We start from the raw sequence: 1,097,092 nt of genomic DNA, 5'->3' as shown, positions 1-1,097,092 counted from the left end.
AACATTGAACGCCCTCAGGTCCTCTTCAACTGCAAAAAGCCATCGTATACGCGGCCTTCCACGAAGCCTACGGCCTCTTCCGGGTTCTCTACTGAATATTATCTTCGCTTGACGTTTTCCGGCAACATGACCAGCGGAACAACATGACCAGCCCAACGTAGTCTGCCGTGTTGTATAAGCTTAATATCCAGCCCTTTATACACCTGGTACATTTCGCGATTCATGCGGCGCCGCCAGATACCGTTCTCCTGTTTACCGCCGAGTATTGTCCGCAGCACCTTATGCTCAAACACTCCGAGAGCTCTCCGATCAGCCTCATTTACGACCATGTTTCATGGCCGTATAAAGCCGCCGGAAGAATCGGAGTAGTATACAGCGCGAGTTTTGTTTTCGTTTGCAGACTACTGGATTTATGCTGGTTACTACGGGACTTATGCTGGTTACGAAGTCCGTAATAAGCCCAATTTGCAGCTGCAATACGCCTTTTTACCTCGCGGGTAACATCATTATCGCACGTCACTAATGTTCCAAGATACACAAATTCTTCTACCACTTCAAATTTTTCACCATCCAGCATCATATTGCTACCACCACTGATGAACCCACGTTGATTGCCATCGACCATGTACTTCGTTTTACTGGTATTGATCATGACTCCAATCCTTGCTGTCTCCCTCTTAAAAGGCATAAAAGCCTTTTCCACGGCACGGCGATTAATCCCGATAATATCGTTATCGTCCGCAAATCCCAGAAGCATATGCGATCTTGTGATAATCGTACCGCTTCTTTGCACACCAGCTTTCCTAATCGCTCCCTCGAGCTCTATATTGAACAGTAGTTTCGAGAGTGGATTGCCCTGCTTTAATCCAGGTAACAAATGACGTCGATATTTCATCCGCAACCCTTACACTTGATTTAGATCCGTCCAACGTTATACGAATCAGCCGTATCAGTTTCGCCGAAAAACCATGTTCAAGCATAATTTGCCATAATTCATTCCGTTTCACTGAATCGTACGCCGCCTTGTAAACCATAAACAGATGATGTGTCTCCCGGAATAGGGGAAAGTGGAGCAAGATGGCCATCCTTAGCGGTAACCCTAGTAAAATAGTATCACTCCTTCAAATTCTGCTGATTTGTCCATGAAACACCTTTATGATGACCCGTCTTTGACATAAGTATCAATAAACGCTGATTAATAACGTTTCAGTATCTTATAAACTGGTTTTAAAAAAGGTGTTTTTATGATGCCTATATTTACCATATGGGGCAATATGACCACCCCCTCGGGGCAAGACGAGCATGGACCAAAAACTATATCAAAAGTGTGCTAAATTTGTTTAAAATAGGGGACACATTTCTTGCACTTCTATGGATTATGTTCAAATGATGCTTCGTTTAAAAATGTCGTATTTCATGTTCCGGAGGCGAGCCAGCCTGGGGCTGCAAGTCTCCTTAATAAAGCCAATAAAAAATAAATAAAAAAAAAGTATTTCATGTTGATTTCTTGACAACTGGCACTACGACAATATCAGAATTTGCCCAAAACAAATTTTTACTGTTAAAACCATATCCTTTGTTTTAAATCATCCCTGATTCACGCAGAAACTATTTTGATCATTTTTTAAATGCATTTAAGGGGTTAGGCAACTCTTAATCCTGGAGATGACCTTGTCCCTATACAGTTGGCAATACCGCCCCAGGCCGACGTATATCCAAAGATTTATATCCTATCGAATCTAATTACTGTGAATCTAATCAAATTATTATTGTATGTAGGCTATACTGCCGTCATACGCATATTTGTCCCATGTTTGCTGGGATTCCCTATATACATGGGACAATTATGCGTATAACGGCAGTATAGTTATATAAAAGCTTCGATAAATATCAATTTGTCCTGAAAAATGAGTAATTTAGGCTTCAATTGTTAAATTTTGTAACTAGAAAATTATAAGAAAATTCGAATTTCAACTAAACCATCTTCAAATCAATATTACAAGAACAAGTGAGATTGTCAAAGTGCATTTTTCAGTTGTATAGCCCTTTTACATTATTGCGAACCATCCCTTGTAATAATAATGTGAATATAATGCTCACTTAAGGGATAATTAACGTTGGCTGCCTTGCCCCATATGGCCATCTTACCCCACTTTCCCCTATATAAACGACTAGTCGACCTGGCAGACGTTGTCCTGCATAGTAGGCGAAAATGCGCTTTGTGAACTGCTTAGGTGAAATTTTCATGCGTTTATTAATTTCAGTATTTCATGGTTTAGTCAATTTAACCAATGATTTTCTGAATAGGGAATATCATATAAACCCGTCGGAAACGATAACGAACATATCTGCTGAAGGAATGAAGAAAATCCATCCAGCCGTTTTCGAGTTATGCGGATACGAACACAGACCATTTCATTTTTATTATATAGAAGATTTGTCTCAGGGTAAACATTTGATCCGTCGTTGATCGGCCCTCACGAAAACCTGCTTGGTATTCGCCGACGAAGGACTCTTCAAGCGGTCTCAATCTGTTGAACAGAATACGGGACATAATTTTGTACGCCGAATTAAGGAGGGTTATTCTTCGGTAATTGGTGCAGTCCAGTCTGTGCCCTTTCTTAAAGAGAGAGCAAATGAGGCCGTCCAACCAGCTAGCAGGAATTTCCTCGTCTTCCCATATTTTCGACATAATATGGTGCAGAACTTCATAAAGCTGCTCACTGCCATGTTTGAGAAGTTTAGCCGGGAGCTGGTTTTTTCCCGCAGCCTTATTGTTTTTCAGCTTTTTTAACCTCATCTAGTGTAGGTGACTCCACAGCTTGTCCATCGTCGCTAATATTTATTCTGTTCACCGATGCACCGTCAATTCCACTATTCATCAAAGTCTCGAAGTGTTGCTTCCACCTGGCAGTCACTTCGGTTTTATCTGTCAACAAATTCCCTTGTTGGTCATTGCACATGACGGGAGATGGCGCTGTCTTTCTCCACACGCCATTGAGAGACTCATAAAACCTCCGCATATCGTTCTGCTCCATTTTTTCCTTCGCTTACTAATAACTTGTTCTTCGTACTCTTTTTTTCTTCCTGCGGTGGGTTCGTTTTTCGGCTGCTCTTGCTTCCATGTGCCGATCTCTATTCGATCGGGTACCCGACACCAACATCCGGCTTCTGGCCACGTTTTTCTCGTCTGTCACTCTCTGATACTCCACATCGAACCAACCCGTCCTGGGTCGCCTCTTTGCAGTGCCTACCACTTATCGTGCTGTTGTGCTCACCGCTCCATGGATCGACTCCTATAGATCGTTGATGTTGTCGCTAACGTTGATTGCACTTATCCGTTCGTCGAGCTTCTGGCGGTACTCAGCCGATACTCCTTCCGCCGACAATCGCTGGATATTGTAACGCATCGTTCGATACAGTTGACAACCGTGATCGAATTTTACTGACAACGAGGTAGTGATCAGAGTCAATGTTCGGACCTCTGAATGTCCGCACATCGATAACATCCGAGAAATGGCGCCCATCCACCAGAACATGGTCTATCTGGTTGCAAGTTTCGCCATTTGGGTGTCTCCAGGTGTGCTTTCGGATGTTCTTTCGTGCAAAGTAGGTGCTACTGATGGCCATCCCTCTGGCAGCAGCAAAATTTACTAGCCGTAGGCCGTTGTCATTGGTAGCGGAGTGAAGGCTCTCCCTACCGATTATGGGACGGAAAAAGTCCTCTCTACCGACCTGAGCGTTAGCGTCTCCGATAACAATTTTCACGTCATGCATTCATAAAACGTGTCCTTCACGTGCCACCATATATGACGCTATTAATCTACTTCGACATGGAACCAGCCCCCCAAAGCCTAGTTGTTCATCATTAACGCCCGTCATACAGCAGCTCGCATCTCAAGCACTTTCACGTGATAAGACAACTATAGGCACCCGGTTTGCCATTCAGTGGAACATCAATGGTTTCAATAATAATTTGGCAGACATCGAACTACTCTACAACCACCTAAAACCTCTCGGCGTCCACGTTGGATTTATGACCAGGCGAACTGGGAAACCTTCCAAACACGAACTGATGCTTCCATCGACGTATTAGAGCCAGTCACTATTTCCCACTTGGTAGATATGGTGTTCGAAGTAGCTTTAGAAACTATTTCAAGAACAAGTTCTAAGCCGGGCCGCAAAGCACTTCACTGGTGGTCCCCTGAATTGAAGAAGATTGTGAAAGCCAGAAGGAAAGCACTCCGGTCTGTTAAACGACTTCCAGACGACCATCCGGAGAAAGAAGAAGCTCTTGTCGTCTACAGAAAAATAAGTAATGATTGCAGACAGGCTATTCGAGATGCAAAGCAACAGGGCTGGTCAAAATTCCTTGACAGCATAAATGATCAATAATCTTCTGCTGAGCTATGGAAAAAGGTAAACACATTAAATGGGAAACGAAGATTTGCTGGCTTGGCTATACGCCATCAAGTCACTTCACGTGATCCAACTACAGTTGCTAACATTCTTGCGGATCACTTCGCTGACATATCCGCCATCCATCAATACGACGATGCATTCATACGAGCCAAAAACGTAACATTGAACTCAATAAGCAGCTTTCAGGTCCCTCCGGATACACAGCATGAGATCAATTTTCCTTTCTCGTTGGAATTCAACATTGCGCTTCAAAATGGCAAAGGTAAATCCGTCGGTATTGATGACATCGGATATCCGATGCTAAGGCGGCTCTCAATTAAAGGCAGACTCTCTCTCCTACGCCTGCTTAATGAAGAATGGTCCAATCACAATTTACCTGCGGACTGGAAACACAGCTTAGTGATTCCCATCCCAAAAACTAAATGCTCCAACGAACCGGAAAACTTTCGACCTATACACTCACCAGCTGCATTTCAAAAGTCCTAGAAAGGATGGTTAATCGCAGATTGATACGCTACCTCGAAGATGGAGAATATCTGGATCATCGCCAACACGCCTTCAGGCCTTGTCACGGAACAGATACCTACTTTGCCACGCTTGGACAAGTTTTAGACGATGCTTTGGCCGCGGGTAATCATATAGAAATAGCAACACTTGATCTTTACTTACTTACTTACTTATGGATCCTGTACACCTCTGGTGGTGCAAAAGGCCGACTTGAAAGATCTCCATCCTGAGCGTTGCCCGGCTATCGTTTTAACCTGTTGCCAGGTTAGATTTCGGTCGACTTCTTTTATTTCTTTATTGAGGCTTCGCCGCCATCAGCCTCTGGGTCTACTTCTGCTGCGAAGTCCCGCTGAGTCCCAGTCTAATGCTTGTTTACAGATTTCGTTTCCGCCCCTACGTAGAGTGTGGCCGACCCAGCCCCACTTCCGATCCCGAATTTCTTTTGCTATCGACCTCTGGTGACAACGACGATGGAGCTCGTTGTTTGAGATTCAGTTGTGAGGCCACCAGGCCCGAATTATATACCGCAGGCATCTGTTAATGAACACCTACAGCCGTTGAATGTTCTCCACTGATACACACCATGTTTCGCTAGCGTATAACAGCACAGATTTCACGTTATAGTTGAAAATTCGTTTTTTGGTGCGTTCACTTATCTGCCTGTTTTTCCAGATATTTATTAAACTCGCAAAGGCAGCCCTTGCTTTATTGATCCGTGCGTCTATGTCGATCTTGGTACCGTCGTCTGACGCCATTTGGCTACCAAGATATTGGAAGCTTTCAACATTCTCCACTGGTTGCCCGGCTACTGTGAAACTGGAAGGAGTCACCGTGTTTACATCCAACGATTTGGTTTTGTTGACGTTGATGACTGAACCTGCCGAGGAGGAGCGCTCGGCAAGGTCGTTGAGCTTACTCTGCATATCAGAGCGTCGTTGCGCAAGGAGTGCAACGTCATCAGCCAATTCGAAGTCGTTTAGGTGCTCCATGGTTATAGGCTGCCATAACATCCCGCGGTTTGGTTCACGGTCCATCGCATCTACCAGAATCTCATCGATTACGATGAGGAACAGTAACGGTGATAGAATATATGCTTGCCTCACACCAGCTACGACCCGGATAGGGTCGGACAGGACCCCATTGTGTAGCACTCTACACGAAAAGGCCTCGTACTGTGCTTCGATGAGGCCGATGATTTTCTCAGGAACCCCCTTGCAGGCCTGGTAGCGAGTCACTTTTTAGTGACTTGGTCACTATTTTGAGTCTAGTCACTAAAAAGTCACTATTTGCATCCAAAAGTCTCTAAAGTCACTATTTTTCGGAAAATGGTCACTAAAGTCACTATTTTTGCACCACCTGTTGAAAAAAAAAGTTCAAAATAAAAATCATTTGTACCTACTTTTATTATCAACCGAATCGAAAGTATATTTTTTATACAAAATGATCAACAAAGTTTGTGAGATGATAAACTGTCGGGTCTGGGTCGGGTACTAGTTTGAGAAATAAAGTATTGAATATTTTTTTATTCGCTTCTGGTCATTTTCATGCTTGTTCGTTGTTTGGGTCTATACACTTTCAAATGTTAAGAGAAATATAAAATATCTAGTTTGAGTTTTCCGCCAAAAAAAAATAGTTCGGGTCTAGATCGGGTTTAAGACTGCAAAAACTGTCGGGTACGGGTCGGGTTCGGGTTTGATAAGATTTTTCATTCCGGGTTTGGGTCGGGTCCGGGTTTGAAGGGAATTTCTAAACCGGATTCGGGTCGAGTTCGGGTTTACAAAATGTAAAACCCGACCATCTCTAACAGCTATAGCTGCATCCCATTAATCATTTTTGAGTTTACCTACACTGTTTACCAAACTGTTTTAGGTTTACACACAAAAGACTTTGAAGTATGCTCTTTTGACTTTAAAGTATTCAATTATGACTTCAAAGTACGCTCTTTCGTGGGAGAATGGGACTACACACTAAAAGGAATAAATATTATGCACAATTATGACTATCTTTTATTTACAAATGATTAACATTTATGCATAAAAACCCTGATTAATCCACCTAGCGGTGATGGTGCCTTTCTCGTGCATTATAAGAATAGTATTTTGGCCATTACTCTTGAGCCCATAGTTCGATTTGGGAAATAGGAATTTTAATAGGAAACAATGGGAGAGTATTCTGCGTCGAATGCAACTTGTTGCGAGTAAATCGGTTAAGGATAAGTGCCTGAAATAAGAGTGACATTTTTTTTGGGTTGGTGCGCACAGACACACACACAGACATCACCTCAATTCGTTGAACTGAGTCGATTAGTATATAACACTATGGGTCTCCGGGTCTCCTATAAAAAATTCATTTTTGGAGCGAACATATAGCCTTTACATATACTTTGTATACGAGAAAGGCAAAACAGAAAAAGTGTGTAAAACTTATCCTTTTTATGCATCAAATTTTACTCCTTTTGTGGGTAGTCCCATTCTTCCGCAAAAGAGTGTATTTCTGCTCAAAAGAGCATACTTTCAGCTGTGCGTGTAAGGATTAGTGTTTATTTCTAATATACTTCCCTACTTCTATAAATTATAACTTTTTTTACAAAAATCTCAATTGTATTGATAATATCCACATTTCAAAAAATGGTAAAATGTGGATATTATGTGAAATGTGGTGCTTGAGGCAAAACACCTTTTAGCTGGCAGATTCGCTTCGTCAAATCAGCATTCTGGTATTTTGGTATATCTGGTAAAATCGGATTTTAAAATCATTTGTATGAAAAAAATTTACATGGGGGGTGGGGGATCGAAAAATTGCTTACGTAATATGTGTACGACCCCATTAGATCATTCTTTACCATTGTTTTACAGTTTCACGGAAAACATTATTACCACAATGCTGTAGAACTTGCTTCAAATCGTTGCTTAAATTTTAAACTTGTAACTCACTACCTGTGACGCCGGGTATATACTTTTTTGTAGTGTGACTAAATATGATTTATCATGGTTACATTGCTAGCTTCTGGCTGAACCAACAAATACCTTCCCCAATATCAAACTCCGTGGTTGCTAAGTCGCTGGCCTCTTGCTAAGTTCCATCCTTTTCCTAATTACCGTGAAAATAGGCGTATCCTATAATATAACGTTCTAGATAAGGATTAAGGATAAACATGAGGATCCCAACATAGTTTTTTTTTTGTGTTTTTAGTCTACGAATTACACCGTAGCAATGCTAATGCAACTTGTAGCTCGCTATCTGGCTATAAACTTCATACAAAAGTCACTATTTGGTCACTTTTCCTTCAACTGAAAGTCACTATTTGGTCACTTTTTTGGTCATCGTTGGTCACTAAGTCACTATTTTGAATGGCATTCATCGCTACCAGGCCTGCCCTTGCGTCTCAGGGTGCTCCACATATTCTCGTGATTGAGACAGTTGAAAGCTTTTTTGTAGTCAATGAATACCAAGTAAAGGGACTCTTGGAATTCGTTGACCTGCTCCAGAATTATGCGGAGCGTGACAATATGGTCCACACAGGATCTTCCGGCACGGAATCCGGCCTGCTGCCGCCGGAGAGTCGCATCGATCTTCTCCTGAATCCGGGCTAGGTACACAGCAACATAATGCCTCGCCAGTTATCGAATACAGTCAGGTCACCCTTTTTGGGCACCTTCACTAAGATACCTTGCATCCAGTCGACCGGGAAAGTTGCGGTGTCCCAGATATTACGAAATAAACGATGCAGTAGTTGAGCGGATGTCATGGGGTCAGCTTTGAGCATCTCGGCTGATATGCAGTCGACCCCTGGGGCTTTATTCGATTCCATGCTTTGGATGGATGTTTGAATCTCTAGTAGTGATATAGGAAGCCATTATCGGATTCTCGAACAACTTGATGTTTCAGGAACAGTAGGTTGTTGGCCCAAGGTTCCCTAACCACCGGGATGGGGCTGCCATCTTAGGTATAGCTTCCGGGGAATAGCATTCCATACTCAGCCGCTGCGGTCGCTTTGAGGGCCTGCTTGGGGACACATGCAGCTTTTTATAGAAGTTCAACAGAGCCCACTGTCGAACCCCACCACATCCTAGGCAGACCCACAGGACGCACTCTCACTCTAGCTGATGTCAAAAGGACAACAGTACCCAGGCTGCACTACCAGCTAAGTACGCAATCCTTAGCTGGCAGTCAATTGTCATCGGAAGACCCGTGGAAGCGTGAGTATTGGAACTTGTGAGGACCAGAGCTATGTTAGGCGCCCCTTCCCGGATATAAACTCACCATTTCGCAGCCCCTTGACACTTCGCAGTCCCGCAACACTTGATCTTTCCAAGGCCTATAATCGCGCTTGGATGCCTGCTGTTCTTAAACAATTATCAACATCGGGCCTTTCCGGAAATTTATTACACTTGCTCAAAAATTTCCTGACTGGTTGAACATTTCAAGTACTCATCGGCGATTACAAATCAAAATTGAACGAAGAACAGACAGGAGTTCCGCAAGGATCATTCATTGCGGTAACATTGTTTTTAGTTGCAATGAACGGAGTATTCCGATCCCTACCGAAAGATATTTATATAGGGGAAATGTTCCGATCTCCATCTCACTGTACATATATCCATCCCATCGCTAAACAAAGAAATACGGCACCAAATTCGTCACTTCTTTTTGTCAACATGCGTGCTCACTGCTGAAAAAAATCACAAAAATAATAAACAAACCAAATTCCTTTCCATTGCTTTGTTTTTGATGGCATGGAAATAGGAGCTATGAGATGAAGTGGCGAACCGTTCCCCTATTCGTTTACGCAGACGATATTGTGCCCATAGCTGATGGAAAGCATCCGGTGGCAATTAGACGAAAACAGTTAATGCTGTTAAGAAGTGAGCAGATCCAGTCGGCTTTGAGTTATCTGCCGAAAAAAGCGCCAGGTCTCATATATGCTCCAATAATCACCGTCCACCAAAAAAGCCGTTACGGTTCACTGTATTCCCATACCTTTCAAAAAATCACTACGAATCCTCGGGCTACGAGTAGATCGCCAACTTTCTTTTAACCCTCATTGCGATGACGTAAGACAGGAGACTGGCCCAAAATGCATGAAATCCTGAATTTCAAACCTTGCACCCTTAAATGACAGTTTGGGGGTCCCAGAAGCTCCCCTGAAAATTTCAGCTCATTCGGTCCAGTGCTTGGCGTGCGCAAATGGCTCAAAGTTTGTATGGGAAAAGTGATCCAAATGTATGGGGAAACGCAACCGTTTCAGTTTTTTTATTCTAGGTGGCGCTGTAGTCGACGGATTCCTGTTGTGGACAAAATGTAGAACCTTTTTTTATATAAGGAACCGACTGGTGAAAACCGGATGTAAATCCCTTTGAAATTGGCCTTATAAGCATCCAAAGTCGAGGGTTTCGAGCGTTTCCCCCAGGGGTGTTTAAAATGAGAGCAACGTACCACCGACCATTGCGGCGAAATTAAATGCACAATTAGTGGCCAATTAGTAAAAAAACACATCCGGGATATTGTTCGATGTTTAATCTCGCAATTTTATGGCGTCGTTTTATCTTCGAGCTAACACGCTAAAAAAATTACTCAAAATTGACATAAATTGAAGAACTCAAAATTTGGTCAAGTTTGGTTTATGCTATGGTTTAGAGTTCAATTTTCGAAGCGTGAATGTAAATACACGAAATAAATTAAGTACTTCTGCCATTTATTTTGTTAGCCTCAAATAAAAATAGGGAGTGAGTTTACTAACTTCAATCGCTTCGCAAGAGTAAGACTCATGACAAATTGTCATTCTGCAGCACTAGATGACAAGCAACAGATATCAGCATCGCGTTTCGTACATAACACATGGTAAAATATTCATTTTTACTACTAAAATATGTATTTTAAAATTATGTAGCCAGGTTGCCTATTATGGCCACCCCCGGGTCCATAATACGCAACATCGAGTTTGTTTACATACGTATTATGGTCCCCCCATTTGATTTACATGTTCCATTTCCACATGTTCCTGTTGCCTATTATGGACCCCCTCTTCTGTGCTAGTAATGGACCCTCTAGCGCGTTTACATTCATAAATTAGTTAATATAACTGAATTTCAGTCTCCCAGTGCAAAACAATTGTATGGAACGACTACCCTGATAAGTGAAGCAATTTTATCCTATGGAAGTTTGCAGGAAATTGTAGATTCCAGCGTTACCTTTTGGTTTTTATCCAGGGGGTCCATTACTAGCACTCACTCCCTATACAGTCATCCAGTTCCAACATTATTGATATGATCCCTCAAAATTACCTTATATTTGGTAGGATCGTTCCTTATAGAACAATATTGGACCCATTTTATTATTTCCCCTTTATAATGACCAATTTCAATATTGGGTATTCAGAAAAATCAAATAAAAGCTCTTTATTTCTACAGGTATACCTCAATATAACGTAACTAATTTTTCACTCTTCAAATCTCCAAAACCACTGGTCCTGCAAGAAAAATGTGCTTCTTGCTTTTGTGAAGTGATATTTGATCGTGCAAGTGGAATACATAAAATGGATTCAAAATCTAAGGAAGAATTAAGTATGGAACTTGTTGTCCCAATTGAAAGTTTTAAAGGTGTAAAGTTGCCTTCAAACGGTGATGTGCTTGGTCGGATGCGTTTTATAATGAAAAATCAACACTTGAGTATAAAACCAGCTGCTAAAACTGTAGTAATTGAACTTTAATTTTTTTTGGGAGAAATATAGAATTCCTCTAATGCAACACTACAATGCTGTTGTTAAGCTCCTAAAATTATTTAACAAAATGCGAGCAATTAACAAAATTCTTCTCACGCGGGAGATAAACAGAAAGAGCAAGAGTCTAGTTTCATTAATAATTTGGATCGATTGTTTGACATTGCTCGACGAAATGCATTAAATTTGATTAAAACGATAAGGATAAACAGTTCCTTATTCTGCAAAGGGAAGTTGGAAGGCCTGGATCTGCCTTTGCGAGAGTTAAAAAAGGCAAAATCGAAGAAGAACCAACAACGGAACCAGAGCCTTCCTTGGAATCTCAATCAGCTACCAGCGTTTTTACTATTGATAGAGGAGGTAAGAATATAATCAAATAAGATGGTAATTTCTACTATATGTGCTGTTTGTAACATATTTTTAACTTTTTTTTAAAAGAATCTATCTGATTTTTTGTTTCTTTTCTAAATAATTAATATAGGTATAAGTGTTGTTTGTTGATAACTTTGTAGTTTTATACAGTTAATAAATTATGCTATAAACATTAAAACTGTTGTTTGAAAAATTAATAACTTATATAATATCCCAGGTGGGGCCCTCCTTAGCCGTGCGGTAAGACGCGCGGCTACAAAGCAAGACCATGCTGAGGGTGGCTGGGTTCGATTCCCGGTGCCGGTCTAGGCAATTGGAAATTGTCTCGACTTCCCTGGGCATAAAAGTATCATCGTGTTAGCCTCATGATATACGAATGCAAAAATGGTAACTTGGCTTAGAAACCTCGCAGTTAATAACTGTGGAAGTGCTTAATGAACACTAAGCTGCGAGGCGGCTCTGTCCCCCAGGGTGGGGATGTAATGCCAATAAGAAGAAGAAGAATATCCCAGGTCTCTCTGTCTTTCTATCCTTCTGTCCCTCTGTCTGTAACGATTATATCATATCGTTCTAAAATTGATGCAACGGGCATCACAATGTCCGAAAACAACTCGTTACAAATATTTCATGAATTTTGTCTCCCCTTAAAAACTTCAGCTCGTTGGCTTCAGTGGTAAGTCACCCCCTCCCTCTCTAGCTACACTACTGTACAGAGCACGGAAAGTATTTACCAATCGGATAAAAATTCGCGAGATTGCGTGATAATCATGCATTTAATTTCGCCGGCACCGAATACGCCTGCATCGCGGCCGCAATGGTCGGTGGTACGTTGCTCTCATTTTAAACACCTCTGGGGGACACGCTCGAAACCCTCGACTTTAGATGCTTATAACTTGGTCAATTTCAAAAGGATTTACATCCGGTTTTCACCAGTCACTCCCTTATATAAAAAAGGTTCTACATTTTGTCCACAACAGGAATCCGTCGACTACAGCGCCACCTAGAAGCAAAAAACTGAAACGGTTGCGTTTCCCCATACATTTGGATCACTTTTCCCATACAAACTTTGAGCCATTTGCGCACGCCAACCACTGGACCGAATGAGCTGAAATTTTCAGGGGAGCTTCTGGGACCCCCAAACTGTCATTTAAGGGTGCAAGGTTTGAAATTCTAGACTTTTCACTTTTTTCATATAAGCTTGGGCCACTCTAGTGAGACAGGAGTGCCATACAAGACCTCCTTAATAAGGCCGTTCTTCTTCTTCTTCTTATTGGCATTACATCCCCACAGTGGGACAGAGCCGCCTCGCAGCTTAGTGTTAGTCAGCACTTCCACAGTAGACTGGCCCAGCTTAGTATGGGGAGAAAAAAATGTTGTCGAATTCCACGGGGCACCCCCCAAAATTGTGTCTTTGGGTGAGAAAATCAATCTCTGAAAATTTCAGCTCAATCGCTTGTTGCATAAGCTGGCGCATTTGAATTGAAGTTTGTATGGGGATTTCAGCCAAAATGTATAGGAAAATACACCTCCGTCACTCATTTAATCTAGAAATTGGTTCTGATTGCTCGATTGACCTCAGAATTGCAAAAACGGCAGTTGGTATGGTACAGAACAATTTCACAGAACATTGTATGATGATTAAATGAACTTTTATATAGTTTTCGGCTGATTTATTAGGAGCTGAATTGTGTATTTTTGGATTTATTGATCGAATCGTATCAGTCGAAACCTATATAAAAGTTCATTTAATCATCATACAATGTTCTGTGAAATTGTTCTGTAGCATACCAACTGCCGTTTTTGCAATTCTGAGGTCAATCGAGCAATCAGAACCAATTTCAAGATCGAATTAGTGACGGAGGTGTATTTTCCTATACATTTTGGCTGAAATCCCCATACAAACTTCAATTCAAATGCGCCAGCTTATGCAACAAGCGATTTAGCTGAAATTTTCAGAGATTGATTTTCTCACCCAAAGACACAATCCTGGGGGGTGCCCCGTGGAATTAGACAACTTTTTGTTTCCTGGGCCAGTCTATTCCACAGTTATTAACTGCAAGGTTTCTAAGCCAAGTTACCATTTTTGCATTCGTATATCATGAGGGTAGCACGATGATACTTTTATGCCCAGGGAAGTCGAGACAATTTCCAATCCGAAAATTGCCTAGACCGGCACCGGGAATCGAACCCAGCCACCCTCAGCATGGTCTTGCTTTGTAGCCGCGTGTCTCACCGCACGGCTAAGGAGGCCCCCAAAGCTATAATAATAACGCTCGGGCAAGATGAGCACCTCATATTTTTTCCGCTATTATGCTTTTTTCTCCTAATGTCTCCGAGTACTGTTCAACAAAAGACTTGCGCTTGTTCTCGAGAATTGTCGATTTTGACCAGTTTCACGCGAGACGACCGTGTATTTGAATGGGAGGTATTAAGGCAGAATAAATAAATCTAAAATACAGATGGTTCTATAACACCAACCCGAATGTCACTGCCCCATGTCACTACCGACTACCCCGAAAGGCCACTACCCTGAATATTCCAATACCCCGAATACCCCATTACCCCGTTCTAATAATATTACTTTTGCCGGGAGCGCTTGGGATAATGCGAAAGAGCGAACGCCAGAGACCAGCGGAGAGAATAAAAGCAAATCTGGCTTCACGACCTTCGCACCTCATATCTTTTTGTCAAATCTTGCCGTTTCGCGGTAGGGGGCTTTACTGGCCTTATTGATTTCTTTTTTTTGCAGTGAGAAAAAGATAAAGCTCGTCTCTATATCGCCCTTTTCGGGGACCACCGTGTTTACCTGGCACGCTATATCGCTCAGCATTACAGCTATTCGATAATCATGCATTTGTTTTTATTTTGATTTGGGATATGTCTTAGTTATAAACTACCATTGATCAATCGTCATACTTCATAGATATTTTCATCCGAATTTTATTTTTTATTCTTCATTTTTTTCTTCGTTTTAAATAATATTCTCGGTTGGTGCAGATTTCCCGACGCCATTCCCTAATATTGTTAGTACTATACACACACTTGTTTGCTTTTCGGGAAAACCATTCTGCACGGTAAATGTGAGGTGGTGAGACAAAATAAACTCTAATAAAACGGTGCACCTAAACTTCAAGAATCAATAAAGAAAAACAATTGCAATTAACTAAATTAAGGAGGAAAGAAAAAAACATCCATCAATTTGAATTAATCTATCAATTTGTTTAACATTATTATCAAACCTAGTCTTATTTTATTTCACTTTATTCGCTACATTTGTATGCATTTCTTTAGTCTTTCCTAGAGATTATTTGCATTTGTTTGTTTGTCTAATTTTACATTACATATACAGCGTGATTTCAAACTCTCGATATTTTTGTAAAGTAATATTAATTACTGTTCGATAGAATATGGGTAAAATTTTACACGACCCTACAATATGCTAGAATATGTTTTTTCGCTCTGCGTGTTCCTAAAAATCAATCCTAATTAATTGGACTAACTATATCAGGGCTGGATTATATTACCATATTTGTTTTAAGCTTTCCGATATCCAGCCTTTTTTATATTCTGAACTCAATTTTAATATTGTTGTCTTGTATCTACACACCCGATTATCAACATTTTGAGATATACTTGACCGGCGTATTTTATGCAGGACGAAAGGGAACGCAATTTGGCAGAAACACTGTCACTTACTTCCAGGTTCCGAGTTTGTTTACTAGTGTTGCCTATTCATATAAGTATAATAATTGTACTTAATATTTACAATGACTGCTCAACCTACCTGGTATTTTGGAAACGACGACAGTAACCATGTTTGTTATAAGATTCACAATCACACGTACAAAACTAACGTCTGTAAATTTAATTTAACTACTCATTCACACGCTGCGCAGTTACTACCATCCAATTGAATGTAGAGGAAACAATACTTAACTTAGCAATAGAAAAAAAATAACAAAACAGAGTCAACTGAAAATCAATAGATGATTGTGATCAACTACAGCGCGTTTCGTACCTTGCGCTCAGTTGTGGTGTTTTATGCTGTATGTTCCATTTTCAGCTATTGGCGCTTTGCTGATATGGATTCACTTCTAAGGCATCTCTTCCCTTTTCTCAAAAAGGCTTACGTTTGAGTGCTTATTCGTATTTTTTTTTTTGACATTTCTATTAGAGAGTTTTTACATATTTTCTTTCTAGTCTATGTGATTTCCTGCTGCTTTCGTGTTGTTTTTTTAATTTTAATTTCCGTTGGTCTACACTATCAGTATAAAGGGTGTAATTATTGGATGATATTTTTGCTGAGGTGCCAATATGAGTGATTATATGATAATAAATAAAACGGGGATTGCGCACAGTACGGTAGATGATTATTTGCTACTTTCACGAGTGAAGCTTGGCAGTTCAATGAAATGCTAGATTGATGAGCAGATTAGTTCAGTTTATTGAATCGGAGTACAAAATTGATCCCAAAGCGCTCTGGTTCCAAGTTCCGAGACGGTATTTAATAGTGGTGGTTTAATTTTTTTTTCATTTGTATTTATGAAGACAAAGTATTTTGTTTTTTTGTAGTCTTATAGCCTGTTCAGCTATCAAGGCAATAAAGATTCAAATTTATTTTACGAATTTTCAGAAGGCTCATAAAGACGTAGAGTCTGCTCGAATCAACAATTATGTTACCGCGCTTTGTTTTGAAAATTTATGCCTAATTTTTAGAATATTGAATTGTTTACGGAGTAACTAAGTACTCAGATAGGCTTATGTTCCTGATATTTATCCAAGGTGCAAGGTGCAAAACCGTGCCATAAACCTCGTAAATCAACGGGACCCCAACGAAAGGTGGAAACATGGAAGGCGGAATTACAAAATGCAGAATCTTGAAAGGCAGACCTCGTATCACTCGTTAAAATAGGAAGCTTCATTCTCGCTAATTTGCTGAAGGGGACTATGTTATTTTGGCATAGCTGTATAAAACAAGTTTAAATGCACCACCTCGACGAATTCAGGTGATGTCTATTATGTGTGTTTGTATGCTTGCAAAATTTTGTAGACACACTTTTTGGAGCTTAGCATTAGTCGAATTACTCGCGACAGGTTCCATCCGACTGTTCCATTGTTTGCTATTAAAAAATTTGCCAGATCGGACTATAGGCTCAGAAGTTATGACCAAAATATGATTAATTCACAAAAAAAAAAACACGAGAAAGGCAGCAACACCGCTATGTGGATTAATCAGGGTTTTTTCAAGTCAGAACACGTAAAACAGCCATCAGGAATCAATTTTGTCATAAATCATGGCCAAGGAATCGATTCGTGGAGATATTCGTGACGCTTGTTGACAGAGCACTTCATAACGGCGATCAACAGACTACCGGATTCAAAAACGAAGTTGGAAAAAAGTTACGCTGATTGAAACCGTGTTTGTTGCAATAAATCTGCCTCAAACCTGACAACACCACGAACCACTTTTTTTCACCACTTTACAAATGAGCTGCTTTCAGACTTGATTAAAAAGGGGTAAAATTTGTAGTTCAGTCTGTTGCATTTATTCAACTACTAAAATGTCTTTCTCTCTATGTGTGTGTGTTTTAAGTTAATTTATCTGCAGTGTTGCAGTTTCTATGCTTCATTCGTCCGTTAACAAATCTCTAATAAGTGCACTTGATGTTTCTGTTTATTTCTTGTTTTTTTCATACATATGTACTATTATTCTTATCAATTTGCTTCTAGGAGATCGATCAATCCATGGAAAATGAAAGTTTTATCGTAAAATGAGAAAAATATAGTACACAAAAGATATCGTTTTATCTCTATAAAGACTCAAATGTCCTTCGAAGGAAAATAGGAAAATATTTAACAAACGTCATAGCAAAAAACATTCCTAATTTAAAACACATAATTTACGCACGACCGCATCCTTTTGGAGCGCCTGAAACCGAGGTCAATTTCCATTCGCCGTTTGCGGATCTTGGTTATCGATTTGATCCTGAACGTAAGGATGATCGGCTTGCCGCCCAAATCTGTGGTTTCGTCAAAACCACGGAAAATAGGCTCAACATCTCCAGACGTGTAGCCAAATTCGCGTACCTCTGTATCGATCGAATCTCGCCATCCGTAAACAACAGCTTCGCTCGAGCACGAAGACAAGCGATCCTCGATCGACGGTTGAGCCGGTTCAACAGCAGCGGGTTGAGCTAATTCCTCTTCACTTTCCTCTTCCGCATCATCCGACGGTTTTTCTTGTACGACCTCCTGAGGAGCTTGCGTTTGATTATGCACCTCATTCTCAAGCTCCAGTGGAACAGTAGTACTGCTTGTGTCACTCTCGCATGACTCTTCCCGTCTTCGTACCTGCTTTTCCGGCTCATCCTGGACCTCGGTTGATCCCTTTTGCTGCTCCAGCTGTTGCATCTCAGCTTTGTGCTCCTCGACAATTTCGTCGAAATCTGCCAACAAATCATCAAACTCCTGATCGTCTTCTTCTGGTTCGTCTTCCACCACACTTTCCGGTTCTGCCTTCTCCGTTTTATTCAGGTCATTATTATTGCTTTCGCTAGATTCTTTAGTTTGGTCCTTTTGGGTCTTTTCAGGCTGTGATTCATGGTCGCTTTCACCTTCGTCTACAAGCACCACCTCGGAATTATTGGTCGAGACGCTTATCGTTCGGTGTCCATTGTTCTCCGAAATAGAACTACTCTTACTTGATTTGCTTCGTCCAATACCGCTAGAAGTACTCTCTTCCATTGAACTGCTGTACTGACTTTCAGTCGACTTCTTGGATTTGGCCCCATTGGTACGCTTCTGATTTGCAACTGTACGATTAACCTCCCGCAATCGGAAACCTTCCTCTTCTGCTCGCTTAAATGCGTCGTATGTATTTTTCACATTGGATTCCAGTTGTTGTATGCTCTGATTTGGGTAGGTCGTCTTCAGTTGACGTCGAACACCGGCCGTTCGGTTCAAATCTAACCACTCGTGGACCAATAGCTGTTCCATGGTTATCCGTCTATCCGGATCGACCGTCAATAAACGCTTCACTAAGTCTTTGGCCTCTTCACTAACATTCTCCCACGCAGACGCCGCTAAATCGAATGAACCGCGCCGAATTTTGTCCATAATGATCTCCATCTGTTTCGCCGAAGATGCTAAATTCGTGTGACCGAAAAATTGTCGCGGCGTAAACGGAGCCTGACCGCATAGCATCGTGTACAATATCACGCCCAGAGACCACAGATCACTCGATTCCAGCGCATAGGATCGACCCTCGAACACTTCCGGTGCCGAATAGCCTAACGTACCAGCGATTGGCGACGACACCAGACAGTTATTGTTTTCTATGCTTTTGGCGAAACTGAAATCTATCAGTTTCAGATGCTCTGAAGAGGGCCCCTCGAAAAGCACATTCTCCGGCTTGAGATCGCAGTGAGCGAAACCTTTCTGATGCATATAGGCGACCGCTTGGACCATCTGGCGGAAGTAGTGCCGAGCTTGACTATCGGTGAAACTACTGCTCTTGTTTATTCGATGCAACAGTTCGCCGCCGCCCAGCAGTTCCAGTACGATGTAGATGTGATGCGAATCTTTCAAAACTTCTACAAATTTTACAATGTTGGGCTGACCTTGACACGCTTTCAGCGCTTCGACCTCCCGCCTCGCATACTCTGCCGGTTCTGAGTGGTTGAACAGCACTTTCACGGCGTAGTATTTGCTACTACTGTTACTGGAGCTGTTCCTACTACTGTTATGGTTCATACTGGAGGACGATGATGATAGCCGGCGGCATTTGAGGCAGGTTGAGAACAAACCATCTCCAATCGCGCGATCCGGTATTAATTCGTACTTTTTGTAGAACGGAGAACTCTGTAAATGGAAAATAAAAAATCGATTAGTTTTTTGCTAGTAATGCTAATATGAAACTTTTTTTTTATTTCGGGACGCCATTTGTTAATGGTATAGTCATTCTCCAGAAAGAGATTCCCATTTCCCCTGAATACACCACTCCATACAAAACCATTCCCCAGAAAACCTGGAAAATCCTCATGAACGATTCAAATCAATCAAAGTTAATCCCAACTCGGCACCTAAAAACTCATTGCTGAGTTGAATCATCCATTTGAATCATTTTATAGGTTTGTTTTGTTCTCCTTTGTTAAAAATAGTAAATTGATGTTTGTCGCATAGCACAATGGATACTCTTTTGTGTGAAATCAATAAATTGTCCCCAAATTGAATTTAAATGCACGCGTTCTTTCAAATTTGCATATGAGTTTGCTCGCTTAGGAGGGTCCGAAGATTGAAATTTGTAAACGATTGTAGGGTTAGGCGGTGCAAAATGGGTCACGGGATAAGATGGGTCAGGGTCGTTTTTGAGCATCGTTTACATTTTAATGTGGAGATTATGACTTTGTAGAAGGGATAATTTGGGTCCACTTTATTGTCAGTCACTCGATTTGATGATAAAATTTCATTTTGGTAGAGTATGGCAAGGTAAAATATTTTCAGCATTGTGAAATTTAAACATTTTTAGTAATATAATGAAAGTAACATAAGTAATGGAGGTGGTTTTGTACTAACTGCGTTGAAATAAATAAATTTGATCGAAAATGCAAATAAGGAAAAATGGGTCAGCACATACTGAGCGGCATAGTTCGTATTCAAAACATATTTTCCATTGCTGCTTTACTCGTTTTAAGGTTACTTTTGAGCATAATGGTGTTAATTTGTCTATTAAAAATGTATAATTTTTGTCTTCAAGAAAGCAATACACGGACATGATCCGTAATGCTGGGTAGACACCTTTACGTGGTGTATTACGGGGTAAGATCTACCACGGTTACATTGCCAGCTACAGGCAAATCCTGACCCAACGAATACCTTCCTCATTATCCAACTCCGTGGTACTTATGAGGGTGTCGTTAAGTCGATGGCCCTTCTTAAGTAAGTATCCCTTTATCATTTTCTTCTTCTCCCTAGTTACGGTACAGATGGGCGTGGACATGAGTAGTAATCCTCATGTTTTTGTTATTTTGACTGGAATTAAGGACCCTTCTTGATTTCTGATAGCATTCTAGATATAGTTTTTAAAAGAAAAACACGAGTATCATAAGTGTCCAATCTACGAATTCCACCGTAATAATGCTAATGCTAATGCTTATCAAGAAAGCAATACACGGACAACATGTTTTCATAAGAAATGGCAGACATTTTTAAATGTAGAGCCATTTCTTCATACAAAGCTTAAAAATCCTTTTTTATTCAATAACATAATTGGCATTCTATCTGTGTGTTATTTAATATTCTTGTTATTCTTGTTATACTCAACGTATCCCCGGGCCGTGGCCAATCTACGTTGTATGACATTAGGCAATACGTTTACACTGCTGGCTTAAATTTTCAACGTGACGATTAATTTATAGAACTCATGAAATCAATGTGAACTCGACTCGTGGAAAACTTATTCCAGGTTATCCGAGGCTTGTGACAGACCCTTTAGCACAACGGACCTTTCTATCCACTGACTGGTAGGCTGGAACGTCCCGTCCTCTGCTTCAGACCCATAAGGGGTCCGAAGCAGTTCAGTTTCAGGGTAGTAAACTTGTGAGATAATAGAAGATAGAAGAGGAGAGTATGGAGCGGCTTGTTTACCGCTTCCGGCTCTAGCGACTGCTATGGAACCTTTTTATTAGAGAAATGTTTGTAGAGATAGAAACGGTTGTGTTTATGTTTATAATAGATGATTAGACAGTTCGGGATCGCTACGATAGAGTTTATTATAGCTTAGATGATTTATACTTATGGTAGAAGGGAAATGATTGAAATCCGTTTTCTGGTGATTGTCGCTTCTTGTATGTAGATTCGTATGTAGATTGATATGATGGAGGTACGCTGCCGCGATTCGCATAAGAGTCCCATGTTGATTTTTGACGATTTTGATTTTCTTCCATAAATAAGCTTAAAATGACCTCATCTTCAAGGAAAACTGATAAAATAAAATGCTTCTAGAAATTTGAAATCAAAACCCACTTGAGTTGTCCCATCTGATTATTTATTCGCATAACAATCACATTCCAGTTTTTGATACACTCTCGCACAAAACATCAATGTAATTATGGTCCATTTAATTGTTCCATAGCAATGTATACAAATAAAGAATATTATGCCAAATTTTCAGAAAGATTGCTGGTTTTATCGATTTATTAGATTTTATTTTATTTCTCCATGTAAAACGGGTTTGAAAAAGTCAACAGCATATTTCTCAAGTTGAAGAAAACTGACATGGGACGCTTATGCGAATAGGGGCAGTACGTGCAGTTTGGGATTAGTGTGATCACGTTGGTTTAAGTTTGGAAACATAAAATAGAAAAGGAGGAAGCAGGAGGGGTGGGGGAACAAATACCTAACCATTTGACGCAGAAAGATTAAAATAATTAAACTGAATTAAAATAAATCAATTAAATTTTACAATTTTGGTCGAACTTAAGTAAAAAATGTGTTCCAAGCGTGCCCACCGAATTAAGTATATTAGGAGTACTGATAACCTATTATTATTTATTTATTCAGACTAAGGCCGAAGTGGCCTGTGCGGTATATAAGAGTCTTCTCCATTCGGCTCGGTCCATGGCTACACGTCGCCAACCACGCAGTCTACGGAGGGTCCGCAAGTCATCTTCCACCTGATCGATCCACCTTGCCCGCTGCGCACCTCGCCTTCTTGTGCCCGTCGGATCGTTGTCGAGAACCATTTTCACCGGGTTACTGTCCGACATTCTGGCTACGTGCCCGGCCCATCGCAGTCGTCCGATTTTCGCGGTGTGAACGATGGATGGTTCTCCCAACAGCTGATGCAACTCGTGGTTCATTCGCCTCCTCCACGTACCGTCCGCCATCTGCACCCCACCATAGATGGTACGCAGCACTTTCCTTTCGAAAACTCCAAGTGCGCGTTGGTCCTCCACGAGCATCGTCCAGGTCTCGTGTCCGTAGAGGACTACCGGTCTAATTAGCGTTTTGTAGATTGTCAAGTTGGTACGGCGGCGAACTCTATTCGATCGGAGCGTCTTGAGGAGTCCAAAGTACGTACGATTTCCAGCCACTATGCGTCTCCGAATTTCTCTGCTGGTGTCATTTTCGGCAGTCACCAGTGAGCCCAAGTACACAAATTCTTCTACCACCTCGATTTCGTCACCACCGATGCAAACTCGCGGTGGGTGGCTCACATTGTCTTCTCTTGAACCTCTGCCTATCATGTACTTCGTCTTCGACGTGTTGATGACTAGTCCGATCCGCTTAGCTTCCCTCTTCAGTCTGATGTAGGCTTCCTCCATCTACTCAATGTTACGTGCCATAATGTCTATGTCGTCGGCGAAACCAAATAGCTGGACGGACTTATTGAAAATTGTACCACTCGTGTTAATCCCTGCCCTTCGTATTACCCCTTCCAAAGCGATGTTGAATAGCAAATACGAAAGACCATCACCTTGCCGTAAACCTCTGCGGGTTTCGAAGGGACTCGAGAATGCCCCTGAAACTCGAACTACGCACATCACCCGATCCATCGTCGCTTTGATCAATCGTGTCAGTTTATCCGGAAAACCGTGTTCGTGCATTAGCTGCCATAGCTGGTCCCGATCGATTGTATCATATGCGGCTTTGAAGTCGATGAATAGATGATGTGTGGGCACGTTGTATTCGCGGCATTTCTGCAGTACTTGGCGAATGGCGAACATCTGGTCCGTGGTGGAGCGTTCGCCCATAAAACCCGCCTGGTACTGCCCCACGAACTCCCTTGCAGTTGGTGCTAGTCGACGGCATAAAATTTGGGAGAGTACCTTGTAGGCGGCGTTCAGCAATGTGATTGCGCGGTAGTTGCTACAATCCAGCTTATCGCCCTTTTTGTAGATGGGACACACGACACCTTCCATCCACTCCTGCGGCAAAACTTCCTCCTCCCAAATCTTGAGCAGACAATCAATGCAGTTAGATTGCCAGGTAATACGTGCACATCGTAGCACTGGTGATGCATCACAATCGTATATATACAGGAGTATATGAGTTAACGAACAGGACACACGGACTCCAACACCCTTTCCCACGGGACGAAGCTGCAGACGATAGCAGTAATAGAACACGACACCATGGATGCATCGTGAAGCACCCAGACAGCTGACGCAGCACGGACAGCAACGACGACCAACGGACTTCGGACCCCGATCACCTGATCTGGGCCACAGGGCAAATTGCTGAGTAGGTTTGATAGGTTTCTTCAAATTGAATAGAGGAAAATAAAGTTAGTCTTATCGCACGGTGCCCCCAGAAGCGAATATTATCGCACTTTCATGAACCTCCGTGGTTTTCTCACGAAAAGAAAGCTTTGAGCACCAGGAAAAGGATACGGGGAGTTTTAAAATCTTTCATCGGTGAAATTTTGAATACGCCCTATTTTAAAATTGTATGGTTTTCCCCATATACAATGTATATTATACATACATGTTAGGCAAAATATAAATATATAGTGCTTTACTTTTCAATAGTAAATAAATCAAGTATTGTTGAAATGCCAGTAGCAATACAAATAAATGAATGTTTTTCGACATTCGGGTAATGTGTCCAGCCCAAGTGAGTTTGTCATACAATAAAACTGGTCGAACTATGAATGTGATGGAACAACAGTGCTGACCTCGTAAGTTTTTGCTCTCAATTGCAAAGTTTACTCTCCAGATTAGACAATCCAATGTTTTCAAGGTAATAAACCCATATGTCAAGACATATTATAATATTGAGTAGGTGATATGTTCCTAATGATCATGAAGATCGAAGCGCCGCAACTTAGTTTACGCTCTGTGTTTGGAAAGGAAATCCTGATAAAAGATGTGAGCAACGGCCAATTCACTACTGCATTATCACGAAAAATTTAACGAATTTTTTTTGAATAATATGTATTGTTAGAAAAGTGTCACATGTAAACATAATAAATTAAAACAATCATAAAATATTCGCTTTCCTAATGCAGTAATTGTCTGAGCACAGAGATGTAAAATTCAATGATTAAAACAAGAACAAATCACTGGTTACAAAAACTTACAAGGACAGATAAATCAACCCAAAACATGAGTTCAAAAAACCTACTGAAGAGAACATCGCAACAAAATTTACCCAAAATTTGGGTAGTTTTTCCTGTCTTTGATTCTGATAGAATAAGAGCAAGATGCAAGCACCTCACTGGGGTAGTTCGGCCCAATAACCCAAATTTGAGTAAATTTAATATTCTCAGTTTTCTGTGTATCCAAGTTTACTTTGGGTAAATTAAATTTAGTTTTCAGTAATTTTTTTACATGTGATTCAAGGCAAACTACCTAGTGCTAGAAAAGTAATTTTATTTAAAATTGGGTTATTGGCCAAAAGTACGGATTTGACTGAAGACCACCCACTTTCGGGTAGCTTTGGTTTTCCGTGTAGCAAAAGACTCAATACTTATGCAATCTTTAAAAGAACAGCTAAGCAAGTATTTTCCATCCAAATTACTTGATTTTTAAAACATGGCTAGTTTCATTCACTTAAATTAATAGATCCTTTTACTTTCCCAAAATGGGTCAATTCCCCAGCAGAAGGAAAGAGATAGCAAACAAAAGTACCCATCAATGGGTAAACATTGGCATTTGCACACATCTTTTATTAGGATTGGCTTTCCAAACACAGAACGCAAACTAATTGCGGCGCTTTTCATGCTCGATCTTCATAACTATTGGGAACATATCACTTACTCAATATTATAACATGTCTTGACATATTGTTTTATTACCTTGAAAACATTGGATTGTCTAATCTGGAGAGTAAACCGTGTAATTAAGAGCAAAAACTTACTCGTTCAGCACCGTTGTACCATCAAATTCATAGTTCTACCATTCTTAATGTATGACAGACTCACTTGGGCTGAACATATTACCCGAATGTAGAAGAATATTCATTTATTTGGAAGATTTCGTATTGCTACTGGCATTTCAACAATACTTGATCTAATTACTATTGAAAAGGAAAGCCCTATATATTTATATTTTGCAGCTAACATGTATGTATATGGGGAAAATCACAAAATTTTAAAATAGGGCGTATTCAAAATTCCACCGATGAAAGATTTTAAAATACCCCGTAACCTTTTCCTGGTGCTCTAAGCTTTCTTTTCGTGAGAAAACCACGGAGGTTCATGAAAGTATGATAATATTCGCTTCTGGGAGCACCGTATATCGTAACCTTTTTTAAAAACGGTCTTTCATTGAGAAAGCCCTTAATTTATGCACTACCCCTGGCTTGCAGATTAAGAGCTATTTTCATATATCCTCGTTGAAAAATTGAATTAAAAGGTTCCTGTTTTGAGGCATTCATGGTTCGCCATCTTGCCTCATTCAACCCTACTCGTAGTTTTTGATAGGAATGTTGCTTTGTTTTGAAATCTAAATTTCTAAGGATCTGTCTCATTTGGAGAATTAAACTTAAAAGTGACAGTTCGAAAATTAGCAAATAACCCGGTAATAAGAATGGCTGGTGCTGCCCAGCAATTCCAATAAGACATCGATGCAAAATGATTCGATATCTGTCAAAAGTAATCTTGCTCTGCGAGCAGGGTTATTTGATAATTATTGAAATGTCACTTTTAAGTTTAATTTCAGTTTAATTCTCCAAATGAGACAGACCTTAAATAATTTCAATATATGTGTGCAAAAAAAAAAAACTATGAAACAATGATTATATTGTTGCTGATTATCGAGTTAGTAGTTAAGAAATAATAATAAAACCGACGCAGCAGAGACAGTTTGTTTACAAATGCGCGGATGTTTACGGACGCGCTTTCATGTAATAAAAATCCGTGGAAAATTAGCGAAATTCCTTTCATTGTTTCATATTTTCTATGAGAGCGGGAGAAATAAATATCGAGTTACTTCTCCCAATGAAAATGAAAATCTCAATACTGAATCATACACACTTTTTCACAAACCGAGCAAATGTATGCATGATATCCTATTTTGACTTATTTCAAGGGTTATGTGCTTTCACAATACCCTTTTTTCGGAACAGTTTGCAGTAGCCATCAAACAAGCAAGTACAGTGCGTGTTTTAGTCGTCGCGAAATTAATAAATTATCTATCTGGTGTTCGATGACTCATGCGCATGCATTGCGCTTCGCTCCAGTAGAAACAAGCGCGATCTTCAATAGTTTGCAGTAGCCATCGAGCTATCGAATCAGTCTTCGGCAAAATACATTAGACACGCATTGCTTTTCGTTTCTGTATCATCATGAATATGGCGTCGTTCAAAAGAAATAATTAGTCGCTTACCAAGGCGATTTCCAATAAATTTCCTTCCCGACTATCATACTATTTCTGCGCTCATGGAGATGCAGAGGATTCCTCGGTCTCTTGTAGCAATGACTGTCGAACTAATTTGACGCCACAATACACGAGTCGAGGCCGCAACTCTCCATCCTCGAATGCGCCCCACGCTCGCCAAGTCGTTTTGCACCTGGTCTGCACACCTCGCTCGCTGTGCTCCACGCCGTCTCGTTCCTGCCGGATCGGAAGCGAATACTGGGTACTGGGTTCGCCGTAGAGCTGGGCCGTAGGGCTGGGCTGAGCTCGTGGTTCATTCTTCGCCGCCACACACCGTCTTCTTGCACACCGCCAAAGATAATCCTAAGCACCCGTCTCTCGAATACTCCGAAGGCTTGCAAGTCCTTCTCGACCATTGTCCATGTTTCATGTCTATAGAGGACTACCGGTCGTCTATCAGCGTCTTGTACATGAAACATTTGGTGCGGTGATGAATCTTTTTTGACCGCAGTTTTTTCTGAAGTTCGTAGTAGACCCGACTTCCACAGATGATGCGCCTTCGTATTTCACGACTAACATTGTTATCAGCCGTCAGCAAGGATCCAAGGTAAACGAATTCCTCGACCACCTCGAAGGTATCCCCGTCTATCGTACCACTGCTTCCCGGCAGGCCCTGTCGCGCTCGGTTCCGCCTACAAGCATGTACTTTGGCTTCGATGCATTCACCACCAGTCCAACTTTTGTTGCTGGTTCTTCAACAGTTCTTCCACGTTTGCAATGTCCATGTCATCCGCGAAACAAATAAATTGACAGGATCTGTTGAAAAACGTACCTCGGCTGTTACAGCCGGCTCTCCGCATCACACCTTCTAGCGGAATGGAACAACAGGCACGACAGTCCATCATCTTGCCTTAGTCTGTGGCGCGATTCAAACGAACTGGAGTGTTCGCCCGAAATCTTTACACAGTTATGCACACCATCCACTGTTGCTTTGATCAGTCTGGTAAGCTTCCCAGGGAAGCTGTTCTCGTCCATAATTTTCCGTAGCTCTACGCGGTCTATACTGTCGTATGCCGCCTAAAAATCAATGAACAGATGGTGCTTGGGACCTGATATTCACGACATTTTTAAAGGATTTGCCGTACCGTAAAGATCTGTCGAGCGGCCGTCAACGAAACCGGCATAACTTCCCACGAATTCATTCACTAATGGTGACAGACGACGGAAGATGATCTGGGATATCACTTTGTAGGCATTATTAAGGATGGAGATCGCTCGAACGTTCTCACACTCCAGCCTGTCGTCTTTCTTGTAGATGGGGCATATAACCCCTTCCTTCTACTCCTCCGGTTTAGTTTCCCAGATACTGACTATCAGTTTGTGCAGGCAAGTGGCCAGCTTTTCCGGGCCCATGTTGATGAGCTCAGCTCCGATACCATCCTTACCGGAGCTGCTTTATTGGTCTTTAGCAGTTGGATGGCATCCTTAACTTCCTTCAAAGTGGGGGCTGGCTTCCATCGTCCACTGAACTGACGTAGTCATCTCCTCCGCTGCCTTGACCTTCACTGCCTGTACTCTCAGCGCCATTTAAATGTTCCCCGGAAGGCTGTGTTGGAAGTAGGTGCTGCGAATGGCCATATTCTAGGAGGGGGGCGAAATCAATTAGTCGTAGGCCGTTTTCGTTCGTCAGCCGGTGAGCGCTCTGATGATTTTGACGTCGTGGCTTGTCGTACTCACGTTCCAGCTGCGCGTAGAATGCGTCCTTATCATCATCAGTGTTTCCGAAGTGTGGGCTATGGACGTTGATTATGCTGAAGTTGAAGATTCCGGCGTTTGATCATCAACCTGCATATTCTCTCATTGATCGGTCACCACCCGATCACGCGCCTTTGCATATCGCCAATCACTATGAAAGCCCAGCAAACCAGCAATCGTATAAGAATGTACAAATTAAATTATATATATTCACAGATCAGATCGTAATCATATATAGATCCAGCAGAAGTTGTGAAAAATTGTAGAAAGGTTACATATAATGCAAATGTACAATCTAATTACAATCTATGACATAAGTTGTAAATATGTAAATTTAAACTCAAAACGGAATCATATATCGCAAATATTTGAAAAATTGCATATATGTGCATCTGAAGTTACAATGTCGTTAAGAATTGATTGTAAAGTCCTCTGTTATAATGATTTCAAATATACTTACAACAACTCTGTTGATCCTTGAATGTTCAATAAAATATTCTTTTTCAAGAATATTAAAAAGAACACATTTGTCATTGTCATTAAATACAATTCGAAGACAAATATCAAAAGCGGTAGTTGTTTTATACAAATACATTCCTCAACATTAAACAATCGGTAATCACCCAGTCAATGTCTGAAATAGAACTACATGAACATGATCATTCAGTTATTTCTGTACTATTGGTCAGAATTCTAAGGGAACCTTTTCGCACCCATTCTCCATGAACTGTGGGTTTTCCGTACATCTGTACTAGCTATGTATAACTAAACCTTCAAAGGTATATTCTTAATAAATACTTACTGTTATTTGTTATTAGGCATAGTAAACAGCCTGGTGTTGTTTTTAAGTACTCACTAAATCAATAGAAATTTAGCAACCAGAAAGAGAGTACTATTAGTCGTTTTATTCCATATTTTGTTCTCAACAATAAATTCACAACATCACTGCGATCTATAGAACACTTAAGAAATACAATAAACACGATTTTAGGGAAAACAAACTTTGAGGGCAATTTTGTTATATTGACAACGTTGTATTTCTCCTCTTAGAGATGATAATATTATGATGATATTATACACGTCAATATGAAATTATATATGTGTTCAATTAAATCGCATATACTGGTTTATGCAATCATTGTCGACAATGTTGTATAAGATGTAATGGAATGTCTTTTCCAGATTGTATTCGCAGACGCAATATTATCATTAGGTATAAATGATAGCTTAACAACTGCGTACACATGGAGGAACCAGGTAGCTTCTGGAATATGAACTAGAAGGTCAAAGGATCGAAACTGGAAGCTGGAGGCTAAATTTACTAACTAACAGCATGTCAAATAATGATTACGTTTCGACCTAAGAAATATTTTTGTTGCAAATACAATATGTTTTTTATGATAATATAATGTATGTATTATGATGTATGTTTGAACTGTTTTTTACTATTCTAGATTTAAAGTTGTAACAGTCCAATTATGCAACTTTATAACTGAACATATGCGATCTCTGATAAAAACCAACATGATTGTATATTGATTAAATTGAAATCGGAATACGTCGTATATCTTGTTATGCCATAACACTGATTTGTACGTATATGGCCTCCACTTTTGTTCACATAGAAGGAATCTATGCATTTTATATAATCAAATTACATCATATAAGAGTACATTAAACAGAACTGAAAGTTAGTTATGTGAATCAATTAGTTGGCTGGGAGCTGTTCCCAGCTCGCGTGTGTTGACGCATCTCTTGTAGATTGTATGATACCTCTAAACGTTCGCACCATTGATCCCTTCCAACAAACCTCCTGCAGCGCGATGCCGAATCCACGGTCCTTGAGAACATCGGCGAGTAAGCGTCTGCTCCCGATGAAGTTGAGAGATTTGCAGTTCCACGAACTGAGTTTCCAATCGCTAGTCCCTTGCGTAAGTTTTTTTTAAAGGCTGGCTTGCAGGGCCTGACACCAAACCCCCTAAATTTCCGGAGGACCATTCCTCTTTATTCCCGGTAGACCATGATGCACAGTTTCACTTAGAGTCCCTCGCTGGCACTCGGACGATGATCAGCCGCTCCTAACATGGAGAACAGACGCGAAGTAAGTTTTGCACCTCCGGAGAGGTCAGCATACGACCATAGATCCCACCGGGGTTGGTTATCCGATCTTCACTAAGGTTGCTCGTATCCCGGCCAGCGCCATGAGGAGGTAGGGATCCCGACCAGCACAAGTCAGACAAAACTGATTGTGACTAAATTTGGTCCCATTTGAGTTGCAGTAACCTATGTGGAGTGCTGCTAGGGATAGGAGTTGCCGACATCGTTATTGGTCTTGAATTATAGAAACTCCGAAGGATATACAGTAAGAATAGCTTTCTAGACTTGAGAAAACTATTCAATTTGTGATCTGTGCATTATTTGTTGTTTCTCGGCCAATCACGATTAGTAACTACGATGTGTACAGTCAGTCATGCTGAGCCGGCTGGATGCAAGGCATCGTCGTGAAGGTCCTCAAAAAAGGAGATCTAACTGTATGCGACAATTGGCGATGCCATCAAAAATCGATACCAATAGAAATTAGTGGTTCAGTATTATCTGGGGATTGGGATTGTGATTTTCTGGGGAATGGTTTTCTAACGACTGGTGCATTTAAAAGACTTGATTTCTGACGAATCAATATCTGGCAATGAGTGTCTGGGTCATGACATACAATCATTTAGAGGCATTTACTGCTTCAAAAAGTTCAATCTAGGAGGTACCGTGACCTGCCCTAATGCCGCGCATCGCCTAATACCGTGGTTTTCATATAAAATCAGAACCTGACTGTCATGGACATCACATTATTTGGTGAAATGTTCAAACATAATATGTTTGAACATTTCACCAAATAATACAATTTCCAGGTTCTGATTTTTGATGAAAACCACGATATTAGACGATGCGCGGAATGTGGGCAAGTCACGGTAGTTGTTATTCCCAACATTACCCAATCCGCTCACTTTTAAATATGTAATATAGGATTAAAGTCACTCTGCCGTCACTTACCTTAGTAACAAATCTTCGGATAGAAGCCTCATTCGGTCGAACATTGATATTTCTCATGTACTTGTTTCTATCGACGATTTTACTCGATAGTAAACTAGGCGAAACGTACGAGTAACCTGAAAAGTTATTACAAGATATATTCACATCCAACCCTTTCAACCAATTCAAATCTATCTCACCTCTAAACAATCGTTCGGAGTTTGGCGGGGCTGAGGCAGGCGAATCGACTGGTGTTTGCCGCGTAAACTCGTCGCTAAAATTGTTCGTATCCAGCTCGTCCTCGATGACCGGTCGGAATGGGGCGGCAATTTTCTTCTCTGCCAGCTGTCGCCAGTTGACCGACTTGAAGAAGGTGTGCGACTTGAGTTCGGAGGCATCTGCCGTTCCACCTCCCAGCCGCCGCCGAGGGTCCTTCACCAGCAGTTTCCGGATGAAATCTTTGGCTTCGCGGGAAAGATGATCAGGAATGACTGCTTCGGTGTTTGTGATTTTCTTCGAAATTTCTGTCTGCGTGGCGGGTTCTTCGGAGCTGAACGGCGAACTGCCGGTGAGCAGTTCGAACGTGAGTACCCCAACCGACCACCAATCGACGGATGCGTCGTGGCCGTTTTGGTTGGATTTCACGATCTCCGGTGCCATGTACTCGATGGTACCGCAGAAACTATGCGCTCGTTCATTTTCGTACACAAGTTCGCGGGAGAGTCCAAAATCCGTCAGTACGATGTGGCCTTCCGAGTCGATAAGGATATTCTCTAGTTTGATGTCGCGGTAAATGATTCCCAACTGAAATTTGAAGGACCGTTTGTGAAAATACCAATTTGAGTGAGTAATCGTTCCTACCTTATGAAGCTGCTCCAGAGCAACGATAATTTCGGCGATATAGATCCGCACCTCGTCTTCAGTAAAATGTTCCTTGTTGTACAGATGAGTGAACAGTTCCCCACCACTCACATAGTCCAAAATTATGTGAAGTTTCGAGTCTGTTTGAAAGGCGTAGTGCATCGTTACAAGAAAAGGCGACCGCTTAATGGATTCCAGCACCTAAAAATAGTAAAATAGTGTTTTTTTTTATTTTATTATTTAATAAATAATAAAAAGGGGGGATTTCTTGTCTTCTACTAATATGTACAATTGACACACATCTAATGTATATTTTGTATGGAGATTCAACAAACTCAGCGAAGAATTTTCACAAAATCTAAGTTTAGAGAACGAAAATGCCCACAAAAGCGATATACATTACAATATTTGTGCTTATGCACAGCATGTGAGACTCAGTTCCAAAAATGTATTGAAGGTAACCAATCTCTTTTAGTGGAATTTGAATCCATGACAGTAGGCTAGACTTCTGCTATATCCAACTAAGCTACAAAAGACTTTCGTCGGCTTTCGCCATTTAGCTTCGACAACAGATATCAATAGAGGGACTTGAACATGATGGCATCAAAAGTGTACTGAGATCTATTGTCTTGGCCCATAATTCCACCCCACTTTTTTTTCTAACAGTTTTAAAGAAAAAACTAAAGAAAACACTAACCTGTCGTTCAGTTTTTGTGTGTTCGGCTGTCTTTTTCTTTTGGCAGATGGTAGCCTTCTTCAGGACCTTCATTGCGTACAGTTTGTCGTTGTCTACACCGCCGATTTTTCGCACCAAAAATACCTTTCCGTATGCTGAAAGTAATGCCAAAATTGTAACTACTAATCTACTCGGAATGTTTCTATGCTTAGAACTTACCGCCAGTTCCCAAAACTTTCAACAGCTTAAAGTCATCCATACTGACTTTATCGTCCTCGCAGAGTTTAACTGTAATCAAAGAGAGAAAATAGAATAAGATGAAAATTAGGCCATAGTAATAAATAATCAACAGTACATTTTTATTATTAGGTATGAAGGGAATGCATCTTGCGCATGCGATAGTGATCGCTCACGTAAGGGGTCCCCCCTCAGACGAAATGTACGCCGTCCGCCGGTTTAACGGTTCTGATCGAGATTCTCCATGGTTTGTTTTGGTTTTTTTCATTCGGATTTAAACTTGTTGAAGGCAATGGCACTACCACCTATAGCACACCTGCGAGCGATTGTTGAAATTCATGCTTCTCATGGTGTTGTGGTATGCGCGACGTTTCATTGTGGATATCTTGAAGTTAAGTAAGCCGAAGTTGAAGTCACGTACCTTTTCCTATGTAGTACGGAAAAGACCCTGGGCGCGATAACGGTGAAATAGTTGTGGTATCCAAGAGAGAAAGTCGCAATAAAACCGCGGATGGGTAGTGGAATAAAAAGCAACAGTAAAACACTGTTTTCGTTTTCCTTTTCGCGGTTCCGCAAAGCGGTTTTAGCATTACGTCACTATATGGGTTGCATTATACTTGGAGATGATTTTCAAAATGTTTTTGCATATATCCGGGATTTTTAATACAATTTTGCGACATTACACGAATGTATTATAAAGGGTAAAGTGGGGTAAGATAGCCATATGGGGCAAGACAGCCAACGTTAATTATGCCTTGAGTGAGCATTATATTCACATTATTATTACAAGGGATGGTTCACAATAATGTAAAAGGGCTATACAACTGAAAAATGCACTTTGACAACCTCACTTGTTCTTGTAATATTGATTTGAAGATGGTTTAGTTGAAATTCGAATTTTCTTATAATTTTCTAGTTACATAATTTAACAATTAAAGCCTAAATTACTAATTTTTCAGGACAAATTGATATTTACCAATGCTTTTATATAACTATAGCCTATATACAATAATAATTTGAGGAGATTCACAGTAATTAGGTCCGATAGGATATAAATCTTTGGATATACGTCGGCTTAAGGCGGTATTGCCAGCTGTATAGGAACAAGGTCATCTCCAGGATTAAAACTTGCCTAACCCTTAAATGAATTTAAAAAATGATCAAAATAGTTTCTGCGTAAATCAGAGATGATTTAAAACAAACGATATGGTTTTAACAGTAGAAATTAGTTTTAGACAAATTCTGATATTGTCGTAGTGCAAGTTGTCAAGAAATCAACATGAAATACGACATTTTTAAACGAAGCATCATTTGAACATAATCCATAGAAGTGCAAGAAATGTGTCCCCTATTCTAAATAAATTCAGCACACTTTTGATATAGTTTTTGGTCCATGCTCGTCTTGCCCCGAGGGGGTGGTCATATTGCCCCATATGGTAAATATAGGCATCATAAAAACAGCTTTTTTTAAAACCAGTTTATAAGATACTGAAACTTTATTAATCAGTGTTTATTGATACTTATGTCAGACGGGTCATCATAAAGGTGTTTCATGGACAAATCAACAGAATTTGAAGGAGTGTCACTATTTTACAAGGGTTACCGCTTAGGATGGCCATCTTGCCCCACTTTCCCCTAAATATAATCTCGCATGCGTTTTTATTCTTAGGGGAGCTTTTTGCTGATTTTATTGGAGAATCAATTAAAATGTGTTTCAATTGGCATTTACTAAAATTTCAACTCGGCAAAATTTAGGAACACAATAGGATGGTTACACTGCAAACAGTTACACTATTTTCAATAATTTAGAAAACCCTTCCAGCTTATCATGTTTTTGAAAATCGAAAATCGGATGAATTATTTATACGTGTAGCAGTTAGAAATGTAAAGTTGCTATGTAGGGAAGCTTCGATGTCACCCAGGCATAGCAAACCTGCAATAGGGTCAGCATCCGATCCAGAGGTTAATCCAGAATTCTTAAGCTGTTTGTTCTAGGAACACCGTGGTAGAGGAGAATGTCAACTTCACTTGTTAGGAATTGTTAAGTGGACGAGCGAGCATTGATAGAAAACTTCGAAGCAACTCTAAATTCCTTGGTGGTGTCGTATGCCTTTGCAGATCCAGTAAGGTTGGTTTGAGCATTTCGAGCAACTTCTTCAAGTTTCTACGCCCGACCAATCATCAACATCTTAACATGAACCACCAAGGTTGGGACGCATTACTCGCGTCAACTCCGAAGCCCAATCATTGCAGGAGATTGGAGAAGCCATCCGAAGCATGAAATCCTACAATGCTCCCGGGATCGATCGCATATCAACAAAGATGTTCATAGCTGACCCCATGCTACCAGCACTGGTCGTCTGGATGGAGGTCATAAAAAGGGATCTGATTATGTGCGACAAATTTCTGTGCAAAGATATCCTAAATCGGATAAAGGAGCTTGAGCTTGATTGACTGCTCGTAGTTGCTACTCCATTATGACCAGATCAGCTGTTCTTGCACAGGGAACCAACAGATCTTCAATGTACAAGCAGTGTTGTAAAATGTCATTTTCATTCGTTTGCATAACTTTCCCAGAACTTTTTTCAGTAGTTAGCTATCAAATATCAAGTATAACGAACTTGTAGCGCTTAAATGTGGCTAAAGCTTTGTCTAACGAGACATTGCTGTAAATATGTAATCTGGGGCGTGGGAGGCAAAATGTCATTCAAATGACATTATGTCAAATGACACGTGACATTTTGGAGAGATTTCACTCCCTAGCCTCAGATGTTATATTTAGAGCAATGTACCTTTGGACAAAAATATAGCACTACTCAAGCATTATGCGTGCATCTAAAATTTGAAAGTAAATTTGGATTCTGAAGAAAGTTATGAACAAATTAGTCAAATGACATGCAGATGACATTTTACAAGCATGTGTACAAGTACTGGTGATCTCATTTGTTAGGTTATACTGGCGCTTGCCACGTCAGAATGCAAGTCAATGTAGGGAAGGGGAGGAAATGATGATGCAATCACTCGCCCACTGCAAGCCGAATATACCTCTGCACTTGCCACGAGTTCATGCGGAATTTGTTGGAATTTTTGGGTTAGGTTCGAGAGGCAGAGGTCCGTCTTGGTTAACGAGCTGCCAATGTGATAGATAGGAGAAGGCAACTGATGGAATTTCTAATTGGATGTAGGAAACGAGCTCTATAGTTCATTTCCAATTCTAGCAGATTAGAGTTAGAATACTCAAGTTGAAGGTATAGGAATAGTAATGGAAACGGTATGGAAGTTCATTTCCAGTTCTAGCGATTGCTAGAACATGATAAATATAGAGAAAGATACAAAGTAGGAGAATGGAACGGACCTGGATTTGAACCCACGACCTCCTGCGTATGAGGCAGAAGCAGTAGCCATATGACTACCAAGCCCGCTTATATCCTAAATCGGATACAGGAAAAGACAAACACGGCTCTCCGATGGCAACAGGTCGCATTCCGCCCGGGAGATCATTGTGGACCATATTGTTATGCTCCGTACTATCCTGGAGCAGGTCAACGAATTCCAAGACTCCCTATATTCAGTACCGTCGTTCGGGGTGACATTGGGCCTACGGGGTAAGATTGGGCCAAAAACGAAAAATGTTTCAACTCCGAATATCTCAGAAACTGTTACGAATTTTGATGAAAACTTCAAACGGTTCGAAATAATGTTAAAATTTACGTCTAGGAAATCACAAAACAAATTCCAAGAACTAATTGTGCTCGTACGATAAGGGATCGTTCAAAAATTACGTCCATCGTTTTTCGGCATTTTCAACCCCCCTCCCCCCCTCCTGTCACAAACTGTCACAAATAATTGACCCCCCCCTCCCCCTGTACGTACATGTCTCATTTATATTTTAGCGATTACTGTGGTTTATCTTTTTCGTACACTATTTTGACAATAACATAGTGAGTTATGTCCCTTACTAACAGTTTGAATGTTTTTAAAATGCAAGTTGTTTCTAAAATGCTTTCAGTATTTTTTTCTTGTGGACGGACGTCACATAAGACGAACCCCCCTCCCTCCCCCTGTCACAAACTGTCACAAAACTCTGACCCCCCTCCCCCCCTCAAACCTTGGACGTAATTTTTGAACGGCCCCTAATGCTTGGAATTTGAATGTAAAACTATTGATCGAATGGACCCGTATTAAAATAGTGTCAGTAATGCTCCACAAATCTATTACATAACTAGTTTTTAGATCGATGGATGCCTGGTTATCATGTTACGATAATCTGTTGTTTTATCGAATTTTAATAATATTTTTATAACGGTTTTGGTTTTTCGTAGAAACGAGCAATGCACGCAAAAAAGGGGTGAGATTGGGCCAAGCCTTCAGTTGATTTCCCTTACATAGTTGGTAAGAGCCGTAATTTAGGCAATTATTTTGAATGAACGATTGAATCGTTTCATCGTCACCGCTGAACTATTTCATTTGGCCCAATGTCACCCCCTTTGCGGGGTGAGAATGGGCCAATTTTGAACAACATATAACTTTGAAGAATTCCCATAATTCATAATTTTTTCCCCACACAGCGGTAAATTTATTATTCAAGCTTGTACCAAACTAATTAAAACTTGATTCCAATGTTAACTACTAGAGCTTTGTAACATTTACTTAGAGCATGACACATTTTGGCCCAATGACACCCCCGTTGGCGGTATTTATTGACTCGTTGATCGACTGAGCCACAAAAATCTGTAGTGCGCCCTCTAGACGTAAGAGAGTTCCGGACAAAATTGTCGGCTTCACCAAAGCGTAGTACGTGCAGAGTCCTGCATATCGAAGCTTTGTTTGGCCCCATCCGGGTAGTCACTGGAGTGAGTTAATGATGTCATGTTGGGTTCGAATGATCGTGTAAAAAACCTATTACCATGAAGACACTTAACGACTTCGATTTTGCTGATGTTATTGCTCTGCTAGCGCAACAGCGCTCTGATATGTATAGTAAGCTGAGCGACCTGGTCGAACGCTCATCTAAGATTATCGTCAGCAATACCAAATATCTTGGCAGTTAGATAGCGTCGGAAGGCGGAACCAGATTGACATACGAGCCAAGTAGACTGTGGCTGCTTTTGCGAGTTTACCAAACCCGGAGACGAAATCTGTAAGTAAAGTCTTAACTGGAATCTGGCAGGGCATTTAGCGGTTTTTACGCAACTTTTCCAATGCGTTTTTTTTTTTGGAATTTACGCGGATTTTTCAAAAAGTTTTCTTACGCGGAAGTCATATATCCCCCGAAACGGTCTTGGTTGTTATATGGCTCAGAAAAATTATTTAAGCACTTTTAGTGGAATGTCTTTAACTGTCTTAGACGAGTTTAGTAATTTCCATTTAATTCTACTACGTTTTGTTATCTTTACAGATACGTACATATTTCGTCCTTAACCGGCCTGCTTCAGTGTCTCGTACTTGACTCGACTTGTTGTATGGCTACCGTTTCATACGCAGGAGGTCTTGGGTTCAATCCAAGACTCGTTCCAGTTATATTTCTCATGTTTCGCTAGAACTGGAAAATGAACTTCCATACCGTTTTCGTACCCTTAACTTGACTATTATAGCAGCAACTGCTAAAATTGGAAATGATCAATAGGCTCGTTCTCTACAACAATTTATAAAAAAAATGGGAATTAGTTCGTTAACCAAGACGAACCTCAGCCTCTTGAACCTAATCCAAACATTTAGACCCTTCACAGAGAATAATCTCATTGAAAACGCGCCCTTATCAATCCTTTCTTGAGAAAACAGAACAGTAATACTGTTATTCGTGCGGTAAGACGCGCGTCTACAAAGCAAGACCATGCTGAGGGTGGCTGAGTTCGATTACCGGTGCCGGTCTAGGCAATTTTCGGATTGAAAATTGTCTCGACTTCCCAGGGCATAAAAGTATCATCGTGCTAGCCTCATGATATACGAATGCAAAAATGGTAACTTGGCTTAGAAACCTCGCAGTTAATAACTGTGGAAGTGCTTAATGAACACTAAGCTGCGAGGCGGCTCTGTCCCAGTGTGGGGATGTAATGCCAATAAGAAGTAGAAATACTGTTATTCGGCAATGCATCGGAGCCCTAGCCACATCCTTGCCTTGTTTCTAGAATATCACCAGTAAAGCTACAAACCCGGGACTTATCTCTATCTACAAAACCATTTCTAGCTAAATAATTTGTTTAGTAACAAAAAATTTCGAGGGGAATTCGAGTCTATCAACCATCTGCAGGGTAAAGACAATTTAGTTATAATTCAGAGACTGCAATTTGTAGCGAGGACTAAATAGGGGTAACGGCTCAAACCTTGGCCCATTATGCTACGGCTAAGCACATTTATCGCTATAAATCTTCATATATTGCATTTCCAACCAGAATTATTCCACCAGCCGGCTTGCTTACATTTGGTATTGATGCCAAATAGCAAAAAACGACGATGAATGTCCGCAATATCTCATTTAAACCAGCGAAAGTCTCGAGAGAAATGGACAAAGCTTCGGCATCCTTGTCCCTATCATGTGGATAAATTTTCAGCCCACTTGGGACGCGTGATTGTTGATTTCGAACATACGAAAGATAAAGATGGGTTGCTGTTTATAGTACCAGTCATTTTGCTTGCGTTGAATAAAGGCAGCATGCAAACAAATAGAGAAAATCAAATCATCTTATTGAGCGTGAATTCTAATTGGTTGCATGTAAAATACTACCACACTGATTGTGAGAGTGCGTTTTAGATTCCCCCAATAGCACGATTACCAAGGACATGCTAACGAAAATACTATTATATGTATCATTTATTTCCCAAATATTTGCCATATTTGCAAGTGAAGAAGTTTAGAAAAATGAAAACTGTATTAAAAACTGCAATTGCAAAAAGGCTACATGTTCTAGCCCTCATGTTGTGCCTTCAAACAAATTACATACGTTAATTATTGACTGCCGCATAATTTTGAGATTTACTGCTAGTTGAAACCATGGCAGTTGTGTTGCTCTCGCTCTCGCGATACTCTCAAAGAAACTTTTTTCCAAAACGTAAACAATGCTTTAGGTGGGGATGATGCATAACGCACTACTGAAGAAAGCCAATTGTAAAACTTATTCTAGGCAATTCCTTGCTTTGTACTGTGCATAAACAGTTATAACTGTGCCAACTACCTGATATTATTACACAATTATTCATAAATACAATTATTGGATGCTTGTTTTTAACTCTGCCTGCATTGAAGTTTCATGATTGGTACGTGCGTTTGATTCTACTCCTCTACATATCGATCAGCTGTTGTGAATCCTCTCAAAACTCTCACGTGTTTCAACTTCCCGAGTTGAAAGAATACTTTTTCGGTATCATTTTACAGATCAAAATACTTTTTGCAAGCAATAATAAATCTAAATTATGATGAAGGTATTTGTCAAGTAATTTGACTTGAAATTATTCACATGAAATAACGTTGAAAGTTTATCTAATGAAACATACGATCCATTGTATTTTTTCATTATTAAGTGAGAAAATGTCTGTAGGATTCGTGCGAAAGATGATAAAACTAAATATTCATACACTAATTGAATCATTTATTTGCGAAATTATGAAGAAAACGGTGTATCGAACCACGAAAGGTTGATGCTTGAATCGCTTTTGCTTGAATCGTGTTTGGAAGCCGTAAGGTAGGCAATTATTTTTGGTATGTTCTGCGAATAAAAGCGATTATATCGTGATTCGAGAAAAGCATCATGAGGGCCCATTCACTACATGAACATGACGTTTTAGGTTGTGGGAGGGTACTTGTCTACGGGCTGGGTGTGGGTTGATAATAGTTTAGCGTTATGTAATTTGCGGAAGAAACTTTACGGTTGAGTGGATTAACCTGTTTTTACATAAATTCTCAGCAACCTAATCGCAAGCATCGGATATTCTATCTGCAGCTTTCGGTTATTTTCTCCAGTACGGATTATTGGTGAGAATGTTTTGATTTTAGAGTTTCACCTATACTAACGTAGTGCTACAAATCGAAAGCGCATGCCACCATTTGGCTACGGGTGCCCCCAGTATTGTCCAAAAAAGTTTTAGTTTATTATGTCGCTATACTAATGGAAATTGTGAAATAAAAATGATAGCTGACATAATGTGGTTGTTATCCATTCATCTGATGTGCGAAAGCAGGTATGTTCATTCAGAAAACTCTTTTATTTGGCAAATGAAAAACTCTAGCACAGCCAGCCTGCATAAGTCAACGAAACATGGCTGCTAAAAAACCGAGTGAAAGTGATTTTTCACGCAAGATAATTGCTTTTAATAGTTTAAGAAGTGTTTAAATCTAGAGTTATGAAGCAGATATATGCTTGATACACTTTTCTAAAGAAGCAATGGTTAATATCTCCCTACAAATCGACGTATTATCGCTGAAATGTTGATTTATTTGCGTGATGAGCCAATGTTACATCCAGGGCCAACATTACCGCCGGTTACCCTACGATGAATCCTTAATTTGTGAATGAAACCACAACTTATTGCCCTAGCTCGAAGAATGGATTGAACTAGGGCTCAGTTTGGTAGATCTTACTCCGTAACACACGTAAAATTGATCTACCAGTATTACGGAACAGACCGTGTTATTAGTTATATAGTTTTTTGTAACAGGCTCTGTTATAAAATGTAGTTACAATAACAGAACATTATAACAAAACAAAAAATGGAAAAATACCCCGTAATAAAAGAGGGGGTCAAACGCAAAGGGGTGTAAGTGACAAAAGGACCGGAAATCGAACCCAGCCGCCTTCAAAATGATCTTCCTTTGTAGCAGCGCATCTTACCGCATGGCTAAGGACGCCGATTCGGCCCATATACGTCATGTAATATCGTCGAATAGCATGCAATTTAAACAGATTGATAATAAAGAAACGTAAAGTGTTATACACGCCTGAGCCTACCAAATAAACTAACTTGAAAAAAAAAAACAGATTGGAAATTAGAGCAAACATTCGTAGAATTGAATGTTTCCTTCAAGAATATTGAGAAATTTCTACAGGTAAACTATCTTACTCCACTTGCTTTTACCCTTATGTAGTTTATCTTCAAAATTTGGCACCAGACTTCTCATAAAAGAATGTACGAATTCAGCGTTCTGTGCAAAGGCGACGATTTTAAATTCTGACACGACAAGAAGCTCTGCAATTGTATCAAGTTGCTATAGAAGGAATTGATCAATTCTTGTCGTAGATTTACTTTTTGGAAATCAGTAAAGTTCATATTGATTTAAAAAATCATTATAATAAATAACAAAAAAATATATTTTTTGGAAAATTGAATGCAGGAATGTATATCATCTACTGAATATGGCGTAACTTAGTTGTAAAATATACCGTCTAAAATTGCAAGACTAAAGATCTCCAAAAGCTCGCCTCCATATATGTAAGAGCAGATTGTATCACTAGTAGCCTTTCGAACACAACTAGAGCTACAGGTGTCTCCTAAATAAAGCTATGGCGGGAGCTACTTCCACCCTACAAACGACTGAGAATGGAAACAACATACGATAATGAAAAATATCGGAATGCGCCCCACGAGAAAGTGCAGTTATATAAAACGACCAGCGTACTCAATGTTCGTTTGAATCGTGATTTTATGCTGCCTGCACCACCACAAACAGGCGTACCACCCCAACAACGATTCTCCTCCAAACCAACAACACATTTCCTTGACTACAGAGAAGGCCTATTTTTCCGGCAATAAAAGAGTCATATGTTACACTGCGTTACGTTTTTGAAGCAGCACTAACACCGTGTCATGGGACCGGTGAATACATTGACTGCGCAGTTCTCTGTGTTTCCGTGGTATTAGTTATGGACCAGGCCTTCGACTACCACAGCTACAGCACCCACTACATCGCAACTGAATAAACTACTGATAGCAGGATTGCGGTTTTCACTACCCTCCAACCGAAAATAGTGGGCACGATTGGACGAAGGTAAACATATGTTCTTGGTTGGCCTGTCCCGCTCGCGAAGGTGGTAAGACGGGCGCCGGCATACGGGTAGCGGATGCCTTCGCTTGTAAATAAGGTTCATTACAGTAGCGCATAAGCAGAGGCCCGACAGCAAGATGGGTTGTTATTGTAGACATTGCAGTGGCTGGCAGACTACCTTCGCACTTTATCTGTGCTGCAGAGAGCCGAGCGTTAAGTTAGACTGTATGAGGGTATTATCTGTTGGTTGGGCTTATTACTTTGGATTTTTTTTAGTACGAGAGTGGCCCAAAGTAGGTCAACTCGTTAGGTTCTGTCTGTGTCTGTTTGTTGATCTCGCCTGTTCCGTTCTATGTACATGGGGAGCGCCAGCCGCAGCCAGCAGAAGCGTGGCAATATTTTGATGAACTCAATTCGTGACACAGATTTGGTGTGAGCGATGCGATGTGCTGGCGACGAGGTGAGAATTAGTATGACGATTGCTTGTAAATTGAGGCTAAAATGTAACTGAATGGATTGACGCCAGTACCTGATTCATCGTTTGTGAATGGTTTAGAATAATATTGACTACATTTTGAAGGAACCCTAACAAACGCGATAATTTTATTATTTTTCTTTGTAGTATAGCAGTGTTACAGTATAATTTGAACGTATACGATTGAATACTAGAGATAGAGATAATCATGTTCATTTTAATCTCTATCCAGAATACTTTCAAAAATTAAGATTGGTGCAATTCCTTGATTTTGATTTGAGGCAAAAATATCAAAAGTATGAGGATTACTACTCCTAGCCACGCCCATTTATACCGTAATTAGGAAGGGAACGGAACTGATGATGTAGTACTTCTTGCTTAACAAGAGGTCCCTGACTCAGCGACATCCTCATAAGTAGCACGAAGCTGAATGTTGGGAAGAATTTGCTGTACATAGCTGACAATGTTACCATAGTAGATCTTTGAAACACATCACGTAAAGGTGTCTAGCGTTACGGGCTGATTTATTTTCATTTTCAGTAGTCCATGAAATAAACGGAATACACTACAGTCGACTCTCTACATCTCGATGTTCTATATATCGATATCTCTCCCTTTGTCGATGGTTTCCTTGGTCCCTTCAATTTACATACATTTGTGCATCCTACATCTCGATAACCTCCCTATCTCGATTTATCTCTATCTCGATGTGTTCTGATCGATGCTGGGTCATTAGGCCGAATACCGTTAGGCAGAAGGTCACTAGGCCGAAGGCCATTAGGCCGAATGGTCACTAGGCCGAATGGTCACTAGGCCGAACGGTCATTAGGCTGAATGGCCATTAGCCCGAATGAGAACTGGGGGGTTAGAAGTGAGTAGTGCGCAATAAGGAAGAAATAGAAAGGAAGAAGGAAAATGGAGGAAGAAGTAAAAAGTGAGAAGGAAGAAGGAAGAAATAAAAAGGAAGAAGGAAGAGGAAGAAGGAAGAAGAAGAAAGAAAGAAAAAAGAAGGAAGAAGAAGAAAGAAAGAAAAAAGAAAAAGGAAGAAGGAAGAAGAAATAAGAAAGAATTAGGCAGGAGGAAGAAGGAAGAAAGAAGAAAAGAAGGAAGAAAACACAAGAAAGAAGGAAGAAGGAAGAAAATGGAAGAAAGAAGAAATAATAAAGAAGCTAGAAGGGATAGAAAAGAAGGTAGAAGGAAGAAGGAAGAAAGAAGAAGGAAGAAGTGAAAAGTAAGAAAGAAGAAGGAAAAAGTGAAAAGTAAGAAGGAAGAAGGAAAAGGAAGGAAAAAAAGAAGAAAGAAGAAGGAAAAAGGAAGAAAGAAGAAGAAAGAAGGAAGAAGGATAAAAGAAGAATGAAGAAAGAAGAAGGAAGCAGAAAGAAGGAAGAAGGACGACGGAAGTAAGAAGAAGGAAGAAGTAAGAAGGAAGAAGGTAGAAGGATGAAGGAAGAAATAAGAAGGAAGAAGGGAGAAGGAAGAAGGAAGTAGGAAGAAGGAAGTTCGAAGAAAGAAGAAGGAAAAAGAAAGAAGGAAGAAGAAGAAAGAAGAAAAAAAGAAAAAGGAAGAAGGCAGAAGGAAGAAGAAATAAGAAAGAATGAGTCAGGAGGAAGAAGGAAGAAAGAAGAAAGAAGGAAGAAGGAAGAAAGAAGGAAGAAAACCCAAGAAAGAAAAAATAATAAAGAAGAAGGAATAATAAAGAAGGTAGAAGCAAGAGGGAAGAAGAAAGAAGATACAGTCGACTCTCTGCATCTCGATGTTCTATATCTCGATATCTCTCCCTATGTCGATGATTTCCTCAGTCCCTTCAATCTACATACATTTGAGCTTTCTACATCTCGATAACCTCCCTATCTCGATATCCCTCTATCTCGATGTGTTCTGATCATATTTTGTTTAGGATTTACTCTCCTTATGTCGATATGTTCAAATTTTTAGGCTACTAGACCATCTTTGGACAATAACAAACACATCAACAACAGGAAACGACATTTTGTTTTGTTGTCGTTTTTCATAGCAACGAGCTTTTTTAGATCTAGTGCACATTTCAATTTTCCTTCCATTCCTCGATCTCTCCCTATCTCGATGGTCTCTTCAATATCGAGATGTGGAGAGGCGACTGTAGAAGGAAAAAGGAAAAAAAGAAGAAGGAAGAAGGAAGAAGAAAGGAGGAAAAAGGAAGAAGGAAGAACGAGTAAGAAGAAGGAAGGGGGAAGAACGAAGAAGGAAGAAAGAAGAAGAAAGATGCAAGAAAAGAGAAAGAAGAAGGGGTAAGGTGAAGAAAAAACTTCTCATTTTGCACTTCTTGCTTCTTTTTGCTAATTCGGCCTAATGACCGTTCGGCCTAATGACCGTTCGGCCTAATGGCCATTCGGCCTAATGACCTTCGGCCAAATGGCTTTCGGCCTAATGGCCTGACACCGTTCTGATCATATTTTGTTCTGGATTCACTCTCCTTATGTCGATATGCTCAAGATCATCTCTGAACAATAGCAAGTACATCAACAATATTAAATGACATTTGTTTTGTTGTCGTTTTTCACAGCAACAATCTTTTTTGGATCTAGTACCCAACGAAATGGTTGGTTTGATGAGGAGTGCCAGAAAACCACCGCAGAAAAAAGGCAACACGAAGAGAGTGTGATAGCTGATGCTCAGGAGAACATGGATCGAAACAGTATGCGGAGGTTTTACGCAACTGTCAATGGCGCGCGGGATAAGACTGCGCCAGTGTCCGCCATGTGCATTTACCGAGAGGGGGATTTACTGGCAGATTTGGTGGCAGCCAGGTGGAAGGAGCACTTCGAAGATTTATTGAACGACGAAAATGAAGGTGTATTGTGTAGCAGGATGGACATAGTCGGCAACGGTCAAGTTGTGGAGCCACCAACGCTGGACGAGGTGAGAAAGGTTCTAAACGAGCCTAAAAACAGTGAAGCTGCTGGGAAGGACGAGATCGCGGTCGAGCCTCTTAAACACGGAAGTGAGCTGCTGCATCAATCAATCCACCACAATATATCCAGAAAATATGGGATGATGAAGAACTGCCTGCCGGCTGGTCGGATGGCCTCATATGCCCAATCTATAAGAAAGGGCACAGACTACAGTGTGCCAATTACAGAGGGATCACCCTACAAAATGTACAAAATCCTGTTTAACAGACTGAGACCGCTTGATGAGTCCTTCGTCGGTGAATACCAGGCAGGTTTTCGTGAGGGCCGATCAACGACGGATGTTTGACCTGCGGATGATCCTTGATAAATTCCGGGAGTACAACTTGCAGATTCACTATTTGTTCATTGATTTCAAAGCAGCGTACGATTCAGTGAAGAGAAATGAGATGTGGCAGATAATGTTCAAACATGGTTTTCCGGCGAAACTGATTTTGCTGATACGTGCAACGCTGGATAGCTCGAAATCAAGCATTCGGATTGCAGACGAAGTGTCAACCTCGTTTGTGACCTTAGACGGATTGAAGCAGGGTGATGCACTTTCGAATTTATTGTTCAAAATTGCACTCGAAGGCGCTATTAGGAGATCTGGCGTGCAGAGGAACGGCACTATCATCAAACGGTCGCATATGCTCCTGGGCTTTGCGGACGACATCGACCTTATTAGAATCGATCGCAGAGCAGTAGTGGAGGCTTTTGTCCCACTGAAGAGGGAGACAGCGAGGATAGGCTTAACTATTAACTCTACCAAGCCAATGTACATCGTAGCAGGTAGAGATAGAGGAAGATCTAGTGGTGCTGATGCAGAGGTAGTGCTTGATGGGGATGTGTTTGATGTTGTTGAAGAATTTGTCACTTTGGAACGCTTGGGACATGTGACAAAGACGTTTCCCGTGAAGTGAAAAGACATATCGCTGCTGCGAATAGGGCCTTCTACAGATTACGTAACTAGTTTAAGTCCCGCAACATGCAGACGGAAACGAAAATTGCTAAATAAAAAAAACTTTGATTCTACTAGTGACCCTTTATGGACTAGAAGCATGGACGGTAAAAGAGGCGGACCGGAGAGCTTTCGGGGTTTTCGAGCGAAAAGTGCTGCGTACAATACTCGGAGGGAAACTAGAAAATTGTGTATGGCGCAGACGCATGAATCAAGAGCTGTATCAAGTATACACAGAAAAACTCAAATTTATCCACCAGTGGGATGATGCCTTTTCGATTTATTATGTTGAATTCGAATTAATGTTGTAAATCCAGTGCTTATTACCTACATTTTGGCGGTTAAAAGACTTGGAGAAATTCTAGTACGCTGCTTAAAAATAACTCAATTATGAGGGTAATGGGTTGCGCCACGGCTAAAATAATTAATGATTCAATGTGTGAATGCAAACAGTGTTTTTGTAGATTAAAAAACAAAAGTGTACAACTAGGAAATTTGCTCCGTCGAATGAAACCAGTTGCACTCGAATCTGCCAAGTCCTTCTATATGAAACGCGTTTAACAAAATATGGGCTACACACATACACACTTTTGGAGTGAAATTATAGCCTTCTGGTACAACTTTGTTGTACGAGAAAGGCAAACAATATTGTGAATCGTATAAAATACGGCAGACTTCAGTGGACTGGTCACTTAGTGCGAATGTCGGAAGAAAGAATAGCGAAAAGAAAACAATATTCAACCTCACCAGATAAGAGCCGGTGACTTCGTGGAAGGCCACGAACACGCTGGCTGCACGCGGTGGAATCGGACCTGGGGACCCTGAACGTTCGAATTTTGTTGTTTGTCGTCGTATATTTAGTCTAACTTGAATAGTTTATTCAAGTTAGACTATACACACGACGGCAAACAACCGATGTTGGTTAAATCATTCACAAATCTCAATCATCGGACCCTCCCGCGCGAGTAAACTCGTTTGCGAATTTGAGGCAATGCATCACGCCTGAGTTTTTTTATGCTGAAACGCATCGTTTCACTCATTTGCCGAAAAATGATTTCAATCCAAAAAGCGTTTAAAATCAACTCGTTTTTTGTTACACACGCTAGGATATCCATTTTTGACGAAGGTGAATTCACTATTCGTAACGAAAAAGAATAAAAGAAAACATACGATGGTTCTCATGGAAGTGAATAATGAAAAGTTAAAACTAAGAAGTGATAAATGAGATGGTCAAAACCAATACATAGTAGTGAGGAATGAGTACTGAGCAATGGAAGTGAGTACTGAGTAGTGAGATGTGTGCGATAACAGGTGAGAAGTGAGTAGCAGGAAGTGAGAAATGAGAAGGGGGAAGTGAGATATGAGAAGTGAGAAGTAAAAAATAGGAGTAGTGAGAAAAACAAAATCAAGAGGTGAGAAGCGAGATGCTGAGAAGTGAGCAGTGAGATATTAGTCACAAAGAAGATGGAAAAAGGAAGAAGGAAGATATGAATAACGAAGAAGGAAGAAGGCGAAAGGAAGAATAAAGAACGAAGAAGCATTAAATAATATAGAAGAGGCAAGAAAGAAAAATGAAAAGAAAAAGGAAGAAGAAAGTAGAAAGGAATTAGGGTCAATTTTACATTTTTCTATTCTCACATCTTTTTTTACAGTTCTCACTTCTTACGCCCAAGTTAATTGAACATCGGATGTTACGAAGGGTTCGTGGCTTGTTGGTCTTCCATTTATTCTCCCGTCAAACGAGTTTTTACATCAGCGAGCCTAAAATCAATCTTATTAATTTCGTTACCATCTATTATAAATCAGATGACAGGGTGGCTTACATCTTCTTCAGGGTGGCTTGAACAACTTCTAATAATGTATTTTGCTTTCGCCGTTGATGGTCAGCCTGATTCACTAAACTTATGTTTGAAACTTTAAAGTTAGCTTCTTCCTTCTTTTCCAAAGCTTTGTGTCAAGCCGGGTTCTGCTTTTTGTAAATATTACATTTTTCAAAGTCATGTGGAACAGCAGACACATGATTGTAAGATAATTGTGTCTCTCTTTTATTATCTTTCATAGTAAATTGAGCGCGGTTTTTGCATCTCCTACATTTCATGATTTATAATAAAATAATCTATTATTATTCTTTCCTAGGCATTATTAATATGTTTGTGACTGAAAATTTTACGTTAAATCAATAAAGTACAATTACATTCAAATTCCCTTGATAGACCAAAAACATTCAATTATAAAATTTAATTTATTGTCACAAAATGATTTATCATTGAGTAACTATATAAATGCTACGATATAAATGCCGAAGACGCACTTATTGTTCCACATTCGGTCGTCGAAAAAACTTCGAGATCAAAAAAGCAATACCTACTTCATGAACACACCTCCACGCAAAGATGAAGTTGCGCCGAAATGAAAGTAAAAGTAGTTTCGTCTCTTGTGTGATTTTTGCACGATTACGCAGTGTCGGCGAAACTGTTTCGCTTTTTTTTTCGGAGAAAGTTTTTCAGCAGTGTTGTGGCGAGTGTTGCGTATTCTGTACGAATGCGAATTCAGATTATAGAGAAACTGTAGGAGAAGATAGATATACTTGTCCACCGTGTTATATCGAGACTTTATTATTGTTATTTCATTCATTTTGCGGGAAACCGTTAAAAATGCACTGCGAAATTCAACAACAACTTAAATCAATTATTACGCACACCTGGACAGTAGAGCAATATGCACAGAAGTTTTTTTTAAAGAATCAATAGCACCTTCTTACTTTTTCCATACATGTTCTTGTAGAGTAATTAATTTCTCCCAAATATCTTCAAATAAGTTTTCTAACATGTCAACATGTCAAATCGTTTTAGGGCAAATGTTTACAACAACATCCAGAAATTCGAGTACTTGCAAACATATTTTATATGTTTCCCAGAGTATCTGTGACGAATCGGCTTCAATTTAGTACTTTTAAACAAGATGTGTTAGAAAACAGACAAGGGTGTCAAGTCTCCTTAGTATCACCTACAACATATGATGTCCAAAGTCTAAATTTCAGCTTATCCGGATTTACGATTTTTATCCGTTATTGAAACCTATAAGAGAGGCTAGATTTGCTTTGAAGCGGAAATGATTCATCACAATGAAGAAACGAAAACTGTTCGCCCATCGTTGGGGGCCAGCGCAGAAAAATATATTCGTGACTAACCAATTTCGACATTGACTGCAGAAAATAATACGAAGTCAATTTATGGAATTCCCCTCCATAAACGCCATCGCCACACTGTTTCGCAATGAAGGGGTATTGCTTATCCCAATTCCACAAATCCGAAATGAGCACGAACGACTTTATTCTGGTTTGTTAGACATGCATCGTTTGTGCACGCGCTGCATCGTATGGTAATGAATGTATTGGACGCCTCGTATGCCCATTTGCCGTTCTCAAAAGTAAGTAATCTATTAGAGACAGAGAGCGAGAAAGAAGGAATTCTTCAGTAACCAGAGAATAGTTGAGGTTTATAATTATCACAACTAAGGTACGACTATGTTGATAAGTTAGTTCAAGCTTTAGTTGCGTGGTACTGAACTTCCTTAACGGAAAAAAAAATCTTATGTAATGTTTATGATTTAGGACTATTTTTAAGCTTTAAGACATGTATAGTGATAATGTGTATAGAAAAATATGAAATACAACTGATCAAGGATTGCACCCTAGATCTTCTGAACATTAGTTAGACACCATTGTCATTTTACCACCCAAAGAAAAGTATATCGAATAACATTGACAGCACTACGAGACCCCTCATTTCCCGTATAGATCGTAAGAAAATGATAACTAGTCCTTCTTTCTAAAGCCTTACGTTATTAGTGTATGAGACCCTATTGGCATTGGAATTCAAATTCAAATATTACAACCATCCATCGAAAAAAAATTGAATTTTTCAATCGTGTATTTTTTTTTGTGGTCAGCACTGTAAGCAAGTGCATTCCGTCCGACGTTCCGTTGCTGTTGTTATTGATACGCCAGCCACTTGTCTTTGCTCTCAGTTGCTACCGATATCATAGACAGATTCACGTCTGTTTTAGTGTCCACTGAAGTTTCAACTCGCGGGAAAACCACCAACACTAGGAAAAAACCGTTGCCTTGAGCATGCCTTTTTTCTAGCAGCACCATATCATATGATGAACTGAAAACTCGTGTGTTCAATTTTAAGGGGAAACGGTTATCGATTTCCATATAATCTAATCATTTCTTGGTAAACGATCGTAACAATAAGAAATAAGATTCAAATTAATTTTAAGCCAGCGAAATAAAAAAAACTTGAAACCACGAATCATGATTGCGGTTAATAGCACATATGTTGGTTATTAGCTTATTTGAGCCTAAGTGGCACCATGGAAATATTCATCACATCACATGAAACATATGCGCGCACACAGCATGTATTTGTCAAGATTTTCCGCGTTTGCGGTTAGCATTGCACCCGTATACCGATAATCGAAAACAATCATTGATATTAAATGGGAAGCAATTTATGTGAATAATTTATCTTAGAGAGAAGGGAACACAAGGAAATAAAGATGCACTTCATTTGAAACTGTTGCGACGACGGTCGGCGTGCCGTGAGAAGCAAAACCGACTGAAAGTGAAAGTTTTCCAACCATACATCCGGTGAATTTCACCGGTCGGCCCATTCGGTGGGGAACCGTTGCGAGGGCGGTTGCACGACAATAAGCCTAACCCCAGTCGTCAGCCAGACGGTTTCAAGCGACGAGTTTGACCGGTGGTTGTATTTGTGGACGACAGTGCAAGCGAGTGTTAACATTTTTCGAATGCATTGAATACCATTCGAGTGCAGGTGTTTTGTGTACTTACTGTGCGCATGTTACATAATTTTGAGGAATTTTTCAGGGGAGCTGGGGAATTTTTATGCATACTCCTTGGTTTTGCGGATGACGTCGACCTCATTGGTGTAGATACCAATGCAGTAGTAAAGGCCTTCATGCCTTTCTGATCGTAAACTCTATCAAAATTAGACTATAAATTAGAAAAATAACTTGAAGTTTAATACATTAATTCAAAGAAATTACTATTTCAATATTAGATTCTATGGCTGCCTCATAACACCATATGTATGATATATGTCACACGAAAGTAATACTGTAATATACCGATTTTATCACCCCCCTGGTGAATTTTGGGGTGATAAAATATGGTAAATTAAAATGTGACAAAACCGAAAAAAAAATTCGATTTTTGAATTCACTTCTCAAATACTAATCAGTTTATGCCTTGGAAAGGCAGAATGCGTAAACGATATCCGTTATTTTTTGTTGAAAATGTTTACAAAATCCTTCACAGGTACTATGAAGTCATTTATGGTTTATTATGGCGGTAAAAGTTGTTTTATCAAAATCGTTGTTGATTGCGGTAATATTTACGAAAATAAAAATAACGACTAAAATTTTCAAAATTTTTGGGTGTGACAAAATCGGGACGTGATAAAATCTTGTCGTAAACATGCTAAAATCGGGGGTAAACAAAAACGGGGAGTGAAAAAATCGGTTGAACACTGTACTGCCCTTCTACGCATAATTGTCCCATGTTACCCTTGATGAAAAATCTCAAACTCGAGTCAATTTGTCCCACTGAAAAAATGAAGTTGTTGTCTGATGATAATAGAGGCTGAAAACCGTTTAAATTAGTAGGAATTCGTTTTATGTCCTGGAAAAGTGTTGCCTACGCTCATAACATCCCAAAAATATTTTGTTAAATTTGAAGATCGAATCGATTCTTAAATTGGTGGGACAAATTGACTCGAGTTTGAATTTTTTCATTAAAGGTAACATGGGACAATTATGCGTAGAACGGCAGTGTATCAAAATGATCTTATCTAGTTACAACACAAACTTTACACAAGATTTACTTAATTTTTGTACCTCACATGTACTTCAAACCTTTTTATTTTAAATGCGACTCAGTAATAAACATTGAAGAGTAAATCCTTTTTTTATCAGCTTCATTAAAAACTTTGAAGAATATTGAATGGAACTTGACGAAAATTTATTTTTTCCCAATACTTGTCCTAAATTCCAGTTTTCCCGACTTCAATTTCCCGGTGACTTCAATTTCCCGCTTTTCCGGGTTCAGTGGCCAGTCCAAATAGTTATGGTTCTGAGGTGGAAATGGATGGTATGCATTTTGGGGTTAAAGACGAGTTAATATATCACATGTAATAATAATGTTGACCGCGGAGTTAAAAGGCGTTTTGCGATGGCGAATCGGGCTTTCTACCATTTGTATAGCCAGCTAAAGTATTGCAGCTTACAGATATAACTAGTTCTGGGTCGGTCATTTAGCAGAAAGTTTATGTGACATAACAGTTGTGTAATCAACAATCTTTTTGTCTCTGGGTCAGAAACAAGATTGCCTTTAAGATGCTACAAAAAATGGAAACATTTTTTAAAACGAAAAAGACAATAAAATTCAATGAAATAAATTCTTCAGGAGTTAGAGACATATTTTTCAAACATATTTCGTCCTGTGCTAAGGATGCTTTTTCCCGGCACATTTTCCCGAGAATGACTTCATATTTTATTTTAACTAGCATTGTAGTTCATCCCTTCGATTACTTTCTTCAATTGATGCATTTTCTTGGTTTAAGGCAAGGGAAGATGAGATTCTTTCTTTCAAGCAATGCATCTCCACGGCAGAAAGCAAAAGATACGGTTTCTTCAATCAATCCAGGCATTTGCTCGGTTTAAGGAAAGGGAATATATGATTCCTTTTTTCGATGGATGTATTTGCTCGGTTTAGGGCAAGGGGAGATATGATCCCTTTTTTCATAGGATGCATTTGTCCGGCAGAAGGCAAGACAGGTCAATTTTTTAAATTTATGCGTTTGCACTGTTAAGGGCAAGAGGAGAAATTATCCCTTCTTTGAGGGTTGAATTTGCCCTGCAGGAGGCAAGAGAGGTTATAATTTCTTTTTCAATCCAAGAATTTGACCGGTTTAAGGCAAGGGGAGATATGGTCCGGGTTCTGATGAACCACACCAAGCGGTTTTTGACTGTCTTGTGATACTTTACTCGTAAAAAGAAAGCAAAACAATATACATGTCTATTTGAGCACTCATTTGATAAAAAATATCCTTGATTACTGAGTCGAGATGTGTTTGGTACGGTTTGTTGATAGTGAGAATCGCTACTCGTTAGTTAGTGAGTAAAATTGAGCAGGGTTTGAATCCAAAAAATAATGAGAAAATCTCTCACTTATCATGTCCGTATACACTCTCGATTGGAAACATACCGTAAGAGACGTTTTTCGGTAGCTGTTACAATAATCAGTCTTCAAGGTGCAACATGTGTGCGATGTTCACCTAGGTTTGTGCACCCAATCAAACATTGCTTGCTATGTTCGAACTTGCACATAGCAATCTGAACACGAGCCTGAACTCCGATACACCCAGGCGCAATGTACAATGTTCAAAGGGCTGACAATCGTCATCGTCATAGCACGAAATGCCACAGTAGCGACGAGTTGCATTGTCTTCATTGCTACTCTACACATCGTCAATGACGCGCACGACGTTAGCTTTCGTCGTGTAACCAAATCGTCCTGACGATATCGAAGAACGAAGACTTCATACCGTTATTCTTCAAGCGGCAGCTGCCATGCGAAGATTTTTACTAATTCTTTGTAATAATGAATTTGAAGCAACGTATGAAAGCGTTATGAATGTTATCGATACATTTATGTTACCAAATTTCCTACTATTTGTTTATTTGAGACGCTTCTATGTTTTTAACCAGTCCGTCTATAATGACGTGCAATCAATTGTGTGAAGATGTGACGACGAAAATCGTCATGACTTTTGGTTGCGCGACTATCGTCGTGGTACGCATGCGGCGCGAAGAAAACGAATAGGTGTTGCGTCGTGCAATGTTATGACGAAGACTAAATTTTTTTCGCTTTCTTCATACGACGAGAATGACTATTGTCAGCCCTGGTTCAAACATCGAGTTTGAACTTGGGTTCAAACATGTGCGCTTGCACACGAGAATGCTACGCTTGGGTAAATGAACGGGTTGCTAGGGACACTATTGTTGATTCTTCACGTTTCCAAGCCTTGTTATTCATATTTCGAATAAGAGAATTTAACCAAACTTCAATGAAGGTATGATTGAAAAATTAAAACATGTTGTGCACATTTTTCGCACTTGCATAACAAAGCGTTTATAGAGGTGAGGTCTAGATTCAGGCCTTTCATTCAGGGCGTCTTAGGTTCGAATCTGCTCTGAGCGGAGCTTTTTGTTCCATTTTCGAGGTTCTGAAAGCAATTCTTCTAAGGATTTCGGGATTCTGCAACCACCAAAAAACTGATTAGTAGTTCATATTACTAAAATTTTGGGATAAGATTTTTCTGACACGTTTATATGGGGATAATTCATCCTACTTACTTTGCGATGGTACTTGATAAATATACCGAGAATCTGAAGCGAAATTCTGGGTTGCATAGAGATTTCTTTATTCCAGGGAGAGAGGGTTTTCGACCTTTTTGAAGAACCTTATGATCGACGGGGCTTAAATTCCAGTTTCCTAATTTTCTAGATTGTCATAATTGGAGATTTTATCTTTTATTAGCTCCATCGTTTGTGAATTTTCTTTGTATTGCATAATGTCATCGGCGTATTATTTATACATAGCAATTAGAATACATCATGAACAGATCCCCTACTATCTTTTTAAATTTCTATCAATTTGAATTTTTGGTTAACAAACTCCCTCCCCCACTAAAAGTGTGTCTCAGAACTTTTTGGAATCAACATCTATATTTTATTCACGATATGCAAATCCCATCGTATCTAACAAAACAAAATACATACTTGCATATGTAACGGATATAAAATAATTAGGGGCTACATTTTAGACAGACGAACAGAGACTTATGTATTTTACCTAGTTTAGACCATAAACGCAAGGACACTTTGAATAATCATTGCATTGGAGGCTGCCGGTTGTCTTACCGGGAAGATGCACATAATATTCAGTTGTTATGAACATTAAAAATAATATCTGAAGATTGTATGCAAAATAAACAAATTGTTGTGATATTGAGATATCGGACCAAGCGCAAACCACCTGACAAGGGCTGAAAAGTGGCATTTATAAAACTAAAACTATTCATGTGCCATTCCTAAAAAAATCCAAAGACAAGGATTCAAACACTAGTGCCCTGAGTGAACGCCAAACGAGTTACCACTAGGCCATCACCGCTACTCAAGAAGAGAAACCACTTGCCCAATATGAACAGATGCACAGCGCATGCTGTGTGTAAACTGATGTTTAAACTTTCATGTTCAAACCCGTGTGTTTGAACTTGGGCGCACACTCGTGTTCAAACCGGGTGCGATTTTGGTTCGGTTTATGATGAACTCGGTTTGGATCTAGTATGCATGTTTGAGTGCGAACTTGCACACGGGAAAACTGCACTTGTTTAAACGCGGTTCATGTTTTCGTGAAGACTGAATAATGAATTGATTTGGGGGGGATACATCCCATGATAAACTTCTTTAAATAAGCGCCAATTGCGGGGGGCACCGGTTCTGATGATGCATTTTCAAACTTGTTTTACACAGCTGTGTGAAAAAAAAAATGTCCCCAACATAAAATGAGCGAGAGCAAAACGTTTTATCAAACTCCATCGGTGGCGGTGGGGGCCGCCTATTTGAATCAGTTTTTTTTTCCAACTTGTATATACAAGTGCGATAGTTTTGTTTTCATGGCTTGTTATGATTCGAAGAGGTTTTTACCTCTCTTTTATCGTTGTTCGTTATCTATTGACAGCGTTTTCTGCATACCCTGCACAAGGGCATAATGTGTCAATTTATTTTTAAATAATTAGCATGATTTTTTTTCGGATGTGATCAAAAATATGTCATTTGGACCAATTTCTTCACCTTCTTCACCTTCTTCAACCTGGGTAGCACCGTTTAAGCGTTCGAAGCTAAAAATGAACTACTCAAAATTAAGTCGAATCCTACTCATTTTCATTAAAAACGGGACGACTCAAAATTTGAGTAAAAGACACTACTCTAAGAAAATGATGATTTCACTTGAACTAGGAATCTGTTTGCCGTAAAATTCGCTCAGATAGATAGATAAACTTGTTTCCCATTTGTCGTATCATGATGGAAGGCTATGCTTAACTTTCACGAAATCATCATTTTATTAAGTAGTATCTCTTACTCACATTTTGAGTTGTTCCGTTTTTAATGAAAATGAGTCGGATTCGACTCAATTTTGAGTAGTTCATTTTTAGCGTGTAAGTTTAGGTGGAGAAAATGAAAATGGCCCTCAGAGTTGCTAACAGCCTTCTCCATTCCATGAGTATAATTAATTTATTTTTATTTTATTAACTTTTAATTGCAACTCAATTGAAATAATTTGGTTCATGTTTTAATTTCGAAACTTTAAATGGCAGAAATATAACCAACAATAATGTTCTCAACAACTATGGCCTCTCGTTTCAGTTCAATTTGATTACCATGCATCATCATTTATTGCAGGAAAGCATATTTTTGCCAAAGCTATAAAACCACAAAATCTTCAACATCAATCATGTTTTGTTCATCTCACAACAGTAGGGATTCCCCCAAATTGAATTCTTTTAGGTCCCTTGGAGTACATATGAACCAACCAACGAACATACGCACATTCGTTCATCGATGCTCGCTAACACTTCGACAATTTCATGTTTGGAGAAACATTCGATCGCCCTGTAAAGTAATAACATAAGCGGCGTGCGATTATAGTATTGTACATATGAGGCACGTACGCCACGGCGAAGCGATTAAGCTAGAAAACCCTGTCCGTCCGGCGCGACCAAGTTCAAGGTAGTTTATTCAGCTGGGCACGACTGATAAGAGCGGGGAAGCACTTACCGTTGCCTTCTGGCTATTAGCGTCGCCACCACTACCAGCCGAACGAGCACAAGCGTGAACCGTTTGAAACAGAACGTGCTGTGGTAGGTAAAACATCATACACACTTCTCGGTGTTGTTACCTTCGTCATACACGGATATATACACATGTTCTGAAAGACCATAAATAAATATCCAATGTGAAATTTAACTTTTTTTGTGGCAGTGAATGACACGTGTTCAACAACTCGAAGGCTTCAATCGCTAAGTAAGGACAAACTTCAAACGTGTATACGTAATTGCGGCGTTCGGTTACGGATCTAGACCATGCGGAAGGTCGCTGGGATTAAATGCCTGTCTGCCTAGCAAATTTATCTCAAATTTCGAAAAATAGTGTAGAACATGTGACCATCATTGAATTAGAAACCTTGCAGTGAATAACTAAGGAACTAGTAGCTTGCTCAGAAGGAGGATGTCATCCATTCTCGAGATAAAGAAAAACAGTTGGTTGGAACTGTTCACGGCCAGACCGACCAATCGATGATTGTTTTGTTTTGGTTCCATAACAGTCGACCACAACCGTAGTTCACACCTTGCATGTGTGCACCGTACCGTGCTGTAGCAGAGAGAAAGTGTGATGCAGCACAAGTGCGGTGGAAACGACCTTCGAGCGTTTGTAAACAAAACCACTGGCGCCGAAGTTGGCGCGTTCGTTGTTTATCGCTTCGAGCACAATGAAAACTGCAACGAATGGAAGCGCCTACCTGTGCGTCTAGGCGGGACGACGGGGAATGATTCCAGTAATTGCATATACACTTTACACATACGTGCAGCTATGTTCATTGAGCTAGCCCTAGCCACGTGCCCAAGCTTATGTGAACATACATACCCCCTTGAAGCTCGAATGTAATTAGTGACGAACCAACAGGTAACAGTTTGTTATTTTTTATGCACCTATTCAAGGTTAATTTTTTTTACGTTTTACAGAAACAGAATTGGACTGAATCTTCCTTGTACTCATTCTACTTTTTTATAATTTTTTAATGGTCCACCAACTATCCCCATACCAAAGAGCTTAGTCGAGCCCCTGGCAATGGACTCAAAAAAAGTAAAAATATTGGCAAAGTAACAAGGACGGTAGAAGGTGACACTCAATTTAATTTCAAACTAAAATGATTCCAGTGGATAAATAATCCTTTGAAGGAACTTTTAGAGAAAAAAAAACATAAAAATATGAACAATTCAATACATTAATATATAGAAGAAATACAAAAGATAAACGAAATACTAGGTTGGCATTGTACAAATAATACATGAGAGTTAATTCTGAAAATAGATTGCGGTTACGTGCCTGGTGTTGGGAACTTGGTTTCATCAGTAGCCCGCCAGAAAATAGTTTGATTTTTTGGGTTAGACATTTGATTTACTTTTAGATTACCGGCACGAAAGTTGAATTATTTTGATTAAAAAAACATGTATTTTTCAAAAACTAGAACCCTACGTATTTGAAAGTTTTCAGTATATCATTAATAAAAACATTTTAAAATCATTTTAAAATATACTTTCTATCTCCGCCATGTCGAAATACAGTGATTTAACGCACACGTCCATCTCCACTAGGTGGCAGCAGCGCGGCTATTTCAATTCGAATTAATAACCACTCCGGGTGGCTCAATACCCGGAATATAAGCAATTAACTTGGGCGCCCTCCAAAACATCTCGTTGAAACTCTGAGCTGAAAGTATTTTTCATGAAAATGATTTCCTTGACAATTCCATAAAATATCCCGCTGCAATTTCAAGATGCTTCCATAAAAACCGAAACCCATCTGGCCGAAAATCTGGTGGCCGAAATGGTCATTCGGCAGAAACGGCCATTAGCATAGCCTAGTTACGGTGTACGTCGTAGATAGGACACTATTGATACTCATGTTTTTCTTTTGAAATCCCTATCCAGATTGCTATCAGAAATCAAGGTCCTTGATTTAAATCTAGGACATAAATCACAAAAGCATGATGATTACTACTCCTGGCCATGCCCATCTTCACCGTAACTTGGGGGGGGGGGAGGAAGAGTTTTTGTAGTACTTACTTAATGAGAGGCTCCCGATTCAGCGACACCCTTATAAGTACCACGGAGTTGGATTTCGGGGAAGGTTTTCGTTGGGTTAGGACTTGCCTGTAGCTTACAAAGTGACCATGATAGATCTCACACCGTAACGCATTACGCAAAGGTGTCTACCCAGCCCAGTATAACGGGGTGGAGGGATGTGGGGTCGTTCGGCAGAAACAGTCATTTGGCAAAAATGTCATTTGGAAGAATGTACATGCGACCAAACAGTTATTAACTGCGAGGAATCAAGTTACCATATTTGCATTTGTATATCATGAGGCTAACACGATGATAATTTTGTTATGCCCTGGGAAGTCGAAAAAATTTCCAACCCGAAAACCGGCAACCAGAAATCAAACCCAGCCACCTTCCGGTTAAGACAGGCCTGGAAATCTGAAAGAAAAAAAGCTGCAAGGCCGAAAATTCTTTAGCCGAATATGTCATTTGGTCGAAAATGGACATATAGCCGGAAAGGTCATTTTGCCGAAATGGTCATTTGGCAGTTGGGCTGCGAAATGGTGAATTGACATCCGGGAAGGGGCGCCTAACATAGCTCTGGTCCTCACAAGTTCCAATACTCACGCTTCCACGGGTCTTCCGATGACAATTGACCGCCAGCTAAGGGTTGCGTACTTAGCTGGTAGTGCAGCCTGGGCACTGTTGTCCTTCTGACATCAGCTAGAGTGAGAGGGTGCGTACTGTGAGGTCTGCCTAGGATGTGGTGGGGTTCGACAGTGGGCTCTGTTGAACTTCTATAAAATGCTGCATGTGTCCCCAAGCAGGCCCTATCAAAGCGACCGTGTGCCGCTCAAAGCGCACTAGCCTAGCCCTGGTGTTGGGTGGGACTTTAAACAAATTTGACCCGACTGATCGAGCGTCTGTCCACCAAGGAGGTGCGGCTCCAACAGCGTCTGTTCTGGCATCCAGCGGCTGAGTATGAAATGCTATTCCCCGGAAGCTATACCTAAGATGGCAGCCCCATCCCGGTGGATAGGGAACCTTGGGCCAACAACCTACTGTTCCCGAAACATCAATTTGTTCGAGAATCCGATAATGAAAGAATACGGACTGATTTTACGGCGACGACTCTTAGCGCGAATCAACGGACACGAATAGGAACATGGAACGTTTTAACCCTAGCCCAGCAGGGTAAATTGGCGCAACTTGCCAATGAGGCACGCCGCATGAAGCTTGAGATCCTGGGACTGAGTGAAGTCCGTTGGCCAAACTTTGGAGAACACAGAACGCCGTCGGGACAAGTTCTGCTATACTCTGGTTTACGAGGTGAACACGCTCCCCGGCATCGCGGAGTTGGCTTCCTACTAAGCGCTCAGGCACACTCTGCGCTTATGAAGTGGGAACCTATAAGTGAAAGGATAATCATTGCCCGATTTAGAACACGGGTCCGAAACCTTACTATAATCCAATGTTATGCGCCAACCGATGCTGCCGATCTGCAAGACAAAGAGAACTTCTACAGTCAACTCAATGCCGTCGTAGATAGAATTCCGAAGGGTGATATCAAGATCTGTTTGGGCGACTTCAATGCGTTCGGATCCGACAACTCGAACCATGAGCGCATTATGGGACGCCATGGTCTCGGAGAAATAAGCGAAAACGGAGAGCTGTTCGCAGAATTTTGTGGTAATAACGACATGGTGATCGGTGGATCGCTCTTCCCTCATCGACCGGTTCACAAGATCACGTGGGTCTCCCGTGACGGCTTTACAGAAAATCAAATCGACCACATCTGCATCAGCCGAAAATGGAAACGGAGCCTTCTTGATGTACGGAATAAACGTAGTGCCGATATCGCGTCTGATCATCACCTCCTCATCGGCGAAATACGCCTGCGCATTGCGCGGATTCGTCGGCAGGAGGAAAGAGTTGGACGACGATTCAACACACGCCGACTGGAAGATGCCACGGTGAAACGGTCCTTCGTTGAAGAACTGGAGACGCGTGCTGCAGATATTCCGGAAGGTGGCAGCGTGGAAGACCAATGGACCGCCATCAAGAATGCCTTCATCGCCACCAGCGAGAACAATCTGGGCGAACTACGCACCCAGAGAAAACAATGGATCACCGATGAGACCTGGAGGAAGATAGAGGAGCGAAGAGAAGCCAAAGCCGCGATAGAGCGATCGAAAACCAGAGGAGCCAAAGTCTTAGCCCGTCAGCGATACACGGCTCTTGAGAAGGAAGTAAAACGCTCATGTCGACGGGACAAGCGAGCGTGGTCAGACTCTCTGGCCGACGAAGGAGAGAGAGCCGCCTCAACCGGGGACATTCGCCTTCTCTACGATATCTCACGACGCTTAAGCGGGGCGAAGATGAATGCAACGATGCCTGTGAAAGACGCGAATGATCGGTTATTAACCGACCCAACTGACCAGCTGAAACGCTGGTTCGAGCACTTCGAACAACTTTTTCAAGTGCCAACCAGGCCATCACCACCTCGGCATGATCTGCCTAGGATCCGACGTATAACACGTGTCAATACCGAAGCTCCATCACTGCTAGAGATTCAAACAGCCATCCAAAGCATGAAATCGAATAAAGCCCTAGGGGTCGACCGCATATCAGCCGAGATGCTCAAAGCTGACCCCATGACATCCGCTCAACTACTGCGTCGTTTATTTCGTAATATCTGGGACACCGCAACTTTCCCGGTCGACTGGATGCAAGGTATCTTAGTGAAGGTGCCCAAAAAGAGTGACCTGACTGTATGCGATAACTGGCGAGGCATTATGTTGCTGTGTACCGTTCTCAAAGTTCTGTGCAAAATTATCCTAGCCCGGATTCAGGAGAAGATCGATGTGACTCTCCGGCGGCAGCAAGCCGGATTCCGTGCCGGAAGATCCTGTGTGGACCATATTGTCACGCTCCGCATCATTTTGGAGCAGGTCAACGAATTCCAAGAGTCCCTTTACTTGGTATTCATTGACTACGAAAAAGCTTTCGACCGTCTCAATCACGAGAATATGTGGGGCGCCCTGAGACGCAAGGGGGTTCCTGAGAAAATCATCGGCCTCATCGCAGCACAGTACGAGGCCTTTTCGTGTAGAGTGCTGCACAATGGGGTCCTGTCCGACCCTATCCGGGTCGTAGCTGGTGTGAGGCAAGGATGTATTCTATCACCGTTACTGTTCCTCATCGTAATCGATGAGATTCTGGTAGATGCGATTGACCGTGAACCAAACCGCGGGCTGTTATGGCAGCTTATAACCATGGAGCACCTAAACGACTTCGAATTGGCGGATGACGTTGCACTACTCGCGCAACGGCGCTCTGATATGCAGAGTAAGCTCAACGACCTTGCCGATCGCTCCTCCTCGGCAGGTTTAGTCATCAACGTCAACAAAACCAAATCGTTGGATGTAAACACGATGACTCCTTCCAGTTTCACAGTAGCCGGGCAACCAGTGGAGAATGTTGAAAGCTTCCAATATCTTGGTAGCCAAAATGGCGTCAGACGGCGGTACCAAGATCGACATAGGCGCACGGATCAAGAAAGCAAGGGCTGCCTTTGCGAGTTTAAGAAATATCTGGAAAAACAGGCAGATAAGTGAACGCACCAAAATACGAATTTTCAACTCTAACGTGAAATCTGTGCTGTTATACGCTAGCGAAACATGGTGTGTATCAGTGGAGAACACTCAACGGCTGCAGGTGTTCATCAACAGATGCCTGCGGTATATAATTCGGGCCTGGTGGCCTCACAACTGGATCTCAAACAACGAGCTCCATCGTCGTTGTCACCAGAGGCCGATAACAACAGAAATTCGGGATCGGAAGTGGGGCTGGGTCGGCCACACTCTACGTAGGGGCGGAAACGAAATCTGTAAGCTAGCATTAGACTGGAACCCAGCGGGACATCGCAGCAGAGGCAGACCCAGAGGCTCATGGCGGCGAAGCCTCAATAAAGAAATAAAAGAAGTCGACCGAAATCTAACCTGGCAACAGGTTAAAGCGATAGCCGGGCATCGCTCAGGATGGAGATCTTTCAAGTCGGCCCTTTGCACCACCGGAGGTGTACAGGATCCATAAGTAAAGGTCATTTGGCAGAAAGGTTATTTGGTCGAAAATGTCATTCAGCCGATCGAATCGACATTTTTGGCCATAATACTCGTTCAGCAAATAACTCAAAAAATTACGATAGAATCCAGACAAAAATCTTCAACGAAAGTAATAAAAAAATCACCACGTTGATTCACGCCGTTGATTGGCTTACGGCGTGATGCCTAAAAAGGTCCTCGCCAACGACCAAAATATATGCATACCTCTAATTTGGAGGTAAGCTAATTTGCCCAATGTTTTGAACATTCTTACCCCATGAATCAGAAAAAAAAATCTTCAAGAGCTTCTTCTTCTTCTTATTGACATTACATCCCCACACTGGGACAGAGCCGCCTCGCAGCTTAGTGTTCATTAAGCACTTCCACAGTTATTAACTGCGAGGTTTCTAAGCCAGGTTACCATTTTTGCATTCGTATATCATGAGGCTAGCACGATGATACTTTATGCCCAGGGAAGTCGAGACAATTTCCCATCCGAAAATTGCCTAGACCGGCACCGGGAATCGAACCCATCCACCTTCAGCATGGTCTTGCTTTGTAGCTGCGCGTCTTACCACACGGCTAAGGAGGGCCCCAAGAGCTCAAAATAAATAATTCGTTATTCAAATATTATTACGGTGACTTTTAATGATTATACTAGTTTGTCTCTCATTTTCTTAACATATCCGTTGAAAACAATTTTGATGGATATTTTTCAAAAACTTGATTTTTTTACTTGATATTTCATCTTAGTTGACCCATCTTGCCTCGCCTTACCCTAGATAGTTATCTGCAGTGATCTTGTGCGTGCCGGATGATCCACATTGGACTAGCCACTGTTACGCATTCCCCGCAAATGCTCTCCCAAAACGAGTTCATCTTCGCTTGAGACGATACTTTTTTACTAGACCGCATCTGATCGACGCTGGCGCGATAATTAACGAATCATAGCATCCAGCAGTCGCAGCCCCTGAAGGAAATTAAGCAGCAATCACTAATCGGAAGATTTCTGCGTCAGCAGCAGTGGGGAAGCCACGATGGCGCAACCAAAACATAATACCCATTACCAATACAAACTAGCGCTAAGCGGTAAACATTCAATGCGCGTGTGGAAGCGGCTGATCGAACCTCGCAACAACAGCCCAATCCCCACGATGATATGCGCGAATGGGAAAGGGGCATTTATAAATATAACAGTTATTTTCATTTTGAATTTACACGCGGAAATGGTTTTTTGGTTGCTACCGCGAGCGAACAGCACTAACAGCAGCATAGGATGGATATCTCCGGGTGCAGTTTTGAGGTTTCACGATTGAAAAAAAGTGATGAATGATTGCATAAACCGAAGAATGCGGTCTCATGTGATTTTCCTTTTTTTTATTATTCGTCATTGAGAGCAGCCTGCAGCACTGTTGTTATCAAACAGTCAAATTATATGAATATTACACATACATCAAAACTGTCAAGCAGCGCACCAGAAGCATGATATGAATATGACAATGCTGCTCAGTAAGTACACGGGTAGATTAAATAACTTTAGTTGTTTTTGGATCAACTGTTACTTATATTATATTCAACCCGGTTTTGGAAGTTGACGGTTGACGAAAAAAAGAAACTACCTAACGATAGCAGTTCGACTGCGGAATCCCAATTTAGAATAAGTGCAAACAACTTTTTACACGAGATCAAATGGAAACTATTGGGATCCTTAAAATTTTCTTATCAACAGTCCAGATTCAGTGGATTGAAATTAATATTTAGTTATTTCCATATTATTTAATCAGCAAAAATTGATCTTCCGGATATCACGGTTTACAAAACCGAAACCAAATCCGCTTGCAGATGCAAAAATCAAAACGAAACTAGACTGCATTGCCACACTACGCGGTTTTGTCAAGCGGAGGCATTGTCATTCAACTTTGGTCGTCTGTGTGCGGTAACCAGTGCCAGTAGAGTGAATAGCAACTTTCGTTTGTGAGACTCCACAATTACTTTGAGTCTTGCAAAGAAAATGATCAAGACTTCACCGGAAACCTAACGAAATGTACCAACGCTAGGTAATTAATATACTATAGATATAAAAATGACTCACCTTTGGTGTTGATGGTGGAGATTTTGATCATCTCCAGACCTTCTTTGTCGACTATCGTACCATTGTAAATCACACTGCTGCTGCTCTTCTCGTTACGCTTCTTGGGCGTATCCTGCGCCTGCTTCTGCTGCTGCACCTGTTCTTCCTCCTCCTCATCATCTTCATCGTCTTCTTCTTCTCCCTCGGCGGCACGGGCCTTGCCACCACCATTTCCTTGTTTTTGATTATGGTGCTGCTGCTGATGTTGCAGTTGTTGATGATGATTATGATGATGTTGATGCAATCGATGCGAGTGCCCCTCCCCATCGCTACCACTCTCATTTCCACTAGCGGCCCCGTTGTCGGAATCTTCCGAATCAATTATGACGGGCGCCTCACGCACCTGATGGTAGTTGCTACTACTACCACCACTGCTGCTACTAACGAGCGCGTGCTGTTCCTGTTGCTGCTGTTGTTTCTTCCGTGCTGCAGCCTGCTGCAGCAGGATCTTTTTTTGCTGATCGGCCACGATTTGGTTGATCAGATCCGGTGGCTCAATCGAATCGCAAGCGCCCTTGCGTTTCGTTTCCGATTGCTGTTGGTAATACTTCTTGCAGAATGCTTGGTAATCCGATTTCACCGGACGAGCCGGTTGGTGATGATGGTGGTGGTGATAGTGCCGGGATGACGAGGACGTGGATTGGGTTTTGCCGCTTCCGGATGAACCTTTAAAATCCTTCGATGCCAGTCCGTACGATAGGGAGGAAGATGACGAGGAGTACTCTTCGTAGAAGCCACTTTCGTGTTGCTTCTTGCTGGAGGAACTGTTAGTACCCCCTTTAGTACGATTGCGACTCATGTTTTATTTTTTAATCGCTTACTAGGCACAAATACACTCAATATTTCTTCACACTGTTAACACTTTTTGAATTTTCTGTAGATGGTATTTTTTTAATTCCCCACCGAACCGTTAAATGGTTGCGGAAACACTTATTTTCTCACAATGCACTTCCATTGTTGACCACAACTTCGGTGGTCAGAGGTTTGTATAACTGATAGCACTAATATTTTGTTTGCCTTTTACGAAATTTTCTTCCGCTTTATAAGTTGCTGTTACACCACAGCGGGTTCTTCTGTTGTGGAGAATAAATGTATCCAAATCACAAAAAAAAAAACAATCTGAAAAGAGATTGATAATAAAATAGTGTATCATTAGTATTATTGGCAAGTTGAAAAGTATTGGTAATATGTAGTAAGGGAATCATTATGTTCAACGTTCAAACTATAAAAAACCCAACTTAATTCACCGAGTAGTGATAATGCCTTTCTCGTATTTAGTCAATACACCAACCTTAGATGGCGCTTATATGGCTCGGTTCGATGTACCATTTTCTTTATAACTTCCAAACGCAACGGTCGATCGTTTTCAAATTCAATAGTGATCAACTAGGCTTTGCCTTCTGTTGAATAAAACTTGTTGCGAGAAAAGGATTAAGGATTATTATATGAAAAGTTGTCTAATGTTTTTCTCAGCTTTTGTGCACACACATACATACATACATACACACGGATAGACAGACATGTGCTCAGTTCTTTGAGCTGAGTCGATTGGTTTATTACACTATGAGTCTCTTGGAGTGAAATGATAGCCTTTCGGTACAACTTTGTTGTACAAGAAAGGCAAATGCATTGTCAATTATAATAATAAAACTTAAATTTTGTTTCAATAGATTTTGATGTACCTTTAGATGTTTCAGCCCCCATTAAATATATATGGTTGACTATTTGCTTTGAGTTTTTGTTGCTTGAAATATCATAAAGGTGCCATATCAACGATTCACAGAAGTAGGATTTTTGATAATATACTAAACAGTCCCATAAACACAAACCCTGATAGTTCATAATCATAAAATTAGTAACAAGTTCTTCATGGTTGAAACAGATTCCCATCACATCGCTGTGATTTGGCAAACAACAGCAGTGTGCACCTCATCGGTAAACGATAACTTTCGCTGTTGTTAGTTTGAAAAATCCTTCGAAAATTGTTCAGAACAATAAAAAAACCAGACAACAAAAGCTAGGAAGCATCGGTACCCATTCGGCACCAGACATATCTATCAGAAGTACACATAACAACAACGGTAGACTAGTTCTCACAAGGCTGATCAAGACAAGAAAACAAAACAAATGTTATGTACCAAAGCAGCACTAGTTGTTCATCGGTCGGAATGAGGTTGTCTGTTTCTTGGCTCCCCCTGGTGCGGTATAGCTTTGGTTGTCTTAATAATGTTGCTCGAAGAAAATTAGGACATCATCACCAGTCCCCAAGTCCACCTCGTTCTCTTCTTCGCGCTTTTTCTCCGCATACTTAAAAGTCACGCGAATATGTGTGCGCAACAAGGCGCGCGAGTGGCGATGCGATACAGTTATACGAATTGAACGTCTACTAACTCCCAGCAGTTGGTCTGTGTTACTAGGGTGGGGTTTATTTTGTCGATACCACTAACGGAAAGAGTTTTTCACCTTTATTGCAAACTATTTTTTTGACATATTTTGGTTTTTTATATTACAGTAATATCCCGATTTTATCACCCCCCTGGTGAATTTTGGGGTGATAAAACAGGGTATGTGACAAAATTGGAAAAAAAAATATTTCCAATTTTTTAATTCATTCCACAAATATGAATCATTTTATGTCTTGGAAAGGCCAAATGCGTGAACGGTACCCATTATTTCTTGTCGAAATTGCTTACAAAATGTTTCCCAGGTACTCAGAAGTTGTTCGTAATAAACTACAGGCGGTGAAAGTTATTTCATGAAAATCAATGTTGTTTGTGGTATCATTTAAGAAAATAAAAAGAATGACAAAATTTTTTGGGGTGACAAAATCGGGTCGAAAACGTGACAAAATCGGGACGTGATAAAATCGGGTCGAAAACGTGATAAAATCGGGGGTAGACAAAATCGGGTCAACACTGTATTTCATTAAAATGGAATAGTTATTACTTTCACAAATTACGTAACGCTATATTTGATGGCTTTGGACACCCACCCTCCCTCGTAACACTTTTTGTATGGAAGGTTTTTTTTTTGTATAGATCGTAACGCTCGGCATAACCCTCCTCCTCTCCCTACAGCGTTACGTAATTTGTGAAAAGCCCCTAACATGCTCTTACAAATAATTTCAGATTACTATAATCACATAGGTCTCCAGTAAGCCTTGCGAGCAAAGGCGTAGTTGCATATCCGATAAAGACGAAACATACACATTTCATGGGCATAGTGTGTATCCATTGTACTTGCCACCCAAGATACTTACTCATGCAATGGCGGGCATAGAAAATCTTTCAATTATAATAACTGAGGAAATGCTAATAGAATACTAAGTTGAAAAGCAGGCCATGTTCCAGTTAGAAGGTAGAGCCATTGAAGAAAAAGAGGAAGAAATCCCGAAATACGCATAAAAAACGACTTCACCGGATTTCGGGATTTACTCGGTTTTAACGCTTAGCTTAGTAAGTATTCCCCACGTATAAACAGAGGAAAAACGAGATTAACTTTTACATTTTTCTACGTCGGTTTCGGGGTCTTATTTTTTACGAGAATTTTAATATTTCGTTTCCCTTGAAAAAAAAAACTCTTTTTCTATGATTTTTTTCTCATCGGTTTAGGGCTCTGGCCGTTTTTTACAAATACTATGGGATTTGGCAAAAATAAAAGTTAAAAAAATTGTTTTGTCGAAATCAAATGGGGTCTGTATTTCCTTTATGTTTTGTTTAGGTTTTCGAAAACTCTAGAGCCTCTTTTTAAAAGACGTGTAACAATGTACGGAGGTTATTTCGTTTTGATTTCAAAACGGTTGGGAGATTTTGATGGAATTCTTGGAGATTCTCAAATATGTTTTTCAAGAGTTTTTTGCCTTTCTCGTATACAAAGTATACGTAAAGGCTATAGGATCACTGCAAAACCGAACTTTTGATAGAAGGCTCGGAGACCCATAGTGTTATATATCAATCGACTCAGTTCGACGAATTGAGGTGATGTCTGTATGTGTGTATGTATGTGTGTGTGTGTGTACAAAAATGTGAGACACACTTTTTGGTACTTAGCATTATTTGATTTGCTCGCAACAAGTTGCAGTCGACGCGGATTGCGGTCTAGTTGTTTCCTATTGAAAATTGGCCCGATCGGTCATTGCGTTCCAAAGTTATTGAAAAAACATTGTTTTTCTGCCAAGGGTCCCCCCTTGGGAATTTTTTTTTCAAAAACGAAAAAAAAATTTTTTTTCAAAGATTGCAGCAAAGCATTCAAATGACCGCAAATACATATGAATTGATGGGAAAAGTAAAATCTATCCCCCTAAAGTGCTATTTCGACCTCTCTTATGTGTTTTTCTTATTATTTTAATGCGCGAGAAAGGCACCACCAACGCTAGGTGGATTGATCTGGGTTTTTTCAATTAGTTTTACAAACTTGCATCTCTATGCTGAGTATAAACTGAACTGTGAAGGTAATAACTGATAAATAAATAAATAAACTAAATAGATTTTACTTAAAAAAAAATAAACCTAGTTTTTTTATTTTATCTGTTGAAGAGCTCCATGACGATGACGAACGAGTACTACTCGTTAACATCATTTGGTGGAAAATGGAGTATACGTCATTTTTTTTTCAGATTGTGACCAGCTATGACCAGTATCAGTGTTGTCCTACACTTAAGGCAAAAAAATCTGCACTTTGATTTTACTCCTTCTAAAAGATTTTATAGTATTAATTTACTGAGTAAGTTTAACTAATAGAGGAATTTTCTAAATTTCAAGTCAAACTGTAAAAAAATGCACGCAAGAGCCACAGAAGCACACGTACTGAAAATAAATTGGAGTGAATCTGAATCTACTCAATGACTAATAAGCAGGGCTCGTACTTTTCGTTTCAATGAATCGAAATCAAGCGATTTTCGGGGCGAAGGAGAATCTTTTTTCGACAGGGCTTGATTTGTGAATATACTCTATGATAATTTTCGTAGTTTGTGGTGAAAACATCTTTCCCTCACACCTCTTTCCTCTAGAACGAACCGTGTCTACTTGATCAAATTATGTTTTCGTTTCATCATTTCTATGCATCATTCGCTTTTCGCGTTAATTTTCGGGAACCAATGTTAGGGCCGGAACGGGATTCGAACTTAGACCATCGACAAAAATGGCGTTATGATGCGGTTATTCTAGTCATACCACCACGCCGACTGCATGTAGAAGTTAGATTGTTTATTCCATAGAGGCTATTCTTTTTGCAATTGGTGTTGGTACGGAAAGAATGAATGAAGTGAGAAAACAAGAAAATAAACTTTTCGGCATGGGTTATCTCTCATCAAACCTTTTTTTCTTTCCCGCAAATCGATTTCTCTGCGAAAATCCACGTGAGTGAGGATTCTCTGCTCGTGATAATGAATGAGGAATACGATCCTTGCTAATAAGTTTAACCTTCCCTCTTATTTTCTTCAACAGTTTTTCTACTCATTTACAGAAAAAAAAAGCCTGATTGATCCACCAAGCGGCGTTTGTGCCTTTCGTATATTAGATATACTAAAAAAATGAGTGAGAATTTCTTAACGTGTTTTTGTATATAAATCTTATTTTGGTCGTAACTTTTGATACCACAGTCCGGTCTGGCCGATTTTCAATAGGAAACGGGACGGGATTCCCCGTCGAATGCAACTTATTGCAAACAAATCGGATCAAGATAAGTGCTTAAAAGATGAGTGAGCTTTATTTTGCGCACATACATACACACAGACAGACAGCATCTCAATTCGTCGAGCTGAGTCGATTGGTATATAACACTATGGGTCTCCGGACCTTCTATCACAAAATCGTCTTGGAAGTGAATATATAGCCTTTTCGTTACACCTAGGTGTACGAGAAAGGCAAAAAGGTGTTAAATGAGCCAAAAAGGGAGGTAGGAAAAACCTACTCAGTAACTGAGTCGATTCAGTTCTCGTATGAGTTAAACTTCAACTAACAAAAATACAGTGTTGACCCGATTTTGTCACTCCATGATTTGTCTACCGCCGATTTTATCACGTTTTCGACCCGACTTTGTCAGCCCAAAAAAAAATTAATCTTAATCATTCTTTTTATTTTCGTAAATAATACAGCAATCAACAACGATTTCCATGAAATATATTTCACCGCCAGTGGTTTATTATGAATTATTTCTGAGTACCTGTCTAGGATTTTGTAAAGCTTTCCGACAATAAATAACAGGCGCTGTAAGAAAAACACAATGGTGGTGAAATTAGCACTTTAGGGGGATAGATTTTACTGTTTCCATTACTTTATATCTATTTTTGAATGCATTGCAGCAGTTCCTGTGATTTTTTTCCAAGGGGCAAAAAATAATGTTTATTTAAATAACTCTGGAACGCAATCGGGCTAATTTTCAACAGAAAACAACCAGGCTAGATGTACCAGTCGTGGCTATAGCACCAGTTGTCGCACTAGTGCAGTGGTCCCAATTTGGCCAATCCCATAAGAAAACAATGGGATTTTCCAAATAAGGAACCAAAATTAACTAACTAAATTGCCACAACTAGTACATGCGTTCCTATTATGGATTAATCAATTTTGAGGATTATATCAAATTTTATTGTGGTTTTCACAGCTGTTCTAAGGAGCAGGAAGTAAAACCTTTCGCTTGATATATAAAGTCCACCCAGATGCCTTTTATTTACTTTTTAAAAAATAGTTGTTTTTATGTATCAAATATTTTTTCATTGGTTTGTTTTCCGTGGGATGGATATCGGAGCTATGAGATGAAGTCCAGGAGCAGTAACCCTATAACATTAGTAGTCACAATAATAAAGAAAAATCGCACCTTGATGAAACCCGAAAAGATGCTCCGGTTTTGTTTCACCCTACTGTGCACTTAACACAACACTCGCACTCACTGTTGCCTTGGCAAAAGTTTCTACTTTGGTATGAAGTGGAATATTAAAAAACTATCGAAATGTAAAAAGTGCTGCCATTAATAAAATCATTGTAGTAGTATTATTTCTACATAGATAAATAAAAAATGGTTTCGATTTTATAATTTCACAAAATTGTCTTAAAGAACCCATCGGAACGATTCAAATATGACGTCCATCACTATTCGGGATTCCCCATCTGTAAGTATTGTATCTCTAGTCCATTAAACCTTATGTTTGAATGAGTCCCTGTATTAAATGTCGTCTAAATTCTCATTAACTCATATAACTTTTTACTAGTTGTGAGTCTTATTTAATTTTCTTCTTGTAGGTACATTATTCATCCGGATTACACTCATTTAACACTTGTGGGAGGCCAAATCAAACACATTAATCGAACCTACCTTCAAATCACTCAAAACTGATCACATTTTCCTGATGACACTCAACTCAATTCCTCAAAGTATTTCCACCGAATATGGATCATTCATTCACCAGAGCCGTACAGTTGAGACCTCCCAGCGAAGGGAACCACCGAAAAGGGTGTGAAAAATGAGGAAAACCGCGCGCGTGGCACTTGAAAATTATCCTACCCAAACTAACTGTATGGGGAACGGCACAAACGGTACACGACGACCAACCGATGCGAAGACGACCGTCTCAGGGTACGACGAAAATCCGAGTAAAAGTGGTGGATTCCACTTGTTCCGCTTCTTCTCGAGTGATGGACTTGGCGGTGGTGGTCTGATGGTGTGCGTGTGGGAAACTGACATAAACAGATACACCAATAAATCTCGGGAACTTTTTCAAATCGGCGTATGTAACATTTTAATCAAGCTGAGAAAATGAGCTTGAAAGTTTTCAGATTTCATTTTTATTCCTATTTAGAAACTAATCATTTTTATTGCAATTGAATACACCTCAACGATACATTATGAAAAGGTTCATCGTCACAGACCTTGAAATCTGCACTGCGTGTGAACATTTCAGTTATTTTGATAAAAATATATGTTACAACGTTCTGCAGCAGATAAATCACATACGTCGTTTTGATACGTCAGTATGACCTAGGTCATGCTACTTTCGTCGAAATGTTACGCTGCTCCGTACGCTGCATTGTTGATACGTCGAAATGTTGCGTCAAGTTGAAACGTTTCACGCACATGCGACAAAAAAATTGCAACACTTACAACACGACGTAACAACATTTGCTGCCAGAAAAACAACGTAAAATGTTTTTCTTAACGAAAATCAGAATATTTAAGCGACATGCTTAATTTTGAAATCAGTGATGAAAAAGTACAAGCAGATGCACGTTTTAAACTATTTAGTTGTTCGATAAAACTTTTTAAAGTACATTTTCTGCTAAGCGGTGTATGTGCAATATTTTCAACAATGATGTTACACCGTTTTGCAAAATATTGATTTACATTTTAAAAACACATTTTCATGTAGCTTTGAAGATATACACATTTTTAGATGAATTTGATGCCATATGCTGTTGAAAACGGGTTTGTTTACAATTTGCGACATACGTCGTTTTGAAAAAGTACCCGAGAAATATCGCCGATGGTTGCTGAAAGCAGGTCTCCCCCTCTCTACGATGGAGTTGTGAGAGAATCAGAGAATAAGTTGTGATGGTAGTAACGCGCTTTTCCGACTTGTTTGTATAGTTGATTGTCTGTAATTATTATTCCCTGTTGTTAGTATACCTAGCACTTTAATATAAGGTCGTCTACATGATGGTCTGTATTCTTCTTTAGTATTTTTATTAATGAGAGCAACAGTCTTGAATTACAAGAATGAGAACATCCATTAGGTATGTTCGGAAACAAGATATTAAAAAACTCATCAACTCGGTAATACATACATATGTACATACATATTTTTCATAATATTCCAATTAAGTTGTTTAACATAAACATATACTAAATTATAGCACTGTTTTCTGATTTCCATCCAACGTACTTCACTGCTGTACTGCCATCATACTTCAGCTTTGACTATAGGTACATTTCGTTAGGTTTCACCTTAATATTTATTAAGGACATTCACGACAAAGTCCAAATATGTCTATTTCACAATGGCTGGTATAGCCCTAACCTCGCGTTTTTGGGTACACACATCTCAATTATTAATTTATCAACACATCTGAATATCATAAACAACAATTGGAGACGGTGTTAACTTTGACAGATCCTACAGCACAGCATAGGAAGATCATTTTAAAATGCTTATAATAAATTCTAGACAAATTGTAATTAAAATCTGATTGATGTACGATACGGAAAAAGTTCTGAATTATATATTTAGAAGCTTATCTCAATTTTTTGTATATTTTCCAAAAATGTATCTATTATACAGTTCGGAACTTTTTCCGTACCATACATCAATCAGATTTTAATTACATTTTGTCTAGAATTTATTATAAGCATTTTAAAATGATCTTCCTATGCTGTGCTGTAGCATCTGTCAAAGTTAACACCGTCGAGTGTCTTCTTCTTATTTTTACTTGGATTCGTCTATATTGTGTAGAGTTGCGCAAAGAGTGAAGTTAAATCTACTTATCGAATTGTCAAATCGTCTACCTATTAGGCAAAGTAAACAAATGCTTCTTGGTTGTAATTTCCTGATAATTATTATGACTAATACTAGGCTAGGAGAAATGTAAAAAATACGAGAAAGGCAAAAAAAAAGTATTTAGAATCACGAACAAATTTCCACAGCGAGATATGAGATGCAATTCCCTAAACAATTTGAAAAAAAAATTAAAATAATTTGAAGCACAGGGTTAGACTTTTGATTATCTGCATTGTGCATATATTTATTTGATTGTTCATGATAATAAATGTTATTCTCGAATTGATCCCGGAAAGGTACTGTTTTAAATGTTTATTGTTTATAGAATATCTAATCTCGTGCAATAAACCATTAGAAAAAAAAAATCAGCTCGTATTTTTCAAAATTATTAATTCCGTTGGCTATACTGCCGTTCTACGCATGCTTATATTTATCACCAAATTCAAAAAACGACAAATGAGAAAATGGCATTTGAAATTGAATCCTAATTTTCATTACTGACGTATAACCTGAATGAAATATAAGATTATTACATCACAGAATCATTCAGAAGACTTAATTTCATTAAAATCATTCTTATTTTTCACCCACAAATAGAATTTGCGACAACAATCATGAAAATAGTTTGGCGGGACAGTTATGTCGAGAAATATAGAGCACTTGTTTTGTGGTTTCTACGCATATCGGCCCCGTTCAGTGCATGATTTCGTGAATGACTACTGCGATTGACTTAACTTATGTCTCCACATGTTTTATCTATAGAAGTGAACCATCCACGTGGTTGAAGTGATTATGTCGCTTAGAAAGAGTATTGCACAAATTTCCCTCTATTAACCAGTGGGACAGGCTAATATCGAATTCGTTTTTAAACCTGGGTCAGTGCCAACCCGAACCCTGAATAAAAAAACATTTTCAGTTCCATCTGTCATTGGATATGTTGGTGTGCGTAGCATCGTGTTTGTTTTGATTCGAAACATATGATCCAGATGATCGCGGACATCCAGTGCACTGGCAGTGCGTTGGCCTTGACTAATCAGATCATGATAAATAAATAAATATGTTCAAGTGCGTGAACTGATTTTTGCGGATAGTGGAATTAACTTTTGGGCGGATATAAATAGGGGAACTGGGGATGTAATCACATAACATAAGTGGATCTTCGAACAAAATCCAATCCAAAAGTTGACCCCCTTTTGATGAGCCAAAACTGTTATAATTGGGAACGGGAACATCGTTCTGTCATTTTCAAGTGTAAACAAATACCATATGATCAGAAAATTATCACACTTTTTTCCAAGACTACAAAGAGCAAGATCTGTAGCCAAAGTGTAATGATATTTATTTTTCTATCATCAATTTTTTACATTGTTTTTAAAAATGACGAATTGCATCCAAAAGAAGATCTCTCCTATGCTGTTACTAACCAATTTATATTTGATGAAATCTAATTTGATTTATTTGTAGGGTAACTTCTATTTTTAGGCGATTTTTGATGAAATGTTCATCTTTTATCCATTTTAACATATTTATCATACGAAAATAAAATTCCTCTAAAATTGATATAATATTTTCGAGTCAGCTTGGTAAAAATCTAGATTTTATTCAACATGTGTAGAAAAGTATATTCCTTAGAACTGTTCTACATTGGAAACGAATCTTTATATACGCAGTCTTCGGTTTTTTCGAAAGGATGACGAGGGATACACCAATGTTTGTCTACGATGCGCAACAATCACAAAATAGATAAATTAGAAGCAACATTATAAATTATCAATCGTACGAAAGCAAACTCGCTTATCAGAATGCAGGAGAGCATCGCAACTGTGAGGTATTTCCAATTTGGATATCATATTGAATGAAAATGTGATGATTCAACATTGAAATCATGATAATCTTTATCATTTATCATTGCTTTTGGGTTGATAGTATTCCGAATACTCTTTACCAAAAGTAGAGCAATTTCAACGACATGTAAAAGGAAACAGAAAACACCAAAACTGTGCATTGAACATTTAACTGAGGGTAAATCTAGGTGAGGCATCACCTTTTTAAAAATCGATATTTCTTCAAAATAATCCGATAAATGAAACTCTACTTGTTGTTATTGATAGTTTAAGGAAACATAGTGTAGAAGACTTTTGAAAGACAAAAAGTCGGTAACATACATGTTAGAAAAAAAGTCAAATTCGGGTGCGATGCCACACTACTGGGAGAGACGCCACACATGGGAAATGTTTGAGAAATGCGGTTAATAAATATGCTCATAGCAATGAATGAGCATTTGATATGCTTTTCGAATAAAACATAATATTTCAACCAAACACCAAACAAATTCATCGTTTACTGGTTAAGAGCCCGTGCGCGGCGTACGAATGGATTTTGTTCGAGTTTGTCGAATCAATATCAATACAATATTAAATCAGTTACATACCTTAAACTCATTTCTTTAGTACTTTAATATTGTTCACCCCAATCTGCAATTCATTATAAAAAAACAATTTCAGCTCCTAAACACCCAACACCATTAGGGAAAATACTTTTGTATAATTCTAACGCGAATCGTATTCAGATATACAATATTAGTCGCGTGACCCCTTGTTAGATCAAATACTGTTATACTATCTTCTGACGTTTCGATGTTCCGTATAACAAATAAAAAGTGTTATAAGGGTATAACTTTTGCTACCCGAGTTACACATATGTTATGTGCACCCACCCACGTGGTTTTGACAGTTGAAGTGCATTTGTATTGGTGAACCCGGTGCGAAACTGTGAAACAACACAGTGCGAACCCGACAGCTTTGGGGTTGGAACTAGTGCGAACCTAGTTCCAACCTGAGCGAATAAAAAAACACTTTGACAGCACTTAGGTTGGAACTGGTTCCAACCTAGGTTGGAACTTTTTAAAAACGAATTCGACATAAGATTGGAAGATCTAAACAGAAAATGCTATTTCAATGTGTGATGCTCCATAAAATAACAGAGTCCGCCATAATGATGAATTTAATCACCGCGAGACAATTATGCGCAGAAATTAAGCAATGGGACAAATAGCCTTGTTGTTGTTTTCAATGATTTTCCGAACAAAGTTCGAAATCTGTTAGAATTTTTTAAAAGTATACATAAAAATAGACTGCTTTGTGGTGAAAAGTCAAATCCACAAAAACTAACATGGGACAATTATGCGTAGAGGGGCAGTATAGCTTGCTGTGGTAAAATTTCGTGATTCTTTTTCTCTGATGACAGCATTTATACGGTTCTCCTAGCCCATTAAAATGCAAAATCTAAAATTTATGAGATTTTTTTAGAAAAACCTAATAAAACACTTAAATTCACCTTCCAATAAATTAGCAACCAGAAACTCATTTTTTTATGATTTGTGAATAATTTAGATAGCGGATTGAAATGGCTTTGAAATAAACACTCACATGAAGTCACTTGAAGGGTCGATCAAAAAAGAAAGTTGACAAAATAATAACATGTGTATCGAACGGAATCAGTGTTAACAAATCATAAACTTTGATCTGGGTCTCTTAAAGCGTGAAGTAGTTTTGGAATTGGATTCCGACTCGTTTAATCTTAATAAAATTATATTTTTGGAAATAATAAAATAATTAATTAAATAGGAAATTTCCCACAATTTCAATAATCAGGAATCGTAATTCTCTTTCATTCTCACGAGCAGATTTTCGCATAGAAATCGTTTTGCACTATATAAAAGAAGGTCTGTAGGGTGATAAACATTTCGTTGATGTCGTAGGTTCGAATCCCGTTCCGGTCATGAAATATTTATAATTGGTTCCCGAAAGCGAGTAAACACAATTTTATCAAGTAGGCACGATTTTCGTTTATCCTCCAAATTCATTCTAGAGAAAAGATGTGTGAGTAAAAGATGTTTTTTACCACAAACCACAAAAAAAAATTCTCCTTCGGAAAAAAAATTCTCTCATCGAAACAAAAAATAGGAACCCTGGCAGTAGGTAAGCTTAGTAAATTACTGTTGTCTGTTACTGACAAGTGTTGTCGATCGTTTACTTTACCTGTCTGAACACGACTGTTATGTAAATGTGGAGAATCGTCCTCCTTCATAGGATGATTCTTTCGAGTCTTCATCCTTATTTTGACAGACATGCTCCTATATTAATAACATTCGCAAAACGGACAATTTCGGCTCAATTGTTTAGTTTTATTTTAATACGGATTACTGTCAAAATTGTAATTGATTTGGGTACATGTTATGAATTCAAGGAGGAGTAACCCTACGATGAATCCCGGCATTACCACAACTTATTGCCCTACCTCCAAAAATATTTTAGGCTAGAACTCTGTTTTGTAGACCGTGATCTACGGGTAGAAATGTGATGTAACGGCCTAACGGGTCGAAATTTCAAATTTACTCTGATAGAAGCGCAAACGAAAATTTTTAACTCCTTTTTGCCTTTAGACGCGGAATCAACCATTGCATTCCAGCGTTATCATAAACATTTTTTAAACTTCTGCAATGCATGCGAATGAATGCAAATAAATGTGAATTGATGGAAATAACTGAATCTATCTCCCTAAAGTGCAATTTTGACCTCTCTTATGTGAATTTCTCGTAACATTTAAAAATACACGAGAAAGGCACCATCAGCACTAGGTGGATTATTCTGTTTTTTTTTTTTTTTATCGAAAAATCTAATCCCATTTAAATGTACGTGACAATATTATTTTCACCTATGCAAGCAAAAAATTGCTTGTGTTGCACTAGTTAGCAAGTGCATTTATTCTCTTGCGAGTTACAAGTTTTGACAGTTTAGAAGGCGCACAATGCAAGCGAACGTTTGCTTGTGAATCAATGAGAATAGATACTAGCGTCCTAGCGTGAAGAAGAAGACTTAATACAAGAGTATTAGTGGATGATGGAAAATGTAAACAAAAAATGATGACATACACAATTGCACGGCTTCTAATGCGAGCACATTCGAATGTAGTAGTACACGGTGTCTTTGTCCGAAGAGGCTTATTTTCAAAAAATCAGTATCTATAAAACACCCACTACACGAATGTTAAGGCATTCCTCTTTCACGTAGGTGCATTTTTAAAAATGTCCTATCGGGGGTCATTTTTCCATACATTTTTGGGGGATTAAATCGGCTATAATTTGAGATATCTATGGAGTTTGCACCGAAAATAGTGAAAAAAATATAGGGTAAAGTGCCCAATAGTGTACCCTCAACCAATGGTGGACCCTCCAGCCATTTTTGCATTATTACAGCACAATGCAAACATTTTGCTATGAAATTCCATCGGGAGAACCTACCTTACAGTTCTATGATTTGACTGCAAGCATTGGAAATGCTATGGAAAGTAAAATTAGATGATTTTTTACAATTTTATAAAAATTAAACACGAGAGTGTCCATTATAGGAATATTTTGGGGGGGTCCATAATAGGGAAGAAGAACGTCCCGAAACGGAACATAAAAATCAAATGAAGTGTCGACTATAGGGAAGCAATTTCCTATTAAGGACCCCCAAGGGATCTACTATAGGGCTATTTCAGTCAGACTTTAAAATGTTGATTTGAACGAATAACGTCGAGTATTTGAGTGTTTTATGTATGTATCGTAAAAAGGAAATGCAGAGCTTGATATTAGATATCACGCAAAATTAATATGTTGAAAATTTCCACTCCTTATGCCAGGAAGAGCAAAATTTCGCTACTAGGGGGTCCACTATTGGGCATTTTACCCTACTTTCGCATGGTGGGTGTTTCAGAGGTACTGAATTTAAAAAAATAATATTTCCTCATAGAGACACCGTGAGTAGGCTGTAGCGCCATGCACGAATGTCATGTACAAATAATATGAATTTCCTCACATTACTATCTATTCTCATTGCTTGTGAGTTATATATTTTGAACTAAATCTTTCACATGTGCGTATGCACAATAGAAGTCCTCCAAGAATAATTATTTTTATTGTGTGCACAATTCCTTTTTCAAACATTGTAAAAAAATCAACTCCGGGTTATCGATGCCCGATAATTAGGCAATACGCTTTGAATAAACGTATATTTTTTAAGTGATAAACTTCTCCCTGCAAAAAATCACTCTTCAAGAATGCTAAGTAAAGTTTTTAAGGGTGCGCGTTTCATCGCAGCTTTTTAAACCTGTAGAAGCTTCGTGGCGTTATGTTTCCTAACTTGCATGCTGTCAAAGCGTGTATCTCATTTTGTTGTATTAAAGTTGTTTACTAAATCGAGTAGAATAGCTTGCATGGGTCTACAAGGCATTTTATAACGTGTCATGACTTAATCACTATGTTTCATAACTATTTTCATATTTGAAATTTTTCGGAATGCACAATCGAGCTGAGTCGATCGGTAGGGGAAGAAAATTGTAAGGGGAAGGGGAAGTCGATCGGTAGGGGTCTTTGATCCATAACTTTGGCCCTAGTTGATCTTATGCCAACAATTGTATACCAATGGAAAGCTAGACTAATAACCTTACTACTAGCAAAAAAAATAGTTTGATTTCATCGGTTTGAAAAAAAATGACAATTTTTCAAATTGGACATTTTTGGACAATTCAATTTTGTGGTTCGGTTGTAGGCACCCAAGAGAACTCGGCTAAAAATAAAGAAGCATGAATAGAAACCACCCAGATTTAAAGAAAAGCAATAATTTATTCATTGTAATAGCCAGGAGGCAATTAAAAATAAGATCAATCCACTTAACAGTGATGTAGCCTCCATCGGTTCCTTAGGAAGGATATTAAAAAAAAGACACATAAGAAAAGTCTAAAATAGCACTTTAGGTCAATAGGTTTCAATTTTTCATTGATTTACGTTTTATTGATAAAAATCACAGTCAAAAAATCCTTATTAATCACCCTAGCGGTAATAGCACCTTTCCCGTTCATTAAAAAAAATTGGCCATAAATGTTGATCCCATAGTCCAATCTGACCAATTTTCAATAGTAAACAATGGAGCAGTATTCCCCGTCGAATGCAACTTATTGCAAGCAAATCAGTCAACGATTTGTTCCAAAAAGTGTGGATATAATAACTAGACATACCCATAGAACAAAAATATGAATTAAACTCATTATTTCGATCAATTATGTCTACATAATTATTAAAACTGCATAAAAACGTCATTTGAAATAAGTTAGGGGACAACTAAAACGATATTGAATGATTTGTCAATAAAATAAGGGTGCCCATAACCGAACCAATAAAGGTGCCCACAACCGAATTTCGCAGCCTTTTTGGAAAATGAAGAAAACAAATTTCGCGCTAAAATTTTAATGGCAATCGTCATTGAGCCTCAAAATAGATTAAATTTACTGTATAAATATGCATTGGAACTCACTTTTTGAATTAAATCACTTCAATTTATGACACTTTGAAAAAGGCCAAAAAAACTTTCGTGTTGTTTTTTTGTAAAAAAAATTGATTTGTTCCTAGTTCAAAGTAGAGATCCCCATCCGGTTTGATATTGAGCACAAAACATCATGTTACAAAAGCAAACTAATAACGGTTGTCAGAATGACAGCATTTGTTATCTGTCAAAAGATACGTAGGGGTGGCCACAACCGAACCTCCTCTCCTATATAACCGAAACAACCGAACAACCGAAACAACCGAACAACCGAACCTCCTCCCCTATATAACACCATGGGTCTCTGAGCCTTCTATGAAAAGTTCGTTTTTGGAGCGGAATGATAGCCTTTCGATATAACTTTATTGTATGAGAAAGACAAAAATTGGACGTAAAAGCTGGGTAAAGGTAGCCTCACACCTCGGGAATTTGGTTTGCGGATTTTTTCCCCATGCATTTTTACATATGCGATGTTTTCGGGATTTGGGCACGGAAAATCAAAATCCCGGCCCCATTTAAAATACACGGGGGCAAAAATCCGGCGGAAAATTTTCCCGAGGTGTAAGGCAGCCTTTAAGGTAGCCTCACACCTCGGGAATTTGGTTCGCGGATTTTTTCCCCATGCATTTTTGCATATGCGATGTTTTCGGAATTTGGACACGGAAAATCAAAATCCCGGCCCCATTTAAAATACACGGGGCTCAAAATCCGCTGGAAAATTTTCCCGAGGTGTGAGGCAGCCTTAAGGTAGCCTCACACCTCGGGAATTTGGTCCGCGGAATTTTTCCCCATGTATTTTTGCATATGCGATGTTTTCGGGATTTGAGCACGGAAAATCAAAATCCCGGCCCCATTTAAAATGCACGGGGATCAAAATCCGGCGGAAAATTTTCCCGAGGTGTAAGGTGGCCTTAAGGTGGCCTTAAATGGGGCCGGGATTTTGATTTTCCGTGCCCAAATCCCGAAAACATCGCATATGCAAAAATGCATGGAAAAATTTGTGGACCAAAAATTAAAGCTTTAAAAATTGCTTGGCATTATGTGTTGTTTACATTAAGTCCGTTCTTCGATATTGTTCCGATTTTAGAGGCCGTACATTGACTTCAGGCCGCATTCGGTAAATAAATTTTAATTTTCCAAAACGACCGGACTGACCCCAAAATCCAGTGAACGAAGATTCGACCTATATGAAGAACCTGTCCAGATCACCCGGTGCGGACATCAGAGATGGAAGAGAGACACATTTTCCCCTGCAATTTCCTGCATCCTCTGTTTGGCGTTATCGGGACGCTTAGTTCTTCCTCGACGGACGACGAGGCAAGCGTTCGACGAATAGCAGCGAACTAATCAACCATGACAATGCAGTTAGAACTTCGGACGCTGTGTGTACTAGTGGGTTACCAAGGTAGGTACCAATAACCGGCATTTCGTTTTCGTATCGATCGGGATTCTTCGGGATATCCCATTTGACGTAATGCAGTTCAGCAAAGACTTGCCAGTCGTTGAAGTCTGTCTTTGAGGTAGTATTCCTATTAGTGTGGTAAATGTCAACCTCCCCGGTGGAGCGCTTCCCAATATCAAACAAAATGGTGAGTGACATCATGATTCATCACTCATCAGTGAGGCGGCAGATCTACAATAATGGTTACTTCACATTTTTCATGACCGGTCATTGCGTTCAAAAGTTATGGAGATATAGTGTGTTGAACCATAATAAGGTTGGTTGGTTGATTCGCTATTATACAGCGTTTACAAGAGCCGTATGGTAGGCCATTTGTCAGGCAAAACCAAACGATAGAATCGAGAAAGACATCGTCACCACTAGGTGGATTAATCTGCTCTCGAATAATAAACAAGGTGTGCTCGATTGATTGTGGATATACAACAGTAAAACACATGTGAAGATTGGACAAATCAAGCATCCGAAAGATATTCAATTTGAAAAAAAGAAGAAGGTTGTATCAAAGATACGACCGCAATGAACGTAGAATAACGTATAGTGCGATAACGGATACGAAATTTGATCGTCAACATTTTATGCATGTTCATACCGGATGGCAAATAGCCGAAATGTAGGCAATTTACTGTTAAAGTGCAATTTTAACATTGGTTGGCGAAATTAAATTTTTCAATAGTTAAATGCATTGAATCAATTGTTTACAATAGTTGTATAGAATCTTATAGAGTTTACTGATCGATTCATACTAAAATCTCCGGAATCCGTTGAAAAACGTCTGAGTTATTAGCTCAATGACAATTAGCTGGAATGACCCCCCTATCTTACCGTATTTCTACGTCAAAAAGAGCTAACCGCAGTGAAGGTTGGTACTCGGATTCTGATGGCTTATCCGCAAACATGACCTTTAACTGGTCTTGTTGTGTAGGGTTATCACGCCTATCTAGAAAGTAGGAGGTTGAGGGTTCGAGTCCCTCCAGGACACGTGGATTCCTTTTCGCAAAATTTCATATCAATTTGTCCATTTCGAAACATATTCTGTGCATATGAATAGCCAAGATATTTAACAAAAAAATGATTTTCGTACGGCCGAGTTGCCGAATAATATGCAATTAAATTAATTGTAATTAATTGGATTATTCTGTTTTTGGGAAAGTTTTTTAAGAATCGAATCAAATCGAGAGAAACAGATAATCGTACACAATAAAATTACAATATTAATATTATTTTTATGTGAAAAGTTAATACCTATTTTGAGTGACTTACTTTATGGATATTTCCTGATAGATGAACCTGAGAATGTTGAGCATCCCAGTTTTTGCACAAATTTTTACATTGACAACTTAAAGATGCAATGGATGAAGCCAGAGTAGACGCGACAGTGCATTTTGGGAGTTCATTAATAATAATTGTTATTCCTTTGCGAGAGTCGTGTCGCGTCGCATTGATGCGTCCAAAAACTCAAGCAGTTAGCAGACACAAGCGTCAGTATGTCATCGGCCTAAGACAAATTTTGTAAATATAGCGACATAACCTAACTTATTGCTTAACCCTTCCGATGGTGCAATTTCCTGAACTCTGCACAACTTCCGAATAATCACTCCGTATAGAACGGAGGTCTTACATACCAAACTTACCTCGAAATAATAACAGCCGCTTCTAGTTGTTTTCCTCTGCGGATTTCACTACCAACGCACCAAAAATCCCACTTTTCAATGTCCAAAAATGGCGATTGGCTTCGCCTTCTACAGGAATAATGGTTCACTTATTCCCTTTCTGCAAAAACACAACGGAAACAGAATCTACGAGGAAAAGGAGCTGAACGGATTACACCCGAGGCGAGGGATCTCTTCCGGTTCGATAAACCAATAAAATCCTCGACCCAAAATATTTTTATCCAAGCAAACTTCAAACTTCCTCGCTAATCCGATGGCACTCACTCTCCATTCAAAACACTACGGTCAAAACGGGAAGAGAACTGAACCGTTTTTTCGACACGTTCGAGGAGCTCCCACACAATGAAAACACTCTGAATTTTGAAACACTATGCACTTTTCTACGGCTTCTTCCGTTCGGACAACCAGCTATTTATGGTCCCGATTTTTTTTATGAGGATGTCCAGTCAGCCAAGATACAAATTTACTGCAGTTTGTCCCCTACGATGCAAAGCAAATTTTCCGCAAGCCAAAAACGTCTTCAGAAAGATTGCTCCGACGATTCACAAGAATCAAGATGGCGCACTGATTTGACAGTTCGAGATGCGCATGTGTTGGTGTTGTTTACGGCTTCTGCGAACGATTGTTTCGATAGGGCAGCAGTAGATTCCAGAATCAAAATATGTTTGCTAAAACACAATCTTAGTTTAAAAATTGTACAATTTGTAGCACTTGAACACTTTGATCACTACGATAATTCGTCTAACTGTAAACTACTATTTAAATCCGATGAACCACAAGATAAACAGGTAAGTCACATCCGTATGCAAATTGAATTTTTTTTTCCACACGAGCGTTCAACGCGTTCAACTCCAGTACCCAACATTGACTGATCAAGTTTTCGTTGAAGGACATCAGTGATGCCAAAGGAGCTAATTCACGCAGAATTAAAGATTTAAAAAAAAAATGCTAAATAAGATGCTGTTCTCAGAGGCCTTGATATTGAGGCCTCTGCTGTCTACAAATCACGCGTAGACCAATTCAAGCTCTATCTGGTAAAAAGGCGAATGTCGCAAGAGAGGATTCTCTTCGTCGACTTCCCCTCTTTTAAATAAAAGTGACAAGCAGAGGATTTCATCGCGGTTTATCGCGTCATAATGCAAGTTTTCATTGATTTCTTTCGCTCTGAGGGGAAAACCGCAACGAAATCATCTGCTTGTCACTTTAATTTAAAAGAGGGGAAGTCGGCGAAGAGAATTCTCTCTTGCGACATTCGCCCTTATTCCAGATAGAGCTTGAATTTTTCACATTTTTTTAATTTCCCTCCCCCTCAGTAGACTTTTCTGAAACACCTCCCCCCTCTTGCAGTAGACTTTCTCAAATTTTACAAAATATATGTTCTGTGCATTTTGAAATAATTAATGGAGATCAATCACGTGTTAACTACCTATTATTAATTATTATTATTGAAATCCATTGGCACTTTGATGTTGCATGAAGAAGAAGAAGCAGAAAGATGGTAATCGAAAAAAATCTCCACGGGAAAGCATACGAAGAAGTTTTGAAACTCTTCTCAAAAATTCTATAAGCTATTTAATTATATAAACGGTAAGCAGTACGGGGTTGGACTTTTCTTATACTGTGCATTAAAATGTAATATCACAAAGTAAAATTTCGAATGGAAATATTGTGTTTATTATACAGTAGAAGAAAAGTCCAACCCCGTACTGCTAACCGTTTTAATTACATTGCTTTTAGAATTTTTGAGAAGAGTTTTTTTCTATTATCATCTTTCTGCTTCTTCTTCTTCTTCTTCATGCAACATCAAAGCGCCAATATTCTATTATGAAACCCAACTTAATTCACATACTGCCTTTCTCGCACCAACCTTACATGGCGTTGATATTCGTTCGATGTACTATTTTTTTTATAACTTTCGAACACAACGGTCGATCGCTTTAAAATTCAATAGTGATCAACAAGGCTTTGCTCCCTGTCGATGAAACTTGTTGTTGTCTAATGTTTTTCTTAGCTTTTGTGCGCACAGATACACACACATACATACGCACGACAAGCACGACAAGGATGTTAACGATCATTCAGTAATTTGTGTTCGATCATTAGTAGTTTGTCAATAACACATTCCAGAAGCTGAATTTCAAAATATGTTGTATGGTGGACTTCTAGTGCGAAGGTTTTTCTACAACTTTGCCCAATGGTTCGTTATTAGAATTCAACTAATAACGGAGTTAGAGCGCTAGTTTCAGTAACATAGACTAAATGATTGGAATTTTGTTATCATTTAGTCTAAGTTACTTCTAAAAAACAGCTCGTTTTTAGAGTGAAATGATAGCCTTTCGGTACAACTTTGTTGTACGAGAAAGGCAAAACATTACAATAAAAATAACAAAATCCAACAAAACAAAAATCAAATTGGAACTAAATCATATTTCGTTTCGTATGCGACCGCCACCGCGGTGAATTTCTGAAGAATATTCCGAATTTCGTTCGAAATTCCAAAAATTTTCTAGAAAATGACACAACTTTTTTAATTTTAGCGAACATTTCAAAATATTTCTCGTGAAATTCTAGAATTATTTCCATGGAAAATTTTCAAGATTACCTTCACAAATTTTAAGCAATTTTCTAAGGAAAATACAAGAAGGATTTGCAGTAGAAATTTCAATACATTGCTAGTGGACATCGCGGATAAATTTCTATGAAAACTACATACCTATGCTTTCTGACGAAAATTGCGAAGATTTTTTAATGGAAACACGAAGAATTTTTGGTTCAAAATACAAATAATTTCCCGTGGAAAGGTTCAACAGTCAATCATTTAGAAATTTCGAAGATTTTCCATTGATAATTCCAAAGAAATTTCATTAGCAATCCCGAAGACATTTCCGTTGAAATTCCGAAGAAATTCTAGTGAAAATAACGAAGTTTTTTCCAAGGACATTCTGAAGAAATTCCCGTCAATGTCCAAAGGATTACTCGAGGAAATTCCTAAAATTCCAAGGGTTTCTCGCGAAGAACTCCAATTTTCAAAGCATAACTAAATTCCATAAATCTTCCAAGAATTGAACCGCTGTCAGAAAAAGTGGTTACATAAACCATTTTAGTCAATTTTAGTTTTTTACATCACGGTCTCTATGCGGAAATATTATTTTTCAAAAATGAGTATTGACGAATCCAAGAGATAAAAAGAAGAAGACATGCGATGGTGAGAAACAACAAAATCGTTCATGGCGAAGTATACGGCGGCGATTTTAAAATGCTCGTATAAAATTCTAAAGGTATTCTAATTAAAAACTAATGAATGTTAAGTGCGAGAAAAATGAAAAGCTAGATTTAGAACACATTATTCCAAAAAAAAATTTTTTTTCGTGTAATGCGCCTAAAATATAGATTTCCATTTTTCTCGCACTTTACATTGATTAGTTTTTAATTAGAATTGGTTTTTAATTTTATACGGACATTTTAAAATCGCCGTCGTATACTTCGCCATGAACGATTTTGTTGTTTCTCCCCATCGCATGTCTTCTTCTTTTTATCTCTTGGATTTGTCAATCTCTGAAACACTCACCAGGTGAAAGAATATGCTCTCCCCTCCATGTCGTGGGTAAACTAAAATGTGCTATTGGGTGATTTAGAATAATTTTTATTAAGGTTAAAAGACTATTCTTCCATTTACTTCCACTATTAACTTTTTTATGTAGGTATCAACAAGCAGATACGTATTTCGTTTCCTACTTGGAAACTTCTTCAGTGTTTGTTATCGACTAGTCGATAACGAATTTCCTCGAGTAAAATATTTTTTGAAATTCATGAACGTCATATTCCTCAACGCAGCTAACGTAGGGTGAAGGATGTATTTTGGACCAACCTTGCGGGGGCTCTTATTTTGAACCACCAAGAGGAATTTGCACTCAGTGGTCCAAAATATGAGCCGTTGAACTGGTGGTCCAAAATACCTCCCTTACCCTATAACAATATGAATGGGTCTAATAACACTATTCGTTTAAGGAGTGGAATGATCATATAACAGCCTTTCGGTATACAAATTTGTTGTACGAGAAACGCAAAAAAAAAACATGTTAGTTATCGAAGAAAACTTACTGTTAAGGATTATTAAATCCAGTTTATTTTACTACCTAATGCCATCCTTAAAATTCTATAGAAATTTACAAAAAATGTATCAATATTTAACTAAAATTTCTTCAACCGGTTTACGCTGCAAGTCCGGAACGGTACAATCGTCAGCCGCATAACCCACTGGAAGTAGTACCAATAGTTTTTCGTTAACCGGTCGCCCCAGCAAATTTCGCAGCGCCGGTCCACAGTTCAGTGGGGTGGTGATTAACGAATTCAGCCCAGCAGCCTGCAGAGCACACAATAAAATCCCCGTGGCAATCGACGTTGATATTTCATTGTAGTAATGCTGCTTTTTGGCACCATCGTCCTTGAATCCGTACGTTTGCTTAAATATCAGAATCAGGTAGGGCGCTTCAGTGAGATACTCCTTCACGTGGTTTGTCTTTAACGGACGCAAATCTGTAGTCCACTGCTTGGACATCCGTGTCTGGTAATTTACCAACTCTTCGGCTTCGATGATTTCGCGGATTTGGGACTTAACGTCGGCGTCCATTATTAGACAGAATGTCCATGGCTCCGTATGCGCGCCACTAGGGCTTGTGCCGGCTGCGTGGATACATTTTTGAACGATTTCCAAACTGACCGGTTTGGAGCTGAACCTGCGAACGCTCCGGCGATCGTTGACGATTTCGTAGAATTTATTGGCTGCCTTGAGGGGGTCCTTGTCGAGGGTAACAGAGGCACCAATGAAAGAAACATGTTCTTTGTCCTCCAGCACTGGCGTGGGGTCGAATTCGACCGAGTCGATTTCTAGAAGAGATGATTCAATGGATTAATGATAAATATTTTGAAATGTTCCATGAGCTCGAGTGCTGATAGATTTGTTTATTTCTTTGTGATTCGTGAAACCTTTAATAGATTTCAATTTAATTGGTTTTGATTAGGTTTTGTAATGAATTTGAACATAATTTATACCTATACAATTAGATTATTGATCGTATTTGGTTTATTTGAAGTAAAAATTCAAAATGGATTTGAATTAAATTTTAAATAATGTTGTATAATTAGATTTAATCCGAACTAAGATTTAATTGATACGTACAAATGCATATTAATTATTGATCATATTATGATTGTAATTGAAATAAAATTAGATTTGAATTACGTCAGGTGAGAGCCAAAAAATAAAACAAACTTTACTATATAAAAGCATATTGTATACCTATTGTAAGTTAATGTATTTTACTCTTATTAAGCAAAAAACCAAAGAAGAAGCGTTACACAGAAATAATATAAATCTATTAAACTATGATCCTCGTAATAACAATAATAACGAATATAACAAACAACCTATTCAAATGACTCACCTCCCACATATTCTATGCCATCCAGTTTCTCCTTGACCGTATTCGATGATGGTGCAGTTGAACCGTCTTTTGCCTTCTTACCACCGTACCGATGCTTATCATAGAGAAATATGATCAAATATAGCACCACCAACACTGGGAAAACATACTTCCAGCAACTGAAGATCAACGATCGATCAAAAGCTCCATACAATTCGTCCAAGATACCCATTTCCTTCGTATTCAGAACCGTGACACTCGGCGACTGATGATGCTTTTTAAATACTTGAATAGGTACTAAGGTGTCGGCCTCCCATTAGTCTGGAGCGGTGCTGCTGCGTCACGTTTTTAACGAGAACTGAGAACTTACATTTCGTTAGTGCAATTCGCTGGTACGAAAAATTTGTCCGGTACTAGTAGTATTGTATTTACATCGCACAAGTACTCTCAGCGTTCCATTGACATTATTTTTTTGCAGCTAACCCTAGTCACTTCATTAACTTGGCTGTACACAAAAGCGATTAGAAAAGTGCTATAAGCATAAGACTAGCAGGTCCAGCAGTAAACCAAAGACAAGCACGCACGCTCTAAAGGTTGACCTCCCATATAAATATATTTTTTGCTGTTTGCACTAAGTCTCTCTTTCTAAGCTCACTGAAGCTGCTTATCTCAAGTTCGAAATCGTGCAAACGTTCGTGTGATAAGAGGTTATTTTTGCCTTGCATTTTATTCATTATCTGCTGCTAGGGTTATTTGTATATGGAACATGTGAACCCTTTGGAGCATGGTGGTTGAAAATTGAAATACTTTTGAGGATAAACTAGAAGCAAGAATGAGAATGCGAAAAAACATAGGCAGTTTAATTCACAACCCAAGTATTAACCTAAAGTTCCTTTAAGACTACGATTTTCACTTAAGCAGCTCAGTTTCGCGCGCGCCCTAACTACGTGTATCTTAAAATTATTTTTTTTTTTTCAATTTTTAAGTACCAGTCATTTAGTCAAAATTGAAAAAAAAACAAGAGGATTACAAAATATTATTGTTGTTGAGTATTTTTCACGAAAGAATTTGAAAAACGAACTTGGTTTAGTACACCAAAAAAAATATTTCAATTTGGTCCTCCCATCCACCGCCATATTTGCTTGTGCTTAGCACATGAAAAAAAATTCCTCAATAAACGTTAATCGAGGGCGATAACTGTCTCTATATTAGCCCTATTCTGGCATGCGGATGTATGTGTGGTTAATAAAAGTTCAAAAGATATTTTTTTCCGAATTAAAGATTAGAATTATAGTCAATCGGGTATGATTGAAGTATGTCACATAAAAGTTAATTAAATTCGTATCAAGTTTTGTTTTTACAGTCTAGAGGACTATTTTTCGCTATTCAATACATATAATAAGATCTATCTTGTAGCTGCACAGATATGCCTGTTTCATCCTTAAGTAAAGTTGTGGATTGAGAAAGAACAGTTCTTTTGTAGATTAGATTAATTGATATTTCCCATCAAAACTTATGTCTCGTTCGTCGATTCTTTGACTTACTTAGCGCCAACTTTTCCAAAGAATCCATATTTACTATGTCTTTAACTAATTTTAAAACAAAAAACCGAAATGCTGCACTTTAATTTTGACCTAACATTCGCTCGATTTTGACCAATATCAGTCCATTTATTCATACCGATTCATACTGCTATGCGTAATCACAGGAATTTGGAATTCTAACTAAAACTAACTAAACCAGAAAATCTCCTGGGGTCTCAGGTTTCTTTGAGAAATTTCAAACTTTAACCATTTAACACTTTAGGAATCCCCTACAATAAGTTTCTCAAAAACCTCAAAATCTGTTTGAATTATAAAAAACAAAAAATGACGAAAACCTATACAGAATCTCAAAAACTATAGTGCAAATAATATTAAAATTATCTAAGCTTAAACACAAAGATTGCATTTGAGATCTATTGTTAGGATCTCTACAATGTCAACAAATCATATTTTAATGAAGTTTTAAAAAATTTTCGGCTACATACAAAGATAAATAAGCCCCCACCCCCCTGGTCCAGGTTTCAGTCTAATGCTTATTTACAGATTTCGTTTCCGCCCCTACGTAAAGTGTCGCCGACCCAGCCTCATTTCCGATCCCAAATTTCTGTTGCTATCGGCCTCTAGTGACAAGGACGATGGAGCTCGTTGTTTGAGATCCAGTTGTGAGGCTACCAGGCATCTGTTGATGAACACCTCCACTGATACACACCATGTTTTGCTAGCGTATAACAGCACAGATTTCACGTTAGAGTTGAGAATTCGTATTTTGGTGCGTTTACTTATCTGCCAGTTTTTCCAGATATTTTTTAAACTCGCAAAGGCAGCATTTGATTTCTTAATCCATGCGCCTATGTCGATCTTAGTACCGCCGTCTGACGCCATTTGGCTACCAAGATATTGGAAGCTTTCAACATTCTCCACTGATTGCCTGGCTACTGTGAAACTGGAAGGGGTCATCGTGTTTACATCCAACGATTTGGTTTTGTTGACGTTGATGACTAAACCTGCCGAAGAGGAGCGCTCGACAAGGTCGTTGAGCTTACTCTGCATATCAAAGCGCCGTAGAGCGAGGAGTGCAACGTCATCAGCCAATTCGAAGTCGTTTAGGTTCTCCATGGTTATAGGCTGCCATAACAGCCCGCGGTTTGGTTCACGGTCAATACTCAATCGCATCTACCAGAATCTCGTCGATTACGATGAGGAACAGTAACGATACCAGCTACGACCCGTATAGGATCGGGCAAGACCCCATTATACAGCACTGTACACGAAAAGGCCTCGTACTGTGCTTCGATGAGGCCGATGATTTTCTTAGGAACCCCCTTGCGGCTCAGGGCGCCCCACATATTTTCGTTATTGAGACGGTCGGAAGCTTTTTCGTAGTCAATGAATACCAAGTAAAGGGACTCTTGGAGTTCGTTGACCTGCTCCAGAATGATAAGGAGCGTGACCATATGGTCCACACAGGATCTTCCGGCACGGAATCCGGCCTGCTGCCGCCAAGGAGTCGCATCGATCTTCTCTTGAATCCGGGCAAGGATAACTTTTAAAACGATACACAGCAACATAATGCCTCGCCAGTTATCGCCTACAGGCAGGTCACCCTTTTTGGGAACCTTCTCTAAGATGCAATGCATACAGTCGAGCGAGAAAGTTGCGGTGTTCTAGATATTACGAAATAAACGATGCAGCAGTTGAGCGGATGTCATGGGGTCGGCTTTGAGCATCTCGGCTGATATGCGATCGACCCCTAGGGCTTTATTCGATTCCATGCTTTGGATGACTGTTTGAATCTCTAGCAATGATGGAGCTTCGGTATTGACGCGTATTATACGTTGGCTTCTAGGCAGATCATGCCGAGGTGGTACAGTAGCCGTTCGATAACTGCAAAATGTTTACTTTTCAGTTAACGAATGCCGTTAGATAACTGCAACGCATTCTAGACGTCAAACGGTTGTCAATCGACGTCAGATGCAATAAAAGTGCATCTAAATGTGCAGCGCAATGAAGCTGTCATTGCGTTTGACATCAGTTTGAAAGTTAGCGGTCCGATAAGTGCAAAACTGTTGCAACTATCGAATTGCAGTTAAATGACTTGCAGTTATTGAACGTCTACTGTAGTGGCCTGGCTGGCACTGGAAAAAGTTGTTTGAAGTGCTCGAGCCAGCGTTTCAGCTGGTCAGTTGGGTCGGTCAATAACTAGAGGTGATCCGATGAGCATGGCATCCGTGCTCGCCAGAGTTTGTTGCTGATATGGGTTCTTGGCGCTGGTTCGGCGATGTGTTCTTCTGCTCGTTGCGCAGCAATTCGTGATGCTTGAACTCGCAGCCATTCTTCCCACACAATTTGGCTTGGCATCCACCTTTATGTTGGCGTAGACACCGGCGACAGAGGCCTAGATCTCGAATCGTCGCCCAACGAGAATCGCGAGAGAACTCCAGGAAACGTTTGCCTTTGTCGATCGATTTGCAGCTTCCTTTGCAAACTAGGCAGCTATCAGCTGCACTTTTCGCGTTGGATAGCGCTACGAAGCGATAGCCTTTTGATACTTCCTCGGTGTGATCATTGACGAAGGAGTTATTCTTCTTGGCTGTGCGTGAGTCGTTGTGGTGTTCGGAATGGTAACAGCGCTAACAGCTTTTGCTAGGGAGTAGAGTCAGCTGCGGTAAATTGATAGTAGGCAGCGATAATCGGTGCTGCGCCCAATTTAACTTGATCGATGGTGGAAGCCAAGATGAATACACAGCTAGGTGTTACAATCTACCAAGTTTATGGAAGAGAAGAAGGCGGGGGTGAAAAATTCATTTTCAGTGCAAAATGAAAACAAACCCGCTGGCTCTCCCATACTAAAATCCAGCTTGTTGGCGAGTTGGTGAAGGAAGGTCATATTGTAGAAGTATTGTTCCAATCTACATTCTAGACACTATAGGTTCCATAGACGAGCTGAGGCGAAGGCGAGTGTAGCCAAACGAACTGTCAGTTAGTGTAGCCAAACGAGCATGACGTCACTATTGCAACCCAAGCAATGCAGCGTGTGACGTCAAATTCGCGTGGTACACTGTGAAAAAGTGGAAAAACACACTTAATCGAAATAACCCAACCGTGCCTGCGCTCGTCTATGGAACCTATAGTGTCTATAATCTACATGCGTCAACGGTTGCGCAGAAGTTTTCAACGCTGACGGTAATATCTACGATGGTTTCTAATTTGTCCTCCCTCAATGCAGGAAGGGAGTTGATTTTCGACATCATGGAATGGAAAATCACCTCCGGTTGCCCAAAAACATTTTGAGCGTCAACATAACCCCGCTGACGTTCAATGGATGTAGCAGCCCGCTTTTGACTGCTTCATGCGCTTGACCCTTCAAGCTTCGCTGCAAGCGGACGATATTTTCCTCTTTCAGGTTCCCCCAAACACACGCGACGCGACAGTCACGACGCGATTCTATCGCTTGGCGACAGCGATTCTGTCGCCGTTGGTATGGAAGCGTAAATAGAACATTGCCTGCAGCGACCCAACGATAGAATCGCGGCGACTAGTTGTCGCCGTCGCGGCGATGAAATCACTTAGGTCTGGGGGAGCCTTTCATGAATCCACACAGAGCGGTGGTGCTTTTGAAGGTAGATAGGAACAGAGGCCACTCTTCTGGATTTCCAGAAAAGCTTGGAAGATACTTTGAAATAGCTTGTCGGGCGGCCAACTGCTGGCGAGAGATCGAATACGGTTCAGCTAATTCCTCTTGATCTTGGTTGTAGAATTGGTGACCTCGCAACGTAGATGAATGAGGAAGATTTTGCTGATGACGGTTCGAGTCTGGGATAAATCGTTGATACACTGGAACCGGTAGGTTACGTGGGATTCGATACGATGGATCCACTTCCAAGTCTTGGAAGGCGGTAGATGCACCCACTCTACCTGATCGAGGCAACTGTGCCATGGAAACCCGACGAGAAGGTTCAACCCTTGGGATTGGTTGATACTGTTCCGGTAACGGAGCTTGACTTGTTGAGCCGAGAGCTAACTGCTGCATTCCGACGCTCAATGCCGGTGGATCTACGTTATAGCTCAGCATGGACTCCGGTGCTGGGAATGGATCAGGAGGGTTGGGCTCTGGTAGCGATGAGCGAGAGTTATCAATTCTTGCAACTGCTGGGTTCCATAGTTGCATCTTACCAGCATGCATGTTCGGTTCGATGTGTTCCTCGACATTTGATGCAATCAGCTCACTACGGTTTGCATTCGTAGATGCCATTCAGTTCTGAACAAAGAACCATCATTAGATGAGCCATATTCGCTCATAGCTTGCTACAGCAGTTGATATTTTTGCTTTAGGAACAGTACTGAGATTTTCATTTTCATTGAGAGAGGTCACGCGATATTTACATTTTATTCTATCCCGCTTTCATAGAAAACATAAACAATGAAAGGAATTCTGCTAAATTTTCACGGATTTTTATTTCATGAAAGCGCATCAAACTATTGTAAACAACCTTTTTCTTCTTCAATAATGTTACTTCTAACTCTAAAATCAAAAACAATACAATCATTTTATCGACTAGTCATCGTTATTTGCATAGATCTATTAAAACTATTTGGAAATTTAGATTTCAAAACAAAGCAACATTCCCATCATGACTGCTTGTAATGTGACAGGTGACCGGGAGACGACTGCATTTTCATTTGGGCTCTTGAAAATGAAAATGCAATGTTTTCGCTTTCACATGACAGTCACGAAAACTACCAGCACTGTTTAGGAATGCTTTTTCCTTTTTAGCTTCCTCCGCTGCTATTGCTTGTTGTCGCTCTGCTTCACACCGCTCGAAGTTCCGCATCTTCTTCTTCTTATTGGCATTACATCCCCACACTGGGACAGAGCCGCCTCGCAGCTTAGTTTTCATTAAGCACTTCCACAGTTATTAACTGCGAGGTTTCTAAGTCAGGTTACCACTTTTGCATGCGTATATCATGAGGCTAGCACGATGATACTTTTATGTGAAGTCGAGACAATTTCCAATCCGAAAATTGCCTAGACCGGCACCGGGAATCGAACCCAGCCACACTCAGCATGGTCTTGTTTTGTAGCGGCGCGCCTTACCGCACGACTAAGGAGGGCCCCGGCGTTCCGCATATCCTCCAGCATTTGAAGCTTTAGCCTAGCGAGGGCTTGTGAAGAACAACTTGATGATATCGATGGGGCGTTTCGAGACCGAGACACAACCCACTGCAGCGAGATAACGAACGATGCTTGATCTGCTCCCTTGTGTCGGATTGACTCGTTCGTGGCAAGCGATAATCCTAGTTGACTAGCGGTTATCTCGGATTGCTGCGGCTGATGTTGTTACTGTGGCTGGTGCATCTTGGTCCACCTCTGGCTTGAAGAACAGCCGCAGTAGAGCTGTTTGCCCGGACACCTTTCGCTGACTCGCATTTGTCACACATGTCGCATTGCACCATTTCAATGGAATCCAGCTCACGACACACCTGGCATGTTCGTCCGGGACTCCGGTTCTGCCGTGACGCCCGTGACCACGACTTGCACCGAAATTTGAACTATTTGACTCACCAACCAATCTTCCCGACCGCAGAGTTCTACTCGACATGACCGATTCGGATTTGACGCGAAATTCGTTTTCGTATGTAAACAGAATAATAAATTGTTGGAAATTGCCAACAGGGGAAGTTTTCCAAAATAATAACCCCGGAATAAAACGACCGTTGCTTGGAGGGATTACGGTAAGGGGATTATTATTTTCCTTCATTACATTATTGTGGAGTAATTAAAAAATATTATTACTTCACAAGGTATGTCTTAGTCTAGGGGAAAGTGGGGCAAAATGGCCACCCTAAGCGGTAACCCTTGTAAAATAGTGACACTCTTTCAAAATCTGCTGATTTGTCCATGAAACACCTTCATGATGACCCTTCTTTGACATAAGTATCAATATACACTGATTAATGACGTTTCAGTATCTTAAAAAATGGTTTTAAAAAAGGTGTTTTTATGATGCCTATATTTACCATATGGGGCGATATGATCACCCCCTCGGGGCAAGACGAGCAAGGCCTAAAAATTTAAAAAAAAAATCGCTGAATTTATTTAGAACAGGGGACTCTTTTCCTGCACTTCTATAGATTATGTACAAATGCTGTTCCGCTTGAAAATATCGAATTCCATGTTAATTTGTTGACTACTGGCTCTACGATAATATCAAAATTTGCCAAAACCTGATTTTTACGATTAAAACTGTATTCGTTATTCTAAATCATCTCTGATTCAGGCAGAAACTCTTTTGATCATTATTAAAATGCATTTAAGGGTTAGGCGACTCTTAATCCTGGAGATGACCTTGTTTCTAATACAGTTGGCAATACCGCCCCAAGCCGACATATATACAAAGATTTATATCCTATCGATCATTATGACTGTGAATCTCCTCAAATTATTATTGTAGATAGGCTATAGTTATATAAAAGCCTTGGTAAATACCAATTTGTGCTAAAAAATCAGTAATTAAGGCTTCAATCCTTGAATAATGTAACCACAAAATTATAAGAAAAATCGAATTTCAACTAAACCATCTTTAAATCAATATTACTAGAACAAGTGAGGTTGTCAAAGCGCGTTTTTCAGTTGTATAGCCCTTTTACATTATTGTTAATCACCCCTCGTAATAATAAAGTGAATATAATGCTTACTTAAGTCATACTTAACGTTGGCTGTCTTGCCCATATGGCGATCTTACCCCACTTTCCTCTATGTGTCTGACTTACGTTTAGTCCCTTTGTTGTATCGAGTCTACCAGTCTATCAGTCTGTCTGCACCAGTCTAATGTTGGTTGAATTCAGTTATAGGATTTGCTAATTACTTATGTGCTTGATAATCCAAACTCATCGAATCGTACTTTCAACCCGTACTGCAAATAGGCTAAGTTTAAACATTTTTGCATGATTTTAGTAGTTATTCTAATTATTCACCGTTTAGTTGATAGATTTTCACTAACAATTTAGGTTAAGATACGATGATGTTCTGCAGTATATATATCTGATAAGCTACATAATTCACTTTTATGTTTGCATGTTGCATTACCTCTCTTGTACTGTGTGTTAGAGCACAAACTAACGAGCGCCAATATATGCTTTTAGAAAATAACTAGCTTTATGTACCCGGCCTTGCTCGGAGTTGCCAGTTTAATTCGCAGTTTTTTTCACCATCGGAATTGGAATAGGTCAAAAGGATAATTGTGTTTTCTTATTGATATTTCATCATTTGATTAAAAGAAGGTAGATTACATTTGAAAACATTGACTGATTTTGAAAATGGGATCAAACCCAAAATCGCTTTATTCCGGGCAAACGTCTATTTCTAAAGAAGGAAAAACATACACCGATGCCTTATTCCGGAAAAACGTCTATTTTTAAAGAAATGATCACATTTACCGTCCAGAAGGAAACACTTTAATCATTGCTTTTCTCTGGGCAAACCATGATTTCGATGAAGTGTTGAGTTGATCGATCCTGTCATCTTCGCCTTCTTAAGAAAAAAAGAATGTTTGTTCCAAATTTGGTTGAAATCGGGCAAGGGGTACAGAAGTTATGCTGGAACATTGGATCATTGCATACCTTGCTTTTATTTATTAATCTTGAATCATTATCATATAATTATCATACCTTTTAAAATTTGGAATAAAGGTTACTCGATTATGGATCACTATGCAATTTGATCATTCATAATCATCAATCATTAATCATATCGATCGTTAATCATTAACCATACACATAGTGTGTCAACATTTAATCACGATCGGTAATCGTTAATCATAATCCAACGGTTTTTTCATCTATTATTCATAATCGTTAATTATTGTCAAAAATGAATTTAATCATTAATCATTATCAGTCATCATTTTCAAAAATTATAATTCATTAATCATAATCTTTTAATCATAGAGTTGAATGATTTAATCATTTAATCTGCTTAGAATTGGTCCTGGGGTCAGGAGTTACACTGAATTGCCCGTTTTCTAAAGACAACCGCTTTCCCTTTACCCTTCCTCTTTTCTCAACGGCCATTTCACCCCTTTGTTATCTTCTCCTAGGGATAGAAAATGTGTACCAAATTTGGTTGAAATCGGTACAGGGGTTCAGAAGTTACACTAAATTGCCCGTTTTCTGAACAATACCTCCCTTCAGACCCCTACCCCTTATCCAAATTTCCCTCCCGTACGATCGGCTCCTCATAGTGAATATGTGTACAAAATTTGATTGAAATCGGTCCTGGGGTTGGGAGTTACACTGAGTTGCTCGTTTTCCAAAGACAACACCTCCCCTATACCCTCCCTTTTTCCAATGACCATCCCATCCCCTTTGTTATCTTTTCCTTATGATGTAGAATGTGTGTACCAAATTTGGTTGAAATCGGTACAGGGGTTCATGATTTACTTTGAATTGCCCGTTTTCTAAACAAAACCCCTCCTCCAGACCCTCCCCTTTCCCAAATCCCTCCCATATGATTACCTCCTCGTAGTGAATATGTGTACAGAATTTGGTTGAAATCGGTCCTGGGAGTTGAAAGGTACACAGAATTGTTCGTTTTCTGAACAAAACTCCGCCCACCACCCTCCCCTTTTCTACATGACCATCCCACCCCTTCGTTAACTTCCTCTGAGGGTAGAGAATGTCTGTACCAAATTTGGTTGAAATCGGTCCTGGGAGTTGAAAGTTACACAGAATTGTTCGTTTTCTGAACAAAACCCTCCCACCACCCCTCCCCTTTTCTACATGACCATCCCACCCCTTTGTTAACTTCCTCTGAGGATAGAGAATGTCTGTACCAAATTTGGTTGAAATCGGTCCTGGGAGTTGAAAGTTACACAGAATTGTTCGTTTTCTGAACAAACCCTCCCACCACCCTCCCCTTTTCTACATGACCATCCCACCCCTTTGTTAACTTCCTCTGAGGATAGAGAATGTCTGTACCAAATTTGGTTGAAATCGGCCAAGTGGTTCAGAAGTAGTTAGCGAACATACATACATAGATTGGTTTTTATATATATAGAAGAAGAAGAAGATAACTATAATACTCTGCGAAATCACATGCCAGTTGGGTGTAGCTTTCGTTTTGGTATTTATCATTATCAACATTATCAATCGTTATCAATCTTTCTCTTATTACTCTGTCTGCCATCCCGTAACGTGCCTGTTCAATTCTACCTATTGCCAAATAGGTTATCGTCATAACCCTTGTTGAGGCGCAACGGTAGCTATTACGTGACTCCAGGCAAGTATAAAGAGTATCTTTGCGAAGCTTTTTATGATCCAAATAGGTTTGCTCACTTATAGATACCATGCTCGTAGAGGCTCGCTGGCGTAGATTCGCCAACACTCTCCTTCGTCGACATGAGCGTTTTACTTCCTTCTCCAGAGTCGAGTATCGTTGACGGGCTAAGACTTTGGCTCCTCTGGTGTTTGATCGCTCTATCGCGGCTTTGGCTTATCTTCGCTCCTCTATCTTCCTCCAGGTCTCATCGGTGGCCCATAGTTTTCTCTGGGTGCGCAGTTCGCCCAGATTATTCTCGCTGGTGGCGATGAAGGCATTCTTGATAGCGTATTTGGCCCATGAGGAGGTGATGATCAGACGTGATATCGGCACTACGTTCATTCCGTACATCAAGAAGGCTCCATTTCCATTTTCGGCTGATGCAGATGTGGCCGAGAGAAAATTTCCCAAATTTTCAAAACAAACTAGAGCAGCACCGGGAATAGGAATCAAACCCAGCTACCCTCAGGTCTTGCTTTATAGCCGCGCATCTTGCCGTTAGGCTAAGGAGAGAGATGTCGGTGATCGTTCCGATTTCAATCCAATCGATATCATATCGTCACAACCCTTGTTTAGGCGCAACGATAGCTATTACGTGACTCCAGGCAAGTATAAAGAGTATCTTTACAAAGCTTTTTGTGTTCTAAATCCGATCTATAGGGTCGGTGAACCAACCCAGGTCCAGCATTGTACACCAAGGGTTGGAGGCGAACTCATACTCAGCGAAGCGATTGTTGCTTTGACGTCATCTTTTGAGGAATGGGCGTTCGGTATGCTTCTTCCTTCCGCTTCAAACTAGGTACATGGTATAAGACCTATTTTAAGCTATCGGTTCTTTTGCAACAGCAATTATAATCTAACATATATACGTACATAAATTCAACAGCTTTCCTTACACCTATTTTTTACTGGAGGACCCAGCTTTGCCGCTCCGGCTTGATTTACCCGGTTTTTGCTTCTTTGTACTGCTACTACCTTCCTCTTCGCTATCTTTTTCATCGTCGGAACTCTTTAGTAGCTCCGCCAGATTTACGCCAACCAACTTATCGGATTTAGCCTGCGCTTGGGTGAGGAACAGTTCCTTCAAAAATTTCAGCTCCTTCGTTTGATTCTGGATTTTATCCTCCAGAATTTGATTCTTGATCCGCAGCTCATTGACTTTAACCTGGGTTTCCTCGGTGCGTTGTTTGGATTTTACACGACTCTTTTTCACTGCCTAAGAAACGAAAAAATAACGTTCAGAGAATTTAAACGAATTAAAAAACCCAGATTGATCCACCTAGCAGTGATTGTGCCTTTCTCGTGCATTATTAAAAAAAAAACCCAAACAATCCAATGCATTATCGGGAAATTCGTTGAAATGCTGAATAATTTGTGATATTAATTTTACAATCACTAAGAGTAAAATCAGCAGTGATTCAAATCGTTCGGGCCTGTCAGTTTGAATATGAATCTGAAACATTAATTTTTCCAGCAGCTGTTCTAGATTAATTTTTTATACCAGTCAACTGTCAAAAAATTAAAACTGGTACCATAACGATCAGTTCTATTTTCCGCAGATTTGAACCACGATTGAATCACGAGATTCAAATATTTTTCAATTGTTTTGGTGTATGAATGCGTCATTTTATCTACGGATCAATCCACTTTGCAATTACAGCGCCTTTCATGGCAGCAACATAATGATTTCATTTAATTGAAAATTTGAAAAACATGAATAGAACACTGCTGGGGAAACCAGTGAGTTTGTTCTATTTTGCTCCAGATTCAAACTAGAATAGTGGTCGAAAATTTGGAATGAAACTGAATCACTCCTGATTTCACTCTAAGTAAAGTATTAAGCGTGCGCGTTTTATGCGAGCTTTTTTATTATACCAGAAAGCTGCAGAAACGTTATGGCGTTATGCGTCGTAACTTGCATGCAATCAAAGCTTGCGTTGCAATTGTTGTACTAGAGTCGTGTACAAAATCGAATAGAAGAGCTTGCATGGGTTGATACTTCAAGGCATTTTATGGCATGGTATAAGTTAATTACTATGTTCCATAACTACCTTAATATTAGGATTTTTTGGAATGCGCAATCGTTATAAAATTCAATAGTGATCAACTAGAGTTTGTACCCTGTCGAATGCAACTCGTTGCGAGAAAATCGGTTAAAAATTACTATATGAAAAAGTGGCTAATGTTTTTCGGTTTTCGTGTGCGCACACACACACACACATACAGACATTTGTTCAGTTTAACGAGCTGAGTCGATTGGTATATAACATCATGGGTCTCCGAGACGTCTATAAAAAAAACTCGAAGGTGCAGCCCAATTGGGTTGTACGCAAAGGTGACGTTGAACTACGTAGCTGTATGTAATGTACAGGTTGTCGCCTTGAACCTTGTGGTTTTCCGTTAGCCTTGCAAACAAAGGAGCAGAATCCGAAAATGGCGAGATAGATTCTCGTTCCGATCTAGGATGTTTTCGGGTTGGAAACTTTCTATAACTATAGTTTATATATTGTATTTGCCACACAAGATACATACTAATGCAATGGCGGGCATAGAAAGCTTTGTTGGGCAAAATCGAACAGTAAGTTAATAAAAAACGAGAATTCACTAAGAGCGTATTTATTATGATCTGTAGTTCGTTTTTGTACAGTCGCGAATGATCGATAAAGGAAACGGAAATACATTTATAAAGGCGAAAAAAGGTACACGGTTGATTTCTCTCGCAGCGTCAAGTGAAGTTGTCGTTAATGATGGGACGTACTCTATCGGCAGGTGGTGTAATCTAACACTCCTCCTCATCAAATGCCGGTAGATAGTCCAAGTAAACCGGATAGCTGTCTAAGTTTAGATGTTCCTAACGGTTTTGTTAACAGGTCAGCTGCCATTGTTTCGGTGGGACAATACTCCATCCGGATAACGTTTTGGTCGCACAGCTCACGTACATATCTCTCCTTCGTCTCTATGTGCTTCGAGCGACGGTTAATTCGATCAGACTGTACGAACTGTATGCATCCTTGGTTATCCTCCATAATGCATGTCGGTTCGTTCGGAGTTTCACCCATATCGCCAAACAATCTTCTCAACCATATCACTTCTTGGGCTGCTTCTCCTAATGCCACGTACTCGGATTCCATTGAACTAAGTGTAACACAATGTTGGAGTCTGCTTCCCCAAGAAATGGCTCCCCCAGCATACATGAAGACAAATCCAGTAGTTGAGCGACGAGTAGTTATGTCACCCGCCCAATCGGCGTCAGAAAAACCAATAAGACCGGTTTCTTTTCTGTATTCCAATCGAATATCCTTGGTTGATTTTAAGTAACGAAGCACTCTTTTCGCTGCGTTCCAGTCACTTTCTGTTGGTGAACACACCTTTCTGCCAAGAATTGATGCACTGACACTAACATCCGGTCGAGCACACACCGCAATGTATAATAGGGCACCCACGAGACTCCGGTAAGCAGAATTGTCAACAAATGGCGCACTATTATCCGAAGTCGAAACAAACCCTGTGTCCATTGGGCATTTGGTCGGTTTTGCATCCTGTAGTCCGAAGTATGTTGCGATCTTATCAATGTAACTTTCTAAAGAGATACTGTATTTTCCTTCGAGGCGTTTGATCTCTAGTCCAAGAAAGTAGCCCGGTTCTCCCAAGTCGGTGATGTCAAACTGCGTGTTCAACGCTTTTTGCTATTTTATCGATTTCAATTGCACTCTGACAGGCGACGAGTAAGTCGTCAACATACACAAGCAGAAAGATTCGCTGGCCTCCAACGACTTTGGTATAAAGACATTGATCAGTATCACTTCGTCTAAAACCCAGCTGCTGCAACACTGTATGAAGGCGTTGGTTCCAGCATCTGGCCGACTGCTTCAAGCCGTAGATGCTCCGTCGAAGCTTACAGACGAGATGTTCCTTTCCCTCAGTTATGAAACCCGGTGGCTGTTTCATATACAGTTCCTCATTTAGATTACCGAAAAGATATGCGGTTTTAACATCTAAATGGCGAAGAATAAGGTTACGTTGGGATGCGACAGCTAACAATGTTCGCAGCGTTGTTTGTTTGATGACGGGAGCAAATGTTTCCTCAAAATCTATTCCGTACCTCTGAGTGTAGCCTTGAGCTACTAAACGAGCCTTATGTTTTACGATCTCGTTCGATGCGCCACGTTTCACTTTGTAGATCCACCTACAACCAACCGCTTTACGTCCCTTTGGTAATTCTGATAGCTCCCATGTTCCATTTTTGATGTGGGACTCGATCTCCTCCTCCATGGCGGCACGCCACTCTGCTTCGTCGGGACATGACAGAGCTTCTTGCAAAGTATGTGGTTCCTCGTCACCGGCAGCACGAACTTGAAAAATTTCTTCCAGGAGACGCCGTGGAGGAATACCTTTATTGATACGCGACGAACGACGAAGTTGTCCTACTTCTGCTGAATTGTTGATATCCGGATCGTTGTCATCCATTTCATTCTCCGGATTCGAATCTACTTCCGGTAAATTCACGCTTTGTTCTTCAACATTTTCTTCTTCTTCAGACACAGGCAGCTGAATATGCTTCACTTTTCCAGTTTCAGAGTCATTAGGCTTGTCACAATCCTCACTACAACCACTCGTATACTCAAGGAATTTTGCATCCCTACTCACGGTAATACGGTTTGTTGCGAGGTCAAGGAAGCGATACGCTTTCCTTCCTTCGGCATATCCGACAAATATCATTTTTCTTGCTTTGGGGTCTAGCTTTTGTCGTTTTACATCTGGTATATGCACGTACGCTTCGGCTCCGAACACTTGAAGGATCGAATAGTTTGGTTTCTTACCCCACCAGCGTTCGAACGGCGTCACATCAATCGCAGCAGTCGGTGACATATTCAGAAGAAAATTTGCAGTTGTCACAGCTTCTCCCCAATACTGTTTTGGCAAACGGGCTTCCGACAAAAGACATCGCATCATTTCCTGCAAAGTGCGATTTTTCCGTTCCGCAGTACCATTTTGTTGAGGGCTGTAAGGCGCAGTCTGTTCCAACAAAATTCCATTGTCAGCCAAGAATTTCTTCAGAGAAGTACCAGAATATTCACCTCCTCCATCCGAGCGTAAAATCTTGGGCAGCCGTCCGAACTGATTTTGCAGCATTTTTGCATATTCTACTATTTTTCCAGCAGCCTCCGATTTATTAGTCAGCAGGTACACAACACAATACCGGCTGTAATCATCCACCATAGTCATCAGATAACGATTCCCGCGTGGCGTTGCCACCTCCAAGGGTCCACATAAATCAGTATGGACGAGATCTCCCACAGCATTCGATATTGATCCAGACTTCTTAGGAAACGGTGCTCGAGCCATTTTATTTTCGTAGCACACAACGCACTCGGATTTAACCAAACACTTTTCTAATTTCAGTCCAATCCCCAGGTCATTCCGAACGATTTTCTCAATCGCGTGTTCATCTCGATGACCGAGACGACGATGCCATGCATGGATGCAATCATTATTGTGACCCACAGCCGCCGAATATGCCTTCTGTGCTGATGTCTTCAGGCGATACAAGTTACCACATCTTTCAGCACGGAGTATGATGTTACCTTCCTTTACTATTTCACAGTCAGTTTGACTAAACTTCACGGAACAACCTTCATCGGTCAGCCTACTTACCGACAGTAGATTACCGATCAACGCCGGTACATGGTAAACCTGCTTGATTGCCACAGGAACAGTCTTACCACATCCATCCAGCGAACGGAACCGGCTCAAACCTACTCCCACTGCAGCGATCTTATTTCCATTAGCGAGGCCAATCGTTGTGCTAATTTGCTTGACATTTTCCAGGAGCGATGCGTCACTGGTCATATGCGATGTTGCCCCCGAGTCAAGGCAAGGCACCACACCACGTCGCCAGATTCTCCACCGGGTAACCCCGTGGCCAGACACCCCTCATCAGCTTCTTCTTCGTCAATCACTACGTTTGCCTTCTGGCCACATGCACTTTCCTTCTCTTTCTTCTTCCGATCATATACCAATTTCCGGCACACTTTTTCTTTCTTCTTTTTTTTCTTGTTTGTATACACTCACTTCCATCTTCATTGCTTGTTCGTTCCCAACACCGGCATTTTCGCACGACTTTTCCATCCGCTTTCTCCACTCATCCAGCAATTTTCCTTTCACGAACTCCAATTGCAAGTCAGCTTCTGGTCTGCTTTCTAGTGCTGTGATCAAGCCGTCGTAAGATTCGTTCAGACTCGACAGGATGATAGCTACCAGCCAATAATCCTTCAGGGGATCTCCCATATTGGACAATCTGTTTGCCAGCTGAGTAATTTTAGCCAAGTGATCCGCCATGCTCCCATTATCCGGTAAATGCATCCGAAATAATTTTCGCAGAACGTGTATTTTTGTAGCAAGCGATGATCGAGCATGATAATTTTTCAATGACAGCCACATTTCATGTGCAGTTGAAGCATGTAAAACATGGCATGTTTGGCTGTCATCAATTGATAGTCCGATTAGAGCACGAGCCTTGCCATCCTTATACTGCCAAGAGGAAGTTGGCGCTTGCGGCGGAAGCTCATCGATTACATTTTTCAATCCTTCTTTCAGCAGGACAAGCTCCATGCGGAACTTCCAGAGCTCGTAGTTAAAGTCGTTCAACTTATCTACGCCCAAGCTTATGTTCGCCGACATGTTGCTTTGCATTGAAAAAACGATGACACGCCGAAGAAACAATTTTTTTCGCGATGCACTTCTACCCGATTTCTACTCCAAACCGTCCGCGATACTCATACGTGCACTCGCGACGCTGGGCCCATAACCTGTTGGGCAAAATCGAACAGTAAGTTAATAAAAAACGAGAATTCACTAAGAGCGTATTTATTATGATCTGTAGTTCGTTTTTGTACAGTCGCGAATGATCGATAAAGGAAACGGAAATACATTTATAAAGGCGAAAAAAGGTACACGGTTGATTTCTCTCGCAGCGTCAAGTGAAGTTGTCGTTAATGATGGGACGTACTCTATCGGCAGGTGGTGTAATCTAACAAGCTTTCAATTAATAACTCAAGACAAAATTTTCAAAATGACTTATCTGCTTTTGTAAACAAAGATTCAAACGACGATTTGACAAATCTGATAACTGTCGCACGCAAACCAACACCATCAACAGATAGCGGAAACCTTCACCTACCTATTGGTGGTGTTGGTTTGCGTGGGAGAGCTATCAGATTCGTCAAATCGTCGTTTGAATCTTTGTTTACAAAAGCAGATAAGTCGTTTTGAAAATTTTGTCTTGAACTAAAGAAATTTTAAATGAAGATCCATTAATTTCGTAACGCAAAAAAATGCCATTTTCAACCCCCTCCCCTATGTCACATTTTTTGTATGAACCATTGAAAATTTTTGTATGGATTATCACACTTCGGTCAACCCTTTCTTCCCCTCTGAGCGTTACGTAATTTGTGGATGCTCCCTAATAGAAGTTGAAAAGCAGGCCAAGTTCCAGTTGGAATGTAGTGCTATGGAAGAAGAAGCTTGCGATGCACTTACGAGATTGACTGATTCAACGAAACCGATTGCTAAACTGTTTTCAATAGTAAATATTATCATACATAAATATTGCAACACACTGAAGTGGGTTTTTACGCGGAGGATATGGGCCACGTAAATTAAAACAACGTTAAAAACCGCCCAAATCCCAAAATATGTCTGAATAAATCGCGGAAATCCCGAAATTCGGGTGAAAAAAAATCGCATAATAAGCAATTCGTGTAAAAACAAACCGCGTAAAAACTACTTCAGTGTAGATCGTGTATGAAGCGTTGATTCTTCCTTGATCGAATGATCCAAGAAAATTGAAAATCCATCGAGAAACGGCTGAAATATTAACGATCAAAGCCTATCATATTTTCGTGATGTTTTTCGTTTTTTTGCAATCGTAAAGTGTACCCCAATATAGAAAAGACAGACGTAGTTCTACGTCAAAAGTCCGATTTTAGAGTGAAATGATAGCCTTTCGGTAAATACAACTTTGTTGTACGAGAGAGGCAAAATCGATAGTGTTCTTCGATGAAATGAAATCACCTTTCGGATGGTGAAATAATAATCTACGCACCTGATTGTTTCGGTCCCGCTTCTTGCGATACTCGTCGTCATCCTCGTCCGTTGTAGGTGCTTTCCGTTTCGGTGGCATCTTGCGGAATTTCTGTAGTTTCAAATAATTTTTATTGTATGATATGACGAGAAATTCAAAAATATTACAGACGTTGTCACAACAAATCTTCCGCGTTCGCAAGGTGAAAGCAAAAAACAAAACCTCAAGCGTCAAAAGGCTCGCAAAGCAAAACACACGCAGGGTTGGAGTTGAAAGAATGCTAAATATAACAAATTATGTTTTTTGCTATTGGGTGGTCTGGGTGATGACAGCTCGCCGAAGTTGTATTTCAACAGGACAGACTAGCCGAATTCGTTTCCAATAAATACAGTACACTGAGGAAAATGGACGTACGATTTTCAATAAAACGCCTTATGGAAATTTGCCACAAGGAATCGGTATGAATTTCAATATGTTGCCTTATGAATGATGATTTTCATTTAAAAAAAAGTGAAGTGCGGCAGACTCGAGGGGCGATTCACTTGTGTATTTTTGATTCAGCCCGACGAATTGAATGATGTATTGATGTATTTTCCGTGTATTTCAACGTATTGGATGAAATAATGCACTAAATTGAATTAATGTAATTATTTGTTCAATAAAGTATTATTAACGAATTTTTTCACAAATACGGATTGAAATCGAATATTTGAATATTTTGATCGCAATTTTGACGTTTCAGTATTTACGTTTGATGTTAAATTTGAAGCCGAAAAAATCCAATTGTATGGCGTAGTTTTTCTCGGAGTTTTCATCAGTCCCTATCTGCATTTCTTTCGCATTTTTTCTGGCATTTTATGATAAAATCAATATTCAAATACAAGTGGGATGTGTGGAATGATACTATGGAGATGAAACTTACATGTTAGGAAATTGATTTATGTTGGATGTATTATTATGGAAGGTAGATTCACGCATCGGAAATCATGTGGTCGAATTTTCCGAAGGATTTTCATTCCATAAATATTAATGGAGCGGGATTGGCGGGAATGCGACAAGTAAAATTTAAAATCGTGGTCAATTTAAAATACAACCGGGACCAGTCTGGTGGAAATAATACCTTCCTGCAAACCATAATTCAAGACAAAATTTTCAAAACGACTTATCTGCTTTTATAAACAAAGATTCAAACGACGATTTGGCGAATCTGATGGCTCTTCCACGCAAACCAGCACCATCAACAGGTAGCGGAAACCTTCACCTACCTATTGATGGTGTTGGTTCGCGTGGGAGAGCTATCAGATTCGTCAAATCGTCGTTGGAATCTTTGTTTACAAAAGCAGATAAGTCGTTTTGAAAATTTTGTCTTGAATTTTACTCGTGCAGAATTATAGCAGATCAAGAGAAAGTGGCATATTCCTATGCTCGGTGGCATGTTTGATTTCAGATATGGCTATTGAACATGAATTATTAAAATAAATGATAATATCAGTGTGAAACAATCGATGAATACAATAAAGCCATTATTTTCGATGCTTTTGAAACATCTCTTCATTCATATACCAAATAAAACAAGTTTTAAAAATACTCCAACAACCTTGCCAATAACTGAATCAATATGAAAAACATATATTTCTTCCTGCGATATTTTTGTAAACACACAATTTACTGCGGATATTCCATGGATTTCAGGTCTCTGCTGTCAAACTTAATCAATATATGTTTAGCATAATTATCGAAGGTCTTACATGTTTCTGAAACGTACTTCGAAGTTTTATATACACACTTAGTTTTTATTTCTGCAGCTCGGCAAAAATCCGCACAGCCGTGCGCCAGCAAAATAAAAAACTGATATTCCGGCAAAAATGATGTTTGTTAGCTGATTTTCGGCAAATTATTTGCTGATTTTCAGCAATTTTGACAGAAATCTCGGCAAAAAACATGTTTGCTGGGGCACGGTTGTGCGAATCTCGGTAAAAGTTGACCATTTTGCTGAGATCCCGGTAAAAAATATTAAGTGTGTAGAGGATTATATATCCTTTCTCGTTAACTGCGGAAAGCAGCTGCCATCCTTCATGATGTTGTTTTGTTTCCTTCGTCGTGTGTATTTTGCCGCTTTTTACAGTACATGTATATTTAAATCCGAATAGACATTAAATGTTTTCTTTTTATAAATGGCAATTTTCTTGCGTAATAATAGAAATGAACGATTTTACCCATATTTCTGTGCATTAAAATATTTCTTTGCACTATTTGCATTAAAATGTGGTTTTCGTGTAATAATATATTTCCGTGCATTATTTGTATTTTGTGCAATATTTGTATTTTTGTGTAATATTTGTATTTATTTTATTTATGTATTTTTGATTCATCATTCGATAACAGTGAATCGCCCCTCGGGCAGACTGGGTTCGAACCATGGACCGAGCCATGGACGTCGGGATCGGGAGGCCGGTATGTATACTACACGCCCATCGACGCTTGGGTATTCGAGGTGGTAACTGCGTATAAGAAGCACTGTTGATGGAGTAATCAGTCGAATATTCATAAGGAGCCAGTTATGAATTTCGATAGTTCAGTTCGCTGAGTGTAGACGTTCGGGGCAAGCCAGAGTAAACGCGACGTGCGATGCGACGCGACGCGACTCACGTAAAAGAATAACAATCATTATCAACAGGGTGTCAAATTGCACTGTCGCGTCGCGTCGCATCGCACGTCGCGTTTACTCTGGCGGGCACCTTCGATAACTGCAATGCTTTTCAACTGCAATTCGGATAGAAATACTAGAATAAGAGATCAGCAAAGACGCCATCTTGTTTCCAATTGAACCGTCAAAAGCGGTTCCAATTCGACTTGTTTACTTTTTGCATCCATAAGAAGCAAGCAAAAGTTCAAGTGCTGCCAGTATTATTTTCACGATTTCATGCATTTTCATACGTTGCCAATTCCTCGGCCAATTTTTTTTTCTCGGACAGTTTTTCAATCCGCCGGTCTCTGGTTATAGGGTTGCTAGTAGCGGAAACCTTCACCTACCTATTGATGGTGTTGGTTTGGTAAGTGAATTGAGCAGTCGCTTGAATCGAACGCGAATTGAACGTGTGTGAACACCTTAATTCAATTCACTTGAAGGAAAAGAAAGTTGACAGGGCAAGTGAGTTGAACAACTCAATTGGATTTAATTGCCTTGTCAAAAGATGAGCTTGTTTAACTTTCTTTTCGTTCAAGTGAGTTGAATGTAGACGGATAGGAAGGCGTCGGTTAGTTGTAGTTGCTCTTCGGTAGATTAAGGAAGTTTGTTGCATATATTTGGGTCCCCTAAAATATGTGTGCGACCAATATTTCAATACAAGATTTTCAAAACGACTTATCTGCTTTTGTAAACAAAGATTCAAACGTCGATTTGACGAATCTGATAGCACTCCTACGCAAACCAATACCATAAATCAAGACAAAATTTTCAAAACGACTTATCTGCTTTTGTAAACAAAGATTCAAACGACGATTTGACAACAGGTAGCGGAAACCTTCACCTAGCTATAGACGAATCCAAGTAAAAATAAGAAGAAGACAAACGACGGTGTTAACTTTGACAGATCCTACAGGACAGCATAGGGGGATCATTTTAAAATGCTTATAATAAATTCTAGACAAAATTTAATTAAAATCTGATTGATGTACGGTACGGAAAAAGTTCTGAATTACATATCTGGAAGCTTATCTCAATTTTTTGAATATTTTCCAAAAATGTATCTATCATACAGTAGGGTGGTTCAAAAAATCGATTTTGCTCCACAGTGCTCATCTGATTCATTACCATGTACTGAGTGTCCTCTGAAAATTTGAGCTCATTTGGATTAAAACTGATTTAGCACAAGCCGTTTCAAGTTTGCATGCAAATTAGTATGGGGAAATTTATTTTTTCATTATACTGTTAATGACGCTTCCCCATTATGCGCAGGTTAAAAGAAAACCTACATAGCTTGAAGGAATACTCAACAGCTTCCACCCAACGAAAACTGCATGTTGATTAATCGCCCCAATAATTAGTAATCGATTTTAAGACAGGTTACGAATCTTTAGTCATGATCGTTAAACTTCTTTGAGGGCATCACTGAAATGTGCAGTGCAACATAGTAGCCTGAATTTGTGTGTGCTATCTTTCGCGCCACGAGCAGTAATGTTGCCTGTTGATGAGTTATGCAATTAGCTCCAGAAAACCACGGTATAGCGAGGGGCTGTCAACTCATGTATTTACGATTCATCTGCCTGAATTGAAAAGGCGTATTGAGGAATTATTTTGAATTTCTGTATTTTTTTAGCGTATTGACGTATTTTTGTGTATTTTTGTATTGTAGTGTATTAAATTCATCATTAATTGAATTTTACGTGTATTTTTCATTATGAATTGAATTTTTCTCGTCTTGTTGACGGTATTTTTTTTCATTCGCGAAGTCGAGGCAAAGTTCTGGAATGGCAGCTATGTTTCATTCAAACTCTGACAGATAGCAATGGGATTTAAGAAGAGCAAGGGAGCAATGGGAGGAGGGAAGAGATTTTTGCTTCGACCTCGTGAAATTGCATTATTATCGTGCTCATATTTGCCAAAACCATCAAATTCTTTTCAAAACAAAGACAAGAAGATTACATGTTTCAATATATTTTGATCTTGAATGAAATGAAAACTTTTTCGATAATGATGTATTTATGCTGAGAACTATTTTTGCTACGTTAGCATCGAGATTAATATTTAGAAAGCTGGTAAAAATGATTGAAAGGTTCAAAAATGTTTTGGATCACGTTATGGTCACTCATTGCCATTTATTTTGATTTGAAATCTAAACACCCTGAAATCAAAATTATTGATGATTTCACAGCATATTCGAGTGCTTATTTTACTATTGAGATCAATTCACGAAGACTTAGAGAAAAAACTGACACTGAATGATAGGAAAGATGTTCAAAAATCAATTTCTTGCCGAAAAAGTCATTTTGGTTTTACCGCAATATTTTATATAAAATTCAAGGTATATCTGAGCTCTGCCGGCCAGTGTAGTTTCTAATGTCCTGGGACAACCCGGAAATCATGTGGATTGCGATAAAAGCTGTGAACGTTTTCGGATGATTTTTCAAATATCGTTATAGTTATAACTATTCACCAACAAAACATTCCAGCTCTACCTTGAAACTCGCTTTGAACACATCCGAAATTGTCTTAAATACGTTGATGCGAGCAAATCCCGCAGGGGGATTCGCTGGGTGATTGGATCCCCAAGGATATCCTCCACAATATTCCAAAAGTGATTTTTTCATCTCGATTGTGTCCATCCTACTTGGTGCAGGTACCGCTGATCGAGTCGGTAGTAATGGAATGGAGATTACATGCCTACACAAGTTGTGCCTCAGATTTTCTTTTTCAAAACAATAATTCCATTTCCATATCTGTCAAAATAAACAGATTGGTATTGACATGTATTGACGTATTTTTGGTGAATCGGCGTATTAATCAGGTATTAAAATTGTACTTTATGTCGTATTGACGGATTGTCGGTGTATTAATGAATTATTTCGAATTAAGGTTCCAAGAAGAATTTTTGTATTTTTCAAGTATTTTTTCATGTATTTTTAGATGCACGTATTTACAATTCAACTGATTTAACGAGTTGATCGCCCCTCGCGGTATAGATTAAATTCGATTACTAATTATTGGAACGATTAATTGAGATGCGGTTTTCACTGAGTGACAGCTGTTGAGTATTCCTTTTAGCTATTAAGGTTTTCTTTTAACCTACGCTTGATGGGGAAGCGTCATTAACAGTATATTAAAAAATAAATTTCCCCATACTAATTTACATGCAAACTTGAAACGGCTTGTGCTAAATCAGTTTTAATCCAAATGAGCTCAAATTTTTAGAGGATACTCAGAACATGGTAAAGAATCAGTTGAGCACTGTGGAGCAAAATCGATTTTTTGAACCACCCTAATCATACAGTTCGGAACTTTTTCCGTACCATACATCAATCAGATTTTAATTAAATTTTGTCTAGAATTTATTATAAGCATTTTAAAATGATCTCCCTATGCTGTCCTGTAGGATCTGTCAAAGTTAACACCGTCGTTTGTCTTCTTCTTATTTTTACTTGGATTCGTCTATTGGTGGTGTTGGTTTGCGTGGGAGAGCTATCAGATTCGTCAAATCGTTGTTTGAATCTTTGTTTACAAAAGCAGATAAATCGTTTTGAAAATTTTGTCTTGAAATGCGAAGGTGAAGGTTTCTGCTACCTGCGGATGGCGTCGGTTTCCGTGGGATTGCTTTCATATTCGTCAAATCGTCGTTTGTATCGTTGTTTACAAAAGCAGATAAGTTGTTTTGAAAATTTGGTATTGATTTATATTCAATATGAAGAATTTTCTCAATGACTTTCAAAATAAAAACTTTTTTACCAAACAGGGATACCTGAATTAGGTGTGTAACGTGCATAATGACTGATTGCAGCCCTGTTTTTAAACATAACCTCGTTTATATGAGAATCAAAACAGAACGACAGAATGTCAAAACAAAACGGTGAACGGTGGATCGACAACGCACATTTTTCGAACGGTCAATAATCGTGCACATGCTGTCAAAAATTTATTTTATTTTCATAAAATTGTTCAAATAGTGTGAATTTTGTGCGTGAAAGTAATTTAAATATTCATTTCGGTGTGGCTGTGAAATAGTGTGATAAAAATGTCCATCAAACAAACGAAAAAGCAAGACAAAAAAGACAATTTGGACGAGAACAAACAGCAACCGAAACAGTCGAGAAAAGGCAAGAAAAAAATCATCTTCGGAGAGGATGGCGAACAGCAGGAAGTTCCGGTGGATTCGATAGAGAATCCGATTACCCCGAACATTGAAAGTGGGGATGGTGGTGGACCTAAAGGAAAGAAGCACCATCAGAAAAAGCCAATGTCGGTCCAAGGGGATGACGGTGCGGACACAATTGAGCGCCGTTGGTACGAGCATTTCGATGGGTACAATACGGTCGGCGAGCTGGTAGAACTGAAAGATGCGGAAATCGCCGAGCTCAGGAAGCTTTGTCGTGTGGCTTTCGAGGCGGAAAATCGTACGCTGATGAAGAACAATCCGTCCGATGCGAAGTGGTTGTTAACGGCGCTGGAGAAGGGTACTTCTCGGGATAGGGCCAACGCTGGAGCACTGTTGGTGCAAACGAATCCACTTTGTAACTTGCAGGTGAGGGGCAAACCGATACCGTTTTGACTCATGTTTCGAACCTTAGCGGGCTTAAACTTTGATGGACTTCCGTGCAAATTATCAAGATTTTTAAAATTATTGTCTTTATTCAAGAGACTTGTAAACCTAGGCTGGCTCATCTCTGATTAATAATCAAGATTGCTAACGAATTCAAGATTCTAGTAAGGGATTTGAGTCAAAATGTTAACAAACATCAGATGTTTGAAATGCATACTATTAAGATTTCTCTCTGGTTCTATGATTTAAATACTAAATTGTGTGCTTGTGTGAACAAATATATTTGCAGGCGCTGGAGACTGTGGTGGCCATGGTTAAACTTTCCAACAAAGGACACTTGGATGTAGTGGAAGTTCTGTCCGAATTGATGCTGAATTCTGTAATGCCGATGGACCGCAAGTTGGTTTCTATTCCATTGAGAGGTGCGGATTGGAAAAATGTTAAGAAGCAGGAGTTGGAAAAGGGCTTGCGAGATAGGATATATGCGTATTGGCATTTTGAGGATGCATTGAGAGATGTATATTTCACATATCTGAACAATTTATCGGCGGTTATCCAAACCGGGCAGGATAACAGCAAAATGAAGGTGATTCAGTATGCATCCAAATTGTTCACCATGATCCCTGAGAAAGAAGCCTATCTGCTGTCGATGTTAGTCAATAAGTTGGGAGACCCGAGCAAGAAGGTAGCTGTGAAAGCGTTGTATCACTTAACGGAAGTCGCAAAGAAACACTCGGCTATGTGTCCGGTGATTGTGACGGAGACCGAGAAGCTACTCTTCAGGAATAACATCTCACCAAGTGCGCAGCATTACGCGCTGACATTCTTGGCAGCAATAAGCAACCATGGCGATTTCAGTTCATGCGAAAAGATGATCAACATTTGTTTCTCGTTTTTCAAGATTTTAACAGACAAAGGAGAAGTGAACAGTCGGACGATGCAAGCAATATTGGCCTGTCTCAGGAAAGCGATCGGAAATGTTAAACGCAATGTAGATATAGCGAATTTCGTGAAACCTGAGGTATTGAACACTGTCTATCGTATGATCCATTTGGCGGATATATCGATCGCCTGTCAAGGTCTCTCGCTTATGCTGGAAATCACTGAATCCCGAGGAGTGGAACAAAATCGGTTCTACAATGCCTTGTATCGCAAGTTGCTTGATTCACGGTTGGCCACCGTAGGCCCACGTATTTCGAATATTTTCTTTTATATCATCCATCGTGCAATTCAGAACGATCCCATTCCAGAACGCGCTATGGCCTTTATCAAACGATTGCTCCAGGTTGCCTTCCAGTTTCCGCCAACTAAGGTTTGCGGGGTGTTGATCATCGTCAGCAAGATTTTGCGGAAACGTAGGCAGTTACATATGGATGGATACACTGCGGCACAAAACGAAACGAAAGGTAAACAGATTTCGGTACAGGAGGACGTTGATGTGGAGCAAGACGGAGAGGATAACAAAGTGGCCATCAAAAAGGAAAGCAACCGTAAAGTGACGAACTATGATCCGTTTCATAGAGCTTCGGAATTCGCTGGGGCGGAGTACACGGTGCGTTATGAGCTGGCACGGTATCTAGAATACTTCCACCCAACGGTCAAGTCATTCGCCAACAGCATCATAAACAGTGAGTATAAAGTACATTTACAAAAACTCAAACAATTCAAATTAAGCCCCGGACTCATAGATAAATATTGTTTGTATTATGGGGTACCTAATGTTTAAAACAGTAAAGCAAATTAACTCAGGTTTCTGATAACAGGAGAAAATCTTGGATGTGAAAAGAATAAAGGGTCCATTCTACGATATGGTAATTTCTCATTCGAATATTCAGCATCAATTATTACTCAATACCGTTTTAATGATTAATTAAGGGCTTAGCAGTTTGATACTAGAATAAAATTACACAAATTTATATATTTATTCACAAATTTATAAAATTTACAAACTTGAATTCAATTCATTTTCTATATATTTAGGGAAAACAAGTTTGAGATCTAATGATTCGATAACTATTTAACTATTCTTCCTCCAGATTCCACGCTTAGCTACTACGGTGATCCGCTGCGAGACTTCTCGCTGGGACACTTCCTAGATCGGTTTGCCTTCAAGAATCCCAAAAAGCCCAAAACGGAGGAAAACGCCGATGGGGAACAGGTCCCTAAGAAGAAAATTCTGGGCGTGGCGCAGCGAAAGGGTGACTACGTCCCTAGCGGATCACGTGGGATCTCCGTTCATTCGCTCACTAAAGATCATTGCACCGAGGACGAAAAATACATTTTCCAGTACGTGTTGATCGAGTTATTTATTCTTTAACTAAATATTAATTTGAAAATATTCAATCAGTTTTCTGGAGCAAAAACGGGAACGGCTACGCGAGGCCAAGGAGGAAGCCAAAGCCAAGAAGGATGCAAAAGGAATTGTGGACGATGACGATGATCTGTCGGATGCGGAATCGTTGGACGATGATGAGTTCGATTCGTATCTGGACCGTCTGGGAGTGCCGGGCGCGGATGATGATGGTGCGGACATCGATCAGGAGGTGGACTTTATGAACGAGTTCGAGCAGGATTTGGCCAAGAAAGCTGACAAAAAGAAGAAAAAGAAGCAAACGGAAGAGGAAGAAGATGATGATTTTGGCGATTGGGATGAATCACAGGATATTGATGATGACGATGAAGATGGTGAAGACGATGATGAGGATGATGAACGAGCACCATTTGACGTAGAGGATGATGAATTCAGTGATGGTGGAAGTATTTCGTTAGACGAGGACGATTTGGATGATGAGGATGAAGATGATGACGAAGAAGAGGACGAAGATGAGGATGATGAGGAAGACGAACCAAAATTCAAAAAGAAACGACGAGAGGGTGGTTTGAGCGATCGCGAGTTCCAGAAGAAGCTGAAGACGGGAGATTTCAATTCGCTGTTTGCTGCAGCAGATGATTTCTCGGAAATGCTGGAGAAGAATGTCGGTTCGAAGGAAAGCAAATCGCACGGCACGCTGGGTGAAATTTTCAATAAGGATAATGCCCCTATGAAGCAGATGGAATGGGAACAAGCCCGGTTCAGTGGTAAAAGCAGAATGCAGAGTGGCAAAAAGCGTTTCATCAGTAAAAAGCATGGTTCATCGTCTGGAGGAATGGGAGGCAACAAGAAGTTCAAAGGCGGTAGGGTGGAAAAAAGGCAATCGAAAACGTTCGGAAAAGGTAAAAAGGGCGGAGTAAAAGCGGGAGGTAAGCGAAGAAAGTAGTTCTTTGATTAAACTTTGTACTAGAAGTAAGTGCTAGTAAACGCCTAAAAAATGTTGAGTTACAGACGATGTAATTAAGAGCAGTTTAGAACAGTGGCGTTTCCCTAACCTCAATCTACCTGTGCACTGAGTTTAAATTTAAGGAATTGGTGTGCGGAAATGCCTAGAATAACTAGATTTTGATTAATATAAACGACTCTGATAATTTTCTTTTCCATCTGGGCTGTCAAAATATCAAAATTTTCACTTACCCACACAGGAAAAAAGTGAGGTTACGCGACGCCACTGGTTTAGAATGTTGTCTTCAATTGTCCGAAGTCCTTATCTATAGTTTTTACTCAGAACAACTTGTCATAAGATGAGTTAGTCAAGGAGTTAGCACTATTCCATTTTACCACTGTGCATTATATATTTGTAATATTTGCATTTTTGTTGATTTTTTTAATCGTCTGGTACAGTACATCACTTGGACTTGTATCATCTCAACAAAATCGAATAATATAAACTTAGCACAGACAAGTGCCTATTTTACAGCCCTGGACCTTTTTTAGTAAGGGGGTCTGTTCACAAATTACGTAACGCAAAAATCCGAGTTTTTGACCCCCTCCCGCCCCCTCGTAACAAAAAGTAACATTTTGGGTACCCCCTCCCTCCTCCATGTAACGGGTAACTGTGAAAATTTTAAAGGCAGATTTTTTTTTCTTTGCTGAGGCATTTGGGTTTTGGTATTTTTTACACACTGTTAGGGACGGCACATGATCAAAAATCAAGGATTTTAAGAATGCAGCTAGTAGAAACGAAAATAGAATTTGCGATCATAATCAATTACATAGATTAGCGGTGGTGTCGATACAATATTCGCTTGGTATTTTTACGCATATCAGTCTTGCTATGTCAGCATGCTTGATTTCGATAATGACTAATGTTCGATAACGATAAACAACAATTACTTCAATCAATGATTGACAAAACATTGACAAGACATTCAAATAAATTTTTATTCGCGTTATGCGTAACATTTGGTAGTACCCACCCCCTCCCCCACCTTTTAGTGTAACAAAGTATAACGCAAGTTGGACCACCCCCTCCCCCCAAAAGCGTTACGTAATTTGTGAACAGACCCTTAAACGGTTGAGAGAGGCAACTCAGGAAAACCAGGTATGGGTATCATATACAATTACAAAAGCCTCATTATTGCACTAGTCTTGATCTCCCTGGCCAGAGACTATCAAAAATACTCAGATAATATTGCGGCAGAGCGGTTTGTTGCTTACCACCATGTTCCGTTTAGGTATGGAGATCCGTTGGAATTTCCGACATTTGTAGAGTAGATGATCTTCTTGGCATTTTACACAGTGCCAATGTTGCATTTGAACAGTGGTGTTGCTCGAGTGGCGAAACGGGGCTTTTTTTTTTTGGTAGAGTAAGCGGAGGATTTAGGTGGTAGAGCAGCAAGGACCTTTATTGTACGCTGCAGGAATTCGGTCAGATCCATAATAGTATCCTTCTCCCTCGTCCAAGAAATCTCCTCCCAGCTTCTCCTAGTTTACAAAGTTCTGAAAACTCAGATGTGAATATGTACATTATGTGGAAGATTTTGATTTGAAAAACATATTGGAGGTAACCATACTTTCCATTTATTTTCCACGCCAACACCACCATCTATTTCCCACGCCAACACTTCCAAGTGTGGAAAGCAGAGGCGTGGCGTGATGAAAATGCTCACCTGTGCACTAATATAATTTGTTCTATGTTTAAGAAGTTTTCAAATTATCATCAAGCTCTTTATATAATGATGTGCCAATTAACTGCCAATTAACCTTCCCACAATTTTTTCAATGATTTCAACAGGAAGGAATCATTTTCAAAAAAATGGTATGGGAAATCGGAAAATATGCGGGAATTCAAAGTCCATGAGAGAAATGTGGGAAAAAGTCGTGAATTTCTTGAAATTATACAAAAAAGTCATCAGTTGTTCCTTTCTGTTTCCATAAAAAAAAAATTATTCTTTTAAATGCATATGTTTTTCCACGCGACGTTAGAAACTATTTGAAGTATCCGGCTTAGTCAATTGTATAATGATAAGCCAGAATTCTTTAATGTTGAGTCTAGAGCTCTTCTCGGTAGTTATGATGGGAAGCAACATACCACCTACGCTTCAGCAAGTTTCTAAGCCCAAGGATATCTCCGAGAGTCCATGAAAAAGCTAATTAGCAGTTATTTGCAGCTTGTGGATTCCTGAAGAAGATGCGAAGATTGTGGATTCCTGAAGAAGAGTTTGTCTGGAGACTTGTCGACAGAAGTCTAGTATATCCAATTATGTTCAATTCCACACATCTTAAGAATCTCTGGCCATTCGTTGTTAATATCTTAATTTTGTCACATGGTAACGTTGTACAGAAGAAGTGTGTTACATTGTGTTACATAGAGTGGGGCAAGAATACGCACTTAGTTTTCAATCGATCATGTGGCCCTTATGAAGCAAGCTTCTGCATATCAAATCAGTGTCGATGATTTATATACTCTTCCTTTATGTTACCCAGTGGAAAAAATATTGAAATTATTGAGATTCGTTTCAGTTTTTAGTAGAACCCTTATTGCAAGACAAGTGAAAAACGCACTCTTACCCCACCGGTGGGGTAAAAGTGCGCATCGGGTGGGGTAAGAGTACGCATTTATCCAATCATGTGCTTTGAGTATATATTAACACAAATAAGAATTAATATCATTTAATTGATGTGCAATGAGCATATATTAGGGAATGTTTATTATTACGTAACTCTTAAAGGGGGAGGGGGTCCTAAAAATGTGCGCTTTCATTCAAAAAACGATTGTTTTTTTTATATATACAAAAAACTACAGAGGTAAAAATATATATCAGGTTTCGCGTGGCGTATACAAAGGCATTTCCCTAAAGAAAGTCCACCAATCACGTAACGTAAAATTTGGCTATTTCATCACCCCTTCCCCCTATATTACACTATTTGTATGAATCCTCTAAAAATTATATGGATCGTCACACATCTCGCAACCCCTCCCAGCTAAACGTTGCGTAATTTATGAATGTTTCTTTTGATTAAATGAAATTATTATTTAGAAAAAAATGTTTTTTCGTACTATGTTTAGTTGTACAACAAGTCCTAATACAATTTCATTATTTCGCTTCAGTGCTTTGTTCGCAAAGTTCTTTCTAACACCGAATTACTTCAACTTATCCTAAAAACTTGTGATAATTTCGAATTCTGTCCCTTTTTTCTTAGTTGTGAATCTTTACACTTTGGAAGAAGTCTTATTTCGGCCGGAGATACGGGTTTGACATCATAACTTGAAGATTCATATGCGTACTCTTGCCCCATCGGTTCCTGCGTACTTTTACCCCACAGTCCCAAAAATTATTCAAGTAATGGTTTTGACTTCTCGGAAAACCAACCGGATTGGTGTTTTGTACCATAAAGTACTCTATACAATAGGTTATCGAAATGGTATAATGTTCACCTGATTGAACGTATATATGGTAATGAAATACTAGTTGCGGAAACCCAATTATTTTTAGCAAAATGACCAAAAAGTTATCTAACTCCATATCTCCCTTGTTGTTTATTCAAATCGTTTAAAATTACACATGATAATAGTAGGCCAGAATACCTGTCAAACTGATGCAGTGCGGCTAGTTTATCTTTTTTTATTACTTCAAAAAATCGAAAACGTACTCTTACCCCACGCACACTCTTGCCCCACTCTACTCTACATGTTTTTTTTAGTTGGGGCGTAGAACCACTGCGTCCATTGAGTTGAACTTTTGTGGTATACCCCTAATTACTATTAACTATGTGTTCGCATCTTCTAGGTTGATCGCCAATTGTCATGTAAACAACATAAGAAAAAAGTTCAAGTGCTGCGAGTATTATTTTCACGATTTCATGCATTTTCATACGTTGCCATTTCGACGGTCTCTGCCGGTCTCTGGTTATAGGGTTGCTAATAAAACCCACTACCTTTCCAGGATTTGCAGTCACTCCAAATATCTCCTCTTGTTCCATGTTACAGAAACGACAAATATCATAGCTAAAATAAAATATAGCTCTCTTGCTGAGCTCCAAGAGCTTTTCAGTTACTTTAACATTAGTGTAGGGATTGAGAGGGGTATGAGTAAATATATTGACTAAATAAGAGGTCATATAGTCATGAGCACTAGATGCGACAGGTGACAGTTCAACGAAGTGAGCATTCAGTTCAGTTTTGTGATGTATTTCGCGGGAAGCAGTTGTGCTTCGGAGCTGCTGCGAATCGAGCAGCAGCTGGAGACGGCTGATTCGGATGCAGCTGTCTCCTAAGGACACGACAATGGCCAAGTCGGTACGTTATGATCAGTGGCGCTCCCGAAATTATACGCTCGGTCGCAAGTGCAGAAAAAATCGGAATCGCGAGTGCTTGTTTTGTTTGAATGAAAAGTACACGGTAACGCAAAAAAAATGAAATTTCGTTTGTGACAATTATGACACTGGAAAAAAATGTGTTTGCAAAAATAGAATGTGTGACACCATAAAAAATATTTTTCTTAAAAAGGTAAATTTCTCATTCGAGACAACCAGAAATTTTATTTGGTTATATATTATTTGCTGAGATGAGATAAGACATCTCACTGTCCCTTTTTGAAACCATTTTCCTGTCAGAAAAGACCAATTTTCATTGGGCGATTTGACAGTCGCCGGCAAGCACCGCGTTGCTTTATTTTGCAGTCGGGTGCTTTGTTATTACTTTTGCGGTGTTGCTAGTAGTCGGGGTTTTTTAAACTTCATTTTCGAAAGTTGCAAGTAAACACGAATTAACTTTTCTATTGCTAATTTGAACGCGAAATGGAGTGAAAAAATATGTTTTCATCGTAGCGAGAATTGCATGCAGGGAATACAGAGCAACATTCGGTAATTATTGGTAGAACTGGGTGCGCCTAGTTAAATTTCAGTAAGTTAAAACAAGATGGTCACACTGGAACTGCCCGTCGGGTGAATCGTGGATAAGTTGTGCGAGGGCATTCAGCTCAGAGTTGTCTTATCTCATCTCAGATTATTTGTATATCGCATGGAAGATATTTATGTGTGCGCTGATAAACAAACAAAGTGGATTAAATCTATATAGATTTCAAAGTGTGGATTATTAGTAGTGTGAACTAGACAATAATTTTCCGAAAGGTAATCCCTGATAGGGTAAGCAATCATTCCCCCGAGAGGATATCCCTGATAGAGTAAACAATCATTCCCCCGAGAGGGTATCCCTCACGGATACAAATTTCATCCATTTGCTTCAAAAATATACATGTTTACTTCCAAAATGGTAAAATGTTTGAATCAAACATATTTATTTTTAAAACCAAATTAAATCCCTGTTTGTTTTATACGAACACTAGTGGGCAGCCCCTCGCTCGCTCTTGCAAAAGTAAACAAAAACTCGAGTTCGGATCGGATCCGATCGGAGGTCAACAGAGGAGCAGGAGCAAGCGTGGAATAATATGTTTTCTTGCTTCCAAATTGATGATAAGGATGTTTTTCAGGTACAGAAAGGTAAGTAAATGAAATATGAACGATTAGAATTGTGAAATCTGGTAGTCAAATGCTACCAGAATATGAAAATTGGTAGGATTGATAAGAAAATATTATGAATGGCCGAACCAAAACAATAATATCCATGTTTGCTTCAAACATTTAGCTGGTTGAAACAACTTGAAACGCACATTTGATTCAAAAAAAAGTTTTCGTTCGCTTCAAATACAATAATATGTTTGATCCAAACATATTTATTTTTGATGCCAGAACAAACTGAATTATTGTTTGGATTTACCTAGAATATGTTTGTTTTTAACGTAGTTTTTTCTGCGTGCTGATAGGGTAAACAATCATTCCCCTGAGAGGGTAAACAATTATTCCCCCGAGAGGGTACCAATGTATGAATATGTAAGCAAATAGTTGCGTATAATATTGTTGATGATTTGTTTTTGATTTAGATGCAAGATTGAAGTTCTAGATCCTAGTAGATTCTATCCGTCACTGCATTCCGAGATCAGTGGTTGATTTGAGTTAAGTGTTAGAAAATGTAAACAAAGAGTAAGAACATGTAAGCAAAGACTGGCGTAGAATATTGTTAATGATTTGTTTCTGATTTTGATGCAAGATTGATGTTCTAGAGCCTTGACTTGAGTTCAGTGTTAGAAAATGTAAACAAAGAGAGAAACATGTAAGCAATGAGTTGCGTAGAATATTGTTGATGATTTATTTCTGATTTTGATGCAAGATTGATGTTCTAGAGCATGGTAAGTTCTATCCATGACTGCATTCCGAGATCAGTAGTTGATTTGAGTTCAGTGTTAGAAAATGTAAACAAAGAGAGAATCATGTAAGCAATGACTACGTAGAATATTGTTGGCGATTTGTTTCTGATTTTGATGCAAGATTGATGTTCTAGAGCCTGGTAAGTTCTATCCATGACTGCATTCCGAGATCAGTGGTTGATTTGAGTTCAGTGTTAGAAAATGTAAACAAAGAGAGAAACATGTAAGCAATGAGTTACGTAGAATATTGTTGATGATTTATTTCTGATTTTGATGCAAGATTGATGTTCTAGAGCCTGGTAAGTTCTATCCATGACTGCATTCCGAGATCAGTAGTTGATTTGAGTTCAGTGTTAGAAAATGTAAACAAAGAGAGAATCATGTAAGCAATGACTACGTAGAATATTGTTGGCGATTTGTTTCTGATTTTGATGCAAGATTGATGTTCTAGAGCCTGGTAAGTTCTATCCATGACTGCATTCCGAGATCAGTAGTTGATTTGAGTTCAGTGTTAGAAAATGTAAACAAAGAGAGAATCATGTAAGCTATGAGTAACGTAGAATATTGTTGACTATTTGTTTCTGACTATGATGCAAGATTGATGTTCTAGAGCCTGGTAAGTTCTATCCATGACTGCATTCCGAGATCAGTAGTTGAGTTGAGTTCAGTGTTAGAAAATGTAAACAAAGAGAGAAACATGTAAGCAATGAGTTACGTAGAATATTGTTGGCGATTTGCTTCTGATTTTGATGCAAGATTGATATTATTTGTGATGTTATAGAGCCTGGTAAGTTCTATCCATGACATCATTCCGAGATCAGTGGTTGACTTGAGTTCAGTGTTGAAAAATGGAAATAATGAGAAACATGTAGAGTAGAGTGGGGCAAGAGTGCGCGTGGGGTAAGAGTACGTTTTCGATTTTTTGAAGTTATAAAAAAAGATAAACTAGCAGCACTGCATCAGTTTGACAGGTATTCTGGCCAACCATTATCATGTGTAATTGTGAACGATTTGAATAAACAACAAGGGAGATATGGAGTTAGATAACTTTTTGGCCATTTTGCTAAAAATAATTGGATTTCCGCAACTAGTATTTCATTACCATATATACGTTCAATCAGGTGAACATTATACCATTTCGATAACCTATTATATAGAGTACTTTATGGTACAGAACACCAATCCGGTTGGTTTTCCAAGAAGTCTAAACCATTACTTGAATAATTTTTGGGACTGTGGGGTAAAAGTACGCAGGAACCGGTGGGGCAAGAGTACGCATATGGATCTTCAAGTTATGATGTCAAACCCGTATCTCCGGCCGAAATAAGACTTCTTCCAAAGTGTAAAGATTCACAACTAAGAAAAAAGGGACAGAATTCGAAATTATCACAAGTTTTTAGGATAAGTTGAAGTAGTTCGGTGTTAGAAAGGACTTAGCGAACAAAGCACTGAAGCGAAATAATGAAATTGTATTAGGACTTGTTGTACACCTAAACATAGTACGAAAACACAGCTTCATCTAAATAATAATTTCATTTAAGGCTCAAGACTCCGTAACTCTGTTTTGAAAATTAATGACGTTATTGCTTGTTAGTATTGGTGAGGCAACTTGTACGAAAAAGTGACGAAAATTTGAGGTGGGTGGAAATGGGGTGGTAAAAGCTTGTTAGCTGCTACATAATGTTGCCAGATGCAACAAAATGTTTATTTTTGAGCATTTATGAAATATTTATTATATGGAAACTTATTTTAAATTTCTTCGTACACCACTGGGCTTTCAACATTCAGTGTTGGGGAAAGTACAGTAAAACATTTTGATTCTCCGAATATTTACATTTTATCCGGTAAAATTTCGTGCACTGAGCAGTCGAGCACACTGAGACAGTTTCCCAAATAAATGTAAGACGAAATTAAGTCTTTTTTATTCTTCACCCGCAGACTGTTTGTTTGCTGCTGCGTGAGTCTCGTGCCATCCATCCACACTTTCTTGTGCGCAGTGCAAATAGAACAGAATCGAGTTGAATTAGGCTGTGGCACACAGCCTTGAAAGAGTGCTAGCCACAGATATTGATTTATTAGTTCTAATCTGTAAAATGAGTAAGGAATAACGAAATATTTGCCACCAAAACCGGCTATACGTTGAGAAATTATTCTACGAAAACATTGACTGTGGGGGGAGAAAATAGTAAAAGTATGTGCTGTCGTCTGTTTGGTCGTGGCTGCTGCTGCGGCTGCCGTAGTTGTTTTTTTTTATTGCATGGTAGGATGAATGGTACGGTAAAATTAAATGTCAACCATTATCCACCCTGCCAACAGAAGCTTGCATAATCTTTTCTTTTTTTCTGGTTGATTTGATTAATTCGACAAACCGCAGTAATTATTTGATCAAATAAATCTGGCAACGATGAAATGATGATTCTTTTCTTGTATATGCATAAAGTTGTTTGCGTGTCGACTAGCATATTCGATGTATTGTTTTGATATTTCTAAGTTGCTTTGCCGAGATTTTGAGCGCACTATTTCACCTAATGCGGTAGTGAATTTGGGTGTTCCGAATTTTGCAACATTCACAATACGGCCGTCAAATTTGTCTCTCACTTCAAATTTTTTAAAGCAGTTTTCGTTGGTTTTTCGACATGAAGTGAAGAAATTGGTGTTCAACATCAAAGAAAAAAGTGAAAGTTAGGTAGTGAATTATGTTTAGTTGTGATAAAATCAAGAAAACGGCGAGAAAAGAACAAGTGAAAAACTGAGTGCATGTTTATGTGTGTGTCTCGATCGTTCGGAGTTGGTGTGTGTATAATTAGCATACGAAAATTTGTCTAGGAAAAAAGCAGTTTTAAGCGCTTTTTAGTCAATTAATTGATAATTAATTAGCTAGGTGAGTAAAAAATTCATATGAAAATACCATGAATATACGTTGACAGAGGTAAGTTGGTGAATAGCAGTGAAATATTGAATTTTGGCTAAAATTGCATTAGTATTAGTGCGAATGAGAACAAAATCATCTTCATCATCAAATTGATTACGGTTTATAGAGCCTTAATCAAAAGAAACATTCATAAATTACGCAACGTTTAGCTGGGAGGGGTTGCGAGATGTGTGACGATCCATATAATTTTTAGAGGATTCATACAAATAGTGTAAGATAGGGGAGGGGGAGGTGTGATGAAATAGCCAAAATTTACGTTACGTGATTGGTGGACTTTCTTTAAGGAAAATCCCTTTGTATACGCCACGCGAAACCTGATATATATATTTTTACCTCTGTAGTTTTTTGTATATATAAAAAACAATGGTTTTTCGTATGAAAGTGCACAATTTTAGGACCCCCTCCATCTTTAAGAGTTACGTAATCTTTAAACATTCCCTAATATATGCTCATTAAACATCAATTAAATGTTATTAACTCTTATTTGTGTTAATATATACTTAAAGCACATGATTGGATAAATGCGTACTCTTACCCCATCCGATGCGCACTTTTACCCTACCGGTGGGGTAAGAGTGCATTTTTCACTTGTCTTGCAATAAAGGTTCTACTAAAACGAATCTCAATAATTCCAATATTTTTTTCACTGGGTAACATAAAGGAAGAGTATATAAATCATCGACACTGATTTGATATGCAGAAGCTTGCTTCATAAGGGCCACATGATCGATTGAAAACTAAGTGCGTACTCTTGCCCCACTCTACTCTAAGCAATGAGTTACGTAGAATATTGTTGATGATTTATTTCTGATTTTGATGCAAGATTGATGTTCTAGAGCCTGGTAAGTTCTATCCATGACTGCATTCCGAGATCAGTGGTTGATTTGAGTTCAGTGTTAGAAAATGTAAACAAAGAGAGAAACATGTAAGCAATGAGTTACGTAGAATATTGTTGGCGATTTGTTTCTGATTTTGATGCAAGATTGATGTTCTAGAGCCTGGTAAGTTCTATCCATGACTGCATTCCGAGATCAGTGGTTGACTTGAGTTCAGTGTTAGAAAATGTAAACAAAGAGAGAAACATGTAAGCAATGAGTTGCGTAGAATATTGTTGATGATATTTATTTCTGATTTAATGCAAGATTGGTGTTCTAGAGCCTGGTAAGTTCTATCCATGACTGCATTCCGAGATCAGTAGTTGATTTGAGTTCAGTGTTAGAAAATGTAAACAAAGAGAGAAACATGTAAGCAATGAGTTGCGTAGAATATTGTTGACGATTTGTTTCTGATTTTGATGCAAGATTGATATTATTTGTGATGTTATAGAGCCTGGTAAGTTCTATCCATGACAGCATTCCGAGATCAGTGGTTGACTTGAGTTCAGTGTTGAAAAATGGAAATAATGAGAAACATGTAAGCAATGAGTTACGTAGAATATTGTTGATGATTTATTTCTGATTTTGATGCAAGATTGATGTTCTAGAGCCTGGTAAGTTCTATCCATGACTGCATTCCGAGATCAGTGGTTGATTTGAGTTCAGTGTTAGAAAATGTAAACAAAGAGAGAAACATGTAAGCAATGAGTTACGTAGAATATTGTTGGCGATTTGTTTCTGATTTTGATGCAATATTGATGTTCTAGAGCCTGGTAAGTTCTATCCATGACTGCATTCCGAGATCAGTGGTTGACTTGAGTTCAGTGTTAGAAAATGTAAACAAAGAGAGAAACATGTAAGCAATGAGTTGCGTAGAATATTGTTGATGATATTTATTTCTGATTTGATGCAAGATTGATGTTCTAGAGCCTGGTAAGTTCTATCCATGACTGCATTCCGAGATCAGTAGTTGATTTGAGTTCAGTGTTAGAAAATGTAAACAAAGAGAGAATCATGTAAGCCATGAGTAACGTAGAATATTGTTGACGATTTGTTTCTGACTTTGATGCAAGATTGATGTTCTAGAGCCTGGTAAGTTCTATCCATGACTGCATTCCGAGATCAGTAGTTGAGTTGAGTTCAGTGTTAGAAAATGTAAACAAAGAGAGAAACATGTAAGCAATGAGTTGCGTAGAATATTGTTGATGATATTTATTTCTGATTTGATGCAAGATTGATGTTCTAGAGCCTGGTAAGTTCTATCCATGACTGCATTCCGAGATCAGTAGTTGATTTGAGTTCAGTGTTGGAAAATGTAAACAAAGAGTGAGAACATGAAAGTAAATAGTTCCGTAGAATGTTTTTGATGATTTATTTCTGATTTTGATGCAAGAATGATGTTATAGAGCCTGGTAAGTTCTATCCATGACTGCATTCCGAGATCAGTGGTTGACTTGAGTTCAGTGTTAGAAAATGTAAACAAAGAGAGAAACATATAAGCAATGAGTTACGTAGAATAATGTTGATGATTTATTTCTGATTTTGATGCAAGATTGATGTTCTACAGCCTGGTAAGTTCTATCCATGACTGCATTCCGAGATCAGTTATTGACTTGTGTTCAGTGTTAGAAAATGTAAACAAAGAGTGAGAACATGAAAGTAAATAGTTCCGTAGAATGTTTTTGATGATTTGTTTCTGATTTTGATGCAAGAATGACGTTATAAAGCCTGGTAAGTTCTATCCATGACTGCATTCCGGGATCAGTGGTTGACTTGAGTTCAGTGTTAGAAAATGTAAACAAAGAGTGAGAACAAAGTCAGCAAAGACTGGGGTGGAATATTGTTGATCATTTGTTCTTGATTTTGATGCAAGATTGATGTTCTAGAGCCTGGTAAACTCTATCCATGACTGCATTTTGAAATCGCCGAAATCAGTGGTTTACTTGAGTTTAGTATTAGAAAATGTAAACAGATAGTAAGAACTTGTAAGCAAGGATTTGCCTAGAATATCGTTGATTTTTTTCTTCTGTATTTGGTGTAAGATTGATGTTCTTGGGCATTATAAAGCAGATCAAAATAATAATAATAAAATTGTAAAAGAGTAGAGCAGGAGGAAGATGTAGGGATTGAGAGGGGTATGAGTAAATATATTGACTAAATAAGAGGGCATATAGTCATGAGCACTAGATGCGACAGGTGACAGTTCAACGAAGTGAGCATTCAGTTTTGTGATGTATTTCGCGGGAAGCAGTTGTGCTTCGGAGCTGCTGCGAGTCGAGCAGCAGCTGGAGACGGCTGATTCGGATGCAGCTGTCTCCTAAGGACACGACAATGAGGAATTATAAATCTCTTTGATTAAGCACACTTTTCGGCAACCAACCAGTTGGTCATCAACCTTTGTGCTTCCCAGGATTTCAATTCCATTTTTATGGTACAATATGATATATTGCAGAAAGTTTCTGGGCCAATAACTGTGTGTTTGAACCTCCCCAGGAAACCATTAAGCACTTTAATAAGCCTTATTTAAACCATATAACAACATTTCAGTGCCTATAAGCTGTATATATAATTTTCAAGTGCTAATTAGCCGTATAAACTTCAAGCAGTAAAAGAAACCGTATATCGGGGCCCTCCTTAGCCGTGCGGTAAGACGCGCGGTTACAAAGCAAGACCATGCTGAGGGTGGCTGGGTTCGATTCCCTGTGCCGGTCTAGGCAATTTTCGGATTGGAAACTGTCTCGACTTCTCTGGGCATAAAAGTATCATCGTGTTAGCCTCATGATATACGAATGCAGAAATGGTAATTTGGCTTAGAAACCTCTCAGTTAATAACTGTGGAAGTGCTTAATAAACATTAAGCTGCGAGGCGACTCTGTCCCAGTATGGGGATGTAATGCCAATAAGAAGAAGAAGAATATCGGTATATACCGCTTCGATATAAGGCTCACTAGCCCTATGACCCAACTAACAATTTTGGTGCTAAAAGCTTTAACTTCTAGCATTTGGCTGTATAAAGCTATGTCCATTTAGAATCCGGAATCATTTATTGTATTGCAGCGGCAGGGAAAGTGACCGCTGCAAGAATTCTTTTACAGCGGTTTGTCTACCTAGGCGCCCACTTGCTGTGGTATAAATTTCACGAAGTTTCGTGCAGCGTGTCAAAAATTATTCCGGATGGAAGCCAAAGGAGAGAAAAAAGTCTGCACACCTACGTGATAATCCTGCTTATCGACGATGGAACCTACGCCAAAATGGATTTCGGACAGCTTCCTAGCCAAAAATTCTACATGGTGACGGCACGAGGAGTAGTTCCTGCGAAGTTTAAGTTTGATTTTTGGACAACATGCAAAAAAAAACGGATGATTTTGGCAAGGGATATGCAACTATGGGGCAAAGACCTAAGTGTTTGTGACGAATAGGACGATGGACTCGAAGCTGTACAAGGAGGAATGTCTCAAAAACCGCGGTCTACCTTCCATATAGCCCATAAAGGTCCCGTGAAGTTTTGACCAGATTTGGCGAATTGCCACTACAGCCGGGAAGTCATCCAGTGGTACCGCGATAATAACGAAGATTTCATCGATAAAAACATAAATCCACGCAATTGCCCACAGCTCCGGCCCATCGAGACATTTTGGGCAGTAATGAAGCGGAAGCTTAAGAAAAGTGGAAAAATAGCTCGGGTCGCGACTCAGATGACCAAATTGTGGAACAAATGTGCCAAGGAAGTTGACTCCGGAGGTGTGCAACTTTTGATGAGAGTAATAAAGAAGAAGGTGCGAATTTTCACTATAAACAAGAAGAAATTATTTGTATCAATAATTTTTCCGTAAAGTACAGTGAATTACCCTTGTTTTGATGTATTCACCTTATTTGTACGTCAATCCGTTACCGAGATACAGATGATTTTATTATTCCGGATTCTAAATGGACATAGCTTTAAATTGCGATGTGGCAGACGAAAATGGCGGTGTGGTGATGAACCTGGGAGAACGCGCGCAAGACATAATTAAATTTTAACCGGCTCCAGATCTCCAGGAAATCCAGGAGATCCCGGCTGAAGAACAACAAAGCCCCTGGGGTTGACCAACTACCAGGAGAGCTATTTCAACACGATGGTGAGGCACTGGCTAGAGCGCTGCACTGGGTATTTACCAAGGAAGGAGGAGGAAGTTTTGCCGCAGGAGTGGATGGAAGGTGTCGTGACACAGTGTCGCATCTACAAAAAGGGTGATACGCTGGATTGTAGCAACTACCGCGCATTCATTTATTTAGTTTACATTTAAACAGATAACACTGAATCAACAATTTGACGCCACAATGCACGGTTCGAGGCCGCTTCTCTCCATCCTCGGATACGCCCCACGCTCGCCAAATCGTTTTGCACCTGGTCTGCCCATCTCGCTTGCTGCGCTCCACGCCGTCTCGTACCTGCCGGATCGGAAGCGAACACCATCTTTGCAGGGTTGCTGTTCGGCATTCTTGCAACATGTCCTGCCCATCGTACCCTTCCGGCGTTAGCTACCTTCTGGAAACTGGGTTCGCCGTAGAGTTGGGCGAGCTCATGGTTCATTCTTCGCCGCCACATACCGTCTTCTTGCACACCGCCAAGTGCTTGCAAGTGCTTGCAAGTCCTCCTCGAGCATTGTCCATGTTTCATGTCCGTAGAGGACAACCGGTCTTATAAGCGTCTTGTACATGATACATTTGGTGCGGTGGCGAATCTTTTTGGACCGCAGTTTCTTCTGGAGCCCGTAGTAGGCCCGACTTCCACAGATGATGCACCTTCGTATTTCACGACTAACGTTGTTGTCAGCCGTTAGCAAGGATCCGAGGTAGACGAATTCCTCGACCACCTCGAAGGTATCCCCGTCTATCGTAACACTGCTTCCCAGGCGGGCCCTGTCTACCTACCTACTACCGCGCAATCACGTTCAAAAAATAAGAAAATTAATTGACTTCAACGCTTCCATAAAACACGAATACCCTTTGTTTAATCAATTTTAATTAGATGCTATTTCTTATTCTAATTGAACAAGTACAAATTAGATCTACCACCATCGTATATCGTAGATAACAAAAGTATTAAAATGTTGTCACTGGACAATGGGCCAGGTGAAATAAAAGATATTTTAGTTACCAGATAAAGATTGTCGCTTCGATTCCCTTTGTTATGCTGTCCGAAACATGTGTGGTACCTACCCAACTAACAATTTTGGTGCTAAAAGCTTCAACTTCAAGCCTTTGGCTGTATAATATTTGAATAAAAGCAGCCAATGCTGAATAAAAGAAACACCTCCGCAAATAATCCCTTATACTTCAACTCGACTATTACCCAAATATCTATCAGCTAGTCAGTTTGTGCCGGATATATTTAATCTTTTATCGTTTATGCAGCTTCCATATAGTCATAAAACAGCTCTGTCTGAATTAGCAACAAAGCTTATCGGTTAAGAGCTCATGTATGTAATTGAGTGGCTTGTTAGCAACTTCCCATATTACGGTGAGTAGAATTCACAATGAAAACGTTTTCGCTGTTGTTATAGCACTAACAATATAGCGTAATGGCGCTATAAATGAACTAACGAAGCTTTTAGGCAACTTCTGTAACTTTAAAGATTACACAACGTTTAAGTAAACCTTTTACTGCTTCTTTTAATAGCTTATCAGTATGGAACGTCAAAACCGCAATGTTTACATTTGATTTTTGTTGCCGGAGCTGTGTATGAGCTATTGATTTCTGTAATGCAGCTACAAAGGTATTCACCTGCTCTTATAGCAATTGATAAAGCGCTGTCTTTAATATTAGCAGATAGTGTAAGAAAACAAAGCCATTTAGAATTCATATTTCTGTTGAAGACTACTGTTAAACGATTAGCAGCAGAGTAGCATCTATACAGTTCGAGAAAATGTTGCCTAAAAACAATTTCAGATATTGGTGATGCATACAAGTTAACCAACAGAACTTGCTGATAGATGTTTGAATAATGGTTGAAATAATGCTGAAAGCATAATTTGTAAGCTGATGTGCTGGAAGCAGCATGTAGGCCTCTTTCTAACGTTTAGGTATACAGCATGAATCTGAAAATAGCGTTAGTAAAACAACCTATAGCGTATGCGAAGAAGCAGATCCATAATTTTCTTTGTTATTTACATATGTGAAAGTGACGGTGATGACAGAGCGGCGGCCATCAGGAGATCAGGAGTTCGAATCTAGGTTAGCAATAAAATTGATATTTGAGTTTTCACAAAAAAAACATTAAATAAACTCCGAAATAATAATCTCTCAAATAATATTTCATCAAATTGAATTCAGTGGCTGTATAAAACTTATTCAACAGATTCAAAAAATCTGAATAAAAGGCTCCATTGAAGCGAATTATATTACTAAATAGTTTAGTAAAGATTGAGAAAAAATTGTGTAACATGCTGTAAAGTAGTTGTGTGCAGGCACGTCAAAAACAGCTGAATAGATTCGCCAGATTTGCTGGTAAAAGCATTGAATAGAAGTTCTTGATCATATTTATGTATAGCACACAATTCAGCTTGAAGCCGTATAGACGAGTTGAAATAACATTTACATTGACATTAAATGTTAGTTGGGTACCTGTCAAATTGTATGTATTTTTCCTTCATTGACATTTAGCGTCTAGAACGTTTTCTAGTAAAAGTACGATGTACATCATTTCGGATAACACGAAAAATCAAACACCATCCGTTTCATTATTATACTTTTTCATTTTTATTGATTTTTGTTTTCATATATAACCTTCATACTTGATACTGGAACGTGGTATGTGTATTTTACGCGGGTCATTACAATCCATCGTTTAAGGTTCTAGTTTTTTCTTCCTTTTTGCTGTATCCTGTATTGTATTTGGGTGTAGTAAGCGGGACGATAACGACTGTGGCGTAGTTTTTATGTAAGTCGTCGGATTGTGTTCTGTTTTCGATTAAATTAGTGTTGTATTCGGAATTTTGTTCTTTTCGAGAATATGTCTATGCTTGTTTGTGTGTGTGCTACCATGTGGGGTTTTATTCATACTTTATTTGCTTTGAAGTTAGTTCAATGTTCGCCCACCAGGGAACGTTGCTGTAAGGGCTATCAATGGGCGAGATGGTCATCTATTGCAATCAGTTTCCATGTTCAGCTTCGTCGTTTGTTTTTTTGGTTTTGATTAGTTTGATTTTGACGTTCTGCTCTGTGCTGCTTTGATTTCTCTTTGCTTCTTCTATTTTTTGTTTGATTAGTTGGTTTGAGTTTAGTGTGTAATATATTTACTTATGCGGCCGATATAATAAGTGTAGTGCATTGCAGTATATTGTTTGCATTACGCATGCTTGTGTTTGTGTGGACTGTTGGGAACTTAAAATGCCATTCCGTTCTATTGCAAATGCAAAGTGCTAATAATTGTTTGAAGATTTTTTAGAAATATTTTATTGAACGTTCATTTTTTTCATCAATTTCAACAGCACTACGTTTAGATTTCTGTTCCTGTTTCGTCACGATCCGCTAATATATGTATAGCTAAGTAAGATTAATTCGATTGATTTCTTTTTCATATAGTAGTTATATACTTGCATAAGTATTTGATTCATTATTCAATATATTAGACTAGAAAATAGTATTTTTAAATTGTGTGTTTTTATCATTCTCATGTATGAAAACTCTGTAAACGTTACGCGTTTATTTTGCTTGATTTTCTTCGTTAGTGATTTTCTAATTTACCTAAAAACATTAAAGTGTTGTCAATAGTAATACAAGCATATTATAATTCTTGGAACAGTTTTCAAAAGGATGTTGATTTTATCTTTGACTTTGAACAATGAAAATGTGCACTATAGTGAGACCACCTAGTTCAACTGATCTGGGTCTTATATTTTGTTGAACTGTTTTGATTATAGTTCTGATTACAAGATTTCCATTTTAAATTTCAAAGTTAAAATCAATATCAAACTTTTTAAACTCACTAGAATTTGTTTTAGATGATGTATACAGAATTATGAATGCCTTATTGGAAGTAATTGTCTTAGGAAAATGAGAGACGAATTAAGTCGTTTTTTTCGATTGAAATATGATTCTCGCGTAGGAAAATTTCATGTATTTTTTTAAGCATTTGATCTCATTCCGCTGTTTCAAATCTACAAAAAATGAACTCATGCAGAGCCGCAGAGACCGACTTACATATACAAGGGGCTCATTGAATGATTGCATCAGGCAAATCCTGATCCAACGAATGTCTTCCCCAATATCCAACTCCCTAGTACTTATGAGAGTATCGATAAATCACCAATTGTGTACTATATCAACTTATTTTTTGCCTTCCACTTCTTAGATAATTACTGGCCGCAAATAGTAGTGCTGTCCTGTCGAGCTGCTCATTGGACAGCACTAGTGATCCTCATGCGTTTGTCATTTTTATTTATGTAGACTAGGCGAACATGTCAATCATTTAGTTGATTGCATCGTCGCACTCTAGATCGATTTCTGTTTGAAACCGTTGCATTTTGACGATTTTAATACTTTTTTCGTCAAATTCATCAGCAACACAGCTGATCCCAAGACGAACCGATCAGTGAGTAAATCTTGGAAATTGGTCCATCCGTTCGGGAGTTATATTGCCTCAAAGAAACTCATTTTTATATATAGAGAGTAGAGAAACCTGCCCGATCTCGATCGGGTTGTGTTTTTTCTCGGTCAAACTGTCACTCGTTTTGTTGATTACAGCGTCGCACTCTAGATCGATTTCAGTTTGAGCTTGATGGCTTTCTTAAGAACTCATGAAATCGTTGCATTTTGACGATTTTAATACTTTCCTCGTCAAATTGATCAACTCTCAGTATGTACAAACACAGCTGAGCCCAAGACGAATCGATTAGGGAGGAAATCTTGCAAATCGTTCCATCCATTCGTGAGTTTTATTGCCTCAAAGGAAATGCAAACTCATTTTTATATAATAGAGAAGAAGACTAGCTGATCAGACCCTGCCCACCCTGCCTTAACCGGATTCGGCAGTTGATTTTCGAGGTTAAAATGTCAATTGCAAGGTTGTTTGAAGTGTCGTACTCTAGATCGATTTTAAATTAAAATAGCTTGATAGCTTTCTTCAGGAGCTACTTCGAGCTGCTCATTGGACAGCACTATTATGTGAACGACTCGTGGTCGTGGAAGATTTAGCGATTGTCTCCACGGTACATCTTTTAGAGCAATGCGGATGAATCTGCGTTGAACGTGTTCAATCCTGGCGATATACGATAGATGTTAAGGAGGAGGGAGGAGGGGTCTCCAGTAGCCTTGCGAGCAAAGACATAGGATAGGACACAGGACACATCAGCTGAGATGATTTACTCAAGAAGGGACTTGAATTTCCGCAAATTGACACACGTTTTAAAAGAAGATATGCTCGAAATTACGAGACAGTGTTGAAACATTTTTTTTTTATATAGACGGAGATAATAGTCCTGTCTAATGAGAGCTTGAAGTAGATTGCAATCTCTTTCGAGTTAGGTGTGCCGTCCATTCATCATTCCAACCTACTTCGAGTTGTGTTTGTCCATTCAGTCTACTGCGAGTCGGTCGAAAAAGATTGGATGTTGAATAAGGATTGACAATAAACTCGAAGAAGTCGGAGCAACTTCAAGTTAATTCGAGCTAAGTCATTGGACAGCACTAGTGCTTTTTTGTAAGAAGTTTTCTAGATTTCAATAATAGGGCCGATGCAAATATAAAATAAAATATGTCTCTCCTCCCCTCGGATTTGTTTTTGCCCAAAAATAATACTTTGAGAGGACAGTGATAATATTTCCCAAAAAATTTAGAAGATTTTTAAAACATTTTTTAACAAAACTGAGTTTTTTGTACAGTCAAACCTCCATGAGTCGATGTTCTATGACTCGATATCGACACATGGAAGCAAATTATGCCATATTCAAAAATATTTTCTGGGTTACTGTGATGGTCCCTTCAAACAGTTTTCCAAAGATTTGCTATTCCTCATCTCGGTATTTCCATAAGTGGTCCCTGGTCCCATCAATATCGACTCATGGATGTTTGACTGTATTTGTTAAAATTCAAATATTTTTTTATTATCCCCCCTTAACCTTTCGTAGACCAGTAGGACATATTTTTTATTAAATATTTGTAACGGCCTAATTATAGACGATATAAAATATGCATCCCATGAGCAGATTGTTTTCAAGAATCCATAGAAAGTATTTTACGGGAAAGGTCATTTATTGTTCAACACGAGAATCATAATTTCAATTCAATGTTTCGTCAAGGTTCAACTGACATTGTCATATTATGTGTGTGTTTTGTACGCGTCTCCCAAACTGAAGCTCAATCGATTTGTACAATAATTTTCCATTTGTTCTTTTGATAAAAAATCTACCTTTGTGTTTTCAACGAAGATTCCAAAACACAAATCATAAATCATTCCAAATAGGGTTAAACATACGATTCCTTTTCAAAATCTAGCAAACTTACCACTTGTTCTAATGCCAATCGTTCAACACAAAAGCAGGATGTTTTTGGCTTGTTAATTGTGAAAACGCTTGTAATGAATTCTATTCGACTTCGGGGTTCGCTACGGTGGATGTTTTTAAGTTTGATTCAACTGTTGTGTGTAGTCTTAAAGTTTATATCAATTGTTTGATTCATAGTTGTTAATCTCCCTGTCTTCGCTTTTCAGACGCCTTTCACTGTTTTCCACTAGATCTGTGTTAAAACTTGCTTTCTTTGGTTTCTTCTATTAATTTGTGTGTGTGTTCTTCTAGTAACGTGAATTTCGGTTCTTCAAAATTTGATTGACATGATTTGCTTTTGAAAAAACAGGGCGGGGTTGTTTTGATTTGATTCGGTAGTTTACTTTATTATTTCTTCGTCGTAGCACTACAGGGGTCATATGGACTACAGTTGCATGCATTTCGTTATTCTGCGTTCTTGGTTATTAGAATTAACGTTCGATTTGAATATTCCTACTGACTACTGGCTATGCGAAACACCCTATGCGCTAGTTTTTATTAATCACTTTTGACTTAAATCAATTCACTTCGTAAGTTTGGTTCCACGAGTTCCGAATTATTTCATTTGAATCCCACGTTCTAGTCGTAGCGGGGGGCTACGCTGCTTTTTATTCGAAATATCGGCTAAACTTCAGCTTATTGTTTAAATAAAAAACAACTTTAGCCGGAACTCGAACATCGACTGATGCTTGATCTTTCCTATTTCTTCTCTGATTGCGTACAGCCGAAAGTACGCCTTTCAAACCATTCTAAAGCGTCCTGGTTTTGAAGAATATCTGTAATTATATTCCATCGGCAGCAGTTGGTCCCCCACTAGCCACCCTTAGGCTAGTTGCATTTTCTTACAGTTGCACAGCCATTTGATGATACGGGCGTTCCGTTCGATTATCGATGGTGGCTCACTGGGCCGGTACAAGGCAGGATTGTTCAGACTATTCAGCGGTCCTGCTCCGGCCAGCTGTCCAGGAGCGCTCTGCGGTTGTTCGTTGCTCGTTTCCGTACTGTCCGGTAGCCGCGTGGAGTCGATCGTACTCACATCCGAGAAGAAGACAGCACTAGATTCATCCGAATCTCCAGTGTTCTCCGGCGATAGTCGATGGATGTCACTACCGGAATTGGACTTGAAATTAGGAGGTTTACGGCCCTTGGGAGCGATGTGCCGCTCATAAGTCTCATCGTTCAGACCCAATCTATCAAAGAAATGCTCCAGCTGCGTTAGACTATCCGAGCGCGATCGCTGCTTCTCAAGTAGCTTTTGCTGTTCTCGTTCCCTGTCACGATCACGCTCACGGTTGCTTCTTTCCGAAAGGCGATTCCAATAACGATCACTTATGTCACTCTTTGAGCGTAGAATAGGTCTACGGTCGTCGTCTCCGCCAGAGCTTCCTCGACCATCTCCGCAACGAGAGTTCGGATTGCTGATAGCGGACTGACGGCCGCGGTTCTTGAAACGAAGGCATTTCTGTCGCTTGAAGGTTCCCAGAGGAGGGCTCAGGTCGAGCTGCTGATCTTGGGGTGATAGCGGCGATACTGGGGACAGTGGCGACATTGGTCCAGGGTTTTTGTAGTATTTTCGAGCAGCGGATCCACGATCTCTCGGGTCGTCGTAATACTTCTGTTTCTGCTTTTCGCTGTAGTTGTCTTGGAAAGCTTCCGGGACTTCAGGTGTAGTGAAGTTCAGCAGACAGTCTGCTTCTTCTCGAATCTTTGCACGGCATTCGATACAATCGTACCGCAGCGGGGGAATTCCATAAGCGTAGTAGGAGTTACCGCTATGTTGGGTAGATGACCCACTGTCACGGCGATAGTCTGGGCCTCCACCCATTACCAGGGCATCCTTTTGTTGTTGTTGTTGCTGTTGTTGCTGCTGCTGTTGTTTGCAACAGGGTTCGCTGTGGTGAGTGTAGTGTCCCGACGATCCTCCAGAATCGCGATTGAAGGAGCTTCCGGAGCGATTGGATCGATTACCCCGACTGCAGCAACTCAAAGCCTCGGAGTGTGGGGAGTGACGGCTGATTTGGGAGTGTAAATCCGGGAGTGATTTGTGACTGTTGATGTTGTATGACTGCGTTGGCGAATAATCGGATTCGTCCTGGTGCGCTACGGCTTGGGAATGGGAGTACGATCGTTGGTAGTTGTAACGGCTAGAACGATATGGTCTATTATTAGATAGCTAGAATGCCTTTTTGAAGTGGACGTTCAGTACTCACCTATGGCTGCTACTGTGCTTCTCAGGCGAAGCATTATTTTCGGCGTATTCCGCCGGTGGACTGATTGCGCGGTAGTCATCCGTGAGCACCAGACTATCATGCACACTGTACAAGTAGAGATCATCGTCACCCACCGGATGCGGAGGCAGAGACTGAGGCGATAGGAACGCACTGGGAAAGAAAACCGAAACATCGCTCGGCTGTTCGGGATGAACGGTCAGTTGCTGCTGGTAGTTCTTCGGAGGCTGAATGTAGCCGAGACAGTCACTGCTGGACATGCCTGCTCCGCTGATGTAAGTCGTTTCCAGTGTTTGAGGACCGTATTTAGAATTGAGGGCCATATCCGAGGGTATTATTGTCTCTTTGCTGTCGGCGGTGTTGAGTAGTTTGCGTAGCTTAGTTTGCAGCAGGTCGGAACCGGACGAGGCGCTTCGTCGACTGGCGGGTCTCTGCTGTTGCTGGGACTGCGGATGATGCGAGGTTGGCTGCATTTGAGAGCTAGATTGTGGGAGCGTACGGGACGGCGAAAGCATGTCTGAAAAACAAGAAGAGATAACGTGCATTAGCATTTTTTTTCGTGGCTCTTGTTTCCAAACTAGAAACACGTATTATTTCCAAATATCAGTGTTGGTAAAACCGAAAATACATTCGTTTTGTCATGATGAAGACAAGAGTTTTTATTTTAACTATCTTTGAAACAGACAGTTTGCCTCATCTTCAGATAGTTTAAGTATAGTCACAAACGATTTAAAAGCCTTGAAATTCCTCCGAAACTATTGGAATCGTTTCGTTCGATATAGCTCGAAAATTGCGGCCTTAAGCCAGTGGTTGTACACAATATTGCTCGTCACGACAAGGCGAGGAGCTATCGCAACCAGCTTTACCTGGTCCATCTGGAACACGGCTCCACCACTTGGAAGGACCTGGTCGGCGTTATAAATTGGACTGTCGTTGATTGGGAGCGATATAAGCTAGTCCACTGAGACATCACGAAGTGCAACAACTGCTTCAACTTCGAGCATGACACCGGGAGTGGCACTGCCGAATAATGCCGCGCTGTAACAAGTGTGGCGAATCCCATACGACAAAATGCAGTTGGCCGATTCCAAGTGCGCTAACTGTGGCGACAAACAAGGTACGTTCAAAGCGAGCGGAGTTCCTGGAAATCCGAAACAATGCTTCCACCAGGAACTTGTCGAATAAAAACCGTGTTCCTGCATTCAACGAGGTGAACTATCCAGCCATCGCGGCTCCCCGAAGAGCAGGGATTGCAGAAATCGCTCTCAATAGATAACGAACAACGATAAAAGAGAGGCTTAAACCTCTTCGAATCATAACAAGCAATGAAACAAAAATATCGCACTTGTATACAAGTTGGAAAAAAATCAATTCGGATAGGCGGCCCTCACCGATGGGGTTTGATAAAACGCTTTGTTCTCGCTCATTTTATGTTGGGGATCATATTTTTTCACACAGCTGTGTGAAACAAGTTGTAATACATCATCAGAACTGGCGCCCCACGCAATTGGGGCTTATTAAAAGAAATTTATCATGGGTTGTAGCTCTCCGAATCAGTTCATTATCGTAACAGCTACCGAAAAACGTCTCTCACAGTATACTATCTATCGAGAGTGTATACAGACATGATAAGTGAGAGATTTTCTCATTCTCCTTTGGATTCAAACCCTGCTGAAGAGCGATTCCAATCATTTCACCCTTACAATCGTACAAGCGACTGGCAGTCGGTTTGACAAGTTCTCAACTCTTGGCATGATTATTATCAAAAATGGCTGCTAGGATGGGCCTGGTCAACTAAAACACTTGCTCGCTTAAGAGCAAATCCATTCGAGCTGAAGGCCACTACCCGATCCTAGCTCGGATTCTCCCACTCGGCTTAATCGGTTCGGCGTCCATTCGACAAGAAACTTGTACATCAAAAACAGCAACGACATCTCGACGCCGGTCGTAGCTCAGCTCAGATCATTACCCGGTGGGGGCGGAAGTGGGCTCCTCGGTAGATCGGCATCGGCAGCTCCGGCGTAACTATCATCGACCACACCTGAAGAAATCAACGAGCAGCTCCACGCCATCCAAGAGGCGCTTTCCCTGCCAGGTAAGTAACACCCTCACCAAATATTTGATCCGTCTACGAAATGTCACTCGATGGCAGTACCAGCGTACTAGGCTGCCTACCCTTAAGACACGATTCAATCGCTTGACGAAAATCATCCAGGCCAGAATAGTGGACTTCAGAAATAGTGATACGTCCAATATGATCATTGCTCTCCCAGCCTGTACTGAGGCGTTCTGAAAAATATCCAAAGCTCAAAAATCCAAGCTTCGACCCATTTCACCTTCAACCCAGTAGACAACAATGGCTCTAAGGATCGCTTGATACCTCCTGCAGAGAAGGTCACCGAAATAAGTCGTCACCCCGTCAGCTCGCACAATCTTGAACACAACATCAACGAGCATGCTAACGACATCCATTCGACTCCTGACTTCCCGAAGGAGTTGGAGATCTCACTTGGATCTCAGTGTCTCCGTCTTAGCTACTTTCCATCGTTATCGAAGTCAGCGAAAGTGATTCCCATCCGAAAGCCTGGGAAGCATCCTTCTAATTCAAAAAATGATCGTCCCATTAGCCTTCTCTCAGGATTATCCAAGCTATTTGAAAAGGCAATTCACAGCCGGCTCAGTTTGGTTTCCGATGCGGTCGATCCACCGGGCACCAACTGACCGGAGTTGCTAACGTCTTCAGATGGAACAAGTCTGTCTCTAAAACATCTGTCATGGCCTTACTCGACGTCGGAAAGGCGTTCGACAATGTATGGCATGATGGCCTGGTGTACAAGCTACAACGCTACAATCTTCCCAGCTACCTGATGAAAATCACCAACAAAGTTTTTACCAACACTGCTACCTGTCAGCAAAGACATTCCGGGTCTGAATCGCGAGTTCCAATGCGATATTGTCGCAGGCGTCTCCCAAGTCAGAATCCTCGGGCCTGTTCACCTCGGGCCTGATGCCCAGACCTTTTTTCAGTAGGTAGCTATCAACTATCAAGTATGACGAACTTATAGCGCTTAAATGTGGCTACAACTTTGTCTAACAAGATATTACTGTAAATATGTAATCTAGGGCGTGGGAGGCAAAATGTCATTCAAATGACATTATGTCAAATGACACGTGACATTTTGGAGAGATTTCACTCTCTAGCCTCAGATGTTATATTTAGAGCAATGTACCCTTAGAGAAAATATAGCACTACTCAAGTAAGTCGAGTCAAGTACGAGACACTGAAGACGGCCTTTTGAGGTCGAAATACGTATCTGTCTAGATACAATTAAGTGGTGGAATTCAATGGGATTGAATAAACTCGTCTTATGACAGGTGACTACTCAAGCGTTAAGCGTACATCTGAAATTTTGAAGTAAATTTGGCTTCTGAAGAAATTTATGAACAAATTAGTCAAATGACATGCAGATGACATTTTACAACACAACATTTTACATTTTACAATTTTACATTTCTGTCTAGCAGCACACATGCTTCATATAGGTTAGTGCAACTCATATATGACCAGATTCAGTCACAATGAAGATGCTGTAACCAGTTACGTCTAATTTGTGCAGTACTTCACCAGCTGGAAGATCTGTATCAATGCGGCGAAGACCCTGGTCCCCCACTCTAATTCTCTAAACATATTCCGTACGAGAACTGTAAAATCATCCACAATTGAACCGTTTGTTTGAGAAACTGCATATGTAACATTTTTGGCCAAAATGAGATTTTTATATATTCTGAATCCTCGTCCAAAAATACGTATTCTGGCAAAAAATACGAAAAAAAAAATTTTGTTCAGGAATGTATGAAAACAATTTCGTTTGTTTGAGAAACTACATATGTCCACGTACTTTGAAGAGCAATTGTGGCGTACTGCTTACATTTTTTGCACTGAAAGTGCCCCAGGGTGTTGAGTTTTGCCAAAAACTATTGATCTGTATCGAAGAAATCAAAATATTCGGTGCAAGTTTGTTCAAAAACAGTTTTTTGTTGTTTTCTCGAAATAATGTAAAATGGACTTATGCAGTTTCTCAAACAAATGATTCAATTGTACAACGGTGGAATGGGCTAATGAGGCCGAATATCTTGGCTTGATCCTCGACCTCGACCTCAATCTTATTTTTCGCCAATAGGTTGACAAGACGGTGGCAAAGTGTAACATTTTGCTATTTTTTATTTCTGTGAATTTTAAAATGACTTCAGTTTTTCACTTACAACAACGTTTTGTTGAAACTAATGTACCCTTTGATCAACCGCCGGTCGTTATTGTCTCGGAGAAATAAGTTTCCTGCGCAAAAGTCATCATCTGAAACTGCAACGAGTGAAAAATAAATTCATGCGGATGATTGTGGGTGTGTACAGGACAAGAACATCTGAGGTTCATCGTCTTGGCCGGGATGAAAACATTACATGAACGCTTTGGTGAGTGTAAAGAGAAATTTAGGGTTCGTTGCTCCAATTTAGGGTTCGCTGTAAGCATCAATTAGGGCGCTAGTACCAAATTAGGTTATCAAATTCGTTTGTAAATAATAGTGTATAAAGTGTTGGGAAAAAATTTAAATTCTCCAATCTCATCCACGATTCAAATCAAGCGTGAGTCAAAACGCATCCGACTTGTGGCCCAGAGAATTGTTCATGATTTGACTCGCGATTTGCATCATTGAATGATTCATACGTTGTCTTCTTCGTTAAATTCATCGAACTCACTTTCTTTGTTTAAAACAATGGATTATAAATCCATACGTAAACATAAAATACGCATGGATTGGGTTTTGACGCGAAGTCATTTCTCGGGCAATGAGCCAAGCGGTAAGATTCTGTGAAAAACTCAAGCGCGATGTTCTCCCTGCAGAATTACGAGATTTCTGTTAAGTCTGTATCGAATTCTAGTATGAATATGATTTAACTCATTTCTTTTGGCTGAAAATCACTGAAATTTCGAATTATTCATCAGACATTCGTTATGAAAAATAAGGAAGCTCTCCGGAATCCCAAACTTTACTTTATTTAGAAGGAAAGTCACTTACGGGTCCTTGAAATTGTGTAAGTGTGGTTTTTGTTTCAGTGAATCCTGACTGCTGATTATTCAATTTCTTTCATTCCCTTTAACCCCGGTTACAAACCTCCCATCTAACACCCGTTGTCAACCAAAAAATATCACACAAATTCATTAACCCCCTACATCGGATCCTCTTTAAGTAATCCGACTCAGCGGTACTTGGCACACGTCGACGATAACGTCGTCAGCATTTTCCTCATAAACTATACCGCCTTGATATAGCCACGCCGCAATTGCAAAGCACTAATGGTAACAGACGTGCGCAAAATGAAACCCCTTCTTCCGGTTTCAATTGATGTCGTCGTCACTGCTGCTGACGTCGAAAAAGAGGATATTGCATTTCGCCTGTCTGGAATCAGGTGCAAGCCTCCCGGTAATGGGACCGATGCGATGGCGCGGTCTAACATGCCGCAAATTTAATCATTTTTCCCTTTTTAATTAATTCGTCCGCATCAGCTGGTTTCACCGACGACGACGGCGGCGGTGTTGGCAATTCCGGCACGCTCCAATGAATTGGAAGCGAAAGGAGCCGGTGTACTCGTTTAAGAAAGTTTCAGATTTAACATTTGAATATGGGATATATTTCTTCAGTAGGATCAATGCAACGATGTAATTTTTCAGTAAATCGATGCCAAATCAGGTGACCATCATCAGAATTGAAAATTCGAAGAACAATCCGTACGGTTCAATCTATATGGTTCAAGTTAGGTAAAGTTTCTGTCTTTTATTGGTAATTAATTTTTAATGTTAGACACAAGCATCGGTGGTTCAGTGGTAGAATGCTCGCCTGCCACGCGGGCGGCCCGGGTTCGATTCCCGGCCGATGCAAATCTCCTTTTGTTCCTGCCGTAAATACATTTTATATTTAATATTTTTTTGCCTTGCATTCATACATAATTGTTTACATAAAATTTAGAAAGAAAAGAAACATCATTTAGTAGGCGATATTCAGTAGTTGTTGAAGAGCATCCGTAACTAGTTGTCCAATTGGGCGATTGCATTCTTAAACACATATTGTTATGTTTCCCGCTATTACTTGCATTTTCATTTTTAATCTCTGCCCAGTTCTCACTTTACGGAACGAGAGACACGTGCAACACGTAAAACTGTAGCTTGGCAGTGCATGATGCATAATACATGCATAAACATAATGGAGAGCGAGCAACGAGGCAAAAACTTCATGTTATCTCCCGTAAACACAAATAACATAAAGGCGCTGCGAGAGAGTGAGCTTTTACGCGGTTGGAAAAGCTCTTGCCACCGGTTGTTTTCTCGTTTCTCTTTGGGTTTATATTTAGATCATGCGACCACCACAGTTGTATCTATGCTATAATAAAACTGACTTTCAGCGTTTCAGCAATATATTGAGGGAGAGAAATCGTGTATCTGATGCTTATATAAATGTGTTGATTTTGTTGTTTTTTGAACGACGTTTGTCCTCTATGCCTCCAACTGTTTCCGTGGTGTAGTGGTTATCACATCCGCCTAACACGCGGAAGGCCCCCGGTTCGATCCCGGGCGGAAACAGATAATTTTTTTTTGAAATTCTATCAATTATACTTTTGAACGAATCAGATATTCCCCATTTGATTTTTCTGGCGTAAACGAGAATGCGCAGTATCTTTCGTTCAAAAGAGCGTTCGAACGCAAATAAGAATAGAATTCTTATTTTTCTAGAATTATACTAAATTCATTGTAATAGAATTAAGAAAATAAATCTAGAAAATTTATTTATGTGCTTTCTTCGATGGTAATCCAGATAAATTTGGTTTGTTCTGTGCTGCCCATGATCGCATATTTGTAACATTTGCATTTTGGTTGATTTTGTAAATCGTTTGTCAATCCTCCCCACAAAAACAATCATTTCCAGTTACCACAGATAAGCAAGATAGTAAAGCCTATTTTACTGTTGTGGGATTAGATGCACTAAATGGAGCTTTCAGGACGATTCGCGGGCTTTTTACATGATGAACAAAAAAGTGAGTGATACAAATATGCGATCATGGGCAGTGTAGAGCTCTGATGATCAGTGTGTCAAAGATAAGCTCAACTATCTGCTAATTTAGCAGCTTAGCTTGTGGTTACATGACTGAAGCTAACACATCGATCAATACCGCATTAGTAGTATGTAAAATAATCTTCGTTAGTTGAAAAATGAAAGTTAGTCAACCCATTGGTGATATCGCCTTTTCGCTTGAAAGTATAATATGGTAGGGTAACTGATCCAAGCAGTTTGATTTGTGTTCAGTGATGAACTCTTTTATATGAAACATCACTTAAATAAAGATTGAAAAAAAGTTTAATTTGTTTCTTGTTTTCGTGATTTTTCAGCAGTGAGCACACATTTTAGCAAAAAAATCGAGAAAAATGGTAATCTATTTTTTATTTTTGTGATGAGATGAATTTGGAAACAGTGAGATGAAAATAGGAGCAGTTCCCCTATTTCGGACTTAGGGTCTGGACACAAATACAGTAATAGCCTATTCAGATTACGCCATTAATGACATAATAATTGGAGTTTCAGGGTAAATACGCTTTATGATGTCATTATTTACGTAATATTCCATACATTTTGCGCTGTCAAAAGATACCCGCTAAAAAGAGTCATGAAGAATTTATTACGAACAATTATTACGAGAGAGCTTTCGAGCAGGGAGAAATTCAACAAAACAAAACTGACAAGCGTCACGCTCTCTTTGCCAGAGAGAAAATTCTCTCTGTTTTCATTTCGTTTCGTAGTTGACAGTCATGCTCTTTCTGTCGCAGCAGGGTCGAATGCATGTTCGATGGAAATCTTCTGAGCGCTGAAGAATAACTCGGATTGTGATGGTTTTGTGGAAAGCATTTTATATGATGAAAAATAATGATGATAATTATTTATTCTCCACTTATTCAACATGAATTGTTTAAAAAACAGATGCTCTCTAGAATTAACATGAAGTATTTAACTTAAACCTAGATTTAATAGAACAAATCGAATGAATTTTCAAAGTTCAAGGGCCAATGCGGAAGACAATTTAAAACGTAGGAATGGTTGTAAAACGAATATATTTGATGAATAAACATGATTTCATAAATTGTTTCAATTCTGCTCCTTGAATGGCTTAATATACTTAGGATTTCAACATTTTTCACGTGGGTCAACTGTACGATTTGAATGGAATGTATATATAAAGTAGAATAACCTTAAATAAAACATGGATTGGCAATGCATTAATTCATCCAAAATCCAGTTTAAATTATATCACATTCACACGATTCGATTTTGTTAGAAGCTGTATCATTGATTGTCGAGTAGAACGCAATGGTTCAGTTTCCATTTTTGAAAAAAAATTTAATTGCTGAGTTGCTCTTCATACATGGAGATACTGGTGGAAATACATTTTAGTTCGATAATATTTCTTGAAAATTGGTCCAATCGTCCTTTTTTATTTATTTGTGAGAATTCCCAAAAGTTTCTAAATTTTTCTATCAAATCTCCGTTCGATCATAGTACAGAATCAAAATACTTATAAATACTTAAAAATAAATTGAGGAATAGTCTGATTCCCCGAAGAACGGCGCACCCAACTAATGAATGTAGCTTCGCTCATTATCCTTAATGAGAGCTTCAAATATTCTTCGAAAATCCCTTTTCATTTTTTTTATATTTTTTTTCGTAGAAACTTTGTTCAGAAAAAAATGTTCGATTGTCGCCACACAAATGCTTGATTTCGCAAATTAAATTTTAAAACCCTCCTTGAATTCAACCCTGTATTAGCGTGCAAATGAGGAAACATGGAAACGTCAAGATATATTATCTTGCTGCAGTCTGAACACCTCGTAATAATTGGATACCCTCTCACTTAACAAAGTCATAAATAGCCCAATCTGAATAGGCTATAACGCGTTTCAATGGTTATTTTTTCTGTAATTAAAAATAACAATGCTCCGGTGCATGGCTGCAACAAGACAGTAGACTAGTCCTAGTCTAAGCACAGCAGCTGGAAATGGCACTTCCAACGGAAGAGCAGCTAGGCGCAGCGTCTCTTGAAGATGGCTAGTGAGATATTCGATCCGCCATTGCCCCCGGATCAGAGAAACGACTGGTGTGACGGCGAATGTAAGCAGTTAGTGGAGGAGAAGAATGCAGTATGGGCGAGATTGCTGCAACACACCACGAGGGCGAACGAGGCACGATACAAACGGGAGCGGAACAGACAAAACACAACCAGCAGGAGAATCGAGACCGTGAAGAGACGGTGCAACTGTACCGCGCTAATAACACACGGAAGTTCTATAAGAAGTTGAACCGTTCACATAAGGGCCACCCCAATAAACATTGGAGGTGGGTTAGGCGCTTATATAGTCAAAAATAGGATATCCAGGAAATCCAGGAGGAGATTGGCACTGGCTAGAGCGGGGGGAGAGAATGGGGTTCTGCCGTAGGAGTAAACGAAATGTTTCGCGCTTCCTTTCTACAAAAAAGGCGATTAGCTGGATTGTAGCAACTAGCACGCAATCACATTGCTGGACGCCGTCTACAAGGTATTCTCCAAATTTTATGCCGCCTACTAATATCATTTGCAAGAGAGTTCGTGGGGCAGTACCAGGCGAGATAAATGGGCGAACGCCCTACCACAGACCAGGTGTTCGCCGTATTCCGGGAAATTGCAGAAATGCCGCGAATACAACGTGTCCACACATCATCTATTCATTGACATCAAAGCCGCATATCATACAATCGATCGAGATCAGCTATGGCAACTAATGCAGGAACACGGACTTCCGGATAAACTGATATGGTTGGTAAAGGCAACGATGAATCGAATAATGTGCGTAATTCGAGTTTCAGAGGCATTCTCGAGTACCATTGAAACGTTAAGAGGGTTACGGCAAGGTGATGGTCTTTCGTGCCTGCTATTCAACATCGTTTTGGAGGGAGAATACGAAAAGCAGGGGTTGACACGAGTGGTACGATTTTCACGAATTCCGTTCAGCTATTTGGTTACGCCGACGACATTGATATTATGGCACGTAACTTTGAGAGGATGGAGAAAGCCTACATCAGACTGAAAAAGGAAGCTAAACGGTTTGGACTAGTTCAACACGTCGAAGATAAAGTACATGATAGGAAGCAGTTCAAGGGAAGACAACGTGAGCTACCCACCATGAGTTTCTATCGGTGGTAACGCAATCGAGGTGGTCTAAAAATTTGTGTACATACTTGAGCTTACTGATGGTGACCTCCGATAACGATACCAGCAGAGAAATGCGGGGACGCACCTGGCCTTTGGATTCTTCAAGACGTTCCGATCGAATGCAGTTCGCTGCTGGCCGAATCGACTATCTTCAAAACGCTCATTGGACTGCCAGCTCTCTACGGACACAAGACCTGGACGATGCTCGTTGAGAAGCAACGCGCACTTGAACTTTGCTGTAGAAAAATGCTGCGTACCATCTATAGCCCTCTGTACACCTCCCGTGAACATGAACATGAACAAGAGGTGAGAAAGAGCGATAATTTCACAGTGAACATCGTTGTGGACAATCGAGTCTAGTTGGAAGTGTTGAATTATTGCCCACGAATGCAGGCAGCAAGTAAGTGTGCAGTAGTAAACGAAGAAAATAAAAATGAAACATATTGTCGCATATATGTATATGAATTATTTGAGTGGGTAATCTACGGAACGATGTTGATCAAGTTGTTTAATTTTAATGATCTTTTCGTTTAAATGTTCGGGAATTTTGTTATGAAAAGCCAGTAGGTACATATACTTAATGATTTCTGAATGGAAAATTTTCAACTGTGCTACCAAATGTATACATTTGGCACCGTTCAAAGCTGAATTAACAAGTTCGATCAATTGACCTGAATCCAAATATTATCTTTCGACTGGTTCGCATCAAAGAAGTTCTGGCAAAACTACCCACGAAGCATGTAATTCACTTGATTCATTCTATTCCACACATTAATACAATTATGTTCAATTATGCAATTATAGTTAAGAAAATACGAATTTACGAAAAGAGAAGAAATTTCTTCTAATTTTCTAGTGACTTCTATCCCATTTGAACGATTGATTTTGACATGTAGTAACAAGTTTAATTTAATGAGAAGCTATTTAATTTTTTCTTACTTTTGCTAGATATAATTTTTGACTTTCTCTTTTGGCTTACATTTGTTTAATACTTTTCTTCATCTCATTTTTTTTAAATTTATTATTCATTTGTTCGAATAGTGTTAATTAATGTTTGAATATTTTACCAGTTCGCCAATAAAAAATCCCAATTTTCGCTCAAGTTTTCGTGTATAAAATTCAATTGATCACGTATCGTATATTCGTACCGTATTTAATTGTTGTGTTTACTATTGAAAGTCTTAATATGTATTCAATAATTTTTGCTGTACTAAGATTTTGTTGATAGTCATTATCCAAATTATGTAAATTACTCACATAAACTGTTTCAAATAAACAACTTTATTGAATAAACTCATATAGGTATACCTAATCACAAACATTCTGAATAATAATTATTATTAATATCTGTACCTCGTGGATGGTCATAACGCAAAGAGCATACGAGCATGTGTGTACCAAAAAAAAAACAAGGGCAGACAGACAGGCAGGATGAAAACGATAGAGAGGCATTCTCGCTTAACTTTTCAAAAGGACCTAAGTAACATTTTTTTCATGAATTAATTTGAGTACTGCAATCAAAAGCTTACATGTTTTTCTGTTGATTGCGCTATTCAAATTAAATCATGAAAAATATGTTACTTAGGTCCTTTTGAAAAGTTAAGCGAGCATTCTACACATCTTGTTAGATTCTTCATTCTCCCTGTATTGCTGTGGTGCATATATGGCGTATATGGTGTATATATATCAAAGAGGAGAGAAGCTTTCTCTGGTAAATCAGGTAAAAAATTCCACGGAGCTCGTTCACGTTCGAATGGCAAAAGCATTCTGAAAATCTGTTCACCGTGAACGACAGAGACGATGCACAAGCATATCGGAAGCATATCAAATGATTCAGTAGTAGCAAAGCAGAAAAAGTATGCCAAACATTTATAACTAATGTAGCTAAGACTTTGAATAAACAAAAGAATAAATAAATAAATAAATGACTTCAAATTAATGGGTTGATAAATTAAAAAATGAACAATCGATTAAATTACAAAATTATTGATTTGAAAAACTAATAAATGGATAATTTTTTAGATTAATAAATTCAGAAATGAATGAATTTATAAATTATTGAATAAAAAAAAATAAATATAATCACTCAAAAATCTAATATATCAACAACAAAAAATAATAAATCAATAAATTTATTTTGAAACCTAGTAAATCAGTGACTCAATAAATAAGCAAATGAACAAATTATAATTAATGAATTTTTAATGAATGTTTTAATGATTTGGCTTTGCATTAACACAGATTTAAATTGAAGATATTGGCGACGATTTTAAAGGTGCATCAAAAGTGATCGACGCGATTTGTTACCAACGAAACTGAAAATACTATTAATTTAAATGATATTTGCCAATGATATAATGAAAATAACAAATAATCATATATTTCATTGAATGTATTGAACTATAGGGGACATTGGGGTCATACAAGTCTAAAAGCTCATTAAATATATATATTTTTTTTACAAAATAGGATAACTTTTTTCACGGACGACAGAGGAGAATGAGAGCTTATTCAAAAAAAAAATTTCAAAGAAATTCAGTGGGTGATTTTTTATAGACGCGGGATACTACTGTATGTAGTTATTGAGCTCGTTTTACTCCAATGTCCCATAAATCAATTTTTTTTCATATTTTTCGTTGGCGACGTGTAGCCATGGACCGAGCCGAATGGAGGAGACTCTTATATACCGCACAGGCCACTTCGGCCTTAGTCTGAATAAATAAATAAATAATCATATTTTTCGTCCTTTTATCTTTAAAATATTGTACTAAAATTGTGTTTTCCTCTTCATTGTGGATCCTCAAAAAGCACTATACATATTTTGTTGGCAAAAGTTGAAAATGAAAGTGTTTTCGGGGTAAAATAATCATCAAAGCGCATTTTTGTGAATTTATTTTTAATATAAAATAAGCTTCTGAGCTTGTTGACCTCAAAAACCCCTCGAATCATTTTTTTCAATGCAATATACGAGTATTTGTTATTTTCATAGTATAATTGACAAATTATCATTAAATTAATATTACCCCATCATCTATTAACTCACCATTATTGAGCTTTATAATTGCATAGAGGAATTTGGGCGAAAAGGCATGAGAAAATAATATTTCCGATCTCATCCTATCTATTGTCACATCGACTCTCAAATAATATGATAACTCTTGTCTAGTTGTGTGATCGAGTATGGTTTGGAAATGTTCGGCATCGGCTATATCAAGAAGTATTTAAAAATCGTGTTTTATCCAATAAACAACATTTTTAGACAATAATATCAACAATTATCTGTAAATATTATTTATTTTTACGGAATAAATGAAAAATTCACATAAAATGCACTTTGATGCCTATTTGACCCCTAAATCCCTTAAATTTCTAATTATTACCATATTTAGTGCACCTCTATGGATCCTCAGAGAAGAGATTAACACAATTTTAGAGAAATTTCCTAAAGATAAAATATAGAAAAAATATAAAACTAGTGATAGTGGGGCTAGTGGGGCTAGTGGGGCAAAACATGCTCAATATCTACATACAGAAGTGTTCCACGTCCAATGAAACAGCACACACAGAATTTTCTTGGAAAATTCTCTTTCGAATAAGCCCTTGATTTCTTTTGTAAATAGCTCGTAAAGAAAGTTAAAAAAAATTTCTTCTTCGAAATCGGATTTTCCCATTGTGCATTGGCTCTACATTCCACTGAAACTTGGCTTACCTTCTAGAGTAATAATTTGAAAGCTGTCAATCGCATAAGTATGTATCTTGTGTGGCAAGTAAAATAGATACACTGGAAGGGAGCCGATAATGTTTCCAAACGCAAACATTCTAGGCCGGACCGAGAATCGAACTCGCAATTTGTGTTGGGAATCCTACGCCTTTGCTCGCAAGGCTTACTGGAGACCCGTATAAATTAATATAATTTAATAAAAATAAAACACCAATAAAAAAACAAATCTTCCAGTCGTATTTCTTTTGTATATAAATTAACTATTACATCAAATATGAATCATAAATAAAAAAAAATTATGAATAAATACAATGGTTTCTAGTTACACGGACAGATAAATCAACCCAAACTTTGAGTTCAATATACGCACTATAGAGAATATAGCAGAAAAAATTTACCCAAATTTGGGTAGTTTTCCCTTTCTTTCCCATGATTGCTATCAAAACTAGAGCAAGATGCAAACACCTCACCGAGGTTGCTAAGCCCAATAACCCAAATTTGAGTAAATTCAATATTCTCTATTTTGGGTTGATCGAGGTCCGCTTTGGATAAATTAAACTCAGCTTTGGGTAAATTGTTTACACGGGATTAAAGGCAAACTACCTAGTGCCAGAAAAGTCATTTTACTCAAATTTGGGTTATTGGCCCAAAGCACGGTTTTGAGTGCAAACAACCCACTTTTGGGTAGTTTTGGTTTTCAGTGTAGCCTTGTCGGCAAAGGCGGAGTATTCTTGATTTTCGTTGCGGTCTAAAAGATTTTTTTCGGGTTTTCGGCAATCTCGACTCACTGGCCATAGAGTATCTAAGACACATATCCATGCAATAGACGGGTACAGAATAGAAACATCAAATAATAACTGTGGAAATGTTAATGGAATATTGAGTAAAGAAGCAGGCCAAGATTCAGTGGTAATATAGAGCCATTGAAGAGGAAGAAGAAGAAAAAGAATGAATTATTTTTTTTATGAATGAAGTAATCTATCTATGAAAATATAAATTTTTCGATTGAATATACGAATGATTGAAGTATTAAAATAAAAAATATTTTTAAAAAGAAAAAATAATATTACCGAATAATGAAAAAGAAATACAATTCATTTATGAGAAACTACTGAGTTAGTTTCCTTCCGACCAAACCGATACGAGTATTAAAATGAGCGACAGCGACACACAAAGCAGGAACCCACCGAAACCGATTCAACGAGAACAGTAAACACTCTCGGTCGGTGTGAACTCCCAATCCAAATCAATATTATTCTCCTTGTATTTTTCAATTCACCACAGCTCCACGTTCATGTTCATCGTCGCGTTTACACTTGCGATGAGTTCACCGCAGATACGATTTCACGATGATTTCACAGGCATGACCGTGGAATGCTCATAAATCTGATATTATTGATGTTTTTCATGTTTTTATGCATCTCACTCCTAAATGCAGCATCTGTCTTTCATTTGAACATGATTCCCTCACGATTTGAGTATGTATCAAGAAGTTATTATCGAAAAACAGTTTGTTCACGTTCACGTTCACGGGAGGTGTAAAATGCGCTTATGATGGGGTACAGATGGAGAACGGTACGTATGGAGGAAGCGTATGAACCACGAGTTGCATCTGCTGTAGGGACCATCCATCGTTCACACTAGAGATGGGCAAAACGGATCACTTTGATGAACGAATCAGATCTGGGTCATTCATTGTAAAATAGTATGCAAAATAGTTAAATGTTCGTCATTTAGGCTCGCCAACAACGCAACTTAGACAACTCGACAGACAACACAACTTAGACTAACAACAATTTCATCCTTTCTTATTTACAAGGATATGGATTACAAACAATGAACTTTTAATTTTATTATTTCCTGGTCAAATAATTTGCTGATCTGGTGAACCGGATCTTTTATTAAATGATCCATGAATCATCCACTCACTTTAGAGATCCGGATCATTTTAACGGTTTCGGATCTGAATGCCCATCTCTAGTTCACACCGCGAAAATCGGACAACTGCGGTGGGCCGGGCACGTAGCCAGAGTAAAAATATTTCTCGACAACACTCCGACGGAAACAAGAAGACGAGGTGCGCATCGATCAGGTGGACGGCGATTTGTGGACCCTCCGAAGACTGCATTGTTAGGGATGTGCAGTAGACCTCTTTATTTTTTTTAAAACGTATCGGAAATTCAACCGGTCAGCCCAGAATCACAATTCTTATGCTAAAATAAGCCTCCTGTCAAATTTTCAGCTAATTCGGATAAAATTTCGAGGTGGCTCAAGTCATTTTAGTGTTTTTGGGCTATTTTCAATTTTGATAAAAATCTAACAAGAAATATAAACGCCGAAAACTATCACAACAACCTCTGTAGCTTTTGGTGTGCTCTACTAGTCATGTGAACATTGCGATTCGTTCTGTTCACGTTTTGACCATGGTAAAGTGATTTTTGGGCTCTTGAGTTCATAAAACCACTGTTTCCCCTAAAAGTTGTTGTTCTACAAAATTCTTGAATTTATGGCAAATCATTGCTATTTTTTATATGAATATTTCCTCCTCTTCTCCTGGACATTTGAGTAATATAATTGCCAATGTGCGATATACCGTTAAATTCTTAAAAATCAGAAGCTGACCATTTGTCAATAATTTGCACGCTAGGATTTCTTCAAATAAATTATTCGAACAAAACATAAATCAAATCATATGATATTTGATTCTTACAACAAACGACTTTCAAATTTGGTTCATTTAACTATATGTCTGTATGTTTTTACCATTGTGTACATCGTAGTAACAAGTGAAATCAAAGCTTCTTTGTTCGAACAACTTGTTTGAAGAAATCCTAACGTGCAAATTTATGACAAATGTTCAGTTTCTGATTTTTAAGAATTTAACGGTAAATCGCACATTGACAATTATAATACTCAAATGTCCAGGGAAAGGAGAGGAATAATGATATAATAAATCAGTAATACTTTTCCATAGGTTCAAGAATTTTGTAGAAAAACGACTTTTTGGGGAAACAGTGTTTTTATGCACTTAAAAGCCCAAAAATCACTTGAACATGGTCAAAGCGTGGACGGAACGAATCGCAATGTTCACATGACTGGTAGAGCAACAAAAGTACAAGTACAAGAGTACAAAAAGCATCCGTATAGAGATTGTTGCGATAGTTTTCGGCGTTTATATCTCTTGTTAGTCTTGTCTTGTTAGTGAGTTCAGTGCGATATTTCTCTTGTTTCGGACAGCAGAACGATGGCGCGATCGGCCGAAATATTGTGTTCTGCTTTGCGCGGCCGGTAATAAAAAGCAGTTCAGTGCGATATTTCTCTTGTTTCGGACAGCAGAACGATGGCGCGATCGGCCGAAATATTGTGTTCTGCTTTGCGCGGCCGGTAATAAAAAGCAGTTCAGTGCGATATTTCTCTTGTTTCGGACAGCAGAACGATCACGCGATCGGCCGAAATATTGTGTTCTGCTTTGCGCGGCCGGTAATAAAAATCAGTTCAGTGCGAGATATCTCTTGTTTCGGACAGCAGAACGATGGCGCGATCGGCCGAAATATTGTGTTCTGCTTTGCGCGTCCGGTAATAAAAATCAGTTCAGAGCGAGATTTCTCTTGTTTCGGACAGCAGAACGATGGCGCGATCGGCCGAAATATTGTGTTCTGCTTTGCGCGGCCGGTAATAAAAAGCAGTTCAGTGCGATATTTCTCTTGTTTCGGACAGCAGAACGATGGCGCGATCGGCCGAAATATTGTGTTCTGCTTTGCGCGGCCGGTAATAAAAATCAGTTCAGTGCGAGATTTCTCTTGTTTCGGACAGCAGAACGATGGCGCGATCGGCCGAAATATTGCGCATAAGCCCCAAAATTTTATTCCCACCTTTGGGTTTCCGCGCCGAGCACTCAGCGCCAGACTCGGCGACAAGGAGATAGTCGTCAAGTTGGTACTCCTGATTTTTTGACAACTGATGTCGATTGGTTGTGTGAGTGCACCGGTGTCAAAAAATAGAGCTTTTAGCTGAAAATTTAATTGTCAAATGCACATTTTGACAATAATATAGATGTATGAGTGAATAAAATGTGTAAATGCTCTATCGCGGAAGCAGTCGCTGAAGACAAGTGTCAATGATTTCAGTGACGAAACGAAAAGTTTCAATGCAAAAAGCAATATTGTGTTCTGCTTTGCGCGGCCGGTAATAAAAATCAGTTCAGTGCGAGATATCTCTTGTTTCGGACAGCAGAACGATGGCGCGATCGGCCGAAATATTGTGTTCTGCATTGCGCGCCCGGTAGGCCAGTAGTTAGTTTATACTACTTTTCGCGCCCGATTCATGGCTAAGTAAAATCACTGTGTATAAAGAATGGCATGGTCGTATCGCTTATCAGAGTGAATCCAGATCCAACGATGCCTACCAATTAACTGATAATCCTTCCTGTGGTTTTTGTGGAGACGCAGAGGTAAACACGGTCTTCAAATAGCAAAAACCACCTACTAATATTCCTTCCTTCTTCCTAACTGACTACAAGGACGTGGCCGGCGCCGTTATTGATCATTTGAATTTTAGAGTCACTGAAACTTGCACACTGAGAATGCTTGAACAATCCCAGTCAATCATTCAGTTGATTCTTTGTGCAATTTCACTGATTCTGGTCAATCACGGAGTAGCAACCATAGATATGTGTAGTCAGTCAAAGCTAAGCTAAGCTTAGTCTTGTCTTGTTAGTGTTTTCAAAATTGAAAATAGCCCAAAAACACTAACTCGACTTGAGCCACCTCGAATTTTTATCCGAACTAGCTGAAAATTTGACAGGAGGCTTATTTTAGCATAAGAATTGAGATTCTGACCGGTTGAATTTTCGATACTTTTTGAAAACATGAAGAGGTCTAATGTGCATCCTTGGACCGAGCTGAATGAAAAAGAATTTTATGCACTGCACGGCCACTCTGACTTTAGTCCGAGAAAATATTAAATAACGAAAAAATGCTGCAAACATATTAACGCCATTTGTCTTGTATGGTCTACGCCTCATATGAAAAGGTTTTAAAAAGATATTGATTCTGTATAGTTTTTGCAGTCTTCTACTGTGTCGTAGCTACATTTGAATGGACATTGCTCATCATCAACACCATCATCATAGATACTTCTTGACTCAATATTGTATTTAATCACATTGGACATTCATGGAAATATGGATCAGGGATCCTACATTCATTCGAGCTATGTATATACCGATGATAAGGAAAAAAGTTCTCAATGATCTGGTGGATACCTTAGGCTGAGCTTCGAAACGTTTTGGAGAATATTGAACATCTAGACATTGGACATTGATAACTGGCTTTGTGTACAGAATGACTCAACTAAACTGAATGTTTAGAATTTTCATACAATGTGTTAGAGAACATGCTCTCAAACATGAAATCATACCAAGGTTTTGGATATCTGGGCCTTCAAGATATTATCAAACTTACCCTTCAATTTTTCCTGTAAAGTCAACATCATGATGAACAGTTTTGCTTTTACATTTTAACTCGATCTCGACGTGCCAAAAAATCCAACAACCTATATGCATTCTACAATGCTCTTCATATGAACTTCCAACTTTATTCTCAAAGTTAAAATCCGAAATTTAGCTTTGCAGAGCAGAGAACCCAATTTCTATCTATTTGGAATCTGGGGGGTAGGTTCTGTGGCAGAGGTTCGCTAGGTTAACGGGTTCCCAGCCAATGTAATAGGAATGAAAGGGTGGTGTGTACATCTAATCGAACAATGAGCTTTTATTTTTTTTTTGCTCATTTCAAATTCTAACAGTTACCTGCTAGAACTAACCAAGTTGTAGGTATAGGAATAGAAGAGAGAAACTGTACGAAAGCCCATTTCCAGTTTTAGCGAGAAATACCTATAGTCGACTCTCTACATCTCGATGTTCTATATCTCGATATCTCTCCCTATGTCGATGGTTTCCTCAGTTCTTTTCAATAAACTTACATTTTGGCTTTCTACGTCTCGATCAAGATGAATACAGTACTAGGTGCTCCAATCTGCCAAGTTTGTGGAAAAGAAGAAGGCGGGGGTGAAAAATTCATTTTCGGTGCAAAACAAAAACAAACCGGCTGGCTCTTCCATACTGAAATCCAAGATGGCTGAATCGTGAATTTGGCAGATTGGAACACCTAGTGGTGTATTCATCTTGGTCTCGATAACCTCCCTATCTCGATGTGTTTTGATCATATTTTGTTCAGGATTCACTCGTCTTATGTCCATATGTTCAAATTGTTAGCCTACTAAGACCATCTTTGGATAATAACAAACACATCAACAACAAGAGATGACATTTGTTTTGTTGTCGTTTTTCATAGCAACAAGCTTTTTTGGATCTAGTACCCATTTTAATTTTCCTCCCATTCCTCGATTCTAGCCACCCTATACTCAGAGACCGGCGGAGTGAAAAACTGTCGAAATGGCAACGTATGAAAATGCATAAATCGTGAAAATAGGTGAAAATAATACTGACATCACTTGAACTTTTTGCTTGCTTCTTATGGATGGAAAAAGTAAACAAGTCGAATTGGAACCGCTTTTGACGGTTCGATTGGAAACAAGATGGCGTCTTCGCCGATTTCTAAATCTGAATATGTATCTGAAGTCAGCTTAAAAAAAATCTATCGAGTACATTGAAAATGTTTGCAGGGAGTTCAATTTTGTTGGATACATCGGACTAAAATAAAAACTACCACTAAAAATTAGAAATTTTTCATAAAAAATTAGAAAATTGCCATTAAAGAAATCAGAGTATGAGCAATAAATAAATATAAAATTTCCACGAATAATGCAAAATTTCCATAAACAATTGAGAATTTTTCAAAAAACAAAAAGAAATTAACACTTAAGCAAAAATTGCAATTATAAAAGATGAATTTTCATAAAGAAATCGGAATGTTCCACAGAAAAAATACAAATAAGCAAAAAAAAATCCACAAAATAGATATTTTTATTATATTTAAAGCAATAAAAAAATATGAAAATTTCCACAAAGAAATATAAAAAAGCAATAAAACTGAGCATTTTTCCATAGATGGCTCCTTCTTGAAAATAGTGTAAATTTCATGGAACATTTTATCAATTTTATTGTTTTTTTGTATTTCTCATGGAAATTTGATTATTTTTTATTGCTCTTTAATTATTAATTATTTTGTGGAAAATTTTCATTTTTTTTGGAAATCATGTGGAAAATTGTCTAATTGTTTATTTCTAATATTGATTTATTTATGGAAATTTTGTATTTTTTTCGTGGAACATTTTGATTTCTTTTTGGTAAATTCCTAATTGTTTATGGAAATTTTGCATTATTTGTGAAAATTATATATTTATTTATTGCTCATACCCTATATACTCATATCATTTCTTTATTGGTGATTTCCTAATTTTTTATCGAAAATTTATAATTCTTCATGGACATTTTATTTTGCTACCCTGTTATAATAGAATCTGAGTAGCAGCCACCACCAAAAGTTATGTTGAAATGCCTTGTTTTCGAACATTTTGCGTTGGGCTAAAGTGACCAGATATTTTGTGACAGCGCGGGACAATACATTTAAATTCTTGTTTATTTTTGGAAACATGCTCAACACAAAAATGTGTTGTAATTCCCTTTTCTAACTTTTGAAGGGAGCGAATTTTCGATTTATGCAAATAGGCACACGGCTCAAATCTACTTAAAACTCCTCTAACTTGCTTCAGATATTTTTTTTCAACAAAAATCAACGTTGAGCTATTTCTAGTTTCTTTTCTCATGAGATGCAACTCAGCTATTTTTACTTTTCCTCGCGAACAGACAGATGATTTATTATTATTTTAAAAAAGCTTGAGACAAAAGAAAACGAGCTACTTCAAACTCATCGAACTTGCGCAACTGAAATAATAACGATAAAAGAACACAATAATTGGTTGAAAGAACGTCATAAACCAGTTCCGAGACGAATGCAATTTGACAGCTTTCAAATCCCTTCCAATTAAATATTGGAAACATTTTTGTTTTGAATTTTAACCGTATCAGATATAAAATCTTTTTAATAGAAAAAAATAATTGGTTTAGGATTTTGAAGAGTTTATTCGGGTTAAACAAAATGTCTCTTAATTTCAACGTTTCTGCTTCAAAGCCAGAATATAGGCTTTCAAACGCATGCAATTAATCGATATAATAAATGATCAAAACCTAATAAGTTCTTTAGGAATGTTTACTTAAAGACTACTACTAATTTATGTTTTCTGTTTTTCGCGGGACATTTTCTTAAAATAAGTGAAATGCGTTTCCCGGGACACTTTTTGGCGCGGAACAAATAGTGAAAATGCGGGACTCGACTGTCCCGGACTTCTGGTCACTTTACGGTTGGGCACAATCACAAACAAGTTAGAAACATCATCAGAAATAAATCGTTCCGGATTTGAAGATGTTTTAGGCAGTTATTTTATATAATTATTGTGGCAGTTTATTACTAGTAATTTGTGCAATAACTTGCAAATAGATTATTTTTTAAGCAGGAGGCTTTCAGTAGCTTGATGAGTTGTATAAATACTCCGAGTGCAAACACAACACATTTCTTTGCAAATCCTGATCATATTATCTGGTTTGCAGTTCGTATTTGTGTGATAAACGGCCTACTTCTCCATATCAATGAAATGGGTGCTTCAATGACCATTATGCAATTCAAATGAGTTGCATAAAATCCATTATAACATGCATTTGGGTGCTATAATGAAAAACTAACATTAGAACAGTAGTTACGACTACATTTTAATGAATCAGCTTGGGTAAGTGTTCAAATATTATATTCTCTGCGTGGGGTGGGGTACACAGTATAAAAATGTTACAGCGTAACAAAAAGGCTCCGTTCGATTCGACTCAATTTTCCATCATTCGGAAAGCCTCGATGGATAAACGTACAACTCGTCCTGACAAATCGTCTTTTTGCAACTAGTTGCAAAGTACTATTTTGTACTTAGGAAAAATCTTCAATATGGTAAATCGAAATCAAAATAAAACAATATTCCGCGGCTTCATTATTTTTACGCTCAATATAGGCTTTCTCCGTCATCGCTTAGCAAAGATGAATAATACACTACATATTCGGCGTCATGATTTCAATAAAAAATATTGTTTCATCGATATTATTTTCTCTTAACTGTCTCAAACGAAACATTAATGCTTTTACGTGCCAAACTCCCACATCGAATCGATAGAAATAAAGTAATGTAACCCGAAACGTCTATAGCTGAATACTCACACGATCCAGACACCGGTCCGGAATTTCCGCCCCGCATATTGAGCTGCTGCTGCCGATCCAGCACCATTTCCGATTTGACGTAGAACGGTTTGCTCTCCGCGAGCAGCTCCACCGCCGACTTCCGTTTCGAATTGCGCATATTGTGGTAGTGCACTGCCTGCTGGTGCTGCTGCTGCTGCTGTAGATAGTAGGTCGTCTGCTGGTGCGACGAAGACGATATCGTTGTCGTCGACGTGGACAGATACGACGTCGGCGGGGTGATGATCTGCTGAGACAGGGCCGCCGCGGCGGCCGCTGCTGCCGTCATCGAGGAAGCAGCCACGTGGTGGTGCGATGGCAGTGAATGGTGCTGCTGCGGCTGGTGTTGGTGATAGGGCGAGTGAGGTGACACTCCACCGAGATGACTCTGTCCCGGGCCCGGATGATGGTGGCGGCTGCTGTGCCGCGGGCTATTGCCGTACACCACAGCTGCCATGATGGTCGGTGTACTTTTTTTTCCTTTGCTATTTATATGACACGTCGGGTCGCTTTCTTGTACAAACTATAAACTGTTCTTTCTGCTAATCCGTCAATTCGATGATAATCGCTGGAGTCTTTTTCGCATTGCATTAAACATTTAAGTAGTGTTCCACAGCCGATGAATCTTTTAAGTATATGGTTTTGTCACATATTACGCCTGATGGTTTCCATTGATGGTATGCCTGTAATAAAATGAGATGAATAATAAAAAGTTAATGATCAACTCTCGATAATAAAGTACATTCAAATAAGTAGGAAATCCACGTTGTGGATCTCTGTTTTGAAGCTGACTTCTACATAAAAAAATCCTGATTGATAATACATATTCTAAACAAGTGGTTATGCTAGTAACTGTCATCCTAAGCTGATAGTTCAAATCATCATTATGTGTTATTGAGAATAAAAATCAAATTGAAATTTGAAAACCGCCTTCGAATATGTATTCATTTTTTTTTCTGTCGGACAAACTTCCATTTGTGTTACTGTTAAAAATTTACAAAAAGTCATTTCGTACTCCTGAAGGCTATTACTTGTGTCAACGTCACTCAACGCCCGACTAGTAAATCAAAGAGTGTACGAAAACTTTTCAACTACGCTCGTTAATTACCTCTTCTAGTTGGAAACTGAACTGACCCTGGCTTTGAAGGATCGCTTGACCTACGGCGCACTGCCGAGTGTTTAACTACCCATTATTGTGCATTCTCTGGCCTAAATTTTGTTTCATTTTTTGTTCGAGAAGCTTCCGCCAAGTCGTATAGTATTTTATTTCACGAACTCGCTTGTCATGCCCGATTTGCACAGGTGCAACGAAACATGTCTGGGTGAGCAGTTTTACCGCCCCGGTAACTATAGACGTAAGGTTCGTGCTGAAGTCAAACATTGTCGTCCGTGGAAAAATTGTTCCAAAATATACGGATGTTTGTTTAATTTTGGGGGCTCGTTTTTCGCCAGGCGTAGCTGTGAGCTAACTGTGTCGTCAGCGATGCGACATCGTATGACCATCGTCCGATCAAATGATGGACATGTGGTAGAAGGTTGTTGAAACTCTGTCCTAAATGTTTTCAACAATATGAAATTAATACACGGAAGGCTTGCTTTAACGTAAACTTGCGTCATGCTTTGTAGAATCAGCTTCTGGCTAAAATTTACAAATAAAGCATTTAAATAGATTGAATAAACTACTGGTTCAACTTTCGAAATTTTCATGATTTATTTTTAGTTTTTTAGAAGAAAAAATGTATCGATAAAGATTCAAATTCCTATTGTAGAACAAACTAATTTATCTTCGTCTTTTTTTCACGAGAATCATAAGATATTTGTTATTGCTGTGAATATCATAAAAATCTTCAATAATGATAATTCTAGGCTCAAATATATCAAAATTTATTAAGAGTAGGTCTACAGCTTCAAGCAATATAATAATTTTATTACATTACATTAAACAACTTATGAATTATTAACTAAATATTACTTACATTCTAGTATTTTCTAATATTCCGAACACAAAAAGCCTTCTGTGGATTTCTACTTTTTCAATGTTATTTATTTCAATGAATTTTTGTTTTAACCAGTCCTCCAATATAGAAACTTTGACCAGATTCAATAGTTGTTCTTCAACGAATAAACAGTTTTAATTGAGTTTTAAGCAAATGTGGGATAGTCATGCATCGATTGGCAGCACGTGATCCACCAAATCGAACATTTTCCAGAAATTTAATTAAATATGCCAAAAGTGCTTTAAAAACTGATTTTCCTATAATTTATTAGGGTTATTTCCGAAAGATTTTTTGGATAAATCTTGTAATTTCTTTGGAAACTCTGATAGGTATTTCTTCGAAAATTCTATTGCAAATTCTTTCGTAAATTCCTGTAATAAATTCGGAAATAATTTCAGCAATTTCTTTACAAAATCTTTCTGAAATCTTTAAGGTTTGGTTTGGGAAATTTGTTTGAGGATTCATTCTTCGATAATTTCTTTTGAAAATCCTTCAGAAATGCTATCCACTCCAGGAATTTCCTCCAGGAATAATTTAGAAAATTACGCCAATAACTCCTTTAGTCATTGATCCAGGGATTCCTTCGGCCAGAAGAGGCTTTTGTTATTTCATTCGGATATTCCTTCGGAACTTCCTCTTGCTTAATGAAATAGAAAACACTGAAGGAATTTCTAGATGAAATTTCCGACGGAACGCTTAAAGTAATTTCTGAATGATTCATAAAAGAATGTCTGAATAAATTTCTGATTTGCAAAATAATTTCTAAAGAAACATTCGAAAGCCTTAAGGGGTTTTTAATTAAATTTCCGGAGGAATTTTAAATTAATTTTCTCAAGAATTGCTGGGTGAAATTATGAAGATATACCTAAAAGGAATTTCGAAGGAATTCCACGCATTTCTTCCAAGGGTCTCGGAAGTGATTTCAAGGAATTACTGAAAGATTTTTTTGAGAAAATCTGGAATAATTGCTGATGAAAATTATTTAAAAAATCGAAGGAATTCCTTAGTTTGGACTTTCCTAAAAACAATATCCGAAGGTATTCCTAAAACAATTTCCGTAGGTATTCCTGATGGAATTCCCAAAGGATTTTCCATAGGTATTTCCGAAGAATTTTCCAAAGCGGTTTCTAAAAGAATTTGTAAAGGAAATAAATTTTAAGAACTATGCCAGTACTTTCTTAAGGAATCCATTTGGGAACTCTAAGAAGAAATTCTTTTAGGTAGTTCTTCGGTTATTCCTTTGGATTTATTTAGCAATTCTTACAGAAATTTCTTTAGACCTTCGGAGCTTCCTTCGTAATTTCCTTCGCGCATTCTTCAGGGAATCTCTTTAGAATTTCTTTTAAGAATCCTTCGTGAATTTCATTTCAAAATTATCTTAGGAATTTCTTCGAGAATTCTTTAGAAATCCTTCGAAATTTCCGTTAGAAACTCCTCCAAAAATCCTTTTGGATTCTATTTAATTTTTCTATAATTTTCCGGATAAGTTTTTTCAACAAAATTTCTGGAATAATTCCTGCATAAATTTTGGAAGGAATCTTACATTGGCATTTATGGAGAAATTTACAAAAGCCTCTTGGGAAGTTTTACGAAAGAATCCCTAGACGAATATCCAAATGAACTACAGGGGTAATTTTATTCCTGGAGGAGTTCCCGAAAGAATTTTTGGAGGATTTGCTGGAGACATTTTAGAAGAAATTCCTGGAGGCATTTTCAAATGTATTTCAGGAAAAATTTTCTAAGCGAATTTCTGAAAGAATTATTGAAGGATTTTCCTATGGAATTATTAACCCTTTTGTTACCGACAGGGTACCCGGGCACCTTTTTCGTTTTCAAGTGAATTTTTTTTAGGGTTCTGAACATCGCAGGAAATTGAAACTCCGTGACATCTTCAAACTCGGCAAAATTAAGGTTTGGGTGGTACGAATATGAAAATCCAGTAAGGGGGGGCTTGGGGAGGGGCTTCTGAATATTTTTACCCCGTAACGTACCGACAGGGTACCCGGGTACCCACGTTTTGGTATGACCATAACTTCGTCAGTTTTCAACCGATTTGAACGATTCCGTTTGCTATGGATTAAGAAATTCATCCTCTATCCGTTCCATGTCACATAGGACCGATCCGGATTACCTGGTTACCGGAGTTCCGGATTTGCTAGACCATGTCTCAAAAATGGAGAAGTTGATCTTATAGAATCCAAATGATGATTTCTTGTACCCTGAGCTACCAGTTTCGCAGAAATTTCGAGGATTATGACTTCCCAACGTATTAGGACCACGTGATCATATGGACTCGGAACGGACATCCCGGAATAGGTTCCCGTGGGCCCTATAGTGGCCGCAAATTCATTCCTGGCAATATGGGTATCAAAATTCTTGGAATTGTTCCGAAAACATGTTTTCCATGTAGTTGAGACCATAGGATGGATATGAACCGGAATGGTCATTCTGGAACAGGTTCCCGGAGGGCCCGAAAGGCCCGTAGTGGCCAAAAACTCATTTAGAATAAACCCTGGCAATATGGGTATCAAAATTCTTGGAATTGTTCCGGAAACATAATTTCCATGTAGTTGAGACCATAGGATGGATATGAACCGGAACGGTCATTTTGGAACAGGTTCCCGGAGGGTCCGTAGGGGCCAAAAACTCATTTAGAATGAACCCTAGCAATATGGGTATCAAAATTCTTGGAATTGTTCCGCAAACATAATTTTCATGTAGTTGCGACCATAGGATGGATATGAACCGGAACGGTCATTCTGGAACAGGTTCCCGGAGGGCCCGTAGTGGCCAAAACCTCATTTAGAATAAACCCTAACAATATGGGTATCAAAACTCTTGGAATTGTTCCGGAAACATAATTTCCATGTAGTTGAGACCATAGGATGGATATGAACCGGAACGGTCATTCTGGAACAGGTTCCCGGAGGGCCCGTAGTGGCCAAAACACATTTAGAATAAACCCTGGCAATATGAGTATCAAAATTCTTGGAATTTTTCCGGAAACATGTTGTTCATGTAGTTCAGACCATAGGATGGATATGAACCGGAACGGTCATTCTATAACAGGTTCCCGGAGGGCCCGTAGGGGCCAAAAACTCATTTAGAATAAACCCTAACAATATGGGTATCAAAATTCTTGGAATTGTTCTGGAAACATATTTTCCATGTAGTTAAGACCATAGGATGGATATCAACCGGAAAGGTCATTCTGGAATAGGTTCCCCGAGGGTCCGCAGGGGCCAAACACTCATTTAGAATAAACCCTGGCAATATGGGTATCAAAATTTTTGGAATTGTTCCGGAAACATGTTTTCCATGTAGTTGAGACCGTAGATTGGATATGACCCGGAACGGTCAGTCTGGAACAGGTTCCCGGAGGGGAGGGCCTAAAGTGATCATTAATTCATTTGGTAGAATCCCTGGCAATATGGGTATCAATATTCTTGGAATTGTTCCGGAAACATGTTTTCCATGTAGTTGAGACCATAGGATGGATATCAACCGGAATGGTCATTTTGGAACAGGTTCCCGGAGGGCCTACAGTGACCATAAATTCATTTGGTAGAATCCCTGGCAATATGGGTATCAAAATTCTTGTAATTGTTCCGGAAACACGTTTCCATGTAGTTGAGACCATAGGATGGATATCAACCGGAACGGTCATTCTGGAACAAGTTCCCGGAAGGCCAGCAGGGGCCAAAAACTCATTTAGAATAAACCCTGGCAATATGGGTATCAAAATTCTTGGTATTTTCGGAAACATGTTTTTCCAAGAAGATGGGACTGATGTTGGGTCATCAGGCTGAATGGCTGTTAGGCCGAATGGTTATTGGGTCGAATGAGAAGTGAGGAGTGAATAGTGAGAAGTGAGCAGTGAAAAATTGAAAGTAAAAAGTGAAAAATGAAATGAGGGAAATGAGAAGAAAGAAGTGAAAAGTTACACAGTGTTGACCCTATTTTGTCACTCTCCGATTTTGTCTACCTCTGATTTTATTACATTTGCAATCCGATTTCATCACATCCCGCTTTTGTCATGTTTTTGACCCATTTTGCACCCATAATTTTTTTTGAAAATTTCAGTCGTTCTTTTTATTTTTGTAAATTATTCAGCAAACACCAATGATACTTACAGCGTCTGTGGTTCATTATAAATCATTTCTGGGTACCTGTCAAGAATTTTTAAGTCTTTTTGACAAGAAATAACGGGAAGAGAAGAGAGCAAGTGTTTCTTCTAAATGAGGGTCCCCTCGGAAACCTGTTTGAGAATGACTGGTCCATTGTCAAACCATCTCATGGCCTAATAAGCCAAAAGATCATGCTTCCTGAAACAATTTCATGAATTTTGATACCCATATTGCCAGGGTTTCTTCAGAATGAGTTTGTGGCCACTTTAGGCCCCACGAGAACCTGTTCCAGGATGACCGGTCCGTTGTCAATCCATCCTATGGTCCAATTACTTATCGGATCATGCTTCCGATACAATTTCATGAATTTTGATACCCATATTGCCAGGGTTTCTTCAGAACGAGTTTGTGGCCACTTTAGGCCCCACGGGAACCTGTTACAGGATGACCGGTCCGTTGTCAAACCATCCAATGGTTCAATTACTTATCAGATCATGCTTCCGATACAATTTCATGAATTTTGATACCCATATTGCCAGGGTTTCTTCAGAATGAGTTTGTGGCCACTTTAGGCCCCACGGGAACCTGTTCCAGGATGACCGGTCCGTTGTCAATCCATCATATGGTCCAATTACTTATCGGATCATGCTTCCGATACAATTTCATGAATTTTGATACCCATATTGCCAGGGTTTCTTCAAAACGAGTTTGTGGCCACTTTAGGCCCCACGGGAACCTGTTCCAGGATGACCGGTCCGTTGTCAAACCATCCACTGGTCCAATTACTTATCAGATCATGCTTCCGAAACAATTTCATGAATTTTGATACCCATATTGCCAGGGTTTCTTCAGAATGAGTTTGTGGCCACTTTAGGCCCCACGGGAACCTGTTACAGGATGACCGGTCCGTTGTCAAACCATCCAATGGTTCAATTACTTATCAGATCATGCTTCCGAAACAATTTCATGAATTTTGATACCCATATTGCCAGGGTTTCTTCAGAATGAGTTTGTGGCCACTTTAGGCCCCACGGGAACCTGTTCCAGGATGACCGGTCCGTTGTCAATCCATCATATGGTCCAATTACTTATCGGATCATGCTTCCGATACAATTTCATGAATTTTGATACCCATATTGCCAGGGTTTCTTCAGAACGAGTTTGTGGCCACTTTAGGCCCCACGGGAACCTGTTACAGGATGACCGGTCCGTTGTCAAACCATCCAATGGTTCAATTACTTATCAGATCATGCTTCCGATACAATTTCATGAATTTTGATACCCATATTGCCAGGGTTTCTTCAAAACGAGTTTGTGGCCACTTTAGGCCCCACGAGAACCTGTTCCAGGATGACCGGTCCGTTGTCAAACCATCCACTGGTCCAATTACTTATCAGATCATGCTTCCGAAACAATTTCATGAATTTTGATACCCATATTGCCAGGGTTTCTTCAGAATGAGTTTGTGGCCACTTTAGGCCCCACGGGAACCTGTTACAGGATGACCGGTCCGTTGTCAAACCATCCAATGGTTCATTTACATATCAGATCATGCTTCCGAAACAATTTCATGAATTTTGATACCCATATTGCCAGGGTTTCTTCAGAATGAGTTTGTGGCCACTTTAGGCCCCACGGGAACCTGTTACAGGATGACCGGTCCGTTGTCAAACCATCCAATGGTTCAATTACTTATCAGATCATGCTTCCGAAACAATTTCATGAATTTTGATACCCATATTGCCAGGGTTTCTTCAGAATAAGTTTGTGGCCACTTTAGGCCCGACGGGAACCTGTTTCCGGAATAACCGTTCCGGGATTAATTCATAAAATGGTCCTGTAACGTAGTTAAGTTATATTCTTTAAATTTCCAACGAAGTTTATTAGATCATCACGCAAGAAATCTCCATTTGGTTGAATATATATCTTCAATTCACACATACTTTGGGACTTGGCCCAGTTAATCCGGAATTCCGGTTACCAGGTAATCCGAATCGGTTCTCTGTAACATGTATCGAATAGCGGGTAAGTTCCTGCATCCGTAGCAACCAAAATCGTCTAAATCGGTGAAAAACTGACTATGTTATGATCATTTTAAGTCCGTGGGTACCCGGGTACCCTGTCGGTAACGTAAAGGTGTTTTTTTTTGTCGGTAACAAAAGGGTTAAAAGAATCCTCGGAAGAATTTCCAATGGACTTTCCAAACAAATTCCTAATGGAGTTTTCATATAAATTTTAAGATTTCTACAAGAATTCCATCTGAAACGTTTGAAGGATTTTTTTCCGGAATTCTGCCAGGAACTTCTCTGGGAAGTACTTTGAAAATTTGGACAGCAGTGAAACACCCGAGCAACACAAGTCAGCCAAAAATGGTTGCAGCAACTTGATTGTGACAAAATCTGGTCACATATGAGTTGCTGTAACCTACGTGAAGCATGTGTGCTACTAGGGCATGTTTTAAATCTGGAATTTACACTTGCCAAAAAAAACAAAAATATAGGGATTTCAGTCGATCCATCATCATACTTCTTCGGATATTCTCGAGAATTCCTTAGGAAGTTACTTCGGTTAGACACCCAGAAATTCTTTCAGGTATACCTCCAAAAATTCATTCAGGAATTTCATCGTGAATTTCTTCTCTCCTGAAGGAATTTCTTCAAAATCCTTCGTAAATAAATTCAGTAATATCTTCTAAATTTTCTTAAGAGATTCTTTCGAAAATTCCTTTAAAAAATTTGTCTAAGAATTATTTTATAAACCCCTCCGGATTTTAGTTCATGAATTCCTTACCGGTGAAAATAGTAAATTTTCTGAATAATCGACGCTGTGTTTCTTATAATATTTCTAAAAATCATGGCGTAGTGAAACAAATTCTAAATCCATCTATGATTCCATGCAGCCCTATGAGTCAAGGAAAAACATGTTTTGGAATTCTTCCACTTAGCGGCGTCTTCTACAAAGTTGTTCGAGGATTGGAAACCAATATGTTGAGAAACTGTTAAGTTCAGAATTCAGCCGTAAGGCGGCGCTAATGTATATGAGTTATTAGTTTGGTTGGATATCTCGGGATCTGTGGGATTTAGACAGTTGCCGTCTTTTAGAAAGTTGTTCGAGGAATGGCAACCAATATATTGAGAAACAGATTAGTTTAGAATTCATCCGCAAGATGGTACTACTGTTTATGAGAGATCGGTTGGTTAAAAAATTGCCGTCTTCTACAAAGTTGTTTGGGGTTTGTAAACAAATATGTGGATAAATTGTTCAAGTCATCCACCGAGTAGTGATGCGCATGTGAGACTATCAGACTATCATATCCCAAGCAACCAAAAGTTCGGATAAGAGGGGATGTTTTGGCTTAATCAGCTCGCATTTTAAGTAATTTTTTGTATGGTGGGAGCGCAAAAATGAACTTTGAAGTTCCGTTAAGTTGCTTGGAACTCAATGTGAACCAAAAGTGAACCAATTGGTTCGGATTGGAGCAAATTTAAGTAAAATCTGAACTTTCGGTTGCTTGGGATATCCCCGTATCTGTGATATTAAAGAGTGGCACATCCACGCTGTTCGAGGATGAAAACCAATATATGTAATCAAAAACTGTTTAGTTTGGATTACATCCGCTAGGTGGTGATATATGGGACAACCAGTTTTGTTAGATATATCAGGATATGTGGGATTTAAAAGTGCCGACTTTTACAGTAGTTTCTGCCTCATACACAGTAGAGCGTGGGTTCGATCTTAGGCCCATTTTATGCACCTACTTTGCATCTTTTTCTATATTTCTCATGTTCCAGCAATGGCTAGAAATGGAAATGGATTTCCGTTCCGTTTCCATTTCAATCCTGTAGCTTCAACTTGACTAGTCTAGCAGTAACTGTTAGAACACTTTACGGACGTTCCGAATTATCCGCAAGTCCGTCTGGTGGCCATCTGCGGTTATAGCTGAGTAGACTTTGACATATTCCCAAGATCACCGTCTGAAATGGTTTAGAAAAAATGGCGCTGCTCTAGGACGAACCTCCCAAAATGACCATTTTTACGGACGTTCCGGATTATCTGGAAGGCCGTCTGGTGGCCACCTGTGGTCATAGGTTAACCTTTTCTTCGATTTTTTTTTTTAGAATTTTCGTTCGAATAATTGCTTTGAAAATTTGGTCGGAATTCCTACGAAAAATTCTTTGGAAATATTGCTTCAGGAAAATCTTTCGAAATTCCCTTAGGAGAATTCCTTGCGAAATCAGGGGGTGTCGTGGAGTAGTTGGTCGCACGTTCGCATGGTCATGGGTTCGATAATTTGATCGGAGCAGCTAGAGCAGCCGAAACCGGTTTATCTGGTTTATCTGTTGCTCATAGAGTAACTAGAAGCTCAAATTTAAAATCAACCACTTTGATATGAATGAAATACCGTTCAAATTATCGAAGGTTCGCCGGTACGACCTTACCACAGTTGCTGCAATCTTGATTTATTCGAAGTCTTATTAGGCCCTTTTGTTTGTCAGTACTTGAAATTTATCATTAAATTAAAATTGTATTTACCTAAAAAAAGTCACCAAACCAACGCCAAAAAAATGTCCATACACTAAATGCTTTTTAGAAAGTTCAGTAAACAATGATCTGTCAGTTTATTAAAATCTAGCGTATTCAGTGGTTTGTAGGGGATTCTTATCTAGTAACTACAAGTGTTGTAAAATAGAAAATTTGATTAATTTTTAGCACCAATGTTTTGTAGAATAATGGATTGTCCACATTGAAAATTTCCGATATTAACAGGAAAATTGATCAGGATTGGTGGCAGAGTTTTTTTTTTCGAAATAGTCAGTATTAGAAATCAGTCGCGATCGTTGATAAAGCTGTGCTTATTTTACGTCTCGAGAGTTATCGATTTCGACTATTTTCGAGTGAGACGACTGAGGAAGTGTAATTCAAATATGGGAGGTATCGACAATTCTTATTTCATTCGCTCATTTGAGATGCAGAATGAGCACTAGAGTGATTCAAATTTTGACTTTTTCGCCCCCGTATGCTGAAACGATGATATTTGCTGTTTTTTTGCCTCTCAAAGTTTATTTAGCTTATTCGGAAGAAATTTGACTGAGCACGAGCAGTTTGAAGTTCATATGAAAATTGCTATGAAAACAGTAATTTTTGTGGAAAACCGTTCCACAACGTTGCTGATTTAGCTTTAAAAATATATGAGTACATTGGCAACAATTTTATAAGTGAACAGATCGTCCTTGTTGCAAAACGATTTGATGCTTGCAAGAAAAGTTATTAAGTAAATTAGTCGACCCGACAGACGTTGTCCTGCATAGTAGGCGAAAATGCGCGTTGTTAACTGCCCATGCGAAATTTCCATACGAATCTAAATTTTATTTTTTCACGATTTACTCAATTTCACTCAAGATTTTCACATGAGGAAATATTGCAGGTTGCAGTTGAATGTCAAAATAAAAGATATTTTAGTTACTAGATAAAGATTGTCGCTTCGGTTCCCTTTGTTCTGCTGTCCGAAACATGTGTGGTACATACCTGTCAAATCGTATGGATTTTCCTTCTTTGACATTTAGCTCCCCTATCCTCGCCAGCAAAAGATGTTTCGGACAGCGACGACAGCGACAATCTTTATCTAGTAACTAAAATATCTTTTGTCAAAATGCATGGAATCTGGTTAGCAAATGTTGAGGATCGCCTGAAAATCTTGCAACCAGTGTTGTTGGCAATAAAAATAGAAAGGTTTTGGTACCTCACAAAAACTTTTTTTACAGTCTTAGAGGAGCCAAATAAAATCTTTGGTTTTCAGCCAGACTGTATTTCAAGAAATATCCAATTTTCAAAACAGTAAAATATTTGGTAAAACACGACAAATTTCACTTCAAAAACATATTTTTTGATTGTTTCTAATCTATATATATAAAAACCAATCTATGTATGTATGTTCGCTAACTACTTCTGAACCACTTGGCCGATTTCAACCAAATTTGGTACAGACATTCTCTATCCTCAGAGGAAGTTAACAAAGGGGTGGGATGGTCATGTAGAAAAGGGGAGGGGTGGTGGGAGGGTTTTGTTCAGAAAACGAACAATTCTGTGTAACTTTCAACTCCCAGGACCGATTTCAACCAAATTTGGTTCAGACATTCTCTATCCTCAGAGGAAGTTAACAAAGGGGTGGGATGGTCATGTAGAAAAGGGGAGGGTGGTGGGAGGGTTTTGTTCAGAAAACGAACAATTCTGTGTAACTTTCAACTCCCAGGACCGATTTCAACCAAATTTGGTACAGACATTCTCTATCCTCAGAGGAAGTTAACAAAGGGTGGGATGGTCATGTAGAAAAGGGAGAGGGGTGGTGGGAGGGGTTTTGTTCAGAAAACGAACAATTCTGTGTAACTTTCAACTCCCAGGACCGATTTCAACCAAATTTTATACACATATTCACTACGAGGAGGTGATCATATGGGAGATGATTTGGGAAAGGAGGAGGGGTCTGGAGGGAGGGGTTTTGTTTAGAAAACGGGCAATTCAAAGTAAATCATGAACCCCTGTACCGATTTCAACCAAATTTGGTACACACATTCTACATCATAAGGAAAAAGATAACAAAGGGGATGGGATGGTCATTGGAAAAAGGAGGGTATAGGGGAGGTGTTGTCTTTGGAAAACGAGCAACTCAGTGTAACTCCCAACCCCAGGACCGATTTCAATCAAATTTTGTACACATATTCACTATGAGGAGCCGATCGTACGGGAGGGAAATTTGGATAAGGGGGTAGGGGTCTGAAGGGAGGGTATTGTTCAGAAAACGGGCAATTTAGTGTAACTTCTGAACCCCTGTACCGATTTCAACCAAATTTGGTACACACATTTTCTATCCCTAGGAGAAGATAACAAAGGGGTGAAATGGCCGTTGAGAAAAGAGGAAGGGTAAAGGAAAGCGGTTGTCTTTAGAAAACGGGCAATTCAGTGTAACTCCTGACCCCAGGACCAATTCTAAGCAGATTAAATGATTAAATCATTCAACTCTATGATTAAAGATTATGATTAATGAATTATAATTTTTGAAAATGATGACTGATAATGATTAATGATTAAATTCATTTTGACAATAATTAACGATTATGAATAATAGATGAAAAAACCGTTGGATTATGATTAACGATTACCGATCGTGATTAAATGTTGACACACTATGTGTATGGTTAATGATTAACGATCGATATGATTAATGATTGATGATTATGAATGATCAAATTGCATAGTGATCCATAATCGAGTAACCTTTATTCCAAATTTTAAAAGGTATGATAATTATATGATAATGATTCAAGATTAATAAATAAAAGCAAGGTATGCAATGATCCAATGTTCCAGTGTAACTTCTAAAATTCTTGCCCGATTTCAACCAAATTTGGAACAAACATTCTTTTTCTTAAGAAGGCGAAGATGACAGGGATCGATCAACTCAACACTTCATCGAAATCATGGTTTGCCCAGAGAAAAGCAATGATTAAAGTGTTTCCTTCTGGACGGTAAATGTGATCATTTCTTTAAAAATAGACGTTTTTCCGGAATAAGGCATCGGTGTATGTTTTTCCTTCTTTAGAAATAGACGTTTGCCCGGAATAAAGCGATTTTGGGTTTGATCCCATTTTCAAAATCAGTCAATGTTTTCAAATGTAATCTACCTTCTTTTAATCAAATGATGAAATATCAATAAGAAAACACAATTATCCTTTTGACCTATTCCAATTCCGATGGTGAAAAAAACTGCGAATTAAACTGGCAACTCCGAGCAAGGCCGGGTACATAAAGCTAGTTATACAATAAAAGTCATTCCTGAAAGTCTGGCATCACTGTTTTTGGCGCGCTTAAAAAAAATAGCTCGTCGAAAACAAACGGACAGCTTTCAGCTGACTTCTAATCGCCCTTCTCTTTCAAGCTCATAGGAAGGGTATGATTTGACACCAAAAAGTTGACAGCTCGCTGCTTGCATTTTGGTTGGAAACTTCTTGCAAGATCTTTGCATTTCGCGTTTTGGAAGAAATTTGCAATATTATATAAACCCGTCACAAACTATAACGAATGTAACTGCTGAAGGAATGAAGAAAATCCATTCAGCCGTTTTCGAGTTATGATACGAACACAGACCATTTCATTTTTATTATATAGGGCGCTGCACAGAAGAATCTCTTTCTCTTTCGTTCTTCATGAAATTTGACGTTTACTGGCTTGTTGTTTTCTAATTTCTTTGCAGCGAAAAAGAGAAAAAGCAGTTCGTGCAGTGCCCTATAGACGATGTTGAATGGCAAGAAATTCAATTTAACATGTAAAAGAATAACATCAATATCCATAATGATCATTTTTGTTTTATTTATAACTTGCAAAAGCCAGATTGCTTCGTAACAACAACTGTCTTCTAGCATACTGCTTCCGGAGTGGACTGTAAGTCGAAGTTTACTGACCGTTACAACCGCATTGTTCTCCACGAAATTAGGCAAACTTCTAAGGTTATTGCCCCTAAACTTGCTGATAACTTTGTCACAGTGTGCGAACGCCAAGATCAGTCCACAAACAGTTCGGAACGTTATCGGATATCGTTCTCGCAATTGGCGGAAGAAGCCGTTCCTAGATGATGAGAAGAATGTGGAGAAGCGACAAAAATGTGTAGCTATAGTCGCAAAAAATTTGGCAGTATGTCATAATCACGAACGATAGTAAATTTTACTTTTCCGGGGCGGTCTGAATCTCTGATCCAATCTCCTCATAGAATGACTGGTATACAATATAAAATCAGCGCTCGCGAATCCTTCTCAATCTCCAGACCTTAACCATATAAAAAATCTGTAAAATCCTTGAACAGAAAGTCCGAGATTGCACGATTACGATACAAAACTTAAATCAATTGAAGAAAGTTTTCATGAAAAAGTAACTAAAGATCTAACAGAAAGCAACCCGAAAACTGGAAAAATCAAAGGAAAAACGTCTTCAGAGGGTAATTGTAGCAAAATATGGGCATACGGAGAGTTTATATTTCATCAAGAAATTTATTTTAATCTTCTCACATTTTTTTAAAATTCCTATGGGAAAATATTCTGACTTTCTCCAAGAAATTCTTCTAAATGAATTCTTCTTTTCAACTTTCTCTACCTTTTCCCCAAAATAGTTTTTTTTTTTAATTTCCCTCAGAATCGAACATTATTTCTGGGAAAAATTCTTCTAAACATCTAAGGAAAAATCTTATTTTCACTTTTTCAAAGGAAATTGATCTTAATCAATTCCTTATAGAAACTCTTTTGTACTTGCAAGGGAAATTTTGAGCTTCCAAGGGAATTTCTTCTAAATCGGCTTTCTTGATGATTTTTTCTTCCGTTCCTTCATTTTCACTACTCATTCACTATCCGCGAAAATTTGTGGTAAGCAATTTTAATAAATTGTGTTCTGACGGGAAAAATTAAAAAACGCTTCCAAGCACGGAAAATGTGGAGATGTTGTAAGTAAAAATTTGGTATAATTTTCAGCATTCGATGGATTAGTTAACTATGTAGACTATGTTTGTCTATGTTTGTCTCTTTTAAATGTATAAAAAGTATGTTTGTTCATTTGAAATTTTTTTATGATAATCTATTTTTTTTTATACATTTGCTCATGTTATTATGTGTGATACTGCTCTCCGTCTATTTATTTCATCTTTTCAGAAATCAAGAAGACTATTTTTCGATCCTTGAGCCAGAATGAAGCATATTCCCCGAATTAAACCAGGAACTATTGGTTTTCCATCTCTGATGACAGCATAAATCTAAAACTACCTGTTGTTGAAGAAAGGTCATCCAGGACAAACGAATTGAAACTTGGTGAGAGAATTCCATCATATATTTTTACCAAATTATATTGCAACTATATGATTATAAACTTAAAAAAAGCCATCAGGGCACCCGATTGAAGCGATTTGGATAGGAAGAGTGGAATCGCCAACTTCCTATTGTTAACATCTCGTGGATAAAGGGCGGGCTCTTCTCCCCATCTATTGGGTCAATCTGGGAAACGAGGGCTAGATTATATTATTGTATGTAAGAACTTTCTTCTGGAAGGAGATTCTCTATTCATCCCGTGGATTCGCATAAGTGTATCTGCTTATGGAACCACCCCACCCATTTTTGGCCCTTCATACAGGAGTTTGATGAAATACAAACAATAGCATAATCATGATCAAATCGTTTATCAGATATGGCCAGTGCTATCGGCAGGTGCCTTGCTACAATAGATGGTAGTATCATCATCATCATCATTCATACAGAAGTTTGACGAAATACAAACAATAATATAATCATGATCAAATCGTTTGTCAGATATGGCCAGTGCTATCGGCAGGTGCCTTGCTACAATAGATGGTAGTATCATCATCATCATCATCATCCAAGGGAATTTCTTCTAAATTTCAAAGCAAATCTTTGCGAGATTTCAATGGAAATTCTTTAAAATTTTCAAGAAAAAAACATTTCTGAACTTCAAATGTATTTTTTTTTAATTTCGAAAAGAAATCTAATGTCAGAATAGCTGTGTTAGACTAAAATTAAAATGTACCTATACTAAAAAGTAAAACCCACCACACAGTCACAGTGGTCTCAATTTACTAACACAAGCATCGGTGGTTCAGTGGTAGAATGCTCGCCTGCCACGCGGGCGGCCCGGGTTCGATTCCCGGCCGATGCATCCTATTTTTTTGTGTACTCAACACATTTTTCATATTTTATTATATACCTAGCTCACAAGACGCGACCATGACCCTACAAAGCAGACCATGCTATCTGGTTGGTTCAGAGCATATAATATGCGATGCTAGTCATAATATGCGAATGCGCAAATAGTAACGATCACTAAGCCGCAAGGTAATGTCTTCGTTGGGTGATATAATCCAAAGAAGAAGAAGCTTACTTAGACTTGCCACTATTGGTACAGTTGCAACACTTAAGGAAAATCATTGTTTTCAATAGTTTTTCGTTTGAAATCTTAGGATAAGTTGTAGTTGACAGGGTATTTAAAGTACGACGCATCAACTGAAACCAAACCAGCATAATTATGAAAAATCTCATAAAAACCCCACTACCTCCACTATTGGTGCTACCTCCACTAAGGGTACGGTTACCCTATTGGCATCTAGCCTAGTGAAGTATTCACGCACTAAATTTATCAATTACCACATTCGAGCTACACTGCCCGGAAGCCTTAGCTGATTAGATGGAGTCGATGTTTTATTAATAACTAGCCAATAATTGCTATTTAAAATCTTTTTAAATCTAAATCTCCTGGTTTTGTCTGGAGCTGTTTTGGTGCGGGCTGTATTTTTATTGCGTGCACTGACCACTCCCAAGAACCGTTCATTTCGATTACACAATGCTTTACTTCCACCTAACTCGCCACTAGCAAATTAATTCCTGTTGTGAATGATCCTGCGATCGTAGAGTAGAAGTAAAGCGCATTTAGACCCAGTGGCTCAAAGCTTATTATTTTTTAAATCGAATGCAAAATCTAGTTTCTAATGTGGCTTGAAGAACGAGTAGAGCGGTTTTGAATGCGTGTATTTAGCTAATTGAGTGCTTTGGTTTAAAAGAAAATACAACAATATTAATTTCAAAATACAAAAAAACATGGACCATTTGTTACATTTTTCTTGACAAATAGATTAGGCTTCCTTCTTGACAAAACAAAACACATTTGTCAAGTAAAATCGCCTACTAAAGATGATACTAGATTTGGACTTCCTATTCCCAACGGATGAGTTACGTACGCTTGCTGGAGTTGAGCGTATAGACGACTGGTTTCAAAGACTGGTACCGAAGTTCCACCAAAGCTGTTCCTCCTCTACAAATCCATACCTACAAGAGATGGCCGAAATGTGATACTTAGAATTAAGCTTTTTTTTCTCCTAAATAATTTTGTTTTCTTTTTTAATTCTAAATCCACGACCACTGTGACCAGACGACTGCAAGAGTTGTTGCGTGGCCGGTGGCACCCAAAACAAACTGGTGACGATGGCGACGGACGGTGGCGATGCCGCACCGAACCCGAACAGACCCCGTAAGTTCGAAAGGTGAAGGTTACGCGTGTACCTACGCTGGCACGTGGCAACCGTGCGCAACAACCGAAAAAAAAGTGACACAGCCTTGTACCGTGTCAATGGGCAGTTTTCCGGCTTTTCTTCGCCGAATGTTATTGTTCGTAGATTGGTTGTTGGTACTAGACGGATGCTCACGCAAGAACACGCTGCTCTGTCCGTGGAACCGTGTAGGTTCCATAAATTATAATTTCTCTTTGGGGGCTTTTTTGCTTTGTCAATTCTGTGTGATGGGAATCGTGGACTTTTCCGAATGTGCTTCTCCTTTATTAATCAAATTAGTGTTCGGAATTGTAAGTAATTGTAACTCTTCGTTATATGTAGGTCCTTGAACCTAAACAGCTAGTCGTTGAGATCCAATGCCCTCGGGTTGATTAATTGATATACATAGTCAATATGTAGACCTGTTTGCAAAGTAGTGAGTTGTCTAATCGTAAGTAGCCCATAACATAATTCACGCCAATCTAACGACTGTTATTATCGACATCTTAGTGATATACTTTTTTTCGAAGGTTTGTATTAATCTCAATAAATTGCTTGTAAGATACTGAAAATACAAATACGACGAGCAAATCATTGAGTAGTTGAGAGCTTTCAATGCATTTGTGGTGTGAATAGAAGCACTTCTGTAATTTTACTGTCATTATCTTTTTCAAGAATTTCCAAAGGATCTATTATATGTAGATCCTATACAAAAGATTTCACACCATTGCTGCCACTTAAGTCACTCCGTGAAGATATTAAATAAAATATTAAATTAAATTAGGTAAGGTTTAAAATATGAGAATGGTCACAAGAAAAGCATACCAGGGGGTGGTCGTAAAAAAATATTATTTAGCTTTACATAATTTGCGATACTTAATAATTGTACATACTAAAAGAATAATTGAAAAAAAAAACTAGAGTGATTGTCCGATTGACATACTGAATACCACCGCTTTTGTTTCTAGTGGGGTACAGTAACCTCTATCACTTCCCGTCGTAAGCGTGATATGAATTATTAATCGATTCTGTCTCCATCCAGTCGAGCGTACGGTCCAATTTGTGTGGGGCGAAGGAAGCTTTCAACACATATTTATTGATGAGTGCAATAGTAGAATGGGTCTTGCAAGATTCTTCGGAAATGGGTTGGAAAATGGTCTGTGAAGATTGCCTCAATTTTGTTTGTAGCAAAACTATCTAGAGATAACATTGATGTTAAAATTAAGTAATTTTTTTAAATGAAAATTGACGTTCAACATAACTAAATATGAAAAAATTGTGTCATATTTCAAAAGTTTGCATAATTTCATGATCTCATATTTATTGACAAAATTATTTGCCCCATCATTTTCTGTTTGTTTTTCACAAATGCCATCCTCCTTCACCACAAAAATGCTAAAGACGCAATCGACCTTTTTATTCAGAAGAACTTTCAGCATTCGTCAATACAATGACCGGTTGGTATCTTGGTAGGAGGTCAGTATGTGTAAACAATAGATTTAACGGTCCGATGGTGACCACTGACTGAAAACGGATTTGGAAGAATGGAAAGTTGAGTAGCAAAAACCACCACCTTCATTCTTCACCGTCCCAAATGAAACGAATAGCTCCAAAATAGCGAACATGGTTGAATGGGCGGATGAGTGGATGGTCAACGATTGAATTGAATTGAAAAGGCGTTCGCTGCTAAATCGAAATATTGCATGTTTTTTTCTGTGATCGAAAATACGCGGTCACCTCGTCCTATATGCCACGATTACTCATGTTTCTTAGCATTAGCTGTTTCTGACTTTATCTAGCAACGAATATAATTTAATATGCTTTCTCCGGCATTTATGTCACAGGATTCCAATCGTTTCCAATTCAACAACAGACCGGCTTTGAAGAGGTTTCGTGACCGCGACAAAGTTTCTATGGCATCTTCTGATCTGATGATTGAATTTCGGGAGTTTGTAGAAACTAGCTCCAGAGTCCGAGTCAGAGAATCGACCCTGGTGCACCGAACAGACTAGAAGTTTCTCAACATCGGCCATCAACATTAGAACAGATCCAGCAAATAACAGCTTTCACGAATTCGATTCAAGTCCCTCCGTTCCCTGCGATTGTCTCAGACACTCCAACCTCGGTTGCAGTGCCCTGCCCTCATCGGAACTGTATCGATCAGCTTCTTTTCCACTGAGAGTGTAGTACTAGAACGTTCGTGGTTTGAGGACGAAAACGAATACTCTGCTTCTGTCGTTACTTGTTTGCGATCTTGACATAGTTGTTCTGACAGAAACATAGCTGTCAAATCCGAACTGCAGTGTATTTCGGTGAACCTCGTCGATTGTGATTGCCTAGAACAAGCCACCGATCGCATTATTCTAACTCAATTCTCGCTTTAAGTAAGCTGCATCTACAATCACCCAAACAGTTGCCCTATACGAAACACGCGGATTCTATTAGTCAGATACTGAATCATGCCGGTATTTGTGACGCTATCGTTTGCCTTGGAGATTATAATCTACCGAATCTAGTCTGGCAATTCGATGAAGTGAACGGGCCCTGCCCATCAACGCGTTAACTGAGCAGGAGCCAGAGATGCATCTGAACACGAGAACGCGTGTTCGTGTTCAAAAAGTTCTGAACACTGCACACTGTTTTAGAGCACTGACCTAAATTAGCAACTTGTATCCTAGGAAAACAAATTTGAGCGACGGCATGCTACACATTTTTCGGCGAGTAACGGAACACGTGGGCATGGGCATCTAACAGATAGAAATCAAGCATGCTAGTATGTTTTTGCATAGTTACAAATCTAAGAAATCTAAGTTACCATGATCGTTTTGCTTGCGTACCAACCCAGTGCACACTGAACAATGTTCAGAGTTCAAAACTAAGAACACCAAGGCACGCTCTTGGCTCATGTTCTGTTCAGGATGCATCTTTGGCAGGAGCTTGCCCTATCTGAGTCCTTGTTATCCTCTGGATTGCATCAGATCAATGAACTTCTGAACGCGAACGGTAAACTTCTTGACTTGGTGTTTGTAAGTGATCCATGTATCATTGATCTCTTCGAGTCTCCATCTGCTCTTCTAAAAATTGACCTTCATCACAAGCCATCAGTTTTAACCGTCGACGTCCGTTCTCGCGATGAAAGAACTGTTCCCACATCTAGCGTTGACTACGACTTCAACAGAAGTGATTACCAAATCGTCAATGCACGGACTGCGGCCCTGGACTGGAATCAGGTTATGAATCATGACTTAATCGATGATTCTGTTACCGCGTTCTATCGCACTATCAAACAGATCATCCGAGAAAACGTGCCGGTCAAAATTTGTCGCCCATCATAGCAGTTCAATCAACCTTGGTGTGCGCCACAGATTCGAAATCTTCGCAATCGTTTGCGGAAATGCAGGAAGAAGTTCTTCCGAAATAGGACTCGAGTGAACGCGATTATTCAGCATTGTCGATTCCGTGAGTATTTTCAAAGTTTTCAAGCAAATTTAAAAAATGATCCTTCATCGGATAAACGGAAGGAATCGAACAATATCCCTGTTCTGCCGTAAACTGACAAAGTGACGTATGCGCCAAATTACAACATGCATGTTTTCTATTTTTCTGTTAAAGAACTCGATGAATACTACTCGTTAACATCATTTTTGGAAAATGGCGTATACGTCACTTTTTCAGATTGCGGTAGTGTTGACGTCACCTATCGCACGATTTTCTCCCGATCACCTGTCGCAACAGCAAATTTGTTTGCCAGCTTTTTCCGCTCAGTACATGACGACAATCCTGCTCCATTGGATGAAAGCTACATTGAAAGTCTCCCGTCATATTGCGTCCGGATTCCTCAAGTCACTTTCAGCAATGCGGATATTTTTGAAGCTCTCAGTTCGGTCGACACATCGTAAGGTCCGGAATCCGATCGCTTACCGCCCATGCTTCATCACTGACATTGCCCGTTGCTTCAATTTTCAATCGATCTTAAAGCGATTGTGTTTTCCCGGATGGAAACTTGCTTCAATTGTTCCCGTTTACAAATCCGGCAACATACATAGTGTAGAGAACTACCGTCCGATATCCATCTTGAGCTGTTTTGCTAAAGTTTTGGAAAGTCTTTTGCATGGCGTGTACAGTCCATCATTTCCGAACATCAACATGGGTTGATGAAAAAGCGCTCGACGACATCCTACCTAATGATGTTTATTCACACAGTTCTGATGCTATTTACTTAGACTTTTCAAAAGCATTTGACAAGGTGCCATCCTCAAAAATGTCAAAAAAGGAAAAATAAGCCGAATCGGAAGCGGCGCGAAATCAAACGCAAATATGGAAAAGTGAAAGGAAGTTCAAGAATTTATTACAAACAGTCCTTTTCAGGACTAACACTATTTATCCAGGAAGAGCTATTGGCCGTTGGAAAAAATCATCACCCAGTCAAACAGGCTATTCGGTTTAAGTATTCGAAATTTCTCCGATTAAGCGAATTTTCAATAATGTGCCTTTTCGAACACTAACAGCAGATGAACGAAATTTTCAACTAAGGCAGCGCCTTCAACAACTTGGCTGTTTCTGGAAAAAATCTTTGATTTTGTTTCTGTTAATGATTGAAAATTTAATCGATTTTTTCCGAGCCACCATTTTATGCAAAGTAGTTTGATCGGAGATGAATTTTACTCAAAGTGCAAAACCTTGAGTTGAAAAACTGGTGTCACTGGTGCTGCTGTGTCCGCTCCGCCGCGTCTGCTGTGCGTGAAATCTTGTGAGATCGCCCTTAGCGGAATCTCGATCAAAATGGCTCGCACCAGAAAACAGCTTTCTTGTATTCAATAAATTAAGCCCGTTAGCCCTGCCCCTAAGTGATCTGATATGGGTGTAAATATAATGTGCACTCATAACGATTAATCAAGGGGCGGGGCTAATGGGATTATTTCATTAGATAAAAGAAAGCTTATATGATACAAGGATTCCGTAAAGAGCGGACCAATTCTGAATATGGTTATGAAATGTTAGTTATTAAAAATGCGTATTATCAGAAATTTGACCCAAGACGAAGTTTCTTCAATTACAAAATATTATCGCTTGGCTTCTGGTCCAAACGACGGTCGCCGATGGGTGATTGTTGGAAACAATTTTCACTAAGGTGGCGTCTTCATTGATTTGACTGTCGTCGGCGGAAAGGAAGTTGCTTGATTTTGATGTCTGTGCTTGCGATGCTTGTACGTGATTTTACGTGTATTATTATCTCTAAAGAACAGGGTGATATAGAGATATTTGATGTCGCGTCCGTTTGAGTAGTTCTCGAAAATTTTAGTATTTAGAATTTAGATGCAGAATCATGGTGAAGTTGGCTGGGTTAAATTTCCTGCTCCGTCTAGAATATTTTCTCGACTTCCCTAGGAATAAAAGTTTTACCGTGATAGTAATGCGCAAAAATAACTAGCTTTGAAAAAAAAACTATAAAAATTTAAGGAGGATTTCGAAATTTTGAACTATTTTTTAATTCAAGAAAATATTTTGGAAAAATAGAATCCTAATAACTACTTTGACCTTGATCGAAATTCCAGAAATAGAAAGAATATTACCAGTTTTTGAGAAATTGGGTTTCCTGTTATCAGAAATATGATAGAAGTTACTGATAGAACTGATAGAGAAATGAGCATCTTGGAATTTTGATTGAGAAACAGAGATTATAATTCTGTGATGTGCATCCTGGTTTTCCATAGCTCAGCGAAATTATACATTGCTACAAAGCAAATCATTCTTAAAAAGTGACTGGTTTTGGGACGCGAACCGGTTTGGGCTAGTCATTTTTTATGCCTAGAGAAGTCAAGGATATATCGGCTCCAACAATTCAAAAGGGCTTTCGCAAACAAGAGCTTCTCATGCTCGCTGATGGGCTGATTTGAGCCCACCACGCAATCCAACACCACAGATGAAAGCGGCGAATCCTCTTCTATCATTGAAGCCAAATCTCTATACATTTATCAGCACAAAGGGATTAGCTTCTGTTTATTGATGTCTTTTAGTTCTGAATATGTACAAGAAGTCGAACAAATGCACAACAAGTGGATATAAAAATACAAAATAATGTACCTTAATTGAACTTATTTGTCGGTTAAGCTTCTTACAGCTCTCTACGTCTAAATCAGCCTAAACAGAAGTTACCGCAAAATGATTACTGGCCGACGTTCATAGTGCGGCTAATCTAAGTGTTTTTTTTTCGTTTGCTCAGTCTCTTCCTCTACCAATCCGACTTCTTTTCTAGCTTCAAGTGAAAACAAGTCGAGTATAAATGGAAAACGTAACGTACCGAATCTTTCAGGCGTATACAATCCGTTTCGATGGGACGGGTTCTACGGACCGTACAACCGGCCTCGACCGGAAAATGCACCAGCTACAACAGCTACTAATAGTGGGCCCGCGAAAAGCGCAGAGCAAAGTGAAACATAATCCGAACCCGAACGAAGTAAATCGAAATTGCTAGGAGAAAGCAGCTCAAAATGCACAGGAAGAATGGCTCAATTTGTTCTTGAATTACCAGAATAAAATATAAGGGCGAAGTTTTTTTTAATGTTTAATGATGGAAATATTACTCAAATTATTATTTGTAAGTTTTGTACTCAAATTTGATTTATTATTAGTTCATAACATAAAAGTGAAAGGATGTTCCCCTTTTGAGCAATTCTCCCAAGATATTTAGGTAATTACGGAACGGACCTAGCGGCAGTTTTTTTCCGCAACGAAATTTGATGATCTAGTTTTCACCTCAATAGTGTTGAGGCAGAAAAAAAATAGATAGAACTTGCCACATATTTCAATAATAAATGTAGCAACTGATATATTTGTAGATCATTGCTTGCATTAGAATGTTATGTTACTTTTCTCCTCGAGCTGATATGATGTGAACGAAGCGCAAGTGCAGTGTACCTAACCTAAAGGGAATGGAAATGAATAAATCGAAAAAGCAAAAGTGAAAAGCATTTTCCGCTTGTTGCCCATCGGGAGCAACAATAGCGGTAGAGACGTTTTTATTTTATTTGTGGCACTTGGCCGCAAAGCATGATGATAACCCCGGCCAGAAGAGCACATATGGAGACCTTATCACGGCAGAGCTATGATATTACGTGACTCTCGCGGGACCAAGCTATTATGGGCCTTTCGTCACGGCTGTAACTCGAAGGGTATGATCATGTGATGGAATTATGGTATAAAATGTAGGTTGTTCGATTGAAATTGTGTACAGTTCGAAAACGGATTACTGAACAGAAATATTATATCACTTTTTAATCAATGTTTGTCCTTCTAAAACCTTAATATGTTGAAAATTCAGTGATTAAGGAACGATCGCAGTTCAATTCGAGCAAAATTTAAAACATTTAGAATGAATATCATTCATAACTTGCCCTTTAATTTTATATGAAATTCGTGTTCAAAGCTAGCAACTTGTTTGGATATAAATCATTACGTCCTTCTATTTCTAAATAAAAATACAATCAAGTTCCAATTTCAGTGTTCAGTTCCAGCTACAGTTCTGTATAAGAACCTTGTTGAATCTGTATAAAATTTTGGCTTATACGAATTCGGAAGATTTTTATACAATCAATAGCAGATCTGTCGAACTTCGTTTAGCCCAAAATTAATTACGGTGCCCCGCAGTTATGGGACGCACATAGTTATGGAATACTTTTGTATTTCAAGCTGGATGACTAACCGAAAATAAATTGTTTATCTCTTCATACATTTTTGTAATAATATTTCATCGTTTTTCTATCATCTGTTGCTGTCAGCTAAGTTTCTAATAAAAAACGAATGCTGTTTTTGTGCAAATGATATTTTTTTTTAATTTGGAGATGTCGTTTTTCGACAGAAGTGTAAGAAGTGCTTCCGACGATCATTGGTTAAAATAGTGATAACATTCTTTGCCTCTAATCGAAAAAAGGCAAGGAAGTCATCATCAAGGTTCGTTATTTATGATTAAGTCAAGTTTCACTCAGATTTTGTGATAAATTACTGAAAATTATTCATTTATATCGAGCGCTAAAATTTTCACTCGTCGCCAAATATGTATAGTAGACCTCTTCATGTTTTCAAAAAGTATCAAAAATTCATCCGGTCAGCTGAGAATCACATTTCTTATGCTAAAATAAGGCTCCTGTCAAATTTACAGCTGATTCGGATAAAATTTTGAGGTGGCTCAAGTCGATTTAGTGTTTTTGGGCTATTTTCAATTTAAAAAAAAAACCTAACGAGATATATAAATGCCGAAAACTATCGCACCAACCTCTATACGGAATAATAATATAATAAATTAGCAATGATTTGTCATGAATTCAAGAATTTCATAGAACAACGACTTTTAGAGGAAACAGTGTTTTTATGCACTTAAAAGCTCGAAAATCACTTTAACATGGTCAAAACATGAACGAAACGAATTGCATTGTTCACAAGACTTGTAGAGCACACCTAAAGCTTCCATAGAGAGGTTGTTGTGATAGTTTTCTGCATTTATATCTTTCGTTAGATTTTTTCAAAATTGAAAATAGCCCAAAAACACTAAATCGACTTGAGCCACCTCGAAATGTTATCCGAATTAGCTGAAAATTTGACAGGAGGCTTATTTTAGCATAAGAATTGTGATTCTGGGCTGACTGGTTGAATTTTGGATACTTTTTGAAAACATGAAGAGGTCTAATGTATAGTATAGTAACAAAGACGACGGTTGGATACAGAATGATATTTATTCCTCAGTTCAATGTAACTAACATTATTTTATGCTAACTAGAACCTACAACTGCTTTGATTGAAATCCTAAACATGATATAAACCTCAATAAGTGATGTTCAAGTGGTATAATTCTAATCTTTTCTATGGTTTCCAGTTGGGACGATCTTAAGGATGAACTATTATTTCGATTAGCCATGAAATAAAGATGTAATTTGGGTGGAAACAAATCAAAAGCTGTCGAAATACATACTAGGCTTAAGCATCAAATAAAATTCGAACCCAGTAGTAGACTATGCTATGCAGAACTATCTCATGTAAAACTGTGCAATATAAAATTCTATGAGAGAAAAGTATTACGAGCTTGTGCCACATAACATTCATGTTATCTTTGTGCTAATTTACCCGCACAATTTTACATTGATGATTCCAAATTGCACAACTCTATCTTACCTACTTGCGATGCAGCTGCGTACAATTACAAGTTAGCATCTGCGGAGACGACCGGAGTCAGGTATGACGTCGATGATGAAAAGTGAAACCCTACTAGAAAAAATGTTTACATGCATGCATACCAACCACTAGTAGCATAATCGATGGCATCGGTCGTGATGATGCGAGCAATGAGAGTATTTTTTGCGTAGACTTACAGCAGCGCTTCATGTGCACAGTGCACCTTATGTTATGCATTACGCATGAGATCGATGCTAATAGTGCGAGATAAGCTGACGGTTGTTTTTGAACGGTTGTACACGAACGCGTGTGTAATCTGGTTATGCACAAAACACATCTTCGATTAACGCACTTGCAGCGAACTACCAGCCAGATGAATAAGTGATAGCGCAGCCATTAACCATAGTCATCAATAAATCAGGATTGAGGATGCGACTTCCATTTGTGGAAATTTGCATCTGCAAATAAAGTTTCCCATCTCCGGGAAGTATCGTGTTACCATCAGTCTTTGTGCGTTTGTCCCAGGTTAACGAACCGGGAAAGGATTATTACAGTTACTCTGCCGCCTTCTTCGGTGACAGGAAACATACACGGAATTTTCTCGATACTAGTTACGGTTCCATCTTTACCTGCGGAGGAGCGCGTGTTCTTGCATGTTTCTCATCATGCATTCTTGAACGGCAGATGTCTGTAATTCTGTCACACAATCGCTACAGTCAGCCAGTGACAAGAAACAGCAGCAGAGGAGAAAGAGAACCAGATCAAGCACCCTATCGTCCATATATAGTAGCACACACTCATGCCAAGATGTTTACATCTCAGTCGTGACCAAGACTAAAGCCAGCTTATTATCTCTACTGCTGGGTTGCAGCGATGAACGACGATAAAGTGTCATAAAAAAGGAATTAATTTCAATGGGCACCATTCGGTGGAGAAGATGAAAACCTCGCTACAATTGGGGTGAAGTGTCTACCACTATAACCCTTTTTAGACTCAAGGTGATGAATTTCTAAATACATTACCAAACTTGTTTATGGATGGAACGATCCATCCTATTTGTCTAAACATGCATGCAATCCGACAAGTAATAACTGCACGAGGCAAGAACGACGGTGTGATTCCTAGTGACTTTGAACTAATCAAGTTTTGAAAACAATGATCAATTTGTTGCATTTTCACTAACATCATAACAGTAAGTGGGTAATTAATAATGATTTTAATTGACCTGGACATAGAAATCAACCGCAATATCTTATGAGCGTTAAGCTTCCGCTCATTCCGTCTATTTCCGTTTCTATTAGTTTTTACCGCGTGCCAATACCTGCATTTAACTGCACAAACTGGTTGGTCAGCATTTGATACGCGCTGAGTAGCTATACCGGTCGTGTTGTTTAGATATCTGGGGACCTCAGTCAGTGTGTAAAACAAGTAGTGCACCGTGTCAGTGCCAGTGAAACTGCAACCTTCATTGAGCAGGGCCATCGCTTTCGAAGAGTATGAATGATACCGTTTCTAGGCTTTCTTCTCACAGCTTCTTCTTCATTGGCATTACATCCCCCACTGGGACATTGTCGTCTCGCAGCTTAGTGTTCATTAAGCACTTCCACAGTTATTAACTGCAAGGTTTCTAAGCCAAGTTACCATTAAAACACTTTATTTTTTTCCAAGAAAACTTTAATGCGTTTTCTTTATTTTCACGGAAAACTGTTTGAAATTTCAACAGGCAAATTTTGATCGTTTGGTAGAAAGGGTCATTTGGCCGAAAATGTCTTCCCGTCGTTTGGCCGAAAGTCATTCGGTGGAAAGCCTGAATGCCACTCGACCGAATAGCACGTTCAGCCCAAAAGTCATCTAGCCGAATTCCATTGGCCCGAGTTGAACGTTTGGCTGGAATGGCTATTTGGTTCAAAATAGTGTGGCCGAAAATGTCATTTGATGAACGACCCCTTTCCGTCATTTTGGTCAAAAGGCATTTTCGGCTAAATGTCCTTTTCGGCAAAATAACCGTATCTTCATTTCGGCCGAAAGTAGTTTTCGGTCAAATGGCACTTGGCCAAATGATTTTTTTGGCAGAACGTATTTTGACCTTCTTAGCCGTGCGGTAAGACGCGCGGCTACAAAGCAAGACCATGCTGAGGGTGGCTGGGTTCGATTCCCGGTGCCGGTCTAGGCAATTTTCGGATTGGAAATTGTCTCGACTTCCTTGGGCATAAAAGTATCATCGTGTTAGCCTCATGATATACGAATGCAGAAATGGTAACTTGGCTTAGAAACCTCGCAGTTAATAACTGTGGAAGTGCTAATTGAACACTAAGCTGCGAGGCGGCAATGTCCCAGTGGGGAATGTAATGCCAATGAAGAGTATTTTGACCGGCCAGATGGGTTTTGGCCTAATGGTTTGTTTAGTCATACTAAACCAAACAACTTGTGCCCTAGTGGTCTTCGGCTTAATGGTCGATCGATTGTCTTTCAGCCCAACGGACCTTCCCTGTTCAAAAATTTGATTCCGACGATTCAATTTCCATGGGAAATTCTTCAAAAAATTCCACACGATATTCTGCGGAACTTCCATAGAAAATTCGACTAGTTGAGTCAAGTACGAGACACTGAAGACGGCTTTACTGTTGAGGTCCAAATACGTATCTGTCAAAGGTACAATCAATTGGTGGAATTAAATGGAATTGTACGAACTCGTGTCATGACAAGTGCTCAAAATAATATTCTCAAAATAATATTCTTAACAGGGTTAAAACAAAGGGAAATCATACCATATCATAGATAGATGTCTTGTAATATGGAATAGAAATTTGAAATGGTTGTTCATAAATCGCCTAAGAATTCAACTTTCTGTAATGCATTTTTTTTTCATACTCGACAGCGTAAAATATTTTGGTCCGCGAAATGTACATATTTTAGACACTCCAAAATAAATCAAAATAAAAATTTCGCATGGGCATTTCACAACGTGCATCCTCGCCCACTATGCAGAACAACGTCTACCGGGTCACCTAGTTCTTAGTAGATTTTTTAAATTGGATTTTAAGGTCCATGCGATAGTTTCCGCCCAGAGTGGCGGCTCATAAAACCAGCAAGTTGCGCCTAGGTTAGACAAAGTTCAATAATCTTTTAAGCGTGACATGTTCATAAAAATATCCAAATTTTGCTAGCAAACTAGTCCCATGACACTTCCCAAAATTGGACAGAAGTATTGCGAAATCAAAAATTCAATTCTAAGCCCAATTCAAATCATCGCAGAAACATATTTTTTAAGCACTCGTAGCATTTATCTGACTCGGCAAGCCTCGTTGGATACTCATCTGTGGTGCAACGTTGCATAAATAACTATATCACTAAGATCACAGCATCTTATTATTCTTAAAGTTTGATGGTTAATGGGGTTGATTAGTGAAAAGGTGTCCCGTTCGAAAGCAAGATTACCTCGAAGGAGGATAGGTTTAATAGAAAGGTGCGCATTACGCAATGCGTACCTTTCCAATAAACCTATTCACCTTTGATACTAGTGTCCAGTGGAATCTCATGGATGCCAGGTGTAGCCAATGTGAATAGGAATAGTTGTAAAGTTTGAAAATAGCAAAGAGAGAAAGATGTCTTGAAGGATAAATGAAAAGTCACAGGAAACCGTGTGTAGGTAATCCGAGTCCAGTTCAAATCCTTTCTTTTCCAAATTCAATCTTAAACCAATCCAAAATTTAAATCTAAATCCAATCCAAATCCAGTTCAAAAACAATCCACATTCAATTCAAATCCATTCCAAACCCAGTCCAACATAAATGACACTCCAGTTCAAATTCAATTTAAAATATATCCGAATCAATCCAAAATCCAATCCGAATTCAAACCAAATTCAATTCAAATCCAATCTGAATCGAATTCAAATTCAGTCCAAATCCAATCCATTCCAATCCACTCATAATCTAATCCCAATTCAATCCAAATCTTATTCAAAACCAATCTAAATCAAAATCCAATTCAAATCGGATCCTAAACCAATCCAAATTCAATCAGAATCTAATCCAAATCCAATTCCGAACAAATCTAAATCCAAATCCAATCCAAATACAATCCAAATCTAATCCATATCCAATTCAAATCCAATCCACATCCATTCCAAATCCTTTCCAAATTTAATGCAACTCCAATCTAATTCCAACTAAAAACCAACAGAATCAAATCCAACCCAAATCCAATCGAAAATCAATCCGAACAATCCAAATCCAATCCGAATCTAATCCAAGTACAATCCAAATCCAATACAAATTGAATCCGAATTCAATCCGAATCCAATCCGAATCCAAATTCGATCCCAATTTAAAACAAATCCAATTCAGAAACAATCTAAATTAAAATCCAATTCAAGTCTGAACCAATCTAAATGCAAATCCAATCCAGGTCCAATCTAAATTCAATCCAAAACCAATTCAAAGCCAATTTGGAACCAATCTGAATCCGAAAATCCAGTCCCAATCCAATCCAAATCCGATCCAAATCCGATCCAAATCCGATCCAAATCCGTTTCAACTTCAGTCGAAATTTAATGCAACTCCAATCTAAATGCAATTCAAAACCAACTGAATCAAATCCAAATCCAATCCGAAATCAATCTGAACCCAATGCAGATTCAGTCCGAAACTAATCTGCGTCCAATCTTAATCTAATCCAAATTCAAATTGAATTTGTTCGCATCAAATTCGATTTAAATCCAATCCAAATAAATAAAAATAAAAATTTCATTTTCATTATTTATTGGTTTCTCGGGAATGATAATATATGTATCAGTTTAATTTACGAACGAATCGCTGCTGGTCTACCTGTTCACAATACGATTTAATAAATATTAAGGCGTTGATGCTTGAATCCGAGACTAGATAGCTGTGTGGTGTCGGCAGCCGGTTGTCTGGCTAAGAATGACGCTACGGATTGCCTGTTCCATTTGTAAAAGTCCACCATACAGAGACCCCTAATTCTTGGTGTGATGCGGCTTTAAGCTTACCGTGCCTATGAATGAATCGTTAGGGGGGTCTAAAAAGAACCTAACCTAACCTAACGGAGCCTGTGAAGCACCAGGGCGCACTTCACTGTATTGAGCTCTTACTACGCTAACCGGAGCTATGGCGTAGTTGACTTTTTGCTTCTCCGAAATAATCGGCTACTCTTATTCAATCTCCCTGAGGTTAAATAAGGGTGGGATTATGAGTATGCTTTTATTTAGTTTTTCATCTAATTGTCACCTATATGGATTCGCTTTATGCGTTTTTCACAGTTTACTCTGTGTTTCGTCTTTGACGTTCTTGATACGATACCGACTTGGTTTCATCTTTGCTGTTCACATAAATGTTAAAGTTGTGGAGTGTTTTATCGTAATTCGCAATGGCTACAGTTAGGATAGCTCAAATCAATCTTCGGCACAAAAAAAAAAACAAAATGGCAAATCCTAAGTGATTTTGGTGCAGGAACCCTATTTTCGCAAGGGTAGCTTCTACCTAAGTAACCTAGTGAGCCCGGTTTTTGCTGCTTTTAGTAATGAAATGGCAAACTCTCGATCAATGCCGCCTGCGTGTGTACTTGTTAACAACGCTATCGTTGCTACACTTATCTCTGAACTAACAACCAGAGATGTATGATCTATCACAACTGATGCAACTGGCGGATCCCCCGTCAGGAAATACGTCTATTGTTCGGTTTATTTACTACATGATGAACCATCCCCTACGGATGCTTTCAAACAAATTGTCATTTATTGCACGTCAAAAGGCCTTCCGCTAATTGTCGGCAGTGATGTTAATGCTCATCACATCATCTGGGGTAGCTCGGATATCAATCTGAGAGGCTCCAGCTTGATGGAATACTTAAGTAGTACCGAACTTGGTTTACCTAACATAGGCAATCGCCCAACCTTTATGGTATCTAATAGAGCAGAAGTGTTAGACATAACTCTCTGCCCCAATAGAATAATAGAATCAGTCACGAGTTGACGAATTGGCATGTGTCAAATGAGGAATCCATATCTGACCATCATCGCTACATCTATTTTGATCAGTTGAATGTTTCTTCACAGACCTTGCGTTTTAGAAATCCCCGTTCAACCAACAGGGATCTCTAAACAGAGTTGCTCTCGACAAAATTTCATGGATACCTATTATCCATTGAAACTCCTACCGACTTGGATGATGCCGTTGATACTACAACGTTGCATATCGTGGAAGCTTTTGAAGAAGCTTGCCCCTTGCGTTCTGTGAAAACCTCAAGAGGAATCCCGTGGTAGAATTCCGATTTGGCTAAGCTCAGGAAGCAGTGTAGAAGAAGTTGGAACAGACGCCATTCAGCAGGGACGGATTCTTTCAAGTTGGCTCGAAAAGCTTACAAGAAGGCTCTACGATCGGCTGAACGATCCGGCTGGAAAAACCTTTGTGCAAATGTTTCCAATTTGAGTGAAGTCAGTCGATTGAATAAAATTCTTCTTCTTGAGATCCAAGGATTTCTAAGCTGGCGAAATTCGCAAGCCAAATGGCGACTACACTTCTTCTGATGAAGAATCGTTAGAGCACTTATTTGAAACGTACTTCCCTGGATGTGTCGATATAACATCTTCGGATGATCCTGATTTCTTTTCATTAAGGATCAAGCACTTGGGAGGAGCATCACAAGCCTTTTTTGGTCCTGAGCCAGCTCTTCCAATATCTAAGTGTTGGGTGAATATATATCTAAGTGTTGGTTTGATTGGCTCTTGGGCTTCCAATCTGATACCTGATACCTGACATTCTGGCTACGTGCCCGGCCCACCGCAGTCTTCCGATTTTCGCGGTGTGAACGATGGATGGTTCTCCCAACAGCTAATGTAACTCGTGGTTCATTCACCTACTCCACGTACCGTCCGCCATCTGCATCCCACCATAGATGACACGCAGCACTTTCTTTTCGAAAACTCCCAGTGCGCGTTGGTGCTTCACGAGCAACATCCAGGACTCGGGTCCGTAGAGACCGTTCTAATAAGCATTTTGTAGATAGACAGTTTGGTACGGCGGCGAACTCCATTCGATCGGAGCGTTTTGAGGAGTCCAAAGTACGTACGGTTTCCTGCCATGAAGTGTCTCCGATTTTCTCTGCTGGTATCGTTATCGGAGGTCACCATTGTGCGTTCCACGTCCAACAGATGTAGGCAGCTTGAAAAAATAAATTCAATTCTACCGGCTGTGTCATTGTCGTGACCAGAACGAGGTTTCTAAGCTAAGCACGTCCCAATATTAGTCCTGTCTAATGAACATCTGAAGTAGCTCAAAGTCAATCTGCTCCCGCTCATGTTCATTTGCTTACACAAAGGAACGAGGACGACGGGAGATACTTCTTTTCTTATTAAACAGCACAATAATGTAATCGTTTATAATCAAAAGATGACGGAATCCATTAACCTTAAGGATTAATTGGCTTGCTTTTCAACTTAGTATTAGCATTTTTTCCGTTAATAATTGAAAGCTTTTCTATTATTGCCATTGCATGAGTATGCATTTTGCGTGGAAATTTATGCTTAGGGAGTTGAGAATGTTTCACACCCGAATACTTCCTGGACAGAACTGGGAAGCGAACTCGCCATTTGGATGTCAATATTTTACCTGAAATGAATCCCCCAACTTTTGGTACACTGTTCCTATAGTTGCGATAACTTTTTATTCATGTGCCTATTGTTGCAAATCGCATGGTTTTCATATGGAGATCGAATTTAATTATATTTACCTATTATGAATAAATTCCATTTCTGCTATTTGTTGTTTTGTGTTATGAGTTATGATTGATAAATCGATCAACATAGCAGCACGCAGGTTGCTGCGTTCAATCCGTTTTTTTGTAAGTTACACTACCGCAACTACAGGTACACTCACAATTATCGTTTACTCTACCTCATTTTTTGAAACAAAACATTGATTGTTTCGAATGAAAAAAATAAATAGTGCTTTTCATTGATATTTCATCCTCAGAAAGTAAAAGAAATTTGAGCTCAATAAATTAGATGGTCGGTATGAGGATTTTTTTAACCTTGAAAAATTATCATTAATTCCCAGCTTATATTTATATTCTGAATTCAATGAATTCAACATTACAATTTGAACTTAACATAAGCAAATATCTCAATTTAGCCCATTCCGATTTATTTCAGGTCAACTCAATCAAATCTTTTCATGTTTGCTACTACAATTCACCGTATGCAGAGGTCTTTATGTAACTAAACACATTAGTACAAGTCCATTAAAAATTTGAGATCGTCTTGTTTCACATAAACACAACATCAATCAACGAACTCGCACCGCGGACAGTGGTAAAAGTTTCCCTTGCAGCTTGTAGAAACAAATTGAAACGCGTTCACTGTTTTTCGCATACTTTTTTATACGAAATAGTTTCGCATTAGGGGCCAGTGCCCCAGTCGGTGCGGCAGTACAGTGTGATTCTTCCGCATTCACGAATCCATTGTGCGTTCCACGTCCAGTCACAGTGTAATACTGGTTGTTTATACCAGTCCATAGACCATATTGCAACGGCATGGTTCGCATTAATGCTGATTTCATTCTATATCTATTCATAAATTATTCAGATTCACCCGTCATCCACTAGCATCAACAACATTAATGATTCGTGCGAAATAGTGGCGGCACATGGACTTGAAGGCGTCCTCGTCGACATCGTGCTCACTATCAGACACGTGTAGAAAATATACACGAGTTGATGGGTACAGTGACGGTGATGCGGGTGTGCCTCTGATTATGGACAGGGGGAACGAACTGGAAAGCGTGCGTGAAAGTGAAAACTGTGTCACTGTACTACGGCAACAAAACAACAGTGAGTTTGGCTTGAGAACAACTGTTCGCTCCATGATTTTGCAGCTACTACATATGTACGTACCGAGGTTAGACGAGCGATACGGAAAGCGCGAGAACGGAATATTTCACACAAAAGAAACAATATGCCACACTACATCTGAAACGCCAGATAGTTACAAGCCGGTATGCGGGAGTCGAAGCGTGAAATATCACACTCATTGAAAAAGGGAAAGTGCTTTTGCAATTTTTTAATACATTAAAAAAATGTGTTGGATTGAAACAATATTGCTAAAAGAATTTAATGATGTAAATTGTATAACTAATGGAACCTAAGAATATCGAGAGAAAATATTTTTAGAGTAGCTGTTTCTACCTTAGCTTAAAAATAGATTACGGATAATTGAATTCGTGGCTTATCATCTGTTGATCATAAAGCCCTTACTGAGTTTTCAAATTAATTTCGATCTTCGCTCTCTTGCGTACTTCCCTCTTTTACACTTTCGTATAATTTGCGTTAGCGATCGCTCATAGCCAGCTCTCAAGGAGCTTATTTTAAATTAATGAAGCTATTTTGATTAATTGTTAATAGCTAAATCTGACAAGTCTTGTGCGTCATTTGGGTACACATTCCAGAAGACCATATTATCACTTCAACATCAACTGTAAAACCAGGTATTATGATATGAAATTGTAAAAATTTCATTAAAATCATTTGATTCTTGAGACCATAAAAATATTGGTATAAGATGTATTGACTAAGCTGTAAAAGTAATTATATATCTAGTGAAATGCAGCAGTGTACACATGAATAAACATTTAAAAACAGAAGACATGGACATGGGCGAGAAATCTAAAAGCCTGTTCCAAATATTCCCCGAATGCTAATTTATCTCAGCCTTTACACCTTTCGAGATCGCTCAAGATCATTAGCCTACACTATTTTAAAATAGGTGTAACACGCGGAAACAGGCTCAAACAGATATCAATCTTTTCGTGGGAGTTTCCAGCACCAACCAACCGAGTGACGACCGCGACGGCTAACTGGCAACCAAATTTAGGCCATCCCATGTAGGCGGTTCCTGGTGCGAAGCGTTTGACATCTCTTCTAGCAACCCCCATAGAAAGTTCCCCGTCGCTATAATGAATGGGGCCTAACACTTTATTTTTTCCAATCTCACGATTTTTGCCCTCACTTTGATCTTCTACTTCTTCAGCTTCGTCGCATCACCTCTCAACCCTGGTCCAGGTGAATTTCAAGAGATTGCTGAATCTGGTTGAAAAACCAATATCCGTATGACAACAGTCCCAACAACAACAACAGCAACTAATCCCATGATCGCCTCCCCATGGGTCTGTTCCACTTGAGCGAGCTCCAAAGCAATCCGATTGATACCACGCCGCCAGTTGCGATTTGTTTTGGACACCGCACACGGCCGACCACGGCGAAATCTACGATCGGGCGCAGTTTCTCGGTTTGTTAATGAAAGTTGCACAGTCTCAACGCAGCGCGCCTCGTTCGGGATCAGCTGGAACCGGTTCCCTGTCATGTGTTGTGTATGTAGGTACATACATAGGTACATGTATTATTGACTTTTGAGAAACGCAGCCAGCTTCAACAGCGCAGTGGCAGGTTCCCGGTAAAAGCGGGATGAAACCTAGAAATAATGCTTGCATTATTGAGTGCCGCAAGCGAGGTTTCAACCTTTTAACGATGACTGAATTCTGGTTGATTCAATTTTTGAACAACAAACTGAGATTGCAGTCAGTGATCGGCGTCTGTTAGGAGCCTCCACCAAATGAGCGACGTGCATAAACCTTCAACGACAGAACTTGCAAGCCAAACAGAAAACACCCAGAAACAGGTTCCCCACTTATGGACCCATATCTGGCCGTCATCGTCTCCCGTCCACAGAGTGGAGACCCCACGCGCCCGTTAAACACATGCAGGTACTGCAAACTCACAACCGAGTGATGGTCGAGGCCAGCTCATTACATATGATCCCGTTTATTTATTAAGCATGTCGCATTTCTTTGAATGGTGCGGTTTCAAGATATCTTGTTCTGATTGAGGGTTTTGTTCGCCGATTACAAACATGTTTACAGTTTGCTTTTTCATCTTTTTGACATACCATCACAGAAGATCCACGGTTGGTGATCTACATTGGTCGATATTGACACTAACCCTTACACACAATTAGTTTAATCATAGTCATTGTTGAAAGACGCAAATAGTGAATAACAAAAAAAAGGTTATACATTAGATCATTCAGGCTAAATCCAATGAATATTGAAAGAACCAAGGTGTGTAAATACTGATACTGATATCCCCCTCCCCACTCTTCTTTAAAAAATGGTTATTACTACTTATTTTTTAATTTTATTTATTTAAATCTACATTGCTAGTCTTCCTTTAAACTGGATTCAAATTGCGAAACATTATTTTATACAAAGTTCCACAGAAAACTTTTTTATCTTCGTACGGTGTTCTCCTTAGCCTAGCGGTAAGATGCGCGGCTATAAAGCAAGACCATGCTGAGGATGGCTGGGCTCGATTCCTGGTGCCGGTCTAGACACTTTTCGGTTTGGAAATTGTCTCAACTTCCCTGGGCATAAAAGTATCATCGTGTTAGCCTCATGATATACGAATGCAAAAATGGTAACTTGGCTTTGAAACCTCGCGGTTAATAACTGTGGAAGTGCTGAATGAACACTAAGCAGCGAGGCGGCAATGTCCCAGTAGGGGATGTAATGCCAATAAGAAAAAGAAGAAGACAGTGTTCTATAAGTAACTGGAACTAAACTGTTTGGGACTTGTTGAATTGGTTTCCAATGAATATGCGACCATATATCAATTATTTTTCGTGACAACCAGCTCACGGTGCCTCCAAACGTGAATATTATCGAACTTTCATAAGGTTTGATTGTAAAATTGATGAATTTTAAATTTCCTCTGTGCATTATTAAACTAATCGAAGATTATTTATCAGATCGCTCATTGCAGGTAAGGTAAACTATCAGAATTCTAAATCTGATAGATTACCTGTAACAGCTGGCGTTCCACAAGGCAGCATACTGGGGCCCGTATTGTATAACATGTTTACCTCTGATTTACCTGATTTACCAACAGGGTGTCAAAAATCTTTGTTTACAGATGACACGGGGCTCACAGCCAAAAGGCGAAGCTTTCGTGTCATTTGTAGTAGATTGCAAAAAAGTTTGGATATTTTCTCCACTTACTTGCAAAAATGGAAAATTTCGCCGAATGCTTCCAAAACTCAGCTTATAATTTTCCCACATAAGCCAAGAGCTTCTTATTTTGAAGCCTTCTAGCAGACATATTGTCACTATGAATGGAGTTCCAATTAATTGGTCTAGCGAAGCTAAACATTTAGGACTTCTGCTGGATCAAAAATTAACTTTTAAAAATCACATTGAAGGCATTCAAGCCAAATGTAACAAATATATTAAGTGTACATAGATACTTAAAAAAGAAAATTAAAGCTTTGTCTTCAAAACAAATTTTTGATTTACAAACAAATTTTTGGACCAGCCATGTTGTATGCTGTGCCAATATGGACTAGTTGCTGCAATACTGGAAAGAAGGCACTTCAGAGGATTCAAAGAAATTGACAACAAATGTCCAATGAAATAATTTCCAATTTGAGACAAAGATCGTTGCAATCTTCTATTGCAACGATTAGCTCCTTGTACCACGGAGAAATAACCATCGAACTTAAGGTGGTTATACAACAAAGCCACAAATCAGCCATCTTGGAAACCACGTGCTTTTTCTAGTGATTTTTCAAGAGCACGGATTGAAAGAACCACAACTGGGGATGAACTGGGGATGAACAATCGACTTTAATTTCAGCATTGTGCGAAAATTATTACGCTAGATTTTAGCTTTTGATAGCAGGAGTTGGAAACCGTGTGGTGAATTTGAAATTCACCACATGGCTTGATTGTATAATCACCTTAACTAAAAAAAAATACTAAAAGTTAAACGAATCGGTGGAATGGTTCACAGCCTTAGTTTAAATTAGGTTAAGTTTCAAACATTTTAATTCCTACATGGTTCAAAATTCAACCAGAGGAAAAATCCTAAGTGTCAGAGGAAAGTGAAATGTATTATTGATATCTAAAAATGTATCACAGAAAATTAGGTTTCCGAACCACTTTAAAGGGGGCTGGCTGAAAATAGAATTTCGAGCCCTTCGAAAGGAGGTTTCCGAGCCTAATGAAAGGGGTCTTTCAAGCCTCTTGAAAGGAGGCTTTGACTATCTTAAAATGACGTTGCTGAGCCTTTTGAAAGTAGGCTTCCAAGCTTCTTGAAAGAAGAATTTCGAAATCCACGATAAGGTTTCCGAGCCACTTGAAATGGAGCTTCCGAGCCTCTTGAATGAAAGCTTCCTATCTTTTTGAAAGGGGGCTTCCGAATCTCTTGAAAGGGGGCTTCTAACCCTCTTGGAAAGGATGCTTCCGACTCTTTTGAAAAGAGGCTTCCGAACCACTTCAAAGGGGGCTTGCTGAAAGAAGAATTCCGAGCCCCTCGAAAGGAGGTTTCCGAACCTCTTAAAAGGGTGCTTCCGAGCAGCATGAAAGAGGTATTTCGAGCCTCTTGAAGGGAGTCATTGATCATCTAGAAATGACGTTGTTGAGCCGTTTGAAAGACTTCCGAGCCACTAGAAAGAAAGTTTGCTAGCCATTTGAAATGGGCTTTCGAGTCTCTTGAAAGGGGGCTTCCAACTCTCTTGAAAAGGGAGCTTCCGAGCCTCCTGAAACTGGGCTTCTGACCCTTTTGAAAATAGGCTTCCGAGCCACTTGTGAGGGTTGGCTGAAAGAATTCCGAGCCCTTCGAAAGGAAGTTTCCGAGCCTTATAAAGGGAGGCTTTCGAGCCTCATGAAAGGGGTCTTTCGAGCCTCGAAAGAAAGTTTCAAGCCTCATAAAAGGGGGCTTCCGTCCCTTTTGAAAAGAGGCTTCCAAACCACTTAAAAAGGCTGGTTGATAGTAGAATTCTGAGCACCTCTAAAGGAGGTTTTCAAGCATCTTAAAAGGGGATTTGAAAGGAGGCTTTCGAACCGCTTTGGAAAAAAGCTTTTATGCCTAAAGAAATGATATTTTAGTTACTAGATAAACATTGTCGCTTCGGTTCCCTTTGTTCTGCTGTCCGGAACATGTTGGGTACCAAGCTGTCAAATTGTATGGATTTTCCTTCTTTGACATTTAGCTCCCCTATCTTCGCCAGCAAAAGATGTTCCGGACATCGACGACAGCGACAATATTTATCTGGTAACTAAAATAGCTTTTGCCTCAAGGCTTCTGAACCTTCAAATTCAATATTTTAGTTAAGAAGTATATTCTTAACATATTTCATAATCAAGTAGATTGCTTTTGAAGATTTTTTTTTTGATCTTTTGTCCCACAGCCCTTCATACACTGTGTTGGCTGTGCTGAACATGATTCGATATGTTTTGATTTACTGATTCGATATGTTTTGATATGCATATTATGTACAATACAAAGTCTTGCAATATAAATTTCTACAATCATTAAGACCTTACCAATAACTTTTTTATTGGAATTGTAATACGTCATTACGCCATTACGCATTTTCGTCCGAGGTACCCCCTGGGGTCAGCGAAGGTACCCCCGGGGGTACATGTACCCCAGGTTGAGAACCGCTGCACTAGATAATAAGCAAATAAAATTAGTCAAACGAAATTGAACTTTCATGAACCTCCGTGGTTTTGCCATGAAAAGAAAGCTTAGAACACAAGGAAAAGGATACAGGGTATTTTAAAATCTTTCGTCGGTGAAATTTTGGATACGCCCTATTTTAAAATTGTAGGATTTTCCCATACAAATACATGTTAGCTATAAAATAGAATTATTATTAATGTTTTCATTTTCAATAGTAATTGATTCAAGTATTTTGAAAATGCCAGTAGCAATACGGGATTTTATAATTGAATGAATGTTCTTTGACATTCGGATAATGTGTCCAGCCTACGTAGGCCTGTCATATTTCGCGATTCGTCTAGATATATATCTGATGAAACAACAGTTCCAAACGAGAAAATTTTCGATTTTTATTGCACAGTTTACTCTCCTGGTCTCCGAAAGATCAAGGGGGGATGATAAAAAATAAATATTAAAATGAAAAAAAAAAAATAAAAAAACTCCTCGGATTTATTAAAGAATGTTTTGAAAATCCTCAAAATTATCCAAATTTTATTTTGTTGCCCCCTCAATTTTTTGGCAAAAAAAATCCGAGGGGGGGAGACAAAATAGTTTTTAAATATTTGTATCAGCCTAATAAGCTATTGGATAAAAAAAGGAAATTTTCGAATAAGGCGTATTCAAAATTTCATCAATTAAAGATTTTTAAACACCCCGTATCTTTTTCCTGAAGTTCTATGCTTTCTGTTCGTGAGAAAATCACGGAGGTTTATGAATGTTAACACATTCGCGTCTGGGGGTACCGTGCTTTTTTTTGAGAACAATCTTTTACATTTTCACTATTTTTTTTGCCTTTCTCGTATACTAAGTACAGTGTTGATCTGATTTTGTCACTTCCTGATATTGTAGACCCCCGATTTTATCACGTTTTCGACCCGATTTTGTCACCTCAAAATTGACAAGAAATAATGGGTACGGTTCACGCATTATGCCTTTCCATAATGCATAAACTGATTCATACTTTTTAAATGTGCCTTATTAATCACCCTAAAATTCACCAGGGGTGATGAAATCGGGATATCACTGTATACGTAAATGCTATAGGATTACTCCACAACCGAACTTTGGATAAAAGGCTCGGAGACCCATCGTGTTAAAGGTCGTTCAAATGACTAACTAATGTAAATACATATTGATCTAGGGGGAATGACGGCTTTGGCAGATTTTGTTCTATTATTGGCAGGGGGTTTTTTATGTCTGACTATGCTCAAATTTGGCCTAAACATTCTTTACTTATCAAAGAGCATTGTGGCCAAATTTCATAAAATTTGGTCGACAAAAACCCCCCTGCCAATAATAGAACAAAACCTGCCAAAGCCGTCTTTCCCCCTACATTTCAATTGATATTATTTTAAAAAGTTGTTTATAACAGCGATTTAAAATTAAATGCGTATGGTGCAGTAATGAAAAGAAATCAAAATGACCAGTTTCGTAGGTGACAAGCTTAATGGTAAATGAGGTTAAAATGGATCACAAAAATACAACACTAGAGAACGGGTTGAGCAAAAAACCTAAAAAAATGGGTTTGATCCCACGTTCCCAGTACGCTAGACAGGTGCTTTCCCTAGTAAGCTACGAAGGATTTCGGTCGTCTTCCGCAGCTCATCAGGTACTGATGAGACCAAATTCCCAATATCAGGTATCATCTCACAATCTATTTTTAAAGCCAACTCTTTCACAAGTATTGTTTTATGCAATGTCAACCGAAAACTGTCTTCAGTGCCTCGTACTTCCCGAACACCCGTAATCCAGCCGAAAGCGAGATTTCTGGTAACTGATTTTTACGTCGTTTTTGTTATTACGTCGAAAATGTTACGTCGCAAATTGCATTATTTTGAGAAGAAAATTCCAAGTACGTCACTTTTTGTAACACAACACTGATGTAATATCACATACGATTTGCGACGGCGATGATGTGCATCAAATCTGATGTGATTATTTTTTTTTGCTGTGTAGACTTACAAGAAGCTAAAGTCTCATGTCCGTTGAGGACAACAGGTCTTACGAGCGTTTTGTATATGATACATTTGGAGCGATTGTGAATATTTTTAGTTCCTTTGAAATTTTCTCCAGAAGTTCCTTCCAAAATTCTAGGACGAATTTCTAGGAATTTACTAAATTCAAATAATCCTTTGAAAATTTACCTATCTGGTCAACAAAATTATTCACTCAATTTAAAACAAAGTTTGGCATCTTTTCGTAAACTCCTTGAGGTATTTTTAATTCTTTTGGGTATTCTCCTTAAAATTCCTTTGGCAATTATCTCAGGAATATAAAAAATCTTCAGATATTCTTTCGGACATCCCGTATTTTTTTCCGGTAATTTCTCCAGCAATTTTTTAAGTAATTCCTTTGGAAACTTCGTTGCATTTCATCAAAATTTCCCACAGGAATTCCTTCAGAACTCCTTGAGGAATGCCTTTGGAAGATTCTTTAGGAAATCCTCCAGACGTTTCTTCGAAAATCCCTCTAGCAACCCTTCCGGAAATTCGTTTAGACCTCTGGAAATTGCTCTAGAAATTTATTTAGGATTTCTTTCGAAAATTTCTTCAAAAAGTCATTCAAAAATTCTTTTCGATCTCCATCGGAAACTGTTTCATTCTTTAATATGTTTACGAAAGAATTCACTTAACAAAATTTTCTGAGAAGAACTCCAGCAGAATTCCAAAGGACCTTCTGGAATTGGTAAGGATTTTCAATAGGAAACTTCGAGAAAATATCTGGGGTAATTTTCAAAGACAGTCCTAGATGATTTTCCGTAAGAATCCATGTAGTGTTCAACGGAATTCCTGGAGGAATTTAATAATTTTTTACTGGGAGGAGTTCCTGGAAAGGTTCCCGAAAGTATTTCTGGAGGTTTTTTGGGACGAATTTTTGAAGGAAAACCTGAAGAAACTTTCGGTAAGAATTTCTTAAGATATTTCCCTGAGAATTCCTAAAAGAATTCCAGGAAATGTTTCCGAAGGAATTCCCAATGAAAATCTCAAATATTCAGAGGAATTTTCAAAAAAAAAAAAATACGGAAAAAATTTCCGAAGGAACTGTTGTTTCCCGAAGTTTTTTTTTCAAATGGAACTAATTGGATTTTCCGAGGAATTCTTTAAAGAGTTTCTCCTCCGAAATTTATTAAAAATGGCAGAAAATCAGTTTATTTTCAAAAATAATTTTGTCGTTTGTACCTAAATTTCAAGAATAAAAATTCTATTGTGTTACGTGTTCCATCGTGACTCAGTTTAGCTCCACTTGTGATGTAAACTGAAGAAAACAGTAGAAAAATTTATCTGAATGATTAATTCAAACTCTAGTTTTTTTTTGTTGGGGAGTTAGAACTACTGCGTCCAATTGTAGTAGAATTAGATTTGATACAATTGTAATAGAAGTCCCTACACAAATGTTTATGACAATTGATATAATTATTGTGGAAAAAACTAACTGAATCATAAATATTTTTTAAAGTGTCCGTTATATCGGGGAAAAATGTAGTGAGAAAACAGATTGAGAAAAAAAAATCTTTACTTTTACGCAAAGTGCTAGGAAGTAAAGGGGATTCTTTGAAATACATTGTTTTCTTATAATAAAACTTTTTAGTCCAGAGTTTTTTAACTAGTGGTTTGATTTATTAAAACTTGAATGAACCAAAATAAAATATAGTTAACTTACCCACTCTTTTGTTATCTGACAATTGAAGCAACGTTGTTTGGTAAAAACTAGACTATTACGTAGTTCATTTAGGTTCATAACATGTAGTTCTTCCCCTGTAAAAACTCCATTTATCCAGAACGAAATAAATATCACAATTTAGTTAATTGAACGCCACCAATTGACTTTAGTTGCTCGCTGATAGCTGGCCGGTTTGTAACCTACACTTTGGCCGCTGGCCGTACGAGACACAATCACCGATGACATAAAATAGCGAACTTTGCGATGCACATCACACGCGTCGCGAACAAATTAATTCCACTTCGGCGAAATGAAACAACGAACTTGCACTGCTGCACCCGATGTTGCTGATAGATGACCGTCGTTCGACGACACTCTGTAACTTCTAAGAAACCACACGGCCAACCACAGTAGGGAAACTCAATACCACCTGCGCACACATATCCGATGCTTTCAAATTTAATTAACCATAATTGGATTTGGATTCAAACACTATGGGCACCACAAACCGGGCAGAACGAACTGAAGCAACAACTCTTTCATCGCCGGTCGGTATCTTTCAAACGCCAACAACTGCTCCTACGATTTCTTCTTGTTGTTATGCCTAGAATTTGTTGCACTACAGTACAGACAGACCACATCACAGGTTGGGCCGTGAGAAAAAGATTTCATAACTCCCGAGGGCCCCGTGTTCTGCTAGGTGCGATCCTCACTTCTGCACTTTTGCTGCGGTTAGCTCAGCGCTCAACACATATCCATCCATATACCTACTTCGTCTACATCTTCTTCTCCATTTGCTCTTTTCAACGAGTGTAATGATTTACCTCACGTTTTATTAGCACTAAACTTCTAAACATAAAACAGTCGAAACAAAAAATCCATTAGAACTGGTTTTCTGTTTGTAGCACGACCGCCTTCGCCGAACATTTGAACGCCGCGTCCTCGATATCTATGAAAAGGAGGCGCTCTACAGGCGCCCCGTCTTTGGCATCCATTCAGTTTCAGAGTTCCCAAGATCCAGCAGTGTACCTCCTCCCAGTGCCACCCGGTATTTATATTTCAATTCGATTAGGGTCGCGCATTGAAAGATCACTCCCGCCACGATCTTTGCCGCAACTCCGCAACTTCAGGTTCGATAGTTTTGCGCTCCAATAAATTCACCTTCTGTTGCCGCCGGCTCAAGGTACTGCACCAGCAGCAGCCGCAGCCGGAGATTCCCATGAAAACATCTCGCGCATGTTGTTCTCATTTGCAGTTGTCCTCCAAGTGCAAAAAGTACCTCTTACTAAACTGGACTCCCCTCTAGTAGTGAACTGTCGCGTGAACGGGCACGCTCAAACGTTGCACGCGAGACGACACCGATCCTAACCGGTCGACCAGTGACGATCAACTGCTGACTAGCGGTGGAGGGCCAAGGCTTCGAAGCGAGTGTGGTTGGTTGGACTGCACACAAAAGCTAATAACAGAGGGCCGCGAGGAAATGAGAATGATGCAAGTTTTGTTATGCTTTGGTGTCGGGAGAGCGTGGTCGATTGCACTGTGAGCGGGTATGTTCTGTTCTAGACGTTAGGGATGCTCGTGGAACTCGGTTTCAATTCGCGATTGTAAGTTTTAATACCTTTCTAATATAATCCGGAAATGATTTTTTTCTCTCTTCTGTGCAAAAATATGATTACCTAGCTCATTTTTTCGCGGTTGAAATATTCCCTGGTTAACCTAAAACTGTTACAACTTATCTAATGCCACTTGAATTTGCTATAATTTTTTGTGAGTTTTTTCTTGTTAACTTTTGTGCCATTGCAGTTGACTAAAAAATCAACTAAAATCAAATCGCGTAAAATAAACCTAGATGTATATGATTAGGTACTTGAAATTTTTCAATTTAAAATAGTGCTTAAAAATGTCACCAAAGAGATGTTGACCTCCCGGTTGATATTTCTTCTCAATATTGCATACTGTTCGGGTGTTTGATCAATTTGGGTGAAAGAAATTTCAAATGGAAATCAGGCATTCGTTAGATTCGGGCATTCATCATTGAATCGAGATCCGATAAAATTGATAAAAAGTGGTATATGATAAAAGTCATTGATTGGCCGAGAAACAACAAATATGCAAAGGTGACCAAATGAATAGCCTTCTTAGGATTAGAAATCTAGTCTCACTGCACATGTTTTGAAGTTTCATTAATTCAAGACCAATAATGATATCTATAAGGAAGGGCACAGACTAGATTTTACAATTATGCAAATTACAGAGGGATCTCCCTTTTGAATTCAGCGTACAAAATCCTGTCGCGTATTCCGTTTAATAGACTGAGACCGGTTGAGGAGTCCTTCGTTGGCGAATACCAGGCAGGTTTTCGTGAGGGCTGATCAACGACGGAATAAATGTTTAGCTTGCGGATGATTCTTGATAAATTCCGGGAGTACAACTTACAGACTCACCATATGTTCATTGATCTCAAAGCTGTGTACGATTCAGTGAAAAGAAATGAGCGGTGGCAGATAATGTCCGAACTTGGTTTTCCGGCGAAATTGATTAGACTGGTACGTGCAACGCTGGATGGCTCGAAATCAAGTATTCGGATCGCAGACAAAGTGTCAAACTCGTTTGTGACCTTAGACGGGTTGAACCAGGGTGATGCACTTTCGAATTTATTGTTCAACATTGCACTCGAAGGCGGTATTAGGAGATCTGGCGTGCAGAGGAACGGCACTATTATCACGCATTCGCATATGCTCTTGGACTTTGCGGATGACATCGACTTCATTAGAATCGATCGCAGATCAGTAGTGGAGGCTTTTGTCCCACTGAAGAGGGAGACGGTGAGGATAGGCTTAACCATTAACTCTACAAAGACAAAGTACATGGTGGCAGGTAGAGATAGAGGAAGACCTACCCAAGTAACAATTACCATGCTGGTTGGATTTATTTAATTCTTATAGTGGTTTTATGACAGCAACCGACATGGCTAGTTTCTCAGTTTTATTGGCGCTCTTATTACTATCACTATAACCACTCATAAATCTGCTGGAAAAGCTTCAAACGTCAAATTCCGATTGATCTTATGAGCAACTCTACGGTCGTGCTGAAGAGCTTAATAAGCCATATTTTCAAAGTTCGATCAAAGCCACAATTTTTAGTCATAATGTGGTCAAATGAATAACCCCAATAAGAATATTTGCATTGCAAAGAGTTTATAACGGTGTAAAATAAGAGCAACATTTTTCTGCTCGGAATGCATGATGGCCATATTGGAAAAGGAGAAGTATTTTCAAGTCGGTGAAATTTATCGCTGAAATCCATAAATAAATGATATTTTCATCGCGTAGAACACTTTTCTTGCTAAATGATTGGAATTGGGTGAAACATTAACAGATTAGGAGGATATTTACGATGTTGATGTTTTAGGTATTTTCAATTTAAAGCACTAAACTACATTATTTTGCCGGCGCGTGGTATACAATCTTATTTTTACCAAGCTTTCACCATAAAATCGAAAGCGCAGCTTATTTCATAAAAAGCATATTGAAAAACAAACCTGATAAATATTATTTTGTTGACATCCTCATCATGAATTTCATCATCAGTCATTTTGTTATTATTTTCCGCAATGTTTTTTTCCCTTTTTAAAGCAAAATTTTTGACAGCTGCCGCAGCCAAATTCCCTTTTTTGCGGGTGGTTCAAAAAGGGTTTTTAAAATACTCTTATAAGAGGTTTATAGTGGTTATCTAGAGAGGGCCACTTGGCCATATTTTATTCTTATAGTGGTCATCAGAAAGTTGTCGTGTAGTTATGAGTTTTATTGTTAGTTCTTATAATTTGATCTTGAAAACCATTCCAAGAGTGGAATAAAACTTGAAATGTTACTTGGGTAGTGGTGTTGGTGCTGAGGTAGAGTTTGAAGGGGATGTGTTTGAAGTTGTTGAAGAATTTGTTTACCTTGGAACGCTTGTGCCAATGACGTTTCCCGTGAAGTGAAAAGACGTATTGTGGCTGCGAATAGTGCCTTTTACGGATTACTTAACTAGCTTAGTTCCCGCAACATGCAGACGGAAACGAAATTTGCTCTATACAAAACTCTGATTCTACCACTTTATGGACATGAAGCACGGACGATAAAAGAGGCGAACCGGAGAGCTTCCGAGGTTTTCGAGCGAAAAGTGCTGCGAAAAGACGCATGAATCATGAGCTGTATCAAGTATACAAAGAAGAAAATATTGTGAATCGTATAAAATACGGCAGACTTTAGTGGGCTAGTCACTTACTGCGAGTCTCAGAAGAAAGAATAGCGAAGACAATATTTAACAGTGAACCAGATAGAGGCAGGCGACTTCGTGGAAGGCCACGAACACGCTGGCTGCACGCGGTGGAATCGGACCTGGGGACCCTAAACGTTCGGGGAAACTGGAGGAACATCGCCCAAGACCGACGATTATGGAGCTCTACAATACGCCAGTCAAACAGACACCTGAAATTATCACTCAGGGAGTGGGGTGGACGGAACGCCAGACCCACTAAACCCACCCAAACAACGGAAGGTTACTTGAGTTACCCTCTCTACTAATACCCTGGTTCCCCAAGGAACTGCCTCCCAGCATTACTTCTGGGAGATAGGCAGCACTTAATGTACTCGCTCATTCACACTCACACACGCACTCATCCCGTATGAGTCTTACTTGGGTGCTCTCTCTAATATATCCTCTGACACACCCTGACACTCTTTTTGACGCACCTTGAGTCTTACTTGGATGCTCACCACTGACATACCATGTGAGTCTAACTTGGGTGCTCACCCTTTACGCACCATGTGAGACTATCTTGGATGCTCACCCTACCACCTGATTCACGCTCTAGCACACAAATCTGAGACTTATTTGGGTGCTCACTCTAGCACACTCTGCCACTCCTCTTGACACACGCTCTGACACACCATGTGGGTCTTACTTAGGTTCTCACTTCTGACATGCCATGCGAGGCTGACTTGGGTGCTCGCCTCTAACAGGCCACGCGAGGTTGACTTGGATGCTCACTCTACTCTCCTCTGCCATGCCTCGAGGTGTCGATAGCGATAGGTACCAACAGCTCTACGCTACGGCATGTGCAGTCCATACTAACACATATGCGCTCAATCTTCTGCCATGCCTCGTGGTGGCGACTGCGGTTACCACCCGCTGCGACACTCATACCTCGACATGTGCAAACCTCTCATTCACTTCCCCGCGCTCAGCCTGTTTTCACTCTAACTAACCAATCACAAGTTAGTCATGCTTGTCGACTGCTGCTCGGCGCGCCAGATTCTCTGCAAGCTGCAGGCAATCTGAGTGGTTGCAGTCGAAACTGCGTTCCATTTCTCCACCGCTTGGCACATCCTCTGGATAAGGGTATCCGAGGTTGTGTCCCGACCGCAAACGTCTAGCATAGCTCTTCTTTCGACGTCGAAACGAGGACATACGAACAGTATGTGCTCTGCAGTTTCGTCAACACCTGGGAAGTCAGGGCAGACGGGGCTCTTTGCGTGCTCAAACCTGTGGAGGTACTGCCGGAAGCAGCCATGGTCTGACAAGAATTGTGTCAGGTGGAAGTGAACTTCCCCATGGGGTCTGACCACCCAGCTCGATATTATTGGTATCAGCCGGTGGGTCCACATACCTTTAGAAGAGTTATCCTACTCGCGCTGACATCTGGCAACCGAAGTCACCCTGATGCGTTCGCGGGCTCCTCTAGTGCCACGTAGCTCGAAACACTCCTCGTCTTCCCGGATGACCAGCCCGACTGGCATCATGCTCGCAATCACGCAGGCTGCATCGTGTGATATCGTGTGGTAGGCAGATATCACTCTGAGACATATTAAGCGGTACGTGCCTTCCAGCTTCCGCAGGTAACTGGTTACCCCCAGAGCTCTCGCTCAGGACGGGCTGCCGTACCTAAGAATAGAGTATAGACGGCAACGCCTGCCAGTAGCCTACGTATAATGGCACACACCTTGAATCTGTTGGACATCATCCTTGATAATGCCGCAACAGCAGTCGAAGCCCTCTTGCACGCATAGTCGCTTTGATGCGATCGCGACTTCATCCACGTGAATCACTGCATGTTGAACCGACTTGCGGTTGTTGACGATAACCACCTCCGTCTTATGTTGAGCGAGCTGCAGCCCTTTAGAGCTCATCCAATCCTCCACCGTGTTAATCGCGTGTGCTGCGGTCAGTTCTACCTTGGGAATTGACTCCGCGTAGACCTCCAAGGTTGCGTCATCTGCGAAGCCGACGATCTTAACACCAAGAAGAACCTTTAGCTTCAGAACCCCCCCCAAGTAGCACACGCAACATCTTCCTGAAAGCACCTTGTTTCTATTCAGTTTCATTAAAGGCATTGGAATAACATCAAAGCACGAAAAAGTTGCATCAAGATGTCAAAAACGTTCGAATTATGATCAATGTTTCATTAAAATTGCAATGCAATGCGTGTTTGACATTTGGAAACAAACAAACAAAAAATACTGCACTTCATGTTGCAAACACGAAACGAAATCATTAAGTTGCATATTTTTCACCATGTACCTTCAATGCGTCTTTGAAAATTGAATTGTTTGTTTAAATTAAGTTGCAGATAAGTTGAATGTATCTTCATGTTTAATTTAGCATCATTCAACGTTTTGACAACTCACGTTTTTTTTTCCTGTGATGATGCAATCAAGTAACATTAAACCCGAGTGCAAAACTTCATAATCGTATGGTTTTTATTGTGAGTCAACATGCAATCCCTTCGAAGTGTTGAATGGTGCTGTGGTAGAGTGAAGGACTATCAATCACGAGATTCATAAATCGAATCCAGTTTTATACTTTTATTTTATTTGTTTTTAGCTGTAGTATTTTGCATCATTATTGCAATTTTACTGCAATCGAAGGATGTTTCCGTAGGCTCCACCTCTTGCGCTTTTTAGATTGCAAGAGAATTATATTTGATGGCACATACGCAAAGATTGTTTCTTTCCGAATAGTTGCAACACAGTGAAATGTTCAGTAGTGAAACAATTTGTGCTGCTTGGGCCGTCATACATAAGGTTCCATAGTACCGGGCTCAGCATTGAACCTTGCGGACCTCCTGCGGTAATAGGTACGCTTCTCTAACCGGCATCGGTCTCTAATAGTACACGGTTCTGGAAATAGCTTTCCAAAATCCGGTACAGGCCCTCCGGCTGGCTAAGCCGGCGGAACGAGAGCGCTTTGGTATCCCAGCTTGCACTGTTGAATGTATTCTTCACATCAAGTGCCACTAGCGCATAGTATCGAATACCCCGCCTTTTCTGGTGGATCGCTATCTCGGCGGTCTTTACCACCGAGTTAAGAGCGTCCAACGTGGACTTACCCTTGCGAAACCCGAACTGGTTGCTAGACAGGCCGTTCGTACCTTCTGAGTACGGGGTCAGCCTGTTGAGGATGATCCTCTCTAGCAACTTGCCCGTCGTGTCTATAGGGCAGATTGGTCTATGCGCCGATGGGTCACCCGGCGGCTTTCCGACCAGTTTCTGTCTTTTCCATCTTTCGAAGAATCAACACTCATCTAGGCATATTTGCATAGCTAGCATGAACATGTACGGGTTCGCTATGATTGCTACCTTGGAAGCGCTGTTCGGAACTCCATCAGGCCCTGGAGCTTTGTTCGTTACCAGGGATTTGACCACCGCGAGTAACTCTCCGTTCGTCACCATTTCGGCCGCACCCATATTGCCTTGCGGTGCAGGAGGCCAGGGAGTAGTGGCTCGGGACGGGAGGAGTACCTCGATAATCCTCGCCAACATATCCGGGACCGGTCGGGGGGTGAAGAGCTCCCTTTGGTCTTGGCCATCACTATCCTGTAGGCGTCACCCCACGGATTCGCGTTGTCGAAACACGCCTGACCCCTTGGGCCAGCTTCCTGTAGTCAGTCCCACTAGCCTGCACTCCGCGCTCAGATCATTTCACCGGTCTTGGTGCGCCTGATCCAGCGCCGAAAGCTTTTCGGCCGCTCGCATCGATTTAAGGACTTCAGCGTACTTTGCCTTATCAGTTTTCACCAACAAGGCCTCGCCTTTGTCCTTAGTTTTCTTTGCGGGTCGAGATGCGTTCGACTTCCGCTTTGCCCTACTGACAAGCTGCCAGGGATTTTCGGTCCCTTGTGCCGATAGCAGAGGCTGGCTGGTACCCTCTTGCGGCCCGGCGACTTGCGCCTGGTTGGTGCCTTTCGCCTTTTTGGACCGAAAAGTCACCTTCTCGGGTCGACGCCCTTCGGGCTCCTCTTCACCCTGATCTGCTCCGTCCAGACGACGTTTGGCCTATATGGTTGCACGTAGGTTGGCTTTGCTCTGAGTGCCTTCGCCGGATTGGCCGTCAAAAATTAATTGCGAAATTAATCGCCTCTTGTGTCATGGTTGCTCCTCCAAGGAAGGAGAAGGTATCGGTGTATTGCAGGGAGTATTGCAGGGAGTATTGCAGGGAGGCTATGCAAGGGTTGACACTTACGTGTTCAGAGCCAGATCAGCGCAAGTCAGGAAAGGGCATCCGAGCCTACTCCCACCCAGCAGGCAAAGCTTGGTGGCAGGATTGGACAGCGTGCTACAAGGCCCACAACGGTTTTAGGGGACGGAAGACAGCCTAGCCATTAGCCCACTCGCCGTTTCAAGTCAGTGTCACCCGGCTCTACTAAGAGAGCAGAATGTCAGACTGCCAGCCCTCGCTTTCACAATATTACTATATCCAAAACAAGGTCCGTTAAAACGCGGCCAGAATGCCATAATCAGGATCTCGCTGGCATTGATCCTGATGTGTAATTGCATCTCCTTGGGCTTGTGCGGTTTGAGCGGCAAACGGTCGCTTTGATAGGGCCTGCTTGCGGACACATGCAGCTTTTTGTAGAGGTTTAACAGAGCCCGCTGCCAAGCCCCACCACGTCATAGGCAAGCTTTCGTAGCAGTCCACAAAATCCGAATTTGGCCAAACAATAAAAACAGTTATAGCAAATTCATTTTGGGGTCAGTATGACCCTAGAGTCCAGACAACGTAAGTTTTTTGATAAAAGTACACTTTAGAGCTTATTTTCAAGATTTAACGAGCAAATTTGCAGATTTCGGCAAGTTTTACCAAACTACCAAGAATTAGGAGAATCGGTTGAAAACTAAAAAAATGGAAGACTTTCCAAGTGGCCTGGGGTCATAATGACCCCAGAGCACAGACAAAAAGCTAAACAATGTCACGAAATATCTTGTTAATAATGGCAGTCAACATAAAATTGGGTCTCAGTTCACCAATATCAGATTTAGAGCAATGTTTTGTGAGACAAAGTTATAGGATTATTCAAACGTTTTTATTTCACCGAATTGGAAATAACATTCGAGAAAAGTTCTTAGCAAATTAGTCCCAGGCACTGAAATGGCATTCTCGACACTGAATCCTATCAGAAGCCGAATCAAATTATCATTTTACTACAAGATAAATTACTGGTTTTCTTACAAGCCGCATAAATTAGCAAATTTATTAAGTATCATAATTTATAAATCGGAATTACCGTGGATAATCAAAATTCGGTCACACTCAAACTTCGGACGCTTCAATTCGTATGGGAAATTTTCTGAAATATTTCATCGAAATGTTTCGTGAAGCTGGATCGGAAAGACTTATAGTTTTCGCTTGTTTTAGTATAGTTACATTTTAATAAGACATGTTAAAATAATGCGATGAAATGATTAAAAGACAGTCTGAACTGTGCAGTGAAAATTATTCTTCCCGGTACGGTGTAATCAGCTGTCCGAAGTTTGAATCTTTGTGTCCGAAATATGAATACAACCCCGCCGGTCCCAGTCAACACAAGATCGTATATGATGTCACATAATATGCTAAAGTGGAGGCCATATAGGTACTTCCCCATACAATATGTAGGGGAAACTGGACACACATGATCCCCGGGGACACATGATCCCCCCCTGTTTTCTCGAAAACTAATCACATTTTTATACCAGTGATATGTGCAAACGAATCTGTTAGATAGATTATTGAATCTGAGTAACATTTGATATTAGTTACTTTATGTATATGGGTTTTACATAGGTTTTATTATTTAAGCATTCTCAATCCTTTTTTTCTTCAAAGGAGAAAAGTTTAATAACTTTGAATATGTCCAACCAAAACGTACCAAATTTTTACTGGACAAAGTTTTATTATTGTAGAATTGAATAAATTCATTCAAATAACTATTGCTTATGTTCCATTGAATAAAAAAACAAAACAAGATAAATACTCAACATGGACACACTTGATCCCCCATAGTTTGGACACACTTGATCCCGATATTGCATATATTATGTCGTTTGTTGTATACCGTCGCATATTATTGTATTGTATTTAACTAATTGATCTGTTTATTTTCTAGTTATTTTCTAGTTACAAAGTATAAATAAATGTTATTTCTCTTTAATTTTGTTAATCAGTTAATACACGCGCAATTTGAATTTCTCAATAAAATTAATTCATTAACCAGAACAAAGTGTAGTTGAACATACTTAGTTTTGATTAGTTTTATTAAATGCATTTTACATTATTTTCAATGAGGAAGAGTGTGAATTAAGCTTTGAAAATATTCAACAAATCACAGGGCTTAAAATCAGTATTGTTCGATCATTCGATTTTTTTCGATCTATTCGATTAATTTTTTTTCCCGTTTGAACGAGGAGAAGTTTGCTTACAATCACCTTTTATTTGTAAATCTTCTTAAAGAATTTTTAATAATAGGCTCATTCAACATCTTTTGGTAAGTCGTTTAAGAGAAATCGCATTTGTGTAATAATAACACTCACTACAAAAATGATGATACGTGATACTACCATATTGATGTATAAAGTCATCATCCTGGTATGATCACGGTTGTGGTATTGGTAGTAGTCTGGCGATCTCGATGTACCGTTGTCGGGGGAGGCAATGGGTCAAATAGGGGTGAGAATGAGTCACTGTTTCAGCTACCTAGAATGATTGTAAAATAGATTGAATGCATCTGAGGGCAAGAAGATCAAAATATAAGAGACCTTTTTGAACAATTTAAAAGAATAATTAGATTCTAAAATTACAAAGATATATTTATGTATCGATCAACAATTTTTGGTATCATAACTGTATCAATCATAAAGAGAGATCCTGTCTTTTAGTGGAGTGAATGGTTTGCAGATAAATCATCATCACCATGTCAATTTTGTTGCTATAGCAGACATTCTATCTATCACTATTACTCTATTCGAGAACTAAAATACTTGCCTTGCTTAATACCCACAATATTTTATTTTCGCACGACTGATATTACGGCAGACTATGAAGAATTATTAGGATTTAAGGCTAGACCAATTCAACCTTTCATTAGACTTGGAAGAACCTAAACATGTTCAGCTCATAAAGGGATCAATTTCCCTATATGGGGATTAAGTCTCCTGCAAGTTTTGAAAATGCCAAATTTTCTATCTTTCGGCAAAATCGATATTTTGGTAATTTTCATGGACAAATAATTGCTTCCAATGACGTTTATGAATAGTTCATTAAATTCTTTATCAAGTCCATCAAGAAGCGTACAAATCGGTCCATGTTACATCGAGAAATATCCTAAACAAAAAGTGGGGATCATGTGTGTCCAGTTTCCCCTACGTATATCGCCTCCACTTTAGCATCTTATGTTGCATCATATACGATTTTGTGTTGACTGGGGTGTCCGAGGTTTGAATCAAACAGAAGCTGGACATTGTCATAAATTGCAGACATTTTTCGCAATATCTTGCACATTTTAAATACGTAGTTCAAAGATAAATACTATACTTAGTGATTGCAATGGTGATTTAAACGGTGTGATTTAAAATGTGAGTTAACAGGATGATTATACATCAGAAAGTGCTTAAGCGTCCGAAGTTTGAGTTTGCACGGTAGATCTGCTCGAAATATATTGGATAATACATCCATTCGATATATGTACCACTCTTTTGTATGTGTGTGACTGGACATTGAAAAGCTCCAATGCAACTTTTCTCGCATAACATAACAGAGTATCTAGCGCGGAAAATTAAAAATATACCACTTTTTGTGAAATGGATGTTAGTGCGAGCAAACATCTGTTTTAAATCATCTCATTCGTTCAACCTTCGTACCCTCGCAATAATTAATTACATAAGATTCAACAAACACCTAATAATTAGAGTTAACTTATTCAACTTATAACGATTTGAAAACGAATGATCAGGGCAGATCATAGCCGATTTAAGGCGCTGGTTTACAAACCCACTAAAGTATCCAATAACGGCATTACAGTTGATGGAAAAAAAAGTAAAACGCCCGGAACAGTTTTAATGTTCCTGCCCATAACATCGACAGTAGCATAATAATAGCTACTGGAACATAAAATTACACAATTTCATCATTCCACAACGAATCGCTCAAGTTATAACGTTTCGCGGGTGTGCTGTGGTGCTCTCCCCGTTGCGTTGTTGCCTCAGGTGGTGTGACTACGAGGTATTTGCTTCTACAAAAGCTCAAAGCCAGGAAAGTTCATTGAAAGCAATTAATGTGCAAAATGTACACAAGCTCGAGCAATCATCACGCGCATCACGGGGCCTGGTAGGTATGTGTCGGCAATGGCTGTAATGACGACGAAAGAGGGTGGTGGCATGTGTGTAGTCCAAAAGGTTCTCCTCAAGCATATTCCGGATTTATTTACTACTCGAAACATATTTCTAACTGATAATAAAATATGTGTGTATTGTGGAATCGATTCAAAATGGGTCCATGCAATATTGCGTCACTGATACGTTTTAGACTGGTTCCCCCTAATGAAAGTGAATTTACCAGACACATGAGGGGTGAGAAGTGTCTTTTCGGAAGAAATGGTCGAGTCGGCACTCATTGCGTGAACGGAAGATGCAGTTCGCGCACGCGGAAAAAAAGATGCAAATTTAATTAAACTGATGCCTACGTGGTCGCGTCGTGGGCCTGAACGGATGAAGCTCATTTAGTGGAACGAGATGTAAGATTGCGAACATCTTCATTGTTGCCCAGACGAGTGAGTGGATGAACTAATTTCAGATTGCTAGGTATAAAAGACAGCGTGGTGTGTAATTGCTGCTGCAATTGTCTCCAAATTACGATGAAACGGTGTTTCGTTTCATCTTTTTATACACCAAGTTCTTGATTTTATAATTTGTTACCTCTTTATGGAAGAGAAGCAGTCCTCGCACTGTTATACGGCTTAGTTAATTTTTTTGTGCAGTTTAAACCACAAAGAGATCGCGTGTTTTGTATTAATGTATTAATGCATTAAAGCTTTTTTAAAGCGGAATTTATTTTTAAAGATACTTTTGACAAAAATGGAAAATTTGATTGGGCTTTGCAGAGTATACCCTCTACAATACCCTTCCCCTTCTTATCCAAGATGCGCGGGTACAAAGCAAATCCATGCTGAGGGTGAGTGAGTTCGATTCCCGGTTCGGTCTAGAAAAATTTTGGGTTGGAAACTTCCCTGGACATAAAAGTATCATCGTATTAGCTTCATGCTATACGAATGCGAAAATGGTAACTTGGCTTAGAAACCTAGCAAATAATAACTGTGAAAATCCTTAATGAATACTAAGCTGCGAGGCGGCTATGTCCCAGTGGGGGATGTAATGCCACTGAAGAAGAAAAAGACTATAATATAAAGATACAACACATTGAGTAAAAGTGAGGTATCACAAAACTAGTCCTGTTTTCTCTTGAGAAGACGAACACAGTGATTCAATAGAAGGCTCGGATAAATATGATAAAAAAAGACTCAGGGTGGTCAGGGAAAAATAATAAATTATTTACTGATTGATTCAGCAATTCATCCTTAGATAGCGCGATTCGTTCTAAATCATTACTAACAGTGCAGTGACTGGAGAGTAAATTCACAGTTCTTACTCTTACTTTCTAAATCATTTCTGATAGTTAATTCACAGATTTTACTCAACTATGACCACAAGAAAGCCCCCCGAAACATCCGGTACGTCAGTAAAAAATGTGATTTAGTTAAGTTCGTTTTTCAACAGCGCGATTTTTTCTGAATCAATTCTGATAGAGACCTTGGAGTTAACCCGGGCAAAAATTTGTTTTTATATTTTTATTCTTATATTATTCTACCGAAACTGCAGCAACACAATCAACCACCGAGCAAAAAAGTATTCTCCGTTGCCGATCATCCATTTGAATTTTCTTAGGTTTCCCTTTTTTCTCCTTCGCTAAAAACAATGAATTGACGTTCGTCGCATAGCATTATTGCGTATGTAAACAATAAATTGACGGCAAATTGATTTTAAACGCTTTGCGCAGCTAAATTTTTTTTTGTTAAATTAGTGATACGATGCGATTTATCATGAAAAACTCAAGCGTGATGCATTCCATAAAATTCGCAAACCTCCCAATACCGGACGCTTCTCAAAACGACACTTGCAGAGGTCCCTCTACCATAAATATTATGTAATACAGAGAAAGCTAATTAGGCTATCCATGAGGACATTCAGCGATGGGACTGACAATCGAAAACAAAACAAAGTGTGTATGCAGTTGAAGGGAATTCACTGCTGGTGTTAATCACGCTTAACATATTCTATTGAATTGTTCTGTCAGTAGGGTCAGAATCTGTCAAAAAATCAAGATAAACAAAAATCGTCAGCTGATCGCAGCTGTCTTATGGATTGCCTTATAGACCAGTGCATGATGACGTAGGTTGACAGTTCACAGAGCTTTTACTCCGGGACTTAGCCTCCGGCACAGCTTCCGATAAAATTATTTCGTCATTTTATTCGCACGTAGATGTCCTTTGCGATTGATTTCATGCTGAATGCAAGGAATAACACTAAAATATTCGAATCACAGCAATTTTGAACTAAAAATATGAATTTTAATTTTCCCTTCATCAATTTTTCTTCTAACACCTTATAAACAAGCTCTGTGAACTGTCAAAATAAGTGAGGTTAAGTTAGAGTTTGCATTGGTCTATAAAGAGCCCCGCACATAGCATACGTTTGCGTTGCGTTTGACAGTTTTCCCATGGGAAATGTGTCAAACGCAACGCAAACGTATCCTATGTGCAGGGGTCTTAGAAGTCCTTTACCTGCATGGAACATCAGATCCTCATGTTGTAAATCTTGTACAAAATTTGAAATTGAACAAAAATGGCAAACATTTTCATGTTTCGCCTTACTTTAGAAGGTAGAATCGACAATATTTAAGTCAATCGAATGCATTCTGATTATGTGGAGATGGTCAATATTAGCCGAAAGAAAAACCATCATGATTTGTTAGATCCTACATAATGTAACTGTGGTGAAAAATCAATTTCTGTATCCGGGTGCTTTCCGGACAGTGAGATTTTTCATGTGATCAAATAGCCTTTTTCACACCATTTTTTTTTAAATTACTTGAATTCAATTGTTTCTTCTTGCTAAGATATCAGAAAGCCACAGAAATAAGCAAAAACAAAAATTGAAGATGTCATTGAAAAAGGTAGAACTGTGCGTCGATTGAAATTTTATCGGCGTCGGCGTGATAGATCATTTTTATCCAGCGGTGGCGTCGTCACGCCGTTGGTAATCGGCGTGGCGGCGTGAGTCGGCGTGAACTATTTTCAAGCGTCAATTTTTTCCGGATTTTTTTTCGGAAGTTCCTCAACAAATTCTTCAGGGAATTCATCAACGAATTCTTTGGAAAGTTCTTCAAGACATTCCTTCTCCAGATATTCATCTGGAAGTTGCCCCAGGAATTACTTCGGAAGTTCCTCCAAGAATTCCTCCGGAAACTCCTGTAATAGTTCCTCCAGGAATTCCTCCGGAAGTTCCTCCAGGAATTCCACCAGAAGTTCCTCCAAGAATTCCTCCAGAAGTTCCTCCAGGAATACCTCCGGAAGTTTCTCCATGAATACCTCCGGAAGTTCCTCCAGGAATACCTCCGGAAGTTCCTTCAGGAATACCTCCGGAAGTTCCTCCAGGAATACCTCCGGAAGTTCCTCCAGGAATACTTCCGGAAGTTCCTCCAGGAATTCCTCCGGAAGTTCCTCCAGGAATTCCTCCGGAAGTTCCACCAGGAAATCCACCGGCTGTTCTTCCAGATTTCTGTTCAGAGGTATCACCAGAAATTAGTTGGGATGCTCCTCCACGAATTCCTCGGAAAGGTCCTACATGAATTCTTCCCGGAATTCCTACAAAAGTTCCACAAAAATTCCTCCAGGAATTCATCAGGAGGTTTCTTCAATAATTGCTTTGGAATTTTCTTCAGGAATTCCTTTCGAAGCCCCTCAGGGAGTTCATCTGGAAGTCCTTCAGATAATTCCTCCGGAGATTCATGCAGAAATTCTTTCTGACGTTCCTGAAGCATTTCCTTCAAATTTCCTTTGATTTTTTTTTTCAGAGATCTAAAAGTTCCATAGCAGCTATTACGAAAATTCCCCGTTGACAGGGTTTGCAGAAATCGCTCTCAATAGATAAAGAACGACAAAATAAAGACAAAAACTGTTCCGAATCATAATAAACCATGATAACAAATTTATCAAACTTGTATACAAGTGAGAAGAAATAGAATCGAATAGGCAGTCCCACAATGCAGTGATGATGCTCGCTTATTTTGTGTTGGGGACTGCACAGCTGTGTACAACAAGTTGAAATGCATCATCAGAACCAGTGATCCCCGCGTTTGGAGCTTTTTAACAGCTTTAGTCTCCCGATTCCGTTCTTTATCATGACAACTTGGGAAAAAAGTCTCTCGCGGTATGCTACATATCGTAAATGTATACAGAGATGATAAATGAGAGACTTCTTTATTCTCTTTTGGATTCAATCCCTGCTCATGGATTATTTATATTTTTATGGATGGTCCCCTTGTACGTCCATCAGTTTTTCCTCAAGGATTTTCTCCTGAAGTTCTCCCTGAGGTTCATCTGGAATGAAGCTTGTCTAAAATGAAGTTAACTCAGAAATTTACACTCAATTCCTTTCGAATCTCACAAAATTTCTAAACCAACTACACCACATCTCCGGAAATTCTTCCAGAAATATTTCCAGGAATTTTTCTAGGAATACTCATGGAAACTTTTTTTGTCTTTATTTGAGAGGTTTTCAGCCCTAGGCTAGCTCACCTCTGGTTAAGGAAATTAATTTATGAATTCCTGCAGAAAACTCAGATAATCCATTGATTCCTCCACAAATCTCTATGGAAATTATATATTTTTAATCCTATTACTGCCACCACTCCTGGAAAATCTTTCTCCTACCTTCTGTTCCTCGAGTCTCCCCAGCAGTTTCCGCGGAAACTTCTTTAAGAATACTTTTATAAATCTCTCTATAGGAACTCCCCAGCTTCCCTCTTGAAGGTATAATTCTAAAATAATGTGAGCATGACCGTGAGCATCTTGACCGCACAATTCAGAGTTGCTGAACTTGCGAAATTGTAGGTACTGAGAACCCAATAAATGGGGCTTGGGATGAGCTACCCATTCTCAATGTACACGTGTCGGGAGCTCAAGTATTTAAAGTCAATAATGGCACCGGCCACGTCCTTACGGTCATATAGGAATGAAATGATTGTTAGTTCAACTCTCGTTGCTACTAGAGACCTAGAACACCTCTGCATCTCCACGATTGTATTGGGATGTGGTATTGTGTTAGTTGTATAGAGGGTATTCCAGCTGGATTCGCTTTGGTAAGTGATGCGATCTATGGGATGAGGAATTATACTAATTCACTGTCTCGCCACGAGAAAAACAGTTAAACCATGCACGCCCGGTGGCATATGAAAACTGAGGAGAATCGTGTTTTGGACGACCGAACGGACGTGCGACACTCTGTATTCACTTGCTCGATGTCTACTGCAAACTATTGAAGAGCGCTCTTGATTCGACCGGAGCAAAGCGCAATATATGCGCATGAACCACCGAACACCAAATAAATATTTTATTATTTTCCCGACGAATAAAACACGCACTTGATCGATGGCTATTCTTCAAGTTAATATTAAGATAATTTCTAAATAAATTCCAAGAGAAATTCAAGAAGGTCAAGTTTGTTTGAGAAGAGAATAAATCAGGTTTTGGTCAGTTTCAGATACTCCCTCCCCCAGCGTGGACATTTTCAAATATAACCGTAGTAATTCGTCACATGAACCCCTACCCCTAAATTGTCCACATGCACAGCAAATAATTTTGAAAATTCAACGACGTGTAAAGTTAAAGGCCATCGCATCAAACGAATTAACATTCGATATTCAATTGAATTTGATTGAATTTTACAAGCAAGCACCGTTTAAATTTATTTTGATTTAAAAGAATAGTGAGATCGGTTGAATGTTACGTGTATTTGCATGCTCCAAATATGTGCATGAAAATACATTTAAAATCACAACATATTTTTATCTGTGAGATATATGGATAGCCCCAAATGAAATTCTGAAATAACTTCAGACCTAAACTCCAAAGGAATTCTAATAGGAGTAAGGTGGTCTAACCGGTAGTACCGAAACCGGTAATACCGATATTACCGGCCAATTTTGGATACCGAAAATACCGGTTTTTGAGAAGGAAAATACCTGTATTTTCGGTATTTCAAATTTTGCTGTCAGAATAAAAAAATTTCGAATAGTTTCCCCCTGCATATGTCAGCTAAACTGCCTATAATCGCATATCTGTCCCATAAAAAGAAGAAATCAATCATATATGGGAGAAGTATTCTGTTACAAGCAGAAAATACTCATCGTGCTAAAAACACAACAATTTAATGTGGATGAATGCACGAATGCAAGCTATGCAATAGTAAGCATCAATGACGACGTTCACCTACAACAAACACCTACATCGAGTTCTTATTACTAGAGTTCATCACTGAGCCAGAGTAGTTCATCTCCGGAGATCACTTGTGAAAAACGATTTGTTGTTAAAATATATCCGTTCTGGATTCGGAAAAGAATTTGAATTAATGGCTGACCCCAAAGCACGCTGGAATAGCATGGTATCTATGCTCAAACGAATCAATGAGTTAAAGCTTCAATCCGAATTAATAAAAAAAATTTAAACCTGGGGGGAAAAATTTAAACCTGTTCAAGCCGCTGTGGAACACTTTACTGTGAGTTCTGCACGATCTTTTGCTTTCTTGAATAATTCTGTCGTAAAGAAATTGATTAGAAACGATTTTCTTCAAGACATGCAAAACTACACTGCCGTAATCTGGAAAAGTGATGTAACCGCCATTTTACAACATGCAAATTTTCCATTTTTCTGTTAAAGACCTCGATGAGTAGTACTCGTTTACACCTTTTTTGAAAATGGCGTATACGCCACTTTTTCAGATTACAGCAGTACATTGATTGTGCAAGCGGACGAGATGTTGAAGCGTCTAATCATTCCTGATGCGATTGTTGTTGAAACTGAGACAACGACCATTCCTGACGATCGGTACCAAGAAGATGCCTCTGAAGGGATTAAGGGTAAATACTTGGCACTGATTTTCGACGAAATTGGAGCCATTCGTCCAACTTCGGTTGAACCAGAGAGGGGATTCCAATAGTTGGCAATATTGCCAACAAAAACCAATGCGGATTGGGAGATGAGTCGCTCAGTATGTTATGTCTACTTATGTTTCGCTTTGCCCAGCTCAACAAACAATGATTTTAACATTTGAAGTTTGTTAAAAAATATTGTTTTCTATCTAAATGTCCAAATCAAAAAATTTCCAGTAAATACAAAACCGGTATTTCACCGGTTTTACCGGTATTGACTCCACCAAATACCGGATACCGGTATTTGTCTAACATGGCCAATACCGACCACACAATAGGAGTTTCTTGAAATTTTCTAGGAGGAATTCCTTGAATTCCTAAAAACAACTGGTTTCTTGGGCTGTGTCTCATTTCCTGATATAAAAGTAAATGAAACTTGAAAGTGATAGTTCGATAATAAAAAACCACCCGGTCTTAAGAATCGCTGGTGCTTTTCAGAATAGAATTGTTTTTTGACCAATAAAAAACAATTCTATGTCGGTCAAAAGTAATTTTGTTTGGTATGCGGAAACTGTTCAACTGTTTGCTAGTTACGGTTGTAGGTAGGTCGCCATCAAATAATTTGTGCGAACTTGGAAGTAGATAAATATAATATGAGCTTGACTCAAAATATGTATGGAGGACTATTTCCAATAGCCGTCGGCGTGGCAAAAAATATTCGGCGGCGTGAAAAGTTTTCATACAGCGGTGTGCCGATTCAATTTGATGGCGGTGGCGTGGCGCGGTGGCGCACAGGTCAGAAAATAGGTAGGATGTAAGAAAAATTAGTTGGAGAGGCAACTAAGCAAATATAACACATTTTAATATCTGAAACTTAAAGCTAATGAAATATATTACTTTTCTAAATGTAGACTATACTCATGTATCAGGAATTTAGTCATATATGAACATGAAGTGTACCGTTGAATTTTACCCCGAATTTCATCATCCAAAATATATCGTCAAAAAAGTGTTAAAATGATCAAAATAAAGTTCTTATGAATCGTAAATGATCATATTTTATGTGTGTGGTATACAAATAAACTGATTCCGAGTAATTAGAGAGTTTTAAGATGAATTGCTTATGTGTCCGGCACTGGGAGATCGCTCCCTATTCTCTTATGTGTTACCCAGCAGTAAACATGTTAAAATTATTGAAATTCGATTGAACTTGAAGGTTCGCATGCGTACTCTTGCCCCATCTATTTCTGCATACTTTTACCCCACGGTTCCAAAATATATTCAGTTAATGACCTTGACCTTTTGGAAAGACCAACCGATGTTTTTCACCATTAACACTCGAGGACTCGCACCATTGTACAACATTAGCGGAAAAAGCACGCTTGTCGTACATAACGGAGGCGAAACTACATGAATGCTTCAGAACTAAGCGAGTCCTGGAGCTTTATTATAGGTCATCGAAATGGTCCATTCGTCCAGCCGGAAGTAAATCATTTTTTCCAACATCTTCCGAAGGCAGGACAGCATCACGATGACGATACGAATGACAATCCGACGCGGGTTTTCTGGGCTTCTGGATGGCCTCACTTGCTTTCGATCATGTTTGCGAGGTTTTCGAGCAAAATGAACCTGATTCTATCCAAATCTGGAGCTGAATTGTTACACGAAAGAAATGGAAAACGATAATTTGATCATCAACTGAGATATACTGAGAACTCATACTCTTCCCGTGGGGAAGTGCTTACATTGACTGTACCCCATCGATCATACGAGGTCATACGAGGGATCGATAAATGCGGATTGATTATGGAAATTAAAACTTTGATTGGCATATGGTCATCTTCGACCACGATCCAAGCACAGTCCAACGATGATGAGCTCGAACAAACTGTATTACAATCTGTCGTCATTTGGTTGGGAGTATGAATTTTTTGTGCTATGTATTATTATTTTATGTTTATGTGTTTTCCATTATGTCAAGCAAGTCTTTTTACCTAGGTCACTTTTGGACATCGTCGTTTTCTTCGAGTCGATCACAAAATACGTTATAATCGAGGTTATAATCCATTTTCTTTTAAAACTTTTGATTAAATTGTTTGTTGCGTTGGTAACGTCTTTGCTTATTTTACTTCATAGCTCCAATCCAAGTGCTTTTATGGAGCTTCTTAGAAAACAACCATGCGCGCTCATGACTTGCTGCGATCTCCGTCAAAAGTGTACTAGATTGGTAAATGAGAAGAAATCTCCTCACAATCATTGGTTTTTCATTGGATGATTCTGACTTTAAATGATGATAACCTATCCTAATGAAGTTTTTGTCTTTTTATACACTAAGAGTATGGAAAGACTATCGTCATGGTGCACGAAAAAGATAGATACAATTTAATGAAGATTTAAAAAAATAAAATCAACAAATTACAGTAGTTCCAATAACTACATTTAAAATTAAAAGGAGAACATAGCGTTACGTAGTTAATGAATCTTCCCATTTTAAAATAATTTTCAACGCCGGAAATCCTTTCCTTCCCATTTTCGTCACATAGTTTACAGTCATACATTTATTATAAAGAATGGATTGCAGGTGCCGGGGAGCGCCCGTACAGCCTTCTCGAGCATTATTGCAAATATCTTCCAGCCTTTCTTGAACTATATTCCTCTTCAAAGTCATACGGGTGTGACTTGACTCGATATGGTTCAAAAAAGCCATAACCAGATCACACATCTTGACACGCTCTGAATGGCACAAGCTGGGTGACATATGGTACGCTGTTAATAGCAATATAGTTCCTCCTGCTACTTGTACTTTCGTTATACATGCAGGCCAATATGAGTGACTGCCTCGTGCACGCCTTGGCCTTCTTCATCCATCGGCACGAACGGTGCCGTCATCATCGACATCCAGCCAGTAACGTGGTCGCTGTATAGTCGTTTCGCATGTTTGGCTTCTATTTTTCGTTTAGTTATTGGGATACTGTCTCTTCACGTCCATCAGTGTTTTTTATGCTGCCTACATTGTAGCCATGTGCATATTTCTTGTTTACTCGGTGTTGTATGAACCACAGACCAGGCCTGGTTGGTAGACCCACATGGATGTTGTATGTCACAGCAGGAAAACACTTTCCTAGCTCACGAGCGCATCCTTGAACCACGTGAGCTGCCTTTCCCAGAAAAAGCATAATGAACAAGGATGGCTCATTGGCTATGGATCTGCCCCTCAAATTGCACGCAGTCTATATCGAGACCCGGAAAAGTTAATTATGACAACATTTCACTCCACGGGTGATAATTTTTGTCGCAATTTGAGTCCCATACTACGCCGATATATTGGCTTCTTCCTTCGTCAGTAGAGACACGCCATGTTGCTACCGAAAGAAAGTGAGAAAAATTGGAAACGAATATCAGTATAGGCTGGGAATTGGACCAGCGGTTACCAAATTGTAGTCATTCACTTGAAAGTCTCCATACTTGATTAAGCGTCCGAGGGAGTGATTTAATGCCGGTCGACAATATCAGTCCGTTCTCTCCTGTGTTTTTTTTTTGAAAATGTTGATTTTGGCATTTTGTTCTATTTGGCTTGTTTTACTTACTCAAACTACCAAGTAGAATCAAGTTGCAGCATGACTTATAATAATTTAAAGCATGGTTTCCCAAACTGTGGGTCCCGACCCCCAGGGGGGTCGCGAGCGGATTGTTGGTGGGTCGCGCTGAACAAATATTAATTGCAGCTCGAATGCCGAACCTTTTGATCATTTTTTGGGAACATTATTTCAAGTTCAAACCGCATTTTATTTTAAAAATCCATCACCACGCTATTTTATTTAAACATTCATGCCTAAAAGCTGTCCCCTTAACATTTTGACAAACAATACCATGTTCGTTATTTCTTGCATTTGTACATGTGAATATTTTTTTATGTGGAAGAAGCCGAAACAGATGACATTCTGATTCAATTAATGCTTAATACTATTTGGTAAAATGCATTTTTCATAGGTGGGTCATGAGACATATAGAATTTTGCTAGGTGGGTCGCATACCCAAAGGTTTGGGAAGCTCAAAGAACAATATTGTTTGTTACTATCGAGAGTATTCAACTGTGTCAAGACACGATCAACTCATTAATTTATCTTATAAATATTCATTTGGTTACCTTAGAAAATGTGAATGTGACCCGCATATTCGAATTGGATGACGATCACTGCGCGAAACTAATATCGCATCATTGAAGTGTCCACATATGGAACCGAAAAGCAAACAATTCAGAACAAAATTTTATCTTAAGTCAACAGTTTAAATTTTAAACTTTAAGTAGGTAGAATTTTTTTTTGTCTGAGGATAACACGGTTCTCATCAGAGTAGACGATCCACCCCGGCGAGAAAATAAAGTATCGAATTTGGATCTCTCTTCGAGCTGGCATCGAAATTGTGCGCGGTTTTGTTTGTTTTTATGACCTACTTTCGGTGACCGCTCATTCTTGTCATACTGCTGCTGGAGGACTGCACACCAGACCAGAGACCAACAGGCGGAGGTAGGCGCAGCAACGACTAAAATTTCTACGTTCCATCATGAAGTAGTTATTCTCCAATAATTATATGGCTTATGATTAGTTTCGACATTTTATAAATTGACTAAGCTCGATGCACATTGCACATGCACCCGCATGTGATTTAATTCGAAAAATACATTAGAGACATCCCCTATCCTTCGCTTGATAAGAACATGTGAAATTGGGAGAATCGAGTTTCTACTTTATTTTGGAGCATAATTCGAACTACTTGCGGCACCACAAGGCGTACAGCCCAGAGAAAAAACTGGATGAGGATCGTCGGTTCACACGGTTTTCGATTTGGAAGTTGTTTCGCTTGGGATTGGAACGGTCGGATTCCAAATTGTAGCATCGCCAACCAATCGAACCATTGAAGGTAGCCTTCAAAAGACGAATTGAATAAAAGAGTACTGATTTTGTCATAAAAACAATAATAACGAAATTGCAAGGACAACGTCAGCCACTGAAAAATTGCCTCCATAAAAGAGTAAGATAATAAACAATGAGAAATTTACAAAATGCTTAAACGCTTCACAGCTGGCAGTAGCCGGTTAGTGGTAGCAAAACAATGTTTACTGTCGCTGAGTCGGGATAGCTCTAAATGAGGTCGATCGAAGCATAACCAACCATAGCAGAACTGATGTATTAGCATGCTGCTCGGCGGTGGGTAACATAAACAAACGATCATCGTCGACTTTGGCGGAAACTATCGTTTAGTGTTGTTACAAGTGCGTAAACATGTCATTTTATGACGGTATGCTTCTTTGCGCCAAAGGCTCGTATTACTCGTACTGTCTTGTGCAACTATTAGAAGTTAAAGTATGGGTGGGTATATACCTACGATGAAATGATTGCGTTATTGTCAGATGAAAAAGAGTGTCCACATTTATAAACATTACGTCACTTGAACATTTCAACATTTATTAGTCTCTCGATCAATTGTCAAGGAAAATTGAAATGCAATATGTAGGCTTCGTGTATGTGTAAATATTTCACTTTTATTCTTTTTACCACATCCGAATGGTTGAACTTTCTTTTTAGATGCACTTATAAAATTTTTAAAACCAACGTTGTTCTATTTTCAATCTTTCCCGTCAAAATATTCGTCGTATACAGAGTTGGCTGACTTCAAATCATCTTTCTATCAAAAGTGATCTAAAATAAATATCCATGATAATCGAAAATGTTGACGTTAGAGTTAAAATGAGTAAAATCCCTGGATTCATATTCAACCAGAGCCGTAGCGTGGACTCCCAGCGCCCTTGGCGAAACATTTATTAGGCGCCCCTTACTCAGATGTAAAAAAACGTGCTATGAGCAGGGAGACCCATTTTTGTTGCGAGGAGGGTCTAATAAATTTTTGCTTCATGAATTTCTAAAGCCTTTATCTATAACCTGCATATGTTCCAATAGGTAGTAAGGGTTATTAAAAGACCAGAACATTTCTAGAAATCCGCTGAAGTTTAAAGATTTTCTGAAATATTTAATAAACTAATTCAAGTAAAAAAAAAATAGATCCAGCAGTGTGTGGATTCACGACAAAAAAAGGATTTAATTAAGAAAATAAAATAGCTCTCAATTCTTGCTATTCGATTTTGATTACTATCGAACCTAGTCAAACCCAGAAGAACCCTTATATGAAGTGGATGACCATCGGAATCGCCATTAGCCCTTTCGATGACGAAAAATTCAATTTTGGAGTTGCTTGGTTTGCAAAAACTACTGATCTTTCAATGAACTTCAAATTTGGAGTGAATTGGTTCATTGTGAGAATAGCGATTGGTCCATGTCGTATCAAGAACAAAGCAATTCCGGAGTGGGTTGTTGGATGGCCAGAATAACCAACAGGCCCTATTCAGATCAAGGTATATGAGTTTTTGGAGTGGGTCTGACGGTAGTTTGGTGGCACTGTTTGTTTTGGATGAATCAATAAATGTCTACTTTAAATAAAGTCAGTTACTGACCTCCCTCCCTCTTCATAATCTAATTTAGCCGTCGTTACTGAAATCCTCGATGCAGATTCTGATATTCAGCATGCCGTCATTTCAAATACTCTTTCTCGTTAAAAGCTTTACCAGTTTATAAAGATTAGACTGGATCAAATGCGATCGCATAGTTTGATGGCATAAAATTAGCGAATTTATCTCAAATTCACACAAATTTCTTATCAGTACTTCCGTACATCTATTATTAGATAACGGTTTGCATTTTTAAGTCGCGAACAAAAACTATATGTATTTGATTTACGCTTCGCCTTTGGCTTATTGACGTCCTTATCTGGGGCACCTTCCCCTGAAGCTTGTTTCATACTCCTTTTCATTTGCATTTCCTGTTCCTTCCACTTTCTTTCCATCAAGTAAATAATGAAAAAGACATTCCCAAATTAGGGGAGCATGCCGAAGTTCTGATACATTGAAATGTTATGACCCCGGGAGTTCCCAGAAAGGGACTAGCCTAGACCCCAAGCTGCTGGTCTGACCAACGGCAGCTTCCGGGGTGGGCGTAACATGCCTCCTTTCTCCCAGGTCCCAAGGACTTTATTCTTTACACTTTACCTTTATGGTTATGGGCGGCGATGAGATACAGTGGCAATGGCTTGGTCAGTTAGTGGCAATGGCTTGGTCACTATCGCAGATGGCGTTAGGTACTGGCGCGACGTGTAGCTTGATGGTCGTTGGTCAGATGGTCGTCGAATGACCCGGCGGCATCCACGAGGTGTTGCTTCTCGACGATCTTATGGCCGAGGTAAATTCCGGATTTTCATCCGTTGACGGAAGCCGATAACACGGCGTTAGTTGGCACGGTACGTGAGAAAAGCTGGGACGAATAATAGCTGTCGTTATCAGGACTCCGTATGAAAAAATGGCGTCCGTGGCGTGTTACCGCCCGTCGGTCCGGGCGAGAAAGTACCTTCAGGAATACGAGAAGTCCCGACACCTCTGGGCAAAATGTTAGCAACCTCACCACACATGCACGTAGCTGGATTCCCACTTAGTTCGTTCCCGAACGTCAAACTATCGGACTGACTATTTGGGCTGATTTACCATATATCATCAAATTCAGAGTTTCACGAGGAATGGAATAAACTTCAAAGATGCGAGTTGGCTGTAGGTTCTTAGTATATCGTACCTCGACTGATCGCTTTATTCCTTTCTTCATCGAAGACTCTGGAGCACATATTTTTGATAACCGTATTCATTTGCCACCCACTTTGCCCGTTTTAAAATTACGATTAGACACTAACTTGACAAATTATTTCCCTGCATGCCAACACCATACACAAAGTGATACCATTCGGTAACAACCTGTATCAGTTATTGACGGAACAGGGCCTTCTGGAAATACGTCAAATGATTGATTATGTATGTAGTCCTCGAGAGAATCGTAATAAAAGGTTAAATTTGTATCACTTTGAACCAGTGAATTTTCGAATAATTTGTCATCATTTCCTATAGCGCAATTCTGGATTTTGGCGCCCCCCTAAGGCCAGGCGCCCTTGGCGGGGGCCAACCCGGCCAACCACACGCTACGGCGCTGTATTCAACCAAATTGGACGATTTCCAATTCTTCCACCTCACCCGTGAGATTGTCGTTCAATCGATTAAGAAAAACAAACAATCATGCGTTCACCATTATTTTACATGAAATTGAGTCATTTCACACCACCATTCGGGTGTTTATCCCGGTTTTTTAAAACATATTTCAAATGCGTTAAAAAGTAATGGAAACTTTGTTGTTTTGAATAGGAGATCATTGTGAAATGTAGCTGGTTTTGTGAATTTTGCATCTTACACATTGAATTGGTGAAAACATCGAATAATCTTATGGGGTGCATTTTGGACTGTTCTCCCCTACAGCTGACCTGTGAATAACGGAGTAGCAACCGTGGGCGGTCAATCATGCTCATGTCATCTACCAGAACATGGTCTATCTGGTTGCAAGTTTTGTTTCAACATTGATGTGTCTCCAGGTGCTATTCTTCTTCTTCTTCTTCAATGGCTCTACGTTCCAACTGAAACTTGGCCTGCTTTTCAACTTGTGTGTTCTATTAGCATTTCCACAGATATTAATTGAAAGCTTTCTTGTCATCTTGTTTGGCAAGAAAAATGGATACACTATGCCCAGGGAGCCAATAATGTTTACAACTCGAAAACATCCTAGGCCGGACCGAGAATCGAACTCGCCATCTCCGGATTGGAAATCCTTTACTTGCCTTTACTTGTAAGGCTGACTGGAAACCCGTGTCTCCATGTGTGCTGGATATGCATTCTTCCGTGCAAAGTAAGTACTATACTAAAGTGACCATATTTTTCTTGAGCCAATCCGGTACACGTTATGCATTATATAATTTGAAACATATCAAATCCTTTCAAAAGAGATTTCTCTCCTGTTGACCTATAACGCCCAGTATGATGCTTACTATTCGATTTTATAGAAACAATTACATACACTAAAGTCCTTGAATAAAAAAAATGAAATGTTTCACAATCTAGACCTCAGCTGACTCAGATTCTGTCGGCCGGCATGACCTAAGCTCTTCAGAATATGTATCTTCAAATATTTTTGAATCCGAAGATCTTATAAATCCTCTCTACACGAAATGAGGCAAACGAGATATCCCGAATTATCGCGGAATTTCCTTTTTATGTGCCTGTTCAATGCTGCACAAAAAAAAATACAGAAGTCACTGTTTCCCTGCTGTAAAAACTACATCGATGCCGGTTTTACCCATTTTTAACTTCTCAAATGGAAATCACCTAATCAAGTAACGGAAAACCAAATCGACCACGTTCTCATCGACGGCAAATTCTTCTCCGACATCACGAACGTACGCACTTACCGCAGTGCGAATATTGAATCCGACCACTACCTAGTTGCAGTATGTCTGCGCTCAAAACTCTCGACGGTGATCAACACGCGTCGGAGTCGTCCGCCGCGGCTAAACATTGGGCGGCTACAAGACGGTAGACTAGCCCAAGACTACGCGCAGCAGCTGGAAGTGGCACTCCCAACGGAAGAGCAGCTAGGCGCAGCATCTCTTGAAGATGGCTGGAGAGATATTCGATCCGCCATTGGAAGCACCGCAACCACTACACTAGGCACGGTGGCTCCGGATCAGAGAAACGACTGGTATGACGGCGAATGTGAGCAGTTAGTGGAGGAGAAGAATGCAGCATGGGCGAGATTGATGCAACACCGCACAAGGGCGAACGAGGCACGATACAAACGGGCGCGGAACAGACAAAACTCGATTTTTCGGAGGAAAAAGCGCCAGCAGGAAGATCGAGACCGTGAAGAGACGGAGGAACTGTACCGCGCTAATAACGCACGAAAGTTCTATGAGAAGTTGAACCGTTCACGTAAGGGCCACGTGTCACAGCCCGATATGTGTAAGGACATAAACGGGAACCTTCTTACAAACGAGCGTGAGGTGATCCAAAGGTGGCGGCAGCACTACGAAGAGCACCTGAATGGCGATATGGCAGACAACGGTGGCGGTATGGTAATGAACCTATGAGCACGCGCGCAGGACATGCGACTTCCGGCTCCGAATCTCCATGAAATCCAGGAGGAGATCGGCCGGCTGAAAAACAACAAAGCCCCTGGAGTTGACCAACTACCAGGAGAGCTGTTTAAACACGGTGGTGAGGCACTAGCTAGAGTGCTGCACTGGGTGATTGCCAAGGTTTGGGAGGATGAGGTTCTGCCGCAGGAGTGGATGGAAGGTGTCGTGTGTCCCATCTACAAAAAGGGCGATAAGCTGGATTGTAGTAACTACCGCGCAATCACATTGCTGAACGCCGCCTACAAGGTACTCTCCCAAATTTTATGCCGCCGACTAACACCAATTGCAAGAGAGTTCGTGGGGCAGTACCAGGCGGGATTTATGGGTGAACGCTCTACCACGGACCAGGTGTTCGCCATACGTCAGGTATTGCAGAAATGCCGCGAATACAACGTGTCCACACATCATCTATTTATCGACTTCAAAGCCACATATGATACAATCGATCAGGACCAGCTATGGCAGCTAATGCACGAAAACGGATTTCCGGATAAACTGATACGGTTGATCAAGGCGACGATGGATCGGGTGATGTGCGTAGTTCGAGTTTCAGGGGCATTCTCGAGTCCCTTCGAAATGGTCTTTCGTGTCTGCTATTCAACATCGCTTTGGAGGGAGGAATACGAAGGGCAGGGATTGACACGAGTGGTACGATTTTTACGAAGTCCGTCCAGTTATTTGGTTTCGCCGACGACATTGATATCATGGCACGCAACTTTGAGAGGATGGAGGAAGCCTACATCAGACTGAGAAGCGAAGCTAAACGGATTGGACTCAGGGTTGCCACATATACAGATTATTCTGTATTTTACAGATATTTGGGGTAGAGCGGTGACCAAGAATCTGTATATACAGATATACAGATTTTTAACAAAATTACAGATTTTACAGATTTCTTGAAGAGTACAGTACTGAAAATTACAATAAAAATAATATAAATAGTTTAATAAGTAAATACATGTTTTCAATAAGATTTGAGGCTTATAAAATTATATTCTTCACCAAACTAATCTTACTAAAGGACATTTTCAAATTAGCAAAATCTTAATTTGAAAAGACAGATAATGTTGGCTCTGGCAAATTTTACTTTTTATAAAAGTTTATGCAAATCAACGATTTTGAAACCTGATTATGTTAAGTTCAGACTCTATTTAAATACAGGGGTCTCAGAAAAATCTCAAGTTATAATAAAAGAGAATCAGATCTATCCTTTTTTCCAGAAACAAATAATCAATAGTTCTGTTTAGTGGGTTTAGTGTGACTGAGCAATGTGGTTGGTTCACTAAAGTTGTTGAGTACATGGCTACAATAGAGCCGGACTCTCGACAGATTTCATTCACAAATTATCAAATTTACATCTTTTTCAAATCAAAGTTTGTTCAAAAAGCATTTTGATTGGGTTTAGATGGATACAGATTTTCAATACAGATTTTTTGACTTGAGTTACAGATATGAAGATTTCCTGAAGAAAAAATACAGATTTAAATGTGGCAACCCTGATTGGACTAGTCATCAATACGTCGACAAAGTACATGATAGGAATAGGCTCAAGAGAGGTCAATGTAAGCCACCCACCACGAGTTTCTATCGGTGGTGACGAAATCGAGGTGGTAGAAGAATTTGTGTACTTGGGCTCACTGGTGACCGCCGATAACGATACCAGTAGAGAAATTCGGAGGCGCATAGTGGCTGGAAATCGTACGTACTTTGGACTCCGTAGGACGCTCCGATCGAATAGAGTTCACCGCCGTACCAAACTGACTATCTACAAAACGCTTATAAGACCGGTAGTTCTCTACGGGCACGAGACCTGGACGATGCTCGTGGAGGACCAACGCGCACTGGGAGTTTTTGAAAGGAAAGTGTTGCGTACCATCTATGGTGGGGTGCAAATGGCGGACGGTACGTGGAGGAGGCGAATGAACCACGAGTTGCATCAGCTGTTGGGAGAACCATCCATCGTTCACTCCCCGATAATCGGAAGACTGCGGTGGGCCGGGCACGTAGCCAGAATGTCGGACAGTAATCCGGTGAAAATGGTTCTCGACAACGATCCGACGGGAACAAGAAGGCGAGGTGCACAGCGGGCAAGGTGGATCGATCAGGTGGAGGACGATTTGCGGACCCTCCGCAGACTGCGTGGTTGCAACCAACCGGTTGGCGAAGTGCAGCCATGGACCGAGCTGAATGGAGAAGACTTTTATGTGCAGCACAGGCCACTCCGGCGTTAGTCTGATAATAAAATAAAATAAAACTTCTCAAATGGACTCGGGGTGTATATGAAGCTGATAGCGGGATTGATGCTGAGTATATGGATCTGAAGGCGACATTCGATATAGTGAACCATGCTATCCTCGCTGAACTGGAGAAACTCGGCGTTTCATCAGTTAGTTTCGAGTTAAGATAGGATCGTCAGAGTCATAAATATTCTGCAAAACTTTTAACAGTTCGGGAATTCCGCAGCGCAGTAACCTTGCTCCACTGCTTTTCTCGATTTTTATAAACGATGTCTCGCTGTGTGCAGATTTTACAGAAATTTATAAAACATTAAAATACGACAGAACTGCTTGGAGCTCCAAAATATGGTGCGTACCTTCGCGGATTGGTGTTCGCCTAATTTGTTGTGCCTCAGTGTCGAAAAATGCAACATCATTCATACCAGTATAAGAACAAGCCGATCATCTTCGACTATATCCTTTCCGGACAATGAGTTACTTTCCGAGTTCTCTACAATGACATCATCCCCAGAGCCAATCGACAATTGGGCTTCATTATGTCTCAGAATCCTCTACTGTTCGGAAAGTTTTGGAGTCGAATGCTGTCATATGGAGCTCATTCCTTGCCAGTTAGATTGCCTGAATAGGAACCATTTGAAGAATGTTCGTAAGATATGCACTTCATGCACATATGGCGCGACCCGATGAACAAGCCACCGCACGTAGAATGTTGCTGCCTTCTGAAAATAGAACCATTTCACTTAGCTTAGAGGAGGGAGGAGGGTCTCCTGAAGTGTGACGAGCCATACACAATTTTCAGATGATTCATACAAAAAAAAGTGACATAGGGGGAGGGGGGTTGAAAATGGCCAAATTTTGCGTCACGTTATTAATGGCTCTTATGGGTTTCTCATTAAGGGCTGTCCACAAACCACGTAGACCGAAATTTCTCATTTTCAACCCCCCCCCCTGCCCCATAGTAGACTTTCGTAGACTTTTCCAAAACACCTCCCTTCCCCCCTTGAAGTCTACGTAGACTTTTCCAAATTTCACAAAACAAAATATGTGATTGGAAAATATGGAAATTAACTACGTTTTAACTAATTCAGCTATTCATGGATTTCAGTATGTGAACATTACAATAATATTCGAATTTTAAACATAACAAAATCGAACTGAACAAAATCCAACAAAACAAAAATGAAATTAAACAAAATCAAATTTGATCCTCTGTCCACAGCTCTTGAAACCAAATTTCAAAGCCAATGAAATAAATATCTGTTGAATTCGATTCCTCCTAGAGGTGTGTGCCTGACCTATAATTCTCCAGGCCGGTTCAAATTTATAGAAAACCGAAGAATTTTCAGAATGTCGAAAAATTTCGAGTTGAAATTCTAAGAATGTCAAGTCTCCAAGTTTTTCGTGGAATTTGCGTAGAATTTCCCGAATGATAAGCTTCAAGGTCACTCCTGACAGGATCCAAGTTTCAAAGTGCTCGCGTTTTCGGGGGCACACCACTCGATACGGAGGCGGCGGACAACTGTCATTTTTGTTGATTCAGCTTTGCTGCGTCGCAGCATGCGTGAAAAAATAAAAATGACAGTTGTGCATTGCATTCGTATCGAGTGGTGTGCCCCCGAAAACACGAGCACTTTGAAACTTGGATTCTGTCAGGGGTAACCTTAAAGCTTCCCGGTAATACTGCAAAGAACTCTCCTTGAAAATTCCGATGCTTTTCTTGAAAATTCCATGCTATATCGCATTCCATGCTCATCCATTGAAATCCCAAGAAATCAATTCTAAATTTCAGAAGTCTTCCCGTTAGTACTCCGGTTAATTTTCCGTAACAATTTAGAATTATTTCCCGAGGTAATTTTAAGTTTAAATGAGCATCTCGAAATATTTCCCGAGGATTTGTATAAGGGGTCGTACACTCCCGACGAGACAGGAGGTTTGCGCAGGCCCAATAAGCCGCCTTTAAAAACAACCATTACGAACGACATAGAAGATAATACGACTCGATACAATCGGCAACGACCTAGGCGACGAATAAAGGATCACGATTGGAAGCTTGGAACATGGAACTGCAAGTCGCTAGGCTTCGCAAATTGCGACAGGATAATCTACGATGAATTACATCCCCGCAACTTCGACATCGTAGCGCTGCAGGAAATCTGCTGGACAGGACAGAAAGTGTGGAAAAGCGGGCATCGAGCGGCTACCTTCTTCCAAAGCTGTGGCACCACCAACGAGATGAGAACCGGCTTCATAGTGCTGGGAAAGATGCGCCAACGCGTGATTGGGTGGCAGCCAATCAAGGCAAGGATGTGCAAGCTGATTTTATCTTCAGCTTGCACATCCTTGCCTTGATTGGCTGCCACCCAACTATAGTATCATCAACGTGCACTGCCCATACGAAGGGAGACCCGACGACGAGAAAAAAGCGTTCTACGCACAGCTGGAGCAGACATACGATGGATACCCACTGCGGGACGTCAAAATCGTCATCGGTGACATGAACGCTCAGGTATGAAGGGAGGAAATGTACAGATCGGTCATCGGACCGGATAGTCTGCATACCGTATCGAACGACAACGGCCAACGATGCATCAACTTTGCAGCATCCCGCGGAATGGTAGTCCGAAGCACTTTCTTCCCCCGCAAGAATATCCACAAGGCCACATGGAAATCACCTAATCAAGTAACGGAAAACCAAATCGACCACGTTCTAATCGACAGTAAATTATTCGCCGACATCACGAACGTACGCACTTACCGCAGTGCGAATATTGAATCCGACCACTACCTCGTTGCAGTGTGTCTGCGCTCAAAACTCTCGACGGTGCACAACAGGCGTCGGAGTCGTCCGCCGCGGCTAAACATTGGGCGGCTACAAGACGGTAGACTAGCCCAAGACTACGCGCAGCAGCTGGAAGTGGCACTCCCAACGGAAGAGCAGCTAGGCGCAGCATCTCTTGAAGATGGCTGGAGAGATATTCGATCCGCCATTGGAAGCACCGCAACCACTACACTAGGCACGGTGGCTCCGGATCAGAGAAACGACTGGTATGACGGCGAATGTGAGCAGTTAGTGGAGGAGAAGAATGCAGCATGGGCGAGATTGATGCAACACCGCACAAGGGCGAACGAGGCACGATACAAACGGGCGCGGAACAGACAAAACTCGATTTTTCGGAGGAAAAAGCGCCAGCAGGAAGATCGAGACCGTGAAGAGACGGAGGAACTGTACCGCGCTAATAACGCACGAAAGTTCTATGAGAAGTTGAACCGTTCACGTAAGGGCCACGTGTCACAGCCCGATATGTGTAAGGACATAAACGGGAACCTTCTTACAAACGAGCGTGAGGTGATCCAAAGGTGGCGGCAGCACTACGAAGAGCACCTGAATGGCGATATGGCAGACACCGGTGGCGGAATGGTAATGAACCTAGGAGCACGCGCGCAGGACATACGACTTCCGGCTCCGAATCTCCAGGAAATCCAGGAGGAGATCAGCCGGCTGAAAAACAACAAAGCCCCTGGAGTTGACCAACTACCAGGAGAGCTGTTTAAACACGGTGATGAGGCACTGGCTAGAGCGCTGCACTGGGTGATCTGCCGCAGGAGTGGATGGAAGGTGTCGTGTGTCCCATCTACAAAAAGGGCGATAAGCTGGATTGTAGCAACTACCGCGCAATCACATTGCTGAACGCCTACAAGGTACTCTCCCAAATTTTATGCCGCCGACTAATACCAATTGCAAGAGAGTTCGAGTTGGGGCCCTCCTTAGCCGTGCGGTAAGACGCGCGGATACAAAGCAAGACCATGCTGAGGGTGGCTGGGTTCGATTCCCGGTGCCGGTCTAAGCAATTTTCGGATTGGAAATTGTCTCGACTTCCCTGGGCATCAAAGTATCATCGTGCTAGAGGCTGATATACGAATGCAAAAATGGTAACCTGGCTTAGAAACCTCGCAGTTAATAACTGTGGAAGTGCTTAATGAACACTAAGCTGCGAGGCGGCTCTGTCCCAGTGTGGGAATGTAATGCCAATAAGAAGAAGAAGAAGAAGAGAGTTCGTGGGGCAGTACCAGGCGGGATTTATGGGTGACCACAGACCACAGACCACTCGAGCAGCACAAGTCAGACGAAAATGGTTTCAGCAACTTGACTTGACAACTACTGAATCCGATCACATATGAGTTGCAGTAACCTATGTGGAATATGTGTGCTGCTAGGGCAGGTGTTCGCCATACGTCAGGTATTCCAGAAATGCCGCGAATACGACGTGCCCACACATCATCTATTTATCGACTTCAAAGCCGCATGTGATACAATCGATCGAGACCAGCTATGGCAGCTAATGCACGAAAACGGATTTGCGGATAAACTGACACGGTTGATCAAGGCGACGATGGATCGGGTAATGTGCGTATTTCAAGTTTCAGGGGCATTCTCGAGTCCCTTCGAAACGCGTAGAGGGTTACGACAAGGTGATGGGCTTTCGTGTCTGCTATGCAACATCGCTTTGGAGGGTGTAAGAGGAGGGGTAGGGATTGACACGAGTGGTACGATTTTCACGAAGTCCGTCCAGCTATTTGGTTTCGCCAACGACATTGATATCATGGCACGTAACTTTGAGAGGATGGAGGAAGCCTACATCAGACTGAAAAGCGAAGCTAAACGGATTGGACTAGTCATCAACACGTCGAAGACGAAGTACATGATAGGAATAGGCTCAAAAGAGGTCAATGTAAGCCACCCACCACGAGTTTCTATCGGTGCTCACGAAATCGTGGTTGTTGAAGAATTCGTTTACTTGGGCTCACTGGTGACTGCCGATAACGATGCCAGTAGAGAAATTAATGATACCAGGAGAGACGCATAGTGGCTGGAAATCGTACGTACTTTGGACTCCGCAAGACGCTCCGATCGAATAGAGTTCGCTGCCGAACCAAACTGACTATCTACAAAACGCTTATAAGACCGGCAGTTCTCTACGGACACGAGACTTAGACGATGCTCGTTGAGGACCAACGAAAAGGGAAAGTGCTGCGGTGGAATGGTGGGGTGCAGATGGCGGACGGTACGTGGAGGAGGCGAATGAACCACGAGTTGCATGAGCTGTTGGGAGAATCATCCATCGTTCACACCGCGAAAATCGGAAGACTGCGGTGGGCCGGGCACGTAGCCAGAATGTCGGACAGTAATCCGGTGAAAATGGTTCTCGACAACGATCCGACGGGAACAAAAAGGCGAGGTGCACAGCGGGCAAGGTGGATCGATCAGGTGGAGGACGATTTGCGGACCCTCCGCAGACTGCGTGGTTGGCGAAGTGCAGCCATGGACCGAGCTGAATGGAGAAGACTTTTATGTGCAGCACAGGCCACTCCGGCCTTAGTCTGGTAAAAAATAATAAAATTATGTGTATGGGTATAATCTTACATGTGGGGAGGGGGGTTTGAAAAACCCAGAAAAAATGCTTAAATAATTAGTGTACGGCCCCTAATGGTTATGTAAATTCGGAGCAATTTCCCAAAAAAAATCTATTTACATTTTAAAGATTTTTCTGAATAATTTGCGGTTGAAATTATGGAGAATTTTCAGTTGAAAATTCTCGTTAAAATTTCGAATAAAATTTCATGAAAATTACAAAGGCTTTCTCACAATTTTTTGTGTGGAAACTCAGAGTTTTTGGAGAGAATTTCAAATTATTTCTAGTGAAAATTTTCGACATTTTTTTAAAAGAAATTCCGAAAGTTTTACACCGATAATTTCAAAGAATTTGCATTAGTGCTCCCGAAGAAATTACCGTAAAATTTACGAAGAATTTCCCATGGACATTTCGAAGAATTTGATAAATGTGTCTAAAGAATTCCTCGCGAAAATTCCGAATAATTTACGAAATTAAAAAAAAATTTCTGGGGACTTCATAGAAAATGGAAATTCTTAACGGTTTCTCTCGGTAAAAAAACCAAAAAAATCCCGTGAAAATTGTAGTTTGCAAAGAAATCGCTGCCAAAAATCAAAAGATATTGTAGTAGAATCTGTAATAAAATCCGAAAGTTTTTATAGAATAGAAAGTTTTTATAGAATACTTTGGCTAATTTTCCTGCTCAACAGAATTTCCTGGCGATATCCATAAAAGTTTCAAGCCGTAGTTCAGACTACTACTTTAGTAAAATTCATTAGATTTTTTTGGAGAAATTCAAGAGATTATTCCGGTAAAGTGTTGCAAAAAAAATCTTGGAAAATCCTAAAAAAATGAAACAAGTGAACATTGCATTGGTTAATTGCTTCCCAAAAAATAAAAAATAAAATAAAAAGTCTACGTAGACTTTTGGTATACCCCCTTCGTAGACTAACGTAGACTTTGTCGAAACCCCTCCTTCCCTTCAACAGTCTACGTGGTTTATGGACAGCCCCTTAGCGAACGGATCTCATTATTCGTTTCATCTGCCTACCCATAACTACGAAATGAACTCCATGTTCTTCTTTTTCGTCGCCTCTGCAGTAATAGATGTTATATTTGAATGCAGTGTTGGCCGTCGGACTCACGACTCTGAATTCACGTTCTCCGGATCCAGGCCACAGGAATTCTTGTGCAGCGACCACGTTTACTTCAACCTTCTACAGTTTACGAGCCAGAAGGCTCACTTCTTCAGGTTCAGTTAAGGTCCTGACTTTTCAGGTACCGAGTTTCCAATCCAATGTTCGACACTATTCGTTGCATTCATATGTTAGTGAGAAAGAGGAGGGAGAGATCCGCTAGCGGATGGGTGCCATACCCCCTTGAATTTGCGAACGATTTCGATACTGTCCGAATTGACTGCCGTGCAGTGGAAAACGCTTTTGCGCCTTTTAAGAGCGAGAATAGGACTCACGATCAAAAGCACGTTAAAAGTTTGTATGCCGGAAGAACGTCAAGCGAAGATAATATTCAATAGAGAACTCGAAAGAAGTCGTAGGCGTACAAGACGGAATTTTCAGGTAGAAGAGGACATCAGTTATCTTCGGTATTTTTTAACAGAAACAAATGTGAATTTCAGTATGCCACAGTTCTGGGGGGCTTCCGTTACTCAGCGGTTAGATGTGAGGCCGCTAAGCAAAACCATAGCAAAGTCTCAATGCCTGGTTCTTTATTATAGAGCTGCTTTTTAATGAGCTGCGAGGCAGCACTGTTCCAGTATTGGATGTAATCCCAAATTCCCAACAATAGAAGAAGAATACTTAACTGATTTATCAGAAATTGTCGCGTAGCGCAGCTCGAGGCGAGTAATTGAAAACAAGACATCAACCCAATCTGGAAACCCATCAAACAGAGAAAATAATCAATTCTCAGACAATAAACAGTTAGCCATAAAATTGTCTGTTGCAACCCGTCAACGGCCAACTCTCGATTGCTGTGTTGCTCCATCGAAACCTGAAGATGCAGTTCGCTTCGATTCCAGTCGCTTAGAACTTCCCACCCTGGTTACATAAGAACAAGCAAATGGATGTGGTACATTATTCTACCCACCTTCTTTCCACTGGAGAAACACGAAGCCATAAATCCACTTGAGGGGGGAAATGTCACGACATCCACCTATCTTCCAGCGCGCACGTTGGCACCGGCAGCGTATATCGAAGCACTACGATCGAAGTGGCGATGTTTTCTTGCAGACATGGGATCCCTGTGGGGGTAATATTTGCACATTTTTTTTTTACACTTTTCTTTTATTTTTCACTTGCGCTCGCTATTTGCCTGAAGAATCATCACAAACGGATCGAAAACGATGATGACGGCACGCGGGCTGGCTGCTGGTGGTAGCCAAACATTATTACCATATTATTGCTGGCTGGGATGACGTCGTCACCCGGCCTAACCACCAGATTGGTCTGAAAATACACGAAATCAAGCAAATGGTGGTCGGTTAGTAAGAGTCGTTAGCGAAGGAATTGATTTTTGCCATAAATAACTGCGGCAACTATGAGTGAGGGCATGGCCTTAAAGGAGGGGGGAGAGGGGTGCTTCTGTGGAAGGATTTTTATGGGCTCGTATGTAAGTCAGTCAGTCGCCGCCTAGCCGACACACATTATATTTGCATGACTTTGGGGCAGTACACATTGGTGCCCATGGGTTTGTTGCTTCAGCTATATAACTTCTATATTTGCAAACGACACAGAGGAATAAGGTACAGAATGTGTATTCCTGTTTTCATGCAAAAGTCTATTAGATAATAATTGAGGAGCTATGAACAAATTAGATTGTTTGATATATTGAATAATTAACTATTCATAGCTTTTAGTGGAATGTATTGTGGGAGAACTTGTCAAAAGACGATTACGTTCTATCATATTCAATGCCATCACTTGTTTTTAACTTTACAGATACGTTTTATGACCTCAACAGTAAGGCTCAACTCGACTTGACCTAAATGAGCGTTATGTTCAATTTTCCCGGTTGCTTTTGCTTGACTGGTGTAGCGAAGTCGATAGGCATTCGAATGCATCAGGTCAATCAGCCACTAGATTGTGTGTGTTGAATAACAGGTTACGGTTAGGGAAGGGGAGCCCCAAAGGTGCCTGTGCAATTCCTTTTTTATGCTTTGAACTCATGTCTTCAGGTTCGTGCAATAGGTGTACCTTCGTGAATGCACATGATCGCAAATTGTTAGTCGTTTGCCCTCCGTATTCCTAAGAAACGACACGATTTCCAATTCCAAGTTCCAACCTGTTGTGGTAGGTTAGGGGGATGAATGAAATAAATGATACAATTGCATGCTATTGGATGTATTTAGCACTAATTTGGTTACTTATATTTGTGCTAGAATTACATAATCTAGTGCTGATAGAGAAGGAAAAATGCCGATACAAGCAAGTTATGTACATACTCTATTGAGAGCGAAACATTTGAAAATAATGTTTATTTCAGGAGAAGAACATGGTGGTGAGATTCATACCAGGCTCCACCCCTACTTGGACTACCGTCCTGATCTTAATACAGTTACATAATCTAACAGGTACGCCTGAAAAATAATCCAAAATAGTTTGAATTAAGAGCACAATCGCCGTCAAAAATCAAGGTCAGAATCAATACGCCCATTTGAAAAAAGCTCCTAGCATTGATTTGTGCAATTTTAATAGGATGTTAAGTATGATGCCTTCCTTATCCATTTAATACAGTGTGCAGAGTATTTGCCGTCATCATTATCATCATAATCCCCAACGCACAAGTATAGTACGCGTGGTGTTCTGTTATTTACCCATCGAAAAGAAGTGTTTATTTTACTTCTGGAGAATTTATGCAGTTCACATCTTTCCCTCCATGTACCATCATTCCAAATAGAGCCAAAACGCTACCATAGACCATTCAACTGTTTTTATTACCCACAGTCAGTGCGCTCAAGTTAGCTCACGCGTGATTATAATTTCTAGAGCAGAGCTCCTGCCACTTCCAATCACCGCAGTTGACGCGTCGAGATGTATTTAGACTAGAGAAAAGCGAGGTAAACGTTCAACCGGTATCAAGAAACCGCAGAGTACGTCAACAACTAATCGAATAAAAAAACGATCATCACGCCCTGCTCTACTCTACACAAATGGAGTTGGTCTGGCGCTCCTTTCCATTCAATAGTGTTGTTCTGAGTGACAGACTAAACCGGCGCATGGGATTTAATTTCTCCAGAAGATCCAGAAGGAAACTTTATGGCTCAACCGCTTTGGATGCGTTCCCAAAATGATCTATTTTACGACGTACTTTGTCGGTTCAGGTCATTTACTCTCGCTTCTTGCACTTCGAACGAAACCCTGAACAGTCCGCGTACGACATTCGGTGAAAGATGTGCGCTTATGGAAGTGAATGAAAGGCAATCAATAAGACAACGGACGTTGACGCGATGGACGATCTCGTGCTACTGGCAAAGCCAAGATCGTTTAGCCCTTGGAACGTGTTGAATTGCTGAATAAACAGATTTTTCGGTGGAATCAATTAGTAGTAAGTGCTCCCCCGAAATTAGAATGTTTGCTCCGAATTCTGAGGTTTATGGAACGGGAGTGGTTTTGATGGTGCTTTTGACTGCGCCGTCGGCGTATGTGTTGAGAGATTTTACTGATCGGTGAAAGATTGTTATGATCAACCTTATTTATTGATATTTGAAGGTGGTGGTAACGAAATTGAGCCAAGGCAATGTTTTAATAGCAAAAGATGGTATTTATAGTTTGCGTGAGGGAGCTGGGAAGCGTATGTATCTGGAAAATAGAGAACTTTTCTTCCTTATGTTGCAAAAAGAATTCCAATACTATTTATTTCTTAAAAACATGGGAGAAAGGGAATCGAATTCTTATCACAATAGAATTCACTTTTATTGCTACTTCAATAGGAAGTTGCATGCGCCGATATTGAATACAAATGAATCATTTGTTTGAGATACTGCATATATCAATTTTACACAATTTCGAGAAAACATAAAAAAAAACTGTTTTTGAACAAATTGGCACCGAATCTTTCGATTTCTTCGATACAGATCAATAACTTTTGGCAAAACTCATCGTTCTGGGGTACTTCAAGTGCAAAAACTATAAGCAGCACACCATAATTACTCTTCAAAGTGCGTGCCCATATGTAGTTTCTCAACAAACAAAAAAATTTCATACATTCCAGAAAAAAATCGTATTTTTTGCCAGAATACGTATTTTTGGACGAGGATTCAGAATAGGGTAAGACGCCCCACCTGGCCAAAATGCCCCTCTTGATTTTTAGAAAACTATAACTAATTAAGAGTCAAAATCAGTTGGTACCTATAAATATTTGTAAAACTATCATACTATGTGAATGTGGAAATATTTTTGTATTACATAATGAAAATATTTGCAAAATACAGTTTTGATGTAACTTTCAATGTTTGTTTGCTCAACAATCTATAGCTCGCTTAACTTTTCAAAAGGACCTAAGTAACATTTTTTCATGAATTAATTTGAGTACTGCAATCAAAAGCTTTCATGTTGATCTGTTGATTGCGCTATTCAAATTAATTCATGAAAAAAATGTTACTTACGTCCTTTTGAAAAGTTAAGCGAGATAGCGTCGCTAACATACTGTCCGCAAAACTTAATAACTATAACTAACTAAGGGTCGAATTCAGTTGGTACCTATAAATATTTGTAAAACCATCATCCTATGTGAATATGGGAGGATTTTTGTTTATGTAATACAAAAAAATATTTGCAAAATACAAAAAGTCACAGTTTTGATGTAACTTTTAATTTTTGTTTTCTCAACATTCTGGAGCGACGCTAGCATACTGACCGCAAAACTGGTACTGGAACACTTAGTTGGGCAACAAAATAACTTTTCTCAGTGGTTATTATAATATAAAATTGCTTCCATCTTCAAAAATGTAACGTTTTCCAAAAACATGTTTCACTGGTCAAAACGCCCCAGTGTAGGCAGGACAATATGCCCTTACCAACTGGACACAAGCGCGGCGAGCTTGCATCAGTTGCTTCCAAATTATATGGAAACTATTGAAATGTAATTCCAACCTGCTTAAATGGACTTATGTTGGTTTTTTATTGTCAAGCACATAAGAATTTGTAACCTTTTTATTATGTGATTGATAAAATACTAATGAAGGGCTATGAAACGTCTTTGGTTAAGGTATTGCCCAGGCACTTTTTGAAATCCATTTTTTACGAGTTTTCAAAAAAGTTTTATTACGTGTTATCTGTCATATTTTTATATGACTACTCACGGGCAATGCATTTGCGACTTCCTGGACTACCAAATAACACAAAGTTTGCATAAATTGCATTGAAATGTAAAAAGTTATCGAGAAGTTGCCTTAGGGGGGCATATTATACCGTCTTACCCTACAAAAAAACAGAGTGAGGAAAAGCAAACTAAAAACACATGTGAGTGAGGCGTCGGGCGAAAGAGCACTCATTGAGACTCGGGAGCGACGCTTTGTATGTGAGAAAAATCTTGGAGGCTGTTTTGAGTGTGAGTGTAAGTGAGTGGCGCACCAAAAGAAAAAGATGAACAGATGGACTCGCTCTTGTTTTGCGACGCACAAGCTCGGAATTAATGATGCACAATGTTGTGAGTTTTGATGCTTATTTCTGCTCCTCAAAAAAACTCTTGCTCTTGCTCATTTTCTACTCGATGAGGAGTTTTTGGCAAGCATCATCCCCACACTGGGACAGAGCCGCCTCGCAGCTTAGTGTTCATTAAGCACTTCCACAGTTATTAACCGCGAGGTTTCTAAGCCAGGTTACCATTTTTGCATTCGTATATCATGAGGCTAGCACGATGATACTTTTATGCCTAGGAAAGTCGAGACAATTTCCAATCCGAAAATTGCCTAGACCGGCACCGGGAATCGAACCCAGCCACCCTCAGCATGGTCTTGCTTTGTAGCCGCGCGTCTTACCACAGAGCTAAGGAGGGCCCAACTAGTCTTCTATATAATAAAAATGAAATGGTCTGTGTTCGTATCCGCATAACTCGAAAACGGCTGGATGGATTTTCTTCAATCAATATATTCAGCCTTCAATATATTCAGTCAGAGGAAACTCGGCGGTATTGATATTCACTAGTGAATGAAATTTTGCATTTCGACCCAACCCTCACCATCCACCTTTCTAGATTTCATCATTGTTCCATAATAAAAACAAAAAAAGTGACTTGTGGTCTTCTTTATGTTCAAAATCATAGCAAAACGACCCTGTAGATTCCAAACCCAGAGTTCCTTAGGTGGAAAAATCAATGAGCGGCTCTTGCGATAATTTTGCTCTCACATTGCTAGAATAAGTGATTAAAAAAAATCGCTGCTTCCTAGGTCAAATTTCAAGAGTTGGCCACTTTTTCGAATATTCACTTCCGAAAGACCACTTCCACTATCCGGGGTGAATGAGCGGTCCTTGCAATGGTTTTAATCAATAGAAACCATAGAAGAAGATTGTTACTGCGAATCCCTTTGTTCTCGGTCCCAAACATGTTGGATACACAACTGTTGAAACGTACTGATTTTTCCTTCGCCCTATCCTCGCCAGCAAAAGATGTTTCGCCAGTGACGACAGCAACAATCTTCCTCTAAAGTTTCTAGCTGACCCAGCAAACAGTGTCTCGCTAAAAGTTGCTTTTCTGATACATTTTATTGGCGTGCACATTTTATCTAAAAATCAAATCAGTTCTTCAGAATTATTTTTTTACAGTTTTATCATAACATATTTTTCTATTACAATGAACGCTCCCTTACTCGATATTGAAGGGACCATCGAGTTGGGGAGATTGGGGATTTGGGGATACTGAACACATTTGTTTTTTCAAAATTCTTATCATATGAAAATATGAGTAATTTGACCGAAAAGGATATTTGGCCGAATAGTTCACATTTGAGTAACAAGTGAGATGTAAGTAGTGGTCTCGACTCACTTCTAACTTTTTATTTCTCACTTCTCACTTGTCATTTCTCACTTGCTTTGCTCACTCACTTTTCATTACTCGCTACTCACTTTTCACTTCTCCCTTTTTACTCTTTTCTCACTTCGTACTTCTTATTTTTCATTTCTATTTTCTCACTTCTTCTCATTTTTCACATCCTTACTTCTTATTTTTCATTTCTCACTTTTCATTACTCACTTCTCACTTTGCACTTCTCCTTCCTCACTTTTCATTTCTCTTTTCTCACTTTCGACTTTTCAATATCCACTTCTTACTTCTCATTTCGCACTTCTCAAATCTCACTACCCACTTTTAACCAGACATCATGTACGCGTACAAAAAAAGATGAGATTGAGCAACGACTGCTACGCGCACATAAAATTTAGCGCGCGCGAGTCTCACGAAGCTTGTGTACCTCACATTATCGTTGGTGAGTCGCATTGAGACATCTTAATGCGATCAGCTCATGGGCTGTTTGCCATGGAAAACCTTTGCAAACAACAACGAAGGCACGTAAAACAGCTTGGGCGGAAAATTTTCATTCAATAATATCGTCGCCTAAGTAACGCCAGCTATGCATTCCTAGCGCATGATATGAGTCTCATGAGACGTACATTTAGACACGCTCACTCAGTTATTTTATGCGCGCTAGTTTCTCTCTTCGCACTGAATCGATGCTACGTGAGCTTTTGTAGCTCATGGCACACTGTCTCATCCGTGAATACACGAGAATTAGGACACTCTGCTTTTAATTTTTCACTTCTCACTTCTTTCTTCTTACTTATTTCTTCTCTTCTCTCACTTTTAACTTCGCATTTCGCACTTCTCACTTCTTTCTTCTGTCTGCTCATTTCTCACTTCTTATTTCGCATTTCTCCCTTCTCACTTTTCACTCCTTACTTCTTACTTCCCACTTCTGACTTTTCACTTCTCATTTCGCACTTTTTACTTTTCACTTTTCACTTCTTATTTCTCACTTTCCGCTTGGCACTTACACTTCTCACTGTTTACTTATTATTTCTTAATTAACTTCCTATTTTGCACGTCTTATTTCTTATAGGATGTGAGAAATGTCTCATTCATGAAATGTCCACTTCATGTAATTCTCACTACTCGCTTTTCATTACTCACTTTTCACTTTTCACATTTCGCAATTTAAGTTTTTTCTAAATATTCGACCAAACGGTATTCGGCCACATGACCCGGTTCGCCAAACGACATTTGACTAAATGGCGTTCGGCCAATCGATATTCGGTCAAATGGCCCAACACCGTGCATATCATTCATATGAACTACTTCTAACAACATGGCCCAGAATATCCCAAAACAATCTTACGATATCTATTGATCTCTTGAGGACTACTGGAATACAGTTAAAGCAGCCATCAACGACGCAGCGGAGAACCCGACGATGGGACGAAGTCGACGGAACGATTGGTTTGACGAAGAGTGCAGACAGATTCTGGGGGAATGCGGTTGCGCTGCAGCAAGGTACCCGGCAGAACGTGGAACGTTATAGACGGAAACGGAGACAGCAGACCCGCCTTTTTCAGGAGAAGGAACGCCGCCTGGAAGAAGCGGAGTGCGAGGAAATAGAACAGCTGTGCCGTTCCAAGAAACACGCAAGTTCTATCAGAAGCTCAACGCATCCCGCAAAGGCTTCGTGCCGCGAGCCGAAATGTGCCGATGGGAGGATGGGAGCATCTTGACGGACGAACGTGTGGTGATCGAAAGATGAAAGCACCACTACGAGGAACAACACAGACCAATAAAGCAGCTGGTAAGGATGGTATCGGAGCTGAGCTCATTAAGATGGGCCCGGAAAAGCTAGCCACTTGCCTGCACAAATTGATAGTCAGAATCTGGGAAACTGATGGGGTTATATGCCCCATCTACAAGAAAGGCGACAAGCTAGAGTGTGAGAACTTTCGAGCGATCACCATCCTTAATGCCGCCTACAAAGTGATATCCCAGATCATCTTCCGTCGTCTGTCACCATTAGTGAATGAGTTCGTGAGAAGTTATCAAGCCGGCTTCGTTGACAGCCGCTCGACAACGGACCAGATCTTTACTGTATGGCAAATCATTCAAAAATGCCGTGAATACCAGGTCCCAACGTTCGTTGATTTCAAGGCGGCATACGACAGTATAGACCGCGTAGAGCTGTGGAAAATTATGGACGAGAACAGCTTCCCTGGGAAGCTTACCAGACTGATCAAAGCAACGGTCCACCGTGCAAAACGGTCCGTAGTGTGCAAGTCTGTGTGAAGATTTCGGGCGAACACTCCAGTTTGTTCGAATCGCGCCGCGGACTAAGACAAGGTGATGGACTTTCGTGCCTATAGTTCAACATTGCGCTAGAAGGTGTCATGCGGAGAGCCGGGTGTAACAGCCGTGGTACGATTTTCAACAGATCCAGTCAATTTATTTGATTCGCGGATGACATTGACATTGTCGGCCGAACATTTGCAAAGGTGGCAGAACTGTACACCCGCCTGAAACGTGAAGCAACAAAAGTTGGACTGGTGGTGAATACGTCGAAGACAAAGTACATGCTTATGGGCGAAACTGAGCGCGACAGGGCCTGCCTGGGAAGCAGTGTTACGATAGACGGGGATACCTTCGAGGTGGTCGAGGAATTCGTCTACCTCGGATCCTTGCTAACGGCTGATAACAATGTCAGTCGTCAAATACGAAGGCGCATCATCTGTGGAAGTCGGGCCTACAACGGGCTCCAGAAAAAACTGCGGTCAAAAAAGATTCGCCACCGCTCCAAATGTGTCATGTACAAGACGTTAATAAGACTGGTAGTCCTCTACGAACATGAAACATGGACAATGCTCGAGGAGGACTTGCAAGCACTCGGGTATTCGAGAGACGGGTGCTTAGGACCATCTTTGGCGGTGTGCAAGAAGACGGTGTATGGCGGCGAAGAATGAACCACGATCTCGCCCAACTCTACGGCGAACCCAGTATCCAGAAGGTAGCTAAAGCCGGAAGGGTACGATGGGTAGGGCATGTTGCAAGAATGTCGGACAGCAACCCTGCAAAGATGGTGTTCGCTTGGCCGACCTGGCAGGTACGAGACGGCGTGAAGCGCAGCGAGCGAGATGGGCAGACCAGGTGCAAAACGACTTGGCGAGCGTGGGGCATATTCGAGGATGGACAGATGTGGCCTCGAACCGTGTATTGTGGCGTCAAATTGTTGATTCAGTGTTATCTGTTTAGATGTAGACTAAATAAATGAAATGAATCTATTGATTTCCCAGGAAATGTAATGAATACAGTTGAATGCATATTGAAGCTATAAGTACCAAAAATAGCTTCTAACTTGTTGTAATACCGATCTCAAGGACTGGATGACCCAGAATATCTCAAATTATTTTACGATATCCGTTGATCTCCTCCAGGAGGTGTACTGGATATAATTGAATGCATATTGAAGCTTTGAGTACTAAAAAAATATTTTCTTGCTGAATATCCCAGAACTACCTTGCCGTATTTTTGTCACCTACTATTAAATGTAATGAACATATTTGAATACTCAAATAAACTTTGAGTAACAGAAAAGGCTTTTTTGAGCTGGAGATTTCAAGTCTCGAACTCAAGGATAGTTTGGATGGCCTAGGTCGTCCAAGGACGACTAAAAATAGTATATTGTAAATCACGGTAACGCTACGGATATGTTTGAATAATTTTTTTAAACAGTACAATCCGGGGGGTCCCGTAGCGTAGTTGGCTACACGTTCGCCTTACAAGCGGATGGTAATGAGTTCGATTCCCAGCCTCTCCACCAAACCCTCATCAGTCGCCGGATGCGCAGCCCATGTGGTAGCGTATTGGGGAACGCGTCATACCGTAAGGCTGCCTGATGACGACTGACAAATTGTTCTTCTCGGAGGCATTCCTCCAACGAACCCGGCTTAATGGCAACCGAACAATGCAACGACCATTGGATGCACGACATGGACAAACGGACACAATGGACTCACGATGAGATAGACTGGCAACGACAACAATAATGAGTAATGGAAATCTAAAAATAGATTCTGTGTGGATTCTCTGTACGGCAGAATACCACAGTAGATCTTGGCACAGTAGCGGTTAAGTAACACAGAGTGCCTAACAAATAAAGGAAGGAATAAAAAAAAGTACAATCCACTGCCCAGGGATGTCCTACACAGTTGGCAAAAAATCTACTCTTTTATTTTTTACAATTTTAAACAATAAAATAAAATACATTTAGTGAGTGCAACTAATAGATGGATATTTAAGCTTTCGAAATGCCTCTTTAAAAATGGTGCACGTCAAATACACGCGGGCGCGCGCACAGTAAATTCACTGGCGTGTATTACAGGCCGGTGCGCGCCCGCGTGGCCCCGGCGTGTATTTTTTTGACAGATCAAAGTGACATTTCGAAAGCTGAAATATCCATCTGTTGCACTCACTGAATGAATATTATTTGATTGTTAAAAATTGTGAAAAATAAAAGAGGAGATTTTTTGCCAACTGTGTAGGACATCTCTGCCGCTGCCAATGTACTTAATATTTTCTTGGGTTGGGGTGAATATCAGAATTTAAGAAAAAAGCATCTAACCATAAAAGGGGCCCTCTTTAGCCGTGCAGTAAGATGTGCGGCTGCAAAGCAAGACTGTAGGTGGCTAGGTTGGATTCCCGGTCCGGTTTAAAAAAATTCGGGATGGAAATTGGGCATTAAAATATCATTGCCTCATGATATACGAATGTAAAAATGGTAACTTGCTTAGAAACCTCGCAGTTAACAACTGTGGAAGTGCTTAATGACCACTAAGCTTCGAGGGGGTAATGTTTCAGTGGGAGATCTAATGCCAATGAAGATGAAGAAGAAGAACCAAAAAAGAGAGAAATGAAAAAAATGTCTAGACTTGACGGGTAGATGAGTGTTTCGCCTGTGAAATTATTTTTCTAGCATAATAAAGAGGTCAAAGGTCGAAACTATGAAGGGAAGTACGGCAGCAACTTCAAATATTTACTTGCTTAGAAACATAAGTATATTCATCAATAGATATTGATCCTATCCATGCCTATCCAAAACCTTTAAAAAAAGCCTTTTATCCATGTCAAAGTAGTTGAGAAACTGATAGAAAGCGAAATGTTGGAATAATCAAGAGTTAACTGTTTACTGTTCATAAAAGCAACTGCTCACAATAGAGTTATATTAGTGATAAACTCTTTAAAATTATTGAAAAATCGTTCTGATAGAGATATATAAAAAAACAATAGAGTTATGAAATCAAGCCAGTAATTATTTCTTCTTTCGGGAAAATATATTTGCCAAACTATAGAAAGATAAACATTAATTTAAATTATGTATTGATAACTAAAAGTGTTAAGTGATGAGCTTTGTTAAAAACTTAAAAATCACTCTAATAATGTTTAAAAAAAACTAAAAGTGTTATTGAGCTAAAAGTTTAGATGTGAGCTAAATAAATGAAATTAATTGATAACCAACAACCTTTATGAGTACAAACTACTCGCGTCAACCGCCTATTCAACTACACGATATTTGATACAAACATCTACTGTTCCATCGACCTTTGTCAAATCTACCCCGAACGAACGTCTGGAAGCTGCGACTCAACAACGAATGACTCATTTCCCGCTCGGGTATTGTAATTATAAACATTGGAAACCACTTCACTCTCTTTATCTTCTGTGTTCGTCCCAGGGGGGTAATATGCGGTGCATCGCGCCTCCTCTGCATGTAGTATGAAACAAATGTAAATAAACAATCCCACAATTTTTTTGTTAGTCAGCAGTAGTGTAGGTTAACCAATATCCTACAAGATTCCAGTTCGAAAAATGTTACACTTGCCAAGCGGGGTGGCCCAGGGTGGCCCGCCTTTTCCAAGCGGCGAGGCCCGGATAATACATCTTTGGTAGGCTTGATTTGTTCGTGGATGACAGGCTTACTCCCCCCCTGGTTCGTCCTCCCACACCGGCCAACCATCATCGTCGTCAAGGGCGTGGAAGGCAAGTGGTCTAAAATATTGGTTGACGTTGGTTAGTCCAACCAACCATGTTAGATTTCCCTACAATTCTGTATAAAAATATAATTACTAGATTGTTATACAAAACATGTAAGACTTTTTGTAAGTTAAAACATGTAAGTGTATATATATTTTAACAAAAACTAGCTAATTTGTAAGGAATTATAAACTATGTGTATTAGGGTGGCTCAAATTAGTATGGGAAAAACTTTGTTCAATTTTTTTGATGGGCCGCCCTCTTATTCGGTTCTATTTGATGCCCTGATGCTCTGGACAAAATTTCAGCCAAATCGGTCAACGTTTGGGCAGTGCTAAACTCGTTGGAAGTTTATATGGAAAAATGTATGCAGAAACATCCAAAAATAGTCAATTGCAGCTGGACTACACAACTTACGATGAAGAACTATGATACTCATTCAGATCTTGGAGAATTTAATACAGAATGTTATGCAGAAAACCGCGAGAAGATTCGAGTTTGCCCGGCTAAGTTATTAGCATTTCTCTGCAGTGGGGTTTGGGCAAATTTCGTTTCTTTTACCTTTGAAAAGAAATAAATTCACCCCTACAACACTCCAGTAAAATGCTAATATCTTTGCGTAATAAACTCTAATCTTCTCGCGGTTTTCAGCATAACATTCTGTATTTTATTTTACAAGAACTGAATGAGTATTATGGTTCTTGATCTTAAATTGTGCCGTCCAACTGCAAATCACTGTTTTTGAATGTTTCTGCATACATTTTTCCATATAAACTTCCAACGAGTTTAGCACTGCCCAAACGTTGACCGATTTGGCTGAAATTTTGTCCAGAGCAACAGGGCATCAAATAGAACCGAATAAGAGGGCGGCCCATCAAAAAATTTGAAAAAGTGTTTTTTGAGCCACCCTAATGTGTATATATATTTTACTGGACATAACCTGAATTCAGTGATGAACTTAATTCGAATTTAAAAAATCACTCGAATAAAGACTTTAAAAAAATTGTTGAACTCTTTCACTCATATTCTTCTAAGGATATTGTTAGATGCTTAAACAGAATTGAAGAAAATCTACCAAACTGTGATTGGCTATATATTCAATTAGAATAATCATCAATTGCTTTCCCATCACATCTGGCAGCAACCCGTTAACCAAAATGAGCTTATGCCATAGAATCTAACTTCAAATTCCAATAAAATTCGGCATGGAATCGTGCAGTCGTGGCAAGTGCAGGAGTGCTCTTAGCTTGCAGCGGGGGCGATATTGACTGTATGGCAGTAAGACCTAACAATTGAGATGAGTGTTGATTCCCTTATGTGTACGAACAGCTGATATGGTCATGTACTACGTGCGGTCAATTACTGTTTTTCTATTGAAATGAAAGGATGAGAAAATTTCGTGACCTTTTGAAAGCGGTTCCAGGCTTTTCCCTGCCTCGTATAAAGAAATAAAGAAATGCACATGAATATAATAATTAGTCACATGAAAATGTTGATAATTTCAAATCATTGCCATCGTTTCGATCTGGTCACACGATGGGCCAACACGTCAATAAACAGGTTGATTTATCTCGAGCCCTGATGAAGATCCAAGCCCCCGGATCGAAACGTTGGCAATGATTTTAAAATTATCAACATTGCCGAAAAACCTAATTATTAGCATCTAATACAGTCGCAATCCCCAAAAACCACATTAATATAGTTGGTGGAGCATATCAGATCATGCTCTCCTATTTTATGTGTAAAACGCCACTTCTAGCCTGTGGCGGAGTTCAATGCAATCGTTTTTGAAGCTGATTATGCACTTCAGTAATCGCATGCTTCATCCATCCGTTCGCTGTCCTTCCCCGTATCCGCACTTTATGGAGATCTCGCTTGTGGTGAATTGTGAGCTGTCGAAATTCGATGTCAAGAAGTTCACGTACCTTCCTATACCACAGAGAACAGACGTTGAAGCTGAACTCGCTATGTTGTGATAATTTTTTACTGTTCATTTTGAATAACTTTGGAATGTCGACGTTATCCCGTACATAATTACGCGCTAGCGTCAACAAAAAATGCCACTGTGCGCTAGTGTCGTTATGCATGCAAGAGCATACCAGCGCCATCGTGTTGTCAAAATGAGATTGTGAGTTGCAATGTCGACGTCGGTGGCGTTGAGGTTCGGTGTGTTTGTTTTCACATGTTTTGCAAGAAATTTTGTTCGAGCCTCCATGTCTGTTCTCTGTGCCTATACCATGCTGAGAGAAGAGTAAGTGAACGCCTTGTCACACACGTGCTCTCTCAGGGGGAAAAGTGGATAGCTTCTATGATTACAAGACGGGAAGCGATAATCAGCGCGTGAGATGTGCAGTTTGTAATTGAAGAAAACCGGTACCCGGTCCTGTTTCAACCGCAAACCATGTGGAACCATGTGACTTACGGTTTGTGTTGTTCATTCTTGGATTCAGCACGTTTAGCAGACCATGTATTTGTGTCGGGTAGGTTCTCGTTCTACATTGTGTTTGAACAAAATTGCGTTCATGTTGACAATGTTTAGCAACATATTGAAGCTTTCCTACACGTGTAAGAGCCCTAATATCGAGAATGCATCTTCTGTATAATAATTTATTAATCAACGCAGAAAATTAGGAGTGTACTACAAACGTTTTCGGAATAAGCGGTATTTTTTCTTTGTTGAAAATGTATAATCGGTAATTGCTTTCCGGAGTAAGGACCAAATAATAGTGATTTCCCAGTGCACTATATCCTGGGTCTGTTATAGCCTAGCGGTGGATTCTGCAGGCCGAAGGGTATCATTCTGCAGGCCGAAGGGACGAGAAACGGGATCAGCGAGGGAGATTGAAACAGACGCAATCACTGTTAACATAAATCTCGAATTCTTTATTCACCTTTCACCCTATTTATGATATCTTACGTTCTAGATTTTTTTTTCTTTTTTTTTTTTTTTTTTTAACTAATTTTATTTGCTAATTTTCTAATACATGCATTCATCTCTTAGACTAGGTGTTCCGTGTTTTCTTAACACTATCATCCTTATTTGCTATGTTACGCTTTTAGTTATTATTAATACATTTCAATTGCCTCTGGCAGTTAGAATTTTTTCCTCTGGTTGAATTGAACCATGTAGGAATTACAATGTTTTCTACTTAAACTAAACTTAACCTAATTTGTACTAAGGGTACAAGGAGCTTATCGTTGCAATTGAAGATTGCAACGATTTTTGTCTAAAATTGGAAATTATTTTGTTGGACATTTGTTGCAATGTCTCAATATTAGAAATTCTATGAAGTTCATTGGTACTATACCAAGGAGGCAACTCCAACATCATTTTCAAAATTTTATTTTGAATCCTCTGAATTGCCTTCTTTCTGGTATTGCAGCAACTAGTCCATATTGGCACAGCATACAACATGGCAGGTCTAAAAATTTGTTTGTAAATCAAAAGTTTGTTCTTAAGACAAAGTTTTGATTTTCTGTTTATAAGTGGATATAGGCACTTAATATATTTGTTACATTTGGCTTGAAGGCCTTCAATGTGATTTTTAAAAGTTAATTTTTGATCTAGCAGAAGTCCTAAATATTTAGCTTCGCTAGACCAATTAATTGGAACCCCATTCATAGTGACAATATGTCTGCTAGAAGGTTTCAAATAAGAAGCTCTCGGCTTATGTGGGAAAATTATAAGCTGAGTTTTGGAAGCATTCGGGGAAATTTTCCATCTTTGCAAGTAAGTGGAGAAAATATCCAAACTTTTTGCAATCTACTACAAATGACACGAAGGCTTCGCCCTTTGGCTGAAAGGCCCGTGTCATCTGCAAACAAAGATTTTTGACACCCTGGTGGTAAATCAGGTAAGTCAGAAGTAAAAATGTTATACAATATGGGCCCCAGTATGCTGCCTTGGGGGACACCAGCCCTTACAGGTAATCTATCAGATTTAGTATTCTGGTAGCTTACCTGCAGTGAGCGATCTGATAAATAATTTTGGATCAATTTAATGATGTACAGAGGAAAATTCCCTGGGCTTTGGATTATAATTCTCCACAAATATTGATATATTTTAGGAGAACTGTAATCTGTGCTGGTAGGAGTCTACGAACTGGGGGTTGGAATCTATTTGAATACACATGAAGAAAGTGATATAGATTTTGGGAATTGAATTGTAAGTTCGTATACTACTATTCGGTTTCCTCAATGACCGACAGGGTGCGTGCTACATGTCGCGGATAGAAGCTAATGGAGGTGTGGTACAATTCGACTGAATTTATTGAATAAAGAGCCTTTTAATAGTCAGTCAATTGTGCTTAGCCTCCTATTGTGTTGTAACTGAATAATGTCAAAATAGATAATCGATACAGACACCTCCTTTCACAACAATCTATAATTCATTTGAATGTATTCAACATTGGCTACGTAGTTTAATAGCCTATGCAACATAGTTTTGAAGATACTATTTAGCTTATCCAAGTCTAGCATCCTGTACTAGAGAGTTACTTTAGAAGAGACTTCTCATAATTTTATCGTAGTCAACGTTTATTTAAAAATAAGTTATAAAATAGAGTGCTCATTATTTCCTGCTAGATCAGTTACAATACAACGTGGACCACATTGAGGAAAAATTATTCAATAAATCGATATTATCGTCGAAAGGCCCAGCTATGCTGTAACCAAATTAATCACTTATTATATAAATCTTTAATAGAAATTAGAAAAAAAAAACAAGCTACTTAATTAAATCCGACTGATATTAAATATAACACTACACTAATTTGAGAATCCCATTAATCCCAAATAATAAAATGACATTTACTAATATCCATTCTTTTCATTATTTTCCTCACTATCTAACCCGATCTCAACTATAATAAATTATGATGGAGCTTCGAAATTAACAAGATTCCGAGCCAACACCAAATGCAGCATGATCCTACTAATATCGTCAGGAATCGGAAGAATCTGGAACGTTAAACACTTATTAATGCTAATAAGTGGTAAGTAAATAAAAATAATACATACATGGTAAGTGCAAATAACTTATAACTTTATCATATTTTTATACCATTGCCTAAATGTATATATCTTAATTGTTTACTTTGTAAATGATAACCATACTTTGTTATATAAACAAAAAAATGTATATGTGTTTCTGTGAGTGTGTGTGTATATTATATCAAAACAATAACCTAAAATTGATTTAGGAAATAGGTGGAAAATTATGCTGAAGTGTTGGTTAGGATGTTTACTGAGAAGTGCAAAATAAAGTTGATGAAGAAATTGATGTAGCGGTGTTAGATGGTGTTGGCAGTCATGGGTCTACATTAAGTGAATCGACTCATCATTAAACACACGACTGCAATTTATGTTCAACAAAATCGTGAGCAGTGACTTATATACTTATTAATACTATGTTTGCACTACGGCCTGAATAACATGTTATTCAAATTATCGACAAAAGAAAGCTCATCAAGATAGCCGAATAACATGGTACAAGGCCCTAGTGTAAACATAGTATAAATCGTGACGTGAATTTGGAAAAGTTGAACGGAATTATGAACAAATATGGTTCCGACGATTTAGTTATTTGGTTTTGACGGTTTGGTTATTTTTCGGTGACTCGTTTCTGAGGCTGGTTTCCTGCTTAAGGGAGTTAAGATAGTGGAGGAGTTGTGAATGTGAAGAAAGAACGCTACGGTGATAGTGACCGCAATAATTTTTAATGATCATGATGACTATGTGAAAATTAACGTAATGATAGTAGGTGAATATTATGCGTGATTTCATTGCTTATACTGAGTGAAATTATTCGTAGTGGCAGAAAAACTTATATAGTTTTGTAAATGTAAAGAAGATGAAAAGAGTGATGTTGATGTTAGTGATGGTAGTTTGACAATACTAAGTGCTTATAATGATGGGGGTGGGTTGTTATACAAATCCTTGTTTTCATCAACACGGCCCATAACAGTGACCACATGAGCAACATCGCTTAGGAACGTCTGTGTGATGATGAAAAACGGGAGGCTCATAGAAGCCAATATGGGCGGGGTACAGTGTAGATTAATAGCAAGGGACAGCTGCCATTGTAACCACCACAAAAAAAAAAAAAAATTTAATGATGTACAGAGGAAAATTAAAATTCATCAATTTTACAATCAAACCTTCATGCCAAACACTGTCAAATGCTTTCTCTATATCAAGAAGAGCAACTCCAGTCGAATATCCTTCAGATTTGTTGAGCCGAATTAAGTTCGTAACTCTTAATAACTGATGAGTGGTTGAATGCCCATGGCGAAAACCAAATTGCTCATCAGCAAAAATAGAATTGTCATTAATATGAACCATCATTCTATTTAAAATAATCTTTTCAAACAGTTTGCTTATTGAAGAAAGCAAACTGATTGGGCGATAACTAGAAGCCTCAGCTGGATTTTTGTCCGGCTTCAAAATTGGAACAACTTTGGCGTTTTCCATTTATCTGGAAAGTATGCCAATTGAAAACATTTGTTAAATAAATTAACCAAAAAGGATAAAGAGCTCTCAGGAAGTTTTTGATAAGTATGTAGAAAACACCATCATCACCCAGGGGCCTTCATATTTTTAAATTTTCTAGTAATAGATCTCACTTCATCCAAATTGGTTCCCAACGAAGGGTCAAAAACATTCTCTTGATTGAGAATGTCTTCGAAGCTCCGTGTAACCTGATCCTCAATTGGACTAGTGAGACCTAGACTAAAATTATGGGCACTCTCGAACTGCTGAGCAAGTTTTTGAGCCTTTTCGCCATTTGTTAATAAAATTTTATTTCCCTCTTTAAGCGCTGGAATTGGCTTTTGAGGCTTTTTAAGAATTTTTGTTAATTTCCAAAAGGGTTTCGAACTGGGATCTAACTTCGAGACATTATTCTCAAAGTTGGTATTTCTCAGAATAGCGAAACGTTTTTTAATTTCATTTTGCAAATCTCGCCAAATAACTTTCAACGCGGGATCGCGAGTTCTTTGGTATTGCCTTCTTCTCACATTTTTAAGACGGATCAGTAGCTGAAGATCGTCGTCAATAATAATGGAGTTGAATTTAATTTCACATTTCGGAATTGCAATGCCTCTGGCTTCGACAATTAAATTTGTCAAAGATACGAGAGCATTATCAATATCACTTTTGGTATCGAGAGGAATATCAACATCAAAATTCCTATCCATATACGTCTTATATAAATCCCAATCAGCTCTATGATAATTAAAAGTAGAGCTGATTGGATTATAAATGGCTTCTTGTGAGATTTCAAATGTCACAGGAAGGTGATCAGAGTCAAAGTCAGCATGAGTTACCAATTGGCCACACAGCTGACTTGAATCCGTTAAAACTAAATCAATTGTAGAAGGATTTCGACTGGAAGAAAAACAAGTTGGTCCATTGGGATATTGAATAGTATAATATCCCGCAGAACAATCTTCAAATAAAATTTTACCATTGGAATTGCTTTGAGCATTATTCCATGAACGGTGTTTGGCATTGAAGTCACCAATTACGAAGAATTTTGATTTGTTGCGAGTCAGAATTTGAAGATCAGCTTTCAACAAATTCTTTTGCTGCCCATTGCATTGAAAAGGCAAGTAGGCTGCAATGAAGGAAAATTGTCCAAAATTTGTTTCAACAGAAACTCCCAAGGTTTCAAACGAAGAAAATAATTTATGTTTGATACGTCTATTAATGACAATGGCGACCCCACCATAGGCGCTGTCAAGACGATCATTTCTGTAGATAAAATAGTTTGGATCTCTTTTAATGGACAGTCCTGGTTTTAAATACGTTTCAGTTATAATGGCAATATGCACATTATGAACTGAAAGGAAGTTGAATAATTCATCTTCCTTACCCTTTAGAGAGCGGGCATTCCAATTTAGAACTTTCACACAATTATTTGGATCCATTGAAACGGAGTCCGATAACAATTTTTTGTGTGTACTTTATACCAACCTGAACAGCTTCAGGAATGGTATTTGCTTTGAACATTGCATCAATCATGTGATGCAATTGTTCAGTTAAAAAATCAAAATCGGAAACAGTCATGCTACCTGAATCGGCAACATGACCGTTATTTTCCGTTGGGACATGGGTATAAACCTCATTTTGAGAAGAGAAATTTGGTCTACCAGCAGCGATGTTTGCATACGTAGGTACCGTGCAAACTCAAACTTCGGACGCTTAAGCACTTTCTGATATACAATCATCCTGTTTACTAACATTTTAAATCACACCGTTTAAATCACCATTGCAATCACTAAGTATAGTATTCATCTTTAAACTACGTGTTTAATATGTGCAAGATATTGCGAAGAATGTTTGCAATTTATGAAAATGTCCGGCTTCTGTTTGATTCAAACCTCGGACAGCGGCTGGGTTGGATTCATATTTCGGACACAAAGATTCAAACTTCGGACACCTGATTACACAGTACTGGGAAGAATAATTGTACATAATTTGCACTGCACAGCTCAGACTGTCTTTTAATCATTTCGTCGCGTTGTGTTAACATGTCTTTTTAGAATGTAACTATACTAAAACAAGTTAAAACTATTAGTCGTTCCAATCCAGCTAGATGAAACATTTCGATTAAATATTTCAGAAAATTTCCCATACGAATTGAAGCGTCCGAAGTTTGAGTATGTCCGAAATTTGATTATCCACGGTACATTGGAAAAATTGGAATTTACTGAAGTGCTTGCTACCCGTTGACGAGCGGCAAAATTTGTTTGTGAATTGTGGTGGGTATGAATTGCTCGACCGGTAACCGGTTTCGAAATTTGAGCGTTTGAAAAATTTCTACCCGTCGAATCTGGGATCCGATTGGAATTTCCCGTCATCAATTTTGCACGGGAATTCAAAACTTTTTTGCGTGAAGGGCATTCCCAGAAATTTGATTTATGATTGCCCCCACAGTTTGCGCACTTAAATTTATTGGAATCTTCTCTCACAGGACATGCGTCCTTGGCGTGAGAGGTTCCACCACAAATCATGCATTTAGCATCCATGTGACAATGTTTGGTTCCATGACCCCACTTTTGGCACTTACGGCACTGGGTAGGGTTTGGAAATTTCCCCAGGCCTGCGGAAATGTTCCCATGTAACACGGACATGGGACATAATACAGAGCCTTTTCCAAACTTTCATATTATTTAGTTCACTTTTGTTAAAATGAACTAAATAAAATTCTTGAGAAATGCCCCTCTGGGAAGTACCAGAATGGGATTTCTTTTTCATCTTAATTACTTGGACTGGTGAAAATCCAAGTAATTGAGAAATTTCAATTTTAATCTCATCCAGTGATTTGTCATCACTGGGGAGACCTTTCAAGACGACTTTGAACAATCGCTCAGTTTTGTCATCGTATGCGAAGAATTTATGGCGCTTCTCAGTTAAATAGTGAAGAAGACGTTTGCGATCGTCAAAGGATCCCGGCAAAACGCGGCAGTCACCCTTCCTAGCAATCTGAAATGAAACCTTGATCCCCTGAAGGTTACTCAAGATTTCATTCCGAAAACCAGAAAACTCGGCAACAGATACCACAATTGGCGGAATCCTTTGTTTCTTCGCATGAATCGAATCACCTGGGCTAAAGGTAGATTCGATTTGCTCAATTTCATCATTAATCAAATCGAACTGATTGCTCAGTTCGATAGGAGAAGAAACAATGTCAACATTAGATTTAGAAGGAATATCTGAAGTCTCCAGCTTCCTTCTATTTTTTCCGCGCTTGGGCAGGACGGTCTTGAAACCTTGTTTCTTTGAAGGAAGTGGAGAATTCAGAGACTCCCCTTCCTCTTGTTTTTATTAATGCTCATTGCTGAGCGTGGAGACGTGACCTTCTAAGAGGTTTTTCCCAGAACGGTGTCCCTGCAGGATTACCACCGCTTGTCGGAATTTTACTTCCGCAAACGGGTCCAACGTAAAACGAAGGCACGGGTCCTTGCAAAGATCGTAACGGGATCAGTGGGTTCAAATAGCGCTAAGAAGCACCGTTGAAATTAAAATAGCTTCGGGTAGTATTAAAAACTTCCTTCCGCAAAGAGAGAAAGAACCGCACAGCACGAAAGCACGATGCGGTCTGATTACGTTCTAGATTGATTTTCATTTTTGTTCACTCGTGTCAAGCGTAATGGTTTCGTGGGATCGAACCCCATCGAAGGAAGTAATTACCCTTTAATACATTTTTCGAACTAAATCTATCACATGTTGTGCATATGCATAAATCGAGTTTCAGACATAGTAATTAATAACCACTCCGGGTGGCTCAATACCAGGAATATAGCCAATAAACTTTGCATGAACTTAGAAACCTTGTAAGTATGTAATAATTGCAGTAGTGCTTAATAAGTACTAAGCAGCATGTTTCAGAAAACAATTATGCGTAGAACACCAGCACTGCCCGTCTTGTTAAGTAAAAAGCGAACGATAATGAAACTTAACAAAATGTCAACTAAATAAAGCAATGACGTCAGCTTCACATGGTATCGGATACATCAGACAAGGAAAGTGTTGTACCCGCTATCAAATGAGTGCTGGCGTGCAGAAGCGATTCAATTACTGGTGCACTTTCGCTTCTGCCACTGCACATGCACTGAAAATGCATATCATCAACCTCGTTTGTAGTCTCTTCGCTATGCGGCAACAACAAACTGGTACACTATATGCCATTATGATGATGTGCATGCTTTGCTCACTGGGAACTTTGGCCGGCTCCCAGGCGGCCACAATCCTCACTATCGAACCTTTCGCCATAGAGAGAAACATCGCATCCATCGTGTTTCGTTGGTTGTCTCGGTCCGTTCGAGCCTTTTTTCCAGCATCTCATGTGGTACTATGGCATTGGCAAACGACATTCGGCGGCGGTGCACACTATCATCATTATTCGCCTATTATCGTCATTTTCCTCTCCAGTGGCCAACTCGCCCTGGCATGACAGGAGCGCCAAACGCCGCTCAGAGTCACAGTGCAGAAATTATGCAAAAATGAAACAGAAATTGCACATGTAACATATTTCTTCGTCGAGATCGCGCAAGCCTGTAGCTTGCAGCAGATCGCCGTCACCCGCTGAGCAGCACAGTGTTTTCGATTGCGACAAATGTGATGTGAAAGCAGATCATGAGATTGGATTATGTACTTTTCTATTTAAATTCACTAAATATGTAGTTGAAACACAACAATGAGGTTTTACAATTAAAGTTGACACCCCTAGTAACATTTTGGTTTTATGCGGGTTTTATCACACTCTTGTTTATGTTATGCTAAAAAGATTGGTGTACCGCTATTTAAAAACCACTGTGCACTCGACAGATGAAAGTGAAAAATTGTTCCCGAGGCAGAAATTCTGAACATCGAACGCAAAGAGCTGCGGAAAGTTTGTCAGACAAGCTGCTGCAGGTAGGAAATATGGCCTAAAACGCATCTATAGGACAAAGTGGAGCTTGACCCCTGGAAAGTCCGAACCAGCAGAATATACAAATACCAGGTAAAGTGAAGGTTTTCTGGACGATAATTGTTAATGCTGGGGCCTTCCTTAGGCCTATGGTAAGATGCGCTGCTACAAAGAAAGACAATGTTGAAGGTATCTGGAAACTTTTAGGGCACGAGGGTAAAAATTGTTACTTGGCTTAGGAACCTCGCAGTTAATAACTGTGGAGGAAGTGCTGAATGAACACCAAGTCGCGAAGCGGCAATGTTCATGTGGGGGATGTAATGCCAATAAGAGAAAATAATATTGAGTTGGTGGTAAATGCGTCAAGAAAAAAAAACGAAATAGACCATAGTCCCCATTGGATCGATACAATTTCTTATATTATTTTATTATAAGTGATGAGATGCTGAATAACTTATCGCATACAAAAACTACGTGAAGTACGTAAATATTCATCATTCAAACTATTTACTGACCTGGTTTTATTTTTCCATTCATGGGCACTAGCGCAGACATGGTCAATTGAATAATTTCCAATCATTCTAATGTGGCGGGGAATCCTGCCATGATGGGTAGCAGTAAATAAGCAACATTGATGCTTGACCCAGATTACAATTACTACATACTTATCATTATCACTTGATTCACTATCTGAGTTAGCGGAATGCGATTTCAAAACTCAAGTAACACAAAAAGTTCAAGGTTTACGTTTTAAAAATATACAGACATGTTGGGATATTTCTATAGTATACTTTTTGAAAATTATTCTATTTATAACAATTGATAGTTTGTCATTTATGTTTACCTTTACATGATCTTAGTTATACAAAATTTCCATTATTTTTAATTTACCGTTAGATTATGGAGATAATAGGTATGATTAACATGAATGATCAAATTTGGTGGATTTAACAAATCAGAGTTGCTAGATATTTTACAGGGATAAGGATGGGAGCATCTTGACAGACGAACGTGTGGTGATCGAAAGGTGGAAGCAGCACTACGAGGAACATTTGAATGGCGCTGAGAGTACAGGCAGTGAAAGTCAATGCAGCGGAGGAGATGACTACGTCAGTTCAGCGGACGATGGAAGCCAACCAGCCCCCACCTTGAGGGAAGTTAAGGATGCCATCCAACAGCTAAAGACCAATAAAGCAGCTGGTAAGGATGGTATCGGAGCTGAGCTCATCAAGATGGGCCCGGAAAAGCTAGTAACTTGCCTGCACAAACTGCTGGTCAGAATCTGGGAAACTGAACAGCTACCGGAGGAGTGGAAGGAAGTGGTTATATGCCCCATTAGACTGATTCAAATTTTGACTTTTTCGCTCCCCTGTGCTTAAACGATTGTTTTTGCTAGTTTAATAGTCCTCCCAATTTTTTAGCTGATTTGGATGTAATTTGGTTGTGCACGTGCCGTTTGAAGGTTATATGAAAATTACTATGAGAATTGCCACTTATGTAAAGGATCGTTTCGTGAAGCAGCCCAGAATCTATTTGAATATATTTAACGCATCGCCATCATAGAATAGATCCTAAGCCGAAAGCCAGTTGTTGTTGCGAAGCAATCTGACTTTTGTGAGCAAAATTATAAAGAAAACAGAAAGGCTCATTATTGATATTGATGTTATTCTTTTACGTGTTAAATTGAATTTCCCACAATTCAGTATTTCCCTAATAACTTTTGTTGCCAGCATCAAATCGTTTAGCAACAACGACGATATTTTCCCTTGTTAAATTTCCCATGTTGCTAACGTATTCATACATTTTTAGAGTTTAATGGGCAATGATGAGGAACGGTTTTTCGCAAAAGTTACTGTTTTCATAGTAATTTTCATACAAGCTTCAAACTGCTTGTGCTCAGTCAAATTACATCCAAATTAGCTAAAAATTTAGGACGATTATTAAAATGGCAAATGCCATCGTTTAAGCATAGGGGAGCAAAAAAGTCAAAATTTGAATCACTCTAATGCCCTATCTACAAGAAAGGCGACAAGCTGGAGTGTGAGAACTTTCGAGCGATCACCATCCTTAATGCCGCCTAAAAAGTGATATCCCAGATCATCTTCCGGCGTGATCCTTGCTAACGACTGATAACAATGTTAGCCGTGAAATACGAATGCGCATCATCTGTGGAAGTCGGACCTACTATGGGCTCCAGAAGAAACTATGGTCAAAAAAGATTCGCCACCTCACCAAATGTGTCATATACAAGACGCTGATAAGACCGGTAGTCCTCTACGGACATGAAACATGGACAATGCTTGAGGAGGACTTGCAAGCACTCGGAGTATTCGAGAGACGGGTGCTTAGAACCATCTTTGTGTGTAAGAAGACAGTGTGTAGCGGCGAAGAATGAACCACGAGCTCGCCGAGCTCCGCATCGAACCCATTATCCAGAAGGTAGCTAAGCCCGGAAGGGTACGATGGGCAGGGCATGTTGCAAGAATGCCAGACAGCAACCCTGCAAAGATGGTGTTCGCTTTCGATCCGGCAGGTACGAGACGGCGTGGAGCGCAGCGAGCGAGGTGGGCAGACCAGGTGCAAAACGACTTGGCGAGCGTGGGGCGCATTCGAGGATGCAAAGATGCGGCCTCGAACTGTGTATTGTGGCGTCAAATTATTGATTCAGTGTTATCTGTTTAGATGTAAACTAAATAAATGAAATGAAAAATGAAATGAGATATTCTTACAATTTTGTATAAGAATCTCACAAAATCTTTGTTATACATAGTCCTGGAAAGTATGGATGCATTCAATTTGTAAAAATAAAAATTGGTATACCCGCATTTCGTTACGGTCGCCAGTTAGCATTGCAAGCAAAGGTGTAGGATTGCCAATCCGGAGATTGTGAGTTCGATTCTCGCTCTGGTTTACGATGTTTTCATATGGGAAATTTTCTCGAATTCCTGGTTGTTAGTGTGAGCATTTTTTTAGTCTGATACTCCCAGAAGCTACTGTAACAAATCAGCCAGATGCCTCAAATTTGAAGTTTTGATAGATGTGCAGTTTGATCTGCAGATGTGCAAATGGGGAAGTGGATAATATTCTAATCACGCAAATTTTTCCTTACCTCCAGGGTTCATTTCGATAGCCGCGAATCTTAATATGTTCCTTCTTTAATACCATTGTGATTTCAGGGGTGATTGGACTAATATCAATAAGAAAACGTCTGATTAATCCGCCTATCGTTATTGATGCCTTTCACATGTTTTACATATAAAAAAAATGAATAAGAAAGATAATAATAGCACTGAATATATGGTATAGGTAAATATATGCCATAATTCACATTCATTTATATTAATAACAAGTTACGCCGTTGAATGTAATTTATTTTACTAACAAATTGGTTAAGAACAAGTGGTTAAAAATAGGTGATAATTTTGTACGTGTTTTACGCACACACATACATACAAACACGCACATACTGACATCATCTCAATCCTTTGAACTCAGTTGATTAGTTTATAGCCCTGTAAGCCCCATTTTTCCTTTAATAAGTTCATCTTTGGGCGAACATATAAATTTTACGTACACAGTGTTCGAGAAGGCAAAACCAGCCCTCCACCAGTTACTATGAGAATTCCTTGAGGACCTATTCCGTTAAGCTGATGAAATTATTCAGCAAAAGATACTCAATGCAATAATCGTTTTGATTATAGTTATATGTAACCACACATCACAAATGAAGGTCAAGGTAATATGGGTTTTGCTGGAGAGTGTCCGAGTCGATTGATATATAAATCATCAAAATCCATCGAAAGATAAAGGCGCTAGTAACGTTAAAAATCTTCCCTTTCAGCGTAGCGCTCTCGATTTCCAAAGAAATAAATGACACCTAGTAAAGAAAATAGAGTTGTGCTGTGAGTGCTATGACGAAAAACAGGCTTCAATGTAATGAATCAGGGCCGAAATAGTCCTGTCTGGTTTACTTCGCATCTGAGACTTCGCATGATCGTTCTTGCCAAAAACTGAGGTTGGTGCAGAAAACGATTTACCACGAAGCCTCCAACCCGTGAAACGATAGTTGAACCACTCTCCTCCAATAAATAGATTCCATAGCAGTTGCTAGAGCCGGAAGCGGACAGTTCACCGCTCCAAACTCTCCTCATCTATTCTCTATTCTCTCATAAGTTTAATACCTGGTAACTGAGCTGTTTCAACCCCTATGGGTCAGACGAAGAGGAAGGAACGCTCGCGCCTACCGGTCAGTGGATGGAAAGGTCCGTTATGATAAAGGGACTTTCACAAAGCCCGGAATAAGTCGACGAGTTCGGTGGTCTAATGGCTACCGGTTCTGCCTTATAAGCAGGAGGTCGAAGGATCAATTCCAGACTCGTCCATTTCCTACTTTGTATTTCTATCTTAGTTCTTTCTGTGTTTCACGTTCTATCAAACCGATTCCTACTGTTATAACCTTCCACACAATCCCAAAACCTTTCGTGGAACCTATCAGAGATTGTAGAGTTCTCTGCATCTTTCTTAAGTAGGTGTCCAACTAACCATCCTTCCTCATCCTCAGCATTCGCAAGAACGTGGCCAGGACAGATCTCGACTATTAGAGAGTGCATTGCTTCCATCTAAGAGATAGTGATTAGACCCAAATCAATATCTGTGGTAACGGATGAAAGTGATGCTACTATCATAAAATAGTCTTGGCTTGTACCACCTACGAATTTGTGCGAATTGCTCAATGCTAATGCTGATGCTAATGCTATCACAAAGCCCGGAATAAGACTTCCACAAGTCGAGTTTACACTAGCCACCCTGTAACCAGAGACCGGCGGAGTGAAAAACTGTCGAAATGGCAACGTATGAAAATGCATGAAATCGTGAAAATAATACCGGCATCACTTGAACTTTTTGCTTGCTTCTTATGGATGCAAAAAGTAAACAAGTAGAATTGGAACCGCTTTTGATGGTTCGATTGGAAACAAGATGGCGTCTTCGCCGATCTCTTATTGTAGTATTTCTAGTTTACACTGATTTTATTAGTATGATACTCGTCACGTTGAAAGTTTAAGCCAGCTGTGTAAACGTATTGCCTAGTTCAATCAAAGTTAATTGCCGGGTTGGACATTAATTTACAATATCTTGAAAACTCAAATGTGAATATGTATATTATGTGGAAGATTTTGATTTTAAAACTGTACTTTCCTATGTTGCGAAGGCCGACGGATGTCCTTCGTAGCTCAGTTGATTAGAAGCACCAGTCTAGCGTACTGAGGGTCGTGGGTTCGAGTCCCATCGTAGGAAAGTGGTAACCTCCAATACATTTTTCAAATCAAAATCTTCCACATAATGTACATATTTACACCTGAGTTTTCAGAACATTGTAAATATTGCCTAGTGTTATTCTATCAAATTGGCCACAGCCCGGACATGCGTTGAGTACAACAAGAACAAGAATACAAGCATAGGTTCTTAATCATTTAAGAAATTCTTGGAATAAGGCCTATAGGTCGACATGCGTAACCAAAGATTAATTGCACTGTTTTGAATATGATACATGCTCTCTATGATGCGTAGAATTTAATGTGTCCTCTGCATGTTTATTAAATATAAAAAAGCAAGAAATAAGGCCTTAAGGTCTACAAGATCTTAAGATCTATCGGACTGTTTCAAATATGGTACATGCCCTTTATGATGCAAATAATAGAATGTGTTCGCAACATAAGTTCTTCGTCACCAGGAAATCCGTGGAGTAAGACTTTAAGGTCTACATGTGTAACCAAAAATCATTCGGATTGTTTCAAACATGGCCCTTATAGCCTTTAGGACATTATAGCCCTCATGTATCACAACTTTGTGATACATAAAGGCTATAAGTCTACACACGGATTTCATGAAAGTCGTACTACGCGTGTCAATCCCTACTCTTCGTATTACCCCCTCCAGAGCGATATTAAATAGAAAAATCACATGATAATGAATAAGAGTTAAACATTCAGATGAGAAAATGTAAATCGTGTGAAAACAGAATCCAGTGTATTTATGTATCGGAAAGTGCTTAAGCGTCCAAAGTACGAGTTTGCACGGTACCCGATTTTATTTACCCCAAATTGTATCATATGTTCGACCCAAAATTATTTTATTAACCTTTCCACAAAATTCACACGATGCTGTTCTCACAATAAGTGCTGCATCTCCTCTTCATAATACATACATAAAACCCCTCTAATACACGACATTATTCGTTGAAATTAACATGTTTAGGTCTGACTGAATTTGTCCTACAGTAGACCCCCTGGGGGTCCATTAAAGAAAATCGCTTCCCTATAGTCGACACTTCATTTGATTCTCATGTTCCATTTGTGGACGTTCTCTTCCTTATTCTGGACCCCCTCGTTCCTATAATGGACACTCTCGTGCTTATTTTTTATAGAATTGTAAAAAATCATCTAATTTTACTATCTATACCATTTCCAATGCTGTGTAATCAAATCATAGGACTGTAAGGTAGGTTCCCCCGATGGAAATTCATAGCAAAATGTTTACATTGTGCTGTAATGATGCAAAAATGGCTGACACTATTGGTTGGGGGTTCACTATTGGGCACTTTGCCCTAATTTGAATACTGTAAAACAAAAATCGTTCATAGTTCGAGTTCAAGTGATGTTTCAGAGCTAATTTTATCATCTGAATGAAATTTGTTAGCATTGCTTAATCCATAAGACTCTACCTACACGCTTTATTCCAAAGAATAGTATTCACTTAAACATATTCAACTTATCGATAGTTCATTGAATTCTAGAAGGCTTCTATTAATAGAAACAATATCTGAACATTTGCACAATTATCTTGAATCCTGTGTGTGTTTGGGAAATTGGCCCATGTAATTACATCATTTCCTGTATTCTACGTATCGGCGTTTCTCAGTTTGGTTTGAAGAAAAGGCACAGCAAAGCGATCTGCGCAGATTTACCGGCCAAGCCTCCACAATCCAGGAGAAACGATTATTGCTCGCTCTAATGATTCGATAATTGTAAACAAATTTGGTTTTCAATCCCCCGATCGAAACGCAATCTTGCGAACAGGCCGGGTTAAAAATGAAAACCTACGCCAACAACCATAAGGGATCACTAATGGAATTGGTGAAAGAGCATTTTAGATTAGATGCAGCGCCGCAATTCCAATCGAGAGAGATTTGTTGCCGGTCGAATGGTTCGGGGATCCAAAATATGTTCAGATACCTATAGGCCCATATGCGATTCGGAGTTGGAGCATTTGGCGGTGGGTTTTTCGTTTCGGTTTTGAAGTGCTCTGGTTGGTAATTGCCTCAAGCCGGGCTGGCCTGACTCGGGGCTTCTGCTAGATACCAATATAGCGATTGCGCGCTCTTCACGCGACCGCAAACGCTCGAGCAGCGAGTGTCGAAATGGGGATCAATGAAAACTTAATGATAGCATTCGAAACCTCGATTCGATTTTGATCGGTGTGAAGAATCTCACCACCAGCCGACCGGAGCGAGGCTTACGGCGGCGTGGAGCAGACAACTGCAGTGCCACGATCCGTAGGAGTCAACTCTCGTTGCGGTCTTGATAGGGCGATTATTTTATGTTTTGGGTGTGTTGCTTCTTGTGGCTTCGTGATCTTGTTGTTACGTAAAATTGCATGTCTATCATTAGCACCAATGAACTTTGCAGAAATTGTTACTGGAAACCATCCTACGCAAGCCCTGCATCAATTTAGAAATGCTCGAGAAATTGAAGTAATCAACAGTGGCAAAATCCGAATAACAAATTAAGATTCATGAGCTCTTTATTTGTTTTACTTATATACCATAATACAAATGTAATTGCAATTTAATGAGCCAAGTCAGATCAAAACTGTGTCAAACAATTTTTGATTTCATTGCTTCATTATAAAATATAATTATATTTTTTTTATATATTTGCAAATAAACGAAAATGTTTAGACTGTTAGGGAGACCGCCCTGGTTAGCCGAAGCGGCAGGTTGGCTGAGTGGCTTTTGTGATAATGCTTTAAGGCGCATTAAGACTCCCCTGAACCTACAGTGGGTCCAAAAAGTATTCGTCTAGCTGCATATTGTTTAGTCAAATGTAAAACTTGGGCGTGATAGAAGTGAAATCAAAAAACTTTCTTCTAAATTTGGTAGATAACTTATCAACACATGATTATTATTCAAAAATAAATAGAAATTTCAATTACTTTTTCTGGTATGTAGAGAATATCTAAATTTCGTCAATTTCGCTCGCTCAAAAAGTATTCGTCTATTCAGAAAATAATCGAGTGAAACACGAATATAATAGTTTTATTCGCATGTAGTTACACTAACACACTCTAGTGATGTCTAGCAACATTTTTGTCAATATTCAATGACAGATCAAATAATGTTTTTGTTTTGTTTGAGCTTGGCGCGGAAAATAGAAGCACCATGGGTGGGAATAGTAAAAAGATGAGTCAAAATGAAAAAAAAACTTATTCTACGCCTGCATAACTAGTCCAAGTTGACTTATGACTTTGCAAGAAATGTAGGTAGGCCAAGGGTAGCAAGAATTCAACCATTTAATTGGTGATTGATCGCATCAGGGCCACAAAAATCTATCGAAACAAATAACAGAGTGGTCGTCAGCGATGGGAAACTGATAACGATGAGCGATTTATTGTGCGGAAAATTAAAAAAATCCCTAAAAACGAGTTCACCCATATAGGCAAGTGAGTTGGAGAGAAGAAGTGCTCAGATACGAACCAATACGAACAGAAATACTTGTGAAAAGTATGGGTATAAAGAGTGAGTATCACGGAAGAAAATTCAAGTGAGCCATCAAATTATCAAAAACAGCTCGATTTCAACTAAAAATATCGCTGGAAGAAGGATGACTTTCGGAATCAAGTCATGTTATCTGACGAAAGCAAGTACAGCATATTTGGATCAAATGGCCGATGAATGGTATGGCGGAAAATGAATATTGAGATACAGCCGCAGAATCTCTTTTGGGCAGTAAAGCATGGTGGGGGCTCTATCATGGTCTCTGAGGTGCTTGAGCGCAACCGGTGCGGGAAAATTTTACATTATTGAAGGAATTATGTATCACAAAATGTTCATCCGCATTTTGAAAGAAAATTTGAACGCCAGTGCTGGGAAATTGGGCTTACAGGGAACATACATCTTACGGGGTGATAATTATCTCAAGCACACAGCCCAAAGTACTAAGCTGTAGCTACTCTATAATACCCCAATCAACTCAAAACGTCTCCTCAGATCCCAGATATGAATCCAATTTAACTCCATTGGAAGGTTCTGGACGACAAACTTTTCGTGAAATTCGTGAAAGTCATATTTCCAACAACAACGAATTGAAATTAGTGTTGAAAGAAAAATGGAAGAATATTCCGTCCCCCATTACGGCTAATTTGGTCAGTTCCATGCCACAAGAACTACAGCCCGTCATAGATACACAGGGGAATCCAACGAAATATTGAATTCCATTCTACAACTCCTGTTTTCGTTTCAAAAGCGCGCTAAACCTGACTAGACGAATACTTTTTGAGCCCGTATTTAATGAATTTTTATGTTTTGTTACCTGTGTTTTTGTTATTGTTTTATTTTTCTGTTTGATTTTTAACAATAAAGATGAATTGATTAATTTACTACTTAATGTAATCGATAGTTTTATTTTTTTGAGCTTACTAGATTCTATTTTTGACATTTTCTAGAAAACACACAGCTAGACGAATACTTTTTGACTCACTGTAAGCTATTTCATCGCCGTGACGGCGACAGCTAGTCTCCGCGATTCTATCGTTGGGTCGAGGCAGGCAATATTCCACTTACCACTGACCAAATGCGACAGAATCGCGTCACGCGTGTTTGTGGGGGAACCTTTTGACGTAGAACTACGTCTGTCTTTTCTATATTGGGGTACACTTTACGATTGCAAAAAAATGAAAAACGTCACGAATATATGATAGACGTTGATCGTTAATATCTCAGCCGTTTCTCAATTGATTTTCAACTTTCTTGGACCATTCGATCGAGGAAGAGTCAACGCTTCATACCCGATCGTTTTTCACGCGGTTTATTTACACTAATCACTTTTCATGCGATTTTTTTTCACTCGAATTTCAGGATTTCCGCGGTTTATTCAGACATATTTTGAGATTTACGCGGCTGTGGCAAATCCAATGGATACACTATGCCCAGAATGTCAAGAATGTCTTCCACCCGAAAACATCCTAGATCGGATCAAGAATCGATCTAGTCATCTCCAGATTCTGCGCCTTTTTTTCGCAAGGCTAACACGAGACCTCAAGCCACCATAGACGTCAAATTAATGCAACTTACAAGGCTTTTAGCTGGTGTAGTTCATTTTACTAACTTACACGCACGTTTTCCCCCGAAAGCTTGGGGGCGTTTGACGGCAGCTTCTCGCTTGCGTCTATTGATGCCGGTAGAGGGGCTCGGAATATTTTTCACTGCTGCAGTGGATGCGTTCTGGTAAACTTTTTTCGGCTCGTTTTTGCTGATTCCTAGGTGTCTGTTGGAGTAAACGCAAAGTCCGACGCAACTCACGTGAAGGAATGATAATCATTATTCATATCAAACTTCTTTGTCGCGTGTACTCTGACTTCCTCCTTGGGATGACCACCAAACGCCGTTGATAGCCCAGCAGGGCTTTTCTGTAAGATCCATCGGGGGTTTAGTCTGAATTAATTGCGGGTGCTTAGTCTCTACTCCAGTTTGCATCGGTGACAGTTGCAGCGGTACACTATCAGCTAGGGTTGTGCTGAATCATTCTCATACGGTAATTATTGGAATTATTTGCTAAGGCCGATGCAAATATTTAAAAAAAACTCAAAGGTGCAGCCCAATCGGGTTGTACGCAAAGGTGACGTTGAACTACGTAGCTGTATGTAATATACAGGTTTTCGACTTTTCTGTTCGATGAGACCAAAGCAAGCGTGTTTCAAGCCCAGGGTGAATCTGTTTTCGCTGTTTATCCTGCTCTCCTGAGATTGAGTGAGATTGTAGACAAACATTTAAAAAGGATGATAAAAATATTTTTTTCAAATAAACGAGGATAAATAACACTCTCAAGCGATCACATATCCAAATTATCAATTAATAAAAACTCACTAGAGAGTAAGAATCGTTCGATAATTGTATCTTGATTCGAAGCATTATTGGTGAATGCTACTTTTGAACTTTTTTCCCTACATAACACCAAAACACAATGCCAAACATTCGATTGAGCTTCATTGTTTACATTAAATTGGTATTAGATTAGTTTGGTTTACATTAAAATAATAATTTTGTGATTTGAAAAGTTATCGCCGATAACAACTCGCCTACTTTTCACACCTGCGAAGTTATCAAATGATATTTCCAAAAATCTGGCTGATAGTGTACCGCTGCGCTGCCTTGGCCGCTGCTTGACAGTTTGAAAGTTTATTGATTATAATTATCATTCCTTCACGTGAGGAGTCGGATTTTGCATTTCCTCCAGCAGACACCAAGAGCCGAAGAAAGATTACCAGAACGCATTTACTGCAGCAGCGAAAAAGATTCCGAGCCTCTCTACTGGCATCGTAAGACGTAAGCGAGCAGCTGTCGTCAAGCGCCCTCATGCTTTACAGAGAAAACGCGCGTGTAAGTTAGCAGAAACGAGTTAAAAGTCCTGTAAGTTGCATTGACGTCTATGTCGGCTTGAGGTTCCCAGTTAGCCTTGAGAACAAAGGCGCAGAATCCGGAGATGGCGAGATCGATTCTCGATCCGATCTAGGATGTTTCGGGTGGGAAACATTCTCACACCCTGGGCATAGTGTATCCATTGTATTTACCACACAAGATACATACTAATGCAATGGCGGGCAAGGAAAGCTTTTAATCAGTAACTAAAAAAATACTAATAGATAGTTGGAAAGCAGGCCAAGTTCCAGTTGGAATGTATTGCTATGGAAGAAGAAGCTTGCAATGCACTTATGAGATTGACTGATTCACCGAAACCAATTCCTAAACTGTTAGCAAGTTTCAGTACTAAATATTATCATACGTATATATTGTAATACACTGAGGTCATTTTTTATGCGGACGTGAATTAAAACAAAGTTAAACCCAGCGTAAATTCCAAAGTATGTCTGAATAAACCGCAGAAATCCCGAAATTCGAGTGAAAAAAAATCGCATTAAAAGCAATTCGTGTAAAAAACAACCGCGTAAAAAACGACTTCAGTGTACATCGGGAATGAAGCATTGACTCTTCCTTGATCGAATGGTCCAAGAAAATTTAAAATCCATCGACAAGTGGCTGAGATATTAACGATCAAAGTCTATCATATTTTCGTGACGTTTTTCGATTTTTTGCAATTTTAAAGTGTACCCCAATATAGAAAAGACAGACGTAGTTCTACGTCAAAAAAACAATTATGATCCCCTCCCCCCTCGGATTTTTTTGCCCAGAAATGATATTTTGAGGGGGCAACAAAAAAAATTCGGGTAATTTTGAGGATTTTCAAAACATTCTTTAACAAATCCGAGTAGTTTTTTGTATTTTTTTTATTTCATTATTTATTTTTTATTATCCCCTCCCCCTCACCTTCCGAAGACCAGTAGGGCATAATTTAAATTAAATATTTGTAACGGCCTAACTTCTCAGGTGTGAAAAGTAGGCGAGTTTTCATCGGTGATAACTTTTCAAATCTTGTAATCGAGGGCCCTCCTTAGCCGTGCGGTAAGACGCGCGGCTACAAGCAAGACCATGCTGAGGGTGGCTGGGTTCGATTCCCGGTGCCGGTCTAGACAATTTTCGGATTGAAAATTGTCTCGACTTCCCTGGGCATAAAAGTATCATCGTGTTAGCCTCATGATATACGAATGCAAAAATGGTATCCTGGCTTAGAAACCTCGCAGTTAAGAACTGTGGAAGTGCTTAATGAACACTAAGCTGCGAGGCGGCTCTTTCCCAGTGTGGGGATGTAATGCCAATAAGAAGAAGAAGAATCGATTAATAATAAACACAAAATAATCATTTTAATTTAAACCTTACTAATACCAATTTAATGTCAACAATGAAGTTCGATAGGATGTTTAGCATTGTATTTTAGTGTTATGTAGGAAAATAAGTTCAAAAGTAGCATTTACCAATGCTTCGTATTGAGTTACAATTGGTCGGGGTTCAGCCAAAACGCACCAAGCGGCTTTTTGACTGACTTGTGATATTTTGTTAGTACAAGGACAACGGAAATCGTTTCATATCAATTCAAGCGTACATTAGCAATAGGATATCCTTATTTATTGGATTGAGGGATATCCGATACAATTTGCGATCAATTAAGTCTGCTAAACTAAAGTTTGGACAGAAAAAAAATTCGTTGGCGCTTGGTGCGTTTTGTCTGAACCCCGACCAATTATCGAACGATTTTTACTCTCTAGCGAGTTTTTATCAATTGATAACTTGCATATGTGTTCATTCTCGATTATTTGAAAATTTTATTTTTATCGTACCTTTCAAATGTTGGTCCAAAAATTATAAACATCACAAGGGTTCGTAATGCTCACTCAATCTCAGTAGCACAGGATAAACAACGAGAACAGATTCACCCTGGGCTTAAAAACGCTTTGATCTCATAAATGCTTGCGTTGGTCTCATCAAACATAAAAGTCTTAAACCTGTACATTACATACAGTTACGTAGATCAACGTCACCTTCGCGTACAACCCGATTGGGCTGCACCTTTGAGTTTTTGATTTTGGTGGGGTGTTAGGTCGCTCATGTACGGAATCATGAATTTCAGGCATTGTTGTGTTTTCGTTTGTGCAGGACAATGTATTTTGCTATTTTGTCGATAAAAAAACACTGAAGAAGTTTTCAAGTGGAAACCAAAAGATCAACCCCTACCCATCCAATTCTGAAAATAGAACGAGAGCGTATTAAAATATTGTATGGGAAATTGAATATCACAAATTTAAAGTGTTACAATTTGCATTTAAAATTAGCTAAACAATTTCCAACAGAATTCCCCTCTTTTTTAACGCAGGACTACGTTTTTTTGCTATTGTGGTGCTAGTGATTAAATATATGTTACGGTAAAGTCATATTTGTAACACGAATCAATATTTATCCGATTTCCAAAAACATGGTACGCTGGAAAGAGTTTTCAAAATCCTACAAAATGGTACAAACTTTTCCAGGGTAACCTTAACTGGGGTTGTTAAGAAAATTATTTTGAGTTTTTTAGTGGAATGTCTTCACTTGTCATAAGACGAGTTTGTACAATCTTATTTAATTTCACCACTTAATTGTATCTTGACAGATACGTATTTCGACCTCAACAGTAAGGCCGTCTTCAGTGTTTCGTACTTGACTCGACTTCTCGACACGTACTTGACTCGACTTGACGAGACACTGAAGACGGCCTTAAAAAAACAAACAGTGATTCCTGGGGTTGGTTTTATCCGAATTTTGTGTAGGCTGTTTGGCCGAGTTAACAATTTAGTAAATTCCAATTGATACACATTTTTACCGATTCTCCAATAAAAACAGCATTGAAGGAAGAGAAAATGATAACAAATGTTAGTATACTCTGGCGGAGAAAAAGAAGGTAGCGAGTTGTAGTTGATAAAAGTTCACTAAAAATATTGAAAAAGACTAAAAACTAAAGGGTTGAGATTTTTTACGTGCCTAAATATTACAAAATTATAAACACTATTTTTTTCCCACTAAGCATGTTCCACTAATTCATTTGGTTGGTTGGCGGAATTTTTCCGCCGCTTTCGTTTGTTTATAACTTTTTCCTCAATTTGTTTTCATCGATAAAAATATGTCACAGATGTGCCCAAGACTTGTATATTTATGACAATGAAAACCGTTTTTAGTCAAGTCTATCCAGAATGAGTACAGACATTTCGAAAGCAAAACTTGGCCAACCTCTCCTACTGATTTCAGCAGAATTTTCTATGAACGTCGTTGAATCAAATTTAAATGTTGGAATTTTCCTAATCGGTTATGACTTGAAAAACATTTCGAAACTATGAATTGGGGGGTTGGATCGCAGTAGTCATTGCAATAAAGTCGTGTTTTGTTTCTTCCCCATCACATTTCCTTCGGATTCAAATTTCGGCCGATTTTAACATTTTTACACGTATGAAAAAATGGTCATCGTAATGTCACCTCCAAACCCAGCCAGTAGACGACGTCCTCTACAGGGTCCAGTTCCAACAGAAACTTTTCTTCGGGAAAACCGTTCTCATGCTGCAAAACTGCCTCCTCGATTTTGATCTGACGCCCTAGCAGGCGGAGGTATCGTGTATCGTGTATTGTAGGCATCGTGAAAGAAAATCTCTTTGCGCATAATTGCGAGCTGACTAGAATGACCGGGATCCTGTTGAAACGACCCCAGCCATTCCAAATCATGAAGTAACATAGGACGACAAATTTGATTCATTTTCAAGAAACACATTTGGAATGAATTGCTGTTTCGGGTGGAAATCTCATGTGCTCAAGTTCAGGTATTTATTTAGTACCAATTTTGTTAATAACAATTTCACAGAACATTGTACGATGATTAAATAAACTTTTATATAGTTTTCGGCTGATTCGATTCGATCAATAAATCAGTAAAAGTTCATTTAATCCTCGTACAATGTTCTGTAACAGCCCAACTCCCTTTTTTGCAATTCTGAGCTCAATCGACCCAATTTCCAGATCGAATGAGTGACGGAGGTGTATTTTCCTATATATTTTGGCTGAAATCCACATACAAATTTCAAATCAAATGCGCCAGCTTATACAACATGCGATTGAGCTGAAATTTTTAGAGATTGATTTTCTCACCCAAAGACACAATCGTGGGGGGCCCCGTGGAATTCGACAACATTTTTTTCTCTTCATACTAAGCTGGGCCAGTCTAAGGGGCAAGCCAGAGTAAACGCGACGTGCGATGCGACGCGACAGTGCAATTTGACAGCCTGTTGATAATGATTATTATTCTTTTACGTGAGTCGCGTCATGGCAAACCATTTCATTTCTATTATTCCGTGTATGGCAGAAAATCGGAAATTTGTTTTAAATTAAAATATCTGCAGTTATCAGACGTCGCAACTCATTTAAATTAGTGCGCATGATAGTACATCCATGCGTGCATGATGCGCACTACAAATAACATAATTCGAATTGTCGCGACTCGTGTCGCGGCGCTAGTGCTGAATCTCGCGGTCCGGTTTAGTGGCGGCCCGACTATACACTCGTCACTCCTCATCTTGATATTGATACCTACTAGATCCAAAAAAGCTTGTTGCCATGAAAAACGACAACAAAACAAATGTCATTCCTTGCTGTTGATATGATTGTTATTGTCCAAAGATGGTCTAGTAGCCTAAAAATTTGAACTTATCGACATAAAGATAGTGAATCCAGCACAATATATCATCAAAACACATCGAGATAGAGAGATATCGAGATAGGGAGGTTATCGAGATGTAGAATGCCTGAATGTATGTAGATTGAACGAACCGAGGGAACCATCGAGATAGGGAGAGATATCAAGATACAGAACATCTAGATGTAGAGAGTCGACTGCATTTATTATTTTATTATAATTTTTGCTTCTCTTCTTCGCGATTCATACATAAAACACTCAAATACTCGACGTTATTCATTGAAATCAACATTTCAAATTTTGACTGAATTTGTCATATAGGGGGTCCACATTCTAACAACATTTTGGTTTTGAAGTTTGTTTTATTCCTGTCTTATTGACATTATTCATTGGATGTTCAGATGTCTCTCTCACAATCAATTTTGCTTCCTTGTGGATCCTACGTCAATGGTTTCTTGTAGAGGCCTGAATATTTCAGTCTCTAGGAATAATTCAGGCCTCTAGTTTCTTGTTGCATCCGAAGAGAACTCGATAAAGGAACACTCACAGGCTTTTCATTTCGCTCGAATGCAACATGTTTTCAATGGACATTCCTGGATATATTTCAGTTTTTGCGTTCGAATTATCGAAAAATGAAACGATTTCAATTCTTTATTAGTGTGTAAGTAATCTCCAAAATCTCCAATAAACTCCAAAATCCAAAGTACTTTCTTGATTAGCAAGTAACGGAAATATTCTTAAATTTGTTCCTATTTTCAGGTTATGTATTTCCATTGAATACGGAGTACACCTCTGATTTATTTCAAAAGATAAACAGCACAATTATATTTTTTTTCAATAATGGCTTGTTGATCTGGAGTGGCATTGCGCATTTCGAATTGAATCACTCGATTCGTACGTTTTTGCATTCGTTTCGAAAAAAATGCGGCATTATGCATTTCGTTCGACTTCATTCAGTCGCAGTACAAGATTTCGAATGGTGCTGTACTAGCTCAATCGAGTATGTTCTGTCAAACGAAATGTAAACAGAGAGAATAAGAGATAGCTGTCTCCGTGTTTAGTATGCCGCCCGCTGGAGAGACAACCTTCAGCACATGGCGAATGTTAGTAAACAGAAAGAAATGTGGTATGCTTGAGATACCTTCTTGATTATAGGGACTCGAAAAGAATTTATTTTCAGCAACTAACCGAATATGAAAATGTTCGCATTAACGATTGCGCCCTAACACTGGTTCTAAGCTTCGATGCAGAGTACACGAGCTTTGTTCGCCAGTGACAGGCGTGTGGGGCCCTTGGTTGGGAAGGCATACTTCAGGGCATGAATTGGCAGTTAATTTATAAAGAAGCAAATATGCTCAGTGACAATACAAATCAATATTATTTATTGAGCAGTTGAAATCGGTTTAAAAATTATGCCGATACGATACGTTTTGTAAATTGAGATACACAATCACGCAAAAAAAAGCGTTCATAAATTCGTGAACTTACGAGTTCACGGTATATTTTTTCGTGAACAACAGTCACGGATTCGGGAATACAGTCACGTTTTCTGGAACGTTCTGGAAAACGTGACTGGTGTTCCCGAATCCATGAATTAAATCACGGTGTATTTTTGCTGGTTCACGAATTCGGGAACGCTTTTTTTTGCGTGAAACTTTTTGCTTTATGTTTATTCGAGTTTAAGCCACAGATCCAATTATGAGCTAAATAATTTAAAGTTAAAGAAAGATTCGATAATAAATTACTTTGATGTTTCCATATGTTTTTGCCAAATGTACTTGGGTCATCTCATGCACGTTTTTTAATTTAATTAACTTAACTATTTTTACGTAGATTGTGGAATCTACACCTTTTTACGCAGATTTTCCGCATTGATTAATGAAGAATCGATATTCGATTTTCTTTCAGGAAACGATGAAGTTAATCACCCTCAACGCGTCAGTTTTTGCTTTGACTCAAAATCGAAAGGAAGATTGTTTAATTTGAAATTTGAAAATAGTTGAAAACTGCTTCCTCGACATTTTCGGTCTTGTTTGACGTACGGAATAATAAGATTCAAACGCACAAGCGAAACACCGCAGGGCACTTGACTCAACTTTTGATAGTGAATTTATGGGCCTGACGTTTGGGACTGATGGTTGATTCATTCTGAAATGTTGCACAGCCCAAAATTTGCCTCAAAATGTCTTAACCACAAAAATATTATTTTCACTGATTTAGACTTTTACCTGAATTTATTTAAATATCGGTTCAAGTATTCTTGACCGATGCACTATCGTTTGCAACCGTAAACGAGGTAGGGTTTTAGGACCCAATAACTGATCACACAATAAACTTGCGTATAGAGATTAAAGAAGTAGACAATGCAACTTTGTTTCTTAAAACTTTTGTAAAACTATTATTTGAATTCGTATCAAGGAACATATAAAACAAAATCTAACATAGTTTTTCATGTTCCGTAGATTTGGGAGTTTTCTGAGTTCATATTCCTACAGAATTTCCAGAGAATTTTTTTCATAATTTATGCAGATATTTATTTGTAAATTTGGCATAATAATTTGTGTAAACTCCAGCGAAAATTAATTCTAAATTTGAGCAGTAAGTCCTCTTACAATTATTGTAAGTTTCGTTAGGAGTTCATACAGAAATTCCGACAACATTTTTATCCGCAATTTTCCGACCGTTCGATTTTAGCTAAATTCTCCGAGAACATTGTCGAAAAATTGTCCGAGAGTTCCTGTGGAAATTTATCATTGCTACTGGAATTTCTGAAGTAGCACAATGTGAATTCTCTCGAAATTTTTTCTGGGATTCTCTTTAAAAAGTCCGGGAATACTTCCAAAAGATTCCAGTCGAAATCGCTCTGGAAATTTCTGCTGACATTTGGTGATTTCCTGCGGACAACCTTCCGGGATTTTTTTTCGTAAATTCAAGGCAGTATTCTTGCGGATTTTTTTACAGCAATTCCTGCGCTCACTGATTTAAAAATTTTAAGGGAAATTCCATCAATAATTTTCTAATACTTTTTCGGATTTTAGATGCGACTGAAATCCTCTTGAGGGTGTGGAAATTTATTTATTGAATTTGACCCGTAACGCTGGTAGCCACCTTTACGTGGTGTGTTACGGGGTAAGATCTACCACGGTTGTCAGCTACAGGCAAATCCTGACCCAACGATTACCTTCCTCAATATCCAACTCCGTGGCACTTAAGAGGGTGTAGCTAAGTCGGTGGGCTCTCGTTAAGTAAGACCCACATCAACACTTCCTTCCTCTCCTTAGTTACGGTGGAGATAGGCGTGGCCAGGAGTAGTTCCGCATGCTTTTGCTAATTTTGTTTAAGACTGGAATCAAGGACCACTTCCCTTCTTGATTTCTGATAGCATTCTAGATAAGGATCTCAAAATTGAATATGAGTATCCCTAGTGTCCAATCTACGAATTACACCGTAACAATGCTAATGCTAACAATGCTTATTCTAATGGAAATTTATTTATTGAATTCCTCATAGAAGAATCCTTGTAGAAACTTCTTCTGGGGGTTTCTTCGTAATTTTTCTGTTGGTATTCCTGTAAAATACCATCGGAGTTATCTGAAATTATCGCAAAAAAACCCTCTTGAAATGACTATTGTTTTTTTTTTCATAAATAGCTTTTGAGGCCTTGGGGCCCTCCTTAGCCGTGCGGTAAGATGCACGACTACAAAGCAAGACCATGCTGAGGGTGGCTGGGTTCGATTCCCGGTGCCGGTCTAGACAATTTTCGGATTGGAAATTGTCTCGACTTCCCTGGGCATAAAAGTATCATCGTGTTAGCCTCATGATATACGAATGCAGAAATGGTAACTTGGCTTAGAAACCTCGCAGTTAATAACTGTGGAAGTGCTTAATGAACACTAAGCTGCGAGGCGGCAATGTCCCAGTGGGGGATGTAATGCCAATGAAGAAGAAGAAGAAGAAGAAGAAGAAGAAGAAGCTTTTGAGAATCATCTTTTAATCTTTGAACAAATTTGTGCATCAAACTAAGGAACATTTTTGTGTTTTCAATTGTTGCATAAACTCTTATTCGTTTTAAAATCTAGATGAATGCTTTGAAAGCAATATAAATGGTTTTCTGACGAAAAAACTTTCGAAAAATGATATAATATATCAATTATCAAACGGTAACTGACAATGAATTATGAAGAAATTGACAGGATAAAAATGGATGTTCATGTCCTTCAATAGACATGTTTTATATGCATGACAATAGACATGTTTCAGAATGGATGAAAAATGACAACAAATGGCGCCCCTCTCCTCAAAACATTTGTTCAGCCCTTTCACGACCTTTTTTTACCTAGATTGAACGTACGGATTTGCGATTTTTCGCTGGATTTTGCCAAAACAAGTAAATAATAAACTAAAAAGATTTTGAAATATTTTTTTCGGGTGTCCTAGGTCATCCAAACTGTTCTGGAGTATATATCCTCGAATGTATTAGAAAATATGTCAAGAAACAATATGTCATAAGTTGAGATATACGCCCAAAAATAACATAAGACATGAAATCGTATTTGGAATAGACGTAAACTATGTCAGGATCTCTAAAACGTTCTGGAGTTCAGAACACGCGTGTAACCGGGTGCTACTTCTGATCCTGTTGAGGGGTACCTTCGTATTATTGGCCTTATTGGCCTATTTTCACGCTTTAAAGTGTCCACCGTGTACTTTTCCCAGGATCTTTGTTCACTTGAAAGAATTGTACAATGTACCAGCAACAAAAGAGCTCTCCTTAGTCGTACGGTAAGATGCGCGGCTACAAAGCATGACCATGCCGAGGGTGGCTGAGTTCGATTCCCAGTGCCAGTTTAGGCAATTTTCGGTTAGGAAATTGTCTCGACTTCCCTGGGCATAAAAGTATCATCGTGTTAGCCTCATGATATACGAATGCAGAAATGGTAACTTGGCTTTGTAACCTTGCAGTTAATAACTGTAGAAGTACTTAATGAACACTAAGCTGCGAGGCGTCAACGTCCCAATGAAGAAGAAGAACCAACCACAAAAAGACATTTTTGTCGTCAGGATGGAATTCGAATGAAAAATTAATGGAATTCTCAGAAATCAAAGTTAGCAGTAGTAATGAGTAGAAAGGTTTATTCGGATAGGGAGCCATCACCTATTTGTTCGGAATTCAATATAGACTTTTTTTTCAAAAAAAAATATTTTTTTGAATTTTAAATCGTCCTTCAACCATTATTTCTGTAAACTGCTGGCATACTGAAGAAACAATTCATTACATGATCACAATTACCCACATAACGTCTAACTGCATCACGCGTACGGGCCACATACGAGGTCACAGTTCAGGCTTACTATTGAAGCGGAACACTTTTATTTACTACCCGATAAGGCCCACATCATCACAATTATTGCCGTTTGGAAAATGGTTCATGTTGTTAGCTGTCGGAATATGATGGCTGCTCTCTCCCAAGCAACCGCGAATGACCACTCTATCTCCCGCTTTTGATAGGCAGTGGAACAAGCATACTACTATGAATAATTAGCGGTTAATTGTTATTGACCAATTATCTAATCATAATAAAAGAAAAAAACCCGACCATACTAAAGCCGCTGCGCTTCGCACTAGCAGCCGGATAGGGTCGAAAAGCAACAGCACGGAGACCCGTTGGAAGCGGTTCGACAATCATATTTTGTTTTTTTTTTTAGTAGCCATCTAAGGGCCCCACCGATCCTAAGCAGCAGCTCCAACCGATCGCGTGTCCGCGTCGCGAGGCTAATGAAGGGGTTTTCGATGAAAGGAACAAGCACTGAGCTGCTGGGCGAAGAAATTGCTTTCCCGATACGGTTGAAGGGATCGCTAATGAATGGGTGCATCGACGGTCGTTGTTTTTGTGTGTTTCTGTGCGCTGCGGTAGACCGGAGTGGACTATCTGTGGCATGCGAAGGCGAAGTCAGTAGCAGACATTCTGTCTACTCACGTAATACATAACAGCAGGATTTAGTTTTAATTTATTTTATAGGTAAGACGGTAATGCAAGCTTGATGCGAGTCGTTGATCGCAAAATTTATTGACGGTTTCTCAATAGCGAATCGCTTATTACTTAGATGGCAAAACAATGGTGTATTGTAACGATCAGATAGTACGGATTAAGATTATTTCGATATTTGTCAAGTACATAATTGTAGATAATAAGAATTAAGATATTTGGTGCATAAGTGTCAACTCGAAAAAATGTTGGCATCCTCTTATTAGATTTCAATGAGACTTTCTGGATATGTAGTCCTAGGGACGTTCCGATACTTCCGATATATCGAAATATCGATATTTTTGTTTCGATACCCGATATTTTTGTATCGATATTTTGCTTTCAATATATCGGTCATATCGATATTTTTGATATCGATATATTGAATCAGAACAAAGTAACAAAGAACAAAAATAACAATTGCAATGTATTTTCTGAAAAAAACATACTTAAAAATGATGATGGCTATGACAATTTTTCTCGGTAGTGTGAGGTGTGCGCTGCCATCACAAATAGTTTTGGCAACTTGACACTTTGCATGGACCGCCGTTGTGCAACATCTGATCCTTGAATCCTTACGTGAATTCAATTAAATATTTGAGGTGTTCCTATGATAAATTAGATAAATTACCTTTAGAAATTAGGAACAGATCTGTAAAAATGAGAATTTCAAAGAATTTGAAAACAGGAAAATTTTCTTCCGTTATTCAAAAGAATGCCCCGTAGGAATTAAAGAGAATTTCTTTAAAATATTTCTACGGAATTTCTGATGAAATTTTTGATTTTTTTCTGATTGAAATTTTTGCGTAAATTTTGAAGAATGTCCATAAAAATCGTAGAGTATTTCCTGCCAAAAATCCAGGGAATTTCATGTGAAACAACGATTAAAATAATTTTCTTTTTAAGTTAAGAATATTCCAATGGATTTTTCCGTGAATATTCTGAATTTTCTTTAAAAACTAAAATAAAAAAAAACCGTGGAAATTCTGAAGAAAGAATTTTCTGTTGTTAAGAATCAGAATAACCCGAGGAGAAATGCAGAAAACTTGTCAATGGAATTTAAGCAAATTTGTCAATACTTCAGTTGATTTTTCCGAGCGAACGAAAAATAGCGAGTATCATGCCGAAAATGCTGCCGCTACCGGTTAAAACTACGACGAACGCCACCGCCGATGATTGTTAGACTGCTACACTCTAGAAGCAGATTGGATCAAGTAATAGAAAAAAAAGTAATTTCCAATCATTATTGTAAAGGATACGGTAATACGATAGTAATTGAATAACTACAAAAAATAAATTCCAAATATTCTCATTTCTGAAATATCATATGATTTTCCGATATATCGATATTTTCATTCCAATATATCGGTGATATCGATACTTTGATTCGATTATCGTATCGAATCAAATATCGATATTTTGAAGTATCGGAACGTCCCTATGTAGTCCTGGGTTGATAATAACAAAATTATGTATAAGAAGGCTTCTGCATGTGTTATTTACATTGGGTGAGTTTCATTGCGAAATTTCCAGTAATTTGGAAATTACCTTCGAAGGAACAGGACACGTACAGCACAGATAATCTTGTGCTATGATAAGATGCTAAATAGTAATCCAATTTTGTGCCAATTTGCGTTGCGTTGTAACGGAGTGTTTCGTAGATTGCATACTAATAGCTGTCATGTATATTCTTTAAATTTCTTACTCCAACTGCTTCTTCTTCTTCTTCTTCTTCTTATTGGCATTACATCCCCACACTGGGACAGAGCCGCCTCGCAGCTTAGTGTTCATTAAGCACTTCCACCGTTATTAACTGCGAGGTTTCTAGGCCAAGTTACCATTTCTGCATTCGTATATCATGAAGCCAACACGATGATACTTTTATGCCCAGGGAAGTCGAGACAATTTCCAATCCGAAAATTGCCTAGACCGGCACCGGGAATCGAACCCAGCCACCCTCAGCATGGTCTTGCTTTGTAGCCGCGCGTCTTACCGCACGGCTAAGGAGGGTCCCCAACTGCTTATGGATTACTATTTGGGAATTAATAGCAACCCAATTGGAGGTCCAAAATGATAAAGCATGAAAACTACCATTGCCGGCCACGCCCATCTTCTCCGTTACTAGGGAAGGGAAGGAAATGATGATATGACATCTACTTAGTGAGAGGCCAGCGACTCACCGACGCCCTCATAGATGTCAAGGAGTTGGATGGTTGGTAGGAAATTTAGTTTTGGAATATCATCATAAGCAAATGATATGATAAGTTTATTCGAACGTTGGGAGTGACCATGCTAAAGAATTTATGTCACTCCGTTTTCCTAGATGTTTAACTTCCTGGGATGGGACAAGGTATTAGACTTGCCCTGGCTAATAAGCCTAGGTTTAAGCGCCATTGCTCGCTCTCTGAAACGAGAAGAGAAGAATCATATATGGAAAACCCCTCCCCGCATTGCTAATGTCAAATTCAAACTAAAAGTATTTATGTCAAGGATTGAGTGTACTTATTGCCCCTCTTTGAAAACATTATTCGCTCTTGTCTAGGTATATATAAATGATATTATGTACATCCACAGACATTAATACGTGCTACGTTCTTGAATTTCCTAACGCTTGAAAAACTATAATTTGATTGTATCTTTTCTATAAACACCCGCGTGGATAATAAAATTTGTCTGGTAGGGTATCCAAGCACTAGTGCAAAAGCGTACCATGGCTTGAACCGTTTTCAAGAAATTAGCATCTCATTGGTAAGAAATTAGTCTTAAAAGTATGAATGGCATATTTAGATATACTGAAAGTGATATATTTCATTTAAACATTCAATCATATTGTTTAAGGAATAAAATTAAATTAACCATTTTTCGCTCTCTGAAACGAGACAGATAGTAAAAAAGCCTCATTCATATCACAGTATTGCCGTAAAGCTGTCCAACACTCTTACTCGACCCTGGCCAGATGAAATATTTTCTTACACATGAATGCGTTGTATTTGACAGCATGTTTAATATCGGATGATTCATATGCGGAAAATATGGTCAACATGGTTTATAGCAGGTGTTTAGAATTATTTAACCGTTCGTTCTACAGTAAGTTGAAGGGATTTTTGCTTACCTGGTTGATACTGTTCAATATACGAGGTACTTTACTTTCGTTACCGAACAGAATTGCTACACTTGACAAACGAGCATCCAAGTCCAAATTCATGTTCAAGTAACTTACCAACTTTCATAATCTCCGTCGTGATTAGGGAGCCTAGGAATCCACGGAGTAGACAGGTGCCAGCCATCCAATCAACATGTAGGTACGTTTCCAAGCTTCTCAAAGTATCGTTGAAAGACGTTGTAGAACAATTTTAAAGTTCTAATTCCCTGTACTTTTGATACATTTTACAATCACAAAACCACAACCACAATCACTAATACTGATATCTATCCTAAAACCTATAAAATGAAATAAATTGAAAACCGTCGAAAATTATTCAAATATTGAACACCGGGAAAAAAGTGACGGATGAAACTTTGTTTACGCCCTATTCCTTTGGTGACCTACTTCGATCTCAGTAATCCAATTTTGTGCCAATGACCCCAAAATCACACGAGTTTCGAAGGCATCCAAAACTTTACATTATGGAACATAGAATGCTGAATTTGCCTCTCGCGGCAACATTTTTTATTGGCATATAATACTAACGTCAACATTTTGGATTGTTTGACTAATTTCAGGTCAATTTCCCGAAAAGCCCAACTGTTTTGTTAAAAAACAAAATCTGATATGTAATTTTGGACTGATATTTACACATTTTAAGAGAGCATCAATCTCATTGTTCAGACCGGTTCAAACTGCAACACTTTTTTGATTTTTTGTTTTCGATTTTTGTCAAAAATATGTGTTCTTTGGGAAAGTGGACCTTAATTAAGTGAAACAATCGACTGAGACAATAAAATGAGTTAATTTGCTTGTTGAGAAAGATTGCAAGCAGAAAAATATTGGTTAAGGACTTGTACAAAATCTTACGAGTTAGTTCAAGAAAAAAGCTCTAGTATTTGAATCTATAAAAGAATGAATGTTAAATAACTATGCGTATACCAAGCTTACATATTGTATTTCAGTCCCTGACAATTTCACGACATTCGGTTGATAGACTCATTTTTGGCGAATAGTGATGCAATTTGATTCCATACACTCTATAGTGACCAACAGGAATCATTTTGATAAGAACGATAAGAATGTAGACAATATCATCATCACTCGGGGCTTCGAAAAATCTAGATAACATCAGGTGGTGTTTAAAAATTTGTGAAAATTGAGGTATTCAAGTTTTTTTTCACCGTTTATTATTACAATTTATAATATAAACATAAAGTGTTGGTGAGATGGCATAATTAGAATAACCTGGATATTATAACCAAGCGGCATTTTAACCTTTCCGACGCTAATGCTCAGGTAGAAAACTATCTTGCGCCTCCATGAATTGGGTTGACTCCAGAGCATGCACGCTAGCCTCTGCATAAAATAAGATATTTCGTAACTGATCGCAAAAATGTTCTAAATAAATTCAGTAATTCTGATTTCGATTTTTTTTTCATTCCAATACAACAAAACCCATTTCAAACTTCAGTTTATGCAGTGCTTTATTGGCGAAAAAGGAAAACTTTTTATATTATTGGCATCATCCTTGTCTACACTACACAATGTATTGAATCGGAGATATTACGGAGAAATAGGAAATACCGTTTTGACTCATATTCCGAACACTCGCTTTTAACCCTTATGTTACTGACAGGGTACCCGGGTTCCTTTTTCGTTTTCAAGTGATTTTTTTTAGGGTTCTAAGCATCGCAGGAACTTGAAACTCCGTGACATCTTCAAACTCGGCAAAATTTAGGTTTTGGTGATATCAAAATGAAAATCCAGTAAGGGGGAGACCTCGGGGAGGGGCTTCTGAATATTTTTACCCCGTAACGTACCGACAGGGTACCCGGGTGCCCACGTTCTTGGTATGATCATAACTTCGTCAGTTCAATCAAAGTTAATTGCCTATTTCCGGGGATTGAACCACCCGACTTGGATGTTAATTTACAATGTTATGAAAACTCATATGTGAATATGTACGTTATGTGGAAGATATTGATTTGGAAAATGTATTGGAGGTAACCACTTTCCCTTCGATGGGACTCGAACCCATGACCCTACAGTACGCTAGACTGGTGCTTTAACCAACTAAGCTACGAAAGACCTCCGTCGGCCTTCGCAACGAGCGAACGAGCTCGAGATTCCCAAATTGGACGCATAGTCAAATCACTCGCAATGTGATTAGTGATTACCTCCAATACATTTTCCAAATCAATATCTTCCACATAACGTACATATTCACATATGAGTTTTCATAACATTGTAAAATAACTTCGTCAGTTTTCAACCGATTTGGATGATTCTGTTAGCTATGAATTCAGAAATTCGTCCTTTATTTTATTTTTTTTATTTCTTTATTAACGTGATTTTTTAAGGTTTGACATAAGTTCATCACGGTATTCGTCCTTTATCTGATCTATGCCACATTGAACCAATTCGGATCACCTGGTTACCGGAATTCCGGATTTGCTAGACCCTTTCTTAAAAATGGATATGCTGATGTAATAGAAACCAAATGATGATGTCTTGTATCCTGAGTTACCAGATTCGTAGAAAATTCGAGGATTATGACTTCAAAACGTTTGAGGACCACCTGATCATTTAATCTCGGAATAGACATCCCGGAATAGGTTCCCGTCATTTAGAAAATCATTTAGAAGAAACCCTGGCAGTATGGGTATAAAAAATCTTGGAATTGTTTCGGAAACATGCTTTCCATATAGTTGTGACCATAGGATAGATATCAACTGGAACGTTCATCCTGGAACACGTGTCCGGAGGGCCTGAAGTGGCCACAAACTCATTTAGAAGAAACCCTGACAACATGGGTATCAAAATTCTTGGAATTGTTTCGGAAACATGTTTTCAAGTAGTTTAGACCATAGGGGGCTGCGAAATGGTGAGTTGACATCCGGGAAGGGGCGTAACATAGCTCTGGTCCTCACAAGTTCCAATACTCACGCTTCCGCGGGTCTTCCGATGACAATTGATCGCCAGCTAAGGGTTGCGTACTTAGCTGGTAGTGCAGCCTGGGCACTCCAACAGCGTCTGTTCTGGCATCCAGCGGCTGAGTATGAAATGCTATTGTCCGGAAGCTATACCTAAGATGGCAGCCCCTTCCCGGTGGATAGGGAACCTTGTACCAACAACCTACTGTTCCCGAAACATCAATTTGTTCGAGAATCCGATAATGAAAGAATACGGTCTGATTTTACGGCGACGACTCTTAGCGCGAACCAACGGACACGAATAGGAACATGGAACGTTTTAACCCTAGCCCAGCAGGGTAAATTGGCACAACTTGCCAATGAGGCACGCCGCATGAAGCTTAAGATCCTGGGACTGAGTGAAGTCCGTTGGCCAAACTTTAGAGAACACAGAACGCCGTCGGGACAAGTTCTGCTATACTCTGGTTTACGAGGTGAACACGCTCCCTGGCATCGCGGAGTTGGCTTCCTACTAAGCGCTCAGGCACACTCTGCGCTTATGAAGTGGGACCCTATAAGTGAAAGGATATCGTTGCCAGATTTAGAACACGGGTCCGAAACCTTACTATAATCCAATGTTATGCGCCAACCGATGCTGCCGATCTGCAAGACAAAGAGAACTTCTACAGTCAACTCAATACCGTCGTAGATAGAATTCCGAAGGGTGATATCAAGATCTGTTTGGGCGACTTCAATGCGAAGATCGGATCCGACAACTCGAACCATGAGCGCATTATGGGATGCCATGGTCTCGGAGAAATAAGCGAAAACGGAGAGCTGTTCGCAGAATTTTGTGGTAATAACGACATGGTGATCGGGAGATCGCTCTTCCCTCATCGACCGGTTCACAAGGTCACGTGGGTCTCCCGTGACGGCTTTACAGAAAATCAAATCGACCACATCTGTTTCAGCCGAAAATGGAAACGGAGCCTTCTTGATGTACGGAATAAACGTAGTGCCGATATCGCGTCTGATCATCACCTCCTCATCGGCGAAATACGCCTGCGCATTGCGCGGATTCGTCGGCAGGAGGAAAGAGTTGGACGACGATTCAACACACGCCGACTGGAAGATGTCACGGTGAAACGGTCCTTCGTTGAAGAACTGGAGACGCGTGCTGCAGATATTCCGGAAGGTGGCAGCGTGGAAGACCAATGGACCGCCATCAAGAATGCCTCCATCGCCACCAGCGAGAACAATCTGGGCGAACTACGCACCCAGAGAAAACAATGGATCACCGATGAGACCTGGAGGAAGATAGAGGAGCGAAGAGAAGCCAAAGCCGCGATAGAGCGATCGAAAACCAGAGGAGCCAAAGTCTTAGCCCATGAACGATACGCGGCTCTTAAAAAAGGAAGTAAAACGCTCATGTCGACGGGACAAGCGAGCGTGGGCAGACTCTTCTTCTTCTTCTTCTTCTTCTTCATAGCCGCCTCGCAGCTTAGTGTTCATTAAGCACTTCCACAGTTCTAACTGCGAGGTTTCTAAGCCAGGTTACCATTTTTGCATTCGTATATCATGAGGCTAGCACGATGATACTTTTATGCCCAGGGAAGTCGAGACAATTTCCAATCCGAAAATTGGCTTGACTGGCACCGGGAATCGAACCCAGCCACCCTCAGCATGGTCTTGCTTTGTAGCCGCGCGTCTTACCGCACGGCTAAGGAGGGCCCCTCGGAGGGTAAGGAGGGCTAAGGAGGGCAGACTCTCTGGCCGACGAAGGAGAGAGAGCCGCCGCAACCGGGGACATTCGCCTCTTCTACGATATCTCACGACGCTTAAGCGGGGCGAAGATGCATGCAACGATGCCTGTGAAAGACGCGAATGATCAGTTATTGACCTACCCAACTGACCAGCTGAAACGCTGGTTCGAGCACTTCAAACAACTTCGGCATGATCTGCCTAGGATCCGACGTATAACACGCGTCAATACCGAAGCTCCATCACTGCTAGACATTCAAACAGCCATCCAAAGCATGAAATCGAATAAAGCCCCAGGGGTCGACCGCATATCAGCCGAGATGCTCAAAGCTGACCCCATGACATCCGCTCAACTACTGCATCGTTTATTTGGTAATATCTGGGACACCGCAACTTTCCCGGTCGACTGGATGCAAGGTATCTTAGTGAAGGTGCCCAAAAAGAGTGACCTGACTGTATGCGATAACTGGCGAGGCATTATGTTGCTGTGTACCTAGCCCGGATTCAGGAGAAGATCGATGCGACTCTCCGGCGGCAGCAAGCCGGATTCCGTGCCGGAAGATCCTGTGTGGACCATATTGTCACGCTCCGCATCATTCTGGAGCAGGTCAACAAATTCCAAGAGTCCCTTTACTTGGTATTCATTGACTACGAAAAAGCTTTCGACCGTCTCAACCACGAGAATATGTGGGGCGCCCTGAGACGCAAGGGGGTTCCTGAGAAGATCATCGGCCTCATCGAAGCACAGTACGAGGCATTTTCGTGTAGAGTGCTGCACAATGGGGTCCTGTCCGACCCTATCCGGATCGTAGCTGGTGTGAGGCAAGGATGTATTCTATCACCGTTACTGTTCCTCATCGTAATCGATAAGATTCTGGTAGATGCGATTGACCGTTAACCAAACCGTGGGCTGTTATGGCAGCCTATAACCATGAAGCACCTAAACGACTTCGAATTGGCTGATGACGTTGCATTCCTCGCGCAACGGCGCTCTGATATGCAGAGTAAGCTCAACGACCTTGCCGAGCGCTCCTCCTCGGCAGGTTTAGTCATCAACGTCAACAAAACCAAATCATTGGATGTAAACACGGTGACTCCTTCCAGTTTCACAGTAGCCGGGCAACCAGTGGAGAATGTTGAAAGCTCCCAATATCTCGGTACGAAAATTATTTTGAGCTTTTTAATGGAATGTCTTCACTTGTCATAAGACGAGTTTATACAATCCCATTGAATTCCACCACTTAATTGTATCTTTACAGATACGTATTTCGACCTCAACAGTAAGGCCGTCTTCAGTGTCTTGTACTTGGCTCGACTGACAATTAAGTGGTGGAATTCAATGGGATTGTATAAACTCGTGTTATGACAAGTGAATATCTTGGTAGCCAAATGGCGTCAGACGGCGGTACCAAGATCGACATAGGCGCACGGATCAAGAAAGCAAGGGTCTGCCTTTGCGAGTTTAAGAAATATCTGGAAAAACAGGCAGATAAGTGAACGCACCAAACATCGCACAGAGGCAGACCCAGAGGCTCATGGCGGCGAAGCCTCAATAAAGAAATAAAAGAAGTCGACCGACATCTAACCTGGCAACAGGTTAAAGCGATAGCCGGGCAACGCTCAGGATGGAGATCTTTCATGTCGGCCTTTTGCACCACCGGAGGTGTACAGGATCCATATGTAAGTAAGTTAGACCATAGGCTCGATGGCAATCGGAACGGCCATCCTGGAACAGGTTCCCGGAGGCCCTGAAGTATATGGTTATCAAAACTCTAAGAATTGTTTCAAAAACATATCCAGAAAAAATATTTTAAGCTCTTTTTAGTGGAATGTATTCAACCATCTAAGACCATCAATTATTGGTGGAATTAAATGGAGGTTACTTAACTCGTCTTAGATGGTTCAAAAAATATGTTTTCAAGAAGGTGAGACCGATGCTGGGTCATTGGGCCGAACGGTCATTAGGTCGAATGACAAGTTAGGAGTGAATAGTGTGAAGTGAGAAGTGAGTGAGTGAGAAGTAAAAAGTGGAGAGAAAAAAGTGAAAAGTGAAATGATATAAATGAGAAAAGAAAAGGGAGAAGTAAGAAGTGAGAAGTGAAGAGTGAGAAGTTATATGCGAGAAGTGAGAAGAGAGTAGGGAAGAAAAAAGAAGTGAGAAGGAGCAATCTGAGCAATGCAGCAAATAGGAAAGTGTAGATCTATTGCATCCACAGCTTCTTATTTACTACATTCTTTAGAAAGCTCAGAACAGTGGGTGCGGTTGACCTTCAGAGAAACGTCCAGAGTCCAGAAACTATCCAGAGTCAAGCTGGGGATCGTTATCGCTCGGGAAAACTGGATAAGTATCAACATTTCTGAAATTATTCTGGAAGCATGAATTTATAAGCTGATAGGCCTTCAAGAAGGTTTGCCATCGAAACGGTAAACCAGTAAGTGATTAAAAATAGTCGAGCATAAAGATGTTACCTCTCTTACTCTATATCTTCAATATCGAATAAGGACGAGCCCGCATTGAGCTAAAGAACACTAGTGGTTACAGAATAGCGAATCTAGAAAATTAAGGTTCCACGGTTTCGTTCTTGTGGGAAAACATACGATTGCCCTACTACTTGTGGAAACATGTTTCCGAAGTTATCCTTGTGAGCATAAGCGTAGGATTACCAATCCGCAGATGCCAAGTTCGATTCTCTATCTAAGATGCTTCCGAGTGAGAAATGTGCTCAACTCTCTTATCATAGTGTATCCTTTGTGCTCACCACACAAGACACATAGTTATGCAATTGATCGACATAAAAAAGCTTTCAATTGTTTTACTGTGGACATACTAACAGAATTGTTGAAAATCAGGTTCCATTGGTCATGTAAAGGCACTGGAGAAATTGAAGGTTGCCAGGGTTTCTTCTTAATGAGCGTCCCCATTGGGCCCCACGGAAACTTGTTTAAGGATGACCGGTTCGTTGTCAAACCATCGAATGTCCTAATTACTCATCAGATCATGCTTCCGAAACAATTTCATGAATTTTGATACCCATATTGCCAGGGTTTCTTCATACAGTAAAACCTCCATGAGTCGATATTGAAGGGACCATCGACTCATGGAAATATCGAGATGTGGAATAGAAAACTTTTGGAAAGCTGTTTGAAGGAACCATCACAGCAACCCAAAAAAAAAATGTGTATGGCATAATTTGCTTCCATGGAGGTTTGACTGTAATGAGTTTGTGGCCACTTTAGGCCCCACGGTAACCTGTTCCAGGATTACCAGTCCGTTGTCAAACCATTCTATGGTTCAATTACTCATCAGATCATGCTTACAAAACAATTTCATGAACTTTGATACCCATATTGCCAGGGTTTCTTCAGAATAAGGTCATGGCCACTTTATGCCCCACGGGAACCTGTTCCAGGATGAGCAGTCCGGGATCAAATCATAAGTTGGGCCTGTAACGCAGTTAAGTTAAATTCTTTTGATTTCCAACGAAGTTTATTAGTCATGACGCAAGAAATCTTTATTTGGTTGACTATACTGCCCATGATCGCATATTTGTAACATCTGCATTTTGGTTGATTTTGTAAATCGTTTGTCAATCCTCACCAAAAACTCAATCATTTCCAGCTTACTACAGATAAGCAAGATAGTAAAGCATATTTTATTGTTGCGGGATTAGCTGCAGCAAATTGAGTTTTCTGAACGATTCCTAGGCTTTTTACGAAATTAATAAAAATGCGAGTGTTACAAATATGCGATCATGGGCAGTATATATCTTCACCTGTCATAAGACTAGTTTATACAATCCCATCGAATTCCACTTGACTCAACTCAAGTACGTGACACTGAAGACGGCCTTACTGTTGAGGTCGAAATACGTATCTGTCAAGATACAATTAAGTGGTGGAATTCAATGGGATTGTATAAACTCGTCTTATGACAGGTGAAAACATTCCACTAAAAAGCTCAAAATAATTTTCTTATATATCTTCAATTAACACAAATTTTGGGACTTCCGGTAACCAGGTAATCCGAGTCGGTTCTATATAACGTGTATCGAATAGCGGGTAAGTTCCTGAATCCGTAGCACCTAAAATCGACAAAATTGGTAAAAAAAACCCAGATTAATCCACCTAGCGGTGATGGTGCCTTTCTCGTTTCTTTCGAGTGAGTAATTTCTACGCACTTTTGGTGAAAAAAAAAGTATTTTGACCATAACTTCTGAGCCTATAGTCCGATCTAGAGGCCTGAATAAGAGAAACGCGGATAGAAAATTTGACTCTGCCAACACTGTATTCAATCTTCTTCATCAAAGGACAACACATGAAAAGGAAGAAATGATTTATGTAGATAAATGTGTCCACGTCACATAACAATAGAATCCAATTAACAATGGAATTTCATTTCATAATCTATTTATAACTTGCATATATTATTGAAAACTAATGTAAAATACATTCAATTTTGTTTATTGAAAAATGGCACAAAATCGAATTTTGCCGTTTTCAGTATTTGAGCCAACATTTTGGCTGCTTGACAGGTCTCCTGCTCGATTGGCTGCTGTTTTTTGACGGTTCGATTGGCGGCACATACCTATCCGCGTTTCTCTTATTCAGGCCTCTAGTCCGATCCGGCAAGGAAACAATGGGACCGGATTCTGCATCGAATGCAACTTCTTGCGAGCAAATCGGCTGAGGATACATATGTGGCTAAAATGGCCATAACTCCATAGTCCGATTCCGCCAATTTTAAATACGAAACAATGGGACAAGATTCCGCGTCGAATGCAACTTGTTGCGAGAAAATCCGTTAAAGATAAGTGCCTGATAAATGAGTGAGAATTTTGTACGTGTGTCTTACGTAAAAAACATAATTTTAGCCATAACTTCGAAACCCATAGTCCGATTGGGCCAATTTTCAATACGAAACAATTGGGCAAGATTCTACGTCGAATGAAACTTGTTGCGAGTAAATCAGCTAAGAGTAAGTGCCTAAAACGTGAGTGAGAATTTTTCTTATACATAAATATATTTTGGCCATAATTCCGAATCCCATAGTCCGATTGGGCCAATTTTCAATACGAAACAATGAGACAAGATTCTACGTCGAATGAAACTTGTTGCGAGTAAATCAGCTAAGAGTAAGTGTCTAAAAAGTGAGTGAGATTTTTTGTTGTAAAAAAAATATATTTTGGCCATAACCCCGAAGCCCATAGTCCGATTCGACCAATTTTTAATACGAGACAATGGGACAAGATTTTGCGTCGAATGCAACTTGTTGCGAGCAAATCGGTTAAGCATAAGTGCCTAAAAAATGAGTGAGAATTTTGTACGTGTTTCTCATGTGAAAAAGTGGATTTTGGCCATAACTTCGAAACCCATAGTCCGATCTGTCCAATTTTCAATACGAAACAATGGGACATGATTCTGCGTTGAATGAAACTTGTTGCGAGTAAATCAGCTAAGAGTAAGTGTCTAAAAAGTGAGTGAGAATTTTTGTTGTAAAAAAATATATTTTGGCCAATTTTCAATACGAAACAATGGGACAAGATTCCGCGTCGAATGCAACTTGTTGCGAGCAAATCGGTTAATGATAAGTGCCTGAAAAATGAGTGAGATTATTTTGCGCACACACATACACACACACATACACACACACATACACACACACACACATACACACATACACACACACATACACACAGACATCACTTCAATTCGTCGAGCTGAGTCGATCGGTATATAACACTATGGGTCTCCGGGACTCCTATAAAAAGTTCGTTTTTGAAGCGAACATATAGCCTTTACGTATACTTTGTATACGAGAAAGGCAAAAAAGTGAGCGAGACTTTTTTACGCGCTTTTTTATGAGAAAAAGTATTTTGGCCATAACTCCCAAGCCCATAGTCCGATCCGGCCAATTTTCAATAGGAAACAATGGGGCAGAATACTGCGTCAAATGCAACCTGTTGCGAAGAAATCGGTCAACGGTAAGTACAAAAAAAGTGAGCGAGACTTTTTTACGCGCTTTTTTATGAGAAAAAGTATTTTGGCCATAACTTCCAAGCCCATTGTCCGATCCGGCCAATTTTCAATAAGAAACAATGAGGCAGAATACTGCGTCGAATGCAACCTGTTGCAAAGAAATCGGTCAAGGGTAAGTACAAAAAAAAAGTGAGCGAGACTTTTTTACGCGCTTTTTTATGAGAAAAAGTATTTTGGCCATAACTCCCAAGCCCATAGTCCGATCCGACCAATTTTCAATAGAAAACAATGGGGCAGAATACTGCGTCAAATGCAACCTGTTGTACAAAAGTGGTAAGTACAAAAAAAGTGAGCGAGACTTTTTTACGCGCTTTTTTTATGAGAAAAAGTATTTTGGCCATAACTTCCAAGCCCATTGTCCGATCCGGCCAATTTTCAATAAGAAACAATGAGGCAGAATACTGCGTTAAAAGCAACCTGTTGCAAAGAAATCGGTCAAGGGTAAGTACAAAAAAAGTGAGCGGGAGTTTTTTACGCGCTTTTTTATGAGAAAAAGTATTTTGGCCATAACTCCCAAGCCCATAGTCCGATCCGACCAATTTTCAATAGAAAACAATGGGGCAGAATACTGCGTCAAATGCAACCTGTTGCGAAGAAATCGGTCAACGGTAAGTACAAAAAAAGTGAGCGAGACTTTTTTACGCGCTTTTTTATGAGAAAAAGTATTTTGGCCATAACTCCCAAGCCCATAGTCAGATCCAGCCAATTTTCAATAGGAAACAATGGGGCAGAATACTGCGTCAAATGCAACCTGTTGCGAAGAAATCGGTCAACGGTAAGTACAAAAAAAGTGAGCGAGACTTTTTTACGCGCTTTTTTATGAGAAAAAGTATTTTGGCCATAACTCCCAAGCCCATAGTCCGATCCGGCCAATTTTCAATAGGAAACAATGGGGCAGAATACTGCGTCAAATGCAACCTGTTGCGAAGAAATCGGTCAACGGTAAGTACAAAAAAAGTGAGCGAGACTTTTTAGGCGCTTTTATATGAGAAAAAGTATTTTGACCATAACTCCCAAGCCCATAGTCCGATCCGGCCAATTTTCGATAGGAAACAATGGGGCAGAATACTGCGTCAAATGCAACCTGTTGCGAAGAAATCGGTCAAGGGTAAGTACAAAAAAAAGTGAGCGAGACTTTTTTACGCGCTTTTTTATGAGAAAAAGTATTTTGGCCATAACTCCCAAGCCCATAGTCCGATCCAGCCAATTTTCAATAGGAAACAATGGGGCAGAATACTGCGTCAAATGCAACCTGTTGCGAAGAAATCGGTCAAGGGTAAGTACAAAAAAAGTGAGCGAGACTTTTTTACGCGCTTTTTTATGAGAAAAAGTATTTTGGCCATAACTCCCAAGCCCATAGTCCGAACCGGCCAATTTTCAATAGGAAACAATGGGGCAGAATTCTGCGTCAAATGCAACCTGTTGCGAAGAAATCGGTCAAGGGTAAGTACAAAAAAAGTGAGCGAGACTTTTTGCTCTTTTGGTGCGCACATACACACACACACACACGCACACACACACAGACATCACCTCAATTCGTCGAGCTGAGTCGATTGGTATATAACACTATGGGTCTCCGAGCCTTCTATAAAAAGTTTGTTTTTGGAGTGAACATATAGCCTTTACGTATACTTAGTGTACGAGAAAGGCAAAAATGACAATGTTATGATCATTTTGAATCCGTGGGTACCTGTCGGTAACGTAATGATGTTTTCAGCTTAATTTTCGTAATTCTTTCCATAGGATCTTAAATTCGTTTGTAATCTTGATCCTCAGCACGGAAAACCGACGAAAAACTTAAGTTTTAGGGCACTAAAACGCCAATGTTCGGAATATGAGGCATGTTAGGAATTTGAGTCAAAACGGTAACGCGCAGAGAAAAATCTCTGCATAGAACAAATCATGCACAGTATGTTGTAGTATTGTGGACTTTCGTTGTCACCATGAAAAGTAGATCTTCGTTACGCCACGATGCAGAAAGGATGGTGTGATCACTTATCACATTTGAAGATCGGGTTAGCACTTGGTCCGAACTGGGTCCAAAGACCAAAACTGAACTGATTTATTTTGGCTGGACCTTATTGATCCGCGATCCAGACCTTAAAAATACTTAGCATACAAAGTATTAGTATAGAACCTAATGGAAGGTTTTGGGAGTTACTTTTGTTTAGACCAGCATATGATAGTTATTAATTGAACCGTAGTTCGAGCCGTACGTTTTACATCGTTGCAATCGATTTGCGAACGGGATGTGAACGACTGCACTTTGTCGCGATTCTAGAATTGGCGCGTCTTTTGCATTACAATGCGTTGAATTGAGTTCAATCATTCAAACAAGTGAACTGTCCAATAATTTGAATGGCGTGAACCTGCATACTCGACCAGTAGATAGTAACAGATTAATATCAGAACTTGTTATTCTGTACAGCAGTTTTTTTTATAACAGCAGTTGTTATAGTACATGTACCATTAGTAGTTGAAATAATAAAAATTGTAACAAAATCTCTTTTCGATTGAATCGTTCGAAAGCATCCATTGTTGCTACACTGATAGGGTTTCTTACCCCATTCCCGGCCTAACATGCGTACGACTGCATTATTTAATTGATATTTATGACAAGGAGCAACTTTTCTTGAATTTTGTGGGCCGTGTAATACTGCAATGGGGTTCACCTTTGTTGGAAAAATACCTATTCTTGCTAAACATCGATTGAAAAAGCTTTTATTTGATTTAAATTAACAAGGTGCAGCACTCATTTCAGTCTCATCGAATGGCTTTTCCGGCATACCCAAAATCTCATCGGCATACGCAATATTTTACTCATTCTCTCAGCATCTTACTCTCATTCTCTCTCCGGGACGGTAGGAAATGCGATGTAAACAAAAATATGCGCCTTCCACGACAACGTGATGCCAGATGGTATTATTCATAATAATTTTTATTTGTTTAAGAAGATATCAAAATTCATCCGAAACACTTAAATAAATATTTATTTCACTTTTTGAAATCGAGATAATAATAAATAATATGACAGCGTCAACGTATTAGACAGTTTTCCTATTAACGATGAAGGATTATTTTCATATTAAAAAAAGGCCCCTGGCCTTTTGGCAGCACTGTGCGGCTGTGTTTTCTTGGGCCGAGGTGATTTTTTGTTCGGTTTGAGGATGCATTTTAAAATTTATTCTAATATGTTTAAATAAGTTCTAGTGGAACTAACAAATAGGTAGAATTGAAGTGCGTTCGATTAGAATTATGGTGTGGTGATTAACAGCTTCAAGCAATGGTAGTATCCAGCACTGTGACGATTTTCAGGTAGGTGTTTATTCGATGATACCGTTTTGTAAAAGTGGAAAGAATCACTCCGGCTCAGTGGTGTTGTAACGAAGAGCGAAAGTTTAAAATCTACATTTTTATTTTTTATAATTAGACCAATTAGGAGTAAAACAAATTGTTGAAAAATATTGAGTATTGTGCGAGATAAGTAGGAGACATTTTTATAATTATCAATCATAATCTTACGGCTTCCACACAGTATAGATCATAAGTTTTATGAGCAGTGAGCCGGGAACCGGGTCCATATGCCCAAGTAGTGATTTACCCTATCGATGTTGAAGTCGGCGATTCATAGAAAAGTGAAAACAAACCGAAATATGTGGAAAATGTATATCGCATAATAATTAATCTCCCCCTGATGAAGTAAAAATATAATTGGTCTGTTCAATGGCGGCGAGCCCTCTCAATGAAACCGATAGCCAACACTGCGTGTGAAATTGGAAAACTTGAATTTCATCAGCGGTTTTTTTTCGAAACATTAACTGTCGGTCAGGCGAAGTAAAAAAATTGACCCAAATTGTTTTGTCTGATTATCAATAAAGGATCGAAACAGCTTCAGTGCCCGCACAAAGATCGAATCATTTTAAAACATTCATCTAAAATACATTCAAATAAAAAAGAAGTGAGTAACGAGTAAAATGAACACGTGTGGGTGTAAATATACGCACATTGCGAAAAAAATCCGAGCATAATAAGGTTCGACAAAATCAGAAAAAGAAAGTTTTTGTTCGCGATGCTCATGTGTTGTATATGTTGCTTTCGACCTCTAAAATCTACTCGACCTCTAAAATCTACGACCTCTAAATCTACTAAAATCTACTCTACGACCTCCAAAATCTACGTTTTTTTCCGGCAAAAAAGGGCCTCCGAGGAGGAACGATAGATAGGGATATTGAAAACTGTTCAGGAGCATATAAGCATAAAAGCATATGGAGACGCATGATACTTTTGTGCGATAACTCGTCTTGTGACTAAACTTTGAATGCAAATTTCATCACATTCGTTTTATTAAATAAATATTAAATAGGGGAAGGGGGGCAATATGCCCTAGCTAAGCAAACACTGCTTTATTGTCTTATTTGTAACGCTATTCATGGGTATTTTTACATTATGCAACAGTTAAACAAGATACCTAGTTGATGCCATTCAAAAATTGACAAAAATCTCAATCATATTGATAATATTCACATTTCAACAAAATAGTGATATTTTGTTGCCGGAAAACTCATGAGGCAAGACGCCTTTTAAGGTTCCCCCAAACACACGCGATGCGACAGTTGCGACGCGATTCTATCGCTTGGCGACAGCGATTCTGTCCTCGGTAATATGGAAGCGTAAATACCAAATTGCTTGCAGCGACCCAACGATAGAATCGCGGCGACTAGTTGTCGTCGTCGCGGCGATGAAATCGCGTAGGCCTGGGGGAGCCTTTAGATGACAGCTCCTAGGGAACAGAGCACCACGCGTCGGCGAATCAGCATTCTGGTACAGGATAGTGCGTGGAGACGCAAGTACATTGTAGGTTAGTGCCACTAGGGCGTTTTGTCTCGCCGTTCGTTTTGTTCGACCCTCCCATACACTACTTTGAAACTTTTTTCGCCTAACCTACATAATTTTAGATCTAGTTTTTTACGGCCATCATAATGACGGTAAATATGAGGGAAACCACAAAAGGCGTTTTGCCTCGTGGGGAGGAGGCGTTTTGGGGCCTCTTCCCCTACAAGTTTGCAAGCATTTTTATGGAACTTATGTTAAGAGACAACTGAACCTAATTACATGTTGGGAAGTACATGTTCTTGGTTAACATGGAGAATATTGCAAGAAATCTCGCTTAGCTTTTCAAAAGGTCCTAAGTAACATTTTTTTCATGATTTAATTTGAATATTGCAATCAACATATTTCATGTTAATCTGTTGATTGCAATATTCAAATTAAATCATGAAAAAAGTGTTACTTAGGACCTTTTGAAAAGTTAAGCGAGAAATCCTTAGAATCCTGATTTTAAACAGCAGACGTCTTCTAAGCGATTTTCACAATTCTGTCACGGTTGTCTTATTTACCTCATATAGATTCCTGTAGTTTGCTAGTTTGTTATGTTTCTAGGCATCCTTATTTTTTGATAGATCGATAGCTTTTTGATAGATCTATTTTTATTTCGAATATGAGTAAAATTTACCGATTCAGAACTTCATTTACCGATTCAGAAGTTCATAACTTCTACCCAGCTTATGTGCATCCCAAATTAGTTTGATGCAGATGCTCTAGGTCAGTGATCCTCAAAATCCTTTTCTGCGGCTTCAGAAAATATACTACATGTGGCCCATTGATCAGCCATAATACATAATCGAGTTTATTGCTCCGGGTTATGATAATAGAATATATGTATTTTTTCTAAAATCTAAGCTTGTTTGAAGGGGCGTTTCAGGTAAAAATAATGTTATCATTTGGTTCTCCGCTAGGATAGGATGTGCCAATTAGTCATAAAATCGTTCCAGTTGCTGATTGGGTGAAAATGACAATCGATTACTTCGATCGGCGGTATCACATTTTCAAAAGGGCAGCTTGTTGTTACCTTGTTGCTGGGTAATTAATTTAAAATTTATGACAAAATTCAAAATTTTGTTTTTTTTTTAATTTTTTGTGCGAAATGAATTTATGCTTGACTGCAAATGATGTATGCATGATTTTCAATGGCTATACCAATTTAAAACATTCGAAATGCTTTAAAATGCTTTAATTTTAGCCAACTTTTTACCCATTTCACTGTAAAACTCATCTTATCCCATGTAAATTTTTTTTTCTGATGGTACGAAGGATTTTTTTACGAAGAATGGAAGAAATAAACGAGAAAACATGATTTTTTTTCATATATTTTTTGGCGGAATTGATAAAAAATATATTTGGAAGCACTGGCCACCAACTCGACGAAGGAACCGACTGAAGAAACAACAAGGCAGTTGTAATTCTATTGTCACAACCTATCCTGGGTTCTCCGCAGTGTTGTGCTGAATCATTATCAGGCGATAATGATTGCAATTTTCATGTGAAAACTTTTCACGTGAAAACAGTAGGCGAGTTGTCGCCAGCGATTTCATGGTAGTAAGGAAAAAGAGTTCAAAATTTTCAAACGATTCTTAATCGCTGGCGAGTTTTTATCACTTGATAATTTAAAAGTAAGATCGCAGGTGAGTTTTGATCACCCTCGATTTTTTAAAAATTTGATTTTTCCCATCCCTACTTCTCCGTACCTGGAATGTTCTCAATCTTTGATATAAGTTGGGATTGGGGGAACATTAAACTGATAAATTGCTGAATGATCAACACCAAAAAAACGTTGACATGAAAACACGGTAAATAGTTTGGAGAGCAGATTTACACAATTTCAATAGTTTCAAAAACACATATGAAACATGTAGTCGTTTTTCTTGACACTACAAGTTATAGTGATCAACAATCCTCGTGCGTTAAATTATAAAGTCATAATCTTAAAATCGGTACATACTGATCTAATGTTTCTGTTGCTGCATAAAGAATTTTCTTTTCTTACGTCTGCTACCACAAAGCAACTAAAAGTCAGCTACGCGATGAAATTTGTAGAATAAAATGTCTTTTCAAGTATGTTATTCGTAAAAGATTGACAAAAATAAAAGATTTTTTGTCAAATACAAAACAAATTTGAAAACCTTGATGAAAACCCAAAATTCAATAAAGGGGACTTCCTGAGCCGTGCGGATAGTTGCGCGGCTATAAAGCAAGACCATGCTGAAGGTGGCTGGATTCGATTCCCGGTCCGATCTACGAAATGTTTAAGGTTGGAAATTTTGGGTTGGTTTTGGTTTGATGCCAGGTGGATTTGACCTGTACCCTAATTGATCTAAAGTCCAGAACAATTAGGAGAGTCTAGAACATCTGCATTGAAATAATTTGAACTGCACATAATACGCTAGGACTCAAGGGACTTGAAGGGGCATGCTGGGTTGATTCCGAATGGATATTGTTGACCTAAAGATCTGAAATCCAGGACAATTTGGAGAGCCTAGAACATCTGCATCAATCTAATTTGGATTGCACATAACATGCAAGGGCTTCAGGGGCTCGCAGGAACAAGCTGGTGTTCCGTTATGGATCCGGATGGATCCGTTATGAAGTTCTTCCGAATTGCTAAATTTTACTCACATAGTATACAAATGTTACAGCATATATGATGTGACAAAAAAGGCTCCGTTCAATTTGACTCACTTTTTCGTAACTTACAGGTTGTCATTACTAAGGAGCTTGCGTACAATATTGCGTACCAGAAAAAGTTGAAAGTAAAATTAGATGCTATCGAACACAAAAATCTGAGTTCAAATATTTCCACATCGTGTAAACTCCAGAAATTTAAGCTGTGCATATGGATTTTGGTAAATCGAAATTTTCTACGTTTTTAATGAAAGCATCTATTACAAAATGAGGATCCCTAGAAACATAACAAACTAGCAAACTACAGGAATCTAGATCAGGTAAATAAGACAACCGTGGAAGAATTGTGAAAATCGCTTATAAGACGCGTGCTATTTGAAATCATGATTTAAAGGATTTCTTGATTACAATATTCGACATGATAACCATGAACATGTACTTCCCAACATGCAATTAGGTCTAGGTTTTCCATAATACAAGTTCCATACAAATGCTTGCACACTTGTTTATTTATTTAATAAAACGGATGTGATGAAATTTGCATAAAAAGTTTAGTTACAAGATGAGTTATCGCACGAAAGTACCATGCGTCTCTATATGCTTTTATGATTATATGGCTGGGGTTCTGCCGAATCGCACCAAGCGCAACCGGAAAATTACCCATTTTTCTGGCCAAGCTTTCACTTAGCAGAATTAGCAGGTTCCTAATTTGTGACCATATCATCTCAGAATTTTCCCAATCAACCAACAAACGGCAGTAATCAGTCGATTTATGAAGTCTAGAACTACAAATGCAACATAAAAGCATCGTCAATACAAATTTAGACTCTAGATTTTGTAAAACCAGAATTGTTACTCGGGTTCTTTTTGAGCAGATTTCTGTTGAGATCCTTGAGGATAAAAGATATTGAATTTGATGATTTCTGTTTCTGAAGCTTGAATCTTCTTCTTCTTATTGACATTACATCCCCCACTGGGACATTGCCGGCTTATAGTTTGGTGTTTATTCAGCACTTCCACAGTATTTAACTGTGAGGTTTCTATGCCGAGTTGCAATTTTTGCATTCGTTGATCTTGAGGCTAGCACGATGATACATTAATGCCGGGAAGTCGAGAAAATTTCCAACCCGTAAATTTCCGAGACAGGAAATCAAACCCAACCACCTCCAGCATGGTCTTGATTTGTGTCAGCGTAATTTACCACACGGCTAAGGAAGGTTTGAAAACTGTACATCAATGGATTTTCATCAATGGATTAGTATAAAGGAAAATTAGAAAAATAATGTTAGGCAATGACTACTACCTATACCCAGCTGATAGCGATATTACTTTACCAAAAATCAAAACTTCACCGCAGTCCTTGGTGCTCACTCGAGAACTTGTTGAAATATTTTAGAGGGGTGTGTCGAAGCGCAAAGGTAAGCCGGAAATACCTGCTGTACCGTCATGTGCAAAATAATCGATATTTGGCGTGGAAAACATTTTGTAAAATGTCTTCTCAGGTCAAAATTTATACCCAACGAATATTTTTTTAAATTTATTGTCCCAAATTATTATTGTAATATAGATTAGATAGCAGTATTCTTTCCAGGTAAGTGCAAGCCGCATGGCAGAAGCTAAACAAAAAGCCTTTTTCCTTGAAAGCCATCGTCATACCATCCAGGTACAAGGGTTATCATCTCTCTATCGAGGGTAAAAATCAAGCCTCTTTTCTGTACTGACAGACATGCCCCCCCATCAAGGTGGGGCCACTTGACTGCTCTTTCATTACACAGTTGCCGTAGGTACAGGACATGAAAATTCCTTATTGTGTTACCTGTGATCACTTCGCTGATATATTATTTCCCTCTGCTCGCATGCCGCTACTCCTGGACACTATGACACTCACACACTGATACGATCCGTTTGGTCTGACACTGCCAAACAGCTTGGGTTTTCCGAGTGATGTACGTTTTGGGGGGTGGTGGTGGCGACCCCTTCGAGTGAACTCCACGCATCAAAAGCGCAATACAGCCAGCAACCCAGACTAAGTTGCACACTATCACGTCCTATATTAAGGCATGCTTGCCATCGTACGCTATGCTTCGTCTTTGAACCTCTTCTGCTCTCTTTGCATTTTCTTACACGCTTTTCCTTTTTGACGGCGCCCTCTCAATTGTTCCGTGTTGCAGTTTATCGGAAGCTTTTCCTGGGAGCGAAAAGCTCAAAAGCGTTCTCTCCACGAATCATTTTCCTCGCCACTCTTCCTTCGCTCTTCTCTTTCTCCATGGTGTTATGCGTGAGTGGAGCCTCAAATTGACAGTTGCATTTACATCGTAGTTCAGCTCAATTGGGGAGCAGCCAACGCTTACCAACATCAGAATTAAAATGAAGATGGAACAAAGTGCTTGGAGATGATGGGGATGCTGGGGAGCATTGAAGTTGCCACTCTCATTGTAATTTTCTCATCTTCTCTCAACACTGTATCTTCTTTCTTCTGTACAAACGCACCGTCACGAATGTGTATCCACCTCACAGATGTCAAACTAACGAACAGTAAAAGGAAAAAAAACATACAATAAATCGATACAGCTGAAAATTCAGATTTGCACTAAAGACCTTTGCGATGTATTTTGAACTTCAATGATAATCCCGACCGATAGAAAAAACTCAAAATAATTTTCAAAATAGCTTCCCGTGGGCCACTAAACTTCTCTAAACGAAAATTGCACTCAGATGAAGAACATTCTTGCGTTGGCCGATCACAAAGCGACGAAACAATTATCCTTCACAAATTCGAACCAGACGGATGAAAATCATCTGGTCCATCCTGCCAACTTGGTACTTTATTAATTTTCTCAAATTTATTCCTACAAAAGCATCAATCATGGAAGTAAGGAAATAAATAGCACTGCACCAAACACCAGGATTTGAGGAGAAAAAATTGCATCAGGATGGCAGTACCACTACTAACCGAACGGTCTTCGTCTCGCGGGTGCCACTTGGCTACATCTTTCCATAACGGCGAATCGATGGAGACTAGTCTGTCAAGGAAAATCTCTTGTACATCTTCATCCAGAGGGGAGATTGGACCTCAACGTGAGACCACCTCCCGCCAGCCAGCAGTCCGCAGCGCTGTTGGCGCTGCTGGCTGGCAGTCCTAGACACATCGAAGCTTTCAGGCTGTTGGAGATTTATCTCGTTTTCGCTCCTTCTCTCCCTCTTGCTCTCGTGTGGCGCCTCTCTCACGGTTGGTCGTCAAATGCAATCAGTAGTGGCGAGGCGATACATCTTTGATGGGGCGTATTGGGGATGCGTTGGGTGGCACCCAAAGCTTTTGCCGATTGCAGTTGACTGAGTCGACTATCGTCTAAATTAGTCTACTTTATTACATCGCAGGATATTGTGCTTCTAATTAAGCTGATTAGAAAAAATGTTGCAAATAGGAAGGGAAATTGCGTAGACAGAATTGCACGATGGGAATGTTTGAAGTCTGCAAAGTATAATATACTATACTATTATTATTATATTACTATTATTTTATATATATTATTTGCTTTATAAGTCCAAACACCTGCATTTCAAAATAGCGTCAAATTCATTTCAATAACGATTTCATCGAACTATTGAATATATTCAAGTAAATGGGATATCATTTCCATTATAATAATATAATATGAAAGACGGGTGGTGTTCAATTGGCGATTTGGCGTTGCAGGAAAAAGAAGAAGCAGAATGTCGCGCATTCGAAAAATTAGCACGGAAAAGGATAGGAAGAACAAGAACATTCTCAAAAATTCAAGAAGTCATTCAATTAATGTATAATGTATAATTTAGATTTCAAAATTTTATTTTTGATGTTTCGTTTTATTCACAGTATTTAACATTTCCAACCCCGTGCTGATAACCGTTTTTAAATAATTTACTCATAGAATTTTTGAGAAGTCTTTTAAAATATTCTTCCTATCCTTTCCCGTGCTAATTTTTGAATGCAAGACATTCTACTTCTTCTTTTTCTTGCAACGCCAAATCGCCAATACCAGCAGATCAGGAAAATTCCGCACGGTGCTTCCAATCACGAATATTGTCGAATTTACTATTTTTTAGATTTCCTCGAATAAGATCAAGATATTTATATGAATTACAATTTACAAATTCGTGCAATTCATGTAATCGAAAGTTATGAAACAAAAATAAGCGATTATAAGACAATTCCCCGAATGTAAAGTTCCCAGATTGTTTTCCGCCATGCATGCTTCTATAGTACATGCAAGCAGGTATAACCCAAACATTTAGTCATTTTGGCATAAGGTCACTAGGTAAAAACGGTCATTTGGCATAATTTTGAGCTGCGACGTTGATGACCATGTAGCAAAACTAACATTTGGCTTAATTTTAAACCTTGAAAACGGAATTTGTTTTCATGAAAGAATATTTATGTTTATGTTTATTGTATAGATTCATCTGACATTTAGTGGTCTTAATGAATACAGTAAATTTAAACAAGTATACATTAAACGCACCCTCCCCACCCTCTTTGACCTTATGGAGATCAATAAGACATACTTTTATTTAAATGTTTAAATCGCCCAAGTCCTGGTGTTAGGTGGGACGCTAAACAGCCCTGACACGACGGCTCTCCGACGAGACAGGAGGTTTGCGCAGGCCCAATAAGCCGCCTTTAAGGTGGTTATACAACAAAGCCACAAATCGGGCATCTTGGAAACCACGTGCTTTTTCTAGTGATTTTTCCAGAGCACGAATTGAGAGAACCACAATGCCCATGGGGATGAAACATCCGTAAATCGTTAGCTTACTCATGCTTAACAATCGACTTCAATTTCAGCATTGTACGAAAATTATTACGCTAGGTTTGAACTTTTGATAATAGGAGTAGAAAACCGTGTGGTGAATTTGAAATTCACCACATGGCTTGATTGTATAATCACCTTAAGGTGATTATACAATCAAGCCAAGTGGTGAATTTTAAATTCACCACACGGTTTTCTACTCCTATTATCAAAAGTTCAAATCTAGCGTAATAATTTTCGTACAATGCTGAAATTCAAGTCGATTGTTCAGCATAAGTAAGTAAATGATCTACGGATGTTTTTATCCCCATGGGCATTGTGGTTCTCTCAATTCGTGCTCTTGAAAAATCACTAGAAAAAGCACGTGGTTTCCAAGATGGCCGATTTGTGGCTTTGTTGTATAACCACCTTAAAAACAACCATTACGAACGACATAGAAGATAATACGACTCGATACAATCGGCAACGACCTAGGCGACGAATAAAGGATCATGATTGGAAGCTTGGAACATGGAACTGCAAGTCGCTAGGCTTCGCAGGTTGCGACAGGATAATCTACGATGAATTACATCCCCGCAACTTCGATGTCGCAGCGCTGCAGGAAATCTGCTGAACAGGACAGAAAGTGTGGAAAAGCGGGCATCAAGCGGCTACCTTCTACCAAAGCTGTGGCACCACCAACGAGCTGGGAACCGGCTTCATAGTGCTGGGAAAGATGCGCCAACGCGTGATTGGGTGACAGCCAATCAACGCAAGGATGTGCAAGCTGAAGATAAAAGGCCGTTTTTTCAGAGGTGAACCAGCCAAGAGCTGAAAGCCTCTTTAATAAAGAAGAAAAAAATAAATAAAAGGCCGTTTCTTCAACTATAGCATCATCAACGTGCACTGCCCACACGAAGGGAGATCCGACGACGAGAATGGGAGTCGATCCATGGAGCGGTGAGCACAACAGCACGAGAAGTGGTAGACACTGCACAAAGGCGACCCAGGACGGGTTGGTTCGATGTGGAGTGTCAGAGATTGATAGACGAGAAGAACGTTGGCAGAAGCCGTTGGTGTCGGCTACCCGATCGAATAGAGATCGGTACAAGGAAGCAAGAGCAGTCGAAAACGAACCCACCGCAGGAAGAAAAAAGAGTACGAAGAACCGTTCTCGCTTAACTTTTCAAAAGGACCTAAGTAACATTTTTATCATGAATTAATTTGAGTACTGCAATCGAAAGCTTTTATGTTTTTATGTTGATTGCGCTATTCAAATTGATTCATGAAAAAAATGTTACTTAGGTCCTTTTGAAAAGTTAAGCGAGAATTTATTAGTGAGGCGCAGGGAAAAATGGAGCAGAACGATATGCGGAGGTTTTATGAGTCTGTCAACGGCGTGCGGAGAAATACAGCAACATCTCCCGTCGTATGCAACGACCAACAAGGGAATTTGCTGACAGATAAAACCGAAGTGGCTGCCAGGTGGAAGCAACACTTCGAGACTTTGTTGAATAGAGGAAGTGGCGGTGCATCGGTGAACAGAATAAATATTAGCGGCGATTGACAAGCTGTGGAGTCACCTACACTAGATGAGGTTAAAAAAGTTGTTAAAGTGCTGAAAAACAATAAGGCTGCGGGGAAGGACCAACTCCCGGCTGAACTTCTCAAACATGGCATTGAATTATGTCCCGTATTCTGTTCAACAGATTGAGACCGCTTGAAGAGCCCTTCGTCGGCGAATACCAAGCAGGTTTTCGTGAGGGCCGATCAACGACGGATCAAATGTTTACCTTGAGATAAATCCTTGATAAATTCCGGGAGTACAACTTGCAGACACATCATCTGTTTATTGATTTCAAGGCGGCGTACGATTCAGTGAAACGGAATAAATTATGGCAAATTATGCTTGAACATGGTTTTCCGGCGAAATTGATACGGCCGATTCGTATAACGTTGGATGGATCGAAACCAAGTGTAAGGGCTGCGGATGAAATATCGACGTCATTTGTAATCTTAGATGGATTAAAGCAGAGTGATGCACTCACGAATCTACTGTTCAATATAGCGCTCGAGGGAGCGATTAGGAGAGCTGGTGTGCAAAGAAGCAGTACCATTATCACAAGATCGCATATGCTCCTGGGATTTGCGAACGATATCGATATTATCTGGATTGATCGTCATGCCGTGGAAGAGGCTTTTGTGCCTTTTAAGAGGGAGACAGCGAGGATTGGACTCACGATCAATACCAGTAAAACGAAGTACATGGTCGCTGGCAATCAACGTGGGTTCATTAGTGGTGGTGGTAGCGAAAAGGTGCTGGATGGTGAATAATTTGAAGTGGTAGAAGAATTTGTGTATCTTGGAACATTAGTGACGTGCGATAATTATGTTACCCGCGAGGTGAAAAGGCGTATTGCAGCTACAAATAGGACTCATTACGGACTTCGTAACCAGCTTAAGTCCCGTAGTCTGCAAACGAAGACAAAATTCGTGCTGTATACTACTCTGATTCTACCGGTGGCTTTATACGGCCATGAAACATGGACGTTGAAGGAGGCTGATCGGAGAGCTTTCGGAGTGTTTGAGCATAAGGTGCTGCGGACAATACTCGGCGGTAAACAGGAGAACGGTATCTGGTGGCGTCACATGAATCGCGAGTTGTACCAGGTGTATAATGGGCTGGATATTATTAAGCTTATACAACACGGCAGACTACGGTGGGATGGACACGTTGTTCGTATGCCAGAAGAACGTCAAGCGAAGATAATATTTAGTAGAGAAACCGGAAGAGGCTGCAGGCTTTGTGGAAGGCGGCGTATACGACCCAAGCCACCAAAAGTTCGGTTAAGAGGGAATATTTTGGCTTAATCAGCTCGCATTTTAAGTAATTTTTTTGCATGGTGGGAGCGCAAAAGTTCCGTTAAGGTGCTTGGAACTGAATGTGAACCAATTGGTTCGGTTAAGAACAAATTTAAGTAAAATCTGAACTTTTGGTTGCTTGGGGATGGCTTTTTGCAGTTGAAGAGAACATGAGGGCGCTCAATGTTCAGGGCGACTGGAAGCGATTGGCCCAGGATCGAGTCCAGTGGAGAAGGATACTCCATTCGGTGTAGGTTCATCGAAGAGCTGTAGGCCATCAAGTATCAAGTAAGTATCCCACACGAAGTTTCTCAACAAGTTTTTTCAGTGTGCTATTAATGGCGTTGATGTTTGTGGATGCTGCTTTTCTTGAAAACAAGGGAATTTTAGCTCAGACAATTGAGTTATTTTTTGTTTTGTTTAGGTCTCCCCCTTCTTACCAGTATCTCTAACCACCTCTGGTTGTGTTCCATTGTTCGACTCGGTTTCGTTGCTGACTATTACCCCATTGCTATCTGAGCCTTCGGATGAACTGGTAATTGGTCGTTTCCGTAGTTTCCTGTCCCGCTCGCTGGTCTCGTCTTCCATTTGATCGACTTGACCAGCCCCGTGAACAGCAGCAACTAGCTTCGGACAGTTTGATTTTTCATGACCCTCAGCTTTGCAGTAGAAACACTTATTTTTTAACCGTCATAAAATATGCGAGTTCGGAAATGTCCAACATAGAGATGAGATGGAATCTCCATGTGGACCCCACGCATACCAGTAAAAATGTTACCGTATTGTCCTACAATACATATTGTATTTACGATCTTCGAAAAATACGGCACGCTTGATCAACTGCCACTTAAGTTGCGGAGCGGAGCCATCATCATATCGAAAACTGTAACGTTCGTCAGCACCCGCAATAATAGCGCAGAATGTTGGTTCATCGATCAGCTTCACATAAAATTGTCCGCCATTTTCGTCCTTGTAAATATAATGGATATCTGCTGCTGTTAACTTAAGATTGTCGAATGAGAACTTGAGCAGTCCAGGAGGACTATTGCTTTATAATATTCTTCAGGAGCTAACTAGCACGTATATATCGGCCAAAATGGGCCACTGTTCAGAACCATTTACCAAAAAACCATCAAAAATGTTCAACCTGCAATTTTAGCAACTACATATTTTGAAGCTTGTTCCAAGAAAACGCCGAATACTATCTTTGTGGACATATGACGGCACTCCATAGCATCGGCATTATCTCCGAACTAGATTCAGTAAGTAATGTTTCAAAAACATTTCGTGAGCTTCCTTTTAATGATGGGCTGAGGAATGTTAATGAAACTTTCATATGGTCTATTCTCATGTACTCAAGACGAGGAAATGCCTGCTAGCTGGTTGGACGGCCTCATTTGCCCTCTCTTTAAGAAAGGGCACAGACTGGAGTGCGCCAATTACCGAGGAATAACCCTCCTTAATTCGGCGTACAAAATTATGTCCCGTATTCTGTTCAACAGATTGAGACCGCTTGAAGAGTCCTTCGTCGGCGAATACCAAGCAGGTTTTCGTGAGGGCCGATCAACGACGGATCAAATGTTTACCCTGAGACAAATCCTTGATAAATTCCGGGAGTACAACTTGCAGACACATCATCTGTTTATTGATTTCAAGGCGGCGTACGATTCAGTGAAACGGAATGAATCATGGCAAATTATGCTTGAACATGGTTTTCCGGCGAAACTGATACGGCTGATTCGTATAACGTTGGACGGATCGAAATCAAGTGTAAGGGTTGCGGATGAAATATCGACGTCATTTGTTACCTTAGATGGATTAAAGCAGGGTGATGCACTCTCGAACCTACTGTTCAATATAGCGCTCGAGGGAGCGATTAGGAGAGCTGGTGTGCAAAGAAGCGGTACCATTATCACAAAATCGCATATGCTCCTGGGATTTGCGGACGATATAGATATTATCGGAATTGATCGCCGCGCCGTGGAAGAGGCTTTGCGCCTTTTAAGAGGGGAGACAGCGAGGATTGGACTCACGATCAATACCAGCAAAACGAAGTACATGGTCGCTGGCAATCAACGTGGGTTCATTAGTGGTGGTGGTAGCGAAATAGTGCTGGATGGTGAAAAATTTGAAGTGGTAGAAGAATTTGTGTATCTTGGAACATTAGTGACGTGCGATAATGATGTTACCCGCGAGGTGAAAAGGCGTATTGCAGCTGCAAATAGGGCTTATTACGGACTTCGTAACCAGCTTAAGTCCCGTAGTCTGCAAACGAAAACAAAACTCGCGCTGTATACTACTCTGATTCTTCCGGTGGCTTTATACGGCCATGAGACATGGACGTTAAAGGAGGCTAATCGGAGAGCTCTCGGAGTGTTTGAGCGTAAGGTGCTGCGGACAATACTCGGCGGTAAACAGGAGAACGGTATCTGGCGGCGTCGCATGAATCACGAATTGTACCAGGTGTATAAAGGGCTGGATATTATTGCTTATACAACACGGCAGACTACGGTGGGCTGGTCACGTTGTTCGTATGCCGGAAGAACGACAAGCGAAGATAATATTTAGTAGAGAACCCGGAAGAGGCCGCAGGCTTCGTGGAAGGCCGCGTACACGATGGCTTTTTGCAGTTGAAGAGGACCTGAGGGCGCTCAATGTTCAGGGCGACTGGAAGCGATTGGCCCAGGATCGAGTCCAGTGGAGAAGGATACTCCATTCGGCGTAGGTTCATCGAAGAGCTGTAGCCCATCAAGTATCAAGTAAGTATTCTCATGTACGATGGTGGCTAAGGTCTCAATTAAATGCAATTCTGTCTCTTGTCTTTCCGTCCACCGGTGGTCATGTGTTCATTTCCTATCAGCCATTTACTGTGTTATAACTATAAAGTAGTAAACTTATTTTAATTGTCTTTTATAACACATTTAGTCACATCCTTTATGTCCTTCAATATCTCTCTACGTACAGTATGTTTCATCTTTGCATAACCTAATAGAATGATGAGAGAAAAAGTTTATACGTTGATCCATGCAGCCAAAGGAGGAGTGAAATGGCAAAGACTACTGAGAAGTAACAGATACATTCAGCGCATCAATGCTAAATTAGTAAATCTACAATATCTACTTTTACTACTCATTCATGATTCCGCGATAGTTTTGATCTTTTTTTGTACCGTTTTTAATCAAATCAATAGGTGCAAAGCCCTAGTGATCGAATATGAGAAGGTGCAGTTTATACAAAAGTGGGATATCGGGGATATCTGATCGAGGAAGCGGACGGATTCGGAAAGATTTGCGGCCAACGGTTGGATTTCGACTGGGACGTTACAGGCGAAACCTACGGAGTTCTTTATCACGGGAAGTGTCAAGCGCAAAAGAGTTTTTGTGGTAGGCTGCATTGACGACAGTCATTCGGATGGGATTGTAAGTTTTTCAAGAGATTGGGATTTTGGGGTGGATGGGCCAGGCCTGGGGTCGGGATGATTTATGGGTGTCTTACCCTACTCTGTCATTGTTTTATTCATTCATCTTGTGCTATTCATTTATAAACTTTGATTCGTACAACAGGTCAACTTTGCATTTACGGTTGCGATTGCGATTGCATTTACGGTCAATGAGGTACCATTTATGAATATTACAGTTAGTGCGCTCTTTGGATGTCTGGGCTCTGTAGAAGATATTCTGTCCAGCCTTATTTCCGTAGATCCTGATTTGATCTATTTTTGAAGTGGGGTAACCAATGGGCGTGGGTGACAGGAGTTTTAAATTAGTAGTGTGAAAAAAAAAACTTTCGAGTGTCGAACCAGGTTCGCAGTGTGCCGCGCGCGAGTATTGACGTTGAGATATTTGCTCCCGTGAATTTTTCTTCGTTCGGACCACTTGGCGGTTTTTGTGCTGTTTCTTTCTGTAAGTGAACAAAATGCCCCATTCCAGCACTCTAATCATTTTTGGATTGTAGGATATACCTAATCTAATCTAATCGAACACAAACGCAGCCAGTACAAAGAAAGCATCCTGGAAAATCATTGAGTTAGATGACGCCCAATAATTTTTCTTGTCAATATTGAGGCTCACAGCATACCAGTGGTATGACATAAACTTCAAAGCGGCCAGGCCCACTGCGTTGTGTTTGCCGCAGAGATGATTCTACGAGATGTATCGTGTTCAAGTAGTCACTTCAACATGATACATATCACGAATCTACAGGGGTTGAAGGATGCGTGGACATACCGTACCATACGCACCGCGTTCTTTTTAAGTTCTTATTTTGGTAGTTGTATATAAATATGTAGTGAAATGAATAACATAATAATAAGAAATTATATCAAATTTTATATATATTTTTAGAATATAACATCAACTAGGAGCCGAGGTTTACTCGGGATGTACATCTCTTGTAGAAAAAGCTGGAAATTGTAATGAATTTAATTATTATTTAGAATGTTATGAGTATCAGATAGCAGGTCATGTGCCAGGACGTCGTCTGCATAAAGGTTACATGGCAGGTTGTGAAGCTTTCATGCCTGGGATGTTTTGTAGTGTACTATGAAAATGTTAAATCATGAAAATATGAAGGTACATAATACAATAATAAAAATATATAAAAGCATGAAAATATGAAAAATATGAAAATAAGAAACATAAAAATATAATGTAATAAGAGAATAAAATTGAAAAAAGAAATTGAAAAATGAAGATATGAAAATATAGAAATATGTAAATATGCAAATTATATATGAAAATACAAAATATATGAAATATATGAAAATAAAAAAGATTAAAATATGGAATTTGAAATTTAAAAATACAAAAGTATAAAAATATGATCATATACAAGAATAATAAATTTGAAGCATGAAAATATAAAAATATAAAAGCATCATAATGTGAGCATATAAAAGTATAAAAATAGGAAAAATATAAGAATATGGAACACATAAAAATATTATAATATGAAAGTGTAATAACATAAAATTATAAAAATATGACAATACAAAAATACAAAATATAAAAGTTTTAAAATATTAAAACATTAAATATCAAATAAGAAGGTGTTATGTTAATTTTGAAGAAATATGAAAATATGATAATATAAAACATAATAATATAAAAAATTAAATACACAAAAATAATATACATAAAAGTGCAAGATTAGGAAGGTATAAAATACGTAACTAAAAAAATATACAATGTAAAAAATATAAAATTATAAAAATATGGAAACATAAAAAATTAAAATGTAAAAATATGAAAAATAAATAGAGTGAAATATGAAAAATAAGTATAATGAAATATGGAAAATAAATAAATTACTATAAATTATTTCGTGGACTGGAAACTAGTGATACTCATGTTTCCTTTGAAATCTCTGTCCAGATTGCTATCAGAAATCAAGGTGGGTGTAGTCCTTAATTTCAATCTATGACAAAAATGACAAAAGCATTAGAATAACTATTCCTGGCCACGCTTATCTGTACCGTCACTAGCAGGCTTCCCAAATGTACAGCCTTCCCGCTGCAGTCAGTTTGGAAGAGCACTAACTGTCGCATTGCATGCTATCAGTCGCTCCATGCTGCTTACTTCTCATTCAACCCGAAGTGTCGTAGCGACGGCATGCACGAATGCACGATGGTCGCTGTTTCCAAACTTTCGGCATCACAGCAGCTAGTTCGACATTGTAGCGCCGTGGATGTAGTGAGTCGGATGGGCTGTTCATTGTAAATGTCGTCTTTTGTGCTTTGACGCTCATTCGTCGTCATGAAGACAGCCGGCATTACTCGAAGAGATTCTTCGTTTTTTTCGTATGAACTGTCAATAAAACAGTTTGCTCGCGGCTGTCATGGGGTGCCTATCTAATGTGTGTTAATAGAGCTGATTTGACGCTCCAGCTAAATTTGGTACATCCTACTCTTAACCATCCTCAATTTTCTTTTCTGCTTATTTCTGTGGTTTTCTGATACCAAGAGAAACAATTAAATTGATTTCACAAAACAGCTGTAAAAATGGCTATTTGCTCACATAACCCGTTCAGCACGCACGCGGTTCTGGAACGCTCATACAGGCTCGCTCAAGCTGTGTATCACGAGCGATGTTTTCTTGTTAAATAGTGTTGTACAAAATACGCGCGTGCTCGAGTGTTAAAATTCTAACTGTCCGGATGTGGGGTACAGCGGCTGGATTCCGAAATTGATTTTACATTACAATTTAACGATATATCCAGCAAAGTTAATTAAAATATGGTTCATTTTTACCATCTCCACATAATCATAATGCGTCCAATCAATTTTAATATTTTTGATTCAAACCTGCTTGTTTATAACATGTGGATCAGATATTCCATAAAGGCAAAGGACTTTGTAATAGCTTTCTTTTGTTCTGAAGGGATTTCGGCAAGTATTGTTTTAAGAAGTGTCCCGGTATTAGGAGGTGTCCGGCGTGCGCTGGGCGATCTCCCCCTATATGTTCATGCTTTGTCCGATAAAAAGTATTTAATGTTGTGCTTCTGAGTCACATATAAAAGTGAAAGACAAATTTGAAATGCTACTTAATACCTATTGAATTACTACGCAAACTCATTTTTCACCTTTTATAAATGATAAATTTTTAATTATTTTAAAACAGTTCACGATTATGTAATATTGATTCTAGATAGAAATGGTTTTCTAATTTGATTTCCCTTCTCTCCCTTTAGAGTTTTTCGGAATTGTGTCATTGGTGGAGGAAGGACGTTTTTGAATGGTTTAATATTACTATTTTTTTTTTGAAAAGTCTCATTTGATTTTCCATAAGATTTCTTAAAGAATTTGATAAGATCTTTCTCGTAGAATTTCTAAAGGAATTACCAAAAAATCGACCCGGAAATAAATTTTCTGTGGCTTTTCCATAGCAATTTCTTGTAGAGTTCTTTACATAGGATTTTTGTGGATTTTCTGGAAGTGTTTTCTGTGCAACTTGTTTAACAGGGTGGCCACTGAAATTCGCTTTTTAAATTCCTGGTTTTTTCGCTTTTCCCGATAAATTTCGTCAAATTTTCAGGGTTTTTATTTTACTTGAAAAGAAATCAGGGTAAGAGTTTATGAACTGTAACTTGGTATTTTTATTTGTGACAAAACCGGAGGTCAATACTTTTTAGTTTTCGATACGGATGCAGGGTACACTTCTCAAGTTTGAAAAACGAGCGCTTCACGAAAAATGATAGATTTTCGTAGCTAATAAGACATTCACATTCCAATCGAATTTCCACAGCAATTTGTAAGCATCATTTTTTTTTATTCATCTTTAATTTGGAAGGCTAATTTGCCGTGAAGCATTATGGAGCCGAACACATGTTTTTTAATACAATATTTCAAGATTCCATTACAATATTGGTAGTTTTGGGGAACCGAAAGACTTGCGGTTTTTTCAAGGTGGTAACAATAAATTCCTCCAATTATTTGAAGGTACGAATATGTTGGATATTCCATTAGTTTAGGCCACACATTTTATAGTAGTTTCGTATTCTACTTCTACACTGCCGTAATCTGAAAAAGTGACGTATACGCCATTTTCCAAAAATGGTGTTAACGAGTACTACTCATCGAGCTCTTTAACAGAAAATGAAAAACATACATGTTGTAAAATGGCTGTTACGTCACTTTTCCAGATTACGGCAGTACAGTTTGTACAGTCAATTATAGGGCGAACCTTTGAATTAGATACAATAAATTAGCAACAACGTTATATGCGAAATGCTTTGATCATCAGGCACACTGAAGTTGAGTGCTTCATGGCCATGTAATTAGTGTCAACCAGCATTTGCTCAATATGGTAGTACTACATTAGCACGTAATTACAATGGTCTTCTCTTAATTGCAAATCTTTTCTTAATTGCAAAACTTTCGTAAGTTCATATGTCACAGGCAATAGACATTGCATGACTTTCTAGTGTGATTCTTCCTTTCTAGAGCATAATGTTCACAGAAAATTTTAGTGATGAACTTATTGTTATATAAAAAATCACTTTAATAAAAACCAAAAAAAAAAAAATATTCACAGAAAACAGTGAAACGTAGAGTATCTTATAGTATAGCCAAAATATTGTTTATGTTTAGCTCTTGGTTTGATCTTACTCAGCAGACTATTTAAGAATACCTTCCTGACTAGCTGAAGTTTTTCAAATTATCGCAAAATTATGTGAAGAAAGACACAATTATTTTTGATACTGTAAATCAAATTAAATCCACTTAAATCGATGTTTTGAACAGAATTTAGGAATGAAATAAGTTAAGCAGTGTATAACCGAATCGTAGTAAATGGTATTGCTTTTCTAAAAATCAAAAAAAAAATATAAAGCAACTAATTTGAACAAATTTAACCCGAAGACCTAAGTCTTTGTTTCCGATCAAAATCATTATTTTGTTTTCGAAATTGAATCTAAATCTAGCAATCCGATGCGTAGATTATTAATCAATAATTTTTGTGTTTCTAGAATTTTGTTTTATTTTTTTTTAGTTTTCTATCCATTCGAATCAATATTATTCAAAAGTTTGAACGTTTCCTTCCGTAACAAGTTGAAAAATAAAATAGAGTATATGTTTCACCATCAAAACCTAAAAAAAAATCTAGTGACAACACAAACTGAATTTGAGAAAAAAAATATATTTAATTTTTGTACCTCATACACACTATGTACTAAAACCAAATAATTCAGTTAAAATGCGTCTGAGTAATAAACATAAAAGAGTTTTTTTTCCTGAAATCAACTTCATTAAAAACTATGAAACGTTTTGAATGTAACTTGACGAAACATTATTTTCCCGGTACTTGTTCACATTGCCGGTTTTCCCGCTTTTTCCCAATGACTCCAATTTCCCGTTTTTCCCGGTTCGTTGGCCACCCTGAAGAAAAGACGTGGTTAATTAGGTTGACAATTCGATTCCGATTTGTTTAAAAGTCAAAAAAAGTCTACGCAAGTCTAGTAGGGGGGAGGGGGATTTGAAAATGTGAAAATTTGGTCTACGCGATTCATGGACAACCCCAAATAGAAAGAATGAAATATTGGAATGTTTTTATTTTCACTTTTTGAACTCATTTCACAAATTTAAAGTTAACACTGTAAAATGTATGAACGGTACGCTCTTTTGTTAGTCTTCCAGGTCTCCAAAACCACATTCATAATCAGCCGCAAATGATCATTGAGTGGTTTGCAGTTTTTCTCAAGTATGAAAATCTGAAGAAATTGGGAGGTGAAAATATCGGGTAGAAAACTTGATAAAATCGTGATTTGATAAAATCGGATCATCAATATGTATGTCAGATGAATAGAAATCATTTGCGGAAATGCCATATGAGTATATCCACAAAACTGGATTTTTGCCTCTCTCGTATACAAATTATACGTAAAGACTATATGTTCGCTCCAAAAGCAAACTTTTTATAAAACGCCCGGAGACCCATAGTGCTATATACCAATCGATTCAAATTGCACTATGGATCCGAAGTTATGGCCAATTTGTTACAGAAAAAACTCATTTTTTGTCACTTATCTCTAACAGCTCGCAACAAAATGCATTCAACACAGAATCCTGTCCCATTGTTTCCTATTTAAAATTGGCCAGTTCGCACTATGACCTCGGAAGTTATGGCCAAAATACATTTTATTTACAGAAAAATCACCTAACAAAATATTACTCATTTTTTTGGCCCTTATCGTTCACCGATTTGCTCACAACAAGTTTCGCTCATTCCTATTGAAAATTGGCCAGATCGAACTATGGGCTCCAAAGTTATGGACAAAATTTAGTTTTTTACTCAAGAAATGCGTAAATAATCCTCAATTTTTCAAATAGTATTATCCATTACTCTTGTTGAATTACAGTTATTAAAAGCTTAATACCTTGAAATATCATTCCAACAGTGACTTGTTTGATGCTGATTGCATAGGTCATACTTGGGTTTCTAAAATGTAATGAAAGTATATTCAGATTAATGCTCGTAACATGCCATAAATAATCAACTATCCAACTGAATAGGCACTCAAAATAGTTTTATATGCACTCTCAATATTTTGAAAGTACTGTGGATTTTAAGCAGATTTTGGAAATTATATATTAACTTAAATTTTTCATTATTTTACTTCTTTTTTTAATTATCAACACATTCAGGCTTTTGATTGATTATTTTTTGCACAATTCAACTTAATAAAATGTTATTTTCAATATGTTGCAACGTTATTACAAACAATTTACAAACAAATATGTACAAGAAACAGTAATGACACGATTTCTGACATGTCCAAGTTTTGACTGCCGCTGGAATGAATTTTAAAAGTTTATAGAGAAAAAATTGGAAATTATATTTTTTTTTAGAAGTTTATATTACAATCACAAACATGTGTCCGGAACAACGTACCGTATATACACTTTCAGCTCTAAGCCATTAATTGATTTTTGTGCTGTTTAGACCACCCTAATGATCTTTTCTCGTTACATATTATAATGAACGAGAAAGGCATCAACACCAATAGGTGGGATAATCTGTTTTTTTAATTCGTTTCTTTTATCTTACAGCTCAGGCGAAAAAATTAACTTTAATACATAATATTTTGTAATGTCAAGAAACCAGAAGCGATGACTAAAAGATCGATGGAAAACTGAGAGATTCGATTAAAAAATCACGGAGATAATGAAAATTTAGTTACACTTTTTTCTACACGAATGTATCCGTATTAGTTTTTTTAGCGGATGTATCCTAGTGTTAACCGATCTCTAATTAAATGTTATGAAGACCTTAAATTGTTTAACATTTCGTCTTTTGAAATATATTAGCATCCCAAGTTCAGTCGGGCAATAGAACATTCTAGCGTATCGGATAAACCTGTCGTTAGCTTTACGGCTACAAAGGAAATGCAAACTCAATTTTGTATATACGTATTAACCTTAAAATAATTATTTACTCTAAGTAGGTACTGAAATAATATGTTAAAATATTCAATACATGTTCGTTAGGTGAATTGATCAATTAATTCGAACTCTTTAGTGTTAATATTTTCATAGCCATACTTCCCATAAACAATTTTAAGACACTCCTCAGGAAACTAAAAGCATGGAAGTGATTCAAGTGCAAGGCAATATTTAACGAATACTTAATTGATACTCTGTTTCGGAATCGAATTACGAACTAATTACGTTCGAAGATGCTAATTACTTTTTTCTGTATTAATATAAACATCTTCATTTTTTAAATTATTTAACCCGCGAACAAATGACTCACATCTGTCGGTCTACGCAACCGCAGTACGGTGCGATGGAGTACCTAGTACCTTATAACTGGGAATTATCCATACATATCAGCACTACTGCATCGGCCACGGATGGATTCGCAATGAACGAAAAGCAGTCAGCGAGGCAACAGTTACCTCTTTACTGCAGTAGTCAACATCCGTAGCAGCAAACGAAACGCATGTTAAACGCACGAAAAATGTGCCGAACGAACAGACGCTGCTGTCGGGAATAACGAACGACCTGAAAGCAAATGAATGAAACTGTCTTACAACGTCACCCGAGAGCAACGTTACCTCTCGTATGATTGCGTGTATGCGACTGTCGCATATGAACCGATAGCACGGCTGTCATGGTTAAACAAAGGCGACAATCATTGGTGGGCTGTAATGATGCGGTACATTTGGAAAGCCTGGTCACTAGGGAGAGAAGGAATAAGTACCACGGAGTTGGATATTGGGAAGGTATTCGTTGGGTCAGGATGTGCCTGTAGCTGGCAATGTTACCATGGTAGAACTTACCCCGTAACACACCACGAAGAGGTATCTACCCAGCGTTACGGGTAATTTTTGGATTGTAGGATATACGGCGTTTTTTTCGGTTGATTTTCGCATTGCGTGACGTTCTCTCGCGATCCGTACGAAAGTTGACCAGTGGAAACCGACCTGATCTAGCCACGGGAGCCGGAGTTTGAACCGTTTTCCTTCCTTCCCGGTCAGGCATTAGTGCGGTGAACATTTCTTATCACTTTTCGTTCGTACTAGTAAAAAGTATTATTGTGAAACGAATAATACTTTCTACGGTGTGACGCGTTTTCCGGTGCGGTGGAGGAGTGTTTATTTTGTTTGTTGAAGAAAGTTATACCGGTTGATACGCGTTGAGTTTGTTTCATCCTAAAATTCCTACATTTGTGTCCATCTTTTTCTCGCATTTTGTACCACAACCTGATAGTGTAGACGCTGTGGATTCCTTGGACGAGCGGAGACACAGTTGAGTCATTTCGATTTACTGTGTTTTTCTGTTTTTTCACAGTGTACCACGCGAATATGACGTCCGTGGCTTAAATTGCGCTCGTTACCACATGCTCGTTTGGCTACACTAACTGACAGTTTATTTGGCTACTCTTACCTTCGCCTCGGCTCGTCTATGGAGTGTATAGTGTCTATAATTGATAGTGACTATGCGTATACGTGTTCCGGATTCGACAGTGGGACCGTCTTCAGTGTGTCGTACTTGATTCGATTAAATGCAAGTCAGATATAAGGCACTAAGAACTTCATGTTTTTGTTAAGGTCGAGATTAGGGTGATCTAACCGGTAGTACCGAAACCGGTATTACCGGCCAATTATGGGTACCGAAAATACCGGTATTAGAGACGGAAAAAACCGAAATTTTCGGTATTTAAATTTTTGCTGTCAGTATAAAAAATCTAACTTTTTCTTCCATGAACATTGTTGATATCGTCCAGAATTTTCCCGCAATGTATGAAATTGTGAAAACGGTACGAGCCGTAGTAGTTCTTTTCCGTAGATCACCTGTGAAAAACGATTCTCTGCAAAATTATGTTCGTTCTGAATTCGGAAAAGAATTTGAATTAGTGGCTGATGCCAAGGCACGGTGAAATAATTCAAGCCCTCGAACCTGTTCAAGCTGTTGTGGAACTACTGTGAGTTCTGCAGTCTATATGAAGCCGACGTCTATATGCAGTCTATATGAAGCACGGCAAATGCTGGGTAAAGCGTACCATTGGTACTTCGCGTACCTGAAGGAATAAAATAGACCCCATCTCGCGGTCCTTAGCCTCTTACCCAGCAACTCCTATCCCTACCTCCCCGCGGTGCTGGCCGGGATACGAGCAACCTTAGGGAAGATCGGGTAACCAACCCCGGTGGGAACTATGGTCGTATGCTGACAGGGAAGGGGGGGGTTTGCTCCTCTTCGGAGGTGCAAATCTTATTGAGCGTCTGTCTCCATGTAAGGATCGGCTCACAACAGCGTCTGTTCTCCATGTTAGGGGCGGCTGATCATCGTCCGAGTGCCAGCGAGGGACTCTAAGTGAAACTGTGCACCATGGTCCACCGGAAATAAGGAGGAATGGTCCTCCGGAAATTTAGGGGGTTTGGTGTCAGGCCCTGCAAGCCAGCCTTTAAAAAATCATAAGCAACGAACAATCAACAAGAGAGTACGGACCGGAACCATCGGCGAAGACCACTGCGACGAAAAGGGACTAGCGATTGGAAACTCGGTTCGTGGAACTGCAAATCTCTCAACTTCATCGGGAGCACACGCATACTCGCCGATGTGCTCAAGGACCGTGGATTCGGCATCGTAGCGCTGCAGGAGGTTTGTTGGAAGGGATCAATGGTGCGAACGTTTAGAGGTAATCATACCATCTACCAGAGCTGCGGCAACACACACGAGCTGGGAACAGCTTTCATAGTGATGGGCGATATGCAAAGGCGCGTGATCGGGTGGTGGCCGATCAATGAAAGAATGTGCAGGTTGAGGATCAAAGGCCGGTTCTTCAACTTCAGCATAATCAACGTCCATAGCCCACACTCCGGAAGCACTGATGATGATAAGGACGCATTCTACGCGCAGCTGGAACGTGAGTACGACAGCTGCCCAAGCCACGACGTCAAAATCATCATAGGCGATGTGAACGCTCAGGTTGGCCAAGAGGAGGAGTTTAGACCGACTATTGGAAAGTTCAGCGCTCACCGGCTGACGAACGAAAACGGCCTACGACTAATTGATTTCGCCGCCTCCAAGAATATGGCCATTCGTAGCACCTACTTCCAACACAGCCTCCCGTATCGGTACACCTGGAGATCACCACTGCAGACAGAATCACAAATCGACCAGGACATCGTCAGGACATATCGTGGCGCTAACATCGACTCTGATCACTATCTGGTGATGGTTAAACTGCGCCCAAGACTATCCGTCATCAACAATGTTCGGTACCGACGACCGCCGCGGTACGACCTAGAGCGACTGAAGCAGCCTGATGTCGCCACTGCATACGCGCAGCATCTCGAGGCAGCGTTGCCGGAAGAGGGTGAGCTCGATGGGGCCCCTCTTGAGAACTGCTGGAATACAGTCAAAGCAGCCATTAACGACGCAGCGGAGAACAACGTCGGGTATATGGGTCGAAGTCGACGGAACGATTGGTTCGACGAAGAGTGCAGACAGATTCTGGAGGAGAAGGACGCAGCGCGGGCGGTCGCGCTGCAGCAAGGTACCCGGCAGAACGTGGAACGTTATAGACGGAAGCGGAGACAGCAGACCCGCCTTTTCAGGAGAAGAAACGCCGCCTGGAAGAAGCGGAGTGCGAGGAGATGGAACAGCTGTGCCGTTCTCAAGATACACGCAAGTTCTACCAGAAGCTCAACGCATCCCGCAAAGGCTTCGTGCCGCGAGCCGAAATGTGCCGGGATAAGGATGGGAGCATCTTGACGGACGAACGTGTGGTGATCGAAAGGTGGAAGCAGCACTACGAGGAACATCTGAATGGCGCTGAGAGTACAGGCAGTGAAAGTCAAGGCAGCGGAGGAGATGACTACGTCAGTTCAGCAGACGATGGAAGCCAACCAGCCCCCACCTTGAGGGAAGTTAAGGATGCCATTCAACAGCTAAAGACCAATAAAGCAGCTGGTAAGGATGGTATCGGAGCTGAGCTCATCAAGATGGGCCCGGAAAAGCTGGCCACTTTCCTGCACATACTGATAGTCAGAATCTGGGAAACCGAACAGCTACCGGAGGAGTGGAAGGAAGGGGTTATATGCCCCATCTACAAGAAAGGCGACAAACTAGAGTGTGAGAACTTTCGAGCGATCACCATCCTTAATGCCGCCTACAAAGTGATATCCCAGATCATCTTCCGTCGTCTGTCACCATTAGTGAATGAGTTCGTGGGATGTTATCAAGCCGGCTTCGTTGACGGCCGCTCGACAACGGACCAGATCTTTACTGTACGGCAAATCCTTCAAAAATGCCGTGAATACCAGGTCCCAACGCACCATCTGTTCATTGATTTTAAGGCGGCATACGACAGTATAGACCGCGTAGAGCTATGAAAAATTATGAACGAGAACAGCTTCCCTGGAAAGCTTACCAGACTGATCAAAGTAACGGTGGATGGTGAGCAAAACTGTGTGAAGATTTTGGGCGAACACTCTAGTTCGTTCAAATCGCCCCAGGGACTAAGACAATGTGATGGAGTTTCGAGCCTGTTGTTCAATATTGCGCTAGAAGGTGTCATGCGAAGAGCCGGGTGTTACACTGTAACAGCCGGGGTACGATTTTCAACAGATTCAGTCAATTTATTTGGTTCGATGTTATTTGTGGTCGCTTTCGACGGCGTGGAGCGCAGCGAGCGAGGTGGGCTGACCAGGTACAAAATGACTCCGAGGATGGAAAGATGCGGCCTCAAATCGTGTATTGTGGCATCAAATTGTTGATTCAGTGTTATCTGTTTAGATGTAAACTAAATAAATGATAAATTAATATTTTCACTATTTTTGGCTTCTGATGGATTTTATTTCACAATTTAAGTTTAAATAAATGTTATTTTAATTAGTATGTAAAATATGTAATTGTTATAGCATCATTCCATATATAAATATGTGCAAGATATAGTAATGACCCGATTTTTTTACATGTACAAATTTTGACTGCCTCTGAAATTAATTCCAAAAGTCTAGGAGTGGGTGCTAGTAATGGATCGCCTGAACAAATCCCCAAATTAAGCGCTGGAATCGACTATTTTTTGCAAACTTCCGTTGGGTGGAATTGTTTCATTTAACAGAACAGCAGTTCCATATATTTGTTATGGACAGGGAAACCGGAATTTAGTTACCGCCATCGGGGTGACAATGGGTCTGGGGGTGAGAATGGGCAGTCTGGAGGTCGGAAAACAAAATCGTTCAAAAAGGTCTCTTATATTTTAGTCTTCTTGCCCTCAGATACATTCAATACATTCTACAAGCATTCTGAGTACTTGAAACAGTGACCCATTCTCACCCCCATTTGACCCATTGTCACCCCCGACGACGGTATATAAACAAATTTGTAAATGTTAAGGTGATTATAGAATGAAGCCAGGAATCGGCCATTTTGTAAACCACGTGATTTTCAAATATTTGTTTCAAGAGCACGAGATGAAAGAACCATAACGCGTATGGGGCTGGAATAATGGTAGATCGTTTGCTTAGTTATGCTGAACAATCATAATTTGAGTTTCGGCACTGTACGAAAACTATTACGCCAGATTTGGGCTTTTGGAAATTTATGTAGATAAACGTGTGGTGAATTTGAAATTCACCACGGGCTTCATTCTATAATCACCTTAATATGCTAAAGAATTCATTACTAGCACAGAAGGGGGTGTCCATAATAGGTACAAGGAACATGTGGGAATGGAACATGTAAATCAAATGGGGGACCATAATACGTATATAAACAAACTCGACCTTGCGTATTATAGGGCCGGGGTGGCCATAATTGGCATGCTAGCTACATCATTTTAAAATGCTTGCTTTAGTAGTAAAACTGAATGTTTTCGCTAGTTTTATGTACGAAACACGATGCTGATACCTGTAGCTTGCCATCTGGTGCAGCAGAACTACAATTTGTCAAAAGGCTCGCTCTAGTGGAGCGACTGAAATAAATTTCAGTCGTTAATGGGTCGGTCGTCTATTTTCAGGATGATCCCATCGTTGGATCGTTATCGAGAATCATTTACAACGGGTTTTTGTCCGACATTATGTATGACTATGAGGTTGTCCTATACAGAAAAATGGACAGATATGATGATGAAAAGCCATTAAGCTGCAATATGTTAGGTAAGCTGCTACGCTGGTGTCCTGTCGTCGTGGAGTAGTGTGGAAGCAGCGGCGATTAAGCATTCACAAGGTTTACAAGGCTTGATTTCCAAACCGTCAAAAAAAAATGACAATAATAGAACAAAACCTGCCAAAGCCGTCAATCCCCCTAGTCGTTTTTTGTTCAGATATTTTCTAAAGCTTAATGTAAGGCCTCTTTAATCTAAGTTACCGCTACCGTGGAGGCATTATATTTGACGCAGTTAAGAAAATTTTAAAAAGAATCATTATTTAAAAAATAATTCCAATATGGATTCGCTTAATATTCTGCATAACGAGCTTACTACTATTATCCAGCTTTCCACGTTCGCCATAATGGCGGATGCAATAAAAAGTTTGACATTAACTGCTTCCCGACACTGAACTGGAATTTTAGTCTGAGCAAGCTTTGATTTTCTTCGTCACTATTGACATCCCACAGTTTGTTATTTTCTATCAACAAGGACATCACTACAATTTAAACTCTCTAAGAGTGAAATCAGGAGTGATTCAGTTTCATTCCAAATTTTCGACCACTATTCTAGTTTGAATCTGGAGCCAAATAGAACAAACTCGCTGGTTTCCCCAGCAGTGTTCTATTCATGTTTTTCAAATTTTCAATTAAATGAAACCATCATGTTGGCGACAAGAAAGGCGCCGTAATTGCAAAGGGGATTGATCCGTAGATAAAATGACGCATTCATACACCAAAACAATTGGAAAATATTTGAATCTCGTGATTCAATCGTGGTTCAAATCTGCAGAAAATAGAACGGAGCGTTATACCAGTTTTATTTTTTTGACATTTGACTGGTATAAAAAATGAATCTAGAACAGCTGCTGGGAAAATGAATGTTTCAGATTCATATTCAAACTGACAGCCCCGAACGATTTGAATCACTGCTGATTTCACCCTTACCTACCATTCGAATTTAGTTTCAAATCAATTTCAATTAATATGATATTTATTTCAGATAACATGTTGCTTCGAAAGTCACAGCTTTGGGAAACCTCCATGATGGTCTTTGGAGTGAAGCATGCTTCCAGCAGCTTTCTGATGTTTCAAATTCTGTTTCTGGATACTCCAATATGACGCAAGAAGTATCACTGGTTACTAGCAGCTAATGTGGAGAACACCTTCTGGCAAAACTAATTTTATTAAAGAATATGTACTTTTCTCAATTGACAGAGAATTTAGTTGTTAATCGTTATCAAGGCCGATTATTTGATCTACGCGTCTTTGTTCAACTGAATTCAAATTAAACCAAAGGGGGAAAATTCTTGTCTCTGTATGGTCTGTACTGTAAGCGGGTGTTCAGTAGATGGAATATTATTTCTCCATTTCTCATGACTGACTTATTTTATTATTATTTTTTAATTGTTACAATCTTAACTCGTTGTTTGAACCACAACCTTGTAAAGCCTATCCCCCAAGTTTCCATTTTAAGTGTTCGCAATGAAATTTCTCATATGATTGCCTATCAATTGGACCTTGGCCCAATCAACAGAAGCCCAACTAAAAAGTGGCATATGTATTGCAATCCGAACCAGCGAATCTCGACCATATTTCCAACAAAGTACGAAAGGTAGTGTGATCAAAATTTCTAATTTTTATGAATTATCATCCAAATAATTTAACAATCAAATAATTTTCAATTCCATGATTATTTCCCAAATTTTTTGGCAGTTCTGAATAAGTACCAGAAGTGCTGAAGGCATAGAGCAAACTTTCTGCAAACGATTACAATTACAATTCTTCTGGTAGGTTTATGACGTTTCCTCTGGAGCGTCTAACCAGAGGAACCAGTAGCTTCAACCGGATAACAAATCTATTTAAGAAGCAAATAGCTTGATAAAGGTTGCTTTCACTATATTTATGCTAAATGGTCCAGAAGCAGTCGAATAGAACTATAGAGTATTGGTGAGCATGCGGAAGCTTCCGTTCCTAACAAACCGACGAGTGCTTCAGTAGTACATTTGTACTTAGAATTGGCTTCAATGTATCTGAAATAAAACATTAAATAATTATTCAAAAGGAACGGTGAAACTGATTAAACTCAATCCTTCAGTAAATTATGTTGTTGATAGAAAAATAACAAGTTTTACCAAACGACCAAACTGGCACAACCTCACACAACCCTACTTCATTGAGCGCCGTTGCTGATGAAGCAAGTGTGTAGGAGCCGGACAATACTAAATACTCATCCTACTTGGTTGACATTGTGTACAAAAATACATTTGAGAGAGTTAGTTCTGAAAATGTATTGCGAGAGATCGGCTGGTACCTGGTGCTGGGAATTTGGTTTCATCAGTACCCGCTAAGCTGCGGTGGACGACGGAGGTCCTTCGTAGCTTAGTAGGGAAAGCACCTGTCATGCGAACTGGGGTCGTTAAGATCAAACCCCACCGAAGGGGCGGTTACCCTCCAATACCTTTTCCGAACTAAATCTATCACATGTTGTACATATGCATAATCAAGTTTCAGACATAGTATCAAGTTTTAGTTGTCGTTAGCAACGAAACACAGCAATGTTTGCTAGACGAAAATTTCAGTTCAGTGTCGGGAAGCAGTTAATGTCAAACTTTTTATTGCATCCGCCATTATGACGATCGTGGAAAGCTGGATAGAATGTGTAGAAATAATGAAACTTTGAAATATAAGTTTATTTCTTAGTTTTTTAATCTGTTTTTATGTAGTACTTGAGGTGCCGAACTTGACGCACTAATTTTACTATGTTCCTTATTTGACGCAAAGTTGTTCCTTATTTGACGCACTTTAAAACTATGTTAAAACTCAATCAATTAAATGCCTTATTTTTTTATTATATAAAGACAGTGACAGACAGTGTAATAGAACTTGGTACGATATAAAATAAAAAGTTAATTAATTATACAAGAGGCATTTTTTTTTTAATTGTTCAGTTGTTCTGCAAGTTATATGGTCTGTGGCAAGTAAGTGTTTTGTTAGTTTCATGAACCCTGCACATCATTCAAAATGCTTCTTATTTAGGTGTTAGAATCATGTAAAAAAAAAAAAAAAATTGCGGGAAAATTAACCTTTACATTTCATTACATAACCAGCCTACCATGGTCTGTTGTATTTGTAATAAAAACATAACTTTCTTTGGTAATCTGCAATTTTGAATCTATAAACTGAGAAGTTCATATAGCTTCTGTCTAAACTGAGAAGGATACAGAAAACGCAACTTGTATATGAACGCTTTTAGAACCACATTGAAGCTACTAATCTGCAAGTGTTACGTGACCGGCAGATATATCTAAAAACATATGAGCTGCCCATCTATATACATTTTTTCAATAAACTATTAACATAAACTGAAGCTTATATGAGAAAGGCAGCCATATTTTTGTTTGATTTCATATTCAGGGTTGCACGACTAGTAGCGACAGGAAAGCGACAGAGTAACAAATTGAAAATGTATTCATTGTTTTGGTTTGTTAGAATTTCGTACAAAGAAAGTAAATTGAATTATATGATACTAATTTATATTAAAATATTGTTTTTCCGCAAGAATTCTAGCACTAGCATATAAAAACAGCATAATTACCAAATACATGTGAGAAACGCGTCAAATAAACGCATCAAAATCGAAGGCAGCATAAGGCATACTATCATGGGCTGGACACTTAGTGGAATGATCCAATGTTGACTAATATTTAAAGTAGTTGAGAGTTAGTTAAAACTTAATGAATACATATTGCTTTTCCTAATACTATTATTGAGGTTTATTAGCACTGCCTTGTCTATTCGTATAAGATTAATTAGGAACATCACAATGCATGGTGAGCCTAATTTGACGCAGAACATTTTGGGTCGAAAAATGTGTTCGAATGGTGCAATGCTCAGCTTAAAAGGGAAAGCCAACTCATAATTTTCAGCTGTTTGTAGGTAGGAATCGAAGATTCTCACAAAAGTCATTTCGCACGAAAAATGATCATTCAATCCTAAGCATTGTGGCTAAAAGCGAAAACTTGACGCATTATGAGTATGACATCCATATATTATATTCGGGTACGTTGATTCTTCATCAATAATATGCTTTTTATGCCATATATGCAAAGAAGAAGAGCAAATAAAGCCATCTAGCTTGATTCGTTGATATATTTTTGGCGAAAATAGGTTTTCTGCATCATTTGATTTGAGAGTGCGCCAAGTTTGGACCTGCGTCAAATATGGTGCTTCCACGGTATTACCCTTTGAGAAATGGCTTATACCAACTCTCAAAGGCGCGTCCCTCTGAATCTCACCCTTTACACAGAGTTCTAATCAGTCAGACGGTTCAGCAGATTCACCAAATTCGTATCCGCTTTTTTCCTAAAATTAATCAGCGCTCTGGAGCTTAAAGATTCATGTCGTCGGCTTCGAAACCAGCCTAAGATTGAGTTACGTTTATATAATTTACTCCATTGACTCCATCTAAAAAGAGGAAAAGATGGGTCATCTAAAAGCAAATTATAGTCGTTCCACACTCTTCCGACCATCACTCATAGGTAATTAATAAGAATAGTAAAAACTAGAGCACAGTGTGGTAAATCTTACTCTGTAATGCACCACGAAAAAGTGCATACCTAGCATTAAAGACTCCGTTAACTGCCTGGCTAATTGTTTCACCCCCCAGGCCATTCATGCCTTCAACACTTAACGACTGAACGTATGAAGATTTTTTGTTTAAAAAAAACAGCATTAAACACATAAGCTTCTATTGTTCTTAAAAACGTGGTTTCTCAAACTATTAGCTAATTGGATAAATGAGCAGTAACATTGTTGTACCATTGAAAATCATGAGTACCGTCATTGCATTTTCTACTGGTTTTTGTTTTTTTTTTAAATATACCAAAAAATCAATATCTGTTATCACGCGTCCCTAGTTTACATTTGTATTTGTTGTGCGTTTTAATAACAATAATCCAGGGAATGTCTGACGGTGCACATCTTTCTTAAACCATAACAACGAGTTTTTAAACCGATTGTCTGAAAATATCAAACGATCCGTTATAATCGTAGAACAACCAGAATGAGGGGGATGGGGGTCTTCCTCAACTAAAGCCCCTACATTAACAGCGTCGAAGAATGACCCCCAGAATAAAAAAATACTAAGATTAAGATGATTTAAAACAAACAACACACAATAAGCATAAGCACTAAGGTGACTTGTTACACACATCACTTTGATATTATTTTCATAGTTTTAGTATTGTTATATACTGAATACTAAATATACGTCTAATCTCCATTATGAGAAAGCATTAAAAGTATCATATACTAGAAGAATGAATAAATCCTTTTATTTTAGAATTATGGAGAGAGAAATATGAAAAGTGTTGCAAGTCACCACGTTTGGCGGTATATAAAATGCAGCACTTAGTAAAAGTCGTGGTTTTTTGTTATATTTAAAATATATTTCTAGCATATAATTCGTTTTGTAATTGAATATTTGTAGAACATTTTACTATATTGAGTAGGTATGTATTATAAGTAAACCAGAATTGTTAATAAATTTACTAGAATATTAAAAACACTGCGATCGGAACAAGAGCAGCTGCTGTCGCAATGAATCGTTGCTTTATTAGCCTAGAATCTAGATTGATTGTAATATCTACTTACCATTGGGAGTCAAAATCTTTAAAAACCGCCCTAATTTAGTATTACGGGTCTACAATACATTTACCATCACATTTCAAAAAAGGTCACATAATTGGTACATGCTCAGATACATTACTTATCTAATGGATTGTAGTTTACTGGTACCGGGTTAGTGTTTTCTAATTCTAACGACCACATTTGTCCATCGTACGATGACTTGCGTAACACCTATTTTTATTTCAATCCGTTTCGCTAGCGAATATTCGATTATAGCAGATCACTTGAAAATACTATTTTTCCGAAGTTGTAGTAGCATGCTCGATGACGATGATGATGGTGATTATTAGTATTTTTAGTAGGAAAACAGTCTCCATACTGAAAGAAGAAAAAAATACGATCAGAAACGTTTCCCATATGAAGTTATGTATTCTTGCGAGCAGAGAAATGAACGCTTTACACTTTTAAATTGATCGATGATGTTTGTTTGGAGTAGTATTAATGGACAATGATGACCATGAGATCACGAGCGCGCGCATCGAGCGAGGACTTCAAATGGTTAAATTTAGCTGCGGTCGTATTGCATGCAGCGACATTTTGTTCTAGAGCACAAATCAAAATTTTGTGGAATTTAATATGTTTCAACATCATGTTTATAGAATGCGTTGTCGCCGAAGTTAATTTGGTCGAATAGCACACCATTATTCAATGAAAATTTATATCGAATAATATCAAGTTTTTAGGGAGCTTTAAACTGACACAAAAATGAATTAAAACACATGATTCAAATTTCCCAAATGGAAAGTATTTTGTCCACGAATGTTCAGTTTGTCGTTACATTGTCAAATTATGGTTTAATGAGTGCCTTCAATGAGATTGAAAATTCATTCTTTGTTTTCATTTTCGCTCAGATTTTGAATTAAACCTGCGCGCACACGTAATTGCTATCCTGGGATGAATTTTTGTGGTGATCGTGTCATATGGCGAGAAAGGTAAAGTAACAAAGAATAGATAGTGAAAGGTGGAATAGAGCTACCGGAACGGGACTGGGAGTCTTGCCAATTATAAAACTTCGGGGGATATGGGAAGTGGTTTCTTTTACGGGAAGAATAAATGTATTTACTAATAGATTTTCTCTAGTATTTTTTTATTATTTTCATCTTTTATTAATTTACTCAATAATAATAGTAATATTTTATACTCATTAAAAATGTTATATCAATAAATTTTTCCATCTTCTTTTGTCTCTAAAGCGACAGGTTTATACTTTTCACTTTGTTAAAACATCTAGGGGCCGAATCGGAATTTTGATATTCTGTTGGCGGAAGAATCTTCAGCTTCTCCAAACTGTTTTCCAAAATGTTCTCAAATTTTGTTATCTTTATGCGACATTCGTTCTACGTTGATTATTCGGAGAAGCAAAACATATAGTGGTTGACTATGTTCAAAGTGTTGAAAATAATGTTCTCGTACTACTGAAAACCAACAGTTTGCTAGCGACAAACAAAAGGAAAAAAACTCTCATGTTACAACATTTAATCAATTTATTATTACAGTAACGTATATGCTATTGTTTGCTTTACTTGGTTTCGTTTTGTGTTTCTGGTTACGGTTTTCCTTTTCTTATTATGCGGTTTTCGTTTTGAATATTTTTTCCCATTTCAGTTTACCGCTTCTTCAATAAATGGGTTGCTTCAGCAGTAGAAAAACTACTTTTTCCACTAGACAAGTAATTTATTTTTATGTGTACGTAATAATACATTCATTATACATTTTGTTATAAAATTTTCGCTACCGAAACTTTTATTTTTCGCATCGAAAAATCAAAATCCGCATTTTAGTTTTTTTTACACCAGCCTTACTACTCTAAATTCTTAGTAAAGAAAAACACTAAATAAATCAGTTATAAACTAAACGTTTTAACTTTTGTTACTTCAAAAGCACAAAAAGATTAATAAACAGAATAAACATCTCATTTATATCTTAATCCAGTATCGGGGCTTTAAACGACCTTCTGCATTCTCGCTCTCAAATTTAGAGTTGTAGTTGTTTGTGTTTGTTCTTTTGATTTTATGCCACTTACAATAGCAAAAAGGGACTTTTTCTTTTATCAAACTCTACAATCCGGTTGAATGTGTGTGAATGTTGTTCTGTTGGCAGCAAACAGAAATTGCATGATCATTGAACAATAGTTAGCTTTACTTTTGGTAAGAAGGAAGGTTTAGTTCCGAGAGCAGCAACAGCGGAACAGTGGTAAAGCATGATTAGATTATGCTTTATATGACACTCCCATGTTTTTCTGTATGTGGTTTTGGTTTGTATTTGGGTGAGCCATCGGTGTAATGGTGAATCTGTAAAAAGACAAGAAATGAAGAATAATTAGAAATTACATTCACCATAATTTGTTAAAAAATTAGTAAGGTTAGATTGGAATTTCTTCCTTTGTTCTATTGGTCTTTGGATAATGAAGGGGGTGGCAAATAGAAAATGAATGAAAAAAATGATAAAATTATAAAACTCATTAGTTAAATAAAAGAATTGTGTACATAAGTTCAATTTTTGTTCTTGTTTATAAAACTTTAAAATCCCCCCTAAAATAATTAAATTTGGCCACACAATATCGAGGAGGGAAATGACAGAAGAAGAAAATAAAATTTGTTTCCGCCTTATACGCGAAACAATAATTGTTAGGCATACAATTTAATAGGAGGTGCCCCATATAAGAAAGCCAAGATTAATCCACCTACAGTGAGATTTTGACCCTTCCGTAAGGAAATATTGTCAGACTCCCGCATTTAAAACGAAATAAAAGTACTCAGCTTCCCACGGTATTTGGACGTATAAAGGGCAGGGTTCGTACTTTTCGTTTCGATGAGAAGAAATCAAGCGATTTTCGGGTTGGAAGAGAGGCTTTTTTTGGATTTTGTAGTGAAAAACATCTCTCTCCAACCCCTCTTTTCTCTAGAGCGAACCAAGAAGATAAGCGAACATCGTGCCTACTTGATGAATTTCTATTTTCGTTTCATCACTTTTACGCCTCACTCACTTTTCGCGAAAATTTTCGGTAAGCAATTACAAACATTTTATGACCGCAACGGAATTCGAACCTAGAACATCAACCAAAATGACAATAGGATGCGGTCACTATAGCCATACCATCACATTGACTGCGTATAGAGCTTAGGTTGTTTGTTCTATAAAGGCTACTCTTTTTGCAATTGGAGATGGCACGAAAAGGAATAAAGGAGTGAGAAAACGAGCAAATCAGCTTTTCGCAGCACTGTTAGTGAGGGAGAAATGGTTATCTCTCATCACACCTTTTTTATTTTCTCGCAAACCGATTTCTCAGCAAAAATCAGCGTAAGGGAGCATTCTCTGCTCGCGAGAATGAGTGAGAATAACGATCCCTGATAAAGGGATTATAAATTAGTTGCCTATTGCTGTGTGTGTGCTCTAACAGTGTGCCCTCGAAAACGCGAGCACTTTGAAACTTGGATTCCGTGAGGAGTGACCTTAACAGTTGCATTCGATAATACTATGATTAATATGACCGTTATAGATTCTAGTTCGAAAACGACGAAAATTCATATGGGACTGATATGCAATCATAAGCAATATAATCCGCCTTTCATCTGCGCTGTTGCGATCACTTTTCTTGCTTTCTTTAGTACCTCTGTTGGTCCTGAAAACACCACATGCACACTTGCATTGGAAAGCTTTTTGACCGACATGAGGTTGTCACATAATTACGGAACCAAAAGAGGTTCCTCCATGCGGAATGGCGTTCCTAAAGTACTCAATTCAGTAATAGAATTCTTTAGTTTCTTGTACGTTGCACATACGTCTCGATTGTTCATCAAATTTATTGTCAATCAAATTAGTTTCCGTTACTAACCGTTACCGCCTTCGGGGAATATAGAAGTTTAGTGAGAATCAAGTGAGCAACTAAGTGAAAGACTCGAAGACTAAGAAGACTCGAAATAGAGTCGAAACGTCGGGAAAAATCTAAAACATTCGTTATGATAATCCAAGACTGTTTGGAAGAGAGAAACGACTGCATCAGTGGTCTTCAATTGCAACACCATTTTGCTCTGGGGTGTATGGGCAACTAGTTTGATGTGTAACACCATCGCGGTGCATGCTTCTCCGCATTCTTGAATTGACATATTCTGTTCCATTATCAGTGCGATGAACTTTCAACCTTCTGTTCGTTTGAAACTCTACTAGCGACTTGAACTGCTCATATACTTCGGCCACTTGATGTTTAGACTCCACACAGTACACAAATACTTTCTTGCTTGCATCGTCGATAAAGGTGACAAAGAATCGACTTTTTCCCAGTTATGGAACCGCATACATACACGCTTAAAATCAATAACACAGAGATGTGTTTGCATCACACAAAACGGACCTAATGCGGAACATCCCCTAGATGAGCGATAGTTACACAGCCACAAAAATAGCTCGTGTGGTTTAATTGAAGCTTGGATTTCAATATTTTCAACAGTATTTGGTTCCTCATGAAACAAGGAATCTGTACAAACGTTTACATGTTGAAAAGGACCGTTATCACGACCGTACGTGGCATTTTTGTGCCTGTGTAACTGTCGCTCATCTAGGGGATGTTCCACATTAGGTCCGTTTTGTGTGATGCAAACACATCTCTGTGTTATTGATTTTAAGCATGTACATCCGAATGCACCATGTCCAGTAAACCTTCCGCTCTTGTAGTGCTATTATAGAAAGTGTCTTAAGTATGCTTGCCGCGTAACAAGCAACGCAATCTGGAATAGCTTCCTCCTTCAAACTTATTCTGTCAGCTATTGATAACAGTTTCATCATGCTTTGCTGATTTAGATGTCCTAATCGCTTGTGCCAGATGTTTGAATCTATTGCTCGGCCTTCTTAAGGTTCAATCTATACAAACCGCCTTTCTCTGTGTCTGATGCAATGATACCATCTTCATTATCCACAACTTCGCATTTTGGCGCCGTGAAAACTATTTTTATCGCTTTCTTGCTAATTTTGCTAATAATTGATAATAAATTAGTAACCGAGTCAAGAACCAGTAACACGTTTTGAATTTCGACACTTCTTTCTTTGATATCCATAGTTCGAAGAGCCCTTTCGCGAGTGATTTGATGGACTGATTATTTGCGGTGTCTATGGAGTTGACAATACGCTCTTGTTTCTTGAAACCTTCTTCGCTTTTGGTCATATGACTGTTTGCAGCCGAGTCAAAACACCATTCTTCTTCTTTTCCTCTGCTCACGGCCAACATTGCGCACGCCTTTCCCTTGTTTCGTTTTTGCTTTTGGGGACAGTTACACTGCGTAATGACCTGATTTCTTACAGTGTCTTCGTTTCTGCTCGGTATACGATCCCTCCGGTTAAAAATATTTCAGTGGCCACTTCACATCTTGAAGAACTTTCGCCTTGACAGTTACAGCAGTTAGCTCAATGCCAAAAGCTTTCGGACCCATAATCATCGAGTTATAATACTCCGACAATCCTTTCAGTAACAACGATGCCAAAATAATGATCATTCATTTCAAATTCGATCTCACTCAGGTTTTGTGCCGTTGTAACTAGTACATCTACGTTTTCTTCGACGAAGCCATGTTCTACATTCGTTACCAGGCTATAATCGGTCTTTTCCAAACTTAAGCAGATGGCTGCCAACGCTCGATCACTGATTTCTCTTACCAGTACTGAAAAAGGTCGTGATCGTCATAAGACAGAGAGCAAAAGCGCCTTTTTCTATTTCAGGCGTCCAAATGAAAGAATCATGGGTTCTTTGCTCAATTTCGCATGAAAAGCAGTCATTAAAGGATGTTATGCTTTATTTCAAAATTAAAATTGCTAGATTATTTCAATAGATATATGCGAAGAATAGTGACTAGTCGATAAATTATTCATACTCCTTTAATTAACCGAGTTGAAAATGGCAATAAACACAACAAGAAAGCAGATATTGCACACTTTCATGCCCTGTCACGGCACAAATAGTTTTTGAGATTTATATAGCATGGCATTCATCCTTCGCGTTTCTATAGATATTGAAAGGGGCAGATATGTAAACATTGTGTGACATCGCTCATTGCTCTTGACCTTCTATCGGTATCGGGGCAGTGCGCGCTAGGAACCTTCTCTTATCAGCGTTATTTTCATTGCGAATGCTCATGAGTATAATTATCACGTCTGCGCAGCTTCTCCATACTCCAGAGATTCACAGGGTTTATAAAACCCAAGCGAATAAAACCTCCAAGCGGCCAGCTATCACCACCAGCTGGTAATCCTGTGCTGCTATTTGTCGTCCTTGTTCTTCTGCTTCTTCCAGCAATACTCTCATTATCGATGGTCATTTCATTTTCATTTATTTAGTCTACATCTAAACAGATAACACTGAATCAACAATTTGACGCCACAAAGACGGTTCGAGGCCGCATCTCTCCGACTTTAGCTACCTTCTGGATACTGGGTTCGACGTAGAGCTGGGCGAGCTCATGATTCATTCTTCGCCGCCACACACCGTCTTCTTGCACACCGCCAAAGATGGTCCTAAGCACCCGTCTCTCGAATACTCCGAGTGCTTGCAAGTCCTCCTCGAGCATTGTCCATGTTTCATGTCCGTAGAGGACAACCGGTCTTATTAGCGTCTTGTACATGACACATTTGGTGCGGTGGCGAATCTTTTTTGACCGCATTTTCTTCTGGAGCCCGTAGTAGGCCCGACTTCCACAGATGATGCGCCTTCGTATTTTACGACTGACATTGTTATCAGCCGTTAGCAAGGATCCGAGGTAGACGAATTCCTCGACCACCTCGAAGGTATCCCCGTCTATCGTAACACTGCTTCCCAGGCGGGCCCTGTCGCGCTCGGTTCCGCCCACAAGCATGTACTTTGTCTTTGACGCATTCACCACCAGTCCAACTTTTGTTGCTTCACGTTTCAGGCGGGTGTACAGTTCTGCCACCTTTGCAAATGTTCGGCCGACAATGTCCATGTCATCCGCGAAGCAAATAAATTGACTGGATCTGTTGAAAATCGTACCCCGTCTGTTACACCCGGCTCTCCGCATGACACCTTCTAGCGCAATGTTGAACAACAGGCACGAATGTCCATCACCTTGTCTTAGTCCCCGGCGTGATTCGAACGAACTGGAGTGTTCGCCCGAAATCTTCACACAGTTTTGCACACCATCCACCGTTGCTTTGGTCAGTCTGGTAAGCCTCCCAGGGAAGCTGTTCTCGTCCATAATTTTCCATAGCTCTACGCGGTCCATACTGTCGTATGCCGCCTTGAAATCAAAGAACAGATGATGCGTTGGGACCTGGACCTGCCGTGAATCATTTTTGAAAGATTTGCCGTACAGTAAAGATCTGATCCGTTGTCGAGCGGCCGTCAACGAAGCCGGCTTGATAACTTCCCACGAACTCATTCACTAATGGTGACAGACGTCGGAAGATGATCTGAGATATCACTTTGTAGGCGGCATTGAGGATGGTGATCGCTCGAAAGTTCTCACACTCCAGCTTGTCGCCTTTCTTGTAGATGGGGCATATACCCCCTTCCTTCCACTCCTCCGGTAGCTGTTCAGTTTCCCAGATTCTGACTATCAATTTGTGCAGGCAAGTGGCTAGCTTTTCCGGGCCCATCCTGATGAGCTCAGCTCCGATACCATCCTTACCAGCTGCTGTATTGGTCTTTAGCTGTTGGATGGCATCCTTAACTTCCCTCAAAGTGGGGACTGGTTGGCTTCCATTGTCCGCTGAACTGACGTAGTCATCTCCTCTGCTGCCTTGACTTTCACTGCCTGTACTCTCAGCGCCATTCAAATGTTCCTCGTAGTGCTGCTTCCACCTTTCGATCACCACACGTTCGTCCGTCAAGATGCTCCCATCCTTATCCCGGCACATTTCGGCTCGCGGCACGAAGCCTTTGCGGGATGCGTTGAGCTTGTGGTAGAACTTGCGTTTTTCTTGAGAACGGCACAGCTGTTCCATCTCCTCGCACTCCGCTTCTTCCAGGCGGCGTTTCTTCTCCTGAAAAAGGCGGGCCTGCTGTCTCCGCTTCCGTCTATAACGTTCCACGTTCTGCCGGGTACCTTGCTGCAGCGCGACCGCCCGCGCTGCGTCCTTCTCCTCCAGAATCTGTCTGCACTCTTCGTCGAACCAATCGTTCCGTCGACTTCGTCCCATATACCCGACGTTGTTCTCCACTGCGTCGTTAATGGCTGCTTTAACTGTATTCCAGCAGTCCTCAAGAGGGGCCCCATCGAGCTCACCCTCTTCCGGCAACGCTGCCTCGAGATGCTGCGCGTATGCAGTGGCGACATCAGGTTGCTTCAGTCGCTCTAGGTCGTACCGTGTTATCGATGGTACATCTCGGAATTATGGCTTATCGTTGTTTTCAGGCTAAAACCAACTCTGGACCTGGTATGTGTATAAAATTTTGTGGACAAACTTTTTGGAACTTAGTATTGGCCAAATTACTCGCAACAAGTTCCATTCGACGGAGAATGCTGTCCCATGTTTGCTATTGAAAATTGACCAGATTGGACTATGGGATCAGAAGTTATGCTCAAAATACTATTTTCTATGCGCAAAACACGCTAAAAACACTCACTCATATTTTTTTAGTATTTTTTGCACGAGATAGGCAGCAACACCGCTAAGTTGAATAAACAGGAAGCCTGGCCTATAATCAAATTTCCGGGAATATGCCCACTGCCCATAATTTATTATTGTTTATTTATTGGAAAAACTTCTGTACTAGTCGAGGTCTGTGTAATATTCGGTCAAATTGTCTAAACCCATTTCGAACATACTCGGATAGAAAGCCGATGATTCAAATTAAAGAGAGAAACTGTATGTGAGAAATTATAAGTTTCATATGAATAAACGTTCGAGGCACGCTGTCTCTCAAGTCAAGACATATTAGTCTCGTTAGGAATAAATAACAACATCGTGTTGACAAAGGTTTAGCTTAAAAATCGAGTGCTTGCTACGTGGGTTTGCTAAAAATAATCTCCATACAGTTAGTTGATTGTGATCTGAGATATAGTAATGTTTCGCCTGGTAATTTTTATCAGCACCTGAAATAAGATGACGATGTGCTTTGTGCCATGAATGTGAGCAGCTCTAATTTGCACCTAAATGCATGAACAATATAGATATATACTATAAAATCATATCGCTTGACATGGATTATGACAACAATCGTACTTACGTAAAATGAGAATGATTAGATAATATTTTATGCTTGCATACCGGAAATCGATAGAGAAATTATTTTCTAATTATATCAACTTCTCATCGTAGTGAAAGCAAATAAAATCCCACATCAATTAAACTCCAATTAAAAAATCATGCACCTTTCAACACAACAGAGAATAGCATTGTGAACGAAAAACTTTTCCACCTATTTCACATTAGTTTATACCCCTGCCACCACAAAGCATAGATCACAATAAGAAACTGCTTACCTTTCCATTAAATCAACCTCGTTTCAACGCCGACCTCGTCTTCCCCATCGAGGGGCGCTCTCTTTCTCTCTCGATCTCGTCCATCCTTCGACTTGTTTTTGAATAGGTGTTTCTGTTGACGTTGTTTGGGTCCAGCCGCTGTTCAATCCAACCTGCCCTACAGTCGCTTTCACTAGCTTCTTGAATGGATGGGAAGTTTAATATGCTCGAGGCTTTACAATTAGAACACTAGAAGACACACACACACTATTTGCGCAGTATGGGGCTAATTTGTTGCTTCGCGGTTTGATTTGACTTTCTATGCACAATTATTCAACAAAAATGCGAAGAAATGCCGTTTGCACTGTTGAGTTCTGGCTATTTTGAATATTCTTGGTTATGGGTAATGATGGAAGGAAGGGAACAAATTTGGATAATGACTTCAGGATTCCAGGACTGTTTTGGCTTTAGCTTTGATTTGCTTTACGGGAGGAAGATTTCGAACCGGTTTTTTGTGTGTGCGGGTACATGCAACGGAATCAATTTACAGAATTGAACATTTACGTTTGTTTTTCACCGGAATGATGGGACAAAGCACTGCTCGGATCGCTTCGTCGAATACGGTTTTGAGGCCCTTCTGGGTAAGGGCGGAGCATTCCAAATATTTAACGGCACCGATTTCCTTGGCCATAGCCAGTCCCTGGGGATAGGTGATCGGCGAGAGCTTCTTATCGCGTAACTTATCCACTGTCTGCTTATCATCTCTCAGATCGAGTTTGGTTCCTACCAAAATTATCGGTATGTTAGGGCAATGGTGGCGCACCTCCGGGTACCACTTTGCCCGGACGTTCTCGAACGAGGCCGGATTGACCAATGAGAAGCATATGAGGAACACGTCCGTTTGCGGATAGGACAGTGGCCGCAGGCGATCGTAATCTTCCTGTCCGGCCGTATCCCACAGTCCCAGGTTGATTGGCTTTCCGTCGACCATCACATTGGCAGAGTAGTTGTCGAACACGGTCGGAATGTATTCCCCCGGGAAGGCATTGGTCGTGTAACTGATCAGGAGACAAGTCTTACCGACGGCACCATCGCCCACCACGACGCACTTGATGGCCTGCATTCTCGTTCAATTCCTTTGTATTTTCTTGTAGGTGTTTCGACTAGCTCGGTTCCCGTGGATCACTGAAATAATGGAAGAATTAAAATTAGACTTAGGAACAACTTGTGAAACATACGAAATGATTTAGCCAAGGGCTGAAAATCTCGAAAATAAAGACAAAAAAAGGAAAAATGTCATTTGAATCTCAAGCAAGATACTCAAATGGTGAGTTTTAACGCAATTGCCAAAAACCAGAATAAGCCCTTCGTCAACCACAATTTCAATAAGTGTCATCGTCAATGATTTCAGGAAGGCTATTGTTTCAAATCACCTACCCCGCACACCTATAACGAAAGGAACACTTGAAACCAAAAATATCCACACGGTAGCAAGCGAAGTTCCAGTTTGTCTCAACGGTGTCAGCATCAAGCTCCAGAATGATTCTACGTCCGACATCGCCGTCATCTCGGAGCAAGCATGGCACAGACACAGCTTTCGGTGACAGTCTCAACCTCAAGGGTTCTGGGCAGACATCACAATTGGTAACGTTGCCAAAATTGAAGGAATATTCGTTGCAGACTATTTATTTATTTATCATCAGACTAAGGCCGGAGTGGCCTGTGCTGCACATAAAAGACTTCTCCATTCAGCTCGGTTCATGGCTGCACTTCGCCAACCACGCAGTCTGCGGAGGGTCTGCAAGTCGTCCTCCACCTGATCGATCCACCTTGCCCGCTGTGCACCTCGCCTTCTTGTTCCCGTCGGATCGTTGTCGAGAACCATTTTCACCGGATTACTGTCCGACATTCTGGCTACGTGCCCGGCCCACTGCAGTCTTCCGATTTTCGCGGTGTGAACGATGGATGGTTCTCCCAACAGCTGATGCAACTCGTGGTTCATTCGCCTCCTCCACGTACCGTCCGCCATCTGCACCCCATCATAGATGGTACGCAACACTTTCCTTTCGAAAACTCCCAGTGCGCGTTGGTCCTCCACGAGCATCGTCCAGGTCTCGTGTCCGTAGAGGACTACCGGTCTTATAAGCGTTTTGTAGATAGTCAGTTTGGTACGGCGGCGAACTCTATTCGATCGGAGCGTCTTGCGGAGTCCAAAGTACGTACGATTTCCAGCCACTATGCGCCTCCGAATTTCTCTGCTGGTATCGTTATCGGCGGTCACCAGTGAGCCCAAGTACACGAAATCTTCAACCACCTCGTTGCAGACTCTCCGGCATAAAAACTATGAACCTGTTCGAGCTTTGGTACATACCAATAAGCAGCCTCGTAGTGTGGTTCACAATTGACCCAACGAAACTGTGGAGCGATTCAAGCAATAATTTCCTGAAGTGTTGCAGAGCACCTTCTAAGCTCCAAATTTTGTTCGAGTATCCATGTCTGTTCTCTGTGGTTGTACGTCAAACCTGAAGCATGCTCAGCCGTGGCCTACGACTTCTACGAAGCAAGCCGTTACCCGAAAGTAGAAGCGGAACTTTAATGACTACAAGACATCGGCAAAATTTCTCCTGTTCGGAAAAACGACTGGGCTGTGCCGATAGTCGTCGTACGGAAAGGTGACAATGTCTCGGTTTGCATTTGCAGCTCTGAATGAAGCGCTCCACTCAGATCATCACCCGTTACCACATCTCGGCGATATGTTTGCCACTTCGCATTCCTCGATTTGTTATACCCTTTCCTGCAAGCCGAGGTTGGTGAGATTTCAAGGAAATTTCTGACGGTAAATACTCATCGAGGACTCTTCCAGTATAATCGTTTGCCACCTGGAGTCAATCGCTTGTCGAAAAAGAGAAGAACACGACCGAACTCTTCAAGCAGGTATAGAACGAGTGCGTGGGTATTATTTTCACATGAAGTTCTAAAAGTACCGTTTTGCCTTGTCCCCTAGCGTCTTTAGAGTCTTTAGAGAAAAGGAATGAAATTCTCTTCCAGCTTACCGAACGCGGTAGTATTATAGAATTCGTTGCGGATTTAGTTGACAAAGTGTCGAAATGGTTGACAGCCCATCCATCAGGAAGAATGACCGAAAGGAAATCAGCAGGTGAGCCATGCATCTCTGTTACCATAATAAAGCCTGTCCACGTTAAATTTCAGACACCCATCATCCAATGCGATTTTTAAAAATTTTCACAAACCACTAGAAGATCAATTTACATGACAACTAAATAGCTCCGCTTTGCGTGATGTTTCCAGCATGTTTTTAATCTTATCCTAAAATGACAAAAAATTAATTGGATATTGTCTAAGTGTCTGAAATTTAACGTGGACACGCTTTAGTTCCTTTGGCTCCGACTCCCCAAATCAAAATAGCTTTTCCATCATATTCTATGCAAGAAGCGGTCTTCGTATCAGCAGTCGCAGCAGAAAAACAACCTACAAGTACAGCGCCTGCTCGGAATTCAGCTCCATCAGCTACCGTCGATAATTTATTTGGTCTGTCTGCAATAACTATGTTCGCACAGCATGAACAAAAGCCTCTACGAGACGTTCGTTCGGTTACGGTCAGAGAATCTTTCCAACTATTTTTTGTATCAGCTTCGCATCCTTTCTACGATTCCTACCCCCACCAGGTTGGCATCGTGCCAACAAGAGCCGTCATGGAGCAAACCCATGCAACATATTCCCCGCATGTCATTCAGGACCACGGATCATCGGAATACTTCGGCCAATCCGCGTTTCCAATATCAGGATCCTCTTCCGGAATACGGCCATCTCATCGCTAGTACAAATCCGGGTCAATTGATAGATCACTTTGGTGGACGCTACGAAGAGAATTCGCTTTCATCAAGGGAGCAGCTAGGGGTTCTTAACATACAGCAGATAGCGGCCCGACAGGTTGTTGGAAATATTCTACCCATGTTAAACGGAAATCCAACAGATTGACCAATGCTCATCAATAGTTTTGAACAGTTCACCATTGCGTGCGGATATTTGAACGCGAAAAATATGCCTCACAGGGCATGCTCGGGAGGCAATGCGTAGCCGAGTTCTTCTTCCTGCAAATTTACCGCAGGTTGTCAACGCCCTCCGGATCCTCTAGGAGCACCTTGAGCTGCTAATTAAGTATCTTCACGAAAGGATAAGGAGCACTCCGGGTCCTAGACAAGATAGGCCTGAAACAATTCTTGAATATGGACCGGCAGTCCAAAATTTTGTCAACCACCTGCAAGCAGCACATCAACAGGAGCATCTTTCAAACCCGATGCTAATGCAAGAGCTGGTAGAGAAGTCAGCGAGTTTATGTCGAAGCTCGTGAGCGCGGTCAGAGATGTCGTAAAATCCTGAATTATCGATTAGTAACTAATCGATTACTTTCGATTCTTGTCGATTATAGAATCGATTAATCGTTGGGTAGAAATCGGTCATTAATCGATTATCACAATGATGAATCGATTAATCGAAGTAATCGACATCCTTATGTTGTCGTAAAATCCAGATTAATAGATTAGAAACTAATCGATTTCTCTCGATTCTTCGTGATTATTGAATCGATCAATCAATGGGTAGTAATCGATTCAAAATTAATCGATTATCATAATGATGAATCGATTAATCGAAGTAATCGATTAATTTGCGACATCTCTAAGCGCGGCTAGTGAAATAAGTTTTGAGCTACCTGGGCTTCTAAAAAGCCAAAACGGCAGGAAGCAACAGCGTTCAGCAAAAATGCAGGAAAGGGCGCGAATCCAGACGCATTCCACTGCGGAGCATCCTCGTGTCCAGCATAGAGATGTCGCAAATTAATCGATTATTTCGATTAATCAATTAATCGTTGTGATAATCGATTAATTTTGAATCGATTATTACGCAACGACTAATCGATTCAATAATCGAGAAGAATCAACAGTAATCGATTAGTTACTAATCGATTAATCGGGATTTTACGACATCATAAGGATGTCGCAAATAAAGCGATTACTCCGATTAATCGATTCATCGTTGTGATAATCGATTAATTTTTAATCGATTACTACCCAACGATTAATCGGTTCAATAATCGATAAGAATCGAGAGTAATCGATTAGTTACTAATCGATTAATCGAGATTTTACGACATCTCTAGTCCAGCAAACGAGTGCAAACACACTAAAATTTCCCAAACCTTGAGCTGTTTGCGACCGCGAAGGGCATAGAGTAGCTGAATGTTCGAAGTTTAGGCAGCTGAGCGTAGATGAACTTTGGAAGACAATACAATTCAAAGGCGTACGTTAGCAGCACACATATTCCACATAGGTTACTGCAACTCATATGGGACCAGATTCAGTCACAATCAAGTTGCTGCAACCAGTTTTGCCTGACTTGTGCTCCTGCGGGGTTTGTGCAGGACGTGTCTAAACAACCATGGAAAGTGGCTACATACACAAGATTAGCAGATTGGGCTACCATCGATCAACGGAGAGCCTGGTTTCTTCCTTTGGTAGTTGTCACAACATCAAAAAACCGGGTAAAATCAGATTGATTTAGGACGCCGCAGTTAAAGTTGAAGGCATTTTATTCAACTCTTATTTGTCGAAAGGGCTCGATCTCCTGACACCTCTGTCGAGGGATCTCAGCGGCTATCGACTATTTCCAGTAGCTGTTTCTGGGGATATAAGGGAGATGTTTCTCCAAATTAGGCTGCAGTCGGCGGACAGAAATGCACAATTGTTCCTGTCCCTGTCCCTAGACGAAGCGGTGCAGACCTACGCAATTCACGTCACGATGTTTGGATCGACGTGCTCCTCATCCTCGCCGCAATACGTCAAAAACGTGAATGCCTAACAGTTACTATCCTCGAGCTACAGTCGCCATCAGAGAGCACCATTATGTCGACGACTATCTTGATAGCTTTAGAACAGTCAACGAGGCGGTACAGATGGTAAACGACGTCAAGTACGTTCACTCTAGAGACGGCTTCAAGATACGAAACTTCTTATCCAACAGAACCGAAGGTACTGAGACGAACTGGGAAGATCGAACCAGGACCGTCCAAAGGACTTCGCTCTCGTGCGAGCAGAAATCATCGAATCTGTACTAGGAATGAGATGGCTGCCAGAGGAAGATGTTTTCACCTACACGTTCCCCCGAAACGAGTAGTTCTCAAAATGGTCATGAGCTTGTTCGTCCCTTTGGGCTTTGTGTCATCCTTTCTAGTGCAAGGTAAGGTGTTGATGTAAGATGTTTGGGCATCAGGTATCGCTTGGGATGGAAAAATTGAAACCATCGCCAATGAAATGCGCCAACGATTCGAAATAGCGAAGCTCCGAGCATTGATCCAAAAGGTCACCAAAACCTGTAGAATATGCAATGTGAGGAACGCTTTCCGTGGCCTTTCCGTAGGAGCCAGGTAAAAAGATGGGTAGCCCTGTTTACTTATCTCACCATCAGGGCGGTACACTTGAAGGTGCACAGCACTTCAACGGAGTCATGCATAACAGCAGTCCGACCCTTCGTGTCACGTCTCGGATTGCCTGCGGAGTTCTATACGGATAACGAAACGTGTTTTCAAGGCGAGAGCAATATACTGCAGAAGGAGGAAGTGGAAGCACACAACCAAGTACTGGTCGCCACATTTAAGACTGCTAGTACACAGTGGCGTTTCAATCCACCTGCTGCCCCTCATATGGATGGCGCTTGGGAACGGCTGGTCAAGTCGGTCAAGGTGGCCATGAGTTTGGTTGCGGAAGCATCACGCACACCAGACGATGGGCTCCTGGAGACGGTACTGCACGAGGTGAAGGCCCTAATCAACGCTCAGGATCTCATCTAGAATCCACTTGAATCCGCATACCAGGAGGCTCTCACCCCTAACCATTTCATCTGAAGTCATTCAACGGAGATAAGATTCAACCGTTTGGACCAATCGCAAATCCGGCTGTGTTGCGTAGTGGTCGAGACTAGCGCAGTCCATCACGGAAGAGTTCTGGGCTAGGTGGTTAAAGGATGATATTCCAGTGATCATCCGACGAGGAAAATGGTTCGAAGAAGTGAAAGCTATCGCGGTAGAGGATTTGGTACTGGTCGTGAGCGGAACGGCGAGGGACTAGTGGATTATAAGATAAGTAGAAGCAGTAGCACCGGGGAGTGATGGGATAATTCGGCAAGCATACGTACGGACATCATCTGGGGTTCTACGGCGGCCCGCAGTGAAGCTGGCGGTACTCGACGTGCGCGAAATCGGTGATCTTCCGTCAGGAGCTCCTTAGGACCAAACGTAGTAGAAATTGTAGTTAGAATAACTATTCAGTAACTTTAACTTTTAATGCTTCTACAGTGCTATCCTCGAAGATACATTGCGAAACCTACCAGTAACGATCAACATGATAGCAGCTGAAGCACAGAAGGATGTCCCGATCAAAAAAATTGCTGGGTTCCTTCTCAACGGTTCGCCGCTACGAAATGTTGAGGTGCGGAACACAATTCTTCTGCAAGGATTTCGACGCAAAGGATCCGTGAACTACAAAGTGCCCACACCAGCCTCAATGTGCTATTTTGCCTACTTTGAATACTCGCATTTGCCATCATTGGTGTATTAGATATCAGAAAGAAATACATTCTTTGTACGATTATTTTAATAAACCAGATATTCAGCGACGCTAATTCTCTTTTTGTACGGTTCATGTTCAATATGAATATTTAGATGTCATAGGGAAAGCAAAATTGCAGCCTATGCAGAATAGTAGACTTCCAATCTGGCTGAACTCGTACTATATGTAGCAGGATTTAAATAAATGGACAGCCGAAATATCTGTTATTCTGTTAAATATTATATGAACAGCCGAAACGTCGAAACCGAATTCACTTAAAGACTTCGTGTGTTTCAAGCTAATAAAGGTTTCGAAAAGCTCTTTGAAGCCAATGACGTGGGAGATATGTCATAAATCTGATATTTAGGAACATAGTCATTCCATAGGTGAAATTTATTTGGTTGTTGACATTCCTGGCCCATAAAGTATTGAAATCTATTCCTGACTGATTATGTTTGTCATATTTTTTTTGTATTCTCTTGTGCACCTAACATAGCACATAGACTCAACATCCTTATTCATTATTGGATTCGTTTTTGATTTTACTTTGCCTTCAAAACAAGAATTAGTATTCTAAGCCCACAACTACCTACTCTGAAACCATTGAAACACGTAAAATAATTAAACAAGACAAAAACATATCAAAAGGTATCCACTGCAGACTCCATCACTATCAGTGTTCTATACAATATTCACCTATCGCTGTGGGAGGTCAGTGAAGGAAAAAAAATCACTCGTAACACGCCCGGACCTATTTAGCAATTTTTAGGACGGATGCAAGTCAAAACAAACATCCCCAACAAGGTCCAGTGCCCCGATTCTATATCCCGCACGCAAATGTACGCTGTCTGAACGGTCGACCGACCGACGCGAAATGATGATGATTCATCATCCATCATCAATCAAAAGCGAGACGGAACACTTTTTTTTCCGCGGGGGTCGTCAGCCAACTTTTTATTCGTTTTTCCTTCACGCAAAGAAAATTTTTCGATCTTGACTCCCCCCGAAACTTACCCCAAATTTTCGGTTGCCGTTGAAGTGCAACGAATCTGGAATACACTGCGTTCGAAGAGGCGGCAACACCCACGATTATTTCACTGTGGCAATTGGCAAATCAGAGGTGAAAACCTTGAGAAAAATTCATATACGATGATCAAACACACTCCTCGCCTTATTTTTATTAAGCCACCTTTAGTTACTGGCTAATCTCACTCACTAGTCACTACGCCTGATGAATCTGCTTGTGACACAAACTGGATGGATAAGGTGCTGAACGCACACCATCAAATCACGAGCGAAAAAGGGTATAAATTTGACGTTTCGTCGGCTTTTTGTCAAAATTGTACTAAAATGGGTTTTAACATTCGATTAACTCGCCGAATTTAAGGCCGGAGCACAATGGATACGTTGCGTTTGCGTTTGAGTTTGCGTTTTGTAATCCGTTTGATACGTTTTGTACTAAAATACAAAACGTACGCAAAACGGATAAGCAACCCACAATGCATACGGTTTTTGACAGATGAGCAGTTAATTGTCTTTTCGCTTTTGTGTATCAAATAAGTTATTACGGAATGGATATATGTATCTCTGGCGCTCGAGATTTTGAGCTTATATTTATTTAGACAAGTTATTAAAGTAGGGGAACTGTACCGGCTTTGGCCATGTTACTAATTTGGCCAATTTTGCAAATAACTCCAAAAATAAAGCAATTCGCAAGGGTTTTATTAGTTCCAACAAGAGATATATCCCTCACGCTTCAACGCTTCTTTCAACTTATCGATTATTTTGGAAAAATATGTATTTTTCAGGGTTGGCCAAATTAGGCACTAAGTTGGCCAAAACCGGTGCAGTTCCCCTATTCCGAAAATTTGAAGGAGAATTAAAACTGAATTTTTGGACATTGGAGGATGGAAATTAATTTAAAATCGTGATTGATTCAGGTGTATCCTAGGCAAGTTACCCACAAGTCAATCCAGGAGAACCTCCGAAAATTCCTCCGCAGCTCCTCCAGGAATTCCTTCATAAAATCCTCCTAGACTTCATCCGAAAGTACCTCAAGATATTCGTCTGAAGCTTTCTCCAGAAATTCCTTCGGAAGTTTCTCCAGGAGATTCTGCACAAAATCCTCCAGAAATTCCTACGAGAGTTTATCCAGAAGTTTCTCCGTAAATTCTTCTAGAATTTCCTCTAAGAATTACTCTGGAAGTGCCTCCAGGAATTCCTCAAAATTTCCTCCGGAAGTTTCTACAGGATATCCTTCAGAAATTTCCACATAAGTTATAAATAGTTCATTTAAAAATTTCTTCGGAAATTCCTTCAAGAATACCTCGGGAAGTTTCTCCAAGAATTCCTCCGGAAGTTCCTTCAGGAATTTTTCCAATAATTACTCAACAAAAATCCTTTTGAAGTTTCTATAAGGAGTCGTCTTCAAATTTCTACTGGAATTCCTTCGGAAGATATTACAAAAAAATCCACTAAGAATTCCTCAGGAAGTTCTTCCAGAAACTCCAGAATTACCCCCAGGAAATTTTCCGGAAGATCCTCTAAAAATTTCTATAAAAAATCATTCGGAAAATGCTCTGAAAATTTCTCTAGGAATTCATCCGGAAGTTCCATCAGGAATTCCTCCAGAAATACCTTATGGAATTTTTTCCGAAAATTCCTCCAGGATTTCCTCCGGAAGTTCCTCCAGAAATTTCTCCTGAAGTTTCTACAGGAATTCCTCCGAAAGTTCCTCCAAGAATTCCTCCCGGAAGTTCCACCAGGAATTCCTCCCGGAAGTTCCTACAGGAATTCGTCCCGGAAGATCGTTCTGGAAATCCTTGGCAAGTTCCTTCAGGAATTCCTCCGGAAAATCTTTCAAAAATTTGCGCTTAACTTTTCAAAAGGACCTAAGTAACATTTTTTCCATGAATTAATTATAATAGCGCAATCAACAGAACAACATGAAAGCTATTGATGGCAGTATTCAAATTAATTCATGAAAAAATGTTACTTGGGTCCTTTTGAAAAGTTAAGCGAGAATTCTTCCGGAAGTTTCTTGAGGAATTCCTCCGGAAGTTCCTTCAGGAACTCCTCCGAAAGTTCTTCAGGAAGATCCTCCAAGAATTCATCTGAAAGTTCCTCCAGGAATTGCTACAGACTTTTCTTCAGGAATTTCTTCGTAATTTCCTCCAGGAGTTCCTTCGGAAGTTTTCCAGAAATTCCCCGGGAAACTTCTTCAGGAATTCTTCCGGAAGTACCTCCAGGAATTCTTTCTGAAGTTCCTCCAGGAATTCCTCCTAAAATTCCTCCAGGAATTCCTCCAAGATTTTTTCCTGAACTTCCTCCAGGAATTCCTCCTGAAGCTCCTCTAGGAATACCCCCTGAAGTTCCTCCAGGAATTCCTCCGGAAGTTCCTCCAGGAATTCCTCCGGAAGTTCCTCCAGGAATTCCTCCGGAAGCACATCCAGGAATTCCTCCGGAAGTTCCTCCAGGAATTCCTAAGGAAGTTCCTTCAGGAAACCCTCCGTAAGTTCCTTCAGGAATTCCTCCAAAAGTTCCTCAGGAAGATCCTCCAAGAATTCCTCGGAATTTCCTCCAGGAAGTTCTCCGGACTTTCCTTCAGGAATTTCTTCGGAAATTCCTCCAGGAGTTCCTTCGGAAGCTTTCCAGGAATTCCCCGGGTAGTTCCTTCAGGAGTTTCTCTGGAGGTTCCTTCATGAGTTTCTCCGGAAGTTCCTCCATGAGTTCCTTCGGATATTTCTTCGGGAAGTTCATTCAGGAATTCTTCCGGTAGTTCCTCCAGGAATTCCTCCGAAAGTCCATTCAGACATTCCTCCGGCAGTTCCTTCAGGAAATCCTCTGCAAGTAACTTCAGGAATTGCTCTGGAAGTTCTTTCAATAATTCTTCCGGAAGTTCCTTGAGGAATTCTTCCTGATATTCCTTGAGGAATTTCTGGAGAGATTTCTGGAGAAATTCCTGGAGGAATTCCATGAGGAGCTTTCGGAGGAATTACCGGGTGAACTTCCGGAGGAACTCCTGGAGGAACTCCTGGAGGAATTTCCGGGAGGAATTCCTGGAGAAACTTCCGGAGGAATTCCTGGAGGAACTTCCGGAGGAATTCCTGGAGGAACTGCCGGAGGAATTGCTGGAGGAACTTCCGGAGGAATTCCTGGAGGAACTTCCGGAGGAATTCCTGGAGGAACTTCCGGAGGAATTCCAGGAGGAACTTCCGGAGGAATTCCAGGAGGAACTTCCGGAGGAATTCCAGGAGGAACTTCCGGAGGAATTCCAGGAGGAACTTCAGGAGGAATTCCAGGAGGAACTTCAGGAGGAATTCCTGGAGGAACTTCCGGAGGAATTCCTGGAGGAACTTCCGGAGGAATTCCTGGAGGAACTTCCGGAGGAATTCCTGGAGGAACTTCCGGAGGAATTCCTGAAGGAACTTCCGGAGGAATTCCTGAAGGAACTTCCGGAGGAATTCCTGAAGGAACTTCCGGAGGAATTCCTGAAGGAACTTCCGGAGGAATTCCTGGAGCAACTTCCGGAGGAATTCCTGGAGGAACTTCCGGAGGAATTCCTGGAGGAACTTCTGGAAGAATTCCTTGTGGAACTTCCGGTGGAATTGCTGGAGGAACTTAGAGGAACTCTTGGAGGCATTTCCGGAGAAATTCTATGGGGAGCTTTCGGAGGAATTACCGGGGGAACTTCCGGAGGAATTCCTGGAGGATTTTCCGGGAGTAACTCCAGGAGGAACTTCCGGGAGGAACTCCTGGGAGAAATTCCTGGAGGAACTTCTGGGAGGAATTTCTGGAGGAACTTCTTGACGAATTCCTGTTGGATCTTTCGGAGGCATTCCTGGAGGAACTTCTGGAGGAATTCCTGGAGAAATTTGCTTAGGAATTCCTGGAGAAAGTTCTGGAGGAATTTCTGGAGAACTGCCGGAGGAATTCCTGGAGAACTTCCGAGGGAATTCCTGGAGGAACTTGGATGCATTTCTGGAGGAATGTCCGCGGGAACTTCCGGTGGAATTACCGTAGGAAATCCTGAATGAACTTCCGGGGGATTTTTCGGAGGATTTTCCAAAGGATTTTTTATAGAAACTTCCGAAGGAATTCCTGTAGAATTTTTTGGAGGATCCCCTATAGAGACACCATTAAGAAATTTTTAAGGATTTTTTGGAAGAATTCTTTGAGGAACTTCCGGTGCAATTCATGTAGAATCTTATAGGGAAAATCCTGGAGGATCTTTAGGGGGAGCTCCTGGGAGAACTTACGAATGAATTTTCTGGAAGCACTTCCCGAGGAGTTCCTGGAGGAACTTCAGGAATAATTCTTTGATGAAGTTCTGGAGGAATTCTTGAAGGAACCCCGGGGTAATTCATCAAGGTACTTTCAGAGGAATTCCTGGAGGAATTACCGGAGGAACTCCTGGTGGAATTTTTTGAGGATTAATCGAAGGGTTTTTTTGTAGAAGTAATTCCTGAACAGATTTCTGGAGGATTCCCTGTAGAAACTTCCGAAGGACATTTTTTTAGGGGTTTTGGAGGAACTTCCGGGGGAATTCCTGAAGGAACTTACAGGGAATTTCCTGGATGATCTTCGGGCGGAACTCCTGGAGGAACTTCCGGAGGAATTCCTGGAGGAATTTCCAGAATAATTCTTGGAGGACCTTCTGGAAGAATTTGCGGAGAAACTTTTAGACGAATTTTCTGAAAAACTTCCGGAGAAATTCTTGGAAGCACTTCCGTAGGAATTCGTAAATCACTTGCTATTTCCAATGGGAACCTAATAAAATGTCTTGTGAAACTTCCTTAGAATTTCCGTTGAAATATATTTCAATTTTCAATGGACATTCGTTTAAATTTCCAATTGAAATTTCTTACAATTTCTTATGAAAATTCCTCACGATTTCCCATGCAAACCCCTACTGTGTCCCATTAGAAACGGCAAAAGTTTCTCATAGTAATTTCTTGTAATTCCTTTTGGAAATTTGTCACAATATCCCATTGATGTTCTTAATAATTTTCCATGAAATTTCCTAACAGTTTCTTATTGAATTTTCTTACAATTACGTTCAATAGAGATCACTCATAATTTGCCATTAGTATTATTTAAATAATTTCTATGGAAATTTCATACAATTTCCTATGGAAATTCCTAACAATTTTCGATGGAAATCCCTATCAGATGCTAATGGAAATTTCTTATAAATGCCCGAAGAAATTTCTTCCATTTCCCGTTTAAATTCCTCGCAATTTCGCATGGAAGTTCCTTACAATTTCCCCTGAAAAATTCATACAATATTTTCCACGAACATTTCTTACAATTTCCCAGGAAATTTCCTTAAAGTTTTCCGACGATATTCTTTTGAATTACCCGTTCCATCTCTTTATAATTTCATACTTACATTATCCCATAGAAATTCAACATATTTATTTAAGTTTTATCTCCTTAAAATTTTCAATGGAAATTCCTTGAAATTTCCAGTGGAAGTAAAAATAAATCATCATTTTCTTGTGATTTGTTTATTTTTTGACGCAAACCTGTCCGCAAAGTTTGAGATTGTTCAAATGGTGCGGACAGGTTTGCGGTTTACTTTGCGTTTAGTACAATCCGCAAACTCATTCCGGATGCATTGTGCGTTGCTACGTTTGACTGCATGTATTCAAACTAGCTGTCAAATTTCCGGATTGTCTTCCGGATCCATTGTGCGCCGGCCTTTAGGCTGTCTCATTTTCACAAAATTTTATTTAATTTAATAAAACTCAAATTAAAATGACACTTCAATTAAAAAAAAACGAACAGTGGGTAATATCTGTGACATAACCGCTAAGTGGACGTAGGACTTGACTTGACCATGCCTTTAAGATACATAATATGTCCAAATTTCTCACATCAGCTATTTTGGATAAATAATCGGCGTTGCATACCCGTATAAAAATGTACCATATAGCTTATCGAACAAACAATACATGTTCGATTTATTCTATGGTAAACAATAAATTCAATGGTATGCGTATTGTTTCGGAATTCAGTATCAAAATTGTATTACTGTTTTACAGTGTGTATATAGTACAATATATGGTAACAATTTATACTAATGTATTTCTAATGTATTGTAACAGATTTGCTTGGTATCTAATTTTGATGTTTTTAATTTAGTCTGATGGTGTTACTAAAGAAAACTAGATCCAATATGTATTCCCGGTGAAGGCCGTTTAGTATATAATCCAAGCACAGATCCCCGCACAGAATAGTAATGAGATCAATATTATTACCATGTTTAAGTTATTCAAAAACTTTGGAAAATCTTTCTGTCGAATTTTGGTGTATTTTAAATAAGAGATTTTATTGCCTGATTTTCTCAAAATTGCACGCGGCGAACCCTTCATGAAAGGTACCGCCGCGCTTTCTGCGCCCCGTTTACTTGATTCTTATGGGTGAAAAGCATTGCGGTGTATGGTTAGGCGCGGCCGTACCTTTCGACAGTCATTCGCCGCGTGAAGTTTTGTGCAAGTACCCATTTGGGAACATTACAAACGCCGCGCAGTGTATCATATCCAGAAAATCTGACAATAATAATCATCCTTCCTCCCTCCCCGCGCATTGAAAGTTCATAGGAATATTTTCAGTATCTTAACATGTAATAGCGCGACTCGTTTTGGCTTTAGATCGTTTGTGCTTTAGAAAATTTCACACAGTTGCTATTTCTTTTTGAAATAATAACATCATCCGAAGCTATCATCGGAAAATGATATTTAAAATAAGCTATTATCCCACCCAACTCATAATTATTTTACAAGATCCAAAGTAATAGCGTGAATATTATCATGTTATCATTGTACCTAACATTTGTAAAAACGACATGCATTCCCTTCAGGCTCTTCAAATCCTTCTACAGAATATTATTGATTAGCTTTGTGCAAGCGCAATGATAAAGTTTTCTTCGAAATAGCATTGCAATAATTGGTTTTATGCTGAGAATAAGAGTCCCTGCCGGGAATTGCCAATCGTTATCATTCGGTAGTGGTACCTATTCTCAAAGTATTATATGATGGAATAACTATGTCGTTATCTTGGCCGTCATCCTTAGAGTTTTTACTCATAATACACATAATAAAAAAACACACCTTTACAGTAGAATTTTCGGAATCGTAAATCCACCTGACGGTTCTTCATCATTTGGCCATCAGGGAAATAGTGATGGAATTAACCGAATTAACATCCTACAATCGATTAAACATAATTTAATATTTTTATCCCTGACGCTAGATTGGGCAAGTGAATTGAACAAGTTATTTGACTTGTACGTGAATTTAACATCTGAAACACTCTATAATTCACTTCAATTGAACCAATATTAAAAACGTTCAACTTGGCTACTCAATTGAATTCAACAGAGCTATTCAAATCACTTGCCCATTCTAAAACATTACATACCTGAAAAACATCTTCGCTGCCAACCAGGACCGGATTTAGCCGGAAGGGGGCCCCGGGGCCGACGGTATGTGGGGGCCCCAAAATGTACAAAAAAGGTTGGTTTTGGTACATAAGATTTGTGGGGGCCCGGGGCCACGGCCCCCCCGGCCCCCCCATAAATCCGGCCCTGCTGCCAACTCAATCCCCTCTAACGATCTCACATGGACCAGTGAGGAAAGGCACAGGGAAACACTACAACACTACAAACCATCATTGGTTCAAAACGCAAAATTTAAATAAATGCAAAAATAATAAAGAATGTAAACATGTCAAAATATTATTTTTGGCGATATCAACTTTTAGTTCTGCTTTACCGACCTCGCATCCAACAATGGAAGAAAAATGTGAAATATGTCACACATTTTTTTCCAGCTTGTAATATTTCATACAATAGAAAAACATTATAGTCTATAGTTTTTTTAATTAAAAATGTATGGAAAAATCCTAAATTTTGTATTGTTACGATGCTTAACCACCCGTATATTCTATTACGAAAACTTCGATTACGATTCATTGAATGGTTCATTACAATAAATCTTATTGTGATTCTACAGTTATGCCAACATTAAAATTTAATGGAAACCTATTGTTTTCAATAGTAATGTTACATTACGTTAATACGTTATATAGTTTTTGTATTATATTTTTTATTCGGGTACCATTCCTTGGCAAAATCTTCTCATCAAACCGACACAGAAATCAAATCTACCTCGAACAAGAATCATCAAAAACAATTCAGGAAGTATCTGTCCGGTCACGGAATATTAGCCTCGACAGTGGCAACCTTCCCACTGAAGGACTGCCTGAAATAAGCCACAAGTTGGCCCAGCAGGGGATGTAGGGCCTCCTAATCCGTGCGATAGCGACTGAAGGAGAACATTATTTTTAACTCTTAGAGCCTTGAAAAAGGCTGTTTGCTTCGGCTAAGTCCAAAATGTAAGAAAACAATCTTTTCAAATAACCGCGAATTTTTAGTGGTGGTATAAAAAAGACTGAATGCTCTGCGAGCGAATGCACTTTTCTTTTATACCTTATTTTGAATCTTCTCTGCTTCCCAATTGGTGGGCCAATCAGCCAGTGTCTTGTATCCCGCTTCTTTGTCAGCCAAAGCGTCATCATCATCAACGCGTTCGAGAAGGACTTCTTCTTTTTTACGCTTGTTGCTCGCTGCTGGCGTCTATTTCCTAACGGGACTTTTCGCTTGATACAGGCCAATAAGCCGGGCAAGCGAGCTTAGAATTGCAGTTCAGGTGAGAAGTACGTGTTCTTTTCTGAGACAACATTGTTAGTAGTAGATGGAAGGAAACACCCGGACATGGGTTTTCGGGTGATAAGATTTAGAATTGGTAACATGGGACGATCATTCAGTCACGTTTGCTTTGTGTGCGGTCAGTATCAAACAATGTTTATCTAAATATTTCTTGATCAATGCCAAAAAATCCAACATTTCGGCACCAACATTTCAAAAGGGCGTAACTGCTTTTGTAAACAAGAGCTTCTCACGTCGCTGGTGGGTTAATTTGAGCCCACCCACGCAATCCAACACCACTGATGGAAGCATCGAATCCTCTTCTTTCATTTAATGGTGCTGGATTGCGTGGGTGAGCACAAATAAGCCTACCAGAGACGTAAGAAGCTTTTGTTTACAAAAGCAGTTTCGCCCTTTTGAAATGTTGGTACCGATTTGATGAAAAATTGATTGATAGTTTATTAATGTTTGAGTTGTTTTTTTTAATCCAAATATCCAAATATTATGTGAGAGATGCTTTTTTTAGGCATGGTCAAGCGAAGTCGCTATTTATGAAAATCACGCATAAAATTTTATCACTAGAATATTGGAGTACAATTTCTATCCCGAAGGATATTGAAAGCTTTGATATTGATCTCTATTATTGGTTCTCTGAAGAACCGTTTGTTTTTTGGACATACATGCTGCATCATGTGGCTTTTCTTCAGCCTGTCTCGGCTCATCACCGATGTAGAGATGTCGCAAATTAATCGTTTACTTCGATTAATCGATTCATCGTTGTGATAATCGATTAATTTTGAATCGATTATTACCCAACGATTAATCGATTCAATAATCGAGATGAATCGTGAGTAATCGATTAGTTACTAATCGATTAATCAGAATTTTACAACATCATAAGGATGTCGAAAATTAATTGATTATTTCGATTAATCGATTCATCGTTGTGATAATCGATTAATTTTGAATCGATTACTATACAATGATTAATCGATTCAATAATCGACAAGAATCAAGAGTAATCGATTAGTAACTAATCGATTAATCGGGATTTTACGACATCTCTACATCGATGCCGGCCGGTCTCGGCTCGACTCTGCTGCTGCTGCCGGTATCTGCTCAGCATTGCTGCTTTGTGGGGTCTGTAGGGTGGACTGCTGCTGTACTGGCTAGGTTTCGGCTGATGATGGTGGCTTCGATGGTGTCGAGCCGAAAAAGCGGTCGGTGCAGACTTCATTCCCTGGTGTGAGTGCTGTTCAATCGATGATGTGGTTGCTTCGCTTGTCCCGGTCAGAATGAAAGGAAAAAATCGTGTTGCGCTATTTTATGGCTTCTCGGCAGACCCAGCGGCTGCTCATTCGCTGGTGTCTGTACCAATCAGAACGTGGTAATGGAATGATGCAAGAATTATGCGGTACCCATATTTATAGGTTCCCTTGATCTCAATGTTTTTCATTGAAAACAATTTCATGCCTATTGAAACAAGTTTTTCGGGTCTTATCAAGCATGGACATGAAAGGCATACTTGAAATCTGTCGATTGAGGGGCTTACCGCAGAAATTCGTCCACTGAGACGAACGCTATTAACGTTTAAAATCTTTCAACACTGCGTAGCGCGGTCGATTTGAATATTTTGAAATGACACCCGGTATAGTAAAGAGAGACGTAAGTCCTACGTCAAAACATCTTTTTTCAAATTATCGCGTCGTTTTTTGCTCCTTGTCTGTCAAATCTCCGATGTAAAAGAAAGAGAAGTCCGAAGGATTTGTCAGTTTTGACAAATTTTACTATGAAAATGGGTGTGAAGGTAAAAACGGCGATTTGAAGGACTGTTCAAGGAGTGACTATTTTGAACGGTCGGGTCCAATAGGCGAATTCGAGAAGGTTCCAGTGGTAGAGTGCGCTGCGAGAGTTTGGGAGAAAAGTCGTCAGAAGCCATTATTTACATTCAAAACCAAAATTTCTCCATAAAATTTACCTCACACTTACCTCATTTCACCGTATTCGGTAAATTTTACCAAAATCTCAACAGCAGAACTGTTCGGTAATTTATTTTACAGATTTTTGTAATTTTTTCCATTGCTCAACTGTCAAAATCACCGAAAATCAGTTAAATTATTTACCGAACAGTTCTGCTGTTGAGATTTCGGTAAAATTTTACCGAATTCGGCGATTTATTTTAAGTGTGTTCACTTTTTGGTATATTGTCACATGTTTTCCACTGGCAATGGCTTCTTACATTCTTTAAGCAGCTATTAAAGACAAATCCCACCCAAATAAGCCGCGAATTAAAAATCCGGGAATTCATAACCAAGATAGTGCGGTGGAGGCACTGCAAGAGATGTGCTATTTAATCGGAAAAATCATATGCACGCACCTACCGGATGAAAGCTCATCCCAAAGAAAACAAAATTTTCTTCCAATTTGCGACTATTTCAGCTTTCATAAATGTTTGTATTAACCAGAAAACGCGAAAATCGTTCTCCAATGCACTTTTTTGGCCAACGACACTTTTTTCGTGGTTCTTGTGACGACCACCAGATGTCGAAATGATCGATGAGCTTTACTCAAATTCGCCTATAGGGAAATCCGCGTACAATAGAAACTCAATTTCTCAAATCTCATCCACGATTCAAATCAAGCGCGAGGCAAACCTCACCCGATTCAGGGAACAGAGAATCGTTCATGATTCGACTCGCGATTCACATCATTGCATGATTCTTGCGTGTTCTTCTTCGTTAAATTAATCGGAATCACTTTCTTTACCTAAAACAATAAATGGATACGTAAACATAAAATACGCTTCGATTGGTATGTGACACTTTCTGGGGCGAAATCATTTTTCGGCGAATGAGCAAAACGATGTGATTCTGCGTGAAAAACTCATGCGTGATGCTCTCCCTGCAGAATGGTAAGCGAGTCAGCTCGCACATGAGGCTTCGGGGAGTGAGATTTGAGCATGATTCTACCAACACTGGTTTTGAGACCACCATCAGGTTCGAATTATATATCGCAGGCATCTGTTGATAATAACCTGCAGCCGTTGAGTGTTCTCCATTGATACACACCATGTTTTGCTGGCGTACGGCAGCACAGACTTCATGTTAGAATTTAAAAAATCGGATTTTGACGGTTGTGGTTTACAGCCATTCATCAACAATTAATTGTTACCCGAATAGAACAAAACCTCAAGTTTCATTGTGTAAACTATACAGAAACAATAAAATTTATGGGTAACAATTAAAACTGTTGTTCTTGTATTGTACGATTTCTAACTCAAATAAAACAATCTATTGTATTTACAATAAAATTACAATAAATGGTATTTCTCCAATTACAAACAAAAACAAAGTGACAAAAAATGGCGATTTCAATGTAGTGTTTAGATTCCGTTCAAATTTGCATCGAATAACATTCGTTTTCAGTAAGTTTATTTGGTACTTATACATATAGATAATGGGATATATAGAAAATCTTCGATCAAATTAGTTTTTCTTTATTTTCTTGCAGGTTGGCTGTCGCCTAACTGAACGTTTCAGTTCGCCAGAATGTTGACCATTGATTCGGCGTAACAGCCGTCAACCCCTTTTTCCAGAACCAATGACTGATTGTCGCAGTGCTCGACAACCGCAACATATACGACAACTCTGGCGCACCATCGCATCGTTAATCGTTGAATTCCGGAGGTCATCATGTTAGTCTATTCGGCAGACGAGACACAGAGGACGAGCGGTGGCTCAAGGAACTGCATCTATACTTATGATGCGAGCATTTCATCGATCGGTGATCAGGCCAAGTTCTTCAAGGAGTGATTCAATATGTTGCACGAATTCAATCTGCTGTAGAACGGGATTTTCAATGCTGACGACGGCGGTTGCATACTGGTCGGGCTCATCGGAGGAGCGAGCACTCCGATGGTGTGATGCGAAAGCAGGAATAGTGCGACCCATGCAGCCGGATTTCGAAACGCTTTTTACGTTCGTCTGTAAGTCGGTAAACAACAATCTCAACAGTTAATATTGTTCAGCACGCACGTGGCCCAGGATCGCTCATGTAGACTTTTTCAGCACGCGTTTCGCGAGAAATGTTCAGTGTTGAAATTCTCGGGACGGTGTCTCATGGGAGACAGTGAGCTGTTGATTCTATTACACGGGTGAGTGTTTTATTTGCAATTGTTCTTAGTTAATTAGAAAACAACTTTGTAGACAATTGTCTGAATTTAGAATATTCCTAAAATGGATATGACCCACATGATATATGAATCCATAAATGGTAGCTTTGCATAAACATCACAAAGCTAATTATTGTGGAAGTGCTCTATCGACACTTAGCTGTGAACCGTTATTATTCTTTAAAAGAATAAATGCAAATAAAGAAGAAGTAATAAGTTTAACATTAATATCCAGAAAGTCTACAAAATGCACCATATCACCGTTCTGTAAAACTTCGCACCGACGTATGATGTATACGATTATAAAGAGCACGATGATCTTAACTTACCGTTGTAAAAAATACAACACCTTTGAAAAAAGCTTGCTTGTTGTTCACAAGAGAGGCGGTGTCAATGATGTCACTAGGAACTCAGTTTAACAGCCTATTCAAACAACAAGCTTTCAACAAACTGTGTTTCTTGGGTCAATTACTTTTTAAAGAGTATTTTGTTTTTAAAGCTTACACAAATCACTTTTATTTAAAAATGACATCAATTAATATAGCTCGTAATCTGAAAAGACCATAAGTATGTTAACAAGCTTTTATTACTTGTCATAAGACGAGTTTGTACAATTGCATTTAATTCCACAATTACAATACAATCAAATATTGTACCTTTGACAGATACGTATTTTGACCTCAATAGTAGGGCCGTCTTCAGTGTCTCGTACTTGACTCGACTCGACAAGTGTTATATTTTTTCGTTGAAGGTGCTTAATTTTGAAACATTAGATGCTGTTCGCCATACTGATTTAAGAAAGTTAACTCCTAGTGTGCCGCTGTAAGCACGCTCAAAGTGGGCGATTCACTGAAAGCTTTTCTATCCCCGCCATTGCATGAGTATTATGTGCCATTCAGACGACGAGCTATATCATTAACGCGTGCGTGCTAAACGTTAGATGGATGAAAAACTCTTTTCAAAATATATATAGCGTCTATTCTTTTTCTCGTTTACGATTAGGGCAACAAGATTAAATGTAATGAAATACTATTGCTGCTGATAATTCACTCGGACGAAGCAATTAGTGTAGCAGTGTTTCGATTTTATGTACCGGCCAGACGAGCTATATCACTTGATATTGGATATAAAGAGTTTTAGTTTAAATTAGGACTTTATATTTGTTACAGTGATTATAATGAAGACAATATGTTTATTTGAGGAAATAAAATAATTGTAACAGTATAAATTAAATCTTTGTTTCATTGTAATGTAATTGATTGACATAAAGCTCTATTATCTTATAGTAGAAAATAACAAATTTACTTTAATTCTACTATACTGCCCATTATCGCATGTCAATCCCATATTTGCTGGTTTTCCTATTCATATTCCCGAGCATATTCCTATTCAAATATGCGATTGTGGGCAGTATAATGTCTTAAAAACCCAAATTAAATATAATAGAATCACAATGATTTATTCGAATTGGAAAAACAATTGTTTTACAACACATTTTATTGTTTAGTTCAAAAAATTTCAACAATATAAGAACAATAGAAATCATTGTTTTGTGTTCCAGAATATATGAGAAAAAAAGGATTTTCTTACTGTTACGGTAGCTAACAACCCTGCTTTTCTATTGTAAAAGTCCCAATAACAATAAGTTTTATGGTTCAATACAATATATTGTATTGTATTTTTATTGTTAAATTTACAATTCTTTTTGTTGTACTTTTAATGTATTCTTTCTAATTGTAACATAAAAAAATACTGTTTTTTTATTGTACTTTTTATTCGGGTACCCATTTCAAATTTCTATTTAATAAATGATGTCGCCAGACTCGAATATTTATTTAAAGAGTATTTAATCAAATTAGAAAATAAAAAAAAACAAGTTACATGGTTAAAAAAAAGTACCTAATATTAGGTACTTTTCACTGAAATCGGGGGTTCAGTGTGGGAACCCAAAATTAAGTATTTTTTTTCTTGAAATTAAGTAAAATTCACTTAAAATTAAGTAAAATATACTTAATTTTATATAGAAACTATATATAGTGAAATATATAGATGAGCGAAGATAAATCCTCTGTCTCCAAACGAACTGTCAAACGTGTCTCCAAACGAGCATGACGTCACGATTTCAATGGAAACGTTAAGGGCTGTGACGTCATATGCGCGTGTGCACGGGCAAAAAAATCGACTCAGCCATGCTTTCGCTCATCTATAGATTCTAATATCTATAATAGAAACTAACCAAAAGTTAGGCAAATTTCACTCAACTTTTGTAAACATGAGATTATTCAACGTTGGGTTCCCATACTTTAATGCCCTTGTTGAGTGATTTTGCTCTTCAGTTTATGACAACAAAGGAAAGAGGGAGGGAGATGCAAGAGAAAAAAAGTACCTAAAATTAGGTACTTTTTTCTAACCGTGTATGTGATTTCCGCTTGGATCAAACGTATCATTTGATGAATATAAGCAGATTCGGCGAGTTAGGATTTAAAAATAATTCATACTCTCTGAAGTTCAGCCCTGGTTGTTCTAAGAAATCTCATATGTACTAAAACTATTATTTTGACAGTTCCTAACAAAAAAAGTTTATGTTTTTATTTGCTTCATCTTTAATGTTTATCTTCGCGTGCGTAACGGATAGTCCTGTTCCGAGTGAAAAAGAGTCCCTGAAAATCTTTGCAAATAGAGTGCGTTTCCAGCGACAATGGCCAAACCGCGTCCTTGTGTGGTGCCCTGTTGTCAGGGAGAAAAGTTCGAACTAGTGCACAAGTTTCCAACGGATCGAGAGCGTGCCCAGCTATGGAAGACGATACTGGCCATACCGGAGTTGGCACCGCTCGACGTGGACATTATTCGGGGAAGGTATTTTGTATGCAGTAGACATTTCCGTATTGCCGATTATAAAAACAAGTTGTCGAGAAGTTTGAACGTCACCGCCAATCCATCACTGAATTTGAGATCGTTGTGCGATGTGGAGGGACTGCATCGGCCCATTCCTCCGATGGGACGTCCTCCGTTAGAGGTGCTGGGCTCGAATGTAACGACGGTAAGCTTGGAAGTACAATCTTACACACCGACGGAAGAAGCAGTGGAAAGTGAGTCCAACGAGAAATTCATGGCAGAATACGCTTTGGATCCGTTGGAAGTAACAGAGTCTGAGGAGGTGGAGCATCTTGCACCAGAAGTCGTTCCTCACAGTCAAATGTTGGAAATCGTTCCAATGCCTCAGACGGCAAATATTACAGCAGGCCAGAAACGTGTTTTGGAGTCCTGCATGGCTGCCGGTAGCACACCGGCGAAGATTTTCCGATTCCGAAAAAAGTTAAGCCAGATAAAGTTGGAAGAGGCGACCTCGGACAGCGAGCACGTGCATAATGTGCAAAACGATTCGCTTATTCTTAAAAAGGTCAAGATAATGTCGCCACAGAAAAAGATTCTTAAAATTTGTTCTATTCCTGGACAAAAGAAAATGGGCGTATCAGTGGAAACGCAAACGGATGATGTGCAGCCAAAAGTAACGTCGGATGTGGCTGTTGAGAACGAGGTAGAACCGGAAGACAACGAAGACAATGATTCACAGGGGAAGGTCACAAAAGTTTTGGCATTGTTGGAGTGCACACCGGAGAATTTGCAAACGTTGAAAAAGAAAATGAGCGCTGGAGCTGTTGTGTTCGATGAGAAGTTATTCAAAAATGTAGAGGAAGAAGAAAGCAATGGTGAGGTTTTTTCCTGCTATTTAAAGAGTTGATAAGAAGCTGCATAATCATCATTGCGGAGATGATGTAGCAGAGTGGCATCTGCTATCGTACGGCTGAGATTATTTTAAGTCGTGTGTGGTTACTCACTCAAGCTATTGAATTGAAAAATGATTTAATCTGAGTATCTCCTTTAGTTAATCCCCTTGTTACGCTACTGGTAATTTGCGATAATACAAGCTACAGCTCCGGCTAGGATGGCATCATCTTATCACACTTATTTTATTCTATAAAAAGCTTATTTTAAATTTCACTCTCGTTAGTGGACCACGTTTTTAACCCTCGTTGTGGCATTTTTTCTATTCCAGCCATGCAGAAACCGGCTATCGACGAACGGTTTTTCCTCTCACTCAAGCGAACGGAATCGGATGAACCGATTTGGGTGAGTTACATCTGGCTAAGGGATCACTGTCGCTGTAACAAATGCTACAACCACGAAACGTTTCAAAGGTCACTGTCGATATTGGATGTACCGGATGATGTTAGTCCTTTGAGCTACGAAATACAAGATGGGGCACTTAACGTATTATGTAAGTAGCTAAGACTTGGGAAGCCATCGCTCTTGATTAATTGAGCTTTACCTTCTACTTAATGATTGCATAATTTGTATCTGTTAATCAGGACATAATTATTTCTAATTCTTCCCAAAATTTTCGATAATATAATATTAATTATATTTGTTTCGTAGGGAAGGATAATCACGCATCCTCCTACGATTTGGATTTCATCTTCAGCGCACAATTCGGTCTCTACAAAGAAACTCTTCTGCAGGAGCAATCACAACCGGCTCTTTGGGACCGTGCAATAATCAGTCTTTCCCCGGATTATTGTCGAGTTAGCCTAAACGAGTTGCTCTGCGACGATGAAATCGTCAAAAAACTGGTCAACAGTCTGTTCATGTACGGTGTAGCCTTCATCGAAAAGGTCCCAGCGAATGCACACAGCACGGAGATGGCCGTGCGACGAATTTTCCCCATCCACAAAACGTTGTTTGGTGAGATGTGGACCTTCAGCGACTCTATGGACCATAGCGATACGGCTTACACCAAAGACTACTTGGGTCCTCACACAGACAACACCTATTTTAGTGATGCCGCCGGTTTACAAATTCTTCACTGCATTCAGTTCAAAGGTACCGGGGGTCAAACTCTCTTGATCGACGGATTCAAAGCGGCTGAGCAGTTGCGTCTCAAGAAACCGGAGGTTTTTGAACGACTTTGCAATTATCCGATAACCGCCGAGTATCTGGAAGAGGGCAAGCATCATACGTATTGCGCACCGATTATCAAACGGAACATAATCACCGGAAAGGTGGAACAGCTAAGGTTCAATATCTACGACCGAGCCATCATGAAGACGATCCCACAGGAGCAGATACCGCAGTTTTATGCGGATTTCAAAGAACTGGGGGCGGAGATCAACGACGAATCAATGGCGTGGCAGTTTCAGTTGACGCCCGGAACTGTGATGATCTTCGATAATTGGAGAGTGCTGCATGGACGATTGGCATACAGCGGCAAACGCGTGATGAGTGGGTGCTATGTCGCGAGGACAGACTATCAGAGCGTGGCCCGCACACTGGGAGTTATTTCGTGATCGCAACGTGGTAGCGACAGCCTGACTGTAAGTACGTTTGTTTTGTAGTTGTCTGTCGGAATAATTTGGAACGATGGTTTTCAAACATATTTGATTATCTAAGAGTAGTTACTGCGAGATGAATTGAAAGAATATCCTTTCCAAGTATGATCAGTTTATAGATTTAACGATGTGGTTTAAAAATTCACGGAAAACACCACAGTTGTCTCGATTTAGCTCGGACCGTAGCTGCATGTCGGCAACCTCGCAGTCTACGGAGCTCGTCTCTCACCTTGCACACGGTGCACCTCGCTTTCTTGTGTCCGTCGGATCCAGCTGGTGGACTTATGGTTTCCTAGGTATTGTTCATATTGTCGGGAGTGTCACCTGCTACTTCTAGCATTACGTCATCCGCGAAGCCTTCAATCTTCACACCGGCCGGGAGACTTAAGCGTAATACTCCGTCGTACATAATATTCCACAGAACCGGTCCGATGATCGATCCCTGTGGAACACCCGCAGACACTACGATCGACTTTTGACCAGCATCCGTGTTGTATATCAGCACCCTGTTCTGAAAAAAACATCAGTATCCTGCACAGGTAATCCGGAACTCTCAATCGGTGCAGGGAGTCAGCAATTGCTGCCCAGCTAGCATTGTTAAACGCGTTTTTTACATCAAGTGTAATCAATGCGCAGTACCTAATACCTCGTCTGTTTAAACCTCGTTATCTTGGCCGTATCCGTTTCCGATCGAATTGCTTCGATGGTAGAACGGCCCTTACGGAAACCATACTGGTTGCCGGAAAAGCCACCAGAACACTCTGTATAAGCCGACAATCTATTCAAGATGACCCTCTCTTGAAGCTTCCCAGCTGTGTCGAGTAGGCAAATTGGTCTGTATGCCGAAGGGTCCCCCGACTGTTTGCCAGGCTTCGGTAATAGCACCAATTTCTGCCGTTTCCATCGACCTGGGAAGTTTCCTTCGTCCATGCATCTCTGGAGGCAGCTCCTGAACATATCTGGATCAGCAAGTATGGCGTGTTTGAGGGCCATGTTTAGAATACCATCCGGGCCTGGCGCCTTATTGAGCTTACGTTTTCTTGCGGCTACGATAAGCTCTTCGTTAGTCACTAGCGGTACCACGTCAACTGACTCGTACGGTGTAGCAGGCCAGTCCGATGGTTCATGTCTCAGAAACAATTCCTCTACTATTCCGGCTAACATCTTTGGGGATCTCTCAAGAGGTGTGGCACTGTGCTGTTCGTCCTAGACATCGCTATCCTGTACGCATCTCCCCATGGGATGTCATTCGCCACCCTGCACAGCTGTTCAGAGCAGGCTCGCTTGCTACATTTAATTTCGTAGTTCAGAGCTCTGCTCGCTGTCTGGAATACCCCTCGTCTATCGACTCGCTCAGCGTCTGTTCTAGCACGTCGCAACCTTCTTTTAGCTCTAAGACAGGTTCTACGAAGATCTGCGATCGTGTAAGACCACCAGTACACTGGTTGTCGATTGCCTGGGGGCTGGGTCTTCAATTCATTACCGCTCAGTCCTGAAGTCGGACTTTCCCAGCGTTCCTGATTGAACTGTGAGGTGCACCATCCAGGATCAGTTGCACCGCCTCGTCTTGTCGTACTTTTCCGGGTATACTCGACCATAAAACGTACCTTCTGATGGTCGCTAGAAGTATGATCCATCCTGGTTCATCCGTCCATCCTGCGCTGCAGAAGGTGACGTCGTTACATGAATCACCGCTCGGTCCTCTAAAGGTTGGCACTTGACCTTCGTTCAGCAGAACTACGTTCAATACCGCTAGTGACTCTAGCAGGATATGACCTCTAGCGTTAGTAAACCGGGAACCCCAGTCCACTGCCCACGCATTGAAGTCACCTGCTACAACTACTGGTTTTAGGCCAGTTAGTTTTGCCGCAATGATATCAACTACCCTAGTGCACTGCTCTATACTCCGTTTACCTTTGCTATGACAAAACCCTCATCGTCGGGAGAAGATATTATCTTCTGGATGGGGTATCGCCCACTAGTCCAAATTTCCACCATACCGGACTTGTCCGCAATCCAACTGCCGTTCCCAGCAGGGATGCGGTATGGGTCGGACAACAAGGCAACATCAGCTTTACACTCGATAACCGACTGTTGTAGCAGCAGTTGAGCTGCCTCGCAGTGGTTCAAGTTTAGCTGTGTTACTTGTATGTCTGGACCCTTCTAGAGGCCGTACAGGTCTGAGCACCGGTGAGATGCCTGTTGTCTGCTCCCGACGGACAGATCAGATATCTTGGTGCAGCCTGGCAGGTGCGAGCCTGGTGGTTTTCGGCTCCGCACCTACGGCACAGCTTACTACGGTCAGGTCCCTTACAGTCATAGGACTTATGACCGTGGCCAAGGCACCTGTAACAGGCCTGACTGGGTTGGCTTGTGCTCAACGAGCACACCGACCAGCCCACCTTCAGTTTTACCTTATCCAGCACCTTCTTGGCCTCGGCCATAGGTACTTGAAATTAGGAAACCTGCATTCCCGCAAAGCCTTTGCGTAACCGAATCGCGGATTCCTGGATCTCTATATGCACGGATCCCTCAGTGCGTCTACCAGGTCTCCGGCTTCGGTTATCTCATCCATGCCCTTGCACTGGATGTTCAAGACTGGGCACAGGGCTCTAACTTGAACCCCGTCACCCAGGACCTCCTCTGTCAACTTTTTATACTCGGAACTCTTCCGAGCAGCATTCCGCTTCAAGACGAGAATCATCTCGCCTTTGCCCGTTCTTCGGATGCAGTTGACATCCCCTTCTAGACTAGAGAGCTTCTCGTTGCCTCTCATAGTCTTTAAGACATCGCACACTGGTTCAAAAGCCCCCAAAACGTGCGTTTTTTAGTTTTCGACCTGAAAACTACATTTTATACTAATGACACACTGGTGGTATTCGTACCATGGTACAAGAATCTTGAAATGAGTGCCATACCTATTATTATCTTCATTAAAGATAGATAAACAAATAACAGAGGTGTGTCCTTAGTATTAGAGCCATGATGTCTTCAGAAGAGTTGAAGGATATTTCTTGGGCTTTCTTTTGATAAGAAAACATCAATGATCTATCCACCTTAAAGGGCGGTGTGAAATAAAAAAATTACGCAGATGTACAAAAGCAGTGGTTGTCTTCTGCAATGTTATAAAGAATGTGAATTGGAACATCTTTTCTGAAGACACCATATTGGAATAACGGTTTTGTAACGAGTTACAGCACGTTTTGTATGAATGACCCCCAAAAATCATATTTTGAGCATAACTTTTTTGAAAATGATTTTAGCAGTATGGTTTGTTCTAGAAAGTTGTGCATAATGTCGAAAAACATGTTTGTCTAGAAGACTACTTTGATCTATCTTGAAACCTGTCAAAGTTATTGAGGAATCTTGAGGAAAAATAGTCAATTTTCACATCAAAACACCATAAAAAGCGGCAACAGTTGGCAAGTCAAACAGCCACCATCTGAAAGATTATTTTGAATAAACTTAAAAAAGTCCTTAATGTACGTTTTCCAGTACAGTTGTTACGTACATTGTAAGAAAAAAGTACCTAATATTAGGTACTTTTTACTCAAATCGGGGGTTCATGAACTTATGCATCTTATGTACGAAAACGTTTCAGAAACAATTGCAAGTATTGTTACATTAGAGAAATATGTTGATGTATTGCAGCGGTTCTCAACCTGGGGTACATGTACCCCTGGGGGTACCTTCGCTGGTCCCAGGGGGTACTTCGCACTCAAAAGCGTAATGGCGGGTGTAGAACAAATTCAATAAAAACTTATTGGTAAAGTTTAGATAATTTTTTATACTAAAACTAAGACATTTGAATCCTGCCAGCACAGTACATGAAGGGGATAAAAGATCAAAAAGACAAAATTTCAAATGATCAAATTCGTCAAATCGTCGATGTAATCTACTGTATCAAGACAAAATGATGAGTAAGATTTTAGGAATACGCTTCTGAACTAAAATCTACAATCCAAAGGCTCGAAAGCCTCCTTTCAAGAGGCTCGAAAGCCTCCTTTCAAGAGGCTCGAAAGCCTCCTTTCAAGAGGCTCGGAAGCCTCCTTTCAAGAGGCTCAAAGCCTCCTTTCAAGAGGCTCAAAGCCTCCTTTCAAGAGGCTCAAAGCCTCCTTTCAAGAGGCTCGAAAGCCTCCTTTCAAGAGGCTCGAAAGCCTCCTTTCAAGAGGCTCAAAGCCTCCTTTCAAGAGGCTCGAAAGCCTCCTTTCAAGAGGCTCGAAAGCCTCCTTTCAAGAGGCTCGAAAGCCTCCTTTCAAGAAGCTTGGAAGCCTCCTTTCAAGAGGCTCGAAAGCCTCCTTTCAAGAGGCTCGGAAGCCTCCTTTCAAAAGGCTCGAGAGCCTCCTTTCAAGAGGCTCGAAAGCCTCCTTTCAAGAGGCTCGAAAGCAGTGTTGAGAAATGAGTGAGCAGTGTTTGAAACCTACTCACTCACTCACGAGTTTGAGTATTCAGTTTCAAACTCACTGCGAGTATACTCACGCGTGAGTTTGGATTTCAATACTCAAACTCACGAGTGAGTATGACCAATTACATTACTCACTCGTGAGTTATTTTTACTCATACGACATAATATTTTAAATGAATGTAAGCTAGTTGCGTTAGTTATAACGAATAGTATCGAAGGTTTATAAAATATTGAAACACTAAAGGTTGTTGTTTTGATGAATCAGCAATGTGGAGCATTCCTAATAAATTAATGATGAGAAAATTATTTATGCTTATGTCTTGTTGTTTTGTTTTGAAGACAAAAAAACTGTAGTAAAAAGGTGTGACGCTGTTTAGTGTATAAAGTGTTACCAGAACAACATACTGTTTGTCAAAAGCTTTGAAACTAGCCGTAGTGCTAGTCATAATTGTAATTAGAATATCTAACAGATAATTCCTTATACATCAGCACATCCCATTAATTGACAGGTTTTTATTATTTTTTATTATATTAATTTTTGGTTTTTACAACTCGAGTAATTTTATGGAAGAATTCTCTAAAACTTATATGTTTGAGATATCTACCTCATTAAGTCGTCGCACATACGCTAGCGCCCCCAAACTATGAATTCCTAACTATTCTGATCTCCACCTTGAAAGCCTGAATGTCCTGAACAACTTCGCTGAAGATTGTAAAATTAAAATAATTGAAAATAAAAACAAATTAAAATAAATTAAAATTAAATTAAGTTTTAACCAGTTCAATATTAAGTAAATTTATTCAAATGCAGATGCTGGATAGTATGTTTGTCCACTTGATTGCAACTTTACAGATACGTATATGTATCTGTAAAGTTGCAATCAAGGAGTCAAATTAAATGGAATAAAACTCGATCGACTTGTCATAGACGAGTTTGGTACTGTTCCATATGACTCCATCACGTTGTAGTCTTGAAATGTATTTCGACCTCAACCGTAGGGCCGTCTTCAGTATCTAGTACTTGACACGACCAAGTCGAGCTAAATACGAGACACTGAAGGCCGTCTGTTGGGGTTAGAATACGAATCAAGATGGTGGAGTTAAATGATATACATAGTACTAAACTCGTCTTATCACAGTAGAAAACATTCCACTAAAAGTTATTTTCTTACTCGATTCGAATCAAGTACGATGCACAGAAATCGACTTTATTATTATTTTGGCAATATACCTGCCATTATGTTTGTTTAAATAATCGAAATCTGTAAACTCAATTTAATTCAAATAATTCCTACATTTTAATCAATTTAGTCAGGCAAAGTATTTGGGGCATTGTTTACTTATAGACTGCAAATACTCACCCGTAAACTATTTGGATTTTTCATACGTTTTTCGGACCCTGAATGCAGCTGACGATACGACAACAGCTCCAACACCGGCCAGAGATTCAAGCAAATAGCCGCTGTAGACCGCAAAGCCGTACTCGTAGCAAGGGCAAGGAGTTGGAATTCCTCCGACGAAATAACGGCGATTGTACATTGAATCCGAAGATCGTTCGACAGGAGGGTAATCGCAATCGTACCAACTGAACAATATTTAGAAATGTTTTAGTCTAGCAATTGAAAACAACAGTAAGCAAAACAAGCTTACCCGTGACCATTTGTCATCTCGAATACCAAAGACCACCATCATCCCGCACGAGTGGCCGACGCAATCGAGGACGCCAAGGCAGATCACTTGCCTAGGGAAACCACCTTTTTTACAGTTTCTCACTGGACGGACGGTGGCACGTAAAAAACGGAACAAACACCAATGACAGCTCTCGCGCACTCTTAAAAATTGACGAAAAGGCCTTTTCATGTGATACTGCCGGGACCTCGGCCGGGACTGCACTTGTTGCACTGAGCAAACCGTTCAAATCCGACGCTGTCACTTTCATAGAAAAACTGTCAATTGACGGTAAAATTAGCTGTTTTCAAACGTCTCGTGAAAAGGCCCATTCGAGAAGAAAAAAAGAAGAAGACATACGATGGTGAGTGTCTATGGATCAACGATTAAATAAATCGATGCACCCCTCGTTGCAAACGAGCTCGGCTAAAGGAATGCAACAAAGGTCGAAGGCGATTGCAGTTAACCCCAGACGAAGTCAAAAGTAGTGCTAAGTTGGATAGGTTGCCTATAGGATCAGACGGAGTCTGAGCCCAAGTATTTTACGGAAACTTGACCTAAAATATATGTTTAGTTAGTAGAAATAAATGTAGTTCCTGTAATAAAGTGTAGTCATTCAGTAGTAAAATGTAATGTGTAATGGACTTGTTGAATAAATTGTGCTGAATGTAATAGTAACGTTGTGGAAAAACCGACGAAGTAACCCACCGAAATACCCTGGAATAAAGGAATCAATAAACACCCAAATACAGTCCACGTCTGAAGGAAGATAATGACCAGCTCCCAAACAGTGAGAAACAACAAAATCGTGCATGGCAAATACGGCGGTAATTTTAAAATGTCCGTAAACAATTTAAAACTAATTCTAATTAAAAACTAATCAATGAAAAGTGCGAGAAAAAGGCAAAACTATATTTTGGGTGCATTAAACGGAAATATTTTTTTTTCGGAATAATGTGTTCTAAATGTAGCTTTTCATTTTTCTCGCAATTTACATTGATTAGTTTTTAATTAGAATACGTTTTGAATTTTTTACGCCGCCGTATACTTTGCCATGAACGATTTTGTTGTTCCTCACCATCGCATGTCTTCTTCTTTTTTCCTTTCGAATTCGTCAATATAAAAGATATTTTAGTTACTAGATAAAGATTGTCGCTTCGGTTCCCTTTGTTCTGCTGCCCGGAACATGTTGAGTACCAAGCTGTCAAATCGTATGGATTTTCCTTCTTTGACATTTAGCTCCCCTATCCACGCCAGCAAAAGATGTTTCGGACAGCGACGACAGCGACAATCTTTATCTGGTAACTAAAATATCTTTTGTTAATATCCATGCATTTTTTAGCTGTTTTTACCCAGAGTCTATTATATAGAGTTGCGCAAAGAGGATCTTCTAAGAGCAAGATTACCGGTCGCGAGTATTAGCCGTTTGGCAGCGCAGTATCATTACTTGACACTTTACCGGTCGCTAATAAACGTGCTGCTATAACAATAGCGCGACTGACAGGTGACCAAATTTGGTAGCGCGATAAGAGCGCTGCTATTTGATGAACTGTCAACTGTCAAACGTCACCGGTACGGAATACAGCAACCAAATTGAGAGCCGAAAATAGTGACCGATACGGAAACGAGTGACGAAGCTAAAATGAAAGCGCTGCACGGGTGATTAAAATGCTCGCGACCGATAATGATGCTCTTACACTTATAAGCCATTTTACGAGACAGTTTCGATCAGCTGATCGAGACTTCACCATCAATTGAGTGGACGGCTCGGCGTTTTGTTTTGGTAAATTTGCATGGCAACCATCATCATTTCGTATAAAAAGTAAATATTAGTGTTAGGTCTCCTGTCATTTCACCCGTTTCGTAAAACAGCTTATTCTGAATGATCTTCAGGTTATTGTGTTTGCAACTCTCATTTTTGTTCAACCCTTAAAGTGACTTCACGGGAGTCTTCACTGCTAAAGCTTTTTAATTCGATAACCAAGTCACCCATAGAGTGTAAACACGTAAGTTTCTTGTTGCTGGGGCTGTATTGAAGTTGTTTGAAGCTGTTTCTAGAACAAATCTAATACAATTCAATTCATACGTTTTAATTCGCCATAATAATCATTAGGCAATAACAATACTTCCGCCTTACCAACAAGCATTTGTTTTCTTTGCTCGATAGGTAGACGGTTTGACAGCTCAATAGCTAGATTTGGCTTCACTCTTTGCGTAACTCTATATATAATAGACTCTGTTTTTACCCAACTCAAACTTTTGTGCCAATAAAGCTACACTATTGAAAATCCACACATTAATTTACATTACATCCCCCACTGGGATATTGCCGCCTCGCAGCTTAGTGTTCATTAAGCACTTCCACAGTTAGAGCATCATTACCGGGCGCGAGTATTTTCATCACCCGCAGTGCGCTGTCATTTTAGTTTAGTTACTCTTTTCCGTACCACCACTGTTTTCGGCTATCAATTTGGTTGCTGTATTCCGCACCGGTGACGTTTGACAGTTCATTAAATAGCAGCGCTCTTACCACGCTAACAAATTTGGTCACCTGTCAGTTGCGCTATAGGTGTAACAGCGCGTTCAGTAGCGACCGGTAAAGTGTCAAGTAACGATACTGCGCTGCCAAACGGCTTATACTCACCACCTCTCACCACTGGTAATCTTGCTCTTATAAACTGCTAGGTTTCTAAGCCAATTTTACCATTTTTGCATTCTTATATCATGAGGTTAAAAAAATGATACTTTTATGCCCAGAGAAATCTTCCATATCGAAAATTTTCTAAACAGGACCGGGAATCGACCTCAGCCACCTTCAGCATTGGCTTGGTTTGTAACATCTACGACATAAATAAAGCTGTCGATTGGCAAATATCTCGGCAAATATCAATATGTAATACAAAATTATGGAACAAAAGATATTTTAGTTACAAGATAAAAATTGTCGCTTCGGTTCCCTTTGTTCTGCTGTCCGAAACATGTTGGGTACCGAACTGTCAAATCGAATGTATTTTTCCTTCATTGACATTTGGCACCCTATCCTCGCCAACAAAAGACGTACCGGACAGCGACAATCTTTATCTTGTAACTAAAATATTTTGTAATGGAACAAACATGGTATATGAATGATAATGATAAACATCGTTTAATTAACTTGCATTTCGCATGCATTTTTTTTCCTTTGGCTACACGCTTCTTAGGAAGATCCATTAATTACGAAAAGCAAAAATTGAGCTTCTTCAACCCCCCTCTCCCCTATGTCACACTTTTTGTATGAAACATCTGAAAATTTTGTATGGATCGTCACACTTCGCTCAAAAGCGTTACGTAATTTGTTGGCACTCTTTTACCATACTCCCCAAAAGTACTTTTACTCACTCACGTCTGAGTTTCACAGTCTATACTCACAAGTGAGTTACTCACTGCGTGAGTAATACTCGCAGTGAGTTTGGTGTCCTACTCACTGCATGAGTATGAGTTTTTAGTGAGTAGCTCACGGCCTGAGTATTACTCACAAAATGAGTAAAGAGTGAGTATTTGTTTACTCGCGAGTAAGAGTTTCGCAACACTGCTTGAAAGCCTCCTTTCAAGAGGCTCGAAAGCCTCCTTTCAAGAGGCTTGAAAGCCTCCTTTCAAGAGGCTCGAAAGCCTCCTTTCAAGAGGCTCGAAAGCCTTCTTCCAAGAGGCACGGCAGTTTCATTTCAAGAGGTTCGGAAGCTTCCTTTCAAGAGGCTCTAAAGCCTTTTTTCAAGAGGCTTGGAAGTCTTATTTCAAGATACTCAGAAGCCTCCGATTGAGAGGCTCGTCAAAAGCCTTTTTTCAACATGTTCAGAAACTTCCTTTCAAGATGCTCGGAAGCCTATTTTCATTTTATTATTTCAAGAAGATTAGAAGCTTTCTTTCAAGAGACTGAGACGATTCCTTCCAAGATGCTCAGAAACCTTCTTTTAAGAGGCTTGGAAGCCTTCATTCAAGAGGCTCAGAAGTCTCCAAAAGTTCTTAAAGTCTTGTAGGAAGCTTGATATATAAACTTAATTTTAATTGGAAAGTTTCACGGAATAACGATCATTTCAGACAACTTTTTGAAGAGACATATATCTCGTTAGTTTCCACACCCGTTTTTCATTTATCTTGATAGTTACGCTTATTTTAATTAACATCGAAAAAAATTGGGGGTACCTATATAAATGCAATAGTTTGAAGGGGTACTTCGCAATTAAAAGGTTGAGAACCGCTGATGTACAGTATCCTCAGTGTTGATACAATCTGTGCAACCATCAAGAAACAATGTATCCTATTGTATACCGTACATTGTATGGTAATTCAATTATTTACACTATTGAACCAATAGTCCATTTTTATTCGGGCAGTGTTTTTTTTACTTACTTATGGATCCTGTACACCTCCGGTGGTGCAAAGGGCCGACTTGAAAGATCTCCATCCTGAGCGATGCCCGGCTATCGCTTTAACCTGTTGCCAGGTTAGATTTCGGTCGACTTCTTTTATTTCTTTATTGAGGCTTCGCCGCCATGAGCCTCTGGGTCTGCCTCTGCTGCGATGTCCCGCTGGGTTCCAGTCTTCCCCTACGTAGAGTGTGGCCGACCCAGCTCCACTTCCGATCCCGAATTTCTGTTGCTATCGGCCTTTGGTGACAACGACGATGGAGCTCGTTGTTTGAGATCCAGTTTTGAGGCCACCAGGCCCGAATTATATACCCCAGGCATCTGTTAATGAACACCAGCAGCCGTTGAGTGTTATCCACTGATACACACCATGTTTCGCTAGCGTATAACAGCACAGATTTCACGTTAGAGTTGAAGTGTAGGAACCCAAAATTAAGTAAATTTTTCTCGAAATTAAGTAGAATTCACTTAATATTAAGTAAAATATACTTAATTTTAAATAGAAACTAACCAAAAGTTAGGTGAATTTTACTCAACTTTTGTAAACATGAGATTACTTAACGTTGGGTTCCCACACTTTACTGCCCTTGTTGAGTGGTTTTGCTCTTCATTTTATGACAACAAAGGGAAGAGGGAGGAAGATGCAAGAGAAAAAAAGTACCTAAAATTAGGTACTTTTTTCTTACCGTGTATAGTAACAATCTCCATCCTAGCAAAGTAATAATCTCCATGAAGACGAAACAGCCACATTTAAGACGAATGATTTTCATTTGTCGAGATTGTAACCTTGCAATAAATAACTAATCATGTTAGCCACTTTTTAATTGTTTATGTAACAATAATACTGAAAAACGTACATTAAGGACTATTTTAAGTTGATACTAAATAATAGTGGAACACGGCGGAACAAAACAAAACATTGTGCATTCGGTAGTTTGAAACCGAATCTTACAGTAAAAGACACTGGGTTGATACCGCGGCAGAGGACATCATGGAAGCCTTGGTTGATTCGATAGACCATTTTGCTCAAACTCCAGGGCAATTTGGAGATCTTACAACAACTCAAATGTCTGGATTTGAAGGACGGAAGCCTTGGTTGATTCGATAGACCATTTTACTCAAACTCCAGGACAATTAGGAGATCTTGCAACAACTAAAATGCCTGGATTTGAGACGCAAGTGAAATACAAATACTCGGAGGACATAGTAGGGTTTATACTAAGGCAGAGGACATCATGGAAGCCTTAGTTTCGATAGACCATTTTACTCAAACTCCAGGACAATTTGGAGATTTTACAACATCTCAAATGCCTGGATTTGAGACGCAAGTGAAAGATAAATACTCGGAGGCCAAAATTGGGTTGACACCGCGGCAGAGGACATCATGGATGCCTTGGTTGATTCGATAGACCATTTGTTTCAAATTCCAGTACAGTTCGGAGATCCTAGAACATCATAATTTATTATCACATATGCTTCGTATATAGTTTACATTTATTTTAACAAGTTCAAAGTAGACAACATGCTTAAAAACATTTTCTGAAGTTTCATACATTTTGTAGTGTAAAGTGGTTCCTAAAGGTACCGAATTATCATCGTATGCATAGTAGGGATGCTCAAAATGTGTTCTTATGTTCCAGGTGATGTCTTTTATGTGTTATTTCAATATTTCCATCATCACTATATGAATAGATATCATTTTTGGTAATAAAATATGAGTATATCTCCAAAATCGCATTTTTCTAAATCCGTTGCTTTACTCCCACAGCTCTAGTGAAAAATTGAACACCCCTAGATACAATATTTTGCAATGTCCAGAAACTAGAAGAGATGGCTAAGAGGTTGGTGAAAAAACTGAGAAAATCGGTTGAAAAACCACTGAGATATAGCCATTTGCAAATTTAGTTACAACGATTTTCTGAACGAATGAAACCTAGTGTTAATTTATTGATTTCTCCTGAGGTGGACGGATTTCGGTCCCCCATGGTATATGACGAGTTTGAGGGTTTCGTAAGAGCATTTTTTTTTGAATTTCAAATGACTAATAGATTGAGAACCTCACTCACAACCAGGGTAGAAATATTTCACAGTCAATGCAGTGAAAAACATGGATCTCAGTATAATCTGCAGTCGCCTTCATCGCCGCCGTGGTGAGTGCGACTGGGTGCAGCCGAAAAATCACTTCCAACACCGACAGTTCAATTTCGCATTCAGCCACTCACAAGTCGCTCTGACAGGCTGCTCAGTTCGCGCCGTACCGTATGACTGTGAGTGGCCCATTTAAACGCGTGGTGAATTTTTTCAATTTGGTGGGTGAATGTGTACATTTTGCTGTGGTAAATTTCATCTTCGCGGCGCAGTGGGTGATGTGAGTTCTGTTGTTTACTTTTCTGCCTCTCCGGGAATGTGAGGTTGATTTCAAAGCAGGAAGAAAATAAAAACATGATATAACCATGACACCTTCATCCAGTGCTGCCGAAAATTTACAACCCTGCTCACAACAGATGAGGAACCGAGATGATAATTCCGCGAAACGATTTGTCAGCGGCAGTACTCCCGCAAGTACTTCCAAACTCATTGTATGAGTCGAATTCATACAACCTATCGCGAGACAGAAGCACTGAACCTGTTGTAGCTACAGCATGTCTGTCTTATCGGATTGAAAACGTAATGGACGACAAGACATATGTGAAGCCGGACTTCAACCAGATTCCAGAAAACCTGTAAGTGACACCCAAGGAAAAATGTGATGTTCCCCGAGAATCTCTTAATTTGGAATGATGTTGATTTCGTGACGAAAGATCTGAACCGCCTTTCGGCAATAGAAAAATACTGGCATCAGGCTTGTAAAATGTCATTTGCATGTCATTTGACTAATTTGTTCATAACTTTCTTCGGAAGCCAAATTTAATTCAAAATTTTAGATGGGTATTTCCCATGGGAAAACTGTCAAAACGCACGCAAACGTATCCATTGTATTTGGCCCATAACAGTTCGCTAACTGGGCGCTTTTTAACTGGACTGCCCAAGTAACAAGTAGCAATCGCTAGAACTGGAAATGGGCTTCTACACCGTTTCTGTTTCTCTATCCTAAACCTTCAAATTGACTATTCCAGCAGTAACTACGCCCAGGTTTTTTACACGGTTTTTTGCGTGGTTCTTTACAAGGTTTTTCACATGGATTTTCGAATTAACGCGGAATGCAGCTAAAATATTTCTAAGTCTTTTTGAATTGAAAACACTTTGAATAATTTTATGGATGAGGAATCGATCGTTTTGCAGAGTACCAAACTCCATACAATCTGGGTATTGTCGGAATGGGCTCGATGAGTAGAAGTCGCATTTTGGCGCCATTTTTGAATTCAATATGGCAGACTTCCGCTTTGATAAAACCACCGGAAACCCATGCAGTATGTTTATTGCCAGAATATGCTCGATGAGTAGTAGCCAGAAATCAATGTTTGGCGCCAGTTTGTCCAAGAATTCCTCCGGAAGTTCCTCCAATAATTCCTCCGGAAGTTCCTCCAGAAATCCCTCTGGAAGTTTTTCCAGAAATCCCTCCGGAAATTTCTCCAAGAATCCCTCCGGAAATTTCTCCAAGAATCCCTCCGGAAATTCTTCCAGGAATCCCTCCAGAAGTTCCTCCAAGAATTCCTCTAAGAGTTCCTCCAGAAGTTCCTTCAGAAATTCCTTCATGAAGTTCCTCAAGAATTGTCGTAGTTTGGTCGCGATTGGCCGAGAAACAACAAATAAAGCTTGATCCACATAGAATTTGGCCGCACGAAATTAGACATTTCTTTGCCGAAAAAGTTCATAAAACGGTGGGTCAAGTTTTATTATACAGGGAATTTAATAAACTTTGAAGGAAAAAATATCGAAAAATGATTCATTGGCATTTCGGATGAAATCTCGGCCTTTTCTTTCTATACCACTCGTTATTTTTTGCACAGTAGAACGGTCAACTTAATCTGTCATTTTTTCACACCACTTCTACATATAAGATGGTTTTCTGATTGTTTTGCACCATTTCTCAATTTTCCCTATGATAATTGCCTAATATTTTTCGTTGGAACGAAAATTTTAGCATTTTAGTGGGTTGATAGTTTTTTCAATAACGTCATTATCATTCGGTTCATACCATTCCATCACATCCCGTCTGTAATGGCAGCTTGTTAAGTCAGGCCAAAGCAATACTGGCCATTCGTGTGATTGAATTGATGGCAAAAATCGCTTCTGAAGACACTCCTCCTTGTATATTTGCCCATTTATGGTCGCTCCAGTGATGAAAACTTTAGTTTTCTTTCCACAACTGCAGATGCTTTGACATACCATCAATTTGTGGGCAATCTTGCCTGCATATACATATTTGAATTTTCCTTCCGTTTGGCAAGGTAAAACTTGTGTCCCGGGAATTAAAGGTCAATTTTAATATTAATTTCATTCTTGCGCGATGTTTGGCAACCAGGTTCTGTTACAGGGTCCTGTTGGGACGCTTATTGACATCATACGACTTGAAACCTTCACGCCGACAGATTATTTGAGCTGTGCTGTACGGCGCAGTGAACTTTTTCGCTAAATCATGCAAGGAAATCCCAAAATGGTTCCGAACTGCTCTGCAGACTTTCACTTGTTGTTTCTGATGGTATGTTCCATTTCTTCGATTGTTTTGTGCTACGCGATTCAGCAATAGTGTTTCCCGATAGCGTTTGACAGTCAATTTCGCAAATTTTAGATACTTTGAAATAATTCCTCCTGACCATGTTGGGTTTCCAACGTGAGTGTGCAAAATTTGTTCCCATCTCTCGCGTTCCATTTTCGATAGCTTTTGAACTTGAGCATTAGACTGGCCCAGGAAACAAAATGTTGTCGAATTCCACGGGGCACCCCCCAGGATTGTGTCTTTTGGTGAGAAAATCAATCTCTGAAAATTTCAGCTTAATCGTTTGTTGCATAAGCTGGCGCAATTGATTTGAAGTGTGTATGGGGATTTCAGTCAAAATATATAGGAAAATACACCTCCGTCACTAATTCGATCTGAAAATTGTTTCTGATCGTTCGATTGAGCTCAGAATCGCAAAAAGGGCAGTTGGTATGTTACAGAACAATTTCACAGAACATTGTATGATGATTGAATGAACTTTTATATAGTTTTCGGCTGATGCGATTCGATCAATAAATCCAAAATTGCACTATCCAGCTCTCAATACATCAGCCGAAAGCTAAGTAAAAGTTCATTTAATCATAGTACAATGTTCTGTGGAATTCAGGGTGGAATTGTTCTGTAACATACCAACTGCCCTTTTTGTAATTCTGAGCTGAATCGAACGATCAGAAACAATTTTCAGATCGAATGAGTGACGAAGGTGTATTTTCATATGTATTTTGACTGAAATCCCCATACAAACTTCAAATCAATTGCGCCAGCTTATGCAACAACCGATTGAGCTGAAATTTTCAGAGATTGATTTTCTCACCAAAAGACAAAATCCTGGGGGGTGCCCCGTGGAATTCGACAACATTTTTTCTCCCCATACTAAGCTGGGCCAGTCTACTGAGCATCAATACTGATGAAACTTTCACCATAAATTAAACAAACCTTCCGCAACGATGTGATGTATTTTACTTCTCGGTACGGCCACCAGAGGCGCCGCAGTAATTGGAAAGAAACGGCCAAATACTAAGTGGATCGAGCTTTAATGCACAGCTCATCAATTGAATAGTTTTCTCGGGACTAGAAAGCTATTCTCACTGTACATGCTTCGGAGGTTCTTTAATTCAAGACCAATAACGGCTACGTCCTCACAGTCAAGGATAAGGGGAGGGAAATTAGTTCGACACTCATTGCTACAAGAGACCGAGGAATCCTCTGCATCTCCATGAGCGCACTGGAAAGGAATAGTATATTTTCCCAGAAGAACCTGCTCTAAATAAACCGTGTCTAGCTCATATAGATTTACCATCTTATTTCGAAGGTCAGTGACATCTCATTACATATTTTATTTCCATGTTTTGCTTATCCTAACGACTTTTACACTTAACGACTAGAATTGATCCGACTAACAATATTTTCCAACTGAATGAAGCCAACCTTGATCTGAAGCTTACTGCACTGGATGTCAAGTCGAAGAACTGCACCTGCACAAAAACTGGCACCCGAATATCCTCGTCTAAAGCAAACTGCAAATTCACCCTTGGTCCGAACACTATTTCCGCTTCCCGTAACACATGCTGCCGCGGTACATTTCGTACCGTCGTATGCGCGTGGAAGAACTGGTACCGTACGTTGATCAGCATGTTGTTGCAGTTGAAATCCGTCTTGTCCGAAGACAAAACACCACTCACATTCTCGTTGATGACGTTCACCGTTCGAAATTGGATCCAATCCGAGCTTCGGTTGACCGGATTGCCGTATATTGATGCGAACCAGTTGACCAACTCGAAGTTACCTTCTTGTAATTGTGGACGAATGCCGGGAAGAATGATGTCATTGATTTCCGTTTGCAGTACGTTGCAGACTTCCGTAAAGTTGGACTCGATTGTCACATTTAGTTGTGGATGAAAGTTACACCTGTTCCATGAGTTCTCCCCAAAGAGAATCAAACTTCGATCATCCATCACGCATTTGTTTTGTTTACTCTTAGGTAGGCTCATGCGAAACGATTCATCTGGAAGTCTCGTCCCGTTGGTGAAGTAACTCAACATGTACTTTGCGCTTCGTTTGGTTTCGACTGTGTCGTTCTCTGGAATTTGCAGGTTTGACACGATCAACGGTTTTCCTTTGAGATAACCCAAATTACCGCTGAGGCGTCGTGAGTATTTGTCCTCGTTTGGTCGAGCAAATTTAACATCTAATTTTGTCCAAATCTTATCTCCCCCCATTTCAATGAATTGCAACTGGCCACAGAGAAATTTAATGATCAACCCCTCCAGATGGGTGTAATTGTGATGAAATTCCAACCTGATTTCTGGGCAGTACCAAGTTTCCTCGTCGGAATCGTCATCCACGCCTTCAGATTTGTTAGTTTTCCGACAGTCAAGTCCGGTAAGGTTGCAGAATTGTATTGTGCTATTGAAGCAATCATCTTCCAAACAGTGCTCCATGATATCCGTTTTGGGCAGTCTAAGATAACGCGAGTTTGATTGCTGTTCAATAAATGCGGTAATGAAGGTTTCCAGCTCGTCCAAGGAGGCACGCTGGCACTCGTTGATTTGGTCCTGGAGGAAGCGAATTGGTTGCATAATCTGGCATTCGGAGTTGGTGAGGGACCGGGGAAGATCTAAGGGTGAATGATTGTTAGACTTGAAGAATAATTATTTGAAGTGGTTGCAGTATACTTACTAACGGTTTCAACCTTCTCACTGGTTTCGTTGTACAATTTGATAATGTCGTTCACACGATAGAATGAGGTCGTTCTATCTTTTGGGTAGGTATCGACAGGAAATATGTCGTTCCATCTTCGTTTGAATGCGATGTCTTTGAGATTTGGGTCGTAGAACTGTAACAAAGAGTTAAAACAGTAAATATATGTCATATTATTTGTAATTTAAATTAGATTTGGTTATGTCCTGTTAATGAAGGATTGTTTAATATCACTCGTTACAAAGATCCACGCGATGATCATAGGCTGAAGGTGGTAAGAACAGATTCTTAAGGTAAACTCTTTTCATAATCTTTTCACAATTATAGAAGAAGGATTTTTTTGAATACTGGGCAATATGTCTACCATTAGACGTTTATTATAGACCTCTGTACTAAACCCCTTAGCACAGCATGAACTATGGTAGACAGGTAGTTCACAATGCACAGTAGGCATCTGCACATATCGAGTTTAACATAGTAAAGGCCACCTTAAGGTAGCCTCACACCTTGGGAATTTAGTCCGCGGATTTTTTCCCCATGCATTTTTGCATATGCGATGTTTTCGGGACAGCCTTTAAGGTTGCCTTACACCTCGGGAAAATTTTCCGCTGGATTTTTTCCCCCGTGTATTTTGAATGGTGTCGGAATTTTGATTTTCCGTGCCCAAATCCCGAAAACATCGCATATGTAAAAATGCATGGGGAAAAATTCCGCGAACCAAATTCCCGAGGTGTGAGGCTAACTTTAAGGCTACCTTACACCTCGGGAAAAATTTCCGCCGGATTTTGAATCCCGTGCATTTTAATTTGGGCCGGGATTTTGATTTTTCGTGGCCAAATCCTGAAAACATCGCATATGTAATATGTCTTTAAGGCTACCTTACACCTCGGGAAAATTATCCGGCGGATTTTGGTCTCCGTGGATTTTAAATGGGGCCGGGATTTTGATTTTCCGTGCCCAAATCCTGAAAACATCGCATATGCAAAAACACATGGGGAAAAAATCTGCCGACCAAATTCCCGAGGATTGAGGCTACCTTAAAGGTAGCCTTACACCTCGGGAATTTGGCCCGCGGATTTTTTCCCCATATGTTTTTACATGTGCGATATTTTCGGGATTTGGGCACGGAAAATCAAAATCCCGGCCCCATCTAAAATGCACGGGGACCAAAATCCGCCGGACAATTTTCCCGAGGTGTAAGGTAGCCTTAAAGGCTGGTTTATAGTTCGGAAAACGTGTCCGCGGGATTTGTTACGCAATTCTGCTCCGGGTTTTGTCAGGGAAAATTTTCCGCCGATAAGTCTATCTACACTATCAAAACATTTTCCGTGATTGGGTTTACACTTCAGGACTTTGCTTCGGGTTTTGAGAATCTGCGTATCCCCGCCCGTGCTTAGGCTTACACTTCTGGGTTTTGGTTCGGATTTCTTCATACAAACACACACGAGCGACAAGAGGGGAAGATAACGAGAAGAGTGAAAAATAGCGAGAGAAAGGGAGATAGTGAGTGAGAGAGAATGTGTGGGAGAAAGAGGAAATGAGTGAGCGAGTGAGTGAGAGTGATTGAGGGTGACTGATTGAGACAGTGAGTGAGTAAGTCAAAGTGAGGGTGAGAGTTAGTATGAGTGAGTGAGAGTGAATAAGTGAGTGAGTGAACAAGTGATTGAGTAAAAGTGAGTGAAGGAGAATAAGTGTGTGTGTGAGAGTGCGTGAGTGAGAGAAAGTGAGTGAGTGAGTGATAGTGAGTGAGTGAACGAGTTAGTGAAAGTGAGTGAGCGAGCCAGAGTTAGTGAGTGTGAGTGAGTGAGAGCGAGTGAATGAGTGAGTGAAAGTTAAAGAGTGAGTGAGTTGAGTGTCTGTGAAAGATTGAGTGAGTGAGAGAGAGTGAATGAGTGATAGTAAGCGAGTGAGTGAGAGTTAGTGAGTGAGTGAGAATAAGTGAGTGATAGTGCGTAAGTGAGTGAGAGTGATAGAGTGTGAGTGAGTGAGAGAGAATGAGTAAGTGCAAAAGAGTGGGTGAGAGAGGATGAGTAAGCGAGTGAGTGAATGAGAAAGAAAGGAAGAAAGAAAGGCCGTCTCACTAATCACTATTTCTCACTTCTCGTTCAAACTTCTCAATTTCTACTGCTCACTTCGTACAAATTTCTCACTTCTCATTAGTCACTTTTCACTTTTCTTTTCTCACTCCTTTTAACTCACTTCACACTTTTCACTTCTCGCGTCTCATTATCACTACCCACTACACTACTCATTTCTCATTTCTCATTACTCAACTCTCACTTCTCACTTCTAGTTTTACACTTCTTACTTCTTATTCTCACTGCTCGCTTCTCATTACTCATTTCTACCTGTTCACTTCTCAATTTTCATTTTTGCTTCTCATTACACAGTGCTCTTTACACTTCTCACGTTTCTCACTTTTCACAACCCATTTTACTAAGTTCTTTCCATAATAAAATTTCGTCAGAGATTACGCATTTCCCGTGCGGAATAAATTCAAACCGAATTGATTCCCCGCGGAATTAGCATGTGTAGAGATGAGATTTTTAAACGTACACTTTTCCCGCGAATGGGTTTACAATTCTGGAAATTATTTTTTCGTGTAGACTTCTTCTCTTGTCACGGGAAACGCAAATCTCGCCCCCATTTAAATTACATGGAAGACCAAATCCCGGGACACGTCTTCTGAACTGTAAATCAGCCTTGAAGGTAGCATCACACCTCGCGAGTTTGTTCCGCGGATTTTTTCCCCATGTGTTTTTACATATGCGATGTTTTCGTGATCCGGGAACGGAAAATCAAAATCCCGGCCCCATTTGAAATGCACGGGGACCAAAATCTGGCGGAAAATTTTCCCGATGTGTAAAGTAGTCTTTAATGCCTGAATTAATTAAATATAAAACAGCTTGGGTGTTAACATCCATGCAATGTACAAATAATTGCTGAGTGATAAAAATTCCCGTCATCAGTGTTTGTATTGATCATTAATCTTTTGTCGCAACTATCGTTTTACTGAATAAATCCAGTCCAGCCTTACCGTTGCTCCATCCTTGGCGTTGGTTCTTTCACCAACCAAACAAAACAATCCTCCTTGGACCTCACATGATTGTAAGCCATCCTGGTGAAGGTACTCATCTATATCTAACTGTTCCTCATTGCAAGCAAATGTTCTTAGAATTTTATCGCTGCAATCGATATCACAGCAGCAGTTCACATCGCAGATATTTATCTGAAATCGAGTCAAATTAAATATGAGTTGATTTGTATTTTAAAATTGATCAGTCACCTTCAGGTCACATTTACAGTAATACCCCGATGGAACTTTTTTGATGAGACGCCCTTCTTTTGGCGGTTCAAACGATGATATTTCGGTGGTAGTCGTAAGCTGGCTTCCAGTTGTTGTGGTCATCATCGTAGTTGTCGTCGGCGAAGGTGTAGTTACGTTTTCCTCCTTTGGGCTCACAGCTAATGTAGACTGAGATGTTCCCGTCGTTGTAACCTCCTCGGTTTGATTCCCTGGGCTTACAGTTGTTGTGTCGTTATTTTGTTTCTGATTCACTTTGGAAACGTCGATTTTCACCATTCTTGCCAAACGGAGATCACGATCACATGTGACCACATAAGTCATCATAACCAGAAGCAATCCTACCCTACCGCAACTCAACGCCATTTTCAGCAAAGTTTTTGAAAATCAACATCAATTCCAATTCCACACAGCCTGCCGACTTGGTTAGTAACTTGTACCGTTCAATCCCGGAAAACACAATATCACTTTTGGCCACCGCAAATCCTCCGGTGTGAAATTTCTCCCGAACCGTGTCCACCAACCTAGCCGAAGACACTTTCCACGTTGCCACCCGAACCCGTTGCTGCCCCGGTTGAGTGGGCAAATAAGCGAACCCGTACCCCACGGGCCAGTAATTCCCGAACGAGTTCACCGTGTACACTTCGATGTGAAACTTTGGCCAACCCTGAATGCCCCGGCAAGCCAAATGCAGATCGATCGGGGTGCTGAAGTGGGACTTCCGCTCAATGCGGGCCGTGCTGGCACAGGTTTGCCCTTCCGAGTGTCCCTCGATCACTTTCCAGCACGAACCAAACTGGACACTCCACCGGCAGAATAGGTTCGGTTCTTCAAAGTCGGACGCGTGACACAGTTCTCCGAGGATGTGTAGCTCAGCCATTGAACTTCATTTTCAAGGCGAATTTGGAGGAAGATTCTGTAGATGGTGATAAATATCGTCTTCGCTTTCCGTTTTTTGTTGTAATTTATCGTAGGAGCGATTTCAAACAAAGTAACCAAACATACGGTTACCATGGAAACGTGTAAGGGTACATGAGGAATATTAAACTACTTCGCATGTGCCGCTTGGGTAAAAGCACGTGGAATTCACGATGGTGGATATTTTTGATTCAGTGTTGTTACTTTTTTATAGCATTGAGTAGCCATTAATTAATCATGGTTTATTGAGGAGGGAGGAAAAAGAACGAATAATAACAGCGAAAGGGGCAAAGTGTCTAAAAATCGCAAAAATATCAATGCAATCCATGGATGAATCATTATTATAATGATTGATGGATTTTTTATTGGAATTATATTTTGAATTTAAATATCTTGGTTTCCAAGAGGGAAGATCCATTAATTACGTAACGCAAAAAATGAAAATTTTCAACCCCCCTTTCCATATGTCACACTTTTTGTATGAAGTACACTAAACATTTTGTCAGTCGAGTTCAATTAGCCGGTGTACTCGGACGTGCAAGTTCAACGGAGAGGTATATTTAATTTTCGCCACCCAGTCTGTAAGACGATCCCCACCGATGTGTATCCAAATGAGTGTCTAATATAGGAACGAAATGCGTTCATATTTTATTTATGCACTTGTTCTCGCACCGGTTGTTTCCATCAAGGTTGTTGAAGTGCAATCATGCTTCGCACCGGTGGTGAATATCCGGTTGCTATTGAGGCAAACACGGAAATAAATAAAATCAGGAAAAAAATATTATTTATTTTCAAATCTTTCAGAACGCGCCCCATCTTTTGTAATATAAATATGTACGTAATACATTTTGTGATTATCAGATTAGCTAGACACACATCTGCTAGGTGGCGCTAGCTTATATGCAATAATTAAGTGAGGTGGATATCTCGAGATCTATAAGACTTAGAAAGATTTTGTCTTCTACAAAGTTGTTCGGGTAGCCATAACATTTATGATGGAGACTAGTTTTGTTTGGAATTCATACGCATATCGGCGCTAGTATATGAGAAATAACCTGTTAGGTTAAATATTTCTAAATCCGTTAGAGTAAGAAAGTGGCCATCTTCTACAAAGTTATCCGAATTATCTGTTAGGTTGGTTATTATGTAAGATTTAAAAGGGTAGTCAAAACCAGAAGTTTAGTTTGAAACCGCAATACTCGTTAGCGCTCGAGTTGAGTCGAATCGAATCAAGTACGAGACACTGAAGATGGTCTTACCGTCTTACTGTAGTATCTGTCAAAGGTACAACCAAGTGGTGGAATTAGGGTAAAATGCCCAATAGTGAACCCTCTAGTAGCGGAATTTTGCTGTTCCTGTCATAAGGCTTAGAAATTTTCAACATATTAACTCTGTTTGATATCTAACAACAAGCACTGTATCCCCTCTTCACGATACATACATAAAACGCCCAAATACACGACGTTATTCGTTGAAATTAACATTTTAAAGTCTAACTGAATTTGCCCTATAGTAGACCCCCTGGGGGTCCATAATGGGGAATTGCTTCCCTGTAGTCGACACTTCATTTGATTTTCATGTCCCGTTTCGGGACGTTCTGCTTCCCTATTATGGACCCCCAAAATATTCCTATAATGGACACTCTCGTGTTTATTTTTTATAGAATTGTAAAAAATCATCTAATTTTAATTTCCATAGCATTTCCAATGCATGTAATCAAATCATAGGACTGTAAGGTAGGTTCTCCCGATAGAATTTCATTGCAAAATTTTGACATTGTGCAGTAATAATGCAAAAATGGCTGGAGGGTCCACTATTGGGCACTTTACCCTAAATGGAATTGTACGAACTCGTCTTATGGTAAGTTACTTTGTAGAATACGGCAATATTCTGAAAATTCCAGATTTTGAGATATTTAACCTATCAGTTTATTTCTTATACACTAGCGCCGCTAAGCGATTGTGTTTAAAACTAAACTTGCTCGCATCATGACGGTTTTCACCACCCGAACAACTTTGTGGAATACTACAATATTCTAAAAATTTCAGTTTTCGAAATATCTAACCTAGCAGGTTATTTCTTATACACTAGCGCCACCAAGCGTTTATATCTTAATCTAAACCTGCGTTGATCGTAATGGTTTTGACCACCCGAACAACTTTGTAGAAGGCGGCAATATTCTAAAAATTACATATTTTGAGATACCTGACCTATCAGGTTATTTCCAATACACTAGCGCCGCCAAGCGGTTGTATTATTAACTAAACTTGCTTTCATCATGATGGTTTTAATCATTCGAACAATTTTGTAGAAGACGGCAATATTATCAAGATTTCAACTATCGAAATATCTAACCTTTTAGGTTATTTCCAATTCACTAGCGCCGCCAAGCGGTTGTATTTCAAATTAAATTTGTTTTCGTCATGATGGTTTTGACCACCCGAACAACTTTGTAGAAGACGCCAATATTCTAAAAAATCCAGATTTCGAGATATCTAACCTATCAGGTTATTTCATATGCACTAGCGCCGCCAATCAGTTGAAATCCAAACTAAACTGACCTCCATCACAATGGTTTTGATGATGAGTACCCGAACAATTTTTCAGCAGATGGCAGATTTTTTATTTATGGGTTACTTTATATTTCCGTGTGATGGTTTGGCAACGGTTGGAACGGGTCGCCAAATTTGCCAACTCGCTATTCACCGAAGGTTGCGTTTACATTTCCCAAACCCGTTTACCAACGACCGGTGCGAGTTCGCGTCATGATAGAGGTTGCTATTATGGCTTTATTTACGCACTGGTGGGGATCGTCTAATCAGAAATGAGTTGTGACGTCTGATAACTGTAGATATTTCATTTTATTGAAAACAAATTTTCGATTTTCTACTATACACGGAATAAAAAACCGCAATAAGCTAGTGCATTGAGCACAGGGTGGCCAGACCTACCGATTTCTCGGTACCGATTCACAGACGAAAGATCGAAAACTACAGATTTTTCAAAATTCCTACCGAGAACTACCGATTTCCAATCCGCCAAACAAATGCTCGGTCAACATAGTAATCTTTCTCATAAACGATGATTTTAGCTAATTCCCAGGCAATTTATTATCAGAACAGCATGTCGCATATACCTTAATTTTGTCTTATCTGTTATGATTACATTTTGCATCAAATCCATATCCACATAAGTAAGATAAGGTCTGGACCAGATAGGACCAAAGTGTTCAATAATTATCTAGTCATTTGCGACATTACATTATACTGCACTTTGATAAACGTAGCGTAGAAACAAGTGTAATATTTCTCAACCAAACCCAAATGTAATGATACAACTATTCTTGAATTAAGGAGAAGACACAGAGAAACAGACGTCTCACTCAACACATGTTCCATCGTTCACCTTTTTAACGGTGGATTCAAATTTTTGTAGGTGGTCAATCGGCCACCGATAGCACTTCCATCGGATTTGCTTGTGGTTGACGTTTGCACACTACCGCCATCTGGTTGCCGTTTGGCCACACACACTGCATTTAGCACTGGGCAATAATGCTTCCGTGACGATGATTTTGATTGCATTTTGTTCTAAGTGAGACGTCTGTTTCTCTGTGGAGAAGAGATTTTACGGTTTATTCTACAGTGGTTCCAAATTGCATCCTTTCAAGAGTAACGAAGTTCATAGAATATTCTTTTTTGCAAGTATTAACGATTATTAATAGAACAGCTGACGGCTTTCTATCGCCGAAAAGGCATATTCTAGTCTGCATATTTGGGATCACATTTGATAGAGATCTCCTTTCGTCGGTAACGTATAATGCTACCAAGCTAACCATGTTGTGCGGCTAGATTTGAATAATGGTCCGGTCTGAAGTTCGTCAATATTTTTTTTAATTCTATCATGAACTTGAACATGTACGTCGTCTAAGTTTGGAAGAGGATATTAGCATTTCTATATCATTGTAAACTTTTTAAATGTTTAGAGTAAACCAGCAGTCATTCAGGTTGTTTTGCGATATTTATTTTGAATCTGAGAATTTTTGAGCCATTTTAGATTAATTTTATATCAATTGAGATACTTGAAGTACTTGAAGCTGTCATACCGCTTAGTTCTATTTTCTGCGGATTTGAACCTCAAATGAATCGGAAGATTTATTTGGTTGCAAATGCTGGTGTTCAAAAAAGTTCCTCGCATGTAAAGGGGATTGGTATGATTGTCAACCAATTCACTTTACAAATGTAAATTTTTTCTGAACAGCAACATAGATTATAATTAAATTCAAATAGGTCTTATACATAAAAAGAACACTGCTGGTAAACCACGAACTTTGTAATTTAATTTAGGTTCAAATTCAAACTATAGAAGAGTTTTAGAAAATTTTATATTAATCTGAACTTAATCGATATTTATTTTATTTCTGATATGCAAAAAAAAACCATTGGAAAGTACATATAAACAATAAACTATGGTTCTCAAGGATGAACTTTTCAATCGTAAGGTTTACATATTTTGAAATACGCCTCAAATATACATTTGTATATGATTTGGTACTTTTTTCCGGCCTACCGATAACTACCGATTTTTCTACAGTCAAGCTACCGATTTATCAAAATATAATCTGGCCACCCTGATTGAGCAATAAATCACGAACGCACTCCCTATAGGAGAACTGTTATCACAATGCCGCCCCCCAGCGGCATAGTATACTATATATAGTATATATACTCCATTCGCTCTACTGGGTTTCTCACCCAGGGAAGGGAAGGCCCCATTCCCGCCGCTGGGGGGCGGCATTGTGATAACAGTTCTCCTATAGGGAGTGCGTTCGTGATTTATTGCTCAATCAAAAATTATATTTTGATAAATCAACAATTGATGCAAAATTAAAAATTTCAATGATCTAGTTTGATATTGCAAACGATGTAATCGAAAATGTCGAACAAATTGAAATGTTTAACTTATTGCAATTTCTATAGTCGTCACTGCACTTTATGTTCGCGATGCGTAATTTGATTGCTTAGACGATCCCCACCAGTGCGTAAATAAAGCCATAATAGCAACCTCTATCGGTAGTTATCGGTAGGCCGGAAAAAAGTACCAAATCATATAAAAATGTATATTTGAGGCGTATTTCAAAATATGTAAACCTTACGATTGAAAAGTTCATCCTTGAGAGCCATAGTTTATTGTTTATATGTACTTTCCAATGTTTTTTTTTTGCATATGGTGATTCAGTGCAAAACGGAGGAGATGAATCTTTTGAAGGCATCTCCAATCCTTGTGGACAAAACTGTGAAAGCAATGTGTGGAGAAGTACAATCTATTAAGAAAACAAATGACGTAAAGATCTTAGTTCTAACCAGGCTTGCCAAAAACTCCTCGCCGAGTAGAAAATGAGCAAGAGCAAGAGTTTATTTGAGGAGCAGAAATGAGCATCAAAACTCACAACAATGTGCATCATCAACCCGAGCTTGTGCATCGCAAAACAAGAGCGTGTCTATCTGTTCATCTTTTTCTTGTGGTACGTCTCTCACTTACACTCACACTCAAAACAGCCTCCAAGATTTTTCTCACATACAAAGCGTCGCTCCGGAGGCTCAATGAATGCTCTTTCATCCGACGCCTCACTCACATGTGTTTTTATTTTGCTTTTCCTCACTCTGCGTTTCTGTACCTCTGCTTTTTTACGCTTCCACTCAATTGTGAGAATGCGAAGGCAGCATTTTGCTGATGATGATTTTATTTGACTCTAGTGATGGTGAGGAGTTTTGTCAAGCCTGGTTCTAACTAAGAATGAAAAGCAAGTGAAACTCCTTAGCAAAGTGAACAAATTTGGAAATTATGAAGTTTGCGTACACTGTGCCACCAAAGTACTCTTTAATGGGTAAAAAAGCACCCATTATGAAGTTAACTAGTTCAACTCATTAAAAGAGTAAACACCGTTTACTCATTAATGGGTATACGACCTGTACGTCAGTTTCAGGTGTAGTTTTTACTCATTATTCGCGAAACTTTTTTCTCAGTAATGGGTGAATTTTACGCCTTATTCCTCTAAGAAATCATTTGATAATTTGAAATTTATTCTAAAATAAGCATGCAATTTCATACTGGGGTATATATAAAGCAAAATAATACTCATCTATATAATCTTTATTAGATAAACATACAAGGTGGAAACATATATTACATATATTACATATTATATATATTACTATAGATTACATTTGTTAATTCTTCCTTTTGAAGCATTATCCATATGTACTTAAAATTTAATGTTCTCGTCTACGTGCTCGCTTTTAAAGTTTCTCCTATACTTTCCGACAGCAGCTGTTGAAGATTTCCAGTTGCCCTGTCCCGGAACGGCTTGGTCTTGCGAGATGCGGTACCCATTGTGGTTCTCATATGCAACAGGCGAAATGGCAAACAAAGCCACTTCCAGCTTCTGACTGTTGAGGATGTACCACCATCTCCGAAACTCTGAAGTGCTGGCAGATTTCGGATGTCAGTAAAATTCGGCTTTTCGGCGTCTTCCGAAAATACCGGACTGCGAGGACTGCGTAGATTAATTAGCAACAGCTTATTTAGCAGCAGCTGTTGACTAAAAACAAACAACTGTTAGAAGATATAAAGATTTTAAAAGAAAAATACTTACGCGTTACTTTTACTTATTCAATTTTTATCTCCGAAGAAGGGTTGATCTTTGATAGTGGAAGACCAAGGAATTTTTCACCCATTAATGTGTAGTCTCTCGGAACTTAGAAATGAGCAAAAAACACTCATTATCAGAAAAATTAAAACACCCATTATTTTGACAGTTTCATATGTTGTTAAATAATGAGTGTTTTTCACTCTTTAATGAGTAATGCCAGGTTTACAGTGTAACGGAACACAAAACACTAAACGTATGCCGCGTAGTGATTTCTGATAGGGACTTGCTGCATGAAGAAGACGAAGAAATTGAAAAAGAGCTGAAGTCTCAAGGAGTGGTGAAAGTTGAAAGAATCATGAGGAGAAGAGGATCTGAGATCCAAAAAACCTCATCATTCATTGTGCACGTGAAATCGACGAACCCTCCTTCTCGCCTCAAAATCGGATATATCTCAGTGCTGACTAGGCCCTACTACCCAAGGCCCCTACGATGTTTTAATTGCTTGCAGTTCGGACACGTCGGAAGAGAATGCAAAGCAAAAAAATCTTGCAGAAAATGTGGAGAAGAGTACCACGGTGATGTATGCGAAAATGAAGAAAATTGTGTATTATCCATCTCGAGATAAAATAGAATACTGCGGCTTCCTGCTGGTTGCTTTTCAGGTAATCGCTGAGCAATGAGTGCGAAAAATTTAAAATGCAAGTGAAAATTACAAAAATGAAAGTGGACAAGAATATCAGTTTCTGGGAAGCAAAGAAGCTAATTGAATCCGAACAAACGAAAAGTTACGCTGATCAAGTAAAAAATGCGACTGCCGAGTTCTACGAAAAAGCTGCCCTGCAAAGAGAAACCGAATTCAAGGAAACTATTAAAGAATATGAAAAACATATTAAAAACTTGGAAGCTAAGTTAGAGAAAACTAACGAAAATTACCAGAAGGCCACAAAAATTATGACAGAAGAAAGAATGGCTCGGAAGCGCGTCGAAAAAGAATACGACGAACTCTCGAACTGGATTAAAGAAAGGAGAGAAGCGCATGCCACAAAACAAACCCCAAGTACATCAGCAACAAAGCATCCAAGATTAGGAATCGATCACCTAACCTCTCCAATAAGAAAAAAATCATGCACCAAGGTAAACAAAGATACAATGGAGATAGAGTCTGAAGATTCGACAAACGGAGAATGATAGCCTCTCACACCAATCACACATGACTTCAAACAAACCCAATCAACCCGACCAAGCTAATATAACAGAAATACTACAATGGAACTGCAACGGAATAGGAAGCCAATTTGAAGAACTTTTGTTACTAATAAACAAATATAATCCAAACATTATTACACTTCAGGAAACTAGAACAAACCCATCACGGAACATAAACATCGCTAGGTATGAAATATTACTCCGACACCGACCGTCTGGTCAAGGCGGAGTAGCTATTGTAGTTAAGTCAGGAATCAATTACAAAACAGTGCAACTGAACACGACACTTAAAGCTATAGCGGTGGAGGTCAATATACCGCGAAAAATGACTGTCTGCAGCATATATCTCTCACCTAGCCAGCAAATTAATAACACCGAATTGGAAACCCTTTTAGACACACTACCGCCTTCTGGTAATCTATTCATTATATCTGGCGATTTTAATGCACACCACAACCGATGGGGATCAGAAAAAGATGATGTCAGAGGAAAAATGGTCGAATCTATAGTAAACGATCGAATCCTAACAATCCTAAATGACGGAACCCCTACATTCATACACTCTGCTAACTATATCAATATTACGAGCCCCGCTTCGTGCATCGATCTTACCATTTGCTCCACTGATATAGCCGGCAAACTAAATTGGACAACGGTAGATGACCAACACGGAAGTGACCACTTCCCAATCATCATAGGCTCCGCAAATCAGAGCAGAAACCGCACAGCTAGTTGGAAAATTGAAGACGCTGACTGGAGCTCCTATGAAACCGAACTTGTGAAACTTATTCTCCCAAACGTAGTTTACTCAATAGAACAAATAACATAAGCGATACAAACAGCAGCTTCCAAATCTATACCCAAAACGTCCACAAGGGTCCACCCAAAGGCTGTACGCTGGTGGAACAAAACCGTTGCAGATGCAATCAAGAGAAGAAGAATAGCTTTAAGAAAAAAACAAAAATCTAAGCCAGATGATCCAGCATATCAATCAATTCACGATGAATTCTTACTTGCCAGAAACGAATGCAGAAAAATCATTAAAGAAGAAAAACGGAAAACCTGGGAAAATTTTGCCTCGTCAATCAACGAAAACACACCAACTAAAGAAATTTGGAACCGCATCAGATCCATATCCAAGAAAGGGTCATCAACAAGAACATGGGCTATTTCCACGAACGACGAAGCTATTACGAAACCTCGGGATATTGCAAACCATATAGCTGATCACTTCTACAGAGAATCGTCCGATGAAATCTACTCTCCCAAATTCATAACTAAAAAACGGAAAGAAGAAACTCTCCCAATTCACTTTAAAAGCAACTGAAATTCAGAGCTCTGCATAACGTACTCGATGCATGAGCTTCTCGTCCAGCTTGATAAACTTACAGGAACTTCGCCAGGTCCAGATGAAATACACAACGCTATGCTAAAGCATCTACCATTCTACATTAAAAGGATTTTACTAGTAGCACTCAACAATGTCTGGACATGTGAAAATTTTCCAGAATCTTAGAGAAAATCGTTACTCATACCAATACCAAAGCCGGGAAAATGTCCAAATACAGCAAACAACCTCAGGCCAATATGTCTATCAAGTTGCATTCTTAAACTATTCGAGCGAATGGTAAACAAACGCCTAATGGAGCATATAGAATCAAATAACATATTTGGAAATTCGCAATATAGATTTCGAAAAGGACATCAAACAACAGACGTCATTACTTACATCGACAACTTTCGAAAAGAATCCATAAACAACAAGAAACACGCTGAAATTATATTTTTGGACCTATCCAAGGCATATGATCGAACATGGCGACGTCTAATTTTGCAAAAACTTGCCAAAATAGGGATATCCGGAAACATGGCTAGATTCTGCAATTTTTTTCTAGATCGCAGAGAATTCCAAGTGAGATACGAAGACCAATTATCAGACGTCAACATTCAAATGAACGGAGTCCCACAAGGATCAGTGCTTGCAGTTACGTTCTTTCTACTTGCCGTTGACAGCATCAGAGATTTTCTTCCGAAAGATACATTTATTAAAATGTATGCAGATGACATAACCATGCAAAAGTCCAGAAAATCCTAGACTCTATTCAAAAATGGAGCGACGCAACTGGTTTTCAAATTTCAGCCTCAAAATCAGCTGTAATGCATACTGGAAGAAGAAGAAAAGTGCATAATCAACCAAGCCCAACATTGAACAACGAAGTAATTCCACTCACTTTTCATCAAAAGCTACTAGGCGTCTGGGTGGACAAAAACTTCAACTATAATTCCCACCTTAAAACAACACGGGACGAAGTTAAAAAACCCAAATTTATCCCCAAGTGGTGATTATGCCTTTCTCGATTCGATATGTTGGATTCGAATGAATTATTGGCAGTGGCTGATTTTCTACCCGCCGCTGTCGCATCCAGGCGCTATAGTATATGCGCAAAATAGCCAGCATGAGTTAACCACCAGAAATTTGTATGGCGAAAGACATCTAACGCGGGTTTTCTCACCAGTAGGAACTTTTCGTGAAAAACTATTTGGTACCAGTTATGTAGGAAGGTGTCCGCTACTACGCCTACCAAATATTTTTTCGATTAGTGTGCCTATTTTCGAGATATTAACCATTAGATGCCTTTCGCCATACTGATTTCCAAAAGATAACTCCTAGTGTGCCGCTGTAAGCACGCTCAAAGCAGGCGATTCATTAATGTTGTACATGCTGTGCTAATGAATCGACTGCTTTGAGCGTCGTTACAGCGGCACACTAGGAGTTAACTTTCTGAAATCAGTATGGCGAAAGGCATCTAAGGTTCGATTTCTCAAAATTAAGCACTTTAATCGAAAAAATATTTGGTAGGCGTAGTAGCGGACACCATCCCTCATAACCGGTACCAAATAGTTTTTCATTAAAAGTTCCTAATTTTGAGAAAACCAGCGTTAGATGTCTTTCGCCATACAAATTTCGGGCGGTTAACTCTTGCTGGCTATTTTGTGCATATACTATAGCGCCTGGATGTGGCTGCGGCGAGTAGAAAATCAGCCACTGCCAATAATTCATTGCCTACATCTTGGCGGTTAAAATATTTGATGCAACTCTATCACGCTGCTTATAAATTACTCAATAATTGAGTAATTTTTAAGCAATTGTTATGAGAGTAATGGATTGCGTCATGGCTAAATTGATTAATGACTTAAAGTGTGCATGTAAACAGCGTATTTGTTAAAAGAAAAATAGAAATATTATTCAAATCGAATGAGTTATTAGCAAACAAAAACAATAGTGTCCAACTAGGAAAGTTTCTCCGTCGAATGAAACTAGTCGCACTCGAATCGGTCAAGTCCTTCTATATGAAACGTGTTTAACAATAAAAAATTCCCGGGGCTACACACACACACACACACACACACACACACAGTCAGACATGTGCTCAGTTTTTCGAGCTGAGTCGATTGGTATATAACACTATGGGTCTCCGAGCCTTCTATCAAAATTTGGCTTTTGGAGTGAAATTATAGCCTTCTGGTACAACTTTGTTGTACGAGAAAGGCAAAACATCTTAATATAATGAGATGTCTCAGCAAATCGAGCTTCGGGGCCGACAGAAAAAGGCTCCTACACATTCTACAAATGGTCATTTTACCAAAACTTTTATACGGAGCCACCGGAACAACGCGTGCCAACAAAAACAACATACTCAAAATGGATCCTCTATACCACCAGGGAATTCGTCTAGTCACCGGCGCTTTTAACTCCAGCCCTATAGACAGTATCCTTTCAGAAAGTGGTCAACCCCCATTACATCTCATAATGTCTGGGAAAATAATAAATTATACCATGAGACAACTATCAAGAGGAATTTTAACTCCAGAACTTCACATCGTAGAAGAAACAAGAAATTTAATGACGAAATACTCAATACCTCACATTGAAATTGAAAACGAACATCTTTCAAACCTATTAACTTGGAAAAAAACAATCAAGCCTAGTGAACACGGGCATTCCTGACAAACTCCCACCAAAAGCAAAACAAACTCAATTCAAGGAACTTTGCAACACCACAACCACATATACACAGATGGATCAAAAACCTTATGTGGGGGCGTTGGATGTGGAATTTATTCTAAAAATATCAACACAGCCATCTGTCTACCACCACACCTGTCAATCTTCAGCGCGGAAGCCTTCGCCATTATAACAGCCTTAGGCCACTGTAATTCACACCTGAATGTCATCATCCATGGATAGCTAGGATCACAACAATCTTAGAAGAAAAACAAGGAAACACCACGCTGTGCTGGATTCCAGCTCATGTTAACATAACTGGAAACGAGAAAGCAGATCTTCTGGCTAAACAAGGAGCATCTATCAAAACTCCTATTGACATAAAAACCCCATACGAAGACTTCAAACGACTAACAAATGCACGTATAACATCTGCCTGGTGCAACACATGGAACGATAACACTAGTAAACTAAGGCATATTAAAAACACACCTTTCGAATGGGCTTCTTTCTTCAATAGTGATAGATTCATTGGCCGAGTCATCACTAGACTAAGGATTGGACACAGCAAACTCACGCACGGACACTTCGCAAAGAAAGAAGATCTGCCCTTCTTGTGGCACTAGAATCACAGTAGAGCACATCCTAATAGATTGCCGAATTTACGAAAAAGAAAGACAAAAACACAAACTCGGATCCTCATTACATTTGTTACTAGGAGATGATGCCAAAGCTCTTAAAGCAACTATTGATTTCATAAAGGATGTAAAACTGCAAAAAATGCTCTAACCAAACCAGAACCAGCAGCTCTAGAAAAAAACCGTGCACCCCAATCATCAGTAGAACCAACTCAAAGAACTCAAAAGGAAAAACTCGAAACGAAGACCAGGACGTCCCAATCGCAAGAAGTACACACCAGATTTAACGAATCATGCTTAATAATATCATCGTTGAGATACAACCCTACACCACCATGATGAACAAAACCAAGAAGCAGATGAAGAAATCAGTAACAGTGATAAAATAAATTAATAACTCTGTAATCCTATTCCTTTTTCTTTTGTTTTTAACGGACCCGAATAACCAATACGGTTCAAATGTCTATAATAAAGAACCAAACCAAACCAAACTAAACATTTTGTATGAATTGACCTTTCAGGCAACACCCATATAAGCGTTAGGTAATTAGTGCATGTTTCTTTAATCGAAAATGCTTGCCAATTACTTTTGATAAAAAATACAGAACATAAGTTATTTGGCATAGCCGAAATTAGCGGAAAACAAAAAAATGTAAACCAATACTGCCCATTTTGGCACAATTGTTAATTTAAGCAGTATAATAAAACTAGGATGATGTTGAATTAAAGCTAATTGTCTATATTCCGGGTATAAGCCATCCGGTGTGTAGATTGATTACTATGTCTGAAACTCGATTTGTTCAACATGTGAGAGATTTAGTTTGAAAAACGTATTGGAAGGAAACCAGCGACAGAGTGTTACGGTGTGTTGAGGTGTTCAAGTAGTTCGACTACCTTGGATCCTAAAGGCTGAAAATAATGTAAGTCGTGAAATACGAAGACGCATCATCTGTGGAAGTTGGGTCTACTACAGGCTCTAGAAGAAACGAGTGCTTAGTACCATCTGAGGCGGTGTGTAAGACGACGATGTGTGGCATCGAAGGGTGAACTACGAGCTCAACCAATGCTACGGCGAACACATTTCCAGAAAGTAGCTAAAACTGGAAGGGTACGATGGGCAGGGCTTGTTTCAATAATGCCGGACAGCAACTCTGCGGACAGTTGCAAAACGATTTGGCGAGCGTGGGGCACAGCCAAAGATGGAGGGATGTGGCCCTCGAACGGTGTATTGTGGCGTCAAATTGTTGATTCAGTGATGTTTAGATGTAAGCTAAATGAATGAAATAAATCAATAAGTGTTGGTTTGCACCGGCGGGCAGCAGGGACTATGTCCAAGGGCTTGACGATCCCTCCCCAGGCCATCTGCGAGTTGTGGGGCTTGCCTAGGATGTGGTGGGGTTTGACAGTGGGCCCTGTTAAACCTCTATAAAAAGCTGCATGTATTCGCAAGTAGGCCCCACCAAAGCGACCGTGTGCCGCTCAAAGCGCACTAGCCCAAGTCCTGGTGTTAGGTGGGACGCTAAACAGCCCTGACACGACGGCCCTCCGACGAGACAGGAGGTTTGCGCAGGCCCAATAAGCCGCCTGGAAAACTAATCATTACGAACAATTTAAGAGATAATGCGACTCGATATAATCGGCAAAGACCTAGGCGACGAATACAGGATCACGATTGGAAGCTTGGAACATGGAATTGCAAGTCGCTAGGTTTCGCAGGTTGTGACAGGATGATCTACGATGAATTACATCCCCGCAACTTCGACGTCGTGGCGCTGCAGGAGATTTGCTGGAAAGTGTGGAAAAGCGGGCATCGAGCGGCTACCTTCTACCAAAGCTGTGGCACCACCAACGAGCTGGGAACCGGCTTCATAGTGCTGGGTAAGATGCGCCAACGCGTGATTGGGTGGCAGCCAATCAACGCAAGGATGTGCAAGCTGAGGATTAAAGGCCGTTTCTTCAACTATAGCATCATTAACGTGCACTGCCCACACGAAGGGAGACCCGACGACGAGAAAAAAGCGTTCTATGCACAGCTGGAGCAGACATACGATGGATGCCCACTGCAGGACGTCAAAATCGTCATCGGTGACATGAAGGTTCAGGTAGGAATGGAGGAAATGTATAGACCGGTCATCGGACCGGATGGTCTGCACACCGTATCGAATGACAACGGCCAACGATGCATAAACTTCGCAGCCTCCCGCGGAATGGTAGTCCGAAGCACCTTCTTTCCCCGCAAAAATATCCACAAGGCCACATGGAGATCACCTAACCAAGAAACGGAAAACCAAATCGACCACGTTCTAATCGACGGTAAATTCTTCTCCGACATCACGAACGTCCGCACTTACCGCAGTGCGAATATTGAATCCGACCACAACCTCGTTGCAGTATGCCTGCGCTCAAAACTCTCGACGGTGTACAACACGCGTCGAAGTCGGACGCCGCGGCTTAACATTGGGCGGCTACAAGACGGTAGACTAGCCCAAGATTACGCGCAGCAGCTGGAAGTGGCACTTCCAACGGAAGAGCAGCTAGGCGCAGCGTCTCTTGAAGATGGCTGGAGAGATATTCGATCCGCCATTGGTAGCACCGCAACCGCTGCACTTGGCACGGTGCCCCCGGATCAGAGAAACGATTGGTATGACGGCGAATGTGAGCAGTTAGTGGAAGAGAAGAATGCAGCATGGGCGAGATTGCTGCAACACCGCACGAGGGCGAACGAGGCACGATATAAACAGGCGCGCAACAGACAAAACTCGATTTGCCGGAGGAAAAAGCGCCAGCAGGAAGATCGAGACCGTGAAGAGATGGAGCAACTGTACCGCGCTAATAACACACGAAAGTTCTATGAGAAGTTGAACCGTTCACGTAAGGGCCAAGTGCCACAGCCCGATATGTGTAAGGACATAAACGGGAACCTTCTTACGAACGAGCGTGAGGTGATCCAAAGGTGGCGGCAGCACTACGAAGAACACCTGAATGGCGATGTGGCAGACGAAGATGGCGGTATGGTGATGGACCTGGGAGAACGCGCGCAGGACATAATTTTTCCGGCTCCGGATCTCCAGGAAATTCAGGAGGAGATTGGCCGGCTGAAGAACAACAAAGCCCCTGGGGTTGACCAAATACCAGGAGAGCTATTTAAACACGGTGGTGAGGCACTGGCTAGAGCGCTGCACTGGGTCATTACCAAGATTTGGGAGGATGAAGTTTTGCCGCAGGAGTGGATGGAAGGTGTCGTGTGTCCTATCTACAAAAAGGGCGATAAGCTAGATTGTAGCAACTACCGCGCAATCACATTGCTGAACGCCGCCGAGTACGCCGAGTACAAGGTACTCTCCCAAATTTTATGCCGTCGACTAGCACCAATTGCAAGGGAGTTCGTGGGGCAGTACCAGGCGGGTTTTATGGGCGAACGCTCCATCACGGACCAGGTGTTCGCCATTCGCCAAGTACTGCAGAAATGCCGCGAATACAACGTGCCCACACATCATCTATTCATCGACTTCAAAGCCGCATATGATACAATCGATGGGGACCAGCTATGACAGCTAATGCACGAACACGGTTTTCCGGATAAACTGACACGGTTGATCAAAGCGACGATGGATCGGGTGATGTGCGTAGTTCGAGTTTCAGGGGCATTCTCGAGTCCCTTCGAAACCCGCAGAGGGTTACGGCAAGGTGATGGTCTTTCGTGTCTGCTATTTAACATCGCTTCGGAAGGGGTAATACGAAGAGCAGGGATTAACACGAGTGGTACAATTTTCAATAAGTCCGTCCAGCCAAGGATGTTAATGATCATTCAATATTTGCGTTCGATCATTTAGTAGTTTGTCAATAACTCATTCCAGAAGCTGAATTTCAAAACGTGTTGTATGGTAGACTTCTAGTGGGAAAGTATTCCTTCAACTCTGCCAAATGATTCGTTGTTTGAATTCCACTAATAACGGAGTTATAGCTATAGTTTCCGTAGCTTAGACTAAATGATAACAAAATTCCAATCATTTAGTCTAAGTTACTGCAACTAGCGTTATAACCCCGTTATTAGTTGAATTCTAATAACGAACCATTAGGCAAAGTTGTAGAAAAACCTTCGCACTAGAAGTCCACCATACAACATATTTTGAAATTCAGCTTCTGGAATGTGTTATTGACAAACTACTAAATGATCGAACGCAAATTACTGAATGATCGTTAACATCCTTGCGTCCAGCTATTGGCTTCGCCGACGACATAGATATTATGGCACGTAACTTTGAAAAGATGGAGGAAGCCTACATCAGACTGAAGAGGGAAGCTAAGCGGATCGGACTAGTCATCAACACGTCGAAGACGAAGTACATGATAGGAAGAGGTTCAAGAGAAGACAATGTGAGCCACCCACCGCGAGTTTGCACCGGTGGTGACGAAATCGAGGTGGTAGAAGAATTTGTGTACTTGGGCTCACTGGTGACTGCCGAAAATGACACCAGCAGAGAAATTCGGAGACGCATAGTGGCTGGAAATCGTACGTACTTTGGACTCCGCAAGACGCTTGGATCGAATAGAGTTTGCCGCCGTACCAAAATGACAATCTACAAAACGCTCATTAGACCGGTAGTCCTCTACGGACATGAGACCTGGACGATGCTCGTGGAGGACCAACGCGCACTTGGAGTTTTCGAAAGGAAAGTGCTGCGTACCATCTATGGTGGGGTGCAGATGGCAGACGGTACGTGGAGGAGGCGAATGAACCACGAGTTGCATCAGCTGTTGGGAGAACCATCCATCGTTCACACCGCGAAAATCGGACGACTGCACAGGCCACTTCGGCCTTAGTCTGAATAAATAAATAATAATAATGGTTTGCACCGTTTCTAGCCCCCTCATGACAAGGAATGTGATAACAACAGGCCAACAAATGTACATTCTATGGTTTTCAATTGTTTATTCACATCTTCAAACTGTGCCACCTTGTTTCTCAATACCGTTTTTTACTTTTACTTAGATAACTAACGATTTGTTCTGCCGACGACTTACTCTTATTTCCATCGGCAGTATGATTCGACCGTTCATAATTCTGATCGCCAACTTCTGCTACATTTAATCCCTTCTGACCTGTGTGTCTGTTTAGCTTCACCGCAAGAATGTTACTTCGATTCCTTCTCGGAAAGTCTGATACAACGTGGCTCTTTTTGTTTTGAATTTGTTTTTAACATTGAAACAGGTGCTTCAATGATGCGCGCTTTGTGACGTTGCGAATGGCCGTGGGGCGGTGTTGGTGGAGTAAACTATGCTCTGATCAGGGGTGGGTAAACGGTTTTGATACTTTCTACTGTTTAAACGTGGACTGGTCAAAAAATTATGTGAGATCGTAATGCTGTGATGGTTTCATTCGGATGATGGAGATGATGGTTCGACAGGACATATTTCACTAACATTGTGTCACTAACAGGATTTAGATTGTTCTACAGCTGTTAATAGTTGTTAGTTCATTTTTGGTATAGTTGCTGTAGTGTATAAAAATACGTGTTAATCTTTTTAACTGGAACTGTAGATTTACTTTTAGCTGTCGACATTTTGGTTCCAACTTCTGATTTTTATGTTTGTTGTGACACGTTGCACAATTCACTCTCATTTCCATGTGTGATTCTCGTTTGATTGCATTGGTTTATTTTTTCACCTTTTTTCATCTTCACATTTTGATAATTAGTGCTCCGTTTCAGTTTCAGTTAGGATTCGCGCTCAGAACGATTCGTTTTATTTGCATCTCCAGATTTAGAATATGTACAGTTTCTACTAGTTTACAGATGTGGTTTCATTCGTTTATTTTTTGTCCTTCATAAATGTTTCGGTTTGCATGAGTTGATTGATTGGTTTAAGTTCGATATTGAAACCAAATTTAATGTAAAAATTGGTATTGGTTTTTCGGTAAAAAGTTGAATAGCTGTTCTGGATGATATTGCTTGTGTAGCTTAATTTTGTGTGTAAAAGTTTGTTCCAGCTGGAAGTGACTTCTAATATTTTTATTGAATCCGAAGATTTTAAAAATGTGTGTTTGTATCTGTTGTGCTGAATGTTAAATCGAGATTTGCTTTCAGGAAATTGAATTGTTTTTTTTTTTGCAATGAACTGTAGATTAACCTTAATGTAAAAGTGTTTTGTCTGAACAAAAGCCTCTTTTATGATTAACTTAAGCATTTTTTTCTAACTAAAATGGCGTAATTAGATACTAAAATCTCCTGAATTACTAACCGGTATTACCTATAAATTGTTTTCGTGATTTCTAATGCTGTTAGTTGCGCTTGAAATAATTGAGATTTTTGTTTTTTTTTAACAAAAGAAAATCGAGTTGATTTTTATGATATGGTATCGATTGAGAAACTGGATGTTATTGCCTAATGTTTGCCACTGGCTAAATTTCTAGAGGTTTTCGGTACCTAGCCAAGATGCATTGGCCTCAGGAAAGACAAAATTTTCATAAAGACATGATTTTCAACGGTTTGTACGATAAATGAATACGACAGGCCCATCGCCTTCGACAAATATGGTGATTGTACACACTGAGCAGATAACTAGATAACATATCTAGGCATTAGACAACGGATAGTATCTGGGTTTGAAACACTGGGTCACGTTGCGTTACGGGCAAAACCTGTTACGCCGCTAAATGATGATCTTCCTGTACCAAAAAAACACTAAAATCACTGACGGAGCTAAGCTGGGGCACGATATGGCACGTGACCTAACAAATAGAATATTTTTTCCTGGAATTTAATTATATACGCCAAAATTGTTCAAATTGAATTTATTCTGAAATTTCTCCGAGAGTTTCTTCGAAATCTCCTTCAATTTTTCTTAAATTTTTTCAACTCCAGGAATTCTTTACACTCTAAAGGAATAATTTATAAAATTACTCCATTAATTCCTTTTGACATCCCTCTAGGGATTCCTTCGAAAAGTCCTCTGAAAAGACCTTTGTTAATTCATCCGAAAAATCCTTTGGGAACTTCTTTTTGCTTTTAGTAAAACCATACAAAACTTCTTCCGACATTCCTGTAATTATTCAGGAAATTTTGTTGAGAAACTTTCTCCGGAAATATGATTCGACCGGAAATTATTCAAACACACACTAGCGCCTCCTGAAGGCCGTCATGATACATTATATTTAAAAAATTAAGTAACAACATAAAAAATATTAATAATACTAATAATTGAAATTGAAGTTGGACGGCCTAGCCGGCCGATCACTGTACATGTTTAAAAATAATTGTAGAACAAAAAATGTTTAACTAAAGAAACATTTTTCTACTACTACTACCGGAAATTATTTCGGAGATAAATCTATAAATTTCTTTGGAAATTCCTCATAAAAATTCTTCGAAAATTCAAACAAGGAATTATGAGAAATTTTCGAAAATTCCTTCTTTTAGATTTTTTTAAATACCTACAACACCTACGGAAATTGTTATAGAAATACTTTTGGAAATTCCTTTTGAAATTTTCGGAATACATTTTTCAGATTCCTGTTTGCCCATGATCGCATTTTTGTTCATTTTGTAGAAAGCTTGTGAATCCTTGTGAAAGTTTTTTTTACTGCATCTAGTTCCACAATAGTAAAATAGGCTTTACCATCTTACTTATCTGTGGTAAGCTAAAAATGATTGAGCTTATGGGGAGGATTGACAAACGATTAACAAAATCAACTAAAATGCAAATGTTACAAATATGCGATCATGGGCAGTGTCTGTACTTTCTCAAGAAATCCTAAAGGAATTCAATTCTCAGGAAATTACTTTGGAGATAGATCCAGAAATTCTTTTGGAAATTTATAAAGATATTCCTTACTTGTCATAAGACGAGTTCATACTATTTGAATGAATGAAATAATTTTCTTATCAAGATATTTGTTTGAAAAACAGAATGAAATGGGAAATCCTGAGGAAATTTCGACGGGTTTGTAACGGAAATGTCAAAGAAATTTACAGATTTGATTTCCGAAGAATCTCTTGCAGTAATTTCTGAATGAATTTCTAAAAGAATTTCTGAATGAAATTCTGATTTCCGAAAAAAATCTAAAGAAATCTCGCTTAACTTTTCAAAAGGACCTAAGTAACATTTTTTTCATGAATTAATTTGAGTACTGCAATCAAAAGCTTTTATGTTGTTCCGTTGATTGCGCTATTTAAATTAATTCACGAAAAAAATGTTACTTAGGTGCTTTTGAAAAGTTAAGCGAGAAATATCCGAAGCTCTTAGGGTTCTTTTTTAAATTATGTAACGCTAAATTTGGTGATTTTGGACCTACACCTTCCCTCTCGTAACACTTTTTACATGGAAAGTTTATTTTTTGTATGGATCGAAATGATTGGCCCTCTCTCTTCAGCGTTACGTAATTTGTGAAAGGCTCCTTAAGGAATTTGTAATTAAGTTTCCGGATGAATGTCCGAACGAATTTCTGAAGGATTTTTCGAAAGAATTCTTGGATGAATTCTCAAAGAATAACTGGATGAATTAGTTTAAGAAAATCCTGAAATAACTGTTGATGCAAATCTTAAAAAAAATTAAGGTCGTTCCTAAATAAATTTCAGCAGGAATTCCTAAGGAATTCATAAAGAAATTCATAAAAAGAATTCTCTTAAAGAAATTTTGGGAGGTTTCCTGAAACAATTTTCGTAGGAAAAGAATTTCTGATGGTTTTCCGTAAAAATCCCAAATAAATTTTCAATAGAATTTACAAAGGAATTCCTAAGGGATTTTCCGACGGTTTTTTAAAAGAATGTCGGAAGAAATTCGTAAAATAATTTGTAAAGCAATTTTTGAAGTAATTTTGATAGGTATTTCCAAAAATAATTTAGACTTTCCAAAGAATTCCCAAAGAATTTTCCAAAGGATTTCTCCTAAAACAATTTTCGACGGTCTTCCTGAAATAATTTCCTAGTTATTCCTGAATGTATTTCCTAAGAATTTTCCAAAAGAATGCTTAAGGAAGTTTTCAAAGGAATTAAAAAAAAATGGTGAAGGTTTTTTCGAACGGAATTTATAAATTAGACCCTGAATTTCGACATTCTTAAATTTCTGCAAGAATTTCTTTTGAAGTTCCTTCAAGAATTCTTTCGAAGGTTCTTTGGATTTCTTTTGAAAATCCTTCGGAAATTATTTCGGAGATAAATCCAGAAAATTCTTTGGGAATTCCTCATAATATGCCTTCGAAAATCCTTTATGGATTTTTTAGTACCTATAACACCTACGGAAATTTGTTGTAGAAATACCTTTGAAAATTCCTTTAGAAATTCGCGGAGTAAATTTTTTAAACTCTTACCTGTGCTTTCTCAAAAAATCCCTTTGGAAATTCTAGGAAGAAATTTCTTGGAATTCCTTCGAAATTTCCCTCAGGAATTTCTTCAGAACTTCCTCCAGGAATTCTTTCGAAAATTCTTCTAGGTGTTCCTTCGATACCTCCGATTTGTTTTACAGAAATCCCTTGTGACCTTTTGAAATTTCCTTTGAGCATTATTTTGGTAATCGCTTCACAAAATCCTTTAGAAATTCTTTCATATATCCTTCGTAAATTTCATTTGCAAATTATGTTGGGAATTCCATCGAGAATTCTTTGGAAATGTCTTACAAAATTCCTTCAGGAAATTCTTTCAAATTTCCGTTAGAAACTACTCCGAAAATTCCTTAAGGATAGCCCTATTTCATTCTTCCATAGATTCCCGGAAGAATTATTTTAACAAAATTTCCGGAATAATTCCTGCAGGAATTTTGAAAGAAATTTTTCATTGTCTTACTAAAGGAATTTCTGGAGAAATTTACAAAGGCCTTTCGGGAGGTTTTACGAAAGAATCCCTGAAGGAATATTCAAATGAACTACAGGGAGAATTTTATAAATTATTACTGAAGGAGTTGCCGAAAGAATTTCTGGAGGATTTAATGGAGAAATAAAAAAATGTGGAAAATGAATTTCAGGAGGAAATTCCGAAGAACAATTTAAATAGATTTTGGACAAGAGGTTCTAAACGAATGCTTGAAGGAATTGTTGAAGGAATTTCCTGAAGAATTATAAAAAGAATCCACGAAAGAATTTCCAATCGAATTTCCAAAAAATATCAATTGGAATTTTCATATATATATTTTTAGATTTCTAAAATAATTCTCCGGACAGTAGTAAAACAAAACCTTGTTTTGAATCTGGAATTAAGACTAGCAAAAAAAATCGCCAAAAATATCGGGATTGTAGTCGATCCATCATCGTACTTAGGATATTTTCGAGAATTCATTGGGATTTTTTTCCGCTGTCGTTGCATGCTTCGAAGCTTTATATATTTCCAGAAAAGAGCTGATTAGCATGGACATCGATTTTTTCTGGAAAACTGTATCGTTGCTAAGCTTCTTCAAAGCAGTTTTCACTGTTTTCACAGCATTTCTGCGGCACCATTCGAGCACGGGCTGTATGGCGCGGTTCGTAAATGATTGATTTCTCTTGATTTGAAAAACTCTTGAAATTCTTCCGACGTGAATGCAGTCACCAAACCTTGAAATATGTTTACAAACTTTCTCAATTGTTTCTTTGGACGTCAATGTGCGAACTGGAAAGGATTCAACCCATTTGCTGTAGCCATCAACCATCACAAAGAAATCCGATCCACGAAACGAAAAATGATCCATGTGAGACAGAGTCTCCTGGTGCAGACGTTAATCGCCAAGGCGAAAGAAAATCACTTCTTTTTGATCGTTGCTGAATACACAGTTCACATGTTTTTCCTAAGGTCTCGATGTCACTATCCAAGTTTGGCCACTAGAAGTAAGATCGGGCCATACTTTTCATTTTTACGATTTCCAAATGTACAAATGTGAAGTTCATCCAGCAACATCTTTCTCAACTTGGTGGGAACAACTTTACGATGGCCCCAAAGTAAAACACATTCTTCTACGCTCAATTCATCAGGTTTTTGATAGAATGTTTTCATTTCATCTTCTTGTATAATTTTTGCCCACCCAGATTGAACGTAATCGACAACTCGGCCGATAAACTTGTCTCTTCGGCTTTTCTACAGCAATCTGAACGTGTTTCACCTTCAATGAAATCTTGAAAGAAAATCAGCTGGGACATTCTGCACATCCTTCACATGACGGATCTCATAATCGTATTTCGCCAGGAATGCCCCATCGTTGTAACTGTCCTTTGGATTAAACAACCCAATCAACGGCTTATGGTCGGTCATGAGCTCAAAGTGACGGCCAAACAGATAGTTGCTAAACTTGATGATGCCATAGTAGATCGCCAATGCTTCTCGATCAATGACGGAATATCCGGCCTCATGTTTTTTGAAAATCCGAGACGCAAATGAAATCGGGCGTTCAGATTTATCTGGGAAAACGTTAGTTATCACGGCTCCAATTCCTTCGTTAGATGCGTCACAGTATAACCTAACAGGAAGATTGGGATTATAGTGTGCTAAAACGGTATCTTCGGAAAGAGGCTTCTTCGCTTTCTCAAATGCTTTTTGTTGGTTGTTGGCCCAGGAGAATTTCACACCGTCCTTCAACAGTTCATACAAGGGCTTCAAACACTGCGCCAAGCTTGGACAAAATTTCGCCTAGAAGTTTGCCAGTTAGAATTCGTTCAAACGTGCCTTGAAAAATTGAACATGCTGGTTTTGTGCCAAATGGTAGACGACTCAGCCTATAAACTACACAAAGGGTGCTCCACGCTAAAATCCTCTTCGTTTCATCATCAACTTCGAGCAGCAAAAATATCTTCTATAACAGGAAACGAGTGGCGGTCATCCAATAGAAACGAATTCACCGTGACACGATATTCGGCGCACAAACGTAATGAAGAGTCTTTCTTCAGAACTGGTACTAATGGTGTACCCTATTCCGCTTCAGATGAAGGGGCCTTTGAAATGATATTGGAGCTCGCCAGCCTGTTGAGTTCTGCTTCAACTTTTTCTTTAAACGCCAACGGAATTTTTCTTGGTTTACAAAATTTTGGAACAGCGTCCTCCTTTAAAGCCAAATGGATCTTGTTGTGATTGAATAGGCCTAACTCTTCTTCAAATACCGATGCATGTTTTTTCAACATAGGTTCCAAAAACTTTTTACAATCCTTTTCGTATGTTGATAAAAAGTGAATTTCAAGCTCCAATTCCTCATTGTTGACATCCGAATAAGGGTTGACGGGATGCTTCAAAAACAAATACTTCTTCCATCGATTCATGTTCCTTGTACTTCATACTTGCTTTAAACGTCCCTACAGCATGGAAACCAGAAACATTATAGGGCAAATGATCCGATAGTCGTGGGTGTTCCTATAGTTGCGGTAGTACAGTATGCGGAAAATCTAAGAATCAAACGCAGCAACCCACTACGTTCAATAATAAATTGATATGTCAGAATACAAACAGAGTGAAAACAGCATCGATTATCTTGATAAACTGGTAAATATCTTCAAAATACCTTACTAAATTTTTGCCTTTGCTCCAATAGTTGTGGTAGTGTTCCTGGAGTTACGAGTCCCGCAAGAAAACAATGGGATTCGCAACCATAGGAACACGAATTAAAAAATACCGCAACTATTGGAGCAGTGTACCAATAATTGGAGTTGTCATTTTAGGGCGGAAAACATGGAATGCATGCGACGGAAGCATATTTCCATTAAAATAGATGGGGAAAACTATTGAATATATATCCAAGGTAAGCGAAATAAGAATTGGAATAATTCTGGGAAAATTAATAGTGTTGGAACGTGCTAAGTTCCTCCACTATTGGAGCATTTACCCTAGTACAGAAGTTCTTCAGTAGAATTGGTCTTCAACGGGACGTCTTGAAATAATCGATCGTACATGCTCTTGGAATTAGCGTTCACAGGACTTCCGGTATCGACTTCGAAGTTGACCGGGTGTTTATTCACACAAACTTGCATTTCTACCGGCGGAGATACATCGAGTGTGTTGATTCGCAAATGTTTCACTTTCGAACTACGCTTCTCTCTTGATTGCTTTTTATCTTTCGATGGACAAACCTTCGCCAAATGGCCCATGTTGTCACAATTGCGGCAGATATAACTTTTATATTGTCATTTCTTGAAATCATGATCTCCCTAAATGTAAAATATCGAGGGAACTAATGAAGGCTTCAAACATACAACTATTTTATTTGAGAGTTGGTAATTGAATGAAACTAATACACGATTATAACAAATGGATTGCCTAGATGATTTCCGGTCGGTTGTTTATTATGCTTAGCAACTTCCGAATACCAAATATGGCTGGCTATGCCACAACATCCAATGGTCGAAACGTCGGGCATAGTAAAACGCTAATTGTTGACCCTTTTGGGACGGATTGGTCATATATGCCCAGCATTTTAGATTGGATGTGTAAAATCACAGAAGAGGGCTAGGTCCCCACTTTCTTCAGCAAAGTTGTTCATCAGGATGCTGGCCTTATAGGAAAAATATCGATGGTCAAGTGTGGCTAAACCCTGAAGACCCAGATATCCGAAACCTTGAGCAGATTTCGCCTCTGAGAGCAACTGAACTGCAACTGAATATAACATTTTTGAATGCTATACCAATTCTGAACACTCAAGCAAGTTTAGTCATCCTGAACGCCAAACCAGTGATCAATTTTCGGCAATACGAGCTGCTCAAGATTCTCCAAATGTTTGTGATCTCGGTATCTACCAGATAAACCAAAGCGTTTGCAAAGTCCTCATCCTTGGTATATACCCAATCCGGTTCAATAAGCATATGTGCGTAATGAAGAACCCAATTTTCATGAATACGAGATGTTCAAGGTGCTCCAGAACATTCTCGAGTTCAGTCCATGTTATCTCCCGGGCAAACCAAAGCTTTTGCAATGTCCCCTTCGTCGGTTTATGCCCAATCCGGTTTAATAAGCATATGCTCATCGTGTTAAGCCATTTTTTTAAAATACGAGATGTTCGAGGTACTCCAAAACATTCTCGAGCTCAGCCCACGGTATCTAACAGATCAATTAGGTTTCGGGAATGTCCCAATCATCGGTATACACTCAATCCAGTTCAATAAGCATATTATTCAAATTTCCTTGAATATGAGATATGCAAGGTCTTCAAAAATGAGTTTATCTGATGCACAATGTTTACGGAGGTGTTTGTGTCGAGCAAAGTCGATTCGAATGTAGCCACGAACTTTGTTTGTAGGGGCGCAGAAGTTTCTTGGAAAACTGTTCATCTTCGACGAGTTGACATCAAGTCTTAGGACATCTACTAATGAGGGATCTGCTGCGGCTTGTAAAAGTAATGAGTGCAATCCTATCTGGACCTGTAGCGATGTTTAGCGATGCACGAATACATCGTTCATGACTTTGTTGATCAAGTAGATCACATGTTCTGAACTCCAGGACGTTTTTGATACTCTGAAATAGTTTACATTTATTTAAAACTCAATTAGTATATGTATTATGATCACATGGATATTTTTGGACATACATGTCAGCAGCAGAATATTTTATTTCCTGACATATTTTCTCATACATTCGAGGATATGTACTCCAGAACAGTTTGGAAGGCCTAGGACGTCCGAAAAAAAATTCAATGTGCTTTCAGTTCTTTCTATACTAGTTTTGGTAGGATCCAGTGAAAAAACCCAAATTTGTACGTTGAATCGAAGTTAAAAAAGTCGTCCTGAAACGGTTGAACTGAGATAGCCGAAATCTCTACATAAAAACTATTTCCATTGGTCTAAAATGCCATTTCATTAGAACTTCATCCTGGAATTCAATTTTCAATTTTTTTTAATTTAAATATTTTGAGAACTTCGGATATTCCTTTAAAATGTTTTTCAAAAATCACTTCTCAAATTCATTCAAAAATTATTTTAGGAATCATTCGGAATTTATGTTAGGAGTTTTTCGTAAATTTTACCTGGAAATTACTTTAAAATTTTCTTTAGAAACTCCTCCGAAAATTCGTTTAGTATTTTCTATTTCTATCTTTCTAAATTCTCGGAAAAAATCTTCCAACTAAATTTCCGGAATAGTTCCTGCAGGCAGAGATGTCCTACAGTTGGCAAAAAATCTGCTCTTTTATTTTTCACAATTTTTAACAATCAAATAAAAATCATTCAGTGAATGCGATTGTTAAAAATTTAAAAAAATAAAAGAGCAGATTTTTTGCCAACTATGTAGGATCTCTGCAGGAATTTCGGAAGAAATTTTATATAGTTTTACTAAAAGAATTACCGAAGGATTTCCTGGAAGAAGTTTCTAGGTAATTTCCAGCAGGAGTTCTCAAAAGAATTTCTGAAGGATTTCCAAACAAAAGGTAAAATTCCGAACAATTTATGTAGGTATTCCTGAAGAATATCCAAAGGGCTCCTTAGCTACTCCCGAAAAAAAATTAAAGGGTTTTCCAAAAGAAATTTTTAAAAGATTTTCAGAAGACATTCCTAGAAGAATTCGTAAAGAAATTTCCGAAGAAATTTTTTGATAATTATTATTTTGAATTATCAATAGAATGTCTTAAGATATTTCTGGATTTATCTCCGAAGTAATTTGCAGAAGATTTTCTGGAGAAATCTCTAGATGAAATTCCGAAAAATTACTTGGAAGAATGTGTAAAGAAATTCAGGATTTTCATTAACACTTCCGTTAGCAATTCGTGCGGAAACTCCTGAGGGCAAGCCAGAGTAAACGCGACGTGCGATGCGACAGTGCAATTTGACTGGGGTGGTGCCCCACCATTACCAGAGCTCTGGGGCCACCAGTGACTATAATAATGAAGAAAAAAAACCTGTCACGCCGCTGATCTACAATTCGTTACGTCAATTCAATCGTCGGCGTTGGCTCAAAATATTTCCCGAGGAAGTTTCAAAGAATTTCACGACCAATTTTCAATGCGTTTCCCAAAGATTTTTCGAAGAGTTTCTTTAGGAAATTTTGACGTCACCATTCTATGAGAGAACTTCGAAGCGTTCAAGAGGACATTTCGAAGCGTTTCCCGATGAAATCCCGAAGAGTTTTCCAAAGAAATTTCTAAGCCAAGGAAACTCCATAGCGTATCTTGAGGAAATTTCAAAGCGTTTCCTGAAGAAATATCGAAGCGTTTCCCAAGAAAATTCCGAAGCATTCCCTGAAATCTCGAAGCGTTAACCCAAGGAAATTCCGAAGGTATTTCCTAGGAAATTTGGAAGCGTTTCCCGTGAAGATTCCAAAGCGTTTCCCGAAAAAAAAAATTCGACGCGATTTTTGAATAAATTCCAAAGAGCTTCCCAAAGTAAATTTCTAAGCGTTTTCCGAAGAAATTTCAGAGCATTTCCAGAGGAAATTACGAAGAGATTTCCGAGGAAATTCCAAAGCGTGTTCTGAGAAAATTTCAAAGCGTATCCTCAGAAAATGTCGAAGAAATTCCCGAAGAAATTCCGACTGGTTTCCCGAGGAAATGTCAAAGCGTTTCCAAAGGAAACTTCGAAGCGTTTACGGGGGAAATTCTGAAAAATTTTCCGAGGAAATTTCGCTTGGAGTTTCCGGGGCGATTTCTGAGGTAATTTCAAAGCGTGTGCTTAGGAAATTTTGAAGCGTTTCCCGAACAAATTCCAAAGCGTTTCCTGAGGAAATTTTGAGTTCTACAAAGAATTTTGGAAGATTTTCTCGAGGAACTTTATGAGCGTTTCACGAGGAAATTGCGAACAGTTTTTCAAAGATATTCCAAAGAATTTGCCGATTAAGTTTCGGAAAATTTCCCGAATCCGGAAAGGAGTTTGAAAGCGTTTCACGAGGAAATTTCCAATTTCAATGATTATCTTGAGGAAATTACAAAAAGTTTCCTGAAGAATTTCCACAGCGTTTTGCAAAGAGATTACAGAAATTTTCTTGAGAAAATTTTGAAGATTTTCTGTGAGAAAAAAAATCAATAACTGCATATTAGAGACCGCATATAAATTTCATTTCTCCGGAAAACTTTATTATTTTTTTTTCCGAGAAGTCCGGAAAATCGTATTTTTACCGGGTTTCAATCTAACAAGGATGTTGTCGATCATCTAGTAATCTGCGTTCGATCATTTGGTAGTTTGTCAATAACTCATTTCAGAGGCCTAAATTCAAAATTTATTGTATGGTGGACTTTTAGTGCGAAGGTTTTTCTACAACTCTTCTTAACAGGCCGATGGTCGAATTCCACTATTAAAGGAGTTACGGTGCTAGTTGCTATACTCATACTAAATGATAACAAAATATGTAATCATTTAGTCTAAGTTACTGCTACTAGCGATATAGCTCCGTTATTAGTGAAATACAAACAACGAACTGTTAGGAAGAGTTGTAGATAAACCATTGCACTAGAAGTCCACCATACAACACATTTTGAAATTTAGCCTCTGGAATGAGCTATTGACAAACTACTGAATGATCGAAGGCAGATTACTAAATGATCGATAACATCCTTGCAATCTAATAAAAAATGTCGGGCCGATTCACTCTGCCTTCACCGCCGCTGATGATTGCGAGATCGGTGCACACCTCTACTCAAGGTGATATTAACATAGGGGAAATGTTCCGATCTCCATCTCACTGTACATATTTCCATCTCATCGCTAAACGAAGAAATACGGCACCAAATTCGTCGCTTCTTTTTGTCAACATGCGTGCTCACTGCTGAAAAAAATCACAAAAATAATAAACAAACCAAATTCCTTTCCATTGCTTTGTTTTTGATGGGATTGAAATAGGAGCTATGAGATGAAGTGGCGAACCGTTCCCCTATCAGATTGTCGAAAAATCTTAGTATTTTAACATAAATGAACAAGAAACTTGCATATTGCCACATATGACTTTAACGTCGTAGGAAATTCGAAAGCGATGAAACCCTCCTATTTTGTGACCAAATTATCTCGGATTTTTTTCATTCAATCTACTAGCACCAGTCACCAGTCGATTTCTGAGATCGTGAACCGCAAATGCGCATGAGCATCCCGAATAATTGAAAATTTTCTGATTTATTCACTCAGTGTTAATTGAGAGCGAATTCCACCAACTCTGATCCTGATCTCGATTCACTGAAGAATGGTCTTATTTTCCTCAATTTCAACAATGATACCATATAACAAAACAACTCGAATAAAAATTAACGGAAACCCGTGCTTGAAGTCTGCTTCTGATCGTGATTATTCTACTCTATTCGATACACCTCGCATTTGCTTTGAGTATACTTTCCCCTAATAATAAGTCTATACAGAGTTTTACTTCATTATACTTCTGATAAATTCAATTAGCTGCTAGTAAGGAACTAAAACAAAGCTTCACTTCTCACAAGATGCTTATATATGTAGATGCGCTGTTTTTAGGTGTGTTGTATATAATATATATGTACCTCTGCAGTCATCATCACACACTAACTATTTACACCGAAAACACCGAAAGATGCTACAGAAACTGTTTCTGTTCTCCTCCCTCCACTGCTATGAACTGCAATTTATTGCTATAGATGATTGTTTTCAACTACTATTTTTTAGTACTATCAAACAAGCGCTCTCTCGCTTCTTCTTCCACACTACCATCGCACACATCTCGCTCTACCTACATAGAAAATAAATTAGACTCCGAAGAACCACGCAGCTCTCATCCATTGCTTCTTCCCGCCCGTCTACCAGTCTATTTCGTTTCTGTTGGCCGCTAGGCGACCGTTTCCTTATAATTTCCTTACACGTGTGATATTTATTGCGTTTTTTTTATCGAAGCCTTCAACCCCCGCCTCCGCTTTTACTGACAAACTCGTGCAGAATGTCGCACGCCATCTCGATGTTGTTACGGGAAATGCCCAGCGCCGTGATGACGTTCTCCTTCGAGTAGCCCTCCTGCATCAACCGGGCGATGTACTCCAGGTTGATGTTTTCGTAGGGAACGTTCGTATTGTTGTTGTTGGCTGCGCCACTGCCGGCTGCAGCCATTGCCGCAGCCACGGCACTGCTGCTCAGGTGGTTGTTGTTGCTGGTGGTGCTGGACCCGTTGCAATCCGCTACGCTGGCGGCCACCGAACTGAGGTTGACGTTCTCGTAGAGAAGCGGATTGGTGCAGCCGGTTTTGGCGGCGGCTGCGGCTAGGGCCGCTGACAACTGGGAGGTGGTGATCGACTTGGATGGTGGCTGCGGAGTAACCTTGGCGTTGATTGTGGCGTTGTTCGCCGGTAGCGATTGATGCCGTTGGTGTTGCGGGTTGGGGCTTTGGGTGGTCCCGCAGGATTGGGCCTGCTGTTGATGTCTCGGCTGAGGCTGCGGCTGCTTTGGGGTATGGAACAGCTGCGGGTGGATGGGCTGGGCTGTTTGAAAAATTGTTACCTCATTGGTAAGAATTCCGTTGATGTTGGTACTGATTGAGGTCGGCTTGAACTGATACACGTTACTGGTACTCGTGAGGACTAGATTGTGATCAGTTTTGTCATCTACCTTGAGGATGATGGGCTGACGGGCTTCCAGTGGTCGAGTGTCAATGATTCCGACTATGGTTTCAGCAGGGCCAACAATTACCTTGTCCAGATCTTCTTGGCTAAAGGGATCGGGTTCAGGTGGTTTGGGAGCAGCGGTGGTGTTACCGCAAGGGCAGGGGTCGATGGGAGTTTGGTGCTTTGGGACAGGGGGAGGATTGGTTTTAGGAACGTGATTATCGATACGGGTAGCACTCGAAAGGTTCTCTGAGCTCCGACTGAGGTTAAGGCTTGTGGCGACCTGATTGGACAGGTTGCATAGACTAGATGCTGAATTTATTTGGTTCTGAGTATTGCGTGCTGCCAGCAGCTGCGATGACTGGCACCGTGGATTAGACGTTTTTAGTCGGTTGGATTCGGATGATGGTGCGGAGGAGAGGATTCCTGGAGAGGATTTTCTAGGGGGTAGAGGAGGAGGTACAGGCTGATAGATTGACTCCATAGAACTTGACGACTGGCTTTCTGAGGAGAGTGCTTTGCTGAGTGCTCGGTACATTAAATAGCTGCTGGGATTGGTACCGCTAGTTGACACTGCAGATGAACTTGCCGGCGCGCTTAGTCGATTTTGTTGCAGTTGCTGCGAGTGTGCACTGACCGCCGTGACGACGTTGGTTTGTGTCTGCGGTAGGAAAGACGAAGATGAGGACTTGTTACATTTGACAAGGTTATGACTTGGGGTCCCGCTAGTTCCGTTGTTACCACCACCAGCTGTGCACATATTACTACAGTGACTGTTATTGTTCAAGGAGATGTTAGTGTGCGTGACAAGATTCCCGTTGACTGTATGCGTTGCGGTGGCGGCAATTGGTGGGGCCGATGCGGCTGCGGCTGCTGCTATCGCGGCCGGTGTCGTCACCAGTGCTGTCATCTGTTGTCCGTTACCGCTGTTGCTACCACTACCACCACAACCACTGGTAGATGAACTGGATGAGGTTGACGCGTAACTACAGCTGCTGGACTGGGACTGGAGGGAGGGACCGCCTGCGTAAATATCGTTACTTGTTAGCACCGGTGCGGTGGGGTTGGGTTGGCGCCGAGGCAACCGCGGTGAAGAGTGGGGGCTTTGCTTTTCATTACGTGCCAGTGTCATACTATTGCTCAGCGCGTGAAGTGACGAAGTGGCAATATTAAAATCGTCCTACGTTGGTGCAGTTTGAAGATGAAAAGAGAGAGAAAATATTACAATTTAACAATGGCATCAACAATGTGTGATTTTGGAAGCATATTTTTGTTTTCAATATCTACCTTCAGGCAAACGAAACACGATTAAGCATGCCGGAACACAATTGCACAACATATCAAACATATAAAACGCTCACAAAAGACAAGCAAAACAACAATGGTATGAATTTAATCGTAACGTTAGAATTTAATTTATATTTAACCCAATAAGGAACATATGGATGTATTAAATAGTTTTTCTTCATTCCTCGCTCTAAAAATCATGTTGCTTACTGTTACTCACCTAATTTGTTCCATTTTGTCATACCTGCCTTGATTTATTTCATTCAATGCTCTTTCAAATATCCTTTTTAATTTTACAACGCCATCGTCTATTGTTGAACACTCCATAAAATGTAAACGGAGTAATGAATATTTGCCGAGGATTTAATTCATATCATCGTCAGTCAAGTCCATGAGTTAAGTGGCTTTTTAGTTACGTGAAACGTTCCACTTAAATCATATCTAAATCCCGCCAGTTAATGCCAACATGTTTTAAATTTGTTTAAATATATTCGGGTATAAGTTCAAATTCTAACGAATTTATTACGAGTTTCACTTGGATTTTCCGCATGTGTATTAACCTATTAGACATCATTCGGTTTTGCTAAATTAACTTACAATGTATCACGCGCCTCCACGTCGTATTCACATATGTAAAAAAAAATACTGAAGGATTACGGATTACGTGATGCTTTCTTCACTACGCTCTACTTTCATAAGTTTACCGGAAGCAAACATAATTCCTTCTATTTCTTTGTTGGAATTTCATCTACTGGGACATTTCCGCCTCGACGCTTAGTATTATCATGAATGAAATAATGTACCCTTGCCGTTTATTGCCAACCTCCCCCTATATGCAAATTGAATATCGAAAAATATGCGTAGGTGCTGGAAAGGGGTCCATCAGGAGAAAGGCAAATTCGACGAGCCCACGAAAGCACGATGACGAGGCACTTGTGAATCGATTTGTGCGACCGAAAAGTCAATCTCTTCTGCGTGTGGGTTTCGGTTGGCATTGGATATTCTTAAAGCTTCCAATTTTCGGTGCACTTCAACTGCTTCTACAACTGCTATTAAACACGGTTGAATCCCGTAATCCCCATCACAGCCCTTTTAAATTGATTGACTGTGATTATGCCGGCTAGCACGGTAGTAGTGGGAGCGTAGAAGGATGGCAGCTATCAATTCGGTTAGGGAGTATTTTAGATTTGCATAACATATTCATTTGATGTTATTGAAAATTAATCCAGTGCGAGTATACCATCGTATACCAACCACCTCCCCCTACCCAAAGTGCCACAGGGTGGCTCAAAATAGTATGGGAAAAACTTTTTTCAATTTTTTTATGGACCGCCCTCTTATTCACTTCTGTGCGATGCCCTGATGCATTGCATATTAATTTTTGGTTTTATTCCTTTGGTATTTTACCTCTTATGCAAGGCTAGTTCATAACAGAGTATGGTATCAATAACAGAATGAGATATTATTGAGTTAATTTCTCCTGCTCGAGTATTGTCACGCTCCGTATCATTCTGGAGCAGGTCCACGAATTCCAAGAGTCCCTTTGCTTGGTATTCATTGAAAATGCGTTCGACCGTCTCAATCACGAGAACGTGTGGGGCGCCCAGAGACGCAAGGGTGACCTTTTCGTGTAGAGTGCTGCACATATTGTCCGACCCTATCCGTGTCGTAGCTGGTGCGAGGCAAGGATGTATTCTATCATCACTACTGTTCCTCATCGTAATTGACGAGATTCTGGTAGGTGCGATTAACCGTGAACCAAACCGCGGTCTGCTATGGCAGCCTATAACCATGGAGCACCTAAACGACTTCGAATTGGCAGATTGGATTGTACTCCTTGCTCAACGGACCTCTGATATGCAGACTAAGGTCAACGACCTTGCCGAGCGTTCCGTCAGGTTTAGTCATCAACGTCAACAAAACCAAATCGTTGGATGTAAACATGGCGACCATTTCCAGTTTTACAGTAGCTGGCAAGTAGTGGAGAATGTTGAAAGCTTCCAATATGTTGGTAGCCAAATAACGTCAGACTGCGGTTCCAAGAAAGAAAGCTGCATTTGCGAGTTTAAGAAATATCTGGAATAACAGGCAGATAAGTGAACGCACCAAAATCCGAATCTTTCACTCTAACGTGAAATCTGAACTATTATACGCTAGCGAAACATGGTTTGTATCAATGGGGAACACTCAAAGGTAGCAGGTGTGCATCAACAGATGCCTGCGGTACATTATTCGGGCATGATGGCCTCCCAACTGAATCTCAAACAACGAGCTCCATTGTCGTTGTCACCAGAGGCCGATAGCAACAGAAATTTGGGATCGGAAGTGGGGGTAGGTCGGCAACAGCTTACGTAGGGGCGGGAACGAAATCTGTAAACAAGCATTAGACTGGAACCAAGCGGGACATTGCAGCAGAAGCAGACCCAGCCTCAATTAAGCAATAAAAGATGTTGAACCAAATCGAACCTGGCAACAGGTTAAAGCGATAGCTGGACATTGCTCAAGATGAAGATCTTTCAAGCGGCCCTTTGCATCACCGGGGATGTACACTGCCCATGATCGCAAATTTGTAACATTTGCATTTTGATTGATTTTGTAAATACTTTATCAATTCTCCCCACAAACCTAATTATTTCCAGCTTACCACAGATAAGTAAGATAATAAAGCCTATTTTACTGTTGCGGGATTGGATGCAGTTGATTTCTTGAGCTTTCTGAACGATTCGCAATGAACAACAATGCGAGTGTTACAATGATGCGATCATGGGCAGTACAGGACCCATAAGAAAGTAAAAAAAAACTACGGGCGGTCAATCAAGCTCAAGCTATGGTTTGCGAAAATCCTCTTTGGCTATTTGACTAGTTCTGTACGGAGGTCTATAAAGTGTATCACAAAGAGGGTGTAGGTGGAGGAGTTTTTGAAAATTTCTGGAAAATGAACCCACGCAAGTAGAGATGTCGTAAAATCCCGATTAATCGATTAGTTACTAATCGATTACTCTTGATTCTTGTCGATTATTGAATCGATTAATCATTGTATAGTAATCGATTCAAAATTAATCGATTATCACAACGATGAATCGATTAATCGAAATAATCAATTAATTTTCGACATCCTTATGATGTCGTAAAATTCTGATTAATCGATTAGTAACTAATCGATTACTCACGATTCATCTCGATTATTGAATCGATTAATCGTTGGGTAATAATCGATTCAAAATTAATCGATTATCACAACGATGAATCGATTAATCGAAATAATCGATTAATTTGCGACATCTCTACACGCAAGTACGAAAAAATCGGGTCGCTCGTTGGTTCGCTGCTGAACCTATAGTTAGGTGAATATAGTAAAACTCTGAAGTTTGTTGGTCGTTGGTAGGAACCGCTGTTGGATAGGATGGTCGCATTAGGGAAAATTGAACTGTGGAGTGGGTTTGTTCGATGATCGACTTAATCTTATTTTAGAATTGGTCTATCGAGACAGAAAAGAAATCTCAATGCGTTCTGCAAACCTTGGCTACTCCGGTCAATTTCTTCCAACTAATTTCAAAATGTTACTTCTATAACTCGATATTCACAATGGTTCATTCAATATCCGGTAAAGAAGTGTTTACTGTGGTTTGAAGGAACTTCTGGATTTAGTTAGATCTCTCGATTCAGATACTCGTATTTGATTAGCCTTCCAAGTGCATTGTGGTCTATTTTGACCCAGAGACTATTTAAAAACGTTGTAGTTTTGTAACGAAATGAGATTTCTGACTTTTTCACATGTTTGGAAACAAAAAATTGTGGGTGGTGACCAGAATTCAGCGACCTCTAGGAACGCCACAACAATAAAAGTGACACATTGTGCATTGGGTCAAAAACGACCCCAACTTCAATTCGGTCCCAAAAGTTCATTTTCGAACCAATTTTCAATCTTTTTTAATCAAATTGAAGTATGGATATCGCGGATTTCGTTACGGACTGATTGTTGAAATTTGGTAATTCTGGTTTTCAGTAATCAGTTTTGAATAAACATACCTAGATTCTGAGGCCAATTTTTGACGTGATTTTTTGCCTTGCTAAGGGTAATTTTGGGAATGCTCACAATTTTTTTTGGGTATCCAGCTGGAGCTACATGGTAGCTTAAATTGTCAAGACTGGACCCGAACAACAATTTTGCCTCTACTAGGACCAATACTTAGAAGAACTAGTCTATGTTGACCGCTTGAACACTTATTTGTTTGAGTATTGTAGAAGCTAGTAGAATCTCAAAATTTCTGTTTTTGTATAGATTTCCCTTTTTCCTTCAGACTATTTATCGTCAACCTGTCAATAATTAACCAAACAAATAACGGAAGCTCTAAAGACACAAGAAATTTGTAGAGAATTTAAATATAAAATTGTGTTTAGAGTTTCTTGGAGCCGACATTTAATATCTAATAGCAGTCTATGTTGACAACGGGTGATACTATTGCCACCTCCAAGTAACACTTAAATTGGGGATATTATTCTGATGGTGTTTATACAAGTTATGTTATAATGAATCGAAATATTAATCTAAGAGCTTCCCTTGTCTTGATGCGGTTAAAGAAGTAGTTTGGAGAATTGTACCTACCGTTATGTCTTCTACAAATTGCAGTGATGTCTGATATTACAAGTTTTAATAGTCAAATAGTAAGTTTACTTCTAATTTTGTCTAATATTTCGTAAGATGTCATTTTGTTTTAACTTGTTTAATTCACCTATCACATTGTCTTTCTTAGTTTTTTGTGTTCTCTACGTAATTCAGTTTAAGTCGATACTCAATGTAGATTATGTTGCGTCGTTCCTTCATTTTATTTGTCTAATACTAATCTCCCAGGGCCGTTTCCACATAAACGAAAAACCTAATCTAAAGGTTTTAAAAAGAATCGCTTAAAAGTTGAGCGAAGATAATAAAATTTGCCCTACCGTTTCTAATTGTCTTAAATCCTTACAAGCAAGTGTAAAATAACTATCATTATATAAGTCGTGGTCAGCTATAGGATTCATTTTTCGGTGGCAAAATAAATCTTCATCACGCCTATTCCCTATCTGTTAATAAAATTTATCGAGAGTGAAGCCATTATTAGATTGTTTGTATACCATATATGTTATGTGTGGTATTTTATATTATGCCTCTTTAATTTGAGACTTAACAAAATGAGAGAGACGCCACGCTCCTAGTTTTGAACAAAAAAAACTTGTACTCAGTGAATCCTATTAAGGTGGTTATACAACAAAGCCACAAATCAGCCATCTTGGAAACCACGTGTTTTTTCTAGTGATTTTTCAAGAGCATGAATTGAGAGAACCACAACGCCCATGGAGATGAAACATCCGTAGATCGTTTGTGTACTAATGCTAAACAATCGACTTTAATTTCAGCTTTGTACGAAAAATATTACGCCAGATTTGAACTTTTCATTACAGGAGTAGAAACCGAGTGGTGAATTTGAAATTCACCATTTGGCTTGATTGTATAATCACTTTAATGTCAATTTCCTATTAATGTCGATAAACTTGATTACATTTTCTCTATATAAACCTATTTAGCTAGATTCAAGGGTAGCTACGACTCATCATAATCAAAAAACACATCAGAAAAGTATTGCAAAAAAGGGGGAGATCTCACTTCAATATTACTGAGGAAAGAGGCCCACCTCACTGCATTACTATCGCAAGCTCCAAGACACGATGTCCGTTGGTTCACATGGACATCCGTAAAATCAGTGCGTCAATGCAAAATTGTGACGAGGCATTGAACAAAAATAATCAACATGTGATACCACGTCTTTGGTTGCCATATCAGTGCTAATGGCGTAAGCCCACCCATCGCGGCAAGATCACATATCCGAGGGAAGGGAAATGCTCACAATTTTTTGTAGCAAAAATCCCAATAAAATGGACCCATTGTCTATTTACATGGATCATCACAATTCCTGGTTATTCCTTGGTCTAGTGTCTCTCCAAAGAGCTGGAACGTCCATAAAAGTGTTCAATTCATGAAATTAATCATATAATTATTGTGGTGACCCATATTAGTGGACCTGTGTCCTCCGGAAGATCCAGAACATCTGGAACATCCGTAAAAGTGATAAATTGATGAAACTCATCTTAAAAAAGCCCGGTTTTTTCAAAAGCTATTGATTATCGTACGAGTAACATTCTAATGGACCTGAGTGGCCACTGGAGGTTCTCTGGAAGATCCGGAACACCCGTAAAAATAATCAATCAGTGAAAAACATCATGAAAGAGCGCGGTTTTTCAAAGCTTTTCATTATTGCATTCTGAGCAATAAATGATGGTGGTGATCCTCCATAAGATCCGGAACATCCGTGAAAATGGTCGATTCGGGAAACCCATAAAAGAAGAGTGCGGTTAATTACTAAGCTGTCTTTTATCGAACTCTGAGTAACAAATGATTTTGGTCACCCTTTTTTATGGGCCCATGTGCCGGAAAATCCGGAATATCCGTAAAAGTGGTGAATTCATGAAACTAATTATAGAAAAGCACGTTTTTTAAAGCTACAGTTCAACCTCCATGAGTCGATATTGAAGGGACTGTCGACTTATGGAAATATCGAGATGTGGAATAGAAAATCCTTGAGTAGCTGTAACCCTGAAAATATGTTTTATTATGGCATCATTTGCTTGAGCTTGAGTCAATATCGCATCATAGACTCATGGAGGTTTGACTGTATCGATTATCGTACAACTGAATAACTTAATTAAAAGATCCATTCAGGATATTAGGCCGGATCTCATAAAGCCTTTTTGCCTTTCTCGTACAACAAAGTTGCACCGAAAGGCTATCATTTCACTCCGAAAACGCACTTTTTATAGAAGCCTCTGAGACCCATAGTGTTATATACCAATCGACTCAGCTCGACGAACTGAGCACATGTCTGTCTGTCCGTGTGTATGTATGTGTGTATGTGTGTGTGTATGTGTGTGCACAAAATCTGAAGAAAACATTAGACAACTTTTCGTATAGTAATCCTTAACCGATTTTCTCGCAACAAGTTTTATTCGACAGAGGACAAAGCCTTGTTGATCACTATTGAATTTGATAACGATCGGTCATTGCGTTTAAAAGTTATGAAGAAAATGGTACACCGAACCATATAGGCCCCATATAAGGTTGGTGTCTTAACTAATTGCGAGAAAGGCATCACCAACGCAAGGTGGATTAATCTGTTTTTTAAGGATGTCCCAGATATTTCGGAGGACCACCGAAGGAGGAGGCCATTCAAGTCCATACGTATGGATCAAGACAATCAGTTCTTGCTTAAAATACGAAAATTAAAAATGGAAATCGGCATGCTTCTAAAATGCGTTTCATGAATGGATCACTTTTTCCGCTGGTTACTAAGGTCCACGAGAATTATTTTTTGCTCAGAGTACGATAACAAGAAATTTTGAAAACAAATCGTTCTACTAGAATGGCTTCCATAAAATCAACACTTTTACTTATGCTTCGGATCTTCTGAAGGACCTTCGGTGTCCACTCAGGTTCGTGAGAATGGGTCACGTCAATGATTCCTTGCTTAGAACACGACAACAAAATTTTGTAAAAATCGCGTTTTCCTATAATGAATTTCATGAATTGAACAATTTAACAGTTATTCCGGCTTTTCCGGATGATCTCCGGCCACAACAATTATTTGTAACTCAGAACACGATCATAATTTTTTCATAGAAAAATGCCTGCGTTTAAGATGAGTGCCATTATTTGAATACATTTATGGTTATTCTGGATCTTCCGGAGCACCTCCATTGGCATCTCTGGTACATGAGGCTGGGTCACGACAATTATTTCTTGCTCAAAGCACACCAAAAAGTTTTTAAAAATGCATCCTTTAGTGTCAAGAAATCACCACTTTAAAGGACATTTCTTATCTTCCGGAGTACCGTAATCCGTAACCGCAAACCTTCATAAGACGATATTTAAGGGACTATCGATTCATGGCAATATCGAGAAGTGGAATAGAAAATCTTTGGAAAGCTATCCAAGTGTCCATTACAGAACCCAGAAAATATTTTTCAATATTATATAATTTGCTTCCATGAGTCAATATCGAGTCATGGAACCTCAATTCATGGAGGTTTGACTGTGTGATGACCATGAATTGATCACTTTTACGAAGATTCCTTCGGTGAATCTCTGATGGCTACTCATGTCCATGGAAATGGGTCACCGTAGTCATTCGTAACTCAGAAAACAATAAGGAAAAGCCTTGGAAACAACACGCTCTTCTATGATGAGCCTCATATGTTGACCACTTTTACGCATGTTCCGGATCTTCCGGGGGAATACCAGTGGCCACTAAAGTCCATCAAAGTTGGTCACGACAACCGTTTGTTGCTCATAGTACGATAATCAAAAGCTGTGAAAAAATAACGCACTCTTCTATAATGAGTTTCAGTTTCACTTTCACGGATGTTCCGGATCCTCCGAGGGATCTCCGGTGGCCATTAAAGTCCATCAAAATAGGTTATGACAAACGTTTGTTACTCAGGGTACGATAATCAAAAACTTTGAAAAACTGTACTCTTTAAGAGCCCGAATTTTTCGGAGGAGCCCATCTTGCTCGAATAAAGATTCTTTTTGCGACCCCCTCAGCTGAACTAGGCGTGGTTCACTGAGGGGGTGGAACTTAAATCCGAAGAATGCCCGTTCGCCTCGGCAGAGGGCCTTGTTCCCGAAGAAAAATCTTCGGGTGTTGGGGATTTGATTATACAGCCCAGCGTCCTTCAAAGAGGAGAAAAGAGCTGCCACTTTGTCTTCATCGTCGGCTAGAGCGTCCGGAATACTAACAGGGATTCTATAGAGTTCCCTAGGATACTCATATTTGGGACATCTGCAGATGAAGTGTGAGAGACCTTTGTTTGGCCGGTCCGTAATCTGAAAACGACATCTACATTACCCCTGATGCCAAAATATCCAGGGATCTAGACGAAGCTGGTATTTGGCGCCATGCCAGTGAGAATTCCTTGGATCCATGGATGTTTGGGAGTGTTACTCTGGAAGGCGGCGATGACACTGGCTGGCAATCGGCTTGTTAGCCGGGACCGTAGCGGTGGCAAAAATGGCGGCGGCTTCATCCGAGACGATGTTGCACTGACTGACTAGATTCTCTGATCTATTTAGACCGGGTCCAGAGACTCCAAAACCGACCCCGCGGCTGGAGACAAGTCCGTCGTTGTACCGGATCTTATGATTCCGGAGCCGTGTTCCTAACAGTTCTAGAACAGATATTCTTAACTCGTCAGTGTTTTCTCAACTTTTGAACCGGGTGGCAATGTTGTGGTAGATCCTGGCAGGAGACATTAGCCAGCTTCTCGCTTTGTGCCAGTGGACCCGCGCCACTGGGGAGAGATCGGTTCTGGCAACATTTTTTAGGATTCGGTCAGTTTCGTCGAAGACAGAGATCCTGAATTCTCCTAAAGTGGTAACCGCAATAGAGGCGGCTTTGCGGCAAATAGCCATCAGAACCCGATGTCAGAAGGGGAGAATGCCAACGTCAACGTATGCAGCCGGACCGGGCGAGTGTTGACGAAATTTCGGTAAGCAAGACACGTTAGCTCGAGACCATAAAGCAAGCGGGTGTCGATAATAGCTTGTCCAGTTTTTAGTCTGGTGGTTCTGTTCACGGTGTTTTTTCGCAAGTGGAAGAAGGGAAAAAATAAAGGGTATATCTAGAAGAGAATCAATGATAGGGGAAACCGCCAAATGTTGAACGACTATTTTTTTTTCGCTTTTGTTGAACTCCCATAAGAAATGCACATGCGTTCAACAGTAGGCGACAAAATTAGCCGTTCAACATTTGGCGAATTATCTAAATGTCAAAACCTTCTTCAACTTCATTTGGAGCAGAGTCTATTATATATTGACGGCGTAGCACCAAGTTAGAATTCGGAAGTCGGGACTTTCGAACCGAACTTTCTTCCGAAGTTTTATTTGTCAAACTAATTAATGCGTTGTTAAGCGCATCTTTAGGCGAATCCAGCGCACTACTTCCGAAGTTGGGAAAGTTGCCTGTATCTGGAGAAAAATCCAACTTCGGAACAAATGCTTGTTGGTAAGGCGGAAGTATTGTTACCGCCTTATGATTATTATGGCGAATTGAAACACAAGAATTGGAGACGAGTCAGCCTAGGGCTGAAAATTTCCTTAACCCTTATGCGGCCGACGGGGTACCCGTGTTCCTTTTTCAACTTCAAGTGGTGATATTTCAATGAATTTTTATAGCTGAAAGCTGAAACTCGGTGACATCTAAGAACTCCATAAAATGTAGCATCTGTGAATCACGTTGATACAGTGAGGAGGGACGTGGGGAGGGGCATTTAATTTTTTTTTACCACGTGGATGGCCGACAGGGTACCCGTGTTCTCATAAATTGATATTCTCTTAACTTCAACAATTTTCAGCCGATTTGGATAATTTTGACAGTTTTGGAATCAGAAACTCATATACTTTTTGCCCATTGTCAAGGTTTACAGGTTTTGTCCATGGTTATACAAGAAATCTTTGAAGTAAGGCTTAAGAGTCTACACACGTAACCGAAGGACTATCAACCAGTTTCAAATATATTACATGCTCATTGCGCTTCTTAGAATAGTCGGTGTTCACAGTATATATTCTGGGTCTCCAAAAACCCCTGGAGTAAGGCCTAAGTCATCCAAAAAATCCCTTGAATAAGATCTTATGGTCTGCTTACGTTACTAAAGTTCTATCGTGGAAATTCAAAAACGGTACATGCTCTTTATGGTGCTTAGCATATAATGCTTTCACAGTATATGTTCCGGGTCATCCAATGATCTTTTCTCAAAACATGTTTGCATTCCAAGTAGTTCTTGTTGCTGTTATTGATTCCAGGTAGTCTACGAACTCCATACAGTCAAGGTCTTCGGATCAATATCCGTAATGGAGGCAGTTATCGAAGAATAAACAAGTTGCGTGACCCTTTTCTTGGTATATGTTTGTATTCCAAGTAGTTATTGTTGTTGTCGTGGCTCCAGGTAGTCTACGAACTCCATAGAGTCAAGATCTGTGGATCAACCTCAGTAACGGAGGCAGTTACTGAAGACTAAACAAGTTTTGTGACCCCTTCTTGGTATTTGATTGTATTCCAAGTAATTCTTGTTGTTGTCATTGGTTTCAGGTAGTCTACAAACTCCATAAATTCAAGGTCTTCGGATCAATCTCCGTAATGGAGGCAGTTATCGGAGAATAAACAAGTTGCATGACCCCTTCTTGGTGTATGTTTGTATTCCAAGTAGTTCCTATTGTTGTCGTGAGTTCCAGGTAGTCTACGAACTCCATACAGTCAAGGTCTTCGAATCAATCTCCGTAATGGAGGCAGTTATCGAAGAATAAACAAGTTTTGTGACCCCTTCTTGGCATATGTTTGTATTCCAAGTAATTCTTGTTGTTGTCGTGGGCTCTAGGTAGTCTACGAACTCCATAGATTCAAGGTCGGTGGATCAACCTCCGTAATGGAGGCAGTTATTGAAGAATAAACAAGTTTTGTGACCCCTTCTTGGTATATGTTTGTATTTCATGTAGTTCTTGTTGTTGTCGTGAGTTCCAGGTAGTCTACGAGCTACATACAGTCAAGGTCTTCGGATCAATCTCTGTAATGGAGGCGTTTATCGAAGAATAAACAAGTTGTGTGACCCCTTCTTGGTATATGTTTGTATTTCATGTAGTTCTTGTTGTTGTCGTGAGTTTCAGGTAGTCTACAAACTTCATACTGTCAAGATCTTCGGATCAATCTCCGTAATGGAGGCAGTTATCGGAGAATAAACAAGTTGCATGACCCCTTCTTGGTATTCCAAGTAGTTCCTGTTGTTGTCATGAGTTCCAGGTAGTCTACGAACTCCATACTGTCAAGGTCTTCGAATCAATCTCCCTAATGGAGGCAGTTATCGAAGAATAAACAAGTTTTGTGACCCCTTCCAAGTAATTCTTGTTGTTGTCGTGGGCTCTAGGCAGTCTACGAACTCCATAGATTCAAGGTCGGTGGATCAACCTCCGTAATGGAGGCAGTTATTGAAGAATAGACAAGTTTTGTGACCCTTTCTTGATATATGTTTGTATTTCATGTAGTTCTTTTTGTTGTTGTGAGTTCCAGGTAGTCTACGAACTCCATACAGTCAAGATCTTCGGATCAATCTCCGCAAAGGAGGCAGTTATCGAAGAATAAACAAGTTGCGTGACCCCTTCTTGGTATATGTGTGTATTCCAAGTAGTTCTTCTTGTTGTCGAAGACTCCAGGTAGTCTACGAACTCCATAGAGTCAAGGTATGGGGTTCGACCTTGGTAACGGAGGCAAATATTGAAGAATAAACAAGTTGTGTGACGCCTTCATGGTATTTGTTTGTATTCTAAGTAGTTCTTGTTGTCATTGGTTCCAGGTAGTCTACGAACTCCATAGAGTCAAGGTCTGTGAATCAATCTTCGTAATGGAGGCAGTTATCGAAAAATAAACAAGTTTTGTGACCCCTTCTTGGTATATGTTTGTATTCCAAGTAGTTCTTGTTGTCGTGGGCTCCAGGTAGTCTACGAACTCCATAGATTCAAGGTCTGTGGATCAACCAGTGAAAGTTATTTCATGAAAATCATTGTTGTTTGCGGCAAATTGGGTCGATAAAATCGGGTTAGGTAAAATCAGGGGTAGACAAAATCTGGGAGTGACAAAATCGAGTCAACCTCATCTGAGTGAATGTACGCATTCCTAGTAGTTTTTGTTTTTGCCATGGTATTAGGTAGTCTATGAACTCCATATATGAATGATCTACAGATCAACCCACGAACGGAAGGCTAGTGGTATATGTTTGCATTTCAAGTAGTTCAAGTTGTTGTCATTCGCTCTGGGCAGTTATTGAATGATAAACAAGATGTGAAACCTCATCTTGATATATTAGCATTCCAAGTAGTTATTGTTGTCTTGTTGTTGTTGTTGGTTCCAGGTAGTATACAAACTTTATTCATATCTCTAATATGAAGTTGTTTTTTTCTTGGGAAATGCAAAATGTGAATGAATTGGAACGATACAACTTCACGCCGAGAAAGTGAGGGAAAAAACGGGAAAAAAGATCATGTACCATATTAAAATTAGATTAAGGACACTCCTCACAGAATCCAAGTTTCAAAGTGCTCGCGTTTTCGGGGGCACACCAATCGATACGGAGGCGGCGCACAATTGTCATTTTTGTTGATTAAGCTTTGCTGCATGCGTGAAATAATAAAAATGACAGTTGTGCGTTGCTTCCGTATCGAGTGGTGTACCCCCGAAAACGCGAGCACTTTGAAACTTGGATTCCGTAGGAAGTGACCTTTAAGACCTTCTAGATATTCGTGTAAGCCTAGAAGTCTTACTCCATAAATTTTTAGGATGACCATTAGCATATGCCATGAACGCATTTTATTTATGGACCCCAAAAGCAGGAACTAGTAACCTGCCAAAATATCCTGCCAAAAGCATGTATCAAATTTAAAACAGGCTGATATATCTCTGGTGTATATCCTAATGCCTTACTTCAGGGTTTTCTTGGATGACCATGAACATTTAAAATGGGTGCATTCTATTCTACGTACCATAAAGGGCATGTATAACTATTCAAATAGGCCGAAAGAACTCTGGTTACGCGTGAAGTTCTTGAGTGTTGTTCAAGTGTTCTCTTGGATAATCATGAACATATGCAATGAAAGCGGTATATTCTATGTACCACAAAGAGCGTATGCCACTTTTGAAACAATCCGAAAGGTATCTGGTCACCTGTGAAGATCCTGAGGCCTATTGTAGCATTTTCTTGGAAGACCATAAACATATGCAATGGACGCAATCTATTCTATATACTACAAAGGGCATGTAACACTTTTGATAAAATCTGAAGGATCTTTGGTTACGCGTGTAGATCTTAAGGCCTTTTCCAGGGTTTTCTTGGATGACCATGAACTTAGGCAATAAAGGCGTTCTAATCTATGTACCACAAAGGGCATGTACCAGTTTTGAAATAATCTAAAAGATCTCTGGTTACGCGTGTAGACCTGGCCTTTTCCAGGGTTTTCTTGGATGACCATGAACATATGCAATGAATGCGCCAGAGGACTTATCCGAGAGATTTCTTCGATAGCGCAGAACATATGTAATGATCACATTTGATTTCATGATACACAAAGAGCATGTACCACTTTTGAGACAGGTCCATAGACCCATGGTTACGAGTGTAGACCTTAAGGCCTTACTCAATAGATTTCTTGGATGACTCGGAACATATACTGTGAACGCATTCTATGCTAAGTACCACAAAGAGCATGTATTGTATTTGAATTTGCATAATAGGCCTTTGGTTACGTGAGTAGATCTTTAGGTTTTACTCCAGAGATTTCTCGGATGACTAAGACCTCATTTCAGGGATTTTTGCATTACCCGAAGCATATACTGTGAACACCTTCAATTCTAAGAAGTTCAAAGAGCTTGTAGCATATTTGAAACTGGTTGAATGGCCTTTGGTTACGCGTGTAGACTCTTAAGCCTTACTTCAAAGATTTCCTGTATAACCATGGCAGGGATTGAACTTATCATTTCTCGCTTAACTTTTCAAAAGGACCTAAGTAACATTTTTTTCATGAATTAATTTGAGTACTGCAATCAAAAGCTTTCATGTTTTTCTGCTGATTGCGCTATTCAAATTAATTCATGAAAAAAAGGTTACTTAGGTCCTTTTGAAAAGTTACGCGAGATTTCATTATCATTTAGTATTCAGCCAATAACTCATTCCAATGATGGAATTCCAAAAAGTGTTGTATGGCGGACTTCTAGCACTATTTCCCCTCTACAACTTTGTCTGAGGGTACATTGCTCTATGTCTAATATATACAGCGTGAAACGCTAGTATCACTTAATATACTAAATGATAATAAGTGTTATTATCATTTAGTATATTGTGTGATATTAGCGTTTCACTCAGTAAATATTAGACATAGAGCAATGTACCCTCAGACAAAGTTGTAGAGGGGAAATAGCGCTAGAAGTCCGCCATACAACACTTTTTGGAATTCCATCATTGGAATGAGTTATTGGCTGAATACTAAATGATAATGAAATGATAAGTTCAATCCCTGAACCATGGGCATAAGCTGTAAACCTTGATGATGGGCAAAAAGTATATGAGTTTCTGTTTCCAAAACTGTCAAAATTATCCAAATCGGTTGAAAATTGTTGAAGTTATGAGAATATCAATTTATGGGAACACGGGTACCCTGACGGCCATCCACGTGTGTTTTTTTTTTGTTGGCCGCATAAGGGTTAATAAAGACAAAAAAAAAAGAAAAACGCAAGAATTGATTTTTTTAGATTTGAGGACAGCTTCAAAGCTCTTCAATACACCCTCTCAATAAAGTAACAACGAGAAACTCACGTGTTTGCACTCTGTGGGTGACTTGGTTATCGAATTAAAAAGCTTTAGAAGTGAACACTCCCGTCAAGTCACGTCAAGAAGGGTTGAACATAAATGAAAGTTGCCGATATAATAACATAAGCATCATTCAGAATCAGTGTAAGCAAAAGATATTTTAGTTACCAGATAAAGATTGTCGCTGTCCGGAACATCTTTTGCTGGCGAGGATAGGGGAGCTAAATGTCAAAGAAGGAAAATCCATACGATTTGACAGCGACAGCGACTCACGTAAAAGAATAACAACTATTATCAATGAACTGTCAAATTGCACTCTCACGTCGCATCACACCGTCGCGTTTACTCTGGCTTCACCCGAAAGCCCCAGAGCACTGCGAAAATTGATATAAGTAAAAGACTAACGAAAAATGAACTCCTCTAAGGCTCTGTCTCATTTGGAGAATGAAACTTAAAAGTGACAGTTCGAAAATTATCAAATAACTCGCTCATAAGAATAGCTGGTGCTACCCAGCAATCCCAAAAAGACATCGATGCAAAATGATTCAAAAGTCAAAAGTAATCTTGCTCTGCGAGCAGGGTTATTTGATATTTATTGAAATGTTACTTTTAAGTTTAATTTCAGTTTAATTCTCCAAATAAGACAGACCCTAAGAAGTTCTGACGTTTGAGCGGGCGTATAATGAACACAAAATGAACTTTAGTTCAAGTGAATACCCCTCTTAAATGTCCAAATCCACTAGGTAAGTGAATTTGATAAACTCCTGCCTGCACAGGTCTATTAGGTAAGTAATTTAATGAACCCCTGCACAGGCCAATGCTTTGATTGGTCCAACTGCGGGGTAAATCAAATGAACAAAATTACACTTATCCAATCGATTCTGACTATTTAGTGGGGCGTACATTTATTTTGACTCTTTCTTATCTTAACTAAGAGATGCCATTTCAGTTTGTTTTATGCACCACCTATGAATGCACGACTGTATTTAGAGACACTTGAGGAGAATTGAAATTATCATAAAGGCTCCTGATAGTCCAAGCATTTTAAATCTAAACACTTTTTAATTTGAGCCTCGTAATCTACACATTTTTCATATCACTGTCACAAAAATAGAGGTAATAAACCATAGAGGAAGATTGTCGCTCTCGTAACTGGGCGAAACATCAATACGTTTTGACAGTTATTTACCCACCATGTTTGAGAATGAGAACAAAGGAAACAGCAGCGACACCTCTATGATTTATTACCTCTATTGTTACAAATCATGCAATCCCGTGATTTAGATTAGGACCCGTAATGAGAAGAGTGATGCAAGCTTGGTGGTAGTGATGGTCATAATGGAAATAAAATAAAACGCAAAAATTGCACTGTTTCACAGATTTTTCATTTCGTTGTATATTTTTCCTCGGTTGTGTTTTTTTCTAACACTTCAATACGTCACTAATACTAGGCATTGTGAATCGCTCATTGCTCTGTTCACGGATGGGAAGGGAAAAGGGGAAAATACAATGTGATCTATTGTTGAGTACAGGAATAAATATCTTATGGGGTAATTCATTTGAATATTATGTTTATTACTTTCGCTAATTATTTTTGAACTAATCTGTTCGTACTATGGATTAAGAAGTCTTTTCGGGAATGAGTTACTACACCTAGTATTTGTTAAAAGCAAAAAAAAAACAAGGGATATCGTTTCATGTGTGTTCTTTGCTTAAGCCGTGATTTGAGTATGAAATTTGCAGGGTGATATGATTGGTCCGGAAAACTGAATGTTTATGATTCGATGTTTCAATCCCTCGTATGACTATCCTACGTAACGCGAATGCATGCACAAAATGGCTATTTTTTGTTTTATTTTTTCATACAGACATGCATACTTTGCTAACATTTTTTTAAGTGCACCCTTTGATATTTTTATACATTAAAAATCTACAAAAGCATCTAACTAGAAACATTATCTCCCTATCTTCTCGATCACATTATTTAGAATTTTAGCCTAGAATTTTACAAATTATTCAGTTTTTCTTTACTGATTTAGATGCTTTTTCTCATAATCGTGCAAAACTGTTAGCCTCTCATCATCTCGTCCGATGATGATTTTTTTAGATTTTTTTATGAACTAAAGCCAGGCTTATTGGAAGAATATAGTAAATTGATTTTGTCACAGATAATTTGGCAACACATGAGAATTTGAAGAATGAAAATGAATATTAGCATGGGACAGAGCATAAAATGAACTTTTCTTTCAATTTAATTGGTGTACTGATCCATAAGGTTTTACAGCATCTGTGTTTCACCACACAACGGATAATCGAGTAGTACTGCTGTTTCAATAGTTTTTTTTTTCCTTTCCAAGTAGGACTTTGTATGAGTTCATTTGACATTTGAATGGTGTTAAACTTCATTAACAACAAAAACAAACAAAACTTCAACGACATAAAGAAAATATTTCTTTTCGGCACTCAAGCCCCATAAGACAAGTTCATTATTTAACGTTCGAGTTGGACCGAAATTGATTTGAAATTATAGAAAAAGAGTTTTTTTATAAACAGGCTTAACATCAAATAGAAAACTCATCTTTAATCCCATAACAAGCATGGGAATTTTGTATGCCCGAAAAAAATGTATTGGAAATTGCACAAAATGAACCAAATTATAATTTGTACTTCTCAACGGTACTGAAATGTATTCATCACTTGTCATAAGACGAGTATTTACCTTTGACAGACACGTATTTCGACCTCAACAGTAAGGCCTTCTCCAGTGTCTCGTACTTGACTCGACTTGTCGACTTGTCGAGTCAAGTACGATACACTGAAGATGGCCTTACTGTTGTGGTCGAAATACGTATCTGTCAAAGGTATAATAAAGTAGTGGAATTAAATGGAATAGATCGCGTTAATTTTAAACAATTTTCGGCATCGTTTAAGTCAAACCTCCGTGCAGTTGATTTGTTGTGCTGCCCTGAGGGGCTGAACGCGAGTCTTTTATTTGATGTTTGAGCGGTACCGGAGTTTATTTGAAATGAGTTTCGATGCATCTCAAACATCATATAATGAACCTATGCATAGACCCCAAACGTTCATTTGAGTTCATTTGATGGTGATTGAACTTTGCGGGACAGGGGAACAAATGAACTACACTAAAGTTTTGACGTCTGAATGCTAAATAATTTTTTTGTAGCGAACTCGCTTAGAAAGAAGAGACACTTCTTACATCGGTTTAATTTCAATGGGGAGGTGCATCGAATGAACACAATGACGTTTGAGCGGTGCGCTGTTCACTAAAAATGAACACTCTTGCATACATCGAGTTCATTCAAAATAAATTTCGGTACCGCTCAAAAGTCAAATAATGAACCTATGCACTGCCCCATAGGTCAGTGCACTGAATGAACTTAACAAAGGATTTGTCGTTTGGGAGGTACCAAAATGAACCCTTCTCCCTACATTGAGTTTATTTCAAACTAGCGAAAAAAAACCCAAATTTGCCCGGGTGTTGCAAATGTCACAATAAACTATTTGCAGCACCGCAATCTAGATCAATTTCCGTGTGTTTGTTTTGATTTCCTCAATAGCTGACTCAAAATTGTATTCTAATGATTTTATTTTACATTTTCCCGTTAAATTCAATAACTTTTTGTATATACAAACCTTGCGGATCCCAAAACGAATCGATTAGGAAAACACCTAAGATGATAAAGATGAAGATGAATTTTGGCATCTCCCAAACGTCAAAACCTTTGGAAAGTTTATTCGATGCACTTTCTCACCTCATGGCACCTCTCGGACATCAAACCTTTCGTTGAGTTTATTCGATGAAACGCTTCATGCCGTAGAAACTATGTGCGAAAATAATCAATAGGGAAAGGTGGTCGGTTGTCAGTACCCTTTTGTTCTTGGTTCATAAGAATCGCCCAATAGGGGAGGAGAAAACCGCCAGCTGTCATCGAGAGAAAAAGTAGAATCATTGAAATTTCATACGGTGTGGTATAGAAAATGAAGTATATTTTTGTCAGACCGCATCGTGCTTTCGTGCTGTGCGGTTCTTTCTCTCTTTGCGGAAGGAAGTTTTTAATACTCAACGGTGCTTCTTAGCGCTATTTGTACCCACTGATCCCGTTACGATCTTTGCAAGGACCCGTGCCTTCGTTTTACGTTGGACCCGTTTGCGGAAGGAAAATTCCGACAAGCGGTGGTAATCCTGCAGGGACACCGTTCTGGGAAAAAACCTCTTAGAAGGTCACGTCTCCACGCTCAGCAATGAGTATTAACAAAAACAAGAGGAAGGGGGAGTCTCTGAATTCTCCACTTCCTTCAAAGAAACAAGGTTTCAAGACCGTCCTGCCCAAGCGCGGAAAAATAGAAGGAAGCTGGAGACTTCAGATATTCCTTCTAAATCTAATGTTGACATTGTTTCTTCTCCTATCGAACTGAGCAATCAGTTCGATTTGATTAATGATGAAATTGAGCAAATCGAATCTACCTTTAGCCCAGGTGATTCGATTCATGCGAAGAAACAAAGGATTCCGCCAATTGTGGTATCTGTTGCCGAGTTTTCTGGCTTTCGGAATGAAATCTTGAGTAACCTTCAGGGGATCAAGGTTTCATTTCAGATTGCTAGGAAGGGTGACTGCCGCGTTTTGCCGGGATCCTTTGACGATCGCAAACGTCTTCTTCACTATTTGACTGAGAAGCGCCATAAATTCTTCACATACGACGACAAAACTGAGCGATTGTTCAAAGTCGTCTTGAAAGGTCTCCCCAGTGATGACAAATCACTGGATGAGATTAAAATTGAAATTTCTCAATTACTTGGATTTTCACCAGTCCAAGTAATTAAGATGAAAACAGAAATCCCATTCTGGTACTTCCCGAGGGCATTTCTCAAGAATTTTATTTAGTTCATTTTAACAAAAGTGAACTAAATAATATGAAAAGTTTGGAAAAAGGCCTGTATTATGTCTCATGTCCGTGTTACATGGAACATTTCCGCAGGCCTGGAAATTTCCAAAACCCTACCCAGTGCCGTAAGTGCCAAAAGTGGGGTCATGGAACCAAACATTGTCACATGGATGCTAAATGCATGATTTGTGGTGGAACCTCTCACGCCAAGGACGCATGTCCTGTGAGAGAAGATTCCAATAAATTTAAGTGCGCAAACTGTGGGGCAATCATAAATCCAATTTCTGGGAATGCCCTTCACGCAAAAAGTTTTGAATTCCGTGCAAAATTGATGACGGAAATTCCAATCGGATCCCAGATTCGACGGGTAGAAATTTTCAAACGCTCAAATTTCGAAACCGGTTACCGGTCGAGCAATTCATACCCACCACAATTCACAAACAAATTTTGCCGCTCGTCAACGGGTAGCAAGCACTTCAGTAAATTCCAATTTTTCCAATGTACCTACGTATGCAAACATCGCTGCTGGTAGACAAAATTTCTCTTCTCAAAATGAGGTTTATACCCATGTCCCAACGGAAAATGAAGGTCATGTTGCCGATTCAGGTAGCATGAGTGCTTCCGATTTTGATTTTTTAACTGAACAATTGCATCACATGATTGATGCAATGTTCAAAGCAAATACCATTCCTGAAGCTGTTCAGGTTGGTATAAAGTACACACAAAAAAATGTTATCGGACTCCGTTTCAATGGATCCAAATAATTGTGTGAAAGTTCTAAATTGAAATGCCCGCTCTCTAAAGGGTAAGGAAGATGAATTATTCAACTTCCTTTCAGTTCATAATGTGCATATTGCCATTATAACTGAAACGTATTTAAAACCAGGACTCTCCATTAAAAGAGATCCAAACTATTTTATCTACAGAAATGATCGTCTTGACAGCGCCTGTGGTGGGGTCGCCATTGTCATTAATAGACGTATCAAACATAAATTATTTTCTTCGTTTGAAACCAAAGTTTTTGAAACCTTGGGAGTTTCTGTTGAAACAAATTTTGGACAATTTTCCTTCATTGCAGCCTACTTGCCTTTTCAATGCAATGGGCAGCAAAAGAATTTGTTGAAAGCTGATCTTAAATTTCTGACTCGCAACAAATCAAAATTCTTCGTAATTGGTGACTTCAATGCCAAACACCGTTCATGGAATAATGCTCAAAGCAATTCCAACGGCAACATTTTATTTGAAGATTGTTCTGCGGGATATTATACTATTCAATATCCCAATGGCCCTACTTGTTTTTCTTCCAGTCGAAATCCTTCTACAATTGATTTAGTTTTAACGGATTCAAGTCAGCTGTGTGGCCAATTGGTAACTCATGCTGACTTTGACTCTGATCACCTTCCTGTGACATTTGAAATCTCACAAGAAGCCATTTACAATCCAATCAGCTCTACTTTTAATTATCATAGAGCTGATTGGGATTTATATAAAACATATATCGATAGGAATTTTGATGTTAATATTCCTTTGGATACCAAAAGTGATATTGACAATGCGCTCGTATCTTTGACAAATTTAATTGTCGAAGCCAGAGGCATTGCAATTCCGAAATGTGAAGTTAAATTCAACTCCATTATTATTGACGACGATCTTCAGCTACTGATCCGTCTTAAAAATGTGAGAAGAAGGCAATACCAAAGAACTCGCGATCCCGCGTTGAAAGTTATTTGGCGAGATTTGCAAAATGAAATTAAAAACGTTTCGCTATTCTGAGAAATACCAACTTTGAGAATAATGTCTCGAAGTTGGATCCCAGTTCGAAACCCTTTTGGAAATTAACGAAAATTCTTAAAAAACCTCAAAAGCCAATTCCAGCGCTTAAAGAGGGAAATAAAATTATATTAACAAATGGCGAAAAGGCTCAAAAACTTGCTCAGCAGTTCGAGAGTGCCCATAATTTTAGTCTAGGTCTCACTAGTCCAATTGAGGATCAGGTTACACGGAGCTTCGAAGACATTCTCAATCAAGAGAATGTTTTTGACCCTTCGTTAGGAACCAATTTGGATGAAGTGAGATCTATTACTAGAAAATTTAAAAATATGAAAGCCCCGGGTGATGATGGTATTTTCTACATACTTATCAAAAAACTTCCTGAGAACTCTTTATCCTTTTTGGTTAATTTATTTAACAAATGTTTTCAATTGGCATACTTTCCAGATAAATGGAAAAACGCCAAAGTTGTTCCAATTTTGAAGCCGGACAAAAATCCAGCTGAGACTTCTAGTTATCATTCAATCAGTTTGCTTTCTTCAATAAGCAAACTGTTTGAAAAGATTATTTTAAATAGAATGATGGTTCATATTAATGATAATTCTATTTTTGCTGATGAGCAATTTGGTTTTCGCCATGGGCATTCAACCACTCATCAGTTATTAAGAGTTACGAACTTAATTCGGCTCAACAAATCTGAAGGATATTCGACTGGAGTTGCTCTTCTTGATATAGAGAAAGCATTTGACAGTGTTTGGCATGAAGGTTTGATTGTAAAATTGATGAATTTTAATTTTCCTCTATACATCATTAAACTGATCCAAAATTATTTATCAGATCGCTCACTGCAGGTAAACTATCAGAATTCTAAATCTGATAGATTACCTGTAAGGGCTGGTGTCCCCCAAGGCAGCACACTGGGGCCCATATTGTATAACATTTTTACTTCTGACATACCTGATTTACCACCAGGGTGTCAAAAATCTTTGTTTGCAGATGACACGGGCCTTTCAGCCAAAGGGCGAAGCCTTCGTGTCATTTGTAGTAGATTGCAAAAAAGTTTGGATATTTTCTCCACTTACTTGCAAAAAAAGAAAATTTCCCCGAATGCCTCCAAAACTCAGCTGATATTTTCCCCACATACGCCGAGAGCTTCTTATTTGAAACCTTCTAGCAGACATATTGTCACTATGAATGGGGTTTCAATTAAGTGGTCTATGAAGCTAAATATTTAGGACTTCTGCTAGATCAAAATTAACTTTTAAAAATCACATTGAAGGCCTTCAAGCCAAATGTAACAAATATATTAAGTGCCTATATCCACTTATAAACAGAAAATCAAAACTTTGTCTTAAGAACAAACTTTTGATTTACAAACAAATTTTTAGACCTGCCATGTTGTATGCTGTGCCAATATGGGCTAGTTGCTGCAATACCAGAAAGAAGGCACTCCAGAGGATTCAAAATAAAATTTTGAAAATGATTCTGAAGTTGCCTCCGTGGTATAGTACCAATGAACTTCATAGAATTTCTAATATTGAGACATTGCAACAAATGTCCAACAAAATAATTTCCAATTTTAGACAAAAATCGTTGCAATCTTCTATTGCAACGATTAACTCCTTGTACCCTTAGTATAAAATAGGTTTAGTTTAAGTTGAAAAAAGTATATTTTTGTTATAAAACAAAAATTAGAGATGGTTTTCAAAAATTCTTGGTTCAAGGGGTTAGAATTTTGAAAGTACGCAAAATAGAATTGATATCTCGTTTTTTATATTTTTTCGAATAAGCAGTTAATGCCTAAGATTGTTGAAGTTCTAACCTCACAAACTAAACATTGTATGACTAAAAAAAATAACATTCTAGAGGCATTTTAAACCTCATTTCCTATATCATGCCATGTCAAATTTTCGTGATTATACTTTTTCTCGAAACTTTTCCAGGTGGCAGCACTGACGAAAGAACCGCCCCCATTGAACAAAGTGGTGATATTTGCCTATAGCCTATAGACATAAGCTAATAACTGGTAAAGAAATTTGATTTATTTTATCTTTTAGAAATTTGTAAATAATAATTTTGTTAGGTGCTGGTTTTATGCCGTTTAGAAAAAGGTGGTTGTCGGCACTCCAATTAAAACATTAAAAACGAAAAAATATTAACTGAAGGCGTTCTGACTGAAAATAGGGGAAATGTTCCGATCTCCATCTCAGTGTACGTACCGTGAGAACTTTGGAGATCTAGATCTCGATTGCGTGTGAACCAATTTTGCTGAAAATTTAACCAGAGCTCAGATATAACTTTTACCAAACTTGAGTTTCGGCCATATTGATTCATAGCGTAAAAAATTATCGCGGTAATACCAAAACGATTTTTTTTGGCAAAAAATTGATTTTATAAGACACTAGTCGACCCGGCAGACGTTGTCCTGCATAGTAGGCGAAAATGTGCGTTTTCAACTGCCCATGCAAAGATTCCCATACAAAATCATGTTTTAGTTTTTCACGATTTACTCAACCTAATTCGTAAATTTCGCATGAGGAAATATAATATAAACCCGTCGGAAACTATAACGAATGTTTCTGCTGAAGAAATGAAAAACATCCATCCAGCCGTTTTCGAGTTATGCGGATACGAACACAGACCATTTCATTTTTATATATAAGAAGATTGAAAACTACAACTTGTAGTGTACAAGTATATTCCGCAAACTTTTTTGTATTGCCAAAATACACGTTTTTGCTGAATAAGTCATCAGTTTACAATCTATAGAATTCTAGATATTTAAAAAATAAATTTTTGTCAAAAAATTCATCTTGGTATTACCGCCCCGTAACGCTGGGTAGACACCTTTGCGTGGTGTGTTACGGTGTAAGATCTACCACGGTCATATTGCCAGCTACAGGCAAATCCTGACCCAACGAATACCTTCCCCAATATCCAACTCCGTGGTACTTATGAGGGTGTCGCTGAGTCGGGGGCCTCTCGTTAAGTAAGTACTACATCAACACTTCCTTCCCCTCCCAAGTTACGGTGAAGATGGGCGTGGCCAGGAGTAGTAATTCTCATGCTTTTGTGATTTTTATCCTAGATTGAGAACGGAGGACCACGCCCACCGTGATTTCTGATAGCAATCTGGATAAGGATTTCAAAAGAAAAACATGAGTATCACTAGTGTCCAATCTACGAAGTACACCGTAACTACGCTATGCTATGCTATTCTATGCTAAATTCATCTTGGTATTACCGCAATAATTTTTTACCCTATGAATCAATATGGTCGAAACTCAGGTGTGGTAAAATTCAAGTTATATCTGAGCTCTGATCAAATTTTCAGCAAAATTGGTTCAAATGCAATCGAGATCTAGATCTCCAAAGTTGACCATTTTGTATGAAAATCGGCGAGTGGGCTTTTTATTATGCCGGTCACTGTATATCCATCTCATCGCTAAACAAAGAAATACGGCACCAAATTCGTCGCTTCCTTTTGTCAACATGTGTGCTCACTGCTGAAAAAAATCACAATAATAATAAACAAAACAAATTCATTTCCATTGCTTTGTTTGTGATGGGATGGAAACAGGAGCTATGAGATAAAGTGGCGAACCGTTCCCCTATCATGATTTTTTTTTGTGTAAATTAATTACGTTTAAGGTTTAAGGACAAGCCTGTCGACGCACCAAAGCTGGAATAATTAAAATGACAGTTTCGCGTTGCTTCTGTATCAAGTGTTGTGTTTAAGTACATTATATTGTGCCTTGCAACAAAATGTCAATTTTCGTAATTATTTTCCAAAGCACGTGCTATCAAAGCATTATCACGATCAACCACGCGGTGGTCAAATTTTCAAAAATATCAAAGTAGCTTTTTCTTTGGGGGTAGATTTTTCTTAGGCGACAATCTGGATTTTTGCTTGCGACGAAAAATAAGCTGAGGAGTTGATTTTTTTATGAGCTGTACAAACTGAAATTAGGCAATTGTCTTGATACCCTTGTAAAATGGGGTGCAGAAAACCGACCATGTTTGGATGCCGGCAACCGAAATTAGTGACCATTTTGAAAAGTGAAAACAAAAGATTAATTGTAAACGCTAAAATTTCGAATTATAGAATAGAGTAAATTTACTTTGCAAATACAAAATAAATTTACCTTTTCGATTGTTTTACTAAGCAAATGTTGGAAAAAAGAAAAACTTTTTAATGACTTTTTGCGAAAAAAAAAATCAGTTTAGATTTTTAGATTTGATAATAATCCATAATCCATCCATCCAACCGACCACCTTCCCCTACATTAAACATTAAAATTGTTGTTTTGATAAAATTTCAGTAAAAATTATAAAACTTCAATAGAAAATGTGAAGTTCTTCAACATTTTTCGAGAAATCCATTTCAAAATTATTTTGTTTTCTCACCTGTGAATCGAACAGCACTAGCACAAGATTTCAAAATAATATTTGTTACAGCCAAATGAACTCATACAAAGTCTTATGGATGCATTGGACTATAGTTAGTGAAAATGAAAACTAATTTTAAATAAAACGATCGGGTTTGGTATTCAGAATCTCTATACTTTGTGCTCAAAATCAGCTGTTATTTCTATAAACCTTTTTTTACTATATTATTTTATTCCTCAATTACAAATTATCCAAACTAGAATGTTTGCGCTAAATTAAATAGGAAGTGACTTTAATTGATGACAAATTCATTTAAAACTATTATTCACCGTAAAAAAGTGATAGGAATCTTATTTCGGGAATATTTCAGATTCATAAACTACTGTGGAAACATATATGGCAGTTTTTGATTGAAAATTATGAATTGACTTTTTTTTCTAAAGATGTAAGTATTTGACATTATTTCTGTCATATCCTTTTCAAGATATGTATAGAGATTTAGGGTCACCAAAACATAATCTTGTGAAAATTGAAAATTGTCTTTATTTTCACTAACTACTGATTTATCAAAGAATCAAGCCCTATGCACTGGAATCAGTTTATTTTTTAAAGTTATAACTGGGGTTTCGTTTTGAAACTAGAAAATATCATCCAGCAGCGGTTGCCCTCAGCAGTAAACGAACTGAAGGTGACGAATAAATAATTGTTTTTATTTTAAGTATCTATCTAGTCGGATGTATAAAAACATAAAACTAAAAACTATCGGTGTATAAAACACATCTCACAATTCGACAACGTAATACACATGTTCAGCTTTATATTGCTAAAACTCTAGAATATACATACAGTCATTAGATGGAAATGGTCGGAAATGAAGGTAAAGCTACTGAAACTATAACGACAGTCTAATGAGAAAATGCTACTCTAATGCCAACGTTAGGTGAGTTTCCCGTGCTTTTGAACTAGCGATGGAGTTGCCCCATTAATGGGTTGTGTTACATTGGACTGGGAAAACAAAATCACAATTTGCAATGTCGAATGCAAGGGTCGCAGTGATGGGTCTTTCTCGCGTTTCTAATCTAGAGGAGTAAAACTTGCAACAAGCACAAAGAGCAGCCAAAATAGTGAACATAGGAAGGTATAGATAGCAAATTTAGGCGAGCAAAAACAGACAAATAGGGTGGTTAAATGCTGTGGATTTCGGAGGCTGGGTAGAATGCAGATAGAGGATGACGGGGTTTTGCTGGTTTGTGTACATTATTGGGCGTGGGGTGCGTGCGTTCACAGTACCTCAATGTCGTCGTCGTGGTCGTCGTTCTGTAGCTGCTGCCGCCCGTTGGCCGAGTTGCGATTGTGCTGCCGCCTGGGGTCGAATGCGTCCACCACAATTTGCTCGGTGCCCTTGATTTCCGCCCGGCAGAACGGACAGCCCTGTGAATAGACAGAATATTTGGTATTACATATGGAAATAAATAATTTAAGATACTATATTAAACTTTATACTGAGATACAAATAAACCCACAATAAAATATAGGCAGGACTTTTTAAAATAATTTGCCATGAGCTCATGGAACAAAAGGCTTCGTTACAATGGCTTCCATTCCTCGATCTCTTCCTTCATCGATAGGCCCTTCAATATAGAGCTTTGAAGTGTCGTTGCTTATGACAGGGAGCAAAGCCTCATTGATCACTATTGAATATGATAACGATCGGTCATTGTATTCAACATTTATGAAGAAAATAGTGCTTTGCATCAAAATTAATGGTTGGTGTCTTAGCTAAATGCGAGAAAGGTAGTTACATTGCATGCGGATCTACCAGATCAGTAGAAACATAAGTACTAGAACGCTGATGGCGCTGTAGCTATTTTAAGTATTTTGCCAAAATATGCTTTGAAGAACTTGACTTTACCGTGTATTATACATCATATTGAAGTTTATGCCTTTCCTTGGGAAATTCCTTTGAATTTCCTTGGGAAATTCCTTCGAATTTCCTTGGGAAATTCCTTCGAATTTCTTTGGGAAATTCCTTCGAATTTCCTTGGGAAATTCCTTCGAATTTCCTTGGGAAATTCCTTCGAATTTCCTTGGGAAATTCCTTCGAATTTCCTTGGGAAATTCCTTCGAATTTCCTTGGGAAATTCCTTCGAATTTCCTTGGGAAATTCCTTCGAATTTTCTTGGGAAATTCCTTCGAATTTCCTTGGAAAATTCCTTTGAAATTCCTTGGGAAATTCCTTCAAAATTTTCTTGGGAAATTCCTTCGAATTTCCTTGGGAAATTCGTTTGAAATTCCTTGGGAAATTCCTTTAAAATTTTCTTGGGAAATTCCTTCGAATTTTCTTGGGAAATTCCTTCAAAATTTTCTTGGGAAACTCCTTCGAATTTCCTTGGGAAATTCCTTCGAATTTCCTTGGGAAATTCCTTCGAAATTTCCTTGGGAAATTCTTTCGAAATTTCCTTGGGATATTCCTTCGAAATTTCCTTGGGAAATTCCTTCGAAATTTCCTTGGGAAATTCCTTCAAAATTTTCTTGGGAAATTCCTCGAATTTCCTTGGGAAATTCCTTCGAATTTCCTTGAAATTCCTTCGAATTTCCTTGGGAAATTCCTTCAAATTTCCTTGGAAAATTCCTTTCTTCGAATTTCCTTGGGAAATTTCTTCGAGTTTCCTTGGGAAATTTCTTCGAATTTCCTTGGAAATTCCTTCGAATTTCCTTGGGAAATTCCTTCGAATTTCCTTGGGAAATTCCTTCGAATTTCCTTGGAAATTCCTTCGAATTTCCTTGGGAAATTCCTTCGAATTTCCTTGGGAAATTCCTTCGAATTTCCTTGGGAAATTCCTTCGAATTTCCTTGGGAAATTCCTTCGAATTTCTTGGGAAATTCCTTCGAATTTCCTTGGAAATTCCTTCGAATTTCCTTGGGAAATTCCTTCGAATTTCCTTGGGAAATTCCTTCGAATTTCTTGGGAAATTCCTTCGAATTTCCTTGAAATTCCTTCGAATTTCCTTGGGAAATTCCTTCGAATTTCCTTGGGAAATTCCTTTGAATTTCTTGGGAAATTCTTCGAATTTCCTTGGGAAATTCCTTCGAATTTCCTTGGGAAATTCCTTCGAATTTCCTTGGGAAATTCCTTCGAATATCCTTGGGAAATTCATTCGAATTTCTTTGTGAAATTCCTTCGAATTTCCTTGGGAAATTCCTTCGAATTTCCGAAGGGAAATCCCTTCAAATTTCCTTGGGAAATTCCTTCAAATTTCCTTGGGAAATTCCTTCGAATTTCCTTGGGAACTTCTTTCGAATTTCTTCGGGAACTTCTTTCGAATTTCATTTGGAAATTCCTTCGAATTTCCTTGGGAAATTCATTCGAATTTTCTTGGTAAATTCCTTCAAATTTCCTTGGGAAATTCTTTCAAATTTCCTTGGGAAATTCCTTCGAATTTTCTTGGGAAATTTCATTCGAATTTCCTTGGGAAATTCCTTCGAATTTCCTTGGGAAATTCCTTCGAATTTCCTTGGGAAATTCCTTCGAATTTCTTGGGAATTTCCTTCGAATTTCCTCGGGAGATTCCTTCGAATTTCCTTGGGAAATTCCTTCGAATTTCCTTGGGAAATTCCTTCGAATTTCCTTGGGAAATTTCTTCGGATTTCCTTGGGAAATTTCTTCGGATTTCCTTGGGAAATTCCTTCGGATTTTCTTGAAAAATTCCTTCGGATTTCCTTGGGAAATCCTTTCAAATTTCCTTGCAAATTTTTTTCGAATTTCCTTGGGAAATTCCTTTGAAATTACTTGGGAAATTCCTTCGAATTTCCTTGGGAAATTCCTTCGAATTTCCTTGGGAAATTCCTTCGAATTTCCTTGGGAAATTCCTTCGAATTTCCTTGGGAAATTCCTTCGAATTTCCTTGGGAAATTCCTTCGAATTTCCTTGAGAAATTCCTACGAATTTCCTTGGGGAATTCCTTCGAATTTCCTTGGGAAATTCCTTCGAATTTCCTTTGAAATTCCTTCTAATTTCCTTGGGAAATTCCTTCAAATTTCCTTGGAAATTCCTTCGAATTTCCTTGGAAATTCCTTCGAATTTCCTTGGGAAATTCCTTCGAATTTCATGGAAATTCCTTCGAATTTCTTGGAACTTCCTTCGAATTTCCTTGGAAAATTGCTTCGAATTTTATTGGGAAATTCCTTCGATTTATCTTGGCAAATTCCTTCGATTTTTCTTGTGAAATTCCTTCGAATTTCCTTGGGAAATTCCTTCGAATTCCTTTGGGAAATTCCTTCGAATTTCCTTGGGAAATTCCTTCGAATTTCCTTGGGAAATTCCTTCGAATTTCCTTGGGAAATTCCTTCGAATTTCCTTGGGAAATTCCTTCGAATTTCCTTGGGAAATTCCTTCGAATTTCCTTGGGAAATTCCTTCGAATTTCCTTGGAAATTCCTTCGAATTTCCTTGGGAAATTCCTTCGAATTTCCTTGGGAAATTCCTTCGAATTTCCTTGGGAAATTCCTTCGAATTTCCTTGGGAAATTCCTTCGAATTTCCTTGGGAAATTCCTTCGAATTTCCTTGGGAAATTCTTCGAATTTCCTTGGGAAATTCCTTCGAATTTCCTTGGGAAATTCCTTCGAATTTCCTTGGGAAATTCCTTCGAATTTCCGTTGGAAATTCCTTCGAATTTCCTTGGGAAATTCCTTCGAATTTCCTTGGGAAATTCCTTCGAATTTCCTTGGGAAATTCCTTCGAATTTCCTTGGGAAATTCCTTCGAATTTCCTTGGGAAATTCCTTCGAATTTCCTTGGGAAATTCCTTCGAATTTCCTTGGAAATTCCTTCGAATTTCCTTGGGAAATTCCTTCGAATTTCCTTGGGAAATTCCTTCGAATTTCCTTGGGAAATTCCTTCGAATTTCCTTGGGAAATTCCTTCGAATTTCCTTGGGAAATTCCTTCGAATTTCCTTGGGAAATTCCTTCGAAATTCCTTGGGAAATTCCTTCGAAATTTCCTTGGGAAATTCCTTCGAAATTTCCTTGGGAAATTCCTTCGAAATTTCCTTGGGAAATTCCTTCGAATTTCCTTGGGAAATTCCTTCGAATTTCCTTGGGAAATTCCTTCGAATTTCCTTGGGAAATTCCTTCGAATTTCCTTGGGAAATTCCTTCGAATTTCCTTGGGAAATTCCTTCGAATTTCCTTGGGAAATTCCTTCGAATTTCCTTGGGAAATTCCTTCGAATTTCCTTGGGAAATTCCTTCGAATTTCCTTGGGAAATTCCTTCGAATTTCCTTGGGAAATTCCTTCGAATTTCCTTGGAAATTCCTTCGAATTTGCTTGGGAAATTCCTTCGAATTTCCTTGGGAAATTCCTTCGAATTTCCTTGGGAAATTCCTTCGAATTTCCTTGGAAATTCCTTCGAATTTCCTTGGGAAATTCCTTCGACTTTCCTTCGGAAATTCCTTCGAATTTCCTTGGGACATTCCTTCGAATTTCCTTGGGAACTTCCTTCGAATTTCCTTGGGAAATTCCTTCAATTCCTTGGGAAATTCCTTCAATTTCCTTGGAAATTCCTTCAATTTCCTTGGGAAATTCCTTCGAATTCCTTGGAAATTCCTTCAATTTCCTTGGGAAATTCCTTCGAATTTCCTTGGGAAATTCTTCGAATTTCCTTGGGAAATTCCTTCGAATTTCCTTGGGAAATTCCTTCGAATTTCCTTGGGAAATTCCTTCGAATTTCCTTGGAAATTCCTTCGAATTTCCTTGGGAAATTCCTTCCAATTTCCTTGGGAAATTCCTTCCAATTTCCTTGGGAAATTCCTTCCAATTTCCTTGGGAAATTCCTTCGAATTTCCTTGGGAAATTCCTTCGAATTTTCTTGGGAAAGTCCTTCGAATTTCCTTGGGAAAGTCCTTCGAATTTCCTTGGGAAATTCCTTCGAATTTCCTTGGGAAATTCCTTCGAATTTCCTCGGGAAATTCCTTCGAACTTCCTTGGGAAATTCCTTCGAACTTCCTTGGGAAATTCGTTCGAATTTCCTTGGGAAATTCCTTCGAATTTCCTTGGGAAATTCCTTCGAATTTGCTTGGAAATTCCTTCGAAATTCCTTGGGAAATTCCTTCGAACTTCCTTGGGAAATTCCTTCGAACTTCCTTGGGAAATTCGTTCGAATTTCCTTGGGAAATTCCTTCGAATTTCCTTGGGAAATTCCTTCGAATTTGCTTGGAAATTCCTTCGAAATTCCTTGGGAAATTCCTTTGAATTTCCTCGGGAAATTCCTTCGAATTTCCTTGGGAAATTCCTTCGAATTTCCTTGGGAAATTCCTTCGAATTTCCTTGGAAATTCCTTCGAATTTCCTTGGGAAATTCCTTCGAATTTCCTTGGGAAATTCCTTCGAATTTCCTTGGAAATTCCTTCGAATTTCCTTGGGAAATTCCTTCGAATTTCTTGGGAAATTCCTTCGAATTTCCTTGGGAAATTCCTTCGAATTTCCTTGGGAAATTCCTTCGAATTTCCTTGGGAAATTCCTTCGAATTTCTTGGGAAATTCCTTCGAATTTCCTTGGGAAATTCCTTCGAATTTCCTTGGGAAATTCCTTCGAATTTCCTTGGGAAATTCCTTCGAATTTCCTTGGGAAATTCCTTCGAATTTCCTTGGGAAATTCCTTCGAATTTCGATGGGAAATTCCTTCGAATTTCGATGGGAAGTTCCTTCGAATTTCCTTGGGAAATTCCTTCGAATTTCCTTGGGAAATTCCTTCGAATTTCCTTGGGAAATTCCTTTGAATTTCCTTGGGAAATTCCTTCGAATTTCCTTGGGAAATTTCTTCGAATTTCCTTGGGAATTTCCTTCGAATTTCCTTGGGAAATTCTTTTGAATTTCCTTGGGAAATTCTTTTGAATTTCCTTGGGAAATTCCTTCGAATTTTCTTGGGAAATTCCTTCGAATTTGCTTGGAAATATTTTCCGAATTTGCTTGGGAAATTCCTTCAAAGTTCCTTGGGAAATTCTTTCGAATTTTCTTGGGAGATTCTTTCGAATTTCTTTGGGGAACACCATCGAATTTCCTTGAGAATTTCCTTCGAATTTCCTCGGGAAATTTCTTCGAATTTTCTTGGGAATTTCTTTCGAATGTCCTTGGAAAATTTCTTCGAAGTTGCTTGGGAATGGCTTGGAAAATTGAATTTCTTTGGGATATTCTTCCGAAATTCTTTTCGAAAATTCTTTCAAATTTTCTAAGGAAACTGTTCTAAATTTTCTTGGCAAATTCTTCCTTATTTCCTTTGGAAGTTCTTCCGAGTTTGCTCAGAATTTTTTCCTTGAAATATTTTCCTTAGGAAATTCTTCCGAATTATGCAACATAATTAAATTAAGATAAGTTAAGATTCTTTTTTTCACTCCATGCATTTTGTTTTTGTTTTGAAGTGGATTTCAATCGATTTTCTTCAAATTTTTGTTCCAGCCAAGAACTAGAGGGGACGATTACACGATATATTTGCAACAGAAGCCTTCTATGCTGAGTACTAAGTGCAAATAGAATGAAAACTGAAACCTCAATTATCGATCTTTTTAAGATAATTATTCAAATATTCGACGCATAATTAAAACCAGAATCCATTATATAACATGTTTCGCCGTTATTCAATCCTTGTACGAAAAGCACTCACCTGTCCTTCCGAGTCGACCTGCCACGCCGTCAGGCAAGGCGTACACAGCAAATGCCCGCAAGGTTCAATCCTGATGTCCTTGTCGTTTTCGGCACAAATTTTACACAGCTGGAAGGTGCTCCCTGTGCGAAACAAACAAATTCTCATTTTCAGACCCTTGATTCATGGCGGTTCGTTTTGTTTTACGAGTCGGCTCGAACTTACCCATCTCACAGTACAGCTCGTACTGCTCCTGCGTCACCGTTATGTGATCCTCCAGGGGACTCTGCACGGCAAACGAGAGATCGGGATTTTGCGGCTTTCCGTCCGGGTAGAGGTAGAAACCTTCCCTGTTTGGGTAAGATTTCGAATGAATTTAGTAAAGTTTAGGATTTTTCAAACTTAAAAATGATGACGACTGATGCACTTACCTATGACCATCTAGTAAAGCTTGACATAATGACTTGTTTTGGGGAATTGTTTGGAGGATGTCGCCTTCCACCGTTACGTAACCTATCGCCCACTGACCTAGTCGTGTGCAGGATAATCTGTGCGTGGTTCAAAAGAAAGCAGTGTTAGATTTGATTACTCATGAGCTACGACAGCTGACATTCTTACCTGAAAACATAACTACCAGCCTTATTGATATACTTTTGTAAGCGTGCCTTGACTTCGTCGTACGTTAGGAAGGCGACGTAGCCCGGGTGCGTCACAGCTAGGATTTGCCAATTTCTCAGCAACGTATTCCACGGTTGAAACAGCCTATTTTGAAGTGGAATTCCGGTTAGAATGTGTGTTACGCAATGTTGCGGTTCCGCAGCCACTTACCTAGTAAACACATCGAATTCAAAATTCGATATATAATCATTGCACGTTAAGTCTATGGTGGTTTTGAGTGCCATCGCTTCCAGCCCGGAGGAGATGGGATGCACCTGTGAGAGCTCCTGCCGGAACAACTTCCACGGAACGAGCGTGCTGTGGAGGAGAGGAGAAGGCAGACCGTATATGAGAATCTCAACAAGTTATGTTTCCGTTGCTTTGGGCTAATTGGTGAAGTGTAATTAATTAAATGCATGCCGTGCCAAGGAATTTAAACGATGAAATATATGTGGTTGAGCAAGTTTAGCGTGAATAAGTTTGTCGAACAAATATGTAACTGTAACATTGCTGCCACGCAGTTTAGTGTTCTGTTCCAGAATTCCAGAAATTCAGAATATCACAATATTTGTAGCTTTGATATACTTTTAAGTCATATTAGAAAAAGTTTTCTCTAGCTCCAAACTTTTACTCAGATTAAATAATCAGATGAAATCTGTTCCACGAAAATCCTATAGGTTTTCAACGATTGTCTGTCTGTTATGTTGGCTAGGTTATGGAAAGATCAAAAGCAGTTTTATGCATCCGTAGAAACCATAATAACTGAAGGAATGGTTTCGTGCTAAATTAGATTGCGATTTGCATCAGTTGAGATTATCGAATTAATTCGTAGAACTGTGGCTTCTGTCTTCTACTTAATGTGAAGGGCTATAAGTACCGTCCCGCTAATCAATTAAAACAAATCCTATCTGAAGTTTCTGGCGAAATCAATTTGTGTTAATCAATCAGCTAGATTAATTTCACAGTTGACCGGCAACATTGCACGTCTGATATTGAAGGTGCAATGTTGCAATTTGTGGTTGATAGCCAATTATGCTAATGATATTGTGTTGTTTATCGCCCGAACACCTCTGGACATTCGGCTAAATCAATTAATTCCAGCCGAACGACAGTAGGCACAATAGAAAAATTTCCGTTGAAAGAGTGATGAACTTTCACTTCTCCACTGACTGTTGAGCGCTTCCAGCAGTTGCGCTCAATCCATTTGATATCTGCATCACCCCGACGACGGCAGGGAGCAGAAAAAAAAATCCCCGTCCAATTCAAATAAAAGCGGATTGTCGTCGTTGGTCGTCTCTCGGGATGACTTCCGGCGAACATGGATTGAGCAGTCTGAGCATCCGAACGGCGATGATGATGACGACGACGCTGGGTAACGACACAATTCGCACGATACGAAAGGGCTTTCTCCGTATGGCAGCTGCATCCTGTAACGAACATATCCGTAGGGAAGCTTAGCCTGATTCGATGGAGAGCACCGACCAATGTTGGGTTCTATAGAAAAGTTGAATTCGCAACTGTTCTATAGTGTAGGGAGTCTTGCTATACATGTCAGCGTATAGACAGCGAAGGAAAAGTTTCGAAAAATAATTACAAAAAACAGACAACAACGCGGTACAGTGCCAGCAGCCAACAGTTCATTTTGTTCTGGTTTGGCGTTCTGGTGGGGGAGTTAAATGTGGTTTTTATTGAAAATGGGGTGTCTCGGCGATCTGCACAGTTTTTCAGAATAAATGGAAGCTCTGGGAATTGTGTATAAGGATAATGAGATTAAAACTGAAAAGTTGTTTCGAATTGAGAGATAGACGTGTGGGTATGAATGTGGTGTCGATGATTTTTGAGAATGATTATTTTGATCATAGTAAACTCGTGTTCGGAGAATGTTTTAAACATTCATTTTTTTAAATCCCAATTACGATTTCCATTGATAATGTGTCTTCGAATTGATAACATACATTTTTACGCGGGTCGTATTTCACGTGACTGCAGTGAGCTCTTCCTTACTCGATATTGAAGGGACCATCGAGATATGGAATTTTTTTTCCAAAATATCAAATTCTTTTCATAACATATTGAAATATGATTTGGGGTTATTTGGTCGGGGTTCTGCGGAGACGCCCCAAGCGCCTTTTTGACTGGCTTATGATATTTTGTTCATAATATTGAAACGGAAATAAATCCATATGAATTTAGGAATATAATATCCGATACGATGTGTGATCAATTGGATCTGCTACACGAAAACTTGTGCAAGCAAATGGGTGATTTTCCATTTTCGCTTTGTGCGGTTTGGAAGAACCCCGACCATAGTCGATTGTCATTTGGCCGGATAATTTAAATTTGTTTCCTGAAATAAGTGAAATGAGAACTGAGATGCTATAAGTAAATACTGAACACCTAGAACTGAGAAGTGAATAATGAGTACCGGATAGTAAGATGTGTGCAGTGATAAGTAAGAAGTGAATAGTCAGAAGAGAGAAATGAAAAGTGAGTAGTGAGTAAAATAGAAGCAAGGGTGAGAAGTAAGAGAAGATTTTTAGGAAGTTAGAGGCGAGATGTTGAGAAGTTAGAAGTGAGTGGTAAGATATAAGACAGTAGAAGGGAGAAAGGAGAAAGAAGAAGGAATAATGAGGAAGGAAGAAGAACGAAGGAGGAAGTAAGAAGGAAAAAGGAAGAATGAAGATGGAAGGAGGAAAAAAGGAGAAAGAAGAAAGAAATAAGAAGTAGGAAGAAAAAGGGAGGAAGAAAAAAGTAGGAAGAAGGGAAAAAGTATAAGGAATAAGAAAGAAGGAAGGAGAAATAAGGAAGAGGGTAGTAGAAAATAGGAGGAAAAGGATAGACAGATTTCCATAAACAATTAAGAGCTTTCCACAAAACAAAAATAAATTGACACTTTTAAAAGCAAAAATTACAATTATAAAAAGATTTTTCCATAAAGAAATCAAAATACTACACGAAAAAAAACTTCCATAAAAAATCAATATTGCCAATAAACAATTACAAAATTTTCCACAAAATATTTTTTTTCACAAAAAATTAATAAATTTCCACGAAAAAATCAATATATCAATATAAAAATCAGGGTTTGCAGAAATCGCTCTCAACAGATAACGAACAATGGTAAAAGAGAGGCAAAAACTGTTCCGAATCATATTAAGGCTCAAGACTCCATCACAATGTTTTGAAAATTGATGACTGTATCACTTGTTTGTAATAGTGATGCAATTGGTACGGAAAAATGCAGCAGCGATAAATAAAATGTTGTTTACAACTGAGGTGGGTGGAAATGGGGTGGTAAAAATATGTCAGCTGATGCATAATGTTGCCAGACTTGACGAATTGTTTATTTTATATCATAAGACATGTTCATGGTGTATCAAATATATGGGTATTTATCGGTTTAATTTTTTTATACACCACTTGGAATGTAATAGAAGCTTACATAACATCTTTAAATATTTATTTTTGGTTTTATTGTTCAGTCCGACAAACAGCAATGATTTTTTCCAATAAATAAATCTGGCAACTGTGAAGAGATGATTATTTTCTTGTGTATGCACATCTTTGTTTGCGTGTTGGCTGGCGTATACGTTGTATTGTTCGGATTGAATGAAGTCGCATCGCGTAGATTTTGTACTCACCATTTCACTTATTGCGCTAGTGAATTTGAGTCTTCCGCATTTTATTGCATTCACAATACGGTCGTCAAATTTGTCTCTCACTTCGATTTTTGCAAAGCAGTTTTCAACAGTTTTTGAGCGTGAAGTGAATTAATTGGTAGTCAAGGTTGACGAAAAATCTGAAACTCAGTTAGTGAATATGTTTTAGGAGTGATAAAATCGAAGAAACAATGGGAAAAGATCCAGTGAAAAATCAAGTGAGTGTGTATGTGTTCGATCCGAACGTTCGAATGTTAGTATGCGTTCGATGAACATACGAATATCGGCCTTGAAAAAACGCAGTTTTCAGCGTTTTTCCAGCAATTCCTCAGTAATTGCTAGTTTTGATAAGTGAAAAATTAATATGGAAATGCCATGAATATATTATGATGGAGAGTAAGTCCGTAAATAGACCCAAAATATTGAATTTGGTTCAACATTTTGTTAGTATTAGTGCGGATTCGAATATAGTCATCGTCATTATTGGATTGATTACGATTTATAGAGCCTTAATCGTTTGCAAATTTGAAGTTTATTGGGGGATGAGGAATTTTCGGAGGAACTACTGGAGGATCTTCCGAAGGAACTATTGAAGGATGTCTGTTTTGTAAGAATTCTTGGAGGTACTCCGGATAAACCTTTTTTGGAGCTACGGAAGAAATCCTCGAGGAATTTCCGAATAGATTCTTAAAGGAATTTCTTAAGAAACTGCGGAGAAATTTCTTGAAGAACTTCTGGAGTAATTACTTTAAGGAAGATTCGAGGGAATTCCCTTGAGGATCTTCCGGAGGAACTTCCTGATGAGTTCCTTTGAGGAACTTTCGGACAAATTCATTTGTGAAACTTCCCAAGAAATTTCTTCGTATACCTTGCGAAGGAATTCCTTTGAAGAACTTCCGGAGGAATTCCTTTGAGAAACTTCCGGAGGAATTCCTTCGAGGAACTTCTGGAGGAATTTCTTTGAGGAACACCCGGAGTAAATTACGGAAGAACTAACAGAGAGATTTCTGAAGGAACTTCCGGAGAAATTTGTGGAGGAGCTTTCGGAGGAGCTTATGGAGGAATTCCTTAAGGAACTTTCAGAGGATTTTCTGAAGGAAATTTTGGAGGATTTTCTGGAGTAATTTCCAAAGGATTTCCTGGAAAAACCTTTTTCTATCTTTATTAAAAAAAATTTCAGCCCACGGATGGCTCATCTCTGGACTTCCAGAGGATTTCCTGAAGGAATTTCTGGAGGATTTCCTAGAGGATATTCTGGAGGAACTTCTGGAGGTTTTCCTTGAGGAAATCCTGAAAAAACTTCCGGAGGAATTGCTGGAGGAACTTCCGGAAGAATTCCTGGAGGAACTTGAGGAACTTCTGGAGGATTTCTGGAGGCTTTTCTGAAGTAACTTCCGGAGGTTTTCCAGGAGGAATTTCCAGAGGATTTTTTGGAGGAACTTTCGGAGGAATTCCTGAAGGAACTTCCGGAGGAAGTCTTGGAGGAACTTCCGGAGGAGTTCCTGGAGGAACTTCTGGACGAATTCGTGTAGGAACTTCCGAAGGAATTCCTGGAGGAACTTCCGAAGGAATTCCTGGAGGAACTTCCGGAGCAATTTGTTGGGGGACTTCCGGAGGAATTCGTGGAGGGACTTCCGGAGGAATTCCTGGAGGAGCTTCCGGAGGAATTCCTGAAGGAACTTTCGGAGGAGTGGAGGAACTTCCAGAGGAACTTCAGGAACGTCGGGAGGAATACCTTTTAGGAACTTGCAGAGGAATTCCTACTAGGAACTCATGGATGAATTTATTTGAGGAACTTCTGGAGGAATTTCTTTTAGGAACACACGGAGTAATTTCTGGAGCGACTCCCGGAAGAATTCTTGGAATGTTTTTTGGCCTTGGTGCGTTTTGAACTCTGAACATTTGGATCATGATAAATAAGATCGTTTGGATCATGGTAAATAAGATTCCTTAGAGTTGGAACTATGCAAAAAAATACGAGCATGCTTGATTTCTATCCGTTAGATGCCTACGTGTTCCATTACTAGCCGAAAAATGTGTTGCATGCCGTCGCTTGAATTTGTTTTCCTAGGATACAAGTTGCTAAGTTAGGTCAGCGCTCTTGAACAGCGTGCAGTGTTCAGGACGTTTTGAACACGAACACGCGTGCTCGTGTTCAGATGCATCTCTGATTGAAAAGATTTCCGGTCGTTTTATCAAACCGGAAGTCGTTCATCTTGAATTCCAAAACAGCGCCAAACATCGATTTTCGTATTCCACTCATCGAGCCCATTCCGGCAATACCCATGTTGTATGGAGTTTGCTACTTTGTAAAACGATCATTCCCACATCTATAAAATTATAAAAAGTGTTTTGCATTTCAGCTGAAAAACTGTCTTTTATAATTTCAAACCACATATTTTCTATAGCTACGGCATACCGTGCTCTGTGTAGCAAGAGAAGGTAGCCGTCAAAAAGTGTAGGCTTAGGGATCAACTGGCTCCACTCTACCACCCCATCATTAATGTTCAAATTTTATCAAACCAACTCCGCATGCAGCTGTGCGGTAATCATAAATTATTGAACAACTTTTCGCTTTCTTCTAGAAATTTGCACAACTGAAATCGAAGTTTCCAAGTTCGAAAGAACTGTTGACATTAGGGCGACCGCCTGGAAACCACCTCCGCCACTCGTTCTTCGAACGTACTTAAATAATTGCTTTCAATTTCAACAGCAGTTCCCATTGTCATCGTCGCTTCGCCATCGTTGTCGTCGTCACTTGGTGTTTCAAAGTTTGCACGTGTTTCTTTCGCTACTCCTACGGTTGATACTACAAAGCGAATCCTACAACAAGAAATGGCATCGTGACGATGATGGCCCCCCTCCCTAATGGAAACGTTGACGGCGATATAAGTAATAAGGGCGACGACAATGATGCTTTAATTAAACTTTAGAAGAAAATCACGGTGGCTGGTAAAGGTAAATGTTTGCACCCGATGGCGACCGATGATGACGATGATGGGCGTTGAAGTGGCCTTCAAGAAGGGCACAAATGTGTCGCAAAGCAGCAGCTGTTCCTTGCAAGGAAGCGCTAGCATAAAGTAAGTTCCCCTTAAAGTGGAAGGGTTGATGTAACAGACCCATGCATTGTATTTTTTTATATAATGAATAGCTTGATTCCAACTTAATTAATTGTCGTCGTGGCACATTTTGTGACGTCAAATCACGGTTTTTATTTCAAATCAATTCTTGGAGGTAAAATAGAAATGTTTGTTTTGTTGTCACAGAGTTGCCGTTTCATCAACACCGAAAAATGGAAGCTTATCTGAAATCAAATCATAACTGAAATGTTTGCCGGGATCAATACCTATATGGCTTCAATTTGTTCCTACTATTTGCTCGGAAATGCTCGGAATGGGTGTTTTCCACAGGAACTCGTGGGTTGTTAGAAATTTGTGGAATATGCATCAATAGCATTTCGAACCATATTGACTGCAATGCTTCATTCATTCATTCTTGTTTACATCAGTATGAAACATGGTGTACTTTTCATCACGTGTGGGAATCTATTGAATGTAAGTTTTAATTAATTGTATCGATGGATTAATTGTATCGAAAGAATCACTAAAGCAGTAGGTTAATAGTAAAATTAATAATTGTATTCCAATCGGAAATATGTCCATATAATTATTATCTACTTACAATTATACAGCATTTATTCTCATTTCTGATAAAGTCTATTGATTTAAATTATTGAATGGCCACCTACCCTTAACCCTCTAAGACCCGGGACGAACGGATTTTTTTCAAATGGCTCGCATTCAGCACCTGATCGTCGGAATTCCTCGCGGTTTCGTGTGTGCTCAATGGGAATAGCTATATTTTTGCCGAGGTCCGAGTTATTGCTAAAAATAAGTGTGCGCGGGGGTGTTTTTTCTATAATTCAAACATCTTTTCAATATTCTGGACGTGTTCATGCCCAAAATTTATCAAATCACCCATCAAACCAACCCAAAAAGATATTTGTAAAGATTTTTAGTCGATTCCGATGTTTTCACCATTTGAGTAGGGCAGGATTGACTGAATTCAGGGCCGCATTCAGGGGTTACAATGGTAGAGTATGGGCTAAAATTCAATTACAATGAAATTTGCATGAGCATGCGGCTGCACAAATTTAAAAATCAGGAGTTTTAAATATTTAATTTTCAATTGAAAATGAGATTCTGAAATTCTTATCAGGGCCGGATTTAGGGGTCGAAATGGGGGTGACCAGGGGCCATATCACCAATTGCAATGAAACTGGGCATGCGACTGCTCAAACTTCATGAAAACACATCAGGAGGTCAAAGAACTCTGTTTGAATTTGAAATTGACCTTCTGTAATTTTGACCAGGGCCGGCTTCAGGGGTCCAAATGGGGAGGGCAAGGGCCATATCACCAAAAGCAATGAAACTGGGCATGCGACTGCTCAAACACCATGGAAACACATCAGGAGCTCAAAGAAATCTGTTTCAAATGGAAATTGATCTTCTGAAATTTCAACCAGGGCCGGATTTAGGAGTGAAAATGGGGAGGGCAGGGGCCATATCACCAATTGCAATGAAACAGGGCATGCGACTGCTCAAACTTCATGAAAACACATCAGGTGCTCAAAGAACTCTGTTTGAATTTGAAATTGACCTTCTAAAATTTTGACCAGGGCCGGATTCAGGGGTCTAAATGGGGAGAGCAAGGGCCATATCACCAATTGCAATGAAACTGGGCATGCGACTGCTCAAACTTCTTGAAAACACATCAGGAGCACAAAGAACTCTGTTTGAATTTGAAATTGACCTTCTGAAATCTGTTCAAATGGAAATTGATCTTCTGAAATTTCAACCAGGGCCGGATTTAGGAGTGAATATGGGGAGGGCAGGGGCCATATCACCAATTGCAATGAAACTGGGCATGCGACTGCTCAAACTTCATGAAAACACATCAGGAGCACAAAGAACTCTGTTTGAATTTGAAATTGACCTTCTGTAATTTTGACCAGGACCGGCTTCAGGGGTCCAAATGGGGAGAGCAAGGGCCATATCACCAAAAGCAATGAAACTGGGCATGCGACTGCTCAAACACCATGGAAACACATCGGGAGCACAAAGAACTCTGTTTGAATTTGAAATTGACCTTCTGTAATTTTGACCAGGGCCGGCTTCAGGGGTCCAAATGGGGAGGACAAGGGCCATATCACCAAAAGCAATGAAACTGGGCATGCGACTGCTCAAACACCATGGAAACACATCAGGAGCTCAAAGAAATCTGTTTCAAATGGAAATTGATCTTCTGAAATTTCAACCAGGGCTGGATTTAGGAGTGAAAATGGGGAAGGCAGTGCCATATCACCAATTGCAATGAAACAGGACATGCGACTGCTCAAACTTCATGAAAACACATCAGGAGCTCAAAGAATTCTGCTCGAACTTCAAATTGTCTTTCCGAAATTTTGACCACCACCGCCACCACCACCGACCGAAAAAAATTCATCCGCATCACCACCGCTGAGACAGCCGTTGTCACTGGGACCGCTTCTGGACGCCCTGGTCCGCTCGCCGTGACATCCAGAATGAAAATGACGCGCGCACGCGAAACACGGGGCTTTTTATACACAGGGAAAACGAAGCAGTGGATCAAAAGGCCCGTACCTTACTGCAATCTGATGTCCGTGTTGGGGAATTATGAACGGAATTGAATTTTTCACCCGGTTTGGAAAGAAACAACATTTTCAATAGTTTAACGTTGATAATCAATAGTATCAATATAATTGGCAAATTGCTGGAGAGCTTCTGAATCGATTGATAAGCAAATGTCGAAAATCCATCGAAAGATAAAGACGCTATTAGCGTTTGAAATCTATCCTAATTTCGTGACGGTCTCGAATTTGGAAATTTCGGTTTTACACCCTGTATCTGAGTCTTCCCCTTAGACGTAGTTTACGTCAAAATATTGTTAGTGACAGAAATAAATTTACCCGTAGGACCTACTTACCACTTCAAACGGCGCAAGTGGGACCTATTCTAATTTGAGGAATGTAGATTTAATAATTTACCCATTGCTCGTTTTCAAATTTTCACGAATATTTAGAGAAAACTTGTAACTACTTCCAGTTTTTTCAAATTTTTTTCATCGAGAAAGAGATTATAATATCACCAGATATGAAAACAAGCCAACAACCGATTTACTGTTTGATCGACTGTTGTCTTGTTTTCAATTAGCTTTATTTTGTACCAAATGTTTTATGTGGAAAAGATAAGAAAATCTTCATTCATTTTTCGTATGAATATTTCTCTGTATAGAATACAAATTATTACTTAAATCAAGGGTAACGTTTACTTAAGCGATGCGCATTTTTGTACATTTGTAATAGAACGCAATAGTCAATTTATGTGTTAAGCACTTTAATTATCTGAAAATCTATAATTCTGATGCGAGGTTTGAAATTAACAAAACACATGACGAAACCTATTGCAGAATAAATAGATGGTTTGCGCTGTGAACGAACAAATATTACATAGTTATAATAACCATTGCTCTTTTCAGAGTGTAAAATACACATTTGTTAAATTGTAACTCTCGATGACGTCCACACGTCTGGAAAGTGGACGTTAGAGTGATTCAAATTTTGACTTTTTCGCTCCCCTATGCTTAAACGATTGTTTTTGCTATTTTAATAGTCCTCCCAAATTTTTAGCTGATTTGGATGTAATTTGGTTGTGCACGTGCCGTTTGAAGGTTATATGAAAATTACTATGAGACTCGCCACTTATGTAAAGGATCGTTTCGTGAAGCAGCCAAGGATATATTTGAATATATTTAATGCATCGTCATCATAGAATAAATCCTAAGCTGAAAGTCAGTTGTTGTTGCGAAGCAATCTGACTTTTGTGAGCAAAATAATAAAGAAAACAGAAATGTTCATTATTGATATTGATGTTATTCTTTTACGTGTTAAATTGAATTGCCCACAATTCAGTATTTCCATAATAACTTTTGTTGCCAGCATGAAATCGTTTAGCAACAACGACGATATTTTCCCTTGTTAAATTTCCTATGTTGCTAACGTATTCATACATTTTTAGAGCTTAATGGGCAATGATGGTGAACGGGTTTTCACAAAAGTTACTGTTTTTATAGTAATTTTCATACAAGCTTCAAACTGCTTGTGCTCAGTCAAATTACATCCAAATTAGCTAAAAATTTAGGACGATTATTAAAATGGAAAATGCCATCGTTTAAGCATAGGCTTCAGGGGTCCAAATGGGGAGAGCAAAGGCCATATCACCAATAGAAATAAAACTGGACAGTGGGCATGCGACTGCTCAAACTTCATGAAAACACATCAGGATCTCAAAGAACTCTGTTTGAATTTGAAATTGACCTTCTGAAATTTCAACCAGGGCCGGATTCAGGGGTGAAAATATGGAGAGCGGGCTGCTCAAACATCATGAAAACACATAAGGAGCTCAAAGTATTCTGATTGAACTTGAAACTGCTCTGATACAAATTTCAGGAATTTCTCCGGAAAATACTCCAGGAATTCCTCCAGGAATTCCTCCGGAAGTTCCTCCAGGAATTCCTCCGGAAGTTCCTCCAGGAATTCCTCCGGAAGTTCCTCCAGGAATTCCTCCGGAAGTTCCTCCAGGTATTCCTCCGGAAGTTCCTCCAGGAATTCCTCCGGAAGTTCCTCCAGGAATTCCTCTGGAAGTTCCTCCAGAAATTCCTCCGGAAAATCCTCCAGGAATTCCTCCGGAAGTTCCTCCAGGAATTCCTCCGGAAGTTCCTCCAGGAATTCCTCCGGAAGTTCCTCCAGGAATTCCTCCGGAAGTTCCTCCAGGAATTCCTCCGGAAGTTCCTCCAGGAATTCCTCCGGAAGTTCCTCCAGTAATTCCTCGAAGTTCCTCCAGGAATTCCTCCGGAAGTTCCTCCAGGAATTCCTCCGGAAGTTCCTCCAGGAAGTTCCTCCAAGAATTCCCCCGGAAGTTCCTCCAGGAATTTCTCCGGAAGTTCCTTCGGCAACTTCGGCAGGATTCTGGAGGATTTTCCGGAGGAATTCCTGAAAGAACTTCCGAAGAAATTCCTGGAGGAACTTCCGAAGAAATTCCTGGAGGAACTTCCGAAGGAATTCCTGGTGGAACTTCCGAAGGAATTCCTGGAGGAACTTCCGGAGGAATTCCTGGAGGAACTTCCGGAGGAATTCCTGGAGGAACTTCCGGAGGAATTCCTGGAGGAACTTCCGGAGGAATTCCTGGAGGAACTTCCGGGGGAATTCTTGGAGGAACTTCCTGGAGGAACTTCCGGAGGAATTCCTGGAGGAACTTCCGGAGAAATTCCTGGAGGAACTTTTGGAGGAATTCCCGGAGGAACTTCTGGACGAATTCCTGGAGTGTTTTCCGGAGAAATTCCTGAAATTTGTATCAGAGCAGTTTCAAGTTCAATCAGAATACTTTGAGCTCCTGATGTGTTTTCATGATGTATAAGCAGTCCACTCTCCATATTTTCACCCCTGAATCCGGCCCTGGTTGAAATTTCAGAAGGTCAATTTCAAATTCAAACAGAGTTCTTTGAGATCCTGATGTGTTTTCATGAAGTTTGAGCAGTCGCATGCCCACTGCCCAGTTTTATTTCTATTGGTATATGGCCTTTGTTTCCCCAGTTGGACCCCTGAAGCCGGTCCTGGTCAAAATTTCGGAAAGACAATTTGAAGTTCGAGCAGAATTCTTTGAGCTCCTGATGTGTTTTCATGAAGTTTGAGCAGTCGCATGCCCTGTTTCATTGCAATTGGTGATATGGCCCTGCCCTCCCCATTTCCACTCCTAAATCCGGCCCTGGTTGAAATTTCAGAAGATCAATTTCCATTTGAAACAGATTTCTTTTAGCTCCTGATGTGTTTCCATGGTGTTTGAGCAGTCGCAAGCCCAGTTTCATTGCTTTTGGTGATATGGTCCTTGCTCTTCCCATTTGGACCCCTGAATCCGGCCCTGATCAAAATTTCAGAAGGTCAATTTCAAATTCAAACAGAGTTCTTTGTGCTCCTGATGTGTTTTCATGAAGTTTGAGCAGTCGCATGCCCTGTTTCATTGCAATTGGTGATATGGCCCCTGCCCTCCCCATTTTCACTCCTGAATCCGGCCCTGGTTGAAATTTCAGAAGATCAATTTCCATTTGAAACAAATTTCTTTGAGCTCCTGATGTATTTCCATGGTGTTTGAGCAGTCGCATGCCCAGTTCCATTGCTTTTGGTGATATGGCCCTTGCTCTCCCCATTTGGACCCCTCAAGCTGGCCCTGGTCAAAATTACAGAAGGTCAATTTCAAATTCAAACAGAATTCTTCGAGCTCCTGATGTGTTTTCATGAAGTTTGAGCAGTCGCATGCCCAGTTTCATTGCAATTGGTGATATGGCCCCTGGTCACCCCATTTCGACCCCTAAATCCGGCCCTGATAAGAATTTCAGAAAGTCAATTTCAATTGAAAATTAAATATTTAAAACTCCTGATTTTTAAATTTGTGCAGCCGCATGCTCATGCAAATTTCATTGTAATTGAATTTTTAGCCCATACTCTACCATTGTAACCCCTGAATGCGGCCCTGAATTCAGTCAATCCTGCCCTACTCAAATGGTGAAAACATCGGAATCGACTAAAAATCTTTACAAATATCTTTTGGGCATGAACACGTCCAGAATATTGAAGAGATGTTTGAATTATAGAAAAAACACCCCCGCGCACACTTATTTTTAGCAATAACTCGGACCTGAACAAAAAATTTTATTTGAAAATGTATCAGAGCAAAAATATAGCTATTCCCATTGAGCACAAACGAAACCGCGAGGAATTCCAACGATCAGGTGCTGAATGCGAGCCATTTGAAAAAAATCCGTTCGTCCCGGGTCTTAGAGGGTTAACTGCAACTAGCATGGAGTTGATTTTTAATTAAATAGTGCGAAAAACGTCATTAGAAAATGCTTTTGTTATGCCAACTTGGCCAAATAACCAAAAACAAACCGCGTAAAAGTTGCTCCACTGTACATATGTATGTGTTTTCATAAAAGCTAATATTTAACGTGTTTGCACCAAATTTCCACGGGAAATTCGGTTGAATCCATCATCCGTTTTATTGAACACAGTTTAAGTCCATAAAGGCAAAGTAGGGCACGTAGAAGGCACAACAAAAGTTCAATGGTTTTGGTCTGGGAAATAAAGCGCTTACCTAAAATCATGGTACTTTGCCGTTTCGCTCAGTTGACCGATTCACCTTAGTATCGCAACATGGTAAATAATTACTTAAAACACAGATAATAGACATCTCATTCTGCTTTGAAAAGTGTAAGAGTAATGGGGGGTGAGATTAGGTCATCGCTGTCATTGATGCAATCATGTCGGATAACTAAATCTTTCAAAAAGGTTTGTTTAGTTTTATTGTCCTCAGAAATATCCAGTGTGGTCACTCATTTTTTGACCCATCGCCACGGTGACGATGACGGTTATTAACATTAAGTTATTATCAGTGAAACTAATTAACGATTAACTCAGCTATTCAATAATGCATACTAGCTTGGATGTCTGTTTTCTGTGCCTAAAAGGATTACACGACACCGTTGTCCACTCCTGCTGCTGCTGCACTAAAGGTATCGCACGGGAATAGGATTTAACAGGTGAACAACAGCGAACCGTCAAGTGTGGGGTGAACAGGGTGAGAACAATTTATTTTTAATTAGCTTTAGTGCCAACGCGTTTCGCGGCACGTGCAGCAGCAGGAGTTTGTAGAAAGTTTCGCTTGGAATAATTCCTTGTGTTTTGTTTAGTCTGCTGTAAGCCGGATTCGCTGGAATATTTTGTACCCACATACTTTATCCAACGAAGCGGTTTAACACTAATTCCTGTGCAGTTGGTATTTTTCACAACCTTTGGTTTTATTTGTACTTATGTATTATCATGTACTATCTTGGTTACATGAAGCAACAGTACTATCAATTTGATTAAATATATCGCGGTGAATCAAGCACTTAGTATTTAAGTACGATATAAAACATTACGTATGTACTTTATGTTTACAGTACCATGGAAGTTCTTCATCTGGGTGTGTTACATTTTTTCTTATTTAGGACAACTATGCTGCCTATGCCCGAATATCAGTCCCATTTTTGCAGGATTTCCAACTCATACGGGACAAATATGCAATTATGGGCAGGTTAGCCGATTTTATGCCGTGATATGAATGTATTTCCACGGTTATTAACTCAGAGCTTTCGATGCCAGCCACTAATTTATGAATTTGTATATTGAGTGGCTAACAAACAATGATTATCTACGCCCAGAGAAGCCAAGGATCTCTCCAATGACAGTTGACATTTAGCTTTTATAGTGTGAAGACGTTATTGATATTATTGCCAAGTGAAAACAATCACCATTACATTTTTCCGTCGGCCAACAACGTGCTGCCGCAATCCACGTCCCCGTGGCCGTTGGCCAATACATCCTCAAGATGAATGATCATCGTAAGGATTCCCTATATCTAGACTTCAGCACCATGCCAGCCCGCCCCAAGCTAGAAAAAGTTTTCGAGCTCATCAGCCAGAAAATCAACCCAACCTAATAAGTTGATAACCCTGAACAACTTGCAACAATCAATCGTATCAAAGGACACATGCTTCGACATCAACGAAAGTTTTCAACTAGCTTCCGTAGAATTAACGAAACTTTTCTGGCTGGGGAATCCACAACTCTTTTCCATGTTGCTCAAATCAATAGTAAAAGATCTAAAACTACAATAAAATCGCTACATATCGAAGATGGCAGTGAAATCGATGATCAGAATCAGATTAAAAATCATGTTAAGTCATATTTTGAGACCTTGTACACGTCGGTCGAGACCAACGACTCTCTGAATATGCCAGCCAGATCCATTGCTGAAAACACTCGTGCAAATGAAAATCTCATGCAAGCGATAACGCAAGACAAAGTTCTCGATGCAATCAAGGGTAGTAGTTGGTACGGACGGCCTACCAAAAGAGTTCTTTCTAAAAACGTGGGAGATCATTCGCTTTGAATTCACGAATGTGATCAATGATGCTCTTCAAGGAAACGCTATGAAACATTTTTTTGACGGAATCATAATTCTTGTAAAGAAGAAAGGAAGAGACAAAAGTGCTGAAGAATATCGTCCAATATCGCCATTGAACTACGACTATAAAGTTCTTGCAAGGGTTCTCAAGCAGAGAATGCAGAGTTTACTTCCTTTGGAAGTGTTCCAACGGAAAAAGGAATATTTGCGAAGCTATGACAAAATTGCACAACTGAAATACCATCGGCGAAACTCCCTTCTAGTATTTTTCGACCTCGACCATGCGTTCGATAGAGTGGACTACCGATTCCTCAAGAAGACAATGATACGAATGAACTTCAATCCACAGTTTGTAAACCTTCTCGATTCGATTTGGAGCCAATTATTTTCAAAGATACTAGTGAATGGACATTTAACCCCTGAACTCAAAATAGGTCACTCTGTTAGACAGGGTGACCCACTGTCTATGCACTTATTTGTGATATATCTCCAACCGTTACTAGATACTTTTGAAAGGCTTTTCCCACGCACTATATTTAATGCATATGCTGACGGTATCTCTATGTTTTTCGACAATGAAATCAGTCTCACGCAAGTAGTCGCAATCTTCAATGACTTTGGATCAACTTCTGGTGCAATATTAAATAAACAGAAAACAGTTGCTGTGATGATAGGCAACCTCAACCTAACAGCAGAGACGGAGTGGCTGCGCATCGAAAACATAGTCCACATTCTTGGAGTTCGTTATGGAGACAACATCAAGCAAGCACATAAGCAAAACTGGGAAGCTGTATTGAATGGGTTACGAACTCGATTGTGGTTTCATCATCCGAGGAAACTAGATTTGATTCAAAAAACTATTCTTCTAAACAACTTTGTAAATTCGAAACTTTGGTACATGGCATCAAACATACCACTAACTAAAGGATTTGCGACCAAAATTAGGACTGAAATAGGAAAATTTGCTTGGCATGGCCAAAGACTACAACATACTACAACTACGTGTAGCATTTTCCAATATAACTTTGCTAAAAAACAGTCTTCCCACGAACATGTGTGAAGTTCAACTCAAGTACATTTTCATCAACTCGTGTTGAACACTGAACGTGAATTATTGCCGTACTCGAGTACAACGCGATACCCAGTACCTGCCTAAGCAAACTTGTACTTAAGTACAAAACACATGTACAAACTTGCTTTCAGGTCCGAGCGGGCCGTGAGTCGATCGAGTAAGAGACGAAGAGAAAGGACAAAATGGAATTCGGAAACTGTACACGCTGATATGAAGATGCGCAGTGATGGGGGAATCTGAAAGGTTTTTTATTCGAATATTTTTCTAATGGAGCAAAACTTTTTCATGGCGTTAATGACCAATTGATATGGGTTTTCAACATTACGTAAGAATAATTAAGAGAACAGAAGATGTTGATAAATTTAACCTCGATTCAAATCCCACTATACAACTATTTTTGAGCGTGTACATTCCACAGAGAAGGAATAGAAAGCGCATAATTATAAATACTATGTATACTCATAGATCAGCGGAACAATTTCTCGATTCTCCGTTAAAGTTTTCGTAATAAAACTAAATTGTCTATTGTCTATCGGAAGAGAGCATTTCTCGATGCGCTATGGTGCCGCTCACAAATTACGTAACAAAAAATCGGGCGTATGCAGGCCCTCCTTTGTAGCACATTGTGTATGGATAATTTAAATCTTTTGTCTGAGTCATAACGCTTGACGCTAAGCCCTTCCACCCTCTATAGCGTCACGTAATTCATGAACACCCCTCATGGATGCACCGCATTATATTGTCAAAAACCGGCATCGTGTTAGAAACTACCATACATAACATATTAGGCACGTAATAGCGCTCTATTACTCAATAAAGAGTATAGGTTGATATCAAAGATCACACACCTCATTTCCTTTTAAAATTACAGTCAAACCTCCATGAGTCGATATTGAAGGGACCATCGGCTAATGGAAATATCGAGATGTGGAACAGAAAATCCCTGGGAAGCTGTTTGAAGGGACCATCACAGTAGCCCAGAAAATATTTTTCAACATAGCAAAATTTGCTTCCATGAGTCGATATCGAGTCATAGAACATCGACTCATGCAGGTTTGACTGTATATGAAACTAATCGAACTTGCCCGATCTTGCTCGGGATGTTTTTTATTTACATAACTGTCAATCATTTAATTGATTGCAGCGCCGTACTCTAGATCGGTTTCAGTTCAAGTTTGATGGTTTTCTTCGGAACTTTTGAAACCGTTGCATTTTGACAATTTTTCATCTTCCCCCCTCTAATTAATCAACTCTTATTATATACAAACACAGATGATCCCAAAACGAATCTATTAGTGAGAAAATTTTGCCAATCGGTCCATTCGTTCGTGAGTTTTATTGCCTCAAAGGAAATGAAAACTCATTTTAAATATAGAAGAAGAAAGATGACTATATTCGTAATCTGCACATGCCATAACCAAGGAATGTAGAAAGTGCAACAAAATAGGACAAGAATTTATTGGTTGTCAAAATGTTGACAAAAAATAGCCATCTGTTTTGCTTTTGAGATATACAAATAATCGCAGTTTGATAAGTTCGCAACAAGTACCGTATTTAAGGACAGGGGGTGAAAGTGAAGAGGGCAACACTTGATAGATATAAACTTAATTTTTGCATGAACACTTCACTGAGCGTTCTACAGTAGCAATCCTCATGAAAATATTGAGAACCCAAATATTCTTGTATCCGCACATCTATGATTTTGTTCACTGTCTACATTTGTTTTGTTCGAGAAGCTTCTGGAATTCTATTCAACAGCCAATTTTACAGCCAGATTTTACAAGTGTGCTGTACAGATGTACAGTACATATGTACAGTACATATGTACAAAATGAAACTCGAACGCAAGTTCGGGTACAAGTATACTTTTCGTGCATATGCGTACAAACACGAAGCAAGGGTACAGATGGAGTATACGAACAGCTGTACTTAGCGTGTTTGATGTTCGTTTGGGAAGACTGAAAAAATCGTGGTGGCAAATCGTGGCAATCGCCGATTAATAAGCCTAAATCAGCAACTTCCGTTTCAAAGCAGCATCATGGAGAACCCAAATACTCCCATACCAGCCATGTTCAGTCACATAATCCTTTTGAGGTCAGAACTACGTCATCTTCCGGATCAATTGAAGAACACTCCAACATCTGCTGGAATCTATCAACACTTTTCGACCCTCAAGCCGGATCCTGGTTTTGTTTCAGCAGATCATCGTGAATGGAAATCGATATTTAAACACCTTCACAGCAAATGCTTAACTTCATCTCAACGATCAGCGTGGCATATGATAATGCATAAGAAAATCAAGCATCAAGAGTTACTGTTTCAACGATGCGTCGTAGATGATCTATTCTGCGAGGCTTGTCCAGGAGAATCAGAAACTGTGGTACACAAATTTTTCCGATGTGAACTTGTCAGGAATATCTGGAGCTATCAACGGAGGCAAATTATAGGACAAGAGGCTGCTTTACAAAGACTTGAACCAGAAGATTTTGTGTATCCTTTTTTTTTATATCTTTATTATAGAGGTTTGCAGCCCTAGGCTGGCTCACCTCTAGGTTTGTGTATCCTAATTTTAGAACCTTAAGGCGCACTTCTCAAACATTTGTAATTGAAGCACTAGGGAAATACTTCAGTTATGTAACAGAAACACATCCAGAAAATCTAGGGTTAGAAAATTTTATATTTTACCTCAATGTAAATCACTAACTTAACGATAGAATAAAAAGTTTTACAAAAAAAAAAATCGAAAGACCGGACCGGAAATTGAACCTCAGGTTTAGTGATGCCGTGTTTCAACCGGTTATGCTGCCTAAGGTCTCAAATGATATTTAGAAGCTCTGTTAGTTGCACTTTTTGTATTACGATTATACAGTCATTCTTATGTTGCAAAGAGCAGATGTTTTCACAAAAAGTGTTGGACAGCTAAAGTGTGTCCCAATCTGGCAGAAACATTGGAATTTCGATGGGATATTTGAAATTCTGGTGAAACTATTCTCATTTATCATAGCTGTGGAATATAATTATTTCAATTTTTAATCGGATTATGTAATGGTATGATGAATGTTTGTATACAAAGTATACGTAAAGGCTATAGGATCACTTCAAAACCGAGCTTTTGATAGAAGGCTCGGAGACCCATAGTGTTATATACCAATCGACTCAGCTCGACGAATTGAGGTGATGTCTGTATGTATGGGTGTGTGTGTACAAAAATGTAAGACACACTTTTTGGTACTTAGCATTATTCGATTTGCTTGCAAGTTGCAGTCGACGCGGACTGCGGTCTAGTTGTTTCCTTTTGAAAATTGGCCCGTTCGGTCATTGCGTTCCAAAGTTATTGAAAAAACCTTGTTTTTCTGCCAAGGGTCCCCCCTTGGGATTTTTTTTTAAAAACGAGAAATTTTTTTTTAGGATTGCAGCAATGCATTCAAATGACCGCAAATGCATATGAATTGATGGAAAAAGTAAAATCTATCCCCCTAAAGTTCTATTTCGACCTCTCTTATGTGTTTTTCTTATTTTTTTTTAATATGCGAGAAAGGCACCACCAACGCTAGGTGGATTGATCTGGTTTTTTTTTTCTCGCAGATGGTGTTGTCGGCGAATTGTCAGTGGAACACTGCCACAACACTAACAGTTTGGAAGTAGGCATCCATCTTTCATTGTTGTGCAGCTCTGAGTATTTAATCCTCTGCCATTTGGGAGTTCGGTTTGGGAACATTCTCCCCTGTTCATAAAAACCTGTTGATTAAATTCTCTAAATTACTAAATATTTCTACAATGGCGAAAGCTTCCTTAATTCATTGCATTATTTGGCAGAAAGTCCAAACAATTTCAGAGATTTGTTTGGAAAATATTTAAAAAAACGATTGCTGCATAATTTTTCGTACAATGTAAAAATCCACCAAGAATGTATTCATTACGGGAGCGGGACATTTGGTATAACGGTAATTTAGCATAATGGACGTTTGGCATAATTGTGAACAGCGTCAAAAGTGAGAATTATTTGAATAACGGACATTTGTTTTTTTTTGTTTTCACTAAATTAGATGCTTGACTAACTGGTGCTAGAAAAATTGGAATAGGATGTTCACCACTGAGCGATAATAATAATTAAACATAATTTCATAGAAAGCATGCATTAGCCGACTATAAAGCAATGGTAATTGTCATGCATCCAAGTAATGTTTATTGTGTTTTCTTCTTAAAAAATAGCGCATCTATCGGGATGCAATAGCCCGGGTTAAGGCAATGGTGGATGTGACTTCTTCTTTAAAGATAGGCGTTCGCTCGGAATAAGGCAACGGTCGATGTGATTCTTACTTTACAATTAGGCACATGCCCGCATTAAGGTAATGGTGGATATGATCCCTTCCTTAAAAGTAAGCTCCTGTACGAATTAAGGAAATGGCGGATGCGATTTTTTCTTTAAAAGTGGGCACTTGTCCAGATTAAGGCAGTACTTGATGTGATCTCTTCTTTAAAAGTAGATGCTTACCCGGATTAAGGTAATGGTGGATGGGATTCCTTCTTTAAGGAAGGCGTTTGCTCGGGATAAGGCAATGGTGCATGTGATCCCTTCTTTTAAAGTAGGCACTTGCCTGGATTAAGGCAATGGGGTATTTGATTCCTTCTTCAAAAGTGAACGTTTTCCCGGAATCACCATTGCACATATAAATATGACTAGTCCTTTAAAAGTAGGCGCTTGCCCAGATTAAGGCAATGATGTGATTCCTTCTTTCAAAGTAGGTACTTGCCCAGAACAAGACAGTGGTAGATTTGATCCCTTCATTAAAGGTGCGTGTTTTCCGGGAATTAGGCTATAGTGGATGTGATCCCATATTTAAAAGAAGGAACTTGCCTGGATTAAGGTAATGCTGGATGTGATCCCTTCTTTCAAAGTAGGCCTTTGCTCGGATCAAGAAAATGGTGGATGCGATCCAATCATTATACGTAGGCGATTGCCCAGATTAAGACAATGGTGGATGTGATCCCTTCTTTCAAAGTTAAGCACTTGCCCAGAATAAGGCAGTAGCAGATTTGATCCCTTCTGTAAAGGTGAGCGATTGCCCGGAAATTGGCAGTAGTGGATGTGATCCCATCTTTGAAAGTAGGCGCTTTCCCGGATTGTGGCTATGGTGGATGTGTTTCCTTCTTTGAAAGTAGGCAACGGTACCAAGTAACGAGAATAGACTTGTCAGACTTTATACCATTTCCCGTGATTTGTCATCAAAACGTCGAAAACAAAAATTTGTGAGTTGTACCAGTATTGCACAAAACCGTGAATTGTTTTGAATTTCTACACAACTATATGAATTTGTATAATTTTCAGATTAGGTATTAGGTGAATTCCTTTAAAGAATCACATTTATGTTGTTTAATTGTGGTTCTGAAAAGAACCGATTTACTTTTAACCATGCGTCTTTTCAGCCACAGCGACAGTCCGAATGATGCGAGAAGTTTATCAGTTGAGTGCTGCTGCTGTCGGCACCATCTATGCAAATAAAATTGCTTCACCAACCACCGGCAACGCTGTTGCTGATCAAAGAGCTATCGCTGCCATCGTTAAGGTTAGAGGATCTGCACCAACCAGCCCGACGACCACCACCAATGCATTGGTTTTCCATTGAGACGTGTTAAGGTTAACGGACGTGTTAAGGTTCCCCCAAACACGCGCGACGCGACAATTTCATCGCGATTCTATCGCTTGGTGACGGCGATTCAGTCGCCGATGGTATGGAAGCGTAAATGGCGATGAAATCTCTTAGGTCTAGGGAAGCCTTTATTTGCTGCTCTCGTGCTCTTTCGTATGTTTTATTTCGTATCGTTTTCGTTCGCAATTCCGCGCTCCCGTGTGACCTCTCGCCGTCGTTTGCTAGCCTACTCGAGGTAGCAAGGCAGAAAGCGTCGCTGTCTCGACCGTTTGCTGGCAACACGAAATCGGCGACATCGGTTGATGATGAGCAACCGAGTGGCTCCAAGCGGCCACGTCCCGACGATACCGAATCGTCGTTAATGAACGCAAGCATTCGCCATGGTGAAGATTCCAGCGCTTTTTATCTCATCTAAGGATGTCACCATACTCCGCACAAAGCTCGGAAAGAAGTAGATGTTTCCTCTGTTTAAGCTATAGTCACCGCAATGTGCTGTACCTGGTGCATTTAGAGGAGGGCTCCACCATATGGCGGATCTTCCGAAAGTAAAAGACACTCTTCCACATAATTGTGGAGTGGGAGTGATACCGCTAAAAAAAACGTGACGTAACGCAGTGTGAAAACTGTCTTGCGTTCGGCCACGGAACCAGGAACTGCCATATGTAACAAGTGCGCCGAAGCGCATCAAACTTCAACGTGCCAGCTGATGGAGCAAGCCGCTGTAGTCAAGTGTGCCAATTGCGGTGCTAATCACGAGGGCACCAGTCGTTCCTTCCCCAAACGTGCCAAGTTCATTGGCAACCTCATAATATATCAAAGAAGCAACCAGGACGTAGGCGGGAACCACTATGGTGCACCACCGCCGCCGCTGAATGAACAGCAATTTCCGCCACTGCGGTACACTGTTCCGAACCTCCCGCCACTCCAGCCAAACCAACAGAAGGCAACCCGTGTCCCGTACCCCTCTGTCAACGCCTCGCGGCTGCCGCCGATAATCCGCTCGTCATTACGGAATCCTCACCCATCCGCCTGCGGTGTTGAACTTAATCTAGAATTAAAAAAACAACTAAATAAAGATTGAAAAAAAAAAACATCTGTCCGATGCTCCCACAGACCAGCAGCCCGAAAACCTCTACTCCCCGTAGGAAATTACGGAGCTCACCCTGAGCCTGTTCCACCGGCTGCGAAGCTGTCGGATATGACCTTTCTCGCCAAATATGGGCCCTGAAGGTTCCATTAAAAATCTTTAAATGCAACGCTTGTTCAATCCAGAACAAAAGTAGAGAAAAGGACATCGACATCGCAGTCATGACCGAGACACACCTCAAGCCAGAAGTGAATGTCTTCATTCCCGACTTTCGACTTGTGAGACTTGATCGACCTGGCCCTGGGGGAGGAGTGGAAATTGTCGAAGTCATACGGGTTGAGGTAACTATTACTGTCAGCCTGATCATCATCATTGCGGCATACTGCCCCAAAAAAGCAAAGTTGCGGGATGGCTCCGCTGTGGCCCTGAGACAAGATATTATCAAGCTAACCCGGCGGCGTGGGCGGTATGTCATCGCTGGCAACCTCAACGCGAAGCACCAAGTCTGGGGGAACAGCAGGCTTAACCAAAACGGCACCATCCATCGAAGGGCACTACACCATATTGAGCCCGGAAACGAAAATCCGCGGAATTTGAGTATGGCGAAATCTGATTTTCTGATTTCGTTTCGTACCGTTTAATTTAAAAAATTTCGACAGAAAAATCATATTTTTAACGAAATCTAACGAAATTTCGCGGAATTTAGAAAACGGTTGTTAATAATTCCAATTTGCATTTCATTTCAGCGGCTGTGCCGCTAAATGAAACCTTTCAAACTATATTTCAGAATATTTCTAAAATTTTATACACATAAATTCCTTTTCTAAATCTTACTATGTAATACAATTCTGTATCTTCAACAGAAACGCATTTAGCTTTCCACTTAAATGTTCTTTTTCAATGTTTTGTTGAAAGTGTTCAAGTATAAAACGTAATGCATATCTGTTGATTTAAATAATATTGTTCAGTGAAGTAAAAATAATTTGTAGATCTCATCGTTTTGGTATGCTCTATTTTTATTTAAGTTGACTGAGTTGTGTATGTAATGTATTATGAGGCGATTGTTCGATTTGTCCTCTAGTTGTGGAAACTCTTCGATAAGCGAAATATTCCTCGCTGGTGTAGATAATGAGTATTGTCCGTTTTCCGTTATCTTTTGAAAGTATATTCAGTTTGAACAACTATTGTTTGAAAACAGCGAAAGGAGATGGTGATGTTTCAGAAGTTTTTTTGATATAGCAGATTTTTAGATCTTTGCAAATTTAAGAAAGCATGGGGCATTCTCTGGAATCTCATTTATTTCAGATTCTGGAACTGATTCAGATCCTTTCGATTGAGATCATTGTTATGACCTAAACTTTTACCTTCAAATGTTTGCTTCCTTATATCATGGAAATCAAAAATTTTCTCACATTTTCTAGATCCTGCAGATCTAGGTTATTTAAATGCTTCAAAATTGTATCGATTTTCTGTCACAATTGTGCCGGTGCGGCGCGTTTTCCGTAGGGCAGTTTGTTGTTTGTTTGGACGTACTGCTGGTTTCAATATTTAGCAATACCCGAGCAGGAGCGACGACCTCGATAACAGAAATTGGTATGATTTAGCCTTGCATAAGAGGTAAAATACCAGAAAATAATACCAAAAACTTATATGCAGAATACTTGAGGCATACCATGCTTAGGTATTTCAATACCAAACGAATATTAATTGGTTATGCATTTGGTATTGAAATTCAATTTAATAACTGAGTTTGTTATGGCTTGAATATTGTGCATATTAGTTTTTGGTATTATTCCTTTGGTATTTTACCTCTTATGCAGGGCTAGTTCATAACAGAGTATGGTATCAATAACAGAATTAAGTATTATTGAGCCAATTTCTCCTGCTCGGGTAAACGTAAATGCCTGCGTTGGAGTTTGTTGGCATAACATTAGTTTAAGGCTTATACATTATTCTCTAGGTCTATGAAGATTTATAACTGTTGATTTTAAGTATTAGGGGGAATGACAGGTTTGGCAGGTTTTGTTCTATTATTGTCAGGGGGGGTTTTATGACTGATTATGCTCAAATTTGGCCTAAACATTCTTTGCATATCAAAGAATATTGTGGCCAAATTTCATAAAATTTGGTCGACAAAACCCCCCTGACAATAATAGAACAAAACCTGCCAAAGCCGTCTTTCCCCCTTTATTCATTTTTGTCATTGTAATTTTTTGAAATTGAAATCTTTTTTTTGAATCTTTCATTTCTCTTATATAAATAATGGATAGGATGGAAGATATACAGCGAGTTTTGAAAGATATTGTTTGGAAGATTCTGTTCCAAATTCATTTTGTTACTTTGGTCATAGCTATCGACTGAATAGTAACAAGGCAGTCTCGATTGAATTGTCACATCATGTCCCAGCTTTCAGCAAACACGTATTTTGCCGATAATTACGATGCTTTATTGCTAAAACACAGTGAATAGTTTAATGGAAATCAGCAGATAACCATACTTTTTACGGAATCTGTTTTTTGTTTTTGCGAGCGGCAGAAATAAAAACTGACTGTGTATTCTTTCATATTGCAAAATCCTACAACTTCAGTAGGCTCAAGTTCCCTTAATTATTCAGATCTGTTACAGATTTCTTTACATTCCATTTCCAATGGATTGAATCTCCAGGCTTTACAGATTCATTATGGAATGCGGAACGTTTTCCGGGGCGCCAGGCAATGCCAGGCAAGTAGGGTGAACCCGGGACTGCCCCGCGTAATCCGGCACATTTGGCCACTGGAACGTAATGCCTACATGCAGATAGCGTGATGGTGTTGCTAGAGTAAGCGCATCTCATGGCTATTATTGTTAAGGTTCGTCTCCCACCGCAGTCCACCACAGAATTTTTCTAATTGTTCTCACAAAAAGTGAGTGAGAGGTGAAGTGACGAAAAAATGTTTTCATCTAGCAGTCACGATTTTCGTTTATCTTCCAAGGCCAACTCTATTGAAAAAAAAAGTATTTGATGAAAAATGCTTAAATACTTAACTCGTCTTAGACGGTTGAATACATTCCACTAAAAAGAGCTTAAAATATGTTTTCTTACAATATTTAGCTATAAAAATAATAAACCATATTAATTTTCCTCCAAGAATTTTTTTTATTCGTTTTTTGGCATTATGTATATAATGCAAAAAAAAACTATGCAATAAAAATTCCGCGGAAAAAAAATTAAATTTCGTTTCGTTTTGTAAAATTTCTGTTCGAAGTCTCGGAAGTAAATCTGAATTTCGTTTCGTTTCGATTCGAACCAACAATAGCATTTCTAATTTCTTTTCGTTTCTTCAGGAAAAAATGTGTTGGCGCTTACCCTTATCCAGTAGTGCTGGAGGTAAGATCCTCGGCAAATCAACACCATTTTACCCATCGTTCCAGCAGTGCGTGGATGGCAACACCAACTACGAAGAGCACTCCAAGACGACAGCTGGATTCTATCGAGGAGGTGGGATCAACACGTCCGGTGATCAGTCAAGTAAGCAATGCAGTGGCGTAGCCAGAAAATTGGGAGAGCCGTTTTCGGAACACTTGTCATGATTTTCAATCAGTGCTTACCGGTGCTAACCGTCAGCCAAAGTGATCCCTATCAGGAATCCTGGCCCTGGGAAAGACCCAACCTCCACTGAAAACTATCGACCCATTAGCCTTCTCTTAGCGTTATCTAAGCTTCTTGAAAAACCGAATTATCGCCGGCTTTTTCTTTTTAAAACTGGAAAAAGCCTCCGACAACGTCTGGTACGATGGACTGGTTAAAATCTTCCCAGCTTTCTAGTGAAAACCATCAAATATTATCTGTCAGCGAGGACATTCCGGGTCTCCATCGGCGGAAAAAACTTCTGATACGCACCGCATCATCGCAGGCGTCCCCCAGGACAGTATCCTCGGTCCCCTGTTATTTATTCTGTTTACCTCCGACAAGCCAGCACTCCCAGGAGGCGACACTATGTCTCTGTTTGCAGACGACACTTTCATCATCTACAATGATAGAGTCGAAGCTCCAACGGGGCCTGGATGTCCTGACAGAATTCTTCGCCAGCTGGAAGATCTGCATCAACGCGACAAAGGCACAGATCATCATCTTCTCTCACTCTCGATCCCCAAGAATTGTTCCGGCTGCGGATTGTAAAATCATCTTGAATCATCGGTGGAATGGGCTGATACTGCTGATTACATTGACCTAACACTAGACAAAACCAAGTGCAGCATTTTGCTAAAGTTGCTATCTACAAACAAAGCATCTTCCCGGTTGTACTAAAACCCATCATCTTAAGCTCCAAAGGGTGCAAAATAGGTTTTTTCGCATGATCCTTGACACCCCGAGGGGCATACAAGCTTCTAAGGTCCATCATCTGGCTGAGATTGAAATGCTGAATGACCGCAGGTGTTGACTCGATACAGGACACCAGATTGTGCTCGATCTAACACTAGGAATATTTTGAAATTTTGGATAGATAGATAGGATTTTTAAATTTTTCTTTCGAATTAAATAGAGCTCAAAAACTGATGAGATATTAACGACTTTTATATCATCGTGGCGGTATCCGATTTTCGCCATCGCAATGTGTACCCAAATATAGAAAACACAGACGTAGTCTTACGTCAAAAACCCAATCATGATGCTATCCAAAAGCAAAAACTTTGTATAGAAATCAAACTGACAAACGCGTGGAGTTAAATTCAGTTTATAAAAATCATAATTTTTCTTGATTGATGACTTGTGAGGGAAGTCAGATTTTTTTTTTCTTTTTTTTGGAAAAGATGCTCAATTTTGATACACATAGTTTGCCATTTTAGGGTGTTTTTAAGAGATATTGCGAAAAAAGATTCGGCTGCCGGTGGGACTTGAACCCACACTATTCCATTTAGTACACGGACGTATTACTAATTATACAACAGCTGCCCTTGCGAGAAGTTGTTCCATAACCAGCTAATAACGATGGGATATCAGTCAATTCCCCGTATCTATCGAATCTGCTTTGGCAACATTTCACACCCTGTTCTCTCTACCCAACTATGTGTATCAGAATTGAACAACAGTCGGTTCAGAAAAATATAGAAAAGTCGAGTCAAGTACAAGACACTGAAGACGACCACACAGTTGTGGTTGAAATACGTATCTGCAAAGATAACGAAAATTAACTGGTGGAATTAAATGGACAGTACTTAATTCGTCTTAGACGGTTTAACAGTCGGTTGCTGAAGTCCATCTTTGAACCGTTGTTGGAATATGTTCAAGCCCTAATTGTAGTAAAACTTAGAGTTTGCTAGATACCTAATGCTTGAGTGACAACATCATTTTTTCTTGGGTTTGACACCTTTCTCGAGATTCCGCAATGATTATCAAGTTTTTGATTGAGTCGCATCTTAATTAAGGACAAACCGCTCAAAATGGTACATATTAGAGCAACTATAAAGATTTTATAGAATTAAGAACTTTGCTTGGAGTCAGAGGCCATATTATTAAGGCGATATGATTTGATTTTGAAGTTTCTTTTCCTGGGTATTCCAGGATTTTCGGGATTCAAAAAATATTTCTCGGGACTCGATTAATCCCGAAATTTAGTAAATCCCGGGATTTTTCGTCCCTGGAAGTCCTGGGATGGACTTCTATTTTTAAGGATTCTATACGATTTCTTTGATAATTCTTTTAGGCTCAATTTAGGATTCCAACCGTTCCGTATCCTTACAGAATTTTATTAAAAATTTTGTGGATTCGATCTAAATACATTAGGAACATGATCCGGATTTTTTTAGAATCGCTTCTTAGTCTTTCAGAATTCCAATCGAATCATTCGAGGATTTTATTCGATTTTTTGGATGATTCCAACCGAATCCATAGAAGATTTAGAATCTCTTCAGGATGTCATGCATATACTCTCTTAAACTTTGCATCTCAGTTCTTTAATGGCTCAATCCGAAACCATTGAAAAGTTTATTTAAATCTTTTGAGGATTCCATCCGAATTCTCTATGAATTGCATCTGAGTCGGTAAGAAACTGTATTTGATTCCTTTGAGTGTATTTTTCATGTAATGGCAGACATATAATTAACTTAACTAATAGCTGTAGCAATGCGAATAAGAAACTGAATTGTATAGCTGACTAAGATCTAGTAAGGAACGTTGGGTCACGAAAGAACCAAATAAATTGTTTTTCTCAGTTTTGTTTTCAGGTACTACTTTCGGTACGTGAGTAGCTCTTTTTTTCAGCACTACGGATCACATATCGTAATTGTCGCAAAACCTTATTCCCTTCTACTCCACATATCACCAGCACTTTCCCAAATTCTTCGTTTGAAATTCTCATCTATAAGTTACATATTTCCAATTCGTTTAAAATCGATTTAAATTTAACTCTACATATGGACGTTTTTCAATATCGTGTTGGTTTTATTTTATGTGGTCTAAACGTACCGCACTAGCCAAATCCTTGGTATACCATGAAGGCTTCTGTTGCGGTATACGGCGGTCATGATTACAATCGCGTGCAAAAAATGCATTTGGTGTGTCAGACGATCAATTTCAAAAGCTATAATTAAGCAGCAACACCTATATGCCACCTGCTACACCGGCAGGCGGAACGACGGGAAACTTTCCGTCGAACGTGCGAAGGTCTATGCCCACTTTCCCATCCATTGATAAAATCTATCCAATATGTTGTGTAGCTAATAACGGTTCCACTAGTAGTCACAAGACACGCAGAATTGTTCCAAGAAAAAATGTTTTGCCGCTACCACCCACCGAATCGGGTCATCTCATCTCATGTGTGCTCGAAGAACAATGGATATGTTTTTCCACCTTTCAACACCCAATAGACAGGCACTTCTCGTCGGTGGATGCCACGCCGTATCGGTCGGGAGACGGAGGGTGCAAAACACGGGCTGGTACTTCTACAGAATGCTTGCCACAACCGTATCAATTTGTGCAACAATAAGAGCCATTGCTCTCGGGGTGATGATTCATGGTTGATACCATCCATTCAATTCATTCGCCAGCTATGATGGGACTGTCTACTTATATGTTGGTATCATATTGACGCTATCAGCAGCGTACTAGTAGCAAATATAGTTTGTCCCGTACGATGTGTTTTATCAATGATTGAGCTGCACGGTAGGAAAAAAGAATAGCAGAATGTATCATTTGAATGGATTATTTTTATTTCCATTATAAGTAATCTCATTTTTATATAATCTTAAATGTAATTTCTACATATTTCTCCGCTCTGAAGATTGAAGATTTTCCCTCCGTGCATATAGCACCATCCAATCAGCAGGCGTCGTCGTCGCCTGCGGAAGTGCTCTTCCGGCCGACGGTACATTTGCTGCTTGTTACTGAATGAAAACGGCACGTATGTGTGCCATGAGTAACCGGCCGAAGAGCGGGCGGGCTTGGATTCCCCAAGAGCATCAGCAGAGGTGATAACAGCAGCGGCGAGTGTCAGACGCAATACTTATTGGTTGTACTTCAAGTGAATTGGAGTTTCGAGTGTACATGGCACCTTAAAACGACTTCAAAAGCAACAGGGAACCATACCTGTCGCGAAATATTATCACTTCAAAATTCCATTAAATTTACTCACTGATACTGGCGTTCTTCAACATTATTTGCATTTCCCATTTTTTTTTCTCATGTACGTGTCTACAGCAGAGGAAGTTCGTTATGGCAACAACGCTGTAGGCAGAACGGGTGGGCGATAACGAAGCAGGAAATTTGAAGCCTCGTTTTACGTTGAAATGGTTGTGGCAATTAAATTATTACATCGTGAATTTTGGTACGCAATCGTACGGTCTGGAAGCCTGGAGCTGACAATGAGAGAAGTTAATCAAACGAATTACCACAACAATGTGATGTTAATTAAACATTGAACTTGAACTTATTGTGGGGTGATTACTGGTTAAGATACATCTATTTTTTTATACGTTCAGAATTGTTCTATAAAAAATGGGAAATATTTTATAAACAAAATAACAAACGAATTTGATCTTCTTCTAATTATCATTACATCCTCCACTGGGACAGTGCCGCCTCGCAGCTTAGTGTTCATTAAGCACTGCCACGGTTATTAACTGCGTGGTTTCTGAGTCAAGGTACCAATGAAAATAACTTCACTGTTAAGAGATCAGGATTATTTTTTTGGTTGGGTAATTTGAGCTGTAAAATAAACTTATTAAAAGTCTGGATACATTTGAAGTAATTGAGTTGTGTTTATGAGATTTCTTTTTAGAGAGAAAATTATGCATTGGTCCCTTTGAAATATTTCTAACATTCTGGAGTTGCACCATGAGGCATCACTAGATTCGTCGTCCCATAAAAAGGCAGGAGATCTTTAGCTTGAGCTTGATTGACTGCTCGTAGTTGCTACTCCATTATGACCAGATCAGCTGTTCTTGCACAGGGAACCAACAGATATTTGCTTGGGACTAGCACATATCTGCAATGTACAAGTACTGGTGTTCTCATCTGTTAGGTCATACTGGCGCCTGCCACGTCAGAATGCAAGTCAATGTAGGGAAGGGGGAGGAAATGATGATGCAATCACTCGCCCACTGCAAGCCGAATATACCTCTGCACTTGCCACGAGTTCATGCGGAATTTGTTGGAACTTTTGGGTTTGGTTCGAGAGGCACAGGTCCGTCTTGGTTAACGAGCTGCCAATGTGATAAGATAGGAGAAGGCAACTGATGGAATTTCTAATTGGATGTAGGAAACGAGCTCTATAATAGTTCATTTCCAATTCTAGCAGATTATTGTTAGAATACTCAAGTTGAAGGTATAGAAATAGTAATGGAAACGGTATGGAAGTCCATTTCCAGTTTTAGCGATTGCTAGAACATGAGAAATATAGAGAAAGATACAAAGTAGGAGAATGGAACGGACCTGGGATTGAACCCATGACCTCCTGCGTATGAGGCAGAAGCAGTAGCCATATGACTACTAAGCCTGATAGTCGTCCCATAAAATGGCAGGAGATCTTTCAGAAATACGAGTAGAAAGGATTGGTTTCGTTTAAGACTAATACAGTTCGTCGACATGTCCGTGAGCGAATCTATAGTGTATTATTCGTTAGGATTTACAATGTCGTGTAGATGATAAACCGGTTTTGAAACTATACATAGGAAGGCATACCAATCAACATGGTTCGTCGAATCATTCAGAAAACCCTTCTAAAGCCCATCCTGGCTTCGAAAAAGTAACTACATTGCATTGGTAGGTAGATGATACAAGGCTTCGATGCGGAGAATTTCTTCTTCAATGAATCTACCATTTGAAGGAACGTAAAACAAAAGAATTGCACAGGCAAAATGCTGCATCTTAAGTGTGCAGCCAAAAAATTCTACCGCACCAGGTTTAACTAGAGGATGGAACCGAATTGCTACACCGTGGCGAACGCCACCGAATGGCTGATCATGTTCTTCACAAAAAATAAGGTAAATTAGCGTCTGTTAACCACGTTTCGCTAATACAAATAATGTCGACGTCGAAATCGGAGAGCATGGCATGAGAGCCTTCGGGGGTTCCAGTGAATAATTTACAAACAACCCTTAGAGCGATGACATACTGACGCGTCGAGTGATGCGGCGCGCGTCCAAGCACTCGTAAAGCAGAAATTCTTTCGCTTGGACGCATTCGCACACGCACACGTGTGAGTATGTGGAATCGAGCCCAGCCACTCTCAGCATGGTCTTGCTTTGTAGCCGCGCATCTTACCGCACGGCTAAGGAGGGCCCCAAGATTGAAATACAAGGTAGGAAAGGGACGAGCCTGGTATTGAACCCGCGACCTCCAGTTTATAAGGTATAAGGGGTAGCCACTTGACCTGCGGTTCCCAACCGTTTCAGTGTCGCGACCCCCATAAAGATCAGTACAGTGGCCCACGACCCCCTAATATGTTAAACTGAAATCAAGAACAAACATAGTAATTTTAGTTCAATATCGTTTTTCATTCCAACATAAAATTTTCCAGCCGTAATTCTTTCAGAGTGGTTTTTGTACTTGTATTTGTTATACCAGCTTACAAGGTTTCGTATCTGATACAGTTATTATCAAGTCGGCCTCAATGTTCAATATGTTTCTCCCTGTGGTCTTCTTCTGGAGATATGTTGAAAATTCATTTTCGCATAGGTATGTAGAAGCAAACGGTGTTCAAATCTTCAAAGCTTGTCAAGCAACTTTGGAATACGATTCGAATATTGCACACCAATACTGGCTCAAGCGTGTTTCACCAAATATCTCACGAGACGATGAACATTCAGCATGTCCAAATATTCATTCAGAATTTTATTGGGAAGGCTAACCACAGCCACGTAACGTACACGAAAACGAATTACGAACTAATGAATCATCTTTTTGAGCCATCTCAAGAAAATAACAAGCAAATGAAGTTGAACCATAATTCCCGTTTTGAGATCTATATGAATGCTTACAAATTGTCTTTGGACTGAATACAATTGGTTTTCCTGTCCTGTAACTACTTTCAATGATCAAAACTGCCTGATAAGTAAGCGAGATTTGTCTAATATCTGTCTTCATTGAGATTGGGAAGCACATCATTTTTACCCTAAAAGAAAATTTTATTATCATCCCTAAGTTCAAAACATTACATTTTGCCAACCAAAGTACGGCAGTTTTGAAAAGAAGTTCTTCGTGATCTGCATTTATTTCTTGGAGAGTTATTTGAACAAACGTGTGATGAGAGCTCCAGAATTGATTTAGGTCAGGATTCTGATAACAGTTTCTAACTCTGTTTGCAATGGTTATGGTAGGGTTTTACAAACAAGGGGACAACGGTAAATCATGCAATGAACAAACTAGGCCTTTACGCTTCTCTGAAATCCTGATTCCGACACAAACATTGCTGGTACACCGTCAGTACAAATTTCTCAAACTATTTTCCACTGCAAGCCACTAGATTCAAAGAGCTATTATAGTCATGTCATGATGTCGTCGCTTTTGGTAGTAACTTCCAAATCATTACAGAATTCAAGGGCTTCGTGGCCGTGTGGTTAACGACGTCAGTCGTCAGTCAGTCAGTTGTATAGACGTATGTGTTGTGGAGTGTGGAGATTTCCGCCCTGGTACGTAGAAGACTTTTTGCAAAGCGGAGAATTCTCCACTGGTCCACTGAACGTAGTGTAATGTCAACTGTTCAGTCTGTGCGACCTCTGTTCGAAGATGGTGATTTTGTTTATTTAAAAATAAACATTTCTTTCAGACCACAAAAAGGGTTAATTCTTTGCAAAGGTCTTATGGCCCCCTTGGTATGGTCTCGCGGCCCCCAGAGGTCGCGGACCACCGGTTGGGAAACACTGCACTAGACCATCGAGCTCGTCTGATGTATTTCCAGAATCTTCAATGCAATTTATTAGGAACAAGCTGCTATTTGAAAAATGTTGCTCGTGCTACTTGGGACACGAACAAGAATCCACAGAAAAAAGTTTAATGTGTATAAAACTAAGTAAACAGCCTCAACCCTTAACTCACAATAAGATAGTTTTCAGACTCTTTTTGTCTCTTGATTGACGTTAAGTAGTAAGGAACTGTCCATGCGAGATATCTGTACAAATCTTAACAACATTTCAAAAGGGCTAAACTTGTTTTAGTAAACAAGAGCTTTTCACGTCGATGGTGGGCTAATTTGTGCCTACCCATGCAATCCAGCGCCATTTAATGAAAGACGAGAATTCGCCCCTTCTATCAGTGGTGCAGTTTCTCCCTTTTGAAATGTTGGTGCCGATTTGGTAGAATGACGTTTGGTCGTCGTATATATGAATCAGGGTTTGAAATATATTTGAATCTACACCATTTCGTCGAATGAAATTTGGTCGAAAGGACATTACGTCGAATGCACATTAGGTCGAAAGTTCGTTAGAATGAAGATTTCATTTGGTCGGAAACGGATTTAATTTTGAACGATTAATCTTGGTACATTTTATCGAACGACGTTTCGTCATACGAATATTTGAAAAAAGAACCAAAGTTAAAAAATAATTCAAAACTAAATGATTTATTGCGATGTTTCAGTCACATAATTATTGCTCCAATATTGTTCAAAGAATGATGGGTTCATAAAAAATAATAATAATAGGAAAACGGTAAATATCCCCGCCATAAATCATTAATGGCTGACCGAAAACTTATTTCTGACCAAATGGTTATATGACCTAATGCCTATTTGACGAAATGTCTTTTCGACTATGTGTCATTTGACGATTCATTATTCGACTTATTCATTAGTCTTTTGAGTTTTGACCAGGTGGTATAGATTGATCGTAGTCGGTTAGAATGGTTCGCAAAAATCATTTAGGTTTTAATTATCATTGACTAAAGGTCTCTTTTTCAAACATCCATGCGACGGAACGTCGTTCAACTAAATGTACCAACTACCAAGACTATTCATTCGAAAATCCGCTTCCGACAAAATGAAAATTATTTATTTTAAAATCTGCTTCCAACCAAATATACATTCGACCAAATATCCATTAGATGAAGTGTCCTTTCGACCTACGTCCCTAGTCTAAATAAAAATTCATTTTCGACGAAACGTCCATTCGACCAAATGTCCATTCGACCGCAGTGTTGGTAAAATCTCAAATGCTGATATCTCATCGGGGATTCAAATCATGTGTGAGTCAAATTGTAACGAGTTACAGAATAATCGATAAAAAGGAAAAATAATAATTATAAAAAAAAAAAAACAATAATTAAAATCGGTATCGGTTTTTTTTTTCGTTTTGAATTTAGTATAGGCTCTGGACTTGGGTGCCTTTTCTACGGACTGGAACCAACTTCACCCTGTAATTGTATCTCATATTTTGTTCATTTAAGATTGCTCATTCTGTAGTTAGACGGTTGAAGGTTTCGGTTGTGGAATGAAGTTTGGGATTTTGGAACTCGCCTTTGAAGTTTCACCGCCGGGCACGGGATAAAAAAGAAGTATCGAGCAGCTTCACGGCAAGTAATACATGCTTGCCTGGCGCTAAAGTGGAGTTGTATGCAAACCAATCCTAATTTATCGTCTACTCCCGTTTCAAAATCCTATCAGGATTATGGGCCAGAGAATCGCTAATGATTCGAATCGCGATTTGCATCATTGCATGATTTATACGTGCTCTTTAATGTTAAATGAATTGAATTAAATTTTTTTGCGTAAAACATTGGCAAATAAATCCATATGTCAACAAAACATACACCTCGATTGCCTTTTCACGCTTTTTAGAGTGAAATCATTTTTCGGCGAGTGAGCGAAACGATGCGATTCTGTCCGTGAAACCCAAGCGCTATGCTCTCCCTAAAGAATCGCAAGCGAGTTAACTCGTGCATGAAGCCTCGATGATTGAGATTTTAGTATGATTCTACCAACACTGATTCGACGAAATGTCCTTCCGACTAAATTGTGGAGTTCATCCTGACTGACGGCAAGCGGGAGCCACTTCGTCTTATCGCACTGTTTGTTCACTGAATGTGACGGACGACACATTCCCCGATTGCTATGATTGCTGATGATGTGACTCTAGGTTCTCATCAGGCCTACTTCGATGGTTTCAAAGCAATTGAATATATGATTCATGTAGTAAACGGCAAGTACTGTTTCACTGCCACACATAAATGTAATTCGACTAAATGTTATTCGACTAAATGTCATTCGACGAAATGTCTCTCGACGAAATGGTATAGATTCGCCATTGACAATAAAATGACAAAAATGGCTTAAGTCCATTCCAAGTAAATCTTACATTCAAAACGGATTTGGGACAGTTCGTCGAATAACATTTAGTCGAATGACATTTCATACCAAATTTTCAAAACGACTTATCTGTTTTTATAAACAAAGATTTATACGTCGATTTGACGAATCTGATAGGGACATTTGGTCGAATGAACATTTGGTCTAATGGTCGAGTGGATATTTATTCGAATTGACATTTATTCGTATGGACACGTAGTTGAATGAACATTTAGTCGAGAAGACATTTAGTCAAAAGGGCATTTAGTCGAATGAATAAGTCGGTCAGCATAATAAGTCGATAATAGAAAATTTAGTAAAATGGACAATTAGTCAATCGATTTTTGGTTAAATTTTATTAAATAATTCACAAGATACATGGATGCACTGATTGGAGGAACTCAGTGGACGTGAGGAAGTTCAATCAGCAGCGGAAGAAGTTCATACGGAGCCAAATGACAATTTTACGCCTGGGCAAACGGAAACCTTTGGAGACCTACAGATATAGCAAAATATTAAGTACCGATGATGAAATACCCTTTACTCTAATTTTTGTTTTGCAAAACAAATGATCAAAATCAGTGATATCAATGTTATCGTAGTCGGCTTTGGGACTTTTCGTTGATTGACATATACTGTCGTGAATCGCATATTTGTCTCATATGAATAGGAAACCCAGCAAAGATGGGACAGATATGCTTTTCACTTCAGTATAGTACAATGATATTTGGTCAAATGACATATCGTCGAAAGGACGTTTAGTCGATGGGACATTTGATCGAATGGGCATTTAAGGTGAATCGCGTTGGAGCCCAATTTCAAATCTACATAGCACTTTTGAGGGCACATAACTTGAAAAGTAAACGACAGACAAAAGCAAAAAGTAGTTTTTCACTTTTGCTCACTTGCAGCATACATGAAAAATGGTTTCCAGATGTGCTAACCGCCTAAATATTCACATGTGGGCGAGCAAAAACGCGAGGTGAGAGATAGCACGGCCATTGTGGCTGCCATTTTTGGACGCCGCCGTAACTCACCTTAATCAAAAGTGCAGCATAAGTTTTCTTATTCTTTTCATGATTATTCTTTCTTTTACTTAATACTTATACAATAATTAATTCAGTATAAAATACACATCCAACCATAGTTTGGTAATAAGTGGCCGAAAACATAATTTCGCTCAAATGGTCATATGACCCAATGTTTATTCGACATAGTCTTTCCGACCAAGTGTCATTCAACGAAACGATTTTTCGACTAAATGTCTTTTGGCCAGATGGTATATATTCATCGTAGATGGATAGAGAGATTCGTCAAAGTCAATATCCTGTCGGAGAAAATTACCGTTTCCTATTATTTATTCTTTTTATGAACCTATCATTCGTTGGACAATATCGGAGCATTAATTATGTGACTTTTTGAAACGCCGCAATAATTCATTTAGTTTTTTTTTATTATTACAGTAGGTATCCGATTTTGTCACTCACCGATTTTGTCTACCCCTGAATTTGTAAGATTTTTCGACATGAAGTTATGGGTTCCGTTCACGTACTTTGCCTTCCCAAGGCATAAATTGATTCGTATTTGTGAAAAAAATTAAAAGATCGAAAATAAAAAAAATCACTTTTGTCACCTTTTCTATTTTATCAGTCCAAAATTCACCATTTGCTCAGCTTAACTTGATTGACTGTACCCCTGTACTGTTGCTAGTCGTGATTGGCCGACAAAGTACAAATAATGGAAAGCTCACCAATTGAATAGTTTTCTCAGGACTAGAAAGCTATTCTCACTGTACATTAGAGTGATTCAAATTTTGACTTTTTTGCTCCTCTATGCTTAAACGATGGCATTCACTATTTTATGATTCCTCCTAAATTTTTAGCTGATTTGGATGTAACTAGACTGAGCACGCACTGTTTTAAGTTTGTATTAAAATTACTGTGAAAACAGTCACTTTTGTGGGAAACCGTCCCGCAACGTTGCTCATTAAGCTCTAAAAACATACGACTACGTTGGCTATATAGAAAATTTAGCAATGAAACTGATCGTCTTTGTTGCGAAATGATTCTATGCTTGTAAGATAAGTTATTTGGGAAATACTCAAAAAAGGTAATTTCAATTTAACACGTAAAATAAATAACATCAATATCAATATTAAGCACTTTTGTTTCCTTTATAACTTTGTTTCCAAAAGTCAGATCGCTTCGCAACAACAACTGTCCTCAAGCTTAGGAAGTATTCCATGAAGTCATCGGGTCGTTTACATTTGAATAGTCAATGGCTCGCAATACGGAACAGTCTTTCACTTAAGTAGCGGTTTCGATTGTAATTTCCATACAAACTTAAGACGCCATATTCATAATGATACAAAAACGGAAAAACGTGTCTTACGTATTCTCCCGAGGACTAATTCGATAGCTTAATTACTTCGCGACGATTAAAACACACACTGCACAACGCTTGTTCGATGGCTACTCCGAAAAAACACGCACTGAACTGATTAACTTTATTACCGGCCGCGCAATGCAGAACATAATATTTCGGCAGATCGCGTGATCGTTCTGCTGCATCAGTCCAAAATTCACTATTTGGGTGATAAAATCGCGATATTACTATATTGACTAAAGTTTCTTTCTTTCTAATATCTGTTCCACGAAACGTCATTCGACGAAATGTACCAAGATTATTCATTCAAAAATCTGCTTTCGACTAAATACCCATTCGACCAAATGTGCTTTCCACAGAATCTACGAGGATTCTTCATTCAAAATTGGCTTTCGACTAAATGTCCATTAGACGTCGTGTCCTTACGACCAAATGTCCTACGTCTCTAGTCTTAAGCAACTAAAAATCCTTCTTCGACTGAAGGTCCATCCTTCCGACCAAATGTCATACAACAAAATGTCATTCAACGAAATGGTATATATGCAATCAAAACTGATCTGAAGCCAGTACAAATCATAAAAAAAATGAAAAATCCATTTTAATCTGAAGCCAATTTGTATTGCATTCATATTTAATCCCAAATGCGAACAAATTTCAATCCTAATTGAATCAGGGGCCTTCCTTAGCCGTGGTGGGAAGATGCGCTGCTACAAAGCAAGACCATGCTGAAGGTGGCTGGGTTCGATTCCCGGTCCAGTTTAGGTTCCTGGGCATAAAAGTATCTTCGTGCTAGCCTCATGATATACGAATGCAAACATGATAAATTCTCGTAATTATTAACTGTCCTGAATGAACACTATGTTGCGAGACGGCAATGTCCCAGTGGGGAATGTAATGCCAATGAGAAGAAGAAAAATGCATCAAAATTAAAACTTCAACCAATTCACATCCAATTCAAATCTGATTGAAGTCTATTTTGAGCTTTGATACATAACGATTAAATTTCAATTTTAAATTAATAAAAGCTCAATACTGATTCAAATAAGTTCGTTTCATATCAAATTTCTGGAAATCGAACTACAAAATTCACAGTCGTAATCCAACCATAATTTATTATGTATTTACAAAGTAAGAAATAGAGTGATTCCGTTATTCATATTAAATGCTACCGTAGCGTTTGCAATTAATCCTTTATTTTCACTTTTCAAAATAGTTGCTGATTTCGGTTGTCGACATTCCGTTTTCCCATAGAAATATCAAGATAAATTAAAGTTAATTGCATAATTTCAGGTTACAATTAGCCACGTTGTGAGCGAAAACAACAATGTTTGAAAGCTAATGAATTATGTATAATGTTTGTTGGATAATTAATTCATTTTCTTTGCGAACCACTGTATCAATACGCACTAGATGCGAATTGGTCAATGGCCAGTGGTTTGTTTCTCATCGTTTGCCACACGATAGCCTCTCTCGACCAAAGGCCTACAGAGATGATGCTCGCAGCATCCCGGTAGTAGGTAGATGTAGGGAGTATATTTTTAGTTCTATCTCGACCGCCGGTGATACCGATCGTCGGCAGTGCGCCGCGTGTTCGTTATAGTGAATACAGTCCACAAAACTTTAAATAAACAGTTGTCGTTTTTGCCTAGGAGTGCGTAATTTATTCATTTGTGACCGTATCACATCGGTGGTTTCGCGCTTGATCCGACAAGTTGATTCGCGGGTGCTTTCGCTGAAGTGCGAACCGGGAGTATCCCACATTTTGGTCCTGGCGATCCGGATTTGCCAGACCCGTGAAGACCTTTGTTCGGATAATCGCGCGTCGCTTGGGTTCGATAGGTCATCGAACAAGTGTATAATAGACCAGTGCGGTCTGATTGTTCGTCACTGTAATGGCGCAGTGAATAATAGGCGCAAGTTCAATTAATCGTTTTTGACCGGCTTGGTAAACGCCGGATAATAAAGTGACTGGCTCGGGCTAGTGCTTCTCCGCGGATGAAAAGTGTTTCGGTTTCGGAAAGAACAACGACAATCCGTTGAATAATCGCGGGAAAAAACGATTAAACACACGCTGTGGGAAGTGCTTAGTGATTTGCTGGTGTAGTGAATATTTCTGTTGGCAGGGTTTCGTTGCTGCACAAGTGGTGCAGTTACCAACGTTTGGTGCGTCGAAGGATTTCGGTCATCTGCTGTATACGTTACCATCGAGTTTCGATTCCCTAGGACACCAGGAGGTCATCGCCGGAAAGCAAGCTAAGTACAGTGTGTGTGTGTGAGAAATTGTGTGGTCGAGGTGGATTGGATCGGTTTGTGCATTGTGCCGGCCATTCCTGAAGCTCTACGAACGGTAGAGAAAAATTTCAGCTCTGATTGAGATTTATTTGCATTGTACTCATCAGTAGCATTCTGTGGAGAAGGTGTTTGAGATTCTCCGGTTTGTTGATTTATTGCCTTGGGTGCACTTTGAGATTGCATAAATTTGATTTTACAATTTTGTCTGTCTTTTGTCAATCGTTCGGTCGCTTGAGATCTCGAGAGTGAATAGTGGTTTGTGATTCACAGTGTTTGGTCAGTGATTCTTCAAAGATGCCGGTACCGGATCTGAGACAGCTGGTGAAGCAGGAGCGCCATGCTAGAATTTCGCTCGATAATATAGAGGAGTTTCTGTTGTCGTACCAAGAAGATCGTGATAGAGGTGCCGTGGATCTCAGAGTGAAAAAGTTGGACGAAATTTATGAGAAATACTGTGAAGTGAGAGTTAGTATAGAGGTGTTAACCGATGACCTGGATGTTGGTGAAGGACCATCTGGCGACGGCGAAGAGGATGCTTCGAGACTATCTGCCATGGCCGAAGCTCGCCAAAGAGAGAATGAGGAGATTTTCAAAGAATTTGAAAACAAGTATTTTCGTCTGAAGCAGGCGCTTCTTTCGAAGGTTAGTATACCTACCGAAGTAGGTGTTGAGCGGAAAGCGGAAGTGTCCCAGTCGTCACGAACACGATTTCCGGAATTGAAGCTTCCAACGTTCTCTGGAAGATTGTCGGAATGGATTAACTTTCGTGACAATTTCACTTCTTTGATTCACGACAACGCCCAACTCAGTACGATAGATAAGTTCAACTATCTGCGTGCTTCCCTGAAGGATGAGGCTCTTCTTCAGGTAAACCAGATCCAGGTCACTAGTTCCAACTATACTATCGCTTGGGGAGTTCTGGAGTCAAAGTTCGAGAATCACAAACTCATCGCACAGGAACATTTGAAAGCACTGTTCGCTGTTGCTCCGATGAAGACTGAGAGTTTTCAAGCACTTAATCATATCTTGATGACGTTCAAGATAAATCTTCAACAGTTGGAGAAACTGGGTGAAGACACCGAGCAATGGAGTACACTGTTAGCTTTCATGCTATCCCAGAAGCTGGACGATGATATTCTTCGCCAATGGGAAACGCATCATAGCTCCAAGAATATTCCATCGTACAAGGCGATGGTGGAGTTCCTAGAGAACCATTGTGCTATTCTACAATCAACATCGTCACGTAAGAGTAGTGAGTTCAAGAAATCGTACAAAACCCCAGTTGTTCATGCTGCTGTATCGACTGGAAGTTGCATAGTGTGCAATGGTGGATCACATTCCGTGGAACAGTGTACGAGTTTCGGGAAAATGAAAGTTGTGGACAGAAAAATGCTTGCCAGGAAACTTGGATTGTGCCTGAATTGTTTACATTCCGGGCATTTCGTTGCGGAGTGTTCGAGGTCTACATGTCGTAAATGTGGACAACGTCACCATACGATGCTCCATCCGTATGTCAACCTTGCAGGTCAAGGGCAGAATGTGAATCAGTCATCCTCTCAGAAGAACAACAGAGGACCTCAAGCCGCGAACAGTCAGTTTCAGCAATCGAATCAGGCCCAAACCCGGAACAACTCTCAACACCTACAGACTACACCAATCCCAAGCACATCTTCGCAATATGCACGTCCACCACCTCCCACCAATCCTTCCACTGTACACCACACTGCTACACAACCCAAAACACACCACCACTCAAAAACTGCACTACTGTCAACTGCTATTGTGAAGCTCGGTGATCGTCACGGAAATACCGTTCTTGCACGCGCTTTGTTGGACAGCGGGTCTCAAATATCACTAATAACAGAGAACCTGTCTCAACGTTTAAATTTCCGTCGACTTCGTGAGAATTTGCCTGTTAAAGGAGTGGGTGGTTCTCTATCTGTTGCTAAACAATCAGTTCTAGCAACAATACTGTCCTGCAACTCTGAGTACAAGTCTTGCGAGGTACAGTTCTATGTACTGTCGAATATCACGTCTAGTCTGCCGTAATAGCACATCGATATTTCGTCTTGGAATCTTCCTACAGGAGTTTGCCTGGTGGATCCGAATTCCAATGACCCTGAAGCTACTGATGTCATCTTGGATGTCACAGTTTTTTACGACCTGCTTCTGAGTGCACAGCTGAAGTTCTCCAACTCTGGATCGATTCTACATGATACTGAACTTGGGTGGATCGTCGCAGGTGAGTTACCTGAAACCGCTTGCGTTAGCTACAGTACAGTAGCATTGTCTACAGTAACCACGGAGAAAGTTTTTGAAGAACTCTCGATGTTTTGGGAGTTGGAATACTGTCACACGAAGAGCTGCTTATCTATCGAGGAATCTGCTTATGAAGCCTTTTTAGAGGAAACAACTGCAAGGAGCCGAAATGGGATGTTTCGAGTTCAGTTACCGAAGAAAAAAACACGTTCTGGAGAAGTTAGGGAGTTCAAGGGCGATAGCGAAGAAACGCTTCATCTCTATGGAGAGACGGCTGGATGCCAATTTGCAATTGAAAGCTATGTACACGGCATTCATGCATGAGTACGTTCAGATGGGACACATGAAAGAGGTACAGGCGGACGACGAGGACTCGACTCCGGAATACTTCATTCCCCATCACTGTGTGCTGAAACCAGACAGCACCACAACCAAACTTAGGGTGGTTTTTGATGCATCTTGTCCAACGGATACGGGTGTGTCCTTGAACGATGTATTGATGGTTGGGCCGGTCGTTCAAGATGATCTGCGAAGCATCTTACTGCGGTTCCGGATGCATAGGTACGCGGTCGTTGGAGATGCAGAAAAAATGTACCGAATGGTATGGCATCAAGCATCGGATCAGTTGCTGCACAAGATTTTCTGGAGGGATTCAAGTCAGGAGCCACTAAAAACGTATAAGCTCACCACAGTCACCTATGGCACATCATCTGCGCCTTATCTTGCTACTAGGTGCCTGAATAAGTGCGCGGACGAGGGTGCGGAGCGCTATCCTGCAGCAGCAGCTGTCGTTAAAAAGTGTTTTTATGTAGATGATATGCTGGCAGGATCACACACAATAGAAGAAGGGAAGCAGCTATGCAAAGACGTGCTAGAGCTTCTGAAAGAGTATGGGTTCAACCTCAGAAAGTGGAATACAAACAATCCTGCGATTTTGGCTGAAATTCCTCCCGATCTAAGAGACGAGCGCGAAGTTCTTGATCTGGACGAAAAGGCTACCGTGAAGACACTGGGTCTCACATGGGAACCGGCAGCAGATAAGTTTTGGATCAAGGTTCCCTACTGGAAGCCTGAAGGGCATGTTACCCATCGGATTGTGTTGTCCGAAATAGCACGCCTGTTCGACCCTTACGGACTAGTGGGTCCTGTACAAGGAAAAATATTCCTGCAAGATCTTTGGAAGGCTAAATACACATGGGATGAATTGCTGTGCGCCGATCTACATTCACGTTGGTTAGAGTTCAGAAGCAATCTAGCCGACTTAGACGCGGTGTCAGTTCCACGATGGATTGGCTTTGGTAAAGACGTGATCACTTGTGAATTCCATGGGTTCAGCGATGCTAGCGACAAGGCCTACGGAGCTGTCGTCTACTTACGCTGTGTGAACTTGGACGGAAGAGTAACGGTCAATTTGATGATGGCCAAGTCAAAGGTTGCGCCATTGGAAGATCTCAGCCGCAGGAAGAAGAAACAATCCACACCTCGCCTGGAATTGTCGGCTGCGTTACTGTTGGCTCATCTGTACGAGAACGTCAAAGGCAGTCTGGAGATTTCAGCGCCTGCTTTCTTTTGGACGGATTCAACGATCGTCAAGTATTGGATCTCGTCACACCCATCGAGGTGGCAAGTCTTCGTGAGCAATCGTGTGTCGGAGATTCAGCATGCCACGAAAGGTGGCGTCTGGAATCACGTTCCGGGAATTGAAAATCCGGCCGATATCATATCGCGAGGAGCTACACCGGCGCAGCTAGTGAGTAATGCCCTATGGTGGCATGGACCGGATTGGCTTAGAAAGGATGTTAGCAATTGGCCTAAAAATATACTGGTCCCCGAGCAGCAGTTCGACTCGGTAACTCTGGAGGAGAGGCCACTTGTGTCCGCAGCTCTTCAAGCTCTTCCTCCAAGTAATGTATTTACACTTCGTTCTTCTTTGTTGAACCTTGTTCGACTGACCGCCTGGATACGTCGATTTTCTACCAATTGTCAACAAGGAAACAGCCAACAACGGAGGACTGGATCACTGAGTGCTGAGGAACACAACTTGGCGCTGCTAGCGTTGGTGAAGCTAGCCCAATCGGAATGCTTTCCACTAGAATTGGCGGATATTGTAGCTAAAAATGAAGTAAGACCAACTTCAAAACTACACAATCTTCACCCTGTTATGATTGATGGGATAATCTGTGTTGGTGGCCGGCTCGGAAATGCTCCGATCTCACCAGGTCGCAGACATCCAATGATCTTGGATAGCCATCACCCGTTAACTAAACTAATTCTGATTGATTATCATCATCGACTACTTCATGGAGGACCTCTATTGATGATAGCGTGCGTTCGTGAAAGATTTTGGCCGCTGAGCGTCCGGAATCTCGCCAGGAGGGTCCTACACGAGTGCATTAGGTGCTTCAGAGCAAGGCCACGCGTGCATGAGCAGTTGATGGGAGACCTTCCGCTCGAACGAGTGGCACCAGCGCCTGCATTCCAGCGAGTTGGCATAGATTATTGCGGTCCGTTCGAGCTTCAACCGGCAACTCGGAAAGGGGCACCGATCAAGTGCTACCTTTGTCTATTCGTATGTTTAGCCTGCAAGGCCGTGCATATAGAGGTCGTTATGGATCTCACCAGCGATGCTTTCATAGCCGCACTCAGGAGGTTCACCGCAAGACGCGGAAGGCCAGTCCTTATACTTTGCGACAACGCTACCAACTTTGTTGGAGCACGAAGACAATTGTACGAGCTACACAACATTTTTCGGCAAGATCAGTTCCAGGATCGAGTTTCAACGGAAGCGGCTCTAGACTCAATTGAGTTTAAGTTCATTCCCGCCAGATCTCCCAATTTCGGCGGCTTGTGGGAAGCCGCAGTGAAGTCGGTGAAAGGACATATGCGGAGAGTGATCGGAAACAGAATGCTGAAGTGCGATGAAATGCAAACGGTTGTCGCACAGATTGAAGCTTGCCTTAATTCGAGGCCGTTAACTCCAATGAGCAACGATCCCACGGATTTGGAGGTTTTAACGCCGGGGCACTTCCTCATCCAGCGACCGCTCACTGCAGTGCCTGAACTGAGTCTCAGCGAGCTGCCAGAGAATAGGCTCAGCAGATGGCAGCGGGTTCAGCAATACAGCCAGGTGATCTGGAGACGGTGGTCGACGGATTACTTATCAAGTCTACAGAGTCGTAATAGATGGACGAGAAGCAGGGATAACCTCACTGTTGGTACAATGGTACTGTTAAAAGAAGACAACGTTCCACCGCTGAAAAGGAGGTTGGGACGAGTCACGGAGGTTCATCCAAGTGCTGACGGGAACGTGAGAGTCGTCACGGTTCGTACGAAAGATGGATCATATCGCAGAGCAGTGTCGAAGATTTGTATTCTTCCTATTCGAGATGGCCAGCCGGCCGCAGAAGGACAGTAGGTCCTGAACAAATAAGTATTATCGCCCCCGTTGGGGCACTTTGGCATCTTGCGGTGTTACCCGCCGCTATCGCCAGGGGGCTAACCCCAAGTTACGTATATTCTCTTCTGTGTCGTTAGAAACAAACTGATCTGCTCTCCTTCGATAGTCGCTGTCTGCTGCACGTATGCTTGGACAACCCAACATTCATCCGTCTACAACAAAGCAGAATAAGTATTTCCTGCCCCCATTTGGGGCAACCGTTGGCAATCTCGTGGCTAGCCAGTCACATCTGCCGAGGGGGCCGATACCCGAGTTACGTTTCTCCATGTTAAAATGCATATTCCGGATCCAAAGCGTTGTTATTCTTCAACAGATTTGGACCCATCCCTAGCACACCGTTATGAAGTCATCATGATCAGTGAAGATCAACCCTAGCCGTCAACAATCGTCGTTCGTCTCCAAGAATCTACTGCAGAAAATAAGGCTAAGTATGGCCCCATTAGGGGCACAATTGGCAGCTGACGGCATTTCATGCCGCATTCGCCAGGGGCCGCGCTTAAAGTTATGTTCTCCAACACCCCATGGTTTTCCGGATCCCAATCGGTTTTCTATTTAACAGAAAACTTCGTCGAAGACTTCAACGTTACTTTGCCGTACCACAGCCACTCCAGCACTGCGTTACATGCCCCCATCGGGGCAAACTTTGGCAGAATGGAGATCTCGTCCATTATCGCCAGGGGGCGATCGATAAGTTATGTCATTCCATTTGTTGTTATGTCTCGGATTCAAGTCGTCTCGTTCTTTGGCAGTATTCGAGTCAGGACCTTACGGTTGCAACACCACGGCAGGAGTATGAGTATCCAGAAGTCATCGAGAAGTAAGCGGTGATCATCTAGGAAACCGGACGGACAGAATTTGGATCCCAAGGAGATCGACGTCGACGAAAGTGTTGAAACTAATAGAATTAAGGTTTTGAAATGTTAGTTAGTAGAATTGAGTGAACTCAAGGTGGCCGGTATGTTGGATAATTAATTCATTTTCTTTGCGAACCACTGTATCAATACGCACTAGATGCGAATTGGTCAATGGCCAGTGGTTTGTTTCTCATCGTTTGCCACACGATAGCCTCTCTCGACCAAAGGCCTACAGAGATGATGCTCGCAGCATCCCGGTAGTAGGTAGATGTAGGGAGTATATTTTTAGTTCTATCTCGACCGCCGGTGATACCGATCGTCGGCAGTGCGCCGCGTGTTCGTTATAGTGAATACAGTCCACAAAACTTTAAATAAACAGTTGTCGTTTTTGCCTAGGAGTGCGTAATTTATTCATTTGTGACCGTATCACATCGGTGGTTTTGCGCTTGATCCGACAAGTTGATTCGCGGGTGCTTTCGCTGAAGTGCGAACCGGGAGTATCCCACAATGTTCTTAAATATCATTGCCATTTACATAATAAATCTTGATATTTTTAGCCATGACGCGATCAGATCATATTTTTCGATTTTTGATAGTTTTTAGGGGTGCAGTCAACCGAACACGTTTTTCTAAATGGCATAAAATCAACACCTAACAAAATTATTTAAAAAAAATATCTAATAGATAAAATAAAACAAATTTCGTCACCAGTTATTAGCTTATGCCTATAGCACAGCGAAGCAGACGTCTCACAAAGAACGTGCCTATAGGCTTCCATTGGTTTGCAAATATCACCACTTTGTTCAATTGGGCGAAAGTTATGAGTTAAGATTTAAAGGGTGCCGACAACCGACCACTTTCCCCTATGTAATAAGCAGTAAACATCTAATAAAGATTTGATGTAAACAATGCATTCACCAAGCTTTTTACATCATGGCTGCAATCGAACTTTGTTCCTTGTCGAGTACACCTTGTAGTCGTCAAAACGGTTTAGAATTACTACAAGAAGTTGTCTAATGTTTTTGTTATAACAAACAGACACACTGGTAGTTGCTTAAATCGTTGGTTAGCGTTGATTGGTATGAATCACTATGGGTCTCTGGACCCCAAAAAAATTGTTTTTAAAGCGAAACGTAGCCAACCGAGAACCAACCAAAATGCAAATTTTCGCATTTTATGCATAAGTTAACCGTATCATAAAACCGTGTAGTATGCGGTACCTAGAATCAGCATTCAGTAGTAATACCCACATATGACGTTGTATTTTGTTTCACAGGATGGACGACGGTCCTGAAAGAAGACACTACGCATTACATAGAAGAGTCGTACCAATGGAGGAGGATGGCCTAAAATTTCATGGTTTACAAATTGATCATACTCAAAACAAATTAACTTATGGGACCACAGTCACAATATTAGTTGTTAAGCCTTGTGAATAGAAAGAAGAGCAGTGTCAAAAACAAAACGGCGAATTTTTAAATATCTGTAAAAAACGGAGAAATTTCCTTGATGTTATCACAGATTTTCGACAACTAAAAGGTTGGATTGATATTGACGAATTTGCACAACATTTTAATATGAATGTTGTATGAGCTGAGCACCTTTATGTGTTGCCCTACGGATGCTTTTTAGTCCATTCTCCCACACATGCTGGGTACTGTCCTCGGTTCGGTGGATGTGTATTTAGGCACCATGAGGAAGATCCATCATCGCCGCCGTATTCCACACAGCAACGCAACGGTGCCGTTTCGCAGAGAGAGCCCAAGAGGAAATGATGGAAAACTGCTCACTTTTTTTGTGCAACTAATGCTGGGCCGACAGCCATCGTAACCGGACTAAATGTAAAAAAGCAATGTGCAAATGTGGGTCCTTCTGGTTGACAACGATAGTGAAGTTTTTGGTGTAGGCATGCACGTCTGTGGGACATGCGAACTTTACCATTAATCATCGCTTTGCGGAACCATTTTTTTGCAGTGTGATTTGTTTTACTGTCGTGCCACTGACTGTACATTTGATGGGATCCCGTGAATTTATGATTTTTTAGGTCCCACTGTTCCGTACATGCGGATGAATAACATTAGTGCTGTAAAAAAGGGATGACTCACTAACGGATCCTAATGCATTTTTAAGATATGATAGAATAACTTAACTATAATAACAAATAAAAAATCCCCATAATGAATAGAATGACGAAAAATTCGTGACATGGTTCAATACGTTTTCCACGTGATCCAAATGTTTACGGGTGAAGGTACCGAGATGTGAAATAGAGGACCTTCCCCAAATTGGATAGCCCAGGTGCGATTTATGGCATTTGTTTGTTTTCGTGCTGGTGTGACTTCTGAGAGTGAAAAGGGTATCCTCGCTCGAGTAATCCAACGACCATTGTTCGACACACGCTCGTTTACGGGGGACAAATCCTACCTGGACACGAGATGATAACCCATATGATGATTTGTTACGTCCTGAATATTTGATGGACGTTACCTGTAATGGAAGAGAGAAAAATCCGCTGTCAGTGTTATTTCGAAGTTGAATATTGAATGTGACACAGATTTGATAAAAGCATCTCAGTGGAAAAGATCTGATTGGGGTGGAAATCCTGTTTCTTTTTATTTTCATAGCTGTTAGCCCTGGTGGAGCACGCACTTTCAATGAGTGCCAGCAGTTTCACATTGACAACAGATAGATAGATATATGATGCCACAAGGTTGTTTGAGCATGTGTGATTGGAATCGTTTATCTGCGCTTGACATTGGAGAGCTGAACCGTGTCGTTCTGGTAGCCATCCAGTGAGTTTGACTGAAGTTTGATGTTCTGTATGCCTGAGTGTAGGATGTTGGAGGATTACCAAGTATTCCTCAAAGGTTGTCTGTGTTTGTACAAATATCCAATTGTCGGGAATTCACTGGGGCAGTGTGTAGGCCGAAACGGTACTAAAATGGAGAACTCCGGATAGCAAAAGGTGATCCGTTGCTAACGGGGCATATATGAGGACTAATCTCTGTGTGATGGAAGCCACTACTGGTTCTGCGCTATGACTGACGATGGAAGAGTACGAAAGCTCCAAAGCTCAATAGGCTCAATATAGTACACATTTGCATAACATTGGTTTGGGATGACTTCATATTCGCAGAAGGGTACAGATTTTCGGTCAGAGTCAATATTGAACTAGGGGGATATTTTACGTAACTGACTCAAAGTGATTACCAGTGATTGTCGGAAGTTTTCATAATATGATTCTGCTGTAGGTCGTGGATGTGAGGGTTCTGGCTTCTGGTTTTTAAACAAGAGGAAAAGCTTGAAAATTGACGTCAATACTGCCGTAATCTGAAAAAAAAAATAAATGTGTGTGCTAAAATGCAACACTGCAAAATTAACTGCAAAATTTTTATTAATGTTAATATTAAATCAAGTGAACTCAAATCCAGAGCCCAATATCAAATTCATCATAAATTTATTCCCAATTCATCAAAAGTGGCCATGATCTGTTTTTCATCTTGATAATGCAAAGATTGGGGACAAAAATAACCGAGCAAGAAAATGTGTGTGTGGAACCGATTTGTGGTGAATATGGACAAATTGAAACGTTTTATCGAATAGCCCGCAACTAATTTCTCCACTGGACTGGAGAGGAGATTGATGGAGAAATTCTCTTCCAGCCGAAAGATCGCTGAACCGGAAGCAAAACAAGACTTGGTTAAAAACTCGTTTATTCGAGTGCAGTCCAGTCGGGCCCTTGAACCAGGCTCAGCAAGCCGGCATCGTCGGTACGACGGGAATTGCTGGAGCAGTGAATCTGACATTGACAAATTACGAAGTTTTGCTCACACCGCACCAGCACGCCACGGTTTGTAATACATCCCTTAATACTTCAAAGCATATTGGAGCAATAGCTCAAGCTCACGCGACGGAGTAGACGCTCGTCAGCCGCCGTGTTTTGGGGGTGTGTAAGCCGGTCATATTGCATGGCAAGTAAAATCCATGTAATGCCGGCAGGTAGAGGCTTACGATGTGAGAGAGCTTAACAGCTTTTTCCCTTTTGATGAAGATTTTCAAAGGTAGCACGGTGCTGCCGTTGCCTAAGGATCAGGGTGGACCCATCGTTCCAAGTTCGATAGGAAATGTTAAAAATTGCATTGAAGGCCCACCACCGCACCAGCGTACAGCAAACCGGAAGCACAGTTTCGCAAATCTCGGCAACTGACACGATGTGTTTGTGTTTCATGCATCAACGCCGCACCCGCATCTGATTCTCTTGGGGCCGAGCAGCAGCAGCAGCAGTGCATATAGTGACGGATACGGGTAGAGTGAGGTTGAGGATACTTCTCACATGTTTCGCCCATTGGAAGAACGCCGCAAAAACTTTTCCGGGGCTTGCGCTGCCATCATCAGAGTAACACTAACATCCTGCGAATTCAAAGAATTGATATGGTTATACTTTTACTCTCTTGGGCGCATTGGTGCTGGAGTTGTGGGGGTCATTATAGGTTTGCATTAAACCTAGTGGTTATGATTTTAATTCGAATAATTAAACCAATTGAATCACAACTTTAAGCGCGAAGCTTAATTAAATGAATGCAATTAAGTCCTTTGCCTTTGCAAAGATTAGAATTTGTGTACATTTTCATGAATCCTTCTGAAAACTACTATGTGGTATATCCCATCTGAAGCTATATTATGTGCTATAATTCCAGTAGTGGTTTTAGGAATAAATAGAAACAAAAACAATGATCATTGAAGGAAGCACCATACTGGCCCACGGTGTAGCTAGCAACGTCATCAGAGCATGAGCATGAGCATTATGACCGTACTAGTACACTCCGTGATTGGCCAGAATTTGCGAAATTGCACAGAGAACCAAATAAATGGAATAAATAAATTTGCTATCGATTTTCAATGTACACGATATTTTTACTCAATAACGACGCCGGCCAGGTCCTTACGATATGACTGACCGGAAGAGAAGGATTGTATGTCCGCTCTCGTTGCTACTAGAGACCGCGAGTTGTGGGGTTTGAGTAAAATGCCTTCAGCGTCTCAGTCGGCGAGCAGCAAGCCATGACTTTTCCTCGTCTAATCGGACCTCCGCGGCGTGCACACGCATCCACGGAGAGTCGCTGTCATAACCTCGTTCCGGCTATTTAGGGCCACACATTTCGGCGATCCTGCCAGCCTATTTTTTGGATCCTGTCGCTGATTTCATGTGGTGAGTTAAAATCAAGTGGTTAAATTGTGACGAGTGATATATTTCAGTTTGCAAAATCACAAGGCGACGCGAAAATAGTTTGTGGTTTGCTAAATCACAAGACGCCTCTCGAAGACCGTCGGAAAGTGGTTTGTGGATTGCCAAAGAACAAGACGCGTCTCGAAGACCGTCGGAAAATGGTTCGTGGTTTGCTAAATCACAAAACGCGTCTCGAAGACCGTCGGAAAATGGTTTGTGGTTTGCAAAATCACAAGACGCGTCTCGAAGACCGTCGGAAAATGGTGTGTGGTTTGCAAAATCACAAGGCGCGTCTCGAAGACCGTCGGAAAATGGTTTGTGGTTTGCTAAATCACAAGACGCGTTTCGAAGACCGTCGGAAAATGGTTTGTGGATTGCCAAATCACAAGAAGCGTCTCGAAGACCGTCAGAAAATGGTTTGTAGTTTGCAAAATCACAAGACGCATCTCGAAGACCGTCGGAAAATGGTTTGCGGTTTGCTAAATCACAAGACGCGTCTCGAAGACCGTTGGAAAATGGTTTGTGGATTGCCAAATAACAAGACGCGTCTTGAAGACCGTCGGAAAATGGTTCGTGGTTTGCTAAATCACAAGACGCGTCTCGAAGACCATCGGAAAATGGTTTGTGGTTTGCAAAATCACAAGACGCGCCTCGAAGACCGTCGGAAAATGGTTTGTGGATTGCCAAATCACAAGAAGCGTCTCGAAGACCGTCAGAAAATGGTTTGTAGTTTGCAAAATCACAAGACGCATCTCGAAGACCGTCGGAAATGGTGTGCGGTTTGCTAAATCACAAAAGGCGTCTCGAAGACCACGGAAAATGGTTTGTGGATTGCTAAATCACAAGACGTGTCTCGAAGACCGTCGGAAAATGGTTTGTGGTTTGCAAAATCACAAGACGCGTCTCGAAGACCGTTGAAAAATGATTTGTGGTTTGAAGAACATCAAAGCCAAGCCTGGAAGTCCTTAAGAAATTGGTTTGTGGTTTGCAAAATTACAATGCGCGTCTAGAAGATCGGTGCAAATGGTTTGTGGTTTAGAAAACTACTAGGCGTGTCTGAAAGGCGCCCGAATTTTTTTTTTGGAGTTTGTGAAACTACAAGGTGCGTATGGAAGACCAACGGAAAATGGTTTACTATTTACGGTAAGTCCTGCGAGCATTGATTTTGATTAAAACAAATTTAGATTTCATGAAGCCACTTGGCGACGTACATGAGACTACCAGTTGGGCTATGATATAACGAAAGCCGAGAGAAATGGAGAAATATTCAATGATTACTTCTTTTTAGAGTGTCTTAGGGGAAATGCTACAAGGTTAAAAGACTATTATTCTTCCATTTACTTCCACTATTAACTTTTTTATGTATCAACAAGCAGATACGTATTTCGTTTCATAGTTGGAAACTTCTTCAGTGTTTGTTATCGACTAGTCGAAACTAGTTGGAAACTTCTTCAGTGTTTGTTATCGACTAGTCGATAACAAACACTGAAGAAGTTTCCAAGTAGGAAACGAAATACGTATCTGCTTGTTGATACATAAAAAAGTTAATAGTGGAAGTAAATGGAAGAACAATAGTCTTTTAAATATTCAATGCTGTACTTTTCGAAACTGTTCGGAAAGCCAAATATATTATCTTGAAATTTATCTTCGAATGTACTGACTTAGTAGCCATTGGGATTACTTGTAGTATCAGATATCTTGGACTTTGAAAAATTAATAAAGTTGCCGGATTTTACAAAGCTATTCGGAAGTTCGAATTTATTATGCAAAAGATTAGTTTGGAGCTATTGGCTAACAGTACTAGTTGATGCCAAATCCAATCCAAATTCAATCCAAATTCAATCCAAATTCAATCCAAATTCAATCCAAATTCAATCCAAATTCGTACCAAACCACCACCATGGTACACCATGGTGTAAAATATGCGAAACTAAAAGTTGGATTGAATGTAAGAATTTGGATTGGATTTGGATTGGCTTTGTATTGCATTGGATTTGGTTTGAATTTGGATTGGATTTCAATTGGATTTGGATTTGGATTGAATTTGGATTGGATTTGGATTGGATTTGGATTGGATTTGGATTGGATTTGGATTGGATTTGAATAGGATTTGGATTGGATTTGGATTGAATTTGGATTGAATTCGTATTGGATTTGGAATGGATTTGGATTTTATTTGGATTGGATTTGAATTGTATTTGGATTTGGATTGGATTTGGATTGAATTTGGATTGGATTTGGAATGGATTTGGATTAGATTTGGATTGGATTTGGATTGGATTTGGATTGGATTTGGATTGGATTTGGATTGGATTTGGATTGGATTTGGATTGGATTTGGATTAGATTTGGATTGGATTTGGATTGGATTTGGATTGGATTTGGATTGGATTTGGACTGGATTTGGATTGGATTTGGATTGGATTTGGATTGGATTTGGATTGGATTTGGATTGGATTTGGACTGGATTTGGATGGGATTTGGATTAAATTTGGATTTGGATTTGGATTGGATTTGGATTGGATTTAGATTGGAATTGGATTGAATTTGGAATGGAATTGGATTAGATTTGGAATGCATTTAGATTTGGATTGGATTTGGAATGGATTTGGATTGGATTCGGATTGGATTTGGATCGGATTTGGATTGGATTTGGATTTGGATTGGATTTGGAATGGATTTGGATTGGATTCGGATTGGATTTGAATTGGATTCGGATTTGGATTGGATTTGAATTAGATTTGGATTTGGGTTTGGATTGGATTTGGATTGGATTTGGATTTGATTTGGATGGGATCTGGATTGGATTTGGATTGGATTTGGATTGGCTTTGGATTGGATTTGGATTTAATTTGGATTTGGATTGGATTTGGAATGGATTTGGATTGGATTTGGATTGGATTTGGATTGGATTTGGATTGGATTTGGATTGGATTCGGATTGGATTTGGATTGGATTTGGATTGGATTTGGAATGGATTTGGAATGGATTTGGATTGGATTTGGATAGGATTGGATTTGGATTGGATTTGAATTGGATTTGGATTGGATTTGAATTGGATTTGGATTGGATTTTGATTGGATTTGGATTGAATTTGGATTGGATTTGGATTGGATTTGGATTGGATTTGGATTGGATTTGGATTCGATTTGGATTCGATTTGGATTGGATTTGATTTGGATTTGGATTGGAATTGGATTTAGATTGGATTTGAATTTGCATTGAATTTGATTTGAATTGAATTTGGATTAGCATGGTTTTATCATCTTTATAAGGTTGTTCTTATGAAGATGAGAAAAGTAATAATGAAGTTCAACACCGCTTAGCTTTGGATTGCATTTCGGTAAGATTTGGAATGGTTTTTGAAAGAAATTGTCATTGTATTTAATAAACAAAAGAAGGCCATTGGCATCGTAAATGCTGTTCGGTAATCACCCAACGAAAGTATGAATCACGTTTTATCTTTCGCGACCCACGGTTTTTTTTCGTTTTAAATAAGGGAAGAAGGAAAATGTGGGGTTTGAGTAAAATGCCTTCAGCGTGTGTTAATAGATTCACACATCGGACCTCCGGGGCGTGCACACGCATCCACGGAGAGTCGCTGTCATAACTTCGTTCCGGCCATTTAGGGCCACACACGAGTATACCTCTGCATCTCCACGATTGTCTTGGGATAGTATATTGTGTTAGTTATAAAGGATTACTATTGATGCAGGATCGACTGTAACTTTTATATTTATTTTACGGCTACGCAGTCTTTATTTGCAGAAACGAGTTTATTCGTTTCGACACGGGGATTGTGTCTTCCTCAAGGGGTAATTATTTGTGTCGTTTCGATAGACGTGAAACGACACAAATAATTACCCCCTGAGGAAGACACAATTCCCGCGTCGAAACGTTGGGCAACGAATAAACTCGTTTCTACAGATAAAGACTGCGTAGCCGTAAAATAAATTGTTTTAAAGGATATTATATCTAGATTCACTTCGGTGAGCGATGCGATCTATGGGATGGGATTTAAATATGCGTATTGACAATATTCTACTCACGTTTCTACTTATTGAACCGGCGTGTAATTTAAAATATGACCAAACGCGCACTAGGGAATAAAGTTAACGGGCGCATATAGCAGAAGAAATTACTTCGAATGGCAGCATGAAATATAGAACACACACTAATTAATTCATTTGCCGGTCGCACAAAGCAGAACATATTTCGGATCATTACGCGATCGTTCTGCATCCTTCATGAAAGCACGCAATCTTTATCTATTTATTCAACGACCGCACATACCGTAGGGCATCAAAATTCATACTCCTCCATAGCTCCTAAGTATGTGAAAAGGGTCTGGAAAATTGAAATGAATAATTCATTTAATAATAATAATAATAATAATAATAATAATAATAATAATAATAATAATAATAATAATAACTTGAACCTAGCTATTTAGCACTGTAAAGAATTAAATAACTTTACAGAACCCGTAGCTTCCGGGAATGAAAGCACACCCAAATATGGAGTTACGCTCAAGAAGAATACTACCCATGCGATTGCCCGAGGAGGGAGCCCCTACTGGAGCTGGTCCTGGAACGGGGGACAGAGCGAGCGGCCAGCGGCTAGAGGAAGGAGAGGTGCAACAGCGACCCTCTAGTCATCGGGCTCAGCCCGTGCCGACAAGGCAAAACAGAAACGGCAGCAGAAGAAATCACCAAGGCAATGCTGCACCTGCTGATGTTGCTGTGGTTGATCGACGTCAATCACTCACGTTAGCGGGCCGCCGACGGCAACGGATCATGTGGACAAGGGAGATGAATCAGTACGTGATCCGTTGCTACTACGTTTGCACCAGGATGGAGACGGATATGTCCGGCAGACCGGCGATGCTGGAGATGTTCAATGAGAGGTTCCCTCGGTTTGCACCCCAACTTGACCAGAACAAGTTGTACACACGCCAGAGAGCTATTATGTCACATAATATGCTGACTCCAGAAGACGTAGAGTACATCAAGCGGGAAGTGCAGAGGGAATTAGGAGAGGAGGAGGAGGCAAGATCGAGCGATACGTCGAGAAGGAGTTCTGTTGGGTTGGATGCATCAATCGCAAGTAACCGTCGCGATTCGATTGCACCCGCCGCTCCAGGACCAACAGTGGAATTGCAACGACAGCAATTGAAGGACGAACTAGCTAATCATATGGGCACAGCAGTTACACAGTTCCGTGGGACAGACCCCATGTCCCGACACCGGATACCCAAGTTGCAGTACTCCTATCGGTTGACGAGTACAGTAAGCATCCTTAACCAGGATATTTTGCCACAGTACTTGGAAACCGTGGAGAACCTTGAGGAGCTGCAATTTATCGTGTATTCGGCTGCAGTGGCTGTTGTAAGAACGTTGGGATTGCGAACGCGCCCACAAGGTGAGAGTGATGGACGCGCACGCCCCAAAGCACGAAAACCCGCGTGGATGCGACGTCTGGAGACCCGCATCGCCACACTGCGGTCAAAGGTTGGTCGATTAACACAGTACAAGCTAGTTCGGAATGTTGCTGAAATTGTGAAACCCACAGAACTCCGTGATCTCACCGAGGCGAACATAACTGAGATCCTCGACACCCATGTACAGCGGTTGAGTGCTCTTGCTAAACGACTGCGACGTTATGGAGAATGTTCGAAGAGGAAGGAGCAAAATCGAATGTTCAACATCAACGAAAGGGAGTTCTACAACCACATCCGAAACGACAAAGCCGACTTTGGCGAGGGCCTTCCGGAGATTGGAGAAGTCACGCAGTTTTGGTCCAATCTATGGGAGAACCCCGTCATACACAACGGCGATGGGGTGTGGATGGCAGAAGAAGAGCAATATTGTGGTGGAATTGGAGACATGACCGCTATCAACGTGACCGCCCAAGACATACGTGAGGCTACTCGGTATACCAGGAATTGGGCTGCACCAGGACCCGATTTTGTGCATAATTTCTGTTAAAAAAACTCAAAACGGTCCACGGGCGGATGGCGGAATGCTTCAACACGGTACTAGATAACCCCGGGCAGCTACCGGAATTCATCACTAGGGGTGTCACTTATCTTCTGCCGAAGGATCGGAACACTTTGAACCCAGCCAAGTACAGACCAATAACGTGCCTTTCGAGTCTGTACAAAGTGCTGTCATCGGTAATAGCGAGGAGGGTGCAGAACCATTGCGACGTCAACAACCTGATGACCGAGGAACAAAAGGTTGTCGACGTAACACACGAGGCTGCAAGGATCAGGTCATCATTGATGCAGTCGTTGTTGGGCAGGCCACCCACAAGCAAAGAAACCTGAGCATGGCGTATATCGACTATAAAAGGCATACGACTCAGTACCTCACTCGTACCTTCTTAAGGTACTGCAGTTGTATAAGATAGACGGTAACGTCATCAGGCTAATGCAGCACGCTATGGGGATGTGGAGCACATCCCTACACATTACCGACGGAGAAAAGGTGTTACGGTCCAGGACTCTCAGCATCAGGAGGGGCATATTCCAAGGCGATACCTTTAGTCCTCTATGGTTTTGCCTTGCCATGAACCCTCTTAGCAGAGCACTCAACCAACACAACTATGGCTATCATTTGAAGAGTGGGGAAAGGAGTACAAACATTACCCACACCTTCTTTATGGACGACTTGAAGCTGTTTGCGGAATCTGTGGAGAAGCTGCACCATTTTCTGCGGCTTGTAACGGTATTCAGCAACGACATCCGGATGGAGTTTGGTATCGATAAATGTCGATCCATACATCTACACCGGGGTCACCTGGTGGATGCCGACAGTTTCCGCGTCAACGAACAGGAGGAGATTCGAAACATGGTTGAAGGCGAAACGTACAAGTTCCTAGGTTTCCTGCAACTGAAAGGAATTCGCCATACGACAATCAAGAAAGAGCTGCAGGAAAAGTTCTTGCATCGTGTCAATGGTATTTTGAAGAGCCTCTTGTCGGCCGGCAACAAGGTGAAGGCGATAAACACGTTTGCTGTGCCATTGTTGACATACAGTTTCGGGGTGGTGAAGTGGACCAAGACTGACTTGGAGGCGTTAGAACGAGCAGTACGAGTGGCGTTCACTAAGCATCGCATGCGCCATCCAAAATCGTCCATTGAGAGAGTCACCCTGCCACGTACAGTAGGAGGAAGAGGCGTCACCGATATACAAACACTATGTGTTTCCCAGATCCAGCAGTTGCGAAGATACTTCGTGGAAAGCCAGAACCGCCACGAAATCTATCGCGCTGTGTGTGAAGCTGACCACGGATTCAGTGCCCTGCATCTGGCGCAGGAGGACTATCAGCTGAATTGCGACATCAAATCTGTCGACGAGATGATCGCATCGTGGAAGCAGAAGGAGTTACATGGGACGCACCCCCATCAACTGGAGCTGGAATATATCGACAAAGCGGCGTCGAATACGTGGCTGGTGCGGGGTGAACTCTTCTCGGAAACAGAAGGATTCATGGTAGCCATCCAGGGCCGGGTAATTGCGACGAAGAACTATCGGCACTATATATTGCACGAAAACGTGGAGGACCGCTGCGGGAAGTGCAATTCAGTAGGAGAGACGTGTTCGGGTGTTCAGCCTTAGCTGATTCAGCCTATCTCGGTCGTCATAACGAAGTAGCCAAGATTGTGCACCAACAGCTTGCTTTAAAGCACAACTTGGTTAACCAGTTTATCGCCTACTACAAATATGTGCCTGTCCCGGTTCTGGAAAATAGTTTCGTGAAGCTGTACTGGGATCGCGAGATCATAACGGATGTCCTCATTCGTGCCAATCGGCCCGATATTGTGGTCTACGACAAAAGGATGAAGCGGGTAACCCTCATCGATATTGCTGTACCGCTAGACCATAATGTCCAAACAACATTCTCCAACAAGATAACGAAGTACCACGACTTGGCGGAGGAGTTGAAGCAGATGTGGCACCTGGAGGACGTGCGTATAATTCCAGTTGTTATCTCAGCAACCGGAATCGTCCCGAAATCTCTTCTGAGATCCTTAGGAGAGCTGGAACTATCTCATAACCTCCATAGCATCCAAAAGACAGTGGTTCTTGGAACTTGCAGCATCGTAAGAAGATTCCTGAACCACCATAACTAATACATCCGGTGCAAACGTTTATTATAGGATTTTAAGTCAACCGGCGAATGAGATCCACAGAGCCTAATCCCCTTTGGCATTCAGATTGCCCGGGGTAGGTGAAAATTCCCAGCACGCTTGCTGAGGAAGTGCCAAAACTCTATAATAATAATAATAATAATTATTATTATTATTTACCGTTGATACAGGAGCAAGAAGGCCTTTATTTTCAAAGTGTTGTGTATTTACGCATTAGAAATTACAAAAATGTGATTAAATAATGAATTAAAGCAACACCTCTTGAACCGAAGTCTAAACTACTACTGTAAATAGTTAAATACGAACCTTGAGGAGCGATGCCTTTCATTTGTATTCCGCTTATCGTACTTTATTAATCGCAATTTGCAATTATTCTGCACTTAATTTTGATGCTATTATGTTCTACACGCAGAAAAATGGCGCCAGAAACTATGTGTTTGGTGGGGGCGATTTGCCTTTGATTTGTGTTGTTTAAATTTCTTTTTTTAACCAATTAACTTTTTAACTAATTAAATCACGCGGATTTGGCGCGGATTCAGTTTTAGACGAAAATTTAGCAATTAAATGCTAGATTCGAGGACGATTACTGAAAAAAATGTCTATCTAGATTGGTTTTATTTTCGTTCGCAAATATTGTTGAGAACAAAATTCACTTTTAAAGTCAATTACTCACATGTAGAAACCGTTCTCAAAAGATAACGAATAACGATAAAAGAAGGGCAAAAACTGTTCCGAATCATAACAAGCCATGATAACAAATTTATCAAACTTGTATACAAGTGCGAAAAAACAGAATCGGATAGGCAGCCCCCACAGAGAAGTGATGATTCTCGTTTTGTTCTCGCTCATTTTGTGTTGGGGACTGCACAGCTGTGTAGAACAAGTTGAAATGCATCATCAGAACCATCAGAACCCCCGCGTTTGTAGCTTTTTAAAATAAATGTATCGTGGGGTATAGCCTCCCGAATCAGATTTTTATAACGACAGCCCAAAAGTAATCATATAAGAAGGTACTCTTAGAAACCCTAAGAACCATCTCCCTATCTTACTAGTTTAAAAATAAAATGAAATGGATTGCACATATTACAATAAACCGTGGCTCCGTAAAGTGTTATACACGCTTGAGCCTACCAAATAAACGAACAAAATGGTTCATGCCCTATATGATCCATTAAAGCTAATTGAATATGCCTTCAATAACTGTTCCGTTTCAGGTAATCCAAGAATTCACTGAAGTTACGGCCTTAAGATCTACACGCGCAATCAAAGAGCTGTTATCTCTTAAAAAAAAAGGTTCATGTCCTATTTGATCCAACCAACCAAATTGGACAATTATGCTTTCAAAAGTTGTTCCATTTTAAGTCTTCCAAGATTTCTCTGGAGTATAGGCCTTGAGTTCTACACGCGTAACCAAAGGGCTGTTATCTCTTTTAAAAAATGGTTCATGTCCTAGTTGATCTAGTTAACCACATTGGATACGCCATAAATAGTTGTTCCATTTCAGGTCATTCAAGAATTCTCTGGAGAATAGGCCTTGAGGTCTACACGCATAACCAAAGGGTTGATATGTTTTTTTTAATAGTTCATGCCCTATTTGATGCAGGAAACCAAATTGGATTCACTTTCAATAAGTGTTCCGTTTGAGGTCATCCAAGAATTCACTGGAGTACAGGCCTTAAGATCTACACGCGCAATCAAAGGGCTGTTATCTCTTTTTGAAAATGGTTCAGTTCTTATTTGATCCAATAAACCAAATTGGATATGCCTTCAATAGCTGTTCCGTTTCAAGTCTTTCAAGATTTCCCTGGAGTATAGGCCTTGAGTTCTACTTGCGTAACTAAAGGGGCTGATATCTTTTTTTAAATTGGTTTATGCCCTATTTGATATAGTCAACCAAATTGGATACGCCATCAATAGCTTTTCTTTTCCAGGTCATCCAAAAATTCCCTGGCTTTAAGGCCTATTAAGGTCTACACTGCTCTATTTGATCCATGACATTAAATTGGAAACGCCTTCAATAACCTTGCGTTTAAGGACATCCAAGTATTCCCTGGAATAATGGCCTTGAAACCCACACACGTGACCAAAGGTTTGTTATCTCTTTTTGAAAATGGCTCATGCCCTATTGGATCTATTAGACCAAATTAAATACGCCTCCAATAACTGTTACTCTCCAGGTGCTCCAAGAATTACTGGAATATACCCCTCGTATCTAGACATCATCCTTAAAGTCTTAGGTGTTCACGCGTAGCAAAAGGATAGTTTTCTCTTTCGACAATAGTTTGTGTTCTTTTTGATTCAAAAAGTCATCGAAGAATTCCCTGGAGCACAAGAATCAAGTTCTACACGCAAAACCAGAAGTCTCTAATAACTTTTTACCCTCTACAACCCAAATTTTGTTTTCGCTCAAAATCACTATTTTGCTTTTTAAAAACGATGCAATAAAAAATTTTAGTTCGTGATTTCATCAATTTCACATTTGGATTTTTTAGAATTTTGTTTTTTGAGTTTTACATCCAATGAAAGAATTTCTTGAATCTATCTGAAATTTTCAGTGTTATTATTTTATTTTTTGTGTGAGAAGTTGGAAAAATATTTTAGAGTGTGTTACCGAACGGTAACATTCACTTGCTGTACGGCTGGTGTGGGAATTTAGGGAAACGATTGTAAATTTAGCAACCGTCATTTCAAACGAGCGAGCGATGCATGAACGGTGTATCTCTGCACGGTGGGTGACAGCTGAATTCGGCTACCAAAAGCAAGCTACCCCGGCGATGCGGAAATATTCGCCGTTAACCCACACTGCGGGATCCAGGCTACTGAGTATAGTGAGAAAAGGAAAAAGACGGAAAACGGCGATCATTCGGCAGACGACGCACAACCAATTTGGAAGTGGTTAGTCCGAAAGTTTTGAAGCAAAGATTCGTGATTTTTATAATCTGGCTTGGGATAAAATCAGTTATTCCCAACTTAAGTGCGAATGTCGCGTTGAGAAACCGAGACCCGAAAAAGTCATCGCGAGTACTTCGAGTGAGAGAAATTGTGCTACGGCAACAACTCGCCACCTAACCTTCAGCTCGGAAAGCTTTAGCATCTACGGGCATTTTCCCGACGATCGAACGTGTGCAGCCCTAGTGCCAGCCGGCGGCCTGCGACCGGATCAGTTTCCGGACGATGAAAGTGACTGTATAGCTCTACGCGTCCAACCTCCCGCTTCTAGTGCACCGGCACGTTTCTACCCGACTCTCCACCGTGCAACGCCGTGACCGGCGCTCCGTTACCAGCTCCAGGTTACTGCTTGCGAAATATTATTCATGCATCTCCGTGTCCAACTTCCCGCCTAGAGTGCACCGAAATCAACTCGGTTCTGCCGGGCGCACTGTCGAGCGACGCCGCTACAGGTTCTCGTTTTCCCACCTTGTCAAACATCCGATGGAGCTCCCACCAAGTGAGGTGAACGTGCGACCGCCATCTTATCATCGTCATCCTGCAACCTCGTGTGAGCCACTTTCTCCGTCACTCCAACTATTGACCCTTCCGATCTAGCGGTTCGGCCATACTCGTCGAGTAACACCAAGGACGTCTTCGAACTGGCAGTGTCCAGAACCGCCCAGTCCAGCTTTCTGTCGATATACGTGCAGCCAGTGCTGTCGGTGTGGAAGAGAAATTTTGACCACCACCGACCACCAGTGTAAATCCTCGCCCGCTCGGATAGCGTAATAAAACTCTAAGGTAAAGTACCGTGTTTTAGGTAGGATCCCCACCATTCGAAAATTCCCCACGCTCACACGCCCTGAGACCCGGGATAAAAGAGGCCTTCTGCGCCCAACCCGGAAGCTGCCGTTGGTCAGACCAGCAGCTTGGGGTCTAGGCTAGTTCCCTTCCGGGACAGCAAGAAATCCCGGGGTCATAACGTTTCAAGTGTGTTTTTCTCCGCTATAGGCTTCTATTCAATAAGGTTAGATGTGGAAAAATACTAAATTATAAATATTTCACTCTTCAAAGGTATACTAGCGAAAACACAGAGGAACAAAAAAATACCCAATTTCAAATAATTTTTAATTAATGCGTAGAATTTTGAAAATTTATTTTAAACCACATTTAAACATGCATTGAAGTTTATTTTATTGATCGACATCAAAAACTTTTCGAAATCAGAACAATTGAAAATTACAAATAATAATCAATGTACTTGGGCGGTAGAGAGTTAAGAATGGTTGATACCCTTGTGATCCATTTTGCAACCCAGTTCAACCAATAATTCATTGTATCAAATATGGACTTTCAGCTCCTTGAGAGCTATTTGCTTTGCTATTTTGATCGTTATTATGTTTATACTGATTGTGATCCATGGAATTGAATTGGATGAGCGTTCAACAATTGTTGTTTTTCAGTACATTCAAAAATTCACTGGAGTTTAGGCCTTGATGTCGTGACGCGTACTCAAAGGTCTGTTATCATTCTCGACACCCTGTCATAAGTGTGTCCATTATATTTGGCAGATACATACTCATGCAATGGCGGGCATAGAAAAGCTTTCAATTATTAACTGAGGAAATGCTAATAGAATACTAAGCTTAAGGTGATTATAGAATGAAGCCAGTGGTGAATTTCAAATTCACCACACATTTATTTACATACATTTCCTAAAGCCCAAATCTGGCGTAATAGTTTTCGTACAGTGCCGAAACTCAAAATATGATTGTTCAGCATAACTAAGCAAACGATCTACCATTATTTCAGCCCCATTCGCGTTATGGACCTTTTATCTCGTGCTCTTGAAAAAAACATTGGAAAAGCACGTGGTTTACAAAATGGCCGATTTCTGGCTTAATTGTATAATCACCTTAATAGCAGGAAAATTTCCAGTTGGAATGTAGAGTCATTGAAGAAGAAGAAGAAGATCACTTAGAGCATGTTGCATTTCTGAGGCCTGTACTCCAGTTCTTGGAATTCTTGGATGGCCTGGAATAAAACACATATTGAAGACATGTTCAATGTTGATTAAAGATTCGCTAGGAATATTAATCCAAACCGCTGGAAGCATGTACCATATCAAAAATATCTATAGATGTTAGTTTATGCGTTAAGGCATGGGAGCTTTGGAAGGACCTAGAACATGCGATAATAACATGGGTCTTTGGATTGCTATGATTAATTGAGTATTTAAAATTATCCAAAGATCAATGAATAAAGTGGGAAAATAGTAATTTAAGCAAAACTCGATTTACGACCCAATAAGTGACGCCAAAAGCTAAGCTAAAGCTAAGCGGTTGAGTGTGAAAAGCATCAGAGAAATATAAATTGGGACTAGTAAGATGTAGAGGTTATATTATTTTCATCAATTTTCATTTGTTGCTTTGATTTATATACATTTGATTTCTTTAAGGAACATAATACAAAATAAAAATGACAATAAAAGAAGTTTCTTTGCTCCCAATTCTACAAACTTCTAACCACGCCAATGCCAATCTTTCCACCAGCATTGCACATCTTCTGGCAAAGACGACGGCAGAAGAAGTTGTTTAAATGCATTTTCTGCACATCTTTCAAGACATTCAACGTTACCATGTTTTTCCCGCCATCATGCATGCGGGCTACAGAGAAAGGGTTCGCACACGGACCACACAGTTGAATCTTAATGGGGTGCGAGAAATGCAACTTAATACACTCGATCGTGACATCGCATCTTAGTCTTGATGGAGGTGTCGTCGGGGCGGTGGATATATCCTTCCGCAGTGGGGCCAGGCAGCGTGAACCAAACCCGCACGATGAATGATGCTTGCTGTTCAATGGAACTTCATCAGGTAACAAAAAGGACACCTAGATAGGGAAGGCACTAACACATCGCATCGCAATGCCTCGTGTAGGTTGTGTCATGTGAAATCGTTTGGCATATGCCGATGACAAATCCATCACCATCATCCGGGATGGGGGCGACGGCCGTTCTCCCCGCAGTTTCCATTGATAAGAGAACCTGCCATTCATTCATGCTTCAACTCGACCAGCTACCGTCGCCCTATCAAGGCATTCGATTCGACACGACGACGCGTGGGAAGGGCTCGCTAGATTGGAAAAGTTTCAATAGGAGACCCTTCCACGACCGAAGAATGATGGAAGGTGATGAAGGAAATACTCGTGATACTTTCCTCTTCAATGGGATGCTAGAGTCCTCGGACTTGTTTTTATAACCCTTGGATGGAAGGAGCTGCACTGAAATGCGGAAGCTGTTTGTATAATTAAACTCCCGAACGCCATAAAAAGTAGAGAAGAAACTTTTATTAAAATCGGCCATTCTCAATCGATGGTTTCTACACAGCGTTGAATTGTGAACAACGAATGCGGGTTCCAAGTGAGCAGAAGTGGAGGAAAGTTTTTAATCTCTGGAAAGCTACTACTAACAATCATAGCACAGTTCCAGTGACGTTATTGCTTGGAAGGTTTAACTGTAAAAAGTCGAGTTTAATGAGGCAAATATGAGGTATCATCAAAATTCGCCAGGAAAATTGTAATGCCATATTAAAAATTAAATGTTCTCTATTAACAGATAACATAACTTAGGATCTGATCACTTATTTAGGCCCCATGGATTACAACACTTACATAATGTACCTTTGTTGTAGTACACCTTACTGGCTCAAATCTGCACAATTCAACAGCTCAAATTATCCACCTGGAGGACAGCAATACATTGTCTTCTGCGCTAAGCAAATACCCACTTTCTCATTTGAGGTGTGAAAATCAACATCAGCCGGGTGGTAAACCGTAGCCCGAACGGCTTAGTCGCAAATTAATGCTAATGATTTATGCTAAGAAGTAATTGTATGCCTAATTAGGCACGCAATTAGGACGCGAGCTGAACAAAAACCAACACCCTGAGCCATTGCGGCGCATCCGGCCAACGTGAGTCACGTGTTTGTGTTCTTCCGCGTGCTTCCTAGCGTCCTTCATTTGCAGAATGAAGCCAGTTAGTTAGCTAGATTAGGACTTGTAACTTCCTGCGGGTTCGTTAAGAGAAAAGACAAAGATTATGATTTACGGTTGTCACCGGTTTTGCTTTTGCATGACCTATGAAGTATGAAGGAAAGTGGGCGGAAAATTTTCCTCCTCTAGATTATGGAACTTTGCAAAAGTTTTGTGATTCGTGGTCAGGTGGACTATGAATACTTTTTATTTCTTTATGCCGCTTTAAGCTCGTGGTTGAATCACCTCAAAAACTTTGCGTTCTGACTTGTCCAGCTGGACTGCTGATCACAGATATAGGATTGGTAACCTGAGTTCGATTCTTGAGTGAATCCTTGAATTTTTCAATTGGTTTCGATGAATGGTATCGATTTTTCTGTGCAGCTGAACAAGCTGAATCAACTAGAAGAAAATACCTATTGTTAGCAGTTTAATGCATTCGCCAAATCGAAAGATAAAATAATGGATAATTACCCTAAAACATCGGTACAGTAGGGTGTCCCAAAAAACACTATGTTTGAAAAGTCATGGTGCTCAAATCTTATTTGAATGATTTTCGCATCTGGAGCATTTCTGTAGAACAACCCAGAATTCTAAAAAATAGATTAGAGGTTCCGACAGAGCGATTCTGTTTTTTCGAAAAATCTGTTTTCCACTTATTGCCATATATTGGCTGTATTCGCCACATTTTAATCACCTTTTTCATCGTTAAATATTTTTTGATTTTTCTGTGGACCATAATGAGTATCGTACATGGTAATTCAGTTGGTATTATGCAATTATATGGCCTCTAGAACCATTTCAATATCATAAAAATGCATTTTTCGGCAATTTTCGCAGAAATTTACCTCGAAAATTTTGTTTGGACTTTGTCCACTATTATTCAAGAAATATTTTTTATTTCGAAAGTTTTCATAAAAAGTTTTCGTTTTGTTTCGTTTCGAAAAGTTTTCGTGTTGTGAAAATATTATAACGGTGCTGAGATATTAAAGATTTAGTAAACCGTTGAAACCATGATTTTATAGGATTTACTAAAACTTCAATATCTTAGTCCTGTTATATTTTTTTTTCGAGTTTTATGGACATGACATCAAAATTTTCCAAAGGCAAGTCCTTCTATTGCTTCATGGCTTGTCGAGCTATGCAATGTGGATGCTGGGTCATTAGGCCGAATGGTCAATACGCCAAATGGTCATTAGGCCGAATGGCCATTAGGCCGAATGAGAAGTGAGTAGTGCGAAGTGAGGAATAAGTAGAACGGAAGAAGGAAAAAGGCGGAAGAAGTTAGAAGGAAGAAGGAAGAAGGAAGAAGGAAGAAGGAAGAAGGAAGAAGAAAGAAGGAAGAAAGAAGAAGAAAGAAGAAAGTCATGGGCTGCAGATCCGGGGCAGCAGGGACTATGTCCAAGGGTTTGACGACCCGTCTCCAGCTGTCTGCGAGTCAGGGAGAACTGCCTAGGACGTGGTGGGATTTAGCAGTGGGCTCAGTTAAATCCCTCCCGAAAAACCACAAGTGTCCGTAAGTAGACTCTATCAAAGCGACTGTTTGGCGCTTCAAAAGCACAAGCCCAGGGAGTGCCACTGGCACATCAGAGTTGATACCAGTAAGACCCTGATTATGGTATACTGGTTGCGTGTTATTGGACTTTGTATCTGGGTATTGAAATATTGTGAAAGCGAGGGCTGGTAGTCTGGTAGCACCGACCCAAACGAGCTAACGGCCAGGCTGTCTTTCGTACCCTAAAACCGTGGCGGGCCTTGTCGCACGCGGTAAAATCTTGACGCTCAGCTGGCAGCTGAGTGGGAGTGGGCTCAGAAGCTCTTTCCTGATTAGCACTGATCTGGCTCTGAACACGAAAGTTTCAACCCTCGCATGGCTTCCCTGCATGCCGCAAGGTATGTATAGATAACCATGGGATCGCGAAGACGACTACACCAGCAGGATTCGACAGCAGCCGCAAGGGGGACCCACTAGAAATGAATTCAGCGAAACCAACAAAAACTGCAATCATGTCGTTCCTGGACAACCGTCACAGAAAAAAATAATGAAAACTAATCGGCGTGTAAAAAATACAGGCGTGGAGAATTACACTATTCTGAGCATACATGAATCTTTTCCATCAATGCATACATTCAAGCGAAAATAACGGTTAATATTACGCTCTTTTTGGCATTCCCTTTATGTGCATTACTTTCGTGTAAATTTCAACAACTTTTTCTATCTGTGAGGTTAATTACAGCAAGGACCTGAAACTTGCTGTGCAGGCGCTCTGTGCCCTAGTAGTAGAGGCCAAGTCGGAATGGAGGTCCCTACTAGAGGCCAGCAAGAATGCGGAGAGAACTCCGCAAACTTGTTAAGGAGCGGAAGCAGGCGGAAAAAGAAAAAGAGAAGGCGGGATCGAAGATTCGCCTCCTGTCTGAAGGTAAACGGTTGGTGGAGAGCCAGATCGAGGAACTCCGCAGAAGGATGGCCGTGACAAGGGTGACTCCGAAGCTGAGTAAGGTTACGCAGGAGGCGAACCTGAAAACAACTGTGGTGGAGGTGGAGCGATGCGCACCACTGTTAAGAAGGATAGAGCCCAGGAGAAGACGGATGCGCCTTCCAATGGCAGTGGTAAGCGTAAAGACAGAGGCGAGGCGATTATTCTCAGTACTGACGATAAAAGCTACACGCCGAAGTCTTGAAGGCCAAGAGAGTTAACGACAAACTCTCTGGCCTAGGAGGGGATGTCAACTGTATCCGAAGGACGCGGAAAGGCGAGATGATTCACGTCTTGAAGCGGGATGCTGCTCAGAAAAGTTCTGAGTACAAAAAGTTGACGGAGGAGGTCCTGGGTGATGGGGTTCAAGTAAGAGCCTTTTGCCCAGTTTCGAACATCAAGTGCAAGGGCCTGGATGAAGTAACCGAGGCCAGAGACCTGGTCGACCCACTGAGAGATCAGTGCAATGTCGAGATCCAGGAATCGGCGGTTCGGTTACGCAAAAGCTACGCGGGAATGCAGGTTGCCTTATTCCAAGTTTCTTACGCTCTTATGGTCAGGTCAAATTCCACATATCTCAGGTGTTGTCTGAACATGGTTGCTTTACAAATCCTACACAGGTTTGGCTTGGGAAGGGTGGGCACACAAGTCAGACCCATAGGAGCGTTAGCGTGTGTGCAAGCATGGAGTGCATGAGCATGAATCAAGGGTTTGGGTGGGCATACAAGTTAGACCCACATGGCATGAGAAGGGTGGGCACACAAGCTAGACCCACACGGCATGACAGAGGTGCAACAGAGTATGTAGGGTGTGTTTGAGGGTGCGATAGAGCGAGCACCCAAGTCAGTCTCGCATGGGACGGGTGCCTGTGTGAGCGAGAATGAGCGAGTACGTTTAGTACTGCCATCCCCCAGAAGTAGTACTGGGAGGTAGTTCCTGGGGGAAACGATGGTGGAGCCCAAGGGAGTTTAATCGGTATTACCGGTATGGTCGAGTCCGACACTCCAGTACACTTCCGTGTGGTAGTTTGGCAACTACAATGCACGTGTACTGGGTTAGTGTGTAAATGCATTCTCCCTTGTAAAAAAAAAAAACAGGTTTGGCTTCGCAGACTCTGCGGAGTGTTCAGAATGTGTAGGTGAGGTAGAGTCGGCATAGCATGTGATGTTCGCATGCCCGTGATTCGACGTAGAACGCAATGCCATGCTTCTTGTCAGCGGTATGGATACAACCCCGGACAACCTCGTCGAGAGGATGTGCCGGGAGCAAGTTATATGGAATGCGGTGAACACTGCATCTCAACAGATTATGTTGAAACTGCAGCAGAGGTGGCGTCTTGAACAAAACCAACGAATGCAGTAAGGGCATCTGTGATGCAGTGAACACTTTGTTCACCCCGACAACCAACATGTCGCGGGTGGGCTGCGAGGGCCTCCGTATGTAGATAAAGAGGTCATTGCGGTTCATGCACGGTGGTTGTTGCCGGGGTGCTCGTCTCCAACGTGAGATTATGATACGGATCGCTAGGTTACTATCATAGCTTGCGATCGACGGGTGGTGAGGTTACCACTCTTGAAGTCGATGTTGTGTGTATTAACGTCAAGAGCGTTAGCATAGGCGTGAGCGTTCTCAATAGTCCCCCCCCTGGTGTATTGCTTAATTGCGGGCCGGGCGTACAGACTGACGAAAGGGTTTTGGTTTTAGTGGGTCGGGTAAGAGTTACATGACATACCCATCCACACACTACCTGGGTTAACCTCCTCAGGTGTCTGGATGCAGATTTCCGTTTACCCTTGCTCAAGGGAAAAAAGGGCCTGCAGATCAAGAGGTTTACGATTCGATGCGCCGGTTAGATAAAGATTTTATTTTATCAAGTCACGCTGGCTGTTTGGAATTTTGTTACTTGTAAATGTTCGCTATGCTGCGTCCAACTATTTTCTACAATCTCCAATTACTTAGTGTCAAAGCGTCGAACAGCAAATGGTTAAATGGCAAAGCATCTGTAGGGGAAATATTCGTTCAACTCGAGTCAATTTAATCCTCATAGAATAATGTACTCGATAAAGAGAAGTACTTACAGCACTCCTAGTATTCGAACATCGATTGATTAAGCAATCTACCGCGAGCTTTCGGTCTATACAATCAAAGTTAAACTTAGGAAGATAAGTACTTGATAGATGGGGTTTGTAAAGAGAATTCTAAAAACACGCATACAAAGATGAATAGAAGATTTAAAATATTGCGAGAATAATTTTCGAAGGCCGAACATTTCATCTCCTTTCATATAAAATTAATTCAGAATCCGAAAACAAGTTGCTTCATAATTCATATGTATTATTTTGAAAAGAATAGGCATGTTACACAAGCAACGTACCATATCGATGCCTGTTCGTACATCGGGGGATGCTATCACTTCTTTACCAAACAGGCCTCCGTGTCGGTTTGAGATGCCATACTTTTACTGAAGCGGAGCACTTATGGAACTACCATACCTGTAATGGCATACTTTTGCAACAGGCGGTCGTTGCAACGCTCTCACGTTCATATATGTACATAAATAATGCATAAATATTTTCCCATAAATAAATGATGGCGCCTTCCATCGTCGTCGAATCGGTCCACATCTTACATGAAACAAAGGAAAACAACCCGCGATGGATGGCGACGACGACGACGACAACGATGATGATAACGTCTATACTGGGCTGTGATAATAATGGAAATGGGATCTAGGCATTGCGTGTCGCATTAATTTGAGAAAAGTAAATGAAAACATGTGGGATCGTTGTTGTTGTGTCATTGTTGGGAAGGGTTCCGACTGCTCCATTTCCGTTGGCCATTCGTGCGTGCGTGGTGAATCACCATTATTGATGGTAATTGTTTTAAAAACATCAGAGGTCATGCATTATCCATGTATTTGTAGGATTATTGGCTTCTCCTTGTAATAGTTACAATATCCGTTGAAATCCGACCCTCCAGAAACAACCATTAAATTCGATAGCCTTTTCCCAAGATCAATTAAGCGGACTTTCACTTCTATGCTTACTAAAAACAATGTTTGTATTACTGGGATGGTCCCTCTCAATCGATCAACATGAATTTCAAATTCAACATATCGATATTTCCATATTTCCATGGTGGTTTCGTCAACATTTACTCATGACGAAGGGTCAACATGTAACAGATCAGATTATCAGAGATTAGACCCGGAAATTAATTCTGAAGCTCCGAAGAATCCTACGAGCAATTCAACAAGCTCTGTAGGATAAACTTTCATCTAATTTAAACATGTTTTGAAACTAACAGCAAAACAAATGTTCATATTGTAGGTGAATCAGTTCCACTAGAATGAATCTACATTACCGTGCCGGATCGAAATCTGTACATGTAAGCATATAAAAATATCAAGGAGTCATATCGAAAAATCAAGTTGTTCATTAAAATCTGGTTGATTAATTATTGTAGTTAAATAGAGTCAAGTTAACCATGACTAAATTGCAGCTTTAAAGAAAAATAAATAAATTCGACTTCAAGCATTGAACGTTTATGCTTGTTTAAGTTCATTCTTCATGGATTCTTCTAAGAACCATTGGCTGAACTGCTTCAGGCGCCAAATAGATCCCACACGGTAGAAAACTTTCTCTTCTTCCCCCATAAAGAAACCACCCATTCTTGCTGTGGATAAATGTTTGTGGGAGTACGTCCGCCTGTCTGCTACAAATCGCCCCCCCCCTTTCACATGGAAGGTTTCTTCTGTACTACGTAGTTGCAATATGAAAACGAACAACGAGCTTGTAGTGTAGCGATGTCCATTGGAGAGATAGTCCAACCACCCAGAAGTGTTGTTTTGAGGGGAAATATCCTTCGGATGTTTTCTGGTGGTCCCGAGCAGTATGCAAGACTAGCGCTAGTTGCTCGGTTTGCTTCCACTCCAACCCATTGTGGACCCTCCCGCGCGTGATTGGAAGGAAGATACCTACTGGGAGGAAAAGCAAATTGATGTTATAAACCGTTTCGGAACAAACCGACTTCCTACATATGTATGCTGAACATGGCCGAGCCTTTTTGCTAATAAAAGCCACTTGATGGTATTTAGATTGGGTGTTCTTTTGTACAGATTGTTTTTATGCTTGTGAGTGGCAAAGGCCGGGCTTCTGTTTCGATAGAAATAATGGTTTTGTAAAAGAGAAAGAGAATTAGATGTTCTTGGATGATATATAAGAATAAATGATCCACAACGTTATTCTCAAATGAATATTGCTTACCCATTCAATTCAAAGCTTCGTGGAAATATGTTGATTGATGAATTCTTACCTGAAAAAGAGGAAAAAGCAGGCATTAGTAAAACTAAAACCGAATATAAACGATATCAAAACTTGTTAAACAATCAACAGCTGGGGTTTCTCTTGTGTATTGAGCTACCGTAATGAATTTTCCCAGAATTTTTATTGGATTAAGATTTTATTGTATTTGGTCTTTGAATGAGAGTTGAATGTAGATTGGATTTACTGGACGACAGGGTATAGAAGGAAAGTAGATCAGCAAGTACTTGTAAAATTTTTTGATTTTTTTTATTAAATTTAACCAAAATCCCAAATGAAACCAAAAATCAAGACAAATGGAACCACAACTCGAGTTACATCCAGATTGCATTATAATTGCGATCGTCTTAAATTATTGGTTTGGATTAGATTAGGATTGAAATTGAATTTAGGTCGAATTTAGATGTGCTTTGAAAATAATTGGAAATGTATTTTTGATTAAAATAAATCCCATTGGAACTAAAATTGGATTTTTTTTTTAATCAAATTTTGGTGTGTATTTGATTTCGATAACATTCAAAATGGTTTAGGGTCATTTGGGCGGAAGGTTGAAGTTTGATTTCATATGAAGGGTGAAAAATGAGAAATAAGCAGTGTGAAGTGAAACGCGAGATGTTCTAAGTAAGAAGTGAGTAGTGAAAAGAGTGAAGTGAGAAGTTAGAAATGAGTAGTGAGAAGTGAGTACTGTGAAATAAAAAGTGAGATGTTGAAAATGAAAAGTTTAAAAAAAATGCTTAGAAATGAGAAGTGAGCTTTGAGAAGTTAGATTTAACAGGTGAGAAATGAGAGTAATCGTAATCGATGAGAAGTAAGATGTGAGTACTGAGAAAATATGAAATTAAAGATGATAATTGTGAAGTAAGAAGCAAGATTTGAGAAGTCAGAAGTAAAACAGAGATTAACCCAGAAGAAGGAAGAAGCCAAAGGAAAGAAGGAAGATGGGAAAAGAAAAAAGGGGAATAAAAAAGGGAGAAGGAATAAGATGGGAGGAAAATAGTATGAAGGAAGGAGAAAGAAGGAAGGAGGAAGAAGGAAAAAGGAAGAAGGGAGAAGGAAGAAGGGGAAGGAACAAGGAAGAAAGAAGCAGGGAAAAGGAAGAAAGAAGCATGAAGAAGGAAGATGGAAGAACGAAGAAGAAAGAAGGAAGAAGGAAGAAGGAAGAAGGAAGAAGGAAGAAGGAAGAAGAAAAAAAGGAATAGAGAAGAAAGAATATGGAAGAAGAAGTAAAGAAGAAGAAAGAAAGACGAAGAAAAGAAAGAAGAATAAAGAAGGAAGAACAAAGAAGAAACATGAAAGGAGATAGAAGGAAGAAGAAAGAAGGAAGAAGGAAGAATCAAAAAGGAAGAAGGAAGAAGGGAGAAGGAAGAAAGGAGAAGGACGAAGGGAGAAGGAAGAAGGAAGAAAGAAGCAGGAAAAAGGAAGAAAGAAGCAGGAAGAAGAAAGAAGGAAGATTGAAGAAGAAAGAAGGAAGATTGAAAAAGGAAGAGGGAAGAAGGAAGAAGGAAGAAGGAAGAAGGAAGAAGGAAGAAGGAAGAAGGAAGAAGGAAGAAGGAAGGAGAAAGAAGGAAGAAGAAAGAAGGAATAAGAAAGAAGACAAGAAGGAAGAGAGAAGGAAGAATATGGAAGAAGGAATAAAGAATAAGGAATAAAGAAGAAGGAAGAAAGATGAAGAAAAGAATGAAGAATAAGGAAAGAAGAACAAAGAAGAAAAATTAAAGGATATAGAAGGAAGAAGGAAGAAGGAAAAAAATAGAAGGAAAAAGAAAGGAGGAAGAAGGATGAAGGAAGAAGGAAAAAGAAAGTAGGAAGAAAGAAGAAGGAAGATGGAAGAAGGAACAAAGAAAAAGAAAAAAAAGAAAAAGGAAAAAAGAAAAAGGAAAAAAGGATAAAAGAAAAAGGAAGAACGAGAATGAAGATGATGATGATGATGATGGTCCCGCCACATACCCCTACAAAGGTTTGAGTTTAAATTAATTTGATATAATAACAATTTAATCAGATTTGCAAAAAACAAAAACGATCTGATTACCATCACAGATATGAATTACATAACTTTTCATTACTATCCAGCAAAAAATGTAAATTAAAAAAAAACTGTTGTTTTCATCTACAGATTCTCATAAGCATCGGTAGTGATACTTCGAGCTTATACTTAAATGCAAAACTTGTGATACCTCTCGCACAGATTTCAAAAGTTCCACCAAGAATCGCGTTTCATGTTTATACAAGACCACGTTTATCACTCGTAAGCATCAATAAAATTAATAATCTAAGTCGTCAACAAAACTAAAACTTGTGTTACCGCTCCGTCGATATAAAAAGTTTCGGTATCAACCACAGCAACAAAACTCTACCAGATTGCCCATTACTAATCCGAAAAATCATTCAAACAGTTGAAAATGCGCAAGTCTGTACATAAATTTTAAAAATCATCGATATCTGCTTTGCGCGCGCGAGACTCAAACTTTTGTAGACTACACAAAAAGATCAGATTACAATTATGTCAATATATATAAAATCCATCATCATCATCGAGGCGAACAAAACAGTTTATCAGGGCCTCAATAAATAAAAAATACAATTGTCCAAACAAACAATCCGTAGGTCAAACTTCGTCAAGATACAAAATTTATTGAATTATAAAAAGTCAACTAAGTAGCTGCTTAAAAGGCAGCTTTTACGTGTGAAACACAAAGTTTCTTAAACTGTGATAATGTCGTTGCACGTTTGATATGTGTAGGCATCGAATTGAAATAATTGATACCTTTAAAAACAAATAATTTTGTGAAGCTCCATGCAAAAAGTATGGTGTTCTTATATCTTCCGCGTTTCTAGTGTTATATCTATGAATGTCACTTCCTCTTTCAATTCGATCACACAAATATCGAGGCAGAAATCCGTTAATTACTTTAAAAATGAACACCATTGTCAAATACACAATTCTTGGCTTCGCCGAGAGCCACAGCAAAGCATACAACAAACAAGTTGAGGAAGTGAATCTGTTACATCTCAAAATCAAACGCATAATCTTATTCTGCAAACGCTGTAATCTCGAGATTTGTGTCTGATTTGCTAAAAACAAAATGGAAGGACAAAAGTCCAAGTGAGGAGAGATGATTGATTTGTACAACTGTATTTTGCTAGCAATATTTAATTCGTTTTTCAGTCGACAGAGGATTCCATACTTCTTGGCTATTTTCTTGATGACATTGTCAATATGTTGGTCAAATTTCAATTTATCATCAATAATCACGCCAAGATATTTAATTTCCCGTACGCGATCAAGTGTCTCTTCATCAATTTTCACCGAGACATTATCAATTGAACGATTTCGCGAAATAATCATGTACTTTGTTTTACTAATGTTCAATTTCAACTGTTTGTACTTCAACCATCTACTTAAAGAATGCAAATCTTCATTCAAGCGTTCAATCGCATCTTTTAAGTCTTTAGCTGCAATGAATAACACAGTATCATCTGCGAATAAGTTTATATCACAAAAACGTAAAACCCGTCGCATGTCATTTATATACATAACTAGTTGACCCGGCAGACGTTGTCCTGCATAGTAGGCGAGAATGTGCGTTCCGAACTGCCCATGCAAAGTTCGCTAAGGAATCACAATTTTAGTTTTTCACGATTTGCTCAACTTTACTCGTAATTTTCGCATTAGGAAATATCATATAAACCCGTCGGAAACTATAACGAATGTTTCTGCTGAAGAAATGAAAAAAAATCCATCCAGCCGTTTTTGAGTTATGCGGATACGAACACAGACCATTTCATTTTTATATATAAGAAAGAAGATAAACAAAAGGGGCCCCAATACACTTCTCTGTGGCACTCCGAGGGTGTTCTCCACGGGATTAGATACAGAATCATTAAAAGCAGTCCCTTGAGTTCTGTCAGACAAATAGCTTTTAAACCAATTGTATGCAGAACCTGAAATTCCAAAGCGCTCCAAAGTTTTCAACAACAAGGGCCTAGAAATTGTCTCAAAAGCGCGTTTAAGATCCAAGAACACAGCAACAATCGTATCTTTATGCTCTATGCTTTCTTTCCATTTAGCTAATACCAAGTTCAAAGCGGTTTCGCAGGAGTGACCCTCCCGGTATCCCGATTGTTCCGGTATTAACAAGTTATTACTATTTAAATACATAAGAAGGAAGAAGGATAAATGAATAAAGAAGGAAATTCTCATTTCTCACTTCTTACTTTCCTTTTCTCTGTTTAATTCTCATTTATCATTTCTTCCTTCTTCATTATTCTTTCCTCTTCTTTCTTCCTTTTTTTGTCTTACTGCTCCCTTTTTCCTTGTCCTCTATAAATGTGAAAACTTTTCTTTTTCCTCTACAAATGTGAAAACCGCATTAAAATTCGTGATAGTATCCAAAATTGCTTAACCCATAATAGGAACCTATTATGGTAACTCCCAACCTATTATGGTTCCTATTATGGTAACTCCCATTGTTTTCTCATGGGATTGGCCAAATTGGGACCACTAGTGCGACAACTGGTGCAAATGACGACAAAAATTAAGCAAAATCATTTTTACAATTATGGTTTGTTTGAATTGGAGGAGATTAAAGGTGCGTCATATGAATATGGTTCACTGATCAGAAAACGCTTTGTGGTGATGTGATGCGACAACTGGTGCCATAGCCACGACTAGTACATCTAGCCTAATTGGTAATACGTCCGTGTACTTAATGGAATAGTGTGGGTTCAAGTCCCATCGGTAGCCGAATCTTTTTTCGCAAAATCTCATAAAAAACACCATAAATGGCAAACTTGTGTATCAAAATTAAACAGCTTTTCCAAAAAATAAAAATCTGACTTCCCTAACTAATAAAACTTGACTAATAAAAAAATCGTTCTTACTTCTACGTTTTTTCCCTTTTTTCTTCTCCCTCTTGTCTTTTTCCACTTTCTCTCTTCCTTATTTTTTCCTTCCTCTTATTCCTCCCTCCTTTGTAATTCGTTTTTATTCCTTCTCACTTCTCTCTTCGCATTTGATTTTCATTTCTCATTTCTAACTTATCACTTCGCGCTTCTTATTCCTCACTTCTCACTGTACACTTCACACTTTTCACTCCTCACTTCTCATTTCTCTATACTCACTGCCCACTACTCATTTCTCTCTTCTCGCTTCTCACTTATCACTCCTCATTTCTCATTTATCACTTCTAACTTCATACTTCTCAGTTCTCACATCTTCCTTTTCACTCATAACTTATCATTTCTTACTATTTACTGCTCACTTCTCACACATTTTACACTTTTTACTCCTCATTTGGCCTAATGACTATTTAGCGAGCTTGTTATTCATTGGTCACCGATGAGAAAATCATACTTATCATACATGTCTACTATGAAGCAAATTTTACTGAAATTACAACTATAGGTAGTTTAATTTAGATTTTTTTCAGGGGCAACATTATGAGCACCGGTCATAATATGAGCTATGATGCTGTTCCGTTTAGTTCCACCCCGTTGTAATCTTTTCGCATGCGTGTTTCGGACTCAGCTGTTTGGCTGACTTCGGTGTCTCGTGTTTGACGGAAAATAAATTCAAGCGGAGGACGACTTTACCGTTGTGATCGGGATTCGTAACTGGGGATTTCAGCGCGGTGGAGTTGCTCAATAAATGCAATAAATGTTGCTCATGGTTTGTATAATTAATTACAAATGCATTAATGGAATCCATTAAGGGTATAAATGTTTGAAACAAAATCTAAATAAAAACATGCTCATAACCCATACACAAAACATGTAAACGACAATTAAATTAAAAATCAAAATAAACGTGAGTATTCAAAATATTTCTAGCTGTGCATCTTATTTAACCTCAACTTGAGATTCAATAAGGGTTGCTGATTGACTGAACAATGTAAAACAACAACTGAACAATTGAACAGACGTTATTTTCCCCTTTTTGCCTTTCTCGTACAACTTAGTTGTACCGAAAGGCTATCATTTCACTCCGAAAACGAACTTTTTATAGAAGCCTCTGAGACCCATAGTATTATACACCAATCGACTCAGCTCGACGAGCTGAGCACATGTCTGTCTGTCCGTGTGTATGTATGTGTGTGTGTGTATGTGTGTGCACGAAGGCTATAAAAAACATTAGACAACTTTTCGTATAGTAATCCTTAACCGATTTTCTCGCATTCGACAGGAGACAAAGCCTTGTTGATCACTATTGAATTTTATAACGATCAGTAATTGCGTTTAAAAGTTATGAAGAAAATGGTATATCGAACCATATAAACCCCATATAAGGTTGGTGTCTTAACTAAATGCGAGAAAGGCATCACCTAGGATTAGCTAGGTGGATTAATCTGGGTTTTTATTTTCATGCCCGTTCTTTTTGTACTTTTCTCGCGTTGAAGAAATAATATTGCGGGCGGTCGACTCAAAACTCAAAACACAATCGATCACTTTGAGCGATTGATTGTTTATTCTCGCGAAGGATGAACAATTAAACATAGTAATGCTAATATTCAAAATATACGAACTAATAAGTAGAATAGAAGTTGCATAGGTCACATCACTTTCCATGGTGCATCCCGATCTATGTTTCTGATTACCCTACCCAACCAACAAAACTTCCTTCCCGTGGTAATTGTGGAGATGCAGAGGTATTCTCGGTCTCTAGTAGCAACAATTACTACACACTACATTCCCTTCCTTTCCCAACTGACTGTAAGGACTTGGCCGGCGCCGTTATTGATCAACATGTGTGAGCTGCTGAAACGTGCACTTCGAGAATAGATGGTAAACCCCAACTACTATTCATTTGGATCGAAGTGCAATTTGCACCAGCTCCGATCAATCACGGAGTAGCAACCATTGATATGTACAGTCAGTCTAAGCTAAGCTAAGCTAAGCTCATTTGGCCTAATGACTATTCGAACTAATGACCAAAGCAAGTAATATCTCACTCTTAATTTCTCACTTCACACTCTCATTGTCAACCCCTCGCAATCTGAGGAATTTTGTTCAACTATTCGGCCAAACGACCCTTTTGGCCAAACAAATTGACACTTTAGAATTGATTGAGATTGGATTGAAATTGAAAGAAATTTGAATTAGATGTGGATTGCATTGGGGATTGGACTTGCGTTAGTTTTGGACAAATGTATTTCAATAAGAATTAGATTTGATTATGATAAAAATTTAATTGAATTTTGGTTTAGATTTTGATGGGGATTGGAATTTAGATTGTATTTTGATTTCATTTGATTTTTAAATTTTACTGCAAATTAAATAGTATTTTGGTTGAAATGTATTTGATTGGGATTTTGTTTGGATAGTCACATTCAACTTGTTTTTAATTTGGCCTAAATTTGATGTAACATTAGACTTGAGTTTGATTAAATTTTGATCAATATTTGTTTTCGTTTATCTTGGATTTTGGAAACGTAATACAATTGATTACTACAGAATTTAGGTTACATTTGAGTTGCAGTAAGCTTTTATAAAAAAATATTTTGGATTAGATTCAAACTGTTTTAGATGGACTTCAAATTCAATTAGATTTTGTATTTCATTTAGATTTGAGTTGGATTTCTGTCATTCTCGTATACTAAGTATACGTAAAGGCTATATGATCACTCCATAACCAAACTTTTGATAGAAGGCTCGGTGTGTATGTGTACAAAATTTTGTAGACACACTTTTTGTAACTTAGCATTGGTCGAGCTGCTCGTAACATGTTCCACTCGACGGGGAATCCTGTCCTTTGGTTTGCTTTCAAAAATTGGTCAGATGGGACTATGGGATCAGTAGTAATGGCCAATATACTGTTTCTTACGAGCAAAACACGCTAAAAAGCACTCACTCATATATTTTTTGTATTTTTTTGACAGGAAAGGAACCAACACCGCTAGGTGGAGTAATCAGGGTTTTCTATAATCCTGTTCAGGTATGTCATTGCGACCAGCTATATTGTATTGGAGTTCGATTTAATTCTGATTGGTTTTAGGACTGTATTTAGCATTGTAGTAGATTTAGCTTGAACTTGGTGGCCAAATAATTTTGTAACAATTAGATATTTGTACATAATAAGGTGTAATGGTAAAATTATCAAACTTTATTGAACTCAAATCAAAGTACACAGGATTCTGTTTTTACACGAATTTTTTTTTCGCTCGTGTTTTTGATCTAAGCCACTAAAATCTCTGCAACATGTTTATTTTTTTAATAATTAGAAAAAAATCAAAAAAAGCCAAAAAAATTGACTATCCAAACAAAATACCAATCAAATACATTTCAACCAAAATACTATTTAATTTGTAGTAAAATTTAAAAATCAAATGAAATCAAAATACAATCTAAATTCCAATCCCCATCAAAATCTAAACCAAAATTAAATTAAGCTTTTGTCATGATCAAATCTAATTCTTATTGAAATACATTTGTCCAAAACTAACGCAAGTCCAATCCCAAATGCAATCCACATCTAATTCAAATTTCTTTCAATTTCAATCCAATCTCAGTCAATTCTAAAGTGTCAATTTGTTTGGCCGAATAGTTGAAAAACATCCCTCAGATTGCGAGGGGTTGAAAATGAGAATTGAGAGTGTGAAGTGAGAAATTAAGAGTAAGATATTGCTTGCTTTTAATCATTGAACATTAAGGATAACTGAAAATTGACAAAATGTAAATCGTGTTAAAACAGAATCCTGTGTATAAAAAAGGTCAAATGTAGTGAGCATGGAGGACATTCCAATTTATGTGTTTGCTTCTTTTACAATTATTTTATAATTTTTAAGTGCTGCCTTCCTCGTACAACAAAGTTCTGTTAAAAGACTATAGTTTCCCTCCAAAACACAAATTTTATTAAAAAAATATGAATAGTATACCAATCCATTAGCTCTAAACATTGATTAAATGTCTGTGCGTTATGAATTCAACGTAGAACCTCAACCTCTGTTTTTGGTATCTATATGAACGCAACTAGCGATGAACGTTTTGAGTTACGAAACAATGCAGAGCTTTTTTTTGCAACTTGTCGCATTCATCCAATTGGTTAAACATGTCGTTAACTAGTTTGTTTGAATACACAACTATTATAGTTTGGCGTTTTTTTTAACAATTTGTTTCGAAAATACTACCATTTCTAAACATTTATGCTTAGAAAAGGAGAATAAAAAATGTATTCGATTTGCCCAAACCACTTCATCAGATTAAAAAAAATACTCACATTTTTTGCGAGAACGCGAAAGCGTAATCTTGGGCACAATAATTAAATGGTTTATTTTCCGCTCCGTACATCCTGTGATCTATTTACTTTCACTTACTTTGTTTTCACGTGAATTTTGTATCTGAAAAAGCTCGGACCAAGCACAACAAACAGAATAAACTTATCGTGCCTTCTCAGATATAGATGTTTGAGCCCCTTACCGGGTTGTTAAACCAAAATCTTTCCTAAAATTAGACTTTCTTTGATGTTTCATCTAGATCCACTGCTATCACATCCTCTTATTTTTCCCAGTCACCCTTCGTTCCATCATCCCATCCGCGAACCCAAAAGCTCATTTACTGCCTATTAGTGCATAATTCATTGAATTTATAAATTGCGTTAGGCTAATTCTTTCCGACTGGAAACATAAGCCCTCGTGCCATTACCGTCGTCGGTGTCTTCGCTCTCAAAGACGCGAACAGGAAACATAATTTTGTGCCAAATTTAATTTCCTCTGCGACGCACAGGGAGGCACTGCTCTCACGCCCACTTTCCAGCAATTTCCCTTTTCTTTGATGCCAAGGATGATTGTTGTATTTTGGAAGACACCTTCGCGCACGAACGGACGCACGCGGGCGGCGACAACGCCATGCAAGGAGGAATTCCCATCAATGAAAATGCGCGCCTCCATAAGTGCTGGTCGTTGTTGTAAGCAATTTGGTGTCATGTAAAATCCAGTTTCTTATCTCTCATCGCAGATTGCTTTTTCGAGCCGGCGACAACGACGACGACGACGAAGACTCCTCCACGGCTCCCACGAGTGTGCCGGTAATGGACCGAACTGCAGCATCCGAGAAAACCTTAGAATAATTGTTATTGTTCGAGTGCTCGATTTAATAGTCAATTATGTTATCCAGCGCTTGACTACCGTCATTGTGCAGATGTTGTGGGAGTCATTTTGGACTGAGTATGAAATGCCATTCCGAATCTGATTCTTGATCCGATATCGACAACTGCGAAAAATGATTAATACTTACCATTTTTTCAAAACGACTCCTCCCCATTAAAAGTGAAAGTAAAGTGAAATCAAGTTAGAACTCAATACTAACTCGTGGGCCCTCCTTAGCTGTGCGGTAAGACGCGCGGCTACAAAGCAAGACCATGCTGAGGGTGACTGGGTTCGATTCCCGGTGCCGGTCTAGGCAATTTTCGGATTGGAAATTGTCTCAACTTCCCTGGGCATAAAAGTATCATCGTGTTAGCCTCATGATATACGAATGCAAAAATGGTAACCTGGCTTAGAAACCTCGCAGTTAATAACTGTGGAAGTGCTTAATGAACACTAAGCTGCGAGGCGGCTCTGTCCCAGTGTGGGGATGTAATGCCAATAAGAATAAGACGAAGAAGAAGAAGAAGAAGAAGTTTGAACGGTAGTCATTATAGGAAAACATATATTTTTGGGGTTTCAATTTATCGTAAAACAAGTCACTCGGTGCGTTAAAGTATAACCTAAAGAATGCCGAAAAACTTTGCTGAAGAATACGTGATGCTAGAAGTTGGGCATGTAGTTATAACGGTTCCAAGATCAAAATTGATTGAATAATATGAACAAAAAATAAAAAAAATCCAGCACTGCTGAACTATCTGCAAGCACAATTTACCCGGATCGTATTTTAATTATGGTCGGTCGGTATGTTACATGAAGTAATTCAGAATTATTTCTCAAAGCAAATATCCTGATGAGAAATCAGAAGGGCTATGTTCTCCTCCAGTCAAAAATGCTGGTAGTGCTGACAAGAACTTTTTTTGCATGTTGTTCAATCAATCATCGTTTGTAGGCGTTCCAGAACCGAGGCTGGTGGTGGTCGGTGTGTAGTGACAGCCAGCAGGAAAAAATGAAAGGAAGGAAGCTGCCTTCTAAATTCAACTGTGAACACTTCAAACCGTTAGTCCACGTCTACATGAATGGTTTGCCAGCCCTCATGGTACGAACCACCATATTATGTCGTAACATAAAATAACGCAACTGTATTCTGGTTTCGTGGCTCTCATCGTGACATGTGATTTTGCCGAGACTGTTGAAGTCTCCAACAAGAACCACTAGTTCTTTATCGGAGCAGCTTCCATAAAAGCCTCCCAGCTGACCCAAATTTGTCAAGTTGGCCTTATTAAGTGCATGGACGTTTACACGGAGTGCAGTGTAGTATAAGTCGTTCATCTTCGGCGAGTAAAGAGAAAAGCATCAACGGCTTTTAAATTAAGGTAGGCCAACAACATTTGGATCTACAAGCAAATAAAAGTTCTTAGTAATATTAGCAAGATGATTACTCATGTACCAGAATGTGAGTCTGAGGTGAAACTGGAGAACTTCACAATAACTGCAAATAAGGCAGTAGCCGCTGTGTCATCTGAGGACATCTGATGGAGAAATGATGTATGTGGCAAGCTCGGAATATCAACTAACCCCTCAGACCTTTGATAATTAATGCGAGCGAAGAGCATAACGCTGCCATAAGGCGCACCGGTGTAATACACGGCAATCTTTCTGGCAGATACTCTATGAAGCGTGCCGTGCCAGTTTTCACCGCCCCAGAATCCTTCTTGAGACAACAATTCCAGATATTTCCAAACACGATCATAAACATCGGCGAAATCCTGCTTCACGAAATCCTCAGCAAATTGGACCAGATAAGCTCAATATTGAAAAAAAAATTGTTTCGCAGAAACAATCGATGCTCGCATCAACGACACCTCAGCAGAAAAGCTGAACTCTCAGGATGAATTCCTATTATCTGCTGAACGAGGTTCCTAAATAAACAGTTACCATCAGCAGGAATGCGCTACAGCCGAAGATTAAAATTGCCGATCTGGCGGTTTAGGTTTAGAAGCCGAAAACAAGTCATGTCATATCCCCATGATTTAATTGTGAAATCAAGTTCAGAATTGATTCTCACAGGTATTTTCAACAACGCTGCACAGTAGGCCTGGCCGCTTTTATGTTTGAACTACTTTGTGATGTGCTTCGAATATAAATATTAACAAGAAAAGTGATAGGTATACACACTAACTTTTTCTATTTCGAGCTCGGCAAAATTGGGCACCGCTGTAGCTCAGTAAATTTCAAAACTGAACTTCGGCAGAAAATTTCGTTTATTACTGATTCTCAGCCAAATATTTGCTGTATCTCAGCAACCGAAACGTCACTTTTACTGAAATCTCGGCAAAAATCATGTTTGCTGAAACTCGGCGGTGCCCACCTCGGGAAAATAAACAAAAAATGCTGAGATCTCGGCGAAAAAAATTAAGTGTGTAGTCAAATCTTTCACTTTCCAGGATTCTTTCACGAACTGGGTGTAAGTGTAGACTAGACTAGCTAGAATAGAAGCCGAAAACAAGTCATCTTCTCAGTGTAGGCAACAACCACGTACGGCGAAAACTTAAACGAGTCAGAGAAATAGATACTTTTATTAACTGAGTGTTTTTATCAAATATACACTCAGGGAACTAAACTAGCGAAAATAATTACTGATGCCTTATGAATCTGTGATTATTTACAGGTATACCTCGATTGTATGGATTTTTTCGATGCAAAAAGTCCATTTAATCGAAATTTTCATATAATCGAAGCATTTTTTTCTCAGAATATGTGGTAAACGATGAAATTGAGCCTTAAGCAAAACAAAAATGGCTATTTTTTGTCCTACAGTCTATTCTATATGTTTTGATGATTTTGTAGATGTTAAGTTTCTTTAAGAACGTAACCTTTTTCAGTAGCTTGCACGCCGTTCAAAAATTACGTTAGTAATGAAGACTTTGCCAAGCTTAATATGGATACAATAATATACTAACTACAGTGCCTGCCTATTTTAGTAACAAAGTAAACACTATGCGTACGAGAAAGCTATTATGTTCGCTTCAAAAATAAACTTTATATAAATGGACGATTCGATGGCAGCAAATTGAACTCAACAGAGAATTCAGTCACATTGTCTCTTATTGGAAATTGCCTGGATCGGACTATGAACTGAGAAGCTATGGCCAATTTTTTTTGTGCAAAAAATACGTAGAAACTGTCTTTCTTTACTAACACTTACCTTTTACCGATCTGCTTGCAATAAGTTGCATTTGATATGGATTCTTACAACGAATTATAATGAATGTAAATAAGGGGACCTATCCATCTATCAGGGTATTTTTTTCTAGTGCCGATTACACCTATACCTGTTAGGTGGTGTAGGGTTTGAGTAAGTTACCATCAGTGTGTGATTATACATTAACACCTCAGCGTGTCGATCAGTGCGCAGCAAGTCATGACTAGGCCTCATCTGGTCAGACCTCTGTGGCGACCACACACACCCACGGAGAGCTGCTGTCATAACATTTCGCTCCGGCCATTTGGGGCCACACATTTTGGCGATCCTGCCAGGTTATTTGTTGGATCCTGACGCTGATTTCAAAAAGTGAGTTGAATTCAATTTGTTAATGAGCTAATATGTTAAAATATTTGATGATTAACAAAGACACAAGGAAATGGGTTTGTATTGCTACAAAGCGCGTCTGAAAGAACGCTGCAAAATGGATTGTGGTTTGAAAATCATAAAGAGGGTGTTTCAAGACAGCTGCAAAATGGATTGTGGTTTGGAAAATCACAAAGCGCTGGAAAATGGATTGTGGTTTAGAAAATCACAAAGCGCGTCTGGAAGACCGCTGGAAAACGGATTGTGGTTTGAAAAATCACAAAGCGCGTCTGGAAGGCCGCTGGAAAACGGATTGTGGTTTGGAAAATCACAAAGCAGGCCTGGAAGAGCTGGAAAATGGTTTGTGCATTGAAAAATCACAATGCGCGGAAGACCGCTGGAAAATGGTTTGTGGTTTGGAATACCATAAGCCGCGTCTGGGAGACTTCCGAGAAAAGGGTTGACAACCTAAAAAATCCCAAAATGGGTCATGGAAGCATTGATTTTGGTTAAAATAAATTTAGTTTGAAATGTATAACTTAACGACTTTACTGCCGCTAACCGCAAGTCGAGCACATCTGTATATAGAGGCCCATTAACAGATGTGCTCGACTTGCGGTTAGCGGCAGTTTAGTGTACATGAGACTACCAGTTAAGCAAGTTCTAACGAAATCTGAGAGATATGGAGATCTATCGTATGCTACAAAGTTGTTTGGAAGGCTCAATATATTACCTTGAAGTTTATTTTGAAATTTACTGACTTAGTAGTCGTAGTAGAATTACCCGTTGGATGAGATATCCAACATTTACGAAGCTCAAAAACGTTGCCATAATTCACAAAGTCATAAGTTTGGAGTTATTGGTTAATAGTACTGGTTAACATAAGTCTAAAATTTAGGTATATACTTATGCTATCTTATTTAAGTATGATATCTCTGTGAGATTTTAAATGAATATCATATCCTAGGCCAGATGTTCCCAAACTACTTGTACATGCGATCGCATATTGCTTGTACCAAAATCGCATATTGCTTTCGACCCTCCCACATTGGCTTTTAAATTTAGGATAAAAATGAGTTCGCGTTAGATTGAACAAACTATTATGAATTGCTTCATATCCCATCATTATATTACTCGGATTGGAAATGATTTGGAATTTGAACGGATTTAGATAGGATTTGGATTAGAGTTTGGCTGGATTTGGACTTGATTGGAATGGATTTGAATTGAATTTGGATTGAATTTGGAATGGATTTGAAACGGATTTGGATTGGATTTCGAGTTTAGTTTTCAAAGGAAATTATCGATTTCTCAAAAGCAATATGTTCATTCGTCTCGCGTACATAACTTTAAAACAAATCATTGCGTTCTATGCTAGAGTTTTTTGCCTATTTTTAATGAGAGAAGAAGGGAAATGTGGGGTTTGAGTAAGTTACCATCAGCGTGTGATTATACATTAACACCTCAGCGTGTCGATCAGTGCGCAGCAAGTCATGACTCGGCCTCTTCTGGCCAGACCTCTGTGGCGTGGAATAATCAATGTTTATTTAACTGTTGCGAATATTTTGGACTATGTTCGTAAGTTAAAGCAGGATTGCATTTTTTTATTGCTTTTATTTTCCGTCGGCCCATTTCCTCATAAAGACGACCAGCGATGCAAGGAAGCCGACTAGTTTTTAAGCTAAAGAAGACTATTTTTTTTTTGAATAAGCGCTCTATCAGCTTCCAATGCTTGTTGGACTACACTCAATTCCAATTGCCAAATACAGAAAAAGGTAGGAAGCAAAGATCTAAGAGTGAAATCAGTAGTGATTCAGTTTCATTCTAAATTTTCGACTACTATTCTAGTTTGAATCTGGAGCAAAATGGAACAAACTCACTGGTTTCCCCAGGAATGCTCTATTCATGTTTTTCAAATTTTCAATTAAATGAAATCATTATGTTGCTGCCAAGAAAGGCGCCGTAACTGCAAAGTGAATTGATCCGTAGATAAAATGACACGTTCATACACCAAAACAATTGAAAAATATTTGAATCTCGTGATTCATTCGTGGTTCAAATCTGCAGAAAATAGAACGGAGCGTTATACCAGTTTTATTTTTTTGACAGTTGACTGGTATAAAAAATGAATCTAGAACAGCTGCTGGAAAAATTATTGTTTCAGATTCATATTCAAACTGACAGACCCGAACGATTTGAATCACTGCTGATTTTACTCTAACAGCTATATTCGGAAATCTCATCACTTGCTTCTCATACTGTCAGATCACACCTATTTGTGAAGACAAGGCCGTGGTTGTTGTTGATTAATGAAATACATAAATACAATGGAATTTGCAACGTGAAATAGGTTAATCAATAGTCAGCCGATTCGATTTTATCATATACAACTTCGAAAACATGCCTTACTTGCCTTAAGGACAAGCATCACAGAATCCAGAACTCAATTCACTCACGTTTTCAAAGGCACACCACTTAATACGGAGGCAGTGAACAACTTTTGTTTTATTTTCAAAAATGACAGTTATGTGATACTTTCATATTGAGTGATGTGCCCTTGAACATGCGAATGAATTTTGTTTTGTAGTCCGTGATGCTTGTCCTTAATGTACCTTAATAAATATAGAACCAACGTAAAATTTGACGCAGAATTTTCACAGATTTTCAAAACCCCAAAACAAGTTTATCGATTTTATCCTTTATTTTATTATTTTTATACAATTTTATCCTTTCAAGAGGCTCGGAAGCCTCCTTTCAAGAGGCTCGGAAGCCTCCTTTCAAGAGGCTCGGAAGCCTCCTTTCAAGAGGCTCGGAAGCCTCCTTTCAAGAGGCTCGGAAGCCTCCTTTCAAGAGGCTCGGAAGCCTCCTTTCAAGAGGCTCTGAAGCCTCCTTTCAAGAGGCTCGGAAGCCTCCTTTCAAGAGGCTCGGAAGCCTCCTTTCAAGAGGCTCGGAAGCCTCCTTTCAAGAGGCTCGGAAGCCTCCTTTCAAGAGGCTCGGAAGCCTCCTTTCAAGAGGCTCGGAAGCCTCCTTTCGAGAGGCTCGGAAGAATCCTTTCAAGAGGCTCGGAAGCCTCCTTTCAAGAGGCTCGGAAGCCTCCTATCAAGAGGCTCGGATGATGACTATCATGCCAAAAAAAAAACATCTGCCAGTAAAGCAGCAATGTTCACTGCAGAAGTCAAGCTCTCTGCACAAGCTCATACATATGCTGGATTAAACTTAATTTTTGCTTAGAGACAGCTGCACTGGAACAACTCACGTCTTGCCTTTGACCTCCAGAATCCTGTCACACAACCACGAAAACATCACATGGTGTTTTTTCTAAATCGTGGACTATAGGAAGTACCTTCACTGCAATGTCGACATTTGCTAATGAATTTAATTTTTTTTATTAGAAACTATCTATCTATCTATCTAACTATGTGTCCTTGAAAATTTTTACTTAATATGAGGATTTCGTTGAGTAAGGCATTCATCATTCGACTCCAAGTTCAGTGGGAAAGTCATTTTTCGTACTTCTCAACTGATTTTCTTGCGATAAATCAACCGATTTTTATCGGCGAACTGCTTCCATTTTGCCGCGGGTTACGATAATTAATATTATTGCCTGAACTTTGTGCTTTCAGAAGGACGATGAAACCCGACGGCATCTGAAGTTGAGAACAATACCATTATTTCCAACATCTTCAAGTTGTTTCGTTAATTCATCTCATCAGCCTTTCGTGTTTATCTTTGCTAATGAACTTCCCCGAAAGAAAGCAACTGGCAAACAATATCAAACAGACTGCTAGCGAAATCAGTTGCGATGGATCGGACTCCATGGGTAGAAGCGGCCAGAACTTATCGGCAAGGGCATCTTACGTTGAAAGTAAAAGGATATTCTCATGAATAATTGAGAGGGAAAATCGTGTCTAGCTGGCTCCTCACACAAGCTGGAAAATGTCTACAAGATATATCTCTATTAGAAAGCCAGTCGGGGTTCTGCTTATAAATAAGCAGGAGAATTCTATAAAGCAAGGTGGGGCACAAATTGGACGTTAGAAAATAATTCATACAGTAAATATGAAATGGTCATCGATCCACCTAACGAGCGAGTCACTTTATTTCAGTTCAATTTTAAAAACACAAAACACACATTTTACCCCACTCTTCTCTTCAGATCGCTATCAACAGGATGTTCCAACAAAAGGACCGCATGTCAAGCTCCGAGAACTCCGCCCACAAATGTCTGGCAGTGACATTGAATAGCCGGAAGGAACATCCATCCTGCGCTGATTTAGGCAAAGGTCAACCCAATCAATAAATCTAAGCTCCTGTAGAGCTTGTCGTCGTTTGTCGTTCGTCTGCCTGATTGTATTCCGTCAGGTGAGGATATGCAATCTTTTAACCGTAGCAAATCGAAAAATCTCTGCTACCAAATCCACTAAACTCCCGGGGAAAATGAGTAATGGTGTTTACTATTTGTTCGCGCTAAATCTAACGACTGAGGAAACTCATTAATCAATTCATCTGGCGTGAGGATTAGGAAATCGAGCTCAATGGTTGACTAGCCTTTGTCTAACCGCTTTTCCTGCTATTGGATGCGAAAAACTGATTTATTGGGATGGGATACTCCACCGAGCTTCCACTCGGTGGAAATGTCGGTATCCATCGGACTGTTTAATATTCCACGCGCCTCGACGAGAAAATTGTAGCCACTTATGAGCCCATTAATCGGAGAATATAATAACGGGCTTGAGGAGGAAGAAGCTTAAGGAAGCAGTTTCCCAGATGAATTGAAGTAAATAGCTATTAAATGATGCTGTGCTCCACATTAAATGCTTATGTATCGGATTATTATAGGCTTTCGGTTGATTATACTTTAACGTTATCGAAAGTGGAAGTACGTTTTGAACATCGTTGAAAATCGATCTCCGATTGTAATCAAACGTGGCGTTACGTTCCTACCGAAGTTTGACATGCTTATCAACTTATAAGATATTATGTAAACTACTGATGAGTTCTGATAATCCATAACTCGGTATTTTTTTCTATCTTTGGTTCTTTCGCTAACGCTAATGCTTAGTTTTAACGTTAATGAAGTTTATTAGTAAAAGTCGACGTTTTGCATGATCATTACCTATATAAATAGGAACCTAGTTTTCAGAGAGCCTCGCAATTCTAAAAACATGAACCTGGAACAGTAAATTAAATTATTTTCACCATGTTCACAGACGGTAGTTGGTATGCCCCACCGTTCCGCAAACGCTCTCTGTTGAGAGTGATGTCAAAATGTTGATGAAATTTTTTATCGTGAGATTTCCACTCGTTAGCCTACCTACAAGTTGGCCATGACAACGCCTTCAAAAGTTTTTCTACGTTGGCATTGCCGTTGATCAACGTAGGCGTTGACGTGAAACGTGCTTTTCTACGTCAGCGTTGATTCTACGAAAATTCATCGTAACTTTGAATCTATAGAAAGTTAAGATCAACGTCGTTTATTGTTGATTAACGTAAACAACCTTTATAGAGACCGAAAGCAAAGCATCATCATAGTTACATAAGTAATTGGTAAGAAAAACTTGGTAAACGAGAAAGTGAAATTTTCAATGAACAAGCATTTTTTTAAATTTATTCGAGAAAACTCAGAAAAGTTGTTTATTGTTTTCAATAAAATTTTAATTAAAAAAATGCGTTACTGATGGGGATTATCAATGAGCAAACTAATCATTTTCGGTCTTTATATAATTTTTACTATAACCGTAAGTGTTATGTCGCAGTGTGTACAGGGGAAAATCATTGGCTGGCCGGCGTCTGGTATAAAGAGGCGCAGGGTCGGTATACCGCTGACAGGCTGCCGAAAATTTTCGGAAGAAAAATCGTGATGCATTCCAGAAAACTACATTGTTAATTTAATAGCATTTTCTTATGTGTTAACAACATTTAAAAATACTTCAAAACTTTTAAAATTGCATGGAAAACAAAAAAAAAACAGGAAAATGTTTCACCGTTAATTAAAAAAAATCAAAATTTCAAAATTGAAAAAAAAAATTATCAACTTTACTGAAAAAATAAGATCAAGCTTTATGAAGTCTCAAAAATTTATCATTGAAACATCAGAAACCCTTAAATTGACATTCACTGTAAATTCCTTTAACAAAAACATCGAAAAATTTCAAAAATATCTTTGGAATATTAGAAACATTGAATTAAAACATTCCTTTAAACTTTCAACAGTATAAAATTTTATCTTTGGAAGATGTGTTCTAGGAAATTGAAGAAATCTGAAAAGTAAAACCTTTAAAGTTTTTCTCCAAAAAGTTTCAACGTTTCCAAGAATTTTTAAAAATTTTCAAAGGATTTTTTTGAAGATTACAATAATTTTGACGTAAACTACGTCTAAGGGGAAGACTCGGATACAGGGTGACAAATGAAAATTTCCAAATTCGAGACCGTCACGAAATCATGTAAGATTTTGAACTTTAATAGCGTTTTTATCTTCCGATGGATTTTTGAGATTTATATATCAATCGACTCGGAAATTCTCTACCAATTTGTCAATTATATTGAAACTTTGGGTTATGAACGGTAAAATAGGGTATCGGATAATTTTGGCAGCACACTCTTTTCTTGTCCACAAGAGTCTCGTTTCGGCCTTCGTAGAACAATGGAGCCGGACCAGTGACCTCGGTCGAAACAAATTGTTACATGCGTAATGTAGCGTAATGTAGTGCATGGTGTATAAAAAGTGATGCAGATAGGGGCATGTTTGTGCAGGCATGAGACGATCAATTGTTATCAATGCCAATGCTCTTGCTAGTAATGCATGTTTATATTTAATGTTTATATTTAAAAACGACTATGGAAAAATGTTTTTTTGCAAACTGAAAACTAATAAGGCCGTTACACATATTTATTGAAAATTATGGTCTAGGCAAGGTCAAGGTCTACTGGTCTCCGCAAAGTCAAGGGGGAGGGGGTAATCTTCTTCTTTTTCTACTGAATCGAGCGGCGTGGAAATTTGAATGCAGAGGTTTTCGGGGCCGGGAAAGGTTCGAGACCCCTCTCCTCTGTGAATCCTGGCTCCTATACAAATGAAACACCAATTTCATCATAACTCGACATCAAGCAAATGGAACCAAATCTGGCGTGTGGGGGTTTTGTTTCTATGATGGTTTGCAACGCCTCCCCCTTCTGGAAAGAAGGGCTCCCATACAAATGAACCAAAAATTTCTGCATAACTCGAGAACTAATCAGAGAATAAATCAATTTTAGTCGTAAGACGTAAGTTCTGCTAGTAAAAATAAATATTAAAATGTTAATTTTTTTTTTTAAACTCCTCGGGTTTGTTAAAGATGTTTTGAAAATTCTCAAAATTTACCTGAATTTTTTTTTGTTCCCCCTCAAATTGTTATTTTTGAGCAAAACAATCCGAAGGAGGGGGGGGGAGACTTATTTTAAAAGATATTTATATCGGCCTAATAATATTTTGTCCAATGCGTGCCTGAATCCAAATATACTATATTAACAATATGATTCACTCTCACGAAATTTTGGCGACACCACATGTGGCGCCAACTCGCGTCCAAAAGGATCGATACACACGTAAATCGAACTACCCAAAATATGACGATCGTTTTACACACTTCAAAATGTCATCATGAAAAAATAGGGATGCTTGACATTTTTTGCAAACTTAATCGATTATGTTCAATCGAATGCAAACGGAAAATCAAATGTTGTAGCAGAAGTGTGGTAGGCATATTTTTGTGGAAATGTATAATAAATTTGATATAGCTCGTTGAACTGTATCCGGCGGGACCATGCCGGTGCACCATATCGAAATTGACGCACGCTGAAGCAGTTGGAGAGCTAGACGAGGTTGCTGTGGAAGTTTACATTCTTCTAGCATTGTACCTACTCGCTCTCTGTTTCGCACACCATGTTGCTGTTTGCTCATTTGACTGCAACACTTTTATCAAATATACTATTGTCGCGCTAATCTTTTTCTAGAATGCTGCGGCGGTCTTACACTCGCAGGCTCGACTGCGAAGGTAAACGTCAAGATAGCCGCCGTGGTAAAAGATAGGCAGAATTGTCCCGCTCAAAACAAAACCACGTGCTTTTCGCGAAATGACAGCAGTGTTCGATTGTATTAGTGAGAGGCAACCGGAGTCACTGAGTACATGGAGAGTGTTTATCATGGAAAGTACATACAGTGGGTGAGATTTTCATTGATACTGTTGTGTTTAGTGACTGTTGCGATTACCTGAGAAGCAACCAGCAAGAAGCCGCAGTATTCTATTTTATCTCGAGATGCATAATATATAAATTCTGGCGACCCCACATGTGGCGCCAACTCGCGTCCAAAAAGTTCGATACACGTTATAATTAAACTACCCAACATATGACGATCGTTATACACACACACTTACGGAGCCGAATTTATTGAATTCAACATTTGGCTAGCCAACATTACCGCTAGGCAATGGTTAAACTCACTGGTATTTTTCAACAGCAAAGAAGTGACCCTGATCGAGCGGGCTTGGTAGTCATATGGCTACTGCTTCTGCCTCATACGCAGGAGGTCATGGGTTCAATCCCAGGTCCGTTCCATTCTCCTACTTTGTATCTTTCTCTATATTTCTCATGTTCTAGCAATCGCTAGAACTGGAAATGGACTTCCATACCGTTTCCATCTCAATTCCTATACCTAAAATTTGAATATTCTAACAGTAATCTGCTAGAATTGGAAATTAACAATAGAGCGCGTTTCCAAACATCCAATTAGAAATTCCATCAGTTGCTTTCTCCTATCTATCACATTGGCAGCTCGTTAACCAAGACGGACCTCTGCCTCTCGAACCTAACCCAAAAATTCCAACAAATTCCGCATGAACTCGTGGCAAGTGCAGAGGTATGCAGTGGGCGAGTGATTGCATCATCATTTCCTCCCCCTTCCCTACATTGACTTGCATTCTGACGTGGCAGGCGCCAGTATGACCTAACAAATGAGATCACCAGTACTTGTACATTGAAGATGTGAGCTAGTCCCAAGCAAACATCTGTTGGTTCCATGTGCAAGAACAGCTGATCTGGTCATAATGGAGCAGTCAATCAAGCTCAAGCTCAAGCAAGGAAGTGACCCTGATCAATTTACTTATGTTTTGTTACACTTTTTGAATTTAAATGTAAATTAACAAAATTCGTAGAGATTTATAGATTCATGATTTATAGATATATAGATGCATAAGAGTTTACAAAATGATTGTTTGAGCTCGAAAAACGATGGAATTCCGACATACAAGATATAAGGATTTTTGAAAACGTGACGATTTTTATCACATTTTCAAGGATGATATGATCAAAATATTTGACCTGATTAATTATTTTAGAGCGTCTTAGAGGAAATGCTACAAGGTTAAAGACTATTATTCTTCCATTCTTCCAGTTAATAGTGGAAGTAAATGGAAGAATAATATATTTTACCTACTTGTGAGATGAGCATTAGGGTGGTTCAAAAAATTGATTTTGCTCCACAGTGCTCATCTGATTCTTTACCATGTTCTGAGTCTCCTCTGAAAATTTGAGCTCATTTGGATTAAAACTGATTTAGCACAAGCCGTTTCAAGTTTGCATGCAAATTAGTATGGGGAAAATTATTTTTTCGTTGTACTGGTAATGACGCTTCCCCATCAAGCGCAGGTTAAAAGAAAACCTACATAGCTAAAAGGAATACTCAACAGCTTTCACTCAGTGATCTCAGTGAACCGCATCTCAATTAATCGTTCCAATAATTCATGATTAGACAATGTTTTCACCACGTTAAACACTTTTTTGGTAGTTGATTTGCATTATAAATATTCATTCATTTCATTTATTTAGTCTACATCTATACAGATAACACTGAATCAACAATTTGACGCCACAATACATGGTTCGAGGCCGCATCTCTCCATCCTCGAATACGCCCCACGCTCGCCAAGTCGTTCTGCACCTGGTCTGCCCATCTCGCTCGCTGCGCTTCACGTTGTCTCGTACCTGGCAGATCGGAAGCGAACACCATCTTTGCAGGGTTGCTGTCCGGCATTCTTGCAACATGCCCTGCCCATCGTACCCTTCCGGCTTTAGCTACCTTCTGGATACTGGGTTCGCCGTAGAGCTGGGCGAGCTCATGGTTCATTCTTCGCCGCCACACACCGTCTTCTTGTACACCGCCAAAGATGGTCCTAAGCACCCGTCTCTCGAATACTCCGAGTGCTTGCAAGTCCTCCTCGAGCATTGTCCATGTTTCATGTCCGTAGAGGACTACCGGTCTTATTAACGTCTTGTACATGACACATTTGGTGCGGTGGCGAATCTTTTACGACCGCAGTTTCTTCTGGAGCCCGTAGTAGGCCCGACTTCCACAGATGATGCGCCTTCGTATTTCACGACTAACGTTGTTGTCAGCCGTTAGCAAGGATCCGAGGTAGACGAATTCCTCGACCACCTCGAAGGTATCCCCGTCTATCGTAACACTGCTTCCCAGGCGGGCCCTGTCGCGCTCGGTTCCACCCACAAGCATGTACTTTGTCTTTGACGCATTTATCACCAGTCCAACTTTTGTTGCTTCACGTTTCAGGCGGGTGTACAGTTCTGCCACCTTTGCAAATGTTCGGCCGACAATGTCCATGTCATCCGCGAAGCAAATAAATTGACTGGATCTGTTGAAAATCGTACCCCGGCTGTTACACCCGGCTCTCCGCATGACACATTCTAGCGCAATGTTGAACAACAGGCACGAAAGTCCATCACCTTGTCTTAGTCCCCGGCGCGATTCGAACGAACTGGAGTGTTCGCCCGAAATCTTCACACAGTTTTGCACACCATGCACCGTTGCTTTCATCAGTCTGGTAAGCTTCCCAGGGAAGCTGTTCTCGTCCATAATTTTCGATAGTTCTACGCGGTCTATACTGTCGTATGCCGCCTTGAAATCAACGAACAGATGGTGCGTTGGGACCTGATATTCACGGCATTTTTGAAGGATTTGCCGTACAGTAAAGATCTGGTCCGTTGTCGAGCGGCCGTCAACGAAGCCGGCTTGATAACTTCCCACGAACTCGTTCACTAATGGTGACAGACGACGGAAGATGATCTGGGATATCACTTTGTAGGCGGCATTAAGGATGGTGATCGCTCGAAAGTTCTCACACTCCAGTTTGTCGCCTTTCTTGTAGATGGGGCATATAACCCCTTCCTTCCACTCCTCCGGTAGCTGTTCGTTTTCCCAGATTCTGACTATCAGTTTGTGCAGGCAAGTGGCCAGCTTTTCCGGGCCCATCTTGATGAGCTCAGCTCCGATACCATCCTTACCAGCTGCTTTATTGGTCTTTAGCTGTTGAATGGCATCCTTAACTTCCCTCAAGGTGGGGGCTGGTTGGCTTCCATCGTCCGCTGAACTGACGTAGTCATCTCCTCCGCTGCCTTGACTTTCATTGCCTGTACTCTCAGCGCCATTCAGATGTTCCTCGTAGTGCTGCTTCCACCTTTCGATCACCACACGTTCGTCCGTCAAGATGCCCCATCCTTATCCCGGCACATTTCGGCTCGCGGCACGAAGCCTTTGCGGGATGCGTTGAGCTTCTGATAGAACTTGCGTGTATCTTGAGAACGGCACAGCTGTTCCATCTCCTCGCACTCCGCTTCTTCCAGGCGGCGTTTCTTCTCCTGAAAAGGCGGGTCTGTTGTCTCCGCTTCCGTCTATAACGTTCCACGTTCTGCCGGGTACCTTGCTGCAGCGCGACCGCCCGCGCTGCGTCCTTCTCCTCCAGAATCTGTCTGCACTCTTCGTCGAACCAATCGTTCCGTCGACTTCGACCCATATACCCGACGTTGTTCTCCGCTGCGTCGTTAATGGCTGCTTTGACTGTATTCCAGCAGTCCTCAAGAGGGGCCCCATCGAGCTCACCCTCTTCCGGCAACGCTGCCTCGAGATGCTGCGCGTATGCAGTGGCGACATCAGGTTGCTTCAGTCGCTCTAGGTCGTACCGCGGCGGTCGTCGGTACCGAACATTGTTGATGACGGATAGTTTTGGCCGCAGTTTAACCATCACCAGATAGTGGTCAGAGTCGATGTTAGCGCCACGATATGTCCTGACGTCCATAATGTCGGAGAAGTGCCGTCCATCAATCAGAACGTGGTCGATTTGTGATTCTGTCTGCAGTGGCGATCTCCAGGTGTACCGATACGGGAGACTGTGTTGGAAGTAGGTGCTGCGAATGGCCATATTCTTGGAGGCGGCGAAATCAATTAGTCGTAGGCCGTTTTCGTTCGTCAGCCGGTGAGCGCTGAACTTTCCAATAGTCGGTCTAAACTCCTCCTCTTGGCCAACCTGAGCGTTCAAATCTCCTATGATGATTTTGACGTCGTGGCTTGGGCAGCTGTCGTACTCACGTTCCAGCTGCGCGTAGCATGCGTCCTTATCATCATCAGTGCTTCCGGAGTGTGGGCTATGGACGTTGATTATGCTGAAGTTGAAGAACCGGCTTTTGATCCTCAACCTGCACATTCTCTCGTTGATCGGCCACCACCCGATCACGCGCCTTTGCATGTCGCCCATCACTATGAAAGCTGTTCCCAGCTCGTGCAGCTGCCGCAGCTCTGGTAGATGGTATGATTACCTCTAAACGTTCGCACCATTGATCCCTTCCAACAAACCTCCTGCAGCGCTACGATGCCGAATCCACGGTCCTTGAGCACATCGGCGAGTATGCGTGTGCTCCCGATGAAGTTGAGAGATTTGCAGTTCCACGAACCGAGTTTCCAATCGTTAGTCCCTTTTCGTCGCAGTGGTCTTCGCCGATGGTTCCGGTCCGTACTCTCTTGTTGATTGTTCGTTGCTTATGTTTTTTTAAAGGCTGGCTTGCAGGGCCTGACACCAAACCCCCTAAATTTCCGGAGGACCATTCCTCCTTATTTCCGGTGGACCATGGTGCACAGTTTCACTTAGAGTCCCTCGCTGGCACTCGGACGATGATCAGCTGCCCCTAACCTGGAGAACATGCGCTGTTGTGAGCCGATCCTGACATGGAGAACAGACGCTCAGTAAGATTTGCACCTCCGGAGAGGAGCAAACTTCCCTTCCATGTCAGCATACGACCATAGTTCCCACCGGGGTTGGTTACCCGATCTTCCCTAAGGTTGCTCGTATCCCGGCCAGCACCACGGGGAGGTAGGGATAGGAGTTGCTGGGTAAGAGGCTAAGGACCGCAAGATGGGGTCTATTTTATTCCTTCAGGTACGCGAAGTACCAATGGTACGCTTTACCTAGCATTTGCCGTGCCGCATTATAAATATATTAGGGAGAAATATCAATATATTCAAGGGAGATCAGGGATATTGCTGTTACAATTATTTTAAATTGAATGCTCAAAATTACATTATTTTGAGAGTGCGTAATGTTAATTTTTTTTTCAAAGCTTTTTTTGACAGCTACGGCAGCCAAATTCCCTTTTTTCCCTAAATACTCTTATAATAGGTTTATAGTGGTTATCTAGAGAGGGCCACTTGGCCATATTTTACACTTATAGTGGTCATCGGGAAGTTGTCGTGTAATATTGGGTTTTATTATTAGATCTTATAAATTGATCTTGAAAACCATCCCTAGAACGGAATAAAACTTGTAATGTTGCTTGGGATATCACCGCATGGCTGAGGAAGGCTTTTATATTACTATGGTAGATTATTGTTTAGCATGATCAATCGTTTTGAATAATTTTATGACACCAGTTAAACTTATTCATTCGCATAACAAGTTTCAATTTTGCAGGTGTTGAGAAAGAATTGGGTATATAGTTAAAAAAGATATCGAACCAGTGCATAATCTTCATCCAAGCGTTTCTCAGCTATTTTCAGAGGATTACATACATTTATCGAGTTTGGCTTCGTTATGCTCTTTAACGCTTGAGCTTCAATAAACAAGTTATTTAGACTATAACTTGGTAATAATCGATTCCTCCCTAATTCTGTATATGATGATTGGAAGAAAAAAATCAAGGAAACTCATTTAGTAGTGACGTGGTAAATAATTGACTGTTTTACAACTAAAAGGTTCCGTTAAAGGGAGAAAAAAAGTTGTTTGGGACTCCTCGGTAGATTGTTTTCAAATAGTCACGAAATGAAAGGTTAAAGGGTCAAACACAATGTTTTCCCATGGGAAAACTGAATGAACTCAACAATTGACAGTAAGAATGCAAAATATAGTCGACTCTGTAAATCTCGATGTTCTATATCTCGATATCTCTCCCTATGTCGATGGTTCCCTCGGTCCCTTCAATCTACATACATTTTGGCTTTCTACATCTCGATAACTTCCCTATCTCGAAATCTTTTCTATCCCGATGTGTTGTAATCGTATTTTGTTCTGGATTCACTATCCTTATGTCGATATGTTCAAATTTTTAGGCTACTAGACCATATTTGGACGATAACAATACAGATAAACAATAAGTAATGATATTTGTTTTGTAGTCGTTTTTCATAGCAACAAGCTGTTTTGGATCTAGTACCCATTTAAATTTTCCTTCCATTCCTCGATCTCTCCCTATCTCGATGGTCCCTTCAATATCGAGATGTGGAGTATAATCACCGACGAACCGACGTGTCACTGGCGCTCTCTGATTGTCTCACACTTTTTAACGGTCATTCGCTTTTGCGGGCGATCGCTCCTGTCAAATGAGCTAAGACACAACTCCGCTGCAATGTTAATACACGTAGGTTGGTGGCTGAGCTACGAAAACTTCGCGAGCCATTATGAGGGTGGCGGTAGTGTTCAATGATTTTTCATCATGGCGTCGTAGGCAGCAAATTTGAATTATTTTCCATTAGGTGACACGTCGGTTCGTCGGTGGTATAATCCCGAGCAAGGTCAGATACGTTCAACTAGTTTTTCTTGCGAAAGTATCGAAAAATAATCTATTAAATCCCAAAAAATATCTTAAATTGGATACGAAATCGAGAAAGCACAATAAAATAGGCGTAATTAAGTTTAGCCGAAATATCTCACCGTAATGCTACGTTTTGAAAGGGTAAGTGAATTGAACCGCTTAGTTTAATGCAATTTATTTGCCAAGAGTTGAACATGTTCAACTTACTGTCCGTTCAAGTGAGTTGAGCGAAGGTGTTTGGACGCGTTTAATCCAAGCGACTTGTTCAATTCACTTTCCATGTCTAAATGTAACAAAATAATCATACCTATTATGATAAGCGCAACATAACAAAACGCAATCGGATGAGTGTCATCTTCATGGCTTTCCACTCAAGATACATATTCATTCAATCAATGGTGGGCAGCAAAAAGTTTTCAATTCATAATAAGCCATTTTATGAGACAGAATTGAAAAGCTGATCGAAATTTTGAGTGAACGGCTCGGTCTTTGTTTTGGTAAATTTGCATGCAAACCATCATCATTTCGTCATCATCATCATCATTTCATTCCATTTTCGCAAATGTTCCTTGTAAAATGTAAATATTATTGTTAGGTCTCCTGTCATTTGAGCTTTCTATAAAATGGCTTATAAGTTGAAACGCAGATGTTAAGTTCCAGTAGGAATTTAGGACACCGAAGAGGAAGAAGAATGATGCATTGGAATGATATCGATAATATTCAGAAAGAATTAATCAAATTTCTTGCTGAAGAAAATGATAGAAATGTTTACAGTGGAACAATCATTTTAATGTTTGCGGAACGGCTTTCACAGTTTGAACGATTGAAGCAAAGGTGTAGTTTGTCTGCTTTGCACTGCTACATCGAAATATTTACAGTAGTGTTTGCATTTAACAAAGTCGATATTCCGGTAATCGATTTATTGAAAAATGTATGGACATCCCCACACTGTAAAATGTCATCGAATAACTGTATGACTACTCACCGGAAGATGGCAGGAGGGTTTTCCAGCACAAGCTAGAAAAAAACATGTTTAGATTCCTCTTTGCTCGCTAGATGATGTTGTTATCACCGGAAAATTATTCGCCATTTCGTTGTATGGGAAAACTCGAAGTGAACCATATTGTTAATATAATATATTTGCTGAATCTGAAGGATTTAACTTTGATTCAGGAAGTGTGAATGCACTTAAGATATTTTTATAATACGTGGGTGCAATCATGCGGTACTTATTGTACACGACAAAAGCTTCGGAACGCATACGTTCTTGAAACGGGCTATATGAGTTACAATAGAGTTATCACCTTCTTGATCCCTGATTCAAAAGTCTTGCAATGATATTAATAAAATGGTTGCACGAATATTTTACCCATAGTGACACTCAGTGTTGGTAGAATCATACTTGAATCTGAATCATCGAGGTTTCATGCACGAGCTAACTCGCCTGCGATTCTGTAGGGGGAGCATAGCGCTTGAGTTTCTCGGCCAAAACCGCTTCACTCAGTCACCGAAAAATGATTTCTTTCTAAAAAGCGTCAACACGCAATCGAGGCGTATGTTTTGTTTATATATGCAATTATAAGCCATTGTTTTAGACGAACAACAGTTAATTCAATGCATTCAACAATAAAGAACACGTAAATATGATGCAATGATGCAAGTTGCGATTCGAATCATGAGCAAACCTCTGGGCCATGATTCTGATGGGATTTGACTCACGCATGGTTTGAATCGCCGATGAGATTGGAGATTTTGAGATTTTACCAACACTGGTGACACTGCCAGACAGTGGGAGTTAGATTGTAATAACACGCACACCCTCTTTTCCCGTCCGCAACGTTTACTACTCGCGCGCATCACAACCAAATTAATTGGGTTTTGGTACATGATTGACATTTTATGATTTCTAGTGATGCACGAAAAACCAGATATGCCTATGATTGGAATGTTTCTGAATAATAAATGTTGCAAACGGAAAAGAGGATGCTCCCCTAGAGCTTCTTCTATTGAAATAGCTCATCAAATGTTTCAAAACCCAAATGTAGGCAATTCGGATCCAAGAAAGGCGTCATTACCACTGAGGAATAAATTTGGGTTTTTATAGTAAATGTTTTAAACAATTGTGGTATCCAACAATTTTCATATCTTAAGAACCGCTAGTTTTGTTCGAAACCAGTGACATAAGTAATTAAATGAATTTTCTAAAAATATTCATGCATGATGGCACTACAATCCTCAATGAACATAACTGCCTTACGTAGTTTACGTTGGGCGGTTGTGTCTTGTACATAACCCTTCTGATTTTTCCTTAATTTTTTAATTTTTTGAGTCCAAGAATGCCTGAAAGCAGGGAAAAAATATAAGCGATTCAAAACATATGCTTGAAAGTTGAAAACTTGGATATTTCTTTGATTTGATTTGATTAGATTTGATAATTAATTGGATATAATACTTTTATAAAAATTTCAATATTTTTCACCATTTTGTCGAAAAACTCCAAACATGTTTTTGAAAATTCAATAAGGCCGATACAAATATTTAAAAACAATTATGTCTCCCCCCTCGGATTTTTTTGCCCAAAAAAAAAACTATTTTGAGGGGGCAACAAAAAAATCGGGCAATTTTTAAGATTTTCAAAACATTCTCAAATTCGGGGAGTTTTTTTGATTTTTTCCATTTTAATATCTATTTTTTATTGTGACCCCCTTGACCTTTCGAAGACCAGTGGGACATAATTTAAATTAAATATTTGTAACGGCCTAAAATTGAAATAAAATCGCAGATGATTTCAAAATAAATTATGTGAATATCCGAAAATTGGTTAAAATGTTACCGAACTGCTTCAAGCAGAACGGATATTAAGGTCTGAGGGAAGCTCTCTCGTGGTAGAGCGCTATTTTCGTACTAAAATGTCTATAACTCGGAATTGGGAACGAATGTCGCTTATCCCAACTGTCAATCTCTTTGAAATTTATCAAGGAATGTTCCTACAAAATCTCGTGGACCTCCTTTTTCCCAAATTTGAATTCAACTCTAAATACTGAAGTATTGTACAACTGAAATTTTCGCTTCTCAGTACCTCTCTCAGATGATTTGAGGCACAAAGGAACCGAATTTCGCAAAACCCAACTGACAAAAGTTTTGAATTTTTCCAATGATCATTTTGATGTAATAAAAAGTATATGTCACCGCAATAAATTTTGAAGGAAGCTCTTTTTACTTCAACCAAGTTTTTTAAATTCCATACAGAAGTTACCATTTCGGGAGAGCAGTCAACAGCATATTTTCTTGTGGGGCACGACAGGAAAGGAGCGATGAGAGCGATAGAAAGTCCGTCAACTTTGTATCTAGCAGGGTTGGAAAAAATCAAATTTTCGAAAAATCGAGAATGATCAAACTTACCCGCGATTTTACTTTTAAATTATCAAGTGATTAAAACTCGCCAGCGATTAAGAATCGTTCGAAAATCGTATCTTGATTTGAAGCATTTACCGTTACATTTTGAACTCTTTTTCCTCAATAGCATGAAGCTAGAACGCCAAATAAAAGATATAACGGGACTGTTAACAATTAGCTATTATTAGTGCAGATTAATGATTGAATGAAAATTCTGTGTTTATTATCGTTTGAGTACAAAATTTGAGAAGTTGTCGCCGGTGACAACTCGCCTACTGTTTTCACGTGAGAAGTTTTCACATGAAAATTGCAATCATGATCGTCTGATAATGATTAAGCACAACACTGGTATCTAGCGTGACACTAGAAAAAAGCGTATTCCTATTTGTGAACACGAGGATACCAAATATATAAATTGAAATAAAATATAGGAATGAGATGAGATAAACAATTGAAAATCAATAAGACAAATAAAACAAATAATCCAAATAAAACAAATAAAACAAATAAGACAAATAAAGCAAATAAGACAAATAAGACAAACTCCTTCGGAAGTTCCTCCAGGAATTCCTTCGAAAGCTCCTCCTGGAATTCCTAAGGAAGATCCTCCAGGAATTTCTCCGGAAGTTTATCGAGAAAATTGTTCGGAAGTTTCTCCAGGAATTTCTTCGGAAGTTCCTCCAAGAATTCCTTCGGAAGTTCCTCCAAGAATTCCTTCGGAAGTTCCTCCAGGAATTCCTTCGGAAGTTCCTCCAGAAATTCCTTCGAAAGTTCCTCCAGGAATCCCTTCGGAATGTTCTTCCAGGAGTTCCTTCGGAAGTTCCTCCAGGAATTCCTTCGGAAGTTCCTCCAGGAATTCCTCCGGAAGTTCCTCCAGGAATTCCTCCGGAAGTTCCTCCAGGAATTCCTCCGGAAGTTCCTCCAGGAATTCTTTCGGAAGTTCCTTCTGAAGTTCCTCCAGCAATTCCTTCTGAAGTTCCTCCAGCAGTTCCTTCTGAAGTTCCTCCAGGAGTTCCTTCGGAAGTTCCTCCAGGAGTTCCTTCGGAAGTTCCTCCAGGAATTCCTTCGGAAGTTCCTCCAGGAATTCCTTCGGAAGTTCCTCCAGGAATTCCTTCGGTAGTTCCTCCAGGAATTCCTTCGGAAGTTCCTCCAGAAATTCCTTCGGAAGTTCCTCCAGGAATTCCTTCGGAAGTTCCTCCAGGAATTCCTTCGGAAGTTCCTCCAGGAATTCCTTCGGAAGTTCCTCCAGGAATTCCTTCGGAAGTTCCTCCAGGAATTCCTTCGGAAGTTCCTCCAGGAATTCCTTCGGAAGTTCCTCCAGGAATTCCTTCGGAAGTTCCTCCAGAAATTCCTGCGGAAGTTCCTCCAGGAATTCCTTCGGAAGTTCCTCCAGGAATTCCTTCGGAAGTTCCTCCAGGAATCGGAATCGGAAGTTCCTCCAGCAATCGGAATCGGAAGTTCCTCCAGGAATTCCTTCGGAAGTTCTTCCAGGAATTCCTTCGGAAGTTTCTCCAGGAATCGGAATCGGAAGTTCCTCCAGGAATTCCTTCGGAAGTTCTTCTAGGAATTCCTTCGGAAGTTTCTCCAGGAATTCCTTCGAAAGCTCCTCCAGGAATTGCTTCGGAAGTTTCTCCAGGAATTCCTTCGGAAGTTCCTTCAGGAATTCCTTGGGAAGTTCCTCCAGGAATTCCTTCGAAAGTTCCTCCAGGAACTCCTTCGGAAGTTCCTCCCGGAATTCCTTCGAAAGTTTATCAAGAAATTCCTTCGGAAGTTTATTCAGAAATTCTTCCGGAAGTTCCTCCAGAAACTTCCAGAGGAATTCCCGCAGGAACTTCCGGAGGAACACCCAGAGGAACTTCCGGAGGAATTCCCGGAGGAACTTCCGGAGGAATTCCCGGAGGAACTTCCGGAGGAATTCCCGGAGGAACTTCCGGAGGAATTCCCGCAGGATTTTTCGGAGGAATTCCTGAAGGAACTTCCGAAGGAATTCCTGGAGTAACTTTCGAAGGAATTGCTGGAGTAACTTCCGAAGGAATACCTGGAGGAACTTCCGAAGGAATTCCTGGAGTAACTTCCGAAGGAATTCCTGGAGGATCTTCCGAAGCAATTCCTGGAGGAATACCTGGAGGAACTTCCGAAGGAATTCCTGGATGAACTTCCGAAGAAATTCCTGGAGGAACTTCCGAAGGAATTCCTGGAGGAACTTCCGAAGGAATTCCTGGAGGAACTTTCGAAGGAATTCCTGGAGGAACTTCCGAAGGAATTCCTGGAGGAACTACCGAAGGAATTCCTGGAGGAACTTCCGAAGGAATTCCTGGAGGAACTTTCGAAGGAATTCCTGGAGGAACTTCCGAAGGAATTCCTGGAGGAACTTCCGAAGGAATTGCTGGAGGAACTTCCGAACGAATTCCTGGAGGAACTTCCGAAGGAATTCCTGGAGGAACTTCCGAAGGAATTCCTGGACGAACTTCCGAAGGAATTCTTTTAGGAACTTACTTCATTTTTCTTCTTAGTCTTATCTATCTTATTTGTATTCTTTGTCTTATTTGTCTTACTTACACCAGCACCACTGTTATCACCCAAATACTTTTCATAGCTTGTGTGGAAACCTTGTACAAAAATCCTCTCCGATATTTTCTAATATTGTTCCAGAAACAGCTCATGTTTTCATTTTCCAAAACCAGCTGGAGTTTGTTTATTTTGATTTCCTCATTGCGTGATTGGTCGGCACTGTTGCTGTTCTCTCGCCGAACCACTGCATGAGTGATAAATTTCTTCCCCATTGTTGCCAATTCCTTTTGTTCTCCGTTTACGGCAAATTCTGAAGCAACTGTAAACTGCATAATGATGAAATAATTTTGGCGACACTGACAGCGTCATTCTGGCGGGCTGAATTGGGCAATTTTCTCTCTCAGAGAGTGCTACCACGTGCTTTTTTAACGGAAAACCCTTCCCTCAGACCTTAAGAGAAATCGCTAATAAATCGTATTTTTTCAAACATATTTTTTTTTCGATGGTTATTGGCTTTAAAGCTTTAAATTTTATTACAATGTTTGAAAGTAAAGTGTAAAGTGTAAAGTATGTAAAAGATTTAATTCCAAATCATATCGGAGATACTTTCCTACGAACCGACGACCCTCATTATGCTAGACTACCACCCAAGCTACAGAATACAGATATCTTCCGCCAGTTTCGCAACTTAGCGGCTACTGAATGAGCCCAAAACTCCCGAACCGGATGGATGATCGAAGCATTCACAATCTATTTCCCGAAAAAATGCTTCCCCACATATGGGAACGGGTCGTTTGGCCGAAAGTTATTCGGCAAAAGATGGATAAAGGCCATTTGGCCGATACCACTCGGCTATTTTATTTGGCCGTATTGAACTTTTGGTCTAAACGGTTATTAGGCCAAAAACGGTTTGGCTGAAAATGTCATTTGACCGAAATAGTCGTTTGGCAGAAAAGGTCGTACTTTTTATGTAGTCTGAGTTATCGGTCGATCGAACAGATCAAACGGGGTTAAACGACTGTAAATGTCTCACTTCACACTCCATACCCGAGCAGCCCAAGTCAGACAAAAATGGTTGCAGCAACTTTATTGTGACTGAATCCGGTCACATATGAGTTACAGCAACGTATGTGAAACTTCTGTGCTGCTAGGGTATTTCATTACCATTTCTTACCTCTCACTTCCCACTTCTCACCCGTCACTTATTTATCAATTTTCACTTCTCATTTCATTTCTCGTGTTTCATTAAACACCTTTGTTCGCCCAGTTGGTCCGTTAGGTGAACGACATGTACGTGCAGATGGCTCGTTCGGCTAAATGACATTTTCGAACAAATGGCCCTTTTTGTGAGATGGTCATTTCGGCCAAATGGCGTTCCAATTCGGAAGAAATACATTTTCGGCCGTATGTCTATTTTTGCCAGGTGACATTTTGTGTCAAATGATTTTCTTACTACCGATCTTCGGCTAAATGGCCTTCAGCAGAATGACTTTCAATCTTACGACGTAATAAGTTCTTCTTTGGTTCGTTGGTTAGAGCACCTGTCTAACGTACTGTCGTGCGTAGGTCGTGGGTTCATATCTCATCGAAGGAAAGTGGTTACATCAAATGTAATTTCCGTATTGAATCTTTCACATATTGTACATAGCATATCGAGTTTATGAACAAAATATCACAAGTCAGTCAAAAAGCCGCTTGGTGCGTTTTGGCAGAACCCCAAACATACATATAAGAATATGAAATAGGAAATAAGAAATGTCATATTCGTAAAGTATTTTCAAATGCATGAAGTCTGATACCCACACCTGGGGTTGGACTGAATCCATCTTTGGCTACTATCTCGAACTCTCCCAGGATCCACCGGGACCGGTTGCTAAGTGGCCAGTTGAATCGTCAAATAAACCAAAACGCCATATTCGCGAAGTCTTTTGGAACCAGAATGCTTCCATTTTTGGCAGCTTCCCTCGGGAGATACATCCGTAATCAACCGATCGTGCACAATACAATCCAGAAGCACTCTTCTGCTCTGATACATGGATGTAGCGTCAAGCCCCCAGTGTGAAGTTGAGGTTTTTTTCGTTTCAACCAACAAATCTCTCCTAAAAATGGGCAATTCGACAGCATTCGTCCCTGTGACAGTCCGGGACAACTCCGGTCGCATGGAGATCTCCGATTCTAACAAAATGCTTCCGAACACTAAAAACCTGTACGAGTCTAATACTGAAAAAATGAAGCAAATCCGCAGAGCATTTGATAAGGAGTGGCACTTTTAATTTGACCCTCTTCACTTGGGCCTATATTGGTTAACGAAGCGCTGAACCGGAGGAATTTTAGTTCCCAAGTATTATAGCAGAACCTTCAGATTTCTGACGGTGAGGTTTCTAATCATTTGCTAGGGCAAAAATGTATCATAATTCTAACCATGTTATAATCAGACAAAATTGTCAACTCATTTTTTGGAAATTACTCTAAAACAGCATTTATAGTATAGTATGCGATTTATAAAGGTCCCGAATTTGCATCAGTTTTCCTCCAACATCAGCACAATTTTAAAAAAGCCCATAGAGGAATCATTTCATGACACAGGAATAAGATGAATGTCTCATAAGAAAGATATTTTTACCAAGAATCACAAAAACTACCGGGAAAATGTCGCTTAAAACAACTCTGTGTATTCCATGTTACGTTCCTATGTTTATTTATCTACCTTAGTCATATTTGTATTGCATGTTCTATTTTCTATTTCGAGGAAGGAAAGGATTGTTTACCATTGTAGAACCGAAATGTGTAATAGAACTAGAGCTACTGAAGCAGTGGTATTAAAATTAAGCGTTTGTCTGATGCTGAAGTTATAACTAATTGATTTGAAATAGCCCTAGGATGCCAGTTATAGCAACTTCCGGCGTTTATGTAATCTTACTGAATAGCGAGTAAAGTAACATCGTTAATGTTAACGGTGGAAAAACATCATTATCATTTGCAGTAGAAAGCACCATCAGCAATAACATCGCCGGCTAAAACATGCCAACAGCTAGTGTAAAAAAATCTGAATAATCCACTTACCAATTAGGAGACTTTTCTGGAAGATTTCTAGATTTTTATATGTCGTTCCTAACAAATATATGAAAGCTCTTCTACACTAATCACATCTTTGCCATAAGCATAAAAATGAAAGGAGATCTTTTTAGTACGAAAACATAACTTTTCGGTTCACGTTTACAATCTGGTAAAGCGATATCAGATACACGGTTAAAGTCGTCCTTAGCCGCCCATGTTGCCTTGAATGACATCCAAGTTGACTAGGTCGTTACTGCCGCCTCGGTTTGTTCCTTCGTCGAATTTGCTCCCTCCATCAGAGCTCCGCTCCGCCCACGCTCATTTAACACGTACGTCCCCAACCCCCATTTTACGCCAAAACTCAAAATTCAAAACCATGCAGCTCAGTCAATTTCTAACGGATTTTCAAGCAATCTTCTGGAATCGATCACAAAATTCCTATAGTTTTAGGAACTGAGGTCAATTTTTGTGCAATGGCCATGGTTCCGGATATATTCCGGGGAGTACTGGGGTTACCTCCCTCCCGGAAAAAATGGTCACTGGCAGATCGGCTTCGATATCCATCGTGCGACATGTCAAACTTCATGATTTTGCAAAACAAGTACACTGGAGGACATTTCGACGATTTTCGATCGAATTGGCCACCCTCCGGGTACTTCCAGGGCCTGGTTCCCTTGGGGAAGTGGCCAATTTTCATTCGCTCTTGGAACCCATCTTGCGACATATCAAACTTCATGATTTTGCAAAACAAGTACACTGGAGTGCATTTCGGCGATTTTCGATCGAATTGGCCACCCTCCGGGTACTTCCAGGGCCTGGTTCCCTTGGGGAAGTGGCCAATTTTCGTTCAATCTTGGAACCCATCTTGCGACATGTCAAACTTCATGATTTTGCAAAACAAGTACACTGGAGTCCATTTCGGTGATTTTCGATCGAATTGGCCACCCTCCGGGTACTTCCAGGTAGGCCTGTGCGCTGATTGAAATTTTACCGGCAGTGGCGTGATAGATCATTTTCAGGCAGCGGCGGCGGCGTCACGCCGTTGGTGATCAGCGGTGGCGTGGATCGGCGTGAACCAGTTTCAAGCGCCAAAATTTCTTCAAAAGTTCGTCAAGGAATTCTTCCAGAAGTTCCTCCACTAGATTTTTGAAAGATCGTCAAGAAATTCCTTTGGACATTCCTCCGTAAGTGCCTCTGGGAAGTTCCTCCAGAAATTGCTCCCGGATTTCGCCTGGAGGTTCCTTCAAGAATTCCTCCAGGAATTTATCTGGAAGTTCCTCCAGGAATTCCTCCGGAGGCTCCTCCGGGAATTCCTCCGGAAGTTCCTCCAGGAATTCCCTCGGTCGGAACTTCCTGGAGGAACTTCCGGAGGAATTCCTGGAGGAGCTTCCGGAGGAATTCCTGGAGGAACTTCCGGAGGAATTCCTGGAGGAACTTCCGGAGGAATTCCTGGAGGAACTTCCGGAGGAATTCCTGGAGGAACTTCCGGAGGAATTCCTGGAGGAACTTCCGGAGGAATTCCTGGAGGAACTTCGGAGGAATTCCTGGAGGAACTTCCGGAGGAATTCCTGGAGGAACTTCCGGAGGAATTCCTGGAGGAACTTCCGGAGGAATTCCTGGAGGAACTTCGGAGGAATTCCTGGAGGAACTTCCGGAGGAATTCCTGGAGGAACTTCCGGAGGAATTCCTGGAGGAACTTCCGGAGGAATTCCTGGAGGAACTTCGGAGGAATTCCTGGAGGAACTTCCGGAGGAATTCCTGGAGGAACTTCCGGAGGAATTCCTGGAGGAACTTCCGGAGGAATTCCTGGAGGAACTTCCGGAGGAATTCCTGGAGGAACTTCCGAGGAATTCCTGGAGGAACTTCGGAGGAATTCCTGGAGGAACTTCCGGAGGAATTCCTGGAGGAACTTCCGGAGGAATTCCTGGAGGAACTTCCGGAGGAATTCCTGGAGGAACTTCCGGAGGAATTCCTGGAGGAACTTCCGAGGAATTCCTGGAGGAACTTCGGAGGAATTCCTGGAGGAACTTCCGGAGGAATTCCTGGAGGAACTTCCGGAGGAATTCCTGGAGGAACTTCCGGAGGAATTCCTGGAGGAACTTCCGGAGGAATTCCTGGAGGAACTTCGGAGGAATTCCTGGAGGAATTTCCGGAGGAATTTCTGGAGGAAACTTCGGAGGAGGAATTCCTGGAGGAACTTCCGGAGGAATTCCTGGAGGAACTTCCGGAGGAATTCCTGGAGGAACTTCCGGGGGAATTCCTGGAGGAACTTCGAAATTGGCCACTCCCCAAGGGAACCAGGCCCTGGATGTACCCGGAGGGTGGCCGATCGAAAATCACCGAAATGTACTCCAGTGTACTTGTTTTGAAAAATCATGAAGTTTGACATGTCGCAAGATGGGTTCCAAGATTGAACGAAAATTGGCCACTTCCCCAAGGGAACCAGGCCCTGGATGTACCCGGAGGGTGGCCAATTCGATCGAAAATCGCCGAAATGTACTCCAGTGTACTTGTTTTGCAAAATCATGAAGTTTGATATGTCGCAAGATGAGTTCCAAGATTGAACGAAAATTGGCCACTTTCCCAAGGGAACCAGGCCCTGGAAGTACCTGGAGGGTGGTCAATTCGATCGAAAATCGCCGAAATGTACTCCAGTGTACTTGTTTTGCAAAATCATGAAGTTTGACATGTCGCAAGATGAGTTCCAAGATTGAATGAAAATTGGCCACTTTCCCAAGGGAACCAGGCCCTGGAAGTACCCGGAGGGTGGCCAATTCGATCGAAAATCAACGAAATGGACTCCAGTGTACTTGTTTTGCAAAATTATGAAGTTTGACATGCCGCAAGGTGGATTCCAAGAGTAAACGAAAATTGGCCACTTCCCCAAGGGAACCAGCCCTGCTTCCTTCAGGTACTTCCCGGAGGGTGGTCAAATCGATCGAAAATCGCCGAAACTTACTCCAGTGCACTTGTTTTGCAAAATCATGAAGTTTGACATGTCGCAAGATGGGTTCCAAGATTAAACGAAAATTGGCCACTTCCCCAAGGGAACCAGGCCCTGGATGTACCCGGAGGGTGACCAATTCGATCGAAAATCGCCGAAATGTACTCCAGTGTATTTGTTTTGAAAAATCATGAAGTTTGACATGTCGCAAGATGGGTTCCAAGATTGAACGAAAATTGGCCACTTTCCCAAGGGCCAAGCCCTGGAAGTACCCGCAGGGTGGCCAATTCGATCGAAAATCGCCTAAATATACTCAAGTGTACTTGTTTTGCAAAATCATGAAGTTTGATATGTCGCAAGATGGGTTCCAAGAGCGAATGAAAATTGGCCACTTCCCCAAGGGAACCAGGCCCTGGAAGTACCCGGAGGGTGGCCAATTCGATCGAAAATCGCCGAAATGTACTCCAGTGTACTTGTTTTGCAAAATCATGAAGTTTGACATGTCGCACGATGGATTTCGAAGCCGATCTGCCAGTGACCATTTTTTCCGGGAGGTAACCCCAGTACTCCCCGGAATATATCCGGAACCATGGCCATTGGACAAACATTGACTTCGGTTCCTAAAACTATAGGAATTTTGTGATAGATTCCAGAAGATTGCTCGAAAATCCGTTAGAAATTGGCTGAGCTGCGTGGTTTTGAATTTTGAGTTTTGTCGTAAAATGGGGGTTGGGGACGTACGTGTTAAGGACGTTGCCTCACAGATAAACGAAGGATGGTAATTGGACAGAGTTTTATCGCTTTCGTTTCGACATCGATGGCGCGTCCCTCCGGCTAAGAAGAAAACACTTTGGGCGTTGCTCATTTGTCAACGCATAACTCGCTTATTTTGGAACCGGGAGAAGCAATAAAAGGGAGACATTTTGCTTATTATATTAATTTAATTATGATGTTCTTGGGAGAGTGATTGAGGAAAAAGAAAACGAAGAACGCTTCTTCATTAAATCACCATTTGACGGAAATAGGTGGAAAATTGTTGTTTCTATTGCCGTTGTTGAAACTGATTTGGAAAATTTTGTTTTTCAAAATGGAAACTATAATCGATCAAAGACAATAACTTTCCAGTTTCGATTATAATCCGAAGTGATTCCCTTGGGTCAGCTTTTCTCAACCTTTCGTTAAGTGATACTGCTTTAGTAATTGACATTCCCTGTTGTTCTCTCCTCCAGTATTTTCGATACAAATTTAGGCTCTTTACTTAAGATAAGTGGAAATGTACCTGGGAGGTCACAGAGCAAAGTGGTTGTAAGCTTTCCAAAATCACCGTCTTCGACGAGGGACTGAAAACTTATTACAAAGAATTAGGCAACGGACAGCACAGTTACACAACACTCATTGGGCCGGTGGAGAGTTTTCCGCTTTTCGAAATTTTAATCCTTACTAGGACGGGAACCGAATACACACTTCACAACACGTAAATGCACCCACGCAATTGACGCTGCTAACCCCACTACAATGAAACCCGTTTTCACTTGGATGCTATCGAACTGTTAATTACTTTAAGAAATTTTTTAATTCTTATTTAATCTCAGGCTTCCGATGAAGCTTTAAGAATTTCTTTATTTCAATAGAGCGTTTAAAATTGTAGGTGTCCGGATTTTTTTTTAATTTTTGAAATTTTTGGTCCTCCAATGCTTTTTTTTCTCTGGAATTTTAACTATTAAGGTTCTGCATCAACCCCAAAAAGTGGGAAGAAAGGAATAGGATAAGTGCTGTACAGCACCGAAATCCGTCCACCTAATGAAATATCTATTGAATTGAAGGTACCGTCGTCGGGGGTGACAATGGGTCACTGTTTCAACTACTTAGAATGCTTGTAGAATGGATTGAATGCATCTGAGGGCAAGAAGACTAAAATATAAGAGACCTTTTGAACGATTTTGGTTTACGACCTCCAGGCTGCCGGTGAGAGCGATGACCCATTCTCACCCCCAGACCCATTGTCACCCCCGATGATGGCGGTAATTATTTAATTAATAAATTATCTTATCCTGTTCATGGACTTGACAGAAGGAGAGGCTGGGTAGACTTGATCCCCTTTCTCATTTCCGATGTATTACAGTCAAAAATAAATGAATTCACGCGATTTGAGCACAAACTTTCTGAGAAACATATACAGTGACCGGTACAATAAAAAAGCCATTTGCCGTTTTTAATACAAAACGATCAACTTTGGAGATCTAGATCTCAGTTGATTCACGAATTAAATTAATCTTAATAACTGATGGGTGGTTGAATGCCCATGGCGAAAACCAAATTGCTCATCAGCAAAGATAGAATTGTCAATAATATGAACCATCATTCTATTTAAAATAATCTTTTCAAACAGTTTGCTTATTGAAGAAAGCAATCTGATTGGGCGATAACTAGAAGTCTCAGCTGGATTTTTGTCCGGCTTCAAAATTGGAACAACTTTGGCGTTTTTCCATTTTCTGGGAAGTATGCCAATTGAAAACATTTGTTGAATTAATTAACCAAAAAGGATAATAAGCGCTCAGGAAGTTTTTTGATAAGCATGTAGAAAATACCATAATCACCCGGGGCTTATTAAATTTTCTAGCAAGGGCGTAGCCAGAGGGAGGCAGGGGTGGCCGTCGCCCCCCCCCTCAAATTGTGGAAAGATTAAACGGGTACTGAAATGAATTCCCTCAAACATGTGCACTTTACGATCCAATCATATACAGAAATAGGTGGTTGAAATTCAAAAGATTCCCAAAACTTATTAGGGCATCCAGGATCCATAATATATGAAAGTTCAAAACAACTCGAAACATTTCGGGCTCAAAATTCTCCTTGAAATCCTTCTAGAAGCTCCCCTGGGAACTTCTGAATTCCTCCGGAAAGTTATCCACAAATTCCTCTGAAAATCGTTCGAAAATCCTTCTCATGTAATTGTAATTCCTTCTTATCTAGAAACTCCCCAATAAATTTTTTTTAGGAAATTCACGAGGAAATTCCTTGGAGATTTCTTTTCTTCTCTCCAAGATTTAATTCTTATATATAAAAATGAAATGGTCTGTGTTCGTATCCGCATAACTCGAAAACGGCTGGATGGATTTTTTTCATTTCTTCAGCAGAAACATTCGTTATAGTTTCCGACGGGTTTATATGATATTTTCTAATGCGCAAACTACGAGTAAAGTTGAGCAAATCGTGAAAAACTAAAATTGGGATTCCTATGCGAACTTTGCATGGGCAGTTCGGAACGCACATTCTCGCCTACTATGCAGGACAACGTCTGCCGGGTCAACTAGTTCTAGATATTTCTTCGACTATTCTCTCTTCAGGAAGAATCCGGCATTTCCTTCAGGCATGCATCCGAGAGTTCCGTCAAGAATACATACGGAATTTCTTCCCAAAATTCTACCAGAAGTTTCTTAAAAAAATTATGACGGAAATCCTCCGATTTAGCTCCATAATTTCGCTTGTAAATCTATAAGAAATTCCTTCGAAAATCCTTCTAGGAACTTCTCCGGGCATTCCTCTCGGAACTCTTCCTTTAATTCCTCCGGGATTACTTCCAGGAAATTTTCCGGGAATACCTCCAAACATACAATAGCGAAATCATCTAGCATTCCAATCTGGAATTCTTTTCTCAATTACTTCAGAATATCCTTCCAGAAATCCTCTAGAAATATCTTCATGAATTCGTCCAAGTATTTCCTCAGAAATTCTTACAGGTATTTTTTCGGGAGTTTCTTCAGGTACTTCTCCAGGAATCCCTTCAGGAATTTTCTGCGGAAGTGTACTAGAATTCCTTCCGGACTTCACTCGGAATTTACTCGGATATCTGCCAAGAGAAGAAATTTCTTCGGAACAATCCGCAGGGATTTTCTTCAGCAATTCATCTGGGAATACTTTCAGGATTTCATCTGGGAATTTCTGCATTAATTCCTCCTGGTTTTTTTTCTGGGAATTCCTTCAGATATTTTTTCGGAAATTCCTTTAGGAACTTCTCTAAGAATTATTTCAGGACTTCCATGTGGGAATTCCTCCGGAAGTGCTTGTGGGAGTTCCTCCGGGAGTTCTTCTAGGAGTTTTTCCAAGAAATTCTCCGGTAATACCTCTAGGAACTTCACAGGGAATTCCTGGACGATATTTGGCAGGAATTTCACGGGAAATGGGATTTCGAAAGTTCCTTCAGAAATATTTTTTCTCTTCCTCTAGGGTATTCCACCGTAGTTCCACCAGTAGTTCCTTCGGGAATTCAATCAGGCTTTCTTCCAGGAATTCATTTAGCATTTCTTTAGGTATTTATCTACAAATTCCACCAGAAGTTCCTCGGAGAATTTCTCTGGGAGTTCTTACGGGAATTCCTCCGGGAGGTTCTTTTAAGAATTCTTCCAGGAGATCCTCCTGGAAGAATTCCTAGAGGACCTCCCGGAAGAGCTCCCAGAGAAACTATCGGAAGAACTTAGGGATTGAATTTCCAGCTTAATTTCTGAAGAAAACCTAAATGATTTCCTGAAAAAAGCCTGAATAATTTCCTGGAATAGCTTCTGGTGGAACTCCCGGAGGAATTTCCGGAGAAACTCCCGGATGAATTGCTGGTGGAATTCCCAGAGGAACTCTCGAAGGAATTTTCTGGAAGAATTTCTGAAGAAACTCCCGGTAGAATTTTCAAAGGAACCCCGGGGAAACTACCAGAAGCATTCTCGGAAACAAGAGAATTCATCTTATAGACAAATCTCGTCTAGCTGAAACCTTTGTTGGGGTTTGTAGCTGGACCATCGTCATCATCAGAGGACCTCCCGGAGAATTCCCTGAGGAGCTCGCAGAGAAATTCTCGGAGGAGCTTCTGGTGAAAAATCTATATAAATTCCTGAAGAAGCCTAAATAAATTCCAATTCTGCCGAAATTCCCGGAAGAATTTTCAGAGGAACTGCCGATAGAACTACCGGAATAATTCTCAAAGGAAATCCTAGAGAAATTCTTGGTGGAAATGCCGGTGGAACTCCTGGAAGAATTCCAGGAGGAATTTTCGGAGAAACTCCTGGAGGATCTCCCAGTGGAAATCTTGAAGTTTTTCATTGCGAATTAATCTAGGAACTCCTCCGAAAATTCCATTGTTGATTTCATTTTCGGTATAATTTCTGTATAAATTTCCGGAGGAATTCCTGGAGAAATTCTTTGAAATTTTCACAAGAAATTATTCGAAACAATTCACGGAAAATTTTATGGAATTTACACAAGAAATTCGAAGATTTTTCGTGAAATTCTCAGGAATGTTTACTGGCAATTCTGCGGAATTTCCACGGAATATTCTTATTCTTTAAAATTATGGGAAACAGCACGAAATTATTTGAATTATTGCAGGGAATTCCGCAGAACTTATAAAGAAGTTCGTGAAGATTTTCTTGGAGTAAATAATGGTGGAATTTTCGGATCAATTCCCGGCAAAATTTATGGTGGAATTCCTAAAGAAACTGCCGAAGAAGTTGCTGGAGGCATTCCTAAAGAATCCCTGATAGAATTTCGAGCAATTGTCGAAGGAATTCCTGGAAGCTTGCATATTGATTTTTCTATTTTATAATAAATATTATTTCAGAGAGGATTTGTTTAGAAATTCAGATGTATGGTTCTAGTTTTCTTAAAACTTATGGAAGAATGCAGGATTTTTATAATAATTGTTGTAGCCGATTTTATATTCTTTCTGAATACAAAGTTCGTTAATATTTTTCTCACTTTATTTAAAAATATCTGATGAGCAATAAATCAAGCATTTTAAATCCATTATTGTTTTAATCATTATTGTTTCGATTTGGTTTGGATTTGGTTTCATGTGTTAACTACGATTTAGAAGACCAAAAAAGTTGCCCCCCCCTTCTCGAAATCCTGGCTACGCCCATGTTTTCTAGTAATAGATCACACTTCATCCAAATTAGTTCCCAACGAAGGGTCAAAAATATTCTCTAGATTGAGAATTTCTTCGAAGCTCCGTTTAACCTGATCCTCTATTGGCTAATGAGACCTAGACTAAAATTATGGGCACTCTCGAACTGCTGAGCTGAGTTTTTGAGCCTTCTCGCCTTTTGTTAATAAAATTTTATTTCCCTCTTTAAGCGCTGGAATTGGCTTTTAAGGTTTTTTTTAAAGAATTGTCGTTAATATTCAAAAGGGTGTCGAACTGGGATCCAACTTTTAGACACAGAGCCGTAGCGTGGACTCCCTGCGCCCTTGGCGAATCTGTTATTGAGCACCCCTTACTTTTATGCATGGAATATTTTTGAAATTTTTTAGCTTTTTTGCGTGGTGCATTTGCTAAATGTTTGCTTTATGAATTCCTTAAGCCGCATATATTCCAATAAAAAGGTAGTAAAGATTATTAAAAAAAAATCTAAAAATTTTGACGATTTTGTGGAAGATTAAATAAACCTACGCAAATAAAAAAAAATAGATCCAATAGTGCGTGTGTCGCCGACAAAAAAATTAGACTTATACTTATTGTGAATTCATGCATTAGTGGATCAAGCTAGGCCAATTAACCTCCATCGCTTAAGTTGCCGGTCAGTGGATGGGTCACTATCGGATGTAGTCGCATCAAGAAGAACCCTACTTTGGAGTGCATTGAATAACCTTCGGAATCACCATTAGACCATGAATCGTCATTATTAATGAAGAAAAAACCAAATCTATAGTGACTTGGTCGGTGGTGGTTTGAAAGGCCTTTGAATGAAATTCAACTTTGGTAGAAGGTAGAATTGGTAGAAGGTAGGAATAGTGATTGGACCAAGTCGTATCAAGAAAACGCCTTACATTTTCGGATCAAGATATATTAATTCCTGCGCTATCGGTAACTTGGTGCATTGGTTGACGTGGTAAGGTCAATAAATTTCAACTTTGAAGTTGATCAGTTGCTATCATTACAGAAATACCTTGATGCAGATTCTCGTATACAGTTTGTCTTCAGATAAGTGCCTCGTTTGAAGCTTTACCAGATTTTAAAGACCTAAAAAATGAATTCAAAATTTCATCGAATTTTCAGCGACTTTTCTTGTTTGTTCATAAGTGTATAGTTTGAAGGTATCGAATATGTCACTGGATCACATGCCATCGTTAAGGTCCGTGTTTGAACCTCAAATAGTTTGCCTGCATACAATGAGATAATGTATCTCAAATTTATACAAACTCCGTATCACTACTTCGTAGTATCTAGTATTGAAAACGGCTTAGATTTCTTAGTCAAGAACAAAAAATATACGCGTTTTTTACAGTCTGCTCTGTGTTTCGCTTTTGGCGTATTGAAGTCCTCATCTAGGGCTTCTTCCCCAGAAGCTTGTTCCATTCTTCTTTTCTCTATTTCCTGTTCCTTTTTTTTTCACTTCCTTTTCCATCAGTGAGGATGCTTCCTGATCCAACGTTCTGATATCTATATCAGTTAATAACGGAAAAGAATCTGAAAATCTTTGAACCGGTGAATTTGAGAATAGTTTTGAGTAAATAGTTTTTTTGCATGGTTTGATGTTAGCCGGTTGAGATCTTCAGCATTAATAAACAAAGAGTTATCACCCCAAAAAATCAAATAAAATTCAAGTGGTATCCAACCGCGTAAAAAACGTTGATGCGATTTGTCATCATTCTGGTTTTCGGCGCCCCCCCTGAAGAATGGCGCCCTTGGCGGGGGCCAACCTGGCCAACCACACGCTACGGCGCTGTCGAGACATTATTCTCAAATTTGGTATTTCTCAGAATAGCGAAACGTTTTGCCTTTCTCGTATACTAAGTAGGGGAACGGTTCGCCACTTAATCTTATAGCTCCTATTTCCATCCCATCAAAAACAAAGGAATGGAAAGCAATTTGGTTTGTTTATTATTTTTGTGATTTTTTTTCAGCAGTGAGCACGCATGTTGACAAAAAGAAGCGACGAATTTGGTGCCGTATTTCTTTGTTCAGCGATGGGATGGATATATGTACAGTAAGATGGAGATCGGAACATTTCCCCTATACGTAAAGGCTATATGTTCGCTCCAAAAATGAACTTTTTATAGGAGGCCCGGAGACCCATAGTGTTATATACCAATCAACTCAGCTCGACGAATTGAGGTGATGTCTGTGTGTGTGCGTGTGTGTGTGTATGTGTGTGTGTGTGTGTGCGCACCAAAAGAGCAAAAAGTTTAGCTCACTTTTTTTGCACTTACCCTCAACCAATTTGCACAGGTTGCATTCGACGCAGTATACTGCCCCATTGTTTCCTATTGAAAATTGGCCGGATCGGACTAAGGGCTTGGAAGTTATGGCCAAAATACTTTTTCTCATACAAAAGCGCGTAAAAAATCTAGCTCACTTTTAATGCACTTACCCTGAACCGATTTCCTCGCAACAGGTTGCATTCGACGCAGAATCTTGTCTCATTATTTCCTATTGAAAATTTGCCCGATCGGACGATTTGCTCAGATGCCCAAAATACTATTTTTTACGGCACGAGAAAGGCATCATCACCGCTAGGTGGATTAATCTGGGGTTTTTAATTTCATTTTGCAAATCTCGCCAAATAACTTTCAACGCGGGATCGCGAGTTCTTTGGTATTGCCTTCGCCTCACATTTTTAAGACGGATCTGAAGATCGTCGTCAATAATAATGGAGTTGAATTTTATTTCACATTTAAGAATTGCAATGCCTCTGGCTTCGACAATTAAATTTGTCAAAGATACGGAAGCATTGTCAATATCACTTTTGGTATCGAGAGGAATATCAACGTCAAAATTCCTATCGATATACGTTTTATATAAATCCCAATCAGCTCTATGATAATTAAAAGTAGAGCTGATTGGATTATTAATGGCTTCCTGTGAGATTTCAAACGTCACAGGAAGGTGATCAGAGTCAAAGTCAGCATGAGTTATCAATTGGCCACACAGCTGACTTAAATCCGTTAAAACTTAATAAATTGTAGAAGGATTTCGACTGGAAGAAAAACAAGTTGTGTCCATTGGGATATTGAATAGTATAATATCCCGCAGAACAATCTTCAAATAAAATTTTACTATTTGAATTGCTTTGAGCATTATTCCATGAACGGTGTTTGGCATTGAAGTCACCAATTATGAAAAATTTGGATTTGTCGCGAGTTAGAATTTGAAGATCAGCTCTCTACAAATTCCTTCGCTGCCCATTGCACTGAAAAGGCAAGTAGGCAGCAATAAAAGAGAATTGTCCAAAATTTGTTCCAACAGAAACTCCCAAGGTTTCGAAAACTTTGGTTTCAAACGAAGAATATAATTTATGTTTGATACGTCTATTAATGACAATGGTGACCCCACCCCAGGCGCTGACAAGACGATCATTTCGGTAAATAAAATAATTTGGATCTCTTTTCATGAAATGACTAGGTTTTGAATATGGTTCAGTTATTATTGCAATGTGCACATTATGAACTGATAGGAAGTTGAATAATTCATCTTCCTTGCCCTTTAAGGAGCGGGCATTCAAATTTAAAACTTTCAAGGAATTATTTGGATCCATTAAAACGATGTCCAATAACACTTGTTTGCGTAAATTAGATACCAACCTGAACAGCTTCAGTTTTGGTATTTGCTTTGAACATTGCATCAATCATGTGATGGAATTGTTCATTTAGAAAATCAAAGTCGGAAGCAGACATACTACCTGAGTCGTCAGAACGAACGTTATTTTCCGTTGAAGAAAGGGTATGAAAAATTTTCATATAATATTTTATATTTCATCATATTTCATTTTCATATAATCATTCATCGTCGGCAAATTTTCAGGAATGAAATTTTGCCTGCCTGCAGCGCAGCGAGGCTTGCATAGCTGGGCGTGTTTGAAAAATTAGAATTCGACGAACTGCTTGTTACCCGTTGAGAGGTAGGGGCAAAATTTGTTCGTTGATTGTGGTGGGTATGAATTACTCGATCGGCAAATTATTTCGGATTTTGAGCGTTTGAAATATGTTTACCCGGCGAATCTGGGATCCCGTCATCAATTTTTCACGGGAATTCAAAACTTTTTTGCGTGAAGGGCATTCTCAGAAATTGGATTTATGATTGCCCCCACAATTGGCACATTTAAATTTATTGGAATCTTCTCTCACAGCATGTAGCAATGTTTAGTTCCGTGACCCCACTTTTTGCACTTACGGCACTGAGTGGGGTTTTGAAAATTTCCCCCAGGCCTGCGGAAATGTTCCCATGTAACACGGACATGAGACATAATACAGGTCTTTTGTAATTTTTTCATATTATTTAGTTCACTTTTGTTGAAGTGAACTAAATAAAATTCTTGAGAAATGCCCCTCTGGGAAGTACCAGAGCGAGATTTCTTTTCATCTTAATTACTTGGACTGGTGAGAATCCAAGTCATTGAGAAATTTCAATTTTAATTTCATCCAGTGATTCGTCGTACGTGAAGGCATTTATTGCGCTTCTCATTTAAATACTGAAGAAGACGTTTGCGCGGCAGTCACCCTTCCTGGCAATCTGGAATAAAACCAAGATCCCCTGAAGGTTACTCAAAATCTCATTCCTAAAACCAGAAAACTCGGCAACAGATACAAAGTATTTGGGTCCATGTGGCCAAGTAGCGATTTACCCTATAAGAGTTCATCATTAAGCATCGAGAAGGCTTATCTGCTTCCATTTTGTCTATTGGGTTAAAAATCATTTTGTTTGGTCAGGAAAAAACCTTAAAACTGATATATGTTTTGTTTTATTGCATAGGGGAACCATTTTGCGTGGCAATCCACCTTCGCGTTTCTGAACTACGACGAACCATGCGCCTCCACCCACACGCTTCCATTCATGTTAACGAGAAAAAAAGCAAAACGTGATTCGTTGTCAAGCAAGAGCTGCCAACGAACAGGCGTTTTGTTTCCACGAGTGTAGCCTGCATATTGCGGCTACAGAATATATTTTAATGTAGGTAGCGAAATCTTCCGATATGAAATGAACAATTGAATTGCTGTAGTGCTCATAAAAACATAACTGTTCCACGTTTGCTTGAATTTCTAATTCTATGGGACAGACATGCTTTTATGAGTAGTGCTTGTTAGTTCCTTACACACGGAAACACATTTTCCAATTTTTTTTCCAAGGTTCAGTAAATTCGAAAAGTGAATTTCAAAAATTGCTTCACGTCAATTACTTTTTATGAAATGATTTTTTCACTATAATGTAACATAGAGCTTTCCAGAGATTGATTTTACAATATTTGAATACTTAAACGGATGTCACACTAACAATCCTATCCTTTCCTCGATGTGAGTTTTTTTAATTTCTACTCTAGTCAGTTTCTAAATTCAGCAACCTATACGCCACTAATCCACTAATCAAATCAGGTTTTCGCATGACTACGAGTGTATTCTTTCCATTGTAATGGGATCATCCACTACCATCCTATCAGGCACCATATCGGCTGTGAGTGCGACCATCCAATCAATGTGCAATTTTAAATTGCAAGGATGAGAGCGAGCGTGAGTCAAGGATACCCCCACCATACATCAATTCTGATACGTGCGGTACAACAAATAGGGGGAAAGCAATCACCAAGAGTATCGTACATCAGGATAGGTGGCTCAAGGTCAGCCGAGCATGATATGATGGTGCACTTCGCAAAGTGGTGGTGGCAGATTGGATGCGAATCTCTTCGCTTTCATACCATTTTGTAAGTCCTGGTCGTAACGTGTTTACTGTGGGCTTCGGAAGTGTAATCATTTTATCGCTGCAATAGCGTTGAAGTTGGTGTGGGAAGGAGCTGAGGGATTTGTGGGTTTCAATTAGATGGAACAGCATTAGCAGCTGCTCGGTGCTGGATCAGATCAGATTATCATCGTCTTTAGCATGGTGTGAAATCGATCCACTCGAGCCGCAACACGGGCTAAATTGAGGAGACAATGGATGGGAGACACTATTTTTTACTCAATAATGGTTTAAGGTTTAGGGATGTGGGTCATTAAAATTCCTTAATAAGCTTACGTAAACACAGTCATTTGTTCAAATAGTTCAATTTGTATTTCAGGAAATCTGAACTGAATCCGGGGTTCAATCACACGTCCCCAATGCTGCATTATTAACTTGATAGCGCCCATAAAATGTGATACTCTCTGCACGGGAAGCAACGCAATTTACGAGCAAATCCCAGAGGTTGGATGTTACACATCCGAGAAGTGTGCTCCACGCGGAGGTGGCTTCTACATACAGATAAAGTGTATTAGTTGCACTGGAAGTGACAACTTTTTGCAACGACTTGGACCGTCAGAGAGCTGTCTGTTTCATCGGTTGCCACATCTATCTCCACGATGCGGTGTGATGACCATAAACCGGCCATCCGAACACAACATAGTTGCACTTGACATTACACGGCGATGACGCGCAATAGGTCGGTTGGACAGACAGAAGCCAAGCAAAACCATCACCCACCATCATCGTCAGCCTTCTAACGACAGCGACGACAACGATATTCCATTCGAAGCAATCTATCGGCAAGCCGCAGGGCTAAAGCTTTCCATCGTATCGCTCACACAAAGTAATTTATGGGCCATTCACACATTTCTGTGTGCGCACAGTAATCGGCCACGACGAGCCTCCTCCTAGTCCTCATCTAACAGGCGATCGATTGTCTGAGGTGTTGGAAATGCGTTTTTCCTTTCACCCGAGATGAGGTGCTGAAGACCTTGAATGGATTTACTGTTGATTGGAATCTTGGAACGCAATCGATTTGTGTTGCTCACTCGAGCTCCCTCGGAAGCGTAGTTTTTGTTGGAACCATGTTCCAATAGTAGAACATTCAATCATTTGAAGCAGTGCCGGACGATTAATACACGTAATGCGAATCATTGTAGACAAGGTACAAGAGTTAGATAATCAATGAATAAAAAAAAATCACGATCAAATCTGTCATTTTTTGTTTCGTCACTTTTCGAATGAATTCTTAAAAAAAATTCACGTAGAAATTCCTAAAGAAACTCTCGGAGGAGTTCTCAAACGAATTCACGAAAGAATTCCTGAAGAATTCCAGCGGGAATAACCGGAAAAATTTTCAAATGAGTTGGCGAAGGAAGAGAATATCTAGAGGAATTTCCGGAAAAAAAATCAGAAAATGAATTCCCGGAGAAATTTTCAAAAGATTTTCCGGATAGATTCCCAATGAATTTCCTAGAAGAATTTTCCGAAGGAATTTCCGAAGAAATTCGAAAACTCTCAGGATGATTTTCCATAAAAACTACTTGTATAACTCCCAAAAGAGTTCACAGGGAAATATCGAATAAAATTACAGAGGAATTCCTGTAGATAATTTTGAAGGATTTTTAGGATGATTTCTCGAAGAAACTCATGTAAGAATTCCTTCAGCCATTTCTCCGGGAACTCTTCAGGGAAGTCCTTCGGAAATTCCGTCAGGAATTCCATCAAAAATTCATTCGGGAATTTCTTGAGTAGTTTTACCGGGAATTCCAACGTCAATTCCTCTGGGAATTCTTTCACAAACTCTTCCGTAAATTTCTTCGGGAACTCTTCCAGATCTTTTGAGATCTCCTCCGGGAAATCCTCCAGGAACTAATTCCGAAATTTTCGGGAATTTCTTTCGGCAATTCCTTTCAAAAACTTTTTAGGAATTCCGAAAATTCGCTCGAAATACCTCCAGAAAACACTTTGTTCTTCGGAAATTTCTCCTGAATTTTTTCCGGGAATTCCTTCTGGAAATTCTCCAAGGAATCCATCCGGACATTCTTCCAGAAAGTACTTCGGGAATATTATTTTGGGAATTCCTTTGGAAGCTCATCCAGGGACTCTTTCGTGAATTCCTTTGGGATTTCTGCTGAGAAGTCGTTCAGGAATTGCTAAGGGAATTAAGTTGGGTTTTTCTTCGGGAAATTCCATCAGGATTCGTGAATTCCTTCGACAATTTTCCGGATATTAATTCAAGACTTCTTCATAGAAGTCCTTCGGGTCTTCCTTAGTGAATTCCTCCGTGAAATCCTTTGAGAATTCCTCTGCGACTTCCTTTGAGAATTTCTTTGTTGGTTCCTTTGTGAATTCCTCCGGAAAATTCTCCAAAAATATCTTCAAGAATACGCTTTGTAACGTGAATACCCTGGAGCATAGTTTCCCAAAGTGGTGGGTCGCGACCCCCCAGCCTGTTTAAATATTATGGAAGGGGTCGCGATTTTCTTTGGAATCCGTCCGCAAATTCCTTTTTGAACTCCACTGCGTATACCTTTTGGAATCCCTTTAAGATTTCCTCTGGATTTACCATTCAGGGCTGGTAGCGGTCAATGCCGCTAAAAATAGTGACTTTAGTAACTGGCGAAAAAAGGACCAAATAGTGACTTTCAGCTGCAGAAAAAGTGACCAAATAGTGACTTTTAATTTCATTTGCAGTGACAAAATTTAATTTTATATAAAGTTAATAGGGCCGAGACTAATAATATTCAAAAATTATGTCTCCCTCTAATATCTTTTGGCAGAAAATTCTAATTTGAAGGAGCAACAAATTCCGCCAAAATTATGAATTGCCAAAATATTATTCAACAAATCCGATGAAAAGAAAATTTTATGCTTATTTGGTGAAATGTCTTCACTTGTTATGAATTATTTAATTCCATTACGTTGCATTCTTTACACCTATAAGTATTTCGACCTCAACAGTAATGACGGTAGTCAATCAAGTCGAGTCAAGTATGAGACACTAATGGTATTAAATGGAATAGTTCGTCTTATGACAAATGAAATCTGATGAGTTTGTTTTATTTTATTCTTTTTAATGTTATGTTTTGTATTTTCCGCCCCTTTCACCACTGGAAAAAAACACAATTTGCGGCAAGTCATTTAAGGTGAAATAATGTTTAATATGGGTTCGAACTTTTTCGGAAAATCTTCCCTTTGTGTGAAAATGGCTTTTTTTATGATAAAAATTGAGTTAAATAATTTTTCGACATAGATTTAATTTGACTCACAAAGTTTACAAATGAAATCCAAGAATCTTTTCGAAACCTAAAGGATTTTGTTCAGAATTTCGAAAAGCCTAAACAAGAAGTTCGAGCTACCAACCGGTGAGTCAAACTCAGGATAATAAAAATCTTAAAATCACGATTTTTCTTTATGGAATATCCAAAGTTTATGGAGTTTCGAATGTCTAAATTGTCATCAGAATATATTTTGGAAAGTTCTTAAGTAGTTATCGGAGCAGATGTCGTGAGATCATTTTTTTTGCTTTTTATGAAAAAATCTTTCTATGAGAGATTCCCTACGGCCTACGTAATAAATGTTCCACTCTCAAAGTTTACAGCCATTAAAGTTGACTTAAAGTTGAAAAAGGCCGCTTTATGACCGAAATAATGCTTCATTACTTTGACAGGTTGAAATAACACATAAGTAATGCATCGCTGCATTCGTAATGCCGAATTACTGTATGCTTGTCAGTTGATTAATGAATGCATCTTTACATCGTTAAATCTGATCTAATGCAATAAGCATTGAATATGCTGATCTGTGATTGATTACATGTACTAATTAATGCTTGGTGGTTACATGGGTAATAACAACACCGAGAATCAGATCGAACAGAATTTGCGAACACCTTTCGGGCCAAAAATGACTTAGTGGTATTTTTTTTCTAAATCCGTCATTTTATGTCAGTCATGAATAAAGCATCTTTCAATGGATAAAACTTCAAATATTTCAACATTTTTTTTTTTCATTCCGCGACGATGCTCTTAACGAAACCGAGTCAACAGTTTCAAAATAGTTGAAAATAGTGATTTTTTCCGAGAAAAAGCGAATTTAGTGACTTGGGGTCGAAAAAAGAGACTTTCTAGTGACTAAAAAGTGACCCGCTACCAGGCCTGCCATTAGGAATACCCCCGGGAATTCCTGTGGAAATTCTTCCGAAAGTTCATCAATGAAATCTTACGGAAACTCCTCTAGGATGTCCTCCGGAAGTTCCTCCGAGAATTCCTTCGGAAGTTCCTCCGAGAATTCCTTCGGAAATTCCTTCGAAAGTTTCTCAAGTAATTCCTCCGGAAGATCCTCAAGGAATTCCTCCAGAAGTTCCTTCAGCATCTCCTCCGATTCTTTCGGTGCTCAAAAGTTTCATCTCATCGAAAAAAGTCTCTATGCAAAATTTCAGCTCAATCGGACTTCGTTAAGTGTTTGACCAAAGTGGTCAAAGTGATGTGGGGTTTAAGTAAAATGCCTTCAGCATGTGTTAATAGATTCCCATATCAGCGTGTCAATCGACGAGCAGCAAGCCATGACTTTTCCTCTTCTAGTCAGACCTCCGCGGCGTGCACACTAGGCTGCGGCTTATTTTTCGAATGTTTCCGAAACCTGGAATTCGTGTGCTTAAATGCTTTTTTATGGCAAAAAAAGAGTAGCCTCAGAATTTCAGGCCAAAATATTGAAGTTTAGAGGTGATTTTTTGACTATCAAGCTTAGACTTTCATAAAAATAATCAAAACTTTGGCAATTTTCATCCGATTTACAATCTATTGTAATTAATCTCTTCAGTATTAAATTTATGAAAACTTTGTGGAACATCATCAGAGAAATCAAAGAGAAATCTATATTCTAATTTTTCTTAGAATATACTGAGCTTCTAAAAGTATTATTTGGCAATGTTTTAGACCAAATTCGGCAAACCAATTTTTCTATTGAACAAAGATGCTCCATAATAGGCCATAATTTTATTATTTTTATAGCACATTTTGAACTTTATAGTTTCATTTCATATGAAATTATACCGTTGTCGTATAGTAAATTTAATAGAAACTGCATTACCTGTAAGAATTTCATTATGTATTATTGTTTTGACGTATTAACAATGTTATGCCATAATGAAAAGCTGTTTAGAATGAGAGCTTATCAGCAGTATAATTTACCGTTCTTCAATCAGTTAAAAATTAGTAGAACTGTTTACTATTTTCAAGTATTCCAGATTCAAAGTGTCACCCCTCCATTTTAATGGGCAGCTTGAAAGAAATCTCGCGAACAATTTTTAGCCAATTCCATGAAGATTTAAAGGTGCATTAAATGAGATTTGTGGTTTTTTAGACTTTCAAGTTCTTCGAACACCTACATGTTTCGTCGATTACATTTACATTATTAAATGAGGATAACTCATTATTAACGGTCTTATAATTATAGAATTCTTCCTATAAAATATATGTCAAAATTACTTTTTCAAACGGAGAACATTCTTAACAAACCGTTGATCATACAGTCCGGTCTATTAAAACCATAGTTACTATGGTCAAAACATTGCCGAACTACATTGCAGTTGAGTAAACATTTTTGATTAAGGTACAACTATCAGAATCTACTGTCCCGGATTTACCATGAGTAAATCGAGCTTTCCAGCATAATTATTTACCGTTCTTCGTACAGCTACAAATATAATGTGAATATGATTGATACTGTTACCTATTAACACTAAGTTCTTCAAACAATACAAATTTAAGGAAAACTCTTGCATTAATCTAAACCAATGAGGTTTACGGTCTTCGCAACATAATCAATATAATATAAAAATCCTTCTTCCAAAAATGTATAAAGAAAATCAGACTACAGCGTGATTATAATTCAATACCATTATGATTATGGTATAATGTGGAATGTAAACCATTTCTATCATAGTTCGGCTATCGATTTGAATTGCGAGCTTACGACCTTTATGAAATAAAGTCTTCCAATAAAGGCTATTTGTTGATTTTAATTCAAATGATAAGTAGATTTAGGTACTTCAAAAGATTTATAGAAAAATAGTTCGTCACCAATTTAATAAGTGTTTATATAATTACAATTGTAGAGTGCTTTGAGAATAGGTCGTATGTGCAAAAGAGAGCCTCTCTTCGGTTACATTCTCTTTCGATTATTACAAAGCTATACACAAATTTGTGTTGGATTTTTTGGCAGATATCTAAAGACAATAACTTTGTCTAGCGTGCTAAACTGAAAATGTAGCAGAAAATGCTAAACTTACCGATCTATTAGCGAAAGAGAGCGTGAACAAAGAGAATCTCTCTTTTGCACATACGACCTATTCTCAAAGCAATCTAGAATTCAAAATTTCACTCTTGCTATAATCATGATTGTAAACAACATATCATTATATCATATAACATTGTAAAAACTTCACAACAGTAAAGCATAATGAAATTCTTACAGTTTTCTGCTAATTCACTGTACTTAATCAGTTCTATACGACTACGGTATAATTCCATATGAAATGGAATTATTATATTCAAAATGTACTATAAAAATAATAAAATTATGGCCTACTATGTGACGTCCTTGTTCAATATAAAAATTGTTTTGCAGTATTTGGTCTAAAACATTGACAAATAATGGTTTTAGAAACTCAATTTGTTCTAAGAAAAATTAGAATACAAATTTCTTTTTGATTTTATATAAAAATATCCGGATTCAGCTGATATTTTACAAAGTTAGAGCGTCTGTAAAACTGATTTTCTTTAAAAAAAGAAGAATTTATTTATCAAAATCTGCATATTACCAACATTTGAAGCTGATTTCAAGGAATATGATGATCCACGAATTTTTCATAAATATAATACTGAAGAAATTAATTACAATAGATTGTAAATCGGATGAAAATTGCCAAAGTTATGATTATTTTTATGAATGTCTAAACTTGATGGTCAAAAATCACTTTAAAGGCCTTTGCGCGACCTCTAAACTTCAATATGTTGGCCTGAAATTCTGAGGCTACTCTTTTTTTGCCATAAAAAAGCGTTTGGGCACACGAATTCCAGGTTTCGAAAACATTCGAAAAATAAGCCGCACCCTAGTCACACGCATCCACGGAGAGTCGCTGTCATAGCTGCGTTTCGGCCATTTAGGGCCACACATTTTAGCGATCCTGCCAATCTATTTTTTGGATCCTGCGGCTGATTTGGTTTGTCGGGAAATGATTTGTGATTTGCAAAATCACAAGACGCGTCTCGAAGACCGTCGGAAAATGGTTTGTGGTTTGCTAAATCACAAGACGCGTCTCGAAGACCGTCGGAAATTGGTTTGTGATTTGCTAAATCACAAGACGTGTCTCGAAGACCGTCGGAAAATTATTTGTGGTTTGCAAAAACACAAAACGCGTCTCGAAGACCGTCGGAAAATGGTTTGTGGTTCGAAGAACATCAAAACCTCACCTGGAAGACCGTAAGAAATTGGTTTGTGGTTTGCAAAATTACAATGCGCGTCTTGAAGATCGGTGGAAATGGTTTATGGATTAGAAAACTATAAGGCGTGTCTGAAAGGTGGTATTGTAGTTTGTGAATCTACAAGGTGCGTATGGAAGACCAACGGAAAATGGTTTACGATTTAGAAAATTTCAAAGTCCTGCGAGATTTAGATTTAGATTTCATGAAGCCACTTGGCGATGTACATGAGACTACCAGTTCAGCTATGATATAACGATATTTGAGAGAAATGGAGAAATATTCAATGCTGTACTGTTCGAAACTGTTCGGAAAGACAAATATAATATCTTGAAATTTACCTTTGAATTAACTGACTTAGTAGCCATAGCGGGAGTAGGATGAGGAGCAGATATCATGGAATTTGGAAAATTAATAAGACTGCCAGGTTTTACAAAGCTATTCGGAAGTTCGAATTTATTATGCGTAAGATTAGTTTGGAGTTATTAGCAGTTCCGGCCATTTAGGAAAATCTGAAAAATCCGAAACCGATTTTTTTTTTATTCCAAGTGTGACTTCAAAAAAAAGTTCATCAATGAAATCTTACAGAAATTCCTCTAGGATGTCCTCCGGAAGTTCCTCCAGGATTTCCTCCTGAAGTTCCTTCAGGAATTCCTCCAGAAGATCCTCCAGGAATTCCTCCAGAAGTTCCTCCAGAAGTTGCTCCAGGAATTCCTCCGGAAGTTCCTCCAGGAATTCCTCCAGAAACTCATCCAGGAATTCCTCCAGAAGTTCCTCCAGGAATTCCTTCGGAAGTTTCTCCAGAAATTCCTCCGAAAGTTCCTCCAGTAATTCCTTCGGAAGTTCCTCAAAGAATTTCTCCAGAAGAATCCTCTGGGAATTCCTCCAGGGGGTTACTTCGGGAATACCTTTGTGAATTCTTTAAGAGATTTCCCCGGGACATGTCTGCGGCAATTCCTCCGAGAATTCCTTCGATTTTTTTTCAAGTAATTCCTCCGGAAGATCCTCAAGGAATTCCTCCTGAAGTTCCTTTACGAATTCCTCCAGAAGTTCCTTCAGCATCTCCTCCGATTCTTTCGGTGCTCAAAAGTTCTCTCTCATCGAAAAAAGTCCCTATGCAAAATTTCAGCTCAATCGGACTTCGTTAAGTGTTTGACCAAAGCGGTCAAAGTTTTGTGGGGTTTAAGAAAATGCCTTCAGAGTGTGTTAATAGATTCACACATCAGCGTGTCAATCGGCGAGCAGCAAGCCATGACTTTTCCTCTTCTAGTCAGTCCTCCGCGGCGTGCACACGCATCCTCGGAGAGTCACTGTCATAGCTGCGTTTCGGCCATTTAGGGTCACACATTTTGGCGATCCTGCCAATCTATTTTTGGGATCCTGTCGCTGATTTGGTTTGTCGGAAAATGGTTTGTGGTTTACTAAATCACAAGATGCGTCTCGAAGACCGTCGAAAAATGGTTTGTGGTTTGAAGAACATCGCCTAGAAGACCGTAAGAAATTGGATATGGTTTGCAAAATTACAATGCGCCTCTGGAAGATCGGTGGAAATGGTTTGTAGTTTAGAAAACTATAAGGGGTGTCTGAAAGGTGGTATTGTAGTTTGTGAATCTACAAGGTGCGTATGGAAGACCAACGGAAAATGGTTTACGATCTAGAAAATTTTAAAGTCCTGCGAGATTTAGATTTAGATTTCATGACGACACTTGGCGATGTACATGAGACTAGCAGTGTAGCTATGATATAACGATATTTGAGAGAAATGGAGAAATATTCAATGCTGTACTGTACGAAACTGTTCGGAAAGACAAATATATTATCTTGAAATTTATCTTTGAATTAACTGACTTAGTAGCCATAGCGGGAGTAGGATTAGGAGCAGATATCATGGAATTTGGAAAATTAAAAAGGCTGCCAGGTTTTACAAACCTATTCGGAAGTTCGAATTTATTATGCGTAAGATTAGTTTGGAGTTATTAGCAGTTCCGGCCATTTAGGAAAATCCGAAAAATCCGAAACCGATTTTTTTTATTCCAAGTGTGACTTCAAAAATTTTTGGAACTTATAAAACTTTTAGAAATTAAAAACAATATTTTTGATGCCAAATGTCTCAAAAATGCATGAAACGTCAAGATGTGGTGTTATCTCGAAAAAAAAAACTTTATGGCAATTTTTTTTTAAATCGACTTTTTTTATACCAAATGTCTAACAAATGCATGTAACGTCGAGTCAACACCAAATCTCGATGTTTCCAGCATTTCTAAAACACTTGGCATAAAAAAAATCGCGAAAATTATCAAAGTCCCAAAAAGTCAGTTTTTCAAAAAACTTTTTTCCGAGATAACATCAGATCTCGACGTTTCATGCATTTTTGAGACATTTGGTATTTTTAATTTCAAACAATTTTCAAGTTCCAAAAAGTAATTTTTTTCAAAAAAATTTTTATCAAGGATTTTTTTATTTTTTTTTATTTTTTTTGAGATAGCACTAGATTTGGACGCTTCATGCATTTTAAGACATCTAGCATAAAAAAATCGATTTCGGGTCTTTTCCTGTGTTTTAAATTACTCTCCAGCAGCCTCGGTGTCGAGAATGGCAACAAAGCGTCGGCCTTAGCAGCGCACCGTTATATACGGGAGAACAGTGCATAACGCACCCCACAGCAAAATGGCCTCACTCATATAATCTGTGTTAGGACATTTATGAAGGAATTACCATAACAATTAATAAGTTGGACAAAATGAGCAAAATTCCTTCTTATTCACTCAAATTTAACGATTTTTTTTCCAATTTTGTTTATTTGGCAGGCTCAGGCGTGTATAACACTTTACGGAGCCATTGTTCTTTGTGATATATACAATCAATATCATTTTATTATACGGTTAGTAAGAGGGGGGAAATTTAACGATTTGCGATTATTCCACCTCACCCGTTAGATTGTAGTTCAATCCATCCAGTAAGAAAAAACAAACAACCATGCGTTCACCATTATTTTACATGTAATTGAGTAATTTTGCACCACCATTCGGGAGTTTTGCCTCAGGCCTATTTTAAACCATTTTTTAAATGCGTTAGAAAGTCATGAAAACCTTATTGTTTTGAATAGGAGATCACTGTGAAATGCAGCTGGTTAATTTTGCATCTACACGTTGAAATGGTTCGGTATCGATGTTTACATTGGTGAACACATCGAAAAAGCTTAAGAGTCTGAAGTCCCGCCGTCAGATTCCGTCACCAAAATGGAAACGACATTTCGCCACTGGTCACTAACGCCTGCCGCAAGAGGAAAACTATGCTTCTGATGCCACTATCCGCCATCTTTATCGGCATCTGCTGAACTGACTCATCGTAGCCCAGCCAACCACACATCGCATAAGAATGCACGATTAAAATCGTTTACCGATCCAAATTTCATCAAAATCACATTGTGGTGCGAAGCTCATCCGTTTGTTTATAAATTTTCCCGCACAGTAGGCTATTTTACGAGTTTATTCCAGCTTCATTTGTTGACATCGCATATGCCTGCAAGCAAACTCAAATGAAATCGGATTATCTGTCAAACGGAGTTTGTTATCACAAACTACATCGCAATGTATAACGAACAAACTCGCATAAAATTCGTGCACTTCGCATACACTACCGTGCAACGTCGGATAAGAAATACACATATATCGCCTCCACTTTTGTACGTAAAAAGCGTTTTCGCGACTGGTGTGCGATGAAAATAGTGCGCATAGGCATCGCATAACAGAAAAACAATTCTATTATGCATGCATTCTGGTTGTCTGGGAGTTCCATTCTCCCAGTTACCATCAGGCCTCGCCTTTCTAGGAACCACCCCATCCCTTTAGATTTCAATGTTGTTCGTGTTAGCTACAACTATGAGCATCACTTAATGAAACACCATTGGGTAAGGTATTTAGTATTGTGCTCCTGCTGGATATGACAGTCCTCAGTTAAGAATTTGAGAGACAGTCCGCATAAAACGACCCCGAGATTCACAATCCCTGAGCAGGCAAGTTTCAAGGTCATAATTCCGAAACAGTCCTTTGGCCGAAACAGTTGTTTGGCCGAATAGGGCCAAATGCATTTGGTTCAAAATATCACCGTTAAAGATGCTTGGCCAAATAGTTTCAAAAGTGTGAAGTGAAGAATAATAATTGAGAGGTTCCAAGTGAGAAATGAGATGTACGAAGTGATAAGAACGGAGTAAGAAGTGAGGAATGACAAAATAAGTGAGAAGTGGGTCGTCTCATTTATCATTTATCACTGCTCATTTCTCACTGCTCACTTCACACCTCTTACTTTCACAGTGTGGAGATAAGAAGTAAGACGTCTCCCTTGTCACTTCTCACTGCTCATTTCTCGCTTCTCATTTGTTACCTCCCTGTTCTCACTTTTCACAGTGAGAAAGGATAAGTACGAAGCAACAAGTGAGACATGAGGATTGAGGAGTGAGAAGTGAGACGTCTCACTTCTCATTTATCATTTCTCTCTTCTGACTATGAAAAGTGAGAAGATCGAAGTAAAAAGTAAGAAAAAAAGGGGAGCGAATAAGCAGTGTTAAATGAAACGTTTCACTTTAGACCGAATTGTACTCTTGTACTGGGCGCTTCTATTTTCGCATGACTGAAGTTTTAATATAGCCAAAACTATTTTAATTTTAACAGTACTTCTCCGTCCTATTTGATCCTACTGATCCCATTACGATCTTGCAACAGGTTGCATTTGACGTGGAATGCGGCATAGTTATTCGCTATTGAAAATTGGGTTGATCGGCCTTCGCCTATCAAAGTTATTAATAAAATATTTATTTTGCTTTGGAAAAAAAAAATCAAAATCGTTATTTTTCCAGAAAACGTATGCAAATGGATGTAAATTAAAGGAAGAATTGGAATCTATGGAATTATATCGCAATATAATTATTACCTTAGAATTGTGCGTTTTTTGTCATGAAACTTTGACCACGTGAAATAAATTTTGATTCCAAATACCAACCTGAAAAGAGATGAAAGAAAGAAAAGTGTTAATTATATGAACATTCCTAAAAAATACATAAATAAGTTTAAAATAAGAGATTCTTCAAGTCTCATGCCTATGCCCGTCACTGTAAATCAAATGTTAGGCGTCCATTTACTGCCTCCATTGGCAGTAATGTTCCATCCCCAGAAATACTTATACTGATTCGTTCTTAACACCCCGCCCACAGCCTAAACACCGCAACTCTCAATAAATGGGCATCGTGGTCGTCAGCGTCTGCGGTCGTCTCCAGTATGTCTATCAGAACCTTGTGCGTGCAGGGTACGGTACATTGCACAGCATTGAGCGGCATTGAGCCTGGTTGTGTTAGCCGGTTTATCGGTTGATGGCAGAAGAACAGCAGCAGCAGCAGCTGCTTCGTTCGGTATTCAACACGCAGCTTCTTTTATGCAACCCACTCCGCCTAATCGTTGCTTGGGGGATTCAACGCAGCAGTCAGTGGTGCCGACCTTCATTGTTGTGATTATTGTCCCCGTTTTGGGCATGACCTTCCTCGGTTACGGTCTAAGAGCCATCGAGTTTGTTATGCTTAGAATATTAATTGAGTGCGCCGGGCCCGGGAGGATTTTGGAAATAAATACGACACGACACGGTGTCCGAAGATGTTGGAAAATTTTCTATCGGATTCCAGGTACTTGTTATTGCATGATGCTATGTTACAGGTGGAAAATTTTCGAAGAGAAATAACAACTTTGGATAATTATCTGTCTGCTCCTATCATAATGGCTCTAATGCAATCCAATATGGATCTGGTCCTGGATCGAATTAAAATCCAAGCTGAATCTAAATTTACATCCATTTCATTCCAAAACAAATCCATCAATTATGTGGATTAGATTTTATTCGTAAACTGTTAACTAAAACGATATGATATGAGGCAGCCATTCCTACATTTCCTTGTAACTTGCTTATTTCGAGCATGAGCTTGTAACTGCAACCATGGGAATCGGATTTGCGGCGTTGGTTCTACGGCGTAGGATGTGTTTTACTCAGACGACCTTGCGTTGGCGTGGCATCCTACAGGTGGGTACTGATGATACAAGTTCTCCAGCTCCGCTTACCATCATAATCATGAATCCAAATTAGTATTTTGATGGAGAAATATTGTTTTAGTTTTCAGTTGGCGGCAGTAAAGCCTTCCCTCCTCAGGGGTAGTGCGGGTGTATGGGATTTCAATTTTGTTCCGAGAAACAAGGGAGGAGAATCTCCCATGTGGGAATCAAATCAACATAATATGTTCCACAAATCTCAACAGAGTGAAAAGTCCACCCTTCTCCTTCTGCGCTACCGAAGAAGCGTCGCAACGTAGGATGTGACGACACTTGTTTACCCTTTTTTCCACATCGGCAAATCCGCCCACTCGCCAGATCGTGCCTGTTTGGCGGCAATGAAACTCGTCATAATTAACCTTCATTGGGGAAAATTCACACGAACGTGCTCGGAAATAGGTGGCATTGAACCTTCACAGAGCCAGATATCGTCCGGCACACATTCGTTCGGAGGCAGGCATGTATAACTACAGTGAAGTGACTAAAGGTAGAACACGTTGTTCGCTGCCCACGCACGCTCGCCTATTTCCCGTGCACCATGGTGGAGTGTTTCGAATCGCATAGAGAGTCGTGTGTAGGTAAATTGTTGCTCTTTCGTCATCCCATCAAGCGTCCGCATCCGGTTTTGACGGATTTACGATTCGTTTGGGGTTTGGGTGCCTTGCTGCAACTGATTTCGGGTTCAACCTTCTCCGATAGGGGGTGTTTAACAAATATTGTTACAGTGTAAGCTGTTGTTTCCAATTGAAGAGAACATTGATTTCCCTCACAATTGAGAAAAAAAAAAACAACAGCGTGGTGAAGATTCTGTTATGGCATGTTTATAGATAACTCTCATGAATATTTGGTAGCATCAGATTCATTCTGTGAGAACTGATTATAATCACACCATTTAAGTAGCTTTGACTTAATACCCAATGATTTTTCGTGCGATATTGGACAAATCATCAAACAATCTGAAAGTCAGTTTTGCATTAGCAACTTTTTTGGCTAGCTTTAGTGTTTATGTGTTCTTATTCCTGAAGTTCAATTTGTAATAGTTACGATTTCAAAATTCATATTTTTTGTTGAAATAATCAGATTATATCGGTTTATTAACGAAGATTAATCAAGCGTACAGAGCCGCCTGTGAAAATATGTTTTTAGAAAACTTTTTTAAGGTATCGGGAGGTATTTTCGGCAGGCTATTGCGCGCTCCTCTAAAGTTACGTTTTGGAAAAATAATCTTTCTATCTTTGGTTTTGAGCTTGTGATGGGAACTGACCCCTGTCGAGATTGCATACCGTAACCCTAAAGACAGACTAATTATAGCAAAGTAGAGCAAATTGATGGATTAATTGACGAAATAATCGAAATGGGCAAAACAGACATGTTATACAAATGGGACAAACCTAAACGATTTAGTATTTAATAGTATTAAATGGAACAACTGTATTAAAATAGACAGATTGATCGATTCGAAGAGGTGAAACAGGCTTGGACTTACCGCCTCTAAAAAATATCGCAGCATATGCTTCATGATATTTTATACCCATGCTTTCAAACGGTTAAGCAACTTAAATTTAAATGTGTGTCATGAGCCTCTCTGGGCATATCGGTAACAAGAACAAAACTTTCAGCAAGCGTCATCTTTCTAAGCACTGAGCTGCGTTTTAGTTAGAAGCAGTGGCTAAAATCGTGTTTTAGCGCGTTTATTTAATAGTACCTTTATTATGTGATTTAGCGTAATGGCGTCTTCGAGACATTTTATCAAAAAGTCGATGCGCTTATTTGGAGGTATACAGCCTTATGATCAATTCCCCTAAAAGTGAGATGAAACAATATTTTTTCTACTTTAGGACATGCAAGGTATATGTCTTCGCAAGAATTGTAGCAAAAGTTCTCCTAAAAAACTTTGTCAAAGACACCAAGCTCGTCATATCATTACTTTTGGAGATTTATTGCTTTTTATAACTGTTATTAATTAACTACTAGAAAAATTTTCGCATCAAGGATCTGGCTTTCCCAATCTCTGGGTTGATCAGAACGGCCATATTTTGAATAGCCTGACGTTTCTGCCTTTATCAAGGAAAAATTATCAATCAACCGTTTTTGTTTTAAAAGATATATCTGTTTCATGATTTTGAGCTTCTTGTATGCACCACAATTTTGGACATTAAAAATAATGAATTAATTAACAAAACGAAAAAAACACTGCCCACTAAACAATACTCAACGACTATTTTAAATTGCGTATACACTCACTTCCTAGCAATGAGAACTGAAAATGCCTAGCAGAAACGATCAAAGATCAAGTAAACAAAAGACCTCTTTTCGCACACGCAGTCCACAGTAACATTCCATTCAATTCTCTCGTTGGTGCATGAAAGTGAGAGCTCTATATAAATGCATGGTGAATACTATCACTTGAAAGAAAAAAAAAAAATAGGAAAATTGTTGCGAATGATTAATAGCCTATTCCTGCTTTGACTTTGTGACTGAATGGCATTCTCGTAGCCTCCTAGGCAGAGAGGAGCAGAGAAAAATACAAAACCAAAGAATTGCAGTTAGGAGGAGTCGGTAAAGAATGCACAACTCAGGTAAGACGCGCAATTGAATTTTCAGATTAATAAGGGTTGGCTCAAACTTTTAGAATTAAATTTAAACAATAATTTTATTTTTTTCGTCCTTTTGAACCCTTTGATCGATTTACATCTTTTGAACATATATTCTCTGTCCTAAGGAGACATTCATTTTGATGGTGAGAGGATCATTGGAAGAGAAGGAGGGTTTGGCCGAAACCCATTCGTACTACTAGGCCGAACAAACCATTAGGCCGAAACCCATCTGGTCGAAAGTCATTTAGCGGAATAGGACATTTGACCGAACATGTAATTTGAAAAGCGAAAAATGAGGAGTGAGTAGTGAGACGTCTCACTACTCACTTCGCGTATCTCACTTTTTGCAGTAAGAAGTTAGAAAAGAGGAGTGAGTCACTACCCATTTCGTACAACTCACTTTTCACAGTGAGAAATGAGAAATGAGGAGTGAGAAGTAAGGCGTCTCACTAATCACCTCTGGTTTCTCACTGCTCACTGTAAAAAATGAGTTGTGCGAAGTGGGTAGTGAGACGTCTCACTTCACGCTTCTCTCTATATTTACATTGAGTAGAGAGAAATGAAGAGTGAGAAGTGAGACGTCTCACTTTTCATACCCTATTTCTTACTTTTCAAATGACCTATTCGGCCAAATGTCCTATTTGGCCAAATGTCTTATTCATCTAAATGACCTTTTCGACCAAATGATCCTTTCAACGAAATGACCCTTTCAGCCAAATGACCCTTTTGGTCAAAAAACCCTTTCGGCCAAATGACCCTTCCGACCAAATGACTTTCGGCATAATGGTCTGTTCGCCCTGATGGCCTGTTCGGCCAAATGGTATATTTGGCCAGACAACTTTCGGCTTAGTGGCCTTCGGCCAAATGGCCTTTCCTTTTTTTATGCATGGGTCGATTTTTTCAGTTTGGTGCACGGGAACTATTTAAAATCAATTTCGAAAAATCTAACAATTTCACGCATTAAACACCCCTAATTTGATTTTATTATGGGCCGAGCTGTAAACCTGTGAGCTAACTAACTAGCAGTCGAATTTCCTAAAACTTTTTAAATGGAGTTTAAACACCAAATCGTGGGAAAAAAATGTTGTGTAGCTCAGAAAAAGGTGTTTTATCGAATGAATAATGCAAATCAACATGTTTTTCAACATTATAAAAAAGAAGCCCAATACCCGTAAACCAATGGATCTTTCTCATCAAAAATTTGGCATGAGGGCATTTGCCATAATTGTGAACAATGTCAAAAGTGATAACCCAAATAACATTTTTGGTTTTATAACGGTCTTCAAAACCATAATGTGTTCTTCATGACTTCCATAAAACCATCATAAAACCAAAATGTTACTAGGGAATCGTTGTGTTAGCGAAACCAGTTATTTCTCTTAGCGATGCTGGCATAAAGCTGCGATAGTGAAAATAGCTCCGGTCGGTAATAATACTAAAAAGACATAATCCTTTAGTACAGCGGTTCTCAACCTTTTTGTTGAGAGGTACCCCTTCAAATTTTCATATTCATTAAGGTGCCCCCTATTTTTTCGCTGTGAATGCAAATGAGCATAACTCATGAGATAGGGATTTGAAAACTAACGAGATGTATGGCTCTTCAAAAAGTTGTCTGAATTTCAAATTTCACTTTCGAATTCAAGTTTACCTATCCAGCTTTCCACGTTGGCCATAATGGCGAATGATATAAAAAAATGACATTATCTGCTTCCCGACACTGAACTGGAATTTTCATCAAACCAAACATTGATTCCACCGTTACCAAAAACAGCCAATTTTTTGTTTGATTTTCATCAACAAATAAGCTTGTACAGAAATTTGGAATTCTTAACAACTGATGAACTTCATTGATGTCTAATTTTCATTTAATTACAGATTACTACCGAGAGAAATAAGTAACAACTAAGAGCTTAACGGTCAACTTGCGTGGATAGTAAGCGTACACCGGAGTGGACATAATGGTCAATTCCAACTTTTCTCGCGTAAATCGTCATGTAACTATTTCAATTGAGCACACTTTCATCTCATTAGAGTGGTCCAACACCACTGTACTTGTAGAATGATCTCAAAAGTGGCACTTACCGTAAATCGAGCACATCTTTGGCGGATTTCTCTTTTAGAAAATTTCTCTTGCGGTTAGGAGCTGAGGCTAGATTTTGTTTTTTTAATTGTTTTATTTTGACCTAATAAATACAATAAAGTGTTTTTTTTTATTTGAAATTTTGCATTGGGTGTACTTTTAATAATTTCAAACTCCTTTCAAAGCTCTCGTGTTAGTAGATGAGCTTTGGGCCTCTACAAAGTAAGCCTGGGAGCCTTTTGAAAGAAGGCTTCCGAGCTTCTTGAAAGGAGGCTTCCGAGCTTCTTGAAAGAAGGCTTCCGAGCCTCTTGAAAAAAGGCTTCCGAGCCTCTTGAAAGGAGGCTTCCGAGCCTCTTGAAAGGAGGCTTCCGAGCCTCTTGAAAGGAGGCTTCCGAGCCTCTTGAAAGGAGGCTTCCGAGCCTCTTGAAAGGAGGCTTCCAAGCCTCTTGAAAGGAGGCCTGAGGCCTCTTGAAAGGAGGCTTGAGTCTCTTGAAAGGGAGGCTTCTGAGCCTCTTGAAAGGAGGCTTCTGAGCCTCTTGAAAGGAGGCTTATGAGCCTTGAAAGAAGGCTTCTGTGCCTCCTGAAAGGAGGCTTCTGGGCTCTTGAAAGGAGGCTCTGAGCCTCTTGAAAGGAAGCTTCCTAGCCTTTTTGAATGGAGGCTTCTGAGCTCTAGAAAGGAGGCTCTGAGCTCTCTTGAAAGGAGGCTTCCGAGCCTCTGGAGAAGGAGGCTTCCGAACCTCTTGAAAGGAGGCTTCCCAGCCTCTTGAAAGGAGGCTTCCCAGCCTCTTGAAAGGAGGCTTCCCAGCCTCTTGAAAGGAGGCTTCCGAGCCTCTTGAAAGGAGGCTTCCCAGCCTCTTGAAAGGAGGCCTCTCAGCCTCTTGGAAAAAGGCCTCCCAGCCTCTTCAAAGGAGGCCTCCCAAACTCTTAAGATGAGGCTTCCGAGCCTTTTGAAAGGAGGCTTCCGAGCCTCTTGAAAGGAGGCTTCAGAACTTCTTGAAAAGAGGCTTCCGAGCCTCTTGAAAGGAGGCTTCCGAGACTCTTGAGAGGAGGCTTCCGAGCCTTATAAAAGAAGGCTTCCGAGCTTCTTGAAAAGAGGCTCCCGAGCCTATTGAATGAAGGGTACTGAGCTTCTGGAGAGGAGGCTTCCGAGCCTTTTGAAAGAAGGCTTCCGAGCTTCTTGAAAAGAGGCATGAGCATTTAGAAAGGACGTTTCTGAGTCTCTTCTAAGTAGGCTTCCAAGCCCCTTTGTAGAAAATTCCCGAAGAAAGTTTCCGAGCCTTTAGAAAAAAGCTTCCGAGCTTCTTGGAGGATGGCTTTTGGGCCTCTACAAAGGAAGCCTGGTAGCCTTTTGAAAGCAGGTTTCCGAGCTTCTTTAACTTCTTCCGGTTCTCGTAAAATCAGGTTTCTCAGCATCTTGAAAAAACGCTTCTGAGCATTTTAAAATGAGGCTTCCGAGCTTCTTGAAAGGAGGCTTCCGAGCCTCTTGAAAGGAGGCTTCCGAGCCTCTTGAAAGGAGGCTTCCGAGCCTCTTGAAAGGAGGCTTCCGAGCCTCTTGAAAGGAGGCTTCCGAGCCTCTTGAAAGAAGGCTTCCGAGCTTCTTGAAAGGCGGCTTCCGAGCCTCTTGAAAGAAGGCTTTCGAGCCTCTTGAAAGGAGGCTTCTGTGCCTCTTGAGAGGAGGCTTCCGAGCCTCTTGAAAGGAGGCTTTCGAGCCTCGTGAAAGGAGGCCTGAGCCTCTTGAAAGGAGGCTTCCTGAGCCTCTTGAAAGGAGGCTCTGAGCCTCTTAAAAGAAGGCTCTTGAAAGGAGGTTTCTGAGCCTCTTGAAAGGAGGCTTGAACTTGTTGAAAGGAGGCTTCCTGAGCCTCTTGAAAGGAGGCTCTGAGCCTCTTGAAAGGGAGGCCTGAGCCTCTTGAAAAAGGCTTCTGAGCCTCCTGATAGGGTGCTTCCTGAGCCTCTTGAAAGGAGGCCTGAGCCTCTTGAAAGGAGGCTCTGAGCTTCTTGAAAGGAGGCCTGAGCCTCTTAAAAGGAGGCTTGAGTCTCTTGAAAGGAAGGTTCCGAACCTCTTGAAAGGAGGCTTCCAAGCCACTTGAAAGGAGGCTTCAGAGCCTCTTGAAAGGAGGCTCCCGAGCCTCTTGAAAGGAGGCTTTCGAGCCTCTTGAAAGGAGGCTTTCGAGCCTCTTGAAAGGAGGCTTCCGAGCCTCTTAAAAGAAGGCTCTTGAAAGGAGGCTTCCGAGCCTCTTGAAAGGAGGCTTCCGAGCTTGTTGAAAGGAGGCTTCCGAGCCTCTTGAAAGGAGGCTTCCGAGCTTGATGAAAGGAGGCTTCCGAGCCTCTTGAAAGGAGGCTTGAGGCCTCTTGAAAGGCTTCCTGAGCCTCCTGAAAGGAGGCCTGAGCCTCTTGAAAGGAGGCTTCTGAGCTTCTTGAAAGGAGGCTTCTGAGCTCTCTTAAAAGGAGGCTCTGAGCCTCTTGAAAGGAAGGTTCTGAACCTCTTGGAAAGGAGGCTTCAAGCCACTTGAAAGGAGGCTTCTGAGCCTCTTGAAAGGAGGCCTGAGCCTCTTGAAAAAAGGCTTCTGAACCTCTTGAAAGTAGGCTTCCTGAGCCTCTTGAAAGTAGGCTTCCTGAGCCTCTTGAAAGGAGGTGCCTGAACCTCTTGAAAGAAGGCTTTTGAGCCTCTTGAAAGGAGGCTTCTGAGCCTCTTGAAAGGAGGCCTGAGCCTCTTGAAAGGAGGCTTCTGAGCCTCTTGAAAGGAGGCCTGGAGCCTCTTGAAAGGGAGGCTTCCTAGCCTTTGAAAGGAGGCTTCTGAGCCTCTTGAAAGGAGGCTTCTGAGCCTCTTGAAAGGAGGCTCTGAGCCTCTTGAAAGGAGGCTTCTGAGCCTCTTGAAAGGAGGCTTCCTGAGCCTCTTGAAAGGAGGCTTGAGCCTCTTGAAAGGAGGCTTCTGAGCCTCTTGAAAGGAGGCTCTGAGCCTCTTGAAAGGAGGCTTCTGAGCCTCTTGAAAGGAGGCTCTGAGCCTCTTGAAAGGAGGCCTGAGCCTCTTGAAAGGAGGCTTCTGAGCCTCTTGAAAGGAGGCTCTGAGCCTCTTGAAAGGAGGCTCTGAGCCTCTTGAAAGGAGGCTCTGAGCCTCTTGAAAGGAGCCTCTGAGCCTCTTGAAAGGAGGCTTCTGAGCCTCTTGAAAGGAGGCTCTGAGCCTCTTGAAAAGAGGCTTCCTGAGCCTCTTGAAAGGAGGCTCTGAGCCTCTTGGAAAGGAGGCTTCTGAGCCTCTTGAAAGGAGGCTTCTGAGCTCTTGAAAGGAGGCTTCTGAGCCTCTTGAAGGGAGGCTCTGAGCCTCTTGAAAGGAGGCCTGAGCCTCTTGGAAGGAGGCTCTGAGACTCTTGGAAGGAGGCTCTGAGACTCTTGAAAGGAGGCTTCTGAGACTCTTGAAAGGAGGCTTCTGAGACTCTTGAAAGGAGGCCTGAGCCTCTTGAAAGGAGGCTTCTGAGCCTCTTGAAAGGAGGCGTCTGAGCCTCTTGAAAGGAGGCGTCTGAGCCTCTTGAAAGGAGGCTTCTGGAGCTGCTTGAAAGGAGGCTTCTGAGCCTCTTGAAAGGAGGCTTCTGAGCCTCTTGAAAGGAGGCTTCTGAGCCTCTTGAAAGGAGGCTTCTGAGCCTCTTGAAAGGAGGCCTGAGGCCTCTTGAAAGGAGGTTTCTGGAGCCTCTTGAAAGGAGGTTCTGAGCCTCTTGAAAGGAGGCCTGAGCCTCTTGAAAGGAGGCCCGAGCCTCTTGAAAGGAGGCTTCCGAGCCTCTTGAAAGGAGGCTTCCGAGCCTCTTGAAAGAAGGCTTCCGAGCCTCTTGAAAGGAGGCTTCCGAGCCTCTTGAAAGGAGGCTTCCGAGCCTCTTGAAAGGAGACTTCCGAGCCTCTTGAAAGGAGGCTTCCGAGCCTCTTGAAAAGAGGCTTCCGTCTTCTTGGAAGGAATTTTATGATCTACTGGGGTTATCGGAAAAAGCCTTCATGCCTCTTAAATGGAGGCTTCCGAACCCGTACATTTGAGTCGCTCGACGCTTTGCCCTTTTGATATTTTGTCCCACAGTCCTACAGACACTGTGCTGGTTGTAGTGTGCAGGATTCAATAGGCTTAAATATACTGACCATCATACATATTATGTGCAATACAAAGTTTATGAATCAAAAATCATATAATTGTAAACACTTCATAATAAGTTTAATTGGAATTGTGATACAACCGCCATTACGCATGCTGCTTTAGTAGAAATCATGCATTAGCTGGGTATAAAGCAGTGATGACTGTTCTCCCTCCATTGGAATCACGGTTTGCTCAGTGAAAAGCAATGATTATTGTGTTTCCTTCTGGATGGTGGATGTAGTTCCTTCTTCAGATGATATTTGCGCAGAATAAGGATGGATGTGATTTTTTTCATTTGAATTTTCACGAAAATCAATTTGAATTTTCAGAAGCAATGCTTTCGAATTCATCCGAATTTTCAAAATAATAAATCCAAATTTCCACGATGAATTTATGCGAATTTTCACGGGAAGTTCATCCGTGTTTCTACGGAAATTTATACAAGTTTACTCAAAAACACTCATTCGAATTTTCACGGTAATTCATCCGCATGGGAGACTCATTCATACGAACTTCCACAGAAAATTCATTCAAATTTAAATGGGAAATTAATTATATTTTTCCATGGGAAATTCATCCGAATTTCGACGAAAAATAATAAAAGATTTCAAGGGGAAAACATTCGAGTTGCAGCGTAAAATGCTTTGTATTTTCTAAAGCAAACTCTTCCGGATTCCATCGAGAATTTAATTCGATTTCCCACGAGAAAATCATCTGTTTTCGTCGGGTAATTGATCTTGATTCCCAAGGGAAGTTCATCCATATACAACGGGAAATTAATTCGAAATTCCTCGGAGAGTGCATTCGAATTTTCAAGAGAGTTTATTCTGATTTTCATGGGAAATTCTTTCTATTCCCTAAAGCAAATTCTTCACATCTTCACGAGAGATTCATCCAAATTTTCACTGAAGATATATCCTCGGAAATTCATCCCTTTTCGTTCAAGAAATTCATCTGATTTTGCCGGAAAAATAATCAAAATTTCTACGAGAGATTATTCCAAATTTCCAAGTGAACTGCAACGGAAAATTCATTCGAATTTCCATTTAAAATTCATTCAATTTTCTATGGAAAAATCATCCAAATTCCAACGGGAAATTATTTTGAATTTCCAAGGAAAATACATTCGAATTGCCATGGAAAATTCATTCTATTTTCCACGGGATATTCGTTCAATTTACCACGGAAAAATCTTTCTCTTTTTCAAATATATAATTGGTCGCTATTTAATATCTAACGGTTTCTTTTAAGTAAACCCTTTAAACGTCTTTCGAATTTGCAACGCATTAATGCATAATGTCTTACACAACTGTGAAAAAGTATTTTTTTAGAATAGTGTACTATTTCGTACATTTGTCTATTATTCTTAGCACAATTTTCGTCAGACATACAAAAATAAGACTAATACTTAAATGACTAATATTATCATTACTTCATAACTTCAATCTGTAATAACGTGATCATATCTATATCTACCCATGTATCTCTTTCATATTTGAAGGCAGATTTTCCATTGACCATGACAGAACCTTCCCCTCGTCATGTCAATTCAATTTAAATCCAATTTATCGGCTCAACCCCGTCTGAAACTCACACAACAAAAATCAATCTTCTGTATCCACTCTATCCCACCCACATGTGAAGACAATTTTCTCAATCTTTAACGGGAAAAAATCAGAAGCTCCACAACACTAGGAGTCCCCCGTATTAGCTACCAAAGTTTCGCAGTCTGTTCCGTTTTGCGAGTTGTAGCCTTCGCAGTGGATATGCCCATTGATTGGTTCATGATTCCAACTCTGCCAATCGGTTTGCCTTTATCATCGTCATCCATCACAATCACGCCGGGCAATGAATGTCACATCGGAAACAGATAAAATAAAATAAATATCTAGAAAGCTATCAACCGATAGGCTTTGTCAACCCTCAAGCGGTTGCGCTGAGTTTACCCAGCGGAATAACCATTTCATTCAACAGTTTGAATTTAAAATAACTTCGTCCAAACTTGTCCTTGTCGGGGCTAACAAAGACGGACTTTAGCCATGACTAAGAGGATAGTTCAATGTTTGAACTTTGTACACACTAAACCGGCTAAGTAGGCACACTGAGTCAGCTCAAAGATAAACACACGGACCCCATCGTCCACATAACCTCGGCCTCTGTATCGATGTCGACACCGCGCGCATTTTTTACTTTCGTTTCCGATTGAACCGCTGACTGCCGGCTGGTAAAGGTCACCCCCAGACAATGATGCCTCCAATTCGATAGGATAGTCCAATCATCGAGAAGAAAGTAGGTATCCGACGGACGTCGACTCAAATGGGCTGAAGCGAGCAATATCTTCTTCCTTCACACGTTTTAACGATAATTTGATGGGTAAATATTTGCTTCCCATCAGGCAGGGCTGATCACGGAGCAGAGACCAACCAACCAACCAACCGGGCGACCGAGCGACCATCGACGTTACAGTGCGGAGAGTGATAAAAAAAAATCAACCAACAAACTGCTCGTTTCCCGTTTTGGGTTATCACATGCGTCCATCGCATCGCCTGTTTACGTCCTAGCCGAGTAGCATAGTAAAGCTATGAAATGCTGTTTTGTGAGCTTTGACGATGCCGATGATTATTTTGATTTGTTAGAGCTTTCTTCTTTGTTGAACGAAAATCCAATTAGGGGCCCACCACGGTCGTTTGGGGGGAAAATAGGTTTCTTGTGAAGGTGACGATTCTGTTTTACCGGAAATTGCTGCCAACAAACATATTGGTAGCAGCAGGTGTAGGTATTACACGCTTTTTCATCAAAATTAAGTCTAGTGTGGATGGCACCCGTTGCAACATCCTAAACTGTACCACAAACTGTCATTCTATTCACACTGTCGTAAACCGCCCACAAGGGGTGCTATCCCAATAACCATACCGTTGACAAACTATTGCAAAAAAGCTTGTTTGCGTTTCATGGGCGAACATTTTATTTTACCATGGACGAGGCGTTCGCAAAAACAGAATCGATCTAGATCGAGGTAATCGTTTGGTGGAGGCGACAATAGATCGATGAGAAAAGCAGTTCAAATTGTAGTTACGTTATTGGCATCTTATAGGTTGTAGCACAATATATTTTTGGACGGTCTATTCAGCTAATTGTAATCTACTCATCACTAGTTTCCTTAGGTGTTGAACTACTTTGGAGTCTGCCCGACACTTCAATCGCCGTCGATTGAGGTCGACTACTTTATGAGCAAAAAGTATAGTTGTCATTTTGTACTGGGTCAATTATTATTGCATTTAAAAAAAATGTTATTCACCTATCGGCTGAGGTAGATCCTGCTTAGCGCGCAACCTTTGTTATCAGTTTGCCCCCAGAAAAAAGTATTAGCAATTTAATCATTTATTTACTACATATTACGCAATCATAGCTGAGCCAACACAACCATTCATTCGGCTTGAGATTTTTCATTCACAAAGTGCGCAACATGTGAGACTACTCGAAGTTGTTACTACGGCACCTTCGTCACAAGTCTATGGGTTGCTAAACATATTCCAATCATTCCCACTCTCTCCTCTACCCATCGTCTTCGACGTTACTCTGTAGTCTGTGTATTACTACAAACAAGAGTATTTAAAACGCCCATCTCGACTTCCCATTGACGTAGCTAAAGATTTCTAAGGGGTTATCACGAATTCTGTCTTTTACACAAATAAACTGGGCATGCTTCCTATGCATGTCGCTTTGGCGTTTTTTTGGTAAGAAATGTGGTTAATCCATATTTTTGTGGTAGGTTCAAAAGCAAACCAGAAGCAAACAGGAAAGCACTGTCAATCCTCACAGTAGGCGAATTCTTTCCTGAGTCACGCCCATGCTACTTGTTTTGAAAGGGAAGATGTGAACGCTAGACGAGCTTGAACTCATGCCCCACACTTACAAAACTACTTCACAGAACCGCACAAACGATGAACGGGAGGCGATAGGCGACTGATGCGGTGGGTTGTGGTGAATGATTTGTACTCTATAATACTTTTTTTCATTCACTCAACCAAAGTCGCTAGCCATTCATTAGTGGCCTTTCAAGCAAAAACCTATCTCATAGTGTGGCAGGGAGGAGACAGCTCGACAAGACGAAAGGCGCCCGCAGCGGCCTCTAAAAGCTTATTTATATACTCGATGTAAACAAGTGTTGTGTTGTTTACCACAAAGTTGCTTGACACCGCGTTATATTTTGTTGTGCCTCGCCGAAGCGAAACATTAAGCGAAATTTGTTTGCGTTGACAACGTTGTGTTCAAAGTTAAATCCAAATTCGATTGACGATTCGTTGAAAACCGTCCTGCCAGCAGCAGCAGCAGCCCTGTAGGTAACTTTTTAATTAATCACGACAACAAAGAGATTAACTTTGCCGGGCCTCGCAACAATCACAGCAACCCAATCGCTCAAACGTGTCATCGATCAGCTGTGCGGGGTGCAAAGCTGAAGTGCTGAAAACTTTTTGCTGGAGAAATTTTCCGATTACCGTGTGGGACCGAGTTCCACCTAGTGGTGAAAAATAAGCTTGATTTCTTGGGCTCGATGCTCACGTGGAGTCTTTTCAACGCTGCGTCCATACGGCGTTAAAATAAGTTAGGTGGGCATCGCGAAATAGCAGTAGCGCAACGTCGCCGTAATGATGCATACCTTCGATACTTTCCGCTGCGTGCACGTGACGTTAAAAAAACGCTGCGTGGGAATAGGGTCTTTAATTTAAAATAAGTGGGTTAAGGTCAGGGTTAAGGAGTATCCGTTTTCACATATTCCAAATCTGCAGGAAAAACTGGTCTGAAACCTATTTTTCCTGAATTTTTAATGCCATGGAACTATTTGAATCATTTGTTTGAGAAACTGCATAAGTCCATTTTACACTATTTCGAGAAAACAACAAAAAACTGTTTTTGAACAAATTTGCACAAAATCTTTCGATTTCTTCGATACAGATCAATAGTTTTTGGCAAATTGTAAGGGACTGCACTATTTTTATTGGGCTCCTTCCAAGAGGCTCGGAAGCCTCCTTCCAAGAGGCTCGGAAGCCTCCTTTCAAGAGGCTCGGAAGCCTCCTTCCAAGAGGCTCGGAAGCCTCCTTCCAAGAGGCTCGGAAGCCTCCTTCCAAGAGGCTCGGAAGCCTCCTTCCAAGAGGCTCGGAAGCCTCCTTCCAAGAGGCTCGGAAGCCTCCTCCCAGAGGCCTGGAAGCCTCCTTCCAAGAGGCTCCGGAAGCCTCCTTCCAAGAGGCTCGGAAGCCTCATTTCAAGAGGCCTCAGAAGCCTCCTTTCAAGAGGCTCAGCCTCCTTTCAAGAGGCTGGAAGCCTCCTTCAAGAGGCCTTGGAAGCCTCCTTTCAAGAGGCCTGGAAGCCTCCTTTCAAGAGGCTCAGGAAGCCTCCTTTCAAGAGGCTCAGAAGCCTCCTTTCAAGAGGCCCAGAGCCTCCTTTCAAGAGGCCTGGAAGCCTCCTTTCAAGAGGCCTCGGAAGCCTCCTTTCAAGAGGCTCGGAAGCCTCCTTTCAAGAGGCTCAGAAGCCTCCTTTCAAGAGGCCTGGAAGCCTCCTTCAAGAGGCTCAGGCCTCCTTTCAAGAGGCTCAAGCCTCCTTTCAAGAGGCCTGGAAGCCTCCTTTCAAGAGGCTCGGAAGCCTCCTTCAAGAGGCCCAGCCTCCTTTCAAGAGGCCCGGAAGCCTCCTTTCAAGAGGCCTCGGAAGCCTCCCTTCAAGAGGCCTGGAAGCCTCCTTTCAAGAGGCTCAGGCCTCCTTTCAAGAGGCCTGGAAGCCTCCTTTCAAGAGGCCTGGAAGCCTCCTCTCAAGAGGCTCAGGCCTCCCTTCAAGAGGCCTGGAAGCCTCCTTCAAGAGGCCTGGAAGCCTCCTTCAAGAGGCTCAGAGCCTCCTTTCAAGAGGCCTGGAAGCCTCCTTTCAAGAGGCCTGGAAGCCTCCTTCAAGAGGCTCAAGCCTCCCTTCAAGAGGCCTGGAAGCCTCCTTCAAGAGGCCTGGAAGCCTCCTTCAAGAGGCTCAGAAGCCTCCTTTCAAGAGGCCCAGCCTCCCTTCAAGAGGCCCGGAAGCCTCCTTTCAAGAGGCCCGGAAGCCTCCTTCAAGAGGCTCGGAAGCCTCCTTTCAAGAGGGCCTGGAAGCCTCCTTTCAAGAGGCCTGGAAGCCTCCTTCAAGAGGCTCTGGAAGCCTCTTCAAGAGGCCCGGAAGCCTCCTTCAAGAGGCTCGGAAGCCTCCTTCAAGAGGCTCAGAAGCCTCCTTTCAAGAGGCCTGGAAGCCTCCTTTCAAGAGGCTCAGGAAGCCTCCTTCAAGAGGCCTCAAGCCTCCTTTCAAGAGGCCCGGAAGCCTCCTTTCAAGAGGCCTGGAAGCCTCCTTTCAAGAGGCCCGGAAGCCTCCTTTCAAGAGGCCTGGAAGCCTCCTTTCAAGAGGCTCGAAGCCTCCTTTCAAGAGGCCTGGAAGCCTCCTTTCAAGAGGCTCAGGAAGCCTCCTTTCAAGAGGCCTGGAAGCCTCCTTCAAGAGGCCTGGAAGCCTCCTTTCAAGAGGCCCAGAAGCCTCCTTTCAAGAGGCTCAGAAGCCTCCTTTCAAGAGCTCAGAAGCCTCCCTTTCAAGAGGCCTGGAAGCCTCCTTTCAAGAGGCCCGGAAGCCTCCTTTCAAGAGGCCCGGAAGCCTCCTTTCAAGAGGCCCGGAAGCCTCCTTTCAAGAGGCTCAGGCCTCCTTTCAAGAGAGCTCAGGCCTCACTTTCAAGAGGCTCAGGCCTCCTTCAAGAGGCCTGGAAGCCTCCTTTCAAGAGGCCCGGAAGCCTCCTTTCAAGAGGCCCAGCCTCCTTTCAAGAGGCCCGGAAGCCTCCTTTCAAGAGGCCCGGCTCAAGCCTCCTTTCAAGAGGCTCAGAAGCCTCCTTTCAAGAGGCTCAGCCTCCTTCAAGAGGCTCAGGAAGCCTCCTTCAAGAGGCTCGAAGCCTCCTTTCAAGAGGCCTGGAAGCCTCCTTTCAAGAGGCTCAAGCCTCCTTCAAGAGGCCTGGAAGCCTCCTTCAAGAGGCCTGGAAGCCTCCTTTCAAGAGGCTCAAGCCTCCTTTCAAGAGGCCTGGAAGCCTCCTTCAAGAGGCTCAGCCTCCTTTTAAGAGGTCCGGAAGCCTCCTTTCAAAAGGCCCGGAAGCCTCCTTCAAGAGGCTCGGAAGCCTCCTTTCAAGAGGCCTGGAAGCCTCCTTTCAAGAGGCTCAGAAGCCTCCTTTCAAGAGCTCCGGAAGCCTCCTTTCAAGAGGGCCGGACGCCTCCTTTCAAGAGGCCTCGGAAGCCTCCTTCAAGAGGCTCAGGAAGCCTCCTTTCAAGAGGCTCAGAGCCTCCTTTCAAGAGGCCTGGAAGCCTCCTTTCAAGAGGCTCAAGCCTCCTTCAAGAGGCTCTGGAAGCCTCCTTCAAGAGGCCCGGAAGCCTCCTTTCAAGAGGCTCGGAAGCCTCCTTTCAAGAGGCTCAGGAAGCCTCCTTTCAAGAGGCTCCGGAAGCCTCCTTTCAAGAGGCCAGGAAGCCTCCTTCAAGAGGCCTCGGAAGCCTCCTTTCAAGAGGCTCAGAGCCTCCTTTCAAGAGGCTCGGAAGCCTCCTTCAAGAGGCTCAGAAGCCTCCTTCAAGAGGCCCGGAAGCCCTTCAAGAGGCCTGGAAGCCTCCTTTCAAGAGGCCCGGAAGCCTCCTTCAAGAGGCCCGGAAGCCTCCTTTCAAGAGGCCCAGCCTCCTTTCAAGAGGCCTGGAAGCCTCCTTTCAAGAGGCTCAGAGCCTCCTTCAAGAGGCCTCGGAAGCCTCCTTTCAAGAGGCCCGGAAGCCTCCTTTCAAGAGGCCTGGAAGCCTCCTTTCAAGAGGCTCAGAAGCCTCCTTTCAAGAGGCTCGGAAGCCTCCTTTCAAGAGGCCTGGAAGCCTCCTTTCAAGAGGCTCGGAAGCCTCCTTTCAAGAGGCTCAAGCCTCCTTTCAAGAGGCCTGGAAGCCTCCTTCAAGAGGCCTGGAAGCCTCCTTCAAGAGGCTCAGAAGCCTCCTTTCAAGAGGCTCAGAAGCCTCCTTTCAAGAGGCTCAGAGCCTCCTTTCAAGAGGCCTGGAAGCCTCCTTTCAAGAGGCCTGGAAGCCTCCTTCAAGAGGCCTGGAAGCCTCCTTTCAAGAGGCTCAGAAGCCTCCTTCAAGAGGCTCGGAAGCCTCCTTTCAAGAGGCTCGGAAGCCTCCTTTCAAGACGCTCGGAAGCCTCCTTTCAAGAGGCTCGGAAGCCTCCTTTCAAGAGGCTCGGAAGCCTCCTTTCAAGAGGCTCGGAAGCCTCCTTTCAAGAGGCTCGGAAGCCTCCTTCAACAAAGCCTACTTTCAAGAGGCCTGGAAGCCTCCTTCAAGAGGCCTGGAAGCCTCCTTTCAAGAGGCCCGGAAGCCTCCTTCAAGAGGCCTGGAAGCCCTTCAAGAGGCTCAGAAGCCTCCTTTCAAGAGGCCTGGAAGCCTCCTTTCAAGAGGCCTCGGAAGCCTCCTTCAAGAGGCTCAGAAGCCTCCTTTCAAGAGGCCTGGAAGCCTCCTTTCAAGAGGCCCGGAAGCCTCCTTCAAGAGGCCTGGAAGCCTCCTTTCAAGAGGCCTCGGAAGCCTCCTTTCAAGAGGCCTGGAAGCCTCCCTTCAAGAGGCCTGGAAGCCTCCTTCAAGAGGCCTGGAAGCCTCCTTTCAAGCCGGCCTGGAAGCCTCCTTTCAAGAGGCTCGGAAGCCTCCTTTCAAGAGGCTCGGAAGCCTCCTTTCAAGAGGCTCGGAAGCCTCCTTTCAAGCGGCCTGGAAGCCTCCTTTCGAAAGGTCCGGAAGCCTCCTTTCAAGAGGCCCGGAAGTCTCCTTTCAAGAGGCTCGGAAGCCTCCTTTCAAGAGGCTCGGAAGCCTCCTTTCAAGAGGCTCGGAAGCCTCCTTTCAAGAGGCTCGGGCCTCCTTCAAGAGGCTGGAAGCCTCCTTTCAAGAGGCCCGGAAGCCTCCTTTCAAGAGCTCAGAAGCCTCCTTTCAAGGAGGCTCAGGCCTCCTTTCAAGAGCTCAGAAGCCTCCTTTCAAGAGGCCTGGAAGCCTCCTTCAAGAGGCCCGGAAGCCTCCTTTCAAGAGGCCCAGCCTCCTTTCAAGAGGCTCGGAAGCCTCCTTTCAAGAGGCCTGGAAGCCTCCTTTCAAGAGGCCCGGAAGCCTCCTTTCAAGAGGCTCAGCCTCCTTCAAGAGGCCCCAGCCTCCCTTCAAGAGGCCTGGAAGCCTCCTTCAAGAGGCCCGGAAGCCTCCTTTCAAGAGGCCTGGAAGCCTCCTTTCAAGAGGCCCGGAAGCCTCCTTCAAGAGGCCCGGAAGCCTCCTTCAAGAGGCCTGGAAGCCTCCTTTCAAGAGGCTCAAGCCTCCTTTCAAGAGGCTCAGGAAGCCTCCTTTCAAGAGGCTCTGGAAGCCTCCTTTCAAGAGGCTCAGAAGCCTCCTTCAAGAGGGCCTGGAAGCCTCCTTCAAGAGGCTCTGGAAGCCTCCCTTCAAGTGGCCCGGAAACCTCCTTTCAAAAGGATCGGATGCCTCCTTTCAAGAGGCCGGGAAGCCTCCTTCAAAGAGGCCCAGAAGCCTCCTTTCAAGAGGCCTGGAAGCCTCCTTTCAAGAGGCCTGGAAGTCCTGCTTTCAAGAGGCCTGGAAGTCTCTGCTCAAGAGGCTCGGAAGTCCTGTTTCAAGAGGCCTGAAAGTCTCCTTTCAAGAGGCTCGGAAGCCTGCTTTCAAGAGGCCTGGAAGCCTCCTTTCAAGAGGCCCGGAAGCCTCCTTTCAAGAGGCTCGGAAGCCTCCTTTCAAGAGGCCCGGAAGCCTCCTTTCAAGAGGCTCGGAAGCCTCCTTTCAAGAGGCCTGGAAGCCTCCTTTCAAGAGGCCCGGAAGCCTCCTTTCAAGAGGCCTGGAAGCCTCCTTTCAAGAGGCCCGGAAGCCTCCTTTCAAGAGGCTCGGAAGCCTCCTTTCAAGAGGCTCGGAAGCCTCCTTTCAAGAGGCTCGGAAGTCTCCTTTCAAGAGGCTTGAAACTTTTTTTTCAAGAGGCTTGAAACCTTTCTTTCAAGAGGTTCGGAACCACCTTTATTCCCGCGGACACCCCGCCCCCTCCCGAACTTCCTGTTGAACCTACCTTTCTCAGCAGGTGAGTCTCGTAGTCCCCATTCCTAAAGCAACGTAGCGGGTCGGCATCCCACCAAAAACAGGCCAGTTTCCATCTCCTCTTGTGCCTACAAGACCATGGAATGAAGGATAAATCGCCGGTTCCGTGAGAAGCTGGAGGCAGAAGGTCAGTTTGGCTATCAACAACACGCTTCTTGCCCAGCGAATGACACTAGTATCTACTTCACCAACCTGGGCAGCGTGCTTCAGAGCGCATACAACGAAGGCAAGCATGTTGACCTGGTCTCTTTAGACATCGCCAAAGCTTTTAGCAGGAGCTGGGCACCCCTGGTCCTCAACAAACTTCATGAATGGGGGCGGTGATCAACATGCTTGCCCTTATCAAAAACATTCTCACCGGACGGAACTTTACGGTTTTAATTGGCGGAACTGCATCCGGAAAATTCGTCGAGGAAACTGGCGTCCTCAAAGGGTTGGTTCATGCAGTAACTCAATTTTTGATTGCAATGAATGCGATCTTCGGCGTCCTACCAACGGGCATGAACGCCGGAAAGTGCATTCGGGGCCACGTCTGCTATGGCCGTCACCAACTCGTAGGCCCATCCATCAAGTTCGCTCGTGATCCCATTCCAAACTGAAAAATTGTCCGTGTTCTCCGATCAGTGGATTAGCTTGATGAAGACCTTGGCCCATAAAAAAACACCGTACGAACAACAGACACACTAACCTGCTCCAAACGGACAAACTTAATAAACGTTTTATCCACCGTCTTTAACAATTACGTTCGAATGGCTTCTGGACTCCTCCCGTCATCACAGCAATTGGTCGTAAGGCTGCTTCCTTTGCCGCTGTGACCGCAAGAAAGCACCAGGATCCCTCACCTCGACCGGATCCTAAGGAACGTGGCCGGTGCCGGTCTCCCCCAGATGGCGCGGATCCACTGGCATGAAGCAAGTAGCTGACCAATACCTCCCGCTAGTATCGACCACACCATCGTCACCCGATTCAAAAGAAAAGACAACACGGAAGAGCTAAGGAGATCAGTTCTAGAACTAATAGCAACACGGTTCCTCAACCATGAGGTCCAATATACGGATGGTTCGGCTTTGGATTTTCCGGACCCAACCTAATAAAATCCGAGAGCTTAGCCTGCCAATGCGATGCCTTTTCAGTCGAAGCCGCTCACGTCCATGTTGCTTCCACACACCCAGCCGATAAGCCGATCGTCGTATTCACTAACAAAGCAAGTATTGTCGCCGCCCTCCAGGGTGACCATCCCAAGCACCCGTGGATCCAAGGAATCCTTTCCGGGATGATCCTCGGTACTACGTTCGCTTGGATCCCTGGCCATTGTGGTGTCAGGAGAAACAACACTGCTGATTTTCTTGCTGGTACTGGACACCCAGGGCTACGTTACACTAACTCCGTCCCGCTGGCCGACGTGCAAAACTGGACAAAGAATGTCGTCGTCGGTCAGGACTGGGCTTCGCGACTGAGCTCCAGGAACTCAATCTTCCGACGAAAATTCAAGGGCTCCCCAGGTCCTTGGAGTGACTTGGCATACTGAAAGGAACAAATCGTTATTTACAGGCCCCAATCCAAATACACCAGGGTCTCCCTCAATTTCGTCGGAGGCCCATTCCAGTCCCATTGCGATATCTGTGACGTAGTCAATAGTGTTGAACACTTCGTTTTGCGTTGTCCCAATTACGTCCCATCCCAGGGAATTATACGGCATCCCGGTCAGTATTAGGGGCGCACTTGCTGACGACGAAGATGCGACCGCAGCCCTCATCTGCTTCCTGAATGACGCAGGATTATATTTCGAAATTTAGTTCCCTCCTCGGCCACCCCGAACACCTTGTTTTGGGGATGAGGCCTATTGCTAGAAGGCCCTAAGAATATATGTACCCCCACCCACAGTGATTGCTTGCCTGCGTTCAGCTGGGCGGGGGTTTCAGCCCTCAAACACCAGCCATACACGCCATAAAATATGCTGCCATGTCGTAGACGTGTTTTCGAATCCTTTAGATTTTAGAATAAGGATGACTAAAAAATTCCTCTCGAGCAAACCAGGCTCCTTCCGACTTTCAGAATTCTGGAATTCTGCTTATCTTACCCTAATTAGCGATCTGATCCTTTCATAAAAGGAAGGTCGAATGATCCAAAAGGATTTTCTGTCAGCAGCCAAATTATGGCTAGTGAACCTTAATTATTGGCTTGTTTGATCTAAACCTTCAGACGCAGATTTTTTTACCACCGGAGAACAACGCACCTAGGAGCCAGAAAAAAACAGCAGATATCAAGAGCAGCACAGCACTCACTGCTCCGTGTGAGAGTCATGTTGCGGGAGCGGGGAAGGGCTGTTTGGCCTAAACACATTCGGACGAATGCCACTAGGCCGAAACCCATCTGGCCGAAAGTCATTTGACCGAACGGGTCATCCAGCCGCATAGGTGATTTGGTTGAATAGGTCATATGGCCGAAAAGGTCATTTGGCCGAATAGAACATTTTGTCAAATAGGACATTTGGCCAAATAGAACATTTGGCCGAATAGGACATTTGACCGAACATGTCATTTGTCCGAATAGGTCATTCGAAAATTGAGTAATAAGGTGAAGTGAGACGACTCACTCCTCACTTCTTACTGTGAAAAGTGAGTAGTGCGAAGTACGAAGTTGGACGTCTCACTTCTCACTCCTCATTTCTCACTTATCACTTCGCACTGCGTAAAGTGAGAAAAGCAAAGTGAGAAGGGAGACGCCTCTCTTCTCACTCATCACTTTTAACATTTTATTTCTCACTTTTAGCAGTGAGAAGTGAGATTTGAGACATCAAATGACACATTCGGCCGAACGACCCATTCAGCCAAATGACCTGTTCGGCCAAATGACCTTTTCCTCAAATGACCTTTTCGGCCAAATGACTTATTTGGACAAATGACCAATTTGGCCAAATGACCTATTCGGCCAAATGATCTATTCGGCCAAATGACATATTCGACCAAATGACCTATTCGGCCAAAGAACCTATTCGGCGAATAGCTTTTCGGCCAAATGATCTTTTCGGCTAAATGTTTTTTTCAGCCAAATGGCCTATTCCGCCAAATGACCTATTAGGCCAAATGACTCATTCTTCCAAATGGTCTATTCGGCCAAATGACCTATTCGGCTCTATGACATTTTCGGCCAAATGACTTTCTGCCTAATGGTCAGTCAAATGGTATATTTGGCTAAACAACTTTCGGCCAAATGGCATTTAACCGAACGGTATTCGCCCAAACGGCCCTTCCCCGTCATCATACCACTTTGAACGTTTTTAGTGTTTTGTGTAATTCTGCTTTTAAGTTCATTTTATTACAACAACCACCAAGCAAATTTGTGTTAATTAAATCTTAAGTTTAAATTAATCGAGAAGCCCTTGGTTGGCTCGCAAGGCGGCCCCTCCGCATAACCTTTCTTCATAAGTTGTAATTACTTTGCTCCTGGCGGGACCCAAGGTTGACCCGCAAAGTGAATACTTGCGATTCCCTTCCTTATGGTGTCACACTTAATTTTAAGATTGAAAAAACATCTTAATTAAAATTTAAAAAAATGACCCTTTAATTTTTATGATAATTATTTTTGAACCTTAAAATAGATTATATTTACTGCAATATTTACTATATATTTACTGATTATATTTACTATATATTTACTGCATTTATTCATAAATTACTTTAATTTACGACACTTTGAAAACGATTAAGAATCTTTCGTGTTGTTTTTCTTGTTAAAAAATGATTTGTTCTTAGTTCAAAGTAGAGATGTCTATTTGGTTTGATACTGAGCACAAAACATGATTTCACTATAGCAAATAAATGATGGTTATCAAATGACAGCCTCTGTTATTAGTCAAAAAATGGGGTGCCCAGCTCATAACCGAATGGTACCCACAATTGAACATTTTCTCCTATAATTGAGGGGATCAAACGCAAAAGGGTGTAAGTGATAAAAAATTAGTTTTGAGAAAAATGGGTGCAACTTCAATATTTTTTCTTTTCATACAGGTTCAAAAAATTACAAATTTTCTGTGAATTTTCACATTTATTACAAATATCGTACAAACTGTATCAGCATATTGTCGCAAAGCTCTAGAACCAAAGAATTTTTGCTAAAGTCAACTCAGTTTTGACAAAAAAATGCACTTGCACCCCTCTGCTTCTAACCCCCTCAATTGCTATAAGGGTCAGACAGATAGAAATCTATTTTTCTGTATATAGAAGAAGAATATAGAAGTAGATATATCGATTGGTTCAAATACCTACAGATATCGAATCCTATTCAACAAAGCGACAAAATAGTTTCCAAAAGCAAACATCATGGAACGATGCAAACGGACGAGTCAAATAACGCACTATTTGTTGATCGTTAATTTAGGAGAATTTTAACACGATCTTGCCAGTCACCAGTGGTGTGCGGTTTCCCGGCCACTACGGTACGAAAATTTTCCATTAATGGAAATGGTTCCCATTCGCACGACTCGGGTGAAGCGTGCCGGTGAGGCAGGGAGGGGTCCCAAAAAAGGTTTTTCCAAGCTCATTAAATTAGAATATCATGGACGCAGGCAGCCTTATGGAGGAACTTTGCTCATCAAATTTCCATTCGCATCCCGAACAACGAGGATACAAGCGGTGGTGGTGGGGAAGTTGAAAATGATTGATTGGGTTTTAACAACGAAGTTTGTTCGTATTTTGCTAGACAAAAGTAATAATGTGTGGGAGGCAAATGGACGCCACGATGGAACGCAAAACACACTTAAAAACAAATTTGCCGAGATTTCAGCAGTTGAGGCGATGACAAATTAGACTTTGGTTGATATTGTTGATGCTGATATTTGTGCATTTTTTTTCTCGAGCAATAATGTTCTATAAAACGGCTGTACCATTTCGCTTCAAAACGGATCTTTTGATAGGTGGCTCAATTTTTTGTAATTAGTTGCATTTGACGCTGATTCATACACATTTTTTCCAGGAATTCAGCAAAATGTTAAACTTTTACCGATATTCGCACAGCCGTGCCCCAGCAAACATGTTTTTGCCGAGATTTTTGTTAAAGTTGCTGAAAATCAGCAAATAATTTGCCGAAAATCAGCTAACAAACGTCATTTTTGTGGAATATCAGTTTTTATTTTTATTTTGGTGGTGCACGGCTGCGCTGCAGAAATAAAATCTAAGTGTGTAGTCAAGTAGTAGTATTGAAATTGATTACGAGTTACTATTTCCTGAAATAATTCTTCCAAAAATAACAAACAGGAATCTTCTATATTTTTCTCCAAAATTTTAGCCGCTTTTTCTGGGAGTTGTCCGAGTTCTCTTTGGCCGAGAACTCCGACCTCCCGACTCATCGCGCAAAATGATGTGGGCACATCTTGATTTTTTTCTTAAGCTTCAGCCGCACCTTATGGTCGTGCAGCACTACTAAACAGCTTCCGTTTGATGCTCAATGCTCACGCTTCCTCCTCATTTAACACTCTCACTCATAGTTTCATGCAATCTCTTGGCAAGCGATTTGTCTGTACCGAGTTCGGGAATAAAAAGCAAGCTTAGAAAGCCTATAACATCGTGACAGTAAACAGCATTCCATCTGAAACAGGGGGCATATCATCGTTCCATCTAGTTTTAAATTGATTTATTCGCTTATTGAGTTATGATTTCGGAGCAAGGCTTTCATCTTCTCAGAATTGAAGTATTGTGAAAAGAGGCGAGGTGCTTCAAAGAAAACGGTTTGACCTTTTTGTTCGTTGTTGTGAAGTAGGTCAAAGATGAAAGAAAATTCAAGATGACGTTTTCTTGGGAAAATGCTTTTGATTGTCAGTTCAACATTCAAAATACCGTAAGTCAGAGGATCAAATAAATCAGGAGAGAGCTGATTACTCTTATGACAGGTCATAATATCAATTTAAAATCCGTTTTGATTTAATATGTGAGCTATTTAAAGGCTAATTATCGTTCAATTGTAATTTGAACTCTCTAAGAACTTCCTCTGTAACTGTAAATCTTTATGATACATGAGACCTCGTAAATGATTAATTGGACTAAATATCACACAATCAGCATATCTCATATCTCAGAAAGTCAAGAAAAATATTAATAGTTATGTAGATTCGAGATGGCGGCAATAGCCTTGAAGGAAAATGGTAATCAATCCTCCCGTATTGGAGGATGATAGCATCATAGCGCTTCCTGGAGGCAAATCGCTTTTTCATTATTCCAAGCATTAATTACGCGAGGGCTTAGATGGAGACGCATTGTCTTACGCTCCATATAAAAAGTGGTAAAAGGCTTACTATATAGGAGGACGGTTGGATGGAAAGCACCAATTGAGTTAGTGTATTGTGTGTGAAGCAAAGCACATTCACGACTACCTAGAAAAGCGGACGCGTGGTGTGTTGTTAATTCCGAGTAACAACCATTTTCCTTTTATGAGTTTTCCGGCAACAGGATGCCACAAAATCCAGCGTAGTTTTCGATACAAATGAAGCAATGTCATCGTCCTCAAGGGAATTATAAGCCAAATCAACTGTCCAACCTTCCGTGATTAAACTAATTAGGTTGAAACATTTCCAAGTCGCTAAAATCAACTGCTCATCTCCATTAAGAAGTTTACTACCGGGCCGTCACAGCCATTATACGAGTATCCAGAAAGTAATTTTATAGGCATACCGCTTTTAACTGGGAAGGGGTTGCAAAAACATCGACATTAGTCCCATTAGATAGCACTAAAGTTACTCCTTCCTTTGACACCTAAAACCCAACGCTAGGCTTGCTTGACACAACAACCACAACAGACGAGGGTTCCCCACGTGATACTTTTAGCTTGAATTCGTGATGACTCTTTATTAGAGCAAACCGGTTTCTACAGTCACGAACTAATAGTTTTCTTCGCCGAAAAGGTATTGTTGGAATGAGAATGCAGGTTTGTTCGTGTCACAAAAATAACACAATGTTACGTGTCAAGCGATTGAGTGACGCACCGCCGACCGTACCGTGTCATAAGGTCATTAACTTATTAGACCGACTGGGCAACAAGAGGCAGTTCCGAAGTAATGAGAAATTCCACTGAGGGTGCAAAGTTATTGTTGAGTTAGCGTCCGGTTTAAATTAATCAAAAGACAATAGTGAATAGATCAGAAACTGTTTAAAAAATAATAATTGTGTCCAAAAAATTTATTACACAATTGTTTGCTGTTTGAAGAGTTCACTTTTGATTTTGTGCTTTTGATTCGCCAAAATGCGAGATTCAATTTCCACAGAAACAAATCACCAAGTAGAAGACTGACAATTTCGTGGAAATTATTTTACTCGGAAACTCCCGCCGGCATTCTTTCGGAATGAATCCATTTATCACAGGTTTAAAGGTAAAGACTGTGTGTATTGTTTTGTATGTCCCAGCGACAGTGACAGTGAAAGGAGGAACCCTTTGAAGTGCGTGGATGATGATGTCTATAACGACAACGGCCTCCACGTCAAGAGAATCCATTTCCGATCTCGAATTGGCATGGAAACGTCGGCTCAGTGGGAAAGCAAATCGGGTAGAATAATTTCGTCGGCGGAAACCCTACACCCACTGCGTGATTGCATTTTCAATGTTCGAGATAAGTACCTACCAGGATTTGACAGACGATTGATTTCTTGCAAATTTTTCATTTATAATAAACATTTAACATAGATTGACGAAGGACTACGTATTTGTTTTCAATATAGACATGGGGTTATAACAAATTGGAATGTCATGAATGTCGTATATTTTCTAATAGAATTTTAAATTGCTATAATCGATTTGCCGGTCACATGCGTTTTTCGCTTGCATGCATGTATGGTGGGGCCCTCCTTAGCCGTGCGGTAAGATATGTGGCAACAAAGCAAGACCATGCTGAGGGTGGCTGGGTTCGATTCCCGGTGCCGGTCTAGGCAATTTTCGGATTGGAAATTGTCTCGACTTCCCTGGGCATAAAAGTATCATCGTGCTAGCCTCATGATATACGAATGCAAAAATGGTAACCTGGCTTAGAAACCTCGCAGTTAATAACTGTGGAAGTGCTTGATGAACACTAAGCTGCGAGGCGGCTCAGTTCCAGTGTGGGGATGTAATGCCAATAAAAAGAAGAAGAAGAAGAAGCATGTGTGGTTTAGGAAAATTTCTGCAAAGTTTGCATAATATTTGGATTTGTTGAAATCTTTTATCAACATTTCGACCGTTAATTTTGAGTTTTTTAGTTTACAAGATTTATTAGAATATTCCTATATTTTCGTCTGAATAAGCAAAGTTTTCCAACAATTTCTTAACAATTGTCCAACGGTATTATTTCATCGTTCTATTTTTAAGCGGTTGTAGGACAAAATGCCAAAGATCTAAAGGTCGAAGGACAAAACGTCGAAGGTCAAAAGATCGAAAGGACAAAAGGTCGAACTGTCAAAAGGTCGAAGGGACAGAAGGTCAAAACAAAACAAAATAGCCAAAATGTCGAAATGACAAAAGGTTGAAATGAAAAATCTGAGTCAAAAGGTCGAAGCGTCAAAAGGTCGAAGGGACAAAAGGTCGAAACTAAAAATCTGAGTCAAAATGTCGAAGGACAAAAAATCGAAAGAACTAACCTAAACTTAAGATAGAATGATCATTGAAAATGAGTAAACTAGTTTCAGGATTTTAAATTTAAGTGAATAAAGCCTAGCAACACTTTGATGAAAATGTTGATTTGATAATATACCTCGGAAGAATACCTTTTGTTTGAACAAAGTGAAAATTCTAGAATGAAATATTATCAGGTGAAACACAAATTAATCTAAATATGCGAAACTCGAAATACTGATTTTGAGCGAAAACAAAAATTTGGGTGTTTGAGGGTTAAGTAAACTCTAAAGAATAGCGTTTGTTTAAAATATATGGAATAACTTGTAAGAACAGTCAAATTAATAGAATGAAACCGACTATTTCTTCTGTCGACCCTCTGTTTTTTCGATCTTCTATCCTTTCGACCTTTTGATCCAGTTATTTTTACGAATCTGTAACAAGAGGTCGTTAGTACAAAAGGTCAAAAGACAAAACGTTGAAAAGACAAAACGTCGAAAGTAACAGTGAGTCGAAAGGCCAAAATGTCGAAAGGGACAAAAGGTCGAATGGGGAAAAGGTCGAAAAGGACAAAACGTCGATCAACAACAAGTTGCGTTTATTTAAAAAAATTGGTTAAATGCATTCAACTTCAAGCAGAAGTAATACAATCATCTCAACAATCAAAATTGAAGAATGAGAAATGACGGAGTAATTACAATGGAACAATATTATGAATATCTAGATAGTTCTGTTAGGGTAAGAGTACCGGTTCTGGCCACCTTGGTACCTAAGGTCAACCCTGAAAATGCATATTTCTTAAAAACTGTCGATCAGTTTCAACAGCGAAGAAGTATAAGGGATATTAGACTGGCCCAGGAAACAAAAAGTTGTCGAATTCCACGGGGCACCCCCCAGGATTGTGTCTTTTGGTGAGAAAATCAATCTTTCAAAATTTCAGCTCAATCGCTTGTTCCATAAGCTGGCGCATTTGATTTGAAGTTTGTATGGGAATTTCAGTCAAAATATATAGGAAAATGCACCTCCGATACTCATTCGATCTGGAAATTGATTCTGATTGCTCGATTGAGCTCATATCAAGTGTACAGTGATTTAAGAATTCCAAATAAACAAAAAATCATCAGAATGTTTGTTTCTTTTTGTTTTTGTTTCTGAACAAATATAAAATAGTAATAAAAAATCATATTAATATGAATATATCAATAATGATAAAACACAAAGCTGTTGAGTGTAAATTGCTTTGTTACACATTTCGTGATTTTTGAATTTTCATAAAGAATTCGCAAGATAGTAATTGAGGGGGTTAGAAGAGTGTAAGTGACTTTTTTTTTCAAAATTGAGTTGATTACAGCAAAAAATGCTAAAGCACTAATTATGGCAACATATTGATATGGTTTGTACGTTATTTGTATAAAAATGTGAAAATTTACCAAAAATTGTAATTTTTTGAACTTCCATACCATTTGCATGGAACGAAAAAATATTGAAAAACTTCACACCCATTTTTCTCAAAACCAAGGTTTTGTCACTTACTCCCCTTTGCATTTGACCCCCTGAATTAAAAATAGCACAAATTAGAACGATATCGTCATTTTTGCAAATATTATTAATATAGGAGCATATCATTATCGACGGAACGAACACCCTACTTCGCGTGCAGATTATGAAAAAAATCGGACGAGAATCATATATAAATCTATTGCAAAAAATGTGTTGGTGTTTTGCAGTGTACACATTCTACAAAAGAATAATATGCAAGTGAAAATATTTCCAATCAAGTTTCCAAAGCAGTAATGCATATGCAGGGGGTCTCCAGTAGCCTCGGGTAGTAATAATACAATCACGAATACAATCAGTTAGACGGGTACAAAAAAGAAGAATCATTACATCTCGTTCACGAATAAAATGATTGAAGTAGCCTTCCTACAACACGCAGGATTTAACTTTATACTAAATAAATACCTACATCTAAAAAGTTAAAAATCCGAGTGCAAGTTTGTTCGTATTTTGTGTTGGACGCAGAACGATCGCGCGGTAATCGAAATGCCCGGTTCTGCTGTGCGGGCGAGTATATTAATATAAAAGTGAAACATCAGTGCATGTTTGTTCGTGTTTTGTATTGGACGTAGAACGATCGGAGACATATTTCGTCAGTAAGCAGAACGATCGGCTGGTATTCGAAATTTTGTTTTGCTTTGTGCGGTGAGCAAAACGATCAGCTGGTCATCGAAGTTTTGTTCTGCTATGTGCGGGTGAGTAAATTAATTAGAAGTAAAAGTTTAGATCGCGTCCAGGCATGTTTTCTTCTGTGAGCAGAACGATCGGCCGGTCATCACAACTTTGTTCTGCTTTGTGCGGTGAGCAGAACGATCGGCCGGTTAGCGAAATTTTGTTCTGCTTTGTGCGGCCTTTAATATAAAATTATTAGTTTCGTTTTCATCGATTAAACTACACGCTATACACGGCAAACCGTTTACCAAAACGAACCCTGCCACACTTCCTAACCCATATATCCAACATCCCAGTGATTTCTCGTGGAAGTGCAGATGACTCGTCGGCTTCTATCCAAGCGAGTATCATGTCAACATTGTCCTACCCATTCCTTAATTGACCTGCATTCGGACATGGCCGGCGCTGGTATTGCTTATTTTTGGGTCACCAGTTCTTACACATTGAAGATGATGTTAATCCCAAACTTCATCTTTTGGTTCTCTGTGTAATCACAGCTGACCTGGCAATAACGGAGTAGCAACCGTGGGCGGTCAATCATGCTCATGCTCATGCTCATGTTTTCCCGTTTCAGCGGACCGAGCTTTAAAATGTAAGAAAATTATTTTGAGCTTTTTAGTGGAATGTTTTCACCTGTCATAAGACGAGTTTATACAATCCCATTGAATTCCACCACTTAATTGTATCTTGACAGATACGTATTTCGACCTCAACGGTAAGGCCATCTTCAGTGTCTCGTACTTCGAGTCGAGTCAAGTACGAGACACTGAAGACGGCCTTACCGTTGAGGTCGAAATACGTATCTGTCAAGATACAATTAAGTGGTGCAATGCAATGGGATTGTATAAACTCGTCTTATGACAGGTTAAAATGTAAATTAAAAATAGTTCCGGGGCACCAAAAATTCTGAAAAATTGGGGTTAGGCTAAGTTTTTCCTGTAGATTCAGAATATGTAAAAACATCGATACCCCTAAACAACTCAATTGAGCAATTCGCTTGAATCGAACGCGAATTGAACGTGTAAACACCTTAATTCAATTCACTTGAACGAAAAGAAAGTTGAACATGTTCAACTTTTGGCAAGTCAATTGAATTCAACTGAGTTGTTCAATTCACTTGTCCTGTCAAAACGTAGCAAAACATTCTGATGGTTGCTTCAAAGTTGATTCTTTTTCCACATGTATAAATGTTTTGTTTTTAAACCATGTTTTCCCATTTCAGCGGACCGAGCTCTCTACTCATAATTTTCAATTAACTCATCAAATTGGCCCACCCACTGCTCACACTCTATGATGATGACCGTAGAATAAACCACGTTTCACACCGAACGCGACTCAAAAAGATATTCCGGTTTCATTCAATTTATTAATTTCCTCTGTCCCAAATTCAAACCCACCCAAACTGCTCGCTCACCAACGCCGAATCAATCCGAACCGACCGACTGCCAACGACCTTTCAGCCTACCGACCAGAGGCCCATCGCAGTAGGAATCGCCCCCTCGCCATCCGTCGTCGACCGACGACGACGACGGCTTCGACGACAATCAACGACCTTCCCTGTTGTGCGCGCTCTTGCCTTCGTCGTGGAGCCACGTCTCGCTCGTCCACCCCCACTACAACACAGCATCCGCATCGTGCATACAACGAGCAGGAGGAGGTGGAGACGTCCACACGGACCGGACCGGACGAAGGGTTGGGTGGCGAAAGTAGTTTTTTTTCTCCCTCCTCCCGTGTATAAAAATTTCGGTCAGTTGAGCAGAAAAACAACTTGAAGCGCGTAAAATTCATTCATTTTTAAAAATAGCAACTTCTGCAAACCACCGCAGCACGGCAGCAAACTGACTGACCGAGCGAGCGCGGCCAACGATGACGACGGCAACGTCAGCGAAAGTTGATACGTTTCTTGCGATGCGTTGCGGGGATCACCTTCCCCGGTGCCCTGCCACAATGGGCCACGAATGGAGCTTTAGCGATGGATTTATTCCACGGAATTAATAATTAGTGTCGCTTATCATTTCGAATTTACTGTGAGGACTTTCTCTTTTGTTTGATAATAATTGTTTCTCAATACTCAAACATAATAATAATTTTTTTGCAAAATAGATTTTCAATCATAAGTTGGAGTAAGTAACGAATGGGGCCAAAACACCGGAAAAGTTCTCTAATGGCATTCTCTGGTAAGTTAGATTCTGCTCAATGAAGTTTGTTTATCCCCAGAGTGAAAAAAAAAACGATCCATATTTCATAGTGGCTATTCATTCAAACTTATACTGAACACATGGAAAGCTGCTTCGACGAAATGTTCGGACCAATATTAGATTTGTAATGTTTGCCTAACCTGGGCGAAAAATCATCACACACAAATCAAGTACATAAACTCCAATCAACCCAAACATCAAATCGATTGATAACCGACTCCAGTGTGTGTGTGTGTCAAAGTCAAAGGATCTGAAAGTCAGCGTCAAGACTCAAGAGCGTAAATCAAGAAATATGATTTATCTCTGCACGGTCCCATCTCGGGGAGGAATGACTTTGATGGGGGTCCTACGCACGCAACCACGCCACCACGAAGCTAATGAGCAATCGTTGATATATGAGCCGGCGATGGTGATGGGATCAGCACCGGTGGAAACTGCCTTCAAGCGTATCAAATTCTAATATGGTGTGATTTTTACTTTCTCTCTCTCGCACCCGCGGCTTTCGGAAGACCTTCATCTGTGCATCATTTTCGGTTTTGGTTATTTGGGGTTGGGGAGCTCCAACCAGCAGCAGTACAGACACTGCTGGTGCTATATCGCACAAGGTTAACGAAGAGCTAACGAACGAAAATTGAACAATTTTGACCGAAATCATGATTCGGGAGTGGAAGAAGCCCGGCAATTTCGACGGAGCGAAACATCGACTCGCCGGCTTTGAAAATTTGCGGAAATGATTGTTTGAGTAATTTTCAGATAAAATCATCAGTGCCAGTCGGAATGGAGGAACACCGGCATCCGAGGATGACTTTGTAATTATGTTCATGCGAAAAAATATTTCGGTGTCGCAAAAAAAATTACTTTAACTCAATAATTGTTATTAAATTATAACAATTTTCTGATGGCATGCACATCAATTTCAAAAACAATACAGGACAGGTGTTTGTATTTGGGACTTGAAGTAATGTTCCATGGATTTTAGATCTGCAAATTCGTCGACATTTAAATACTTTGAAAAGTGAAGTTTCTATGACAAATGACCATGTATTTTAGGGTTTTGTATGCACAATGTAGTACTGCCTTATTTATGGAATCCAATCCTTTTAACAAATTTAACTATGTGTACAATAAATGTTCAATATGTTTACAATTATTTTCTATGTTCGCATTTTTGAAATTATGGTTTTACCACAATTTCAAAAATGCGAATAATGAATATAATTGTACTCATATTAAACGTGCTAACTATTAACGTGTTGAAAGGATTGGTTCCTAGAAATAACCCGACTAGAAGGTCATATCAAAATTATATCAACCTATGTTATCATGTTATACTAATTTTTTATAACAAAATTTGTTAGAAACAAGGTGCAGGATTTTGTTAAATTATCTAAATTTCTATCAAAAATTACACAACTGGAAACAAAAAAAATATCAAATTTTGTTACAATTTTATCATAAAAATAACATATTTTGTTAAAATTTATAGCAGAATTAAATACAAAGTATATTGTTTCTGTGCAGTTGCAAATTTTTACAGTTCGTGATAGGTCTCCAGATTGTGATCAACAATCAGAAATTTTTGTTTTTGTCTGAACAAGAATATTTTCCGAGAAATTGAAACTAACAAGATTACAAATAAGGGAATCTTTTCAAATTATACCAGCGTTATGATGTCTATATGGCTGGGTAACTTTGCTATATCTATTTTAATTGCCTACTGTTGGACAATTCGGTGTTGAGCATTTTTAAATCATATTATGATAAAATTCTGTTACAACATTTGAAAGATGATGGCTACTAAGAACAAAATTGTATCAAAATAAGTTATAAATATCACAATATGTTAATATTGTGTTCAGTTTCTGTTATGCTCTTCTAGTCGGGAAAGCAGTAGTTTTATATCCTTTTATTATCATATATCTACCAATCAAAGACTTCGAACAATTAGGAGATGTAAATTTACATGCTCTTAAATTTCCAAGAATGAATTAAATATTGCCATAAGTCAGCTGACGTTTCCGTAAACCATTGTAATGCAATGTTAAGGATGTTCACTACACTGGAAGCATCTCTTGCCACGGGGTTGGGGGTTGGTCAAACCTGTCACTACTATACATGTTTGAAAAAAAGTACCTAATATTAGGTATTCATCACTCAAACCAAGGGTTTTTATTTACCCAACCGTTAAAAAGTATTTTTTTCCCAGGATTAGGTAAAAATTAGCCAATATTGAGTAAAATATACTCAATTTTTATCAGAAGTTGAACAGAAGCTAGGTGAATTTTACTTAGCGGAAGAGGCCACAAAACGCCTCCCATATTTACCGTGTTTGATATGGCCGTAACAAAACTACACTTAAAATTATGTATTTTAGGCGAAAAAAGTGTCAAAATAATAGATAGGAAGGTAGGAATAATCAAGATTTTCTACATTTTGTTGAAACATGTAACATTTCGACGAGGCAAAACGCCCTACTGTGACTAACCCACAATGTACTATGCGTCTCCACGCAATTGTTAACCAACATATTACATTAACAGCGTCCTCATTCTAGCATAGAAACAACCAATTTTCAGCTTTGGAGCAGTTCTCGGTTAACTTTTTAACTTTTCAAATCTCGCTTAACTTTTCAAAAGGACCTAAGTAACATTTTTTCATGAATTAATTTGAGTACTGCAATCAAAAGCTTTCATGTTGTTCTGTTGATTGCGCTATTCAAATTAATTCATGAAAAAAATGTTACTTAGGTCCTTTTGAAAAGTTAAACGAGAAATCACCGCACTAACCTCCGGAAAGTAAACAAAAAATAGGTTTTAATACATGATACCAGATCGTTCCGAATCTTTCCTGAAAAAAGTTTAGACAAATTTTCTTTTGCCATACAAATTTGTTCGGGAGATCCTTCACAGCATTAACTTCAACAAGCACCAAAAAATGAATTTACAAGCTACAATCATCAAGTTTTGGAATCAGTGCGAGCTTCGCGAAAAGAAAGATTTTTTTTTGGGTTTTGTCCTGGATTACGACATTGTACAACAGCTAGATTTCGGCTTGGCCAAACATGTCAATAATGAACTTTAAAAACAACGAAAAAATAAAATCTGCAGCATAAAGCATTCTCCCAGAAATTCATGAATTTTGATATGTCGCAAAAATCGAAAGTTATCAGACTTGTACAAACTATTTTGGAATTTCATTTATAGGGCTTGTCTGTAAAAACCATGCAATTGATATGTTATAAGATGGGCTTCGGTGCTTTTCGAAAACTATCTACAGCACGGCGGCAGTCGAAGTGAGTAAAAAATGGTTTTAACTCTTCAGGGAGGGAGCATCCTGTGCTCCTGAGATTGAGTGAACTCTCCTCTCAATGAATAATGAACAATGTTAAAAGATAAGCAAAAACTTTTTGGGATCATTATAAACCATGCAAACAAGTCGATCGAACCTGTATACAAGTGAGAAAAAAACAAAACACACCGAGAAAGGATGATAAAACGCATTGTTCTCGCTCATTCTGTGTTGGGTTCCATATGTATTCGCACAGCTGCGCCGATGCTTTAATCACGCTGTTGAATCAAGTGTAAAAGGAAGAAAATGTTGTGAATCATAACAAAATATGGCACACTTTAGTGGGTTGGTCATTTAATGCGAATTCCGGAAGAAATAATAGCGAAAATGATATTCAACAGCGAACCGGATAGAGGCCGGTGACTTCAGCCACGAACACGCTGGCTGCACGCGCCGGAATCGTCCTGAGGACCTGTGGACTGTAAACGTTCAGAGAAACTGGAAGAACATCGCCCAATACCGACGATTATGGAGCTCTACAATACGCCAGGCATAGGTGTAACGACGCTGTAGCCAAACAGGTACCCAGGTAAAGTATTTTCATCTTTTTCGTAGAACTCAACTGTACTGTTTTATGCAAATATTGCTAGTGCTGCATTATCGGTTGGCGAGTTTAAAGCAAACGAGTAATTCTAAGCTTTACTCCCGCTAACCGCAAGTCGAGCACATATGTATATGGATGCCATAAACAGATGTGCTCGACTTGCGGTTAGCGGTTGTTTATATAATACTTAAATAATACTTTTGGTGAAGCCCATCGGCCTGCTTTGTCACCCTCACTTCGTAACATATCCATATTTGGCTGAACACTGTCAATTTCCGATTGAATATCAGTCAGTCGCCTCGCCACATCTCGATATTGAAGGGACCATCGAGATAGGGATATATTGCGGAATAGAAAGAAAATTGAAATGGGTAGTAGATCCAAAAAAGCTCGTTGCTATGAAAAACGACAGCAAAACAAATGTTGTTTCCTGTTCTGCCGTAATCTGACAAAGTGACGTATACGCCATTTTCCAAAAATGGTATTAACGTACTAATCGAGCTCTTTAACAGAAAAATGGAGAAAATATATGTAATTTGGCGACATATACGTCACTTTGGCGTATACGTCACTTTTTCACATGGTCTAGTAGCCTAGAAATTTGAACATATCGACATAAGTTAATGCTGAACAAAATATGGTACCGTAAGATAGCGGTTCTCAACCTTTTCCTCCAATGGTACCCCTCTTGATCTATGCATAGTATAGGGTGGTTCAAAATATCAATTTTGCTCCCCAACGCTCATTTCATTCTGTATCACGTTTTGAGTGTCCTCCGAAAATTTAAGCTCATTTGGATTAAAACTGATTTAGCACAAGCTGGTTCAAGTTTGCATGTAAATTAGTATGGGGAACTTAATTTTTTCATTATATATTCAAGTCGAGTCGAGTAAAGTCGAGTCAAGTACGAGACACTGATGACGGCCTTACTGTTGAGGTCGAAATACGTATCTGTCAAGATACAATTAAGTGGTGGAATTCAATGGGATTGTACAAACTCGTCTTATGACAAGTGAAGACATTCCACTAAAAAGCTCAAAATAATTTTCTTAACATTATTTTTCATTTTATGCTTAACATTTCTCCCCAGATTAAAATGTTATTCTGCTCGATTTCCGGTTTTTTTTAGATCAATCTACTTCCAATGACCACACGTAATCTGTTATCATGTTGCAATTATGTTGTGCTTTGTACCGTTGTGGAGGAAGTGGATCTTTAGCGATTTGAACACCATCTTAAATGCGCAGATTGTATAGCTGATTGGTTGTCTTTATTCTACACGAAAAAATAGAAGAAGCTTTCTAAATTTTGATGCCCTGGTAGAATATAGTGCGAACATCATGATCCAGAAAGTTCCTTTCTTTTAATCAACAAAACTAGTGAACTTTTTTCCGTTTCACTGTCATAAGCTGACCACAGATAAACGAAAATGCATTAGGATTATTGCATCATACATGCAGCATTTTTCTAAGCATATGCGGTATTTCGAAAAATTTCGTTTCAGGTGGTTCGAAACGAAATTCCGCGGAATTTCGCGGAATTTTAGCATGGCGAAAACTGATTTCTTGACTTCGTTTCGTTTCTTAAAAATTACAAAAATTTCGCTAGAAAAAACTACCCCTAAACGAAATTTAACGGAATTCCGCGGAATTTCGAAACAAATTTAAACTTAAACCATACTGCCTCGTACGGTCGTGTATTATCAAAAATTTTGGCTGCGCCGCTGAACAAAATAATAAAGCTGTTTTCAAAACTTACTATATAATCTTATTCTTAGTCGACAAATACGTAATTAATTTTCTTCTATAAAACGTCTCCAGTGTTTTGTTAGAAATGTCTAACAGAAAACGAAAAGCATCTCTAAGCATTCTATCCTATTTTTTCAAAAGTGATCCGACTCAATATTTAAGACGGCAGGCTCAAAGTCTAAATGTAATGAGATATGACTCAGATCATTATGACTTTGTTAAAACCCTGATCAATCCACCTAACGGTGATGGTGCCCTTCACGTGCAAATAAAAACATGTATTTTGTCCATAGCTTCCGAGCCCATAGTCCGATCTAGCCAATTTTGAATGGGAAACAATGGGACAAAGTTCTGCGTTGAATGCAACTTGTTGCAAGCAAATCGGTTAAAGATAAGTGCCTGAAAAATGAGTGACAATTTTTTTGATTTATTTTTTTTGTGAATAATTTTTTTTGTGTCTTTATTAAGGAGACTTTCAGCCCTAGGCTGGCTTGTCTCCGAACTTGTAAATAATGGTATATTGACCATAGCTTCCGAGCCCATAGTCCGATCTGAACAATTTTCATTAGGAAACAATGGGACAGGATTCTGCGTCGAATGCAACTTGCTGCGATGGGTTGAGGGTAAGTACCCGAAAAATGAGTGACACTTTTGCTACATTTTGGTACGTGGGTGCGCACAGACACACACCTATTCACACACACATATACACAGACATCACCTCAATTCGTCGAACTGAGTCTATCGGTATAATAACACTATGGGTCTCCGGGTCTTCTATAAAAAGTTCGTTTTTGGAGCGATCATATAGCCTTTACGTATACTTAGTATACGAGAAAGTCAAAAAGGCGAAGCCATGGCGCGGACTCCTACGGCTCTTGTGAGGTTTTTTTAGAGCGCCCTTTTTCTCATTGATTTTGCGTTGGATTTATTTGAAACACGGTTTTCGTTTTCGAGTTTTCAAAATAACTTTGCTAACAATAAACATTTAGTCGCTTATCAAGGTGGCTTCAGTGTTATCTGTTCAGCTAACCAACGATTCCTTTCCCGTGGTGATCATGGAGATGCAGAGCATCCCTCGGTCTCTTATAACTATGAGTGTCAAACTAATTTTTCTCTTCTAATAGCAGTTCGTCGAGCTAATCGTATAAAAGACTGTGGGTCTTCAAGCCTAATATAAAAATGTTGAATTTGGAAGGAAATGATAGCCTTTTGGTGCAATGTTTTGTATGAGAAAGGAAAAGATATTTCTTCATACATGGCAAACTGCTGCCATAAAAATTTTGCGATCACATTTCTGAAAAACAATCTGAAATACATATCTTTGTGCATGAGATACAGAGTATTATTATAGAGAGCAAATGTATGCTATTTACAATTCTCTATCTGCGTGTTTACGCCTGGCAGATGTGGATATATAAATAAGTATCCCACTAGATAAAAAACAAAATCTTTGCAATCATTTACATAGTAGTTTGGTAAGACAATATGAAGTACGCTTCAGCATAATTACATAACTCTTAAGTAAAATAAGTTTTTTTTACAGAGTTTGAATCCAAACATAAAAAAATCTCACAATTTCTATATTTATAAACTGATTTGAAACTGATGTAAAACTGAACTGATATAAAATTGATTAGATTAGGGGGCACACACTCCACGATGAATGGGGTATTACCTTATCACCAATGGTATATTAACAGGAATGCTGCATTTTATCATGGACTGCTTCTTCTGTTTCTATAACTCTATTGGTCGCAAAGAAGTTATTTGACTTCGAAAAAATTAAATTAAATTGCGTACATAATGTAAAACCAGTTCAATAAAAAATCTGCGGAAAAAAATAAAATTTCGTTTCGTTTCGTAAAATTTAGAATTAAATAGACCTTGATTTCGTATCGTTCCGAAGTCTCGAAAGTAAATCTATGTTTCGTTTCAATTCGTTTCGAATCAACATTGACATTTTGAATTTCGTTTCGTTTCGTTCCGTCAGGAAAAAGTGTGTTATCGCATACCCTTACATTTTTCACGCGAAACAAATAAAAAGTCCCCCACGCGCAAGTAGTTCAGGTTTTCCGCAACGTAGCCGTCGCTTCAGCTTGTATGCAATCATACACAAGGACGATCGAATGCAACTTATCGATTCATTGATTGATTTTGCTGAGGGATAGTTTTTCCACCCAAATATTGTATTGGAATATTGTAATGATCATAAATAGCAGGAAAAATCAAAATATATAGAACTGCGTACAGTTCTCGTGATTGCTTTATTCGAATATAAAAATAATAAAGGAGCTTCAATTGGCAGTAAATACACCATATCACATTATTGACAATTTGTCGTGCCAGAGTACAACACCATATTTTACTTCAATGAAAACATATTATTTATTTGCTTGGACACACTTTTATATTGAATTCTTGTTTCTTTCCACTCAAAACCGTTCACATAAAATAATCAGGCTTGTATACAAGTCTTCGAAGGTGGCTTGCATAAAACATATTTTTAAATAACTTTCACTTACTTAAATTGAAGATAAATCACTCTTATTATGTTTAATTTGGTCAAAATTCACCATATTTCGAAAGATTAGATGTACATATGTGGTCTATTTTGGACCTTGATTAACTAGTAATTCTTTTTGTAGGGCTAACAATGACCATTCCAAACTGCTCAAAATCATGATTAAATCATTTACGGCATTTATTGAGGAATATCTCAAAATCTCGACGTGTTAGAGCAAATCTTTCAGGATTCAGGATTCAGCGAACTATCTATTAGGGTGTGGTGTTAGGGACAAAATCTTGTTGAGCTGTGTAATCGTTCCAAACATTAGTATAATCGAATTTAATCTATACCGTGGTTTTCTGGAGCTATAACTTCCTCTTGGATTCGGACAATATACTCACGGAAGGAAGCAGAGACGTAGCTGTTATATTCCGCTTCAAGTTCGCGAAGGGACACCCTGTTTCATTCGGAACGATGACTCAGAAAGCGGCGGCGCGCCTTTACGAAGGACATTACATGTGTGTCGCAGTTCAGTATTCCACCATGGTTGGGTATTTGACCGGAGTGGACGTGTTCGGTGGAGAGACGGGTGTCTGCTTATCGTATATTACATTGTAGAATTTATGAACTACATGAGCGAGACAACTTCACATTACAGGTTTTGTTATTGTTTGTTATTGTGTCTGTTTTTATAAGATGTTGTAAATTTCTTTTTAAGGATTTTAAGGAAAATCTGGCATACCGCGGCTCCGTGATTGATCAGCACTACAAAAAACGGTAATTTAAGCCTAGTGGAAACTTTCAACTGCAATATATAACATTGGCAATCTAATAACTTTAGATAGGGGAAGATGCCTTACAATTAGAGGTATGCGCCGCCACCGAAAATTTTGCACCGGCGCGCCGCCGTTTAAAATTTGTCAAGCCGCTAATCTACAATTTTCCACGCCGATTCAATATTGAAGAAGTCCGTTAAATATCCTGTTTGATCTCTTCAACATCCCGTTGAAACACCAGATAATTTTTCGAAGAGAATACCAATGATTATATTGAAAGTTTGGTACAATTTCTTATTGAAATTTCTAAAAATTCTCTGTGAAAACTAAGAAAAAACTCGCGTTAAGTTCCGAGATTTTTTTTTAATTTGAAGTTTCGAGAATTCTTTGGAATTACCAAGTGGAGCTCTTTGGATTTCCCAACGGAAATTGTTTGGAATTTCAGCATAAAGTTCTTCAGATTTTACATGAGAATCTCATCAGGATATTGTTGTTGAAGTCAGAAATTGTTCCGAATTTCTACAGAAAAATATTATGAATATCCGCGGAAAGTTTTTGTTGAGTTTCTTTTGAGTACTCTTCAAAATTTACACAAAATATGTTTCTTGTGATTGGAAGATGCTTTAACGTTGATTTTCTCAATCTAGATTAATGAAGATGACCAGTTTGGTTTGGCATAGCCAACATTAAAACAGAAAATTCTTCGGAATATCCGCGGAAGATTCCCTGGAATTTTCAAAAAATCTTCAAATCTTCCGCGGAAAATTATTCAAAATGTAAATAAAAAAAATGGAAAACTCAACGGAAAATTGCTCGAACTTTTTTAAGGATTTTCTTTGGATTTCTACAAAAAATTCTTTGCATTGTCCATAAGAAAATCTTGGGAAATTCGATTGGCCGAAAGCGCCAGACGTAGGGTGGTCTAACCGGTAGTACCGAAACCGGTAATACTGGTATTACCGTCCAATTTGGCGTACCGAAAATACCGGTATCAGAGACGGGAAATACCGGTATTTTCGGTATTTCAAATTTTGCTGACAGTATAAAAAATCTTGAATAGTTTTCACCTACATATATCGGCTAAACTGCCTGTAATCGCATATCTGTCCATATAAATAGGAAATCCAACATAGATGGGACAAATATTCGGTTACAAGCAGTAAATATTTATCGTACAAAAATCCACTTTGCCCAAGTAAGCATCATTGACGACGTTCACGTTACAAAAAAAAATCGATCATCATCGTCATTTATCATCCGTGTTGCTTCATTCTCTTAGACTCTGCTAAATTGCAAATGAACATTGTTGACATCGTCGAGAATTTTCCCGCAATACACGAAATTGTGAAAAAGGTACGTGACGTAGTAGTTCTTTCCCGGAGATCACTTGTAACAAACTATTTTCTGCAAAAATATGTCCATTATGAATTCGGAAAAGAATTTGAATTGGTGGCTGATGCCAAGGCACGCTGGAATAGCATGTTATTTATGCTCATACGGATTTATAAGTTGAAACTTTAATCCAAATTCAACTTCAGTGATGATTGTTGGTGAAATAATTCAAGTCCTTGAACCTGTTCAATCTGCTGTGGAACTACTCTGCTGTGAGTTCTGTAGTCTATATGAAGCCGACGTGGGGTTCCTATTTATGTTGGAATAATTTATTATCAAATCAAGCCACAGAAACTTCCGCCACTTATTCGATGCTTTTAAGGAATGAATCCAAGAAACACGATCAGAATACGCCGATCTTTTTGCTTTTTTGTATAATTCTGCCATGAAGCAATTGATCAGAAATGATTTTGGCATTTTATTCAGGACATCCAGAGCTACTTTGATTAAGCAAGCGGACGGAATCTTGAAGCATCTAATCATTCCTGATGCGATCGTTGAAACTGAGAAAAAGACCATACCTGACGATCGGTACGAGGAAGATGCCTTTATAAATATTTTTGCCGTATCCTAACGGAACTATCAATTCTATACTTTCGCCTCTAATGCTATCATGAACATGTACGTCCAAGTTTGGAAGATGATATTAGCATTTCCATATCATTCCATATCATTTTTTCTGGTTTATTGGTTGAAGAACAACTTGTGAAGAGACTGTAGCAGAACAAAACACTTGCGCTACTGGTGGGAAATACGTTGACGCCAGGATCCCTGCATGCAATCCGTATGGAATTCTCGTAATACGAATCTGTAGGTATTAAGGCCAAGTACTTGACCCTGATTTTCTAGGAACCATTCGTCAACGACATTCTCAGCAATTTGCAACATTACCAAGAAAATCTAATGCAGATTGGGAGATGTTATGTCTACTTAAGTTTCGTTTTGCCCAACTCAACAAGCAATGATTTTAACATTTGAAGTTTGTCAACCAATAGTCACAATCAAAAGTTTTTCTTTTAATACCTGAAATTTTCACAAAAACCGGTATTCTACCGGTCAAAAATTGCAAATACCGACCACCCTAGCCAGACGGCCGAACTGGTAATTTTCCTGAAAAAGCCGTTTGCCCTAGCAAGTCGTCTGATCGTTTGGCCACAGAAGTCATTAGTCAAATTTGGTAAGAATTAAATTTTATAAGAAGTCGTTTGGCCGATTAGGTCAATTGACGGAAAATTCCGTTTGGCCAAAAGGGTTGTTTTGCAGAAAGGACATTTTCGGGCCAAATGGCTCTTTCTGCCAAATGACCATTCCTACCAAAAGGCATATTTTTGGTCAATTCTAGGAACTTTTTTCAAATACACCCGATTCTGTTTTTACACGGCCGTGTAAAAAAATCCCATACAAATTTTTTTCAAATCCCCCGTGTAAAAAATGAATCGGGTGTAAGCGTAAAAGGCCCCCACGCAATACAGCGGAACAGCGACGGAAACGGCAGATTTGACAGTTAGCCCATATATTTTCTGTCAAATTTTACGCTTCCGTCGACGTTCCGCTGAATTGCGTTTGGGGCTTAACTGCATTTGACCATAAAATTTGAAAGGACGCATACTCTCTCTATTCTCCATATTTCGTTCAATTGACATTACTACCTGATAGATCGCAATCTATTCTTTCTGTTCGGTGTATTAGTTGTGCAAAATAGTTTGAATTCAGAGCACAATCGCCATTTCAAAAATCATGGACAGAATTAATTAGGCCTATTTGAAAAAGTTCCTAGAAATGTATTATTAGGTGTAACGATTTTTTCGGTCAAACTACTCTGAATTTCCCTTTCAGTCATATGTCGTTTTCGACCAAACAACATTTACGGACAAACCATTTTTGACCTAATTGCAGTACGGATATACGTTCAATGCGATTTGGTTAGATTTTTTTTGGCTTAAATCAGCTTACAAAGTAGAGAGGTTGCGAAATTTCGGTCAATGATCTTTTGACAATAAGGCCATTTCGCCGTAAATATCATTTGGCCAAATGGGTGGACATTTTTGACCATATTATCCGTTCAGTAATTGACATTTGGCCATGTGACTAGTTGGGCCAAACAACATTTTCGGCTAAACTCCCTATTCTGTCAAAGGACCATTTCGTCGAAACGGCATTTCGGGCTGATGGCCTATTCGGCCAAATGACCATTTCGACCAAACGATCTGTTAGGGAAAACGACTTTTTTGGTCAAATTACCAGTTCGGTCGTATTTTGCTTTCACCCTATGGAATTTCCCAAGAATTTCTTATGGATAATACACTAGTCGTTAAATAACTGCAACATGTTTACGTTTCAGTTAGCGAATGTCGTTCGATAACTGCAACGCATTCTAGACATCAAACGGTTGTCAGTCGCCGTCAGATGCAATAGAAGTGCACCTGATTGTGCAGCACAATGCAGCTATCATCGATTTTGTTTGAAATCGTTTTGAAGTTCAGAGGTCCGATAACTGCAAAACTGTTGCAACTATCGAATTGCAGTCGAAAAGACTTGGAATTATCGAACGTCTGCTGTGCAATGAAGTTTCCTTGGAAATCCAACGAAATTCCTTAAAAACTCTGAGCAATTTTCCGTTGAAATCCAGATATTTTATTACAGGCCGGACTTGATTATCCGGAGGCTCGATTATCCGGGGCTCGATTAACCGGAGAAAATGGCTCGATTATCCGGAGTAATATTTTTACCCATCTTACAAAAATAGAAATATTATCTTTGTGTATCTATAACGTATCCAATATGTGCAAGACATGATAGTGACTTTCTCGCTTTCCTGAGGGATCATCCATAAATTACGTAACGCTAAGAGGGGGAGGAGGTTTGCCCGAAGTGTGACGATCCATACAAAAATTTGCAATGATTAATACAAAAAGTGTGACATATGGGGAGGGGGGTTGAAAATGACCAATTTTTGCGTTACGTAATTAATGGATCTGGACTGTTCACAATTTACGTAACGCTTCAGGGGAAATAAGGAAATAAAATGTCAAATGGTGCTATGCGATGAAATTCATTATTTTTTGTTTTATTTCATGAATGTTCCGGAATTTTCGGAAGGCCACGACATGTATAAGCCACAACATCAAGTGCATCTGAAAAATCTTGGTGCTTAACGATAAAATTTAGAAGCTTTCTTTTTTGGGATCCTCCACACGGTGGCTAGAGGTGTGCGCCGTCCCCGCCAACAGTTTATGGCAATCCCGTAGAAACTCCAGAGGATTTCTCGTGAAAAAAAGCTATTTTTCGTTGAAGAATTTCCTTCGATATCTCGAAAATACTAAAATCTAAGTAATTTTCCTTAAAAATTTGGAAATCTTTTTGTAGAATTCAAAAGAAAGTAAGACAAGATCACCGTCTTTGACCAGAGGTCGCACAGACTGAATACTTAACACTTAGCATTAGACAACGGACAGGACATTCACACAGTACCCAGTGAGCCAGCAAAGCGTTTTCCGCTTCACGAAATGTTTTCTCCTTACTAGGGCGGGAATCAAACTCACACTCTATTTCGACGACAAGGCCTATTCGTCAAAACGACCTGTTAGAGCATATGGCTTTTTCAGCCAAATGACCAGTTTGGTCGTACCGTCAAACCGTTTTCCACATAATAACCGTATCGAACAAATGGAATTCAGCTAGATAGCTTTCGGCTTAACGTATTATTCGTCCAAGTGGTACATGCCCGGTGGCATAGGCAAACTTCTAAACAATTTCCCGTGAAAATCTCAAAGAAATTCCGGTGAAACTTTAGAGCATTTCCTGTTGAAAATTCGAAAAACTTTAAAAAATCTCCTAGGACACTTCATTAGATTTTTTTCGGCGAAATAAAAAGATTCTCCCGTTAATGTCTTAAAAATAATTTTACGTTACGAACGTAATAAATAAATCGCGAATCCTTCGTCGACCACAAACGCCGCCGCCGACGATTTTCGGATCGGCGCTGACCTCTAACGGTAGTCAGAACCCATGAAAGGACCAACGGGATATTTTATTAGATTTTATATAACTAGAGAAAAGATTATTTGAGCAAAAGTTAAATTTTCAGCGACAACAAAAAATGGCTCGATTTTCCGGAGGGTTCGACTATCCAGAGTGAAATTTTTTTCAACACTCCGGATAATCGAGTCCGGCCTGTATTGAAATCTACATTTTGAACAACTTTGCGCGGAAATTTTAAAGAATTTTCCATTCAAATTCCGGAGAATTTCTCGTGAAATTTCAGAGAATTTCCTATGAAAACTCCAGAGTCCCCCGCGGATATTCTGAAGAATTTTCTGTTTTAACGATGGCAATGCCAAATTCGCCGCCTCATTTTTCTAGACTGTGCGTCCTAACGTTAAAACACACATTCTACTAGCCGCACTCTTCTACAATTATGAAGAATTTTCCGAGTGAATTTCGAAAAATATTCAACAGAAACTCAACAGGAACTTTCCGCAGATAATCCGAACATTTTCCTGTAGTAATTTGGAACAATTTCTTATGTTAACTCCAAAGAATCTCCTGCTGAAATTCAAAAAAAATTTCATGAAATGAAATTCAAAACAATTTAGATTACCAAAGAGCTTCTGTTGGTAATTCCGAAAAAATCTCTAAACTTCAAAGTATTTTCCGTGAACAATCCGAAATTAATTTCCAAATGAATATTTTGGAAAAACTTAAAGAATTTTTTGAAGAAGTTCATCAGATTTTTCAGGCGAAATTCGAAAGATTGTTCCGTTAATGTCTTGAAAATATGTTCCCGAAAAAAAGCAAAAAAAAAAAAAAAAACTCAAAATCGTAAAAAATAATCCTAAAAAAATAAAAAAAATCGTCACGCCGATTCACGCCGCCGCCGCCGCCACCGGCTAAAATGGCTTTTGGCGTGACGCCGAAAACGCCGCCGACCAAAATTCGGACCAACGCCGCCGCCGCTGAATATCGGACCGGCGCACACCTCTACTTACAATACCACAATACTGTATTTGCGATAAAATGTTTAAATCCCGTGTGATATTCGAAATTTCTGAAGTGATACCATTTACCATATGGGTATGAGTGTAAACTAAGAACAGGCAAGATTTCATTTGGGATGTTACAACTGGAATTTAATAAAATGGTTAATATGCTTGCTCATTCTGATTCATTTGAACTAAATTAGCTCAAATGATAAGCTGATATGTAACATCGTTTAAGCCATGTCCGGCAATCAAATCAATTGTAGAAACTTGCCTCGAGGGCCGGATATACAGAAAAAAAAATAAAAATTATAAGGTCAATAATTTCAAAGCAATTTCCCTTATTCATCACGAAGTTTGCTATCATTATTAAATTAATAAAATACTCATAGACTATAGGCAATACGAGCGAAATATGCATGCTAAGTGATGCATCCTAAGGAAAACGAAATTTGCCGTTGATTATGACATGCCTTCAATTTTTACCCCTAATTTTCAAGTTTTTAGAACAGATCACATTCCGTGTTTGACTACGATCGAGTTAAGTCGCATCGGCGCAATCGGTCGATCGCAGTTAATTCATTGAGAGGTGTCCAATTACGCCCCCGGTCTTTCGGGTAAAAGTGATTACTCACTAAATCGGTAACGCGAATAAGCAACGCAAGTGTCTACCAAGAGTGCAAATTAAAAACCAACCAACGAGCAGAGCTTATTTGATGAACAGTTCTAATTTCCCCCGTATGGGGGAAAACCCCGGCGGTGTAGCCGGGGAAAAAATATTTGTAACAGTAAGGAATGAAAGTCAGGCCAAAAACCTGGCTAAAATTGAAAAACTAGTGGACGGAATTACGGTGAAGGTTTATGAACGTAAATCATTGAACTCCTGCAAAGTGGTAGTGTTCTGCCGAGATGTGAAAAACGATACGGTCTACGCAATTCGAGACATGTTGTCAGATCAAGGCGTGTTAAATGTAAAGCAAATTACGAAGGGCACGGAGGACAATAAAATTCCTACCGGCATTTTCGTGATAAGCGTGAAAGGAACCAGGCCACCTAAAGAATTTAAATTGGGTTACCTCCTCTTGCAGACAAGACCATGGTACCCTAACCCGCTAAGGTGTTTCAAGTGTCTCAAGTTTGGTCATACTACTATTAGCTGCCCGGTCAAGGATAAGAAGTGCAGTAGGTGCAGTGAAGTCTACCATGAAGAATGTGGCAACGTAGCAAAATGTATTAATTGTGGTGGTGGGCATGGTGCATTTTCCAAAGAGTGCCCAGTTCTGCAAAAAGAAAAATCTATTACGAAAGTGAAAGTGGACAGAACCATTTCGTTTTGGGAAGCCAGAAACATTGTTGAATCAGAGAGCAAAACAGCTTACTCAGATACAGTGATATCATCAGTTGAAGAAGATGTTAAAAAACTTACTAATGAAAACAAAGCCTACGTAGCTAAAATCAACGAGCTAAATGAAGAGAAGAAAATGTATGCTGACACCTTGAAAGCTAAAATGGAAGTACAATTCGAGACAAAGCTCATGCAATACAAAGAAGAATTGATCAAATGTTGCCAGGAAAATGAAAAAAAAAGTGACGGAAATGCAAACAAAAATTGAGGAAATGCAGGAGACGTTAGACTCAGTTCACAAAGCATACAAGGAAGAAAAACATAGAAGAAAAATTGCAGAAAAAGAGGCGGAAAAACTCAAAGAAGATTGCAACAAGCTCGAAAACCTATTGAAATCATACCAACAAAAAACAGCCCCCAAACACACAAGGAGTCTGGATAACACCTTGCTCTCACCACCTAGGAAGAAAAAAGGAAACACATCAATGCAACCATGTGAACAGATGGAGTTTGTTGAATCGGATTCAGAACAATCCATAGGATCTACCCACCACGACGATAATATGTAGTAAGAATATTTAACAGCTTAAACGAGACCACAACACCATACCCAAGATTAACAAGTAGTCAAAACAATCCCAAATAATATAAAAATAGCACAAAATAATAACAGTCCAGCAAACAACGAAAATTTTGCGGTCTCATGGAATGTCAGAGGATTAAGGAAAAGAAGAACCGACTTAAAACTATTAATGGCTTCCATCAACCCATTGGTAGTATGTCTACAGGAAACAATGTGCCAAAAAGAACAGCAAGCTAACATCAGTAAGTATAAAATATACCACCGTCAAAGACCTGGTGGAGCCAGATCAGCTGGTGGAGTGATAACGGCAGTAAAAGAGGACATAGACAGCAAGAGTATTGACCTAAATACAAATTTGGAAGCAGTAGCCGTAAAAGTAGGTGCACCAATAAATGCTAACATACTAAACGTATACCTCCCTCCCGGAACCCAAATCCAAAAGGATGATATTTCTGAATTACTCGCTCAAATTCCTAAACCTATGATAGTGATGGGTGATTTTAATGCACATCACCCACTATGGGGTTCAGACGAAATCAGTTGCCGAGGAAAAATTATAGAGTCAATCATTGACGAAGAAAACCTTGTAGTGCTCAACAATGGTGAAAACACATATGTAAATAGTGCTACAGGAATTGGATCCTGCATCAATATATGTTGTTGTTCAGATGTACTAGCTGGTACTCTGGAACTTACCGTCTCAGATGACTCCTATGGAAGTGACCACATACCTCTAATTATATTGATGCCGCAAATACTACAGGAAACACAACGTCTCTCTAAGTGGAAAATTGATGAAGCAGATTGGGAAAAATACCAAAATACGATTGAAATCACTTACATAGATAACGTTGTTGACCAAGTCGAAGAAATAACAAGGCAGATAAACAGAGCTGCTGACCAATCGATCCCAAAAACAAAAGGAACCATCACAGGTAAACAGGTGCCATGGTGGAATAAAGAAGTTGCAGCAGCCATTAAAGCAAGAAGAAAGGCTCTTAGAAGCTTGCAAAGAAACAAAAAGGGAACTCTACATCCACAACATACCCAAGAATTCCGAGATGCAAATATCAAAGCACAAGAGACCATCGTAAAAGCCAAGAAGAAATCTTGGGAAGACTGCCCAAACATTCAACGTTCACACGCCTGCCAAGGAGATGTGGAAAAACTTCAGCAAAATTCAAGGAAAATTTAAAAGCCCACGTATCCGAGAAATCAAATTCAATAATGAAAAAACAACTAACAACAAAGGAATTGCTGATAGTCTTGCTGCACACTTCGGACAAATATCCAGTGATAGGGAATACTCTCCAGCATTTCTGGCATATAAAAATAACATCGAACAATCCCCGATACTTATAAACCAGGAAGAAGAAGCCGGATATAACTCAGTATTTTCCCGAAACGAGCTTGAAGAAGCAATGGAAGGACTTAAAGGATCTTCTCCAGGCCCAGATGGCATCCACTATGCCATGATCACCAAACTGCCAATAGAGTACAAACATCTGCTCCTTAACACATATAACCGATTGTGGGAAGGCTCCGTATACCCAGAAAGCTGGGCCAAATCCATAGTGGTTCCTATATACAAGGCAAAAGGAGAAATAAGTTCTCGCTTAACTTTTCAAAAGGTCCTAAGTAACATTTTTTTCATGAATTAATTTGAATACAGCAATCAATAGCTTTCATGTTGTTCTGTTGATTGCGCTATTCAAATTAATTCATGAAAAAAATGTTACTTAGGTCCTTTTGAAAAGTTAAGCGAGAGTTGTTCAGGAAACTACAGACCAATCTACCTAAATAGTTGCCTTGGTAAGATCCTCGAGAGAATGGTGAATAACCGTCTAATGCACCTAATTGAAGAACGTAGGCTACTTAACGACCACCAATTTGCATTCCGTAAAGGGAAATCTACATCGGACTATCTAGCACACTTTGACACCGCAGCTATGCATAAAAAGATCTTTACACAAGCAATCTTTCTCGACATTAGAAAGGCTTACGACACCACTTGGCGTAGGCTGGTACTAAACAAAATCTGTGAGTGGAAAATAGGAGGCAATCTTGTTAAATACATCCAAAAAATCCTGGAACGAAGGACCTTCAAAGTTAAAGCCAACAATACTCTGTCACAGGAAACAATAATGGAAAATGGCCTATGTCAAGGATCAGTGATAAGTGTTACGCTATTCCTAATTGCAATCGACACCATATGCGCAGAGCTTCCTGCCGAAGTTAATGCACTCCTCTTTGCCGACGATGTAGTTCTTTTCGCCTCCGATGGTAACAGGAAAATCTCACAAAAAATTACAATCAGCGCTTAAATCGGTTGAATCATGGGAACAACGCACCGGCTTCAAAATCTCTACCGAAAATGTGTAACTATAGCGTTCAAACACCCGAGATCTAGAAAACAAACAAGTCAAAGACTTATATTGAACAATGTCCCTATACCAGAAAAATCATGCCACAAATGCCTAGGAGTAACATTAGATCAACACCTCACCTACAAAACACACATCGAGGAAACAAGAGCAGTATGCTCCCAGAGAGTCCAGTTTATAAGATCCATCGCATCCAGATCATGGGGTGGAGACCGCCAATCCCTGATAAAAATCTATAAAGCAACCGTACTTGAAAAAATACTATATGCAGCCCCGATCATATCTTCAATTAGCGACACGGTAATCAAACGATTCGAAAGTTTACACAACAGCGCTGTACGAATTATCATAGGAGCATTTCATACAGCATTCCATACCAGCCCAATAATAAGCATTCAGGCCGAAGCAGGCATCCCAAGCATCAGATTTCTTTTGAACCAAAAACTAGCGATATTTGCAGCAAAGGTAGACAACAATGCTCGTCAACCATCAAACAGCGAAACAGAAGAACACAGTATCAACAGTTCAGGGGAACTTTGGAATCAAGGACCAACTACTGAACCAAACACCATACAAATTAGAAGTAGACGAATCATCGAAGAACTAGAAACGAACATCCCAGCAAGCAAGCCTTTCTAAATACCATCTAACCCCACCATGAAAAAGAAAATAAATACTTGTCGATAATACAGTCCTACACGTGAGCAAGACCGGAAAGAATCATCTAGATTTAAGACAACAATTTGAATTTGCTCAACGAAAGCATTCTGAATACAGATTCCATACATTTTTAAACACTTGCGGGTCAAAAACAGACTCTAGAACTGGCTTCAGTGTAATTGTAAAAGGAAACAATACGTAAAAGAACCCATAACTCACTAAGCATCTACAGCGTCGAAAGCATGGCAGTAATTGAAGCTCTGAAGTGGATATCAAACCAAAATAGAGTAGGTGTCTTTATCATATGAACTGACTCTCTGAGTGTGATAGCAACTATCGAAAAGAGAAAGATAAAATCTTCCTCAAAGATGAAATAACCACACTGTACAATGACATATCCGATAAGGAACATACATTACCTTCTGTTGGATCCCAAGCCACATCGGCATTCCTGGGAATGAAAAGGCCGATACTGAAGCCAAACGATCCCTCGAGCTTAACACCATTATGCAAAAAATAGTTGATCACAAGGAAATTAAAACCATCATTTAAAGAAATATGATTAACAAATGGCAATTGGAATGGGAATCAACCAGAAATAACAAATTAAGAGAATGCAAAAATACCACTACACCATTTAGAGAGACAACAGGAAATCGTAGAGAGGACGTTACACTTACAAGATTACGAATTGGCCATACGCAATTAACGCATGCCTATCTACTAGAAAAAACAGATCCACCCAATTGCACAAAATGTAACCAAATTCTTACTGTCAAACACATTATAGTCAACTGTCCAGGATATGATGATGCTCGGGGAAAAATTGGGCTCCAACCAAACATGAGAGAGGTATTGGTCGATGACAGCCGCCAAGCAAAAAAAAGTGCTATCGTTCCTCAAAGAAATCGCGCTTCCACCAGTTTTACCAGTAACCACCTCACTGAAAATAGGATACTTCTAATCAAAGGAAGACAGCGTTAAGCACATTGACGATCGGCTGGCCACCGTAATCGAGAACTAGGCACCAGTCCCCAAGGCGTCAAATCTCACCAAAATAGGATGGATGTTCTGCCAGCGGACCGGATGAGACCAGTGAATGAAATATACATTATCTAGATCCTAAGTTACTCAAACTCTGTGAATTGAACAACCAAGACTCGAATAATATTTAAAGAGTCTTTAATAAACATAAAAAAAAGAACAGATCATTATTAACATTTGATTAAAGGGTTTCAAGTCTAAGAATCGTCCCCAGCAGGGATAACTCTAGAAACACTAAGTTCATATTATGAATAAAGTCGATTAACAATTTAAGTGTCAGGCATTTCTAAGCAAAACGGTAGTTTTCGTTTGTCAATAACAAATTATTTAAGGCCGGGTTAAAGTAGAAGATGTAATACGTATAAGTTGATACGAGCCCATACTGAAAAGTGGATGTTAAAAGAAGGAAATTAATATATCTCATACTTCCTTCATTGGTTTTAAAGATCGTACTGGAAACAGAACGCTCGCAGGGAGGAGAGCTAGGGATCTTTATCCTCTTTCTAACCTCTGTCAGAAATAGGATCCCTGGCGGGAATTCCTATCTTAACCCTGTCTACTACATTTATACTTTGAGTAATGGAATGGCCTCGAACAAATATATGTCGTCTCATTGTAGAAGAATATGATCTAAACGCAGTCTCGTGGTCGAACGTATATGCCACAAATTTGGGCAAATCATTGAAGCACCATTTATTTAGCTTACATCTAGACAGATAACACTTAATTCGTTGTCATATCCTACTTATTATATTTTCATACAATTTGTATAATTTAACAACCAGCATGGCAACTGCTGCTATCTTTTCACAAATAAATGTGATTCTGCTCCCCTTGATGTGCCGTTCTGCTACAGTCTTATTCTTAAAACACATTTTAAATGCGTTAAGCAATCATCGTAACATGTTTGTTATGTGTTAATCTAGTAAATTTTGTTTATTCATTTTATGGTTTGGTATTTGGGTTTATATTTAGGAAAACATCAAAAAACCTCAAGAGGTGCATTTAGGACTATTCTACATCGAATGTTCAGCTGCACGGCTCAAGCTTGAAAATGTTTATCATACCTTTGGCGGCTGGCAACATCACACCGAAACAACCCTTACCGAACTCATAATTCAACATCTGACAAGGGTCAGAATCCACACCTGCCAGAAAGCAGCATGCCGGAACCCTTTGTACCGAAAACCGCTGTCCGAGAAATAATTTGTCAAAACATAACTCTGTTGGTGCTGCGGCTCCCAGCGGTATCCGCCGCGCTGCCAACGGAAATCCAGAAGCTTTTTTTATGCAACCGCAATTAACTCGTCACTTTCGAATGCACCTTCTCTGATCCGCGAATAAAAGCTGAAAATGTAATTGCAAATGCATTCTCCACAAGGCGCGACTGTTGCCGACGACGACGACGACGCAATTTGCAAGGGTAATGCAGTATTTTTTTTATGGATGGCGTAGTCAGCACCATCTGCCTACCTGAGCCGGCAATAGGAACTCGCGGGGTGACACTGACCCACTAAGGGGCGAATGACCAAAAAAGGGGCTTTCGTCAACTTGGGCGAATCAACTGACGACACGAGGCAACGCGTCACGCCGGGCCGGACGTTGAATGTCGCTACTGCGGCATTCGGCATGAGTCAGTCGAAGGTTGAGCCTTCAATGGGTGTGCGGATTAATCAATGAGAATTATATGTACGCTTCAAGAAAGCACGTAATATAGGGTTACTGTCCCAGTTCTTCATGCTATAGAATAATATTGATCATATTGAAAAGAAATACATTTGGCCTTTTTAATGAATTATTTAAATTATGAATGAGAGAGGGAAATGAAACAGTGTTCCCAAGAAATATGTAAATGAATGCAATTTTGCTGCAAACCTTTTTTCATTCATTGAATCCGCTTTTAATTATTTAGGTTTCGCTACAAAATGAGTCGGGGAGGTGCTTCATATTATTCCGGCCAACACTTTGGAATACATATTTTGAAAATACCACCCGATGCATCGGAATGTAATTTGTCCTGTGATACATAACCAAGTATCTCAAGCAGCAGGAATTTGCGTTGAATGAGACCTACGCTATTTTGAAATGTTATAAACCATGACAGTGATTTGTTGAACGATTTACCTCATCAATCGAAGTTCTGCCATTCTGAGAAAACCCCTCGAAACATTCCAATGAATTTTGCTTCATTACAATTTCATACCAAATTGTGTTGACATTCATATCAAAAAGATCCCGACCGCCATTCAGTAACGTGACCCTCAGCCGGTGCTGGTGCGGTTGGCTTAGTATTGGCATTAGCATAGCATCATCACATATCGCCGGTTTCGCATATATACTTACATGTGCGATTTGGCGGAGTGTTTGATTGCGATTCCATGTACGAATGACAATTGTCAGATTTTCAACATTTTTCGTCGCACATGTGTTGCTCGTGTGGTGTGAATGTGCGTCCTACATATGTACGATCGCATAAGCCTCAAAACACCGAACGAGTCGTGACACGGAAAGGGGGCACTTACCAGACGCAAAAAAAGCATCCGGGATTATCTAATCATAACGTTTTATGTAAAATAGCAACCAACCGTCAGAGGAGTAACATTATTCCATTCCAACACATCCCGACTCCCGACTTACTCATAGGTAGGGGAACTATGGGTGGAATAAACAAAGTCCTATAAGTTGTCAAATTGTTTCAACCCATCTCATATATAATTATTTTACGTATATAGTAGACAATCAAATCAAGAGAACAAATTATTGAAAGCTGAAACGTCAATTTTTAATTGAAATCGGGTCAACAAAATTTCGCATTTAAGTCTCCATCTCACCCCACTTCCTCGGCAAAAGGTACGTGCTCATGACAATCCCATCTCTCGCGTTCATGCTCGCAGGGGCAGAATAAAAGTGCGCGCTAACATGGATTATTATTTCGATCCAGCAACGATGATGACGCGATGTTGCCGGTCGCCGCGGTTGGCTTTGAGCTGCGGAATTGTGTGGAAGCCACGTTCTCCACGGCAACTAAATCGCTTCCCGTTATTATCATTCACCGCCCGGGCGCTCCACACTCTGGCTGCAGTCTCCAGGCTTTCTGGTTGACCGGATGGCAAGTCGAGCCGCGTGATGGTGGTGGTACGCTGCGGCATTATTTCTGTGTCACACGTGTCAAAAGTCAATAGTCACTGCTCCTCCCGGTCGTCGATCGTATTAGAATCGAGACGGTTTCTCGACCAAAGGATCTGATGCGAAAAAGGAGACGGGAGTGTCCACTAAGCGAAAATATATTCCGGCCTGTTATCAGGTGTAATCAGAGTTTGATTCCAGAAACTATGAAAAAGGCTTCCAAGTGGTCGGTTCTGGTCATTTCAGAAATAAAAACCCAGATTAATCCACCTAGCGGTGTTGCAGCCTTTCTCGTGTGTTATAAAAATAATATTTTGGACTTAACTTTTGAGCCCATAGTCCGAATTTTCAATAGGAAATAATGAGACAGGATTTTGCGTCGAATGCAACTTGTTGCCTCAATTCGTCGAGTTCATTTTTCGAGCAATCTTATAGCCTTTACGTATACTTTGCATACGAGAAAGGCAAAAAAGCTTTTAATTTGGACTTTTGTCTTAGCACATGCACAGCCAATATTGAAAGCATCCTGGAAATGTCGGTTGTATTTCCGGCCAGGTACACCGTGTAGGCTTGAATTTGGGAGACAATCCATAACTCCCCGGCAATCAGATTATTTAGTAATAAATAACATGATCAACGAAGAGTTTTGAATCTACGAAAGGAAGAAACGGAGAGAGCCGTATCAACCGTTTCACATTCAGGAGAAAGATGATTGACGAATCGTTGGGAGTGACTTTGCTAAGAAGATTAATGTACACTCCTTGAGTCCTCGAAGTCTTGGGGTGGGACACTGTTTTAAGTCTAGTGCCCTGGCTTATACTTTTAATTTGGACTTTTGGGTAAAAAACAATATTCAAATTTGAAAACACTTGGACATAACATAACTCTCAATTCGCTCCGGATTTTGTTGGAAATGTTGCCAGCTGCTGAGAATGCCCTCTCTGGTTCAATCGAGGTTGGACAAATGGTTCTAAGAGCTTGAGCTTGAGCTTGAGCTTGATTGACTGCTCGTAGTTGCTACTCCATTATGACCAGATCAGCTGTTCTTGCACAGGGAACCAACAAATGTTTGCTTGGGTCTAGCACACATCTTCAATGTACAAGTACTGGTGATCTCATTTGTTAGGTCATACTGGCGCCTGCCACGTCAGAATGCAAGTCAATGTAGGGAAGGGGAAGGAAATGATGATGCAATCACTCGCCCACTGCAAGCCGAATATACCTCTGCACTTGCCACGAGTTCATTCGGAATTTGTTGGAATTTCTGGGTTAGGTTGGAGAGGCAGAGGTCCGTCTTGGTTAACGAGCTGCCAATGTGATAGATAGGAGAAGGTAACTGATGGAATTTCTAATTGGATGTAGGAAACGAGCTCTATTGTTCATTTCCAATTCTAGCAGATTATTATTAGAATACTCAAGTTGAAGGTATAGGAATAGTAATGGAAACGGTATGGAAGTCCATTTCCAGTTCTAGCGATTGCTAGAACTGGAAATGGACTTGGAATTGGACTTGCGAAATAAAGAGAAAGATACAAAGCAGGAAAATGGAACGGACCTGGGATTGAACCCACGACCTCCTGCGTATGAGGCAGAAGCAGTAGCCATATGACTACCAAGCCCGCTTCTAAACAAGAGAGATCACGCACTGAACTGATTATTTTATTACCGGCCGCGCAATGCAGAACACAATAATTCGTCCGACCGCGCGATCGTTCTGCTGTCCGAAACATGAGAGATCACGCACTGCGGTTGGGCAAATGGTTCTAAGAGCATCGAAAAACAGTGCCAAGTACTTGCTCTTAATCCTTTATTTAGTAAAAGAATTCTCTGTGGATTGCTTGCGAGGAACCTGGCGTCAATGTAGTTGCCACCGGCAACACAAGTGTTTTACTCTGCTGCAGTCTCTTTACGAGTTATTCTTTAACCAATAAACCAGAAAAATCATCCATAGAAGCATTTTCTTCATACCGATCAGGTGTGGTCGTTGTTTCGGCTTCAACGATCGGATTAGCCGCAGTATTTAGTCAACAATGATTAGCCGTTCAAGGTCTCATCCGCTTGCTTGACCTTCCGCAACACGCTTCAACTTTCATAACACGAGAACTGTTGTAAAAAGTACAACAGTCTGAAAATCCGATATTGGAGCCAATTGAAATTATATCAACGTGATTTTTCCGCGAAAATACAGTCGACTCTCTGCATATCGATGTTCCATATCTCGATATCTCTCCCTATGTCGATGGTTTCCTCAGTCCCTTCAATCTACATAAATTTGGGCTTTCTACATCTCGATAACCTCCTTATCCCGATATCTCTATGACAAGACTTAAATACTGGCCACTGTTCCTGCTCGTCCAGTCTGGCAGTCAGAAACTGATTGAGGTAAGGTAGCATCGTGGCTACTTGGATGATTACGAAAAGTCTAAAGGTAGGGGAAGGTGAGGAGACATGATCCCCGGGGAGACTTGATTACCCCCTGTTTTATCGAGAACTAAAGTGGTTTTGTTCTAGGGTATTTTTTAGTATAGATCCTCTAGACAAATGACATTTATGTGGTGAGTTATTTTTTGCATTGACAACCTTGTTTTTTCTATAGGGCGCTTTGTGTGTTTTGACCTTTCTAAAGATTTTTTTATTGGCCACGCAAAATTTGAACAACTTTTCATAACAATGACCAAAAGCTTTCGTTTTTTCACAGCACAAAGCCATAAATATGCTTAATGATCCGTACTGATAAAAATGTCAACATTCCATAAAAGTTTTAGGATATTTGGATTTGAAGTTATTGCCTCAATATGGGGACACTTGATTCCCCATTAGTCACTCATACAAAAATTTGGTGAAAAAATTCCAAAAAATATAAATTTGTTCTCAGATTTCTAATTTTTCTAGATTTGACAGATTTGATGAAGGGTTGACAGTAACAAATATTTATTACGTAGATATCAAAGAAAGGGGATCAAGTCTCCCCAAATTTTAAAATTGCAATTGCAAAACAAAAATTGTTCATGTACACGCCCAGAAATTCGAAAATTCCGCGTATTTTGAAGGAAAAATATTTTTAAAAAATCTGAGGGCACCTTTCTAATTTTGTATAAGCAAGTTCTTGGAGAAGGATCAAATTTCCCCGAATATTTCGATTTTTGACAGCACTCCAAAAAAAATCAATTGTGTAACAATAACAACAATAGTGCTGTCCAATGAGAGCTTGAAGTAGCTCGAAGTTTCTCCCTGTCCTGCTCATGCCCATTTGTTGACAAAAAAGAACGAGCAGGACGGGAACAATTTCGAGCTACTTCGAGCTGCTCATTGGACAGCATTAATAATTTAAGGACTGTCATACATATGTAAAGTAAAATACTATATTTCTTAGAGACTCTGTGTGGAAATCGCGTATGTTTATTTATTTTTGGCTGTGATACATCGGACATCAGAAAAGGGGATCAAGTCTCCCCAGTCTCCCCTAAGTATATGCATGGTGGTTTATCATGTCATATTTAGCACACGTTACCTAGGGTGACCATATGGTATCCTAAAGGAGGACATGTCCTCCTTTTTCATTAAAAATCAGATGTCCTCCTTTTGCGCTAAAATGTCCTCCTTTTGGATATTTGAGAAAACAGTAGCATGAATATTTTTTCTGAAGCTAAAGTGATCGATATGTTCAAATTTTTAGGTTACTAGACCATCTTTGGACAATAACAAACACATCAACAACAGGAAACGACATTTGTTTTGTTTTCGTTTTTCATAGCAACGAGCTTTTTTGGATCTAGCACCCATTTCCATTTTTCTTTCCATTCCTCGATCTCTCCCTATCTCGATGGTTTCTTAAATATCGAGATGAACCTACCAGTTTGGTTCGATATCTCGAGATCTATGGGATTTAGGAAGTTTCCGTCTTCTACAAAGTTGTTTGAGGATTGGAAGCCAATATGTTGAAAATAAGTTTCAGAATTCAGTTTCAGAATTCAGCCGTAAGGCGGCGCTAGTGTATATGAGTTATTAGTTTGGTTCGATATCTCGGGATCTGTGGAATTTAGAAAGTTCCCGTTTTCTATAAAGTTGTTCGAGGATTGGAAACCAATATGTCGAGAAACTGTTTAGTTTAGAATTCATCCGCAAGGTGGCGCTACTATATATGAGAGATCAGTTTAGTTTGATATCTCGGGATCTATGGGACTTACGAAAGTTCCGTCTTCTACTAAGTTGTTCAGGGATTGGAAACCAATATGTTGAGAAACCGTTTAATTTAGAATTTATCCGCAAGGCAGTGCTACTGTCTATGAGAGATCAATTTTGTTAGATATCATTGGATTTAAAAAAAATACCGTCTTCTACTAAGTTGTTCAGGGATTGGAAACCAATATGTTGAGTAATTGTTAAGTTCAAAATTCATCCGTAGAGTAGTACTAGTGCATGTGAGACCACCAGTTTGGTTATATATCCCCGGATCTGTGATATTAGATAGTGGCCGTCTTCTACACAGCTGTTCGAGGATGGAAACCAATATACTTAAAAACTGTTTAGTTTTTATTACATTCGCTGGGTGTTGATACGTGGGACAACTAATTTTGTTAAATATCTTAGGATATGTGGGATTTAAAAGTGCCATCATTTACAGTTATTGGGATTTGAAAACCAATGTGTTCAGGAAAGTGTGCTTGGTGTTTCTGCTTCATTTTTTTTTGTTCGGGATGAACCACTGTGTCCATTTCATTGAACTTTTGTATACCCGTGTCATTTGTTTAGTGCATGTCTTTCTGCTCCATTTCTATTGAGAAGAAATGAAGTAGTCGTTTTTTATTCATATATTTCTCAAGCTTAATGTAAGGCCTCTTTAGATTAAGGTACCGCTATTTGTACCCTTCGAAAAATGGCTTACACCAACTCTCAAAGGCGCGCCCCTCAATCAGTTTCGGCTCAACAATAAGTGGGATAATACTGATTTTGACCATGCATTCGGAATTCCGAATTCGTTTTTGTGCAGAGATCTGATTTCACATCTGATCTCTAAAGAAGCAAAAATATGTTTAAACTTCAGTATCGATGCATGGTCAAAATCAGTACTATCCCACTTATTGTTGAGCCGAAACTGATTGAGGGGCGCGCCTTTGAGAGTTGGTGTAAGCCATTTTTCGATGGGTCTAATCAGTCAGAGGGTTCAGCAATCCACCAAATTCGTATCCGCTTCTTTCCTAATTAATCAGCGCTCTGGAGCTTGGAGATTCATGTCGTCGGCTTCGAAACCAGCCTAAGATTGAGTTACGTTTTTATAATTTACTCCATTGACTCCATCCAAAAGGTGCAAAAGATGGGTCATCTAAAAGCAAATTATAGTCGTTCCATACTCTTCCGATCATCACTCATAAGTATTAACAAGAATAGTAAGAACTAGAGCACAGTGTGGTAGATCTTACTCCGTAATGCAACACGAAGAGTGTCTACCCAGCATTACAGGCTCCGTTAACTGCCTGGCTAATTGTTTCACCCCCCAGGCCATTCATCCCCTCAGCACGGGTCGCCTGACACCTTGGGCTTCGGGGTTAGGGACGTCATATTGTCAGCTTCAGTGTTGTACCGAGCCTGGCGATATGACCGGATTTAAACCGTTACGCACTACTTCAGAGTATCCATATCCCAGCGTAACGGGACTTCTGCTTCATACACAGGATGCCGTGGATTCGATCTCATCTTATTGGTTCTCTAAAATAAATACATTTTTATTTTCAAAATAATAATTAGATTAGAAAATTATTTAGAGCTCCTTAGAAGAATGTCTTTTCATGTCATAAAACGAGTTAGGACTATACCTTATAATTCCACCACTTTATTGTAACTTTTTCGACCTCAACAGTACGGCCGTCATCATTGTCTCGTACTTAACTCATCTTTCCGCTAATCGTGTCAAGAATGAGGCACTGAAGACGACCTTACTGTTGAGGTCGAAATACGTATCAAAATTTAAAGAGTTTATAAGTTTCTACACACATAAGCACACGCACATTTTCTTTTGAGCATGGATTTGAACACAAAAATATTGACAATAAGTGAGATTGCCAAGCTGGAGTCGATTCCTCCAGTTCAAGAAACATCAACCATGTTCTTTTAATTCTCAAACACTGTTGAAATTTTTATTGTATTTTATCGTCTAGAACAGCGGTTCTCAACCTTTTTCTTGAGAGGACCCCTTCGTGTTTTTGTATTTATTGAGGTACCTCCTATTTTAATATGCGTAACTTATAAAATTATCTTGAAAGAGCGCCTTCGAACCTATTTAAAAGAGACTTTTGAGCATCTTGAAATGGCGTTTCTGAGCCTTTTGAAAGTAGACTCCTAGACTTCTCGAAGGAAAAATTCCGAGCCCTCCAAAAGAAGTTTTCGAGCCACTTGAAATGGGGCTTCCGAGTCTCTTGAAAGTGAGCTTCTGAGCCTCTTGAAAGGAGGCTTCCGACCTTTTCAAAAAGAGGCTTCCAAACTAATTGGCTGAAAGAAGAATTCCAAGCCCCTTCGAAATGTGGCTTCCGAGCCTGATTAAAGGGGTCTTTCGAGGCTCTTGAAAGGAGACATTAACCCTCTTAAAATGACTTTGTTGAGACTTTGGAAATAGGCTTCCAAGCTTCTTGAATGAAGAATTCCGAGCCCCTCGATTGGGTTTCCGAGCCACTTGAAAGTGGGCTTCCGGGTCTTTTGAAAGAGGGCTTCAAACCCTCTGGAAAAGGGGGCTTGTGACCCTCTTAAAAAGGGGCATCTGAGCCTCTTGAATGAGGGCTTCCGAAAAGAGGCTTGCGAACCACTTCAAAGGGGGCTGACTGAAAGAAAAATTCCGAACCCCTCGAAAGGAGGTTTCCAGGCCTCTTAAAAAGGTTCTTCCGAGACACTTGAAAGGGAGTTTTATCTATTAATAAATTATAATCTCAATATACATGTGCATGATTTACAATCTAGTTTCACTTCAATTCACTAATCCCAGGCTCCATCGCCACTCTAAATCACTAATCTGATATTATTGAACCACCAGTGTTGCCAGTTTCACTCAACTTATTAAACTCCTCTCAACACTGGGTTTCCTACCCTTTTGAAAATTGGCTTCCGAACCACAAAATTCAGATCCCCTCGAAAGGAGGTTTCCGAGCTTCTTAGAAGAAAGCTTTCATGAAATGGGATTTTCGAGCCTCTTGAAATGACGCTGCTAAGCCTTATAAAAATAGGCTTCCAAGCTTCTCGAAGGTAGAACTCGGACCCCTTTAAAGGAAGTTTCCGAGCCACTTGAAAAGGAGGCTTCTGAGCCTTTTGAAAAGGGGCTTCCGCGTCTTTTGAATGGGGGGCTTTCGAGTATTTTGAAAGGGGAGCTTCCGAGTCTCCTGAAAGGGTGTTTCCGTCCCTTTCGAAAAAAGGCTTCCGAACCACTTGAAAGGAGGCTGGTTGAAAGAAGATTTCTGAGCCCCTCGAAAGGAGGTTTCCAAGTCTCTTGAAGGGGTCTTGGAAGGAGGCTTTTGAACCACGTCGAAGAAGGCTTCCAAGAGTTTTCCTTTTTTGGGAAAAAAGCCTTTATGCTTCAAGGCTTCTGAACCTTCAAATTTAATATTTTAGGTAAGAATTATACTCTTAAGGGGTCGTGCACATATTACGTAAGCAATTCTTCTGTTTTTTTCGAACCCCCCTCCCCCCTTGTAAGATTTTTTTCAGATTTTTCATTTATATGGAGCGTAAGATATTGACCGACCCCCCTTCCCCCAAAAGCGCTTACGTAATATGTTTACGGCCCCTAACATATTTCACAATTTTGTTTCGAATAAATAGATTGATTTTGAAGATTTTTTTTTGTTTTTGGCTGTGGTGGACATGCTTCGATATGTTTTGATTTACTAATTGCTATGCATATTATCTAAGAAACAAAGTCTTGCAATATAAATTTATACAATTATTAAAACTTATCCAATAGTTTTTTTTATAGGAATTGTAATATGTCCACCATTACGCATTTTCGTCCGAGGTACCTCCTGGAGTCAGCGAAGGTACCCCCGGGGGTACATGTACCCCAGGTTGAGAACCACTGGTCTGGAAGATGTTTAGTAATATACTTTTCTAGCCATGCAGCCCTAAATTCATATTCAAACCAGGATTTTACTACTGTTCGGGACAGTATCGAACAAAACCCTTTTTGACTCTGAAATCAGTCTTAATTGCCATCAAAAACTTGTAGTCGATCCATCATCATATTTTCGGAAAATTTTCCAGATATTTATTCGTAAATACCTTGAATAATCTTTTTGTCAATACCTAAATTGATTCGTTAGGCCATCCAGAAATTTCTTCAGACATTCCTTGAGGAATTCCATCGATGATTCATTCTAAAAATCCTCCAGAAATTTCTTCAAAAAATCCTCCGTAAATTAATCTTGAAATTCCTTCGTAAAATTCCTCCAGGATTTTTTTTGGATTTCTTTCGGGATATTCTCCGGAACTTCTTTCATTTGTTGTTTCGAACATTTTTTTAGGAAAACACTGGGAAATTTCTGAAAGATTCTGAAAAATCACATTCATAAAATCCTGGCGAAATTTATCGAATTATTCCTGAAGGAGGTCCCAAAAAAATCTGAAGGACTTTGTTTAGAAATTTTCGAAAAAATACCTGGAATGAATTTCAGGAGAAATTTTTGAATGAACTCTTGAAGAAATTTCCGAAGGAGAGCCTCAAAGGATTGCTGGAAAAAAAAATCTGGTAGAATTTTCTATAGATTTTTTATAGAATTCCCGATAAAATTCTATGAAATCTTCAGCATTTCCTTTGGAAATTTCTTTAGAAACTTCTTTTGAACGTAAAAATAGTATTGAATCATCAATAAATATTATTAAATCAATCGTAGAGCTGTTGAATCGTTCAAACGTATTTTTGGATCAACATTATTTATTGTCAGTTCAATCAATGATATGTTTAACTCAATGGGTAATATTATTGGTCCTCTGTCAACAATAATTATTGTTGAGTTTTCGGCGCATGAATACAAAACCTTATCGCGCCCTCGCGCCCGCCCAATTAATTACTGCGCGGTTGATTGTGAATACGCTGTTTATCGTATTTATGAGTGTTCATATTAGTGTTTGATAAGCTCAGAAGGTCACATTACTCATAATTGTGAATCCAGACCCAACGATACCTACCCATTAGCAAATGTTATTTCCTGTTTTTGGATACGCAGAGGTAAACACTGTCTCTAAATAGTGAGTTTCTAATTTCTACCACAGTAACGTCTATGACGCTTTGTCATACAATAAAAAGGTTTATTCGATATTTAAACAAGTTCTTTAAAAATATCGAACAACCATTTGAGCTGGCGCCTCTTTCATATGTAAATTATTGTAGTATCTTTAAGCACCAATTTTACTATATTTGTTTCAATTGCCAAATAAACGACATCACAAACGCCCTATATATCAGCGCCCCTTCTAAAAATAAGCGACTAACTGGCTTCAATTTTACAACTTCTTCTTCTATTCCTTCTTTTTCTTCTTCTTCTTTAATAGCCCTACATTCCAACTGGAACTTGGCCTACTTTTCAACATTCTAGGCGCATTTCCTCTTTTATTAATTGAAAGCATTTCCATATGCCGCCATTCAGAGCCGTAGCGTGGTCTCCTTGCGCCCTTGGCGAAACCTTCATTGGGCGCCCCTTATTTTATTGCAGATGTTAAGAACAAAACCGCTACGGCTTAAATGAATAATGATTCAATGTGTGGATGTAAACAGTGTTTTTGTTGATTGAAATCGAATCGATCAAGTCCTTCTATATGAAACGTGTTTAACAAAAAAATCATGGGGTTACACACATACACACACACAGACAGATAGACATGTGCTCAGTTTTTCGAGCTGAGTCGATTGTTATAATATATTACTATGTGTCTCTGCCTAATTTGTGCCTCACTTCAAATTTTGTCTTTTGGAGTGAAATTATAGCTTTCTGGTACAATTTTGTTGTACGAGAAAGACAAAAGTACTAACCCCCTCTAGTTTTTATTATGCTGGTTAATACTTATAAGTGATGGTCGGAAAAGTATGCAGTGACTACAATTTGCTTTTAGATTACCCACGTTTTGCACCTTTATGATGTAGTCAATGGAGTAAATTATAAAAACGTAACTCAATCTCTGGCTGGTTTCGAAACCGACGACATGAATCTCCATGCTTAAGAGCGCGGATTAATTAGGAAAGAAGCGGCTAGAATTTGGTGTAATCTGTGTAAGAGTGAGATTCCGAAATGCCAAACGCAATGAAAACAGATTTCTGTACAAAAACGAATTCGGAATTTATAAGAAGAAGCAAAAATATGTTTAAAGTAAAGTGGGTGTAATACAGAAAGTTATGTTTTTACCACCAATACTAAAGGAACAGTGTACCCATTAGTGATACAAGCATTTTTTGATAGTATTTGATGTTAAATAGCCAGAAACTATTTTGTTAGCAAATTTATTATTTTATCTATTGTGAGGATCGAAGTAGGGTCGAAGGGGGTCTCCAGTAGCCTTGCGAGCAAAGGCGTAGGATTGCCAATCCGAAGATGACGAGTTCGATTCTCGGTCCGGTCTAGGATGTTTTCGGGTTGGAAACTTTCTCGACACCCTGGGCATAGTGTATCCGTCGCACTTGCCACACAAGATACATACTCATGCAATGGTGGGCATAGAAAAGCTTTCAATTACTAACTGAGGAAATGCTAATAGAATACTAAGTTGAAAAGCAGGCCAAGTTCCAGTTGGAATGTAGAGCCATTGAAGAAGAAGAAGAAGAAGAAGAAGAAGAGGATTGAAGTAGGTCGCGATGGGAATTGGACGCGAAAATGTTTCATCCGGTGTTTCAAATGTCATAATTTACAAAAATGAAAATGCAAAAGAGTAAAGAAATGTTGAGTTTTGTCATAATGGAAATAGTGCAACATGGTGAGACGGGATTGGTAGTCATATGGCTACTGCTTCTGCCTCATACGCAGGAGGTCGTGGGTTCAATCCCAGGCCCGTTCCATTCTCCTACTTTGAATCTTTCTCTATATTCCCCATGTTCTAGAACAGGAAATGGACTTCCATATCGTTTCCATTTATATCCTATACCTTCAACTTGACTATTCTAGTAGCAGCTGCTAGAATTTGAAATTAACTAAAAAAAGCTCGGTTCCTACATGTCCACGAACCTCTGCCTCTCGAACCTCGAAATTCTCGAATTCCTTGAACCAAAAAATTCAAATGAACTTCGTGGCAAGAGCAGAGGTATATTCGGCTTGCAGTGGGCGAGTGATTACATAATCACTTGAGTTCCTATACTCAATGATATTTTTTTGAAAACCCTGATTCATCCATCTAGCGGTGTTTGTGCCTTTCTCGTGCATTATATTAGCATTAGCATTGATTTCGCACAAATTCGTAGGTGGTACAAGCCAAGACTATTTTATGAGAGTAGCATCACTTTATCCGTTACCACAGATATTGATTTGGGACTAATCACTATCTCTTAGATGGATGCAATGCACTCTCCAATAGTCGAGATCTGTCCTGACCACGTCCTTGCGAATGCTGGGGAAGGAGGGGAAGGATGGTTAGTTGGATACCTACTTAAGAAAAATGCAGAGAACTCTACGACCTCTCATAGGTGTCACAGGAGGTTTTGGGATTGTGTGGAAGATTATAACAGTAGGAATCGTTTTGACAGAACGTGAAACACAGAAAGAACAAAGATAGAAATACAAAGTAGGAAAGGGAATGAGCCTGGAATTGAACCCACGACCTCCTGCTTATAAGGCAGAAGCGGTAGCAACTAGACCACCGAGCTCGTTGTGCCTTTCTCGTGCATTATATATACAAAAAAGACTTGAGTGAGATTTTCTTAGATTCTTGAGTGAGATTTTCAATAGGGAACAATGGGACAGAATTCCCCGTCGAATGCAACTTATTGCATTGCAACTTGTTGCAACGGATCAGGATAAGTGCCTAAAAGAAAAGTTCAATTCAAACAGCGAGAGATCAGTTTTTTCAAGTTAAAGTGAAAATTAACATTTTTTATAATTATTCGGAATGCTGATGAAAATCAAAATGCGGTGACATTGCAGTTGCACATAGAGGTGTGCACCGCCACGCCACGCCGCCGCCGCCGACAGTTTTTGGCACGCCGCCGCCGCCGACATTTTTGCATTGGCCCGCCGCTGTTTCAAATTTAACACGCCGCTGATCTATAATTTTCCACGCCGATTCAAATTTTCAGTGGAAACTCCAAAGATTCAGTGCATTTTCCATATAATTTCCTGATAGATCTCTAAAACATCACGTTGAAACTCCAGAGAATTTTTCGTGAAGATACCAATTATTTCCATGAATATTCCGTACAATATCTTGTTGAAATTTGGAAAAGCTCTCCGTTAGAGATGGTCGGGTTTCGGGTTTTCAAACCCGAAACCCGACCCGAACCCGAACCCGACGGGTTCGGGTCGGGTTCGGGTTTGGAAAATTAGAACAATGTCGGGTTCGGGTCGGGTACGGGTTTGTGAGATGATAAATTGTCGGGTCTGGGTCGGGTACGAGTTTGAAAAATAAAGTATTGAATATTTTTTTATTCGTTTCTGGTAATTTTAAGGCTTGTTCGTTGTTTGGGCCTATTCCCTTTTGGGTGTAAAGAGAAATATAGAATATCTAGTTTGAGTTTTCCGCCAAAAAATTAGTTCGGGTCCAGCTCGGGTTTAAGACTGCAAAAATTGTCGGGTACGGGTCGGGTTCGGGTTTGATAAGAGTTTTCATTCCGGGTTCGGGTCGGGTCCGGGTTTGAAAAGGATTTCTAAATCGGGTTCGGGTCGGGTTCGGGTTTACAAAATGTGAAACCCGACCATCTCTACTCTCCGTAAAAACTAAACGTGGAAATTGCGAAGGAGTTCCCGTTGAAATTCATAAAAATCTAATTGAAATTGAATTTTTGAACAGAAAAGAGTCGTTTGGCAGAAAGCCACAAGGCTGAAAGATGTTGGGCCGAATATGTCGTTCAACCGAAAAGACTATTTGTTAGAAGCCTTCCCGAGCAAATCGATAACTTTTTTTAATGTTATCATCGATTATGTTTACGTAATTTGATATAATGGTCGTTTTAACGGTTAATGAGAAGAAGAGTAGGCCTCGTGCAGGAAAGACGTTTTTTTCAACGCTTGACAGATTTTCTCTCTATTTTCAGGGTGAAAATTTTCAAACTAAAAAAAAAAGAAAATTAAGATGTTTTCAAGTTTTTTGGAATAGACGCTTAAACCGGAAAGAGTCTCTCCCGGAAATGTCACCACAATTTAAGAAAATGAGCGACTCAAAAACGTCTTAATTCATGTCCCATTCGTGTTGTCCAGCGAATCCATCGGGCAGCTTCGGTGGGTTGAAGGAAGCTTTAAAGGTAACCATTTGCGAAGGACCCGTTCGGTAAGTTATTTTATTATTCCTCACATGAAGACCCATATTTACATGAGCTGTTGTGATAATGTGTGGCAGCCAGTTTGATTAAGATAATTTAATAACATTTCGATCGTTCAATTTTATAGAAGATTTGAGGGTTCTAGCTACCGTATGTCTTCCGTTGAATTTTTTTTGGCAGTATTTCGACCAAATTGGTGAAGAATTGTGTTTGTATGGTGGTTTGTGTGGGAGGGATTTAGGATTTATGTTGACCTTAAATCTCCATACGATTGCCGGATCGTGTTAGATTCGGTTGTGCACGCAATCCTGGCTACCGTGTCTATGGGCGGAGCATGCGGATGACTCATTACCATTACTGTTGAGTTGATTTAGCGATGTAATTGGCATTGCTTATAGCTTGAGCTTGATTGACTGCTCGTAGTTGCTACTCCATTATGACCAGATCAGCTGTTCTTGCACAGGGAACCAACAGATGTTTGCTTGGGACTAGCACACATCTTCAATGTACAAGTACTGGTGATCTCATTTGTTAGGTCATACTGGCGCCTGCCACGTCAGAATGCAAGTCAATGTAGGGAATGGGGAGGAAATGATGATGCAATCACTCGCCCACTGCAAGCCGAATATACCTCTGCACTTGCCACGAGTTCATGCGGAATTTGTTGGAATTTCTAGGTTAGGTTGGAGAGGCAGGGATCCGTCTTGGTTAACGAGCTGCCAATGTGATAGATAGGAGAAGGTAACTGATGGAATTTCTAATTGGATGTAGGAAACGAGCTCTATTGTTCATTTCCAATTCTAGCAGATTACTGTTAGAATACTCAAGTCGAAGGTATAGGAATAGTAATGGAAACGGTATGGAAGTCCATTTCCAGTTCTAGCGATTGCTAGAACATAATAAATAAAGAGAAAGATAAAAAGTAGGAGAATGGAACGGACCTGGGATTGAACCCATGACCTCCTGCGTATGAGGCAGAAGCAGTAGCCATATGACTACCAAAACCGCTTCGAAACAAGAGAGATCACGCACTGAACTGATTAATTTTATTACCGGCCGCGCAATGCAGAACACAATAATTCGGCCGACCGCGCGATCGTTCTGCTGTCCGAAACATGAGAGATCACGCACTGAACTGATTAATTTTATTACCGGCCGCGCAATGCAGAACACAATAATTCGGCCGACCGCGCGATCGGATTTAGCGATGTAATTGGCATTGCTTATATGAGATAAATAGAGAATTTGGTGCAGTTAGCGTCAACTGATTTACTATCAGAATCAACGCACGATGAGTTAGTTGGTCTGTGGTTTTATTTGGAAAACGGAACTGGTGTTGTGAGCGTATGTGTTTGTGATTACTAATATACGAAATTTGTTAGTTTCTCATTTCATGTATCAATGAGATTCTTGCCCATACATAATAAGAAGGTTGAGTACATTTTCTTCAATATACTGTATATTTATATATTGTGAAAATGTTGTGGGGTGTTCAATTTGTAGGGTGGATATTTCTCAATTATGTATTAAAAATAGGTGTCACATTTTTTTCAGCCAGATGTCAGATAGAGTGTAGAGGAATCTAGCAATTTCTCATATGCCCAGTTGTAATGATTTTTATGGGTTATTGTACAGGATTGTGAGATAAAACATACAAAACACGTCTGGTGGCTTCCGCTCGTGAATACATTCCACAGAAAAGCCCAATATAATTTTTTAGAGAGAGTTTACATTTTTGTCTCTTGAATCCCCCCGCGTCGAAGAAATGAGTTTCTTTGAAAATAAATGTAGGTTTTGCAACTGCAAAACAACTTTGCAACTAATTGCTCATTTATAGGTTGTAGTTTATAGGTAGCAGATTATCGCGGACAGTTAAAAGATAAATTTACATTAGCTCTACCGGAGCGATTGATTGTCTGCCCTTTCGTTGGGTGAACAAGAACACAACAAAATACGTCGTAACTTTGTTCTCGCGTCAACATTAACATGCTAGTTACTTGGATTACATCACTTACCAAGGTGAATCCTGATCTAAGTAATGACACTTCCTCTCCCTACTTACAATACTCCTTCCCGTAACAACCGTAGAGATGCAGACGATTCGTCGGTCTCTAAAACAACGGTTGTTACACTAACATTCCTTCCCTTCCCTAGATGATCGTAAGGACGTGGCCGGCGCCGTTATTGACCCATTGAAAGTTGAGCTTTCAGAACTTGCACATTGAGGATGGAGTGCTAATCCCAAGTCCCATCTGTTGGTTCTCTGTGCAATTCCGCTAGTTCTGGTCAATCACGGAGTAGCAACTACGAATTGTACGGTCATCTCATGCTCTCATGCTCTATAATGGTCGTTTTAACGGTTAATATAACAAAACGTAATAGCAGAAATATCTTACTGTGACATTCAATCATAAACTATTCCTGCTGTCGATGAGAGCAAATCGAAAACTAATTTTGATATTGGTTTCCGATAACAAAATAAAACACAGTTTGATCATACAATTCAGTAATCTACGGCAAAATAAGATCAAAATATATAATCAATTAAAATGTTTTATACATATTTAAAAACGAATTATGACTCAATTTGATGTAAAAACCAAAATATGTTTTCTATATGATCTCATTATGTTCGACTTCGGTAAGATATCTAGCCTAAAGTTATTTGTCATTTGGTCGAACAGTTCCTTTGGCTAAAAAAATCGTGAATATGTTCTTCGACCGAAATAGTCGTTTGATCGAAAGGACTTTCGGTCGAAAGTGTCGTTCGGCTGAATTGGTCATTTTGGATATTTTCAAGACATAAACGGGAGAATCTTTTGATTTTCGCATCAAAATTTTAACGAAAGATTTACAGTTTTTCCAGAATAGTTATTCGAAAATTATTTTCAGATTTTCCACGGAAACTACTTTCAAGTATCGAAAACTCTCTGGAATTACCAAGAAGAGCTATTTGGTTTTACCGAGGAAAGTTGTTTGGGAACATGAATTCAGATTTTTCACGAGAAGTTGTTCCAAATTTCTAAAGTGTTGTTCGGCTGAATTGATCATTTTGCCAAAAAGACGTTTATCCGAATATCAATTCGGCTTAATGGGATTTGGTTAGATGGCTTTTGGCTTAAAGGCCAGTATCAACTTAAAAAGTAGAGAGGTTACGAAATTTCGTCCAAGGGTCGTTCGACAATTAGCCTCTTCAACGTAAATGTTATTAAGCCAAATGGATGGATATTTTGGATTAAATTACCCGTTCAGTTATTGACATTTGACCGTATAACCTGTTAGCCTAAACTATATTTTCGGACAAATATTCCATTCTGCCAAACGACCATTTCGGCCAAACAGCATTTTTGGACTGATGACCTTTTCGGCCAAACGACCTGTTAGGGCAAACGTTGAACAATCCTCCGCGGAAATAGTAAAGAAGTTTCCGTTAAACTTACGGACAATTTCTTGTGAACCTTCCAGAGATTTTTTCTTGAAAACTCTTTAGTCTCCCGCGGAAATTCTTTTAAATTCACTGTTTGTTGCTGTTGTAGCACACTGTTGTAGCCATGCCAAGCTACCCGTCTTCATTATTCTAGACTGAGAAAGCCAATGGTTAAACACCCATTCTACCAACCGCACTCTCCTACAATTATCAAGAATTTTCCGTGAAAATTTCGAAGAATACTCAACAGAAATTCAACAGGAACTTTTCGTAAATTTCTGAAGTTTTTCCTGTAGAAGTTAAGAACATATTTTTGAAAATTCTGAAGTTTCTCATGCAATTTTTATTTGGGAATTACAAAGACCTTCTCTTGGTATTCCAAAGATTGCTCGAAAATATTTTCCAAATTATGGAAACACTTATAGATTTTTCATTAGATTCATTAGATTTCTATGCGAAATTCAAAAGATTTTTCTCAATTTCTTGAAAATATCCCGAAAAATGCAAAAAAAAAATCTTAGAAAATCTTAATGAAAAAATCGCCACGCCGATTCACGCCGCCGCCGCCGCTGGCTAAAACGGCTTCCGGCGTGACGCCGAAAACGCCGCCGCCGCCGGCCAAAATTTTGACAAACGCCGCCGCCGACGAATATCGGACCGGCGCACACCTCTAGTTGCACATTTTATAGGATTGAGAATAGCTAATTCCGCGAATCCAGACAAAAAGGAAAACATCTTTTACTCATCATGTCAGTACAAAATTCCTTTTTCCGAAAAATCTTTTTATTTTTTTATAGGAGTATTCTGAGGTTTCCTTAGTTAATTATTTGGGAGAAGTAGAAAAGTTTCTCCTAGAATTTATACATTTTTTTCCTAAAGCCTGGGAAAGTTTCTCCTAGATCTCCTGCATAGACTAGACCAGAAAATTTCATAAAATCTCCTCAAGTATATCCTTCGAGAATTCCTCCGCGAAGTTCTAAACTTTCTCTTGAAGTTTTGATAAAATAATCTTGGAATTTTCACGCAAATTTCTATGGAAATTTTGTCTATCTTAACCTTTTGTCTAATTCCTGTATTCTGAGTTTATTAAGGAAATATCCACAAATATTTCTCCGAGAATTCTTGCGACAGTTCTTTCGAGACTTCCTGGGAAAACTTCTACAAGAATTCCTAAGGTAGTTCCTCCTGTAATTCTGCGGTGTTCTGCTTCATTTATCTAGGAAGATCTCCAGAAAATTATCCGGAAATCCCTGCGGATAGTCTTTCGGGAATTACCGCGAGAACTACTCTGGGAAATTCAACCGTAATACTTTCGAGAATTTGTACAACATTTTCCTCGCAATTTACTGCGGTGATTCATCTAAGAATTCCATGCGTTATTTCCTCCGGTAATTCCTGCGAAAACTAGTATGGGAATTGCTCTGCAAAAAATGTTCCAGAATTTCTGTGGAAATTTCTCCGGAAATTGATGCATAGTTTTGTCTGATAGTTCTATTGGAAATTCTTTCAGGAACTTCCAGGAACATTAACACCTACGAAAATTCTTGCAGTAATTCCTCAAAGAATTCATGAAAAACGGAAATCTTTGAAAAATTCCGCTGAAACTTTTTCGAAAATTTCTACGGGTTTTCGTCATAGAATTCCTGATAGCTGACGAGTTATCTTACCAAGCGACATTTTTGAATTTCTCTTACAACAAAGTTGTACCAAAAGGCTATCATTCCACTTCAAAAGCGGACTTCTCATATGTGATTCGGAGACCTAGACAGTGTAATATATTAACTGCCTCAGTTTGACTAACTGAGCAAATATCTGTCCGTCCATGTGCACATGTGTCCACAAAAGATAAGAAAAACATTGGCTAACTTTTCATATAGTAATTCTCAATCGATATTTTTGCAACGAGTTGCATTCGCTGGGTACATTATTGAATTTTATCACGATTGGCTATTGCGTTGGCTGATTACGAGAAAAGAAGCATTAATATTTAGTGCATTAGTTTCTGGTTCTGGTTTTATAACGATCTTGAAGACCATGATTTGCCCTTCAAGGCAGCTGTAAGAATCCACGAGAGTGTGCCAGAGACGTTGGTGGGCAAAACTATATTTCCTTATCTCTTATTTCGTCAATCAGCAAATTGCTGGTTCCAGTCGTGTCAATTGTCCGCAGTCACCCCGTCTCCCATCATCATGCATAATCATTCACTTGCCTGTTTCCGAAGCGAGACTTCCAAAAATCCGCCGCATCCGCTTTCGTGATACGGAACTGGTCCCCGGCGAACAGCCCATTCGGGAATATCGCCTTCAGCTCGCTCAGCATGTGCGAAAACACTAAGCTCAGCTTGGTGAGATTCCTTCGGTAGTGGGAGTTCTCGTCGAACATCTTCTCTTTGCCCTCCTTGAACAGTTTGATGGCTTGTTTGCACTTTCTCATCAGATTGTTAATGAAGATGTTAAAGTGCTCGTTCCCGTGCAGGAGGTGCATCTGGTCTTCGTATTTTGAGTAGATCAGATGCAACCGCTGATACGTATCCGGCAGGATGTCCAGTATGAAGGGGGGCGAGTTTTTTAGATTCATCTTGGACTGCTGGCAAAGCTTGACGACTTTGTCCATCAGTTTCCAGGTCTTCTCCAGGGTCTTTTTGTCCGTTAGGAACTTCTGCTGGGCGCAGGCATCTGAGATTTTGCCCTGGATCTTCGAGAAGAACGAGATGTTAGTTCTCGGCTGTGGACGAGCTCTGTTAGTCGCCGCCATCTTGACATTTATCAACCACAACAACACATATATGGCCCTTCTCCCTGATGTTCGGGGGCTCTGGCCGCACTGAATCGCACTTCACTCCCCGAAAATATAAAATATCACTCTCGGATCACTCTTCTTCGTCCTCCTGCGAGGTGGACCACTTGAAACCCCCACTCGGCTAGGATAGGGATTCTTCGATCCCACGGCTTTCACTTCCGGCGAACACTTGCCGTCGCGTCTTCACCAATCATCAAACATTTTGCGACAGATCTTCCCAACGCAAACAAAATATTTCATGGCGAGAAACTGAACAAAATACGCGACACAACTTCTTCCTCTCACTTGTCAGAGGATATATACAGAGAACAAACTTCGGAGGCTACAAACACCAGCGCACCGATCCGTCAGACACGCTTCACTGTATTCTATCGTACCGACAGCCGCTGCTTCTGCTGATATTCTTCCTCTCTTGTCACTGTACTCCGCGCTATCTTCACGTTTCCTTCTCCTGCCTGTACTCTCACTCTCTTGTTTGACGTCTACCACTGCTTCTGCTGCCGCCTCCGCTCTTCACCTACTCACTTCCTCGTTTGACAATTATTTTGACCAACACAATCACTCCACCCACCAACACATGCTCCAGCTTCGCTCATAGCTGCATATGATGTTCACAACAATCTCCCAGTAGTTGACAGAAGTCGTCTTCGTCGAGCCTTCTTGTGTCACTTCCAGCACTGACTGCCTTTCTGCCTGATCCTTCTCCCTTGGACGTCCTCCCAAGTGCGAAGGTGCAAGCGAAAGCGACAAAATAACTGTTTTGTGCACTGCTTGCACTTACCTGACGGCACTGCTCTGGATGCTATCGTTTTTTTTAGGACAGTGCACTTTCTGATTGGGAAATATTGCAACCGACTGGTAACACCACTTTGCGTTCGCCTGAGCCACTGTTGCGACTGCACTTGTGCAGTGTCCCAATTCCCTTAAGACGATTGCCACCGCACGCAAGAGTTACGCGTGCTGTTCTCGACACCGAGCGTATGATTTCACAACCAATCGGACACGGTACGGTACGGTTCGAACGACGAAATCGACTACACCAGCGGCCCGGATTGATTTAGTGCAGATGAAGATGTAGATAGCAGCCGCGAGAACCGATATGATGCTGTTATCCAACTGCGACGATCCATCGTGAAAGCTCGAAACAGACTGGAGAAGAGTGTGCCTTTTGCGTGATGGCTCGCTCAGTTGGGTTGTTTGCAGCGAGGTAGACTCGTGTGAGTTTCATATTTGCAAGGGAATCGTGATAAAGGTAAGTAAAACGGAAGATTATGTGAGTGACATCTATCATAGTCTTGTGAGAGCTCTACACGAATACACGAACGATTTCCAATAAGAGACGCAGATATAATATGACGTTATGTTTATATTTTAATTTTTTTCTCGCTCATACATCGCAATCTTGATTTCTTTGTTACCTTATTATATGAGATTGAATGTAGAATAGTGTAGACTTTCAGTGTTTTTAGGTTGGCAGCTGATTTGTGAAGAACGAGGGATCTCAGCTGTTTGACAATTACAATTGCATTTAGTCCAGGCGGGTTCAATCATTTCCAATTAGAAACAAATCCAAAATTAGTTCCATCCATTCCAATCCAAGATTAGTTCGGGTGCTATGTGTGTTATTATAAATAATACCTTTTTTTTTCTATTCTTTTCAGGAGAAGGATGAATGAAGAAATTCTGAAAACCGATGAAGTAAATAGAAGTCGCCAGCTATTGAATCTTACACTGTCTTCTACTGTCTACACACTTAAATCCAGAATTACAGCTCGGTAATATTTTTTACTGATTTCATCCTGTAAAAGTAAATTTAAACCGACAGATCAGTAAAGTATGAAGAATTAACCGCTGTCCGTAAACATTTTTGCCGACCTCTCAGCATCATAAAATGAAATACAGTAATTCGGTAGAATAATTTACCGATCTACTCCTTATTATGAAAATCTTACAGACTTACCGATCGAATATACCGATCGGTCAGTAAAAAATATTCGAGCTACTGAGTGCTCGGTAAGCTTTTTACCGAGCTCTCTGTTTTCGGCCAACAAGCGTGAAGCTTGATGTGACGCCATGTTTCTTTCCAATCAGAAGCGGCTGACTTCGGTACTGTTTGATTTTAAGGATACATGTAGGGTAAGACGGTATAATGCGCCCCACTTGGCCAAAACGCCCCCCTTTGATTTCTAGAAAACTATAACTAATTAAGGGCCAAAATCAGTTGGTACCTATAAGTATTTATAAACCCATCATACTATGTGAATGTGGAAGTATTTTTGTATTACACAATGAAAATAATAGCAAAATACAAAAAGTTACAGTTTTGATGTAACTTTTCATGTTTGTTTGCTCAACATTTGGAGCGACTCTGGCATACTGTCCTCAAAACTTGCACTGAAACACTCAGTTGGGCAACAAAATAACTTTTCTCAGTGGTTAATAAGATATAAAATTGCTTCCATCTTCAAAAATGTAACGATTTTCGAAGACATGTTTCACTGGCCAAAACGCCCCAGTGTAGGCAGGACGATATGCCCTTACCAACTGGACACAAGCGCAGCGAGCCTGCAGCAGTTGCTTCCAAATTGTATGGAAAATATTGAAATGTAATTCATAACTGCTTGAATGGACCTATGTTGGTTTTTTAATGTCAAGCGCATAAGGATTTGTAGCCTTTTTATTATGGGATTGATAAAATACTAAAGAAGGGCTATGAAACGTCTTTGGTTGAGATGGGGCGTATTGCCCAGGCACTTTTTAAAATTCATTTTTTCACGACTTTTCAAAAAAGCTTTATTACGTGTTATCTGTAATATTTTAATATGACTACTCACGGGCAATGCATTTGCGACTTCTTGGACTACCAAATAACACAATTTGCATAAATTGCGTTGAAATGTAAAAAGTTATCAAGGAGTTTCCTTAGGGGGGGCATATTATACCGTCTTACCCTAAGTGAAAGCGATACCCAACAAACATTCACTAGTTGAACTAACATCAGTGTGATGATTTAATTCAGCGCTGTGTTGAATAATGTCTGTACTATTTCTTATCACAACTTCTGTTCAAGCTTTGTTCACACAATTTTGGCGAAGTTATACAACTACAACATGTCATTTTGAAAAACAACTTTATTAACTGATTCGTTAAACCTTTAATAAGAATTTTACTAAGCCTCAATTCAGCTACATGTGAATTTTTCGAAAATAATAACGCATAGAAGGTAACATCAGTAAGATCTCCAATGAACGTATTTTGAAGCAATTGCTATTTTCATATATGTAATCATTTTAAAATTTTCCTAAATCGGGTCTCGAACTGCTGTGATTTGATCATCCGCCGGTAACGTTGTCATCCGCGCCATCCTTGATTTGTTAGATATGGCTCACTCAGTGCATAACATAAATAATCTTATTGCTGAATATGAATCATAATTGGACTCTTATTCAATAAGTCGATCTGTCAAACTACAGTTTGTTAATAACTGTACAAGATTTTTATTTCAACCATTGTTCAGCCAGTCATAACCATCGCACACTAGGAAAAATACGTAAAGATAATGTCGATAAACGATAAAATAAAGTCCGTCCCTAATGCTATTTATGGATTTATGAAAATAAAGTCAATGTATATTCGGCCTTCCTCAGAATCTCTTGATAATCGGTTGCGATATGATTGTCAAATACTAAAATTATTCCAATTTCGCAGCAATAAAGATCAACATCCATGCGATAATATTGGGATTCCACACATCAAAGATTCAATAATTTTCCGATGTTATTCAACGGCGTGTCCGGCTTTTAGTAAATTTAGTTTCGCATGAATTCATGATTTTTTTTATTGCTCCAGCAGTTTCGATCGTTATAATCTCCGACAGTTTAATAAATCACGATAATAAAAGCATGTCTTGAAAATAAATCATTATTTTCTATAAATTAAAAGATCTAGAATCCAGATTTTCTCTCAAACTGAAAAAGCATGTTTTTTCTCACTGTGCGATAGATCAGATAAATGTGAAATCCAATGGTTAAGAAGGACAAAGGTAAAGAAGGATGTCTAATGCCTGCTTATTAACTTACTATTCAAACTCAATTCGACCACCCTTTCAGAGCATCACATCATAGTCGAATTTCCGGGCAGCAGGGACTATGTCCAAGGGCTTGACGATCCCTCCCCAGGCCATCTGCGAGTTGTGGGGCTTGCCTAGGATGTGGTGGGGTTTGACAGTGGGCCCTGTTAAACCTCTATAAAAAGCTGCATGTATCCGCAAGTAGGCCCCACCAAAGCGACCGTGTGCCGCTCAAAGCGCACAAGCCCAAGTCCTGGTGTTAGGTGGGACGCTAAACAGCCCTGACACGACGGCCCTCCGACGAGACAGGAGGTTTGCGCAGGCCCAATAAGCCGCCTAGAAAACCAATCATTACGAACAATATAAGAGATAATGCGACTCGATATAATCGGCAAAGACCTAGGCGACGAATACAGGATCACGATTGGACGCTTGGAACATGGAATTGCAAGTCGCTAGGTTTCGCAGGTTGCGACAGGATGATCTACGATGAATTACATCCCCGCAACTTCGACGTCGTGGCGCTGCAGGAGATTTGCTGGACAGGACAGAAAGTGTGGAAAAGCGGGCATCGAGCGGCTACCTTCTACCAAAGCTGTGGCACCACCAACGAGCTGGGAACCGGCTTCATAGTGCTGGGTAAGATGCGCCAACGCGTGATTGGGTGGCAGCCAATCAACGCAAGGATGTGCAAGCTGAGGATTAAAGGCCGTTTCTTCAACTATAGCATCATCAACGTGCACTGCCCACACGAAGGGAGACCTGACGACGAGAAAGAAGCGTTCTACGCACAGCTGGAGCAGACATACGATGGATGCCCACTGCGGGACGTTAAAATCGTCATCGGTGACATGAACGCACAGGTAGGAAGGAGGAATGTATAGACCGGTCATCGGACCGGATAGTCTGCACACCGTATCGAATGACAACGGCCAACGATGCATAAACTTCGCAGCCTCCCGCGGAATGGTAGTCCGAAGCACCTTCTTTCCCCGCAAAAATATCCACAAGGCCACATGGAGATCACCTAACCAAGAAACGGAAAACCAAATCGACCACGTCCTAATCGACGGTAAATTCTTCTCCGACAACACGAACGTCCGCACTTACCGCAGTGCGAATATTGAATTCGATCACTACCTCGTTGCAGTATCGTCGAAGTCGGACGCCGCGGCTTAACATTAGGCGGCTTCAAGACGGTAGACTAGCCCAAGAAAACGCGCAGCAGCTGAAAGTGGCACTCCCAACGGAAGAGCAGCTAGGCGCAGCGTCTCTTGAAGATGGCTGGAGAGATATTCGATCCGCCATTGGTAGCACCGCAACCGCTGCACTTGGCACGGTGCCCCCGGATCAGAGAAACGACTGGTATGACGGCGAATGTGAGCAGTTAGTGGAAGAGAAGAATGCAGCATGGGCGAGATTGCTGCAACACCGCACGAGGGCGAACGAGGCACGATATAAACAGGCGCGGAACAGACAAAACTCGATTTTCCGGAGGAAAACGCGCCAGTAGGAAGATCGAAACCATGAAGAGACGGAGCAACTGTACCGCTTCAATACCACATGGAAGTTCTATGAAAAGGTAATCCGTTCACATAAAGGCCACGTGCCACAGCCTGATATGTGTAAGGACATAAACGGGAACCTTCTTACGAACGAGCGTGAGGTGATCCAAAGGTGGCGGCAGCACTACGAAGAACACCTGAATGGCGATGTGGCAGACGAAGATGGCGGTATGGTGATGGACCTGGGAGAACGCGCGCAGGACATAATTCTACCGGCTCCGGATCTCCAGGAAATCCAGGAGGAGATTGGCCGGCTGAAGAACAACAAAGCCCCTGGGGTTGACCAACTACCAGGAGAGCTATTTAAACACGGTGGTGAGGCACTGGCTAGAGCGCTGCACTGGGTCATTACCAAGATTTGGGAGGAGGAAGTTTTGCCGCAGGAGTGGATGGAAGGTGTCGTGTCCCATCTACAAAAGGGCGATAAGCTGGATTGTAGCAACTACCGCGCAATCACATTGCTGAACGCCGCCTACAAGGTACTCTCCCAAATTTTATGCCGTCGACTAGCACCAACTGCAAGGGAGTTCGTGGGGCAGTACCAGGCGGGTTTTATGGGCGAACGCTCCACCACGGACCAGGTGTTCGCCATTCGCCAAGTACTGCAGAAATGCCGCGAATACAACGTGCCCACACATCATCTATTCATCGACTTCAAAGCCGCATATGATACAATCGATCGGGACCAGCTATGGCAGCTAATGCACGAACACGGTTTTCCGGATAAACTGACACGGTTGATCAAAGCGACGATGGATCGGGTGATGTGCGTAGTTCGAGTTTCGAGTTTCGAGTTCAGCATTCTCGAGTCCCTTCGAAACCCGCAGAGGGTTACGGCAAGGTGATGGTCTTTCGTGTTTGTTATTCAACATCGCTTTGGAAGGGATAATACGAAGAGCAGGGATTAACACGAGTGGTACAATTTTCAATAAGTCCGTCCAGCTATTTGGTTTCGCCGACGACATAGATATTATGGCACGTAACTTTGAGAAGATGGAGGAAGCCTACATCAGACTGAAGAGGGAAGCTAAGCGGATCGGACTAGCCATCAACACGTCGAAGACGAAGTACATGATAGGAAGAGGTTCAAGAGAAGACAATGTGAGCCACCCACCGCGAGTTTGCATCGGTGGTGACGAAATCGAGGTGGTAGAAGAATTTGTGTACTTGGGCTCACTGGTGACTGCCGAAAATGACACCAGCAGAGAAATTCGGAGACGCATAGTGGCTGGAAATCGTACGTACTTTGGACTCCGCAAGACGCTCCGATCGAATAGAGTTCGCCGACGTACCAAACTGACAATCTACAAAACGCTAATTAGACCGGTAGTCCTCTACGGACACGAGACCTGGACGATGCTCGTGGAGGACCAACGCGCACTTGGAGTTTTCGAAAGGAAAGTGCTGCGTACCATCTATGGTGGGGTGCAGATGGCGGACGGTACGTGGAGGAGGCGAATGAACCACGAATTGCATCAGCGGTTGGGAGAACCATCCATCGTTCACACCGCGAAAATCGGACGACTGCGATGGGCCGGGCACGTAGCCAGAATGTCGGACAGTAACCCGGTGAAAATGGTTCTCGACAACGATCCGACGGGCACAAGAAGGCGAGGTGCGCAGCGGGCAAGGTGGATCGATCAGGTGGAAGATGACTTGCGGACCCTCCGTAGACTGCGTGGTTGGCGACGTGTAGCCATGGACCGAGCCGAATGGAGAAGACTCTTATACACCGCACAGGCCACTTCGGCCTTAGTCTGATTAAATAAAATAATCATAGTCGAACAGAGAACTTTAAAAATCATTAGTTCAGTACATTGTTAAACTTCCCCAATGTGCTGAAATGTGATTAAACGAAAACGTAAGTTCGACTTCAAATAAAGGTAGTAAACAAATAAATAGGCCATGTCGAATATTAGTTAGATTAAATACTGAAATGAAATCTGTCTAGCAAATTATTCAGCATCCATTTTATTCAGCTACAAAGATCACAAATAAACAATAATTCAACCTAGATGCTTGTTTGTAGCTTGTCGTTGTTTGTTGGGAAGGTCTTCAAATCACAAAACTGTTGAAGGACGACCAATTCAATTGCTTTCAAAGGAGTATGCTCCGGATTCTTGGGAAATCTGAGAACTACCGTCTGATTATAAACGAGCTTCTGAAAGCTTCGATGCGCTGCAATATGTCGCTAAAGACCCACTTCCTTCATTCTCGCCTGACTTTTTCCCCGATAATCTTGGAGATATCAGTGATGAACAACATGGATAAAGGTTCCACCAGGATCTAAAAATATTTGAGAAACTACCAAGGACAACACAATTCTAACATGCTGGCAGATTACGTGTGGTCTTTGAAAGTGGATTCATCGGAAGCATACAACAGGGAATCGAACAGGAAAACATTTTGAGAAATGTGAGTCGTATGGTGGAAAAAAGTAGAAAATAGAATGAAAAAGAATATTGTATTGAAAGTTCAATTAAACATGTATAAAACGATTAGCATATATTTACTTTTATATGACATATCACAATTCCTCTGACGGCACGCTGTTGATTTCTTATTAGTTCCAGTCTGCTGGTGATAACGCTTGCATGCAAATTTTTGAAACAGGCTTGTATGCAACATTTTTAAAGTTTAATTTACTTAACTTCAAATAAAAAGAAACAAACAAAACACAATTACAATACGCATATCTGATGATAAATCATTTGATCAAGTGTGCTTATACCGTTTCGGGTATTGATTGATTTAAAATTTCATTTATATACAAAATGGCAGCCCTCGGAAAAATGTCTATTTCTCTAAATAAGTGTTGTTTATCTAGCCATATCTAAGAATCTGGACGTGTTAGAGCATATCTGAGGGCATATTCGGATTCAGCGGGCCGAAATCTATTGCATAAACATAATTTAGTTCTAGGGACACGCAAAAGGTAAAATATTGTTCCCCTGAGTTATCATGGCAATTGCAGACTCATCATCTATTTGTGGACTTTAAACGAGCGCATTGTGGAATATAATGCTGGAACATGGCTTTCCAGCGAAGCTTATTAGGCTGATTCAGGTGACGCTGGATGGATCCAAATCGAGCGTCAGAACACCTGGTGATCCGATTCATTCGTGACGTTAGATGGATTGAAGCAGGGCGATACACTCTCTTATCTGTTGTTCAGCATATTTCTGGAAGGTTCTGGAAAGAAATTCGATGATCTGGAGGGCAAAGAATCGGAACAATCATCAACAAGTCTTACATGCTCTTTGGTTTCCGGATGACATCGACATCATTGGCGTAGATCGCAAAGCAGTGGAAGAGGCTTTTGTACCTTACAAACGGAATGAAAGAATAGGGTTGATCATAAACGATCATCAAAGAGAACACTGAAGTTCAAACGGTGTTGTCTCAGATTGTTTGTTCACGGGCTAAAATCAACACGCTCAATTTAATTGTTCAATCTATTGAATGTCCAACTTTTTAATCACTATGATTCAAAATTCTAACTCTATGTATTTAAAAGTTTTCAACATATCACTGTTAATAACATTTTAAACCCATTTTAACCATGTTGAAAAACAATGATTCCACGCACACGTCCGTCACCACTAGATGGCCGTTCCGTTATATTTCTGTTTTTTTTTTCATTCACCGTGAACTCGAGTATGAACCCACTAGCTTCTGGTACTGGCCGTTAGGTTGCAATTAACGAGCGATGAGCTTAAAGCTTCAAAGCTAGTGCTGGTGTAGCTTTAGAGCTAAATGCGAAACTTGTTCCTATCTAAAGGAACATCGAGCTTCAACTAAATCATAGTAGGGTATAATGGCCAATAGTGGACCCTTTGGGCATGAATATATCATTGCAGCACAGTATTTCCGTATGAATTCCATCGGAAGAACTTAACTTCAATTCGATATTATTATGATCATAAGAAAGCAATGGGATTAGCTATAATAGGAACCGAAATTAAGAATAGTGTCATAACTGGTACATACGTTCCTATTATGGATTAAGCAACTTTGGGTACTTTCACGAATTTTAATGTGGGTTTCACATTTCTTCTTAGGGGCAGGAAGGGAAACCTTCCGCTTGACATATCAACACCATTCATAGGGTAAAATGCCCAATAGTGGACCCCCTAGTAGCAGAATTTTGCTTTTTTAGTCATAAGGAGTAGAAATTTTCAACATATTAATTCTGCTTGACATCTAATACCAAATTCTACATCTCTTCACGATACATACATAAAACACTCAAATACACGACGTTAATCGTTGAAATCAACATTTTAAATTCTGATTGAATTCGCCCTATAGTAGACCCCCTGGGGGTCCATAATAGGAATTTGCTTCCCTATAGTCGACACTTCATTTGATTTTTATGTTCCGTTTCGGGACGTTCTTCTTCCCTATTATGGACCCCCCAAAATATTCCTATAATGGACACTCTCGTGTTTATTTTTTATAGAATTGTAAAAAATCATTTAATTTTACTTTCCATAGCATTTCCAATGCATGTAATCAAATCATAGGACTGTAAGGTAGGTTCTCCCGATGGAATTTTATAGCAAAATGTTTACATTGTGCTGTAATAATGCAAAAATGGCTGGAGGGTCCACTATTGGGCACTTTACCCTATATCTTATATTTATATTTAAAAAAATAGTTCTATGTAACGATTGCTACACCCACCCTACATGGTTTGGAAATGCCATATAATGTAAAAAGAAATTTATAAATCAAGTCTCCCAGGGGGGCAATCATAGGGCAAATTCAGTCAGACCTTCAAATGTTGATTTCAACGAATAAAAAATTCTTCTTCTAGAGGGTCTAATATTGGTCATTTCACCCTATCAAGTATAAAAGTACAAATTGAGGTGATGAGAAATAAGAGATGTTAAATATTTTTGCCGATTGATAATAAACAGCATTTTTTACATTAGGATAGGAAATTACGAACTTGGTGTCTTCGACAAAGTTTTCAAGGAGAACTTTTGCTACAACTCTCGCGAAGACATATACCTTCCATGTTGTAAAGTGGAAAAAATAATTTTTCATCTCACTTTTAGGGGGATTGATCATAAGGCTGAATACCTCCAAAAAAGAGCGTCGACTTACTGATAAAATGCCTCGAAGACGCCATTACGTTAAATCACATAATAAAGGTACTATTAATTAAACGCGCTAAAACACGATTTTAGCCACTGTGCACTGGTACAATTATCTTATTTGTATATGTAAAGTTACAAAGTTGTGTAGTTTAATGGAATACGTATAACAAGAAATGCAATCATATGAATACCTTTTTATATGAATACCAACTTCATTTTTATAGTGTGGAATGGAATAAGTTTCACAAATAGAAAAGCTCAATTTCAGATTTTAGTTTTTGTTTATTTGTTATTTCAGAAAATTTAATAACACTACGTCAGAAAAAGCAAACTCGCTCTCCTCTCGCAGTCGTCTCCTACGATCTTTACCATCGAATCCTGGCGCAATGGTTTGTCAGCATTTGTAGCATCACTTCGCATCTTCGTAACACTTTCAGTACTAATTATATTCTTTTAAACATTAAAGATAGGATATGTGTGCTATCCTATAGTTATTCTTTGTAAAATGATTTTATTTCTCAATAAGTTATGCCGTTCGTTCGAGCGAGTATCCCACCGAAGTTGTGGATCTTCTGACTTTCGAAGCTGTGCGTGATTTCTTCTTTCGTTTTTTTCTCGCCGATAATAAATTACAGTTCAATAATTTAGTCGTCCTCGGGGGACGTTTCGTTTGACTACATGCTGAATAAGTTAAAAACAATAAATGATTCGATTTGTTTTTGTTTTTAGAACCTCTTCTATACATGAATAACCTAAACTAAATCTTACTCATTTGAACTAATTACTAACTAAAAGGGCGGTGTAACTTCCGCTCTTTCGGTGATTTTGCTCATTTGCTTGTCTAAAATTTGTTCGTTAAAAATAGTCTACTAGAAGAAGAAAGTAAAAAATTAGACTTTTGATAGGAAAAGTTTAAATTTTACCAGAAAATGTGCGTCGAAAATTGGTGGTTCAAGTCTTGTTTTTCTCAGTACTTTTCAATTTGAAATATTCTGGCAGTCATATTCTTCTTCGTAGGTCAAACCAATTGACCGCCTGTCCTAAAACTTTAGTACAATACGGTAAGTTTCGATTAATAACTACTTTCTAAACAGCCTTAACTCTACAGACATAAGATAAGGACAGCTCGTGGCAATGAACAAGAGAAGAAAAGGCGGGATTGGGAAAAGTGGGCTTAGAAACTGATTTGTTGGCATTTGTTTCGGTATTTAGTACAAGTAGTTATGCGACGGCTCTTCGGGCCTTCCGCATGGCCCATCGTGTTTCTTGTGAACCAGAGATCGCGATCGACAGCTTTCAATGCTGAGGAAGCAATCGTTGGAGTAGGTTTTGCCGTCAGTGCCGCACACTGGTTCGAACTCCTGCGGACACATTCGCGAACAGCCCTTGAATGTGAAGGCCGCCAAACAGCGCTTAATTGGTACGACGAACATGTGCTTGCCGCAATTCTCCTTTCGCATGTAGCATTCGTTCGGATAGAGCTTATTATCAGAGCCGCAGATGTAGCTGGTGGCTTCGGTTTCACAGTTTGCTTCACAGTGAGCAGTGGTGGCACAATTCTTGAGGGAAACTGGCACAACTCGGAGACCGCAGGTCTTCTGTTTCAGTTCGCAGCTTGATCGGTAGGTGTTTCCGTCGGAGCCGCAAATGGGACCAATCTGATCCTCTTCGTAGGTGCAGCTCGAGCAATCGACCAGATCTGTCTTAGTCTTCAACTGTGTGCAGGCTCCAATGTGAGCGAGTTGGACTCCACGTCTGAAAGAAATTAAAGTGTTTACCATGGATTCATTTAAAAAAGAAACTTAAACTTACAGGCAAGTAGCTCTCGCCAGTTCGCATTCGTTGTTGTAAGTCCGTGAATCAGTACCGCACAGCAGATCCTTCTGATCGCCAAAAATCGAGGCACTGTTCTTATTGTGGTGCTTGCAGGCTGGGATGGACTTGCAGCGGCTCAACTTCTGCTTGCACCGTTCGATACCGACGACCTGGATCTTTTTCCGTTGTCTGAAATTATGGATTATTAATAACTGTTTCTGTTACAATAGCCCAACATTAGAATTCTCACCCGCAGTTCAACATCTTTAGTTCGCACATCGAGGTGTACACGTTTCCATCACTTCCGCAGATCATTTGCTGAGCTTCCCGAGCGCAATCCGTTGGGCAATCTTCGATCTTATTGGTAGCAGCTGCTGAGCTTCCGCCGGTACGTTCCTGGGCCATACAGAACGAGATTGGAACTTCGAAGACGTGCTTGCCGCAGTTGGATGATCGCATTTTACAAGCGCTGGCATACAAACGGCCATCGGATCCACAAGTTGGTCGGGCAACTCGCCAGCACGATTCTCGACAGTTGCGAGTGCTCTGGCAATGCTTGCGGCTAGTTCGTACCTAAAAAACGGAATATCGAGTACAGTGATCTTTTTGCATACAGTAATTCATGAACTTACGACACCCTGTCCACATGTGATCAACTTCATCTGGCACGTGGAGTTGTATACATTACCATCTGATGCGCAAACTGGTCCATCTTGAGGGGCACTAAAAATTAAAACCCATAATTAGTCATATTGTTAAGCCCCTAAATTCAACTCCGAAATATGCCTATTGCAATCGACTGGACATGATTCCCGAATGATGCTTCCGTTTGCGCAAGGTCCAACGTGAGCCAACGACACCGCAGCAGTTCCCACTCGACAGGCTTGCACTCGCAGCATACAGCGATTCAGATATGTTCGGCCATCGGTTCCGCACACCAGATCCTTCTCCGTTGGACAGCGATGACTGCACTGAGACCCCTGGGCCCTTTCGCAGCCCACCTTATCCTCGGTAACACTGTTCGGTGCGTTTTTGGTACAGGTTTTCTTCTTCATTTCGCATATGTTGGCGTAGATAAGCCCATCCGATCCACAGACCGGATCTGCTGGTGTTGCTGCCGGGGGACATGACCGGGGACAATGCGTCGATACGGCTTTACTTTGTCGGGCGGAGGCTTCTGTATCCACCAGAGCGGGTATGGCCTCTGAAAATGAATCGAACGAAAATAAAGTAAATCAGTAAATCACCTTTGGTAATTGAAATTCAAACAGCTTTCGCTCAGTACAAATATCAACCTCGATTAGCTTTCCGATCCCATAGTCGCTAAAGAGACCGACGTGACCTGATTAATGGTGAGCAGTTTCGCTGAGTTTATTGAACCACTCTTTCGACCCAATGTCGCTTTGATCTTGCACCGCGTCACCACATTAGGACCATTGAATTGCAAACGACCCGATTAAAGCCATCGCTTAGGACAACAAACTATTCAGTGAAATGCCGTGCAATGATCGTACCAATCGTACACCCACCCACGATCTCCAATCCCATTTCTCAGGTCGGATCGGATTCTGATTGTTCATCATTGTGTACCGAATGCAGTGCGCTGTGCTGTGCCCACGACGACCGGCGAGACAAGTCAGCCTACACAAAAGCTGTCACATCAGCAGCTCTCTTCGTGCTCGAGCAGCCCGAAGGAACTTTGTACGGGTAAAGCCATGTTTTGTTTCGTCCGCGTTCCATTCTTTTGCAGAAGGCCAATGTCACTCCACTGACCTGGAACTGTTGGTGCGCCAGTTGACAGGACCCCTTCGGCAATCGGGCGTTGTCACGTGGTCGCTTGGAACAGCGAACGGAAATGCGGTGATCTAGTAGCCTAGATTTATCTTGCATATAGATCTTTGGGTGCTTTTCTGGCAGGTTCGTTATAATGTAGGGAAAACTGTCCGATAATTGAGAGTGCACCTTTAATGGCGGCACTACAATTTATATAAAAACAACGAATCGATCATTACATTGCCAATCGTAATATAAATTAATCGTCATTAGTTTGGTAAATATAATTGTAGTTCCTTGATATTCGAATGCCTTTTCTACACAAACTTGTGGTAGTGTTCTCACGTTTTAGTGACCCTTATGAAAACAATGGTAATGCAACTATTGGAACACAAATTTCAAATAAAACACATTACAAACTTTGGCCCTCCTTAGCCGTGCGGTAAAACGCGCGGCTACAAAGCAAGACCATGCTGAGGGTGGCTGGGTTCGATTCCCGGTGCCGGTCTAGGCAATTTTCGGACTGGAAATTGTCTCGACTTCCCTGGACATAAAAGTATCATCGTGCTAGCCTCATGATATACGAATGCAAAAATGGTAATCTTTCTTAGAAACCTCGCAGTTAATAACTTTAGAAGTGCTTAATGAACACTAAGCTGCGAGGCGGCTCTGTCCCAGTGTGGGGATGTAATGCCATTAAGAAGAATAAGAAGAACATTACAAACTTTGGTACAATGTCTTAATATTTTGAGGATGTATTTTAGACTAAATTCCAGGCATTATTGGTAACAATGAAGGTTTTTTCCCTTCTCATTGCCAGCTTTTGTCAGCCTTGAAATAAAAAATCAATTTGGGAAGAATGGAAGAATTGTAGTAGGGGAACTGTTCCGTTTTCCATCTCACTGAACATATATCCAGTATTTTGCGCTCGACAATGGCGAGTTCCTTTTTGACATTCTAGACATTTAGACAAGAGGTAGAAAATATTTACCCTTTTTAATCAATGTAGGCCTTGAATCATTGAAAAACATTGGCACTCATCCGGTATCTATAAACAAACAAAATGTCAAAATATTTTCCGTTGCGTGTTGCAAGAGTTTGGTAGTTTTCACAAGCATTTTCAATAATTATGTATTTTATTTTCTAGGAATATAAAAGCCACAAAATAAGGACAAATCTATAATGCATTGCGTTTTTAATGGTAAAAGAAATCTGCAACCAGGCACCTGGATGCGGGGATACCCAGATACCAGATAGTGTACGGTTGGGTTCATTACGCTCGACGCACTGAAATTCCTCGAAACAAAGTTTTTTTTACACTTTCTGATTCCCTCCGGTAATAATTCAAGAGTGACTGTACGCATCGACGTCTGTTGTTCTTTTTTTTTGTCTTTATTGTCGAGACTTTCAGCCCAAGGCTGGCTCGTCTCGCCGTTGGACTTCCCATGTGCGCAAAAGCATTCCGACATCAACTCCTCTACCAAGGCAGCTGGAGTGGCCGCAGGCAACGGGCAGGTTCGAGGGCAGGTTAACTTACCGGACTAAAGGTATCTTACTACAATAAACTCTCTTTTTACGGAAGTTTTTTATACGTTACTTCGTTTTACGGCCTCCTTTTTACGGCACGTGACGTAAAAAGAATGTGAAACATTATTGACGCGGTTTCATCCCAAATATGTCCTACGAATATTTGTCTTTCACTTGCGGCTTAAATGTAAGCATATGAGTTGTTCTAAGATCTCCAAATTGTCCAAGAGTACCGAATCAAACAAGGCCTTCATGATGTCACCAGCTGCAGTATCAACTCAATTATGTCCTCCGAGTATTTTTTGTTCACCTGTGTCAAATCCAGACATATTAAATGTTGTAAGATCTCCAAATCGTCCTGGAGTTTGAATCAAATGGTCTGCTGAATCACCCAAGGCTTCCATGATGTCCCCAGCCGAGGTAACAAACCAATTATGTTCTTCGACTATCTATCATTCTTTTGCGTCTTAATTCTGAGCATATGAAATGTTTTAAGGTCTCCAACTTTTCCTGGAGTTTGAATCAAATGGTCTACCGGATCAACCAAGGCTTCCATGATGTTCCCAAACGCGGTAACAACTCAATTATGCCCGACTATCTATCCTTGTTTTGCGTCTAAAATCTGGGCATATGAGTTGATCTAAGATCTCCAAATCATCCTGGAGTTTGTATCAAATGGTCTGCTGAATCAACCAAGTCTTTCATGTTGTCCCCAGCCGCGGTATCAACCCAATTATGTCCTCTGAGTATTTTTCCTTCACTTGCGTCTCAAATCACACATCACACGTCACACATATGAGATGTTGAAGAATCTCCAAATCGTCCTCCAAAGAAATTCAGCACCAATCTCGTCGCTTCTTTTTGCTAAAAAGCTTTTATTACTGGTGAAAAAAATCCCAAAAATAAGTAACAAATCAAATTCCTTTTCATTGCTTTGTTTTTGATGGGATGGAAATAAGAGCTATGGGATGAAGTGCCGAACCATTCCACTACATCAGCGGTTCTCAAACTGTTTCTTGAGAGGTAGCCCTTTGAACTTTTGCATTAATTGAGATACCCCCTATGTTTTTTCTGCTGTAAATGAAAATAATCGTAACTCTTCAAGTATATGAGAAATGAACCTGAAAACTAACGGAATATATGGCTCTCCATAAACTTTTCCGATTTTCATTTTTTTTAAACTTCCCAATTAAAATTAAGTTCTTACATCGAGGGACTGACTGTAGGGACTGTTTTTACTATTGAAGGCTTCCAAGCATGTTGAAAGGAGGCTTTCGAGCCTTTTGGAAGTAGGATTCCGCGCCTCTTCCGAGAGAACCTTCCAAGCCTCTTGAAGATAGGCTTCCGAGTCTCTTGAAAGGCGGCTTTCGAGCCACTTAAAAGGAGGCGTCCGAGCATCTTGAAAGGAAGCCTCTGAGCTGCTTGAAAAAAGAATTACGAGCCTTTTGAAGAGAGGGTTCCGAGCCTCTCGAAAGAAGGCTCCATCAAGGGAGGCTTCCGAGCGTCTTGAAAGTAGGCTTTCGAGCCTCTTGAAAGGAGGCTTTCGAGCCTTTTGAAAGGAGGCTTCCGAACCTCTTGAAAGGAGGCTTTCGAGCCTCTTGAAAGGAGGCTTCCGAGCCTCTTGAAAAAAGGCTTCCGAGCCTCTTGAAAGGTGGCTTCCGCGCCTCTTAAAAGGAGGCTTCCGCGCCTCTTGAAAGAAGGCTTCAGAGCCTGATGAATGGAGGCTTCCGAGCCTCTTGAAAGGAGGCTTCCGAGCCTCTTGAAAGGAGGCTTCCGAGCCTCTTGAAAGGAGGCTTCCGAGCCACTTGAAAGAAGGCTTCCTAGCCTCTTGAAAGGAGGCTTCCTAGCCTCTTGAAAGGAGGATTCCGAGCCTTTTGAAAAAAGCTTCCGAGTCTCTTGAAAGGTAGCCTCCGCGTCTCTTGAAAGAAGGCTTCCGAGCCTCTTGAAAAAGGATTCCGAGCCTCTTAAAAGAAGGCTTCCGAGCTTCTTGAAAGGAGGCTTCCGAGCTTCTTGAAAGACCTTACGAGCCATTTTATGGAAGGCTTCCGAGTCTCTTGAAAGGACGCATCTGAGCCTCTTAAGAATACGCATTCAAATCTCTTGAAAAAATAATTCCGTGCATCTTGATGGGACGTTTTCGAGTTCTTGAAAGGAGGCTTCCAAGCCTCTTAAAAAGAGTCTTCCGAGCCTATTGAATGGCGGCGTTTGAGACCCCTGAAGGGGGCTTCGGAGTATTTTGAATAAACACTTTTGAGCCTCCCGAGCCTCTTGAATGGTGGCTTTTTAGCCACTTAAAATGAGGCATTGGAGTATCTTGAGTGGACGCTTCCAAGCTTCTTGAAGGAAAAAATCCGAGCCTCCCAGAGCGAAACACTCAAAAGGAGGCTTCTGAGCCTTAAAAGAGTCGTCCGAGCCTTTTAAAGGAAGGCTTTCAAGCCTCTTGAAAGGAGACTTTCGAGCTTTTAAAAAGTCCCGAGTAGCACACTTGTCATACACGAGTTTCTGTAACTCATACAGTACCAAATCGAGTCACATAAGTGCTGTGGCAACCAAAGCAGTAAGATTTGTGCAACTAGGTAGTCTTCCAGGCCTTAAAAAGGCGGAAAAGGCTTGAATAGGCGCTTCCAAGCCTCTTGAGAAAAGAATTCCGAGCATATCAAAGGAAGGCTTCGAGCCTTTTGATAGAAGGTATCGAGCCTTTTGAAAGAAAAAGCAGAAAAAAAAGTTTATAGAAAAAGAGCTTGGCTTCCGGGCCTCTTAAAAGATAGTTTTCGAACCTCTTAAAATGAGGCTTCCGGGTCACTTGTAAGGAGGCTTCCGAGAAGCGTAGAAGGATGCTTCCAATTCTCGTGCAACGAAGCAACTGAGCTTTTCGGGAAAAAATCTTTATGACTCTCAAATGGAGGCTTTCAAATCTGTAGACTCTAGAGTTCATTCTGTTTTGGCCTGATAGATTGCATAGAAATTTTTCAATATTTGTTTATTCGAGGTTTTGCCCTTTTGATATTTTGTCTCACAGCCCTTCATCCATTGTACTGGTTGTGGAGGTCAGGATTCAATAGGCCATGATTCACTGATCGCCATGCATATTATGTACAAGACAAAGTTTAGAAATAAAAAAAAAATATAAATTGTCAAAACATTATCAATAAGTTTTGATTAAAATTGTAATTCATCCGCCATTAAGCATTTTGTTCGAGGTACCACTTGGGCTCGGCAAAGGTAACCCCAGGGGTACATGTACCCCAGGTTGGGAACCGCTGCCCTACATAGTTGTAGCCAATTAGAATAAAATACACTGCAAAGTTAAGGCATAGATCCACGATGTAGAAGAAGAAATCCAATAGAAAGCGAATTGGCTCTACTAATCGTATGACTTAGAAGGTTTTAAACCAAAACACTCTTTTTATTGTTTTGATAAATAACAGCATTGCACGGTTAGCAAAAGTACCTAATTTTCCCGATGGTCTAGCGTTTCAAAACATAAAAGACGCCCCACAACCTAAATCCACTCCCCTTTCAATAAGGAGCCCTCTGCAAACAGCTCTGAATTCCCCGATAAAATACAAAACTCCGATGACTATCATTCCTCCACTGGTACCAACCACAACTTTACACACCTCCACACGATTGCCGACAATAAGCAAAGCACTCTGAACCCCAATCATCTAGCCTCCCAATCGAACAATGTTCAACCCAAGAAACCAAACAAATAATCAATTTTCCTCCAACCAATCGCCAGCTTTAACCTGCCTAGCTTTACAGTAGAATTTATTTGGACTAAGAGGAAGGCTCCCAGAATTACAAATGCTCATCTCTCAATATGATCCTATTGCATTAGCGCTACAGGAATCTACAATTTTACCCGATTACATTAAAAACTATAAGTTATACCTTTGCGAAAACCTTGTTCACTCTAATAGAAATGGAACAGCTATAGCCATTCAATCTGATATCCCCCATCGCCGAATTGATCTAGCAATAGCCATCGAAATAGAATTCCCCACAATTCATATTCCTCCCAATCATCCCTCTAACCAAGTCTTTCAAAAATTATGGATAAAATATCTTCCCCGGCTCTTTTGATCGGCGATTTTACCGGGCATTCTACTCTTTGGGGACACACCTCCAACAATATCCGAGGACGGCTACTCGAACAGTTCATCGACGAATGTGGTCTGACTCTTCTGAACGATGGTAGTCACGCCAGACTTTGCCCCTCTCCTGGGAAGTCATCCGCACTTGATCTATCCCTATGTACCCAGTATCCCAGTTGTCCTGGCGTGTTCACGACGACTGCTGTGGTAGTGACCACATCCTTCTTATCATCTCCTTGAACAGAGCCCCACCAGTTACTTCCTGCCGTCCAAGATGGCTACCTATATGAGTTGGCCGACTGGACGAACTACCAGAACGATGTCTTCGAATGCTTCACCAAAAATCCCCCTTCCTCTTTGGACGAATTGTTGAACAACTATTTACTATTGCTAATCGTCACATTCCGAGAACAAAAGGCTCTCCGGGAGAAAATCGGTTCCATGGTGGAATCCGGAAGTTCGTTCAGTCATTAAACTCCGTCGTAAAAAAATACGTGCTCTTCAAAGAGTGGCAAGAGGTGAACGGAAATGTTCTGCAGCCTATAATAAGTTTGAAGCTGCTCGAAATGCAGCCAAGGTTGCTACCAAGCAGGCAAAACAGAACAGCTGGGATAAATTCATCGACTCGATAAACCCCAATAGGAAAGAACTGTGGGACAAAACCCACCGACTGAACGGAACTAAAAGCCGAAAACCCATCAAACTACTGATGATCCCTCCATTACCACAGAACACCTTGCAGATTATTTCTCCACCTTTTCTTCTTCCTACAACTATTCTGAACCCTTTTTATCCCACAAAGCCGAGCTCGAAGCATCTACCCATAGTTTTCAAAGCGACAGTAATGCCGAATGGGCCCTAAATAAAGTCCAAGATTCGTTAGCTGACCCCGACGAAGCTTCAAGAATCTTCCTCTTGATCCTAACCATCTATAACGGAATTTGGAGCAAAGGTGATTGTAGAGAATTGACAATTGATGTCTTTTCGAACCAAGATTAGACCAATAACTGATTTCAATCTAGAGCTTTCAAACAAACCTTTTCTACACGCCTGATTATTTATAATTGCTTTTATTTATAGAGGTGCATAATTTCTTTTATTATTATTATCGGGATATCGTTGTTATAGAGATTTTTTAAGCTAATGAATGGGTCTTCTCTTATTCCTCAGATTACCCTACATGTCTACTCCTATTTATTATTTTTTAAAATAATGCGATTATTTATTCTTATAAATGTTGTTATAATTCAATAATGTTAAGACAGATTTAACAATCAAGTTGTAAGTTCCCGTGTAATTATTCATATATAGTGTACAGCAGCATGTCCTTGAATTTTGCCGGTTTCTTCATTTCACGTTTTGATTTTCTTTGTGTGTCGTCATCGCATACATCCATCATTTGATCTTCCCCTACAAGTGATTCTGGTGTAATCGGCTCATGAGCATCAGATATCCTCTTTGCATCTTGTACATTGCGCGAAAACTGGACCCCACGATCTCTACGCACTACGATTTTAGCTCCATCACGTGCAATCACCGTATATTTCTCCGCTCCGAAGATAGGATCGCTCTTGCAACGCTTTATTTTCGTTATCACGACCATATCGCCGACTGCAATATCTGATGGCTTTGCTCCTCGTCTCTTGTCAGCATACTGAGAATTTTTCGATTCCCCATACAATAGCCAAGGCCTCTTTATGCGTATGGGGGTATCTTTGCTCTGTCTCAGTAAGGGCTTTTGATGAACATGCAATGATCCTTGCTTTGGAAGAGTTATCGTACTGCACTAGGACAGCGCCCAGAGCATATGGCGATGCGTCGACGAACAATTCAGTGACATCGTCTCGGGAGAAGTAACCCAAAACTTCCACTGCTTTTAACGCTTGATCTTTAAGATAGTTGAACTCGATTTCCAAATCGGCATTCCAATGAAACTGGTTGGATTTTGCTAAATCCCTTAGATTTTTAGTTTTATCTGCTCGGTGATATATGAATTCTCGCTTAAGTTTTCAAAAGGTCCTAAGTAACATTTTTTTCACGAATTAATTTGACTAGCGCAATCAACAGAACAACATGCAAGCTTTTGATTGCAGTACTCAAATTAGTTCATGATAAAAATGTTACTTAGGTCCTTTTGAAAAGTTAAGCAAGAATTTCTCGACAAATGTGATCAGACCTAAGAAACTCTTGACTTCCGCCAAAGAATGTGGTCTTCGAAAGTTCTTAATTGCACTCACTTTTTCGGACTCTATGCTCCACCCATCTTCAGACAACGTGAAACCCAAAAAATCCACCGAAGATTTTGAAATCCTACATTTCTTCTGATTAATCTCGACGTTATGGTTCTCAAATCGACGCATCACTATAATAAATTAACTACTATGAACAAAATAGGCCTCAAATTAAAAAATAATGCATAAATTACCTTCTTTTAGATTCGCATCATGTTCTTCTTGAGTAGCGCCGAACACAAGCACATCGTCTAAATAATTAACAGTTCCTTCACAGCCAGCTAGGATACCTGTTTGCATTATCTCCTGGAAGATATCCGGAGCGTTACATAACCCGAAAGGAAGGCGACAATACCGGTACATTGTATCTCCAGAGAAAAAGTTTGTCAAATGACGAGAACCTTCATCTAGTGGTACATGATGAAAAGCGCTTGAGAGGTCGATTGTCGAGAAATATTTGGCACCATGAAGGTCCATTAGGATTGATTCAAAAGTTGGCATTTGAAATGGCGTTCTGAATATACACTTGTTAGGGCCTCGTAATGATTGACTTACGAATATCGTCCTTTCCCTTTGGAACAACCAGTAAAGATGAACAGAAGGATCTATCCATTGAATCTGTCACCTTCTCGATGATTCCGGCAGATAGAAGCTCTTGCAGCATTTGCTTCATTTTATCTTTGTACGCCGGAGAAATGTATGTGAATACATTCCGAGCTGGAGCGATATCTTTGTTATAGCTTAGACTGACAGGAGCTATATTGAACGTAGGGAACTTTTTGGTTGACAACAAAAGAATACGAGGGTTAGCTAGTTCACATGGCCATGAGACCTCTTCCGCATCCATAATTGGAACGTTAAGTCCAACAGCTAGCACACTGTACCTCGAAGCGGTATTGAAACCTAGTAGCGATCTGACTTCATCAACAACGTAAAACTTCTCAAACATTGACGGCCGGTCCTCTGAAATATACAGATTGGCACTGAAGGTTGCAATAACTTTTATTTCGTCGCTTGAAGCGTATGCTCGCAGAGGTTTGTCGGCCGAATATCGTAGATCATATATTTCCTTAGAGCTTGACAGAATATCATTGAAAGAATTCTTCGTGACAGTATTCACTTGTGCACCGGAGTCGATAAAGAAAAAAATTCCACATTTGCAACCTTAGCTCTAATCAGCGCATCTTTTTCAGTTAGTACCACGTTGGAAGACTGTCCTAACGTATCTATCTCAAACGTACTTGTTTTTATACTATTGGTGTCAATTTTCAGTAGCTTCGAATTTAAACTGTGCTTAGCTTCAGACTGTCTTCTATTCGCTTCTTGACAACCCTGTAAACCAATAGCAAGCGTGTTAATTTACCACACAGAATAGTTGCTAGATTGCATTTAAGAATATCAAAAACATTGCGGTTTTGATGATCTGTTCTTGCGCTGAAACTCTTCCTCGTTCATCTTCTCAATCTCGCTGTCTCGAACCATATCGATGAGGTCTTTCATCGATCCTTGCTTGATCCAATTACGGTGTGCTAGAGAGCGAACGACGCTGTCTGTGGTTCCTTTTGTGATTGTTCTTGCAATCGCTTCCATTTCCTCTTCACTGCTGTATTCACATAACTTGGCAGCCACGCCAACACGACGAACGAACTGTATGTTGTCCTCTTTCGATGATTGACTCATGTTCATCAGTTTGCTCCGCTGTGACATCAAATATGCTCGTGACCCGTAGTAGCCATCCAGACGAGCGATAGCATTCGAATACGGAAACGTGAGTTGATCCGGCATGCCCGTGGCCGTGATTGTGCTTTGGAAGATCTCCAGCAGACTAGCTCCGGCCTTTATCTTAAAGATCCCCATTTTCGTTCGCTCATCGGTCGTACTTATCAAATTGAGAGAGGTTTCCAGGATTTCCTTCCAGCGTAGGTAGGCTTCCCAAGTAACATTTTGAGTTTTATGAATTGCTACAGGAGTATTTGAATTCTACGACAATAAAACCCTAGCCAAGGCATTTGCCTCTCGATCGCTTACACCAAAACCTCTTGAAGAGTAGTATCTGCCTAGTTGGCCCACTCTTGCAATGGTTTTTAAGTGTAAATGTAAGACGAAATTCAAGATCAGAAACTGACAAAACCTGAACAAAAAATTGGCACCAAAAACCTTTCGAAATCCATGTGCAAACTGCTATAAAAGAAAGTTGGCATTAGTTAAAACCTTTTCTAAGCTACTTAATCTTGATGCCTGCGGAATTCTCTAGATCTAGTTTTATTCAAACAATCACATGAAATAATAAAATACGTTCAGTCTCAACAAAATAAATTAAAATTTATTTTGTATGAAACCATAAGATGCCATAATCAAATATGTAAATGAAATATTCTGAACTAAACCATAGATAAAAATAATTGAAGCAGAGTTGCTGCATGGTGCATAAAATGTTGGTGCCGATTCAGATTTATTGTGTCATATAGCGCAAAACATTGATATAACTGATGCGCTCTCAGTAAGCTTCAATTTAATAACTTTTTTTTAAAAAGCTAATTGTTCGATAAACAAAAAAAAAAGTTTTTCTGCATTTATTATTTATTGCATTAATATTTATTGATTTTTGATTGTTCGTAGCTTATTCGTTTATAAAATAGGATGAATGAAATGCAGTATAAATACATATTTGAATTCAAAGTGTCTGCTGATGCTAAGTGAAAAAAATATGGCGATGGCATCCGAGATGATTTTTCGTGATCAATTTGTTCAAATTGCTTTGCTTCGATGAAATCAACTTTAAAATCACAATGTTTAAATGTGACAATAAAAAAGCTTTTTTCCATGCGTAATTGCTTATGTACTATATACATTAGCTATTACAAATGCCGATTGGTCATTTTTCAACATTAATGATCACCATAATAAGAGAGAATTTGACAGTTCAAGTTTTCCAAATAAAAATAAACAAACCGCATGGATGTAAGTTTTCGGAACATTCCGGATTCCGAATTGATCAATTATACACAGAGGAGCGACATCCAATTTTTTCACTATGGATTTTGACAGGTTTGCCTGTTCGTTCTTTTTTGGGGGATAAATTTATCCCCCAGTGTCAAATTACCCCAATACTGATTTATTTTGCAATAGTATGTGCGTGAATTTTGAATGTTTACGTTTTTACAGGAGAATATGATGCAAAACGCCCATACCACTCAATAATGCAACATGATACAATCTTGGGAAAATAGAGAAAAATTAAACTTATTATCAATTAAAACAATTTTACACTCTATTCCATGCTTCAAACTTAAGAATGTTCAACTTATTTGCTCAATTCTCCATAATGCTACTTGCACAAGGTACTGTCTATGCCTTTGTTCGTTTTATATCATTTTCACCATCGGAATTGTTTATGTTGCATTGGTGACTCAGAAAAGATGTGACAAAGATAGCGTAGCTTGCCATCCCCGTGATTATACACGTAAGTAAAAAATAAAATACTACACTAGTTGTCGCTTGTGACGGCACTCTTACTCTTCCAGAAATAAAAATGCATCCCGTGCTTTACCGTACCATCGTCAAAGAAAATGTGAAACGTTTGATATGGATGGGGCAGGTACGCACACCATGTTATTTCTTCTATCGTTAGTGTCTTTCCACCTCGCGATTTTGGAAACGCAAATTTCGGCATCGAGATAATTTATGTAACTGAAAATGGCTCAGCATGCATATTGTGAGTAAGCACGCATCTTAGTAATTTTTAAAGATTATATTTGATGTAAGAATGAAGTTTTTAGCTACTACTCGCCTTCACTTCGCAATTATCGTTTTTTTTCAATCGATCAGAAATGCAATGTTTACAGCATTCATAAATGCCAATACATCTCATGTAAAGTCAATTGTTTTGAAAGTAACATTTATAGTCACAAAACGACTTTAAAAAGTATTTCATAGTACCAATTAAAACAAACATCACAAAGCTTTATTATTACTTTACATATGGGTTTAACCAAGGCAAGAAGTGCCTCAATAAATTCATATTTAAATTTTCATAGTATCCGGAATATATAACCTGCTTCAAAAGGTTTTTAAAACAACCTATAGAAGGATCATAATTCACGCATGGTAAATGCTTTCTGTAAGCTGAAGAGCATGACTATTGCCTAAATAAAACCGCAATAAATAACACCGAATGCCAAAGAGCTGTGTGAATGTTAGTTGGGTTGTTTGTCAACTTCGAGTTCTCCATCCGACGGCTTGCACTCCGGAATATTCAGTGTACTCAGCGACAAATGTGTCATGGACGCCATCATAACCGATTCACTTGCTGTATTCGGCCGTTCCATACGAATTTCACTGGATTGTGCTTGCGGGAGTTGTTCATCGAGCTCTGATACTAACAACATACTACTGCGGTTTTCGTTACTAGTAATCTCATGAAGTTTTGCTCTTAGGGTTTCAATTTCAGCTCGCGACGCCTCTAGTTCTTTCTGGAGCCTTTTTTTAGACGCTGGTTTCTCAGCAGTATCTGCAGCTCCTTTTGAAGTAGTTTGCTATAGCAACCTTAGCAACGTCAACAACTTTTAGCACTAAGTTATTTTTTTTTCTCGGAATCGAGCTGCATAAATGTTTGATTATCAAAATATAATTGACTCAATCTGCATTTTCAACAAAAAAACATAATATTTATATATATACATATATATATTTTTTTTATCTCTGCCCATGCCTGTCAGAGTCTAATTTTGATCCGGTTATCTGTCTTTGTCCATCAGAAACCGTAACACTTCATCTCCGCCTATGTCCATCAGAGACTACTCGCAATTTCATTTTTAGGATCTCTGCCCATGTCCGTCAGAGTCCAATTCTTTTTTTTTTTTTTTGGTTGTCTGCCATCAGAAACCATTTCTTATTGGTCTAGTCTTTGTTCATAATACGACAAATTAAATTGATTCAAACCTTCTACCGACGACGCCATTGTAGAGAATTGACAATTGATGTCTTTTCGAACCAAGATTAGACCAATAACTGATTTCAATCTAGAGCTTTCAAACAAACCTTTTCTACACGCCTGCTTATTTATAATTGCTTTTATTTATAGAGGTGCATAATTTCTTTTATTATTATTATCGGGATATCGTTTTTATAGAGATTTTTTAAGCTAATGAATGGGTCTTCTCTTATTCCTCACAGTAATATACCTGATTCTTGAAAAGAAGGCCTAAGGGATCGTCCACAAATAACGTAACGCTTTGAGGGGGGGTTGGCCAAAGTGTGACGATCCATACAAAATTTTCAGACATTTCATACAAAAAGTGTGACATAGGGGGGAGGGGGGGTTGAAAATGCCCAATTTTTGCGTTACGTAATTAATGGATCTTCCCTAATAGTCCCCATCCCTAAACCTGACACGGACTGTCAGAGGGCCGACAGTTTCCGTTCCATAACTCTCCTTAACTCAGTTCAATCAAAGTTAATTGCCTATTTCCGGGGATTAAACCACCCGACTTGGACGTTAATTTACAATGTTATGGAAACCCATATGTGAATATGTACGTTATGTGGAAGATATTGATTTGAAAAATGTATTGGAGGTAACCACTTTCCCTTCGATGGGACTCGAACCCATGACCCTACAGTACGCTAGACTGGTGCTTTAACCAACTAAGCTACGAAGGACCTCCGTCGGCCTTCGCAACCTAGCGGCTACTGAACGAGCTCGAGATTCCCAAATTGGACGCATAGTCAAATCACTCGCAATCCATTTCTCAAGCCAATACTTCCACATGTGTATTGTACACGTCCACATTAGAGGAGCGTGAGTATTTAGAATGTCTGGCGGCTATACACATTCTTCATCAGCAACGGTACTGATCAAGTGAGGTTGTGTAAGCATTTGCCAGTCGGTCGTCAAGCTCAGACCCGACCGCATTGCGTAGGCAAGAGCACGCAACTCAGGTTCAGTTCAATCAAAGTTAATTGCCTATTTCCGGGGATTAAACCACCCGACTTGGACGTTAATTTACAATGTTATGGAAACTCATATGTGAATATGTACGTTATGTGGAAGATATTGATTTGGAAAATGTATTGGAGGTAACCACTTTCCCTTCGATGGGACTCGAACCCATGACCCAATTTGGGAATCTCGAGCTCGTTCAGTAGCCGCTAGGTTGCGAAGGCCGACGGAGGTCCTTCGTAGCTTAGTTGGTTAAAGCACCAGCGTACTGTAGGGTCATGGGTTCGAGTCCCATCGAAGGAAAGTGGTTACCTCCAATACATTTTCCAAATCAATATCTTCCACATAACGTACATATTCACATATGAGTTTCCATCTCCTTAACTGCATCGGGAAGATTCTTGAAAAGATGGTTAACAGACGGCTCATTTCTCTCTTGGAATCTCTTGGACCTATCGAAAGCCTACTACCGTGCGTGGCGTTTTCCCATCCTCAAATCTCTTGAGGAATGGGGAATCAAAGGTCCCATGGGTCGCTATGTACAATGCTTTCTGGGGGACAGAAGATTCAGGGTCGCTATAGGCAACAACCGCTCCGAGGTAAGGAGTCAAGAGAATGGAATTCCTCAAGGTTTTGTTATAGCACCCACCCTCTTTCTCATCTGCATGCAATCACTATTTAAAAACATTCCTCCTAATGTCCATATTCTGGTTTATGCTGACGACATTGTCATCCTAACCTTTCATAATTTCAAATCCCTCGCCAGAAAACGAATACAATCCGCTGTAAATTCTGTCTCGGAATGGGCAGACCATCACGGTTTCTCTATTTCCCCCGATAAATCACAACTTCTTCATATCAGCACTAACAGAAAAAAAAAAGTTAAGCAAATTACCTGACCTCACCCTGAATCACACTGTTGTTAAATCTAAGCAATCCCTCAAAATCCTTGGCGCCCACCTTGAAAGCGACATTCGTATTAGCCTAATCTGGCTCATAGGCTCCAAAATACGCAGCGCACACAGAACAACAGTTATTCGCGTAATTAAACCCTGGCTTCTCTTTAAAATGTTCTACGGAATTGGATTCTTTGATAGAGGTGGTACAATGATCGGCAAACGGTTTATCACCAGTCCAATCTCTGCTATTATTACCGAATGCGGTCCACTTTTGCGGTCCTTTCTCTTTTAAAATAGGTTAAAGCTGGTGACCCTCCATCTAAAATTCAGGCTTGTTTCCATGAACTCATTTCCAACAAGTACTCTAGACATAAACATACCTATACAGATGGCTCAGTGTTTAATGCAACGTACACACCAGTCAAGCAGTTTGACGAACATTGACTCCGCCCCCAAGAAAACGCTTCGGTTGCTGTGTGACCGTGACCGTGTGTGAAGGTGTTCGAACAATCATTTGACGGTTGGCAACTCGGTTGGAAAAAATCAAAACGGAGTGATTTTGGTTTGAGTTGTCGGGGGTGGAGCCAAGGTTCGCTGAACATGTTTGAGCATTTAAAGTGAAGTTACACAAACCCGCATATATTTTTTGATGGTTGATGCTCAAGTTGGCGCTTCAGTCGTTCGTGTGTGATATTGTTGGTCGAATAAATTGATTGTTCGTGCCGCTGTTGGTAAAACTTAATGGATGTTTGAATAAACGAGAGGTGGAGTCAATGTTGGTCAAACTGCTTGACCGTGTGTACGTTCCATAATGCAATGTACACACCAATCAAGCAGTTAAACGAACATTGACTCCGCCCCCCAGAAAACGCTTCGATTGCTGTTTTGTTTGAACGTGTGTGAAATAGGGTTTCTTATGGAACGTACACACGGTCAAGCAGTTTGACCAACATTGACTCCACCTCTCGTTTATTCAAACATCCCTCAAGTTTTACCAACAGCGGCACGAACAATCAATTTATTCGACTAACAATATCACACACGAACGACCGAAGCGCCAACTTGAGCACCAACCATCAAAAAATATATGGCGGTTTATGCAACTTCACTACAAATGCTCAAACATGTTCGGCGAACCTTGACAACTCAAACCAAAATCAAACCGTTTAAATTTTTCCCACCCGAGCCGCCAACTGTCAAATGGTTGTTCGAACAACTTCACACACGCTCAAACAAAGCAGCAACCGAAGCGTTTTCTTGGGGGCGGAGTCAATGTTCGTCAAACTGCTTGACTGGTGTGTACGTTGCATTACCCCATTCCAGGCCTAACATGCATACGACTGCATTATTTAATTGATATTTATGACAGGAATCAACTTTTCCTGAATTTCGTGGGCCGTGCAATACCGCAAAGGGGTTCACTTCTGCTAAAAAATAGCTTTTCTTGGTAAACATCGTTTGAAAAAGCTTTCATTTGATTTAAATTAACGATGTGCAGCACTCATTTCAGTCATAGCGATTGCATATCCGGCCCACTTCCAAACCAGTTCCCGGCCTAAGCAAAATTTCGCTCAATCTCTCAACATCTTACTCTCATTCTCTCTCGGGACGGTAGAAAATGCGACGTAAACAAAAATATGCACGTTCAACGCCGACATGATGCCAGATGGTATTATTTATAATAATTTTTATTTGGTTGAAAAGATATATTCACTCATCCAAATTACTTCCAAACGCTTAAAAACTATGTTTTTACTATTTGCAATCGAGAGAATTATAAATAACATGATAGCGTCAACTAATTAGATAGTTTTCCTATGAACGATGAAGGATTTTTTTCATACTAAAAAAGACTCCTGGCCTTCTGGCAGCACGGTGCGGCTAGAAGTTCTTAGGCCGAGGTGAATTTTTGTTCGGTTTGAGGATACATTTTTAAATGTATTCTGATATGTTTATATGTATTAGTTCTAGTGAAACGAACAAATAGAAAAGATTAAAGTGCGTGAGTTTAGAATTATTGTGTGGTGATTAACAGATTGAAGCAGTGATTGTATTGAGAACTGTGACGATTTTCAGGTAGGTGTTTATATGTAAATACCGTTTTGTATAAGTGGAAAGATTCACTCCGGCTCAGTGGTGTAGCAACGGTGAGCGAATGTTCGGAATCTACATTTTTATTTTCTATAATTGGACCAATTAGGAGTGAAATAAATAGTTGGAAAATATTAAGTATTGTGCTAAAAAAATGGGAAACTTTGTTGAAATTATCAATCATAAACCTACGGCTTCCAAAAAGTATAAATCCTTAGTTTTCTGTGCAGTGAGCCGGGAATCGGATTCATAGGAACAAGTAGTGATTCACCTTATTTTTTGATGGTTGGTGCTCAAGTTGGCGCTTCGGTCGTTCGTGTGTGATATTGTTGGTCGAATAAGTTGAATGTTCGTGCCGCTGTTGGTAAAACTTGATGGATGTTTGAATAAACGAGAGGTGGAGTCAATGTTGGTCAAACTGCTTGACCATGTGTACGTTCCATAATGGAAAAGTCGGATATGGTGTTGTGATTGTGAACGATTCAACAAATATCACCCTTCCCCCAACCTGCTCCATTTTCAGAGGCCTATGCCTTGATGATATCCTCTATCCCAAACCCCTCTCAAAACAATAGACCCACTGTTATTTTTAGTGACTCTGCATCCATGACAATGAGAAAGCAGATTTCCTGGCCGGCATTGGCCGGAATGCTCCCCGGGAGGATGTTCCTATTCCATCCGTAGATGCTGTTAGATGAATCAAGGAGAAAACCCGGGATAGTTGGAACCTTTGCTGGTTCTTAAAAAGAGACACTGCACTCCGGAGAATAAAACCTTCCTTGATTGATAATAGTAACTTTAAATACCGTAGAGCCCTCTCCCGATTACGAATTGTCCACAACCGTCTCACCCATATTTACCGGATCACAAATTACCAATCTGCACCACTTGTGGGATCCCCCTGAGTCACAATCAACCACGTCAGGCACACTTGAAGAGATTTTGTCACCTCCATGTGAAGAAAAGTTGATCCAATTTTTGGTCGGAACTAAACTGCTACACCAACTTTGAACGACACCATCGGGGATGAATGATCCAAAGGATTCAAATCCCGTTCACAAAAACAACAACAATAACAGCTCGCGCTTCATTTCTGTACGATGGAGAGTGCATAGAACGATAGCGTTAGTAGAGGTCCTAGCATCGATGGCGGTGGTTTTTGCATCGGTAGCGGTTTAGTGGCAAACTATCGAGTGGCTTTTGTCGGAGTCAGCGGCACTCCATTGAAATTTTCTTGCATGGTTTTGGATCTGGTTTTGTTGCAGGAACAAAAAAACTGGTTCTTTTCAGGACCACCATCTTATACAAGGGAAGGTTGTTGTGTAAAGAATTTAGTTCAGAGTGCAAATTAACCGCATTGCGACGCCAGAGAGTTGCCGTCCATAGCAGAATTACGAGGAAGAGGCGCGTCGCAGGGAGATGCTAAAAATATTTATTCGCATGGATGGCATTATTGGCAGCCAAGTGAAATTTTCTCATGATTCTTATTTGGTAGGTATTGAAAAATAAATCGGTTCTTATGATCACAATTTTGTGGAAGCGAAGGTTTAGCCGAGACGAATTTTGTTTGAAAATCACTCCAAGAACGAAATTTTAATAGGAGACCCATAGTGCTATATACCAATTGACTCAGCTTGACGAACTGAGGTGATGTCTGCATGTGTGTATGTATGTGTTTGTGCAAATTTGATGACTTTTTGGAACTTAGCATTGAAAATTGGCCAGAACGGACTATGCGATCAGAAGTTATGACCAAAACATTATTTTCTATCCACAAAACACGCTAAAAAACTCTCATTCATATTTTTCAGTCTTTTTGCACGAGAAAGGCATCAACAGCGAGGTGGATTATTCAGGGTTTTTAGTTGAGTCGATTGGAAATTAATTTACTTGTTAGATACCTTAGCTGTGCATATGCACAGCACATGTTTCGGAATGGACAAGTTGATATGAAATTTGCGAAAAAGAATCCACGTGTCTTGGAGGGACTCGAACCCTCAACCTCCTACCCTCTAGATAGGACCCCTACACAACAAGACCACTTAAAGTTCCCGTTTGCGGAAAAGCCATCAGAATCCGAGTACCAACATCCACCGCGGTTACAGTCAAGCGAGCTCATATTGTTTATAAGCGAGAACATCACACTCTATGATCCCAACAACGGGCTGGGCGGATTTGTATAGAGTGTGAATGAATCACACTCTGCTGTGCCAAATACTTGCTTGGCTAAAGCATTTGATGAGCGTGACTGCTCTACGCATGCGGTCGCGTGTACTCAAATGATTTATGTTCATATGAGTCCTCTGTTAAAAATAAAGTTTCGAAGTGGAATTATAGCCTTCAAGCACAACTCATGTAAGAAAGGCAGAACGCGATTATCGCATGAAACATCTTGACAATTGTTAGTTTTAGCACATTTCTTCCAAACAAACCAAAACAAATAAAACTCAAACATTCTGCAATCCCGCTCTGCTACATTGGAAAGCAATAAATCTCACAACCATACTTTTTTTTGCATTCGGCTTGTTTAAATTTGAGAAATTGTCCAAAGAAGTAAGCGTATTCTGCTCACGGCCGTGAAATTCGCAAAATCGCAATTAGCATGATAGCCATGTTTGACTTACACTCCTCCTCTTCCGTTGTCTATGGTCGCGCCTGTTGGGCATATTTTTCCGCCGAGCCGAAGTCATTGGCCTTGCCTCGTTTGGCTGGGCAACGGCTAACTCCGAACCCCTTTCTGAGAACATCCTCGCCGTCACCGTCCGCTGCCACGCCTTACACCGATAAATGTCGCAATAAAACTAATTCGCACTTTCTCTAATGACTATTGCCCCATCGACGGCGACAACGACTGCGAACATTGTCGTCGTTTTATCGGGTGAGGAGAAAGAACCGAGATGCTGTGGATACCACTTACTGCATACCATAATTAAGTAAGACCTCCGAGTCGCACAGACGACGATGCCGATGCAAGGGCTGAAATGCAAATTAAATGACCCCCATCACCCTGCTAATGCAGGGCAATAATGCACTGTGGAGACGATCGTTGAGCGATTCTCTTGCCTTGACTGAACTGCATAAGGAACTGTTTATAGTCGTTTGCTCATGGTATAAACAATCAAAGGAAGAAAAAGAAAAAAATATCTATTTTTTTATTTTTGCTTTGATTTATTTTATAATGCGTTTTGATTGATTATTTATCAGTCGAATTAGTTTCAAGTCACTATTGTTCCATTGCAAGTGATGGTGGCATTTTTTGTTGATAAACAAGCCTTATTTCATGGTACAAATTACATTCTTGACCACAGTGCTTCAATGGCTTCAATTCGTCGCACTGTTTGACACTTGCCTTTCTTCGTTTAGCTCTAATCAGTAATACCCGGTAGCAAAAGGAAAGAAATCGTTGGACATTTGGTAAATGATATGCTGCTGTCCCTTACTTGATCCCGAACGTTAACGACAGTCATGGTTGAATCAAGCAATTGACGTGCGAAAAACGCTTATTGATGCACATATTCGTTCAACCCTGCGGTCGGTCATTTGCCCATTTGCCACGAGCCGTTCCACATTTTTGCCAGTTTCGCCTTTGCGCGACTAAACGGTGTGAAATTGCACCCATTTCACCGAGTCTTTCACCTACTAAGCAATGAACCACATGAGCGACATAGTCGCCGCCTTTAGCTTAGTTAGCGACCATAAACGCTGTCCACCTGTGTGATGACTGCTCGTACAAAGTATGCAGCATGTAAGGCGAAGCTGAATTCCTTTTTAACTGCGGACGACATGGGTCGTTTCGAGGAATTTCCACCGATTATCGGACATCATCTCCAGCACCGTAAAACCAGCTGGCCGCCTCGTACTCAGATAATCCTACACGAGACGGCAGATATCTTTTAAATGCTAATGGTCTTACCACGGGACGGGTGCCGTTGCACTGTCACCAAACAGAATCAGAAGCAGGGTCAAGCGAACCAAGGCCCACACACTTTCGCCTAAGTCCACTGGTCGGTGATGGCCACTGGAAACGAAACCGTTTTCTTTTGGACTATTGCGTAAAAGCAGGGACAGAAAACACGGACCAAGACGACATCTGAAATGTGGTCGTGAACCCTTTTATGAATGTCAGATGTAGTAATTATCTTTTCGGTTCGGATTAACGAGATGGACTTTCACTCTTATCTTCGAGATTATTACATCTGCTGACTAGTGTTGAGGGAATGTTAACATGCGACTTACGAGAGAGTGTTTTAGATAAAGCCACGGGATGTTAGGCTTCTCTAGGATGCGATGTTGCCCTATCACGCTTAACTGAAACTGAATTAATGATTTAGCAATATATATGGTGGGAAAAGTTCGGCATTGACTTCAAAAATATGACACATATCGTTTTGAAATCATTCCTGATAAAATTTTTCATCTTTCTTCCAATAACCATAATAAAACACGCGTGAAAATTTACGTCATAATATTTTGTCGTGCTACATTTCGAAATTAGAATAAATCAGTTGTCAGATGTGCTTTCGATTTTTCCCAATACAATTTAGGGATTAAGGGATTTGAAAAAGTTCCGGTGTAAGCTGCACACCGCCATCTTTGAAGGGCACCTTGCTGCCTGTGAATTTTAGGCGCACCGATAAAATGTTGTGTTTTACAAAAGCTGCTGTAGAAAGTGTAGAAAGATACGTCAAGTTAACGAGCTCAGAATTACTCTTCCCGGAATTATAGAGAATCTCTTCGCAAGAAGTTCTAAGGAATTCCTTATTAAATTTTGAAAAATTCTTTGTATTAGAAAATTTGGCGTTCTGTTTCGGGAACTCGGGGAAATTCCTTCACCAGGTACTCTGGGAATCTTTTTATCCAAGGATTCTGTGAAGTTCTTGCTCCAAATTTTTCTGGAAAATATTCTTCCTCCAGAAACGCTGGAAAATTCTTCCTGCAAGAAACCTAGAAAAACTTTTTCTTAGAAATTCCTAGACATTCCTCAGTTGATTCTCCTGAATTTTTGCTTGAGATGCTCTCAGAATTCTTGGTTGATAAAATGCTTTGAATTGTCGAACTATTTTTTTTGAAAATCTCATGTAATTATTGTGTGATGGTTAGGGCAGTTCACATTTTAAAGATGTTCGTGTATTCCAACTCCCATATGTCTATTAGCATCATTTTGATAATACAGGAGTTCTAGAAAGATCGTTTTTCACCAAACCCCGTTTTAGTGTTATGTCAACGTCATGCGCGTCTAAACACAATAAAAATCGAGTCATAAGACGAGTTTATACAATCCCATTGAATTCCACCACTTAATTGTATCTTGACAGATACGTATTTCGACCTCAAAAGTAAGGCCGTCTTCAGTGTCTCGTACTTGACTCGACTTGAAGAAAATGATCGCAGCTTACACTATTTATACTATGCGTATAATAATTTATCTAGGTACTTATCTTACTACGGTGCTTATTTCTACTTCAAGTGCGCTGAAATAAGTAGAAATAAGACACCGTAGTAAGATATACTGAATAAATCTGTCAAGATACAATATAAAGTGGGTGAATTCAATGGGATTGTATCTGTCTTAATTATGACAGTGAATAAACATTCCACTAAAACTCAAAATAATTTTCTTATCAAAAATCGAGTGATTCGGAAGAGCCAGCCCCCTGAAACGGCTGTCATCTGCATACAATATGATTGAAGCCGAAAACTTGGTGCTAAACTTGGTGCTAGCTGTCAAGGTGTGGCTTTAAGCACGGAACACAGTGACGCATGCGACAAAATCGCTCGAGGAAAGATTTAATTCAAATAAAAAATAGATAAAAAGTATTTTTTAAATTTTGGGCTCGATTTTAGGCTGTTTTTAAAAGAAAAAGCGCACCATCTAAAATATGTTTCATAAATTTATTGCAATTATCTCTATAGCTTATTCGTTCATTTCAGATACACATGTTGAGCTATAGCGCAAAAGTTATCAGCTCTGTATTTGTCACAATAACAAATACCAAATTATTAATATTAACAAATTTGTCAAGTCTGCCTGATACCCATGTCGATATCTAAACAGTTTGATATATGTCTGAGGGAATTTGACAAATATTTGGCATTGTGATAAAGAGTGGACATTTAATTTCTAATGCATCGTTCTGTTAAAAAAACAAATTTTTTCAAGTGGAAAAAATAAGACTGCAAACCAATTAACTGATTGATCAGCAGTGATTTATTTTTCCTCCAAACAATAGAACACTATTCTCGTTGGAATCTGAAGCAAAATAATGTTCATGATTGAATTTTGTTTGAATAAATAAAATAATTATTTATTTTGCTGCTCAGAAATGCGGCGTAATTGCAAAGTACATTGATCCGAATTCCATAGTTAAAATAACGCGTTCAATCGCCAAAACATACAAAATTTTAATCTCGTGATTCAATTTGCAGAAAATAGAACAAAGCTGTACAACAGTCAGTCAGCTAAAACGGTGCAGTTTAATGCAAAATTTTATCCACAATGCGACATCCAGTTCCAGTTGGATCGAATCAAATGTAAAGAAAAAAGGTTCCAATAGTGTTTCATAAAACACCTGTCGATAACACGTACAATGACTAAGTAGATTAATTTATCTTAGTTTTGACGCCCACATTCCCAAGTAACATTTTGAATTCTATTTGGATTTATTCAAGTTTTATTGCAGTTTTATCAAGGGTTCGCATAAACTGTAGAGTTTTATCATAGTTTTCATCTAGTCCAAGTTACCTGAAAGCTAAATTCTCTTATAATAGTTTTATGATATGCTCCAGGTCCATCTTAAGCTGTTTATTTTGATAAATTATGCAGCAAGAGCACTCTATCCCAATTGAAACCAAATAGTTTTGAGAAAGTTTTATGGTACTCTTCATTAAGAAAGAACGATCTTGAAAATGCCCTTATAAAACTTCCTTAAAACTATGTGGTTTTGATTGGGAGAAATTGCTCTTGTTGAAGAATATATCAAAACAAACAAAGCATAATGTCAAATTGGACGCAAACAAGTGTATAAATTAAAAACAAGTGGATCAAAGGCAAAAATAATGTAAATTTATCCCATATACGTCCCATATCCCATATACGTCCCATATACGTCCCATATACGTCCCATATACGTCATACGTCCTATTTGCGCAAGCATCTGTTTTTCTTCTATCGGATCATCAGCTGCAGTTTTCTTTCTATCGGATCAAATTTACCACCAGCTGTCTTGATCTTCCAATACCGACCGATCAATTTTCCTCAAAGTACATTTTCTCGATTTTTTGGGCATTCGTAATCATAACCAACTGGGTACAATACACAGGCGAATTTCTCCAGTTTTCAACGGACGATTGAGCTACGCATACTGGCAAATTAAGTATTTATACGATAGATTTTTGAAATCTTTAACATATTGTTGCAAAATCGCGACCAAAAATCATTATCGAACTATCAACTCTACTCGTATTTCGAAGCTGGTTTATTTTTAATAAAGAAGTATTAACTATTTACTTTTTGACTAAAAATAACCCTATAGATGTTTAACTAACAGGTAAACAAATAAGTTATATGAATTTCTTTTTCAGTTGAATTGCATGTTATTATATGACAATATTCGCAAAATGGATGATCTCAATATGTGTCGTTTTTTTATTGCAATCATACGTGCCCACTACTGAAAACCATCACAAACATGGAAATCAAAACATTTTGCGCTCCAATTCTTTGTTCTCGATTGTTATTGATATAGATAGATAGATATTATGAACCCGAGGAGCAGTAACCCTATTGAGTTTTAATTAAATTCAGCATTTTGTGCAGATATTCAGTTTAGTAAATATTTAACGGCGAACTCTTTCCAAATGAACGACTTGTTTTCAATGGATATGTAAACAACATGTTATAATGAAAGCACCAAACTTATAACGCTCTTCAATAAAACTTCTTAGTTTTGACCAGTACTAGTTAGTTTTATTCAAGACAAACTAAGCTTCGTCAAGATTGCGATAAATCTAGTTCAATTTATCATGCTCCTGCATAAACCTAACAGGTTTTGTATGAGATAAAGTGGTTTTAATCCAACCTTATGATGGTTTTCGATAAAACTATTGAAATCATGGCGGATTATCGTCTGCGTCAAATTTCTTGATGGAAGCCATTTTTATATGAACGCTGAAGACCTTGCTGAAAACTATTTGTTTTCATTTTACATGTATGAGTCATTTAATAGATTGGGGCATAAAACAATTATTGTTACATCTGCGAAATAAAAAGTAGAGCAAAATTTATGTTTTTGGGTATGTATAATTTTTTAAATAAAAATCGTTTTTCAAAATAATACTTTATCTGGCAATATAAATAAGGCGCATTCAATATTTGTTACATTTATTCGGAAAACCATCGACAAAGTGGTTGTGGCATGTGAAATTACACGATCACAATGCAATTAAGTTTAAATTTTTCTACGCATCCATAATAATGTTCATCATTATGAGATACTGTTCGATTTTGTTCAGAAAAAATTCAATATAAACAAGTATAAACATCAGCGCATCTAGATAACGAAAACACATGCTGTCAAATTCCTTAGTAATCCTAACAGGGTTTTATGCTGATCTTTCAAGCCATCATAAGCTCACTTTGATAAAACTAACAAGTTTTAAGCGAACCTTGAAAAATGGTCTTGAACACCATCTCAAGAGTGGGCCTCTTTCGTCTTATAGTGGTTTTATGGCTGTCTTGGAGCAAGCTTGTAGGACAATTGGCTTTAAATGTGGTTTTAAGGCACAAGTCTAGAAGTGTGCTTCAAGTGCATCATAAAATTAATTTTGCTACTTGGGTATAGGAAGCTAAAGTTTGTAACCAAAGAGTTAATGCGTCTAGATCCAATAGATGAATTGAGTTCGTCACTAAAAAGTGGGTGTGTTGTCTCATCCCTAGTAACATTTTGGTTTTATACTGGTTTTATAATACTCTTGTAGAGTAAACTGTGGTCTTCAAGAACGTTATAAAATTTAAAATGTTACTTTGGAAATCTCATAGTGGCAGTTCAACAATTAACGAATAACCCTGCTTGCAGACCAAGATTACTTTTGATAGATTTACGTTTTAATGGTTTTGGTGCACCAGCCTTTTTTAAGACTGGGTATTTTTTTAATCTTCGAACTGGCACTTTCAAGTTTAGGGTAAATGTTCCATTTTGGACCCCTAGAGGAAGCCAATATACGCTTATATCCGAAATCACATAATTTCATATATGAATATGAATATTATTTATGGAAAGGAAATTTGAAATGGGCATCGGATGTTTATCAATCGCTGAGATTTTCAACTATCTGAAATGAAAATATTCTTCGTTTTGGACAGTGCAACAAAATGTGTTGCACCCCCAAATGTACACATTTTGGACCTTTTAGTCTGTTCAAAAATGAATTTTCAATTTGGACAGGTCATTTGAGCTAAAGCAAAGTCTTATCTTTCGATTTACATGCATCAATGAGAAGATTTCAGTGATTTAAATTTGCAATGTCAACATGAACTGACTGTGTTCGTTCGGGGATATTAAATGATGTATGCTTTGAAGCGTAACGCATTGTAACGCTTGCCTTATTGAAAAAAATGATTTAATTAACATTTCATTCAAATTTCAAAACACATTTGTAGCAATCTTTTTTGCATAAAGACCATGCGGGATTCAGCAGCGGCATTGAGTTTAGTTCAGATATCAAGAAAATGTCGACAGAAGGGTCCAAAATATGTAGGGCTCCAAATCAAGTTGGTTACCCTAATTTTTTGGTAAATGAGATGGACCTTGATGTTTATTTTCATTCGGATTCTGATAAACTTATTTCTCGAAGGACCTTAGCCGGCCTTGTAAACATACTGTGAAACAATATAAAATTTCCGGTTCAGGCATCCCTAAATTGTCAAAATCGGATGATAATTGACAGAATTACAATGTATTTATTTAATTCCTCTCAAAATTTGCTTAACCCAGTTAATGTGGTCATGTACTGCATCTTACGAGCGCTAATGGTCGCTTATTTTAAGCTCTTTTACTAGAATGTGTAGAAGTAATTTGATCAAAAACGGAAAGCAGTACGGGGTTGGACTTTTCTCATACTGTGTATCAAGTGTGATATCACAAAATAAAATTTGAAATAAAAAATTGCGTTTATTATACACTAGAAGGAATGTCTAGCCACGTACTGCTAACCGTTTTTAATTAAATTGCTACTAAAATTTTTGAGATAAGTTTTAAAAAAACTTTCCGTATGTTTTCCCCGTAAAAATCAAATATAATCCTTCGACTTCTTCTTCTTCGTGCAACCTTTATTCGCCAATAATGATAAATTCATTAGGATGATAATGATCGCTGCGATGACAAACGATACAAGATAAACGTGAAATATATTGCACCTTATCAGAACATGTTAAATTGTGGCGGCTATGGAAATTGTTTTGTTTTTTTTCGGTGATAATTTCGGCTGATTTTGATGATAATTATATTGTGGCAGCTATTACATGTAACATGCTGGATAAATGACGAAAACAGAACAATATAACTTAAGTTATTGAAATTTAAAATTTTCAGATCGAAAATCATTTTGCGATACATAATTAAATACCCGCGCGAAATGTACGGTACAAAATGAACGGAGCTTTAAACATCAAGAACAGCACTAGCGCCACACCAACAAACGGTGGCTTTAAGAACAAGTGCTTGTTTCACGGGGTTGGGTAGAGCAGTTCAGAAGAATTTATGTTTGTTTCAATCGTCATTAGCCTGTGTTTTTGTTGTGCATTAGCTGCTCTTGTCCGGGCTTGATGCCCGCGGGGATGGATGTAATAATAGTAAGTCCTGTGAATCACCCTCTGTGAATACCCCAACATTTGCAAGTGTGGTTCGTTCATCTATGGTTTCGCATATTCGAAGCAAACGCAAAGCGCAAGATAATTCGGGTAATATTTCATCCATACGTGATCCAGTCATTTCCGTTCTGGGCGGTCAGGTAAGCGACGCAATAAAATTCCCAACATAGACAAGACTTCAGTGGTCCTTCGGCCGCCTGCTGAACCAAGATGAATACTAGGTGTTTCAACCTGCCCAATTTATGGACGAGAAGAAGGCGGTGCAAAACATAAACAAACCGGCTGGCCTCCCATACTAAAATCCAAGATGGCTGAATCGTGAATTTGGCAGATTGGAACACCTAGTGGTGTATTCATCTTGTGCTGAACCTTCAGCTCCTGTCACACCACAACGCAAGTCTAACACAGTCATGAAAATAGAACAAACGGTTCTTTTCAAGTCAAAAAAGGAGCAGCCCGCAGTATCTACAAAAGCTGACATCAGAGTCTATTATATAGAGTTGCGCAAAGAGGATCTTCTTATTCGTATTCTGAATGACGCTCTTGTTATTATGTTGAAAACTTTCATTTTTGTTCAACCCTTCAAGTGACTTCACGCGAGTGATCACTTCTAAAGCTTTTTAATTCGATAACCAAAGTCACCTACAGAGTGCAAACACGTGAGTTTCTTGTTGCAACTTTATTGGGGGGGTGTATTGAAGTTTTTTGAAGCTGCTTCTAGAACAAATCTAATACATTTCAATTCATGAGTTTTAATTCGCCATAATAATCATCAGGCGATAACAATACTTCCGCTTTACTAACAATCATTTGTTTACTTTGCTCGATAGGTAGACGGTTTGACAGTTCAATAGGTAGATTTGGCTTCACTCTTTGTGTAACTCTATATACAATAGACTCTGGCTGACATCTGCTCGAAACTTGATCCAGTGCAACATTTAGTGTAGGACGTATGTTTGAGGGATCATGGTGAAGTTTCTGTGAGGTGTGAGTCGAGGGAACACGCGTTGAAGCTAGCCAGTGCTGCATCTGAAGTTTTCAAGACGAAGTACGACGTTGAAATACAAAAGCCGTTAAGACCAAGAATCATGATAATCGGTTTTTGTTTGGATATGAATGCGGACGAAAAACAGAACCACGGAATGGATAACCATGATCTAAAACTAATCCGAATCAACAAAAACGACGAGCGATCGATGTCAGCTACATTGGAGACCGATGCCCGTGGATTTGAAGATCTCATCAACAGACAACGAGTGAATATTGGTTGGGAACGCTGTAGAGTGATCGAAGCAACTGATGTCATGCGTTGCTTCAATTGTTCCGAGTACCGATACAAAGCTGTTCATTGCAAGAAAACCGTATGCTGTCCGAAATGTGCTGAGGGTCATCAAGTTACTGAATGTGATTCTGATTTCGTAAAATGTATCAATTGCCACCTGCTGAATACTAGTCGCACCTCACCATACGATGAACTAATCGACGTGTGTTACTCTTCCTGGAGTATCGACTATCAAATCTTCGTCAAGCGCCAACGCATAGATTTTTCAACATAGCAATCAGTTGAAACTGTTAACTTGACATCTGACTTCGCCACGCTTTACACCGATCACGAACTGCAGTCTTCACGAAAACATGAGCGGCGCTGAGCTTGAGTGCAGTTTTTGCAAGTTCATGTTCATCCCGAGCGCGCGTTCTCCTTCAAGCTCGTGTTCACCACCAGCATCGAACATGGGTGCGAAAAATGAACGCGGTGCGGCTCAGCTCAGGCTCGAGCTCAAGTTCAAAACTTGGGCTGTGTGTTCAGGCTGTGTGCTCATCCAGCATGCTGTGTGCTCAGACTGTGTGCTTAGGCTGATAACTGAAGCTGTGAGAATAGGTTTTGGGCCGAGCGCGATGCTTTACGATTATGCGGCACGTTTCGAATTCGCCATAGTTGAGCGGCATAGCAAAAAAAAGATGAATCGGAGTTGGTAGGGGAACTAGGTTTAAAATGCGCCAGTCAGCTAATACGCGCCATTGCATTTTCTGGGTTAATATGCTAAATTAAGTTACAAAACCGATGGCAGCTGGCGCCTAAACATGTTTTTAGATCAACAAATTAAAAATAATAGTCAAGACATTTATAATAAAATTTTGAAAAATAAATTTGTTTTTTTTTCGCTTTTTGATAAAATTTAAGCTTCCGTTCCCTTAAGGATTTTCCACTAGATAAAAACATTTTTTCAATAATCTTTGCACATGTCTGGAAAAACAAATTAGTAAAGATTATGCCAAGTTACTAAAAAGTTAACTTTACTACATTTTTCATAGAAAAACACACATTTTATTAAAAACTCTGCATGCAGGATAAAACGCGCCCATCTAATGTGCTTGACTATGGATGTCATAGTTTGAGAAGGGCGTGTGCCGATGATAATTTATTTTTAAAATATTATCAATTAAAAAGTAAAAAAGTAAAAATTGAAAAGTGATAAAATAAAAGTGAAAAGTGATGAGTGAGAAGTTATGAGTGATGAGAAGTGAGAAACAAGTGAGAAGTAGGAATTCAGAATTCGACTAAAAAGTCCTAAATAGTTTTATAATCAATCGTGAATTGTAAGCTGGATTTGGGATATGAGAACTGAGGAGTGAGGTAGGAGAAGCAAGAAAAAAGAATGAGAATTGAGAAGGGAGAAGCGAAAGGCAAGCCGTAAAAAGTGCGAAATAAGATGTGATCAGTGAAAAGCGAGAAGCAAGTAGTAGAAGGGGAGAAGTAGTAAGCGAGATATTTTGTGTCAGAAATGAGTAAAAAAGCATGAAGAGGAATATGACAATTGATAAATGGGATGTGAGAAGTGAGAAACGAGACGTGAGAGGTACAAGGTACAAGGAGTGAAATTGAAGAATAGAGAAAAAAAAGCAAGAATAGATGCGAAGGGAGAGAAGTAAATAGTGTGGAGACAACTCAGAATAGAGTTTTTTTCAGCATAGATTTTTGGGCATCCAATAAATCTTTTTGGATGTGTAGATGTAGAATATTATAAGTCAACGGCAGAGGTTTTCGGTCATCCAAGAAATCCATGGAGTTAGGTCCTCAGAATTACAAGCGTAACTAAAGATCAATCGGACTGTTTTAAATGTGGTACATGCCCTTTTGGATGTGAAGAATAGAATAAGTCAACGGCAGAGGTTTTCGGTCACCCAAGAAATCCCTGGAGTTAGGTCCTCTGATCTACACGCGTAACAAAAGTTCAGTTGGACTGTTTAAATTATGGCACATGTCCTTTTGGATGGTTAGAATAGAATGAGCCATCGTAAGAGATTCTGGGTCATTCAAGAAACCCCTGGAGTTAGGCCTTAAGATCTACACCCGTCACTTTAAGATTTATCGGACTATTTTAAATCTAGTACTGCAAAAACTCTTTTTGCGCCCAAAACGGGGGAGCGTAAATTGAATCAGAGCGTAAAAAGAGGGAGCGTTATTTGTAATTTTGAGCGTAAAAGGAGGGAGCGCTATTTGGAATTTGGAGCGTAAAAAAAGTTTGCAATCTTTAAGGTAAGCAAAGTTTGATATTTAACACACTTTTAGTCTTAAGATGTGTCATTTATCTATTTCGGTATTAGGGTCGTCCAAATTGTTTTCGTTATCATGGTCGTGGTCGTTTGAGTGCTGAGGCCTTAAGATGTTCTTGGTACGCCAAGAAATCAAGAAGTCATAAGTGGTAAAGATCCTTGATGACGCACAGTAAGACGTTCATTATCATTTTCAAGGCTTTAAAGTTTTTCGAGAACCTCCTGGAGCTTGGACCTTTGTTTTGTGATACATTGGATAGAATGCAACCATTGCATATGTTCATGGTCATCCAAGAAAACTCTGGAAAAGGCCTTAAGATCTACACGCGTAACCAGAGCTCTTTCGGCTTGTTTCAAAAGTGGTACATCCCCTTTGTGGTACATAGAATAGAATGCGTCCATTGCATAGGTTCACGGTGATCCAAGAAAACTCTGAAAAAGGACTTAAGATCTACACGCGTAACCAGAGATCTTTCGTCTTGTGTAGAAAGTGGTACAACCCCTTTGTGGTACATAGAATGGAATGCGTCCATTGCATAGGTTCATGGTCATCCAAGAAAACCCTGGAATAGGCCTTAAGAGCTACACGCGTAGCCAGATCTCTTTCGGCTTGTTTCAAAAGTGGTACAACTCCTTTGTGGTACATAGAATAGAATGCGTCCATTGCATAGATTCGCAGTGATCCAAGAAAACTCTGGAATAGGCCTTAAAATCTACACGCGTAACCAGAGACCTTTCGTCTTGTGTAGAAAGTGGTACAACCCCTTTGTGGTACATATAATGAATGCGTCTATTGCATAGGTTCATAGTCACCCAAGAAAACTTTGGAATAGGCCTTAAGATCTACACGCGTAACCAGAGCTCTTTCGGCTTGTTTCAAAAGTGGTACAACTCCTTTGTGGTACATAGAATGGAATGCGTCCATTGCATAGGTTCACGGTGATCCAGGAAAACTCTGGAATAGACCCTAAGATCTACCCGCGTAACCAGAGCTCTTTCGGCTTGTTTCAAAATTGGTACAACCCCTTTGTGGCACATAGAATAGAATGCGTCCATTGCATAGGTTCATAGTCACCCAAGAAAACTTTGGAATAGGCCTTGAGATCTACACGCGTAACCAGAGCTCTTTCGACTTGTTTCAAAAGTGGTACAACCCCTTTGTGGTACATAGAATGGAACGCGTCCATTGCATAGGTTCATGGTGATCCAAAAAAACTCTGAAGTAGACCTTTAGATTTACACGCGTAACCAGAGCTCTTTCGGCTTGTTTCAAAATTGGTACAACCCCTTTGTGGCACATAGAATAGAATGCGTCTATTGCATAGGTTCATAGTCATCCAAGAAAACTCTGGAATACGCCTTAAGATCTACACGCGTAACCAGAGCTCTTTCGGCTTGGTGGTACAACTCCTTTGCGGTACATAGAATGGAATGCGTCCATTGCATAGGTTCACAGTGATCCAGGAAAACTCTGGAATAGACCCTAAGATCTACCCGCGTAACCAGAGCTCTTTCGGCTTGTTTCAAAATTGGTACAACCCCTTTGTGGCACATAGAATAGAATGCGTCCATTGCATAGGTTCATAGTCACCCAAGAAAACTTAGGAATAGGCCTTGAGATCTACATGCGTAACCAGAGATCTTTCGACTTGTTTCAAAAGTGGTACAACCCTTTTATGGTACATATAATGGAATGCGTCCATTGCATAGGTACACGGTGATCCAAGAAAACTCTGGAATAGACCTTCAGATCTACACGCGTAATCAGAACTCTTTCGGCTTGTTTCAAAAGGGATACAACCCCTTTGTGGCACATGGAATAGAATGCGTCTATTGCATAGGTTCATAGTCATCAAAGAAAACTCTGGAATACGTCTTAAGATCTACACGCGTAACCAGAGTTTCGGCTTGTTTTAAAAGTGGTACAACCCCTTTGTGGCACATAGAACAGAATACGTCCATTGCATAGGTTCATAGTCTCCCATAAAAACTCTGGAATAGACTTTAAGATCTACACGCGTAACCAGAGATCTTTCGGATTGCTCAACAAGTGGTACAAGCCCTTTGTGGTAGGGGCCCTCCTTAGCCGTGCGGTAAGACGCGCGGCTACAAAGTAATACCATGCTGAGGGTGGCTGGGTTCGATTCCCGGTGCTGGTCTACGCAGTTTTCGGATTGGAAATTGTCTCGACTTCCCTGGGCCTTCCCTAGCCTCATTGATATACGAATGCAAAAATGGTAACTTGGCTTAGAAACCTCGCAGTTAATAACTGTGGAAGTCCTGTCTCGTCGATGGGCCGTCGTGTCAGGGCTGTTTAGCGTCCCACCTAACACCAGGACTTGGGCTTGTGCGATTTGAGCGGCACACGGTCGCTTTGGCGGAGCCTACTTGCGGATTCATGCAGCTTTTTATAGAGGTTTAACACTGTTTAACACACACCACTGTCAAACCCCACCACATCCTAGGCAGGCGCCACAACTCGCAGATGGCCTGGGGAGGGATAACCTGGGGAGGGCCTTTTAGACCTGGGGAGGGCCTTTTAGATCTACACGCGTAATCAGAGATCTTTTGGCTTGTTTCAAAAACGGTAAATGCTCTTTGTGGTATACAGAATAAAAAGCGTCTATTGCATAGATTGATGGTCATCCAAGAAAATCCTGGAAAAGGCCTGCACGCTTAACTAGAGATCTTTTGGCCTGTTTGAAAAATTGAACATGCCCTTTATGGTACGTAGAATAGAATGCGTTATTTCAAATTTTCATGGTCATCCAGGAAAACCCGGAAGTAAGACGTTAGGATCTACATGCTTAACCAGAGATATATCAACCTGTTTTAAATGTGGTACTTTTCCTTTGTGGTCCATAGAATAAAATGCGTGCATGGCATATGCTAATGGCCATCCTAGAAATTTATGGAGTAAGGCTTCTAGGCTTACACGAATATCTATAATAACACGGTACATGATCTAATATAGCGCCGTTTTTTCCTTACGTTTTTATCGTGAAGTTATCTCGTTCCAATTTATTCACATTTTGCATTTCCAAGGAATAAACAGTTTCGTACGTGATATGAATGAAGTTAGTATACTACCTGGAACCCATGACAACAAGAGCTACTTGGAATGCGAATATATCAAAATGAGGTTGCACACCTTGTCAATAACTGCCTAGAGCTAATGACAACAACTTGAACTATTTGGAATGCAAACATATACCAACAGCCTCCCGTTCGGGGTTAATCTGCAAATCATAACTGCATCGAGTTCATACATACTTCTTACTACCATGGAAACAACAAAAGCTACTTGGAATGCATACATTCACTCAGATGAGGTTGCACAGCTTGTTATTTTTTCGATAAATGGCTTTATCACGGAGGTTAATCAGCAGGCCCTAACTCTACGAATTTCGTAGATTACTTCGAACCCATGACAATAACATGCACCACATGGAATGCGAGCATATACAGTATTTACCCGATTTTGTCATTCTCCGATTTTGTCTACCCTGATTTTGTCGACCCCGATTTTACCACGTTTTCGACCCGATTTTATCACCACAAAAGTTTTTAATTTTTTTTGTCGTTTCTATTGTTTTCAAATAATACCGAAAACAACAATAAATTTCATGAAATAACTTTCACCGCCTGTGGTTTATTATGGATCATTACAGAGAATTTGTCAAGAATTTTGTAAGCCTGTTCGACAAGAAATTACGGGTTCCTTTCACGTATTTTGCCTTTTTCTATTTCATCCCCCCAAAATTTACTAGGATTGAAAAAATCGGGATAATACTGTACAAAAAAGGGGTCACAAAAAGTGTTTAATGCTCAATAACTACGTCCATTACGGAGCCCACGACAACAAAAAAAACTACTTTAAAGACGAGCATATACCAAGAAGGGGCCACACAACTTATTTGTTTTCAAATAACTGCCTCCATTAAAGAGGTTGATCCACCGACCTTGATTCTATGGAGTAGACTACCTGGAAATCACGACAACAACAAGAACTACTCGAAATACAAACATGTATCAGGAAGAAGTCACACAATTTGTTTATTCTTCAATAACTGCCTCCGTTTTGGAAGGTGATCCACAGACCTTGACTCTATGGAGTTTGAAGACTACCTGGAGCCCACGACAACAACAAGAACTACTTGGAATACTAACATTTACCAAGAAGGGGTTACACAACTTGTTTATTTTTCAATAAATAACAATAAATAACTGCCTCCGTTACGGAGGTTGATCCTTAGGCCTTGACTCAATGAAGTTCGTAGACTACCTGACACCAATGACAAAAACAAGAACTACTTGGAGTACAAACATATACCAAAAAGGGGTCACACAACTTGTTTATTCTTCAATAGCTGCCTCCATTACGGAGGTTGACCCATGGACCTTGATTCTATGGAGTTCGTAGACTACCTGAAGCCCACGACAACATCAAGAACTACTTGGAATACAAACATATACCAAGAAGGGGTCACACAACTTGTTTATTCTCCAATAGCTGCCTCCATTTCGGAGGTTGATCTACAAACCTTGACTCTATGGAGTTCGTACACTACCTGGAGCCCACGACAACAACAAGAACTACTCAGAATACAAACATGTACTAACTAGGAGTCACACAACTTGTTTATTCTCAAATAGCTGCCTCCATTACGGAGGTTGATCCACGGACCTTGAAACTATGGAGTTCGTAGACTACCTGGAGCCCACGACAACAACAAGAACTACTTGGAATACAAACATATACCAAGAAGAGGTCACACAACTTGTTTATTCTCCGATAATTGCCTACATTACGTAGGTTGACCCATAGACCTTTACTTTCTGGAGTTCGTAGACTACCTGGCACCAATGACAAAAGCAAAAACTTACTTAGAATACAAACATATACCAAGAAGGGGTCACACAACTTGTTTATTCTCCAATAGCTGCCTCCATTACGGAGATTGATCTATAGACCTTGACTCTATGGAGTTCGTAGAAATCTGGAGCCCCAGGCAAATTGGCGTTATTCGTGAAAAATTCGTGGCGTGAAAAATTCCAATAAGTAACGCCAATTTGCAGGAATATCTGAAAAATGCCAATGATCGCTAGAACTGTCTCCGAACGCCGAACAACATATGAGCAGGTTGAAATCGCTGTTATTTTGCCTGTCTTGGTAAGATAGTTCACACGCTATCAGCCAAGCCGTTCCTGGGTGGACGTTAGGTAAAATAACAGCGATTTCAATTTCGTGTTGTTCTTCAATGGCAGAGGGCCGTTTCAACGTTTCAACTTCTATTCAATTTTCATACTTGTCGCTCGCTTGCGATAACTTTCAATTCTGTGCTTCATCGTGCTTTACAAACATGCTCCCTTCCACTTTGAGCTTAGGTAGTTCGATCTCACCGATAAAAGCCAATGAAAATCAATCAATAAGTTTCTCGCGGTGATGAAACCTCATAAACAAGAATTCTCAATATTTCGAAGATACGATTTTTGTTTCAGATCTTGGAACATGTGTAATTTGAATAGTTCTCTATTTTTGGTTTTAATTCTTTCAAAAATGGACGCATTCAGGCTTTTGATTGATTATTTCTTACAATTTAACTTCATAAAAAAATATTTTGCAATTTCTGATCATAATACCTGGTTTACAGCATTTGAGTGATAAAACGGCCTTTCCATACCAATGACATATATGGGTGCTTTAATGAACATTATGCAACTATGGGTTGCATAAAATCCATTATTTTCCATTATAGCAAATGCTGGTTTTCCAAGTAGCACTCATTTGGGTGCTATAATGGAAAACCAGCATTAGAACAATAGTTACATGGCCACATTTGGCTCAATTGGCTTGGGTGGGTGTTCAAACAGTGTATTCTCTGTGTCACGTAATAAATAAAATAATTTGGTGAGCATGACATCAAATTCTCCAAAGGCAGGTTTATTTATCGTTCTATGGTCTGTCGAGCACCTAATGTGGCACGATAACATGGAATCTATTTGTTTTCTGCAGCAACACGATTTTTTGGCAAGATTGATCATGTGAAGTAAATAAAATTGTACCATTTTGGTACAGATTTATCATACTCGTGCTGAAAAAATCATCTTTTTGCAACTAGTTGCACAAACTACTATTTTCAATTCTTTGCAATGAAACTGCCATAGCATCATCCCATGAATAAATATGTACAAGATACAGCGATTACTCGATTTTTAGCATGCTAAAATTTTTCTGCCCCTGATTTCGATTACAACCGGTTTTATGACGGTTTTGATATGGTTTCTCCACGAGTCAAAATTAATTGCTTTATATTTGTTCTATTTGACCTCTCTAAAGAATTTTTCTCGACACATTTTATAAAGAGCGAGAAAGGCATCATCACCGCTAGGTGGATTAAAATGGGTTTTTTCGGAATATTGGTTTTTCGTCCAAATTTTTATTCCGTATCATAGATGATAAGTTAAATTAGTGGTTAACATATTGGAAGTACATAATTTCGACCATTATCATCGTTAAATTCGAAGATTTGCTTAGGAGGCGCATATTGAACGTCCCTCCCCTAGATGAAAACAAGTTGTGCTTTCAGCATTTGCATTTGCGTGGGTCAAAACGGGAAAACAGTCAAAACGTTCGCAAAAGTACCCATTCCGCGTGGCCCTTTAGTATGTGAAAAGCAAGCGTGTTATGTTTTATTGTTGAAAATAATTCAAGACGTGAAGCAAACTAACTTTAACATGTAAATTTAGCGTGTTAGCAAAGAGGGTACATAACAATATTGTTTCTATCCAGCTTCATTAAAAGAATGAAACTCAATTGGTAAAACAAATGAAATATAAAATCTACCTAAAAAAACAAAAACATAAAAAGTGTACAATAAACGGATTAGTTAATTGATTGCCTGTATCATGTTTGGGTCCAGTCTAGAGTGTTTTCGTGAGGGAAACATTTTCGACGCCCTGGGCATAGTATATTCATTGTGTTTGCTACATAAGATACACAAAACACATGTATACAATGGCAGGCATAGAAAAGCCTTAATTATAACGGTTTGCTTTCAATGCTACTAGGGAACACTTAGTTCAAAACAAGTCAAGTTGCTTTTGAAATGTTGACCCATTGAAGAAGGAAATGTTTCGATATTGTAAACTGTATGTCAACAACAGTAAATTGCAGCTGGACTACACAACTTACCATGAAAAACAATGATACTCATTCAGATCTTGGAGAATTTAATACAGAATGTTATGCAGAAAACCGCGAGAAGATTCGAGTTTGCCCGGCTAAGTTATTAGCATTTCTCTGCAGTGGGGTTTGAGCAAATTTCGTTTCTTTTACCTTTGAAAAGAAATAAATTCACCCTACAACACTCCAGTAAAATGCTAATATCTTTGCGTAATAAACTCTAATCTTCTCGCGGTTTTCAGCATAACATTCTGTATTTTATTTTACAAGAACTGAATGAGTATCATGGTTCTTGATCGTAAATTGTGCCGTCCAACTGCAAATCACTGTTTTTGGATGTTTCTGCATACATTTTTCCATATAAACTTCCAACGAGTTTAGCACTGCCCAAACGTTGACCGATTTGGCTGAAATTTTGTCCAGAGCATCAGGACATCAAATAGAACCGAAAAAGAGGGCGGCCCATCAAAAAATTTGAAAAAGTGTTTTTTGAGCCACCCTAATATCCATTCATAGGACAATTTTTCACTTGTGTAGAGATAAGTCAGTGCAAGTAGTGCGACTTTTAAAAGAAATTATATAAAACTTAGGGGAGACTGGGTAGACTTGATCCCCTTTTCTGATTTCCGATGTATCACAACCAAAAATAAATAAACATACGCTATTTCCACACAGACTTTTTAAGAAATATGGTATTTAACTTTACTGATGTATGACAGTCCTTAAATTATTGACTTTGAAAATATTCGGGGGAAATTGATCCCTCTCCAAGAACTTGCTTTGATAAAAGTAGAAAGGTGCCCTCAGATTTTTTAAATATTTTCCCTTCAAAATACGTGGAATTATCGAATTGCTGTGCGTATACATGAACGATTTTTGATATTGAATTCGACAGCACATGTAATTTTAAAATTTGGGGAGACTTGATCCCCTTTCTATGAGATCTACGCAATAAATCATTTTTCCTGCCAACCCTTTATCAAATCCGTTAAATCTACAAAAAATTAGAAGTCTAAGAACAGATTTATATTTTTTGAATTTTTTCGCATAATTTTTGTATGGGTGACTAACGGGGGATCAAGTGTCCCCATATTGAGGCAATAACTTCAAATCCAAATATCCTAAAACTTTGATGGAATGTTGACATTTTAATCAGTACAGATCAATAAGCATATTTATGGCTTGTTGCTGTGAAAAAACGAAAGACTTTGGTCATTGTTATGAAAAGTTGTTCAAATTTTGCGTGGCCAATAAAAAAATCTTTAGGAAGGTCAAAACATACAAACCACCCTGCAGAATAAATAAGGTTGTCAATCCAAAAAATAACTCACCACATAAAGGTCATTTGTCTAGAGGATTTATACTAAAAAATACGCTAGAACAAAACTATTTTAGTTCTCGATAAAACAGGGGGTGATCAAGTCTCCCCGGGGATCAAGTCTACCCACCTTCCCCTACACGTGCTGATGTGCCTGCGGGTTGCAAGCGCATAACGCACTATATCTTATGAGGCGGTGTGCGTCATTGCTAAGATGATGGCGATAGACATACTTCTGGAGGAAGATGTGGAGTGCTTCAGCGACAGGGACTCGGTGCAAGTGCGACGTGTCAAGAGAGCAGCTTCGTTGCTCAAATGGCAAAGAGCATGGGACCCTGCAGTCAGGTCGTCGGACCCACAGACTGATTCCGGAGGTGTCGAATTGGATTAGTAGGAAGCATGGTCAGGTCAGTTTTCACCTATCACAGGTGTTGTCTGAACATGGCTGCTTCAAAACGTTCCTGCATAGGTTCCGGTTCGCAGATTCTGCAGAGTGCGCGGAATGTGCAGGTGAGGTAGAATTGGCAGAGCATGTGATGTTTGCATGCCCGCGATTCGATGTTGAACGCAATGCCATGCTGCTTGTCAGCGGCATGGATACAATTCCGGACATCGATCGAATAGAGTTCACCGCCGTACCAAACTGACTATCTACAAAACCCTTGAAAATTGGAAGACTGCGGTGGGCCGGGCACGTTTTCTTCTTTTTTAAGTAAAATCAGTTTTAAAAACGCTGCAAATAAACATCCAGCACATCTTGTAGCTTCATTAAACAATGCCAGGTCATTCGTAATTTTCAACAAACACGTCTCCATATGACGACCTGTTGATCAACTGTAAGACCGTAACCGTCGAAATTGAATGCCTGTCGATCATCATCATCATTGGTCAAGAGTGTGACGAATGCTTACATCGAAGAGTCGAAATGACACGAAGAATGTGAGAATAATTTCACTTTCACACAATAGGCAGGCAGATGTAATTGAACTGGGCTTGTCTGTCCATAGTACAGTTTAATGGCGAGCCTATATGCATTCGCCGCGGTCGCAGGTCAACACGTTTCAATAAAACAGCCACCGGAATGCATGTTGGCCAGCCGGTCTTGGATGGTGTAGGCCTCTTTCATCATCGTCGTCGTCGTCGTCGTCTACCGCTTGATGAGAGCATGGCACGAGATTGAAAACGAAAGTGTTTCTGATTGCTGCTTTTCTTTGGTATTTGATGTAAGCCGGTAAGAGGTAGATGGGTTCAAGTCACTCTGTTCCAGCAATTGCTGCAATGCTTATATCATTTGATTACGATTTTTTACTGATTTTTTTTGTCGGTGACAAGTGGTCAGTTTTGGAACGAGTAATGTATGCTCACCATCATGAATTGGCTGTATGCAAACACAAAAGTAAGGCATGTACTCTTCCTTAAAATTAATAATTATAATCAAGATGAAGAGTTGTCATGTTGTTTGGTGAATTAAACAATGAAGTCGGCCTTACTGCATAATGCGTGAATAAGTATTGAGCCCATTGCTCAATCAAACACAAATAGAATCATCATTGACAGAAAAGATCCTAGTCTCTGGACTAGGATGAATAAGATTCTACCAAAGATATAGACGGAGGCTATCGTGTTTTCCACTCATATAAAATAGCTTATATTATAACGTATTAATATAGACCTTCGAAGGTATTTTTTAACCAAAACTTACTTTAAAGCTAATAATAAAAAATATAAAATAATAATAAAAAAATAAAGTCGTTTATATACATACATACATACATAACCCGTGTGTAGTATTGGGTAAACCGTGTTTAACTGGATCACCTGCAAATAGAGAACAGAGAGGACTAATTTTTATTTACTTTAGGTAGAATCAGAAATATGAAGATATGGTAGTAAATAAACAAATGAAATGAATGAATTGCAGCAAAATATTAATAAATGTTCAATGCAATTTATAATTCAAAAATGTATAAATATGTATATAGAAAAATATGGATACGAATACAAAGATAATTTAGGCTATTTGGATATTTGGCTAACCAATTTTGGCTGGTAGTTAGAAAGATCTATTTGGGATCATATTGATCGGTGATAACCTCATCGTATCAAAATTTCACATTGTCGAATATGTTCCGGTTATTTCTTCAACTACAGAATGATCTAGACAGGCAAAATTTGATCAAAATGGCAATATCTCAGGTGTTTGTTGCACGATCTGCAGCATCAATATATTAATAAACTTAGAAACAGCATTTTGATGCCTACTTGGCGTGGAAAGATATTGCAGATCACGAAGGAAAATTCAAGTCCCTGATGCTATTCGGAGGACCGGGCGTTCGCAAGATAATTTCAAAAATCCAGGCTGATGAGTAACATGATCTCGGAAACCGGTACCATGCGGCGATGCAGCTCCTAGATCAGTGGTCCCCAGCAAGCTTACTATCAAGGGCCACACAGAAGTTTTGAGCTGTTGAAGCGGGCCGCAGTATATTTGCATTATTTGTTTTCAGGTCATATTGCGTATTACAGAATATTATACATTTGAACAAAATATTTTATTCCTGTGAATCTTTTTCAAATAAAATATGTACTCATAAGTACATTCTACAGGTTTTATCGCGGTAGCTGAGAACACGAGAAATTGTTTTTTTTTTGCTATAGCTCCGTTGACAGAAAACATTCTAAGCTTTTTTTTTTCAAATGATCACATGCTCGAGCTTTATTGTTCACTATAACTTGTCGTAGCAATAATAACGAAGAGGTGCTGAGAAAAACCTTATTGGGATTGTGAGCAAAACTCGAACGTTACAAACAGAATCCTTCGGGAATTCTGAACAGAATCCGTTTGGGATTCTAAACAGAATCTGTTAGGGATGCTGAACAGAATCCGTTTGGAATTTTAAATAGATTCCGTTTTGGATTTGAAAGAGAATCCGTTCAAGATTCTGAACAGAATTTTGTTGTTTCAAATTTTGAAGAAGTCCATTTATTATTCTGTTTGAAGGTTCTGAACAGAATCTGTTTGCAATTCTGAAAAGAATTCAAATGGTATTACACCCAGGTTTTTTTTACACGGTTTGGTTTTAGTCGTTTAAGACCTTCAGCGTCAATGAAACAATGAGTTAGCCCCACGAAAAAATTCACAAAAAATCAAAGAAAATTCAGGTGGTATTTAGAAAGTTGTGAAAGTTCGGGTAAACCTAGAAATTAATGAATTCCAACCGTGTAAAAAAAAACCTGGGTGTATAAACAGAATTCATAATCAAGGTAATAATCCAGCAAAACTTCAGTTAATTGTTGTTGATCACTGTTGATCTTGTTGATCACTATAACACAATTATTCACAAAGCTAAAAATATGCTAAGCTTTATCAAGCGCTTCTGTTTCAACTTTCAGGATCCCTACACAATCAAAACACTATATATTTCATATGTACGATCCATACTGGAGTATTGTAGCATTGTATGGTCGCCTTACTTAACCACACATGAAGAAAATATAGAATCAGTACAAAAACATTTTCTACTATACGTTCTTCGTAAATTAGGTTGGACGTCATTTCCTCTTCCATCTTATGAATCACGTTGCATGCTTATAAACATACAAACATTGAAACAGCGTCGAGAGTTTGCAACGGTTTCATTTGTTAACGATATAGTATCTCAACGTGTTGACTCAACTGAAATTTTGTCGAAATAAAATTTTTACATACCTTCTCGGCTACTTCGACATAGGACATTATTTTTCACTAACCACCGCCGAACAAATTATGCCAAATTTGGACCTCTTAACCGAATGATGGCTGTTTATAATCAACACTGCGAAGCTATTGACTAAACAATGTCTCGGCATAACATAAAACAATATTTTCAAAAAACAAACATAAGAAATTCAGCAATTCATAATTCTATACAACCAACCAAAAAAAATTTTTTTAATGTTTTTTATTGTCTTTCATAATCTACTATAGCATTACGAAAGAAAAAAAACATGTATATGTATTTGTACTAGTCTACGTCGGTTGACGAAATAAATAAATAAATTTCGCCAAAACCTAACTCATTTAAAAAAAAAAGCGGAGCAGTGTAAGACAAAATTATTTACACCTATGGTTCAACCTTCAGTACCTTTAAATTTGCTTCATTATTTGCTTTCATTATTTTATCCAAATTTGCCACTCTGCATAATATACTTTGATAACATAAAAGTACCTTCGCTGTCGGCCTACAAAATATCTATAAAGTTATGAATTTCATGAATAATAATGATAAAACTATTCACGATATATAAATCGTGTTGAAACATAATAATGAAAGAACTTGGCAGGCTACCGAGTACGCCCAAATGTTGGAAATGGTAAAAAGCTTTTCCTGTCATATAATGCTTATCTTTGGGGTACATGTAGACTACATAATGTAGTGTGTTCTCAGAAATCCTTCGCGGGTCGCAGGAAAAGGCTTAGAGGGCTGCACTTTGGGGATCACTGTCCTAGATGAATATTTCATTCCTTGGGTTTCAGAAGCATATGAAAGACAGAAGTTTCGTCAGATGGAGAATAAGTGCCCAAAAATGAGTGAGAATTTTTTTAAAAATTTATTTTGGTCATAACTCTGAAGCCCATAGTCCGATCCCGTTAATTTTCGATAGGAAACAATGAGACAGGATTCTCCGTCAAATGCAACTTGTCGCAACAACTCGCAAGCAAATCGGTACCCTAAATATGAGAGAGCTTTTTGCACAGTTTTGCGTAGGTGGTGAGAGATAAAATTCTTAGGCGATATAGAGCACTGCATGCACGGGCTGCCAAGGGTTTTTTATGCCTTTGTCGCTTTTTTTTTCTTGTTGTTAACATCACTTTATATGCGAAAAATTATATTGATTTCTAGAAATGGTGTGATTTAGTTAATACGTGTCTATTTTTCATATTCATTGTACTAATTATAGATAAATGTGTGGTGAGGATTCTGAATCGCGATGTACTTCATTCGTATTTTTATTAATTATGCACAAGGTTTTTTTTAATCAGCTTTGTAGTTTCTGGATCCCTTTTCTTACGTTTGTATGATATGCAGAAAACTTCGAAAACATTTAAATAAAGGGGTCGTACTTTCTTCCCAACTTATGATATTCCGATTTTTAAGAGCACTTTGATGTGCTAAAGGGCCCATAGAGGTTTAACTATAAAAAGCTGCATGTATCCGCAAGTAGGCCCACCAAAGCGATCGTGTGCCGCTCAAAGCGCACAAGCCCAAGTCCTGGTGTTAGGTGGGACGCTAAACAGCCCTGACACGACGGCCCTCCGACGAGACAGGAGGTTTGCGCAGGCCCAATAAGCCGCCTGGAAAACCAATCATTACGAACAATATAAGAGATAATGCGACTCGATATAATCGGCAAAGACCTAGGCGACGAATACGGAATTGCAAGTCGCTAGGTTTCGCAGGTTGCGACAGGATGATCTACGATGAATTACATCCCCGCAACTTCGACGTCGTGGCGCTGCAGGACATTTGTTGGACAGGACAGAAAGTGTGGAAAAGCGGGCATCGACCGGCTATCTTCTACCAAAGCTGTGGCACCACCAACGAGCTGGGAACCGGCTCCATAGTGCTTTGCAAGGTGCGCCAACGTGTGATTGGGTGGCAGCCAATCAACGCAAGGATGTGCAAGCTGAGGATTAAAGGCCGTTTCTTCAACCATAGCATCATCAACGTGTACTGCCCACACGAAGGGAGACCCGACGACGAGAAAGAAGCGTTCTATGCACAGCTGGAGCAGACATACGATATATGCTCACTGCGGGACGTTAACATCGTCATCGGTGACATAAACGCACAGGTAGGAAGGGAGGAAATGTATAGACCGGTCATCGGACCGGATAGTCTGCACACCGTATCGAATGACAACGGCCAACGATGCATAAACTTCGCAGCCTCCCGCGGAATGGTAGTCCGAAGCACCTTCTTTCCCCGCAAAAATATCCACAAGGCCACATGGAGATCACCTAACCAAGAAACGGAAAACCAAATCGACCACGTTCTAATCGACGGTAAATTCTTCTCCGACATCACGAACGTCCGCACTTACCGCAGTGCGAATATTGAATCCGACCACTACCTCGTTGCAGTATGCCTGCTCTCAAAACTCTCGACGGTGTACAACACGCGTCGAAGTCGGACGCCGCCGCGGCTTAACATTAGGTGGCTAGAAGACGGCTAGCCCAAGAATACGCGCAGCAGCTGGAAGTGGCACTCCCAACAGAAGAGCAGCTAGACGCAGCGTCTCTTGAAAATGGCTGGAGAGATATTCGATCCGCCATTGTTAACACCGCAACCGCTGCACTTGGCAGGATGCCCCCGGATCAGAGAAACGACTGGTATGCCGGCGAATGTGAGCAGTTAGTGGAAGAGAAGAATGCAGCATGGGCGAGATTGCTGCAACACCGCACGAGGGCGAACGAGGCACGATATAAACAGGCGCGGAACAGACAAAACTCGATTTTCCGGAGGAAAAAGCGCCAGCAGGAAGATCGAGACCGTGAAGAGACGGAGCAACTGTACCGCGCTAATAACACACGAAAGTTCTATGAGAAGTTAAACCGTTCACGTAAGGGCCACGTGCCACAGCCCGATATGTGTAAGGACATAAACGGGAACCTTCTTACGAACGAGCGTGAGTTGATCCAAAGGTGGCGGCAGCACTACGAAGAACACCTGAATGGCGATGTGGCAGACGAAGATTGCGGTAGGTGATGGACCTGGGAGAACGCGCGCAGAACATAATTTTACCGGCTCCGGATCTCCAGGAAATCCAGGAGGAGATTGGCCGGCTGAAGAACAACAAAGCCCCTGGGGTTGACCAACTACCAGGAGAGCTATTTAAACACGGTGGTGACGCACTGGCTAGAGCGCTGCACTGGGTCATTACCAAGATTTGGGAGGAGGAGGTATTTCCGCAGGAGTGGATGGATGGTGCCGTGTGTCCCATCTACAAAAAGGGCGATAAGCTAGATTGTAGCAACTACCGCGCAATCACATTGCTGAACGCCGTCTACAAGGTACTCTCCCAAATTTTATGTCGTCGACTAGCACCAACTGCAAGGGAGTTCTTGGGGCAGTACCATGCGGGTTTTATGTGTGAAGGCTCCACCACGGACCAGGTGTTTGCCATTCGCCAAGTACTGCAGAAATGCCGCGAATACAACGTGCCCACACATCATCTAACCATCGACTTCAAAGCCGCATATGATACAATCGATCGGAACCAACTATGGCAGCTAATGCACGAACACGGTTTTCCGGATAAACTGACACGGTTGATCAAAGCGACGATGGATCGGGTGATGTGCGTAGTTCGAGTTTCAGGGGCATTCTCGAGTCCCTTCGAAACCCGCAGAGGGTTACGGCAAGGTGATGGTCTTTCGTGTCTGCTATTCAACATCGCTTTGGAAGGGGTAGTACGAAGAACAGGGATTAACACGAGTGGTACAATTTTCAATAAGTCCGTCCAGCTATTTGGCTTCGCCGACGACATAGATATTATGGCACGTAACTTTGAGAAGATGGAGGAAGCCTACATCAGACTGAAGAGGGAAGCTAAGCGGATCGGACTAGTCATCAACACGTCGAAGACAAAGTACATGATAGGAAGAGGTTCAAGAGACGACAATGTGAGCCATCCACCGCGAGTTTGCATCGGTGGTGACGAAATCGAGGTGGTAGAAGAATTTGTGTACTTGAGCTCACTGGTGACTGCCGAAAATGACACCAGCAGAGAAATTCGGAGACGCATAGTGGCTGGAAATCGTACGTACTTTGGACTTCGCAAGACGCTCCAATCGAATAGAGTTCGCCGCCGTACCAAACTGACAATCTACAAAACGCTCATTAGACCGGTAGTCCTCTACGGACACGAGACCTGGACGATGTTCGTGGAGGACCAACGCGCACTTGGAGTTTTCGAAAGGAAAGTGCTGCGTACCATCTATGGTGGGGTGCAGATGGCGAACGGTACGTGAAGGAGGCGAATGAACCACGAGTTGCATCAGCTGTTGGGAGAACCATCCATCGTTCACACCGCGAAAATCGGACGACTGCGGTGGGCCGGGCACGTAGCCAGAATGTCGGACAGTAACCCGGTGAAAATGTTTCTCGACAACGATCCGACGGGCACAAGAAGGCGAGGTGCGCAGCGGGCAAGGTGGATCGATCAGGTGGAAGATGACTTGCGGACCCTCCGTAGACTGCGTGGTTGGCGACGTGTAGCCATGGACCGAGCCGAATGGAGAAGACTCTTCGGCCTTAGTCTGAATAAATAATAATAATGATGTGCTAAAGGGCTAATGGGAAAAGGAGGAGGAGATCGCTTATTTTCTCACGCTCTATATACATGAAAAAACTGTGAGACGGTGAGTTTGAAAGCTCAGGAAAATCCCTCACTTAATAAAAGTAGGAACGAATATGATTTGTTCAGTTCAATCAAAGGTTGGACTTGGACGTTAATTTACAATGTTATGAAAACTCATATGTGAATATGTACGTTATGTGGAAGATATTGATTATGTGGAAGATATTGAGATATTGATTTGTTGATATTTAATAAAATTTCAATACAATCTCCATCATTATGAGGGTGTCAGGCCATTAGGCCGAAGGCCGTTAGGCCGATGGTCATTGATTAGGCCGAATGGCCATTAAGCCGAATTAGCAAAAAGAAGCAAGAAGTGAAAAATGAGAAGTTCTTTCTTCACCTTACCCCTTCTTCCTTCTCCCTTCTTGCATCTTCCTTCTTCATTCTTCCTTCATCTTTCTTCCTTCTTCCTTCTTTATTCTTCCTTATTCCTTCTTCCTTTTCCCTTCTTCCTTCTTAATTTTTCCTTCTTCTTCTTTCTTCTTCCCTCTTCCTTCTACCTTCTTTCTTCTTCTTTCTTCTTTATTCTTTCTTCTTTCTTCCTTCTTCCTTCTTCCTTCTTCCTTCTTCCTTGTTCCTTCTTCCTTCTTCCCTCTTCCTTCTTCCTTCTTATTTTTACATTCTTCCTCTTTCTTCTTTCTTCTTCCCTCTTCCTTCTACCTTCTTTATTCTTCCTTCTTCCTTCTACCTTCTTTCTTCTTCTCTCTTCCTTCTACTTTCTTTTTTCTTCCTTCTTCTTTATTCTTTCTTCTTTCTTTTTTTCTCCCTTCTTCCTTCTTGTTTCATTCTTCCTTCTTCCATCTTACTTCTGTCTTCTTTCTTCTTTCTTCTTCCTTCTTCCTTCTTTCTTCTTCCTTCTTTCTTCTTTCTTCTTCCTCCTTCCCTCATCCTTTTTCCTTCTTCTTTCTTCTTTCTCCCCTCTTCCTCCTTCTTTCTTTCTTCTTCCTTCTTCCTTCTTCCCTCTTCTTCCTGCCTTCTCCCTTCATCCGTCTTCCTTCTTCCATCTTCCTTCTTCATTCTTTCTTCTTCCCTCTTCCTTCTTCCTTTTCCATCTTCTTTCTCAATTTTTTCTTCTTTTTACTTCCTTTTTCTTTCCTCCTTCTTCCTTCTTCTTTCTTCCTTCTCCCTTCTTCCTTCTTCTTTCTTAATTATTTATTCTTCTTTCTTACTTCTTCGTTCTTCCTTCACCTTTCTTCTTCTTCTTTCTCCCTTCATCACTCTTCCTTCATCCTCCATCCTTCATTTTTCATCCTTCTTCCTTCTTCCTTCTTCCTCCTTCTTTCTACCTTCTTCCTTCTTCATTCTTCCTTCTTCCTTCTTCCTTTTTCCTTCTTCCTTCTTCTTTCATCCTACTCCCTCCTTCTTCCTTTCTACTCCTTCCTCATTGCGCACTACTCACTTCTCACTCCCCAGTTCTCATTCGGCCTAATGGCCATTCGGCCTAATGACCATTCGGCCTAATGACCGTTCGGCCTAATGGCCTTCGGCCTAATGACCCTGCATCCATTGTGAGAGTTTGCACTATTTGCTATATTGCACTACTATATTTGCACTACTTTTTGAGATATTGTTTGATTTTTGTTTGTTCTACAATTCTGGAAATATTTTAAGGATTTATGAAAAAATGCTTGAGATCCAGAAGATGTTATTTAAGGTATGGGAGCAATAATATACGTAGACAGTCACATTTATAGTTTTTTTTTAAATTCTGGTCGAATAATGTTCCAGCTTCGTTTAAATCTTACCGTAGTTGAATGTCAGAACAGAGAGGTATAATTTTTAAACAATCTTGTTTTTTTACTTGGTATAATCAATAAACGCTTTGCAAACACTTAATTAATTAATGTCAATAGAAGCGATTGGCATTAAATATCTGAAAATTCTATATTAGTTGGACTTAACATTTTACAACGACAAGTTTGATACTGTGCCGATAAATTTATCAAAGACATACTATGCAATGCGGAGAGAGGAAATATTTGTGTGGTAGATAAAAATTTACTATTGTTGGATTCCTTTTTCAAATTTTCTGGGAAGGGGGGGCACAAGTGGGTCTGGGGAGGGCCAGGCTCCCCCTCGCCAACCCTTATTTACGCCAATGCTTAGGTGGGAACATTATACCGTCTCCAGTAGCCTTGCGAGTAAAGGCATAGGATAACCAAATCCGGAGATGGCGAGTTCGATTCTCGGTCCGGTCTAGAATAGAAACATTCTCGACACCCTAGGCATAATGTATCCATTGCACTTGCCACACAAAACACATACTTAGATTGACTGAGTGAATGACTGAGAATGTGATTGAGTGAAAAAGTGTCTTTGAATGAAAAAGTGTAAGAGGTTAGTAGGTGAGTAGGTTAGAGTAGGTGAGAAAAAAACCCAAATTAATCCCCCTAGCGTTGGTGGTGCATGGCTACCAGTCAAAAGTGGTTTTGCTGAATGAGTTTTACGGAAACAGAACATCGCAACTTTTTTAAAATGTGAAAACATATTACCAATATGATTAAGATTTTCTACAATTTAAAAATGGCATTAGCAAAATTTTAGAAAATGTTGTTCTGTCCATGTCTAATGTGTGTGAACATAAAAATCAAGAATCAATCGAGATTTCGCAACAGTTTGCATCCGACTGTAAACAATGCTTCGTCGATTTTACACTTATTACACACATTCGACACTAACCAATGCATGAATTTGTATATTGTATGCTAAGCAAAATGGTATTTAACCAACGCCTAAAAAAGCCGAGAAAGTTACCAATTCGAAAGATTTTTTCGATCGGAAAACGAATTCATTGCCTCAAGCTTGGTTTTATCGTGTCTTTTTGATTAGTCTGATTGCTTTCAAAGATATTTCTTGTACGTTTCACTAAACATCTAAAAAATGAATTAAAGGTCTATCAACCTTTGGTTTAGTACGACTATTTGATGAATGAGAAAGGCGCATAAATTTCTCACATTAAGTATCAGTGCAACTGTGCTCTCCAGAAGATTTTATAGTTTGGCGTGATAAAGAATTACATCTTGCACCAGAAGCAATAACCACGACTGTAACTTCGGGCCCATTTAAGTTATTAACGGAGCATAAAATCGATGAAAATAAATCGAATAATGCTGTTACTTCCTTGTGATGCTAAATTATTTGATTTAATTTATATTGTATCATTTTTTGGAGAAAACCTTTTCAAAATAATTACTCTAATGATCGTAAGGTTCTAAAACCTTTCGAAAGGAACATTTCCTCTTGAGTGCAATTTAGTTGATAAAACTATCAGCGAGCTATATATATCACATATTCCCACTCACTGCAGTTCAGTTTAACGATCCATTGCCACTGCAGTGAAATCTGAATTTATTTCATCTTCAATTTACTCTGACTTATTAGACCTTTTGTGCGCATACATCAAAGTGTCAGACCGTCGCACAAATTTGTCACTTATTACTTTGCCAAGCGATGTCGACGACGACGTCAGCGTTCTCTTGTACTTTTCAAGCCACATACATAACTACTTCGCACATCACCCAGCAGTGCAATTTGCAGTGAGAAGTAGTTCGAAAAAAAAAAGTTGGCTGCTCAGTCAAGTGGATGGATTTAATGATTTTTTGGTGCACTGATGTTTTTCGGTCATTTCCATCCCAGACTGACATGTCGGTCCGACGTTCCGTACCTTCACACATATTACGCGATGTACTTCCAAAATAATCAGTTAGGAAAGGAAAAAAATAACTATAAAATGGAATAATAAGACGGTCTCGGGAAGTCAGTCAAAGTACCGTTTACTCCGCATGGTTAACATAATCAACGTTGTACATGTTCTCAAGAGGATTGACGTAAAAGCCACGGTTTTTGGGGGAAATGGCAAAAGTCAGTGGGATGAACGTTTCAGGGAAGTTCAGTAGCATTGGGAGCGACAGCACCTGCACTGGATGCAGGTTAAATTGCCTCAGCTTCGTAAAACGGTGATGGGAATTGGCGCACCTTTGGAACGGAGCATGTGTATTTGGTGTAATGCGAAGTGCATACTAAACCCATATTCGTGGTAATTAGTTTCAATTAACGTCAAGGGTGTTCCGTTGCAACCGAATTTTGAATAGTTCACATGTCTAAAAATGGATCCATCAACATCTCTTTACATACGCATATTGCTACCTCAAGCAAATTTTTAGTGTTTTGTACTTGAATTGATGTTAGATGCGAGACATAGAAAACTATTCCACGGTGGAAATGTCGAACGGATCTAAAAATAGATAATTTTTATTCCATTAAATTGAATTGCAATGTTTCAAAATACAACATGTGCAGATTTAATTCGAAAAATATAATGGAAGTACCCTTTTTCTAAGATGGGATTTAAGACCAATGAGACCCCAGTATGTTTTTTTTTTTTTTTTCTTTTTTTTTTTTTTTATTAAAGAACATATTTATTATCAATAATATCTACAAAGAAATATACATGGTTACTATTTATAATAAATACATAAAACGTTTGAAATGTTTGGCATACAATGTTTTGTTATTCCATCGTTTTACACTTATTATGCTTTTTAATTGAGCTATCGTTCCGTCCGTGGGGTTATTTAAACAATATTTCAACGTTTCAACTGTTAACCAAATTGCTGCTTTATATTTATAATTATAATCTCCTATTCTCAATGTTAGCAAATCCTGAGCATCTTTTATATTTATTCTAAACCTTGCTTTTATTATGTTATTCAGCCACTTCCAAATCTCTGATGATCCTGTGCAATATTTGATTCTATGATCAACAGAATCGATTCTTCCACAAGAATCGCATGTTGGAGAATCCGAGCCTCTTACTTGATGTCGAAACAGTTTGGATTTGCATGGCACTAAATCTCGTAGCACCATGAAAAGTGTAGATCTTGAGTCTGTAGTCAAAAACGTTTGATTAGAGTTTTCAAAAATGTTCTCCCATTCTAAATGGGGTTTCTTCTCTTGCTGTTTAATTTTGATATCCATTGTAGTAATCAAGTAATCATAAAACTGTTTACTAGTGATTAGATTTTTATCTTTAAGATCTAACGCCGAACAAATCCATTCACGAGTGTTTCTACTCAGGTTTCTGTTGGTGTTCTGCCTTATCATAAAATTGTCAATTAAACCGCTTTTTCGACTACATAATGTATTCTTGATAAAAAGTGCCTTTGATTTTGACTCGATGTCAATCAATGCGAGTCCTCCCTTATGCTCCGGTGCATACAGTTCCGTTCGTTCCGTTTTGTAGAAAAATCCTTTCCAAATGAAGCTTCCACAATGTTTCCGCAGAATGGCGATATGACTGTTTTCAGGGGGAAACAATTGTGCCACGTACCATAGCTTAGAGAGAATATACGTATTCAATAGCCAGATTTTTTGAATTATGTTCAGTCGCCTATTGAACTGTAGCGTGAGACTAAAGTTAATATTTTTGATTATAGCGTTATAGTTTAAATTAATCATCTTTTTATAATTCTCGCTAAAATAAACACCAAGGATTTTAACACAGTCAGATTCTTTAACAAGCTGTGGTCCCAATGAACAGTTGTTCAGTCTGAGAAATTGCGATTTGAAAATATTGATTTTGATTTTAGAATAAATACTGTAGTAATTAATCAGTTCCAAAGCTATACTAAATTCTTCATCATTTCTGATGAAGATATTCAAATCGTCTGCGTAGGCTATAACTCTCACAAAATCGTCATTGACAAGAACGCCTCGTAAATTACTTTTAATATTCCTTAAAAGTGGTTCAAGGTATAATCCAAACAAGGCCATGCTCAGCGGACATCCTTGTCTCACTGAGCATCCAATGGAAAACGATTGTGTCAGGAATCCGTTGAATAGAACTTTGGATGTTGCATTTTTATAAAGTTTTTTCAAGCAGTTAGTGAAATTGTTTGGGAAATCAAACTTCTCCAGAATTTTCCATAGAAACTCATGGTCTACTCTATCAAATGCCTTTTCCAGGTCAATAGATAATATAATTCCTTTGAACTTTCTACTAGAGTTAGCCTTGATGATTATGTTGCGTAATAGTGTTAAATTGTCTATACACGAGCTATTATCCTTGCACGCTGACTGCCCGGATATTAGGAGTTTTTGCAAAATAGGCTTTACTCGGTTGAACAACATTTTTGTAAAAAGCTTATAGTCAGTATTCAACATGCTAATAGGTCTTTTGTTGTCTAAATCAAATATGTTACCTTTTTTGGAATCAATGTAATAATTCCCGAAGAAAAAAATGCCGGAGGATATTCGTTACTTGTGAGATAAACATTAAAAAGATTAAGCATGTCATTTTTAATTAAATCAAAGAATGTTGAATAGAATTCGTAGTAAATACCATCTAGACCTGGGCAGCTGTTGTTCGATGATTCTAGTAGCGCGTTTTTGATTTCTTCTACTCTGAACGGTTCAATCAACGATAATTTATCATCTTCTGTTAATTGCTGGTAAATGTAATCTAGAGTCTCTCCACAACCATCATTTCGTTCAGATTTTTTCTGGAATTTGTTTGAAAAGTGGCTGAATATTTCTTGTTTTAGAACCGACGGATTTGAAGTGACTTCCCCATTAACTTTTAGTTTTAGTAGTCTAGAGTGAGTAGATCGATTTAAGAAAGACGTGACCTGAAGAAACGATAGCTTTTCGTCAGTGTATAAAGAATGAACCTTAAATCTACTTCGTATCCTATTGAGCCTGTTTTGCTCCAAGTCCATTAATTTTGTTTTTGCAAATTTTAGCTCATCGCTGACATCAATATTTGACGTTTGGTACTGAACTGCTTCTTGGAAACATTTGTAGTAAAAACTTTTATGTCTGGAAAGCTGTTGGTTTAAGTTAAATGATTCACTCTTAAAAAACCTTTTAATACTATTTTTTAAATCAGTATTCCACCAATAACTTATGTTATGATAAGCGTTTCTTGTTTTTAACTGTTCGTACATATTTCTGAATTTTTCTTTTGTTTCTTTTTGCATCGTCGGTCAAAAGGTTTGGATTCATCTTCCAGTATCCTCGACCATAAAGATTAAGCTTCCTAGCATCATGAACATCTAATGTTAAGATTACACTATAATGGTCTGAAAAAGGTACCGCCAATGTTTCAACTTTCTTCACTTGCTCAACAAACACGCTAGATCCGTAAACTCGATCTATTCTAGAGCTGGATACCCCTCTCACGAAGGTAAAACTTCGCTTATCACTTTTAAGCAATCCAACATCCTTTAGATCCAACTCGCTAACCATTCTTTTTAAACCATTGCATATGTTTTTAACCGAACCTAAGGAATCGTTCTTGTCAATTATGCAATTAAAATCACCGAGCACCACATTTTCTTTGAATTCTCCCAAGTGAATCAAAATATCATTTGTAAACAGCAAATCTCTCTCTTTTCTGTGTTGAGTTCCAGAATGTGCATACACATTCACAAAGTTCACTCCGTCTATCACCAGGGATATAATACGACCATTTGTGTTCATAATCAAATTCGAATATTCAATGTTCGATCTCACTAGAATCCCCGTTCCTTTCCCATCCTCACTGATATTTATTAAAGCTTTATGTGTCGATATGAAAGAAAAATTTTCGAATGCCACTTCTTGTACGAAAATAACGTCCAGGTCATTATTCCATACAAACTCTTTGAAAAGATGTTGTTTAACGCGTGTACTTATTGCATTCAAATTGATAGTAGCTATCTTCCGCGTGAATGTTATGTTCATTTCAAAGCTATTATAGCGAGTATACCGATATTAACACTCTTCAACTTTCACGAGACGAAACTTGGGACAAATTTCCACTTTTTACGAGTTTACTCGACGTGAGTTACTCCGACGCGAGTTACTTCGAGATCGACTACCGGGCTTCTCCGTTAAAGGTTTTTTCTTTCTGCCTCGTCCCCTACTTCCTCCAAACTCCATATCAGAGCTGTCATTTTCGGATATTGGTAGTGGTGGTCGTTTCAAGCTCTCCTTACCTACTCCCGATGTACCACCCGTCTCCATTGAATGTTGCAGTTCCATGTGTTTCGTGGTGTTAGTCAGGAGCTCTGGAGTCTCGCTCTGCTCTGCTGTAGCCATTGCATTATTGGCGTTCTCTCCCCTGTTTGCCTCCTCTGACGCCATACTTTGCTTTGCTTTGGAACTTGTAGGACCGTCATCGTTGTAGACGCTGCGCTCACATCATCACTGCGTCCCGTCGCAATCCGAAGGTTAGCTGCTACTTGACTGTATAACCTGCTGTTGACTGAACCCGGCGCCCCTTGTTCCCTGTTGCTCGCCAGCTTTGGACAGTCTGCTTTATTATGCCCCTCCGCTTTGCAGAAAAAGCACCTATTCTTCAGCCCCTCATAATAGAGTCTCGCACGGAAGTGTCCGATGTACAGGTTCGCAGGTATTTCTTTATCTATTTCCATGTGCACTCCCCTTACACCACTGAAAACCGGGTATCCATAATCTGTTGGGTACTTTTCACGCACGTGTTGACGGATTCGACCAAATTGTCCTAGAGCTGTAGCTATATCCTTATCTTCCGTTTCAGGAGGCAAGTTGAAGATCCGTATGTATTTAAACTGTCTACTAGCCATCTCGAGCTGCACACGTGTTTTCTCGCCATCTGCATACTGGAACCAATAATGATCCTCCATTGTGCCACTAAATCTGTTGAAGCTCATTTCGTCGATGAATTTCACGTAGAATCGCTGGTCGTTTTCGTCCTTGTACACTGAGTGCACCTCAGTTGCTGGAATCTTCAGCACCCGCATCATAAACCGTAACACATCCAGATGAATCGGCATTCTAGCAGCCGGCGTAAAAGCCAACCGCATTGTATTCTTCCTGGTTTCCATTTTATCTATTCAATGAATAGATTCCGCTTGTTTGATACAAAAAAAAATCACACAAAGTGTGAGCAACCGTTTACTACTTGATCAGCACTATCGAGTATGTGTTCACTCTACGGCGTCCGAGTATAAACTGATGTTAAACAGGTGCTATCCCTATTAAGTTATTGAGTATCGCAGCATAGCGGCTACTGATAAATTCGGATTCTCAACCAAATACAAAATCATTAGGTGGCTTAAACTATTATAAAAAAAATATCTCTTTTTTTTTTGTGCGTCGCCCTCTTTTTTTTTATTACCAGACTAAGCCTCTGATCAGGGGCATTCTCGAGTCCCTTCGAAACGCGTAGAGGGTTACGGCAAGGTGATGGTCTTTCAAGGATGGAGGAAGCCTACATCGGACTGAAAAGCGAAGCTAAACGGGTTGGACTAGTCATCAACACGTCGAAGACGAAGTACATTATAGGAAGAGGCTCAAGAGAGGTCAATGTAAGCCACCCACCACGAGTTTCTATCGGTGGTTACGAAATCGAGGTGGTTGAATAATTCGTCTACTTGGGCTCACTGGTGACCGCCGATAACGATACCAGCAGAGACATTCGAAGACGCATAGTGGCTGGAAATCGCAGTGGGAGTTTTCGAAAGGAAAGTGTTGCGTACCATCTATGGTGGGGTGCAGATGGCGGACGGTACGTGGAGGAGGCGAATAAACCACGAGTTGCATCAGCTGTTGGGAAAACCATCCATCGTTCACACCGCGAAAATCGGAAGGCTGCGGTGGGCCGGACACGTAGCCAGAATGTCGGACAGTAATCCGGTGAAAATGGTTCACGACAACGATCCGACAGGAACAAGAAGGCGAGGTGCACAGTGGGCAAGGTGGATCGATCAAGTGGAGGACGATTTGTGGACCCTCCGCAGACTGCGTGGTTGGCGAAGTGCAGCCATGGACTGAGCTGAATTGAGAAGACTTTTATGTGCAGCACAGACCACTCCGGCCTTAGTCTGATAATCAAATAAAAAAAAAGAAACTCGTCTTATGACAAGTGAAGACATTCCATTAAGGCTGTGAACCATTCCAGCGGTTCGTTTAACTTTTAGTTAAAGTTTGACAGTTCGATGGTTATTTTCCCATCGTGGGTAAAATTTTAACCCGAAGCCGACCCATTTGAGTTTTGACAGATTGATAGTTATTTGGAATAAAATAGATTTGGCGCCAATTTTCTCGCGAACAAAGTTTAACTATCGAACTGTCAAATCTAACCATGCTCCGGAGCAGGTTTATTTTTAACCACAGAGAAATAACCATTGAACTGTCAAATTTTAACTAAAAGTTAAACGAATCGGTGGAATGGTTCACAGCCTAAAAAGCTCAAAATGATATGGAAATGCTAATATTATCTTAACTTAGACGTACATGTTCATGATAGAATTAGAGGCGAAAATTATAGTTCCGTTAGGATACGGCAGGCATGAAGAATGTTTTTTTAAGCTCAAAATAATAACTTCTTAAGAAGTTTCAAAAGTGTAAAGATCGTCTTGAGGAAGCCTTAAAAAAGCTCCTTGATGGTCAACAAAGGCAGCAGATGTTTCGTGATAATCGGAAACGGAATGAAATGGAGCTTGAGGAGCATTTGCCTTCAAAAGCATTAAAGCTCAACAACTGTCCCGAAAGGATGATAAAGCAGATATAATGTATACAATCATTGATATCGTTCAGTACGGCTCATCTACACAAGAGTGGCGAAGATTTGAACAGCTCCTCGAACGGTCAAAGCTTTGGATGACTTAGTAGAACGTCTGCTAAAGTGTCATAATTATGTACTTCTTGCACCCTGTGCCAGCATAAACGACTCAGACTCATAGTATTTAAAATTATTAATATTTCTCATGAAGATTTTAATGCCTGTATAGACCCAGCAAATATCGAACTAGTGATAGTAGACATAAGATATCTCCCTTTTCAAGTGGAAAAATTCTAATTTTAGAACAACAGTAATTGCAGTTTACTGCAGCTGAAAACATCAGGAAATGTCAATTGCTTACAAAGACACAATCCACGCACTTCTACACCAAGGGACCAAAATTTCAAACTAAAAATTAGGATCCAATATCTGTAGGACAGGAAAACATACATATTGAATTACAAGAAAAACATTTCTTCCACTGAAAAATGTTTTCGGAACATTGTTTAATAGCCAATCAAAGTAGCAGACTTTTAGTATAAAAAAAAAGACTCCCTAATCATTTTTTTATAAATGTGCTCTATCGCACCTATTTGGGTGAAAATGTATTGATGAGTATGTAATTAAATACAGTTTCTAATGATCTTTTTGTGTGCACATTGTATTGCTTCGAAAATTTTAGTTTACATGAAATATTTGTACTTTAAAAACAGTGACATTGAAATGGTGTCGCGTTACGAAAATAGTCGTATAATTGATACTAGACAAAAGGTACAAACATTGGAATAGTAATATTTCGGATTCTCTTAGTACTCGTCAAGAGCTTTCTTTTCGTGTATTAAGATCCAAAATCGGACCATTTTCCATGAAGTTACACTAGGTACAAAAATATGGTGTCGCGTTACGCGAATTGAATGTGCTTCTGTAATAAGGGATAAAATGCTTTCAGTTTATTGATACAGTATCACAATGGTTTCTTTCAAGTAATTTAGGGCTTGTACATGAATAGCGTAACAAAATTGGGGGTGTAACGGGGTGTGTCATTTGGTAACTCCCAATACTACAAAAAATAGGTTACGATACAAAAATGTTTCGGAGTGGTGGGTGTTTGGTGACCCCTTTGGGGTCGTCCGTTAATAAGTCACGTGAAACTGAGTTTTTTTTTTCGATTAAATTGTGAGGCTTTTTTAATCCTCTCTCTTTTCCACGCAATATCACCATGCCACTCATATCAGTAAACGTAACTAACAGTTTGGAGCACGGTTTCCTTGTACCATGTCACGATCCGTCAAACTTGTTTGTGGATGCCAAGTATGATTATATTTTTTCAATGGTTCGTTTATTTGAAAGGCTCATCTGACGTGAAGCATTACGAAGCCGCAGTTATGTTTTTTAATACAAGTTTTATCTTGATTTTTGAGTTAATTTTCCTTTCGTTCGCTCTCACTAGCTCGGCATTTTTTATTCTTTGACCAAGATCGTCATAGCCGAGTACGTCAGCGCTCAAAGAAGATGCCGTGAACATACGTCAATTTAGTCGATATTTCATCTTAAGAACTTTAGCAGAGATTTTCACAGTCAATATCGGTGAAATAATTTAAGAGTGTTGGTCACCGGTAGTCGAAAATATAATGAATAGCGTCAGGCAAAAAACTTCACCAAACCAATGCAAGAATAAGGGCCTATCGAAAAAGGTTAACAGAGAGTTGCCGAGTGATAAATTGAAAAAAAAAAATATTTCCATTTTATGTTAATCGAGATGAACCAGCATTGGGCTGGTTCGTTAATAAAGACATATTATATCAGGCATCCTAATGAACTTCGCTTTGACCTGAATGAATATACAATAATAAGACAATTATTTTACACCAGGATATAAACACTATTTTCAAAATTGAGTATTTATTTTCTGAGTAGTGTTGATGATAGCGTAAAGATTGAAAATGTAGTTAAAAGTAGTGCACTCAAGGCACGACGCATACGTTCTTGTGATAAACATTGGTTGAGACATGAAACGTATTCCAATCGGTAATAAATAAAAAGTTGAAAACAGACAACGTTCCAGTAGAAACGTAGAATAAAAAACGACAGAAATATTCCTCTTCAACATTGCTGAGGTTCTTGAGCCATCATCACCTTTCAAAATGGTTAACGTAGAAGAAAGGCAATATAGAACTTTTCAGTGTAAAAAAACTCACTTCTAGGGGGATCGATCGTCTGACCACGTACTTAAAAATCGATCCAGGTCATACTTGGGTGTGTCTAATATAAAAATAGGAAAAACCCATTACCATTTAATTTGTTTCTAAAACTGAATATGTGATACGAATGGAATTGGTTTAGTTCTAAATTTGTGCCGGTTAGTCCCTCAAACTTTAATAACTGAAACTCCAGATCGTAACCACCAACTCGAACTACATTCAACGATAGATAATGTAATAATATTCTGTGTCGAAAATAACATGTCGCATCGAAATCGGCTGAAAATACGTATTCTATCAACGATAAACACGTTTGCGTAACGCGACACCATTTGCAGGAGACTGTTTGTCGATCAGCGTAACGCGGCGCTGTTCATATCAATTCAGTTATTTTCATTATAATTTCAGTTTTTTCCTGTGATTTTAATTCACAGCCTCATTTCCAAACCGTATACCAGAGCTGAAAAACGCAATTGCATTTCAAAATGCGAAAAAGTGCAATTCAGCGATGGTGTCGCGTTACGAAATGCAGCGCGCTATATTTATCATATTCAAAGTGAAAAATCACAAAATGAATATACTATCAGAAAGGAAATTTAGTGAGGATAATTTTACATCTGTTTAATCATATGTCCCCGAGGCTAATTTTCGAATGCAGACCTAATTTCTCGCTGAAAGTCGGCTCCTCATGGTGTCGCGTTACGCTGGAATGTGTCAAAGCATAAATATTTCAGTTAGTAAAGCTCGAGTACCCTTGACAATAACAACTGCATCTCATCAGTGGCCAATCTTGATGCACATGGAATACAGAGTACGATTACCGAACCACAGCTGGGTTATTGGTGAAGAGCACAAATTAATCCCACCTATTTATACAGGTCAGTGATCTAAAACAATTGTACTTGACCCACTTTAAAATACTTGGTACTTTGCTGCTTTAGAAATACGAAGAAATGGATTTGCGGATCCTAGTTTTGCAACAGCTTCTGGTCCCACATATATATAGCGATTCGCTCAAAGTTGACCGTTTTTGCCCATGCATTTGATTTTGAAAAAATGATGAACCAACCAAATTTTATTTCGACGTTGAAGTGCACAGATGGAAAGATGAAACCATTTCTAATAATGACTGTTGATGGCGAATCCGATGAGAATCCTCGAGCGTCGATGGCATCTGTAAGTCGTGAACTAGCAGAACTTATTCTCCCGCATGACGCTTATGGTTCCCATCATACTTAACACACAAAGGAGACTTTTGACGTAGAAATTGAAAAGAAAAATTTGAGACCCATCGATGGATTCGACGTGTAAGCGGAATACATTCCACCAGAAAAATCAGAACTGCAAAAGTCTGCAATTGTTCAAATGGGCGAGTTGTGGAAGGCAGCGCATGTACGGACTACACAATACTGCTTGCACGTTGTCACAGCTTGCTGCAATCCTTTTCAAAAGAATAAAGCTGAGGTATAAAGTGCTTGTTACGCGCGCGAATTGCCTCCCTGTGCGAAGGTCCAGGCTAAACGAGACTTTTCTCCACGCGCAACGGAATATTAGCAAAAGACTTGTGTCGAAGCGGATCACCTCTAATAGATTTCACTCGGGATTCTCGATCCTTGCTAGTTGCCTTGCTCTGAAAGCCTATGCGATGGAATCAAGAAGAGAGTTTCATTTACTCGAGACTGAGCTACCGTGTGGATATACTTTCCTTCCTAATCTTCCCTCTAGTATACTTTGCTTATTCTACATTTTTACAATTTTTGGTTATTGCCGTTCTGCCCGCGCCCATCGAGCCGCCGTATGGACTCGATGCGCGCGTTCAGAACGTGGTGCTGCTGAGTCTAGCACAAACAAATCGAACTGACCTATGCTGGTAGTGCTCTGCACTGAGGCGCACTCGTAATCAATTATGTGCGGATGCGTCACTGTATGAATCATTTTCATTGTTTTGGGTACAGCGCGCCAGCGTCGTTCGTTTGGGATCTGATTTCTGTTGTGATTGTCGCGTCGGAAACAGTACTAATCTGCCCATGATCGCATATTTGTAACATTTGCATTTTTGGCGATTTTGAGTTAAGCTTAGTTGCCGTAATCTGAAAAAGTGACGTATACGTATTTCGCCGTTTGTTAGCGAGTAGTACTCATAGAGTTTTTGACAGAAAAATGGAAGTCATATTTGTTGTAATTTGGAGCTTTCTCAGATTACGTTAGCTTGTTCTAGAAAACCCGAAAAAAAACTACCAAGTTGTTTTGTAACATTGAGTGAAGTGACAGTAATACTGGAAAATTTTATCGTCGGTATGCCGAGTTCCCAGGGCCGGATTTATGGGGCTCCGGGCCCCCACAAATCTTGTGTACCAAAACCAACCTTTTTTGTACATTTTGGGGCCCCCACATACCGTCGGCCCCGGGGCCCCCTTCCGGCTAAATCCGGCCCTGCGAGTTCCTCGAACAAAAAAAAATTGCAATTAATTTGTACTTACATTGCGAATATTTTTTTTTGCGGTGGGTCGGTACCGGGCATTTTTTTTTCAGTCATCATGAGATTGTGCTTTGTTGTGTGCAGAAAGGTCTTCTCCATTAAGCTTTGTTTTGTACATAATAGTGATCCTTAACAGGACCGACAAATTTCCAAAAATACTACTTCTCAGTTACCAACAGCAGCAAAACAAGTTTGCGAGAAAATTTCACTTAATCGTTAAATTTATATACGACAAAAAACCTTCTTGCAAGTAAATGGTGTTCCTTAATTGGGCCGATTTATTTGAATAATGTGCCTTTGCAATCACTAACAGCGTGCGAGAAAATGTCGCTGCTGGTCGATCACATGATGATTTCCTGCTAAACAGCATCAAACGCCATTGTTGAATTTGATCTCCCAGCAGCAAAAAAAAAAAAGGATCAAGATCGGACAGGTTCGACCAACTAAAGAATTGTTCTAGATCAACATTTAAAAAAGGCATAACAGCCAAAATGTATTCCTTCTGATTCTTCGTCTATATATGTAGACGAAGAATGGGAAGAAATACATTTAGGCAGTTACGCCCTATTTATATGTTGGTCTAGAAATCCAGAAGCCCCTACAGGAACTCTTATGAAAATAATCTAAAAAATTCCTTCGGATACCATCTGAAACTCCATTCCCTCTGATATTTCTCTATTAATTTCTCCGAAATTTCCTCCTAGAATTCTTTCCACAATTTCCAACGAAATTTTCAATGGAACCCCAGAAGGAATTTCCGACATTCTTAAATTTCTCCAAGCATTTCCTTGGACATTCCTCCAAGAACTCTTTCCAAATTTTCTCCAGGAATATCTCCAAAAAATCAATCGAAAATTACTTCGGCATTAAATCCAGTTATTAAGACATTTAATTATTTAAGACATGTTATTGAAAACTTAAAGAAGGGATTTAAAGAAAATTTAGAAAATCTCTTCGGAAATTCCTTTTCAACTTCTTTTAGGAATATCTTCAGAAATTCTTTTGTGAATTCCCCAGAAAATTTTGTCGGAAATTCCTATGTAAAATGCTTCTGAAATTCTTTCAGGAATACCTAAAGAGTCGGCATTAGGGATACCACCGGAAATTCCTTTAGGAGAAATAGTTCGGAAATTTGTTTAGGAATTCATTCGGAAATTTATTTGGAATTTAGTTGAACTATGTTTTATGAAACCAGTCAGAAATTCTTTGGTATCTCCTCCAAGAATTTATTCTAGGAAAAACCTAAAAAATAATAATTAAGGAATTCGTAAGGCGTAAGGAATTCCTTTCGACATTCATCCAAGGACTACTTTGGAAAATTGTATGGAAAAGCCATTGTTAATTTCCTTCAGAAAATTCTTCAGAAATCCTTTCAGTAAAACAATACAAAATTCCTGCAGAAACTATTCCGGAATTTTTGTTGGAAGATTTTTTTTGGAAACCTATTAAAGAATGAAATAGAAAATACTAGAGGAGTTTTCAGAAGAATTTCCAACCTAAATTCCAAAGAAATTTCCGAAAAAACTTTTTAAGTAATTTCCGAATGACGCCTAAAAAAACTTCTGAAATAACTCCCGAAAAAAAAACTTAATGAAATATTCAAAGGCCTTACGAAATTCCTAATTAAATTTCCGGAGGAATGCCCGAAGGAATTCCTAAAAAAAATCCTTGGAATAATACTGAAGGATTTGAATGAATTCCTTCTTTGAATTTCGGAAGGAATATTATTTACAAAAGAATGTTTGGTTCTGTTTCCAAAGTATTTTCCGAAAAATATTCCAAAAGAATTCCTGGAGAAAATTCTGAAGCAATTCTTGGAGGGATGATCAGAAAAATCGAAGAATGTCGAAATTCCTTAAGAAGTCCTTTGGAAATTCCTTTAGGAATTGTTTCTGAAATTCCAGAGAAATCACGGGAGCCGAGAGAATGAAATTTCTGCTGGAACACCCGGGAGAAATCCAAAAAATTCCAAAAGATTTCCTCAAAAAGTTTCTGAAGGTCTAGCTTAATATGCGGAGGATTTTTGGAGAAATTCCTTAAGGAATTTTGTAATGAATCACTGGTGGAATTTCCAATTTCAAAACGATTTTTTTTTTTAAGTGTGCTATGGAGTTCATGGCACGGCAAATGCTGGGTAAAGCGTACCATTGGTACTTCGCGTACCTGAAGGAATAAAATAGACCCCATCTCGCGGTCCTTAGCCTCTTACCCAGCAACTCCTATCCCTACCTCCCCGCGGTGCTGGCCGGGATACGAGCAACCTTAGGGAAAATCGGGTAACCAACCCCGGTGGGAACTATGGTCGTATGCTGACAGGGAAGGGGGCGTCTGTTCTCCATGTCAGGATCGGCTCACAACAGCGTCTGTTCTCCATGTTAGGGGCGGCTGATCATCGTCCGAGTGCCAGCGAGGGACTCTAAGTGAAACTGTGCACCATGGTCCACCGGAAATAAGGAGGAATGGTCCTCCGGAAATTTAGGGGGTTTGGTATCAGGCCCTGCAAGCCAACCTTTAAAAAAATCATAAGCAACGAATAATCAACAAGAGAGTACGGACCGGAACCATCGGCGAAGACCACTGCGACGAAAAGTGACTGCGACTAGCGATTGGAAACTCGGTTCGTAGAACTGCAAATCTCTCAACTTCATCGGGAGCACACGCATACTCGCCGATGTGCTCAAGGACCGTGGATTCGGCATCGTAGCGTTGCAGGAGGTTTGTTGGAAGGGATCAATGGTGCGAACGTTTAGAGGTAATCATACCATCTACCAGAGCTGCGGCAACACACACGAGCTGGGAACAGCTTTCATAGTGATGGGCGATATGCAAAGGCGCGTGATCGGGTGGTGGCCGATCAATGAAAGAATGTGCAGGTTGAGGATCAAAGGCCGGTTCTTCAACTTCAGCATAATCAACGTCCATAGCCCACACTCCGGAAGCACTGATGATGATAAGGACGCATTCTACGCGCAGCTGGAACGTGAGTAAGACAGCTGCCCAAGCCACGACGTCAAAATCATCATAGGAGATTTGAACGCTCAGGTTGGCCAAGAGGAGGAGTTTAGACCGACTATTGGAAAGTTCAGCGCTCACCGGCTGACGAACGAAAACGGCCTACGACTAATTGATTTCGCCGCCTCCAAGAATATGGCCATTCGCAGCACCTACTTCCAACACAGCCTCCCGTATCGGTACACCTGGAGATCGCCACTGCAGACAGAATCACAAATCGACCACGTTCTGATTGATGGACGGCACTTCTCCGACATTATCGACGTCAGGACATATCGTGGCGCTAACATCGACTCTGACCACTATCTGGTGATGGTTAAACTGTGCCCAAAACTATCCGTCATCAACAATGTTCGGTACCGACGACCGCCGCGGTACGACCTAGAGCGACTGAAGCAACCTGATGTCGCCACTGCATACGCGCAGCATCTCGAGGCAGCGTTGCCGGAAGAGGGTGAGCTCGATGGGGCCCCTCTTGAGGACTGCTGGAGTACAGTTAAAGCAGCCATTAACGACGCAGCGGAGAACAACGTCGGGTATATGGGTCGAAGTCGACGGAACGATTGGTTCGACGAAGAGTGCAGACAGATTCTGGAGGAGAAGGACGCAGCGCGGGCGGTCGCGCTGCAGCAAGGTACCCGGCAGAACGTGGAACGTTATAGACGGAAGCGGAGACAGCAGACCCGCCTTTTTCAGGAGAAGAAACGCCGCCTGGAAGAAGCGGAGTGCGAGGAGATGGAACAGCTGTGCCGTTCTCAAGATACACGCAAGTTCTATCAGAAGCTCAACGCATCCCGCAAAGGCTTCGTGCCGCGAGCCGAAATGTGCCGGGATAAGGATGGGAGCATCTTGACGGACGAACGTGTGGTGATCGAAAGGTGGAAGCAGCACTACGAGGAACATCTGAATGGCGCTGAGAGTACAGGCAATGAAAGTCAAGGCAGCGGAGGAGATGACTACGTCAGTTCAGCGGACGATGGAAGCCAACCAGCCCCCACCTTGAGGGAAGTTAAGGATGCCATTCAACAGCTAAAGACCAATAAAGCAGCTGGTAAGGATGGTATCGGAGCTGAGCTCATCAAGATGGGCCCGGAAAAGCTGGCCACTTGCCTGCACAAACTGATAGTCAGAATCTGGGAAAACGAACAGCTACCGGAGGAGTGGAAGGAAGGGGTTATATGCCCCATCTACAAGAGAGGCGACAAACTGGAGTGTGAGAACTTTCGAGCGATCACCATCCTTAATGCCGCCTACAAAGTGATATCCCAGATCATCTTTCGTCGTCTGTCACCACTAGTGAACGAGTTCGTGGGAAGTTATCAAGCCGGCTTCGTTGACGGCCGCTCGACAACGGACCAGATCTTTACTGTACGGCAAATCCTTCAAAAATGCCGTGAATACCAGGTCCCAACGCACCATCTGTTCGTTGATTTCAAGGCGGCATACGACAGTATAGACCGCGTAGAGCTATGGAAAATTATGGACGAGAACAGCTTCCCTGGAAAGCTTACCAGACTGATCAAAGCAACGGTGGATGGTGTGCAAAACTGTGTGAAGATCTCGGGCGAACACTCCAGTTCGTTCGAGTCGCGCCGGGGACTAAGACAAGGTGATGGACTTTCGTGCCTGTTGTTCAACATTGCGCTAGAAGGTGTCATGCGGAGAGCCGGGTGTAACAGCCGGGGTACGATTTTCAACAGATCCAGTCAATTTATTTGCTTCGCGGATGACATGGACATTGTCGGCCGAACATTTGCAAAGGTGGCAGAACTGTACACCCGCCTGAAACGTGAAGCAACAAAAGTTGGACTGGTGGTGAATGCGTCAAAGACAAAGTACATGCTTGTGGGCGGAACCGAGCGCGACAGGGTCCGCCTGGGAAGCAGTGTTACGATAGACGGGGATACCTTCGAGGTGGTCGAGGAATTCGTCTACCTCGGATCCTTGCTAACGGCTGACAACAACGTTAGTCGTGAAATACGAAGGCGCATCATCTGTGGAAGTCGGGCCTACTACGGGCTCCAGAAGAAACTGCGGTCGTTCGCCACCGCACCAAATGTGTCATGTACAAGACGTTAATAAGACCGGTAGTCCTCTACGGACATGAAACATGGACAATGCTCGAAGAGGACTTGCAAGCACTCGGAGTATTCGAGAGACGGGTGCTTAGGACCATCTTTGGCGGTGTACAAGAAGACGGTGTGTGGCGGCGAAGAATGAACCATGAGCTCGCCCAGCTCTACGGCGAACCCAGTATCCAGAAGGTAGCTAAAGCCGGAAGGGTACGATGGGCAGGGCATGTTGCAAGAATGCCGGACAGCAACCCTGCAAAGATGGTGTTCGCTTCCGATCCGGCAGGTACGAGACGACGTGGAGCGCAGCGAGCGAGATGGGCAGACCAGGTGCAGAACGACTTGGCGAGCGTGGGGCGTATTCGAGGATGGAGAGATGCGGCCTCGAACCGTGTATTGTGGCGTCAAATTGTTGATTCAGTGTTATCTGTATAGATGTAGACTAAATAAATGAAAATGAATGAATGGAGTTCATGGAAAATTATTTGAAGATATTTCGGAAATTTATTTAAAAATTCGAATAGGGGGAATGACGGCTTTGGCAGGTTTTGTTCTATTATTGGCAGGGGGTTTTTTTATGACTGATTAGGCTCAAATTTGGCTCAATCATTATTTGCATATCAAAGAATATTGTGGCCAAATTTCATAAAATTTGGACGACAAAAACCCCCCTGCCAATAATAGAACAAAACCTGCCAAAGCCGTCTTTCCCCCTAGATATTTGTTTGGAAATTCCATCATTTTTTTTTCAATCTATTCAGCTTGTTCTTTGGAAATTCCATCAAGAATTCATTGGGAAAATCCACCTTCAACACATTTGCAAACAGCTTCAGGATTTTTTATATAAAATAACTCCAGAAATTCTTCCACAAATTCTTTCGAGAATAATTTAAAAATCTCACCAGCAGTTACTTTGAACATTATTGTAGGGATTCATTCGGAAATCCCCCCAAAAAAGCCTTTGTAAAGTTCTCTAGAAATTCCTTAAGTATAACCATATAAAATTCCTTTCAAAATTCTTGCAGGAAATATTACGAAAATATTGTTGAAAGCATTCTTCCGGAAAAATTTGAAAAAACGAAAATTTCAAAGCAGGTATGTACTGAAAGAATTTTGAAAAGGTTTTCCAAATGAAGTCCTAAATTAAATTTCCTAAGGAATAGAATTCCGAAATTCTAAAGAGATTCCCGAAAGAATGCTCAAGGGAGATTGAGAAGGAAATTCAAAAGGAATCTCTGCAATATTTCGAAGAAATTTCTAAATGAATATTCAATAGCATTCCAAAATAGCTTCCAAACTGCTTCTGTAAGATCACCCAAAAAAATTTATGAAGAAACTCCTAGAAGAAGTAATTTCGGAATGATTTTTTAGAAAATTTATCATTATTCATTATTTTAGTTTTGAAAGAACTATCTTGGGGTATAGGGCTGAAAATCTCGTAAATAGAGATAATTCAATTCAATTCAATCTTGGGGAGTTTCCGAATGAATTTCTGAATTTACCGTCGAAGTAATTTCGGAAAAAAATCTTGGAGGAACGTCCAAAGAAATTCTTGAAAAAAATTGAGAATGTTGGAAATTCCTCCAGGATTTAAAGAGGAAGTTCCGTTCGTAAACTCCTTCGTGATTTTTTGCTTATGAATTTATCGGAAAATTCCTTTGGAAATACCAATGGAAAATACCTTCAGAAAATCCTTTAGGAACACCCACGGAAATTGTTTTCAGAACACCCTCGGATATGCCTTTAGGTGAAATCCTTTAGAAATTTCTTAGGGGAGTCCTTTGGAAAACCTCCCAACAATATTTCTGGAATAAATCCTGCAGAAATTTCAGAAGGATTATTGTATGATGTTATTGAAAGGAATATGAAGTTCCAAAACAATTTCCGGATAATTTTATAAAGGTCTTTCCAGAGCAATGTCAAAAGGAATTACTGATGTAACTTTCTAAATTATTCATGGAAGGAATTTTGGAAAGATTTTCTGAAGGATTTGCTTTCCATAGGAAGCGTGAAAGATTTTCCTAAAGGAATAATTGAAGAAATCGCCAAAAGAATTTCCGAAGAATTTTTTACATGAATTTACAAAATTGTAGAGAATTATTTTTTTTCAGAACAATTTTCTTCTTCATCTTCTTCTTATTACATCTCCCACTTGGACATTGCCGCCTCGCTGTTTAGTGTTCATTCAGCACTTCCACAGTTATCAACCGCGAGGTTTCTAAGTCAAGTTACCATTTTTCCATTCGTAATACATATGGCTAACACGATGATACTTTTATGATCAGGGAATAAAAGCCTCGCATCTAACAATTTTGGCATATATAATTAAATTTCAGAGAAAATATTCAATTTGGTGGGTCACGTGCCCCACAGTGACCCAGCTTAACTCGGCCAATAAATGAAATATATGCATACCGTTAACAACAGCCTTGCAAAATGTGTCCCAGAAAAAAATGAAAAATTGCTGATACAACTACGAGATACAAACTTACGAAAAAGGCAAAAAGTGACGAGTAACTCAGTTAACAATTCAAAACTTTAATGATCACTATCACAAAATATTAATTACCTTCTCATCTATGACGTCTATTGCAAAGTGCGAAATTGCGTGTCAATTACTGCATCCATAAACCTCACTCAGCAATCGGATTTATCAACGGATTTATCTTGGTACGAACCTGAAAAAACACAAGAAAAGAAAAGATTAAATATGTTAACGTTTGTCTTGAAATTTTAGCGCTAAACGTGTGGCAATTAAAGTGGCGGATAGACACTTGGAAGGCAATAAAACAGTTGAAATAACATGAGCAGCAGAATGGCGAACACGCAAGTGTCTCGATCTCGGCGCATATATTCTTTAGTGGAGTCGAGCATTTCGCCAATTCAAAACCCCCGCCGCGCCGGTTTGGATCCGAATCACGCTAATCAGTTAATGTGTGGATGGTTTTATGAGCTTTGATGCAATCTTTCTTTTTGCAAACATAATAATGTTACTGCCGTGCGAAACGTGATGGCATTCAGCGATGCTTGACTATCCTGTACTAATTGACCATGCATAACAATTCACAAACGCTGGAATAAAATTAGGTGGAAGATAGAGGTAGAACTATTAATAGGAAGCAACATTCATATATTGCACCTGAGTACACGAGGAATAACGTGTTGAAATTAAAATACTTTAGTCAATGCGATAGTTGAACTGCAGGTAGATCCACATAAAACGTGAAGCAGCAAAAGATAAACTGATGGTGAATGTGAATAAATCGAAAACAAAGAACCTACACGTTGAAAGTAGGGACTGAACGTGACAGGACTGCCTAGGAAGCAGTATTACGATGCATGGGGATTTACATTGCATATTGTGTGGGAACCGTGCCGTGCGGTAAGATGCGCGGCTACAAAGCAAGACCATGCTGAGGGTGGCTGGGTTCGATTCCCGGTGCCGGTCTAGGCAATTTTCGGATTGGAAATTGTCTCGACTTCCCTGGGCATAAAGTATCATCGTGTTAGCCTCATGATATACGAATGCAGAAATGGTAACTTGGCTTAGAAACCTCGCAGTTAATAACTGTGGAAGTGCTAAACGAACACTAAGCTGCGAGGCGGCAATGTCCCAGTGAGGGATGTAATGCCAATGAAGAAGAAGAAGATTGTGTGGGAACAACGAGAGTATAACACCGACATCCATCATCTTTATGACTTGTGGTGGTTGCATTGCAATTAATAAGCAGTAGATCGCCAATCGATGGATACCTTGCAGTACCGGACACTTCTTAAAAGAAGTATATCTTCTGCTGTTTCTAGCTGCTCTTCTAAAAACGACTCACATGCAAGTATAATTAATCTCTGAGCTACATAGGCGTCATGGTTTGTACCGTCTTTTCAATTCCTGGAAGTTTCTTATTGTCCGAAATAAACGCGTTCGAGCCACTACCGCCAGCGACCTGCAGCTGTTCTGGTACTGCGTCTGAGTTTGGAGATGAGATCTTCCAAAATCTTCAGGCAAGAATGGGTGTGATAGAACCACCTGACTTTCCACCAAATTACAATCCGACGACCATCAAAATCGCTTTCAACGCATCCATGATTCATACTGTTGATACAAACGAATGCATATTAGGGTGCCAATGGAATGTATGTCCTGTGCTAAAATTCGATGAACAAAAATTTCATCATCTGAAAAAATCGATTTTTTTTTTCAATTTTTTTTAAAATAAGGCCGATACAAATATTTAGGAACTATTTTGTCTCCCTCCCCTCGGATTTTTTTCCCCCTTGGGAAAATTTTCATGGGTTAAAATTTCAAAACTTTGATGAATTTTAGGCACCCCTAAATCATGTCCGATTGAGCTAAAATTTTGCATGGGGTCATATTTTGGGGAAATGAAACTTGTGAGCAATGTCTTTTTTTTAAATTCGAAAATATCATTTTCATTGGCACCCTAATGCATATTCAACATATTTACCATACCATCCACAGGCGGTAACATGGGCGCAGCCAGAATTTTTCTAATCGGGGGGGGGGGGGCAAAACAAAAATAATGGATTTAAAAATGCCTGATATATTGCTTATCAGATATCTTTAAACAAAGTGAGAAAATTATTAACGAACTTAATATTCAGAAAGAATATAAAATCGGCTTTAAGAATTATTATAATCCTGCAGTCTTTCATAAGATTTAGAAAACTAGAACCATACATCTGAATTTCTAAACAAATCCTCTCTGAAATATTATTTATTATAAAATAGGCAGAAAAAACAATATGCAAGCTTTTCCCCAGGAATTCCTTCGACAATTGCGTCAGGCATTCTATCCGGAATTCTATCAGGGATTCTTTAGAAATGCCTGCAGCAACTTCTTCGGCAATGTCTTCAGGAATTCCACCATAAATTTCGCCGGTAATTGATCCGAAAGTTCCACCATTATTTACCCCAAGAAAATCTCTACGAACTCCTTAATAAGTTCTGCAGGGAATTCTTCAGATAATTCTTTCGTGCTGTTACTCATAAAAAATTCTGAAAAATTGATCCGTGGAATTCCCAAGAATATTCCGTGGAAATTCCGCAGAAATGCCAGTAAACATTCCTGAGAATTTCGCGAAAAATCTTCGAGTTTCTTGTGTAAATTCCATTAAATTTTCCGTTTCCGAAAGTTTCGAATAGTTTCTTGTGAAAATTTCAAAGAATTTCTCCAGTAATTTCATCGAAAACTTATACATAAATTATACTGAAAATGAAATCAGCAATGGAATTTAAGGAAGAATTCCTAAATAAATTCCCAAAGAAATCCTAAAGGCATTCCTTCAAGGTTTCCACTGGGAGATCCTCCAGGAGTTTATCCGGAAATTCCTCCGGGAATTCTTCCAGGAGTTCTACCGGCAGTTCCTTCAGGATTTCCTCCAATAATTCTGTAGATAGAACGGCAGTTCCTACGGGGGTTCATTTGAAAATTCTTCCGGGAATTCCTCCAGAATTTCCCCCGGGAATTCATTCAGGCTTTCTTTCTGGAATTCATTTTGGCTTCTTCCGGAATTTATATAGAAATTCCTCCAGAAGCTCCTCTGAGAGTTTCTATGGGAGCTTCCCAGGGAATTCTCCGGGAGGTCCTCTGATGATGATGATGGTCCAGCTACATAACCCTACAAAGGTTTCAGCTAGACGAAATTTGGCTAGAAAATGAATTATCCAATATTATAGGGGGGTTTGCAATCAGGCGGTTTGATAAAGAAAATCTGTGTTATTTGCCAGTGTCATCTATGTTCAAAATATGTGTTTCCAAAATAATGTACCATAAATTTCCAAACTTGACAGTTATTGTAAGACTAAACATTAGACAAGGAACAAACATCATATTTTTTCCCTGATGAAGACACCAACCCCGTGTCGAAACGTTGGACAAATATAAATCATGTTTTAATCCTTAAAGACTGTGTAGCCGTTTTAAGTTAAAATATTTTTTTCCGAGAATTCTTCTGGTAGTTTCGATGGCAGTTCCTCCGGGGGTTCCTTTGACAATTCTCCCGGGAGTTTCTTCAGAAATTTCTCCGGGAGTTCCTTCGAAAATTCATCCGAGAGTTCCTCCGGTAATTCCACCGGCAATTCATCCGGGAGTTTCTCCGGGAATTCCTCCGGGAGTTACAACAGTTACAACAACTTCCAGGAAATCATTTAGTTTTTTTTTTAAGAAATGATTTAGGCTTTTTTCAGAAATTTAGCTACAAATTCCTTCCGGAGTTCTTCCGATAGTTTCTCTGGGAGTTTTTCCGGGAGGTCGTCTTGGAATTCTTCTAGGACTTCCTCGTCAAATACCTCCGGGAGTTCCTACGGGAGCAATTCCTTGGTGAATTCCTCCGGCAGTCTCTACGAGAATTCCTCCGGGAGAAATTATCAGAGGAATTCTCGGAGGAACTGCCGGTGAAACTTCTGGAGGAATTTCTGGAGGAACTCTCGTAAGGACTCCTGGATGAAATCCCAAATGAAGTTCCGTAAGAATTCCAGGAGGAACTCCTGGAAGAATTCTTAAAGGACCTCCCGGAGGAATTTCCGGAGGAACTCCCAGAGAAATTCTCCGAGGAACTTCTGGAGGAATTTTTAGATAAATTCCTAACGAAAGCCTCAATGAATTGCTGAAAGAAAGCCTGAATGAATTCCCGGAAGAACTACTGGTGGAGCTCCCGGAGGACTTTTCAGAGGAACAGCCGGTGGAATACCTGGAGTTGAATTTCTAGAGGAATTTCCGAAATCTCATTTCCCGTAAAATACCATCCACCAGAAATTCCCTGTGAAGTTCCTGGAGGAATTCCCGGCGAATCTCTTGGAAATTCCCATATGAAATCCTGCAAGTATTCCCAGATGAATTGCTGAAGAAATTACCGGATAAATTCCCGGAGGTTTGTTCTGAAGAAATTCCTGGAAGAACTCTTGGAAGATATCTTGGAGGAACTCTCAAATTAATTTCCGAATGAAATTCTGGAGTAAATTCCAAGTGAAGTCTGAAAAGAATTCTAGGACAATTCCGCGGAAAAATTCCTGAAGGAATTCCTGGAGACGTACCTGAAGAAATTCCCGAAAAAATATCTGGAAGATTTTGCGGGTAAATGCTTGGACGCATTCCTGGATAAATTCCTAAAGAAATTTTTAGAGAAATTCTTAAAGGATTCTGAAGTTATTGCGAAAAGAATTACAAAATTAAATCCTAGAGGATTTCGCTATTGAATTTATGGAGGTATTCCCGAAAACATTACTGGATGATATCCTGGAGGAATTTAAGGAAAAGTTCCTGGAGGAATGCCCGGAAAATTCCTAGAAGAATTTCCGAAGGAATTTCTGATAGATTTACAAGTGAAGTTATGGAGCGAATTCGGAGGATTTCCGTCATAAATTTCTGAAGAAACTTCTGGTGGTATTTCGGGAGGAAATTCCGTATGTATTTTTGAAGATACTCTCAAACTTGACAAAATCAAAACACTGTTATTTAATCTTGTCCTTGGACAAGATCAAATAACAGTGTTTTGATTTTGTCAAGACTGAAAAGCCATCTCCGAATCATTAAACTACAGTCGAAATTAATAGATACTCTCAAATACATTCCTGAAGGAAATGCCGGAGATTTTTTTGGAAAAATAGCCGAATAAATGTCTAGAAGTAAATTTTTAAGAAATTTTCTCATGATTTTCCTAAAAAATTAGTGACGGTTTTCTAGATAAGAAGGAATAACAATTACATGGAACGATTTTCAGAGGAATTTGTGGATAACTTTCCGGAGAAATTTAGAAGTTCCTAAGGGAGCTACTAGAAGAATTGCAAGGAGAATTCTTGAGCCCGAAATGTTTCGAGTTTCATATATTAGGGATCCCGAATACCCTAATAAGTTTTTGGGAATCTTTTAAATTTCAACTACTTATATCTGAATATGAATTCATTTTAGTGCCCGTTCAATCTTTCCACAAATTAGGGGGAGGCGACGCCCCCTCCCCTGCCCCCCTCTGGCTACGCCCTTGGGCGGTAACATCCAACCCGAGCAGCCCGCTGCTACATTACATCTAATGCTTAAAAGCATTAGAACGAGATACGCCGATATCAACTGTATCCAGTATCACATGAACTTTATGAGTTTTTTTAGAATAAGTAGAAGAGCCACTTTCCTAATGAGCGTAATCTTTCAGCATGCGAAGCCAGTTTTGGGTCGATACACTTCAAAACCTAACCAATTTTTTGGCATGTTTATCGGATTTGCTTGCAACTGGTTGCATTAAATGGGAAATCCGACGCAATGATCGCCTGCTTTGAGCGTGCTTACAGCGGCACACTAGGAGTTAACTTTATGAAATCAGTATGGCGAAAGGCATCTAAGGTTCGATTTCTCAAAATTAAGCAACTTAATCGAAAAAATATTTGGTAGGCGTAGTAGCGAACACCATCCTTCATAACCGGTACCAAATAGTTTTTCATGAAAAGCTCCAAATTTGGAGAAAACCCGCATTAGATGTCTTTCGCCATACAAATTTCTGGCGGTTAACTCATGCTGGCTATTTTGCGCATATACTATAGCGCCTGGATGTGGCAGCGGCGGGTAGAAAATCAGCCACTGCCAATAATTCATTATATCGCTTGGTGAATGCAATCCTGTCGCCTTTGGTATGAAAGCGTAAATGGAACATCGCTGGCAGCGGCACAAAGAAAGAATCGCGGCCACTAGTTGTCGCCATTGGGGCAATGAAATCGCGTGAGTCTGAGGGAGCCTTTATTTATTTATTACCAGACTAAGGCCGGAGTGGCCTCTGCAATACATAAAATTCTTCTCCATTCAGCTCGGTCCATGGCTGCACGTTGCCAAACAGGCAGTCTGCGGAGGGTCCGCAAATCGTCTTCTACCTGATCGATCCACCTTGCCCGCTGTGCACCTCGCCTTGCTCCCGTCAGATCGTTGTCGAGAACCATTTTCACCAGATTACTGTCCGACATTCTGGCTACGTGCCCGGCCCAACGCAGTCTTTCGATTTTCGCGGTGTGAACGATGGATGGTTCTCCCAACAGCTGGCGCAACTCGTGGTTCATTCGACTCCTCCACGTACAGTCCGCCATTTGCATCCCGCCATAGATGGTACGAAGCACTTTTCTTTCGTAAACTCCCAGTGCGCGTTGGTCCTCCACGAGCAGTGTCCAGGTCTTGTGTCCGTAGAGAACTACCGGTCTAATAAGCGTTTTGTAGATAGTCAGTTTGGTACGGTGGATAATTCGATCGGAGCATTTTGCGGAGTCCAAAGTACGTACGATTTCCTGTCATGATGCGTCTCCGAATTTCTCTGCTGGTATCTTTGTCGGATGTTACCAGTGAGTCCAAGTACACGAATTCTTCAACCATCTCGATTTCGTAACCACCAATAAAAACTCGTGGTGGGTGGCTTACGTTGTCCTCTCTTGAGCCTTTTCCTATCATGTACTTCGCCTTCGACGTGTTGATGGCTAGTTCAATCCGTTTAGCTTCGCTTTTCAGTCAGATGTAGGCTTCCTCCATCCTCCAAATAACAATTCTGTGACCGTTGGGTTTTATACGAATTTTAATAAGGTTTTATTGCGGGAATAATTAAAGCCTATTGTTTTATGGTGGTCATCAACAATGCTATCGAACAAAGGTTTTATATCACTCTTGAGATATCCATAAAACTCTTATAAACCATGTTTTAAAACTAAACTTTTTGCTTGCTTTGAAGTTTTGATAATAGTTTTATTATTGCTTTCAAATGTGTCATGAACCCAGTTTGGATCACTGCTTTAAAACAACTCAACGTAGCTCGATCTATTTGCCATGTTGAATTTGGAAAGCAGTGTTGCTGTATAACGTATACCTGAATCATGCAATTTTTACCGACATAATGTGAGTGACATGTGTTTCTGATAAACTTAAGATGCTTCTCATTTCCCAAATTAAAAAAAAATAACTGAAAAGCGACGGGTAAAAAATCCCCTGGTCCTAAGAATCTCCGGTGTTATCCAATAATACCAATAAAGGTTTTCAAAAACAATTCGATTTCTGTCAATATTAATTATGTTCTATGAGCAGGATTATTTGAAAATTATTCAACTGTAACTCTTATGTTTTGATATTGATTTGAGAAATGAGACACATACATATGAAATGCTGTTAAATATATGCACTTAATTCGTTTGCGGCTTTTCATGAAAAGCCGATACGATGAACAATCATTTTAATTCACGATGATTTCGAGATTCCGGTTTCTAAAAACGGAAGAAAACACGAATGAGTAATATTTCATATATTCGTAGATTCACTAATTTCAGGAAATTACTAGCATTCGTGGATTTCTTATACGGATCCGCAAATCCACCGAGAGCTTTTATTTCCACAGATTTGGCATCGTTGCCCGTAGGATGAAAAAGTGCTTCCCGCCTCAGCCACTAGGCTGCATGTTATCGAACCGAAGGCCATCTGTTGTAGGGAAGTGTAATCATGACAACGTTTTATTGATTGATTGATTGAAAAAAATACATCAATTTCGATCAAATAGACTAATCTATAGTGGAATTAAATTATTTTTGAGGTTTTTTGATAGAAGCATGATTACTTTATTACAAACTATTTGAAATTGAAATATTTTGAGTAGTTTGGAAAATTATTTTATTTCCTGTTTTCATGTGATTATTCGATAATTTCGAAGCGCGTTGATTTTAAGCTTCTACAAACTCAATATTCACGATAAATTTGGTTGCGCATGTCATTCTGCTGTATGAACTACTTAAATAATGCTACATTTTCAACATCAAATCAGAAACATTATTTTCCACACATCAGATTTACATAGGGGACATTGTTATCTATTGAAAATAAAAACAAAGGCAATCAATAAATAAAATCCATGATATGAAATTGAAACAGTTTTATTGTTACTCTTATGATGGTCACGACAACCTCTCATAGAGTATCAACAAATTCAATACAATGTTTTATTGTAGTTTTATTACTACTCTTAATAAGGTTTTAATAACTTCTTCTAGGTTGGTCCATTAGGCCGGAAGGCTATCTTAATGATGTCATGAAGAGGTTTTGGTGGAGTTATAAGTTTTATTAGCAACTGGTCATGAAAACCTCCTATAGAGCATGATAAATCTTAAAATGTTACTTGGGTGTATCACCTCACGCTCGTTTGTTAGAAGGTTCTCGTTTATGTCCTTACACACATCAATCATCTGGCATGTGGCCCTTTCGTGAACGGTTCAACTTCTCAGAGATTGTTATTAGCGCGATACAATTGCTCAACATCTTCACGGTCTCGACCTTCCAGCTGGCGTTTTGGGACGTTTTGGCGTTTTTTCCTCCGAAAAATCGAGTTTTGCCGATCCTCGCCCGTTTGTATCGTGCCTCGTTCGCCCTCGTGCGGTGTTGCAGCAACCTCGCCCATGCTGCATTCTTCTCCTCAACTAACTGCTCACATTCGCCGTCATACCGTGCCTAGTGCAGCGGTTGCGGTGTTTCTAATGGCGGATCGAATATCTCTCCAGCCATCAAGAGACGCTGCGCCTAGCTGCTCTTCCGTTGGGATGACCACTTCCAGCTGCTGCGCGTAGTCTTGGGCTAGTCAACCGTTTTGTAGGCGTCCAATGTTAAGCCGCGGCGGATGACTCCGACGCGTGTTGTATACCGTCGAGAGTTTTGAGCGCAGACATACTACAACGAGGTAGTGGTCGGATTCAATATTCGCACTGCGATAAGTGCGTACGTTCGTGATGTCGGAGAAGAATTTACCGTCGATTAGTACAAGGTCGATTTGGTTTTCCATTCCTTGATTAGGTGATTTCCATGTGGCCTTGTGAATATTTTTGCGGAGAAGAAAGTGCTTCGGAGTACCATTCCGCGGGAGGCTGTAAAGTTTATGCATCGTTGGCCGTTGTCGTTCGATACGGTATGCAAACTATCCGGTCCGATGACCGGTCTATACATTTCCTTTCTTCCGACCTGAGCGTTCATGTCACCGATGAGGATTTTATCGTCCCGCAGTGGGCATCCATCGTATGTCTCCTCCAGTTGTGCTAGAACGCTTTTTTCTCGTCGTCGGGTCTCCCTTCGTGTGGGCAGTGCACGTTGATGATGCTATAGTTGAAGAAACGGCCTTTTATCCTCAGCTTGCACTTCCTTGCGTTGATTGGCTGCCATCCAATCACGCGTTGGCTTATCTTTCCCAGAACTATGAAGCCGGTTCCCAGCTTGTAGGTGGTGCAACAGCTTTTCCACACTTTCTGTCCTGTCCAGTAGATTTCCTGCAGCGCTACGACGTCGAAGTTGCGGGGATGTAATTCATCGTAGATTATCCTGTCGCAACCTGTGAAGCCTAGCGACTTGCAGTTCCATGTTCCAAGCTTCCAATCGTGATCCTTTATTCGTCGCCTAGGTCGTTGCCGATTGTATCGAGTCGTATTATCTTCTATGTCGTTCGTAATAGTTGTTTTTAAAGGCCGCTTATTGGGCCTGCGCAAACCTCCTGTCTCGTCGGAGGGCCGTCGTGTCAGGGAGCCTACTTGCGGATTCATGCAGCTTTAACAGGGCCCACTGTCAAACCCCACCACATCCTAGGCAGGCGCTACAACTCGCAGATGGCCTGGGGACGGATCTTCAAGCCCTTGGACATAGTCCCTGCTGCCCCTTTTTATACCGTGACAGTGCATGAAAGTGTGCAATATCTGCTTTATTATTGTGTTTATTTCCTTTACAGACTCGGTGTATCGTAGTGATATGATTATTTATCGACTAGACATTATTCGTTGCATATACTGTCGCTAACCGCAAGTCGAGTACATCTGTATATGGAGGCCCATATACAGATGTGCTCGACTTGCGGTTAGCGGCAGTATAGAACCCACGATATTTTTATTTGGTCACCTGAGATAGTTTAATCACAGAGAACAGACGTTGAAGCTGCACTCGCAATGTTGTGATAACTTTTTATTGGTCATTTTGAAATAATTTGGAATGTTGCAGTAACGGGTGAACATTTTTAACCATAATATTCATTCAGTAATTGACATTGGGCCAATCGACCTGTTAGGACAAACGGCTTTTTCGGCAAAAATTACCAGTTCGGACGTATGACGCTTTGGACAAATGAAAATTTTGACTAGTCCGTTTTCGATATGCATACACTCCCGGCCAAAAGTTTGGGTTCACGCTTGAAAAATATAGGCAAAAGCTTTTGGCCGTACACTCAACCCTCTTGTTACGGCAGTTTTTTATACGTCACTTCGTTTTACGGCCTCCTTTTTACGGCACGTGACGTAAAAAGAATTTGAAACATTATTTTCATCCAAAAGTAAGCCTATAAGAAGGCACTCCAAACCAAATTCCGTTCCAGGTCATACCGATGGGCTGTTATCTCTTTAAAATGGTAAGATCTCCAAATCGTCCTGGAGTTTGAATCAAATATTCTGCCGAATCAACCAAAGCTTTCATGATGTCCCCAGCCGCGGTATCAACCCAATTACGTCCTTCGAGAATTTGTCTTTCACTTGCGTCTCAAGAGTTGTTCTAAGATCTCCAAACTGTCCTGGAGTTCAAATGGTCTACCGAATCCACAATGGCTTCCATGCTGTCCCCAGCCGTGGTATCAACCCAATTATGTCCTCCGAGTATTTCTATTTCACTTGCGTCTCAAATCCAGACATATGAGATGTTGTAAGATCTCCAAATTGTCCAGGAGTTTAAATCAAATGGTCTACCGGATGTTGATCCGGTATCAGTTGGTATGTTGCCGTGGTATCAGCTCAATTAATTTTCCAGGGGATTTGTCTTTCACTTGCGTTTCAATTCCAGGCATATGAGTTGTTTCCTGGCATATGAGTTGTTTCCTCCTCCAAATTGTCCTGGAGCTTGAATCAAATGGTCTGCCGAATCAACCAAGGCCTTAATGATGTCCCCAGCCGCGGTAACAACCCGAGCAGCACAAGTCAGACAAACATCCCAAGTATTATTTTCAGTTTTATAACAGTCATGTAAACCATTATTTGCTCTACATGACTTCTGTAAAAGGGGCCCTCCTTGGCGCGCGGCTACAAAGCAAGATCATGCTGAGGGTGGCTGGGTTCGATTCCCGGTGCCGGTCTAGGCAATTTTCGGATTGGAAATTGTCTCGACTTCCCTGGGCATACAAGTACCTCGTGTTAGCCTCATGATATACGAATGCAGAAATGGTAACTTGGCTTAGAAACCTCGCCGTTAATAACTGTGGAAGTGAACACTAAGCTGCGAGGCGGCTCTGTCCCAGTGTGGGGATGTAATTCCAATAAGAAGAAGAAGAAGAAGACTTCAGTAAAATCAGCCCAGAGTGTAAAATAATCGAAATTTTTTAGTGAAGTCCATTATTCTTCATTTGTCAGTTCACTTCCGACACATTCATAGTCGGCTCTGGACAGTCAATATTCAGTTGAATATTAGTCATTGAATATTTATGCACATTTTACCAATTGATAAATTATCTGAAATCTGAACACGTTTCAAATGAGTAAAGTGATTTATCACACAGGACTGAATCCGATTTTCATCCGCGAGGCACTTTCAGCGGTAAACATCTACATAAACAATGATAATTATGTTTTTTTCTGAACATAGGAAACACATTCAGTGACAGTCGAATGAATGAGTTCGTGGAGTAGTTGTCTGACTATGTCATTCTATGTTTGAATATTCATGCGATGTTTGTCAAAATTCGGACCGAAGTTGAAGATGAATATTTTAAGCTCTGAATCAGCCTAAAACTAAAATGTTTGTAGGGATGGTTGTAGCAATTTGATTGTGACTAAATTCGGTGAATTCATATGGGCCATGCCCTTTTGATCCAAAGAACCAAAGTGAATACAGCTTCAACTATTGTTCCATTGCAGATCATCCATGAATATCTTACATCTCTGAAATAAAAGGCTGCTATCTCTTAAAAAAAATTCTCATACCAGTTTTGATCCATAGGCAATTGGATATCTCTTCAACTATTGTTCCATTCTAGGTAATTTAAGAAAGTCATGGAGTACAGGTCTTTGATCTACAGGATTATTATTTTCAAATGGTTCATCCCAGTTTGATCCATAGATCCATATTAGATACGCATTCAACAATTATTCCATTCCAGGTCATCGAAGAAAACTCTGAAGTCTAGACTTCGTGGCTGGGTAAATATTGGAAGCCTTGATTGATTCAGTAGACCACTTCATTCAATCTCTAGAACAATTGGGAGATCGTACAACATGTTGAGATGAGTGAAACACTCGGGGAATATATAACAACATCTTACATGCTAAAAGTTGTGACTCAAGTGAAAGACTAATAATCAGAAGACAAAATTGGGTTGACACCGCGGCTGAGAACATCGTGAAAGCCTTGTTTGATTCGGCAGAACATTTGATTAAAGCTCCAGAACAATTTGAAGATTTTAAAACATATCATATGTCTGGATTTGATACGTAAAAGATAGACAAATAATCGGAGGACATAATTGGGTTGATACCGCGACTGAGGGCACCATGGAAGCCTTGGTTGATTCATTACACCATTTTATTCAAACTCCAGAACAATTTGGAGATCTTAAAACATCTTATATGCCTGGATTTGATACGTAAGTGAAAGACAAATAATCGGAGGACATAATTTTGTTGTTATCCGCGGCTCTGGAAATCGTGGAAGCCTTGGTTGATCCTGTAGACCATTTGATTCAAACTCCAGGACAATTTGGAGATCTTAAAACATCTCATCTACATGGACTTCAGACGCAAGTGAAAGACAAATATTTGGAGGGCATGATTGAAATGATACCGCGGCTGGGGGCACCATAGAAGCCTTGGTTGATTCATTTCACCATTTGATTTAAACTCAAAGGCAATTTGGAGATCTTAAAACATCTCATATGCCTGGATTTTAAACGTAAGTGAAAGACAAATAATCGGAGGACATAATTGGGTTTTGATACTGCGGCTGGGAGCACCATTGAAGCCTTGGTTGATTCATTAGACTATTTGATTCAAACTCCAGGACAATTTGTGAAAGACAAATACTCGGAAGGCATGATTGGGATGATACCGCCGCTGAGGACATCATGGAAGCCTCAGTAGGTTCGGTAGACCATTTGATTCAAACTCCAGGACAATTTGGAGATCTTACAACACCTCATATGCTTTGTTTTCAGACGCAAGTGAAAGACAAATAATCGGAGGACAAAATTAGGTTAACACCGAGACTGGGGACATCATGGAAGCCTTGGTTGATTCGGCAGACCATTTGATTCAAACTCCAAGACGATTTGGAGATCTTATAACATCTCATATGCCTGGATTTGGAGAGATCTTACAATACCTCATGCAAGACGCAAGTGAATGTATTTGAAAGTATCCTCACGATCAATGAATTAAGTGAAATACTAGAAATTTTAGCAAAAATTCTTTTTACGTCACATTCGTTTTACGTCCCCCCAATAAGTGACGTAAAAAGAGGGTTGAGTGTATTTTCGCCATCTTACATCCGATTTCGGGTATTGTTAGCTCAATACAAATAATATGAGTAGATCTTGCATCGTAGATAATTTAAAGTAAAAAATTGTTTTTTATGTGCTAAAATATGACATTAAGATACACATTTTTCTTAAATTCATGTGGTAAAAATATGTTAATTTTTCTCAAAAACTGAACCCAATTTTAATCATCCTTGAGATGCATTGATGAAATTTCTGCAAAAATGTTTTTTTTTTTAATTCAAAATGTTTATTCAAGTGCGTGGAATGCATCGGCTAAAAGTTTGGGTTCACTCTCCGGATATGCGATTTAATTCAATTTCCGCCAAATATTGTCTGGAGTACAGTTCTTGACGTTTTGTTTGGAAACTAACTTTCGTCAATGTATATTTTGCCCAAATTTAAACTGAAAAAACGGTGAACGCAAACTTTTGGCCGATGCATACCATGCACTTGAGTAAACATTTTGATTGTTAAAAATAAAACAAGATTTTTTCGCATAAATTTCATTAATGCATCTCAAAGATGATTCAAATTGGGTTCCGTTCCATTTTTTTTCGAAATTTTGTTGGCTCAATTTCGAGAAAAATCAACATATTTTTACCACATAAATTTATGAAAAATGTGTATCCTAATGTAATATTTTAGCACATCAAAAATAAAAATTGTTACTTTGAATTACCTACGATGCAAGATCTACTCATATTCTTTGTATTGAGCTAACAATACCCGAAATCGGATGTAAGTTGGCGAAAATACGGCCTAAAACTTTTGCCTATATTTTTCAAGGATGAACCCAAACTTTTGGCCGGAAGTGTATGACCGTTTCGCGTAAATGTTCATTTTGGCTAAAATGCAATTAGGCTAGATTGCTTTCAAGTTAACGCGCTAACATAAGCTCAACAGGAACCTTCCGCAGATATTTGGAACATTTTCCTGTAGAAATTTGAAACAATTTCTTGAGGAAATTCTGAAGAATTTCTTTTGTAAATTGCGAAGAATTTTTCGCGGAAATTCTGAGCATTTTTCCTTGGGAAATCCAATACAAATACTATGAGTAGATCTTGCATCGTAGGTAATTCAAAGTAAAAAAAAAAATTATGTGCTAAAATATTACATTAAGATACACATTTTTCTTAATTTCATGTGGTAAAAATATGTTGATTTTTCTCAAAAACTGAACCCAATTTTAATCATCCTTGAGATGCATTGATGAAATTTCTGCGAAAATTGTTTTTTTTTTTATTCAAAATGTTTATTCAAGTGCATGGAATGCATCGGCTAAAAGTTTGGGTTCACTCTCCGGATATGCGATTTAATTCAATTTTCGCCAAATATTGTCTGGAGTCGAAACTCAAAACTTCAAGTTCGAGGAAAATCCGAAAATAATTTTCAAATTAATATTTTGAAAAAACTTGGAGAATTTGGTTTTCATATTCCGCCGGGAGGATCATCACATTCATCCGGCGAAATATAAAAGATTCTTGTTAGTATCTTGAAAATATCCTGAAAAAAGCAAAAAAAAAACTCAAATAAACAAATTTAATAGAAAATCGTCATGCCGATTCACGTCGCCGCGGCCACCGACTAAAATTGCTTTCGGTGTGACGCCGAAAACGCCGCCGTCGACGACCAAAATTCTGACAAACGTTGCAGCCGCCGCCAATTTTCGGACCGGCGCACACCTCTATCTGCTTTCTGAAAGCTGGGGCCTATATCGTCACATCTAGACACAACTTTTCTTCGGCTGTCCCGAGTAATATCGGTATTCGAGAAGCATGGTCACTCCTTGGCTTCATCCAAGGTTGTAAGTCCTATCCCCCCAGTGATCGGGCAGCCCGGGAACTCCAACCCGGGCCTTAAGTCCCTTTGCGTTTCTTCAACACTGCATTATTTCTAAAAGATCAGCTGGGCTCCCCCAAAATTAATCATCGTCTGCAATATTTCACCCCTCTCCGTATTTTCTGGTCATACCTCATCAGTTAACCAAGTTCCTCGAGTTGTTTATCAGAATACCCAAAAGACTATCGGTGAAGTACAGCGTCCTGATTAGATTCCAACTTTGATACGCATATCATCTTGCCAAACAGGCGAACTGAATAAAATTTTGCGTCGGATTTATTTTCCGTTCTGAATTATTTTCATTGACCAGTGGACAGCGGGCTGAATTCTGACGATTTTGGGGTCCTGCCGTCACATCAAACAAGAATAATCATCTCCGGAGAGCAGCGCAGCAAGTACAATAAGATACCGACTACAATAAGATACCGACTACCGAAATATCGATTTCCCCTGGTTTTGACGATTACCTTTTAAATACTTTTCTTCTGTCCCGTTCGTGTTTCGGAGAGTTTTACCAATGGACCAATTTTTTTTTTCAATTTCAATGTTTTAGTATTAATACTATCTGTTGTTCGTTTTTAATTTGTAACTGTTGTTAATTTAAAAAGCGTGCTTACGGAGGGTTCCTGGGTTGGACCAGAGGGTGGCTACTTTGGCTCCCTCCCCTTAAGCTGAGTCTCCTTCCGGCCTCGGCATCACCATGACAAGTGAAGAACTGACTATCAAAGTCAAAACTCACATTAATAAAGAGGGAAAAATGCTTCGTCATTCCGTGTTACTGTATGTATCGTGCCAAGTAAAATGACTTATCATAAAGCTGTCTAAGAACCTGCTTACACATGCAGTCTTGGACCGCCCATGCAGGATAGTTCTTGTGGTGTACCGAAAGCAATGTTCGAGTGTTAATAACATGCAAATTAGTCGAGACATCCTTAAATTTGTTGAAAACATTATTTTAATTGTTTCGAAAATGATGGATTTTTCACCGAAATTTCACCTCCATATCTAAACACAGAGTGAAGAATTTGATTAAAATGTTACCGCACTCATAGATTTTCCACCGAAGTACAGCACATTGGTTGTATGAAGCCTATCGATCAAAGTAAAACCAAAGAGCATAAATTTTCCTTTTTGAACATTGAACTTGCTCGTTCAAACAGGGTAGCAATGAGAACTAGCGTGCTGCGGAACTAAACTTTCTCCACATGGTTGCATCGATATGCTTCCCCTCAGCGATTTTTATATCTAAAACGCTATTAGTCCTTCACTAGAAGGTACAACGCGATAATTAAACAACAACCAGCTTCAAGGGAAAACTAAAACAACCATAAATGTTCGAGCCATTCATGTAGCTTGTACATTGCACCGGGTCATTTTTACATTCCGGCTTTGAACTCAGCCCAATGGTCGGTTTGCGTTCACACTAGTTCGTGTGTCAAATTAAAAACATTTTTGCATTGCATTCGGTGCTGTAAGAATGCTTAAAAGAACTTGCTTTGCACTGGATTCGAGTTTATTTGCTTTTGTATCAGTTCAGTCAGTAGTGGCCAAGAATGAGTTCAAGAAGTGATATGTGGATAGTGCTCTTATGTTTATTTTCAATCATTGTCGCACATCCTCACTTAGATCAAGACCTTAGGAAACATTTTTACGGTGCTACCAGTGATGAGAAAGTGATACAAAACGAAGAAGATTTCGATACGCGACATAAGCGTCTGGTGGAAGATGTCTTCACGGTTAATGGTTTAAATCCGGACTTGGCAAAGCGTTTCTATGTGGATGAGAAGGCGTGTCAATGTGAAGACGTGACAACGGAAGTGGTGGCGACGACACAGAAACCTAAAAAGAAGAAACCCATACCAACATGCTGTTCAACAACAGCAGAAGAACTAACTACAAGTTTTGCAGCAACGATTATCAGTACTTCAACTGTGGGTAGTACTTCTATGCTACCTACGACATTTACATCTACCAAAGCTCCTATAACCACAACAGCTTTAGTGAATAGTTCTATAAGTGAAACTGAATCGCATCCATTGACGCCGACAACAATCTCCACTTCAAGTTCTTCTTTGGTCATCGCAGCTAACACAACTAGTTCTTACACCGCCACGGATGAGCCTTTAACATTTCACTTTGAAAAATCCCGTCCAGCCCTGTTACCGGGACGTCCGTTGGTCCAGTTTCTCTCGGCGTTTCCAATCGTCCACAACATAACCTCTGCTTCTCTGGACAGCTCCGGAAACAGCTCAGCGGCTTCTGGGCGATATCTCCGACCGTCTAGTAACCTCCGCCCCGATTGCACCGACGTGGAAAGCTGTGCTCAGCATCACGAGGCTCTCAAACGAATCCTCCGCAAGCTGAACCGACTGGTAATGAGAACTGAACGAAGATTGAAGATATCCACGTTGACCGATGATGAGGACATCTCCGACCAATCACAGGATGGTGTGTCACGTCAGCGACCAGTGGCTCCGGCAGCGACGAGTTGTGATCGGCCAAGGAATGTCAGGGAGGATTCGAGTCCCCGGAAATGTCGAAGTCCCGAAAAAGACCGGAGGTGTGTGCGATTCATGCGGAGTTTAGTATGGGAAGTGAAACGAAGTTTACGAATCCGAAGGCGAGAGCTTCCACTGTGTGAGGAAGAGGACTCAGATGAAGATTGAAAACATTGTTGATATGTGTGAATAGGGGCCGAATGGAATGTTATGTTTTTATCAAGTTATCTCGTATTGGAAGTGGATGAGTGGAATTGAATGAACTGGAGCATCTTCACTGTTGTACGTAACCTACTAAATAGTTACGAATAAGTGAAAAAAGGCGAGGATAAGCAAAACAATTATAGAAAAGTGAAAACTTTTGGAACTGTGACAATTAGAGCTGCCATTTAGTAAGATAAAAACAATCGAAGTAAATGAACATGATTTGACAAATGGAATGAATGATGTAAAAACAATTGTTAATAAAATGTGTTATCGGAATAGTTTTATTTTTTGAATATTTTTTGTATTTTTCAGTTTAGTGAAGTATTTGACATAATTCCAATCGATACTTTCCCAAGCCAAATTAGATTGAAACTGTGTCTATAATGTGTCCTCACTCAGTGATTCAGGTTTTTCTTCTGGATAACTTTTTTGTAAACATTGTTCTTTGTTCGGAATTTTCTTCAAATGATAATGATTGAAATTTTAAGTCCTTTTTTCGTAGGGATGAACCACTGCATCCATTAAGCGGGCTTGGTAGTCATATGGCTACTGCTTCTGCCTCATACGCAGGAGGTCGTGGGTTCAATCCCAGGTCCGTTCCATTCTCCTACTTTGTATCTTTCTCTTTATCTCTCATGTTCTAGCAATCGCTAGAACTGGAAATGGACTTCCATACCGTTTCCATTACTATTCCTATACCTTCAACTTGAGTATTCTATCAGTAATCTGCTAGAATTGGAAATGAACTATAGAGCTCGTTTCCTACATCCAATTAGAAATTCCATCAGTTACCTTCTCCTATCTATCACATTGGCAGCTCGTTAACCAAGACGGACCTCTGCCTCTCCAACCTAACCCAAAAATTCCAACAAATTCCGCATGAACTCGTGGCAAGTGCAGAGGTATATTCGGCTTGCAGTGGGCGAGTGATTGCATCATCATTTCCTCCCCCTTCCCTACATTGACTTGCATTCTGACTTGGCAGGCACCTAACAAATGAGATCACCAGTACTTGTACATTGAAGATGTGTGCTAGTCCCAAGCAAACATCTGTTGGTTCCCTGTGCAAGAACAGCTGATCTGGTCATAATGGAGTAGCAACTACGAGCAGTCAATCAAGCTCAAGCTCAAGCTCAAGGGATGAACCACTGCGTCCATTAAATTGAACTTTTGTAGTATACCCGTGTCATTTGTTTGGTGCATGTCTCTCTGCTCCATTTCTATTGAGAAGAAATTAAGTAGTTGTTTATTCAGATATTTCTCAAACTTAATGTGAGGCGTCTTTAGATTGAGGTATGTACCGCTATTTATACCCTTCGAGAAATGGCTTATACAAACTCTCAAAGGCGCGCCCCTCAATCAGTTCCGGCTTCAACAATAAGTGGGATAATACTGATTTTGACCAAGCATCTGTGCTGAAGTTCAAACATATTTCAGCTTATTCTTATGAGTTCTGAGTTCGTGTTTGTACTGAGATCTGATTTCATTGCGTTTAACATTTCGGAATCTCACCTTTACTTCTTCTTCTTATTGGCATTACATCCCCCATTGGGACATTGCCGCCTCGCTGCTTAGTGTTCATTCACCACTTCCACAGTTATTAAGCGCGGGGTTTCTAAGCCAAGTTACCATTTTTGCATTCGTATATCATCGTGATGCTAACACGGTGATACGCCCAGGGAAGTCGAGACAATTTCCAATCCGAAAATTGCCTACACCGGCACCGAAAATCGAACCCAGCCACCCTCAGCATGGTCTTGCTTTGTAGCCGCGCATCTTAACGCTAGGCTAAGGAGGGCCCCATCTCACCTTTACAATCAGTCTAATCAGTCAGCGGATTAGCAGATCCACCAAATGTGTATCCGCTTCTTTCATAATTAATCAGCGCTCAGGATTTTGGAGATTCATGTCGTCTCATCTAAAAGTAAAATCCAACCATGAGCGCATCATGGGACGCCATGGTCTCGGAGAAATGAACGAAAACGGAGCTATTCGCAAAATTATGTGATAACAACGGCATGGTGATCGGGGGATCGCTCTTCCCCCATTGACCCCATTAACAAGGTCACAAGGTCAAGCCAAAATGGAAACAAAGCTTCACTTATGTATGGATGAAAAGTAGTGCCGATATCGCGTCTTACCATTAGGGGAGACTGGGGACACTTGATCCCCTTTTCTGATTTCCGATATATCACAGCCAAAAATAAATAAACATACGCGATTTCCACAGACTCTCTAAGAAATATAGTATTCAACTTTACTGATGCATGACAGTATTAATTTATTGTTGTTATTGATGCACAATCGATTTTTTGGAGTGCTGTCAAAAATCGATTTTTCAAATATTTTTCTATGATATCTACCCAATAAATAATTTTTCCTGCCAACCCTTCATCAAATCTGGCAAATCTACATAAAAATAGTAACCTGAGAACTAATTTATCAGTTCAATCAAAGTTAATTACCTATTTCCGGGGATTAAACCATCCGACTTGAACATTAATTTACAATGTTGTGAAAACTCATATGTGAATATGTACATTATGTGTATTGGAGGTAACCACTTTCCCTTCGGTGGGACTCGAACCCGCGACCCTACAGTACGTGGAAGTGTTGGTTTGATAAATGGATTGTGAGTGATCTGACTATGCGTTCAATTTGGGAATCTCGAGCTCATTCAGTAGCCTCTAGGTTGCGTAGGCCGACGGAGATCCTTCGTAGCTTGGTTGGTTAAAGCACTAGTCTAGGGTACTGTAGGGTCGTGGGTTCGAGTCCTACCGAAGGGAAAAAGTGGTTACCTCCAATACATTTTTCAAATCATTATCTTCCACATAATGTACATATTCACATACGAGTTTTCACAACTAATTTACTTTTTTTTAGAATTTGTTCGTCAGTTTTTTTAGGGGTGAGTAATGGGGGCAAGTATCCCCATATTGAGGCAATAACTTTAAATCCAAATATCCTAAAACTTTGATTGAATGTTGACATTTTCATCAGTACAGATCATCAAGCATATTTATGGCTTTGTGTTGTGAAAAAAAAATGAAAGCATTTAGTCATTGTTATGAAAAGTTGTTCAATATTTGCGTGGCCAAAAAAAAAATCTTTATGAAGGTCAAAACATGCAAACCGCTCAGCAGAATAAATAAGGTTGTCAATCCAAAAAAATAATTCACCACGTAAAGGTCATTTCTCTAGAGGATCTATACTAAAAAATACGCTAGAACAAAACTACTTTAGTTCTTGGTAAAACAGGGGGTGATCAAGTCTCCCCGGGGATCAAGTCTCCCCACCTTCCCCTATCCTCATCAGCGAACTACGCTTGCGCTTTGCGCAGGTTCGTCGGCAGGAGGAGAGTTGGACAACGGAGACTCGAGCTGTAGATATTCCGGAAATTGACAGCGTGGAAGAGCAATGGACCGCTATCAAGGACGCTTTCATAGCCACCAACGAGAATAATCTGGGTGAGCTGCACATCCAGAGAAAACAATGGATTACCAATGAGATCTGGAGAAAGATGAAGGGCGAAGAAAAGCCAAAGCCACGATAGAACGAACCAGAGGTGCCAGAGTCTTAGTCCATCAACGGCACTCGACTCTAGAATGAAGGAAGTGAAACGCTCATGTCAACTGGACCATAACATCCGCTCAACTTCTGCATCGTTTATTCCGTAATATCTGAGATACCGTAATTTTCCCGGTCGAGTGGATATAGGTTATTTTAGTGAAGGTGCCCAAAAAGGGTGACTTGACTGTATGCGATAACTAGCGAGGCATTATGTTGCACCGTTCACAAAGTTCTATGCAAAGCAAATGTATCCTAACCCGGATTTAGGAGAAGATCGATGCGACTCGCCGACGTCCCATTGTCACGCTCCGTATCATTCTGGACCAGGACAACGAATATCAAGAGTCCCTTTACTTGGTATTAATCGACTACGAAAAGGCTTTCGACTGCCTCAATCAATAAAATATGTGGGGCGCTCTGAACGCAACGGGGTTTCTGAGAAATCCATCGGCTTCATCGAAGCACAGTACGAGGCCTTCTCATGTACGGTTCTGCTGGTTCGGTTCTGTTCTGGTTTTATCACCGCTACTGTTCCTCATCGTAATCGACGAGATTCTGGTTGCACTCCTAGTTTCAAGACGCTCTGATATGCAGAGTAAGCTTAACGATCTTGATGAGCGCTAGTCTTCGGCAGGTTTAGTCATCAACGTCAACAATACCAAATCGTTGGATGTGAAAACAGCGATTTCAGCTTTACAGTAGCTGGTCAATCAGTGGAGAATGTTGAACGCCAAATGGCGTCAGACGGCGGTACCAAGAACGATTCAAGCGCATGAATCAAGAAAGCAAGGGTTGCCTTTACGAGTTTTTGAAATATCTGGAAAAACTGGTAGATAAATGAACGCATCAAAATGCTAATTTTTAACTCTAACATGAAACCTATACTGTTATATGCTAGCGAAGCGTGGTGTGTATCAGTGGAGAACACTCAACGGCTGCACTGCCGTCATACGCATATTTGTCCCATGTTTGCTGGGATTTGCTATATACATGGGACAGTTATGCGTATAAAGGCAGTGCCGGTGTTCATCAACAGATGCCTGCGTACATAATTTGTGCCTTGTGACCTTACAACTGGAACTCAGGCAACGAGCTTCGTCGTCGTTGTCAGCAAAGGCCGATAGTAACTGAAATTCTGATCGAAAATGCGACTGGGTCGGCCACACCTTACGTCGGAAACGAAATCTGTGAACAAGCACTAGGCTGGAACTCAGCTGGACATCGCAGATGTACAGGACCCTGAAGTAAAATAAGTGCGGTCCTCACATGATTTTCCAGGCTGAATCCTGTCTGCAGCCTCCGGAGAATCGTATTCATCTCCCTCTGTATCCAAATTAGGATCACTTTGCACCGATCTTTGATAATGTATAAAGGTAGTATGGTAGTATAATAACTATATAATTTAAGGTGCTGTGACACTGATATATACGAGCGTCACTTTTGACGTAAAATTAGGTTGTAGGGGAGGAGGTTCGGTTGTGGGCACCGTTCGGTTATGGGCACCCCTTCGTATCTTTTGACAGATAACAGATGCTGTCATTCTGACAACCGTTATTAGTTTGCTATTGTAACATGGTGTTTTGTGCTCAATATCAAACCGGATGGGGATCTCTACTTTGAACTAGGGACAAATCATTTTTTTTTACAAAAAAAAACAACGCGAAAGTTTTTTTTTTGGCCTTTTTTAAAGTGTCATAAATTAAAGTGATTTAATTCAAAAAGTGAGTTCCAATGCATATTTATACAGTAAATTTAATCTATTTTGAGGCTTATTGACGATTGCCAATGCAATTTTAGCGCGAAATGTCTTTTCTTCTCATTCCAAAAAGGCTGCGAAATTCGGTTGTGGGCACCTTTATTGGTTTGGTTATGGGCAACCTTATTTTATTGATAAATCATTCAATATCGTTTTAGTTGTCCCCTAACTTATTTCAAATGACGTTTTTATGCAGCTTTTATAATTATTTAGACACAATTGATTGAAATAATGAGTTTAATTCAAATTTTATATCTTTGGGTATGTCTAGTAATTATATCCACACTTTTTGGAACAAATCTTTGACTGATTTGCTTGCAACAAGTTGCATTCGACGGGGAATCTCGTCCTATTGAAAAATTGGTTAGATCGGACTATGGGATCAAAATTTATTGCCAAATTATTAATTTTTGTAATGAACGAGAAAGGCACTACTACCGCTAGGGTGATTAATCACGATTTTTTTTACTGTTAGGTATAACAATAAAACGTAAATCAATGAAAAATTGAAACCCATTTACCTAAAGTGCTATTTTAGACTTTTCTTATGTGATTTTTTTCAATATCCTCCCTAATGCACCGATGGAAACATCATCACTGCTAGGTGGATTGATTCGATTTTTTAGTGCCTCCTGACTATAAGAATGAATAAATTATTCCTTTTCTTTAAATCTGGGTGGTTTCTATTCATGCTTCTTTATTTTTAGCTGAGTTTTCAAAGGTGCCCACAACCGAACCACAAAATTGAAATGTCCAAAAATGTCAAATTTGCAAAATTGTCAGTATTTTTTTCAAACCGATGATATCAAACTATTTGTTTCTCTAGTAGTAAGGTTATTAGTCTAGCTTTTCATTGGTATACAAATGTCGGCATAAGATCAACTAGGGCCAAAGTTATGGATCAAAGACGAAAGGGTGTCCACAATCGAACCTCTTCCATTACTTTAATTTTACATCACAACTTCATTGACAAAAAAAACTAAAGGATTAGAACGGGAATAGAACATTAGCCCGCTGAGTGAGACCCCAACACGTTACTACTCAGCTATATTCGTTTCTTGAAATATGCGTGATCGAAATAAAACAAGTTCCAAGATTTGCGCTGAACAAGTATTTTACTGCATCAAGTCATCGACTGCTTGTGCGTTAGGTGCGTCGCACCGGATGCTGAAAAATTCTGAAATTTACATACTACGGAAATATTTGAACCCAGAATTTAGTGTTCTTCTTCTTCTTCTTCTTATTGGCATTACATCCCCATACTGGGACAGAGCCGCCTCGCAGCTTAGTGTTCATTAAGCACTTCCACAGTTATTAACTGCGAGGTTTCTAAGCCAGGTTACCATTTTTGCATTCGTATATCATGAGGCTAACACGATGATACTTTTATGCCCAGGGAAGTCGAGACAATTTCTAATCCGAAAATTGCCTAGACCGGCACCGGGAATCGAACCCAGCCACCCCAGCATGGTCTTGCTTTGTAGCCGCGCGTATTACCGCACGGCTAAGGAGGGCCCCAATTTAGTGTTCAATAACATTTAATTTTACATCCAACTTTTTATTGTATACAATATTGTACACAAGATCTATAGTAAATGACAACCAATTTTAAAAAGTGATAGAAAAATGAGTCAAATCGAACGGAGCCTTTTTTGTTTAGGTTCCGTGACATGTAATTTTAAATCATCTGATATTGAAAAATATACAAATCAGTTTATGTCATGTGGTTTTGTGTCATTTTATTGAAATACGTCACCTGTAATATTCATATTTTTTTGGTGTGCAGTTATTTGTCTAAGTCTAAGATATTTGCGTGGATAGCATGGGGTCGGGTTTGATCATCTCTGCTGATATGCGGAGGCCCTATTGGATTTTGTGCTTCTGATTACTGCTTCAATATCTTGCAGTTATGATGCTACGAAATTGATGCGGGTAATGGTGATGATGGTTGGTCGGGCTTAAAAACTTGAAGAAGTGCTGTAAGAGAAATCATTCGCAAATTTCTTTAGTAATTTCTTTGGAAATTCCCTTAGGAATTTGTTCGGAAATTGATTTAGGAATTTCTTCGGGATATGTTTTAGGAAATCTTTCAGAAATTATTTTGAGAACTCCTCCAGCAACTAATTCCAGAAATAATTATGAAAATTACGGAATTAATTTTGACATTCGTCCAGGAATTCCTTCTGCAACTTCTCTTGAAACGCCTTTGTAAATTTTTCCGAAAATTCATAAGAAATTCCGAAATTCCTGCAGTTATCATTCTGGAAATTTTGTTGGAAGAATTTTTCAGGAAATTTATTGAAGAATGAAAAAGGGAACACTGAAGTAATTTTTAGAATAATTTTTAACGGAGCTTTCAAATGAGTTTCCAGATGAAATTATCGAAAGTACTCTTGTAATTATTTTCGAATTATTCATAAAAGAATTTCTGAAGTGATGTGCGAAAAAATTCAGAGGAATATCCAAAGTTTTGAGACTAATTAAATTTCCCGAGAAATGCCCGAAGAAAATAAAAGAAATAAAAATTGAGAGAATTCCTGGACGTTGTTCTAACATTTTTTTTTAAAGTTCGAGGGAATTCCTATACCAATTTCCGCAGGGAATTTTAGAGCAATTTACGAAAGAAATTTCTGAAGGATTTTCGGAAGGTTTCCCTGATACAATTTCCGTAGGTATTTCCGAAGAATTTCCCGTTAAAGATTTTTCGAAGAAGCTCTCAAGACGGAAGTATTACTTAACGATTTTTTAAGGTTTCCCCATAGGAATTTTTGAAGGAATATCTTGATGCATTTCCAAAAGAATTTCTGGATCTATCTCCCAAGTAATTTCCTGATACTTTGCCGCAAGAATCACTGCAGGAGATTCTGAAGGAAATCTTGGAGGAATGTACAGAGAAATTCAAAAATTAAGATTATTCGTTCGGAAATTCCTGAATGGAATTTTTGAGTTTTTCTTTTTGGCATGAAGCCTTAGTTCCTGATTCGCAACAGTGTTTCGTCTTACTACTGTCTGAATTTTGAAAGGAATTCCCTAGAAGAATTCTCGACTGGATTGCTTCAGATATTCCTGCTGGAGTTTCTGAAGAAATTTCCGAATGAATTCCTGTAGAAATCTGAAAAAATATATAAAAATTTCAATAGGTATTTGCTTGAAAATTCCAGTAATTTTTTTTGTGGAATCCTATAATAATTACTCAGGAAATATATTCAAGAAATTCTTTTCGAAAACCTTTTCAGGTTGTTCTTTGGAAGTTTTTTCGGGAATTTATTCGGCAATACCTCCAGAAATATTTTTTGAAATTCTTCCAAGAATATCTTCTAAAATTGTTCCAGAAAATCGTCGAGATTTTCTTTCGAGAACTTCTCTGGGGATAATGTATTAAATTTCCCCAGGACCTCTTTTGAATAATCCTCCATGGATTCTTTCGTAAAAAAGAAGTGATGAACTTTGTTATAAACTTAAAAAATCACTCTAATAAATAAATTTCATTTCACAAACATCTTCCGTAAATCCTCCCAGAAGGCCTCTGTAATCTTTTTTCAGAAATTTCTTTAGTAGCACAATGAAATATTCCTTAAAAAAATCCTGCAGTTAGTATTCCGCAAAGATTGTTGATATAATTCCTACGAAAAAAATATTGAAGTATGAAATAGGAAATCGTAAAGGAATTTCCGGAGAAGTTTTGAATGGAAATTTAAAAGGATTTTCTGATGCAATTTCGTAAGATATTTCTAAAAATTACTTTAAGGAATTCTCAAAAGGATTTCTGAATTAAATTTCTGAAGGATTCCTGAAAGAATTTTTGAAAAAAATTCTGAAGGGATTTCCGAAATAATGCTCGAAAAGAATTCCGAATAAATTTTTAAAAGGAATCTCCGAATGTCTAAAGTTATTCCTGAAAAGGCTCGGACAGACTCGGCTGGTTTGGACGGTAGTAATCCAAAAACCGTTTAAATGTACTGATTGAAGATCGGCGACAGATTATGGATCAGGCTACGGTACGTTGCAGGTTGTAGAGTACACTACCAATGATAATCTGGCCAAACCGTAGCCGGAGCGTTCATGATCTTGAGTTATAGAATGAATTTATTGGGAATTCTTATCCCTTCAAACCAAATGTAACAAATATGGATACTTCATTGAGATTGATTAATTCCGGACGAGGCTTGGATTCCCTGCAATGCAACAAACATAAAAATGGATCATTGTCTTTATAAATTCGCAAGTATGATATTTTAAAATTGAGTTTCTTCAGCCGAGAATCTTGCGTACCGAGGTGTTTGATCTGGATCGATGTTGCAGGCACCAAACAACCCACCGGTTGACAGGTCTGGCCGAGATGTAGACGAGCTCGAGCATGCACAGTTAAACCTGAGCCGCCATGGGCTTCTACAGTATTGGTCTTGAAATCAAGGACTGCTGTAGCCTTGCTGTCCGATCCATATAACATAACTGCCGAGAACGGCTGTTGGATTAGAGATATGTCCAGAATGGTGACAATGAGGACTTGCTGTCGGTTAACTATCCAGGTTATTATAGTGCTTCCTGATGGCATTGACTTCGTCATAGTAAAAATCAAAAAGTGTATATTTCTGCATCTGCCATTATCTTTCAAGGTACTATCCAAGTATAGGCTGATATTCGATAGTGCGAAGAGGGCAGCTGGTGCCGGATCCTCGTCAATGTCGATTGAGTAAACCCAATTACTCATGTGTGAAGAACAACGGCGGTCAATCTCCCGCCGTGTCTGCGCTTGCGGCAATCTTTGCGGTATTTAGGTCGATTCCAGTGTCAATAAAACCTGTCCATCGCCATCGGTAGTGACCGAACGCCCAGAAAGTGATTGCTACTGAAACTTTCGAAGACAGTCTTGATCATGCTACATTGAGATACGATCCTCCCACTCTTTAATGTCTGCATTCGAACACAAATATCAAACCATGTTGTGCTCAACTACCATCGCCAGGACACCGGAGCGTGCGCTTCTCAGCAAGGAAGCCGTATCGAGTGCATTCGCCATCATGGGGACGGCCAGCTCATCAAATCGCCGGTTAACTCACCGGCTAGCCCCTTGCTTTGCTCGTTATCGTCCACCACGTGTATTCTAAATAAAGGTAATTAAAGTTTTTATTCTTTCCTAACAAGAACCTCTCCCCGAAAACATCCCCATGCTTTCGTGAACACGCCCTGGGTTCCGTGAACAAAAGAGGCCTTTGGGTCCCACCTCATGGACGTTTTCCCCTTTATATAAGAAAGCTCGTTTTGTTGATTACATACCGTGGTTTTCTCAGAAATGCTTACACATTAGAAGGAATTTGCTTTCTCATGTTTGTTTACACAGCAATATGTAGGTACGTCAAAATCGCAAAATGGTCTCGAAGTGTCTGCTGTTCCATGCCCAGAAAGTATAATGCGAAAAACTGCATTGAATTGAGTATTGCTTTTATCACTGTGGGTTCTTCTTTTACCAGCATTTATTTGGGTAGAGCTTTAATCATTATAATGAAAAATTGAACATCCCTATATGTATGTATGTATGTAGTTAGCCACCATCCTGGCTAGAGTCTTGCTCTGCATGCGGTTCCACTTGACAGGAAGGTCAAATTTCAATATGATTTTGAATTCAACATACTGCTGTATGAAGGGCCAAAAATGGGGGTGGTGGACCTGTAAGCAGAGACACTTACACGAAACCCACGGGAAAATGAGAGTCTCCTTCCAGCAGAATGATCTAACAAAAAGAACAATGAAATTTGCAATACTTGTCAAGCTTTCCACGGGATGGTTTGTTTGAAGAAGGGCGCGTCAACTGGTTAACAACTGTTGGAGACAAAAGTAATAGACGCGAACGACTAATACTTTCCTTCCTTGACTCCGATTGGCTACCACTTCATTGTCCAGTTGTAACTTCATTGATGCCCTGATGCACCCTTCCAACCCCATATCATATATAGACAATCAAATCAGTAATATTGTAAAGGAAATTCAGGCAATATATGAAATAGTGATCTGGCAGATAATCCTGGAAAGCTACTGTGCTCCGATACTTTACTCTGAAACATCAATTTCAGGTTATAAATAACTACTACTAACTACTACTACTATAAATAACCTGCAAGCACAACGTAACACGGTGGTGTTTCGGTTGTCGAATACCGCTATCACTGGACCTGGATCCTGGGCCTGGATCTGAAAAATTAAAGGGGCTATAAATTCACCAAAATGTCGCAATAGAATATAATAGAATTTTTTAAAATAGGTCATGGCTGTAATCAAGAAAAATGTTTCGCTTAAGGCATATGCTACATATGACTCTTCTATTCATGATTGTGAGTTACTTTGAAAACATCAACTAATGAAGAGTGCACAGTAATAAATACTATGAATACATATTATGAATGTATCATTATGAAAATCATTGTGAGGCTTAGTATCATCAGTCCATTGTGCTGAGTTTGTTCTTAGCTCGGTCCAGGGTACCTAAATAAATAGGGAGATTATCGAGTTATGGAAATAAAATATTAACAAATTTATGAAGAAACCAATCAGATTGGCATCGAGTTACCAGAAAGTTGAGAAAAAGTTTATTTTAATGAAAAAAAAAAAATATTGGCAGTTTAACGGTACACTTCGTAGATGGGACAGTTGTCCATGTTACTTTTATTCCTGAAAGAAATTATGGTAGGGATTATTCCATATCTCCTACCTAATGAAAAAAAAACTAAAATGTGAGGCCTAGATCTTTCATGGCCTAATACAAAAGATATTTTAGTTACTAGACAAAGATTGTCGCTGTCGTCGCTGTCCGGAACATCTTTTGCTGGCGAGGATAGGGGAGCTAAATGTCAAAGAAGGAAAATCCATACGATTTGACAGGTATGTACCACATATGTTTCGGACAGCAGAACAAAGGGAACCGAAGCGACAATCTTTATCTAGTAATTAAAATATCTTTTCCTAATACGCTCTCAAACATAATCCGGACGATTATTTGTTATAAGTCAAATTACGGTTTTCAATCAAATAGTTCATAACAAAATAAATCATAAGCCTTTCCTTTTTCTACGATGAGCCATGTGATACATTAATAAACATTAACACATTTTTGCTGGCGAGTTCAACAGTAATTACACACCTTGCAACTTGATAGTCTCAATCGTATGGATACGATGACACACTTGAAAATAAACACGTCTGGAACAAACAAAAATCGGAAATAATAAGTCAGCTGATGAGAATGTAAATCCAACGCCCATATTGAAGTGTTTGCAATCGTATATAAACTGACTATGATTGATCTCTATGGTACAACTAAATATGTGTTTAACAAAATTCCTATTATCTACCTTTGAAAGTGATCTATTTTGAACTAAAAAAACTCCATTTTAACTAAAAAAACTTGTTGTAAAACATATTAGGAACGACGTAAAATACCCTCCCAACAAATATGAAGTGTATAGGGGTGGATAACAATAGCTTAATAGTTGAGACTCGGTATTGTTATAAGAAGAACAATATTAATCCATAAGTAATAAGCAATATTTGCCAATAATTCATCAGAAATACGCAATATTTAATGCTTAAAATGACAACTGATAACCTACAGGTAAAGGTCTAAAACAGAATAGAATGTTTCAATGCTCAATGAAGTCAACCTTAATCTGCCCAGAGCAGAGCAATAGCCTATTCAATTAAAACGATATCTGTTAAGAAAAAAAGGGTTAAAAGACATATTCATATAATTATGAAACTAAACCAATGTGTAGTAAAATATCAAAATAATTTGTAATAATAAATAAATAAATAAATATTATTCAACCTCTGGATATATAGAATTAAGAACTGAGTAGAACGCAATGTTATATAGATTAAAACCAGCACTTGAGAGCGTTGCACTCCCGGAAAATGTGTGTGTATGATTGTCGTCAATGCATATAATTAAGTATAATTAAATTTATAAAGAGTAGAATTTTGGAATAATGTATGAATAATTAGGTAATTTGGTTTGATCTCACCGAACTTCTGCATTAGTGGCCATTCTGCATTCCAAAATCTACCCGGTGTTAACGACTGCAGCGACATTCATTGTAAATTACGCCGCAATACACTTTTGTCTGTCCATGATACATACGCACCAAATGTCCCACTTTTTGATAGCACAAGCTTAGTTTTCCATTAAACCACTTTATTATCACATACATATCTGAATTAATTGGCATCAAGCCTCTGTGAGAATATTTTGAAAAAACTGACGCTGCGAAGAAAAACACTTCTGTTTTCAGTCATGGCACACTGCAACTGATGAAAAATTGAACATCCCTATTTTCATAAAAAAAATAAATGGCTTGTGCTAAGCAAGTTTTTAACCAAATCAGCTTAAATTTTCGGAGGGCACATCTTCTTCTTCTTCTTATTGGCATTACATTCCCACACTGGGACAGAGCCGCCTCGCAGCTTAGTGTTCATTGAGCACTTCCACAGTTATTAACTGCGAGGTTTCTAAGCCAGGTTACCATTTTGCATTCGTATATCATGAGGGCTAGCACGATGATACTTTATGCCCAGGAAGTCGAGACAATTTCCAATCCGAAAATTGCCTAGACCGGCACCGGGAATCGAACCCAGCCACCCTCAGCATGGTCTTGCTTTGTAGCCGCGCGTCTTACCACACGGCTAAGGAGGGCCCCAAGGGCACATAGAACATGAGAATACTCGGTTTTGAGCTGAATACGAAATATTTTCTGTGCAATTTAAAATCTCTTACCATTCTTTTGAAATCTTTTGCTTTTCAAACACCATAAAATAGACTCAAGACCATCGATCATCGGCACATATCAATCAAACACAAGTAACGATGTCATCACGCTACTGAAAACATGGAACAGCCAATCGATTTCCCCTTTCAACACCTTTCTTCCGCAGACACATTTAAGCCCATCGACGATAATCGATCGCTTCGTTTCCTCATCATCATCATGATCCGTCGACGGTCGTCGCGTCAGCCAATTGAAGCGATTCACGGAGGAGATCGCATCGATTCGCCCCGGAGGCAAACATCTGGACAGACACGCGCTCGCACACGACACGATGATCCTCCTGGTGCCTTCTTTCTCCCGGTCAGCAGCCACTCAGGCAAGGAAGGGCAGCAAGTGGGTTCGTACTCGCACACGCCGCCGCTGCTGTCTGGAGCGGTTGAACGGCATTGTTATCCGGGCGCGTACAGAAGACAAACAGCGGCGTTCCGCCCCGGCGAAAACACGGGTCGTAAAGCAGCGAAAGTGACGATGGATCGCGTGTTGGACCTGAGACATGGGAGCAAGAGACTATACACAAAGCGCGCTCAACAATGCTTTTCATGACGCGAGTACGGTCGGATTCAACGTGCGTGAGCGATCGCGGCGAGCAAAGGAATCGAATTTCTGCTTCCATTGTGGACCAGGTCGAATCGCGGTTTTGATTCAGTGATGAGAAAAAGGGTAGGTCATGGGAAAGGGTTTGATTTATGACTGTATATGTCTAGACTAAAGGAAATACGAAACAGATTAATATCTATAAATGGTCAATCGATTTGCGTTATGTTGCAAATTTGCGCAAATTTAATGATGAATGCTTTGAGAAGGTTCGATTTGATGAAAAAAGTGGGATTTTTGAGTGGGATTTTGGGACACAATTGTTAATACCCAAAAGTACAAGCTGTACAGGAAGTTAAATCTCGACCAACATTTGAAAAGGGCGTGTTAAATCACTGGAGTGGACTGTATTTTCGGATTCACACGCGACTGGTTAGTTTAACTGAAACACTTTATTGCGAATCGAAACAACTGAACTGTTCGGACACTGCTTTATTGTTCGCTTTGCCGGTGGACGACCGGACAGAATTGCCTTCTGCGCGCGCGGTTCGTATGGTACTAATGTTTTTCTATTTATTGCTGCGTATGGATTATCGGTTTGGGAGAGTGAGTGACTATTAGAGTGTGATGGGTGTTTGGTGATTACATGAATGGATTATTGTATGAATGTGAAATTATGAACTAGGGAGACTAGTGAGTTTCAAAATAAATACTAACAGTCATTGGCAAAGCAGAGTGCGATTGATTCGCATTCTATACCAGTCCGCCCAGCCTGTTGTTGGGGGCATGGAGTGCGATCCTCTCGTTTAATAAACAATGTGTACTAGCTTGACTGTGGATATACAACAGTAAAGCACATGTGGAGATTGGACAAATCAAGCATCCGAAAGATATTCAATTTGCAAAAAAGAGCGCTAACCGCGGTGGAGGTTGGTACTCGGATTCTGATGGCTTTTCCGCAAACGTGACCTTTAAGTAGGCTTGTTGTGCAGGGGTTATCACGTCTATCTAGAGAGTAGGAGGTTGAGGGTTCGAGTCCCTCCAAGACACGTGGATTCTTTTTCGCAAATTTCATATCAATTTGTCCATTTCGAAAGTTGTGCTGTGCATATGCACAGCCAAGATATTTAACAAAAAAAAGTCAAATTTTATTTTTTCTGATTTCTCGTCCACATATGTAGACTAAGAATAAGAAAGAGTAAATCTAAGCTGTTACGACCTTTTCAAATGTTGGTCTAGAAATTTTGAAATGGAAAATAACATAACTCTGTTCGCTTTCAACTGATTAATGTGAAATGCTGAGACAAGGTTCAGTTATTATTTTAGTTACGATTCCAAATCGAGTGGTTTTCAGATTCCGTATGGTACCGAAATAATTACAGATTCCATTGAGGTACCTACGCCTACGATATGGCATTTGGAGTCTTTTGAAGTTTTTTTTTTTCATGAGGTACTCTTCACTAACATTCTCACTACACTAAATACGGTTGTTTCTCTCTACGATGTCCTCAAATGACCTAGGGGAAGCTGTAGAAGCGGTCATCCGGTCATTTTAGATTTTAGCCCAAAACATGTCTTTCTTCGTGATTTAGCACATATAAGCTAGTAAGTCTGTGAAGTGTCAAAGACTTTATTGGCCAAAACGTGGCATGACTCTCACTTCAAGGTTTCTCAAAAATAATCTTCTGCTGAACCTAAAAGCGCAATAGATCTGTTTGTCGTTGTGTTTATTTTTGATGGTGATACTTCGGGCGACGAATGTAGGCAACTGCTGCTTGACTTGACGGTTGAATAATTGCCTCCGAGAGGCAGTCTGCCTGCTCGGAGGTTATTATTGCGAACACTGTACATTGCATGGATAAGAGTCGCCTTTTATAGGTGATTCTTAATACGGCTAACAAGATACAATATTTTGGAGACGTGCGCAAAACCATTTGAATTTAAATCTAATTGGACTAGGCTAGATGTACCAGTTGTAGCTATAGCACCAGTTGTCGCACTAGTGCTTTATATGCCAAATGGTCAATCAAATCACCGCAAACCAAGTTCATATCGATAAAGCATATTCATATGATACGATAACACCTTTGATTTCCACCCAAACAAGCAAAGCATAATTGTAAAAATTGATTTTGCTTAATTATTGACGTCCTTTGCACCAGTTGTCGCACTAGTGGTCCCAATTTGGCCAGTCCCATAAGAAAACAATAGGATTTGCCAAATAAGGAACCAACATTAAGAATAGTGCCACAACTGGTGCATGCGTTCCTATTATGGATTAATCAATTTTGAGGATAATAACAAATTTTATTTTGGATTTCACAGCACAACGTCTCGCTTGATACATAAAACCACCGACATGCCTTTTACTTATTTAAAAAAAAAAATAGTTGTTCTTATTTATGGCGACAATTGGTACACCCACCCTATCTGCGCGCCATACGCTCGCTTTGCGATCAGTGTTGGCGCGCAGGTTGAAACTAGGGATCCTATATTAAGAGATGTGCGAATACTTTTCCAGACGATTTTGCAACGCTGTTACTTTTGTAAACAAACGCTGCCAGCACTTGCCGTGGCGCAAAATGTTGTTGCTCGATCATGACTTTGCGCATAATGGTATTTTCAGATTTCGTTATCTAACGTCCAACAGTGCATTATCACTAAAATAAAAGTGCAATACAAATGAACAAAGTACCATGCATAAACTAGACTACTAGAACTTGCCAATGTAAAACAAATTGTTTATTCGACAAAACTTTTCGTAAAATCTTTTTCATTACAATCGCAATACCTTTCAATCCGCAAAAATAACAATGTTCATTTGGCTCAGATTCTGACAGCTCTCAATGCTCGATTGGCCGCTTTCGCATATCTCTGAATGTAGGATCCCTAGAACAGAACAGAAAATGAACAAAACAATGCACACTGCTCTGTTTGGCGCGTTCTTCTCCACAGTCAGCAACACACAACATCACGAAGTGTCCCGGGAACATTTAGAAGGTTACATTACTTTTACATACACTTTTAATGGCTTTGACATGGTTATAACTATAGATAGTGGAATATATAGATGAGCGAAGATAAATCCACTGTCTCCAAACGAACTGTCAAACGTGTCTCCAAACGAGCATGACGTCACGAATTCAATGGAAACGTTAAGGGCTGTGACGTCATACGCGCGTGTGCACGGGCAAAAAAATCGACTCAGCCATGCTTTCGCTCATCTATAGATTCAACTATCTATAGTTATAACAGATTCATCAGAAGTGTTTTCGTGGGTTGACAGCCGCTTTTGTCAGACGACGGACGTTTTTCATTTCCCGTTTTGATTAGGTTCCACTCTTCATAATGAGTATTGCGCGCAAAAATACGGTTGTGATTGATTTTAACATTCTGCCGGAAAGGCCCAATGCAGTGAAAGTCCACCAGTTCCTGGAGAAAGAAATTCAACTCCAACTGGCGGAGACTGAAAATATTCAACTACACAATATTAGGAAGAGGAAGAGAAAAAATATTTCTGAAGGAACTTCCGAAATCCCATTTCCCGTGAAATTTCTGCCAAATATCGTCCAGGAATTCCCTGTAAAGTTCCTGGAGGTATTACCGGAGAATTTCTTGGAAAAACTCTTGGAAGAACTCCCGGAGGAACTTCCACAAGCACTTCCGGAGGAATTCCCACATGGAAGTCCTGAAATAATTCTTAGAGAAGTTCCTAAAGGAATTTCCGAAAAATTATCTTAAGGAATTCCCAGAAAATACCAGAAGGAATTAATGCGGAAATTCCCAGATGAAATCCTGAAAGTATTCCCTAATGAATTGTTGAAGAAAATCCCTGCGGATTGTTCCGAAGAAATTTCTGGAAGTACACTTGGCAGATATCCGAGTAAATTCCGAGTCCGGAAGGAATTCTAGTACACTTCCGCGGAAAATCTCCCGGAGAAATTCCTGAAGGAATTCCTGGAGAAGTACCCGAAGAAACTCCCGAAAAAATACCTGTAAGAATTTCTGGGGAAATACTTGGACGAATTCCAGGAGAAATTCATGAAGATATTTCTAGTGGATTTCTTGAAGGATATTCTGAAGTAATTGCGAAAAAAAATCCAGATTGGAATGCTACACAATTTCGCTATTGAATGTTTGGAGGTATTCCCGGAAAATTTCCTGGAAGTAATCCCGGAGGAATTAAAGGAAGAGTTCGAGAGGAATGCCCGGAGAAGTTCCTAGAAGAATTTCCGAAGGAATTTCTTATAGATTTACAAGTGAAATTATGGAGCTAAATCGGATGATTTCCGTCATAAATTTTTGAAGAAACTTCTGGTAGAATTTTGGGAAAAAATTCCGTATGTATTCTTGACGGAACTCTCGAATGCATGCCTGAAGGAAATGCCGGATTCTTCCTGAAGAGAGAATAGTCGAAGAAATATCTAGAAGTAAATCTTGGAGAAGAAAAGAAATCTTCAAGAAATTTCCTCGTGAATTTCCTAAATAAAAAAAAATTAGTGGGGGGTGTCTAGATAAGGAGGAATTACAATTACATGAGAAGGATTTTCGAACGATTTTCAGAGGAATTTGTGGATAACTTTCCGGAGGAATTCAGAAGTTCTCGGAGGCTTCTAGGGCTTCTAGCTTCTAGAAGGATTTCAAGGAGAATTTTTGAGTCCGAAATGTTTCGAGTGCCCTAATAAGTGCCCTAATAAGTTTTGGGAATCTTTTGAATTTCAACCACCTATTCCTGTATATGATTGGATCGTAAAGTGCACATGTTTGAGGGAATTCATTTCAGTACCCGTTCAATCTTTCCACAATTTAGGGGGGGGGGCCGTCGCGAGGCTTCCGAGGGAATAAAAGCAATTCTGGCTTCACGGTTAGCAGACAAAAATATCCTGTCGATTGGCAACATAAAAATGTGTGAGAACTTGAAGTGACTTTCAGTATGAGCAGTTATTTCGTTTGCTCCAACCATATATCCTGCATCGTTCAGCACCATTGCCATATAATAGAACGACAAATATGATGAAATGCAATAATAAACTTGGTATGAGAATTCAAAAAACGGCTTAATTTACTTAACTCTTAAAACTTTTTCATATTTTCTATGATGTTGATTACAATAATAATCTTGCATTTAGCACCAATTGGTAATGTTTGTTTACTTAGCTCGTTTGGTACCGCGTTTGACTGTTCGTTTGGTACTTTCGGCTTCACTTTGCGCGGGTCTCTATCTATAAACAACGTCTCTGCTTTGACCCTACTTACTCAATTTAGGCTTTCCGTACGGATGTTCGAGGTTGGGTGAATTAACCTCACTATTGGGTAGTTTATTTCTTCCGTGTATATATAACTACGAGTGTGGCAACCTAGAGTCCTATAAGAAGCGTAACGCCATGTGGCACGTTTCCCAAATAAAATTTTAAGTTTTATAACGCTCTTGAAGAGCATAATTTACTCTTCAAGATTGTTATAAAACCAGTATAAAACCAAAATGTTACTAGGGTTGACAGGTCTCCTGCTCGTTTGGAACGCGCATTCGTATGGAACTGACAGACGATTCTGTTCCAATTCTGACACTTGACGACACTGTTATTCATTCATTCATTTTTCATTTATTTAGTTAACATCTAAACAGATAACACTGAATCAACAATTTGACGCCACAATGCACGGTTCGAGGCCGCATCTCTCCATCCTCGGATACGCCCCACGCTCGCCAAGTCGTTCTGCACCTGGTCTGCCCATCTCGCTCGCTGCGCTCCACGCCGTCTCGTACCTGCCGGATCGGAAGCGAACACCATCTTTGCAGGGTTGCTGTCCGGCATTCTCATGTCCTGCCCATCGTACCATTCCGGCTTTAGCTACCTTCTGGATACTGGGTTCGCCGTAGAGTTGGGCGAGCTCATGGTTCATTCTTCGCCGCCACACACCGTCTTCTTGCACACCGCCAAAGATGGTCCTAAGCACCCGTCTCTCGAATACTCCGAGTGCTTGGAAGTCCTCCTCGAGCATTGTCCATGTTTCATGTCCGTAGAGGACTACCGGTCTTATTAACGTCTTGTACATGACACATTTGGTGCGGTGGCGAATCTTTTTCGACCGCAGTTTCTTCTGGAGCCCGTAGTAGGCCCGACTTCCACAGATGATGCGCCTTCGTATTTCGACTAACGTTGTTGTCAGCCGTTAGCAAGGATCCGAGGTAGACGAATTCCTCGACCACCTCGAAGGTATCCCCGTCTATCGTAACACTGCTTCCCCAGGCGGGCCCTGTCGCGCTCGGTTCCGCCCACAAGCATGTACTTTGTCTTTGACGCATTCACCACCAGTCCAACTTTTGTTGCTTCACGTTTCAGGCGGGTGTACAGTTCTGCCACCTTTGCAAATGTTCGGCCGACAATGTCCATGTCATCCGCGAAGCAAATAAATTGACTGGATCTGTTGAAAATCGTACCCCGGCTGTTACACCCGGCTCTCCGCATGACACCTTCTAGCGCAATGTTGAACAACAGGCACGAAAGTCCATCACCTTGTCTTAGTCCCCGGCGCGATTCGAACGAACTGGAGTGTTCGCCGAAATCTTCACACAGTTTTGTACACCATCCACCGTTGCTTTGATCAGTCTGGTAAGCTTCCCAGGGAAGCTGTTCTCGTCCATAATTTTCCATAGCTCTACGCGGTCTATACTGTCGTATGCCGCCTTGAAATCAACGAACAGATGGTGCGTTGGGACCTGGTATTCACGGCATTTTTGAAGGATTTGCCGTACAGTAAAGATCTGGTCCGTTGTCGAGCGGGCGTCAACGAAGCCGATAACTTCCCACGAACTCGTTCACTAATGGTGACAGACGACGGAAGATGATCTGGGATATCACTTTGTAGGCGGCATTAAGGATGGTGATCGCTCGAAAGTTCTCACACTCCAGTTTGTCGCCTTTCTTGTAGATGGGGCATATAACCCCTTCCTTCCACTCCTCCGGTAGCTGTTCGGTTTCCCAGATTCTGACTATCAGTTTGTGCAGGCAAGTGGCCAGCTTTTCCGGGCCCATCTTGATGAGCTCAGCTCCGATACCATCCTTACCAGCTGATTTATTGGTCTTTAGCTGTTGAATGGCATCCTTAACTTCCCTCAAGGTGGGGGCTGGTTGGCTTCCATCGTCCGCTGAACTGACGTAGTCATCTCCTCCGCTGCCTTGACTTTCACTGCCTGTACTCTCAGCGCCATTCAGATGTTCCTCGTAGTGCTGCTTCCACCTTTCGATCACCACACGTTCGTCCGTCAAGATGCTCCCATCCTTATCCCGGCACATTTCGGCTCGCGGCACGAAGCCTTTGCGGGATGCGTTGAGCTTCTGATAGAACTTGCGTGTATCTTGAGAACAGCACAGCTGTTCCATCTCCTCGCCTCCGCTTCTTCCAGGCGGCGTTTCTTCTCCTGAAAAAGGCGGGTCTGCTGTCTCCGCTTCCGTCTATAACGTTCCACGTTCTGCCGGGTACCTTGCTGCAGCGCAACCGCCCGCGCTGCGTCCTTCTCCTCCAGAATCTGTCTGCACTCTTCGTCGAACCAATCGTTCCGTCGACTTCGACCCATATACCCGACGTTGTTCTCCGCTGCGTCGTTAATGGCTGCTTTAACTGTACTCCAGCAGTCCTCAAGAGGGGCCCCATCGAGCTCACCCTCTTCCGGCAACGCTGCCTCGAGATGCTGCGCGTATGCAGTGGCGACATCAGGTTGCTTCAGTCGCTCTAGGTCGTACCGCGGCGGTCGTCGGTACCGAACATTGTTGATGACGGATAGTTTTGGGCGCAGTTTAACCATCACCAGATAGTGGTCAGAGTCGATGTTAGCGCCACGATATGTCCTGACGTCGATAATGTCGGAGAAGTGCCGTCCATCAATCAGAACGTGGTCGATTTGTGATTCTGTCTGCAGTGGTGATCTCCAGGTGTACCGATACGGGAGGCTGTGTTGGAAGTAGGTGCTACGAATGGCCATATTCTTGGAGGCGGCGAAATCAATTAGTCGTAGGCCGTTTTCGTTCGTCAGCCGGTGAGCGCTGAACTTTCCAATAGTCGGTCTAAACTCCTCCTCTTGGCCAACCTGAGCGTTCAAATCTCCTATGATGATTTTGACGTCGTGTCTTGGGCAGCTGTCGTACTCACGTTCCAGCTGCGCGTAGAATGCGTCCTTATCATCATCAGTGCTTCCGGAGTGTGGGCTATGGACGTTGATTATGCTGAAGTTGAAGAACCGGCCTTTGATCCTCAACCTGCACATTCTTTCATTGATCGGCCACCACCCGATCACGCGCCTTTGCATATCGCCCATCACTATGAAAGCTGTTCCCAGCTCGTGTGTGTTGCCGCAGCTCTGGTAGATGGTATGATTACCTCTAAACGTTCGCACCATTGATCCCTTCCAACAAACCTCCTGCAGCGCTACGATGCCGAATCCACGGTCTCTTGAGCACATCGGCGAGTATGCGTGTGCTCCCGATGAAGTTGAGAGATTTGCAGTTCCACGAACCGAGTTTCCAATCGCTAGTCCCTTTTCGTCGCAGTGGTCTTCGCCGATGGTTCCGGTCCGTACTCTCTTGTTGATTGTTCGTTGCTTATGATTTTTTAAAGGCTGGCTTGCAGGGCCTGACACCAAACCCCTAAATTTCCGGAGGACCATTCCTCCTTATTTCCGGTGGACCATGGTGCACAGTTTCACTTAGAGTCCCTCGCTGGCACTCGGACGATGATCAGCCGCCCCTAACATGGAGAACAGACGCTGTTGTGAGCCGATCCTGACATGGAGAACAGACGCTCAATAAGATTTGCACCTCCGGAAGGAGCAAACCCCCCTTCCCTGTCAGCATACGACCATAGTTCCCACCGGGGTTGGTTACCCGATCTTCCCTAAGGTTGCTCGTATCCCGGCCAGCACCGCGGGGAGGTAGGGATAGGAGTTGCTGGGTAAGAGGCTAAGGACCGCGAGATGGGGTCTATTTTATTCCTTCAGGTACGCGAAGTACCAATGGTACGCTTTACCCAGCATTTGCGACACTGTTATTATAGTCACTGTATGGCAACCATGCCTTTAATGACAGTTCCAATAATAAGGAACAGAAGGAGGAGAGAAGAGAGAAAGAGAGAGAGAAGAGAAGAAGGAAAGAGTGAGGAAGGAAGAAAACGGGAGAGCTGACTGGAGGAAAACGAAAAGAGGGCAGAAAGTGTCTGATCCTCGACGGTTACGGTGTTCGATCCGGATTATAGAAAAGGAAAGAGAAGTATATTTTCTGGTTTATTGATTTTTATCACCGATCAAAGTTTTACGGTGACCGAAACCCCACCAAAGGAAAGAGAAGTGGTTCGCAAGTTTGGAAGCTTAAAATGGGACTCGCTTCGAGGCAAACGTACAGCGAAAAAGTGTGATAGCCAGAATTCTCGGCGAACCGCGAGAGTGTTCCGGTGAAGAGAAAACCGGTTGGTGAAAAAGACGGTCCTCGAGAAAGCCATTACCGCGTGATAGTTTCCATTCGGTGGGATTGGCCAGTTGGCGAAGAAGGTGGAACTCGACAAAGCCGGGAAGAAAAGCGTGGTAGTGTCCCTTCGGTGGAGATTGCCAGTTGGCGAAGAAGACGGAATTTCCAAACGCCGGCCAGGAACCGTTGTGGAGCGGATGTCATCAGCCACCATTCTCTAAAATCCGTCATTGGGAAGGTCGGCGAGCTCAGTACGGGTGATCAGTGAGTAACGCTATCGCTGAATCACACGCCACGAGGGTACGGTGGCGAACGTTTTGGCGGTGAGGGCGACGGTGAGGTCCGAGGGCATGCCCCACTTGCCGCCTGTCAACATCCTATGGGTCACCACCCCGTCTGCGGGCGCTGAGACGTCGACCAAGGTTCATCAAGCTCCGAAAACCAACATCCCTCCGCAAATCGACAGCAGAACACCCTGTTACGAACAACCAAGGAACTCGGAACAGCCGATAGTCAACAATGATCCAGAGGGATTACCCGAAGTCCGACTGCCCACGACGGAGTGCTTTGAGGTGCGATTGTGGACCAGATGTGTGAAGCAGACCGCCTTCTCTCTCAATATGCACGTGCACGGCCGCAACGATTCTTTTTTTTCTTACCATATATGGATTACTTTTATAAATAAATATGTTTAAGCCTAATTTCTTGTATTGTACCGTTTAGTCTTCTTATGACCGCCTTGATTTCCCTTTCAGTGGGTCAGCCTTTCTTTTGTATTGTCTACCTCAGTTTCGTTGGGTAAGGTAAGTGTGTTCATCCGAAGCAAGCAGTCGCCGACTCTGAGAATCCCTTCTGGCGTGCGGACGTCCACTGCCCAGGCGTAGGGACGTCACTGGCAGTATCAGCATGTAGACAAAAATAAGCAATGAAATTTGTGCTGTATTTCTTCGTTTCGTCATGAGACGAATATATGTTCAGTGAGATGGAGATCGGGAGTTCTATTATCACAGCGGCGATGAAAAAGCAGAGCATGGAGTTGGTTTCGTAAAGGATAGGGCCGTTTGGCCGAATATCGTTTGGGCAAATGCAATTTGTCCGAAGGCCACTAGGCCGAAAGTTGTTTGGCCGAATATACCATTTGGTCGAGCAGACCATTAGGCTGAAAGGGTCATACAGCCGAATAGGTCATTTGACCGAATAAGGCATTTGGCCGAATAGGTTATTAGGTCAAACAAATCAATCATCCGACCCGGCAACGAAATAAGGACTATGATTGGAAACTCAGTACCTGGAATGTCAGGAGCATGGAGTTGGTTTCGTAAGGGGAAGGGCCATTTGGCCGAATATTGTTTGGGAAAATGCCATTTGGCCGAAGGCCACTAGGCCGAAAGTTTTTTGGCCGAATATACCATATTTGGCCGAACAGACCATTAGGCCGAAAGTCATTTGGCCGAAAGGGTCATATAGCCGAATAGGTCATTTGGCCGAATAGGTTATTTAAACAAACAAATCATTTGAGATGTCTCACTACTCACTTCTTACACTGAGGAGTGAGAAATTGAGGAGTGAGAAATACGACGCCTCACTTATCACTTCTTATTTCTCATTTCTCACTGTAAAAAGTTAGTGTGAAGTAAGAAGTGAGACACCTCACTACTCACTTTTCGCAGTGAGAAGTGAGAAGTGAGACGTCTCACTACTAACTTCTCATTTCTCACTGCTCACTGTAAAAAGTGAAAATTGAGAAGTGAGTAGTGAGACACCTCATTTCTCACCGCAGTGATCCTCATTTCTCACTTCTCACTGTGAGAAGTGAGAAGAGTGAAGGGAGAAGTGAGTGGTGAGATGTCTCACTACATACTGCTCACTTTTCACAGTGAGAAGTGGGGAATAAGTAGTGAGAAGTGCGACGTCTCACTTTTCGCACCTCCTTTCTCACTTTTCAAATGACCTATTCGGACAAATGATCTGTTTGGTCAAATACATTTCCGCTAAATGTCGTATTCGGCCAAATGTCCTATTCGACCAAATGTCCTATTCGCCCAAATGTCTTATGCAGCCAAATGGCTTTCGACCAGATGGTCTGTTCGGCCTAGTGGCATTCGGCCAAATGGGTTTCAGCCAAACGACCCTTCCCCATGGGGCAAATTCTTTAATTATAGCCTTATCAACGTTTAACCGACAAACGATAAATCCGACATCGTGAAGGACACGTTTTATGAATGTCGTGCCCAAAGCTTGACATGGAATTGTTATCGGAGACGCTAACGCTCAGGTCGGTAGAGAGTAGCCCCTACTTTGAACGGAAGAACATCCGAAAGCACACCTGGAGACACCCAAATGGTGAAACTTGCAACCAGATAGACCATGTTCTGGTAATTGGGCGGCATTTCTCGAATGTGTTATCGTTGTGCAGACATTCTGATCACTACCTCGTTGTCAGTACAATTCGATCACGGTTGTCTACTGTATCGAACGAAGGATCACAATGAACAATACATTACAATATCCAGCGATTGTCGGCGGAAGGCGTATCGGCTGAGTACAGCCTGAAGCTCGACGAACGAAAAGTGCAATCAACGTTAGCGACACAACGATCTATGGGAGTCAATCCATGGAGCGGTGGGCATACCAGCACGAGAGGTGGTAGGTAGGTACTGCACAGAGGCGACCCAGGACGAGCTGGTTCGATGTGGAGTGTCAGAGAGTGACAGACGAGTAGAACGGTGCCAGAAGCCGAATGTAGGTGTCGGGTATCCGATCAATTAGAGATCGGTACAAGGAAGCAAGAGCAGCCGGAAAACGAACCCACCGCAGAAAGAAAAAGGAGTATGAAGAACAAGTAATTACTGAGACCCAGGAAAGAATGGAGCAGAATGATGAGCGGAGGTTGTACGAGACTGCCAATGGCGTGCGGAGTTTGACTGCGCATTCTGCCGGCCAGCTCCCGGCTAAACTTCTCAAACATTGCAGTGAGCAGCTTTATAAAGTTCTGCACCATATTGTGTCGAAAACATGGGATGACGAGGAATTGCCTGGTTTGACGGCCTCATCATTTGCGCTCTCTTTAAGAAAGGACTGGACTATGCTAATTACCGAGAAATAACCCTCCTTAGTTCGGCGTTCAAAATTATGTCCCGTATTCTGTTCAACAGATGGAGACCGCTTGAAGAATCCTTCGTCAGCGAACACCAGGCAGGATCATGCGTTTTGCTCCGGTCGAGACAAATGCGATGCTCCGTAGTTTGCAGAAGCTACTGGGCAAGTAATTACAGAACGCTGCACGTCGGAACGGTCATCCAAAACGCGTTCCTCCACAGTTTGCATATGCCACCGGGCATGCATGGTGAATAGTGTTTATGCTCGGATCATAGACACGTCAAACGATCTGGTAACGTTGAACTTTGTGCGGACGAGAAGTAAATCAAATGATATGCGTATGTTCGTGTTCCAGCCCGGTGTGCAGGTAGTTAGTTTGCTCTGCTATGTGCGGCCGAATCATGGTTATTTAAAATCATTGTGTAAAAAAAATGTCACGGTCGTATCGCTTATCAGAGTGAATCCAGATTCAACGATGACTACCGACTAGCTAATAATCCTTCCTGTGATGTTTTGTGGAGAGGCAGTGGTAAACACGGTCTTCAAATAGCAAAAACCACCAACTAATATTCCTTCCCTCTTCCTAATTGACTGCAAGGACTTGGCTGGGGCCGTCATTGATCATTTGAACATTTAAGTCACTGAAACTTGCACACTGAGAATGCTTTTACATTCCCAGTCAATCATTCAGTTGATTCTTTCAGTCAAAGCTAAAGCTAAGCTAAACTCTGAACTAACAGCTGATTTCAACATTTAATCTATACAGTCAACTCTCCACATCTCGATGTTCTATATTTCGATATCTCTCCCTATGTCGATGTTTTCTCAGTCCCTTCAATTTACATACATTTGGGTATTCTACATATCGATAACCTCCCTATCTCAATATCTCTCTATATTAATGTGTTCTGGTCATATTTCGCTCAGGATTCTCTCTCCATATGTCGATATTTTCATATTTCTAGGCTACTAGACGATTTTTGGACAATAACCAACACATGAACAGCAAGAGATGACATTTGTTTTGTTATCGTTTTTCATAGCAACGAGCTTTTTTTCTATCTAGTACCCATTTCAATTTTCCTTCCATTCCTAGATATCTCCTTATCTTGATGGTCCCTTCAATATCGAGATGTGGAGAGTCGACTGTATTTCGAGCTACTCGAAGCACTCCAACTCGAAGAAGTTTTTTTTCGACTGGAATATTTTATATTCAAAAAGCCAATTTTTTTTATCTGAACAGGACTAACACTGTTAATGCAGATCAAACCTACTTATGACATACGCTTAGAAGCGCAGAGTCTCCGACTGTTGTTCAGGTGTTCAAGAAATGCGAAAAAAATATTTGTTCTTCTAGACTGCACATTAGGCAACGCACCGAAAGGGCTAGCCGGGATGAGCAGAAATGTGCGATAACGATTTATTGAATCAGCTGACCACGGCCAATTCCTCCAGTGCAACTGAGCTTAATTCAGATTGAATACACATGCTTTGCATAATCATCAGTCAAGTGTGGGGAGATGGATGCGTTGTTGTTGCAAAGTCACTCGAGTTTGCCTTGCTCCGGATAGAACGGGATCGATGACCTTATGCGGTATGCATGCATTCTCTGGCCGTGGCTAGAGCCTATAGTCAGTTAGATAAGAAGACAACGCACTCACTCTGGCGATACAATTAATTATCATCAGGTTTCTGGAACATTAGTCACTGAGACCATCTGTCCACCGGGGAAGGAAGCACCAGCACTATAACCACCGCCGTTCAATCTCGGGTTCCACACTCTCCGGTGAACTCGAGTTCTTCGGCTTCGAAAGGTGCTGAAATCATCACAAATCACATCGTTTCAGTCGGCACGGAACGTCATGTAGAGAGCGGTGGTTATGGGAATGCAGTGGGAGTGATTCTATTTGCTTCGTACGAGATAACACCGAAACAAATTACCAATCCACTACTAGTGGTGCTATTTTCCAGCTCATAAGCTTTGAAAGGAGTATTAGGTGTCACCATGGTACGTCGACGAGCCAGCGACTTTTGTTTCGTCTGTGATCTGCAAGACGACAGACACAGTGCGATTCAATCCCAGAGGTACGTTGTGGTTTTGGGTTTGTACGGTAAATTGCAATTAAATATCGCAAACATATAAATTTCATCTGGGAGTTGTAAGTTCACAAACAGCTTTTCTCCTACGTGTTTGGGATTGGTCAATAGAACAAAAAGTAGCAAAGTTATGAGGTTTTTAGTCCTGGTCCATATTTGCTTTTGAGCTTTTGTCTTTTTTAAACAACAGAGGTAAATCCAAAATCCAAAATTAAGTTTCAAGTAACAATTTACCAAAACCATATGAATGAGTAAGAGAACGCGATACTCTTGAAAATGCTCACCCGTCTCGATTTCATAACAATCATTATACTTTGCTCTTGAAGAATTATTTTTTTCATCGTTTTATCGCGCATCAAACGATGCTACCAGGTATTGTTGTTCATATGGGTTCAATCGACTTGTCTCGATTCATAATTAATAGATTGAAAAATTATGATAATTATCACTTCCCTTTTCTTCGGTGTAACCCTCTCTGCGAGTTTGATGATGAGGTATTCGTTTGCCATCTTTCAATAGTGGATGTATGAGCATAAATATCTGGTCAATTATTTGCTCGTGGTCCAGCATTTGAAGACTCGAAGGGCCGGGAAACAGGTGTAAGAATTGTATTTACCTGAAAATAGAAGGAAAAGAAAAAAAAGAAAAATCAATTTTGGAATGATTATGTTTATGAGATCCAGGGGTTTTATAATCTAAGTTTATGTACGTAGAAGTTCGATAATGATCTAAAATGAGATGTTTGAATAATACAATTGGAAATCAATTAAAAATTGCTCGCTAATGAGACGCTGTTTGAAAAAGTGGCCTCTTTTTCTCCAAACGCTCATCTGGTCTTGGCTTCACTAGACTAGTGAAGAACTAATCCCTGAAAAAATCACAAAAATAGAGCTTAAAAAACCCTGATTGATCCACCTTGTGGTGTTTGTGCCTTTCTCGTATATTTATATATACGAGTGAGAATTTCTTATCGTGTTTTTTTTTGTATGTTAATCGTATTTTGGCCATAACTTTTGACCCCATAGTCCGATCTGGCCAATTTTTAATGAACAATGGGACAGGATTTCCTGTTGAATGCAACTGCAAACAAATCAGATCAAGATAAGATGAGTGAGTTTTATTTTGCGCACATACAAACACACACGCACAGACACATAGAGACAGACATCATCTCAATCCGTCGAGCTGAGTCGATTGGTATATAACACTATGGGTCTCCGGACCTTCTATCGAAAAAACGGCTTGGAAGTGAATATATAGCCTTTTCGTTACACCTTGGTGTAAGAGAAAGACAAAAACATCCATATCCGCTAACACTAAGACTTTGCTTCCTGTCGCGCGAAACAATGACACTACAGTTTTCAATATTACGTTTTAAGGCTGTTATACTTATAAGGGCAGCAGGGACTATGTCGTAGGGCTTGAAGATCCCTCCCCAGGCCATCTGCGAGTTGTGGGGCTGGCCTAGGATGTGGTGGGGGTTTGACAGTGAGCCCTGTTAAACCTCTATAAAAAGCTGCATGTATCCGAATTTAGGCCCCGCTCAAAGTACACAAGCTCAAGTCCTGGTGTTAGGTGGGACGCCAAACAGCCCTGACACGACGGCCCTCCGACGAGACAGGAGGTAATGATGACCAATAAGCCGCCTAGAAAACCAATAATTACGAACAATATAAGAGATAATGCGACTCGATATAATCGACCTAGGCGACGACTAAAGGATCACGATTGGAAGCTTGGAACATGGAACTGCAAGTCGCTAGGTTTCGCAGGTTGCGACAGGATGATCTACGATGAATTACATCCCCGCAACTTTGACGTCGTGGCGCTGCAGAAGATTTGCTGGACAGGACAGAAAGTGTGGAAAAGCGGGCATCGAGCGGCTACCTTCTACCAAAGCTGTGGCACCACCACCGAGCTGGGAGCCGGCTTCATAGTGCTGGGTAAGATGCGCCAACGTGTGATTGGGTGGCAGCCAATCAACGCAAGGATGGGCAAGCTGAGGATAAAAGGCCTTTTCTTCAACTATAGCATCATCAACGTGCACTGCCCACACGAAGGGAGACCCGACGACAAGAAAGAAGCGTTCTACGCACAGCTGGAGCAGGCATACGATGGATGCGCACTGCGGGACGTCAAAATCGTCATCGGTGACATGAACGCACAGGTAGGAATGAAGGAAATGTATAGACCGGTCATCGGACTGGATAGTCTGCACACCGTATCAAATGACAACGGCCAACGATGCATAAACTTTGCAGCCTTCCACGGAATGGTAGTCCGAAGCACCTTCTTTCCCCGCAAAAATATCCACAAGGCCACATGGAGATCACCTAACCAAGAAACGGAAAACCAAATCGACCACGTTCTAATCGACGGCAAATTATTCTCCGACATCACGAACGTCCGCACTTACCGCAGTGTGAATATTGAATCCGACCACTGCCTCGTTGCAGTATGCCTGCGCTCAAAACTCTTGACGGTGTACAACACGCGTCGAAGTGGGACGCCGCGGCTTAACATTGGGCGGCTACAAGACGGTAGAAAGGCCCAAGACTACGCGCAGCAATGGAAGTGGCACTCCCAACTGAAGAGCAGCTAAGCGCAGCATCTCTTGAAGATGGCTGGAGAGATATTCGATCCGCCATTGGTAGCACCGCAACCGCTGCACTTGGCACGGTGCCCCCGGATCAGAGAAACGGCTGGTATGACGGCGAATGTGAGCACCTAGTAGAAGAGAAGAATGCAGCATGGGCGAGATTGCTGCAATAGAGCACGAGGGCGAACGAGGCACGATATAAACGGGCGCGTAACAGACAAAACTCGATTTTCTGGAAGAAAAAGCGCCAGCAGGAAAATCGAGACCGTGAAGAGACGGAGCAACTGTATCGTGCTCGTAACACACGGAAGATCTATGAGAAGTTTAACCGTTCATGTAAGGGCCACGTGCCACAGCCTGATATGTGTAAGGACATAAACGGGAACCTTCTTACGAACGAGCGTGAGGTGATCCAAAGGTAGCGGCAGCACTACGAAGAACACCTGAATGGTGATGTGGCAGACGAAGATGGCGGTATGGTGATGGACCTGGGAGAACGCGCGCAGGACATAATTCTACCGGCCCCGGATCTCCAGGAAATCCAGGAGGAGATTGGCCGGCTGAAGAACAACAAAGCCCCTGGGGTTGACCAACTACTAGGAGAGCTATTTAAATACGGCTAGAGCGCTGCACTGGGTCAATACCAAGATTTTGGGGGAGGAAGTGGAGGAGTGGATGGAAGGTGTCGTATGTCCCATCCACAAAAATTTTCCCATACAAATTTCCATATAAACATAGATTGACTTCGCGCCACCCATAAATGGCCTCCGAATTGCCTGAAATTTTGAAAAATTTAACAAAATGATGCTAATAGACATATGGGAGTTGGAGTTTTCGATCATTTGTTTTTGAAAGGTGAACTGCCATAGTGCCCACACATCATCTATTCATCGTTTTCAAAGCCGCATATGATATAATCGATTGGGACCAGCTATGGCAGCTAATACACGAATATGGATTTCCGGATAAATTGACACGATTGGTCAAAACGACGATGGATCGGGTGATGTGCGCAGTTCGAGTTTCAGGGGCATTCTCGAGTCCCTTCGAAACCCGCAGAGGGTTACGGCAAGGTGATGGTCTTTCCTGTCTGCTATTCAACATTGCTTTGGAAGGGGTAATACGAAGAGCAGGGATTAACACGGGTGTTTCAAATTTCTATGAGTCTGTTCAGCTATTTGACCTCGCCGACAACATAGATATTATGGCACGTAACTTTGAGAAGATGGAGGAAGTCTACATCAGACTGAAGAGGGAAACTAAGCGGATCGGACTAATCATCAACACGTCGAAGACTAAGTACATGATAGGAAGAGGTTCAAGAGAAGACAATGTGAGCCACCCACCGTGAGTTTGCATCGGTGGTGACGAAATCGAGGTGGTAGAAGAATTTGTGTACTTGGGCTCACTGGTGACTGCCGAAAATGATACCAGCAGAGAAATTCGGAGACGCATAGTGGCTGGAAATCGTACATACTTTGGACTCCGTAAGACGCTCCGATCGAATAGAGTTCGCCGCCGTACCAAACTGACAATCTACAAAACGCTTATTAGACCCGTAGTCTTCTACGGACACGAGACCTGGACGATGCTAGTGGAGGACCAACGCGCACTTGGAGTTTTTGAAAGGAAAGTGCTGCGTACCATCTATGGCGGAGTGCAGATGACGGATGGTACGTGGAGGAGGCGAATGAACTACGAGTTGTATGTTGCATCAGCTGTTGGGAAAACCATCCATCATTCACACCGCGAAAATCGGACCACTGCGGTGGGCCGGGGACATAGCCAGAATGTCGGACAGTAACCCGGTGAAAATGGTTCTCGACAACGATCCAACGGGAACAAGAAGGCGAGGTGCGCAGCGGGCAAAGTTGATCGATCAGGTGGGAGATGACTTGCGGACCCCCTGTAGACTGCGTGGTTGGCGACGTGTAGCCATGGACCGAGCCGAATGGAGAAGACTCTTATATACCGCACAGGCCACTTCGGCCTTAGTCTGAATAAATAAATAAATAATACTTATAATAATCAAGATAGAATATACTCACCAATATTTTGGTCCAATCCAAGCACTAACACAACATGGCGCGATGAATGTCAATTTTTTTCGTAACTCGATTTTTTTCGTTTTGGCTGATTATTTAGAAAAGGAAAGCCAAACTGTGTAGTGATGTTTTACAATAGTTCGAATTATAATGTGCGTTTGTGATTGTGGTGGTACGCTGTTGTAGTGAAAAATTAAACTATTTCCGAGGAACATCTATCCACTTCGGCTGATGAGTGTCGTATATTTGTCATAATGCGCCGCATGTAAAATCAGGATTCGCAGTCGCAACCTACGACCGAATTTGGTGAGATTGTTTCGTTATAGATTTACTACTATTAAATTTCATTTCAACGATTTTTTTATGATTAATTATTTTAGAACGTCTTAGGGGAATGCTACAAGGTTAAAGACTATTATTCTTCCATTGCTTCCACTATTAACTTTTTATGTATCAACAAGCAGATACGTATTTCGTTTCCTTGGAAACTTCTTCAGTGTCGATAACAAACACTGAAGAAGCTTCCAAGTAGGAAACGAAATACGTATCTGCTTGTTGATACATAAAAAAGTTAATAGTGGAAGTAAATGGAAGAATAATAGTCTTTTAACCTTGATTTTTTTATTTCTAAACTAAATACGCGCTGGATTCGAGAATCCGGATGTTGTTTATGGATCCATTATCCAATAGGACGAGACCAGTGGCATTCAAGCTGAAATTCCGCTTGAGGCCCTTTCAAATCATTTCAACAACACTTGTACACCTGCTGGTATAAATTGCGATATTGACACTACCAAACGAGAGGTGGCGATGCTGCGTATTTATATCAATGTAAATTTGCATATACAGCAGTGACAACTGTTGTTGAATGGCGTAAGTTTTGAATGTTACTTTTGTACACTCTAGGTGGAGAGCAGTCATAAAAAAATTTGTAGTAAACCGCTTGAGTTTAGTATGGAGCTGTAATCAGATCTCATTTATTATTTAAGGTTGCAAAATGCAACAAGGGCATAAAAAATCAGAAAAAAAATTGTAGCTTTTCTACCTAGGTCACATATCGCTGTGATGCGTAGTTAGTGAGAACGGGTGATTTGCCCATATAAGAAAATTCATTTTACTACAAATATTGTGGCGCCATCTCTTTCAACCAGCACCTTTGGCCCTGTCCTATTGTTAATGGTAGCATAAACAGGAGGGGCTTATTGTAAGCAAAAGTGACCTCGGACTGGTCATGAAATACCAGGCAGTCTGAAACGGTTCACTGGAGCTGCAATAGAGCTAGCACCTTCTAACTCTTAAATCTAACTGTTAAATCATGTAATACATACAGCTTCTTCCATAACATCACTGCCAGACAGTGGGGGTTAGATTGGAGACACACAGACACACACAATCCAAGCACTAACACAACATGTTTGAAGTTTTTAACTGAATCTGAATTTTCATTTGTTTCCTTTAGAAGTTTCGAAACGGAAAACAAAAGAGTGGAACAATCATGGATTCCATCAGCCAAATTTCTTCAAACAACGAGAAAAACAGACAAAAATACGAGTTCGAAAAAACAGATAGCTACATTCGTGCATGGCACACTACGCTCTCCCTATTTTTCCTAACATGACATTAATGAAAAAGGCGAGAATAGTGAAAAGAGGTCTTGATTATTTGTATTGGTATAAACAAATCAAGAAGCAAAAATCTTTCTTTTCCATAATTAAAGTATTTATTTGCTGGAAGATGAAACTGACAATGACTGGAAATTTCTGTAATGAAGATAAATCCATGGATATCATGACTGGAAAAGTAATAATAAAAATGATTTGGTCTCGATTTTATCACTCTCCCGATGAATTTTGATGGGAAAAAATAGGAAATGTGACAAAATCTTTTTATTTCAATGTTTTTAAAATTTGGTCAATACTGTATATAATTTCCTTATATTAAAAGGAAATATAAAAAGCCACATATAAGCTGCAAAACGAATGTTCATAAAAAATTGGCACAAAGTACGACAAAAAATACAACAAAGCGACAACGTGCATCTGATGCGAAGACTGCAGACAAATGATACGAAGCCTTCGTCCAGCAGTACTGCGATTATATCAAATGCGCCGCCTGTGAAGACTAGGTACATATAGAGATGACGCAAATTAGTCGATTACTTCGATTAATCGATTAATTTTGAATCGATTACTTCCCAACGATAAATCGATTCAATAATCGATTAATCTAGCTTGTACGACATCTCTAGGTACAGAATCGTTACGTATGAATGAATAGAGGATGGCAACGAGCGAAGCCTGCTGATAGCAGAGGACAAGATTAGGTTAGCTAAAGTTATGAATTTGAATACAGATTATATCGAATCTTGCATTGATAATTAGATTGTAATAATTATATTACTGTATGATACTTTAGAATTGCGGCACCGCAAAGTGTTATTCTACACGACTGAGCCTAATAAATAAACTACAAGATTAAAAAAAAGTGATTTTGTGTATAATTAACGAGTAGTTAATCTTCCTGAGGAATTTAATTCGGATCCTTTATATACTCGCCGAAAGCTTGTCATTTGGGGAAATCCACCCACCAGCATGAGACAAAATCATGAATTACAGTTAATCAAACATGCATGAGAAAATATTGGCCTGCAGCAGAACAGCCTGTACAGATTCGCGGCTCAGCATCAAAATTCTTTCTACGACTCTACTCCACGACATCACCAGTTGTATAAAAGAAATGTTGAAATTTTACATGCAATTCCCATTTTTATTTCTCCCCCCCAATAGACTTAAAACTATGTTGTACTTATTTCTAGTGTTGTAAATATGTAAAAGTGTAAAAGTGTGTCCCTTCGGCGAGGTCCTCGACCATCCAGATGCAATCTCCAGCTCCCACCGTCTTGTCCACAAAGTTCGTCGTACTATAGTGCTGGGCGACTACAGAGGGCACTAATTGTTGTTGGACACCGCTTTCCCGCGTCGACACATTCGGTAGCATGCACAAATAGGCCTAGGAGTATCGAAGGAGAATTTAGGCCATATCCTAATCATCAGTATTTTCACGGCTCACCGATCTCAATAGCACTTCCTACTCCATTCCATCCGTATACAATTTTCCTTTAACTATTTTTTTGACGACACTCGAAATTACACAATGCTATTAACACGCACTCGAGTTTTAACTTTGTCGCGCTCTACTAGGTGTTGTACGTAGCGATAGTTATTTGGAACTGACCACTGGGTCGATGGTACTTGGAGACATCGTCTTGTAGTTAGCAAGTAAGGTAAAATTCACCACTTGACGATCGGTAGTATGATCGTGATATGAGTGGTATCAATTGGTCGTTTTGTGCCGCGTGCTCCTCGGTGCAGGTGAGTTCTTTATGTCTCGACTCTTCGGTTAGTCGACAGCTGGTTAAATTGGTGAGACTGACTTTCGGCTGTTCTGTTGAGATCTCACGGTAAGGCTTTAGAGGTGCAGGCAGGGTATTGCTTCTTGGACATTGCATGGCATACGATCCAATATCGTTTAGCGACAATCTATTTTCGACGATGGGTTCTGTGGTTCTGTTGATGTAGTATTATGCATACAAAGAGAAGTGAACCCCAACACTACTTTAATATTCTGGTGGAATAGCAATCATTCCAAGGCATTCGAACAAAACTCTGACGCATATCCTTGTGCAGGTGACAAGCTTTCAAATGAATATAAATTTAGGCATTTTTTAAAACCTCGTGCAAATAGCGCAAACAGCGAGAATCACACATATGGCTACCGCTTCTACGCAGAAGGTTGTGGGTTCAATCCCAGGCGTATTCCATTCTTATAATTTGTATTATTCTCTATATTTCTCATGTTTTAGCAATCGCTTGAACTGAACGGCTTGAACTCAGGCAGAATCAAAGTATGAATAAAACCCATAACCAGGATTAGACATGAATCCTCGAATGAAGCATCGAAATTGCTTCTTCAAACGCAATTGAGAAACCCCATCCAGACACATTTTCAAGCTACGCCACTGTTTCGTCGGATTATGATACGTACTCCAATAGCGCCTTTGACCAAGGAAAATCCGAGTATTTATCGGCAAGGGCAACTTCACCTCCAGAACCTACCCAGAGAAGACTGGGCTCCCACAGGGGGTCTGTTCTGGTAATGGTTCTGTTTCTGGTTGCCATGGGGTCTCAACAGGCTCTCCAAAAACGTCTACATCTACATCTATGTTATCCTGCTTGTGGTTACCTAAGACACTTCGGCGCAAACGTACATGTTTATCGATGAGTCTCTTCGGTTGGCTTGTCCATGTCGGCCAGAAAAAGTGTGCCCGGTCATGTGTGCAACGAACGGCACCGTCTCTCCGGCCTTAGTCTCAGGATAAATGGGCAGCCAATCCCAATCCGGAAACTCGTCAAGGTCCTCCATCGACCAATGCAATGGCTGTCGATCATTCCTATTTTGAGATCATCGAAGTCAGCTGCAGATCGAGGCCAAGTGTTGCTGGACAACAGACTGCTGTATGGACCTGAGCTGACTTGTGTTGTAAATCGAGAGCTTGTCACCATGCTCTTCTCAGTATGCAACTAGTACCTCCGCATAGCTTTTGGACTTGTTCCCTTTAAACCTACTTAGGCTGCACGCGTCGAAGCAGGTGTCCTCCCATTTCGCCATCATGTGCAGGCAGCCCCTCCCGGAGACCATAGGATCCCTCTCCTTATTCAAGAGGATCGGACTCTGCAAACGATAGCCCACATCAGTCCCCCCAGTGGCTTGGGTACACTGGCACGAAGCGAGGGGCTAGCACTATTCCGGAGCCAACAAAAATCCCTCCATTGCACAATGGCCCGATTCGACAAATTTGACGACATAAATCGATAACTCGAAAACTATCAGTGCTAGAGTTTTGACGTCTTCAGAAGAAAAGTTCTATTTTTGGTGAAAACTGCCATTACGGTGGCCCCTTTGTAATTTTTTTTTGGAAATGTTTTTTTTTTCAATCTTTTGAGCTAGGAAATCATATTATTCTACAAAATTGCAGAGAATTTAATTCTAGCATTTTTGCTTAATAAACATTTATTCTATCTCATATAGGTAATGTTTTATGACAAAATTACTAAATTCAGATAGGGCTGTCCCGAAAAAAAAATAGTTTTCACCTTCCATTTTCATCATATCAAAATATTTTCAAAAACAGTCATAGCATAGCACTGCTTCACGGTCTTTGAATATCGCATCTTTTGGTTACATAAGATGGTTGATAGCTTCATTTTCAAGCATATTATAAGCATTTTTTCATGAAAAAGTGATATTTTTCTTAGCCTTCTACTGCAGCTAGTAGCAAATATTAGCAAACATTTCAATCGTATTCTGAAAGTATAAACGCAGGTCCATTAAATCCATGATATTTCATTTGTCCATCTTTGTCCACTTTTGTTTGATGATAGTATTAATTTTCGAAAAATCAGGAATTTCATATAAAATACATTTTTTTTTCAATGTTTGATTCTAAGCTGATCTATAAATTATTTTATATTATATTGTTCGCTTTCCGATATTTCATACTTTGAATCATAAGGGTTGCTATTTCAGCCCCCTTCCTTTGCCAATTACTCCCTTAGCATTGACAGTGTAATGCAATGACAACTTGAGCCAAGAAGCAATCGGCGTCAGCTTACTGGTGGATCGAGAGATTCAGAACCCGGAGGGGATGCAGCGAGCGATGACGGAACCAAAGAGACAGGATTCATTCATTTATTTAGTTAACATCTAAACAGATAACACTGAATCAACAATTTGACGCCACAATGCACGGTTCGAGGCCACATCTCTCCATCCTCGGATACGCCCCACGCTCGCCAAGTCGTTCTGCACCTGGTCTGCCCATCTCGCTCGCTGCGCTCCACGCCGTCTCGTACCTGCCGGATCGGAAGCGAACACCATCTTTGCAGGGTTGCTGTCCGGCATTCTTGTAACATGTCCTGCCCATCGTACCCTTCCGGCTTTAGCTACCTTCTGGATACTGGGTTCGCCGTAGAGTTGGGCGAGCTCATGGTTCATTCTTCGCCGCCACACACCGTCTTCTTGCACACCGCCAAAGATGGTCCTAAGCACCCGTCTCTCGAATACTCCGAGTGCTTGCAAGTCCTCCTCGAGCATTGTCCATGTTTCATGTCCGTAGAGGACAACCGGTCTTATAAGCGTCTTGTACATGACACATTTGGTGCGGTGGCGAATCTTTTCGACCGCAGTTTCTTCTGGAGCCCGTAGTAGGCCCGACTTCCACAGATGATGCGCCTTCGTATTTCACGACTAACGTTGTTGTCAGCCGTTAGCAAGGATCCGAGGTAGACGAATTCCTCGACCACCTCGAAGGTATCCCCGTCTATCGTAACACTGCAACTTTTGTTGCTTCACGTGTCAGGCGGGTGTAGAGTTCTGCCACCTTTGCAAATGTTCGGCCGACAATGTCCATGTCATCCGCGAAGCAAATAAATTGACTGGATCTGTTGAAAATCGTACCCCGGCTGTTACACCCGGCTCTCCGCATTACACCTTCTAGCGCAATGTTGAACAACAGGCACGAAAGTCCATCACCTTGTCTTAGTCCCCGGCGCGATTCGAACGAACTGGAGTGTTCGCCCGAAATCTTCACACAGTTTTGCACACCATCCACCGTTGCTTTGATCAGTCTGGTAAGCTTCCCAGGGAAGCGGTTCTCGTCCATAATTTCCCATAGCTCTACGCGGTCTATACTGTCGTATGCCGCCTTGAAATCAACGAACAGATGATGCGTTGGGACCTGATATTCACGGCATTTTTGAAGGATTTGCCGTACAGTAAAGATCTGGTCAGTTGTTGAGCGGCCGTCAACGAAGCCGGCTTGATAACTTCCCACGAACTCGTTCACTAATGGTGACAGACGACGGAAGATGATCTGGGATATCACTTTGTAGGCGGCATTAAGGATGGTGATCGCTCGAAAGTTCTCACACTCCAGTTTGTCGCCTTTCTTGTAGATGGGGCATATAACCCCTTCCTTCCACTCCTCCGGTAGCTGTTCGGTTTCCCAGATTCAGACTATCAGTTTGTGCAGGCAAGTGGCCAGCTTTTCCGGGCCCATCTTGATGAGCTCAGCTCCGATACCATCCTTACCAGCTGCTTTATTGGTCTTTAGCTGTTGAATGGCATCCTTAACTTCCCTCAAGGTGGGGGCTGGTTGGCTTCCATCGTCCGCTGAACTGACGTAGTCATCTCCTCCGCTGCCTTGACTTTCACTGCCTGTACTCTCAGCGCCATTCAGATGTTCCTCGTAGTGCTGTTTCCACCTTTCCACCACACGTTCGTCCGTCAAGATGCTCCCATCCTTATCCCGGCACATTTCGGCTCGCGGCACGAAGCCTTTGCGGGATGCGTTGAGCTTCTGATAGAACTTGCGTGTATCTTGAGAACGGCACAGCTGTTCCATCTCCTCGCACTCCGCTTCTTCCAGGCGGCGTTTCTTTTCCTGAAAAAGGCGGGTCTGCTGTCTCCGTTTCCGTCTATAACGTTCCACGTTCTGCCGGGTACCTTGCTGCAGCGCGACCGCCCGCGCTGCGTCCTTCTCCTCCAGAATCTGTCTGCACTCTTCGTCGAACCAATCGTTCCGTCGACTTCGACCCATATACCCGACGTTGTTCTCCGCTGCGTCGTTAATGGCTGCTTTAACTGTACTCCAGCAGTCCTCAAGAGGGGCTCCATCGAGCTCACCCTCTTCCGGCAACGCTGCCTCGAGATGCTGTGCGTATGCAGTGGCGACATCAGGTTGCTTCAGTCGCTCTAGGTCGTACCGCGGCGGTCGTCGGTACCGAACATTGTTAATGACGGATAGTTTTGGGCGCAGTTTAACCATCACCAGATAGTGGTCAGAGTCGATGTTAGCGCCACGATATGTCCTGACGTCGATAATGTCGGAGAAGTGCCGTCCATCAATCAGAACGTGGTCGATTTGTGATTCTGTCTGCAGTGGTGATCTCCAGGTGTACCGATACGGGAGGCTGTGTTGGAAGTAGGTGCTGCGAATGGCCATATTCTTGGAGGCGGCGAAATCAATTAGTCGTAGGCCGTTTTCGTTCGTCAGCCGGTGAGCGCTGAACTTTCCAATAGTCGGTCTAAACTCCTCCTCTTGGCCAACCTGAGCGTACAAATCTCCTATGATGATTTTGACGTCGTGGCTTGGGCAGCTGTCGTACTCACGTTCCAGCTGCGCGTAGAATGCGTCCTTATCATCATCAGTGCTTCCGGAGTGTGGGCTATGGACGTTGATTATGCTGAAGTTGAAGAACCGGCCTTTGATCCTCAACCTGCACATTCTCACATTGATCGGCCACCACCCGATCACGCGCCTTTGCATATCGCCCATCACTATGAAAGCTGTTCCCAGCTCGTGTGTGTTGCCGCAGCTCTGGTAGATGGTATGATTACCTCTAAACGTTCGCACCATTGATCCCTTCCAACAAACCTCCTGCAGCGCTACGATGCCGAATCCACGGTCCTTGAGCACATCGGCGAGTATGCGTGTGCTTCCGATGAAGTTGAGAGATTTGCAGTTCCACGAACCGAGTTTCCAATCGCTAGTCCCTTTTCGTCGCAGTGGTCTTCGCCGATGGTTCCGGTCCGTACTCTCTTGTTGATTGTTCGTTGCTTATGATTTTTTAAAGGCTGGCTTGCAGGGCCTGACACCAAACCCCTAAATTTCCGGAGGACCATTCCTCCTTATTTCCGGTGGACCATGGTGCATAGTTTCACTTAGAGTCCCTCGCTGGAACTCGGACGATTATCAGCCGCCCTAACATGGAGAACAGACGCTGTTGTGAGCCGATCCTGACATGGAGAACAGACGCACAGTAAGATTTGCACCTCCGGAGAGGAGCAAACCTCCCTTCCCTGTCAGCATACGACCATAGTTTTCACCGGGGTTGGTTACCCGATCTTCCCTAAGCTTGCTCGTATCCCGGCCAGCACCGCGGGAAGGTAGGGATAGGAATTACTGAGTAAGAGGCTAAGGATTGCGAGATGGAGTCTATTTTATTCCTTCAGGTACGCGAAGTACCAATGGTACGCTTTACCCAGCATTTGCCGTGCCCAAAGAGACAGGAACGCACATTAAAAAGGGACCTGGAACTTAGTAAGTCAGACTGCAATAAGAAGCTAAGCCGAGAACTAGACGCCAATCCTTACACTTATCGAGCCGTGATGGCGAAGATGAACGGTCCATCGATGTCGGCTGCAAAGTGTCCGGACAAGCTGAAGAGACTTTTGGACTTTTGGGTCTTATCTAGAAACATGATCTGATTACGTTGCCACTAATTCCGTACGCCGAGAAAGAGAAACAAACGTTGAGAGTCAGCAAGTGTGCGATGACAAGACTATACAAGCGGAAAAACGTTTGAAAGCGAAGTAATCCCTAGGTCCGAAAAAGAATACCGAACCTGGCACATCTGAACATTTTCAGGACAGAGCTACCTGGGCGAAGACCATTTCCCTCCTAGAAATGTGGAAGATCCAGATATGTACTGCCAAAGCCAGGTGAAGCACTGGAGAATCCAGCCTTGTACGTGCCTATATACCTGTTAAACACACTCCGGAGAGATCAACCTCAAAAAGCTTATGAAGGGTGAGCGAGAACTGTCGATAAAATGAAAACTCGTATTTTTGTGAATTTAAATCCGCTAAAAAACTGTACGTATTAAATAACATTTAAATACATATTTGATAATTGTTATTTACACGAAATGTAAAACATGAACGGTAACCCTATCTGTAAAATCGAAATCGATCATCATCAAGAATTGACCCGCGCTCAATTATACCCTGCAGAAGCTTGTAAATGTAGTCCCGGAAGAAATAAAAACGATTAAAACGAGCGTAAACGAACCTTAGTTATATACTTGGTTGCATTTAACTACGGGTTCGACTTGGGAGACTGCAGATTGGCTCCATTACGGCGGTAAAATGGCCCATATCGGGCGGCTAATGGTGGTCATCAACACCCTTGTCTTGACTCTTGCGATGGGAAACAAGGTCAGTTGGATTTTGCATGTTGGCGTTCATGGACGCACGGTCGATTTTCTTCGTGTAAGGTTTATCCAGATATAGATAAAAAGAAAATTGGATTCCAGTTTCTTATTAGGCGCATGACATACCAGCATTTGGATAAACTTTGTAGAAGACATAAGTTGTATTTAAGGTCACTCCTGACGGAATCCAAGTTCCAAAGTGCTCGCGTTTTCGGGGGCACACCACTCGATTCAGAGGCGGCGCACAACTGTTATTTTTGTTGATTTAGCTTTGCTGCGTCGTAGCATGCGTGAAATAATAAAAATGACAGTTGTGCGTTGCTTCCGAATCGAGTGGCTTGCCCCCCAAAAACGCGAGCACTTTTAAACTTGGATTCCGTCAGGAGTGACCTTAAAACTGAGCAATTACCGCCATCGGGGGTTATCCGCCTGGAGGCCGGATAACAAAATCGTTCAAAAAGTCTCTTATATTTTAGTTTTCTTGCCCTCAGATACATTCAATCTATTCTACGAGCATTTTAAGTAGTTGAAACAGTGACCCATTCTCATCCCCATTTGACCCATTGTCACCCCCAACGACGGTAATTCAATATTTCCGCATTTTTGCAGCCCATCTAAGCATAAACTAAATATTGTAGATTAATCAAAAACTAAAAATAGTAAGGGAGGTCGCCCAGCGCCGAGCTCCTCCCAATACCGGCCATTTTTTATTCCGACACTTGTATGGGTCCCTTCATCATCTCACGTAGTACAAAAGAAGGGTATTTAACAGTCTTTTATCTGCATGGAACATAAGATTCTCGTGTAGTAAGCCTTTTTTTTCAAAATCTGATATTGAAAAAAATGGTCTTTTACCTTGCTTCAACAGATTTGAGTCATCCAGAAGCTGGAGAATATAAAAGTCAAAAATAGGATTCAAAAATAACTATGAAACGCAATGACCGATTTGGGAGAGACGAATTGAAACAATTGCATGCTACGTAAGACACAGGCGTCAGAAAAATCATGTTGTTGTTATTGACAATAATCAGTTTTTACTTTTATTAGAAATCATCGAGTCATCACACCATTCATAAACAAATTGCCGTTGCGTAATTTTGTTTCTTTTTTCTTTGCCTCGTAATAGATATGTTGTACGCAACTCAAACTGTTTACATAATTGCCTACCCAATGGATCCGCTCATTGATCCAAAACTGCGCGTTAACATGTGAACACTAATGAACAATTCAGAGATCAATCTATAACAGGTTCGCACAATTTATCTACGGAAACGACAGCAACCCGTGTTGAAAATCCATTGCTGTGAGAAGTACTTTTTTGTAATCTATCAAGTTCAATTATATCACATCTGATTGAAAGCGCCGCGCACAGGTGGCCGTGATGAAACCCCACACCCGAGAAGCGATGAATAGATAATCAATTAGGCACCAGCCGTAATGAATTTTCCATGAAAAATCAAAATTCTTTAGTAAGGCTTCCGAAATTTTGTATAGACCGTTATACTCTTTGAAACCCGTTCTTATTCCTGAAAAGAAGACGATCTTTAAGGAATATTTTGTTTTATTTGCACTCTAGTTTCTTTATTGTATATTATATGATCATTCTCATTTTCCTCGGGGTCTTTTTAAGTCGATTGGATTTTTTTTTCCAAAAGCGCCACATCCCGGCCAGAGGCCATGAACAGAATAACAAAACATGATATGGACTTGATTGATATAAGAGATAAAAGAACAGGCAACAATATCAAAAATTTGCACCGAAATATCATTTTAATATCAGGATATGCTATGGATAAGAACAAACTAATGGCACTTGATATCGATCACTTATTACAAATAACGTATATTGATATCCTTATGATATTTTAGTGCAAAATATTGATATTGTCGTCTGATCTTTTATCTCTTTTATAAATCATGTCCATATCTCATTTTGCTATCTTATTAACATTTGATATCATTGAGCTATTTTCGTCTACTCGGGATCTGATGTTGAGCTACGGACATCCTCCTCTGAAAGAAATCCATTGAATCGATCGATTACATCATTATGCGTTATATACCCGCCTTCTCACCTTGCCCGGACCGGAATCGGAGAAAAATCCGACCAAAACAAATCAGAGCAAGAATGATGAAAAGACAAAAAGCATTTCGGATTTCATCCACCTGGTTTCGGGGAATTCACCATCGATCTGGTTTCATTTGCTGGACGGGAAGATTTGAAAGCCAAACTCGAAAATTGAGCGAGGTGCTCCCCTTTGCTCGTTTGACTTGTGCCACCAGATGGGGGAAAACGGAAAATCCATAATTAATTTGATTTCCTTTCGGCGTTTTTATTTTTCAATCGGTTTCAATAAAACGATAAACAAATTAACAAGATAATGCGAAAAATGGACCATATCGTTTGCTTCAATTAAGCAGTAACAGGTGAAAGTGAAGGCTGAATCAAGTTACAGAAGGAGAATCAGCAACTTTTGTATGCGTGGAGCGATATCGATATGGACTTATGAGATATTGTGCAGCATATGCTGTAAAATACACAATTTTAGCGCTGAATTGCAAATAAAACTCTTAGTGTCGATAACAATGCGCCATTCAAGCATTATAGAAAGTAATATCATGAGATATTTGAAGTTGAAATTATCTGGCAGTCGAACCATACCTCTAGCTCGATGTTTCGCCATGCAGTTCCTGACGTCAAATGCCCTGATGAACAACTGAAAATTTGAACGAACATACCATTAACCCGAAAGTCATTACTACTCATTTTTCATAGTCAGAAGTAAAGAAAGTAAGAAATGATTAGTGAGAAATGAGAAGTGAGACGTCTCACTCTTCATTTCTCTCTGATCATTTCTCACTTCTCACTGATAAGTGCGAAGTGTAGAAAGAGAAGTCTCACTTCTTGCTTCTCACTAATCATGTCTCACTTCTTACTTTTCAAAATGAGAAGTGAGCAATGATTGGTATGAAGTGGAAAGTGAGACGTCGCCATTCTCACTTCGTACTTATAATTTCTTACTTTCCACTGTGAAAAGTGAGTAGTGCGAAATGATAAGTGAGATGTCTCACTACTCACTTCGCACTATTCACTTCTCACAGTGAGAAGTGAAAATTATCAGTACGAAGTGAGAAAAGAGACGTCTTACATCTCAATTATCATTTTCCACTTCTTACTCCTCACTGTTAAAAGTAAGAAGAGTGAAGTGACTGGTGAGACGTCTCACTTCTCACTTCGCACTACTAACTTTTCACAGTGAGAAGTAAGAAATAATTAGTGAGTAGTGCTAAGTGAGACGTCTCATTTCTTACTTCTCACTAATCATTTCTGGCTTCTCACTGTGAAAAGTGAGTAGTGCGAATTGGAAAGTGTAACATCTACTCAGTTTTCGCAATGAGAAGTAAGAAGTGAGAAATGATTAAAGAAAAGTGAGACGTCTCACTTCTCACTTCTCACTAACCATTCCACACTTCTCACAGTGAAAAGTGGGCAGGGAGAAGAAAGAAGAGAGACGCCTTTCTTGTCACTCGTCATTTCTAAATCCCTATTCTTCACTTTTGCAGTGAAATGATGATTTGATAGTGAGAAATAAAACGTAAAATTACCTCTTTGGCCAAAAAACATATTTGGTCAAATGACCTATCTGCCCATATAACTTTTTCTGCCAAATTACCTTTTCCGTCAAATGACCTATTCGGACAAATGACCTTGTCGGTCGTATGATCTTTTCGGCCAATGACCTATTTTACCAAATGACCAAATGTGTAGGAAGTTGTTTACTACGCTCTTCTTTCTTTGTTGCAGTTACATTCCTCACTGGATTGACACCTTGCGGATTTAAATACAATACAGGTTGACCTTCTTCTTCTTATTATTATTATTATTATTATTATTATTGGCATTACATCCCCACACTGGGACAGAGCCGCCTCGCAGCTTAGTGTTCATTAAGCACTTCCACAGTTATTAACTGCGAGGTTTCTAAGCCAGATTACCATTTTTGCATTCGTATATCATGAGGCTAACACGATGATACTTTTATGCCCAGGGAAGTTGTGACAATTTCCAATCCAAAAATTGCCTAGACCGGCACCGGGAATCGAACCCAGCCACCCTCAGCATGGTCTTGCTTTGTAGCCGCGCGTCTTACCGCACGGCTAAGGAGAGCCCCACAGGTTGACCTTCCTGCATTTTAATATTACGTGGCTCACACAATTATACTCTTTCGTTCAGGGAAGTATATTCAACTAGAAAATCATATAGATGAAGTTTATAAATTTGGTAAAACTGTAGTTGGTATTTGCCCTTAGTAATTATTCGAATCTCCTGCCATAATATATTGCGTAATACTTCAGAGTATCTATTATTTATACTTCTTAAATCTGGTCTATACATTTAAAATCAATGGTTGTAATGCCATGATATCAAGATTATTAATAAATATGACCTGATATTGCCGTGCAGGTAGCCAATCAATTCTTTCAAACACGTATCCAAGTTCTATTCAAACCAGATCCATGCACCAAGGTCCTAGAGCGAAGAAAAAAATATACCCACCTTCTGTCAACTCGCAATGAATTGTCGAGATTCTTTCGACTCGTTCCAACCAACCGTACGGAATCTCGCGCTTCCAAGAAGACAATCACGTTTAGTTTACTCTTCCCCTCGTTTCGGTAAATCCGCAGCATCAGCTCCGAAGTTCTCAAGTTCTCGGTGCACTTTGGAATGTAAACAGCCGCCAATAAAACGAGAGAAGGCGTTTTAAAACCTGCTATTACTTGCACATCATCTTCCGATCTGCGGACCCGTCGTCGTCGTTTGTGGTTGCGATCCCGCAAGATGGTTTAAATTATGGGCACTACAAACTGACAACTTAAGTTAAATTGTTCATCACATGGCGCGCGATCTCCTCAGTCCGCGTCACTCATTCAATGTGCGTGTGTAATTAAAAGTGATGCTAAATCGAAGCTAAGTAAACATTCATACTTGTGTTCGCCAACTGGGCCCCAGGGGTTGCGTTGTGTGGCAGCAGCATCGATTGTCCATCGCATGCACGACCCCAACCCCATGCGATCATGATTGCACGGTGGTGTGTGGTTTGATGTCTTGTTTTGTGTCGAACAAACAACTGCCCTCGCCTCGCCCCGGGGGCAGTATCGATCGGTCCCGCCTTCTGTTTGCGGGAAGGAGGCTGTTTGTGGGAACAGTGCCTTTCAGTTTTTATCGACATCTGGTTTTATTTAGGGGAAGGACGGTCAATATGCGCCCCCTAAGCAAATCTTCGAACTTAATGGTGATAACAATCGAAAGTATGTATTTCCAATGTGTTAACCACTAATTTAACTTACCATCTATAATACGGAATAAAAATTTGGACGAAAAACCAATTATATTCCGAGAAAACGATTTTATTTTGAAGCACTGCAATTTCGTACAAATTCAAACCATGCGGGTTGAAACGCGCCACACCGACGCTAAAACGCGCCAGCCTAAAAATGTAAACAAACAGCAAATATCAATTTATGATTCTACCTATTCTCGTTTCCACTGACTGCAATGAAAGCTTATAAAATGTGAATTTTTCTACCTATTTTCTACCACCGTTGCTTTGATCTGTCTGGTAAGCTTCCCTTGGAAGCACGGTATACAGAAAACAAGGTAGGCTCGTAAGAAAAATGACACTTCGAATGTGACGCATATTTTATCGCCACATGTTGGAGTACAAAAGTAAGCATGCTGTGACCGTAGAGCATCGTCTCGGTCCAGCTTGTGCGAAGATAGCAGTGACGTCACATGTTTACATTCAAACTGATTGTTTACAAGCGTGATGAGCCTGCCTTGTTTTTTGTATGCCGTGCCTTGGAAGATGTTCTAGTCTATAATTTTCCATAGAACTAAACGGTCTATACTGTCGTATGCCGCCCTAAAGTCGATGAACACATGGTGCGTTAGGACCGGATATTGACGGAAATTTCGGATGATTTGCCGTACAGTAAAGATCTGGTCCGTTGTCGAGCGACGGTCAACGAAGCTGGCTTGATAACTTCCCAAGAACTCATTCATCATTGGTGACAGACGACGGAAGACGATCTGGGATATCACTTTGTAGGCGGCATTAAAAATGGGGACCACTCGAAAGTTCTTACACTACAGCTTGTCGCCTTTCTTGTAAGTGGGGCATATAACCCCTTCCTTCCACTCATCCGGTAGCTGTTCAGTTTCCCAGATTCTGACTATTAGTTTGTACAGGCAAGTGGCCAGCTTTTCCGGGCCCATCATAATGAGCTCAGCTCCGATCCTTATCAGCTGTTTTATTGGTTTTTAGCTGTTGGATGGCATCCTTAACTTTCCTCGAGGTTGGGGCTAGTTGGCTTCCATCGTCCACTGTACTGACGTAGTCATCTCCTGCGCTGCCTTGACTTCCACTACCTGTACTCTCAGCGCCATTTAAATGTTCCTGTTAGTGCTGCCTCCACCTTTCGATTACCACACGTTCGCCCGTCAAGATGCTCCCATCCTTATCCCTGCACATCTCGGCTCGCGGCACGAAGCCTTTGCGGGATGCGTTGAGCTTCTGATAGAACTTGCGTGTTTCTTGAAAACGGCACAGCTGTTCCATTTTCTCGAACTCCGCTTCTTTCAGGTGGCGTTTCTTCTCCTGAAAAAGGCGAGTCTGCTGCCTCCGCTTCCGTCTATAACGTTCCATGTTCTGCCGGGTACCTCGCTGCAGCGTGACAACTCGCGCTGCGTCCTTCTCCTCCAGAATCTGTCAGCACTCTTCGTCGAACCAATCGTTCCGTCGACTTCGTCCTGACGTTGCTCTCCGCTGCGTCGTTGATGGCTGCTTTAACTGTATTCCAGCAGTCCTCAAGGGGGGCATCATCGAGTTATCTATCTTCCGGCAACACTGTATAGAGATGCTGCGCGCATGTTGTTTATGACGGATAGTTTTGGTCGCAGTTTAATCATCATCAGTGCTTCCGGAATGTGGACTATGGACGTTGATTATGCTGAAGTTGAAGAACCGGCCTTTGATCCTGAATCTGCACATTCTCACATTGATCGCCACCACCCGATCATGCGCCTTTGCATTTTGCCCATCACTATGAAAGCTGTTTCCAGCTCGTGTGTATTGTCGCAGCTCTGGTAGTTGGTACGATTACCTCTAAACGTTCGTACCATTGGTCCCTTCCAATAAACCTCCCACAGCGCTATGATGCCAAATCGACGGTTCTTGAGCACATCGACGAGTATGCGATTGCTGTTCCACGGACCGAGTTTCCAATCGCTAGTCCCTTTTCGTCGCTGTGGTCTTCGCTGATTGTTCTGGTCCGTACTCGCTGATTGATTACTCGTTGCGTGAGTTTTTTTTAAAGGCTGGCTTGCAGGGCCTTACATCAAACCCCCTAAATTTCCGGAGGACCATTCCTCCTTATTTCCGGTGGACCATGGTGCACAGTTTCACTTGAAGTCCCTCGCTGGCACTCGGACGATGATCAGCTATCCCTGACATGGAGAAAAGACGCTGTTGTGAGCCGCTCCTAATATGGAGAACAGACGCTTAGTAAGATTTGCATCCCCCCCCCTTCCCTGTCAGCATACGACTATAGCTCCCACAGTGTTGGTTACTCGATCTTTCGTTAGGTTGCTAGTATCCCGGTCAGCGCCACGAGGAGGTAGGGATAGGAGTTGATGGGTGAGAGGCCAAGGACCGCGAGGTGTGGTCTATTTTATTCCTTTAGGTACGCGAAGTACCAATCCCAAGTAACAATTTCCATGCTTCTTAGATTTATCTAATTCTTATTGCGGATTTATGACAGCAATCACCAAGCTAATAGCTCAGTTTTATTGGCGCTCTTATTGCTATCAATAAAGCTCTCATAAGTCTGTTGAAAAAAGCTTCAAACGTCAAATGCCAATTGACCATATGAATAGATCTATGGTTGTGTTGAAGAGCGTAATAAATCAAATTTTCAACGCTCGAATAAAGCTTCAAATTTTGGTCATAATGTGGTCAAATGAATTACCCCCATAAGAATATTTGCATTGCGAAGAGTTTATGACGGTGTTCAATAAAAGTAAAAATTTTCTGATCAAATTCCATGATGGCCATATTGAAAATGGTTAAGCATTTCGCAGTCAGTGACATATATCACTGAAATTCATGATTTAACGACATTTTCAACGCGTATCATACTTTTTCTTATAAATATATATATAATTATATATAAATAATTCTGCTTAATAATAATTTGGGCAAAAGTACTAATCGATTTAGTGGGCATCCTAGACGTTGTGGTAATAAATATTTTCGTTTTATTTCATTGAACCACGTTATATTGCCGGCGCGTGGTGTTCAACCTTATTTTTTCACCAGCTTTGCCCATAAAACCGAACGCGCACTCCTTTTCAATGGTACTGAATCGTAAAAACAGCCTGAAAAAAAATATTATTTTGTTGTCATCATCATAATTTTCATCAGCAATCCATTTTGTTATTATTTTTTCTGCAAAGTTTTGTTTCTCTTTTTTCAAAACAACATTTTGACAGCTGCCGCAGCCAAATTCCCTTTTTTGCGGGTGGTTTAAAAAGGGTTTTTAAATGCTCTTATAATAGGTTTATAGTGGTTATCTGGAGAGGGCCACTTGGCAATATCTTGCTCTTATAGTGGTCATCATAAGGTTGCCGTGTATTATTCGGTTTTATTGTTAGATCTTATAAATTGATCTTGAAAACCATTCTTAGAGCGGAATAAAACTTGAAATGTTACTTGGGATGGTACGCTCTCCATCAATGGTAATGGTCTCCACCTAGAGTGTACAAAAGTAACATTTCTAACTTACGCCATTCAACAACAGTTGTCACTGCTGTAGATGCAAAATCACATTGATATAAATACCCAGCACCACCACGTCTCCCAAGCAGCACAAGTCAAGTAAAACTGGTTGCAGCAACCTAATTGTGACTGGATCTGGTCGCACATAAGCTAGTGTGATCTATGTGTAACATGTGTGCTACTCGGGAATTTTAGCTAGAATGCCACTGGTCTCGTCCTATTGATGTAGGGGGAATGACGGCTTTAGCATGTTTTGTTCTATTATTGTCAGGGGGGTTTTTTATGACTGCACAGCAAAAAAATATTAATATGCCGCGACGTAACTTCACGAGATGTGCCTAATATTTCTATGTAAAACTAGATTTAGCGTATTTTTACATCAAATTGATCCATTTATACATCGCGCAACGTGAAATCTGATTGGTGAAAATGTTTCTATGTCTGCGCTAAACTAGCGTAATATTACTTGTTTAATTACAAAATATTACATTAGAGGTGATATATTGTGCAAAATATATGTAATATTACGTAACCGAATTAGAACTGTCATTCAATCAAACGATAAGTTCTCATTATGAATTGTTGGTATTTCGGTCACGAAAATGTTAATTCGGAAAAGATTTCCTAGTGGATTATTGTTTACGGATACTCGATCGAAGATTTCAGCGAGGCATCAGAATCCCTTCCGGTACAAAAGGAATACATCAGGTAAGTTATCTCCGATGCACGGAAGCTCCTACAATTTTATGATTTGTTATTTTCAAGCTGTGATTCCATTTTCGTTCCAGGACAATGATCCGGCGGAAATCCAACCACAGTGTTGGAAATGGACTGTTTACGGGTAAACAGACCCAATGAGGCAGAGGAAACGAAGACAAAGCCATCGGATTGCCAATGCCAACCAGCAACAAACGGGTAACAAAGCAGGAAATAATTTGAATTGATCTTAAATCAATGTGCTAGGTATTTCTCGGGTACTTATGCAAAAGGACGTATGTGATTTTGTAAACAAAGATTCAAACGTCGGTTTGTCCAATCTGTTTGCTCTCCCACGCAAACGAGCACCACTAACAGGTAGCCGAAGGCCTGCCTTACCTTTCTGTGGTGATGGTTTGCGTGGGAGTGCTATCGGATTGGACAAATCGACATTTCAATCTTTGTTTACAAAATCACATACGTCCTTTTGAATAAGTACCCGAGATTTGTTTATTTTTCAATTGTTTTTATTTATTTTCTGATCATTGTGATGTTAACCTATTCCAAGTGAAGTGCTCCGCCGGACCCGCATATGAGAAGCAGGTGAAATTCCGGTCAGTTTCCGGTCAATTAAAACACGTACGCACTAAAAATTTAGAATCTAAAATTAATAATTTTAAATTTAAATTTAAATGGAAATTCATTATTTTCTAATAAAAACCAAAAAAAAACAGAAATTTAAAAATGTTAAAATTTGAATATTTAAAAACTTAAAAAAATTAAAAAATTTGAAATTTAAATAAAATAAGTAAAAGGCATATCAAGCGAAAGGTTTTACTTTCTGTCCCTTAGAACAGCTGTGAAAACCACAATAAAATTTGTTATTATCCTTAAAATTGATTAATCCATAATAGGAACGCATGCACCAGTTGTGGCACTATTCTTATTTGGCAAATCCCTTTGTTTTCTTATGGGACTGACCAAATTGGGACCACTAGTGCCAGTTGTCGTACAAAGGACGCAAAAAATTAAGCAAAATCAATTTTTACAATTATGCTTTGCTTGTTTTGGAGGAAATCAAAGGTGTTATCGTATCATATGAATATGCTTTATCGATAAAAACTTGGTTTGCGGTGATTTGATTGGTTATTTGGCATATAAAGCACTAGTGCGCCAACTGGTGATATAGCCACAACTGGTACATGTAAGCCAATTAAAATTTAAAAACTTAGAGATCGAAAAATTGAAAAATTTAAAAATTTAAGAATTCAAAAATTTAAAAATTTAAAAATTTAAAAACTTAAAAATTTAAAAATTTAAAAATTTCAAAATTTCAAAATTTAAAGATTTAAAAAATTAAAAATTTAAAAATTTAAAAATTTAAAAATTTAAAAATTTAAACATTTAAAAATTTAAAAAATTAAAAATTTAAAAATTTAAAAATTTAAAAATTTGAAAGATTGAAAATTTTAAAAAATTTAAAATTTTAAAATTTTGTAATGAATTTCTTCTGAAGTTCCTCCAGAAATTCCTACGGAAGTTCTTCCAGGAATTCCTTCGGAAGTTCTTCCAGGAAATCCTCCGGAAATTCCTCCAGGAATTCTTTCGGAAGTTCCTCCAGAAATTCCTTCGGAAGTTCCTCCACGAAATCCTTCGGAAGTTCCTTCAGAAATTCCTTCGGAAGTTCCTCCAGGAATTCCTTCGGAAGTTCCTCCAGGAATTTCTTCAGAAGTTCTTCCAGGAATTCCTTCGGAAGTGTCTCCAGGAATTCCTTCGGAAGTTCCCCGAGGAATTCCTTCGGAAGTTCCCCGAGGAATTCCTCGGAAGTTCCTCCAGGAATTCCTTCGGAAGTACCTCCGGAAATTCCTTCGGAAGTACCTCCGGAAATTCCTTCGAAAGTTCCTTCAGGAATTCCTTCGAAAGTTCCTCCAGGAATTCCTTCAAAAGTTCTCCAGTCATTTCTCCGGAAGTTCTTCTTAGAATCCCTCCGGAAGTTCCTCCAGCAATTCCTTCAGCAGTTCCTCCACGAATTCTTCCGGAAGTTCCTCCAGGATTTTTTCCGGAAGTTCTTCAGGAATACCTTCGGAAGTTTCTCCAGGATTTTTTTTCTGAAGTTCCTTCACCATTTCCTTCGGAAGTTGTTCCAGCAGTTCTTCAGGAAGTTTCTCCAGGATTTTTTTCTGAAGTTCCTTCACCATTTCCTTCGGAAGTTCCTCCAGCAGTTCTTCAGGAAGTTTCTCCAGGAATTCCTTCAAAAGTGTGTACAGGAAATCTTTCGGAAGTTCATCCAGGAAATCTTTCGGAAGTTCCTCCAGGAATCCCTTCGGAAGTTCCTCCAGGAATTCCTTCGAAAGTTCCTCCAGGAATTCCTTCGGAAGTTGCTCCAGGAATACTTCCGAAAGTTCCTCCAGGAATTCCTCCCAAAAATCCTCGAGCAATTCCTCCGAAAGTTTCTTCAGTTATTTCTCCGGATGTTCTTCTGAGAATCCCTCCGGAAGTTCCTCCTGCAATTTCTCCAGCAGTTCCACCAGGAATTCCTCCAGAACTTCCTCCAGGATTTCCTTCGGAAGATCCTCCAGGAATACCTTTGAAAGTTTCTCCAGGAATTCCTTCAGAAGTTCCTTCACTTATTCCTTCGGAAGTTCCTCCAGCAATTCTTCAGGAAGTTTCTCCAGAAATTCCTTCAAAAGTTCCTCCACAAATTCCTTCGGAAGTTCTTCCAGGAATTCCTTCGGAAGCTCCTCCAGGAATTCCTTCGGAAGTTCCTCCAGGAATTCCTTCGGAAGTTCCTCCAGGAATTCCTTCGGAAGTTTCTCCAGAAATTCCTTCGGAAGTTTCTCCAGAAATTCCTTCGGAAGTTTCTCCAGAAATTCCTTCGGAAGTTCCTCCAGGAATTCCTTCGGAAGTTCCTCCAGGAATTCCTTCGGAAGCTCCTCCAGGAATTCCTTCGGAAGTTTCTCCAGAAAATACTTCGGAAGTTGCTCCAGGAAATCCTTCTGAAGATCCTCCAGGAATTCGGAGAAATTTTCGAGGATGCCTTCCAGATAAAATCCTGGCCTGCAGCAACCCATGGGGAAACTCCTGAAGGAAATTTCGAAAGAATTTATGCGCGAACTTCCGGAGGACTACCTGGGGGAATTTCCGATGGAATATCTGAAGGAACTACCTGAGGATTTTATGCGCGAACTTCCGGAGGACTGCCTGGAGGAATTTCCGATGGAATATCTGAAGGAACTACCTGAGGAATTTAAAGGTACTTTCGAAAAAAATTCCTGAAGAATTCCTTCCTCCTGGAAGAATTCCTGGAGAAACTTCTGGAGGAATTCCTGGAGGAACTGCCAGAGGAATTCCTGGAGGAACTTCCGCAAGAATTCCTGGAGGATTTTCCGAAGAATTTTCGGGAGGAACTTCCGGAGGAATTAATGGAGGAACTTGTGGCGGAACATTCGGAGGAATTCTTGGAGGAACTTGTGGTGGAATTCCTGGAGGAACTTCTGGAGGAATTCCTAAAGGAACTGCCGCAGGAATTTCTGTAGGACCTTCCGAAGGAATTCCTTGAGGAACTTCCGAAAGATTTTCTGGAGGAACTTCCAAAGGAATTCCAGAAGAAACTTTTAAAGGAATTCCTGGAAGAACTTCAGAAGGAATTCTTGGAGGAACTTCCGAAAGAATTTCTGGAGGAACTTCCGAAGGAATTTCTGGAGAACCTTCCAAGCGAATTCCTGGAGCAACTTCCGAAGAAAATCCTAGAGGAACTTCCGAAGGAAATCCTAGAGGAACTACCGAAGGATTTCCTGGAGGAACTTTCGATGGAATTGCTGGTAGAACTTCCGAAGGATTTCCTGAAGCGCCATTAGAAGGAATTCCTGGAGGAACTTTCGAAGGAATTCCTGGAGGAACTTCAGAAGGAATTCGTAGAAGAACTCCCGAAGGAATTTCTGGAGGACCTTCCGAAGGAATTCCTGGAGAAACTTTCGAAGGAATTCATGGAAGAACTTCCAAAGGAATTCCTGGAGGAACTTCTGAAGGAAATCCTGGAGAAACTTCCAGAGGAAGTCCTGGAGGAACTTCTGGAGGAATTCCTGGAAGAACTCCCTGAGAATTCTTGGAGGAACTGCTGAAGGAATTGCAGGAGGAACTTCCGGAGGAATTTTGGATGAACTTCGAAGGAATTCCTGGAAGAACTTTCAAAGAAATTCCTGGAGGAACTTCCGAAGGAATTCCTAGAGGATCTTCCGAAGGAATTCCTGGAGAAACTACCGAAGGAATTCCTGAAGGAACTTCCGAAGGAATTCCTGGAAGAACTTCCGAAGGAATTCCTGGAAGAACTTCCAAAGGAATTCCTGGAGGAACTTGGAAGGAATTCCTGGAGGAACTTCCGAAGGAATTCCTGGAGGAGCCTCCGAAGGAATTCCTGGAGAAACTACCGAAGGAATTCCTAAAGGAACTTCCGAAGGAATTCCTGGAAGAACTTCCGAAGGAATTCCTGGAAGAACTTCCAAAGGAATTCCTGGAGGAACTTCCGAAGGAATTCCTGGAGGAGCTTCCGAAGGAATTAGTGAAGGAACTTCAGAAGGAATTCCTGGAGGAACTCCCAGAGGAAATCCTAGATGAACTTCTGGAGGAATTCCTGGAAGAACTCTCCTGAGAATTCCTGGAGGAACTGCTGGAGGAATTGCAGGAGGAACTTCCGAAGGAATTCCTGAAGGAACTTCCGAAGGAATTCCTGAAGGAACTTTCGAAGGGATTCCTGAAAAACTTTCATAGGAATTCCTGGAGGAACTTCTGAAGGAATTCCTGGAGGAACTTTCGAAGGAATTGCCGGAGGAACTTCCGAAGGAATTCCTGAAGGAACTTCCGAAGGAATTCCTGAAAAACTTTCATAGGAATTCCTGGAGGAACTTCCGAAGGAATTCCTGGAGGAGCTTTCGAAGGAATTAGTGAAGGAACTTCTGGAGGAATTCCTGGAAGAACTCCCCTGAGAATTCCCGGAAGAACTGCTGGAGGAATTGCAGGAGGAACTTCCGGAGGGATTCTCAAAAGAACTTCCGAAGAAATAACTGGAGAAACTTTCGGAGGAATTCCTGGAGGATGTTTCGGGGGCATTCCTGGAGGAACTACCGGAGGTATTCCTGGAGCAACTTCCGAAGGAATTCCTGGATGGTCTTCCGAAATTCAGAGCTTCAGAAAGAATTCCTGAAAAAACTTTGAAGGAATTCTTGAAGCAATCTCCGAACGATTTTCTAGAGGAACTTCCCAAGGAATTCGTGGAGGAACTTCAGAAGCAATTCCTGAAGGAACTTCTGAAAGAATTCCTGAAGGAACTTCCGATGGAATTCCATGAGGAACTTCCGGAGTAATATTCTGGAAGAGTTTTCAGAGCAACTACTGGAGGAAGTCTTGGAAGAATTTATGGAGGTTAATCTGAAGCTGTTTTTGGAGTAATTACCGAAAGGAACTTTCGACAGACATTCCATAAGAACTCTAAAACTACTTTGGAAATCTCCGTGAGGACTCCTTGAGGATTTTCCGAAAGAAGTTCCGGAGGATATCCTGGAGGGATCCCCCGGAAGCAGAGAAATTCTTAAAAGAATTTCCGAAGGAACTCCTGGAGGACTATTCGTATGAACTCTTGGATGATTTTCTCCTTTTGTGCATTTCGTGGAATAATTTCTGAAGGAACTCTTGGAGAAATATTCGAAGGAACTCCTGTGGGAATACTCGAAAGAACACCTGTATGAATTTTCGGAGGAACTACTGGAGAAATTACCAAAAAAAAAATCCTAGAGGAATTTTCGGAGTATTTCTGAAGGAGTTTCCGGGGGAATTTGAGGGAGACTTTTTAAAGATGTTTGTTTGGCGAAATAAATCAAAATGTGTCAAAAAACGTTAAATGAATAAAATGGCTGGCTGGCTGGAAATAATCTATCACGCCGCTGGGACAATATTTTTATCGAGTCTCTCAAAAATCCGAAAATCTTAAAAAAACCAACCTTTAAGCATGAAAAACTGAAAATTTAAGAATAAAATATCCGGAAAACCCGTTACTGGAAAAATATAGTATTGCTAAATTTAGGTACTAACAAACAAATTTTGCTTCAAAATAGTGTTAGTTTAAACAAAAATGAAATAATTTGTTATTATATTGTATATTGACGTGCAAAACTATGAGAAATAAAAACAAATATAACTTTTATTTGATATGCATTTTGTAAACATGGAAGAAAATTCCTGAACACCCCTAACCCAGCAGCCAAATGCGAGATTTGTGCTGGCTGGTTATTACGTCGTTTTTTTCATTACGTCGAACATATTACGTGTTACATCGTTTCATTTTGGCGACAAAATGCCAATTACGTCATTTTCTGGTACACAAATCAGATGTAATAACACACACGAATTACGACGGCGATGATGTGCATCGAATCCGATGTAATATTACAAAAATTTTTTTACTGTGTGATTATGCTCAAATTTGGCCTAAACATTCTTTGCATATCAAAGAATATTGTGGCCAAATTTCATAAAATTCGGTCGACAAAAACCCGCTAATAATAGAACAAAACCTGCCAAAGCCGTCTTTTCCCCTACTGAAAAAAAAAATCATCGACTTAATTTCAATAATGCGCCTTTCCATTCTAGCAAAAATTCCGCTTGAGACCCTTTCAAAACATTTTAACAACAGCTACTACACCTGGGCCCTGTAGCATAATCCGAATAATAATATTAGCTACAAGTTACAAGTTACAAGTCAACAAATTACAAGTACTTCTAATTTGCGTCGCATAATAATGTTTTGTTAACTAATAATATTAGTACGTATTGTTTTATTGGCCAAGCAGTCTTATTATTGTATCAAACGAACTATAATGTTCTTGTTCCGACGTTTCGGTTCGTATCCTTCTTCAGGGATCTAAAATTTATTGTTGTATGTTTATCCAAACGGTTTTACAATTTACAATTATCACAAGTTTAAACAATATTACTTACAAAGAATTGATCGCTCTTGTCGAGATCGTACAATATTGCATCGGATCCAGCTACTTTAAATTAGGCGAACAACACTAAGCAGATCACAGGAATGGCGATGGGGAGCCCTCTTTCTCCGGTGTTAGATGAAATAGTCACAGACTCTCTAATAGATAAGGTAACAGCTTCCTTGGATATAGCCATCCCTGTTATCAAAAAGTATGTGGACGATCTGTTTCTCTGCATACCAGAAGAACGAATACAAGACGTACTACAAGCGTTTAACAACTACCACCCAAGAATTCAATTCACGGTGGAAGTTGAACAAGACCACTAACTCGGATACCTTGACATGATGATTATACGGAATGAAGATCAATCTTTCTCTACGGATTGGTACAAGAAAACGATCGCATCCGGCCGTTTCCTTAACTTCTATTCCATGCATTCCACACATTTAAAAACAAATGCCGCGTACAACCTCATCGAAAGGGTAAACAAAATATCGACTACCAAAACACAACAGCAAAAGAACCATACCATCATAAGAGAGTTACTAGCAAATGACTACCCCAAATCACTGATAAATAGAATGATAAACAACAGACGCATTACACAAACACATACAGGAAGAACAGCTGACGATGACAACATCACCTACAGATCTATACCGTACATGGCCAACCTATCACCGCAGATAACAACACACATTCAACGATCAGGGAAATATGACAACATCAAAATATGTTACTACAACATCAACACGATGGAAAAAATGTACAGACGCATGAAAGGGACGACGGATAAACTTCAACGAAGCAACGTCATCTATGGCATTAACTGCACACAGTGCGAAGCTATGTATGTAGGTCTAACTACCAACAAGCTACAGACTAGACTATACGGACACAAATCGGACAAAAACAAACTGGACAGAATAATGAACATGCAAGATGACCACTATAAAAACATACAACTAGACCAATGGAAAGAAAGGACAACTAGACCAATGAAAGCCAAAAAAATGTATTTGAAAAATCTACTAGACTTCCTATTCTAGAAATATGCCACATTTTAACTACGGATAACATAAACAAACGAACCGATACAGAAGGACTAAGTATTAGTTACGTTGGTATCATGCATACACTAAAAACCCAGATTAATCCACCTAGCGGTGATGGTGCCTTTCTCGACCTTCGTAAAATGTGTGTGCTTGAAAATAGATGAGCTAGTAGCTAGGAGTAAAAAAGACAAATTTCTTTGTCCGTTCTATGAAAATCAGATTATTTATGACAAAGATATTGTAGATCCAGTTGAAAACCGAAAATCATATTTTGTCCCATTCCCGGATGTCGCGACTGCATCGCGAGTGGTGCCCGACTATGGCATAGTTGCGCACTACTCGCGATGCAGTTGCAACATCCGGAAATGCGAGAAAATGCGATTGTCGCGAAACCTCGGTTCGGTTTTCAGCTTGATCTACAATATGCTAATAAGAATTTCGACATTTTTGTTTCCTTTTCCAATCTTTTTGACGTACATACCCCTGTTTTATTTTACCCAGTAATATATTTTAAGGATATCACTTTTGGATGTAAATTGAACTGAAGCTCCGACTACACAAAAGAAAACGAAAATGTCATTCCCATCAAGCGAGCGGAGGGCAATATTTGTTATGATATAAATCTCATGACCGTCTTTCTGCCAAACTCCCGTATGAAGAGGGAGGGAAGTGTATCAGTGTGGAAGCATCCGATAGTTCGTTTTCGGAAAGAAATTATAGCCTTTCAATACAACTTTGTTGCACAAGAAAGGCAAAAAGTATTTTGGCCATAATTTCTAAGGTAATAGTCCAATCTGGCCAACTTTCTAAATAGAACAGGATTCCGCATCTAATGCAATTTGTTGTGAGTAAATCGGTTGAGGGTAAGTCCATTAAAAGTCAGCTAGACTTTTTTATATCACATAGTATATTTTGGCCATAATTTCTGTGCCCATGGTCCAAATTTTCAATAGAAAACAATACGACAGGATTCCGCGTCGAATGAAACTTGTTGAAATTATAGATAGTGGAATATATAGATGAGTGAAGATAAATCCTCTGTCTCCAAACGAACTGTCAAACGTGTCTCCAAACGAGCATGACGTCACGATTTCAATGGAAACGTTAAGGGCTGTGACGTCATATGTGCGTGTGCACGGGCAGAAAAATCGACTCAGCCATGCTTTCGCTCATCTATATATTCTACTATCTATAGTTGGAATTAAATCGGTTGAGGATAAGTTCCAAAAAGTGAGCTAAACTTTTCGCACTTGTGGTGCGCGCACACACACAAAGAGACATCATCGCAGTTCGTCGAGCTTATACGTATATAATACTATGAGTCTCCAGGCCTTCTGTAAAAGTTTGGTTTTGGAGCGAACATACGTATAAAAAGGCAAAAATGGTGTTTCAGCCATAATTTCCGATCCCATAGTCCGATCTAGCCAATTTTCAATAGAAAACAATGGGACAAGATTCTGCGTCGAATGCAATCTGTTGCGAGCGTCAATAGATGAAGTCTAAGTGCTAAAAAAGTGAGCTAGACTTTTTCGAACTCTTTTTCACAATAAATTTTGGTATATAACACTATGGGTCTCCGGGCCTGCTATAAAAAGTTTGTTTTTGGAGCGATCATATAGCCTTTACCGTATACTTAGTATACGAGAAAGGCAAAAAAATTCTCGCCAAACGCAATTTGTTGCAAACAAATCGGATGAGCATAAGAGCAAAAAATGGCATTTTATTTTGTAGTTTTAAAATTAGTATTTTCGCCATAACTTTTGACCCAATTGTACGATCCGTCCAAGTTTCTATAGGAAACAATGGGACAAGATTCTGCGTCGAATGCAATTTGTTGCGAGCGACCTGAGAAGCACACATATTGCACATCAATCACAGTAACTAATATATGACCAGATTCAGTCGCTATATGGTTACTGCAACCAGATTTGTTGAACTTGTGTTGCTTGGGGAATAGATGAAGTCTAAGTGCTAAAAAAGTGAGCTAGACTTTTTTGAACTCTTTTTCACAATAGTAATTTGACCAGAACATCTAAGCCCATAGTCCGATCTGGACAATTTTCAATAAGAAAATATGAGACATTCTGCGTCGAATGAAATTTAATGCGAGCAAATCGGTTGAGCAAGAGTGCCTGAAAAATAAGTGACATTTTTTTTAGAGATTTTTCCATAATAAAATGGTATAATCTTCGATCCCATAGTCCGATATGACCAATTTACAAATAGGAAACAATGGGACAGGATTCTGTGTCGAATGCAACTTGTTGCGAGCAAATCGGTTGATGATAAGTGCCCGAAAAATGAGTGACATTTTTACGCGATTTTTTCATATGAATTTGTATTTTGGCCATAACTCTCGATCCCATAGTCCGATCTGGCCAATTTCAAATAGTAAATAATGGGACAGGATTCTGCGTCGAATGCAACTTGTTGCGAGCAAATCGGTTGAGGATAAGTGCCCGAAAAATGAGTAACATTTTTTACACGATTTTTTCGTATGATTTTGTATTTTGGCCATAACTTCCGATCCCATAGTCCGATATGGCCAATTTCAAACAGGAAACAATGGGACAGGATTCTGCGTCGAATGCAACTTGTTGCGAGCAAATCGGTTGAGGATAAGTTCCCGAAAAATGAGTGACATTTTTTACGCGATTTTTTCGTATGATTTTGTATTTTGGCCATATAATCGATCCCATAGTCCGAACTGGCCAATTTTAAAAAGGAAACAATGGGACAGGATTCTGCGTCGAATGCAACTTGTTGCGAGTAAATCGGTTAAGGATAAGTGCCCGAAAAATGAGTGACATTTTTCACGCGATTTTTTTGTATGATTTTGTATTTTGGCCATAACTCTTGATCCCATAGTCCGATATGGCCAATTTCAAATAGGAAACAATGGGACAGGATTCTGCGTCGAATGCAACTCATTGCGAGCAAATCGGTTGAGGATAAGTGCCCGAAAAATGAGTGACATTTTTTACGCGATTTTTTCGTATGAATTTGTATTTTGGCCATAACTCTCGATCCCATAGTCCGATCTGGCCAATTTCAAATAGGAAACAATGGGACAGGATTCTGCGTAGAATGCAACTTGTTGCGAGAAAATCGGTTGAGGATAAGTGCCCGAAAAATGAGTGACATTTTGTTGAGTAATTTTGCACACACACACACACACACATACACACACACATACACACACACACACACACACACAGACATCACCTCAATTCGTCGAACTGAGTCGATTGGTATATAACACTATGGGTCTCCGGGCCTTCTATAAAAAGTTTGTTTTTGGAGCGATCATATAGCCTTTACCGTATACTTAGTATACGAGAAAGGCAAAAATGGTATAATTTTCGATCCCATAGTCCGATATGGTCAATTTTCAATAGGAAACAACGGGACAGGATTCTACGTCGAATGCAACTTGTTGTGAGCAAATCGATTGAGGATAAGTGCCCGGAAAATGAGTGACATTTTTTACGCGATTTTTTCGTATGAATTTGTATTTTGGCCATAACTACTGATTCCATAGTCCGATCTGACCAATTTCAAAAAGAAATCAATGGGACAGGATTCTGCGTCGAATGCAACTTGTTGCGAGCAAATCGGTTGAGGATAAGAGCCCGAAAAATGAGTGACATTTTTTACGCGATTTTTTCGTATGAATTTGTATTTTGGCCATAACTTCTGATCCCATAGTCCGATCTGACCAATTTCAAATAGAAAACAATGGGACAGGATTCTGCATCGAATGCAACTTGTTGTGAGCAAATCGGTTGAGGATAAGTGCCCGAAAAATGAGTGACATTTTTTACGCGATTTTTTCGAATGAATTTGTATTTTGGCCATAACTACTGATTCCATAGTCCGATCTGACCAATTTCAAATAGGAATCAATGGGACAGGATTCTGCGTCGAATGCAACTTGTTTGCGAGCAAATCAGTTGAGGATAAGAGCCCGAAAAATGAGTGAGATTTTTTACGCGATTTTTCGAATGAATTTGTATTTTGGCCATAACCTCTGATCCCATAGTTCGAACTGGCCAATTTCAAATAGGAAACAATGGGACAGGATTCTGCGTCGAATGCAACTTGTTGTGAGCAAATCGGTTGAGGATAAGTGCCCGAAAAATGAGTGACATTTTTTACGCGATTTTTTCGTATGAATTTGTATTTTGGCCATAACTTCTGATCCCATAGTTCGATCTGGCCAATTTCAAATAGGAAACAATGGGACAGGATTCTGCGTCGAATGCAACTTGTTGTGAGCAAATCGGTTGAGGATAAGTGCCCGAAAAATGAGTGACATTTTTTGAGTAGTTTTGCGCACACACACACACACACATACACACACACATACACACACACACACACACACACAGACATCACCTCGATTCGTCGAACTGAGTCGATTGGTATATAACACTATGGGTCTCCGGGCCTTCTATAAAAAGTTTGTTTTTGGAGCGATCATATAGCCTTTACCGTATACTTAGTATACGAGAAAGGCAAAATGGTATAATTTTCGATCCCATAGTCCGATATGGTCAATTTTCAATAGGAAACAACGGGACAGGATTCTACGTCGAATGCAACTTGTTGGGAGCAAATCGATTGAGGATAAGTGCCCGGAAAATGAGTGACATTTTTACGCGATTTTTCGTATGAATTTGTATTTTGGCCATAACTACTGATTCCATAGTCCGATCTGACCAATTTCAAAAAGAAATCAATGGGACAGGATTCTGCGTCGAATGCAACTTGTTGCGAGCAAATCGGTTGAGGATAAGTGCCCGAAAAATGAGTGACATTTTTTACGCGATTTATCGTATGAATTTGTATTTTGGCCATAACTTCTGATCCCATAGTCCGATCTGACCAATTTCAAATAGAAAACAATGGGACAGGATTCTGCATCGAATGCAACTTGTTGTGAGCAAATCGGTTGAGGATAAGTGCCCGAAAAATGAGTGACATTTTTACGCGATTTTTCGAATGAATTTGTATTTTGGTCATAACTACTGATTCCATAGTCCGATCCGAACAATTTTCAATAGGAAACAATGGGACAGGATTCTCCGTCAAATGCAACTTGTTGCGAGCAAATCGGTAGAGGGTAAGAGCCCGAAAAATGAGTGACATTTTTTACGCGATTGTTTCGAATGAATTTGTATTTTGGCCATAACCTCTGATCCCATAGTTCGAACTGGCCAATTTCAAATAGGAAACAATGGGACAGGATTCTGCGTCGAATGCAACTTGTTGTTAGCAAATCGGTTGAGGATAAGTGCCCGAAAAATGAGTGACATTTTTACGCGATTTTTTCGTATGAATTTGTATTTTGGCCATAACTTCTGATCCCATAGTTCGATCTGGCCAATTTCAAATAGGAAACAATGGGACAGGATTCTGCGTCGAATGCAACTTGTTGTGAGCAAATCGGTTGAGGATAAGTGCCCGAAAAATGAGTGACATTTTTTGAGTAGTTTTGCGCACACACACACACACACACACACACACATACACACACACACACACACACACACACACACACACAGACATCACCTCGATTCGTCGAACTGAGTCGATTGGTATATAACACTATGGGTCTCCGGGCCTTCTATAAAAAGTTTGTTTTGGAGCGATCATATAGCCTTTACCGTATACTTAGTATACGAGAAAGGCAAAATGGTATAATTTTCGATCCCATAGTCCGATCTGGTCAATTTTCAATAGGAAACAACGGGACAGGATTCTACGTCGAATGCAACTTGTTGTGAGCAAATCGATTGAGGATAAGTGCCCGGAAAATGAGTGACATTTTTACGCGATTTTTCGTATGAATTTGTATTTTGGCCATAACTACTGATTCCATAGTCCGATCTGACCAATTTCAAAAAGAAATCAATGGGACAGGATTCTGCGTCGAATGCAACTTGTTGCGAGCAAATCGGTTGAGGATAAGAGCCCGAAAAATGAGTGACATTTTTTACGCGATTTTTTCGTATGAATTTGTATTTTGGCCATAACTTCTGATCCCATAGTCCGATCTGACCAATTTCAAATAGAAAACAATGGGACAGGATTCTGCATCGAATGCAACTTGTTGTGAGCAAATCGGTTGAGGATAAGTGCCCGAAAAATGAGTGACATTTTTTACGCGATTTTTTCGAATGAATTTGTATTTTGGCCATAACTACTGATTCCATAGTCCGATCTGACCAATTTCAAATAGGAATCAATGGGACAGGATTCTGCGTCGAATGCAACTTGTTGCGAGCAAATCGGTTGAGGATAAGAGCCCGAAAAATGAGTGACATTTTTTACGCGATTTTTTCGAATGAATTTGTATTTTGGCCATAACCTCTGATCCCATAGTTCGAACTGGCCAATTTCAAATAGGAAACAATGGGACAGGATTCTGCGTCGAATGCAACTTGTTGTGAGCAAATCGGTTGAGGATAAGTGCCCGAAAAATGAGTGACATTTTTTACGCGATTTTTTCGTATGAATTTGTATTTTGGCCATAACTTCTGATCCCATAGTTCGATCTGGCCAATTTCAAATAGGAAACAATGGGACAGGATTCTGCGTCGAATGCAACTTGTTGTGAGCAAATCGGTTGAGGATAAGTGCCCGAAAAATGAGTGACATTTTTTGAGTAGTTTTGCGCACACACACACACACACATACACACACAATACACACACACACACACACACACACAGACATCACCTCGATTCGTCGAACTGGGTCGATTGGTATATAACACTATGGGTCTCCGGGCCTTCTATAAAAAGTTTGTTTTTGGAGCGATCATATAGCCTTTACCGTATACTTAGTATACGAGAAAGGCAAAATGGTATAATTTTCGCTCCCATAGTCCGATTTGGTCAATTCTCAATAGGAAACAACGGGACAGGATTCTACGTCGAATGCAACTTGTTGTGAGCAAATCGATTGAGGATAAGTGCCCGGAAAATGAGTGACATTTTTACGCGATTTTTCGTATGAATTTGTATTTTGGCCATAACTACTGATTCCATAGTCCGATCTGACCAATTTCAAAAAGAAATCAATGGGACAGGATTCTGCGTCGAATGCAACTTGTTGCGAGCAAATCGGTTGAGGATAAGAGCCCGAAAAATGAGTGACATTTTTTACGCGATTTTTTCGTATGAATTTGTATTTTGGCCATAACTTCTGATCCCATAGTCCGATCTGACCAATTTCAAATAGAAAACAATGGGACAGGATTCTGCATCGAATGCAACTTGTTGTGAGCAAATCGGTTGAGGATAAGTGCCCGAAAAATGAGTGACATTTTTTACGCGATTTTTTCGAATGAATTTGTATTTTGGCCATAACTACTGATTCCATAGTCCGATCTGACCAATTTCAAATAGGAATCAATGGGACAGGATTCTGCGTCGAATGCAACTTGTTGCGAGCAAATCGGTTGAGGATAAGAGCCCGAAAAATGAGTGACATTTTTTACGCGATTTTTTCGAATGAATTTGTATTTTGGCCATAACCTCTGATCCCATAGTTCGAACTGGCCAATTTCAAATAGGAAACAATGGGACAGGATTCTGCGTCGAATGCAACTTGTTGTGAGCAAATCGGTTGAGGATAAGTGCCCGAAAAATGAGTGACATTTTTTATGCGATTTTTTCGTATGAATTTGTATTTTGGCCATAACTTCTGATCCCATAGTTCGATCTGGCCAATTTCAAATAGGAAACAATGGGACAGGATTCTGCGTCGAATGCAACTTGTTGCGAGCAAATCGGTTGAGGATAAGTGCCCGAAAAATGAGTGACATTTTTTGAGTAGTTTTGCGCACACACACACACACACACATACACACACATACACACACACACACACACACACACACACACACACACAGACATCACCTCGATTCGTCGAACTGAGTCGATTGGTATATAACACTATGGGTCTCCGGGCCTTCTATAAAAAGTTTGTTTTTGGAGCGATCATATAGCCTTTACCGTATACTTAGTATACGAGAAAGGCAAAAAGCAAACGAATGAACACAGCACAACTATTAATCAAAACACCGATCATCCAACACATACAATAACGCTGTAATAAGAGCCAGTTTACAAATATAGTAGAGATAGACATAGTCACATAGTCACCAGTGAACAGAAAGGTGAACATAAAAGTGAACATATAGTGAACAAAATTAGAGAGCATAACCAATGATAAATAACATAAAACAAAATGGCAGGATTCCCAAATGTACAACAGATACAGACAACACGACAGGCTAAAAGTATTAAGACAAGAGCGATCAATTCTTTGTGAGTAATATTTTTTAAACTTGTGATAATTGTAAATTGTAAAACCGTTTGGATAAACATACAACAATAAATTTTAGATCCCTGAAGAAGGTCCCAAATACGGACCGAAACGTCGGAACAAGAACATTATAGTTCGTTTGATACAATAATAAGACTGCTTAGCCAATAAAACAATACGTATTAAACAAAATTCAGTCGAAGCTCCACAACATAATAATATTAGTACTTGTATTATTGGTAAGGCTGAAATTACAAGTCCGTCAGGTTCATTTACGTGTCAAAATTCATCCGACAGCACTGTAGTGATGGGCAAAATGGTTCAATTAAGTGAGCAACTCCGAGCCAAGCATATACTTGAATGAGCTGACTCATTTGAGCGGCTCGTTGACTCATTACAAAATTTTTTTTTTGCGAATGCAACTTAAAAACAAACTGTTTTATGATATATGTGTTTTTCACTGATGTTTAGGTGCTTATTTAAAAATTCAAATTCGTCCAGCCAAAATTTCGTCTAAATCCTTGTATATTTAGACAACTGTGAGACCTTCTTTCTATGCTCTCTACCCTCCGATTTCAGTCAATTTGTTTTTCGATCTTAACATCGTAACATCGAAACGTTCATCCCTGACAAGTTAGTTTCAGCGAAATTCTTGTCACCTTTGATAATTGCATTAATCGATGAATCCTTTGAATTTAGAATCTTGCTGAGCTACTGATCAATTATTCGCAGTGATCTGCTCAATTTAATTCTATGACTGTCGCTATTTTTAGTTTTTAAGTCTACAAATCTCCATCGCCTAATCAAGCCTGCAAGCAGTTCATAACAAAGTTTCTAGATGATTTTCGGCGTAAATGTAGCATCACACCATGGGAATCTTGTCCTAGGATTTTATTCCCATATTTTCAAAACGGCAGGATGAAGGCTTTTGTTTGGGGATTTCCGACACAGAAAATCGAAATTTCGACCTGTAGTTGGTGAGTTAACAGTTAAGTTGGTCACCCATATATTCGAAATGGGCAGAATTTACGATTACGAAACAAAAAATCGTAAACAAGATTCTCAAGGTGTGAGGCTTCCTTGAACACTAAAATTAAACGACTGAACGAGGGAACCAGCTGTCGTTATTTTTGAGCCATTGATTCATTTTAACAGCGACCGTTCATTTGAGAACCGCGCCTCAAAATTATAGAGCCGTGGTTCGTTCGCTCTTTTTCACGAATCGGCTCAAATGAACGGCTCGTGAGCGTTCGCCCATCTCTAGTTCACTGTCAATGCGGAGGTAAACGATTTTTTCACGTTTGTTTGCAAATATGTGGATAGAATATATATTTTGACTGCGCGGAACTCGAATTATTATTTCTGTAGATATATTGATTCCGCGGTTTAAGTCGGTTTCGTGGTATTGGCATTCTTATCCAAGCCAATGTAATGCACACTGGAGTCCCTTTTTACGTGGTCTTTGGGATTAACATAAGTTTTAGTTAAGGCGATTTGTAAGTTATGCGAACGTATCCTCCATGATAAATCGAATCCCGCTAGATTCGTTTGTTGTGTGCTTTTGAAGCGGGTTTCATTTACGTGTATTGTGAGACTTACGCGGGTTTGGATATTGCTTTTAGTCTAATTATGAAATTTAAGCGATTTCTTTTTCCCAAAATTTTAGTTCAAAATACTAAAGCCCCAAACACAACGTCAGCGGAACGGAAACCTCCGACGAACCGACGTGTCACCTCATAGAAAATAATTCAAATTTGCTGCCCACGACGCCATGATGAAAAATCATCGAACAAAACCGCCACTCCTATAATGGCTCGCGAAGTTTTCGTAGCTCAGCCACCAACCTACGTGTATTAACATTGCGGCGGAGTTGTGTCTTAGCTCATTTGACAGGAGCGATCGCCCGCTAAAGCGAATAACCGTTAAAAAGCGTGGGACAATCAGAGAGCGCCAGTGACACGTCGGTTCGTCGGTGCGGAAACGGCAAATTTGACAGTTAGCCCATATATTTTCTGTCAAATTTGCCGTTCCGCTGACATTGTATTTGGGGCTTTGGTGTTAGTGTAAAAAAAGTCATTTTACTCAAAATCGGGGTATTGGGTTAAAGTACCGTTCTAAGCTAAAACAACCCACTTTTGAGTAGTTTTGGGTTTCCGAGTACTGCATAATTGTTAATGAGCTTTACCGCCCCACCATTTGAATACTCGATGTCAGCACTTAAAGTATACTTCTGCTATCTCCAAAGTATTTGAAACGTTTTCATAATTCTCAGTGGTATATTGGAACGAAAAATTTATTCTTAGTGCACAGTATTTCATTCTATGGTAATTTGAAGCACTTAGAATAATAGTTTCTTTCTCTGCTAAGTCGTTCAAAACAATTAAACGATGCACATCTACTTTGCACAGCTGAAATAATAAAATAAAAGCTACTTGTAAATTAAATCACATTCATACTTGTAACATAAATTACAAGCCAATACTAATAACTTCTATGGGGTTGATTTATTGATATTTTTCGGTGAACAATAACTATACGCCATTTGTTTTCCTGCGTGACGTTTCGGTCTACTACTTTGTCTCGACCATCTTCAGACGCCTTATTTATTGAGAAAATTAAACAAAAAATAAACATTAATTAAATTACAATTTTTTACATCGAAAAGCAGATATCGTAAGTTTTCAATGTTTCTTCCACACACACGAGGTGGAGGACAATCCTGAAGAAATTGAAGGCTTTCCCAGACCGAAGTGATTTTATCGCCGCGACGGCGACAACTAGTCGCCGCGATTCTATCGTTGGGTCGCTGCAGGCAATGTTCTATTTACGCTTTCATACCAACGGCGACAGAATCGCTGTCGCCAAGCGCTAGAATCGCGTCGCGACTGTCGCATCGCGTGTGTTTGGGGGAACCTTTAAAGTAAACAGCTAGAATTTTGTATGGATGTACAATGAAATACCTTTTATTTTTTAGAACTGTGAAACAAGTCGTGGGTACAAAAAATCTAAAAAATATTTGATGCTTTTGACCTAGCTTTCATATTGATCCGATGCGTAGTTGATGAGAATCAGTGGCGTAGCCAAAAAATTGGTCTGTGGGGAGGGTTTCCGAACATTTTTTCTTTCGAAAAAAAAAATTGTTCTGAAAATTTTGTCTGGGAAAACTTACTTTTTCACATTTTTGCTATTAGCGGCTTCAATTTATCATCAATCACGTGACTCTATACGTTAGCATATAGTCTGGAAGATGCCGAAAGACTTTGTCGAAGAAGGTACGTAGCTGGAAGGTCTACAATAAATGTTATTACGTTTCGAAAATTGATTGTTCAAACCATATGCAAGAAATCAATGTTTCTGTCAGCACTACCGGAAGACCTATGGTTATCGTAGAGCAAAACCCATCTTCCATCTTGTCGGATTTTTTAATTTGTGAAATGATTCCGGATAGCTTCCATTAGCTCTAAAGCCCTATAAGATTAATTATTTTGTAATAACACTCAGTTAAATTATTGGTCTACGTAGTTCGGCAGTGATGGCAGAATAAGCGATTTTTTGCATATGGTTTGAACACTCAATCTTCGAAGCGTTATAACTTTTTTCGTTCCAGCAACGTACCTTCTTCAGCAAAGTTTTTCGGCATCCTTTGGGTTATACTTTAACGCAATGTGCCACTTGGTTTACGGTGAACTGAAACCTCTAGTAGTAGAAATATAAAAATATACGTTCTCCCATACTAATTTCCATACAAACTTCAAACGCGATGCGGAAAGCGAGGAAGCAACCAATCGGTCCCAAATTCTGCACAGTTGTTCAGGACCCAGAATGGCTTCGAAAAAACATTGATTTGAAAAAATTACCATGACGCCCCACTCTAATATGTAGTCTCCAGTTTAATTCTATTTTTCCCGCGCTTTGGCAGGATGACCTTTCTTAAAAGGAAGTGGGAGTTCAAAGATTCCCCTACCCTTTCTTTTGTTTTTGTTAATGCTCATTGCTGACCGTGGAGACGTGACCTTTTAAGAGTTTTTTTTTCAGAACGGTGTTCTTGCAGGATAACCATCGCTTGTTGGAATTTACATTCGCAAACGAGTACAACGTAAAACGAAGATAAGGGTCCAAGCAAAGTTCGTAACGGGATAAATGGGTATAAATAGTGCTAAGAAGCACTGTGAAAATAAAAAAGCCTTGGCAAATATTAAAAACTTCCTTCAGCAAAAAGAGAAATGAACCGTACAGCACGAAAGTACAATGCGGTCTTAAGTGCGACGTCTCACTTTTCACTTCTCACACCTAATTTCTCACTGGGAAAAGTGAGAAGTGCAAAATAAAAAGTGAGACGCCCCGAGCAGGAGAGATTAACTCAATAATACCTCATTCTGTTGTTGATACCATTCTCTGTTATGAACTAGCCTTACGTAAGAGGATACCAGCTAAGTAATTTGCTAAAGTATTTTGCATGTTAAATTTTGGTATTATTTTTGGGTATTTTAACGCATATGCAAGGCTAGTTCATGCCAATTTCTGTTATTGATGTCATCGCTTCTACTCGGGTCTCACTTCTCAGTTATCACTTTTCTTTGTTCACTTGTCACTTCTCATTGTGAAATGTGATTGACTTCTTGTTTTTTTAAGAAATCACTATAATAAAGAATATATAAAAAACTCATTGATGATGATAATGGATCGAACGCCGCGATTTTATGTTTTGGTTGTTAATCGATTGATTTTCGGCGAAAATCAATCGATTAGCAACCAAAACAAAAAAACTCATTGTGGAAAGTTAGATTCGTCTCACTTATCATTTCTCACACCTAATTTCTCCCTTCTCATTTCTCACTGTGAAAAATGAGAATTGCGAAGTGAGTAGTAAGGATCTCACCTCACATCGCACTACATACTTACAGTGATAGCTGAGAAGTGCGAAGTGAGTAATGAGACGTCTCATTTCGCACATCTCACCTTTTTCCAGTGAGAAGTGAGAAGGGAAAAAGAGGAAGGAGAAGAGACACGTCTCACTCTTACTTCTTACTCCTCATTGCTCCATTTCCGAGCATAGCTTGAGAACAAATCGATAACTTGTTTTGATGTTGTGAAATCACCGATTACTTACTTGAAGCCTGATACTTGATGGGCTACAGCTCTTCGATGAACCTACGCCGAATGGGGTATCCTTCTCCACTAGACTCGATCCTGGGCCAATCGCTTCCAGTCGCCCTGAACATTGAGCGCCCTCAGGTCCTCTTCAACTGCAAAAAGCCATCGTGTACACGGCCTTCCACGAAGCCTGCGGCCTCTTCCGGGTCCTCTACAAAATATTATCTTCGCTTGACGTTCTTCCGGCATATGAACAACGTGACCACCCCACCGTAGTCTGCCGTGTTGTAAAAGCTTAATAATATCCCGCCCTTTATACACCTGGTACAATTCTTGATTCATGCGACGCCGCCAGTTCTCCCGTTTACCGCCGAGTATTGTCCGCAGCACCTTACGCTAGAATACTCTGAAAGCTCTCTGATCAGCCTCTTTAAACGTCCATATGTCATGGCCGTATAAAGCCATCGGGAGAATCAGAGTAATATACAGCGCAAATTTTGTTTTCGTTCGCAGACTACGGGACTTAAGCTGGTTATGAAGTCCGTAACCGTGATCGAATTTTACTGACAACGAGGTAGTGATCAGAGTCAGTGTTCGGACCTCTGAATGTCCACACATCGATAACAACCGAGAAATGGCGCCCATCCACCAGAACATGGTCTATCTGGATGCAACTTTCACCATTTGGGTGTCTCCAGGTGTGCTTTCGGATGTTCTTTCGTGCAAAGTAGGTGCTACTGATGGCCATCCCTCTGGCAGCATCAAAATTTACTAGCCGTAGGCCGTTGTCATTGGTAGCGAAGTGAAGGTTCTCCCTACCGATTATGGAACGAAAAAAGTCCTCTCTACCGACCTGAGCGTTAGCGTCTCCGATAACAATTTTCACGTCATGCTTCTCCAGGCACTCTCCATAGGCTTAATCAAGACATCCATAAAACGTGTCCTTCACGTCGTCGGATTTATCGTTTGTCGGTGCGTAAACGTTGATTAGGCTGTAATTGAATAATTTGCCCCGGCGGTTTTATGTCATCGGACGACCCGTGGAAGCGTGAGATAGGGATTTGTGGGGACCAGAGCTCTGTTGGGCGCTCCTTCCTTGATGTCAAACCACCATTTTGCAGCCCGAAATCGCCGATTATGATTACTTAATTTGATATATTCAAGAATGTTAACGATCATTCAGTAATTTGCGTTCGATCATTTAGTAGTTTGTCAATAACACATTCCAGAAGCTGAATTTGTAAATATGTTGTATGGTGGAATTCTAGTGCGAAGGTTTTTCTACTACTTTGCCTAATGGTTCGTTATTAGAATTCAACTAATAATGGAGCTAGGCTAGTTGCAGTAACTTAAACTAAATGATTGGAATTTTGTTATCATTTAGTCTAAGTTACTGAAACTATAACTATAGCTCCGTTACTAGTGGAATTCAAACAACGAACCATTAGGCAGAGTTGTAAAAACCTTCGCACTAGAAGTCCACCATACAACATATTTTGAAATTCAGCTTCTGGAATGTGTTATTGACAAACTACTAAATGATCGAACGCAAATGACTGAATGATCGTTAACATCCTTGGATATATTTTTGATCGTTTTAACGATTAAAATAACAAAACGCATAGCACAAGAAAATTATTGTGCCATAAAATCGAACACTATTCCTGCTATCGATGAAAGCAATTCGAAAACTTATTCATATATTGGTTCCGATAACAAAATAAGGACTCATTTTGATCAAAATTACGTAATCAAAATACGTAATCAATCATGCTGATTCATATTTGGAAACAAATTATGATATCAATTTGATGTCAAAATCAAAATATATTTTCTATATGCTCTCATTATGTTTTCAGACTTTGCTCGGGTTATCACTTCACATTGTGAAAAGTGAGAAAAGTGAAATGAAGACACCTCTCTTCTCACTCATCTTTTCTAACTTATTGTTTCTCACTTGTCGCAGTGCAGAAGTGAGACGTCAAATTACCTATTTTTCCAAAAGACATATTCTATCAAATGACCTATTCGGCCAGATTGCTCTCGGCCAAACAACCCTTCCCCAAGATGGAATATTGTACACAGATGAAGCGAATGTACCCAGAGTTGCAGTAGGGAGAACTATCCATCGTTTAGACCGCGGTAATAGAACGGCTGCGGTATGCCGGGCACGTAGCCAAAATGTAGCACAATACAATTTACTATTCGCTAATTTGGTAGAGTTTGTTTACTGCTCTCGGGTGTCATCTCCTGGTTCTTTGTGTAAGTACTGCACATCCGGTAATACTCGAGGAGCAACTTCAAGCGATCAATGAAGCTCAAATTAAGCAATCTTAATTAATGATTAATAAAATCTTAAGATTTAGGATAGACATGAACGCATTACTCCAAGTATCGCCCTTTATTTAATACTAGCTGATCCGGCGAACTTTGTCTCGCCCAAAACTGATCAATTTGCTGATATATTTTTTTACGTACACAATTTATCTAAAAAACAAACCGGTTTTTCAAAATAATTTTTCCTTTTTTTTGACATTATTTTATCATGACACTTTTTGAATTAATTTAGTAGCCAAACCAAAATTGACACAAATCGATCTTTCCGTTATCTGATGATAATGTCAACTTAGATGACATGATTTGAAATTATCATACAAAATGCACGACAAAATCATGCAGATCGGAGAGATTTTATTTCGATTGTCATTTTTTTTTCAAAAAGAAAGGGATATAAATTAGCAAAAATTAAGCTGTCTATTCTTGAGCCATGCGCGGTCGTACAAATGCCAACTTTGTTTTATATATATAGAAGAAGAAGAAGAGATGATCAAAATTTAAAAAAATCATGCAAATTGTACGAAAACCCATTTCAACGAAAAGATTGGGCATTGATCTTTAAAGTATTCCATTTCATCTTAACATTTTTCCTCGTAAAGAGAAGAAGAAAAGGGATATAAATCAGCAAAAATTGGGTTCTTGAGTGATGCGCGGTCGTACAAATGCCAACTTTGTTTTATATATATAGACTAGCAGACCCGACAAACTTCGTTTCGTCTAAAATTGATTTATTCTCTAATTAGCTCTCGAGTTATACAAACATTACTGTTTCATTACCATACAGGGAGCCCCCCTTTCTAAAGTCTCGAACCATCTTAAGAACATTTCCTGGCCCCAAAAACCTCTGCATACAATTTTTCACGCCGATCGGTTCAGTAGTTTCGGAGTCTATAAGGTTCAGACAGACAGAAATTCATTTTTATGTATATAGAAGAAGAAGAAGATGAAGAAGACTGGATTTCCTATCACCGAGTATTCTAGAGCCGAAACTGTAGTGAGTAAATTTAACTCAAGTCGATTGTCCAGCATAAGCAATTAAACGATACATCATTGTTTCATTACATCATCTTAAAGAAAAGAAAAATCAGAATCAAGAAATACTAATCCTACGCCATGTGCTCAAAATCGGAATTCCACTGTGCACCATAATCATCATCACCGCTGTCTTCAACTCCTTTCGGCGCGAAGCTGCCCATTGCGCGACATCATAATTCCCGAGCGGGAAGAGATCCAGCGGCACCGATTAGAGCTGTCTCCACCGTCGTCGCGTCGCCGGTCGTCACCGGATTGCCCGCTATACGGCCCTCCGGCTGCTGTGGTGGTCCTGCCGCGGTCCCAACCAGCAGTGCTGAGCTGCTTTCTCAAGGTCTTTTGCTATTCCACCGTCCGTCCTTCTACGGCTGGTTGTAGTTGCTGTGCTACGGAAGGCGGGCGTGAGCGATGTGGTTGAAAGTGAGTCTCTAATTATAGCAATTACTCTGGGGCAGTGATTCTTAATGTTTTCGACTGGAGAGTGATCCTACTGCGTCAAGCGTTGGGTAGATGAATGACAATCCGTGTCGAGTTAGGAAGAATAGCGATTGAGAATAGTTGTAATTTTCATCTCGACAGTAATTGATGTGGACATATGTACATTGATAATTTGCTAATTGGTGCTCTTTGCATATTCAAGCTCTTAATCGGAATGGAGTTGTGTGAATAGCAATCAGATTCAATGTTCAAATCGCTTATTTAGAAGAAGGAATATAAAATGCATAATAGTCTATTTCAATGCAAGTTACAATAGCTGAGCTAAATTTATGTCCAAATCCGAATCATTATATTCATTCAGCTTTGCTACAAGAAGTCTAAATGCCGTTGTGTATGATAATGTGAAAAGTAGCGGAGGTGTCGCTATCCGAAATTTGGGAACTACTGCCTAGTTGACCCATCAGGAGGGCCTCTCGTCAGGGCGATTCGAGTTCAAGTAAACTCTAGTGGGTGAGAGCTTTGACGATCTCCATCATCATTTCGGTGCTTCTTACATAATACCGTGTGAGTAAGTAGCGATCATTTGTTGAGCTTTCCCTTCTCTGCTATTTCTCATTCTTATGCTGAATGTCAAGTGCCCAGAGGTAAAGGAAAACTTGTGTAATAACGAGTCGTGAAGAGTTCGCCGGCTTGTTCTCAGATGAGGTGAGTGCTTTCTTCGCGCGGTGTACCACACCACCACCATTTGTTAGCCAACGAAAGCAACTAATGAGTTCGATTAGCCGGCTTAATTAAAAAACAAGCTGTCGGAGCTGTTGCTATTATTGAAACAACTTGCCGTAACTGTCGGTGGACGGAACAAGTCGAACTGTTTTATTGGCTTTCGTTCAACGAACCCTCGATTTCTGAGCTGGAGGCGAGAAGACCCGTTCACGTCATGGACGCCGCCCACAGGCGGTGTGCCGGGAGTTATAATAGCTGGGATTCCAGCTCGTTAGAAGGTGGAGAAAGGTGCTGCTGCCCGTTCGGAATGGACAGATCGGCGACTTGAGGATTATTTCGATAACTACCTACTTGTGCGGCGCCAGCGTTTGGATCGTGCTTGGGATCGTGACTAATGCAGATAATTTGATCTGACGCTAGTAGTATAACTATATTTGTTAGTTGGGGGATTGGAAAATTTTGTGAATCAAGTTATTTTCTTTTTAAGTAAAGCTGTTGGTTGTTACCAATTAGATATTTTACCAGCATCGTTGTTGCTCTCTCTCTTGTGGGATGACGCAAACATTACCTAGAATATAAATAAAAATCCAATGTTAGTATAAATTGTATATTTTTGTTACAATGTTGAAATCTATTGCATCGGTAATTCTGATTGTAATACAAAATGTTAGATAGTCAATTTCATGCTTTAACACATGTTGCAAAGTACATGTTTAAATGGGTTATATATTTTGTGATCAATCTTACTTATACAAATAAAAAAGAGTTGAAGTTTTCACCAACAAACGAATAAACATTGGATAATAAATTATTAAAATAAATTACATTCTTCAGTTTAGCACATTTTGCATTAATTTTGGCTTGAAAGGATAGTAGCGTTTATTTGCATGTTCTAAATTTGTGCAATAAAAGGCATTTGAAATAACAAAATGTTATTTGTTGAACTATGATAGATCAGACTTATCTAGGTGCTATTCAGCTTAACAAAAAAATTGACAAATCTATTCATCAATTCTTTATTGGATTTTCAAATAAAATCTCTAAAATGTCCGAGAGAGCAAACTTAAGTTCGCTGTTCAAAACCTAATCTAAAAAACCAAAACCAATCTTCAATACGTATCATTAAAACAAACCTCGGAGTTTGACCTACAAATTCCCCGACGTACAAGATTTGAATTTGAAGTTTTGGTTAATCGTGTCGCTATACTAATGGAAATAGTGTATGCTAGTATGTTAGCTAACAAAGTGTGATTTTGTTAAGAAAATTATTTTGAGCTTTTTAGTGGAATGTCTTCACTTGTGTCACTTCACTTCGAGTTTGTACAATCCCATTTAATTCCAGCATTTAATTGTACCTTGATAGATTTCGACCTCAACAGTAAGGTCGTCTTCAGTGTCTCGTACTTGACTCGACGACCAAGGAAACGATCAGACATGCCTGCTAAAAAACATGTGAAGGTGATTTTTCGCGCAATTGCAGGAATCTAGCGTAGTGTAACTAAAATGTGCTCCACTTTTCTAAAGCAGCGGTGATAAATATTTCCCTGCAAAACGATGTGTTATCGATGAATAATTGATTTATGTGCGTGATGAGCCAACATTTTATCCTATGTCAGTATTATCTCCGGTAACCCTACCTATAGATGAGTCGATTTGACTTTTGGTTTGTGTTGTTTCCAGGGTTTCAACTTTTCGTTTCGATGAGAACAAAGCAAGCGTTTTTTAGGCCCAGGGATAATTCTATTTTCATTGTTTATAGCGGGGAACGTCATTCACCTTCCAATATTTTCTCTGGAGCACGGTATACAGAATCAAGGTAGGCTCGTAAAGAAAATGACAGTTAAAAAGTGACGTGATTGGTATCGCAGTATGAACGAGTGCAAAAGAAGGCCAAATCGTAGAGCGTTGGCTTGCTTCGTCATTAACAGCGATAGCAGTGACGTCAATTGTTTACAGTGACAATAGATGTTTACGTACGTGTCGATAGTGCCTTGTTTTTGTATGCCGTGCTCTGGAGCTAGCCTTGGAAGATAAACGAAAATCGTGCCTTTTAGAAGAAAATCCTTTTTCGTTTCATCACTTTTACCTCTCACTCACTTTTCGCGAAAATTATCGCAGAACAATTATAAAAATTGTGTGGCCACGGCGGGACTCGAACCCAGAATATCAACAATAATAAGATGTGCTCACCCTAGCCACACCACCACGCTAACTGGCTGTTGGAACCAGGTAATTTGTAGCACAAAGGTTACTACCGTTTGCATTGCTGATGGCAACGAAAAAGCTCGGATATGATAGAAAACGAGCAAACCAACTTCCCGTGGCAATCGAAGTGAGCGAAAAATTGTTATCACTCTCCAGACTGTTTTTCTTTCCCGAAAAACCATTTTTCCCCGAAAGTTTTCGTGAGGGAGAATCATTTTATTATCGTCACCATCGTCAAGTGATGAATGAAATGAATCGTTTTCATCTCAAGGTACACCGAATTAAAACATATGAACAGCTCCGTAGCTACGTGATACTTAACATAAAAATCTAAAACACATCTTTGAAAAACTACGCAACACTTATTTATGTAAAACTATTTATATAATACTCATCCAAGAATTCGTCTAGAATTTATAAAAGAAATCTGTCCTGCACTCTTCGGCATATGAATTCCTTCAGAAATTTACCCTTGTGTCCTTGAAAACCACATTCCATTTTTTTTTTCAAATAATTTTCCATTGCTTTTACTTAAATCCTTTGAAGGTTTCTAAGAGATATTTCAAGATTTATTCCATATTAGCTGACCCGTCGAACTTTGTTGCGCCCAAAATAAAATTGTTAGCACTTAGGGTAACGATGGTATTTTGGACATCTGAATATATTTTGGACTTTTTGCTATATTTTGATTATTTGTTACATAAATGTGGTTAGAAATGTTATTATGAAAGAGGCTAAACAGACACATGATTCCTATTTATTTAAAAAAAACCTAATTAGAAAAACACGCAAAATATTGCCAAATATCCAAAATATATTCAGATGTCCAAAATACATCATTTACCCTACACTTATTTTGTATTAACAATTTAAAGTGATTATACAATTAATCCCGTGATGAATTTCAAATTCACCACTTGCTTTTCTACTCCAATTTCCTAAAGCCCAAATCTGACGTAATAATGTTTGTAGAGTGCTGAAATTAAGGTCGATTGCTGGAAAAGCAAGTGGTTTTCAAGAAGGGCGATTTTTGGCTTCGTCATATAATCACCTTAGTTTTAACGTACTTGGTCACTTGGCCGTGCAATCTTCAAAACTTTTTCTTTTTTTGCCTTTCTCGTATACGAAGTATACGTAAAGGTTATATGCTCGCACCGAAAAACAAACTTCTTATAGAGGGCATGGAAAACCATAGTATTATATAAAAATCGACTCAGTTCGACGAATTGAGGTGGTGTCTGTGTGTGTATGTGTCTGTTTTTTTGACGTAAACTACGTCTAAGGGGAAGACTCTGATACAGGGTGACAAATGAAAATTTCCAAATCCGAGACCGTCACGAAATCATGTAAGATTTTGAACGTTAATAGCGCATTCATCTTTCGATGGATTTTTGAGATTTATATATCAATCGACTCGGAAACTCTCCACCAATTTTCCAGTTATATTGAAACATTTGATTATCAACGTTAAAGTAGGGTATTGGACCATTTTGGCAGCACCTCTTTTCCCGTTCGCAACGTGAGTCTCATTCGGCCGTCGTTCAGTGTAGTTGGTTTTTGGGCTCTTCTTTTTGTGCGGTGCTTCGCACCAGTTTGCCACAAAAAGTAGGGCCAGAGCAGTGACCGTAGTCGGCGATATACATACAAGCGCATATTTGTGCAATGCAAAGATATGATGATCGATTGTTAGCAACGGCAATGCAATGTCATAATGCGATAATCGCAATGAAAATGAACAAACATGTTCGATTCAAAGATAACTTAGGAAAATGGTAAGCCATTTTATGATAAACTGCAAATTGTTAATTATATGTTTATTATTAAATATGCGCCAAAATCAAAAGATTTCAATTTTAATTCAGGAAGTTTGAATGCACTTCAGATACTCTGTGGGTACAATCATGCGGGGCTTATTGTATACGGCTATAGCTTCGGAACGCATACTTTATTGAAACGGGCTATAGGTTACAATAGAACTATTACTTTCTAGCTCCCGGATCTAAGATTCTTGCAATTATATTAATAATATGGTTGCACGAATATGTTTTCCATAATGCCAATGCCATATAGTGGGAGTTAGATTGTAATAAAATTGCACAAATACCCTATTCCCGTCCGCAGCGTTTACTACTCTGGCGCATCTCAACCGAATGGCTTGGTTTTTGGTACCGTTCTGACTCAAATCCCGAATATGACTCATATTCCGAACACTGACGTTTTAGCGCCCTAAAACTAAAACTGTCATTTGTTTTCCGCACTGATGATCAAGATAACAAACGAATTCAAACTCCTGTGAAGAAAATTACACGAATAAAGTTAAAATGGGCTTTTAAAAGGTAAAGTTCGGAATATGAGTAATGTTCGGAATTTGAGTCAAAACGGTACATGGCTAGTATTTTTTGATTTCTAGTTGGCACAACCGGGTTTCATCGACTCGCGCTTCTTTGTCGGACTCAACAATACGACAATCCCTTCTCTGCCAACTATTCCTGGTCACTCCAAATAACAGAAGGCGGAGATTCTGCCAAAGGTCCAAGGCTCGTATTTCTCCACAAGTGATGGCTCGATGCTCTGACTACTATTGGACAGAGGCACCTGCTTGTCCGTATCCAGAGCAGAGATTCTTTGCGTACCGTCGTAAAATCGCTAAATTGTGTTACACGCACTCGCCAGTATACACCCCCAGCAAAAAACATATTGCACATCGATCACAGTAACTTATATATGCCCGAATTCTCTCGCAATATGGTTACTGCAACAAGATTGGCTCAACGTATGCTGCTTGTGATATCATAACCATGTAACGCTAGTGAGTTATTTTTTATTTCAAAATAGTATTATTTAATAAACATACTCCACTATTTCCACCCATATATATTACTACAAATAAACTAGAATAGTTGTCGAAAATTTGGAATGAAACTGAATCCGTACTAATTGCGTTGCGTTGCGTTGCGTTGCGTGGTAACGGAGTATTTCGTAGATTGCATACTGATAGCTGTCATGTATATTCTTTATCTTTCTTACCCCATGGATTACTATTTGGGAATTAATGGCAACCCAATTGGAGGTCCAAAATGATAAAGCATGAAAGCTACAATTGCCGGCCACGCCCATCTTCTCCGTTACTAGGGAAAGGAAGGAAATGATGATATGACATCTACTTAACGAGAGGCCAGCGACTCACCGACGCCCTCATAGATGTCAAGGAGTTGGATGGTTGGAAGGGAATATAGTTTAGGAGTATCATCATAAGCAAATGATATAATAAGTTTGAACAGACGTTGGGAGTGACCATGCTAAGAAATTTATGTCACTCCATTGATGATTCTTCTGGGATGGGGCGAAGCTATTAAACTTGCCTTGGTTAATAAGCCTAGGTTTAAGCGCCATTGATCGCTCTCTGAAACGAGAAAGAAAGTTAAATATTTAAATCCCTTCCCCCTTTTTGTTTCTAATTGAAATTGTTAGGGAAATATTGATATCTGTATATCTTTTTGTAATGAGCAAGATTCAAACATGTAACTAGACACGTAGTGCATCATGAACGTCACATCACCGCGAACATGCGTACTAATGTACAAACTGAGTGAAAGAAAGTAATATTCAAGGCTGACATTTACCGGAAAATTGAATTGAATTGAATGCAGATAATGCTTATATGGAAATCCGTTAGTATCAATGGGTATCAATACTGCTCAAGTATGACTGTTACGAAGAGCAGGGCTTAATGCGAGTAATTCGATGTTAAGTTACTTGAGTTTGTCAATTACATTTGGATATTTTTGATTGATTTTGATTGCCAATCAATGTCATATGGAATCTTATTTGGAGACAATCAGAAGTATAAAGAAGATAAAGGCATAACATTTAGTTAGGGGTCACTGCGGAATACAATTCAATTCTCGGGTACTTATTCAAAAGGACGCACGTGATTCTGCAAACAAAGATTGAAACGTCGATGTGTCGAAACTGATAGCACTCCCAAGCAAACTATCACCACAGACAGGTAGGACAAACCTTCTGCTACCTGTTGGTGGTGTTGGTTTGCGAGAGAGTGCCATCAGCTTGGACACATCGACGTTTCAATCCCTGTCTACAAAATCACATACGTCCTTTTGAATAAGTACCCGAGAATTATAATTTAAGTAAGTATAATACATAAAGACCATGATGTCAGATGGATAAAACAATAAATAAAGAAATAAAGACAGGAAAACGAAAAAAAATAGTCTGAATTATAATAATGTTTGTACATGTTCCATTAAGCTAAATGTGTAGAACAAGTAAGATCTACACTATTTATATGGATTTCACGAATGGATAAAGATATGGATTTTGCAAATCAAATTTGGTCTACAGAAATTGAAAGCTCTAGAAAAATCGTTTACGAAATTAGTACTCCAATTTACACTCATGTTCGCCCTTATTTATATCGGAACAAACTCACCGAATCCATTCCAACAGTGGAGCTCCATCCAATTTATCATCGACAAATTCATTTTGGGCGTATTTTGGGATGCTGCAATGGTTGGGCTCATATTGAAATTACTGGAAGAAACACGGCTGAGGTTTGTTCTAGACTTGGCTTCCGAACAACCGTTTCAGGGCTTCCTCGTTTACACCTAGAAGTACCGCTTGCCATTCCGTAGTAGTTCTGAATATAGTTAATCACAACTCCGGGAAATTTTGCGGTCAACCGGGAGGTTCTCTCACTCGGGGGTGTACGCATCGTTGGTGATTTGTATATCGTACTCGTTTGTTGCTTCATAGATCCAGAAGATGCGCATCGATGGACCTCTATTTTCTTCAATTTAGCTATGGTTGTCATATGCAAAATTTAATACACAAGAAGACACTTGACGTCTGTGAAAAAAAACGACCAGTTACAACCGCAGCTTACTTCGATCTCCTGTTATTTCAGAATTATTTACATTAACACTCGAAACTGAATCCGTACTAATTGTACTCTAAGTCGAATGCAACAGTTGGAATTGCGAAAAGCATTATTACCACTTGGGTTTTTAAAGTTAAAATTTTAAGTTATCGTACCGTCGTCGGGGATACAACGGGTCAAATGAGGGTGAGAATGGGTCACTGTTTCAACTACATAGAATGCTTGTAGAATAGATTTAATCTATCTGAGAACAATACAACTGAATTATAAGTGACCTTTTTGAACGATTTTGTTATCCGACCTCCAGACTGTCGGTGAGGGCTCGGACGTCACCCCTGACTACGGTATCCAACTTTTTTTTATATTTTAAGTTATGGTAATTTTGTTCTAAGCCAGTGACATAAGTAATCGAATGAATTATCTTAAAATATGACTACATTCCTCAATGCACCAGACTGTTCTACGTAGTTTACGTTGGGCGGTCGTGTCTTGTACATAACCCTTCAGATTTTTCTTCCTAAACAATGGAGGGGGAATCTGCTCAACAGACATCCTGGGTTGACCAGGAAGTACTGGGTTAGGGACTACCTCCAACAGCAAACGAGGGAGGAAGGGCTATATTCCCGACCCGCTAAACCGTTTCCATTGCCACCAAGTCCATCGTCCCTTCGGTACAATCAGAGAGTAATGCTTCAAAGGGGGGCCAGTGCACAACGCACCCTCGGGGTTAGCTGCGTGTCCTTGCAGCACCGAGCATCGTAGCTCGCTTTTTAGAAGAACACCATGTTATCGTGCCAGCGCATTGCCGGCTTTCCAGGTGGCCTTACCACGCCCTATGTCCTCGGAAGGTGGGAAGTTTCCCGAAGGAAATTCCGAAGAATTTCCTTGAAGGAAATTCCGAAGAATTTCCTCGAAGGAATTTTCGAAGAATTCCTGAAGGAAATTCCGAAGAATTTCCCGAAGGAAATTCCGAAGAATTTCTCGAAGGAAATTCCAAGGAATTTCCCGAAGGAAATTCCGAAGAATTTCCTGAAGGATATTCCGAAGAATATCTCGAAGGAAATTCCAAAGAATTTCCCGAAGGAATATCCGAAGAATTTCCTGAAGGAAATTCCGAAGAATTTACGAAGGAAATTCCGAAGAATTTCGAAGGAAATTCGAAGAATTTCCCGAAGGAAATTCGAAGAATTTCCGAAGAAATTCCGAAGAACTTTCGAAGGAAATTCCGAAGAATTTCCCGACGGAAATTCCGAAGAATTTCCTGAAGGAAATTCGAAGAATTTCGAAGGAAATTCGAAGAATTTCGAAGGAAATTCCAAGAATTTCCCGAAGGAAATTCGAAGAATTTGAAGGAAATTCCGAAGAATTTCGAAGGAAATTCGAAGAATTTCGAAGGAAATTCCGAAGAATTTCGAAGGAAATTCGAAGAATTTCGAAGGAAATTCGAAGAATTTCGAAGGAAATTCGAAGAATTTCGAAGGAAATTCCGAAGAACTTTCGAAGGAAATTCCGAAGAATTTCCCGACGGAAATTCGAAGAATTTCCCGACGGAAAGTCCGAAAAATTTCGAAGGAAATTCGAAGAATTTCCGAAGGAAATTCCGAAGAATTTCGAAGGAAATTCGAAGAATTTCGAAGGAAATTCCGAAGAATTTCGAAGGAAATTCCGAAGAATTTCCCGAAGGAAATTCCGAAGAATTTCCCGAAGGAAATTCCGAAGAATTTCCCGAAGGAAATTCCGAAGAATTTCCAAAAGGAAATTCCGAAGAATTTCCTGAAGGAAATTCCGAAGAATTTCCCGATGGAAATTCCGAAGAATTTCCTGATGAAAATTCGGAACAATTTCCCGATGGAAATTCTTAGGAATTTCCTTTGGAAAATTCTCCGGAGTTTCCTTTGGGAAATCCTCCGGAATTTCCGTTGGGAAATTCTCCGGAATTTCCTTTGGGAAATTCTTCGGAATTTCTTTTGGGAAATTCTTCGGAATTTCCTTTGAGAAATTCTTTGGAATTTCCTTTGGGAAATTCTTCTGAATTTCCTTTGGGAAATTCTTCAGATTTCCTTTGGGAAATTCCGAAGAATTTCCCGAAGGAAATTCCGAAGAATTTCCCGAAGAAAATTCCGAAGAATTTCCCGAAGGAAATTCCGAAGAATTGCGGTGCGGTCGGGCTGTTTATCAAAAGGAAACAATTGAACAGGATTCCCCACTTGAGGGAGGCCAGGAAGGTCAAATGATTATTGGTGAGAGAGGTGATGCCCCGCATTATTCTTCGGAAAGCGGCCCGAGAGGGGTGGAACTAGGGTGGTCGGTATTGGCCATTTTTGTCAAATACCGGTTTTCGGTATTTGATGGAGTCAATACCGGTAATACCGGTAGAATACCGGTTTTGTGAAAATTTCAGGTTGTAAAAGAAAAACTTTTGATTTGGAGTTTTGGATGAAAAACAATATTTGTTGACAAACTTCAAATGTTAAAATCATTGCTTGTTGAGCTGGGCAATGCGAAACTTAAGTAGACATTACGTACTGAGCGACTCATCTCCTAATCCGCATTGGATTTTGTTAGCAATGTTGCCAACTACTGAGAATGCCCTCTCTGGTTCAACCGAAGTAGGACGAATGGTTCCAAGACCATCGAAAATCAGTGTCAAATACTTGCCCAATTCATAGTAGAAGAATTCCTTACGGATTGTATGCAAGTATCCTGGCGTATTTGCCACCAGCAATGCTACAGTCTCTTCACAAATTTTTCTTTAACCGATAAACCAGAAAAATATCCATAGAGGCATCTTCTTCGTACCGATCGTCAGGTATGGCCGTTGTCTTAGTTACAATGATCGCATCAGGAATGATTAGACCAGGCCTGCCCAACCTTTTCAAGCCACGGGCCATTTTTCAAAATGGCCACTTGCTGGCGGGCCATAAAATATTGGTAAATTTTCAAAATACTTTTTTCACAATTGCATTTAGTCTTACAGAATTACTTAAATGTTTTTTGAAGAAAAACTAAGCACGATTCAATTGCATTTTTTGCTTGTGTTTTTTTACGTAACATGACATACATTTGTTGGCTTCCTTCTAATACTCGACGCTTATTGAGTTCGCAATCGGCGATAGAATTTCGCAAGCAGATAATGTAGAAAAACAATTACTTTTTTCTGCTTTCATTATTGATGAGAGTTGTTCACTTAGATATGTACTTCGGGGAAGAGAAAATATCTTACGAAAGACATGTCTTTCTGAAATTTCAATTTGAGCCCCCATTGGAGGACAATTATTTCGATTTGAAAAATTTCAAATAATTTAATCTCATCAATAAACGGAGGAGGAACAGTGTTCAAAACAATTTAACGAATAGGTTTGAATATTTCTGTTGAAAGGCTTCGACTGTTTTCTACAGGATTAAAGAAATGTATCAGTTTTCGACAATCAATTGTTTCAATTTTGTTTCAATAGTTTGCATGTTGGATAGTAAAAGTTCGACGTGATGATCCCTAATTTGCAGCTTTATGTTCAAGTCATTGAGATGTTTGGTGACATCTACTATAAAGGTCAAGCCACTCAATTATTCAGGAGCATGCAGCTTGCACATTGGTATTATTCTGATTCCATTTTCGTCAACATTATTTGGAAGATATTTTTGTTTTGGCTTTCTTAGTCTTATGTTGTCAAAACTAATCGTGTCAGATACATAAGACTGATAATGCCAAAACAATCCAGAACAAATCTTCCAGTCGATCTCCCTTTTTAATAATTTGGAGGTTAAGTTGATTTTCATCGCTACATCACTAATATTGATCGTTTTGATTTTCAAGTGTCACAACGCCCGTTTTATTTTCCGGAGCTCTATCAGTTGTTAGGTCTTATGTTTTCAAATAAGAGTTCAAGCTCCTTAATAGAGGTCTCAACAGCTTTCCTCAGGTTTATATCTGTGGTAGTCGTTTCCTTTAATGAGATCAAAGCTGCTAATTCCTCTGTAATTTGAAGATAATCATCAATTCCCCGTAAGCAGGCAGATTCAGAAGCAGGTGGCTTTTTCACGGAACGTAGTTTTCAAGTCTTTTGTGAAAACTCTAATTTTTCGCCGTGCTTTACGACAATTAATACTACTGAAGGAGGCTTTTCTTAAGAGCACACCATATCAACAACAGCCGATATGCATTCCCTAACAAGTTCTCCGCCCTGGAAAGGTTTCATTTGTTTTGCCAAAATCTCATAAACTGCAAAACTGGCCCGTGCTGCATCATTCGACTTCGTGCTTGCCCAGATTTAATTCTTTTAATTAGTAATAACGTTATTTTTTAATAAAAAATAGGAAGGTTTTCCTGAGCCAGACAGAAAAGCTTTCGGGCCGATTATGAAGTATTTACATGCCGCGGGCCACAAAAAATGGAGCCAAGGGCCGCATCCGGCCCGCGGGCCGTACGTTGGGCAACCCTGGATTAGACGCTTCAAGGTCCCAGGGTCTCAGGGCAGAATTATTGAAAAAAGCAAAAATATCGGCGTATTTGGATCATCTCTCTTGGATTCATTACTTAAAAGCAACGAAATAGTGGCGGAAATTTTTGTGGCTAGATTTGATAATAGTTCCAACGTAAATTGGAACGCTACGTCGGCTTCATATAGAGTGCAGTAGCTCCACAACAGCTCGAACAGGTTCCAGGGCTTGAATTATTTCAGCGTGCCTTGGCATCAGCCACTAACTCAAATTCTTTTTCGAATTCAGAACGTACATATTTTTGCAGATAATCGTTTTTCACAGGTGATTTCCGGAAAAGCACTATTACGGCTCGTACATTTTTCACATTTTCATACATTGCGGGAAAATTCTCAACGATATCCACAATCTTCATTTAAGAAAAAGTCATTCGTAGTTTGACAGATGGCTAAGAGAATGAAGCAACAGGTATGATTAATGACGATGTTGATCGATTTTTGTTGTAGTGTAAACGTCATCAGTGATGCTTGCTTGGGCAAAGTTACTCATGCGCGCATTTAATTATTGTATTTTTTGCTCGATGAGTCTTTACTGCTTGTAACCGAATATTTGCCTCCTCTATGCTGGATTTCCTGTTTATTTTGGACTGATATGCGATTACAGGCAGTTGAAGTGATATAATAGATGGAAATTATTCGAGATATTTGATACTGATAGCAAGTCAACATTTGAAATACCGAAAATACCGGTATTTTTCGTCTCTAATACCGGTATTTTTGGTACCCAAAATTGGCCGGTAATACCGGTATTACCGGTTTCGGTACTACCGGTTAGACCACCCTAGGTGGAACTAACAGATCGAACAGAAAGGTCAGGGGAGCCCAAGTTGTCTGGTAGTAGTTAAGACTATATTTGACGATTCTATGTTTGGGATCCACTTTCGCATAAAGGTTTGACTCCAACATCGTCCGCCGAAGACAAGAAATGCGTCCCGATATTACCGTTCTCAAAATGCTTGTTTCCCTCAGAATCTTTACTTTGCGCTAATGCTATCAGACAGATGGTTTCTCCCTCTTCCTTCTATCCCCGGGCGTATTTTTTTTGTCTTTATTATCGAGACTTTCAGCCCGAGGCTGGCTCGTCTCGTATCTATCCCCGGGCGTGTCGGGAAGTATCCCCCAGTTGCGGTGGCTGGGGACCTGAACAGTCCACCGGTCCACCGGGTGCCGGAATCGACCCGGTTGTACCGGAAGGGTCTAGGCTTCCGGCCTACCGGCCGCCCCGACTACCCGGCTTAGGCTTGGTTTCGCTCATCCGTGGCATTCTCCATACGTTGAGGTCCATCCAAAGGTTCCTGTCGGGGATTGGATTCCGATTCTAAAGCTTCCCGATTGCCTGTAACAGGCATGCATTGGCTGTGTTGTACATTTCTTTTGCGGGTATTCGCCACTCTTCTCGCGCATTAGACGCTGGCTTTTTGGGGTCTGGGGCTGTGTAGGTATGGCTTCGAAATCGATCTTAAGCTTCTGTGGTATTTATTTAGAATTTTATATTCTTTACATTTTTTAAATAACAGACATTATTTTAGACTTCTAGAATCTATAAAGCCTCGCCCCCCGGGTACTTTTTAGGTTGTGCTTGGCATGGAAAAACTGTCAAAACACATGCAAACGTATCCAATGCATTGTGTTTGGCATTCGTTTGCGTTGCGTTTGACAGTTTTTCCATGCCAAGCACAACTTAAAAAGTATCCTATCGTAAGTCATGAAACCCCATGTTTATGTATACCTTAAAGAAGTTTCTCTTCACGAACCCAAGTTATGTTTCTACAGTCAATGAGCTACATATTTAGTTGTTATTACTAAGTCGCTCTTTTAAATCTCAGTAAATCCACGATTGCTTGTATTTCTCTCCCAAAGGAATGTCGAAAACCTTGTGCATAAATTATGAGAATGCTTGAAAAATGAATAGACAACGCGAAAAAGAATGTTATGTATAGACCACACATTTATCTAAAATTAGTAGAAAAGTACAAGCATGTTGGAACAATCTCGACTGATGAATATATGAAATCTGATTTCTGAAAAATTATAACATATCTTCAGATATCTCTTTATTTTTTCCAATTTATCCAAAACAGTGCAATGCCATCTTTGCAGTCAAATAGGTATTTATGATTATATTTCCTAATGCGAAACTCCATGATTAAGCATTCCACCATTTATGCACATACGTCGAACTCCATCAATTTGCGCCGAATAAAACCCGCTTCCACAATGCTCAAGATCGCATACTCCCGTTAGATTAAACCACCCAGATACCATCGACCGCCGCTCGTTTGATCATTTATAACTCTGCTACTTCTCATTCCGTCCCCAGGACGGATTGAAATGCCCTCCTACTTAGAACCTGCAAATAGTTCCCTGCGCCGAATGCCACGGCCGTTACTCATTTTCGCAATGTTAGCCCCATTCCGCGGTGCAATGGTGCCTACATATTTACGCTCAGACCTCACGCTACAGTCAGCCGAAGAAGCATCAACCAACAGACGGACCGACCGACACTAGTTGGGCCAAAGTGTGAATGCGAAACTATTTTGATTGGAATAATGATCCCTTCACCGCTTCCAGCCAGCACCAGAGTCATACAACGAAGGAATTTTACCACCCAAAGACATGCAATCTCTCTTTGCGCGGTTTCTATTGGATAATGATGGATCGCATCGTCTTCTTTTACGATCGGCATCATAAATCGAGTGATTTCCATGCCGGAGACTTTATCCGTGGAAGGACACGAACGGAGGTCCGCAGATGGAATGTGTAAAGACCACGATAATCCTATTAAGACAGGTTCTCCTATCGTTTGCAGAGCTCTTGCTCCTTCGAAGGTTCTGATGAAACAGCGTTAAAGTCTCAATTTGCGTTGCACCTAGGGGAGACTTTTCCTGCCGATGATGATCAGACATAAATGAGAGCGTTTTAAGAAGCATCAGAGGGTTGCGGGATTCAACCGTACAATTATTGAATCAACTTGCTATAAACTCTGGAAGCACGTTTCTGAAAACTATAATCTACTCGGAAACAGGTTCTGTAAGTCTTGTGGCGTGATCTTCAGCACGAGTTACGAAGATTATCGGGATAAGTGGAGCTCATCAAAAGCGAACCATATACCGCGCAAATCAACTACTACGGAACGAAACGATATGGTTTTAATGATGAAATGGTTTTTCTTTTTTATGACTGGTGAACTTTCCGGATGATTTTAAATTGAATTAAATGATGCAAAAGGAAAAAAATAATTCTGCATATGTTCATCTTTTTGGCTTCTCCTTTCTTCAACCATGAATCCTTCGGTCATGTTTTTGCTATATCAGACCTTTACTTGGATCAGGAATTCAAAACTAGAATCTACGCAAGTCTAAAGACGACGACAGCTATCTGACTGAGTGTCATATAAGTTTATAAGTGATATGTATGGGTGAAAGCGTGTATGTGTGTATGTGAAAAAAAAAAGTGCCATACGGCCAAACACACAATCATCATCAATTAGTTTTGATCAGGTGGTCCGATTTTCATTGTTCCGAATTTCCATCAGGAAATTCTTCGGAATTTCCATAGGGCAATTCTTCGGAATTTCCTTCGGGAAATTCTTCGGAATTTCCTTCGAGAAATTCTTCGGAAGTCTATCATATTTTCGTGACGGTCCCCGATTTTCGCAATCGTAAAGTGTACCTCAATATAGAAAAGACAGACGTAGTCCTACGTCAAAATATAGCAGCATATAACACTCGTTCAAAGTAACATATTCTAGTTGATTTTTATAATCAACATTCACACCGAAAAAATAAACCAACATCTTTTACAAGTAATTTGACGTTTGCGGAACAACTTCCGGCAGTCGATCATCGGACCCCGATTTTTTCTATCTTCTCGCAATATGATGCCTTCTTTCAATAGACGCGTTTGCCCGGTATAATGCAGATAGAGGAGATGGTGCCTTCATTAAATGGGTGCGTTTTCCTGGTATAAGGCACATAGAGGAAATAATGCCTTCTTTAAATAAACGCGTTTACCCGGTATAAGGCAGAGAGAGGAGATGATTCCTTCTTTAAGTCAACGCGACCCACTTTTACTCACTCATCCACTCTCACTCACTTATTCATTTTCACTCATTCATTCATTCTCAATCACTCACTCTCTCTCTTTCTCGCAAACTCTTACTCGCTTACTTAATCACTCGTAGTCACTCACTCACTCTTACACACTTACTTACTCAACTCATGCACTCTCTGTTACTCACTTTCTCACTCTTACTAACTCACTTACTCTTACTCCCTCTTAGTCACTCACTCGCGCTTACTCACTTACTCTTGCTCACTCGCTCACTCACTCTTACTCGCTCACTCACTCTTACTTGCTCAATTTATCTTACTCATTCACTCACTTTTACTTACTCAATTCTACTCATGCACTCATTCTTACTCACTCGCTCCCTTTTACTCACTCACTCACTCTTACTCACTCACTCACTTCTACTTACTCGTTTATTCTTGCTCTCTCACTAACTCTACTAACTCACCCACTTTTACTCACTTACTCGTCGATTCTAAGATCACGCTGCATCCATAATCCATTGCTTTTACTACAGCCACAAAGAAACAACTTCATCTATGTTGCCCTTGTACCCATGCAGACTCCTTCTTCTTCTTCTTCTTATTGGCATTACATCCCCACACTGGGACAGATCCGCCTCGCAGCTTAGTGTCCATTAAGCACTTCCACAGTTATCAACTGCGAGCAGGGCTGACAATAGTCATTCTCGTCGTATGAAGAAAGCGAAAAAAATTTAGTCTTCGTCATAACATTGCACGACGCAACACCTATTCGTTTTCTTCGCGCCGCATGCATACCACGACGATAGTCGCGCAGCAAAAAGTTATGACGATTTTCGTCGTCACTTCTTCACACAATTGTTTGCACGTCATTATAGATGGACTGGTTAAAAACATAATAGCGTCTCAAATAAGCAAATAGTAGGAACTTTGATAACAAAAATGTATCGATAACATTCATATCGCTTTCATACGTTGCTTCAAATTCATTATTACAAAGGATTCGTAAAAATCTTCGCATGGCAGCTGCCGCTTGAAGAATAACGGTATGAAGTCTTCGTTCTTCGATGTCGTCATGACGATTTGGTTACACGACGAAAGCTAACGTCGTGCGCGTCATTGACGATGTGTACAGCAGCAATGAAGACACTGCAACTCGTCGCTACTGTGGCATTTCGTGCTATGACGATGACTATTGTCAGCCCTGACTGCGAGGTTTCTAAGCCAAGTTACCATTTTTGCATTCGTATATCATGAGGCTAGCACGATGATACTTTTATTCCCAGGGGAGTCGAGACCGGCACCGGGAATCGAACCCAGCCGCCCTCAACTTGGTCTTACTATATTTTGTAAAATGTAAATAGTTAGATCTAAGAACACCTGAATTCGACACATGCTTAACATACCAAAACGAACTGTATTATAACCCGTCACCACAAACATGCAACACACTGTACACCTTAAAGTTAAAACAAAAACCCTTTCATCGAACACAGAAATTGTACAACACATTTCATACCCAATAGTATGAAATAGAATCCCAAAGTGGACGGTAGCAAACCCGCGTTGTTTCAATCGCTCTATCGCGCCAATAAAGGCAATCAGTGCAATCAAAAAACCAAATTTCTTGCAGTTCCGAAATATCTGTGCAGTAGTGGCCAACGGTTGTATTTTATTTCGTGTATTCAATCACTTGTGGGTTTGGATTTAATCCCCAGTTTGAACAAGATTTTACGCAGAGCGGACGCATCAAAGCGATTGCAGCGGAGCGGACACAGCATCACGGTGGTGGTGCTCGATGGGTTGCTGCAGATCATTCAACCTCAACGAACCAGCATTTCATATGAAGAAAGGGTTGACCATAAAAATAGCACTATGGCGATCCCGCACCGCCAGTGCCGATGCTGGAAATTTATTACAAATTGTGGAGTCAGTTAGTTGGAAAGGAGCATTGGAAAAAGAAAATTGGTTCTTCTCAGGACCAACATTTTATGAAAAGAAAGAGTTAATTGTGAAAATGGAACGTCGCTCGGACAAACAGATGCCAAGAGAGTCATCATCCTCATTCCAGTTCGAGACAGCAACACGTACGGACGTGTTTTTTGCTCGCGCATTTTTCGAAGTGTTTTTTCTCGTTCTTTCGCTGTTTACGTTTTCGCTTGTCGCGTTGGCGTTATTTTCTCCCGGACCCGTCATGGGAGACTCGGTGGCCGATTCGGTCGCTGGAAAAGTGCCTAAGCGCACTGCTCTTGGAGGCGCGGGTAACCCCTCCAAGCAGCTTTTGCAGAGCAACGTGTTCTCGCCGTTGCCGCTTGATGACGCCGGCAATCCGCCGAAAAAGAGGAAGAAGCAGCAATCGCAGCTGCCGCAGGTGCAACCGGAGCGGAAGGAGAAGTGCCCGCCCGTGTTTGTTAAGGGCGATCCGCCGGATTTACGCCCAAAAATTCGCCAGCTGATCGCTAAGGGGCTGAAATGTACTTTTCGGCTCTGCAGCGAGGGCGTGAAAGTGATGCCGGCCAACAGGGACCATCATCAATCCGTCGTGGAGTTCCTCGAGGTCCACAAGTATGAGTACTACACTCATGACCACCCCGGCACGAAGCCGCTCAAGGCTTTGCTGCGAGGACTTCACGACATGAAGGAGGAAGAGCTCCAAGCAGAGCTTGAAAGTTGCGGACTGAAGCCAGTAGCCGTCCACAAGATCGCTCGTCACGACAAGGCGAGGAAACATCGCGACCAGCTTTACCTGATCCATCTGGAGCACGGCTCCACTACCTGGAAGGACCTGAAGCTGGTTGGCGTTATAAATTACACCGTCGTTGACTGGGAGCGATATCGGCCAGTGCACCGCGATGTCACGCAGTGCACCAACTGCTTAAATTTCGGGCACGGCACCAGGAACTGCCGTATGAAGCTGCGCTGCAACATATGTGACGAACATATCCGACTGATGAGTGCGACAAAAGGGAGGTGGCAGATCCCAAGGGCGCCAACTGTGGCGACGAACATCGGGCCACAATAAAGCGCTGCCCAAAGCGAGCCAAGTTCCTGGAAATCCGGAAGAAAGCTTCCACCAGAACCACTCCGAAGAACACCCGTGTTCCTGTAATCAACGAGGTGAACTTTCCAGCCATCCCGGCTCCCCGTCGAGTGATTCCAATACTCCCACCGCTACAGCCGCACAAGCGACTGGCAGCGGCAGCTGCATCGGTCCAAGCTCCAGCATCGTCGGCACCATCCACTAGCGAATGGCCCCCGCTCCCTCATCCTGGGTTCCGTCGGCAGTCGGAGAACGAAGCCGTCCCACCGGAAGAATCTGCCCCGCTGTACACTCCGGAGCAACTGATGCCGATCTTCGCGCAGCTCGCCACTCGACTGCGCGGCTGCAAAACCCGATTCGACCAGGTCTTCACACTTGGCATGTTCATCATTGAAAATGGCTGCTAGGGTGGGCCTGGTCAACTGGAACGCTTGCTTGCTAAAGAGCAAAACAATCGAGCTGAAGGATTTCCTTGAGGAGAAGGAAATAGACGTGGCGTTCATCACCGAAACGCACCTAAAACCGGAGGTGAACATCAACATCCCGGACTTCCGCATCGTGCGACTCGACCGGCCGACCAGGGGAGGTGGTGTGGCCATCGCTCTTCGCTACAACATCAACTGTCGTCTGCTCCCAAGCTTCCAGCTCAGTGTCATCGAGGCCATCGGTGTCGAAATCACCACTTCGGTCGGCACAATCGCGCTCATCGCGGCGTACTGTCCAACGCAAGCCAAAGCCGGCGATGGATCATCGGCTGCCCTTCGGAGGGACATCGTCAAGCTGACGCGGAGGCAAGGCCAGTATATCATTGCCGGCGACTTGAATGCCAAACATCAAGCCTGGGGCAACAGTCGCGGCAATCGAAACGGCACCATCTGGAGCAACGACATGGAGGAAGGCCACTACACGATCCTGAGCCCGGATTCCCCCACTCGGCTGAGTCGGTCCTGTGCCCACGCAACGCTCGACCTCTACGTAACAAACCTGAGTGACCACGTCTCGCAGCCGGTTGTATACCAGGAGCTCAGTTCGGATCACTATCCGGTGGTGGCGGAACTGGGCTCCTCTGTCAATCGGCACCAGCAGTTACGGCGGAACTACCACCGAGTGAACTGGCAGCGTTTCCAGCAGTACGTCGATAACACCGTCGACTACGAGGTGCGTCCGGAGACGCCGGAAAGTATCGACCGCCAGCTGTGCGCTATCGAGGAGGCGATCACGGCGGCCCGAGAGCAACACGTACCGACGGCTCGGCAGGTAAGCAACTCCTTAATCATCGATACACTCACCAAAGATTTGATTCGATTGCGGAATGTCACTCGCAGGCAGTTTCAGCGTACTGGACTGCCTGAGCTTAAGGCACGCTGCAATCGAATCACAAAAATTATCAAGGCCAGAATGGTGGACCTCAAAAATAACGACTTCTCGAATAAGATCCGCACTCTCCCAGATTATGCTAAGCCGTTCTGGAAAATAACCAAAATTCTAAAATCCAAGCCTCGGCCCATTCCACCTTTGATCCCACTAGACAATAATGGCTCTAAGGATCGCTTGATAACTCCTGCAGAGAAGGTCGCTGAAATAGGTCGTCACTTCGTCAGCTCACACAATCTTGGGCAGAACATCGTCAGTCCACACGAAGCAGCCGTCAACGAGCATGCTAACAACATCCATTTGATTCCCAACGACTTCTCGGAGGAGTTGGAGATCTCAGCTGACGAATTGACGGCCTATATCAAATCGTCGAAGAACATGAAGGCCCCAGGCTTCGACAGCATCCTGAATCTCGAGCTCAAACACATGAGTGCTCCGTTCTTTGAGCACCTCTCGCTGATCTTTAATCAGTGTCTCCGGCAGGCATGGGAAAAATCAAATTTTCAAATAATCGAGGATGAGCAACACTCTCATGCGATCACAAATCCAAATTATCAATTGATAAAAACTCGCTAGCGAGTGAGAATCGTTCAACAATTGTATCTCGATTTAAGCACTTGCCGTTACTTTTTGAACTTATTTCTCTACATAACAATAAAACACAATGCCAAGCATCAGAATGACCTTCATTGTTGACATTAAATTTGTATTGGAAAGGTTTAAATTTAATTGATAATTTTGTGTTTATTATCAATTGATTCCAAAATTTGAAAAGTTATCGCCAAGGAAAACTCGCCTACTTTTCACACCTGAGATGTTATCAAATGATAACTCCAATCATTATCGTGTGAGAATGATTCAACACAACCCTGGTCTCCGGCTTAGCTACTTCCCATCGTCCTGGAAGTGAGCGAAAGTCATCCCCATCCGGAAGCCTGGGAAGGATCCTTCCTCCCCCAAAAGTTATCGACCCATCAGCCTTCTCTCAGGGTTATCCAAGCTATTCGAAAAAGCTATTCATCATCGGTTACTTGAGTCTGCCGAAAATCTCAACATCTTGCTCGAGGAACAGTTTGGTTTCCGACGCGGTCGGTCAACTGTACACCAACTGACCCGAGTTACCAACGTCCTCAGACGGAACAAGTTTGTCTCGAAAACATCCGCCATGGCCTTACTCGATGTCGAGAAGGCATTTGACAATGTATGGCATGATGGCCTGGTGTACAAACTACAACGCTACAATCTTCCCAGCTACCTGGTGAAAATCATCAACAATTACCTGTCGGCAAGGACATTCCGGGTCTCAATCAGCGGAGCGAGTTCCAATGCGCACAACATCGTCGCAGGCGTTCCCCAGGGCAGTATCCTCGGCCCCTGCTTTTCAATCTGTTCACCTCCGACATGCCAGAACCTCCAGAAGGCGGCATTCTGTCTCTGTTCGCAGATGACACATCCATCGTCTACAACGGTAGAGTGATCAGAGCGCTAGTGGCAAAACTCCAACGAGGCCTGGATGCCCTGACAGAGTACCTCACCAGCTGGAAGATCTGTATCAACGCGGCGAAGACTCATGTCATCATTTTCCCCCACTCCAAATCCCCTAAACTTGTTCCGCCTGGGGACTGTAAAATCATCCTCAATGGCACGACTGTGGAATGGGCCAATGAGGCCGGCTACCTTGGCCTGATCCTCGACATCAAGCTTATTTTCAGGCAACAGGTTGACAAAACGATGACAAAGTGTAACGTTTTGTTGAAACTACTGTACCCTTTGATCAACCGCCGGTCGTCATTGTCCCTGAAAAATAAGCTTGCTGTCTACAAGCAAATCATCCTCCCTGTGATCGAATATGGCATGCCGGTCTGGGAGAGCTGCGCTAAAACCCACCACCTCAAACTTCAACGGGTCCAAAACAAATTCCTGAGGATGATCCTCAACACCCCTCCCAGGACAAGAACATCCGAGGTCCACCGTCTGGCTGGAATAAAAACCTTACATGAACGATTTGGTGAGTGTAAGGAAAAGTTTAGGGTCCGTTGCTTGCATTCGGATCAGGCTCCAATTAGGGCGCTAGTTCCAATCTAGGTTATCAAATTTTTTATTGTAAATATTAGTGTACATAGTAGTTAGGTTATCAAATTTTAAAAAACACACCAGCGCCTCCTAAAGGCCGTCATGATACATTATATTTTAAAAATAAAGTAATAGCATATAAATAATAATAATAACAATAATTGAAATTGAAGTTGGAGGGCCAAGCCGGCCGATCACTCTACATGTATAAAATGATTGTAGAACAAAAAATGTTTTAAATAAAGAAGAATTTTACTACTAGATGCCAAGAGATAATGTTTGGCAATATGAAGAAACTTCGCCAGCAGCACGAAGTGGGTGGCAGTGTGGCAATGCTGAAAAATTATTTCAACCTTTATAGGCTTAGCAAAAAATCATCAAGTGGCGGTCGGACAGTTGCAACGCAAGGTGTCGACAAGCGATTGGATGGAGTTAGTTATTGGAATGGGAATTGGGAAAAGAAAATTGGTTCTTCTCAGGGCCAACATTTTATGAAAAAGAAAATGGACTGTTTCGGTGGCATCGGGTTTGGCGTGGTAGCTTGGTTGCTGTTAGTGATTCCATCCATTAAAATTCACTACATCATCTCCCTCCGACGCGCTATCAAATTCGCTATTTACGATTGAGTTTTGCACTTTGAAGAAAGTTTATTTCGGATAGTCGGATCAACCTTCTTTTGTATAAAATGGTGGCTTTTGTATAAAATCAATGAAGACGCCACCTCAGTGGAAACTATCTACAGCAACCACCCATCGGCGAACGTCGCTCGGACAGACAGATGCCAAGAGATAATGTTTTGTAATATGAAGAAACTTCGTCTTGAGTCAAATTTCTGTTGTTATTCCTCGCAACAATACGCATCTTAGATAACCAACATATCAACCAAATTCAGAATCTTGCGAGAAAATTTCATAGGATTCTTAGAATTTGTGATTCTCCGAGCGGTCCGTTGTCTGCTGCGGCTGGCTCGCGCGCGCCGAAAAGCAGCTTTCTTATATCTAATGAAGAAAATCCGTTAGCCCCGCCCCTTCAATAATCGTTATGAGTGCACATTATATTTACAACCATAGATATCACAAAGGGGCTGGGCTAACGGGCTTAATTTATTGAATACAAGAAAGCTGCTTATCGGCGCACGCGAGCCATTTGATCGGGATTCCGCGGAATGAGCGGTTCGACAAAATTTGATGCTGCGGAGCGAACACAGCAGCATAAAGGCGTGGATAGCAGTGGCAATGCTGAAAATTTATTCCAAATGGTGGAGGTTTAGCGAATAAGCATCATGTGGCGGTCGGACAAGGTGCTGACAAGCGTTTGGATGCAGTTAGTTATTGGAAAGACGCATTGGGAAAAGAAAATTGGTTCTTCTCAGGACCAGCATTTATTAGAAAGAAAGAGTTAATTGCGAAAATAGATTGTTTCGGTGGCATCGGGTTTGGCATGATAGCTTGGTTGCTGTTAGTGATTCCATCTGTTCAAATTAATTGCATCATCTCCCACCGCTGCGCTATCAAATTTGCGAGTTACGATTGAGTTTTGCACTTTGAAGAAAGTTCATATCGGATTGTCGGAAAAACCTTCTTTTGTATAAAGACCTTTTTGGAGGACACCATCCTCAAACATGGCAGAAATAAAGGAGAAATAAGCAGAATCAGAAGTGGCGTGAAACCAATCGCAAATATATTTATTTGCAACGTTTGGTTTTCGCCCGCGATGTAAGCGTACGTGGCAAAGTAAGGATTGTGATGTCCTCGACTGAAATCCAGTCGAATGGCTTCAGCGGCCGATCGTCATGTTAATTCCACGGTTAGAGACTCAAAGTCCATCCAACTGGGAACAACTGTTCGACTTCTTGATTCAGTTGGCCTCCAGTTTGCTCAATGTTAATAAAATGACACAATTTATTATGGCAAATACCATCAATTCAAGACAAAATTTTCAAAACGACTTATCTGCTTTTGTAAACAAAGAACGTCGATTTGACGAATCTGATAGCACTCCCACGCAAACCAACGTTATCAATAGGTAGGTGAAGGTTTCGGCTACCTGTTGATGGCGTTGTTTTGCGTTGAAATGCAATAAGGTTAGTCTAATCGACGTTTGAATCTTTGTCTACAAAAGCAGATAACTCGTTTTGAAAATTTTGTCTTGAATTTCGAATAGCTACGTAGTCCTACGTCACCTTTGCGTACAACCCGATTGGGCTGCACCTTTGAGTTTTTTATTTGTTTTGTTCAATAAGGTATATATTCAATCTTTCCTATCAACATAGGGTAACTGTACCAGTTTTGGGCATGTTCCTAATTTGGCCAGCTTCTTGCATAACTCTAACTCCAAAAGTAAAGCAATTTTCGAGGGTTTTATTAGCTCTAACAGGAGATATATCCCTTATCTTTCTTCATTGTTGAAACTGATCGATATTTTTGGGAAAATATGCATTTTTCAGGGTTGGCCAAATAAGGCACGACGGTTGGCAAAACCAGTACACTTCCCCTAGTATATTTTTCTAGAAGTGGGTTTTGTAAAAAAACCCATATGAAAATTGAAAATATTCATATTAGGGGGAATGTTTCGATCTCCATCTCACTGAACATATATTCAAACAAAGAAATACGGCACCAATTTCGTCGCTTCTTTTTGTAAACATGCGTGCTTACTGCTGAAAAAAATCACAAAAATAAGAAACAAATTATTTTTTTCCATTATTGCTCTGTTTTTGATAAGATGAATATCGGAGCCATGATATGAAATCCAGGAGCAGTTTCCCTAGCACATTAGTTAGCCAAATAAAAAAACAATCAAATTTGCTTTTCAACTCGCCCTCCGAGAAATAAATAAATGAATATTTTATTCAATTTCACTCGCTACTTGCAATTGAAAGTGATCTCTTCAAGTAAACTTTCCACTCATTGGGAATGGGGTAATGTGACGGTCATTACTGCCTAAATTCCTTTGGGGGAATTCATTACATTCATTTATGTGGAATCGGTTTACGATGTTTGTTACACTCGGAACTACTTATGCTTATTAGGTAAAATATGACCGACTTCAGATATTTGCCACCCTTTAGTACACATGCCACATGTAACGTGAAAAAAAAAACGTTATCAGAGAAGTCTGATTAAGTAGATAAATGTTAGACCAAATCTCATGAACTAAAATATTTAGCAAACCCTGAGGTACTGTGTGGTGGACTGCAAAAACCCCTTTCTAACTCGTTTATCAGCAGAAGTATTTCAACGAAAGTAAGAGGTGAAAAAATCAAAGCACAATCGTAAGCACCAATCGACACCCGTCCAACCCACACTGATGATAGTGTTTAGGGCTCATTTAGAAATCATTCGGCAGGGGAAACAAAGCACGTCCCGGCTTGCTGGTGGTGTGCTCAACCCAATCCAATCCAGAGTGCCGATTCAAACCTGTTGAGATTGGTGGCGGCCTTCTTATGGTGCTGCTCGCTTTAATTGGATTGGTGGTACGAGAAAATTGGAAAATTAGATGCTCGGATGCCTGTTTCATGCGCCGCGCCGGAACCTGACCTTACCCTTGAGCGTTTGGCGTAGGTAGTGCGAGGGGCTACCGGTGAAAAGGCAACCGAAGATGAATTTCTAATATTGATTGAACTGCCAAGTGCAAAATTATATATTCCGAACAATGGTGGATCGGGTTGGGATGAAGAATGAGCTGCCGAATGGAAAGTGATATTCACTTTCTGTGGCTGTGAAATGCATATCAATCTCGCGTGGTACTATATTGGTGATTCAACATTTTAAATGCTTTTGGATAACGCTTTGGATAATTATATTCAAAAACTTAAAACCGATTACATTATACAAAACTATAACACAACGCTTGAATGCTCGAAAATATAATTATTAAAAACTAGAAATCTAAGATAAGCCTAAGTTGGTACGTAAAATATTCTTAAGTATGATTTACTGATTTATGTTCTTCATAGAAATATTTACCAACCCGGAGGTGTACTAGCCTTGGGCTAAAAACCTCTATAATAAAGATTTTAATAATAATAAATATTTACCAGTTCATTGTACTTGGACATTATGACCGAATCTAACCTGGAAAAAAAAGAAAAATGCATTAATGAGTTAGATGAATTAGAGATCATTATAATTGTAACCATTTTTGCCTTTCTCGTATACTAAGTATACGGTAAAGGCTATATGATCGCTCCAAAAACAAACTTTTATAGAAGGCCCGGAGACCCATAGTGTTATATATCAATCGACTCAGTTCGACGAATCGAGGTGATGTCTGTGTGTGTGTGTGTGTGTGTGTGTTTTTTTTTTTTTTTTTTTTTACAAGGGTTAAAGGCCATCAAAAATCTGCGCGACAGACACCTTGAGCATCCACACTATGCTCGAAGGCGAACAGGGATGGGCTCCTCCCGACCTGCTAAAAATGTGCCTCCCGGATAAACCGGGTCCCTTATCCTCCTTGCCTCGATCCCCCGGGACCACGGGATGCTGCGACTACTTGGGGGCTGTGCTCATGCACTTCTTCTAAAATTCCGGCCCCTAGCTTAGGCTAGTTCGCCGACTGGCTTGCTGAGATCCACTGCTACGTTGTCTCGATCCCTCGGCGGTCGTACCGCAAACTTCCTCACTCGAATCCTCCTGACTTCCCCCGGCGTCGAGGGTGGTCCACCAGTTCCGGTGAAGGAAACTTCCGCACTGATGGTGTGTGTGTGTGTGTGTGTGTGTGTGTGTGTGTGTGTGTGTGTGTGTGTGTGTGTGTGTGTGTGTGTGTGTGTGTGTGTGTGTGTGTGCGCAAAACTACTCAAAAAATGTCACTCATTTTTCGGGCACTTACCCTCAACCGATTTGATCGCAACAAATTGCATTCGACGCAGAATCCTTTCCCATTGTTTCTTATTGGAAATTGGCCAGATCGGACTATGGGATCAGAAGTTATGGCCAAAATACAAATTCATACGAAAAAATCGCTTAAAAATGGCACTCATTGTTCGGGCACTTATCCTCAACCGATTTGCTCGCAACAAGTTGCATTCGACGCATAATCCTGTCCCATTGTTTCCTATTTGAAATTGGTCAGATCGGACTACGGGATCAGAAGTTATGGCCAAAATACAAATTCATGCGAAAAAATCGCGTAAAACATGTCACTCATTTTTTGCGCACTTATTCTCAACCAATTTACTCGCAACAAGTTGCATTCAATGTAGAATCCTGTCCCATTGTTTCCTATTTGAAAATGGCCAGATCGAAACATGGGATCAGAAGTTATGGCCAAAATACAAATTCATACGAAAAAATCGCGTAAAAAATGTCACTCATTTTCCGGGCACTTATCCTCAACCGATTTGCTCACAACAAGTTGCATTCGACGTAGAATCCTGTCCCGTTATTTCCTATTTGAAATTGGTCAGATCGGACTATGGGATCAGAAGTTATGGCTAAAATACAAATTCATACGAAAAAATCGCGTAAAAAATTTCACTCATTTTTCGGGCACTTATCCTCAACCGATTTGCTCGCAACAAGTTGCATTCGACGCAGAATCCTGTTTCATTGCTTTCTATTTGAAATTGGTCAGATCAGACTATGGGATCCGAAGTTATGGCCAAAATACAAATTCATACGAAAAAATCGCGTAAAAAATGTCACTCATTTTTCGGGAACTTATCCTAAACCGATTTGCTCGCAACAAGTTGCATTCGATGCAGAATCCTGTCCCATTGTTTCCTATTTGAAATTGGTCAGATCGAACTATGGGATCAGAAGTTATGGCCAAAATACAAATTCAAACGAAAAAATCGCGTAAAAAATGTCACTCATTTTTCGGGCACTTAGCCTCAACCGATTTGCTCACAACAAGTTGCATTCGACGTAGAATCCTGTCCCGTTGTTTTCTATTGAAAATTGGCCATATCGGACTATGGGATCGAAAATTATACCATTTTTGCCTTTCTCATATACTAAGTATACGGTAAAGGCTATATGATCGCTCCAAAAACAAACTTTTTATAGAAGGCCCGGAGACCCATAGTGTTATATACCAATCGACTCAGTTCGACGAATTGAGGTGATGTCTGTGTGTGTGTGTGTGTGTGTGTGTGTGTGTGTGTGTGTGTGTGTGTGTGTGTGTGTGTGTGTGTGTGTGTGTGTGTGTGTGTGTGTGTGTGTGTGTGTGTGTGTGTGTGTGTGAGTGTGTGTGTGTGTGTGTGTGTGTGTGTGTGTGTATGTGTGCGCAAAACTACTCAAAAAATGTCACTCATTTTTCGGGCACTTATCCTCAACCGATTTGCTCGCGGCAAGTTGCATTCGACGCAAAATCCTGTTCCAATGTTTCCTATTTGAAATTGGCCAGGTCGGACTATGGGATCGAAAGTTATGGCCAAAATACAAATTCGTACGAAAAAATCGCGTAAGAAATGTCACTCATTTTTCGGGCACTTATCCTTAACCGATTTGCTCGCAACAAGTTGCATTCGACGTAGAATCCTGTCCCGTTGTTTCCTATTGAAAATTGGACTATGAGATCGAAAATTTTACCATTTTTGCCTTTCTCGTATACAAAGTATACGTAAAGGCTATATGTTCGCTCCAATAATGAACTTTTATAGGAGGCCTGGAGACCCATAGTGTTATATACCAATCGACTCAGTTCGACGAATTGAGGTGATGTCTGTGTGTGCGTGTGTGTGTATGTGTGTGTGTATGTGTGTGTGTATGTGTGTGTGTCTGTGCGCACCCACCCAAAAAAATGTCACTCATTTTTCAGGTACTTATCCTTAACCGATTTACTCGCAACAAGTTGCATTCGACGCAGAATACTCTCTCATTGTTTCCTATTGAAAATTGGACTATGGGCTCAAGAGTAATGGCCTAAATACTATTTTTATAATGCACGAGAAAGGCACCATCACCGCTAGGTGGATTAATCAGGGTTTTTTTTAGTTCATATGCATTTACAAAACACTTCTTATAATCTATGAATTTTAAAATACAGTAGCCAAGTACAGCTTAAGCGTCTATGTTAAAAGTCTACCATGATTGCGGTGAGGTTGAGCGAACTATCTCATAGCGACAGCACACCTTCAAAAGACAAGGTGATTGGGTAATCATTTCGTGCAATTATTATCATCAACAGTTCCATAATTGCACTCATCCCGTTAACAATTTCGGCAATTGTGTAACCATTTTCGCACCATCAGTCGACAGTCGCAATATTTGACACATGAAAGAAAGCAATTATCATAGCGAAACATGTGAAGATTTTCCCGGTTGAACCCGTTAGGCGCGACCAGCCAATTACTGCACGATCTTGACATTGATGTCTTTGTTCCGCTCGTTTGGAGCTTCGCGCGACCAAAAAGAAGTGATCGTGCATCACTTTTTTGGGGGCAATTAAAGTACCATCACTCTTTTGTCTTTGACCGCAAGGTGAACCGTTGTTGTGGCCGGGACGTGCAGACGACAATTTCTCCGGAATGAAGTGAGAGATCACCGGTGCATCGTGTTGCATACATGCATGTAAGCCCGCGTGGTGATCGGAATGACAATGACGCCTTCTGGTGAAGAGCAATGACGACAACCGAAAGATGCACAGCGGTGGGTCTTCCAAAGGAAGTTGAATTATAAAAAGTGATTCCGAGTTTTTACACTATGCATGAAAAAGGACCGTTGTTTAGTAACGTTGCCCAAAATTCTTTCGACTTTAATTTCAGACTATATTGGTTCATTTTAGTCATGTCCTGATTAAATCCCAAAGATTATTTTCTTATTATTTCATATTGAGGACCATTGAATGAAGATGATTATATAGTTGAATTAAATTAACTGAAACATGATAAGCTCTGATGACACATACTGACGCTCAAAAATTTATAATCGGCACTTATGGATGATAGAACTACACACAAACATTGTATACTGTTTGGGTCCGGCTACTGACATCCTATTGTTTAGCCCATCGCCAGATCGTAGCCAGGATGTCCTGGGCTATATTTTTTTCCATACTGCGTTTCAATGATGACAGCGGTCTATGTCTATTGATGATGATGACACCGAGCTTGTCACCGGCTCGGTTTGGGTAGACTAAACTGCGGAAAATTAAAAAAACTGAACATTAAGGCTCAAATTACCGTCATCCAGTCATTGACGACAAAGACAGCCACGTGCTCATACCACCCCCCAGTAATAAGACTACCCACCGAGGAGAAAAATCCGACCCGGTGACAAACGCGGTGTCATCATCATCAATAGACATAGCCCGCTGTCATCATTGAAACGCAGTATGAAAAAAAAATTATAGCCCAGGACATCCTGGCTACGATCTGGCGATGGGCTAAACAATAGGATGTCAATAGCTTGGAACAACCAGTTTCCAGCTGGATGAGGGAAGTATTTTGACGTAGGACTACGTCTGTCTTTTCTATATTGGGGTACCTTTTACGATTGCGAAAATCAGGGACCGTCACGAAAATATGATAGGCTTTAAACTTGAATATATCAGCCGTTTCTCGATACTAATTTTTAACTATTTATTATCGAAAATTTATAAAAAACAAATATAAATAGGTAAACCAACCAATCACGTACATGCATCACTAGCACAGACATCAAACATCAATCACTTGCGGGTTTGGATCTAATCCTCAGTTTGAACAAGATTTCACGAAGAGCGAACGCATCAAAGCGATCGCTACGGAGCAGACACAGCATCACGGAGGCGCTGGTAACGTTTTCGTGGTGGTCCTCGGTGTGTTGCTGCAGATCATTCAACCTCATCGATCCAGCATTTTATATGAAAATATGACTATAAAAATAGCACTGTTGCGATCCCGTGCCACCAGTGGCGATGCTTTTATTACATTACTAGCTTTATGTACCCGGCCTTGCTCGGAATTGCCAGTTTGGTGTGCAGTTTTTTTTCACAACCAGAAAAAGATAAAACCAATTGGTCAACAGAGTATTTGTGTTAACTTAATGATACTTCATCATTTGATTGAAATAAGGCTTTTGGAAGCATTGACTGATATTGAAAAGGGGATCGTTGGTTTGAATAGCCTTATTCTGGGCAAAAATCACTTGCTAAAGAAGGAAAAAACTATCCACCGATGCTTTATTCCGAGCAAACGCCCATTTTTAAAGAAGCAATCACAACCACCTACAGAAGGATACACATTAACCATTGCTTTCACTGGGCGAACCATGATTCCGATGAAGGGCAACAATTATCATTGCTCTATACCCAGCAAATGCATGCTTTCTATGAAAGATTTTTCTGATGCTGTTCATAATTATCCCAAATGTCCTTAAGCCAAATAGTGTTGTGCTAATGGCCTGCTTCATTCAGCGATATGTCATTTTCAGCGAAATATCATATTCTGGGATATGTGTATCGGTAAGAATCATTTTTGGGAGATATCATTTTCGTAGAAGTCATTTTTGGGGAAATGTTATTACCGGGAAAATGTTATTGTCGAGGATTTGCTATACTTGAGGAATTCAGGAAATTTGTTTTCGGAGAATTGTACAATGTCAGAGAACCTCAAATGAACTAAATAAGAGGGACTTTAAATTAAGTCGTTTTCTAAACAATACCCAACCCCCATAACCTCCCGCATTCCAAAAGTTCCTCCCAGCCTCTCTATAATAGTTTCGGGCAAAGAATACGTGTTTACAAATTTGATTTGAATTGACCTATGCGGTAAAAAGGTATACTAAACTGTTCGTTTAATAAATATACCATCTCTCTCATATATCTATGACACTCCTACCCAGTCTGATATAATCTTCCTTAAACAGAGAATATGGGTTCCAAATTTGGTGGACATCGGTAAATGGGTTCAAAAGTTATGCTGAATTTATCGGTCGGTTCAAGTCGGTCATTGGGTTCAAGACTTACATTGAGTTGATCGATTGCTGAACAATACCCCTTCCCCATTCCTTAAGAATTTTCATTACGGGTTTCTTCAAAAAATCCTTTACGCATTTCTTTCGGAGCTTGCTCAAGGAATGCTTTCGAATTTTGTCCCACGAATTCCTACATTCTCCTTCGGAGACTCCTTGAGGAATTCCTTTGGAAGTTTCTTTAGCAATTCCTATGGAAATTTCTTAAGGAATTCCTTAAAAAATTCCATTCTTTTTATTTTTGAGAATTTCTTCAGACATTTTTTGAGGATTTTTTCGGAAATTTTTCGTTTTGAAATTGTTTCGGCAATTAGGCCGAATCTATTTTGTCTCCCTCCTCCTCGAATTTTTTTGCCAAAAAATAATATTTTGAGGGGGCAGCAAAATTCGGACAATTTTGAGGATTTTCAAAACATTCTTTAACAAATCCGAGGAGTTTTTTTATTTTTTTTCATTTTAATATTTATTTTTTATTATCCACCCCTTGACCTCTCGGAGACCAAGGGTGCTTGGTGGCCTTGTGTCACTGCTTCTGCCTCATAAGCAGGAGATTAAGGGTTTGATCCCTGGCCCTTTCCAATTTCCTATTAGATAATTTCATTAATCATATAACTCAATCTCTTTGCAAATCAAATTTTCATTGCTAGCAAGTATGATTCTAAATATAGAATTGTTATAAAAAGCTGCCTGTTACTTAGTAGCAGTAAATAAAAATGTAAAATAGATTGGTATTCATTTGTACCCGCATACGAATGCTATATACGGTCGCTATGCTCGTGCAGGCCTCATACAAGTAAGAATGTGTGAGGTTAATGTGCGGGTAGCGATGGTGTGGTAGACGTGTGCGTAGTATTAGAATCCAATAGCATTCAAATTCTAATTGTAAAAAATGAATCCCATTAGAATTGACTTTAATACTTTCTCATTACTCTAGTACTTCTAATTCTCATTCATATATTCCTATCCCATAGATCGCATCACTTACCAAAGTGAATCCAGATAATATATCCCTTCATACTAACACAATATCCTATCCTAAGACTATCGTGGAGATGCAGAGGTATACTCGGTCTCTAGTAGCAACGAGAGTTGAACTAATAATCCTTCCTCCCCTTGATGATCGTAAGGACGTGGCCGGCGCCGTAATTGACTTAGTAAAATGCATTGAATTTCCGAAATTTGCACATTGAGAATGATAGCTAAACCCAAGCTCCATTCAATTGGTTCCCTGTGCAATTTCGCAAGTTCTAGTCAATCACGGAATAGCAACTACGAATTGTACGGTTATCCTGCTCATGCTGCTCATGCTCCACCCCTTGACCTCTCGGAGACCAGTAGGTCAAAATGCCAATTCCATATTTGTAACGGCCTTATTTCATGAATCGCTAGAAAAAATTCTTCTAGATATCCAAAAGGTATTCATTCAAAATTTGTCTAAGGAATTTCTTCAGAACTTCTTCCAGCACGTCCTTTAAAACATTCTCCGGGAATTCTTCCGGAACTTCCTGCAGGAATTTCTTCGAAAATGCCTTCATCTTTTCGAAAGTCTTTTAGTGTTTGTTGTTTATTTTTAGATTTTTTTTTCGAAAAACAACTTCATTTTCAATAAATTTCAAAGGTAATCCTGGGAGATCTACCGAAAAAAAAATCTGGAGAAATCTCCGAAGGAAATTTCGGAGGTTTTTCGAATAATCTTTTAAAGAATTCCCTGGAGGAATTTCTGAAGGAATTCTGGGCGGTATTCTTTTTTTATTATTTAAGAAATAAAATTCTGGAGGAGTTCCCAAATAAATTTTTGTAGGCGTTTTTGAAGAAATTTGTTTTGGGTTTAGTGCAGGAATTTCCAAATAAATTGTTGAAGGCATTCCCAAAAGAGAAACTGAATGGATTTTCAAAAATAAATCCTAAAGGAACTTAAAAAGAGTTTTTGAAGGTAAAATATGTCCCTAAAGAATTCCTAAAGGAATTTCCAGATAAATCCATAAAGGTATTTTTGAAGTATTTTTTGATGGAATTTCCGAAGGAATTTTTAAAAGAAATTACGAAGAAATTCCCAATAGAATTTCAGTGAAAATGCCTACTGGTATTTCTGATGTAATTCCTAGATTTTTTCAAGAATTCCTTTGGAATTTTTCCTAGTAATTTATTCGCAATTTCCTCCAGAGATTTCTTTGAAGATTCGTCCAGGAATTCCTTAGGAAAAAGATCTACAAAAACTCCTCCGGAAACGAATTCCAGAAAGTTCTTCGGAAATTCTTTCGGATATTCCTTCAAATTTACCTCAGGAATTACGTCAGAATTTCCTACACGTATTCCTTTGTTTAAGAAAACCATAGGAAATTCGTTAAGGTTCGTTCTTTTGAAAATTCTTTTAAAAATGTCATAGGAAATTGCTTTAGGAATTTCTTCATAAAATCCTTTAGGAATTCTTTCGTAACTCCCTTAGAAATTCTTCCGGATGTACCTTCCGAAAATCATTCGCAAATCGCTTTTGAAATATCGACGGAAAATATTTAAGAATTTCTCTAAAAATTCCTTCAGAAATTCATTTACAGATTCCTTCGGAAATATGTTTAGTCTTTGAAAGTTTGCTTAGGAATTTCTTCGGAAATTAATATGGAGGATTAATTTAGGAATTCCTCCGGATTTTTTTAGAAAAAAAAACGTTGGAAATTTTTAAGAATTTCCCCTATGGGTTCGTTAGCAAGTTCTTTGGCATCGTTTCCTGAAATTCCCATAGGAATTCTTTCAGAACTACCTTAAGTAATGCCTTGGGAATTTATACGGGTAATCGTTTGAAAATTCTAACTTAAGGTAGCTTAAGGAAGAAGTTCTTGGTCATTTCCCTCAGTAATTCTGTCTCAAACCTGTTGTTGTTTTTATGCAGGTTTTATAACACTCTTGAAGAGTAAATTATGGTCTTCAAGAGCGTTGTAAAACTTAAAATGTTACTTGGGAACATTCTCCATTTCTTTTGATTTTTCGGGAATCTCTTTAGAAATTCATTTAAAGAAATTTCTTCAGAAATTGCTTTTGGGAACCATTCGGAAATTCTTCTAGGAATTCCCTAGAACATTTTTTCGAAATTTACTGAAAAGATTCTTTATTATTTTTCTGCGGGAATCCCTTCGGCTCCCTAATGTAAACTATTTTTGAAGTCGGTGCTTCCGGACAAAATTATAAAATACCTATAGGTCCTATACATATAATAAGCAAGGCCTGCGTGCCCAAACCTTTGTTCCTTATGACGAATAAACGAGTCTACTTTTAGCAAGGAACCAAGCTAGTTCGGTTTTGTATTTCCTTGGTGTGATTTTTGGCAAGTCCGTCGTGGGATCAATAGTGAAGTTGGCCAAGTTCGGACGAAGTATTTTTACACTAAGTTCTTTTGAAAATTACTACAAAAATTTTCCCAGAAATGTCTTTATAAACTCTTTTCGCTATTCCCTCGGAGAATCCTTTTTGAACCCCTTCGAAGATTTTTTCAGCAATTTCTTCGGAAATTGTTTTAGGATTTTTTTCGGAAAATATTACATTCCTTAACAAATTTTTAAATGAAATCCTGAAAGAATATTCTATGGTTTTACCTGTGGTTTTACTAAAGGAATTTCCTAACGAGAGCCTTAATGGTTTTTGAAAAAATGCCTATATGAGTTTCCGCCGAATTTCTTATATGGTTTTACAAAGGAATCTCTAATGAAACGTCAAAAAAAATCGTAGTTTCCTCCGGAAATCTGTTCAGGAACCCACCAAGAACTTTTTTTTTGTCTTATTTAACCAACTTTTAAGGAAAATATTCAATTTGGTAGGTCATCGTGCCCCAGTCTTACTCAGCGAGAGCTCATTTTAGTTATGTTGATCATCTATTGAGATTTGTGCATACAAGAACGCGAGGTGGGGAGTAAACTGTCCATTGTGGTTGTCATTAGTGGATTCCATCGTGAATGTCGTTCCAGGATCCAAGGGTCACAGCAGGTGAACGAACTGCAAATTCTCTAAATATACTAGATATGCAGCCGCTCAGACATTGCCCAATTATATACATATGTAACTCAAAGAATAGTAGTTGGAATTTTTCAGAAATTTAGATATATTGAGAAGTAAATCGACTGGACTTTATCAAAATCCTGAATTAGGAACGCTTTTAGAAAAAAATATTAACAAATTAGTCCTATGACACCGAAGTCTAATTCTCAATATTGCTCAAGGGTTCGAATTGTGAAGCAGAATTCGTTGTTAAATTTTGATTTATCAAAATCAAAGAATAATAAAATAGTTTAAATTTAAATAACATTTTGAGGTACTTATTAGTGTCGCTGGTAATTTACTATGGAATGTGCTGTTTGATGATCGATCGAATATTACAATTTTAATCCGCTGAAGTCGATTTTTATACGAGCGATTCGTACCGTGTGAATCAAAACCGCGTGAATTAAAAAAATCGCGTTAAAATTATTTTTTTCAGCCATTGAATTTTTCATGCACGCCGGTTCACGCCGCCGCCGCCGATAAAAGCCAACGGCGCGCCGCCGTGACGCCGCCGCCGCCGGGGCAAAAGTGACCACTACGCCGCCGCCGCCGATTATATGACCGGCGCACAGGTCTAAATGCTATTTTGAAAATATTGGAATTCATTCTTCTTTGACTCAGATATTATAATTCTTTATTTCTAAACGTAGTGTCTTCGACCATTGATTCTTTCTTATTGTTTTCCACATTACATTTCCTGATGTTATTTTCCTTTTTGAAGTACATTTTCTCCACACTATCTATTCGTATTTCGTTATCTATGGTACTTTTAAATAATATTATGTCATTTTTTTAATTGGTTGTCATTAACAAATATCCTTTCTTTTGTGTTTTCTTGATATACTTTAATATTCATTCCGGTAATGTTTGCTATTGCCATCCAAATTTCTGTGCATGGAATAAGTGTTTGATCCTGTAGGTTCAATATTCTTTTAATATCTGTCTGTAGAGCTAATGTAATTGGTTTGAATTCTGGTAATTACGGGGAAATTTTGCTTACTTAATGGCACACCGACCAAATCAAGCATTTTGGTCCCTTGACTATCCTTTTCGCGACCATTCTCCCCTCTTTAACATTAATTTTCTTAACAATTTCCATCATACTCATTTCATCCAACACATTATGATTCTTAGTTTTTCTTTCTTCTGTCTTTTTAAGTGTTCTTGAATTTTCCTCTTTCCTTATATTTTTACTGTAAACACTTTCATAATGATTAATTCCATTATAGTAAATTTTAATTGTTCCTTCTGACTCATTACCAAACTGGTAATGCAACGGTTCATAAATTGGATTAAATAGGGGGAAATACGGCCCTGGCAGGTTCCGCTCCACCACTGGCAGGGGGGATTTTGTCGACCAAATTTTATGAAATTTGGCCACAATATTTTTTGATATGCAAAGAATGCTTAGGCCAAATTTGACCCCCCTGCCAAAAATAGAACAAAACCTGCCAAAGCCGTCCCCTACCCTATTTTAATATCAATTTTTAAAATATATTTGATAGCTATAAATCATTCAGTGCCTCCCCATGTATTATTTTTTATCAAGACCAGAATGGTGGACCTCAAAAATAACGACTTCTCGAATAAGATCCGCACTCTCCCAGATTCTGCTAAGCCGTTCTGGAAAATGACCAAAATACTAAAATCCAAGCCTCGGCCCATTCCACCTTTGATCCCACTAGACAATAATGGCTCTAAGGATCGCTTGATAACTCCTGTAGAGAAGGTCGCTGAAATAGGTCGTCACTTCGTCAACTCACACAATCTTGGGCAGAACATCGTCAGTTCACACGAAGCAGCCGTCATCGAGCATGCTAACAACATCCATTTGATTCCCAACGACTTCTCGGAGGAGTTGGAGATCTCAGCTGACGAATTGACGGCCTATATCAAATCGTCGAAGAACATGAAGGCCCCAGGCTTCGACAGCATCCTGAATCTCGAGCTCAAACACATGAGTGCTCCGTTCTTTGAGCACCTCTCACTGATCTTTAATCAGTGTCTCCGGCTCAGCTACTTCCCATCGTCCTGGAAGTCAGCGAAAGTCATCCCCATCCGGAAGCCTGGGAAGGATCCTTCCTCCCCCAAAAGTTTTCGACCCATCAGCCTTCTCTCAGGGTTATCCAAGCTATTCGAAAAAGCTATTCATCATCGGTTACTTGAGTCTGCCGAAAATCTCAACATCTTGCTCGAGGAACAGTTTGGTTTCCGACGCGGTCGGTCAACGGTCACCTCCGACATGCCAGAACCTTCAGAAGGCGGCATTCTGTATCTGTTCGCAGATGACACCTCCATCGTCTACAACGGTAGAGTGATCAGAGCGCTAGTGGCAAAACTCCAACGAGGCATGGATGCCCTGACAGAGTACCTCACCAGCTGGAAGATCTGTATCAACACGGCGTAGACCCAGGTCATCATTTTCCCCCACTCCAAATCCCCTAAACTTGTTCCGCTTGGCGACTGTAAAATCATCCTCAATGGCACGACTGTGGAATGACCCAATGAGGCCGACTACCTTGGCTTGACCCTCGACAGCAAGCTTATTTTCAGGCAACAGGTTGACAAGACGGTGACAAAGTGTAACGTCTTGTTGAATCTACTGTATCCTTTGATCAACCGTCGGTCGTCATTGTCCCTGAAAAATAAGCTTGCTGTATACAAGAAAATCATCCTACCTGTGATTGAATATGGCATGCCGGTCTGGCAGCGCTGCGCTAAAACCACAAACTAAAACCCACCACCTCAAACTTCAACGGGTCCAAAACAAATTCCTGAGGATGATCCTCAACGCCCCAGTACAAGAACATCCGAGGTCCACTGTCTGGTCGGGATAAAAACCTTACATGAACGCTTTGGTGTGTGTAAAGAAAAGTTTAGGGTCCGTTGCTTGCACTCGGACCAACAAGCGCTTAGGACGCTAGTTCCAATCTAGGTTATCAAATTCTTTTTGTAAATATGAGTGTACATAGTAGTTAGATTATCAAATTTAAAAAAACACTAGCGCCTCCTGAAGGCCGTCATGATACATTATATTTTAAAAATTAAGTAAAAGCATAATAATAATAATAATAATAATAACAATAATTGAAATTGAAGTTGGAGGGCCAAGCCGGCCGATCACTGTACATGTTAAAAATGATTGTAGAACAAAAAATGTTTTAAATAAAGAAGAATTTTACTACTTACTACACGCGCGAGCCATTTTGATTCGAGCGGTTCGACATTCGATGCAGCGGAACGGACACAGTCACAGTCCGTTGTTTGGCTCGCACGCGCAGAAATGCAGCTTTCTTATATCTAATGAAGAAATTCCATTAGCCCCGTCCCTTCATTAATCCACGCTTGCCAAGTCGTTTCACACTTGGTCTGCCCACCTTGCTCGCTGTGCTCCACACCGTCTCGTACCTGCCGGATCGGAAGCGAACACCATCTTTGCAGGGTAGTTGTCCGGAATTCTTACAACATGCCCTGCCCATCGTACCCTTCCGGCTTTAGCTACCTTCTGGATACTGGATTCGCCGTAGAACTGGGCTCGCTCGTGGTTCATTCTTCGCCGCCACACACCGTCTTTTTGTACACCGCCAAAGGTGGTATTGCAGCTGCAAATAGGGCTTATTACGGGCAGACAGCTTAAGTCTCGTAGTCCGCCAAGGAAAACAAAACTCGCGCTGTATACTACTCTGATTCTTCCGGTGGCTTTATTCGGCCATGAGACATGGACGTTAAAAGAAGCTGATCGGAGAGCTCTCGAAGTGTTTGAGCGTAAGGTGCTGCGGACAATACTCGGCGGTAAACAGGAGAACGGTATCTGGCGGCGTTGCATGAATCACGAATTGTACCAGGTGTATAAAGGGCTGGGTATTATTAGGCTTATACAACACGGCAGACTACGGTGGGCTGGTCACGTTGTTCGTATGCCGGAAGAACGTCAAGCGAAGATAATATTTAGTAGAGAACCCGGAAGATGGCTTTTTGCAGTTGAAGAGGACCTGACCCGAGCAGCACAAATCAAACATTAATAGTTCCAGCAACTTGATTGTGACCAAATCTATGATCATCTATCACATATGAGTTGCAGTAACCTACGTGGTACATGTGTGCTGCTAGAGGAGGGCGCTCAATGTTCAGGGTGGCTGGAAGCGATTGGCACAGGATCGAGTCCAGTGTAGAAGGATACTCCATTCGGCGTAGGTTCATCGAAGAGCTGCAGCCCATCAAGTATCAATTAAGTACAAAATACAACATCACGCATGTGTGAGTGTTAATTAAAATGATTCGTACGGTTGAATCATCGAATAATGTGCATAATGTACGGCTTAAGGCCAGTCTTTGTGTACATGCATCAGTGCTTATTTCTTATTTGAAACCAATAACAACGTTACGTTGAATTAAAACCAATAACATCCCCATCTCATACATGATGATGAGTGGAAAATGAATTTGACACACATTTATACAAGAGACTGACAATCTTCTGATTCTCCATGATCGACATCGGATTGTAATGTATAGGAATGTATAGGAAGTCGCGTCGGCGAAATAATTAATTATACGACACTGAATCAAAGATACCAAAACCAACCTATATCACTCAAACATGCACTCCAAGCGACACGTGTTACAAGAGCACGATATAACAAGTATTAATTTTTCAGTTCTCATCCCGAGAACTAATCAAAATCATACAATGCTCGCCCTGGCTGCTGAATATTCACTGTAAATTGGTTTAAGAACTGCCCATGAAATGAAGAAGGAGAAATCTCTGGGAAATGTAATAAGCTAGATTTTTTTTCAGAAACATGTTTTCAAACTTGTCGTATATTTAGTATTTTTCATGTATACAGAATAATAGATTTTTAAATTTTGTCCATTCGACTTTTTGTCCGTTCGACCTTTTGTTCCTTCGACCTTTTATCCCATCGACCTTTTGTCTCTTCGACGTTCTATCCATCGACCTTTTGTCCTTCGACCTTTTGTCTTTCGACACAACGACACAAATTATTATTACAAATACCATCAATTTAGAATAGCTACGTAGTCCTACGTCACCTTTGCGTACAACCCGATTGGGCTGCACCTTTGAGTTTTGGTATTATTTTTTGGTATTTTACCTCTAATGCAAGGCTAGTTCATACCAATTTCTGTTACCGAGGTCGTCGCTCCTGCTCGGGTTGTGAGGCGTTGTCCAACTTCAGAAACTGATTTTCCACCAGTTTTTAGTTTCTCTACGAAACTTCCGAAATAATTCTTGGAGAAAACTCCGAAGAGATAAATTTCAGAAGCAATTCCTTAAAAATCCCGGAGAAATTCTTTAAGAATTTCCTGAAGTACTTTCTAGGATTTTCTGGAGAAACCTAGAAATTTATACAAAAATTCCAGGAGATTTTTTTTGTTAATCCTTTAAAGAATTCCTTCAGAATTTTTTTTTGCATTTTTTCTGAGAATACTATAGTAGTTTGTGCAACAAGTTGCAAAAAGATGATTTTTTCAGCACGAGTTACGTTTATCCAACGAGGCTTGCCGAGCTGGATAAATACTACGAGTGCTGGAAAAATCGAGTTTTGCAACGAAATGCACACGCTATTTTTTGCAATGACGGAAAATGGACTTTAATTTGATAAATCTGTATCAAAATTGTACAGTCTAATTTACTCCACATGATCATTATTGCCAAAAAATTATGTTGCTGCTGAGAACAATCAGATTACATGTTACCGTGCCGCATTGCATAGTTCGATAAGCCGTGATGCGATATATGTGCTTGCCTTAGGAAATTTTTGATATCATGTCCACCAAACTATTTATTTTATTACGGGGCGCATAGAATACACTATTTGAGCCTTACTCAAACTAATTCAGTAAAATATAGTCATGTAACTACTGTTCTGATGTTAGTTTTTCATTATAGCACCCAAATGAGTGTTATAATGAATATTATGCAACCCATTTGAGTTGCATGATGTTCATTAAAGCACCCATTTCGTCGGTATGGAAAAGTAGGCTGTTTTATCACTTAAAGACGAACTGTAAACCAGATATTATGATCAGGAATTGCAAAAAAGTAATTTTGCAAACTCCGAGGACTATATATAGAATTTCTGGAGGAATTTCCGTGCAGATAAACTTAGAAATTACAAACAATGGGAAATCCCAGGAATTTCTCATAGCGTAGCGTAAACACAATTTTTCGAGACAGCCGTTGAACTCGAATTTGAAAACTTTTACGAGACTCCATATATCTATAAAACGATAAAAGATTGTATTAAATCAATGATCAAAGTCATGGCCTCCGGCCACTATGCATTGCAGCGATCGCATTCCTTCGACCCGCCCGGGATCAAGCAGAAACATTACCGCCACATTCATTTGTCACTGGCTTCCAAGTGACTCACGTCACGTTCCAGGGTCTTTGTGCCGGCCAGCAAACTGCAGCAGTAGAAATGCGGCCGCGTCGCATTTTCTCAGCACGGTGTGCTCATGTGCCCATGTTCAAGTTCCCTGGAGGGATATAGAAATTCATGTAGGCCGGTCCCGAGGCCGGTCAATCCAGTTGAAGAGCAAAGAACCAAACGTCTGATCCAACGTGCGGAAGGAGCGGATGCGCTATGTGACGCTATGCGAAAAACACTTTCCTACGTTAATCCGGTTGATGTTGCTCGGATGAAGCTCTTAAACTTAAATTGTTGCGAATCGATTGTAAAACGATTTGTTGGTTTTTATTGTAGATGCCATTTGAACAAACGTTGTTGGAATGTCGAATCGTGGAAAAGGGCATAAACGTGTTTCTAAGTCTACGTCGGATTGATTTGAATGCATTGCAATTAGAAATGGAGAAATAATCTGTGGTCTCAACTAGTTGTTCGGATTATGTCCGTTCTAAGCAACAGTCAACTTGATGACACCCAAGTTTTCAATTTTTGTAGAAGTAGAATTCTCTGTTTAATTTAATGAAGAAGCTTTTTTCAGATTAGATTATTAAGAAACTTCTATTCAAAACTGACCTTTAACCCAAATCATTGCTGTCTTCATCATACAGTGACCCATTCTCATTTACGAGGAATTAACATCAAACACCGACCGTTCCATAATCGATTCATTCCTTTTGTAAAGCCTAGCGCTATCTCCGTAACACGCATCGGGTCAATTATGCAGTTGATTAAAAATTCCTCCCATGTTTCGCACACGACAAGCCTGGATCTGGACGGCCGCCGACGGATGTGAGGCGTGAGGTAGCAAACAAACAACCTCATCTCGTTGTCGAGCTGCGCATTATAGACCACTATGCTGACTGACTACTGACTGCGGCGGAACGATGCGTTGGCTGGTTGCATTTTGCACTTTAGTATGTATCTCAAGCACGAAACCAGTTGTTCGGAAGTAAACCCATGTGTCTTTTCCCTCGTGTAACTATAGCCGTTGTTATAAATCATAAGAAGGGAAAGTGACCTTCGTCGTTTGGATGTAGGTGATATGGAATGCAGAGGAAAAGATGTTTTATGTGTTTTGGTTTCGGAGAAATGAGATCACACTTCTCAGAAGATTCAACAAGCTCTTCAGAGTATTCTCTTCGAGAAGGGGAATCGGCAGTTATAGTTATTATCTGAGACGTAATCATGTATGTTTTGCCTTCCTGGTAAACTATGGTATGTGAGCAACAAATCAGCATATATGTTATTATCTTAGATGGGTTTCATGCAAAATGTGTAGCGTAAAACAGAGAAGAGTTGAGAAGAGTTAATTGTATTGTTCTATGGATAGCTTTCGACGGTTTATGTTAGCCTGGTTTATCATACCAACGACGAAAAGTGAAAAACAGTTGAGCTCCTTTTAGACAGTTCGAAAAATTAACAGTAATATTTTTATATTGACTTTAGCGAGTTAAGTATATGATTGACATATTTCGGAGCACCATAATCGTAGGCCTTGGGCGATGTTTCTTTAGTTTTCCCGGGCGGTTAGAATCTCCATGTCCGATTCCACCCCGTGTAGTCAGCGTGTTCGTGTCATACCTAGTTGCACAACTCAGATTGATTTGGTTCAAATTGCATACTATCGTTAGGTCCTGCTAGAAGTTGGATAACGCGTTACGTAAAGTGAATCGGTCTTTTTCAGGAGGATCATTTTACACAGAAGCGGATTTGGAAGTGATTTTGTTCAAAATGCAATCCTCAACCACCTGATGACTGCAGAACAATGTTAACATTGGCATCGGTAGCCTTCCCAGCAGCTCACCATCAGCATCATTAAACATATTGAACAAAATTAAATGACTAAAATAAATATTCCCCCTAAACAATTAGAAAATTCCCATAAAAAATAGAAACTTGCCAATAGAGAAATTAGGGTATGAGCAATAAATAAATATAAAATTTCCACAAATAAAACAAAATTTCCATAAGCAATTAAAAAAATTCCACAAAACAAAAATGAGTAAACACTTCTAAAAGCAAAAGTTTGCAATTATAAAAGAAGAATTTTCCATAAAAAAAACCCAGATCAATCCACCTAGCGTTGGTGGTGCCTTTCTCGCGCATTAAAATAATCAGAAAACCACCTAAGAGAGGTCGAAATAGAACTTTAGGGGGATAGATCTTACTTTTTCCATCAATTCATATGTATTTGCGGTCATTTGAATGCATTCCTGCTATATTCGAAAAAAAAAAAATCCATTTTTGAAATTTTTTTTTCCAAGGGGGGACCCTTGGCAGAAAAACAATGTTTTTTCAATAACTTTGGAACGCAATGACCGATCAGGCCAATTTTCAATAGGAAACAACTAGACCGCAATCCGCGTCGACTGCAACTTGTTGCGAGCAAATCGAATAATGCTAAGTACCAAAAAGTGTGTCTCACATTTTTGTACACACACACATACAGACATCACCTCAATTCGTCGAACTGAGTCGATTGGTATATAACACTATGGGTCTCCGAGCCTTCTATCAAAAGTTCGGTTTTGGAGTGATCCTATAGCCTTTACGTATACTTTGTATACGAGAAAGGCAAAAATAAAATGTTCCACGAAAAAAAAATACAAATTTTCCATAAATTATGTTAGCAATAAAAAATTACAAAATTTTGCACAAAATAAATATATTTTTCCTAAAAAAAATAAAATGTTTCCACAAAATGATCAATAAAGAGCAATAAAAAAAAATAAGAAAATTTCCATAAAGAAATATAAAAAAGCAACATAACTGAGCATTTTTCTATAGATGACCTCTTCTTTAGAAGCTTTTAAAGTTCATGTGACATTTCATCAGGTTTTTTGCTTTTTATGGAAATTTTCTAATTTTTTTATTGCTCTTTATTGATTATTTTGTGGAAAATTTTGTAATTGTTTATTGCTAATATTGATTTATTCATGGAAATATTAGATTTTTTTCGTGGAACATTTTCATTTTTTTATGGTAAATCCTTCTTTTATAATTGCTATTTTTGCTTTTAAAAGTGCTTATTTATTTTTGTTTTGTGGAAAATTCTTAATTGTTTATGGAAATTTTGTTTTATTTGTGGAAATTTTATATTTATTTATTGCTCATGCCCTGATTTCTTTATTGGCAATTTACTAATTGTTTATGGAAAATTACTAATTTTTAATGGAAATTTTATTTTGCTGCCAAATTAAATAGTGTCTCGGATACAACCTTCTGTTCTGATTATTTGTTCATAGTCAAATGGCTGCTTATCAACTTTGAACAAAAAGCGAAGATCATGGTACCAAACGAATCCACAAGCAGTATTCAGAAGCTAGACGGCGCAAGCATTGTCGTAAGAAATGTCGGATTTTTCATTGGATTTTCTGAATCATAACTGACACGCACCACCGCAAACGACGTCAAACTATCAAGCTTAAAAAGTACTCCATTTTCAAAAGAGTGCGAAAATGTAAATTAATGGAGTGAAAGAGCAATCGAAGCTTGATTTTCTGCAACATTTTAAGGACCTTGAAAAAAGTTGTAGAGGGATTTCACGCCAATTCGAACAAATATTGGCAGCACCATCTCAGGTTTGAATGAAACTTTCTGAACATGTAAACTTTGTTACAAAAAGCCACTCTGCATACTTAGTTTTTCAAAATTGTCCTAGACTATCTTTTGAAATATGCTAATGTTTTTTACGATTTTTTTTTCAAATGGATATAATCGTAAAACAATGCATCCTACAAAAAAGTGTTTTAGAGGTTACTGTCGCAAAATCAGTCAAGTTTTTGAATAAAAATATTGAAAAAAATCTCAAATTGATACAAACACTAAAAAAATCGATTTTCGAAATTAAAAGTCGATTTGCAAAAACCACCTCTTTTGGTTTGGACGAAATTTTGTCTCAATATAGGTAAACATGTTTTCTAACAACCGTCCATAAATCGCAAGCTTGGCACTTTAAAGGAAAAAAAATAATTATAACAATTAGGGTTGTGGTACCGGCATCGAAAATACCGGGAATACCGGCTAATTTCGGTACCGAAAATACCGGTTCCAAACACGAACGAGAATGGGTATTTACGGTACCGAGGTATCAGTATTTGGAATAAAATATAAATATGGAGGAATGCTTAAAAGTGACGAAATATTTCTAGAAAATCACGATTTTGATGTATGTTTTCACTTTTTCATAAACATGCATAAAAGCTCTAAATTGAGTACCGCAATTCAGTGGGAAACTGAGCAGTTGTGTTTCAATTTGCCCAAATAGGATCGCAATCCAACTTTGTGCTAAAAATACATTGGCGCTGCAGCAGTTGATCAAGAATAAAGTTTTAGATGAGATACGTTTACGGGATTCGACTTAGTCGAGTCAAGTACGAGACACTGAAGACAGCCTTACTGTTGAGGTCGAAATACGTATCTGTCAAGATACAATTAAGTGGTGGAATTCAATGGGATTGTATAAACTCGTCTTATGACAAGTGAGGTATAAGGACGTTAGGCATGAGTACGTTAGGCATAAGTACATTAGGCATAAAGGATGTTAAGCATAAAATGCCTCAAAAACAGCCAACGACATAAAGACAATATTATGCCTAACGTTCTTATGCCTAACGTCACATTTCCTGAAGGATTTTTCGTAAGAAGTACTGAAGGATTTCCTGAAGAAATTGCCAAACATATTTCCGGAACATTTCCTGAAGAATTTTTCCTAAGTTTCTTTAAAAAAAACATCTGAAATAAAATTCATAGAGATTTCCGAAAGAATTCTTAACCAAGTTTCCAAAGAAATGCCTAAAAATAATTTCAGAAGAATATCTGAAGAAATCTGTAAAGTGTTTTATAAAGGTATTTCCGAGGGATTTTCAAAAGACATTTTCGAACAAACACCTAAAGAAATTAAAAAAAAAATCGCCAAATGCATATCTAAAGGACTTTCCTAAACAATTCCTTGAGATATTTTCTAAAGTTTTAGCAAAGAAATTTTCAAATTAAATCCTGGAGGAAGTTCTGAAGCAATTCTTATCCGCAGGATTTTCTGATGGAATCTATGGAGAAATTTTCAAAGAAATACCTGGAGGAATTTCCTATGTGATTCCTGAAGGAATTTTGATTGAATGGCTGAAGCAATTTCTGGGTGAACTTGCGAAAGAATTCCTAGAGGAATTTTCTAAGTAATTTACAACATTGTTCTGTGTAGCCACCAAAATATTCTTAAAAATAATATTTTTCGCAATATTTACTTTTTAAATTGATTGTTTTGTTGCTAAAATCTACATATGGCACGTTTGTTTTTGCCTGGAAATTATTGTAAAACACCTGGAAAAAACCTGGAAAAATCAGGGAATTTTGATTTTACAGATGAGTAGACACCCTGATTGGTGATCACAATCTGCAGACCTATCACGACCTGTAAAAATTTCCAACTGCACAGTAAACAATATATTTTGTATCTGCTTCTGTTATAAATTTCTAACATAATGGGTCGTATGAATAAAAAGTAGCAAAACTCAACGCTTGTAGTATCTACTCACAAATAAAGTTCACAGAGAAAACTACACACATTTAATCTTTTTTACCGGGCTCGGTTGTCAGATTACCGATTTCTCAACAGCTGAGCTCTCGGTACCCACCTCAGTGAAAAGATCAAATAATTACCGAGGTCTCGCTTCTTAGTTCTCGAGGGCAAAATGTCAGTTTTTACTGAGCACTCGGTAGTTAATACCGAGTGATTTGCAAAAAAAATGTGCGGACTTCGGTAATGAAAAATACCGGGTAAACTGTATTTTAAATTCCGATTTTTCTTTGAAAATAAAGTAAGGAAACTCAAGAAATGCGAATGATTTTTGTTTATTATTTTATTACTATATTCATTATCTAGCATATAAGAAAACATTACAATTTTTTATTACATTTAAATAGATGAAAACAGTGAGGGCGTGATGCCACCGCTGACCTAAATTACGACAAACGCCGCCGCCGACGAATGCAGTCATTTGCCTGGAAATTGAGAATATCAAGTTTGAATAATATACCAACTAAATAAAATGCTTGACTCTACCTGATCTATGTTCACTTTTGACTGGTGAAACATTCACACTGATTAGCCCTATTAAATAAATATGAAGGAAATCACTCGGGCAACAACTTCCTCGAAATTAGTTAGATTGCACATCTCAAAAATGGCGTCGCCGAGCTAACACTGTCGGTGATGGCCTAACTTCGAACTACACTGAGAGCTCGGTATTTATTTTACAGGAATCTCGGTAAAGCCCATTTATTTTTACTGAACGATCGGTATATTTTTGACAAGTACAAGGCAGTTTTCTTATAACAGATTTGTTCGGTAATTTATATTACCGAACATCAGTATATTATTTTGAACAACTGAGACATCGGTAAAAATAATTACAGAAATCAGTGAATTGATCACAAATAACTGAGCTCTCGGTTCAAATTTACTTTTACCGATTTAAATCAGTAAAATATATTACCGAGCTGGAATTCTGAATTTAAGTGTGCATGTTTGATATGAATAAAAACATTTTCGAACTTATGACATATGCTACATTCGAACTTAGCCTTTACTACACACTGTAAACCCGACAATACTCTTTAAAGAGTAAAACACACCCATTATTTTTGTATGTATGAAACTGTCAAAATAATGGGTAATTATTTTTTTAGGATAATGTGTATTTAGTGCCCATTATCAAGTTCCATGTTTTTACTCATTATTGAGTGAAAATCAAGTTGAAATAATAATGAACAAACATTCGAAGATGCTGATGGCGGAGGAGGTAACAATTCTTCTATTTATTGCTGTTATTTTTAGTAAATATCTTATAAATTTTGTCTATTGCAGCCCAGATATCTATAATGTTATCCGCAAACAATAAAGTAACATTCAACAAGCCCTAATTCCGACAACCGGCATAAATGCAGTAGTTCTTGGTGCAGCTGCTTGTGGTATTTCGCTGATAGGGAAGACAAAGACGTTTCTCGGCAATAAGGAAAGCCTTCCAGCGTTGGTCTCGGAGCAACTATTGGTATTCTACCGGATATCGGGAAGACGTAGACGGTGGTCGGTTAAGGGATGCCTTAGATTTCGCGATTGGCTCTGGACGCAGGTGCTGCTATTGCTCTGGACATCAAGACGCCGAATAAGTTTATCTGCTCCGGTAGAAATACCTAAAACTCCGCCCGTTAGCTGAGTTCTTTCGATCAAGGATTGACCATAAATATATACAAGAAAGAACAAGAGAAGCATTGGCGCTTTTGCCCGAACATTTACATTTAATTTATTGTTAATTATGTTTTCATCATGTGCAATAATAAAGATTTTTTCATTAAAAATAATAAACCGCCTAATTGCTTGCATAAGATTTATACTAAATTTCAACTAGCTTTTCAAAATAATAAAGAGTAAAATATACCCGTTTTTTCAAAAATAGTGCCTTGGATAATGGGTAAAAAACACCCCTGAATTTGACGTAAAGGGCCTTTACCCATTAATGAGTAAACGCTGTTTACTCTTTTAATGAGTTGAACTATTTAACTTCATAATGAGTACTTTTTCACCCATTAAAGAGTACTTTGGTGGCACAGTGCACTGTAAACTCGGCATTACCCATTAATGTGGTAAAAATATCCATTATTTTACGACATATGCAGCTGTCAAAATAATGGGTATTTTAAAATATCTTATTGTGGGTAAATTGTGTCCATTATGCAGTTTCCAATATTTACCCTTTAATGGGTGGAAATATACTTCTTGACTTAGATCGATTGGTTTAGATCGATCTATAATGTAAGTTTAAATCGCATTCTTCTCGATAGTGGATTAAAATATGTTTATCCTTTAATATTACGTTAGAGTAAATCTTTTAACTGGAAATTATTCGGCTTGTGAGGCACGAATCATTGCTGTTTTCAGTGAAGCCCAATCTCCGGCGATTTGTTATTTGTTGTTCTGGCTGTTAACGGAGCGTAATCCACTGCATCTTGTTCCTTTTCTTGGATGAATTAAACTCGTTAGCACCGATAGGCCCTCCTTAGCCGTGGGGTAAGACGCGCGGCTACAAAGCAAGACCATGTTGAGGGTGGCTGGGTTCGATTCCCGGTGCCGGTCTAGACAATTTTCGGATTGAAAATTATCTCGACTTCCCTGGGCATAAAAGTATCATCGTGTTAGCCTCATGATATACGAATGCAAAAATGGTAACCTGGCTTAGAAACCTCGCAGTTAATAACTGTTCTTCTTCTTCTTCTTCTTATTGGCATTACATCCCCACACTGGGACAGAGCCGCCTCGCAGCTTAGTGTTCATTAAGCACTTCCACAGTTATTAACTGCGAGGTTTCTAAGCCAGGTTACCATTTTGCATTCGTATATCATGAGGCTAACACGATGATACTTTTATGCCCAGGGATGTCGAGACAATTTCCAATCCGAAAATTGCCTAGACCGGCACCGGGAATCGAACCCAGCCACCCTCAGCATGGTCTTGCTTTGTAGCCGCGCGTCTTACCGCACGGCTAAGGAGGGCCCCAATAACTGTATATATAACTTAATAACTGTGGAAGTGCTTAATAAACACTAAGCTGCGAGGCGGCTCTGTCCCAGTGTGGGGATGTAATGCCAATAAGAAGAAGAAGCACCGATGACGCTTGATCGAAGCAGTTCCGGCGACTCAGGATGGTATGGATCGAGTCGTTTTACAGAAGCATCTTGGATGGCGTCTCGAAAAGGTGATTAATCGATTAAGTTGTTATAATTTGTTATATCTGATAATTTCAAATAACATTTCAGCTCCATTCAAAGCCAGTGAGTCTCTATTCTGACCAGATTTTATTGTTCCGGCCTTGCTGTGAATTGGCTGATTCGTATGGATAATTTTTAGCATCGCGTATTTCCAGAGGGCCCGCCACCGCAGTGGAGGACAAGGGGACGCCATTCGCAGGTTCCGCAGCAATAAGCATTCAACATGAATGTACCGAAACAGAAAGTGAATCGAAATATGTAAAAAGGGTGCTTTGAAAATGAAAACAGTATTCTAACTTTTATCAAACTTCCTTATTCGATTAGGTACTATAGTCTAGAACAGAGAAGAAAAATGCATAAATTTTACCCATGGCAAGATTTAAAAAAAAATCATAATGGGTAAAATTTACTCCTGGTTCTGACGTACAAGCGGTTTGCTCATTAATGAGTAAACGCTGTTTACTCTTAAAATGAGTTGAACTATTTAACTTCATAATGGGTACTTTTTTACCCATTAAAGAGTACTTTGGTGGCACAGTGTACAGTTTACTACAATTTACTACACGGAGAAACGTCAAAACAAAATAGACCTCATGATGATGACGATAATGATTTCATGATTTTTTGCGGCTAATCAACAAAAGACATGTCTGTTTTGTTTGTTTTGCCTAAATTGGACTCAGAGATACCAGATTTGAAGACATGTCTTCAATTTGAAGACATGTCTTCAATTTGAAGACATTTGAATCTCTGTGAAGACATTTATTTCGTGAAGACATTTTGAAGACTTTTCAAAATATTTGAAGACTTATCTACTTATTTGAAGATACTTAAAAACAATCAATAAGCCAGCGAGAGAAAATATAATTTTATTTCTTAGTTATAAATTCTGCGACTTCTACAGGGGTTTGCGTAGAATGATCCGATTTTGATAAAATTGGGACCATCGGACGCGGACACTTTCTAGTATACTATCCCTATGCAAAACCTGAGATTGTTCCTCGGCCACCGGAGATGTTCCGGGTTTTCCGAGGGTACATTCAAGATGCATTTTTTCTACTGCTTGTCATTTTATATGACGTTTACTTTCATCATATTTTATGTTTTGTCCAGAAACTAGAACTAATATGCTGACCAATGGTGGCTGTAGATCGAGAATCCATCAAAACTACGCAGAGATATGGCTATTTCCGTAAAAATGGTCCCGGAAACATGATGAAAAGATAACAGATCGGAATAATGTAAATATGAGTAGCTAACTTCATGGCTTTGCGAGACAATGATTACAGAAACATTTCCAAAATGATAGTGTCCACTGCGACCCTTATAGCAGGTTCCAAGGGCCTTCCCGGAAAAGCCGGTTTTGGCACCATCTGGAACCATGCATATATGGGTGTCAAAATTCATGTTTTCTCAAGACGATGAATATAGGATATTTATTAAAGATATATTTTGAGGACTGTAAGACTCTCTGGCCAATTTGTAACAGGTTACGGATGTTCTGCGAAAGTGGTGTGGAGTGGAGTTTATTCAAGGTGTATGGCCAATCCCGTACTATTTTCACGAAAATGGCCATATCTCTGCGTATACCTAATGGATTTTTGATCTACAGCCAGCATTGGTCGGCATATTGGTTCTTGTTTCTGGGGAAAGCATAAAAGAAGATGTCAGTAAACGTCACATAAAATGATAAGCAAAAGAAAAAAATGCATTTTAAACATGCCCTCGGAAAATCCGGAACATCGCCGTTGACCAAGGGCCAATCTCAGGTTTTGTATAGGGATAGTATACTAGAAGAGTTTCCGCGTCTGATGGTCCCTATTTCATCGAAATCGAATTTTTCTACGCAAAGTTATGCTGGCTTGAATTTCGACAAAATTTTGCCTATCTCAACCTTTTCGTCTAACCCCTGTATATGGTCGGGGTTCAGCCAAATCTGACCAAGCGCCAATGAAAAATTTCCTATTTTGCTTTTTTAATTTTCATGTAATAGATACACTTCGTCAAAAATCGCATCGGACATCGTTCAACGCCATAGCTGAGGATCCCTTACAGCAAATGTACGCATGACTTAACATGAAATACTTCCCGTTTGTCTTTTGCGAACAAAATATCACAAGTTAGTCAAAAAGCCGCTTGCCGGTGCGGTTTGGCTGAATCCCAACCATATTTAAATTATGCAAAAAAAAATACAATAATTATAATAGTCTTTGTCTGGGGCTTAGAATCTCAAACATTAAAATACATTCACACTAGCTGGCTGATAAATGCAACGCATTTTAGACTTCATACGAACTTAACTTGGAGTTAGGCGCTGGTTAAAAAATTCCCGATGGCGTGTATGTAAAAAGGTATTTCGATCATTACGCAATGGCCGATATAATTTACTGCTAAAATATATTGAACTCTTCTATGACTTGATTTAATCTATTCAATCGTTGAGCTAGAACTTAACCTTTTTTCTAAATTCCTTACGAATTCATTTGATCTTTTCGGTATGTCCATGTGACTTTCGTCTAAATATTCGAAGGGAAACTATTTGAATTTTCTGTGAATTTGAAAAAGAATTTCCGATGAAAATTATGAGGAATTTCTTGTCTATATTCAAGAGAATTGAAGTTGGAAATTCAGTACAAAATTTATATTTAATAATTTCCTTAAAAAACACAAAGAAAATCCTCCAAAATTTAAACGGGAAATTCATCTTGATTTCCACAATTCCCACAATTAATCCCTTTTAATTTCCACAAGAAAATTGTCTCAATTAATTTTCATAAAAAAATCTTACGAATGTCAATAAGAAATTGAAATTAATTATTAATAAAATTAAATGGATATTTCTCATAATTTTCAAGGTAAATTTCTACAGTAAAATCTGCCTAAAAGAAATTCAGAGGAAACTTGCTACACACTTTTGTTAAATTTTTCCTTGAATTCCTTTGATTATTCTTCTAGAAATATCTTTGGACATTCTTCCAGTATTTACTCTGCGAATTCCTCCATGAATTTCTTTTAAAAATCGTCCTGGTATTCTTTCAGTAATCCCTCCAAGAAATTATCCGGAAGTTTCAGGGATTTTTCCGAAAAATCCTTTAGGAGTTCATTTGGAAGATCCTCCAGAAGTTTCTCCAGAACTCCTTCGGTAGTTCCTTCACGAATTCCTCCAGTAGGTCTTCCAGGATTATTTCCGAAAGTTTTCCCGGGATTGCGGCGGAAGCTCCACAATGGATCCTTTCTGAAGTTCTGCCTCTGAAAGATCCTTTAAGAAAGTTGCCGAATGACTCTTCAAGAATGCCTCCGGAAGTATACTGTGAAATTTATCTGGTATTTCCTCCAGGATTGCTTTCGGAAATTTCTGCAGCAATACATCAGGAAGCTACTCCAAGTATTCGTCCAGAACTACCTCCAAGAATTTCTCCAGAAGTTTCTTCAGGAATTACACCGGACATTGCTTCAGTAATTCATCAGGAATATCCTTCAAAAATTCATCAGGAAAATCCTTCAGGTATTCCTCTAGAAAAAAACATCCGAAATTCATCCTGAAGTTTATACAGGAATTCCTTCTTAACTTCCTCCAAGAATTCCTCCGGAAGTTCCTTCTGAACTTTTTCCGGAAGTTTCTTCAGTAAATCCTTTGGATGTTCCAACAGGAATTCCTCGGGAAATTTCTTCAGGAGACTTCCAGAAGTAATTAGAAGCTCCATCCAAAAGAAGTTATAAGAAGCTCCATCAGGAATTTATCCGGAAGTTGATCTAGAAATTTTACCGGAAGTTCCTTCAGAAAATTCTCTGGATGTTTCTTCAAGTATTTCACAGTAAATTTTGAATCCCAACAGGGTATTCTTTAAAAAGAAATTTGGAAGAATTCCACGTGAAAATTCAGTTAAAAATCCGACTCAGTACAAAATCCAGGGGAAACTCGTTATAAAAAAATCGAATAATTTTAAAGAATATTCTATTGAATTCTAACAATTTGTATGTTAAAGTAAAACAAGAAGATTATTAAATTCATAAACCTATTGGATTTTGAAATTTCTCGCTAATAATCGCTAATAATTAAAGATATTTGAAGACATTTTTAAACGACTGTTAAGACATATGAAAATATCTTCTGGCATCCCTGATTGGACTTCTGTTTTCAAGAACAAAGCCAATTCGCTTCGATTCTGATGAATAATCTGCATTTGAAACATGAGTAGCAACGTCTTGAGCGGGCTACAATAAATCAGTAGTAAACTCTTGTTTTATTCATACCGAATCAGTTGTTTGTAGTATGTTCGAAATGTGTAGTGTAGTAAAGTCTCTTTTATTCATACGAACATGTTCCACAAGTGACGTTTACTACTGAAAATGTGGTAAAGTTGAACTTACTACTTTTTATTCATACGACCCAATACGTTGTTTTTATGATAAAATTGTAACAAAATTCGATATTTTTTGTTTCCAGTAGTGTAATTTTTGATAGAAATTTAGATATTTTAACAACATCTTGCACCATGTTTCTAACAAATTATGAAATAAAAAATTAGTATAACAAAATTGTTGCGATGTTATTTTGCAACATTTGGTTCGACCAAATTTAGTTAAAGTTGAAACTACCTTCCCTTGCTACGCTTTGGTAATATCTGGACAGACTGGCAATTATAGTAGAATTGGAAACTAGAGTGGTTCAAAGATTCAAAGTCCAACGACAATTCAAGTTGCTTTGTGTGAACCGGAATAAAGAATAGTTAAGAAGTTCATCATAAACTAAAAGTAAACCTACAACAAACCGATCCGAAGCCATGCAAGATTGCTGATTAGGAGTAGGAGCTGAAGTAGTGATTGCACTGAAAAATTGTACTGTGTAAGATAATGTCTCATGCATTTATTGTAAATGAAATGTATTTCAGCTTTAGCTGGTCAATATCATACCGGATTTCTACCCTACTGATGTTCAGCACCCAATCACGGCTCCAAACCCTATTGGCAACAATAATATCATATGTTTGGGCCCTCCTTAGCCGTGCGGGTAAGACGCGCGGCTACAAAGCAAGACCATGCTGAAGGTGGCTGGGGTCGATTTCCGGTGCCGGTCTAGGCAATTTTCGGATTGGAAATTGTCTCGACTTCCCTGTGCATGAAAGTATCATCGTGTTAGCCTCATGATATACGAATGCAAAAATGGTAACCTGGCTTAGAAACCTCGCAGTTAATAACTGTGGAAGTGCTTAATGAACACTGAGCTGCAAGGCGGCTCTGTCCCAGTGTGGGGATGTAATGCCGATAAGAAGAAGAAGAAGAATAACATATGTTTATATAATTTTGATATTACCTTCTAGTCGGGTATCCTTGACCGGTTTGCTCGCAACAAGTTGCATTCAACGCAGAATCCTGTCCCATTGTTTTACCATCTATTGAAAATTGACCATATCGGACTATAGGCTTAAAAGCTATGGCTTTAGATATTCTTTCGGAATGAAAGGCTTAAACGAAATCTTTCGTAAGGATTAGATAGATTGGATTTGTTTTCACATAAATTTCCTAAGAATGTCATGAAAGAATCCACTGAGGAGTGTCCAAACAAATTCCTGAGGGATTGTTGAAGGAAAATTTGAAAAAAAAAACTTTTATTTTTTAAGGAATTCCTTGATATATTTCCGAAAAAATCGAAAATGAAGTTACAGAAGCTAGCTTACTAGAAGATTTTCCGACATCATTTGTGGATATCTGGAAGAAATTTCAAAAGAAATCTTGTAGGGAGTTACCAAGAAATTCCTAGAGCTCTCGAGAATATCCGAAGAAGCTTTTGGAGAAAAATTTCAAAGGTTTTTCAAAGGATTTCCTGAAAAATTGCTAAAAATTTATAGGCAATAAAATACATTTAAAACTATGCAATGCTTGTAAGTTTAGATAAATTTTTAGCATTCGATGTTATCAAATTATGACACCAAATTATTATTGGACCAATTTCCAAAGTTGTGAATGCCCGTCCCATTATCAGAACTCTGAAATCGCCAGTAATCCAGTGCCAGTGATCCATTTTTAAAATTTTTGAATCTGTTTCTTCTTTCCAGGTAAATACCACTCGCAAATCAACAGATCAGAGTCCGACGGACGAGTCGGAGTTTTAGATATTCTTGTGCTTGATTCGGTGGGCACAAATAAGTTTAAAGAGCTTAACTAGATAGTCAATTTCAATAAATATATAGAGTCACGGGTGGTACACCCGGCACCAATCCAATTCTCGGCACAGACTCAAAAACCAAGAATAGTATAATTTTTTTTTGCCATAAATCCTCCTTAATCGTGTGTGCTCACTCGAGATTTAACGATGAGTCGCTTTAGAGTCGTGTGCCGAAGCATGTGTAGCATGTCAGGAATACCTACCGATAGTCTATGCCAATGTGAAAATTTGACTAAGTCGGTCCAAGATAACGGTATTCATTGACGAGTGGCTGATAAGCTGGCATGTTGTTTCTTTTTAGGAATTTGTCAAGGATTTGCAGCAGAGTTGATGTCTGTTTCAACGTTGATAGTTCGGGTTTGGACATTATAGCATATTCATAAAATACGCATTTAGAAAATAGGAATATTTATTGGTTGGATTTATGTATGCATATCTCAGCATTAGTTATATGTAGTGTATGGAAACTGGTGCATCAACTTATCAACTCAATATCACGCATTAAGGCTCCGCCAGACCTAATCGATTCATTCGCCGCGATTCTATCGTTGGGTCGCTGCAGGCCATATTCCATTTACGCTTCCATACCAACGGCGACAGAATCGCAGTCACCAAGCGATAGAATCGCGTCGAGATTGTCCAGTTGCGTATGTTTTTAGCGCGTTTGGTTCAAGCTAGAAATTGCATAAGGTTTTACTTCAGTCTTCATTATTCTCGCAAAAACATGTGGCAACAATGTTCCATCCAATTATATGCACGGGAATGTTCGCGGAAGCTCAAAGGCATCACTACCATAATCCAAACGGTCGAAGAAAGGAAGAACAATTAAACTTCATTTAGTTAATCGTTTCGGTTCCAGCGAACTAGGTACATATTTTTAAGAACTTTAATTAATTTTGCCTTTCTTGGCTATAACTACTTCGACTTGGAGGAATTCCTTTTCACGAAGAAGAAGTTTTCCAATGGACTGCTATTTATTTGTACGGAGGGTGGACAGAATTCAACGTAATCATGCTTTTTGTTGCCATGCGTAGGAAAATTGTAAAGGGCCACCCTAGCATCGATGTTGAACTTCCTGCCGGCTGATACGAAGACGGCTTAGGAAGATTTGCGTTGGAATGTCGGAAGTGCAACTATTCAGCAGCCTGCAAAGTTGCACTTTGCTCGAAAAGTGGGTTGAAATTGATAGCAATACCACACATGTGGGCATGCAAAACGCTCGCGTGAACGGAAACATGTGGCTTGCAACGGGAAGTGAAAATGAAATGGTTTTAAACCTACCGAGCGCTGAAAGCGAACTGCCTCTACGCGTTTTTATCGCGAATTCTGTTTGGAGGCCTGCCGTCGAGGCAATTATCAGAAGAAGATTTTTGTTTTCGGCTTTGCTCCTCCCGATTCGAAGGCGGGAATCAATTAAAAGTTTCACAGGCGCCTGCACTAATTGAAAAAGATTTTCCAATCAAGCCATTGCAAGTAGTAATGAATCGGTGGGACTACATTTTGGTCGAGTGCCAGAAAAAAATGAACGGAGCATTTTGTTTGTGTAATCTTATGTGTAGAATGTAACTTCGCTGTATACAAGGTAGTTGATAAAACGAGATCTTTGCGAATATCACCACTATCACTATGGTCCTAATCTTTCCTAGGAAACCTTAACAATAATATTCATTATAACTCTGTTCAATTAAATTAGTTCCAAATAAATTCCTCACGATATACTGTTCCAATTAAGAAACTGTGCCACTCCTAAAATTATCCAACCATCCAGAACTAGCTACCATACAAAGAACAGTTCTCATAGAGGTAACGCTGGCTGGGAGAAGTTCCGTAACGAACATGACCGTGACGAAACAAAACGCTCCGTTTTTGGTAATTATTCAAACCCAATTCCGGTATAAGCTTTAGCGCAAGGGCAACGCAAAGCAGCAGCAGCATCCTAAAATAACCCAGCATCGTTAAGATTGAGGAGCCCGTTGCGTTCGACTGTGTCGAGGAAAACCTGTACTAAACGATTACCGATACCGATGATGGTGCGCGTTGCATAAAAGTATGTAACGGAATGCCGGATTTCGCAGGTGCCCCACTGTAGATCGGTCCCTCCTTTGTGTGTGCTGAGAGGTCTGGGTGTCTACTGGAAACCGAAGCTCGGTCAGAGGCGGTAACCGTTTGATTAATGATCAAACGGCCAGTAGGTGAAGGCGCAAATCAAGGCAATGTAAAGATGGAAGGGAACGGTGCAAACTAGTTTGGAGATGGATTAAAGTCTGGCAATTAGCAAGTATTTAGGCCCCCAGCTGCGCGGGCACCTCAAACAGCCTGCGGTGCTGCGGTAGCTTCCCGGCCAAATGGAAGCGTATAATCGGATCTTTTAAATGGGCCTGCCACGGTCCATCGGTCGTGAATGGATGGACACGGGTGGATAGGATGAACGGCAGGTGGAGGGAATCTCATTAGGCTCGGCCTCAGGTTGGTTCGAAGTGGGTGGTCATGGGAGAAGAGATGCGAAAAAGAACCATGCCTGGGGAAACGGGTTCCAAAGTAGGTCAAGGTCATTTGATAATGGTTTTGCATCCTTCGGATGGACGGTTAGTGACAGTATGACTGCCATCTGTCTTGAAATGTTTTGTTTTTGTTTTTGAGTTGTGTCTTTGGTTTATTAACTAATGATGAAATATATTTTAACTTGCAACTATTATGTACCTACAGTCAGTCGCCTCTCCACATCTCGATATTGAAGGGACCATCGAGATCGAGGAATGGAAGAAAAATTGAAATGGGTACTAGATCCTTGCCATACAACTAGGGGTACTAGGGCGTTGCTATAAAAAACGACAAAAAAAATGTTATTTCCTATTGTTGATGTATTTGTTGTTGTTCAAAGTGATCTAGTAGCCTACAAATTTGAACATATCGACATAGGGAGATTGAAACCTGAACAAAATATGATCAGAACACATCGAGATAAAGAGATATCGAGATAGGCAGGTTATCGAGATCTGAGATATCGAGATGTAGAAGCCAAAATGTAAGTAGATTGAAAGGACTGAGGAACCCTATCTCAATCGAGATATAGAACATCGACTGTATATTCTGTTTTCGAGACATTTTTTTTCCAAAATAAAATTGATGACAAGATGACTTAAGCATCTGAAACTTGACGAATGTGATGGATTGATTAAACATTTGTCTGGAAGGCTACTAAAGTTTGATTGTCGTTTTTACGATGAACCAAGAAACCTTTTGTGAAGACATTGGCATATCTCCACTACGAATTTACAAATAAGTGTCTGTGGGGATTGCAATGAATTCTTTTTGAAAATTTGGAATATTTTTTGGAATTCCAGAGTTTCCCGTTCCGAATAATTTGTCATAAAAAGTGCTTTGAATTTCCTGAGGAAATCCCGAAAAACAAAGGTCCCGGTTCATGAGGCTCCACAGAAAATTCTTCGGGAATTCAAAGGGAAGGATTATTAATGGGATATTGTTCGTAGTTTTCAAGGCAAATTCTTCGGAATTTCCATGAGAATTTCGTTGGACATAGCGTATATCGACTACGGAAGTTGCAGTGCTGTTGTATAGGCTGTACTGTGTTAAGACCCTATAGATAGAAAAAAATGTTACTGTTCAACAGGAGCGTCATTTTTCAACGTAATACTTGAAGCTTGAAGCGGAGTCTTTGGTGAAGCTGCACAAATTTCTACAACTTGTAACGGTATTCATCTATGATATCCGGATGAAGGCTGGGATCGTTAAATGTCGGTCCATAAATGAAAAACGTACACCTACGGCGGTGCCTACTGAAAGATGCTTATAGTTTTCGCGTCAATAAACGGAAGGGCTTATAAGGGGAAAGGAAGGAGATAAGGTCACTAGGCTCAAACCCATCTGGCCGAAATCCATCTGGCCGAAAATGTCATTTGGCTGAACGACTCATACGGCAGGTCGAATCGGTCGTTCGACCGAAAAGATCATTTGGACCCAATAAGCTATATGGCCGAATTAGCCTTTAGGCCTCGATCCTTTTATCGGACAAGTGGCCGCGCGAAGAACAACATGGTATCGTCGCTTTCGCGGCGTCGGTCAACCGGACGGGTTCCGAGCCCGAGGACGGAAAGGAGTCCTCGTCAAGGCTGGGGCAGGCGTAGGCACCGCGCCGGCAAGTCCCTCTGTGTGCTGGCGAATAGGCCCTATCGCAGAAAGGTCAATTTGGGGATGTAGTCCTGCCTCCCTCGGTGATCCCTAACCCCGCACTTCCTGGTCAACCCAAGATGTCTGTTGAGCAGATTCCCCCCAAATTGCTTAGGAAGAAAAAAAAAACACACACACACACACACACACACATGCACACAGACATCACCTCAATATGTCGAGCTGAGTCGATCGGTATATAACACTATGGGTCTCCGGGCCTTCTATAAAAAGTTTGTGTTCTCGGGAATTTCTCCTTGAAGAATTTTTTTTATGAATTCTTCTTGATGTTTCACCAAGAATTCCTGAGCAAGTTCCTCTAGAAGTTATTGAGAAAATTTCTCTAGGAATTCCCCTAAAAGCTCATCAAAACAATTCTCCGGGAACTGTTTCATAAATTCCTCCAAATGTTCCTTCAGGAATTCTTTCGGATATTCCTCTACGAATTCTTCGGAAAGCTCCACTAATAATTCGTTTGAAATTCCTTTAAAAATATCTCTAGAATCCAGAAGTCTCTGGAATTCAGAAGTCTCTGGAAAACTTCAAAAATTTTACAGGATTTTTTTCAGAAGATCATAGTGAAACTCCCCTACAACTTTTACGGATGCTTCCACAGATATCCCTGGAACCCACCCCCGGGAATTCTTCTGAAAATTCTTCCAATTCTTAAAGAAATAAATCCGAAGATTTCTCCAGGAACTCATCACGAAATTCCTCCAAGAATTTATAGGGTTTTTTAAAAGATTTAAGAGATTTAAGAATTCCTTGAAAGTTCCTTCTAAGAATGCCTTCGGAGATTCCTTGGAAATCCCCTCAGCATTTATTCAATAAATCCTTCTGGAATTTCCCACGGAAACTTCTCCAGAAAATTTACTAGAAAATCCTACCGGAATTTCCCTAAACATTTCTCCAGGTACTCCCCCATTATTTATCCAACATTTCACTCAGAAAACCCACAAGGATTTTTTCCAGGAAATTTCAGGAACTCCCCTGAATTTTCTAAAAAAAAAACGAGAAAGTTCTTGGATAAATTCTGCCGCTTTCTCAGAATTCTTCCAAAAAATCTCTAGAAATCCCTTCAAGAATTTCCCGGGAAATTTCTTCAAAAAATCTTTTCGAATTTCCTCCAGAAATTCCTCAAGCTATTCTCTCAAAAGTTCCTTTAGGAACTGCTACGGTAAATTATTATTTCAGAAAGAATTCACGATAGATTTTTCTTGTGATTATTCGAAGGATTTTTTTTGTGATTATCCAAAGGAAGGTTTTTTTTTAAACTCTTGAAGGGTATATTAAACAATTTCCTGAAAGACTCACTGATTTAAGTCCCGTAAAAATGCTTTGGATAAATTCTGGGAAGAATTTTAGATGGATTTCAGAATATGTTTTCAGGAAAAGATAAAATATAAGCATTTTCATAGTAAGTTGAAAAAATCTAGTTGATTTTCCGAACAAACTTCATATTAAATTCAAAAACAATTTCAGTCTGAAATACCGAAGAAATTCTAGTAGTATTTTTCAAAGACGTTCTAAGAGCAATTCCTTAAACTTTTGAGGAACAATTCTATAATTTTCTTAAAGATTAAATGTCAGGTAGATTTAATATAACTTTTTTTTGTATGTTTGGCCGAGCATTCTTGAAGTTGGTTGATAATATGAATGTCCGATAGAGGCTAGATCAGGGCCGGATTTATGGGGGGCCGGGGGGGCCGTGGCCCCGGGCCCCCACAAATTTTATGTACAAAAACCAACCTTTTGTGTACATTTTGGGGCCTCCACATACCGTTGGCCCCCTTCTGGCTAAATCCGGCCCTGGGCTAGATTAAATGTTACTTATAAATACAAACCCATTACCCTGCTACTTCAATAGTCCAATAAAAGCCACCGCACAGTAGCGGAAACCCAGACCAAATCTCAAATTTTTTTTCGTGATTTTCGTGAAGCCCATATTTAATTTAACACATATATTTAACGATCTAGTTCCAATTTTTTTTTAATGTGGTGTCTTGTTGAAATTGATGCCGTAAAGTGTCTCCCGAACAAATTTGTATGGGAAAATGATATTTAGGCAAACTTATTTCGGAAAAGATTCGGAAAGTTCTGGTAGTATGCATTAAAATCTATTTTTTGTCTACTTTCCGTTGATTCGTGTGGTGAATTGCGCATAGCTGTGCCAAAGCAGAAAATTTGCTGGTGCAATATTAGAATGACGCTGCAATTGTTCCAGATCCTAAGACCTGGACTTGCGGAAGCGATCGAATAACATAAAATATGGCGGATAACCATTTAAATCTCAAAATAAATTCAGCGTTCTAAAATTACTCTGTGGAGAAATTGTGAATGAAATCTCATTGTTAAGAAAATTATTTTGAGCTTTTTAGTGGAATGTCTTCACTTGTCATAAAACGAGTTTGTACCTTCCAATTTAATTACACCACTTGATTGTGCCTTGACAGATTGTGCCTTGACGTATTTTGACCTCAACAGTAAAGTCGTCTTCAGTGTCTCGTATTTGACTCGACTTAGTCGAGTCGAGTCAAGAACGAGACACTGAAGACGACCTTACTGTTGAGGTCGAAAAACGTATTTGTCAAGGTACAATCAAGTGCTGGAATTAAATGGGAAGGTACAAACTCGTCTTATGACAAGTGCAATCTCATGTTTTGTCCGGGATTTGTATGAGGGCCCGCCACTGTGGCACCGGTGCGGCGTGGTAACAAATATTCGGCCACATGATCGATTTGGCCAAATGGAAATCGGCAAGATGACTTTTGGCCAGACGTAGCTTGCGGCAATTGTGTTTTGAGAACCAAACAAATGAAATCGAAAAACACCATTTTGATTAGATTTATGTATAGTGGAATATCTTCACTTATCCTAAGATGAATTTAATTTTACCAGTATTGTAACTTTACTGATATCTTAACAATAAGACCGTCTTCATTGTCTCGTGCTTGACTTGACTTCTTTGTGACGACTCGACTGAGTCGAATCAACTACGAGGTCGTAATCTTCTTCTTATTGGCATTACATCCCCATACTGGGACAGAGCCGCCTCGCAGCTTAGTGTTCATTAAGCACTTCCACAGTTATTAACTGCGACTGCGAGGTTTCTAAGCCAAGTTACCATTTTTGCATTCGTATATCATGAGGCTAACACGATGATACTTTTATGCCCAGAGAAGTCGAGATAATTTCCAATCCGAAAATTGTGTAGACCGGCACCGGGAATCGAACCCAGCCACCCTCAGCATGGTCTTGCTTTGTAGCCGCGCGTCTTACCGCACGGCTAAGGAGGGCTCCACGAGGCCGTAATACGAATCTGAAAAGTTACAATAGTTGTGAAATTATATGGGATAGTACTAACTCGTCTGCCCAAACACGACGAGAAATCCACCAACGGTGACGCAAACGCGCAGATCGGAAGGGAGGATTTATTTCACCCGGTCGTTGGAAAGAAAAGCCTCCACGGAACTACCAGAGTGCCACAGAGCGACAAATGGGAAAAACCAGTCTAGGAGCCGCATTCCAGTGACGGCACCACGACGCATGGAAGTTCTACAAAAGGATCAAAAACAATGCGCAATTGTACCAGTCATGATCCATGACAGCTCCGGAAATCTGTTAACCGACCGACCAGGGGTGGCTGCTAGACGGAAGGAGCACTTTGAATTGTTGTTGGATGGCCAGTCGGACAGAGAAGGCACAAACAGAATCAGGTATGAGGATGATGGACAAGCAGTGGAGCCACCAACGCTAAACGAAGTGAGAAAGGTTGTTCTATCTGTAAAGAACGGTAAGGCCGCTGGGAAGGGTGAAATCCCGGCTGATCTTGTAAAAGTTGGGCTGAACGAAAAAAAAACACCACTTTCAGCCGGTCACTCCAAACTTTTAGAAGCTAGGTTTTGGAAGGCACAGTGGGCACAGCAATCTAAAAATGCATGTTTTTTGTTCGCGTGGAAAGTCAATATTACATACGTTGTGTCTTTGGAAGAAATTTTTACCAAAAAATTGGCTACCTTTAGAAATGGAAGGATGACCATAACATTCGCTCATTAGGGAGATACATTTTTTTCCGTGCAAAAAAAATGAGCTTGTACAAAGCATAGAGATACAAACAACTTTGAACAATATATAGCAACTTTCTATCTCTTAACGCTAGCGAATTTAAATGAAATTTAAAAACATCGTATTCAAAACATAAACTTTCTATGTTATTGATTTTCAACATGTATATGTTCTACAAAGTAAACAAGTAACATCAAATCAAACGTTTCTATAAAAATTAAGGATTCTTCGGAGGTTGGCCATATGTCTATATCTTGATTATGGGCAAATTGTGGCAGATCACATGAATGTATAGGATTTTAGGTACCAAATGCACACTGTTGTATTCGTAGGAATTTGGAGGAACTATTTTTTTTAAACCGTCTAAGACGAGTTTAGTACTCTCCATTTAATTCCACTACGTTTTGTTGTCTTTGCAGATACTTATTTCGACCGCAACTATGTGGTCGTCTTCAGTGTCTCGTACTTGACTCGACTCGTAATGAGTAGTGTGTCACCATTGTGTGAGGACGCTGTTAATGCTTCAGACCTTAACGCTTACGCCTCCAGAAGTACTTGAGTAGCATAGTATATGTTGCATAACAATTGTAACCTCAAAATGAATTTAGCGTCCCAAAATTACTCTTTGGTGGAAGATTCGAGCAACATATTAGGTTTTGTCCGGCATTTGTATGGGGGCCCGCCACTGTGCGACGCTCGACGGACCAGTCCGTCTTCAGATGTAGTAACTCCAATTACTCGTCCCTTCGGCCACTTGTTTCTGGATAGATTGCGATCCACCACAACTACAACGCCTTCTTTTGTTCAGCATTTTTTTGGCTGGAACCACTGCCTTCTTCTGGTCAACATGGGATGTCGGAGCCAGTACATCAGGACTGTCGTTCAATGCGATCGGGATGCAAAGTTGGCTATAGTTGACTACGGATGCCCTCGTAGGTTGTACGAAGACAAGGCGCATAATATATTTTCAGAAATGTTTGGGTCAGTGGCTTGATGGCAGGAAATAGGGTGCTTGGCATATTTCACGAATTTACGGTCCCAATTCGGATGAAATACGCAGGCATCAATGCGAGCATGCGAATTATTTTATTGGTATCGACATTTCGATCAAACTCGTACAGAGTGCTTTGCTGACTCCTGACATGGTTCACGATCTGCTTCCTACAGAATTTTATTTTAATTGAAACCACTTCAGTTTGAACGGTTTTGAGAATGTAGTTCTCTGTTTTCACCAGCTGTTCTTGCTTAAGTGGGTCATTGATGCGTGTTTCTTTTTCTCTCATAAACTTGCGACGAACGTTCATTGGGAACCGCTTGACGAAAGCTCATTCCACATTAGCCAGTTTCCATCGCGAGAATTTGTTTACGTCGATTCGAAGTTGTTGATCCAGTAACTCTAGAATTTTTGATCCGGGATTAGCGTAATAATAGGCCAATAAAGAGAAAAGAAGGGCATCGAGAACAGCGACCGTTAAAAGAAAGATTCGGCAGCATTTGCCACTGCGAAGCGTCATCCACAACGTTGATTTTTGTTGATAGCCAGTTGCAGAAACTTCCAATTTCTCCTAGATTCTGCATCCTACGAATTGGTTGTGGGCTGAATAAATGTAGATAGGTGACGGCTGCGTACTAGGTGGTCCCTTATTTTGCAAAAATTGGGATTTTGAGTAGCTCAACCTCGTAACCTTTCGGGACTCGCATCGTTGTAAAAAGTACAACACCTTCGCAAAAACACGTTTGTCGTTCACAAGAGCGGCGAGACTGCGTGAGTATTTCATGATTATGCGAGTGCCGGGAGGAGTCTCTCAGCGGACCCCAAGTTTCCAATATATGTGTGAGCTCACGCTCTGTGACAAGCACGCTGCTCTAATGCACCTTCAATAGGTGTACGAAAAATAGGTTTCGCTGCGGTTTATTTCAAGTCAAGTAATTGTTGATCAAAGCTGTGCTGAAGTACAAGTGGTCTGTCAACTCTAAGTGGATGCTCAACGAGCAAGAAGTTTATATGGGAACCATCGAAAAGGTAAAATGCATACTTCACACTTTTGTAAGGGGGTCCCTGCTAAGGACCTTCAAATTCTAGCTTATGCGCCAGACGGTGAACACCGTCTGCCAGAATTTATGATTTATTTGCCCAGCTAACTTTTTGTTCTACCATTTAACAGGTCCACCTCTTCAAATTGTCAAAAAAAAACGTTCTTTAATTCTTAATTTTACCAAATAGTTTATAAAAAAAACCCAGATTAATCCACCTAGCGGTGATGGTGCCTTTCTCGACCTTCGTAAAATGTGTTTGCTTGAAAGTAGATGAGCTAGTAGCTAAGAGTAAAAAATAAAAACTTCTAGGCCGGAAAAACTTGAAAATCGGATTATTTCAAGCAAAGATATTGTAGATCCAGTTGAGAACGCGAGATCTCGGTTCGGTTTTCAACTTGATCTACAATATGCTAATAAGAATTTCGACAATTTTTTTCCTTTTCCAATCTTTTTGGTGTACATACTCCTGTTTTATTTTACCCAGTTATATATTTTAAGTATATCACATTTGGATGTTTGTTAAACTAAAGCTCTGACTACACAAAAAGAAAACAGAAATGTCATTCCCATCGAGCGAGCGGAGGGCAATATTTGTTATGATATAAATCTCATGACCGTCCTTCTGCCAAACTCCCGTATGAAGAGGGAGGGAAGTGTATCAGTGTGGAAGCATCCGATAGTTCGTTTTCGGAGAGAAATAATAGCCTTTCGGTACAACTTTGTAGCACAAGAAAGGCAAAAAGTATTTTGGCCATATTTTCTAAGGTCCAAGCTGGCCAATTTTCAATAGAAAATAATAGAATAGGATTCCGCGTCCAATGCAATTTGTTGTGAGAAAATCGATTGAGGGTAAGTGCATTAAAAATGAGCTAGACTTTTTACGCGCTTTTTTATAACATAAAGCATTTTGGCCATAATTTTTGTGCCCATAGTCCAATCTTCCAAATTTTCAATAGAAAACAAAACAACAGGATCCCGCGTCGAATGGAATTTGTTGCAAGTAAATCGGTTGAGGATAAGTACCAAAAAAGTGAGCTAAACTTTTCGCACTTTTGGTGCGCGCACCACTTTTGGTGCGCAGTTCATCGAGCTGAGTCGATTGGTATATAACACTATGGGTCTCCAGGTCTTCTGTAAAAGTTTGGTTTCGGAGCAAACATTTAACCTTTTTGTATACTTTGTAAGCAAAAGGCAAAAATGGTGTTTCGGCCATAGCTTCCGATCCCATATTTCGATCTGGCCAATTTTCAATAGGAAACAATGGGACAGGAATCTGCGTCGAATGCAACTTGTTGCGTGTAAATCGATCAAGGTTAGGTGTCCGAAAAATAGGTGACATTTTTCTTTTCTGATTTTTCTATTAAAAAAAGGTGGTTTGGCCATAACTTCCGATCCCATAGTCCGACCTGGTCAATTTTTGATAGGAAACAATGGGAAAGGATTCTGCGTCGAATGCAATTTGTTGCGAGCAAATCGGTTGAGGATAAGTGCCCGAAACATGAGTGACATTTTTTACGCGATTTTTACGTATAAATTTGTATTTTGGCCATAACTTCTGATCCCATGGTCCGATCTGACCAATTTTAAATAGGAAATAATGGGACAGGATTTTGCGTCGAATGCAACTTATTTCGAGCAAATCGGTTGAGGATAAGTGCCCGATAAATGAGTGACATTTTTTACGCGATTTTTTCGTATGGATTTATATTTTGGCCATAACTTTCGATCCCATAGTTCGATCTGGCCAATTTCAAATAGGAAACAATGGGACAGGATTCTGCGTCGAATGCAACTTGTTGCGAGCAAATCGGTTGAGGATAAGTGCCCGATAAATGAGTGACATTTTTTACGCGATTTTTTCGTATGGATTTATATTTTGGCCATAACTTTCGATCCCATAGTTCGATCCGGCCAATTTCAAATAGGAAACAATGGGACAGGATTCTGCGTCGAATGCAATTTGTTGCGAGCAAATCGGTTGAGGATAAGTGCCCGAAAAATGAGTGACATTTTTTACGCGATTTTTTCGAATGAAACTGTATTTTGGCCATAACTTTCGATCCCATAGTTCAATCTGGCCAATTTCAAATAGGAAACAATGGGACAGGATTCTGCGTCGAATGCAACTTGTTGCGAGCAAATCGGTTGAGGATAAGTGCCCGATAAATGAGTGACATTTTTTACGCGATTTTTTCGTATGGATTTGTATTTTGGCCATAACTTTCGATCCCATAGTTCGATCTGGCCAATTTCAAATAGGAAACAATGGGACAGGATTCTGCGTCGAATGCAACTTGTTGCGAGCAAATCGGTTGAGGATAAGTGCCCGAAAATGAGTGACATTTTTTGAGTAGTTTTGCGCACACACACACACACACACACACACACACACACACACACACACACACACACACACACACACACACACACACACACACACACACACACACACACACACACACACACACACACACACACACACACACACACACACACAGACATCACCTCGATTCGTCGAACTGAGTCGATTGGTATATAACACTATGGGTCTCCGGGCCTTCTATAAAAAGTTTGTTTTTGGAGCGATCATATAGCCTTTACCGTATACTTAGTATACGAGAAAGGCAAAAAAGGGTGTAAGAGAAACCATTAAAAGGTAATAATTTATTTATAATTAACTAGGAGTTGCAGACTTTTCTGTTTTAAACCTATCATCCTTTCATTCATCGGTTCTTGGCTGTTCAAAACTAAAATTGTTTGTTCTTTAACTGTGACGTCACTCTATGTTTCTTGTTTTGTGTTTCATGAGTTTTTGCATGCTTCAAATTTTTCTATCCTCCCTAACGACTATAATTTGTTTATTCCTATTCCTATTGGTGGTGGTATTGCGAGTAGGTGCAATTATTCGTGTCGGGTACTTACAGCTCTGATTTTCGTAGATAATTTACCTTCAATAACTCCCATTCGCTTGTGCATGTGCACCACTTGGGGCTGTGCGGGTACCACCCACTGCCACCCGCTTGCCGCCGAAGCAGCCCTCACTCTGTGGAGCCTCCACAGGCTCCGTTAACGACCTGGCTAATTGTTTCACTCCCCAGGTCATTCATCCCCTCGGCACGGGTCGCCTGACACCTTGGGATTCGGGGTTAGGGACGCCATATTGTTAGCTTGAGTGTTGTACTGAGCGATATGGCCGGATTTAAACCGTTACGCACTACTTCCAAGTATCCATATCCCAAGGTAACGTAGCGCTTACTTGTGTGGGGGTGTCGAATGACCGATACGACCGGTTACGGAATCGGTTAGCGCGTCGTCAGGTCAAACGGAGAGAACGACGCCGGGTCTACGTTGGTGGCTCGTACCGGACGCCCGCATGCGTCGAATAAATTCGGTTTACCAGTCCGTTTTCTGGATGTTCCTTTGCAGTGGAAGTGGGGTGCTGATCAAGACTGGATATTAACCATGGACATTGTTTCCCGGGCGTGATTCTGGGAAATCACTCTGGCAATGGTAAACATTCCCTTTGCAGATACTGCTCACTGTCTAGGAAACCACGTATCGACGGGTGGTGCTAGTGAAGCCGAGATCTTTTCTCGATTACCATGCACTCTGTGTAGGCCCTTAGTAGCGCGCAGCTACGAGGCAAAAGGCACACACAGGGGATCGACCCTTCAGTCCGATCTGTAGCCGACGTATTGACTTCACTGGCTACGGTATGCAGAGCAGGCTTGAAGATAGCTAGATGCCGCTCCTGATAGGATATACTGCTCTGTCCTTCCCCACTTAACCAATCTTCTACCCAATAGTGGAACGTGGTCACGACGGTGACTGTAACATAGAACGAATTAGCACCCAAATATCACCACAAACCAATAATTTAGCTTTTACCTCACGTTCGACTTCTTTTCTTGCACAGTTTTTCTTCGGAATTCAGTTTTAGTTTAAGACTCACTTACCTAGTATTAACATCTACAATTAATTACATGTTTGCTTCAATATTTTTCTTACTGCACAACTGCACGTTTTCTGCACAACACGACTCATTATTTGTTTCAGCTCCAGAACCAATTTCTGTACTCAGAAAATAGTTTCACGATAGAATAGATTAATTTCAAGTTAACTTTTTAAGATTTAATTTCAATCACTTTTAAATAGGCTTCACTTTTCACTAATTTGGATCTGAATTCACTGCTAAGATTTTTTTTCCTTTGGAAAAGACTTTACTTCTCGGCGATCTGCACGGGAAAGAACGAGTAGGGGAAGTGGGGGTAGCACGCCCATAGGGGTTAAAACGCGCCACCCCTGAATAAGGTTAAATATCCCCATTTTGATTATTTTCAATAGTCTATACGATAAAGCAATGAAAAATATTGCCATTGGATACATATATTTCATGATTTTTCTCTAGTTATACATGAAAAACTCGAAAAAACGATTTTTGCGTGTTTTGATGCAATTCTAGCTCGGTGGAATTTAGTCTTTCTGTCGCTGTTATACATTGATAAATTAATAATTGAGCCATGAGCCATGCTGCTTACTCGTGTTCTTTATGTTCCACACGAAATCGTCGTCAAAATGGTTTTAAAACGATTTTATGGGCCTTCAAACTTGAGGTCGGTGGGGCATTACGCCCATGCTCATTTCGTATGACCGAAACAGCTGAAACATTCGGTTAATTGCCTTAATGTAGGCAATTAAAATGAAAATCAGTACGATAAGCACATGCGCGTTTTAACCCATCCACTGGCGCATCTCACCCCGCATGGTTTCAAAATCATTTTTTCGGGTGCTTTTAAAAATCAAATTTCTGTGCAATAAAATGGACAATTAGATATCTGTTATCGGTAGTCAGTCGCAGATATGCTGTTCTTCAGTATGCGCTGATGAAAACTGGCTGAAATGGTTTTCATTGATAAAAATGGCATTTTCCTTAACGTGGGCGTCCTACCCCCAGTTCCCCTATCCACTGGTTCATACCCGAGAGACCCAGAATTTTCTTTTTTCCTTTCATTTCCGGTTTCTAGATTTCTTGAAAAAATATTCTTCTCCTAAATTTGCTTTGATTACCAAATCAAATAAACCAGCTTTTTGTTTAACGTCCATCCTCACTTTTTCGTAGACTAACTAACAGGCGCAATATTTCGTGAAACTTTGGTTGTCTATGAAACGAATGCAGGTCCGTTTCTCTTTTTTACCTCTAGGAGACGCTGTAGTCATTCAATCCCGCTCATTGGAGACATTGATAATCTTTACATTATTGCAAAAAGGCTCCCGAAAACCACGAGTGATTTTGTCAAATAATTAAATAGTTATGATATGTAGAGAACACGTTGGTTTTTCAGCTGGGGGGAAATGCGCCATCCAGCTATTCTAGATGCAGAATCGGTCGGATTGGTGTACTTCGATTTACTTGCTTTGTTCGATACTAGCTTGCGCTGTTGACAAAAAAGAACGAGCAAGACGGGAACAACTTCGAGCTGCTCATTAGACAGCACTATTGTAAATGTCATTAATGAGCGGGATTGAATGACTACAGCGGAAGCAAAAAAGTGTGAAGTATGCATTTTTTCATATATTTAGTTAATTTTTGTTTTCATATAAACTTCATGCTCGTTGAGCATCCACTTAGACTTGAGGAATTTGGCTTCAGTAGCTTCTAAGCGAATGTTTTGTTCACCCTAATGTTCCTGATAATTTTTGGTAACATTTTCATCCAAAGACTCAACCCATGTACCGTTTTAACTCAAATCCCAAACATGACTCATATTCAATACTGGAATTTTTGCGCCCTAAAACTAAAACTTATTGGTTTTCCACACTGCGGATCAAGATTACAAATGAATTCAATACAAATGTGGTGAAAATTACACGATTAAAGTCAAAACTGCCGTTTAAATGCGAGTGTTCGGATTTTGAGTCAAAACGGCAAAGCCAAACAGTTTTCACACAAATGAAAAAAGCGCTTGCTGCGTCCATAGTGGGAGGGAGAAGAAATGCCTTTGGCTGGCTTGATGGCCTCAAATCATTGAGTCGTACAAGAAAGGGCACATGCTAGATTTTGTCAATTGTTGAGCTATAACACACCTCAACACTGCCTACAAGGTTGTCTCCCGGATTCTGTTTAGCAGACTACGTCCGTATTTTGGAGACCTTTGTCTGCGAATATCAAAACGGTTTTCGAGAAGGACGATCAACAACGGATCAGAAGTTTACTCTGTAACAAATCTCTGATAAATTCCGGGGATAGAACTTATTTAATTTCAGTACATTCAAAGTTAATTGCCTATATGCCGGGTATTAAGCCACCCGGAGTGGAAATTAATTACTATGTCTGAAACTTGATTATGCATATGTACAACATGTGATAGATTTAGTTCGGAAAAGGTATTGGAGGGGACCCCAGTTCGCATGACAGGTGCTTTCCAGCTGGCACAACCTGGCACTGGCACAACCTCACACAACCCTACTTCATTGAGCGCCGTTGCTGATGAAGCAAGTGTGTAGGACCCGGACAATACTAAATACTCATCCTACTTGGTTGACATGATGTGTACAAAAATACATTTGAGAGAGTTAGTTCTGAAATGTATTGCGAGAGATCGGCTGGTACCTGGTGCTGGGAATTTGGTTTCATCAGTACCCGCTAAGCTTTGGTGAACGACTGAGGTCCTGCGTAGCTTAGTAGGAAAGCACCTGTCATGCGAACTGGGGTCGTGGATCAAACCCCACCGAAGGGCGGTCACCCTCCAATACCTTTTCCGAACTAAATCTATCACATGTTGTACATATGCATAATCAAGTTTCAGACATAGTTATTTAATTTTTTTTAGACATTTGTCAAACCCCTTACCCCGCTTTGCATTGACAAACGTTGACTTCACAGTACCATCTCCCTCACCTTCAGCAGTCTACGTGGCATATCGACGGCCCTCATGAATAGATGATGTTGATACGAATAATATCCTATTCAAACTACGACATTTACAACTTGGTAAAAAGTAACTTTAACACGTACTAAAGCTTTTATGAGGTGAACCGGTCAAGGGCCGAAAACCTCATTAATAAAGATAATAAAAAAAAAAACGTACTAAAGCTCGTAATCTTGATAGGTTTAGAACATTCGAAACAGTCAGAAAAATGGCCAGCAACATGTCCAATCAAAAATTATAAACTAAACTAAGGATCTATTTCATATCCGACTTAAACTCAAATTACACTTGAGTCGTTTCTTACGCGGTTTGTTTTTGATTATTTCTGGTTCCTGGATTTATTCAAACATTGAGTTGATTCATCCAGATCGATTCTCCATTTTACGTATAGTTTTGAATTGGAGGTTGCGGAGGGTCTCGTGCGATTTTTTTCTATTTACCTGATAAAAAGCCATCATTTTGCTAATGATTTGGTATTGTTCTTCTCGCTAATGCCGGGTTGAATTGATTCGTGAATTCTTCTCACCTAAAAACACAAAGATAAAAAACTCAGATTAGTACACTTTGTACTACTCATATCAGATATTAGAATATTAGTTTCAAACTGCTTTAGAGATTTCATATTTTTGAATATATAAAACAATATGTATCGTCGATTTCATGACCTATGACCCTCTAACTAACACACAGCTAACACTCTCATAACATCTATTACTGTGAAAGAAGTCTACTAACATCTAATGTTAAAAAAAGAATCTATCTAACCGTTATTTACCAATAGGAAATATTGTACCCCCATGTATGAAGCTTTATTTAAAATTTGAAAGAGAAAAAACTTATGTTTTGTTTGTAGAACACATCATTTAAGCAATACCTGAATTTTACTAGAAAGATAGTATGATAGATGCTTCGATGTTCGGTTCATATAAAGAGATCTTTTAAGCGCGGAGACGAGCCAGCCTCGGGCTGAAAGTCTCCTTAATAAAGTCAATAAAAAAAAAAAAAAAAAAAAAAAAAAAGATCTTTTGAGTGTTTTTGCATCTGTTTTTTTAATCATGCCACTGTGCAAATGTATGCATTGTTTGGCAACTAATACTTTCAAATATTAAACGTGGGTGGAGTGTTTCTAGAACACTAAATTGAATGTCGACCAAAAGCTGATTGCCAACAAATTCTAAAGTAAGATCATTACCTGATTTATGAATGGCCAATCCACCCGAAAGACAGTTGAGAGAATGCCGGAAGACCAGATCAAAAGCGAACAAAACAAACAGAAATCTCTATTGGAGGAGGCATCTTCTCATGTGCAGAGACGGCTGATATATGCAGAGTAGGAAAGCCCTTGAACATGAGATGTGTTTTCGATTTACGAATCAGCAACCCGCATCCACCAATTACAGACCTGTTTGGTAGGAGATGAGCGAACAAGGTGGGACGAATCTAGATGAAATGGCACTTTCTGATTAAATTAGGACATTTGTAATGCTGGCAATTTTGTTACTTTTTGTTCAAGATGGTAGGTACAATAGACGCAAACGGTCAGATGATGTGATATGAACTCTCTTCTGCCCATCCGTGGTTCAAATTTTGCACTTTCTATCCTTCATCGAATTGTTCATCAACAAAAAGCAATATTTGATTATATGGTTAGTCTGCGTGTGTAAACAATTTTACGTCTAAATAGTGGAACTATTGATTAATAATCAGAAACTTTTTGTCGTTTTCAACTAGTTTCAGCTATTTTTCCATTTCCTTCCTATCATATTTAGAATCTATGACAAAAGGTCGAGGGACAAAAGGTCGAAAGACAAAAGGTCGAAGGACAAAAGGTCGAATGGACAAAAGGTCGAAGGGACAAAAGGTCGACGGGACAAAAGGTCGAATGGACAAAAGGTCGACGGGACAAAATGTCGAAAGGACAAAAGGTCGAAGGGACAAAAGGTCGAAATTACAAAATTGGTTAAAAATGAAAAGCCATAGTATTGAGAACAATACAAAGGAAAACTATGATATAAGTACCGTCATCGGGGGTGACACTTGGCCAAATAAGGGTCAGGTTGGCCCATGTTTTCAACATATTCAGCCAGCACAAGGAAAATGTAATATAAGATACCTTTTTGAGCAATTCAGATAGCCGACCTACAGACTGTTCGTGAGAACGATGGCCCAATCTTGACTTGAACCCACAACCTCTAATTTCTACACAAAACTCTACCACCAATATGCAATATGCATAAGCACATTCATTCATTTATTTAGTGTACATCTAAACAGAAACCACTGAATCAACAATTTAATGCCACAATACACGAATTAATAATTCGAGAACACGGAGTTCTTTAAAAAAAAACTTAAACGTCTAACTACCTTCACTGTTTACAACCAACTGATTTATTATCCTCATCCTAACTACATAACAAGTCTGCTTCTTCTTCTTATTGGCATTACATCCCCACACTGGGACAGAGCCGTCTCACAGCTTAGTGTTCATTAAGCACTTCCACAGTTATTAACTGCGAGGTTTCTAAGCCAGGTTACCATTTTTGCATTCGTATATCATGGGGCTAGCACGATGATACTTTTATGCCCAGGGAAGTCGAGACAATTTCCAATCCGGAAATTGCCTAGACCGGCACCGGGAATCGAACCCAGCCACCCTCAGCATGGTCTTGCTTTGTAGCCGCGCGTCTTTCCGCACGGCTAAGGAGGGCCCCAATAACAAGTATGCTGAGTCTAAACTGCATCGGTAGGTACAGGTTCGATGATCGCCCTCGATATCGTTCGCCTGGTTCTACGGATGCGCCTCGATGTTGCCAACTCCAAAGTGCTGACATCGATGGGAACGTCGATGGAATTCCACAAAGTCCGGTCGGCAACGACGTTGACTCACGGTTCGAGGCCGCATCTCTCCATCCTCGAATGCGCCCCACGCTCGCCAAGTCGATTTACACCTGGTCTGCCCACCTCGCTCGCCGTGCTCTACGCCGTCTCGTACCTGTCGGATCGGAAGCGAACACCATTTTTGCAGGGCAGTTGTCGTACCCTTCCGGATTTAGCTACCTTCTGGATACTGGGTTCGCCGCCACACACCGTCTTTTTGTAAACCGCCAAAGGTGGTCCTAAGCACCCGTCTCTCGAATGCTCCGAGTGCTTGCATATGTATGTTCAATCATGATTATATCCTGGAACACTAATGCAGGATCGTTCATGCTCTGTACCATGAGGTTTTTTCGTTAATGTTGTACAAAATACAACATCACGCATGTTTGAGTGTTAATTAAAATGGTTCGTACGGCTGAGTAACCGAATAATGTGCGTAATGTAAACTGTTATGTACGGCTTAAGGCCAGTCTTTGTGTACATGTTTCAGAGTTTATTTCTTATTTTAAACCAATAACAACGTCACATTGAATTAAAACCAAATAACATCCCCATCTAATACATGATGATGAGTGGAAAATGAATTTGACACACATTTATACAAGAGACTGACAATCTTCTGATTCTCCATGATCGACATCGGAATGTAATGTATAGGAATGTATAGGAAGTCGCGTTGGCGAAATAATTAATTATACGACACTGAATCAAAGATACTAAAACCAACGTATTTCACTCAAACATGCACTCGAAGCGACACGTGTTACAAGAGCACGATCTAACAAGTATTAATTTTTCAGTTCTCGTCCCGAGAACTAATCAAAATCATACAATGCTCGCCCTGGCTGCTGAATATTCACTGTAAATTGGTTAAAGAACTGCCCATGAAATAAAGAAGGAGAAATTTCTGGGAAATGTAATAAGCTATATTTTTTTTCAGAAATATGTTTTCAAACTTGTTGTATATTTAAGATTTTTCATGTATACAGAATTATAATTTTTTTAATTTTGTCCATTCGACCTTTTGTCCCTTCGACCTTTTGTCCCTTCGACCTTTTGTCCCTTCGACCTTTTGTCCCTTCGACCTTTTGTCCCTTCGACCTTTTGTCCCTTCGACCTTTTGTCCCTTCGACCTTTTGTCCCATCGACCTTTTGTCTCTTCGACCTTTTGTCCGTCGACCTTTTGTCCTTCGACCTTTTGTCTTTCGACATTCTGTCCCAAAGCCCATATTTATATGTTCTATACTCTAGGAAAGACAGCAGTATGAAGGCTAATTGAATACTGGTGATTCATTCTTTCAGTGAGATTTTTTAATAACTACTGGTATGAACGATTTTTTTCAGAGTGATACCTGTGACTGTTATTTTTTCTTTAGTTTAGATTGTAAGTGACTTTCCAGCGTGTGCAGAGTCCGTTGATGGAGTGCGAAAGACAATCAACTCGATAGAATTTCTGAAGGGGAAACTAAAATATGGTAGGATCAGATGCTAAGGAGCAAATCCTGATACTATTTATTTGAAGATAAAGCTCTAGAATATCCGCTGTAGGCAAACAGTTGAAGCTCATGGAACTTCTTCTTCTTCAATGGCTCTACATTCCAACTGGAACTGCTTTTCAACTTAGTATTCTATAAACACTTCCTCTGTTATTAATTGAATACTTTTTTATGCCCGCCATAGCATGAGTATGTATCTTGTGTGGCAAGTATAATGAATACACTATGCTCAGGGTGTCGGTTCAGTTACCATTTTGCGAAAGCAATTCAATTTCAAAACATCAATATGTATCTCTAAAGCACCATGTCATGAAAAAGCAAAGAATCAACTTTCGCTTGGTGGAAATTTGAAAGGTATTGATATTTTATTATTTTTTCGCATATAGAGACAACGTAACTTTGCTCTGTTTTCAGTTTTCTGTTCATTGGCTGCCCTTCGGTAGCCATTTATTTGTAGCGTCAACTAAACAAGTTTCCATACCGCCATCGGGGTGACAATGGGTCTGGGGGGTGAGAATGGGTCATCCTCACCGGTTGTCTGGAGGTCGTAGAGCGAAATTGTTCAAAAAGGTTTCTCATATTTTTGTCTTCTTATCCTCAGATACATTCAATTTATTCTATAAGCATTCTAAGTAGTTGAAACACTGACCCATTCTCATCCCCATTTGACCCATTGTCACTCCCGATGACGGTACCTCAGAATCTTGTGTAGTTTTCAGTATGAATCAATTTCGGCTAATGCAGTTTTCATCCGACGCCTTCAATGATCGAAGTAGTCATTACGACCACACCGTCACTGTCGATTATAATCAATCGACAATGTGGGTTATCGCGATCAATCTTAATCTGAAGAAATTTGCACAATCTATATTCGGACTTTTTAAGTGTGATTTGAGCATACAAATGTCCAATCATTTCAACTGCATTAACCGAGATTTGCACAGCCGAGGTCGATGTTTAATACTGAAACAAATTGTTTACCTTTCACTCACTATCTGCTCCATGAAGCACATCGATTTTTAATTTTAAATAAAAGTTGGGTCAAGCAATCACTTTCCTCAAAAAGCCAACAGCGAGATGCATAATTGCTGATAATAAGTTCAGGAAACATGGAACCATCACATTGAGGGGCAAACTACAAGAAAGCGAACGTCGCCGACTGCAAACATCATTGCATTGGGTCAGAGGAAGAAAGCAAACCAAACAAATTGCTTCGCCTAGTTACCGACTCAGTAGCTGCAAGGTTATTGCAGATGCACTTAGCACTTCGTTCCTGGATGGCCTCCTTAAAACTTCGAAGGGTCCCACCGGTGAAAGTCGCTTCCATAAACTGTCAAAAATTTGAACCCACATTATGCTACCACATGTTGCACCGTCGCTTCTGTTCCTATATTGGTTTTAGCGTATTTAATATTTGCACTTTTACTGCTTGTAAATTTTCCCTTTTTTCCATTGAAGGTCGGTCAGTATTGCCGCCGCTTCACTGCCACTCATATCTGATACAAATTTCCTGAAGATGAGGCGCGGCATTCGGTAGGCTTGTTTGTGGACATATTGGGAAATGTTTGACGTTCGAGAGCTGAACTTGAGATTATCGCTTTCTTGTGGGCAAACAAAAGAGCACTTTACGCAGCCTCAGGGTGCAGAACGATGGATGACGGCGCACTTACGGACCGCGGCGATTGGTTTGTCATTGATGCGGTCTTTGGCTGCGGTGCGGCACGGCAGCTCCCCACGAATTTGGGCGCGAAAAGGAAGTCGGAGAGCTCGAGGATCTGCTTTCGGGTGGTCGCCGTACAACATCAACTGCGATCTTCATCAGATCTTTGCATTCCGCTGTCATGTTGAAGCCTTGTTCAACATCTATTCTTTTCATTCGGAATGAATCGATCAATTGGATATAACAAGTAGCTCTTTTATGGATTTGAAACGGGATGAGTACTGGATGGAGCTATTTTGGAATATCATGTTTGGAATGGCTAAGGTCAAACATTACTCTCGCTTTCTATAGTTATCTTCATCCCAACTGATTAGAATTTTTTAAATCTTTCTAGTGAAATGTCTCCACTGTACTATTCCATTTGATGCCAGCACTGGATTGTAACTTCACAGATACGTATTTCGACCGTGTATAGTGTCTCGTACTTGATTGACTTCCCTCCATCTACTTAACATACAATTCTCACAAGTGTGTTTTCATAAGTTTTAGATCAGTTCTAAATTTAGGACCTTATGACTTTTCTTGCAATATTTTGTATTTTGTCTAATGTTTACATAAAAAATAAAATCATGGAAATTTTAATTAATTTCCCGTGGAAATTCAAATCGATTTCCCGTGGAAATCAAAAGATTTTTCTGTTCAGTGATAAATGCGATTGCTTTCCTCCGTTGAGTATTTACCATATATTTATAATAAAAAATTAACTAGAGATTAAATAGTACAGATAAAAAATGTTATATCTTTTGTCTTATGTGTACCGATTTCGAATTCTATTAAAATATGTTTTAAGATTCTGCCGAGACATTGTAAAGTCGATAGCTTCGCAGTGTTGATTGTAAATGTTCATTATTCGATTCAAAGGTCCAAATTTGGCATAATTTGTTCGATGATAGTTTGTTATAAATAAGGTACGATTACGAAGTTGCCTTGAAGGAATATAAAAGTTTAATTTTGATAAGATTTCAGGTGAATCAACACGTTGCGAAACGATATCATTTACGAAGGAGACCATTGCTATTTCACGCCGCTCTTTCAAAGTCTGTATGTCAATAAGCATGCAGCGTGCTTTGTATGATGGGAGTGGAAATGATGTCCAGCCTAATTTACGAAGAGCAAATAGTAAAAATTGCTTTTGTACAGATTCTAATCTCTCTTCGTGCGTGATTGAGAAAGGAGACCATACAATACTGCAATATTCTATTATTGATCTAACATAAGCTACATAAAGTGTTTTAATTGTATATGGGTCATGAAAGTTATAGCAGAAACGCTTTATGAACCCTAGCATGTTATTAGCCCTGTGAATGATTGTGTTGTAGTGGTCTACGAAAGAAAGTTTAGAGTCTAAGATTACTCATATGTCTTTCACATTTTTCCACATTCTCATTCCATGCGATTGAAATGTTGAAAATTGTTATATTGTTCTTTTCCTGCTAAATGATATTAAGTTGCATTTATTTACATTCAGTTCTAATAGGCTTTTCTTGCATCATATGTAGAATTTGTCTATTTCATTGCGGAATGCATTGATGTCGACTTCCTTTCTCATTTCCATAAAGAGCTTTATGTCATCGGCTAAATTAACACTTTAATGTTTTTTCAGAATGAAGAAAATGTCGTTTACGTACAAGATAAAAAGAAGAGAACCCAAATGAGAGCCTCGAGGGACTCCCGAAGTGATTTGAAATGGTTTTGATTTGTGTCCATTAAATTTGGTAATTTGTTGTCGGTCAGTTAGGTATGATTCAAGCCATTTCAGGAGTCGTGGTTCAATTCCAATTTTGTGTAGTTTAAAAAGCAGCATCGGTATATCAATGCGATCGAATGCCTTGCTAAAGTCCGTATATAGAGCTTCTACATGGTTGCCGTTATCCATTGCATTCAATGAAAAATCTACGAATTGAAGCAGATTTGTTGAGGTCGAGCAACCTTTAAAAAAGCCGTGTTGTGTGTCAGTTACTCTGTTTTTGATTTGCAAAAATAGCTTCTCGTTGACAATTGCCTCGAAAAGTTTTGGAATGCAAGAGATAAGGGCTATGCCACGATAATTACGTACGTCTGATTTTCGACCAGATTTAAATATTGGTACTAGAAAAGAGCTTTTCCATATTTTTGGGAAGATTCCAGATTCCAGAGACTTATTGAAAAGCCAATATAGAGGAGTAGTGAGTTCTTTTGCTAATTTTTTTTATAAATACTGGTGGAATCGTGTCAGGTCCAGGTCCCTTCGAAGCATCCAAGTTCATTAGAGCGTCGAAAATTTCCTGGACTTGAATTTGATTTACACCAACATCTCTGAAAAATTCTGGATAAAACGCAAAATAATCGCGATCGCGATCTTCTTCCGAAAATGTAGTATAGATGTCTTGGAAAAAATTGGCAAATAAATTACAGTTTTTTTCCGAGCTATCGCCAACATTTTCGTCGAGGTGCATTACAGATGGAAAATTGTCTGATTTTAATTTTGTTTTTACGTAGGTAATTGAAAAAGTTTGGACAGGACTTTATTTCAAGCTCAATTTTTGAATTATATTTTTCAAGTGCATTACTGATGGCTAGATTCAGTTGGTCGCAGATTTCCAAATATTTCGCTAAGTTTTGATCACTCTCTTCTTTTTTGTAGATTTTATGTGCTTTTTGTTTGCGATTTTTCAAATTTTTGATTTAACTGTTGTACCAGCTTGGACTTTTTGTATTTCTTTGTCGTCGTTTTTTCTTAAGTGGAATTTCTTGTTCAATTATTTGCTGTAAAGTTTCGTTAAAAGTGTATGCAGCAGTATCGATGTTTCCTTCATTCCTTATAATTGACTGCCAATTAATACTATTTAATCTTAGTTTAATTCTTTCATAGTCTGCTGAATGGTATTCGAAGACTTTCTTGTACTCATAGTCGTTAGGTCTTTGGTGGGCGTGAATGATTAAAGAATATTCGATTGCTGTGTGAAACGCTTCATTTTTCCACAATGGATTTAATGATTCAGTCACACAGAAATCTTCATATACGTTAGTTAATAAAAAGTCCAAATAGCATTGCTGTCTGTTTTTTATATGGTTAATTTGATTAAGCCAAAGTTTAGAGGTTGAATCGAAAATAAATTGCAATGTTTCATTGTCCCCAACGACTGGGAGTAGAATACTTTCATTTTCAGAGTCCAGAATGAAATCGGCATTGCGTTGGTTAAAGTCACCATAGATGTGAACTTTAACCTCTGGAGGGAGTTGTGATAAAATTTGTTCAGCACATTGGAAAAAACTTTCATACGTGCTTTTATGAGCATGGTCAGGTGGAAAATACACCGAGGCAAACACGTTTGTTTCACCTGCGATGTATGATTTCACCCAAACATGCTCAAATTCTTTAAATTTCTTTCGCTTCCAAAAACTTCTTCACTTTTTACGCCTTCGTCCCAGCTAGTTTCGGTAGCCAAAATGGCCGAAAAAGACGTGCTCAAAATGTTTTTTAAAATTTCCTTCATTTTAGCTGGAGTTTCTCATGCGATTGAAATTTTGACAATATATCGAAACTTCAGTCACATTATGTTTAAATTCTGAAGATGTTTTTGGCTGCTCGTCGGTCAAAGAAATAGTGCTACTTACTTCAGGCGAAGAAAGCTTCCTTACTTGCGAAAATTTCTGGGGAAGGAGAGTGGAACCTGGTTGAGCTCTCCCTTAGCTGTTGCAAGCGATGTGTCTGTTCACTCGAAATGTATTGGCGATAAGACTGCAGGTCTGCTGCGGCTTCAACTGGCTCAACAACAAAACCACCTTTATTGATATGAATCCAAGTTATCAAGGTACTCATCAACAGCGAGTTTTTTTAAGATTCTCAGAGCAACTCCTTTGGATCCGGTCAATCACAGAGCAGTAACTTCAAATTGTACGGTCATCATGGTCACGCTTATTGGCCATATTTACATGCAAAATTCTCCAACAGATTGCCCATTATTGTAAGTATCTAATAAAATTAACCACAATTGCTATTTTTTCAACTTGCTCAATCACTCGTAAGCGCACTCACCAACCGTGACAACGAACACGGTGGACGATCGACGGTGCGGTGCGGCGATCATTGTCGGGTGACCGCGTGCGCTATTTTTTATGCCTGTCTGTACGGCACTCATTGAGGCCACGACTAAACAATTTCCCACCCAGCGCAAACAGCAAGCAACCTGCGGGCTATTGCTTCAATTGGTCTTGGCTCTGCTGATGGTGATATTTCCCCTTCAATTTCCTTCGAGACAAAAAAAATAGTGATCCGCACTAGTTGGCTTCAGAGGAAGCAAAAGCAAACACGCACTCTCGCTTTGTTCGTGATTTTTTTCTTCCACCATTCATCATCAGCGGTGTGACCATTATTGCGTGGTTGGGAGAGACTTATTTGCGTTTATAAGATGCGTTGGGAATGAGTTTCATCAATCGCCTAACCAGCAACTGCGGGTAAAGCCTGGTTGCTCAAGCATGCGACGATTGAGTTTCCACTGCAAGTTTTTGTACAAATTTAGACAGAAAATAAATATCAGGTTATATCTTGTAAAGGCAAAGTGGTCGTTTTGTTGGTACATTTCTCAATTGCTTGCATCTGTTTGGACTTGCTTGGGTACTTTCATTTTGACGCATCTGTAGCGATACATTTTTTGTCACACCTTTAAATCAGCTGTTCTGGCACCAGTAAAAACATTTTAAAATTTACCCCCACGACTCCAATCGTCATAACACATTTATGAAATCAGGTCCATCGTTTCATAATTTTTAAGGTGAATGCTGGTTGTGTATATTAAACAAAATTTTGGAAACTTTGGTGCAATGAAAACATTCATTCACTGAAGTAGTTTGTTGTCGTATTTATTACAACATAGAATGTTGTTGGGGTGGCTCAAAAAATCAACCATGTGCCACCACGCCCACTCAGCTTCACCCCACTTCAGCCCCACCCATGCTCCGAGTGTCCTCCGAAAACTGGTACTCAATTGTAAAAGCTTACAGACATATAGTGAAATGAACCAAATTTGGAAGTCGTTTGCTGTAGGCATCGATATAATATGATTAGATTCATGTTTTGTTCGAACAACTTGTTTGAAGTAATCCTAACGTGCAAATTTATGACAAATGTTCAGCTTCTGATTTTTAAGAATTTAAAGGTGAATCGCACATTGGCAAGTATATTACTCAAATGTCCTGGGAAAAAAGAGGAATAATAATATACTAAATTAGCAATGATTTATCATAAACTCAAGAATTTTCTAAAACAACGACTTTTAGGAAAAAAAACAGTGTTTTTATGCACTTAAAAGCTCGAAAATCTCTTTAACATGGTCAAAACGTGAATGGAACATATCGAAACTTTCACAAGACTTGTAGCGCACACCAAAAGCTTCCGTATAGATGTTGTTACGATCGTTTTCGACGTTTATATCTCTTGTTAGATTTTTTCATAACCGAAGATAACTTGAAAGCACTATATCGACTTGAGCCATCTAGAAATTTTCACCGAATCAGCTGAAAATTTGACATCTGAGGCTTATTTTAGCATAAGAATAGTGATTCTTTGCTATCCGGTTTTTGAAAACATAAAAAAATAAGGTGGTCCTATGTAAAAACATTTTTTTTCTCGTGATACTGACATGTTATGTAGGGACACGGCAGGTATTTCCGTCCATCGTCGTAGGGGCTAAAACCAACGAAAGCAACGTACATTTGCTAGAACTATACTATAGCAGAACGTTTCTCCTGAGCTTACGATTTGGTACGTAGGGTAACCGTACCCTGAGTGGAGGTAGCACCAATAGTGGAGGAAGTGGGGTTTGAGATTAATCATAACTACACACTTTACGATTGTTTCAGTTGATGCGTCGTGCATTAAATATCACGGTAAATGCAACTTATCTAAAGATTTCGCTTGAAAAACTATTGAAAACAGTGATTTTCCTTAACAAAATTGACTCCCTTGCACCTATAGTGGTGCAACTGTACCAATAGTGGCGAGTCTCATAAGAAATCAATGGATAGCACAACTATAGGAACCAAAATTAATTTTTACCGCCACTAAAGGAACAGTGTACCCATAGTGGTGCAAGCAATATTTGGTAATTGTTGATGTTAAATTACATCTATCTCATATTTGTTAGCAAATTTATTAGTTTATCTATTGACTAAGATATTAAAGCAGTAAATTTCACATAATTATCAATTTTTAAAAAATATTTTCTTTTGTGGTTCTTCTAATACCTCCACTATTGGTACCGTTACCCTATGAGTTTTACAAAAAAAGCGTCTCTTTTATTGGTTTTCGAGACTATGACGAACAGACGAAAATACCTGCCGTGTCCCTACTTCAAAGTTGAAGCGCAGCTTATTCCAAAAAAGGCTTTTTCTGTAGATCTAAAGATGGCTGATTTAAAGCAGTTTTGCCTATGTGGTCTTGTATTTTTGATCTACTTTTTTGTTTTAGATTTTTTGGAAAAGTCGTCTTCGGGTGACTTTTGAAGGCTCAAGAAAAGGCAAATTTTGATGGGTAAATATGCTCAATATTTTTTGCCGATCAAAAATTATATTCGATTTTCTGTCAAAATTACATTTTTTCAAAAGTTGATATCTCCGATTAAGGCAGACCAAAAAATATGTTTACACGGCATTTAAAAGAACAATTCATATTATTTATTATGTAAAAAAATTGAAAATATGTTATTTTTTTATTTAATTTTGATACACATAGTTAAATCTGCTATTTCAAGGTGTTTTTATAAGATATTGCGAAAAAAGATTCGGCTGCCGGTGGGACTTTAACCCACACTATTCCATTAAGTACACGGACGTGTTACCAATTATACAACAGCTGCCCTTGCGAGAAGTTGTTCCATAACCAGTTAATAGCGATGGGATATAAGTCGATGCCTTGTATCCATCGAATCTGCTTTGGCAACATTTCACTTTCTTTTCTCTCTACTCAACTATTGTGTGTTGTGAGGGAAATCAGACTTTAACTTTTTTTTTGGAAAAGACGTAGAATTTCGATTTTTTTAATCTCAAGTTTTACCAATTTTACTAAAGTCATATTTTTCAAGTAAATTGATATAACTCCACAACGGAAGAAGATACATAAGATGTTCTTATAGCAAAACACGCGTTTTGAAAAGCCCCAAAGCTCAGAAGATGAAATTCGTAAAAAAAAGAAGTAATAAAATGAGCAGATCAAAAATATTGTTTTTTGATGGACACCTTAATCCTAGTAAGTAAAATTGCTCTAAGCAAATGACCTTAAAAGCTACAGAAAAAGTTTATATAGCAAAGTTTTTTGGAAAAAGCTGCGCTACAGTTTTGTAGAACATTTTATGTCAATATTGAGCAAAATGAGAATTTTTTCAAATTTATTTTATTTATTTTATTTTACAATGGTTCATAACTACATAAGTAATTATCTAATGATTTTAAATGCATATGTTGTTATGACTGACTATGCTACGCTTAATAGTCGTTTGATCAATACCATTGTACCCTTCAGCTCCGATTAAAATGAATGTTGATTCTGTCCTTAAAAGTATTTCAATTCCTTTGACTCCTCACATCTTTCTGAAATGGCTCACTCTATTTTTCGATAACTCTGAAATAAGAGCCCACGTATCCAGAACAACTTTGTAGAACAATTTTTTTTCTTAAAAGTATATTTTAGTCCGAAAATGCATCTTTTCTCGTTATTTTGAAATATGTAGGGGAGACTGGGTAGACTTGATCCCTTTTTCTGATTTCCGATGTATAACAACCAAAAATAAATAAACATAAGCGATTTCCACACAGACTCTCTAAGAAATATAGTATTTAACTTTACTGATGTGTGACAGTCCTTAAATTATTGTTGTTATTGATACACAATCAATTTCTTGGAGTGCTGTCAAAAATCGACTTTTAAAATATTCGGGGGGAATTGATCCCTCTCTAAGAATTTGCTTTGATAAAATAAAAGGTGCCCTCAGATTTTTTAAATATTTTTTCTTCAAAATATGCGGCATTTTGGAATTGCTGTGTGTATACATGAACAATTTTTAGTATTGAATTCGACAGCAAATGCAATTTTAAAATTTGGGGAGACTTGATTCCCTTTCTATGAGATCTACGCAATACATATTTTTTCCTGCCAACCCTTCATCAAATCCGTCAAATCTACAAAGAATTAGAAGCCTGAGAACAGATTTATATTTTTTTGAATTTTTTCGCCAAATTTTTGTATGGGTAACTAACGGGGGATCAAGTGTCCCCATATTAAGGCAATAACTTCATATCCAAATATCCTAAAACTTTGATGGAATGTTGACATTTTCATCAGTACAGATCATTCAGCATATTTATGGCTTAGTGCTGTGATAAAACGAAAGCATTTGGTCATTGTTATGAAAAGTTGTTCAAATTTTGCGTGGCCAATAAAAAAATCTTTAGGAAGGTCAAAACATACAAACTGCCCTGCAGAATAAATAAGGTTGTCAATCCAAAAATAACTCACCACATAAAGGTCATTTGTCTAGAGGATCTATACTAAAAAATACGCTAGAACAAAACTACTTTAGTTCTCGATAAAACAGGGGGTGATCAAGTCTCCCCGGGGATCAAGTCTACCCACCTTCCCCTAATAGAGCAATAATGGTAAATGAATAAAAAGTGTAAATATTTTATTTTTAATTTTTCACAAATGTCACCTTTTGTCAAAGACTTTTGGGGCTTTTTAAAACGCGTGTTTTGATATAAGATCCAGTACTGCGATTTTGGTTTTCATTGAGAGAATTCACGCGGTATTTACATTTACTCTCTCTCTCGCTCTCACAGAAAATATAAACAATGAAAGAAATTTCTCGCTTTTTAAAACGCGTGTTTTGTTATAAGATCCAGTACTGCGATTTTGGTTTTCATTGAGAGAATTCACGCGGTATTTACATTTACTCTCTCTCTCGCTCTCTCAAGGGGATTAGCAGTTTCCCATTAATTTATACAGCTTCGTGTACAGGATACAAGCATGTGGAAGTAGTGATCATCGACTATCAAGATCATGACAGGAACACCGAGTCTGTTAAGTACAATTTTCATTAATTTCAAATGACAAAATTCTAGACCCTACTGATTTGTCTTCTATAAATCTACATATTCAAAAACTTATTGTTGTTCACTGCTTTCTGCACATCACGTTGTGATTCAGTTTTTATTGAAGTTGTATTTATATTGATTGCATTATGAGTGATCGCTTTACGATTTGCTTTTACAATTAGTACATTAGATTGAATTAATAATCATTCCATTGTTGAAATTATTTGTTTTATACTAATTTACGCTTTCGATCTTTGGCTGCATAAAGTTGAACCGATCGGTAATAATCGTAATGTTTGTATACATACGAAAGGCTCATCGCGTGGTTTATGTGTCATGTGCAAGATATATTTTTCGCAACAAGTTTGTCGAATATTTGTAGCCAGAATGTGTTGAACGTAATCTCAACAGTTCTAGACTAACATTTGAAAAGGGCGTAACAGCCAAAATTTATTCCTTCTGATTCTTCATCTACATATATAGCTTCATATGTAGACAAAGAATCAGAAGGAATAAATTTTGGCTGTTACGCCCTTTTCAAATGTTGGTCTAGAGTTATTAGTTTAAATTTTATCATTGCAATGTAAGACGCAACGAATGGATAATAATTCTGTTCGAACTCCGAATCAAATTCTTTTCGATTGTTAAATGAAATTCTGTTTGAATTCAGAATGTAATTCAGTTGGTTTTCCAAATGGAGTTCTGTTCCGAACGGAATTCTGTCGATTTCCGAATGGAGTTCTCTTTAATATTTGTGAATGGTATTCTGTATGAGTTTAAAAAAAAATCATTTCGATTGTCAAATTGAATTCTATTCAAATTCTGTGTAGAGTTCTGTTTGGATTCCGAATGGGATTCTATTCGATTTTTGTATAGAATTATGTCCGAATTTTGAAATTCGAATAGAATTTTCTTGAAATCGGAACGGAATTCTGTTCGGATTCCGAATGGAATTCCTTACGCATTGCGAATGAAATTCTTCGAAATCCGATATCAACAGCAACTTCACAGGGTGACGCAGGCCTGCTATACACCAAGAAAGAGCGGAGATGAAATCCTCAAGCATGCGCTTGAATCTGGCAGGACATCGCAGCAGGGGCAGACCCAAGATGAATACAGTACTAGGTGCTCCAATCTGCCAAGTTTGTGGAAGCGAAGAAGGCGGGGGTGAAAAATTAATTTTCAGTGCAAAACGAAATCATCTTGGGCAGACAGACCAGACAGACCTATGATCTCCTGGCGACGAAACCCGAACAGAGATTTATTTTGAAACTCTTTGGAAGAATGTTTTTATTTTTCATAAATCAATTGGAACTGTAAGTCTCAAAAAGCAAGGTTATTTTCAGTGTTCCGTACCTTTGCTTGGAGTAAGGTAAACGAAAATCTGCAATCAGACGCCTGTAAAGACATATCAGATCGTGTGGGGGTCGGGAAGCGCCCAGGCAGCTATCGCTGTCCCTGAGCCGAAATTACCTCCTTACGACTATACAGAAAACCCCGCAGCTCATCCGCGCATGTTTCTTGTATGGGTGAGTTTAGCGTCCATTCCATCCCCTCTACGGGTTTGTCCGAGGTCGTATCTATGCCGCTAACAAGTAGCATGTCATTTCAATAATTTTAAAATCGTGGGCATGCTGATATGGCGTGCTTCACGGATTCTACTTCAGACGTCACTGAAGTATTCCGTATAGTCCGGGAGGCCTACAATTCCGAGACTATGGAAGAACGTCATGAAACAGCCATGTTCAAACAACACATCTGTGATTTTAGAAGTACATCTGACGATTATCCTAATTGATTCAACCAGTTTGAGATTCATACTTAACTTAAACAAGAGCTTATAATTCGAGCAGTACTTTGGTGTTATGGATTATGGAAAATTTTGGTGTTATGTATTCAACAGTTTACTTAGAGTTCATCAGCAAAACCAGCCCTTTTCCAAAAAGAAAAAACGAAATTTCTACAAACATAAGTTCCAGTATTTTTTTAATTATATAAAGTTTGTGCTAAATTCACTAAAAAAAACATATCTTTATTGTTTTTACATAATAAAGAATATGAATTGCTCTTTCTTCTGCCATATAAACATATTTTTTTGGCCTGCCCTAATCGGAGATATCAACTCTTGAAAAAATGTAATTTCGACAGAAAAACGAATAGGGGAGCTGTTGCATTTTCCATTTCACTGAACATATATTCATCTCATCGTAAAACAGAGAAATACAGCACCAATCTTGTCGCTTCTTTTTGCTAACATGCGTGCTCACTGTTGAAAAAAATGACAATACTTAATAACAAAAACCCACCTTAATTCAACGAGTGGTGATACTGCCTTTCTCGCATTTAGCCAAGACACCAACCTCATATGGCGCTTATATAGTTCGATTCCATTTTCCTAATAACCTTTAAACGCAATATTCGATCGTTAGATAAGCAACCCTTTTCCAAAATAATTCATAACAAAAAAAAAGTATATCAAATAAACTGTTTTTAGAGGGACACCCTGATCCAAGTAGGTAAAATTGTTCCTAATTTCCAACTTAAGAGCTACAGAAAAAGTCTTTGTAGAAAAAAATATTGGAATAAGCTCCCGCATAATGAAAAACGACATACCATGCAGTCAAAATTGCATATGCCTAATAAGATATATTGGAACTATTCACTTCATTGTTATCATACAATTTTAAGCTTGATTCACCATACCAACCCTAAATCAACACTTACTGTTAATGCATAACATGCTGTCGATGTGTAATTATATAGTTCTTCAATTGTACATCTACCAACTGCTGTATGGTACATCGAAAATTTTGTTCGAAAAAACGACCGGATTTAAATGTTAATTATACTTAACCGCCCATTACTCATATGGTCGTTTGGCCGTTTACCATCTGAGCTACTGTTGAAACAGTATATGTGACTGTCCATTTATGGTTAACTACTATTAGTGAGATCATCGATATAATAACACTTATTCTCATCAATTATAACAGATGCAGTCTAAGTATGGTCCATGATTATGCGGGCTGTGCTACAACTTTGTAGAACAAATCATGTGACGCCGGGAGTGGGTAGGACAAGTAGAAAATACCCTATACTGAGTGAGAGAAAGGCGGTAATAAACCATAGAGGAAGAATATCGCTGTCGTCACTGGCGAAACATTTTTTTGTCTTTATTAACGAGACTTTCAGCCCAAATATGGCGAAACATTTTTTGCTGGCAAGGATAGGGCACTAAATGTCAACGAAGAAAAAAAACCAGTACGTTTCGACAGCTGTGTACCCAACATGTTGATGATGATGATGAAGATGATGGTCCCGCCACATACCCCTACAAAGGTTTGAGCTGGACGAATTATCTTTAAGATAATTAATTAGGATCAATTTAATCAGATTTGCAAACAAATGAAAAACGATCCGATTATTCCTTCAGATATAAACCTATATGCAACAAGAAAAAATATTTAGCTCTTTTTTAGTGGAATGTTTCACTGTCATAAGACGAGTTTAGCACAATTCCATTTAATTCCACCACTTCGTATTGCTTCTACAAATACGTATTTCGACCTCAACTGTAAGGTCGTCTTCAGTGTTTCGTACTTGACTCGACTTGTCGTAGTAATTTTTACAGCGTGTTTTTTTTTTATAAAATTCGTATTTCGCCAATAACTGTTGATACCATAATTCGATCAGATCAATTGGGACAGGATTACCCATCGAATGAAATTTGCGAGTTGCAAGCAAATCGATGAAGCATGAGTGCCGAAAATAGCAGTAAGTTTTTTTTTGCTCACATACGTACACACATACACACACAGACATCACGGGGGCAGTAGGAACTATGTCCGAGGGCTTTACGACCCCTCCCCACGGCCTCTGCGACCTAGGGAGCCTGCCCAGGATGTGGTGGGGTTTGGTAGTGGGCACTGTTGAACTTCTTTAAAAATCAAGGCGGATGGCGGGAAGCGAAAAGACCGATAAAGGTGTGCACTGTGCAGACCGAGGCCTTCTACCAACTAGGAGCAGCCACGATGGCCCAAGAGGCGATTGATTTCGCTTTGAAAGCCAACGAAGAGAGGACTGCGCCCAACTTCAAACGGCTCAGGCAACAATCCGGTGAGAAGCTGTCCATATACCACGTGGATAGTTTAGGGGAGGCTCGACTGGCTGTCTCGACTCAAATAAATTTAAAAAAAAATTATATGGGCGAATGTCCACGCTGGGGGAGGGGGTATCGAGAACTGACCAAAACTGTCCACGTGGTATATCGACAGCCCCTGACGGCGTTGAACGCAAAGCCAAACGACGCGCGACCCTAAAGACCAGTGTTGGGAAAAACTCAAAATCTCAAAACTCATGAACGATTCAAATCACCCGTGAGTTGAAACGCACTGAACTCAGCACCTAAAAAATCATGGCTGAGTTGAATCATCCATTTGAATCATCGTAGGTTTTCTTTTGTTCTCCTTCGTAAAATAACAGTAAATTAACGTCCAACACATAGAACAATGGATACTCACTGTTGGGAGGAGGTCCAAATACCTTAATTTTGATAGCTCAACAGTGGATTGCAATAAATTTTCCACCCCAACATTGACGATGATGCATGGAAACCAAACCAACGGGATTTTGTTGCATGCACTCGGTCTTCTTCAATCCTAGGTTCCTTCAGCTTTCCAGATGCTTCTGGTATTCTATCCAGTAATTAGAATAACACTCGCGTCGATTAAATAAATTAACTACACTTTATTTTTAACTATAAAACGAAACAGTCACATGCACAAACTTTATTGGTCTTATCACTAGTGGAGTCTAAATCTAATAAAATAAACGACCGTGAGACTTCTGCCCGTGCGTTCTTCGTGGTGAACTGGATGATGTGAACTACTGCTGCTGCTCGTAAGCTGCTACCGGTCAGCCTGTCCACCGTTGATGCGATGATATTTCCATAGGGTTAAAGAGCGGGTGATATTCTCGCCGCTCTTATCAAGCATGCTGGTCATCCTTATCACTCCCTCACGTCGGGTGGCAATGATGATGGTCATGACGGTGGTAATGATGATCGTGCTCAGAGAAGCTGAGTAGCAATCGTTAGGCTTCTGCCTAGGTACTGTTGGACAGCCGATACATTGCTATGCGGCGATCTACGTGGAATAAGGAGCGGTGCACATCGTCGGTGGCGTGGGAATTTGTTGGCTTCAAATCACATTAACGTTTACGATGACAGGGTTGTAGTAAGTAGGGTTCGTTGTACTCTTAAACACTCACAGAGATGCATCTGAACACGAGAACGCGTGTTCATGTTCAAAACGTTCTGAACACTGCACACTGTTCAAGAGCACTGACCTAACCTAGCAACTTGTATCCTAGGAAAACAAATTCAAGCGACGGCATACTACACATTTTTCGTCTAGTAATGGAACACGTGGGCATCTAACGGTTAGAAATCAAGCATGCTTGTATGTTTTTGCATAGTTCCAAATCTAAGGAATCTTAGTTACCATGACCGTTTTGCTTACGGAATCTATGACAAAAGGTCGAAGGACAAAAGGTCGAAAGACAAAAGGTCGAAGGACAAAAGGTCGAATGGACAAAAGGTCGAAGGGACAAAAGGTCGACGGGACAAAAGGTCGAATGGACAAAAGGTCGACGGGACAAAATGTCGAAAGGACAAAATGTCGAAAGGACAAAATGTCGAAGGGACAAAAGGTCGAAATTATAAAATTGGTTAAAATTGAAAAGCCATAGTATTGAGAACAATACAAAGGAAAACTATGATGTAAGTACCGTCATCGGGGGTGACACTTGCCCAAGTAAGGGTCAGGTTGGCCCATGTTTTCAACAAATTCAGCACAAGAAAAATGTAATATAAGATACCTTTTTGAGCGATTCAGATAGCCAACCTACAGACTGCTCGTGAGAACGATGGCCCAATCTTGACTTGAACCCGCAACCTCTTATTTCTACACAAAACTCTTTTAAAAAAAAAACTTAAACGTCTAACTACCTTCACTGTTCACAACCAACTGATTTATTATCCTCAACCATCTTGATGATTGTAGAAGATTGCGACTGGTAGAATGGATATTTTGACGTTGGCTTTCTCAGTCTAATTTAATTAAGACGGCTAGTTTGGCATAGCTCGACGTTTCGGTCCCGTGTATTGGACCTTTTTCAAGAGATAAGCTGTCGGCCGACTCTCGTTACATACGGAATGAATGTCTTAACTGGGTAGTTGGAGCTTCTTGTAGTAGCATTACACATTTGATATTAAAATTAATTGGAAGACAATATTTACTGCACATATACACAACGCATACACAACTTGATGGTACTAACTAACAAATAACTATGCCAAACTAGCCGTCTTAATTAAATTAGACTGAGAAAGCCAACGTCAAAATTATCCTCAACTTAACTACATTGCAAGTATCCTGAGTCTGCACTGCCTCGGTAGGTACAGGTTCGACGATCGCCCCCAATATCGTTCGCCTGGTTCTGCCGATGCGCCTCGATGTTGCCAACTCCAAAATGCTGACACCGATGGAAACGCACAAAGTCCGGTCGGCAACGACGTTAACTCTCGATCTCTCCATCCTCGAATGCGCCCCACGCTCGTTTTACACTTGGTCTGCCCACCTCGCTCGCTGCCCACCTCGTGTTCTACGCCGTCTCGTACCTGCCGGATCGGAAGCGAACACCATCTTTGCAGGGTAGTTGTCCGGAATTCTTGCAACATGCCCTACCCATCGTATCCTTCCGGCTTTAGCTACCTTCTGGACACTGGGTTCGCCGTAGAGCTGGGCTAGCTCGTGGTTCATACTTCGCTGCCACATACCGTCTTTTTGTGGTCCTAAGCACCCGTCTCTCGAATACTCCGAGTGATTGCATATGCACAATCATGATTATATCCTGGAACACTAATGCAGGATCATTCATGCTGTGTACCACGAGAGATTTTTTCGGTAATGCTGTACAAAATACAACATCACGCATGTTTGAGTGTTAATTAAAATGATTCGTACGGTTGAATCAGCGAATAATGTGCATAATGTAAACTGTTATGTGCGGCTTAGTGCCAGTCTTTGTGTACATGCTTCAGTGTTTATTTCTTATTTAAAACCAATAACAACGTCACGTTGAATTAAAACCAATAACATCCCCATCGACATCGGTATGTAATGTATAGGAATGTATAGGAAGTCGCGTTGGCGAAATAATTAATTATACGACACTAAATCAAAGATACCAAACCCAACGTATTTCACTTAAACATGCACTAGAAGCGACACGTGTTACAAGAGCACGATCTAACAAGTATTAATTTTTCAGTTCTCGTCCCGAGAACTAATCAAAATCATACAATGCTCGCCCTGGCTGCTGAATATTCACTGTAAATTGGTTAAAGAACTGCCCATGAAATAAAGAAGGAGAAATCTCTGGGAAATGTAATAAGCTAGATTTTTTTTTCAGAAACATGTTTTCAAACTTGTCGTATATTTAGTATTTTTCATGTATACAGAATTATAGATTTTTAAATTTTGTCCATTCGACCTTTTGTCCCTTCGACCTTTTGTCCCGTCGACGTTTTGTCCCCTCGACCTTTTGTCCCGTCGACTTTTTGTCCTTTCGACCTTTTGTCCCTTCGACCTTCTGTCCCATCGACCTTTTGTCTCTTCGACCTTTTGTCCGTCGACCTTTTGTCCTTCGACCTTTTGTCTTTCGACATTCTGTCCCAAAGCCTGCTTACGTACCAACCTAGTGCACACTGCTCTGTGTTCAGAGTTCAAAACTAAGAACACCAAGGCACGCCCTTGGCTCATGTTCTGTTCAGGATGCATCTCTGGATACTCATGCGTGTGTAGGGGAAAAGTGGGTAAAACCGACACCTTAAGCAACTTTACAGTTCCCCAATCTATGAAGCAATATTTCGGTCTAGAAATTTCATACAAGCATACTTTGGCTCTTCATGCATCAGTCCATGAGGTCTCAGAACAATATTTTTTGATAGAATTTGATTTATGATGAAAACGCGAACAGTCCATCTTCCAGCCCAAACAGCTGGGGTGCGGGTAAGGTCGACACCACATGAGGGTAAAACCGACACATCAAGTCGTTATGGAATCGAACATCAGAACAATTCTAAATGATGTTACAACATAGTTGAAAATGTTTAACAACCTTCATTTTGATATTTGTGTATGTAATTCATGTTTAGGGGTCACTCATAAACGATGGTTGAACAATATTTTATATATTTAAAATCATCACCACATATTATATTTTATTTAGTTTCTTTAGTGGCTCGGGTGAAAAATATATAGAGTATAAGAATGTTAGTAACAAATTTACTAAATACTGTAAATATTGACCTACATTTAAATTTCACTTATTTTAAAAAGTTGTTTATAACGGCGATTTAAATTAAATGCGTATGGTGCAGTTATGACAAGAAATGAAAATAACTAGTTCCGTAGGTGACAAGCTACATGTTTACATGGGTGAAAATGGATCACGAAAGAACAATACTAGAGAACGGATTGAATATATCTAAGAGCAAAGTAAGCCTAAAATAACGGTTCTTCTTTGAGCGTCATTGTTATCCGACCTGCAGGTTTTCTTTGATGACTCAATATTACCCCGTAGACCTATTGTCACGCAAAATAATGATATGGCATGTCATCAGTCTATGATTAACTTATATTCCCCGGCGCTTCGTTTTCCAATACTTGAATTATATTATGCGAATGATGAGTCTAATAAAACAGAGGTATTTCGTGATTCGATGGCAGGTGTCGAATTTACCCCTACTAATAACATAATAATGATGAGATACATGCGGATGTTTATAATAAGAAAAGTTAACTATTTTTCCACAACATACATAAAATGATGTTCAATTATGGATCAGAGATGGATTAAATACTGAAAATCAACAAATTATTGTCGAAAAAGCTTATACACCGATTCCAAAATTTTACATAACTCATGTCCTCAATGGTGATCAATGCTAATTGTTTGTTTATTATGACCCTTACACGTATCCGCCAGTTACAAAATGACTAGAAATACAAGAAATCAAAATTTTATTCAAAGTGTGTCTAAATTCTGTCCGATAATCACTTGAAATCAGAGATTTGAAGTGGTGTCAGTTTTACCCGCAGTGTCGGTTTTACCCTTAATTCCCCTTAACAATAAATTGCCCCCAAATTGATTATAAACACTTTTAAGAGCGAAATGATTTTTTGGGAAATGAGTTAAATGATCCGTTTTCGCATGAAAAACTCAGACGTGATGCATTATTTTAACATCGCAAACGAGTTAGTTCGCGCGGGAGCGCTCAATGATTGAGTTTTATGAACGATTTTACCAACACTGCTAAAGACCACACTCGGTTTGACGGAGGAGATCGGGGTACAGAGGAACCCAAGAGGCATCGACCCGAGAAGGCGACTTCTCGGCCTAAAAAGATGATGAAAAGCACCAACAATACGGAAGTCGTCGGGCGTGCGGAGAGCACCAGCTAGCCTGTACCATCGGCACAATGGACAGAAAATACCTTAGTAGGGCAAAGCGGAAGTCAAACGCATCTCGTCCCGCTAAGAAGCTTAAGAACAGAACCTTACTAATACCAGCTGAATGTCAACAGTCCCGTTAAATATTCTGTTTGGCATTAGTAAGTGCTTAAAATAAGATACGATTTTCAAACTTTTTTTTATCAAATGATAATTTAAAAGCAAGATCGCGTGGGAGTGTTCATCACCCTCGATTTAAAAAAAAATTGATTTTTCCCTTCCCTGGCCATCAATCAAGCGTTACTAGAGGAGCTAACGAAGCTCAACGCAGTGCGGTTCCACTAGCCGTAGGAATGTGGATGAGTCATGGTTTGACGTAACGTTTGTCAGTCCTGGTCTGGCAGTAGCCATGGACTGGAGGATGAACAAGGGCTACACAAATAAGGATCATTTAGCAATTCGATTTAGGAACAACTAAGGCGTGCAGCTTCCGGGGGCGGGGGATCCCTGTTAAGTCCGTGGGTGGAAGACCAATCACTTCGACAGCGAAGTTTTCTCCGTAGCCATGGGGCTGGAAGCCAACAGTGATAATCTAAGTGAGGGTGCGCTGGTAGCTGTCCTATCACGAACGTGCGAATCCACCATGCCGAAAAAGCCCTGCCGATGAATAGTAAACACCCGATGTATTGGTGGAGTGCCGAGATCGCAGCCCTTCGAACAACCTGCCTTAAGACTAGAAAACCCTAGCAGCATACATATTGTACAGAAGGTATAGCAACCCATATCTAATCTAATCTCATACTTGCGTAGCCAATACATGAAAGCATCCTGGAAAATGACGGTTTCTGAATTCCGTCATTTTTCTTTTCATATGGCCAGGCCAACTACGCAGTATGTACCGCAGAGATGACTCCTAGATATTGAGCGACTTCAGGAATACCTAAAGTCACTTAATAGCTTGGAATCAAGGAAGAAAGCGTGGACCTCCCGTACCAAACGCTTCCAATAATATAGATAGCTAATATATAATAAAAATCGTGTGCGTGTTTATGTATGATGTATATGAGTGTGTTTGTGTGTGTATATCTGTATGTGTGTTCATATGTGTTGTGAATGTGTGTGTGTACATTTGTGTGGGTGCGTGCGTGTTTAAATAAATTTACAGTTTATCAAAACCTTACCTCTCCTCAATAATTCTGAAGCTGAACATGTTTGAGCATTTAAATAGGCTTGATTGCAATATTAGCAAGAGCATTGCCCTTGATAACAATCGATCAGCCCTTGCATGCACAAACCTGCACGCGTCTTCAGGATCTTTATTTATACACTATACATTTGTTTTGACCGCGGTCACTGCACTGGTTCTATTGTTCTACTTTTAAGCGAATCCCCGCACAAAAGTAGAGCGCAAAAACCAACCGCACTGAAAGACGGTCAAAACGAGACTCCAGAAGGTATAGTAATCCATATGTAACAAAATTTGGTTACATTCAAGTTCCCTCCTGGTGTCAAGCTTCACAGATGACGTAGACCTGGGAGGTCAAATCCCGAGGTAGAACTAATCGCAGCACACGAGATCAGCATGGTGGCGAATTGAATGAGCGCTAGAGGCCTGGAGCTCGCTGTCTTAAGACACAAGAGGTTATCATAAACAACCGCAAGCCGGTGCAACATGCAGTGATTCATGTGGGAGAATTCGTGATCTCGATCACGTTAAAGCGAAGTTTGAAGCTCCTCGGGGTCATGATAGATTACAAGGTCGACAAGTTGACCTTACGCAACCATATCAACTATGCGTGCAAGAGGGATTCGCCAGTAGACGTAGACTGGCAGGCGTTGCCGTATGTCTCCTTAGATACGGCGGCCCGTCTTGGTCATGTGCGCTTGGGGTAACCAGTTACCTGCGGAAGCTGGAGAGCACGTACCGCTTGATGTGTCTCAGAGTGCTATTTCCGAGGGCTTTACAACCGCTCCCCACGGCCTCTGCGAGTTAGGGGGCCTACCTAGGACGTGTTGAGGCTTGGCATTGTTCTCTATTAAACCTCTACAAAAAGCTGCATGTGTCCGCAAGCAGGCCCTATCAAAACGACCGTGTGCCGCTCAAAGCCAATCAATACCAACGAGATCCTGATTATTGCATTCTGGCCGCGTGTTAACGGACCTTGTATTGGACATCGTAATATTGTGAAAGCGAGGGCTGGCAGTCTGACATTCTACTCTCTAAGTAGAGCCGGGTGATACTGATTCAAAACGGCAAATGGGCTAATCGTTATTTAGGCTGTCTTCCGTCCCCTAAACCGTGGCGGGCCTTGTAGCGCACTGTCCAATCCTGCCACTAAGCTTTATCTGCTGGGTGGGAGTAGACTCAGATGCCCTTTCCTGACTTCCGCTGATCTGGCTCTGAACAAGTAAGAGTCAACCCTTGCATGACCTCCATGCATGTCGTAAGGCATGCAAAGATAACCATGGAAAGATTAAAGGCGACCACTCCAGTAGGATTCGACAGCAGTTAGATGAAGACCCAAAAATATTTCTTTTGACGATAGGTTGGGCATGGAGGTGGCAAACTCTTTTGTCAAGGGGGGCTAGGTCTCCTCCCAGGAAGGCGGATAGCGAAGTGATGGAGGCTACAACTAGCAGCACCATAGTCTCTCTACTAGTGATGGGGTCTTAGCCCTATCAGTACGCTCGGCAGGCCACTACCAGAAATGTGGGTGGTCGCCGAGCAACTCGATGCTATCATCGAGTTCGCGAGCGCACGGCAGAACATCAGTACGGATCTGAAACAGAACCTTCGGATGCTCCACCAGGCTGTTCGAGTTGCAAGACATGAACAGGATGCGTTTATCAGGCGGGTGAAGGGAAGAGAGAAGGCCGACAAAGGGGGCCAAACCGATGCCTTCTGCTTCCTTGGAGGAGCGACCATGGCCCAAGACTGCCAAAAATGTTGTCTACGAGTAGTACTAATCGAGCTCTTTAACAGAAAAATGAAAAGCATGTATGTTGTAATTTGGCGCATACGTCACTTTTTCAGATTACGGCAGAAGAGGCGATTGATTTCGCCCTGACGGCCAATGAAAAAAGGACTGCGCCTAACCCGAAACTCAGAGGAAAGCCAAACAACGTGCGACCATAAAGACCGAAAGTCGTCTGGACGGAGCAGATCGGGGTGCAGAGGAGCCCGAAGGGTTCTCGGCCCAAAAAGGTGAAAGGCACCAACCAGACCCAGGTCGTCTGGCCTCAAGAGGGTACGCCGAAGTTCTTAAATCGATGCGGGCGGCCGAAAAGCTTTCGGCGCTGGGTCAGGACATGCGAAGCGTCAGACGTACTAAGACCGGTGAGATGATCTTGGTTTTTTAAACACGGAGCGCAAGCTAGTGAGACGGACTATAAGAAGCTGGCCCAAGAGGTTTTAGGTGACTGCGCCGAGGTGAGGTCGTTGGGAACGAAAGTGACCCTCCAGTGCAAGCAACTGGACGAGGTAACGAACGCGGACGACGTCGTCTCCGCCGTCAGAGACCAGTGCGGATGCCAAAACGGTAATGGAGCGAGGGAAGTTAAAGATCGGCTGGTCAGTATGCCCAGTGAGCAAACTCCAGCCACTTTCAGTGGACAGGTGCTATCAGTGCTTAGAGTCGGGGCACAAGTCCTACAACTGTAAGGAGACCGTAGCAACCTGTGTCGTCATTGTGGCGAGAAAGGGCACATGGCGCAGGAATGCGATAAGGTACCAAAGTGCCTCATACGCGCCAGCGAAAAGCAAGCATGTAACCAAGTTATGGATGGATCTTCGTGTCCCATCGGAGAGACAAACAAGAAGAAGCCGTGAAAGTAACACAGCTAAATCTTAACCACTGTGCAACTGCCCAGCAACTGTTGTGGCAGTTGGTCTCAGAATCAAGGACTGATGTCGCCCTCCTGTACGGTCCGTTTAACGTTCCTGTTGATAACGGAAATTGGGTGGCTGTCGGGTTTAGGATGGCGGCTATTTGCACCACCGAGCGGTACTCGATCCAAGACATGGTACACTCCTCTGCTGAGGGTGTCGCGATAGCCAAGATCAATGGTATGTTCTATTGTAGCTGCTTTGGCCCACCAAGGTGACCATTAGAACAGTTCAACCGGATGATCGATAGGCTGTCGCCTGACCTAGTGGGTCGTAAGCCGGTCGCCGCGCCGTAGAAATAGATTTTGACGCTTGGACAGTGGAGTGGGGCAGCCGTTGCACCAATGGAAGGGGCCAAGCGTTACAAGAGGCGCTAGCAAAGCTCGACGTAGTGGTAGTCAATGATGGTTCCGCTAGCACGTACAGAAGGAACGGGGTCGAGTTATGGATTGACGTATGACACCAGACTTTGACTGGAGGGCCTATATGGCGATATGGCCTTTCGGTTAATCCGAATAAAACATCTATTGTACTTTTCACGGAAAAACGTAACCGTAATGGTATTCGCCCATTACATCTTTTTAACTCTGAAATCAATGTAACGGATCAGGTAAAGTATGTGGGACTAATTCTTGATTCCAAGCTCTCCTGGACTCCTAACATTGAGTTCAGAGTCAAAAAGGCGTGTATGGCTTTCGGTCAATGCCGACGAACTTTTGGTAAAACTTGGGGTCTTAAACCTATATATATCAAATGGATTTACACAACAGTTGTACGACCAATTTTGGCTTATGGATGTCTTGTGTGGTGGCAAAAGGGTGAAGTGAGGACAATTCAGTCTAAATTAGGCCATCTTCAAAGGATGTGCCTAATGGCAATGACTGGTGCGTTCTCTTCGACTCCCACGGCTGCTCTCGAGGTTCTTCTCGACGTTGTCCCACTACACATACATCTCAAACAAGAAGCACTTTCTTGTACTTACTGATGATAGGTTCTCGGTTTCATGGACGAGAATCCTGTAAACCGCAGTTCTACAAACACTTCGTTGTTACAACTCATGGTTGATTGGGACAGAACAGTCCTTGCTCCAAGTGATCTCACACTCGCTAGTAGTTTTCCTTATAGGACATTTTCAACACAAGTCCCCTCGCGGGATGAGTGGACATCTGGCTATGGGGAGAGAAGTATGTCAATGCAATGTCAAGTATGCAATGTTTGTTATACTGACGGCTCTCTCTTCGAAGGTAGAGCGGGTGCAGGTGTCTACTCGCGTAAGTTAAGATTGGAACAGTCACACTCACTGGGTAGACACTGCACTGTCTTTCAAGCGGAAATATTTGCCATTATGTGTGGAGTGCAATCTGCACTTCAGAAACACATAATGGGCAAAGTAATATACTTCTGTTCAGATAGTCAAGCAGCTATCAAAGCCCTCGCTTCGGCCAACTCAAGGTCGAAGTTAGTAATCGCATGTCGAACTCAAATAGAAAAACTAAATTCAGTTAATACATTGTACCTTATATGGGTACCTGGCCATTCTTCCATAGCTGGAAACGAATTGGCTGATGAGTGAGCTCGCACTGGAGCATCACAAGACTTTTTTGGTCCTGAGCCAGCTATTCCAATATCTAAGTGTTGGGTGAAGCGTTTGATTAGCTCTTGGGCTTCCACTCAGCACAAACGGTATTGGAGTAGTTTGGATTCATGTCGACAAACAAAATTGTATATCCGAGAGCCATCTCCGGTAGTAGCTAACTATTTAGCCAATCTGTCTAAACAGAATTGCAGTGTCTTAGTCAAGGCCTTGACAGGTCACTGCCGACTCAACTATCACATGGCAAATATTCAACGTGTTGAATCCTTTGTCTGTGATGGTTGTGAATCCGATTATGGAACTTCTTATCATCTGATATGTAACTGCCCAGTTTATGCGCAACTGCGTTTCCAAATATTTGGTAAACACTTACTAAGTGAAATTGACTACAGAAACCTGAACCTTCAAAGTATTCTGTTGTTCATAACCCGTTGTGGTAAGGAGCTATGAGCTTTTGTACGTGTTGTATACGTTGAATGCCCTCTTCAAGGGTACCTTCCCCAAACTTCCCATTTTTCTCCCATCCATATTCCTTTCCTTTTTGTTCACTTCCTTTTCCGTCAGGTGCGTGATGAGAAAGGCTGTGAAGGCGATGGCACAAATCTCCCGAATTGAGGTGAACGTGCCCCTGGAGCCGACGTTCTGATACCTGATTGGACAGTGGAGTGAGGCAGCCGTTGCACCAATCATAGGGGCCAAGCGTTACAAGAGGCGCTAGCAAAGCTCGACGTAGTGGTAGTCAATGGTGGTTCCGCTAGCACGTACAGAAGGAACGGGGTCGAGTTATGGATTGACGTATGACACCAGACTTTGACTGGAGGGTGGATGAGGGTTACACCCATATAGTGATCATCTAGCAATTCGCTTTAAGATGGCGTGCAACATCCGAGGTCCGGGATGGATGACCAATCACTTTGACAGCGAAGTTTTCACCGTGGCCCTGAGACTGGAAGCCAACGCTGAAAGTCTAAGCGGGGATGCGTTGGTAGCTGTCCTATCACGCAGGTGCGACGCCACCATACCAAAGAAAGCCGTGCCGAGAAATGGTAGACTGCCCAAGCAGCACGCGCAACATCTTTCAAATAGGTGTTTGTTCCTAATAAATTGCATTGAAGACACTGGCAATACATCGAGTCACATTAAAGCCACTTCCCAGTTTCAGAAAAACACAATGTCTCATTTCCGTTTAAGTGGCGTCGCAATATTCTACCCATCTGACTTCTTGGGTGGTTTGAAATTCGATGTGTTTCATATCAGAAACAAAACAGATAAGTTGCAGAATTAATAACACTTCGGTTCATTGCTGTTACGACAATGTTTCTGATATGTTGCAAAACACTTTGAGCTCAGCTGAGCAGTATTTTATTTTTGACAGTCCCCTGCATGTTCCGTATAAGGTACAATGAAGTTACAAATGACTTTGTTGTTTATGTAGTGCACTTGTAGCAGAATCTCCAAATAGAATTGTTGGTGTGATGGTTATAGTAGAAGGTTGCAAATCTTAAGGTCCATGGTTCGATTCCCGGTTGATTTTGTGTTTTTATTTTCATTGTAGCAGCAATATGTTGCAAATAGGCTCCACCTCTTGCGCTTTTTGTGTCACAAAAGAGTTCCAAATACGACGCGTTGTGCATAAATCAGACCTTTAGTAAGTCACACCACAGTTGTTGTTACTCACTGAGAAACAAGAGGTGTTGCTTGGGTGGTGGAGTGCCGAGATTGCGCCCCTTCGATCAACCTGCCTCAAGGCTAGATGGAGGATGCAACGTGGCTGCACCGAGGATGAAAGAGCAGACAGTCGTGAAGTGTTTCGAGCTGCAAAACTGGGCTTTAACAAGGCCATCAAGTGCAGCAAGAGAGCGTGTTTCGACAACCTATGCGAAAATGCCAACGCAAATCCGTGGGGTGACGCCTACAGGATAGTGATTGCCACTCAAGGCAGCAATCATAGTGAACTCGAACATGTTCAGGCTAGCTTTGCAAAGATGCGTCGATGAGTGTAGTTTCCCCGTTAGCTGGGAAAGACAGAAGTTGGTACTGTTGCCGAATGTCGGGAAGCCGCCGGACGACCCCTCGCCGTACAGACCAATTTGTCTAATTGACACGACAGGAATGTTACTGGAGAGGATTATCCTCAACAGGCTGACCCCGTACTCAGACGGTACGGACGGCCTGTCAAGTAATAATCAAATCGATTTTCGTAAGGGTAAGTCTACGTTGGCCGCTATCAACTCAATGGTATTCGATACTGTGCGTTAGTGACACTTGATGTGAAGAATGCAATCATCGCGCTCTTTTACGTCAGCATAGTCTGCCGGTGGGCCTGTAACGGATCTTGGAAAACTATTTCCAGAACCGCGTACTATTACACGAGACCGATGCCGGTCAGAGAACCGATTCCGGGCAGAAGCCATGAACAGAATAACAAAACATGATTTGGACTTGATTGACATAAGAGATAAAAGAACAGGCAACAATATCAAAAATTTGCACCGAAATATCATTTAAATATCAAGATATGCTATGGATAAGAACAAACTAATGGCACATGATTTTGATCACTTATTACAAATAGCATAACTTGATATCCTTATGATATTTTAGTGCAAAATATTGATATTATCGTCTGATCTTTTATCTCTTATATCAATCATGTCCATATCTCTTTTTGCTATCTTATCAACATTTGATATTATTGAGCTATTTTCGTCTACTCGGGATACTCGACCCGGTATTATGTAACCTTATTTACGATGGGATTCTGAGAGTCATGTTTCCTCCTGGTGTCAAGATCATCAGCTTCGCGGATGACATAGCTCTGGAGTTCTACGGGAGGTCAATTCCCGAGGTAGAACTTACCGCAGCACACGTGAATCGCATGGAGGCAGATTGAATGAGCGCTAGAGGCCTGAAGCTCGCTCAACATAAGACAGAAGTGGTTATCGTCAACAACCGCAAGCCGGTTGCATTTTTGGCCTTTTTTTTCTGATATTGGAATAACAGGTTGTTTGGTGTTTTTGTTTTTATATTGATATATCTTAGCAAGGGTGAGTAGTCGTTCTTGGCATAATAAAGTTAATGTATTCTGATTGACGTATTATTTCCCTTTATCTTTAGACGAGGAAGTATTCATTAAATATCCATAACTTTCGCAAGAACTAAGCCGCAACTTGAATCTCTATCTTTCTATCTATCTGCCAACTATCTGTGGCAGAATGGTATAAAATGCATCTTTTAGGCTCAGCTAAAAAATCCCTCATAAAATATTACCTTCCTGAGCAAATATGTTCATTTTAAATCAATATTAGTTACTTAATTTGAAGTTGTTAAAAACGATTAAGAAAAATCGCTTGATTTTTGCAGATTTTTTTTCCTTTGCCTGATTGATCCATCTTACTTTGCAGAAATTCAACGATTTCTGTTCTTTTAACGCCGTAATGTTTAGTATTGATGAATAAATTGCGTACTCGCGACTTTGACGCGTATTGACGTTAAAATACCTTTGTTCAACGCTAGCTTGAATCTGAAAGAATGTTAAGTTTAACTTTTGATAAAGATAGTCGAGTTAAGCTGAGTTTAACAAGCGTGTGTTATTTTTCAACACTTCTTATGAGTTTTGAATCAGTTTCATTTTAGAAACTATATTTTTCATGCATTAGCAATGCATCAGGTTAGTCGTTTTGAGTAAGCAATCAATGTGATAAAAAGAAAGTCTTGACATTTTTGTATCTGCACGATGGAATAATTGGGGATTTCACTACATGTTACATAAATCAAAGGGAAGTTCAAATGTTGCATATTAGGCCATCCTCCTCTGTCTACTCGAACCAGCTAACTCAAACAGGAAAAATCTCCAGCCGGGTGCGATCGCATCCAATCGATCCCCTGACTGAACGGCCAGGAAGGTCTTTGAACTTTCCAACCGCACACAGCCAGTAGCGTCGTCGTGCTCGCGTTGTCCCTCTCGTGTGCCCTCATTTTGCCCTCTTTGATCTAAACACGATCCGCTAACCGGTAAATCGGCGATGGTCGGTTGCTACGAGGAAGAAAGCGATTCTGGTTTCTAGGAAGCAATTGATGACTTTCAGCTCGGCTTACCGGGCGCAGAAAATTGCGGGATGCAGCGATTGCGCAATTGGGGCCTTTCCTGGCCTAGAGGTAAGACCCGCAATTACAACGCGTTGTAACCTCTATGAGTTCGTATGTTGGAGCAGTCCATCAAATGAAGTGAATTAAAAATGTCCAATAATGAAGTAAACAAGTGCAGCAATGCCATTCTCAACCTAATAGCTGTATTACTTCAACTATAAAATACTGCGCTCAGCGCTGAATCTCGCCTGCGAGACTGCAATATCCCTGTTGAGCGAAATGTTTCCAATAATAGAGAAAAAAATGACAAGACAAAGAAGTAGAAGGTGATTGTGCAATCGTTTCTACAGTGTGATACATAAGCCCCGAGGGACCCGTACATCGTAAAAGTGATTTGCAATAAATATGTCTTCATTAGGGGTCCCATTTCTCCGCGCGGTGATTAGCAAAAGCAACTGGGACAGTGGAGATGCTTTGCCAGCCACGGTTTATCGCTAGTGGCGTGACCAACACCGGTTTTCACTGGGACTTGGCGTGATCACTATCAACAAGGAGGGCGTAGCATTTCATCGATCTTGGAATGCCGATGGTGAGAAATTTTATCGGTTTCAATTTAGTTATCATAATTTGTAATCACACCGCACACCTAAAGCGGATTCGAGTGGAATCAATTCATCGCAAGACACTGAGATCGATCGACCCGCAGCACAGTGGTGGACCTTCGTAAAAACCACGTGGAAAAACTTGAAACTTCAGACCATGAGATCAAGCGATTCAAATATATAAAAGTTAAAAACAGTTCAACACATTCTGCAAGTCAAATCATTTGAAAGTGGGTGCTTCCCAAATAGATCTTCTTCAAATATTACAAATTTTGAAGTAAGGGATTACCCTCATTCGCAAAGTTGCTAAAATCCATTACCGCGTGAAAACGAAGCAAGATTTTCTAGTAGTTTGCTAAATAAATAGGTCGAAATATTTTGAAATATGAAAAAGCTGATTGCGGGGCCCTCTTTGGCTCGATGTTCTGATTTCTTGGTTTGAACAAAGGAGACTGCATTACAGTCGCCCTGGCATGGAAGTAGTTGATGACATATTCTTAAGGGGCCTTTTACAAATTACGCAACGCTGTAGGGGAGGTCAGGCTGAGCGTCACGATTCATACAAAAAAAATCAAACCTTCTATACAAAACAATATTACGAGAGGGAGGGTAGGAGCCCAAATCATATAATTTAGCGTAACATAATTTGTGAAAGAACCCAAGACCCAAGATTCACAAACTTTTATTTAATTTAGTTACATACTTTTCCAGAATTAAATTTAAAAGTAATAGTTGAATAAACCAAAAAAAATTTACAATTACTCAACCCATCTTAGAATTTGTTTTTCGAGAATTTCTCCAGGATATCCATTGAGAAATGAACTAGAAATTTCATCAAAAATCCTCTGCGAATTTCTTCAAGAACTTCTTCAAGAAATGTGTCAGGACTTGTTTCATTATACCTTTTAAGAATATTCTTACAAAAATTCCATCGTGAATTCCGCCTGAAGGAATATACCGGAGCAGTTCCTGGAGAATATTTTTGAGTATACCTTAAGGAATTCCTGGAGGAATTTCAAAATAAATTTCCGAAACAATTTTCCGAGAAATTTCTTGCTTTGTTCGCGGATACGGGCATAGCGAAAACAAAAAGTAGGGCAGTACTTTGTTCACAAGTAAAAATCACGGTCACGATTATTTGTGGTTACTTCGAATACAATGGAAAAATTTCACTTGAGATAAACACAATAACATTAAACAAATGTGTTCTTGCTCGAACATCCGTGAAAAACATGTTCCCAGGTTGTTTTATGACATTTTGCAAATTAACCCGAATGACTCGCGAAGCTTCACGAAAAAAATTAGGGATTCGTTTTTCTGTTTTCTCTGCGAGTATATAGTAGGTAGAGGAGATGCGGTCAATATGCGCCTTCAAGCTAATCAGTTAATTAAATGGTGATTTCCTTCGAAAACATGTATTTTGGAAGTGTTTATCAATAATCTGACATAACAGTCATTATATGGTCTAAACCAGTCTTCAAGGTGCAACATGTGTGAGATGTTCACGTAAGTTTGTGCACCCAATCAAACATTGCTTGCTGTGTTCGAACATTAACATAGCAATCTGAGCACGAGCCTGAACTCCGATACACCCAGGCGCAATGTACAATGTTCAAACACCGAGTTCAAACTTGGGTTCAAACATATGCGCTTGAACACGAGAATGCTTCGCTTTGGTAAATGAACGGGTTGCTAGGGAAACTATTGTTGATTCTTCACGTTTCCCAGCCTTGTTATTCATATTTCGAATAAGAGGATTTAACCAAACTTCAATGAAGGTATGATTGAAAAATTGACACATGTTGTATACATTTTTTGCACTAGCATAACGAAGCGTTTACAGAGGTGAGGTCTTGATTCAGGCCTTCCATTCACGACGTCTCAGGTTCGAATCTGAATATGCTCTGAGCGGAGCTTTTTGTTCCATTTTCGAGGTTCTGAAAGCAATTCTTAGGATTTCGGGATTCTGCAACCACCAAAAAACTGATTAGTTCTTATTTCTAAAATTTTGGGATAAGATTTTTCTGACACGTTTATAAGGAGATAATTTGTTCTACTTACTTCACGGTGGTACTTGATATACATACCGAGAATCTGAAGCGAAGTTCTGGATTGCATAGAGATTTCTTTATTCCAGGGAGAGAGGGGTTTCGACCTTTTTGAAGAACCTTATGATCAACGGGGCTTTAATTCCAGTTTTGTTTTTTTAGATTGTAATAACTGAAGATTTTATCTTTTATGAAAGCCATGTAGTTTATAGGACTTTTATGTTTAAGAACTTGTGGGCTCATTTCTGATCTCTGGAGCTCATCGTTTGTAAATTTTATTTGTATTGTATAATGTCATCGGCGTATTTTTTATACATAGCAATATGAGACAGACCCCCTACTAACTTTTTAAATTTCTATCAATTAGAAATTTTAGTTCCAATTCTTCATCCTCCCCACTAAACTTTTGGAATCAATATTTTATCTTTATTTTATCTATATTTTATTCACGACTAGCAGACCCAACAAACTTCGTTTTGTCTAAAATTGATTTATTCTCTTATTAGTTCTTAAGTTATGCAGAAATTTCTATTTCATTTGTATAGGATCCCCACTTTCCAAAGAAGGTAGGGGTCTCGAACCATTTTGAGAACCTTCCCCGGCCCCAAAAACTTTTGCATACAAATTTTCACGCCGATCGGTTTAGTACTTTCGGAGTCTATAAGGTTCAGATAGACAGAAATTCATTTTTATGTATATAGATATGCAAATCACAACAAAATGCATATGTAACGGATATAAAATAATTAGGGGCTACATTTTAGACAGACAAACAGAGCCTTGTGTATTTTACCTCGTTTAGAACATAAACGCACGGATACTTTAACTAATCATTACATTGGAGGTTGTCGGTTGTCTTACCGGGCAAATGCACATAATATTCAGTGGTTATGAATATTATGAATAGTATCTGAAGATTTTTTGCAAAATGTTGAATAAAAAAATGGTTGTGATATTGAGATATCGGACCAACCGCATACTGTGGGTAGGCGGTAAAGTATCTTATTCAGCTATTCCACCACCCGACAAGGGCTGAAAAGTGCCTTTTATAAAACTGAAACTATTCATGTGCCATTTCTAAAAAAAATCCAAAGACAAGGATTCAAACACTAGTGCCCTGAGTGAACGCCAAACGAGTTACCACTAAGCCATCACCGCTACTCAAGAAGAGAAACCACTTGACCAATATAAACAGATGAACAGCATGCTGTGTGTAAACTGATGTTTAAACTTCCATGTTCAAACCCGTGTGTTTGAACTTGGGCGCACACTCGTGTTCAAACTGGGTGCGATTTTGGTTGGGTTTGTGATGAACTCGGTTTGGATCTAGTATGCATGTTTGAGTGCGAACTTGCACACGGGAAAACTGCACTTGTTTAAACGCGGTTCATGTTTTCGTGAAGACTGGTCTAAACATTTCCATGTAAAGCCAGCAATATTGCAACAGAACGATTTTATTCTAAAATTGAGAATGTTAATCCAAAATGAACGGTGCTGGGCAATACGAGCCACCCAAAAATGATAATCAAAATATTCCAATATTTTTCACCAACATTTTCAAACTCTTCTGCACAAGATTAGTGTCAACTCTATCCTTTCAGTTAGTCAATGTCTCAGACTGATAGTAATAAGGAGAAAATATTTTTTGTATCTAAAGAGAAAGGATTGAGGAAGTTTCAGATAACAATGGAGCGAAGAGAAGAAATTTAGCATCCAGATGAGGAATCACAAATACCTTCAGCAAGCCTGCACGTTTTATAGTATTGCTCTATATAACATGATTATTATGTTATATTGTATGATATTCTACTGTATTATATTGTATTATATTATATTATATCATATTATATAATATTTTATTTTATTATATTATATTATAATATATTTATCATATTAATTGTGTATATGCATAGGGGGCCCTCCTAAGCCGTGCGGTACGACGCGCGGCTACAAAGCAAGACCATGCTGAGGCTGGTTGGGTTCGATTCCCGGTGCCGGTCTAGGTAATTTTAGGATTCGAAATTGTCTCGACTTCCCTGGGCATAAAAGTATCATCATGTTAGCCTCATGATATACGAATGCAAAAATGGTAACTTGGCCTAGAAACCTCGCAGTTAATAACTGTGGAAGTGCTTAATGAACACTAAGCTGCGAGGCGGCTCTGTCCCAGTGTGGGGATGTAATGCCAATAATAAGAAGGAGAAGAATATGCATATAATTCATTTTATTTTATTTTTATATTACAGTCAAACCTCCATGAGTCGATATTGAAGGGACCATCGACTCATGGAAATATCGAGATTTGGAATAGAAAATCCTCGGGAAGCTGTTTGAAGGGACCATCACAGTAGCCCAGAAAATATTTTTTTATATGGCATAATTTGCTTCCATGAGTCGATATCGAGTCATAGAACATCGACTCATGGAGGTTTAACTGTATATATTTTATATTATTTAAAATCATTTTTTCAGCGGATTAAAAACTGCTATGCCGTCAGGGATATTTTTTTTTTCGATACAGGCCCGAGGTCCCGTAATAGCAGTAGTCTTTAACCAAAACACCAACGTATTAAGTTGTGTTTAATATAGGAAGTAGGTAATTATAGCCTAAATAAATGATGAAATTAATGTTTCAGAGTATGGCATTGGAGCACAGTACAGTAGATACAGGATTATCCGCTAGATCACTATTTCATATATTCTCTACACCAGCCTATATTTCCCTTACAATATTACTGATTTGAATGTAAATATACTGGGGTTGGGAGGGCGCATCAGGGCATCATTGAAGTTACAACTGGACAATGAAGTGGTAGCCAATCGGAGTCAAGGAAGGGAAGTATTAGTCGCTCGCGTCTATTACTTTTTCTCCAACAGTTGTCAACTAGTTGACGCGCCCTTCTTCAAACAAACCATCCCGTGAAAAACTTGACAAGTATTGCAAATTTCATTATTCTTTTTGTTGGATCATTCTGCTGGAAGGAGATTCTCATTTTCCCGTGGGTTTCGTGTAAGTGTCTCTGCTTACAGGTCCATCATCCAGCAATCTGTTGAATTCAAAATCATATTGAAATTTAACCTTACTGTCAAGCGGGACCGCATGCAGAGCAAGACTCTAGCCAGGATGGTGGCTTACACGACCGTTTCAAATCACTCAGAGACTGAGTGAAATTGTATTGCTGTCTCTTTTTTTCCCACGGAAAAGTTACTCAATTTTCGTAAAAAGTGGAACTACTCAAAATTTGAGTAGTTACACTTTTTACGAAAATTGAGTAACTTTTCCGTGGGAAAAAGAGACGGTAATACAATTTCACTCAGTCTCTGAGTGATTTGAAACGGGTGTGTACTACATACATACATACATACTAAAGAGAAAGGATTGAGGACAAAACGCCGAAATTGCATTGGAAGGAGCCAAAATAATGTTTTTTTATTTTGATACAGAGTTTTTTTTTTGTTTGACTGCTTACAAATGTTTTTTTGTCTTCAGCTGCTTACGATTTTGAGTCAATATTTGGGATATAAACCAAGAAAAGGTGGTGGCGCATTTTATACATATTTCTCCTAGACAATAAAAAAGCAAAATAAGAGTTCGCGAGAATTTTGCATTGCCAACTTCTCGCTTTGCGAGCAAGGATCACAGATTTCCACTACTGGCTATTCATAGAAGGATTCTTGAAGTTATTGCCATCTAGCGAAATTTGTTCAGAAATGTCCAGGGGAATTTCTGAAGAAATTACTGAAGAATTCCAAAAAGATTTGATAAGGGGCTTCTTGAAGGAATGTCAAATATCTATATCTGGATATCTGGAGGAAATATCTGGACGGATTTCCGGGTTAATTTCGTGAGAAATTTGTGGATTATCAGATTTTTCGCTATTGAATTTCAATAAGTTATCATAGAATAACTGGAGATATTTCCGGAAGAATTCCTGGTGGAGTTGGGTTAGAAGTTCTATGAGAGATTTGAAAGGATTTCTGTGGAACTTTCTGGGGAGTTCTCTAAGTCAGCGGTTCTCAACCGGGGGTACATGTACCCCTTCGGGTACCTTTTCTGGTCTTAGTGGATACCTATAACAGTAATGCACTGTAAAATATTATGAAAATTCGACACGACGGAATTCATAATTGAAATATGAAATAAATTGAATTGAAATAATTGAATGTGAAATTCGGTAACAGAATGTATACCAGACCATAATTTTTAGTTCTGTGATGGAAACGATAAAATTCGATTATTTTATTTTTATATTTTATTCATCTTATTATTTCAATTCAGTTTCTCTTAATTTTACATGATTCTACCAGAAACCTTGATGAGCCAGCACGTGGCTGTCAAAACAAATCAAAACAAACTTCATTGCATTTCATTCAAACCGCAGCTGGCATCAATTTTATTTATATAAGCATCAACCAAAATGGATATCTGCACATATAAAAACAAAGCAGCCTTTATTGCGCTGCATTTCATCACTGTAACTCTTTGTTTGTTGCCTATTCCGACGAGAAATCTGTGATGCTTTCAGCAAACTCAATCTCCAACAGTTCCGTTTTAGAAGAGATTCCGTGTCGTGTAAATTTAAGCTATCGTTTAGTCTGCTAGAGAGTAGTTGAATCACCAGAACGCTTAACCTGTTCTATCTGGATCTGCTCGTTTTCAAGAAGTGGAAATACTCGAGTGGCTAACGAGATAGGCTCTCACTCTGCGGATCGAAGTTCGATTCCCCATGTTGGTACTATTTTTTTTTATTTTCCAATAAAAATATAAACAAATAAATTACAGCACGCGTAAGTTTAAAAGAACCTATAACTTTATGTTGTTAAACACGGAGGTCAATTTGTTACATCTACTTGAACGGAAATTTACATGTTTTGTTCGAACTGTGTGTGTAATGGCAGATGATGAATTATAGAAACAGCAATAATCAAAAATCTTTCCACAGTTATTATGCATGTTGACTAAATGGACAAACGGATCGCTATTTTCAACAGATCGATATAAGATATGAATCATTGAAGAAAATTATATTATGGTCCTTATCTTCCAATATGATCAAATTCCTGGTACGGATTAAAAAATAATATCAAAACTACCGATATTTTTCACGGTTCTGGATCTGATCGCCCTTCCTTGATGTTGAGCAGAAAATTTTCAAGTTAATTCTGGTGCTATCTTTCTATTTTGTTTTGCTTGTTACGAGTGCAATAGATTCTATACAATAGATCTCTTTCTCAAAGTTAACTGAAGAAAGAACTACCATTGCACAAGGATCTTTTGAAAAACCGGTGACTATCTTTGAAATGCTATTCAAGAGGAGTGCAATGTGAGTTACTTTTATTGACACTGTCTCAATCAGAACACATTTGAGCCCATGGATGATATAGTTTTGACCCTTGAATTCATAAAATTTCTCAAATGTCATTGGAGTATCTAACCATGATGTTGAGGAGCCCTTTAAACTATTTTCTTTGCCTTGAGCGATTTGTTAAAACAAGTTAATCGTCTTGCTTAGATGAGTCATCATCATAACAATCTAGTCGATCTCTGTTTTAGCCACAATCTCGACCTAGCTGTCTTCTGTTCTTATTTAGATCAACTGGCAACCATTTGAACACCTCTATTATGATATAAAATGATGTCCAGTAGATCTCTTCATGTTTTTAAAAAATATCAAAAATTCAATCGGTCAGCCCAAAATCAATATTCTAGCATTAGCATTAGCATTGAGCAATTCGCACAAATTCGTTGGTGGTACAAGCCAAGACTATTGTATGAGAGTAGTAGTCATGTCAGCCCAAAATCAATATTCTTATGATAAAATAAGTCTTCTGTCAGATTTTCAGCTAATTCGGATAAAATTTCGAGGTGGTTCAAGTTAATTTAGTGCTTTTGTGCTATTTTTAATTTTGAAAAAAATCTAATAAGAGACATAAACGCCAAAAACTATCGCAACAACCTTTATAGGAAGATTTTGATGTGCTCTACAAGTCTTGTGAACATTGCGACTCGTTCCGTTCACGTTTTGACCATGTTAAAGTGATTTTCGAGCTCTTAGGTGCATAAAAACTCTGTTTCCGCTTAAAGTCGTTGTTCTACAAAATTCTTGAATTTATGACAAATCATTGCTAATTTATTATATTATTATTCCTATTTTTTCCCTGGACATTTGAGTAATAAAATTGCTAATGTACGATTTTCCGTTAAATTCTTAAAAATCAGAAGCTGAACATTTGTCATAAATTTGCACGTTACGATTTTTTCAAACAAGTTGTTCGAACAAAACATAAATCTAATCATATGATATTTGATGCTTACAACAAACGACTTTCAAATTTGGTTCATCTCATCATATGTCTGCATGCTTTATCATCGAGTGCATCGTAGTAACAAGTGAAATCAAAGCTTTTTTGTTCGAACAACTTGTTTGAAGAAATCGTAACGTGCAAATTTATGACAAATGTTCAGCTTCTGATTTTTAAGAATTTAACGGAAAATCGTACATTAGCAATTATATTACTCAAATGTCCAGGGAAAAAATAGGAATAATAATATAATAAATTAGCAATGATTTGTCATAAATTTAAGAATTTTGTAGAATAACGACTTTTAGAGGAAACAGTGTTTTTATGCACTTAAAAGCTCGAAAATCACTTTAACATGGTCAAAACGTGAACGGAACGAATCGCAATGTTCACAAGACTTGTAGAGCACACCAAAAGCTTCCGTATAGAGGTTGTTACGATAGTTTTAGTCATTTATATCTCAAGTTAGATTTTTTTCAAAATTGAAAATAGCCCAAAACACTCATTTGACTTGAGCCACCTCGAAATTTCATCCAAATTAACTGAAAATTTGACAGGAGGCTTATTTTAGCATATAAACTGTGATTTTGGGCTGACCAGTTGAATTTTTGATACTTTTTGAAAACATGAAGAGGCCTAGTCCTGTGACCAGGGATTGAATCCTAAAGAGAAAGAACAAGTATCTCACTTATCACCTCTTTATACCAGGGCCGGATTTAGCCGGAAGGGGGCCCCGGGGCCAACAGGTTGTGGGGGCCCCAAAATGTACAAAAAAGGTTGGTTTTGGTACAAAAGATTTGTGGGGGCCCGGGGCCACGCACCACCCCCCCCCCTAAATCCGGCCCTGACATATACGATACCACGAGAAACTTTTTTCGCAAGCTGTCATAATAAAGAACTGATTCGAGATGCTATACCCTATAATAAATTTCTTTTAGAAAGCTCCAAATGCAGTAACCAACACGAAAGGAGCGAAAACAAAGCGAGAATCACTATTTTTCTGTGGGGGCTACCTGTCCGTTTCTGTTTTTGCCTCTCTTTTATCGTTGTTCGTTATCTATTGAGAGCGATTTCTGCAAACACTGCCTGTGACGCAAAATCACGTTTTCTGAATACCATTTGCATTTTGACATATAAGTGTTTTTAGTTGGGACATGGCCCAATCAGCAGAGTTTTAACCAAATAGTGACCTATGTATCAATATCCATACCAGCGAATCATACTTTTTTTTATCTCTATTAGAAAGGGCTGCAACCTGGGCTGGCTCCCCTCTTAGACGAATCATGCTTGATGCCATACGCTTTACTGACAAATAGGGAGTGGGACCATTTGGGCAGCACCCCCTATTTCCGACCACAACTTTAATAACTCGACCGCGTTCCAACCAAATGGCTTGATCGTTTGGACATCACTAGATATCGACAGAAACTAACCATGTACCTAAAAACAAGTAGTTCGGTTGTAATGCGCTCTAGTAATGAACGTTGCTGACGGGAATAGGGGGTGCTGCCCAAATGGTTCTCTACCCTATCAATCAAAACAAGCAACAGTCCATATCAATTTACTAAAGTAATTGGGATATTGTCAGATTTTCTGGATATGATACATTGCGCGGCGTTTGTAGTGTTCCCAAGTGGGTACTTGCACAAAACTTCACGCGGCGACTGACTGTCGAAAGGTACGGCCGCGCCAAACGATACACCGCATTGCTATTCACCCATAAGAATCAAGTAAACGGGGTGCATAAACCGCGTCCGTAACTTTCCTGAAGGGTACGCCGAGTGCAATTTTGAGAAAATCAGGCTATAGTTCTATGTTTATAGTTTGTGGCACACAATGATGCGATGGGTTTTTCTGGGCTTGGTAGTCATATGGCTACTGCTTCTGCCTCATACGCAGGAGGTCATGGATTCAATCCCAGGTCCGTCCCATTCTCCTACTTTGTATCTTTCTCTATATTCTAGCAATCGCTAGAACTGGAAATGGACTTCCATAGGGCGTTTCCGTTACTTTTCCTATACCTTCAACTTGAGTATTCTAACAGTAATCTGTTAGATTTGGAAATGAACTATTAGAGCTCGTTTCCTACATCTATTTAGAAATTCCATCAGTTGCCTTCTCCTTCTCATATCTATCACATTGGCAGGTCGTTAACCAAGACGGACCTCTGCGTCTCGAACCTAACCCAAAAATTCCAACAAATTCCGCATGAACTCGTGGCAAGTGCAGAGGTATATTCGGCTTGCAGTGGGCGAGTGATTGCATCATCATTTCCTCCCCTTCCCTTGACTTGCATTCTGACGTGGCAGACGCCAGTATAACCTAACAAATAAGATCACCAGTTCTTGTACATTGAAGATGTGTGCTAGTCCCAAGCAAACATCTGTTGGCTCCCTGTGCAAGAACAGCTGATCTGGTCATAATGGAGTAGCAACTACGAGCAGTTAATCAAGCTCAAGCTCAATGATGTGATGTGATGGGTTTTTCTACTAGGGTAACACGAGCCGTAGAATTGTTATATGTACCAAGAGAAACTTTCATGGCACTGATTTCAAAAATTTTATGGTTTGACTATTTTTAGGAAGGAACGATTGGCCGAGAATAAAACATAATTCTCTGGAATAGCTCTTGAGTTGACTAAGAAAATATTTCTGGCTTACTTTTAATAGTATTTTTTCTGAGAAAATACAAATAGTCATTCTTCCCTGTGAGCTCTTAGATACACTTCACGAATTTAGCCGGTTAAAATAGAAGCGTATTTCAACTAGAGTATGCAATCTCAGGACAGTATCATTCAACGAAAAGGTTGAGAACCGCTGCTCCAAGTAATTTATGAAAAGTTCTTTAAGTAATTTCTGGAGGAAAACTGGTAAACATGCTACGGGACTATCCGTGAAAAATCTAAATAATTCCCTGGTAAGTTTCTAGAGAAATCTCGAGAATAGCTTCTGTTGAATTTCTGTACTCCACAGAAATGTTTAAACGGAATTTGGAGGAATTGTTTCAGGAATTTCCGAATATAAATGCTGCAGCAATCTCCGGAGGAATTACCTGAAGGACTTTCGAACAAACTGCCTGAGGAACTCTCTGAAATTTCGACTGGATGTGTTGCTTATAATTGTGTTGATGTTGATAATTTTAAATAGGGGTAATTACGGCTTTGGCAGGTTTTGTTCTATTATTGGCAGGGGTTTTTTATGACTGATTATACTTAAATTTGGCCCAAACATTCTTTGCATATCAAAAAATATTGTGGCCAATTTTCATAAAATTCGGTCGACAAAAACCCCCTGCCAATAATAGAACAAAACCTGCCAAAACCGTCTGTTCCCCTAATTGCCAACGTTTCGTTCCGGAAGTTTGGATCTTCATCAGGGCTCTTGGAGGAATTTCGAGCCCTGATGAATATCCAAACTTCCTGATCGAAACGTAGGCAATGATTGAACATTATCAACATTTTCATGTGACTGAAAGCCTAAAAAATATGCCTCAGGAACTTTCGGAGGAATTTCTGGAGAAAAAATCCGAAGAAATTCTTTAAGAAACTTCTTAAGGAATCCCTGGTGAAATTTTAATGAAACTTTTCCAGGAAAGAACTTTTGGAGTAACTTTCCGAGGAATTCCTGAAGAAACTTTCCAACTAATTTCTAGTGGGGCCTTCGAATTTCTGAAGCAACTTCTAGAAGAAATCATGGAGGAACTTCAGGAGGAATTTTTGGAGAAACTTTTGGAGGAATTCCTGGAGAAGCTTCCCGCCGAATTTCTGGTGGAACTTCCAGAGACATTACTGGAGGAACTTCCGCAGAAATGCTTGGAGGAACCTCCGCAAGAATTCCTGGAGGAACTTCCGGAGGACCTTCCGGAGGAATTCCTGGAGAAACTTCCGAAGAAATTCCCGTAGGAACTTTCGGAGGAGTTTCTTTCGGGGGAACGATTATTAACCCAAATAGGAATGCCCGCTCAGGCGAATGATTGGTTACCCTATCAGAGGCCAACTTTTCGAGAGAATGATTGCTTACCATCCCAATGTAATGATATTAAGCCCTGTGAGGAATGATTGAAGGAATGATTGTTTACCTACCTCGCCAGAGATACTCTCTCGTGGAAATGATAACCAGGGATAACCTTTCCGGGGAATTATTTTTAATCTCTGAGGATAATGATTGTTAACCTATCAGGAGCACCCTTTCGGGAGAATGGTGTGGTTGGCCCCCGCCAAGGGCGCCAGGCCTTTAGAATTGAACTATAGGAAATGATGACAAATCTCATCAAGGTTTTTTTTACGCGTTTGGATGGATACCACTTGAATTTTCTTCGATTTGTTTGTAATTTGTTTGGTGAGGGTAATTCATTGTTTTATTGATGCTTAGGGTCTCAATCTAAAATCAAACCGTGTAAAAAACCTTGATAAATTTTCTAATTAATCGGTTCAAAGTGTTTCAGATTCAAGCTTTTAACAGACATTTCCCTCGGGGACTACATCCGCAATCAACCGTTTGACTTATTTCCGAAAGGACTTTTTCCGTCAATAATTGATACAGGTAACATAACGTAGGCTCAGGGAGCATCTTCACTGACTACTTTTTATAATTTACTTGATGAAAAAGGAAGTGAAAATAGAAAGGAACAGGAAATATAAATTAAAAGAAGATTGGAACAAGTTTATGGGGAAGAAGCCCTAGATGAGGACTTCATCATGCTAAAGGTAGAGATGTCGTGAAATCCCGATTAATCGATTATTAACTAATCGATTGTTCTCGATTCTTGTCGATTGTTGAATCGATTAATCGTTGGATAGAAATCGATTCAAAATCAATCGATTATCATAACGATGAATCGATTAATCGAAGTAATCAATTAATTAGCGACATCCTTATGATGTCGTAAAATCCTGATTAATCGATTAGTAACTAATCGATTACCCTCGATTCCTCTCGATTATTATATCGATTAATCGTTGGGTAATAATCGATTCAAAATTAATCGATTATCACAATGATGAATCGATTATTCGAAGTAATCGATTAATTTGCGACATCTCTAGCCAAAGGCATAACATAGAGTAGACTTAAAAAAACGCGTATAATTTTTGTTCGTGATTAAGAAATCTAAGCCGTTTCCAAGTAATAGATACTCGGATGTAGTGATAGGGAGTTTGTTTTTATTTGAGATAAATTCTGACCATAACGATCGCACTTGATCCTGTGAAATTTTCGATTCATTTAAACAGACAATTTTATAAGAGTGAAAATTTATTGGCCTAATTGAATTGGTTAGGTTGAATCGGTTGGCAATGCCACCAAACTACCAATAGGCCCACTCTAGAAATTCATATATTTTGATAGGCCCGAAGTTGTCTTTTTTTATACGATTTGGTTAAATCGCTATTCTTACCTTACACTAATTCTCTCCAGGTTGAATTAGCTATCTCAGTCTGAAGAATCAGGACAGTGCTTTTTTACTTGTCCGACGTTGCAGCTGATGTATGTTAGAAATGAAACCCAATCTTTAAATTACTTTTCAAAATTTCACAGAAAGCGAGCATAAATGCACCCTCTCTCCCACTGATCGAATGTGGTTTACAATTATTTACGATAGACGACAGACTATATTAACCTTCAAAACTGCTACAACTCATCGGCTGAAACGTCGGGCACGTAAGAAGAATATCGTCCTGATTCTTTAGACTGAGAAAGCCAACTTCCGAGTTTACATCTTATCCAGTCGAAAAATATCCTACCGTAACACTGTAAGTCCAGTAGAGTAGTTCTTTCAAACCACCGACCAAGGTCTAATGGCGATTCCGAAGGTCTTTCAATCCACTCCAAAGTAGGGTTCTTCTTGTTGCGACTACGTCCGAAAGTTATTCAACCACTGATCGGCACAATTTAGATGGATTTTATTGGCCTAGCTAGATCCACTAGTGCGTGAATTCTCAACAAGGAAGTCTGGATTTTGTGCCCGTAACACACGCACTACTGTATCTAGTTTTTTATTTGCGTAGGTTTATTTATATTATTAGGTTTAGCTTTTATCATGCCATTTGTTTTGAACATGCATGAAAGTAAGGGGTGCCCAATAACGGTTTCGCCAAGGGCGCTGGGAGGCCACGCTACGGCTCTGCATATCAGAGATACCCTCTCGGGGACATAAGTCCCCAATAATGTTTACCTTTTAAGGGAAATAAGTGTTTACCTTATTAGAGATACCTAATCATTAAAAACATTTTCAAAAATAATTGTTTTCTTTGTCAGGGTTACCCTGAAAACCATTTTCAATTCACATTGTTTCTACTTCACAGACATTATAATTTTCATGCACAAAAATCTTATAATTTTGCAATAACAGTAATTTCACATTTTTTTTTCTGATCGTTACCCGAGCAGACGAAAATAGCTCAATAATATCAAATGTTGATTAGATAGATTGATATAAGAGATAAAAGATCAGGCGACAATATCAATATTTTGCACATGAGGAGATCAAGTTCATCAAGATTTCAAGATTTGTAAGAAGTGATCAATATCATGTACTATTAGTTTGTTCTTATCCATGAGATGTTTAAATGATATTTCGGTGCAAATTTTTGATATTGTTGCTTGTTATTTTATATTTTATATCAATCAAGTCCATATCATGTTTTGTTATTCTGTTCATGACATCTGCCCGGGTAAAGATTTAAAATTTGTAAAAATGAGAATTTGAAAAAAAATCACAAAAAAACATGATAGGCTAATCAGTCGATTATTTTTCAACGGATTTTCATGATTTTGTCATCAATCGTTTGCAAATTATTCTATGATTCAAAATCAGCATTGATATATTTATTTGGAATAGTAAACTATTGATTTGGGCTCTAATCTGAAACACAATTTTTTACCACAATCAGTCAATTATCACAAGATTTCACTCCCCTATATCAGTTTACACCGATCCGTTCAGTTCAAAGGTACAAAGGTACGATAGCGGAATTGATTGGTAAGGTGAGTGGTAGGGGTAAATAGTCAGGGGAAAATGGCTTATCCCAGAATTGTCTCCTTTAAATTCTTAAAAAAAAACACTGAGCAACTGTTTCTATTACTAATATTTTCTGAACAATCTTTGGGGCTCCCATTTCTTTGAAGAACCAACTGCATTTTGAGATGCCGGGATGATCCCACCATCCTGGAAGGAAAGATTTGCTGTGCTACTACTCAAGTCTGACAACCCGAGTAGAAAGAAATAGCTCAATAATATCAGATGTTGATTAGATAGCAAAATGAGATATGGACATGATTGATATAAGAGATAAAAGATCAGACGACAATATCAATATCTTGCACTAAAATATCATAAGGAGATCAAGTCATGTTATTTGTAAGAAGTGATCAATATCATGTGCCATTAGTTTGTTGTTATCCATAGCACATTTTGATATTTAAATGATATTTCGATGCAAGTTTTGCTATTATTGACTGTTCTTTATCTCTTATATCAATCAAGTCCATATCATGATTTGTTATTCTGTTCGTGGCCTTTGCCCGGAAGGACTCGAAGAAGGTAAGCAATCAACTGGCTATAACTTTGATAACCTGCATATGCAAAACGATGGAATAGTCAATTGTACACAACAAGAAAACTATATTCATACAGACTAAGTAAAGTCCAAAATTCGGCCACTGCGCATTGTTCTGGGTAATAATTCAAACTTTCACCTTCCATCCCACAATGAAGCCAACGCCAGTGAGATCCATTCCGGGAAAAAAAGCTGGGCGGAACACTTGAACTTTTTCCCAGTCCATTGACGGCAAGCGGCGGCGCGCGCGGTTGACCAACGGACGACCACAGAGGGTCCAATTTTTCATGCAAACAATTTTTACGTGCGCTCATATGGTTCAATGATTCCGGTGAATGCTTTCCGGGATGCATTCCACCAACCGAACCGACCGGCAATCGGCAGCAGCAGTGCAGTGGCAGTGCAGCAGCATCCATCCGTCGGACGACATCCAACAGTCGAGGAATTCGTCGCGGTTTTGAGTGGTTGCATAAATTTACTTGCGCGAAGCTGTGCTGATTTTTTCGTTTTTCACTTTTTTTTTCCATTTCGTTGGAAGTTGCAATTTGAAGCATTTTTTCGGTCCATTTTCACTTGAAGCTTGTCGCGACCTGGAATTGAGCGAGCACACGGGTGCATCATCGGTTTGCACCGGAAGGCGGCCACTAAATCGAGTTTCCGGACAAAAGATGCCGGCCGGTACAGCCAGCGTTCCAGTCGAGAGGCGGTACTTTTGTGTTCGAAGCTGTCGTGTATGACAGTTAGCTGGAAATTTTTCGCAAGTTTGTATAGCAAACAGTCAGAAAATTGAAATAAAACCTTACATGCTTGGAATAAATATCATCATTAGTTTATTTTATGATGTGTGAATTAAAAATCGCATAGATTCAATGTGTCTAAGTATTGTCTAAGTTGCAAGCGACTTAAGGTCGAGTCAAGAACAAAATACTGAAGACGGCCTTTACTGTTGAAATCGAAATACGTTTCTGCAAAGATTACAACGTGGTGAAATCAAATAGAATATTACTAATCTCTGTGCTCTAAGGCTGTGAAAAGTTTTTTTTCCTTTTCCTGATATAGGAGTTTTCTATATGGACTTACCTACAATCACACATTTTCCAAAAAGCAAGGCGAAAAATAAACGCAAATAAATAGTCAGAAAATAGTGGAAAACAAAAAAAAAACAAGTAGTTTATTTTTCAACTATCTAAAATCTATAATAGATGATTTAGATACCATATTTCCATGCCATTAGATCCATGATTTGTATGAGGGTTTTTTTTACCAACATTTGATTATATGATGAGCCTATACATGTCTTGAGTAATAGTAGTTACCTGCTGTAGATGCTGAGGAAATGATTTTATTGCCCATATGCGAAATTTTGGATTTACCTGAAACGACATAAAATTGAAAATAATTAGTTTAACCGTAAATTAAATAAGTGAATGATCAGGTGAATAAATGACAAACATAGCGGATGGGTCGTATTCAGCCAAATGGTGTAGTGAAAATGTTAAAACAGTTTTCTAGTGGGTTACTTGAAATATTCAAATACTTCTCCAAAGGGGAGGACCTCAAAATCCAGTAAGGACAAGCCTTCTTCTTCTTCTTATTGGCATTACATCCCCAAGCTGGGACAGAGCCGCCTCGCAGATTAGTGTTCATTAAGCTCTTTCACAGTTATTAACTGTGAGGTTTCTAAGCCATGTTACCATTTTTGCATTCGTATATCATGAGGCTAGCACGATGATACTTTTATGCCCAGGGAAGTCGAGACAACTTCCAATCCGAAAATTGTCTAGACCGGCACCGGAAATCGAACCCAGCCAGCCACAAGCCTACCGGAATAAAAAAAAAAGCTTGCATTACTACTCAACATAGAAGCAACACACAACTGTTATTTTTTTCGGCATTTAAATGGAACATTTTGAAGGAATTACTGTGTTCAAGTGTATAATAAGTTCTTCAGCAATACCACTGAAAGTTATTTAAAAGCAGAAGGGTCGTCAGGCCGAAAATCATTCGGCGAGAAGCCATTTGGCCAGAAAACAATTTGCCCAAAATGAACGATTGGGCGGAGCGGTTATTAGATCGAAAACAATTTGGTCCAAGCGTTTGCCCAACAGGTCATTTTGTGCCCACCCACGGCCACGGCCGAATTGGTCATTTGGTTAATAGATTCGTTTGGCCAAATAGGTCGTTTGACCGAATAAGTAATCTGGCCGAAAATGCCGTTCGGATGGAATGGCCTTCGCCCAAAAGTCATTCGACGGAAAGCCATTCGTTGGATTGCCACTTAGCCGAATAACATGTTAAGCCGAAAGACATTTAGCCGAATTTAATTTGGCTAAGTAATACATAAATTGTACGAAACGATTATTAGATCGAAAATGGTTTGTTATTTCGGTATCAATATTGAAAAAGGCCGAAACTGCTTTTGTAAACAAAAGCGTCTCACGTCACTGGTGGGTTAATTTGAGCCCACCCACGCAAACCAACACCACTGATGGAAGCAACGAATCCTCTTCTTTTATTTGATGACGCTGGATTGCGTGGGTGGGCGCAAATTGACCTACCTGCGACGTGAGATGTTCTTGATTACAAAAGCAGTTTCACCGTTTTGAAATGTTGGTGGCGATTTGGCCGAAAGCGATATACAGCCGAAAGAAACATTCGGCCAAACTAGTAATTTGGTCCGAAGAATTATTTGCTCTAACTGGTCGAATAGTTCATTAGGCCAAAAATCCAGTTTGGAAGAAATGGTCATTTAGCAGAAAGCGCCATTTTACCAGAAAATGTTTTTTTTCTGCCAAACAACTACTTAAATTGTTCGGAGTTTTCAAAGAAATCATTGGCAATTTCACAATTCTCGGGACGTGGAATCAATCGGGAAGTTCCATGGAAATTCCATTAAATCTTTGGATTTTTTCAGACTTCTACAAATTTCCTGTGGATTTCTGCAATCCTGGGAACTTCTACAAACTTGAAATTTGAGAAAAATTATAGATCAGCGACATGACAAATTTTGGACGGTGGCGTACCAATGCAAAAAAGTCGGCTGCGGCGGCGTTCCAAAAACCACGGCACGGTAGCACGAGTCCCGCATTCAAAACAAGCGTATGGATGAAGAAGGTATCTCCGATGATTCGACTGAAGTATGGACGATGAACGGGACGGGGCCCTTCTTAGCCGTGCGGTAAGACGCGCGGCTACAAAGCAAGACCATGCTGAGGGTGGCTGGATTCGATTCCCGGTGCCGGTCTAGACAATTTTCGGATTAGAAATTGTCTCGACTTCCCTGGGCATAAAAGTATCATCATGTTAGCCTCATGAATATACGCATGCAAAAATGGTAACTTGGCTTAGAAAACTAGCAGTTAATAACTGTGGAAGTGCTTAATGAACACTAAGCTGCGAGGTGGCTCTGTCTCAGTTTGGGGATGTAATGCCAATAAGAAGAAGAAGAAGAAGATGGACGATGAACATTGTTCAGAAATACTGTATGATTTGGATGATCTGTGTCTAGCTGATTTTGCAGCCTATTAAACCAAGGAACGGAATAGCAGCAATACATATAAAGCTCGTGCTGTTTCTCGTGTACTGCAATGGGTCGGTTATGACATGTCGAAACTGTCAGAGTACAAACGCGAAATGGTGTTACTGTTTGTACCATTTCGTAACGAGATGTGCGATATACAAGACCAAAACAACTTCTTGCAGCGCTACGACAATACGAATCATGTATTCTTGCGAAGCGAAAAGAGTACGATTGCAACTTGAATCTAGAGCATATTATGAGCTGCACAAGAGACGGTAGCAACGGAGAAGCGCAAGAACAATCGCTATGGAACCTAACGATGACGACATCTGCATATTGCCAGCCAATGCTTTATCAGCCGTCATAAAACAGAGAACATCGGCGATGAGTAAGCAAGACTACTGTGCCATGGTACGCAAAACAAATTCAGAGCAGCGAGACCTAATATCACAGGTTATCGAAAACCTTCATTGTTTTGACGACAGCAGAAGACCACTGCTAGCAGCTGCACTTCACCGGACCGGCAGAGTGCGACCAAACGTGCCTATGTTGCATGTGCAACCACTGAAAAGACAGCTATGGCTACTGGAGGAACAACTGTGCATTCAGCGTTCCACATAACCATGGGATAGGAGGCACCAAGGCAAGTTTGGGTTTGAACTGCTACAACTGTATCGGCATTCTTTTGCAAACATCAAGCTGATCATTATCGATGAAGTCAGCATGATAGCTGTGCAAACATTCTCAATACATAGTTCATGCACGACTTCAAAGCATTACAAGCGATTATGATCTTCCATTCGGTGGAAAAGCCGTAATTTTATGTGGAGTTTTTCGACAGCTTCCTCCGATAATTGCCAAACCTGCCTACAAACCCGCGAGCAACTCCATTGGTGGAGCAGCATTGTACAACATTTCCCTGAAATATTTGCCCTTACAACAAGTGATGCGACAAACTGATATTGCGTTTTCCTCAATACTCACGAAAATTGGAAATGGCGACCGGTTGTCTGATGACGAGACCAAACTCATCGTAAACAGGTTTCGCTTAGTTGAATGGTGTAAATAGAATATTCCAAACGCAATTCGCTTATATCATGGATATTGTGCTGTTGACACTTAGAACCACGATGCATTAAGCAACCGGGATGGATTGGATTACACTGCCGAGGATGTAATCACCTGATATCAAGATGCTGCTCAGCTGGCAAGTGCTCGTACCAAGCTGTACAAAATGAGTGTCGCTGAAACAGGTTGTCTTCTATTTCTTTTACGATTGATCATTGGGATGTCGTACATAATAACGACTAAGGTAGAAGTAGAAGACGGTATCGTAAATGGGGCAATTAGTGGACACTCAAGTACATAGAACACACCGACGTCGATTCTCATCTTGTGGTTCAAGTTTGAAAATGACGCTGTCGGAGCTAAGCTAGCGATGATGATGCCTTCCTCGAAACAATCGATGCACATCGCCTCAATGTAAGGGGATCGAACTATAATTGCCTATCTTAAGGCGTTCACAGAGGCTTGTTTTATAGATAAATGATTGAAACCTTTAAGGTCTGAGGGAAGGGTTTTCCGTAAAAAAAACACCTGGTAGCTCTTTTTGCCTTTCTCGTACAACTAAGTTGTACCGAAAGGCTATCATTTCACTTCAAATTCGAACTTTTGATAAAAGTCCCGGAGACCCATAGTGTTATATACCATTCGACTCAGCTCGATGAACTGAACAAATGTCTGTCTGTACGTGTTTTTTTTTTTTTTTTTTTTACAAGGGAGAATGCATTTACACACTAACCCAGTACACGTGCATTGTAGTTGCCAAACTACCACACGGAAGTGTACTGGAGTGTCGGACTCGACCATACCGGTAATACCGACTAAACTCCCTTGGGCTCCACCATCGTTTCCCCCAGGAACTACCTCGCAGTACTACTTCTGGGGGGACGGCAGTACTAAGCGTACTCGCTCATTATCGCTCACACAGGCACTCGTCCCACGCGAGACTGACTTGGGTGCTCGCACACCATTCACTCCATTTGAGTCTAACTTGGTTGCTCTCCCAGGCGCTCCGCTGCCATGCCTCGAGGTGTCAATAGCGGTAACTGCCTGGGCCTACAGATATTACGCTACGACACTCCTGCCTCAGCACGAGCAGATCAATCACACCACTGCCGAAGCAGACCACACGCTACCCTGCCGAAGCAGGGACACCCCCATGCACCACATGTGCACAACTGTAGGTGTGTCGGTACAACCCACTGCTACCCTGCCGCCGAAGCAGCTTCTCCAAAGACGATTCGCCGCCTGGGACCCTTTTTGGGTAGCTCACGCTAGCCCTCCACTGCCATGCCTCGAGGTGTCGAGAAGGTACCTCGACTCCTACCTCAGCATGTGCAGTCCATACTCAGACTTCTGCTGCGCTTCGAGGTGTCGATAGCGGTAACTGCCTGGGCCTACAGATATTACGCTACGACACTCCTGCCTCAGCACGAGCAGATCAATCACACCACTGCCGAAGCAGACCACACGCTACCCTGCCGAAGCAGGGACACTCCCCATGCACCACATGTGCTCAACTGTAGGTGTGTGGGTACAACCTACTGCTACCCTGCCGCCGAAGCAGCTTCTCCAAACACCATTCGCTCCATGTGACCCTTTTCGGGTGCTCACTCTAACACTCCACTGCAATGCCTCGAGGTGTCGATGGGATACCTCGACTCCTACCTCAGCATGTGCAGTCCATACTCAGACTTCTGCTGCGCTTCGAGGTGACAATAGCGGCGACACGCTATGACACTCCTGCCTCAGCACAACCAGATCACTCACTCCCTGCCGAAGCAGCTCACGCGCTACCCTACCGAAGTAGGTACACTCCACAACTCACTCTAACACTCCACTGCCATGCCTCGAGGTGTCGATAGCGGTATGTAGGGACCAATCAACGATACTACGCTACGACACTCTTACCTTAGCATGTGCAGTCCATACTCAGACTTCTGCTGCGCTTCGAGGTGACAATAGCGGTGACGCGCTATGACACTCCTGCCTCAGCACAAACAGATCACTCACTCCCTGCCGAAGCAGCTCACGCGCTACCCTACCGAAGTAGGGACACTCCACATGCCAATTGGCACTCCCTGGGCTTGTGCTTTTGAAGCGGCACACAGTCGCTTTGATAGAGTCTGCTTACGGGCACTTGTGGTTTTTTGGGAGGGATTTTAGCAGAGCCCACTGCTAAATCCCACCACGCCCTAGGCAGTTCTCCCTGACTCGTAGACAGCTGGGGAGGGGTCGTCAAGCCCTTGGTCTGTCCGTGTGTGCGTGTGTGTGTGTATGTGTGTGCGTGTGTGTGTGCACAAAATGCCATAAAAACATTAGCCAAATTTTCACATAGAAACTCTTAACCGATTTTCTTGCAACAAGTTGCATCCGCCAGAGACTAAAACGCTGTTGATCACTATTGAATTTCATAATAATTGCAAATTGCAAGAAATAGATAATATTAAAATAATGATGAGACATAGTCACATAGAACAATAACGCGTTATGAAAAATGCCTTGCATCTATGAATATTTTTAAAGTTCATCCACGGCTGCTCCCATTAAGAGTTTCATCGTACTATAAAGATGCTCGTGTTGCACGCATTTAGGCGTAAGTATGCTCTTCGTTCAGTTTCATAGTACTATGAAATGGTCCGAAAGTCAAAATTCGAATATAGGAAAATCGAGAAACTTTTGGCAGAGCCATCTGTCGTCTACTAGTGTAAATTTTCTATCATAACATTAGACGGTGTAACTGTTTTGCCTTTCTTGTACATCATCGAGGTGTAAGCGCAAAGGCTACATTTATTACCTTTTTGCGCGAGAAAGGCGCTATCACCGCTAGGTGGATTATTCTGGGTTTGAGAAAGAAAATCGCATGATTTAGCCCCCTAGAAGGAAGCTGTCAGTGTCGCCAAAATTATTTCATCATTGTCCAGTGACTGATTTACAATTGTTTGGGAATTTGCAGTAAACGGAGAACAAAAGTGACTGGCAACAATGGTGAAGAAACTCATCACTCGTGCAGAAGATCGGCGAGTGTTAAATACAAGCGTCTACCAATCATGGGATGGGGAGATCAAAATAAACAAACACCAGCTGGTTGATGAATATGGAAACATGTGCGCTTACAAATAAGACAAAAAAGACAAATTAGACAAATTAGACAAATTAAGACAAACAAGACAATAAGACAACTAAGACAACTAAGACAACTAAGGCAACTAAGACAAATAAGACAAATAGGACAACTAAAACAAAAAAATAATACAAAAAAGACAACTAAGGCACATAAGACAAATAAGACGAATAAGACAAAATATACAAAACATACAAATAATACAAATGAGACAAATAAGACAACTAAGACAACTAAGACAAATAAGACAATAAGAGAAATAGGACAAATAAGACAAATAAGATAACAAAGACATATTAGACAAATGAAACAAATAAGGCAAACCAAAGGATTATTTCCTAATATTCCTCCAGCTATAGATCCAGGAATAATTCCGGATATACGTCCAGAAATTGCTCTGAATATTCCTTCAGGAATTCCTCCCGATATTCCTTCGAATATTCCTCCAGGAACTTCTCCGGATATTCCACTAGAAATTCATCTGGAAATTCCCCACGAAAGTCTTCAGAATACAGATATGTTCCGATTTTATCACGCTCCGATTTCGTCAACAAAATTATTCCGTTTTTATCAACAAGAAAATTCAATCATCTTTTTTAGAGTTTTAGTTTTAGATATATGTCCAAAAATATCTATGTGATCATAAGACATAAATAGATCGAGTTTTGAATAAACGTAAACTATTTAAGGGTCACCAAAACGCCCTGGAGTTCAGAACATTTGGTATACCCGATCAATCAAGCCTTGAACGACGTATTCGTGCATCGTCGGACATCTTAGCAGGTACATTGAGCCGATAGGATTTCACTCATTACTTTTACACGCAACTATAGACCTTTTAGTTTCTCCAAAACATTATTGAGTTCAAATCAGTTCAGAACATGTGATCTAGTTGATCAACCAAGTCCTGAACGATGTACCTGTGTATCGCTAAACATCCCAGCAGGTCCGTCGAGCCGATAGAATGGTACTCATTACTTTTACAAGCTACTACAAGTCTTTTCTGTTCTCTAAAACGTCCTGGAGTTCCGAACATGCGATCTACCCGTTCAAGCAAGTTCTAAATGATATATCCGTGCATAACATCATAAACATTCCAGCAGTTCCATCGAGCTGGTAGCATATCACCTAAGTCTTGTACAAGCTGCAGTGGACCATTCATAACTTGATGTTCTAACAAATGATGCTATACTAAAATATTTTCTGTTGTGGAGTTATAACTGAATTTATTTAATACTTATTGATTTATTGGCTTAGCAGTCTTATTATTGTATCAAACGAACTATAAAGTTCTCGTTCCGACGTTTCGGTCCGTAGTTGGGACCTTCTTCAGGGATAAAGAATTGATCGCTCTTGTCTTAATACTTTAGTGTTGTCTGTATTTGTTGTACATTTGGGAATCCTGTCATTTTGTTTTATGTTATTACATGAAATATTAAACAAAATGACAGGATTCCCAAATGTACAACAGATACAGACAACACGACAGGCTAAAAGTATTAAGACAAGAGCGATCAATTCTTTATCTTCGAAGAAGGTCCCAAATACGGACCGAAACGTCGGAACAAGAACATTATAGTTCGTTTGATACAATAATAAGACTGCTAAGCCAATAAAACAATACGTACTAAAATATTTTCACGATTACTTTCGATTACTTCGAACAATTTTCCAAGAATTTCTGTTTCACATCTCAATAACGACTGTATTACATATTGTGCCTAGCAACAAAATGACAACTTTCGTGATCATTTTTCAAGGCTCTCATAGATGTGAAAATTTTCTCCGCAGTACAAATAGCACGTGCGTGGCGGAAAAATTTGAAAATATATCGAAGTAGCTTTTTTTCTGAAGCTATGTTTTTCCTGGGCGACTATCTGGCGCGTATTTTTCTTTGCGACCAAAAATGAGCGGAAGAGTAGATTTTTTTATAAGCGGTACAGTATCTTCAAAACGTCATTGATCTCAGATCATTTCAATAACAAATTTTCAAAACGACTTTTACCTATCCAATGATCCAACTTATGAATGATGTTAGATATGATATCCCAGTAAGTCCGTTTAGCTTATATGACTTCAATTTTCTATCACCACTTGTACTAGCCATTGCAGGCCTTTACGGTTGGCTAAAATATTCTGGAAGTCGTATTGTTTCATGTAATCATCCAAGCCCGTTATACGCCTCAACAAGAAAGTCCGCAGCTAAATTGCTCGACAAAAACACCTACACTGCCAAAAATATCTATATAAGATATATGTGTCGCCGTTATAAATTTTTGCAATAGCTCCACCCTAATATAATCGATATAGAACCACACATAAATTAAATAATTGCTAATTCGAGACCACACATAAAGTTTATTTGGATATATATTTTATTAGTAGTTCGTGTTGAGAATGGTTATGTGTGCGCTGATATACATCATAAGTTAAATCTATGGATTTTTGTCAATAAATATGTGTGGATTTTTAGTAGTGTACTAAATTATTGTGGATCTAGTAGATATCTTGATCTTAACTCAGGATCATTTTGGAGGACCTTGGATATCTTCTTCTTGCCTTGGGCTGAAAGTCTCCCTAATAAAGATGTAAAAAATCTTCTTCTTCTTCTTTTGCTATGGCTCTACATTCCAGTTGAAACTTGGCCGGCATTTCAACATAGTGTATGGATCCGAATATTTCAGATTCATCTGCAAGCTGCCAGAAGCAAAATCTTGTCAAGGTTTTGAATATCTAGGTATTCAGGGTATAGTCAAACTTGATCTCCAATATTTTTCCTAGGTAGCCGACATCTTGATGGACATTTTCGCTGAAGAAACTGGGGACCTAGCTCTCTTCGGTGATTTTTCACAGCCAATCTCAAACGCTAAGCATGTATGACCCATTCGTTCCGAAAGGGTTAAGAAGATCAAATATTTTCAAATGTATTGTTATGTTATCAACGGATGCCACCTTATCTTACGGAAGGTTCATAAATTACGTCACGCTTTTAGCGAGAGGGGGGGGGGGTTCTGAAAGTGTGACAACTCATATCAATTTATTAGAAATTTCATACAAAAACTGGGACAATGAAGGGAAGAGGGATTGGAAACAGTTAATTTCTGCATAACATCATTTATGGACGTTCCCTTGATGCAATCCTTACTTGCCAGGAACTTTAACCAGTCACCATTCAAGACAAAATTTTCAAAACGACTTATCTGCTTTTGTAAACAAATATTCGAACGTCGATTTGACGAATCTGATAGCACTCCCACGCAAACCAACACTATCAATAGGTTGATGAAGGTTTCGGCTACCTGTTGATGGCTATGGTTGCGTCGAAGTGCTATCAGATTCGTCAAATCGACGTTTGAATCTTTGTTTACAAAAGCAGATAAGTCGTTTTGAAAATTTTGTCTTGCATTGATGATCAATAGGGCAGTTCAAATTTCAATTTTTTTCGAAAATTCCAACTCCTATATGTATGTTAGCATCATTTTGATAATATAGGAGTCCTGGCAAAATTTCAAGCAATTCGGTGGCCATTTAGGGGTGGCGCGAAGTCAATTTATGTTTATATGGAAATTTGTATGGGAAAAACTTAAAATTTATTCAAGTCTCCCTACAACTGTCAAATCGTGTTGAATTCAAATAAACATCCCCAACCTCCCTTTTTGGAATCTATATAAATGAGACCTCCGGATAACACATTAGTTATGAGTGGATTGAACGGTTCTATTGACAGTGTGAATATGAGATAAATAGCCAAAATGGTGTAATTAGCCTTAAGGTAGCAGTGGAAATAAAAATCAAAATTAATGAGTTACCCACTGGTTGAGCTCAAATAGATTCCACAAATGGAGGTTGGGGATGTTTATTTGAATTCAACACGATTTGACAGTTGTTGGGAGATTTGAATATATTTTAAGTTTTTCCCATACAAATTTCAATATAAACATAAATTGACTTCGCGTCACCCCTAAATGGCCACCGAATTGCCTGAAATTTTGCCAGGACTCCTATATTATCAAAATGATGCTAATAGACATATGGGAGTTGGAATTTTCGAACATTTTTGAAATGTGAACTGCCCTAATGATCAATATACATTTCCTATGTCTTTTCACTAAACCTTGCCTCTCACCAGTATGTTCACGTGATTTATGAACAGCCCCTTAGCATTTAAAAATATTAGAGCCTGAAAATCTTACATTTCCCAGCAATAAAACATTTTTACTAAAATTTTAGCTAAAATAAATCGTCTAAAAAAATTATTCCGATTTTGTCACTGTTCCGATTTTATCAACTGAAACTCACGGACCGTGTTGATAAAAACGGAGCATATCTGTAGTCCTCCAAGAATTCCTCTGGATATTTCTCCAGGAATTCCTCTGCATTTACCTCCAGGATTTCCTCCAAGAATTCCTTTGAATATTCCTCCAGACATTTTTTTTGATATTCCCCCCAGAAATTTCTTCTAATATTCCTTCAGATATTCTTTCGGATATTCCTCCAGGAATTCCTCCAAATATTCCTCCAAGAATTCCATCATGAATTATTCCGGATATTCCTCCGAATATTCATCCAGATATTCTTTCAGATATTCTTTCAGTAATTACTTCGGATTTTCCTCCAGGATCTTTCAGACGTTTCTTCTGGAAATCCTCCATATATTCATCTATATATTCCAGGCATTCGTCCGGATTCCTTTAGGAATTCCTCCCCTGATCCTGATCCCTGAAGTTCCTTCGGATATTCCTGCAGAAATTTCTCCGGATATTCCTGCAGAAATTTCTCCGGATATTCGTCCAGAAGTTCCTCCGACAATTCTTCCGGATATTCCTCCAGGAATTCCTCTGGATCTTCCTCCAGAAATTAATCCGGATATTCCACCAGGAACCCGTTTAGATATTCCTCCACGAATTCTTTCGGATATTCCTCCAATAATTCACCCAGATATTCCTCCACGAATTCCTCCAGATATTGCTCCAAAGTTTCTTCCAGATATTCGTTCAGTTATTCTTCCAGGAATTCCTCTCGATGTTCCATCAGGAATTCCTCCTGATATTCTTTTTGGGTTTCCTCCGGATATTCTTCAGAAAGTTTCTCCGGATAATCCTTCGGGGATTCCTCCGGATATTTCTCTAAGAATTCTTCAATATATTCCTCTGAATATTCATCCAGGAATTCTTCCAGATATTTTTCCAAGAATTCCTTTGAATATTCCTCCAGATATTCCTTCGAATATTCCACTAGGAATTCATCTGGAAATTTCTTTAGGAAGTCTTCCTGATGTTCTTCTGTATATTTATCCAGGAATTCTTCCAGACATTCTTCGAATATTCCTCCAGGAACTTCCCCGGATATTCCACCAGGATTTCCTTCGTATATTCCTCCAGGAATTCATTCAAAAAATTTTTAGGAGGTCTTCCAGGAATTCCTCCCAATATTCCTTCAAATATTACATCATATATTCTTCCAGGATGTCGTCCGAATATTCGTGCTGAGGATATTCCTACAGGAATCCTTCTGGATATTACTCCAGAAATTCCATTGTATTTTTTTTCCAGAAATTCGTTCGGATATTCTTCCGAACATTCCTCCAAATATTTCTCCGGATATTCCTTCTTGAATTCGTCCGGAAATTCGTTTAAAATTTCCTTCGGATATTCCTCCAGTAGTTCTTCCGTAGGCATTTCTAGTGGAATATTCGGATGAATTCCTGAAGGAATATCCGGAGGAATTTCTTGAGAAATATCCGTAGGAATTTATGGAGGAAAAACGAGAAAAATTCTGGAAGAAATTCCAGAGGAATTCCTGGACAAATATCCGGATGAATTACTGGTGGAATATACGGACGAGCTTCTGATGAAATATCTGGAGGAATTTCTGGTGGAATGTTCGGAAAAATTCCTGGATAATTGTCCTCAGGAATATCCAAAGGAACTCCTGGAGGAATATCTAGGGGAATTCCTGGGGAAGTATCGGAAAAAATACCTGGAGTATTACATGGACAAATTTCTGGATGAATATCCGAAAGAATCCCTGGTGGAATATCCAGCGAAATTCCTGGAGGAATATTCTTAGAAACTCCTGGAGGAATATCCGGAGCAATTACTGAAGAAATATCAAGAGAAATTCCTGAAGTTATATCTGGACAAATTCCTTGAAGAATATCCGGACGGCTTCCTGGAGGAATATATAGACGAAATCATGAAGGAATATCCAGAGGAATTTCTGAAGGAATATTTGGTGGAATTCATGGAGTAATATCCGGATGCATTTCTGGTAGAAAAGACGGACGAAATCCTGGAGGAATACTTGAAGCAACTTCATGAGGAATATGCGAAGGGATTCCTGGAGAAATATCTGAACAAATTCCTGGAGGATTACCTGGAAGAATTCCTGGAGTAATTTCTGGAGGAATATCTGGACGAATTCCTGGAGAGTTATCTGGACAAATTACTGGTGGAATATACGTACGAGTTCCTGATGAAAGTATTGGAGTATTGCATGGACAATATCCGAAAGAATGCCTGGAGGAATATCCGGAGCAATTACTGGAGAAATATCAAGAGGAATTCCTGAAGTAATATGTGGACAAATTCCTTGAGGGATATCCGGAGGAAATGTCTGGCGGAATTCCTGGAGTAATATCCGGATGATTTTCTGGTAGAATAGCCGGACGAATTCCTGAAGAAATATTTGAAGCAACTTCATGAGGAATATGCGGAGGAATTCTGGAGAAACATCTGAACAAATACCTGGAGGATTACCCGGAGGAATTCCTGGAGTAATTTCTGGAGGAATTCCGAAAGAATTCTTGAAGGAATATTTTATTGGTCTTATTTGTAGTGTTTGTTGGTATTTGTCTCATTTGTCTTGTTTACCTTATTCATCTTATTTGTCTCGTGCCTTTCCTACATTTGATTTCAATTTATATACATATTTGGTGAATTCTTGTTTGCAAATGTGAATGCGCTAGGGTCACGCTTTATACAAAATGGAACGCTCTCACCGCTCCTTCATTGCCGTGCGCATATGCAGTTTGCTACTCTCCCTAAACGGTCATTTTGGTATGGAATTTGGAAAACTTGGTTGAAGTAAAAAGACTTTCCTTCAAAATTTTATGCGAATGCATATACTTTTTATTACATCAAAATGATCGTTGGAAAACTTCAAAACTTTTGTCAGTTGGGTTTTGTAAAATTCGGTTCCTTTATGCCTCAAATCATTGGAGAGGTGTAATGAGAAGCAAAAATATCAGTTGTAGCAATAGCAAGTCCACGAAATTTTCTAGGTACATTCCTTGATGAATTCCAAAGAGATTGTCAGTGGGGAATAATTGAAATTCCTTCCCAATTCCGAGTTACAGACATTTCAGTTCAAAAACAGCGCTCTACCGTGAGAGAGCTTTCCTTAGACCTTAATAATCAATGTTACCCCAAATTAAAAAATCAAATAAAAATTAAAACAAGTTTAAAATTATCAAATTATTATTAAATTAAATTAGCCTTATGTAGCAGTATTAGTTTTAAAAATATGAAAAGCCATGATTTTACTTACTGAGGAAATATTTATAAAACAATAAAAAAATATAAATGTTCCGCCGAATTACGGTACCCGCAACCGCAGTAGACGCAGCGCAGCGCGGAATTCCTGCTCCTCGCCATCGGATATCCTGAAGTGCTACAACCTCCACCTTCCATCTTTTGCAGCTCTCGAGAAGGGCAACTCCTGCAGGTTCGAACAGTGTCATAACGTTCCAAGTATCGAGTTTCAAATCAGTTTCCGTTGAACATTGCGTTTCTTTTTGCCGCTTGTTCAATCCTATATTTTCGATTATACTTTGTTTGTTAGCTTTCCCGGTATGTTGCCTTGGGCCAGGGCTGCGATACCGAGCCATGTGGTGGAGCTGCCATTTAAGGAACAGCTGACGTGACACTGCATTTCTTGTTCAGCCGCAATTTTGGTCCGCCCCTAACACATGTAACAGACGCAGATGTGGGTTTGATTAAGAACGATATCAATTATAGCAAATTATGCTAGAACATGGTTTTCCGGAGAAACTGATATGGCTGATTCGTGTATCTTGGGTGGTAATCGGGAAGCAGATGAAACGCCACAGAACAAAATTATGAAAAGCTGTCTGGTGGCATAATTTCCGTTAGAGCTTCAATATATGAAGATTTACAACGATAAATGTGCTTAACAATAGCATATTAGGCTAAGGATTGATCCATTTACCCTTTATTGAATCTTGTTTTATTTTATAAATTTCAAAGTATTTTCAATCGACTTTTGAGAGAACTCAGCTTTGCAAAAAAGTAAAGTGCCGATTATACTTTCTTTTGATTTTAGTGCTCTATGGGTAAAACTATTTTTTCATCATTTTTAGTACGTATGGCTCACCGTGTTAAAAATAACCGTAGATTTTTAATAAAATTATTATAAGTATATTATTTCACTATGTTGAGACGATCCAGAAAAAAATCAAGTGATTATCATGAAAGCGAGTCATTTCGGGTGCTATTGGTTTAACATAACAACTGTGAAAATGCTTATTTGAACCTGGGAGCTGCGGACTCGATCGAATCCAATTTTCAAGATATTTTGCTTGAAACTCGCAAATTTCCTCTCAGTGTTCACTGTACACGTTACGATTTTCTCACATGGAATTATCAATATGTTTATCTTCAAAAAAATTAATTACAAAGATTTCTCGCTTAACTTTTCAAAAGGTCCTAAGTAACATTTTTTTCATGAATTAATTTGAGTACTGCAATCAAAAGCTTTCATGTTTTTGTGTTGATTGCGCTATTCAAATTAAATCATGAAAAAAATGTTACTTAGGTCCTTTTGAAAAGTTAAGCGAGATTTCCTCAATTTACCGCATCGTATAAATTAACGTGTCGAATGTTAAATTAATTCATACCCCCCCCCCCCATAAAATTGAAATTTGTTAAAAATGAGCTATATTTAGTATGAGTTGATTTATACGTGTAATCTCTCGTCTGCGCTCAGAATGCACAAAATCTCTCTCGATGCGATGGATACTTTTTGACAGCTTACTTTGGAGATTCCTTGACACTCGTTTTGACTCTATCCGCAGCTCCCAGATTTGAACATCCAGGTTGAAGATAGTGATGAAGAGTCAGAGAAACAAACTGAGTGCATTTTATTTAGCAAAAGATAATATGACAGGAGAAAGATATTATATTGGTTACAAAACTTGTATGTTAACATACAACGGAACGAGAATATGCTTGCTACAGCTATTTTTTCACTTGATAAGGAACATCGATGTACTTTTTCTTTTATGTTACCAATAACTCACATTCGTATATTTGCCTGCATTCCGACACTCCAAAGGCAAGCCAATATTGTTTCATCCTGAAGTTGCACATTTTCATCATTAATGAAACGTTTTCTATTTATCTGCCTCTTCATTTTTATTCACGGGCTTTGACTTCTGACCAGTGCCCAAAAAAACAGAACTTCCCTCATTTGCGGTAGGACCGATCTCCCAAATTGGAAACAAACTCGGCCAGACAGATGAAGAGACGGTTAGTACATTTTTTTCTTCCCAGTCCAATTCAGTCGGCTGGCATAGGTACAGCCAAACTGGGCAGCAGCGGATAAGAAGTCACAGGCTAATTCACAAAAAAAGGTGGGCGAAATGGGATCAGATTCAAGTTTTCAACCGGTTCCGCCTTGTGGTGATGGGTCGTGGCTTCTTCATGAAGAAGCACACCACTGACTGCCAAAAGTGGCGGCGGACGTTTCGCGTTCTGTATTCATGTTGTTCGCTTTAGGAAGCTATTAATAACATCGCGATATGATATGCAGCCCGAGCAGAAAATGATTTCAAGTTAATATTAATATTATTATTAAATAAATAGAATTGAAAAATGGAAATACATTCGAAGTGATTCTCTGTAAGATTATATTCGTCAAATACAAACATTTTTTCAGAACCGAATTTATAATGTATGACTCGAAACTCTTTCAAAATTTTAAGTGGGCATTTTTTTTTAAACCATTTTCTGAGCATAATTTTCAAAAAAATACCAAATTACCATTCAAATGATATTGGAATCTTTTCCCTGTTCGGGATGAGCGCCCTCGTCGGTTTCGACTGTCGTTCGTTGGCGCACTTGTTTCACAAATCAGCGAACATGGCTCCCTTCTGGCTCGGAATGGATGGGAATCCATTTCCACTGGACGGGGTTCGGTGCAAATGATCCACGCTATCATCATCAACAGTATATCATCGACATTGTCGGGAGTTGTTCTTTTAAAATTTTCGGCGCTTAGTGGGCGGAACGGAGCGCGGGTTGAACAACAGCGAATAATGGGGTACAAATTCAATTTGGCGTTCCGTTCTCATATCGGTGGGATACTGCTGCTGCGCTGCTGCTTTATTGGGACACTGGCACTGGCTGTTCGTGGCGTCTGCCCGAGAACGAGAAGGTGTGCATGAAAGTGAATTTTCCGGTACGTTTGCCAATCGCTGAACAGATTATACGCATAATAATGTGTTAATTCCACATAAATAATTTGAAAATTGATTAGAAAATAATAATAATAATAATAATAATAGCTACAAGAGAGAAATGTATCACAGATTTTGAAAAAAGTAAGTCTTTCAACTGATTTAAAATAATTTTCTACAACAAATATAATTAGGAATGGCTTTATAGTATGTTTTCTTTTAATTTTTTTTTTTGACTAATAGTTTAAATTCATGGTACGAATATATTTGGTCTTTCAAGGCACTCGTGTTATAAGGTTGAAGCACTCATTCGCGTTCTTATGTGAACAGCACACGGAGGAAAAGAAAACGATGCTACCCGTGAGAGTGATGTCTTTTGTGGTCTTGAAAGGCGGTTTGGATTGGATTCCAAGTTAATCAGATGGAATATAAGCACCAAATAACGCTATAGCCCAATGGGTTTTGCTTATTGCTGATGACAGTAAGTAGATGTAAATGCACTAATGCGATGATGGTACATAGTAGATGCTACCGAAAGTGATTGCTTTATGAGAGGTTTCATCTTTTGCAGTTACGCCAACTGAGAATTTTTATAAATGCTCATCACGTGTCTAGATCACAGGACAGCTCTTGAACAACATAACGACCTCATCATAGACTCTCTGCTTACTTGAAATCAAAATACATATGTATGCCACATGGGTTAATGCATCTTATATGTCATATGTCATCAGAGGCAGAAATTACTTAATTGTGTTGCTGCACCCATTTTAATTTCATTTGCTGCTGGTTGAAAGAAGTTTTACCTAGGCAGGATTGGAGCTTATACTTGTTCGAAATTGTTCACACAACTTATTAGGGGTATTCACTCAACAGCGTAGGTTGCTGCGTAACTGGTTATAGAAATGTTTCACACTCAATCACAAAGGACATATTTCAAATCGCCTATGAAACATTACCTTAATCAGATACGCAGCAACCTACGCCGGTAAGTGAATATCGCTATTGATTTTTTTTAAAGCGGTTGTGTCCCATTGGGTACTACGAGAACGGATTATTATTTTATATACATTCATAGCCTGCTACGCTAAACCTTGGCTAGTAGGTACATGCAAGGTTACATTTATGTGCGACTGCAATCTATCCCCTATGCAGCTGGTTGGGCCCATAACCTATGGAGCAGTACGATTAGTTAGGGAAATAATGGGCGCTGTAGCACTTATTATGTCTTCATTGTTAAAAATGTTCACTATAGATAAAATAAAAAGGGGCCCTCCTTAGCCGTGCGGTGAGACGCGGAGCTACAAAGCAAGACCATGCTGAGGGTGGCTGGGTTTGATTCCCGGTGCCGGTCTAGGCAATTTTCGGATTGGAAATTGTCTCGACTTCCCAGGGCATAAAAGTATCATCGTGTTAGCCTCATGATATACGAATGCAAAAATGGTAACTTGGCTTAGAAACCTCGCAGTTTATAACTGTGGAAGTGCTTAATTGACACTAACCTGCGAGGCGGCTCTGTCCCAGTGTGGGGATGTAATGCCAATAAGAAGAAGAAGAAGAAGAAGAAGAAGAAGAAGAAGAAGAATAGAGGAAAAAACAAGCACTGTTTACCATTCTTGTCTTTTTATCTTCACTGAGGCAGACAACTTATATGAGTTTCAAAGGATCAAATTCTGTGTACAAATATCGGGCTTTTCGGTGTATTGGAGGGCCGTCATAACCGAGAAGTCTCGAATCGTAGTAGGTAGGTATGGAAGGACAATCTTATTACTCGTCGTCTCACGAGATGCGTAACCGGTACGATGGGTTTGGAAAGTGCTTCAATCGGAACATGTTTATGGTTCACAGTCGATTAGCCAACGCACAATTATACATGCGGTTAGCATTTGTATCTCCCCTTCTGAAGTGAAGAAATTTTACGGTTTGCTATTTCGGTAAAATCAAACGTTTCTAACGGAGAAATATCGATATGAACCCCCTATGCAAACCTCCTTATTTTAAGGCGATTTCATTCAGAGGAAATATTTTGGAGGTGCTTATCAATCATTTAATATATCATTTATCATTATCTTAAAACATGAGGAACTGAAATTCTATACAGCTAAAGGGATTCTAAATATCTCCCTTTTGTACTACATAAAAAAACTTGAAAAACTTCTAGAAATGTCGTTTTGAGAAGCGTCTGGCATTGTGAGGTGTCCGGCGCTGGCGATGAGGGATCTCCCCCTATCATTTTTGTAAACATATACGATATGTAGCATGCCGTGAGAGACTTTTTTTTGCAAGCTATCATGATAAGGAACTGATTCGGGAGGTAATTTAATTGATCATGATAATTTTTTTTTGAAAAGCTCCAAACACAAGGAGCACTGTTTTGACGTTGAACAACGTCTTACCTGAAGGTACTGGGTGTTAAATCAGAATCTAAAATTGAGGACCGTAACGAAATCATGTAAGATTTAGAACGTTAATATAGCCTTTATCTTTCGATGGATTTTTGTAATTTATATATCAATCGACTCGGAAACTCTCTAGCAACTTGATTTTTGATTATCTATATATATATGTATATTTTTTTAAATTATTTTTTTGATTATCTATATATATTTATTATATTTATATTTTTGCCTTTCTCGTACAACTAAGTTGTACCGAAAGGCTATCATTTCACTCCAAAAACGAACTTTTTATAGAAGCCTCTGAGACCCATAGTATTATAAACCAATCGACTCAGCTTGATGAAGTGAGCACATGTCTGTCTGTCCGTGTGTATGTATGTGTGTATGTGTGTGCACAAAAGCTATAAAAAACACAACTTTTCGTAAAGTAATCCTTAACCGATTTTCTCGCAACAAGTTTCATCCGACAGGGGACAAAGCCTTGTTGATCACTATTGAATTATAACGATCGGCCATTGCGTTTAAAAGTTAAGAAGAAAATGGTATGTTGTGAGAGTTTTCTAGTGAAACTGGTAACACTGCTGCGATACCACTGCGATTAGTATCATATCTATCGGTTGGGAGGTTGTGGAATTTCACAGTGCACGAATCCAGTACCAAAATGTAGGTTTTGTGTAAACATCATTATTTTATGTATAATTATGTAATAAAATGAATTCCAGCATTGAAGCTGCCCAAATGAAGGTTGCTTTCAATAATTGTGTCGTCGTGCCATATCCAACAATTCTCAACATGGTACATCGGACGATATGAACCCCATATAAGGTTGGTGTCTTAACTAAATGCGGAAAAGGCACTACCAACGCTAGGTGGATTAATCTGGGTTTTTTTTATATATATACAACAAAGTTGGCATTTGGACGACCGCGCATCACTAAAGAATAGACAGCCCAATTTTTGCTATTTTATATTCGTTTTCTTCTTCCATTTAGGAGGAATACTGTTATAATGAAACTGGAATCCATTGAAAATCAAAACTCAACCTTCTGAATGAAATGGATTTTCGTATAATTTGCATGAAATTTTTCAATTTTGTTTATCTATATATGAAACAAAGAATATGAAAAAATTAAATATTATTCTGAAGAACTGATTTGTTTTCTAGATAAATTGTGGACGCAAAAAAAGTGCTTCAGAAAATTGATCAATTTTTGGCGAGACAAAGTTCGCCGGGGCACCTAGTTTACGATAAACAATTAAAATATCAATTCTTGTCCTTCTTCTTCTTCTTCTTCTTATTGGCATTACATCCCCAAACTGGGACAGACAGAATGTTCATTAAGCACTTCCACAGTTCTTAACTGCAAGGTTTCTAAGCCAAGTTACCATTTTTGCATTCGTATAACACGATGATACTTTTATGCCCAGGGAAGTCGAGACAATTTCTAATCCGAAAATTGCCTAGACCGGCACCGGGATTCGAACAAAGACACCCTCAGCATGGCCTTGCTTTGTAGCCGCGCATCTTACCGCACGGCTAAGGAGGGCCCCTCCTTCTTGTCCTACCCAGTAAAAATAACGGAACCAACAAATCCTGTTATTTATTTATTTAATTATTTCATTCATCCGACAGCAGTCTACATGAATGTTTTAGATAATTAATTTAGTCTTCCGGTTCTTTCTACCCCACTAATGAACAATCTACATTTTACCCCAAAATTGAAGAGATCGTCTACTAAAGAGAAAATTCGAACACATGATGTAGTCAAGTGAAATTTCCTCTCAAGATTATGCTTTTAGTAGGTAATTTTCTCTCCAGTTCCACAAATAACAATCTACAACATATTTGATCAAAATGTGTCTCAGATACTTAACCATACTAATATTGCAACAAACAAAACAATAATACTTTAGTTAACACCATAATAAACTTCAATATATTATATACCCGATCATGAATGCATAACAAAATTATAACTCAATTCTATCAATTGTTGTTATGTATAACAACGTGTGTTATGATTAGATAATTCTTCTTCTTAATAATTGTCTTCGGCCAGTTTTATTTCAAATCAAAATTATAACAAGATTAGTTATGTATATTTTCACAAAAAAATTGCCTACATTTTTTATAGACATTGGAAAAAAATCGGAGGTAAACACCTTCAGTTAATTGCCTACATTATGGATGGAAATCTGTCGTGGTAGCGTAGGCAATTACCTTGAAAGTAGATTTTTGTACAGATAAATTATATCAAAGTTTGTTTTAATGTTGATATGAATGTATCAACCTCTGTTCTAATTGTGTTACGGCTAGAGGTATTTTTGATATAATTTTTGTTATTTTAACAACAAATCAGCCAATTTTATAACACATTTTGTTACAATATTTTTCTGAAATAAATAACTCCTCTTGTTATAATTTTGTTATGCATTATTGATCGGGTAGGGGAACTGTTCCGATCTACATCTCACTGTACATATATCCATCTCATCTAGGGTGGTCTAACCGGTAGTACCGAAACCGGTAATACCGGTATTACCGGCCAATTTTGAATACCGAAAATACCGGTTTTAGAGACGGAAAATACCGGTATTTTCGGTATTTCAAATTTCGCTGTCATCATAAAAAATCTCGAATAGCTTTCACCTACATATATCAGCTAAACTGCATGTAATCGCATATCTGTCCCATCTTCTTCTTCTTCTTCTTCTTCTTCTTGGTATTACATCCCCACACTGGGGGACAGAGCCGCCTTGCAGCTTAGTGTTCATTGCGCACTTCCACAGTTATTAACTGCGAGGTTTCTAAACCTGGTTACCATTTTTGCATTCGTATATCATGAGGCTAACACGATCATACTTTTATGCCCAGGGAAGTCGAGACAATTTTCAATCCGAAAATTGGCTAGACCGGCAACGGGAATCGAACCCAGCCACCCTCAGCATGGTCTTGCTTTGTAGCCGCGCGTCTTACCGCACGGCTAAGGAGGGCCCACCATATCTGTCCCATATAAATAGGAAATCCAGCATAGGTGGGAAAGATATTCGTCTACAAGACTCATTGTGCAAAAAATACAACAATTCAATGCGCGCATGATTGAACCTTTGCCTAAGTAAGCATCATTGACAAAATTCACCTGCAGCAAAAATCGATCATCATCGTCACTAATCATACATGTTGTTTCATTCTCTTAGCCAACTGTCAAACTGCCAATGACTTTTTTCTCCAAGGAACATTGTTGACATCGTCAAGAATTTTCTCGCAATAAATGAAATTGTGAAAAAGGGACGTGCCGTAGTAGTTTTTTTTTCTTTATCAAAGTGATTTTTACATTTCTTATTACAAGTGATGCCTCTGAAAGGATTATGGGTAAGTATTTCACACTTTTTAACGGCTTTGGAACCATTCGTCTAACTTCGGTTGAACCAAAGGAGGGATTCTCAGTAGTTCAAGTCCAAATCGAAAGTTTTTCATTTAAAACCTGTAATTATAATCACAAAAACCGGTATTTTACCGGTATTACCGTTATTGACTCTACCTAATACCGAATACCGGTATTTGTCAAAAATGACTAATCTCATCGCTAAACAAAGAAATACGGGACCACATTCGTCACTTCTTTTTGTCAACATGGCGTGCTCACTGCTGAAAAAAATCACAAAAATAATAAACAAACCAAATTCCGTTCCATTGCTTTGTTTTTTATGGGATGGAAATAGGAGCTATGAGATGAAGTGGCAAACCGTTCTCCTACTATATTAACAATATGATTCACTCTCACGAATTTTGGCGACCCCGCATGTGGCGCCATCCGTGCCCAAAAGGATCGATACACGCTGAAACGAAACTACCTCAAATATGAGGATCGTTAAACACACACATTTCAAAATGTCATCACAAAAAAAAATAGGGATACCTGATGCTTTTTTGTGCACATAATCGATTAAAGTTAATCGAATGCCAACGGAAAATCAAATGTTTAGCAAAATTGTAGTAGACATGTTTTTGCTAATATGTATAATAAATTTGATCTTGCACGTTGAACCTCGTGTTGAACCGCCGGTGCACCATATCGAAAATGACACACGGTGAAACATTTGGCAAGCTATGAAGTTGCTGTTCACATCTCGCGTTACACGGAGAAGAATCTTGTAAGATTGAAACAACTATTTCGAATATTGCATCAAACAACACGGATATTATTGTTTCAATCTTCAATGTTGTTGTTTCAGCATGTTCACAAGCTTTATTCAATTGAATATTATTGTTGTATTAATCTTGCATCGCATGCATCAAATAATATGATTCTTTGGGAAATTTGACAATAAATTAGTCAAAGAATCGACAAATCGAGACTAAAAAACAAGGTTATACTTTTGAGAAGTATCAATTTGAAAAAGACTCTTTTATACACGTATCGTATAGGAGTTCATGCATTTTAACTATCTTAACTAATAATATATTATATGGATTTTGCGAGCATTTAGCTTAGATTACGAGCTTGTGACATGTCTTTGTATTTCCCTGCTGACATTTCACGTGTCGAAAACAAAATTTTCAAACTTCTGACATAAGTAGTGCTATTAAGATAGTCGTTTATCAACTCCCGGTGAATATTTAGGTAAAGTTAGTAACAAGCTAATAAAATAATTATTTATTATTACTTTTTATTGAGAAGCAATGATCCCACGGTCTGAAAATACTTAATAAATTTACAAACACGAAACATTTTGAATCTATTTATTCATCTGTTTATCCTCAAAATTATTCGAAATATCCTTTAACTTACATTTCAAGGATTGTTTTTCTGATTTAATCATGGTTGGATATAAGCACGACAAAATACAACAGCCGTGAAAAAACCAACATAATCGAACTCAAATTTATATAGAACTAGCTGTATGCACCCGGCCTTGCTCGGAATTGCCAGTTTGATTCGAAGTCTTTTTTTCACAATCGGAAAATGATAAAACCAACTGTTCAAAGGGATAATTGAGTTTTCTTATTGACACTTCATCAGTCCCGTTTCATTGTTACATTGTCTTAGCATAGAACGTTTTGTCACAACTTTATGTATAATCGCCCCCTCTATTTTTCGGTAGGGGCTGCGAAAATTTGAATTTATCCGGGCACCAGGAACTATCGTGTAGTACTTTTTTAGCGCCAATTTTATTATGTTTGTATCGAACTGTACGATAGTTCCTGGTGGCCTATTATTGACGCTCGTATATGTCGTTGTCGCAGCACCTAACATTACATGATTATTTTTAGGTGTATAGGTGAACTTCTGTGTGATTAATCAACCGGTCAATTGAAATGTTGGGCACACGATGGACTGTCGAAACGTTGGCAATGATTTAAAATTATCAACATTTTCATGTGATTTTTTTTTTAATTACTTTATTTTCGTGATTTTTCATATTAATTTATAAGTTCATCACGTGATTTTAATGTGACTGAAAGCCGAAAATTCTGAATATTAGCAACTAATCCAGTTGAACTCCCCTAAAATCAATAATTTTTCGACTTCCTTGGGCTTAAAAATATTATTAAATTAAAAATGATATCTTCTTCTTATTGGCATTACATCCCCACACTGGGACAGAGCCGCCTCGCATCTTAGTGTTCATTGAGCACTTCCACAGTTATTAACTGCGAGGTTTCTAAGCCAGGTTACCATTTTTGCATTCGTATATCATGAGGCTAACACGATCATACTTTTATGCCCAGGGAAGTCGAGACAATTTTCAATCCGAAAATTGCCTGGACCGGCACCGGGAATCGAACCCAGCCACCCTCAGCATGGTCTTGCTTTGTAGCCGCGCGTCTCATGATATACGAATGAGAAAATGATAAATTCGCTCAGAAACCTTTTAGTTAATAAATGTGGAAGTGCTCAATGAATACTAAGCTGCGAAGCGGTAATGTTCCAGTGGGGGATGTAATGCCAATAAGAAGAAGAAGAAGCACATTTTTAAAGAAGGGATCACAATCACCATATTCCGGGCGAACGCCTACTTTTAAAGAAGCAATCACATCCACCATTCAGAAGGAAACACATTAAGCATTGGTTTTTACTGGGCAAACCATGATTCCGATGAAGAGTAACAATTATCATTGCTTTATACCCAGCTAATGCATGCTTTCTATGAAAGGATTTTGTGTTTTAATTGTATTACCAACCGTAGTTATTTTCACCAATTGCTGCTTTATTCCAGCATCACTCAGGCACATGACTATTACAGTTAACACAAAAACGTCTGTTAAGTCTAATGACCATCACTTTTGATGCTGTTCATAATTATCCCAAATGTCCTTCATGCCGAATGACCTTAGGCCAAATAGTGTTATGCCAATGGCCCGCTTTCTTCAGGGATATGTCATTTTCAGGGAAATGTCACTTTCACAGAAATGTCACTTTTAGGGAAATGTCATTTACTGGGAAATGTGTTTCGGGAGGAAATTATTTTCCGGAAATATCATTTTCGTTTAAACCATTTTTGAGGAAATGTTATTCTCGAGGATTTTCTATTTTTAAGGAATTCGGGAAATTGTTTCTTGGAGAATTGTACAATTTTATAGAACCTCGGAAGAACTGAATAATAGGGGTCTAAAGAATACATTCTTCCTCTGCTCCAAAAAGCATTCCTACCCCCTATCGTTGTCGCCTTACGACAAAGAATGTGTGTTCCAAATTTGGTTGAAGTCGGTTAACGGGTTCAAAAGTTAAACTAAATTGCTCGTTTTCTTATGAATACCCCTCCCCCTAACCCTCCCCCTTTTCCTTAGTGCACACAATCCCCCTATCGTCGTCTCCTCAAGATAAAGAATGTGTGTTCCAAATTTGGTTGAAATCGGTCTATGGGTTCAGAAGTTGTGCTGGAACATACATACAAACATTGAGTTTTATATATATAGATAAGATAAGAAGAAGAAGATAGAAGATTTCTTTGGTTCTATCAAGGTTCGAAAAGAAAACTCATCTAGTTTTGGAAAATGTATGTATTCAGAGTACTGAACACCCTTTCATTCAAAGTGTGATCCGTGGGGTTGGGGATGTAATTTGAAGAACTACTGTAAGACCCCGCCCTTCCGACACTGTCCAATGTGATTATACAACAAAGCCAAAAGAGGTTATCTTGGAAACCATGAACTTTTCCTGTACTTTTTCAGGGCAAGCTGAGGGACCATAATTTTTTTGCACTGGTTGAACCAGAATTGGTATATTTTTAAAACACATGGGCTCGATGGCCAAAATTATTTTCATTTATTGCATAATTTAATGAAGAATATAACTTCTGTTGTAAAATTTCCCGACGAAGCAGAATAAATACTAATATTCAAATTGCGTAAACATTTGCTGCAGAATTAGCCCAATATAGGATGAAAACAGGCAAACAGTTAAAAAGTGTGAAAACAATGAACGAGTGTAAAACGAGATGTGAATGAAGAATATTAACTTTAACAGCAACCTCTTAGGTTTCCAAATGTTTCACCGTGTGTCATTTTCGATATGGTGGTTCAACACGAGGTTCAACGTGTAGAATCAAATTTATTATACATATTAGCCAAAACGTGTCTGCTACAATTTTGCTAAACATTTGATTTTCCGTTGGCATTCGATTAACTTTAATCGATTATGTGCACAAAAAAACATCAGGCATCCCTAGTTTTTTCTTATGACATTTTGAAATGTGTGTGTTTAACGATCCTCCTATTTTGGGTAGTTTCGTTTCAGTGTGTATCGATCCTTTTGGGCACGGATGGCGCCACATGCGGAGTCGCCAAAATTTCGTGAGAGTGAATCATATTGTTAATATAGTATATTTGAATTCATGCAACGGTTAGAATTGCATTTAACGGTTTGAAAGAGTGCTACACGGCGCTCTTGTTGTAGCCATGGATGATGACCTTTTCAGTTTTGTGAGCTTCTTCTGAGCAGTATCCTCTTTTGTTTTTGGCCGATATATGTAATTTTTTGGACGAATAATAGAAGTATAGATCTAATTAATAATTTTTGGTCATAAACCCCATTTTTCTCCAAATATTTCAGAGCATATTCAGAAGGCACTGGTCGCACATTCAATACAAACATTCCAGTTCAGTTTGACATCGAGAACAGTGATGCTTAGTACTTTGGTTGAAACTAGTATACACCACAAAAGAATTCAAAATTTATCAAAGGGTGATTTTTTGAAGTGCTATACACTTCAAAGTTCAACTTTGAAAAAAACGTTTTAACTTGCCCCGGTGTACCTTACCTAAAGATGTTTTAAGACATTTTGTATTTGAATTTGATTACTTCCACCGGACATCCTAGAGTCTATATGAAAATTACGCTTATGAACTAAACAAATATTACACTATGCCGTAATCCAGAAGTCTGTTCTTAAAAATGTTACTTGACAAATTAAAATTAAAAAAAAAATGATAATTAGGATTAAATACAACACACATAGCTCCAATTGGTTCGTATTGTCCGTAATCTGTGCGATGAGGTTCAAGCCCTTAAAACTTCATATTCCTGAAAGTTCTCCGAGGAACGTTAAAATTTATTATAGCAAGAATGTTTGGCGCATCAATTTCTCCTTCAAGAGTTTGGCTACAAATATAGTACTCAGCATATTCCTTATTTTTTTTGAGACTGGCAAAAGCTGGCACCGTTCATGATAAGAATGGAGTTCAGTAGGGTTGTTCCATGGTGAACCTCTCAAGGCAAATCGCAAAAATTTCTTCTGAACTGCTTCAAATCTTTTATTCCAAAAAAGGGAGATGGGGATCCATATAACTGCTGAAGATTCCAGTAATGATCGCACCTATGTGTAGAAAAGTGATCTCAGACCAAAGGGATCCCGACTAGAAGGTCATATCAAAATTATATCAACCTATGTTATTATGTTATACTAAATTTTTATAACAAAATTTGTTAGAAACGTGGTGCAGGATGTTGTTAAAATATCTAAATTTCTATCAAAAAACACACTACTGGAAACAAAAAACTATCAAATTTTGTTACAATTTTATCATAAAAATAACATATTTTGTTAGAAATTTATAACAGAATCAGATACAAAAATATTGTTTCTGTGCAGTTGCACATTTTTACAGTTCGTGATAGGTCTCCAGATTGTGATCAACAATACAAAACTTTTGTTTTTGTCTGAACAAGAATATTTTTCGAGAACATGAAACTAACAACATTATAAATAAGGCAACCTTTGCAAATTATATCAGCGTTGTGATATCTGTATGGCTGGAAGACTTTGCTACATCTATTTTAATTGCCTACTGTTGGACAATTCGGTGTTAAGCATTTTTTTAAATCATATTATGATAAAATCCTGTTACAACACTATATGATAATGGATAAGATAATGGCCACTAAGAACAAAATTGTATCAAATTAAGTTATAAATATCACAATATGTTAATATTGGGTTCAGTTTCTGTTATGCTCTTCTAGTCGGGATCCTTAAACTCCTTTGGAAATTTGAACATCAGGCCAAGATTGCGATTAGCTTTACCGAGTAGTGCTCGGTAAGTTGTAGCTTTGCGTCTAAGAGAACGCCTCAATCCTTAACAGTAGATACTCTCTGCAACGACTCGTCCTTCATACGGTAGTCCCAGATGAGATGCTTCTTTCACTAAAAGATATCTCGCTTAACTTTTTAAAAGGACCTAAGTAACATTTTTTCATGAATTAATTTGAATAGCGCAATCAACAGAAAAACATGACAGGTTTCGATTGATGTACTCAAATTAATTCATGAAAAAAATGTTACTTAGGACCTTTTGAAAAGTTAAGCGAAATATGATCAATCATTTCGTAACGCTGATTGTCAATGCATTGCGGTTGCACCAGTCTTCAAACAAATACACCATTCGTTGCAACTCTATGCTGTCGTTGATTGGTCTCACAACTAGGAAGATCTTATGATCGTCAGCATCGACGGGGTAGTACAAGGCAGATATCGTTGAAGAATATCGAAAATAGCAGCGGATCAAGATTAAGTACTTGCTTTCAAGTCTGTGTAAACCGTATCAATTTGTGCACTGTCTTCCATGTGTTGTAGACAGTAAGATACAAATTCCGTCAAATTAGTTGAGGTTGATCTTCCAGGGAAAAATCCATGTTGATCAGGAGCAATTTAAAGTTTTACACTTCAAAAGAGAATGTCTCCAATCAGAATCTCGAATAGTAGATTCCGCGATAGTTTCGGATGTCTCTTTTGTCTCCGTTCTTGAAAACAGGAGACATAAACGATTGTTTCCAAATACCGGGAAATTCAGATTGGTTTATACTCAAATTGAAAATGATTTTCAAGGTATTGGCAGGTAATTTATACATTTCTTTATTACTACAGATAGCACACTATCTGGACCAGCCGAAACATTATATATATATTATATATATTTCAAAGACCTTCCGGGCAGAAACCTCACATAATTTGGGTTTTTTTCCATTACTACTTGAATCAGGTAGATTAAATTGCTAGATGTTCAGTTCTACTTTCTATCCATTCGACATCTTGTCTTTGACTTTTTGTCCTTCGATCTTTTTGTTCTACAGCGCATCCTGGTTTCTGATTTTCGAAAATGTTTACAAGCTCCCAGCACGGATCACACAATTTTCTCCAAGTCTTCAATGGTTTCAATTTTTCAAGAAATCTCGCTTAACTTTTCAAAAGGACCTAAGTAACATTTTTTTCATGAATTAATTTGAATAGCGCAACAACCAAACAACCGAACAACATGAAAGCTTTTGATTGCAGTACTCAAATTAAATCATGAAAAAAATGTTACTTAGGTCCTTTTGAAAAGTTAAGCGAGAAATGTTTACTTGCTTCTTGGACTTTTTAATTATTTCAGATTTTTTTTTATAGAACGTAGCGAACTACCAGGGAATTGTAAGATTATCAAATAATCTTTTGGGAAGTTCAGAACTGCTTGCAAACGAGATTTTATGCGGGCTCAGAGATGCAAGTGTTTCCTTAGATTTCCATAAACCCTTTCCGATTTCTGAAAACCTTTTTATACGTGCTATAATTATAATAAATGACTAAAAATTGTGCGTATTTTTAAAAAATCAAAATTTTAAATTCCTACAACTAGTTTTTTGCATCTTGAGAACTTTGATTCATCTTTGTGCACTTTTGGGATTAAAAATTACTTTTTGGAGTCCTTAAGGGTAATCACCAGAATGTTTCTTGGATCCCAAAAACCATCATGATTAGTGTTTGAACTCTGATTAACTTTGATATCCTCATTAGTAACACACAGATCTAGTCAGACAATGACTTCATACAAAACTACATAATATAATATAATATAATATAATATAATATAATATAATATGTTTGATGATGATATTTTTGTAGACCTAAAAATCAGACCTATCAGACAGAATTGCGACTGGAATCATTATCTAGATGATATGTTCTTATCATAATCATGGGTAGGACAATGCTTTGACTGACCTACCCAGGAACATTCATGCGTAGGACATGTCCTACTTGTCCTACCCACTCCCGGCGCCACTGAACGAGAATAATATTTGCTATTCACAACTGCATGTTCGGCACTCATCTCGTGTGCCATCGCAGCAGGCTCGTCCAGGCAGCAAGTCAACCTGTCACTTTCGACTGCAAGCAAACCAGCATACAGATAAGGCACGTGGCATCTGCATAGGAGGTTCCTTTCCGGTTCACTTCGGATTCTTACAGAAACTATGATATCATGCTCAGTAAATAGTAAAATATTTACAATAAAAGCATTTCTTAGGACATCGTGTAAGCAACAGGATATCGGAACATCCCGGAACTGAAAAGCGGTCAGAAAGTAGGTTGCAAACAATCGGCACATTTCGTCCAGTGAATTTGAATTTTCGTTTCCATAATACATATTTCCCGAAAGTCCATCTTCTCTGCCTTTACGTTTGATGAAGTTCCAAAGAGTTTTTTCTAAGTGTAATGCAAGTGTAACGTAATGAGCAGCTCTCCTTCTTTTAGGACAACGCAGTCTTCCATTTGACCAATGTGGCCTTGGTAGCCTTCGGGGATTTTTAATACATTAACGGGAGAATCTTTTACTTTCGCCGCCAAAACCTAATTCTCAGGAAATTGATCCAAGTTTTTCAATTTTTAACGGGAAATACTCTGAAGTTTCGACGGCAATTTATTTGAAATGTTCATGGGAAATTCTTCGAGAATGTTTTGGAATTCCCAAGGCAGATTGTTTGGAGTCTCCACATGAAAATGGGTATTGTAGTTTTTTTTAGTTTTCAGGGGAATTTCTGCGTGAAATTTCACACAAACTGTTTCCAACGGAATTTCTACTGCAATCATGTTTTTTTTGCCGGAAATGTTATTTGCTGAATGGGTATACGCCAATTGACCAGTAATGTATTACATGTTAAGGCGAGAGTCATCTTGCCGACTTCCATTAGGGCGAAATGGTCATAAGGTTGAAAACGGTTTGACCAAAAATGTCATTTGACTGAAAGCGACATGCGGGCGACGTGGTCATATGGCCGAACTGATAATTTGGCCGAAAAAGTTGTTTAACGCAATAGATCATTTACCCGAAAATGGCGTTTGACCAAAATGGTCGTTTGGCCGAAAATATCATTTGGTTGAAACGGGGCATACGGCTGAAAATGTCATTTGCCCAAAAATGTTGTTCGGCTAAATGGCCTTTTTCTTGCCAAATGAGTATTTCGGCTAAGCGGTATTTTTGGCCAAATGAAATATTTGGCCAAATGAATTCTCGACAATATGAGCAAGCGCCAAGCCGTTTTGACCAAATAATATTTTCGGCCTAATGGTCTTTTCTGCCAAACGAATATTTCGACCAAACGGCATTTTTGGCTAAGTTGACCAGATGACTTTTTCGACCAAACAACCTGTTCGCCTGAACGACATTATCAGCCATATGTCGATTTCACCCAAATTGTTTTCGGTCAGACGAGTTTCGGTCTAATGGTTTGTTCGGCCGAATGGTATGTTCAACCAAACAACTTTCGGCTTTGTGGCCTTCGGCCAAATGGTCTTTGATATCAACGTGAAGTTTTTTGGTCTACAATGACAAATCTTGGGAATTCCCTCAGGAATTTAATTAAAATTTCCAAAGCACTTTCTTTACAATTTCCGCAAGAAGTTTTATCGTGGATGTTCTTCAAAATTTTCATGGGAACTGTTCAGAATTTGTTTGGGAAATTTTTTGGAATATGCACCTAAATTCTCCAGAAATTCCACTCGAAATTCTTCCTATTCTTTTTGGAAAATTACTCAGAATGTGAACTGGAGCACCGTTTTGACTCAAATTCCGAACAAAGGCCATTTTGACTTTATTCGTGCAATTTTCTCCACAGGAACTTGAATTCGTTTGTAATCTTGATACTCAGTGCGGAAAACCAAAGACAGATTTAGTTTTAGGGCGCTGAAACACCAGTATTCGTAATATGAGTCATGTTCGGGATTTGGGTCAAAACGGTATTGTCTGTATTACAAATTCTTTAGATTTCGAAGGAAGTGTTCATTCAGCACTTCCACAGTTATTAAATGCGAGGTTTCTAAGCCAAGGTACCGCATTCGTGTATCATGAGGCTAACACGATAATACTTTTATGCCCAGGGATACCGAGAAAATTTTGAATACGAAAATTGCCTTGACCAGCACCGATTTCTAATAAAGTTGAACAGCTTCCATGGGAAGCTTACCAGACTGATCAAAGCAACGGTGGATGGTGTGCAAAACTGTGTGAAGATTTCGGGCGAACACTCCAGTTCATTCGAATCGCACCGGGGACTAAGACAAGGTGATGGACTTTCGTGCCTGTTGTTCAACATTGCGCTAGAAGGTGTCATGCGGAGAGCTGGGTGTAACAGCCGGGGTACGATTTTCAACAGATCCAGTCAATTTATTTGTTTCGCGGATGACATGGACATTGTCGGCCGAACATTTGAAAAGGTGGCAGAACTGTACACCCGCCTGAAACGTGAAGCAACAAAAGTTGGACTGGTGGTGAATGCGTCAAAGACAAAGTACATGCTTGTGGGCGGAACCGAGCGCGACAGGGCCCGCCTGGGAAGCAGTGTTACGATAGACCGGGATACCTTCGAGGTGGTCGAGGAATTCGTCTACCTCGGATCCTTGCTAACGGCTGACAACAACGTTAGTCGTGAAATACGAAGGCGCATCATCTGTGGAAGTCGGGCCTACTACGGGCTCCAGAAGAAACTGCGGTCGAAAAAGATTCGCCACCGGACCAAATGTGTCATGTACAAGACGCTTATAAGACCGGTTGTCCTCTACGGACATGAAACATGGACAATGCTCGAGGAGGACTTGCAAGCACTCGGAGTATTCGAGAGACGGGTGCTTAGGACCATCTTTGGCGGCGTGCAAGAAGACGGTGTGTGGCGGCGAAGAATGAACCATGAGCTCGCTCAACTCTACGGTGAACCCAGTATCCAGAAAGTAGATAAAGCCGGAAGGGTACGATGGGCAGCACATGTTGCAAGAATGCCGGATAGCAACCCTGCAAAGATGGTGTTCGCTTCCGATCCGGCAGGTACGAGACGGCGTGGAGCGCAGCGAGCGAGATGGGCAGACCAGGTGCAAAACGATTTGGCGAGCGTAGGGCGTATCCGAGGATGGAGAGATGCCGGCTCGAACCGTGTATTGTGGCGTCAAATTGTTGATTTAGTGTTATCTGTTTAGATGTAAACTAAATAAATGAATTCTAATAAAGTTGCTGAAAATCAGAAAAAAATGCCGGCAAAGCTAACAAACGACATTTTTACCAGAATATCAGTTTTTTTTTATTCTGCTGGCACACGGCTGTGCGGATTTTTGCCAAGCTGCAGAAATAAAAACTAAGTGTGTGGTGTGAATCCATTTTATATCGTTTGTGCACCAATGAAAAATTACCCAATTTTTGGCACAAGTTTTCATGTAACAGATTTGATAGATCACAAATCGTATTCGATGTCCATCAGTCCCCTAACTGTAGATATCATGCAACGAATAGAAGAATGATTTGACATAAATTTGTTTCGGTTTTCATTTTACAGACAAAGCCCCGCAGGTCAGTCAAAAAGGCGTTCAGTGCGGTTTTGCAGAACCCCGACCACCTGTCCTGCATTTTCCGATTCATCGGACAATTTAGGTATTGTTAGTAAACATTTTTGGCCTTCAAGCGAACCACCTTTTTGTATGTCTACACACAGAATTTATCCAATAAAATAGGTTCAACTAAATTCAATTTATTCATAATCAACTCAACGTTTTACCATTATTTTTTTTCATGAAAGCTTCATCCTCATTTTTCAGATTTCCAAGCTCATTCATATCTTTTGCAAGTGCCCTCTTGAATCTCGCAGCTTCTGGGGAATTGCTCATATTTTCAAACGATGCTTTTGTATTTTTTATATCTTTATTTTAATCAGTAAGTGCTCTCGTATTTAGGATTCCTTAATTTGGAGTTCAATTTGAGATTATTTTTGCTTTATTTAAAAGTGTACAATATTTTTTCAGCTTTTCCTATTGGGAACTCCATTACGAAACGTCACTGTTAGAGAACAACTGTTTGATAGGACAATTGTTATCGAAATCATTTAAAATTATATCATTTACTTTTTGGGGAAACCATTCCAGTTCTTGAACTGAATCAATCTTTTCAACTTCTGTAAATGATTCCAGATTGATCCCAATTGTTTTATATAGCGTTTCTAAATGGACGTGTTGATCGTTTTCCCCAAATCCATTCAAACACTAAATATATCTCTACAATCTGACAATGAGATTTCCTTAGAGATATACCACTTTGCAATTCATTCATAAATCGCACCGTTGCTAAATGTGATCTAAGACCTCTTGTCTAATAACACTTGTGGTTACAATGTTGGGAAATGTCATTTCGATGTCAAGAGACTAGTTTTCTATTAACTTTTTTTACATTGATCAACTTCATTTTAACAACTTTGTTCAACAGATCATTGTACAAGGAAGTATTTGAAGGCTAAATAAGAATAATAAGACAGTTTAAGACAGTTACACTTTAAAGCTAGTGCTTTCTGAGTTCTCAGTTTGTGATCGTATAGTTAATATTCAATTCCAAATGATGGAGCATTTGAAACCTTTTAACTCTAAATAAAAGATAGTGCCAGACACAATATGATCATATCTTGAACAAATTTAATCAAACACAATAAACAGAAAATGAAATGTATTCCACTTTCATAAGACGAGTTTAGTATTTTCCATTTAATTCCACCACGTTTTGTAAAGAGCTACACTCGTCTTATGACAGTTGAAAAATACTCAGCTTTCTGTCATTGTAACTTTATGTAAATGTTGAAATGTTGGTCGCAATGGCCTATCTTTTATAGAGAGAAAAACAAAATCAGTATTCAAACAAAGCGTTCCCAAAAGCCTTCCTAAATCAGCTCACCGTTAAATCCCTCAATAAAAGTTATCGTAATTTTGCTTTGCAATAATAAATCAATAAACTGCCCCACAACACTTTCCTTCGCCGAAAGAGCGCGTCGAACAGTGAAACAGTTAATTTCCACCGAGCGGCAGCAGCAATAAACTGGCCGACACTGGGAAGACCTTGGTTCCCGCCTGAATCTTATTATTATGCTAATTCGGAAGCGGGCGCTTTACCCGCTCGGTGTCTTCGCACACATGTTCGCCGAAATTATGCAAAAAAGTTGACTTGATTTACTTATTCGACCTCCCGCTTCCCGGCACACATAAAACTGGGTTTCAAACGCACCTTTTGCATAGCTGGCCTCGATGAAAAGTACCGCTGCCGCCGTCGCCATCAGTATCACTGCCGTTGATTTCCACATGTTGCTGCTGCTGCTTCTGGTGCTTCTGCTAATTTTCTGCACTGTCCCGGTGGAGGTCACAAGGCTTTCAAATGAAACTCACAGACAAACACACTTTGCTTCGGTTCGCAAGTGGATGATTGCGTTTGTTCAGTCGATGCACTTTTGCTGTTTCCTTTGATTTTTGTTGTTTTCCTTCAAACACTGCGCCCTGTTTTTTCCCAACACACTTTCCAGCTGAGAGATGCTAGATTCAAGATATTATTGCTCTTTACAAACTTCCGATTTGTTTCTGTAGGTATGCTGCTGCTATTCTGTTCACTTGTTATTATTTTTTCTGTTTCCTATCCCGGCATCGGCTTTCAACTACTTGTTGCTAATTAGAGACCTTCGGAGGTTATCAGATTTCCACGCTGAGTTGGTTCTGCTAGATGCCACCAGATTGTTATCTCTCCTTCGTCTTTTCACAGCGTTACAGAACAACGGCACCGAATCCGAGCACTTGAACTCCACCGCGGCACAACAACCCCCAGCTGGAACAGGTTCTTGACAATATCTGAGCTATGTTCTGCCTCTTACTCCGATCCAATCCCACAATCACAAAACCACTTTGCACGATGGAATCGCTGGATATTGCTGAAAATTCTTTCGACGCACCACCTCCGGCAGCTCACCAGAAGAAGATCGCACTTTATTCCTGCACCCTTGCAAGATCGAATATCGAGCCACGAGCGACAAAAACCGGCACCAACAAACGCGAGGAGAAGTTCAAGAAACTGGTCCAAGTCCAAGGAGAAATACACCGAGAATGAAATTTCAATGCCAAGGCTTACGGAATTTATAGAGAAAGCAGCAGAGTCCGTTCCGGCTTGAACGGGAAAGTGGGGTGTTCCTCGTGCGAACGTTCGTTCCACCGTCGCAGCATAAACTCTCCTCATATGGGCTCTCCAAGGCGAGCGCACTCTCCCCGACCTTGATGGGGCTCTCCGGGAGTCTTGCTCCACACGCTTTTCTTTCGCACGGAAGGAAAGATTTGCTCGATGCGACAGACTACGAACCCGCTCATTCGCTCTCGCATCTCGCAGCTGTTCGTAGCTTTTCAGAGAGAGTGGGCTTTGGGGGGCATTCTCGCGGAAAATTGTGTCAACGAACGCGATGCATAGTGACGTGCTTGGATCTGACGATATTAAATTATCGGAAATTCATGTGAAGTCGTGTACACTCAACCGGTGGATGTTAGATTTTCGTACAATTCTGCATAAGAATCTACCAAACATCTATATATAAAAACTGAGCATATGAAATACTGTTAGATTCTTATATACAAAATGTATGGTTCTATAGGTAAGAAAAACTTGCAAAATTGTAAGGTAATTAAATACAGAAAGGAATGCAAAATTATGGTCCAAATCGTATTTTCTAGAATGCTTTTCTTTCTAAAAAAGGGAAGAATTACTAAATCATATAATATACATACTTGCATGTATGAAGTATGATTATTATTTTGGATTAGAAAAATCAATCGTTTTCTCAGTGAATGCGAAGTCTAGTGATGCAAAATACTTAAGAAAATTTTTTCGCCTTCCGGTCACTGTGCGTCATCCTATGCTCTCGGATATTTGGCAAAACTCTCCGCTCTTTCCGCGACGCTTTGAGTACTTTCTCTGCCCAAGCGGTACAGAAAAGTGCATCTACGGAGAAATGCTTTCATGCTGCTGCTTATTCCACCCACCTCCGACGGACGACTGTGGGACTGCGCTTGGATCAGGTCCATCGCTGCTGCTGATGCTGCTGGGTTGGGAAGTTTGTTTTGTTGTTTTGCATGTTTCCGATGCTGTGTGCGCTGCTTGGTTAGTGCTGCGCGGTGCGATGAGCTTCAGGGACCACGATAAATTATGTTTGATTGTAATAATTTTCGGAAATGAATTGCCTACCGCCGTGCAGCGATGCAAAGGTAAATTATGTTGATTGACGGAGCTTTGAACCTATGTTTTCTTTTCGCTGGACGATGTTAAGTGCATACTTAATGTTGGTTTATGTTGCTCGTAAATATAAGGTGGAATGATGTAGCGAGATGCAATATTTTGGCGTGACACTAAAAGGCTTTGATTTTACTAGCTGCAATACAAAGTAACTAATAAGTAATATTTACACGTAAAAAAAGTTTAATTTGTTAGTGCCTATCTCGTCCCATACCAAGCGTAAATTGTATATAATAACAGTCTGAATAGCACTATTACACAACTATTAAGTGGATAGCCCAATGTGAACATGAGGTTATACGCATTTCAAGAATCTACATTTAATCCAACTTCTTACGAGAAATTTGGATTAGTATAAGTAACAAGAAGCTGTTTTTACTATTCACTTTTGAAATGGGTACTTTGGCCATAGCTTCTGACCCCACCCAAGTAACACCGAAAACATCAGCTGCCAGACATTCTTAATACCCACGCTCCTCTAATGTGAACGTGTACTATACACATGTGGAAGTGTTGGCTTGAGAAATGGATTACGAGTGATTTGACTTTGCGTCCAATTTGGGAATCTCGAGCTCGTTTGGTAGCCGCTAGGTTGTGAAGGCCGACGGAGGTCCTTCGTAGCTTAGTTGGTTAAAGCACCAGTCTAGCGTACTGTAGGGTCATGGGTTCGAGTCCCATCGAAGGGAAAGTTGTTACCTCCAATACATTTTCCAAATCAATATCTTCCACATAACGTACATATTCACATATGAGTTTTCATAACATTGTAAATTAACGTCCAAGTCGGGTGGTTTAATCCCTGGAAATAGACAATTAACTTTGATTGAACTTATATTTTAATTGCATCAGAGTAAATACTTGTTTGATTTCAACTCGCGATTTGTTGTTGAAATAAGCTACATTTCCTAGTTGTTTCAAACATTGATGTTAACTTTATTTTGAACGAAGTTTTAGTTGATTCAAACTAAAAATGTTGTTGCCCAAGTAACATTCAAAGTTTTATTATTTACTGCAAGGGTATTTTTATCCTACAACAATAAAACTATAATCAAAGCACTTGCTTCTTCATCGCTTACATCAAAAGCTCTTGAAGAGTAGTATCTGCCCAGTTGGCCCACTCTTGCAATGGTTTTGAAGTGTCAATGTAAGACGGACTTCAAGATCGGAATATGACAACACGTGAACACGAACTCGGCATCAAAAACCTTTCGAAATGCATTTGAAAACTACTATAACAGAAAATTGGCATCACAGAAAACCTTTTTTAATCTACCTAATCTAAATATATGTGGAGCTCTCTAGATCTTGCTCTAATTTAGCAATCACATGAGCTAATAAAATACATCCAGTCTCAACAAATAAATATAAGTCTATTGCATATGAAACCATAGCATTTTAAAATCACATTTTCAAATGAAATATCCTTAATCATTGATAAAAATATTTAAAGCCGACACCATCTTTGCATGGTTGTTGTCCGGCATTCTTGAAACATGTCCTGCCCATCGTACCCTTCCGGCTTTAGCTACCTTCTGGATACTGGGTTCGCCGTAGAGTTGGGCGAGCTCATGGTTCATTCTTCGCCGCCACACACCGTCTTCTTGCACACCGCCAAAGATGGTCCTAAGCACCCGTCTCTCGAATACTCCGAGTGCTTGCAAGTCCTCCTCGAGCATTGTCCATGTTTCATGTCCGTAGAGGACAATCGGTCTTATAAGCGTCTTGTACATGACACATTTGGTGCGGTGGCGAATCTTTTTCAACCACAGTTTCTTCTGGAGCCCGTAGTAGGCCCGACTTCCACAGAGGATGCGCCTTCGTATTTCACGACTAACGTTGTTGTCAGCCGTTAGCAAGGATCCGAGGTAGACGAATTCCTCGACCACCTCGAAGGTATCCCCGTCTATCGTAACACTGCTTCCCAGGCGGGCCCTGTCGCGCTCGGTTCCGCCCACAAGCATGTACTTTGTCTTTGACGCATTCACCACCAGTTCAACTTTTGTTGCTTCACGTTTCAGGCGGGTGTACAGTTCTGCCACCTTTGCAAATGTTCGGCCGACAGTGTCCATGTCATCCGCGAAGCAAATAAATTGACTGGATCTGTTGAAAATCGTACCCCGGCTGTTACACCGGGCTCTCCGCATGACACCTTCTAGCGCAATGTTGAACAACAGGCACGAAAGACCATCACCTTGTCTTAGTCCCCGGCGCGATTCGAACGAACTGGAGTGTTCGCCCGAAATCTTCACACAATTTTGCACACCATCCACCGTTGCTTTGATCAGTCTGGTAAGCTTCCCAGGGAAGCTGTTCTCGTCCATAATTTTCCATAACTCTATGCGGACTATTCTGTCGTATGCCGCCTTGAAATCAACGAACAAATGATGCGTTGGGACCTGGTATTTACGGCATTTTTGAAGGATTTGCCGTACAGTAAAGATCTGGTCCGTTGTCGAGCGGCCGTCAACGAAGCCGGCTTGATAACTTCCCACGAACTCGTTCACTAATGGTGACAGACGACGGAAGATGATCTGGGATATCACTTTGTAGGCGGCATTAAGGATGGTGATCGCTCAAAAGTACTCCAGTTTGTCGCCTTTCTTGTAGATGGGGCATATAACCCCTTCCTTCCACTCCTCCGGTAGCAGTTCAGTTTCCCAGATTCTGACCATCAATTTGTGCAGGCAAGTGGCTAGCTTTTCCGGGGCCATCTTGATGAGCTCAGCTCCGATACCATCCTTACCAGCTGCTGTATTGGTCTTTAGCTGTTGAATGGCATCTCTAACTTCCCTCAAGGTGGGGGCTGGTTGGCTTCCATCGTCCGCTGAACTGACGTAGTCATCTCCTCCGCTGCCTTGACTTTCACTGCCTGTACTCTCAGCGCCATTCAGATGTTCCTCGTAGTGCTGCTTTCACCTTTCGATCACCACACGTTCGTCCGTCAAGATGCTCCCATCATTATCCCAGCACATTTCGGCTCGCGGCACGAACCCTTTGCGGGATGCGTTGAGCTTCTGATAGAATTTGCGTGTTTATTTAGAACGGCATAGCTGTTCTATCTCCTCGCACTCCACTTCTTCCAGGCGGCGTTTCTTCTCCTGAAAAAGGCGGGTCTGCTGTCTCCGCTTCCGTCTATGGCCTCATTGAAGGAACGACTACCTCAGCTATAGACCTGAAGACAGCTGTTAAGATCTGTATGAAGGAGCTTGAAGTCTTCTGTTAAAACTTAAGGCTTAACAACTGATTGAGCTCTGGCAATGATACGGGCGTTGTGACACTTAGAAATCAAAGCAATTTGTTTATTTGTTAATCGATTGTTAATCAGCGGAGAAAAATAATTTGTGGTATTTCTCTGCACATTGCATTTTTCACTAAAAAAGATCGCATTACGATCAATATTCGTGATGTAGCGACTCTCGTTATTAAGAAAATCGACATTATCTATGCGAGAAAACTAAAAAAACCCTAGTTCCAAATTATATAAACAAAAGCATTGTGAATGTATTGTGAAGTTTGTTGGCTAACCCCGTGGTACCTTGCTTGAGATATTTTATGCTCTTCGAAAGGGAATCCCACATTTTTTACAAATCCCACATTTGGGCATTGGCAAGCTGCATGATCCTGAATAGGTGAGTTGATTGGCATTTATGGTAAATGTTACCAACATCTCAATAACTTGAACATAATGCTGCAAATCAGGGATCAATACTTCGAATTTTGATTATTCAACATGCAAACTATTGAAAAAAAAATGAAACAGTTTGGCACTATTGATTGTCAACAGTTGGAGCCTTTCAACAGAAATTTTCAAGCCCTTTTCGCTAATTTTTGAGAACACAGTTGCTCAACACCGTTTAGGAGCCTTTCTAAAATTACGTAACGCTGTAGGGGGAGGGAGGGGGTCAGGCCGAGCGTTACGATCAGTAATACTGATGTGAATAATGTATCTGGTATGTTTCAAATCGAGAAAACTGACCTCTAATGCTACAATGAGCTGAAATTTAAATTTCAGAAACACACATCTTTCGTAATTTTCTCTCTCCAGAAATACACATATGTGTGAACAACTCTCAAGTAGAATGATAGCAGTAAAACGTAATTGTTTTTCATTATCTGCTTACGAAATTCGATCACCGATTGTGAAATCAATATGCGTCGAGTATTCCGAGTATTCGTCCATGTCCTGTTACGTAACAAAAGAAAGAAAATAAGCACACACAAAATTGTTCAAACGTAATTAGTAGTTTTTCTTTAAACAATTTTAGCCATTCTTTAAAACTAAATGCCATTCTAAAGAAAATATATTTTAGCTTGTTTATTTTGAAAATGTATAAAAAATATGTACCGAATATGTTCTGGCCCGCCAGCAAGTGGTCATTCTGAAAACTGGCCCGTGGCTTGAAAAGGTTGGGCAGGCCTGCTATAAGAGGTTGGCGTGACCATCATAAGAGTAACAATAAAACTGTTTCAATTTCATATTATTGATTAAATTTATTGTCATTCCATTGCCTTTGTTTTTTTTTTCACTAGATAACAATGTCCCCTGATGTGTGGAAAATGAAGCTTCTGATTTTACTTGTAATGGTTGATGTTGAAAATAAAGTATTGTTTATGTAGTTCATACAACAGAATGACATGCGCAACCAAACTTGTCGTGAATATTGAGTTTGTAGAAACTTAAAATCAACGCACTTCGAAATTATCAAATAATCACATGAAAATAGGAAATTAAATAATTTTCCAAACTTTTCCAAACAAATATTTCAATTTCAAATAGTTTGCAATAAAGTAACCGTGGTTCTATAAAAAAACGTCAGGAATAATTTAATTCCACTCACGAATAGTCTATTTGATCGTGATTGATGTATTTTTTTCAATCACGGCTATGACGTTGATCATTATTTCGACATGGCGACATTCCTATTTATGAAAACAAAAAATCTGGCGATAAATAGCTCAATGGCTTTTGTGATAACCTTAATAATTCTCCTTGGTTACGTCATGACCGTTTTAAACTTGTTATAAAACTTTGGCATGATTACACTTTCCTACAACAGATGGCCTTCGGTTCGATAACACGCAGCCTAGTGGCAGAGGCGGGAAGCACTCTTCCATCATACGGGCAAAGATGCCAAATCTGTGGAAATAAAAACTCTCGGCGGATTTGCGGATCCGTATAAGAAATCTACGAATGTTAGTAATTTCCTGAAATCATTGAAACTACGAATATATGGAATATTACATATTCGTATTTTTGGTGTAATTCGTAGGAATCAAATATGTGTATACAAGGGCAAATTCTTTCACCAGGAGGACAAAAATATAAAAATCATTTCCTTCTTCACTTTTTTTAGAAACCGGAAACTCGATATCATTGTGAAATAAAATGATTCTTCATCGCATCGGCTTTCCATGAAAAGCCGCAATCCAATTAAGTGCATATATTTAACAGCATTTCATATCTATGTGTCTCATTTCCAAAATCAAAACTAACATTAGAATTACAGTTCAATAATTTTCAATAAACCCTGCTCATAGGCCATAATTACTATTGACAGAAATCGAATTGTTTTTGACAAACCTTTATTGGTGTTATTGGATAACACCGAAGATTCTTATCACCAGGAGATTTTTTACCTGTCGCTTTTGAGCTATTTTTTCAAATTTGGGAAATGAGAAGCATCTTAAGTTTATCAGAAACACATGGCGCTCACATTATGTCGGTAAAAATATGCTATCCTCATTATGCGTCTTTTTGCGTGATTCACGTATAAGTTATACAGCAACATGGCGAATAGATCCAGTCACGTTGAGTAGTTTTAAAGCAGTGACCAAAACTGGTTTTATGACGCATTTGAAAGCAATAATAAAATTATTTTTAAAACTTCAAAGTTAACAAAAAGTTTAGTTTTAAAACATGGTTTATATGGATATCGCAAGAGTGATATAAAACCTTTGTTCGTTAGCATTGTTTATGACCTCCATAAAACAATAGGCTTTAATTATTCCCACAATAAAACCTTATTAAAATTCATATAAAACCCAAAGGTCACAGGATTGTTACTTGGGATGGCATGTGCTCTCTGTGGTACGTTGAATAGTGTATGGGAGATGATCAGGGCCATCCATGAAACTTCAGTAGAGAAGGATTTCCATTCTAAACAAAAAAACAGGTCTGCTTTTAGTATGTTTTGTTCCTCATGTAACACGTTGAAAATTTATGAAAGATATTATTTGTTATCAAGAAAGCATGCATAGCTAAGAACATATTCTACGACCACAATCTATAGTTTGTACAGCAGAGAGCATGTAATATATTTGATTTGCGCGTGTAGACCGTAAGGCCTTACTTCAGGGAGTTTTTGGATGACAAATGTTGTGATCACATTGTATTTTTTGTACCACATAGAGCATGTAACACATTTAAATCAGGCCAATTGATCTTTGGTTATGCATGTAGTTCAGAAGGCCTTACTCCAGGGATTTCTTGGATGACCAATAACAGGTTCTGTCTACAATATATTTTCGCTATGCCACAAGGAGCTGGTACCGTATTTAAAACAGCATTATAGATCTTTGTTCACGAGTGTAGAACTGAAGCTGTATATTCCAGAAAATTCTTGGATAACTGGACGAACTATTTGTGACCTCTCGCATAATAAGTATCATATCGGTCAATTTTGAAAGTGCTAAACAGGAATTTTCCAAGTACAATCACATTTAAATTTCATAAAAGGGTTTGGCTGTAAGTACTACCATTCGGTAAAATGCCTCAGGCTGTCAAACAACTAACACAAGTGCTACACAAGTACGTAGGTAGTTAGGGTGGCTAGAAATACGCTTTTTTTATTTTGATGGGTCGCCCTTCTATTCGGTTCTATTTGATGCCCTGATGCTGTGGACAAAATTTCAGCCAAATCGGTCAACGTTTGAGCGGTGCTAAACTCGTCGAAAGTTTATATGGAAAAATATATGCAGAAACATCCAAAAACAGTGAAGGAAAAAAAAAAGTAAAAGAAACGAAATTTGCTCAAACCCCCCTTCAGAGAAATGCTAATAACTTAGCCGGGGAAACTCTAATCTTCTCGTGGTTTTCTGCATAACATTCTGTATTAAATTCTTCAAGATCTGAATGAGTATCATACTTCTTCTTCCTAAGTTGTGCCGTCCAACTGCAATTCACTGTTTTTGAATGTTTCTGCATACATTTTTGCATATAAACTTCCAACGAGTTTAGCACCGCCCAAACGTTGACCGATTTGGCTGAAATTTTGTCCAGAGCATCAGGGCATCAAATAGAACCGAATAAGAGGGCGGCCCATCAAAAAAATTGAAAAAAGTTTTTCCCATTTTAATTACCCATACTAGCCACCCTAGTAGGTAGTGTTGCCATAACATTTCTATTATGAAATTTTGTCCCCTTTTTCAATGTTTTGGAGCAGTAGAAAATTTTGGTACGGGGCCGTACACTAATTACGTAAGCATTTTCCTGGGTTTTCCAACCCACCCTCCCCCCATGTAAGATTTTTCTCATACAAATCATTTTTTATTTATATGGAACGTGAGAAAATGGCAGACAACCCCACCCTCTCCCCCTAAAGTGCGTAATTAGTATCTAGTAACTAGTATTAGTATTAGTACCCCTATATCCGACGAATTTGGATGAGAAAAATGTGTTTGGAAGAGTTTATTACGCATGCGGAAAAGAATTGAACATACGAATTTTATTGACTACATGATGTTTTATAAGTTGTGTAACATAAGATTATTCCAGCTCAAATCGTTCGTTTGATAACTCGTTCTTAGACTGTATACAAAGTGACGAAGAGAAAAAAATCTTCTAAGTTTGGGAAAAAAATATTTCACATCTTTTGATAGTTCAATCAAAGGTAATTGCCTATTTCCGGGGATTAAGCCACCCGACTTGGACGTTAATTTACAATGTTATGAAAACTCATATGTGAATATGTACGTTATGTGGAAGATATTGATTTGGAAAATGTATTGGAGGTAACCACTTTCCCTTCGATGGGACTCGAACCCATGACCCTACAGTACGCTAGACTGGTGCTTTAACCAACTAAGCTACGAAGGACCTCCGTCGGCCTTAATCCCCGGAAATAGGCAATTACCTTTGATTGAACTGAACTTGAGTTGCGTGCTCTTGCCTACGCAATGCGGTCGGGTCTGAGCTTGACGACCGACTGGCAAATAGCTTACACAACCTCACTTGATCAGTACCGTTGCTGATGAAGAATGTGTATAGCCGCCAGACATTCTAAATACTCACGCTCCTCTAATGTGGATGTGTACTCATACACATGTGGAAGTATTGGCTTGAGAAATGGATTGCGAGTGATTTGACTATGCGTCCAATTTGGGAATCTCGAGCTCGTTCAGTAGCTGCTAGGTTGCGAAGGCCGACGGAGGTCCTTCGTAGCTTAGTTGGTTAAAGCACCAGTCTAGCGTACTGTAGGGTCATGGGTTCGAGTCCCATCGAAGGGAAAGTGGTTACCTCCAATACATTTTCCACATAACGTACATATTCACATATGAGTTTTCATAACATTGTAAATCTTTTGAGAGTTTGTTTTCGAATAATCATTGAACTCAGTGAAAGATATTCCTTTGATATTCGTAGTGGACAACAAAGGTAAAACCATGATGAATCCGCCAAAATGCTATAAAAATATAAATGAGTATTTTTTAGCGTGTTTTGGGCATACATAAATAATATTTTTGCAATTCCTGATCATAAAACCTGGTTTACAGTTGTCATTTGAGTGATAAAACGGCCTACTTTTCCATACCAACAGAATGGGTGCTTTAATGACCATTATGCAACTCAAATGGGTTGCATAATATTTATTATAGCACTCATTTGGGTGCTATAATGAAAAACCTACATTGGGACAGTAGTTACATGACTACATTTAGCTGAATTAGTTTGGGTGAGTGTTTAAATAGTGTACTCTAAGCGTCTCGTAATAAATGAAATGGTTTGTTGGACATAACATCACAATTTTCCAAAGGCAATTGCATCCATCGCTTCATAGCTTTTCAAGCAATGCAATTTGGCACGATAAGATGGAATCTTATTGTTCTCTGCCGCAACATGATTTATTGGTATGAATGATCATGTGGAGTAAATTCGATTGTACAATTTTGGTAAAGATTTATCATATTAAAGCCCTTTTTTCGTCATTGCAAAAAATAGCGTGTGCAACTCGTTGCAAAACTCGATTTTTTCAGCACTCGTAGTATTTATCCAACTCGGCAAGCCTCGTTGGATAAACGTACAACTCGTGCTGAAAAAATCATCTTTTTGCAACTAGTTGCACAAACTACTCTTTTGCCATAGCTTCTGATCCCATCTGGTCAATTTTTAATAGCAAACAATGGGACAGGATTCATCGTCGAATGGAACCTATTGCGATTTATTTGGACAATGTTCCAAAAAGTGTGCTTAAAATTTGTACACATACAGACATCAGCTCAGTTCGTCGAGCTGTGTCGACTGGTATTTAACACAATGGGTCTTCGGACCTCGTATCAAAATTTATTTTTGGAGTGATTATATAGCCTTTCAGTACAACTTGAATGTGATGGGAATTGTGAGGGTGAGATATATTAGAAGTTGGGCAATCCACTTTAAGAGTGCATTGATGACAGATATGCAAATATCGTATAACGGTTTAGTTGCCAACACTAACCAGTAAATAGCAGGCCACGACTTTGCCTCGTGGGACATCGAACGGAGTCGCACGCGCGATTAGACAGCAACCCCGGCGATAGCTCGTTCGGCAGAATTAGGCCGCACATTTGGCGATCCTGTCAGGTTGTTCCTGGTTGGAAATAATTGTTTTGTAAGTATCCTGTGGGCGTGATTGGGACATTTTTTCATCGGTTTCGGCTTGTGATGTCGAAGACGCTCTGGAAGAGCGTCGGATTGATAAATTTGCTCATCGGTTTCGACTTGTAGTGTCGAAGACGCTCTGGAAGAGCGTCGGATTAAATGATTTGCACATCGGTTTCGACTTGTGATGTCGAAGACGCTCTGGAAGAGTGTCGAATTGAATGATTTGCACATCGGTTTCGACTTGTGATGTCGAAGACGCTCTGGAAGAGCGTCGGATTGATAAATTTGCTCATCGGTTTTGACTTGTAGTGTCGAAGACGCTCTGGAAGAGCGTCGAATTAAATGATTTGCACATCGGTTTCGACTTGTGATGTCGAAGACGCTCTGGAAGAGTGTCGAATTGAACGATTTGCACATCGGTTTCGACTTGTGATGTCGAAGACGCTCTGGAAGAGCGTCGGATTGATAAATTTGCTCATCGGTTTTCGACTTGTAGTGTCGAAGACGCTCTAGAAGAGCGTCAGATTAAATTATGTGCACATCGGTCTCGACTTGTGATATCGAGGACGCTTTGGAAGAGCGCCGGATAAAATGATTTGGCTTCTGATGTCGAAGACGTTGGATTGACAAATGTTTTGTTTCTCAACGGTTTTTATTTTAAAAAAAGTTGAAGGCGCTCTGGAAGAGCGCCAGCATAAATGATTTGTTTTCTCATCGATTTCAACATGTGATGTCGATACTGCTGTGGAAGAGCACTGGATTGAATGTTTTGGCTTGTGACGTCGCAGATGCTTTGGAAAAGCGCCGAAAAAAAAGTTATTTGTTTTCTCATTGGTTTGACTTAAACGAGTTAAAATGTCGAAAGAATTCTGGAGTAGCGCCGAAGCAAATGATTCGTATTCTCATCGGTTTCCACTTGTAATATCGAAGGTGCCAGATTGAATGATTTGTTGTTCTTATCGGTTTCGACTAAACATAATTTTTTTTTCGGAATAAATGATTTGTTTTCCCATCGTTTTTCTGCTTGTGTTGTCGAAGGTGCTCTGGAAGAGTATCGGATTGTTGCAGCTTTTGATGGTGAAGGTTGTGTAAAAGAGGGGCGGATTGTTCGCGTCAAAGCCACGTTAATGCGGATCAACTCAAATTTGAATTTCGAAGGTGTTGTGTGAGAGTACCGGACTTATTGGCTTGAGCTTGAAGGGCATAGTATGTTTGGCGAACCACCGATATTGTTTTTGATTTTCCCATTGGAAGGCCATCAAATTGTATTGGATATGGACTGCCGGATCGAATTCTATTGGATTTGGATTGCAATGCTGGAAATATTTGCAAAAAAATTAGAAGGAATACAGCTGGAGGATCATGAATCTGAAATAGTTGACATTTTCAGAATGTTAAAAAAAAGCTGGATTAATTTGCTTAGTAAATGTGTATTTGCGTATTTGTATGTGGACTGTGAACTGAAATATTGAACTTGGGTTGTTTTTGGTATTGGTTTTCAATGAAACATTTGATTTTTGATAATGGGTAAGGTAACATGATTATTAGATTTGAAAATTGGAATTGGCTTGGTTACAAATATTTAATATTATTTTAGAATCAACTTTTGGTTATAAACTAGAGATTGTATTTGAAAGATGGAGTTGGATTAGAATATTAGTTGTGAAAATTGGATGGACAAAATACATAACCATGCAATGGCAGGCATAAACAAAACTTTCAATCAATTACTGTGGAAATGCTGAAGAACACATAAATAGTAAACCGAGAACTAGTTGTAATGCAGAGCCATGGAAGATGAGCAGAATGAAAAAAAACTTGATCATTTTATATGAATGTTTTGATTTTAGGGATTTGAGTATCAGATTGGAAAATCATATTGAAATATTTGAATTCCAATTTGAATCAGGATGATTTTGAATATAGGAATTGAGTACGGATATTTGATACTGGATTGTAAAATTAGAAAAAAAAATGTGGTGTAAATAGTTGTTTATGAAAATCCTAGGTCAATGGTTTTTTTTTTCTTTTTTTTTAGTGAGAGAAGAAGGGGAATGTGAGGGTGAGATATATTCACGGGGATGACAAGCTACGCCATCTTTGTCACATTTTTTCCAAGTCACCAATACGAGTGCACTGCGAATGCAACATAAACAATTACGAGGGTGAACATGATATAAAACGAACAAAAGCATAGACAGTACCTTGTGTAAGTAGCAATCTGAAGAAATGAGCAAATTTCAGCTCCATGCTAGCTTCAGTTGTGGGTAGGTCGCAGTCCAATGGCTTCGTTTTATAGACTTGTATATAGACGATGTTGTAACTTAATTGTAAGAAGATAATTTGCATATGAATTTGGCTAAAAGTATGTATATTCCACAAGGAGGATGTTGCGAATAAATGCTCCGCAGTAATTTGAACATTTTATATTAATGATCCGAGAAAAACTTAAGTAGGGATGCTAGACGATAAGTGTATGTTTTTTGTATTTAAAGCTAAAGTTGAAAAAGTATTTTCCTACTATTAATTACCGAATTTATAAGTCAGTGTTCATAGTTTTAAGTTTTACTTCACCCAATAAATTTATTTTAAAGCTTTGTACTGCCTATAACCGCATAGTTGTCCCATCTTTGCTGAGTTTTCTATCAATATGGGACAGTTATGCGATTTCAGGCAGTGTAGCTGATTTTAGGTCAAACGATGTGTCTATCATCTGCTGAAAGAGTCGGGTATTGTCTAGCTCTCCTACAATTTGCTACAGAGGGGCTAGATAAAACTGCACCTAATAGTAAAAATGTTCTTCTGGAAAAATGCACAAAACCCATCAACTTAATATCACAGGCGCTGTAAAAAATACTTAGTATACGAGAAAGGCAAAACGTTTGGCGGTATAGTAAAATTTTATGCGAAGGCCATTTTTAAATGATTTAATCCATCCCTGGAACAAGAATGTAGATCCGTATCCTGTCTTAGGGAGCTTGTATTTTGTGAATGTCCAAAAGTTTACGTCATGTTTCAAGGGAAATGGACTTTTGGCAAACGTGCCGACGCAAACAATTCAAAACCCCCAATTAAAATGCAATTGGTTGTTCGAGGAAGACAAACATGTGACAAACAGGAGAAGCATAACTGCAAGATGAGGCCCTATTAAAAAAATAAACAAATAACATTTCTAGTATTGCATCTACAATATTGATCTTCATCACCAGTGTCAATAAATACATGGAGAAAATATAAATGATATCAATCCATTTGGAATTAACTACCATAGGATGTACTTGAAACGTGTTTGATATCATCCATCTAATGATTCCTGGTAGCATAAAAATAGAAACAGAAAGCGAGAGTATCGTTTCACCACGTTCGATCCCGTTTAGGACCCCGCAGCTCGCAACCTCTGGGCCGTACCTGATGGATACATTTGACTACGAGGTTTCACCAATCGCACTCCCAAGTGCCGACAGCTTCAACTTGTTCCCTTTTGCGTGACCAAGTGCCACAAGGAAAACTTCGCTCTTGGGAGGATGAATGGTCCGACAGACAAGCAGATAAGTATCCTAACCCAGTGCTGGTGGGGTGCTGCACCTAATGAAAAGACACACGAGTCACGACTCCTTAACGATACGGACCATGTCTGCAGTTTTTCCACCATTCGACAACTTAAATGTCCGAGAAGGTATCGTCGTCGTCAGGCAAATACGGCGAAACAACAAGACACGTGATGCCGTTTACCTCATTAGAAGAGATGAAACCTGCCAACTGCCACACCACGGTCCCGTTGGGCCATTGATTGCGGCACGATTATACGGGTCCCTTCCAGTCCCGCGGTAGGGCGCTCCAAAAAGCTCAGTGATGGAAGAGTCTCAAACTTAACGTGACAATGTAAATTCTTATCAGAGGTATAGAATCTTTGCTATGTTATTATTGTTGTGTCATTAAATTGTGAATTAATTCATTAATTGATTTTTACCTTTTATTGCACACCCTAGCCAACAGCCTTTCCCAAAGCCGTTCGACGAACGATAGCGAAAGTTTTTTAGCGGACTCCTTGCCTGCCTTCTCCGGGACCCTCATAGCAAACCAACAGGAGGCCCCGGGATTCCGCCGTCCCGCGGCCCGGGGACTCGTGGAGAAGTGAAAATTTCACATGAATCGTTCTGATTGTTTGACAGTGAAATGAGTAAATGCCGGCCGGGGTCATCGACCGCCTCTGAGAGAAGGGCTCGTCCGAACGGAACGGGAATAAAGTGCTGCCCGCAGCTGCGCTGGATGCAGTGAGCTCGCTGACTGTTGCTTTTTTCTTGGAAGGTGCTGCAGTTGAACAAACTTTATCAGATCTGGTGAAAATTGGCACTTTAAAACGAGATGCAGATACACGGATAGCCGTGTATGAATGGTTTGGATTGAGAACAGTTGCATTTCGTATCTGCGGTGATGTAATTAGTGGAATTATGATTTAATTAGTGTGACGGAAGGCGTCATTTAGTGGCTCAAATGTATTATGACATAAATTCCTTATGCTGGGTCAATGTCCTGAAGTCTTCGTTAATTGAATGATGACGATTGATGCATTATGAGGCAAATGTTTATTCTAGTTCAATTCCATTCCCTGAAGTTCCTAAAATATGCCATAAAATACCAAAAGTTTTCCGTTTTTTTAAATACTGAGTATTTTCTGTTGAAATTCCGAAGAATTTAGAAAAGACTTAAATAAAAACTACCTTTGAAAAATTAGAAATAAAAATAGGAAATTACCAATAAAGAAATTAGAAATCATGAGCAATAAATAAATATGAAAATTCCACAAAAAATGCAATATTTCCATAGACAATCAAGAATTTTCCACAACACAAAAATAAATTAGCACTTTCAAAAAGCGGTAATGCAATGTGTCTGCGCTGATGCACACCTGAGTTATTTAACACGTTGTGTGTACGTGGCATTGAAAAAACACTATGTGAGCATCAGCCCTAAACCAATCTCTAGCAACCCACACAAACATTGCCAAATACCTTTTTCCACGAGCGTTATAGTTGGATTGTTTTATCAGAAGAGAGAGAGGAGGAGGAGACCTTGCTGGAAGTGGAATGAAAATATTGTTGTATCCACACGTGACACGCGTCCCACGCGTTCGTAATGGAAGGCTTAATTGAATCTTAAAGTTTATGAAGTTATCATTATGTTTGTGGGAGGATCAAGTAATCATGTATGTGGTAATCATAATTTTGATACGAATCAGAAGATGTTAAACATATTTCCTGCCTATACAATGGCGGATGGAAATAAAGCAGCATAACATCGCTGAAACTTGTTTTTACTGTCCTAGCGATCTGTCCGAGTACTCGTAACGTTAATAGGCGCTGCAATCAGTCGAAGCAATCATTAACCATTTAAGGCGAAAACTGTATCGCTAAATGTTATGCATCAATAAACTTTCAATGCCATTTTGAACCGCCTCTGGTGCGACTAAACCACTTTCAATTTCGTCCCTTAAAACAGCACTCGCCTCTTCGTCGAACCGGAATCGTAGGATAATTTACATTTTACAACCTTGCAAATTCAAGAGCCAATAGCGCAACGAACACAAAAAAAAGCTAGAGAAGCAAAACATCCAGATGACTAAGTAAACAACGCACAAAAACGGTAACAACTCGAGCACTTGGTGATCGAGCACTAAACCGCGAAATCTCATTTGCACTTATATTTCACTTTCTTCCCGCCACTCCGGTTTCCGACTCGATGGCCAACCACCGGACGGACAGACAGCGTGGTCAGCCAGATGTTAAGCCGCACTCAATTTGCACACCGTTTAGGCACCTAACATCGTGTTTATGACCACACTGTCGTCATCTAGCTCCCAACCCCGCTGGCTACCGCGTCTTTTCCGATTGAGTCGATATCGATGTTTTAGTTTTTTCCCCCCTAGCTTCCTATACGGAGGGAGCCACTTTCCCGTACAGTGGAGTACTTTTTCCTTCCCTGGCAACCAGAGTTGTGGAGAGTGGAGCAATTTTTCCTAGTATTTCCTCGGCACGAGCATAAATCACCCGCCAATAAATCAAAGCAGGAGCTGGAATGGTGCCCAGTCGGGTCTGCACTCCACCGTGTGGCAACCATTCGCAAATAATGGTTAATTAAAAAATTAGAAACATTCCACCTGGTTCGCGTGTGGACACAGATGGACATCTCGGAATGTGAGCTTTGATTTGCGATCGTTTTGTTGTCACAAACTTGGTGGCCGTCGTTGACTGGTTCAGGATTGCTGTCAGCGCTGTTGACACGCGCCACAAGTGTGGAGAGAGATTTATTTAGTTTTTGAATTCTTGTGAAAATTAGTTAAGTAGTATCTTTAGTGAATAATGTCGATGACATGGGCCTGTAAGAAAATTATGCAATGTTGTGCTTTGCAACGTAAGCACATGTTAAAACAAAAAGCAACCGAAATTCGTTCTATGAAACGGGATAGCTAAGAGAAGGGATCCGCAGCCCACACGGTGGCTTTTTGGGGGAACGCGCCATACCGTAGTGCTGCCTGATAACGACCCGGATAAAGTGGCAACCGAACAATGCAACGATTATTGGATGCACGACATGGACAAACGGACACAATGGACTCACGATGAGATGAACTGGCAACGACATCAATAAATGAGTAATGGAAATCTATAAGTATAGTAAGTAACATAGAGTCCCTATCAAATAAAGAAAGGAATAATGAAAAAAAAATCCAAATTGTAACACTAAAGTAAAAAAACTACATTTTCTTTGTCTAATAATAATGCATACAAAAAGATCGCATGGAACGCCAGTAGAAGCATAAGTATTAGAACGCTAGAAGCGCTGTTATCCACTACAGAGTTTGTGATCAACATGATTCAACCACAGTAACCCGGATTTTGAATAAAGGGTTCAATTCATTGTTTTGGTTTGCTTCTGCATAAAAATTGGGCTACTGTGATGAAAAATATGAACATCTGACACATAAAGTACCATATGGTACCATTCTGAACAAAATATATTAATCACAAGATATCAACCGCCTTTAGCAATCTAACACTACAGGAACCACTGTCGAAGCTAAGCAGGGGCACGATGTGGCACATGACCCACCAAATAGGTTATTTCTCTGAAAATTAATTATATAAAATTGTCTTGAGAAAACGACTGATTTTCTTAAAAGTTTGGAGAAAGTTCTGAAGTGATTTTTCAAAGTTATTTTCGAAGAATTGCAAATAAATTTCTATTTCCTTCGGAAATTCTATTGAAAGTTCCATCGTAAATTCATATAAAAATTTCTTTGCTCAATCTATCCGAAAATCTTTCAGTCTTTCTTTTGAAAATTTCTTCGAGAATTCATTCTGAAATTTCTCCAGAAAATTATTCTAAATTTTATTCTTGATAGGTATCCTTCAGAAACGTTTTCCACTCCAGAAATATTTTAGAATTTTTTTCCTTCGGAAAATTCAAAAATTACTTCCGAACTTCGTTTTCTTTTAGTAAAACCATACAAAATTCATAAAGGGATTACTCCGGAAATTTTGTTGGTAATTTTTTTCTTGAAATTTATTAAAAAATGAAAAAGGAAATCCTGAAGGATTTTCGGAGATATTAAGGCCTGTACTCGAAAAAAATGCACCATTTTTATCCGTCTGTAACTTTTTTGTCCGTGGGTAAAAATTGATGAAAATCTGGGTATAACTAGTTTGGAGTGTATTGTTTACATGTGCAAAATATCATAACAATCGGTGCAGTGAGTATTAAGATGTCATCGAAACAAGAAGAAAATCGCCGGAGAATTGTGCGCGCCGTCATGGAAAATCCGACTGCGACCATGAGGTGGATCGGAAGACAACTGGGAATCACCCATACAACTGTATCTCGGTGGTAAAATCGTTTAGAGAGTCCCAGACGACCGAGCGGCGGGCTGGAAGTGGAAGAAAATTGAAGACAGCTGAGCCTGTGAAGGCCCGGAAGGTGTTGGGTTATTTCAAGCGTAATCCGAACCTTTCGATTCGCGACGCGGCTCTGAAGGCAAAGTGTTCCGCCTGGTTCGTTCAGCAAACCATGAAACGAGCTGGGCTTCGTGTATTCAAGGTCCGGAAGGCACCGAACCGGCGTGATCAACAAAACACGACGGCCAAGTCCCGCGCAAGGAAGCTCTATCGAGAGTGGTTAACGAAGCCGATGTGTGGTTATGGATGACGAAACCTACATCAAGGCAGACGCAAAGCAGATACCGGGGCTGGAGTTCTACGTTGCCAAATCACGGTTTGATGTTCCGGAAGACATAAGGAAGAAGAAAGTGGACAAATTCGCCAAAAATACTTGCTTTGGCAGGCCATATGCCAATGCGGTAAGCTGAGCAAACCGTACATCACAACGGGAACCATCAACAGCGAAATTTACCGCACCGAGTGCCTCCAGAAGCGTCTGTTGCCCTTCCTGCGGTCCCACGGAGGCGAGACATTATTTTGGCCGGACCTGGCATCATGCCATTACGCGCGATCGACGTTGGATTGGTACAGAGACAAAACGTTGTTTTTGTACCAAAAACCGCCAACCCCCCAAATTCACCAGAGATTCGTCCGGTGGAAAGATTTTGGGCTATTATGAAGGCCAAAGTTCGAAAATCGTCCAAGGTGTTCAAGAACGAGCTGGAGTTGAAGAAAGAATGGATGAAAGTGACCAAAAAGGTTGGCTCCACCATTGCACAAAATGTTATGAGGGGTCTTAAGGGAAAGGTGCGGGCTTTCAGCGATGGAAAGGAAATTGAATAAAATAAATATGCCGAAACATAATCCATATGTATTAGTTCATTCCCTGAAAGTTTCAAGAAAATCCGACTTAAAATAAATTTTTGGCGAACACTTTTGTCTGGTGCGTTTTTTTCGAGTACAAGCCTTAAAGGTAATTGCGGATGATTTTTTCGAGGAACTCTTGAAGTAATTTCAAAATGATTCGTAATAGATTTAATTCTTGCATTTTTGAAGAGATTCCCGAGAGATTTTCTAAATAAATATCCGAAGGTGTTGAGAAGCTCGGAGGACTGTCCGAAGGTATGCCTAAATGAAGTTTTGAAAAAAATCCTGAATAAATTTCCGACTAAATTGCTAAATTTCAAAGGAATTCCAAGAATTTCTTCCTAGAGTTATAGAAGGAATTTCTTGAGGAATTAGTAGGAGAATTTGTTTGACAAAAATCAGAAAAATTTGCTGATGTAATTCCTTAAAAAAATTTAGGGTTCCTAATTCAACTTTCGCAGGAATTCCTAAGGCAGTTTTCTGAGGAATTCATGAAAGGATTTTTTTTTTCTTTATTTGCGAGACTTTCAGCCCTAGGCTGGCTCGTCTCGTATGAAAGGAATTCTCCAGAAAGGTTTTCCATTAAAATTCCAAACAAATTTCCAATGAAATTTACAAAAGAATTGCTGAAGAAATTCCTAGAAGAATTGGTAAATGAATTCTCGAAGGAATCCCTATAAAAATTTCCAAAGGAATTTTCGATGATATTTCGCGTATTCTCGAAGACAAATAGAAAAAAAAAATCCGGAAATAAATTGGAGGATTGCATTGGATATTTCTCATTTAAGATAATTTCGAAAGTCATTCTGAAATTCCTTTACGAATTATTTATGGAATATGTTTTAAGAATTACCCCCAACGGGGGTGTCATTGGGCCAAAATGTGGTATGCTCCAAGTAAATGTTACAAAGCTCTAGTAGTTAACATTGGAATCAAGTTTTAATTAGTTTGGTACAAGCTTGAATTGCAAATTTACCGCTGTCTGGGGAAAAATAATGAAATATGGAAATTCTTCAAAGTTATATGTATGTTGTTCAAAATTTGCCCATTCTCACCCCTCACAGGGGGTGGCATTGGACCAAATGAAATAGTTCAGCGGTGACGATGAAACGATTCAATCGTTCATTCAAAATAATTGCCTACATTACGGCTCTTACCAACTATGTGAGGCAAATCAACTGAAGGCTTGGCCCAATCTCACCCCTTTTTTTGCGTGCATTGCTCGTTGCTACGAAAAACCAGAACCGTTATATAAATATTAATAAAATTCGATAAAACAACAACAAATTATCGTAACATGATAACCAGATATCCATCAAACTAAAAACTAGTTATGTAATAGATTTGTGGGGCATTACTGACACTATTTTAATACGGGTTCATTCGCTCAATAGTTTTACATTCAAATTCCAAGCATTATCGTACGAGCACAATTAGTTCTTGGAATTTGTTTTGTGATTTCCTAGACGTGAATTTTAATATAATTTCGAACCGTTTGAAGTTTTCATTAAAATTCGTAACAGTTTCTGAGATATTAGGAGTTGAAACATTTTTCGTTTTTGGCCCAATCTTACCCCCTATGCCCAATGTCGCCCCGAACGACGGTATGTCAATACTTTTTCAAGAAATCCCTTCGGAAACTCTAGGAAGAATTTCTTGGAGTTGCTTCGAAATTTACCTCAGGAATTTCTTCAGATTTCCAGGAATTCTTTCGAGGATTCTCATAGGAATTCTTTCGCTCATTCATCTGTTTTTAAGCAACTCTTCCAAAAATAACTATAGACCTTCGGAGATTCCCTTTTTGGATTTTTCTTCAGAATTCCCTTCAAAAATTCTTTCAGGAATCCTTCGGAAATTTCGTTTAGAAATCTTTTTGAGAATTTCTTCGCGAAAGCTTTAGAAAATTCTTACAGAATTCCTTCAAAAAATCCTTTTAAATTTCCTTCAAAACACTTCTCCGGAAATTTCTTTAATGCTTCCTATTTCATTCTTTAAAAAAAGTCGTAAGAATTCTTACAACAATATTTCCGGAATAATTCCTGCAGGAATTTGGAAAGGAATAACACATTGTTTACTAGAGGAATTTCTAAAGAAATTTACAAAGGCCTTTTGGGAGGGTTTACGAAAGAAGCCGTTGAGAAGTATGCAAATGAGTGCCTGGGATATTTTATAAATTACTAGCTGACCCGGCGAATTTTGGCTCGCCAAAAATTGATCATTTTTTTTGCTTTTTTGTATTCGCGGGCACGTCGGGGGTGACTGCTCCAACGGAACAGACACAAAAATGGGGGAGACAGTCTCCAGGGGATGAACTCCCTGGGGGCCACTCCAAAACGCGGAGGGTTACTATCCCGAACAAGGGTAGTGGGGCTGGGAAGCTGAACCCCGGTACCAGGTACCTCCAAAACCGGGGGAGGAAGAACCTGGAATGGTCCATCCACCCAGGAAAGACGGTGGTAAGGGATTACGGCAGGCTGAGAGCTCTCAGCTGCCCCAGACCAGGGAAATAGAGGGGAATGACGCCTCCTGGACCTTGTCAAGAACAAGGGGAAACCGAAGGAGTCAAAGACCGAAAAGAAGGCCCAGGCGAATAAGGGTAGCAAGAAGTCTAGGGTAGGCGCCAATCGCTTCAGGGGCGATGCACTAGACATCAAGACGGACGAGGCTAAGTACTCGTAAATTGGATGGACATAAGGCACAATGCTACACCCAACCGGCGATTTTAGATTTTCTAACAATTATGTATAAAAACCTACCAAAATCTGTATAAGAACTGGGCATATGCGAAATTGGTAGATTCTTATACAAATATTGTATGAGACCTTACAATTTTGTTAGCTTTTCTAACAATATTTGTATGAGAGCTTACATTTTCTGTATAAGAATCTAACAATTTCGCATATGCCCAGTTCTTATACAGATTTTGGTAGGATCTTATACAGAATTGTTAGAAAATCTAACAATCACCGGTTGGGTGACACGAACCCTTCCAATTGTTTGATTTGCTCCAGCAAAACTGCGAACAGCATGCACCCCATGGGGGGTTCGAAGTGCCTGGCGTTTAAGCGTGCTGCAAAATCACAGTGCAGGTAAACTGGACACATAGGTTGATACCGGAGATAGTCACGTGAGGCAAAGACTCCATGGAGAAATAATTTTCCACCTGTCCCAGGTCATTACAGGCCATGGTTGCTTCAGACAGTATCTACACCGGTTCGGACACTTTGCCTCGCCCGGTGTGCGCAGGTTTAGAGGAAACGGTGGAACACGTGTTGTTCGTGTGCCCACGTTTTTGCACAATGCGTGACTACATGCTTTTTTTTTTTTTTTACAAGGGAGAATGCATTTACACACTAACCCAGTACACGTGCATTGTAGTTGCCAAACTACCACACGGAAGTGTACTGGAGTGTCGGACTCGATCATACCGGTAATACCGACTAAACTCCCTTGGGCTCCACCATCGTTTCCCCCAGGAACTACCTCGCAGTACTACTTCTGGGGGGATGGCAGTACTAAGCGTACTCGCTCATTATCGCTCACACAGGCACTCGTCCCACGCGAGACTGACTTGGGTGCTCGCACACCATTCACTCCATTTGAGTCTTACTTGGATGCTCTCCCGGGCGCTAATAAATGCCTCGAGGTGTCAATAGCGGTAACTGCCTGGGCCTACAGATATTACGCTACGACACTCCTGCCTCAGCACGAGCAGATCAATCACACCACTGCCGAAGCAGACCACACGCTACCCTGCCGAAGCAGGGACACTCCCCATGCACCACATGTGCACAACTGTAGGTGTGTGGGTACCACTCACTGCTACCCTGCCGCCGAAGCAGCTTCTCCAAAGACCATTCGCTCCATGTGACCCTTTTTCGGGTGCTCACTCTAACACTCCACTGCCATGCCTCGAGGTGTCGAGCAGGTACCTCGACTCCTACCTCAGCATGTGCAGTCCATACTCAGCCTTCTGCTGCGCTTCGAGGTGTCTATAGCGGTAACTGCCTGGGCCTACAGATATTACGCTACGACACTCCTGCCTCAGCACGAGCAGATCAATCACACCACTGCCGAAGCAGACCACACGCTACCCCTGCCAAAGCAGGGACACTCCCCATGCACCACATGTGCACAACTGTAGGTGTGTGGGTACAACCCACTGCTACCCTGCCGCCGAAGCAGCTTCTCCAAAGACCATTCACTCCATGTGACCCTTTTTCGGGTGCTCACTCTAACACTCCACTGCAATGCCTCGAGGTGTCGTTGGGTACCTCGACTCCTACCTCGGCATGTGCAGTCCATACTCAGACTTCTGCTGCGCTTCGAGGTGACAATAGCGGCGACGCGCTATGACACTCCTGCCTCAGCACAACCAGATCACTCACTCCCTGCCGAAGCAGCTCACGCGCTACCCTACCGGAGTAGGGACACTCCCCATGCCAATTGGCATTCCCTGGGCTTGTGCTTTTGAAGCGGCACACAGTCGCTTTGATAGAGTCTGATTACGGGCACTTGTGGTTTTTTGGGAGGGATTTTAGCAGAGCCCACTGCTAAATCCCACCACGCCCTAGGCAGTTCTCTCTGACTCGCAGACAGCTGGGGAGGGGTCGTCAAGCCCTTGGACATGGTCCATGCTGTCCCTGCTGTCCCTGCTGCCCCCTGACTACATGCTTTTTTTTTTTTTTTTTTTTTTTTTTACAAGGGAGAATGCATTTACACACTAACCCAGTACACGTGCATTGTAGTTGCCAAACTACCACACGGAAGTGTACTGGAGTGTCGGACTCGACCATACCGGTAATACCGACTAAACTCCCTTGGGCTCCACCATCGTTTCCCCCAGGAACTACCTCGCAGTACTACTTCTGGGGGGACGGCAGTACTAAGCGTACTCACTCATTATCCCTCACACAGGCACTCGTCCCACGCGAGACTGACTCGCACCCCATTCACTCCATTTGAGTCTTACTTGGATGCTCTCTCCCGGACGCTCCGCTGCCATGCCTCGAGGTGTCAATAGCGGTAACTGCCTAGGCCTACAGATATTGCGCAAGGCTACGACACTCTGCCTCAGCACGAGCAGATCAATCACACCACTGCCGAAGCAGACCATACGCTACCCTGCCGAAGCAGGGACACTCCCCATGCACCACATGTGCACAACTGTAGGTGTGTGGGTACAACCCACTGCTACCCTGCCGCCGAAGCAGCTTCTCCAAAGACCATTCGCTCCATGTGACCCTTTTCAGGTGCTCACTCTAACACTCCACTGCAATGCCTCGAGGTGTCGGTTCGGTACCTCGACTCCTGCCTCAGCATGTGCAGTCCATACTCAGACTTCTGCTGCGCTTTGAGGTGACAATAGCGGCGGAGACACGCTATGACACTCCTGCCTCAGCACAACCAGATCACTCACTCCCTGCCGAAGCAGCTCACGCGCTACCCTACCGAAGTAGGTACACTCCACAACTTATTCTAACACTCCACTGCCATGCCTCGAGGTGTCGATAGCGGTAGCAACGCTACGACACTCTTACCTTAGCATGTGCAGTCCATACTCAGACTTCTGCTGCGCTTCGAGGCTGCCATAGCGGCGGCGACTCGCTATGACACTCCTGCCTCAGCACAAACAGATCACTCACTCCCTGCCGAAGCAGCTCACGCACTACCCTACCGAAGTAGGGACACTCCACATGCCAGTTGGCACTCCCTCCCTGGGCTTGTGCTTTTGAAGCGGCACACAGTCGCTTTGATAGAGTCCGCTTACGGGCACTTGTGGTTTTTTTGGGAGGGATTTTAGCAGAGCCCACTGCTAAATCCCACCACGCCCTAGGCAGTTCTCCCTGACTCGCAGACAGCTGGGGAGGGGTCGTCAAGCCCTTGGACATGGTCCCTGCTGCCCCATGCTTGCCACATGTGGTCTGGACACTACCCCGGACAACCTAGTTCGGAGGATGTGTAAAGATGAAGTTGGCTGGAACGCCGTTTTATCGGCTATCGTCCAAATCGTCTCGGAGCTACACAGAAGGTGGCTCGTGGACTCAAGGAATGGCTAGTTCAGGAGCAAATAAGAGGGGATCCAAGGGTTTGGAGTCGGCTTCATTGTTCATACCGGTGCCCTGTGGTCGAACTCGATGCTTTTATCAAACCAGTGGTCGCACGAAGAACAACATAATATCGTCGCTTTCGCAGCGTCGGTCAACCGAGCGGGTTTCTAGCCCTAGGACGAGAAGGGGTCGTCGTCAAGGCTGGAGCAGGCGTAGGCACCGCGTCGGCAAGTCCCTCTGTGTGTTGGCGAATAGGCCCTGTCGCAGAGAGGTCAATTTGGGGTGCACGCGGCATAATCATTCTTGATACCAGCCATACAGTGAGAAGCAGGCGCGAAGTCGACCCTTCCCACCTTCCGAGGACATAGGGCGTGGTAAGGCCATCTGGAAAGCCGGCAATGCGCAGGCATGATATCATGGTGTTCTTCTAAAAAAGCGTGTCACGATGTTCGATGCTGCAAGGACACGCCGCTAACCTCGAGGGTGCGTTGTGCACTGGCCTCCCTTTGAAGCATTACTTTCTGGTTGTACCGAAGGGACGATGGGCTTGGCGGCAATGAAAACGGTTTAGCGGGTCGGGGATATAGTCCTACCCCCCTCGTTTGCTTTTGGAGGTGGTCCCTAACCCCGCACTTCCTGGACAACCCAGGATGTCTGTTGAGCAGATTCCCCCTCCATTGCTTAGGAAGAAAAAAAACACACACACATCATCAGACATTACCTCAATTGTCGTTGTATATAATACTCGAGTCGATCGGTATATAATACTATAGGCCTCCGGGCCTCCTATAAAAAGTTCGTTTTTGGAGCAAACATATAGCCTTTATCTATACTTTGTATACGAGAAAGGCAAAAATATCTGAACATTCTTTTGGAAACTTTTACCAATTTTTTCAGTAATTCCATTGGCAATTTTTTATTTAATTAAGAAATTCTTCCAGGTGTTACATTCCATTGGCTTCCGTAATTCCGCCAGAATTCCTTTCAGGAATTTCCTAACGAACTTCTCAAGGAATTTCCCATGGAACTCCTGAAGAAATTCTCGAATTTCCTTAATTTGTCTGTACCGGAGACGAGCCAGCCTCGGGCTGCAAGTCTCTTAAATAAAGACAAAAAAAAAAAATTCTCTGTACATTCCTCCAAGAATTCTCTCGGAGTTTCGATTCTTTTGGCAAAGTACCAAGAAATTGCTTAGGAGATAGATCCAGAAATTATTTTGGAAATGCATCAGGATATACCTACAAAAATTCCTAAACCTTAAAATATCCTTAAGGAATGCTTGCATCTTGAGAACCTCTTCGAAATATCCTTAACGAATCATTGAAATGATTACTAAAAACCCCAAAATGTCGCAATTACAGTCAATGCATTATTACACAGGAATCCTGTGACAGGATTGTAAAAATATTCAAAAATATTCCGAGTGACCTTTTTATTACAGACAATAAAATGCACCAAAATTTCCTTATACCTGAAACTGGCTGACATTTTTTAATTGATTTACGCCTCCAATTATAGATCTTACTACTGACGCCAAATTATAAATGAATTAGGGCCGATTTCTTCACCTCCGCTTAGTGCTTAAACCAAGTTTAAGCGTATGGGTAATAGGGTGTCCCAAAATTGGACCAAGTCTGGGATTTTGGGGGCTCAACCTTCAAATGAAAGCTTAGGGTATAACAAAAAAAAAATTGTTCTACGACAACTCTGGGAAATGACGTTTAGAGGTGGCCCCGACGCGTTTTATGAAAAAAGTGCATTTTTATAGGTAACATCGAAAATACCGGTATATCGGAAAGAAATTCGATGAAACCATCCATTTTATATTTTTTACATTTAACTTAGGGTCTATCGTTTGTGGTAAAACCTTGATACCGCATGTTTTAGGTCTATATATTTTCACTGATGCTTTAAATGCCCAAAATGATGATTTTTCTTAATATTTTTTATTAATGCATCCAAAACGAGTATCCATCATAATGCTTTCGAAACTAGATATACATAGAAAGGTGGGGAATTTTATAACGAATATTTTGCTAAAAATAGCAACCTCCTATCTCTATCCGTTTAAAAGTTATTCACGATTTACTGCAGCTTGGAAACAGGCTTTTTGTAATTTAGGATCACAATACATGGATAATGTTTAAGTAAAAGAACGCCTACTTTTCCATACCAACCAAATGAGTGCTTTAATAACCAATATCGCATTCATATGAGTTGCATAAAATTGATTTTAATACTTATTTGAGTGTTATAATGGAAACCCAACGATGGACCAGCAGTAACATGACTGACTACAAATTGTTCAGTTAGTCTGGGTGAGTACTCAAATAGATTGATGAATATGGTTTCAAAACTACCCATAGGTAGGTTCAGCTATCGTTTCATGGTTTGGTGAGCTGTGCAATGTTTCACGATAACATGGAAATTAATTGTTTTCTGACCAACTTGATTTTTTAACCAGCACGATCATGTGAAGTTAATCCGGCTGGATCATTTTGGTCCCGATTTATCGATGCAATCAATTTATCATCAGTATTGGTAGGCAAAATAGTTCGTAATTAGTGTAGATTGTTCTTATTTCCAGAGATTCCGTAGATGGTAGATGCCAAATATTTCAATATGCATTATAAAATAATAATGATAATAGTAATTTGTGTAACTAGTTGCAAAAAGATGATTTAATCAGCATGGTTGTACGTTTATCCAACGAGGCTTGCCGAATGAGATAAATACTACGAGTGCAATGGCGTAAAATGAGCTTCAATATGGCGTAAAATATGACAAATCGATATCAAAATGATCTAGTTGGATTTGCTTCACATGATCGTTCTTGCAAAAAATCAAGATGGTCACAAAACAACTAATTTCCATGTTATCGAGAAACATTGCACAGCTCGACAAACCATGACACGAAAACTGAACCTACCTATGGGTAGATTTGAAACCATATTCATCAATCTATTTGAGCACTCACCCAGACTAACTGAACAATTTGTAGTCAGTCATGTTACTGCTGGTCCATCGTTGGGTTTCCATTATAACACTCAAATAAGTATTAAAATCAATTTTATGCAACTCATATGAATGCGATATTGGTTATTAAAGCACTCATTTGGTTGGTATGGAAAAGTAGGCGTTTCTTTACTTAAACATGATCCAGGTATTATGATCCGAAATTTCAAAAAGTCTTTTTCCAAGCTGCAGTAAATCGTGAATAACTTTTAAACGGATAGAGATAGGAGGTTGCTATTTTTAGCAAAATATTCGTTATAAAATTCCCAACTTTCTATGTATATCTAGTTTCGAAAGCATTACGATGGATACCCGTTTTGGATGCATTAATAAAAAAATATTAAGAAAAATTCATCATTTTTGGGCATTTAAAGCATCAGTGAAAAATATAGAGACCTAAAACATGCGGTATCAAAGTTTTACCATAAAGTATAGACCCTAAGTTAAATGTAAAAAATATAAAATGGATGGGTTTCACCGAATTTCTTTCCGATATACCGGTATTTTCGATGTTACCTATAAAAAATGCACTTTTTTCATAAAACGCGTCGGGGCCACCCCTAAACGTCATTTCCCAGAGTTGTCGTAGAACAATTTTTCTTTTCGGTTCAATCAAAGGTAATTGCCTATATGCCGGGTATTAGCACCGGAGTGGAAATTAATTATATGTCTGAAACTTGATTATACATATGTACAACATGTGATAGATTTAGTTCCGGAAAAGGTATTGGAGGTAACCGCCCTTCGGTGGGGTTTGATCCCACGACCCCAGTGACTGGGGTCGTGGGATCAAACCCCACCGAAGGGCGGTTACCTCCAATACCTTTTCCGAACTAAATCTATCACATGTTGTACATATGCATAATCAAGTTTCAGACATAGTAATTAATTTCCACTCCGGGTGGCTTAATACCCGGCATATAGGCAATTAACTTTGAATGTACTGATCTCGAGTGGCGATCTCTCTTCGCTTGTGTGGTCGTGTTGGGATCTGACGACCAAACTGGCACAACCTCACACAACCCTACTTCATTGAGCGCCGTTGCTGATGAAGCAAGTGTGTAGGAGCCGGACAATACTAAATACTCATCCTACTTGGTTGACATTGTGTACAAAAATACATTTGAGAGAGTTAGTTCTGAAAATGTATTGCGAGAGATCGGCTGGTACCTGGTGCTGGAATTTGGTTTCATCAGTACCCGCTAAGCTGCAGTGGACGACGGAGGTCCTTCGTAGCTTAGTAGGGAAAGCACCTGTCATGCAAACTGGGGTCGTGGGATCAAACCCCACTGAAGGGCGGTTACCCTCAATACCTTTTCCGAACTAAATCTATCACATGTTGTACATATGCATAATCAAGTTTCAGACATAGTAATTAATTTCCACTCCGGGTGGCTTAATACCCGGCATATAGGCAATTAACTTTGAATGTACTGATCTCGAGTGGCGATCTCTTCGCTTGTGTGGTCGTGTTGGGATCTGACGACCAAACTGGCACAACCTCACACAACCCTACTTCATTGAGCGCCGTTGCTGATGAAGCAAGTGTGTAGGAGCCGGACAATACTAAATACTCATCCTACTTGGTTGACATTGTGTACAAAAATACATTTGAGAGAGTTAGTTCTGAAAATGTATTGCGAGAGATCGGCTGGTACCTGGTGCTGGGAATTTGGTTTCATCAGTACCCGCTAAGCTGCGGTGGACGACGGAGGTCCTTCGTAGCTTAGTAGGGAAAGCACCTGTCATGCAAACTGGGGTCGTGGGATCAAAGCCCACCGAAGGGGCGGTTACCCTCCAATACCTTTGCCGAACTAAATCTATCACATGTTGTACATATGCATAATCAAGTTACAGACAATTTTTCTTTTGTTTTACCCTAAGCTTTCATTTGAAGGTTGAGCCCCAAAAATCCCAGACTTTGTCCAATTTTGGGACACCCTAATGGGTAAGCACCGCTTAAGAGTTAAGCGGAGGTGAAGAAATTGGCCCTTAGTCACGCAAAAATTATAGTGCCCCACAATTACCAGAACTCTGGCCCACTTACAGGAACGTCAGATGACTGTAGTTCAACCGCAACGATGATATCGATATCGGTCACAGATAAGCGTCCTTAGATAAGCGTCAGTACATCCAATCAGCGAAATGCAGATTTTAACACAGTTTTGCAGAAGAACCTTACGGAAACTTTATAAAGTTTGAAATATACAATTAGGGAAGATTTTAATACAACCATTTGTATTGAAATATCTCAATTTTATTTTTTTACAGTGCCTATTTAAAAGCCTTACATTATTTGTTTTAAAATCTTGAAAAATTGTATATCCCAAGATTTTACACTTTATTTGAAAGATTTGTTTTTTGGGTGTAAGCTAAAGTGATCAGAACTTTATTGGGCCAATCCGGGACACCTTAACCTTACACACTATAAATTTTGAAAGCGTAACAAATCGTTTCAAAACGGATTATTCTCCTTTCAACCAAAACATCCAGCATGAGCAAATTACTCGATTTTATAGAAACATCGAAATATTTGAATATTAAAAAAGAAAGAAACATAAATGTATGTGTACACTAGGCAAACTGGTCATGTGAGCATCATAAGATTTTCTTTTGGAATTTCGAAATAAGAAAACGTGTTGATTTTCACTCGAACCATGGACATCATGATTAAGAGGCACGTGAGAGCAATCCCATACCCATCGACGTTTCAAAAAATCATGTAGTTGGACAGCCGGGGAAGAGCTGTTCTTTTAAAAAATCTTGCGGGTAAAACCATTTGGCCGAAGGCCATTAAACCAAAAGTCGTTTTCGCCGGACAGATCAATTGGCTGAAAATGCCGTTTGATAAAAGGGCCATTTGACCGAAATTTTCAGTTGGTCAAATATGACATTTGGCCGAATAAGTCATTTGGCAGAAAAGGCCATTTGGTCGAAAATGTTGTTTCCCTTTCAACCGTATGTTCTCTTTGGTCAAATGACATTCACGGCCAAATGGAATTCAGCTAGATGATTTTCAGCTAAACGCGATATTTAGCCAAGTGACATTTAAACGGATGGCTTTTGGTTGAATGGCTTTCACCCCTTTCCGCTCATTTGATCAGTCCTATGAAAACTGTATCATCCATTTCTCTTCTGCCGTAATCTGGGAAAGTGGCTTACTGTATAGTGAAATAGTGATATAAGCGATATGCGAAACATTCTTCACTGGTTTACTGAGTACTGTCCGTTTGTTTTCTCTTTGTCATGACTATCTATAGATATTTTAGTTCCTGTGGATCATACAAATACCTAATATTTCCGCATTCTCCAGATCATCCAGGTTATTCAAATGCTTCAGTTTCCTCATATTTCTGCGTAATCCAGAGTCTGATGAAATATGATGATGTGTACTGTTCTCCGAAGATGTAACCACTACAGTCAGTGGGACCCAAACATGGTGAATAACATCGTTCCATAACCGAATAATTAAGGAAAGACAATTCATATCGAAGGGTTTTCATGAAGTTTTTCAGACAAGATAATTTCTGTAGGACAGACCAGCGGAATCTTTTTCAGATTGTTCATTGGAAAAAAAATACAAACCGTTGCAGAACGCGTAAGGACTCTGAAAGCTTTAAATTTCTAGTTCATGTGAGGCAGCAATATTATTCGAATTTGGGAAGGAAACACTAGCTGTATCATCATCTAGGGCGTCACAAATACTCGATGTTATATCGTAAATGGGCCGAGGAAATTCGATACGAAAACTGTAAATAATTTGCTAGCTCTTGCCCGGCTGGGTAGATCGTTCCAGGGAGTCGTGGTTCCTTCATTTTTTTTTCGGATTTTGGTGGTGTTGGAGGCAGCCCACTCTGCCTCTCCGATCTTATAAGCCTTGGTCTACAAGAACTTCTAATTTGAACCAGAAAAATAGTTTTAAAAAACCTGCAATCACCCACACCGTCGGCCAGCTGGCGCTCGGAAAACATCCGCAACGTGCTGCGAGACCCATTAGATCAGCCATAAACTCTGTCATCCATATCAGCGCGTAAGCCGTACCAACTCTAGCGGCTTATAAGCACTAGTAGTGTGGCACCCATCGTTCCAGAGAGGCCTGCAACAGGTCCCCGGACGCGGATAGCGCGGAACCCGTTTTTGGACTGGGCTGGATTTTTTGCAATTACTCTCACCGGCAATAGCAGCAGCAACAGTCTGCCAAGGGTTTACAAATTAGGACCACCGAGAAGCCCATATGGCATCTATATGGGGGTTACAAATCACATCACATAATTGCTTTCTTTTTTGTTGGTTGACTTTAGACTGTACCCAAGTGCTGGTTAAACGCATGCTCTTTCATTTCACTTTTGCTGGAAACTGGAAATTGCCGTTTGGACTGGGATCTCCGCGAGGTCGCTGCGCGCACTGCACTACAATACGCTTGGGCCGTCCACGGCAGTAGCGATCTGGAATTGATCGGAACCGATTTCCTTTTTCCGATCACCCGATGCCGCCTCCGGTGTCGATCCGGTTCCAATGCTGCCTGCCGTGGTTGCAGGGTGCAGAAATGCACCTTTTGAATGGTAGCCACAGAGAAAGGGAACGATTGATGATGGAAAAACAAGAGCGAATGGGTGTGATTAGCGTTGGATTCGATTTTTAGTGGCGATTAACATCCATAATCGAGATTAGTGTTTCCTTAAGGTGAGTTACGGCGGCGTCCAAAAATGGCAGCCACAATGGCCGTGCTATCCCTCACCTCGCGTTTTTGCTCGCACAAATGTGAATATTTAGGCGGTTAGTACAACTGGAAACCATTTTTCGTGTATGCTGCAAGTGAGCAAAGGTGAAAAACTACTTTCCGTTTATGTCTGTCGTTTACTTTTCGAGTTATGTGCCCTTCAAAGCGCTATGTAGAATTTTAATTGGACTCCAACGCGATTCACCTTAAGTGGATATTTTTCAATTATGGAAATGATCCTATTGTTGAGGGAATTACTGAAAACATGTTGTCTTTGTTTGTTTTACTCGATGAAATAACCGATTAGGGGTATTTTAGGAGGGTCGAATGTTGTTGATTTATCGACTTATGACCGATCCCTTCTCTTTCGCTTAGGCTTCGATTGGTGAGCAAATTATGAAACTGATCAAACATTACTCTATCCATATTCAACCGATTCATAAGAAATTTAAATGGGACCATACCCACTCCCTCTTTGTGAGATTTTTCCCATACATATCATTTTTTATTTATATGGAGCGTAAGAAAATGACAGACCCTCTCTCCCATAAGTGCTTACGTAATTATTGTACGACCCCTAAATAAAGGTTCAATTTCTTCCAGACTCGATTCCTTTGAGTTATGTCTACATTTTGTACCATTCTGAAATTGTTTAGTATGTTTTATTGAAATCATCTTTTTGCCTTTTTCGTACCACAAAGTTGTACCGAAGGGCTATTATTTCACTCCGGAAACGAACTTTTTATAGAAGCCTCGGGGTCACACAGTGTTACAGTATATCAATTAACTCAGCTTGAGCTTTTCAAATGTATGTCTGTACAGTGTCCGTGTGTATGTATGTGCGTGTTTGTGTGCACAAAAACTCAGAAAAACATTAGACAACTTTTCATATAGTAATTTATAATTGATTTTTTCGCACAGTTTCATTCGACAGAAGGAAAAGCCTAGTTGATCACTATTGAATTTGATAACAATCGACCGTTTTGTTGAAAAATTATGGAAAAAATGGTAAATTGCACCATATAAGCACCATACAAGGTTGGTGTCTTGGCTAAATGCAAGAAAGGCAGAATTACTATCACCGAGTAGTAGTTTAATAGCCTATTCAGATTGGGCTATTTATGACTTTGTAAAGTGAGAGGGTATCCAATTATTACGAGGTGTTCAGACTGCAGCAAGATAATATATCTTGACGTTTCCATGTTTTCTAATACAGGTTTTCCACGCTAATACAGGGTTGAATTCAAGGAGAGTTTTAAAATTTAATTTGCGAAATCAAGCATTTGTGTGGCGACAATCGAACATTTTTTTCTGAACAAAGTTTCTACGAAAAAAAAATATAAAAAAAAGAAATGGGATTTTCGAAGAATATTTGAAGCTCTCATTAAGGATAATGAGCGAAGCTACATTCATTAGTTGGGTGCACCGTTCTTCGGGGAATCAGACTATTTCTCAGTATTTTGATTCTGTACTATGATTGAACGGAGATTTGATAGAAAAATTTAGATACTTTTGGGAATTCTCACAAATAAATAAAAAAGGGCGATTGGACCAATTTTCAAGAAATATTATCGAACTGAAATGTATTTCCACCAGTATCTCCATGTATGAAAAGCAACTCAGCAATTTAATTTTTTTCAAAATGGAAACTGAACCATTGCGTTCTACTCGACAATCAATGATACAGCTTCAACAAAATCGAATCATGTGAATATGATATAAATTTAAACTGGATTTTGGATGAATTAATGCATTACCAATCCATGTTTTATTTAAGGTTATTCTACTTTATATATACATCCCATTCAAATCGTACAGTTGTCCCACGTGAAAAATGTTGAAATCCAAAGTATATTAAGCCATTCAAGGAGCAGAATTGAAACAATTTATGAAATCATTTTTATTCATCAAATATATTCGTTTTACAACCATTCCTACGTTTTAAATTGTCTTCCGCATTGGCCCTTGAACTTTGAAAATTTATTCGATTTGTTCTATTAAATCTAGGTTTATGTTAAATACTTCATGTTAATTCTAGAGAGCATCTGTTTTTTAAACAATTCATGTTGAATAAGTGGAGAATAAATAATTATCATCACTATTTTTCATCATTTAAAATGCTTTCCACAAAACCATCACAATCCGAGTTATTCTTCAGCGCTCAGAAGATTTCCATCTATGCTATATCCGCACTACGATCGAATAACATGTTATTCGCGCTTTGGTGTTATTCGGCCAATAACATGTTTTTCGAAGGTAATATTCCCATACATTTCTGACAGCCGAATAACACCTTTGAATAACATGTTATTGCGAATAACATGATACAACTGATCGAATTTGTTGCTCGACTGAAGGCCGAAGGCCCTGCGCATGTTTTCTTGCATTCAAGTGGTTGGTCATTTCACGTGTCCAATTGGATTATACGGCAATGTCATTTTGGAGTTCCTATACGTTTTCTATATCGGATTCTTCAATCAGCTGTGTAGTACAACGGAGCTGAAAATTGGCAAGGTATACTTCATGATGGATTGTCGCATTTAATATTTAATATTCAATATTTAATATTTAATGTTTAATATTTAATATTCAATATTTAATATTTAATGTTTAATATTTAATATTCAATATTTAATATTTTATACTCAAAATTTAATATTTATAAATATTAAATATAAAATATTGAAAATTAAAAATTGAATATTAAATTTTAAATATTGAATATTAAATTTTAAATATTAAATATTAAATATTAAATATTAAATATTAAATATTAAATATTAAATATTAAATATTAAATATTAAATATTAAATATTAAATATTAAATATTAAATATTAAATATTAAATATTAAATATTAAATATTAAATATTAAATATTAAATATTAAATATTAAATAGTAAATATTAAATATTAAATATTAAATATTAAATATTGAATATTAAATATTAAATATTGAATATTAAATATTAATTAATTGATTGAATTAATTGAATGGTAAATAATTAATATTAAATATGTAATTAATAATTTTTTAATTTTTCAATTTTTAAATATTTAATATAAAATATTGAAAATTAAATATTAAATACTAAATATTAAATTTTAAATACTAAATATTCAATAATAAATATTAAATGTTCATTCGCTCAACATAATATGATCTGTAAATTTAATACAACAAAAGCTGTTGACAAATGTCTCATTTCAAATAAAAATATTTACAGGATTGGATGAAAAAAATACATGCAAACATTTTTTAGAATTCCATTTTGATAAAAATAAATTAAAATACACATACATGTGGATCATAACTACACATCTTCTAACTAAGAAGCCGTACACTAATAACGTAAGCATTTTTTTGGGTTTTTCAATCCCCCTGCCCCCATGTAAGATTTTTCCAAGATAAATCATTTTATATTTATATGGAGCGTAAGAAAATAGCAGCCCACCCAGAGCAGTGCTTACGTAATTAGTGTACGACCCCTAAACAAATGTCAAAAAATGAACATGTTAATTGTAAGTTCGAGAAATCATCCTGGCAACATGTTTTATGTCTAGAGAGTGTAAAACAAAACATTTTGAAAAACCAAACAAATATCAAAAAATTACATGTTATCAGAAAGTCGTGAGAATGTAATTCAAAACATCTTCTATCAATCAATAAGCTGTATGTTTAACAGAAACCTTTCCACAACTTACTTCAAACACGTTATACATCAATTTTTAAATTGGTATTACTTGGGAAACTTTCATAAATAATTTCAAAATTCATAAAAATAAAGCTAGATTAAAAGTGAATTGAATCCATAGTTAATAAAAACAAGAATAGATTTTCAGGTTGCTTACATTTTATTTGAACCGTCTAATTCATATTAACTTGAATATATTTAGCCTTAAGCTATCTAATTGATATTATTGAGCTATTTTCGTCTGCACGGGATATTATCAATGCTTAGAATTTTCAAAATCCCATACCCGACTGAGATTAACCCTACCAGGTATATGCGGTTGTTCGCTATTTGCCCATCGATGAAGGGCAATTGCATAGGCCATATTGATTCTTCCATATTAACATTTAGCTAAATACTGGTTCAAGCTAAATTTATCACAATATCTGCTTCCGATTTTGCCTTCTTCATTGATCCGAAAAACCAACAGCATATTCAACAAAGCTCCAATTTGAATAATTAATCCATTAGGCTGCTCAAAACATAATCAATTATCACCTCCAGTGTCCATCGGATCTAATTTTCCCCATCTGGGCAATTTACTAAATTCAAATGTTGTGTGACATTTTAACCACAACCTGCTACATATTTGAAGATCTTCCGTTATCATAAGTTTCCGTGGAACCATCGATCAGGGTCATTATCTTTCGAGATATATTTTGTCTTTTTTAATTGGCATTCATTAGCATACGATTGCGGGCGAGGATCAGTCAGTCGATGCGTCAAAAGAGAATAAACTAAACTGGACAAACGCAACGTGTGCCGTCATCATTGTTCGGTGTGATTTATGTGCAGTGTGGGGCCCTCATGGGTGGCTGCTTTAATTATCAGATGGTAGAGCTGATTTTAAAGACCAAAAGACATAAAAATGCGAAATTTCTTTGACATCCCGTGATTTGCATTTTGGAGAATTGATCAAAACAAAAGATTTAAAAACAAATCGTTGTATAATGAAAGGCAAGTGTAATAAATTATGTGACATACAACCGAAACCATAAAAATTTCCATGCGTTACCATAAAATATTGAAAAAATCGATTTCTAAACACTTGGACAAATTATTGAGTTAAATTATTAGATGCACTGATTTTATATTTACAAGTCAACTACAATGAGTTATCGCAAGAGGAGGAAGTCGAATATTGTCTCGAATCAATAAATTGTGAACTGTCATCAATCTCGTTAACAATCGAATCCAAGCGGAAGTCATTTTAGAAAGAACATTTAAATACCAATTTTTATCAAAGTTATATTTTTATTGTCTTGTGACCTATCGATAAACATAAAATCGCTCTGATTTACATTAGAGATGCTGTTGTCGATAATGAGTGATTGTGTGTGTATTGAGCGCCGATATATTCGTATAAAAAATGAATCACATTTTTGTTTTAGCACCTTGCATTCCGTTGAGTTACACATTCTGTGCATTTTCGCTTCGATGTATCGCAGAGCTCGCAGAATGTAGTCCGGCACTGGGGTGGAGTGGCAGATGGACGCCCTGTGGTGGTATCCATTTTCGTCCGCGTGTAAGTGAGCACAATTGGACACGTCCTCGCCGACCAAGAGGCGGATCCTCACAGCTACCCACCCTGACCGCTTTCTTCCGCCTGGATGCGTTGCTGGTGGAAAATTTCCACGCGTATTTTCCATCGGGGTTCGGACACTTTCTTGGGTGAGAATGTTGGCAACATCATCGAGCAGGGGCTGCGGATACCAGCACGACCAGCAGTGCAAAGATAGACACGATCTGCAGGAGGATAAAAAACAAGATCATTAGACTAGGATTGATTTCAACCGAATTTCGAACACTTAATATTAGTGCAAACTATAAAAAATAATCAGCAGATATTATCATTTCATGGCGATTCTGAACTTGAAAGTCCAACAGCACATGAAGTGGCGGAAGTTGTGTGATTTTCAGAAATGCACAAAACTTGATTTTATTTCAAATTTCAACACTCCTTTGTCTTTCGTAAATTTTTGTTCCTTATCGTAAATCGTTTTTATTCTTATTAAGAACTCTTGAGAACATGTTTGACTTTGATGGGCTTTACAAGCACCTACAATAAAATATTCTTGTTCATAGAAAATTGATTCGATTAGTTGGCAAAAAATACAAAAATCTTTCTGGTTAGTGCACGGTAATTCTATTTCGATACAGAATTATTTTATTCAGCCAAACCTTGCCTCAAATACGAACACGCTCTCTAATTGATTCAAACTAGAAACACTTGATTACAAATTTCAACAGCATGCAATATGCAGTAAAACAATTATTTTCAAGAGTTTTTTTGCAGACAGTTTCAATACCTTCAAGAACGCCAATTTAGTAAGTATATTTTTACAATTTAACATCTGCATAATAGAATATTAATCTGTGAATATTTAATGCTCATATTTTCAATGAAATATTTTAGCAAGTTTTAGTTTTGTTAATAAAGATTGATACTTCAAGTGCTTATGTTTATTAAGAAGTTATTCATATTGGCTTTGCCTCACGTTTTCCAAACAGATCATTGGCTAAAAATTATCAAAGTTGAATTTTGATCCAGATTCAAAAATTGAAACTAAATTGTTTTAAATACGAGGATATTTTCAATATTATATTTGGTATCAATAAAGAAAAGAACATGAAAGTTTCTTCTCGTAAATATGTAGGGGAAACAGGTCGGAGCTCTGAAGAACCCATAAAACGTAGAAATATAAATAGGGGCGTTATGGCTGAAAATATCAAGAATGATTATGTAAATAGCATTAAAATCAATGACGTTTAAGTACATTATACATATTTAATCAAGTTTCATAACATTCTAATTTTTACTCACATCGTTCCTAAAAGCCTGAAACTCAAAATTAGCAACCATTTTTCAAAGTGAAAATAAAAATTTAATTGCAAACGCTGCTGTGCAGAATGAGTGATGCCAAGTTGGAAAAAGTGATAAAAACAAAATAGAGTTTTAGGTATCTAGTATTTTTATAATTTTCTATGGCATTTGAAATGTTTTTTCTCAAAATTTCATGAAGATTGGAAGAAAATTGCAGTTTGGACATCATGTCGAGACAAAAGCAAATCAAAGTTGTTTTTTAATTCACTTTGCTATTTTTATCGGTTTATGTGGATCATTGTCATAGACGAGTTTGTACAATCCCATTTAATTCCACACTTAATTTACCTTGACAGATACGTATTTCGACCTCAGCAGTAAGGTCGTCTTCAGTGTCTCGTACTTGACTCGCGCTCAAAATAATTTTCTTAATTGTAATGGATGTTTGTTATATTTCACAGTTCTTCTATTGCGGATAATGTTTCTGTAAGTAAGAATATGGAAATTCGATATCAGCTACAAAAAATCGATACGATATAAACTAGAAAAATAAAAAACGATATAAATATATAGAATGACGTTTGCAAGTTTTGTTCTATTATTGGCAGGGGTTTTTTATGATTGATGACTCAAATTTGGCCTAAGCATTCTTTGCATATCAAAGAATATTGTGTAATTTCATAAAATTTGTCGACAAAAACCCCCCTGCCCATAATAGAACAAAACCTGCCAAAGCCGTCTTTCCCCCTACTTCGATTGGAAATATCGATACTCGATACATCGAATCGGTATCGACCATTCCTAGGTGGTATAAGATTTGTACGCTACCGTTTTCGGGGGTGACAATGGGTCACTGTTTCAACTACTTAGAATGTTTGTAGAATGAATTGAATGTATCTGAGGGCAAGAAGACTAAAATATAAGAGACCTTTTGAACGATTTTGCTCTACGACCTCCAGGCTGTCGGTGAGAGCGATGACCCATTCTCACCCCCAGACCCATTGTCACCCCCGTTAGCGGTACTATCGTATACACTTTCTTCTATTACCATGGATAATGATAAGGCAAACTACTACCTGGCGGTAAGGTATTTTTAAAAGGTCGAAATCTGTCCTGGTCACATCCTTGTGAACACTAAGGAAGGGTTAGTGATGGTAAATTGGCCACATACTTATGAGAGAAGCAGAGCCTACTATCTCCCGACAGGTTTTTGATATGTCAGTATGGACAGTGTAATATTATAGGAAACGTTTTATAATGCTAAACATAAACTCTTATCACCATTCTTGGGTAATAGAGAACAATATGAATTGGAGAAATAATTGACATTGCTTTTTTATATTTCATCATTCTTATTGCTTTGTCAATTTGTTAGTTCGAAGTGGTTCGAATTTAACAGTTTAAAAGATCGAGACAATTTATTTTGGTTTAATAATACATAATTGATTGTGATGATCAGGAGATTATGTTTGAATGCTAATGGTATTAAAATAGCCTTTTCTGTTCAGCCATGATTCGGTAATGGTAGTATGGAGCAAATATAATTTTCCAAAAATTCAAAGTCATTTAACCAAATGTAACTTAACCGAATAACACGTTATGTCGATAGTCATCTATCTGGATGTCGTGTGCCCGAAAATGTCATTTGGCCGAAACGGTCGTTTCGCAGAAAGGGCCATTGTCGAATGTCAAATGGTCAACAGGTCAAATGTCTGAAATTTTCGTTCGGCTGAACAGTTCATTTGGCTGAAAATGTCCTTTAGATGAACTCATCATATGACCGTCAATTTCTTTTGTAAATCTGATCATACGGCTAAAATTGTCGTTGACCTAGCAAATGTTATTATTAAAACCCAAATTAATCCACCTAGCATTGGTGGTGCCTTTCTCGCGCATTATGAAAATGAGAAAAAACATATACGAGAGGTCAAATTTGCACTTGTCAGTTGATAGATTTTACTTTTTTCTTCATTTTATATCTATTTGCGGTCATTTGAGTGTATTGCTCGGTTTCTATTTTTTTTCGATTTTGATTTTTTTCCAAGGGGATCCTCGTCAAAAAAATGTTTTTAATAATTCTGGAACAGCTAGCCGATCAAACCAATTTTCAATAGGAAACACTAGATCGCAATCACGTCGTGCAACTTTTTGAGCGAATTGTATAATGCTAGTACCAAAAGTTTGTCTCACATTTTGTACACACACATACACACACATACACACACATACATACACACATACAGACATCGCACTCTCAATTCTATCAAAGTTCGGTTTTAGTGATCCTTAGCTTTTACGTATACTTTGTATACGAGAAAGGCAAAAAAGTGAATTGGTTTATGGTAATTGATTAGTGAGAAATAAATAATGAGTAGTGAGAAACAAGAAATGCGGATTGTTGAGTGAAAAGTCTCATTTATCACTCCTTATTTCACACATTTTTCACATTGAGAAGTGATAAATAAAGAGTGAGAAGTGATGCATCACACTGCTCATTTCTCGCCACTTCTAGTGTAGTCGGATACTGTTATTACACATTTTTTTTCGCTCGTATTTTTTATCGTTTGACTTTGTTGTGCCACCAAAATCTTCGCAACGTATTTCAAAAAATCCAAAATAATTCACAGAAAGATAACATGATAATTAAAATGTGGTAAACATTTAGGATCAAATGATCTTTTTCTTGTTATTCACATAATATTGATTGTATTTATCACAAAGAACCATGGCTCCGTAAAGTGTTATACACGCCTGAGCCTTATAAATAAACGAACTTGAAAAAAAATTAGTATAAAATTTAAAAAAATTAATCGTGTAAAAACAGAATTCAATGTACTTACTTCTCACTTCTTATCGGGTCCGCGACGTTAGGCATAAGTGCGTTAGGCATAAGTACGATAGGCATAATTACGTTAAGCATAATGGACGTTAGGCATAAAGGACGTTAGGCATAATGAACGTTTGGCATAATGGACGTTAGGCATAATGGACGTGCGGCATAATTCTGCCTTCTTTGTGTCATAGGCTGCTCTTTGGGTCATTTTATGCCTAACGTCCATTATGCCTAACGGGGTATACCCCTTCTTATCTGGCTTTACGACTATTCGACTCAAAGATTATTTGACCTTATGCTTGTTTGGCCCAATGACCATTACCAAAAAACATTTTTGGTTTTAAAACGGTCTTGGAAACCATTTTCCGCTCTACAAGAGTCTTATAAAATCAGTATAAATCCCAGGTGTTACTAGGGTTGGGCTTAAGGTCTGAGGGAAGCTCTCTCGCGGTAGAGCGCTATTTTCGTACTAAAATGTTTATAACTCGGAACAGGGAACGAATTTCGCTTATCCCAACTGACAATCTCTTTGAAATTTATCAAGAATGTTCCTACAAAATTTCATGGACCTACTATTCCAAATTTGAATAAAGCTCTAAATACTGAACAATTGTAAACTAAAATTATCGCTTCTCACCTCTCTCCGATGATTTGAGGCACAAAGAACTGAATTTCGCAAAACCCAACTGACAAAGTTTTGAATTTTTCCAACGATCATTTTGATGTATTGCATAAATCCCAAAATTTTATTCCCACTTTGGTTTCGCGCCGAGCACTCATAAAGACTCGGCGACAAGGGAAAGTTATAAAGTTGGTAAACCTGATTTTGACAATTAATGTCGATTGTTTGTGTGAGTGCACCGATGTCAAAAATAGAGCTTTAGTGAATTTTTCATTGTCAAATGCAAGTTTGACAGTATTATTCATGTAGTGAAAAACATATATAAAAGGTCTATCAGAAGCGTCATGGAGACAAATGTCAGTGTCTTCAACGACGAAACGAAAATTTCAATGCAACAGCAATAATAAAAATATATGTCACCGCAATAAATTTAGCAGGAAGCTTTTTACTTCAACCAATTTTTAATTCCATACAAAGTTACCATTTCGGAGGGCAGCCAACAGCATATTTTCTTGTGGCGCACGGCAGGAAAGGAGCGATGAGACGATAGAAAGTCCGTCAACTTTGTATCTAGCGTGCACTAGAAAAAGCGTATTCTATTTGTGAACACGAGGATACAAATATATAAATTGAAATCTCATAAGGAATGTGATGAGATAACAATTGAAAATAAATAAGACAAATAAAAAATAAATAAAACAAAGATGCAAAATAAAACAAATAAGACAAATAAAGCAAATATAACAAATAGGACAAATAAGACAGACAAGACAAATTCCTCCAGGAATTCTGCGGAATTCCTCCAGGAATTCCTGCGGAAGTTCCTCCAGGAATTCCTCTGGAAGAAAAGAGAAAAAAAAATTTCCTCCAGGAATTCCTGGAGGAACTTCCTGAGATGATGAAAAATGTATGTAATGATGAAAAAAATGTATGTAATCTTTAAATGCAATACACTGTAAACCTCGCATTACCCATTAATGAGGAAAACTACACACTTTTTCTGATATATGAAACTGTCAAAATGGTATTTTAAATTTTCAAATAATGGGTATTTTATCCTCATTTGATTAAACATGGCGATTACCTTTATGAGTGAAAAAACACTGTGTTCGTGTTTATCAATATCGGTTGTGATGGCATTTTCGAGCGGTGGATTAAGGTGCGTGAAACTGCTCCAGTCGCTGCTATTACTAAGTAATTATGTTTCACCAGAATAATGAAAATCACTATTTTCCTTGTTTTCAGATTAACGGTTCTGGAACCTAAAGTGCGATCTTCTGATCGCCGGACCGGCAGACAGTGGAAACCAAAATAACGTCCAACTACTACCCAGGCCTTACCGGCGCATTTCCGCAGCAATCCTTGACTGACCATTACTCAAAACTCCGCTCGAACGATCGAATCGGATCTGACGGATTACAGATTAACGTTTTTGGAGGAAAATCGAAGAAATCTCTCTGCATCGCTCAACTGGACGCCGAGAATACGTGCTTTCCGGAGTCGGTGCTTGATGTTAACGTATGCCGGTCTCGAAGGCGGTATGGCGATTAATTGGCGGATCGGCGTGCTGTCCACATATCGAAACCTCATTTACATATCATATTAATTATTCTAGTTGTTCAGTTTAAGTTCTACTTTATTTGTAATAAAGATTTCAATTGAATATAATTAATATGTTATTTTTATTCTTTATAAATAAACGGTTCCATTTTTCTGCTGAAGGTAAACGAAAAGGACAAGAAAAGGGTTTATTTCACCCATTTTAAGGTGCATAAAATTGATAAAGAGTAAAAATCACACCTTATTTTGACGTACAGTTCATTTTCATTAATGAGTAAACGCAGTTTACTCTTTTAATGAGTTGAACTATTAACTTCATAATGGGTGAAATTTCACCCATTAAAGAGTACTTTGGTGGCACAGTGGCTATCCCCGAATGCCTTTGCCTGTCTGGCGAACAAAGCTCGTACTTGCATCGAAGCTAAGAACCAGTGTTAGGGCGCAATCGTTAAAGCGAACATTTTATATTCGTTAGTTCTGCAAATAAATTCTTTCTCGGTCCTTTTATCAAGTAGTCTCAAGCATACCACATCCTTATATTGCTGCATGATTGAGTGTTTAATTTTGATAACAAAGAAAAAAGTGTATAAAAATTGCCTCGCCATAACAAAAGTGTGAGAATTACAGCATAACATTTTAGAACCATATGGTATGAGGATTCAGTGCTCCGCCTTCTCCCCCTGGTACCCACCGATGCCGTGAATATTGTTGCATATTTCATAAATATTCTATCTATCTCAAATGAAAAAAAATAAAACATTCCTTCAATGATTACGACTGAAATCCTCCGAGTATTCCGGTGAGAATTTTAAGTGATTATTTATTTAGTGACGGGAATGTTCAATGGATTCTAAATCTTTCGAGGATGTCGACGGGAAACCTCTAGGTATTCCGACGGAATGTTTCAGGAATTCCAACGGAAATATTCTAGTGATTCCGACGGGAATGTTCCAGAGATAACGAAGAAATATTCTTATAGAGGAATCCTCCAGGAATTCCAACGTGAATGATTCAAGGATTTCTAGGCAATGCAAACAAATCGTCGAGAATTCCGCAATGCCGAGGGATCCGAAGCAAATTGTCGAGGATTAATCACCAGGGATTCTGTAAAGTATCCTCCAGTGATTCCGAAGGGAATCCTCCAGTGATGTTGAAGCAAATCGTTGAGATTTCGAAGAAAATAATCGAAGGATTTCAAGCGGATGGTCGAATGATTTCGAAGCAATTCTTCGAAGGATTTCGAAGCAAATCGTTAGAGGGATTCCGATCGTCAAGGCATTTCGAAGCAAATCCTTGAAGATTTCGAGGCAAAACGTCGACAGACTCGAAATTAAATATTCAAAGGATTCCGAAGCATCGTTGAAGTATTGAAACAAATCGTCTAGAAATTTCGAAGCAAACGATTCCAGCACAAATCTTCGAACGACTCCAGAGGAATTCCGAAGCAAATCAACGATTGATTCTGTAGCAAATGGTTCATGGATTATGAAGGGTGTCCCCCACAGATTCCCAAGGGTATCTTTCAACGATACCGAAAGGAATCCAGTGTAAATTCTTCTGGATTCCGGTTGGAATACTTCGATGATTCTGAAATAAATTCTTTATAGATTCCTATGAGAATTCTTCTCGGATTCTGATGAGAACCTTCTCGAATGTCGATGGGAATTGTGGAGGATATCATGCTGCTAGGCAAACGGAAGTCTGCCGATAAACTGTCACATGTCGTTGATTGCGAAGTACAGCACGATTGCTTTGATTGATATTTCGGTGGCTGTCCGTTATAGGGCACTGCACGGACGAATCTCTTTCTCTTTCGTTCTTCATGAAATTTTACTACATGGCCTTGTTGTTTTCAATTTATTTCCAGTGAAAGAGACAAAGCAGTCCGTGCAGTGCCCTATTGTTTATATCAAGCATACTTTGATGCTTTCAAATCATTTAGATATTGCCTTTTCATAATTAACACCAAGTAATTTCACACAGGAATCTTTCTCAGGAATGATAAAAAGCTCATTTGTCTTCCACTAATTTCATTATAATAGGGTGAATATGGGAGATAACTCTTTTGTCTTCAAACTTTTTCAGTAATTCATTATGCTAAATGTTGATATAGAAATTGATATCATACACATCATTGATATCACTGCCAACTAACTTTTCAATCCTAGTGGGGGCTATTTTTTTTTCTAGGGAGCGCTCAGCCCCCTTCTTCCCTAGCCCCCTTTTATTTACGCCAATAAACACTGCTGTTCTGTATCATAGTTCTCAAAACCTCCAAGTCTGCAGGATGTTTTATGTGACATGTTTTATGTGAGAATTGGAGTATATTAAAAAACCGAACCGCGAACTGAATTGGATCGCATATTAGGTTTTAATGATTGTATAGTGGTCTACAAGAGGTTGTGAAAACTGGGAGGTTTTAAGATTAGGTTCTGAAGTACGCTCCAAAACCCTGATATAACCTCGATTGTTACTTGGGTAGGAACTCTGCCAAAGACCCCATAGTAATTCGGGATATCAATTCCAGGATGTTACGGATGGCTTTGAATATCTTATAATAGTCTCACTGTCTGTCCATCTATCTTATGAAGATCTGTATAGATTATATGAAATATTCTGGGGACCATCATGCACGTAAAACTTTCATGTATTCAAAGCCACTATTGTACGGACTTCCAGATGTGTTGGTGGCCTTAGAATAGTTTTTAGTACAATGCTTACACAAATCACAAATGAATTGAATCATATTAACTCTTATCATTAGGGCCTATTTCAGAACCATAAAATCGTTAAATATAATGATCAGTGGTCAATATGATCAGTTGTATATATTACTGCTGAAAATTACTCTTCTTACGCTAAGAAGCTCTAGCTTTCTCAAGCACAAACAAGAGGGAGGATGTGGAGGTGAGGGTTTGCATATATGTACATGTTAGTATAACTATCCTCCTTGATTCTAGTGAGAGTTCCAATCTAAAACCTCTTAAAACTTCCGAGATACATGATTTTAAAATCGAAATCTCATCCTGGCGCATTTTCTACAGCAAAAAATGGAACAATGTCACACGTCGATGTAGCTTTGTTGCAAAAAAATGGGTTGACAAAAAGTGATTAATAAGACCTTTCTTCATGGTTTGTATGGAGTGGCATCAATGTGCGGCGGCATTCAACATTGAATCACAAAATACTATGTAGAGAAAATTTACTTTGTAAATATGGGAAAATATGGATTTGTCAGGTTTCTATTATTGTCAGGAGGGTTTTTGTAGACCAAATTTTATGAAATTTAACAACAATATTTTTTTCATATGCGAGGAATGTTTAGGTCAAATTTGAGCATAATTAGTTATAGAAAACCCCGCCGACAATAATAGAACAGTCGAAGCCGTCATTTCTCCAGAGTAATAAATTTACCTTTTCGATTGTTTTACTTCGTTTTGTAGCACTAAGCAAATAAGCGAAGAAAAACTTTCGAGTATGTTTTCACTTGATAAAAAAGAGTTGTTGGCACACAAAGAACGTGGTTGTATAGCACACGCATGACGTTTTTCAAAAGGTTCATTATCTTTCAAATATAAAGTCTATTGTCGCGTATCATGTTCAGACAACATCTAGATATGTCAGAGCGGTGATAGTCATTATTGAATCCGTTCGTCAGGATTCGCAATCAGATATATCTCGTCACAAAAACAAACATTGACCGGCATCCGGCATCAAAATTCTTCCTAAAGAAGATGTGAAAAATATTTATAATAATCAACTTAGCCTTCGAGGAGGTTTCCTTGTTTTGAGCCTAATTAGTGTCATATGCCCGTCTACGAAATGCTCTCATCACTAGGAATGCGGTTTTACGTTTTTTAGCTAATTTAATTAGATCAATGATTGATAAACGTGCTGTGGCTCTCAATCGATTCGAGCCAAAACCAAATATGACCAAAACCATCAATGAAAGGAAAAACTACGGCATATGTTACAGCTGAAACTAATTCTGGACTAGTTTGGCAAATAATTAATCGTCATGAAAATCGGTCAGGGTTTGCATCATTTGGAAATTATTATGCTTATCGACAATTGCTGATAAGGTGAGGTCGAACACGTCGTCACATGTTTGACCGCCCAAATGTCAATCAATGTATAGGTGCTCAAGCATAGGTATATGAACTCTTTTTTTTCGTGTATGCTGCATCCCAAAATTTAAAAAAAAAATTGTTTCTTATTTATTTCAGTGAGTAAAATTTCTTTTATTTTCTATATATCTTGTGTTTTACATATTATTATATTATTTTACAACTACAGTTACTACACTACTACAGTTTAGCCCATTCAGGCATTGGTTTGCTTTCTAACAACTTATAATTTGATAGCCTAACTGCTCTAAGCCCTCTTTAGCCGTGAGCTAAGACACGCGGCTACAAAGCAAGACCATGCTGAGGGTGGCTGGGTTCGATTCCGTGCCGGTCTGGGCAGTTTCAGATTGGAAATTATCTCGACTTCCCTGGGCATAAATAGTATCATCGTGTTAGCTTCATGATGCAAAAATGGTAACCTGGCTTAGAAACCTCGCAGTGAACAACTGTGGAAGTGCTCAATGAACACTAAGCTGCGAGACGGCTCTGTCCCAGTGTGGGGATGTAATGCCAATAATAAGAAGGACTAGAAGAACTACTATAAGCAGCCGACGGCATTTAGAGAGCGTGATAAAGCGAGTATGCAAATGGACATCAGTATCGTTCAAATCATTTATGTCGATGGTTCCCGATAACCGTCTGATTTGCATCGGATGCAGCGGTGAAGATAAATAATCCCAAGGCGAAGCTAAGCGCTAGAGATCCACTGATATGCATCTGTGTGACACGTTTGTTAATTCAGTCCAGTAAAAACGTGACAATGATTGGTGAGTGAGTGAATAATTTCATTAGAAATTGGATGAATGGGCCATTTTCAAAGTCCGGTTCTAGTTCCTGGAGTCGAGTATTTCATATATAGAACAGTATACCGAAACAGAATTTATTGAAAGCCACGTTTTTGGTGGATAGCTAACACATTTTTTCCTCTTAAGTAATTAAGGAGATTTTGTACTATTCAGGGAAATTTTATACCTATTTATTTATTGCTCTACACTGATTTTTTTCATCGGAACTTTTTAATGAAAAATTGGTAATTTTATAGGAGAACTTTAATGTTAGTTTAGTTTTTATTTAATTCTATGATCGAATAGTATCTTCAATTTGGGATTCTATCTCAAATACTACCCATGATCTGTTGAAAATATCACACGAACATTACACACGGTGCGTTTGTCCGAAGAGGCTTATTTTCAAAAAATCAGTATTTCTAAAACACTCACTACACGAAAGTGTAGGTTTTCCTCTTTCACGTAGGTGAATTTTTTAAATGTTCTATCGGGGGTCATTTTTCATCATTTTGGGATGGTTAAATCGGCTATCATTTGAGATTTCTATGTAGTTTGCACCAAAATGTGAAAAAAAAATTTGTTCTGATCCCGATGAACATTTTAAGTTACCTACTATGGAAGAGGCATATACTTTCACGTGGTGGGTGTTTCAAGAGATACTGATTTTAGGAAAATAATATTTCTATAGACACACACGTGTACAAGTGAATGTTCACACATCTAATTATCATTATTAACAAATCCCTAGTAATTATTTCAATTTGAAAGTACAAAAATCTGTTAATTTCTTCATTCGTCCAACTAACAAATGAACCCATAAATGTTTTGAAAAAAACTCCATATTCTGCTTCTTTAGTTGCCAACTGCTTTCTGCCACTCTTTTAACTCGTTATATTGAATGATTAGCACTTTCACTGTCCCCAAAGTTTTACTACAGTTCTCAGGTTAGTACGTGGCTATCAACGAAACCATTCTCACCAGTTTCAGCATGTTGATTCTCGGTTTAATTAAATTTCACACTTTTGTTTATCTAAACAAAATATATCACGATTTTCAAAGTTTCTGCCAATTAATGGAAGATTCACAAACAACCGGTTTGTTCTAGTTTGACGCCAGAATAGTACTGATCTGCGCTTTACGATTACGGCATCATTTATATGAGCGATGTTTGGCTTCTGCGGTGTGCACTTTTGGGTGACAGCGCTCTGACCAGGGCACAGTGGAACGAATTTGAAGAAAGTGGATGCTACGGATGGAAGTTTTCTTTCCTTTTTTATATTATGATTGATGATATTGCTTTCACTAAAAGAAATACTTGCTATGTATTTAAATACTTTATTTGAATATTTTTTTCACTTTTATGTTCTAGAACAGAATCATCATCCAGAAATCTGAGTGGTGGTGGTATTGTCTCATAAAGCATAAAACATTTATGTTTTTACTATGTATGAAACTCGATTTGTAATTCCCAACATGTGATAGATTTAGTTCGAAAGTATGAGGTAACCCTCCTTCGGTGGGGTTTGATCCCACGACCAGTTACTGTAATGCTTTCCTCTAAGCTACGAAGGACCTTCTCGTCCTAGCTCAGAAGGTTACTGATGATATCAAATTTCCAACACCAGGCACATTGACGAACTCTGGCAATTTATTTTTAAGGTGATTATACAATCAAGCCATGTGGTGAGTTTCAAATTCACCACACGATTTTCTACTCCTATTATTAAAAGTTCAAATCTAGCGTAAGAATTTTCGTACAATGCTAAAATTAAAGTCGATTGTTTAGCATAAGTAAGCAAACGATCTACGGATGTTTCATCCCAATGGGCTTTATGGTTCTCTAATTGTTCTTGAAAATCACTACAAAAGCATGGTTTCAAGATGCTGATTTGTGGCTTTGTTGTATAACCACCTTAAATCAACTCATTCACACGCCTTTATGGTTGTATCTTTGAGTGTATTAGAAGTTCGTTTAAAAGAATCTGTGTCAAAAGGTCGAAGGACAAAAGGTCGAAAGGACGAAAGGTCGAAACGACGAAAGGTCGAAAGAACAAAAGGTCGAAAAGAAAAAAGGTCAAAAGAACAAAAGGTCGAAAGTACAAAATGTCGAAAGGACAAAAGGTCGAAAGGACATAATGTCAAAAGGAGAAAAGGTCGAAAGAATAAAAGGTCGAAAACAAAAGGTCGAAAGGATAAAATGTCGAAAGAACAAAATGTCGAAAAAAGAAAGGTCGCAAGTCAAAAAATTGAAAGAAAAAGGTCGAAAGTCAATAAATTAAAGGACAAAAGGTCAGAAGAAGAAGAGGGACGAAAAAAGCAGAAGGTTGAATGAAGGAAGCAAATCAATTTTGAAATCTGAACAATTAAAATAAAAAAATAAAAGGTTTCCGTTTCCCAAAACACAAACGTTCACGAAGCACGTAACGGGCGTCCAAATACGTAAAGCTTGAGGGGAAGGGGTCGAACCTAGATGTGACGATCCATACAAAATTTCTAGATGTTTCTTACAGAAGAGACTAGCCCAAACTCATAGCAAGCAGAAGAATTTGACGATTAGCCTATTGCTCATCGTTCCATTTCGTCCTTGCGTCGTGTGTGCGTTTGGGAGAAAAGGCGGATTGAAAGTTCCCAATTTTTACGCTACGTGATTAATGGATATTCCCTAACGCAAATTTTGGCAATTCCACACCTCCCAACTTTACACCAACGTAACGGTTTATTAATAAAACATATTTAATATTATATTTAATTTTATGATTCAAAACAAATTTCACCAAAACATTATTCAGCACATAAAATAAAATATGTCATTAGAAGATGATGTGTTGATAAAAATATATTTTGAATTATCATTTTGATTAAAATGAGAGAGAAGAACTATTTCAGAATTATAAAGTTAATAAATCTTGGCAATACTTTGATAAATACTTGTTTTGACAAACTAAAGGAAATTCTAGAATGGAATGTGTTTTGGTAAGTCGACCTCTATGAGTCGATATTGAAGGACATCTCATGGAAATATCAGATGCGGAATAGGAAATCTTGGAAAGCTCTTTGGAGGACCATCACAGTAACCAGAAAATATTTTGATATGGAATAATTTGCTTCCATGAGTTATATCGAGTCTAGAACATCGACTCATGGAGGTTTGACTGTATTTCATATGCAGTATAAAATAGAAAAACTCTGAAAGAAAAGGTTATGAAAAAAGAAAGAAAAGAATCAACAATGAAATAAGGTTAAACACAAATAAATATGATGTGCGAAACTCGAAGATGACAAGCTTTGATTGAAAGAAGGAAAAATTCAATAATAAAATTTAATCAGGTGAAAAAATATAAATATGCGAATCTCGAACGGCTTATGATTTAAAGAAAAAAAAATTCAACAGTGAAATATTATCAGGTAAAACATTAATGTGCAAAACAATGGTTGATTAACTCTCGACGTTTTGCCTATTTTTTTCGACCTTCGAGTTTTAATCTTCGACTTTTTGGTCTTCGACCTTTTGTCCTTTGACCTTTTTACTTTCGACCTTTTGTCCTTCGACGTTTTTATTTTCGACCTTCACTTTTGACTCAGACTTTTTTGTTTCGTGTTTTCACCTTTTGCCCTTTCGACCTTTTGACCTTCGACCTTTTAGCTTGGATTTTTTTGTTTCGATCTTTTGACCTTTCGACCTTTCGACCTTTTTGCCTTTCTCGTACACTAAGTGTACGTAAAGGCTTTATCTTCAAAAACAAAATTTTGATAAAGGCCGGAGGGCGATTTTACTCTCGATCAAGCTCGACGGAATTGATGTCTGTGTGTGTGTATATGTATGTGTGTGTGTGTGTGTATGTGTGTATGTGTACAAATTTTGTAGACACACTTTTTGAACTTCCCATTGTCCGATTTGTTCCAAAAGTTTGCAACGACGCGGAATTCAGTCCATTGTTTGCTATTGAAAATTAGATAACCTCATCGCAATCTGGAGTTATGGCAAAAACTGTTTTGGAATAAAAATACAAAATGTTCTCAACTGAATACACCTAGATTCGAACTTCTGACCTCTGGGTGGAAGGCGCTTGCCATACCACAAACTATCAGAACATGGTATGAGTAAACCGAAGTCGTACAGTATTTATCAAATTGTATTGCATTTTTTTTAAAGCCAGAAGTTCACTCTGCTAGGAATGGCCATGCAATATTAGTATTAATCAATGAAAGAAAATATATATTTGATAATTCAAATTTAGTTTTAAAACATTAATAGACAAACTTTGAATTGCTAGAATGAAATTGGATTCATTTCGTCTTAATAATTAATCAAATTTCTTGGGTAAATAGGCAGCTTACTATCCGTCGCAAAGCATAAATGTATAAAATTGCAAAATTTTATTTTTTTTTATTAAAGTAGATTTCTGAATAATTTTCCAAACATTTATGATCATTTTCATTATGTTCTTGGGAAAATAGCAGGATATTTGTTTTTCTTGAATGTTAAAACATTATACTTATTTTACATATTTGATATATTTTTTTAGCTTAGTTATGCTAGTTATGGATCTTAATTATTCTTTATGGATAACCTGAGCTATTTTTGGATTTGAGTAGGTTTTATGGAACATTCTGATGTTTGTTATGGATCGTTTGTGCATTTAACGGTGCAAGTAAGGGCTCATAAACAAATTTGAAAAATAAGATCATTTAGTGTTATATTAGACTTTTAATATGGTCAACCATTTGAACGAGCGAGAAAGGCATCATCACCGCTAGGTGGATTAATCAGGGTTTTTTCTTTTGACCTTTGACCTTGTGACTCAGATTTTGTGTTTCGACCTTTAGACCCTTTGACCTTTTTTCCTTTCGACCTTTTGACCTTCGACCTTTTGTCCTACAATCATTTAAAATATAGGGGAACCGCCTCTAGGATTTTATCTCATGACTCCAATATTGAGCCCATAAAAACAAAACAATGGAAAGCAATTTGATTTGTTTCTTATTTTGGTGCTTTTTTCAGCAGTGTTGACAAAAAGAAGCGACAAAATTGCTGCTGTATTTCTTTGTTTAGACCCCTGAGGAAGGCCAACTAGAAAACCAAACTAGGAAGCTTATCCAATTCTCGTTTCGATTTCTTGTGAGACTGAAAACCATTAATTATTGAGTTATTCAGACACAGTCGTTTTAAAGTTAGAAATTTTTAATTATGTTTATTCATGGGTTGTAGGACAAAAGGTCGAAGGTCAAAAGGTCGCAGGACAAAAGGTCGAAAGTCAAAAGGTCTAAAGGACAAAAGGTCGAAAGGTTAAAAGGTCGAAAGGTTAAAAGGTCGAAGGGACAAAACTGC

At 39.8% G+C, this 1,097,092-nt stretch overlaps 12 protein-coding genes, 3 non-coding genes and 1 pseudogene across 32 annotated transcripts; 7 read left to right on the top strand and 9 right to left on the bottom strand.

Moving 5' to 3' along the window:
- Positions 1–14,929: 14,929 nt before the first annotated feature.
- On the bottom strand, positions 14,930–88,262 carry LOC134208885 (ribosomal protein S6 kinase alpha-5). 5 transcript variants are annotated; one of them, XM_062684839.1, is made up of 9 exons: positions 87,681–88,262; positions 87,378–87,542; positions 67,398–68,555; positions 33,875–33,943; positions 33,677–33,810; positions 32,980–33,180; positions 32,319–32,922; positions 32,140–32,255; positions 14,930–19,879 (listed from the first exon to the last, which is right to left on the bottom strand). In XM_062684839.1, exons 3-9 carry the CDS (start codon positions 68,233–68,235, stop codon positions 17,906–17,908), a joined length of 3,936 nt encoding a protein of 1,311 aa, XP_062540823.1. In that variant the 5' UTR covers positions 68,236–68,555; positions 87,378–87,542; positions 87,681–88,262; the 3' UTR covers positions 14,930–17,905. The 5 variants fall into 5 exon arrangements, with proteins under 5 accessions (XP_062540823.1, XP_062540825.1, XP_062540826.1 ...); XM_062684841.1 differs by having other exon boundaries at positions 88,116–88,257; XM_062684842.1 differs by having other exon boundaries at positions 88,173–88,190.
- A 2,930-nt stretch (positions 88,263–91,192) lies between these two features.
- On the bottom strand, positions 91,193–93,633 carry LOC134214501 (iodotyrosine deiodinase). The gene is made up of 2 exons (XM_062693860.1): positions 92,861–93,633; positions 91,193–92,303 (listed from the first exon to the last, which is right to left on the bottom strand). Exons 1-2 carry the CDS (start codon positions 93,069–93,071, stop codon positions 91,597–91,599), a joined length of 918 nt encoding a protein of 305 aa, XP_062549844.1. The 5' UTR covers positions 93,072–93,633; the 3' UTR covers positions 91,193–91,596.
- A 10,884-nt stretch (positions 93,634–104,517) lies between these two features.
- Positions 104,518–112,064, bottom strand: LOC134208871 (CCAAT/enhancer-binding protein gamma). Of its 2 annotated transcripts, none has more exons than XM_062684821.1 (3): positions 111,954–112,064; positions 111,804–111,893; positions 104,518–104,915 (listed from the first exon to the last, which is right to left on the bottom strand). In XM_062684821.1, the coding sequence occupies exons 2-3, from the start codon at positions 111,879–111,881 to the stop codon at positions 104,598–104,600; spliced, it is 396 nt and encodes a 131-aa protein (XP_062540805.1). In that variant the 5' UTR covers positions 111,882–111,893; positions 111,954–112,064; the 3' UTR covers positions 104,518–104,597. The 2 variants fall into 2 exon arrangements, with proteins under 2 accessions (XP_062540805.1, XP_062540806.1); XM_062684822.1 differs by having other exon boundaries at positions 111,950–112,010.
- Positions 112,065–118,334: 6,270 nt separating this feature from the next.
- Positions 118,335–122,366, top strand: LOC134208870 (CCAAT/enhancer-binding protein zeta). Its single transcript, XM_062684820.1, has 4 exons — positions 118,335–119,017; positions 119,325–120,663; positions 121,072–121,321; positions 121,383–122,366. Exons 1-4 carry the CDS (start codon positions 118,511–118,513, stop codon positions 122,290–122,292), a joined length of 3,006 nt encoding a protein of 1,001 aa, XP_062540804.1. The 5' UTR covers positions 118,335–118,510; the 3' UTR covers positions 122,293–122,366.
- A 16,773-nt stretch (positions 122,367–139,139) lies between these two features.
- Positions 139,140–323,618, bottom strand: LOC134208868 (uncharacterized). Of its 9 annotated transcripts, XM_062684816.1 has the most exons (6): positions 323,479–323,618; positions 322,342–323,050; positions 253,423–253,781; positions 168,457–169,157; positions 145,156–145,690; positions 139,140–145,104 (listed from the first exon to the last, which is right to left on the bottom strand). In XM_062684816.1, the coding sequence occupies exons 4-6, from the start codon at positions 168,929–168,931 to the stop codon at positions 143,769–143,771; spliced, it is 2,346 nt and encodes a 781-aa protein (XP_062540800.1). In that variant the 5' UTR covers positions 168,932–169,157; positions 253,423–253,781; positions 322,342–323,050; positions 323,479–323,618; the 3' UTR covers positions 139,140–143,768. The 9 variants fall into 9 exon arrangements, with proteins under 9 accessions (XP_062540800.1, XP_062540796.1, XP_062540795.1 ...); XM_062684812.1 differs by having other exon boundaries at positions 322,342–323,526; XM_062684811.1 differs by lacking the exons at positions 253,423–253,781; positions 322,342–323,050; positions 323,479–323,618 and adding exons at positions 214,080–214,183; positions 214,851–215,456.
- On the top strand, positions 151,038–151,108 carry Trnag-gcc (transfer RNA glycine (anticodon GCC)). The gene has a single exon. It is a non-coding gene; the product is annotated as a tRNA-Gly (tRNA).
- Positions 151,735–151,807, top strand: Trnav-aac (transfer RNA valine (anticodon AAC)). The gene has a single exon. It is a non-coding gene; the product is annotated as a tRNA-Val (tRNA).
- Trnag-gcc (transfer RNA glycine (anticodon GCC)) lies at positions 185,232–185,302 on the top strand. Its single transcript has one exon. It is a non-coding gene; the product is annotated as a tRNA-Gly (tRNA).
- Positions 323,619–352,002: 28,384 nt separating the features above from the next.
- On the bottom strand, positions 352,003–369,211 carry LOC134208855 (ras-related protein Rac1). 2 transcript variants are annotated; one of them, XM_062684800.1, is made up of 3 exons: positions 368,980–369,211; positions 360,365–361,528; positions 352,003–353,227 (listed from the first exon to the last, which is right to left on the bottom strand). In XM_062684800.1, exon 2 carries the CDS (start codon positions 361,464–361,466, stop codon positions 360,888–360,890), a length of 579 nt encoding a protein of 192 aa, XP_062540784.1. In that variant the 5' UTR covers positions 361,467–361,528; positions 368,980–369,211; the 3' UTR covers positions 352,003–353,227; positions 360,365–360,887. The 2 variants fall into 2 exon arrangements, with proteins under 2 accessions (XP_062540784.1, XP_062540785.1); XM_062684801.1 differs by lacking the exon at positions 368,980–369,211 and adding an exon at positions 368,662–368,784.
- Positions 369,212–384,432: 15,221 nt separating this feature from the next.
- On the top strand, positions 384,433–387,282 carry LOC134214500 (uncharacterized). Its single transcript, XM_062693858.1, has 3 exons — positions 384,433–385,558; positions 385,906–386,127; positions 386,286–387,282. Exons 1-3 carry the CDS (start codon positions 384,547–384,549, stop codon positions 387,191–387,193), a joined length of 2,142 nt encoding a protein of 713 aa, XP_062549842.1. The 5' UTR covers positions 384,433–384,546; the 3' UTR covers positions 387,194–387,282.
- Positions 387,283–403,649: 16,367 nt separating this feature from the next.
- On the bottom strand, positions 403,650–408,741 carry LOC134214498 (tectonic). Its single transcript, XM_062693856.1, has 4 exons — positions 408,358–408,741; positions 408,109–408,300; positions 405,051–405,207; positions 403,650–404,988 (listed from the first exon to the last, which is right to left on the bottom strand). The coding sequence occupies exons 1-4, from the start codon at positions 408,739–408,741 to the stop codon at positions 403,730–403,732; spliced, it is 1,992 nt and encodes a 663-aa protein (XP_062549840.1). The 3' UTR covers positions 403,650–403,729.
- Positions 408,722–409,320, bottom strand: LOC134214499 (B9 domain-containing protein 2). Its single transcript, XM_062693857.1, has one exon. It carries the CDS (start codon positions 409,253–409,255, stop codon positions 408,722–408,724), a length of 534 nt encoding a protein of 177 aa, XP_062549841.1. The 5' UTR covers positions 409,256–409,320.
- Positions 409,321–439,235: 29,915 nt separating this feature from the next.
- On the bottom strand, positions 439,236–695,857 carry LOC134208844 (E3 ubiquitin-protein ligase CBL-B-B). 4 transcript variants are annotated; one of them, XM_062684788.1, is made up of 9 exons: positions 695,476–695,857; positions 694,105–695,292; positions 477,449–477,595; positions 477,239–477,382; positions 477,052–477,168; positions 476,846–476,970; positions 476,642–476,763; positions 470,279–470,419; positions 439,236–442,382 (listed from the first exon to the last, which is right to left on the bottom strand). In XM_062684788.1, the coding sequence occupies exons 2-9, from the start codon at positions 694,647–694,649 to the stop codon at positions 440,505–440,507; spliced, it is 3,219 nt and encodes a 1,072-aa protein (XP_062540772.1). In that variant the 5' UTR covers positions 694,650–695,292; positions 695,476–695,857; the 3' UTR covers positions 439,236–440,504. The 4 variants fall into 4 exon arrangements, with proteins under 4 accessions (XP_062540772.1, XP_062540773.1, XP_062540771.1 ...); XM_062684789.1 differs by having other exon boundaries at positions 694,105–695,211; XM_062684787.1 differs by having other exon boundaries at positions 694,105–695,525; positions 695,639–695,857.
- Positions 666,635–668,420, top strand: LOC134214928 (uncharacterized; annotated as a pseudogene).
- Positions 695,858–705,695: 9,838 nt separating the features above from the next.
- LOC134208832 (agrin) lies at positions 705,696–1,041,260 on the bottom strand. The gene is made up of 6 exons (XM_062684778.1): positions 1,040,794–1,041,260; positions 708,035–708,452; positions 707,881–707,971; positions 707,499–707,821; positions 707,246–707,437; positions 705,696–707,188 (listed from the first exon to the last, which is right to left on the bottom strand). Exons 1-6 carry the CDS (start codon positions 1,040,867–1,040,869, stop codon positions 706,642–706,644), a joined length of 1,647 nt encoding a protein of 548 aa, XP_062540762.1. The 5' UTR covers positions 1,040,870–1,041,260; the 3' UTR covers positions 705,696–706,641.
- On the top strand, positions 797,327–798,573 carry LOC134214911 (mucin-3B-like). Its single transcript, XM_062694184.1, has one exon. It carries the CDS (start codon positions 797,327–797,329, stop codon positions 798,437–798,439), a length of 1,113 nt encoding a protein of 370 aa, XP_062550168.1. The 3' UTR covers positions 798,440–798,573.
- Positions 1,041,261–1,097,092: the final 55,832 nt, after the last annotated feature.

Source organism: Armigeres subalbatus, chromosome 2 (assembly GCF_024139115.2).
Source record: "Armigeres subalbatus isolate Guangzhou_Male chromosome 2, GZ_Asu_2, whole genome shotgun sequence".
NCBI classification, from domain to species: Eukaryota; Metazoa; Arthropoda; class Insecta; order Diptera; family Culicidae; genus Armigeres; species Armigeres subalbatus.
The sequence above is the reverse complement of the archived record's forward strand: the minus strand, read 5'-3'. Positions and strand labels throughout refer to the sequence as shown.

Excerpts from the sequence above, each read along its gene's own strand:
- LOC134208885 (XM_062684839.1), bottom strand. The coding sequence starts at position 68,235 with ATGAGTCGCAATCGTACTAAAGGGGGTACTAACAGTTCCTCCAGCAAG. Across the intron at positions 33,811-33,874 it reads GAAAGTTTTGGGAACTGGCG|CATACGGAAAGGTATTTTTG; the intron begins GTAAGTTCTAAG and ends CATTACTTTCAG. Across the intron at positions 33,181-33,676 it reads ACACAAAAACTGAACGACAG|GTGCTGGAATCCATTAAGCG; the intron begins GTTAGTGTTTTC and ends TACTATTTTTAG.
- LOC134214501 (XM_062693860.1), bottom strand. The coding sequence starts at position 93,071 with ATGGGTATCTTGGACGAATTGTATGGAGCTTTTGATCGATCGTTGATC. Across the intron at positions 92,304-92,860 it reads TGGCATAGAATATGTGGGAG|AAATCGACTCGGTCGAATTC; the intron begins GTGAGTCATTTG and ends CATCTCTTCTAG.
- LOC134208871 (XM_062684821.1), bottom strand. The coding sequence starts at position 111,881 with ATGCCACCGAAACGGAAAGCACCTACAACGGACGAGGATGACGACGAG. Across the intron at positions 104,916-111,803 it reads AGCGGGACCGAAACAATCAG|GCAGTGAAAAAGAGTCGTGT; the intron begins GTGCGTAGATTA and ends TTCGTTTCTTAG.
- LOC134208870 (XM_062684820.1), top strand. The coding sequence starts at position 118,511 with ATGTCCATCAAACAAACGAAAAAGCAAGACAAAAAAGACAATTTGGAC. Across the intron at positions 119,018-119,324 it reads ATCCACTTTGTAACTTGCAG|GCGCTGGAGACTGTGGTGGC; the intron begins GTGAGGGGCAAA and ends ATATATTTGCAG. Across the intron at positions 121,322-121,382 it reads GACGAAAAATACATTTTCCA|TTTTCTGGAGCAAAAACGGG; the intron begins GTACGTGTTGAT and ends ATATTCAATCAG.
- LOC134208868 (XM_062684816.1), bottom strand. The coding sequence starts at position 168,931 with ATGGCAGCTGTGGTGTACGGCAATAGCCCGCGGCACAGCAGCCGCCAC. Across the intron at positions 145,691-168,456 it reads CGGACCGGTGTCTGGATCGT|ACATGCTTTCGCCGTCCCGT; the intron begins GTGAGTATTCAG and ends CTTGTTTTTCAG. Across the intron at positions 145,105-145,155 it reads AAGCACAGTAGCAGCCATAG|ACCATATCGTTCTAGCCGTT; the intron begins GTGAGTACTGAA and ends ATCTAATAATAG.
- LOC134208855 (XM_062684800.1), bottom strand. The coding sequence starts at position 361,466 with ATGCAGGCCATCAAGTGCGTCGTGGTGGGCGATGGTGCCGTCGGTAAG.
- LOC134214500 (XM_062693858.1), top strand. The coding sequence starts at position 384,547 with ATGGCCAAACCGCGTCCTTGTGTGGTGCCCTGTTGTCAGGGAGAAAAG. Across the intron at positions 385,559-385,905 it reads AGAGGAAGAAGAAAGCAATG|CCATGCAGAAACCGGCTATC; the intron begins GTGAGGTTTTTT and ends TTTCTATTCCAG. Across the intron at positions 386,128-386,285 it reads TGGGGCACTTAACGTATTAT|GGAAGGATAATCACGCATCC; the intron begins GTAAGTAGCTAA and ends TTTGTTTCGTAG.
- LOC134214498 (XM_062693856.1), bottom strand. The coding sequence starts at position 408,741 with ATGGCGTTGAGTTGCGGTAGGGTAGGATTGCTTCTGGTTATGATGACT. Across the intron at positions 405,208-408,108 it reads ACGCCAAGGATGGAGCAACG|TTCTACGACCCAAATCTCAA; the intron begins GTAAGGCTGGAC and ends TCTTTGTTACAG. Across the intron at positions 404,989-405,050 it reads TGAGAAGGTTGAAACCGTTA|ATCTTCCCCGGTCCCTCACC; the intron begins GTAAGTATACTG and ends ATTCACCCTTAG.
- LOC134214499 (XM_062693857.1), bottom strand. The coding sequence starts at position 409,255 with ATGGCTGAGCTACACATCCTCGGAGAACTGTGTCACGCGTCCGACTTT.
- LOC134208844 (XM_062684788.1), bottom strand. The coding sequence starts at position 694,649 with ATGGCGGCGACTAACAGAGCTCGTCCACAGCCGAGAACTAACATCTCG. Across the intron at positions 477,169-477,238 it reads GCTGGTAGTTATGTTTTCAG|ATTATCCTGCACACGACTAG; the intron begins GTAAGAATGTCA and ends AACCACGCACAG. Across the intron at positions 476,764-476,845 it reads CGAGCTGTACTGTGAGATGG|GGAGCACCTTCCAGCTGTGT; the intron begins GTAAGTTCGAGC and ends TGTTTCGCACAG.
- LOC134214911 (XM_062694184.1), top strand. The coding sequence starts at position 797,327 with ATGAGTTCAAGAAGTGATATGTGGATAGTGCTCTTATGTTTATTTTCA.
- LOC134208832 (XM_062684778.1), bottom strand. The coding sequence starts at position 1,040,869 with ATGTGGAAATCAACGGCAGTGATACTGATGGCGACGGCGGCAGCGGTA. Across the intron at positions 707,972-708,034 it reads TGTCCAGTCGATTGCAATAG|TGCCCCTCAAGATGGACCAG; the intron begins GCATATTTCGGA and ends TTTAATTTTTAG. Across the intron at positions 707,438-707,498 it reads CTAAAGATGTTGAACTGCGG|ACAACGGAAAAAGATCCAGG; the intron begins GTGAGAATTCTA and ends CCATAATTTCAG.